Source organism: Rhodnius prolixus, unplaced genomic scaffold (assembly GCF_049639745.1).
Source record: "Rhodnius prolixus isolate KJV_2025 unplaced genomic scaffold, Rpr scaffold_9, whole genome shotgun sequence".
Lineage (NCBI taxonomy): Eukaryota > Metazoa > Arthropoda > Insecta > Hemiptera > Reduviidae > Rhodnius > Rhodnius prolixus.
The window spans coordinates 26,951,403-27,944,413 of record NW_027411604.1 but is presented as its reverse complement, the minus strand read 5'-3'; the positions used below and the strand labels follow the sequence as shown (position 1 = coordinate 27,944,413).

At 33.4% G+C, this 993,011-nt stretch overlaps 16 protein-coding genes and 7 long non-coding RNA genes across 68 annotated transcripts; 12 read left to right on the top strand and 11 right to left on the bottom strand.

The window, feature by feature from the left end:
• The first annotated feature begins 37,063 nt into the window (after positions 1-37,063).
• On the top strand, positions 37,064-41,121 carry LOC141453982 (IQ motif and ubiquitin-like domain-containing protein). Its single transcript, XM_074127700.1, has 2 exons — positions 37,064-38,317; positions 38,543-41,121. Exons 1-2 carry the CDS (start codon positions 37,596-37,598, stop codon positions 39,732-39,734), a joined length of 1,914 nt encoding a protein of 637 aa, XP_073983801.1. The 5' UTR covers positions 37,064-37,595; the 3' UTR covers positions 39,735-41,121.
• Positions 41,122-43,298: 2,177 nt separating this feature from the next.
• Positions 43,299-49,911, bottom strand: LOC141453984 (myotubularin-related protein 9). Its single transcript, XM_074127703.1, has 11 exons — positions 49,765-49,911; positions 49,524-49,686; positions 48,683-48,831; positions 48,067-48,192; positions 47,815-47,964; positions 47,619-47,730; positions 46,255-46,376; positions 46,035-46,141; positions 45,004-45,233; positions 44,621-44,790; positions 43,299-43,776 (listed from the first exon to the last, which is right to left on the bottom strand). Exons 1-11 carry the CDS (start codon positions 49,909-49,911, stop codon positions 43,528-43,530), a joined length of 1,725 nt encoding a protein of 574 aa, XP_073983804.1. The 3' UTR covers positions 43,299-43,527.
• A 178-nt stretch (positions 49,912-50,089) lies between these two features.
• Positions 50,090-57,738, top strand: LOC141453990 (uncharacterized). 4 transcript variants are annotated; one of them, XR_012458357.1, is made up of 9 exons: positions 50,090-50,220; positions 50,315-50,737; positions 50,827-52,793; positions 52,869-52,920; positions 53,218-53,313; positions 56,005-56,203; positions 56,401-56,488; positions 56,790-56,940; positions 57,547-57,738. It is a non-coding gene; the product is annotated as an uncharacterized lncRNA (long non-coding RNA). The 4 variants fall into 4 exon arrangements; XR_012458354.1 differs by having other exon boundaries at positions 56,790-57,738; XR_012458356.1 differs by having other exon boundaries at positions 53,192-53,313; positions 56,790-57,738.
• Positions 57,739-58,246: 508 nt separating this feature from the next.
• LOC141453978 (uncharacterized) lies at positions 58,247-85,947 on the top strand. 4 transcript variants are annotated; one of them, XM_074127667.1, is made up of 20 exons: positions 58,247-58,405; positions 59,870-59,977; positions 62,795-63,017; positions 63,777-63,964; positions 65,140-65,209; positions 65,761-65,941; positions 66,044-66,180; positions 66,469-66,584; positions 68,203-68,299; positions 69,307-69,426; positions 69,546-69,581; positions 71,236-72,456; positions 73,763-74,072; positions 74,150-74,199; positions 75,071-75,233; positions 83,147-83,337; positions 84,186-84,323; positions 84,546-84,686; positions 84,896-85,027; positions 85,106-85,947. In XM_074127667.1, the coding sequence occupies exons 3-20, from the start codon at positions 62,808-62,810 to the stop codon at positions 85,730-85,732; spliced, it is 4,128 nt and encodes a 1,375-aa protein (XP_073983768.1). In that variant the 5' UTR covers positions 58,247-58,405; positions 59,870-59,977; positions 62,795-62,807; the 3' UTR covers positions 85,733-85,947. The 4 variants fall into 4 exon arrangements, with proteins under 4 accessions (XP_073983768.1, XP_073983770.1, XP_073983769.1 ...); XM_074127668.1 differs by lacking the exon at positions 58,247-58,405 and adding an exon at positions 58,903-59,017; XM_074127669.1 differs by lacking the exon at positions 59,870-59,977 and having other exon boundaries at positions 58,258-58,405.
• A 3,003-nt stretch (positions 85,948-88,950) lies between these two features.
• On the bottom strand, positions 88,951-109,316 carry Ythdf (YTH domain-containing family protein). Of its 2 annotated transcripts, XM_074127701.1 has the most exons (9): positions 109,145-109,316; positions 109,018-109,042; positions 108,559-108,629; positions 104,394-104,565; positions 103,306-103,473; positions 102,990-103,184; positions 101,889-102,253; positions 99,897-100,568; positions 88,951-98,060 (listed from the first exon to the last, which is right to left on the bottom strand). In XM_074127701.1, the coding sequence occupies exons 1-9, from the start codon at positions 109,166-109,168 to the stop codon at positions 98,001-98,003; spliced, it is 1,752 nt and encodes a 583-aa protein (XP_073983802.1). In that variant the 5' UTR covers positions 109,169-109,316; the 3' UTR covers positions 88,951-98,000. The 2 variants fall into 2 exon arrangements, with proteins under 2 accessions (XP_073983802.1, XP_073983803.1); XM_074127702.1 differs by lacking the exon at positions 108,559-108,629 and having other exon boundaries at positions 109,018-109,265.
• Positions 109,317-109,410: 94 nt separating this feature from the next.
• Positions 109,411-112,620, top strand: RpL30 (ribosomal protein L30). Its single transcript, XM_074127715.1, has 5 exons — positions 109,411-109,552; positions 110,572-110,671; positions 110,758-110,819; positions 111,295-111,440; positions 112,381-112,620. Exons 3-5 carry the CDS (start codon positions 110,799-110,801, stop codon positions 112,559-112,561), a joined length of 348 nt encoding a protein of 115 aa, XP_073983816.1. The 5' UTR covers positions 109,411-109,552; positions 110,572-110,671; positions 110,758-110,798; the 3' UTR covers positions 112,562-112,620.
• An 847-nt stretch (positions 112,621-113,467) lies between these two features.
• LOC141453987 (uncharacterized) lies at positions 113,468-133,073 on the top strand. Of its 4 annotated transcripts, XR_012458353.1 has the most exons (8): positions 113,469-113,703; positions 114,007-114,041; positions 115,253-115,381; positions 116,236-116,380; positions 116,956-117,069; positions 131,828-131,972; positions 132,472-132,580; positions 132,708-133,073. XR_012458353.1 is itself a non-coding variant. In XM_074127708.1 (7 exons), the coding sequence occupies exons 2-7, from the start codon at positions 114,015-114,017 to the stop codon at positions 132,790-132,792; spliced, it is 645 nt and encodes a 214-aa protein (XP_073983809.1). In that variant the 5' UTR covers positions 113,469-113,703; positions 114,007-114,014; the 3' UTR covers positions 132,793-133,073. The 4 variants fall into 4 exon arrangements, 3 of the variants coding, with proteins under 3 accessions (XP_073983810.1, XP_073983809.1, XP_073983811.1); XM_074127708.1 differs by lacking the exon at positions 132,472-132,580; XM_074127710.1 differs by lacking the exon at positions 132,708-133,073 and having other exon boundaries at positions 132,472-132,582.
• Positions 133,074-138,224: 5,151 nt separating this feature from the next.
• pum (pumilio) lies at positions 138,225-823,359 on the bottom strand. 23 transcript variants are annotated; one of them, XM_074127673.1, is made up of 21 exons: positions 823,035-823,359; positions 818,624-818,746; positions 816,675-816,791; positions 814,653-814,730; positions 678,929-679,043; positions 656,075-656,262; positions 655,069-655,205; positions 652,377-652,641; positions 160,280-160,490; positions 157,277-157,416; positions 155,202-155,246; positions 153,285-153,417; positions 152,071-152,208; positions 151,652-151,744; positions 149,492-149,608; positions 146,959-147,557; positions 145,341-145,583; positions 145,085-145,247; positions 144,821-144,989; positions 142,981-143,276; positions 138,225-142,253 (listed from the first exon to the last, which is right to left on the bottom strand). In XM_074127673.1, exons 2-20 carry the CDS (start codon positions 818,732-818,734, stop codon positions 143,030-143,032), a joined length of 3,309 nt encoding a protein of 1,102 aa, XP_073983774.1. In that variant the 5' UTR covers positions 818,735-818,746; positions 823,035-823,359; the 3' UTR covers positions 138,225-142,253; positions 142,981-143,029. The 23 variants fall into 23 exon arrangements, with proteins under 23 accessions (XP_073983774.1, XP_073983773.1, XP_073983777.1 ...); XM_074127672.1 differs by having other exon boundaries at positions 138,225-143,276; XM_074127676.1 differs by having other exon boundaries at positions 138,225-143,276; positions 145,356-145,583.
• On the top strand, positions 152,138-153,406 carry LOC141453996 (uncharacterized). The gene is made up of 4 exons (XR_012458363.1): positions 152,138-152,341; positions 152,879-153,020; positions 153,101-153,181; positions 153,271-153,406. It is a non-coding gene; the product is annotated as an uncharacterized lncRNA (long non-coding RNA).
• A 2,059-nt stretch (positions 823,360-825,418) lies between the features above and the next one.
• LOC141453993 (uncharacterized) lies at positions 825,419-828,761 on the top strand. The gene is made up of 3 exons (XR_012458361.1): positions 825,419-825,624; positions 827,778-828,013; positions 828,135-828,761. It is a non-coding gene; the product is annotated as an uncharacterized lncRNA (long non-coding RNA).
• A 742-nt stretch (positions 828,762-829,503) lies between these two features.
• On the bottom strand, positions 829,504-863,990 carry LOC141453985 (transcription factor E2F6-like). Of its 4 annotated transcripts, none has more exons than XM_074127705.1 (11): positions 863,839-863,990; positions 863,431-863,596; positions 852,032-852,116; positions 851,819-851,949; positions 849,981-850,086; positions 847,729-847,942; positions 847,537-847,634; positions 845,688-845,845; positions 844,692-844,850; positions 843,382-843,499; positions 829,504-836,048 (listed from the first exon to the last, which is right to left on the bottom strand). In XM_074127705.1, the coding sequence occupies exons 3-11, from the start codon at positions 852,114-852,116 to the stop codon at positions 835,918-835,920; spliced, it is 1,200 nt and encodes a 399-aa protein (XP_073983806.1). In that variant the 5' UTR covers positions 863,431-863,596; positions 863,839-863,990; the 3' UTR covers positions 829,504-835,917. The 4 variants fall into 4 exon arrangements, with proteins under 4 accessions (XP_073983806.1, XP_073983807.1, XP_073983808.1 ...); XM_074127706.1 differs by lacking the exon at positions 863,839-863,990 and adding an exon at positions 863,736-863,804; XM_074127707.1 differs by lacking the exon at positions 863,431-863,596 and having other exon boundaries at positions 863,839-863,984.
• Positions 863,991-864,018: 28 nt separating this feature from the next.
• Positions 864,019-868,878, top strand: LOC141453995 (uncharacterized). Its single transcript, XR_012458362.1, has 3 exons — positions 864,019-864,351; positions 866,464-866,578; positions 867,598-868,878. It is a non-coding gene; the product is annotated as an uncharacterized lncRNA (long non-coding RNA).
• LOC141453992 (uncharacterized) lies at positions 866,627-868,424 on the bottom strand. Its single transcript, XR_012458360.1, has 2 exons — positions 868,284-868,424; positions 866,627-866,816 (listed from the first exon to the last, which is right to left on the bottom strand). It is a non-coding gene; the product is annotated as an uncharacterized lncRNA (long non-coding RNA).
• A 2,179-nt stretch (positions 868,879-871,057) lies between the features above and the next one.
• Positions 871,058-873,214, bottom strand: LOC141453988 (uncharacterized). Of its 3 annotated transcripts, none has more exons than XM_074127713.1 (2): positions 873,188-873,214; positions 871,058-871,498 (listed from the first exon to the last, which is right to left on the bottom strand). In XM_074127713.1, exons 1-2 carry the CDS (start codon positions 873,203-873,205, stop codon positions 871,106-871,108), a joined length of 411 nt encoding a protein of 136 aa, XP_073983814.1. In that variant the 5' UTR covers positions 873,206-873,214; the 3' UTR covers positions 871,058-871,105. The 3 variants fall into 3 exon arrangements, with proteins under 3 accessions (XP_073983814.1, XP_073983815.1, XP_073983812.1); XM_074127714.1 differs by having other exon boundaries at positions 873,053-873,190; XM_074127711.1 differs by lacking the exon at positions 873,188-873,214 and adding an exon at positions 872,672-872,812.
• Positions 871,454-889,209, top strand: LOC141453991 (uncharacterized). Of its 2 annotated transcripts, XR_012458358.1 has the most exons (8): positions 871,454-871,515; positions 871,648-871,739; positions 873,643-873,762; positions 877,820-877,906; positions 879,198-880,918; positions 883,109-883,536; positions 884,202-884,309; positions 888,453-889,209. It is a non-coding gene; the product is annotated as an uncharacterized lncRNA (long non-coding RNA). The 2 variants fall into 2 exon arrangements; XR_012458359.1 differs by lacking the exons at positions 883,109-883,536; positions 884,202-884,309; positions 888,453-889,209 and adding an exon at positions 882,602-882,799.
• LOC141453981 (coiled-coil domain-containing protein 39-like) lies at positions 875,126-891,109 on the bottom strand. The gene is made up of 19 exons (XM_074127696.1): positions 890,872-891,109; positions 890,259-890,378; positions 888,129-888,275; positions 887,814-887,972; positions 887,587-887,715; positions 885,416-885,508; positions 883,590-883,781; positions 883,027-883,117; positions 882,324-882,448; positions 881,511-881,726; positions 880,496-880,663; positions 880,120-880,374; positions 879,860-879,999; positions 879,702-879,777; positions 878,383-878,542; positions 878,020-878,126; positions 877,294-877,497; positions 876,328-876,506; positions 875,126-875,359 (listed from the first exon to the last, which is right to left on the bottom strand). The coding sequence occupies exons 1-19, from the start codon at positions 890,968-890,970 to the stop codon at positions 875,230-875,232; spliced, it is 2,790 nt and encodes a 929-aa protein (XP_073983797.1). The 5' UTR covers positions 890,971-891,109; the 3' UTR covers positions 875,126-875,229.
• A 10,211-nt stretch (positions 891,110-901,320) lies between these two features.
• On the bottom strand, positions 901,321-905,898 carry LOC141454699 (uncharacterized). Its single transcript, XR_012458904.1, has 2 exons — positions 905,527-905,898; positions 901,321-901,391 (listed from the first exon to the last, which is right to left on the bottom strand). It is a non-coding gene; the product is annotated as an uncharacterized lncRNA (long non-coding RNA).
• Positions 905,899-914,712: 8,814 nt separating this feature from the next.
• ttk (zinc finger and BTB domain-containing protein ttk) lies at positions 914,713-946,835 on the top strand. 6 transcript variants are annotated; one of them, XM_074129467.1, is made up of 6 exons: positions 914,713-914,853; positions 915,941-916,162; positions 920,614-921,076; positions 921,388-921,657; positions 922,526-922,585; positions 942,678-946,835. In XM_074129467.1, the coding sequence occupies exons 2-6, from the start codon at positions 915,992-915,994 to the stop codon at positions 943,409-943,411; spliced, it is 1,698 nt and encodes a 565-aa protein (XP_073985568.1). In that variant the 5' UTR covers positions 914,713-914,853; positions 915,941-915,991; the 3' UTR covers positions 943,412-946,835. The 6 variants fall into 6 exon arrangements, with proteins under 6 accessions (XP_073985568.1, XP_073985572.1, XP_073985570.1 ...); XM_074129471.1 differs by lacking the exon at positions 942,678-946,835 and adding an exon at positions 933,610-941,800; XM_074129469.1 differs by lacking the exon at positions 942,678-946,835 and adding an exon at positions 928,107-930,502.
• Positions 946,836-948,005: 1,170 nt separating this feature from the next.
• On the top strand, positions 948,006-960,771 carry WDR79 (Telomerase Cajal body protein 1 homolog). Its single transcript, XM_074129473.1, has 8 exons — positions 948,006-951,138; positions 952,832-953,041; positions 956,643-956,729; positions 957,546-957,682; positions 957,805-957,897; positions 958,020-958,259; positions 959,413-959,527; positions 960,506-960,771. The coding sequence occupies exons 1-8, from the start codon at positions 950,666-950,668 to the stop codon at positions 960,678-960,680; spliced, it is 1,530 nt and encodes a 509-aa protein (XP_073985574.1). The 5' UTR covers positions 948,006-950,665; the 3' UTR covers positions 960,681-960,771.
• A 541-nt stretch (positions 960,772-961,312) lies between these two features.
• Hacd1 (3-hydroxyacyl-CoA dehydratase 1) lies at positions 961,313-973,759 on the bottom strand. 3 transcript variants are annotated; one of them, XM_074129478.1, is made up of 6 exons: positions 973,703-973,759; positions 973,316-973,567; positions 963,334-963,451; positions 962,884-963,113; positions 962,615-962,793; positions 961,313-961,691 (listed from the first exon to the last, which is right to left on the bottom strand). In XM_074129478.1, exons 2-6 carry the CDS (start codon positions 973,327-973,329, stop codon positions 961,603-961,605), a joined length of 630 nt encoding a protein of 209 aa, XP_073985579.1. In that variant the 5' UTR covers positions 973,330-973,567; positions 973,703-973,759; the 3' UTR covers positions 961,313-961,602. The 3 variants fall into 3 exon arrangements, with proteins under 3 accessions (XP_073985579.1, XP_073985578.1, XP_073985577.1); XM_074129477.1 differs by having other exon boundaries at positions 973,636-973,756; XM_074129476.1 differs by lacking the exons at positions 973,316-973,567; positions 973,703-973,759 and adding an exon at positions 963,547-963,689.
• On the bottom strand, positions 963,565-973,309 carry LOC141454812 (uncharacterized). The gene is made up of 2 exons (XM_074129441.1): positions 966,352-973,309; positions 963,565-965,036 (listed from the first exon to the last, which is right to left on the bottom strand). Exons 1-2 carry the CDS (start codon positions 972,053-972,055, stop codon positions 965,032-965,034), a joined length of 5,709 nt encoding a protein of 1,902 aa, XP_073985542.1. The 5' UTR covers positions 972,056-973,309; the 3' UTR covers positions 963,565-965,031.
• A 1,135-nt stretch (positions 973,760-974,894) lies between the features above and the next one.
• On the bottom strand, positions 974,895-977,107 carry LOC141454818 (uncharacterized). Its single transcript, XM_074129479.1, has 2 exons — positions 976,928-977,107; positions 974,895-975,707 (listed from the first exon to the last, which is right to left on the bottom strand). Exon 2 carries the CDS (start codon positions 975,600-975,602, stop codon positions 975,051-975,053), a length of 552 nt encoding a protein of 183 aa, XP_073985580.1. The 5' UTR covers positions 975,603-975,707; positions 976,928-977,107; the 3' UTR covers positions 974,895-975,050.
• Positions 977,108-977,373: 266 nt separating this feature from the next.
• Positions 977,374-979,912, top strand: LOC141454816 (uncharacterized). Its single transcript, XM_074129475.1, has 2 exons — positions 977,374-977,594; positions 978,472-979,912. Exon 2 carries the CDS (start codon positions 978,497-978,499, stop codon positions 979,874-979,876), a length of 1,380 nt encoding a protein of 459 aa, XP_073985576.1. The 5' UTR covers positions 977,374-977,594; positions 978,472-978,496; the 3' UTR covers positions 979,877-979,912.
• Positions 979,913-993,011: the final 13,099 nt, after the last annotated feature.

Here is a 993,011-nt window from a genome sequence, read left to right as displayed (position 1 = left end):
TCTAATAATAGTTATTTGCCAATTTCAGCTAATTTAATTGAACTGTGTGACTTGGTCTAATTGATGCGTTCACTTGTAAATAATTGTTGAAAATAAACTTTCATGTTTCTGGAGGACAATTTAAAAGAATTAATCAATTAAATAATCTTAATATGCGCAAGGGTGAATTTAAACAAGAATATGTTCCATGTTGTGGGAAATTTAAATTGATATTGGCGTTACAATGCGATTGTTTATGTCGCTAATCGATGTTGCGAGGCCAATCATGGCTAATAGCCCACCCCACAATAGAACTAGAATGTGGAATCTGGCTTAACCGAAATTGGGCGTCTTATCCCACTCTTAAACACGAGATATCCCTTGTTTTAATCAATAAATCTCGAAATTGAATATACCGCTAAATAACAACAATAAGAAATAATATTGTTTAGTATGTTAATCTCAAATGTGTTCACACATTATCTTGTCTGAAAATTTTTCTCTGTCAATGGCCTTGTGACATTGACCTTATTTGTTTTTGTTTTTTTTTTCTAAACTTTCTGTATAATATTGTGTCAACATTTACAAAAAAAAAACAAAATTACCTGTTTAGAAGTTACGAGATCTTTTGTTTGTTTTCGTGGAACAAACAATTTCTTTTCTTATTCTCAAACTAATGCATATTTAAACTTATTTATACTAAATATTGGGTTGTAACATATAGTTCTTTTTTATTAACTCAGAAACCAAGCATTTTGACTGAAACATTTTATTTTATTTCTTTTTTTGTACTCTCTTTTGCTTTACTGCAGATGTATTTTGGATGGGGTTCGCCAGTAAATACAATACAACAGCATTGTCAGAACAATGCTCGATTCTGTCAACTATCAATGAATGTTGCTGTGTCAACACTCACAAATTATAGGCGTCTGAAAATGTGTATGTTTGAAACAGTGCGCGTGTTTTAATCGCATAGAGTTTACCTAAGTGTACAATAAACCTATGCAGTTGCTGACATCAACTACCTCTGCTGGGTAATATGTTTGGATATTAGGCTGGGATACCCACCACAGCTCGATAATATCCATAAATGTAAAGCAAAAGATGTCCGGACACTTTTAGCCCCTAAACATTTCATCTGATGAATGTTTTCTGGTGGACTGTTGTGGTTTTCCTTCAACAAGATCTTTGAAATGGTCTATTGCATTATTTTGTGATGTAAACCAATTCTTTTACACTGAAATAGTCTGAAATATTTTGGATTTCCAAGTTTTTTTTTTGTTTGTTTTTTTAAATACTGCTTCTCGAGTTACTGCTATTTGTTTTTAGTTCAAGTTACTCCTAAGTAATACGATATTATCTGTATAAATTTCCGTAATTGAATTACAACGGAAATACACGTTTTAAGATGGTTTTTATGTATTTACATAGATAAAGCATACATAATGAAGTAAATATTTAAACGCTGGATCAAGGACGAAAAATTGTAAGAATTTCTTTTTGAAAAATCATTAGTTGCGCAAGATTTTTAATATTTTATTTTTTGTTATACTTTAAATGGTGATATAATTTAGTAACAGTGCAACATAATCATTTAATATGTTACAACCCAATGTTTTAATTAATTCAAATTTTAATCTGTAAGGCGTCATTTTAGAATCTAAGCGTGTGTTTTGTTTCAGTTAAATTAGAAAGGTTTTCAAATAAACAATTATATTTCTATTCAGAAATTTTATATAAACAATGTTAGCTTTAAAAATAATTATTGTGTTTTTTTTTTTAAATTTAATAACTAATTTTCTGTACCCTATCTTTGTTTTGTATAATTTTATAAGGTAAGATTTGATTAGTTGTATAATGGCTCGTCTAATCATCCATAGAATTTACAAAGGTGCACAAGTATCATTATTGCAAGTTTTCAAATTTAGTTGATTATGAAAATTATTTCAGTACATTACTAATGTATTTCTTGAATAATAATCAGAGCTTTATTATCTTATAAACTCGAGATTTTTTCTTTCTTGAACTGCTCCAAGAAACTATTATCTTATTGTGAGATTTTTCATTTCGAATGTTCTATACAGTCAACTCTAAGCAAAATTGATAGATGTTTGTGATGTTTGGAATTAAAACTAGCTGATTAATAGTAACAACACTAATATTGAAGAATATGTTATTTGTTGATTAGAATTACTGCAATTGGATGACTAATAATATCGTCCAATATATATTTATAAATATAACTTCAATGATTTCGCTTCGTTGACTAATTGTTTTACTTATCTCCGTACCAATTACTTATATGTTTTGCTTTTTGTTCTTTTAAGTTTAGATTTGAGAGAAGTGAGTATATTCCCAAAAATTAAATATAATTGCTTAAATGTTGAAACATTTAAAATTCTTATTCTTATAATAATCGTGTTTAGGTTTTTCCCATGTACATGAGTGGAGTGTACAATGTAACTTTTTAAAAATAAATTTTGTTTATAAATGTTATTTTGTAATAATAGTTTAATTATTAAGAATTTTCATGTAAAATTTTAGGAAATAGAATGAACACTACTTATTTTTTAGAAATTAAACGTCACACTTGGGTTTACGAATGTATTTTGCTTAATATGTAGGTGTTTTAATAATTTTGTTTTATCTACTGACTTAGTTGATTTTATTTACCATTCGGTCATTACCAATTGTGTGATTAAACTGATTTAGATCTTTCGTAGTTTTTGTAAACATTCTCAAATCTAACATGTTTTAGGTAATAAGTACGAACTCACTAATAAATACATTCATATTTATAATCCATTTCTAAAAAATAATCGTGAATAGCTTTATATTTAAATTTTAACCGATACTCATAGCAAAATACTTACTAAAATATTATTAAAACTGCAAGAACACTTGAAAAAACTTAGAGAAAAACTTTAAATTACTAACTGATTAGTACTCGTAAGTCGAATTTTACAAATTTTCATCGTAAATATGAGGCCCTTCGAGTTCAAAAAAAGAAACGTTTTTTAAGCCTTACACGAACCTAGTAAATGTGATGAGAATATTTCAGTAACGAGCAGTGGCTGATAGCTCTAATTTGGCCCTATTTTCACTTGCATAACTAAGATTTTAATTTATATGTGTCAACTGGGAAGTGTCATTTTACAGACCCGATATTTCATGTGTGAATTCCTCGAAACTTTTTCGGATGATATAGCTTAGTGTCCAGAATTTTGATCCAAGCGTAGAACCGAATATTTAACATAATTTTATATTTACGGGGTCTTTTTTTTTAAAAAAAAAAATTATCTAATATACCCTCAAAAATTATTAGGAAGAACTAGAGCAGGTAGATAAATACGATTAAGTATTCCATCTGTCTCAAAAAAGATCTCTGGTTAGCGAGAAAAAAAAGGAGTAAAAACTGCGAAAAAAGTGCATTAATGCAAGAAAATGAAAATTAAGCATTAGTTTCATAGACACTTTCATATAAAAAGCATTGCCACGAAAGACTGTCTAAGGCGAAGTCCGGTCTAAATTCTGTATGGGGTCTCTTCATGAATAATAACAAAATTCCGTTTTCCTCTAAAATGAAAATCTTTTATTCCGTATCCAGATCCATTATTTGTTATGGTGCTCAAATCTGGGGACACAAACAATTTGAAGAATTAAACAGATTTCTGTGTTTTTTTATGAAAAAATTGCTTCACCTGCCTTCTTACACACCAGCTTATTTAATTTATTTAGAGTCACACTTAACTTCTCCTTTTGTATATACACTTCAGCGCCACTTAAATTACGTACTCAAAACTATTAATTATCCCGAATTTAGGTATCCGAAATTAGTCACTTTAGAAATCATGAAATGCAATAGTCTCTGGTTTAAAGAATTAAATAGTTTAGCTTCAGATTATGAATTGGAAATAAAATTTAATTTAAATAACGTAGATTTATGGTTGTCTAATTTAAAAAATATTCAGTCTCGCTTTAATTATTATTTCCGTCAGAATTGTATATCTAAAGCCCTAAATTCTTTATCAGGCAGAATTTACAAAGAATTGAACTTAGATGTTCAATATATGAATGATGAGCTACCAATAAGTTACATCAGTTGGATAACCAAGTCCAGAGGAGAGTTATTATATTTGAATTGCAGTGTACTTAGAGAGCCGTCAAGGCATTTATGTTCCCTGTGTAATATGTCTCATTTAGAGAACGTATACCATTTTATCGCTTAATGTCCTTGTTTGAAGGAATTCAGAGTGATACATTTTAATAAGACCACTCTCTCTTTGGAGGAGTTAGTACAATATCTGAATGGGTACAGGGGATGGTTACCTCTCATCAATTATTGCAAGGATGCGTGGAAATATAGGTATTGCCTCATTTCTAAATTCAATTACTGATATTTTATTTTTTTCTTCTGATTTTGATTTGGGCCTGGTATATTACTTAATTTATGATAAAGTGCTGTATATACATATATAATTTAATTTATTTTATTATTATTATTTTTTCTTCATTTCAATTATTTTTTATTTATTTATTTTTTCTTATGAACATATATATTAAATACTTATTACATTTTTTACTTCACATTTATATTTTATTTGTAATTTTTTGAGTGCTTTTTAGTTTGTTTTTCTCACCAGGATGTGTAATTTTGATTTATTTATTTTCCACACAACTCCGCTGGCGGTCAGTGACCAAGCAAACGTCTTTGTTAATATATTTGTTTGTGTACATATGTTTCCAAATTTGTTATTAATAAAGATATTATCTATCTATCTATTGAGAAAGCGCAACAATAATTTAGCTGTGCTGTAAATATTGTATTTAAAGACTTGTCAAAAGAGAGACTTAATTTAAACAGCTGAACATGTGTGACAAAATGTAAACAACTTTTTATTTGTTAAGGGTGTCTTAATCTTTATACATGTTAGTGCGAGACAAAATGGTACCTTACCTTGCAGAATTAGCATTGACACTGAAGTCATCATAACACGAACATTATTTATGAGGCAAGAAGGTTGCACGATATCGTTGGCATAAATCGGTGCTGTAAGAGTAAACATGAGACAATAAATAAGGTGTGTATAATGCAGACCATGTTTCAGTGATTAAATGCCATACTTATTCTTGGCTAGAGTTCGAGCCAAACACTTAGTTCAAGAAACAAATAAAAAAAATCCCTCAATATTGAAAAGCAGATAACCCCAATGATTGTTTAAATTGCATTATTAAATTTAAGGTAAATGTAAACATAAGTATCCAAACAGTAACATGATGCAGCCAAGATGAATTTCAAATATTGATTGTGTTCAACACAGTCTCACATTGCTAAACAGTACACTCACATATAATAAAATTTATTAAAGATAAAAATTGGCCATATTAGGTAATTTACAGCATTCATGTAAACAACTTATAGCTTATTATGACTAATAAACATGTAATTTGTTAGGATATTGCGAATGAATGGAATAAATATTAGTAAATTAAAAAGAGAGAAAATGTAGTTGGGATTTTTTTTATGAAGTTAAGATAATAATAATTTTTGTAACAATCCTCAAAATTATTGATTAATGTAAAACTATAATATTAGATTTATGTATCTCTTGTTAAAACATTTTAGTAATATTTAAACATTCAGTACCGGTAATAAATAAACTCTAGTTATTTATGCTATAATCATTATGTAAAATGCCCACGCAGTAAAAGTTGGAGCTTGGCTTCCTATTCTCAGTATTTTGTCTGCCACATTAACATTATGGTACTCTCTTGCCATAATTTTATATAATCACTGTATTACCCAATCACGAAACATCTTATTAATAGTTTAGTTTTACTTATTTTCCACCTTACTCAGCTGGCCCTTTTGTTTGACAGAAAGTTTACGATCATCAGATTGTCGAAATTTAGTTATTACCGGAAAGTATATGAATCTTATCTTCTGAATTAGGAAGAAAACAGTACCTAGGAAGGACTCAATCGAGTTTCCGTAATGGTGGTGCTCAGTGTCCGGTATTAGCTTCTATTCTTCGATCGAAAGTTTTCTCCACTGAATCATTTTTGTTCAAAAATAACTCCAATGATCTTAAAAAGGAAGTACTAGAACGGTCTTATGAAAAATGTTTTACTTGTTGTGTACTGGCCCTTTCTTAAAGGTGCTCTTTTGGATTGGAGAGGTAAATACTTAATATACGAGGTCTGTAAATTAAGTAATGAGACTGATTTTTTTTAAAAAAAATTTATTCAAAAAGAATTACAATTCTATATTGTTACCTTCAAAATAACTTCCTTCTGAAGCCACACAGCGCTGGAGACGTTTCTTCCACTCCTCATTAGCAGTGCTCGAACTCCTATACTGGAATAGCCTTCAGCTGGTCGGTTACAGCCGTTTGAATGTTTTCGACTGTCCCAAAATAAGTTCCCTTGAGGTGATTTTTCAACTTCGGGTAGAGAAAAAAGTCACAAGGGCTCAAGTCAGGCGAATAAGGAGGCTGAGGAGCCACAGGAATGTTTTGATTGGCCAAAAACTCGTTTATTGAAATTGCTGTGTGACAAGGAGCATTATCGTGATGCAACACCCACTTGTTCTTCATGTTTGGTCTCACACGAATTGACCCTTTTTCGAAGTTTTTTTCAAGAACCTCTCGATAAAAGTGTTGATTAACCGTTTGACCTTGAGGTAGAAACTCTTTGTGGACGATTCCGTTGATATCGAAAAAACAAATCCGCATGCATTTGATCTTCGACTTCGCCATCCTTGCAATTTCAATAAACCAGAGTTTTTGGCCAATCAAAACATTCCTGTGGCTCCTCAGCCTCCTTATTCGCCTGAATTGAGTCCTTGTGACTTTTTTCTCTTCCCGAAGTTAAAAATTCACCTCAAGGGAACTCATTTTGGGACAGTCGAAAACATTCAAACGGCTGTAACCGACCAGCTGAAGGCTATTCCAGTATCGGAGTTCGAGCACTGCTACGAGGAGTGAAAGAAACGTCTCCAGCGCTGTGTGGCTTCAGAAGGAAGTTATTTTGAAGGTGACAATATAGAATAATAATTCTTTTTGAATAAAAAAATTTAAAAAAATCAGTCTCATTACTTAATTTACAGACCTCGTATATTATAAGTAGAGAAATAATTTTCTAAAAATAAATCCAAATCATTCTCACATTTTTCTTTGTCAACAAACAACTAGCAACGTAAGTTTGCTTTATTTAAACTAACGAGACCACAGATACCGGACACACTTCAATTTTTGCCCACGAACCCTCCCAAGACTTCTAAATCGTCACTGGCCTCATAGCCATCAGCATGTTGAAAGGCTGTCCAAAGAGGCTACCGTTAACGAAATATAGCCAAGGTAATGTGCGATGTATCTAAGCAAACGCACATACTAAATGTGCATTACACCTTTTTTTTTACTTATTGTCCCAAAGCTGTACAGTTTTAAAATTCTTAAATTAAAATAAAAAAACTCATAGATACGTATGATTTAGTCATTAACATCCTTTTAGAATGCTTTTTTGGTAATTATGTGTATATTTTGTAAAGTTGTTTAAGAATTTGTGTATGGTATAAATTTAGATTGCTTTTAAATGGTATTTTTTGATATTGTTTGTGATAAACTTGCTCTTTAGCAGATTTTAGTTACGTGAAAAATAACTCGTTTGCCCCACAACCATTTTTCGGATTTTTTCGATCCAATATGTACGTATATTTATGATTAAAAGTTGTAAAAATTGTATACGAAATCAGGCTTCTTCCAGCAATAGTTTTTAGCGATTTTTATTTATCTATTTAGTAAAAAGAATTTAAAAAAAAAAAATTGTAGATCGTTTTTAAAAGGCAATAAGGTCATCTACTTCACTAGCCATTCTCTGCTTGAAATAATCACTCTTTCCCCTGACGGAAGTTTGCCAGGAGTTCACCCGGAAGTAGTATCCGGCCATACAGTATCTCTGGGAAATCAAGCAGCTCTATTTTCCCTCTCTCTTTTCCCCACTATTTTTAATACCAATTAAGGTTCACTGTAAAAATGCTAGTTTATTTTTTATTTTTTAAAGAGGCACGTGTCTTAAGAATATTTTCACAAAAATACTGAACGTAGATAGGACCTTGATTTGTGGTAATCTGCTTCACATATAATGGATTACTGTGTGAAGTTATTTCGTGGCCTCCAACCATACACATTATTTTGTTTTCTTCCTTCTCTAAAATTATATTCGGTTATTACGATAAAAAAAGCTATAGTTGCTAAATCATATGTTAAATTACTATGACTGTCCTTCCGGAGATTTAATTGTCCCTTTGAAGAGTTTAAATCTCAAGAGAACTCTAAATTCAACTAAGAAAATTCAAAAAACTTAAATATTATAATTTCTTCATCCATATTCCTCTAAAAACTACTACATTTCCAGTTCAATCAACTTTGATCCATATTTAAAGTAGTCTTTTCTTTTTTTAAAAAAATAAATTGGTAGAAATGCAAGAAAACTTTGTTAATGTCCTATCAAACTTCTATTAAAAAAATATATCACCAATTTTTGCTTTAATTTTCATTTAATTAAGCGAAGAATCAATAAATCGAGGTCGCGGTGTCGTTCTGCCAATATTTAGTTTTTTGATTCATTTAAGGAGCATCAAAATATGAGGTCCATTGGATACCAAGAGATTTTTTTTAGAATTCTTTTGTTGCAGAAACCACTGAGGTCATTGAGCTGTAAGATGTTCTTAGAAAGAGAAAAAATCTAAGGACCCGAAAGCTATTATTTCTAAAGGGTACAATTTTTGTATTCAGTTATAAACCCATAATCACGGTCATAAAAGTAATTCACTAATCCAAGGAGAACAATTTTTTTCTTTTTTTCCATCTTAGACTTTAAAACTAAATTCAAGCAAAATTATTATTAATTTTAGTATAATAGCAAGGAAACAACGATGCACTTGATTTGAACAATTATTGATGGATGAACTTTATTCTGGTAAGATAAAGAGCATCAAGGTACGACAAGTACTCTTCACTTAGCCATACTTCTTATGCTGCATCATCTCGTACGAGATTTGGGCAGGTGACAGAGTCAAACAACTAGCCTTCGGGGTCTTAGTTTGTGAACGTTCAGGAATCGATAGCTCGAAAAAAAAAACATAATGTAAACTGAAGTACTATGGACAAAAACTACATTTGCGATCCTTATAACCATGATATGTAGACATATTTTGGTAATTTTACTGTTGGTAAGTAATTTAAAACAAGAAAACTAACTTTCTTACACTCTCTTTCTAAGAAACGAGAAATTATAATTGTGTTAAAGTTTCTTTATTTTCTTTCTTCGATGGATGCAAAAAATGAGACTAAGAATACGAAAACTCATGAAAGGCTAATCCAAAGAATTTTCATTTCATCAGAATCTAGTTTCAGTTTTCATAAAGTTACAATATCCTATAATATAAAAAGTTTGTTAAAAGATTGGAAATTAGGTAGATAATTGTTTACAGAAATGTATTAACCAAAATTATAAATTTTTATCAATACAAATAGCTAGGCAACAGATAATATCCGATTGCCGAATCTATGTGAAAGAAAGAATATGCAAAAAAGATCATGACCGCGGTAAATGTCAAAAAACTTTAAAGATAAAGTCATTGAATTGATGATCCAATGTGAAGGACACAATATACAAAATAAATTACAAGTAAAACATTGAATTTGAATTAATTAGTAATTAAATTCCTTAATTAACAATTATTGATTGTTTTAAGTTCTCTAAATCATAGCTATACAATTTTTCTCCTCTTAAAACCACTTAGCAAAAAAAAAAAAAAAATGTTTTTTTAATTATCATTCATTGTCAAATCAGATTCATTTACCAAGAAGAATCTCTGAACCATAATTCTCACAAAATAGCACAAATTCCTATAAAATAAACAAATTCTTTCTTGACGATCACGTTACATAAAAAGAACAGTTTCTGGATCCTGTCCTCACAGTTGGAAGTTCAAGCCGGGAAACGAACATCGTTTTAAGTAACCATATAATACTGTTTAATTCCACATCTTCCTTTTTGTTAGAATTATTTACACCAGTAAAACAGATTCGAGTTCTATAGATTAAACAAATTCTACTTACTCTTAGCTAAATATAATTTTGTTTTTAAATTCGCTATAGCTGTTTTCAATTATGCGAATTGTTTTTCAACATTTGTCCAATTTTAATAAGAAGACTTAAGTAAACAAGTCATCCGGCTCAAATATATTCTGAACCAATACATTTTCCAATTGGAAGTTAAGAAGTCCAGAAAAAAAAAAAACTTTGTCTCACTTCAAACGTAAAGTTTATTTTTTGCTAATCAAAACAGTTCAGAAGATTAAATGTCAGTAGAGGGATCAGATAAGATTTGTGAGTTTCTAGGAAATATTAACCAGACATCGACGTTTCAACCATAACAGAATGGACATGGTAATTGTACAGTTCTTTACAGTTGACTACCTTAGCTTTGAAGCCAATGCCAGCAAATAAAGAAATATTAAACCAAATAGTTTCATTATCAACAGAAGCGTAACATTGCTGGTTCATAGCGCAGAGGGGCAAGGACAAAATTACATAAAACATAGGCGCGTGTTTAATGGAAACAGATATAGTTGATTTCATGCCATGTTAGCAAAATAAAGTAATACTTCTAATAGAGCAAATATGTTGAATAAATTCTGTTAAATTTTAATATTTTGATCAATAATTTATTTATTATTAGTGATTTGATCCGTTCTAGCATTGGCTTTACTTCAGACCAGTTTCCTTGTTTTTCATCCATCTTTACAAGTTGGTCCTTCAGGTACTTGAATAAGATTATTTTTTGTAATCCATTTACGAAGTTTTTGTCAAACTAAGAAGTATATCACTCGTAATGACCCATTCAAGAGAGAGATTATTGGAAACTTCCAAAAATTTATTAAAATTTACAAGTTTTCCGAAAATATGCTATCAAAAATTAAGTGTAATGAAGACTATATAGAGAATTTAAGAGTTTCCAGCTTCAAGATGAGATTATTTGGCTTAATCTCCTAAATTTTCAAAAAAAAAAAATGAATCCATCGTATTGTCTGCTTTCTAAACCTAATTCTCTAATCTAAAAATTGGACTGAGTTTAACACTATATTAGATTTCTTGGGAGTTAGCCACTCAGCCAATGTCCAGTACGGCTCAGGGGATCTTTCTAGTTCAGGGGTGCATTCTAGATCAAGCAATCCTCCTAGTCCTGTCTTAATTAAACTTAAAAAGTTTGGAGAGGGACTGATTGGCAAAGTTTGAAGTTTTCTTCTGCAAAAAAAATCGGAACACACAGCCATTCCGCCCTTTACTTTAACTGAATAGACGTACTTTTAACCTAAGAGAACCGTTTCTTCTACTTTCTGACAAACCTTCTACTGCTAACCGTTGTGAAGCCCATGCCTGGACGGGTCTAATTTACACACAATTCAGACCATTCACTTAGGTAGGGAACCACACTGTTTATACGGCCAAATGGAATCTTGTGGTTTACCTAAAGCTCTTGAAAAATTTAATACTTCGGCAGAGTGCTTGCATTTTTACTTCTCATTAATATTTCTATCTTTTTCAAGCATTTAACTAGAAGAACTGAAGCTTTAGTTAACTGCTCAAATGTTGCCTCTACTTTTTGGACTTAACCTTTTCGTTATATTTAAAGTAGCTATAAAATATATATTTATCTGAGCATGGAAAGTGATAAATTTTGGAGTAATTTAAAAAACTTAGTTCGGTACTCATCACGCAAAATTTGTGTATCTTTTGCCATTTAACCAACTCTTATACTTAGCTTTTTGGACTTTTTTTTTCGTTAAGGAGATATTTATAAATAATATTTTTTAAATAATTTCATTAATATTCTTTAATATTATATATTAATTTAATCAATGTTATAAATTAATATTTTGTAATGATCTAAAATAAATTCTAATTAAACTTATGGAAATAAAGTTTTTATACAAATTCCTGAACTAGTTAATCAACGACTATTTATTTTGTTTCCCACTGTCTAATTAATATGAGTGTACACAATCAATAATACTAAATAAATTGGTCTGTTACTGATCTATTAATAACATTATTTAATGCAGGCGGAAAAATTTCTTAGTAATTCGCATTGTTGTTACTAAGGGATATAAATTTTAGGGTTAGTTGAGGACTGGGAATAATTTGTTAGAAAGCAGTTTTTAGGAGAGGAAAAACAGGTGTAGAATGGAATCATGGAATCAATTGATTGGAATAAGTTTGGTCTATCAATACGATTATGTATTTTAATTAGTTGAATAGGAAGATAAGATCTGCTTCTACAAGGAAGAGTACCCAAATTTAGAAAATTTAAATCAATCATCAAGACACAATTTATCTATCCCTTCATTTTGGCAATCCACTCTATGTAATCTACATCGACATTATAATAAAGTTCAAAATAGAGAAGCGATCTATCAGGGTGTGAACGACGTTGTGTAAATAATGTCTTAAGTGGTACTAATTTTGTTTCATTAGCTGCCCACTTACAGGCAGAATTCTAAAAACCACTTTTCCATGTACTCTAGAATACTCAAAATTAAATGAACTACCTAGCCTCGTTCTCGTTCTTTTTTTTTGCCAGGGCAATAAACCAATTGATGGGTTAATAAAATAGCAATTGTAGTTGGTAACTAAGTATAAAATCTGTATTTCAAGGGTCAACATTTCAGGGAGTTTGTACAAACTGTCTAGTACAAACTATACATCTTTGGCAAATGATTACGTCAACAATGAATTGTTTTGTTTTGCCTAGGCAGATGCATCTGGCTAGACGAATAGATTTATGATATATTTGTCTGCCATAAACGTCACTTAACTAGTCGAGCAGTATCTTAGTAGTTAGAAGAATAACAGTTTCTTCGAGGTTACATGTGATAAACCGCTTTTAATACATGGAGTTCAATGGTCAGATTTATTTTTTTAAGATAATAATTATAATTATTTATAGGTATGTAATTATTTCATCCAGAGTTATTTAATTACTTGCTTTTATGCCTGAAGCAAAAAAAAAAAATTACATAGTATTTACTTCATTTAACAGTAACAATTATGGAAATAATAACTTCTTATCTGGATATGTTATGAATTTTTCTTTCCAGTCTTATCTAGGCTCTGTAAATGTAAAAACTATAGTTAAATTATAGTAATTTGTGTGACTAATGCGGAAAATATTTTTAAGTGATATGCATTTATATTTGTAAATGTAGCTTCAAAGTGCTTCGACTAAAGTGACATTTGTTGTTTGACAAATGCAACCAATTAGAAATTGAGACCCACAAATATTAGTTTACATCCAACTATAAATGGTTTATGTGAAAAAATAAATAAATAAATAAAATTACAATTTATTCTAAATGCTGGACTCTATTATAATACTCATTTTGTGCTAGAACAGTAAAAATAAATAAATAAAAAAAACCTCTGAGGATTACCCTTTAATTTTAAGATTATTAATTGCTTAATTAAACATTTTTATAGAAGTGGAACAATAAATTAAAAGAATTATTTTTAAAATCTGATCAATGAAAGAATGAAAATTAATTCTGAAGATGTAGTTAATCATATTCTTTTACACTTTTTAAGGGCAGATACTTCTTGCAGTGTTACTGAAGTTGGCCACTAGTCTGTGTGCGCGTTGAAGCTGTTTTCCCAAAATGAATTGTACAAAAAAGCTGTCTGAATTTTTTCTTTTTTCTTCAACAGTTTCATTTTTTACTTAGGTATTTTTATTGTTACTGTTATTATTAATGTTTTTGGTATCCTGAGACCCCTTCAAAATGCGCACAATTCAATGTAGATATACAAATCAACCATCTGCAAGAGATATGGTTTTTTTTTTTTTGCGAAAGTTTTACGGCTGACATTGTAGATGTTGCTTATTTTTTGTGAAATTGATGCTGGAATACCCGCATATTGTTGTTGATATTCCTGAATAAGAGGCTGGTTCCATCTACTGCTAAGAGGAGTTTATTTTCTTTACTGTAGTACTAAAAGAATATTATGTGTTCCTATCAGACTCCTAATTGAAGAAATAACTGTTTTGGTTGCTCAAAAAGAGAAAGAAGGTTTGTATGCATGACAATTGATCACAGAATACACAAAAACAAAAATGAATGAAGCTTTAATTTTATTGCATTTTTTAAACTGTCTTAAAATATATTCTTATTTCCGAAAGAAATTATAAATAAAATATATATCTCTTAGTTTAGTGTAGAATTAAGAAGGAACAATTCAAGCACCATGCTCGTTAAAATTTCATAAAAACTATTTTACAATTTTATTGCATTTGATTTTTATCTTTTAAATAGAGATCACAATGTAATCTAGAATGTTTTACCATTAAGTACAGCTAATAATTTTAAAACAAATTCAGGGATCAGTGGAATCTCCCAGTATACCAGTAGCGCTAAATTACAGGTTTTCATATGTAATAACAGGTATTCATTCAAACAATTATTCCCACAGATAATTATTATTCTTTCCAGTTAGAAAATTATGGGAACGAGGAAAAACTTTTTCTACGTAAAATTTCATACCGACTCTTATTGACTCATATAACTGAATCATTTTCAAGATAATCAGTCAAATAAGCGCGTGCAAAAGTGCATTGTACACTTTGAAGAAGATTTCCACGTTGATTCTCTCTAATATGAATTAATTATTATCTCTTGATATAATCCACGGTCAGCTATAGAATGTTTTGATTAATGGATAAGCATTAACATAGATCAGTGGTTCTTAACCTTTTAATAGACGCGGAATACAATTATATGTATATATTTTTCTCGCGGAACACTAACATTAAATAATTTGAAATTCGGTATTTAGCAAGAACTTAAAATTAAATTCAAATTAAAAAAAAAAAGTGGGAGTTATAGAACGGCCATAATTTTACTGAATTTCATGACCCAAAAAATTTTCAACCCTTTATATCTTCTACATTTATAGATCTGTGCACAAAATAACTATAGTTTATGATTGAGAAAAACAAAGTGTATAAGAGAACAAAATTCCATACCAATACGTGGTTCGCAGTGGGAGATATAGAACGGCCATAATTTTACAGAATTTCATGACCCAAAACATTTTCCACCCTTTATATCTTCTACATTTATAGATCTGTGCACAAAATAACTATAGTTTATAATTGAGAAAAACAAAGTGTATAAGAGAACAAAATTCCATACTAATACGTGGTTCACAGTGGGAGTTACAGAACGGCCATAATTTTACAGAATTTCATGACCCAAAAAATTTTCAACCCTTTATATCTTCTACATTTATAGATCTGTGCACAAAATAACTATAGTTTATAATTGAGAAAAACAAAGTGTATAAGAGAACAAAATTCCATACTAATACGTGGTTCACAGTGGGAGATATAGAACGGCCATAATTTTACAGAATTTCATGACCCAAAAAATTTTCAACCCTTTATATCTTCTACATTTATAGATCTGTGCACAAAATAACTATAGTTTATAATTGAAAAAAACAAAGTGTATAAGAGAACAAAATTCCATACTAAAACGTGGTACACAGGGGAGATATAGAACGGCCATAATTTTACAGAATTTCATGACCCAAAAAATGTTCAACCCTTTATATCTTCTACATTTATAGATCTGTGCACAAAATAACTATAGTTTATAATTGAGAAAAACAAAGTGTATAAGAGAACAAAATTCCATACTAATACGTGGTTCACAGTGGGAGATATAGAACGGCCATAATTTTTTACAGAATTTCATGACCCAAAAAATTTTCAACCCTTTATATCTTCTACATTTATAGATCTGTGCACAAAATAACTATAGTTTATAATTGAGAAAAACAAAGTGTATAAGAGAAAAAAATTCCATACTAATACGTGGTTCACAGTGGAAGTTATAGAACTGCTATAATTTTACAGAATTTCATGACCCAAAAAATTTTCAACCCTTTATATCTTCTACATTTATAGATCTGTGCAATAAATAACTATAGTTTATAATTGAGAAAAACAAAGTGTATAAGAGAACAAAATTCCATACTAATACGTGGTTCAAAGTAGGGGATATAGAAAGGCTATAATTTTTCAGAATTTCATGACCCAAAAAATTTTCAACCCATTATATCTTCTACCTTTTTAGATCTGTGCACAAAATAACTATAGTTTATAATTGAGAAAAACAAAGTGTATAAGAGAACAAAATTCCATACTAATACGTGGTTCACAGTGGGAGATATAGAACGGCCATAATTTTACAGAATTTCATGACCCAAAAAATTTTCAACCCTTTATATCTTCTACATTTATAGATCTGTGCACAAAATAAATATAGTTCATAATTGAGAAAAACAAAGTGTATAAGAGAACAAAATTCCATACTAATACGTGGTACACAGTGGGAGATATAGAACGGCCATAATTTTACAGAATTTCATGACCCAAAAAATGTTCAACCCTTTATATCTTCTACATTTATAGATCTGTGCACAAAATAACTATAGTTTATAATTGAGAAAAACAAAGTGTATAAGAGAACAAAATTCCATACTAATACGTAGTTCGCAGTGGGAGATATAGAACGGCCATTATTTTACAGAATTTCATGACCCAAAAAAGTTTCAACCCTTTATATCTTCTACATTTATAGATCTGTGCACAAAATAACTATAGTTTATAATTGAGAAAAACAAAGTGTATAAGAGAACAAAATTTCATACTAATACGTGGTTCACAGTGGGAGTTATAGGACGGCCATAATTTTTACAGAATTTCATGACCCAAAAAATTTTCAACCCTTTATATCTTCTACGTTTTTAGATCTGTGCACAAAATAAATATAGTTCATAATTGAGAAAAACAAAGTGTATAAGAGTACAAAATTCCATACTAATACGTGGTTCACAGTGGGAGTTATAGAACGGCCATAATTTTTCAGAATTTCATGACCCAAAAAATTTTTAACCCTTTATATCTTCTACATTTATAGATCTGTGCACAAAATAACTATAGTTTATAATTGAAAAAAACAAAGTGTATAAGAGAACAAAATTCCATACTAATACGTGGTTCACAGTGGGAGATATAGAACGGCCATAATTTTACAGAATTTCATGACCCAAAAAATTTTCAACCCTTTATATCTTCTACCTTTTTAGATCTGTGCACAAAATAACTATAGTTTATAATTGAGAAAAACAAAGTGTATAAGAGAACAAAATTCCATACTAATACGTGGTTCACAGTGGGAGATATAGAGCGGCCATAATTTTACAGAATTTCATGACCCAAAAAATTTTCAACCCTTTATATCTTCTACATTTATAGATCTGTGCACAAAATAACTATAGTTTATAATTGAGAAAAACAAAGTGTATAAGAGAACAAAATTCCATACTAATACGTGGTTCACAGTGGGAGATATAGAACGGCCATAATTTTACAGAATTTCATGACCCAAAAAATTTTCAACCCTTTATATCTTCTACATTTATAGATCTGTGCACAAAATAAATATAGTTCATAATTGAGAAAAACAAAGTGTATAAGAGAACAAAATTCCATACTAATACGTGGTACACAGTGGGAGATATAGAACGGCCATAATTTTACAGAATTTCATGACCCAAAAAATTTTCAACCCTTTATATCTTCTACATTTATAGATCTGTGCACAAAATAACTATAGTTTATAATTGAGAAAAACAAAGTGTATAAGAGAACAAAATTCCATACTAATACGTGGTTTACAGTGGGAGTTATAGAACTGCTATAATTTTACAGAATTTCATGACACAAAAAATTTTCAACCCTTTATATCTTCTACATTTATAGATCTGTGCAATAAATAACTATAGTTTATAATTGAGAAAAACAAAGTGTATAAGAGAACAGAATTCCATACTAATACGTGGTTCACAGTGGGAGTTATAGAACGGCCATAATTTTACAGAATTTCATGACCCAAAAAATATTCAACCCTTTATATCTTCTACATTTATAGATCTGTGCACAAAATAACTATAGTTTATCATGGAGAAAAACAAAGTGTATAAGAGAACAAAATTCCATACTTATACGTGGTTCACAGTGGGAGTTATAGGACGGCCATAATTTTTACAGAATTTCATGACCCAAAAAATTTTCATCTCTTTATATCTTCTACGTTTTTAGATCTGTGCACAAAATAAATATAGTTCATAATTGAGAAAAACAAAGTGTATAAGAGTACAAAATTCCATACTAATACGTGGTTCACAGTGGGAGATATAGAACGGCCATAATTTTACAGAATTTCATGACCCAAAAAATTTTCAACCCTTTATATCTTCTACCTTTTTAGATCTGTGCACAAAATAACTATAGTTTATAATTGAGAAAAACAAAGTGTATAAGAGAACAAAATTCCATACTAATACGTGGTTCACAGTGGGAGATATAGAGCGGCCATAATTTTACAGAATTTCATGACCCAAAAAATTTTCAACCCTTTATATCTTCTACATTTATAGATCTGTGCACAAAATAACTATAGTTTATAATTGAGAAAAACAAAGTGTATAAGAGAACAAAATTCTATACTAATACGTGGTTCACAGTGGGAGTTATAGAACGGCCATAATTTTTACAGAATTTCATGACCCAAAAAATTTTCTACCTTTTATATCTTCTACGTTTTTAGATCGGTGCACAAAATAAATATAGTTCATAATTGAGAAAAACAAAGTGTATAAGAGAACAAAATTCCATACTAATACGTGGTTCACAGTGGGAGTTATAGATCGGCCATAATTTTTCAGAATTTCATGACCCAAAAAATTTTTAACCCTTTATATCTTTTACATTTATAGATCTGTGCACAAAATAACTATAGTTTATAATTGGAAAAAACAAAGTGTATAAGAGAACAAAATTCCATACTAATACGTGGTTCACAGTGGGAGATATAGAACGGCCATTATTTTACAGAATTTCATGACCCAAAAAATTTTCAACCCTTTATATCTTCTACATTTATAGATCTGTGCACAAAATAACTATAATTTTTAATTGAGAAAAACAAAGTGTATAAGAGAACAAAATTCCATACTAATACGTGGTTCACCGTGGGAGTTATAGAACGGCCATAATTTTACAGAATTTCATGACCCAAAAAATATTCAACCCTTTATATCTTCTACATTTATAGATCTGTGCACAAAATAACTATAGTTTATCATGGAGAAAAACAAAGTGTATAAGAAAACAAAATTCCATACTAATACGTGGTTCACAGTGGGAGTTATAGAACGGCCATAATTTTACAGAATTTCATGACCCAAAAAATTTTCAACCCTTTATATCTTCTACATTTATAGATCTGTGCACAAAATAACTATAGTTTATAATTGAGAAAAACAAAGTGTATAAGAGAACAAAATTCCATACTAATACGTGGTTCACAGTGGGAGATATAGGACGGCCATAATTTTACAGAATTTCATGACCCAAAAAATTTTCAACCCTTTATATCTTCTACATTTATAGATCTGTGCACAAAATAACTATAATTTTTAATTGAGAAAAACAAAGTGTATAAGAGAACAAAATTCCATACTAATACGTGGTTCACCGTGGGAGTTATAGAACGGCCATAATTTTACAGAATTTCATGACCCAAAAAATATTCAACCCTTTATATCTTCTACATTTATAGATCTGTGCACAAAATAACTATAGTTTATCATGGAGAAAAACAAAGTGTATAAGAAAACAAAATTCCATACTAATACGTGGTTCACAGTGGGAGTTATAGAACGGCCATAATTTTACAGAATTTCATGACCCAAAAAATTTTCAACCCTTTATATCTTCTACATTTATAGATCTGTGCACAAAATAACTATAGTTTATAATTGAGAAAAACAAAGTGTATAAGAGAACAAAATTCCATACTAATACGTGGTTCACAGTGGGAGATATAGGACGGCCATAATTTTACAGAATTTCATGACCCAAAAAATTTTCAACCCTTTATAGCTTCTACATTTATAGATCTGTGCACAAAATAACTATAGTTTATAATTGAGAAAAACAAAGTGTATAAGAGATCAAAATTCCATACTAATACGTGGTTCACAGTGGGAGATATAGAACGGCCATAATTTTACAGAATTTCATGACCCAAAAAATTTTCAACCCTTTATATCTTCTACCTTTTTAGATCTGTGCACAAAATAACTATAGTTTATAATTGAGAAAAACAAAGTGTATAAGAGAACAAAATTCCATACTAATACGTTGTTCACAGTGGGAGTTATAGATCGGCCATAATTTTTCAGAATTTCATGACCCAAAAAATTTTTAACCCTTTATATCTTTTACATTTATAGATCTGTGCACAAAATAACTATAGTTTATAATTGAAAAAAACAAAGTGTATAAGAGAACAAAATTCCATACTAATACGTGGTTCACAGTGGGAGATATAGGACGGCCATAATTTTACAGAATTTCATGACCCAAAAAATTTTCAACCCTTTATAGCTTCTACATTTATAGATCTGTGCACGAAATAACTATAGTTTATAATTGAGAAAAACAAAGTGTATAAGAGATCAAAATTCCATACTAATACGTGGTTCACAGTGGGAGATATAGAACGGCCATAATTTTACAGAATTTCATGACCCAAAAAATTTTCAACCCTTTATATCTTCTACCTTTTTAGATCTGTGCACAAAATAACTATAGTTTATAATTGAGAAAAACAAAGTGTATAAGAGAACAAAATTCCATACTAATACGTGGTTCACAGTGGGAGATATAGAACGGCCATAATTTTACAGAATTTCATGACCCAAAAAATTTTCAACCCTTTATATCTTCTACATTTATAGATCTGTGCACAAAATAACTATAGTTTATAATTGAGAAAAACAAAGTGTATAAGAGAACAAAATTCCATTCTAATACGTGGTTCACAGTGGGAGTTATAGAACGGCCATAATTTTTACAGAATTTCATGACCCAAAAAATTTTCAACCCTTTATATCTTCTACGTTTTTAGATCTGTGCACAAAATAAATATAGTTCATAATTGAGAAAAACAAAGTGTATAAGAGAACAAAATTCCATACTAATACGTGGTTCACAGTGGGAGTTATAGAACGGCCATAATTTTTACAGAATTTCATGACCCAAAAAATTTTCTACCTTTTATATCTTCTACGTTTTTAGATCGGTGCACAAAATAAATATAGTTCATAATTGAGAAAAACAAAGTGTATAAGAGAACAAAATTCCATACTAATACGTGGTTCACAGTGGGAGTTATAGATCGGCCATAATTTTTCAGAATTTCATGACCCAAAAAATTTTTAACCCTTTATATCTTTTACATTTATAGATCTGTGCACAAAATAACTATAGTTTATAATTGGAAAAAACAAAGTGTATAAGAGAACAAAATTCCATACTAATACGTGGTTCACAGTGGGAGATATAGAACGGCCATTATTTTACAGAATTTCATGACCCAAAAAATTTTCAACCCTTTATATCTTCTACATTTATAGATCTGTGCACAAAATAACTATAATTTTTAATTGAGAAAAACAAAGTGTATAAGAGAACAAAATTCCATACTAATACGTGGTTCACCGTGGGAGTTATAGAACGGCCATAATTTTACAGAATTTCATGACCCAAAAAATATTCAACCCTTTATATCTTCTACATTTATAGATCTGTGCACAAAATAACTATAGTTTATCATGGAGAAAAACAAAGTGTATAAGAAAACAAAATTCCATACTAATACGTGGTTCACAGTGGGAGTTATAGAACGGCCATAATTTTACAGAATTTCATGACCCAAAAAATTTTCAACCCTTTATATCTTCTACATTTATAGATCTGTGCACAAAATAACTATAGTTTATAATTGAGAAAAACAAAGTGTATAAGAGAACAAAATTCCATTCTAATACGTGGTTCACAGTGGGAGTTATAGAACGGCCATAATTTTTACAGAATTTCATGACCCAAAAAATTTTCAACCCTTTATATCTTCTACGTTTTTAGATCTGTGCACAAAATAAATATAGTTCATAATTGAGAAAAACAAAGTGTATAAGAGAACAAAATTCCATACTAATACGTTGTTCACAGTGGGAGTTATAGATCGGCCATAATTTTTCAGAATTTCATGACCCAAAAAATTTTTAACCCTTTATATCTTTTACATTTATAGATCTGTGCACAAAATAACTATAGTTTATAATTGAAAAAAACAAAGTGTATAAGAGAACAAAATTTCATACTAATACGTGGTTCACAGTGGGAGATATAGGACGGCCATAATTTTACAGAATTTCATGACCCAAAAAATTTTCAACCCTTTATAGCTTCTACATTTATAGATCTGTGCACGAAATAACTATAGTTTATAATTGAGAAAAACAAAGTGTATAAGAGATCAAAATTCCATACTAATACGTGGTTCACAGTGGGAGATATAGAACGGCCATAATTTTACAGAATTTCATGACCCAAAAAATTTTCAACCCTTTATATCTTCTACCTTTTTAGATCTGTGCACAAAATAACTATAGTTTATAATTGAGAAAAACAAAGTGTATAAGAGAACAAAATTCCATACTAATACGTGGTTCACAGTGGGAGATATAGAACGGCCATAATTTTACAGAATTTCATGACCCAAAAAATTTTCAACCCTTTATATCTTCTACATTTATAGATCTGTGCACAAAATAACTATAGTTTATAATTGAGAAAAACAAAGTGTATAAGAGAACAAAATTCCATTCTAATACGTGGTTCACAGTGGGAGTTATAGAACGGCCATAATTTTTACAGAATTTCATGACCCAAAAAATTTTCAACCCTTTATATCTTCTACGTTTTTAGATCTGTGCACAAAATAAATATAGTTCATAATTGAGAAAAACAAAGTGTATAAGAGAACAAAATTCCATACTAATACGTGGTTCACAGTGGGAGTTATAGATCGGCCATAATTTTTCAGAATTTCATGACCCAAAAAATTTTTAACCCTTTATATCTTTTACATTTATAGATCTGTGCACAAAATAACTATAGTTTATAATTGAATAAAACAAAGTGTATAAGAGAACAAAATTCCATACTAATACGTGGTTCACAGTTGGAGTTATAGAACGGCCATAATTTTTCAGAATTTCATGACCCAAAAAATTTTCAACCCTTTATATCTTCTACGTTTTTAGATCTGTGCACAAAATAACTATAGTTTATAATTGAAAAAAACAAAGTGTATAAGAGAACAAAATTCCATACTAATACGTGGTTCACCGTGGGAGATATAGAACGGCCATAATTTTTCAGAATTTCATGACCCAAAAAATTTTTAACCCTTTATATCTTTTACATTTATAGATCTGTGCACAAAATAACTATAGTTTATAATTGGAAAAAACAAAGTGTATAAGAGAACAAAATTCCATACTAATACGTGGTTCACAGTGGGAGATATAGAACGGCCATTATTTTACAGAATTTCATGACCCAAAAAATTTTCAACCCTTTATATCTTCTACATTTATAGATCTGTGCACAAAATAACTATAATTTTTAATTGAGAAAAACAAAGTGTATAAGAGAACAAAATTCCATACTAATACGTGGTTCACCGTGGGAGTTATAGAACGGCCATAATTTTACAGAATTTCATGACCCAAAAAATATTCAACCCTTTATATCTTCTACATTTATAGATCTGTGCACAAAATAACTATAGTTTATCATGGAGAAAAACAAAGTGTATAAGAAAACAAAATTCCATACTAATACGTGGTTCACAGTGGGAGTTATAGAACGGCCATAATTTTACAGAATTTCATGACCCAAAAAATTTTCAACCCTTTATATCTTCTACATTTATAGATCTGTGCACAAAATAACTATAGTTTATAATTGAGAAAAACAAAGTGTATAAGAGAACAAAATTCCATTCTAATACGTGGTTCACAGTGGGAGTTATAGAACGGCCATAATTTTTACAGAATTTCATGACCCAAAAAATTTTCAACCCTTTATATCTTCTACGTTTTTAGATCTGTGCACAAAATAAATATAGTTCATAATTGAGAAAAACAAAGTGTATAAGAGAACAAAATTCCATACTAATACGTTGTTCACAGTGGGAGTTATAGATCGGCCATAATTTTTCAGAATTTCATGACCCAAAAAATTTTTAACCCTTTATATCTTTTACATTTATAGATCTGTGCACAAAATAACTATAGTTTATAATTGAAAAAAACAAAGTGTATAAGAGAACAAAATTTCATACTAATACGTGGTTCACAGTGGGAGATATAGGACGGCCATAATTTTACAGAATTTCATGACCCAAAAAATTTTCAACCCTTTATAGCTTCTACATTTATAGATCTGTGCACGAAATAACTATAGTTTATAATTGAGAAAAACAAAGTGTATAAGAGATCAAAATTCCATACTAATACGTGGTTCACAGTGGGAGATATAGAACGGCCATAATTTTACAGAATTTCATGACCCAAAAAATTTTCAACCCTTTATATCTTCTACCTTTTTAGATCTGTGCACAAAATAACTATAGTTTATAATTGAGAAAAACAAAGTGTATAAGAGAACAAAATTCCATACTAATACGTGGTTCACAGTGGGAGATATAGAACGGCCATAATTTTACAGAATTTCATGACCCAAAAAATTTTCAACCCTTTATATCTTCTACATTTATAGATCTGTGCACAAAATAACTATAGTTTATAATTGAGAAAAACAAAGTGTATAAGAGAACAAAATTCCATTCTAATACGTGGTTCACAGTGGGAGTTATAGAACGGCCATAATTTTTACAGAATTTCATGACCCAAAAAATTTTCAACCCTTTATATCTTCTACGTTTTTAGATCTGTGCACAAAATAAATATAGTTCATAATTGAGAAAAACAAAGTGTATAAGAGAACAAAATTCCATACTAATACGTGGTTCACAGTGGGAGTTATAGATCGGCCATAATTTTTCAGAATTTCATGACCCAAAAAATTTTTAACCCTTTATATCTTTTACATTTATAGATCTGTGCACAAAATAACTATAGTTTATAATTGAATAAAACAAAGTGTATAAGAGAACAAAATTCCATACTAATACGTGGTTCACAGTTGGAGTTATAGAACGGCCATAATTTTTCAGAATTTCATGACCCAAAAAATTTTCAACCCTTTATATCTTCTACGTTTTTAGATCTGTGCACAAAATAACTATAGTTTATAATTGAAAAAAACAAAGTGTATAAGAGAACAAAATTCCATACTAATACGTGGTTCACCGTGGGAGATATAGAACGGCCATTATTTGGTTTTCGTATCTTTCCTAAGTTTCTAAATTTCAATACATTTAAAATTGAAATTTCGCGGAACACTTGGACCATATTCGCGGAACACCGGTTAAGAACCACTGACATAGATTCTAACTTAATCCAATGGCAATCTACTTGGAATCTTCTATTTCGACAACTAGCTGCCAGATAATCCTAGTGATCCTGTTACAAAATTTGTTGCTATATTTTGTTTTTATAGTCTTAGAGAACTTATAGCAATGCACTTCTTCACTCTGTAACCACTGAAAAGCAGACGGTTTAAACAGTAAAATCAAATTTTCGAGTTTTACCAAAAACTTCAGCATTCCCAGAATAGTCTACTTTAGTTGAAAACAGAACTTATGACTAATATAAATTTGTGCCGTAAGTTATCCGGTGTATGTACCAACTGACCTTTTCTCTTAACTACTAACCGGAAACAAGGCGTTGGCACTTCAGATTCTTATAAACTCCAAAGAGGTAACAAAAATATAACTAATTCCATAGCACTTTCCTTGTTTTCAGAATCTAACTATTGATTGACATGTATTAAAGTGATTGGCCACATGAATTCTTGGCAATATCTCTGATTATTATTGAAATAAAGGTTTCAGCTACTTTCTGTAATTAAAAATACCAATCATTGTCTTCGGTATTCTTTCTTAGTCAAGTCAAATTAGGTAAAAAAAGGGGGCAAATCTCGGAATGGAAGATAAATAGCTATGTATAAACTTGTCTAAAACTTTGTTTTGGCATTTTATAAGTTGGCTAAAATCCCATAGAATCTAGTACCGTCTCCAGAAAGCAGTGGTCAAAGGTCACAAAAATCGTTTCTTTGTAAATATCTTGTTTCCTTTGCTTTAAATGACATTTAAAATTATTACAAAAATTGTAGAGCATAAGATTCTCTACAAATTTGCAAGTTTTCATACAATCAACCGTACTTGAGATAGAGCGCGAAGAGAAGGAAACGCTTTGCTGAATGTACGAATATAGTACATAAATCGCTACAACCAAAACTAACCGACCTAATGTGTATAATATACGCTTGGCATTGAAGTACAATGTTAGAAACAGAAATTGTGGAAATTCCGGCAAAACTAATGAAGATTTTGTATATTTACATATTTTCTGAACTATTGGATTCTAAACTAGACTGTGTATACATTGTTTATTGACGTAGTAGTTCCTGTTTCTAACATTGTTATTTCAAATTCAATTCAATTCATTATAGATTAAATTCTAATTTGACTGGAGCATCTTGAGTCTGCAAGAAATTTTAATTTGATGAAGCCCCATAGATATCGCTCCTCGGATTTTCTTTTCTACTTCTGGTTGTTGAACTTCTTTTTTTTTACCATTAATAAATAAAGCTGACCGCTAATAACATCAAATTATTTACAAAGAAAAGGTGTGGCTAATTAGTTTTCAATTTCTGACCTTCAAAAACAATATGGCAGGTAAATAATAGAATTTAAATATTCTAAGAAATTGTTTATGATGTTGTACAATAAAAAAGGAACTGCTAATTTCAGTATTGTAAACTAATTAAAGATTCTGGGTTTATATTAGGAAGTTATTTTTAATAACAAGGCTATTTCTTTGCATAAGTTAGTTTAGTTTAAGATTTGCAGTCAATCAGTAGTTCTTTGAATTAAATGATCAGGACTGCAAGGTTTCCTGATGAAAGAATTGCTCCTCTAAGTTGTTTAATTGATGGTACAACGTCTTAAGTGGCATCCATTTTATATTCCAAACGTACTAAAGGATAAAAGGGAAAAATTTGCCTACAATTCATCTTCCCCAATGATTTCTGATTCAACAGTAGAGGACATAGGGATTTATTTGTACACATATCATGATTTTGGTTACAGTTATTGAACAAACCTGAATGCATACTCAACAAATTAACACCTCTTTACATTGTTTCATCTCACTTCAGTACCACTATAGAAGGTACATTTTCGTGCCGTAATATTTTGCAATTATATAAAGTCAGCAACAAGTGGAAAGCCATACTCTTAATTGATCTAAAGCAAAACTTTTCCTTTTTGTTTCGGACGCCTTCAGTTGCTTATTTTTGACCTGTTCGGCGATTGTAATGTATGTGGCGCGATAGATCAAATTTATTGGAAGTGGTAAATCTTGCTGAATGGTGAGTGTAGCCAACATATCTGAACCGAGTCAAGTTGCAGAGACTATGAACTCTCCATAGTTGTTCTATGATACTTCCAGTTTTTCAAGCTGATGTTGGCCTATAGATACCAAGCGACCATCTTACATTATCCTACAGAATAGTACTTCCTTTATGCACGGACCACAGAAGCCTCTGCGCAGCAAGACTGACATTGACTTTGAAGAGTCACATTATGGGAAAAAATAATTACGAAAATTACAGTTAAAGAATAATAAAGATAGAAGAGTAAAATCGTTGGTTCGCTAAGTAGTTTAGGCCAGTGTTAACTTCTTAAAGATGCGGCCTCTAACTCTTCTTAAGACATTATTCTGGACTGGAGCAAGTCTACTCTTAATTTGCAGGTGTTGAATAATATATCAAATGCGTCTGCGAACTAGATATTTGCAGTTGGAATATTTAGTTTTATTCATATCCAGGAGAAACCTTAAAACGGATATATGGTTTGTATAAATTATCAAGAGTAAAATAGAAAAGAAAATAATTTATAATCCACTACCTCATTGACCAATCATGAAATTTTAAAGCTAATTTAAACTCATGAAAATTAATATAATAATAAATGAAAAAAATCTTTTCTTTCAAATTCAAGTTTAGAAACTTCTTTTATAACGCCAATATTTCTTAGTAGCTATAAAATATTAGTTCTTACAAAGTGGCCGAACTATTCCATTACAATGATCTACTGGGGAAATAAAGTGAGTCATTAACTCAACTTCCTAAGGTCACATTCTTAGTTACGTCACTAGAAACTTAGTCACAAGAACATTATGTTGCGGTTTTCTACAATACACCATAAATGGCTTCCAAATGATTTTATGAGTTATTTTATTTTGGTAGGTTTGTTTAAAAAGTTTATTATCTCTTATGGGTTTAGAAGAAATAGCGCTAAACTGATGAATGTAGTGGAAGGTAGGTTAATTGTCTTCAACTAAAAGACATTATGGCTCGATTATCTATTTTTACCTTTTAAATTTTACCAATAACTAATTTTTTCTTTTATAGTTTCATAAATGTTCCTCCTTGCACTTATCTTGTAGCTTCATAAAGGGTTAACTAGACAACAAGCTCTCCTCGAAAAAATATAAAAGAATAAATGTTTTCTTAATAATATGCTGTAAAAAATAAAAATGTAACAACACAGACTATGTACGTTACCCAGAAAATTCCAGCTCTAATAAGAATTAAGACAAGATTAAATGGCTCATTTGTGTATAAATATGAATATTACCTGTTGTCTGTTAAAACATTATTGGTTATTTTATTATTATTTATGATTATTTTAAACATAATACTTTTATCCAAAAATTGGACGTAAGTTTAGATTAGATTTCATGGAAGTTGACTAGCTAGCTATTCACCGTGATACCATAATTTATAGTTGCGTCCTGAAGATAGAGAATCTCTCCAGGTCCTGTCTGTTTGATTAGAAGTTACAGTTTAGAGAGGGACTCCAGAGTATAACTTGAAGGAATGAATGTTTATTACTTACTTGGGCCTTCACATTATGAGAAAATACTCAATACGTATAGGGCCATTTCTTCTTCTTTCTACAAAACCTTTTTGGTGAGAGGTCCATGCGATGCGTTAATTTTTCTCAATCTGTTGGAGGCTTCCCCTTCATGAGGTTCAACAATCGCTCCTGGCATTAATAATTTCGCGAGTGTCTAACAATGAATTTTTCGCCTTTAGCCTGAATTTTTTATTTGCCAATTTTTCATTTTGAACTTTCTTATTTTTTCATTTTAATCTAAAGAGGGAATTAATTTCTTTCATTTCGCCTTTACTTCTAGAATTGTTTTTAGCCTTTACTAACTTCAGTCAAACCTTACTAATTCAACAGCAACGATAAGTCTTTGTTAAGTAAAATTTGATTTAATAATATTAAAAACATACTTTTTTTTGGTAGAACGCATTTTTGATATCAGAGAAAAAGACGGTAAAAAGTAAACTTCTTTTAGATAGAAATTAATGAAAACAATAAGAATGACTCTATTTAATTGAGTGATTTGATCTAATTGTGACGCAATCTATTAAATACGATTATCTTCAATGGAGCAACTGTCTTTTTACCATTGTAAATGGCCACTGTTTGCAAATTTGTTTAATGTTCAAACTGGTCACAAATGTTTTTAACTATTAATTCATTTTCCTTATTCAATATGACAGTCCATGAGAATTAATTGAAGAAATCAACACAGTTTTAAGTTTACATATCAATTTAAAATTTCGTCGATGGTGAGTGTCGGTCAAAATTCACCAACCGAAACTACAAAATTATTGAATTGTTTTCACTGTTCGTTTTTTTGTTTTCATAAAAAAAAAAAGTAGTTTAACTGCATTACTTCCTTTGAAATAGTAAAGAAAGTGAATAACATACGCAGAAAGGAATTACAACCTCATACTCGAAGATACCTGGAGAGTGCTGCTGTTGGAAGTACAAATTACATTTAGTTTTTTTCATTCTTTCACCCCACCAACAATCATTGGACTCAACAATCTCTCAGACTATCTTTGTCTGATGGTCTAGTATGTAATTTGAAAGAAATGAGATGCGGTAGAGAAACATTATTAAAGTCTCTACATCAGAAGATTCCCAGTTGGATTGTTGTCTTGATGCCGCAGTACTAAGAAACAAAACAAAAAAAAAATGATACAAAATGACTGTTGGGTTTTTTAAACTACAATTTATGTGCTTTCCGGCATTACTTCATTTATAAGTGATATCACTTGATGAATGTTTCAAAATTTACAAACTTTGAATTGAAAAAAACTAATTTCTCTTTACAAAAATTTAGTGCTTTACCTAAAAGCTGAAAATTTTAAATATAATTTAAATTAAGCAAACAAACTGCTAACTTACTCAAGTATTTCTATATTTTAATACCATTGTGTTATAAGGGTTTTCAATTTTCTCTTGTTACTGATGCAATATTTTGAATCCGAACTAATTTAGCATATTTTAATAAAATTTCAACAAAAAGTAAAGTAAACTTCTCAACCGCACTTCTCAAATACTCTTCAAACTGGCAATTGATTGTACTTACCTTTAATATTTTATAGATTCGCTAAATAAAATTGTTCTTATAGAAGATACATTAATTAACTCCCACAGAACACCTACAAAATGATTTTACAAGAAACTTTTATGATGAAAACAGTACATGAATAAAATTTAGACTTTTTTTAGGATGTTTATAATGACGTTAGTAACTAAAATAGAAGTTGTATTATCTGTATTTTTGCAACTAAAAAGTTGATAAATAACAGTGAAACTTCTTCTAAAGAAACTGAACAGTATTTCTGGACTAATTATCCCAATATTTACCAAAATAGAAAGATTACCATGAAATATTCTTCAATAATTTGTTGTTTTTTTTTCTGTAAACAAGTTCAATTAACAATAATATTTTTAAACGTGTCTTATAATTTTTAAGGGGAGTGTGTAAATAATTTTTAAACATTCTGATTATTTTTGCAGTCTAAGATACAGAAGGAGTCAACCAACTCTGAAGCAGGTAGAAATTATTTAGGATGGGAAGGGCAGTAAATTCTAGCCCTCCTTTCAGACGACTGTTTGGTTTTACTACCTGGAACCTTCTCTACACAATGCTACAATTCAGGACAGCTTTTTCTTTTCTTTTTTTTCTACACATTAACGTTCCAGATTTTTAGATTCACAATAGCAACCACCCCTAATTTTGGAAAGTTCCTAGATCAATAACGGTTCCAGTACAAAAGATTTATTAAAAGCATTAACACTCTTAAACTTGTTCGCTGAAACATAAAAATTTTGTGCACCCTCTTCTTATAGTTTACTGTAAAATGTTAAATTAACACCAGATATAATTAGATTAACCTTGCACCAGAGGAATTTTGCCAGTTCAATTATTTTTATTTTAGCTACCAAAGTATTCGCGATGATTTCTATGATTGCTTACTAACCTTAAGGAAAAATTAAAAGATCTTTTCATTATATAATATGAGGCAATATTAACATTAAAACAATTTGAATAGAAGAATGTCTTGGTTCACAGCAAACTTTTTTTGATGGTATACTTTTCTCTGAACAGTGTGACAGGAAAGTTTCAAGATCAAGGGATTTAAGAACATTATCTACGGCTGTAAATATACATAATAATAATATAATTTATTTAATTAGATACTCTTTAACCGTCTTCTTAGTTTCATACAAATAGTTTAGACACAATGCCCTTTGACTTCCAGCTACGTCACAGCTTATCAATTAATTTTAATCGTCTATGAAATTATTATTTCTTAGTTTTATTTATTTATTTTTTCACGACTATTTGTTCCTTTTGCATTAGTAATTGTGCTGCATATGCTAGGTGTACTTAATTAATGCTACAATCAGCACTTTTCCAATTAAGTGCAAATAGTCTGTCAAACAAAAAGTTACCCATTTTTTTTTTAAATCATTTATTGCTTTTTCAATAAAAATAATGATGACAACTTTTACCAAACAATAGCACTGTTAATTAATTAATTTAGCTTTACTTTCTTTGACTAAAAAAAACAGCAAGCAGTGTGAATTAATCAAATATTTCTTTTGTCAGTTTAAAGATTGGGCTAATTATGCTACCAAAAACACTTTTTATATCATTTTCGGCCACGCCAGTCAAGTAAACTTTAATTGTTGTGATAAATAGTGTAAGAAGTGTTATCAAAAACAAATTGCAATGCAACAGAAATGCTTTCTGAAAAGTATATTACAAAATTCTTTATTTTAAGTTTGGAAGCAGATTTGGTAATAAGAAATGCATATTATTGAAGGAAGACGGTTTCGCAAAGGTATTTTTCCAATTCATCATAGAAAAATAATAATAATAAAAGAAAAGCTCACTGTCATACTTAAATTTGATTTATTCTGTAATCCTTTTTTACAAAACAAGATGAAGATCTAAGTACTAAGACAATTTTTAAATGTGATAGTCAAACGTTATGATTTAAATTCTCAACGTACATCTTTTTTTTTAAATTTATTTTTGAATTATTCATATGTACTATTAAGAGGAAAGCTGGTTTTGTCGATAGAATAAATAATGTAAATATACATTACTCTGGAACAAAACAACGGTTTTTCTGGCTTTATTATTCTTTGACAGAATTCCGAACTTCTAAAAGATTTGTTACCAATTAAAACTTGCAAGCTATTAAACGAGTGTCAATGGTGTAATTTACACTTACGCCATTATTAAAATATTAAATGATCTTTTTTTTAATGATGTGTATCACTTAATTACTCTAAATAAACTCTATAAATAAAAATCTCCCTTACAAGTTTCCTTGCGTAAATTATGTTCGATGTAGAATTTTCTTTGTTGTTCAGAGTCTGATTCAGTATCTAAATCTTTGCGAATCCGAAAATAATTAGTATTTCATAAACAAATGTACAGATTTTTCCCTAATAGTGAAAACTTTTAAATTTTAAGTAATCGCTATTTTAAATGAAAAGTTCGATTATTTTGTAAATGCTATGAGTTCTATGCAGCATACTAATTTAATTACATTAAACAAGTTATAAAAATGTATTAAGTTACTTCTAAGCTTAGTCAGTTATTTGTTGCAGCTGATAAGACGTGCACCCATAAATTGTGACTCACTAAAAGAATCAACACTTGTTTAAGTGTCCGTATTGTTAATTATTTAAGTGAAATAGTAATTCAAATCGTAATTACATTATTTATTTTTTTGTTTGTCTGCGCTGAAATTACGCCTAAATTATCAATTATAAAAAACCATTATATCACATTGATGTCAGGCTAGATATTTAAATAACATATTCAAATGACTCCCATAACTGTAAAGTATAAAAATAATCTTTTTTTGTGACAAATAGATTCATTCGAGAGAGAAAAGAAATTATTGCCGATTTCAGTCTCCTGAATTTGCCAAACTTTCGGTCTAGGAACATAATTCTTACAGAAAGTTAGCTTTTGTTGTGAATTCAGAGAAGCGGGTTGCCCTTTCCTTCGGATTGCTCCCAAGTCAATGATCCTGAGAATAAGTTATTGATACCTTTCTAAGCATCCATAAAATATGAAATGTAAAAGGAAATCGTTAGGAGTTATTTATTTTTTTAAAAAAATCGCATCAGAACGTAGTCCTTTTGATTGAATGCATTCTGCTGTAATCCATGATTTCAAATTATAAACTTTTTTGACTCTTTCTTCCTCAGAATGAACTAAAATTAGTTTTCCTTGAAAAATTTATTTAAAGACAAGTTGCAGTTCTATGACGATTTTTCGTTTCTCCTATTTTTCAGAAAATATAAAAAAGAGTGGAAAATCCACTCAGTAAATTAGGGCTTCCAGTTGAAGAATTTTGACTGCCACGTTTCTGATGGCTCGCTTGGTGAAATCAAAATTTAACGTTTCAGTTTCCTGCAGTATTTCGTTTTTGTATCACAAGCACACACCGTCAGCTCGATTCAATCTTAACCAAACGTTTTCACACACTAGGAACCTTTAAAAGGAAATATTTCAAGGCCAAATTCGAAATCAAAATAATTTTCTTACCTAATAAGAAAAAGTACCTAATAAACTATGAAGATAAATTTATAGAAATACTAGCTATAATTTAAAATACTGTCCTGGTCTCATTTTTTGCTGAGTTCAGCACGGGTAAACAAAGTAATAACAATAATTAGGTTCCTTTTATATAAAACACATTTTATAAAAGAAAGATTTTCAATTCTCTACCAATGAGTAACAGTTGTACATAAAGAATGACATAATCAATTTATTAAAAAAAAAAAACTTTCCTAGAAAGGCCATTGTTTTCGCTTATTGCCTTTCGACTATGGAAACAGTGGCAAGACCAGTTCTAAGAAGTTGGCCGGCCATTCAATGTGAGATCATTCTTTAATAAAACGAATTATCAGGGTTTATATGTTGAATATAAAAAGAATTCTAAACAAAAAAAACTATTATTTTAAAGTGAATTTAATTATTTTGTATAAACATCAGTGTTTGGACGGAAGCTCAAATAGCATATTCTCTTGGTACACCTTTATGCGCATTAAACTGAAGCAACTAAAGGTCAGCAACTGCTTTAGTCAGCAAACTAACGGTACAAAGTATGTTAGTTTCTTAATGTTAGTACTTTATTTACATATTATTACCATTGAAAATAGTTTTTCTTATGTTTAGTTGCAAATTTAAAAAGAAAACAGTGGATTTTAGTTGCTATTCGTTATATTCTCTTTTTCGAATGGGGGACAAATTTTTGATAAAGATTTTCCATCGAAAGGACAGTTTTTTTGTTTCTTGAAATACCAAAAAGTGTTTTTTATATGTTAGAAAATGTTTAGAAGTATGTGAACACTAGCACGACAACGAAAAATCGCTTAAACCTGAATACATTTCGGTTGCTTAGCCACTTCGGGGCCTGATAGTAACTTAGCGATTAAAACCGTTTAAACGAAAGTTTTACTACACCAATTTTTATTTTATTTATTTATTTATAGAGATTCTCTGGGAATCTGTTCCTCCGCCTTTTATGCTATGTAGAGATTTCATATTGATAGATTTATAATTTCTGTTTTCTAAATTCATTTCCTCTAATGAGGATAGCTGTCTAAATATTTTACTTAAATTTCTATTACTTCATTTTATATTTTCCTAATATATATTTCTTCATTTTCACAAGCGATCAAGTATTCTTTGTAAATATGTAGATATATAACGTCCCAAATCAAATTTGAAAAATTATATACAAGTTGCAAGGTAAAAGCATTGCTGAAGTCAATAGAATAATGATTCAGCTAATTTTGAATACTTTTATTTATACCTTGTATTAGTAAATTCATTGAATCACGGCTAATTTTATAATGAAAATATAGTCAATAATTTTTTAAATTATTTTTGCTGACGTACATAAATGTTGTTCTTTTATTATTTAATTTTACTTTCATATTCATAAAAAGTTCTTTTTATAATCAGGCATAGAAATCTAAATATCAAAACAGATTAATAATAATAAAAAAATAGTGTATGAGTTGATAAATTTCATCACAATATTCTTTAAGTAACTGCCTTTTCATTAATCAAAATCCGTTTTCGGACATTTCTCAATCTATACAATGATTTAAACAGAATCCAAGCACACTTACTTAAGCACTTGAGAAGCTGGGTTTTTAGATTTTCTTCAACCAATAGCATCTTAAGCTCATTGTTCAGAATCCTAGAATGGACAATGTTATCTGTAAAGAGAGAACACTGCTCGGACACCAGCAGTGCTCTGAGAAAGGTTCTGAGCGCCAGTGACCTCAAATGTTTACATGTCTTAAATTAAAAATGAAATATATTCAGAAAGATAGAAAATTTAATTTTTTTTTTGTTAAGATTACATCTGGTAGCAGAACATTTAACCACGGTCATATACATTCCTACAAATTAAGGAGAAAAATCTTAAAAATACATAATGTTTGCTCTAAAAAAAACAGTTAAAACAACTAAATCTCATGAAAAACTATAAGAAAAATATAAAAAGTTTAAAATTAAATAAAAATAACATTAATACAAATACTTCAGTACTTAAATACAATTAATAACCACGATAGTTATACTTAGAAATTATTTAATATTAGATGAGGACATTATTGAAAACTTAGCAGAAAATGTATAATTTATAGAAAATTATGTTAATTTACAACTCTAATATTGTTATACTAATACATATTCAGGAATTAATCACTAAAATATATATTGTACTGAAAAATTATATATATATTTACGTTCTTGGTTCTACTTTTAAATAAAGAGACATAATTTCTTAAAAAATAGTTAGTGAAACTAATAATTCAAAAATTTTTATGGTATAGAATTAATATCATTAATAATAATAATCTTTATTATTTAATAATAACCAATATCTTTATTATAACTTTAAATATATTATCAAGGTTCACATAATCAGAATTGTTTTACTGATATTATATTTTTCTTAAATTTTATGAGAGCCTGAAAACGATATTCATCATAAAAGTTATCTAACACAAATAATAACAGAGTGCAGTACTGGCATTATGTATTAGAAAGGTGTGTAACCATACCATTCCGTGGTGAGAAAGGTTCGCCGATGAAGGCCACTGACCTGGAGGTCTCCCTTTCTTCTTCTATACCATCTCACTTCATGCTCTTACTGCCTTCTTACATCACCTACCTCCAACTTAACTTCTAACAAAACCTTAATCTTTTATAAATCCATTAGAGAATAATTTTTTAAAATTATATAATTCAATGACGTGCATTGGGAAACTTATATTTATGAATAAATAAAATTTTATAATGTAACGTCCTATAATAAAAACCAAGTTCTTCTGATAATAACTAAAGTAAAACTGACAAAAATGGTACAAAAAGTAATCGTTAGAAAGCAATGTAGGTATGCAAAGCTTAATGAGTTTTACAGAGGCCTTTTTCCAGAAAATTTTAACAAATTGGAAAAAGAATGATTAAATTTCATTTCCTAAAAACGGATTTTTCTCAATAACTTATCATTTTTATGCTAACCCAAGCTTAGCTTTAACACACACACTTAAATTCATTTCATCTTCTTTACTTGTAAACATTGTACTGTAATAAAACTCCTACACAAAAAAATAAAATTCATTTTTCTTAAAAATATTTAAGTGGTAAGTGGTTGCGATAGACTGAAATGACACTTTAAATGGAATATCTCCACATCTCCTTTTTTGCCAATTGTAATAATTGAAGAAAGAGATAGAACTGTTATGTTAAAACTTAATTTCCAACATTGGTACGATCACATACTTCCTCTGTTGGACGTTCAAGTTAGTCAAATAAAAAAAGATTACTTGTTCAAGGACATCTACATGAAATGGTTGCTATACGACGCAATAAACAAGACTTCAGTGATGGAAACGTAAGGTAGCTTAGATAAATGTGTTTGATTAGTTTTTCAGTCTTATTTCATGTAATTTAGGAACAATGGAAAGATTATGTGAACAAGGAAAAGTGAATTCTTCAGTGAAAGTGAAAGGCGAGGGTATATTTAATTGTAGTAATGTAAAAAGTGATGTAATGATTCACAAAAATCAGGTAAACAATAAGCCAAATGAATCTTTAGACATCAAGAATAATGTTAAAGATAAAGAAATGTTTTTGGAAAGCACAACTGAAACAGGTGAAACAACTGAAAAAGACAAAGAAAGGAATAAAAGCAACACTACAAAGACTGATGAATCAAAGTTACTGTGTAAAATGGCATTGGATATAAATGAGAGATATTTTCAAAATTCTGTGCAAAGGACAATTTGTGTACTTGACAAAGAAGAAAAAAAGAAAGAAATAACAATAGTGACAATAAATTTAGGCTGGAAGAAGCAATGGTATGGTGGTTTTAGAAATGTTAATACTAAGAAAATTTATTGGAACGCTTATACGCAAACTGTAATTAGTGGAAGAGGAAAAATAATTTGTTGGCCAGTACAAGAAAAACTAACAGTATCCAGAAATACACAAACACATTTAGACAGCATTACGAGAGGTGTGACTACTCCTCACGTGAAGGAAACACAAACTCCGCTGAAATTTGAAGAACCTTTTGATAGTATTATAATTCCTTTTAAATATATTCCAAAAGAAGAAATTGAAAGAAAGAGGAATAGAGTAAAAAATGCTATATTAGTTATACAAAAATGGGTGAAAAGGTATTTATTTATAATCCTTTCTTAATTGGGTATTTAACTAGAACCTATTCTTTGACATTGTTGATTAAAAAAATAAGTAGTTTTTAGAAATATCTCTCCCCAACACTCTTCCTTTTTTTAATTGTGTCTAAGTTTGTGTATCTATAGTACAAACACTCCTACTTGTCTGTGCATGAAACTAAATACTACATAATCAAAATATATATATTTATTTATTTATTTTAGGTATTTAGCAATTAAAGAATTTCGTCGCCAGAAAGCCATAGAAGAAAAAATGAAAGAAATTAATGACAGGAGAGCAAAGGAAAAAGAAAAAACTGTGACATTGCCAGAAAAGTTTGAATTATCTACAGCATTAAGCAATAAAGCTCAGTTGTACAGTCTAGAAAAAGAAGTTACCAAATGGAAGGAGAAGGAACTGGAAAGAATCTTGCTCACTAAATCTGGACCCGCAAAATATGCAGCACTCTACGAACTGTTAGATAAAGAAATCAAATATTTATATCAATACGAAGCAGTACGTATAAAATTGAAAGAAGAAAAGAATTTATGCAGGAAAGAACAATTTTTTCAATTAATTGGCTCAAGCACTAGCAGGAAGGCAAAAGATCTGAAAGATTTATACGAACTGTACATAAATACAACTAACTTCGATGAAAGATACAAATCTATAAATACAGTTCTTGAAAAAATTGATGAACATTACATTGATTATGAATGGGCGTTCGATTTAAAAGAATTACTTTCAAGGGAAATGGCTATGATGAATGCAGGATATAAAAATCTAAAGAATTTACAAATACGAATCGAATCATTGCTTTTTGATCTTGTCTCATGTCCAGAATTCAATCCTTTAGCAGATAAATATATTAAAACTATACAACCATTTCGTAAAAAGAAAGAACGTTTAAGTAGAAAACCTATTTTGCCAGCACCACATGAAATACAAGCAACAGAGGATTTAACACAAGCGTCTTCTTGGTTAGAAAATATTGGTAAAATTAATATAAATCTAACATCGTACTCTGTCATTCTTAAAGAACTAAGAACTAGAGAAAAAGAGTTGACAACCAACAGTTGGGCTTGTTGGAAAATAAATACAGTTGATATTTATTATCTAGTGAACATCATTTGGAATGGAAGATCTATGATCAGTGAAATTACGGATATTGATAAATTACGTATTGTAAGATGGAATAATTCTGAGGAATGGTCACCATGGAATTGTATACTTTTAACAGAAGAAGAAGCCGTTTTACAAACAGAATGTGCAGATGTTAATAATATTTATGATGAAACATTTATAAAAAGAGTTAATATTAAACATTTACTTGCTAAGATGAGATATAGTAAATTATATAAATTATATGCAGAAACTGGTGCAGAAGAAAATATTATGTTCTATGAGAAAACATAATTAATCTCCCTGCATTGAGCTTCAGTCCAAAACAAAATATCTTATAAAGAAACTAAATTTAATTTAAATTAGTCAGTTTCAAAAAATAAAATACATTTAATTTACTTTGTTATGTGGGTAGAATTTCAATAGTTTCTTTTGGCGTTCCGGCCTTATCCATGTCTTCAACATGTTCAAAATTCGCTATTGCTTCCTGTTTCTCCAAGAAAATTTGTATTTATTAATATTTCTATTTATTTCTTTTTATCTCTTTATAATATTTACTGGAAAAATTAAGTTAGAAACATATTCAGGAAAAGAAAATACTCGATTATTAACATCGTTTTTCCGAATTTCCATCCTAAAAATATGTAAACTATTTAATTTAAAAATGTAGTCAACTTTGTTATACTATAATAAAAGTATTCATTCAGGAATACTGAATAATTCCTGAATGAATACTCAAAATCTATAAAATCTTCGGAAAAATAGATTTTTTTTATGTGATGAAGATTTAATTGTAGGGAAGTTATCAAAAGTGAATGAATTTTGTAAATTTCGTTACTTGCATTCCAAAAATCTGAATTTTGATTGGCGAAAGGGGGTATGTTGACATATCGGAATAATGATGGTTGTATTAGAAGATTAGTCTCAATTTAAGGAACGGTACAAATTTACAATTTGAAAATGATTAATGACTTTAATAATATTATATTAAAGTCTACAAAAAAAATCTATTAAACATTTGTCATAAGTATTGTATATTATTATTATTGTGATGAGTTTTAAATAGGGATTAAATTATCCATTTGATTTAAATTATGATAAAAGTTTCTAACTAAACTGTATAATAGATCACAGATCAGCATACCAAAAGTTTGAATTTATTTCAAAACTGGTTTTCGACATGTTTTGCGTGCTAAACTCTGAGCCCTTAAGCCATTTTTCAAGGATTTTGAACGTATTAGCAACTATGTTACTTTAGAGAGAGTGTGAGTACATTTAAAAATCCCAATAATGATTTTATTTTTACATATAAGAAAGTTTAAAAAGTGATGAACTGTAGTGTTAGAAGATATTGCTTTACGAAGAGACAGTACAATGTAAAATTTCGAGAACTTTTAATAATAGTTTTAATGACTTGTCTCTTCCAAGCAGAGATGATTGAATAAAAAAAATAACTAGACAAATTAATGTTAGACTAACTTGCCATTTAATTTATTTAAATGATCAAAGAGAATAAAATCTTCTCTCGAGTTTTTTTATATTTTTTAATTTTTTTTAAATTCAATTATTTAAATTGTAACAAACTATCACTTTCATCCTCAAGATATAATTTAGCAAAATTGTGTTATTTTTATAAATAAACTTTGTAAATTTGTTTATGATAATCAACATATAATACTTATTTTGGTTTTATTATTGAAACCCTTTAGATGTACGCTTAATACCACTGATTACTTAACGAACCTGTATTCTGATTTCCAGCTATGTTTTTCGTTAAATAAAGCGCTAAATTTGCACAAAAAAAAATCAGAATGTTCTTCAGAGCTATTTAAATCATAACTGGCAGACGATCTTAAACTTTATTTTAAATGAATTTCGCTAGAGAACATATTCATTTTTTATTCTACATTATTATATTTCCTGAAAAGTGGTTTATTGATTCAACCCTTATCTCTACAAATTACGGAAGGGTGTAAAAGTTCCTTTTGATAGAGCTGACTAATCACCATTTAGCTGTGAAATGCGGGTCTCACGTGACCCCCATCATAATCTATTCCCTATAGGCTCCATTTGTCTCTAAGTGAATGCAGCCCACATCTCTTTCCTTCATCTTTTTATTGCAGGGGCGCCTCTTACAACTATATACATATATATATTTCATGCGCAACTTATAAAATTAATTGTACAGCAAACAAGAACAGCGCTTTAAACGTGTGTCCACCATACTTGTCAATTGATTTTTATCTTTCGTAATGTTTGCAAGCAGTTTTCAATGAATGAATTAATGAAGAGATTTTCTGTTCTCATTCAAAGTGGTGGCCTTTTTGTTTTCAACAACGCTAGTACACTGACCGACCTTTCAGTTTATTTAATACGAACAAAAAATCTAGATATTTTTATAAGCACAAGTATTCATTAATTTCTCTTAAATTGTCAGATATATTTTACTTTGATGGCAGAAGATCAATGATTATTACCTCTAAATGAATTAAATTATTTCGGAACCTCTGAAACAAATTTACATTATTTTCATGTAATTCTTCGAGATGCATCACTCTTAATAATGAATTAAGATATGTATTAGTCAATATTCAATTACTTTTAGCTAAAATACATTAAATATGTTAAGATATTAGCTAATTTGTTGTTGCTCTTTAATAAAAATCCATCAGCAACAATATAATATTGTAATAACAACTTACAGCTTCGACAGATAAAACCATTAACAAAAATTAGTACATCTTTCTGATAATTTCAGACACGTCAAATCCTTTGCTTCTTTTGCATGAAAATGTATGCAAATCATTTCAATTCTAACTAAGGCACTAGCGTCATCAATAGAGTTATTTTGTATTGTGATTTTATGTGACTAAATTGTTTCATAATTAAACTTTTTTTTTTTGGTGTTAGGTAATTAAATAGAAATATGGCTTGGCCCGGTTTCATGCTATAAAACATGCGTGCATTTATATTTATATATTTTTTTTATATTAGTAACACTAACCATAAACTTCATACAGGCTAATTTGTAAAACCACTTTTTCTCCTCATTCAGAGGACCTCCGAACGCGTCTTACGGGAGAAAAAAGAAAAACTGCAAAAAAAAGAAATGATTGCAGATTTCGAGGATAGGAGGAAATTACAAATAAAATTAAATTATAAAAAGAAAATTTTATCTCATACAAAATGAACATTCCTACCCAAAGAATATCGCTCTTATTATTTATTTAATAATTTATTTACATAATATTGCAAACATTTGCAATTATTTTATTAAAAACAAGACAATTTAAATAATACCAACTGAATGAATGAAATTTATAGATTTTAATTCAAAAATCCGTGAAGGGCGTTACTATTAATTGCTGAGATAATGTATATTTAGAAGCGACCCTACAGTTGAAAAGTATAATGGTGGGCTTAGGAAGTGGTCAAACCGCTACAACTTTTTCTCCAACGAAACCTGAGTTGCCCCTACCATTTTTAGTTCAGCCAACTAATTTTATTTTAACTATATGATATGCTCAAATATTGTATCTTGTTTCAGAAAAATAACTAGCAAATTTACTACACGGAATTTATGACGTTTAATAGGAAGAGCTATTTATTTATCTTACTGTATTCTATTCTTGCTTCAACGTTCCGGTTTTTTTTTTTTGTTTTTTTTAAAGAAATACTTGTTCCAATCTTCTCAGAGTTTTGAACAAAGCTCGCGTGATATACTTACTCGTTTCACTTTCTCTTTGTTTCATGGTGCCATATTTTTTTCGTCAACAAATTATCTAGTTACTTTCTTCTCCATTGCTGGTAGTAATTGCAATGCCAACTTCCAAGGGATTTTTAGGGAAAAGAAAAAAAGTTAAAAAATAAACATTTAATACAAACTAAACTAATAATATATAATATAAATTTTATTTTTATACAAAACTATAATTTAAAGATATACATAGCTTATTACACAGTTGCAATAAATAAACGCGAACACAAAAAAACAAATAAACTTAATATCTTACAAGAGTTCTTAACCAGTAAGCGTTTATATTTATTTTCATATTTCATAAAATATGAAGGCCCGATAAAATATTTATTATTCTTTGGCTGCAGATGAACAACTATATGAATGCGATATTGATAGGTTGGTATGCATATCTTTATCCAAATTTTCTAATTGAGTTATTTCTAATTCTTTTTCTAATTCAAGTAATCGCCTCCTTAAACGACCAGCAAAAAGTCTTAACTCTTTTTCTCTTTCCTTTAAAGTTGTTACAGCCTTCCATCTTTCTTGTTCAGGTTTCTGATTAATTACCCACCTCAAGTATACATTAGACCATAGATTCTGTAAACAAAGTTTTTAACAAAAAATTAACAGTCATTTTATGAAGTTAAATAAGAAGTCAGGTGAGAACAATCATAAACTTTCAAACTACCATTTACTTTAAACTTATATTATTACAATTATTACAAACTCCAATTGTATAGTTAGTAAGTAGTACTATGAAGTGACACCCTAAAGGCTTCCTAGAACTTTCTAAAAAGAATTTTTCTAGAAAGATTTTGCTAGGTGGTATTTAGAAAAATGTCCACTTTAGAAAGAGCTTCTAACCTTAAAATCCCTCGAAAAACCCCTCGAGTCAATTTCCCTCGAATCAACGAAAAAATGTTATCAATAGATACTGGAGGTTTATTGGGACAAAAATAATTACTAAAAGAAACAAAAACAAATTTTTGCGTAATAAAACGAAACTTAAATTAAATTGATCATTGAAATGGACCATTTTTGAGCTTCCAGTGATTGTGTGTGAGAGTTTTTCTCTCTTCTCTTCAGTATTTCTCACCCACACTGAATACACAAAACGTTCATATTAAGGGGAAATGAGCCAAAATTTCATCCAAAATTTGTCAGGATTATAATACTCTTTCTTGCGATTTAAGAAAAAAAAAGTGAAAGAAAGCTATTGAATTTTGGATGAATTTTGGTGTCTTATGCTTCTTGCAGAAAGAAAATTTAAAAAAACGAAGGCAAATAGTAAAGACATAAAAATATAAGCCTACAAAATGTAACCAGCTAAAGAAAGAACTTGCGGAGTGATAAATTGGCTACAAGTTTCAATTCAAGTAATTAAATAACCACTTATACCATTATGTGAAAACATGTAAATGCATTAAATATTAAGACTTACAAAGCTCATAGGCGCAACAGAGGGCCATATCACAGAGTTATTAGGCTCATAAAGAGGGTTAAGTATCGTATGAAGGACCTCAGGTTGGTTGACATAAGACCATAAACTAGTTGTTCGCTTTGTTAATGAAAGCTTAGCTCTTTCCATTTCATTATTCCCAAGGAATGTCCCTAAAACAAAAATTATCTTTAATTAATACAAATGCTGCAAAATTGAGGAGGAAAAATACACATAATTTTGCGTAACCATTCCAAAATTGTACAAGAAATGTAAATGCTAAATTACCAAGTTCCATAACTTTCTCAAACATTCTTTTTAATAAAAAAAATCTTATACAAAGAAAAAAAATAAATGATTAAAAATTAAATAACTTTAATTCTTACCAAATTGTGAAGAGTAAGAATGTTCAAATAACCAAATTAAAAATGTAATAGAAAATTCAAAGCTGCAAGGAAACTGAGAGTGTATCTGATAAATACAATCCAAAAACATGAGGAATACAGGTGCTTCAGATTTTGTTCTCGATGAAGGTGATGAATAACAGGAATGTGCATGCCTTTTTGAAAATGGATAACCACCTTGAATCCACTCTCTTTCTATTAATGCTTCAAATCTATTTAAGGAACAAAATCTGCATTACTATTTTAAAAAAGTAAACAAAACTGAATTTACTGACTTGTATTATGTATTTATATTTTTAAATTGTACAGTAGATCAAATCACATATCTCAAATTTAAAAAAATGGTGTGAAAAATCGCAGGACTTTCACTTAGTGTGAGTCTCGGTAAGTTTTCTTTAAACTATGAATGATTACTAAATATTATTGGCTTAGTTAGTTAGTTTAAAAATAAATTTTCATAAAAAGGATTACAAACTAAAGTGATAGATCTTCTACCTAAATGAACGTAGAGCCTTGAAGGATGATCGTTCAATAGATTCCCACTTTATGGTGAAAACTCTGATTGATACGAACATAAATATGTAATTCGCACCAATATAATCTAGATGGAATGCCAAACAATTCTATGAAATGGGACTTTAGATTAGAAGTGTAACCTCATTCATACCAGGAAATGCCCTAAAACATTTTTTAGACTTAATTCCTGTCGATGCTGTTCCAAAATGTTTAGTTGTTTTTATAACTTTCTTTATTGAAAAATAACTTGTAATAAAAAATATGCTTAAGTTAGCCGTTTTCATGATTTTGTGTAACTGCATTTTGCATAAAATAAACCATTTGTAAATCCTCATCACTTGCAAGGTGAAACTTTTCAATAAAATATTCTGAAAACGATTCAAAATATCTCAAGAAAAAATCCATTTCAAACATTTGTGAACTTGAAAGACTTAAGAATAAGAAACTAACCTCAAAAAGTTGTATTATTAAATTAGTAAAAAGTAAATAATACCTACCCTCTAACTGTTCGACAATCAGGATTAAGAATTACTTGAGTTAAAGAAGTTACAAGTAGTGTAAAATCTGTACCCTCAGCACCATGTACCAATACTGAAGCTCCTTCCTGCACAAAATAAAATGAACACTTACTCAATAGTAATACCTTTTATTTTTATTTCTCTCATTATAAAATTCCCTCACTGTTTATGATATATTGGGTTGTTTTTTAAAACTTACCTGATCCAAAAATTGGGCTACTAAACAGGCACTGTTCAATGAATCCTTCAAATGTGTCATCCAGTTACTGGAATCTAATTTTGATATCCATTTTTCACTAGACAATGTGACATCATTACATGCTGCAAATTAGAACAAAAATAAGTAATACCAATATTTCAAGCGGGAATAATAATCAAACTAACTACCAAATTAGGTGTCACAGATTGTTATTAAGTATGTGCATTAAAACTGGTACTAATATTTTTCTAACAAATATAAATTATATAATTCAAATAAATTCCCGTTCCGAATGAGATTTACTAGTCTACAAGTCCTGGCCAAATCACTTCATCATGCCTTCGTTGATTTTGTTGTCCAAAGTGATGACGCTTGGCGTATTGCCAGCCTCTAGCAGATCAAGAGTTACTGAGGCTCCTAGAAAGGGACAAATCTAAAGGCAGCACCTACTTTTATTTGAATCTAGTACCACAGCAATGCAGCCCCCTAAACCTCTGTGCTAATCTCAACCCCGAACAAGTCAATAAAGTAAAATTATTTCTTCAGATTATCCTTTCAATGTCGACCTTAGAAAAAAATTAAGGCTACACCTTACAATTTCTTACACAACTTTAAAAAAGTTATTTCCTAGAACATATTCATTTAAACTTTCCTATCTTCTTTATGACACAATTAATATAGTAAATCAGCCGTTCTCGTGAGATCCTCTTTTAAAAACAACAGAAATAAGATATAATTATTAATGCTTCTCTATATTAATTTAGCTTAACCATTTTAAATTACCCTTAAAATTAACTTGATGTAATATAAGTATTTGTTTTTTGTTTTTTTTGTGATATTGTTCGAAAATTCCTCGATTTTCTCTAAATTTTGTAAATAGATCAAAAGCTGTTATGCCAAATTTTTCATGGGTCTGAGAATTAGTGAGTTCGAGAATTGACAACCAGATTTTAACTAATTCAATAGTCTATATTAATAAAGAATGGATTGTAGAGTATTGTTCATCGCTTTTGGCGACTGATTCAATTGTCCAGAAGGAAGAAAGAATATTGCCAAATTCAGCCATTTTTTTAATGTAAAAAATGTCCCACGGCCTCGAATATGTACTACTTTCTAGGTTGAAAGCTTAGCAAAAAATAAAAAAAATAGGACTCAAATTGGTAATATTCTATCTTCCTTTTGGGAATGGATTTGTAAAATTACAACGTAAAGTTTGCCCGACACCTCTCCTTCGAAAAATGTGTCAGCATTCGCTCCCTATGAAGATAGAAACTTCAGTTTTTTCCCCTAAAATATCGGTTCATGGCGCAAACAGTTAATAAGTTTTAAAAAGATTAATATTTAGTATTTCATCACTAAAATACCTTCCATCAGTTTAGAAAGTGAATCTAATAAATTTTGCTGCTTATCAAAACTGCAATGAATACGTTTCCATTGGGGATAATGCATTTCAAGTTCAAATCCACCACCTCGTGCCTAGATCAATAACAAAAAAAAAAAGGCTTCAAATTCCACATTTCTATCCAAATAATTTTAATTTATAAAAAAAAATATAGCTACCTTTGCAGCTAGAGCTAATTGTTGTGTTCTTGTATCTAAAATGTAACCACGTTTTCCAGATGTTATAACACTGTTTATAAGTTTTTCATCTTCTCTTGATCGACGATTATTAGGACCGATAAGTGGTTGGCTACTCCGCATTAAAGCTGCCTGAAATTTTTTTTATTTTTATTTTGTACTGAAAATTTTTGTAGTTTGTACGAAAATTAAAAATAGATATTTGTATTTTTTAACAAAAGTAGCATTACTTACACCACTTTCGTGTCTGTAGCTAAGTACTGGAAATCTTCCACCTTCTCTAAAACGAGAAGCTATCAACAGCGCATCATCATCTATACCTTTAGGCACTACAACAACTCGTGGATACGATGGGCAAACCTATAGACAAACATTGGCTGCAGATGAAGTTGATTTTGTTTTCCAAAATAAACCTAACACAGATCCAATTAATGTAGGAACAAAAAATTGTAAAGTCACAATCAATGAACACTATCGTAGACCGAAAATAAGAAAAAAATAGATGTAAAGATTTTATTTGAATCAGATCCAATGACCTACATTGAAAAATACCTTTATACTAGTTCAAAAAGAAAGTAGAGATTGTCTTAGTTTTTGGAGGTCTTCTATGAATCGTCGAGCGTTTTTGACGATTAGTTTCAACGTTGGAGGCTTAAAACTTTTTAAATTATTAAATAGATTTATAAAATAATAAAATTTTAAAACTCTCTGTTCTGGAGAGGAAAATAAAATTAAAAAGTCCCCTTTTTAAATCATTTAAAAGATACATGCTATTTTTTTGGTTTCTTCAAAATAACTAATTATAAGAACTTTTAAATAATACTCGGTATGTTAACTATTAATCTTTTACCGAATAACCAGAGTTAATGTGCGAAATTCTCCATTCATCTCTATGTAATAATTTTGTAAATTCTGTTTCAGGTCGAAATGCTGTCCATCCATCTTCGATTATTTTATACATGGGCCGATAAAAAAAAGGATATTTTAATCTCAGATCATCTGCAATAAACAGGCAATTAATCAAATTAGATACCTTCCACCTCAAGAAAAAAATTCTAAATTTTATCAAACAAAAAAGAAAAAACCTATAAACGGAAAAAGACCTAATTATAAAATGTATTAGAAATATTTTCCAATAATTTTATTTGTTTTTAACACTTACCTCTTAAGCAAACAGATCAACATTAAATTGACAAGTTCGGAAATAATTGCCAGAACTGCAACAATTAACAGTCCTATCATTACTGTGTCAGATTTTTGTCTTTTCCACGTAAACAAAATTAATGAGTTCTTGCAATCAAATTCAATTTTAAGGCGAAGTTCAGAGCTCCAGGCATCCTTGTAGAAATTTAACAACACACTCGCGATACAACTCAGAGATAGCCGATCCATGCAGAAACTTCTTGGTTACTGGCTATCAAAGGCAAAGATTTGCTCACTATCACGTATCCTTCTCAAAACGTTTTGTATATTTTTCTAACGAAACATTCGTGAAGTCATACTAGTATAAAAACTCCAAAACTTGAAAAGTTCTTATTTGTTATTCTGGCTGTACATTTAACAATGACTGCGTTAAGACACCATTTGGGTTCCCAATATACTCTTAATTAGGTTACGTATCAAATGGTGAGAAATATTTGGTGCACAATTTACAATAAAAAACGCTAATACTAATCATTCTAAATACGTACCTAAAGAAGTTAATCGTTCCAACGAGAGTGCTACATTGTGAAAATCATTTGTCTTTATTTGTAGTTGAATAATACGGAAATCTTTACATTTTAAGAGTATGCTTCCGCCAGGTCCATTTGTAGAAGCTTTCTTTTCAATTAAGTCAACATTATCGTGAAGTAGCTAAAAAGTAAAAGTTATATAAATTTGGCTACCAAGAATACTGTGTGAATTCAAATTAGCTCAGTTTACTAAACGTACCCATAGCTCCCCCTCATTGTCACTCCTTGTTGATAATATTATGTGATGACCAGTAATACATAATGTTCCTTCAACTGGTTCCTTTAACGGCGATTTCAGAACTACCCCATCCAATTTTGGTGTTAAAATAAGTTCGGCAAATTCCATTTCAGAATCATCTTTCCTGCACGTCAGAAACTAATTTTGTGGTACATATTAAGTAATAACCGCTAATTAACAACATAAATCCTCTACTGACTAGCATTTTACAATATAATGCACGTTGAAGATAAATTCAAATATAAAGTAGCATCATAATTTAGTTGGTCATTTTTTCACAATGAAGCTAATTCCAAACAAAGCCTTTCGGGGAACTTTCAAAAAACAACTATAACCAGTAAGTTAAATAAACTTCACCAAACCTTCTTCCCCAACACATCACTTACACATCATCTGCCAGCTGATTTAGAAAAGGAGGTTAGAACTGGTCAATCGATTATAATCAATTCTGCATTTATTATATGTAAACTAAAAATCTTCTGGTTATCTTAAATATTCCGTATGTTTACAGAAATTCATCTGCAATAATTATTGGAACATTTGTTCTTCACAGAATTTCTACTATGAGGGCTTCAACCTATTTATAAGTCTACTAAATTCTCTCTTAAACAAGAATGGAGTTCTACCCATTAGTCGAGGTCGACATGATCTCTGGTATGAATATGCCAGATGGCTTGCTGGCTTAGAGCAAGCGAATTTCACCTCTTTCTGAAGCAGTCTGCACAGCGGTTAAATTCAAAGCAACAAGAAAAGAGGCTTGTTATAATGACTCCTCAAAGTTCCTCTGCTTTTAACAACGCCCAGGGTTTCTCATTATCGTTTGCGAATGTCTTTTTTCATCTCCAACTTCGAAGGGCCTGATATCGCACACTAGCAATTCGCATCTTCTTATAGATTCCTGTAAGAAACAAAATTTCGTAGGATATTTAGAGATGTATGTATAATTTATATGTATCATATATACTTCTATAATTTAAGTATAAGAAAAATGATTTCTTATTCTTTCTGTTTAATTCATTATAGATTCCTGAAAGATTCTGGGTTTTATGCAGACTGAACCCCTTGATAGTCACCAATTTGCATTAGAACACAATAAAGAGGTGTTTTCTAATCCTGCGGGCCCTATAAGAAAGCATAAGGCCTAGTATTGGACAAGAGCTGGGACCAGAGACCAGACAACATTAGGGTACTCCTAGACAAAAATATATTTACAGCAGTCGCAAGTGAGATGAAGTTGGATAATACGTACGGGGTCTCAAAAGCTGCAAGGCCTCAGGCAAACGGGGATTCACTCTTTGAACTCGCCACTTGTCGAGCGCATATATCCACGCCAAACAACCTTTAAACATCGAACATAAATTAGGTTGCAAACATTTCAGATTATAGATTATCTGCTATAATAATATTAATACCGATTAATCTCCGTTACCTTTGTGAAATAGTACTGAAGTCACGGACATAAATGGAGAATTCGAGTAGAGGATTGTTATATCCCGCAAAAAATAATGCCTACAGATTCCATTTTATAATTGTATTTTATTTAAGCTTGTTTTATTTTGTAATGAAATGTCCCTGCAATTTTTTTAACTTTGTATGACTAACACAATGCAGTGATTCATCCAGCAAAATTGTTTCAAATATAAATAAATATTGTTATAAATTAAAAGCAATTTTGATAAGTCCAATCTAAAATGCCTCTGATAATGATTAGAAAATAAATGTATAATATACCCGGAAATCTTTGATGCACATAAATCACTAAATCAATAAATAATGCTATAAAAACTAATCGTTTCATAATTATACCAAATTAGTTATCAAACTTTAGATAAATCTTACACCGACCTTGCCTTGAATCATTCCTTTTGTAAATTTTGCAGTAACATAAAGTGTATTTCCTGACTTTCCGTTATTAACAAAAAAAAATTGTTTAAACTGCTCGTGGAGATTTTCTGTACAATCAAGCAAACATTCCATATTTATGTCACAATTTTTAGTGTTTAGGAAACTGAAAAGCAGTTAGTTACCCTGTATTTCATCAAGGAAACAATTTTACCTTCTCAGTTTTATAACTTTTATTCCAAAATTGTTTAAAACTCATTCGACACTTTTTCAATTTATCAATCAAATAAAAAATATAGTCAAATCACCAGTATCTTCTACAAAATAAGGATAAGTTCGCCACTATATAAGGTGTTAGTGAGATGAAGAGGATGAAGAGAGTGAGACTTTGCAAACCATCTCTTTTCGGCTACATTTTACATTTTAAACGAATGTTTCGCTTTATGCTTTTATTGAAATTTTCAAGAGAAAATCTAGTTTAAAATTACTGACATTTCATTTTCTTCCTTTTTTTTTTTTTTAGAAATATTCTTTTTGATTTGTTTAGTAAGGTTCTCCAACAATTTTATAGATCCATTTGTATATGATATATGTAGCTGCACATCATAAAAATTAAAAGGTTCATGACAAGTGAATGAACATATAAATGGGAGAACTTCAATCATTGGAGAACCTCAGAAATTTTCACCACTTTTTTAATTTAATGTTAAGATTGTTGTATTATCAAAATCTATGATTTTGTTTTACTGAAAGTCCCATGCCAAAGTATACTAAAATTTTCAAATATAGTTGTGCTGGTTCCAAAAAGCCGTAGAATCATTTGTAAAGAATTTGCAAGTTTTAATTAAACATTTACTTTACTAAGAATCTAGTTTTTGACTGTATCAAGTACATATCTAAATGTGGTTAAATTCTTTCAAAAGTTTAAGCAATATGCACCTGAATTTTCGTTTAATAACTGTATTTAACTGTATGATATTAAATTCAATGTTTCATTAAGTTATCCATTCTGCACCTTTTTAAAAATTCAATTTTGTTTAATTCCATATAGATTCATGAAAACTCTGCTTGTAATTGGTGAATTGCTGTTGGGACATCTCCCACTTAAACTTTGGGTTAGTGCCTAGTGTACCCCCACCATTATCAAGGTAGGTTTCAAAGCTGTTAAAATAACCATTTATAAAATGCTGAGTGATATTTTTTGTTTTATTCTTTTAAATTAGCGAAAGGCATCACTTGTACCATTGGAGAAAGAGCTCCTTAACCTCAGAAATGGTAAGTTAAACCTATATTATTATATTGCCACATTTGGACTTAAGACTTAATGCTTAGAAGATGGTTTTTATTTATTTCTTTAATTCCAACAGTAGATACAAGTGAGTTTAATATTTGAGCTCTTCTCTAGTATTTCTATAATAATACTTCCATAACCTAGACTGAAAGGTATTCAGCTTCTACATTAAGTACACACTATTTAAGATAATCTTACTATCTTTTATTGCCAAAATACATTTTGCAATTAAAAAGAGGGTCCTAACGATTGTAGGTTTTTTGTTTTATTCTTTATGCAAGGTTGGGCTTCAAAACTCAAGGACATACATACCTTAGATTTGGAGTGGACGTGGGTCACACAAGCAAATATGTAGGAGTTTGACTCGCCTTCTTTTGGTAAGTATTGCACCATGGTAACTTAATTTATAATATTTACTTCTAATGGTTGTATGTGAAAATAAATACAGAAAAAAGCTTTTAATTTTTAAGGCGTGAAATTGCGCATTTTATTATACCTTTTTTTTAGAACTTTGTATATTCCTTCACTAATTACATAAGCATTACAGCATATTTTTGATCAGTTTTCAGAAGATGAGAATGTGAAAAATGTTAAGGTGTCATTTTTTTGGATACTAACCTCTCAAAATATAAATGGCCTTAATTGATAAGAAAATTATTATAAGTGTAATCAAATCATCGTTTGAGATTATTCTTGTTTAAGAAAATAAAAATTATTACTTCATATAATGAATGTGCATAAAATTACAACTTTTCTGAATTTTAATATTAAAATTTATCTCTAATTTTTTTCCTATTATAATTTTCTGTCACTGTTTGTTAAATTACTATATGGAAATGTCTACAAAAAGTACAATCTTAAGTTTCGGAAGTTACTTTATTTTATTTTATATTAACAATATAATAATAAATATATTAGGCTCTTTAGAACGCTGACTGCGCAATGTTCAATGATAGTGTTTGTAACGAGAGTCCAACAGTAAACTAAAAGGCTCTGGGGGTCTGTGATCTAAGATATTGACCCGCTTGCTGACTTACTAATAAGGGGAGAAGTTATCCACCAGTAATGTTTGGCACTAGATACTCTCTTCATCGGGGAGAAAAAATTGCTACGGCACTGGTACCTTGGAGGCTGACCTGAATGTTATGATATGATATTTGATTTACAAGAGAAAGTGCTAAAGCTTCTGCACTTCTACAGGGTCTTCTTTACCCGACAGTACTCCTTACAGACATAGTTCAGAATATAAAGGCTGCTAAACAAATTGTGTAATAGCGTTAGCAGGTGTATACGATCTTATCTGAAAAATAACCTATTCATATCAATTAAAACATCCTAATTGAACTAACAGAATCCTAAGCAAAACCTATCTTAACAGATTAATCCTACTGTAATGAATTGAAGTAAGAATGTTAGTTTTAATGATAGTTTGTATAACAGATTCGAGCATTCTGACTTATAAACAGCATCTCTATGTCTGATTTTGCTCGGATTGAAAACACAAAATGAGCATTAAAAATGGTGCGGGGAACTTTATACTGAAGAGGTTAAAATCATTGAGGATAAGATCGTTTTTCTGCTTTCCATATTTCATTTCTGTACTATAAGTTTTAGTGTTGAGGTATATATCAGTCGTTTGAAATTCAAGTGAGAGGTGATCTTTGGTCGAGGTTTTTTCTGAGGTGGTCGATAGCGCCTCAGTTCCTTTGAAGTTAGGTGTAGGGGTTGCATTCATTTTTTTGTCTATGCAGTCCAAGATGGTTGACGACATTAGTAGAAAAAGTATCTTCGATTGGATACTTATGCAGCTTGTGGCTCGCAAGCCAGGTTAGCCTGGAGGTTATCAACTGTTCTCTGTATCATCTGAGAAGGCACCTTTGAAGGCACAGTACATGCTGCACAAGCTGCGTATAGTGCATTATCTGATAAATTAAGGAATAAGTTTGATCCTTTAAATGAAAGAAATTGATCACTTGAATATGTGACAGGAGGTTTCCAATTTTTTTGGTAATTAAACGCAACTCTCCCAAAATTACCAAAAAAATTATTAAACCTTTTTTTTAACAGATGTAAAAATATTTTTTATCCATTTTGTGTATGCTTGAGAACATCTAAAGCTCTTAACATTTGATTTTTCTTAGAAAATCACTCAGAAAACTACTTATTTACCGATATTAGGAAAAATACTAGCTTTACTACCTTGCCGATATTTTTAGAAGAAAGGGGATAAAAAAAATACATAAAAATGACCTATCGCGTGCTCTACTTTCTCTTTGATAACAAGTAAAAAAACGGAAATATCATTAATAAATATCAGATTTTGAAATGGCCTAGCACCTTTAATTTTAAAGATATCGAATTGCGGTTTCCGGTTTACTCTTTAAAACTGTATATGAAAATGGGGGTCTACAGCGAACCCTTATTTTCGGACGCGCATGCGGACAGGAATCTAAAATCAAGTTAAATATTCTGAAACTAGAGGTGACTGGCTACTAATTTTTCCTCTACCATTTTTTGCTCAGATGAACCGTTTAAGCATGAAATGCATTTGAGCCGTCTTAAAATGAACACCCCTGTATATATACAGCCAAAAATGTTTAGCTAGTTGCTTGGGCACTTATGAGTGTATTAATGATTTTGAAATTTTGACTAAAAAAAGTTCTCTCAGTCATTTTGATTGATGTTGGTTTGCAGAATTATCTTTAAATGTTTATCTTCAATGTTTATTTTAAGTTATCCCTCTTTAAGTTAGTGAAAAGAAACTTGTGTCGAAGTGAGAGCCGAGAGCTGAATTCTGTGCAGAGATTCGTGAACAACTAATTGTCCAGTGTCGTGTTGTAAATAGAGATATATTACTAGGGGTGGGGGTGGGGGTCTAGATACGCAATTCCGTTAGTTCTGCAACTGTATTCAATAAGTTTGCTAACTTTACTTGAATTTTGGAACTTTCAGTTTGTGTATATAAGAAAAATTATCTAGTACTGGCATTTTAAGACGGTTTCAATTTTTATTTATTTATTTTTTCGTTTGCCCTAATATAAAACTAAAACTAATAATCTTTTTTAAAGTTTCAGAGTACTGTTGTTGCGATTTGGAGAAAATGTTTCTTGAAAATAATCTAAATTGGAAATAGTGACAAGGTACCTTCGCAAAGCCTGAAGCATTTCTATAGAATAATCCGAAATGCCTCTATTTTCCTCATTCGATTAAATTACACTTTTCGCTTAAATCTGCAAAGTGCTACAATTAATAACGAGTTAGCATCTGGTAAGGTTCAGTTTTTCTAATTTTTGTAGTTAAAAAATTTGAATTTTTTAATTAGAAAGTAATTTATAAAATAATTTAATAGTTCATAACTTATCATATATATATCATATCATATATATGTATTATTGTTTAAAAAAAATAGTTTGTAACCTGTAGAATTAGATTTCTATTTGATTACCTATATACCTCGTTTTCAGGGAATGTAAGAAAATTCTAGAGGAGGGTTTATGACAAAACCTTTAATTAACCTTAAACATATCCAGTACATAATACGAGAGTCATTTTGTAAGTAAGAGGTCCATGAACAGTAAATTAACATCTGTATAAGAACTAAGATTCTTCTAAAAATTCTTACTAACTTAAATTAACATCGATGGAAATGCTTCAAAATCCTTTTTGCAGAATTAGTTTAGAGTAATCTGAAGTTTAATCTAGAATTCTTTAGCATTCTGATCTAAAATTCAATACATACAATATTATTTGAACGATCATGGTACAACAAAAAATACAATTTTCTGTAATTTTTATTTATATGATTTTATAAAGATTTAGCGGAGCTTCTGAAATAATGACTTCTTTATTTTAGCTAAAAATTGTTGACTAACCATGCAGGATATAAAACCTATTGAGTATATTTCACATCAAGGAAGAAGAAAGAACTTCTCGATAGAAATGTCGGATAATCCTTATGAGGAGCAGTTGGAATGCTCATTACGGCAACATTGCAAAATGAAAAGGTTGATTTATAAATCAAGACATTAACTAAAAAGTAATAAAGTAAAATACTTCCTATTCTTTCAGGCGGGGTTTACACCCAGTTAATAAATTAGGTGTTATGGAGGGAGGCGTCTAGCAAACATCCTTTGTTATACATTTTTCACGTACACTATTTAATTAAATCAAAGGGCTAGACCGATAATCTTACCTCTAAACACTCGGTTTTCGTGGCACCTGAACATTAAATATAAAATGTATGCAAATATTAATGCGACGGAAAAATTAAACATTGATGAAACCTCAACATCCGCATGAAAGAGGGACTTAGCAACCATGCAAGAAATAAGAATTAAGTACTAGTATTTTAGATTGCTGATTTATAACGTATCAAGCTTTCTTGCTGTCATAGTATTCGAGGGTAAGCTAATTTGGATAAAAGGGTAGCTTAAAAAAACGCTTTCATTGTTAGTTGTTTTTTACGAGAGAAAACATATGAACGGTGTATGTATCACCAATGATTTCCAGTCTATAAGCTTCAAATACTTAATTTCTTGCCTCCTCGATTTTTAGATTATTTCAGTAGGGGTTAATTGTGAAAGTCAAAATTGGTTTTATCATAATTTTAGATAAGCAATGGTCTAAAGTATACAGCTGTATCCTAAAGGCGCAAATAATTGTTTTTGGAACATAGAAGAATCTATCTGAATATTGGCGAATTTTAATCATAAATAATTCGTGGGTTTTAGTTATCCTGAATGAGATTTTTATGTACCTGATGTAGTTTGTAAGAAAGAAAATAAATGTAAATGACTTATTTATTAGTTGTGTTTTATTCTTAAAATATATTACACTTGTACATATCCTCACTCTATTTTTTTTGTTATGTTTTTCTAGAGAATACTTTTGAATCTATTCTTCGTAATCAGTTTTTTCATTTTTATGTTAACCAGTTAACTGGTTTTATCAATTGAAATAAAATGTATCAAGAAATTAAATTGCAATGAAAGATGTCAAAAATTATAGTATAAACATATTGAGGCCATTTGTTCAATTGTTTATGTAGCTATATGATATTCTTTAGGGCTCTTTATGGATCAAAAGAAGATAATTTGGTAAGATTTTTATCCAAAAATGTTTGAAAATTTGATCATTTCATTTTTTTTTATATCTTTCTGAGCAAGGAACGTTAAATGTTTTAAAAGAGTAAAATTTGTAAGATTCGCATTAAGAAAATGGCGAGATTTTTTATTTTTATTAGTATTGCTTATTTAGTACCATTGCTTATTTAGTATCAGAGAAAACAGGATGTACTATGTACCTATGGTGTATTTAAGCCAGAGTATATGCTCACTCAACAGCTGTAGAGGTTAGGTAATGTTTTAGACAGAGGTCAACTGGAGCGTCACAGTCACTTGCAGACTAAGGCTGAGAGAACATGGTTATGTTGTGAGTTAAAAAGTAATTTTTTTCATCTGCAGTTTTTAGGTAAGTTGGTTTTACTATTGATTACAATTTTATAATTTATCAAAAAATTGGGAAATTAATACAATTGCTGTCCTTGTATGAACAAAATTATTACTGCTGGAAGTGGCAGAAGTAGAATCGGTAAGTAGAGAAAATGCAAAAACTTTCCTATCTGCCAGCCCTATCTAATGACCAGTTCAACTTTGGGAGGCATAAGATGCAATTGGAACTATTTTTCTTCCATTGTATTTCTGTAGTAAGATGCAAAGCAATATTGATAGAAAAGTTTCAGGTGAGATGTAATATCCAGTTTATGGAAGCACCAACTAGTATGCTAGTTAGAATAGCTTCTAAGTCCTCTGCTTAATCGAAGATACGTTGGATATTATAAGACCAAAATGTGTACAGTTCTTCATTGCATTGTAACGTACAGAGAGAGTTGTAGGCAAGGAGTGAAATGTTGCTTCAATTTCTGGTTGATATAAGCTTGTATTGATTCACTGATATACTACTAATTAGTACATTGTACAATGGCCGCATTGTCTTTTTTTGTATAAACAAATATCCATGTGGCAGTGTCCTGGTTCATTAGTAGTCAGGAGCCTAGACGTCCCAGATGAGTTATTTTTTCTGGTAATTTTGTTTTTAATCATTCATTTTATTAATGCTAAATAGATAATTAACCTGCATCAGACAATTTCTTGCCAAGATAACACTTGTTGAAGGTGATACTACTCAAATCTGTTAGAGTGTCCTCAGCCTTGTTTATTTACTGTAATTTAAACTGGAACATTTCAGATATTGTTTACAGTTTAAAATTTATTTATTAAAAAAATCTGCCCGATTTGAATAGTGAAAGCCTTCAAGCATTAATTATTGGACTAATAAAACTGATGTTATAGGTTATGTTGTAATGTCATTATGAGGAAATTTCATTTAAGTACTTCTTTAGGTAGTCAGATCTTTTAAATGAAGAGTTGGAAAATATGTATTATAATTTGAGACAGTTCTAATTGTGCTCGTTCATGACAGATTTCTTCAACATTTTTGATGTCTGCAATATGTTCTTATTTTATAGGAAGTAACGATTGTGCAGTAAAAAAATAATCTTAATTGAGAAAAATCTCAATTATTAGGGGTTGTGGTACTTAACTAAGATAGGTTTCCTCAACATTCTCAGGGAAACCATCTGTCCATAAATCTGATTTCTGTAGATTGTTATTGGGCTTTAGAAGTGGATCATGCTTTGTATTAAAGATTTTCATCATACTCTCTGAAGATATAGTAGTTCTACTTTTGCAGTTTTAGTGTTTTACTTTTTATAGTCATTCATTGGAATTATTGTCTAATATAGCTTTTAAGATTATAAGTTTTTGCCTAATTATAAGTTGCCTAACAACGTATAACCAAATTTGTAAAAAGTATTAATATAAAAGCAATTTTCAATATTTACTAACGTATAAGAAAAATTGGTCATTCTTTCAGGCCACATCTGAATTGCTATATCAAAGGATAGTTGAAGAGGAAGGCTTTTTATTTTTATTACTTTTATGACTCTTGGTTGTCTGAGAAACCTCTTGTTTACAGGAATAGGTAATATCTTCCTTTATGTAGTTTTAAATAGCAGTAAGTTGTGGAAATTATCTTTCAATTAAACTTATATTATGGTCGTTAGGATACGCCTTGGTAACAGCACAGAATTTTTTTTGTATCCATAAGTTGGTATGTATAATTAATTTCAATCCAACGTATGAACTTATTTCAGGTGTTTTATTTATTTATTTTTTCGTGAACTACTATTTTCAATTCAGCTGAGGTTACGTTTTTATTCATATGTACCATTATATACAGTATAAGAGTATATTATATTCATATCATATACTCTTAAGTTGTTTTATTTTGGTATCTCCTCAGATTATTATCTTTATAAGGAAAACTAATGGAATGGCTTATGTTGGCGTAACACGCTACGTACAAGCGTAGCCCGCATCCTTCGTGTGGCGCTAAGATTAAAGCGAATTTCTTGTGTCAAACTTGCGAGATTTCGGCTTTGTGATGTTTATTACATATTTTATTTTGAAGTTATAATGTACCATGGCTTACATTTAAATACTCGGCTGCATTTTCTTGTAGTATAGTTGGATCGGCCCGGTAGGACAATATAATGATTTTATCCACCATTTCTCTTATTTCTGACTAGTTTGATACTTTTAGCCATCACCTGAAGTTGATTAATCAGAACTTGTACAAAATTTGGCTTCCACTTATAATGTTTATAATTGACCACGGGTGGGGCAGGTTCTAGTCATAGTCTTGGCGCATAGTCAGGTCAAGTTAAACGCGACTAGGCGTTGCTCCTAGTCTCAATGTCTTAGACGCGACTCTGGCTGGTTACGAAAATATGATACTAGCGCAGTCTAGTTTGGTTTTAACTTAAACTTTGCCATTTTCCTTTAAGCCTTGCAGTTGTTCACGAATTATTTGTGCTAGAAGTGGTTTTGTTATTGGGTAATTAAAAGCAGAATTTTCGTAAATAAAATCTTTTTGTTCTACTACAGTATATTAATATGTAAGATTAAAGTAATAAGTTTATGAGACATATTTTTCACTGTCATTGCTATTCAATTTTAAGAAGTTAAGCTGAGGCATTTTAAGGTTACAAAAGAATTGACTCCCACTACAAGAACAAGGCAGGCGTTAAATAATTTGTTTTGTGGACTACCAATTAGATACAATAGAATTAAAAAAGTTTATTACATATTCGTTAACATTAATTCCAGGTGAACATATGTGAAAAGTTAGTGGTGAATATGTCAGTGGCCAAGTTTTGGGTTAATTTAAGTACTACATGTTTAGTTGAATAGTTACAATTAATTCCCTTGTTAATAAGTTTGTTAAAAGAGTCTTACATTTTGTTGACAGTTAACACACAAGCAATGAAAAATGCCATTGATAAAATTTATTTGAATTTGAGAAATTTTTGAGAGATAATTTATTTCAACTCACAAGTGTTGAAATGACAATTTAAAGAGAAGGAGGGTTTATTCCTGTTGCTTTTCAATTTAACCTTGTAAAAATAGTTTTTGGGTCTATTGTTATTATTATTTTTAAATATTATTTAGACTTACTTTCCTATTTGCTTCTTTTCTTTTTTTTTGGCTACTGGCAAACTTTCCAATAGTTTTGATCAATTGTTTATTTTCCCCTCCTTTAACATGCGTTGTTGAGTAAAGAATTGTATATCCTTTTGAGATTTTTTTGTTGCGATTGAAATGGTGATAGCAAATATTTGGGTTTATTGAACTCAAAAAAGATTTTGGGTAAACTCTGGCTTAATTAACTCTTAAAAATTAGAACCATATTGAAGCACACATATTCCTAGTTGCACATTGAAAACACCACAACAGATCTTTTGGGTGAAATTAGTTTTAATTTGTAGTTTTTAACCACTGCCTTTAAAATCTATATCTACTGAACGTAATAAAGATTATATGGGTCAAGAATTCTCTCTGACACACAAGTAGTTTCAGTCACCTTCAAAATCGCATAATCATAAAGCTAGCAAGATATTGACAAAGAAGAAAGCGCCCAAATATACCCCATATTAAATGCAAATTTGTAATTCGCACTAATTGGGAAACTGCACTTCAACAGCAAAGTGAAACTACCTTTAAGGAGGGCTTTTCGACTAGCTACACTAGCTGTTTTTTTAAATTCTTGCATTAATTACAATCCAAGGTTCACCATCTTAGCGGTCCACTTGTTCACTTCTCTTGTCGCTCAGATCATATGGCTTCTCACTTGGGATTTGGAGGAATAGTTCATTATTTCTGAACTTCTAAGTAATATTTATAATCCTGATGAAGAGTAGAAGAGTAATTACATTTTTACTCACATCTCTACAGGTATTTCAGCAAACCAAATCCAATCTTCAGTGACAAAAAAATATCATTAATATTTCTGGCCAGCTTAACTAATGTTTTAATGGATGATCTATGATTTACCATACATTTCACAGCTGACCACACTTTTTAAACTCACTCACTCTTTGTTAACTGCAGAAAGTGATGATTCATCTGCTCTAATTTTAGTAGTGTATATCAGAAAACTCATTTATTGTTTGTTAGTAAGGGAGAGCTCTAAAGAACTAGGTTTATAATCTTGAATTAACGGCGTTGATTGGCTAGAGTTAACTTGTACCTTCTCTAAATCCAAGTAGTTGCAAATAAATCTTCATATGCAGAAATCGTACGAGGTTGCGATTCCAGTTGTTTGTGGAGACCTATAATAAATAAGGTCATCAACATTTTTCATGTATTCTTCTCCTAGGTACTCTTGAATCTAGTTTAAAAACTCAATATAACCTATTCAAATTCAAGAATATTATTTCAAAAAGAAAACTTTTTCTAGGTTTATTTAAAAAATGGCATCGCTGCGAAAAACTAGGAATTCGCTTAGCAGAAGTTACTTCAATCAGTCGTTATTAAACGACAATACGGATAAGGATTTGAAAAATAATGAGTCGGATATTTTACCAGTTTTAAGTGATTTAAATGAAGAGAATAGAAATAATTCATCATGCACACTGTCAGAAGATGAAGCTTCGCCAAAGAAAAAGAGGAAAGTATATGAGGTAAATATTGTTATATTGAATTGTTAAGGAGTTATGAGGTAATTTCTTGTAAAAAATGAGGAAATTTAAAAATAAGTAGAGAAATAGTGAATGGGTTGATGGTTTCTCTTTTTTACTTACTTTTATTATCTTAAGGATTAATTTTCATTGAAATTTGAGCCTCCAAAAATATTATTTATTAATTATTTGTTACAAATAATTTCGAGATGTGCCACAAGAGATTATGGTACAGGCTTTATTTTGAGTATTTGTTAGCAGAAGGCAAGAGAGAATCTTACCTTCACCATTGTTGCTTTAGGTCGATAGGTTGCTTTCGATCCTTAAATAAACAAGACCTTAAGTAGTTATAGATCTCTATAAAATCATATCTCAGGATTGATTATGTACCCGAACCTCGTTTCATAAGAATGAGTAAAGTTTAAATGGTTAATAGATACTAATTTAGTTCCGTGAAAGTTTTCTGTAGAATTAAATTATTATTGTATGCACGCTAAATGTTTTTACTACCTATTCCATTGCGTCTATTCAAATAATCCCATAGGGTAGTTTCTTCGTCAGAAGTTCGGCGAGTGATGGATCGAATACAATTAGATAAATTGATAATGAATTTCAAAATTGTTTACAGCAGCTAATGAAAACTTAAACTTTACAAATATTGTATTTATGGTGGAGGAATGAATTTGTAAATGTAAATGAAGTAATTTACAAGTGGAGAAATTAAGACTTTTTCGTCCTGTAATTAAATAATTTACTTTACAGCCACCAAAAATCGTTGACAATACTGATGTGTTTTGTTGGCGTTGTCACAAACCAGGATGTTGTTTAAAGTGTTCCTCTTGTCCGAGGGCATTTCATCTTAGGTGTGCACAACTAGAACAAATGCCTACAGGTTTCTGGCCGTGTATTGAATGTGACAGTATGCAAAGAGCTGAATCAGTCACTACTAGGTAATTTATTCATGTTATATTTTAATTTTACCTAAAGTACATGATAATATTAAAACCATAACAGAAAGTTTGTTCCATCAAGCAATTCGTGATCAATTGCCAGTTGGTTTGTAATAATTTAGTCTGTATTAGTTTGAACTTGATTTGAATTTTGGTTTAATGTAACTCTTTTATTGCTTCGCGCATGCCTGAAAAATTAAAATAAATTAAAATTTTTTGATACCTTCCTAAAGAAGGCAAACGGAACAGCCTACTGTGCACGTTCCTCACTGTGAGTGTGATACATTCTCCAACTAATGCTCTGATAAATCACAAATTAGTTAAAAGTTTGTTTGGTTTTTGCTGGAATATTTTGCGAAAAATTGTAACTCTGTTTCAATACCAAATGCTCAAGGGAACTGAACTAGTCTTGTAGAAATTAAACAGGTGTTTGGATGTGATTACCTTTCATTTTACCGAAACATGTTAAAGTGTGAATAATACTGTAACCTCTTTTAAAATATTGGCTTCCGGCATTAATTAAATAATTTTTTTCAATTAGAGTGTTATTTTTTAATTGAAATTTAGGAATATTTAGTATAATTTCTAAAATTACCACGAAACCACTAAACCTATTGAGATGGAAGTGAATTTAATATAACTGAGTCCAAGGACTCAAGAGTAGCCGTTATATAGTCGGCTTACAATTAAGTGTGCAGAAAATAGCAATGGTTTCTTCATTCATCTCAAAATCTACCATGTTCCAATACCTCAGGGTTTTGTTCTTTTCGTTTGAACTCCATGTGCTGTTATTTCTGCTTCTTTTTAGGTTCGGTACTTTTTATGATTTAATTTAAAGCGCGCCAACATCTGAGGTTATTGGCGCCCGGAGCTTTTTCCAATGTGTTCCGGACTGTGTTCTCTCCTTACAGACTAACACTGTCCATCATCGGTCAGTGAGCTGTAAGAAGCTCCTAGAAAGAAAAAATCTTAAGGGTCAGCAACTGGATTTGAACCCCGGGTCCTCCGCGTGAGAATCCAATGCGCTAACCGCATAGCTAATCCCTTCTCTAGAGAAGCTAACTAAAACTTTTTCATAAACTCATACATGAGCTGATCTTTAATTTTTAATCATAACGTACTTTACAACGTATTTTGTAAGAGGCAGACATAATATTTTATGTTTTTGTGTTTAGTGGATTGACCGTGACCGTACTTGCAGAACTTCTTTTATATGCTTTAGATAGAATGAAGAACTATCCCGGGGTAAGTAAATATTAATCACTTGGAATTCTGTTAAATAAATTTCTCTTAAAATATTTTTCCTAGATCCTTAGAGTAATAAATTCTTATGATTTATAAGAAAAAATTAAGTGTTTTTAAGGACACTTAATTTGAATTAAAATGAATTTTACTAATTAAAATAATTAAACATTCAAAAAGTATAGGTTAAAACCATTATTTAACCGACGAGGTAGCATATCACCTATTCTGTGTCTTAATCTTTCCTATCTTCTCTGTCGTAATCGATTCTCAGTATTTGAAGTTATTCGTTGCTTCGAAACAATATTCTCCAACCAAAAGACTGCTTCCTTAGTCGTAACTAATCAATTTAATTATCTTCGTAATTACTTGTAACCAGCATCTGGCAGCTTCCCGCTCGTAACTCTGCAGAAACTTTTAAAGCAGATGCTACACATGGCAAGACGGATGGGTGCTGGAATTTTTTTTAGAGACATTGTTGATATTTTCATTTTAGATACAGAAGTTTAGAAAAAAAAGTATTTGCATTTTTCGTTTCCATTTTAATATTTCAGAGCGAAGAATTTTGTTCCCCAGTCGATACAAAAATTTATGAAAATTACAAAGATTATATAGTAAAACCAATGGATCTTTCACAGTTAGAAATTAACATAAAAAATCAGCAATATGGTTCAACAGAAGCCTTTGTATCAGATGCAAAGTGGATGGTCCATAATAGCTACATTTATAACTCAGGTAAAAAATGAGATTTAATTTTTTGAAATTGTTATATAAATAAAAATGCAATATATATTTAATAGTCGCCCCCCAATTTTTTTTTTTTTTTTTTTTTTGTAGCGCAATCTTCCATAACAATAATGGCTAGAGGTATCATCAAAATCGCAAAACAAGAATGCGAGGAGATTGAAAATTGTCATTTTTGTTACAAACACGCGCACACTCTTCCTGCTGATAAATGGTTCCTTGAACCTTGTGTGAGTCATTTTTTTAATTATTTTTAGTCAAATTAATAATTTCTTTTTCGATTGGCTTATTCTCAAATAATTCGAAACTGCTATTGATGCTAGAGGAGTTTCAAATGATGTTGTTCTAATAATAATTATTTTGTGATTGCCTTCAACTTAGAGGCAGGGAGTGTTGTTGAAAGATACAAGAGTTTAAATTTAGAAAGATATTTGCATTAATTCTGCCTATTAACTGTTATTTAGAAAGTTAAACATTCAGTTTCATAAGCAAGATTCAAGTTGTAAATATTTTTGTAGGAAAAGCCTCATTTATTAATTTGGGCAAGGTTAAGAGGATTTCCTTATTGGCCAGCCAAAGTAATGAGGGTTACAGGGCAAGGTATTGACGTCAGATTTTTTGGAGATCATAATAGGTAAGCTTTTAGCTTTTATTAGTCGTAAAATAAATTAATTGCCACTTTTTTGTTAATCTCAAAAACGACAACACTTAGAAATGTTTAATTTGTTTAAAATACATGGAAACAACAGTTATCTTCTTCATTTACTAACTATTGCTGTAAAACATTTTATTTTAAATTTAAACATATTTAGTTAGTGTCACCTTCAATATACACCCCTCCCCTATCCATACAACGCTCCTTGCGAATTTACCATTGTTTGTAACAGTGCTGGAAGTCTTTTTCTGTGAGCTCCTGTATGACGTGTGCCGCTTTTTCTTTCACAGCTTCAAAGGACTGAAATCGTGTTTCTTTTAATGCAGATTTGAGTTTAGGGAACAGACAAAATTCATATGGGGTCAGGTCACGCGAATAAGGCGGATGGCCTAAAAATGGGATTTGTACTTGGCTAGAAACACAGTGTGAGCCGGCGCGTTGTCTTGATGGAGAACCCATGACTTGTTCTTTCACAAATCGGGCCGTTTTTCCATACTCTTTCACGAAGTTAAACGAGCACCTCACGGTAGTAATGTTGATAAATTATATTCGATATTTTCATCCGTTTTGGACGTGGAAGGGCAATCCCGGACGGTCATCATCTCCGACGTCTTCTCGGCCATCTTGGAAACGCTTGAACCACTCAAAAACTCGCGCACGTGATTAACTATCATCGCCATAAACTTCTTTTAATAAAAGATAAGTTTCAGTAGCGGTTTTACCAAGTATCATGTGAAATTTCACGACAATTCATTGTTCTACTACATGTGTAGTATCATGTTTTCGGCAAAACGAAACGTAACACCTCTTACACAAACGACGGTTCCGGTCAAACAGATTTCTCTACAAGCACGTGAGACGCTGCAATCGAAAGAGTAGGCTTTACGCTGCACATCTGTCGGTCATTAAGATTTGGCGCATGCATAGTTCTGTAGCAGCATCAGTCTCGTTATTTAATAGCCATAATTCAATTTAGGTTTATTTGATGGTTAAAGTTAAATTATAATCTTTAAGGAGAAATCCAATCAGTAATTGTTGCAACATTCTAATTCCCTTTTAATCAGTTTTTAACTTGAATTTTTTTTAAAGAGTCTTTATCGTACCGAAGACGAATTCACTTATACTTTATTCTGCAAGTTCTTCAGATCTTTCCATATTTAGTAGATTTAAGGTTCTGAAAAATATGTGATAATTTATGTAAAGCCAAAAGTTCGGATTTTTAAATATTCGGACTAGAATACATATGATATACAACACAAGGATTGGATCATAAATGTTTGCTGGTGGGTTCATAAACTCTATGCACGCCCCCAATTTATGTAGTATTAGATTTTCCGAAAGAAATAATCGGGAAGTGAACCCTTAAGGTAGTTGAAAGCCCGGACACTCGCAAAGATGTCATCGTATACTGAGGAAGTAGCTGCATCATTTCTCTCTCCCTAGCTTTACCGTTGAAAGATCAGCGGAACTATTTTCCTAAATTTTCATGAAAGTCTTAGCTTCATACTTAATGCAACCAAAAATAGTACTTTTTTAAATTTCAATTTTTTGTAATTATCTTTTTTCAATATTTTCATTTTACTGGTATAATTTTTAGGTCGATTATTTCGCCAGCTACATGTTACCTTTATTGCAAAAAGATGCCGTCTCGCGCCGGGGACGTTAAAAGCCCCAATTTGGAGCTTGCTTTAGAGGTAAGTGGCTTAAATTGTGTATAGCATAGCACAACGAACGATGTGCTTGAATAATATTTAAATAAAATAATTTTAGAACTTATGTGTAGCAAGCTTTTTTCGTAATTAAGCTCAAGTTAAACAACAGCTTTGTTATTTAGATAAGGGTCAGCGCGACTACTCTTATCTCTCACAACACAGATCTCTTCCTTTTTGCCGTTCATATAAAAACAATGGGGACCTGAAAGAACAAATATCGGATGTAAAAATTTTCGCCAATCAATTCGGATAAAATTAATCTGTGGTACTTCGAAATTCCAGGGTGAAAACGTATAAAGTTCAACTCTGTAGGTAGACAAATGCCCAATCGAAAGACGTAATTGACTTGACATTAGATTTAGAGAATCAGATTTTGAGGAATGTAGGCTACTACCACATTTAGCATATGGTTTCTCTAGTTGGCTTAAAAACCAACGTTTTTGCTCATGGATGCGATAATATGTACATAAAAATGTGATTAAATATGTTTCCTTTTATGTGTATAACTTTATGAATAGTTAAAAAAGGAATCATTTGAGTTTCATGCCTAATTTTCTTCTCAAGAGGCAGTCAAACCAAACACTTTAATAGAATTCACAAAATTAAAATTATTTTGAAATTTAAATTTAAGCGGTTATGTTATGACAATTTAAATTATGATTTAGTTTGAATTTGATTCCGTTGTACAAATTAGATCGATTCTAATCGATTCTTTTTTTTGAGGGGGGATGCGTCAACCGTTACGTCCATTAAACATCTCGTAATAAGTTATTGCTAGTACTTAAGTGAGGATAGATGAATGAGTAAATCGAGAAGTTGATCTAGAGAAGTGTAAACTCTCGATTTCACTTGATACCTTTAGATATTGGCACTTGCATTGAAATAGAATCAGTTAAAATAAATATGTGGAAAAAGTGGATTGAATCCGTGCACTGTATGATATTGTAAGTCTATAACTTTTAAAAGGCTTGATTCTCAATATTTTGCAGGAAATTGGAACCCATATTATGAAGTTGGAATCAAAATTTAAATGTTTTGTGTATGCAGATTTTCGAACTCCATTTAATCCAAGTCTAATAGAACATTATGTAGCAAAGATGCTTCCTAAGGTATTCACCTTAATCTAATAGAAATATTAAATAATAATTTAAAATTAAGTAACTAATCGTAAGTAAATTGTCATTTAAGAAAAATTGGATAATAATTTAAGATATGTTTTTATTTTCAGTGTGACGTTGAACGAATAACTACAGATGTAATAGAAGTAAGTAGTTGTGTGTAAATAAAATCAAATAAAATTTTAGAGCATTTTTATTTCATGTGTTTTGATTGTGTGATTAATATTTTTAATGATTCGCCTGTAATTATTGCATTTTAATAAAAAATCTTTGTACTTGAAGCAAAAATTAATTTTTATTGTTTTCGAAATACGTTTAGAATTAGTTTCACTAGATTAACAGGAAGATTTCTTTACTTAGTTTATATTAGTTATAAAAACTTAATTTTCTTTTTACTTATAGTTTTTAAGCAGTATTTCGTAGTAATTCTTCAACATATCAATTTGAATTTTGTATGTAATATTAAATTATAATGCAGTTAGGGAAGGAATTAGATGTGTCAAGTGCATTACACTTCCGGTTTCGAGCCCATCTGCATGCCAGTAGATTTTTTCTTCTTAGTAAAAGAAACTCTTTAAAGTTTCTCTTAGAAAATCTTAGAAATCTCTTAAAGCTCACATCCCGATGATAAGCCATGTCTGTAACGAGAAATCATTGTCCGAAGACCGGGCACCTAAGGTGTTAGATGTCGACGCGCCTGAATTTAAAGAAAAACATAAACAGGTAATTGTGATTTACCTAATGTCCAATTTTAAAATAATTTTATTTTAAGAAGTGGAGAAGTATTTTAAATGTGGTAAAATCTGAAGTGCTGGATAATTTTATCTGTCATTGCACGCATTTATTTGTATTCCTGACCTAAGAATGTTGGAAATGTTCATCAAATTGGTAAAATTGTGATGATAAATAAATCCTCCAAAGATAGGATCATGGAGCTTTCTTCATTAAGCGCTTAGTTTATTTTCACATGTTTGGGATAAATCCTAGAGAATCATTTTAATTAAAAACCCAGTAATATTCTTAACAAAATTCTTTGATTGTCCAAAATTAATTTTAATGGGATTTGTATAGTCTAGGGTAGCTGTGGTGCGAAATTTCTGTAGTCCGATTTCATTTCTCACTCCGATTTTCCTATTTTTTAGTAGTTTCCCAATATTTTGAAGTTAGTTGCATATTGTGTGCTTTATGTACCATAGGTTTCTACTTGGTTTCCTCCTCTTGAATATGCCCTTCATTCTTGTTTTGAATTCCAAGGAACATGGTTAACTAAATAGAAAATAAATTCCTATTGAACGTAGTTCCATGAAAAGCCAAATTCCTTATTAAACGAAAATTGATGGATAAATATTCGAAACTAGTTAGAAAGAAGAACTAATAAATGTTAGAAGCAATTGACAAATAATAATAATGATAATAATAATTTCGCAAAGCTTTGCCTGACATTTCTGCCTCTCCCATGCATCGTCGAAGGTGTAGTACGACATGTGATATTGTTTAAAGTCCATAACAGGGGGGAAAAAAATTATAAAATGAAGCAGAATAACAAACTATGTATGACTTCTTGACAGAATTATTTGGAAAATATCAAATATTGATTTAGTGTCAGGAATTCTGCAGAACACTAGACGTCCATCTTGGCCGAAATTGTTTCTCATTATTTCAAAGCTCTCTGTTTATTATTCATCGCTTTATTATTTAAACTTCATAATCCCTGTTGAATACGAGAACAATCTTAAATAGTTACTTACCATGATTTGATTCTTAAATTTATTAAATTTTGTGACTTTTTTATTGTTTCAGGACAATGTTGATAAGAAGAATATCCAAAAATCAAAAGACATAAAACGCCCCATTAAACCACAAATATTAAAAACTGTTAATGTTTTAGGAAAAAAAGAAGTTTTAGAAGATAAAATTAATTGTTCACCAGATGTTGGGCGGATATTAATACCAGATTCTAAAGAAGAAAATAAATCATCGAAGTTTGCAAAAAATGAGTTTATATCTAAAGAATGTATTTATATTGCAAAAAAAAGAATGAAAGAAGAAATATTGTTAGCGAGATTAGAGCAAATGAAGTCTGAATTAAAAGCCAATAAAAATGAAGATAATCCTAAAAAAAATATAACTGAAGATTTTAAAGAAGATAAAAAATGTATTGATGAGTTTTTAAAGCTTAGGACACAAAAAATTGAACGTGAAGAAGTGAGTAAATTTAAAAAAATTAACAGAGCTGTAAAAGTTATAAAATCAAACGATTTCAATTATAAAAATTCCAAAAAAAGAATTATATCCAAAAAAAATCCCAGCGTATTTCAAAATATAAATCCGCGAATTAGTAAATTATTGTTAAAGAAAAATATAAACAAAATTAAACCAAGGTCCTCAATAAACGAGGAAAAGTATAAGACTACTAAGAAGCCATCAGACATGAAGAATGATAAGCAAAAAAATAACATTAAAGTATCTCAGGAAACAATTGCAAATACACTTATTTTGAAAAATTGTTCTTTAAACTGCCGAACACTTTTAAATAATGAATTTAACGAAACCCTTCATGAGAATAATATGGACATTGATTATAATAAGAATGTTTACAATAAATTTCCTAAATTTATTGAAAACTTTAACGAAAATCCAATTAAATTACCAAAAAAAGTAGATAATTTAGAGAATATTAAAACTAGAATAAATGTTAACAAGTTAACGGATTTAAGGTTGGCTTCAGTTCTAGGTGGAAGAAAATATATCAATTCTTTTGTATTAGTCAAAAAACTATCTGATAGTGATTATAACAAATATTCTAAGTCATTACCTAATTATGTTGAAAACAATCGCTGCATTATAGTAGATAAAAGCATTAAAGATCGCTACAGTGATAATAGCGAAGATGAAGACATTGAAGTAGATGGAAGGTCATATAACAATCTAACTACTGAAGAAATTTATAGCATTATAGGTGAAAATTATATTCTAAAAGAGGAAGAAGAATCTAGCCCGATGAAACATCTAATTCATCTCGTAAGTTTGGTTACATTACTTGGTATATGTTGCTTATTTGCGAGTTATTTTTATTAAACCTTATTGATAAAAGAGATTTACCATATTCAGTGGACTGGAATATTTGCAAATACTCCCATTTATTGTAGAACGGTAAAAGATTATCCAAATGCCATAGAAGCTGTATTTTTTTAAAAATTATTTTGGTATCAATGCTGAGAGGCCGTTGGAAATGAAGTTTTAATTTCAAAGGTTATTTTGGGAGAACTACTTCAAAACCAAATTAGTAAACCGAAAAAAAACCATTGTGACATAAAGATCTGAATAAAGTTTTGTGTTAACCTGTCGTAATATAAATGTTTTTAGCTCATTCACTTGTATTGAAATAGGACAAGCATTCGGCACCGACATCCATAGCAGAAAGTGATAGTTCTCTTTAGGTACAATCGTTTCCTGGTGGATATCCTAGCAGAATACTAACTCCTCAATGCTTGATACTTTCCAGAGGGAATCGTGTGTATATTTAGTAGCATGAGCGTCCTGTTTTTTTATCAGATTCTAATAGTCCTCTCTCAATTATTTGTATGTGCACTATAGTAGTATTACTAGAATTGGTTTCACTGAATTTTTGCTTTAAAGCCATTCTGTGGTACTTTTACATCTTACCTCCGAGATTTGATTCTGCATTAAGAAGCTTTGCAACCAGAACTTTGTAAATGGTGTTCAATCATTCTAGCATAAATAAATCATTAGATAAAAACAGCATTTTTATTATCAAATGAAGTGTTAAACTATTGTTTATTAACCCTCTTTTTTCTAGAAGTGCTAATAAAACTTTTTATCTAAAAATGATTCACTAAAGACCTGTAAGAGTAATCAAGTAATTGAATTGATAGGGTGATAGCTATTTTGTAAGACGCAGGTATCGGAATTATTTATAATTTTATTGTCTTAGATTATATCTTTCTAAGAGCTTCCAGCTCACTGTACTGTGGAGGCCAGCAATTTACTAAGGTTTCGGACCCTTTGACCTTATTGTTACCGTAGTGAACCTTTTCGTATGCTTCTTATATTTATATTGTAAAATATTTGTACACTATTAGTTTTGGTAGTGTGTAAAATTTAGTTTTTTTTATTTATGTTCGGGATTATAGGTAACTCTGCTCGTTTTTTGTTCATATGTTCAAAAAATGACCTCAACATTCATTATAAAAATCTGTTTAAGGCAGATTGTGCAAATTTTTTGTTTGGCGCATCGACAATGTCAATGGGCATCAACGCCAGATTATTATTTATACTAACTACGTTTTATTTAACAATTGTGCAGACAAATGAGCAGGACTGTGACAACAATTTAAGCGAACAACTGAAATCAACTGATATAATAAATGCAAAAGAGTCACTGATTTTGGAATCTTTAACTCCAACTGGAGAATCCTCTACACTTAGAATTCCAAAAATTGATTCAAATGTTGAATTCAATACACTTGGTGAAACTAATTCAGTTTCTGCATCTGACATCGGTGGAACACAAATCTATAGTCATCTTGAGAATGAAACGGATGTTGCAAATTCAGTGAAAATGACAAGTGTTGATGTATCTTTGAATACTATAATGGGAAAATCTCAATCGGCAGGTTAGGAATTAATGATTTGAAATCATTTTAAACAAGAAGCTAACGTTTTTTTTTATTCAATTATAATTTTTTTTTAGTTCTACGGAAGAAGAACAAACTTTTTAGGAAGCTAACTACACATTACAGAGTAAGTATTTTAATTTAAAATTGAATTGGTGGTGGTGGTGATTTGTAGTTAAATGCACTTTATTACCTTTCCTTTTGGTAAACGCACAACTTTATATTGGGTTGTTAATATACTTTTTCTCTTATTTTTCCTGTTTTTTAATCATCCATCAATTTTAAAATAATTTCTAGTTTTCCAAGGATCAAAGAAATTTTTGCACTTTGTCTTCACATCACTTTTTGACACGCGCGTTATCATTAGTAAATTAGACTTGGAGCAATTCCTAGCCCACTTTTCACCATCCATAATCACCTCTTTTTGGATAAAAGGGGTATCTTCTTCAAGAAGTTCTTTCTTTAACTGCAGCTTAACTTTGATTTGTTAATCAATCAGATTTCTGATACATAAAGTTTAAAAGTAGAAAGTAATAAAAGTAGATTTGCATTTTCATTTAGCTAATTCTACTTAAAAGGTTTGGAGATCTTGAACGTTAAGATTTCATCAATTCTTTGAGCTTGCCATCTGCCTTCTTAAATGTGATTTCTTCCGGAATGAACATAATTTTGAATTTCCTCGTACATCCTTTAGACAGCTGCTGGTGCTTGTTTCAGTCTTAGCACAGCACGTTTCTAGATTTTTTTCTGACTGACGTTCACTTGTAATTTTTGAGTTGAGAAATTTTTAAAATTAAGCTAAACACTAACAAGATTATGTGAGGATCTCAAACTGAAGTTTAGGTTTCTACTTCAGAAGCGTTTCTTAATTTAATTAAATTAAATTCAGCAAGTATTGAAAAAAAGGAAATTTTAATTGATTGGTTTCAAAATACGAATGCATTTCATAATTCTGACTCTTATTTAAATATATACACACATAAATATATTTTTTTTAGGACGAAGAAACCTCTAGAATTAGGAAAGAAGTCATAAAACTTGTTGATCATAACATTGGTAATGTGAGGGATATTAATACTCTTCAACACTTCGCTACAGGACTCACAAATTACCTAAATAAATCAATGCGAGATGTCCAAGAAGCTAATGATCTTCTAACAGGTAAACAAGAAACTTATATTTACTTTCTTTATCCTTACGTATGGTCATCAATAATCCACTCAGCATACACCATTTTTGTAGATGAATTTTGATGGCATGCTTGAAATTTGGGTCATAAAACCGTGCATACACGCTCCGTAGCTTGTTTATATCCGATTTTTTTCATTACTTTGGTAATTAATTAATGCAAGTTTTGGTAATTTACTTAATACAAGTATAACATTTTTCTTACTTCCACACTTATCTTAAAATGTTATGGGTTATGACATAAACTCAAAAATATGGTTTCCGACTTTGCTAGACTAATTCAATGTTAAAACATTCATAAGCTTATTTTTCTTCATTGTAAACTTTTATCATTTAAAAAAAAACTATCGTAACTGTTTTACTAGTTGCTATGTAACTTTTTTTATCACTGGCATTTACAATACAACATAAATTTTTTAAAGCGACCGCACTTATCAGGGTGGTCAACTTTGGGGAACAAAATACCGATCAAATTGAAACTGCCCCTAATAATAAGGTATTTACAACATGAAACAAGAAAAAACTAATTGCCCACAAAATTCTATAAATTAAAGTAACAAAATGCATCAACCTTTTGTTGTTTATCTAATTAGTGCCTTTATTTAATAGACTTTAATTTATTAAATTTAATCATTCACATTTTCCCTGTAATCTTTTAAATTATTTTCTGTACATTCTAGAAACGATATTTAAGTGTGAACTCCGTGATCCCTTTATTTAATTTAACTACATATTTCAAATAAATGTTTTGATTATAAAAATTGCTTTTTGACTGTTTGGTAGACCAGCCTGTTCTTCGTGTAATCCTTTATCTACAATTTTTTTTTTTTTTTAGATTTCTTTACACCAATCCAACTTTATTCGTAAAAAAGCTTTTACTTAACTTTTCCAAAGATCGATTGCTCTGTCTTAGCATTATTAGATGAATATCATAACTGTTTAATGAATTCCCGCCCCCATCTCTAACCGTTTTAATCTCCAATTTTCTTTGGAAACTTGTCTCCTTCGCCGGGATCACTCTCATTTTTATGGTTCCACTCGGATCCCAAAAATAAGATTCAGAAAACTTTTGAATACTTTTTTTTATGAATATATTGGTTTCGTGACCGTAAATTGTTAAACTTAGGATGGATGATTTGCGAGGAATCGGTCAAATAAAAACAACTTGTCTCTTTTTTACCTTTTCGACAAATATATTGTCCTCTTCAGGGCGTGCTATGCGGATTGGTTGAGTTACAGAAACAGTTACAGAGCCACGCCCTGAAGAGGACAATATATTTGTCGAAACGTTGGCAAAGAGATTAGTTGTTTTTATTTGACCGATTCCTCGCAAATCATACATCCTAAGTTTAACTTTTTTTTATGTTAATTAAAATAATCTTAAGTTTAAAGAAAGTAATAAATCTTGAGGAAAAAAAGAAATCGGTAACTTCGACTTCATATTTTCTTTTGAAAATTTTCATTAGGTTCAGAATTTTCCATAACGTAAAGAATCGATTCTTACATTATTAAAAGAACCTTCTAAAGAATAATTTACTGCGAATTTATTTCAAATAAAAGTGAGAGACGTTACCTCTACTCAGATCTTGCTATCTTGCATTTTGTATGGGTGACACTGAATGCTGGTCTTCAATCCAATCACTCTGACTTTTCTGAACTTTCAAGACAAGTAGTAATAATTCTCCACTTCTTCTAATTTAGTGTAGAAACAAGGATTTTTATGAGTCCCTTAAAAATAACTAAATAGAATAGGATGGGTGCAATATCTTTATCGTAATCCGATGATTTCTAAAAAATATATTTATTGCTAAAATAAATATTAGAAAATTTGTCTTATTACAGTGAATATTTGAAATCACTTTTTATTTTAATATTTTTTTACTCCTTGTATTGTGTTAACTGATTTGGCCCCTTTTATTTTTATTATAATTTATTTTTTTTTTTATTTGCATGATTGGGAATCGGTTTTATTAAGAAATCTTTAGTTTTATTTATTGCTTCTTTGAATGTTTTAATATTTCCAAGCTGTTTTTGTTTGTTAGGAAAAAGTGCTTCTAAGGGGCAGTATTGTAGGAGATGTGGGATTAGGCTTTCTTTTAGGTTTGAAGTGCAATGTTCGTACTCAATATGTATTTAATACCAATAGGTATTTGAATACCTATAATATTGATATTTAATTAAAATGCTAAAGTAGAAGCAAAATCGGTTAATCCTTTTGTCGTAACAATTATAAAATTTTAAAATTCTCTAAAATTTTATGGTGAAAATGATGGTAAGTGCCACATTTACTGGTTTGCATTGTAAATCCTTTTTTTAAAAAAATAAAAAAATGGAACAAAACACATACACACACACAAAAGCATAAACACTTTTTTGCTGTTCAAATTGATTTTACTTAGAATTTAAGACTGTTTTTGTTTTTTCAAAACTTTGCATTTGTAAACAAAAAAAACCAATTGTGGTTTGATATTAATGGCACCTTTTCGCGAATGTTGATGTAAAAAAATAATTTTTTCTTTTCGTTTTCTTTAAAAAATATATTTATTATTTCATTTGAATGAACAAAAAAAAACGTAAATACTTGATCACATTCTTAATCATAAATTACTAGATATTTGAATAATACATATTTGAATATCTAGTTAATGTACTCTTAGAATGGGCATAAGAAAGAATTGATAGAAATTAGCATGCCAATCTCAGTATTTATAAATCGCTCCAAAAATTGAAAATAATAGATTTGTGTGAAAATTTGTAATGTTGGGAACATTATTGTTCCTCAATAGATCCAAATTCAATTTTGAGATTTTAACTTCGCTCGCTTTTTTGTACCTCCATCTTTAATGAAGTATGTTTTACAAATCTAAAAAGAGTTACCAAGATTTAACATTTCATAGCGTGCTTGTTCTGGTATATTTTGACCGATTTCCATCCATCATGGTATTCCCTCCGTGCTTTCTAAGTGTTAATCCAAATTTATTGCATAAAACTGATAATCTGGCATTTGTTTGTGGATGAAAATCCAGAATATGTATGCGATGATAGATAAAATCTTTGAAATTTACCTGCACAGCTAATCCATTACATAATCAACTAAAAAGAATTGTGAGAAAGTAACCACAAAGTATACATATATTATGATCAAAAGGAATATAATATATATGTAAATATATACATATAATTTAAACCTTATTTTTGTAGGTTTATGTCAGTTATGCAACAAAGCTTAAAATTTGTTACTACTAAATAGAATATTGTCTCCTCCACATAATTCGGAACTGAGGTGTGCTTCCAACAATAATAATTTGATGAAGTTTTGCTTTGAATGAGGAATTATTAAATTAGAAACAGTTTATAAATCGAATTTATTGCATCAAGGTAGTCTGAAAGATATACGTATACAGTATATACAGACTTAGATACTTTTTTTCTTTTACATTAAAAAAATATCAGTATCTTTTTTAGAACAGTTTTCATGCACTGACTGACGAGGAACAATTAAGTCTGAAATGTCTATCCCTCTATAAAGGAAATTTATTATTGGAATTTCCGAAGAGCTAAATTTCATTTTATCACTAGCTAAGATTGACGTTTTATTGTTATTTTCTTATCCTTTTTTAATTTGGTAACATTTATGGAAGGTTTTATTTTCTCGTACCGTTCTGCTAATATTGCATTGTGTCTTCCCAATTGTGTTGTTTTTAAGACTTTTAGTAATTTCTTTTAGAGAAGGGTTACTTAGAAGTATATTTTAAAAGCATGACTTCGTAATGTATGTTATTAATCCATAATATTTTTATAATTTTTGGTTGCGTTCTTTTTCTTTCATACATTACAAAATGACTTATTCAAAACTTTTATTTTATCTTAATTCTTTAACCCCGAATTCTCATTTTATTTATTTATTTATTTTTACATGCATGATAAACTTAAATGTATAAATTGTTCTAGTTTATGTAGAACATAATAACTTATTTCATTTATTTTATGGGATTCTGAAAAGATTCTAAACGTTTAATATTTCTATACTAGTTACCATTATTTATGGTAACTAGTATAGAACATAACTCGGCTATGTTAAGAATAAATTAAATAAAAACTATCGTGTCGGGTACCCATTGATCTTTTAATAAAGTATCCGGTTTACAGCATTTTTCGTTTTTGAGTTAAGACCCCCCCACAGAGACCAGTTTAAAACAAATATTTTATCGGATTCAAGTTATTTAAAATTCCGTTGCAAACTCGTTTTATGAAAGTAAGTATTGCGTCTAAAATAAAAGAATATTGTAGTAGTAAGAAAAACCAAAAAATTGGTGAGCAATTAATTGTTTACCTTCAGTATATACTTGACTTCCTGGAACGGACTGAACTCAGTAAGAATTAGTAATAAGTCTAATAATAATTTCTTTTAATGCAATACATTTGCCTGGCGAAAATTATTGAAATTTTTTAACATTCATTTGGATACGCTAAATGCATGTTTTAAAGTGTTCATTAATCTGAAGAAAAGTTGAAAGAAAAGCCTTAAGTTCTCAGCATGGTGTGTTTTAGTTTTCGCCAATATCATTTAAAGCCATGGCTGTAAGAATTTGATAGATTTTAATTTTAATTTATCAATTATAACCTTAACTATAGGCGATTTTATTATGAAGATTAGATTTTTGCGTTAGTTTGTTTACAATTTATAGATTAATCCATAAATTACGGGACTTGTTGCGATTAACACATTATGGTATTTGATTATAAATATACCTCATTTAGGAGAGGAATGGCCTGTGAAGGACATATCATTATTTTGATTAAAGATACTCTGTTTTTCGCTACAGATGCGACTTTACAATGTCTCCTTTGATCGGATATGCTTTGTAAATATCATGATTATGCGCTATAATCAGCTCAATATCCCGCAAAACGTTTTACCGCCTTCTTTCTGAGTGTCACCCAATTGTTTTGTTTGCAGATAGGAGATGTCTGGTGTGAGTGAGTGTATGTGAGGTGTATGGTTGTGGGTTCGTTAAACAAGTAGAATTTGAGTTCAACTATGAATATTATGTAAAATGTTCTCTGAAGTTTCCTGAAGAAGCGTCTAGTCCACTACCCCCTATGGGGTTTGCCATCATAAAACAGTCCTTTGGTCCACAATAATAATAATCATAAAACCACATATTTTCACTTCATAATAAATAATTATTTTTAGAAAATAATTAAAGAAAAATTCTTTGATCAAATATTTGATACTATGATCCTGGTATACCAACGGTTTTACATTATTTTTAAAATAGAGCTACCAAAGATTAATATCGATTAACCAACCACAATTACATCCTTAAAGCCATCTAAGAGTAATTTTTTCTTGCAAATGAAAATTATGATCATTGACTATAAATTGACAAACTTAAATATTAGTAATGTAATCTTTTAAATCTGATTAATGTTGTGATCAAGCATTTATATTAATTTACAATTAGATTAACATTATAGTGCTTAATTATTTACCTCTTCCAAACTATAATAATTAACTTTGTTGCAGCAAGCAAAAATGAAAATTGATGGCTAGAAGAAAATTTTACTAAATTTAATTTTTAATATTTAAAGATATTATTTTTTTTTGTTGCTTTATTGAAAGAATAATTTTGTTTCTTTATTTAAATGAGATAAGTTTCATTCCATTTTTTTCAATTATTTGAATTTAAAATATTTAATGACTTAATTTTGCTTTTTTAAAAAAAGTTAATACAATAAATTGACTTAAATTTATAAAAATTAATGAGAAGAAATCCCTTTAAAAGTTTTATGAATATAATTCATATTATTTCTTCAAAATAGTAGAGTAAATCCATAAAGCAAGAGCGAATATAAAAATACTTAATGTTTTTGGCTCCTAGAGTAATTCTTTTTTTGCAGCGCTCTACTAAAATTATTATGTTGATTATTAAGTTATGTAGCAGTATAATAGCTTTTACATAAAAGAAGAGTTTGGAGTAATCTCCTATTCTGATCGAGAAAGAATTTAACAGGTATTTTGATTTTAAAATTAATTTACCTTTTAGAATTTATAAAATTATTTCCTTAGGTTCATGGAATATTGTAAAGAAAATTTTTAATTAATATTAATACCTCCCGATTCCAAATATTTTTAATTTTCGAAAAAAACATACTATACGGGACTACGGAATTCTTCCAACATAAATGATTTACTTAGGTATCAGTTCATAATGTCACATTTAATGTCATCAATATTATAATATTATTACTATATATTGTACGTCTATCTAATTTACTAGTTGATCTGCCTAGAGTCTAGAACATTAAGTCCTATTTCATTACATAATGTTATTTTTCAATAATAATTCTTAAAATTTGCTCTAGTGGGAGGACTAATATCTCAAAATACGCTGAAGAGCCTAATGTCCCGCTTTCTTCTCAGAATGTCTAGGCGTTTAAACAAAAATTTCCACATAAGGATTGTTAGAGCATGGACTAACTTTTGAAGTTCAACCCAATTTAAAAGATTATTCACGCGGCAACTGTGAAGTGAAAAGTAGTATTTTTTGCAAAAATGTCCTCTTTTTTTTTTATACGCCCCTCGAAATTTGTATTTTGACCATGTGGATACTTAAGTTAATCAATACTCTCAAATCAAAATTTGAGGGTATTTTCTAATTTATCTTAGCCGAAGACTGTCACTCTTTGGTCTTTGTCGAGATAAAATTGTTGATGAAATTAATAAATATCGTCACTCTCCATGATCTTACATACTGGAAATTTATTAATTCTTAATAATCAAAACGAATTTTGATATCCATTAGGACTTCGGTTGCCTATAGGTAAATAAATCACTACTAAATGAGATGAATTTTTCTTTTATTATATCTTATTAATTAATACCACTATGTAACTACATAGTACATTTTTTTTTCTTTTTTTTTTATAGTTTTTATGAGTGAACTTATCGTGAATTAGTGATTAAGAATACCTTGTCATATGATTTAGGTGTGATTGAGTGTGTGTCTGTATACTTAGTGTGTTTGAGTTCCAAACTTCACAAAGATGTTGGTTATCAGGTCTAATACTTATAAATATAATGTAAGATTTATAATCTAGAATTTATAAAATTTAATTTGCAATAAGCATTTTCGTACATGAAACGTATTTTTTTAAAAAAACATTTATAATTAAAAGAAAGATAAAACTCCCTTTATATATATTATATAAACAAAATACATTATAATGAAAAGAAGCAAAGTAATATACTAAATGTAAATTTAAAATTATTACCGATTTTATTGGCATAGTTTGGAAGCAATTTCTATGACAGTTATAAGTGTTAGCTGTCGTCGGTTTGTTTTATCTCGATTTTTAGTGGTGTTGTCCAGCCTTTTTATAGTTCGTTAGTTCTCTAGAAATCTGAGGTTGTACTGTTCATAATATGTTTTAACGTGGGTACATCCAAGCTTTCTATTGCCTTGTTTAATACGTATGAACGACGGTGTTTTTTTCATAGTGATATTTTATTTTGGAAAACTTGTAGTTTATTTATTGCAATCTTATTGGCCTCCATCTGTGTGCTAATAAATTACAAAATATGCACGATTTACAATACTTTCTTCTATAAGGGATAAACTAAGTAAAATGCTGAAAAAAATTCCTCCAGTAAGTGATCGTTCTATTCATATTATGTATGTATAAATCTATTTGCGCCACTGGTAACAACTTTTATGGAGTATTAGGTTTGTAATTTCTGCATTTTTGACCTTATAATGCTTATAAAAAGTTTGCGGTACCTGATTTGATTGAAGTAATTTTATTGCATAAAATATATTCTCTGCATTCATCCACAAAAAGTATTGGTTACTTACAACAGATGTCGAATTTCTTTATTCTAGGAATCGGTTTGAAAAGTGCGTTTTATCGTAAAAAGAAGAAAGAAAAGATTGAAAAACGGTTAAAAGAATACGAATCAAAATCTGAAGATTTACTGAGTGAATTAAAGAAGAAACACTGGTGTAAATTTTGTATGAAAGAAGCTAAATTCCATTGCTGCTGGAATGTATCATATTGCAGTTATAAGTGCCAAGTGAGTAAATTTTTGTATTTTCTTTTTTATTCGAACAGAATGAGAGAAACATTTTGTTTTTGAAGGGTTATACTTACGTAAATTTATTCAGTTCATAGTACTATCTAGACACAGTTTGACAAGCCCTTCATAGTTTGAGCCACCATGAAGGGTATTTATAATTTACCTTTACTCAGAAACTGACTATTACAATATTACTTCTCTTTCTCCAGTTAGGGGAAATATTGGAGTCATTAAACCTGAACACACGTCAGAATCAGAGATCAATAAAGGATCAGAGATCCCTATTATTTGGAGATGTCTTGTGAAACTATAATGCCCAGCAAAGAATCTTAAAATATAACCATGAAATACTCAACCATCTCTTTAATTATTGAAGCAGCATTATGTTTAGTCGGTGTAGACTCAACGAGCAATTTCCAATGAATTATTAATTTAAGAAATTTGAGATCGCAATATTAGCTCGAAATGCTAGGAAGTTTAAATTAGTGTTTGACAATACCGGACCCGGTAATTGTAGCTTCAGACCTTAATAAACTTACTGGCACACCATCTACTTCCATGATAACCCTAAGATTTCTCAGAGTGAACTAATATGTCCCTTTAATAAAATGTTCATGCTACGAATGGTGATTTAAAAAAAAGGTATAGTAATCGGCGGGGCTTAACGTCCAATTACCTAATTACCTATTAATTAGGTATCTTGGTCGGGGGCGGAAGCTCATACTTCGCTACTAAATTATATATAAGTTAAATTTTAAGCTAAATTAAATATAACAAATAAAAAGTATGTAACTATGTTAATAAACCTTCCAGTCTTTCATTAAATTCTATTGTTTTCAATTTAGGCAGAACATTGGTTTGAACATTATAAGAAATGTGGCCAGATTAATAAAACGAAGGGTGCGGATATTATAATTAGTAACAGTGGGGAAAAATGTAAACTTCCCAAGATAAGTACTACTGATAAACATAAGCACGTTAAGGTAAGTAACCTTACAAATTTATATTATTGATAAAATTAATACCTTTTTTTAAAAGTATTTGAATCAGTTTAGGCAATGCACGACAATTTTGTTTTCTAGATTATTTAAATGTTAGTGTCTATAAGCAAAAAATCAATTATTCTACTTTGCATAACTATTCAATTATATTCTGTATAACTTTAAAACCATTCATAAAAATAATTATTATTTTTTTGTTCTCAGGATCTCACTGTTTTACCAGACTTGCCTTTACAAAAATTGACGCAGGATGTTCTTGGTATGCAAAGCAATAGTTTGAATAAAGTAGATAGTCTAACTACTGTTCATGATGTTGGTGAAAATTCTGTTGGCCAGAATAAGATTGTAAGTAATAATAATAAAGAGGTTATCTGTAAAATAAATCGGCTATTCAAATTTAAAAGTATTTTCTTATTGAACAAAATTCAAATTGAGTACTGAATTGTGGAATACTCTTGAACTGTGCACTCGAGCTGTACTCTTGCCTATATATATTTTGAATTAAGATTATAGTTTTTATTTATTCATACATTTTGACCATTTGATTTGTGTAGGAATCACATTCCGATGATCCTGGAGTACAAGAAAATTTGCAGAAAGCGCTCTTATTAAATGAAAATATTAAAATATCGGAAAAATGTGACATTCCTCTTCTAATATTACCAGTTACCCCCATTTCACCTATGGTTAGTATTTTTTTTTTATCCTATGCTACTCAAATTTGACTGTAAGTCAGCTATTAATAACATATTATTCATTTTTAGGTAATGCAATTAGAAAATATAAACATCCCTGATTCCAACTTGAATTCGAGTAATAAAGGTGTTACTAATGTTGAGAAATCAACCATCAACGGAAACATGGAAATAGTAGGCCCAAGTCCTGAAGAAGAACCTAGTGTCAAAGATAATGCAGCTCCTTTATTGACAAAAACTATAGGAAATAACTCATCTGATAAAATTAATAGCACACAAAAAGTACAAGTAGACTCAGATTTATTTCAGCGTATATGTAGTGATAATGAGGACAAGAATTTAAAACTTAAAAAGAAAACTAGACTGAAATCAGACAGAAAAAAAATGTCACTTGAGTTTCCAGAATCTGATAAAATTCAAAATAATGATTTAAATTTAAATGACAAAAAAATATTATTGAGTGATAGTTGTAATAACCTTTACAACCTATGTAGTAAGCAAGTTTTAAATCAGTCAAATAGTAAAAACAATATTTTTGAAAACATTTCTCCAAATGTTACGATTGTACATAAAAATAAGTTTAAATCGATAAAAATTAACAGCTTAACATCTCGTCCTCGTAAGGTCTTAAAAAACAATTTTAAACGCTCAAAAATGTTAGTTTTGATAAATGAAAAATCTGATAGTTCCAGATAGTACTTGGCTTGAATAAAATTGGATTGACAATTTAATAAGCAATAAAATTTATGCCATTCTTTTTACTGGAGCGAGTTGTTACTCCCATAGTTAATACTTATTTGTATAAATTCTATTTTTGTGATATTTAAACAAAAACTAATGAAAACTGTGCTGTGATTTTTGACTATTAAGAATTAATCTCAAATAAATTATTTCCTTTCCTTTAATTTAAACATTTGTCTCTTGTACTGGCAGAATCATGTGTATTTAAGTGGTAAAATTAATAATCTGGCCATTCTTTAGCGGCCAGAGGACTTGAAGTAATGATAGTTGGTTGGCCGTTCTTATAACAGAGAACGGGCGAACCCATGTCAATGTTGTCGCATATCGGTGATTAAATTTTCTTCAAATTTATAAAAATATTAGCAGTTTGGAGGATAATGGATTTTGTTATTTGTATTCGATTATTAAGAGAAATTTTAAAATACCTAATTAGAGCACATAATTCTTAAGAGTAAGATTTCAACATTAAAAGATGGCGCTAAGACCTTAGATGTTGATTTGATGCGCCGGGGGAAAAAAAATTAAGTGACCTTGCGTACTTTATATACTTTGGAATCATGAGGAGCTGATTGCAATTGGCAGTGCTTTTTGGTAATAACACTTGCTCTTGCTTTCTATAGAGGTTTGCACAGTTGGAAGGCCCAGCTTTGATGGTTGAAGAAATGAAATTGATTTTGACTGTATCGGTCACAAATATAAAATTTGTTAATTTGTAAGTTTATTTGAGCATAGGATTGCCATCTTTATCCGATTAGAGCAGAATGTTCGTTATGGAAAGGAGACGTAGATGCTCGGTACTTTGAAACTGACAACGGTAAGTTATACTTCTACGGAGTCATAGTCTTCTGAGGTAATAGCCACAGAAGTTCTTTGAACAATCTCTCTCAAACATATTTCTCGCAGGTAGCAAGTGTAGTGCCAGACGGAAACTTAATGCAGTCGAAATCTCTGATTAACCAAACTGCTTTCAACATACTTCCGTGTAATTATTCTAATTGTAGCCTTTATACGCCCAACAAACAACTTCATTAGTGCTCGTTGAATGCGATTTATAGTATTTCAGTAACACCTTAGCTGATAGACTACTCAAAATAAAATTTAGTTCACATTTTTCCCATCACTTTGACTACCAGGTTATTTAAATGGCAAGGAAGAAGAAAATCCTTTGAACTTGTAATACCCACTTGCTGAAGTACATAATCATATAATTTCAGTGCTGCAATTATACACGCGCCAATTTTAATTGAAACGTTACCAGCAGTGGGTAATAAGTCTTAAGAGAAATCAGTTTTATATCAGAAATAGTAAAATGTTGAAGTGATCACTTTACGTTATCTCTTTTCTCAGCTGCTTCCTGCTCCAACTCTTGTGTCATTTCTTCCCGTCTATGTCTAGAACGACTAAATCGCTTGGATACAATATTAAATTCAGTCAGGACTTATTTATTTAGGCAGATCATGGCTCCCAAATGATCACAGCATGACCAACAGCCCAACGCATTCAGGCAAAACTGTAGAAGCAAAAAAGAAGCTAATTATTGGCATGTCTTTTTTCTTCTAATTTTGGACTCGTATATTGTAAAAAAAGTAAAGTAATAGCCTATTTTTTCAGGCAGGCTTTACGTCCTAATTACTACTACCTAATTAGGTGTCGTGAACGGAGGCGACTAGCAAACGTACTTTACTGTAAATTTCTTTTATTAACCATTAAATTAAATCCAAAACCTAAGACCGGGAATCGAACCCAGTACCACAATACATATTAGTTTTTCAGGTTTCGCCTATAACCGCTCGGCTACCGTGTCGCCTTAGGGTACGTTCTCAACGGAGCTGTGAGCATAGATGATAGGAGTGATGCATCAGCGCGTGAAGAAAAACAACACATTCGAATGTGAGCGTGCAAAACGAAGCTGCGACTAGTGACTCATACGCGCTGGTATAAACGAGCATAGATGATAGAATTAAATATTTCATTTTTCTGCTAGCTGAACTCCAGTAGCTTCAAAATGGACGTAGAAAAATTAATTAGTGCTGTCTTTACTTATTATTTTTTATTATTTACTTCTAAACAATATTTTGTTTTTTAAATCGTGCTTACATTTATTTTTATGGGTATTTATTTGTTTTTTCTAAATAAAACCATTACTTACCTAAGAGTAATCACTAGTTTTTCTTCTATGGTTATAGGATTTCCATGACAATTTTTCCGTTTTCTTAATTTTGACCTTATTTTTTCTAAAATATAGTCGAATGTGGGTGGACCCATCCTCACAAAAAAAAAAAAGATCCGGAGTTCCTTATATAAATGGTCACCCAAAGTACTTCGTTTTTTATTTATGGGATGTACATGATATTTTCTAAAAACAGAAAAACTCTTCTTCACTACTCGATATGTTGCATGTATCACAGCTCCGTTGACCCACTAATCAGCGATTATATTTCACTCTATCAGTTATCATCTCTGCTATCATCTATACTCACAGTTCCGTTGTGAACGTACCCTTAGACTTGTACATTGCGCATATTTTTCCAAAACTTAGGGAAGCCAACTCATATGGACATTTCATGTTTCAGATTTCGGAGCCGTATGTAAGGTCAATCTAATTCCAAGACTATTTTTTATATATTTCGTTGCTCTAAAAAGGTCACGGCTTTGGAGATGCTCCCGCAGGAAGAAACACAATGCTTTACAAACTCTTCTTGTTCAATCTTGAGTTGTGTAAATAATTCAATTTACCCTTAGCAGACATTTTATCTTTTATCAGAACGTCAAACTGACTCTCTTTCCAATTCTGTTTCTTTATATTTTCTCACTTCTTATAGATCTTCCATTGTCAGAAGATGACTAAGGTTCCTAAACATTTTCAACCTTGCACTTAAGTTAAAGTTCAAAGAAAATAGTAGGTGCCATCTTCAAAAAAAATCTCAGAAGACTGAAGAATTCAGTTGGCAAATTCCGAACGACGACAAAAACCTGAAAAAAAAAACAGGATAATACAAACTCGATTGACTTCCAGCATTGTAGCTGGAACTATGAGCACATTCAATTATTGGAGGGAGTAATTTACAAATCGGAAAGGAACTAATTAATAAGGTATTGAGCAACAGTGATGTTGTAGGATAATAGGTATTCTTTTTTTCGCAGAAAATTAAATACCACATAATGCTAATAGATTTAGTTTTTATGAGTATAAGAATTAAATTTTTATTTTATAATTAATTCTGGTCGACTAAATCCAACAATGACACTGCTTCTGTAAAATTTCAAGAACAATTAAATGAAAACATCTCGTACTTTAAGAAATTTGTCAAATTGGATATTGCCATAAAAGGTTTTAGGTCAATTTTTTTTCGTTTTTTTTTTTCTTCTTTAAACTATTAAAGAGACTATCGTTAGTTTTAATTACTGCACAAAAATTACCAATTCACAGTCATACTACGCACACAAAAACTTTTTCTTTTTTTTTAAGATAAAAATGAAACTGAACGTGTACAATTATTTTTTTTGTTTTTCGTGTAACATAATGGACCACAACATAAGAAAAATTATACATAAAGTAACAATACAAATAACAACTTGTAACAAAACATGTTTGAGAAATTATTGAAATATACGGTTTTTTTTAAAGATGAGATTAGAGGCAAATATAATAAAATTTACATTATTTTTTTGTTTTTATTAGAACCAACACAGTAATTTTTATAACTATTAATCAGACAAATTATTATTTTTTATTTAATCACTTTAAAAGAAAAAATTAGGTGAAATGGTTCCCAGATTTTTTTTGTTTTTAATCATTATAATACAAGGCACTCATAACACAAAATTTTGAAATCTAAAAGAAAAAATTCTGGTAACGGACTGCAAGATTGGGAACACAATGATACAAATGTCTTTAATATCTGTTAAAATGCTTAAATCAAACCACTTACATGGTTTGAAAATAAAAATAAAAAAATTTACTGCTTTTCAACAATTATTGCTACATAATGAATTTGCCGTGGTTGCTGATTTCTTTACATTAATTTTGAAAAGTTCGAAAGCACGTTTATTTGGCTTTTATCAAATGACCGAAGTAGTCTGCACAAAAATAAACATAGTTTACGATTAATTTTTTAAAAAAAGAACGATTTTAAATCAACATTATTGTTTTTAAATACATCTTCAATTAAGAGCAAACGAAAATACGGATTAGTTGCACGTAGCCGCTTTGCTTTGTTACTGCTTTATCTAGTTTCCGATTTTCTTTCCGTAATTAAAATGCTAAGTTCTCTCTTACACCGATAAGTAACACAGAGACAAACCAAAAGTAAAGCAAGAACAAAATGATTTTATTTCGATGACATTCGCTATAATTTATCAGTATAAATAAATACTACTTATGCTTAGAGACCAAAGTACTCGTATGATACATAACCGAACTAATTCTTTCCTTTTTTTAACCAAATGTATAATGAACAATAGTTTTACGGCAAAAATTCATTGATGTTCTTTTTTCAATGTCACATGATTCTTTACCTTCAACAATTACTTTATTGAAAATTATCTATCTGAGTATTGCACCACTTACAGAGCCTCGTTCTCTCAATTAATGAACTCATAAAGGAGTGGTAAAAGCCCAGAAAATGTTCGAAAAAAAGGTTCTTTTTCTTCTCTTCACAGGGCTTAAGAGTGGACTTGTAAGCTGTAACGTTAGTTGTACAGTCTCAAACTTTTTATAGCCACTATCCACACCAGCCTTTTAAAATGGGAATGCTGTAGAAGTCCGCTGGTTTTAGCGAAAATGCACAAATCGTATCGGTTGTAACGATAAAAGTGAGAACATATAAAGAGACAGCATTGGAAAGAAAGTCAATTTGACGTTCTTAAAAGATAAAAAAGTCTACTTAGGGTAATTTAATTATTTATCTATCTTCTTGACTTGTGCCCGAAATAGAGATTTCAAGATTCTTAGATGCCTATGTATAAAAAAAAAAAAAAAACTTCAAAGGAACTAAAACGCCTGACTATATGACTTTAAAAAAGAAAATGGTTTACAAAACCAACCAACAGACGAGTGAAATATCGAATCAATTTTAGGTGTATCTATTTCCGTTTAGATCTTAAAAAAAGAAAAAAAAGACTTGAAAAATTTGGAAAACTCTCAGTGTAGTGTTGGCAACATTTTTTCTGTAAAGGATGCAATACGTAGATTTACAAGAGGTTAACCCACGTTATAGGATGCAGAATAGAGTAACATAGTCAACCAAGCTGCAACACAATATCTTCAAAACAAAACAAAATTATCCCGACGATCACTAACCGATTGTTTAAAAGTAAAAAATGACGACCATTCATAGCTAAGTGAAATTACAAATTAAGACACTTATAGAAGATAAATAACTAAATATTGTCTTTTTAGAGCAACGAAATTTATAAAATTTAGAATTAGGACTAATTAAACTTGACCTCACATACAGCTTCGAAATCTGGAACATGACAAGTTCAAATCTGTTGGCTTCACTGTGTTTTAGATAAAAAAGGTGCAGAATCTTCGGCGCAATAGGCGAGTACTACATTTGAAGAAAAAGGACTAATACAATATTTAGCTTCTTCAACAGTTTTGCCACAATGCGTTCGACTAGCCATTGTTGTGAAATTTGGGAGCCATGATCTGCCTAAATAAATAAGTCCTGACTGAATTTAAATTTTTAACCAAGCGATTTAGTCGTTCCAGTCTTAGGTGGGAAGAAATGATGTTATTGATGCAGGTGTGTTTGAAGAGGAAGCAGCTTTGAATAGAGATGATCATCGAGTACACCGAGACACAAGTTTTTTTTACCTCACTTAACAACATCAAAGAATAACTCTGAAGCCAGCTTTGGAACTCTCTGACAATATGACAGAAATTAAGAAATGATGTCGATCAATGTTACAAAAGTTTCAGGAGATATTTTAGCAGCATAATTCCAACAGAAATTAAAGGTACTTGTATCATTAAGTCCCAGAGTTGAATATGTTTTTTTTTTCATCTAAAACTTACAAAGAAATTACATGACATAACTGATGGATCAAATTAACAATCAATTTTAAATTCAATTATTTTTATATCTACTTTAAAAGCATTGAGGAAAAAAAATGTCGCTACCAATTGCGCTTCTTTTTAAAATAACTAACACTGTTTTTCTGTCGAATATACACACATGGGCCTTTTTCGCTCCATCAGGAGATGTTTTTGTTTAATTATTGTAACAAAATAAAGCTGTATTGTTTCTTTCTTTTTTTTATTTAAAATTAATTTTAACAAAAATATTTTATTATTATTATTTGAGTCCCCAATCCACTAAATTATTTTAATATTTTACCAGTCCATCTTTTTTTTTAATTGTTTTAAAAAAATACAGAAAAAAACTTGAAGAAATTTGGCCAGTCTTGGATAAAAACTTTTTCCACTATTCAGCACAAACTTTTTTTTAAAAAATTCACAAAAGAAGTCCACTTTTTAACACTCTAAAATGTTTTTAATTTTTTTATTTACGTTTTTAATTACAATTTTATATTTTAACTTTTTTAAGTGTCTCCTGATAAACCATCAAAAAATTCACTAACAATCTTCACAGGTTCACAGTTTTTTGTTTTGTTTTTTTAACTCTTGGAATGAATTTACTTTTTTGACATAAAACTGGAAAACGAAAAAATTACTGTCCCACACCAAAACTCAAATGTTCATTTTTTTAAATCTATCAATTAACCAAAAACTGCACTGATTTTTTAGTTCATTTTTTTCTACAATAATTATTGCTGAAAAGAAAAAATATACAGTTTTTAAGATTAGGTAAACCTAATAATTGTTGGCTACAATATCCCAATATGAAACAAAATAAAATTCGAGATTATGCAGAAAAAATGAAAAATAATAATTACAACATGTGGCTTAAAAGAAAATTAATTAATTCTCCTCTCTCAACAATTATTAAAGAAAAATAATAATAATAGAACAATTTAAAAAAAACACTGCTCCAAAAATTTTAAATTTATATGTGAATTCTTATGTTACGGTAAAATTTCTAACCTAATACTTTTTTTTTTGCTCAATTTGTTTATATATTGGAATTGTTCATCTACGTAAATATATTATGTTACAGATAATTTTTGTTAATACTTTAAAAATCTGTGACCAGACTGGCGATAAATGTTGCGTTCAGTGGTAGAATGTTGCAGAATCACATTTCTTGTAAGGAAATCAGCGCGAATGAGCCCAAAGAAATCAGCTAATATCAAGAGCTGACCTCTTGTTCTTTTTGACCATTCAGTGAAGTAAAGGAAAAATAAATAATCATCTTATCAGTTAAGAGATTTCTTTTAATAACTACTACCATTTAATTCTAACACAAAATTCGATGCGGCTACTTTTATATAAATCTTAACACTGAATTTGTAGACTGTTTCATTTGAAACTTGGTCAAATTAACAAAACATTCATTTTTTTCTTATTTTATGGTGAGTAAGAAAATATTTTTCTGTAAGTTCTGTTTTTTTTTAACCTAGTTATAAAGTGTCTAGTCAATTCCAAAACTCGTTAATGAGAGATTCTTATATAGCTAAACACATCATTTAATGGAACACTTTTACTAGTTGCATGGAAAGTAAAAGATATATTTTGGAATAAAAATTAATTCAAAATAATAACCTTAAAAAACACAAACAATCCTTACTATAAAAAAAAATATGATAATAATTAAAACAAGGAATGTTTCTGGGACTAGCTAAAGAAATGCTTATATTTTCAATCGGGAATACCTCGCCCTATGGATAAGGATTTCTGACAAAGACGGGAGGCAAATAGCAAACTGCTGATATACTGTAAATATAAAAAACATTAGTCCCAATCTAATCAATATCTTTCTAACATTGAAACGCCATATTATAAGTTTACTAATAACTTTCGAAGACTTTAACTAAAGGTTAAATTAAAAAACAATGGAAACATTAATGGTATAGATTACCTTTTTGTCGAACCGAATGAACTGAAGCGCTAGGACAAAAGACTACTGGTTTTAGCAAATCATTTATCGCTTTGTCTTGGTCTGACAAAAAATAATGAATGTTATTAAATGAAAACATTTTTTTTTAAGTACAAATTAAAACCACACTTCTCTCAGTTTTTTGTTGCTATTCCACAATCAAAATTTTGATTTATCTCGTTCGGCTTCATTATTTACTTGATTGTTTCTAGATTATTTTTCGTTATTAAGAAATGTAATTTTTTACTTTTTATCCAGCACATAATTATTTGTTCAACTGCAAAGGTCTCTCATTTTTAAAAAACTCAACTAAAAATTGGTTATTTCATGGGCTTCTTCCAAGGAATTAATCCATAAAAAAAGATCACTAGGAAGAAATTAACAACTTATAAGTTATATTAGGAGTAAAAAGTTTTTTTTAAATAAGGCTTAAGAGGCCACTTCATGTTAAACAACCAATAATTGCATAACATAAAATAACTAAAAAATATTTAGTTTCCTAATAACAAATCATGTAGATTTTCGAATCTATATGTATATGTCAGTTGTAAGGCAATCGAGATAAATCGAAACATCGGTGAGGAATAGTAACAAAAAACTGAGACCAGCATAGTGTGGTTTTAATAAATCCTTTCAAAAAATCAAAATAAAACTGGTCTAACAAAAGACGAAATTTTAAGTGAATAATGAAACAACTTGAAGGCCTTTATTCTTAATCTGAATTAAGTTAATTGCAATCTGGGATGAAAAATGTATCCAATTTTTTTTTTTTATACATCCAATAAATGGTTTTTTATAATCAAATAGAGCAAAATTGTGAATACCACTGCAAAAAATTATTTTAAACATTGATAAGATAATTTAAGAAAACAGCAACATTTTTAAGTTATTGATATCTTGTATTGAATGTTTTGTGCGATTTCTTACCCAATTTTTGTTTTAAGAAAGCGTTTGTAATTAATATAATCAAGTATTTAAACGTTGTAAATACATCAACTTTCCATGGAATTGCAAAAAGCATTGAAATGTTGAAGCAATCCATTTAATGAGCCAATCGCCAAATTGATGTTTATTTAATTATTTTCCTAAAAACTGATTAACAAATCAATAAGAAAAAGCAAAATATTTAACTGACCTTTCACAAATAATTAATAAAAAAAATCTATCAAAAATTCTAAACTCATATGGTTTCTTTTACCAGCAAGAACCGAGAAAATGGATTATATTTGGGCTAAAAAAAGTTCGGCTAATGGGATTCATTTCAAAATCCTTTCTTATCTAAATTTTGTTTCAGATGTGGTAGTTCACGATTATGGTTTTTCACATACAAAAATTAATAATTTAAAAATGTCGCTGAAACAATTTACATATTGTGTTCAGATGTTTATACTCTTTCAATATTAATCTGTACGAATAAAAAGCCTTATTCTGTAGCAGATTTGAGTTAATTGTTTTTAACTCAGTAATAATGTTTTTTAAATGGACACAATACATACATATTTTTTTTATTCAACTTTTATTAAAAGCGCGAAATTGTTTCATTGAAATAAAATGTATATATGCAGAAAGGGCAAAAATATCAAGTAGGCAACACTAACTGTTCCCAAATAATTTCAAGCATTAAACATTGCGTTTTACAATTATTATGTTTTAATTTTCCTCTAAGGTGGGTTATCTTATTATCTACTTATAACAATTTAAATTTTATATATTTTTTTTTTATTATTTTATTTTACTTATAAGAAGCAGTTTCCTTTATTGTTATTTTTCATTTTTTTGTATGGTTTGATGAAATAACCTGAAAAATATCACAATATCTGGTAGTAGAATAATAATGCAAGATAATTAGTTGTAAGGTGACAAAAATAATGTGATAGTAAATCTCATTAGCAACAAATAAGTCACACTGATCTACGCGCTAAGACTTAGTTATTAAAAATCTCTTCCACAAATATCACTTGATCTAAATTGTCCAATCTTCAATCTTCCAAAGTAATTACAGTTTCGTTATTACACAGATTGGAAAAGTAAGCAACAATTTTTATCCTTCCTTTCAGATAATTACAATTCACACATATCCTTGAATTCTTTCAAGTTAGTAAATGAAGGGCTATTGTGTAGCTGGATTCTCGAAGAAAACGCATTAGTGCTTTCAAGTTCTACCCAGAAGGCCTTCTAGCCTAATAAAACTGGCAGGACTGAAAGTGTGGTGCTCTAAACTGGCTAACTATTGGATACCATAATGGATAGGGGCGCGGTGGTGTAGCTTCAAGCTTGTGAAATTTTTTTCACTCTTCACTAACAAAATCAAATTTATTCCAATCATGTAGCTCTTTGAAATTCACAAAATTCCTGATTAAAAGTGCCAATTGTAGCTGAAATATATGACATCAAGTTTTAGAAACACATCCTCTGGCCATTGCCGAACATCTTTTTCCTTACAATTCAAGGCTAGATAAATTAAAAACCAGATTAGTTATGGGCCATTTTATAAATTTTAAAGCTTCTAAAAATATCAATGATTTTAACTATTATAGCTTGCTTTTTCTAAAACATACTGACCAGTTTCCAATTTACATTCATTAACAAATTGTCTTTAAAAAGTGTGCATCTTTTACTCTGGCTATCCAAGATACCCACGCAGACCAAATGATGTAAAATAGAATGAGAGATGTAAAGTGGGTTTTCCCTTTATTTAAAGGCTGTTTCCTGCCATAATTGAGAGGAAAAAATTTAATTAAATTTAACAGCATTACAAGAAAATTGGAAGTATGATTAGTTTTGCAAAACCAATTAATATCGGCGGCTAAATACAAAAAATTACACTATCACTGTTGAAATTTGTAATATTCTTCACTCAATGAACTCTAAAATGAACCTTACTGTATGAATCTCTGAAGATAGATGAAATTAGACCAAGACGGTAAGAAATAAGATAATAATGAAGCTGAAACGTATAAAATCCCCAATATTGTGTTTTCAGGTAATTCTTTTATTTTATGGATTTTAAATTTATATTTATTAAATGACAAATTCATTTTAAAATGACCGGAATGTTATCTAATATATTTTAGCAATTTTATCTAAGTTTTAAAATTTATTTTATTACAAACGCCAACTGATTTTAAACTGACAACATGCCCAAATCCTCAGATATTAGTAAATTTATTTAACTAATTACTAGAATAAAGTAAGTTTATTCTACGAAATTTAAGTGTAATAATGTTCACATTATTTAAATGTTCAGAGAGAAAAAACTTTTACATATGAACTTTAAAAGAATGTATTCTAAAAAAGATGCAAATGTCAAAGCGGTAAGTGAGATTTATTTAGTTGCAAATGAAGAAGCCTATCAGCCATTAGTCACAATATCTACCAAAAAATTCTCTTCTAAAACAGAGAAAAAAACCCTTTGTTTGATTTCTTTTGCACGCTTAAATAATGAAATAATAGTAATTATAGCAATTATAATAAACCCTCAAAATCCAAAATAAACTTTCTTTTTTTTAATAATGAATGAATAGTTGATTAAAAATAAAACTAAGTAAAAATGTATTTACCGTCTAAGGGCTGAGTATAATATAAATATAATATATTAAATATATTTAGGTATAAATTTTTATATTTCTTTAAAAGAAGCAAAAAAAGTGATAACTATAAAATGAAATGGTGACAATACTAATTACTGTATTAAAATAAAAATATTCTGAAAAATTCTACTACCTATGTTAATAATCAAACATCAATGAAGTAATAAACCAAATTAAACTAATTGGATACAGAAATACAGTTGGCAGGAGATTAGATATTAAATATATTTTTTTTTACTTAATTATGCTTTACCAAACTAATAATATTTAAAGATATTTATTATTATTTATTTCTTTATTATTAAACTAACCACTGGACTATTATAATATTTAAAAATGTCAACATTTTACAATTTATTACCAAAAAAATAAAAAATAAATAAATTTATCACCAAAAAAAAAAGATATTAATTAAAATTAGTCAAAAAAGTATTTTTGTTACCACTAAAGAAGAGTGCAATTTTTTCTTTTTATTATTATTTTTTTTTGTAATAAACCAATACTGCATTTCTGTTGTAAGCAGAGTTATTTTTGCAGAGTTTGATAACAGGTTCACTGCTCTATTTTTGTTCTTTTTTTTTATTATTTAATTAGAACATCCAATTTTTCCCCTATTTTCCTTTTCATTCACTAGTTTTTAATTACTCTACCGCCTCGCCCTCCTCTTCCGCTACGCCCTCCATCATGTTCCTAAACAAAATAAAACAAACAAAAATTTAATGAAATAAATTGGACTTATGTTTTTAGAAAGTACTTTAAACAAAAACTATCAATGTTTACAGGAAGAATACTATCACAATAAACAAGGCAAGACCTCAGCCTCAACAAATCTGAATTTTTTCCAGGTCAAGAGAACAGGAAGAGTAATATTTTCTCGCAGATTTTTTGTAGATTGCCAAAGGCTACCTGGGACTGTAACTGCCCTGAAGGAAGGGTGATTCAAATTGAAGAGGAGGTAACTTTGATGGTTAGACCAGTGAAAAGGCTTTAAAAGATTGTTTATGAAACGCCTTATAAGGGATTAATTAATTAATCCTTGCCAAGAGGCCAAAAGATTAGGAAAGTAAAAGACTTAGAACAAAACGAATTATATAAAAATAGTTCATATGTAAACAAAAGAATAAATGTAGGAGCATGGCGATGGTAAGGTTCTCTACAACATTTTGGGACACCCAATAAAGATTCACACAATATGTAACAGAGTTGAGCAAGGGAGTTTTATATTGGGAACAATTCCGTTATATATCCTTAGATATTATATAACTACACTCGCAAATAATTCCTAAGGATTGAAGCCTGCCATCTGAATCCGAACTAATGTCTCTCGCTTTCGTTCAGGCCATAAAGAACAGAGATGTTTGTCTATTAACAGAAGCTGATTAATCAGTTTATTGTAAAACATTTAACTTCAAATATGTTTTATTCTCATACTACTCTTCAGACTCTGAAAAAAAAGTCTGAAACCGATTAAGGATGGAAAAAGCATACGTTCTACGACGTATTTTTATACATAGTGATAATATCCACTACTGCGGTTTTAACCACATTTGCAACAAAAATTATAACTTCAGTTTCAAGAAAAAATACTTGCTATACAGGGTGTCCAGAGTTACATGCTCCACCCACTTTTTTTTTAACGGCGCGAAATTTCGAAAAAATAAAAATCACGTATTTAATCATTTTTAGTCTAGTTTATTTTCAGTGATTGACCCATTTTTTTAAACCCTTGTATCTCGAGATACAGCAACCAACTTTTGTTTTTCAAATGGAACGTTATATTTTTTGTTGCATATTTTTGTAGTATTTGAGCTCCTAAAAAAAAAACAAAAAAAAATTTTTTGAAATCGATTAGGTTTTTCAAAAGTTATGGTAATTTAAAATATCAAAAATAAATTTCAGTTTATTGTCAAAATTACGTTATTTTTTTTAAAGAATCTGTTAAAACTGGGCACAATTAACGGATAGGCAAGCTAAAACTCTGGACTCCCACGCTTTGCTTGTAGCGGCACTTATGTGGCGAAGTCAAGATTTAGGCAGGCTAGAGTTATTCGACGTTTCAAGCCATCGACTGAAGCCATGGGATTAAGGTTACTGTACACTTAATTTTTTAGATATCCCCACAAAAAATAGTCCATTCGGGTCAAGTCCAGAGATCTAGGTGGTCATTGGATGGGACAATGAGTTCCTAAGCACTTTTTGAAAAACCTAACCGATTTCAAAAAAAAATTTTTTGTTTTTTTTTAGGAGCTCAAATACTATAAAAATATGCCAAAAAAAATATAACGTTCCATTTGAAAAAACAAAGTTGGATGCTGTATCTCGAGATACGGGGGTTTAAAAAAATGGGTCTATCACTGAAAATAAACTAGACTAAAAATGATTAAATACGTGTTTTTTATTTTTTCGAAATTTCCCACCGTTTAAATAAAAAGAGCATATAACTCTGGTCACCCTGTATATGCTTCTATGGAAGCCAGAGAATTAAAGAACAAAATAAATGTTTTTGTAAATTACAAAATTGCTCACCTTATGATGTGGAATTGGATGTGAAGACTCTAAGACAGTAGCTTCTTTCTTTGAGTCTTCTTCTTCTTGTCTCCTTTCATAATGTACAAAGTCATCAAAAATTGATGTATTGTGTTTGTAAGAATGCATTACCCGTAACACTTGTTTTCCTTTTTCAAACGGCACTTCCTGTGTATCGCGCGAATTTGTCACAGGTTTATTTTCATTGTTTTCTAAACGTATATGTCTCAACTGTACATTAGGCACATCTTTCACATAAATCCATCTAACTCGAAACTGTCCCTTCCACTTATCTTGCGACCATACCGAACTCGATGCATTATAGTCCACTGCAGATGCCATACGCGCCATACCACAAAAGTGGCCAGAACCGTTCACAGAAAAAAATAAATAAACTACACCGTTTGGTTTTGATTCACGCTCGCGAAATGCTTGGTCCAACCTTTTATTACCATGCTCTGTCGAACACCAGATTTCATATTTTATAGAACGATGTATATCATCTTCGGAATAGGATTTAATGACAAAAAACCGCGCTCCTTTTGCTGATATGTCAAAATCGACTGGATTGTAGTTGTTTTTAATCCTAAGTTCATCTAACACAGGATGCGAAGGTATGGATGACGGAGGCGCCTGCATAATTTGCTGAGGTGGAGGCATCTGGGCAATAGGCTGAAATAATTTAAATTTAATAATAAAGAATTTTTAAACTAACTTGACAATATAGAATCATTTTATAAGTAATGCCTTTATCTGAGAGTTGATAAAAAATATAAAAAATTACTAAATTATTTGAATCATCATTAGGTAATTTTTCTATTGCTAATGTTTAGTCTAAATTTAAATTTCCTAAGTCATTTAATGTAATTTCAGGTGAATGAACTAGAAAATTCTTAAACAGAATTCGTTCGAGTGCACAAGTAAATCTAAAAGCTGATCATCATGATAAATCTTTTACCATGCTTAAACTTCTGTACAATAAACTGAACATTTATTTATGCCAAAATTAATCTAAATACGAAAATATGTTTCCTCATCAAGTTTGACTGAGAAAAATCATTAATCAATTACGTTACAACAACAATAATAATAATAAAAATAATACTACACTAAACATCTTGCGTTAAATGATTCTTATATATAAAAGTGAAGAAATTCATTTTATTTTATTTTTTCAGGCGGGCTTTACGACCAATTACCGAATTAAACTGCACATTGATGGTGACAAATTAAGTTAAACCAGATAAAAATTGCATAATTTTTTTAATCAGATGATGAAAATCTTGAACATTTTTATCTGAACTGATTTCATCTTTACGAAATAAGTGGTTGTATACATTCTTGTAAATTATCATTTAAATGTTTTGTCTTCTTATTTTACAATTGTAATTAAAGGTTCATTTAGTTTATTTTAACAGAGTAAGTTGTATTCATAGTTATGATTTTGGGGAATATCGAGGTGCGGTCATAAATAAAAACAAATTTTTGTTGCTTTATACCAACGTTTCGGTAATTTTACTACCTTCTTCAGGGTATTGTAAAAAAGTTTGTGTAGTTTAATGTTGAGCTACATCATCATAACTGCTGACAGTGGCTCACAGATTACGTTGCTAAGGTCTTATAACATAAAAACAAGAACAACGGAAACAAAAAATTAATTTATGGGGCTTTACAATCTGAAGCTGTTGGCGCGAAGAGCCTTCTCAGCGCGATTCCAACCTCCGAACAGAGTTCTTCTGTTTCATCGTTGGAGTAAGTACTGTTTGACGCTCTAGGGATTTTAATTATTAATGCTTCTTACTATTTTTACTTACTATAGTTACTTCATTTTCTTTCTTAACAAATGTTGTTGTAACACTGGGGGCTGTTGTTGCATTAACGGAAATACAACTTTCAAAAGTCAGCATTACTTTTGGAGAACCTCTAAATAAGGAGATAAGAGTATATCAATTGATAAACAATTACCCAAATGATTTATTATTAGGTAATTACCTGGGGTGGTGGAAGAGGCTGTGGAGGTGGAACGATGGGCACGGGATGTCTATGAGTGGGCGGTGGAGGAAGGTATTGCTGCACTGGTGGAACTGGTGCTGGCGCTCTCACGGGTCCACCCCAGCCTGGCCTGATTGAAGGCGGCGGAGGAACTGCCGTCACTCCGGTGGCCGCGACGGCCGCCATACCTACCGGAGTGGCTCCAGCCATATTTCCACCGCCTCCTCCTCCGCCACCGACTCCTAAGCCAGGGTTGGTGTTGCCTCCACCTTTAACACCTCCCATAGAGCTGCTCCCGTTTTTTCCTTCCCATGTACCTATGTCCATGTTGTGCTTACCAGGTACCATTGGTGGGGGCGGCATTCCTGTACATAAAAAGATACAATTTTTTGGGAATTCTCTTAAAGAAAACTCGCAAACCATTCTTTGCGACATTGCTTTGCTTTAAATATATGTTTGGGAATATCTTATAAAATCTGCAATAGGGTTAATATATGACACTTGCATTCTTCTTATGAGTTTGTCGTTGACTGTAATAAACCGATTTTTTTAAAAAATTAAACGGTTTAAAATGAGAAGTTGGTTTTCCAAACTAATTTAAAGGCGTTAATATGTTTTCTTTACATTTTTGTTTTTTGTATTGATTTAAAACAAATTACTTTAAGAGAAATAATTTACTTTTTTCATTGTTATGGTCAAAAATATAAAATATGCATCTAAAACTACATAAATGTGTAAAACTTAAATTATAAAATGTATCTAATTTGCTTACAGACCACAACTGTCAGAAAAATTCCCACCTACTGCTGCATTCCTTACTTTGTGGGATCCATAAAGCATGTGCAAATTGAATTCAACTTTAACTGTAAGGGTTGAGTGAAGCCGCTGAAATGTTGGCGTGAAAGATGAAAGCTAAGAACTCTACGTGATGAAAGGCACGAAGAAAGGGTATATAGATAGCACTGAATAAATTCACACCAATCATTGATTGGTTTTTCATTTTCAATGTGCAAGTAAAATTTAGAAAATATAAGAATGAAATAAAATAAGCACCTAGCTGAATGAAATAAAATGAATGTAAAAATCAGTAACGTTAATTACCTGGGCCCTTCTTCTTGATTCCTCCAGATCCAATTTGCGGTTGAGGTTTAGCTGGTTGACTTGCTATTGTTGCCCATGTCATTTTCTTAGGTTGACTACCAGTGGACATATCTTTAACTTCTTTAGTTTCAGCTTTTGGATCCGCAAGTCCAAGACCTTGCATACCATGTTCTATACTTTTCAAAGATTCTCCACCTTTAATCAATTAAAAAGAATAAAATCCGCTATGATCATACCAAATTACGATTTATTAAAAAAGATTGATGGCCAACAATTTACAAAAATGAGTAACTAAACAGCAAAACTTTTAGCTTACCAGGGTACATGGGGTCACCTTGACGATAGTATTCATCATAGTGGGGTTTTCTTGACATAGCGGCAGAACTTCCCCAAGTTGAATAATCTCCATTGCCGTGAAAGTAGTTGAACCCTGTGGCAGGTGCGGCTGCCTGGCCAAATGCACCTCCAAACATTCCATCCATACCTGTGCAAATATTTAAGTCTTCACAAAAGATAGAAACAAATCTACAGTGTTTACCTTAAACTTTTTCCCACTCTGCACTAACTAATTTACTTAATTCAAGTTGGTTCACTAAGAAATTTTCAGCCTTAACTAATTTCTATAAATCTTTTTGTCGTTGTTTCCCTGAATTATAATTAACAAGTATCCCATTCATCATGTTTATTCAATTACCGTATAAAGCTCTTCTCAAAGTTAAGATTGCTAAGTTAATAAAAAAAATCACGTTAAAAATATATTCCGAAAAATGTGAAAATTGAAAGGCAGTCCTTTAAAACATACTTTCGATCAACCCTTTGGAAATGCAATTGTAACAGAACTACTTTTTCGAGTTTTATTTCTAGTTTCAAAAACAATCGCCTAGGATTTCATTTGAACTCGGAAATAATTTTTTGTTAGATCTATCTACCATTTTGGTTTGTAACTTTATCTAATGATATAAAGTTTGGTTCTAAAGGACATCATGCTACCTACAACAGTATTGCTCTACTATTAGAATGAACCCGTACAGTAAATAAGTCAACGATCTTAGAAAGAAAAAGTTGGGTAGTACAACAAGCCGGATTAAAGCAGTAAAAATCTTCAAGAACTCAAAAATGTGTCCACGAAGAAAAAAGTACATACCAGTGATAAATAACTGGGTTCTTTTCCTATTTTATTATGAAGAATCTAATAGGTTAGAATAACTGTAAAAGAACTAGACGTGTTCTTTATATGTAAGCATATTCTTACATTAAAACTTACTTTAATTGTATTAAATCACACTTTTAAACGAGATAAAAGAAGAAAAATTAAAAAAATATATACCAAACCAAATAAAATAATATACTTAGTATAATCTGTTTGTTTAATAATCACAATTATAAAAAATAATAAAAACAAACCATAGGAATCATGACTGATTTGACCTCCATATCCGCCTAAGAAAGTCATTGGATCACTATTTGACCAAGTGCCATCTCCCACGCCGAAAGCCTGATAAGGAAAAGATGTTCCATAGTAGTTTGGCATGTACGGATCGGATGCCATTGTTGTAGAAATTGGTGCTGTATAATTCTAAATAAGAATAGAAAAAAAAAGTAATTAATAGGAACAAATATTTTTAATAAGAGAAACAAAACAAATTAATAAGTTCATAAAAATAGTTATAACTAGCTGCTGTCATAAATTTTTATTTCCTACAAACTCTAACAGCTCACTGAATGGTGGGGGGCCAGATTGTCTATAACGAGAGAACACTGCCAGGAAGTGCACTGAAAAATGCCTAATGACTCAGAAGTTTATGCGCCTAATATTATTTTTTTTAAAGTAAAATAAGACAACAATTTGTATAAGAAATTACTTTTATTCAAATGCACACTGTATAAATGCAAATTTCATACTCTTGTTATATTTTAATCGCTGAGCGAAAATTAAAAATTGACATTTACTTTTTTCTTTGAACTTTAGTTGCTTCAAATATTTATCTTTCGTCAGGCGCCACGGTAGCCGAGCGGTTAAGAGGCGAGACCTGCAAAGCTAATATGCATTGTGGTACTGGGTTCGATTCCCGGTCTTGGCCTTGGATTTTATTTAATGGTTAAATGAGAAATAGTAACAATAAGAAATAGTACGTTTGCTATTCGCCTCCGTCCACGACACCTAGTAAATGGTAGTTGGACGTTAAGCCCCGCCTGAAAAAATAGGCGATTACTTTACTTTTTTTTTATTTATCTTTCGAAAAATTCTAGAGTAATTCATCATTCAGATCATGTGTTTAGAAAGAAAAGGTGCTAAGTGAGACTAACCAACTCGTCGAAAGAATTATTTCTGGGTTTGTTTTTCTACTATTTGCAAAAATAAGGCTTATGATTCTACAAGCTTTTTTTTAAATAGGAAAATTGGGTTTTGAAATCTATCTAATTTTATTTCATTTCACTTTGCCGTTACATGACCAACCTAATCACTCACACATGTTAAAAGAAACCTTAAATCTAAACTTCTGCCCTCACTAAATAACATAATCTAAATATTTTTTATTAAAATGCTGGACTAATGCTTACTGTACTGTCCATAAGCAACTTTTCTGTTCTGAAAATCTTCAGAAAGCAGGTATTATCAATTTTTATACATCAAGTGGGCTAAACTATGTATTTTTTTTTAATATTGATAGCAGAGTAAAGATATTTTCGCACTAAATTTATTTATTTTCGCTTCTACTTTATTATTCTATTAGAAGCAAACCTTTGAATTTCATAACGGCACGATATTCCAGTTTTAAAACGTTTACTTTAAGAAAAAAAGCGTTTTTACTTACAAAAAGCGTTATTCAGAAAACTGTCCGTCAAATCAAATAGATGAATTTAGGTTTTATTACACTTTCGGGTACCAATATTATAAAAACAAATTTTCATTGAAAGCAACGAAATCACACACGGCCCTAAATTTTTTTTTTTTTATCTTTCCCTAAAATGAAAAAACCAAAATTCTAAGAGGGGTGACAAATCAATTGATAGGACCAGAGAATTTTCTTAATTTTTCTCCTCCATACATGTACGATTTGTATGATTGAACCTGCGATTTTCCTCATTTTTAAATTAAAACTATTAGACTACCCGGCTGTTGCGGTCGACAAATTGTATGTAACTAGGAGCTTCCCACAAAGACAGAGGTAGAAAAAAGAAAGAATAGGGACAGCATGTTATTTGGCAGCAGAACTGTTATTTCTTTTATTAAACAAAGGCTTTCTTTCAAAACAGGGTAGAGATTTCCATGGTCGTTTTTAACCGTTTCGGCCCAGATTAACTTATTATTCCTGAGGGTCCTGGACTCTTACAAGCGCGCATAGAAAAAAGGGCTGTAAAATAAGCTCTCTTCGATGAATTGAAGTCAAAAGTAGAAGGGTCACATAAGAAACGGTCTAGACTCGATATCAACACAGCACAGTTTTTGTAATAGAACTAATTTTTAGATGGTTCGGCCACCTAATGTAAATGGAAAGCACTCATCACGCAAAAAGAAGCTCAGGAGGAGGAAGAAAACCTCGAAGAAGGCCTAAAGATAATTTGGGAGGAAGGACTTATGGAGAAATTGAACGGAGAAAGAGGAGAGAGCTGATTCAGTACAAGAATAATTGGCTCTTTTGAGAGTGATTCAACTGTTCGGGCGCTACAACAAGATTCAACAAGGATAAGAAGTAGCTAACATTTTAAAGACTACCATTTTTTGTAGGAAACTTAATTCATACAAAATAAATTTAATTTAAGAGAGGATAATACGTCAAGAGCACCAATACTTTTATTAATGAGATACAATGATTCTCATCTAGAACCAAATAATCACATCAATAAAAATTGGTATGATAGATTGCAATACTTTTTTTCATTTAGCATTCTTGATAACAAAAAATTTGAATCAATGAAAAAGAAAAAAATAATAATGAATCTCTGAATGCTCTGTCTGATGGAGAAGTGGTAGGAAGAAATTAGTTGTTTTTTTTTCAAAAAATCAAGCTGAAGTTAAGGATAAACCAAGGTTCTGCTGATTCTAAAATAAGAGAGTTAGTAGGATTGTAATAGCCTTCCCCAAAAGTGAAGTGAAGCTCTTCAGACTGTATGGACGTTCCGGTCCAGAAATCTAGGAAAAGAGAGATTAGAAGGAGAAGAATGAGTAGGAAGATTTGGCTAACTCAACTTTTCTGAGGTACCTGACAATGCAATTTTGTGACAGGAAAATAAAAATTTGAGAATGTAGGTGTAAAAGAAGCTATGGAGATTGCATTTAGACTTAAATGTGAGTAGAGGGAATCAGTAATGGAAATATAGTCTCTTCAAGTGTATGGCAATTAATGTTTTGGTAACAATGCTGAATGTCTGAGTGGCCAATAGTTCGCACAAAATAGGAAGATGGTTAGTCTAAATATCACAACTGTGATTAGGAAGATGGGGAAACAACGTATTACTACTTGCAATAACAAAATGAGTTACTGCTTATAGCAATGTATTACAACAGAGGTCTTAGTTTCATCAACATTAGTTAACTATAGTCTGGAGAAATTGGAGCTCGGTGATATCTGATGAAGCTATAAACTGTAGGACAGGCTGCTTCAGGTGGTCTTAGATGGCTGTGGGGGACAAAAGAGCTACATTGGATTCAGAGCCTTTCAGCACCCTTAATTAGTAATAAAAATGAATAAAATATAAAGTGAATTAAAATGTTTGCCCTAGAAAAATATTGGGTCTTCTCAAAATGTAATAAACGCTACATGAATAATAATAATGATACGTATGTATACCTATGTCAAAATTGATTTTAAATTAAAATTTAACAGCAAATTAGAATTTACAGACTAAATTCATGTAATAAAAGATAAATAAATAACCCGGGCCAGGTTGCAGTCTGTAAAAAAATAGAAGTGAGGTCACGACTACCATTTAAATACTGTTAGTTATTATTAAACAGCTGTTTAACATCAGTATCATGAAAAAACGAGCCAATTTGCATATGATTTTTGTAAATAAACTACAATTCATGCGCTTAATAGAAAGCTTGTCAGTACAGTTTTTTCTTATTCCCTTGGTTAATATAATGAAGAACTACTTTTTTTTTAGTCAACAAAAATAACCTAACATTAGCATTCTCTTCGAAGAATAATTTCACTTACGAAACTGCCCGTTATTAGAATCTTATAATATTAAAACATAAAAATGCTTTAACAATTCACTAAATTGAGAATAAAAGGAGAGATAGGGGGGAAAAAATAAGTGAGCATTTTTGGGATTATGTAGTAAGAAAAGAATCCTAACTGAAGAACTTTAAACCAGTACGAGTAGTTTTCGAAGACGAAAAATTACTAATCTTAAAATAAAAAACATGTCTTCAACAATATCAAAAACATATAAGAAAAAAAAGTCTACAAGAAATTTGACAGAAAAGCAAGTATGACACAATTAAATGCTTCTCTTTATTTAATCCGATTAAGATTCAAATAAACTGTTCAAAAAATAGATAAAGAAATAAAATTTCTATCAGGAATGCTAAATGCTTTAAGATAACTGGAAGGTAATTCACCTGGTGTTGCTGAGCCCTCCATGTATCGAAATCTTCATGTTCACTGACGTGTTCTTTCGGCCCATTCACAACTAACAGAAGGAAGTTTATTACTACAAAAATTAAGGCTTTCCATAAATATTTTTATAAAAGGGACAGATAGAAAAAGATAAAGATTTATATTGGAAAACGAAAGCACCACAAACCAACCCTATAACAGTTAATGGCTGTCAAAACGCAAAAATCTTGACATAACATAATCGTAATGTATTCAAGTCTAAAACATAAATAAAAACATCAATCATATGATTCAGTTCAACCTAGTTATACCCAAATTATATACAAACGTCTTACGATTAAGCAAAACCTATTGTATGAAATGAAAAAGGGAAATATATGGAAGAGATAAGTGACCAAATGTACAATTCAACAGAACATAATGAACTTCATTAAAATGGAATCATAATGAAAACATCTTACCTTGGTTCCCTTGACCTTTCATCCGCTGAATATTGGTGTGATAGTTCATGAAAAAATTAGAAATATAACTTTAACATCTTAAATAATTGCTAATGAAAAGTTACTGCGCCTTGCTAAAGAGCACTACCTGGTCTGTTACGCCTGCTGACATTACCTATTACGAACACCAATTTATGAAACTGGATCAGTCCACTTATTTGAAATACACTAATATCGAATAACACTTATTATTCTACACTTTACAAAAATAAAGCCACCGGCTATAAAATAAGTCCTTAAAAAAAAAAAAAAAAAAAAAAAAACAATTCCCTACTCTAGCAATATGGCGAATATCTTAAGTTTTGTAAATACGCAAGCGCAGGGAACGTCACTTTCCAAAGTTAACCTAGTGAGCAGCTGATGGTACATAACATAGTAATATACAAATTTTTCCTAAACTTAACTGTATGGAATATATTTAGATATTTTTTTGTTAGTGGTGATATTTTATTTGAGTACTTATTTTTGGGAAAAGGGTCGTCTAAGTGTACTTGCTGTAAGTACCTTAATTGATGTGCGATGTTTTGAACGATTTTTTATTTTTGCAGTCCTATTTATGTGATATGTTGGTTTTGTTCAATAAAAATTGACTAGTTTTCTGCTGTTTTTCTTCAGAATTTGAAGTATTTAGAAATAAACCGCGACGCCGGCTGAGAATTTTATTTCCCTGCTCTCACTTTATGATGGTATTTATTTTTGTTGAAATCCTATCAAATTTTCCAATTACGTTTTCATAAATAATACATGTTGTGAGCTCTCCTCAACAGGAAAAACATGTGTCCGTGCGTTCATGGAATATCCCAAAAACAAAAAGTCAGAGACAACTCAATTCTGTATTGGTTCTTTTGCTGCCTTGGTATCAAACAGTAGTTCGTTATTCCTGAAGCAATTTTTTAGTTTTTCGTCGACATTCTCAAAAATTGCTGCAACGATTTCCTTTAAACTTTACCCATCTAAATGCCTAACATTTTTATTTGAAAACTACAACTTCCAATGTCCTTCTGAATTGTTATTTTAGAAAGATACATTTTTGATGCTGAAAGAAAAAGTAATGTTAAAGCATTTCCTAGATATTTGAGGAAAACCATTTAACTCTCGATCGGTTCCCGAAGTAATTACATATTCTCATGGTTTCATTTATTTATTAATAACATTTATTGTAACAACTTTCTGCAAAAAGTTATTTTATTGAGATTTGGAAGCGATCGTTAAGTTCTTAATAGTTCTTAAGAAGTGTGGATGTGATTCTGTCTCTATTTCATCCGAAAAGTTTTAATACATATATACATACATATGTATTTATTTAATTGTTACTTGCTTATAATACAATTGTAGCAAGAGGTTGACCCGAGAATTTGTACCAAAAGAAATGTACATATGAATGTATATTAATATCTGAAATATATTTATTACACCTTATGAATTTAAAAAAAATATATGTTTAAAGTATTTTCAATAAGAATGAAAAATAATTTTTAAATTGTCAAGGAATAACTTGTTATTTTTAATTTTAAGGGACTTTTTTAATTTATCCATTGGCTATTCTGGTTGCATATGGCGACTTTTCTTTACTAGTGTACTTGTACAGCCATTTGTACGTGTGGCGTGACATAATGTGAGTAAAGAGCATATAATGTGCATGTATAAATATGTTTTTGCATTATTAATTTTAAAGATTTAACATTAACGGTTAATTTTTAGTTTTAGGTACTCGGTGTGATTAAGAAAAAAAAGAAAAGAAAATGGTAGCACAAAAGAAACAGGTAAGCCTACAGACCACGTGTTATAATACTGCTAACTATAAAAACATCTTATTTTTCTGTGATTCATTACCAATTAATCAAAAATCAATTTAAAGCTACATATATCACTTTTGTTGAAAATTATTTAGTTTCTTTTAAACATTCGAAAGACTGAACTTTTGAAATTTATTCATACTTACGTATAGGTACAATTTTATTTTTTCTTTCAAAAAATTTTTTTTTACCTACTATGGGACATGGGGTGAAATAAAAGGTTAAATTATTTTTTGGTTTGGAGTAATACCGAAAAGGAAAATCACATGAATTTGCGTGAATGATGATACTGGCAGTTGATAGGAAGTGCCGACTGATACCTAATGATTATTACAACTCGCTGATTTGCAAATTCATGTTATATTTATTTTATTCAGCTTTAAAATATGCAGAGCGTAAGTTTAGACAAATTTATTATTGTAATATTATTTGTGTGTTGCAGAAAAAAGCTTTAGAAAGCATAAACTCACGTTTAGCCCTCGTAATGAAGTCAGGAAAGTATGTATTAGGGTTTAAGCAGACACTTAAAACTTTGAGGCAAGGAAAGGCAAGGCTAATCATCATTGCTAAGAATACTCCATCATTGAGGTGAGGCTGAGATATAAGAATCCTTAAGATTCTTATTGAGTAGTCTCAAATATTTTGTTTTATTATGATCATAACGCACTGATCTGTTTCATTAACCTCAGATCCGTGAGTATCTTTATATATTCATATATAAAGTAGTTTTATGTCTTCCACTGCAAGTGATGTACGCATATATCTCGTCCACTTAGTGTTCGCGTATTTAGTAATAAATAAGTATGCTTGATCGATGTTTGTGGCATTATTACTTTTTGCTAGTCTTTTTAACAGCAGAAATGAAGTGAAAATTTTTCTCGTGCGTCCTATCTCCATTAATTTTCAAAGCTAATATTTTCTCTTTTGATTTAATAAGTTATACAGAATGTCTTAAATAGTTTGGTCCTTTCTAAATATCGACGAAGTAACCTTCGTCAAACCTATTAGTCATTTAAGGGAAACACTATTAAATGTTACATAACTTTTCTGCTTGGAATACTTCACAGTTTCAAAGTTTAGGGGTATATATTATATATCTCGTAATGACTGGGGAATTTGGGCATTGACATTTTTTGATTGAAATAATTTTAACTTTCAATTTTTAAGTAATTGAAGGACATTATGAAGAAAATTGGTTAAATTATTATTTTGAGCCGAACTAAGATGCGCGTGTAAATTGAGTTTGGCCCTGCAGAGTTAAACTGTTGATTACTTGGTTAACAAAGGTGCCAATTGTTAAGCAGCTCCATGAAACGAAATTTTTGACATCTATTTGTCCAGCTCAACAAAAAAAAATAAAATGTGCGTACATCATAAGCAGTACTTATACCAATGATGAAACCGATAATTTGATAGGAAAGGCCGGCTGATTGTAGTGATTATAAAGCTAATCTGAAACTATTATAAGTGCTTTAAAATATTAAAAGTACATATACTCTGAGTGTTATTGAATACATTTTTATTTTAGGAGGTCGGAGATAGAGTACTACGCGATGTTAGCTAAAACTGGAGTCCATCATTATTCTGGTAATAACACTGAATTGGGCACAGCCTGTGGAAAATATTTCAGGGTATGCACACTGTCCATTACTGATCCGGGTGACTCCGATATTATCAGATCTATTCCATCGGAAGGAGGACAGCAATAATTTTTTTTTTTTACTGTGAAGACATATTGTTTTTATAATAAATAAATAAATAAAAAAGAGTTATGTTTTCTATCCGTTTCTCTGCAACAACCCAATTAGTCAAGTCAAATTTACATGAATTTTTTGCTCCCAAAAAACTGACATTTCCTTGCATTGACATTACAGTCTTAAATATCGATTTGATTGACTGGAGGAATGGATCTCAATGAGGTAATGTTCAGGGCATGAAATTTTAAGTCCAAAGGTGAGAGGCATTTTAAGACCTCTCATGCGTACAACGGTATTCGTGATCAAAATAGACTGCTGCCTAGCATATATTTTCTAGTGAAGTAATTCAAGTTTGATAAAGCTGAGACAATTTGCATAATATTGACTGATGTACACAAATAAGATTTAATGGAAGTCAACTAAGAATGTTGCAAGATCTTGAACCTCGGATCCATTATTTGTTCATTTTTACTTAAAATGAAGCAAGGTTAAGAAATTTTATCAAAAAACTTAGATTCACATTGGGGTAATAAATTTTAATGCTTAGTGATATTTCAATATCAGCATACTTTGAGATGTTTTTTTGCTAAAAATGCTTTCATCTACTTTAAATAAACGCGGTTAATACGGCATGGGAATCGGACCAAGTTGAATGAAACTTAGATCTCAGACCCCATTTATTCATGCTTGTTCCATTATCTATTAAATATTAAATTAAAATCAAATGACCTGTGGAATGCAAATTAGCCATCCAGTAAGCGATTTGTGAAAAACTTTTTTGTCTCTCTTGCAACATACGGTGAATTGCGTTTTAATTATACAGTTTTCTTTTTAAGAGACAATATTTAAGAACCAAATATTTAGAAATCAAAACTAAGATAAAAATGTTTGAGTTTAAATTTTACGCTTTATATAAACTTCCTATATGTAAGGCAGTGCTGTGATTACGTTTTGACTCGCAAGGAATAGATTTGGCGGACTTTTTAGTAGTTTTATTGTTAGTTGAAAGCTTAGTTAAAGTAGATATCACCATCCAGTGTATATTTAATCTGATTAATCAACGCTGATAATGGATGATACTGCAAAATCTGTAAGGAATTCAGTAGAAGGTATTCTATGATGAACAAAAAATCAACCGTACATTTCACATTCAGGTAATAATAACAAATGTTAATACTTAGTGATATTTCAAAATAGCATGATCGCGTAGATGTCCCAAATGATAGCATAATTTGTATACTGGGTTGCCAGATTGAAATGCTAACTAAGTACTAAGTAGGTAAGGTGCGGACCGCAAATATAAGATGTATTGTGTTCTGAGTTCGATTCCCTGTCTTAACCTTGAATTTTATTTATTGTTAGTGTGAGAATATGATTGCATATCAGTGAATTGTAAAGACATTATTTGACTACTTTACTAAAATTGATCGGATTTTTTAAAAATTTGATTGTTTCAGTCTTCGTTATGTCCAGACCTTCAAACAAGGAAAAGGTATGTACGATTGTTACCTTACTGTTCACCAATTATTCACAGTTATATTTAATGAACTTGCCTAGTTTACTACTCGAAAGCTAACTTAATGGCACTAGCTTTCCATTATAATTTTACATTTTTAGTTGTGACTAAAAATACTAGAGGTAAGCCTAGCGACTTCCTAAACTAATTTTTTTTTTTCTTAAATTAATAAAAGCAAGTTTTTATTCTTTCCGCTTGTTGAACTTGTACTGTGTCTGACATCTGCGTGTTATTGTGGGATGAACAAAAAATAATGAATCCTTAATGTGGTTTTAATACTTTCGGACGTTTTGGCAAATTTTAAAAAAATTTAAAACATAATCGATTTCTATTAGAAATCTAGAATTTAAAACTTTACACCAAAAAACATTTTTGGGAAAACAATTTGCATACGTACCTAAAAACGTTTTTACTAGAAAAATTATTCAAATCAAAGTTATTGATTTGCATGTAAGACGTATCAATACAAAATTTAAAAAATGTTGGCATTTTATTTAAAATCTTAGAAATAATTAAAAAATTTATTTAGTAAAGAGGTGTTTCCGTTGTTCATTTTTTTTTTTTTTTTTTTTGAAACTCAGACTTTAAGCCACACATTTTAACCCTCTTTATAATGCATGCGGTGCAGGAACCTAATGATACTTTATAGAGAATATCTACCCTTCTCTACTGGTAGTTTTTTGATAGAATTTTCCCGGAGATTAGTTTCAGCTAAAGTTTGCACACCACCATGCAATGTCGGGATTCATTTCTGATAAATTGATAAATGAGTGAAAAAAAATCAATATAAAACTGATACTTTAAGAAAAAGGATCTTCAATCAAGTTAAGTTAAGATCCAGCCCAAATATAAAGTTTCTGTTTTTTTGTGCACAAAGATAATTTTCTAAAAAAAAAAAAAACACTTTTTTACCTTAGGGTATCTTGAGATAATCTTTCCGCGAAACTTAATTTCGGATATTTGGCAAGATCATAAAACTTTTTTTAACTAATAAGAGAAGGTAAAAAAAGGTATTTATTTTATTTAAAATTATATCAACTTTCAAATTTGTATTCTAAAGCCTCTCCTAGGCTATTCCTTGTCCAACATAAGAGGTCTATTCTAACATACTCTGTTATTTTTATCATTCTTTTTTTCCTGAAGCTGTTATTATAAATTATGAAAATAAATCTGTTGATTATTTTTAGGCTGCAAAAGCAGAAGCAGCTATGGCAATAGAAGATCAAGTCCTAAAAGCTGAAAATGAATTGTACCTACTTTGTTTGAAAGAACATCATTTTAATGAAGATAAATACAAAGAAATACAAGAATTAAATGTATGTATTACTGATTAATCCACTTGCCACTTCCACTTATTTACAAATTCTTATTGGAAAAGTTACTTCTAACTTGGTATGTTTAATAAATTATTTAGTTTTCAGGGAAAGGACAGTCACTTCCCCTCAGCTTTTAGTTTCTCTAAGGGCAACTTAAAGCTAAAAATAACGCTTGCTCCTCTACCTTCTCACAATTAATTTGGAGCCGATAGTTGATTGGCTTCAGCACACTCTATCTCCTAATCTCACTTTTTTTTTCTTCTTTTTTTTGGCATCTATAATACTACGCTAAGAAGCCAGTGGATTTGGCTTGACAGTCTCTCTCTGCTCACAGCTCATCTCTTCCCTCAATGTAGCCTTCAATCATTTTATATTTTAAAGAGAAGCTGCCCCAAAACTCTATAACAATTAAAGTTTTTGGAAAATCCTTTTAATAAAAAATATTAGTATATTTATAAATAAGTTTGTACAAGTTTAAACATGTACACTAAGTTTGAAAACAATTTAGAAACGGTCTCGAGAAAATTACTCGAGATTTTTTATTTTAATTTGATTTAATTTTCTCACCTTGGAAATTCAAAATGTAGGAAAGTTTCACTAACAAATAATTGATCATTTTCTTTTTCATGAATACTAGTAGGAAAATAGTTATACACTATCTTTGAAAAGAATGGTCAAATAAATTAAATTAGTTGGGTTTGGTCTAAATTTCTGCAAAAAGTAGCGAACCATTACTGTAGTCGTTCAATAACAGTCGTCTGATAAAAATAACCGCATACAATATGGATTAATACTCCTTTTACAAATAATATGTATTATTAAAAAGAAAAAAAATAATAATAAAAATTGCTCAGATAAGAATAAAGAAAGAACGACTAGAAGTGGATGAAAAGAAGAGACTAATGCAGGAGCAAATTAAAAAAATTAAAGCAATTCAGTTAGTAAAGGAACGATATGAAAGTGCAACCAAAGCTGCTAAGAAACTGGAAAATTTACCATGTGAGTAAGACCATGTCTCAAGTTTTCAATTTCTTTTATGATAAATCTTTAAAAGATATGAAAGAGAAAAATAAAATTATAGTTGTACGATAAATATTATTAATTAATTCTACCGCAAAGAATCAAATTAACAATTAAGAATCTCCTTAAGTGTAGATCAATAACATTTATTTGAAAAATTTGAATAAGAGCACTCAGTGAGAAAGGGGTGGTTAGTTTTCCCTCTTACGTGCCATTATTGTTCATTGTACTGACTTATCATCTGTATGTTAATGTTAAGTTGGAGATTGGATTCCAAAATTTGACAAAAATCAGCTGATGAGATTTATTAGTGGAAGTGCCACTTTATCGAAAGAATTTTCATTAATTTCTTTGAAATCGGGACAGTTACGTACGAAAGTTTGTTCAAAATAGAAAAGTAATGCCTCCTATACTATTTGTTATAATTGGACTACTACCATCAAAACGGCACGTATAGTAAGCCTAAAAAAAGCGGACGTATGGTGTTTTGAGTAAGATTTAAGTTGTTCAAATTTATAATCCTGTTTAAGATTATTATTAATTTTATGTTGAAGGTGAAATAAAACCAGAATTTCTAAACAAAATAAAACCTGTTGCGAATGATATTTCACAAAGAATGAGCTCACTTGAATTAAGGAATTTTGCTCCTATTACCAAAGCTGAAGAAGGTAAGCCATAGAAACCTACATACGATAATTTTTTCCCCCTCACTCTTTTTTAGTTCAATAGTTTATTGTAACTTCAGATTTATTCACTTAAATATAGGCAGTCCAATATTAATCTCCTTAACAAAAACTTACAGTTTTAAAAGTTAAGTATAAGGGTTGATTAAACGCCAAACGGTACACAAATCAGCGAGTACCAAACATTTCATTAATACTACTAGTATCATATTTTTTAGAATGTATTAGATGTCACAGACCCTTCTGCTGGCCATATTCATGCATAAAATAATAATTCAGTAATGAGTTGCACCCATTTAATTTAGATTGTAATAGCAGATATTAAACTAGTCATGCACAGGTTTAAACAAAAAAAAAATAATAATAATTTAATAAAAAATATAGTTGTTTTGACGTTGAAAATTAAAAATGCATATACCAACGTACATACCGATTTTATTTTGTTTTTGATATCTGCTTTAAGTGGAAATTAAGCACAGCAGAAAGAAGTAAACATTGGTAGGTTTAAGTTCATTGTTCAATTAATCTGATTGGTACTTTACCTAGTAGTTAATATAATATGTAATTAATAATTAACCTAGTTTGTCAATATTAAATGTTAATGTAGTTTTCTTCAATTACATTGTTAATCTAGGCGTACTCCCCACAATGTTATTCAGGGTGATCAATTTAAAGCGCACCAATCGCTAATAACGTTTTAGGATAGCAGAATTTCGAAAAAACCACGAAGTAAACTATATGTTTGTTTTTTTTGGTCTAGTTTTCTAATTTTCCTCTCCCGATGCTGTATCTTCATTTTTCACGGAGTTACGGCCAAAAACCTAATTGGGGTTTCATAAGGACCATTGGTATTGACAATGATTATGAAAACTACATAAAACACAGTGAAAAATGACGTTGACCTCGTTTCGATATCCCTAATATTAGTCAAGATATTTAAGATCAAAGTTACAATTTTATATATTCGTGAACGGTTTTCGATATTAATTTTCCACCAGAAATACACGTTTTGGGAGATCCTCTGACTGCAAAAAATGTTATTTGTGACGCAAAGAACAAAAGTAATAATAATTCAAGATTTTAAAACATGTAGTGTAATGTAATAGTTGTGGGTGAATTAAGATAAATTGGTTTTATCATCAAATAAAAGCAATCATCACATCATTTTAATGCACCCAGTATGCAAGATTTCTTGAACTATGATTACGGTAAGAAGACCATATACAGGTAAAATATAATCAAAATCTATCGAGTAGTTTACGAGATATTTGAAGTTAAAGTTTTCACTGTTTCAAACTGAACCAAAATTTACCTCTTAATATCTCGTTTTCTGCTCGATAGAATTTTACTAAATTTTATACAATTATATACTAAAGTTGTCTTCATATAGAGGCAAAATATAATCAAAATCTATCGAGTAGTTTACGAGATATTTGAAGTTAAAGTTTTTACTGTTTCAAACTGAACCAAACTTTAACTCTAAATATCTCGTTTTCTGCTCCATAGATTTTTAATAAATTTTATACAATTATAGACAATAGTTGCCTTCATATACGGGTAAAATATAGTCAAAATCTATCGAGTAGTTTACGAGATATTTGAAGGTAAAATTTTCACTCTGTAAAACGAAAGCAAAGTTTACCTCTTACTATCTCGTTTCCTACTCGATAGATTTTTACTAAATTTTACACAATTCTAGACAATAGTTGCCTCCATATACAGGTAAAATATAATCAAAATCTAACGAGTAGTATACGAGATATTTGAAGTTAAAGTTTTCACTGTTTCAAACTGAACCAAACTTTAACTTTAAGTATCTCGTATTCTGCTCGATAGATTTTTACTAAATTTTATACAATTATATACTAAAGTTGTCATCATATAGAGGTAAAATATAATCAAAATCTATCGAGTAGTTTACGAGATATTTGAAGTTAAAGTTTTTACTGTTTCAAACTGAACCAAACTTTAACTCTAAATATCTCGTTTTCTGCTCCATAGATTTTTAATAAATTTTATACAATTATAGACAATAGTTGCCTTCATATACAGGTAAAATATAGTCAAAATCTATCGAGTAGTTTACGAGATATTTGAAGGTAAAATTTTCACTCTGTAAAACGAAAGCAAAGTTTACCTCTTACTATCTCGTTTCCTACTCGATAGATTTTTACTAAATTTTACACAATTCTAGACAATAGATGCCTCCATATACAGGTAAAATATAATCAAAATCTAACGAGTAGTATACGAGATATTTGAAGTTAAAGTTTTCACTGTTTCAAACTGAACCAAACTTTAACTCTAAGTATCTCGTATTCTGCTCGATAGATTTTTACTAAATTTTATACAATTATATACTAAAGTTGTCTTCATATAGAGGTAAAATATAATCAAAATCTATCGAGTAGTTTACGAGATATTTGAAGTTAAAGTTTTTACTGTTTCAAACTGAACCAAACTTTAACTCTAAATATCTCGCTTTCTACTTGATAGATTTTTTATAAATTTTATACAATTATAGACAATAGTTGCCTCCATATACAGGTAAAATATAGTCAAAATCTATCGAGTAGTTTACGAGAAATTTGAAGGTAAAATTTTCACTCTGTAAAACGAAAGCAAAGTTTAACTCTTACTATCTCGTTTCCTACTCGATAGATTTTTACTGAATTTTATACAATTCTAGACAATAGTTGGCTCCATATACAGGTAAAATATAATCAAAATCTATCGAGTAGTTTACGAGATATTTGAAGATAAAGTTTTCACTGTTTCAAACTGAACCAAACTTTAACTCTAAATATCTCGTTTTCTGCTCGATAGATTTTTACTAAATTTTACACAATTCTAGACAATAGATGCCTCCATATACAGGTAAAATATAATCAAAATCTAACGAGTAGTATACGAGATATTTGAAGTTAAAGTTTTCACTGTTTCAAACTGAACCAAACTTTAACTCTAAGTATCTCGTATTCTGCTCGATAGATTTTTACTAAATTTTATACAATTATATACTAAAGTTGTCTTCATATAGAGGTAAAATATAATCAAAATCTATCGAGTAGTTTACGAGATATTTGAAGTTAAAGTTTTTACTGTTTCAAACTGAACCAAACTTTAACTCTAAATATCTCGCTTTCTGCTTGATAGATTTTTTATAAATTTTATACAATTATAGATAATAGTTGCCTCCATATACAGGTAAAATATAGTCAAAATCTATCGAGTAGTTTACGAGAAATTTGAAGGTAAAATTTTCACTCTGTAAAACGAAAGCAAAGTTTAACTCTTACTATCTCGTTTCCTACTCGATAGATTTTTACTGAATTTTATACAATTCTAGACAATAGTTGGCTCCATATACAGGTAAAATATAATCAAAATCTATCGAGTAGTTTACGAGATATTTGAAGATAAAATTTTCACTGTTTCAAACTGAACCAAACTTTAACTCTAAATATCTCGTTTTCTGCTCGATAGATTTTTACTAAATTTTACACAATTATAGACAATAGTTGTCTCCATACACAGGTAAAATATAATCAAAATCTATGGAGTAGTTTACGAGATATTTGAAGTTAAAGTTTTCAGTGTTTCAAACTGAACAAACATTTAACTCTAAATATCTCGTTTTCTGCTTGATAGATTTTTACTAAATTTTACACAATTATAGACAATAGTTGTCTCCATACACAGGTAAAATATAGTCAAAATCTATCAAGTAGTTTACGAGATATTTGAAGGTAAAATTTTCACTCTGTAAAACGAAAGCAAAGTTTACCTCTTACTATCTCGTTTCCTACTCGATAGATTTTTACTAAATTTTACACAATTCTAGACAATAGTTGCCTCCATATACAGGTAAAATATAATCAAAATCTAACGAGTAGTATACGAGATATTTGAAGTTAAAGTTTTCACTGTTTCAAACTGAACCAAACTTTAACTCTAAGTATCTCGTATTCTGCTCGATAGATTTTTACTAAATTTTATACAATTATATACTAAAGTTGTCTTCATATAGAGGTAAAATATAATCAAAATCTATCGAGTAGTTTACGAGATATTTGAAGTTAAAGTTTTTACTGTTTCAAACTGAACCAAACTTTAACTCTAAATATCTCGTTTTCTGCTCCATAGATTTTTAATAAATTTTATACAATTATAGACAATAGTTGCCTTCATATACAGGTAAAATATAGTCAAAATCTATCGAGTAGTTTACGAGATATTTGAAGGTAAAATTTTCACTCTGTAAAACGAAAGCAAAGTTTACCTCTTACTATCTCGTTTCCTACTCGATAGATTTTTACTAAATTTTACACAATTCTAGACAATAGATGCCTCCATATACAGGTAAAATATAATCAAAATCTAACGAGTAGTATACGAGATATTTGAAGTTAAAGTTTTCACTGTTTCAAACTGAACCAAACTTTAACTCAAAGTATCTCGTATTCTGCTCGATAGATTTTTACTAAATTTTATACAATTATATACTAAAGTTGTCTTCATATAGAGGTAAAATATAATCAAAATCTATCGAGTAGTTTACGAGATATTTGAAGTTAAAGTTTTTACTGTTTCAAACTGAACCAAACTTTAACTCTAAATATCTCGCTTTCTGCTTGATAGATTTTTAATAAATTTTATACAATTATAGACAATAGTTGCCTCCATATACAGGTAAAATATAGTCAAAATCTATCGAGTAGTTTACGAGAAATTTGAAGGTAAAATTTTCACTCTGTAAAACGAAAGCAAAGTTTACCTCTTACTATCTCGTTTCCTACTCGATAGATTTTTACTAAATTTTACACAATTCTAGACAATAGATGCCTCCATATACAGGTAAAATATAATCAAAATCTAACGAGTAGTATACGAGATATTTGAAGTTAAAGTTTTCACTGTTTCAAACTGAACCAAACTTTAACTCAAAGTATCTCGTATTCTGCTCGATAGATTTTTACTAAATTTTATACAATTATATACTAAAGTTGTCTTCATATAGAGGTAAAATATAATCAAAATCTATCGAGTAGTTTACGAGATATTTGAAGTTAAAGTTTTTACTGTTTCAAACTGAACCAAACTTTAACTCTAAATATCTCGCTTTCTGCTTGATAGATTTTTAATAAATTTTATACAATTATAGACAATAGTTGCCTCCATATACAGGTAAAATATAGTCAAAATCTATCGAGTAGTTTACGAGAAATTTGAAGGTAAAATTTTCACTCTGTAAAACGAAAGCAAAGTTTAACTCTTACTATCTCGTTTCCTACTCGATAGATTTTTACTGAATTTTATACAATTCTAGACAATAGTTGGCTCCATATACAGGTAAAATATAATCAAAATCTAACGAGTAGTATACGAGATATTTGAAGTTAAAGTTTTCACTGTTTCAAACTGAACCAAACTTTAACTCTAAGTATCTCGTATTCTGCTCGATAGATTTTTACTAAATTTTATACAATTATATACTAAAGTTGTCTTCATATAGAGGTAAAATATAATCAAAATCTATCGAGTAGTTTACGAGATATTTGAAGTTAAAGTTTTTACTGTTTCAAACTGAACCAAACTTTAACTCTAAATATCTCGCTTTCTGCTTGATAGATTTTTTATAAATTTTATACAATTATAGACAATAGTTGCCTCCATATACAGGTAAAATATAGTCAAAATCTATCAAGTAGTTTACGAGAAATTTGAAGGTAAAATTTTCACTCTGTAAAACGAAAGCAAAGTTTAACTCTTACTATCTCGTTTCCTACTCGATAGATTTTTACTGAATTTTATACAATTCTAGACAATAGTTGGCTCCATATACAGGTAAAATATAATCAAAATCTATCGAGTAGTTTACGAGATATTTGAAGATAAAGTTTTCACTGTTTCAAACTGAACCAAACTTTAACTCTAAATATCTCGTTTTCTGCTCGATAGATTTTTACTAAATTTTACACAATTATAGACAATAGTTGTCTCCATACACAGGTAAAATATAATCAAAATCTATGGAGTAGTTTACGAGATATTTGAAGTTAAAGTTTTCAGTGTTTCAAACTGAACAAACATTTAACTCTAAATATCTCGTTTTCTGCTTGATAGATTTTTACTAAATTTTACACAATTATAGACAATAGTTGTCTCCATACACAGGTAAAATATAGTCAAAATCTATCAAGTAGTTTACGAGATATTTGAAGGTAAAATTTTCACTCTGTAAAACGAAAGCAAAGTTTACCTCTTACTATCTCGTTTCCTACTCGATAGATTTTTACTAAATTTTACACAATTCTAGACAATAGTTGCCTCCATATACAGGTAAAATATAATCAAAATCTAACGAGTAGTATACGAGATATTTGAAGTTAAAGTTTTCACTGTTTCAAACTGAACCAAACTTTGACTCTAAGTATCTCGTATTCTGCTCGATAGATTTTTACTAAATTTTATACAATTATATACTAAAGTTGTCTTCTTATAGAGGTAAAATATAATCAAAATCTATCGAGTAGTTTACGAGATATTTGAAGTTAAAGTTTTTACTGTTTCAAACTGAACCAAACTTTAACTCTAAATATCTCGTTTTCTGCTCCATAGATTTTTAATAAATTTTATACAATTATAGACAATAGTTGCCTTCATATACAGGTAAAATATAGTCAAAATCTATCGAGTAGTTTATGAGATATTTGAAGGTAAAATTTTCACTCTGTAAAACGAAAGCAAAGTTTACCTCTTACTATCTCGTTTCCTACTCGATAGATTTTTACTAAATTTTACACAATTCTAGACAATAGATGCCTCCATATACAGGTAAAATATAATCAAAATCTAACGAGTAGTATACGAGATATTTGAAGTTAAAGTTTTCACTGTTTCAAACTGAACCAAACTTTAACTCAAAGTATCTCGTATTCTGCTCGATAGATTTTTACTAAATTTTATACAATTATATACTAAAGTTGTCTTCATATAGAGGTAAAATATAATCAAAATCTATCGAGTAGTTTACGAGATATTTGAAGTTAAAGTTTTTACTGTTTCAAACTGAACCAAACTTTAACTCTAAATATCTCGCTTTCTGCTTGATAGATTTTTAATAAATTTTATACAATTATAGACAATAGTTGCCTCCATATACAGGTAAAATATAGTCAAAATCTATCGAGTAGTTTACGAGAAATTTGAAGGTAAAATTTTCACTCTGTAAAACGAAAGCAAAGTTTAACTCTTACTATCTCGTTTCCTACTCGATAGATTTTTACTGAATTTTATACAATTCTAGACAATAGTTGGCTCCATATACAGGTAAAATATAATCAAAATCTATCGAGTAGTTTACGAGATATTTGAAGATAAAGTTTTCACTGTTTCAAACTGAACCAAACTTTAACTCTAAATATCTCGTTTTCTGCTCGATAGATTTTTACTAAATTTTACACAATTATAGACAATAGTTGTCTCCATACACAGGTAAAATATAATCAAAATCTATGGAGTAGTTTACGAGATATTTGAAATTAAAGTTTTCAGTGTTTCAAACTGAACAAACATTTAACTCTAAATATCTCGTTTTCTGCTTGATAGATTTTTACTAAATTTTACACAATTATAGACAATAGTTGTCTCCATACACAGGTAAAATATAGTCAAAATCTATCAAGTAGTTTACGAGATATTTGAAGGTAAAATTTTCACTCTGTAAAACGAAAGCAAAGTTTACCTCTTACTATCTCGTTTCCTACTCGATAGATTTTTACTAAATTTTACACAATTCTAGACAATAGTTGCCTCCATATACAGGTAAAATATAATCAAAATCTAACGAGTAGTATACGAGATATTTGAAGTTAAAGTTTTCACTGTTTCAAACTGAACCAAACTTTAACTCTAAGTATCTCGTTTTCTGCTCAATAGATTTTTACTAAATTTTACACAATTATAGACAATAGTTGTCTCCATATACAGGTAAAATATAAACAAAATCTATCGAGCAGTTTACGAGATATTTGAAGTTAAAGTTTTCAGTGTTTCAAACTGAACCAAACTTTAACTCTAAATATCTCGTTTTCTGGTCGATAGATTTTTACTAAATTTTACACAATTATAGACAATAGTTGTCTCCATACACAGGTAAAATATAATCAAAATCTATGGAGTAGTTTACGAGATATTTGAAGTTAAAGTATTCAGTGTTTCAAACTGAACAAACATTTAACTCTAAATATCTCGTTTTCTGCTTGATAGATTTTTACTAAATTTTACACAATTATAGACAATAGTTGTCTCCATACACAGGTAAAAAATAATCAAAATCTATGGAGTAGTTTACGAGATATTTAAAGTTAAAGTTTTCACTGTTTCAAACTGAACCAAACTTTAACTCCAAATATCTCGTTTTCTGCTCGATAGATTTTTACTAAATTTTACAAAATTATAGACAATAGTTGTCTCCATATACAGCTAAAATATAATCAAAATCTATCGAGTAGTTTACGAGATATTTGAAGTTAAATTTTCACTGTTTCAAACTGAACCAAACTTTAACTCTTAATATCTCGTTTTCTGCTCGATAGATTTTTACTAAATTTTACACAATTATAGACAATAGTTGTCTCCATGCACAGGTAAAATATAAACAAAATCTATCGAGTAGTTTACGAGATATTTGAAGTTAAAGTTTTCAGTGTTTCAAACTGAACCAAACTTTAACTCTAAATATCTCGTTTTCTGGTCGATAGATTTTTACTAAATTTTACACAATTATAGACAATAGTTGTCTCCATACACAGGTAAAATATAATCAAAATCTATGGAGTAGTTTACGAGATATTTGAAGTTAAAGTTTTCAGTGTTTCAAACTGAACAAACATTTAACTCTAAATATCTCGTTTTCTGCTTGATAGATTTTTACTAAATTTTACACAATTATAGACAATAGTTGTCTCCATACACAGGTAAAAAATAATCAAAATCTATGGAGTAGTTTACGAGATATTTAAAGTTAAAGTTTTCACTGTTTCAAACTGAACCAAACTTTAACTCTAAATATCTCGTTTTCTGCTCGATAGATTTTTACTAAATTTTACAAAATTATAGACAATAGTTGTCTCCATATACAGCTAAAATATAATCAAAATCTATCGAGTAGTTTACGAGATATTTGAAGTTAAATTTTCACTGTTTCAAACTGAACCAAACTTTAACTCTTAATATCTCGTTTTCTGCTCGATAGATTTTTACTAAATTTTACACAATTATAGACAATAGTTGTCTCCATACACAGGTAAAATATAAATAAAATCTATCGAGTAGTTTACGAGATATTTGAAGATAAAGTTTTCACTGTTTCAAACTGAACCAAACTTTAATTTTAATATCTGGTTTCCTACTCGATAGATTTTTACTAAATTTTACACAATTATAGACAATAGTTGTCTCCATATACAGGTAAAATATAATCAAAATCTATCGAGTAGTTTACGAGATATTTGAAGTTAGTTTTCACTGTTTCAAACTGAACCAAAATTTAGCTCTTAATATCTCGTATTCTGCTCGATAGATTTTTACTAAATTTTATACAATTATATACTAAAGTTGTCATCATATAGAGGTAAAATATAATCAAAATCTATCGACTAGTTTACGAGATATTTGAAGTTAAAGTTTTTACTGTTTCAAACTGAACCAAACTTTAACTCTAAATATCTCGTTTTCTGCTCCATAGATTTTTAATAAATTTTATACAATTATAGACAATAGTTGCCTTCATATACAGGTAAAATATAGTCAAAATCTATCGAGTAGTTTACGAGATATTTGAAGGTAAAATTTTCACTCTGTAAAACGAAAGCAAAGTTTACCTCTTACTATCTCGTTTCCTACTCGATAGATTTTTACTAAATTTTACACAATTCTAGACAATAGATGCCTCCATATACAGGTAAAATATAATCAAAATCTAACGAGTAGTATACGAGATATTTGAAGTTAAAGTTTTCACTGTTTCAAACTGAACCAAACTTTAACTCTAAGTATCTCGTATTCTGCTCGATAGATTTTTACTAAATTTTATACAATTATATACTAAAGTTGTCTTCATATAGAGGTAAAATATAATCAAAATCTATCGAGTAGTTTACGAGATATTTGAAGTTAAAGTTTTTACTGTTTCAAACTGAACCAAACTTTAACTCTAAATATCTCGCTTTCTGCTTGATAGATTTTTTATAAATTTTATACAATTATAGACAATAGTTGCCTCCATATACAGGTAAAATATAGTCAAAATCTATCGAGTAGTTTACGAGAAATTTGAAGGTAAAATTTTCACTCTGTAAAACGAAAGCAAAGTTTAACTCTTACTATCTCGTTTCCTACTCGATAGATTTTTACTGAATTTTATACAATTCTAGACAATAGTTGGCTCCATATACAGGTAAAATATAATCAAAATCTATCGAGTAGTTTACGAGATATTTGAAGATAAAGTTTTCACTGTTTCAAACTGAACCAAACTTTAACTCTAAATATCTCGTTTTCTGCTCGATAGATTTTTACTAAATTTTACACAATTATAGACAATAGTTGTCTCCATACACAGGTAAAATATAATCAAAATCTATGGAGTAGTTTACGAGATATTTGAAGTTAAAGTTTTCAGTGTTTCAAACTGAACAAACATTTAACTCTAAATATCTCGTTTTCTGCTTGATAGATTTTTACTAAATTTTACACAATTATAGACAATAGTTGTCTCCATACACAGGTAAAATATAGTCAAAATCTATCAAGTAGTTTACGAGATATTTGAAGGTAAAATTTTCACTCTGTAAAACGAAAGCAAAGTTTACCTCTTACTATCTCGTTTCCTACTCGATAGATTTTTACTAAATTTTACACAATTCTAGACAATAGTTGCCTCCATATACAGGTAAAATATAATCAAAATCTAACGAGTAGTATACGAGATATTTGAAGTTAAAGTTTTCACTGTTTCAAACTGAACCAAACTTTAACTCTAAGTATCTCGTATTCTGCTCGATAGATTTTTACTAAATTTTATACAATTATATACTAAAGTTGTCTTCATATAGAGGTAAAATATAATCAAAATCTATCGAGTAGTTTACGAGATATTTGAAGTTAAAGTTTTTACTGTTTCAAACTGAACCAAACTTTAACTCTAAATATCTCGTTTTCTGCTCCATAGATTTTTAATAAATTTTATACAATTATAGACAATAGTTGCCTTCATATACAGGTAAAATATCGTCGCCTAAGAAGTGATACCTTGTAACTACAAAATATCAACTTTACAGGAGAAGGAAAAAAACAGGATATAAAATTCATTTTAAGGCATACAGTAATTCTTCTTTCAATATTAACTATTAGTGTGACTGTCGTCTTGAAAGTGCATGATTGAAAACAAATTTTTTTTCAACATTTATTTCTTTTTTCAACATTTATATATAAAAATGTAATTTTCGTTGAAATTTTAGTTACGAGGTATCACTTCTTATGCGACGATATAGTCAAAATCTATCGAGTAGTTTACGAGATATTTGAAGGTAAAATTTTCACTCTGTAAAACGAAAGCAAAGTTTACCTCTTACTATCTCGTTTCCTACTCGATAGATTTTTACTAAATTTTACACAATTCTAGACAATAGATGCCTCCATATACAGGTAAAATATAATCAAAATCTAACGAGTAGTATACGAGATATTTGAAGTTAAAGTTTTCACTGTTTCAAACTGAACCAAACTTTAACTCAAAGTATCTCGTATTCTGCTCGATAGATTTTTACTAAATTTTATACAATTATATACTAAAGTTGTCTTCATATAGAGGTAAAATATAATCAAAATCTATCGAGTAGTTTACGAGATATTTGAAGTTAAAGTTTTTACTGTTTCAAACTGAACCAAACTTTAACTCTAAATATCTCGCTTTCTGCTTGATAGATTTTTAATAAATTTTATACAATTATAGACAATAGTTGCCTCCATATACAGGTAAAATATAGTCAAAATCTATCGAGTAGTTTACGAGAAATTTGAAGGTAAAATTTTCACTCTGTAAAACGAAAGCAAAGTTTAACTCTTACTATCTCGTTTCCTACTCGATAGATTTTTACTGAATTTTATACAATTCTAGACAATAGTTGGCTCCATATACAGGTAAAATATAATCAAAATCTATCGAGTAGTTTACGAGATATTTGAAGATAAAGTTTTCACTGTTTCAAACTGAACCAAACTTTAACTCTAAATATCTCGTTTTCTGCTCGATAGATTTTTACTAAATTTTACACAATTATAGACAATAGTTGTCTCCATACACAGGTAAAATATAATCAAAATCTATGGAGTAGTTTACGAGATATTTGAAGTTAAAGTTTTCAGTGTTTCAAACTGAACAAACATTTAACTCTAAATATCTCGTTTTCTGCTTGATAGATTTTTACTGAATTTTATACAATTCTAGACAATAGTTGGCTCCATATACAGGTAAAATATAATCAAAATCTATCGAGTAGTTTACGAGATATTTGAAGATAAAGTTTTCACTGTTTCAAACTGAACCAAACTTTAACTCTAAATATCTCGTTTTCTGCTCAATAGATTTTTACTAAATTTTACACAATTATAGACAATAGTTGTCTCCATATACAGGTAAAATATAATCAAAATCTATGGAGTAGTTTACGAGATATTTGAAGTTAAAGTATTCAGTGTTTCAAACTGAACAAACATTTAACTCTAAATATCTCGTTTTCTGCTTGATAGATTTTTACTAAATTTTACACAATTATAGACAATAGTTGTCTCCATACACAGGTAAAAAATAATCAAAATCTATGGAGTAGTTTACGAGATATTTAAAGTTAAAGTTTTCACTGTTTCAAACTGAACCAAACTTTAACTCCAAATATCTCGTTTTCTGCTCGATAGATTTTTACTAAATTTTACACAATTATAGACAATAGTTGTCTCCATATACAGCTAAAATATAATCAAAATCTATCGAGTAGTTTACGAGATATTTGAAGTTAAATTTTCACTGTTTCAAACTGAACCAAACTTTAACTCTTAATATCTCGTTTTCTGCTCGATAGATTTTTACTAAATTTTACACAATTATAGACAATAGTTGTCTCCATACACAGGTAAAATATAAACAAAATCTATCGAGTAGTTTACGAGATATTTGAAGTTAAAGTTTTCAGTGTTTCAAACTGAACCAAACTTTAACTCTAAATATCTCGTTTTCTGGTCGATAGATTTTTACTAAATTTTACACAATTATAGACAATAGTTGTCTCCATACACAGGTAAAATATAATCAAAATCTATGGAGTAGTTTACGAGATATTTGAAGTTAAAGTTTTCAGTGTTTCAAACTGAACAAACATTTAACTCTAAATATCTCGTTTTCTGCTTGATAGATTTTTACTAAATTTTACACAATTATAGACAATAGTTGTCTCCATACACAGGTAAAAAATAATCAAAATCTATGGAGTAGTTTACGAGATATTTAAAGTTAAAGTTTTCACTGTTTCAAACTGAACCAAACTTTAACTCTAAATATCTCGTTTTCTGCTCGATAGATTTTTACTAAATTTTACAAAATTATAGACAATAGTTGTCTCCATATACAGCTAAAATATAATCAAAATCTATCGAGTAGTTTACGAGATATTTGAAGTTAAATTTTCACTGTTTCAAACTGAACCAAACTTTAACTCTTAATATCTCGTTTTCTGCTCGATAGATTTTTACTAAATTTTACACAATTATAGACAATAGTTGTCTCCATACACAGGTAAAATATAAATAAAATCTATCGAGTAGTTTACGAGATATTTGAAGATAAAGTTTTCACTGTTTCAAACTGAACCAAACTTTAATTTTAATATCTCGTTTCCTACTCGATAGATTTTTACTAAATTTTACACAATTATAGACAATAGTTGTCTCCATATACAGGTAAAATATAATCAAAATCTATCGAGTAGTTTACGAGATATTTGAAGTTAGTTTTCACTGTTTCAAACTGAACCAAAATTTAGCTCTTAATATCTCGTTTTCTGCTCGATAGATTTTTACTAAATTTTATACAATTATATACTAAAGTTGTCTTCATATACAGGTAAAATATAATCAAAATCTATCGAGTAGTTTACGAGATGTTTGAAGTTAATGTTTTCACTTTGTAAAAGGAAAGCAAACTTTAATTCCAAATATCCCCTTTTGTAAGCGTAAGGACTAAGCATTGTAGAAATATTAGTAATAATTTTTGTGTGGGCCTTACTAGCTTGTGGCAAACTCCTCACAAATAGAATGCAAATCTACATAATATTCCGACTCGAATGACACCTCATTGATGAAAATTAGTTCGCCCGTTTTGGCGCTACGTTGTTTACTAAAAAGGTAACAAGAAGAAGATTTTTTGAAGAAGCCGTTTATGATCATTTTCGGCAACTTTTTTCTCGAAACCTATTAGATCTGGGTTGTTGCAAAAAAAAAAAAAGTTACAGTCATAAAGGAGGATTTTCCCTATATTTTAAAGTAAATTTGGGAATTTTATCTTTTATAGAAAAAGAGAAAAAAATTGTCATAGTTGAGCGTCTTTTTCGTGCATTTTTTGCCGATCAACCCTTATGCAACTGTCCTACCGGACAATTAATTAATATTCTTTAATTATTTGCAGATGAAATTGTAAACGATTTTAAAGATATGTCAGATATTATGTTGAAAGTGGAAGAAAATATAAAAGCAGTCAACGTGGATAAAACATCTTGCCAGTTATCAAATCTTGAAAAAAAATTAAACAATATAAAAAATATCACTGGGATGTAAGTATTTATGTTTATTAAATTTTTTAATAATAAAGTGCAGACTTTATTAGTTCACTCTTAACTGAAAACATTTGTTCAAATCCGGTTCGTACACATTCTCCGGCTCTTCCAGTTCGTTTTAAAGTGTTCACCAACAAAAACGAAGCTCCAAAATAATATTAGAATTATATCTGACTTACATATATCCATTGAGTTTGTATTCACTGCCCCTTTTAAGTCATACGAAATACAGGCAAACACTGATGGTGAATCTGAGAGATCGATTTCTTAGGACTATCATCAATCAACATAGTTTTTGTCAGTTTATCTATATTTTACATTTCATTATCTCCTTCTCTATCGACTTAATGTCTAACTTCTCCTCATAAAGGTGCTGACTTGATTTCTTTTCTGGATTAACATTACCTCCCTTACACACTGGACATAAACACGTTAGATGACCTGTTTTCTGATCATTCTGAGAGACAGATACACTGACCGTCCACATGCATTGCAGGAAATGAGAGAACGAAGTTCAACAATCTAAGAAAGACTCGCTGACTCCTGTTTCTAAACCATTTTCTCACGCTCAGGACTTCTTCATTACACCTTTATTTTGGCAGAAAGTTGGTTTTCAATTTTTATTTTATTTAGATACAAATTAAAATCAAATTTCCTCATTAAGTATAACATAGTGTACTTGTATCTGAAATATTTATTTGAAGTATTTTATCTGAAGTTACTTATTTCCAGGTCTCATGAAAAAGAAGTGAAAGTAAATGATCTTATGCTAATGTACATGTCATTGAAGTTAGGGGAACGGTCAGAAATGAATTAGAACTTATTTTATATCATTTATAACATATATGTAATTTTTTTTTATACGTCTTATTATTTTATAGTGTTTTTTCATACTTAATTTCAGAATGCTCATGTATTATGTTCACACAATGTACGTATATTTAGTTGAATTAATTTGTAATTCTAAATCGCAGTATTGATATTTTTTTGTAAATTACTTTATTCCCACTGCTGTTATATGGGAGGCTTTAGTTTGATGTTTCAAAGAGGCCTTTAAAAATTCTTTTGAAATTAATAAAATCGTTTATTATCTGAAAACTCGTATATTTATTACACCTATAATTTAATCGATGTTTTTCATGTTGGTTTCTGATAGAATTGTGCCTGTTTTATTTCTTGTGAAAGGCATCACAATCCAATTTTGAAAAAAATCTAATACTGAGAGAATTGCAATTTCAGGCTTGTAACTTGATAGACCAGTTTAATATTAAACATGAGTATCAAAAAGTGACAAGTGATTGATTAAAAATGTTGAGTTTAGTATGTCTGTTCACTCCAAATGTAGAGAACAACGGTGGAGTCTTATAGCAGGAAATCAAAACATTTATTCGCTTTTGGTAGATTTCAAAACCTTCTCCTCATAGAAGTGAGAGAAATAAAAATGCTACCCACAGATCGAATGCACAAGAGAGCAATGTACATTTTTACCAAGAAGTATACGGGACAACTTACAGAATTCCATCTTACCAGGAGTAATTCAGATATTTTAACTGAAGGAAAGATTGAACAATAAAAAAAAAAATTAAATTAATACAAGGAAATTTCATCTATATTTTAAATACCTCAAAATATTTTCACAATGAAAATTGTTACATTTTGTACAACCATATACAATTTGTAATTATATATTTATTTTATAGCTGGCAGAGCATTATTTTTTGTTTAAATTATTTATTTAAAAACTACTGCACAAAATTTTACAATATTTTCTGGTTAAACTATTTATAATTTAATTAAATTCCATTTCTAAATTCTAAAAATACAGTTATTAGTAAATATATTTATATATTTATAATCAATCAGTTATGAGATTACCATTCAAATATAAATTGGTGTATCTTAAATGAAATAATAAAAATTGAAAAATTAACAGTCATTGTTTTAAATTTTTCCTTCTAAATCACATCATAATCTAGACCTACTTTTATTCATGGAGGAGGTAATATTTTCTAACTCAAAAATTAACAGAAAATATAAATTACAAAAATCAATGATATAGAGTGTTTGCCGAAAATAAAATTCTAGGCTCGTTACTTGTAAATTTTCAAAAATGTTGCCAAATTTGCACTTTTAAAAATAAATAAAGTAAAAAAGTTCCTAAGATACACCCTTAAAATAACTGCTAAGCTGATATAACGTGTCCATTAAGCTAAATTAAAAAATAGGAAATGAAAAAAGTACTTCCTAAAAATATTGAATAAAAAGGAGTCTAAAAACTAATGTATTGAAGTAAAGAAATAAAATTGAATGAAAAGGAAAGACAAAAACAAAAATATACTCGGTAATACAAAAATGAAAAATGTTAACAAAGGTTTGTGCCAAATATAAAAGTACATTTTCATAGCAAAGAATGGATGAAATAGAAGCAAATTCAAATCCAGGCCACAGATACCTTGTGCAGAAATGAGTAAAAGGGATTCCTAAGAAATGTCCAATGGTCCAGAGGGAGGATTGGTCCAGAAACGCTGAAGAAAATAGTTGAACCATTTGGTAGTTTTTCTATTCTTCACAAAAACAAAAAGTCCTCCAAGGAAAGAATAAGTTTAACTGACTAGAATAGCCTTTGTCTTTATGGCTGATGTAAAATAGTCCAGGAAACTTGCGACAATATAAATTACTTTATCAATGTCTAACTTTAGAACACATTTTTAATTGCAGACATTGTTTGCTCTAAAGTAAGGAGGTTATTTTCGCAATTTTCATTAACTAAATGTTTAGTTTTTACACAATGAATGAAAACTTCACTAACTGTTGGTCACTATCAGCTTGAAGCAGCAAGTACTGCATTTGAACAAAATAACAGCTCTTTTTGTTTTTATGAGCTTTTTGAGAAATACTATGTCAGCAATTCTTAAACTATTGCGAAACAAAAGCTAATTTTTGTTTTATTTCAGTGAATCAGGCCTGGTTTTCATAAGAAGTGTTAAAAACCAGTTTCATAAGAATGTTAACTGGTGTGGCATCTGATTTTAGATAATTGTGACTGTTGTGATAACTGTCATCGTATAAAATACTCAGTTTTGGGAACTATGGAATTATTTTGTCACGAACAGACTGTATGATCAATTGTTAAACCTATTTTCGTTTAAAGCATTAGAGTAGGAGTACTTGAAATCTCGTATTCTGCATGTAAATTTAAAATTATTCTTTCTGAAGCCATCAGTCTTCTTGCACCTTCTTTTTACGGTAATAAATGATGTTACCTAGAGTCAAATGATTTCAAGAATTTGTTCACGAAATTACGACTAGTAAATAGAAATGTGAAAGTAAAAAGTGTCCATAATAATCTAGATCGATAAGAAGCCGAGTTGAATCAGGATGATCAGTGTAGTGTGGAGCAGGTCTCGAGCTTAAAAAATCTCAGAACTCGGATTTAGTGGGGATGACTTTTTAGACGTAGAAATGTTAAGCGAACAAACATAACAACGCACTTACTCTCGTCACTCTCGTAGAGAAGTTTCCAACGCTGAATGATAGTATAAAAAAATACAAAGGTTTATGTTATAAAGTCGATTTTGCCCGCACTTAAAAATATGAAGCCGCACGTACCTTCACATATAGGAAAAACATATCCCAGATCCTAGAAAAGTGGAGGTAAAATTGGATCCTACAGATTTGGGAATGTCATCAGCAAGAGCCAAATCATTACGTTAAACCATCACAAAAGAGGCAGAAGAGCGATAAAATCCAGAAAAAAAGAAACAGAGGTTTGATTAGAAAGGACGAAGACGGCGGACGGCTACTACAGAAAATATTTTGGACAACTGAAGGACTTCTTTGCAAGACAAAGAAGTTTAGCAGAAGCTGTACCACCTAGGCGGTAGAAACTTACAAGTAAAGTAGCAGAACTAAGGCAAATTAATTTAAATGTACTCAGGGCCAATTTCATCTTGGTCAATTGCTAAGGTAAGATGTTATACTGTGGCCCAGGTCAAAGTCTAACGGCTAAACCAGTTAATTCTAAAGTACCTAAAGAAAAAAAAATCTACATATTTACTTTTAAAAAGAAATTGTTCAATTCATCTTGCCTATTTAAAAAAATACTAAGCCATTAATAAAAACAAAACTGAAATTATTTCTCTTATAAGTTAATAAGGTACCTAAAATGAAAATTTAAATGTCATTACCCCAAAATTGAAGTACAAGCTTTCCTTCTTTAAATTATAGAAATGAAAGAACCGCCATCACTGCACAAATTTATACTTACAATTATATGTATATATACTCATATTCATATATATAAATGTATCTGATACAGTTAATTTTTATCAATATAATACATCTAATTATATTTATTATTTATACACATTGAACTTTTTTCTGTTGAAAATTGTATATTTTAAAAAATATTAAAAAACGGAAAAAAAGGGAAAATAAAATATATTTTATTAAACTGAAGGGAGGAGTTCAATAAAACTTAAACTATGGAAAGGGGGGAGTTATTTCCAAAAAAGGCACGTACAAAGAACTACTTTACAATTTTTACATAAGCACTAACACATTCTACATACAGTTATATTAGTTAATAAACATAATAACGCGGAAAAAAGAAAATCAAATTCAAAATTAAACAAACTAGAAATTGTTTTTTTTTATTTCATTATGTTTGTGTGAATATAGAGCTATAAAATTTTGTGTTTGAAAACATGTCTCCAGTAAAAATCAGATAATTGGGTAAATAATTATTTTCATTGTAAGACTGAACTAATTAGAGAGCAACTATATCCCAGAACCCTTTTATTTCACTTCTTAATTTTCATTTATTTCGTTTCAAAAAGAAAGAAGAAACTTGTTTTTACGATGTTGCCAAAAAGGCAATAAAATATAAAATTTATTAATATTCTTCAAAGATTATCTTAAAATGTTTTTTATTTACTTTTTTAATAATTTACAATGAAACGGCTATTAGTTATATCTTTCCCACAATTATATTAAAATTAAAAACCGAGTGCCTTTAAATTTGTTAATAATTTTATACCAACAATAATGTGCAATTGTTCTAAAAAATTATGTATTAATGTTCTTTTATTTTTTAATTTTCTTTTTTTCTTTACATTTACTATATATAATCAACATTATATAATAAGATGTACACATTTATTACAAAAAATAAACATAATTAAGTAGTTTTCAAAAGCTATATAATTTGCAAACAGTTTTACGTTTACTTTTTTAAAATTAAAAACCCTCTTGTAATTTACAAGAAAACTAGGAATCATAAATAAATTGTAGTAGAGAATATATGTATACATATATATTCTTTTATATATATATATAAAATATATATATAAAAACATTACAGGGTTAAGAGGGCTCTCTTCAGTCTTTTGTAACAAAACAAAACAAAAATTATTATAAAAATTAAAAAAATGTGAAAATAAATCTGTTAAGTAAGAGTTATCATTTTCTTGTACACGTATAAATATATCAATCAAAATAGCAATTTTACAAAATATTTAATTACATGATCTATTTATTACATTTTTATATTCTAACCATTATTTTCAAATATTGTTTAAAAACATTAAACAAATATAGTGTGCAAATATTTAACCGAAACTACAATATCTGCACAACAAAATATGTATTTTGAAGCAATAAAGTTTCCTTTTATTTCTCTCATTATGTATATCTTTCTATTTATGATTAGAATACACCATCTGGATTATAGTTGATTTTTTTCCTTATATTGTATTTAATTTTGTTAAAATAAAAGTAAATTTAAAATCCACACATGACTGCCATACCTATTTAACTGCTTAGTGGATTCAATTTTGTGTTTTTTTTTTGTTCAAAAGTGTAATTATTGTTTTAAACATCTCGGGAATTATCAGAAACTTTAGAAGTGCATATAAAACTATTAGAATATTAAAGGACTAATCTCCGCAAATGTATGGGAAATCTGAAATAGAAGATTACTAACCAGCAGGCTGGTCCCAAATAGTATTCAACTTTTAAAATTTGTTGCAATTATTATTTAGATAATGAATCAACTTTCATCACTGGAAATCAATACCTTCAAAAAAATATTTTTGTAACCTGTTTTATGAAAACAACGACATTCCAATATGTTTTTTTATCAAGCAGCTAATTGGCGCAGAATTTACATTATCTTGGAATTGAATTACACACCTTGACGACTTCAAAATAAAATGTAATTTTGTTTTGCTTTAACTTAAATCTTCTTGCCCAAAAATAAAACGTTACATTTAAACTTTTGAAGGCTGCAACATTAAATATAACTGATTTAATAAATTTTGGCGTATCTTGTTCGGGGAAAGTACTAAACAAACACTAAAGTCTGGCTGTTTTAATCACTTTCCCAACTTGATGTATTTTTTAACAAAATAAGGAAATAGTACGTTAGTTAAGGCTAATTCTAATCTAGTAATTAAATGGCATGGCAGTCAACCCGTTAAAAATTATAACGCAAACGGTGTCATTTTTTTATTTCTCTAGCCAAAAAAATGTGTAAGTGAAACATAATTTGACGAAAAAAAAATAACTGTAGTGCTCTGAATTTTTATTTAATCCGTATATATATATATTTACTTTTCTTAATCTACCTAACCAACCAGACAGCACACTAAAATCTTCCATTTGGATTTGTTTTAAATATAAACCTATATAAAGAATTATTATTTTTATTTATTTTCTTGTTATCGATACACTGTACAATAAACTTGAGGTTTCTTTTTACTTTTTTTTTTTTTACTAAAAAATGAAAAAAACATTCAGGCAATTATTAACAATATGGGTACAAAGGTCTTTTTTCATTTTTAAAAACTTTTATAATACATTTTTTCCTTTGCCAAGGCAATTTTTAAAAACTTAAATATATTTATATATATTTTGTATATATAATATTTCCATTATTTATATTTATAAAAAAAGTATGTAAAAATCCATTTACAAATATTTACAGTTATATAAACAATTGTACAGTCTTGGATCATTTTTTTCAATTTTTTTTTTTAATACTTTATCATTTAAACAGATATACATGGTTTTTTTCTTCTTTAATTAGTAAGCTCGGTCATTATTCGTGAACTACAAAAATATAATAATTATAATTTTCCATTGTTTTTTTTTTGCTAATTACACAATGGGAGCGTTCTATGTGCTGTCAAGATTGGTCTGGGTAGTATTTTTGCTTGTATTCCCAATACATATATATATATATATATTTTCTTTGCTTTAAAATATGTTTTATATATATTTTCTCCAATTGTATTTGAGTGTTGAATGTATGAGATCATCAAAGCTGTATTCTAAAAACTTGTTTCAAAATTAAACGAACAAAAAAATAATAATAGATAATTAATTTTAATAAATTATTATTATTATTTTTCAGGAAAACTGAGTTTACTGTATCATCCTTTTTTTTTCTTTTTTGGACTTTCACTAAAACACATACAGAATATTTTCAGAAAATTCTTACAAAGCCTTTACGAGACAAAAATTTGTTATAACTAATTATGTAGGAATTGATCAGTAAGATTGAAAGCAAAGGGATTTTGAAAAGTATTCTTGCATTTCTTAAGTGGCCACGAGATGCACATTTCAGTTGATCACGAATTCTATAATTTATAAACCTGATTAGCACATTATAAGGTATTAATACGTCAAGCATTTTGTAAGGAATTGTAGTGTGCATCTGTCTGACATATCATTATATGAATTAAAATAGATACTCTCAGACACATGCCTTTGCAATGCATTGTAGGCCAGCAAATCTTGCTTCATGCTAGGCGCCTTGATTTACAAGAAACCTATCTGAAATACAGCAATAATAGTTTTTCACTTCATTGAATTTTAGTAATGGGGCAAGGAGAAGGCTAAATCCTGCAGAATATTTTAACTATCCTAGACTAGCGAAAGCTGCCTGGCTGAGTTAGGTAAAACGAAGTATCCTATTGGATTAAGGATGAAGCAAATATATTCTCCTCTTCCCCCTCTCAAAAAAAAAATTATTTATTTTGACTTCAATATTATGCAAAAAGTGGATAAACGACAGTTTTCTATTTTTACATGGAAGCTTGCCAACTTCATTTACAGCTCTTTAAAATCACGCCTTTTTATTTTGAATACTAGACGATATTCAGAAAGACTTTTGGTGAATATCCAGGCTGTCTCAGATTTGTTGAAGCTAGACAACGTTTAGCTACTACCCCATTCAATGACATGACATGTCTAATTATTGAAAAAGTGTTCTGAAAAAATTCAAGTCACAAATCTTAAGGTTAATTTTTCCTCATATTTTTAAAAATAATCTTTTATGTTTTTTTTTCGTAAGATAATCGTCGGTACACACAATATTTTTATTTTTATAGTTTTTGTAAAACGGAAATATTTAAAAAATATATATACATATCGCACTGAAATAAAATGGATAAACTTTAAACCATAGTGAAGATATTTTTACGATTAAATACATGATGTAGTTTTCTTTAATAATTATATATTTATAAAGAATTTACTAGACTAAATGTTTAATTTTTCGCTTTTAAAGAATTTTTATTTCCATTTTTCTAAAACATCTAAATACAGTCATTTTTATTTTTAAAATTTCCAGAATATTTGTTACAAATAAAAAATGACAGTATTTTATTATATATTTTTTGCATTTAGGATACAAAAAACTATCAATATATTAAAAGTTTTAATAGTTCTTTTTTCAATGAACCGCTAATTAAAAAAAAAAAACTTTAATTGTTGATAAAATAAAACGCGTAATTGTTTTTACAAAAAAGATGAAATTTTGAACAGAATCTTGAATGATAGTATTACTAAAGTAATTCAACATTTATATATATATTTTGTTTTCTTTAATCGTTAAATTAAAATAAAAGTATTATTAAAGATGATAAAGCACTTTCTAAGTATCGTAAATGGGCGGTGTTTTATTATTTTTTATTATTGTTGTTTACTTTATACTATTTTTTTGAAATGTGTGATACGTTTTACACTAGAATTTTGAGCAATGCGTCTCATGTGCTGAAAGCATTATATTTTTTCTCTTTCTTTTTATTTAACTATTTACAAATTTCTAAAGGTGTAGATCTTTTATTTACTTTTCATTCCCAAATATATATTTATATTAAATACAATAAGAATTTGAAATATATTTTCCAATAAAAAGTTACTATTGTAAAGTAGGTAAGTAGTAGCTAGACAGTTTTATCATAGATTTGGTCCAAATATAAATGATTTGAAATTAAATATCCGAACAAGGAGTCACTTTAAAGCTTTTAAAAAGAATTTTAAAAAAATTAGAATAAAAACCAAGACAGAAATTGAAATGAAGGGTTAAAAACTGTTGACCCATGAACGTTTTGCCTACGAGACTGTAGGAGAGATACATTTAAAAATACAACAATCCCTAATAAAAATTAAAAGATATTCGGATATATTTACTGGTTTCTTTTTAAAAATTATTTTTAGTATCTTTTTATTTTAAATTGTGATTAAATATCTATAAATTATGTTTGTGTAATCATACATTTATATATTATATATAATACTTTTAAGTTGAAATGGATATTCTCAGTATTATTATTATTATCATATTACTATTATAATAATCTAATAATATTATTGAATATGTATATGGAATTACGCTTTTTTAAATTTGACCAATGATTTGAAATGACGTAACATGCACTTTTATGTATATATATATATTTTTTTTTTATGAGCAAGTTATTTTATGTTCTGTTCGCAAATAATCATTTTGATATTTATTAAATTAATGAATTGATGCCGCAAGATTTCGGAAGTTCCAGAGATTAAGGTTTCTTTCATTTTGTCTTATATAAACCATATATATTAATAACTGAAATAATGACAAAATTATTTAACTTTATAGAGATATTATATATGATTAGAAATACTGTGTAAACTGAATTTTTTTAGCTGAAAGGAGTGTTACACCTAAGAGTTCACTATTTCTAAGGCTTTGTGGTTTATCACATGTAATGAAAACAAATTTATAGAAAAATTATTAAAAAATGAATTTTAAAGTTTATTTAATGTATTTTTTTTATTTGCAAAATGTTAAATCGCGTCTATACATATATATTAATTGGAAACGTTCTTTTGGGATGTATTTACAACTAAGCATTCTTTTTTATTTTTTAGATTATTTTTAAGAAAATATTCTTGATAAATCTCTTACAAACAGGAGGATCGTTTTCTCTCAATCAATCTGTCATTTTTCTAAATTACAAAAAAGAGATAAAAATTGTGTTACTCTTTTTTTCTTTTAAACATTTTTTTTTTTTTATTTCCTTTATACATTTAAAAATTAAGTTTGGTCCAATTATACATAAAAATTATAACACCATATATATTACAACCCCAAAAAAATATCGTTATTAAACTGTACAATGTATTTCTTTTTGTATATAAATTGCTACAGCAATAATAATTACAAATGAAAAAGAAAAAAAAAATTATATATTGGGAGGAGAAAAGGGGGGCATGTACCTATCTCAAAATATTTATATATGTATACATCAATACATATATATGTAAGTTCATATATATGACAATCAGTTATAATTTTTAAGTGTTATTATATACAATGAAACAATTTCGTTTTAATGTAAACAAAAAGGAAACAAAATTCATGCCATGAAATAAGAATCATATCTAAATTCAATCAATTTTCTTTTCACTCTTATACTAGTAAACAAAATTTCCATTGGATAAAAAATATGTGTGTATATATATATATCAAATATTATATATATATACGGACATATATAAAAATATATATATGTATATAATCAATTAGGTTTTTCTATTATAGTTTGAAAAACCTTATGAAATACGATAGACAATATTTATAAGTAATTATAGATTGCTGAAGTAGAAGAAAAAAAAAAAAAAATAAGAAAAAATAATTATGAAAAAAAGAAAAAAAATTAATTATAAGATGTACATGTGTATGTTATCCATTCATCATCTCTCACGTTATAATGATCATCCTCTTAGAGTACTCCATTAGTTGGTGGCCCAATTGGTCCTAAATCTGATACAACAACATTGTTGGCCGACTTCATGAAAAATTTCTCTAATTTTGCTATAATATGCTTGCCATATGTATATTTTCTTAGAGAAGCAAAATGTGGTCTTATCTTGTGCATTAATACTTTACGCTGTGAAGCTTCGCATACGTCTAACATTTTTTGGACAACATAGTTAGCATATTGATCCTTCATCATCACATGTAAAGCACTGTAAACAAAAAATAAAAAAAGATAAAATTAATTTTTTTCTTATAATATAACCTAACTTAGGGAAGGGATTTTTTGCTGCAAATATCCTTTGCTTAAACAGTGGTACCTCGGTTCTCGACCACAATTCGTTCTGGAAGTGCGGTCGAAAACCAATTTGGTCCAGAAACGAAACAATTTATCCCATAAGAAATAATGTAAACTATGTAGTTTATTTCATTTCTAAGCCCCAGAAATATGCCATTTTACTGGCCTATTTTTTATATTTTATGTAAAAACATGTATCTAAACAAGAAATAAGATCTAAAAGTGTAGAAATATAAAAACAACTCGGCTCATCTCAGGTGTTCGAGTTCCAAATGTTTTGTTCGAAGGACAATATTTTCTAGAATTTCTTGGTCGAATACTGATTGTTCGAAAGTCAAGTCGTTCGAAAACCGACGTACCACTGTATTTGTTTTTCATGAATACTTACAAGGCTAGACCCGTTGACTGCTAAAATTTCTTTCTGTGTTCAGAAAGTTTTCAAAAATCATCTACTTCAGGCAAAAAAAAAAAAAACATAGCCTTGATGGTAACAAAATCTTTAATTTTATTTTGATAGTTTAAAGAGGGGAATTACGATAGCTTAGACCTGTCTGAAAAATCTGCGCAATATGTTCACGCACTTGTGGAGGGATAATGAAAATTTTAGAATAATTGAGAGAAACTAGAATAATTGCAAGAAAGAAAATGAACCATTTTTGAAGGATTGTGCTGGACAAACTTGAAAACTGACCGGAAACCTGGATGATTTGAAAGATACAATATCTCAGGACATGGATGTAGTAGATGTATAAATATAGAAGGTAAAAGTAAAGAGATGCCTATTTTTCAGGCAGGCTTTGCGTCCAACTACCAATTAGATAGACGGAGGTGATTAGCAAACTTATTTTACTATAAAGTTCTCATATTTTAACCATTAAATAAAATCCAAATTCTAGGACCCGGGATTCGAACCCACTAAGTAGCAATACAGATTACAGTGGAGTCTCGGTTATCTGTCACCCTTTTATCCGTCTATTCCAATTAACCGTCACTGTCCTCATTTTTTCCTTTGTCTTATAGGTACATACTCGTGTCCATCATTCGACACTTTGTTGGTTTTTTTTCCTAAAAAGATCAACCACAAACAAAACCGCCCACAAAACCGATTAGATGTCGCAGACATTGTATTCATTAATTCTAATACACAATAGAATGAATTGAATAATGAAAGATAGCTGACCTTTAAGGCTTAAGCGTATAAACGTATAAAATGTGTATACCAGTTAATACAAAGTTTTATACACGTTAAACAAAAGAATCAGGAAATTTTCCTGTTTTTTTCCATTATCCGTCTATTCGACTATCCGTCACGTGTCCGGTCCTGGTCATGACGGATAACCGAGACTCCACTGTACTTTGCGGGTCTCGCTTCTAACCGCTCGGCTACCGTGGCACATTAAAACTAAATATACTAGAAAGTTTTAATGTGAATTCTTGAAGAAGTAAATATTAACTTACTTGTCATTAAATCCACAAACTTCCTCAATGAGCACAGCTCTTTCAGCTCGAGTGGCATGAGTAACACATTTCTCAACGACGTTTGAAGCAAATTTATGCTGTGATAGAGCCAACACTTTACCACGCACAGCTCCTATTAATATGGCTTTGTCTTCCGCTTTTCCGTGTTCTATAAATAAATATATAACAAAAAATTGAAGTATATTTAATGTGTGGAAGTTAAAACTGAATTTTTATTGGGAAAATTCAAAGGTATTAAATTACCCAAAACATGCTGGATAACATAATTGCCATATTGATCTTGAATCAGTTGGTCGGTATGTTGATGTAATTCTTCCAAAATAGGAGCAGTTTGTTCCTGTGTACAATGTTCCAGGATACGCTGGATAACGCGACAACCATAAGGATGCGTTGATAGAGTGAATACCTAAATTTAAAAACAACAAAAAAAATTGCAATAATTTTCCTTTAATAATTATAAATTGTGATTGGCTGCAACTGCAATGGTAAAAAAACTCACGGTACTTGAACCAACCTGTCCTTGAAATGCGTTTATGATGAATTGTAATGCATGTGGATCAACACATTCAATACATTTTTGTACCACATGATTGCCATTTTGATCTTTGACACATTTTAATACATGTCCATCCAGTTCGCGTACTATCTCCACTTGCTGTTCACCAGAGATAGATTCCAATGCTTTCTGTATCACTCTGCATCCGTACATTTGCAAAGCTAACGGTAGTACATGGCCGCGAACCTGTAAAAGTAATTAATTAAATAAAACGAATGTAATATTCAATTTGTTATACGGCAAATTACAAGTAACCTTCATTAGAAACATATGATACAAACATAACAAATTAGGTGAGCTATCACAAGAATTTAGATAGACCGAAATCATATTTAAACCTATTTAAGCATGGAGTTACAAACACTTGCCAGGGATGAAATAGTTCCACAAGTGTGGAAAGTAGTACTTTTCCTCACACAAGGCAGGGTTGGCACGCACGAGCGAAGCGAGGCGAGTGCAAGTGCAAATTGCCGAGTATGAGGAAAATACTTTACACTCGAGTAAAATATTATATTTTTTCTGCAACCATTAGGGTTATTAACTTAAAAAAAACTAAACAGGAATCACTAGAATCCATTTTAAATTTCTATAAGGTAACACTATAACCTTTTTAACTGTTATAATTAAAAATATCTAATTATTTATTAAAGTATTATTTTTATTTCTATATTCCTTTCAATTTTTATTTTATTTTTTAATATTCGTTTTTTAATTATTTAGTTACGTTAAATAAGCTTATTAAAGTTTTACAGAAAATATTTAATAACAAAACTTCTTATATCAAGGAAGCACAATAAAGTTTTTTCACTCACTTGTGAGGAAAGTGACACTAATGGGAATTTTTCCCCACTAGTGAGAGAAGTTGGGCATTACACAGCTGATTTTAATTGAGTAATGAGAACATTTCTACATGGTTGCAGAAAAAAGCTATTTACTCGTACAATCAAGAAGGTATATTAAAACTGTCCGGTAAGACAGTTGTACAGGGGTTGATTGTCAAAAACTGCGTAACGTTGAAAAACACCTAACTTTGATTCAAAATATAGGGCAAATCCTCCATTAAAACTGTATTTTTTTTTTTTTTTTTTGCTATAACACAGATCTAATAGATTTCGAGAAAAAAGTTGCCGAAAATGGGCTAAAACGGTATTTTCAAAAATTGTTCTTGTTGTTACCGTTTTTGGAAACAACGTGGTTTCAAAGCTATTTTCATGAATGAGGTGCCATTTGATTCGAAATTTAGTGTAGATGTACCCTGTTAGGGGTCTCGACGCTACACATCGAATGGAAGAGGAGTTACTCAGTTCTAATTGATACCCCTTCTCGAAAGCGTTTTAAGCTATTACTTGCTTTTATCATTCCAAGAGAAGTGCAGAGTACCAGAAGAAGTTCTAGTATAGAGGGAAGAGTTCTAGCAGAAAGATAAGAAGTGGAAATATCCTAACGTCCTGTAGTAATATTTCAAGGTAAGCCGCCATTTCAGCAACTCCATAAAAATAATCAATTATATTTCGCTTATCAACTTACAAAATAAAATATAAAAAATTAAAATTGATCATACCTTTTGAGCCAGTGTACTCTTCTGATCTGGTGTGCCGAACTCAAAGAATTTTTGTATAACGTAATTTCCAAATACATCTGTCATGAGATTATAAGCGGCAGAAAGTATTTCAGTAAATACCAGCTGTTTCTCTGTAACTGTCGCTCTTTCTAATTTCTGTTGAATAAATCTTGAACCATGTTGATCTTGAGAGAATTCAACTATATGATTGGATAAATCTCTTAATTGTAGCGTTGGATAACGATTATTTCGAAAATCCTCTAATAAACGTGAACGTCCAGTTGGTTTAGTGTCAAGCGGTGAAGTGGCTAAAGTACGACTTACGCCTAATTTAGCAAACAATGAAGTAGCAGCCCCACCGCTACCAGTTCCTGCGCCACTTCCAAATACTCCGCCACCAGACTGTGGTCCACCTGTTGATGGTACCGCACCGCTGCCACCGCTTCGGAATTTAGCTTCAGCGCCCGGTGCGGCTGATAGTAATGATCTTCCGCCGGTCAGGCCGCCCAATTGAAGTCCACCACCAGTTGAACCTAGAGGAGGAGGTGTTACAGAACCTGAAGGCAAACCAAGTGGGCTAGCGGAGGCTGTGACAGTACCTAGACAAAAATATAGCAAAAAAAGAAGTTAAGTATCATTCTTTACTTGAAAAACAATAATCATCTAACATATAGAATTAAGAAGACCAATTAATATCTGAAGATAAGACTTTTTATGCTGTATATTAGAGTTACAATCAATTCCTACGTTCAATTAAAAAAAAAAACTGTGGCTGTGTCATGGACACGGCCGTGTGTTGTACGTGAATACGTTTACGTAACGGGTTATATTTTTTAGATAAAATATTTTTATTTATGTATTTAGGATGAAATCAAGGAAACAAATCGAAGATCGAACACAATCTATGCCTATACAGTCCGTTGTCGATGTAGAAGCGATTTCATCATCCACCTGCATAATTTCAACCGCCACAGCTGCAGATGTACTGACACCGTCGTTGATCCGCTCGGCCGCATTCATTCTTTTACGTCCCCGGGACACAGCTTGAATCGGTCATATGGTGTTTTATTATTACCATTCGATTGTTCTTGAGAAGCCCTTTCCAACCGTATATGATCTCTATATTTGGTTTTGGCTTTTCGACGCGTATATGCCGAAATTATATATTTTTGATAATATTTTTTTATTCTAACACCTTATTTACTGTCACTATTTTACACTAATGTTTTGAATACAATCGATAGATTGTGACGACAGCGGACAATTAAAACTTAAAGGAACATCATAGCTTCTCCGAGTCAAAAGTTATACTAATTGCAAATCTCGATACGCAGCAAAATGATCTCAAAATGGCGACGCTTCCCTCTTCACCGCGCGCGATGCGTCACAGTCCTCCCTTAACATAATGAATTCTTTGATCCTTTAGCTATCCAGCGGTCTAATTTAATTTTGGATGTAGACGATAGTTTGGAAACTGAACAGGATCTCACACTAGGAAATCCAAAATTAAAAGCATTTCACCAAAACCCACCTCTCACAAATGTATAATGCAAAAAATTATTAAGAAGTTAACAAAAACATGAAACTTATATTGAATATTTACAATTCTTTAACAAAGAAAAATAAAACTAAACCAAATAAATGAAGATCCAACAAAGAGTAAACTAAATTTTAACTAATAATAACAGGGAAGGGATTAGCTATGAGGTTAGCATACTGGACTCCCACGCGGAGGTCCCGGGTTCGAATCCAGCTGCTGACCCTTAGATTTTCTCTTCCTAGGAGCTTCTTACAGCTCACTGTGCGGTGATGGACAGTGTTGTCTGTAACGAGAGAACACTGTCCGGAGGCCGGCAGTGCACTGGAAAAAGCTCCGGGCGCCAATAACCTGAGATGTTGACGCGCCTTAAATAAATAAATAAATAAATAAAAAATAATAATAACAAAGGCAGGCCTTGAGAAATGGATATAAATGCAGAAACCAAACGTCAACACCGAATAACTTGATTTGCTAACAACAACAGAACTAACACTAAATAATGCCATGTAAATTTGTACTTCTATTTATAAAATACAAATATAAAAATATTATTTATTTAATAAGAAAAGGTTAAAAAGCCACTGGATTATAAAATAATATTAATTTGTATAAATAAATATTATTTTTTATAGTGGCCTCTTATTTAGCACCAAAAAAAAGATGGTATTATTTTCAAATAGCTCGCTAATTTACAGGTTAGTGTGTCGAGAACAAAGTGTTGCCAATGGAAATCTTTATAAAAGCTAGTCTGCTTTTATAGGGAATAGTCGTAAATGAAGAAGTAAAGAATACTATAAAATGTGAAACTATAAAAGAATCAAAATCTTCAATTTTTAAGAACACTGTATTTAATCAGTTTAGAATTATTATTATTACTTATTTATTTTTTGAATCACTGGTTCACCAATTTTAAAGGTAACCACAGCCAATTCCATTACACTTCAGCAGATTACTTTTATAATATAATTTTGTTTCAAAAAATTAATTCTATACCTAGAGTACCGTAGCTCTGCGGCCATTTTCGTCCATATTCAAGCGATGGTGAATAGGCTGAAGTATTCCTGTCAAATGAATCTCTTCTACCAGTGCTTCCAGTTCCTAAGCCCAATCCTGTTCAGATAAAAAAGAAAAAGTGTGAAATAAAATAGGAATTTAAAAATAAAAATATATAGATAATTGGACCAACACCTGATCAAATTGTTTGCAACGTGCGTCTGAAATGACAATTATTGTATGTGATACAATATACATGTAATTCCTACCGAACAGTTTTAATATGTATAATTTTATTATAGATATAAATGATAATTTTTTTTTTCATTAAAGACTGACGAGTGATTAGTTTTGATATAGCTTTGCTTGCTTTTAAAATTCTTACTTCTTTTACTCTACTACAAGGAAGGTAATGTGATGCTACAACTTTTCCATTTTGAGTTTTCAAGGGATATTTCAATTTTGAGATACCAAAAAGTGGTTTTCACGAATTGATTAATAAAAGTGGGTGTACTTTTTTTTAATTTGTACCCACCTTAAAGGAAAAACGAAACATCGTTAAAAGTAGTAATTTGATATGACGTTCAGGTACTAACCAGAGGTAACAACAATTAGGTTTTGGTCAAAATTGGTTAGCCGGAAAAATAAATCGTTTTTATTTATTTTTTTTCTCAAAATGTTTTTGAGGAAACTGCTTCCAAGATTCACTATAAATCTGTACTGATGAGGGTATTGTAACTTTTAGTAAGAGCGTGTGGATTACACTTACCTTTAATGTGCCAATAAACCCTGTTGCTTAATCAGTTTAATAACCACAATAAGAATCAAAAGTGGAATATAAAACAATTTTTATTTATAAACTGACCAAAACTCAAGATTCCTCAAAAATAATATCTTTTATAAGAACTGCTATTATCTTATTATTTTGAACTTAGGAAGGAAGATTTGCGAGGAATCGGTCAAATAAAACAACTCGTCTCTTTGCCAACGTTTCGACAAATATATTGTCCTCTTCAGGGCATGGCTATGCGGGTTGGTTGAGTTACAAGAAACTAAGAGCCCCTTATTATTACAATATATTCTTACATGAATATACAAGAACTCAAGAAACTATACGGAGAACCCGACATAGTTTCTTGGTATCAAAAAAGGCAGGCTGAGGTGGGCTCGGCCATGTTGAACGGATACCCCATCACCGAGTTCCTAAAAAAGTACTATATGGACACCCGGGAGACGTAGAGATCTCCCAGGATAAGACGGTTAGATGACGTAGAAAGAGATCTGCGAAAGGTGGGTTTTTAGAAGATGGCGCCTGAAAGCCGAGGATAGGGAAGTGTGGCACTCTCTCTTTGAATGAGGTCCAGGTCCTACTATAGGACTGCAGCACCATGGGAAGAAGACAGAAACAAACTGACGGGAGAAATTAATGATATTTTTCATCTTTTCTTGTTATCCCATTAATTCAATTCTATGGCCTTGGCTGGAATTCGAATTCCAGTACTATAACACGGTTTACTATCCTTCGGCTCTTACCTAAAGCTATAAAGATCTGACATTAATCGGTAAGCTTGTTATAGAATGAAGCATACACAATTAGAGTTTGGTGTTCTAAAGGAATCCATTTTTTTATTCTGAATGTTCTTTCGAAATCCAAACCAACTTCAAACTGATTTATGATTGATCAGATCAGTCAGGGAAGTAATAACTATGTACGTGCAATGAAAGCCGCTTAATTTGCATGCTGCAAGCAAATTTTAATAAATTTGTAATAATTTTTCAGTACTGCAAATGCTTACTAAATAAAGAAAATGCAATTGGCAATGAAAACAATTTGCCAGATGAAACAGTCCTTAGTTAAATGTCTTTGAATATAATAGGTTTATGGTTGGACTGTATGGTTGGATGATGTAATGAATTCTTTTACAACATGATCACCTATTCAAGAACTTAAAGTTGCACTTTCCTTGTTTGCACTTTGTTATTTGAAGGCTTAAATAATAATAATAAAAAAAGAAGATCTATTTTCTTCTAACTAATAACTCGTCAATTAATAAATAAATAACAAAATCTAAATAGATAGCATTTTAAAACTTTACATTTAATAATTAAAAGATTTTGTTTAAAGAGTTAGCATATAAAATAAAAGTTGGAAAAAGCTACCTGCACCAAGAGAGGAGGAGAGACTGGAGGTTAGTGAAGCCAGATTGTTTGTGTAGGCTCCAGTGCCACTGGCAGCAGACTGGGGCGGTACACCTATACAATATCGCACTCCATTCACACTACATTTCTTGTTATTACACCAAAAATATTATTATATACAATAAAAAAAAAAATTAGTATTTAATTACAAATTATCAATAGAAATATTTACACCAAATAAAAAAATTAATGTATATATAAAGGAAAACTATAACCAGAATGTACATGCTTGTTTCAATTGTTATTGCCGATAATTAATGTATTAATAATTTAGTTATTTATAAAAACCAATTTCAAGAGAATATACAAGTTAGTTTAATAGTAGTTTTCACTTATTTTTTTGTGGGGGGGATATGATCGAGTTTTTAGATGGGAAGTACCTGATATAGCAGTACCATTGGCAGTGGGCGTGCTGTAGAGAGAGGCCGGTTGGTTACTGCTGTATATAGAGGAAGGAGGTGTTGTTATCTGTTGGGTTTGGTTGCCTAGCAATCTCATGCTGTTGCCTGCTACACCAGCTAAAACATAACCCAACCTAGTACTAGTACATCTCAAGGTCACTCATCATCTGTTGCTTTTATTTTACTTAAATTTCTTTTATTTATTTTGATAGGAGAACATAATGTTATCTACATAAATATTATTTACAAGGTAATTTTTAGTATATACACTTATTTTATTGTATTAATTATAATTACATTAATAACAAAAAGAAAAAAATATTTCCACCAAAGTTAATTTGTCTTTATCTAACTTTTCATTTAGCAAATTTGATGTTCGTAGTAAATAAACTCTGTGAAAAAGTTATTAGTAGAAAGGAATCAACAAATTTTCTTTTGCTTTTTGCTTTAAAATTTAATCCTGTCTCTTTTCCAAAAATAATCTAATGTTGGCCAAAACTGATAAAAAGAACTATAAAGTAGATGTTACGATGAAGGCTTAACGGTATAATAGAAGATTGATGATTTTAAATTTAAGTCGTACGCCTTAAAATGTTACCACCATCTTTAATTCACCAAATTTCTGTGTAAATGCTCAAATGGATTATGGGTAGTAATATGGCTGGTGGCAACCATTTCCACGGCCTGTTTGATATTGAAAAGTGGGACGAGTTTTTCATAACGTAGTATTTATGTGTAGTTTATTATTATTATTATTAAATTTTAATCAGTATTATTTTGACTATAGAGTTGGAACGAATTTTGATTTGGTTAAAGTTTTCTCATTTCTACAATTGAATGGGCCCAGAAAACTTTACTAGTAACTTACTCTCTTGACAGCTCGGCAGTATACATAATTTTGAAATGCTAATTCTCTGGATGACTGAACAGTAAGATGAGTAAGATTTTACTTAAATTCTTTTTTAATCTCAACTCTTATTAATCCTTTCTTATGATCTTTTTTTCACAGGATTTATCCCACAACTGAATTATTATCTCATATACACATTAATAATATTAATAGCGGAAAATATACAGCTTAAAAAAAAAGGTAGATATTGTGCCAGAAAGTTAATACTTGTATCAAGAAAATGAAAAATCGAACATTTTTTGTTTATTTTTTTTTTTTTAAACAAATAGTGGGCAAATCTTACCAGGATTTGGATTGACAAGTACTGGCGCGGGTGATACTAGTCTAACTGGAGTTCCACTCCCAATACCACGCATAACTAAGGAACCATTTTGATCATAATATGCAGGAATCACTTGATACTGGCTAGCCTGCACCTAGGCACAACAAAATAACACAGTAAAGTAATTGTTATATTAAAATACAAGTTATAGAAACATCGAAAAATCTTAATTAAAAATTAGAAAAAAGTATTTACAAGATTTTTTTTTTTATAATTAAAGGAAAATAGATTTTTTTTAAAAAATAGACATGCCAAAAGGAAGGCAACAAGGTTTTTTGCTTCTTTTTTGATCGCCCCCCCCCAAATAAAATCAATAAAATCATCAATCATTAATTATTTTAAAAGTATTTTATTCATGGGGAATATTAAAAAAAAAATTCATGATTTTATAAAAACAATAAAAAATAAGTTTTATTTCATATCACTTAAAAACTTTTATATGGGACACTGAATGCAATGGCATTTTATAATGTGAGTTTACCAATTAATGCTGAATAATAAAACAAAATTTAAGAAGCTCTGTTCACATGGGTTACTGTGTTTCAAGCTTATTTAATGAAAACACCTAAAAACAGAAAATGGAAGCATGCTAATTTTTGTAAAATTAAAAAAACAAAAAAAACTTCTAAATAAATAAATGTAATATCTAATTATTAACTATTGGGGTACAGATGTACAGCACAGTCATCAGGGCAAAAGGTGGAAGAAATGGTAAAAATTCCATTAACATTTATATAAATGGGTTATTCCAAGTAAATATTAGTGAATAAATCTTTCATTTTTCTCGTATAGTTAGAGCAGGAGAGCTAAGTAAACAGATGCTGGCACCGCAGGAAAACAAACACTGTAGTGCAAGGCAGTTTGGTAAATAAAAACTTTGAAGCTAATAAGGCTACTGCCACATAGATTTAATGACGGATATGTACGATCTAAACCTAAAAGAGCTACAAAATATATATATAAAAAAATAAAAATGTGCATGCAAAGTGTTTGAAGTATATTTATGCGGACAATATAGAGTTAATGAATCGTTTCTAAATGAGTTCTAAAATAAAATATATATATATTTTTTTTAATCATTTGTTTTTGTTTGTCTGTAAATCATTAAAGAATTTATAAAGAAACTGTAAAAATAAAGCAAAAACTGATGTGAAAAATCCTAGATAATTTTTGGCCAAAAAAAAGAAGTCTTAAATTACAAATAAGAATGATTCCATTCGATAAACAATTAATTTCATTAAAACTAATTAAACATAAACCGAAAAAAAAATAATGTAGAAAAATGTTAAAAACGATCAATTTATAATTATAGTAAAGCGCTTTAAAATAAATAAACAAATAAATAAGATGGGATCAGAAATGAAGAACCAATGAAATTAGTGAATTTTAAATAGTTGTGCAAACTTCAAACTACCGAATAACAACACCAGAATGTGCTATTGTGTTAAAAGTATTGGGAGACATCAATGCAAACTGTTCATATCGTTAGGGCTGGGATGCCGAGAACCCTGTAGAAGTGATTAACCATTAACCACCAATGGGTTAATCATTCCATAATTGGGCAATTTTCAATTAATTTCTTTAAACATAAAAATTAAATTAATAAAAAAAAAATTATTATTTGGGAATAAAAAAAAGTGTATAAGTTCCCATGAATGTTTTTTAACACCTAAATTACGAATATTAAAGTATGACAAAAAAAAAAAAAAAAAATAAGAATTATATTTTAAAATTGGAGCAAAAAAGCTTGTCTGTTGTAGAAATGAACTATGAAAGTTTACAATTTGACATTTAAAGCTAAGGGTAAAATAGTGTTACTTTTAATTTACAACACTATCCTTTTGACATAGATCAAAATGAGAAATTCATCAATTCTACCTTAGCCTGTAAGTCACTTTCAGTAGTCCTTTTCTCCCAGTTTACCTGAAACGGGTTTTGCCTTTAAATCATCTACCATTATTTAATAGTTTCTTTGTTTTGAATTTGTTTTTTCAGTTAAAATATTTACAGTTTTCTCTAAAAGTTGTATAGCACATATAAATTTATATTTCTTGTATTATTATTACTATAATTAATAAATACAAAGTAAAGGTAAAACAATGCCTATTTTTCGGGCAGGCTTTATGGACGGAGGCGATTAGCAAACACACTTTACCATAAAATTCTCATATTAAATATTAAAATAAAAGCCAAGGCCTAGAGACCAGGAATCAAATCCCAGTACCACACAATAACATATTAGTTTTGCAGGTCTCGCCTCTAACCGCTCGGCTACCGTGGCGCTTCAAGCTGATAAATAATGAACTAACTTTAGTCACAAACCAAAATGGCATACTAATCTTAGAGAAAACTTTCATTATTATGGTTATTATTACTATTATTATTATTTTTTAACAAAAAGAGAAATTATCAAACTTTAACTGTATAATTTTTTTTAAAAAAAGAATCATTCTGTGCAACTATAAGCAAGAAATTGATTATAGTTATACGAAATGTTTGTATTATTCAATCCTTGATAGTAGGATTGTGCCGAAATATTAGAATTTTAAATGATACAAGTGTTTTTATTAGGGAACTCATTAAAATTTAATATTTTTTTCCAGTTTCTCTAATTTAGTAGAGATCCATATATTAGCGAGCTTTTAAGAAAAAAGTTTTTCATCTAATTCGTATTGAAAACTGGTCAGGAATTTTTTTTTTGTTTTTAAATGGAGGCAGTTTGTAATTTTGTAAACACAAAACTTTTCCATTTAACATTTAATTCCTACCTCTTTTACAGAAGTAACCGATTGTAACCTATTTGAGGTTGGAATTTACAATAAAAAATGAATAATCCGTGTAATGATATAGTGAAAATGATTGGACATGATTACTTCGATTGATAGATATACACTCAAGGGAAAAAAAAAATTTAATACAGTGCACCCTTTATCGCGGGGGATCCGCCATACAGTCTCCGAAATAAAAAATAGAAAAAGATCCGATTGTTAATAAAGGCTAAAGAAACGGATTATTTTTATAACATTATTTGCACTATATAACATCAAGAAAAGGTTTAATAAATTTTGTCAAGGACGTTTCAATAACACTTCGCGTCAACAAATTTAATTATGCCTAAATTTTAGATTATTTCTAAACAGTAACTTCAATTATTTCTGGTACTTATAACCTAGCAATTTCATGGTTGAATTACAACTTTAAATACCACCAATATTTTGTTAAGTCTTAAAGCAAATGATATTCAGTTTACACCAAAATTTATTGATTTTATTTTTGTTTTTGCTTTGAACCTGAATGAAACTATAATTATACGACTAATCACAAATCATGTTTGGACGAACTAACTAATGCCTCTTTTCACTTAGCAAGATACATTCATACAAAAAAACAAAAAGAAAAAACAAAAAAAGTTGAATGTAAACTATAAATTTCAACAAGTTAGAATTTAACCAAAGATTTTAATTAAAATTAGGTTATAAAGGTGTAAATTAATCTCTTCTTACTTTGCTATCTGCTCTAACTATATTTTAGGTCAGGGATTTGACTTTTCTTTTTTTAGTAGATGAAAAACTCAAACGCACAGGTGTTTGCCCAACATACTTCTTTATGATGAAGTGAACCCATTTCGACCAATCAATCAAGTAAGTTTTCTTTGTGCAGATGAAATTTGAAACAGCAACATTATTTCGAACACTCAATCCTAATATCAAGAATTGTAATTTTTTTGGTTTATCAATTAAATCAATTTTTTTGGTTTAGTGCTGAGAAACTTTTTTCTTTTCTTTTAATGACTGATCCCCTTAAATCAATAATCAACTTTTAAAATATTTTGCTATAATGTTCAAAGTAATAAGCTTTAATGATAGAAGCATTATTATTGATATTTTCCAATTAATTATTATTTATATAGATTAAAATAAAAGTTGACGCTCTTGTCTAGACGTTTGTCATACTTGGGTAAGATTGTTGGCAGTATCTGTGGCCGATGATGGTGTTAGTGGCCTTCTTTGCTGGGTAGTTGCGCCTTGCTGAATGATATTGGCTGGATATACACCCCATGGTACGCCGTAATATTGTGGTACCACTGTAGGTCCTGTAAAATATTAAATTAATTTTATTTTAATAATACAAAGAAATGATTTCAATGTATAACCTTGTAATAACCTTTTAATTATAACTTTATAATTTTGTGTGTACAGATTTTTAAAGGGAGGTTATTTTTTGGTTACAAGGATTCCTAAATTTATACCAACTGAAGATTACACATTTTTTTATTTAAGTTTACTTTTAACTTTCCTGCCATAAATGACCTTGTACTATAAATAATACTAATTTATACAACAAATTATCCAACGGTTACGGTTAAACGTTTTTCTCTTCTTCAGTTTTTAACCAAAATCACACAGTCAACAATCTAGCACGATGGAAGTGGCGAACCTAAAGCGATGGTAAGACTAAAACTCCGCATGTTTGTTTGTGAGTGTATACCATTAGAGCTGTCCTACGTTATCAGGGCCTGAATCTGTGGATCCAGTTCGCTGAGCATCCGGCTTGCAACACACTTATTGCTTGGTACTAGGATGGTGGAATACTGCCTGAGGCAAACAGTAAGAAGTAGCACTGCACTGTAAGTATACTTTGTGTTGGTAGCAGTGGAAGAAATCTTCTTTTTAGTACCAGGGGAGCTTGCTTCTTAGATCAATCTCTCCAAAATTATGATCAGCTGTTTACAAATATCTAACTTTAATTGCAAATAAGTCTTAGCTTGTTTAAAAGTTTAGTTACAGAAACCATTCATCAATTTTTATGCAATTAATTTATGATAAAAGTTTTGATTATTTTAATTTTTCTCTTAACTTAATTGCATCAGTTTTCTGCAAGTAAAGATTCTAAAAAGTATTCAGCTGGCACCTTTTAGGTATAAATTCACGCAAAAGGAAGATTATTCGATTCGGTTTAACCTCGATAATAGCTATATCCTGTGAGCACTGAACCAATCAAAGCACTGAATTCCTGCACTGAATTGAATCAAAACACTGTACTGCTGAGTTATTTTGGCAATACTTCACTAACTCAATGAACTTTCAGGCGGAGGCAAGGGCTGGCGCGTACAGACTAGCGGGAAATGGACAATGGAGGCGCATTAGCTCCTCTATTGGACTTATGAATATCACAGGCAAGGTCATAGACATGGTTGGGGTCAGCGTCTGTCCTAGATACAGTTTCGTGACTCCGTTTCAGGTGATCCTCAGATCGAGGACTGAATGGAGGGTATACTGGACAGAACAGTGCCAGAAGGGAGCCATGTGGTTTACGGATGGCTCCAAGATGACCTGCGGGACCGGAGCTGGAGTGTATGGGGCTAAACCTAAGGTACTCATGCCACCGTCTTTCAGGCCGAGGTCTTTGCCAATAAAACTTGCGCAGGGGAAAATCTGCGAATGAATCTTAGAAATAGGGAGATTTGCATTATTTTCGGACAGTCAAGCGGCACTGAAGGCCATCTCTTCCTTCAGAACTCCCTCTTCCCTGGTCTGGGAATGTAAAAAGGCCCTACATCAGCTGGCTCAGCACAATGAGTGCCGGGCCATGTGGGGATTAAGGGGAATGAAGTAGCTGATCAGTTGGCCTAGAACCAGTCCTGGGGGTACAGTTCGTGAGGCTCTCAGTGATTGGATCTGGAGAGAACATGAAAAGTACTGGGTAATGCTTCCTGGGGTCAAACACAGTAAGAGGGTTATGCCCTTGTTGTGCGAACAAAGAACCAAAGTGAACTCTAGGTTTGGGCAGAAATCAGATCACTCTGATTACAGGCCTACTCACAGGGCACGGAAGGTTCAGAAAGCACCTGCACAAGGTAGGGCTTATTAGCTCGGAACTGTTGTGCAGATTGTGGTCAGGAAGAGGAAGAAACGGCCTCTCACCGGTTATTCGATTGCGTTGCAGCAATCGAGCGGCTGCGCTACCGATATTTTTGGTACCTTCAGACTATAGGAGATTATAGCGCAGAAGGAACTGGTAGGGAAAGCTCTCAAGCTTCTTAGAAGGGGAGGTTTCACCTACTAGACTTAAGGGAAGGCACAATAAGCCTCTTGGTGGCTGTCGTGGGGCATGGGTCCCGTCCCGCCGTTTAAAATCTAACTCAATGTACTGGGGCACGGATAGCACAGTTACAAGTGGCCAGGATACGTTGATAAGGAAAAGCAAGAGATTGTCAATGCTTGACGAGAAGAAAACTCTTTTCATAGGGGCTTCTTGCAGGATTTATTTGGGGGGAGAATGGAAGGAAACTGACAGAATACACATCCTTAACTGGCTGCAATGCTTTAGACAAGAGAAAAGTAGCAAGATGTTATCCTGGAACCATCAGAGAACTGTAGAATCAGGGGGAGTACTGTGGAACACAAGTAAAGGAGACAGAATAATGTATAAATACCTAGTGTTTATTGTGTTCCAGAAATTTTGCTGACAGAAAAACAAATTACATGAAATGTCTTGAGATATACTCGTATGTATACGTACAAAAAGTGTTGTGGCACTTCAATTTTTGAATACATCAAAAAAGTAAAGGTAAAAAGAGCAGACATAATATCTGAGGTTCAAGACTGTCTAGACATGTTGATAAAGGATAAGCGTCTCTAAAGCAGGAAAAAAAGGAGCTATGTTTCCTTGTTAGAAGGAGTTTTACTAAAGAAGGACATGTCTTCTAAAACATTAAAATGATGGAGGTGATCAGTAGAAGAGTTACGAATGATTGATGGTATGATGATTTCAAACGATCCTTCTAAAACTTCATGGTAGAAGCCTTAAGCTTAGCCTTAATGCAAATCCAACACTATGGATGGTTAAAATTACAAGATGATAAGATACCTTGATGTAAAATATACTATAAGAAAGTAGAGAAGATAAGTGGCTGCTAAATGGGGGAGCCAATTTGGCAGAATAAGGTGAATTACCAGCTATGACGTAAGGCTCCTGGGGGTTGATGATGTAGGGTGGTCCGTGCGGTGGAAATGTGGCGGCCGCAGGAGCGGCAAGGCCGGCGGCTAGCTGTTGCTGTTGCGTAGCTGCCAGGTACTGCTGTTGTTGGACTAGTTGAAGCTGTTGGGCCGCAGCGGCCGCAGCTGCCGCACCGCCCGCACTCTGCTGTTGTCCACGGAACAACTGCTGCAATCATATCAAAATATACCAAGTTAGACATGTTTTATTTAATTAATTACAAAGAATTCATAAATAATTAAAAGTTTTTCCATCAGTTTTTCTTTTTTCCCCATCCTCACACACAAAAGTTGAAAATTATTTTCATAATATTGGTGAATAAATTTCTCCGGCAGTAGGAAAAACTTCATTGTTATAACAATAACAAAAAAGTTTTGCTTTCGTTGATGAATGGAAAGCAGTAAGCTTTACATAGATGACAGCAACTTCCCGACTGTGTAATATCAAGTTGATCTTTTGAGGCAGAATAATAATTATAAATACAATGGGACTCCGGACAACTTGGAATTTTGTTTGTAAAGTAATACAGAAGGCACTGGAAACTACTCTGAGTTCTTTTTTTTAAAAAAATAATGAATCTTCTCTACTCGAACATCCTTTCCTCTTGTAACTTAAGACCGGACATAGACTAGCGTATAAAATGTGGCTGAAACTAGTAATAATTTCTTTTCCCTTTGGCTGAATAAATCAGCCACCAAAAAACCAACACTTTCCCAATGGTGGCACAAATTATTTTATTTAATTTTTCGATAAATTATATTCGTTTATTATCTTTGTGGTTTTTGTGATTCCAGAAATTTACACATTGATTCTATCCTTTCAGCAAAAGGTGGAAATTTGTAAAGAATAAAGGCCTTGGACACACAGAAAGCGGTCGCAGCGGTCTGCGATATGGGGACGTCACACAGGACGCGATATCGGTTTTTGAGCGGTCCACTAGTTTGGTTGCTTCCTTCTTGAGAATTAGTAGTGCGTTTTCTTGTTCTTGGTTTTAATTTTTATATATTGGAGTATGAGCTCGGACGAAGAGCAACAAACTCCTTCTGCTATTTAGCTTTGGCAAAGCAAAAAGTAGAAAAGACGAAGTTGGATGCATGAAATCAATAAGAAGAGAGAACAATTAGGTGAATACCACCGCCTTAGGGTACGTTCACAACGGAGCTGTGAGCATAGATGATAGCGGAGATGATAGCAGTGATGCATCAGCGCTTATAGAATAACCTAGTACATTCTTATGTGAGCGTGCACAACGAAGCTTCGACTAGTGACTCATACTCGCTGCTATAAACGAGCATAGATGATAGAATTGAATTTTTCATTTTTCTGCTAGCTGAACTCCAGTATCGGAGCTTCAAAATGGACGTCGAAAAATTATTTAGTGCTGTCTTTACTCATTATTTTTGGTTATTATTTTATTATTTACTTTTAAACAATATTTTGTTTTTTAAATCGTGCTTACATTTATTTTTATGTGTATTTATTTGTTTTTCCTCAATATAACCTTACCTCAGAGTTAACACTAGTTTTTCTTCTATAGTTATAGGATTTCCATGACAATTTTTCCTACGTTTTCTTAATTTTGACCTTATTTTTTCTAAAATTTAGTCAAATGTGGTTGGACCCATCCTCACATATTCAAAAAAACGATCCGGATAATTTCTAAGTTCCTTATATAAATAGTGAAATTCGCCCAAAGTACTTCGTTTTTTTACAATATTTATGGTATGTACATGATATTTTCTACATCTTTTTTTTTTTTAAATATACCATTTGGTTGCTGGTGAACATAAAAACTCTTCTTCACTACTCGGACATGTTGCATGTATCACAGCTCCGTTGTGCACACTAATCAGCGATTATATTTTACTCTATCAGTTATCATCTCTGCTATCATCTATACTCACAGCTCCGTTGTAAACGTACCCTTAAGTATCGAACTGGAGTCACATGAAGATAGGTTCTTCTAGTACAGGGGTCGGTAACCCGCGGCTCGCGAGCCGCATGCGGCTCTTTTATCCAAATTTTGTGGCTCTTCAGCCTATGCAAAATAAATTGTTTATTTCAATTTTATTGAAAGATATGAAAATTTTATTAATTACAGTAAAGATATTATTTCAAAAAGAATTTTAAATGAGATGTTTGAAATTGAATAGAATTATATTAAAATACAGTACGTAATTATAAAAGACTGCCGCCATTTTCATTCAAACACAGGTTTGGTTATTATTTATTTGTTTATTTACTTTACAATATGTGAAAATAAATGTATAAAACATTTAAATGTTATTGAATATCATAAAATAATAATTTATGAATACAAATGATCTACAGATTGCTTTACACTATCATCCTTGCGGCTCTTGGTATTATTTAAGAAGAAATGGCTCTCTACTTAAAATAGGTTGCCGACTCCTGTTCTAGTATTTTCGTATGTCGCGAGTATGAAATTAAAAATGAGTAATAAAGTTGCTTAACATTGGAATCTTTATTTGGTACTTGCTAGGTGGCAAGGCGGTCACATTGAAATCTGTTATTTTGTACTCTACCAGATCGCTTATCGTCTCGACAAAGACTAGCCCGCTTTCTGTTTGTCGGAGATGATGCAACATCGTGTAATACCGCCTGACCGCCTCGGTCAGAGATCGTTACTCGCCGCGACAGACCGCTTTCTGTGTGCCCAAGGCCTTAAGGTTGATGAGGAAAAGATTATCAACTAGTTTGTATTCATATTTTATTATAAATATGTATTCATATTTGGGGCATTAATTTTAAAAGTCATTGCCTTAATATATAGTTAAATCACTAAAATCAGGGAAGTATTTATGTATGAAAATGTAGTTAAATATATTATTAATTACTAGCCGTTCACACGTTGCTGAATTTGAACAGAAAGGCAGTTTTGATACCTCAAACATAATGTATTAATGACCAAATGTATACAATACATCGAAATGAAAATTAACAATAAAATTACCCCTACTTCAGAGTACAGTAGTGTCCTTGCAAAGGTATCATTTCTACATAATGTGAAAAATTCAGTTAATGTTGTTGGCGGTGGTGACATTGCTCTTGCACGTACATTTTCTGATGTAAAATACACACGCTGTCCATTTTCAAGATGTACTGCAAAATGAACAACCGTTGGATATCGCTCATGAATGGAAAATGATATACAGGTAATACGCCATACAGCCTCATTGCTACTTATGAAGCGTCCCAGTTGATATTGGATGACTTCATCGTTAGATGCAGTTGTATTTTCCTCTCCAAACACTGCCATATCGCTTCCTTTGTTCACATATTTGCAAATATATTTTATAGCTTTCACTGAATTGCAGTACCCAACATTTATGTGTGCGTTATACGTTTTTAGTAGTAATGGAGAATATGGTACTACCCAACGATTATCAACGTCAATAGTATTGTTGAGTTCTTTTAGTTTAATGGGTTTTCCACCATCTTCGGTATAATTTATTCTCGAATTAATAATTGCAAAAAACTGTTTTTCATTGTTTTCATGGTTACACTTTTAACAAATATTACTAATTAAATGTTATTTTGATATTTTTGGGATATTTGTTCGGGTGCACCTAGAACCCCAACTCTGATTTAAAAAAAAATTTGCAAAAACCTTCCCGGGGATATACCTAATAATTTCCCAAATTTTCACGGCGATTGGATGTATGGTTTTTGAATCTATCGAGTACAAACAAACAGACACACATTCATTTTTATATATATAGATTATGTTTTTTTTGCTACATGAATATCAGACTAGATTGACTACTGTATTTACAATTTTATTAACAAATAAAGATGGCGATAAATTTTGTTATAAAATGCTAGAACTGTGAGGCACTGTCCACAATATCTCACCACTTGGTTAATAAAATCTAATGCTCAAGGCAGTCTTGGCAATATACGCTATATTTTTCTCTGAACTATAATGGTTGAAAGAAAAAAAAAAAGGTTATAATGTATAAAATCATGGTGCTACATGTCACAGCAGAGTTTTGATCAAAGTGTGAATAATTAACACACTAGTTAGATTGGTCAATAATTTAATGTGATTAGGGAATACACGGAGAGAACACTAATTCAAAGTGACGGAAGACAAGGGACCACTAACCGACACTTACACCCTGGTGGTATGTAGGCTAACTACCCTAACGCTGTTCTCTAGTATAAATAACTTCCAACCGTAATCAACCATACTGCATTTAATAAAATGCTTTTCAGCCTATACAATTTACTAGGTAACAAATTATACATAATTTAATTTTCATAACAAATAAAATGTCATCCTTTTAACATGACAATATCAATTTCCACAATTCTGAACAATATATAATAAATTTTTTATTTGAATTCTTGTCAAATATCACTTTTAAGTAAAAATACGATATCATGATGTATAGTATATAAATGACAAAAGAAATTATCGTACATCCTGATCTTGCACAAAGTCTAGGCAACATCAAGTTCAGGCATTTTAAGAGCCTAGGGAAAGAATTCAATATTATGTTTGAAAAGAACAAATAAATGGACGGCATTTTAACCGTGCAGTTGTAGACATTTGGAAAAAATTGTCTTTTTGAAGTTTTTGTTTTATCAAAAGTTACTTGTTTTTAATGCGACTTTACAATTGGTTTTTAATTTTCAAAATATTTAAACTGACTTCTTTGCAGAGCCAAAATTTAAATTATTTGTTCAAGTATTGGTTCCACAGAACTGAAACAATAGGTTTTTAGAGAAAATTTGCTCATTTCTTTGCCATACAATTCTAAAAGAATTACTTGACTCTTGTGGAACACTATCCGATTGCACAAGGTATTAGTAGTTATGATATCGGTAGCATGCAAGATTGTGTAAACTGACAATGCCTTCTACAGTCAAGAAAATTCTGTTTAAATCATCATAATGTGTCCAAAATACATTATGTATAACGTAACAGTATTTTATGTAATACGCCACTTTATTGACTGAATTCATTACACTGTTCTTTAAAACATAGTTGATTTTGCTGGGAATCTGAAATGTTGGTAATTTAGATGGTGTTGATTGCAGAATACATGCTGAATAGTCGCGTAATTTATTTTACAGGTCTAAACAGCTGCCCTGGACCTTCCGGATACTGCTTATCTATATTGTCATACTTTAAAAGTTAATAAAGATATTTATATTTATAAAAAAATCACGTATTTTTTTGGCCAGACTTGGACTAGGTGTTTAAGCTAATTTCATTTATGCTGAATTTTAAAGAATTTAACAAGTCAAAAGTGGGTTTTTTAGCAATGCCTTCTATAGAAAGAAATATCACACATGAAAGATGAACGGATATTCCTCTATAACAGTGGTTCTTGCCAACCATTTTAAGACCAGGGACAATTTTAATATTTTTGTTGTTAGCAGGGTGGCCACAAGGTTCAATATCACAATAAACTACTTTTAGATTTTCAAAATAAACTTCAATTAACATTGTGATTATGTTTTCAGTTAGGGGCCGTACTTAAATTACGTAACGCAATTTAAAGAGCTTTTTAATCCCTCCCCCCCCCCGATGTAACAGATCGTAACAAAATGTCAACCTCCCCTCCCCCCCTAGCCAAATGTACGTAATTTTTTGTTATGGAATATCGTCATTGCATAGTATTTAATTAAAATCAAACATATATTTTTTATTTATTACTTATTTAATTACATTATCACTTAGTATGAAGGTTGGCTATAGTAGAATTTGGCGCGAAAAATATCGTTAGTATTTTTCCATTAATGACCAAAAAATTATAGATTCAATTGGAAAAATTACGTACAAGCATTAAAAAAACCCCTCCCCCGAACCATAACGAATGGTAACAATCGAGCCTTACCCCCCTCCCCCCTTGCGTTCGTTACGTAATTTAAGTACGGCCCCTTATATTAATGTGCTTTTTGAGCTTGAATTTTCTTAACAAGAGATTGGTAATCCTGGAATTGATGAGATTACTCAAAGTGACAAGCACATCATCATTTGCGTTTTAGTCGACTCCTGGACTTGTTTTTAGGTGCTCTACGCTCGCTCGACGTCCCACTCACCGCGCCGTCGCCGCCATGTCAAATAAATATATTATTATTTTAAAAATGTTAAGTGTTTCGCGTACCATATTTCAGTTCTTGCGGACCACAGGTTGGGAAACACTGCTCTATAAGAATGGTTGCAATTGAAAGAGTAAGATTGATATTTTTTTTTTTTAAACTCTATTTTAGAGATCTAGCAGCGAAAAAACGTAATTCTGTATTCATAGTTGCAACACCCATATTATTCTTTTTGGGCCTCCACCAGCAGAAGAGAGAACCAATCAAAACTCGCAGTTTAGCGCACGCAATCCTATGTAAAATCTTCATCCAACATTTTAGATACTTATAAAAAACAATTTCGTTTTTCGTAACGAAAACTTTTTATCAATATTTTTTTTGTAAGAAGTGGCTAACTACGATGAAAAGGATGTTATAGGAAAAAGGTTGAGTCATTGTTACACTATCACACAGCTCGTCCAAAAATCTTTAAAAAAAGACCTCTATAAATAAAAATAAAAAACTTATGTACTTTAATACCATCGGCTCAAAAACTTTGGTGAAAGGAGATTATTAAAACTTTAAGCGGTTTTGGCTTAGAAGTTAATAACCAAAACTTACTAAACTAAATCTTCGAAGTTTTGCAACTGGTTCAACTGCTTCCATTATGGTGGATTGGATAGAAGCAAGAGTTCCATCTTTTTCTTACAATTATTTTTGAGCTACTTTAGTTTCAATTTAAGTTTTTTTCGCAATAAATAAATAATTGTTTAAAAAAATCATCCAGGAGAAGCTTGGTTAGAGATAAAAGGGGGGTTTTTCCCCCCCAAATGTGCAAAAAAAAGGGGAAAAGAAAAATGTTCGTGGAAAGCCTCAGTGGTGTGTGAGAATTGGCAGCAAGCCGCAAAGTTAGTAATATTTTTCAACTTTCCATAGACAACGGCCAATTCTTTTTTTTAAAAAAAAGTAATTGAGTAATATCTTTCGCTAGATTTATTTTCCCAAATACAACTTTGCATAAAGTCTAGGTATCTTGGACGTGGATCTTTTTTCTCTTGATTTTACTCGTTGCGAGATTTTGTTTTCGCATATATATTTTACTTTCTGGGAACACAAAAATTTAGTGATTTTCACGCATGTTTGCGCATATTATACTTTTTGTGCATTTTTCACGGAAACGATAGCTATGATTTTCTACAAAAAAAGTTAGTATAGTGATCATAAACAAGTAAATCTACAACTTTTAAACATTTTTCCCAGAAAATTTTGATTCAAAGTTAGGACCGGTAAAAAAAATAGCATTTTTTGGTTATCTACGATCGTATTCATTGTTACACTGTTAAGAAGATAATATTCAAAAGATAAAATAATATACAACAGATAATATATAAATAATTTAAGGTAAACAAATACACACATAGAGGTACAAAGAACGGTGCACCATTTTCATGGTGAGTTTAGTCAATTGTAAACAATGTGTTTATTCTTATTATTAAATGATTGGTTCATTTTTACTTTGTTTACACACAAAGAACATATTACTAGAATGTTTATTAATTGAAATAAGTTAATTTATAGAACGGTGCACCATTTTCATGGTGAGTTTAGTCAATTGTAAACAATGTGTTTATTCTTATTATTAAATGATTGGTTCATTTTTACTTTGTTTACACACAAAGAACATATTACTAGAATGTTTAATTGAAATAAATTAATTTATTTCAATGCAATATAATTTTTAACTAATTATTTAACAATTTCTATCAAATATCCTAGTATATCATGACTGTGAGCCACTCGTATATTCATATGGCATTAATCCAGATTTATAACTTTTAATTTAAATCATTTTCCAGGAAAGTGCAGTTTTAGAGAGCAGCACTCGGTGAGAGGGAGATAGCCTTCCCTGTAAGGTTACATTTCAGTCTAATGTATTATGTAGGTAAGAATTAAAAAATGGTGACTGAGAAATGTTCAGAGTTTAAAAGGAAATTTGAGTCTGAGAAGTTCACTACAGACTTATTAAAATTTTATTTAGAGAGTTAAGTATGCAAGTAAGAAGCTTATTGCACTGTTCGGCTCACCAACTGAACTTTATTAGTTGTAATCTGCAACAGGAAGCCGACAAGTTCAAGGTTTTGTTTACCTTTTCTTACTATTAATAAGAGCATGTATTGATTGCGGCCCTGATCGATTGGCTGAAAATTAAACGTAGTGAAAGATGTATTGTATTAGAGAATAGTCAAGAACACTGAATTAGCAGCCATGCGCAAATTAACTTAGAAAATGGTGGATCTATGACAGAACATGAGAAATTTGATTTGACTCGTTTTTCGATTAATTAACCAATATTAAACAATTCTATGCGATAGTCTTACATTCAAAGTATAAATCGCAATGTATGCAAATTATTTATTTTTGGTGTTTTTGAAATTAAACAATTTTATTGCATAATTCGATAATTCATGAAATACCTATAAGGGAAAAATAAGTAAGAAAAATTCTAGTTGTATTTTTCATATAAATAATTAACGATAAAGAATTGACTAATTACAGTGGCTTATTGTAAGTGTGAAATGAAGGCGGTCTTGGTCGACCAATGGCAAGCCAGGAATATTGGTCGGCCATATCATCTTCAGATAGGCCACGCCCTAAACCAATAAGAACTTACACCTAACTAGTAACATTCGTTTGTCACACAGAATCTACTCTTTTACTTAATGTTAAAAATAAGATCTTATCTAAATTTTTGAAATATTTTTAGAAAACTTATCTACTGTTGTAGTACGCTTGTTTTTATATCTCTGATCAGTTTCGAATTTTGATTCATCACTTGCTGACTCTTAGTAATTGAGCGAAAAATTTGTGGAAGTCTAATTTATTACACCAAACTGAATAATTAAGTAAATGTACCAAGATATAAATAGAAATTAGTATATAGAAATGAAATTTTTGCGGCATACATAAAATTTTTTAAAATGTTGGTCACACAACGAAAAAAATAAAAAAGGAAAAAATAACTAGAAGGCCGCAAATATATGTTTGTACATCAGTATAAGCTAGCAGATGCTAGCAAGCGTAAACCCTCTTTATACTTCGCCGCAATGCGGCGGCCAAAAAAAGTATAGTTGGCATTATCTACATTCAGGACCGAATTAAAGAAGCCCTCTTTTGTAATATTTCTTTGTAAAAGAAATGCACGAAAAATGTGCAAACGAATTCACACTTTCTTTGAAAAACTGTATTATTATCAGCCACATAACTTGCAACGATTTATTTAGATTGATTTAAGTGCCCTACCAAAAAAAATTAATAAACGTCCCTAAGTTCATGTTACTATATCCTAAAATATACTAACATAATTAAATTATTTGCCAAAAAATTTGTAAACGAATTTCAATGTCGCAGGTTAATTCGTAGAAGAAAATACCGATAAAGATCTGAGAACTGCTATTATACTATTTCGTTATGTACACACTGAACGCTACGTGTATCATGTTGTTTTTTTACTTTTGTTTGTTTAAAGTTTAGTATAGAAGGATCACGCAATCTTCTACCTACAAGAAAGCTGCTATTTATTTCAGAAAAAATTATCTACCACCTTATCTTTATTGTGGTAGGTTAAAAAAAGGAAGTATTTATTGAAATTTTGTAAAACAAAAATAACAAGCCGATGGTTAATACCCAAAACATGGCGTATCATGGTTGTTCATCTTTTGGAAATATTTTTTTGAAGTTTAAAAGCAAAGAATCTCTTGGGCAACGACTGTAATTTTGTCTGATTTGTTGAATTGCCAAACCTGCAGGGAAATGTGCTAAATAGGAAGGTTAGAACTCAGTTCCATCAACGTATGAGGTGAGGTTATAACTCGTCGTAACTGGTGTCCCTTGTTGCAACAGTTCTCTTCTTCTGTTTACATTCAATTGTGGTGGGAATCAATTTATCTTAAATATGAGGTCTATTTTTTGTTTTAAAGCCATAAGCACCTTTTTTTTTTTGTTCAAAATGTATTTTCTAACGAGCTGAGAGGATTGGCCACGCGATTTAAACAGATCCCACTTCAGTCTGGATTTAACCCAGTAGTAGACCCCACTTCTATTCAGGCATAACAATTCGATTGATGAATCGATTATCGAGTGAAGATTCAAGAAGCGTTTAGTTAGTTAGATATGGTGCTTGTGATGAACTGATCGACTATTTTCTATTCCAAAGTAGGGCAAATGATAGTTGACACACCCATTTTTTACCTTGAAACAGGATCCTTAAGTATCGATTAGGTTAAATAAATGTAGTTGAACATGTAATTGTATTGTTGAAATTAACGTTCAGCAGAATCTTCTTGAAAATTTCACTAATTTCCCCCCAAGTAGCTTTGGCTTTAAAAAAATAAAAACGTACCGCTCCACTCAAATTCCACTAACATATTTTCTCAGGGCACTGTCAGTTTAAAGCTGTTCTCGCATATAACAAGGAAAAATCGATTTCCAAAAGAAAGTTGTCTATTCGATATCGACACCACCAGTGCTAAGTTAGTTCCTTCCTTTTCCTTTAATACCTTCTTCTAGATCTGAATTTTTGAAAACTATTCAATTTTCTGCGCTTCTAAAGAAAACTTATAACTAATTAGTGAAGACTGTTTTAATTGAGTAATGAAGTTATGTTAAGTTAGAAGATGTCTTCAACGTACGCTTTGTGTAACTTGTTCTAATACTGAGCTGAACCAATTATTTAATAAGAACAGATGATAGAAAGGACCTCGTAGAAATAAAATAGATTTACTATTAAAACTTTAAATGAACTAGCATTAAAACTAAACTATAAAAATAACGAGTAATCTATAACTAGGGAAATGAACTAATAGTGGTGAGAGGGCAGATTTGAACAGAATTTACATTTTCTGTTGCAGAGTGCACAGAATCGTATTATTGAACCTTTTTATTTTGCTTTCTACAACTTTCAAGTCTTCGTAACAGATCTATATCAATAAACAGCTGGTACTTTACATACATATCTATATTTTTTTAATTTTAAAATGTTGGGTCAAATGTTAATATCTGCCCCACTGGTTGGGGTAGTTTTGAACACAATATAAAATAGAAAGAAATGATATTACTTTACTCTGAATCTATCTTCTATCAGTTATTTCTCTCACTACTACATTACTTTCTCTTTTAAACCACTGAAATCCAGTTCAAAAATCAAGAATGACTCAGTTCGGGATGTTGTACCCGAAGTGGTGAGGGTTTAGGAAGTATGAACAAAATATTCGGTTTGTTGCGCTTCTTTAATGTAGCTTCGGACCACTTTCCCCTTCTCTGCGATTAAACAAAAAAAAAGTCACAAACTTGCAGGTCGGTAGGGCGGCACATTTTAACTGGTGATGTTGAAATGTGGTGCCCCTCTCCTTCCTTAAAAGAAAATATAATATCCAATACTTTTTGCAAGCAAATAGACTTTTTGTAAATACTAGATTTGAAAAAACGAATTCCAAATGTTAATATGGACTAACAATACTTACACCTTGTCCACTACAATCTTGACAATATATTTCTAAAGCTGCAACAAAAATTGTACTTCCATCTTACAAAATATAACATTCCTCAATTCTGGACTTTACCAAACTATGAAAACGAAGGGAAACACTATCAATTATACAACAGGTCTACCACAAAATATAGAGAAAATTACCAATCATAAATGTTTTAAATATTTGGAGAGAAATTAAAACTGTTCAAAGGTGCCTCCTATTCAAATGTGCCCCAATAAAATAAATATAAAAATAATAAGTGACTAAACAGTGGACTAAATAAGAACGACATTGAAACTAGGAATGCTGTGCTAGGCTGAATGTACTTGAACAGAGACAATCAACCCGGTCATCTGTGGGCGATTCAAGATTTCATAGTGGGCGCGATAGAGGTTTTGTTCGATTTCGACAGTGATGGACATAAAAACAAAAAAATCTGTAACTAAATACAAAAAACACCAATTGCCAGCGTTACATCCAAATATGTGGAAAATTACATTCAATTTCACGTTAAGATTTTGTAATAAAACATTTTGTGAATGTTTTGCAGGGATAGACTAAGACTGAAACAAATAAGATTCGAAAGAAATAAATAAAAGTGACGCCAAAGTTTGTTTAAAGTTCTTGACAGAAAGGCGTGCGATTTAAAAATCAAATTGTCTGTCGGTACGTGCATCTGCTGCCAAAATTATAGAATTAAATATTACACGATATTCATTGTATGCTCAATGAACGGTACCACGTTATTTCATTTCACGCGAGGAATATTTTTATTTTCTACTTACGAATTCAATTCACACAACCTAATGAATGGAGATATCTCTTAACTACAGATTGCTGATATCTTTTAAGGAAGTAACGGGTTCATTGCCTATTCTGATATTAGAAAAATGGATTAAAAAATACAAAAAGAAGAAAGAAAAGTAATCCATTAAATATAAGCTGTTACCGTGGCTACTTCATCCAATAAACATTGACTGGGCTCTACAATATTGTTTTATTAATGTAAATATTCTACTAAATGATTAAAATTCTCTTTGCAGGATAATTTATATCCATTAGTAGACATTACATTCATAAATTAGTTGGAGTATATACCGTTTATCAAATTCCATGTAATCGAGTTATTAGAGGGAACATGTACCCATCAATTAGATTAGGCAAGTCAATTTGGACCTGGCAACAGGTTTATAGGGAAATGGGATTGATAGAGCGAACAAAATTGAGTTTAATCTAAAGTGGATTTACAAAGAGGCAAAAATTTTCTGACTGACAGCTAATCAAGGACGAAGTTTCAAACTAATTACATTCAACTTCTTTAACTTGGATCGAGCATTAGAGTAAAAAGAATTTGGTATTAACCCATTTCTGGTTATTCCATTCAGTTATCGTTTCATTTGGATTGCTGAAGAGAGGATCTATTTCAGAATTTTGTACTCTATTATGGTAAAAACTGTTCATATTTCAATTTAATCAGGATTATATTGGCATCGAAGTATGGGGATCGACTAAGCGTTCCAACTCACTACGCCTCCAGGCATTACAGTCAAAAATACTTCGAAAACTACTTAACTCTCCGTTCTATGTATCTAACCTCACCATCCATAATGACCTCAAAATCCCTTTCATTACAGGTTCTTGCTAACAAATTTCATTCCTCTCTACAGCAGCTCATCCTAACACTCTCATAGAACACCTATCTTCCTCCACATTACCAGGTAATCCTCTAAGGAGATTGAAGAGAAGATGGCTTCGTGATCTACTCTTATCGTGGAGAGCAAAGCATGTTACTGGAGTGACACCACTGGGTGCCTTCTCCAATCATGATTTTCTTCTATTTCTTTTTTCTTTTACCATATTTGCTTGTTGCAGCAATCGTTCCAATAAATTCCAATAAAAGATTTAAAAAAAAAAAGAAATCAGGATTAATTAATTTTAAGATGATGGATTACTGGATGGATTACTAAATGGATCTATTTGTCTAGGTACGGACAATCCTATGTCTTCCCTTCTACTCGTATTCTACAATAACCTAAGGATTTTTGTAAAATTGTATTGATTTATATATAAGCCTTACTTCAAAATTCTTACCAATTTTGAATTACATTCGAGAATGTTAACAGTTTACGCTCTCAGAGCTCTCAAATTTTCTCCAAAATTATAGAAAAACTGAAATTTTTCAACCATTTTATTTGACAAAAAAACCTTTGAACTTTCACAGCAGTTTTTAACGAATCTTTTATATTGTTAAATATCTATTTTCTTATTATTGTTCGACAAAAATAAGGTTTTATTTGTATAATATAATGTTTAATTGATATAACAGAATTATTATAAAGATACAAATAATTTAAAGAATTGAAATAACATTTATCTACAAACTAAGTATAGTTACAATAATTTATAAGAAGTAAAAGCAAAAAGCTGAAATTTAGTCATTAGATAATACTTTAATTTATTTAATGGCATTAAATTGTTTTCGCTTCTGTATCATTCTGTCACAGAATGTAAACATGATTGACACAATAATAAACAAAACGTTTAATTTAAAACCATTTTAAAAATGAATAACCCTAATTTGTTTACATTAAATCAAAATATAATTTCTAATTTTGATTATTTAATTTTCCTAGTAATACCGGATGTAAACAAAGCTAGCCAGGTGAAAGTTTGTATTGTTTGCTCTAGTCTGAGCATTGTGCGTAAGTACTTAGTTATGCAAAACATTGTGGCAATTCCATATGCCACTTTACTTTTAATATGTCATTTTATTGTATAATAAAATTGATATGTGACATGTAAGAATAAAAATTATGTTGTTATAAGTTTTTATACTTTCCCTTACTTAGAATAATGTTACGATCATGTCCAATTTTTGCATTGCGTGTTTTCAACCAAAATATCCGTTTTGAAGCAACTCGGAAGAAAATGATATGCATTTAACCATGTAGATTTTTTGATGAAGGCAAAACAAATATTGTAATCCTTTCGTGGATGCGTAATTTAAGATGGAAGTTTCTAAATGGATTGTTTTCTGGTTGTCAATGTTTTGATGGTATTATGGATCAGCATTAGGGTTTGCCGGGTTCTAAAAACCTGTTTTAAATGTATATATTACATAACGGTTATACATTAATTTGCTAAAAAGATTAAAATTTAAGCAAAATTACTGGTAAGGACTAAATAGTAAATCTATTGACGTTCTTCGCCTTTTGAAGTCATATTTTATTGAGCAGAATAACAAATAATTTACATATTAAATAGTTGAATGTTAAACATTTTTTGACTTCTGCAATTTTTAAGAGTATTTTAATAATTTTATGCATGTATATATAATGCACTTTATCTGTTCTTTTTTAAAATTTTGAATTATAATAAACAACAAAATTTAAATTTCTATTTCAAGTTGTACGAGGGTCGTTTGAAAAGTCCGTGCAAAGTCAGAGAGATAGCACCACTGGCGCGTATCGAGGTTGTTTAGTTAGTAGCATCTCTTGGAAGAACACACACCAAGTTTCAGCCAGATCGGTCTATTTCTCTGTGTTTGGCATTCGTTTGAATAGAGGAAGTCCGAGTGATTTTCAAAAAATGGACGAAAAAGAATATGAATTCTTAAGTTTAATAATTTAAGAATAATTTCAAGTATTATGAAAGGCAAAACGCCTCAGGAGACTACAGAGAAGCTTGATAAACATTATGGTGACTCTGCACCTTCGATTAGAACAGTTTATAAGTGGTTTCAAAATTTTCGGAGTGGCCATATGGGCACAAGTGACGCTGAACGTTCTGGACGCCCTATTGAGGTTACTACTCCAGAAATCATTGATAAAATCCATGATATGGTGATGGATGACAGAAGAGTGAAGGTGCGTGAGATTGCTAGTGCTGTGGGCATCTCGAATGAACGGGTACATAATATTTTGCATCAACATTTGGACATGACAAAGCTATCCGCAAGATGGGTGCCGCGATTGCTCACGCTTGACCAAAAACGAAATCGTGTAAGGACGGTTTGCAGCTGTTCCAGAAGAATCCGCAGGACTTTAAGCGTCGTTTCGTCATTGTGGATGAAACATGGATACATCACTACACTCCTGAGACCAAAGAACAATCTAAACAATGGGTTACCAAGGGGGAATCTGCGCCAAAAAAGGCGAAGACCGTTCCTTCGGCCGGAAAGATTATGGCGACTGTCTTTTGGGATTCGCAAGGAATAATCCTCATCGACTATCTGGAAAAGGGTAAAACTATTACAGGTGCATATTATTCATCGTTATTGGACCATTTGAAAACCGAGCTGCAAGAAAAACGCCCACGATTGGCCCACAAAAAAGTCCTTTTCCATCATGACAACGCACCAGCTCACTCCTCAGCAGTTGTGGTCGCAAAATTAATGGAAATAGGGTTCCAACTCGTTTCACATCCCCCCTATTCTCCAGACTTGGCTCCCTCGGACTACTATTTGTTCCCCAATATGAAGAAATGGCTGGCGGGAAAAAGATTTTATTCAAACGAGGAGGTGATTGCAGAAACGAATGGCTATTTTTCAGACTTGGACAAATCCTATTATTCGGAAGGGATCAACAAACTAGAGCAGCGTTGGACGAAGTGTATAAGCCTAAATGGAGACTATGTTGAAAAATAAAAAAGGTTTACCCCAAAAAATTAAGTAGTTTTTATTTTTGCACGGACTTTTCAAACGACCCTCGTATTTCTTGGTTTTTATACGAAACAACTTGAAACCGTTTTTCTAAAAAAAAATCGGTTTTTGCACAAACCCTAATCAGCATGTGGTCGATAAGTTTTGGGAATACCTAAGCAGAATGTCATTTAAGAAGGAAGACTCTTATACTATCTTCTTATCTTGATCAGTTTCTGAAGAAGGACAGCAGAGGGTGTCCGATACGACACAAAATTTAAGAAAATCAATTCTTTCTTGGGGCCCCAGCCAAATATTACAGGTTTGTATTGTGAAAAATGGCCAAACAAACCAATTTATTTATCAATTTAGAAAACTCGTTATAACTTTTCTCGTGAGATTAATTATCTATTAAATTTCACACAGGTATGAAATGTGATTCTCGATTCCCCTGAAGCAAAAAAACAAACAATTTCTCATTAAATTAGCAGAATTGAAACCCTCATTTCTCCTTCTAGGATTTCTTTTCTTTCGAGGTCAACTGAGAACTGACACGAAGCAAAGATCAGGTAAAAGTAGAAGCAAAGAAAGCTTTTAAGATGCAACAGAACTAAATGATTTCACTTCAATCCAACCCTCTCCATAATGCGGCTCCATCTAAATCAGGGCAGTACGCCATTAAAAGATTTCTTTATGCACATGCAGTTTTTTTTTTTGTTTTGATTTTGCTTCAGAAATAGCTTCTCTAAGATGGATGAGTTGCACTTAAATCAGAGTGCACTTTTTGTATTCGTTGTTCACTATCGATTCTGATTTTAATAAGAAACTTTTGCATATTCGATTTTTACTTCTTCTCTGATGGATTTATTTATTTTATATCTTTATATTTTTTATTAGCCAGAGGAATACAAAAAAGATCTGGTCACTTTTATCAAAATTCTCTCCTTAAAGTATAATTTGAAAGTCAAACAAAAAAATCGCAAAACAGAAATTCTGGAAAATTATACATAGTTCAAACTTAACATTTATTTAATTTGGGTTGCCAAAAAAAATAATTGAAATAAGATTTTGGAGGACAAAATCCGATAAACAAAAACACTTATTACAACTTGAGTATTGATCGTACATTGAGTTGAGATTAGTAAGGTACAGCTAATGTCCTAGGCCAGGGGTCGGCAACCTATTCTAAGTAGAGAGCCATTTTCTCCTTAAATAATTTTAATAAATCTTACCAAGAGCCGCAAGGATGATGGTGTAAAAAACTCTGCAGATCATTTGTATTCACAAATTATTATTTTATGATATTTAATAACATTTAAATGTTTTATATATTTATTTTCACATATTACTAAGTAAATAAACAAATAAATAATAAGTAAACCAGTATTTGAATGAAAATGGCGGCAGTCTTAATAATTACGTCCTTTGTTTTAATATAATTCTATTCACTTTCACACCAATCACAGTTAAAATTCTTTTTGGAAAAATATCTTAACTTTAATAAAAGAAATTCTCATTTTATCCAATAAAATTAAAATATATAATTTATTTTGGACGGGCTGAAGAGCCACACAATTTGGATAAAAGAGCCGCATGCGGCTCGCGAGCCGTGGGTTGCCGACCCCTGTCCTAGGCTCATCTATAAACTTTCAACTTCAAATATCACGAATAATTGACCGACTATTTGATAAGACCATGTCTAGTTTATAAGAGGAAAGTACAATTTATTAATTAATAATTTTGTAATTATTTAGAAAGACCAAATGGTTGGTGTTAGTTGGGTCTAAAACAGATTGTTGTTTTTGCGGTTTTCTAGCCTAGCGATAGGCGATATCGATAAAGTTTTTGTTTACATTATTACTACCTCAGCAAGAAAATATTCAACTTATTCATTTCTTTTTTTAAAAAAGTTATCTTTTACTTTATTTGTTTAATGAAAAAAGATAACTTATCAATAACAAAGGAAACCTAACCTTATCATTCACTAAGGATGAGTTATTTCCCGTTATTTATGATGAGATGTTTCCGTTTGTTTGTATTTTGTTTTTTAACACATTCACACTCAACTCTTAACTCATATATTTTTTTTGTTCATTGCTAAAAATAGAACTTTTCTTTGAAGAAAGATTTACAAGAAAATAAAAACCAAATTAGCAGATACTTAAAGAAAAGATAAAAGGGAAAAGTATTTTCATATTCCGTTTTGATTATTTCTTTAGAAAGTAATGTCTTTACCTTTGAAAGCGACACAAAAGAAGATGAGTTCAATGTGTAAAGCAATCTGACTTGTCTTGGTTAGACGAACGAGAGAGAGCACAGAATCACTTCTCATCGGACTTGGCAGACTGCCAAAATTAAAAAGAATTCTTTCCACCTGACTGTACACAAATTTATTTAAACAACCTTCTCTCTTTTTTACGTGAATAAGCGCATTAAGTATAATTTTATGAGCATTAACATTGCAAATTCTATTTATATAAAATTAGGGTGACTCAAACAAAAATGTCTACTCACTTTAACAGCTGATAGCTCTATTGTTGTTTTTTTTGTGGTTTTCAAGTTAAACTCGTTAGAATTAATCATGGAGGTTAGAATAAACGTTGAACTCAGTCATTCTAAATTGCTACAAAAAAGTGTGAAAATACAGTTAAACTATAACAGACATTTAAGTAGAGAATTTTAAAGGGAGCTAACACCGCGATTTGCCAACACTTGTATTAGGGTACGTTTACAACGGAGCTGTGAGTATAGATGATAGCAGAGATGATAACTGATAGAGTAAAATATAATCGCTGATTAGTGTGCACAACAGAGCTGTGATACATGCAACATGTCCGAGAAGTGAAGAAGAGTTTTTATGTTCAGCAGCAACGAAATGGTATATTTTAAAGAAAAAAACGCTGTAGAAAATATCATGTACATCCCATAAATAAAAAACGAAGTACTTTGGGCGAATTTCACTATTTATATAAGGAACTTAGAAATTATCCGGATCATTTTTTTTTGAATATGTGAGGATGGGCCCACCCACATTCGACTATATTTTAGAAAAAATAAGGTCAAAATTAAGAAAACTTTGGAAAAATTGTCATGGAAATCCTATAACCATAGAAGAAAAACTAGTGATTACTCTTAGGTAAGTAATGATTTTATTGAAAAAAAAACCAAATAAATACACATGAAAATAAATGTAAGCACGATTTAAAAAACAAAATATTGTTTAAAAGTAAATAATAAAATAATAACCAAAAATAATGAGTAAAGACAGCACTAAATAATTTTTCGACGTCCATTTTGAAGCTCCGATACTGGAGTTAGCAGAAAAATGAAAAATTCAATTCTATCATCTATGCTCGTTTATAGCAGCGCGTATGAGACACTAGTCGAAGCTTCGTTGTGCACGCTCACATAAGAATGTACTAGGTTATTCTATAAGCGCTGATGCATTACTGCTATCATCGACGCTATCATCTATGCTCACAGCTCCATTGTGAACGTACCCTTAGAGATAAGTTCGAATGAACAGTTCTGAACGTCTACGAAGGGTGTTCAAGCCGGGCAAAAATGAAGAAAGAATACCGAAAACTGAGTCTTTATGTTCCATTACACAAAAAAAAAGAGGTTCAAAGCCTCTACTAGGGACTTTGATAACCCTCATATCACGGGTTGATCTTCCAAGTTTTGCCAGTGGTTACAGTGAGACTTATCATCATCAACAGAATTATTTTGACTAATATTTTTTTTTTCTTTTTTCTTTGATGCAAACAGTGACAGTTAAAATTTTTTTTGTACTAGACCTTTACACCACATCTAGTCTTTTTTGGTTTTTACAAGGACATTTAAAAGACTAGCTTCAACGCTACAAAAACCTGCAACAGTCTCAATGAACTTAAAGGGGGCAGCCATTGTGTACAAATATTGATCGAAATGATTCGCATTTGCAACGCGATGTCAGCAGTGCCTGCACTAGAATGAAATTCAGTTTAAATACAGGCGTTTACAATAAGCAAAAATGTCTATAGATTCTATTACATTTTGACAATAAAATCTACTTTACGAGTATAATACAATGACTTCATAAATTATTTAAATTAAATGTATATTGTTTTTGGATTAAGTATATACTTAATTACTTAAACGAATGTTATTCTTTATATTCAATTTATTAAGTTACACAAGCACTAGATGCACTATAAGTAACAATGACAATAACTGGCACCACTACAAACTCACTAATTGAGGGGTGAAGTTACCGCAGTGATAACACTCCCTAAGTCGTCTCTAGGATTAGCTACTCTCCTCAGAAGAGAGAAAATCGCGAGGCCACTGGCTGATTTTAATCGTCCAGGAGGATGATCTGGAAGGTGATGAGATGATAAATGGCGGACCAGAGGATTGTAGATTGAGAGTGCAAGTTCTGATTAAAACTTTTATAGCGAGTTCGAGGCAACCTGACCTATAAACGGAATTTCCAGGTCTGTGTGGATGGTTAGATTTGAAACGTAAAATGGAGCCGTTAACGATGGTGCGGAGAATTTTTAGACTGAAGAGATTGAATTCTGTGAAGATTGGAGCGTTTCGTTGAACCCCCACAGTTCAATACCAGTACGTCCAGGTGGGTTTTAGTATAGAATTGTAAATCAGTCGTTTGTTATTAAATGAAAGTTTTGAACGTTGGTCTAGTAGTCTTTTAAGTAGTCGATAACGCCTGTTAACTTCAGTTCGTTTAATTCTAAAACTAAATTTCACAATTTTTTGTTATTTTAATACCTCTTAAAGAAGAGACTTTCACTAAATAAGTTCGCACGATATCCGCCAGGTGGTAAGGAGTTCATTATAACTGCTCTGATTCCCAAAAATAATAATTTAAGACTAGATTCATTCGACATTTATTTGAACGTTTTTTGAAACTGAACGGTATTGAAACTGCCATGATATTACGGTTTTACATCGAATCTTTTATTCTTTCTTCTGTGAAAAAGGATCAAAATTAGTATTAAATCCTTCTTCTAATGTAAATGTCATTGCTCCAATTTTGAAATTCAATTTCTTTCGAAATAAATGTTTAAGACTGGAGCTGGCAATTACTCAATGTGTCCTTAAAACTTCCTTTGTCATAAAAATAGAATTATAACAGCAGCCTCTTAAATAATGGCAGCTCAAAAGAACCGGAATTAAATGAAGAAGTAATGATTAACAGGAACCATTTTGTTTAAAACGCTATTAAAAAGATGAGGAAATAGCGATAAAATGTTAAAAAAGTGGGTGGATGGTTTGGCATTTATGATGATGTCAGGTGTATTCTATAAAAGGTCAACACGGGGAAGGCTGAATAGAGCAAACATTGCCTGTCTCTAGGTGTTATATGTAGGGCTGATAACAATGGATTACGGCAGTCAAAGAGACCTTTTCTTTCATTAGCTAGCCAAACAGTTTAATAACGAAGCAGATCAACTATCAAACAGCGTACCACCACCACTGCAGTCTATTGTACTTAGATACTTTAATATCACTCATGAAGACAATGGAGTCCATGGTTTTTTCAATTAATAACAGATTTATAATGTCAGGTAGAGTGATGATATCATCCTGTTATTGCATTCTCACAATGATAAAGAGAAAGTGGTGAGAAAGTGAAGGAGAGGGGGGAAAGCATGAGAGAAATAAGTATCGACTACGCTGTTTACAAAAAAGATAACGAAGGACAAGAAAATTTTCTAAAAATGCCGTTTTTGGCCATTTTCAGCAACTTTTTTCTCAAAATCTATTAGATCTGGGTTGTTGCAAAAAAATTACAGTTATAAAGGAGGATTTGCCGTATATTATAAAGAAAATTTGGGAATTTTATCTTTAATAGAAAAAGAGAAAAAAATTGTTAAAGTTGGGTGTTCTTATAACGCTTTTTCGTGCACTTTTTTAACCATCAACCCATATACAACTCTGTCCTATCAGACAGTATTATTAATTTGCATATTCGATCACTTATGTTACCAACTTTGATGATTGAACTTCAAGATTTCACGTCAACATTCCAGATATTTCTATATTTACACCACTAAGTTTTCAGCTTATAATGCATTTTCAAAATTTCGCAGTTAATTTTCATTGTTATGAAGTTGTAGCAATCTTGGTTCATGAACTTCCTTCATCAACATTTTCTTCTTTTGTTTTATTGAATGTCGGTAACGATGTCTGTTCTGTACTAGATCCAAAATAGTTCTATGGAGCCCTAACTAGTGCGGCCATTCAGCCTGTAGCTCCATCACGTGGTCAAACTAGTCACCTATGTTCTCTAGAAATGTTCTAGGGAGAACGGCTGATATTCAGCGGGGATTTGGATATGCTAATAATCCTTTCCTTACCCATTCCCTTGCAGGATTTCTAGTGGTAACTCCTTCAAATTAGAAAAACCGCAATAATGATGGCATATGGTATATTAATTACTCTTCAATAACCAGAAATTACCTGGTCCACCGAGGTAGCCACCTGCAAGAACGGCGTATCTCCAAATAGAGATTCTCAACTTCCCTGTATCTTATACAACAATTCAACACCTAAAATCCCAGTAGAAGATAACATACTTTACAACACGATAACCGAGCAGTTACAGAGCGAGGCCCACAAAGCCAAAGACTGTATTGTGGTACTGGGTTAGAGTTTTGGTCAACGCCTGGGATTTGAATAAATGTTTCGAGTTTGAAAAGTGAAATAATACCACAGTAAGTTTGTAAGTCGCCTCAGTATCTCGGTTCGCAACACCTAATTAGGGTAGATGGATGAGAAAGCACGCCTAAACAAAAAATAGGCATTACGTTACCTTTTTTTTTTTATTGTTCTTTAAAAGGAATGAAAGGCATGCCTAATTCTTCTTTCACCATATTTTGGCCATGAAATTTTGCTGTTTATTTCAAATTACTTCCAAACAATAGCGGACCCACTTTCATAAAGAAATGGAAGACCAGTTGTAGAACTCGTAAGATTATAATGTGCGGAGCCGGTCTATCAGTTTGAACAAAACAAGAGGGTACCAATCTGTTGTTAATTCTAAGGCCCAAAAACCAAAATATTGCCAATTTCTCTTCGTGCCGAACTAAAGAGAAAAGTTATCCTTCTCTTACAACGCTACAATAGTCCAAATTTCAAGTTATTTGTTTTAATAACTCTAATAATGATTATTAAAAAAAGAAAATAATCCCTCTATAAAGGGGTTCAGCATAAGACTACGGTAACTCGGGAGGCGATTCTGGGCATCATTTGCAACAAAAAATTCCATATAAACTATGGCTCGATTCAGCTCCATTTTGTAGATATTTTTAATTTTATGTTTTTTCAAGGTACTACTACTTTTTAGCAAAAAGTTGTCTATATTTCTCAAACTATTAAAGCTACAGCTATTTTAATAAGCTCATTAGAAAGAAGGTTAAATTTCCTTTTAAATAAAATAATTTGTATTCCAAAATAATAATATTAATAAAAACAAATACAACATATTCTAGTTGTTTTCCTGATAGGGTGTTCCGAACGCCTATTAAATTACACGTTAGCAAAAAATCGTACTGGATTTGATGATTCTGATCAGTTATATTCTTATGGTAGGTGAATTCCTTTCATAATGCTGACGCTGTTTTGAGGCCTACTTTTTTGCAATTAATCACAGATTTCTGCATCAATTTTTAACATAACGCCAATTATTGTATACAGTTCGAAAGGTGATCGTATGTAGATGTTTTTCCTGAATAGTGCACGGTTTTTTCAAATAAAATGTTTTTGAGAAAAATGAAGTCAAAGTTTTTGGAAAAAATTAGAAGCTTGCTATTTCTTATGTTTGGGCCACAAAGTAAAATACTTAATATTATTATTTTGGAATACAAATTAGCATATTTAAAAGGAAATTTAACCTTCTTTCTAATGAGCTTATTAAAATAGCTGTAGCTTTAATAGTTTGAGAAATATAGACAACTTTTTGCTAAAAAGTAGTAATACCTTGAAAAAACAAAATTAAAAATATCTACAAAATGGAGCTGAATCGAGCCATAGTTTATATGGAATTTTTTGTTGCAAATGATGCCCAGAATCGCCTCCCGAAGTTACCGTAGTCTTATGCTGAACATCCTGTATAGAAGGATTTTCACTTAAACATCACGAACCATAAAAAAAGAACGAGTTAAATTAATTGCTTTAGTGGTTGAAATTTGGTAGAAAGAGATAAAGCATCAAATTAGACTGCGTTCAACACAATTCAAGAGACAAATTCAAAGTAATTATCTGCTGATCAGATAAGACCAGCATGGTCTACAATTGGCAGATAACTGGGCCCTGGAAAGGTAGTTCTAGCAAGTCCCATCTTACCTTTTCATAGAATTGCAAACAAATCTCTTGCATTTTAAGTAAATTTGCATAGTAAGGCTTTTTATTTTCTGTATCTTAAAACGTTTATCAAATGTATTGTTCTCTACTGTAAACGCGAGAAGCGCTGTTTTTAATTAATATGAAAATATAAGACAAACAATGCTAATTGTTGCGGGTCTTTTTATTTTCCCTTTAGTGTTTCTTACATTTTGCTTTTTTAAAATATTTTTTATCACTCCATTCTTTACGCCATTTCTAACATTTATTTGCATCAGACAACATTCATGAAAAGCTAAGTTACTGCATTGCGCTGGATGAAGTGCCAGTATTTCAGTTACAAATAAAATAAATGATAAGCGCAAGGGTTAACAGGATATGAAAGAAGCACCACTGCGAATAAGGTCCAAATTTGCAACTTCCTGGAGGGTTAAGTGGTGGATAGCAATAGAAAAGTTAAACGAAAGAACCGTACAAGCCAGGAACACAGTATGAAGAGTTCTTACATACGCACAACTATCTGTTGACAATAAAAAGCAAGACTTTTCTACAGTTTAGCCGACTACCTTAAAGCCTCGAAAGTCATCGATAGACACCATTGAGGAGATAAATGCTTGCGACAAACCAAAACAGTCAAGGTGATAAGAGAAATGGCTTTTATGTGAAAGAATTGTAAGAAGTTGAAAGCACTTTTTAAAAAGTTGGGCTATCCAGCTGGCAGCGAGTGAAATAAAGTAAATCACATCTTTTTCAGGCTGTGCTTAACGTCTAAACTGACAGATTAGTGTCCTTGAACTTGGAGCGTTTGAAAGTAAATACTTCGCTGACAATATTTTTTTCGAAAAAATAACTATACGCGAGATTGGGTGTTGCGAGAACTTAGAGATCTCCCATTTACAAATTTCTGCAACATCCACCTCTGCAGCAAATGGAAGGAAGAATAAGAAATGAACAAACACGAGGCTTAATGGAGGCCAACAACTTAACCAAAGATGAAAAATAATATCAAAAAAGGAAGGGAAGGAATTTAGCTCAGTGGTTAGCGTATTGAATTTTCTTTGCGGAGATCCCAGGTTCGAATCCAGCGGCTGGCCATTAAATTTTTCTGTTCCTAGAAGCTTCTTACTGCTTACTGTCCGTGATGGGCAGTGCATTTGGTGTTAATTTGATCTTAGATGTTGACGCGCCTTAAATGAAAAATAAAACTACAATAAATGTTACTCAATAATGTACAAACCTCTTTGTATAGACCACGGTCTTAAGCAAAATAAGTAAAATAAAAGTTATTTGATACGAATAAAATCAAGATTACAATTGAATTATTTGAAGTATTTCAAATTGCCCTGGCATACTCGATGAAGTTAAGTTGTTTTTGTTTAATTCAAACAAAAAAATTATCTGACGTAGTTAATGGAGAAGACTTATTCAAATACGCAAGAATTGGTGTATATTTTTTTTTTTTTTTAATGATTTAAGGCGCGTCAACATTTAAGGTTATTGGCGCCCGGAGCTTTTTTTCAGTGCACTGCCGGCCTCCGGACAGTGTTCTCTCGTTACAGACAACACTGTCCATCACCGGACGGTGAGCTGTAAGAAGCTCCTAGGAAGAGAAAATCTAAGGGTCAGCAGCTGGATTCGAACCCGGGAGTCCAGTATGCTAACCTCATAGCTAATCCCTTCCCTATATATATTTCTAGAGAACAGCTTTTACTTATTAGGGTACATTTTTGTGGTTTCAACAAGTTAATGTTGCAATTGCGGGGGGTGATTGACAGAAATAAAATGTTTAAAAATAAGGCAGTGTTAAGGAAAGATAGTCAGATAGAGTATACTACGTAGTTACCTTTATCCGTTCTAATAATGATTTACTTTCTTTGATTCTAAAGTCTAGAGCAGAGGTTCCCAAAGTGGTCCCTACGGGACCCCCAGGGGTCCCCGGTATCATTCAGGGGGTCAGTGGAAAATTAAAATTGATTTGGGGGTCCCTGAACAACATCAGGGGGTCCGCGCAAGGTTCAATATAAAATAATAAAACTGTGATCCATTTTTGTTATTATGGAAATTATAAACTAACAAGGTGACCAATTAAATTTAATCAAAACTAAAAGCGTTATATCTGCGTTTGTTGCAAAACTTTTTCTGTAAATACAAAACTTGGGAAGAGGAGAATGTTCACAGTTTCCAAATCTTTCAAAATTGCAAAATAGAGATGAAGATTTGCTTGCTCACTGTCAACAGTTTCTTCATGCAGACCTGAACCAAAGATTACTCGTGGGGATTTGCGGTAGCTACTCACAAAAATTGAGCCGGATATAAATACACTCATAACATCTCATCACGTTCATCCAAATTATTAATTTTTTTAATTTTATTTTAAACAAAAGTTATAATTTCAATAAATACTTCTTCAACAAAATGTTTTTTTAAATTTGTAATTTTTATACTATGCATTTATGTACCTTTTTCACTTGGGGGTCCATGGGCAAGTTTTGACTATAAAAAGGGGTCCATGGGTCAAAAAAGTTTGGGAACCACAGGTCTAGAGTCTCTATCATCTACAGAGAACCATTCGTACAGATAAGGACTTGCAGTTACCCAAGCTTCTGTCTCAAAATATACATTGCATGCAGGTACTGGGTTTATTATACTTGTGAACATTATCAATGCAAAAACAAAGTTGACTAATTTATGATAATATTGAAGGAAAAGAATGAATTGATATTATTCTGCAATAAAATGGTATTCGCGTCTTAAATTGAACAGTTCTAGTTCTTTAAATAATATTAGAATTGCAAAAAATATCTAATGCGATGCAGCATCAGTAACCCTGAAAAACAGATCTAAAATTTTTCTAGGATCATAAATTGAAATATTGCAACAAACTTATTTAAAAAAAAAATCTATAATAAAAATACCTACAGTAATATTAGTTATTTTCCAAACTTACGGCAATAAAGTTAACTGGAGAACTTACTTCTTTAAAGGAAAATGTTCGTGCTTAGAAGTGATAAAAGTATTAGAAATGAGAGCCCCAATGGTACAGAAAATAAAGTACAAAAATTAAAAGAAATGGAAGAGAAAAATATAGAATATAAGCATATAAAAAGTGAACTTAAACGCTTCTGTGACCTTCATTACTGACTTTTATTTCACTGACCCCGATCTTAACGTTTAAATGAACAGTTTATTCTTTGCAAATTTACTCTTCAGGAGCAAAATTTTAACCAAGAATCTACATTCTTACAACTTATAGATATTCAAACCTGTCTGGAACATATCGAACTGAACCTTCCAAACCAATATCTACAGAATTCAAGTCAATCTGAAGCAAAAACTTTAGTTTTCTAAAACTATCTTCCACCAAAGTTAAGGGCCAAGGTTCCACGGTTTCCAGATTCCTCTAAAGCAGGAGGGTCGCCAAATTTTTGTGATCATGGACCAACTATATAATTTTTCGAAATCTCCATCGACCCCCCCATAAATGTAATTTTCAGTTAATTAAAAATAAAACTATCTATTAGTTACTGTGTTTGTACGTTTATTCTATTATTTTAAATATTTATTACGATAAAGTAAATTCGCGGATATTCGCGGGAGTACACTATGATAATAAAAGGATTCCAATAGGTATCCAACCCAATATCCTTTGTAAATGCCGTCAAATGGACTAATAAAAAAGTAAAATAGATCTTATTACAACTTTGCCTAAAGTATGTTGTTAAATGATATCGCCGAGGACTTTGACATAAGCCGCCTTCGCCGCGATCGGTGTTTTTGAGAATGTAAACGCACAGAATGAAAGCAACCTTATTACTCGATGAATAAAGTATATTTTTAAATGTTGCTGTTCCGTTCTATAGTAAAAGCCGCTTTGCGTGCTGTATTGTTTCGTCTTTCACATTCGTTACAAAAATTGTGATCGAGTAACACGTCTCTACCGCTATTTTCCTAATTTAATAATGTTAACTAAAAAAAATGAGAAACGAGTTTCGACACGAAAAAAATCTGTGATACCGCTTAAAGTGAAAATAGAAATGCTTGATGGCTTACGCCTTGGAGAGTCATTTGCATCCATATCACGCTCATTCAATGTCAACGAATCAACTGTACGATCGATTAAAAAAATCCGAAGATAAAATAAGATCGTCTGTAGCTTCAACTTCACTCTCAGCGAAAATTGTTCGTGATCCAGCAATAGAAAAACTGGAGTGGCGTTGTCATTATGGATCGAAGACCGCAACCAAAAAAGGGTGCCCCTGAGTGGTCCAATGGTCCGGGAGAAGGCAAAGTATCTTTACGCTCATTTAAAGAACCTGTTGGTAGTTGTAGTGGCAAGTTCAAACTTTGACTGCAAACAAAAGCTTTTAAAAACTGCCAAGCAAGAGAAAATTACAAAATTCTTCAAACCATTGCCTAAGCCTTAAGATAATTAATCAAAATGTTCAAAAACTTCAATTAAATTGATTTTTTTATATATTTGTTTTTTTTATTTTGTCAGCTAGGAACGTATCCCCCTATAATCCCATATAAATTACCATTCCGTATTCACGGTTTCTGTATTCACGGCATATTTATGGAACATATACCCCGCGAATAAAGAGCTTTTACTGTAACTACAGAATTGCTTCTTAATTAATGAGATGGGTGTGACTGGTTTTTCTTTGCAAGGTTCGCTATATTGGGTTCGAAATTGTTTTACCTTCGACCCGCTGGCTCAGATCGACCCCTACTTTTGTTAAACTGACCCTTGGGGGGTCTATATAGACCACTTTGGCGACCTCTGCTCTAAAATCTAAGACCTTCAAGTTACCAACGCTACAAGCAAGTACTGTTTACTTCTGGAATGTTTGTAAGTTCTCTCCTGAACAGCCAACTAAGTGCGTTCACATTCATTTTACAATAAATTTTTAATTTATTTCCAATATATATATATATATATATACAGAATATATATATAGAATGTATATATATATACATTCTCCATTACTAAGATGAAGGAATAACGGGATGCTAGCAGCTGTAAGATTCGTTTTAAACAGCTCAATTACTTAATGTACAGAACATTTACCAAAGTAGTATGGCAACATTCTTCAGATAAATAGCCATTTTAAATAAAGGTTTTAATATTTATTCAAATATTGTAAAATTTAATTAAAATCTTGCTTCACAGTTCTATAACGTTTATTTAATTTTGTCTAATATTAAAAGTGATACTGTTATAGAATAATTTGTAATTAAAACTTGCTTCATTAGAATTCATCTTATTATAAATGAACGGCTTCTGGCAAAATGTTTCCAACTTCCGTCCAACTTAATTACATTTCTAAATTACGAAGATTAATTGGGAAAAGTACAGTATACATGATGGACTTGGGCTAGTGAATGGTAACAAAAGCTAAAATCAAAAACTTTATGCTGCATAAATGATCGGTTTGGTTGCAAAGATTTGTGCATTTTTTACTTCATTTACCTACACACATGTAAAAACCACATGAAATAGGAAATGCATCTAATTCGCTGAATATATTCTATTTTCATTCATAATAATAACGATTTCCCAGGGAATCTAAAGAATATATCTTGGATTAGAGAGACAAAAAACAAAATGGACGCTGACCGTTCATAAAAACTGATTAATGATTAACATCATTACCTCCCCTATTTAATCGATCACTTCTCAACCAAATCTTTCCTTGACTTTATGATCATACGAGATGTGGCTGTTAAATAACGAGAATCATGCTGTAAAACATTTTACTTTAAATTTATACATATTTAGTTATTATCACCTTCAATATACACCCCTCCCCTATCCCTACAACGCTCCATGCGAATTTACCATTGTTCGCAAACAGTGCTGGAAGTCTTTTTCTGTCAGCTCCTGCATGACGCGTGCCGCTTTTTCTTTCACAGCTTCAACGAACTGAAATCGTTTTCCTTTTAATGCCGATTTGACTTTGGGGAACAGATATAAAAGTCACATGGGGGCCAGGTCAGGCGAATAAGGCGGATGGCCTAAAACTGGGATGTTGTACTTCGCTAGAAAAGTCATGGGAGGAGAACCCATGACTGGTTCTTCCGCAAATTGGGTCGTTTTTTCCTTACTCTTTCACGAAGTTGAGCAAGCACCTCACGGTAGTAATGTTGATTAATTATAATCGATATTTTCATCCGTTTTGGACGTGGAAGGGCGACCCGGGTGGTCATCCTCTCCGACGTCTTCTCGGCCATCTTGGAAACGCTTGAACCGCTCAAAAACTCGCGCACGTGATTAACATTCATCAACATAAACTTCTTTTAATAAAAGATAAGTTTCAGTAGCGGTTTTACCAAGAATCATGTGAAATTTCACGACAATTCGTTGCTCTACTACATGTGTAGTATCATGTATTCAGCAAAACGAAACTAACACCTCTTACACAAACGACGGTTCCGGTCAGACAGATTTCTCTACAAACACGTGAGACGCTGCAATCGAAAGAGAAGGCTTTACGCTGCACAGCTGTCGGTCGTTAAGATTTGGCGCATGCATAATTCTTCTGTAGGAGCATCAGTCTCGTTATTTAATAGCCACACCTTGTAGATGTGCAAAAATAATTAGGCTTTATTGATAATGGGGTTAACACATGTCTATTATAACGATCAATGATTTTTGCTGAGCGTTTTTAGTTAATTTACCATTCTGAATACATAAAGCAAACTTGTTTTTACATATTTTTAGGTTACCTTTGGTTTTTACTTTGTTTTCAGTTGAGAGAGTTTGAAAGTTAGGAAAACAAAACAGAACCCTTCTTTTAAGGGCACACCTCTTTCTACTTTTTATTTGTCAAAATATTGTAAAGGGTGACAAAAAAGGGTAACAGTATTAGAACTTTATAAATGTCATCACCTGCGTGCTTTCTTTATGGTAGCTTCGACCTTTATCTAATTTAAATGTCTATCGTAAACAACAAAAGGGCTTCAACAACCGCGCCAGAAAGGGGAAAATGCTTTTCCTTTTTGGCCTCTACTCCATTTTCCCTTGGCACTCTCAGTTCGTTTCAATGAAAATTAATTCTTCTTGTATTTTCCCACTTAGCGGTTTTTACAAATTTCTGATAGTCCAACGCGATATGCTAATATTTAGGTACATTAATAATTATTCTTATGTATTTTTTGCATTTTTCGCAACTGTTTATTTAATATTGATTAAATTGCTGTATGTCATATAAGAAGAACCGATCAATTTCAAGAATTTGACAAGATCGTCATTATAATTCCTTTTAATGGCAGAAAGCGGCTATCTAAGAAAGGCCACTCTTTTGCACACAAATCAACCAAGAAAGGCCGGCCGTGACGAGCCCATGGAAGTGTCGGGACAGATGAATTCCTTTTCTAGATCGCTCCTCAAGATTCAATCATAGTTCTAGTTGCAAATATCCGTCTCACGAAACTCTAATTCTATTCCCGGTATTCACTAATTCAAGTAGTTCGCTTTTTTTTTTAGCTACTTTAAACATTTCAACAGCCTTACGAATTGTGACTAGACAAACATAGATTACGATATTGAATGAAATAATCACAAAATTTTAAATTCCACCAATACGATGTTTGTACCCAAAACTATATCTTTCTTCTTCTTAAATGGCGCTACAACTCATGAAGAGTCTTGGCCTCCTCAAGACGTGCCCGCCAGGCGTCTCTGCCCTGCGCAGCCGCCCTCCAGTTACGGAATCCAAGCAATGCCAAAGCATCTCTTGCCACACAGTCCTGCCATTGCGTTCTTGGACTGCCCACCCTCCTCCTGAGACCTTATTCGCTGCCATCCATAATTTTGTTTTGGTATTTCTTCATCCCCCATCCATGCCACGTGCCCCACCCATCGCAGTCTTCCGAGTTTTACAATTTTGGCGATATCCGGTTCCTTGAACAAAGCATATACTTTACGGTTTTTCCTGATTCTCCAACTCTGTCCATCATGTACAGGGTCATAAATTCTACGGAGAACTTTCCGCTCGAATACCGCCAAAGACCGCTCATCTACTTTTGACATGGTCCATGCTTCGGAGCCGTATATAAGCACTGGCTGGATCAACGTCTTGTACATTTGAATTTTCGTGCTGCGCGAGATAAGCTTGCTTTATATGTAGGCCAAAATAGCACCTATTTGCGGCCATAATTCTTCTTTTAATTTCCAGGCTCTCTTGATAGTAGCCAAACTCGTTAACCCTCTCGAATTAATAGTGCGCAATCGTCAGCTGCTGTTCCTGGATGGTAGAGCTATATCCCGTACTCATACATTTTGTAAACTTTGTCTTTAATTACCATCATTTTTTCCTAATTGCGATAATTTACTTTTTCAGGTTTATGTAAATCAACTGTTAAGTTAGTTTCTACTTTTTCTGGGTATTGGTAGTCTTTTCAAATGCAGTTTTAAGGTTCAGCACAGAAAGCAAGGGGATACTGTATCAGTAAACTGGCCCCAGCAATCTTTACTTCCGGTCCAAGCAATGGTTAACTGATTTCGATAGTTAATGAGCCCGTTGTAAACGATTTTTTTTTGTCTTAAGTCCTTAATTTTCCTTTATCTTCTATTTCTCCTCCACGCGCATCGACAGGTTGGTCATTTAGCGTCGTCTCGTCAGGTTGGAAGCACCTCCTCCTTCCTCGCTACATCCTAGGAGATAGTAAGAAGTCGAGGGATACTGGAGCATACCTTCTCTATTCAATCCTTTGACCATCGACTCCAGTCGACGACGGAGGGAAGAGAGTTGCTGACATGTTGGCATCATCCTTTCTTGTATGCTTTGGATGGACTACATCAATGAAGGGCTAATCGCTCGAAATAAACAAATAACCCGTACACCTAATCTTTTTTCCCCGATTATTGTAAGCATTATTAATTTGTCTAGGAGGTGCCCTAACCTACCCTTCCCATTGCGCAGGCGTCCCAAAAAAACACGTGAAATGGTAATGCAGTAAAATAATATATACTTTATCTAAATTTAAGAGCAATATTAATCAAGTGAGTTGTTAAAATGTTATCGTAGAATTAAAAATAAATGTTTTTTTATTTTAAATTTGTTTAATAAATTTAGAAAAACAGCAACACGGAGCAAGAGGTAGTGACGCCCACATTATTTTAAAATTAAAATTAAATTAAGAAAAAAAAAATTACAAAAAATCTAAATCACTTGATTACAAATGACTTAAAATTATTCAAACCGCACATTAAATAAGGTACGTTCTATTTTAAATTGCTAAAATTATAACTAAAATATTTCAATCCAAAAATAAAAATGTAGAAAAAAAAATATATATAGTAAAAGATATAGATATAGAGCAGAAGATTAAAGGAAAAACTGAAGGTGATGCAACTAATTAATAAGACAGGAAAGAGGTCTATACTGGTGCAGGAAATCAAGAGATACTGCGGCAGCTGGCCAAGTCTGGGCCGTCAAACGGACCAAATTAAAATCCACTTAGACCAAATAATAATGAATTAATCACTATTCCTAGATTATCTGGATTTGTTTTTTGGAAATTATAATGATTGCCGAAATGCAACTAAAATAAGACTTCCATATTGCAATGACAATGTGTACACAGTTTTTCTCTTAATAAATAGGTAGATATTGTTAAATCAAAATATTGAAAACGGGAGAAGGTATTTATGGCACCACGACTACAGAAATCGTTTTGCTGTCAAGTTTAAAAATAATAACAATTTTAAAGGGAAGGGATTAGCTATGAGGTTAGCATACTGGACTCCCACGCGGAGGTCCCGGGTTCGAATCCAGCAGCTGACCCTTAGATTTTCTCTTCCTAGGAGCTTCTTACAGCTCACTGTCCGGTGATGGACAGTGTTGTCTGTAACAAGAGAACACTGTCCGGAGGACGGCAGTGCACTGGAAAAAGCTCCGGGCGCTAATGACCTCAGCTGTTGATGCGCAAAAAAAAAATATAACAATTTTAAAATAAGCCCCGTAAAAGTAAACCCAGATAAATAAGCACGCTGTTCTATGCATTTCATTTATGCTGGAACTGTTTCTCTGAAATAGGCTTAATGTTATAACTTTATTAATTAACATACAGAATTATAGAGATCTAAAAAAAAAAAAACGATAATCAGGCGTAGAAAGATTTATTAATTACATCCAAATCTATGCCAAGTGGATATTATAAATTATACAAAATTTAGTGAATGCGATTTGAATTGAAAATAAAAGTGAGCCGACCCCCAACTAAAGCTGACATAATTTAAAGGATTAAATTCTAACTAAGTACAACCAAATCAAAGTATTGATTGTCCAAACTTTGCCAATTAAAATATTACAGAATTTAATGAGAATTATTCCAAGAATTAAACTTGGAAATTTATGTATAATTTTTGCAATTTAATTACTACAAAAATATATTATGTATAATAAAGTTTGTGATTAAATTTAATACAAACATTAACTGTTGTATTTTTTTTTTTTGTTTTAATGTTGCGTCAGCCTCTTTGTTTATCAGAATTAACAAACAATTTTGGAACATTTTTAGCTGCTTGAGGTAAAATTTTTGTTTTTGTAGGAAGAATGTTCTAGAAATGTTTTTACAGAGAGTAGTTTCGGATGAAAATTCAATTTTGAAAATGAATTACACCGACGAAATGAAACAGTTTTATGTTGGATTAAAGCACCAGCTGAAGAGTAAATAAGAGAGTTATCAATTCAGAGATAAATTGATTTGTCTAAAAGCTGTCTTCTTTTTATAATATTGTATAATTGCGAACATTCTAAGAAGAAATACGCTTATCAAAATAAAATGTTTCGATATTAAAATTATTTAATATAAAAGATGCGGTAATTATAAAGAAGAATTCCTAAATAATAATAATAAACGCATAAATAACAGAAATTGGAAGAAATAAATCTGTTAAGATGGCGCCTAGTGATGATGTACGTAATCATATTCAGGCAATAAATCATGTTGCACAATGTACTGTCAGTATTCAATATTACTACGCTGCAATAGCTACTACTAGCTCTGAATGGAATACACCACCACCCAGTGGTATCTTCAATTTTGGTGGTTAATAATATTTCATTTTGCAATAAAATTTCTAGAAAAAAAACCTGTTATTTTGAATAAAAGAATATTGGTAGCAGCCTGAAGTCCAGCAATCTGATGAGGGGCCTTCTTCCACAGGAGGAGGAGACTTAATTTAAATTGAGGCGTTTATTGGGTTCAAAATTCAGACCTTAAAATTGGAGAAAATTGTTCGGTAATCATTCGTAAGAAAGTAAGTAGTCTCTTTAAAACTAACGTAAATTAACAATTGTCCCATCCAATTATACTCTACTTAGAGCAAACAATAAATGTTGTTAATAAATAAATGGAAGACAAAATAAATTAATGTTATTAAATATTAAATCAAAACTTTCTTCAATTTAAAATTTCTTAGATTTTTGTTTTTAAATTAATTAAGAACGCGTGTACACCATAAATAATAATAGTACATTAAACGTCAGTAATAAAACCTTAGAATGAAGGTTACACGAACTGCACAATTTGAAAGTAATAAGAGACTTTTAATAAAATCTAATCTAATTATTAATTGCCCATTATTCCCAGTAACGAAACTAAATCAAAATATCTTTTCACACTCGATTTACGTATCATTAGAGTAAAGTATAATAAAAGATAATAAATTAATTTTTATCGCTTTAGTTAAATAAACCATCAAGTTTTAGAAGAAGGTGATAAGAAAACTTTACTTTCTTATGTGTTAAAAAGAATAACCAGGAAATTGAAGCGCTGTTTAGCAAATGGCAAGACATTGAAGTGCGTGTGAAGGTATTGTGGCGTGCAATTGGCTAGTTTTGAGCGGGAATTATTATTTAATTTATTCTATTTTCTGATTGGACCACTCTTCTGTAATGCGTATTCGCCCCAGAGTTTGGCTTTCTTTTCTTTTATTTCTTTCTAATCTCGGGTCTTATTTTTATTTATTTAACAGCCAGCTTCTCAATGAGCCAGTTGAGCTCTAAAACCTATTCACGTTCTTAATAAGTTTGTGAATGTACCATTTTCAGATATTACTGTTGTCATCATCGTAGCTTTTGATCGCCCAACACGCCTGAAACTTCATTACGTCTCTCTCGTAAACGGAATTATGCAATGTTTCCTTGCTGTTAACAACTTCAAATTTACCTAAAAAGGTTTTGTACGAATAAAATCTTAATTTACACCAGTACGGTCTGCAATTCAAGGAAGTTGTTTTGCCTCATTGCGGATATCCCGGATCGCAAACTGTGCTAAGCAAACGTACTATACAGGAACTTGCCGGCTTCCCTGGCAGTTTACCAAGTTAGTTGAAAGGTTTGAAACATTATTCTGTATATTATATATTATATTATCAGTTCAAACCATTAATATCTGTTATTGTATTCCTAAGAATAAATATTATATATTGCTCCAACTGGACTATATTTCCAGCTCGATAGAATCTCTCCAGTTTCAAACAGAATATCTAGTCAACAATGGTTATAGCAGTATCGTAGCTGTAATTCTCCCACAACATAAACTTAACTTATGCACTGATTGTGGCCCCGATTACGCGCAACAAAAGCTGTGGCCATAACCTGCAGTTACCCAGTTTAAACCTTCAATGTAATTTTCTAAATAATTCATTATAATAGATCATAGTTACTACATTATTATTCCGTCAGTGAATAGAGAACTTTCAAAAGACGCCTACGAAGAGAGAAACTAAGAAATCGAACCCAGGATCTCTTGAGTGGAAATCCACTACGTTTCTCTTCCATCAAATACAATATTAAGCGCACAGAACAAAACGTACGTCCTTTAAGACAAAAATGAAATTACCAAATAAATTCTTAAAAAGTTCAAGGCGTGTCACACTATAGTAACAGAAATGAATTAGTTCCGATAGATAATAGAGGCGTGGTCTATTCTTTACGTTTCACGTTTACTTTAAAAAAACTAAAATAAAGAATTATATTTTGTAAGTATAAACAAAAATGCTGTAAGTTATTACGTTTACGTCTAAATAATAGATTAAAAATGGTTAGCAGTCGCATTAATATCCTCTAAAATAAATCTTTAAAACTCTCGTAAACTAATCTAAAAATTATTAAATTTTGTTGCAAGTAGAACATCAAAATACATACAAATTTATATTTTACCTTCTCAGAGCTCTTCAAACGCACATCAACCACTTACAGGACTTAACATTACGTTACGAAGTCAAAATATGCAGTACATACTCTTACACCAAAAATCCTACCTCCCATCTTCATCAACCAAACTCTTATACCAACTGTGGACAAAGTACGCTACCTTGGACTGTACCTAGAAGCAGGCGGTTGACATGGAATCCCCATACTGGACTGAAAAGACAAGAAACTAACAAACGCTACAAAACTTCTCGCCAGACTACTTGACAAATTGGTCAAGTATGGGGATCGACTAAACGATCCAACTCTCTACACCTCCGGACATTACAATCAAGAATACTTCGAAAACTACTTATCGCTCCATTCTATATTTCTAACCTCACCAACCATAATGACCTCAAAATCCCTTTCGTTAAAGATCTTGGTAAAACTCGTTTCTTATAATTTCATTCCTCTGAAGCAGCTCATCCTAACCCTCTAATAGAACACCTATCTTCCTCCACATTACCAGGTAATCCTGAAAGAAGATGGCCCCGCGATCATCATAAGAACACGTTAATGGAGTGACATCATTGGGTGCCTTCTCCAATACGTATTCATGATAATTTTATCTTATATCGCATTAGTTTGTTGCAACTGTTGTTGCAGTTGTGAATTTCAATTAAAAAATACAAACCTCAGAGAAAGTAGGTAATTAATTCAGAGACGTGCACTGAAATTGGACTCCAGTTGCACATATAATACAACACTGTCACTATTTCCTGGCACCTACAGGATGAAGGTGCTAACTAACTAGAAAGCATTAATTTATAACTAACATACGGTTTCATAAAATATGCGTCTAATTTAGTTATAATTAAATGAATAAATTACTATTATAAGCTGCTCGTCTAAGGTTTACTACATACTACTTCAAGTTCAGGTGGCTATTCGGTTGATGGTAAGCCTCTAGGGTCTAGGCGACATCAAAATGTGGGGAACCCACGTTTGAGCTGGTCATCAGTTAGCCAGTGTAGCTTTGAAAGATGAAAAAACGGCCTTACTAGTCTGATAGGTTATCTATTTTCTGTTAATGTACAGGAAGGTTTCAAGAAAGAAAGGTTCAGCTCTCAGTGCCTGTTTTTACCCATAAGTGCCAAAAATATCTGGAAGTCTAATCAAACAGCCAGAACTGGGAGACGTGCTGCAGCAAATCTTTCTTATTATTGGAAAACTTTCGCCATATTTTTTACAGGGGGGCCAACCTCTAAATCTTCCCTAGACACGCCACTATAACACATAATCTAAAAAGGATCTCCCAAAGACAAATATAAAACTGGATTTAGCGAGATGGAAAATGTAATAAAACTGCTAGAAATCCTATTTAATGTAAATGCTATTCTAGAAAACAGATTTACATTTTTGTTTCAGTAACGATATGTAAATAATCTTTAATATTAATGTAAAGAGGAGACACACTTTAATGGTCTTTACTTTTTAATATTTGACTTTGTATTATTTTATCTCTTATTTCGAGAAAATATTTTTTAATAAATTATTTAATACTTATTTTTTTGTATAATTATTACTGTAATGATTTTCTTTTGGTGCGTCAACAACTGAGGTCATAATAATTTCTATTCTCTTTTAAATGAATTAATAAGTAACCAACAAAATGATTAATTCAACATGTCTGCCTTTTATCAGCTGATATTTCCAAGAGCTTGTCCTAGAAACGTTTTTGCTTGCGACACCCAGTAATTGAATCGCATTTGAACCCTTCTTATTCCAGAGTTAAATTATTATTATTACTATTATTATTTTTTTTAATTTATTTGCTATTCACAATCTACAAAGAATAGAATTCGTAATAAGTGAATACGATAAAGGAAGTCTTCCTGACTGGATCAACATGAGGAGAGAAGCTGCCCACCGGCAACACTCTCGCTGGAGTTTCTTACTTTACTGGAGATTGTCACGAGGCCAACAGCGTTTCAATCGTCGTGGAGGACGATCTGGAATCGTTGTGGAGGCGAGATTTAGAACAAGAGGATTGGTACAGAATGGAAGAGAGTCAAAGAATTTTCTATACTTAGATTTAGATTCGTCAGTTATATATGAGATTTTGAGATCGTTATGGAGAGTAGAGTTAGACACATAAAATGGAGAATTTGTAATCTGTCGGAGAATTTTTGATTGGAAGGACTGTATTCTTTGAGAATTGGAATGTTTGGTTGAACCCCACAGCTCAAGTCCGTAAGTCCAGATCGGTTTAAGTACACTGTTGTATATTAGTCGTTTATGTTCCAGTGGTAGTTTGGATTGTCTGCCAATTAGTCGTAACAGTAATTTGTTTCGTCGGTTGAGTTCTAGTCTTTTCAGTTTAGTGTGCGGATTCCACGTTAGTCTTTTGTCGATGTACATCCCAAGGTAGCGAACTAAATTAGCAGAAGGAAGAGGAATTGAGTTAAAATTTAAAGTGGGACAAGAATTACGACGCAGAGTAAAAGTTATCTGTTCGCACTTTTGAGTATTGAATTTGACTCTCCACTTTTTCTAGTTTGTTCTAGTTTGTTTAGATGATATTGTACATGAGAGGAGGCTGTAGTGGCGTCTGAGTAGTTGAATTCTAATTTTAATAAACACGGCGAATTCTTTTATGCCCTATTTATTTTTACTTCCTGCAACAGGGGAAAACTTCATAGTAGTCTGGTTGCAAATTTTCGCAGGTGCAACTTTCAAGTGTTAAGACGTTGATTTGATAGCGGCCGAGGAAAAGCTAGTCAAAAAAAAAATCATCTTTTCTTTTCTAAAATAGAATGAAAATCGAAAGAACTCAAAAGAGGTGCCCATATTTTTTCTACTTAAATATTCGCATGCATTTTAAGTTTTATTTTTTTTTACCTAAAAACTTACGGTTTTGTTTTTTATCTGCATCTTTTAAGCTTCATCCGGTCCAAAGTAACTTCCTTTCTTAACTCTCCTACCCAACTGTTCATGCATTTATTTTTGAAAAATCATGCAGGGACCAAAAAACTTCATGAATCAATACATAATGGCTTCCGTGTTCGTCTGGTAAATATTTATCAAAATAGTAGAAATATTTACAGTATTTTTTTCCCCTTTTAAATTAATTAGAAATCAAATACCTATTGTAATATTACCAGCGAAGTTGGACTTTGCAACTCTGCGGGTATCCCAGCCTTAACAAGATTAACACCCAATGACGACAACCCGAACTCTCGTCAACACAGTACATATAGTATTCACCACAAACCTTGGGTTTAGCGAACTCAAAGACAAAGTTTTGCTTATTATCACTTACAAGTTCATAGTCAAACAACAACTTCAAAAGATTCTGTACATTCTGTGTACAGACTTTGAAACCTGAAAGGAGCCACAATAGATTTTATAGAGACCTAGGTGCCTAGTCAAGTTTTGGCTGTTATATTAAAGGGGGTACTACTTTTTAAAAAAAATATTTTTTGGAACGATTAAGTTCAAAAATTAAAGAATATTGCTAACTTAATGGTCACCGCTTGGCCACCGCCACTTTAGTCTGCGATGTGGATTTCAAGGAAGTGTTTCGTATACATGTTGTGGATCAGAGGGTTGTAATAACTGTGTAGATTTGAGTGGAGTTTTGTGTAACGAGATTGGGCTATTTTAGAGACGACAGGAATATTTAGATCAGAGTGTATTGTATGATTGGAGACGTAGAAGGGAGCGTTAACTATTGTTCTCAGGAATTTAGACTGCAAGGTTTGAAGTCGATTAAAGTTCGATTTTTTGGCACTTCCGTAGAATTGCATTCCATACGTCCATATGGGGGGCAAGTAAGGCTATTTATAGTTTTCTTTTTGTTCGTTAGGGTCAGTTTTGGATGTTTACAGAAGTCTTTTTAAAATTTTTGAACCTCAGATTGAGGTCAATTCGTTTGAGTCTCGTGTGAGGGTTCCAAGTTAGTCGTTTGTCAAGATGCAGTCCGAGATATCGTACTTGGTTAGTAATTGGTGCAGAAGTATTGTAGAAGGAGAGAGGAAGGAGAGCTAACTTATTTAAGATATTATTACTAGATTCATCTTTAATTTAGGGCACTTTAACATCTTGAGTTCTCATTGGCTTTCAGAGTTTTTTCCAATGCATCGCCGCCAAACGGACAGTTGCTATCAACTGGTCCCATCACCGGTCAGTGAGCTGTAAGAAGCTCCTAGAAAGAGAAAATCTAAGGGCCATCAGCTGGATTCGAACCAGAGATCTCCCTCCATTTAAGTTTATCATTAGAAAGATGCAAGTTCAGAGGTCGCTACAGCTACAAAATATTTAATCGCCCAGGATGTAACCTTATTAATTCACCTCTCTCTTCAATCTATAATAGTAAAGTAATTGCCTATTTTTTCAGGAGGACTTTACGTCCGACTACCAATTAGATGAAAAAAAACTTTACAAAATTCCAAGTTTCGATCCAGTGACCTTTTATTCCAAAAGACGGTCGCTCTATCCACTACACCATCACTGCTAGTTCAATCTATAATACTACAACAACTGGATAAATGTAACCCCTTCTGTTTAAAGAGATCATTGCATTCAAGTATATCTCCTGTTAAGCCTTCTTTGAAAATAATTTCAACGCTAGATAAAACAAGTAAACCGCGTATTTTATGAAATTTACCGTTCATTGTTTTTTGTTCGTTAACTTCTACCACAGTTCACGTACAAAAAACTACGCAGGAATTCTCGGAGTAATCTACCATCTATAGCCAAATATCTTGCACTCAGTTCACGGGAAACCTTTTTAGAATGGGATTCTGTAAAAGTTTCAGTAAAAGCTTCACAATTCACGTAAAAAAAATGTCTGCATGAAATTCTGTGAAGCATGACATATTCATCGCTTGACTTATTTTTTCATCTTTATTATGCAGTTACTTTCGATTTTAAATTGCATAAAAAACGAATGAATTCTATTCTGTGAAATTTAGAGTTTTTTTGCTCCGTCACTTGGATCTTGCAAATACCATTTGTTGCAAATTATATATTTCCTATCAGAATTTGATCTGAAAATAAAGATTTTTCCAAATCAAAATTGAATAATTAGCGCTATAAACATTTATAAACTTGTAAAAGCAAAAACTTGGATAATCTCATTAATTCGCCGAAGAGGATTTTTTCTTTTTAAATTTAGATGCTGACGCAGGCAATTTGAAGATCAAAGATGAGAGTATATAAAGCAGCAAAAGATTGAAAATGAAGCAATTACTTAAAGCTTCCACTAGAGAGAAAGATACTTTTTTTTAAAACGTTCAATATTTTTATAATAAAACCTTGGAAGCGTTTGCTTGTAGCCATTGATCGCTACATTTTGAGATGAAATATCACGGAACCTCTAAGAAGCTACAGCCGAATAAAACCAGTAATAAGATCAGATTTATCTTTTATCGCTATTTCTAACTTTTAACTCATGGTGTACTTATTTTAATAACTTTAAGTAATTAAATATTGAGAAGTGTTTTCTTAATACTTTTTTTTGGTAACCTTTCTGAAATCATAGTTGACTTCATACAGACCTTCACTGCTCAAAACTATTTTCTTAGTTACAGGCACGCATTCTGAATTTTCCCAACATGCTGAATTCTACCTTATTCTAATGGAATGTTTACTAGATGGAGCCAATCGCTCCTCAAGATTTACCTAACGTAAAATATTTTTCCAAGGAATTACGAGTATTTTTAATTTAAAAACGATCTTCACCCGGAAAGGGCTTCATTGCAGGGTTCGAGCTCAAGTCTTACAATACTCTAGAAAAGTGATTCTCTAACATTTTTTTTTTGTCGCGGCACACTTTTAACAATTTCAAAATTTGACGGTACACTACCAATAAGATAAGTTTAAAAGTATTTTACTTATCCACAATACACTGTGTAAAATAGTTCATGTTTATTTTAAATATAAAATAAAATAATATTGTACTAGAAAGAACAACAGTATATGTTTATTAAGGGATTAATTACAAGTTAATAATAAAATTGCTTTTAATGAGAAATTTGAGCTTGATGTTTTTCAATAATTGCAGTTTATATTTGGTCGTATAAATGATAATGCTACTCTCATATCGTCTTCTACATTTATTATATAATTTTTATTGTATGCATTTCTAAAATTTGGCGGCACACTTCAAAACTTGCCGCGACACGCAAAAGTGCCGCGGTACAGTGGTTGAGAATCACTGCTCTAGAACCCTAATTTCTGGAAGTCCAGTACTATCAATTAGGTAATGAATCCTTTCCAAATCATTATATTTCTACCGCAACGATGCGAGATGTGGCTATTAAATAGCGAGACTATTGCTATAAAACATTATTTTATTTTAAATTTAAACATATTTAGTTATCACCTTCAATCTACACCCCTCCCCTAACCCTACAACGCTCCATGCGGATTTACCATTGTTCGAAACAGTGCTGGAAGTCTTTCTCTGTGAGCTCCTGCATGACGCGTGCCGTTTTTTTCTGAAATCGTGTCCTTTTTAATGCAGATTTGACTTTGGGGAAAAGATAAAAGTCACATGGGGCCAGGGTCAGGCGAATAAGGCGGATGGCCTAAAACTGGGATGTTGTACTTGGCGCGTTATCTTGATGGAGAACCCATGAATTGTTCTTCCACAAATCGGGTCGTTTCTTCCTTACTCTTTCACGGAGTTAAGCAAGCAACTACACGGTAGTAATGTTGATTAATTATAATCGATATTTTCATCCGTTTTGGACGTGGAAGGGCGACCCGGGTGGTCATCCTCTCCGACGTCTTCTCGGCCAACTTGGAAACGCTTGAACCGCTCAAAAACTCGCGCACGTGATTCAACATTCATCGCTATAAACTTCATTTAATAAAAGATAAGTTTCAGTAGCTGTTTTACCAAGTTTCATGTAAAATTTCACGACAATTCGTTGCTCTACTACATCATGTAGTATCATGTTTTCGGCAAAACGAAACCAACACCTCTTACACAAACGACAGTTCCGGTAAGACAGATTCCTCTACAAACACGTGAGACCGCTGCAATCGAAAGAGAAGGCTTTACGCTGCACAGCTGTCGGTCGTTAAGATTTGGCGCATGCATAGTTCTTCTGTAGCAGCATCAGTCTCGTTATTTAATAGCCACACCTCGTAGATCTATTAGAACGACGCCTATCTTTATAAAAAGAAGAGATCATTACAAGAAATTGAAAGTCACCGTACTTAATTCAGAACAAAATTTAAGCAATTTGGTATTGTTTCTATTTCGCTCAATGTTAAGGTTCTTTCAAAATCATTACACCTTAATTGGTGTACCATTTTTGCTACAGAATAACAGGAAAAGTTGTTTAAAAATACTCATTCCTTAGTTTAACTGGTTAATACCTACAAAATCAGCACACAATAATTGGTATTATAACAAACGGAAGTAACTCTGCAAATTATTCCTTTATTTGCATACAGTCCGCGGTATAAAAAATAATTTAAACCTCCTCACAATACCTCTTCTTTGACTAGATTTTTAACTGAACACATCAAATTCTTTTGAAGTAAAAGACCTTGCGAGTTCAACAAGCACCTTTATTAAACAACAATCAAAATAGAGAGTGAACCAACCTGGCAAAACATTCAATTACGTAAGAATAAAAATATTTACTTTACCTAACCATAAGGTACGTGGTAACCTAGATCTTTCATTAACATAAAGTTAATTAACTATGCGCATGGTAATGTAGATTATTGTTGTTGTGTAGGGGGAACGCAGATCGTTATTATATTCACCGCATACTGGTCCAGCAGCATCTGCCATTCTGGACCATTGCATTGCAATAATCCGTTCAAGGGGAATGGACATTTTGTTAACCACGAAATAGCCGAACATTAACACATTTTCAGTTTTCTAGACAAGTGTTTTTTTTGGAACCCTGGTACTGCATTTTTAGAATAATTAAAACTGTTTCTACCTGCTTGGGGATTATTATCCTATTTAAAATACTGTAATGTAACCTACCTATAATGGCTATTACCATTAATGTCTGCTCAGTTACAAGGCCAAATGAAAACAAGCTGATAAATTCTAGTGTAACTATAAAACCAAGTGTACAAATTAAATAAATATACCGAACAATAAGTAAAATATACTTTGAATAATGTATTTATTTAAGGGTTCAAATTGAAGAGTTACATTTAGGCAGTATGTGTATATACAATGTGTGGCGCGAGAGTAAAAATCGATTTGTCGATATATCTAGTTGCGAAGTAACTTTTGTTTGTTGAAGTAATAATGGCCACGTAAAGCTAACATGGATATTTATTTTTCATTTATAAAATATTCACATAGTAAACTTACAAATGCTTTCAAAAGTAACGATTACGGTCAAACAATCTTTCTCTTTTTAACGTATTAAATGTAGATATACTTTTTTAATAATAACTTTTTTTCATAATTCTCTTAACGAGAAATCACAAGAGAATGTGTAATATTTAGTTATGAAATATAATTAAAATCCTGGGTATAATGAATGTTAGGGATTCTAAGATATGACTTTATGAAAAGCTTTCAAAACCGATTAATCTGGAGAAAAAAGTGTTTGTTCTATCTGTCAATTTGTTTCGAAACCTTATGCACCTTATACAAACTTTATGTGCAATCGTCGAGCTAAGTGAAGTATGTTAAGGCTCCTAGGAAGAGAAAATCTAAGAGTCGGCCGTTGGATTCCGAACCCAGGATGTCAGCGTGGAAGTCCATAGCACTTAACCACAGTGCTAATTGCCTTCCCCAACTTATTATCCATTTAAAATATTAGCGAAGTTAATTAATTTTATTTCGAATTGTGACAATTTGAGCATTTATAAATTTTTAAATTATTCCTTGTACATAACATATGTAGATGGTACAGCCATGCTAGCTTCAAGTACACATCCTTCATCAGCTTCATACATGTTACAGACACACTTACATAAAATAGAATACTGGGCCAAGAAGTGGCGGATTAAAATGAACCCACAGAAATGCCAGCCATGCCACGTTTACTCTCCGGCGGGGCTCCTGTCCACCTGTCCTCTTCAACAGCAATCCTCTTCCTTGTACAGATCTGGTGCGCTACCATGGGCTCTACATAGACAAACGACTCACGTGGAACCCACACACTAGGCTTAAAAGACAAGCAATGACAAAACGAGCGAAACTGCTTTACAGACTACTTGGACGACGCTCCAAATTACCCATAGAACTCAAACGCTTAATATACAGCACTATCCTCAAACCTATGTGGACTTACGGACTAGAACTGTGTGGTTCAGTCAAACCAACAAACATACGGACAGTACAGGACATTTCAATCAAAACTCCTCCGATAGATAGGTGACGCTCCTTTCTACGGTGACTAACCTCACTCTTCACACCGACTTCAACATTCCCTTCATACACCAACACGCCAAGACCAAATACTAAAAAGTTCTATGCAGCTCTCTCGACTAGCTCTAATCCTCTTGTTATGTCTCTCGCCTCCACTGACATTCCGAACAATCCTCTTCGCCGACTGAATCGCCAATGGCCCCCGAGACTTCCTCGCAGTCTGAAGACCTAAACGTCATCATTCTCCTATAGAGAGTGCTACCGCTGGGTAGTTTCTCTCCTCCTGCTCTTCTCCCGCACCAGTTCATCATACTCATCATATTTACTGATTGTATGTATACAGATTGTAAATTACTAAATTTAAAACAAAAAAATGATTCCTTATTTTATTTATATTTTCTATTTTAGCCACTCTTTAATTTTTAAAATTAACATCTAAATTTAATGAAAGTGAAGCGGCTAACTATTAACTATGATAATGTCGTACAAGCAACTAAATTTAGCTAAACAAGAGATAACTTTTAGGTTAGACATTAAAATAACCACAACTTGGAGGGCTAAACCCACACTGGTACAAGTTTTTAACAGCCCTATAATTTTAATGAGCTATTTATGTTAAAAGGGTTATTTCCTGCCTAGAGAGAGATAGAATGAGAGGAGAGGTGGGTTACTAAAATCCCATCATAAATTTCACGATATTTAACATAAATTTATGTTATTTAACATAAATTAAATAACGTATAATTACTGTAATAAATGACAATTAAATGAAAATTAATGGCCTAATAGTTTTTTCTAAGATATTCATGTTTCAGGTAAATTATTCAAGAAAAATTATTTCAAAAACCAAAACTAGTAAAAACACTAACACGACTTTTTCAAACTTTGAAAGATTTTAATTCACAAAAATCTTATTTTTACCAACAGGGTGTTCATTTTAAGACGGCTCAAATGTATTTCATGCTTAAACGGTTGATCTGAGCAAAAAATGGTAGAGGAAAAATTTGTTGCCCGTCACCTCTAGTTTCAGAATATGTGACTTGATTTTAGACTCTTGATCGCATACACGGCCGACGCGCGTCCAAAAGTAAGGGTTCGTTTCCTAAGATATAGAGTGCAGTTGATAACCTCCTGGCTAACCTGGCTTGCGAACCTCTTTTTAAGGCACAGTACATGCTGCACAAGCTGCGAAAGTGCATTATTTGATAAATTTAAGGAATAAGTTTGATCCTTTACAAGAAAGATATTGATCACTTAAATATGTGGCAGGAGGTTTCCAATTTTTTTTGGTAATTAAACGCAACTCTCCCAAAATTACCAAATAATTATTAAACCTTCTTGTTTGTAACAGATGTAAAATTATTTTTTAGCCATTTTTTGCATGCTTGAGAACATCTAAAGCTCTTAACAATTGATTTTTTCTTAGAAAATCACTCGGAAAACTACTTATTTCCCGATATTAAGAAAAATACTAGCTTTACTGCCTTGGCAATATATTCAGTAGAAAGGGGATGAAAAAATACATAAAAAATGACCTATCGCGTGCTCTTCTTTCTCTTTGATAACAAGTTAAAAAATTGAAATATAATTAATAAATACTAGATTTTGAAATGGCCTAGCACCTTTAATTTTGAAGATATCGAATTGAGGTTTCCGGTTTCTTTCATAACCTTTTATACTCTTTAAAACTAATGGGGATCAACTGCGAACCCTCACTTTTGGACGCGCGCCTGCCGCGTATGCGATCAAGAATCTAAAATCAAGTCACATATTCTGAAACTAGAGGTGACGGGCTACAAATTTTTCCTCTACCATTTTTTTTGCTCAGATCAACCGTTTAAGCATGAAATACATTTGAGCCGTCTTAAAATGAACACCCTGTAGATTTACTAAAAAGTATATTACACTAAAAATTTAATGTTAACAGGGAAATCATCTCACCGAAAACTATAATAAAACTAATTTATCTGGAAATATGATTTAAAGTACAACTTATAAGCCTGGGTAATGAGTAATAATGACTATAATCAATTAAGTCAAGAGGAACTTCAAAAGCTTCTGTCACTTACGGCAATTGCTGCTCTAATTGCAATGCAAATGCAGTACCTACCTAACAGAAACTTAGTAGATGAAAGATAAATTCTCTAAATCTAACTAATTGATCTACGTACTCTCCATCTGGTGATGGATGCAAGTCCAAAACGAATAAATCTTTTAAAGTAAAATTAAAACAAAAAAATCAGCGATACAAAATTGGCTTTCCAGGTCTTACGCGAATTACTTTACCTCCATTGAATGATTTACTGACAAAATATTAGTTCAACAATTAAATCCAACTTACCTGAATTAATCTTATATAAAGTGATTAAGTTAACTTCAACCAAGTTCATGAAGACTTACCTGCAACAGAGATCAAAAAAATGTTGAGTTAAAATTTAATAAAAGTAAAAAGTAAACTATTTTTATTATTAATAATATTACCTATTCGGCAATTATTTATAGATTCGATTTATGGTAACAGTTTAAGAGTTCAAATAAATGAAAGAGCTTTTTAACAGATGGACTCTTTTATATATATATATAAAACTTTAAAAATTACTGCTAGATAGAAGTTAATAGAACTGCTGTAGAGCTAAAACAGAATTTGTTGTTCTATAGTTGTATGAAAGAAGCTGGTATCAATTATATAAACTAGATATAACACTGCGAATCTAACAACCGTAATTAAAAATTGATCCAATTTGGATTTTAGTACAGTACTAATTAAAACTTTATCGAACGAATCTCAAGTTTAATAAAAGTGCAGATAAATGTTACGTCCAAAACAAAGGAAATGTGTTACAGAGACTAATTACTAAATATACATTTATATCTTCTCACAGAAGATCTCAAACGCTGTATTCCTGACGGCAAATAAATGTTGCCCAAACACTCGCACTTACAACAGTAAGTAGAACAACTGCAATAACAGGCTCGTGAATAACACAGAAGTAATAAACAAGTCTTAAGTTATATATAGAGAGAAAAGGCAAACTGTACTGCAAAGCATTTACTACCTAAATTTTACATCAATCCCAGTGGAAATCTAGAAACTAAGAAGATGATACCTACATTTTCTAAATTATTTAAAGCAAACAGACTGTATACAGACAAATATCTTTTGCCTGATTACAGTTTTACTATAGAATAGAAGTTTTAATATTTATGTAATTAGAAAAGGTGTAATTTGCTCTAGATTTATGTTAGTTTCTACTTCTTTTTTTTAAATTACTGCATTTTAAGGTATTTGATACAATAACAATGTAAAATGTAAGAATTTAATTCGAGCGAAATGAAATTTTAGTGAGCGGGAACGAATAAGATGATGCATTGTGATGTGATGATTCAATAAATACAGAAGTGAAGTTAAATAAGCACTTAATAAATGTATATATACTAGACTGAATAAGGGTACGTTTACAACGGAGCTGTGAGTATAGATGATAGCAGAGATGATAACTGATAGAGTAATATATAATCGCTTATTAGTGTGCACAACAGAGCTGTGATACATGCAACATGCCCGAGAAGTGAAGAAGAGTTTTTATGTTCAGCAGCAACAAAAAGGTATATTTTAAAGAAAAAACGCTTTAGAAAATATCATGTACATCCCATAAATAAAAAACGAAGTACTTTGGGCGAATTTCACTATTTATATAAGGAACTTAGAAATTATCCGGATCGTTTTTTTTTAATATGTGAGGATGGGTCCACCCACATTCAACTATATTTTAGAAAAAATAAGGTCAAAATTAAGAAAACTTTGGAAAAATTGTCATGGAAATCCTATAACCATAGAAGAAAAACTAGTGATAACTCTGAGGTAAGGTTATATTAAGGAAAAACAAATAAATACACATACAAATAAATGTAAGCACGATTTAAAAAACAAAATATTGTTTAAAAGTAAATAATAAAATAATAACCAAAAATAATGAGTAAAGAGACAGCACTAAATAATTTTTCGACGTCCATTTTGAAGCTCCGATACTGGAGTTCAGCTAGCAGAAAAATGAAAAATTCAATTCTATCATCTATGCTCGTTTATAGCAGCGAGTATGAGTCACTAGTCGAAGCTTCGTTGTGCACGCTCACATAAGAATGTACTAGGTTATTCTATAAGCGCTGATGCATCACTGCTATCATCTCCGCTATCATCTATGCTCACAGCTCCGTTGTGAACGTACTCTAAGGCTCCACAGTAGCCGAGCGGTTAGAGGCGAGACCTGTAAAGCTAAGATGTACTGTTGGTTAGTAGGTTCGATTCCCGGTCTTAGGCCTTGGATTTTATTTAATGTTTAATATGAGAACGGACATAAAGCCCGCCTGAAAAAAATAGGCATTACGTTACTTTACTAGACTCGACTATATTCTTGTATATTACGTAATTAAGGACCAATCATTGATGTAAGATGATTTATACGGATGGGTTACCCTGAACTGAAGACGTGGAAGGCGATATTTTCTTTGAATATAAACATAGAATAGCCTTCTTCTAATTGTCTATGAGGAGCATTTTCCTGCAAAGTACCGCGTCTAATGCTTTAGTTCTGAAAATCTCGGTTTTAATATCCAATTCTAAAGTTCCAGGTGATGATATCCAGGAACATTGCAAGTTCCTAAGACTTGATGTACGGATACAAACACCAATTTATACATTGTCAAAGTCAGAGAAGAACCAGTTTAGCCTACTTCTACTTAGAGATTTAACTATCTTTGTTCTGAGTTCTGAGATCGTCCGCAAAACCATTCTTCCACTTTGATTACATTTTCTCTTCCACACTGAGAAGACAACATCGATGAAGCTATTAAAAAGAAAAAGTGAGACCCAACAATCTTTTTGTTTGATTCCTTTAATCCTCGTGTTCTTAAACAAATCGAACCGAATATACGCTTTACACATAGTTCATATCAATGAGAATAGGCCTTCTGGAGGTCTAAGAACGCCAAGTAAACTTCGAGGTCACCTTTTTCTCTCCAGCAACAGGGTGGCGTAGAAAATATGGTCTACACAGAAACTAACCAACTAGAAAGTCAGCCTGTGTCTCTATTTAAGTTTAAAAAAAAAAATCTGTATGCATAAATTTAAAACTGTTCCCATATTTTTTAATTTAAAAGATAAAAATAAAATTCTTTACTCTGAAATTGTCAGCAAATGTAGTCCTGCATAGATGTTAATAAATATTTAGTTTTCGTAGCAAAAAAAAAAAAAATTCTAGCACTTATCCAGGTACCCAGGTATCCAGGAACCCATAAAACGCACATCGGTTTATGGTACCACTAAATTTCCTTCTAGAAAGAACTTTTGCAAAACTAGAGCAAAAGGTGAAATGTTATTTATTTTTTTATAACCTCTATCTAGATGTTTCTTTCGATCACGTAACGAGACCCATTTCTTGATTAGTATCAAGTTTAAAGAGGTTTATCTTTTTTGTAAAAAAAAATAACAATATTTTGTGACAATTTTATTTTTCACAGTGATTTAGGTAGCTGTGGAAGTTTAGTTACGTAATTAAGGGTAACTTGTTTGACTATGGGGAGAGACCAAGTGGAGGGGGAGCCTGCAGCCTTTTCTCAAACGGGACAATATTTCAGAAATATCTCATGTTTTCAGAAATAAAATGTGGTAATTTGCTATTAATAAAACAATTGGGCTAATCAGGATTTAATAAGGATTCCAAATTTGGATGAAATATTGTAAATTTAGAAATTTAATAACTGGATCGAAGGAAAATGGATAAAGGTTGTTTTCAAATTAGATTTTCAATTTAATAATAATTCCTGATGAACTTACTGCACCAAAAGTTTTTTAAAAAGAATTAATGCGGTTCGAATAGAACCGCATTTATTATAACATCATTTCTAAGATCACCCTCCAACAAAGTGAAAAACCGCTAAAACAAAAGAACTAAAACAACAACTAGTTAAAACTCCTAACAACCAAAGGAGAAAATAACACAGCAAAAACCACAAGAAAGAATGTCCACCAAATGTTGTTTTATAAAACACAAGCTTTTGTGTAAAAAAAAAAATAAAAACTTTTAAATTCATTTGTAAAAGTTTAGTTACACTTTTAGTTTTTTGAAAAGTTATAAAAACAAAACAAAATACCAGAAACTAAAGTTATATGCCCCAATGAACGTTTTGTTCAACAACCACAGAAGTTGTGGTTATATCCGCAGTGTTGGGTAATATCATTGGTTTTTGTTCATCGTAGGTCGCATGTGTTTGCATTGTATCCCTGACTGGTTTCGGTCTTTAAATAATAAATAATAAATAATGAATAATAAATAATAAATAATTAAAATAAAATACAATAAAAATAAAATGTATGAATAATATTAGCATGTTGCGTGTTCTTAATTGTTAATAAATTTTTTTTTTTAAGGTTTAAGGTTTATTTACGCATTATTATAAAGTGATTTAGAATTACATATTCATAAATAGATTTATTCAATAATAATTATTATCAAATACCAAAGAAAGAAAGTATCATGTAAATGTTTTTCGCTTAAATTCGCGTGTATCACGTAAAAATATTACAAAAAAATGAAAGGGCTACAACAGACAAAATGGGAGCTATCCCCCAAAAATAGTGAATGAGATTTTACTCATAGTTACCAATCAGTTATAATGCATATTTCACCTCAAATCAAAGGCGTATTAAGCTTGTAAACAAATTTGAAGTTTAATTTAGGTCATTTTGAGGTTATACTCAAAGAAATGGATCTAAAGTAGTCTACAGAGAAAAGAATGCTATCTTGATTAGTATCAAGTAAAAGAGTTTAAACTAGTGGTTTATCTTTGTAAAAAAATAACAATTTTTGTGACAATTTTATTTTCACAGTGATTGAGGTAGCTGTGGAAGTTTAGTTACGTAATTAATCTTAGTCACACGAAGGCAAAAGATGTTAACTGGAACTCCTATTTAAAAAAAAAACAATTTCTGAAGTGAGCTTCAAGAGGGGAACATATAATACGGAGGTGTGGCTATTAAATAACGGGACTGATGCTGCTACAGAAGAATTATGCATGCGCCAAATCCTAACGACCGACAGCTGTGCAGCGTAAAGCCTTCTCTTTCGATTGCAGCGGTCTCATGTGTTTGTAGAGAAATCTGTCTGACTGGAACCGTCGTTTGTGTAAGAGGTGTTAGTTTCGTTTTGCCGAATACATGATACTCACAACATGTAATTGAGCAACGAATTGTCGTGAAATTTCATAAGAAACTTGGTGGAACCGCTACTGAAAATTATCTTTTATTAAAAGAAGATTATGGCGATGAATGTTAATCACGTGCGCGAGTTATTGAGAGGTTTAAGCGTTTCCAAGATGGCCGAGAAGACGTCGGAGATGATGACCGCTCGGGTCGCCCTTCCACGTCCAAAACTGGTGAAAATATCGATTATAATTTATCAACATTACTACCGCGAGGTGCTTGCTCAACACCGTGAAAGAGTAAGGAAAAAAAATGACCCGATTTGTGGAAGAACAAGTCACGGGGTTCTCCATCAAGACAACGCGCCGGGCTCACACTGCATTGTCTGTCAAGACGACGTTTCTAGCCAAGTACAATATCCCAGTTTTAGGCCATCCGCCTTATTCGCCTGACCTGGCCCCATGTGACTTTTATCTGTTCCCCAAAGTTTAAATCTGCATTAAAAGGAACACGATTTCAGTCCGTTTAAGCTGTGAAAGAAAAAGCGGCACGCGTCATGCAGGAGCTTCCAGAAAAGACTTCCAGCACTGTTTCGAACAATGGTAAATTCGCATGGAGCGTTGTAGGGATAAAGGAGGGGTGTATATTGAAGGTGATAATAACTAAATATGTATAAATTTAAAATAAAATGTTTTACAGCAATAGTCTCGTTATTTAATAGCCACACCTCGTATATATTGAAATATATATCGACTAAAAATTCAATCAGAAATATTGTGACAGAAAAGTATTTGACAACATTATGGAAATATTGTGAGTGAAAGATAAAATAAGAAGTTGGTCCTATTTAGTGATGCTGCTATCTGCTAGTATCCCTAGGATGGAACCAGTATCCTTCTATCTCGTTGGCCTTTGCTTCTTTATCTAGACTGACACTAACGACTTTACCCATTACCGCTCAAACCATCATCCTGCTAACTGTAATAGTAACACCTCTTAACCACTCTCCAACACAACTCTGCTAAACTAAACTAACTGCTTGCTTACTCTGGAAATAATTTTCAACTTCAACTACCTCAACAATTTACCAACTCTAATCCAAACTACCAAAACACTTCTCCATCATCATCCAACTACTAGATCAACGGACCAATTACATCTCCATTGTTTTTTGTTTTTTTAATGGACGAATGGAGAAAGTGGGTGAGGAGGCCTATATCTCTCCCCTTTTTGGGTGTAAATTCATAAATTAACTTCAATCAAACTTCAAGAACTTAGCAACAAGATCACACTTTAATGATGTCACAAAGCCTGAAGATGCGACATATCTCTCGGCAACGACGTGAGAATTCATTTCGTAACGTTCAAAAACGTTGAAAATTTACCAGATTTGGCTATTGGACTAGGCTAAAAGTGTAGAAAAATGACAGCGTAATATTTGTAAATAGAGCGATAACAGCCTTCAAGATAGCAGCAGCAAAATATAGGCTGTAGTTTGCGAGATCTATTGACTTTCGTAAAAACTGAGCGTTTTAGAAGGTTTGGTAAAAGTTATTATCCGATAACTCGTTGTGAACTTCATTTTTCAGAAAAAAATAAATGCGTTGAAGTTATGAGAACTGACTTATTGTGATTAATGCTATATTTGTATATTACAGAATAATATACTACAAATATTGAATGAAAACATAATCGAACAATTATTAAGGAAACCATTCCGGAAGTACATATTACAGATAGACCACCCTCACTTTTTAAAGAAAGATCAATAAATAATGGCAAATTTGCAAAGAGCATAAGGATAACGGAGAAGAAAAAGTACCAAAAAAACTAATCCAGATTTGTTCCAAGATTAGGATTTTCAAATTTCAAAAAAGAACTCGGATTTGATTAAAAAAGAGTCAATGCCTGCACAATTAAATGCAACTAATGATTGATATATACCAAAAGTCCCATTACCCCCCCCCCCCCCCACCTAACTGTGTGCTAAATGATGTTTTGTGATTCAGCTGATATTGGGTCTGACGAATCAAATTATATCCTTGAGGAACGAATCATCATGAGTAACCAGGGCTCATGAACGATCTCACACTGGGAAAACATTGAAAGAGATCCAAAATGATTTTAACGTTAGATTTATTAGGGCTGCACCACCGAAACCAACAATTCTACGTTGGGAGAAGAAGCTATTTGAAAAACTGATTTCATTAAGGACAGACCGCGTTCTGGAAGACCATTAACAAGAGCAGACACGTGTGCGGAAGTTGCAGTATCAGTGCAATGTTCGCCGAAAAAGCGGTTTATACCGCAATTGGAATGTTTGGGGCTTCGTGAGCGAATCTGGTTTCAATAAAATGGGGCGCCAGCTCATTGTACCTAAACGAAGTGTTCAGAGAAAGATGGATAGGAAGAGGATCGCCAGCTCTGAAATGGCTACCACGAAGTCCTGATCTGACATACCGTGATAACGCATTACGGAGATTCAACAAACAAAAAGTCGCCCAGAATCGTTATCAGACAACTGAAGACCTCAAAGACGCTGTTCGGAATGCATTTGCTTCCATCACTCCAGCAATGCTGCGGTGCATTTCACATCGCTCCTGGGAGGCGAATAATAATATTGGGCCATGAAAATGCCTGGAGTAAATGAAAGATAGTTACTTGCAATTTGTTTATGCTACTTAAAAGCTTCTCTCAACAAATACATGCTGTTAAAAGAACACTTTAAAAAAGTGTAGAAAAGCTAAAATTTCTGAGAGTAATCTCTTATAGAATATGATTTCATGTTTTAGGTCAAAATTCAGAATGAACTGCTGCGTATTCAGCACAATTTAGCGAAAGAAACCAAGATAGGTAAAAATAAATACAGTGCTAAATATTGATAATGTGATTGGGCCATCAATGATGAATATCATTCGATTTTTCTTCCATCGTAGCAGGCATATGCTATTTCTGATCGATTTCAGACTTTCGTCTAACATTTGTTGGTTGATTTATCAATATGGCGTAGAGAATTTGATTACAAATACACTGTAGTTACTGTACATGACAGAAACATTGTTGAAGTCAAATTCTTTTCATCATCAAACTGACGAATCAACTTCTGATGACGGAAAAAAATCCGAAAACAATCAAAAATAGAAAAATATATACACAATCGATGTGGAAGGGAATTGTAGATTGTAGATTGTAGATTGTAACAATATTATTTAAGTTTCTTTTTTTCTTTTCTAGAACAAATCTAAATAATAATTAATTTTGTTAATAATAACAACATCTAATTAATTTGAAGATTAATTATTAGTCTCATTAGCATTACATTGCAGCGCGCACATTGCAATTGACCCGATAATACCAATGACATAACCAGAGTAAATGCAGTTGGTTGCATTTAGGGCGTCTCTCTAGAGCTGCATTGATACCATTAAAATACTGAATAATGTATCAGTTTTGCCACTACTAAAAGGTTAGTTAATTTATCAAACTGAATCCTGCACAATGAGTTTAGTTACAGTTTGTAATCCTAAAATTAAGTTTTAATCCTTATCTTCAACCTCAACAAAAACAATATTATTTTATATTTTATTTTTTTGGTAAAAAGCAAGTTCAGTTAAGAAAGATCGATATTTTGTGTAAGTGTTCTAGAAGGAAAACTTTTTAAAATTGCAAGACCAATAATGATTAGATTGTGGTCATTTGAGCCAGAATTAATTCATGGACATGTCTATCTTTGAATCAATATGTTACAGTCTAATGAATTTATTCAAAGGAGGTTGTACAAGTGAGTAGATCAATACACAGATATGAATTTGAATTTAACTGGGCCAGTATCGAATGCTTAAAATGGATTATGAATAAATTTCGTTAAAAATATACGAGGGGCACTATTTATATTTTGAGCCTAATAATAAAAAAAACAGTAATTTGTCATTGAAAATGGACCTTATTGTTTTTCAAAATATTCTCCTTTATGATCTATACACTTCTGCATGCGTTCGAACCACTTGTCAAAGCATTTTTTCATTCCGCTTGAGACACCTCCAGAACATGGTTTTTGAATGCATCAACGGCTTCTTCTGCCGACGAAAATCGTTGTCCACGTAATTTATTCTTGACGTTCGGAAACAAAAAGAAGTCATTTGGTGCCAAATCAGGGCTGTACGGCGGATGACCCATTAATTCGATTTTTTGAGTGCTCAAATAGTCGGTTGTTGGACGAGATATGTGACAGCTGGCATTGTCTTGATGAAGAATGATCCGACGGCGCTTGTTTGTTTTCCTTATTTCATCGAAGACTTCCGGCAAACAAATGGTTGTGTGCCATTCAGAATTGACCGTTCTACGTTTCTCTAAAGGCACTGTTGCCACATGACCAGTTTTTCAGAAAAAACAGGCGACCATTTGTTTCGAAGTGCTTCGAGCGCGAACAACTTTTGTTGGATTTGGTTCATCTTGAAACACCCATGATTCGTCACCTGTTACAATCTTATACACGTCTTTAGAAGCACCGCCATTGTATTTCTTAAGCATTTGTTTGCACCAATCGATACGAGCACCTTTTTGAGATTTTGTCAGATTATGTGGGATCCAACGAGAACAAATCTTTTTCACGGCTAAATGATCATGCAATATTTTATAAATGCTGGTGGAACTAATGCCTAAGGTTGCCTCAATCTTACAGTATGTCACATGACGATCTTGCATTATTAGTTTTTGCACAGCATCAATGTTTTCTGATACAACAACTAATTTTGGACGACCATCACGACTTTCGTCGGTGAAAGAACGACGACCACTATTGAATTCGTTATACCAGCGTTTCACAGTGGCAAAGGATGGGGCTTTATCGCCAAAAGTGGAAGTAAGTTGATCGATGCACTCCTATCTTGATAATCCACGTCGAAAGTCGTAATAAATCATTGCAAGAAAATTTTCACGAGTTAATTCTATTTTTTCACAATTTTCAAGTGACTGTAAACAAATCGCGCTCAAATAACAAAACGTTCTGAAGAAGGTTATGGTCAAAAATGTCAAACTTTCAAGTGGGAACGTCAGATAGCACCTGACAACACTCAATGTTGCCAAGGCTCAAAATATAAAATAGTGCTTTATGTATTGCCTAATCTTTTTTGAAGAATTCATCACTTCATAAATAAAAATAAACATCAGCCTTTTAATGAAATCTCTTAATTATTAAAAATACAGAAATTCTTTTAATTCAGTAATCAAGTAGATAGTTTTAACTGAAATTTCCAAAATCACAATCTATATACACAGTCTTGGGAGCAGTGAGCGAAATTAAACAATTCATGTTCCATGAGGAGATAGCTTTAAATTCAACACGTCTTAAGAAAATGATTAGCAAAGTTTAAATTAGCAACTTGCGTCCCTGTGGGCCAAGTTTCAATATGCTAATCAAGGAAATTTGGTGTGACATCCCGTTATAAACTACGTCAAGGCTTGATTACTTTAAATTTTAATTGTTTTTAGTTTTAAAACTAAATTATTTATTAAAGCTTCATTCAACTAAAACTAGCATTAATTCGGAATTAATACGTACGCGCATTGGAAGGCTGTTTATGGGTTATTTTCATTTCATATACAAACTGTAAATCTTAAGAGAAAAGAGTAATATTTGAAATGAGCATGAGGCGTAAGCGGAGTCTATGATAAGAACAATGTAAAGTACTTAAATATTTAAAAGGCCAGCCTAGGACGGAAGAAAAAAATAGTTAATAGTCGTCAAGATGGAGTCAGTGCTAGAGACTGGATGAAGGGAATGAATTCAAAGATCAACAACAAAGTTTGCTAGAAGACAGACAAGGAGTTACAAAGAAGTAATAAGTGAACAAAAGAAGCAGTCTGGCCGCGCGCATCTCGAAGTAGCTTCGAAGCTACTTTCTAGGGATGACTTTAATATAACAAACTCCTTGTTTCTTTGGTTGTATACATCTAAAGTATTTTCAATTTAGTACGGCCAATCTTTCTATATTGGCTTATTCAAATTAGTCCGTATACTTGGGAGTTTAAAAACGAAAAAAAAACAGGAGATAGGGAAAGTTTTACATAGTTCGTTTGGTTACTGGGGAAACATCAGCCTTGTAGGTGAATAATTTTCTTCTATTGCGTTGAATCTTTTGTAAGACATCCAACTTTTAAGCTTGGGTTAAATGGCAGACAGATTACAGTTATGGTAATAAAAGGAGATTCTATAAAACTATGGCAGATCAGTTACCTAGACAACCATGGTTTAAGGGAACTGTCACTGATAAATGGGTTGTTACGATAATAAACAGGCTGAGAGCGAATCACGCGGTGTGCGGATCTTATCTTCACAGGATCAACAAAAAATTCTCTCCTCTTTGCGTAGATTGCAATGAGGAGGAAGATTTCAAACATATAATAATGATATGTCCACGTTATGTAGTAGAAAGGAAACGAATGTTTGACGACTTATATAGGTATTTAGATGCACCATTTCGCTACGAAGACATAATATTCTCCACCAACATCTATGTGCTTAAATCTATTAGCAGAGCTAGCAATGAAATATGAATATATTTAAAGGTTACAGCCGATTAGAATGAATGGAAGAAAATGATTAGAGAAGGATTACGTGATTTTAATTTCGGTTAAGCTATAAGGATGGCAGGAATATAGAGTACTGATCCATCCATTAGTTGTAAGGTTTATGTAAATAGTTGTATATAGTAGAGGGATGAATGTGTGATGCGAATGTATTTATAAGTAAGAATGGAGAGAAGCGATATTCTAGTGATAAGCACCTAGACAATGCTAGCTGTATGGCGGAAGCCAATGCCTATAAAAAGGCAAAAAAAAAAAGCTTGAATTTTTCATATTTAATTACTAGATTTCCGTATTATGGAGTGGCAATATTCTAAATAAAAAAGAAATAATCCTAGAAACCGGACAAGTCCATGGAGTTACAGTCTAAATGTAGGTACATTTTGTTTAGACTGGAATATCCTCAGGGTCTTCCCTAAAGAAATGGGTCCCAAGATCCTTGAAAAAGAATTGGCCTAGTCCACTTCTCCCAAAGGTGAAGAGAATATGAGGAATTAGTACAAATATTTACTTCAATAAAAATATTTACAAAAACTTAATAAATGAAGTACTAATGTAGAAAACATTGTAACCTTCATAACAGTGGTAATTAGAAAGGTTAAGATGAGCAGGATAAGAATATAGGGAAAAAGGAAGGAAAAATCTGCAGCTAGTGTAGAGAGTTAGAGAAGGATCTGTTTTAGTCTTCTGTGTCTGTAGGGAGTAGAAGGATCTGTAGGAGGTTATGTCACGGCAGAGTGGATTAGGGTGACAGTCTAGAATGGCAAAAAGAGTTTCAGCAGACGATTTTGGATACAGGAGTGTACCAGGGATAACAGATGCAGTCTCGAGGAGTGAGTCAATTCTAGTGCGTCGTGGTGAATCAGTCAAAGGTGCAGATATTACTGCGCAACATTGCAGTAATTATTACCTAATTATTTTTCGCATCCCTCTTCCACAAAGTACGAAGATTAAAAAAAACTAGAAGCTCAAAGTGATTTGCAGATAAAACAAAAATTAAGACAATTCCATCTCTTTACAGAAAAGAAGCCCCAGAGAGTTCAATATAAAGTGCAAATTCACAAAATACATCAACCATGCCTTGTAAACACACCATAGTGTAAGGGGAGGTTCACAATAATGTGATATAATGCAAGCAATGTAATTTACAGATGCATTAATCTGTAATCTAGATTGTGTTACCCTCCACTAATGTAAGCGATAATACAATACTAATGATAATTTGGTTGGTTCTGCAATATCGAATTCCATAACATACAGAAGATCAAATTACTGAACTGTTGTGAGTTTTCTAGATAATTTTGCTACGCAAGTATGCAAATTGATTTTATCACAATTCAATAGTTATTCTGGTTATCAATTATTACTTAAAATGAACTTAACTCAAATAAAATTTAATTAAAAGTAGAAATAACCGTCAAAACTTCTTTACAAATCTTACTTAAAACAATGGCGATTAGAGATTCCTTCTTGCATGCTGGTTCTTCATTGCACGCACGATTGCACAACTTCTAATTAAATACAATTTGTAAACTTTCATTACAATATTCTAAAAACTGAATATAACAACAAAGTATCTGGTTCTGCAGGATACTTATTTCTTTTTGGTCCTTAAGCTACCTGTTACCAATTCCCCTGGTGCAGTTTGTGCACTGCAATGCAACGCTTAGGACTGATCATTTGATTTCGCGTAAAACAAAAGGATTGAAATGAAATTTGCTTGGGTAGGTTACTGTTTTAGAACTTTATCCCAGATAATAAGGATGATAATTTCATTTTTTTGAAATGTAATTTAGATAATTTATAACCTTGATTAAATATTTGATTAAAATAGGACTTAGGCTTCGATTGGGCACAAGTGTGAGTCAAAAATAATATTTGTACAGAGTTTCGTTTGACTTTAAAAGTCAATAAAGACATTGAAGTCATATATTTATTGACTAAGCTTGAACTGAGAATCAAATTAGGTAGTTAATTATATTTATGCAGGATTTTAACGAATTCCATGTCGAATGAAATGCTTTCTATTGAAAGAGATCTCATCGTTGAAAAAGAAAGACGAATATATTTTCTCTTTAAATAATAAGGAGGATGCGTAAATGAGTCTCGAAGCTTCGCCATAATATTGCCTCAAATTGTAGAAGATAAATTCTGTATTATGGGCTGAAATTACCAAATTTGAAGGCACCAGCCACAGATTGGATCACTCGACAATCATTCACTAAATAAATAATTAAAGGGGTTTTAAAATGTAAAATAAATAAATAAAAATAGCTACTTAAATTAACAAACGTGAGTCCAGCTAAGTGTTACTGTATCTATTTTCAGTTACCGGACTGTTGTACTGAAGCGTTGATTGCAAGAAACTGTTGAAAGATGTTTAAGACATAACAGTCATCAATTGCTCACGATGTAATTGCACGTTTTACTCACTGAAGGAGAAATAAATAACGGTTAAGAGCGGTTCGCTATATACAGTTAGACGAAGGTGATCATGACACTCTACAGTCTGGAACTCTAGTAAGAGATGATGGGTTCGTGTACGCATGTCCATTTCAGGTTGTTTTATTAAGAATGTTCGCTTAAAACAATTCCTTCTGGATTAATTGATTAAAAGTTACTGAATAAGGTTCTTTAAATGATTCAGAAAGGCTATTTGGATTACGGCCACATTTTACACGAAATTGTGGATTATCTATCAAAATCGAACTTGGTTGGTCCAGGTTGTTCAAAACTACTGTAGAACTACTGGTGGCTATCAGGTCATTAGTTTTTCTCCCTAATACTGAAAGAAACCTCTAGAGAATAAGCCTCTAATAATTATGATCTGCGCATCTAAACATTCAGGCCATTACAAAATGTCAAGGCCAGCGAATATAGACGGCAACAACTTTGATTTGTTCGTAGCGGTTTCTATATCCGATAGTTTATCAATTTTGCTAATCAATTGTACCTCCGATATTTTCTCACGATGCTTGAGCCTCCATTCAGGAAACAAGTAACCGAAGGGCCTTTGAAGGCGATTTTTTCCGAAAGATTTACACAAACGTGACGGAAATTGCCGTTATCTAGCAATAGAAACGTTTAACTTATCAAACAATTTGACTTTACTGAAACAATTATGTTTACATCTCATGGTTTGAGAAAGTGAATTAATTGCAATGTACCAAATTAAAAAATAGATTTTTTACGGTACATTTTATAAAAAAGGGCTTGTACAAAAAGAACTCTACGTCTCTCAGTGTTCAGCGTGAACGTTTCAATGTAAACAGATTTTCTCAAAAACAGAAACAAAAACGCAGATAACTCTTAACTTCAGACTAGATTTGGATTATGCCATGGAATATTAATGATAATATAACTTAACTGAATGGATTTAACACTTTGTTTTTGGTGTTTTCCCAGAAAGTGGCTTCTGCAATTGTAATCACTTTTTTTTATTAAATAAGGGTTTCTTTTCAAACTCACATCAACCTCTTACAGGATTGGCTTATAAATGGCGAATCAAAATTAACATTACGAAATCAAAATATATAGTATTTACTCTTAGACCGAAAATTCTATCTATCTTCATCAACCAAACTCCTGTACCAACTGTGGACAAAGTACGCTACCTTAGACTGTACCTAGAAGCAAGCGGTTGACATGGAATCCCCCAGACTAGACAGAAAAGGCAAGAAACTAACCAACGCTACAAAACTTCTCGCCAGACTACTTGGCAAACGATCTAAACTCAACCTACATAACAAAAAAACTCTTATATCTACTGTTACTGCGACCTATGAGGTCATACGGCATCGAAGTATGGGGATTGAATAAGCGTTCCAACTCACTACGCCTCCAGACATTACAGTCAAAAATACTTCGAAAACTTCTTAACGCTCTGTTCTATGTATCTAACCTCACTATCCATAATGATCTCAATATCCCTTTCATTACAGATCTTGCTAAAACTCGTTTTCTCAAATTTCATTCCTCTCTACAGCAGCTCATCCTAACCCTCTCATAGAACACCTATCTTCCTCCACATTACCAGGTGATCCTCCAAGGAGATTGAAGAGAAGATGGCCTCGTGATCTACTCTCCTCATAAGAGCAGTATAGCGCATCTATTCACATTAATGGGAGTGTCGCCACTGGGTGCCTTCTCCTATTTTCATTCACAACATTGTTATATTTTATCACATTTGCTTGTTGCAACAATCGTTGCAGTTGCAAATTTCAATAAAAGATTAAATAATAAATAAATAAGGGTTTAATGAGGAAATATTTGGTAGAATTCAGAATTTATGAAAGCGAGATAGAAATCAAAAGTTACCGTCTTTAAAAAATTAAAATTTCATTTGTGAGTACAGCCTAATTAGGATCAACAATACTAACGAGATTCAAGATAATTTCTTGTAAATTGTGCTGTAATTTTTGCTTTGTAGAGACGCCGGCTACTGAACCTTAATTACTTCCTCTACTTTACTAAGAAAGCAAGGCAATGCTGTCTCTTAAAAGGCTAGAAATAGGCTTGCAAAAAAGGCAATCTCCCCTTCTAAACTAATTAAAAACAATTTTTCATTAAGCTTTAAAACTGCTGCTTAGTGGTACAATTTAAAAGTGCGAAATATATATTGAAAAATGACTTGTAATCAAAGCCTTTTCAGCCTCAAACTTAAAACATTTTAGGCTTCCCAGAGTACATCATCAGTTTGATAAGTTTAAGGTGAACGTATGGCTGTCTATCAGTTCTAGTTTTTACCCAAGTTGGACAAATTTTAGAACCACGAGTTACCAAAATAACCTTTTAGGTTTGTAATAATATCGTACTTATATTTTTAACTAGTCTGTTCCCTGACCACCTCATGATCCATTTATTTCCTACTTAATCCAGACTTTTAAATCCCAAAACCCATCCCCTATATCCTACAAATTTCTCCATTTTAAATATACTGTTTATTCCTGCGTACTCGCTGTCATCCTTCTAACCTATCTACAGGACAGACTACAGCCTATAGAAAACTCTTCCTTATCCTTGCTACTACACTTTGAAACTTTTACCTGTTTACAATCCCCTAACTCACATCATTTTTTTAAAAACTCCTCTCTATTATCAACCTCTTCTAACTGCAGCTTCCATTATTCCAGCATCATACTGCATTTTCTTTAAAATCACATCATATTACTTTGATTAATTAACGAAGAGTATATGTTACGGCAATTTACCTTTATATAATTTTTTTTAGTTGAAATAACTTTTTATTTATTCATTTTTATGGACTAAATTAGGGTATTTCTCTTTTTTAACTTGTTTTTTAATAACAAGGGATCTGCGACCCAGAATAAAGTTATATTTTCATGTCAGACAAGAGACGTGCAGTATCGGATATAATTAGTTAAAAGTATGAACTAAGATTAATTTTTTATATTGGATGCCTCAATGCAAGAACACCTTTAGGATATGAGACTGACTTATTGACTGAAGAATGATACAGCTTCCCTAGTCTGATGATGAGGGTACAGGGAAACCAGCAACGTAGTTTCTTACTTAAATCAAGACTGAAACTGAAAATTAATTTCTTAAAACCTATAATGGAGTTAGTTGTAAATAACTATATCATACATATTTGAAGAATGAAGCCGTAAACACTTTAATAAGCACGGTTACTACAAGAACAAACAAAATTCGAGGACAGAGCACAGTTCTTAGTTTTGTAGCCAACTGATAGAAAACCAAACTTGACCGTAAACGCAATATAAATCACATTACAAGAAATAAAATGCGACTAGAGAAACACTAAATAATTTTCGCTATAAATTTCATGTTCTATAGCTGTTTGGTTGGTACTTCTTCACTAAACGGGAATCCTCTTTAACCTAAATCAAATCAAAATGGCCCCCTACTACAGCCGCGTCAGCCATACGAGCAGACTGAATATTACATTTTATAGAAGAGTCTAACCTACTTTAACCAAAACTTCTACCAGTTCCGCTCATATCAAAAGATGTGAAATGAGAAATAATATGGCGAATGTTATTTCTAAATAACACAACAATCTAAACAAATCAAGTAGGGTACTACAAGGTTATTTAAAAAAAATTGCAAATTCCATTAGTATGAAATTATATTCAAATAAATGTGGTAATGTATGATGAAATGAATAACAGCAATGAAAGGAGATTCTGTAGCAGATAAAATTAACAATACTCCATATTTAGACCATAATATGAATTCAAAGCTCTACACATGAGAATGTTTTAAACACACAATAGATGTAATTGTAATGTCTTTTTGTATTAGATTAATTTATAATATATTAGTAATTAATAATGTAACTGTACAAGAAAAAATAGTTGTTTTTACTTTTGCTTAATCCAGACAGTAAGAGAAGATTGCAATTCTGCAAATTTATCGATTTATAGCATTTATTATCGATTTTGAAATCCAAAGAATTACAGAGGTTTCTTCAAAATGGTAGACCAATTTTACAAAATAATGTGAACAGCATAATTTAAAAATGGAAAATCGAAGACAAACCCCTAGGACTGATAAAGGTGCCTCTTTATTCTTAAAAATTTTGAGTTCTTATCGATTTTATTCTTATCTTTTCCACATAACAGCTTTTTGGAAGATTTTATTTCGTAAACTGTGGTAAAATAAGTCATGCGAGCGATTTACAACAGGTATTTATTTACTATTTTTTCAAATTAAAACTCTAAAAACTATGTGTGCGCTTATGTAAAGCAAAATAGGTCATTCTTAAGTTTACAATGTGTTGTTTTAATTAATGTTGCGTAAGATTAAAAAGTATAAGATTTAATATTGCTAAAACATTAACTACAGAAAGTATGAAAAAACAGCATGTCGTCTTTAAAAAATGCAAGGCAACATTAAACTCGACGAATTGAAGGAATAAAGAAAATTTCATTCAAATATTTAAGGAAAATAATTGACAAGTTATTAAAAGTTAAATTTTAATAATATTATGTTAGTAATCAATATTAATATGTAAGAATATTCTGAGCCGGAAGGAAACCCTAGTTAAGTCGGGTCGTGAGAAGATCCGCATTGTATATAGCCTGTCACCAACAAGAAGAGAAGATGGCAGTGTTGGAAGTTAGGATTAGTAGAGGTTAGAAACAAGAAATGACATAAGACAGTTTCAACGCAAGCCCAGAGGACGAATATTAGACGTTGGACAGATTTCAACACAAATATTGCATGACTAACTTACCAAGGGGAATCCTAAAGACTAACAAAACAACCTTTAGGGATTACATTGTTGAAATGTATATATAATACACTTGGGTAGCAAAAACCATGTATACAGAAGAGGCCCTTTCTAGGAAAATGATCGTGTAATGTAATATTCAAAATGGTCCAGAATGATCTAGTATAAAAGAAGAAAAAAGCAAATTGTAAGAGAATCTGATATTAGGTTGAGGTTTTTTGAAATGCTAGCCTTAATTACGTAATAATGCATTATTATTATTTTTGTAAAGTGCAGTTCTTTGCCAGGTGTTATCCTATTTCATTAATTATCGAGACGGATATCGTTAACAACTAGAAGATAAAAGAGGAATTCAGTTTTATTAAAAACTGTTTAGGCTGTCCATTTTCCGATTCACCACAAAATTACAATTAAAAAAATCCATTGAAGTAATGTGGTGCCTCCTGTTTTAAAAATTGCTTCAAAATTAAGAATTTTACCCACAAATCTTTTTTTTTAATCATTTATTTAGTTACAATCAACGCATTTTGCGTTATAAGCAACAAGGGTGACAATAAGCAACATATCACACATATCAGAGTAGAGAAGTTACCCAGCGGTAACACTCCAATAACATTCTACATTCTACTAACACTCTTCATCAGAGAGGAGATGGCGAGGCCACTGTCTTTTAAGACGTCTAGAAGTGTTGTCTGGAAATGTTCTGGAAGATAGATATTGTACCAGTGGATTGTGATGTGTTTGAATGTTAAGATGGAATTTTCTGTATCGTGTTTTCAGCAACTTGTGTTGCACGAAAGGAATGTTCAAATCTGTGTGAATGGTTTAATTGGTGACGTAGAAAGGAGCGTTTACTATAGAGCGAAGAATTTTAGATTGCAAGGACCTGGATCCTTTGCAGATTTGAGCGTTTAGTTGAACCCCACAGTTCGATGCCAAAAGCCCAGACTGGGTTTAATAAGTCTTTTGTTGTCCAGAGTGAGTTTTGATCTGTTGTCGAGTAGTCTTTTCAGTTGTCGGAAGAGTCTGTTGAGTTCTGTTCTCCTTAAGTCGAGTATGAGGGTTCCATGTAAGTCTTCCGTCAAGATAAAGCCCAATGTAGCGGACTACTGGTTGACTACTGGTAAAGGAATAAGAATGTAAAAGATAGGAGGAAGAGTGATGCGTCGAAGAGTGAAGGTAATATTTTGAGATTTAGTTTCGTTCAGTTTGATAGCCCCATTTTTTGAACCAATTTTCTAAGGAGGTGAGGTGAGACTGAAGGTTTCTATGAGCTATTATTGGATCTTTGTTAGTAGATAAGATGGCAGTATCGTCAGCATAGGTGAGAAGGGTAGTTTGAGGATGAGTAGGTATGTCTGAGGAGTAGATTGTTTACAGAATGGGGCCTAGTATGCTGCCTTGCGGAACTCCACCGTCAGCATGGCTGAATGGAGAAAGAATACCTTCACTCTAAAATGCCTGTCAGTCAAGTATGATTTCAAAATGAGGAAATAGGTGGCTGGAAGAATGGATACCCACAAACGTAAGAATAGGATCTTATATATTTGTCCTGGAATGGTACTTTCAGATTGGAAGCCCGCATGTACCCTAAGATGTACCCTTAATCAAGGATGTCCTAGAAAAAAAGTTACGAATAAAAAGTTTGTAGAGTTACATGTGTCTAGAGAACACGGGGCCAACTATACTTCCCTGGTTTCTGGGGGTTTTTCACTTTTTTATAACAGGAACTGGAGGTTCTCTCAAAAATGATCAAATTTCAAGTGAAAAGTTTCGATTTAAAATTGAAAGAGTATAAATAATGAGCTCAGAAAAAGAATTCTATTCAAGATAATTCAAAGTAGAAATGGTAGCGGCTAAAAATTGTTCACAGTTAAAGGTCAAATTATGTAACTTACGATACATTTAGGATTAAAAAACACTCAATAAATACTTTAGAACATTCCGAGAATATTAAAGTGGGATAAAAAAGTAGTGTTCTGGGATTCGTATCAAATATAAGGATATATTTATGGGGAGAAGTTCAATAAACATACTTGAGGTAAACGGCGGTCGTATTCCCAAATGGGGAGATACCCCGTGCATTAAACGCAACAGGGATAAATAAACATTTCAAAAATACAAATAAAAAAAAACAAACCCTAATCCCGTTAGATTAAAACAGTTATAAAAATTGTGCAACGATAAATTATAGCGAAGTTTCAGGATTCAACAAAAACTTCATTAGCAATGTAATAAATAGATATAAAATAAATTATTATTCTCGAAGTATACATCAAAACCACAATGTAATAATAAATATAGAAGCAATATTCAACGTTGTAACGTTTTGTAATACGCAAAAAATAGGAAAACTACTATACAGAAATCTACGAGGTGTGTTCAAAAAGTAACGGGAATTTTTGTCTGATTGTAAAATTTTTTTTTTATTATGTTGGTACACATGCCCCCCCTGAAGTACGATAAAATTTTCAGTAATATTCATTGTTTACTTCTTAAGTGGCAGCCGTTAAGGTTAGACGTGTTTTTCGAGCTTGGCGATTTTTGTTTGTTAAAAAAATGGATCAAAGAATTTGTATTAAATTTTGCGTAAAAAATGAAATAAAGTGTGTGAAATGTTAATAAAGGCATATGGTGAGTCTGCTATGAGTAAAACAAGGATTTACGAGTGGTATAAGCGTTTCCAAGATGGCCGCGAAAACGTTGAAGATGACGAACGACCTGGACGTCCAAGCACATCAACAACCGATGAAAACGTGAAAAAAGTGAAAGAAATGGTTATGAACGATCGCCGAATCACAATCAGAGAAGTCGCTGATGATGTTGCCATATCAATTGGCTCATGCCATGAAATTTTTTCGGATGTTTTGGGTATGAAACGTGTGGCAGCAAAATTTGTTCCAAAATTGTTGAATTTCTAACAAAAACAGCGGAGAATGGAAGTTGCTCAAGAGTCACTCAATGAAGTCGACAACGATGCGGATCTACTGAAACGTGTTATAACAGATGACGAAACATGGGTTTACGGATATGATGTCGAAACTAAGGCTCAATCGTCCCAGTGGAGGCATTCTGGATCGCCAAGACCGAAAAAGGCTCGACAAGTGCGGTCGAATGTGAAGGTTATGCTCACTGTGTTCTTCGATTTTAATGGCATAGTGCATCATGAATTCTTGCCACAAGGTCAAACAATCAATAAGGAGTACTACCTACAAGTTCAACGCCGTTTGCGTGAAGCAATCCGAAAAAAAACGCCCGGATTTGTGGCAAAACAATTCATGGATTTTGCACCACGATAATGCACCTGCTCACACTTCATTGCTTGTTCGTGAATTTTTGGCCAAAAACAAAACTTTAACGATGCCCCAGCCTCCATATTCGCCAGACATGGCTCCATGTGACTTTTTTCTATTTCCAAACATAAAGAGAACATTAAAAGGCCGTCGTTTTACAAGCATAGATGACATTAAAAGCGAATCGCTGAAAGAGCTGAAAGCTATCACAAAGATCGAGTTTCAGAAGTGTTTCGAGGATTGGAAAAAGCGCTGGCACAAGTGTATTGTATGCGAAGGGGACTACTTTGAAGGCGACAATATTAATGTAGATGAATAAATAAATATTTTTTTCAAAAAACGAAAATTCCCGTTACTTTTTGAACACACCTCGTATAACTTGATTGAGAACAGTTTTTTTTAACATTAATGTACAAAGCTGCGCCGGAAACAAAAGGAAATACATAACTCACCAACGAGGATAAAGGAAAATGACAGAAACCGTCATTTTAAACTTTTCACGAGTAAATAATAATAATAATAATAATATAGGGAAGGGATTAGCTGTGAGGTTAGCATACTGGACTCCCACGCGGAGGTCCCGGGTTCGAATCCAGCAGCTGACCCTTAGATTTTCTCTTCCTAGGAGCTTCTTGCAGCTCACTGTCCGGTGATGGACAGTGTTGTCTGTAACGAGAGAACACTGTCCGGAGGCCGGCAGTGCACTGGAAAAAGCTCCGGGCGCTAATAACCTCAGCTGTTGATGCGCCAAAAAAAAAAAAAAAAAAAATAATAATAAAACAGCTCTGCAAAAGAGCAGAGAACTCTCTTAAAGAGTATTTCCAACAACAAGAAGTCCCCCTCTTTGCGAAGATATAAGGCTCTAGATAAAGGCTACACAGCCTTGAATTTGCGTGAGCCAGGAAGGGATATGAAGAATGAATGGGGCCAAAAGCAGCTACATGGCAGGTATTACGCCCTTCTTCCTGCAGATGGAACTGATAGCTTATTAGCCTCGTGCCAATGGCCACCTATTCCCTGAGACGGAAGGGTTCGTAATGGCGATGCAGGACCAGGTGATAGCTACGAAGGCGTAACGAAGATAGGTTCTAGGGGAAAATCTAGTGCACGATAAATGCAGAATGTGCAACTCCACTTCGGAACATAATTTCAGGATGTTCAGTACTTGCGCCGAAGGAGTACCTTTTCAGGCACAATAATGTGGCTAAAATTATCCATAAAGCACTTTGCTCAAAGTTTGGGCTGCTGAAGACAGAAGTACCATATTATAAATATAACCCACCGACGCTGCTGCAGAATGCGCACACAAAAGTATATTGGGACACTCAGATAGTAACGGATAGGAGTGTTGCTAACAACAAACCGGACATACTAGTTATGGATAGGAAGGGTGGAGTGGCACATATCGTCAATATCGCCATACCCAATGATGATAACATGCAGAAAAGCAGGGGCGAAAAGATCCGGAAGTACCAGGACCTTAGTTTCCAACTAAGAGAAATGTACAACCTGGACAAAACGAATGATTGCGCCTATAATACTTTCCACGAGTGGCCTCGTGCCCAGAACAACGGTGACTGCTGTCAATGAGTTGGGCCTATCCACTGATCTGGTTGTAGAGGCGCAGAAAGCAGTCCTCCTAGATACGGTCCGTATCGTCCTAAAGTTCCTGAGTGCTGCCCATAAAGCAGATCAATACAGCCAATCGCCGCGTGCAGCCCGCTATTATTTGGATCTAGTATTTAACTCCGAGAGATAGATAGTAATTTAGATAAGGGGTTGTGGCAAAGTCCACCCCCCTGAGTGATTTCCCTAATAAGGAGTCAGAAATAATAATAATATAATATATTTATTGCATGTAAAGTTACAAGACCCTTTATCAAGGCGTTTTCGTTTGAAAATACGAGTATTTCAATTATCCGAAATAGTTGTAAATTAAATATCAACTTTAGGAGAAAAGAAATAAACAGAAATACCATTAAACAATTATAAAAATCCAAAAATAAAGTGCCAAACTACTGAGATACCAAATCTAGGAATAAAATGAAATAAACTTATAAATATAACTGAAATATGGACTTTAGAAATGTAAAATAACTGATTAAATATTAATGGCTAAGAGTGCTGTATTACAAATCATATTCAGCACATTTATATATTAAATAACAGACCACCAATTTGGTTTCAGGTGTCATCATAGCACTATTCAACAATGCCACCGGGTTGTTGATGTTATTGCTTCAGCACTGGAGAGAAAACAGTATTGCTCAGGGGCATTCTTAGACGTAAGCCAGGCTTTCGACCGTGTTTGGCATCCTGGATTACTGTTCAAACTAAAAAAGCATCTTCCCTCAACATACTACCTCATTTTGCGCTCCTATCTTTCAGATAGGTACTTTCAAATTAGTACTGGCTCAGCAATCTCTTCTTTCTCCACAGTGAGGGCGGGGGTGCCGCAGGGGAGTATAATTGGTTCTCTACACAGTATACACATCAGACATACCTGTACAACCCTCTACACTATTCTGTACATATGCAGACGACACAGCCATACTAGCCACAAGTACACATCCTACATCAGCTTCATACAAATTACAGACACACTTACATAAAATAGAGTCCTGGGCCAAGAAGTGGCGGATTAAAATGAACTCTCAGAAATGCCAGCACGCCACGTTTACTCTCCGGCGGGGCTCCTGTCCACCTGTCCTCTTCAACAGCAATCCTCTTCCTTATACAGATCTGGTGTGCTACCTTGAGCTCTACATGGACAAGAGACTCACGTGGAACCCACACACTAGACTTAAAAGACAAGCAATGACAAAACGTGCGAAACTACTTTACAGACTTCTTGGACGACGCTCCAAATTACCTATTGAACTCAAACGATTAATATACAGTACTATCCTCAAACCAATGTGGACTTACGGACTAGAGCTGTGGGGATCAGCCAAACCTACAAACATACGGACTGTACAGACATTTCAATCAAAACTACTTCGACAGATAGCTGACGCTTCTTTCTACGTAACTAACCTCACTCTACACAACGACCTCAACATCCCTTTCGTACACCAATTAGCCAAGACTAAATATCAAAAATTCCACACTACTCTCTCGACTAGCTCCAATCCTCTAGTACAGTCTCTCGCCTCCTCTGACATTCCTGACAATACTCCTCGCCGACTGAATCGCCAGTGGCCCCGCGACTTCCTCGCAGTCTGAAGGCCTAAAATTAATATCCTGTAGAAAGTGCTGCCGCTGGGCAGTTTCTTTCCTCCTGCCTTTCACGCCTCTATACTTCTATCTCCCTATTTACTTATTGTATAGTGTATTATACAGATTGTAAATAACAAAATAAATTCAAAAAAATATATATTAAATAAAGTTAAAAATACTCTATTCAGTAATAATATAAGCTATTCTTTAATAATGAATGAACGCAACTTAAAAGCTCTGTATAATAAATACAGAACATTAAATTTCATCAAATTATAGTAAGAAGTTCAGCAAGACCACAATTGGGTACCATCTGTATATTTTACACGAGTAAAGAAGTGATTATATAACTTATACATAATTTTTTTTTTTAAAAAAAAATTCATTTTCCTTACAACTATGTAATGCTTTATGATATTTCTTTATAATTTCTGTTTTTGTTTTTTATTTTAAGGAAGTAGAAGAAAAATGTTAATCGTTGGGAAAATACCATGAGAGAATCTCAGGAGTTAATTTTTATTTCACTCTACAGGAGTTCAACGTCCATAATTCTATTGTCTTATTGTGTGACATAAAATTACTATAATCTTGGCAAATAACTTCCATGTACAGCCATAAAAAAGAATAAAAAATAATAAAGTTATGCCAAAATAGAATATTCCAGCTAGGACATCTGGACAAGAAATTAAAAATGAATGAAAACAGTTTAGGTAATTACACCATTAAAGTGAAGATTTTATTGCTTAAGTAAATGGGGGGGAAAAGTAATAAAATTAGGAAAATTATCTCAAGGAAGAAGTAACCAGGTTTTTACTTTTTTATTTCTCAAAAAATAGTATTTTTATCGTGCATTTCGCTGGACATGTCTCCGCGGCTTTGAGATCTCCTGAATACGAAAAAAGTTTGTATTTTTCCTCCCCAAAATTGGGCTGAATGCGCGCCCAAAAAAATCACAGAGGGTACTAAATTGAATTTGGCTTAGTTGCCCCAACACAGGACGTGATTCGAAAATTATGTAGAGCTATAATTTTTATCTGAAACATTTTTTTTTTTTTTTTTCAGAAAAAAATGTGCTATTACTGTTTTTTGTACTGATTTACCATATGTATGATATTAATAAGAATCAAATATGGGACTGGTTGTGGCACCGATATAACGGTGGGTTCCTATAAATTCGAGAGGGTTAACCACTTAAAATGTTATAAATGTAGAGGGTTAACTACTGAGGGTACCTCAGATCCGTTGGTTACCCAAGGGAATGAAATATCAGCAGAGGTTCAAAGTAGAACAATAAGCGCGAATCGATGCTACTTTGGGATTCGCCAAGCAGATGAAAAGCAAGCTGATATCTAGGGAAACTAAAATCATCCTCTACAAGACACTAATTCGCCCAGTTATAACTTATGGTTCGGAAACGTGGTCCTTTTTATAAAACAGATGGAAAAGCTCTCCTGATTTTTGAGAGAAAGATTTTAATATGAATATTTGGACCAATTAAGGATGGCCTGACTTGGCGAAAGTGCACTAACACGGAAATCTACTCTCTGTACAAAGAACCGGACATCAGTAAAGTGATAAAGAGGATAGGCAGACTAAGATGGGCGCGAGATATGTGGCTAGAATGTGTGATGATGACGTGCCGAAGAGGCTTATGCAAATGGTACTACACGGCCGGTAGGAAGAGAGGCAGGCCAAAGTTACGTTGTTGGCTGGACGGAGTGAAGAAGGATGCCCTGGCGTTGCTGGAAAGTGGCTGCCCCAAAATAGGAAAAACTGGCGAAAGCATTTGACGGAGGCCAAGGTTCGCTGGACGGACTGTCGCGCCAAATAAGAAGAAGAAGAAATATGGGTCTGGATTTCCCAAACTTGATGGAAATCGATTGACTTTACAGAACAGAATGATCCGTAATGTAACATTTTCTCGCAAACGGTTCCTACGATTCTATTTAATCTTTATGCAGAAGCCAGAAATGAGCAGATTACTTTTTAAATGATCTAGAATTAAATTTGACTCAAATAATCGAAGTTTGATGGTATTTTTGTGAGCTAGTACCTTCGGAAGACTAGTAAGAAAGAGTTATGCCGGTCTTCGTGTCAGATTGTATCCCTTCTCTTGCAGTGATACCCTACAACCAAGTAGAACTTAGGGATTTTGATATTGGAACCCACACGATCCCATAACTTTCGATCCTTTGCCTATCAATTGTTACATACACTACCCCGATCTTTACGTAGATACTCAGCCGTACATAAGGCAGTCTAAACTGACAAAATTTCTTTAGAACCCATCAAAAATGAATTCTAGTAAAACGAAAAACGGTTGGCATCCATGAATTTAGAAGAAAAATTGACTTCAGTCAAATAGTTATTCCCTAACAACTGGTTTCTGTCCAATATCCTTTGTTGAAGGATCACACATGTAATTTCAGCACAAGTTCAGCAAGATTTTCACGTCTGAAGTTACTACTTTTCACAAATTGATTACTCAGATGACATTCGTCTCGCTAAAAACGAATTAATTCCGTCCAAAAACAGTCCAGGCCAACGGTTGTCAGAACAATGTTCTATACTGTGTAGCTTGTAAACTACAGAAGAGTATAACCAGTAAAAGTGGTTTGAGACTATTCAACAACTTCCTTCAACTTCAAACAACACAGCCTCATTAATCTTGGTCAGAACATGAAAACAACTTCAAAATTAATGAAAATACGTTTCACACTTCGCTCAATGTTTACAACAAACTTGATAAATTTATCTTTTCTTTTTTGAAATAAGTGAGATAATGGACGTCAAAACAAATTTTTTGAAAAAAATAATATTATATACTTCTCACTTTCATCCTGAATAAGTCTTCTTGTTTCAGAGTTTTGAATTAGATGTTTAAATTATTTTTTATCAACTAATAAAATGTGGAGTTTCATTAATTTTATTTCAAGGCCTTGAGGTAAAGGACCTAGGCCACAGTTGGTCTCTTAATCTACCCGCTGCAAAACCCAATTGGTTAATTACCCAGTATCTTTTTAAATCCATCAGAGTTTATGAAGCCGTACTTCGGAACCATTCTAAAGATATCTATATCTATAGAAACTATATTAGTTCCTCAATCACGGATCAAATATGGTATTTCAGGGTAAAAATACAAGTTCAATTAGTCTAAAGAAATACTAGATATACCTAATGATGAAGGACAAACAAATTCTATTCACCTCAGGAAACAGTGGAGGAACTTAAAAATGGAATAGAAAATCACTAAGTGCTTTAGATCCTTTCTTGGTGCCTAAATATTACCGGAACATTTTATATTAAGAAAGGAAGAAGATTGATAAATCTTTGATGGATATTGATATCCTGCAGATGACAGCCACCCTTTGTCGCATGATAATGTTGGAACAGCGATAACCGTGTAGTAGGATGCGCTTCTTTTCTATTCGAGGATAATCTCAAAGGGGATAATTTTAAAGTGATTTCCCAAAGTTGGCAACTTTTAGAAAGCAAGGTTTTCTTTTCAAAATTGAAGGCAATCAAAATTACTTTAGAGCACTGTCCAGTAGCGTAACTTGGTTACTCTATCTTGGGTAGCTAGTTGCCAGGATAACAATTTAATGTATGTATTACTGTAAATTTAACCTACACAAAACTCGCTTCGAAAACTGGACTTATCTAAAAATCATGGCTATAAAATGGAGCTACAATCAGTTGAGAGGCGCCTCATAGTGGAGGAACTTCCAATTAAATTTTAATTTAGCGGATAAGTCTGAACTAAGTTTTCAATTTCCTAAAATAAGGTACTTGGGAAAATATTTTAGGAAATGAATTTCAGGAGTCAATTTCCCAAGAAGCATCCTTAGAAGGAGATTATGAGTCGATCTATTAGAGAGTGAAGAAATATGGAATTAAAGTACTTGATAATTTTTCATTTTTAATTAGACTCAATCTCTGCCATTACACAAATAGTGCAAAAAAATCAATGAGTACTAATTTGCATTTTTTCAATGAATATAATTATTTAATTTGATTCCTAACGCGCAGCAAATAAGACAACGACACGCTCGCCGGGAATAGACGCAAGAATTTTATGCCTAGTAAGAAGATAACAGAGAATTTAATTTTAACTGTTTCAGTTCAACATGACAGTATTATTGCGCTCCTCGTCAAACCTCGAAAACACCAGGAGTAGCCGAAATGTACCTTTGGACGTTCAAGCAGTTAAATCACATCACAGTGGAGAACTGCGCAAACTCAGGAGGCTGAGAAAAGCAACAGACTTGTTCATTAGTACAGAACTTACTTTAAAATGATTTGTTTAATAAATTATTTGTATGCTGATATGTAGTTAAATTTAAATGAACGCTTTAATGCTAGTAGAAAGTATTACTCAAATTTTAATTATGGAATCGCTTGATGTTAAAATTAAATTGAATTCCAGATTACACTGAGCATGGTAATCAATAACTAAACAATCAGAAATCCAAACAACTTTTAATTAATAAAATCCATTTTATGGCAAAGTTTTGTTTTTAAATATTAATGAAACCTCTCTAAATTCTTGCAAATTTGGTAAATCAAAATGCACATAATTTGCGGGGGAAAAAGAAGTTCAAATTTTAAATTTTAGAAACAAAATATTGAGTAAATTATTCTAGAATGTAACGTGACGTCAGAACGTTGAGCCAATCAAAATGTACAAACGATTTTTAAATTCTGGGCACCTTGAAAAAACATGGAACTTCTTCGATCTTAGGAGCAGAAAAATTCACTTTACCCACTATTTGTAAATCATTTTTTTAATTCGCTCATTAAAAAAGTTCATTCACAAAGTCAATCGCCAATCAAAATTTGAACCGTTTCAATGATTTCAACCAATTAGAAGCGTACAACAGCATAATAAATGCAACACCACACAGTATGCACTAATAAAAGCTAGCTCAGAATTTTGCAATAATCAGCTACCGCAGTATAATAGACTGTATAATACTACCACATCAGCTTTAATTTAATTATTATTGAACACCTAATTGCAAATACTTTAATTAATCAAAAAATAAAATTGCATAAAATTAGGCATTTCCTGTCAAAAATTTACCAATTTGTGATTGGAGTGTTCGAGAAATTATCCAAGTAAATACCATTCGTGTAATAAATATTACTCGGTAATTTTAGCTACAAGGACAGCCTTGTTTCCATTTCAGAAATCCAATTGATCAGAAAACTGATCAACAATCGTCAATTTCAAGTTTACTTTGTACAATATTCTCATACTCCTAAAAACAAAGGAGCTGCATACTCTGGAAAAAGAGAGTCTGCTCATGGACAAATAAAAAGTTAAAAAAAGATAAATGAAATGAATAATGTATAGAAGAAGTTGCTCCTGAGATATCTGTGAGCAATTCTGCACTGAGATACAAATGTGATGTCTATTTCCTCATCAATTCTAATGTAACAACGACAAGTCGCACAGGTGGCGCCACTATTTTAAATATATTGAAGAGAGATACGCCATCTCTCTTCATAATTTATCAGAAAAAAAAAAAATTTGCGAAGTTACTACAATCATTGTAACTCTATGTTTGCAATAATAATAATAAGAATAGATCAACGAACGTTGCGGTTATAGTATGGCTGTTAAGGTTATAGTAACATAAATTCTCCGCCCCCTTTCAAAATTAATTTCTGTCATTGAATCTCTCCTCAAAATAATGGGGCTCCCAAAAATGAAGGCTTTCTCTGTGCAAACGATAAAGTCTACCTACTAAAAGAATGGTTCTAAATCATATAATCTTTTAAAAATAGCTTTTATTCAACTGCAGGAGAGTAGATTGTCCACAGATGTCACAGTATTTTATCCTAAACAATTTACTCGTTCAGCAGATATCTCAAGGGTTTATTATTGTTAAAAATGGCCGTTTTCAAAGAGAAAACTCGGTTTAGGGCAGATTACTGCTGTTCTCTCCCCTAAAATATAAATTGATTGACCTTAAATAATTTATAGTAGTAATAAAATGATCTTATGAGGAATAAACATTTAAAGGACATTTGTAAAGAATGGCAACCCTTCACTAACTCTTTCAAGCGAACTAACCACAGAGTTTTAACACAGCGGTTACAAATTTGTTAAGAACCAAGAAACAATTTTATTTATCTTATCATACAAATGTTTTAAAGGGAGGGGTGTTGGTCTAGTGGTCAAGATAGTGGCTTTGTGAGTAGGAGTTCCCTGGATCGAATCCCACGTATGACTACTTTTTATTTGTTAGAAGAAATTAGATTATATAGTAAAGGCTGAGCTTCCGTCCCCGCCCACAACACCTAAATGGTAGTTGGAAGTTAAGGCCCGCCTGAAAAAATAGGCGATTACTTTACTGTGAGTTGTATAAAACTTTAGGCTACATTCCTTAGCTTGAAAAGCTGACGATTCTTTCTCTACATAAAGATGTTTAAATTTCCCTTCTTTTTAAATTCTCGAACTATTTTACTAGAGTGAAGCGGGCTAGTATTACGGTGATGTATCGGCGCTTTAGAGAAGAACAATCTTTAATTTATTGCTTCAATTTGGTACGTATAACATCAAGTGGTTATATTTCTTCATAATCCTTTATCCAATATAATAAAACCAACATCCATATATTCTCCCTTTATAAAAAAGGATCATAAGAACCGATTGAAGGAGCTGGATGCAGCAATCACTGAACATTTTTTGCAGCAAAAGGATTCCCATATCCTTCATAATTTTCAGTGTATCCTGTAGAAGGCCATTACAGATATTAGAGCTAAATCCCATAGTAAAATCTTTAATAGATAAAGCCAGCACCTGGATATTCGCTGCGGTATACAGAAAAGTTGCAGATTACTGGGTTTATATGAAGAATTTGAAGCTGCAGCGAAGAGGTCAAAGGCCTAAAGAATAAGGAGAGAAAAATCATCGATGTTTCTTGTCCAGTTTGCACTTTTAAAATTCAAATGCAATCTGTCATTTCTCTGCACCCTTAGCTATCGTTCACTGAGATGGGAAAATGATCTTTTAAGGGTTCTGTGGCGCTTAACTGCGGCCTTTTTATGAACTTTTGACTCTAGATAAATTAATAATTCGTTTTAATCGAAACTTAAGGCCATAACTTCCAATTTCTGTCAGATCTGAATTCTATTAGTCAGCTTAAAATTAATATTTGGTTTCGTGAAAATAAGTCCCTGTTCTGCATAACTTAAATTTTACCAGCGTTGTCAGTATTGCTAATAATGCCATAAACTTCGTGTTTTTGAAAATTAATTTTGACCAAAGTTTATTCAAATTATAATTCCTTAATGACAATACTGAAAAAATAATCACTAGTTATTAAGATGAATTTCTGCCTTCTAAATAGAGACCTAATTTGAAAGTGAAAACGTGTAAGTGAAATAACTTACCAGGTAGTACGAAAAAGGTTTTAATAAATAAGAACTACTGGAATTTACCAACATTCTGAGTGAACAAAGTGGAAAATGTCAGAACAATAGAAGCGGCACCGAAATGTAAAACATGGTGATGGAGAAGAGGCTGGAAACTGACAGAACCTGTCATCAAGTACCCCTTTTGTCAGATGACGTCCCCAAAACTAAACCTAGAACTGGCCACGTTCAACATTTACATATTCTATCTCCTAGTTGTCTAGAATCTACAAATAACCCTCTTGGTAGTAGCCTAAAATCTATCTAAAAGGAATAATGACTTAGCCAATTATCCTTTAGATAATTCTACAAGGCTTCTTGTTTGAAACAGATGTATATGTTTATATACCGATATACTAGTACAAATCTATAATTCTTTTGCACTTTCTCTAGGTAAGGGAAGTGATGTGATCCTTTCAAATTGTCGACATTCAATCGTAAGTACCTGTTTTGTAGTGATCTGAGTCATAAAAAAAGAATTAAAAAATTTAAGTCCATTATAAAGTATCTTAAAAAACGAAAAATCGTAGAATAATGAAACTTTAGGTATCGATTTGGCTCCACCAAGGAATTCTACAGTAAATTAGCGATCAGAATCGATCACTTCAATCGAATCAATGTTTCACTTAAATTTGAAAGAAATTTCAAGAAAAATTCGATTTAGGTCACTTCTAGGAAATGGAAATCGGGTAGATATATCTTAACAGTATAACATACGTTATTTGACATAATTTTCCGCAATTCGAATTTTTAAAAAGGGTCATAGAATTCGAGCATCTGGAATGAGAAAGTCATATTAGGTACTAAAGTCTGACAATGAATCAAACAAAGAGAAATACCTGTTCAAATATCATTTTCTCTTAATTACTTCTACTCAGGATAATATTAAAGTAAATTGTGTCAACTGCAGTAATTTTCTGTTTAGGACAAGTACCCGCATTTATCAGAAAACAAGACCCTCAGCTGTGACTATGATTAAATATAGAACCAAGTTATTATACTTTTCTCAGCAAAAAAATGAAATAAACAACTGAAAACTGAACAGTTATAATAACTTCCTGCTGATAAGTATTAATTACCACTATAAAACAATAAAAATAAGGAAAGCCCCACTAAAAATCTAAAGATATTTCTTAAAACTGGCATGAAATGTGACAGACTATGCTGTGTACTTTACAAATCAAAAGCTTAAAAGACAAATCAGTTTCAATTTCAAACAACTACTTAAAAAAACGCGGAATAAAATATTAAATGTGATATACGAGGTATGTTCAAAAAATAAGGTGAATTTTCAAATTTCGCGGGCTACGTACATTCGAATTTCGATTGTCTTTTTTTTTTATGTTGGTACACTTGTCTCGAACATATTTTCAAAGTTGTAGCTATATAGCATGTTTAGTTTGTATGTTAGAGGCATAAATAAGACAAGTGTTTTGCGAGTTCGGCGATTTTCTTCTGTCGAAAAAAATGGATCAACGAATTTGAATCAAATTTTGTGTAAAAAATGGAATTAAGTGCTCAAAAACACTTGAAATGTTGAGAGTGGCGTACGGTGAGAGTACTCTGTGTCAAAAAAATGTTTACAAGTGGTACAAGCTTTTCACAGAAGGTCGAGAAGATGTGAATGACGACGCTCGCCCTGGACGCCCCAGCACATCAACAACCGATGAAAATGTTGAGAAGAATCGTCGAATCACAATTAGAGAAGTTGCTGAGGTTGTCGGCATATCGGTTGGCACATGTCCTGCAATTTTTTTCGGAAATTTTGGGCATGAAGCGTGTAGTAGCGAAGTTCGTTCCAAAATTGCTGAATTTTGATCAAAAAAACCGTCGCATGAGCATCGCTCAGGAATTGTTGAATGACATTATCATGTCTCAGTCACCGTATTCACCAGATTTGGCGCCCTGCGACTTTTTCCTGTTCCCATGATTGAAGAGACCCATGAAAGGACGGAGATTTGCGACGATTGAGGAGATAAAAACCGAATCGCTGAGAGAGCTCAAGGACATACCAAAAAGTGCATATCAGAACTGTTCCGAGGATTGGAAAAAACGCTGGCACTTATGTATTATATCTGAGGGGGACTACTTTGAAGGAGACAAAATAAAAATCGATGAATAAATAAATATTTTTTAAGAAAAATGAAAATTCACCTTATTTTTTGAACACACCTCGTATATCAACGGAAAAAGTAAATTATCTAAATTGAACTTGAGTTGAAAAATTATCGAAAATAATAATCAATGAAAACATTAAAAACAAAAAAAAAAATGAAACTTACCAAAAATAATTAAACTAGGAGATGTACCAATACCATATTTTCTACCAAAATTTGTCAGACTCACCTGTAACAATAAAAGCGAACAAAGGTTTATTAGAAATGAATAATTATTATATAATATATTATTTAAAAATTATTATTCCATAATTTCAAAAAATAATTAACATCGATAACCAAGCAAGCCGTTTTTCCCACATTTTGATATACTTTGTTAAAAAAAAAAAAAAAAAAAAAAAAATACAGTTATAACCGAGGTTATTTGATAATTTTATCTTTTACAGAAAAAGAGAAAAAAATTGTCAAATTTGGGTGTTTTTCAACGTTACGCTTTTTCGTCCAATTTTTGACGATCAACCCTCATACAACTGTACAGGTTTCAATAAAATTAGTTTTAATTAAGCTAATAGAGGCACCACGGTAGCCGAGCGGTTAAAGGCGACGAGACCTGTAAAGCTAATATGCATTGTGGTACTGGGTTCGATTCCCGGTCTTTAGGCCTTGGATTTTATTTAATGGTTAATAAAGAGAAATTTGCAGTAAAGTATGTCTGTCTACGACACCTAATTGGTATTTGGACTTTAAGCCCCGCCTGAAAAAATAGGTGATTACTTTACTTTACTTTAATTAAGCTAATAGAGGCTGTTTAAATATAAATAATAAAATAATTTTTGTTTTACCTATTTCAATTTGGACTCTAATAAGTTTATTTCTTCAAGCGGGTTTCTTTTTTAATGAATAGTCAAGAGTTTATTTGCAAATAGAATTAAGTTTCCAGCAATTAAACCTCCTTTGACTATAAAGCAAAAGCAAAAATACTCTAAAAAAGTTTTTGAACCATCATATTTCTTAAAAGAAAAAACAAAAACGTTATTTGGTAAAATAACGCTGTTAAATATTAACTTACAACTTTACTTCCCAAAATGGGCGTAATTTTATTATTTTTTTAAAAAAGTAAAAACTTTCAAGACTTCCGTAAGGATTTAAAAAAAAAAAGAAGACTTTTTACATCACAAAAAGAACTAACTGTCCAAATTTTCGTGCACCTTGCTTCACCAGTTTTTGACGTGGAATGTCTTTTACATAATATAAGCGTATAAAACAAATGTCAGGACTAGTCCGGATACGCTCAGTGGAGCAGATACGTGTATATTTCATAAAATAAAAGAAATACCATCATTCGGCACAGAGATTTCTCTCTCTAAACAATGAGAAGTACAAATATGGAAACAAGATAGGCGCTGGCAGTTTTACTTAAGACGATTACGTTAAAGTTATTATCTGGAAAGAAATAAAGAGACCAACAAATAACAAACCTGGTTGGTTAGAATAAGTTACCACAAAGACAAACTTCAGAATAGGAAGTTATAAACAATAAATAGTCTTAAAAAAATATATATATATATATAACCAATTTAAAAAGTTAATGCGAAAAGTAAAGGAATAAGCGCGTAAATAGGGTTGGAAATAACAAACAGAAAACAGAAAGGCATTTTGCTCGCACAAGTTCGACTTAGAAGGTAATACAATCTCCTTAGGGAGTACTTTGGCCTCCAGTAAAAGCATTTAACCATCCCGTCTGTGGGACCATCCATACTCTTCTTTGTATACTCCTTCTTTGTCGCCATCCAAATAGTTCTTTCTTCTAATAATGGTAATTCTCCAAAGTACAATATCTCTTATTATGTGTGTACCTATGTCAGGAAGAATAGAAGAATAATCTAAAGTTATCACTCCTTTATCTATGTCGCATTCAATACAGTAAAATAAATAGAAATATATACATTTCTTACATTACTTTACTCTGGAGAGAGTATTAGGAATAAATTTATTGATACAGTTTCTGAGGACGTCCTAAATAAATATGGCGCCCTCTTGACGTTAAAACTTCTAGAACGGTAAATAATAATTAATAATTTATTAATTAATGTAAATGAACAATCGATGACATGTAACTATAATTGGGAACCCTATTTGAGTTCAAATAATTGAGTTGAAAGTTGGGTTTGATGTTGCTCCATAAAAAATTGTAATACCTATATTTTTTTTCTAGATTAATGGTTTATTTTTTTCGAGGAATCAAATAAAAAGGTAACCTGACAATTAAAAAAATTAATAAAATATAAAATTGGATACACAGTTTTAATGACTTTAATAAACCTGTTGTACTAAAGCAGCGTTTCCCAACCTGTGGTATGCGAGTTGCTAGTTATTGGTACGCGAAAAATAATCAATAATGGCGGACATAAAAAAATTAAATCCTAAAAATAACATAGATACGTTTTTCCTATAATTCATAAAAATTATTTTAATTAATAATATTATACAGTAAAGTTGTTAAGACGTACAGTAAAATAAGGTTAGTCTGTCTCAAGATATACGACAAAATTTAATAGCACATTTATCAAGGATTAAAATTGTCTTTCATGGAGTATTTTCCCAAACTCAAAAACACAAATGATAATTGGATTCCCAAACCCCTTCTGTAAAGAAAATTTAGGAAAAGCTACATCATTATCAATAAAAGATAAAGACAATTTAATAGAGTTATCATGTGACAGAACTTAAATGATAACTATGTAAAAATATGCTTAAAGAGACATTGTAATGAGTAAGCTCTATCCAGGCAACATTAAATGTAATTTAAAAAACGTTTTAAAACTAAGATCTTACACTTTACAAAGTTTATAAAGTGAACATGAACTTGAACTGCTTTGTAACAGATACATTGTATCTCTATACAAATAAAGATAATGATAATAAAATAACACACTCGGAATAACAAATTTCACGAAATACAATCATTTTTACGAAGTGGTACAATTTAGCATGATGTACTACCCAAGTGGTACGCGAGCCCAAAAAGGTTGGGATACGCTGATTGGCTACTTTTTCAGGAGGGCTTTACGTCTAACAACCAAATTAGGTGTCGTGGACGAAGACGACTAGCAATCACACTTGAATTCTCAAGTTGATAATTAAATAAAATCCAAGGCTGAGACCGAGAATCGAACCCAGTACTAACCACAACACTGAACTAAAATCATTATTTATGCAGGCATGAATAAGTTGTACACCCTTTTCAATCTACTTAATAGGGTATACTGGTGATGATCACAAACGTTTAGAGTATTCAAAGGACAGGACTACCTAAGGAAATGTGCTGGTGACAACACAGAGAAGGATCAGAGGGAGCGTGCAGTAAGAGGGTTAGAATTAAGGCCGTGCGTCCATCCTCTCGCCTCTGTAAAGGTATCCTTAAAAGTGGATAATGATGCCCACGCTATCCTTATTGTCTATTTTAGCGAAGATTTGAGTCTTTAACCTCCTCCAATTAGCCTTGAAAATTGAAGGAATCTAGCCGACATGAAGTACAATTTGTAATGGACTAGACTATTTTCTGAACAATAACAAAATTTTCTTAATTCTCAAGAAGTACTCCACAAAGCTGAGGGGAATGTGTCCCCCAAAATCTGCCTCTCTGAGAGAGAAAGAAAAACAACACCTTTTAACGCCTTTGTGGAAGATTAGTTCGCTCTATGCGAACTTCTAGGGGTATGACAAGCAAAAATCTTCAACATTAGGCCATAAAACTTAATTATCTTGAACATTTTCAGATTTTGGAACCCACAAAAAATTGACCACTAACTATTCTCTCTAATGAACAATGATAGAAGTTGAAACTGACCACAGTGGAGCTCCACCTAAATTCTAGTCTGTACGTGAACGCTAAAGAACTACAAAACAAAGGACAGTTAGCCTCGTTATTTCTAGAATTTGTTGTAAAATACACGCTATAGATGTGATTTGTTATGAAAATACAATTGGGTAAATAGTGGAAATGTAACTTTTTTTTAATGGCAAGCCAGATTATTTTTCGAAAATGTGTATACGATAGTTGGAAGTGATGCCAAAACTACATGGAGAAACAATCTATAGTATGGTAGTTTGGTAAAGTGGATAGAGAGGAACAAAATATAAATTAGCCGAACGATGTAGCACTCTCAGAACCAAGAAGAAGAAGGCCGTTTGCCAACTGTCTGCCAGTGGCCGCCTCCTGCCCGTCGCACTAGCCACCACAGATAACTAACCAATTATCTTACTTTGGGGGAGGTCCGCAACAAGCCTCTGCAACTTCTCCCACAAACTATACCACCACCACACTGCTTGTCCTGGACAAACTGGCCAGATATAACCCATTGCTAGCCGCCCCCGCGGGGCTTACCTACATTCACCTTGTTATAAAGGGACTATTGCATCCTACTCCTGTTGTAGAAGACCACTCTCTGCGGAAGACATATCTTGTTACTTTAACTCTGTGAGAAAAATCTTCCGCTGTTCTAACCGTATAAAAGTCAAACTAAAAGACAAGAAATCCTTCTAAACTAATAAAAGATTTATCACAATTTAATGCTAAGTATTAACAAGGATTTTTTTAAGATCCTTCCCTCTACTAAAAGTAAATCCATAATCCTTTACTTTGACGCTAAACCTTAAAATTAATTACGACAAATTCTCTTAACAATATATTAGTGCCATTTTACGGAAGGTAATACTACTCTTAACAGAACTAATTCCTGGATTAGAGAAGAATGTTCATTAATAAAATATTTAAGAAGGAAAATGTCCTTATTAAAGGTCTAAAAACATCACTTCCTCTGCTTTTATTTAAATTATTAAAAAATTCCTTAAAGAAAAAAATCTCGTTTTCTAATTGTGAAAGACCCAAAATATCGCGAAAAGAAAATTACCAGAAAACTTGAATAAGCTAAGGACTCGGAAGCACTGAGATTATGGGTATGTTGCGGCCTGTTGGTGCAATGGAGAGGAATATCTTAAAGAGATGATTATATTTTCGGATAGGCAGGCTGAGCTGAAGGGTTCGTTCAAGTGGTATTGGGGATCCTAATTAGAGGGAGCATTAGGCAGGAGAAGACTCAATTACTTTGCACAGAGGAGCAATGTAAAAATTCTTCTGACTACCTACAGGTGCCGAACTAGAAGATAATGAGAAATTAGATGTATTTAGCTTTGAGTGGAGGATCATTGACACAGTACTGTGTTTGCCCCTGAACTAGAGGTCCGCTCTCAGGCAATAAATTCCATGACCGTGAGATTAAGAGATTGGAGGATCAAGAGGTTTCCAGGCATCACGCATGGATACTTTACAGGTTAAAACGGGTTTTGGCAGGGAGAAGTAAAGTTCCAAGTGTCATTAAACAGGATGCTTCTTCTTCCCATGGTGCTACAGTCCTATAGTAAGGACCTGAACCAAGAGAGAGTGCCACTCTTCCCTGCCTTCGGCTTTCATACGTCATCTTCTGACACCTACCTTTCGCAGATCTCTTTATGCGTCATCCAACCATCTTATTCTGGGACGACATCTACGTCTAGTGCCCACCGGGTGTCCATATTAAACTTTTCTCGGAACTCAATGATGGGATATCCGTTCAACATGGCGCCGAGCCACCTCAGCTTGTCTTTTTTGATACAAGAAACTAGTATGTCGGGTTCTCCGTATAGTTTCTTGAGTTCTTCGTTCTTTCTGAGCCTCCATTCACCGTCAATGAACACTGGGCCGTTGATTATTCGCAACACTTTTCGCTCTCATATCCTAAGCATATTCTCACATTCTTGTGTGATTTGCCCAAGTCTCGCTACCGTAGATCACTACCGGCTTAATTATTACTAACCAGGATGCTACCGAACTACTAGATGATAATGTCTTGAGCACACCTAGTAGCCCCACTCATTTTCTGAAAGGATTCTGAGTCTTGGAGTGCAAAAAATGATGAAGCTGTTACGGTAACTATGTTTAGGGTAGGATGTTCGGGAGAGGAATACAAAAGAAGGATAGACAAAGGACACTTAGTGCTGGGGAAAAATTCTTGCGTTGGAAAGTTACTCCTGCGGGAGATGCTTTAAGCAGTTCGAAGGAGATTATCGATATTCTATTTAGATACCAACATGTTAGCGTATTCATTTAAAATGCAAGTTCCTTTATACTTGTAGAATTAGCACAAACACAATACTTTCTTTGACTGCAGCAAGAAAATTTAACACTTCAAAAACTAAATTTTGTTTAAGTAAGTATTTTATGCTAACCTACAAACAGATATGTTATTACTAAATTATACATAAAAATAAACTTCAGACTATATATAAATTAGCCGTGTAATTTAATTTTCATTTAAGCTAAGCCATTTTGAAAAGTATGCTGACTCAGAAAGTATGTCGACCTTTCATGCAGGTAGTATACATATGTATGACAAGGAGCATTGCACTTTATTTAGGGCATTCAATCATTGTAAGCAAATTAAGAAAAGTAATTGTATAGAAATAAAACTGCTAGAAAGTGGTTTAACTGTGGGAAATTAGCTTTAACCAATTACAAATTATTGGTACGACAAATTAACTATTATTATTATTAATTCTTACTGCTGTAAGAAATATCACGAATTAAGGAAACCATTTGTCAAATGTTCGAAATAAATTTCTAATTTCCATCACAAAATACACGTTTTGAGAAGTTTTAATACGAAAATTTTCAATGTCCATCTGTATTCTTGACAAATATTGACGGTTCTATTTAACACATTCCTTAAGTAGGGGTGAGGGGGCACATTTGAACAGAATTTACACTTTCTGTTGCAGAGTGCACAGAATCGTATTATTGAACCTTTTATCTTGTTTTCTACAACTTTCAAGTCTTCTTAACAGATCTATATCAATAAACAGTTGGTACTTTACGTACATATCTATATTTTTTTAATTTAAAAATGTTGGGTAAAATGTTAATATCTGCCCCACTGGTGGGGGTAGCTTTGAACACAATATAAAATAGAAAGAAATGATATTACTTTACTCTGAATCTACCTTCTATCAATTATTTCTCTCACTACTACATTACTTTCTCTTTTAAACCACTGAAATCTAGTTCAAAAATCAAGAATGACTCAGTTCCGGGATGTTGTACCCGAAGTGGTGATGGGTTTAGGAAGTTTGAACAAAATATTCGGTTTGTTGCGCTTCTTAATGTAGGTTCGGACCACTTTCCCCTTCTCTGCGAATACACAAAAAAAAGTCACAAACTTGCAGGTCGGTAGGGCACATTTTAACTGGTGATGTAGAAATGTGGTACCCTTCTCCTTCCATAAAAGAAAATATAATATCCAACAGTTTTTGCCAGCAAATGACTTTTAATGAATGCTAGATTTAAAAATAAGAATTCCAAATGTTAATATGGACTAACAATACTTACACCTGGTCCACTACGAGGGTCGTTTGAAAAGTCCGTGCAAAAATAAAAACTACTTAATTTTTTGGGGTAAACCTTTTTTATTTTTCAACATAGTCTCCTTTTAGGCTTATACACTTCGTCCAACGCTGCTCTAGTTTGTTGATCCCTTCCGAATAATAGGATTTGTCCAAGTCTGAAAAATAGCCATTCGTTTCTGCAATCACCTCCTCGTTTGAATAAAATCTTTTTCTCGCCAGCCATTTCTTCATATTGGGGAACAAATAGTAGTCCGAGGGAGCCAAGTCTGGAGAATTGGGGGGATGTGAAACGAGTTGGAACCCTATTTCCATTAATTTTGCGACCACAACTGCTGAGGTGTGAGCTGGTGCGTTGTCGTGATGGAAAAGGACTTTTTTGTGGGCCAATCGTGGGCGTTTTTCTTGCAGCTCGGTTTTCAAACGGTCCAATAACCATGAATAATATGCACCTGTAATAGTTTTACCCTTTTCCAGATAGTCGATCAGGATTATTCCTTGCGAATCCCAAAAGACAGTCGCCATAATCTTTCCGGCCGAAGGAACGGTCTTCGCCTTTTTTGGCGCAGATTCCCCCTTGGTAACCCATTGTTTAGATTGTTCTTTGGTCTCAGGAGTGTAGTGATGTATCCATGTTTCATCCACAGTGACGAAACGACGCTTAAAGTCCTGCGGATTCTTCTGGAACAGCTGCAAACCGTCCTTGCAACACTTCACACAATTTCGTTTTTGGTCAAGCGTGAGCAATCGCTGCACCCATCTTGCGGATAGCTTTGTCATGTCCAAATGTTGATGCAAAATATTATGTACCCGTTCATTCGAGATGCCCACAGCACTAGCAATCTCACACACCTTCACTCTTCTGTCATCCATCACCATATCATGGATTTTATCAATGATTTCTGGAGTAGTAACCTCAACAGGGCGCCCAGAACGTTCAGCGTCACTTGAGCCCATATGGCCACTCCGAAAATTTTGAAACCACTTATAAACTGTTCTAATCGAAGGTGCAGAGTCACCATAATGTTTATCAAGCTTCTCTTTAGTCTCCTGAGGCGTTTTGCCTTTCATAAAGTAGTGTTTAATCAACACACGAAATTCTTTTTCGTCCATTTTTTGAAAATCACTCGACTTCCTCGATTCAAACGAATGCCAAACACAAAGAAATAGACCGATCTGGCTGAAACTTGGTGTGTGTTCTTCCAAGAGATGCTACTAACTAAACATAACCTCGATACGCGCCAGTAGTGCTATCTCTCGGACTTTGCACGGACTTTTCAAACGACCCTCGTATAATCTTCACAATACACTTCCAAAGCTGTAACAAAAATTTTACTTCCACCTCACAAAATATAACATTCCTTAATTCTGGACTTTACAAAACAATGAAAACGAAGGGAAACTCTTTCAACTATACAACAGGTCTACCACAACATATGAAGAAAATTGCAAGTCATAAATGTTTTAAATATTTGGCGAGAAATTAAAACTGTTCAAAGGTGCCCCCTCTCCCTTACATTGTAGAAGAAATCTGGACACAAAAAGAAGATGTAATTCTGAGCTTCACACGAAAAATGGCAGTATTGAGGTCACTGATATTTTTAATTTAGTTCTTCAATTTTTGTACCGTTAATAAACAGTAATTTGCAGTTTTAAAAGCCAGATGAATTACAAATTATAAATTTTTTAAGACCCGCTATTCTCTGTTCTAGAGAATAATTTATTATTGGCTAACAAAAAATATGAATCCATCAATAATTCCAAACATTCCTGTTGGCAATAATTAATAAAATTATAAAAGCGTGAAAAACCACTCCGACAGAAATATAAATAAAATGTTTGTAAAATAATAATTAAATAACACTGTGATGTGGTAGGGATATTGTATTCCATGATAAATAGGACATGAGGCTCGGCATGCCATTGCGTTACAATTAATTTACCGTAATGCGTTTATCTAAGCAATTAGGTGGGGATACACTCAGCTTTGTATGTCTTTCTCACTAACACCAGACACAGCGCTTTAGTATCAAGTAGTTCAATTAATTATAAAACTGTTTTATTATTTATTTTAGCTTTAATTATATTAAATAAATACAATTTCTATCCAGCCTTAGAATACTTAAGCTTTTGTTCATTAATAATGAACTATATTTGATTTCAACTTTACTTAATTTTGTAAATTTTCCCTGTTCTAAGTTTTAAGTTTAAGTTCTAATTAAAGTAAGTTTAAAGTTTTGTAACAATGTTTGACTTCAAATTTCCTTTTACAAGAACTTTTTTCTTTACTTTACGTACATTATTAATTTCGTTATGTTCTTACGAGATTATTTTTAAGAAATTTTTTTCAATTTATACTCTATCGTGAAGATTAATCGGTGTTCTAAAAGCAACGTTCCGAAAAAATTTTACAACTCGAAGGCTTACCACAAAAGTTTTTTGCATTTTCTAACATACGAGGTGTGGCTATTAAATAACGAGACTATTACTGTAAAACATGTTATTTTAAATTTATACATATTTAGTTATTATCACCTTCAATATACACCCCACCCCTATCCCTACAACGCTCCATGCGAATTTACCATTGTTCGAAACAGTGCTGGAAATCTTTCTCTGTGAGCTCCTGCATGACGCGTGCCGCTTTTTCTTTCACAGCTTCAACGGACTGAAATTGTGTTCCTTTTAATGCAGATTTGACTTTGGGGAACAGACAAAAGGTACATGGGGCCAGGACAGGCGAATAAGGCGGATGGCCTAAAACTGGGATGTTGTACTTTTGGTTAGAAACGTCTTGACAGACAATGCAGTGTGAGACGGCGCTGGTTGTCTTGATGGAGAACCCCCGTGACTTGTTCTTCCACAAATCGGGTCGTTTTTTTTCCTTACTCTTTCACGGAGTTGAGCAAGCACCTAACGGTAGTAATGTTGATTAATTTTAATAAAAGATAAGTTTCAGTAGGGGTTTTACCAAGTATCATGTGAAATTTCACGACAATTCGTTGCTCTACTACACGTTTAGTATCATGTTTTCGGCAAAACGAAACAAACACCTCTTACATAAACGACGGTTCCGGTCAGACAGATTTTTCTACAAAAGCACGTGAGACACTGCAATCGGAAAGAGAAGGCTTTACGCTGTACAGCTGTCGGTCGTTAAGATTTGGCACATGCATAGTTCTTCTGTAGCAGCATCAGTCTCGTTATTTGCCAGCCAGCCACACCTCGTATATGGACGCTCAAAATTATTGTATTTTTTTGTTTTCTACTGGCTTTGTGCAGCGAAACTATCTACAGTTTATTTATTCTCTTTGTAAAGAGATTTTGCTGGCACTATGAACCAAAATAGATCTTTTGAGCTTAACACTCAAGAAATCGCTCATCCTAGTATCATTCCCCAGGTGAGGAAACCATACAATCGAATTCTCTGGGGGAAATTTTAGCGAAAAGCTAAAGGAAGTTAGCAGCCTGGGACTACCAATCGCTTGCTAACAAATCTTTTCCTTGTCTTCCACGATAACCTGTGGGGGAATGAAACCTTCCTTAAATTAAAAGAAACTGGATGTATTACAAATTCACATCTGGTTTCCTCTTCCAAGGAAGCTCCAAAAATCGTAGAGTGCCGGCTATTGGGACGGGATTACCCTCACCCCAGTATTACCAGAAGGGTTTATCTTATATCCAACAACGGAGTCAGCTTAAAAAGAAACAAGGAATGATCATCGTCATGCTAGGCCGATGTTGGCTATCTCAAAACCGCCTAATGTTAGCAGATGCTATGTCATAGTCACTGATGAGGACACAAATCCATGTGCTTGACATTTGGCCAAGAGAGATGTCCGAGATTTCAAAGATCCAGCCAATCCAACAAACCATAGCCTTTTACAACAATTAAACTTACATTTATTCCTTACATGGGCTTCTAGAGAAGGAATCGTGGATTATGGATAACACGCCTAGAATGGTACGCCCATCTAATGACTATAGACGGAGATCGCTGGCCAAAAAAGAGTTTAATAACTACTTTCCAAAAACACGGAAGTAAAAAAAAATGAGGCAGGCCTAGAAAATTATGGATAGCGGGTGTAGGAGTAAAGCATGGATGTTTTTGAGGACTCGGAGAAGATTGGCAGGACTGGTTAGACCGGAAATTATGGTTTTGGGCAACTAACAACCCCAAATAATCATTTAAAAACATTTTTTTTAGTTGTATTCCGTAATTAAAATTAATAAAGTAAGTATTTTAAATTAGGAAAAACGTTTTCTATTAACCTGTTCCATGGTTAAACAATGTTTTTGTCGCTTTTCTCTGCCTGCCACTGTCATGGTAGATGTCAAACTACTTAACTCTACTTCGGTAGCCCCACTCTAATAATAAAACGTAAATCATCAACTAAAAATCTTTCTCAAATAGAATACGCTTTCAAATATCTTCAATGTAAGAGAAACCTGAAGAAAAACTTAATATCGTTTTTCTATTATCAATTAATTTCCTTCAGCGAGTATAACTCTTAATAGGTAATCTCCCTACCTTTTAAGGCCAGAGAGCAAAACTCTGGAAAAGTATTAAACTCTGCTATTAAAGTTCCTTCTTAAGACTGTTTTTAATGTCAGAAACGGAAGGAAATTCGCTGACTCTGAGAATTACGTTTTTAACTTTACTGGGCATTTAATCTGGAAATAGTTTTGATTAGTTCAGTTCACTTTAATAAGTTTTCTGCTATTTCACTCGTAATTCTTAACCAATATAAGAATTAATAGCTAATTTTTTTTTATTTTCGTAGTAAGAGGCGACATTGTAATCGTGTAGATACATCTTTTTTGAGTTTGCACCAAAAATATTCGTTTAAAAAGTTCCATGTGTCAGAAAAATAGTTTTTACATCGTAAAAGGTTCAAATATCATATATCTAGCCACAATAATGTTTAGGTCAAGCAGAAGTATCCCTTTACTTGGTGTACTAATTATAAGTATGTAGATCAACAAGAAGAATGTGAATATACGAGGTGTGGGTACCAAATAACAAGACTGATGCTGCTACAGAAGAACTATAGAAATCCTAACGACCGACAGCTGTGTAGCGTAAAGCCTTCTCTTTCGATTGCAGCGCCTCACGTGTTTGAAGAGAAATCTGTCTGACCGGAACCGTCGTTCGTGTAAGAGGTGTTAGTTTCGTTTTGCCGAAAACCTGATACTATTGTAGGGGTAGTGAACCCCCCACAACTCATCCACCCTAGCGTAGGGGTAGTGAAACCCCACCACTCATCCACTCTAGCCAGAGGGAGAGGTTCAGCCCCCTTGGCACACAGAGAAGGGAGGCTCGACGAAGGTATATAAGAAGAAGAGGAAAGTCAAAGAGGAATAATAAACTAGAGATTCAACTGGGATTCAATTCAGTGATAGATCATATTGATATTGCGTTACATATTCAGTTCGAAGGTTCTGCTCAAAGTCTTACACTTCAGTTGTACACATCGTTTAGCCACGTCAGTCAGTCTGTTCGGTTCTTGTGTAAAGTATACAGTCCTTGGCAGTCAGTCACATACAAATATAATATCTTATACCGATACTAAAAGTGTTATTTATCAAGCAACATCAACAACCTACAACTCCCTCAACAACCATTACACTATAAACATGTAGTAGAGCAACGAATTGTCGTGAAATTTCACATCAAAAGTTGATAAAACCGCTACTGAAACTTATCTTTTATTAAAAGAAGTTTATGGTGATGAATGTTAATTACGTGCGCGAGTTTTTGAGTGGTTCAAGCGTTTCCCAAGATGGCCGAGAAGACGTCGCCCTTCCACGTCCAATACTGATGAAAATATCAATTATAATTAATCAACATTACTACCTTGAGGAGCTTGCTCAACTCCGTGAAAGAGTAAGGAAAAAAACGACCCGATTTGTGGAAGAACAAGTCACGGGGTTCTCCATCAAGACAACGGCGCCGGCTCACACTGCATTATCTGTCAAGACATTTCTCGCCAAGTACTTTCATCCCACAGTTTTAGGCCATCCGCCTTATACGCCTGACCTGGCCCCATGTGACTTTTATCTGTTCCCTAAAGTCAAATCTGCATTAAAAGGAACACGATTTCAGTCCGTTGAAGCTGTGAAAGAAAGAGGGCACGCTCATGCAGGAGCTCAGAGAAAAAGACTTCCAGCACTGTTTCGAACAATGGTAAATTCCCAAGGAGCGCTGTAGGGATAGGAGAGGGGTGTATATTGAAGGTGATAATAACTAAATATGTATAAATTTAGAATAAAATGTTTTACAGCAATAGTCTCGTTATTTAATAGGCCACACCTTGTGTATTTTATATATATTATTTTAATGGCAAAAAATTAAAATATCTACTCAGCAAAGAAACCCTTCTAATTGACTGATTTTTTTTTCAAATTTAGAATTTTACTGACATAATAAACTTCAGGAAGTAATATGCGGTTTTCAGTTGAACTGCAACAGTCGGATGCAGTTTTTTATTCGAATATTGTCCTCTTATATCTCTGTTATAAATGCAGTTATCAAGCTGGAATGGTGCGCCATTGTAGAGATAAACGAGTACTACAACAGTCCGTATTTCCGCAGAGATTACACTTATAGGACAGAAGATATAGCCATTTGAAATTTGAAGGAAATGAAAAACTCCAAAACGTATATCTTCTCGGAAAATGCTGTTAGAAAGTTGGAATCTAGCACAATTTTATAAGTAAACGAGTACTATACATAATTGTATATATTTTCGTGGAGATTACACCAATAATAAGTTTGTAGAATTAGAATGAATTTTGCGTGCCACAAAAATTATTGTAGGCGGACCACATGCGGGACGCGGGTTGGCCCCCACCTCTGATCTAAACTAATCTAAACCTATGTTTTGAAAAATATTCATCTAAATATATCTAACTTAACACGATAGAAGTTTGGGGATTACTTTTAACCAGTTGGATTTTTAAATACTGTTGACTGGTTGAGAACGCGACTTACAACGTGGCCACGTTTATGCCAGTGGAAGGTTGGTTACATTTATAATCCCCACGCCTAAATTATAGCTAGTAGACCAATTATTCAGCCAATGTAAGCTGTGAAGTAATTTCTAAATCAAAACACATTGCATAATAGTTAACATGTAATTATTTTTTAGAAAAATTCTAAAATCCAATTTTTGTTAAGCAGGAATATAGAATTGAACTTCCTCTTTAATTTCTCACAGTTCTACGGTCTTTAAATAAACCAAACCTGTATTATCAGGTGCGCGTAGTAGTTTTAATAAAATTTCTAAAATAAATATGCCACCAACGCTGAGAGAGCCAAAATTTACATTTCATTAATTTAACTAAATTATAACATTTAAGAGATATAGATTACTTCCTGAATGAATACATTTCACCGCATTAGATCTTCTAGTAGGGCAGACACCAGCCACGGCGACACATTGCTTTGGTATATTAAACACTTTGAGCTGAATATTATTTCTGTTGACTGTATCACAATGCAGTGTAAAACTCTTTTATTTCCACTAAGTGGGTGCAGTTGAATCAAATACAGCTAAGATAAATCAGCACGTAAAGGCTTTGCTGGTGGTATGAAAATAATGGAAGACAATTTTTTACTTTCGGTTATTTCACGTCTTTAATTATGGATTCACATTACTTTCCTTGGAATATGAATTAAAGTAGCACCCCTACAATGTTCTTGTGGTTGGATGAACTGTACGGTAGAGTAAACATTTCAGCCCACTTGGTGTATACGATTAGTTCACGCTTCTATATCAGTGAAACCCGTCTTTAATTCGTCTAATGATGCTGCTAACTATCTGTAGCTTAGGCTGATGGTTATGTCTTAAAAGAAGGAGTGTAAAAACAGCGTTAAGTTTAAAGGGTCATGGTATTGAAATGTGAATAGGTCATTGGATTGGAATGAAAAACGGACCTCACCTAATTAGTCCATGTTCTTCTCAACTCAAATTGATTCTTAATAAAAATGAAGTTAGTATTGCTTGCAGATAAAAAGATGCTTGTACAGCGTGTAGTTTATAGAGAAATGTATCAAAACCATGCTGTGGTCTAGTTATTGAAGTTACGAGGGTGAATCAAATATAAACGAGACTTTTTTTTTCTGTAATTTATTTTTATTTTAAACGCAAAAAAGAATATAGTTTATTTTTCTACATAATCTCCTGATTTGGAAACACATTTTTCCCAGCGGATAGGCAGCTTTCCAATTCCTTCCTCGTAGAAAGATGCAGGTCGTGTTTGCAGCCAATTGCGCACGTAGGCTTCAACCTCAGCATCACTATCGAATCTTTGGCCTCCCAAAGCTTCCTTGAGAGGGCCAAACACATGAAAGTCACAGGGTGACAGGTCAGGACTGTAAGGAGGGTGTTCCAATGTTTCCCACCCCAGTTGCTCCAATTTTTCCCTAGTCAAGGCTGCTGTATGGGGGCGAGCATTGTCATGGAGAAGAACCACTTGCCTGATCGATAGGTCTCGTCTTTTGCGGCGATATGCAAGTCGGACCTCACTCAAAATATCGCAGTAGTAGGTCGCATTAATTGTCCTGTGCTCGTGCAAAAAATAGAAGTGCAGCAATCCACGCTGGTCAAAAAAAATGGTAGCCAAAACCTTGCCAGCCGACAAACGTGACTTGGCTTTCACCGGTCCAGGTTCTCCTTGTTTTCTCCACTCCATACTCGCTTGTTTAGATTCTGGGGTGTAGTGGTGCACCTATGTTTCATCACAGGTGATAATGTGAGTGAGAAATTGGTCTCCTTGTTTCTGGAATCGTGCAAGAAGACGCCCACACACCTGAAGACGTTGCAATTTCTGGTCAGCTGTGAGAAGGCGAGGAACCCACCTGGCGCACACCTTACGGTACCCTAGTTCCTCTGTGACTATGGAGTAAGTGCTTCCATAACTTATCCCGACCTCACTTGCAATTTCAGAAGTGGTACGACGTCTGTCATCTTCAATAAGCCGTCGAACACTGCTGATGTTGTTCGCTGTAATGCTGGTGCGAGGTCTGCGGTCATGGCTCTCATTTTCAACACGATCACGACCCTCCACGAACTGTTTATGCCATGCAAACACTCTGGCTCGTGACAGTGTCTCTTCCCCGAACTGGGCAGTCAATCTCCTCAAGATTTCGGCCGGTTTTACGCCTTCTGCGGCGAGAAACTTGATTATAACACGTTGCGCAATTGACGAAGGTACCTCTTGCTCCGACATCGTTACGGTGGACACTGAGAGGGTCGAGGAGGCGAGCCCACGTGCTTCCCCCACTCCTGACAAACCTACCCAATAACAAACAAAGCGGGAACGTTCTCCCTATACTATTGTGCCTGAAGGGCGAGAAGTCTCGTTTATATTTGATTCACCCTCGTATGTCTATTCTAGTTTTACAGCTGTCGATTGTTGATTCAGCATTTGTTCAATTATTCGTTCTGTAATCGATATGTAGTATGTGATTTTCTGATGTTTAAAACAAAATTATGGTAAATATTATAATCAATCTTTTAGTACCCAGGCATTTGGCCTTCCTTCGACTTATCGTATTTTAATTAAGCTGTTCACACACCAAATATCTCTTTTACAAAAAAAGAACAATTTCTAAAAATCCAAATTCTTCTGATTCAGGAAGTCTCGTGAGATGTATTTCTCATTTAACATTGCGTTTAAATTAATAAATAATTATAATAGAGGTAATAAAAAGTAACTGCCTAAAACTGCAGTTGATTATGTTGGGTTACAGTTTGTAATTCTTATTATTTGACTTATAGCTGTTCAGAAACAATTTGGAGAATTTAAAGTATAAATTTTGAATTAATTTAAGACGCTATTGTCAACTTAAAATACTCTTAAACGACACATTCAAATTGTCTCTTGATAACAACGGACTATTTGTAAATACATCTCAGCGGCGTATGGAGTAGAGCTGTGGGGTTCAACTAAACGCAACAATCTCCAAAGGATTCAATCTCTTCAATCTAAAATACATCTAACTATTGTACACGCTCCAATTTTCAACGTCTCTAACTGATCTTTACATTCCTTTTATTCGCCCAAGTCGCCAACACACAACACTGGATAGTTCACGTCAACCTGCAATCACAGTGAATCCTCTAGCACAAAACCTTGTTCTCCTACAACTCTCCCTGATAACCCAACAAGATGTATTAGAACGCAGTGGTCCTCAGTGAAGAGAGTGACTAATGGTCTAATGCAGGGGTCTCCAAATTTTTTACACAGGGGGCCAGCCAGTTAACTGTCCCTCAGATCGTTGGAGGGCCGGACTATAAAACAAACTATTTTAAAGTAAAAAAAAAACTGGAACAAATAGAATATTTCAAATAAAGAACAAGTAAATTTAAATCAACAAACTGCCCAGTATTTCTGTGGGAATTATGGATCTGCTTTTGGCTAATGAGATGGTCAATGTCCGGTTTAGTTAAAGTGCTTTGCCTTTCTTCCTACTTCTGGCTCTTATTTTACACTGTTTTCGGAGCCGTGACGCGTCCGTCCCGCGTCATCGGAAGTAGTACTGTACATGAGCGAGGCAACGCTTTGCGGCACCGTCTCTCACTGACCACCAATGAAAGAGATGCCCCTTCCGGCAATAGGGCGGGGGCCGGATAAATGTTCTCAGGGGGCCGGATGTGTCCCGCGGGCCGTTTTTTGGGGACCCCTAGACTAATGTTTTTGGGCAACTTCTCCAATAGTTCACTTCTACTGTACACTATTAGCATTGTTACTTATAGCGCCATCGCTCTGATTGTAGCACAAATAAACTAGAAAAAAACAAAATTATTTATTCTCTCATTAATTCTACTAAATTATCTCTTTCTTTACACACACTGCAAAACTTCAGCATACAAATTCTGCGCATAAATACTGATCGATAGATAAGAGATGTATGTAATATTACAACATATGATCTCGACGCAGTGCTCTAACCATTGATATTCCTTTTATGTAAATTATTCTAACTCCTCCTTCTCCTCCTCCACTTCCTAGCAGTAAAGTTTTTAGTCAAACTCACGCCCCCAAATTCACATTAAAAAGAGAGGAAAATGGGAGGGGGAGATTAAATTTATTTTAGAGTAAATAAGAACGTGTAATTACTTTTAGCAATTTTAACATGGCAGCGTACAGACAAAATGTTACGATATCTGTGTGTGTTTTAATCATAATAGAAAACATCAGGGAATGAACTAAATCTCTCATAACTAATTCTCCAAGTTCTAACTCATAAAGTTCCAAAACAATTCTGAATATTTGAGTTGTAATTAGTATTATTACTTCAGAAGGAATCTACAACCCGCCCACTATCTTTCAGGAGTTCCTGTAAATAGAATTTTTGGGAAAAGAGAAATGTTTTAAGTAAATGTTTTGGGCATCTTTTGTGAGAAAAATCTATTCAGTTGGTCGTCACTTGTGGTCAGTCGATTATCTTTGAATTTGGAAATCTACAATCACATTTTATTCCAATTAACATTACATAGATTCCAAAGCAGAATATTAAACAGTTTAGGAAAGAAATCCAAACAATCTTCCCCTTTAAGAAGTGCAATTAATCGAATTTGTCCGGGGAAAAATGTATCTTATAAAAGTTATATGCAACTAGTGCATTAAGTTATTAATAAAACCGTAGAAGACGTTTTTGAGCAAAAAAACAAACCAACCAACAAACAGACCACTAAATGGGTACTTCCGGGTAACCCAATTTTACCAAAACCTTTACTCTGTGGGCAAGTAAATAAAACGACTTTCAAATTTCTGTGATTTTTCTTTTTTCTTTGGGTAATGGTGGCTACTAAATCGTACGAGTATGTGAAAACTACGAGGTGTGGCTATAAAATAACGAGACTGCTACAGAAGAACTATGCATGGGCCAAATCTTAACGACCAACAGCTGTGCAGTGTAAAGCCTTCTCTTTCGATTGCAGCGTCTCACGTGTTTGTAGAGAAATCTGTCTGACCGGAACAGTCGTTTGTGTAACAAGTGTTAGTTTCGTTTTGCCGAAAACAACGAATTGTCGTGAAATTTCACATCAAAAGTTGATAAAACCGCTACTGAAACTTAACTTTTATTAAACGAAGTTTATGGCGATGAATGTTTATCACGTGCGCAAGTTTTTGAGTGGTTCAAGCGTTTCCGAGAAGATGTCGGAGGTGATGACCGCCCAGGTCGCCCTTCCACGTCCAGAACGGATGAAAATATCAATTATAATTAATCAACATTACTACCGTGAGATGCTTGCTCAACTCGGTGAAAGAGTAAGGAAAAAACGACCCAATTTGTAAGAAGAACAAGTCACGGGGTTCCCCATCAAGACAACGCGCCGGCCCACACTGCATTGTCTTTCAAGAAGACGTTTCTAGCCAAGTACAACATCCCAGTTTTAGGCCATCCACCTTATTCGCCTGACCTAGCTCCATGTGACTTTTATCTGTTCCCCAAAGTCAAATCTGCATTAAATGGAACATGATTTCAGTATGTTGAAGCTGTGAAAGAAAAAGCGGCACACGTCATGCGGGAGCTCACAGAAAAAGACTTCTAGCACTGTTTCGAACAACGGTAAATTCGCATGGAGCGTTGTAGGTGATAATAACTAAATGTGTATAAATTTAAAATAAAATGTTTTATAGCAATAGTCTCGTTATTTAATAGCCACACCTCGTATTGTAAAAATCGATAATCTTTACGATTATTACACCTCCTCTTACTAAAAACCAAAAAAAGGAACCAAAGCAATATGACGAAAATTTACCGGATATATATAGTTTTTGATTACACAAACAAATTATATTTATATAAATTCAAAAAATATAAAATAGATTTGAACTAGTTGGCATGCATCCAAACGGTATTTCGTTATTTTTTTGAAGTATTAGAAGAGCAAGAAATTGTCTCCGTCCAACACCTTTATTGATTACAAAAATAAAATTATGTGTATAAACACAAATGTGTCTAGGGGTAAAGTGTATTTATTTTTAACAAACCTTTATTGTTAAATTCCTGAAATGTTTTTTATTTTTATTTTTTTTGGTAAAGGAATGCTGGGTTTATATTTAAAATCTTCTTTATTAGTTTTACCAAAATAACTAGCCAGCTCTTTTACGTTACGTTAAGAATAATAATGAAAATAGGTGGTTATACTAGGGTCGTTTGAAAAGTCCGTGCAAAGTCAGAGAGATAGCACTACTGGCGCGTATCGAGGTTATGTTTAGTTAGTAGCATCTCTTGGAAGAACACACACCAAGTTTCAGCCAGATTGGTCTATTTCTTTGTGTTTGGCATTCGTTTGAATCGAGGAAGTCGAGAGATTTTCAAAAAATGGACGAAAAAGAATTTCGTGTGTTGATTAAACACTACTTTATGAAAGGCAAAACGCCTCAGGAGACTAAAGAGAAGCTTGATAAACATTATGGTGACTCTGCACCTTCGATTAGAACAGTTTATAAGTGGTTTCAAAATTTTCGGAGTGGCCATATGGGCACAAGTGACGCTGAACGTTCTGGACGCCCTGTTGAGGTTACTACTCCAGAAATCATTGATAAAATCCATGATATGGTGATGGATGACAGAAGAGTGAAGGTGCGTGAGATTGCTAGTGCTGTGGGCATCTCGAATGAACGGGTACATAATATTTTGCATCAACATTTGGACATGACAAAGCTATCCGCAAGATGGGTGCCGCGATTGCTCACGCTTGACCAAAAATGAAATCGTGTGAAGTGTTGCAAGGACGGTTTGCAGCTGTTCCAGAAGAATCCGCAGGACTTTAAGCGTCGTTTCGTCACTGTGGATGAAACATGGATACATAACTACACTCCTGAGACCAAAGAACAATCTAAACAATGGGTTACCAAGGGGGAATCTGCGCCAAAAAAGGCGAAGACCGTTCCTTCGGCCGGAAAGATTATGGCGACTGTCTTTTGGGATTCGCAAGGAATAATCCTCATCGACTATCTGGAAAAGGGTTAAACTATTACAGGTGCATATTATTCATCGTTATTGGACCGTTTGAAAACCGAGCTGCAAGAAAAACGCCCACGATTGGCCCACAAAAAAGTCCTTTTCCATTACGACAACGCACCAGCTCACACCTCAGCAGTTGTGGTCGCAAAATTAATGGAAATAGGGTTCCAACTCGTTTCACATCCCCCTATTCTCCAGACTTGGCTCCCTCAGACTACTATTTGTTCCCCAATATGAAGAAATGGCTGGCGGGAAAAAGATTTTATTCAAACGAGGAGGTGATTGCAGAAACGAATGCTATTTTTCAGACTTGGATAAATCCTATTATTCGGAAGGGATCAACAAACTAGAGCAGCGTTGGACGAAGTGTATAAGCCTAAAAGGAGACTATGTTGAAAAATAAAAAAGGTTTACCCCAAAAAATTAAGTAGTTTTTATTTTTGCACGGACTTTTCAAACGACCCTCGTACTTATCTGAAATATGTTTCAAAGAATTAAGTTTATTTTTAAAAATAAATCTTTAATAATATAATTTTGTTACACTAAAAGTTGAGTTTCGAAACCCTTGTAAAACATAAGAAATTCTCGTAATTCCGATTGACAGATAACTGAGCAAAACTTAATTTTGGGAGCGACAAAAGTAATCTAAACGGAGTTACTTAATGTTTTTGATTTCCTCAAGTTCTTTTTTTAGATTCTGTTCCATCATTTCCGAACAGCTGGATGAGAAAAAATAATAGTTTTGTGCGTTAAATACAGTTGGTGGGATAGGTGTATGATGTAAGAAGACAGGTGGTGGAGTTTGACGTTTGAGTGTGAAGACTATGTATTTAGACTTAGTTGGGTTAATTTTTATACGCCAGTTTTCTAACCAAGGTTCTATTGAGTGAAGGTGAGACTGTAGAGAGCGTACTGCGAGGATAGGGTCAGAGTGTGTGGACAAGAGACTTACCTGGAACCCCCATACGAGACTTAAACGTACCAAACTAAACAAACGATACAAACTTCTAGCCAGACTACACGACAAACGCTCAAAACTCTCACTGCAGAACAAACGACGACTCTATACAGCTCTTCTCACACCAATATAGGACTTAAGGACTCGAACTTTACGGAACAGCTAAAAAATCAAACATCAATAGACTGCAAACACTCCAATCTAAAATTCTCCGCCACATAGTAGACGCTCCATTCTATGTTAGTAACCACACAATCCATACAGATCTCCAAATTCCACTCATCTCTGAACTTGCCAAAATCCGTTATAAAAATTTTCATCAAAATCTCTCATTTCATCCCAACCCTTTAGCTGCAAACCTGTCTACAACTACAGCTATCCTCCAATCCTCGAAGACGGCTGAGGCGACGTTGGCCCCGTGACCAACTGGGTGACTAATGGCGGCCATCACTGGATGGCCGTCATTCACGGTTGACACGTTAATTGTTTATACATTTATCGCATTTACCTATTGCACCCTGTGGGTACAGGTGTAAATTACATTAAAAGGATAAATAAAAAAAAAAAATACAGTTACCAATCATGGTGGTTACAATAGTTAATGGCGAGAGACCCGCAAAGCTAAGATCTATTGCGGTACTAGGGTATATTCTCTAATTTTTCATTTTCGAGTCACACACTTTAAAGGGGTTTTAAATTAGATATTTCTGATAAAAATGTAAAATCAAAATTCTGCAAGAGTACAATACTATATCTTATTAAAACAATAGAAATTAATAAAAATTAAATTGTAACCAGAGACAAGAATAACTGAAACAAATAATGTAATGAACAAATAATCAAAAAAGAAAACAACCCGATCTGAGGAAGTTCCAGTTAAAAATAGAATGGTCCACACAGTAATCTGTTGATCTAATTAGAAGAGATCAGTGGTTGAGTTTGTATAAACAGTTGTAACTAACAGTTCTGAGTTAATCCCTATGGGATTATATAGAAGACTTCAGTGACCCAATTTCATAATCTAAAGCAGAAATATTATACATTAAGATGGCTCCTATTTTAATCTTAATATTCCTGTTTCTAAAGAGCATTTATTATATTGTCTTACTTCGTTGTTTTTTGTTTCGTTATTACTCCCAAAAACAAAAGAATTTTAGAGATTTAATTCCACCTCAGTTGCTTTTAATATTAAAAGATTAATATTAAATAATAAATCGCGTATTACTCGAGCAGCCGTTTACTGCAGTGAGTTCAAATCAGATCTAAAGTACGCTCACAATGCCAATCTTGATGAGTAAATTAGGCACACAAAAAATTTGATGTTGTCATGAAACCCAGCCATATTTACGTAATCCAAATATTAATACGTAATTAGTGAATAAAACTTAAAAGCAACTCATCTCCTTTGCTTCAAAAAGGTATGTAAATTGCTCCCATCTACTTTAACCAAAAGCTCATCCTGTGTGCGGAGAATTTACTATTTACTATCAAGATTATTTAGATGAAGAATGTTTTGTAAACTAATTATATTTCACAATTATCTCTTAAAAAATTATAATTAAAAGAAAATATTTCTACTTACATAAACAGATTGCAATTAAATATTGCCAACCACCACTCACCTGGGACAGAAAAATAATACACATAATTAGAAAAAGTTGAAATGTAACTTACACAACAAAAAGAAACTGAAAAAGATGTAAGGAATGAGATTGGTAACCTTGTAATATTTAAAATGTTTGCTACATCAAGTATTTTATTCTAAAATTCAAACACTGGCCGAAATGTTCTTGTTCCATAATGTACGAGGGTCGTTTGAAAAGTCCGTGCAAAGTCAGAGAGATAGCACCACTGGCGCGTATCGAGGTTATGTTTAGTTAGTAGCATCTCTTGGAAGAACATACACCACGTTTCAGCCAGATCGGTCTATTTCTTTGTGTTTGGCATTCGTTTGAATCGAGGAAGTCGAGTGATTTTCAAAAAATGGACGAAAAAGAATTTCGTGTGTTGATTAAACACTACTTTATGAAAGGCAAAACGCCTCAGGAGACTAAAGAGAAGCTTGATAAACATTATGGTGACTCTGCACCTTCGATTAGAACAGTTTATAAGTGGTTTCAAAATTTTCGGAGTGGCCATATGGGCACAAGTGACGCTGAACGTTCTGGACGCCCTGTTGAGGTTACTACTCCAGAAATCATTGATAAAATCCATGATATGGTGATGGATGACAGAAGAGTGAAGGTGCGTGAGATTGCTAGTGCTGTGGGCATCTCGAATGAACGGGTACATAATATTTTGCATCAACATTTGGACATGACAAAGCTATCCGCAAGATGGGTGCCGCGATTGCTCACGCTTGACCAAAAACGAAATCGTGTGAAGTGTTGCAAGGACGGTTTGCAGCTGTTCCAGAAGAATCCGCAGGACTTTAAGCGCCGTTTCGTCACTGTGGATGAAACATGGATACATCACTACACTCCTGAGACCAAAGAACAATCTAAACAATGGGTTACCAAGGGGGAATCTGCGCCAAAAAAAAGGCGAAGACCGTTCCTTCGGCCGGAAAGATTATGGCGACTGTCTTTTGGGATTCGCAAGGAATAATCCTCATCGACTATCTGGAAAAGGGTAAAACTATTACAGGTGCATATTATTCATCGTTATTGGACCGTTTGAAAACCGAGCTGCAAGAAAAACGCCCACGATTGGCCCACAAAAAAGTCCTTTTCCATCACGACAACGCACCAGCTCACACCTCAGCAGTTGTGGTCGCAAAATTAATGGAAATAGGGTTCCAACTCGTTTCACATCCCCCCATTTCTCCAGACTGGGCTCCCTTGGACTACTATTTGTTCCCCAATATGAAGAAATGGCTGGCGGGAAAAAGATTTTATTCAAACGAGGAGGTGATTGCAGAAACGAATGGCTATTTTTCAGACTTGGACAAATCCTATTATTCGGAAGGGATCAACAAACTAGAGCAGCGTTGGACGAAGTGTATAAGCCTAAAAGGAGACTATGTTGAAAAATAAAAAAGGTTTACCCCAAAAAATTAAGTAGTTTTTATTTTTGCACGGACTTTTCAAACGACCCTCGTACTGTAAGATTCGGCATCACTGATGCATTAATTAATCAACAGCCAGCCAGATTTAATTTCCAAGATCTATCTAATAAATTACAAGATTCTTAATACTTCGAATATAGAGCTGGACGGGGTAAACTTATGCAAATTATTTTGAGTAGCAATAAATAAATAAGTAGTAGCAAAGTAAGATTTATAAAAGAGAATAATAATTTTTAAAAAATGATAAGGGGCAAAAAATATGGGAATGTTCCGTGAGAAGCGTGCAAAGTAATAGAGAAATTTAATGCACGGCCGCCATCTTTCCTTTCTAGTGGAAAGAGAGTTTTCTAATTGAATTAAAATTAGAGCAGACTGGAGATGGAGAAGGAAAAAAACCTAAAAACATAAATAAATCAGTATAAAGGAGGTTGTAAGGGCTAATTAAAAGATTAAATACAAAGCGGCACTACAGAGAGGGCAGCGAAGGGAGGAGCTCCTTTAAATTAATATTCACAACAAAAAAGTCACAGCCTCCATAATAATAATAATAACAACGCAGCCGACATGATTAAATACTCTCTCTTAGTAAATAATTATTATGAATGAATTATAAAAACTAGAATAAAATAATAACACAATTTTATTTTGTGAATGTTCAGACACTATTTATCCAAACTTGTTAACTCATCAAATACAGGGTGGGGCCAAAGGTATGAACCGGTTTCAAAGGGATGTAAACACTAAAACGATTCAACTTACAGAAATTATGTTTATATTGTTTAATTCAGTACAGAATCTAGTTTTTTACATTAAGTTTGAAAGATGATATCACGTAGGTGGCGGCCGTCAGCCGCGATGCACTCTTGAAGGCGAATTCTGAAGTTTTCAACCGCTCTTCTGCACATTTCGATGGGTATTGCCCTAACTTCCTCTCTGATTCTGTCCTTAAGTTCTTCCTGGGTATGTGGACGATGTTTACAAACTTTTTCCTTTATGTACCCCCAAAGAAGAAAAAAAAAATCACAAATGCTCAAATCTGGTAAGCGCGCAGGCCACTCCACGTCACTTCTCAAAAAGACGAGGCGCTGGGGGAACATTTGCCTCAATCTCGCCATTGAAATCCTAGCAGTGTGGGATGTAGCCCCGTCCTGTTGGAACCAGATGTCTTTCAGATTAGTTGTTTAATTCTTCCAGCTCAGGTTAAAAAAAAAATCTCTTCCAACATTGTCACATAGCGCTCAGCGGTGACAGTGACGGTTCGCCTATTATCCTCGAAAAAGTAAGAACCAATAATCTCAAATTGGGATACGAGGGGGTACCCAAAAAAAACCGGAATTATTTTTTAAAAGCTATTTATTTACAAATTTTTTACAGAACAACCTTATCCTCTTCAAAATACTCTCCATTACAACTAATACATTTGTCCCACCGGTGCTTCCACTGTTCGAAACATTTTTTGTAGTCATCTTTAGAAATGGCTGACAGCTCCTTCTTCGTTTTTTTCTTGACCTCTTCAATGTTGTCAAATCGGTGACCTTTCATGCCCTTTTTCATGCGTGGAAATAAGAAAAAGTCGCACGGAGCCAAGTCAGGCGAGTAAGGTGCGTGGGGCAGCGGAACCATGCCATTTTTAGCCAAAAACTGTGTAACAGAGATGGCTGTGTGTGCAGGTGCATTGTCGTGGTGGAAGAACCAGTCTCCTGTTTGCCACAAATCGGGTCTTTTTTGGCGAACACTATTGCGCAATCTTTTCAAAACTTCCAAATACAAGGTTTGATTGACGGTCTGACCTGGGGGGACAAACTCTGAATGGACTACGCCTTTGGCATCAAAAAAGCAAATCAGCATTGTTTTGATGTTTGACTTGACTTGACGACATTGATGAACGAGGTTTGTCATCAATCGACATGTCGCCATTTTTAAACCGAGTAAACCACTCGTATACTTGAGTTTTTCCCATAGCGTCATCTTTGTAAGCTGTTTTCAACATTAAAACACTTTCAGCAGCATTTTTGCCGAGTAGAAAACAAAATTTCAGAGCTGCACGTTGTTCACTTAAACTTGCCATCATAAAAAACGAAAAAAGAACAAAACAGCGCTGGTAAAAACAATCACTGCAGATGAACAGAACAAGCCAGGCAGACAACACAGGCAGGACTGAACTGGCAAGGAATTGCGCCATACACGTCTAGCGGCAGAAATGCGTACTACATAAGCTCCATGCGCGGCAACGCAATTCCGGTTATTTTTGGGTACCCCCTACCCCCTCGTACTGCACACCATACAGAATCAGAGAGGAAGTTAGGGCAATACCCATCGAAATGTGCAGAAGAGCGGTTGAAAACTTCAGAATTCGCCTTCAAGAGTGCATCGCGGCTGACGGCCGCCACCTACGTGATATCATCTTTCAAACTTAATGTAAAAAACTAGATTCTGTACTGAATTAAACAATATAAACATAATTTCTGTAAGTTGAATTGTTTTTGTTTTACATCCCTTTAAAACCTGTTCATACCTTTGGCCCCAACCTGTATTTGGTTAGTCTCTTAATATTACAGATAGGAGCCTTCCGACTGTCAGCGAAATATAAGTTATTTAATTCGATTTCTCGGTCGATCCTCTGTTACGCTTGCCAAATTTGGGGGTACCAAAGGTATGAGATTGTTGAAAGAGTGCTGAGGTTTTTTATAAAAAAATTGTTTCGTTTGCCGAGTTCTACCCCTAATTATATGGTGTATCTGGAAACTTCTGTTGAATTAATTTTAGTTTTTACGTTGAGGCTTCATTTCAAATATGTCTTGAAATCCCTGCAGCTTCCAGATAACCGCCTGCCTAAAGTTTCTGCCTTGGAAGTAATTAGGCATAATTCTTCCTGGTTTGCCCACTGGAATGTACTCTGTAGTAAATATGATTGCTCATTTAATTTTAGCAATAGTAACATGGCTGATTGGAAGCTCTTTTTCTCCACGTTACTTTCAGCTATCGCATCCCGCTCCCGGGAGGAGGCCGTAGTGTCGGCCCAAGCTTCAGACCGCTTTTTACTGTACAAGGTTCTTAGTCATAGCTCCCCTACGATGGACATATTAGTTGAAAAAGTTCCGAAGGTTACCCTCTACGAACTGCGTTGGTTTCTTAAGTTAAGGTGTGAGTTGTTGTGGTTAAATTATACCCCTTGGCTAGAGCGTCCTATAGTGATGTGTTCATTATGTAATTCTCGTGCCAGGGAAGATGTTTTTCATTTTGTCGCCGAGTGCACCATACTAGTCGAGCTCAGACTGCTTTACATGGGTTGCCGGTCCCTAACCAGACCGCAACTTATAACAATTCTGAATGGCACCACTATTCAGCCGATTGTTCAGTTTGCCCGCCACGCCTGGGCTTACAGATATCAATTAGTGCAGGCCTTTAATTTCTAAGCCCTAAAACAACTTGTTTTCTTCAATGTTAGCTTTATTTATAAAAAATAAAAATAAAAGGAAAAAAAAATTGTTTTATCTGTTTATTGTGTTCATTATTATTTAATTTTAAATTGTATTCTTTACTTTTTTATCTGTATTTCATTATTTTCTATATGTTAAGCATTTTCTGTCTAAAGTTTTTTCCATTTTCACGTTTAGTTGCATTTTTAGTTGTAATAAGTGTGTTCTTTTTTGATATCTTTTTTATTTTATGTTTGAGGCAAATTTTTTATTTTTTATTTCTTTTTTCCTTTATCTTCCTTTTTCTTTCAGTTTTACTTTTTATTTCTTTTCTTAATTTTCAGTTTGAATAACTCTGAAGATCAAATCTGGTAAGACTCAATCGATTCTTTCTTTTAGGATTCTTAAAGACTGTTGATTTTACTTAAATGAACCTTCCATTTCACTCTTGTAAACTGCCTTAACGAGCATTGCAATTATGCAATAAGCGGCGTACCAAGTTAACAAGTCAATGGTTAGAACCTTTTGCGAATAAAACGCCAGAAAACTGAACAATCGATTGAATACTCAAGTGTATACTAGATTAAGGTGGCACCGATTTGGAAAGTCAAGTTTGGATTTCCCGTAATTTTGCCATTTTTTTTTGAAAAGTCAAAACTTCTTACAATGTAAAACAAAAACTTAGGAAAAAGAAATTTAAAAGGAACAAAAAACTATTGTTACCAATTTTAGTCACAATTTTTGTTATAGGCCAAGCTTTCTGCCTAGGGACTAGGTCTCATCTTCAACGGTGTTAATGCTATTGACAATTACAATATTTTTTACATTTTTAACATTAAAGGTTAGTGTGTCTTTTGTCCCGACTGATCAGACACTGGCTAAGATTATGACTGAAATAGGCAATAATTTTGTTTTCCTTCTAGAACAATGATTCAATCACCAAAAAACTATGAACAATATTCTTCAAGAAATGTTTTTCATTAGACTTGTTTTATTATTAAAACGCCCATCCACGCGTTTATTTCTATAGAGATTCCTTTTCAGTAAACTGCAACAAACGCTGTGAAGTAAATGAACACGGATCTCCGAGAACAGTTGGGACAACTTCTGTTGCTTCTTAAAGAGCAGTTCTCTTGAGTGCAGTTCTTTTCTCAGAAGAAATCGCACAATATGAAGACTGCAAATGTAAAAAAATTCCTAAATAAATGCATTTATCGGGGACAACAGGGAAACTAATTCAATTACTTGTATAAAAGTAAAGTAATCGCCTATTTTTTCAGGGCGGGGCTTAACGTCCAACTACCAATTAGGTGACAGTGGACGGAGGCGACTAGCAAACATACTTTACTGTAAACTTCTTTTATTAACCATTAAATAAAAAATCCAAGACATAAGACCGGGGAATCGAACCCAGTACCACAATACATATTAGCTTCGCAGGTCTCGCCTCTAACCGCTCGGCTACCGTGGCGCCTTAATTACTTGTACATTCAAAGTAATTGTAGAGAAAATAAACATCTAGTGAAACTTCGTAAAACGCCAAAATGAACCATAAATTGAATTTTCCTTTTGTAGAATAAAATAAAAATTGATAAAAATAAAAGTTTTTATTGACACTAGAAAGCAGAGAATATATAAAAGAAAAATGGACGCTTAATTTGGTTTGCACTTTGAATGAAGTAAATCAAGCTTTCACACTTCGTAACTACTGAATAGACCAATCTCTTCAATCAATCAAGCAATCAATAAAAATAAAAAAAAAATCCCGAGAAAGCCAAAAAGGAAGTATTAGTTTCTTGCCAATCAAGCAGGAAATATTATGAAGATAGATTCATTTTTTATAATAAGCAAACAGCCATGACAGAAAGTATATATATATCGACAATAAAATCGATTATCCCCAAGATTTATTTCATGATTATAGCAGGACATCCATCATTTTCATGAATATATGGTATATATATATATATATTATTTTTTTTGAGATATCCGTTCTGATCCCAAAATAAACTAAATGAGGCATAAGAAAATCGATTACCATATATCTACCAATTTAAATATTGCAAAATATATAATATATCATTTATTTAATAAAATAACTATAACAAAAATTTTTGAATCTATAGGTCTGTGTGATTTTACTATTTTAAAGGCTAGCCTAGGTATGGGTATGAAGGTGTTTTTATAAATAGACAGGAATTGTGATCATAGGCCAATATCAATAGCTGATACATAAATAAGAAACCAATTTTTAGATCTAGAAGGCTTATTTGGCTTGATTTAAATTTAGATAACCTTTTTAAATAAAATTGAAAAATTATATTTGAACTTATTGTTTTTTTTGTCATAAAGTTGCAACAGTTAAAAAACTGTTAAAAATATGTAAACATTTCTGGTGAAACTCAATCATACCGGAAATTGGTCACGACCGTAGTTCCACCTCTTCCCCCCCCCACAGTAAGGCGGAAGTAAAAATGAGTAATAATTACGGTAACAATTTTTTCTAACTAGAACGTTTTAATGAGGTATCCTCATTGTAAAACTGTAAAACTACGATATTAGTTAGACCTTAGGGAAATAAAACTAACTAACTCACTCTCTAAACGATTTTTTATCAAATAACCTAGAAAGAAAAAACAGGTCTAAAACGTAATATAGTTTAGGCATTCCTCTCCTATAACAGCTACAATATACAGGAGATAAGATAGAGCGCAAATATTTTTCAACAGAGAAAGTTCTCCTTTCTTATCAATACATGCAGGAGATAATTCAGCCAGAGTCTCGAGTTTCTTTTTCTTTTTTTTTCCGATAACACAAAAAAAATATTCTAGGGAAAACGTGTTACCTCCTGGGAAAGAGCTTTTCAATACAAGAAGCTAGGCTACGATGTTCTATCTTCAAGATAGCAGCTGGTTTTTTTTTTTTTACTGTACACGAGATATTGTAAAGAAGTGGAAGAAATATTCTTGTGTATGCTACTGTATATTCCAAAGATGTTTTTGTAAGTTGACACATTAATGGCATAGCATTAATAAACTTTTAAGAGTTTCAAAGGAAATAAACTTGAATGAAGCCCTGAGAGAGAGGGGAGAGTAAAGAAAGGAGGGTCCCAAGAGTATGAGGGACAACGAAAAGGCTGAAGAATTGGTACGGGAAGGGTTCCAGCAAACTCCTTTGCGTCGCGCACAAAGAAAGGAGGGTCCAAGAGTATGAGGGACAACGAAAAGGCTGAAGAATTGGTCCGGGAAAGGTTCCAGCAAACTCTTTTGCGTCACGCAGAATAGGGAATAATCAATCATTCTTTTAAGGATCTTGGTCCGCAGGTAATTTTGGAAACCTGGTAAAGAAGTAGTTCCTTCAAAAGCAATCGTTCAAATTGCTGAACGGACGTTGCAGGCACAGGAATACCTGGCGATCTTCTTTTTGTCCACTACTCCAAGTACTTTGACATTGCCAGCGGGTAGTTAGGAACATGTCTTTTCACAATGGGCGTTTTTGCTAAACGGAGGCAGCCTCTCAGACCTGCTTTGGGCTTGTGCGCTCATGCGTTCTCAGACATCGGTTAGCGCTGGCTAGCCGTAGAAGTTACCAATATATCCCTGACGGTAGTGCGCTTACTGTGATTCTAAAAGAGTTGTAATGCTTTTTAAAAGTACAACAAAATTTTATGAGCACCGTAAAAGAGAATCATAATTGTCACAAACGTCGAGAAGTGGTAATAAATTATGATTGTTTTAAAAAAATAATGTGGATAATTTTTAAAAACGATGACAGAATCAAGTGTACAGGAGAGTGTTGAGAGAAATTTAAGGATGTGCACACATATCAAGAAGGATGACATGTTCAGGAAGGAACCCTCTACTTCCTCTGAAGACAAGTATCAACTACTGCAATGTTATCGCCCTCAGAGCTGGACAAAATGAAATTTTTATTTAAAGAAATACACAATTATTCCAAAAAAGTTGTCTTTTAGCCTTTCTATCAATACCAAAATCTCTCACACAGAGATACAAACAGAGAAGAGAAAACAAAGAACCTTTTTCTCAAAGATTTGTCCTCAAAATGGCGTAGTGTAGTAAAAAACACAATTCTACAATATTAGACACAATCGCAATAGATTCTCTTAACCACACAGTAGAAAGAATGTAAAAAACTAAACTTAATACAACATCAAACAAATATTTGACTCTTCTAGGTTTAAAACAAAAAAATGTATAAATCTGTATGTCAAGTGCAGGTTATGTCTGTTGATCTATTCCCAGATATTAAAAGAGGTCTTTGACTCGTTAGATTAGTATAATAACTCGGCTTCCATGTGCGGCCATTTATTGGATGGTCTGGAGTTGTCAGCTCCTAATATCAAGACTAATTGGATAGAAGAGCATTCTAGCGGTGGTAAGGTACATTTCTTTTTTTTCATCTTTCCCTAAGTGTTCCACCCACAGTTTTAATAAATGGGTTCTTTATTCGATTTGTTTCGTTTGATCGGTCAGAGTTTTTAATTAATATACGAGGGGGTACCCAAAAATAACCGGAATTGCGTTGCCGCGCATGGAGCTTATGTAGTACGCATTTCTGCCGCTAGACGTGTACAGCGCAATTCCTTGCCAGTTCAGTCCTGCCTGTGTTGTCTGCCTGGCTTGTTCTGTTCATCTGCAGTGATTGTTTTTACCAGCGCTGTTTTGTTCTTTTTTCGTTTTTTATGATGGCAAGTTTAAGTGAACAACGTGCAGCTCTGAAATTTTGTTTTCTACTCGGCAAAAATGCTGCTGAAAGTGTTTTAATGTTGAAAACAGCTTACAAAGATGACGCTATGGGAAAAACTCAAGTATACGAGTGGTTTACTCGGTTTAAAAATGTCGTCAAGTCAAGTCAAACATCAAAACAATGCTGATTTGCTTGTTTGATGCCAAAGGCGTAGTCCATTCAGAGTTTGTCCCCCCAGGTCAGACCGTCAATCAAACCTTGTATTTGGAAGTTTTGAAAAGATTGCGCAATAGTGTTCGCCAAAAAAGACCCGATTTGTGGCAAACAGGAGACTGGTTCTTCCACCACGACAATGCACCTGCACACACAGCCATCTCTGTTACACAGTTTTTGGCTAAAAATGGCATGGTTCCGCTGCCCCACGCACCTTACTCGCCTGACCTGGCTCCGTGCGACTTTTTCTTATTTCCACGCATGAAAAAGGGCATGAAAGGTCACCGATTTGACAACATTGAAGAGGTCAAGAAAAAAACGAAGAAGGAGCTGTCAGCCATTTCTAAAGATGACTACAAAAAATGTTTCGAACAGTGGAAGCACCGGTGGGACAAATGTATTAGTTGTAATGGAGAGTATTTTGAAGGGGATAAGGTTGTTCTGTAAAAAATTTGTAAATAAATAGCTTTTAAAAAATAATTCCGGTTTTTTTTGGGTACCCCCTCGTAATATTATGGGGAGACGATCAACCCTATTTAAATTTGATATCTAATAATGCAATAATGTATCTAAAAATTTAATTTTTATGGAGATTGTTTCTCAAAATACAAACAGATTTACCATATTAGCGAATCTTGACTAAACTAAGACTAATTCCTTAGTAACATTTATGGAATATCGAGTATAAAGTTACAGGAATTGTTCTGATTCACCTGCAGCAAAACGCGGATGAGTTCATCTAACATCTCGACTAGCCGCTATTGGCGAAGAAGCTTCACTCTAAGAGTTAGTGCCAAACATGAGCTGTCAAAAGAAAGATTTTCAGCGAAATGGCATTAGAACTTAAGTAAACTTTAGCCGGGTGGACAAAATAAAGGAGCAGAATCTTGAAACCTTTCAGCTTACCAAGTTTACTTCGAGTTTATCAACAAAAGTATTGGCAACTCTTCATCATTTCTATCATACTTCAGACTATTAATCTTAGATCTTTTCTAAATCTCAGAAAACTCTGCTTCACCACCCATAAAAATATTAAGTGCATTCCCTTGCATATTTATTATTCAGAAAGTTTTAGAACATTTACCATATTCCTACCACTAATCCAACAGTACTTCACCATCTCAACTTTGCAATGCTGACTAAAAATTACATAAAATAGAAAAGCCGTTTCCGCTCAATAATACGAGATAAAAGCTTATTTTTAGAAAAGTTACAAAATCTAAACTAGAAAAGCGAATAGCCTTACAGGCTATTTACAATAGATCAAGAAGACATAATGGCATTTTTAAATGCAACATGATTTGATATCTAGTCGTTTCCCAGCTTTAAACGCAGCAGCATTAGCTTCGTATTGTGATACATTCCGTGATTATAAGTTATTAATTATTTAAATGAGTAATTAAAAGTATCTGAGAAACTTAAAGTCAAACTTTATAATTAAAACATTTTAATGAATACAATAGATTTGCAGATTTTTTACTGTTCATAAATATTTAACTACTTGTAATTTTATTACAATTCTAATTTAAGTTTGACTCTTGTATTTTTATGGATCTTGATTGTATTATTCATTTATCCGAGAAAACTAAACAAGACGAAGACTCCTATTAAAAAAAAAAAAAAGATCAGCTAACAGGCTACCCCGCTCAAAGAGATAATATCATAAAACACCTTACGTATAGTTTTTTTAAACAGTACCAAACATTTCGCAAATTTTAGCAAAAGTTTTTCGCCAAATTTCAACTAATGATAAATAATTTTTGTAATTTTTAACATACGAGGGTCGTTTGAAAAGTCCGTGCAAAGTCAGAGAGATAGCACCACTGGCGCGTATCGAGGTTATGTTTAGTTAGTAGCATCTCTTGGAAGAACACACACCAAGTCTCAGCCAGATCGGTCTATTTCTTTGTGTTTGGCATTCGTTTGAATCGAGGAAGTCGAGTGATTTTCAAAAAATGGACGAAAAAGAATTTCGTGTGTTGATTAAACACTACTTTATGAAAGGCAAAACGCCTGAGGAAACTAAAGAGAAGCTTGATAAACATTATGGTGCCTCTGCACCTTCGATTAGAACAGTTTATAAGTGGTTTCAAAATTTTCGGAGTGGCCATATGGACACAAGTGACGCTGAACGTTCTGGACGCCCTGTTGAGGTTACTACTCCAGAAATCATTGATAAAATCCATGATATGGTTATGGATGGCAGAAGAGTGAAGGTGCGTGAGATTGCTAGTGCTGTGGGCATCTCGAATGAACTGGTACATATTTTGCATCAACATTTGGACGTGACAAGGCTATCCGCAAGATGGGTGCCGCGATTGCTCACGCTTGACCAAAAACGAAATCGTGTGAAGTGTTGCAAGGACGGTTTGCAGCTGTTCCAGAAAAATCCGCAGGACTTTAAGCGTCGTTTCGTCACTGTGGATGAAACATGGATACATCACTACACTCCTGAGACCAAAGAACAATCTAAACAATGGGTTACCAAGGAGGAATCTGCGCCAAAAAAGGCGAAGACCGTTTCTTCGGCCGGAAAGATTATGGCGATTGTCTTTTGGGATTCGCAAGGAATAATCCTCATCGACTATCTGGAAATGGGTAAAACTATTACAGGTGCATATTATTCATCGTTATTGGACCGTTTGAAAACCGAGCTACAAGAAAAACGCCCACGATTGGCCCACAAAAAAGTCCTTTTCCATCACGACAACGCACCAGCTCACACCTCAGCAGTTGTGGTCGCAAAATTAATGGAAATAGGGTTCCAACTCGTTTCACATCCCCTCTATTCTCCAGACTTGGCTCCCTCGGACTACTATTTGTTCCCCAATATGAAGAAATGGCTGGCGGGAAAAAGATTTTATTCAAACGAGGAAGTGATTGCAGAAACGAATGGCTATTTTTCAGACTTGGACAAATCCTATTATTCGGAAGGGATCAACAAACTAGAGCAGCGTTGGACGAAGTGTATAAGCCTAAAAGGAGACTATGTTGAAAAATAAAAAAGGTTTACCCCAAAAAATTAAGTAGTTTTTATTTTTGCACGGACTTTTCAAACGACCCTCGTAAATTCAGTTTTGAAAGTTCCTAGTTCCAAATTTGCTTATTTGAATCTAGTGTAAAAAGTAATAATGATTCATTGAATTGTCAATATCGCAATGATTGTTGAAAGAGAGATAGATAAATGAAGTAACGAGATTAATGCCTGAACTATATTCTATTTTATAGCCTATTATAAGGAAATTGAACCAGCGAACCAACATATACAGAAGTAGGATAAACTTGGAAGGCAAAAAAAAAAAAAAAAAAGTAAGAAGAGTTTTAGGTTCCAAGTAAAAATATAAAAGGTCCTTTTAAAGGAACAGGAATCAATGAATCTTTCCAGGCGAATAAAAAAAAGAGTTTTCTCTATTGGATTCCAATCACGTCGAGAATTTACCCATCTATTCACACAAAAACTAGGCCAGTTCTGAGCTTAAACATAACCTTAACTAAAAGATTAATCCATTCAGTCCAATTTTTTTTGTAAAATACGATCACAGAACAGCTGTTAAAATTGAAAGAGGACCAGATGTATTTTTAAAATTACGAACAAAAAAACCTGCTTTAAACACATACCAATTTACTAATATCACAAGTTTGTAATTTCTTTAAATATGAACTAAAAAAATGACAGTAATGTTTTAAGTGATAATTAGGGTTAGCATATTGCTGATATTACTGCTCTTTCACAACTCCATTAACTGACAAAAACTGTAAACTACATTGATGTACCTAATAAACGTTTTGACCAAATGAAAAAGGCAAATTTGACGATGCTCTAGATCAGCTGTGCACAACCTATGGCCGTTCCGCTCTGTTTCCCTGGCCCGATATTATCAAAGCTAAGAGTAAATCGGATTTCTATCAAGTGATACCCTAAAAAAACTGATTTCATCGAGTGAAATAAAAACTACTGCCCATGACTTGTAGCAAAAGTAAAAATGTTGAAGTAATTTTACAGAACTGTAACTCACAAAAAAAAGAAACTAACAAATAAGTTACGTTATAATGTTTACAAAGAAACTGTTGTACAAAAGTAGCGTGTAAATGACGTAGTAAATAAATACAAAGATTGAGGCCAAACTAACGGAATGCTGTTAGTTAAAAGGAGATGTGATCGGCTAACGGGACCTCGAGAACACGTCTCCTCTGCATAAGCACGGTACAGTTTTTCCTAAAAGCAACAGTCTCTAGAAAAGGTAGATGACCCTTTACTCTGCCTTACATCTCTAAACAGGCGTGAGGTTATAAGTTTTTTTTTTTGGAGGATTTCACGAGAGTCTGTGACATACAATGGGAAGATTTAATGAAAAGAGAGATAATGTTCACTCATTAGTGGACGTTGAAGCAACTCAATGAATTTTCTTAGCTGAAATAAAAGTTTACCAGCATAAATCGGACCACAGAGCCTGAAATACATCGTTTCCCACAAAAAAGACGTAGTAAACATTTTAAGTGTAGCTGTAAAGTAATGACGGGCTATGAAATAAACCTTTAGTGAACATTTTAAGGTAAAAGAATCAATTAAGAATTGCATATGCAAGAAAGGAACAAAATCTTCTAAGAATAGAAATGGATTTCTTGAAAAGATCAGGTAGAGAATCAAGATTGCAAATGGTAAAACAAGGATGTGATAAGGCAAACAATGGTGCTCTAATGTAAAACAATGGAGTGCAAAAAAAAGTAAGTGTTCCTAATGATTGGAAAGAAAAGACTGTCTAGATTGGGAACACATCAAAAGAGGATCGGGCGGACTCAACAAGAGATTAGCATCAGACTGGCGTTGGTAGTAGGAGAATCAGGAAGAAAATACAGAGAGGTCATAGGCTAGTTTAGGGGAGAGATTAGAAAACCGAGGTAGTCTGAAGGATGAAGAAAAAACAAGTCAATGAATTGTTGAAAAATACTTGAGGAATCTTTTTCTATGACGAAAACTCTCTGCAATGAAGAAAACCTTAATCTTCAATGAAGTTACGAGTATCTACATCAAGTTTTCTCTTTTTATAACTGATATAAGTCGTCTAAGTCGTATTGGTGCCTAAATCGTACCTCAACGATTTCAAAAGTATTTCCCGTCGTACAAATGGTAACAGTTATACTCGTATGTATGTAGTTATACCGCTAGGTTGTACTCATGCTCGTAGGTAGTGACATCTGCGTTTCAATGAATGAAAACTGTTTTTGGTAAACAAATTCATTTGTAGCCATCTGGTGTTTGGAAGCTCCTAAAGCAAGAAAACACTAGTTAAATACATTTTGCTTTTTTAGTACAAGTTATATATCTATTAGTGATCTGTTTGTCTCTTGTAGTTTTGTGAAAGATTTTCTCAAAAACAGTTTTTGGGCTTGATTAACTGATTTACCACCGATACAACTTAAGACCCGGCCGCAAGAAGAATCACTCAAGTTATTTTAACGAAGCCTCATCAATTTGGTAAGAACAAATCCTGCCGAAACAATGAAAACAAAGCACGGTTTCGGAGTTATTGGGGTAAAGCATAACCAAAATCTGTTGGTACGGATATCGGCCATAAAAGGCTTCAAAAATCTACAGGATTGTGGTCATGTAATAGACATGCCTTTCGGGATGAAGACTTCTCTGCTTCAATGATAAATAATGAGGACTTATTGACCAAATACCAACTCCAGAAAAGTGAATTGGAACTGAAGAACCTGCAAGTCCGTCAGCTCCGACCCACTTCCGTCGACTCTAGGACAACACCTACACAATTCGTGGACAAATACAGGAAACTGAAACACTTGCTGTAGATATTACTGTCTCAGATTTAGTCTCCAACTTATCGCGTTGGACTTCGAGAAATTTGAATTTGCTGGCTCCAGTTTCGGGTCCAAATAGATTTATTTGAAAATAAACTATATATTTATTTAATTTTAGCTCGAGGTACGACTTAAGGTACTGGTTTCTTTAGTCGTACCGATTTCAATTTTTATTTTATTTTAGGATTATAGCGCAGATTATTTAATTTTGTTGTGCTATAAATAGAAGCAGGGTTTACTCAGGTTTCCAATGATATCCAAAAGTATGTATTTACTAGTACGAGTATATTCTCTGAGCAACCTTATCCTGCATGTTTCCTTCCAAAATATGAAAATCCAGAATTACTTTTAAGATATTGTTTCCCTTTTGTCATCTGCGAGAATAACTTCTTTTTTGGAACACAAGCCCTTTGATTTTATTAGAACAAATTTTTCATTGACATTTCCCCCCAAATACTCTTTCTTGATCCACATCTTGTAGAATTTTCTTGATAAAAGCTACTCATCTTTCTTTTATTTTTTTGTCTTCCCCCAAACCCTACTTAGATAGAAAGGTTGTATTCGCTTTTATATTTTCCTTTTCTTAGCGAGCTTTGAAGATCAGATTTAGGAGTCACATAGGCACTGTTATTGATCTCAAGTATCAGCTTATCAAAACAACATGTACTCTGTTCCTTAAAACTTTTAACACATATTCCTCCTTAAGTTTAAATTTAAGCTTATTGCATTTTTATGTAGAATAAGGTTTTGTTAAAAATCTAAAAGGTTTGTGAAAGAGAACAGTTTAGGGGAAAAACTAATTTTTTATTATAAAAATTTCATGTTCATTATTTAGTATTGATCAACATAAAGGTCAATCTCTACTTTAACGAGAACTGTTAAATTGCAAAAAAAACCTGACCCAAAAAGGTATTCCGGAAATACTTCCTTATCCATATAAAACCTTACCCAGAGCTCCTCCTCACCTCTCCTTCATCAACTTGGCTGTTATTTTCAGAGATAAAAAAAAAAAAAATGGTGGAAAAGGAGTAAAGAACATAATTATCGCGGGAAGTGTAACGACGTTACAACGTTAAGCTTTCACCAGGCTAATAAATCATTGAGAAGTATCGCCACTAATGCAATAAATAATGTGCAGATCCAAACGCACGGCTTTTACTTACTGCACTTTATCTAATTATTATTACATTAAGGATGCAATTAACGAGAAATCGGTCCAGATTAAAATGCTACTCCGTCTCTTTTGCCAACGTTTCGGCAAATTGATTGCCTTCTTCAGGGACTGAATATTGAACCACAGTCCTACAAATACAATATATTAATACATCTTATAAAAACTACAAGAAATGAATGCAGGTTGATTGAGTTACAGAAAAAAAGCCAAAAATGGAGTTCAGATACAAATATATACAAAAATAACAGGACTTGTATGGGGAATTTCGGTAATGAATACAAAGTAAGGTTATTAATATGTTGTATTTTTAGTTCTGTGGTTCAATTCCCTAAATTGTTGTATTTGTAATATCCAGGCCCTGAAGAAGGCAATAAAGTTGCCGAAATGTTGGCAAAAAGACGGAGTTGTTTTTGTTTTTTTGTTCTGGGCCGATTCCACTCCAGATTAGATTATCGGGGTGGGACCTAAGACCTACGGCATCGCAGCCAATGTGCCCTTTGGATCTAGTAGATGCAACCTTCCCTACTAAAGAGGTGGAAGACTTTCCCTACTAGTTCTTTTTGCGGTACTATCTCTTTTGGTTTGATGGTGCAACCACTCGAGAACAGCCAGTGAGAGGCCGTTTCCTCCTCATCCTAACACAATCTGCACAATGGTTCCAAGCTAATAAGCCCTCACCTTGTCACTGATGACTATGCCCTATGTGTACTGTGTAAATGTATTTGTGGTGTAACAGTATATGTTGCTCATGTTCATGTTGTTAGACTGGGATAACCTCAGGGACACCAAGTACCCAGAAGAATCTACTTCCCCCTACGGAGGATTCCTCGCTAAATTGAATCCTTAATATAAATATTTTACGGGCACTAAAAGCTAATAAAAATTCCAATTTTTATTATCTTGCTCCCAAAATATTGTGAGAATTGTGAATATAAAAAAAATAATGATTAAATTGCAAATTATAATTCAATTTGAGAAATAGTAGGTACTTCTTAGATTGGCATGTCGCACAATTCTCATAATTTCATCACCAATCTAAGAGAAAAGCAGTTCTTTCGACGGTAAGTTTAGAGAAATCACTGCACCATACATTCCTGAATAGTAAGAGAATTAGTTTGATTAAGTCTCGTAAAAAAGTGTTAATTCATTCTTAAAATTACTGTTGGTTTGATTACAGTGTTTTGCGTAAGTTGAGTTCCGTTTTGTTGAATCTGTAAAGAGTGAATGCGTTCTTAGTTATCTGTCTTTTCCCTTCTCCTGCGCTCAGGCCAATATACTAATCACAGTCTGGGCAAACTAATTTGGGAAATAATTGCGTTTTTTTTGTAAAAAAAAAAGTTTTATTTCGGATATGCCAGTATTTTTGTTGGTCCTAAGCGCGTTTTTTGAGGCCTAGCTTCTTGGGAAGGTTACATTTTGTATGTCTTGTTTGCGATGTATTTGAGCGGGGAATATGTTGGATGGGTTATTGTTTTGGTCTTGGTTTGTACTTAGTAAATTGATTAACAATGTTGGCAGTGTAACCGTTAATTATAACCATTGTACAATTGGGTATTGAGTTCTCGCTTACAGTGGATCGTTGAAAGAGGTATGGTTATCCAATTTGTTTGTCAGGTATCTAGTTAGGATCAATGGACTTGGGTTCACTGTATATTCCAACCTAACCACATATTCAAACACCCTTAATATCACCGCTAATCAAGAAAACCCCTCGAATACTGTTGCATAGTTTGACACACCTCTGCATCCGTAAATGGAAAAGGAAATTGGTTACTAAAAAAGAGGATGTAGCGAGTACAACAGACCGATTACTGCCATCCAGTATTCACTTCATTCATTGGTTTTCTAAGTTTATTTTTATTTAAAAAATAGCAAATTTTCCATTATAAGTTGCACAATTGCAATTTAAAGTAATCTTGCAATTTGAATAAATGAAATTACTGTAATAAAGTGGCAATAATCTTGGTAATGTTAATTGAAGTAGGCTATTAAGAAGTTACAATACCTATTTTCACCTCCTCCTAAACTGCAGTTTTGCATTAATAGTGTGCATTTCCACAAATATTACTTAGCTAGGAGAAGCTTAGAGCGTTCCACTTTCAAAAGCACAATTAAGCATCTCAAATAAGATTATTATAAGAAATATGTGATTAATATGAAAACAAATTTGAATGAAAACTAACTATTAATTAATATAGACAATTTTTTGAATTAGAATCTAAAATCTTAGCGAATTACAAGAATTGCTTCTTTTTTTTTTCTTTTTTTTGGCAAAGAGTAGGATGTCAAAATTTTGGGAAGATTAAAGAACATAATAAAGGACTGTTCGGGAGGCCAGGAGCCAAAAAGAGGCTAAAGTAAATAAAGTTGGAGATTCTTTGAGGTACTAATTCGAAAATTTTACGTATCAATTTCCAGCCATGTTTTCGAGAAATTTTGTTCGCACACCAACCCAGAGCTTTTTCAAAAAAAAAAAAAAAAACATTTACTGAGTCTTAGGGAACCTCAATTGGAAAACAAAAATTTGATCCTGTTTCAAGTGTAGTAACAGAAATTAATTCTAATTTCATTTTAATGAATATTTAATGAAATTATTGCCATTACAGTAGAGCTACTCGTAATTAAAAAATAATTCCACAGCAAGGCATCTAAAAATTAAATATTTAATTAATGCCCGTTATAAACCTTTAATTTACATTCTCTGGTTACAATTTGTTTTATAACAAAACAGCGGTAACACGAATCCCTTTTTATTTGGTAATAATTACAAATAGATTCTTCAGTTTATTAAAAAAAAAAGTTTGTTCATATTTCTGTTAATAGTTAGTAACCTGAGAAATTCACTCTCAACAAAAATAAGATGCAGTTGATCAGAGTGCAATGACACTAGCAGTACTGCGTCATGCTCATCTAAGCATAACTTTTCTTTTAATTTTTCACACAGGAGCTAAATATTGTTCTAAAAGTTTCAATTATATCTTCACGATATATTACTATAACTGCACTTTCTCATTTTTGTTCTAAATATATTTATAACGTGAAGCAGAGCAATTTTGTGATTGCGGGTAAAACTTTGTGACAATACCTATGGCCGTACACGGCTTGTCTATTGAATGTTGCGGGCATTTTTATGATCTTTTTGAGAGAAAAAGTTCTCCGGGATGATCCTGCTACAGCTGGCATTGCTAACATATATTGCAAAGAGCATCAGTTTCAGCAATTTCGTGTTTTTTTTTGTGCTGAAAGTTTGTTCTGGTGACGAAGAAACTTTTAGAGCTGCGTACTGAAGCGAAGTTGTTTTGAATGTACCCAATATTTCATCACGATGATGATGTAGAAAATATTAATTTATATAATTTTTCTTTTTAGGAAAAAACTTAGAAGATCAAACATAGGTACATGCTACATTATGACATACAAGTACGGAGATCAAACATAGGTACATGCTACATTATGACATACAAGTACGGAGATCAAACATAGGTACATGCTACATTATGACATACAAGTACGGAGATCAAACATAGGTACATGCTACATTATGACATACAAGTACGGAGATCAAACATAGGTACATGCTACATTATGACATACAAGTACGGAGATCAAACATAGGTACATGCTACATTATGACATACAAGTACGGAGATCAAACATAGGTACATGCTACATTATGACATACAAGTACGGAGATCAAACATAGGTACATGCTACATTATGACATACAAGTACGGAGATCAAACATAGGTACATGCTACATTATGACATACAAGTACGGAGATCAAACATAGGTACATGCTACATTATGACATACAAGTACGGAGATCAAACATAGGTACATGCTACATTATGACATACAAGTACGGAGATCAAACATAGGTACATGCTACATTATGACATACAAGTACGGCGCTGTTATGTTAAGTTGAGCCTGGACGTTTCAAGCCATTTTTTATCACATTACTCTTTATATTTGTATTAAAAAATGTATTTTTGTTACATAAAAGACACAGGAAATGTAAGAAGAAGAACTCTGAAGGAAGCACTAAATGAAATAAAATCAAAGAAATTATAATTATGGCAAATGAGTTGTTGAATAACAGGGGGCTTATTTTGTTTAAAATCATTGCCAATGATTAAAAATGCATCAAAGAAGGATGTTTTTCAACATCATCGTTTGGCCACACCCCTACCACAGCAACCCCATTTGTTACAGCCATTAGATGGTGCATTTTCTTCGACCCCTGAAGAGATACTGGTTAGCAATTTGGCCTTTTCAAGTTACAACAGTTTATGTAGCAGCATAATTGTTAAATGTTAGTGTCTTAAGTCTGATAAGTTTGATGTAGGTGCGTAAAACTTGGGTAATTTTGGTCATCTGAATCCTAAATTGCTTCTGGCCCTTAAAGAAAGTGTTGCGCTTTAGAACCCTATCTAGAGGAGCCAAATTGCATGCTTTTAAGACGATTTTCAGACCTATTGTGATGTATATGGAGCAAAACGTGAGCTCTAACTAAGAACTCTTTCTTAATGTCTGGGAGAGAAAAAGTTTAAGAAGAATATATGGGAGAGAAAGAGGATAAGGACCAACAGGGAAGTAACGAGATCTTTATGCTGATCCAGGACCTAGTTGGCCTGGCCAAACAAGGAAGAATTAGATGGTTAGGTCACTTGGAACGAATGGAGGAGGAAAAAATAGCCAAAAAAACTCTTTCCTGGCCATCCAGGAGGGGCTAGGAGGAGAGGGAAGCCTCCAGGTGAGATGGCTGGACTGGAGCACGATTTGAGAGCGGCCCAAGTGAGGGATGAATGGCACAGCATTATGGAAGCGGCCAAGGTCCTTCATGGACTGTAGTGCCAAGCAAGAAGCAAGAAGAATCCTAAAGTAGGTACTTAAAGAGACACAGCTTGGAATAATGGTTTACACAGAGGGTCGCCACAAATGTATCATCCTACATATAAGTACAAATTTTTGAAATATAATTTGTTAAATTCGTGTATCATTGAGTAATTTGGAAATTTATGAGTGAATTTATCAAAGCTTTTAACAAAAATTTAGTTAAATTTCTATTTGAAGCCATTAAACTTTAAGAAGAGAAATAGTAAAACGAGACACTAATTTGCCCTAATTTCAAAATAATGTGTTTTTGATCATTTTTAAAATTACTGCAACCTGTTTTTTACCTTGTATGCAAAATATATGATCACACAATATTTACAGGTTTCCAATTAAAATGAAATATTATTATAGTTTTTCAATTTTATTTTATTATTTTCCCCACGGTCGACTCTAATAAGTTTCTTGGCTTACAAATAGTCTGTGACAGTATTTGCGGACGTTAAGTGCTGTTAGATTTAGTTTTTAAGAGAGAAGTTATTTCTTTTAAAAAAATTGTTGCTAAGAAACAATAACTTTTTGGAATTTAGGATTATTTTTGTGTAGTTTTGTTTTTTAAATTGAGTTTTTAAACCGAATGACGCAAAAAAAAAGAAATAAAAAAACGCCAAATGTTTCTGGTTTAATTGACATTGTTGGACCCGTCAATCAGCTTTTTAAACAAAATTAGCCAATCGGATAATCAATCCACTTTAGAGAATCTATTTTTATTTTTTTTTGTAAATATTTTTTTCTAAGATTATATTTAGACTTTGTACGCTCATTGTTCTCACATCTGGATTTATAATATTTCTGCAGATGAGGTATACGAGGGTCGTTTGAAAAGTCCGTGCAAAGTCAGAGAGATAGCACCACTGGCGCGTATCGAGGTTATGTTTAGTTAGTAGCATCTGTTGGAAGAACACACACCAAGTTTCAGCCAGATCGGTCTATTTCTTTGTGTTTGGCATTCGTTTGAATCGAGGAAGTCGAGTGATTTTCAAAAAATGGACGAAAAAGAATTTCGTGTGTTGATTAAACACTACTTTATGAAAGGCAAAACGCCTGAGGAGACTAAAGAGAAGCTTGATAAACATTATGGTGACTCTGCACCTTCAATTAGAACAGTTTATAAGTGGTCGTGTGAAGTGTTGCAAGGATGGTTTGCAGCTGTTCCAGAAGAATCCGCAGGACTTTAAGCGTCGTTTCGTCACTGTGGATGAAACATGGATACATCACTACACTCCTGAGACCAATGAACAATCTAAACAATGGGTTACCAAGGGGGAATCTGCGCCAAAAAAGGCGAAGACCGTTCCTTCGGCCGGAAAGATTATGGCGACTGTCTTTTGGGATTCGCAAGGAATAATCTTCATCGACTATCTGGAAAAGGGTAAAACTATTACAGGTGCTAATTATTCATCGTTATTGGACCGTTTGAAAACCGAGCTGCAAGAAAAACGCCCACGATTGGCCCACAAAAAAGTCCTTTTCCATCACGACAACGCACCAGCTCACACCTCAGCAGTTGTGGTCGCAAAATTAATGGAAATAGGGTTCCAACTCGTTTCACATCCCCCCTATTCTCCAGACTTGGCTCCCTCGGACTACTATTTGCTCCCCAATATGAGAAATGGCTGGCGGGAAAAAGATTTTATTCAAAGGAGGAGGTGATTGCAGAAACGAATGGCTATTTTTCAGACTTGGACAAATCCTATTATTCGGAAGGGATCAACAAACTAGAGCAGCGTTGGACGAAGTGTATAAGCCTAAAAGGAGACTATGTTGAAAAATAAAAAAGGTTTACCCCCAAAAATTAAGTAGTTTTTATTTTTGCACGGACTTTTCAAACGACCCTCGTAGTATTAAGGAGGCCTAGATCTGTGCTCCGTTAAAAAGAAAATAAAATATTTGAGCATAAATTTCAAATTTAAAGAAAAATCAACACGAAAAACACTTATATTGGATAAAACTCGATCATCAAAAGTACCTCAGCAAAATAGGAGAAGACTAGAACATTGTGATGTTAACAGAAGAATATAATCTAGAAATAAATCCTTATATTACAATAAATAAGAACCTAATTTCAGGTTTGTATATGGTAAAGTTATTTTCAAGATTTTTTCAACTAAAAGAATTTGAAAACGCATAGGAATTTTTCATTTAAAACTTTTCTCATTGCTTGGCATCAGAATCTCGCCAGTTCCTCGTCACGTATAAATAACCTCTATACGACATTCAATGCAGATTAACAAAAGGAATTTTAATCAAAAACTTTTACTACCCTAAGTGTATATTCTATTTTTAAATAATAATAAATAAGAAATACATTTCTTGTGTGTAATAACAGTACGATGGTCGTTTGAAAAGTCTGTGCAAAAATAAAAACTACTTAATTTTTTGGGGTAAACCTTTTTTATTTTTCAACATAGTCTCCTTTTAGGCTTATACACTTCGTCCAACGCTGCTCTAGTTTGTTGATCCCTTCCGAATAATAGGATTTGTCCAAGTCTGAAAAATAGCCATTCGTTTCTGCAATCACCTCCTCGTTTGAATAAAATCTTTTTCCCGCCAGCCATTTCTTCATATTGGGGAACAAATAGTAGTCCGAGGGAACCAAGTCTGGAGAATAGGGGGGATGTGAAACGAGTTGGAACCCTATTTCCATTAATTTTGCGACCACAACTGCTGAGGTGTGAGCTGGTGCTTTGTCGTGATGGAAAAGGACTTTTTTGTGGGCCAATCGTGGGCGTTTTTCTTGCAGCTCGGTTTTCAAACGGTCCAATAACCATGAATAATATGCACCTGTAATAGTTTTACCCTTTTCCAGATAGTCGATGAGGATTATTCCTTGTGAATCCCAAAAGACAATCGCCATAATCTTTCCGGCCGAAGGAACGGTCTTCGCCTTTTTTGGCGCAGATTCCCCCTTGGTAACCCATTGTTTAGATTGTTCTTTGGTCTCAGGAGTGTAGTGATGTATCCATGTTTCATCCACAGTGACGAAACGACGCTTAAAGTCCTGCGGATTCTTCTGGAACAGCTGCAAACCGTCCTTGCAACACTTCACACGATTTCGTTTTTGGTCAAGCGTGAGCAATCGCGGCACCCATCTTGCGGATAGCTTTGTCATGTCCAAATGTTGATGCAAAATATTATGTACCCGTTCATTCGAGATGCCCACAGCACTAGCAATCTCACGCACCTTCACTCTTCTGCCATCCATCACCATATCATGGATTTTATCAATGATTTCTGGAGTAGTAACCTCAACAGGGCGTCCAGAACGTTCAGCGTCACTTGTGCCCATATGGCCACTCCGAAAATTTTGAAACCACTTATAAACTGTTCTAATCGAAGGTGCAGAGTCACCATAATGTTTATCAAGCTTCTCTTTAGTCTCCTGAGGCGTTGTGCCTTTCATAAAGTAGTGTTTAATCAACACACGAAATTCTTTTTCGTCCATTTTTTGAAAATCACTCGACTTCCTCGATTCAAACGAATGCCAAACACAAAGAAATAGACCGATCTGGCTGAAACTTGGTATGTGTTCTTCCAAGAGATGCTACTAACTAAACATAACCTCGATACGCGCCAGTAGTGCTATCTCTCTGACTTTGCACGGACTTTTCAAACGACCCTCGTATAGTAATTACAGTAAGTAATTACAGAATATATACTGTATTATCTTTAGGAGCTGAATGCAATACTTGCTGACGTAGGCAAATCTTCACAAATACCGATTTTAATTAAGAAAAATTACAATCTACAATGTTTTAATCAATAAATGAGTCCCAATTATATAAGCTCGTAACATAATAATGGTTTTATTTTTCTTGATTTGATTCCAAGGCTGAATTGATTCTATTTTAATTGACTGCCGATTAACCAAATTCTCTACTGATATTCTAACAAAACGGAAGGTAATTGATTATTTATTGATAAAAAGAAATTTCAATAATATTTTTTGCCAATTTAAATTTATGCGAACTGGTGACCATGTGTTAATTATAATGGGGATATTGCACAATTATTTGTGTTTATTTCAATTTTTATGCGTTTCAACATGCGAGGAGGTCATTGGCTCTTCGAGTTCGAGCCGGGACGAGAGCATTGTTGTCTCATTGAAAAGAGAACATCTAAACTGGAACACAGCTGGATCTATGGGCTTTCCTGTGTTCGTCTAAAACTAATCCATCCTGGAATGTTTAGCGCGTCTGGATTTCCTTGATGGAATCCTGAGTTCTGCCCTTAGATTAGTTAGGCTTAACATAAATTCAAAGTTTAGTCAATTATGAGAGTTTTTATTTTAGGCTCACTTTTCCTAAGGCCGTGGAGAAAACAGGTCTCTTAACTACGTTACAGGTTTGAAAAGTTTACTTTTTTACGCCATGAACTTATCTTCCGAACGCCATATTCGGAATTAGATTACTATGAAATTTAGAGTAATTAATTATATATCCCAAAAATCTATTTAGTTCAATTCCTCATATTTATTTTTGTAGAATAAACAAAAACAGCAAAGTTAAAGGAACCCTTTAAGAGTATGTAAATTAACTAAAAATTTACTCGTGTTGCAAATTTCAACAATCTTAAAAATGAAGAATCACTTTTTGCACAAGTCTCGCAAATAAAAGTAAAAGTAAAGTAAAGTAATCGCCTATTTTTTCAGGTGGGGTTTAACGTCGCAACTACTAATTAGCTGTCGTGGACGGAGGCGACTAGCAAACATACTTTACTGTAAATTTCTTTTTATTAACCATTAAATAAAATCCAAGGCCTAAAGACCGGGAATCGAACCCAGTATCACAATACATATTAGCTTCGCTGTACTCGCCTCTAACCGCTCGGCTACCGTGGCGCCCATTTCGCAAATAACTATAGCTTCTTTTATTGTTAATAAGTTAAAATAAATAAATAAGAAATAGAATAATAATAAGTTTGCTTCTGAATTTCATAAACTTTGGCATTTTCGATGAAGTATTGCTCTAGCTAGGCTCTTACAAAAAAACTATAAAGATAATATTTGGGTTTAAACTGGGAGAACCATCGAAGCACACAAAGCATTGTAATACACAAAAATGTTTCAAACTCATCTTCTTATGCTTAAAATCTTAACCAAAGAGAACAATTAAAACTCTCCAAAGAGATTAATACAAAGAAGATTCTGCAATTAACTAACAATTTAAACAACTTCCAACTTCAATATGTTTAAAAAAAAAGGGAAACTGTTTGAATGTAAAGTATCTCTTTTAAAATAGTTGCCCAAAAGTTTTAGCGAGAAAACTCTCGATTGGATAAACTTTGAATTGTTTTATGTGTAAGTGATTTAGAAACACAATACTTTACAACAACACAAAGTGCAATATAAGATTGTCAGTGGAATGTGTAGGATAGGTATATACACTGCACAGATAGAATGGTATGAGGTTATAACAAATGAGGATAACCTAACTAAAATCAGGTTTAGGAAGAAGCGGGAGCTTTACTACCTGAAAGTATAGTACAAGGTCGTAGGGCTTGCATTGATTTATTAACCTAATTTTACTGGAAGTTGAAAGGGTATAGTATATAAGGGCAGGTAGGTTATACAACATATAGGTTGGCAAACTCCATGCTGTCAGTTTGGGAAGAGACAAATTGTGTGTGACAGGTATTGATTTCAATGTAAAGGGCAATGAGGAGAGGTTGGTAGCTAACAAAGGTGGGTAAGCTTATGTACATTGAAGGGGGTAAAGTAAACATGGTTTAACAGACAGCTGAAGGCCGACGAAGAAGCATAATCAAAAGCAGCGGTCTCTCGATAGTTATTAGGGTATATGTAAAGCTGTAAAAGCTAACAGTCCTGTGTTTAAAAGGAGTCGGTAGTGGTCGAAGGCTTTCCTCCATACAAGAAACCACGGATATTGGCAGCGAAATGGATAAGCACACAAAGATGTGCCTCAACCGGAACAGGTTTCCTGCCACAAAGGCGCGACCACACCCATGGCGTGCTTCCGTCTATTACTTAGCGCCAGATACTCCACTTCCTCCGTAGGATATACTTCCTCTTCATTTATCTAACCACCCACCTTTTTATTGATATTGCTACTTCTTTTGTACGCCATAAGCTTTTACCATATCGCCAACACTATCTAAAAAGTTCGTTCACACGGCAAGGCTCCATCCTCCTTAAAAACTGAATCACTACCTCTACTCACGACATGTTCATTTCTCTTAGTATAAGAACCATGTCTCCTCTATCTCCTCCCCCTAAACCTTCTCTCTGCCCTAAAAACACAAACCACTCTATCACATTAACTAATTAGACATTTTTAATAAAGCAAGAAGCCTCCATTAGCTAGCTGGGCAGAGCCCAACTATAGTCATGCAATTAGTATAATAGCAACCTAATATTTGTAAAACACAAAAACTTTAACCTTGTAACGCCATAATGGATTGGACTCTAGTCCATTAAACTGCTACGGAAAAATTACCAAAAAAAAAAAATAAAAACAATATTTATCTTCATTCCCATTGGCTAGAAGGGTCATCATTTAACGCCAAAGCAATTCAATCATTTATGTTTACTAATAAATCATTACTTCTTTGGGCTTGATAAGGGAAAATCACTGATGTTTTCTCCGTCAGCATTTCATCTGATACTGATTTTTATTCGACATCTAGTTGTCCTTAATTGACAAGTGTTGGCAAGCCTGAGCCATTAGCGACTAGTTTTTAAACGTTCCAAATATACGAATACTTTTCCTCAGACAGTGTAACAAATCTACAAGATATACTGAAATAATTTTCAACTTTACTTTACTCTACATCCTGAGAATGATATTGTAATCGTGCTAAATTTTGCATTCTCTCATTTTAGAAGGGAAGAAAGAATATGCCAATTTCAGTTATGAAGTTTTTTTTATATTATGCCGAGCTTTCGACCTAGGGACTAGGTCATCTTTAGGGCTTATTGATGATTATAATGTTTTATAGGACAGAAGATACACCAACTTTAGAAAAATGATGTAAAAAAATATCAACAGCTGTGGCATGCTTTAGATTATTGACGGGACATGATTACCTTCAGAAGCATCTCCACCGAATTGGCATTAAGGACAGTAGTATCTGTGTGCTTTGTGGAGGAGATGTTATGAACGGTCCGCACCTGCTAGCATGCTCTCAACTGCAGGATGTCCGGGACAATATGCCCACGGACCCACACAAAAAAAATAATATTTTATATTGGGCTGCCAGACGTCGCTTGGCCGAAGTAGCCATTGACCGTGAAGGCATGGGTTAAAAAAAAAAAAACTTCTAGAAGTGGATGTTTAGAACAGGGGTCCCCAAACTTTTTACACAGGAGGCCAGTTCACTGTCCCTTAGACCTTTAGAGGGCCAAACTATAAAACAAACTATTATAAAGTGAAAAAAAAAAAAAAAAAAAAACGGGAACAGATAGAATATTTCAAATAAAGAACAAGTAAATTTAAATCAACAAACCGCCCAGTATTTCTGTGGGAATTATGGATCTGCTTTTGGCTAATGAGATGGTCAATGTCCGGTTTAGTTATAGTGCTTTGCCTTTCTTCCTACTTCTGCTGTTATTTTACACTGTTTTCGGAGCCGTGACGCGTCCGTCCCGCGTCATCTGAAGTAGTACTGTACATGAGCGACGCAGCGCTTTGCGGCACCGCCACATGTGAGTGCTCCTCTCACTGACCACTAATGAAAGAGATGCCCCTTCCGGAAGTGCGGTGGGAGCCGGATAAATGCCCTCAGGGGGCCGCATGTGGCCCGCAGGCCGTAGTTTGGGGACCCCTGGTTTAGACAGTCAGCTGATGTTGATTTCTAGTTGACACACTGTATGTACGATATTTTTTAAAGTTAAAATAAAATATGTATACAGGATAGAACTAGATATATTTTTTAAGGGCGTTCAAGGAGATAGGTTAACTACAATAAAAGCAAAGTAATTAGTTTGGATGCGTTGAAAAAGTGAGTCTATTTTTGGGTCACACTGATAAGAGGAGAATGAATATAAATATAGTTGTAGATAGGTCTCTAGAGGCGCATGCGTATCATAACTGTTCTCCAACTTCTCTCTCATTATGCACATTTTACATCGTTAATAATATTTCCCATCGTCCAACAGTCTTTCACATCGCCATGAAAAGAACTCGCTTTTTTTAACACATTTCTTGCGGTGAGTTGGTATTCTATGAATGTAAAGCCACTTGAAACAGACTAGAGAAGCTGCGATCTACTTGGCAGCTTTATTTTACTTTTCTACCTTCGTAACCTTCCTTTTTTTTTAAACTTTTAATCGTGAAGAAGGAGAAAAACATTGACAAAAGATTTACGTAAAACTAGAAAAGTATTCTGGAGAATTTGATCTTGATATATATGAATATAGAATGTAATATTTAGAACACAACGAGAAATTTTTACCTAAATTTGTTGCGTGTTATTGCTGAATATAAGAGCAACCCTTCAATCAGACCTCAAAAAAAAGAAAAAAAACTAATAATGGCGGTTCAGAATCAAGCATGACGTCACGGCATTAGCCAATGCCATTGTAAAATCAATTTTTATTATAGTATACAACATTTTACGGACAAAACTGTAAGTTCTTACAAGATCTTCAAGAAAAGAGAAAGTTGTCAAGGGAGCCATTGATTAGAATAAAATTCAGAAAAAAAAGATATTTTTTTTAAAGCTTAAATTTTAGACCCCAGTGTGGGTTATATGGTGATGACTAGGGAACGGATTCGTACGTATTTACATATTTTTTTCTAGGCAATTTACAGACGTTTTTCAACTAGAAGTATTCATACTGACACTCTTTAAGCCGTTTGAGTCTACTTTTATTTCACATATTTCCACATATTTGGATGTTATCGCATATTTATACATATTTGATTAAAATAAATAAATATTTCTACATATTTAATCAAAATATGTACATATTTTTTCATATTTTTCATTTTGGGCATATTTTCATAATTGGGAGGTGGTTGACAGGAACTGTGAACCACAGACTGTAGGGCTGAGAATCACAGTGGGCAATGGTTATTGTAATTTACACAGAATGCTGCTAAACAGTGACGGGCACTTGTTAGTTCTTTGAAGTTGTCTGACGTTGTCTGCTCTTTCAGCTCGTTCGTTGAAGTGTCCAATTCATTTCGTTCGGTCACTTAGTGTATTCTTTTTTGGGTGAAATACCACGAACATCGGCCTCAAACAAACAACTGGTTGCTAAATATCTTCGCAAGTTTCCAGCAGAACTTTTTCCTGGGAGTAAGGGAGATCTGATCAGATCAAAACTGGTAGAAGTACTGAGCAAGAACAAAGATTTCTGATATTATCAGTGGAACAGAAGTCACCTCAGAACATCGTGTACCCTTTACAACCAACGAGATAACTTCTTTCAGCAAGGCACCTATAACATCTGTAGATGTTGAACGATCTTTTAGTCGTTACAAGTCCATCTTACGCCCAGATCGTCGTCACTTTACGTTCCAACATTTGAAATTTCATGTGGTTGCAAACAATTTCGAAGAGAGAAGTTTTCAAAATTGAAAATTTAACACATCTTTTTATAAATAGTAAAAATGTTCTTTGTTGTATAAATCATTATAACTTGTAAAAACAAATTATTTTGTTCCTAATAAATTATTATAAATTGTAAAAATGTTCTTTTCTTGCATAAATAATTATAACTTGCCCCCCCCCCCAAAAATTCCATTTTCATAAAAAAAAATGTCCATTTTACTTAAATATTCCAGAAAATATTTTAAGAAAATCACATATTTTCCACATAATTGACGAAAATAAATGCATATTTTAATTAAATATTTGGCATTTTTAAATACATAAAAATCCGTTCCTTAGTGATGACTATAACGTCATTAGGTTTTAGAGTTGTTTTATTTTACAGGCCCAAAAGATAGAAAACCAAAATCTGGGTTCAAATCCTCCACACACAAATTCCTCTGACTGGAAGTCTCTACAGGACAGAGTGGTGAATATAACGAGAGAACAGTGTTCTAAGTGTACTAAGAGAAAGAATTTTGACGAGCCTTAAATTAGGCAAAAAAAAAAAAAAATATTCATTACAAAATTGCGTTCCTTTAATCTATTTTTTATTCTGGTAATTTATACTTTTAATTCGTATTTTAAAAGCTGGAAGCAAAATTGAATTACAGTTTTTTATGGCGCGGTCACAATTCCATTTCTATGTACGTATAATTAATGTACCACCCTCAACAGAATACACTTTCATTAGCGAATATGGCGGACATAATATCATGGGCTCCATAATTTTAATAACTTTAATTTCATTAAACTAATTGGAATTAAAATATAATGTCAGTTTTTTCCCTCGTTATTTAGCACAGTATGGGGGTACACTTTTTATTCAAATGAATTAATTGAACCCTTCTAGAATAATGTATGTTAGGAGAAATGAAGGTAAATTAATTTATATTGTTTGCCCAGCTCCACTAAGTAGCAGCTATCATGGCCGGAGGCGGATAGCTAACATCATTTACTAAAGATTTGTTTTTGTTATCATTAGGAGAATACCCGACTTTAAACCATCACATGCTAGCTATTCGGTATGCAGAACATATTTCCAAAATAAAGCAATTAATCTGAACTGCAGTAAAGTAAAAATGGTCATAAGCTTTCTTTGCACCAAGAGCTTTTTAAGCATCACTATCCCCGATCGTGAAAAATTTTTCCGTAACGTCAGAACCCTGCCCGGAAGCCGGTAGTGCAATGAAAAAGCACTTTTATCTACGCACAAAGATATACGAGGTGTGGCTATTAAATAACGAGACTGATGCTGCTACAGAAGAACTATGCATGCGCCAAATCCTAACGACCGACAGCTGTGCAGCGTAAAGCCTTCTCTTTCGATTGCAGCGGTCTCATGTGTTTGTAGAGAAATCTGTCTGACCGGAAACGTCGTTTGTGTAAGAGGTGTTAGTTTTGTTTTGCCGAAAACATGATACCACAAACATGTAGTAGAGCAACGAATTGTCGTGAAATTTCACATCAAAACTTGATAAAACCGCTACCGAAACTTATCTTTTATTAAAAGAAGTTTATGGCCATGAATATTAATCACGTGCGCGAGTTTTTGAGTGGTTCAAGCGTTTCCAAATTGGCCGAGAAGACGTCGGAGATGATGAACCCCTGGGTCGCCCTTCCACGTCTAAAACGGGTGAAAATATCGATTATAATTAATCAACATTACTACCGTGAGGTGCTTGCTCAACTCCGTGAAAGAGTAAGGCAAAAAAACGCCCCTATTTGTGGAAGAACAAGTCACGAGGTTCTCCATCAAGACAACGCGCCAGGTCTCACTGTCAAGACGTTTCTAGCCAAGTACATCCCAGTTTTAGGCCATCCGCCTTATTCGCCTGACCTGGCCCCATGTGACTTTTATCTGTTCCCCAAAGTTTAAATCTGCCTTAAAAGGAACACTATTTCAGTCCGTTAATGCACGCGTCATGCAGGAGCTTATAGAAAAAGACTTCTAGCACGGTTTCGAACAATGGTAAATTCGCATGGAGCGTTGTAGGGATAGGGGAGGGGTGTATATTGAAGGTGATAATAACTAAATATGTATAAATTTAAAATAAAATGTTTTATAGCAAATAGTCTCGTTATTTAATAGCCACACCTCGTACTGGACCCTTTTTAAATACACACTGGGATTAATTACTTTTATTTCACTACTTTTTTTACTAATATGTTTTACGATTCAATACCATTTTGAGAATAACACCTCCCTCACTCAAGTCACCAAGTGTAGTGCAAAACGGAAACGGAAGTGAAGTCGAAATTCTCTTCACCACACTTCCTTCATCAGTTTGAATATTTCCTCTCACTACGTAAGCAAAGAGGATAATTTCAAATGTTCATCTAAAATATCCCGTCTGCGATATATATATATATTTTTTTTAAATAAAAATAATGTGTCTGAAAATATTTAAGTAAAATTGTTATTTGAATCATTTCTGTCGAGCAATGATCAGTTTTTAAATCAAGATATTGTTAATTAATGACAATTAAATATGTTTTCAATATTTGTAGTTTGAAGATATATTTTAGAATCTCTAGAATAGAAGTAAGAGATGTAAATATTCAAGTATAACAAGCAAAAAAATATTTTAAAAAATATAGAACAATATGGGTGAAGATGAGTGTGATGTATTAATTAGAATTAGAATATACATATAAAAAAAATGAGAGTTAACAAAACAACAAGCAACGCCTCTCTTGCAACAACAATACAAGTGAAAGGAGTACACAACACCCAACAATAATAACAACCATTATACACAAAGGTGTTACAAAGTTTGTTAAAACAAAGAGAAAACACAAGGGCGGCCGGCATAGAGGTAAACCAAAACTGCTACACTGTAGAGAAGATATGACTTCGAGAACAATGGAGACCGGCCCCCGGGTTTGACGAGGGTGTCAACTACCCGGGCCCACAACTGCCTCAACCAGTCTCGGCTTCACTGGAAAACAACCCTCTCTCTGTCCTAACTGCATAATTAAAAATAATATTATACTACGTGCATAATGGAAACTTTATTATTCAAAACTTCTCTTTATAATTTACTATTACTAATTAATTTTAAACAGAAAATTAATTATGAAATGAGTGAATCTTTTTTTGTAAAGAAGCTGGAAACCCACTGAAAGGGTGGTATAATGTATTATCCCCTAAATAAATTTTTAAAAAACAGTAATAAATGTTAAATTAAAATAAAGAATGTAAAAAATAAACAATAAGTAAAGTAACGCCCATTTTTACAGGCGGGCTTTACGTCCAACTACCAAGTTATGTGTCGTGAACGGAGGCGATTAGCAAACATACTTTAATGTAATGTTCTCATATTAAACATTAAATAAAATCCAATAAAATCGCAGGGGGAATCGAACCCACTAAATCAGCATTTCCCAACCATTTTTGGCACGCGTACCACTTGGTAGTACATCATGCTGAATTGTACCACTTCGTAAAAATGATTGTATCTTTATTTGTATAGAGATACAGTGTATCTGTCACAAAGGAGTTCATGTTCACTTTATAAACTTTGTAAAGAGTAAGATCTTAGTTTTAAAACTTTTTTTAAATAATTAAAAATTGCGTACATATTTTTCTCTTCAAGATTATTAAGTAATTTACAAAGTTCTTTTTTAGGATTATTATATTTGTGCCCAAATCTTCTAAATTAATTTCTTTTAAGCATTCAACTACCTGCAAGTACCAATTAAATTTAATGTTGCTTGGATAGAGCTTACACATTACAATCAGTCTCTTTAAACAGATATTTACATAGTTATCGTTTAAGTTCTGTCACATGATAATTCTATTAAATTTTCTTTATCTTTTATTGATAATGATGTAGCTTTTCCTAAATTTTCTTTATAGAAGGGGTTTGAAATCCAATTATCTTTTGTGTTTCGGGTTTTTGCAAATACTCCATGAAAGACAATTTTAATCCTGTTAAATGTGCTACTATATTTTCTTGTATATCTTGAGACAGACTAACCTTATTACTGTACATATTAACAACTTTACTGTATAATATTATTAAAGTAATTTTTATGTATTATAGGAGAAAAAAAAGTTTTAATGATTTAATTTTTGTATGTCCGCCATTATTGATTATTTTTCTTATACCACCAACCAGCAACTCGTGTACCACAGGATGGGAAACGCTGCACTAAACCAACAATACATCTTAGCATTGTGGGTCTAGCCGCTCGGCTGCCGTAGCGCATTAAAATACAAACAATGCAGTTATAGCCGATAGTACTTTACTGAAAAGTCACCGAACTCCAGCCACCTCAGTCATTGACGCTGTCGCGCCTTAACCGAAAACACCAACAACCCCACTTCGTTTGAAATTTTTTTCTATCAATACTTCATTAATCTTGCTTCAATAATCATAAATTAATATTTAAGTTTACAAAACTAAGTTTGTAACTACTAACTAAGTACTTAGAACATTAATAATAAATAATTATTTGTAAAAAATTCAATGCAAACTTTTTTTAAAAAATATTAATTTGTTTCTTAATTTTTAGACAGCTGTAGAATAATTTAATGTAAAACTCTACATTTAATAACCCAACCTACCTAAACATTCTTAGGTAGGTAACAATGCCTTCTAAATTATGAGTTCGCTCACTAACAAATAACACAGTTAAAGAGGGAACAGTTTTCAAGTACATTTGGCAAAACTATATTACAATTCATTGAGAATCTTCCTTTTCCGAAAGGTTCGCGACGGAAGTAAAAGCGGTAACGCTAATAGTAGGCTAATAGGCTACATTTCGTCAGTTAGCTTCGGCTTACAAACTCGTTTTAAGTGGAAGTAGAGAGTTTGTTCTTCAGGTTGCAACGTCGAATAGAAGGGCTTTTTCTCCTTACCTAAATCCCTAAGTTTAAACTGAGAACTAACTATTCCCTTAATAAAGGGCGTCTAAATTATGAAGAAAATCCCTTAACTACAGTTCAATTGTAATTAAAGTCCTGTGAGAATTAAATATCGGATTTTTTTTTAATCCAATTAAAAACTTTCTTTTATAAAATATCTTTATTTTTTGTTAAACTTTGATTTGATTGGAGGGATTGAAAATTAAGGTTTGAACTGGATGAGAAAGTTTTAATTTCATTGAGAAAAAGTTTATAGTTTGGTTTTTATAGTGCAATAGTGAGATAAGTTTGGGTTCATAAAAAAGAGAAATAGAAAATTCATTTTCCTGAAAAACTCTTAAAATTATGAGCCTTCCATATTCATTGTTCGCGATCTGTAATGGTGAACCATTTTTCTCTACCCTCAGGGTGTGACAGTAGACTGGGAACTTCAAGAACTATTATGGAGCCAGAAGAGCATCGCCTCCAGTTCTAGATATCAGAGAAATCACAGGATCTGAGGGGGGTGCCTAAAGAGTTTAGTTATAACCTCCCTTCCAGGACCAGCTAACTTCCCAGATGTCTAAATCTTCCTTGGATATTGGCAATTCTTTTTGTGTGCCACCACTTTCCAGATCCAACTTCTTCAGGCGCTCCTCCTCTAAGTGTCCTATGAGGAAACTCATGAAAGACTGGCTCTGTAGAACTTTCTTTTCTTCTATCTTCAACTCCTTCCTGGAGAAAAAGGTTAAAAAGCTTATCCTGCAGAAAGGTTTAGAGGCCCCAGAAATAAGTGGTTTTGGTCCTCTCAGGAAGTCGGCCTGATCTCATTCTCCTGTTAGCCTACAAGCCCAGTAACTAACTAATCTTTGCCCAAGTCAGTGAATGTTCTAAGGCACACGTAAGGTGCGTGAGATTGCTAGTGCTGTGGGCATCTTGAATGAACGGGTACATAATATTATGCATCAACATTTGGACATGACAAAGCTATCCGCAAGATGGGTGCCGCGATTGCTCACGCTTGACCAAAAACGAAATCGTGTGAAGTGTTGCAAGGACGGTTTGCAGCTGTTCCTGAAGAATCCTCAGGACTTTAAGCGTTGTTTCGTCACTGTGGATGAAACATGGATACATCACTACACTCGTGAGACCAAAGAACAATCTAAACAATGGGTTACCAAGGGGGAATCTGCGCCAAAAAAGGCGAAGACCGTTCCTTCGGCCGGAAAGATTATGGCGACTGTCTTTTGAGATTCGCAAGGAATAATCCTCATCGACTATCTGGAAAAGGGTAAAACTGTTACAGGTGCATATTATTCATCGTTATTGGACCGTTTGAAAGTGTATAAGCCTAAAAGGAGATTATGTTGAAAAATAAAAAAGGTTTACCCCAAAAAATTAAGTAGTTTTTATTTTTGCACGGACTTTTCAAACGATCCTCGTATCTTGAGGCAGACTAACCTTATTACTGTACATATTAACAACTTTACTGTATAATATTATTAATTAAAATAATATTTATGTACTAGGAGAAAAAACGTTTCTATGATTTTTTCATGCTTTAATTTTTTTATGTCCGCTATTATTGATTATTTTTCGCGTACCACCAACCAGCAACTCGCAGTGGTTCAGAAACGCTGCTCTAAGGCAATGAATGTTCTAAGGCACACCTACATCATTCTGGAGCTGAATTTCTTCATTTCTGAACACAGAAGTTCAACACATTTATGGTTATCCTGATTATATCAAAGAAAATAACAATTTCCTGACAAAGTTCCGGTCGACATATTAAACAGAACGCATCTTTCTATTACGCGAATTTCCGCTCAGAAGTTGCTAGCAAATTAATGGCAAGAAGTTTGAAATTATTAAAACAGTAAAATTGTAAAAAAAACAACACTTATCTCACTAAAATTGTTTTTTATTCTCAAGAGATTATTTTGTGAAAAACTAAACTTTTATTGGTTGGTAGAGGATGCCATTCAATTTACCAATAATAAGCCGTGACTCATGACTAGAATGGTTGTTCCCCGGAGATGGCCATTTTTTTTGTATACTTGTATTGTTCAATTTACTAAAACAAGTCGTGGGATTTACCTCTCTTCAGCGAACTACAATATGTACTCAAAGGTAGGTTCACCCTCGAAAGGTTATTTTACTAGTTTGAAGTTATTTTATCCAATAGCAGATTCTTTTTTTTTGTTTATTCTAACATATTCTATTAAAAATTCTATTTATTGTACTGTATTTCCATTTTAAATTGACTTTTTTTAAAAACTGTAGCGTGAACATTCACACGATTAACATCCAAGTTACAAAACACAATTCTTTCAACTAATATTAGAATACGAGGGGCACTACTTATATTTTGAGCCTTGGCAACACTGAGTGTTGTCAGGTGCTATCTGATGTTTCCACTTGAAAGTTTGACATTTTTGACCATAACCTTCTTCAGAACGTTTTGTTATTTGAGCGCGATTTTTGTGTTGTTTACAGTCACTTGAAAATTGTGTCTCGGCGAAAAAATGGAATTAACTCGTGAAAATTTTTCGTGCAATGATTTATTCGACGTGGATTATCAAGACAGGAGTGCATCGATCAACTTACTTCCACTTTTGGCGATAAAACCCCATCCTTTGCCACTGTGAAACGCTGATATAACGAATTCCAATCGTGGTCGTCGTTCGCTCACCGACGAAAGTCGCCCAAAATCAGTTGTTGTGTCAGAAAACATTGATGCTGTGCAAAAACTAATAATGCAGGATCGTTATGTGACATACTGTGAGATTGAGGCAACCTTAGGCATTAGTTCCACCAGCATATGATGATCATTTAGCCGTGAAAAAGGTTTGTTCTCGTTGGATCCCATATAGTCTGACAAAATCTCAAAAAGATGCTCGTGTCGATTGGTGCAAACAAATGCTTAAGAAATACAATGGCGGTGCTTCAAAAGACGTGTATAAGATTGTAACAGGTGACGAATCATGGATATACGCGTATGAGCCGGAAACTAAACAGCAGTCGACTGTATGGGTGTTTCAAGAGGAACCAAATCCAACAAAAGTTGTTCGCGCTCGAAGCACTTCGAAACAAATGGTCGCCTGTTTTTTAGGAAAAACTGGTCATGTGGCAACAGTGCCTTTAGAGGAACGTAGAACAATCAATTCTGAATGGTACACAACCATTTGTTTGCCGGAAGTCTTCGATGAAATAAGGAAAACAAACAAGCGCCGTCGGATCATTCTTCATCAAGATAATGCCAGCTGTCACACATCTCGTCTAACAACCGACTATTTGAGCACTCAAAAAATCTAATTAATGGGTCATCCGCCGTACAGTCCTGATTTGGCACCAAATGACTTCTTTTTGTTTCCGAACGTCAAGAATAAATTACGTGGACAACGATTTTCGTCGGCAGAAGAAGCCGTTGATGCATTCAAAAACCATGTTCTGGAGGTGTCTCAAGCGGAATGGAAAAAATGCTTTGACAAGTGGTTCGAACGCATGCAGAAGTGTATAGATCATAAAGGAGAATATTTTGAAAAACAATAAAGTCATTTTCAATGACAAATTACTGTTTTTTATTATTAGGCTCAAAATATATATCTAATAAGTGAAAGTAAATAGATAAATATTACAAAATTTAAAGATAAATAATATTTATAAACATTTAGATTACATCACGTAGTATTGGCCTTACGATGGATGGGAAGTTTAATTTCCTGAAATGAAAACAATTTCATATTTTATAATAACCTCCTTCGGGCTGTTATAAAGTCCTCCCCTCCCTCACATCCAAGAAATGTAAGATACATTATCAAGAAAGCATCAGATTAAATTTCTCTCTAGGCTATACGTCTAAATATGATGCTGGTAAAAGACATTGTTCAAGCAATCCTCGACATTCTGTCTACGTATAACTAGCAACCTTTTGTCTCCTATTGGCTCTCATTCTAGTGACTTTATTAATTCAAAACAAAAAAAGGGAATTCTTACACAAAGATTCAAATTCTTTTCGTAATTACCACAAACGACGAACTTTAATCTAATAGCGAATTTTGCTAACATTCAGCGAGCTAATTCCCTTACCTTCTTCATAACAGTTCGCTTTAATAAATAACCTTTACATGAATTACGCTTACGCTAAATAAATTACATTCATTTGCAAAAATTTATTCAATAGATTTTTCCAGTTAATGCTAATAATCACCATTTTCATATTATAATAAGAACCCCTACCTAAATTCTTTTGTTCATCAATCACTGCCGACATTTGATTTGGTTGCCTGCCACAAATACTTAAAACGCGACTATGACGAAACAAAGAAAAACCTAAACTTTAATTAATTACATTTTAATTAAAATATTTTTAATTAATGTGAAAATATGGAAAAGTTGTTAGCTTTGGACTTAGTTGGAAAAAAGCAATATTGATTTCAAGCTAAATAATTTTTGAAAGTGAAACATAATTCTAATTAAGATGGTTGAGGAAGCGGGAAGGATTAATAAGGGAAAAATACAGGATGGGTAAGGAGTGATGAAAAGCTGATGTAAACAAAAAAATAAAAGAAATCTGACGTAAAAAAAAAGGATACAAATGGCGGAGCTCCTGCACGAACGGCTCCTTTAATAAATCCTGCCGATTTTATTTTTATTTTTTTTAAAGTATAAATGATGTCTAATAAATTATTCTTTCAAAGTGATTACTGGGATTAGCAAGACAATTTATAATTGTCAATTTGTAACACCACTACTTGCAGAAAAGTCTGTTCTTGGATCTTTGGAAAAAGAACAATTGATTTTATCACTTAGTGATTAGTTTGGAAACAAGAGGACGTCGTCACTTGAGTTCCACTTTGAAGACAAGAACCGTACCGCAGAGGGTAGTAAGGCCTAATTACAAGGCCTCCTTCGTCCTAGGCATCCTTTACAATGAATTGTACGCAATAGACCTTTTAGACAACAAAGAAAAAATAGACTTGTGAAAAGTTAGGTTATGTTTCCCAAGGAGGCTAAGGTGAAGAAGGTTATTAATTAGTTTTGGGTAGGTAATTGTAAGGGATCGAAGTTGAGTTATCAATGTTTTAGTTAGGGTAACATATGTTTTAATAGCAGATTGTATTATAATTATTGTTGATAGTAATTGCAATAAAAGTTGTTTCCTATAATAAGAAAGTATTCATTGACATGGCGCAGTCGGAAGATGGCATATTACATCTACAATTACCGACGGGTTTCAATTGGGAAGGAAATGTTACTGATAAGTGGAAAATTTTTAAACAACAATTTCAGATCTATGTCACTGCCAGTGGCATTTCATCAAGTAAGAATTCGGGTAAGCGTTTGTGTGCTTTATTATTACACGCCTTAGGACCAGAAAGTTTGCCAGTCTACAATTCATTTAAATTTCAAAAAAAAGAAGTTGATAATTTTGAGAGCTTAATAGAAAAATTTGATCAATACTTCTTGCCGAAAAAAAATGTTGTTTTCGAACAACACATGTTCTTTACTCGTAATCAGAGTGCGGAGGAAAATATAGAAAAATATGTGGCAGAATTGAGGAATTTGGCCCAATCCTGCGAATTTGGACAAATGGAAGACATGCTCATCAGAGGACGGGTAATTTGTGGGTTAAAAGATGATAAATTAAGAGAAAAACTTTTGAAGGAAGGCGATATTACTTTACAGAGAGTGATAGACATTTGCAAATTACATGAGAATACAGTTGTTCAGATGAAAAATTTCGAAAATTTAGCATGTGTGGATGCTTTAAAAAATTATAATAAGAAAAATAGTTTCATTGCCAGAAAAGAAAAAACTACTAGTAACTGTAGATATTGTGGTCTAACTCATTTGGCGAATAAGTGTCCAGCATTTGGCAAGTCCTGTAATCTGTGTAATAGAATGAACCATTTTGCGAGGTGTTGTGAGTCAGAAGGAAAAGCCATAAAAGAACTTAAAGAAAGGAACAAAAATGAAACTGAACGTCTGTGGCTGGAGGCCATTACGATTGAGGGGATTAATATGGTGGAATGGAAAGTTCCATTTGAGGTTCAACCAAATGTGTTCATCAATTTTAAGATAGACACAGGAGCTCAGGTTAATGTATTACCTAAACATATTTATGAGAAAATTCCAAACAAGGGAGTTCTGTATAAGACGGAAGCTAAGTTAACCACTTACAATGATGAGGAATTAGATGTGCTAGGGAAATGTTACTTACAGCTCAAGACGAAAAATAATTTTGTAGCTAACGAAGAGTTTTATGTCGTCCAAACAAGAAATAACAATAGTTCACCAATTATAGGATTGAAAACTTCCGAAAAATTAAATCTTATAGATCGTCGCATAAGCGCAATTAGACAGGATAATTGCACACAGATTGTAAATAGATATAAAAGAGTATTCGAAGGTATTGGTTGCATGTCAGAGGTATTTGACATAAAGTTAAAAGAGGATTATAATCCTGTAGTTCATACTGCGCGCAAGATACCATTTGCCCTCATAGATAAATTAGAGGAAGAGTTAGGCAGATTAGAACAGCTGGAGATAATTGAGAAAGTGGACAGACCCACTGAATGGGTAAATCCTGTGGTAATAGTAAAGAAACCTAATGGCAATGTGAGATTATGCATGGATCCACAGAATTTAAATAAATATATTGAAAGGGAGTACATTGATCTGCCAACGGAAGAAGAGATTTTGAGCAGACTAGCGGGTGCAAATATTTTCAGCACTCTGGATGCTTCACAAGGATTTTATCAAGTAAAACTAAGCGAACGAAGTTCAGAATTATGCACATTTGCTACGCCAAATGGAAGATATAAATTCAAGCGATTACCATTCGGCATTTCCTGTGCACCGGAAGTTTTCCACAAAAGATTTAAGAATATTTTTCGAGGAATTGAAGGGATAATAACATATATTGATGACTTGTTAATTTATGCCAAATCGGCAAAGGAGCATGATGAAATTCTGATGAGTGTGTTGCAAAGAGCACAAGACGCTAACATAAAATTTAATATAGAAAAATGTTGTTTCGCAAAGAACATGGTAAAATTTTTGGGTCACATCATAACGGCTAAGGGAGTACAACCGGATGCAGATAAAATTGCAGCGATCATACAAATAGAGACACCCAACAACAAGAAAGAGTTGCAAAGAATACTGGGAATGGTGACTTACGTTGGAAAATTCTTGCCAAATGTTGCAAAGGTGACGGCACCATTACGGGAACTACTAAAAAATGATGTTGCGTGGCAGTGGGGTTCGGATCAAGAGAAGGCCCTGAATGAGATAAAAAACATGTTGACCAGTCAGCCAGTCCTGCAGTATTACCATAGGAAAAAACCTTGTAGACTAACAGTTGATGCTTCCAGAGATACAGTCGCTGCGGTGCTGTTACAAGACAATTTGCCCGTTATATACGCCTCCAAATCAATGACGGAAACGCAACAAAATTATGCCCAGATAGAGAAAGAGATGCTTGCCATCGTCTTTGCCTGCCACAGATTTCACCAATACATATACGGAAAATCAGAAGTAGTGGTTGAAACAGACCACAAACCTCTAGAAACAATCTTTAGGAAACCATTGATAAAGTGCCCGTTGAGATTGCAAAGGATGAGAATAGCCTTACAGCAGTATGATATACAAGTGATATATACACCAGGAAGAGACCTACTACTAGCAGATGCCTTGAGTAGAACGAGAGCGAAAGAAGACAACGTCTTTGATAAATGGATAGAGAACAGTTTGGTGGCTCAGGTGAATCTAATTAATAACTTCATACCAATATCAGACAAAAGGTGGCACCAAATAAGAGAGGAGACAAGCAAAGATCCATGTTTGAGGGAATTAAAAAGGCTCATAGGAAACTGGCCAGAAGAAAAAACGGAGCTCAATGATAAAATGCAGCCATACTGGGATCTAAAAGAGGACATAACAGAAGTAAATGGAATTTTGCTAAAAAATAATAAGATCATAATTCCTGAAAGCCTCAAGAAGGATACGTTACAAAAAATACATTACAGCCATTTGGGAATAGAAAAATGTAAATACAGGGCACGAGAGTGTGTGTTTTGGTTGCACATAAATAATGATATTGAAAATTTCGTACGGCAATGTACAGTCTGCATGAAGTACCAAAAGGCACATATTAGAGAACCGTTACAAAGTCTGGAGATACCTCAGGGACCATGGGAGCTTATTGGTGTGGATTTATTTGCGTTCAACGAAAAATCATATTTATTAATAGTGGATTACTTTTCAAAATTCGTGGAAGTAAGCGTATTGAATTCATTAAGCAGTCAAGGAGTAATCAACTTATTGAAAACTGTGTTTGCACGTTTCGGTATCCCAAAAATTGTAAGGTCAGATGGTGGAAAACAATTTGATTCAAGAGAATTTGGAAGATTTGCAGAGGAATGGAGCTTTGAACACCGATGCTCTAGCCCGACCAATGCTCAGTCAAACGGAATGGTAGAAAGGCACATTCAAACAATAAAGAAAATGATGAAGAAGGCGAGCGAAGACAAAAAAGAGATGGAACTATGTCTATTAGAATATAGAAACACACCAATTAGTGAGGAATTACCGTCACCGGCAGAGATACTATTTGGACGTAAAGTTAGGGGGCTTTTGCCCTACAATCCTATACATAGGAACTTTGAAGGAATCAGAGAAGCTCTTAAGAAGAGGCATGAGATGCAGAAGGTTTACTATAACAGAGGGAAGAAGGAGTTACCAATGTTACAGGAGGGTGAAGAGGTGATGGTACAGAGGGAAGGAAGATGGGAGCCAGGCAAAGTAAAAGGAAGCCATGGTGATAGGAAGAAATCTTACGATGTAAAGATGAATAAGGGAGGAGAACTATGGCGGAATAGACGATTCATAAGAAAGGTTAAAAGGCCAGAAAAATATAAAGACTACGATTGTTCTTAACTTTAAAGTAGCGAATTAAAAGAGGGAGATGTAAGGGATCGAAGTTGAGTTATCAATGTTTTAGTTAGGGTAACATATGTTTTAATAGCAGATTGTATTATAATTATTGTTGATAGTAATTGCAATAAAAGTTGTTTCCTATAATAAGAAAGTATTCATTGACAGTAATTAATAAAGTTTTTAAGTTCATAGTTAAGGAGTTATTTAGGCCTAAATCGCTTCAGTTAATATAGCACTTGCGGAAACCGGAAGCGATTACGTATATAAGAATACCATGTTTTAAGCATTCACAGCAAATTTCTTATTTTATTAAAGAAAATAATAATATTTTTTTTGCGTTTATTTTTGCTACAATCAGCGCGTTGGCGCTATAAGTAACAGTGATAACAGAGTAACAAATGATAAGGTAACGAGTGGAGAAGTTACCCAGTAGTAACACTCCCAAATATTAGATGGTTAGTTACTCTCTTCACTTGAGAGGAGATCACGAGGCCACTGTCTTTTAAGACGTGTCTTGTCAGGTTATCAGGAAGAGTTCTAGAAAAAAGATTTTGTGCTAGAGGATTTATATGAGATTGCAGGCTGAAGTGGAGTTTTCTGTATCTTGTTTTCAGCGACTTGTGCGACAAAAGGAATGTTAAGGTCACAGTGTGTATAGCCCCAGGTTGGGAGACATAAAATGGAGCGTTTACAATAGTTCAAAGTATTTTAGATTGTAGCGATTGAATCCTATTTGGAGATTGGAGCGTTTGGTTGAACCCCACACAGCTCTATTCCATACGCCCAGATGGGTTTCAAAATAGAAGTATAAATCGGTCTAGAGTTTTGATCTGTCGTCTAAGAGTCTTTTAAGTAGTCGATAGCGTCTGTTTAGTTCTGTTCTTTTAAGTCTAGTGTGGGGGTTCCAAGAAAGTATTCGGTCTAAATAAAGTCTAAGGTAGCGGGCAACATTCACTACTGGTAGAGGTGTTAGGTTATAGAAGACTGGAGAAAGAGTAATGCGACAAAGAGTTAAGGTGATGTTTTGAGACTTAGTTTCATTAAGCTTAATAATAGCAAATTTCTTGAACCATTGCTCTAATGAGGAGAGATGTGACAGCAGATTTCTGTGTGCTAGGACAGGATCATGATTAGTGGACAGTAAGGCGGTGCCATCTGTGCATATGAGAAGTGTGGTGTTAGGATCTGTTGGTATGTCGGAACTGTAAATGGAGAAGAGAATAGGACCCAGAATGCTGCCCTGTGGTACTCCAGCGTCGATATGTTTAAGTGGTGAGAAGGAAGATCCTATTTGCACTCGGAAGTATCTGTCGGACAAGTAAGATTTTACAATTAAATAAGACGTGGCAGGTAAAATGTTTTTAAGCTTCCACAAGTGGCCAGTGTATCACACTCTATCGAAGGACTGCTGTACATCAAGGAAAGCCCCCGAACAACATTCCTTCTTTTCAAGAGACGATGCAATTATGTCCACTACTCGATGACATAAATAATAATTTAAATTAAGGTAACAGAATAAAATATTTCATTGCTGAAAAGTAAATCGGGCTGATTTACAGATATGTTTGTTTTAAGTAAATGGACAAGCAATTTTTTACATCTAATAATATTAAAATATTATTGAATACGGCTATTATTATTGGGTATTAATGTTTTTACCTCAATTTCTAAAAAACTTCCTTTTTTTGGGCACAGGGGCCCCCCAAAAAATGGGCACTTCCTGTGAAAGAAAACTGATATAGAAAATTTGATTTAATGGCAATTTTCTCGTAAACAAAAAAGAAAAAGAAACGAGCTCAGAGACTATGCAGCTAGTATCTTTTAGAACAGGAAAAATCTTCTCACATTTGCACTAATTACTGTAGTTAATTAACTGAAATGCAGTTAAAAAGATAAGGCTAGAAATTTAGTAGAAGTAAACGTAAGCCATCATTAGTTACAATTTGACAGAACTGTAAAAAGGCAAGTTACTACTGGAAGAATTAAGATGATTGCAAGACTCTTGAGGAACTGAACTAATGGGAAATAAACGAGCAACCATTACTCAAATAAAGCACAACTAACTCACATAAAACTCATGTATCTGTAGTAAACTCTTAAATTATTAAAACAAATAGCATAAAAGGTGAATATAAACGATTCGTTTTTTAATAATATATCGATTCTTAACTTAAAAGGGCGCTTTGGAAGTGGCCTGAGAATTCCTCCAGTTATTTATTCAATTAGGTTGAATTATTGATTAGTTCTGGGACGGCTCTAAAGCCGAGAGAGAGGGTTCGTCTCCTACTTGGCTTCGAACCAAATATTTGCTCGCTAGCCCCCTTGTCGACAGGCGGTCTTTCTCAATTAATTTGTCATTAAAATGTCACTGCATTATACAATACACTATCGTGTTAACTTATGAAGACAACTTTTTCAGCGATCGCTAAAAGATGGACCCATTATACATACTAGATAAAGAAGGTTAATTTTTTAATTACTAGTGAATTGAAAGGATCAAAAAATTATAATTCCTTTCAAGATTAAAGTATTTATTCGAATACTTCTAGTTGCAGTCGAGAGCTTTCTAATAATAAAAATAAAAATTTAAGTTTATCAACTTCTTTTTTGGTCTTAGATTGTGATTCTAAAAGTTAGAGAAGTTACAGGTAAATCTCAGATTAGGCACCTGAATTCGAACTCAGAATTTCAGCTTATCTTGTATTAAAGGAAAAAACGTTTACCAGATTCAAAGGAAAGACATTCGTGTTGAACATTAAGAATAAATATTTTTTAAATAAATTTTAGATGTTCCAAATAAATTTTTTCGCTATCTAAAATTTTAAAGTTAAGTTAAAATAAAAAGAAGTTTAACCTAAAAAAAGTTTTTGAATAATAAATGGTAACTCCAAATTTTTGCCACTGATTGAAAATAATGATGACCTTTTTTTACAAATCACTGTTCTGTGCATTACTGCTAAGTCTGCTTAATCTTATTAGATCCAAGATTTACATCTAAAATCCATCAATCATGTTGATGGGAAACGACAAGCTTAGGTCGGCAGGAAATGGATTGATTGATGAGTGGTTTTTTTTTCGATTACATTACTTCCTTATTTGCCCAATATATATAGTAGTAAAAGATAGTAAAAAAATGGAAACAAGTTGCTATAATTCACCAAATTATCTTATTGTAAAAAAAATAGATTGGAAAAAGAACAATGAGCTGTAAATTTTACTTATCTAAAAGATAGCATTTCCAAGCAAGAAGTTCCAAATCTACGTTCAAAAAAAGTAGAAAAAAATGTATACTTAACATTTCGAAATACGATTGAAACATTGTTGTTAGTGGACAAAGAAATATGAATGTCCCAGACTATAAAAGATACTAATTAATATAAGTACTTATAATTCAATCAAGCCATGATTTGCTGCCCAACGATTGCTTCTCTCTCATAAAATTATGGAAGGTCAAGGAAGGCAGATAAAAGAAAATAATAATAATAATAATAATAGTAATATTAATAATGATGATGATGATGATAATAATAATAATTAAGGATTCAAATTGGCGAGGAATCGGTCCAAATAAAAAGAACAGCTCGTCTTTTTGCATAGCCACGCCCTGAAGAAGGCAATATATTTGTAGAAACGTTGGCTAAAGGACGAGTTGTTTTTATTTGGACCGATTCCTCGCCAATTTGAATCCTTAATTGAATATTTTACTTTCACTAAACCAATATGTAATAATAATTTTTTTTTTTTGGACACCAGGTGGGCCAGTCCTGGTGATGTGGGACTCACACCCACTAAAAAACCTCCCCGTCTCCTAGCTAAACCTTCCACGGGACCGTTTACCACATTACTTCGTGGAAGGCCTTCGCTATTCGCCATTTCGGGCTTCCGCATCTTTAGGCCACATCTACTCTCTCTCCCTCTCAAGTGGCACGGGACACTTGCTGGTGAGGGGTGTGTACTCTCCACGAACTTCTTCTTCCTCAGGACGTCCTCAACAAACACAGCCACTGCTGCCCATCCTCTCTCCTTCGCGGAGCATTCTTTGAGTGACGTCCTCCGGGCTAAAGTCGCCTATTGCATCGGCCGCTCTTCTTCTTTCCACGCCCCACCGACTGCAGGCAAAAAAGACATGGTAGGCATCTTCCTCCACACATTCCTCGCAGTGGGTACATTGAGGTGGTCTTCTGCTTTTCCGATCCTATGGAGGTACTTTCGGAAGTACCCATGCCCCGTCAGGAACTGGGTGAGGTAATAGTTTACCTCCCCATGTTGCCTCTCGACCCACGGTTTGATATTTCGGATCAGTCTCGCTGTCCAGCGTCCCCGCTCATCCGCATCCCAGCGCTCCTGCCAAGCATCCATCGTCCGGGCACGTTCCTCGCGCCTTTTTCTGGCCTTTGGCAATACCTCCGCTTTCCGTAGATAAAGGCGCCTACGCTCGACTGCCAGTAAGTCGATTGAATAATATTAATAATAATAATAATAATATTAATAATAATAATAAAGGGAAGGGATTAACTATGAGGTTAACATACTGGACTCCCACGCGGAGATCCTGGGTTCGAATCCAGCTGCTGACCCTTAGATTTTCTCTTCCTAGGAGCTTCTTACAGCTCACTGTCCGGTGAAGGACGAGCACTGAAAGAAGCTCCGGGCGCCAATAACCTTAGATGTTGACGCACCTTAAATCATTAAAATAAAATAAATAAATAATAATAATAATAATAATAATAATAGTAATAATAATAATAATAATAATAGGAGGGAAGGGATTAGCTATGAGGTTAGCATACTGGACTCCCACGCGGAGATCCTGGGTTCGAATCCAGCAGCTGACCCATAGATTTTCTCTTCCTAGGAGCTTCTTACAGCTCACTGTCCGGTGAAGGACGAGCACTGAAAGAAGCTCCGGGCGCCAATAACCTTAGATGTTGACGCACCTTAAATCATTAAAATAAAATAAATAAATAATAATAATAATAATAATAATAATAATAGTAATAATAGGGAAGGGATTAGCTATGAGGTTAGCATACTGGACTCCCACGCGGAGGTCCCGGGTTCGAATCCAGCAGCTGACCCTTAGATTTTCTCTTCCTAGGAGCTTCTTACAGCTCACTGTCCGGTGATGGACAGTGTTGTCTGTAACGAGAGAACACTGTCCGGAGGCCGGCAGTGCACTGGAAAAAGCTCCGGGCGCTAATGACCTCAGCTGTTGATGCGCCAAAAAAAAAAAAAAAAAAAAAAAAAAAAAAAAATAGTAATAATAATAATAATAATAGGAGGGAAGGGATTAGCTATGAGGTTAGCATACTGGACTCCCACGCGGAGGTCCTGGGTTCGAATCCAGCAGCTGACCCATAGATTTTCTCTTCCTAGGAGCTTCTTACAGCTCACTGTCCGGTGAAGGACGAGCACTGAAAGAAGCTCCGGGCGCCAATAACCTTAGATGTTGACGCACCTTAAATCATTAAAATAAAATAAATAAATAATAATAATAATAATAATAATAGTAATAATAATAATAGGAGGGAAGGGATTAGCTAGGAGGTTAGCATACTGGACTCCCACGCGGAGGTCCCGGGTTCGAATCCAGCTGCTGACCCTTAGATTTTCTCTTCCTAGGAGCTTCTTACAGCTCACTGTCCAGTGAAGGACGAGCACTGAAAGAAGCTCCGGGCGCCAATAACCTTAGATGTTGACGCACCTTAAATCATTAAAATAAAATAAATAAAAAATAATAATAATAATAATAATAATAATAATCCAGCAGCTGACCCTTAGATTTTCTCTTCCTAGGAGCTTCTTACAGCTCACTGTCCGGTGATGGTCAGTGTTGTCTGTAACGAGAGCACACTGTCCGGAGGCCGGCAGTGCACTGGAAAAAGCTCCGGGCGCTAATGACCTCAGCTGTTGATGCGCAAAAAAAAAAAAAAAAAAAAAAAAAAAAAAAAAAAAAAAAAAAAAAATAATAATAATGTCATAAGGCCCACGAACTTTTAACGTTTCATAGATTTCCATTGTTTACCATTTACTGGATGAAATAAAATGGGAAAAAAACATGAATGATGCCCTAGGATTTCCTGGAAAGCTTTGGCAATCCTCCAGCAGCAAACTGAGGAACTTCACGATGTACTGTAGTCGTATTTTAGTTTTTCTTAAATAATAGTATTTATGCTTCAAAGTATCAGTGTCAAAATTGATACAAAATGTCTCAAAATAGGCCCAAATTTCCCAATTAAATTGCAGTTTATCAGTTTAAAGTTTTTTTTCAGTAAAAATACTATGGTCGACTGGAAAAATTTAGTAAAATGAAAACTGAGTGAAAATACTTTGGGGAAAAATCGTGTGTCAGCAGCGCCTCTGCCACACTAATTTTAATTCAATAATACTAGTGTGACGCAGTATTTTAAAATTCCATTACATGGCTATTGTTTAACAGAGGAGGTTAAAAGAAAAAAGAAAATCCTGATTGCATTTCCATCCAAATGGAATACCTTGACTATGGGCAGAGGGAAAGCACTGAAAAGCCACGCTGAACGCTTTTCCATCAGTTTTTGTTAGAAGGACAATAAGCTAGACGTTTTCATGCGGCGCTAAAAACAAAAATACAATAGAATGAAGTGAAATCCCAGCAGTAGTTTCAAATCAGATTCAAATCCACCAGAAAAATACTCTAAACGAACGAACTTATTTAATGAATTTAGTATTTATTCATTTTAGAAATTTATTTTTCAAATGAATTAAATATAAATAATAACCATTTTCTTAGAAACAAAAATCGTTTTAACGCCGTTTTCGCGCAAATGTGGAGGTAGGCCGACGTTTCGGTTGATCCATGATTTTAGGACCCTTTGAGAATAGTAAGAGAAGATTGTCTGAGTGTGCAAACCAATTGGTCTGCCAAGATTGGATCCACATCATGTGAATATACGAGGTGTGGCTATTAAATAACGAGACTATTGCTATAAAACATTTTATGCTAAATTTAAACATATTTAGTTATTATCACCTTCAATATACACCCCTCCCCTATCCCTACAACGCTCCATGCGAATTTACCATCGTTCGAAACAGTGCTGGAAGTCTTTTACTGTGAGCTCCAGCATGACGCGTGCTTCAACGGACTGAAATCGTGTTCTTTTTAATGCAGATTTGTCTTTGGGGAACAGATAAAAGTCACATGGGGCCAGGTCAGGCGAACAAGGCGGATGGCCTAAAACTGGGATGTTGTACTTGGCTAGAAAATGCAGTGTGAGCTGGCAGTTTTTTCCTTACTGTTTCACGGAGTTGAGCAAGTACCTCACGGTAGTAATGTTGATTAATTATAATCGATATTTTCATCCGTTTTTTTACGTGGAAGGGCAACCCGGGCGGTCATCATCTCCGACGTCTTCTCGGCCATCTTGGAAACGCTTGAATCACTCAAAAACTCGCGAACGTGATTAATATTCATCGCCATAAACTTCTTTTAATAAAAGATAAGTTTCAGTAGCGGTTTTACCCAGTTTCTGGTGAAATTTCACAACAATTCGTTGCTCTACTACATGTGTAGTATCATGTTTTCGGCAAAACGAAACTAACACCTCTTACACAAACGACGATTCCGGTCAGACAGATTTCTCTACAAGCACGTGAGACGCTGCAATCGAAAGAGAAGGCTTTACGCTGCACAGCTATCGGTCGTTAAGATTTGTCGTATACATAGTTCTTCTGTAGCAGCCTCAGTCTCGTTATTTAATAGCCACACCTCGTAAAAGTGAGTATAATAGTAGAAATTCTAAGTTCTCTCAAGTTTATCGCTCACAAATGTTCCTCTATTAATCTAAAAGTTTTAAGTTTTATAATGAAGTCAACATTGTACTCTAGTATAATAACGGAGACTTCCCAGTTTGTTGGTAAAACAGCCTCAACTATATATTTCAAGCTAATCTGTACTAGAGAGAAAGGAGATACTTTGTAAGTGATTCTGTCACTAACAATCTAGTGAAACTGAACAACTAACTGTAATATTACCATGTAAATAATTAAAACATTTCCTTAGCACTCACGAAGGGGGTTCTATCAGGTTTAGTTTACTTGATCAGTCTTGTTTAAAATTTACTGTAGCCATTCTTTTAAATTATTAAAATTAATTAAACGCTAGAAAATGCCCACTTACAGCACGCATACAAATATCGCGTTTAAAATTTAGATTATCGCGCTACATTGTACACAAAGCTAATTAGGACAACTCAACTTTTTACATGAAAATAGGATTTTAATTAACATTTTTTAATAAAAACTAAAAAAAAAAGCTTAATTTAACCTACATTTACTGTTAAATGAATTCATAATTACAATTCGAACAATTCTGTTAATTAAAACTGCCCCGGTAGGACAATTGTATAAGGGTTGATCGTCAAAAACTGCACGAAAAAGTGTAACGTTGAAAAACACCCAACTTTGACAATTTTTTTCTCTTTTTCTATAAAAGATAAAATTCTCAAATTTTCTTTAAAATATAGGACAAATCTTTTTGTTTACAAGATTAATTTTTTTACAACTACGTAGATAAAACAGATTTTTTCGAGAAACAGTTGCCAAAAATGAGCAAAAACGGCGTTTTTAGAAAATGTTCTTGTTCTTCTTGTGGTTCTTCTTCTTCTTGTTACTAATGACTATCTTTGCTGGATGTTTGCTGTTCATATTTTGATCTCGATAAATGTTGCACATGTTTACATGCCTCGGATATTCTCTGAAAAATTCTTTATTCTAAAATAACCCAATAATTTTTTGGAATAAAATTTGTACAAGGAATAACATAAAAGTAGTCGCCATTAAAGACCATTTTTTAAACCGTTGTTACTTCCTTTTACAGGAATCATTTTTTTTTAGCCACTTCCGCTTGTTCCGTGATTATTTTATCCACCATTTTTGGATCAACGGATTAGATTAGATTAGATTCTAATAGGGCGACCCTTAAGGCCTACGCCTCTGCGCGACCCCTTTGGATCTATTGTGGGTCCCCCCTACTGTAGAACTCGCCCACCAGACCCATCCTTTTGATCAGTCTCTTAATGCTGGAGAACGACTCTTGGGTAAAGCTTACAGGCCTTGGTTTTTCCTCCCCGAGAAGTAACATCCTTAGCCCAGACAAGCCCCTCACATTGACAAAACACTTGTGCAGTGCCGTTTCCTCCTCTTCCTGACAGAACCTATAAAGGCTATCATCATCTGCCAGGTCCATGCGATGCACGCGTGTTTTCTGTGCCTGCAGTGGCCCAGTTAATAGGCCTACAATTATCCTTATAGCCACACGGCTTTGACGGATTAATTCTACAGTCAGCCTAGGCGAATAGCCCTCTAATGAACTCCTTAGCCTGTCTCTGCCCAGTGGTGGCAAGCCATAGTTTAATGGCCGCAGTCTTAAGACACTTGGAGACCCCATGGATCAACGGATATCGCCCAGTTATTTATTTTCTTTCGACTGGTTCTTATTTTGTAAACTTTTTTTTGGTTTTATTTCTTCTTAACATATTCTTTCGATGCCGAAAGTGGCACTGGCCACCTACTAGCGATTGTTCGGAAGATAGAAGATAGGTAAAAAATAAATTAAATTTCCCAGAGGCACCTATCAATCGAATTACTTTCTATCCCTGCATTTGCGAAGCTAAATAAATAACTAAAATTTATCTCAAATTAAAAAACAAAAAACTAGATCAAATACTTTGAAATTTCCCGCAGTGATGAATCCACACTTAAAAAATTCTTTGGCACATTTCTATCGCTTTATTATTTCCGTTCACATGGTATTTTCTTTTTATCTTCCGTTCCACAAAACCTCAGCGCGGTTATATAACTCCGTTAATTCTCTATCTATTTCCTGTCTCTCTCTTTCTCTCTTCCAGTTTGCGGACAGCCTGTCAGAACAGTCCTTTGCTCATCCATCCTTGAAACATGCCTGAAGAACCTTCTCTTCTAATGGTTCTCTGCAGTAATCTCTGGAGCGTATCTTCCCTATTTCCACTAAATTTTTTTTTATTTATTTCCATTCATGTCTCTCGTATTCTCTGCTTGCTTGATCTTATCCTATTCCACTCTAAATATTGTGAATATGTTTTTCTTTCATTAGTAATGTATGTTTTTAGATTATTTATATCTAAATATTATCGTGTCTTTAAAAATTTCGTAGCACTGTTTTTCCAAAATTTTTAAACTTTTGAAATAGTAAGATTTAAAATAGTGTATAATAATAATGGTAACGAAAATTATTTGAGAGAAACTTACGAGAATTTTTAGAAATTTTGAAAAACTCTATTTGGAAATAACATTTCCCATCAATTTTACTTCCTTTATATATTATCCTGAATTCTGTAAAAACTCACTTTTCTTTTACCAACTAACGTAATCATATGTAACGGAAAAAATACGCAATAATATAGCAAGAAAATCATGATACGCTTTTTAAAGGAAGAATTTTCTCATTTGGAATATAAAGTAATTTTTAAAAAATGTTTTCAGTTTAAAGAAACAAGAGTAATGTTTTAGTTGCTTCAGGCGAGCTTAAAGTTCCACAACTAACCAACCAGGTCAATGGCCTAAGCAACAGCGAACTCACTTGTGTTTAAATACCAACTCAAGACCAATAAAAAAACTCACCAACATTCCTATGTTAAATAAATCTAAAACAATCATGAGCGCGATAAACACGATGCGCTACAAGTTAATTTAAAGTATCGGTGGAAGAGTAGAATAAGATGAGCTGGGTCATATTAATAAGGATACAGGACACTGCTATCTTAAAGAAGATCAAAGAAACTGGTGGATACCCTTCGTATTTACAAAGATCTCAAGCAGTACGTAATTCGCTTAGTAGTGAAGATGAGCAAAAGACTGGGGAAACCTACAGCCATTTAGTATAGTTAGCACTTACAGTACTTAATTCAAGAAGATATGACAATTAGAAATGCAGAAAAATTGTTGATAAAAGCAAAGTTTTCTTAACTCGAAAAATACAAAAAAAAAATAAAAAATTGGTCAGGCATAAAAGCCTAAAAAGAAATTATGGCCACTGGCTGAACAATTAGGCTAAACAATTTCATTGATTGGTGGGTATCACGTAGAAAAAGGTCAAATAGATTGAGAAATGGGTTGCAGACGAGCTTTTGGGCTAACAATTATTCAAACACCAACAATGTTTGCCAAATATCTTATTTAACTAGTAATCAAATTCAAAATATTGGATCAAGTTGAGTAGATTTGAGATGGGCTGGCCATGTTGTAGCGAGAATGGATGCTAACGAAATTCCCTTCTTCTTAATAACTTCTACACGAGACAGCAGACAGGAAATGAAGAATTGGAAGGCCTAGGTTATGATGGCAGTACAGTTATGGTGGCTGAAGATGTTAAGAGCATCCTTCGAGTTCGTAACTGGATGGCAGTTGCAAGACCCACATCACTGGGTTGTAGCGCCATGAAAGAAGAAGTAGAATCAATTCTAAACAATTCCTTGTGTTGACTTTGAACAGGCCTGTACAGCGCATAATATAGACGGGATGCAGTTTTCTTTACTAATACGTAATAATGAAGCACTCGACTTGAATGAATTATAATATAAACGCTGTCTCACTCAGTTATCTAAGAACAAATATCGAATTTTCATTATAACTGTTTATATATTACACTGAAGGTCACGTCTATATGCAATTCAGAATACTTGTCCTCGAGCAATGCATTTACGTGATATCCCAATATTGGGTACCGTGACAGGAGAGGGACGTTCAAACACGTAGATATTAATTTAGATATAAGGTAATAAACACAACAATTAATATTTTTAAGAAAAACAGTTAAAGCTTCATAAATAAATTTAAATAATCCATAAATTTGAATAGAAATTTAAAACACTAAAAAGTTTATTAGCGCAGCAATGTATGGCTTTCAAACTACTCGTATATTAATAGTTTCAACTAGAATTCAGCTTTTTAGTACTTTATTAGCATGAATGAAAGAGTATTTTTTTTATTAAAAGCAAACCATTGAGTGAAAAATAAAACCCAAACTTGTTTTTAAATCCCCACTCTAATTTGTACTAATTACATAAGAAAACAAAAATTACAAGTGTAATTGTGTTCTAGGAACGACTTTTTTAATATAAGAGCAGTATAATACGAACATTACGTGTTGTTGAAACGACGATATAGTGGTGTCCTTGTACAAGGACACACCTGTAAGAAGTTTGCTCCATTTGTGGCAATAATATGCTAATAATAATATTAGCAAGTCAGGAGAATTCATTTTATTTATAGAATATCCTTCGAAACTCATATTAAATTAGTTATTTATTAGACAAGTGATTGAAAACATGCTTTCAACAGTTGTATGTGTAGGGGTAGTGAACCCCCCACAACTCATCCACTCTAGCGTAGGGGTAGTGAAACCCCACCACTCATCCACTCTAGCCAGAGGGAGAGGTTCAGCCCCCTGGGCACACAGAGAAGGGAGGCTCGACGAAGATATATAAGAACAAGAGGAAATTCAAAGAGGAGATTCAACTGGGATTCAATTCAGTGATAGATCATATTGATATTGCGTTACATATTCAGTTCGAAGTTTCTGCTCAAAGTCTTAGACTTCAGTTGTACACATCGTTTAGCCACGTCAGTCAGTCTGTTCGGTTCTTGTGTAAAGTATACAGTCCTTGGCAGTCAGTCACATATAAATATAATATCTTATACCGATACTAAAAGTGTTATTTATCAATCAACATCTACAACCAACAACTCTCTCCTCAACCATTACATATGATAAGCATTACGTGGGTGAATCAAATATGAACCGGAATTTTGTTTTAGAACATTTATTAGTGTAGTAAATAAAATTTTGAATAGACCTTATTTTTCTATATAATCTCCTCTTTTATTTACACATTTTCCCACCAAATCGGACGTTTTTTAATTCTGTCATCAAAGAATGAATCTGGTGGTGTCAGTAGCCAATTGCGCAAGAACGTTTCTACACCATCGTCGTCGTTAAAGTGATGACCTCATCACAGGTGACATTGTGCCTCAAGAAAGCTCTCTGTTCGATATCGTGTCAAAGGTCTTTCAGAGTCGGCAAGATGGTTGTTTGCTTTCTGTTCTTCGTCAAGAGGCACCTTGCCGACACTTTTTGGTAACCCAAATCATCGGAAATTATTGATTGATTAGGTACTCCCACACGATATTCCGACATGTACAGCAATTTCCCATAATTGTAAGGCCGGCGGTCCTCTTTCAATCATCTCACGGATCGCAAGGTCTCGTGCTTTTCCGAGGTTGACGTGCATATGTGTCATTTTGCACAGACTCTCGGCCAATCGGAAAATTTTTTGTGCAGTCGTAGGCTTGGGTCCTTGAAAACGTGTTTTCAGCAAACTGTGTAGTTAGTCGACGCAAAATTTCGGCAGGTTTTACGCCCTCCTGGGACAAAAATTTAATAATAATGCGTTGCTCAATAGCCATGTGTTCCTCTTATTCAGACATGGAGCTACTAACAGCCAAACTGCTCTGGCGAGCTGGACCGAGTTACTCACCTCCACTTTACAACCCCACTCAACATATATTATGACGCAACATATATTAAATCACACTACCTTTACCCTCGAATCATATATGTTAAACTATCACTCCAGCAGATAATGGTGCGATACTCGGACAAACTTTTTCTTTTGGTTAATCGTCTTTTAAAGAAATGAAGTATCTATCAATCTTAACTATCGAAAATAGCGAAATTTCTCTAAACCAAATTGATAAATCAATCCCTGGTGATGGATGAAAATCCAAAATCTGTCTCAAAAACATGCACTGCGAGCAGTGAACTTCCGTAGATGAATTCTGAACAATATCGAAGAATCGTGCAGTCGTTCAAAAATTTTTACTTCTTTAAATGTTATTACTTTTGAATTATTCTTATTGATTTGATTGATGCTGATTTGTATGATTGTTGTGAAGTTAAATGGTTATATTATTATATGTCACGAATGAACATTTGCATCTATTTGTATAAGGAATAAATAAGTAACTAATATATAACTTCCGATCGCCTTGAATATTAATCAAGTCAAATGCAAAAGAAGGTCTATCACGTTTTGTACAGATAGAATAAAGAAATTTTTAACTTAGCGAAGTAGAAAAAAAATATACCATTATTAGTGTCAGCCAGTGCGTTGTGTAAATGATCACATATACACAACCAGTCTGCAGGAATGAATCATATTATCGCAGAGATTGGTAGAAATTATTGCCATTTTTAAAGAGAAGGGGGTCTGCATTAATTTTTTGTGGGTATGAGGTCATTGTGGTATAAAAGAAAATGAAATTGTTGATAAACTTGCAAAGGAAGCCACCAATAGTGGGGGAAATGGCTAATTATAAATTACCACACACCGATATCAAGTGTACAATTGCAAAAGCAGCACTACATAAAATGGCAGACAGATTACAGAAATGGTAATAAAGGGATATTCTATAAAACTATGGCAGATCAGTTACATAGACAACCATGGTTTATAAGGGAACTGTCACTAATAAATGGGTTGTTACGACAATAAGCAGGCTAAGAACGAACCACGCAGTGTGCGGATCGTATCTACACAGGATCAACACAAGGTCCTCTCCTCTTCGCGTAGATTGCAATGAGGAGGAGAATTTCTAACATATAATAATGATATGTCCACGTTATGTGGTAGAAAGGAAACGAATGTTTGACGACATATACAGGTATTTAGATGCACCATTTCGCTACGAAGATATAATATTCTCCACCAATATCTATGTGCTTAAATCTATAGCAGAGCCAGCAATGAAATATAAATGTATTTAGAAGTTATAGCCGATTAGAATGAATGGAAGAAAATGATTAGAGAAGGATTACGGTGATTTTAATTTCTGTTAAGCTATAAGGATGGCAGGAATACAGAGTACTGATCCATCCATTAGTTGTAAGTTTGTTCGTAAATAGTTGTATATAGTAGAGGGATGAATATGTGAAGCGAATGTATTTATAAGTAAGAATGGAGAGTGAGTGATATTCTAGTGATAAGCACCTAGACGATGCTGGCTGTATGGCGAAAACCAATGCCCAAAAAAAGCAAAAAAAAAAACTTAGCGAAGTTTTATGTGTTGAAAGAAGAGCCTTTTTTTATTTAATTAAATAAGTTTGCATATTTTTAGAAATATTTAATGATATTGTAACTTCAGAGAAGTAAGTCTCTTAAGAGCCCAACTGAATCATTTTTTTCTTTTTAAATACTGAATAATTTGTAACCCTTTCTTTCTAATTCCATTTATATATTGAGTTTCACTAACAACTTTAAGCTACAAAGAGTAAACTAAAAATTTTAAAGGGCTTTGCCAAATTTGCTAGAGTGGTAGTCAAACAACATCTTTACTCCAAACTGATGAATCAACAAAAAATAAACACGTTCTAAGACAGAACAAAAGAATCTACTCTAAACTATCCAACACTCTCGGCCTAATCAAAATTGTTAACCTTAAATTACAGAATTGTTGGGTAACGTGAGTAGAAATGTTCGTAGGTGAAATTTTCGATTAAATAGCTAAGCCAAATGGTGTAACTTTAATTTTGGCATTCTTTTTCTGCGCCAACAGATAATGTTTAGTACAAAAAACCCAAATAGGTTACTATAAATATATTTTTATTTTTTAAAAATCTACTCAATATTTGACCAGGATAAAGAAGTGCGTAATATTTGATACTTGACCAGGATAAAGAAGTGCGTTATCAAGGTACACGATAAAAACTGTTAACACCTCCAATTTCAGTCCAATCTAAGCTGGCAAACGCCATTACACAACCAATTAGAACTTTTTAATATTTCACCCCTCTTAAACACGTAGCTACATAAAGCCCTGATACAGAATACATAAAAATGCAATTTTTTTTAGCAGATTATTTATCTTTATTCCAAAAGTATTTCTCTCTCTCAGCCATTGCAACACATAATGGGTTCCATTTTATATGACCAAATAAATTTCAATTAAACCAAGTATGTTATAGTGAACTAAGAGAATCTAATTAAACAGCGAACAAAAGGCGAGCATATTTATGTAATACAAAGAAACAATCCAACATCATACGATGACGTAAAAACAATGACGCACAAAATAGTTGACTGTTTCTGATTAGAATTCATAATTTCACAATTATATTCAGCTAAATAATGGTTATGAGTAGGGAACGGATTCGTATGTATTTACATATTTTTTTCTAGGCAATTTACAGACGTTTTTCAACTAGAAGTATTCATACTGACACTTTTTAAGCCGTTTGAGTCTACTTTTATTTCACATATTTCCACATATTTGGATGTTATCGCATATTTATACATATTTGATTAAAATAAATAAATATTTCTACATATTTAATCAAAATATGTACATATTTTTCATTTTGGGCATATTTTCATAATTGGGAGGTGGTTGACAGGAACTGTTAGTTCTTTGAAGTTGTCTGTTCTTTCAACTCGTTCGTTGAAGTGTCCAATTCATTTCGTTCGGTCACTTAGTGTATTCTTTTTTGGGTGAAATGCCACGAACATCGGCCTCAAACAAACAACTGGTTGCTAAATATCTTCGCGAGTTTCCAGCAGAACTTTTTCGAAGTGATGGAGACATTTTGTACTGCACAGCTTGTGACAAGCGCGTTTCTTGCTCTCAACGTTCCCAAGTCACCCAACATATTGCCACCGGATCGCACATAGAGAATAAAAACAGAAAGAAAGAGAGGACGTCCTATCAAGCCTTCCTTACATCTCCATCATCAAGTAAGTCTACTCTGAGTACAGATCTGTGTCGGGCTTTGGCTTGAGCAGATATCCCTTTCCACAAACTTAAAAATCCTCATTTCAAAGGATTCTTAGAGACCTATATTGGGAAAAAAATGCCTGACGAGAGCACTCTGCGGAAAAACTACCTGGAAGATATCTATAAAGATACGCTAACCAAAATTCGAGAAACCACTGACGTTGAGGGCAGGTATATTGCCAATGCAGTTATTGGAAAACTTGACAGTGATGCTGATGTGGATTCAAAGCCATTCCTTTTGAACTGTGAGGTTCTCGAAAAATGCAATCATTCCACCATTTCACGAGTCTTCGATGCCTTAATGCATATCCTATGGCCCAGTGGAGTTTTGAACGAAAAAGTTCTTTTGTTTCTCTCTGATGCTGCTCCCAACATGGTCAAGGCTGGGCAATCTATTCAGGTATTTTATCCTAAGATAATTCATGTGACGTGTATTGCTCATGCCTTGCATAGAGTAGCAGAAACTGTCCGATCTTTGTTCAGTGACGTAGATTCCTTAATCTCCTCGGTTAAAAAAGTGTTCTTAAAAGTACCAAGTCGCATTAAAATGCTAAAAGATCTCTATCCAGACTTGTGCCTTCCACCAGAACCAATATTGACAAGATGGGGTACTTGGCTGGAAGCAGCTCAGTATTACTATGAAAACTACAATAAAATCAAGAATGTCCTTTCACATCTCGAAGACGAAGCAGTAGCGATAAATACAGCCAAGTCTTTATTCGAGAAACCTAATTTAAGGAACGACCTTGCATTCATTTCTGACAATTGCGTATTTCTTGCACAAGCCATTACCCAACTTGAGTCCCAAAATGTTCGACTGACAGAAAACGTGTCCAACGTTAAAATAGTCATCGAAAAGGTGGAAGGAATACCTGGGAGTAAGGGAGATCTGATCAGATCAAAACTGGTAGAAGTACTGAGCAAGAACAAAGGGTGGGAGACCATCTGCCAGATTTCTGATATTATCAGTGGAACAGAAGTCACCTCAGAACATCGTGTACCCTTTACAACCAACGAGATAACTTCTTTCAGCAAGGCACCTATAACATCTGTAGATGTTGAACGATCTTTTAGTCGTTACAAGTCCATCTTACGCCCAGATCGTCGTCACTTTACGTTCCAACATTTGAAATGTGGTTGCAAACAATTTCGAAGAGTGAAGTTTTCAAAATTGAAAATTTAACACATCTTTTTATAAATAGTAAAAATGTTCTTTGTTGTATAAATCATTATAACTTGTAAAAACAAATTATTTTGTTCCTAATAAATTATTATAAATTGTAAAAATGTTCTTTTCTTGTATAAATAATTGAAACTTGCCCCCCCCAAAAAAAATTCCATTTTCATAAAAAAAAAGTCCATTTTACTTAAATATTCCAGAAAATATTTTAAGAAAATCACATATTTTCCACATAATTGACGAAAATAAATGCACATTTTAATTAAATATTTGGCATTTTTAAATACATAAAAATCCGTTCCTTGGTTATAAAGATGCATATTGTTGGTAAGTAACTTTCAGCCATTTTCTATCTTAAAATCTTTCAAGTAATTAATAAATAAATTTTGAAAATCACATTTACTACAATTAATTCTATCCAAATGTTTTTATAATCAATAGAAGTCTGTTGTCATGACATTAATTGTTAATTTTAAAGTTACGAAATTGATTTGGCCATACTTTTTATGATATTGTCAAGAAAAATTTCAAAAAAGTAAACAATTTACTAAAAACGAACGTTGTGACAATAATAATAAATATTGTGTGTCATTTTTCTATTAATTATAAGATAGTATAAAATTTACTTTGTTACATCATTGATTTAAACAAAAAATTTTACTGTGTGTGGGCCTAATTTTATTGCGAAATGCCCATTTTTTTTTTTTTTTTTTAAATACGTTTTTAAACTGAAAATGGGGGCTAAGTAACCAATAATTATAAATAATTACTGTCTTACCTAAAATTTACAATCACAAAAAAAGATGTCACTTTCGAAATGTTTTATAATATCTCAACCTTGCAAATCAGCCGTTCGATACAATCATTTCGAAGTCGAAAAACTGATTAATCAATAACGTAAAAGAAAAATTATGGAAATTTTCTCCAATATTTAAGAATGCGCAGTAAAAACTTTAACTGAAAATAATTAAATAAATAATGAAGTACTTACATCAGATACTTAGTTTAACAAAATGAAAGGGCACTCACCTGTAACAGAAAAAACAATCAAGTTAGACATCAGCTGTAATGAATCTTAATAATAGTTGAACGAAATTTGGTTAGGTCTATTTACTTAGGCTACTAAATAAATGCAAATAATATTATTGAGGAAACTTCAAAATTTATTGGTCAATTTTAAAATGAGACAAATTAACTATATTATTCAAAATTGTGTGCATGACTATAAAGTAGTAACAAGTCCCTTGATTTAGAGAAGGAGGAATGAAGAATTATCCTGCCTAATAAGGAATCGGTTGGCCTCAGTAACCTGAAGACTAATCTAGAAGTTTTTCTGTTAAAAAATAGTAGAAAGCAAAAATTCGAAAAGATGAAAGGAAAGCAAAAATTTGGATTCACTTAATCATAAGAAAAAAATATATGCGATTCTTTACTTAAAGGTCGAATTTGCAGGCTTTAAGGGCTCAAAAAAAAAAGAAAGATTTTTCAATAAAAAAAAGGTTTAGGTCTTGGAGATTTGGTTAATGATTTCTAATCCTTAAAAATACTCCTTCAAATATGAATGAAGAATGGTTTTAGTAAAAATAAAAGGAATCGCAAATGTGCAACTTTCAGGATTTAGCACATTTACACTTTTTATTAAAGTATAAACGCCTTTGTGGATCAGCGAGGCAACAAAACATTAAGCTGTACCCATCACTAAGCATATTTCTTTCAATAAGCATTAGCTAGGACTTATTCTGTAGACTCTATAGTAAGTTACAAAAATGTCACTCACAAAGATTTGATAACTAACAAAAATCAAAATAAATCAAAAGTGATGTTTGATCTTTGTGTGCTTACAAGCTTTGTAAGTACACTAAAAGAAGCGCTTGGAAGCAGTATTTACTATATAATTTTAGTAATTAATTATTCAGTACTTTCAGCGCCTTTAGCCTTTTTTAATAGTTTGCTGAATTCGGTTGAATTCATTTAAGAACTTGCAAAGACAGTTTATAACATGCATAAAAAACGTCTCTTAAATACACTGGAGCATCAGAGAAGTACCATTTCTACTATTCTGCACCAACGAAGAAGTTAATGCCACTGAATTATGCGCAGACCCTACGAAAAACCCGAAGAAAATACCGAACAGTAAAAGAACTATCACGGTGATCTTGGTTTCGGATACAGTTTCAGGGTTTTCATTTTGTTTTTCCTAGGAGTTTGCTTCCACATCTAATTTAATGAGAGAACTCTGTCCAAAAAGCGGCAGTGCAAAAAAAAAGCTTCTACTAATAAAGATTCTCTTTATCATAATAATTCCTTCGAATTTAAACTAAACTCTATACTAAGACCACACACTATTCTGGATAAAAAACATTTTAAAAAAAACCTACATTCGCATGATACACATTGAAAGATGCCAAACATGTGTGGATAAAAAACGAGCCATAGGGATGCTGGTCTTGAAACGTCAACTTACAGAGATAAGCTCAAATATGAAGAATTAAAAATTGAGTCTAAATAAGACATCAGAGCTCTAAACACGTCAAAAAAAAAAAAAATTAATTAATTAAAAAACGAAGCACAAAGAATAAATAATGTATTACGGTTTTGTTCAGAAGTACTGCTCTGGTTGAGGCGATTACCTTGGAAGGGAAGAAGAAGAAGAAGAAGAAGGGCTGCTAGTAAAATGGTAACTACAGCATGCCTGACTGGAATAGCACTTTAGACATCAAAGGTTTAAATGTCCCACCTTGAGAATGTCTCAGTACAATGTGGAGCATTTGCCTGTGACAATGTGATTAAGGGCTAGTCGATCCCCTTTTGCAAGCTAACTGTGTTTCTAGGGCAAAGTGATCGGGCATGTATACTTTATGGCAATCTATGTGACGCGGCTGTAAGGGAACTGCTGGATATCACGACGAATGGCGAACAACCCAGCAACATACAATACCTTTTCAAACAATCCAAAGTATTTTCGATATCCAATTTTAATTGGATTTTTATGAGTTATTAATGCAAAGGTTTGGCAGGATACCTAAAAATATTTTTTCTTTCTCAAAGAAATTTCAATGATTTGACGATTCAAAGAACACGCTCCGCTTCTTCAAGAACTAAGGATTTATTGGAATGTAGCACAAAAAATGTAGTTACAGTGGTACCTCGGTTCTCGACCACAATTCGTTCCGGAAGTGCGGTCGAGAACCGAAACAATTTATCTCATAAGAAATACTGTAAACTATGTAGTTTATTTCGTTTCTAAGCCCCAGAAATATTAGGCCGTTTTACTGGCCTAATTTTTATATTTTATGTACAAACATGTATCTATACAAGAAATAAGATCTAAAAGTGTAGAAATATAAAAACAACTCGGCTCATCTCGGGTGTTCGAGTTCCAAATGTTTTGTTCGAAGGACAATATTTTCTCGAATTTCTTGGTCGAATACTGATTTGTTCGAAAGTCAAGTCGTTCGAAAACCGACGTACCACTGTATTTCTTTAATTAATTATTAAATAAAATAATGATCAAGATTGCTTTACTATTCACGCTTATTTTCTTTATTTATAATAATTACTACTTCCATTTTGTGTAATTTTTGTCGTCTGCAGCATTGTCCGGAAGCTAATACACTGTAAAAAAAGGGTCCGGGCGCTAATGACCTTAGATGTTAAGGCGCCTTAAATGGGAAAATAATGTACAGATAATGGTATAGAATACTACAGAGAGAAAAGATCTTTTATGTTTTGTTTTTAAAATTTTTAGATTCTCATCAATAGTAACTGCGAATATCCAATTTCTCTTTAAGAGGAAGCTTTAGGCCCTCAAAAACCTTGACAAGTTGTCATGAACGGAAGTGGTTATGCCAATATATACAATCCTTCAAATTTCACATCATTTTAGATAAAAATCCAAGGCCAAGAGACTGGGATTCAAAACCATACTCCTTGTACTGCGGATCTAGCTGCCAACAGCTGTGGTGCCTAAATATTAAAATAGTAAAAATAACACCCAAATGATTTACAAAAATAAAGAAAATATAAACAGCCTAAATAGGTAGTCTTAAGTTTATGCCGTTTCTATATAACTTGAAGGAAATCTAAACTGCAAGTGATATGTCCAGTACTATTCGTCAATAGAGGAAATATTTCTGGACTATTGTTCAAATTATCATTTGAATACATGATGGCCGGGTAGATGGGAATATCATCAAAAATGGAAATGAGAAACATGGATTGCGCTGGCTGCAGTATTGGGCGGAGAACATTGGCAAAATTATTCCATTCCAGCGGACAGATCCATTGCAAACACCATACCGTCATCAGCTGGATTCAAAACAAACATTAAATTATAGATCTATATGTCGAAATGAAAATGGATTAGTCATAATACTTTCAATGCAATTAAAATTTCTCAATTCTGCAATTGCATATGTAGTATGCCAAACTGTGGCAGCAACCGATATGACATATACTGTTTCCTTAGATGATCGGCCAAAGAAGATTCGACAGAATAAATGAGAACAAAGGAAATCTAACCAAAAAGTGAAGGTGCCACTCCATCTATCTCTCTGGAAGCTTTTTCACATCTTTCTATAGTTTCAAGAGATCTGCGTCTCTGGTCTAATGCAGGCTAAAAAAAGAAACATCGTGTCGAATAGATCAGCGTTATGATCAGCTGTAATCTTCCAGTAGAACAATGTTAGGCCTAACGTTTATTACCAAGAACAAAGAGAAGATTTGGTGCAACGATCCTGATGTGATAGTGGATCACTAGTTCACAGCTTAAGACCATTCCTTCAGGAGGTCTTGGAAAACTTATCGATCTACTGCTTTGGAGATGTTAAGACAGGATATAACTTGAGCTAAAGTTACTGAACTGCAAGCGACACTTCTAATATCTAGTTTGGGTAATGAATGAATAGTTCATCGAGCTGCTTAGTCATAATTAAGTTGCTTTCACAATCCTCCAGTTGTTCTATTTTGCTTGTAGACTTTCCTTTAGGTTGTGAAAATTCCTTATTAAAATGGGGCTGAACACTTTCCTTTTTGTAACCACTAGTAAGATAAAGTGTTGCCAAATCATGCCCAATTTTCATTTTTTTTTTTTTTTTTAATGTTTTATTGCAATTTACCACTGCAACAGTTGTTGCAACAAGCAAATATGGTAAAAGAAAAAATAAAAGAAAATCATGAGTTGAGAAGGCACCCAGCTTTGCTATACAGCTCTCACGATAATAGTAGATCACGAGACCATCTTCTCTTCAATCTCCTTAGAGGATTACCTGGTAATGTGGAGGAAGATAGGTGTTCTATGAGAGGGTTAGGATGAGCTGCTGTAGAGGAATGAAATGTCTGAAGGCGTAGTGAGTTGCAACGCTTAGACGATCCCCCATACTTCGATGCCGTACAACCAAATAGGTCGCAGTAACAGCAGATATAAGAGTCTTTTGTTATGTAGGTTAAGTTTCGAACGTTTGCCAAGTAGTCTGGCGAGAAGTTTGTAGCGTTGGTTAGTTTCTTGTCTTTTCAGTCTAGTATGGGGATTCCATGTCAACCGTTGGTCTAGGTGTAGTCCAAGGTAGCTTACTTTGTCCACAGTTGGTGAAGGAGTTTGGTTCAAGATAATGGGAGGTAGGATTTTTCGTCTTAGAGTAAATACTATATATTTTGATTTCGTAACGTTAGTTTTGATTCTCCATTTGAAAAGCCAGTCCTGTAAGTGGATGATGTGTGTTTGTAGAGCTCATGTAGCGATAAGAGGATCGGAACGAGGAGATAAGATTGCAGTATTGTCAGCAAAGGTGGAAAGGATGGTATCTGGATGTTGAGGTTGTCTGCTGTATATAAGGAGTAAAGAAGAGGACCTAGGACACTGCCCTGAGGAACACCAGCTCTGGCTAGATGGATATCAGAGTCTGCTGCTCCACAGTTGACTCTGAAATATCGATCTTTTAGGTAAGATTTGAGGATGAGGTAGTAAGTATGAGGAAGAATCTCCTTCAGCTTAAACAGTAGTCCTTCGTGCCACACCCTGTCGAACGCCTGAGCGACGTCAAGGAAAAACACTCTGGCAATACTGCTTTCGCTCGAGGGAGGTAGCGATAGTGTCTACAACGCGATGCACTTGTTCAATTTCAAAACTGAGAAAAAAAATTGAAAGATGTTAAAAAACTGATTTCATATCTATTCTCCGGAAATAGATTTAATAATTTTGTCACTTGGACGTATTCATTAAATAACCTCGAATTTTTTTAAATTTGTAGCTACAACAAAACACGCTTGACACGAGTATTATTTCCCGTTGCATAGAACTTCTTACTAAGGATACCAATCTCATATGTACCACACACCTACACAAAGCTGAAGATTTACATATCTGCTGTTGAAACAAGACGAGACTTAAACATAAATAATTCAACGACTTAGTTGAATATGAAAGCCGGAACATTCACAATTCCTCAATATACTCATCTCCATTGATGTGCCCTCCAAGTAAGTTCTCGCTTGAATTGAATACTGGGGACTCTAAACAGTCGTACCAACATATACTACACCTCTTCAACGTGTTTATTACAAGCACTATTCAGTTATATAAAGAAGTGTGTGACTAGGAGAATAAAATGTAGAGATAATATTTGCGAAGAATATTAAATTATTTTAACAGAATTTTAGTTTAGTCAATCTACTCATTCACAACATAATCTTTTTTTTTTTTTTTAGATTCACTCAATAGAACCTTGGTTAGAAAACTGGTGAATAAAAATTGACCCAACTAAGTCTAAATACCTTCACACTCAAACGACAAACTCCACCACCTGTCTTTTTACATCATACACCTATCCCACCAGCCGACCATGTGCGGTACCTTGGAATGTACCTAGACAAGAGACTTACCTGGAACCCCCATACGAGACTTAAACGTACCGAACTAAACAAACGATACAAACTTCTAGCCAGACTACTCGCCAACGCTTAAAACTCTCACTACAGAACAAACGACGACTCTATACAGCTCTTCTCACACCAATATGGACTTACGGACTTGAGTTTTACGGAACAGCTAAAAAATCCAAGATCAATAGACTGCAAACACTCCAATCCAAAATACTCCGCCGCATAGTAGACGCTCCATTCTAAGTTAGCAACCACACAATACATACAGATCTCCAAATTCCACTCATCTCCGAACTTGCCAAAATCCGATATAAAAATTTTCATCAAAAACTCTCAGTTCATCCCAACCCTTTAGCTGCAAACTTGTCTTCAACTACGCTACCCTCCAATCCTCGAAGACGGCTGAGGCGCCATTGGTCCCGTGACCAACTGGGTGACTAATGGCGGCCAACACTGGATGACCGTCATTCACGTCTGCATTTACCTATTGTACCCTGTAGGTACAGGTGTAAATTACATTAAAAGGATAAATAAAAAAAAGAGAAGATTTTGACGAATGAAAGACTGAATTTCAGTGATAATGTTAGAACCATTCGATTTAAAAAATCACTCAGTTGTCCGATTTTTTCAAATTTTGAATTCTTACATTAACCATTAAACAAAACAGCTTTCAAATCAGATGCCTTTGAATACAATCTCCATTAACTTAGAAATGTGGACCACCTAAAGTATTCTAGAATAAGGGCATCATGTGAATTAAATTCCAATAATATTCGAATAACTCTATTATAAGATGTTAGCTGGGTTTATACTGTTCTATTCGTGTACTGCCAATGTTGTTTATCTGTGTCTAGTATTTGGTTTTACTAAAGGTAGAACCCAGGAAGCATAATGAATCCTCTTTTGAGTTGTATATGATCAAAACCACAAGGAACTTGGGCGTTGCTATATACAGAAACGGAGGAAGCGAAGTGGCTTAAACTGAGTGAAATGCTCTCGATGAAGCCCTTCTACTTGAGACACACAGCCTTCTACATCTCTAAATCTGGATCTATATTAATGGCAACGACCCCACCTTCCGCCTACTCTTAACTCTACCAGGAACAAAATGCCTTTGCTATATCCATCTTCTCCTGTTCGTAAAGCTTACTGTAACCTCTTTATCTCTCTCTCCCACCACTGCACTACAGGATGAGTTTTTGTACCTTAATTTAACGTTAAATTCTTCTAACATTGATCATCAATATCTTTCTTCACCATCACTCATTACTTCATAAATCTATCGGATTTAGTTATTTTATAGAACTAAGTCTAATACATCATGTCACCTTTTTTTACTTTTATTTGGTGCCATTATGTTTTTTCAGTTCTTTCTACCAAATGCTGTAGCAATTCTTAGATGGGCTTAGATTCCACAGGGAATCGAGATAGACATCACGTTAAAAATGGCTGATATAGTATCAAAAAATAGTAAAACGCGGAATGCATATAACCTCGCTGTAACCTACCCATCACAGCTACCTTTTCCTCCTCTACAAGTCATACCCAGAATGGACTCGCCTAGATTACTCATAATCGATACATAGAAACTGTATTACTTAATATTGACTTTCTTTTAAACTGCAACTTTGCAATAAAAAGTGTATTGAGATAATAGAATGCAGAACTATTAAGGACTGACCTGACTCCACTTCTGTGAAATTTCGTGCACCCATTAAATGTCATCACATTGAATTAAAATTTACTTGTAATTTTTCCTACTTAGATGAAAAAAATAAATAATCATTTTTACGAAGAAAAAATATTAAAAGACAACTTAGAAGGCTATTGGAATAGCTAAAAAGCATGAGTCCTACTTTAGCTTTGTTCCATTTCCGTATCGAATGATCCGCAATCGATAGTTTTGAATCGATCTTAATATACAGGTATTTATTCTTACTGAACTAGCACAAGCTATTCTTTGTCCAAAATCCATTTTTCTAACTTCGCTGGCTATATAGAGTAAAGAAAAACAGTATAATATATGAACGTCATCGCCTGCACAACTAGGTGACATAGACTAATGCTCTTCCCACAAATAATCAGACCAGTGAACAGCCATTACTCAAGAAAAACATGAAAGGAACACCATAATAATAATAGAAAGCACCTTTTCCCAATAAACTTTCTGTAGAAAAAGAAGTGCAATGTACTAATTTCAAAGAAAAATTAATTAAACTGCAAACAAAGCTAATGATAGAATGCAATTTATTGTGTGTATGAAAGATAAAAAGTATCTGAATGGCGGGAATTATGGGTACAATATGTGTCAGACAAAATATTTGCACCGCGAATATATCGACAACAAGCGGTATATATCATCCATTTATATTTTTAGACAAAGTCGTGGCATATTTCAGGGGATAATAATGTAGACGACGGCAGTGAAGGAGAGGAGATTTCAGACATTCTAAGGATACATCAATCAAAAACTCCCTAACTGGGGCTTAGTGAACGAAAAATGGGTGACTAGCGAAGTAGGGGGATAAGGAAACAAAAAAAAAGCAAACGAGGTTTTTGCATACATGTTTTAGTCTACAATATAATAGAAGGTTTTTTCTTTTAGTTTTTCTTTATATATATATTTTTGGGAAGGGAGGTGCACAGAGAGGGAAGTAGATCTTTGGACAGGAAAAGCTACTTTAATAACTGGTAACTTTATCGATTTCCCACAACTCAGCCAGAGAGCTGGAAAACTATATAATACGTGTCCAACAACTTTCTAACAAATTGCCAAATACTAACTATACGGATCACTTTCTCTGAACTTTTGTAAAGGAGGATGCCATGTTTTCTTTTATCAACCTCCTCTTCTTTGTTACAAATTGCTCTTATGATCTATATTGTCAATGAAGACAGTTATTGTGTCAATTATTTGATGTATGCACGAACATACGTCCTCACGAACTCCATTCTTGGAAATCCCACAAGAAGACTGGAGACGCCATTGGCCAAGAGTAAATAAAGTTTCGACTGATTGAATAAAAGTGACCAATAATGCTTGTAAATCTGTAAAATATCGCTCACTTTTCACGTACAGTTGAAACTCGAAGCGCTATTATTTCTACTAAATAAATTAATGCCAAGTTTTTCAGGCGAGCTTTACCAATTATGTAGGCGATTAACCAACATACTTTACTACAAAGTTCTCATATTATTATTATTATTATTTTGTTTTATCTTTTATTGGAATTTACCACAGCAACGGTTGTTGCAACAAGCAAATGTGGTACCTGATGAAAAAATACGTGAAAATCACGAGTGGAGAAGGCACCCAGTGGTGTCACTCCAGTAACGTGCTTTGCTATACTGCTCTCACGATAAGAGTAGATCACGAGAGACCATCTTCTCTTCAAGCTCCTTAGAGGAGTACCTGGTAATGTGGAAGATGATAGGTTTTCGATTAGAGGGTTAGGATGAGCTGCTGTAGAGGAATGAAATTTGAGAAAACGAGTGTTAGCAAGATCTGTAATGAAAGGGATTTTTGAGGTCATTTTGAATGGTGAGGTTAGAAATGTAGAACGGAGCGTTAAGAAGTTTTTTTGACTGTAATGTCTGGAGGCGTAGTGAGTTGGAACGCTTAGTCCATCCCCATACTTCGATGCCGTATGACCAAATAGGTCGCAGTAACAGCAGTTATAAGAGTCTTTTGTTATGTAGGTTAAGTTTCGAACGTTTGTCAAGTAGTCATATTAAACATTAAATAAAATCCAAGACCTAGACCGGGGAAATCAAACCTACTAAACTAACAGTACAGTATTCGGCTACCGTGGCGCTATTATTCTGCTAATTACTCTCATCTTCATCTCATTCACCATCTATCGCCTCCATACTTCTCATTCCTCACTATAGGTTCCAATCTTTTGCTCTATCAATCGTATTTATGATTCAAAATGGCCGAAAAATAGATATTTTGAGTTTTAAAATATCTGTTTGGAAAGCAAAGGATCTATCGCAAAAGAAGCTTTAAAAATACTAAAGGTAATATAAAGTAAATGCCTATTTTTTTCAGGCGGGCTTTACCTCCAGCAAATACCCAATTAGGTGTCGTGAACGGAGGCGATTTGCAAATATACTTTACTGTAAAGTTCTAATATTAACCATTAAATAAAATCCAAGGCCTTTACCGGGAATAGAACCCACTAAACCAACAATACATCTTAGCTTCGCGGGTCTAGCCTATAACCGCTCGACTATCGTGGACGGATTTCTGGACATGAAAGAATCTCGGCCAATAAGAAGGAGGAGAAACTAAGTTTGGTTCAACCCCCAACGTTCATTGGCCCATCTTGAGACCAATTTTAGGAATATCCAAATTAAGTAATGGCATGTAGATAGAATGAATTAGGCCGTTCACTAACACCATTAAACGACCATTTTTTTTTTTTATTGGTATTAATGAATAAATAATTTATTTCAGAAGCCATTTTGATTAACTCCAATGCTCCAATGTGATTCGTTGCAATAATTCAACTCAAATACAGTAGCAGCCAATAAATGATAATGGTAAATTTGTTTTAATTTATACTATAAACAGAATTATAAAAAAACAATGTGCATTATTTCACCTCATTTCTCCATTTTTTAAAATTTTTTTATGGAGTTAATCGAATTGTGCAGTGAACGGCTCAATTGACAATGGAGTCAGCTTTTGAATTGGGCTCAATCTAAGTGGCTGTAGTCAAACCATAGGTGGTTTTTTAATAAAGTTGATTAATTTGAGCAGAATTGATTTTAGGAATATGGTGGTTTTTGATAACACCATAGTTGCGGCGCAGTGTCCAGCCATGGTGAAATAGGAAGGTAAAAGAATCAAGAAACCCTATACTCACCAAGATGGAGGTCTTCTTTACGAGAGAATTGGACAGAGACAAATTCAGGGATTTGTCCCTGTTTTGGTTTAGAAAAACTGCTATTCGGACCTCCAGGTTTTCACCTTCTAACAAATTATTGATTTTCTCGCGCTGAAAAACAAACATGCAACCTAATGGCCTTAGAAAATAATTATTTCAAGTGTATTGGGAGAAAATGTTGGAAGTTCCACTTATTTCCAAATAAACTCACGGCTAATATCTCCACATCTGCAACATACCACAATTCAACTTCAACTTCTTGGATTGAAAGAAAGCATCTAACTCACAAATTACCGTACACCTAAAAAAACTCAAGCACAACTTATTCCATGTTACTCGCGATCCTTACATTAGAATCAACAACATTATCCAAGAAAATGAAGCTAGAAAATATCGATAAATATTATATTGAGTGAAGGACACATAAATATATTCTTATTATACATACTGTTGCTTAAATATGCACGTATAAAGGGATAAAGGGATTTCTTCTAAGAAGACACGTACAACTATAAAGGATATGATCTATAAATGTTTTATATAAAGGAGGGTTTGCCCTATAATTTAAAGAAAATTTGGGAATTTTATCTTTTATAGAAAAAGAGAAAAAAATTGTCAAAGTTGGGTGTTTTTCAACGTTACGCTTTTTCGGGCAGTTTTTGATGATCAACCCTTATACAACTGTCCTACCGGACAGTTTTAATTAGGGAATAAATAATGATAAATTGTTTTGTTTTAGAAAGATAGTTAACCTTAACCGCAGTCATTTATCTTTTAAAGATGCTTTTTAGTATATTTAATATTATTAAATCAGTTTTGAAATTCTGCTCTTTTCCCCATGCATTTTTTTTGCATGTAGCACTACTTGTTTGATCCTACAAAACTTTTGCAGGCTTGTAAATTTTCTAGTAGACGATTACTAAATCGAGTAACATAATCATCTAAAAGTATTCTGCTCCTACCTTTACTGTCACTCATAAGATGATGCGGTAGTGTCAATATCATCAACATGAGTCTATATCATCCGTTCATCTTCTTTTTCTAACATTTTAGATAGTACGAAAATTGTATTATAGTTTAAGTTACCTACATTAAATATTATTTACAGCCTACTTAGGGTTATTTATTTTAAATCTTTCATTAAAGCATAATAGTAACTCTTAATAGTTTACGAGGTCTGTAAATTAAAGTAATGAGACTGATTTTTTTAAATTTCTTTATTCAAAGAGAATTACAATTCTATATTGTCACCTTCAAAATAACTTCCTTCTGAAGCCACACAGTGCTGGAGACGTTTCGAGCAGTGCTCAAACTCCGATACTGGAATTAGCCTTCAGCTGGTCGGTTTGAATGTTTTCGACTGTCCCAAAATGAGTTCCCTTGAGATGATTTTTCAACTTCGGGAAAAGAAAAAAGTCACAAGGACTTAAGTCAGGCGAATAAGGAGGCTGAGGAGGAATGTTTTTACTGGCCAAAAACTCTGGTTTATTGAAATTGCTGTGTGCCAAGGAGCATTATCGTGATGCAAACACCCACTTGTTCTTGATGTTTGGTCTCACACGAATTGACCCTTTTTCGATCCACGGAATCGTCCACAAAGAGTTTCTATCTCAAGAGCAAACGCGTCAATCAACACTTTTACCTCGAAAAAGGGTCATTCGCTGTAACCGACCAGCTGAAGGCTATTCCAGTATCGGAGTTCGAGCACTGCTATGAGGAATGGAAGAAACGTCTCCAGCGCTGTGTGGCTTCAGAAGGAAGTTATTTTGAAGGTGACAATATAGAATTTGTAACTCTTTTTTAACAAAAAAATTTTAAAAATCAGTCTCATTACTTAATTTACAGACCTCGTATATACGATAAATTAATTGTGTTCCTTTTACAACCGCTTTGCCATGTTTGTTAGTGACTACTTCACTAAAAGACTGTAAAGTAATGGTCGGAAAAATTGTGAATTAGTACTTACTGAAATAAAACAAAAGCAATCTTTGCTGTAATTACTGAATCGCTAACAGCAGAACGTTATTTTGTAATATTGAAGATCTAATATTGATTTCTCTTTAATGAATAGTTTCCTTATTTATATTCTCATAGTTTATTGAAGAAAACGAAATCATTAACAGGCACTACTTGAGAGGACTTGATCAATTTCATTTATTGAAGAGGTGGACATAATAATTGAATTGAAGTGAACAAATATACCAATCTAACTTGGGGCTGGGCTTTCTATAGCAGCAAACAATTCAGAGCGGAATATTTTAATTAAGGATTTTTTTTTAAAATGTATTTTTAGTTTCTTACTTCTAGAGTAAAAGTATGGCAAATCAAAAACTGATGGTCTTAAAATGTCATTTGAACACTAAGCAATATCTCAACAAAATAAGCGGCTAGAATTACAAATTTATTTGTTTAAAAAGGAGAAGGATTCAAAATAAATAATTAGTAATTACAATTCAATGAACCTAGTAAAAAACATTGTTCTTAAGAAAGAACAAAAATAAAATGAAATGTCCTTTTTTTTCAACTAATAATTGAAGGATAAAAGTAACGGTTTATTCGACTATATTTAGCCAATAACATTCTTGGACAGCTATTCCTCTAGGATGGAAGGATTTCCTAATTTTGTCTAGTCGGAGAGCATATAAGACGGAGTTACTGCCTCAAATATGATACTAATATCAAGATATTGGAAACATACATAATAAAAAAATAGCACACAAAATATTATGACACAATGTTAAATATTTACAAGCCAATGAAGATGGTAAAGTGGAGGAACAAGGGTGACGATATGCAATGGTGGAAGGCATCTGTAATCATGAATACACTTACTATGCACTACTACAGCACATTCCAAAATGCATTTACACACACCCCATTCGAATAATAATAACATTAGCATATACAGAATTTTATGGCAAAATTTACGGACAGAGCGGTTATATCTGAGCGAACTCAGAAAACTGATAAAAAAATTCTCTCATATCACGGGTACGCCCTAAAACTTTTACTTTTATATTTTGCAAATGATTAGGTTTGGATCATTTCGTGAATTGCCTTGCTATATCCCTATCTCTCTACTAGGCTATAACTATTTGTCCATATCGTGTTAGGATTTAAATAGGCTTATCTAATCTGAACGCGTTACATAGCTATCTCCTTCAAAATTAATGTACGAATAGCGATAGCATAGTTTGTTTTTTTTTTATTGCATTAATATATTTTCATTCCGTTGCAATAGGGTTGGCACTATATTTCTTTTTATGTATTCAATTATTTAATAATTAACAATCTGTATATAAATAATTGCAATAAATAAATACGAGCGAAGATGTAGATGGAGCGTGAAGAGCAGAAGGAGAGGAACTACCCAGTGGTAACACTTTCTACAGGAAAATGATGGTCTTCAGACCTGAAGGAAGTTGCAGGTCCACTGGTGGATTGTCAGGAATAATAGTCAGTACGAATAGGATGTTGAGGTTGTTATAAGCCACGTAGTTATTTACAATAAAAGTGCGGTAGCACTCTCTATAGGATAATTAAGTCCATGATGATGGACTTCAGACTGCAAGAAAGTCGCCGGGCTATTGACGATTCAGTCGCCGAGGAGTATTGTTAAGAGATGTCAGAGGAGGCGAGGGACTGTACGAGAGGATTAGTGCAAGTAGAGAGAGCAGTATGGTACTTTAAATATTTCGTCTTGGCAAATTGTTTGTACGAATTGGATGTTGAGGTCGTTGTGAAGAGTGAGGTTAGTCACCGTTGAAAGGAGCGTCAACAATCTGTCGGAGAAGTTTTGATTGAAATGTCTGTACAGTCAGTATGTTTGTAGGTTTGGCTGAACCCCAGACAGCTCTAGTCCGTAAGTCCACATAGAAGAGGATAGTGTATATATTCATCGTTTCGAATTCTTCAGGCAATTTTGGAAGCATTGTTTAGTCTGTAAAGAGGTTTCACACATGTTGTCATTGCTTGTCTTTTAAGCCTTTGTGTACGGCAAGTCCCAATTGTTGTCTGTGAAGAGTCCAGGATAGTACACCATATCTGTGCAAGGAACAAGATTTTGTTGTTGAAGAAAACATGAGGATAAGTGGTAAGTGTCCTCGATACAAGCCCAGGCTCCTATCCTTTAATCAAGCTACCAAAGGATGACTGCCTGACGTTGGAAAGCGTAGTAAGCAACGAGGGAACCTTGTCCAGAAATCCGGCAGAACACTGATAAGGAGCTCCGATGCCATTGATCTCATGCTGATATTTCTTAATAAGTAATAAAAAAGAACTTTGGTGCTAAAATCTAATTTCTCATCCTGAAACTATTCATAAAAGAACTAACTAGTAGTGTTGAATCAGCGAAAACGCTGTTTACATAACAGCGATCCTAATCAGAACAGATCCTGAGAGATGATAATATTATAACAGTCAGTACAATACTTCTAGAATATGATTCAATTTTTCAATTAAATCCACAGCAGTTTCGCCAAGTATTGAAAGATATTACTTATTGACTTCCACCCAATTCTATTCACTATTTTTATTAATTTTGTTTTCTTAAAAAAAGAGGCCAAATTGGCGTTAATAAAAACAAAAAAATAGAAAGATATGTAAATTTAAACCTAGATAGAAACAAGATCCAGAAAAAGATCTTCCCAGAATATGATCTCCAGAATGTGTATAAAAGAAATGAATATAAGTTCCTAAAAAACACAAGAAGATAGAGAAGAGTGTCAGTTTTTGCTCAGCCTCCAACTCCACGAGAATATTAGCTTTTATTCATGACGACTGTTTTGCAGCATCCCATTATTACCAGAGGGGAAAAAAACAAGACCGACAACTAGTATCTATCACAAACAGTGGAGACGTGGAGTGCTGTTTCTATTTCCAACGAATTCCACATTATTGCATTTCTACCCATTACAATAAAGGCGAGCCAAGAGTTACTGTCATAAAAGGAAGAAAAAAAGACTTAAGTATATTAGAACAACCATATTTTCAGTATTGCTTTAATTTTCTAGCAGTGGAAATCAAATTTTGGGCAATTTGAAGAAATATTAACTAAAATTTTTGTAACTTAATCATCAATGTTAATTGGGTTCCTCTAAAATTTTCACTAAAAGTTTGTATGTCCTAAAGTAGGCTATTTATTCACCCCTTTTATTAACTCTGGTCATCCGCCCATGCTCTCAGGAGAAATCCCTGGGGATTGGAGAGCCGGAAAGGGTAACCTCTCCTGAGCACCACTTCCTCATGTCTCCAAAGAATACCTTAACAAACCATTATTACGAGGTAATTCATTAAATACTTAAAATAATAAATAATAAAAAAAAAGTTATATTATTCATGCAGTGAGGCGCCACGATAGCCGAGTGGGTTAAGAGGCGAGACCTGCAAAGCTAATATGCTTTGTGGTACTGGGTTCGATTCCCGGTCTTGGCATTGGATTTTATTTAATAGTTAAATGAGAAATAGTAAAGTGTGTTTGCTAGTCGCCTCCGTCCACGACACCTAGTACGAAGGGGTACCCAAAAAAAACCGGAATTATTTTTTAAAAGCTATTTATTTACAAATTTTTTACAGAACAACCTTATCCCCTTCAAAATACTCTCAATTACAACTAATACATTTGTCCCACCGGTGCTTCCACTGTTCGAAACATTTTTTGTAGTCATCTTTAGAAATGGCTGACAGCTCCTTCTTCGTTTTTTTCTTGACCTCTTCAATGTTGTCAAATCGGTGACCTTTCATGCCCTTTTTCATGCGTGGAAATAAGAAAAAGTCGCACGGAGCCAGGTCAGGCGAGTAAGGTGCGTGGGGCAGCGGAACCATGCCATTTTTAGCCAAAAACTGTGTAACAGAGATGGCTGTGTGTGCAGGTGCATTGTCGTGGTGGAAGAACCAGTCTCCTGTTTGCCACAAATCGGGTCTTTTTTGGCGAACACTATTGCGCAATCTTTTCAAAACTTCCAAATACAAGGTTTGATTGACGGTCTGACCTGGGGGGGACAAACTCTGAATGGACTATGCCTTTGGCATCAGAAAAGCAAATCAGCATTGTTTTGATGTTTGACTTGACTTGACGACATTTTTTTGGTCGGGGTGAAGATGACGTCTTCCATTGGCTCGACTGTTGCTTTGTTTCTGGGTCATAACCATAGCACCATGACTCATCACCAGTAATGACCTTTGACAGAAAGTCTGGATCAGTTTCAAGCTGATGTTTCAAAGCACGACATGTTTCAACTCAATGTTCTTTTTGATTGTCAGTCAGAACTCGAGGAACAAACTTGGCAGCAACCCTTTTCATCCCCAAATCTTCCGTTAAAATTCGCTGAACCGAGCTCCAAGATAACCCACTACTCTCTGACAGTTGATCAATTGTCTGTCGACGGTCTGTGAACACCAGCTCTCGAATTTTTTCAACATTTTCGTCGATTCGGGCAGTTGATGGACGTCCAGAACGAGGTTTGTCATCAATCGACATGTCGCCATTTTTAAACCGAGTAAACCACTCGTATACTTGAGTTTTTCCCATAGCGTCATCTTTGTAAGCTGTTTTCAACATTAAAACACTTTCAGCAGCATTTTTGCCGAGTAGAAAACAAAATTTCAGAGCTGCACGTTGTTCACTTAAACTTGCCATCATAAAAAACGAAAAAAGAACAAAACAGCGCTGGTAAAAACAATCACTGCAGATGAACAGAACAAGCCAGGCAGACAACACAGGCAGGACTGAACTGGCAAGGAATTGCGCTATACACGTTTAGCGGCAGAAATGCATACTACATAAGCTCCATGCGCGGCAACGCAATTCCGGTTATTTTTGGGTACCCCCTCGTAAATGGTAGTTGGACGTTAAGCCCCGCCTAAAAAAATAGGCGATTACTTTACTTTATACCTGTAATGGTAACTCACAGAATAGGTGCAATTCAAAGAAATATTCTCTATATAATTTTGAATTCACCAGATTTTATCTTGTAACTGAGTTAGGATCCTTTGTTCAATTTTTTTTTTCTGTATTTTAAACATGTAAAAGTGCCATCAGAGGGTGCTGACGATAACTCTACACAATCTGAATGTTAGGTTATAGTCTGGGAAGGTTTAGCGTCACTTTAGAGTGTTTACGATACATAGAGTGTTTTCATAGTGTTCAACGACGGTGACTTTATAAACTAGTAATTTAATTATTCTTTATAGGTATTTTATTGTTTTAATTATTTATGTAATACATAATGTTTTGTATTAATTTATTTATAAAGTTATATTCTTTACAGAATAATAAAATCTGTTTCAAAAAACCGTCTTACAAACATAATCGTCCCCTTTAAATAAATTAGAAAGTTTTTTCAGCAGCTAAATAATTACAAATTTAGAATAATAGCGAAAAAGAGATATTTCTGTCGTTATAATAATACTTACAATGATTATTAGATTAAAAAAAAAAAAATAGCTTATAGATACGTAGACATAGGTAGACCAATCTCCAACAGATTTTTGAACTAAAAACTATTTAAAGATCCATTTCATAGTAAAAAATAAAAAACAACAAAAATCAATGAGAAATGTGAAAATAAGTCTACGTATTACAAATTTAAAGGGAATAAGTTGTCTAAATTCAAAAAGACTATGTCATTTCAGATATAATATTAAAAGTAGTAATTTATAGCCAACTAAAAAAAGGGAACACAAATTTAATAGTAATTTTTAATTTAATAGCTTTAATTAATTTGTCAAGAACAGTGCCAAGACAAGAAAAACAACACTGAGGCCGGTATGGTTGTAAAGAAGACATCACTGAAAGTCTGAAATAAATAAGCGAATTACAAAAGAAACTTTGACTAATTCTTCTCCTTTGTTTTATACAAAAAGTAAAAAGCTCGCCCTGTTTTTTATTATCGCCCAGGATTCAATTAACTAGTAATTTAAAGCCAAGCTTTCTTTTATTTATAACGTTCTAATTAAAACTAGAAACTGAAGTCTGGCGGACGGCCTTTTAAACAAAACAAAACAATAAGTGGCCCAAAAATTTTGTAAGGATACATAAAAAGAAACGTATTAAGTTAGCCTAATTTAATTAAAATAGTAAATTGGGATTTATTTCAATGAGACACTTGTAAGAGACAAAATAGACTTCACAAAATGGCGTAGGTTAAATTGAAGCGAAAGTTGGGTTCACTAAATTTGGAACAGAACTTTCGGCTTTCATTTATTTGGAATACAAATTATCACTTTAGGTAAAATAAATAAGAATTATTATTATTATTTTTTAAATGATTTAAGGCACGTCAACATCTTAGGTTATTGGCGCCCGGAGCTTTTTTCAGTGCACTGCCGGCCTCCGGACAGTGTTCTCTCGTTACAGACAACACTGTCCATCACCGGACAGTGAGCTGTAAGAAGTTCCTAGGAAGAGAAAATCTTCTAGGAAGGGTCAGCAGCTGGATTCGAACCCGGGACCTCCGCGTGGGAGTCCAGTATGCTAACCTCATAGCTATTCCGTTCCCTATTATACTATTATTATTACTATTGTTATTATTATTACTAATATTATTATTATTATTATTTCTTGTAACTAGTAACAACACAACTATTCTCGTGAGGTACTGGAGCCATTAACTCCTGGGCAAGGCTGAGCAAGTCTATAACGAGATATTTCACAAACTTTTCTAAAAAGATGTTCAAAGCCTGATATTGCCACGCCCAAATTCACAATGACATTCTTTCATAAAAAATGAGGTTTGAGGTTCAAAACCACCGGAAAAATTATCCTCGCTATTTTCAAATAAAATAAGTAACTTGAAATTTAAAATTTGTACGTAAATGGGGAGGAAAAAATTAATAAATTTGCATTTTCTGTTGATCGTTTTACTTCAAATATGTAATTCTGCTTACATATATAATTCTTATTCGAGGTACAGGTAAAGTAAACACGTACACTATACTTAAATAACACTTTAATGAAAGACAAATAATGTCCATCTTTTCCTTCAAACTCTCTTAAGAAGGTTTTGTTCAAGTGAAAATGTTCAAAAATAAAAGATATACGAGTAGTTGCAGAGGCATGAAATGAGCGTCCACAAATTTTAAGGACCAATCATCGGCATAAATCAACAAAGTCAACAAAATTTTCAAAATTCTTTCAGTTGTTGAGTACCAATGAAATGCAGACGACATAAGGTGACTTTTTAACCAATGACTTTTACTCCCTGACTTGGCTTTCCCATTGGTCCTCAAATAAACTGTGGTTAAAACCCAATGAAGAAGGAAGTAAACAAAAAACCAACTGGAATAAAAAACTAGACCCGTTTCCAAGATTAGAAACCTTTTAAAAACAATTTTCTAATAACAAACTGCTCACGAAGGGCGCAATGAGCTTAAAAAACAGGAAAAGATAGTTAAAAAAAAACCAAACTAAAAGCAATTTTTTATACACACTGAAATAGCAAAGACTTTTTTGGGGGAATTATTTTTTTTACTGAAATCTAAAGTTAGTGTAGAATGTCAAATAAAAGGAATGCTAAAGGTCTTTTATCAAAAAAGGTTTCTTGTTGAAATTGGAATTCATGCCACAAAGAAAACAAAACAGATATAACGTGTAGTCTTTAATTAGTCCTAAAATTAAGTCTGAAATTACTTTGTGACTTTACTTTTAAATACAGAGAGAGAAATAAAAGAAAATCCCAGTTGACATAGTTGACATTTTTGTGTAAGTAAAAAACAAATATAAGTAACTTACAAATCTGTAAAAGATTATTAAAATGATTGCATTTTTTTAAAAAAATATTTGTAATGTAGTAACTTATAATTCCCATACTGTAATTTATAATGAAAATGCAAAAAACGTGAAGAGAAATAGGGTAATATTTTGTTTTAAAGGAAGAAATAAATAATTGGGAATATTTGGAATAAGAGAATATAAAAAATACTCGCCAACAAAATCATAAGTGATTATTTGGTAATCAAGATCAATCTGTTTCTGGTCAGTTTCTGTAACTCAACCAACCCGCATAGCCACGCCCTGAAGAGGACAATATATTTGTCGAAACGTTGGCAAAAAGACGAGTTTGTTTTTTATTTGACCGATTCCTCGCAAATCTTCCATCTTAAGTTTAACAATTTGCGGTCACGAAAACTATATATTATAATAATAACTTTGATTTTAGAGAATTTCATGTGAGACACAATGGTGGTATCAATTCGAAGTTTTTAAAGATTTTAGAAAAACCATTTAGGTTCCTATGGTATTTTGTGCCCTCTGTTACACGACTGCACTTTAAAATAACCTATTCGTACTCAAGAGATCGTAGAACTCAGAACTATCTTCGGCGAAATCTTAAAATAGAAAAATTTGGCTACTTTGTAATACTTTCTCAAAATCTGAAATCAGCAAAAAAGAAAAAGCTGTAAAATAAATGATCTAATTAAAAATTAATTAACAATAAAATCAAAAGCAAAGATAACACATATTCACAGTTTAAACGATAGACAGCGTAATGTGTCAGCTAGTTTGCCCCGCTGGGATTTAGCGTTTAATAAATAAAAACGCTAACTCTGATGCCTAGGGGAGAATGAATTTAAAACTAGTCAAGTGAATACTGAAATTTACAACAATCTATAAAACTAGTTGGTGAAATATTAATTCCTGTTGGAACTTTTATACGGAATGAATAAAACAAACAAAAAGCGTTGAAACGCTGGCCGTTCACCAACTAATTCAATAAAACTTTTGTTCTTTAAATATTAAATCGAGGAGAGAGTTTTGAAGATAAATTTTAAGGAATTTATTTTAAAGATAACAGAAAATTGTATTTATAAAAAAAACTCTAAAAGGAAATAGCAAAGCCTAGTTTGGAATAAATGGTAATAATATTGTAAGTTGTATTCCATGTTATAATCAAACATACTTCAAAGAGAACATACGAGTATATGTTATGTTTCTAAGTTAGCAATGAAATTCTTTTTTTACTTTTGACCATGCCATCATCTTTGCCTCAAATAAGGAATAATCATCGTAACTTATAAGGACAAATTGATCGCTACAAGGCTGCCCTAGATCGTGTAAAGGAGTATGAAGAACTGAGTTATTGTATCTAATCAAGGTAACACTTCCAATCAAAGATGCATCAGGAACTCTGAACGATGTTCTAAAGAAAAAATAATAAGTTGAACACCAAAATACGAGGTGTGGCTATTAAATAACGAGACTATGGCTGTAAAACATTTTATTTTAAATTTATACATATTTAGTTAGTGTCACCTTCAATATACACCCCTCCCCTATCCCTACAACGCTCCATGCGAATTTACCATTGTTCGCAAACAGTGCTGGAAGTCTTTTTCTGTGAGCTCCTGCATGACGCGTGCCGCTTTTTCTTTCACAGCTTCAACGGACTGAAATCGTGTTCCTTGTAATGCAGATTTGACTTTAGGGAACAGATAAAAGTCACATGGGGGCCAGGTCAGGCGAATAAGGCGGTTGGCCTAAAACTGGGATGTTGTACTTGGCTTAGAAACGTATTGACAGACACAATGCAGTGTGAGCCGGCGCGTTGTCTTGATGGAGAACCCATGACTTGTTCTTCCACAAATCTGGTCGTTTTTTCCTTACTCTTTCACGGAGTTGAGCAAGCACCTCACGGTGGCATGTTGATTAATTATAATCGATATTTTCACCCGTTTTAGACGTAGAAGGGCGACCCAGGGGTTCATCATCTCCGAAGTCTTCTCCGCCATCTTGGAAACGCTTGAACCACTCAAAAAACTTGCGCACGTGATTAACATTCATCGCCATTAATTTCTTTTAATAAAAGATAAGTTTCAGTAGCGGTTTTACCCAGTTTCATGTGAAATTTCACTACAATTCGTTGCTCTACTCCATGTTTAGTTTCATGTTTTCGGCAAAACGAAACTAACACCAAATTACACAAACGACGGTTCCGGTCAGACAGATTTCTCTACAAGCTCGTGAGACGCTGCTGTTCGCAAGAGAAGGCTTTACGCTGCACAGCTGTCGGTCGTTATTTGGCGCATGCATAGTTCTTCTGTAGCAGCATCAGCCTCGTTATTTAATAGCCACATCTCGTATATACGCATTAATTTTCAGGATTCTATTAATCGATCAAAAACTGACTTAAAATTCAAAACAAATAAAATAACCTTCGATGTAGTATATTAGAAACAAAATTACAGCAATTTCACCTTCCAAAAACTTGTTCGAAAACTAATCTCGGGTTCACTAAATGAAAAAAAAAGTTATTGCCAAAGACACCAAACAAAGGGACAAAATATTGGAAATATAGTTTGGCAGTGGAGGACTACAGACACAGGAGAGATGAACAAAGATGGCTTCATCTAATCTACTTGCACATGTGTGGGCCCATATCCTAATATTGGAAGAAGCTAACCTTTCTAAAACGGCAAGGAAACCCTATGCTGATCAAAAATACAAGGAGAAAGAAAGTTTACTTCGATCTGTAAAAAGAACCCAAATGAGGTAACTCCTTTAGGTAAAATATTACACCCCCAAAAACAGTGTAAATTAATTGTGATTTTTTGTAAATTTAAGTTACTTCTTTTTATTTAGTAAATAAATATTTAAGTAAAAAATAAAATTTGAAATTTTTAACTTGCTGATGCTTTAAAATAGACAATTTGAAGGAATATACGAGGGTCGTTTGAAAAGTCCGTGCAAAGTCAGAGAGGTAGCACCACTGGCGCGTATCGAGGTTATGTTTAGTTAGTAGCATCTCTTGGAAGAACACACACCAAGTTTCAGCCAGATCGGTCTATTTCTTTGTGTTTGGCATTCGTTTGAATCGAGGAAGTCGAGTGATTTTCAAAAAATGGACGAAAAAGAATTTCGTGTGTTGATTAAACACTACTTTATGAAAGGCAAAACGCCTCAGGAGACTAAAGAGAAGCTTGATAAACATTATGGTGACTCTGCACCTTCGATTAGAACAGTTTATAAGTGGTTTCAAAATTTTCGGAGTGGCCATATAATAATATTCCTAAAGAAGAACTTTGTAAATTAATTAATAATTTTGAAGAGAAAAATATGTACTCAATTTTTAATTATTAACTAAAATCTTACACTTTACAAAGTTTATAAAGTGAACAGGAACTTGAACTCCTTTGTAACAGATACATTGTATCTCTATACAAATAAAGATGATAATAATAATAAAATAACACATATCACGAAATACAATCATTTTGACGAAGTGATACAATTTAGCATGATGTACTACCAAGGTGGTACACGAGCCAAAAAAAAGGTTGGGAAACGCTGCTCTAAAATATAAACGCCTATTCGCTCAGCTGTGATTAAACGGCAAAAAATTTACTACAGACAATGTAAGTTTTAAAAAATTAGTGGTGAAAATGTTTGTAAGCTGTGCAACAAAGAGGAGGAAGATAGCACTATATTTTCAGAGGCAAGAAGGGCACTTTTATAGGGAAGCCCCTTTGATGATGGCCAGCTTGGAGAGAGTCGTTACGAATCAGAACAAAGAAAACCTTTTTCTGTTGTACAAAATACATTTTTCCTTAAAATTAAGAGAATTTCCATTATTTTCTTTTTCTGAACATTATATTTTTTAGCAGTATTTTTTTTTTTTTCAGTAGTGTATTCATTATTAGTAGTTGTGTGTTTTTGTTATTAAAAATATAATTTTAAAAAAATATGGTTATTTTAAGATGTAGGGTGAAGGGACCAGTAATTGACTGGGCACCAGTAATTGACATACCAGAAATAAACTGGTATTATAAGGGATATGAGCCGTTTTTAGTGGTGATTCTTTCAATTTCGTTATTGAGAAGCCTTTGGGCAGCAGTTCCAGAAAAATATTAATTATTAGAAGGTTCCTTGGTATCAGTGGAAGGTTATTTGTGTTAAAAGTTCAAAATCAAGGAAAAAACAAGCCGTTGCTAAGGAGGATTGATAAGAAAATAATTTTTCTTTTTTCTTATTTTTCGTTTATTTGTTCATGTATTCGTGTGGTTTTCAATGTTCTGTTATAATTAGTATTACTTGTAGATTTCATTTATGTAGTTTTTTTTTAATTATAAGAAGCATTGAGGATTAAAATGGGGCTGTCAATCACTGGTCCTTGAAACGGCAATTTGCCCAGTAATTAACATGTATGTCAATTACTAGTCCTATAGCTTTTTTGTTTGAGACCAGTGATTGACTTCCTGGGAAAATGATAAGATAGGTTGATAAATTTTATTATATTTAAAAATTCAATACATTGTAAAATAAAATCATTGATAAAAATCGGCAACATAAAATAAATAGTAAGACTTCCAACAAAATATGTTTAAATTAATGAATTAGCAAATGTACGCCTTATTTCAAGAGGGCAAGCAGAATGATTATTCAACAAAGAACAACAATGTATGAACAACAAACTGGAATAATCGTGATCGCCGAACAGCTTCCGAGGCCTACGTGATTGATAAAAACGACGCCCACTTAAGGGAGTTGGAAAATCTCTCATTCTCCCTCAGTTTTGGGTCCTAGCCACATGACAAAGAAGAAAGCGAGGAAATGGCTGAACCGTAGAATTCCATCAAATAAAACGGCCTGGGGAAAAATGAAGCCCCCTCAAGAGAAGTACTAGGTGCGAAATCAAACATACGTGGAGAGTTGGTGACTTTGTGATGTTACACATTAATAACATAAAAAAGATTTTAAGGTCTATTGTATTTACCAATTGACAGACATGTTGACCGAAGACGAATATATAGCATCCCATAGGCTAAATAGGCTAAACTGTATTTAAAAAAAATGAAATCGGTATGAAAATCATTTTTAATTCCCGAAGACGTGAAGGTTGGATCGCCCTGTACTACTTTATGGGGAACGTTACCAATTTAATAAAACCGTTGATGTGTGAGGTTTTCAAATGGCTTGTAATTTCAAGTGGCTAATTATCAATTACATAAGATATATTATGATGTTCATTTCCTATGGATTCCGAAAGAATATTTTGTTTTTTCATTCATTTTTTCTTTTATGGTGTGCCTATTTTAATAACACATATTTTTGTCAATTGGTTACCTAGTTATGTGAATATCAGTGGTTTATTTGTAGGTATGTGTATATTAATACCTAGACTTTCCAAGTTAAAGAGTCAATAACAGATATATATTTTTTAATCTAGTTTTTTTTTCATTGACGTTTCATTTATTTATTACTGTTATAAGTGCGAATGCTTACAACCTGTTGCGGGACGCGATGAACGTGCACACAATGTATATATACATGTGCCCAAGAGGTAACACAGTAATAATAAACAATAAAATACTGAATAGATGCAGAAAGTAAGAATGAATTACATTCAGATAGTTTGGTTTCGAAGCAAATGACACTGGCAGCACAGATTGTGGAAAATATTAGCGAAGCGCTCCAAAAGAAGGGAAGCGTAGGAGAAATTTGGTTCACAAGAAAGCACCAACAACTCGAACCCAAAGACGCGTAGATGCCATCGGTAGCAGCGTTATAGGCGGAATGAATGAAACAAGGACGTGACCACATAGTCTAATCGGAAGTAGAGAGGGTAGTTTGGTAAAGTGAGAACAAAAAAGTTCCCAAAAAAAGGTTTAAGTAACAAAATATTTAGCGGAAACTTGAAAGGATAAGAGAGCGGAAGAGTTGAGAGAAAGAGATAAAAGCGAGCCGACAAACATTGTGTGCGATCTAACAAGCATGTTAGCTAATATCTCCTTGGTACTATTGAAAGTAAGGGCTGTTCTTCAAATTACCTGTCTTGGTTTGGATTTAACTGTCCGGTAGGACAGTTGTGTAAGGGTTGATCGTCAAAAACTGCATAAAAAAGGGCAAAGTTGAAAAAATATTAGATTATTTAGGTTTGCCTATTTAAAAACTGATTGTAATTAATTATGAATAAGACTAATTTTTGTTATAAATCCAATTGAAAAAAGTGATTTGGGTGATTTAAGTGATTTATTTAGATTTAAAAGTGATTTTGAATGCATACCTTATGTCGTTTCATGAATATATTTGTATGTCAATTACTGGTCCCACTCCATGTCAAACACTGGTTCCACCGAAAATTCGGTATGTCAATTACTGGGTCATTGACATACTTCCAAAAAAAATCATTTTTGGTTGACATAAAGATCGAATTTACTGCTTTTAAAATATTAATAAAATAAAATACATCCTACTGGAGCGGTACAATTTTACAACCTACACCTGGAGCCAAAATAACGGAAGTTATTCTATCTTAAACTCGAATTTTTTCTTAAGCAGTCAATTACTGGTCCCTTCACCCTATTATTATTTTTCTTGTTTTTATATTAAGCATTTTATTTCTTAAAGAAAGATTTTCGGTTATTGTCTATATTTTTAAGTTAAAAATGTTATTTTATTTTATGTTATACTTGTAAGAAAATTTTCGAGTTCAATAAGAAAAACTGTAACAATATATTAATTTTAAGATAAATAAAACAACCAGTAGAGCAATAAGGAAAATTACACGAGAGAGAATAATGCAAATTCCTGGTTTCCATTCACCTCTCTGGGAAACAGTTGGTCTAGGAATGCAGATGCGCTCTATCTATTCACATTTATTACCATAATAAATCAATGGTAATAATTTAAACACATTCAAAAGCTCTGTAATAATAATATATCTAATGGCTGAAATATAAATTTTAGTTGTACTACCTTGCTATAACAAGAATTACTATTATTTATCTTAAAAATGGAGAAAAAAAAGTCACTCAAAAAAGCTCAAATTTATTAATCTATTTAGAAAACAAGAACACATGTTCCTTAATAAAGAATCATTAGAAGCGCAAGATCCTTCAACAAGTCTCTAAACTGGATTCTAAATAGAGTTATTCAGAGTTTTGGGCAAGTATCTCTAAACAGAGAAGGATAAAATAGCCTTAGGATCAAAATTAAGAGCACGCAAGTGAATCTATGGTTATCATCAGTTATGTCGCAATTTGCGGACGTAAATTATGTAAACCACTAAAATTTTTGTGATTTTAAAATACGATAATAATTGTACCCCTGTTTCTGCTAAAAATATTTTTTAAAAAAATTACTACTCACAACAACATTTTAATATCTTACAAGAAGTTTTCGCACCAAAACTCCCCCCCCCCCCAAGTGGGTTATTGGTTTTGCTACATATAGTAGTGGGGCGATTGTGGTTGGAACACAAAATGTGTTACCACACAAATGGCAGAGGGATTGTAAGATGGTCAACAGACACGACCACGAGGAACTGGTATGGTCAATATTAAGGGTGGTATATCTATTAATCATTTTGGCGACATCTGGTTGGTAACAAGTTGCTTCAATTGTAAACGTGGAAATTTTAGACGAAAGTGATATTATATTTTCAAGTGAATATATATTTTTTTCTTCAATTTTCCTTAAAAGAAATGTAACTCGTTTAGTTGTGTTCAAGGAAAATATGGTTTTATGTAATTTAAAGACTTTTTTTTTAGTTTCCTTTCCAAATAATTAATTTTTATTGTATGTTTTGGTAACTAGATAAATAATAATAGGAAAGAAAGACGTAAAAACTATATTTTCGAATTTGAAATCGGCTCCTACCATTTCATTAGTACTTAATATACAGTGATTACAAACACATAATTTTAGAACTTCTACTTAAAACATGTATTGCGGGAAATTCTATTAAAAGTGTTTCTAGAAGACAAAATATTCCACTATAAAATACACTTTTTTGAGAGAGATGATCCTATTGTGAAATTGGTGTTGGGGGGGGGGGAATTCCCGAAGCGGAAATACCTCTTCATTTACACGGTAGTTTCCTGTCTCGAAAATGGCTCCTGGGGCTATTTCGGTTGGTTTCTCAGTAAAGTTACATTTCAATTTAATGTACGTTTTTACAAATTATACTGTTAGTGAGTCATTAATATGAGTCAAATATTCCGAGTTCGAAGAATATTAAACCAGTTAAAAGATTCGAGAATATTGTTACGAGAGAGTCGCCATGTTGAGTCACCACACCAGATATTGTTATATCAACGAAGAACAAGGAGATAATCTCGCCAAAAGGAGTAAAGTGCTACTTGGGCTCGAACAGCTAGCCCGTGACACAGTGTGATGTTAAAACGGAGAAAGAAAAGGAACGACAGTTTGGCACAGTTAACTCCCAATGGCGCCAACAGGAGGAGGAGGAGGAAGAAGAAGAAGAAGAAGAAGAAGAAGAAAAAGACCCTCTCTGAGAGGGAAAAGACATACGCTGTGATTGCTCTACTTATTGGCAATGGCTACCTCCTTAAATGAGAGAATTGTGTTAAAGACATGAGGTCAGTCGGTGGGTAGCCCAAGATATACGTTAACGATCGCACAACTCTTAAAGAGTTCACACAAAATGGCCAACAGTACAATTTGTTCTAAATAATTATTTGCTAGCAGAATCAAAAACCATTTTAATCTTCTTCTTGTCTCAATACAAAATGTATGTTTGCTGTACTCGGGCGCCCAGAACATCTCTAAAATAAAGTTTTCTCAAGAATTTAAAAATAAATTTTTGGCTGTCAAATTATTTATAACACAAACCGAGTAAATCGTAATTATATTTTAAAATAATCAAAATGAAAACAAAAAATTGCTGACACCAAAATTTCGTCAAAATTCAAATTGTAAAACATATTTTATTATTGTTAACATCAGTTATATTTTATAAAACTGCACATAATGCAGAGATAATCAAAATGCACAAAAATAAAAATTGCTACAAAAATTATTCAAATATAAGTTATTGATGTACTGTTATATCCAATTTAAAAAAATAGCTTCTTTTTTTTAAATCTTTTATTGTAATTTACCACCGCAACGGTTGTTGCAACAAGCAAATATGGTAAAAAGAAGATATAGAAGAAAATCATGAGTGGAGAAGGCACGTAGTGGTGCCACTTCAGTAACGTGCTCTTGCTATTCTGCTCTCACGATAAGAGAAGATCACGAGGCCATCCTCTCTTCAATCTCCTTAGAGGATTACCTGGTAATGTGGAGGAAGATAGGTGTTCTATGAGAGGTTTAGGATGAGCTGCTGTAGAGGAATGAAATCTGAGAAAACGAGTGTTAGCAAGAACCTGTAATGAAAGAGATTTTCAGGTCATTATGGATGGTGAGGTTAGACACATAGAACGGAGCGTTAAGAAGTTTTCGAAGTATGTTTGACTGTAATGTCTGGAGGTGTAGATAGTTGGAACGCTTGGTCGATCCCCATACTTCGATGCTAAAAGTGCTAAAAGCATTTTGTTTTTTTTGAAAAATTATCAGAAAAGTGAAAACACTCACAATTTGAACTACTCACTCAGCGCCCCTATATAATGTCAAATTTGGGTGTTTTTCAACTTCACGCTTTTTCGTGCAGTTTTTGACGATCAACCCTACCGGACAATTTTAATACATGAGAATAAAACTGTACTTTATTCTGAAATGGTACTTAAAAGGAAACTTCCACCTCTCAGAACTCTTCTTAATCGAATACTCCAAGAATGGGTGCTATTTGTTACACAAAAAGGCATTACGATAGCCGCGAGAGGTTATAGGCAAACGCCCTAAATACTGAGATGTATTGTTGGTTTAGTGGGTTCCATTCCCGGTCTAGCTTTTGGATTTTATTTAATTTTTTATATGAGAAATTTGCACATATCTTTGCTATTCGTCTCCGTCCACGACACCTAATTTTGTAGCTGAACGTAGTAACAAGCCCATCTACAAAAATAAGCATTACTTTACTTTAAAAAATGCTTAAATTTAAGTTGGATTCGAAACAATAAATTTCAAATAAACTATTAGGATTGAAAGACATATTGAACCAGTAATTAGTTTATTTTGGCAATGCTCCTCCAAAGATTGGCACCAAGCCACTTAAATATGGCAAAGAAATTGCGATAGGTAATATGGCAAAGAATTTTGTTAAATATAACTAGGACTAATATTAGTCCAATACACAATATCACGTTGTTACGAAAGCCAGGTAAAAATGTGGCCAATAATCCTGCCCCGAAGTTACATACATAGAACATAGAAACCCTGTATAGGGTTGATAGAACCTAATAATAAAAAAGGAACCTTTATATAAAGAAACCCTATACGTGACCACCTACAATTCCAGCCCTATAAATAATTTATATATATTTCGCACTAAAAGTCAACTTTACTAACATGGAGGCCAGGCCCCGTCCGTCCATATATACTCCATATTTTTATCCTTTTACAAGATGTAAGCTACAGGAGTTCACTTGCCCGGTTTGAGAACCAGGAGACTAGATCTATAGGGACTCTCCCCAACCACTAACTGCAAACCAATAACTCTCTATAGTTCTCCAAGGGATTTGGACATCCTATCTTCTGTTCTCATGACTGTATCTCAAATATGGAACAACATTCGGTATGTAAATAAGCAAAACAAATATATTATAGAACAAACAAACGCGCGCATGTATTACTAAAAATAAAAAACAATAAATGTAATTTAAACAATAAATGTAATTTAAACAATAAATGTAATTTAAACAATAAATGTAATTTAAACAATAAATGTAATTTGAAAAATAAATGTAATTTAAACAATAAATGTAATTTAAACAATAAATGTAATTTGAAAAATAAATGTAATTTAAACAATAAATGTAATTTGAAAAGTAAATGTAATTTAAACAAATGTAATTTAAACAATAAATGTAATTTAAACAATAAATGTAATTTAAACAATAAATGTAATTTAAACAATAAATGTAATTTAAACAATAAATGTAATTTAAACAATAAATGTAATTTAAACAATAAATGTAATTTAAACAATAAATGTAATTTAAACAATAAATGTAATTTGAAAAATAAATGTAATTTGAAAAATAAATGTAATTTGAAAAGTAAATGTAATTTAAACAAATGTAATTTAAACAATAAATGTAATTTAAACAATAAATGTAATTTAAATAATAAATGTAATTTAAATAATAAATGTAATTTAAATAATAAATGTAATTTAAATAATAAATGTATGTTATCCGTCCTTTAGATATGGAACCCGAAGCATCCGGGTTAAACATAAATTTGACTTTTCTGACAGACGAGAAAACACCACCAGAAAATTCTGAAAAATATGTGCGCTACTTACAACTTTAAATCTTTATTTAGATTTAGGGATTTACTAATCCCTGCGAAGATATTTTATTTATTTATTTTTTATTTAAGGCGCATCAACATCTGAGGTTATTGGCGCCCAGAGCATTTTTTATCAGTGCACTGTCGGCCTTCTAAGAATGTTCTCTCGTTACAGAAAACCATCATCCACTGGGCCAGTAAGAAGCTCTTAGACAGAGCAACTAGCAGCTGGATTGGAACCCGGGTTCTCCGCAGATACTAAACCACTTCCCTTATTTAATTAATTAATTTGTTTAGTTTTTTTTAAAGTTTTTGGGCTATTTCTGTCATGACCCAAGCAGCTATCTTAAAGCTGGTAGATTGAAGCATTCAAGGATAGGTGTATCATGAACGTATTTAAGGTTAGTCGAAGTGGAAGCCACAAGAACATCTAGGTCGCACTAGGTAAGATTTCTGGCCTACCTGTAGAACCTAATCTTAATCTAAGGCCAATCTATTGAAATCAATTCTAGAAGCTAGTGGTTTTCTTGAAGACAGTTCCAGCTTCAACTATTATCCCGTAAAATTTCGATTAAACACTTTTCGTCAGTGAAAATGCTGGAGGATTTTTTGGAGTAGGGAAGAGGGGGCCACCTTTGAACAGTTTTAATTTCTCGCCAAATATTTAAAACATTTATGATTGGTAATTTTCTCCAAATGTTGTGGTAGACCTGTTGGTATAATTGACAGAGTTTCTCTTCGTTTTCATTGTTCGGTAAAGTCAGAATTGAGGAATGTTATATTTTGTAAGGTGCAGCTTTGGAAGTGTATAGTGAAGATTGTAGTGGACAAGGTGTAAGTATTGTTAGTCCATATTAACATTTGGAATTCGTATTTTTAAATCTAGTATTTACAAAAGTCTATTTGCTTGCAAAAAGTATTGGATATTATATTTTCTTTTATGGAAGGAGAGGGGGCACATTTCAACATCACCAGTTAAAATGTGTCGCCCTACCGACCTGCAAGTTTGTGACTTTTTTTTTGTTTAATCGCAGAGAAGGGGAAAGTGGTCCGAACCTACATTAAGAAGCGCAACAAACCGAATATTTTGTTCAAACTTCCTAAACCCATCACACTTCGGGTACAACATCCCAAACTGAGTCATTCTTGATTTTTGAACTAGATTTCGGTGGTTTAAAAGAGAAAGTAATGTAGTAGTGAGAGAAATAACTGATAGAAGGTAGATTCAGAGTAAAGTAATATCATTTCTTTCTATTTTATATTGTGTTCAAAGCTACCCCACCAGTGGGGGCAGATATTAACATTGGACACAACATTTTTAAATTAAAAAAATATAGACATGTATGTAAAGTACCAGCTGTTTATTGATATAGATCTGTTAAGAAGACTTGAAAGTTGTAGAAAACAAAATAAAAAGGTTCAATAATACAGATTCTGTGCACTCTGTAACAGAAAATGTAAATTCTGTTCAAATGTGCCCCCCTCACCCCTGAACGATGACGAAATGCTAGTTTTTATTATTGTACAAATTTCCTATTATAAGTTCACTGTTAATTAATTAAAAGTCATAAATTAAGGGTTTACAAAAAATGGACCATTTTGCCCTAGACACATTGCAATGATATTGTCGAGTGAGTATTTTAAGTCTGATAATGAAGCAAATTTTAGGATCAAAGAATTCGGAAATATTTAAATAAACTACAGTTACATCATCTGCATAAACGTAAGAGCTTTAGAGGTTCATGAAAGGTCCGCGCTTAAAAGATGAAGAAATATAAGCTGCTACCGAACAAGTAGGCCACACCACTGCTAGAATGATCTCAAATATAATTATTTAATATCCGGTTTTAATACATAATTCAATAACAATTTGCATGTATGCATATCATAATAAAAAAAAAAAAATATGCATAAATGAACGTTAACTTAATGCAGCGTGATTAAATGAAGTATACTAATCACGCAAGAGAGATATAATGCATGTGTCCTTTATAGTTGAGTTTAATGCAACCAACAAATGACCTTCACAAAACGATGTTGCTAGTTCATGTTATTGTAGCACTATCATTCTAGTTTTTTTTCACGAAGCTGTAATCTTATTTAGAAGCACGACACGCTCCGCTGGTTTCGGAGATCTCATTTTCAAAAAAAAAGACTCCGAGAGAATCCGAGAATTCTTCAGTATGCATTCTCTGGGACAAAGATAGAGAGACGATAGTAATTTCATACCAAGTCCTTACATTAAACGCAAGAATATTGCCTTGTAAAACTAATATTATTATCTCTAGCAGGCTTTACGTCCAATAAATCGATCAGTTGTACTGGGCGGAAGTGGATATGCTAACACACTCTACTAAAAAAAACTTATATTAACCCAGTAAATAGATAAAACTAAGGCCTAAGGGACTGGGAATCGAACAAATTACCACAAATAAATCCTAGTTTTTTGCAAAGGGTACGGCGCCTTTAACCGCTCGGCTACAGTGGGTAAAACGACTTTCATTCTCCACGTTAAATATACATATTTATTCTTAATTTGGAAGATTTCGACTGAAACCAGAGTATCTGAAGCGAAAAATGATATCAAAACGGATTAGAGCAATGCTTCTGATATATCATTTATTCACATTGTTCTGTGGGTTGACCTTTGGAGAAAACATAGTTTTGATTTTAATTTTGGCAAAAGGGAGTTTTTTTTGCTGTTTTGACGATAACCAGCTTAACTAGAAAAGTTAACGAGGAATTCCTTAACAATATTTGATATTTCATTCTGATGTTCGCGAAGGACGGCCACAGAAAGAGAGAATCGAATTCATACTTTATTCTCAATAAAATGCCCCAAGTTTTGCGAGAGATATTAAGGCACAGGGGAAAGTGGAATCACAAATAAGTCAATAAACAGCTCAAAATTTTCAAAATCCTACTTGTTTATGTTTCGTCGTCCTTCAGAACATTTTTTTCTTAATTTTCCATTGAAAAAAAGTCAACTTTAATAAATCTGATCGGATTCAAAAGGCAAAACAGAAAACTTTTCACTTCTAATAGATGATAAAATTTATAAAAGGTAGTAAATATATTACACCTGGTGGACTAAGTTTGCATCGATTAGACTTTGTAAAGTTCTCTAGAGTACGGCTATTGTAATATTCACGCCAAGAACAGAAGCTAAAAAAGTTCAGCATTTTGGTTTAACATATAAATTCTCAAATACGAAAATTATCTTTCAGATTGCAATTTTCATGAAGTTTATTTATTAAAATTATTTAATTTCGTTTTGTTTTTCACAAAATGAAAATTTTATTTTACTACTTTTCAGAATAAATATTTGCAAACCTGACAATTTTGAATTTAAATCCACAGAAAAATAACTGCTTAAAAGTTCTGTTTATAAAAATTTCTAAAAGCAGTGTTGTAAACGTACAGATTTTCGATTTCGTCAAATTTGTCGGCATAACTCAAAAATAAGGGAGGAATCGCCAAAACTTCATGTTTGATAATAATTTTAGGTTTATTTCAATTATCGAACCCGACAATAAGCTCTCGAACGAATAAAGCTTAATGGAAATACAACTATATCGATTTATTTAGTTTTAATATTTTTTCGAATGGGGTTTCCTACAATTTTTGTATAAGCTTAGTAAACCTACTTCTATTTAAAAAATTTACTGATGGGATTTCGATTCACTTTGACAGGGTTGGGCTTCTTTATACGGAGGTACCAATTTCAGTGTAATGTTCAGATTTATCATCGATTATATGAGCCATTCACTGCGCAAATCGATTAACTCCACTTTTTGAAATATCTTTAATTTAAATGTACAAAGCTCCTTGGTTCCGTCATAGCTTTTTATATTTATAATTAATTTTCCAAATTATAAAAGATTATCACCATTAAACGACCAAAATTACTAAATGTAGTAAGGTTTTTTTAAATGTATTTTGCCTTAGTATAAAGTTTGACAGATTTACCAATGTAAATATTAAAGTTATGGAGAGTATATAGGCACTGCAGCCTGAAACCTCCTTTTGTATATATATTTTAAATTTTAAATAAACTTTTTCAAATTTAAATTAAAAAAAAAGATTAAAAGACAAAAGGCTATTGAAGAATAATTTATTTCAGAAGCCATTTTGATAAACTCCGTGCTCTAATGTTAGAGCATCGTAGCAATAATTCAACTCAGATTCAGTGGCAGGCGCTGAACGATAACGGTAAATTAATTTGAATTTATATTATTTCTAAACAGAAATTTTAACAATGTGCATTATCTCATCGCGTTTTTGTTTTATGGAGTTAATCGAGCTGTACTGTGAACGACTCGAGTTTTTATCGAAAATGGTTCGTGGGATATTCTTTAAAGTTGGTATAGTAAAGATATATTATACGTAGATCAGTAAGAAAAAGCCTCTCTAAAATTCTAGCAATTGTACGTATGTAATTTCTAAACTCTAACAATCTATAAAATATTACGAATTAAATATGTAAGTGAAATTCCAAATTTTTAGAAAATGGACCGACTGAAAGTGGCCTATAACTAATATAAAGTGGTTTAAGTTTTTAACTATTAATATATAGGTTTCGTGACCGTAAATTCTTCAATTAAGGAATCAAAATTGGCGAGGAATCGGTCAAATAAAAACAACTCTTCTTTTTGCCAACGTTTCGACAAATAATAAGAAGAAGACAATATATTTGTTGAAATGTTGGCAAAAAGACGAGTCGTTGTTTTTATTTGAATCCTTAATAGTTTTTAACTAATTTAATTTTTTGTAAGAACAAAATTATCCCAAAAGTTAGTGAAAGACAAGTGTATGTTCCCTCTAGATTCTTTTTAAAGTTACTGATAAAGTTGGTTAGATAAAAACTAGTCGCGTCTCTAGGTCGAAAGGTAGGTAAAAAAAAATAGATACAAAAATTGGCAATAGTCTTTCTTTCTTTTAGATTAATGGAAACCCAATCACCCAAAAACTATGAGCAATATTCTACAATTGTTAATTAAAACTTGTGGATCTTTATAAATTTCGATGAAACTGTTTTTATATAAAAAGTTAGATGAACGTTGCAGACTTACTACTGGAAAAACAACAGATTCGACTAGAGAATTTACTACTGCAGTAACAATGGGATATTTGCCAACAAACAATAGTATAGCAGCGATTTTTCTTGAAAGAGATTTCCCTAGACTGAAACAAGAAAAACCTGGAGACTAAAAAAATCAAAACAAATACACAAACAACTAAGCAAAAGAAGTAATTAGTATAACAACACAAATATGTTAATATTTTGAACACTATTAAATACCAAAGTGTATTTATAGTGTTCCGGAAGAACTGAAGTTAAAAGAAAAATAAATATGAATATAAATAAATAAAAGAAACGAACTTAGCATAATAATAAGTTCATGGTTATTCATCATAGATTTGAAAAAAAAAAAAGTTGCCTAATTTGCAATTTAAAGTACCTTGTGCAGTGCATACGAGCAGCAGTAATTTATTACCTCCCGGTGAAGCAGCGTATCCCAGTTGAGGGGAAAAAAGGTATCACAAATAGAAACGAAAAACTATATTTTTCTTTGTTATCACAGCAATGGGTAAATTTTTTTTTTAAAAGAAAATAAATAAATCGAATGTCTGAGAGCACTTATGAAAAAGATTCGTAAAATATTGAAGGAAAAATAGTGCCCAAATTTCGTCCCCCCTTAAGTATATTGAATTTTATAGTAAAATAAAAACTAATAATAACTTCGACAAAATTTCAGTTGTTACCTTGGAGATTCAGTTATTGATTTTTGCAATAATATTGTTTAAAGGAATTCACACAAGAAACGCAAAAAATATAATTAAAATAAAAGTACACTTTTAGTTGTTTAAAAAAAGTGATCTTAATTTCGTCCTCTCGGCCACAAGTAAGAAAAACAAAATATTGGGTAATAAAGAATATTGTGTTTTTTGAATAATACTATATATTGATACACAAATCTCAAATAAGATGAAAAGTCAAAACTCTGAACAAATTTTGTTTGTCTGTGAAAAAACTGGAATGTCTTTTGTTTGAGAAATAGCCGAACTCATTTTCAACCCGCTTTTTGATTTGTTGCAGTAAAAATGTGAGGCAAGTTGTTCTTCTTAGCTAACTGAAACGCCATACGAGTCAAGGCTCAAGACAGTTAACCCGTAGAAGGTTTTTTTCTGTTGTCAGGCAGTATTCTGCAAGCCTAATAAATTTTATTTATTTATTTATTTTTGTAACAGAATTCTCTCAAAAACTCAATTTGATAATGCATTTATCGGATTATTGTTTGCATGTGGTGCATATGAGGCGAAAAATGTACGATATTGCCCTTTTCACTGGAACAAAAATAGGGACGAGCATTCTTCTCAAACACTGTGAGCAGAAATGTATGGACGGAAATTTTCGAGGTTTACGAGTATTCGAGTGGATCAAAGAAATAATCGTTTACAAACCGATAAATTTGCTTTGATTTCTAAATTTTGGAACAAATTCGTTGAGAACAGTCTAAACTATTCTAGCCAAGAGCATATATCTCTTCCAAGGACATTTGTTCCCAACAAAGTCAAGATGCAGATTTACTCGGTACATGCCAAATAAACCGGACAAATTTGGTATCAAATCTTGGCTAGCGTTCGATGCGATAAAAGGGTTTCCATTTTTGGAAAAACGTGAAAGCAGAGAAACCTTCAGTTCCGCTTGGGGAGTTGGTCGCTCTGAAATTAGCAGAAATGTATACAGCTCGTGGAAGAAATATAACCGTAGAAAATTTCGGAGATGTTCTCAACAAATAGTTTTCAATATCCTAGACTTAGCCCCGGGATAAATGCATGGATTTTGTATCAAAAACTACCGGAAGTGAAATTTCAAGGAAAAATTTGTGTTACCATTGCAAAAGCATGACAAATACTAGTACAAGCACAAATGGTCGGAAAATAGCCAAATAAGATACTGCAAAGGCAATAAGACTAAAAAATGCTGTCTAAAATGTAAAAAGTAAGTATGCGGGAAATTTGAAATTGAGAAGCCTATAATTATAAAAAATGATGCATAAAAGAGTAAAATCTACGAGATTTATTTTTAAACAAAAGAAACTAAGCTTTTTCATTGTTAAATAATTATTATCTTCATTCTAAAATAAGAAATTCAAGTGATTTTAAAGTGCGGTCATTTGACCGGTCATGGTAGGAATAGTTATGCGTAAATGTCGGTAGGTTTAGTGTTAAGAAATCGATTATTTGTTGAAAGCTACTTACTACACACGGTTTTCTAAGCTGGGGGAAACGATCTGCTGCGCTTTTTTTTAAGGCAATTACTTCAACAATGTGGACTTCCTTTCAAACTGCTTTAAAGGTAGCCCATTATTATTTTTTTGCTCCAGGAATTTATATTAATAAAAATATTTCTTTCATTACCAATTAAACCCAGAAGTTATTAAATTTGTATTTTCTTATTTTCACTTAAAAATAAATTAAATAAATTAAATAAAATTAAAAATCTGAATGTTCCATTTTTGTTTTATCTTTGTAGAAATTTCGCTATAGATACTTAGTGAGCGAAATCTATCAACCAGAAGTAAGCTTCTTTTATGAAGCGACTTTCTAACGATTTAAAATATCGATTCAACATGGCTCCAACGGTATTATTAATACCCTTTAATGCCCTTTCAGAATAATACAACTATTTTACCCTATACAAACAATGAAGATTAAAGAAATTACTAAAAGTCTCGTGTTTACGAAAAATCGATTAACCAAAACAAACATAGTATATCGAAAATTCTTTAAACTAGAATGATGTTAAGTTGAAATTTCATTCACTCACTGAACTGCCAATCAAATTGTACTATATTTCAATGTCTTTAACCAATCAGGTGCGTATTATAGCTATAATTTCAATCAAAGCCAATCAATTTTCACCATTTCAATGATTTCAACCAATTAGGTATCAAGAGCATAATGCAACACAGTACAGCCGTATTTCCATCAATCAGCTGGCACTGTTTAGTTACAATACTACTAAATTAGCTGTAATTTTGTAATAACTAAATATTATTTTTATAATAAAGAAAATACGTACATATATGAAAATTGTTGAAATAATTTCAATTCTGAAAAGTATCGATTTCTAAATTATTAATTTAATGAAGTAAGTATCTTAATTTGTTTAAACTGATTAGCACATGAATTATTACCGTTTATTAAAAAATCGGGTTATTCATTTGAAATCCTTTTGCAGATAAAATGATTTGAAATGGGGTTCTGGTTTCTGGAAAATCTATATTTACTTTGATTTCTAGTGAGGTTTTGTTTGCTTAGTTGACCCAGTGGAGATACCAAGTGAACAGCTAAAAAGAGTAGCGTGCTAGATTCATGAAAATCAAAGCTAAGTTGAGACTGGTTTTATAAAAAACACAAAACTTTGTTCCTAAATTTTATATTAATATTAAAATACTTTTTCAAAACTTAATAATACCAACTACAAAGACAAAACCACGGGGGGGTGTTTGCCAGTGCAGAGGCTACGTTAAATGAAATTAACGGTGCCACGACATGAATTCATAACTATGTCGCAAATTGTAAGCCACAACAAGTGGGCGTGAGCTTCGCCCGGGTCACTTCACTTTGGTGGAAGTTGCATGAATTATAATACTCGGTAGATTCTGGCATCTTTCTCTAGAGCACTTTTTCTTTTTCTATTTTTTTGGTCGCCTTCCTATGTTCAAGTATGACTTGAATTTTAGAAAATGGAGGCCGGGAGTAAGTGTATGAAATATTTCTACTCCATTGCCCTATTTTATTATATCTTCCTTTATTTTTATAATCTTATTTATTTATTTGCTTAAAAATATACATTTATATACAGATACAGCATAAAGTTTATATTTTTTTAGGTTATAACGTTCTGCAACCTTCAAAATCTATTGTGCTCCCATTACTAAGAAACCCAACACTTCCTTTTAAACCAAAATAGCTAACAAATCTGTGAGAGTCCTAAGGTGGGTATATATCTAAATCTTTTTTGGATTATAGCATCGTAGACAATCAGGAGACTAAAATGGAGGAGCCTCCATTGCTCACCCCTTAAAACAAAGTGTACAGGTGCCATCGCGTTCTAGAATCAAGTCTCTACCGATTGCTGATATTAAGTCGACACTCCAGGGAATCTAATCTCCAGTGCTTAGCTCTGAAGATCCCCTCCAGGCTATTCCTATTCCTATAAAAATGATTAAGACCAGTTTGCCTATCATCAGGGCGTCGGCCATCTCCAATCCTTACCATGCCAAAACTTGCCCTCAAACAATGTTTATCTTAAAAAGCAACTCATTCGGAAATGAGTTTATGAAAAGATATTGAAAAAATGTTTACGTTGTATTAAAGAAGTTGCACAATAATCTATTTCTACTTACAGAAAGATGGACTAGCAATATCTGGTACTCACCTGAAACGAAAAACATGATTGGTTAGTTTCAAATATTAAAGTATATTTAAATAAATATATTTTTCTTTATAAATTTTTAATTTTAATAAAATACATCTCTAAATATGTACAGAATTATTTAAGCAACAACTTAAAACTATGTACAACATGTTTTACTGAAGAACAAATAGCTGAAAAGAAGTGAAATGTAAAACCGTGGTTCTATTTACACATATTTTCAAAAAACCGAACTACGAACTAACCAAACGACGACTTTTGAAGACTAAAAACTAAAAAATGGACCGAAAGAACCCACATTCACGAATTAAAGATACCATATAATCAGCTGATTACATACCTATTTATTGGAACCCGTCAAAAAAGAAATGTACCATTTTTTTAGATTTTACGTTTTAAGAACACAGACAAACTTGCTTAGTTTGATATTAAGTAATTAATAATGATGTAAAAGTCTCGCACAAAACACGAAATTGGCCAATTCTCAAGGCAATCATTGATGACTTCTACTGATTTTTAGAAAAACATCGCTTAAAATTTCTGACACATTATTCAAGGCATTCAATTAGATTAGACTAGGGCGGCCTCAAGGCCTACGCCACTGCGACCCCTTTAGATCTATTGTGGCTCCCCTCACTCTAAAGTTCACCCTCCAAACCTGTCCTTTTAAACAGACTCTTGATGCTGGAGAGCGGCTCTTGGGTAAAGCTCATAGGCCTTCGTTTTTCCTCCTCGAGAAGTAACATCTTTAGCCCAGACAAGCCCAAATACAAAATATAAGATTAGATGAAGAAACTATCATGGGATTGACAAATTGGCATAGATAAAGATTGGTTAACAGTTAAATTTAAACTGTTTAAGCTTTATGGTCTTTAAATTTATAACCTTTTTTTTTTGTGATTAACCTCCTAGAATTTTGATTACGTAAATCTCTCTTATTATGATCTCAATGCCAACTGTATTAAAACTCTTCTTAACTCAAGTGGTTAGAATGTTTCTTAATTATTTCCACTTTCTGGGTTCCTATTCTAAATTCTATTTACCACCATTAAACAAGCAATTAATTAAATGACAAAAACTTCGTGAACTTGATAAGAACTCGAATCAAAATAGACAAGTCTTGATGAACTAGATATGGAGGATGTAATATCCGTTAACTATTATTAAGGGACAATGTAGCTTGTTGCTATGATGGACACACTACCTCAAGTGGGCGACTGCAAAGATCCTACTCTCTCTTCTCTGATATATTGCTCAGACCCGACAGATCGTTAATAACAGGTAGGAATTTCACAAATTAATTATATCTTAAATCACTTTACTGGAATTTAGATTTAATAACCGTCAAAATTATACCCTAATTTTGTACAACAGTAAAAGGAGGTTATATTTAATCGATCAGAGCAACTGTCTCTATGAAGGGATAATTAAAATGATTAAATTAATATGTAGTCTATATTATTGCTGTTCTCTGTGACAGAGCTCTAATTTTGTCTTACTATATTCAAATAGTGTCACCTTTGAAGTAAGTTCATAGCCCAAGATACTGGTAGATATCCAGTTCGTACCCAACTTAGTACGGAACTTGAGAACAACCTCTATCTAGTTATGTTTAAAAAAAAAAAACTGATGGAGAAAGCAAATTCAATCTCTAACGGATGCTGTACTCCCATGTTTTCAAGCTCTAATTAATGAAAGGGATTTCTGAAATGTGGAAATTCAATTAGTTGTTTCTCACAATGAAGTTGCAGGCAAACTCCATTACTGCAAAGTGCGTCTAATTGGACAATTTTCTTTTTTCAATTTCTCATCAATTTTAAAGTACTCTTTATTAATTTTATAATAATAATAATAATAATAAGTGATTAAAAACACTAAGAAGCATTAATTTTGTTAAATTTTAAGTTGGACAAAAAGTTAGGAATTGTTTAGCTGATCGAATCCTAGCAAACTATAATAAATTATTATAATTTTTCCTCCCCTTTATTAGTACATTTACAACTGCAACAAATGTTGCATCAAGTAAATTTGATGAAACTGGTTAAGTTCTCATGAATGTCATGTAAGAGCAATCACCCATTGATGGAACTCTTTTTCGGTGGATATTACACTCACATCAGTAGGTCCCTAGGCCAATTCCGCTTCAAGCGACGAGGAGGATTGCCTGGAAGGTGTGGAGAAGAGAGCTAGTTGTACAAGAGGATTAGGATGGAGAGAGCTAGGAGGCTGTGAAAGTTGCGGTAGCGAGACTTTATTAGATCGATGACAAAAGGGATGTGAAGGTCAGTGTGAATGGTAAGGTTAGAAATGTAGTATGGAGCATTAAGGACTTTTCCGTAAGATTTTAAGACTGTAGTGTCTGCAGGCGTTTGGAGTTACGAGGGTTTGGTTGAGCCCCCACACTTCTGCCCCGTATGTCCATTAACAGTGTCTTGTAAATTGTCAGTTTGTGATTCAAGTCGAGTTTGGATTTGCGGTCAAGTAGTCTTGGAGCGTCTGTTCACGTCTTGTCGTTTCAGTAGAGTATGTGGGTTCCAGGTGAGTCTCTTGTCTCATGTACAGTCCTAAGTATCGTACTACGTCAGCTGGAGGAATCGTTACATCGTTCAGTTGAACTGGTGGACTCGCAGATTTTCGTAAAGTAAAAGTAATGTGCACTGATTTTTCGCTCATTAATTTTTATTTTTCATTTTTGGAACCAGGTTTCGAGAAGCTTTAAGTGGAGTTTGAGTGTTCCGACTGGCTTGGACCGGATCGGAGTGGGATGAAAGTATGGCAGTATCGTCGGCGAATGCTGGAACTATTGTATTTTGAGATAGAGGTAGAGGAGCAGTGTATACTAGAAAAAGGAAAGGGCCTAGAATACTTCCTTGAGGGACTCCAGCTTTTATGGGTATAAAGGACGAGAGGGCCTGCCCTTGACGAACGAAAAATAAAAATAATAATAAGTGATTAAAAACACTAAAAAGCATTAATTTTGTTAAATTTTAAGTTGGACAAAAAGTTAGGAATTGTTTCGCTGATCGAATCCTAAGCAAACATAAATTAATTAAAACTTTTTTTCTGAGACGAAAACAACGAATAAAAAAGTTGAATGGCAATGTACAAAAAAATAAATAAATAAAGATGCATAATGCAGTAGTATATTTATTTAGGTAAAGAGGAATGCGGATGTTTAGAAAGAAAAAAGGTGACCTAACAAAATTGAGGTTAGGGTTAAGTGCAGAAGAGAAGGGCGACTCCTCCGGTGAGGAGAGAGAGAGAGACAAAACCGGTCTTCATGTGTCATAAGACTTGCAGCAGCTGACGACCTGAATGGCCTCCGGTCTGACGGCTCTCGCTACAGTATCTCAATGCAGGTCAAATACTACGTGAGCTTATTTTCCAGTTTGTTCTTTTTGTTTTGCATTTCTATGCAAGTTATCCCACGTATGGCTTGTGTCAGCTATCGTGGTACGGAGTCTTGAGTTCGCTGTACATAAGGCGGACAAAGAGGAAAGCGAATAACTGGACAATCAATTTTCTGTCAAAAGAAAAGTGTAGTTATATATATAACAAGCATTTCCTTATCTAGAAAGATTATTTTGTAGTTAAAAGCGTTTTAATTTAGATGCTTTGTTTTTTAAAAAATTAATCAAGAATAATGACTGAATATAAAGTAACAATAAACAAGCTATAGAGTAAAAGCTCTTGGTTCTTTTTACAAAGCTGAGCTTGCACGCCATTGTGGAGGAACCGGTGTTTATTGCCCGGTTGTTCCTCCTTCTGAGTAAAGGCGAGCAGATTTTTAGGAATAGAACCCGTAAAGTTAGCCAAAAATTTTGTGTAAATTGTGAACTTAAAATTAAAAAAAAAAAAAAATTGTTTTAAAAACAAGCAGTACGAGATGTGGCTATTAAATAACGAGACTGATGCTGCTACAGAAGAACTATGCATGCGCCAAATCCTAACGACCGCGACAGCTGTGCAGCGTAAAGCCTTCACTTTTGATTGCAGCGTCTCACGTGTTTGTAGAGAAATCTGTCTGTCCGGAACCGTAGTTTGTGTAATTTGGTGTTAGTTTCGTTTTACCGAAAATATGATACTATACATGTAGTAGCAAGATGGCTGAGAAGACTTAGGAGATGATGACCGCGTTCGCGTCACCCTTCCACATCCAAAACGGATGAAAGAATCGATTATAATTATTCCACATTACTACCGTGAGGTGCTTGCTCAACACCGTGAAAGAGTGACCCGATTTATGGAAGAACAAGTCATGGGTTCTCCATCAAAACTAAGAGCCAGAACTGTAACTCAACCAACCCGCATAGCCACGCAAGTTTCAATAATTATAAAGAATTTATTGTATTTTACTGTTTATTTTTGTATTACTGATTTTTACTGTTTTTTCTATGTTACTGACTCTGTAAATTGTTTTGTATTTGTAATACCCAGGCTCTGAAGAGGACAATATATTTGTCCAAACGTTGGCAAAAAGACGAGTTGTTTTATTTGACCGATTCCTCGCCAATCTCGAATCCTAAGTTTACGGTCACGAAACCTATACATTCACTAAGATTACGTAGAGTGCCAGTGAAGGAAACAATTTAAAGCGCTACAAAAACTTGAATACTAAAACTAATAATTTGTAAAACATCAGATTTAAGTATACCTTAGAATTTTTTTTTCCGCTAACTTTTCAGTTTTCTAAATTATTGCTGAGAAAAAATTTAATATTCCCCACTTTGTATGGGTATTTTCACATTCTTGTCCAATTGCCCAATCGCTAACCATTAGTGGGCTAAACATGGACTCAGTAACGGGAAATTCAACTCTTCACACACATGGAATAAGTGACTATTTTTTAATATTTAAAAAAAAATTAAAGACAAAAATTCAATTAGTAGTAAAAATTAAATTAAAAAAAAAAGTCTTTCTTTTACTTTAATTAAAAAGCTTTTTACAATTAGTGCCAACGACGAGAAGGAAAAGAAGGCCAACGACGATCTGATGACGTAGAAAAAGTCATTGACCTTGACAATCCACTAGAGGTCACCACAGAGCATGTTTGAACTTAGTTTTACTATTTAAATTTATTGCATAAAATAGTAAAAAGTAAAGTAAAAAAGCTACAAAAATTAGCTGGTTGTTAGTTGAATAGCTCTTAAAATTAAAATAAATAACAGGTAAATAATATAATGGGTGTGGCAGGTATATAAATTGGGGTGTGGCTCCCTTGAAGGTCTACCATGTGGGATCTTCATGCGATGCCCACACTGTGTGTGGATAGAAAATTACATTTATCTTATTCGTGTTGAAAGTATATCTTAACAGAGTAGTGGCGCTCTGAATTCTAATGGGGTGCGATGTTTTAAAAGGAATTGTAAGATTGTCTCCTAAGTTTCATAAAGTGGATCAGAGACAAAGGTGATCCTATCTCTCTTATGCATCCAAATTCTTCCCCCCCAGAATCCCAACATTGAATTTGCAATCTCTGGAAGGAAAAGTCAAGAATAAATAAGATTTCTCTCTGGTCAAGAAATTCTCATAAGCTCGCGAATTTGTGACCATCCTCTCTCTTTGTACAATGATCCAGAGAACAAAACTGGTAACCATCACTAACACGACTTAAACTTATTTCAAAATGTCAAAAACCATTTCCAAAAAGTTTTGGGAGACTTTGGTACTTTCTGTTTTGGAATTTGAGCCAGTCCCAAGTAACTTTCATAACCTCCTTTCTTTATAAAACCCAGTAGAAATGGTTTTCACTGAAATAATACGTACTTCAGGGGAGAAGAACACTTAATAAGTTTCCCATGAGCCTCTTAATCGAACTGTCTTGGAAATGTTGCTCCCATAAATGTTGTATACTAACAATAAGGCAATAAGAAATCGTTGGTGAATTAAAAAAAAATAATTGAAAACAGTAAATTTTCCTAATTTCAATTAAATAAATAATGTCCCATACCTAAAAGAGTCGGAAAAGCAAAATTTTTGTTTTAAAGCCATCTTCACGTTCAACAGCGAATCTGAAATCTTTCTAGATTAATTAGCAGATCTTTCAGGAATGAATCAGATTTTTATGAAATACTGAAAAACCATCAAGTAAATATGATAGGAGTCCCGGCTGTAATAATGAAGTTATTTGCGACATTATGGATCTTAACAGAGAAATGCCAAGCCGAGCTTGCCAAGTTGGTGACGTTAAAGGAGAGATAGAAGGCTCTGGCCATTTTCAAAGTCGTTAGAATCTGGTGACAATCATAGCAGGGAAATGTACAAACTATACTAAAAGTTATACTCTACGACGAACGCACCCCAGTTAAGAAGTCTTCTGTCTCTATTGTAGGTTATATTTTACGCGCAAGTTTAATGTAAAGTACTGGAACTATCTTAAGAATAAAACGAAGCCACACGCCTTGGGCGATTCGAATACAGGGCCGTTTTTCTTTTCAAAGAAAGAAGATGAAGTCTTCAATTAAACTAAGCAACGCTGAAACGCAACACAATTAAACGATGTAGAAGAGAATAAGAATTACTATTTTCTTTAAGTCGACGATAGTAATTACAGCTAGACTATTTGTAACATTCTGTTAGATCATTTAAATGAATCACGACCAAGTGGAGTTGATTAAGTAAAAGACAAGCTTGCACCAGACGGAAATACAGGATTGTTTAATTGAAGACACTTGTTGGTAGCATCTATTTTCCTTCTAAATATATATTCAACGTTTCCCCTTAATAAATTGAAGAATAAATACATTTTGCTCTAAATTAAACAAAAATACAAAAAATCAAGTTTCAAAATAACAAACGAAAACCGTCATTTAGAAAAAAAGACTACTTACAAAATAATTTTAGGCAGCAAGTAATGCTAGAAATTCTCCCTTAATTTGTCGCAAATATGGTGGTATCACGAGGAGTTAGTAGGGATTGTTATTTGGAGCCAAAGAGCTCTAATCTAGGATGCAAGACAAGATTTCTAAGCGGAACTATTGCGAAATACCAAATTTTCAGTAATGAGTTCAGGTTGTACGAGATCTGTAAATTAAGTAATGAGACTGATTTTTTTAAATTTTTTTATTCAAAAAGAATTACAATTCTATATTGTCACCTTCAAAATAACTTCCTACTGAAGCCACACAGCGCTGGAGACGTTTCTTCCACTCCGAATCCAAACTCCGATACTGGAATAGCCTTCAGCTGGTCGGTTGCAGCCGTTTGAATGTTTTCAACTGTCCCAAAATGAGTTCCCTAGAGGAGATTTTTCAACTTCTGGAAGAGTCACAAGGACTCAAGTCAGGCGAATAAGGAGGCTGAGGAGCCACAGGAATGTTTATTACTGGCCAAAAACTCGTTTATTGAAATTGCTGTGGGACAAGGAGCATTATCGTGATGCAACACCCACTTGTTCTTGATGTTTGGTCCCACACGAATGACCCTTTTTCGAAGTTTTTCAAGAACCTCTCGGTAAAAGTGTTGATTGAACGTTTGACCTTGAGGTAGAAACTCTTTGTGGACGATTCCGTGGATATTGAAAAATCAAATCAGCATGCATTTGATGTTTGACTTCGCCATCCTTGCAATTTCAATAAACGAGTTTTTGGCCAGTAAAAACATTCCTGTGGCTCCTTAGCCTTCTTATTCGCCTGACTTGAGTCCTTGTGACTCTTCCCGAAGTTGAAAAATCTCCTCTAGGGAACTCATTTTGGGACAGTGGAAAACATTCAAACGGCTGTAACCAACCAGCTGAAGGCTATTCCAGTATCGGAGTTCGAGCTCTGCTATGAGGAGTGGAAGAAACCTCTCCAGCGCTGTGTAGCTTCAGAAGGAAGTTATTTTGAAGGTGACAATATAGAATTGTAATTCTTTTTGAATAAAAAAATTTAAAAAAAATCAGACATAATTTTTAACTGCAATGGAACAAAATGCAGATAAAACTAAAATAATACAAAGCCAAAAATCTTGTTATTTTACTGCCCCTTACAGATGGGAGAGAACAATAATATTGCACTAGCAGAACATAAATTATATACGAAGAGAGAATTGGTTACCCTAAGTAAAAATAAAGTGTAAAGGAGTATAGTCGTTCTACCCACAAATACTCCTCGAGTTAAAGTTCACGCCCATATAGTGAACTGAGCGCTTTCGAGTTATAGACAGACAAAGAGAACAAAGAGAAGAGGAGTTGGTGTGTGGAACGGGTGGAGGGGAGAGAACAGATCGAATAAAATGCGGAGAGAATTTCTCATCAAATATTGTAAACGTGAGCGGAATTCTGGGCCGAGCAACGGAGCGAAGAAGCTTGCACTCTCTTAGTAATTCTGGTAGTTCATGGCCTGGAGTATGTCGCTAAAACTCTTCCTCTTACTTCTTTGGTAGTACCAAACACACGGCAGGCTGTGCAAAGCTATACCAAAGGACATTACAGTACGGAGGATCTCTAAAACCTAGGAACATCGTATCCTACATTACAAATTTACTAAGCTTATAGACAAGAAATGGTGGAGACATAAAACACTACGTGATAAAATTAAGTAGGACAATTCCATATTTTTCTTATTTATGTACTACTGAGAAGAAATTTTTTTCATTCAATTCGTGAACAAAGCCAGGGATAGAGTAAAAGTCCTATTAAATTTCAATTCTAGATCCAAGTCAAACTTGTACAATACTCTACTGACGCTCTCTTGGATTAGCTACGTCCATACAGGCGAACGATCTCATCTCTTAAAGCCAAGAATCCTCTAGGAGGCAAATGAAAATCAAAATAAGACATAAAACAGCGCACAACATGGCAGATTGCCATTTGGAGGTGTCTTCCGTTGCAGCATAGAAAAAGAGCGCTGACGACAATTTAAATTCTCACGAAAACTTATACAGATTATGCAATTTGTAAGGAAAACTTCTTTAGCTGCACTACTCTTTATATATTTGAAAAAACAAAGTTGGATGCTGTATCTCGAGATACAGGAGTTTAAAAAAATGGGTCAATCGCTGAAAATAAACTAGACTAAAAATGATTAAATACGTGTTTTTTATTTTTTTGAAATTTCCCGCCGTTTAAAAAAAAAAGTGGGTGGAGCATATAACTCTGGTCACCCTGTAGATGGATGCAACAACTTGCAACGTTATGCACTTGGCCATATCGACCGATATCGTCGTCACTTGGTATCATCTATTTGTGTAGCACGCAATGCAGTAATGAAAGAGCAAATTTCAATAAATCAAGGCAAAGCCGTTGTACCATATTAATAACCTATATGAAATGACCCACCCATTAACAAGGACCTAAATTGCATTTGGGGTTGAAATGATGCTTCAGGAACTTTAATACAGACCTTGAAATGTTGAACCAACACAAACCTATCGATCTAGGTAGTCTGTAACTAGTTTATACTAAAACAACTAATTATAACATTTACTATACTAGGAATATATATTTAGAATGCTCAAATTATACTGAGTCATATTTTTATAAATGAATAAGGATGATATTATATTTAGAGTCATTGTCGTCAAATGCTAAAAATGGCCGTGTATAATATATTAATACATATGTATTATAAATGATTTATAACAGTTCAGAGATTTAAGGGTATAACTTTTCAAAAAAACTCGTTACTATTCTGAAAAATAGACACAATGTATTACTTGGAGGGGATAATTCTGATGAACAATTAGACAAAAATTCCCTAATGATTATTAGCTGCTTAAATTTAGTTGCAATATCTGCGTTCATTTATAAATTATAATTTTTTTATTTTGTTTTCTAGTTCACCAATTTTTTCTCTTTTAGTTTGACTGCCTGAAAATTAGGCCGTTTTAAATATTGGGCCAAAATTCTATCCGCAATGAGCAATTACTGACTTTTTCTCCCTATTATATTTTACAATTTACTAAACTAACTGCTTCTCTGATTTGTTTAATAGTTATTCGATTTTAGTACAAAACAATGTACAAAAGGACGATCGATCTTAATGCGTTGATATATAAAAAAACATTTCATGAAAAAATTGGGAGTATAAAAGAGTTCAGAGTAATCTGGGAATACTGGATAGAAAACCTAAAACAACTGACGCGCCTAAATGAAAACAAAAATTACGAAAACTCATGGGTTTCCATAGGGGACGTGGTAGACTAAAGAGGGTATCTCAAGAAGCTAGTAACGCGGTTGGCACACCTGCAGATTCAGTGAGTACAGAAAATCCAAAAACACGTGTCAGTGATTTCCATTATTCCAAGGAAGGAATCAGACATCTGGGATACAGGAGAATATACGTGCTGCTTTGGAACCCTCTCACATCCGGGGATTCTGTGGATATCTTGGACTGGACCAGGCCCAGATTTACAGTAAAAATAAAATGGGAAATAAGAGTTTGCAATAAAAAATATTTTGAACTATAAAAAATAAAGTAATGCCTATTCCATCAGGCCGGATTTTTGTTTAACAACTTTATTTCTTTTAAAATATTTACAAAAATCTACGGACTGAGTTGTTGCAACTGAATTACGAGGGTTGTTTGAAAAGTCCGAGCAAAGTCAGAGAGATAGCACCACTGGCGCGTATCGAGGTTATGTTTAGTTAGTAGCATCTCTTGGAAGAACACACACCAAGTTTCAGCCAGATCGGTCTATTTCTTTGTGATTGGCATTCGTTTGAATCGAGGAAGTCGAGTGATTTTCAAAAAATGGACGAAAAAGAATTTCGTGTGTTGATTAAACACTACTTTATGAAAGGCAAAACGCCTCAGGAGACTAAAGAGAAGCTTGAAAAACATTATGGTGACTCTGCACCTTCGATTAGAACAGTTTATAAGTGGTTTCAAAATTTTCGGAGTGGCCATATGGGCACAAGTGACGCTGAACGTTCTGGACGCCCTGTTGAGGTTACTACTCCAGAAATCATTGATAAAATCCATGACATGGTGATGGATGACAGAAGAGTGAAGGTGCGTGAGATTGCTAGTGCTGTGGGCATCTCGAATGAACGGGTACATAATATTTTGCATCAACATTTGGACATGACAAAGCTATCCGCAAGATGGGTGCCGCGATTGCCCACGCTTGACCAAAAACGAAATCGTGTGAAGTGTTGCAAGGACGGTTTGCAGCTGTTCCAGAAAAATCCGCAGGACTTTAAGCGTCGTTTCGTCACTGTGGATGAAACATGGATACATCACTACACTCCTGAGACCAAAGAACAATCTAAACAATGGGTTACTAAGGGGGAATCTGCGCCAAAAAAGGCGAAGACCGTTCCTTCGGCCGGGAAGATTATGGCGACTGTCTTTTGGGATTCGCAAGGAATAATCCTCATCGACTATCTGGAAAAGGGTAAAACTATTACAGGTGCATATTATTCATCGTTATTGGACCGTTTGAAAACCGAGCTGCAAGAAAAACGCCCACGATTGGCCCACAAAAAAGTCCTTTTCCATCACGACAACGCACCAGCTCACACCTCAGCAGTTGTGGTCGCAAAATTAATGGAAATAGGGTTCCAACTCGTTTCACATCCCCCCTATTCTCCAGACTTGGCTCCCTCGGACTACTATTTGTTCCCCAATATGAAGAAATGGCTGGCGGGAAAAAGATTTTATTCAAACGAGGAGACGATTGCAGAAACGAATGGCTATTTTTCAGACTTGGACAAATCCTATTATTCGGAAGGGATCAACAAACTAGAGCAGCGTTGGACGAAGTGTGTAAGCCTAAAAGGAGACTATGTTGAAAAATAAAAAAGGTTTACCCCAAAAAATTAAGTAGTTTTTATTTTTGCACGGACTTTTCAAACGACCCTCGTAATAAAAAAAAAAAAGGCGATACTCTAGAAAGCGTGGATTTAGAAATGAAATATTTCATTTTCCTGTGAAACTCTATTAGAATATTAAAACATAATGAAAATTAAAAATTGAGGTTGACATGATATCAAGAAAGCACAATATGCTCTCAGAAAATTGTTATTCTAAAGGCGCTGACATTTGGAAATAAAAAAAAAAAATACTAAAGAGATGAAGAAAAGCAGGCAAGAAAAGTGAGACAATGAAATTCTGAGGATATTGAATTTAAATTAAGAGTCTGAAAGGAAGATGGAATTGGAGAAAAAAGAAGGATGCCAGTGCCAAGCTAATACTATACCTTTGTACTTTACTTCCTTTCAATGCCATTTTAATTTGAATCGTTAACTTTATTCAAGCATGCCACCAGCCAGCCTTTTGTAATAAAAACCCGTTCCTATTTTACATGTTTATTAAAATTCTATAAGGTTACTGTTTTTATGGTTAGTTACATACATTTCGTGAAAATTGTTATGCGCAGTAAAGGAATTATTATAAGAAAAAAGGTTGCTACCAATAATTGATACTATCAATATTGGGATATTGTTAAAGATTGGGTGAATGTTAAGGACTTGCTCAAATTACTCTTGGTAACGCCCAGCGCAAAGTGAACTCACCAGTATTCGATCTAATTTGAAATTCAGTGCTAAGTACTTGGTATTTACATCAGCAAAAAGCTTTATTCTGACAATTTACTGCAAACTGCTCTTAGGACACAGTTATTACGAATTTGGATTTAGATCGAATCGATACAATGGTATGTATAGAGGGGCGTATGGTTTTTAAATTCTTAAACTAGCAGAACCTGTTCGATTAGAAACGTCTTGAAAATGAAAATACTAAGCAAACGTAAATGCGGGATCACTGTTTCGGATACTCTGTACGAGAGAATTAGAGCAAGTAGAGAGAGCAGTATGGAACTTATGATATTTAGTCTTGGTGTGTTGGTTTCTCAAAATTCAAGTTATGGAATTGTATTAGTAAATTGGAAAGTGGGTTAACTGTTAATTTCGGTATTGTTGCCAAAATAACTTTGAGGTTGACTCGTTAACCTCAAATCTCATATAATTATTAAATATACGCAGCGGGTAGAATTCGACATCGTTACAATCCGGCCGCTCTACACTCCTTACTTAAGGCTCAATTCATCACTTGCCTCTATATTACCCTCTTTTAAAGAAAGCTAGAGATTCTGGATACTGTGAACTCCCCTCGTAAATCCTGCACGCTACCCCAGACTACGATATATCAAACACGAGTCACGCCGTAAATTAAATGAAAATAAAAAAAAATTATTACAAACTTTACGAATATATCTAAAGAGTTGTTTAAAACAATTGTAAAAGCATGGAAAGTTTAACAGTGTTTTATAATAACAATGGAAGATTTTGCTGAAATTAATACAGAAGATTTGGAGAGTTTACAATAGGACGTCTAATCTTACAACAGATTTTAACGCAGCTTTTGCCTTTTCTTATTAAAAGCTTGGTTATTATAGTTCCTCAGCTTTTCTTAACTAAAGTAAAAGGAAAACTTATTTTATTAAGTGTTTATCCTTTTCAAACATATCCTTTAAATTGTTCCCTTTACGGTAAAATAATTACAACAAATATGGTTTTTAAGTAACAACGTATTCTACGTGTATGCTGTGACGATTAGATGAAAGAAGTTACTGGGGTAAAACTTGAAGTTGTTATTAAAATAAAATTGGGATAGGATTTTCTGTTTTCAGAAATTATTCTTATTCGTGATGATATACTTGCTGGCAAGCTTGTATCAATCAAGTAGTAGAATGGTAGGTAGCGCTACTATCTTATGGTCTACCTAAACAGTTAGTTGGATAGGTACTCCAGAATACGAATGTTGAAATAGATTAGAAGGAACTTCTTTGTAGTACAACAAAAAAGTCAGCTGTTGATAGACGAATGTAAGACGAGTTCTGGGGCGTAATCAACCACATCCATATGGATGAGCTCAGAGGGACCGGCGACAGTATAAAAAATTGATTAGAGGCTCGTCTAGGATTGTCAGTGAGAGGCTGTGGGTCTTTTTTCTAATGGACCACTCTCTTTCCTAAACACCTGATTGGTTCCCTCGCTGGACATTGTGGTTTAAGAAGACAAGCTCTACAAAAATGGGGTTCTATACTCGTATTATCTTTTTCACGGAAAAAGAAATACGCATCTATCTTAAGATGGATGGTTTAGGGTGTGAGATTAGATTAAGGGTAAAGAGATAAGTTGAAGGTGGAAAAGGACAAGACAGTTGTTTGATTTGTTCGGATAGGATTCGAAACTGATGCTGGATTTTTCTTCCAGGTTGTTTCAATGCTTCTAGGCAGCTATAAGGACTCAGACAGGCTTTAGATCCGTTTTAGAGGGGTTCCTATAAATTATTTTTAAAAAAATTTCTAATTTATTTATTTACAACCTGTAAAGTGGTCTTTACAAAGTGCAAAGTGGTATGTAAAGTGGTCTATCTCGAGTCATCACAAATTGTTTCCTGAATCCAGATGGATCCAGCGCCACAATTGAGGAGGACATGTTGAGAGGGGCCAGCTAATGCTCAAACTCTCTTCAGGAAGTTCAGGAAACTGATAAAAGGTCACGGGGCCAACGTCTTGGAGAACTGTCGAGATGAGTTATTATAGATAAGGCTTGTGCTACGGGATTAGGATGTATGGTTAGACTATTATGGAAATTAAGGAAGCCGAGAATGTATTAGGTCATTGGCAAAAGGGATATTTAGGTCTTGTACGGAGGGTTAAATTGGATACATAATAAGGAGCGATGACGATATGCCGAAGGGACTTTAGATTGAAATGATTGGATTCTTTGGATGGTTTCGCAGAGCCCACAGCTCCGTAGATCCAGATGGGTCTTAGTAGTGTCTTGTAAAGAGTTAACTTATTCCGTACATTCAGTCTTTGTCATTGTCCGTATCATATAGATAGTTTTAATTAATAAGAATAAAGCCAAAATCAAATTGAAAACCATTTATCTATAATTTTTTACTTTAGTGGCAAAAAAAAAATTGCCTTATATTCATCACTAAGATGTTAGAACGAACTTACTCCATCATTATTGCTGGCGCATCTTCAGAAGAAAAGCCGATTTGTGCGGAAAAGTAATATCAAGGTCTCAGAGATATTTCATATACGTAGTACATTCCCCCAACTGTTTTTTTTTATAGGAGCCGGATAGAGTAACCCGGTCGTCAACCCCTCTGCAAATAAGTTCTCCTCAAGTTGCAGCTAATCGTCTCCAGTGTTACCACCTTTATTATTTCAGAAGTTTCCTCTTTTATTAGAAGTTTCAGGCGATAAATGGCCGAAAAAAGTTTACTAAAATGCGTTATATAATTTCTAACTCTTGAAATAAATTTTTAAAAAAAGCAATCCAAATTCAAAAAAGGAAATACATTATATTAAAACTGTTTTTTCCCCTAAAAGAACTGGATCTTGAGTAAACAGTATTTAATAATGATGTAGAACTGCCCGAGAAAGACTCTATCCTAAGCAAACATAGCAGGTAATTGGAATGAGAAATCCTATTGCTGTAAAATAAATTAAGCAAAAAATACATAAAAGTGGTGGTCCATTCACCATTTCCGGATGGTTAAAATAAATCACGAGAATACGTTCGAAAATAATAATAAAAAATTGCACGTTTAGCTTATATAGGCCTTTATAAATACGCGGTATTTACACACATTGCTCTCGAACGTTACTACTAGCACATAATGGTGATGAATTTACGTCGATATTTGGATGGATCCACGGATCTAGAAGTAAGACTTCTTTTAATAAGACTCAGTATAACTCAAAAATCTGTCCAAGTAGTTCTCATCTCGAATCCTGGTTACACTAAACGCCAAAGAAGGATGGGGACATGCTATTCCTAAGTTACCCTCTGAAAAAACCTTTTCATCTAATCTGACAGAATATTTCTATGCTCCTGGAGTAAACATATCTTCAGAAAATAAACAATGTATAATTTAAGATGAGGACGAATAATCAGGTAATAAAATAAATTTAAAAAATACTAATAACTAAGGGGCAATTATACGAGGGTCGTTTGAAAAGTCCGTGCAAAGTCAGAGAGATAGCACTACTGGCGCGTATCGAGGTTATGTTTAGTTAGTAGCATCTCTTGGAAGAACACACACCAAGTTTCAGCCAGATCGGTCTATTTCTTTGTGTTTGGCATTCGTTTGAATCGAGGAAGTCGAGTGATTTTCAAAAAATGGACGAAAAAGAATTTCGTGTGTTGATTAAACACTACTTTATGAAAGGCAAAACGCCTCAGGAGACTAAAGAGAAGCTTGATAAACATTATGGTGACTCTGCACCTTCGATTAGAACAGTTTATAAGTGGTTTCAAAATTTTCGGAGTGGCCATATGGGCACAAGTGACGCTGAACGTTCTGGACGCCCTGTTGAGGTTACTACTCCAGAAATCATTGATAAAATCCATGATATGGTGATGGATGACAGAAGAGTGAAGGTGCGTGAGATTGCTAGTACTGTGGGCATCTCGAATGAACGGGTACATAATATTTTGCATCAACATTTGGACATGACAAAGCTATCCGCAAGATGGGTGCCGCGATTGCTCACGCTTGACCAAAAACGAAATCGTGCGAAATGTTGCAAGGACGGTTTGCAGCTGTTCCAGAAGAATCCGCAGGACTTTAAGCGTCGTTTCGTCACTGTGGATGAAACATGGATACATCACTACACTCCTGAGACCAAAGAACAATCTAAACAATGGGTTACCAAGGGGGAATCTGCGCCAAAAAAGGCGAAGACCGTTCCTTCGCCCGGAAAGATTATGGCGACTGTCTTTTGGGATTCGCAAGGAATAATCCTCATCGACTATCTGGAAAAGGGTAAAACTATTACAAGTGCATATTATTCATCGTTATTGGACCGTTTGAAAACCGAGCTGCAAGAAAAACGCCCACGATTGGCCCACAAAAAAGTCCTTTTCCATCACGACAACGCACCAGCTCACGCCTCAGCAGTTGTGGTCGCAAAATTAATGGAAATAGGGTTCCAACTCGTTTCACATCCCCCCTATTCTCCAGACTTGGCTCCCTCGGACTACTATTTGTTCCCCAATATGAAGAAATGGCTGGCGGCAAAAAGATTTTATTCAAACTAGGAGGTGATTGCAGAAACGAATGGCTATTTTTCAGACTTGGACAAATCCTATTATTCGGAAGGGATCAACAAACTAGAGCAGCGTTGGACGAAGTGTATAAGCCTAAAAGAAGACTATGTTGAAAAATAAAAAAGGTTTACCCCAAAAAATTAAGTAGTTTTTATTTTTGCACGGACTTTTCAAACGACCCTCGTACAAAGAATAACAGTGCGAAATGTAAAAATGAAAAATTTAAAAGTATTTGTATACATAATTTAATTACCATTAATAAAATTAATAGCAAAAAATATCCAATACTATTGGAATAAACGTAAAAAAACGGAATTAAGAAACTGACAAATCAGCAAGAAATGTATTTTATTAAACGATCATTTCCTGTTTAAAACAAAAATCTCAAAAATTTACACGATAAATAATTCTGAATAGGTTAAAACCTTTGATTCAGACACAAAGGGATTTTTTTTTTTTCAGTCAATATTGAATCTATTGGTAGCACTGACAATATAATAGGAAGTTCCCATAAAATTAAAACCCAAAACATGGTAAACTTTAATTAAAATTGTAAAAGCTTTGATTACTTTGCGAACTACCCAGTTTGTATCGGACTTGTTTTATTTTGTTTTTTTTTAATCAAACCAAATAAGTTGAGTTCTACAGTTTTTTGTTTTATACTCGTATTTTTTGAGAAATTTCCATTTTAAATATTTCATTTTTTCCCCAAAATAAGCTGCACTTTAGGAAACTGAAAATGGAAAATCTGACCCAACATTGCTTGTTAATCTCAAAATAAAAACGTGTAAAATTCACGATATAATCTATGTCTGAAAGTGGCATTATGACGTAATAAAACATTAATTTCCCACTGTGTGAATGACCCAGTTCTAGCTCTTGATTAATTATGGAATAGTAAGGAAAGAAAAACAATACAAGCTACATAATTATATAATTTGATGTGATAAATAGAATATGACTCTTATCTACTAGAAGTTTAGGCGCTCATTATGGACTGTAATTTTGTAATATATTAAAAAATAATTTGAAAAAAAATGCCCAAAAATTGGGTATTTTAGGGTCTTTTAAATTCTACCAAGAGAACGACCCTAAACCTTCGGCTTGGGTGATACGCCAGTGACTGTTATATAATTGCCCAAAAGTATTCCAAACCTCTCCGCAGTCTCCAGGCCTTAATCCCATTGAAGATTTATGGCAATATTTAGCTAGTGCTTTAAGTAAACGAGTAATATCTAACAAAAATGAATTAAAACGATGTTTCCTGGAAGAATGGGAAAAAAACACCACCTGAATTAACTAAAAAACTTGTTTCATCCATGCCTGATCGTTTGAGGGCTATTGTAAGTCAAAAAGCAATTATTAAATTATTACCAACCAAATATTAAATAGTAGGAGATTTTAAATATTGAACATTTAAACTCTAGCACTTCTGGTGTCCCAATATTTTTGAGAGCCTTATTTCACACTTTTTCAAAAAGTACTACCTAACAGTTTGGAATTTCATCGATTTATACTTATATATAATTTCCACAGATGTTGCTAATGTTACTTAAAAAAAAAAAAATTCCAAACTTTTGTATGTTGTTTTCATTTTCCTTTTAAATATTTAATTGTAATAGGTGTCCCAATATTAATGGGAGTCACTGTATATCGTCGTTGTCAAACCAATATCTGCTATATGCAAAAAGTATAACTATGAGATATTGAATAAAAACGTTCTCCTGTAAACTTTTATACGAGGCAGATTTTCGAAAACTAATTTAAATTAAAGTTATACATGTTATACGTTATTTTATTTGATATTTAGTTATTCAAATATAATAATTTATTTATTATTACCAAATTAGAGTAATTTGTGCTCATAGCAGATTATAAATGGCCAATTATTGGCACATAACAGGTATTAGTAAAGAAACATGTCTAATTTACATTAGTATTTTATTATTGTTGAATAATATTCAGGCTGATGCTCAGAGCATATTTTTGTTTAGCGACCACAGTTCACTGTATAATGCTTAGAGTCACAGCAGTCTTTTTATACGAAAATTTGCCTTGGTAAACTAATCTTAATAGTCAAAATGTCGAAATCTCCAAATATTGATTTGACAACGACGATATTACAAAAAATAGCAAGGTTAATTTTGGATTTATGGTTAATAATCACCTCGCACAATCTCTCTAAAAAATCTATTTAGAAAACGACAGCTTGACGACACCAGTTCTTTGATCAATCCCTAAAAACTCGAAGTTAATTGGATTGTTTGATCTGATTAAAACTGTCCGGTAGGACAGTTGTATAAGGGTTGATCATCAAAAACTGCACGAAAAAGCGTTAGGTTTAAAAACACCCAACTTTGACAATTTTTTTCTCTTTTTCTATAAAAGATAAAATTCCCAAATTTTCTTTAAAATATAGGGCAAATCCTCCTTTATAATTGTAATTTTTTTGCAACAAGCTAGATTTGATAGATATTGAGAAAAAAGATGCTCAAAATGAGCTAAAACGGCATTTTCAAAAAATGTTCTTGTTCTTGTTCTTCTTGTTCTTCTTGTTGTTGTTACCTTTTTTGTAAACAACGTAGCGCCTAAACGCGTGAACCGATTTTCATGAATGAGATGTCATTCGATTCGGAATTTTATGTAGATGTGCCTTTTGGGGGTCGCGACGCTGTACATGGAATGGGAGAGGAGTTAGCCCCTTTTATGTAAGGCCCCCTCCAAAATTATTATCATTAATTACTCTGTAAATCTTAGCCCGATTTTGATAAAATTTGGTAGGATGACAGGGTTTGGGCTCCCCTACCTAACATTAAAGCGACGATCTGCTCTTACACTTGTTAAGGGGAAGTATAGCAATCGTTTCAAATTATCGAAACGTAAACCGATTTTCATGAATAAAGTGTCATTCGAATCGAAATTTTGTACAGATTTGCACTTTAAAAGTCTCGACGCTGTGCCTCATAAGGAGGGGAGTTTGCCCCACCCAAGTAAGGCCCTTTCTAAAACTATTATTACCAATATTTCTATAACGGTTAGTCCGATTTTGATAAAATTTAGTAAGAAGAAGTGGTTAAAGCTCCTCTACGTGGCTGTGAAGTGCCATCATGCTCTTACACCTACTAAGAGGAAGTATTGCAATCGTTAAAATTTTCAATGAGTGAACCGATTTTCATCAATGAATTGTAGTTCGATTCAAAATCTTTGCCTCTTTGCCTTTTAGGGAGAAGTACTGTAATCGCAGTTTATTTTTCTTACTCCTCTTAAAGGGAAGTACTGAAATCGCAGTTTAATTTTGCTATTTACGTACAAATTACCTTCCTATTTTATTCAAAACGCTTTCTCAAAAAAATTGTTATTGAGGATGGTTTGGGGACCGCAAATATAATCATTCTTTAAAAAGATCTGTCCAGTGGTAGTAACTCCGACTTAACACCTTTTCAGGTTATAATGATAAAATTAAATTTATTATTCCCAATTTTAATAAAATCTGAAAAGCAGATATGTAACTTTGCAAAACATACAAAAAAGAAAATCTATCCAAAAGGTACAAAAATCTCTTTAACAAAAACTTACAGTTTAAAATGTTAAGTATAAGGGTTGATTAAACGCCAAAAGGTACACAAATCAGCTAGTACCCAACATTTCATTGATATTATTTTAAGTAATTTTACTACATTAATTTTCATTAATATTTTTTTGAATTTATTAGATGTTTCACAGACCCTTATGCTGGCCAGTTCATTCATTTTCTTTTTCTTTTCTTTTATGATTTAAGTCGCGTCAACATCAAGGTTATTGGCGCCCGGAGCTTTTTTCAGTGCACTGCCGGCCTCCGGACAGTGTTCTCTCGTTACAGACAACTCTGTCCATCACCCGGACAGTGAGCTGTAAGAAGCTCTTAGAAAGAGAAAATCTAAGGGTCAGCAGCTGGATTCGAACCCGGAACCTCCACGTGGGAATCCAATATGCTAACCGCATAGCTAATCCCTTCCCTTTGTTCATTCATAATATTTTATTTTTTTGTTATAATTATGATAAAATGTATATTATATTTTCGTAATTAAATAGGTACTTTATTTTAGCTTTATTCCAAATTATTCTTCTGATTTATCTTTATTATGCTCTTTATTCTGAATAGTCACATATATCGTATGTATGTACATGCACGTTAAAGTAAAAAAAGACAAAGGCAGAGTCGGCTACTATTTAAATTTGAATCACGGATTTAAAACAATATTTCAGTCTAGAATTCGTCTTTCCGAAGTATTTGTGAGCACAAATAACGCGTAGGTAATATCAAGTAAATTATTCAACAATAATTATTCATTTCTCAATTGTAATTTAATGTAGTCCCTCTAATTTTACTTATAGTAAAATACTGGAATAATTATGTTAGCTGTCATAAAAATATGCATATCTTATTTATCTTATTACAGTCATTCTAAGTTAAATGGTGTTCTACTTGAACAAATATTTTGTAGATTAAAATGGCCAGCATAAGGGTCTGTGAAACATCTAATAAATTCAAAAAAATATTAATGAAAATTAATGTAGTAAAATTACTTAAAATAATATCAATGAAATGTTGGGTACTAGCTGATTTGTGTACCTTTTGGCGTTTAATCAACCCTTATACTTAACATTTTAAACTGTAAGTTTTTGTTAAAGAGTTTTTATATACAGTTTCATTTAATTCAAGTCCTTATCAATTAGGAATTCTTTAATCTGAAATGATAATATTATATCGCCATGACCGTCCACGACATCTAATTGGTAGTTGGACGTTAAGCCCCGCCTGAAAAAATAGGCGATTACTTTACTTTATATCGCCATGGAATAATAAATAATAACATTTTAATAGAGTAAAAAGCTATACTAACGTCGTTTGTTTATCCAAGTATCTCGACCGTAAAGTTTACAAATGAAATGCCCAACTTGTTAGCGGTTTTAGTAAACAGTTTGTAGATTTAAAAAGAGTGTTTTTTCCAGGTAAATAGAAAATAAAATTGGACATTTCTTAATCAATCAACACGAGATTTGTATAAAACAAGAGACGATAAGCAATTCTATTTTTACGAAATTAGTAACGATCTCCTAATAAATGATTTGGTTAAAAAAAAGCAATCAAAGTGTTATTTAAACGGCTACAAAATGATGATTACTTCCACAAAATTCTCGCCAAAACCACTTCCATTAATGTCCAACAATCATCTCCAAAAACCATAAAGAAGAAACATTAAATTAAAGACCAAAGTAAAACTACCAGGGCGTTTGTAAATAATTTCAAATTATTTACAAGCCAGTTGAGAATTGTGAAAGAGCGGTTTCTAAAATCGAGCTTAAAAAACAAACTTTCATTTAATTAAATTTTAATTAGGTACCTGTTAAAATGAAGGTAGAATTACGTTGATAAAAAAAGAAGAAAGGAAATCGATGATTTCAAGAGTCGACAGTTCTTTTTTTAATTTAATTAGTAAAACATCGATATATTTTAATTTACTAAGAATGCTTTTTCTCGAAATGCTTTCAATGTTTTATCAATCGATTATTACCAAGGCCGTCATTGTTTCAAAAGTCTATATGAATTAGAATCATTGCTCTTTTCAAGTACGAGGGTCGTTTGAAAACTCCGTGCAAAAATAAAAACTACTTAATTTTTTGGGGTAAACCTTTTTTATTTTTCAACATAGTCTCCTTTTAGGCTTATACACTTCGTCCAACGCTGCTCTAGTTTGTTGATCCCTTCCGAATAATAGGATTTGTCCAAGTCTGAAAAATAGCCATTCGTTTCTGCAATCACCTCCTCGTTTGAATAAAATCTTTTTCCCGCCAGCCATTTCTTCATATTGGGGAACAAATAGTAGTCCGAGGGAGCCAAGTCTGGAGAATAGGGGGGATGTGAAACGAGTTGGAACCCTATTTCCATTAATTTTGCGACCACAACTGCTGAGGTGTGAGTTGGTGCGTTGTCGTGATGGAAAAGGACTTTTTTGTGGGCCAATCGTGGGCGTGGGCGTTTTTCTTGCAACTCGGTTTTCAAACGGTCCAATAACGATGAATAATATGCACCTGTAATAGTTTTACCCTTTTCCAGATAGTCGATGAGGATTATTCCTTGCGAATCCCAAAAGACAGTCGCCATAATCTTCCCGGCCGAAGGAACGGTCTTCGCCTTTTTTGGCGCAGATTCCCCCTTGGTAACCCATTGTTTAGATTGTTCTTTGGTCTCAGGAGTGTAGTGATGTATCCATGTTTCATCCACAGTGACGAAACGACGCTTAAAGTCCTGCGGATTCTGCTGGAACAGCTGCAAACCGTCCTTGCAACACTTCACACGATTTCGTTTTTGGTCAAGCGTGAGCAATCGCGGCACCCATCTTGCGGATAGTTTTGTCATGTCCAAATGTTGATGCAAAATATTATGTACCCGTTCATTCGAGATGCCCACAGCACTAGCAATCTCACGCACCTTCACTCTTCTGTCATCCATCACCATATCATGGATTTTATCAATGATTTCTGGAGTAGTAACCTCAACAGGGCGTCCAGAACGTTCAGCGTCACTTGTGCCCAAATGGCCACTCCGAAAATTTTAAAACCACTTATAAACTGTTCTAATCGAAGGTGCAGAGTCACCATAATGTTTATCAAGATTCTCTTTAGTCTCCTGAGGCGTTTTGCCTTTCATAAAGTAGTGTTTAATCAACACACGAAATTCTTTTTCGTCCATTTTATTGAAAATCACTCGACTTCCTCGATTCAAACGAATGCCAAACACAAAGAAATAGACCGATCTGGCTGAAACTTGGTGTGTGTTCTTCCAAGAGATGCTACTAACTAAACATAACCTCGATACGCGCCAGTAGTGCTATCTCTCTGACTTTGCACGGACTTTTCAAACGACCCTCGTACTTAAACAAGATCGATATTAAATAAATGAACAACTTGGATATCGATTGTCTAGGTCTATGAAAAGGGCTCTTTCTAGAGTAAGCACTGAATTAATGGAACACGGTAACTGATCTAACAGTCAGTCCCAAGAGTCTGTGAAGAGTCTACTCTTCAACAGAAAATAATTACTGATTACGGAATTGAATACTTCAGTCTATTGAAGGATATACATCAGCATAATTACATCGTCGACACTTTATTATCAACTCTTTTGTTTCCTTGTTCTCACGAAGAACAGGAAGACTAGATGTGATTTAATTTCACAATGAAAATCAACCATATTATCGCCAAAATCAACCATGTTTAAAAGGACTGACCCAATTATAGTATTATGTCACCCCCAAAACACCTTCGTAACACTTTAAAATCATCTGTTCTAACTCATTCATCACATATCTTTTTTCATCACAAAACAATACCATATTTACAATCATTTTCTGACATTGCGAATGCCGTAATGTTAAAACATTTGTGAGTAAAAAAGTAATAGAAATGAAGAAAAACCAACTGAAGACAGATAACTAAATGAAACACACTGAAGCTTATACCACTAATTAATCTGGAAAAAACAAATTTGCCAGTATAAATTAATTTTATGCAGTTCTGAAAGAGAAATATTATAAAAAGACTAACATTAAATTACACATAACAACTATAAAAATAAAGAACAGGTTGTTATTTCTGGTCTGCAAAATGTAACCATAATTTATGTAAACAAAAAATTTTTTTGGTACTACGAGGGTCGTTTGAAAAGTCCGTGCAAAGTCAGAGAGATAGCACTACTGGCGCGTATCGAGGTTATGTTTAGTTAGTAGCATCTCTTGGAAGAACACACTCCAAGTTTCAGCCAGATCGGTCTATTTCTTTGTGTTTGGCATTCGTTTGAATCGAGGAAGTCGAGTGATTTTCAAAAAATGGACGAAAAAGAATTTCGTGTGTTGATTAAACACTACTTTATGAAAGGCAAAACGCCTCAGGAGACTAAAGAGAAGCTTGATAAACATTATGGTGACTCTGCACCTTCGATTAGAACAGTTTATAAGTGGTTTCAAAATTTTCGAAGTGGCCATATGGGCACAAGTCCGTTCCAACTCGTTTCACATCCCCCCCTATTCTCCAGACTTGGCTCCCTCGGACTACTATTTGTTCCCCAATATGAAGAAAAATCATAATTTCCCTTCATTAAAATCATAATTAAAAAAATTAATAGTAATGCAAGAGTGAAAAACGAAGTAACGAAGCACTCAGAATAAATTATGAAATTAAATTGCTACACAAATTGAAGTATGGAGGTAGATTCGCTTACATTTATGTATGCCTCACCACTTACCGGACTTCTATACACACTACGACCGATCACTATTGTGCTTTAATTCAGAAAAGCTAGACTACGTTGCTTACGCATTGCTCACTAGTTCCACCTAGCGTGCAATTATACAATTATAAAAATTGAGCAAAAGAGTAAATTGCAGTAATTGCTTAGAATTTTGCTCAGAGGAAATTAGTTGATTAAAACAAGACGATTGATATTTCTTATTTCAAAATAACGTCGTTGTCAAACCAATATCTGCTATGTGCAAAAAAAAGTATAACTATGAGATATTGAATAAAAACGTTCTCCTGTAAAATTTCTGTACGAAGCAGAGTTTTGAAAAATAATTTAAATTAAAGTTATATGTGTTAAACGTTATTTTATTTGATATTTAGTTATTCAAATATAATAATTTATTTATTATTACCAAATTAGAGTAATTTGTGCACATAGAAGATTATATATGGCCAATTATTGGCACATAGCAGGTATCAGTGAAAAAACATGTCCAGTTTACATTAGTATTTTATTATTGTTGAATGAAAAAAACTAGCATTAATCAGACTTATACTTTAAATAATCATAAAATGGATGGTAGTACCGGTCAATAAACGGTTTAAGTTCCTGTAACTGAACTTAGATCGAGTTATTTCTAATGGGCCTTCATACAATGTTGAAGGTTCAGGATACTCGAGGAAGACACCTTCGTTGAGGAAGTATTATATAATCATGTGGGCAGGCGAAATTTGAAGCACATTTCCACTATTAGATCTGTATAAAAATCCTCTGATATCATTAACAGTGGGGTCATCAGGTCTGATAAGACTAAAAATTGGTGGTTAGATGCTCGTAATCCTATTTGATTACTTTAGTTTTCTTAGTTTTTATTTGACAATATTCTGACTGATGCACAGAGCATATTTAGCGACCACAGTTCACTGTATAATGCTTAGAGTCCACATAGCAGTCTTTTTAAACGAAAATTTTGCTTGGTAAAATAGTCATAATAATTCAAAATGTCGAAATCTCCAAAAAAACTGCATATAGCAGATATTGTTTTAACAACGACATGAAAAATTTGGTGCTTTACCGTACATTTAGGGGGATTCAAATTGACTTTAATGGCACGTGATGATATCATCTATTTGAGTGCTTGCCAACTATGTCTGAATGGCTATATTTAAGTTGGTATTTAAAGAGACAAATTTTCATATAAGCACTAAAATATTGCAAATCATTTGATCAACCAAAAAAAAAAGCCTCCCCAGAATTTGAGCTAACCATTGATTCTTGATTTCTACCGCCATCTAACTAAGAAAGCATATCTTGAAGAGTTAATTTCTAATCTATGTTTACAATGTGATCCTTCGAACTACACCAAATTACTGTCCAAATGAAAATTCTTCTTTTCCTAGTTGTCTTGCAACTAGAGGATTTCCTTGTTTCACTTTCCAAAGTTTGGCTTCCAGGATCTCAATCCAGGATACACTGTATCTGCTCTTCAGCAGAACCAGTATCCTTCCAACGATTTACTATCTGACCGCTTCTTCAGGACCCTCTCTGGCTCCTTAAACATCCTCTATCTCTCCAATATCCCTAGGGGTAGTGTCCTAGCTCCTCTCTTGTACACTGGAGATATTCCTACACATTCATTTCTTCTTTCTTTCGCTGAAGACATAAGGATTATTGCCCTAAACATTGAACCTTTACTCGCGACCTACAAGATCCATATTAACATTCTGCAAGACTGGGGATAATCCAGGGGAGGAAAATAAATGTCAACCCCCACTAAAACCTAAAATATCACCTTCATTCTTCTGACTCACCACTTCTCTTTCCAATCATCCTCCATCGGATTATCAAATCGACAAAGTAGGATATTTGGTTGTACATTTATAGCATTTATTTGAAATATCTTTTTATTTTTGGGTGCGATACATTTTAAGACCAAGTTTTCTTCCAAAAGGATCTTAACCTTAAAGGATGTGTACTGCTCACGAAGACATGCTACTTTCGCAATCTAACAAAGAGTTAGGCAAAATCCGCTGCCGTTTACGCTGTCGTATGGCTACTCTTACTGCGATCTATCTGGTCAAACGCCCCAAAAGGCGCGCTTCTAGTCGAATTACGTTCATAAAATATACTCACTATAAATTCTTGATGCTCCGTTCTAAAGTATCTAGCCTCACAAAGTCATAATGATCTCAAAATCCCTTTAGTTAAAGCTCTTACGAAAACTAGTTTACACTCAAATTTCATTCCTCTGCAGCAGCTCATCCTAACCCTCTCGTAGAACGCCTACATTCTTCCACTTTACCAGGTGATCCTAGCAAGAAGATTAAAGAGAAGATAGTCTCGCGATCTACTCTAATCTTAAGATTAGTATAGTATAATATTCACGATAATGGAGTGACATCACTGGGTGCCTTCTCTAGTCTAATATTCCTGATATTTTCTCACCATGTACCACTTTTACTTGTTGCAGTTGTGATCCTCAATGGCTACGAAAGTGGAAATAATGATAATACCAGAGATAGAGAGTTACAACTGTCCATATTACAGAAATTTGTTAGTTTTGTCGCCCCAAAATTATTATCTGTTTCACCTGGACTATTCTTTAAATAAACATTATTAGTACAATGGTTGAATGAAATTCTATATATTTGCCCTTAAAGCAACCCTCCTATCTTCCAGCCCTTTGGTACTAATGAAGCATTTTCCGGGACTAGCCATACTAGTTTTAACCATCCATTAGTGGTAAGTTTAACGTGTATCAAGTCACAGCTAGCTTACAATGTCTCCTGTTGTCAGTAGAACCCACTAAAAGTTACATATTGAATTACTTTCAGGGCTAGAAATACTTCCGGTGTGTTCGTTGTTTTTCTTTGTTACCCTCAATAAATCAAGTTACATTTGTTTTTTTTTGTTTTTTTCTTACAACAAATTGATTCTCAACTGAGAGGGAATAGAAAATCAAATAAACGTAAAAGAAAAGTCATGAAAAACTCCAGGAAACTTCCATCATTTTTTTATCAGAATAATATTTTTAATAAGAAAGGTTTTTTTTTCAAAATTTCTTTTATAAAAATAAAATATTTTATCGAGTTAATAAATAATTTGTTCAACTAAATTTTGAATTACGTAAATATATTTCAGAAAATTAAAACTTGCAATTAGCTTACTTAATAGGTTGAAAATACTATTACTGACCCTTATAACTTCCCAGCGGTAACACTCCAATAACAGTCTAAATTCTACTGACTCTCTTCATCAGAGAGGAGATCGCGAGGCCACACTGTCTTTTAAGACGTCTAGAAGTGTTTGACTGGAAATGTTCTGGAAGATAGATGTTGTACAAGTGGACTGTGATTGAATTGTTAAGATGGAATTTTCTGTATCGTGTTTTCAGCCACTTGTGTGACGAAAGGAATGTTCAAAGTCTGTGTGAATGGTTTGATTGGTGACGTAGAAAGGAGCGTTTACTATAGAGCGAAGAATTTTAAGACTGCAAGGACTGGGATCCTTTGCAGATTTGAACGTTTGGTTGAACCCCAAAGTTCGATGCCATAAGCCCAGACTGGCTTTACTTAAGTCCAGAGTGAGTTTTGATCTGTTGTCGAGTAGTCTTTTCAGTTGTCGGAAGCGTCTGTTGAGTTCTGTTCTTCTTAAGTCTGAGTATGAGCGTTCCATGTAAGTCTTCTGTCAAAGTAAAGCCCAAGGTAGCGGACTACGTTGATTGCTGGTAAAGGAATTAGATTGTAAAAGACAGGAGGAGGAAGAGTGATGCGTCGAAGAGTGAAGGTAATATTTTGAGATTTAGTTTCGTTCAGTTTGATAGCCCCATTTTTTGAACCAATTTCCTAAGGAGGTGAGGTGAGGTGAGGTTTCTATGAGCTTATTATTGGGTCTTTGTCAGTAGATAAGATGGCAGTATCGTCAGCATAGGTGAGAAGAGTAGTTTGAGGATGAGTAGGTATGTCTGAGGAGTAGATAGTGTACAGAATGGGGCCTAGTATGCTGCCTTGCGGAACTCCAGCGTCAGCATGGCTGAATGGAGAAAGAATAGTACCTACCATTTAAAAAATAAAATAAAAAATGTACGAATACCCTATAGGACCTTCGCTAACTACTATTCCCGAGTCGCTAATTTATAAATTATAATTTATTCCTAAAAATGTCCCAAGTCGATGCTCCCCGAAATATTATTCAGAAAGAAAAAAAGGCATTTTCGAGAAACCAAAAATTGTGAAACACTGATATTTCTGCTTTTGGCTTTCTTTTTTTACCAAACTCGCAATTTTAAGGTAAAAATTCAATTTAATCTCTAAAATATCATAAAATTCTAATCAGAAACGTACATTACGCAGAAATATTACTTTAGAGGCGAAAAAATATACCTACTTATATAAAATTTAGATGGAAACTCAACCTCCTCTGGCAGAAAGTGCCCCTTAATCCCATTTTTTCGAAAAACAGAAAAGAAAAGAAGTTGTTTCAATATAGTATTGCTTAGTTTTTGAAGGATTTGAAGCTAAGTATCAGCCTCAAATACGAGGGTCATTTGAAAAGTCCGTGCAAAGTCAGAGAGATAGCACCACTGGCGCGTATCGAGGTTATGTTTAGTTAGTAGCATCTCTTGGAAGAACACACGCCAAGTTTCAGCCAGATCGGTCTATTTCTTTATGTTTGGCATTCGTTTGAATCGAGGAAGTCGAGTGATTTTCAAAAAATGGACGAAAAAGAATCTCGTGTGTTGATTAAACACTACTTTATGAAAGGCAAAACGCCTCAGGAGACTAAAGAGAAGCTTGATAAACATTATGGTGACTCTGCACCTTCGATTAGAACAGTTTATAAGTGGTTTCAAAATTTTCGAAGAGGCCATATGGGCACAAGTGACGCTGAACGTTCTGGACGCCCTGTTGAGGTTACTACTCCAGAAATCATTGATAAAATCCATGATATGGTGATGGATGACAGAAGAGTGAAGGTGCGTGAGATTGCTAGTGCTGTGGGCATCTCGAATGAACGGGTACATAATATTTTGCATCAACATTTGGACATGACAAAGCTATCCGCAAGATGGGTGCCGCGATTGCTCACGCTTGACCAAAAACGAAATCGTGTGAAGTGTTGCAAAAGGACGGTTAGCAGCTGTTCCAGAAGAATCCGCAGGACTTTAAGCGTCGTTTCGTCACTGTGGATGAAACATGGATACATCACTACACTCCTGAGACCAAAGAACAATCTAAACAATGGGTTACCAAGGGGGAATCTGCGCCAAAAAAGGCGAAGACCGTTCCTTCGGCCGGAAAGATTGTGGCGACTGTCTTTTGGGATTCGCAAGGAATAATCCTCATCGACTATCTGGAAAAGGGTAAAACTATTACAGGTGCATATTATTCATCGTTATTGGACCGTTTGAAAACCGAGTTGCAAGAAAAACGCCCACGCCCACGATTGGCCCACAAAAAAGTCCTTTTCCATCACGACAACGCACCAGCTCACACCTCAGCAGTTGTGGTCGCAAAATTAATGGAAATAGGGTTCCAACTCGTTTCATATCCCTCCTATTCTCCAGACTTGGCTCCCTCGGACTACTATTTGTTCCCCAATATGAAGAAATGGCTGGCGGGAAAAAGATTTTATTCAAACGAGGAGATGACTGCAGAAACGAATGGCTATTTTTCAGACTTGGACAAATCCTATTATTCGGAAGGGATCAACAAACTAGAGCAGCGTTGGACGAAGTGTATAAGCCTAAAAGGAGACTATGTTGAAAAACAAAAAAGGTTTACCCCAAAAAATTATGTAGTTTTTATTTTTGCACGGACTTTTCAAACGACCCTCGTACTCTAGTGGAATTAGATCGAAATATTAAATTTTATCTTCCAAATTATAAGATCTTTGAGCAATTTCGCAAACACATTAAGACCTTTTCCCGGCGTAAATTCTATTTTGAAATTTTTGTATAATCACAATACTTTTCTTATCTATATTAATAAGAGAAAATATAAGAAAAAAATATATTTTACAATAAATAATAACTCTTCCAAATGTTGATGTCATAATAAGCAATTGGGTTAGTAATAATTATCAAATCAAGTTTATAAAAGGTACTGTAATTTACTTGTTTAAATAGATGACAGCTGTCTTCTCTTTCTGTCTTGAGGAACCAAAAATATAATTTTAGCCAGTGATTACCGAGACAAACGGTTGACATGGAAACCCTATACTAGACTGTACAAAATGCGCTACAAAACTTCTCGCTAGACTACTTGGCCAACGATCGAAACTCAACCTAATTAACAAAAGACTCCTTTTATGGCTACCTCTTACTGCGATCTATTTGGTGAAACGTTGCAGAAGGCGCGCTTCTAGTCAAATTACGGTCATAAAATACTCTGGTAAATTCTTAATGCTCTGTTCTAAAGTATCTAACCTCACAAAGCCATAATGATCTCAAAATCCCTTTCGTCGAAGATCTTACGAAAACTCGTTTACACTCAAATTTCATTCTTCTGCAGCAGCTCATCCTAACCCCCTCTAATCGAACACCTATCTTCTTTCGCAATACCAGGTAATCCTCCAAGAAGATTGAAGTGGAGATGGCACCGCGATCTACTCTAATCATAAGAGCAGTCTAGTATAATATTCACGATAATGGAGTGACACCACTCCAGTCCAGTATGCCTGATATTGTCTCATCATGTACCACTTTTACTTATAGCAAGCAATTGCTGCACTTGTTCAAAAGATTCAAAAAACAATAATAATTATTTATGCACAATGTATATTTTTGTTGATTTTTTTTTTTTTTTTTTTTTTTTTTTTTAATTTATTTAGCCATTTACAATCTGTATAATACACTATACAATAAGTAAATAAGGAGATAGAAGTATAGAGGCGTGAAAGGCAGGAGGAAAGAAACTGCCCAGCGGCAGCACTTTCTACAGGATATTTATTTTAGGCCTTCAGACTGCGATTCAGTCGGCGAGGAGGATTGTCAGGGATATCAGAGGAGGCGAGAGACTGTACTAGAGAATTGGGGCAAGTGGAGAGAGCACTATGGAATTTTTGATATTTAGTCTTGGGTAACTGGTGTACGAAGGGGATGTTAAGGTCGTTGTGTAGAGTGAGGTTAGTCACGTAGGAAGGAGCGTCAGCTATCTGTCGGAGGAGTTTTGACTGAAATGTTTAAACAGTCCGTACGTTTGTAGGTTTGGCTGAACCCCACAGCTCTAGTCCGTAAGTCCACATTGGTTTGAGGATAGTACTGTATATTAATCGTTTGAGTTCAATAGGTAATTTGGAGCGTCGTCCAAGAAGTCTGTAAAGTAGTTTCGCACGTTTTGTCATAGCTTGTCTTTTAAGTCTAGTGTGTGGGTTCCACGTGAGTCGCTTGTCTATGTAGAGCCCAAGGTAGCGCACCAGATCTGTATGAGGAAGAGGATTGCTGTTGAAGAGGATTTTTTTTTTTTGTTGATATAGTTTTTAAATTTTAAATATATAGATTAAATATATATGATATATAGGTATTTAAATATCATAGATCTACCGTATTCCTCATCATATGTGCCAGGTCTCTAGTCAAAGTCAGGCTTACATTGTCTTAAGTCTATTATCTCTTCACCTGATGATGGCACCGCTGACATAATCGCTAAACAGCTTTGTTATCATTCGCTACCTCCACATTAATGTTTGCGACATATATTCTCACTCTTCATTAAACGCGATTATAGTTGAATGTAATTTGCTGCCCCTTGGAGAGGAAAATAACTCCTCTATGATATCCGGGTGAATTATTGAGTCTCCTGATCATATCGAAAGTTACTTTAATATTTAAAAAACTTAACGTAAAAATATTACTCAATCCAGATAGAAAGGTGACGATTTAAATTAGCTAGGATGTTTTTAAATATTAATCTATCCGCAATTACGATATCATTTTGCCGAGTGTTAAAGTCATTTATGGCTCTTTGAACACCTTTCTTGAACCTTGTACAGACAATAAAGATAGCAAGATATAAAGGTAGCAAGTACAACACTCCCTACAAGCCCAAGGTCATTTTTGCACCTTTATCCTTAAGCCAAAGACCAATTTTATTTCCTAATCTTCAATAAATTTGGCCTCAACATGATCCTCAAATTCTTGACGCACTTTTTCCTAAATTCTCCTTCTTTCACAGACTCTTCATCAATTTCCTCCTTTACCAATTCTTAAATTTCAGTATCTTTGTTTTGCATCATTAGTACCGTCTTTATCTTCTACTTTTTGCAGTCTTTTTCAAAATATTTGAACTACAAGAAACCAGATGACTTATGGCTTAAATAAAAATGATGAATTGAGAATGGGGGAACCTTCTACGATAATATGGATGTTTGCAAATGGATCATTTTACCCAATGTAAAGTCAAGTGATCCCATTACTTGTTTAATATGGAACCTAACCCTTTTTTTATAGAAGGTTATAAAAACAACATTATTAGCCTCACATTAAAAGAACCTTAGTTTTATTTTTAGACGTAAATTATTTTTTAATATTTTTTTAAGAGAACATTACCAAGACATTCTTCAAAGTAACTTAAGCTAACTGTTAACTAATTTATAATTACAGAACATTAATAAATTTTCTTTTAGAATTTGATTTAAATATTGAATTTCAATTATTATTATTGTAAGTTTCGTGAGGCGAATTTCGAATTCTTCTCAGCAATCGCTTGAGATTAGAATCCGTAGCTTATCCTTAACACTTGTATAAGAATAATTACTTTGCTAATAATCAAATAATTTATTGCCCTCAAAACCCCAACATAACCTCTCTCTCTCTCTACATTTGATCTCACATCTTATTAACCTAGAATATCACCTCTTCGTGGTTTCGCAACGACCTCTAGGGCAAAAGATAAAACCCTTTTCACAATTCTACAAGAATGTACATCATCATTATCATCATCACAAAAAAGACCAACAACAAAATAAAAAGAAGGATGTAAAATTCAATTTTCTAACGACTTTTGTTTTAATATAACAAAGTTATGTGTTAAGATGCCCCCTAGCGAGTTGTTCTGTAACTTTTGACGGCATTGTTGGGCGATTAACCTTTTACGTTATTTTAGTAAAAATTTCTTTTGAATTAAAATATGCTGAGGAAAAAAATACAAGTTACCTGTTATTAAATGAATAGCATAGTTTTGTACATTTCTACAACTTTAAGATTAAGTTAAAGTTCTGTGTTTTAATTGATTATTTTTTTGAGAAACAATTTTTTCATTTCTTTTCCGGTGGCCATTACATGAAAAAGCAGTTGCCTTTCTTAGCCCAGTGGAATGAAGTATCAAGAAGGCACAGAATCAAAAGCATTTATATCAAAAAAAGTAAATGTACAGTGATAAGGAAAGATCAACGCAAACTTCTACAACTTCTTTGGTCGGTTTTTTCTTAGTGTAAAACGGAAAATGATTTTCATTTTCCAAGAATGCAAAGAAAATTCCATATTTCGGCTTCCACTTCCGTTTATTTTTCCGAGCGAGTGAGCTTAACTTATTACCAGCAAATAAATATGGCTGCTACCGCTAAACAGCTAAAATGCCCTCCACGACTCCCCAAAACTTATTACGAGCAAATAAACGGACACGAAATATTTGTTCTTTCACCCCATAATTTGTATTAATGAATTATGTATTATGAAAACATAATTTTAATTAAGTTAACATACTTCCATATTTACATATTAACTTTACATAATTAATGTTCGTGATTTCCGCTGTAGGGTACACTTTCTCTTCATATTTTAAACACGCCCTCGTAGATTTAATCAAAATTATTTTGCTTCGCAAACATTAAACTTCTTCTTTTTTTTTAAATATAAAACTCTTTAATTAGTTAAAATTAGATCAACGTTAAAAAAAAAAAAAAAATTACAGCGTCTTTCATTGCAAAATGTAGTAATTATAATTTCGAAAATAAGACAACGCTAAGCGTATCGATAAAAACATTAAGGAGGGAAAAGAAATGATAAAATTTAGATCGAAACCAGGATTTTAAAAAATTATTTCCAAAATACCCACTCGCTTAATGCTTGTAGCAGATTTTGAAACTAGCAAAAAGTTTTAAGAAGAGATTTAACGAGACTTAGCTAAGCCCAAGCGTGATGATATTATTAGCTGAATGTTTTCCTTATTCGATATTTTGGATTTGATGCAATCGATACATAATAAGCTAAATACATTATAGTCGAAAGTTCTTGTAATGCCTATTTTGTCGGGCGGGCTTTACGTCCAACTTCCAATTAGGTTGTCGTGGACGGAGTCGACTAGCAAACATACAATATGTTGAAAAAATAATTGCTATTTCTGACGTGATACATTTATTCTGCCGAGCTTTCGATCTAGGGACTAGGTCATCTTCAGGGCTGTAGAACATATTTTACAGATTATTAACAATGATTCTATTAAAATGAATATGTATAATATAACGAAATTTACAAAAATTATTTGGCTAGTTTACAAAGTAATATTTTTACAGTACAGGGTTGGTGTGTCTTCTGTCTTGTCTGTTCATGGACTGAGTGTGATCGGTCTGTATGTGACATGTGTTAGGTTGTGTGGAAGTCAGTGCTGCCAATTGTCAAGTATTTTGTAGTAAGTTTGCGTATATGTCTTTTATATTGTTCGTGTCTGTTTTGAAATTTAAACTGTTTTCTGTCTTAGATATGTATTATACTACATTCAGTCCATGAACAGACAAGACAGAAGACACACCAAACCTGTAATGTAAAAATATTACTTTGTAAACTAAGTAATTTTTGTAAATTTCGTTATATTATACATATTCATTTCAATAGAATGATGGTTAACAATCTGTAAATCTGTTCCACAGCCCTGAAGATGACCTAGTCCCTAGGTCGAAAGCTCGGCATAATAAATGTATCACTTCTGAAATGGCAATTATTTTTTCATACTATTGAAACTATGAATCAGTCACCAAAAACAATGAACAACAAGAGCAAACATACTTTACTGTAAATTTCTTTAATTAACCATTAAATAAAATCCAAGGCCTAGAGACCGGGAATCGAACCCAGTACAACGGATACATATTAGCTTTACTGGTCTCGCCTCTAACCCCACTCGGCAACCGTGGCGCCTAAAAGTTCTTGTATAAATAGCGTTTTACACAATTACCAATCACGATAAATACGAAAATGGGACAAAATAGGAAAATTAAATTGCTGCTACAACTGAGAAAAACCAAATTCAACCAATTTTATCCATATATTGCAACGAATTGCTCAGTTATTTGTTTAAAGATTATTAGATGAGAAAGAAGAATAGATATTAATCAATAAATAGACAAACAATTGGGTTTTATCAAAAGATTCCCATACTGATGACAATGTCACAGCGCAGCTCCAAACAAAAGTTTCGAAGAAGAAGAGGAAGAAGCAGAATAAAAAAAGGATTGGCAACGTGATGTCCTTATAATGGTTCCAGCGCACATTACCATTAAAAGGCCTTGAATAAAGTATGACTAGTGCCAAAGAACTAAAAGGGAGGAGTGAAGCTTCAGGGGTAAAAACTGAAGAATAGGGATGATCTCCAAGACAATGGTGTCGCACAAAGACAAAATAAAAGGAGAAAATTGAGAGGTGGAAATGAATGGATACGAGAAATTGGACAAAAGAAAAGTAGATTGGAGTAACCGAGAGAGAGAGAGGATGATAAGATTTATTACAGCGCTGGACGATTACCTGAGTAGATTCCATTATCATCTTGGAAGGGTGAACTGTAATTAGGCCAATCCAACTTAAAGACCCCGTTGGACTTCATCTCACAATGACACCCGGACATGCAAAGGGATTATCGATGGACTAAGTCCATCTTGGAAAAGAGTGTCTCTTTCACACAAATCGATCACCGTAATCTCAGAGTCAAAAGATGTTTGGTCAACAATCAATTCTCTTAGATTCACTAAGAATTGGTGCAAATATTTTTAATGATTTAAGTCTATATCTTTGAACAAATTTATAATCTGAAAAAAGCACATACAATTTATCTAGCCAAGTGAATTATCAAGATGTCACTTGTTCGTTAACGAAGTTATTTGAAAAAAAAGTTCCACTACACCAATTGAAGAGCTTGGTGCAAAAAGGAGTTATCTACATTTTTTTCAGAAAATGTGTTTAGTGGCGCCCCCTATTGTACGAGTTCAATTCTACATCTTTTGGTGCATAAACGAGTCTTTATGCGGACTCGTTTATTATTACTTATTCTCTAACCTAGGCTAGATTTGGAGCAAAAACAGAGTCTTCTACTGCAGATAACTTTCTTTTGCTCCAAAAACAGAAAAGATGACGCAATCAATCAAACAAAAATTTTTATATTAGGTTTATTTAACGTTTATATCTCTTTAACAAAAACTTACAGTTTAAAAAGTTAAGTATAAGGATTGATTAAACGCCAAAAGGTACACAAAGCACATTTTCAGCATCTTTTTTCTCAAAATCTATCAAATCTAGGTTGTTGCAAAAAAATAACGGTTATAAAGGAGGATTTGCCCTATATTATAAAGAAAATTTAGGAATTTTATCTTTTATAGAAAAAGAGAAAAAAATTGTCAAAGTTGGGTGTTTTTCAACGTTACGCTTTTTCGTGCATTTTTTGATGATCAACCCTTATACAACTGTCCTACTGGACAGTTTTAATTAGGTAGATATTATTATTTTTCTTTTTGACAGGCATAATAATATATCTAACATTCGCTTCGACAAGACACAAAATGCCACTTAAAAGCTCAAAAACAAGAAATCTGTTGACTAAAGTACTTAATATGTACTCAAGTTTTACTGAAAATTTGTGATTTTGGTGCAAAAAAGAGTTAACTGCAAAATAACTTTTGCTTATAGCAAGCTTAAAAAATGCGCTAGAAAGTTCAAATTGAGAGCCCCAAATGACCCCATCACAATATATTAACTAATCCTTACAGCGGACACAACATAAGGAATACATCTTAAAGCATATTTAGTTTTTTGGCCCTACTAAAAATTTTAAAAAACAGTAGATAACTCCTTTTTGCAACAAGCTCTTCAATTACTTGACTAACGGGGATATGAGACGAGTAGAACTTTCAGCTTAGAAGTCTACTAACAGCAAGCTGTAATTCGATTAAGAATGATTATTGGGTCCCAACTTTACTCTGTCTTAACTGAATATTACCAGCCTATAAACAATATTTAAAATACAAGTACGACAAAGAACTGCAGAAAGGTCGAATATATCGATTTTTCCCTTTCAAGTAAATTTGGCAAAGAGATGTAAGAGGGGGTTACAGCTAATTTTGTATTGCATCTCAAAATGTGTTAAAAGCCAGTGGGCAAGACAATCGATCAAAGCCGAGACAAGGAGGTGGATTTAACCAGGCAAACGTAACTCATTGGGTGAATCAGTAGAATGAAACGATCATTGTTGTTACTATAGTAATCATAGTTGATAATTAATTTTAGCGATCTACGACCAACCGAAAGAACAAAATGAAAGAGCTGTTGTCCATTGGTGATCTACTCCCTGAACAACGTCGAATATTTTGCGCGTTTCTTTCTTGGAGCACCTTTTTTTCAAATTTTTTAGCATTTTGGTAAGACTTTCCAAGCGATTACATAAATTTTATTAATAAAAAATATTCTTTTTCTGCAACCATGTAGGAATGTTCTCATTACTCAATTAAAATCAGCTGTGTAATGCCCAACTTTACCTCACTAGTGGGGAAAATTCCCATTAGTGTCACTTTCCTCACTTGTGAGAGGAAAAACTTTATTGTGCTTCCTTGATATAAGAAGTTTTGTTATTAACATAAATATTTTCTGTAAAACTTTAATAAGCTTATTTAACGTAACTAAATAATTAAAAAACGAATATTAAAAAAATGAAATAAAAGTTGAAAGGAATATAGAAATAAAAATAATACTTTAATAAATAATTAGATATTTTTAATTATAACAGTTAAAAAGGTTATAGTGTTACCTTATAGAAATTTAAAATGGATTCTAGTGATTCCTGTTTAGAAAACACTCCTCCATCAATAAAAGAAACAGCAGAAAATGTAATAAGTAATGTAAATACGTAAGTAATGTAAATAATTGTAATATAACAATAAATGTTTATAATAAATAAATTACTTTTTGTAGACTGTAAAAATGAAATTTTTAATTTTTTTAGTTAATAAATCTAATGGTTGCAGAAAAAATATAATATTTAACTCGAGTGTAAAGTATTTTCCTCACACTCGGCAATTTGCACTTTCGCTCGCTAGTGCTTGCAAACCCTGCCTCGCGTGAGGAAAAGTACTACTTTCCACACTTGTTAAATAAATAACTATTACCTATATTATCATCTATTTGTTCACAAGAACTTAATATGTACATGTAGAATGTCCAGATTTTAGTAGACAGACTGCGACATATTTTAAGTAAAGAAAAAGACAATAAATTGTAAATAGAAGTTGGCCATGAATGTAATAAAATCTTCAGATGGGGTTGGCTCAGCAAATATGAAAGGTGCTTCGTTGCTTCACACCCCCAAAAAAATTTCTTCGATTCAGAAAGTTGTCAAAAAAGGTTTAACTTTTTTGTAGTCACCAAAAAAAATTTACAAATAAAAGAAAATTTAAAACCACAAAATATATACATATATGTATAGTTGTGGTATAGTTTTTTAGCCAATTTCTCTGCTGTCTGTGTACAGATGAAGGAAGATGAACGGATGTTGGTAATACTGACACAAAACGTTTGGGAGGAAGTGAAAGTGATGTCACGCATCAAAGCCAATATTACTTCACTTTCCAATGGGTTTTACAAGCATGGAAAGCATTGCGTAGATTCCAACCCAAAGGGAAAACTGTCAGTAGTAAAACGAATGGAACAAATAAAACAGAAGAAAATATTTTTTTCATTGCAGAACGCATATTTGTACATCAAAGTTAAAAAAAAATTGGGTGAATTTGAAAGAAAACTAGGTTATATTGGTCTAGTTCTACTTTTTATTTTTTATCTCCAGCAGAGTTTTATCATTCATCTATTTTATTTTGTGAATAATTACGAACGGATTATCGAGCTAATTTGCATTCAAATTCTGCAGAACAAATTATTATTTGCTTCCAAAAAAGGTAACGGCGTAAAAAAAAAAACAAAATCTGGAATAAACACCCATTTAAAAACAAAAACAAAAAACTAATATTAATCAATCAATTACTAACATAATAAGGTCATTACGCCGAAAAAACCCTAAAAAAGTACCTATCAGATTCGTCCTAAGAATGCACTAAAAAAGAATTTGGCTAGACCAAAATATTCAAATATAAATTCTGGATCTACAAGAAGATGAAAACAAAATTTTGAAAAATTTCTGAAAAGGGGCAAATCCACTTTATAAAGTAATATTTATCGGGATGTGAAGTTTTCTTTATAGCTCTCTGTTATAAGGGCAGAACCCTACAGTATATTGAAATGGTGCGGATCGTATCTTCACAGGATCAACACAAGGTCCTCTCCTCTTTGCGTAGATTGCAAAGAGGTGGAGGATTTCAAACATATAATAATGATATGTCCACGTTATGTAGTAGAAAGGAAACGAATGTTTGACGACATATACAGGTACTTAGATGCACCATTTCGCTACGAAGACATAATATTCTACACCAATATCTATGTGCTTAAATCTGTAGCAGTGCTAGCAAAGAAATATGAATGTATTTAAAAGTTATAGCCGATTAGAATGAATGGAAGAAAATGATTAGAGAAGGATAACGGTGATTTTAATTTCGGTTAAGCTATAAGGATGACAGGAATATAGAGTACTGATCCATCCATTAGTTGTAAGGTTTATGTAAATAGTTGTATATAGTAGAGGGATGAATGTGTGAAGCGAATGTATTTATAAGTAAGAATGGAGAGTGATATTCTAGTGATAAGCACTAGACGATGCTGGCTGTATGGCGAAAGCCAATGCCAAAAAAGCCAAAAAAATCAAAATTATGTCTGAAATTGGCAATCATCTTAATGGATAATACATTTTAAAAAAATAAACAATTATCATGTTTTGCAAAGCCACGGTCCGACTCATGGAATCAATAAACCATTAAGAGAGCAAATCCAAAGAAATCTGGATCAGGCTGGGGGACTTCCCATATCTTCAACTGGGTTAAATGGATATTTGGGCAACATAGGAAACGTGGATAGATCGTTTAGCTAAATAGAGAATCTCTGGTCATGCTTAGTGAAGGAATTAACTAATCTCTACAACGCCACATGGATCCAAGAATCTGTAGCAATGGTTAAAGATTTCATTTGAGAAAGCAGATTAATAGTATAATTGCTGAGCGATCAAGAACGGGATGAAGGCGTATCTCCATCGTTTCAACATCAACAACAACCAAGCAGGTTACTGTGTAGCAGGAAACAGACCATAGAGCTTAAGGAAATTTGAGAGTAACCGATTAAAATGGTAAAGTAAAGAAATGCATATTTTCTAAGGCAAGCTTTACATCGAACCAACAAATTATGTGGGCATAGATGGAGGCGGATAGCAAACATTATTTTACAACAAAAATTCTCATAATAAACACTAAATAAAATCCAAGGCCTAGATCGGGAATCGAACCCGCTAACCAACAATTCATATTTAGCTTAACAGGTTCTCGCCTCTAACTGCACGGCTACCTGGCCGCCTAAGAGCAATCGATTACGAGTGATCCGTAAATTAGTAGAGAGAGCAGAGAGAATTGGCCAATACCATTGTATAAACGTATTTATAAATTTGCTGATCAGAAACTGAATCTCGCTCACTAAAAAGAAAAAAACGCTGTTCATTGGGTAAAACAATAACAGAATATAATAAACAAAGAAATATAATACGACTGTTGTTTACAAGTCAGTAGGTTATTAAACTAAGGTAGCAATGAATTACCTCCCTCTTACAAAAGAATGAAGGTTGGTTGGCATGACTACTATAAATTAATACGTTCAACTTGCGATCATGAAAAAAATATATCTAAAAATATCAACAATAAATATAATCCCAGCGATTATATTTATATCACAGAGTTATAAAAAAAATTGTAATGACCAATTTGATTTAAGTTGGTATATGTGTCCTTATTTTTTAACGTATTTAATAATGTTTCATTAAAAACATAGTGCATTAGTGGTTTGATAATTACGTTTAATAATCAAGCTAAGAAATGAAATACTTATCAGAACCAAAGTTCCTTTAAAATACCAGCAAAAAGATCTGTGAAAATTAAAAAAAATCTAAAAAATTTAAATGCAATGTTATGCACTTAAATGTTGTGTCCACTTAAAAGTTAAAATATATTTTATTCTTCTTTTAAATTATATTGGTGCTTATATTTGGTTAGTTAATAAGCATTAATCACGAATTTGTATTATTAAAAAATGAATAGCATTAGCAATGCTAGTAAAGTGCTTTGTATACTTTGAATAGTAACGTATTTTACGACTATGAGTAGGTACTTATGTTTCTTTGAATAGAAGTAGAAAAGCAATTATTGCCAGTGAAAACTAGATAGTTTATACAGATTCTAATCCAACAAAATAACCACCTGCCTATATATGCCTCATTTGAAAAAAGGCACAAAACTCACCAAGATTTAAAAGCACCTATATTACAAAGTTGCATTATAAAGTACCAGACCGAAGTATAAGCCGCCATTTACAAAGATGTGTACAAAGTCCCTCAGAGAATTCATTACATTATTCATTTTTTCATCAATCCGGAACCCCATATGGATTACTTGAATTCTGTTTAGAATAAAGATTTCTGAATCACGAAATTATTATAAAAGTAAGCAGACAAATACAAGATAGGTCTTGGTAACTTAAAAAAAAAAGTGATATTTAAGTAAGTTAAGATTTTAGTAATTAAGGTACAACCTGCTGAGAACTTTCTAAATTGTTCTACAATTTTAATGAACTTACTTAACAATGGAGGATAGATGTGTAGAAGAAATGGGACTATTTACCGAATGAAATCGTAGGTAAAATGTACTAAGAGAGTTTGTGTACGGGTGAATTAGGGATTGCTTGTGGTAACGCCAGCTTCCAAACTAGTAATTGCACCATCAACTATCCCCGCCCAGAGTTGCCAGAGACTAAATGTTGTTAGAAACCAGGATATCTTGGGTACAGCTATGGCAGGGTTAAACTAGGCCACTTTACAATGTTCTCAGTTTTTTAACTACTACGAAATCGTATCGTTTGTTTGGGTGTGCTCAACGAAGTATTTTAGAGTATCAAAGATTACATCCGTGACGAAAAGAATGAAGTGCATCTTTTTTTACCATATGTGCAACCCAGTAACAAACACAAATTAAAAAACATTAGGTACTTCAAAACTAAACAAAAATACCACAATCGCCACAAAATAACTTTTTCTCCAAAATGGACGATATTGAAACAGAATTAAAAACAGAACTCTATAGTACTTCCCTTTACGTAGCAAAAAGAAAACCATAGAAATTTCGATTTCCCAAAAAACAAAAATACCAAAAAAAATCAATGATTTAGACGGCAGCCAAGACAGAAATCACTTTCAATTTCAGAAAACCGATAACTAAACAATCCACTTAAGGCATACTTATTACAAAATACTAAAAAAAATACCTTGAAAACGCTCAAATAACTCAAAAAAGCATGATTTAACAAGATTTACCCCAATAGCGTAGTGTAAATTTAAGATTTTGGCAGAGTGAAGGCGAAGTGGTTCTCCAAATTTCTACAAAAGGATATCGTCAATAGCGGATCTATTTAAACTTATTCATAATTTCATTCAGATATCCAAGGGAATTAGAATAATATTTAGGTAATATTACTAATTGAAATTAAGGCGCCACAGTATGCCCAACGGTTATAGGCTAGACTCGCAATGCTAAGTTGTTATTGTTGGTTTAGTGGGTTCGATTTCCCCGGCCTAGGACTTGGTTACTGTAAGAAATTAATAAAAGTTTGTTTGCTAGTCGCCTCGGAAGAAAGATTTAAAAAAACTAATAATTTAAATAACAATAATTCAAAAAATAATTAGTACATTTAATATAAAATATAAAATAATAGAGGAATAGGAACTCAAATTTCTCTGTAATGGACAATGTAAACCTAAAATCTATCAGAACAGGCAGATTCAAAAATCTGTAACATATCCGTTTTCTATAGTCCATAATCTTCTGAACACCGACTCGATCTAATGAGTATACTCGTAATTGAAACATTAAAGAAAATGCTTTACTTTATAATAGCCTTTTTCGAGGGGGAAAAAAATCTCCCAAAATGAAAAACAGATACACTAGAGGGGGGGTAGATCAGTGGTTGGCCGACTTTGACCATAACCACATTGTAGCATCCTCTGGTGAGTAACAAGCGAACTTTTAAATTTCAAACAATCAAACAAATCTACAAATTCTTCGGATATCAACCTCCAATTTTCAAGAACTTCTGTAAAAAAAGTAGCACCCTGTTCCAAAAAGAGGACACAGTGATGAGGTGTTCCACATCACTTGGAGAAAGATTTGGTCAGCGCCATTTCCGCTCTTCCTCTTCTTTCTAATTTTCCTCTATTCGTTGTTGAATTGAGTCTGAATTGAGTACAAATCTGGTAGGACTTCAAGCCGCGAGATGAGGTGCTCTAATTCCTCTTTCGTACACTGCCGGATCGAAATTGATGCAGGTGGTGTCATTTTTGTTTGAATAATTTCAAATTGCTCTAGGAAAAAGTTTCACCTGTGAAACTAGGAGACACTAATGTCAGACACTTACTGGTCACTGTCTACTCGCGTGTACTCTAAAGAAAAGCCGACACTGGTGTTGGGGATGCAACTCGGTCTAGGAGAGTGCTCTAGGAACCGTCCACATTGCGACACCTGCTCTAGCTAGACGCTCTAGCTGCTCTAAGTGTTACCTTAAGAAAAAACCAAATGAGGAGAGAACTATTTGTAAAAACTATTTTCTCGAAATCAGAGAAACATATAACTGATATTTATGGTGAAATCTCAGAATCGAAAATCTGTACAAATCTGCAATAACTTTTCTTACAATTAGAATAAGAAATGAAAAAAATGAACTGGAATTGGCATCAATTTTTCTTCTACTTCAAACAATGTAAGTTACCTATTCGCTGAAGGCCAATTTTATTTCTCATAGACCCACTATGATATGGAAATGCTGATAAAAATTTCAGCGAGTTGAAAAAGCTTCTTAAGTTCAACTTAGGATTCATTTATCATCTGTTTTTATTTTTTGTTTTTTTAAAATAAATAAATAATTTCTCAAACCCAGATAGTAAGATGGAAAATGCAATCGATATTTCTAATTAGTTGGCAGTAATTTGGATGCCTTTTTCATTACCCTTATATATATAAAAGGAGTGAGGATGATTTGTCACGTGACTCAGTGTAGAATCTTGAAAACAGCACGCGATCAAAGTTTAACCATACCATATTCTCGTGGTGTTCTATTCGAGGTAGAAGAAAAATAAACTTTACTTTGTTATAATTAATGTTCTCTCTTGACACGTTCAATTTTAGAATGGAAAAATATGGTTTCTATTTTTCATATCTTCAGGCTTCCAAAAAATGCATTATAGTAATAGTAATGCGCCTATTTTATCAGGCAGGATTTATACCTTCAATTAGGTGTTGTAGACGGAGGCGATTAGCAAAACATACTTTACTGTAAACTTCTTTTATTAACCATTAAATAAAATCCAAGGCCAAGACCGGGAATCGAACCCAGTAACAAAATACAGCTTAGCTTTTGCGGGCATCACATTCAAAAATTAATTATTTTCATGAACAAAAAATCACATTTTAAAAAACCCCCCCACAGTGTGCGGAATTAAAATCCAGACAATGAAGTGGTGTACACGTCGTACGCAGGGCAAAACAACTAAAAGTTTACAACGTCACGTAATAGTCACTGCAAGCGACTTTTTCTGCAATCTCTAGAGGCTTGAGATTACAGAGCATTCTGTGCTCTTTCAAAAATCTTGGATCGCTTCACGTTATGCATTGCTCTAGAGCTTTGAATTCTGTGCAAAATGAAATCATACTCATACTGAGGTCTGAACCTCTATCTAAAAGGTAAAAACGGCATTGCACAAAGGTTGAGAGCTTCTATTTGTGTGCGTAATTCCCCAATCTCTAATGCGGAGACCAAACATGTACCAACCACTTATCATTTGGCTGACTCCCACCGCAGTTCTATTGGTAAGATAAAGGGAAACATCCCACCAAATAATATTCTTATTGTATTTTATTAAAATTTCGAGTTTTTATAGTTAATGGCAATTTTATATTTTTTTACAACGAGTATACACGTCAAACACGCTTAACTGGTTAATTCCTCAAAAAAAACTTACTTATTACCTATATTATTAACAAATTAAGATCTAATAACAAACTAAACTCGTTGCTTAATTATGGATAATTATCTCTACGTAAATGTTTACACAATTTTATAACTGTTTTGAGAATGGGTTAATTTTTTATATATATTTTTCTTTTATTGACGTTCTTAAAAGAAACAAAAAATTTAAACTGGCTGATAAAAAAAAGGCACGTAATCATAAAGAACAGCCATAACATGTGGGTATCTCTCTTATCAAAACATAGTGGAAGGCAAATATTGCTACATGGTTATATGAGCGGCTTTAAAACAACCACAAATTGTTGCAATAAAATTATTATTTCTTAATTACGTCGCAAAAAAAAATGTGTTAAAAAGTCTAAGAAACAGAGAGAAAGAAGTAGCAACAATTACAAAAGATTATCTCTTCAAAATTGGTAATATCACACAATTTCTATCAAATTATAGTCAGTTATTATAATACCTTTATTTTTCCATTTTCAGTAAAGAATAAAGGGGATATTTAAGAGGATTCCAGTAGAATAAAGAGGACATTATATCTGAGAATAATTCCAATGAAATAAAAGGCTAATATCGATTGCGAAGAAGAATATTAAATAATTGAGTCTACAAAACCAAGAATATTAGGTAGATGCCTCATTAGGCCGCCGCAAAATAAGCAAGAAGGTTGAAAGATAATCCATTTAGCACTGACTAGTGATATAGGCGATTCACAGACTGAAGTTGGGCAGCTCCTAACAGCTGAAACTATTTCGTAAGAACTCCAGGTTTTTTTTATCAGAACGTCTAAAAACTAAAATTTAATACTATAATTGCGGTATTTAGACTATAATTTTCAACAGATGGCACAAATGGATAAAAGAAAAATGGAAAAAATTTAAAATGGAGGTGTACATAAATTAGTAATGCCATTAAGAAAAGCGTGCAAACCGGTTCTATATCAAGAGGAAAGGGGAGTAACACCCTCAAACTGGGGCATTTAGAAAAACAATAATTACTAATTTTCTTATTTCTTTACTTTAAAAAAAATATAAAACAATCGGACTGCAAGTTCCAAGCTTTTAGTAAAAAGTAAAGTAATGCCTATTTTTTCAGTCGGGCTTAACGTCCAACTACCAATTAGGTGTCGTGGACGAAGGCGACTAGCAAACATACTTTACTGTAAATTTCTTTTATTAACCATTAAATAAAATCTAGGGCCTTGACAGGGGGAATCGAATCCACTAAACCAACAATACATCTTAGCTTCGCAGGTCTCGCCTCTAACCATTCCCAAATGGGTACCGTGGCGCCTACAATTTCCAAGCATAAATATCTCTTTAAGAAAACTTCCAATACTTTTGCGAGACCACTGCAAGCATCAAAGTGCAATTATCTTGGTAGCATCGATTAATGTTTTAAGACAGTGGACTTACTTCATCAGGCTACGCAACATACTCGCTCTTATCTGGCTAGTTTTGCTTCGAAATCAATGTTAATTTCCCTAGTGACTAACAAGAGAGTTTGCCAACGTTATAAGACTATAGAAACAAAATCAAATAAAATTTCTGGTTAATGATTTGCACAGATAACTGTTAGAATACTAGCTATTAAATAACGAGACTGATGCTGCTACAGAAGAACTATGCATGCGCCAAATCCTAACGACCGACAGCTGGGCAGCGTAAAGCTTTCCTTCTCTTTCGATTGCAGCGTCTCACCTGTTTTTGTAAAGAAATCTGTCTGACCGGAACCGTCGTTTGTGTAAGAGGTGTTAGTTTCGTTTTGCCGAAAACATGGTATTACACATGTAGTAGAGCAACGAATTGTCGTGAAATTTCACATGTTACTGGGTAAAACCGCTACTGAAACTTATCTTTTATTAAAAGAAGTTTATGGCAATGAATGTTAATCACGTGCGCGAGTTTTTGAGTGGTTCAAGCGTTTCCAAGATGGCCGAGAAGACGTCGGAGAAGATGATGACCGCCCGGGTCGCCCTTCCACTTCCAAAACGGATGAAAATATGGATTATAATTAATCAACATTACTACCGTGAGGTGCTTGCTCAACTCCGTGAAAGAGTAAGTAAAAAAACGACCCGATTTGTGGAAGAACAAGTCACGGGGTTCTCCATCAAGACAACGCGCCGGCTCACACTGTATTGTCTGTCAAGACGTTTCTCTAGCCAAGTACAACATCCCAGTTTTAGGCCAACCGCCTTATTCGCCTGACCTGGCCCCATGTGACATTTATCTGTTCCCCAAAGTCAAATCTGCATTAAAAGGAACACGATTTTTCAGTCCGTTGAAGCTGTGAAAGAAAAAGCGGCACGCGTCATGCAGGAGCTCACAGAAAAAGACTTCCAGCACTGTTTCGAACAATGGTAAATTCGCATGGAGCGTTGTAGGGATAGGGGAGGGGTGTATATTGAAGGCGATAATAACTAAATATGTATAAATTTAAAATAAAATGTTTTACAGCAATAGTCTCGTTATTTAATAGCCACACCTCGTACTGTTAGAAAGTGCACATGAACTTATTACCAGCGTACTTTACTAGGCGAATGGTTTCTTTATTTTATTTAAGTCCTAAATGAGAACACGTAAATAATGTGTAACAATAAGTTTTACTCTATAAAACCAAACACAATGAGAAAAGTTTTATCAAAACGATAATTAAAATATATTCATTAAAAAACAAAAAAGGGCGGTAACCATTGTGTCTAACAATGATAAAATACCTTTGACTTGGATAATAATCATTAATCAAGATGTCACCGTTATCTCGGGTAATTTGGATCACTTTGAATTAAAAACAGTTAAATAAACATTGGGCAAAATAAAACATTCTTAGCCTTAAAAGTTTTTCTTTTCTGCCTAAATGTTATTTAAATTATATTTTACTATAATAGCTTGCCAAAATGGTGAGCGAAATTCCTGCCAATGTTTTTTATTTGTGTCCAGAATATATACGAGGGTCGTTTGAAAAGTCCGTGCAAAAATAAAAACTACTTAATTTTTCGGGGTAAACCTTTTTTATTTTTCAACATAGTCTCCTTTTAGGCTTATACACTTCGTCCAACGCTGCTCTAGTTTGTTGATCCCTTCCGAATAATAGGATTTGTCCAAGTCTGAAAAATAGCCATTCGTTTCTGCAATCACCTCCTCGTTTGAATAAAATCTTTTTCCCGCCAGCCATTTCTTCATATTGGGGAACAAATAGTAGTCCGAGGGAGCCAAGTCTGGAGAATAGGGGGGATGTGAAACGAGTTGGAACCCTATTTCCATTAATTTTGCGACCACAACTGCTGAGGCGTGAGCTGGTGCGTTGTCGTGATGGAAAAGGACTTTTTTGTGGGCCAATCGTGAGCGTTTTTCTTGCAGCTCAGTTTTCAAACGGTCCAATAACGATGAATAATATGCACCTGTAATAGTTTTACCCTTTTCCAGATTATTCCTTGCGAATCCCAAAAGACAGTCGCCATAATCTTTCCGGCCGAAGGAACGGTCTTCGCCATTTTTGGCGCAGAGATTCCCCCTTGGTAACCCATTGTTTAGATTGTTCTTTGGTCTCAGGAGTGTAGTGATGTATCCATGTTTCATCCACAGTGACGAAACGACGCTTAAAGTCCTGCGGATTCTTCTGGAACAGCTGCAAACCGTCCTTGCAACACTTCACACGATTTCGTTTTTGGTCAAGCGTGGGCAATCGCGGCACCCATCTTGCGGATAGCTTTGTCATGTCCAAATGTTGATGCAAAATATTATGTACCCGTTCATTCGAGATGCCCACAGCACTAGCAATCTCACGCACCTTCACTCTTCTGTCATCCATCGCCATATCATGGATTTTATCAATGATTTCTGGAGTAGTAACCTCAACAGGACGTCCAGAACGTTCAGCGTCACTTGTGCCCATATAGCCACTCCGAAAATTTTGAAACCACTTATAAACTGTTCTAATCGAAGGTGCAGAGTCACCATAATGTTTATCAAGCTTCTCTTTAGTCTCCTCAGGCGTTTTGCCTTTCATAAAGTAGTGTTTAATCAACACACGAAATTCTTTTTCGTCCATTTTTTGAAAATCACTCGACTTCCTCGATTCAAACGAATGCCAAACACAAAGAAATAGACCGATCTGGCTGAAACTTGGTGTGTGTTCTTCCAAGAGATGCTACTAACTAAACATAACCTCGATACGCGCCAGTGGTGCTATCTCTCTGACTTTGCACGGACTTTTCAAACGACCCTCGTACACATTAGAAACAAAATAACAAAAAGAAAAGTAAAGATATTTCGTTAACCAAATAAATTTAAAGTAGCAAAATAACAATAAGTTTGTTTTAAAGAAATCAAATAATAATCATGATCTAACGTTTCATGTAAATTTAACCTTAATCGAAATCAAATAATATAAGTATGAAGGTACCCAAATTATTTATTTAAATAATTATAAGTTAAATAGATTTCAACGAAGTAATAATATAGTACTCTTAATAACAATCATAGAGAAATGCTATAGCCCAAACTTACAATATCCTTTTCTAACAACTCCAGCCTAACTAACGATCTTTGAGACGGTAACACATTTACCAACATGGCTAATATGAAGAGGACAAGCTCGATTTCAGAATTCCTAGAGCAGAGTTCAGAGTTAAACCTAAAATGTCGTAATTCCTCATATAACCCCCATAAAAACAGTTTTTAAAGAACCAAAACAACTCAAAATGTCACACTTTCAAGAGCCCTGGATACGACTGTTAACAATAAATCTGATATCTGAAAGAGTTAAACGATTACAAATGTGATTCGATACTGGTTATGAGTCAGAATATGAATCATATGCACTCGGTGTATACAATAGGGGACAGATACCTATTCAAACATATCCTATAATATGATGATGGTTTCAGACGAAACCCATTATCGTACATTCACAGTAATGATTCTAAACTTAGACGTGAGTAACACTTTGATAAACTGAATTGGTGTTACTAATAATACAATTTTGAACACGACAGTAGTAGACGATCTGTTCTTTTCAATGAGCAAAGGTAATGCCTGTGTCATTTTGGAACTGAAACATTTTTTTTCAAAACCTATTGCTAACAATAATAGCAGAGCTACTTCTTCATTGGTTCCTTCCAGGTTCCATCTTAAAGTATGCTAACACTAGCCACTAAGACAAGAACAGAGATCGTACTCTAAGCAGAGAAGAGGTTTCTGTTTTTCTGTCTTACATATTCTTCAGCCCGATTCACAATTCATCACTGCTCTGAGTGGATATTATCAACCTTACCAAAATCGCTTCTTCAACTAAATATTTATTGAATAATAAGCGTGAACCAGTCTGCATTCAATGGCAATTCGCCATATTAACATAGCAACACTCCTAGCCTCGTATTCTCCATTATACTATTTGAAAGATGCGAGCTATATAGTTTAAAAACCCATTTATAGCTTTATATATATATGTATTTTTTTTTAATTTCACCAATGATTTTCTTGAGATATTGAGTACCAACTAATAACATCGAGAGGAATTATGCTCAAAACACCCCAAAAAATGAGTTGAAAAACATGTTTAAGGACAAAAACTACTTGCCTTGCTCAGAAGAATAATTACAACTGTACTAATTAGCTTGGATACGTCAGTGGTTGAAGGCAATGAGATTGGCTAAGATGGGATCAATTACATCTAATCTGTTGTCCCAAATCAATGACAGCCCCTCAGTGACAAACAGTTTTTGACAAAATAATGATGAAGTAAGAGAAAAAAAAAAATCAATAATTTGGAGCACTGAAAAAGCGACACGAATTTATGAACTAAATATATCATAATTATGGCCAATAGTACATAAATGGCCCAATACATCTGACCTTTCTCAAGTCATATACAATTTCCTCCTTATTCGATGGTCGTCTCCCGTGTAGTGTAATCTATGTTCGATCACACACTACTCGACCAAGACACCTGAAGATGGAAACCTGATGTCAGGAAACGGACAAAAAAGAAAACCGCCATTCAAATTTAATAACAAACCACAGTATCACAGCAAAATAAACAGGATTTTTTTGTTTTATCACTGGATAGAATATTAATCGCGACACACTAAACTTTACTAAACAGAAATATTGATAAAAATTATAACTTAGTAAACAAAAAACTTATAAGTTTAGTAAATAAAAACTAATTATAAATAGTTTACTTCCAACTGAATAAAAATTGGGCAAGAGCTAAAGAACAAGCGATAACATTAACTTTCACCCAATGAAGTCAGATAGCTTTAACTAAACAATGATATTGTTATTTTATTACCCAAAAACAATAGACTATATAAATACTTCAAATACTTTTTTTCAAAGTAAACAAGAATAATTGATAGTCTAGACAATTTTAATTCATATAAATACAACCACCCTAATTGTTCATTTTTTTCAAAATAAAAGAAACTTGTTACACAAAGGAGTAGTTTTTATGGAGTTTACTATAATCTTGAAATGTGATATAACGTCACTTCGATTAGGTCATGGGTAATAAGAAAATGCCTCATTGTTTCAAGGCTTGAATTTTAATTTAAGATTTTAAGTAGATTTTCGATGAAGATTTTATTAAAAATCTATTCAGCTTAATCAAAATTTAGCGGCGATTATTATGTAGGCACTGCATTTCATTTTTTTTTTTTGTTTTTTCATACAAAATATGGCGGAGACAACCTAAATCAATATAAAATATTTCTACTTACAAAAAAGTTGAGTATAACTGTATTGGCACTCACCTGTAACAGAAAACAATGTTCAAGTAAGAAAAATTTGTTAGAGAAATTGATGATTTACTTACAATTATTTACGTAAGTGATATTTAAGATTAAGAAATACAAAATAAATGTTCAAGTATGAGAATCAAATTCAAATTATCTTCAGCCCGATTGATTGCAAGATAGAAAAACAAAATCACCCACCCCTGTTCTAGAGGCCCTCTCAACCACACTTCAAACCAAACAGGAAATGGGACAAGTTGAGTGAAAGTAAAAATGGCTCTCACAGGTTGAGACAGGTTGTCCAACCAAGTCTTTATAACTTGCCAAGTCTAGGTACCAATCACGAGACAGACTGTAATATGTACTAATTGGTTAGACTAACATTACACATTGCAATGCAAAAAAAGAAGTAGTATTTATTTATGCTAGCTATCAAAATGTTAACTATCTTTTTTTTCCCTTTATATTTACTATATTCAATTTCTGCCAAAATTTTATCATTATCGGGCTAAGATTTACAGAGTTATTAGCAATAATAATTTTGGAGGGGGCCTTACATATATATGTGGCTAACTCCTCTCCCATTCGATGTACAGCGTCGAGACCCCCAAAAGGCACATCTACATAAAATTTCGAATCGAATGACACCTCATTCATGAACGCGTTTAGGTGCTACGTTGTTTTTTTAAAAAAAAGGTAACAACAAGAACAAGACCAATTTTTTGAAAATGCCGTATTTTCCCCCATTTTCAGCAACTTTTTTCTGGAAATCTATTACATCTGCGTTGATGCAAAAATTCTACAATTATAAAGGAGGATTTGCCCTACATTATAAGGAAAATTTGGGAATTTTATCTTTTATAAAAAGAAAAAAATTGTCAAAGTTGGGTGTTTTTCAACGTTACGCTTTTTCGTGCAGTTTTTGACGATCAACCCTTATACAACTGTCCTATTGAACAGATTTAATTATGTAAGGATTAACACAAGAAATAATTGTTCATACTGAGTTCCACAGCTGAGAGAACAGAAAATACGTACATGAAGAACAAATTTGGAACTAGCCAGGACAAATTTACCACATACATTTTTAGATGAAACTGAAAATAACTCAAGAGAGGGGGAATTAGATCAGTGGTAAGAGAATACCGGAAGTGAGGATTTTGGGTTCAAAACCAGCTGCTGGTGCTTCAGATTTTCCGTTACCTAGAAAACTCTTTGTTCGTTCGTCATAACTATAAAACCAAAAAAACTGGAGAATATTCGAACATGAAAGGCAATCAGATATGAAACAAAGAGTTGTACGTTGACGATGTTGTCTAGCCCGAACTGAAAGAACGAAAAGCTGCAATAGCTGGAGGAGGATTGAGTTTCAATGTCGTAAGAAAGTCCATCGAAAAAGGTTAGCCTAATCCATGAATAAGAGGAAGATAAAAGATACTGATCAATACCAGACAATCAGAGAGATTAATTACAAGAAGTGGTGACCATTTTGGCCAAGGAAGAACTACATATAGAGACTCATCTAGACTGAGCAAAATCAATGTAATGTAATCATGAGCAAAATAATGGCAGCCAAAAGGTTGTTTTTTAGATTCAACAGATTGTTTAAAGATTCTGAGCGCTAGCCAGTCAAGCAAGATGGTGGTAATACGCAAGAATATAAGGGAAAATGGAGAATTGAGACTGCTAGAACGGGGAGGTAGGACCTGATAGGGATGGACTCAATGAAGGAATGCAGAATTCCCGAGAGGATTTTAAATGGTCATCCAGGAGCAGTTCGGAGAAGAGATACTGAAACTCAGTAAGCAGGATGAGGTTGAGACAGATCTGAGAAACTTCCTAATAAGAAGGAGGAAAAGACTTGAATGGTTGATAGAGTCATTACCAAAGGGGCCCCAATGCAGAGAGAACGGAAATGGTTCAAGTCAATGGGGTTCTACGGTAAGAACCACTTATCCAGTCTTGCTCCCTTATTTGAGGCTCCAAAGAAGGTTTCTTTTTTAAACTTTGTTAATTAGAAAACCACTTATCAGTAGCAATAATAATCTCCAATATAAGTACCAACAACAGAATAACTAAGTCAAAAGCAAATAAGCTAAATATCCTCTTTATAATGATTCAGAATTGCTCCCTCAACTTAACTCTCTATTCGCGCAAAATGAAAAAAAGGGCGGGACAAAAAAAAAAGCAACAAATCCAATGAGAACGCAATTTTGATTTATTAAAAAAGTTTGCAGTATAAATTGCAAGTTATGGCCGGAATAAGATTAAAGAATGATTTAGTAAATACCGAACTAATGAATGTAAAAGAAAAGACGGATATCTAGCCTGGCAAAGCGCAGGGAAGGCTTCCGCAGCTTAGAAACTTTTCTTGCTTAAAAACAACCCGAGTTGTGGATTATGCATGCTTCTGCAACCAGTACTTGGTTTAATGCTTCTATTCTATAATGAAACTGAAAAGTAATATTTAAGACAAACTTAACTATAATTTAACTTAAAACTTCTTGCTTACTTTAATATTTATCTTTGTGATTAATAATATTTAAACTGTTAAATAAAACGTTTGAGTTTTAATCCATCATGATATTTAATTTTGAGGGATTTAACTAAAAAATACCGCGATGAGAGCCTATAACAGTCAAACTCTACAAAATAAGCCACAAAAAGCGTTTTAACAGTAACAGAATCAGTGCACATTACGTTTGCTTTACGAAAATCTGCGAGTCCACCAGTTCAACTGAACGGTGTAACGATTCCTCCAGCTGACGACGTACGATACTTAGGACTGTACATTGACAAGAGACTCACGGGAACCCACATACTCGACTGAAACGACAAGACGTGAACAGACGCTACAAGCTACTTACTAGACTACTTGACCGCACATCTAAACTCGACTTGAATCACAAACTGACAATTTACAAGACTCTGTTAAGACCCATGATGTGGACATACGGAGCAGAAGTGTGGGGCTCAACCAAATCCTCTAACTCCAAACGCCTGCAGACACTACAGTCTAAAATCCTACGGAAAATCCTGAATGCTCCTTACTACATTTCTAACCTTACCATCCTACACTGACCTTCACATCCCTTTCGTCACTGACCTAATAAAGTCTCGCTACCGTAAATTTCACAGCCTCCTAGCTCTCTCCATCCTAATCCTCTTGTCCAACAACTCTCCTCTCCTCACCTTCCAGACAATCCTCCTCGTCGACTGAAGCGGAAGTGGCCTAGAGATTTGTTGTGATTAAATCATTGTGAAAGAGTTTCACCAGTGGGTGATTGCTCTAACCATGACTTTACAAGTGAACTGACCCAATAAGATCAAATTTACTTGATGCAACAATTGTTGCAGTTGTAAATGTACAAAGAAAGCCACAAAAAGCGTTTCAACAGTAACAGAATCCTAAATTTCCTTTCTGGGACAGACACAATAAACATTTTATCCATGAAAATCGATTCACGCGTTTAAGGCGCAAAGTTGTTTAGAACAAGGTGTAACAAAAATTTTTTTTTTTGAAAATGCTGTTCTTTCTAATTTTCGGCAACCTTTTTCTCGAAATCTATTAAATCTGGATTGCTGCAAAAAATTACAGATATAAAGGAAGATTTTACCCTATATTTTACAGAAAATTTGGGAATATTATCTTTTATAGAAAAAGAGAAAAAAAAATTTGTCAAAGTTGGGTGTTTACGTTACTCTTTTTTGTGCAGTTTTGGACGATCAACCCTTTATGCCAACTGCCCCTACCGGATAGTTTTAATAACTTAATGACTTAAGCTTCCAGAACTGGACCAAGTTTTTGCATTTCCTGAACTACCCGACAGGTTCTTTTTTCAGTAGCCTTTTTTTGGAGATTCTTTCCTATACTTTTTCTAATACCTAATCTTTACATGTTGCCTGTATCTATCCGACTATCTGTGAGAACTTGAACTCCTTAAACTACTTGTAATTTTGATTTACTTATCCCCTTTCTCGAATAGGACTTTTACTGTGAAAAATTATTTTTCCCCAATCTTTCCAAATAAATGTAAGTTAAATTAAATAATCCACCCTGCCACATCGTTGAATTAAATTTTGCTGAAATAAAATGTTTGAATAAATATTGTAGATTACAATATTTTGTTGTAATCGCTATAAAATGTTCAACTTAAATCGCATGAGTTGTTTTCGAGGAACAAAATAAAAGCCCACTAAAAAAAGTTTTATGATCATCCTAAATCCATTAATCATAAGCTCTTCATCTTTTACACACCCTAACAATCCTAATCGACGTTTTTAAAACGACGCTCGAGGTCGATGGGAGGTCAGGACATCTAAACAAAAATTAGAATTGAAAAATCTGTTTGAATTTAATGCTTTCCTAAGCGGTAGTCTTATCAGAAAACTGACAGTATGATTTAGAGAAAAATTGGCACAAAAATATATATATATATATGAGAAACATCAAATAACAATTTCGCGATCATAATGCCACTGTAATTGTATATATGTAGAAATAAATGGGTTTCTGAACGGAACATTCCACCAAAAATGGATGAATGTTTAGATAAAAACGTCATCACGAGTGATATAGGAGTATTTCCTTTTCCGTTCTGAGTACTCTCAGCCCACTGCTCTGATATTTCCATTTTTATTTTTTTTTAAATTCTTAATATTTTTTTATATTATCATTCTTTTCGATGTTATGGGCCTAGCAGATTTTTGTTATATATGTAATATTTAGTTAGCAACTTTTTTTTGTACTTTAGGAATGTTAGAATTCAGCTTTTACATACCGTGTGTTCGAACCAATCGTTTCGATCAACATCAGCCTCTTTTCTTCTGATTATTCGTTACTCGAGTAATAACGTATCATCTCTTTCCCTGTTAGACCTGGATTACTTCTTCCCTGCGTCCAACTGAGGGATACCATGACACTTATCGTACTTCACATAAGGACGGCCACTGTATTTTACTCAACTAAATCAGATCGTAATCGTGTAAATTTCCGATTTTTTACAGGAAATGTTTGTTTAAAAGCTCTGCGAGTTTCCGGAAATGGATTTCATTTAAGGGTCATTGCAAGAAATTACTAGCAAAGTACTCGTTTGCTAGTCTCCTCAGTCCAGACCCCCTAATTTGGTAGCTGGGCATAAAAAACTCTCCCTTCAAAAATAGGCTATGACTTTATTTTTTAACTTTACCTAAAAAAAATAATAAATAAGCAAAAATAAAACTCAAAAAATAAATCATATAACCTCTACACCGATGTCACAAAAAAGAAAGAAAGTATTTTCTCGAAAAATATATTGAATACATGCTCTCAGAAGACACTACAAATAAATTACAATTTAAAGCTGATATATTTATGTATCCTATGTAAAGCTAGCTTTCAGATTTTTTGAGATATATTTCTGAATAAAACAAAAAATAAAAAGCCAGTGACATCATAGCCTACTCTCTAGCCCGCCTGTAAATTTAGCTACATCACTTACTGGATTCGCGCGTTCTTCTTTCTGCCATTTAAGCTTCTATCTGAATAGCAGAAGCTATTCATTGCTTCTAGAGCCAGTCTTTAAACCAAAAATCTTTTAGAGACAGTTTGTTGCTCGATAAATAACGTTTTCTACTAATACGAGGTGTGGCTATTAATTAAATAACGAGACTATTGCTGTAAAACATTTTATTTTAAATTTATACATATTTAGTTATTATCACCTTCAATATACACCCCTCCCCTATCCCTACAACGCTCCATGCGAATTTACCATTGTTCGAAACAGTGCTGGAAGTCTTCTGCATGACGCGTGCCGCTTTTTCTTTCACAGCTTCAATGGATTGAAATCGTGTTGCTTTTAATGCAGATTTGACTTTTAGGGAACAGATAAAAGTCATATGGGGCCAGGTCAGGCGAATAAGGCGAATGTTCTAAAAAACTGGGATGTTTTACTTGGTTAGAGAAACGTCTTGACAGACAATGCAGTGTGAGCCGGCGCCGGTTGTCTTGATGGAGAACCCCGTGACTTGTTCTTCCACAAATCGGATCGTTTTTTCCTTACTCTTTAACGGAGTTGAGCAAGCATTTCACGGTAGTACTGTTGATTAATTATAATAGATATTTTCATCCGTTTTGGACGTGGAAGGGCGACCAGGGCGGTCATCATCTCCTACGTCTTCTCGGCCATCTTGGAAACGCTTGAACCACTCAAAAACTCGCGTACGTGATAAACATTCATCGCCATAAACTTCTTTTAATAAAAGATAAGTTTCAGTAGCGGTTTTGCTAAATTTCATGTGAAATTTCACGACAATTCGTTGCTCTGCTACATGTGCAGTAACATGTTTTCGGCAAAACGAAACTAACACCTCTTACACAAACGACGGTGCCGGTCAGACGCTGCAATCGAAAAAGAAGGCTTTACGTTGCACAGCTGTCGGTCGTTAAGATTTGGCGCATGCATAGTTCTTCTGTAGCAGCATCAGTCTCGTTATTTAATAGCCACACCTCGTACTTCATAATAATGATACCATATAAGGGAGTGTATAAGATAGAAGGATAATGTATTTAATATTAAATGGGATAAATAGTTTTGTATTATCATTTAGTGGCGATAAGAAATGATATCAATTACAATTCGTTAGACTCACGGTTGTTATGCGAGTTAGTTGTGAGTTACAGTTAAAAAAACTATGAACCGTAGATTCAATAGTCTGAGCGTTATGTATTAGTAATATCCAGGCCCTGAAGATGGCAATAAATCTGTCGTAACGTTGGCGTAAAGACTGAGTTGCTGTTTTATTTTAGTATATTTTGACTGAATCCTCCGCTAGTTTAATCCTGATTGTAAATGGTTTTTAGTGAAAATAAGAAAGAAAATGAAAAGTACAAATCAGTTGGTTATATGTTGAGCAAAGATCTCAGCATTTCCTGCCTCTGCTTTTGTCCAAGTTCCGGACAATAACCGTCTAAGAGGAGAGAAAATGCGTTGGTAGGCCCAATAAATTGTGATGGTTTGCTTTGTCCAAAGAGGTTTGCAATTAGTAAGTAATATTTGTGATATAGTCATCATAATTTTGTGCTTACTGCCCTAATAATTTGTATAAAATAACTTAATTACTGAATAACCCCAAAAAACTCTTGCATTTTAAAGAGAATTAGCAGAATGGAATCCACAAACTCTGTTTACTGTTCACCTGGATTAGAGTGAATATAGGGTGGTAAAAGGGTTCATTCCTATAAAAGCACCATTTCAGGAAATGAAAAAGGGATAGAAAACTCAATTTTTGTTCCGCTGGGTTTCCGGCAGGTTAACTCAAACGAACTATTCAATCCATTCCCACATCCTACAGTGCTAACTCTGTTAAATTTCCCTTGTTTTATCTTGTTTTTTCTCCGATTTTTTTTTTGTTAAAAGTTTTCACAATAACTTTTCTTTGAAATAATTTTAAAAACTACTCATCATAATATTATCCAAAGATACAAAATGACATCAGTAATATTTCTGGTGAATTACAAATTACTGTTCTAACTAAATAAAGTGATATGAATAATATTTATCATACGAGATAATGGCAAAAAGATGTACGACGAAATTCCCACACCCTCTCTGGTTAGTGACCATATTTTCATTTTCACCTGTTCGGCAAGACGCCAAATTGTTTTATTTTGTTTTTATTTTATCTTCACACTTCTAATGAAATGTCGCAAATTGATCTTATCTTAATCTCCTGTTTCTGTTTATACTATTGGCTATATTTGAGCATAAAGATGGTAGTATAGTATGTGTTTATTGCGTTATCATGAAACTGATTTTGTATACTTTAATGTTATTAATGAGTGATATTAATAAAAAGCAATTGATTTAAAAGGAAGTTGGTTATTAAATCATTTAATGCAATCAAGCCACTTCATTATTACTCTTATTTTTAATGTTCAAGTATTTGTTTTCTTGCCCTCATGTTTTACAATTATTTAGATAATTATTTGGATTATTTTCATCTATAACTTCTTTCAAATGCCATCGACTAAATCCCGGTAAAATATTACAAGCAGAACTGTATTCTAGCTACTATTCAGGAACTTATACTTAATACGAAGGAAAAGTAAAGAACCCAAACTTTATCACCTTATATCGCCTTCAAAAATACAGCTAGAAAGCGGAGATTCTGCACAATTAAAGAGGTAGATGACTGCTATAATTGTCTATATTTTCGCAGCGATAACACCAATAGGACAAGAGATACAGCCATTACAAATTAGATTATTATTTTACGCGGACGCCGCTGTGGCCCGCTTGCCGCGGGTTGGCCACCTTTGCTTTAAATAAATAAATATGTTATTGGAGAGAAGTGTATTCGTAGTAAATAATCAGTCCCAGTGACACGTACACTCTTTACGAACCGAAAGAATATTTTAAAAATAACAGAAATCTAAAAAATTGAGATAAAACTAAAGAGACGTTAGTTTTTTATTAATAAGGATACCCTGATAAAATGATATTAATTTTAACAAAACCCTAATTATAATAAATCAGCTAAATTAAGAAACCCATAATTAGAACACAAAAAAAACTGTGAACTACACTGCTCTATTTAAAAAATAATTCAATAGGCGCATAAATTATAACAAAGAGAAGGTAGTAATCAAGATATAAAAATAATATGCAGAGAAAGAAAAAGGTTTAAAATTAGGGAAATGGGCTAAAAGAAAATTGCTAACCCTAACAAGTGCACGCGAACATATTTTAAATAATAAAAGTTAGCACATAATTTCCCAAAGGATTGTGAAAGTTTCTCCATATAGAGATTGTTTGCTAATTTAACGATACAATAATAAAAAAACATACTAATAAAAATAGAAAGAAATGGCTGCTGCTCTGATTAAATAGTGTGCTAAGTAATTTTTAAATATGTTTTCTATGTTCAATGCACTGTTATTTAGTTCGGATATAGATCATGAAACTTTTTATACTTTTCAGTGGGCTGTTATTTAGTTTGGATATAGATCATGAAACTTTTTATACTTTTCAGTGGGCTGTTATTTAGTTTGGATATAGATCATGAAACTTTTTATACTTTTCAGTGGGCAGTTATTTAGTTTGGATATAGATCATGAAACTTTTTATACTTTTCAGTGGGCAGTTATTTAGTTTGGATATAGATCATGAAACTTTTTATACTTTTCAGTGGGCAGTTATTTAGTTTGGATATAGATCATGAAACTTTTTATACTTTTCAGTGGGCAGTTATATAGTTTGGATATAGATCATGAAACTTTTTATACTTTTCAGTGGGCTGTTATTTAGTTTGGATATAGATCATGAAACTTTTTATACTTTTCAGTGGGCAGTTATTTAGTTTGGATATAGATCATGAAACTTTTTATACTTTTCAGTGGGCTGTTATTTAGTTTGGATATAGATCATGAAACTTTTTATACTTTTCAGTGGGCTGTTATTTAGTTTGGATATAGATCATGAAACTTTTTATACTTTTCAGTGGGCAGTTATTTAGTTTGGATATAGATCATGAAACTTTTTATACTTTTCAGTGGGCAGTTATTTAGTTTGGATATAGATCATGAAACTTTTTATACTTTTCAGTGGGCAGTTATTTAGTTTGGATATAGATCATGAAACTTTTTATACTTTTCAGTGGGCTGTTATTTAGTTTGGATATAGATCATGAAACTTTTTATACTTTTCAGTGGGCTGTTATTTAGTTTGGATATAGATCATGAAACTTTTTATACTTTTCAGTGGGCAGTTATTTAGTTTGGATATAGATCATGAAACTTTTTATACTTTTCAGTGGGCTGTTATTTAGTTTGGATATAGATCATGAAACTTTTTATACTTTTCAGTGGGCTGTTATTTAGTTTGGATATAGATCATGAAACTTTTTATACTTTTCAGTGGGCTGTTATTTAGTTTGGATATAGATCATGAAACTTTTTATACTTTTCAGTGGGCAGTTATTTAGTTTGGATATAGATCATGAAACTTTTTATACTTTTCAGTGGGCTGTTATTTAGTTTGGATATAGATCATGAAACTTTTTATACTTTTCAGTGGGCAGTTATTTAGTTTGGATATAGATCATGAAACTTTTTATACTTTTCAGTGGGCTGTTATTTAGTTTGGATATAGATCATGAAACTTTTTATACTTTTCAGTGGGCTGTTATTTAGTTTGGATATAGATCATGAAACTTTTTATACTTTTCAGTGGGCAGTTATTTAGTTTGGATATAGATCATGAAACTTTTTATACTTTTCAGTGGGCAGTTATTTAGTTTGGATATAGATCATGAAACTTTTTATACTTTTCAGTGGGCAGTTATTTAGTTTGGATATAGATCATGAAACTTTTTATACTTTTCAGTGGGCTGTTATTTAGTTTGGATATAGATCATGAAACTTTTTATACTTTTCAGTGGGCTGTTATTTAGTTTGGATATAGATCATGAAACTTTTTATACTTTTCAGTGGGCAGTTATTTAGTTTGGATATAGATCATGAAACTTTTTATACTTTTCAGTGGGCTGTTATTTAGTTTGGATATAGATCATGAAACTTTTTATACTTTTCAGTGGGCTGTTATTTAGTTTGGATATAGATCATGAAACTTTTTATACTTTTCAGTGGGCTGTTATTTAGTTTGGATATAGATCATGAAACTTTTTATACTTTTCAGTGGGCAGTTATTTAGTTTGGATATAGATCATGAAACTTTTTATACTTTTCAGTGGGCTGTTATTTAGTTTGGATATAGATCATGAAACTTTTTATACTTTTCAGTGGGCAGTTATTTAGTTTGGATATAGATCATGAAACTTTTTATACTTTTCAGTGGGCTGTTATTTAGTTTGGATATAGATCATGAAACTTTTTATACTTTTCAGTGGGCTGTTATTTAGTTTGGATATAGATCATGAAACTTTTTATACTTTTCAGTGGGCAGTTATTTAGTTTGGATATAGATCATGAAACTTTTTATACTTTTCAGTGGGCTGTTATTTAGTTTGGATATAGATCATGAAACTTTTTATACTTTTCAGTGGGCAGTTATTTAGTTTGGATATAGATCATGAAACTTTTTATACTTTTCAGTGGGCTGTTATTTAGTTTGGATATAGATCATGAAACTTTTTATACTTTTCAGTGGGCAGTTATTTAGTTTGGATATAGATCATGAAACTTTTTATACTTTTCAGTGGGCAGTTATTTAGTTTGGATATAGATCATGAAACTTTTTATACTTTTCAGTGGGCAGTTATTTAGTTTGGATATAGATCATGAAACTTTTTATACTTTTCAGTGGGCAGTTATTTAGTTTGGATATAGATCATGAAACTTTTTATACTTTTCAGTGGGCTGTTATTTGTTAGTTCGGATATAGATCATGAAACTTTTTATACTTTTCAGTGGTCTGTTATTTAGTTTGAATATAGATCATGGAACGTTTTATACTTTTCATTCAGTGTGCTGTTATTTAGTTCGGATATACGACTTTTTATACTTTTCAGTGGGCTGTTATTTAGTTCGGATATAGATAATGAAATTTTATAAACTTTTTAGCGGATTATTTAGACCTTAAACTTTGTAAACTTTTCAGTAGCCAATAATTTAATTCGGAAATAGCTCGTGAAACTTGTATCTTGATTTTTTTTTTAACCCAGAAATGGATCTAATAATTCGCTAAGCTGGAAAAATATGAAAGTTAAAAGGACTGTTTCTTCTAAAAGTATAGTTCTTTATAATGTTATGGACTCTACAAACTAAAGATTGTTGAACATACCAACTTTGAAATAATGTGTATGATACAACCATTGGGAATCAAAATAAAAAATAGTGCGTGGGTGTTCTCTGCAGGTTTTGTTAGTTACATACAGTGTTACTAACACACAGTAAAAACAAACATCGTCTAACATAAATTTTGCCACCAAGACACGGCTGTCATCACAAAGTGCGTTTAGAAAATAAAACAGCATCACACCCTTTGAACATCTCAAACAATAAAAGAGACAAAAGAGATAAAAATAAATAAATAAATTGAAAATAAAGAATAAAGAAAAACAATGAGAAAAAGAGAAACTTGTTTAAAGAAGAAGAAGAATACTTTTGTCTTCAGCTAGTTCCTCCAGTAGAACTTTGGAGAATTAGTTTTGGAAACAATGAGAGAAGCAAGAGCTATTTACGCTTTCCCTTTTTTTGAAAGTTGAAACAGCTCGGCTGTTTTAAAGGAGAACGCTACAAAGCACCGAGAGCAGAATGTAAAAAAAACAAAACTGAAACTGAATAAAATGGAAAGAGAGGGAAATCAAAATATTATTCGCACCAGCTGTGTAGTAACTCCTACAAAATTACTAATACAAAATAAACGGGAATATAGATTACTGTCTTAATATAGCAGGATACTCTCCTCAGGATATTATTGCAAATTGGGAATTTAACCCTAGTTCATTTCTCTAAGCACTTCCATTCTTAATATGGAATATTTAATAGCGCATGTATATGTGCAGTGGTGCTTCTTTCTTTATTAATAAAATACTTTAATTAAGAGTTAATATAATATTATTTAAAAATAGTAGTTATCTTCACTAAGGCCCCGAAATTTCTGAGTTAAAACTAGTTTTGACCGAATAAAAAAAGAAAAACTGAAACAGTGCTAGAAGTCTTTTTCTCTGAGCTCGCGCACGACGCGTGCAGCTTTTTCTTTCACAGCTTTAACGGACTGAAATCGTGTTCCTTTTAATGCAGATTTGACTTTGGGGGAACAGATAAATGTCACATGGGGCCAGGGTCAGGCGAATAAGGCGGATGGCCGAAAACTGGAATATTGTACTTGGCTAGAAACGTCTTGACAGACAATGCAATGAAGAACCCATGACTTGTTCTTCCACAAATCGGGTCGTTTTTTTCCTTATTCTTTCACGGAGTTGAGCACCTCACGGTAGTAATGTTAATCCGTTTTGGACGTGGAAGGGCGACCCGAGCGGTCATCATCTCCGACGTCTTCTCGGCCATCTTGGAAACGCTTGAACCACTCAAAAACTCGCGCACGTAATAAACATTCATCACCATAAACTTCTTTTAATAAAAGATAAATTTCAGTAACGGTTTTACCAAGTTTCTTGTAAAATTTCACGAAAATTCGTTGCTCTAGTGTAGTATCATGTTTTCGGCAAAACGAAACTAACACCTCTTACCCAAACGACAGTTCCGGTTAGACAGATTTCTCTACAAACACGTGAGACCGCTGCAATCGAAAGAGAAGGTTTTACGCTGCACAGCTGTCGGTCGTTAGGATTTGGCGCATGCATAGTTCTTCTGTAGCAGCATCAGTCTCGTTATTTAATAGCCACACCTCGTACATGGCTGGTTTCTTCAATTAAGAACTATGATAATCTTTGGTGAATCAAAAAAGAATGTAGCAAATAAACTGATGATGAAGATAAAAGACCATCCTCATTTGGATAAAAAAAATGGCACGATGCTAAAGATAATGATTAAGCAAAATGAAACTATTAATCCAAAACTTTAGCTGGACAGTGGAGGGTCTAATTAGAGATATAAAACGCATTGCTAGTCGTCTCCTCGTACACGAGGCTCCTAATTTGGTAGTTTTGACTATTAAGCCTGTTTGAAACAACTCAAGGCCTACTTACCCCCCACCCCCCTCCCAACACACAGAGAAATATCCCTACTACCAAACCATATATTGAGCATTTGCCAAAGCAGATAACTTAAAAAACATGCCATTACAAAATGGGCATATCTTCCTAGTTATTAGCTTTTATGTAATAAATTCTAAATAAATAAATATAATGACAATCTTCAAAAAAATTATTTTATAACAATATATCTACTATATAATATTGTGCGAATTGAGTTTGTAGCATAAAATTAATTCAAAAAGCATGCGTACTATACCCAAAAAATACAGAAACCCAAAATTATTCATAAAAACAGCCGAACTATAATTAAAAGCTCACGAAAAATGGGATTTAATTAAGTAATTTCAACAATAGTATCCCATTTATAATAAATTTTAAATAATAAATAAAATACTCAAAAACAGATATATAAAATAATAATAATAATAATACCTAGAAAACAAGTAACTAATAGGTAAGCTCATCGTTTATCAGTAATACCTAATTTAAAGAAAAATTGGAAAATTAGATAAAAAATGTAAGTCCATTTTCTCGGTTTAAAAATTTTGATTGAAACCTTCGGGACTGGTACGAATCAAACACGTCATACGTAGAACTCGTAACTTTTTTTCGAATCCAGTTACTCTGCAGGCACTTTATTTAAAATTGTTATTATTTGAAAGATGCCAACACTACTAATGTTCAACAGAAAGTTGACCAAAATTTATATTTTTTTTTTAAAAAAAAAACCCTAACTAGACAACTCTGCGAAATAATTAAATGCATATACTATATTAAAAGTACTTCTATAAATTACTAGAACACCTAACGGTTACACCATTGGCGGCTATCTTTAAAACCAGAAAGCATGTGGTATGTAAACACCAATTTGGAATAGGTCCAAGTTGAAAAATAAAATAAATCCTAACTTATATTGCTTATTATGTAAACTCAAATTGTTTATATAAAAGAAAAAGAAGTATTCTAAGTGATAAAACAAAAAAAGCTACTAAGTTCTAAATTTGGGGAATCTTAATTATGTTTATGTGCCAATTAACATAATGGAACTGTTTCATTTTATTAGTACAGTCAGAACAAAAAGTATTGGGACACAGCTCAAAAATGTTGAAATTACGTTATATTTACCTGTGAATTAAAATTTCACTGTTAAAACTACATACATACTATTATTTGACATCTAATAATTACTATTATCATCGAAAATTGTTTGATTCTAATTTTAGGTAAAGGTTTCCTTAGAAAAGATAAATAATCAGAGAACAAAAAGTATTGGGACACTGAGAAACCTTTGGCCATTTCATCTTAATCACTGTTTATCCTTATCAGAGTCTAACTTTTAATCCCTTTTCTCTATTCCTTGGTCTATGCCCTTCAGTACTTATTTGATTTTTCTGCTGTTCAGTCGTGTAAAACTTTTTAAAATGGGTAGGAAAAATCGAGAGACTACCGAAGCAGAAAGGAATTATTAGGCTCCAAAATCAGTGCAAGTCCATTCGGAATATTAGTCAAATAGTAGGAATTCCAAGAATGACTGTTTGGAACGTCATTGAAAGATTTGGAGCGCTGAAAACTGTTAAAAACCGGCCCAGGAGTGGACGTCCATCTCTCATAACAGACAGAGTCAAGAGGAAAATAACTAAAAAGGTTGCTGAAAATCCTCGAATTAGTGCTTCACAAATAGTGAGTGAATTAGAACAGTTCAGTGGAATAAGTGTGTCAGTGAGTACAACTCGAAATGTGCTTCATAAGAGTGGGTATAATGGTCGGGTTCCAAGGAAGAAATTCTGGGTAAGTGAAAAAAATAAAAAAATAAGGCTAGAATTTGCCGTAGACAACCAAAATAAGGGGGAGGAGTTCTGGAATAGGGTCCTGTTTACTGATGAAAGCAAATTCAATATTTTTGGATCGGATGGCAAAGGAAAAGTTTGGAGAAAAAAGTATCAGGAGCTTTTACCAAAGAATTTAGTTCCCACTGTTAAGCATGGAGGAGGCTCTATACTTGTTTGGAGGTGTATGAGCTCAGCTGGGGTTGGAAAATTGGTCATTATTAATGGTATTATGGACAGTAGAGTGTATATAAATATCTTAAAAGAAAATTTAGGCCCATCAGTAGAGAAATTGGGGATTAAAGACTATTTTTTATTTTGGCAAGATAACGACCCTAAACATAAAGCATTAAATTCAAGACTGTGGCTGCTTTACAACACCCCAAAATGCCTCGAAACTCCTCCCCAATCTCCTGACTTGAACCCAATAGAACATTTATGGGATCATATCGAGAGACAAATACGGAAGCGACAAATACATAATAAAAATGATTTAAAAAATGCCTTGCTGGAAGAATGGGACAGAATTGACAGCTCAATCACAAAAAAATTAGTCGATTCAATGCCAAGACGACTTAGCAGTGTTATTCAATCAAAAGGATACCCGACTAAGTATTGATCTCTAAAGGACATATTGAAAATTAGGGTGTCCCAAGACTTTTTGTTACCACTTGTTTCTGTTTATATATATATTTATTAATATAAAAAAATTATATGCGTTTTCTTATTCATAATCTACTTTAAAACTAATTTATAAACATATATTTATTTGTTATAATAACATTAATAATAAAAAAAAGGTTATACGGTTCTTTTTATAACATTTATTCCACTGTCCCAATACTTTTTGTTCTGACTGTACATATTTTAAAGAGAAACATCGAACTGCTTAACAAAAGCTTACAGTTTAAAAAGTACAAAGGTAGATTAAACGATCAAAGATCACAAATCAGCTAGTACCCAACATTTCATTCAGTCATTTAGAAAAGTTCGAAGAATATGTTTTTATACAAATTTGATAACAATAAATAGGGTCAACACCTTTCACAAATACCCAAAAAGGCACATCAAATTTCCGAGACAAATGATACCAAATACATGAAAATCGGTTCAAGCCTTTAGGCGCTACGTTGTTCACCAATAACAAGAAGAACAATTTTTGAAAATACCGAGTATGATCATTTAAGGCAACTTTTTTTCTTTTTTTCTCGAAATCTATTAAATCTACGTTGTTGCCAACAAAGTACTCTTGTAAGAACAATGTTTTTCTCTAATATTTTAAAGAAAATTTAGTCGATTAAAGAGAAAAGATTAAAAATACATTAAAATTTTAGAAAATAACTTGGAGAAACAATGAATGCTATTATTGGAACTTATGGTCGATTAAAAAGAAACGATAATTGAATACTTTAATAAGGGTTTAGATATCGATTCCATTAATGATAATTTAGAACTAGGTATACGATAGTTGATTAAAAAGAGAAGATCAACAAAATCATTAAAAAAGGTACAGAAATCCATTCCAAAATACTATTTAGAAGAACAAAACACTAATTTAGAACAAATGGTCGAGAAAAAGAGGATTAAAAATCAATTAAAACACTTTTTGTAATATTCAAAATTTAAGAATTAACACTACTCTGAGAACGTAGTCAAAACTTAGCGTTAATATCTATTTGTAAGTAATTATATAATCAATAACCTGCTATTTTCATGCAAAAATAATAGAAATTTAAAATTAAATAATTGATAATAAAGTCTTACCTTGTTTAAAGAATATCCATCAGCATCTCAGTAGATCACCACTCCAATAGCACTTGACACTTGACACAATTTATAATAATTCACAACACAATTCGCACTAAAACTGTATATCACGCACTAAAAATAACTTACAACACAATTTCACTTTAACACACACTAATATTCACTTTAAAAAATCACGTTAACAAAGAAGATACCACGAACGAGTTAAAGATGGCCGCCGTTAACTGACCAGACTGATCAGCTGGTAAAGGAAGGTTACCTACAGGTTACCAACTTTTTTTTTTTTTTTTATTATGAATGAAATAAAATCCCCTAATTCGCTAATTACAAATTCACTAATTATATTTTATTTTTGTAAATAATGAATGAAACTAAAAATAAACAAAAGTTGGTTACACTGCTTAGATAACCTTCACTCACCAGCTGATCTGCCTGGCCAGTAACTGGCGGTCTTTTTAAACTATTTTTTAAGATGACTTTTAAAGTGAACATTAGTGATCGTTAGAGTGAAGTTCTATTACATAAATTGTGTTTAAACAATACTTAGTGCGTGATATTGAGTTTTAGGGTAAACAGTGTTGTGAATTAGTGAAACAAGTTCAGTGCTATTGGGCTGGTGATCTACTGATGTGCTGATGGCCTTTTATATTCTTTAAATTATTTAATTTAAATTTCAATTGTATTTTTATAGTATTGCTTGAAAATAGCATGTTCTCATTTATATTATTACTTACAAATTGATATTAATACTTAAGTATTGACTACGTTCAGTGTTATTTAATTCTTTCATTTTGAATAGTTCAAAAAGTATTTAAATCTATTTTCGAACCTTTTTGATGTATTTTCTCCTATATTATTTTTCCTCTTTAATGCAACAGAATATAATTTTCAAATTAGCATTCTTTGTTCCCCAAATTACGATCACAATACTTTTCTTAGTTGGAAAAAGTAAAAAAAAAATATGAATTTTACAATTTTTTATAATTTTAAAAATTTCGAGAGAATTTCAAATATTCTTTTTAAATTTATTACGTGGCGAAAATTGAAATATCAGACTGGCCCGAGCATAATAATGGAAGAGCCAACAAAGAACTTTGTGACCAAATATAAACAATCACCTAACCATAGCTGAAAACACAATGGCTGTGTAATTAATCTGATCTGAATAAACAAAGCAGTTTGGTTTGTATACATTGTGAAAGGGGATTTTGCTGATTCAAACTATCTGCCCTCCAATGGATCAGCTCATACAATTTCAATTCTATTTAATATTAAAAACCAATATACTGTTTCTGACCAGTGATGACCGTTAGTTAAGCATTTTTTCATTTTTTGTCCCATAATTCCCATATATGATTTTTTAGTGTAATTCACGTTTATTTCTTATTTTTGTTCAATTTTCATGGTTATTAATTAAGGTTTTGACTTTAAATGCTTTTATACATTCAAATTTTCAATCCATGTACACAAAAATGAAATAAGTTGCAATTGCAAAAAGTATGAACAACAAGAAAAATTGAGGAACAGCTGGTACGTATATGCAAAATCCTTCTTCCTTCATCTAGGTCAGTGCTCCATTTTTGGACCTGGCCTACTTTATAGACAATCACCTTTCCAAAATGTTGACATAGATAACTTTATCTAAAAATAGGCTAGAATCCTTAATACTAGATAAAAATGGTAGTTTTATCCTTAATATTGATAATATCGTTAATTCAGGCGCATTCTCGTATTAATAACTCAATTTTACGATTCAAAAACATACAATTACCATGCAAATATACCACCCGTTACTCGACAGTACAGTGTATTACAGACATACATAGTGAAAGACAAAATCTCTGAACCGATAAGTTCAAATCAAAGTTTTGTACTTTCACTAATGTGAGAAATGGTAACTGGACAATATGTCCGTAAATAAATATATCGCATCCTAATCAATATACAAGTACAGAGTATTTTCGCTTGTAATTAATGTCAACCCTACTTTCAAAGTGAAAGCTGCAGATCGGCTAATACTATTCTTTGAATTACCAAAAAAAGACAACTAGAACTGAAAAATAAAATTACGCCGCCATCTTGGTGAACCATTTCTGTTAGATTTCCCTAGTTTTCCCCAATAGGACAACCGTAACAATTGTATTTTCTAGCGAAAAGCAACAGAAAATGTAGGACGGCCATAGCAGATGTCATTATAAAAGTAAAACCAAACTTTCTATTTAACTTTTGAGATCTTTGATCATCTGGAAAATCCGAGAGAAAGTTTAATAAAATACTCGGAAATCATCTCTCTAGATAAATCAATACTTTACAGCAGTGTTCCGTTAAGATTTCTGTTCCGCATTAATTTATAGATGAGATTCATTCTAATTCTAGCATAGATGTTGATGACTGAAAAACTTTCCCTTACCGCAGCGAAGGAAATTCAAGATTTTCTTTGAACTTTCCTAAGTTTTCTTATCAACTAACTTTCAATTTTTGTTTTACGTGAAAATCTTTTAAGAGAATTTTATGCAAATTGTACCAAACACGTTTCCTTTAACCTCTTGCACTATTTTGGCGTACAATGTACGTCTCTTGATAATTTTCTCCTATACTGAAAATAACGTGCATCGCACGTCTACTAAATTTTCTGAGATACTGTACTACTTGCTACATTTTATTATTTTTTCGTGTTGGTAATACTCAATAAACATCGTTATTCAAATGTGAAATTAGTGCAATTACACAGAACTGCCTTTTTTATTTAGTCGAACATATTAGATTTATAACGGTATATTAAATTAAAACCTGGTCAGTATAAACTATAGTTTCATTGTTATTTTTAGTAAGTATTATCCTTATTCAGATACCTAAAATGGATAATGATAGTGAAGGTAGTGGATATTATTCGACCACTCTCAAAAAGAAAGCGAGGATGGAGGAGATTAGTAGTGGATCTAGCGATATTGTTTGTTCATTTCGGGAAAAATCAAACGAAGACGATGGAACTGTTGGGGTGTGGAAAAATGAACCAAATAATAATAAAGTATGGCATTTCTGGAGAATTTACCGGTATAGAGAAATCAACTCTTGAAGTTCCATAACTTAATATATAATAATGATATGTCCACGTTATATAGTAGAAAGGAAACGAATGTTTGACGACTTAGGGTACAGGTATTTAGATGCACCATTTCGCTACGAAGGCATAATATTCTCCACCAATATCTATGTGCTTAAATCTTTATCAGAGCTAGCAAAGAAATATGAATGTAATTAAAAGTTATAGCCGATCAGAATGAATGCAAGAAAATGATTAGAGAAGGAATATGAATGTGTGAAGCGAATGTATTTATAAGTAAGAATGGAGAGTGAGTGATATTCTAGTGATAAGCACCTAGACGATGCTGGCTGTGTGGCGGAAGCCAAGGCCAAAAAAAAGTTATGGGACAAAATGTTACACAGTTACAACTAGTCAATGCTATATTGAAAGCATATTTTGCTTCTTTTTTTCCCAGTGGGATGGGCACACATTTTTGTTGATTAATTAATAGCGCAATTGGTTAAAGAGTACCTAAGCACGAAACCCAACTGCCTTGGAGCATCTACCCATCTTGTATAAGCTTGGGTTAACGATATTTTGGTTGTAACTTCTTAAATCTTAATCAAAACTGCGCTAGTTTCGACCAATTCCTTTCCAACAGATAGAAAAATAAATTATTTTGAATATTACTTTCGTATTTCACTTTTAAAAAAAACATAATTTACTTGAAAGATATTACTACTCCACAAAACTAAAAAAAAACTCTATGTGCGCAGTAAAAGTAAGAAAATTAATGGGGTTTGATAAAAACGTCGAAGCGTAAGGTTTTAATGTGATGTAGACTAGGGTAATGAAAAAACAACTAATTATGAAAAGATTCTAATTACTTTAGAGAATAATAAAAGCGAGGAATAAAGGATTGGAAACCGGGATGGATCACACCCAACAATCCCAGAGAAGTAGACTATAGATTTCACTAAAAGAGAGATGGCCCTAGGGAACTGGGTAGAGCACTAGAATAAATTGACTATAAGTTATCAACGTCATCCTTTACATCTTTGTTACTGGAAAGAATAGAGAGAAATCGTTCGGGTGCTAACGAGTTTAAGCAAAATTCATGAGGCAGTGGAAACAAGACCGGTCAATACAAGGAAATTGGGGATTTGTACTCGTTTTTTTTTATAGAGTGAGTCTACACAGAAAAAAAACGCTTTAATCTGATTTTGAAAAGAACAGTACCATTGTCAGAAATGATGCCAAAGTTATTGGTCGAAAAAAGCAAAGTCAGTAATTAAAATAAAATAGAAAAAAAAAACTGTAACAGTGCATTTTTCCGTAATTAGTACGTAGCAACACGCAACCCAGCTGAAGATGGGCTGGTCAGAGTTTTGTACCAAGTCCCAAAGTTCCATTAAGTTAAGTAATCGAACTCACCAGTATTTTTTTTTATTAAGAGCAATTTTCTTGCAGAGAATAACTAATAAAAAAAGACAATCTTAAATAACCTCTAGAACAATAAAATAATGTTTGTCTATAAACAAGAGCCGAGTATCTAATCTAACATTGAGGTCATACTAAACTAAACATTGTCACAGTTTACCTCTTCATTTTCTCTGTTATCACATAAAAGACCAAACCTACATTAGTTAAATGGAAGGAAACCGCCGGCCCCATAGTTGGATGCACCGTGCAAACAGGGAATATGGCCAGAGTATTGATTATGATGTCAAACTATAATACAAAAGTGTGTAATTTACAAGAAAAATGTCGCGTATTATTTTCTACTAATAGCTAATCTTTTATTAGACTTAAGTACAGTACAACCTAGATTAACCGGGCTGACCTCCGGCTATACCCAACCCGGAAGACTGAAATCCCGGTTAAACCGAATTTACGTTTTAGCACCAGTTTTCTTAAAGGATTCCATTGCGTATGTGAAATAAAAATTCGACCGAAAGGGCAAACGAAAGATGTTTTCTGTAGGACGAACTGATTAACACTGAAGACTAGCTTGAGATTAGGCTGCTCTCTGGGAAGATTAAAATAATGCCGGTAATTATCCATAAAACTATTACATATAACAGTGAAGTTGAAAATCAACCATTTACGGACACGTAAATCCCATGGTCTTTTGTAAGAAATTCAGTACTAATTGCACCATATTTTGGGTTTTTACATACAATACATAATGACCCTTCAAGAAAATCAGGTAAAAAAGAGTTGCTGCCACGCCTACAATTATGTTACATCGGAAGACAAAAACATTTTCCTGTCGCCACCGAAAATTAACTTTTGTTTCGGCGCCGATCCAGATGTTCTTATGATGTCTCCAACATGGTCCCGGTTAATCCGAATCCCGATTAATCGAGATTGCACTGTAATTCTTTTCTTAAGATCGGGCGAAAAGTCAAGGGACTTTACGTGTTGGACAAGTTTGGACACGCAATTTTTGTAAGAACTTCAATTTTGGTCCACCAATTGATATCGCAAATGTAAACGTACACGCTTGCGCAATACAATCATGAATCATTTTATGAAAATCATTTTTTCAACAGTTCTCAAAAACGCGTATTCTGTTACAAGACTCTAAATCGTAAATCTGTACGATTACAGCGCACCTACTTAGCAGAATTTGGGAAAAAGAAAAGGAAATAAACTTGAATTTATAAAAGTTTCTAAGCATTTTTGTGCTTGAAAAATCAAAAAAATTAAAATAATGACAGCCAAGCCCCCCTCTCCTCCAAAAAAAAAAAAATGGTTGCTAGCTTTTCAATTTGTGGGATGCCACTTCATGTCACAACTGATTGTAATCTAGTTTATGGTGACATTGTGTATTCCAAGCACAACTTGTCTCTTAATTCTTCTAGATTCAACATTGATGGGACTGGAATTTTGGCACCCGTTATACATAAAACATAACTAACTCCATTTTTTAATGGTTAGATACTGAAAGAGGAGTGTATTAAAGAGAACGAGAAGGGGTACTGGGGCCCTTTAAGAAGGAATATCCTACTGGGGAAGTTATTAGAGTCTGCCCTGATAAGGAGGTGCATTCCATAGATAAAATACACTGCTGGGACTTAGAAGGCTTTACCTTTTTTAGAAGAGCACTTTAAAATAGATAATTCCAGCAGTATGCTAGCAAAGAGTATCAATAACAATTTGGGTAACCTCCCACAATTGAGATAGAATTACCAATACCCTAAAATGTCTGATGAACAAGATTCTATTTAAACAAAATAACTGCTCATAAAGTAGAATATACATTGTTTATTTGGATCAAAACACTAGAATTTAAATATCAAATTTCTTTTCATCAAACCATCTGTAAAGGTGACCGTATTTAAAGGATTCCGAACGGTTTTTGTGATTTCATTGTTTAGGCAACACGTAATCCACTGAAATCACCAAAGTTACACTAGTAACTGAAGAGATATTAATCTGCAGATCTTAGAATTTAATTTCACTGGCCAATATCACAGAAAATCATCTCATTACGTATAAATCAGCAAAAAAAATATTTATTTCTTTTAATTTTACTTGTAAGTGGCAAAAATTTAAGGATGGTAAGTATAATAAATTAAAAATATTATTTTAAAAAATCATTAAAATGTAGACAATGTGAACTTTTTCAAAATCTTTATTATACGTTGAAACCCATTTTAAAAATAACATGTACGTTATTTAAAAAAGCAATATTCCTTTTTTACCAAACGAGGACACTAATGTTTATAACCGTATTAGAATTAAAGCCCCGTTATCACCTCATCTCCTCAATGGTGATATATTTTTTTATAAATGGTTATAAAAAAAGAAGGTTCTTTAATACATGTTTTATTATATAGCCCACGTTAACGTTTACATAAAAGTAGATAAGAATTATATGTTTATGTTTTGTAGATAACAGAGTTTATGCAGGCGTGAATTTTGTAAATACAGGTGCTGATAATGTGAAAAAAAAAAAAAAATTATAACATGGGTCTTTAATAAATGTCAAATGAAAAAAGTGTTTAATTAATGTGAGCTAGGGCAAAAAAAAAAGTTTCTAAAATTGTCTGAAATATGTCGCAATTAATTTAAAAAAGAAGAAGGTGACATATTATGGCAATTTTATTATTAAATCTAACGTGGGGTGAGTGTTGGTCTAGTGGTCAAGAGAGTTGCTTTGTGATTGGGAGATCACCAGTTCGAATCCAGCGCATGGCTACTTTTTATTTGTTAGAAAAAAAATTGTTTATAGTAAAGTATGAGCTTCCAGGCACCCGTCTGCGACACCTAATTGGTAGTTGGGTGTTAAGCACCGCCTGAAAAAAAATAGGCGACTTGATCTATGCGGTTAGCGAATTGGATTCCCACGCGGAGATCCCCGGATTCAAATCCAGCTGCTGGCTCTTAGATTTCTCTCTTCCGTGGAGCTTCTTACAGCTTACTGTTTGGTGATATGGACAGTGTTGTCTGTAACGAGAGAACTCTGACCAGAGGCCAGCACTGAAAACAGCTCAGGGCTTCTGATGTTATCTGAAAATACCTAAGATGTTGACGCGCCTTAAATAATTATGAAAAATAAATAAATAGAAGTTTTTGATCTTTGGAGGGAGGCCTTTAAAACGGATCTTTTTTTAGGTGGAATCTGGATATAAAATAGTTGACTTCATCACATTATTTTCTCTCGAGATTATTTCCTGAGATAGGCGGAACTTTTACCAAAGATCTTTACGGCAACATGTAAATAACGAATAAAAATTAGTGAGCAATGCAAAGATAATGAAAAATTATGTAATCCAGTTTTTCTAGTGCATCAGTTTTGTGCAGTGAATTAAAAAAATATTTAAAATAATATTACAATTTCTGATGCAAAACCAAATTATTTCGGACAATGGAAAGATGTCATTTTACATATAGAATGGACATCTAGGATGTGTCCAATGGGAAAAACATGGTACTATAGGAGCAAGGGCCCACCCACATATATGAGACCAGGAAAACCAATTTCATAATCCTGGGGCTTTACATATACGGGATGAGAGGGGGGCACAGCATTACAGCAGAGGGGAGCCGGAGACGCCAACGGCTTGAACGTATGATGTTTACATTGTACTGTAATGCAGAGATTTACATGGTCATACATAATTTATAATACTCTTTATAATAATATTATAATGCTTCTCCCAAAAATATGAACATATTCATGTTAAAACTTGCATGAAAATTATTATTACATTCAGTATAAATTTTTACTAAAGAGAGAAAGGTTTTGGCCAGTAATGGGGAGCGGGGTCAGAAGCAAGATTTTTCTAGCTTGGGGAGAAGCCTGCGGTCATCTTGCGTGGTCATTTATCACCAGATTCAAACGTTCTCCTTCCATCGTAAGGATGTCTCCTTAAATGGCGCACAGGAAAATGATATAAATTTGCTCCATTTTTTTTTTGTCCTTTTTTGCACACTCATTTTTGAGCACACAGTTTCTATTTTTAGGAACGTCCATGCCAAGTGGTTTTTAACCCTTATTGGGAAGTTCACTATGACGATAAAATCAAAAATAAATAAAAATTGGTACTTAGAACGTTAAACCATGATTGCGGCCGACCTACAATTGCCAGGAACATTCTAGTCAGCTATTAACTCAATAGGATAAAAAATTAATGCCAGTTTCAGTCATTATAAACTTTATTATGCCGAGCTTTCGACCTACGGACTAGGTCATCTTCAGAGCTGTGGAACATATTTACAGTGTGTTAACAATTAAAAGTAAAGTAAGGTAATCGCCTATTTTTTCAGGCTGGGCTTAACGTCCAACTACCATTTATTAGGTGTCGTTGGACGGAGGCGACTAGCAAACGAACTTTACTATTTCTCATTTAACCATTAAATAAAATCCAAGGCCTAGACCGAGGGAATCGAACCCAGTATCACAATACATATAAGCTTTGCAGGTCTCGCCTCTTAACCCGCTCGGCTACCGTGGCGCCTGTGTTAACAATTATATTACCAATGAATTATATTACAATGAATATGTAATGTATAATTTAACGAAAATTTACAAAAATATTTACCTAATTTACAATATACTGTTTTACATCATTAGATAGTTGGTGTGTCTTCAGTCTGTCTATTCATGGACTGAATATGATCCGGTCTGTCTGTGATTGTGTTTGGTTATAAGGAAGTCAGTGCTGCCAATTGTCAAGTATTTTTGCAGTAAGTTGGCCGTATATGTTGTTTAAATTGTTGGTGTCAGTTTTGGAAATTTAGACTGTTTTCTATCTTTGATATGTATATATTCTAGCACTTTCCCTTTTTTTTTTTTGGATGTGTTGGTTTCTGATTTAAGTATCTTTGTGTTTGGGGAAATCTAAAGTGTGATGATTTTCCTGTGCTATGTAAGGAAAGTGCTGTGGTGTTCTTTTTTTTTTAGTTTTGTGTCGTGTTGGTACAGTCTTTTTTTAAAAAAATACTGTGATGTTTCCCCTAACACACTGTTTCCACAGCCCTGAAGATGACCTAGTCCCCAGGGTCGAAAGCTCGGCATAATTAAGTTTATAATTGACTGAAACTGGCATTAATTTTTTTCATCCTATTGAAACTATGATTCAGTCACCAAAAATAATGAACAGCAATATTAATTCAATGTTTGTTTTTTTTTCAAAATTGCAAAAATTATTTGCTTTAAACGTATGCCTCTTTTTTGTTTAAAGTTTAGAGAAAGAAAAATGAACAAAGAGAATTAGTCCAATTAAAATTATTAAGTACATCCAGACAGGAAATATGATTCAAAGAAGAATTAACCTAAGTAATAGTAAAAATCGGATTAAGTTTTTCCAACTTTAGAAATCTGAACTAGAAATTTATCAGTTCTTTTTTTAACCCCTTTAATACTAAAATAAGATTACCCAGAGTACTTTGCAAGAAGTGTCCTCTCGCGGGTAAGATATATATATATATATATAAGGACGGTAAACCTTGGGTACATGCCATTTCTAAAACATGTAGGTATCACCCAGGGGAACCATACTGAGGCTCTACTTAGGGGGCTTACTCGCTATTCCCATGGTACTGCAAACACATATTACCCAGCAGCATACAACAACCACTCCAGAACTAATCCCAAGGGAAAACCCCTACTTCATATAATATAACCTACCCAAGTTCATATATCATATAAAAAGTAAAATAGTTTTAACAAATTAAAAAACCTTACAATCTTATAAAGATTTAGTTGGGTAAAGTTATGCTACTTTTCAAGATAAATAGTAAATTAAGGTACAAAAATAAATACGAAAGATTGATAAAATTAATCTTTAAACAACCACTATTAAAACGTTCAAGTAAAATTGCTAGAGCAGTTAAGAATGAAATTAAATTTATCAAAATCATTTTCAATAATGAAAATCTGCAAGGTAGCTTATACCCCCTTCTCCTTCTCGGTTTAAGGGAAAACCCAAAAAAGGTTGTACATGTTTCAACATGATTATAACGATAATCGTTAAGATGCAAATTAATATTAGCCTAACAGTATGGTAAACTGTGTTAACGATAATGACATGGGGTTAACTATATACTTTGTGGGACTAGATAAAAAAAAAAAAGGATAAAGGAAGATCGTTTTAGATTTTATTATTGGTGAGGATAAGGATCACGCTAAGGAAATCAGGAAAATTCTATCCTCAATAAAGATTTTCCGCTCAATACTGTATTCCTTCTTAACATCATGGCTGTAAGCTTTTACCGCGCAATCATTGTGCCTATATAAAAAGTAATTGCTATAAAACCTAATGAAGAAAATCACTTTTCTCTTTAAATATATTATATATTCTAAAGAAATTTGGGCGCATGTTGGATGGGTAGTCCGGTATAATTAACAGTAATAGCACTTTAGAGGAGCACCTAACCACTCTACTCTCGCTTAGATATTAAAGGAAAATTGAAGTGATTTGGAAAAAATTCTTAAAAAAGTTAAAAACATTTATTTGTGGTATTCATAATTTGACCACAACTTAATGTAGCGCAGAAGTTAAATATTGAATTTGGAATTTTTGCATTTTTTTTTTTTTAATTTCAATGGGTATTCTCACGAGAATAATTTGTAAAAATCAATTTTTTCGGATTCTGGGACTTTAAAAGCGGATATTTAAGGTTGAAAAATGCAATGTCGAAAATCTGAACGAATTCAAAACCTTTTTTTAACATCAGAGGTCACCAAAATGGGTCTATATAGACTTCCAAGGGTCTATTTAACAAAAGTAGGGGGGTCGATCTTGAGCCTTGGGGGTCGAAGGAAAAAACCATTTCGAACCCAATATAACAAACCTTGCAAAGAATCACCAGGCACACACACACACCCATCTCATTAATATAAGAAGCAATACTGTAGTTACTTTACTTATTATACCAGTCGAACCTCTCAATAATGGACACTGGCGGGGGAAAGCAAAGTGGCCGCTGTTTGGAGGTGGCCGTTAGAAGGAGGTAGGCAAGTTTCATAATGAAAAAATATGCGTTTTTTCCAAACATCTATTTAAAAGTTGTTTATTATTAATAGATTTAAAAACTGCATAATTGCATAATTATTTAGCTATATGATATGCATCAAATTTTTCTTAATTATCCAAACAATTTATCAAAAAACTACATATTATTGACTTAATTAATAATTTTTATAATAATCATCACATTTGTTCATGACAATAATAATTTATGGTAAAATTATCAACATACTATCACCTATTATTAGAAAAATAGAACAAACCTTTTGGTTTTTGCAAAATCTTCCAACACATTTATTTTCTCTTCTAGAGTTAACCACTTTCGTTTGGGAGACATATCGGAAAAAATAATATTGCACGTCCAAAGTTATATTGAAAAATGATTAAAATGGTACAAGATGTATGGAGCTTATATAGGAAACTTTAGGAAAAACCAGAAAAAAAGAAAAACTCGAGAGAGGGATAATTATTTAGATCACCGCGTCAAACGAACTTTTAAGAATAAGGTGGTCGTTGGTGGGAGGTGAAACATATAATCCGTTCCCCAAAATCAATGCCCGTCGCCGCTATGTAGAGTGGCCGTTAGACGGAGGTTCTTTTATATAGAAAGTGTATAGGGAGTAAAACAAGGGGCAATCCAAAAACTGTCCTTAAATGGAGGTGTGGCCGCTAGTGAGAGTGTCCTTTATGGGAGGCTCGACTGTAATTACTTATTATTTAATAAATATTAAGGTATTTAAATTTCAACATTAAGATATTTTCCTTAAAACTATTGTTACACAATGTAAAATACTTTAATAAATGTTTAAAAATCATAAAATAAATGTACAAAAATAGTGCTTAATAGATAGTTACCTTTTAATTAACTGAAAATTACTTTTATAAGGGGTCGATGGAGATTTCGAAAAATTATATAGAGGTCCATGATCAAAAACGTTTGGCGACCCCTGCTCTACATGGTAGTGAGGAGATAATAAAAGTTATTTTATTCATTTTATTGCGAGTATTTAAAGAAATTTTTACAAGAGAAGTTAGAAATAGAGCTAAGATTAATAATAAATTAAAGGCAGTCGGCCAAACTGAATGCAAATCAAATCTTTTCTCCTTCTAGAGGGAGACAGCAGGAACTTGATCACAATAAACAGAAATAAAGAAGTAGAAAATAGCAAAATAAGTAAATAAATAAATAAATATGTAAACAAAAATCTCCTTGAAAAGTTCAGAGCCAAGGATACTTTTTCCATTTTATTTTTACTGGCTCACTGTGTCTGTCTCTCCTCTAGCCTTAACTTCGCAAGAATGAAGTTAAAGTACCCACCTTGCACAATACAGCATAAGGTCATTCCACTGTGGCGGCCATTTTTGTTCGCATTTCTCTACTGTAATTATTTATTTAACCGAATTATTTAAATTCCAGTAGCTCACTTTTTTATTTCTTATTTTATTTTATTTTTTTAAATTATCATTGCTTCAGTCGAATTCAGAATGAACATATATGTATGTATGTATGCGTGTTTTAAACTAAAACTAGAGTTCTTTAGAGCAAGATATTTCGCAAATTTAAAGTAGAACAGAACAAAGTCACAATAAATCAACCAGAATATGATTACATTATTTTTTTGTAAATAAAAAATTCCACCTCGCGTGAATTATGTCTTTAAGGGGTTATAGGCAGTCAGAAATTTGAAAAAATCGATTTTTTTTTATATTAAAGTATCTCAGGAATGTTGTCCTAAAATTTCTAGTCGATCCGAGCAAAATTGTAAGAGTGAAAGTGTTTACAAGCCCCGACCGTTCGAATTACCATCGCTGAGCACAGAGCGCAACTTGCAACGCGGTAGGCAAGAATCCTACGCAGACAGCAGAAATCGGAAAACTTGCGACATTTTGGAAGACATGGAGGACTTATTTTATGGGCCTGGAATCGATGACACTGTGTAAGTTGGAAAAAAAAAAATTATCCAGGTTTTATTCGCAAACCTTTAACCGCTGAAAACTTTAAACGCGTTTTTCTCCAAAACTACGTTTTCAAAGTCCGGTGGACACGATATCTCAAAATCTACTGCACCGATTTTTTTGAAATTTTACGTATTTCTTTTACACATATTAAAATCGTACTTGGACGAAGGATTTTTTTTTTTTTCAATGAATAGAACTTGTTTTACAAACATAAAATGGTCAATTTTTTTAGTGAAAATCGTGAATCAAACTTTAAAGTTGTCCCAAAAATTAAGAATTCAATTTTTTTCTAAATCCTTCGGTCAAGTACGAGATTAAGTCATACGAGATTAAGTCTACTAACGAAATCTTTTCGAAATTTTGATTTCAGATGATCCAGTCTCAAGATATCATGATATCATGTCCACGAGAGGGTTGCATTTTTTTGACGTGTTGCATTAAAATATTCGCCATTAGTACAATTATTATAAATTTGTAACGAAAAAATTACAATAAGTTCTTTAAACATAGACTGATATGACGCAAAAGTTCCCGAATAAAAAAGTAAACACGTTTTTCCCCCAAAAAAAATTTGAAAAAATGACTTTTTTTGGCGCCTCTGACTGCCTATAACCCCTTAAGAGATTATCCCTTAGATCTGATTGGAGAATTATTAGACTTTAAATGGTACTTATAGTTTGTCTTTGAAGGAAATCTTTAAAAAAAATGTATTTTTTTTTTTTGGCGCATCAACAGCTGAGGTCATTAGCGCCCGGAGCTTTTTCCAGTGCACTGCCGGCCTCCGGACAGTGTTCTCTCGTTACAGACAACACTGCCCATCACCGGACAGTGAGCTGTAAGAAGCTCCTAGGAAGAGAAAATCTAAGGGTCAGCTGCTGGATTCGAACCCGGGACCTCCGCGTGGGAGTCCAGTATGCTAACCTCATAGCTAATCCCTTCCCTAAAAAAAATGTACAATTTACAACCATGAATTCAACCAAACTCCAAAGAATAACAGAAAGTATTTATGTAAGTGAAAGGACAAACAAACAGATCATACTTTTATCTGGTAAATAATTTTACATCTTTAATTTTAAATAATCACGGAAAACTACGATAACAGGAGAACCGCTATTTAAGGAAAAAAAGCTGCAAAATATAACTTCATGTTGTTTTATAAAACAAAAGTTATTAAACCCAAAGCTAACTAGAGAATCTAATTAATATGTAGATTTTGTTAGCGAACCATAACTAAAATAGAGAGTACGTTCTACAGTCAGCGACAAACCCTGTACGTGGAGAGGATTTGGAAATTGCGGAATGAAAGCATAAGGACACGGAGATGTTTAATTTATTTAAAGAGAAAAGACAAAAAGTCACAAACTTTAATAAAAATTAATATTTTTTTTAATAGTTTGTGGTATTTTTAACTGCCTCCATTATTGTGATTATCGCGAAAAAATCCACAAATTTTCAGCATGATTTTTTTTATAAAACGCTCAAAAGAAAGAGTTCTCGTTTTTTAAGGTTTACTGATTAGGTGAAAACAAAATTTCGACTTTCTATTCGGGTAACAAGATTATTTGATTTAGTTTCAAAATAATTATTCCATAAGTAAACATATTTTTTCATTCAGTTGTAACTCCTATAATGTTTTGTGTGGAAAGCGGAAAACTAGAATATCTATTTAATGCACCAATTTAATTTTCAACTAAACTAACCGCAAAATATGAATTTTACCTTTGCTTTTAATATTACGTAGATTAATTAAAATGTTATTTTGTGTAAGCAGGGAATTCCATTAAAATAAAATTACAGGCATCAGACGGGGGCTATTTCCTTAACACTACTCTAATAAATAGTTAATAATAAAAGGATAATAACATTCTTTGCCTAGTTTAAAGAATTTATTAAATAACATTTGGAGGGGGGGGGGGGATCGCAATCAAGAAAACACTAATTATTCAAGGACTCATTTCCATAGAACGGATATTGAAAGATTATTTTCAAGTTAATTCCGAAAAGTTAAACTCAAAAGTTTAGGGCTTGTGGTGACTAAATATGAAACAAGTTTTTCGCTTTTAATGTCCTAGACAAAGGGAAGAATAAATAACGATCGTGTCTAGGAACTTATTTTTAAATTCAGAAAATATTTGGTTATTCTGATTAAATTCTAAAAAGGAAAACCTGTCAATAACCTTTTGAACAAAATGAGCCAATCGAATTGCGTCCTTTTACTAAAAAGATTTTTCAATTTTCAATAAATTTGGGACACTTGTTGCGCTTAAATAGTTCTACAGCTTTTACTTTGTAATGTAACATTTGCTCGGGAATACTCGATCAAGGACGCTTCTGGGCAAAAAGGGATGTTTAAGGTGCCCCATTAAGATCATTTTAATTTAACAACCTATTTAATATTAGTGAATTTTAAATTGCAAATAAGGAGAAAAATGATTCACAGGTAGGGCACTTCACTAAATAGATTTAGTAATATTCATTTGATTTTTATAGAAAATTGCCCCATTAAAATTACCATATGAACGTAAATTAACTAAAATATTTTTCAATTAAAAATATTAAGATTCAAGAAAATATAATTTCCATAAACTGAGGTTAGATAAGGTCATGAGAGGGGTTCACACCAGATTCTGTATTGTACAGAGAGAGAATATGAACGTTCGTAATATTTTTTTTTATTTTCATTTTTGGGGCTAATGTAATAGTGTGGGTAAATTACTAACAACTGTTAAACTAGTATTGTTTTGATTAGTAATAATAATATTAATTGCAAATAGACAGCTTCAAGAATAAAAAATTATAACTCAGAAATTGCTAACAACTGTTAACCTATGTAGTATTGCTTTGATTAGTAATAATAAAAGTTGCAACAAGACAGCTTCAAGAATAAATAATAACTTTTATAACTCAGAAATTACTAACAACTGTTAAACTAGTGTTTTTATTCGTATTATAATACGAATAATTATGATAAAAGTAGCTATAAAAGAAGTGTTAGAATAAATGATTATAATACAGAAATTACAGTTAAGTTACGTGTTATTATTTGTTTTTATTTGTATTATTATAAAAGTAGCTACAAAAGAAGTGCAAGAATAAATGATTATAACTCAGAAATTAATAACAACTGTTAAGTTAGTGTTATTATTAGTTTTTATTCGAATTATTATGAAAGATGCGACCAGATTAGTTTAAGAATAAACGTTTATAATGAAGAAATTACTAAGTTGAGAAAGAGTAACATCTGATTATAAACAGAAATATGGGCGGTACCCAATTTAACCAATAACTGACAAAGTTAAGTAAATATTTGAATCTGATTATTAGAGGGAATCCACAAATTAAAGAAAAACCACAAATTAAAGAAAAACACACACAAAAAAAAAATACCATTGCTTCCTTTAGCTGTTTCGGACATATTGGACTCAGCCATGAATGTAGATTGATGAATCGTTTTGGTAGTAACTTCATAGTAGTCCTGGTATGTGTAAATATTGGTATTGCACTTGGTGAATTTTCATCTGGTGTATTAGGAGGCTCTAAGAGACCAACAGCTGTGGACACCACTGGCTGTGGGCTCTCCAAAACGACCATAGTCGTTCGTCACACCCAAATAATATATTAATCAAAACACTAAGATACTAGAGGTCACACTTTAATTGAAAAACCAAAATAAATAAAGAAAAAACTAAAAATTAAATTTAAAAAATCACGTTTCCTTAAGGGCACATCATATCTTCTTACACCTTGCTTTCCTTTTCTTTATAATAAATTAAAATCACTAATAATTATTTTTTTACTCCAAAGGAACACTTGATAGTACACTTATCACAAATTCCAAAAAATGGGGTCGATCGCGTAATAATTTTTTTTTTTTTTAAACAAAAATAAATAAATATAATAACGCCTATAAATCTTACATTGTTTATAAGAATAAATATAATTTCTTTATTAATAGAAATACTTTTTATAAAAATAACATCGCATATATTTGATCGTGCACAATATAAAGTCGGACGGCGACTAACCACTCTGCCGGCTATACGCCAACGAGAGAGGGGGTAAAAACTCCCTCCTATAAAGCCCCCACCATTGCAACACTCCGCTATAACTTCACGTCTATTAAAGCGTTTCTTCTTTGCCACTCCAGCCCTTCCTCTTCACCCCCACAGAACTTCCAACTTTTACAACAAAATTTTTTATCGTATAATAAATTTATTCATTAAACCTATATAAAGAGATAGTATGCAATGTTATTTTTGTTCAACACTCTCTCTTTAATTTATTTACAAACAGGAAGTGCGTTGTGATCGTTTATTATCAAGTTTTCATTGGGAATAAATTATAAAATCAAGTTTTCATTGGGAATAAATTATGAAATCAAATTTTCATTGATAATAAATTATGAAATCAAGTTTTTATTGGGAATAAATTGTGAAATCAAATTTTCATTGATAATAAATTATGAAATCAAGTTTTTATTGGGAATAAATTGTGAAATCAAGTTTTCATTGGGAATAACTTGTGAAATCAAGTTTTCATTGATAATAAATTGTGAAATCAAGTTTTTATTGGGAATAAATTGTGAAATCAAGTTTTCATTGGGAATAAATTGTGAAATCAAGTTTTCATTGCGAATAAATTGCAACTTTTTTTTTTTTACTTTCTTTTTAATATGATTTTACCATTTACGATAATTCCTAATAAATATGAAATTTAAAGCCGGACACAAAAAGTTGCACCTTGCTTTCCTTTTCTTTATAATAAATTAAAATCACTAATAATTAGTGTTCACTCCACTTGAAAAAATAAAGATTATAAAAGCAGTTTTCCCTTTATTTCGCGAAAAGAATAAATTATTTAATTTATTTAATTTCTTGTTTAGAGGTAAAGTAAATAAATACAATAAATTCAACTGATATTTAGTTTTTAAACCACTTTTAGAACTATTTTCTATTTTTCTTTTATTATTATTACATACATCGTATCTTATCTCACCATCATCAGTTTTTAAAAAATGTTTTGTTAGCCCTTAATTATAGATCATCAACAAAGTGGGAATCATTAAATTGAAAAGAAGGAAAGCACCAATAAATTCTCTTCTAAATTTGACCCTCCTTAAACACGTGAAATGATTAAATCCAACTGGACCACCCATTTTCGAGGAATAAATAAAATACTATTCCAGTTGAGAGAGTTCGAATAAAAAAAAAGAATCACCTTTGATCAATTTACCAATGCATTAAAAAATGGGCATAACCTTTGAATAGAAGGGGCACCCTCCGAATGTTGAAATAAACCTCTTTAATTCCAAAATTCATCTCCTTAAATTAGGTTTAAAATCAGTTTATCAAATTCCAAATTCCTGTTTATGTTATTTAATAAAATATAAACAATATTAATTTATTTACACCTAAAGGTATTTTATTAAATATAACCCACCACCTTAATAATAAAACAGTATGTTGAAATTTTGTTCTAAATTAAATGGATTTAATATTTATGAGAAACTAGTTAACAGGTGAAATACTGTAATAAGGTAGAATACATTGTTGCGATTATGCTAATAATATATTATAGAAGGAAGGGTTAATTAATATAGAAGGCAGGTGGTTAGATTATATAAATTAATCCCCATTTAATTAACTTTCTTTTAGTCTTATATATTTTTTTTATTTCCATTTAGAGCAGGGGGGCAGTTAGCCTAAATTGGCCCAAAGGGACCATTTCAAGGGAGAGGCTGTAGTAGATTGTCTGGACTATAAAATGATTTTCTGAGAGAGAAAGAGATGTTATGGATGAGAATATGAAATAGTATCTGTGCAAAGATGGTGTAGTTAGAGTTACGAGTAGACGGCCACAAAATTATAGATATTAAGTAAATACCACTCAATTATTATACTAAAATAATTAAGGACTATTTTGTTTAATTTCTCTTATTAGATTATTGTCTTATTTTGGAATATGGCAAATTTAAGAAATTCAAGTTTTCAATATCAATTTTGTGTTGTTCATTTGAGTTCGAAAATGTTTTTTTTAAAAAAGTTCTAAGTAAAAGTAATTGCCTATTTCTTCAGGCGGAGCTTAACGTATAACTACTAAATTAGGTGTCGTGAACGGAGGCGGAAGCACATACTTTACTATAAACAATTTTTTCTAACAAATAAAAAGTAGCTACTGGCGGGATTCGAACCCGGGATCTCTCACTAACAAAGCGACACTTATTATAACAACCACTATACCAATCCAACCCCGTAAATGTACTGTGTGTAGTAAAGTAAAGTAATCGCCTATTTTTCCAGGCGGGGCTTAACGTGCAACTACCATTTACTAGGTGTCGTGGACGGAGGCGAATAGCAAACGTACTTTACTATTTCTCATTTAACCATTAAATAAAATCCAAGGCCAAGACTGGGAATCGAACCCAGTACCACAATGCATATTAGCTTTGCAGGTCTCGCCTCTTAACCAGCTCGGCTACCGTGGCGCCTTACTGTGTGTATATTTCACGTTTGATTCCGTAAGACTGTAAATTAGCGGCTGAAATCCTTCAACGCTGAAAGACAATTTCCTTTTAATTAATATCCTGATAATTTGTGCAGGCAAGCCCAAAAATGCTATTAGATGAACAGATTAATCTTTGACAGTCTGGCCATTGAGAATTCAACTAAGTTAACAACTAAATTTGACCAAATTCAAAAACAACAACAAAGTAAAAAGAACTAAAACCTGAAATTCGTTACAAAATGGCGGAATAATTGAGACTCCTGCGACTTTTGCTGATATCCGAAGGGCTAATTGACGAACTCTTAAGAAGCTTTTATGAGAACAAGGTAAATCTTGACAGTTTAATTAGTCAATTCTGCGGGAATTTTGAGATTTAGGCATTTCTCATAGCACCAAGGATATTTTGCCCTATTCATGAAACTATTTTAAGCCACTGAACACACCAAGAAAAGATACGATTCAATTCAATATTTTGGCAAAAAGTTGCCTCATTTTTAGCTGTGAAGTAATCATCACCTTGTAACACATCATCCCTTAGAGGAATGTAGCCCAATAAAATTAATCTCAGACATCAAATATATTAAAAGGAATACACCGACATATTTATAAATTTCAATTTTAAGAAGTCTTTTACGTAAAAATAGAAAAGATAATCAAATATATTCATTTTAAAAAAAAGATCAAAAGTATTTTTAACGAACAATTAAATGGTGTAATTTGTTTGGACCTGACAGAAATAAAAAAATTGGCAAATGAAAAAAGAAAGAGAAAGAGAAAATAAAAATTAAAATGAAATCAATTTAAGAGAAATTGGGCGGACCACCCAGGTGGCTCGCATCCAATTATAACGAATTAAAATTTTATATTTCGCTTAGGTGTACCCCTTAGATTTTGTGTCAAAATCGACCTAAACACTCAGATTCATTCAGCAAGTGTAGGGCGTGTCAGAAACAAAAATTGAAGTCGAAATCTCTTCAACCGGATTAATATATCTCTGGATAATGGATGAAGAAAGTACGAAACCGATTCAGGGGTTACGATGACGCATAAAATGGAAGATTAATTTTTTTAAAAATCTTTTATTGAAATTTGCAACTGCAACGGTTGCTGCAACAAGCAAATGTGATATAATATAGTGTCTTGGCAGTGGCGACACTCCATTAACATGAATAGATGCACTACACTGTTATGAGGAGAGTAGGTCGCGGGGCCATCTTCTCTTCAATCTCCTTGGAGGATTACCTGGTATTGTGGAAGAAGATAAGCGTTCAATTAAAGGATTAGGATGAGCTGCTGTAAAGGAATGAAATTTTAAGAAACGAGTTTTAGTAAGGTCGTTAATAAAAGGGATTTTTGAGGTCATTATGAATGGTGAATGGAGCGTTAAGTAGTTTTCGTAGTATTTTTGACTGTAAAGTCTGGAGGCGTAGTGAGTTGGAACGCTTAGTCGATCCCCATTCTTCAATGCCGTATGATCAAATAGGTCGCAGTAACAACAGGTAAAAGAGTCTTTTGTTATGTAGGTTGAGTTTCGAACGTTTGTCAAGTAGTCTGGCGAGAAGTTTGCAGCGTTGGTTAGTTTCTTGTCTTTTCTGTCTAGTATGGGGGATTCCATGTTAACCGTTTGTCCTAGGTACTGTCCAAGGTAGCATACTTTGTCCACAGTTGGTACAGGAGTTTGGTTCAAGATCTAATTTGAAAACTTATTCAAATTTAAGTTAAAACTCATCATACACTAAAACAAAATGAACGCAAAAAAAAAGTCACTTTTTTCGACTAAAAGTTCAGGCATTTTCTGTAAAATCACGAAATAAGAATTTCACGGAAATGGCAATAATTTCTCTTACTGGTATGAAAAAGTAATCAAAATTTTAGATAAAACAATCTCTTCATTGGGATAAATGAAATGTTTAAATATATTCTGTTAGTTAAGCTGCCAATTTAAATTTAAATTGCCTTTTTTTTTTATCACTGTGTACTGATCCTTTATTTAAAATCCTGAAATATGTAAAAAGACGCTATATTATTTGAAAAAATAATGCTTTTTTCAAAACAATTTTAATTTATCTCCTAAAAGTTTAATTTGGAAAAATGGTTGTAATCATGGAATTTTGAAGCTTCTTTGACTTTTCCGATTAAATAGAGATTCATGAAGTTTCAGCTATAGCGAATTTCGCCTTCAATTAATTACCCAATACTCAATGAAAGAAGGCGCCACTTTAGCCGAACGGTTAAGAGGCGAGATCTGTAAAGCTAATATGTATTTGTTGTGGTACTGGGTTCGATTCTTTCGGTTTTTATTTAATGGTTAATAAAAGAAATTTACAGTAAAGTATGTTTGCTAGTCGCCTCCGTCCACGTCACTTAAGTTGGTAGTTGGACGTAAAGCTTGCCTGAAAAAATAGGCAATTACTTTACTCAATGAAAAATTGTTGCAGCTATTAATTGATTAAGAGAAAACAATAAAATAAAATAGATGCGTTATAATTTCACTTATTATGAGGGAATGCATAGCCCTACAAATCAGATCTCAAGTCAAACGTTTTCTATTTCATCACGACTTTACTTTTCTCTTGTACTCAACATTGACATGTTTTGTATGTCTTTCTTAGTCCTCTAGCTCTTCAGAATAGTAAAGTCGACTTACTTCTTCTCCCTGGACGGCATATCAAATATAAATAGAGAAGGATTCGCTCCTTCAGGTCTAGATTCCTCAATGGCTAGACAAATCCTCTTGCAGGACAGAATTAGAGAATGTGCCAGAAAGGACGAATTATTAGCCCTCCTCCCAACTTGTGTGGTGCTTTTTCAAGAAAGAAGGCAATCAGAACCATTTTAACTACGAGGAACTTGTAGAAAGATGTACGATATACCTACGAGGGTCGTTTGAAAAGTCCGTGCAAAAATAAAAACTACTTAATTTTTTGGGGTAAACCTTTTTTATTTTTCAACATAGTCTCCTTTTAGGCTTATACACTTCGTCCAACGCTGCTCTAGTTTGTTGATCCCTTCCGAATAATAGGATTTGTCCAAGTCTCAAAAATAGCCATTCGTTTCTGCAATCACCTCCTCGTTTGAATAAAATCTTTTTCCCGCCAGCCATTTCTTCATATTGGGGAACAAATAGTAGTCCGAAGGTGATCCACAGTGACGAAACGACGCTTAAAGTCCTGCGGATTCTTCTGGAACAGCTGCAAACCGTCCTTGCAACACTTCACACGATTTCGTTTTTGGTCAAGCGTGAGCAATCGCGGCACCCATCTTGCGGATAGCTTTGTCATGTCCAAATGTTGATGCAAAATATTATGTACCCGTTCATTCGAGATGCCCACAGCACTAGCAATCTCACGCACCTTCACTCTTCTGTCATCCATCACCATATATATCATGGATTTTATCAATGATTTCTGGAGTAGTAACCTCAACAGGGCGTCCAGAACACGTTCAGCGTCACTTGTGCCCATATGGCCACTCCGAAAATTTTGAAACCACTTATAAACTGTTCTAATCGAAGGTGCAGAGTCACCATTATGTTTATCAACCTTCTCTTTAGTCTCCTCAGGCGTTTTGCCTTTCATAAAGTAGTGTTTAATCAACACACGAAATTCTTTTTCGTCCATTTTTTGAAAATCACTCGACTTCCTCGATTCAAACGAATGCCAAACACAAAGAAATGGACCGATCTGGCTGAAACTTGGTGTGTGTTCTTCCAACAGATGCTACTAACTAAACATAACCTCGATACGCGCCAGTAGTGCTATCTCTCTGACTTTTGCACGGACTTTTCAAACGACCCTCGTATGTCCAACCGTTAAACACGCTGTAAATCTATGCCAGTTTGTCTAGTCACATTTGTAATTGTTCATTTAGTTCTAAATCTTGTATGGGATAAATAGCACAATTATTCTAGGATATTCAATTTGTTATTTCAAAATTTTTTGAACTTAAATTTCCAAAAATCCATTTCTAATATTTAAGAAGCACCTATTTTTACAGGCCATCTTTACGTCCAACTATCAAACTAAGTGTCGTAGGCGATTTTTAATAATTATATTCCTTTAAATAAATTTATCAGATCAAGCCTACTATAACAAGGCTGCTCGTAAGATAAAAAACCCTATTGCACTTCACTTTAGCTGCCAAATATTCGGTTCTCTCTACTACTAAATGTTGGACAAAACAAGATTTAATAATAAAAAGGTATTTTTTTGTGGGAAATAATGAATTATCAGAAATTAGTTCAACATTAATTTGCTTCCGAAAGCGTCTCGAACAAAACTTTATAAGAGAACTGATGGGAACACAAAGTTGGTAAAATAATATTCTAGGATGTTATAGAATAAAAATAAATAGAACAGTTCAGATTAATAAAAATATTGACCTTCAGCATAGAGCTCAACTAAGCAATCCACAACACCTGTCAACCTCTGATTCCACGCAGTCAGCGTAAAATGAAAAAAATAAAAATATAATTCAATATGTCTGACCACAATTATTGAATTGAATCCATTTTATATACCGCTCATTCAATCATATGAATTCTTTAAATAGCAACTGAATTGGATTCTAAATTTAGCTCACAATATTTAATTTAAATAAACCGCAGAACATGAGAAATATGAAAAAATTATACATTTTTTGAACCAGTTTTTTCTTTTAACTCACTAAATTATTAGCCAATTTAAATACAAAAGCGAAAATCCCAAACTACGAAAAAGAATCGAGAATATATAACAAAATATTGGCAGCAATTATGTCATTAATGACAAGAGATGTAATTAGAGCTACCTTCCCCATCTATAGCTAAAGAAAAAGTCCTCAAAACGAAACATAAAAATTATCTTTAAATGTATAACTTATAAGATGATGCTGAAACAAACTATCTGACGGGATAATTACTGAAATCTAAGTAAATTTGTAGCAAAATTCCAAGTTATTTTGTTTAAATAAATATTTTCCTAAGATCGTGCTGAAAATCTGTTCTTACCACGGTCACGGATTCCAAAAATTATTTCTTTGCGCCATGAACTTACTTTTCGCACGCACATTGGATATTAAGACAGCAATCTATTCTTCAGTTCAGCTTATTTATTTCATGTAGATATACAAACAAAAATAAGAAATCTGTAGATTAATTTCATTTAACAAAATTTGAGCAATTTTGCTGAATTACGAGGGTCGTTTGAAAAGTCCGTGCAAAAATAAAAACTACTTAATTTTTTGGGGTAAACCTTTTTTATTTTTCAACATAGTCTCCTTTTAGGCTTTTACACTTCGTCCAACGCTGCTCTAGTTTGTTGATCCCTTCCGAATAATAGGATTTGTCCAAGTCTGAAAAATAGCCATTCGTTTCTGCAATCACCTCCTCGTTTGAATAAAATCTTTTTCCCGCCAGCCATTTCTTCATATTGGGGAACAAATAGTAGTCCGAGGGAGCCAAGTCTGGAGAATAGGGGGGATGTGAAACGAGTTGGAACCCTATTTCTATTAATTTTGCGACCACAACTGCTGAGGTGTGAGCTGGTGCGTTGTCGTGATGGAAAAGGACTTTTTTGTGGGCCAATCGTGGGCGTTTTTCTTGCAGCTCGGTTTTCAAACGGTCCAATAACGATGAATAATATGCACCTGTAATAGTTTTACCCTTTTCCAGATAGTCGATTAGGATTATTCCTTGCGAATCCCAAAAGACAGTCGCCATAATCTTTCCGGCCGAAGGAACGGTCTTCGCCTTTTTTTTGGCGCAGATTCCCCCTTGGTAACCCATTGTTTAGTTTGTTCTTTGGTCTCAGGAGTGTAGTGATGTATCCATGTTTCATCCTCAGTGACGAAACGACGCTTAAAGTCCTGCGGATTCTTCTGGAACAGCTGCAAACCGTCCTTGCAACACTTCATACGATTTCGTTTTTGGTCAAGCGTGAGCAATCGCGGCACCCATCTTGCGGATAGCTTTGTCATGTTCAAATGTTGATGCAAAATATTATGTACCCGTTCATTCGAGATGCCCACAGCACTAGCAATCTCACGCACCTTCACTCTTCTGTCATCCATCACCATATCATGGATTTTATCAATGATTTCTGGAGTAGTAACCTCAACAGGGCGTCCAGAACGTTCAGCGTCACTTGTGCCCATATGGCCACTCCGAAAATTTTGAAACCACTTATAAACTGTTCTAATCGAAGGTGCAGAGTCACCATAATGTTTATCAAGCTTCTCTTTAGTCTCCTCAGGCGTTTTGCCTTTCATAAAGTAGTGTTTAATCAACACACGAAATTCTTTTTCGTCCATTTTTTGAAAATCACTCGACTTCCTCGATTCAAACGAATGCCAAACACAAAGAAATAGACCGATCTGGCTGAAACTTGGTGTGTGTTCTTCCAAGAGATGCTACTAACTAAACATAACCTCGATACGCGCCAGTAGTGCTATCTCTCTGACTTTGCACGGACTTTTCAAACGACCCTCTATTTAGCAAAAATTGTGACTTTTCTTTTTTTTTTTATTTCAAGGTAAGATATTTCTATTTGAAAGTGTCTGTTTGTTGCGAAATTGGTTTACCGATATTATCGTGGTAACCGTTGTTTATTTTCATTAAATGGAACATGAAGAGCATGGAGAAGAGAATCTGCCCAGTGGTAGCACTCTCTACAGGAAACCGCTGGTGGCGATTGTCTTCAAGAATACTAGTAAGTCTCAGGGCCCTCTCTGGCGATTCAGTCGACGATGAGGATTGTTAAGAATAACAGTAGTGGCAATACGAGAAGTTTAGAGCAAGCAGAGCAGTATGGAACTTTTGGTATTTCGTTTTGGCGAGTTGGTGTACGAATTGGATGTTGAGGTCGTTGTGAAGAGTGAGGAAGAAGCGTCAACTATTTGTCTGAGGAGTTTTGACTGCAATGTTCGTAAAGTCCGTATGGTTTTGTAGGTTTGGCTGAACCCCACAGCTCTAGTCCGTAAGTTCACGCAGGTTTGGGGATTGTATTGTATGAGCCACTCACTATACAAATCGATTAACTCCAGTTTTTGATGTATCTTGAAGTGACGAAGCACTTGGTTCAGTCATAGCTTTTTATATTTATAATAAATTTCCCAAATAATAAAAAATTTACACCATTAAACGACACAAAATGTTTTGGCTATTGAATAATGATTAATTTATTTCAGAAGCCATTTTGATTAACTCCAATGCTTTAATCTAAATCTTTGCAATAATTCAACTCAAATTCTGTTTCAGACGCTAAATGATAACGGTTTATTTATTTTATAAATTTATATTATAAATAGGAATTATTTTTAAAAAATGTACATAATTTCACCGCATTTCTCCTAACTTTTGGTTTTATAGAATTAATTGAGTTGTGTGGTGAACGGCTCATAATATCAATCGTTTCGAGTTTTAACCATTTCCGGACCGGATTATTATACAGAAAAAATACAGACAAAAATGTAAAAATCACGACTTGTGCTGCCTCAAGAGACATGAAAGAAAACTAAAATGATGCCAATTGTATCATTTGGCCAAAATTAAGCATGAAATGTCGCTGATTGCCTGAGTGTCACTGGTGCCATGAGGACTTCCCCTACTGCGGCCTTAGAGGTTTTATTAAATTTACCCCCATTGCACATATATATTCAAGGCGTTGTAAGGGCCGTTGTCACTAGGCTCATGAAAGGACAAGCTCCTATTACCGTTAGGCACGGAGGAGCGTATCAAGAGTTATACGAGGAGCTGGAGGCGGACCCTATTTTGGGCCTGCCTTCAGATTTTATGACTCCCAAATATAACTTCGACAAGCCTTTCAAAGTCTGTATTGGAGACCGGGAGGCTTGGAGACGTGGACCCCCAGTTATGGGAGACTCGATGTGGTACACGGATGGCTCCAAGATGGGAGAGGGTGTAGGAGCAGGAGGGTACGGGGTGAAGCCGAAATGTAGCTTTTCGGTCAGCCTAGGAAAGCTAGCTACAGTTTTTCAAGCTGAGCTAGCTGCAATTAGGTTCTGCACTACCGAGATTAAAGGGCGAGGAATTATTAATTCCAAGGTCGTAATTTTCTCGGATAGTCAGGCTGCTCTACGGGCAATTAGTTCCTACCAGGTCAACTCAAGGCTGGTTTGGGACTGTCTGGGTGCCCTGAAAGAAATTAGTGACCAAAATAAGGTCTTTCTGGTTTGGGTACCTGGATATAAAGGAAACGAAGTGGCAGATTTATTGGCCCGGGAAGGCTCTGCGGGACACTTCGTTGGCCCGGAGCCCTGTTTTGGGGTTTCGAAGTGTGTCAAGACTGCGGCCATTAATTTGTGGGTGCAGAGTAGGTCTCAGGAGTGGTGGCTCGCCACCACTGGACAGAGACAGGCGAAGGAGTTCATCAGAGGCTATTCGCCGAGGCTGACTGCAGAAGTAATCCGTCAAGGCCGGGGGGCTATAAGGATAATTGTAGGCTTATTAACTGGCCACTGCAGACTCAGGAAACACATGCATCGCATGGGCCTGGCAGATGATAGCCTTTGTAGGTTCTGCCAGGAAGAAGAGGAAACTGCACTGCACGTGTTGTGTCAGTGTGAGGGGCTTGTATGGCTAAGGATGTTACTTCTCGGGGAGGAAAAACCAAGGCCTGAGAGCTTTACCCAGGAGTCACTCTCCAGAATTAAGAGTCTAAGTAAACGGACGGGTCTGGAGGGTGAGCTCTAAAGTCGGGGAGCCACAATAGATCCAAAGGGGTCGCAGTGGCGTAGGCCTTGAGGCCGCCCTAATTTAATCTTATCTTATCTTAAGCATGAAATAATACATTTTAAACTAGTGATGCCATAAGGCATCATCGAGCTGGTAAGGGTTAAAGGTAATATGAAGGAGTCGTCGCAGATTAGCCTCCATAAAGAAGGTACGCACGTTTTGCAATGGCTTGTCTTCTAAGTCTAGAGTTTAGCTACCAATTGAGTCTATGAAAAACCCAAGGTAGCCGCATCAGACCTGTTGAAGCAGGAATACGATTGTTGTTGTACCAATACTTTGAAGCTTTTGCGGTTACAAAAACTCGCCTTAGGATTCGTGTCGCAATATTCCGCAATCTTGTTGATTGTCCCTTCATTTTCCCCAGCTAGGTACGCAAATAAAAATACATTTACTGCAGTCAAAAGAACAGTTAAATTCATTTATCTTGTTAAATAATAATAGATCATTTAAATCTGTCAGGAGATTTGCATTCAAAAATAATTTAAATATAAATACAGCTTAAGGTAGAAATGAGAGTGACAATATTAACTTTTCTCGAAAACCAACGTATTTATTATTAGTCGGCTGCATTCTGTAAACAGTGCTGCCAAAATAAACAGTTCAAAGCTGTCAAAATGCTTGGAATTTCACTTTTAAATAGATATTATGGGCAAAAATACATGCGGTTTCACGTTTGAGCGAAATAGGAGAACAAAATAAAGACAAAAAAAAAATTTTGGATGAAGTTAGCAAACGAAAGAATCTTTTAAGAATATTAACCCCACTCTTTACAAAAATGAACATAGCTTGCTAGATGGTTGTAGCAATAAATAGACTAACCAACTAATTTTGTGATTATAGTTACGAGGAGTGGTGTGTTAGCGGTAGGATCGTTAGCATTGCGTGTCAGTAGTTTAAGATCTTGCCTTGTTCGAAGGTCGTTGAAAGTTGTGGGTCCGTTCTTCAGCCCATCGCCTGTTTTATTAATTGTAATACATGACAAAGGAGGGACTCCTTTGTTCCTGCTTAAAGACACTTCTCTTATTCTATCATAAAAGGAAGAATAAAAAATAAGTAATTTACAAATTTTCAATTCTGAGGTTTCACCAGAAATATTTTCTTGACCAGCAATTGGTAATACTGTGATTTTGGTTGTAAGATAGAAACAGGAAAAAACATGTTTAAAGTTCCACAACAGCAGACTCTGATATCCATCTAGCCCGAAGCTGTGATCCTCAGTGCAGTGTCCTAGGTCCTCTTCTTTACTCCTCATACTCGTATACAGCAGACATACTTCAAATTCTTATCTCCTCATTACGATCCACTTAATGCTAAACGAACTCTTCAAACGCACATCAACATCTTACAGGACTGGCTTATCAAATGGCAAATCAAAACTAAAGTTAAGAAATCAAAATTTATAGTAGGGTGAAGGGACCAGTAATTGACTGGGCACCAGTAATTGACATACCAGATATAAACTGGTATTATAAGGGATATGAGCCGTTTTTAGTGGTGATTCTTTCAATTTCGTTATTGAGAAGCCTTTGGGCAGGAGTTCCAGAAAAATATTAATTATTGGAAGGTTCCTTGGTATCAGTGGAAGGTTATTTGTGTTAAAAGTTCAAAATCAAGGGAAAAACAAGCCGTTGCTAAGGAGGATTGATAAGAAAATAATTTTTCTTTTTTCTTATTTTTCGTTTATTTGTTCATATATTCGTGTGGTTATCAATGTTCTGTTATAATTAGTATTACTTGTAGATTTCATTTATGTAGTTTTTTTTTTTAATTATAAGAAGCATTGAGGATTAAAATGGGGCTGTCAATCACTGGTCCTTGAAACGGCAATTTGCCCAGTAATTGACATGTATGTCAATCACTGGTCCTACAGCTTTTTTGTTTGAGACCAGTGATTGATTTCCTGGGAAAATGATAAGATAGGTTGATAAATTTTATTATAATTAAAAATTCAATACATTGTAAAATAAAATCATTGATAAAAATCGGCAACATAAAATATGTTTAAATTAATGAATTAGCAAATGTACGCCTTATTTCAAGAGGGCATGCAGAATGATTATTCTGTAGAGAACAACAATGTATGAACAACAAACTGGAATAATCGTGATCGCCGAACAGCTTCCGAGGCCTACGTGATTGATAAAAACGACGCCCACTTATCGGAGTTTGAAAATCTCTCATTCTCCCTCAGTTTTGGGTCCTTGCCACATGCCAAAGAAGAAAGGGAGGAAATGGCTGAACCATAGAATTCCATCAAACAAAACGGCCAGGGGAAAAATGAAGCTCCCTCAAGAGAAGTACCAGGTGCGAAATTAAACATAAGTGGAGAAGTTGGTGACTTAGTGATGTTACACATTACTTACTTTTTAATCTAGTTTTTTTTCATTGATGTTTCATTTATTTATTACTGTTGTAAGTGCGAATGCTTACAACCTGAGGCGGGACGCGATTAACGTGCACACAGTGTATATATAAATTAGCCCAAGAGGTAACTCAGTAATAATAAACAATCAAATACTGTTTAGATGCAGAAAATAAGAATGAATTACATTCAGATAGTTTGGTTTCGAAGCAAATGATACTGGCAGCACAGATTGTGGAAAATATTAGCGAAGCGCTCCAAAAGAAGGGAAGCGTAGGAGAAATTTTGTTCACTAGAAAGCACCAACAACTCGAACCCAAAGACGCGTAGATGCCATCAGTAGCAACGTTATAGGCGGAATGGATAAAACAAGGATGTGACCACATAGTCTAATCGGAAGTAGAGAGTTTGGTAAAGTGAGAACCAAAAAAAAATTCCCAAAAAAAGGTTTAAGTAACAAAATATTTAGCGGAAACTTGGAAGGATAAGAGAGCGGAAGAGTTGAGAGAAAGAGATAAAAGCGAGCCGACAGACATTCTGTACGATCTAACAAGTATGTTAGCTAATATCTCCCTGGTACTATTGAAAGTAAGGGCTGTTATTCAAATTACCTGTCTTGGCTTGGGGACTTAATTAAAACTGTCCAGTAGGAGAGTTGTGTTAGGGTTGATCGTCAAAAACTGCATAAAAAAGCGTAATGTTGAAAAATATTAGATTATTTAGGTTTGCCTATTTAAAAACTGATTGTAATTAATTATGAATAAGACCGATTTTTGTTATAAATCCAATTGAAAAAGTGATTTAGGTGATTTATTTAGATTTAAAAGTGATTTTGAATGCATACCTTATGTCGTTTCATGAATATATTTGTATGTCAATTACTGGTCCCACCCCATGTCAAACACTGATACCACCGAAAATTCGGTATGTCAATTACTGGGTCATTGACATACTTACAAAAAAAATCATTTTTGGTTGACATAAAGATCGAATTTACTGCTTTTAAAATATTAATAAAATAAAGTACATCCTACTGGAGCGGTACAATTTTACAACCTACACCTGGAGCCAAAATAACGGAAGTTATTCTACCTTAAACTCGAATTTTTTCTTAAGCAGTCAATTACTGGTCCCTTCACCCTATTTACTCTCAGACGGAAAATCCTACCTCCCATCTTCATGAACCAAATTCCTATACCAACTGTGGACAAAGTACGCTATCTATGGAATCCCCCATACTAGACTGAAAAGACAAGAAACTAACCAACGCTACAAACTTCTCGCCAGACTACTTGACAAACGTTTGAAACTTAACCTACATAACAAAAGACTTTTATACCTGCTGTTACTGCGACCTATTTGGTCATACAGCATCCAAGTATGGGGATCGTCTAAACGTTCCAATTTTTTACGTATTCAGACTTTACAATCAAAAATACTACGAAAACTACTTAACGCTCCGTTCTACATTTCTAACCTCACCATTCATAATGACCTCAAAAATGAACTGTAAGAAGCTCCTAGGAGGAGGAAATCTAAGGGCCATAAGCTGGATTCGAACCCAGGAGAGTCCAATACACTAACCGCATAGCTAATCCGTTCCCTTTCATTGAAATTGTTCTACTTTTCTTAAAAAAAAAAAAACAATTAAATGGTTTCCTGTATAAGGAGTTAATTTCTTTGTTCAACGCTTCCCAAAGCAAATGGTTGCTGCTATTTTTGTTCTATTTTAAATCAAAAATTAAAAACATAAATGTTAACAAACGTGATTTCCACTTTTCACTTTTCACTTCAAAAACCCCTTTTTTCTTAATTTGACGGATCCCCCTCACAATTTGCGAGAAAATGGCATCACCTACGTATATTTTGATATTTAAGTTGCGACACATACAATAGAATTTATTGTGGCTAAGGGAAAATACGATTCGATAGATAGAGCGATGAAAGGTTGCAAACTTACTAAACTAGTAAAACATTTAAAGGGCGCCCGTTAATGTCACGCCCTATGTAGGGCCTTTGCAGCAAAGCCCTGTTCTTCTGTAGGTACTAAAACCGTAGTAATTTAGCCTGTCTGTGCTAATAAAAGTCACTATATTCTAGGAATGATAATAATGGCCATTTCCCTATTGTACTTTTTATGTTACATTTATTCCTTTTATTATTGTTTCAATGAACATTCTAGAATGCGTTAAGAGTATATTAAAATTACAATGATTACAAGTACAATAAAGGTTTCATGATGCAGAAATAATTTTTAAGAGGAAAATGTTTCTAAACCAGCTATCTGCAAAAGAAAACAGAAAAAAGTAGATTCCTTCACTTGTGCAAGATAAAAGACGACGTCCAAATAATTGTAAAATATCCAAGAACAAAAAAGTTCACCATCAGGAGAATTAGAAAAGCGAAGTTGTCCTTTAACCTGTTAAATGTGATTGACGTGTATACACTTCAAACCAAATCTCTTTTACGGGTGCGTTCGACGTGGTATACTCGTTGTGAAAAATATAAAATTGCCCTTAACTAAAAAAAATTCGAAATTTTAATAAAATAGAATAAGAATATTATTTGGTGGGATGTTTCCCTTTATCTTACTAATAGAACCGCGGTGGGAGCCAGCCAAATGATAAGTGGTTAGTACATGTTTGGTCTCCGTATTAGAGATTGGGGAATTACGCACACAAATAGAAGCTCTCAACCCTTGTGGCAATGCCCTTTTTTGCCTTAGATAGAGGTTCAGACTCTCAGTACGAGCATGATTTCAATTTTGCACAGAATTCAAAGCTATTTTCTTCCTTGTAAAAGCTCAAGGCGTCCCTAGTTAACTAGAGCAATGCATACGTGAAGCGGTGCAAGATTTTTGAATGAGCACAGAATGCTCTGTCTGTAATCTCAAGCCCCTAGAGATTGCTGAAAATAGTCGCTTGCAGTGACTATAATGACGTTGTAAACTTTTCGTTGTTTTTGCCCTGCGTTCGCCATGTGTATACGTCATTGTCTGGATTTTAATTCCGCACACTGTGGGTTTTTTTTTTTTTTTTTTTAAACTAAATTCCACGCTTAACTGGTTAAATTTTCTGGCCTAGTTTTCTTTCTAATCAGACTAACCGAGATTCTAGCCGAAACTAGAGTAACAAAGACGAACTGTGTAGTTCGCTCCCAGATATAAAACATCCCCTGTGAACCTTTAATTTTAATATTCAAATCAGTGACCTACGAAGCAAGGGAAATGAGGTAAAAGCTTGCATTTTTCACCCTAAGCGCATTGTTATTCCTAGTATAATTAAAAAAACGAAGAAAATGCGAGAAACGACAATATTTGTAAATTTGTGAAATGGAACACAGTAAGCTTGACAAAAATCCTGGATCACTTTTTTCCTTTTAAGGATAAATTTTTAGTGAAAGGAAAATTGCATGTCGGATAGTCCATCCCCTAAGGAATTCAAGATCCATTAGAATGAAGACGTTAGACTAGTAACTTTAGGCATCTTGACGTCACTACAACCAACATCGACAAGAACAAGAACTCACACAATGACACTCCTTAGACATTCAACAATACACCCAAGTAGTAGTTGGGGGTTTAACGTACCCAAGGACAAATGCTAGTTCAATATCACGTACAATCACTCTTAACTTAGATTTACACTTTGCAGTCCCCGTAAATTCTGTGTACAAACTTTGATTTAGCAAAAATAACATCTCTAAATGTTTAGCCTTTTCAAGAATTTAATCAGGCCCCGAAGTAAGAACAAATTGCAGCCACGATTCATCGATTCAATTTCTTTCGATATTACTGACTGTGGAAGATGAATTAATGAACTGTGTGGACATGTTTACTGAATCCTTAACAGGCTTCGAACTTCTATTCATCATCAGAGAGAAGTAGATTAAACAGTTTGGTGCAGAAAGTTCAACTACAACGTTATTTTCAATACTTTAATGGTCCCGTCTCACATTCAATATATTTGAAGTAGAATTCTCTGTACACCGAACTGTAACTATCACTCTCTGATATGATGATTGAATGGCTAAAAATTGGTCCAGTGAAACTGGCTGCGAACCTAACCACATTTTGAAATAGTTATCTTATTACTGGCTTGCCTTAATCTTCAGATTTCTTAAGAAATATTTTTACCTGGAATTTGTGGATTGCAAGGGAAGTGTCTATTAAAAAGTGAATTTCAGTTAATTTGTGTAGAGAAGATGATAATAATAATATTATTATATAGGGTAGGGATTAGCTATGCGGTTAGCGTATTCAATTCCAACGCGGAGGTCCCGGGTTCGAATCCAGCTGTTGACCCTTAGATTTTTCTCTTCCTAAGAGCTTCGAACCGCTGATAGACAGTGTTGTCTGTAAAGAGAGAACACTGTCCGGAGGCCAGCAGTGCATTGAAAAAAACTCCGGGCGCCAATAACCTCAGATGTTGACGCGCCTTAAATCATTAAAAATAAAATAAAATATAATAATAATAATAAAAGTAAGGCGAGAACAATGACAAAAAGTCCGTGTTCAGCTAAATAATAGTTCCCACTGGTTTAGCTGAATGGGCTGAATTAACATTAAATATCCAATAACTATGTTTCCTTAAGTTGGCATTCTTTATAAAAAAATAGAAGAAAATAATCTAACCTAATCAAGATAATGACTACATAAATAAGAAGTATTTGTCTTGGATTAAGAGAAATTAAGGAAATCTTTAATCATAAAATGGAGATATTGAATTTTCTAAAATCTAATTAAATAAAGAATTTAAATCAAATTGTTTGGGAAGTTACAGAAGAGTTTGAAGCAATAAGTTGCAATGTCCTTGAACTTTAATTCCGTTAATACTATAAAGAAACATTTAAATAAAGGTTATTATCTCAAAAAGATGTTGGTGGGAAGCAGAACGGTGGGAAATGTAATCATCTAATTATAAAACTAATCTTTAAAAATTATTATTTATTCTCAGTTAGAGGGAAAAAGGCAATGGAAATGAGTTTCTGAAAGAGAGCAACTGCCAACAAAAATAAGTGCCTAAAGAAGAGAAGTGGAAATATCGGAAAGATATGGCGGATCTACGGTACAAAAAGAAGATGAAGTACAATGTCAGCTTTAGGGACAGAGCAAAAGCCTTATTCGAATCATGTTCGGAGAATGTAAGAGCCATGCACAAAATTCTAGCTAAGTAAATTAAAGTTATGCTTATATTATCAGGCGAGATTTATATTTAATTACTAAATTAGGTGTCGTCGAGCAAACTAGCAAAAATACTTGATTATAATTTTTTTTTTATATTAACTATTAAACAAAATTCAAGGTTTAGACCGGGAATCGAACCCACAACCAGAATACATACACTATTTTAGTGGGTTACGCCTTTAACCGCTCGGCTATCATTACTCAGTTTAGTATGAGGAATTAAAAAGTGTTTTATTTATTATTTTTGTAAAGCTCGTACACATGCAGAATAATATTTTTTTTTTAAACCAGGTTAAATTTAAATATAGCCACTAAATTTTTATATATTTCAAGATTTTTTGTAATATTCACGAGTTATGAAGGAGACTATGAACATCACTGCCAGATTCTTTGGCACCAACTTTGATATTTCTCGGTTATTATCTTAACGGTGTAAATATGAGCTTTATAATGTGGGCATAAATATCGTTTATCTAGCTGATACATATTTTTATAAATAAGTTATTTATAAAAAAGAAAAAATATTTTAACTTTCTAGGAGCTTCTTACATCTTACTGCCCTGGTGATGGACAGTGTTGGTGACGAGAGAACACGGTCCAGAGGGCCGGCAGTTCACTGGAAAAAGCTCCGAGTGCCAATAATTTCAGATGTTGATGCGTCTTAAATAAATTTTTATTTTGTTTATTTATTTTGCAACTGCAGTGAATACAATAAGCACAAGAGATGAAAAGGACGGCGCAAATGCACATGCACGCATATATACTCGTATGCACTTACATTCAAGCATGTAAGCCAAGAGGCGTCAGTGGAGTGAACGACGACCATCCAATGATGGAAGCCGTTAGTTCGCCAGATTGGCCAGCTTACACAGCAACCATCCTAGGAGATTAGCGTTATGTGTTGAGATGATCGCGTGGCTACTGCCGCTTTAGTCTGCGCTGTGTGGATTTGATAGAAGTGTTACAGTAGACATGTTGTGGATAAGAGGGTTGTAATGACTTTGTAGATTTGAGTGGAGTTTTGTGTATCGAGATTGGGCTATTTCAGAGACGTGAGGAATACGAGGGTCGTTTGAAAAGTCCGTGCAAAAATAAAAACTACTTAATTTTTGGGGGTAAACCTTTTTTATTATTCAACATAGTCTCCTTTTAGGCTTATACACTTCGTCCAACGCTGCTCTAGTTTGTTGATCCCTTCCGAATAATAGGATTTGTCCAAGTCTGAAAAATAGCCATTCGTTTCTGCAATCACCTCCTCGTTTGAATAAAATCTTTTTCCCGCCAGCCATTTCTTCATATTGGGGAACAAATAGTAGTCCGAGGGAGCCAAGTCTGGAGAATAGGGGGGATGTGAAACGAGTTGGAACCCTATTTCCATTAATTTTGCAACCACAACTGCTGAGGTGTGAGCTGGTGCGTTGTCGTGTTGGAAAAGGACTTTTTTGTGGGCCAATCGTGGGCGTTTTTCTTGCTCGGTTTTCAAACGGTCCAATAACGATGAATAATATGCACCTGTAATAGTTTTACCCTTTTCCAGATAGTCGATGAGGATTATTCCTTGCGAATCCCAAAAGACAGTCGCCATAATCTTTCCGGCCGAAGGAACGGTCTTCGCCTTTTTTGGCGCAGATTCCCCCTTGGTTGTTTAGATTGTTCTTTGGTCTCAGGAGTGTAGTGATGTATCCATGTTTCATCCACAGTGACGAAACGACGCTTAAAGTCATGCGGATTCTTCTGGAACAGCTGCAAACCGTCCTTGCAACACTTCACACGATTTCGTTTTTGGTCAAGCGTGAGAAAATCACTCGACTTCCTCGATTCAAACGAATGCCAAACACAAAGAAATAGACCGATCTGGTTGAAACTTGGTGTGTGTTCTTCCAAGAGATGCTACTAACTAAACATAACCTCGATACGCGCCAGTAGTGCTATCTCTCTGACTTTGCACGGACTTTTCAAACGACCCTCGTATTTAGATCAGACTGTATAGTTTGATTGGAGACGTAGAAGGGAGCGTTAACTACTGTTCTTACAATTTTAGACTGTAAGGTTTGAAGTCGGTTGATGTTCGATTTTTGGCACTTCCGTAGAGCTGTATTCCGTACTGGGGCAACTATGGCAGTACATAGTTTTCTTTTGTTCGACAGGGACAGATTAGAACGTTTGTAGAGTAGTATTTCCAACATTTTATACCTCAGATTGAGGTCAGTTCGTTTAAAATCTATGGGCCAGGAAGCTGGATTTGAACCCGTGTTCTTCGTGTTGGAAACCAGAATACGCTAACCACTGAGCCAGTCCGTTTTCTAAATTAAATTTAAAAAAAATAAAACAAAAAATAATGCAGAAATTTAATCTTACAAAGCTAAAAATAAGAAATACGCCATAGTTGCTTATCGCTTGAGATATACTATACGGCAAGATATACATGTATTGGAAGTTTGGCTCCTCCTTTGCCCCCGTTTACTGATGATGCTAAGGGGCAAAAATGCGACACGCAGAGATATGTCATGTTGTTATGATGACAGTCTGCAGATGACGCGTCAACTTTTTTACCTCACTATATCTTTTTTTTTTTTTTTTTTTTTTTTTTTGGTAACTATATTGATGGGAATCTAAACATCTCTACTAGGAAATTGTGTAATTTTATGGATGCATTTTAATAACAAAAAATAAAAATCTATCTTACTCAATAAGTTGGTTAATACAAGAACAGTGGAGAAATTAAATAGTTTTCTTAATAATTTGTCCTAAGGCATAGCCACAACACCAATAACTACTCAAAATAGTAGTGGAGTAAGTTTAACCATTGCACCTGATCAAATACCTATGCCTACAGATTCTCCAATTGGTGGAACGGAAGAGCCATAGAACTCTAGGTAGGCCTCCTGCAACGCGGTAGATACGTTTCTTGAAAATGCTTAAAATGGTTCTGGGTTATCGCATTGTAGGAGACACCCACCTTAATACAAAAACTGGGATTCGGTTCTAAAAAGAGAAAAATTGCTCTTTTTATGGTTTAACAGTTTCATCAATTATTTTTCAATTTATGTACATAAAAAACGTTTTTCTTTTAATTTATTTATTTTGTAACTTACAATCTGTATACATGTACGATATACAATCAGTAAATATGGAGTGATATGAAATGGTGCGGGAGGAGAGCAGGAGGAGAGAAACTACCCAGCGGTAGCACTCTCTATAGGAGAAGGATGGCGTTTAGGTCTTCAAACTACAAGGAAGTCGCGAGGCCACTGGCGATTCAGTCGGAGAGGAGTATTAGGGATGTCAGAGGAGGCGAGAGACAGTACAAGAGGATTGGAGCTAGTCGAGAGAGTAGTATGGAATTTTTGGTATTTAGTCTTGGCGAGTTGGTCTATGAAGGGAATGTTGAGGTCGGTGTGAAGAGTGAGGTTAGTCACCGTAGAAAGGAGCGTCACCTATCTATCGGAGGAGTTTTGATTGAAATGTCCTGTACTGTCCGTATGTTTGTTGGTTTGACTGAACCACACAGTTCTAGTCCGTAAGTCCACATAGGTTTGAGGATAGTACTGTATATTTAGCGTTTCAAGTTCAATGGGTAATTTGGAGCGTCGTCCAAGTAGTCTGTAAAGCAGTTTCGCACATTTTGTCATTGATTGTCTTTTAAGTCTAGTGTTGTGGGTTCCACGTGAGTCACGTACAAAACTTAAATAAAATTCAACTCATATAAAAACTAAAAATATGATGATTTCAAGTCAAAAAAGAAACATAATGATATGCTCTCAAATTTATTCCTCATCGTCGCTTATTTTAGTTATTCGAGAACGTTTGACAGGCCTTATTTCAAGATTTGAGCTTGTTTCATAGACAATTGCCACTGCACTTCCAGTAGCTTTAGGTTTTAAAAAGATCTGTCATTAGAGATTGTTTGCTCTTGCTTTGCAGATAAACATCTTGACAGGCAACTGAACAATCTTGAAGATTTCTTTTAAATATTCCCTCTCTCCGCGGATAAATATTACCGAAAGGTGATATTCTTTCTGGTTCGCCATGACCAAACATTTTTTCTGTACTTTTCAGAGTGAAGTTTCTGGTTTCTTCATTGAAAAGATCTTCGGAATTATCTTTAATCGGTAATGTTTCGGACATAACAGTCACCAAATCTGCTTCGTTTATTTTATATTCTGTAACTAATTCTAGAATATCAGCAACAGTTATTTCAGTGAATCCACCGCCTTCTACTGCGTGTCCAAGACTTACTATGTTATTATATTCACGCTGAATTGGCTCAAAAACATTTTCCTGTCTGACCACTTCCGGTAATAAAGCTTCACATTTTCTAAATAGCGTTGTAAAAGTACCGCGTTGGAGCGAAATCGCGTTGTAGGAGACCTATCTGTATTTATTTAGTTTTTTCTTTTGCTGATATTGACTTTTGCCTCACAGCCTTTTATATCCAATAACAAAAACCTTTGACTTCAAATAACCTCATATTTTACCTTAAATATAACTACAGATTAAATAAAGTAAAATGTTGACCGACTATCTACATCTCAAGAAGGGAGTATTGGTTGCAAAATGTTAAATAATTCCAATTTGTACTGTTCACAGTTACAGTCAACTTATTTAAATTTTAAATCAAGGTTGATTGAATATTTAAACAGCGAATGAAGGCGTTGTTGTTGTTGTTAAGAAGGATTAGCGGACCAACTAATCCGAAAGCTATTTTACACATCGGCCATGCACTAAAACAAATAAACGTAAGCCGTTCCATTTTGAACACAATTCGCTTAATAAATACATATATATAACCAGAAATTTGGGACATAGTTTACCAGATAATTTGTAATTGATCGAACGTTAATGACCAAACTAAGTACTCAATCAATCAATCAATCAATCAATCATCGTAATTGGAGAACAACTTAGAAACTCCAATGTCACTTGTACTACCAACAAGTCCCCCAAACATGAGGGTACAATCTCAAAACGTAGGTCAAGTAGAGAAACTTAATTGTTTCAACCAACTTAAATACTTCGTTTTAGCGAACTTTTAAACCAATTTCTGGGTTCTCCCCACATGATTCACTTTCTAAAGGTTCCCCTAAATTAATACTGACCCTAAGAGAGTCACAATATACTTATGTAATTTTTGTTCCTAAAAATTTTTACACTCTAAAAGAGCTAGATTTTTGTCAGTATATAAAAATGGTAACTGATAAATAATATTCAACATTTAATTCTACACGTTTAGGCTTCTAGTCTGTTTTATAGGCAATGGAGAAGCTTCTTTTTAGGCTCGAAGGGTGAGCCTATCAAATACACTTTTTTTTTTTTGAAAAATGAAAAAACTGTGTTTTTTTAAAGCCTTTTAAAACTACCCAAATTTTAATGAACAATTTACTTTAAATTGTGGTATACGAATAAAATTGTAAATTCACCCCTACTGCTGGGCTTTACTTAGCCCGAAGTCTTTCTTGGAACCCCCACACTAGACTTAAAAGAACAGAACTATACAGACGCTATCGACTACTTAAAAGACTCTTAGACGACAGATCAAAACTCTCTCTGGACAACAAAAGACTGATTTATACTTCTATTTTAATCCCCATTTGGGCGTACGGAATAGAGCTGTGGGGATCAACCAAACGCTCCAATCTCCAAAGGATTCAATCTCTACAATCTAAAATACTTCGAACTATCGTAAACGCTCCATTTTATGTCTCCAACCTGGTCTATACACACTGACCTTAACATTCCTTTTGTCACCCAAGTTGCTAAAACAAGATACAGAAAACTCCACTTCAGCCTGCAATCTCATATAAATCCTCTAGCTAAAAATCTTTCTTCTAGAACTCTTCCTGATAACCCGGACAAGACGTCTTAAAAGACAATGGGCCTCATGATCTCTTCTCCAGTGAAGAGAGTGACTAACCATTTAATATTTACCACTGGGTAACTTTTCCACTCGTTATCTTATCGTTTATTACTCTATTATCACTGTTACTTATAGCGCTAACGCGCTGATTGTAGCATAAATAAACGCAAAAAAACCCTACTACAGTCTATCCAAATTAATCACGCTACATTGCTGACTGTAGGGTTAGGTCTAACAGTGTGTGAGTAATATCAAGTAGCCCTCTACAAGTAATTATGTGCTGCTACGATATATTTGTTTAGAATGTATTTCTGAAGCAAGTATTCATTAGGATGACAGTATATATTAAGATGAATCTGAGTTGTTGTAATATTTTATGAATGGGTGATTACTTTACCAAAATGAAGGTAACTATAGTTTTGTAGGAAATACGAGTATAGTTAAGTTTAAATTCAGAGGATCAGAGGAGGGAAGAGTCTAAGTGGAGACGGGCTTCAACCGCTGGTGCCTAAATAATTTGTTGTTTAGATATGCTTAAAGTTTTGGTCGGAAGTAAGATTATATTTACTGGTTATTGTTGGAATGACTACAAATTTAATATTGAAATAATACTATCAATATGTTCAAAAAGAAGCTAGTGCCCAATAAATACATGGAAAAAACTATATTCTAAACACAGCTACAAATAGCTATTAATAAAGTATTGTTTTTAATACAATGAAGCTAAAAACCAGAAAAATTGATTTTAAAAAATAAAAAAAGATATTTGATAAATCTTCAGATAGGACACTCCGAAGAATTAGTCGTTAATATGAAGTTTTCTTTACGATAATATAAGCTAAAGAGGGGTTGTTGAACTGTACACCAAACAACGGAAACATAGGTATCTGAAAATCGTGCTGGTTACCTACCGGCTGGTGAAATTACGCTGGTAGGAGTAGAGAGGGCCAGAAGAAGTTATTGACCTTGCGCAGACAAAATTTGGTTATGAAGTATACGTAGTACATACTTAGCTATACGAGGGTCGTTTGAAAAGTCCGTGCAAAAATAAAAACTACTTAATTTTTGAGGGTAAACCTTTTTTATTTTTCAACATAGTCTCCTTTTAGGCTTATACACTTCGTCCAACGCTGCTCTAGTTTGTTGATCCCTTCCGAATAATAGGATTTGTCCAAGTCTGAAAAATAGCCATTCGTTTCTGCAATCACCTCCTCGTTTGAATAAAATCTTTTTCCCGCCAGCCATTTCTTCATATTGGGGAACAAATAGTAGTCCGAGGGAGCCAAGTCTGGAGAATAGGGGGGATGTGAAACGAGTTGGAACACTATTTCCATTAATTTTGCGACCACAACTGCTGAGGTGTGAGCTGGTGCATTGTCGTGATGGAAAAGGACTTTTTTGTGGGCCAATCGTGGGCGTGGCGTTTTTCTTGCAGCTCGGTTTTCAAACGGTCCAATAACGATGAATAATATGCACCTGTAATAGTTTTACCCTTTTCCAGATAGTCGATGAGGATTATTCCTTGCGAATCCCAAAAGACAGTCGCCATAATCTTTCCGGCCGAAGGAACGGTCTTCGCCTTTTTTGGCGCAGATTCCCCCTTGGTAACCCATTGTTTAGATTGTTCTTTGGTCTCAGGAGTGTAGTGATGTATCCATGTTTCATCCACAGTGACAAAACGACGCTTAAAGTCCTGCGGATTCTTCTGGAACAGCTGCAAACCGTCCTTGCAACACTTCACACGATTTCGGTTTTGGTCAAGCGTGAGCAATCGCGGCACCCATCTTACGGATAGCTTTGTCATGTCCAAATGTTGATGCAAAATATTATGTACCCGTTCATTCGAGATGCCCACAGCACTAGCAATCTCACGCACCTTCACTCTTCTGTCATCCATCACCATATCATGGATTTTATCAATGATTTCTGGAGTAGTAACCTCAACAGGGCGTCCAGAACGTTCAGCGTCACTTGTGCCCATATGGCCACTCCGAAAATTTTGAAACCACTTATAAACTGTTCTAATCGAAGGTGCAGAGTCACCATAATGTTTATCAAGCTTCTCTTTAGTCTCCTGAGGCGTTTTGCCTTTCATAAAGTAGTGTTTAATCAACACACGAAATTCTTTTTCGTCCATTTTTTGAAAATCACTCGACTTCCTCGATTCAAACGAATGCCAAACACAAAGAAATAGACCGATCTAGCTGAAACTTGGAGTGTGTTCTTCCAAGAGATGCCACTAACTAAACATAACCTCGATACGCGCCAGTAGTGCTATCTCTCTGACTTTGCACGGACTTTTCAAACGACCCTCGTAGTAGACATTTGTTTTTTACTATTTCAGCGGGATTTTTTTATTTTTTATTTTTTTTCTTTTTCTATTATAGTTACGAAAAGATATTGTAATCGTAAAAGATATTAAGTGTAAGTGGGTATCTCTTATAGTTCCCAAAATGGCCTTTTCGGTTCGCAAATTTTGCCCCAAAATTTATTGTAACATTATAGCAGACACCAAAACCACCTGTAAAACTAATATATTTCCATAGAAAACTTTAAATAGAAAATCCGCACGGCATGACTGCGGTTTCTTTATAAATTGTTTCGAGCTATGTTCACGAAAAAACTGAAGGAAATTAAAAAATAATAAAAATCTATTGAGATACACTCAAAAGACTACAAAAAATTGTGCTTGAGAAATTTATTTTGAATCATAAAATTATTTAACTTAAAACAGAAAATGCATTTAACTTCCGCTCTTACATAAAATAAGGTTGCAGTTTTTAGAGCTCTTATAAAATTTATAGTACCGCGTGCGATATGAGAGAAGAGCTATTAAAATTAACTGTTTCAAACAAAACAAAAAGTGAGACGAAAAGAAATGCTTTTTACACAGCAATAAATTCAAATTATGCGAATGTAATGAATTAATAATGGGTGTGAATAATGTGCTGTAAAATGTTACGATATAAAATACAAGTAAAGTAGGAACACTTGGCTTAAAAAAAAATAAATAAAAATAAGTTTTGGATTTAGGCACCAAACTAAGCTTACATTCATTTCAGGCTTACCTCTCGGCTTAATCCTAAGGTCGTGACATGATTTATAATGTTAGCCTTACCTGTAACAAGAATAACAAAACAAAATTACTTCAATTATCTAGATAAAAGATAAATAAATATAAATATCAAATAGTAATGTGAAGGAGTTTATTAAATAATTTTTTTTTACGTTTATTTATGCTACAATCAGCGCGTTAGCGCTATAAGTAACAGTGATAATAGAGTAATAAATGATAAGTAACGAGTGGAGAAGTTACCCAGTGGTAACACTCCTAAATATTAGATGGTTAGTCACTTTCTTCACTTGGGAGGAGATCTCACGAGGCCAATATCTTTTAAGACGTCTTGTCCGGGTTGTCAGGAAGAGTTCTAGAAGAAAGATTTTGAGCTAGAGGATTTATATGAGATTGCAGGCTGAAGTGGAGTTTTCTGTATCGTTTTTTAGCAACTTGGGTGATAAAAGGAATGTTAATGTCAGAGAGTATAGTCCAGGTTGGAGCGTGTACAATAGTTCAAAGTATTTTAGATTGAAGGGACTGACCTTTGGAGATTGGAGCGTTTGGTTGAACCCCATAGCTCTATTCCATACGCTTAGATGGGTTTCAAAATAGAAGTATAAATCAGTGTTTTGTTGTCCATAGAGATAGTTTTGATCTATCGTCTAAGAGTCTTTTAAGTAGTCGATAGCGTCTGTTCAGTTCTGTTCTTTTTAGTCTAGTGTGGGGGTTCCAAGAAAGTCTTCGGTCTAAGTAAAGCCCAAGGTAGCGGGCAACGCTCACTACTGGTAGAGGTGTTAGGTTATAGAAGACTGGAGGAAGAGTAATGCGACAAAGAGTGAAGGTGATGTTTTGAGACTTAGTTTCATTAACCTTTAAAGCTCATTTCTTGAACCATTGCTCTAACGAGGAGAGATGTGATTATTGAATAATAATTTTAAAACAGCTTAAGAAGTCAGCCAAATAGCTGTAGCTTAAGTTTCCTGGTGACTATAGTATCAAAGAATGATATTCAGGAAGTTACAATGGAAAACCATAACAATTAGGAAAAACAATAGCGTTAAATAATTGTTATTAAAATAAAACATTAATTAAAATATGGAAGCATGCCTTAGAATGGACAAAATATTCTAAAGTAACGGTATAAATCGTAAATACAATGAGCTTTCTTAGTCTTTGAAAAAACAGACCAAATAGTTGATTATGTTTTTCAAATTTAGGTAGGAATTGGTGCAAAGAAGCAGGAACCAAATCACAGTAGGAGCACAATGAACTGAATCGGAGCCGAATAGCAAGAGCTTAAAAATATATCATATACACTTAACTCTAACTCCAAAATTTCTCGTCAAACTTTAAAAGTTTAATCATATTTTAATTATTTTCCCTAGAGAAGAAATTGTATCTTACCAAAATCTCTCCTAAAATTATTTACTATTAATTGAATTTCCATAAATAAAAATTTTTTTGAAAAGTTTAAACACAAATTAAATCCTCCTTTAAAATAAGACGGAATATCGTATATCATATTGAATAGAGAAGCCGCGATAACCCCAGCCTAGATCACGGAAGTCGCTTTAATCAAGATTTCCTTGAAAATATTCCAAGAAAAAAAAATGTAAAAAATTGTTAGGACGATTTTCCTAAACAATTTGAAATTTATGTACCTGAAGGAACCAAAGGAATAAATGAAGGATCTGAAGGAATCAAATATTAATTTTCTATTTATTGGGAAAAAAACCATTATGATCGAAATTCTACTTTCTTTACAAAGTTGTCAGTAAAAGTAAGTCTATGTTTTTTAAACTAAACCAACTAAACTTGAAAAACAAGCGCAAATGTTGACCTAATGTTCTAGATATGTAAATCCGCAAAGAAGTGACCCCCATTCTGGCCATTAAAAATTTAAAAAAAAGTATGCCAAATATTAAAGAAAGGTTTTAGAGAAATAGATGTCCGAATATTTAAAAAAAAAACTGGTTCTTAGCAGAGTCATCATACAGTGGAGAAATATAACGAGATTCTGTGTATTCAAATAAGATTAGTGACCCAAAACACAGTTTTCTAAAGTAGTAATTTAACTGGGATGCATTATTTAATCCCAACGAGCTGCTATGCATTTATTTACTCGCTAATTTTGTGAATTACATTTATCGCTCAATTTCGCTTTAATAACGGAGGATTTCAGTGAAATAAGAATAATCTATCACTATGAATACTGTTTATAAAATTATATATTATTCATGTGAATAATTACATTATGATTTGTAAGCTTGCAAAAACCTACCGCAAAAACGAGTTTAATTCTTTTTTTTTTTGTGTGTGTGTAATCATGTTCTTGGCTTTTTGAAGGATTAATACTCGTAGCGCAACAAATTTTAAGGGCAACAATATTGCAATGAATTTGGTCAGTTAATATCGTAGACAATATGGCTGGACGGTAATGTTTGGACAACTGTTTTGTTACCAATTTCCGACTGATTTTTGCTTAATAATGTATAACAAATAAATAATTTGTGGCTGATTATATTTACTACTAAGTGAAATCTCAAAATCAAAAATTGGGACTATCAAAATACCTTCTCTCATTAACAGAGGTAGAAAAAAGTACTTGAATAAACAATTTTTAAGAAATTAAATAGAGTAAAAAAGAAAAATTAATAATTATAGTAAGAGAAAAGGAGGTGGTCGTCCAAATTGAGAGTGTGCTTGGAACTGAAAGATCACCGGCCCACTAGGTAATCATGAAGGGAATAAAAGAGCAGGTTAGTTTGCCAATGCAGAAGAGGTCAGGTAATTAAATGCATAGATGGTGGCTATAAGCCAACTTACCACACCTACACTTCACAAATTGAGTGTGAAGGGCACCGGTACCACTTACCGTTCCAACTCAAAATACAAAACTCTACTTAGAGCGTTAATATTACCCATAAACATTCTGACAATGGGCACTCAAACTGATGGAAATGATAAAAAGAAACTCTCTAAGCAAGTAGATGTGCGAGGATCTAAAAGAAAACAGGTCTCTAGCAGCCATTAATCTGTGATTAGTAAGCCAACGTACTGTTATAGGCAGTAATTTAATTGTAGGTATTACTTAATTTAATCTGGCAACACTAATCACCAGGACGGCCATGTTTTGATTTCTAACACAACACAGACTCAAAAGAATCTGATCCCTTCCTTCGAAACAAGTGACCTCTCTTTCTGAACTATTGCAACAAGATGGACAGAAAGGTAAATATATAAAGATCTTACCGCCGTTAGGACGTCTAACTACTGGGTTATCAAGCAAAATCATGGCAATCATAAAGTGATTGCTCTCTGAGCTGTAATTAAGAGAACAAAACTGGTTTGTGAAGTAAGGAATTTTTCACAGGATAGTCAAGGACAGCTTTGGAAACTCTCTTTGGAAAAACTAGAGTGTTGAACAAAGCTGATAAAAAGGATGTGGAAGAAGACTTAATAAAATCAGGATAGTAGAGAACAGTAAACCTTTTATGGGGTGCCTGGGCATCAAGGGATCCCATCAAGAGATCATTAGAAATTAGTTTAACCTTTTATGGGGTGCCCGGGCATCAAGGGATCCCATCAAGCGATCATTACAAATTAGTTTTCTAATATAATGTAGCATATTGATTCACAACATAAATTTAACTTCCTTTTTTAAAAAAAATTACGGGTGCATAATATTTTTTATATGAATATAATTTTGTTTAATATTTCTTCGTTATTCTATATCTAATCAGAAAATATTCGTTTCGTAAGGAAAGAAATAATGCATTAATGGGTCAAGAGTTGCAATTACAGTAAACAGAAAATTGGTAAAAGAAGATTCAATTTGGAACTTTCTAGTGTTGCAGTACATTTTTATTTATAATAAATACACAGTTCTACTGAACGGTGTAACGATTCCTCCAGCTAACGTAGTACGATACTTAGGACTGTACATTGACAAGAGACTCACCTGGAACCCACATACTCGACTGAAACGACAAGACGTGAACAGACGCTACAAGCTACTTACTAGACTACTTGACCGCAGATCCAAACTTGACTTGAACCACAAACTGACAATTTACAAAACACTGTTAAGACCCATATGGACATACGGAGCAGAAGTGTGGGGCTCAACCAAACCCTCTAACTCCAAACGCCTGCAGACACTACAGTCTAAAATCCTACGGAAAATCCTGAATGCTCCTTACTACATTTCTAACCTTACCATTCACACCGACCTTCACATCCTTTTCGTGACTGACCTAATAAAGTCTCGCTACCGTAAATTTCACAGCCTCCTAGCTCTCCATCCTAATCCTCTTGTCCAACAACTCGCCTCTCTAAACCTTCCAGACAATCCTCCTCGTCGACTGAAGCGAAAATGGCCTAGAGATCTGTTGTGATTAAATCATTGTGAAGGAGTTTCGCCAGTGGGTGATTGCTCCAACCATGACTTTTCAAGAGAACTGAACCAATAAGATCAGATTTACTTGGTGCAACAATTGTTGCAGTTGTAAATATAAAAATAAAGTGGGGAAAAAAAATATTAATAATGAAGAAGGTAAAATATATTAAATGAATATAGAAGGAAGAAGCAAGAATCTAGTCGGCAGTGGCGGGCTCACAGATGGTTGCCCTGAAACACCATATAAAGTCGCCTACACGAATATCTCTCTCCCAAGTAGGCACTGCATCTGACCTAGAACTAGTGGCCCTGTTCAAACAACACAAGTTCAATTTTATAAAAAACAAAAGCCTTCTCAATAGCCCTGCAACAAAGAAGAATTAGTTGCAGCTCCTAAAAATAAAACAAATGTAGGCTAGTGAGCTGAGTAAATCTCATTAATTCCTTAATTAATTTTAATCGCCAGGAAAAAATAAAAAGGTAACCCAAGAATGTGTTTCTGTTTGGCTGGCAAAACGGTTCATTTAAGATATGCATTCAAAAGTTCTATTTGCGTTCAAATATTTATTTATTTTCTATTTTAAATTTTTTATCTGGCAACTGTGTATAAACGTTATTCGAAGGTGACGTAATTTTGTTGTCTTATCCCACGAATGCAATTTAATTTAATTTTAAGTTTGCATCACGAACTGTTCAGGCATTGCACACCGAACAAGAATTTAACCAATTTAGACAATCTAGTTTGTAAATAATATTGCAACTAAACTCGGTAACTGAAACAAATCTTCAACAATTCTAGTAACCTATTGTAATTGTTCACTTTTTTACAAGCTGTAATTATTAATTTATTTAAAATATATATTTCGCTTTATACGAGGGTCGTTTGAAAAGTCCGTGCAAAGTCAGAGAGATAGCACCACTGGCGCGTATCGAGGTTATGTTTAGTTAGTAGCATCTCTTGGAAGAACACACACCAAGTTTCAGCCAGATCGGTCTATTTCTTTGTGTTTGGCATTCGTTTGAATCGAGGAAGTCGAGTGATTTTCAAAAAATGGACGAAAAAGAATTTCGTGTGTTGATTAAACACTACTTTATGAAAGGCAAAACGCCTCAGGAGACTAAAGAGAAGGTTGATAAACATTATGGTGACTCTGCACCTTCGATTAGAACAGTTTATAAGTGGTTTCAAAATTTTCGGAGTGGCCATATGGGCACAAGTGACGCTGAACGTTCTGGACGCCCTGTTGAGGTTACTACTCCAGAAATCATTGATAAAATCCATGATATGGTGATGGATGACAGAAGAGTGAAGGTGCGTGAGATTGCTAGTGCTGTGGGCATCTCGAATGAACGGGTACATAATATTTTGCATCAACATTTGGACATGACAAAGCTATCCGCAAGATGGGTGCCGCGATTGCTCACGCTTGGCCAAAAACGAAATCGTGTGAAGTGTTGCAAGGACGGTTTGCAGCTGTTCCAGAAGAATCCGCAGGACTTTAAGCGTCGTTTCGTCACTGTGGATGAAACATGGATACATCACTAAACTCCTGAGACCAAAGAACCATCTAAACAATGGGTTACCAAGGGGGAATCTGCGCCAAAAAAGGCGAAGACCGTTCCTTCGGCCGGAAAGATTATGGCGACTGTCTTTTGGGATTCGCAAGGAATAATCCTCATCGACTATCTGGAAAAGGGTAAAACTATTACAGGTGCATATTATTCATCGTTATTGGACGGACCGTTTGAAAACCGAGCTGCAAGAAAAACGCCCACGATTGGCCCACAAAAAAGTCCTTTTCCATCACGACAACGCACCAGCTCACACCTCAGCAGTTGTGGTCGCAAAATTAATGGAAATAGGGTTCCAACTCGTTTCACATCCCCCCTATTCTCCAGACTTGGCTCCCTCGGACTACTATTTCTTCCCCAATATGAAGAAATGGCTGGCGGGAAAAAGATTTTATTCGAACGAGGTGATTGCAGAAACGAATGGCTATTTTTCAGACTTGGACAAATCCTATTATTCGGAAGGGATCAACAAACTAGAGCAGCGTTGGACGAAGTGTATAAGCCTAAAAGGAGACTATGTTGAAAAATAAAAAAGGTTTACCCCAAAAAATTAAGTAGTTTTTATTTTTGCACGGACTTTTCAAACGACCCTCGTAATTATTAAAAAAAAAATTATATATTTTAAACGTTGATTTAAATTAGTATTTGTGAGGGTAGAACAGAATAATGGAACCGTTAATAACTGGCTAAATTCTCTTAGACTCAAGTTTAGGAGAAACCATAGTTTCCATTGTTCCTTAGGGCTAAGGTTTCCAAACTAAGAGAGAGAAAGTCAAAAGTTTAAATGTTTTAGAGTTTGCTGCTTGAAGATAGTCAAGTTAGCGCTAACTTGGAAGCTATGCCGCCTGAAATGAGATCAAATATATATTATACATAAAATTATATAGAAACCCTTTCTTTTTTTCTATTATGCATGAGGCAATGTTTTTTTTAAATATGCACCGTTTTGAAATTTGGCCGTTGCAGTGTTGCGGCCGGTATTTGGTGCATGCGCTGTGTACTTCTGTCAGGCAGAAAGAAGACGCTATATTATGGGAAACATTCAACCGATTTACGATAGTTAGTGAGCATTAAAAATGCCTCTGCCGTTTGTGAATCCCGCTGATTGTAAAATCCCGCACTGTTATTTGTTTTCGTGCTGAAAAAAAAGGTTCTGAAAGCGGCTGAAATTCATCTGTGTGCTCAGTGAAGTATATTATAAGCAATGCAAATTGTACGGAAATGGGTCAGAGCTTTTTAAAGATGGCCGCACGAATGTTCATGATGATGTGAAACGAGAATTGGGCTACCTTTCTGTCATTACTGAAGATTTGGTGCATTTTAGGACCTGTTTCTGCAATTGAAAATATATCTGGGTAGTCAGCGGCTACGAAGAAGTCGATGTGGTCAAAAATTTACTTGGGACCTCAAGTTACTTTATTTTATTTGATTAAGAAAAGTATACTTGTTTCTCTTTTATTTCAAAACGATACTTACTTAAAAAAAAAACACGCCTCTTAATTTGGATTAGATCAATTTTCAAAAAGGCAAATGGAGAAAATCAACATTATAAAAACCAAATTTCAATTGTTTGACAGCTTCCCTAGTTTTTAGATTGGTTTTCTTAAATTTTGCGCTTAAGATAAACCAAACTAAAAATCCAAAGTTTTCACCAGAGCAATGGACAATGAACGAAGCGGCGAAATTCAATATGGCGCACTATCAAACAAGAATTACAACTGCAAAAAGATTTACTACCACCAAATGGGAACATTCTAATGACTTTATTCAATTATCAGGGATCACTTCTATCTACATTAGGATTTACAAGGGATTTACACCCTTGAATAATTAATACGTCCTATAAAGGGCTGTAAAGCACTAACCGTGGATACAGCTGCTCCAGCAAATTCACTTTAAATAAAATAAAATAAATAACCTTCAAGCGATCTAATAAGTTATTTAGATTAAATTAGTTTTCTTGCAGGTTCAATGTCAAAAACAGTATACTCGTACATATACATTTTTTTAAGCGCTGTTTTTGTTACTATAAGAGCATTTGCGGCATCTTAAGGGTCCACTTTCAGTCACATTAAATTACGATTACAGAATTATAATAAATACTTTTTTCCTGAAATACTGCACAAATAGAAAATCAAAATAAACCACGAAAAGATAACGTCATAGCCTTTACGCTTCCTTAACCAGTTATGCGCGTTCGACGGTGTATACTCGTTGTGAAATAATATAAAATTGCCATTAACTATAAAAACTCGAAATTTCAATAAAATACAATAAGAATATTATTTGGTGGGATGTTTCCTTTATCTTACCAATAGAACTGCGGTGGGAGCCAGCCAAATGATAAGTGGTTGGTCCATGTTTGGTCTCCGCATTAGAGATTGGGGAATTACGCACACAAATAGAAGCTCTCAAACCTTTGTGCAATGCCGTTTTTACCTCCTTAGATAGATGTTCAGACCTCAGTACGAGCATGATTTCAATTTTGCACAGAATTCAAAGCTCTTGCGTCCCTAGTTAACTACAGCAATGCATACGTGAAGCGGTGCAAGATTTTTGAAAGAGCACAGCATGCTCTGTAATATCAAGACCCCAAAAATGGCAGAAAAAGTGCTTGCAGTGACTATTATGACGTTGTAACTCGTCATTGTCTGATTTTAATTTCGCACACTATGGCGGGGTTTCTAAAATTAAATTCCACGCTTAACTGGTTAATAGACAAATTAGGATAAAACAATATACTGGTATCGTGGTCTAATCAAGTTAAGAAACCTCCGGCTTAACTTTGGGCAACAAACTGACCTTCTCTACTCCCGCTCAGGACAAAAATGAACTCCGGTAAGTTGACTAAAAGACTACTTTTTCTGTTTTTTACTCTCAGGAGACTCGAAGATGATGGTATATACAACAAACTCCTCATATTTCGTGAAGTAAAAAGAAAGTATAGTAGAAGTACAACCCGCCTTGAAATAATAAACTTTTAGCGTAATAATAAAACATTAAACTAACAAACTACAATGAGAAATATAGTTCAGTCACTACAATAAAAAGTGTAATAAACAAAAAATTGTCACGCACAAAAAAAGTGCTGACCTAATCCGTAACCAGTCCAGTAAAGGCGGAGAGAATCTGGTGTCCGTTATGTGAACTCCTACAGTAAATGCTACCAACTGAAACTAATACTGAAAAAAACAACCTCAAATAAATTATTCAGTATTCAGATGAAATGAATTTATGATTCTTAACAGTATTTATATTTTATTTTAGGTGCGTGAGATTGCTAGTGCTGTGGGCATCTCGAATGAACGGGTACATAATATTTTGCATCAACATTTGGACATGACAAAGCTATCCGCAAGATGGGTGCCGCGATTGCCCACGCTTGGCCAAAAACGAAATCGTGTGAAGTGTTGCAAGGACGGTTTGCAGCTGTTCCAGAAGAATCCGCAGGACTTTAAGCGTCGTTTCGTCACTGTGGATGAAACATGGATACATCACTACACTCCTGAGACCAAAGAACAATCTAATCAATGGGTTACCAAGGGGGAAACTGCGCCAAAAAAGGCGAAGACCGTTCCTTCGGCCGGAAAGACTCTGGCGACTGTCTTTTGGGATTCGCAAGGAATAATCCTCATCGACTATCTGGAAAAGTGTAAAACTATTACAGGTGCATATTATTCATCGTTATTGGACCGTTTGAAAACCGAGCTGCAAGAAAAACGCCCACGATTGGCCCACAAAAAAAGTCCTTTTCCATCACGACAACGCACCAGCTCACACCTCAGCAGTTGTGGTCGCAAAATTAATGGAAATAGGGTTCCAACTCGTTTCACATCCCCCCTATTCTCCAGACTTGGCTCCCTCGGACTACTATTTCTTCCCCAATATGAAGAAATGGCTGGCGGGAAAAAGATTTTATTCAAACTAGGAGGTGATTGCAGAAACGAATGGCTATTTTTCAGACTTGGACAAATCCTATTATTCGGAAGGGATCAACAAACTAGAGCAGCGTTGGACGAAGTGTATAAGCCTAAAAGGAGACTATGTTGAAAAATAAAAAAGGTTTACCCCAAAAAATTAAGTAGTTTTTATTTTTGCACGGACTTTTCAAACGACCCTCGTAAAGATCTCCCTAAAATGATGGCTTGTTTACTAACGATGTTCTACAATATTTACTGTTGTTTAAATTAATTTACACTAAGAACGTTTCAATTTATGGTGAAGGTAATTATTAGAAAATTACAACAAGTAAAAGATAGAACCTCATTGAGTTAGTGGACAGGATCGATTCAAAAAGTCAGGTTAAAGGTATTACAGCTTTCATAAAATGGGCTAAAGATAATGAGGACGTAAAAACCTAATGACGTCGTAAAAATGTCTTTAACCTACCTTTAAAAGCTAAATAAACATGAACTTGTGTGTATTATACGTATGTGACTTGTTTTCATTTCTTAAAAGTATTTACAAAAATAAAAGAAAAATTACATTATAAATATATATGTTCACGGAAAATCAATTTACGAATTGATCAATCAACGAATTTATATTCAACAAGAGAAATTGATTGAGGCTTTTGAAAGGTGCTTTTATGTAACCATGGGCGACGCCTGGTGGGACAACAGCCGACCCTTACCCCCAACTAGAGCTATAAACACATTGATCGTGAAAAAAATAAATAAACAAATAAGAGAAATTATTTTTAGAATTAGGTAAGCACAGTTAGTTCTTAAGTGCGGCTAAGGACGATCGGTTAAGAAACCCAAAACATCTTCAAAGAAACAAAAAAAAAAATCATGTTTTGACAAAACAATACTCTGTTCTTTTGAGATTAGCGCTGGAAAGGAATGTGATTTAATATAAAATAATTTACTAAGGTCACTAGATATTATTCAGTCTGTCTCTTAACCAGTTAAGCGTGGAATTTAGTATTAGAAACTCCCCCACAGGGTGTGGAATTAAAATCAGACAATGACGTGTATACACGTCGAACGCAGGGTAAAAACAACCAAAAGTTTACAACGTCGTAATAGTCACTGCAAGCGACTTTTTCCGCAATTTCTGGGGATTACAGATTACAGAGCATTCTGTTCTCATTCAAAAATCTTGCACCGCTTCACGTATGCATTGTTCTAGTTAACTAGAGACGCCTTGAGCTTTTACAAGGAAGAAATGAGCTTTGAATTCTGTGCAAAATGAAATCGTGCTCGTACTGAGGTCTGAACCTCTATCTAAGGAAACAACGGCATTGCACAAAGGTTTGAGAGCTTCTATTTGTGTGCGTTATTTCCCAATCTCTAATGCGGAGACCAAGCAAGTACCAACCACTTATCATTTGGCTGGCTCCCACCGCAGTTCTATTGGTAAGATAAAGGGAAACATCCCACCAAATAATATTCTTATTGTATTTTATTGAAATTTCGGGTTTTTATAGTTAATGGCAATTTTATAAATTTCACGAGTATACACGTCGAACGCACCGTAATAGAGAGTTGGTTTGACGTGTAACTGTTTAAAAGAGAACTAACTCGGAAGTAATACGAAGTATGATCAAAAATTACGCGGAACTGATCTTCAGGAAACCCCCTCCAAAGTAGACCCAGTTGTGCCAACCCCCATTTTTTACCCCAGTCTTCGATGGAACGTTTCCTTTTCTTCTTCTTCTTCTTCTTCTTCTTCTTCTTCTTCTTCAGAACAGCGTTTAGCTCCTTCTCTATGTACCTGTTTTTTAGCTCTTCAATATTGGCAGAACGTTACCCCATCGTATGACTACTGAATTCATAGTGTACTATATAAAAACTATTTTAACCATTCCACACACGTGCATAAATAAATAGAGGCATGTTTCAAATATTCTGGGGAACAAATATTTTTGGTTGACAAGTATACCAACATAAAATAATTCGATATTCACCTCTTCGTCCAAAGAAGATAATTTTAATAATGAAAGCATCGGCTAAAAACTAATTAATTATCTCTAATGGATTCCCAATTATCAGGAATTAAACCAGGAAAGTATAAATTATCAGAGCAAACATTCTGATGAGAGACTTCCTTGTTACGGCCCAACAAATTCATTAGATTATTATTCCAAAAAATACACTTCTCGTTTCCTCTGTTATTTTAAAAAATGAAATATATTAAGAGAACTGTAGAATCTGAATGGTCGAGAATGTTGTCCAAGTAAGATTCGAGAAAAAAAGCATTCTTGTTCGTTAACTTTGTAGTGTACCAAGTTGTGATAAACTAAATTATAATTAAATAAAATAATGATATAAAGTTAAAATAACCTCTAAAATGAATTAATAAAGAATAAAACTTGAAGCTAATTCGGTTTTATGGGTCATTTAAGAACAAAAGGCCCTTTTCCTATAAGGGTAGTAAGTTTCATTACGATAATTTCCTTTGTCATTAATTGCAATGAATTTAGGACCGACCCATTAGGGTGAAATGGGGAAGGCGTAGTTAAAATTTTGTGTAACTGTAGTTTTCAGTATAATTTCTGCCCTTTAAGGGCTATATACAAAGTACATGGAGAAGGAAATGGAATGGCACTTAACTGTGAGAGGGACTTCACGACCACAATCGGACGGCCACTGCCTCCTATATTACATTTTTAAAATAACCACTTCCTGTTTTAAATAGATATACTTATCTTTTGCGAAAACAGATAGCCTGGACCCATTTCTTGTTTCGGTTAACACATTTTTAGACAATAATCTATCTTACTCGTATTTTGGGTCCATCTGTCGAGGACAGTTCGGTAAGAATACAAGAAACCGTTAAACAATACGATTCTTGTGTCTAATTGTGGACAAAGACTAAACCTCAAAACATGATAGAATTTGCACATCTGCAAAGAAAGTGAGCCTAAAAGCGAGAGAATATTGCCAGGATGCTGTTAGTACAATAATAAAAATAGGGTCTTGGGCGCCAATGACTTCAAATCTGCGAGCGCCTTAAATCACAAATAATAATAACTCAAATGCTACACAAGTTCTTTGACGTCGACAAAATCTATTATTAAAATGTTACTATGTCTTAAGATAATAGCGAAAAATAAAATAAAAAGCTAGAACAGTAAAATTCTTTTCTTTGATTTTAGTTTAACTGTATCCAATCTCCCAAGTTGGTTGGAAGATGTCTAGACAATCCCCAGAGATATTCAAGGTAATCGAGTAAAGTGGTAAGGGATTCTTCTCTCTTGGGGCTAGCCCATTTCTTTATTTAAACTAAGACCATCTCTAGGACACAGTATGACAGAAAACAAATGGACTTCTCTAACTTTCGGATACAAATATAATTCTGATTAGTTCAAGGTCTTAAAAATCAGTAAATTCAAATTTTCATTTGACTCAACATCAGACCCGACAAAAAAACAAAGGAATAACAAGCAAAGAAGCAGTTATACGCATATCCAAACTGGGCAAACAAATTCTCTGACAAAGGACATAGATCAGTAATTAAAGCAATTTTTTTTTTTTTTTTTTTAAATTTATTAGTTAAGTTACACCAGCGCTAGATGCACTATTAGTAACAATGACAATAACTGACACCACTACAAACTCCACTAATTGAGGGGAGAAGTTACCGCAGTGATAACACTCCCTAAGCCGTCTCCAGGATTAGCTACTCTCTTCAGAAGAGAGAAAATCGCGAGACCACTGGCGTTTTAGTCGTCTGGGAGTATGATCTGGATGGTGATGAGGTGATAAATGGCGGACGAGAGGATTGGAATGAGTTCTTATGAAAACTTTTACGAAGCAAACTGACCTACAAACGGAATTTCCAGGTCTGTGTGGATGGTTAGATTTGAGACGTAAAATGGAGCCGTTAACGATAGTGCGGAGAATTTTAGACTGAAGAGATTGAATTCTGTGAAGATTGGTGCGTTTCGTTGAACCCCACAGTTCAATACCAGTACTTACGAGGGTCGTTTGAAAAGTCCGTGCAAAGTCAGAGAGATAGCACCACTGGCGCGTATCGAGGTTATGTTTAGTTGGTAGCATCTCTTGGAAGAACACACACCTTCGATTAGAACAGTTTATAAGTGGTTTCAAAATTTTCGGAGTGGCCATATGGGCACAAGTGACGCTGAACGTTCTGGACGCCCTGTTGAGGTTACTACTCCAGAAATCATTGATAAAATCCATGATATGGTGATGGATGACAGAAGAGTGAAGGTGCGTGAGATTGCTAGTGCTGTGGGCATCTTGAATGAACGGGTACATAATATTTTCCATCAACATTTGGACATGACAAAGCTATCCGCAAGATGGGTGCCGCGATTGCTCACCTTTGACCAAAAACGAAATCGTGTGAAGTGTTGCAAGGACGGTTTGCAGCTGTTCCAGAAGAATCCGCAGGACTTTAAGCGTCGTTTCGTCATTGTGGATGAAACATGGATACATCACTACACTCCTGAGACCAAAGAACAATCTAAACAATGGGTTACCAAGGGGGAATCTGCGCCAAAAAAGGCGAAGACCGTTCCTTCGGCCGGGAAGATTATGGCGACTGTCTTTTGGGATTCGCAAGGAATAATCCTCATCGACTATCTGGAAAAGGGTAAAACTATTACAGGTGCATATTATTCATCGTTATTGGACCGTTTAAAAACCGAGCTGCAAGAAAAACGCCCACGATTGGCCCACAAAAAAGTCCTTTTCCATCACGACAATGCACCAGCTCACACCTCAGCAGTTGTGGTCGCAAAATTAATAATGGAAATAGGGTTCCAACTCGTTTCACATCCCCCCTATTCTCCAGACTTGGCTCCCTCGGACTACTATTTGTTCCCCAATATGAAGAAATGGCTGGCGGGAAAAAGATTTTATTCAAACGAGGAGGTGATTGCAGAAACGAATGGCTATTTTTCAGACTTGGACAAATCCTATTATTCGGAAGGGATCAACAAACTAGAGCAGCGTTGGACGAAGTGTATAAGCCTAAAAGGAAACTATGTTGAAAAATAAAAAAGGTTTACCCCAAAAAATTAAGTAGATTTTATTTTTGCACGGACTTTTCAAACGACCCTCGTACAGGCGGGTTTTAGTATAGAATTGTAAATCAAGTCTTGTTATTAAGTGAAAGATTTGAACGTTGATCTAGTAGTCTTTTAAGTAGTCGATATCGCCAGTTAACTTCAGTTCGTTTAAAGCGTGTGTGAGGGTTCCAAATCAGTCTTTTGTCTAAATACAGCCCAAGATAACGGACAACATTGGCAGGAGGAACAGGAATTGAATCATAGTAGATCTGAAGAAGAGAGATGCGGCGGAGATCGAAAGTGATGTTTTGGAGATTTGGTTTCATTTAACTTGATTTTCCATTTTTTTAATCCATTCCTTAAGAGAAAAGAGATGAGTTTGAAGGTTTCTGTGTGAAGTTACCGGATCAATGTGAGGAGAAAGTATAGCTGTATCATCTGCATAAGTTAGGAGGACAGTTTCAGGATGGATTGGTATGTCTGCTGAGTATATCGTATAACATATAGGATAGGTCCTAAGATGCTTCAATACGATGTTTAGCTGAATACGATGTACCGATTTGAATTTGAAAATGACGATCAGACATATAGGACTTCAAGATGAGGAAGTGAGTGCACGGAAGAATGCCCTTGAGTTTTCAGAGCAAGCCCCGGGTGCCACACCCGTTTGAAGAATAAATTTAAATTTAATTAAGTTTTACACTTCAAAAATACTTTAAAAGCGTAACTCATCAGTAGGACCTATTCTCGAAGGTACCCCGAAATGCTAGCCACCAGAGTCTTTCAAATATTATCAAGAAGTAATGCACAACTAGAAGTAGTCAATAGCGCAAGCGCAGAAGGCTTGTGATAAAAGCGCCAGCTTTGGGTATGAATGTTCAGGATTCGTTTAATCGTAGAGTGCTTAATTCAAAATGATATTATTTTTAACATCAATGCTGCATTTGTAAGGCTGAAATCTAGGTACAGTCGACTCTCGATAATTCGAATTTTTCGATAATTCGAACTCTACAGCTGCTAACTTTGGTAAATCGAAAAAATGCAGTGTATTTAGATACGCTCGATAACTCGAAATCCTTTTCTTAACAACAGGGGGTGAGAACGCTCTATCTATAATTCGAAGGAGGCCGCTTCCCCTCTTTATAATTCGAATTTTCCCTAGTAATGTTTACTTCTCATTTTCCGCTTATTGTTCATTTTCTGCGTAATGTTTCCTTCGTTTCAGCCCAGTTAAACTTTCCGATTCTCTTTCTTAGTTTGTCACGATGGGAAGTACGTCTCCCTTACTGAAAAGTGTTCGAAAAGAAAAAGATATCGCCAGAACTTTCAATATTCCACCATCAACGCTTTCTACAATTCTAAGTCACTTGACTAAGTCAAGCCACATTGTAACAAAAAACTGTTCTTCATTTTTTTAATTAGGTACATATGTATATTATTATTTATTGAAATGTTAATACATATGTAATTTTTTTGTTCCTTTTTGTCGTTTTCATTATTTTTACTTTTTTACTTGAGGCTATATATGTCTAAAACTTAGGTAAGCTCACAAGTATTTTCAATATACGTACGTGCATACATATACGAGGGGGTAACCAAAAATAACCGGAATTGCGTTGCCGCGCATGGAGCTTATGTAGTATGCATTTCTGCCGCTAGACGTGTATAGCGCAATTCCTTGCCAGTTCAGTCCTGCCTGTGTTGTCTGCCTGGCTTGTTCTGTTCATCTGCAGTGATCGTTTTTACCAGCGCTGTTTTGTTCTTTTTCGTTTTTTATGATGGCAAGTTTAAGTGAACAACGTGCAGCTCTGAAATTTTGTTTTCTACTCGGCAAAAATGCTGCTGAAAGTGTTTTAATGTTGAAAACAGCTTACAAAGATGACGCTATGGGAAAAACTCAAGTATACGAGTGGCTTACTCGGTTTAAAAATGTCGTCAAGTCAAGTCAAACATCAAAACAATGCTGATTTGCTTTTTTGATGCCAAAGGCGTAGTCCATTCAGAGTTTGTCCCCCCAGGTCAGACCGCCAATCAAACCTTGTATTTGGAAGTTTTGAAAAGATTGCGCAATAGTGTTCGCCAAAAAAGACCCGATTTGTGGCAAACAGGAGACTGGTTCTTCCACCACGACAATGCACCTGCACACACAGCCATCTCTGTTACACAGTTTTTGGCTAAAAATGGCATGGTTCCGCTGCCCCACGCACCTTACTCGCCTGACCTGGCTCCGTGCGACTTTTTCTTATTTCCACGCATGAAAAAGGGCATGAAAGGTCACCGATTTGACAACATTGAAGAGGTCAAGAAAAAAACGAAGAAGGAGCTGTCAGCCATTTCTAAAGATGACTACAAAAAATGTTTCGAACAGTGGAAGCACCGGTGGGACAAATGTATTAGTTGTAATGGAGAGTATTTTGAAGGGGATAAGGTTGTTCTGTAAAAAATTTGTAAATAAATAGCTTTTAAAAAATAATTTCGTACATAATAAAAACTCTTAATAATTCGACTTTTTTTTCCCCCTTCTTGATAATTCGAAGTCTCGATAATTCGAATTTTTCTTGTAGTCCCTTGGATTTCGATTTATCGAGAGTCGACTGTAGTTATAAAGGGATAAGATAAGCATTGTTGGAGCCTAGAGCGAAGCTACGTATGTTACTACTGAAATCATTACTAGCAAAGTAACCAGCTTCAGCTGATTTATACAAATAATGGATATTGCATTCTAGTACAGAACTCTGCAAGTGCAAGCAACACAAAACAAAAGCCGAATGGATAACAACAATTACATAAATAAATGCTTTACACTTTATAAAAAGAGATTTTCAAAGACTTTCTAAAGACAATCTTGACGATTAAGGTAGAACAAGAAGAATCAGCTACCGTGAAGTGGTTGGTTACCTCCTCCTCGGTTAAAGATGGAACGTAGTACTTTCACCTTAACACCGATTACTGCGGATATAAAGGTATTTAATCATCATAGTTTTGCTCCACTTTCTTTTTGTAAATAATTCCATTTTAACTGCGAGTGTAATTGTCTACGGTGAACTCAACAAGAATCGCCACTCTGGAACCATTTTGTAAATAAAAAATCGCTCTTTCCTTTATGCACTAAATAATCGCTAGCTAATATAATCTAAAAGTTTATTTCTAGAATAATAGCCATCTTAAAAAAAAAAAGCTATCATGGAATTAACAAAGAGCAAATACCATCACTAACAGCTCTTTAAAAACCACAACACTTAGAAATATCCAGAGTTAATGTTGGTCGACAATTCCGCAATATTACCTTTTTTAAAGCAAATTACCGCGCGCACTAATGATCATTTTTCCTACCTCAATACAGCCGTGAAGTATTACAACTAATTTGGCGGTAAATTAATTAAAAGGATAACTTAAAGGATATGGCCGTTAAAACAAAACAAAAAACAAGGAGAGAGTACAATTTGTGATAATTTCAAAAGAATTTTGAAAAACTATCGCCATACCATTTTGGGAGGAAATAATAACAAGTCATTAGTAAGATTATGGGATAGTACTCGTAAAAGCAAGATTTCATTGATGGTCACATACCGGTTTTAGGTCACCTACCTCTGTTCCTCAAGAGGATCACACCTAGTAAAATACGAAGTTTTATGGGTAAACAATAAAAATTATAGATCCATATTTTCGAAACACTTTTATAATGTTTACTTTTAACGGCTAGCCATGAATTATTGAGTGAGCCTGCAGTCTCGAGAAAAATTAAGGATAATTATAAGAGATGTTTGAGGTTATTAATTTATAGGCACGAGCTGATAATTAGGTTTGAAGGGCTAAATAGAATAAAAGGTAACATTACTGACTAAAAGTTAATTGGATAACATTAACATTGACTAAGAATGGACATCAATTACTATACCTAACTAGGGTAACCTAAAATTACTAAAGGCAAGGATTACTAAATGCCTTGGCTAAACTGAATGACGAGTAGAGTAACGTCATAAATACTGCGAGATGTGTGAATGCAAACCAAAACAGTGGTTTTTGCGTCCTTATATCCTCTGATACTTGGACTGCTCTTAGCCTACCTGGCTATAATCCTTTAAATCCTTCACAGTCATTTTTTCCAAATTTTGATTTACCAAATTCTGAAGCACTCAACTACTACTTATACGAGGTTTTACAAGGATTCGATCAGGGTTTTATAATCTGCATTGTATTCAATTAACACAATTAAATATTACTAAAAATATTGTTAACGCTATTATCCCACAAAGATCTCTGAAAGACATCATTAAAGAACGCTACAGGAAATTCCATATAACCTTTATCGTTCTCACCGCAATCTTCATGTTCGTTGACTCTCACTTTGCAAACATCCTGTCCTAACGACATCTTTGACGGATGTGGTGGCCTCGCCATATTAAAGTATCACAATTGGGTGGTCGCTTTGTTTTTGTTTCTGTATTTTTTAGTACTGTATTTAGTTTTTTACTTATACCTAACCTAGGGTAGCCTAAAATATGCTAGGATTATTAAATGAATGGGCTAAAATTAATGACGTCATAAATACTGCGAGAAGCTTCAATGGAACATCAAACACAATCAAAACATAAAACGCGTCACATTGGGTAATCTGATTAAGACGAAAACCTGATGAAAACAAAATTAAATTTCTTTTTTACCTAAAACACACGTTAGAGAGAGACCCACACAAATGAGAAGTGAAGGTCTCTCTCACTGAATGTAGAATACCCCTTTTCGAAAGTATGGTGTGAACTGAAAACGCTGAGATCTACCGCCAGTAGCAACAAGGTAAAGTCTACCTTTCAATACAATAAATTCAGTGAAAGAAATTGCGGAAATTAACGCTGTCAAACGTTTTACAGCCGCCATCTTGTCGCTTCTTACTAAAAAAAAATTGGAATTGGGGAAAAAGAAAAATTCCAATTGATGAAAAGACTGCGTCATAAATCAGCAAGAAAATAAAATACTAATAAAGCAAAAGAGCTTCCAAAAATGGTAAAAGATTCATCTTTAAAAGAAGCAATGTGAGGTGTTTTTTAAAACTTCATTTCTTTATAAAAATGATTCAGTTTATTAATTAAAACTTTCACCCTAACTGATTCGAATTAATTACAAAAAAAAAAAGTAATACCTAAATACTTGAAAACTAAATTTTAGAAAAATAAATAACTATTAGAGAAATATAATCATTTAACGAGAGAGGCTCAAAATAAACTGGGATGTAACTACTCGAACGACTCTCTCTTCTCGAGGTTCTAACCCATTAATTCTCATCACTTAATAGTGGGGAATCTATCTCCACCTCATCTCCACAGAATACCTGTTATTGAATTCCAGGGGTAAACTGTTTTCAGTAAAACAATTCTATTCAGGTAAAATTACAAGTCTAGGAAGAAGAAGGTTAGGTCAAAATTAACCAGAGGGAGTTTGGCATTGTCGAGGGCTGGATTTAACATGGTAATAGAGTTGCTATATCGAAATACTAATGTCAGGCGCCACAGTAAGTAGCCGAGAGTTATAGGCTAGACCCGCAAAGCTAAGATGTATTCAATAGGATGAAAAAATACTGCCAGTTTCAGTCATGATTCAGGGTTGACAATGTAATATTTTATATCATTAAAGGGTTGGTGTGTCTTCTGTCTTGTCTGTTCATGGACTCACAACACAGAAGACATACTAACCCGTAAATGATATAAAATATTACTTTGTAAATTAGCCCTGAAGATGACCTAGTCCCTAGGTCGAAAGCTCGGCATAATAAATGACTGAAATTGGCAATTATTTTTGCAACCTATTGAAACTATGAATCAGTCACCAAAAATAATGAACAGTAATAACCATGATGTATTGTAGTACTGGGTTCGATTCCCCTGGTCTAGGCCTAGGATTTTATTTAATGGTTAATAAAAAAAATTTACAGTAAAGTATGGTTTGCTAGACGCCTCCGTCCATGATACCTAATTTGGTAGTTGGACGTAAAGCCTGCCTGAAAAATAAATAGGCATTACTATACTTTTTTTTTACTTATTTCGAAAAATGGGTTGAATTTTAAAAAAACGAAAAAATCTCGCAAGTCTAAACGGCAGGAATAGAGCTAACACTACGGAGCCACTCTCAAAGATTGGATCTGGAGGGAGCACGAGAACTGGATGATGTGTCCTGGGGTGAAAAACAGTCTTGGCTGCATAAACAAAGAGCCGAAGAGACTCTGTGCTTGGGCAGATATCACATTACTCTGATCACAGGCCTATTCACAGGGGCATGGTAGGTTGAGGAAGCATCCTGTAAAAGGTGGGGGGGGGGGCTTATTAGCTCGGAACCGTTGTGTCAGGAAGAGGAGGAAACAGCCTCTCACCTGTTGTTCGATTGCGCTATGAAACCTTTTAGAACCTTAAGACCAAAGGAGATGGTAGCGCAAAAAGAACTAGTAGAGAAAGAAATTAGTAGGGGACAGTTCTTATACTAGATCTCAGAAAGGGGCTGGCACAATAAATAAGCCTCTTTTGGCTGTGGTGCCGTGGGGCGTAGGTCCCGTCCCGTTTCTAAATCTAAATCTGAATCTCTAAACGCAAGCTCTAGGTCAACAGAAACAATAACATTTGGGAAGCAGACAATATGCAACCATTATGATGAATTTTAATAATTCTACCTGAGATGGTACCACTCTCAATACCATCGATGAGAGATAAATTTTATAACTACCCTACATTAAATTGAAATGGCAAAGCAATAAATACTGAAAACTGTAACAACACTGCTACATTGTTGAATACTAAAATTATTTAATGTAGCAATGTTACCACAATGCAAGAAATTAAAAAAAAAATAATAAAACAAATCATATTATGAAATATTATTGTAAAACTTGGCCAAATACTTGTCAACAATAGCATAATTAATAATATTCAACAATTCAACATGCAATATGGCGTATGCCAGAGCTGCGGATGGAAATAAATAATCCATTAAATTGTCTGGTAACCAATCATTTTTTAGCAATAAATAAAACCTTCTTTAAATATTTTGAATTCACGCAATTACGAGAATTTAAGATTGTAAATCTATTGAGCAATGTAATAATTGCTGTTTCCTGTTACTAAACAAGGCTAGAGAAAAATTCAATTTTGATCATGCCCAATTTTCAATAACAAAGTTTTTTTCTGAAAGTCCCTTGAGTCCAAAACAAAAAAGTGATAAAAACTGCCCCGGTAGGACAGTTGTATAAGGGTTGATCGCCGAAAACTGCACGAAAAAGCGTAACGTTGAAAAACACCCAACTTTGACAATTTTTTTTTCTCTTTTTCTATAAAAGATAAAATTCCCAAATTTTCTTTAAAATATAGGGCGAATCCTCCTTTATAACTGTAATTTTTTGCTTCAACATAGATTATATAGATTTTTACAAATAGATCTGATTGATTCAATGTGTCGGTGAAGAGTATGAATCAGCATAAATTCAAAAAACTGGAAATAGTAAAATTCAAATTTTCTATCTACTTTAAGGTGCCACCACCATTGGACAAAAGAGCAATTTAACTGAATTAATGATTCATTTAACAGTTTGGTACGATAGATCAGCGTTTCCCAATCTGTGGTACGCGAAAAATAAACAATAATGGCGGACATAAAAAAAAAATTGTAAATCATAAAAATATCATAGATACGTTTTTTTTGGAAGTCTATGCAAGTTTTAGAATCCCACTCCACATAAACAAATATAATAATCCTAAAGAAGGACTTTGTAAATTAATTAATAATCTTGAAGAGAAAAATATGTACGCAATTTTGCATTATTTAAAAAAACGTTTTAAAACTAAGATCTTACAATTTACAGTTTATAAAGTGAACATGAACTTGAACTCCTTTGCAACAGATAACCTGTATCTCTATACAAGTAAAGATAATAAAATAACGCACTCGGAATAACAAATTTCACGAAATACAATCATTTTAGCATGCTGTACTACCAAGTGGTACGCGAGCCAAAAAAAGGTTGGGAAACGCTGCGCTAGATGAAGGATGAAGAAAGCAAAAAACCTCTACCATCAATTTTATTCATCCAAAATACTAGGAACGAATATCTCGACCATTTCGACAGTTAAATGATGAATTTGTAATTCATTGTATTTATTTTTAGAGTTCTTGTAAACAATCACACTAAACACACAATAGTGTTGGGGAAGTTTTAGCAGCAACCTGTGGCAAGGCCAAAGGCGTAGCCTCCTTAGATCAGTTTGGTAATAATACAAAATCACCTGTGGTGATTATAAAGCTTGACACACAGGTAATTGTAATAGTGCTAGTTGTGAAATCAAGGTCGTGCTAACAGTAAACAAGTGGCACAACCTCAAAATGAAAACAACACTTGGTGAAACTTCCAATATTTATCTCTCTCTGCTCCTTAATGGAATCGGTCTTCATATATGTACCTAATTACTGGCGTTAAGATTTACTTTTAACACAATATTATGTTATTTTTCTTACTTAATGAAGATATTTCACCAGAAACTCCGTCTTGATATTGCTTTCAAAGAGAGAAGGAAGTCTATAGCTTCCAGGCAATTCTAATTTATTTCTTAGCATCACTTAATCTCGCTGTATGTACAGGTTTCTATTTAATATCATTCCTACATTGCACCACATGCAAACAAATGAGGTCACCTCTCCACACGTCTGCCATTTGGGTTTGGCGTCATTTCTAATTTATTAAACATCGAGTATCTTAATTAAACCCTTCTTTCTAAATGAAAATGCATAATTTTAACTTCTTCTTACCCAAAAGATTGGCTATAGTAACACGTGAATTAAAATATCTGGGGTAGCCACGCCCAACAACTTCAAACTTAGAATTTCATTGGCTCGCAAGCCAGGTTAGCCAAGGAGGTTATCAACTGCTCTCTGTATCTGAGGAGGCATCTTTGAAGGCACAAGCTGCATAAAGTGCATTATTAGATAAATTAAGGGATAAGTTTGATCCTTTAAATGAAAGATATTGATCACTTAAATATGTGGCAGGAGGTTTCCAATTTTATTTGGTAATTAAACGCAACTCTCCCAAAATTACCAAATAATTAATAAACCTTCTTGTTTGTAACAGATGTAAAATTAATTTTTAGCCATTTTGTGTATGCTTGAGAACATCTAAAGCTCTTAACATTTGATTATTGCTTAGAAAAAACTACTTATTTCCCGATATTAAGAAAAATTCTAGCTTTACTGCCTTGGCAATATTTTCAGAAGGAAGGGGATGAAAAAATACATGAAAATGACCTATCGCGTGCTATTCTTTCTCTTTGATAACAAGTTAAAAAATTGAAATATGATTAATAAATACCAGATTTTGAAATGGCTTAGTACCTTTAATTTTGAAGATATCGAATTGCGGTTTCCGGTATCTTTCATAACTTTATATACTCTTTAAAACTGTATATATGAAAATGGGGGTCAACTGCGAACCCTCACTTTTGGTCGCGCGTCTGCCGCGTATGTGATCAGGAATCTAAAATCAAGTCACATATTCTGAAACTAGAGGTGATGGGCAACAAATTTTTCCTCTACCATTTTTCGCTCAGATCAATCGTTTAAGCATGAAATGCATATGAGCCGTCTTAAAATGAACACCCTGTATAATTTTTTAATAATATTAAAAAAAAGTGATGTCGCCTCGTAATATTTAAATGACCCTTAAAAAAAAAAGCATAACCCATCTCTATCTGAAAAGAAATTATCTTAAAAGAAGCTTTTACCCGAGACAATGTTTCAAATCAAAGTTATGAAGTCTGCAAGTGTACGAAATGCATTTCTGTTACGTATTTAAACAGTATTTATTTTTAATAGATGCAAAGGAAGAAGGATTAGCTCATCGGTTAACGTATACTGGATTCCAACGCATAGATCATGGGTTCGAATCCAGCTGCTGGCCCTTAGATTTTTCTCTTTCTCGTAAGCTACTTATAGTTCACTGTCCGGTGATGTTTTGTAGCGTTGCCAATAACAAGAGAACATTGTTCAAAAGGCTGACAGTGGCGCTGAAAAATAGCTACGTGCGCTGATGACCCTTAGATGATGATTGGTAAACCCAAAAGTGATATCGAATCCCGGAAAAATATTTAAAATGTTGCAGCCTGGGGCACTTCAAAAAACTAAAATATATATAAATTTAATTGCAGATGGTAAACGACGGATCATTTCGCATCCATACACAACATCTACTTCACCCATAATGGGATCTTAAATGACGTAATCAGGAACTAGGCTGAAATGCCGAACTGTAACCTACTTAGCCTCAAACTCAATATATTTAGCAAAACATTAACTCTCAAAATTGATGTAATTCAGAATATGGAAGAAATTACCCAATTCTAAACAAAAAGCATCAAAATCTCATTAAATAAAAAGAAGGTCCTTTAGGGAATGGTTCTAGGGCAAATAAAGGTTGGAGGAACACTTGAACACAATGGTTACCGCTGAACATTGGTTTCCAATATCACTTTGTGAATAGAGCGAGAACTGTTTAAGACACGTTAAGGACCTCTGAGCAAGTGTACTTAGCAATGGAGAGCTCCATACAAAGCAATGTACGTTATCACTTGTTGCCAGGTTCAGCAGCCGTTGGCAATATCTGGTAAAGTAAGAAGAGAAACTCCAAAAAGCGTGTAAAAGAAGTTTTCTCCTCTAGTTGACACCAACACAAAAACGTGTGGAATCGTTCCTGATCATACTGGAAAATCCACTAGCAATTAGCAGCTCAATAGAATTGTTACCGAGTGGATCTTTACTGGCGTTAATCCAGATTATAGTGGACTGTGATAAGTAGTGGCCATCAGAGCAGACAGTTAGAAAACTTACTTTGATGAAGAAGTAGGGGAAAGATTATCTTTGTTACGAGAGAATTATTCGCATGAATATATGACTTTAAATATACAGGGTGATCCATTTAAAACGCACCAATCGCTAATAACTTTTTAGGAAAGCGGAATTTCGAAAAAACCCACAAAGTAAACTATATGTTTTTTTGGTCTAGTTTTCAAATTTTTCAACCCCAATCTTTATTTTTGGCGGAGTTATGGCCAAAAACCTGATTGGGGTTCCATAAGGACCACTACTTTACTAGCAAGACATTCTTACCCTAATCATACGTCAAGAAGTCTTGCATACGGGGTACATGCAAAATGATGTGATGATTGCTTTTATTTGATGATAAAACAAATTTATCCTGATTCACCCACAACCATTACATTACTCTACATTCTGTAAAATCTTCAATTATTATTATTTTTGTTCTTTGCGTCACCAATGAGAGTTTTTGCAGTCAGAGAACCTCCCAAAACGTGTATTTCTGGTGGAAAATTAATATCGAAAACCGTTCTCGAATAGATAAAATGGTAACTTTGATCTCCAAATATCTCGATAAATATTAGGGATGTAGTTTTCATAATCATTGTAAAAAACCAGTGGTCCTTATGGAACCCCACCCCAATCAGGTTTTTGGCCATAACTCCGCCAAAAATGAAGCTACAGCATCGGGGGTGGACAATTTGAAAACTAGACCAAAAGAAACATACTCGTATAGTTTATTTAATGGTTTTTTTCGGGGTTCCGCTTTTCTATAAAGTTATTAGCAATTGGTGCGTATTAAATGGATCACCCTGTATATACAAAAAATTTTTTTAAAAAAAATCTATTATAGTCATTAAAATATTTAGTATTTCCGTTCGAGCATATCGGCATTAATGATGTTCGTTTTATAGAAACACAATTATTATTTTTTTTACACTCAGGCAGCATTTAATTGTGATGATTGTGCAAAAAAGTCACAACAAATAATATGCAAGTATTATTCGAACGAATTTAAACAGGAATATGAATGATATGCGAGCAAAAAGATGAGATGAGATGATGAAATATGGGAGATTATTAACCCACCCTTCAACACACCGGCATTTTTAGAGGTAATCGCCAAAAAAAAAAAGGCAACCTCTTTAATCAAAGTCACAATGCAAACATCTGTCCAATTTATCATGTACCACCACCCTGATTTCAAATAGGTACTTTTAAAATAGCTATGGATAAAGTGAATCAATTTTTCACATTTACCTGTATTTGACGATTTGGGTATTATTTCACCATTCATACACTTTTTAATTTCCCCTAATCACTATTTCAGTCATTTAAAAATAAAATTCACGAATCAAAAACCATTTTTTGTTCTGTTCTTATCCTTTAATTGAAATTTACACCTGTACCTACAGGGCACAATAAGTAAATGAGATAAATGTATGATGGCCGCCATTAGTCACCCAGTTGGTCACGGGGCCAACGGCGCCTCAGCCGTCTTCGAGGATTGGAGGGTAGTGTAGATGAAGACAAGTTTGCAGCTAAAGGGTTGGGATGAAATGAATGCGAGTTTTTGATAAAACATTTTATATCGGGTTTTGGCAAGTTCGGAGATGAGTGGAATTTGGAGATCTGTATGTATTGTGTGGTTGCTAACATAGAATTGGAGCGTCTACAATGCGGCGGAGTATTTTGGATTGGAGTGTTTACAGTCTATTGATGTTTGAATTTTTAACTGTTCCGTAAAGTTCCAGTCCGTAAGTCCATATTGGTGTGAGAAGAGCTGTATAGAGTTGTCGTTTGTTCTTTGTAGTGAGAGTTTTGAGCGTTTGTCGAGTAGCCTGGCTAGAAGTTTGTATCGTTTGTTTAGTTCGGTACGTTTAAGTCTCGTATGGGGGTTCCAGGTAAGTCTCTTGCCTAGGTACATTCCAAGGTACCGCACATGGTCGGCTGGTGGGATAGGTGTGTGACGTAAGAAGACAGTTGGTGGAGTTCGACGTTTGAGTGTGAAGACTATGTATTTAGACTTAGTTGGGTTAATTTTTGTACGCCAGTTTTCTAGCCAAGGTTCTATTGAGTGAAGGTGGGACTGTAGTGAACGTACTGCGAGGACAGGGTCAGAGTGTGTGGAGAGAATGGCAGTCTCGTCAGCGAAGGTGTAAATAGAGGTATTAAGGTAAGAAGGTAAGTCGGCAGTGTGGATTGTGTAAAGAAGAGAAGCTGACACTTCCCTGTGGCACACCAGCAAGGACAGGATAGATGGAAGAGTGAGCCTTGAAGAACTTGAAAGAATCAGTCAGAGAGAATACTCCTTTTGGTTAAGAATAGTGTATTTATAAAATTAAACTATTAAACAGATGCTGGAGAGAAGCGACGGTACAAAAAAATTTGGAAACCACCGCTACAATTTAACAGTAATTTTCAATAAATAAAAAAAAAAACAACCTTTTCTTTCATAAAATATTAACCTCAGTAATTAAGGATATTCCTCAGGAGGTAGTTGATAGCCTAGCTACAACATCCCGTCATCTAGTTCTCATTAAATTCTCTGTTTAGCCTCAAAGTTGCTGGTGGGGAAGAGGATTTCAGAGGCTTACCTTTTGTGTTGAGAGGGGATCTAATGAGAACTCCCTTTATTAATGGCACGATGTGGAAGAGTTACACCATTTCCCAGAAGAGTTGGTCATTTCTCATGAACTATATTATCTCCCTAAGGTCATTTCTCACCACTAGCAGATCTACTAAATTTTCTTGTTTCTCCACTCATCATCCATTTTAGTCGCATTTTAGAGTTATTGTTGTAAAATGAAATCTGAATTAATTTTTTTTTTTCTTTTTTTTTTCAGGATCTTAAATATTCTTGTCTTGAATTATAATGTTTTTCCGCTTTCACTAGAAGTTAATTTTTAAAAAGTTGGTAAAACTGCGTTACAGAGAGTTAAATAATGCACATGGAGGCGACTAACAAACATACTTTACTGTTAATTTCTCCTATTACCATTAAATAAAATCTAAGAACAAGACCGGGGGAATCGAACCCACTAACCAGCAACACATCTTAGCTTTACGGGTCTTGCCTATATAACCGCTCGGCTACGGTGGCTGCCTTCTAAATCGTCTGTTGGATAATAAAAGTTCTTCCATTTGTATGAAAGTCTCATCACATTATTCAGTGAACGAAAATTAGGGTGATCTTGCAGTTACGACTAAGCGGGACTGAGAGAATACATTTTTATATAAATGGTCATTCTTACTTCATCGATGCCACATTATTGTGCACTGTCTGCAACCTACATGAGCTGGAGACGTTAGAACACATCCTCTTGAAATGCCCTATTTATGCACCTGTCAGGAGCCATTACCTATCCAAATACATCCAAGGCGAAGTTGATTGTAATACACTAATTGATGTTTTGCAGGTGGACAGTCTTCGGAAGTTGAATGACATCTTCTGTTGCATTGCGAGCGTCATGAGGCTGAGGTCCTTCGCGCTCGACGAATGAAGTTATTTTTATGTTCTATATTTTTTTAATTTTTGGTTATTCGTTGGGTGCGAACGATCTTGCTTTCTTGGCGCCGCTGTTGTGGAGTGTCTTTTGACTTTGGCAGCTGCCCTCTGGCTAGATTTTCTGTTTGGGGGTTGACTGAGGCAGACTATTTTTCACTGTACCTCTTAATTGACTACAGGTTATTTTGGGTTTATTGAATTGCTACTAAATTTAAAGCATTGAAATATTTGATTTAAATATTATTTAATTAAAGTATTTGTATTGTTATTTAAAATATTAAAATTATGTTCAATCTAGTTTCGTCTGGTGATATTTAATTGGCTTTGTATAACTAATTTTGAGTTCAATTAATTTTGTATTTTGTTTTAAACAAATTATGTTATATGTTATTTGAAATTGTACCCTACTCCTTGCTACAAGGAATTCCCTTATAAGCAATAAAGTTCATTATTATCATATTATTATTATTATTATTATTATTATATATTATTATTCAGTGAACGAAAAAGTGCATTAAACTGTCCGTAAAATGCATCAAGTTCAAGCAACATCTTTTTTGTAAAGGCAGAAAAATAAATTGAATTGAATTTAAAAAATTATTTCATTTTTTAAAGTGAACTTATATAGAACAAGTTCACTGTTCTTTGTTTTCTCTGTGAATTTACCAAAGTTAATATGCCTAAAAATAGTAATAAAGCTCCATAATAATGGCTGAATCAAATTACATCTTGGGGAAAGGCATTAAATACATTAAGAGTGATTGTGATGACTTGATCTCAACGCGCCTAGGAATTCTAATGATTCTCCCTTATTTGTAAAGTCTTTTACATTCTTATTCTACCATAAATTTCCTAAATGGAGTAGATTAAGAAACACTAAGAAGTTCCGAAATAAAATTGGTTGATTTAAGCATAAATGGTCGAAAAAATGGAACAATTAATTTCCACAATAATTATTGTGGAATCAGTTAATCAAGTTCTGTCATTATTAAATGGTAGAAGAGCATCAGATTTAAAAGACCTACAAGACTCTCATAACGAGTATCGATAAATGCAGTTACCATGTGAATCGATTTTTCAACTTCAAAACACACAAGGAAAAGAGTGATTTCTTCATCGCAAAGTACTGACAATCGCACATCCGGGGCAAAAAAAAAAAGTTCTTGCAAAAAAATAAAAGAATAGAGATATAAATATTAGTCATAAATGAAGGTGAGGCTAAAATTATTTCCGGTTAGCTTATTACAAGTGAAGTAAAATTATTTTTTTATAATATCGTATAATATATGCAATTTACAAATCATTATATCATAACAAATGTTCTCTGCAAACATTAGATGAAAAATAATAATCAAAAAAATTGTTACAAGGACGATCTAGTTTTTCTTAGATTAGTCCTTTCCAGCCTAGATATGTATTATTATTATTATTATTTTTTTTTTTTTTGTAATCTAACAGAATAATTGCTCAGTTTATAGTAACAAAAGTTTGCATAGATTCTCTTTCTCATACGAGGTGTGTTCAAAAAGTAACGGGAATTTTTAAATTTCGCGGGTTTGGAGAGTCTGATTGTAAAATTTTTTTTTTATTATGTTGGTACACATGCCCCTGAAGTACGATAAAATTTTCAGTAATATTCATTGTTTACTTCTTAAGTGGCAGCCGTTAAGGTTAGACGTGTTTTTCGAGCTTGGCGATTTTTGTTTGTTAAAAAAAAATGGATCAAAGAATTTGTATTAAATTTTGCGTAAAAAATGAAATAAAGTGTGTGAAATGTTAATAAAGGCATATGGTGGAGTCTGCTATGAGTAAAACAAGGATTTACGAGTGGTATAAGCGTTTCCAAGATGACCGCGAAAACGTTGAAGATGACGAACGACCTGGACGTCCAAGCACATCAACAACCGATGAAAACGTGAAAAAAGTGAAAGAAATGGTTATGAACGATCGCCGAATCACAATCAGAGAAGTCGCTGATGATGTTGCCATATCAATTGGCTCATGCCATGAAATTTTTTCGGATGTTTTGGGTATGAAACGTGTGGCAGCAAAATTTGTTCCAAAATTGTTGAATTTCGAACAAAAACAGCGGAGAATGGAAGTTGCTCAAGAGTCACTCAATGAAGTCGACAACGATGCGGATCTACTGAAACGTGTTATAACAGGTGACGAAACATGGGTTTACGGATATGATGTCGAAAATAAGGCTCAATCGTCCCAGTGGAGGCATTCTGGATCGCCAAGACCGAAAAAGGCTCGACAAGTGCGGTCGAATGTGAAGGTTATGCTCACTGTGTTCTTCGATTTTAATGGCATAGTGCATCATGAATTCTTGCCACAAGGTCAAACAATCAATAAGGAGTACTACCTACAAGTTCAACGCCGTTTGCGTGAAGCAATCCGAAAAAAACGCCCGGATTTGTGGCAAAACAATTCATGGATTTTGCACCACGATAATGCACCTGCTCACACTTCATTGCTTGTTCGTGAATTTTTGGCCAAAAACAAAACTTTAACGATGCCCCAGCCTCCATATTCGCCAGACATGGCTCCATGTGACTTTTTTCTATTTCCAAACATAAAGAGAACATTAAAAGGCCGTCGTTTTACAAGCATAGATGACATTAAAAGCGAATCGCTGAAAGAGCTGAAAGCTATCACAAAGATCGAGTTTCAGAAGTGTTTCGAGGATTGGAAAAAGCGCTGGCACAAGTGTATTGTATGCGAAGGGGACTACTTTGAAGGCGACAATATTAATGTAGATGAATAAATAAATATTTTTTTCAAAAAACGAAAATTCCCGTTACTTTTTGAACACACCTCGTATTTTTACTAAATCGTAAATCTCACGTTTATCTTAATGTCCCGCCCAGCGTAGATTCCCTCTGAGATTTGGGGAAGAGAAAAGCTTGAAATAGAAATGGTAGGCACAGGAAATAAACTGCTGAAGAAGCGGAAGTAATACACAACTTGGGTGGAAGTATAGTTCTCTTTCTCCATTTCTGAGACAGTGGTATTTTGTTAAAGAGGTAGAATAGAATATTCTTTACATTTAGGTACAACAAAAAGTAAAAGCGGATGGAAAACGGTGGCAAGTATTGGTTGAACCAGGTGGACGAGTTCCACCTAATCTGACAAGAAGGGACGGCGTGGCCTGCTTCAGACTGCTCACGGGTCATGATTATTTGCAGGCCTACCTAAATCGCATTGGGTTGGCGGTGGACCCGACCTGCATGTCCTCCGAACACCTTGACGTGTGTCCTTCTATCGAGGATATAAGAAGTCTTATCTTATCGGACGATATCTACAGGAAAAAAACATTAGTGTACTGGGAACTCCGACGTCGGATGGTAGAACTGCCGTGACTTACGGGTGGCGTAGACAAAAAAAAAAAAATTTAGGTACATATGTTATGTAGTTTGGGAAGCCTACTTTTCCTATTTGGACGGTCTCTTGGGCGGTCGTTGGAAATCCTCCAACCACATGCAGCCCACGAAGCGTTTTGACTGGAGTAGTACAGCGAGAAACAAGTGTTTTCACTAGCCTCCTGTTGGCCTAAAAAAAACGCCTCCTTTAAAAGGTCCGCCTTTTCAATTCTTCCTATTCGACGTAGTTAGGCACACTTTGAGCGCTCATTATTTCTGAAAAGAGGTCGCCACTTTGGCAACTTGTTGGTCATTCAGATTGTACTCCAGAAGTTTTGATGTCTAGCCAATGGTGTTTCATAATCGGAATAGGTTTAAATTCTTTGATATAGTAGTCTCAAGATATGTATTTAAATAGTGTATCAGAAAGTTTAACGCCACAAACTAGACTTCTATCACAGAAATGATCCGGAAATCAATAAAGAGTGAAGAAATTTCAAGAACTCCTCATTCGAAAGACCTGCTACTCCAATGACAACTTACCTTACAGAAGATTTCCTACCAAGACATTTTTTTTAAAAGGCACTGACTAGAAAGCGATCAACGTAGTGGACAGGAGATAAAGATATCCTTAGAAAGTCCAATATTTCTTTCAGGATGCGGTTAGACAAGTTATTCTTTATATAAGATAAGAACACATACTATTCCTCACAATTACCATTAAAATATAATAGTTTACGAATTATTTTAGAAAAAAATAAATAAAACAGGAAAAATAACATCCATAGATAAACATAAGATCTTGACAACTGAAAATGTAACACTACAGCAACACGATCTCCTGGTGAATGTGGCCAAAGAACAGCTATAATACCACAATACACAATATAAAAAAAAAGAAAGAGAAGAGTTTAACAACCTCTTTCTTCTACAATTGAGAAAATTCTCTCTTCTAAAAGTGTTATTATAGAGCTAACTGAAGAGAGTGGAAGAACGTGTTGTTGTTGGAAGATGCAACAATAGTGAATACAACAACATCAAGGAATTTGTCATGCTTCGCTTTCTGATTTCTTTGTCAGTTGTGCGAGACGGAGATGTAAAGATTGAAGGAACCGCAATTCTTAAAACTGTCTGTAAAAGAAAACCACTATACCGTACTTTGCAAAAACTTTATTTTTTAACTAATCACTGTGGTCTAAGACAACGGAGAAACAACTCGTTTAAGATTGTAAAGAACAAATGCGGTAATGTTGCCAATGAGCACAATTGTTGGTCTACCTATAAATGTGTATCGTTAAAAAAAGGAAAACAAAAAATAACTATTTAAAATAAATAATATAGAATTTGTATTAATTTGAAAGCAAAGCGCTTTATATAAAAGAATAATGCTCTCTAGATTTGAATATTTTAATTAAGGAATCTTAATTTACTCTCTAATTCACGGAAGGATGCCAATTCTGATTCCGAAAATGCGCTTAAATCCGAGAGCTGTAAAATATCCTTTAATTTATCCCTCGTTTTGAATTTAATATTGATTTTATTATGACAAAATCTTTACACTAAACTGATTTAACCTAACACTAATAAACAGCTGACTTCGAACCCGAGGTCTCTGCGCTGGAAAATCCAGTATAACGCTAACTACCCCCTCAGCTACATTCATTCTCTGGAATGCTGAAATAGATTTAAAAATTACGGCAAAGTCAGACTGTGACATCAACGTTGATTTTATTGTTTTATTTTGCTATTTTTCAGATGGATTGCAAGAGGACCCAATTTCACTTAACCAGCAGAGAATTCTATTAACCCGTCTCCCAAAATGGTTGTTTAGAGATAATATAGATTAGATTAGATTTAGAAAACGGGACGGGCCCTACGCCCCACGGCACCGCAGCCACAAAAGGCTTATAGTGTCTTCCCCTTTTGGATCTTAATAGACGAAACCTACCCGTACTAAAGAGGTTGAGGACTTTCCCTACTAGTTCCTTTTTGCGCTGCCATCTCCTTTGGTCTCAAAGATCCAAAGTGCAACCGCTCGATTACAACACAATCGAACAACAGGTGAGAGGCCGTCTCCTCCTCTTCCTGACACTAACTGCACACAACGGTTCCGAGCTAATAAGCCCCCCCACCTTGTACAGGATGCTTCCTGAAACTGCCGTTCCATAGACACAGAGTCTCTTTAGCTCTTTGATTACACAGCTAAGGCATCATACTCTTGCTGCGTCCCAGGACACATCAACCAGTTCTTCTTGTACTCCCTCCAGATCTTAATATAATTAGGTAATCATGTAAGAAGATAGTATACATCAGTTTCTCGGAAAATATATTAATGTATTTGAATATAGGTAGAGTAGTCGAAGAAAGCAGTATAAAAATTCCAATTTTATAATTACTTACTTCCGGATCTTTCAGAAATATCCTACAGCTGAATAAATGTTCGGTTAGTAAACCCAAAATTACTGAAAAAATCAATTCTTAATATAATAATTCCGAAATAGAAAAACTTCTCAAATTAGATGGATTAACCGGAAAAGAAGAAGAGGAAATAAACGGATTCAGACAAAAAAAAAACTGAAGGTAGCGAACGGAAGTCCAAAAGTTAAACTTTAATTTAAAAGAAATGAAAGTTAAAAGTTCAAGAAAGAAAAAATGTAGGAAAAGCAAGTGAAACAAACTGACAAGAAAGATCCAGAGGAATGAAGTCCGTAGAAATGTGTACGTCAGAGTTTAGGAAGACGGAAGATGATTGAAGGCTATTGACCAGTAATTTGCAAGAGGAAGCTTAAAAGTGGGGGAGATAAAAAAAAAAAAATTAAGTTGGCAATAGAATTCCAATGCCTTCTCAATCGTGGCAAGTTCTATTCACCCCAAATTTAATTAAATCTAGGTGCAGATTCTCGATTTTGAGTGTTTTTGTTTCCGGTTTTTGAGGCCTCTTGTTTCAGAAAAAAGTAGTTTTTACACACGAGTAAAGAGAAAATACCTAAATTTTCTTGTAAAGTAAAAGGAATATTTTAATTTTCTGCAACAACGGATTGCGAGAAATACAAGGCCAAAAATGGGCTAAAACGCCTCTTTTCAGTTAAATTATTTTTCTTCTTGTTGTTACCTTTTCCTTACAACAATGTAGCGCCAAAAAGCGGGTACCGATTTTCATGAATGAAGTGACATTCGATTCAAAATTTAGTTTAGTTACCAACCAATCAAAACTGGTCAACCGTAAGTAATTCTTTACTGAATTAATTTTCAAGTTAATAACTTTTTTCTACAACGATTTCCCTTGAAGATGATGTTCTAATGGTGTATGTGTACATTTATCCAAGAAAATTCAATTGAAGGCACTTTTGGGGAGAGATTTTTCCTCTAAAAGCCATTTCTGTTCCAAGTTTTGTTAAAGAGAAACCAAAGTCTACTCAATTTTCAACCAAGAAATAAAAAACTGTTTTCCCGTTACAGTAATCTCAAGTAGAAGAATTTTCCACTAGCATCTCTATATCGCATTAGATTCTAATCACTATTCTGCTGCAATATGGCTGGTAGAATATCAGCAAGCAATTTTTAGAATAAATAGCTAAAAGCTACCGAGAGAACATCATCCATTAAGTAGATTACAACATGTTTGTTTGCATTTAATAAATATGTAAAGCCTCTTGAAATGCTAAAAGCAATTGCAAATTCTTGTAAGGCGATGTCTATTATTCACTAGAATAGGAAACACACTTGTCCAGGTAAAACTTACATGAAGGCCTCTCCTCCCACCTCGCCAAGAACAAGAGAGCCAGCTAGACACCAATTCTAGCAACCTTTATAAGGGATGCTGTAGCTACACTGAGGATATCTCAAAAAGGATAAGTTTAGGATTCTCTTGTAAACTTATGAACATTACTTATTACTGTCAAGCGCATGGCAAAGATTTATAATGAAAACGAATTCTAAGTTAAGGATGTCTGGAGAAAACACCAATTACTCAAATCTTAACTAATTTAATTAGGTAATTAAATACTGCACCGTTCCCAAACTTGACAGAAAGTTCTCTGAGATCTCAAAATTAATGAAAAGAACGTTTTTAGGCTTCGTGGAAACCATGATCTGTGAACAACCAGATCACAATGGCGTAAATTACCAACCATTTTGGCATTAATGCATACTAAAATTATATTTTAATTTTCCCCTCTAAGTATCCGTTTTAAAAAACCGAATATTTTGTTCAAACTTCCTAAACCCATCACACTTCGGGTACAACATCCCGGAACCGAGTCATTCTTGATTTTTGAACTAGATTTCAGTGGTTTAAAAGAGAAAGTAATGTAGTAGTGAGAGAAATAACTGATAGAAGGTAGATTCAGAGTAAAGTAATATCATTTCTTTCTATTTTATATTGTGTTCAAAGCTACCCCACCAGTGGGGCAGATATTAACATTTGACAGAACATTTTTAAATTAAAAAAATATAGATATGTATGTAAAGTACCAACTGTTTATTGATATAGATCTGTTAAGAAGACTTGAAAGTTTGAAGAAAACAAAATAAAAAGGTTCAATAATACGATTCTGTGCACTCTGTAACAGAAAAAGCTCTAAAATATATCGTGAAACCCCCTTGAGTTTAAAAGCAGGCCAAAGTTCTAAAATACTAAGGCCTGATTTTACAAAAAGAGAGAAAAAGAATTACTTTCCTCTAAAGGCAGGTTTAAGAAAGTGAAATTACAGCGGAAGTTAGAAAACAAAACAAAATACTGCAACTAAAAGCAGTTAATTGTAATTCAATGTACATCCAGCCATAATTAAAACTTTCTTTATTTGTCACCATATTCGGTAATATTGTAAAACAAGGAGAATCAACCCTTAAAAGGGGAAACATGGTGAAATATTAGTTGAAAGAAATAATAATTATAAAAAAAAACGTTAACATAAAATAGATAACTCTTTATAGAAGTGAACATAACATAGTCGCAGCATTAAACTCCAACTGTGATTTATCGTCACTCAATGTAACAAGCATTGATTCATCATGATTAAAAAAAATAAACTTACTTTCAAAATGACAGAGCGACCGAAAATACGAAGCGTCACTTTGTTAGTCTAGAGAGAGGATATCATTAAATCGATATCTGAACATTTACTGATAACCACACATAATGATGTATGACTCATCGAAGTTTATAATAAATCGATTGTAAGCATTAAAAGGTTCTTTGCTTTTTTCCCTCCATCTCTCTTACCTCAATGTCTCACATCATGTTAACAGAAGTAATCATTGTAAAAAAGAATTTCTTGATTCTATAAATTGTTATAACAGAAAGCAATAACTATTTGCTGTTATCTTTATTGCAAGATAATTTAAAAAAGATAAGCTTATAAGTGAAAAGCAAGTGAAACTGATAAATTTAAAAAAGAATGGAACATTTTAAAAATAAAATATATATTTTCCGAGGAAAATTTGCTACTGAAGTGTTTGCACTCACACGATTTCTAATTATTTAGTTTACGTAATTAAATTTTATTAAACACCATAAAATTTGGAACTAAAAATTGGGATAAATTGTGGTAATTGGAGAAAATCTATTCAGTAATATTGAGAAATTTCCGTAACAAAACATTTAATCCCTGTTAAAATTTAGTAGGCCTTAAGCCTATACAATTACACTGAAATGGAAACTTTTCCGAGGGAATATTTCAAATAAAAATTGTAGAACTACTAATAAGCATTAAGGATACCCAAGGTTAAGGAAAATCTATGGAACCATTTTCGTGGAAATTCCCCAAAAATGGGGGGAGGGACCCATTATTGGTTCACATGCAGCTTAGCGGAACTTTATAATACAGAAAGAACTATTCAAAGTGCTGTGAGCATAATTTTAAAGACGAAGTTTTGATGACAAAACGTGTCGAAACTTTTTTACCATTAATTTGGACAGAGATCTAAACAACTGACGGAGCTAAAAAAAGACTGATATACAATTCAGCAAAAGAACTTATGTGGACCTACAGAGTTGAATAGAATAGAAAAGAAATTTATTATTCTGGGACAATTGTCCCCTAAGAATAAATACAGGTACAATTAGAGGCTTTAACAGTTTGGCCTGTGATTAAACAGAAAATATACGCAAGTATTTACAAAAAAAGTGAAAATAATAATAACAATAGAAATTCAGGAAATAAATTTAAAGCAATTAAAATTATGGAGGAAGCTGGATAGAAAGGAGATAATGGAATAGACGGGATTTAAAGGTAGAAAGGGTAGGAGCATGGCGGACAGATGATGGCAAGGAGTTCCAGAGAGAGGTAGCATGTATAAGGAAGGATTTGTCAAAGGATGAGGTTCGGTGAGAGGGAATATAAAGATCAGATGAGCGAGATTTAAACTTGAAGAGTTGATAAATATAGGATGGCCTTTGAGACTGGATGACTTGAAAAAGGAAAGAAGTCAAAAAATACTGGCGGCGATAGACAGGAAAAAGCCACTTCAACTCATCGTAGCAGTGCAAAATGCGAGAGTCTCTGGGAAATGCTGAGAATAAATCTTATAAAGCAGTTCATGAGGCGCTTGAGCTTAGCTTCAATACCACCAGAAAGACCGCGCCATACACTAAGCAACCTTAGTCGAAATGGGGGGAATATAAGAGTGGAAACTAGGAGTTGCCGGGTCCTTAATTGGAAAAAGGTGATGGGAACTATTAAAAACTGCTTCAGGATATGGATGGAACGACGAGAGATTTGGGAAACATGGTTTTTCCAGGATAGGTTTTGATCGAAAGTGATACCAAGGTTTTTCACAGAGGAACAATATTTTATTGGGATATTATAGAGGAAAAGATTAGGAAGAGGAGCCAATGATTTAAGGAGAGAGTTGGGTGCCAATAACAATAGCTTTGGTCTTTTAGGAGTAGAAGAGTAGGGCTTCGCCAAACTGACATTTCAGATATTTTAATCATAAAATACTACAACAAAAAGTTGGTGCTCTGTTCAATAAAACTGATACTACACAGCGATCTCGACAAGCCTTCTGTAAAGCAAGGAAAAATAATCAGAAATACCATACTACGTTTTCTGGATTGCCCAAAACCTTACCCGCCTATCCTACCAACCCTGACAGTCCTACACGCCGACTAAAACACCAGTGGCTATGAGAACTCCTTCGGGACTGACCAGCAAAATGGGTATCACGTCGAGAGTGCTACCAATGGGACTCATTTCTCTCCTTCTCCTACTCGCGTATTCACTTATTTGCATATTGTGCATGAATCACAAAGATTTTAAGTTTCTAAACCAATTTAGAAACATATTAAACTGGAAAGTTGGAGACCAAAAAACTGTTTGTTTTCTGATGTAAAAAAATTAGCTAGTTTAATTTAAGAAGTATTGTTTGCGTAAGAATTTTCTTAAAATAAAATCACTAGTGTAAGCAATGGAAATTAATAATTTATGTAAATTACAAAAGGTAATCATTAGAGCAGTAAGTATTGTTCAGAAAAGCATGGCTACCGGCAGGAAGAAGGTTTAATTTAACAAAGGAATTTCCCTAGCCAACATTGTTAGGGCCAGCCACTGAACTGTTTATTCCACTCCAATGAACACACACATCTTGGAAACACTAACCAGCTGAATAGTTTCGAAACTATAATAATAAACCATATACCCAGCCTTGTATCGTGTTTATAGATTCATTATTTCTATTGTACTTGTAAAGAAATTGCACATGTAGGTACTACAAAGAAAATTGGTAAATCTAAAAAAATGTTCGCTAAAATTTTATTATTGATTGAATAGAAAGCGATCGACCAATAACAACAAATTGGAGATCAGCTGGGAGGTTAAGGAACTAAACATTTACAAGAGGATACTGTCCGGAAGCCGGCAGTGCGCTGAAAAAAAAAGCACCGGGCGCCAATGATCTCAGATCTTGACGCGCCTAAAACTGAAAATAAAACTACGAATATAAAGAGCTTTAATTACATGAAGTGCGGTATACAATCCCTGCACTTTATACTCTGGGGAGGAACTCGAAACATGTGTAGTGGAAGAGATATAATTATGTTGTCCTCAGTAGAAGAACGAAAGCTGATATTTCTGTTGCGTTTCTAAAAATCGTGGAAGCATTGAAAAAGTTAGGCTTTGCCCTAGATGTGAAAAAAAAAGAAAAGGTAAGTAGGTCATGCACTGTAACACCCAAGAATTGAAGACCCCATTCGTGCATCTCAAAAATTTTGTAAATGTAAAGGCTTCAGATATTTGTGAACCATTTTGGATAAGAAAAATTTGTATAGACCGGAAATCTGGAGTTATAAAAACGGTAGTTATAGCTTCTGAACGCTTGCCACAGATAAGAAGATGGTGATACGAGTATACAAGATGAATAATGTTGTACGCCGGTATGACCTGGTTGATCACAAAGAAGGATGGAAAGTTACTAAATGCTAGGGAGAGAAAACGCATAAAGAAGTTCCATAAGGGATGCAACAAGAGTTTAAGAATAGGGGAAAACAGAGAATTGAAAGAGCTACACCAGAATCAGGACTATGATTGGAGAATATTGAAAGAATGTAGGAGGAGTCCAGGAGAAAGTAACTTCGTCCTGGAGAGTCTAGAAGAATAAGAACCAAGGAGTTTAGATGGCCAGGATAAAGTGAGGTCAAATTTCAGAATTCTGGGAATGAGCACTAAGATGTTTTTAAGGTGCCCACGTTGACCTTATCCAGGGGTTGATGATGCGTTGACCTTACCCAAAATGTTGATGATGTTCATTGCTCTTTATACCATTACTTATTTATTCTAAATTACTGCTCGCAAATGATAACGATTTCACAATGCTCGGACATTTATATGGAACCAAGTCCACCCTCCAACACCCCAGTTTTCTAGATCGATAGGAATTCTCTTGTCTCCCTCCCTCTACTATTAGAAATTGCACAGCAAAAAAACTCTTAGACTGGCAATCGTTCTCATTAGACTATGATTCAAAGTTCGTTCATTAGTCTTTCTTTATCCTCATTCAACGCTATCCTCATTAAACCCAAAACCCCATGAGACCACGTCTAGAATCTACAATTTCGCAGCCCAACTTCTCTTATCGCTCATTATTTTTCTCTGTAAATAACTATCTTAGATGATTTCAATATAATTCAAATTATTAATCTAATTAAGTCGGAAAGAATATTCATGAAATATAGTCAAAAGTGTAGCATTTAATGGTTTTACGCCAGCACTATAATTCTATCTTAGTGCTTTCTGTCTCACGCATGAACACAAATATATCGAATTTTAGTCGCATAATTACCGCTAATTTGCACAGGCATCGTTAAACCTTACAATTCGGTGAAATCCCTTAAGTAAAAAAAAAAAAGTAAAGTTATTGCCTATTTTTTCAGGCGGGCTTTACGTTCAGCTAACAATTAGGTGTCGAGGACGGAGGCGACTAGCAAACAACTGTAAATTTCTTTTATTAACCATTAAATAAAATCCAAGGCCCTAAGACTGGGAATCGAACCCAGTACCACAATGCATATTAGCTTTACAGGTCTCGCCTCATAACCGCTCGGCTACCGTGGCGCTTGAAATCCGGTAAGTGAATCTCAACCCTTCCACAGATCTGTTCCTTAAATGAATATTTTTTTTGGGAGAGGTAAAACATTTGTTTTGGGGTTAAATACTAAACTGAGTAGTTCTGCAGGCTCAGGAAGCACATGCATCGCGCATGGGCTTGGCAGATGATAGCCATTTGTAGGGTATGTCAGGAAGAGGAGGAAACGGCCCTGCACTGTGTTGTGACAGTGCGAGGGGCTGGTCTGGGCTAAGGATGTTACTTCTCGGGGAGGAAAAACTCCTTGTTACTTCTCAAGGCCTTTGAGAAGTCGCTCTCCAGAATTAAGAGTCTGATTAAACGGGCGGGTTTGGAGAGTGAGCTCTAGAGTGGTGGAAGCCACAATAGATCCAAAGGGGTCGCAGTGGCTTAGGCCTTCGGCCGCTCCATTAGAATCTTATCTTAACTGAGCAGTTTTTTTCTTCTTTATGGAATTCTAAAGTTGGACTTCCGGTGCTTTAGAGCGAAAATACTTTCTGATTCTGGAGATCCCGAAATTTGTATTTCTAAATAAGAAAACGCAATTTTAAAAACTTGGAAGTAATCGCAATTGTTTCTTTACTTTAGTAGTAAAGAACGTCATTTGTTCACATTCTTTCGATTCTCAAATCTCAACATCCGTTGATATTCGGTCATATCAAATTACGGGGAAATGTTATTTTACAAAGCAATTTCCAATATAAAGAGAAAGATAAATTTTTAAATAAAATCTGCTAAAGACAATTTTATTACAACGGTGACAGAAGACAATTTCAGTTGATGTAAATAAAATTGAAAGCGTTTAGAGTAGAAGCTAGACACTATCTGTAAGCTGTATACACAGAGGCATTCAAGGTGGGATAGAGTGTAGTAGAGAAATGGTCATATCGTGGTGACGCCACTGTCTAGAATGGCGGAGTATGGATGTTTTCCATTTCCAACGGTTCTAGATAAAATCTCATGTTTATGTAAAAGATGATATTGTCCCACATTTTGTATTATATAACAACCCACACAATATGATGGCATGATTACAACATAGATTCTAACCCACACTTGATTCCATATTTGGGGTGCATATTATTGTAATCCATATAAAACACCCATAAGCCATATTATCCATATAAAGCACCATATTCTGGTGTTTTATAACCATTGAAAAGACTATATTTAGTAGAGAATAAACACAAAATTTCACCGTCATTGGATTCCACTTTGTTGTACATTCATTGACCGGCTCTCTGACAACCTAGAATAATTTGACACTTGAAAATCTTTAAAGTGAAGTCTAACTTAAGATTTTTCAGGAGTAATATTATTTTTGTTTCTAAATTGGGAACTAGCAATAGATTTAATATTCCTAAGATGAACATTGCGTTGATAGAATCTTGAATTGCTCGAACCAGTGGAATTACTACGCAAAAATTAGCGAAAATGGTGCCTAAGCAGATGAAACACACAGCTCATCCTCTCTCAGCAACACGATCAGGTCCTTAGCACTTGTAAACCTACAATCCCTCAGATGGTTTCGAAGGAAGAAAATGGTGGTTAACTTCCACAAAAGCATTCACAAGGAATTGTGGCATCTGTACTCCAGTTCTTGTGATTATAGGCTCTACATAGGCAAACGCTTGTCCACTTCACAAGACTGAGAAAGGAACAAGGTCTACCTAGTGGAGAAGCGTTCGAAACTAACATTAACCACAAAGTTCTACTTTACAATCCACTCCTGAAACCAATTTGGACTTGCAACGCAAATCCAAGCGTTCCAATATCTACCGCCTTTAAAAATTCAATTAAAAATTACTCCGTTATGTAACTACCCTCGTAAATTGTCAATTTCATAGTCCGAATCCCATAAAGATATAAAAAGGTATGAAGAGGTATAAACTAATTATGAAGGTAGTACTATTATTTTAAATACTCTCAATATTCAACACTTGAAATCATAATAAATCTGCAACTGCATGAATAATTTTAATGTTGCAACTTGAATATGTCATAATATCGATAACCTGCTAATAGAATGGCTGTCCTGAATTTACAAATATCGCAACATTAAAAAAATATATATAAATCGAAATGACCCTTACAATGGATGATATCCACCAAATTTTGACGCAAACTGATTGTACTTTCAATGAGCCAATAGAAAACAACAATTTCTTAAAAATATAAAAAATATTAACTAGCAAATACTTTACAGTTAGGTGTCACGATAGCCGAGCGGTTATCAGCAATGTAAACATGAATAGGTTTAATAGGTTCGATTCCCGGTCTAGCCATTGATTTTTATTTAATGTATTTAATATGAGAATTTTATAATAGTAAGGTACGAGGGTCGTTTGAAAAGTCCGTGCAAAGTCAGAGAGATAGCACTACTGGCGCGTATCGAGGTTATGTTTAGTTAGTAGCATCTCTTGGAAGAACACTCACCAAGTTTCAGCCAGATCGGTCTATTTCTTTGTGTTTGGCATTCGTTTGAATCGAGGAAGTAGAGTGATTTTCAAAAAATGGACGAAAAAGAATTTCGTGTGTTGATTAAACACTACTTTATGAAAGGCAAAACGCCTCAGGAGACTAAAGAGAAGCTTGATAAACATTATGGTGACTCTGCACCTTCGATTAGAACAGTTTATAAGTGGTTTCAAAATTTTCGGAGTGGCCATATGGGCACAAGTGTCGCTGAACGTTCTGGACGCCCTGTTGAGGTTAGTACTCCAGAAATCATTGATAAAATCCATGATATAGTGATGGATGACAGAAGAGTGAAGGTGCGTGAGATTGCTAGTGCTGTGGGCATCTCGAATGAACGGGTACATAATATTTTGCATCAACATTTGGACATGACAAAGCTATCCGCAAGATGGGTGCCGCGATTGCTCACGCTTGACCAAAAACGAAATCGTGTGAAGTGTTGCAAGGACGGTTTGCAGCTGTTCCAGAAGAATCCGCAGGACTTTAAGCGTCGTTTCGTCACTGTGAATGAAACATGGATACCTCACTACACTCCTGAGACCAAAGAACAATCTAAACAATGGGTTACCAAGGGGGAATCTGCGCCAAAAAAGGCGAAGACCGTTCCTTCGGCCGGAAAGATTATGGCGACTGTCTTTTGGGATTCGCAAGGAATAATCCTCATCGACTATCTGGAAAAGGGTAAAACTATTACAAGTGCATATTATTCATCGTTATTGGACCGTTTGAAAACCGAGCTGCAAGAAAAACGCCCACGATTGGCCCACAAAAAGTCCTTTTCCATCACGACAACGCACTAGCTCACACCTCAGCAGTTGTGGTCGCAAAATTAATGGAAATAGGGTTCCAACTCGTTTCACATCCCCCCTATTCTCCAGACTTGGCTCCCTCGGACTACTATTTGTTCCCCAATATGAAGAAATAGCTGGCGGGAAAAAGATTTTATTCAAACGAGAAGGTGATTGCAGAAACGAATGGCTATTTTTCAGACTTGGACAAATCCTAATATTCGGAAGGGATCAACAAACTAGAGCAGCGTTGGACGAAGTGTATAAGCCTAAAAGGAGACTATGTTGAAAAATAAAAAAGGTTTACCCCAAAAAATTAAGTAGTTTTTATTTTTGCACGGACTTTTCAAACGACCCTCGTATATTTGCTATCCGCCTCCGTCTACGACACCTAATTACGAGAGAAAAAACGCCGGATTAAAATAGACGTTACTTTAGTTTTCTTGAAGTTATAATTAAGAAAAGAAATGCGGAAAAATAGCTTTATCAAGAGAAAGGTGCGCCACGATCGGAGAAAGACTATGTCAAGACTATGTAATTATAGATATAATAATTAATAATTAACTTTCAGTACGCAGTAGAAGCAAATTAATGAAACATCTGCATTGCATCTACTTTCATTTACTTATTAGCTTTATGCAATTATTTTCTTTTAAAAAATTACTTTTTCTGCACTACTTGTCACCCAATAACACTTAAGTTGAAGCTATATATTTTGTAAAGAATTATGTAATTACTATATATTAGCTATAATAAATTTAGTTTCTGTTGTAAACAAAATTAATGAAGTGCAAAAATACCAAGTGAAAGTTGACAAAATTAAATTAGCGTAACATCTAATAACAAATCGTAGCGATTAAAGAAAAGATTTCTCAGCAAGTAGATTGTGGTTAGTTTGGTGGAACGATAAATGGCTTTAGTAAAGAAAGTTCCGTTTGGAAGACTAAACAAACGGTTCCAAAGAATTACTCTGGTGATTTGACCTGTTTACAGGACATGGAGAAGGTTCAGGAAGTATCTACTATTAAAGGAACCTTTGTAAACGGTTTCCGCCAGCAAGAGAAGGAGAAAACCGCTTCCCCGTAGCCTGTTTGATTGTGTTGCTATCGCAAAAAGGGTTGCGCGGATATGAGATAAATTTAGCTCTCTGCGGCCATAGATCATATTATAAGAATGGTGGAGTAAGATGTCTTATAGGTGAGAGATACCGAGGTTTTATCAACTAAACCTTTCAAAAGAAGTCACTGTGGCTTAGGGTACAAGACCTCAACTCCTTGACCCAATAATAAATGGAACTGAAGTCTCCACTTTGGTTTTAACCTCCTTAACATTAACTACAATTTAATCTTCTTTCAAAAACGTTTTCGACAAAGTTAGTTGTATCACTTTTAAACTATAATTTGTAAAAGTCACAACATCTAATTGAAGATGAACTTAGAGATACTTAACTGAGTAACTATAAATGAACATAATAATATAGTTATTATAAAACAAAAAATGTTAAACTGATATTTGACTCAATCATTTCACCCATTCCTTTTTCTGATTTACAGTAGAACCTAAAAAGCACATTCTTTGAAATAGGAAATGGGACACATTACCCATATATTTTTCAGCGATCGAATTAACCAGTTAAGCGTGGAATTTAGTTTTTTTAAAAAAACCCTACAGTGTGCGGAATTAAAGTCAGAAAATAACGTGTCAGGCGCAACGGTAGCCGAGCGGGTTAAGAGGCGAGACCTGCAAAGCTAATATGCAATGTGGTACTGGGTTCGATTCCCGGTCTTGGCCTTGGATTTTATTTAATGGTTAAATGTGAAATAGTAAAGTACGTTTGCTAGTCGCCTCCGTCCACGACACCTAGTTGGTAGTTGGACGTTAAGCCCCGCCTGAAAAAATAGGCAATTACTTTACTTTACACGTCGAATGCAGGACAAAAACAACCAAAAGTTTACAACGTCGTAATAGTCACTGCAAGCGACTTTTTCTGCAATCTCTCTGGGGCTTGAGATTCTGTGCTCACTCAAAATCTTGCACCGCTTCAGGTATGCATTGCTCCCAGTTAACTAGGGACGCAAGATCCTTTACAAGGAAGAAAAGAGCTTTGAATTCTGTGCAAAATGAAATCATTTATACTCGTACTGTGGTCTGGAACCTCTATCTAAGGTAAAAACGGATTGCACAAGGGTTGAGAGCTTCTACTTGTGTGCGTAATTTCCAATCTCTAATGCGGAGACCAAACATGTACCAACCACTTATCATTTGGCTGACTCCTACCTCAGTTCTATTGGTAAGATAAAGGGAAACATCCCACCAAATAATATTCTTATTGTATTTTATTAAAATTTCGAGTTTTTATAGTTAATGGCAATTTTATATTTTTTACAACGAGCATACACGTCAAACACGCTTAACTGATTAAAGAAAATCTACACGAATAACTGTTATAAAAATAAGAACGTATTGCTTAATGTTTTTAAAACGTATAATTATTTATATTAGTCAAATATTTGCATTAATTTGCAAGAGAAAGTTTAATCAGTATGTAATTTTTGTAAAAAATTAAATTAAAGGCGACATTAAAAAATCTTTAAATCATTTTGAATATAGAGCACGATCAAGAAGATGAATTTCAAAAAAATAAAATAAATTCTCGTCACCGACAAAGTTTGCCAATAAAAGGAATACCTCTCTGAAAAAAGAGCAAAGATAAATTTACGTATATCTAAGAAGGACCCGTTATATTTTGCAATAAAAAGAGAAAAAAAATAACTTTAGACGATGAGGATGAATAAATATTAAAATAAAAACAAGGAAACCAAACCGCTGTAATAGTATTAACGGATATACACCATTACATGCACAGATGATACAATGTACGAGTATGATGAAGAATGTGGCAATGTTAAGGTCGAAAGGTCGTAATTGCAGAGAACTTAGCATCACTAGCCGAAAGAGGGGCGGAGGTTTTTGGAGAAGTGGGGGGCGAGGTAAAAAACAGGAAGTGGAGAAGGTTACGCTTCTCTAACAGAGCGTGATTTTGTACAAGGGGCAATGTACCCTTGCGCCAACTAAACAACTCCCACATGTATATTTTGGGACTAGTTTTTCCAGCGTATGACATATTTTACTTTTGTTTATTTAATTTCATTTTTTTGTAATTTAAGCACAAGGAGCTTTTCTCCGTGCATTGACGGGTCACTGGACAGAATTCTCTCCGAAACCCACAAAGCAGTGTTCCAATCAATGAACAGTTAGCTGAATGAAGCTCCTAGAAAGAGAAAAATCTAAGAGCCAGAAGCTGGATTCGAACTCCAAAAATTTGAAGTGATATTTTATTCTCAAAATTCAAAACTTAAAATCTGCCCGATTACTATATCCACCTCTTACGAGAGTAAGAGAACACAAATTTAAAAAAAAGTAAAAAATAAGTGAAGTAATCGCCTATTTTTTCAGGCGGGGCTAAACGTCCAACTACCATTATAGGTGTCGTGGACGGAGGCGACTAGCAAACATACTTTACTATAAATTTTTTTTTTTTAACCATCAAATAAAATCCAAGGCCTAAGACCGGGGAATCGAACCCAGTACCACAAAACATGTTAGCATTGCAGGTCTCGCCTCTAACCGCTCGGCTACCGTGGCGCCTAAGAGAACCCAAATTATAATTTTATTGTTCCACAATGAAATGAGAACAGTTTCGTATTTCTAGTTCCAAACTAGACACACCTAGGTGACCACACTGGTAAAACTAACCTTGCTATTGAACTGGATAATGTAGCATTATAGAGTACGTGCTTAATATAGAATAGTTTTCTGCGTAACTAGTGCGGAAAGTACGTAATTATTTTCTTTTGAGTGGGAAAAATTGCCCTCGCTTTTCACCAAAATTTAATACATTTATTAAATAATCAAAATTGAAGACGGCTCAAATGCATTTCATGCTTAAACGGTTGGTCTGATCAAAAAATGGTAGTGGGAAAATTTGTTGCCTGTCAGATCTGGTTTCAGAATATGTGACTTGATTTTAGATTCCTGCCCGCATACGCGGCAGACGAGCGTCCAAAATTGAGTGTTCGCAGTTGACCCTAATTTTCATATATACAGTCTTAAAGAGAATAAAAAGTTACGAAAGTAACCGGAAACCGCAATTCGATATCTTTAAAATTAAAGGAGCTAGACCATTTCAAAAATCTGATATTTTTATTAATCATATTTCAATTTTTTAACTTGTTATCAAAGTGAAAAAAGAGCACGCGATAGGTTATTTTTATGCAGTTTTTCATCACCTTTCTACTGAAACTATTGTCATGGCAGTAAAGCTAGTATTTTCCTTAATATCGGGAAATAAGTAGTTTTCCGAGTGATTTTTCTAAGCAATAATCAAATGTTAAAGAGCTTTAGATGTTCCACAAGCATAGACAAAAGGGCTAAAAAATGTGCATTATTTTAGCAGCAGTAGGGTTTAATTTGTGGAAGGCCGCTTTACAGACAAATTTACTTCTAAGGCATCATCAAAAGACTAACATCTATCTGGAAAGAAAAATCACCAACTTTGCTGAAACTAACTTAAATGTTAGAGAAGAACGTACTTATTGCGTTTAAATCCCATTTTGAAAACAAAGTAAACATTTAAAAAAATTGCATAATTGTATATAATTAAAAAATGCCGTAGAAGAACAGACTCTCCCCTCTATTTGACAGCACCTAATGGAAGGCAAAATATTCTCTATTATCTACCATATTTTTTAATTTAAACTTAATTTCCAGCCCAAAAATGGTCGATATATATATCACTGTTAGGGTAGAGGAGGAGCTCTGTTTTGCATAACCACAATCACCTTGTCAATTAACTTATAATCACCGTTCTTAATGGAGTTTTTTTTACAAAGATGGTAGTTTATGTCCTACAGAAACATATATTTACCACAATTTACACCCAAAAAATGCCAATATTATAGTGCTATTTAAATTGGACTGTTATAAACCCCAAAATATTTAAAATAAGAATTTTATTTCGTTTTTACTCTACCCGATGGAGTAAACGACATTTCGCAATTGTATAAATTACGAGAGATATTTTGAGCGTGAGCAGTATCTGATGATCTGTTTGGGCTTCTACTATTTTGGCGGCTTTAAGCGACCGCATTTTTAACTTTGCTGCGATAATGAACCGCCAAAAACATGGATCTGGCATATAATCGCGCCCTTAGAACTTCAACTTGAACCTTCCGGATGTTCAATTTAGTTTTCTGCAAGCAAAGAGACCTAGGTGAACTCTTGGGTCCTCAAGTTTCGTTTTTCGCTATTTTTGAAAGTATACAAATTTAAACTCTGACAACATAACAATGCAAGCCGAAAATAGATGTATGTTACCCTGCGAAACACTCACTTTAAACATCATAATTTTAATCATTTCCCAAGCACCCATTGTTCTTCATCTCTTCGACAAGACGAAACCCAATCCAACCAATTAATACTCAGTCCAGGATACATACCAGCGTTTGCTGAATACACCAAGAATAGAGAACTTCCACAAAATGGGATAACCTCAAATTAATGTTTTAAAACTGGCCTAAATATGGAAATTTGATTCAGCAGGAGGGACACAAAGGACAAGGGAATAAACATTCTGATGAAGAGATTAGTACAGTATATAAATCTCTAAAATAATTAATTTACCTTAATCTTCGTTTATATGGACTGGACATAACAGTAAGCTTACCTGGAACAAAAGAAACAAACAAAAAATTGTATAATGCATTGTATAAACAAAAAACACTTCTATAAAAAGGTAAAGTACGCTGAAATACTGTAATACATTACGAAATATTCAAATTTGAAGAAATTTGAAAAGGACAGACAATAGATACGTCTTTTATCGGTGCACTTAGGTGCACAATCTCTAGCCATAGGAGATTGCAGATTGGTCTAGAGTAAAGCATCAGGAGCTTAAGAACTTTCACTAAAAGTGATTATCTAAGTTTTGGATTTTCTTTTTCTCAATTTGGTTTTAAAAAAAATAATTAAATGTGACTCTTTCGAGTTACTTTGGATGTTCTACCGAATTCCTACCAATTATTTTATATGTCACGAAAGAAGTGACGGTAGAACATCTATCTCTACAAATAGAAGTACCTTCAATGGCGTACGGGAATAATAATTAATTTACAGCATCATAAAATAAAATATGTACAGAAGAATATAGTCTATATTTAGTATAGTGTTAGAGTTGAACGTCAACATACAAATTTGGTGCCCAAAAACAGAAAACTTCTGATCAAAGCTTGCGCCTCCCAGTTTTGGAAAACATTGACGTTTCTATTGTTATAGGCATGCGTTAACAATTTAAAATTTCCAAATTTCCTAAGCCACAATTTTGATGTTATATTGAATCAAGGTTCATCAGATTGGTTTTCAGCAAGTTCTCAAGACAGTGGGTGGAACGGCAGGGCATCATTTTCAAGGAATGAACAAATTTGTAACAGTTTTCATTTTTAAAAGAGTTGTTTAGGATTGCTTATGGCAGTTGCTGTGCTTGTTGGAATCGTAAACATTTAAAATTAATTTAACTAATTTCTCAAAATATTTCGAAACTAAAAACAATAATGAAAGAGATTAAGTAAAAAATTAATAAATTCAAGTATTTACAATAAAAAAAAACAATGTAAATAAAAGAATACTAAAACAAAGGAGTTAGTAAACAGAGAAGTAAACAAAAATACGAACTGCCAAGGTCTACAAACAAGAACTATACTACAAGAGAGTAATTACAATAAAGATCTATGGAGGCAAGTGGAGCTGTGGAAATGAATTGGTGAAGAAATAAATAAATAGATCTAAGGCCAATGTGTAGGCTGGATCTGTAGGAGTAGAAACGTTTAAAATACTCGTATGTTCAGGATCATATGAACTTGGGAAGAATCTACCATTTATAGTGGCTGGGTAATTTTTAGGTGAATTTCTATGATATTAAGCAATCATTGACGCTCTTTTTAGTTGATGGCATGAGATAGATGCAACAGAAAGAGCCTGCTACGTAATCCTCTGTAGAGACCACTAAGCTACCAAAGTGTGTAATGAAACTACAATGATTTTATAAAGAATCCATTCTGAATAATGATTAGACTTCAAAACAACTTTAAACATCAGCTGACAAGATCTTTTAAGGCAGGGACCTCTCAGCAATTAAACAGAATTTTATCACGTACAATTATAAAAAGCATTTAGAGACGCTTAAATTTTTAATGGATCACCAAGTCGTCAAAAAAAAAACGGAAAGAGAAAAAGCTTTTTCTATTTTCATTTTATTTTAGTACATCTTGGGCCATAAGAAATGAACCTCGGGGGCCGTCAGTTTGATATCCCCTGCTTTAGTTGATATAGAGTCCCTTTTTAGATCTGTGAGACCAATATAATAATCACTGTGTTACAAGAGGAAATGATTCCCGCGGAGATGCCGGCTAAGCATCCAACAACTTGGCCCTTAGATCTCAGTGAGCTTTCATACAGCTGAGAGTCTCTTGATGGGACCATGTGCTCATAACTAGAGAACATTGCACGGAGGCCGGCAGGGCCCTGAAAAAAGCACCTCAAGAATGTTAACGAGCTTTAAATTAAAAATTAAAAAAAAAAACACGCTCTAATTCAACTTTACCTTTTTTAGAGGAAAAATGAAATGAAAAAATTTACAAAAATGAATTGTGTGCTTGAGTAGCTTCGTTTTTTTCACAATTGAAAATAGAAATCTAAACGTACAATTAATATCATGTTGAGAGCTTGATAAATGGTCTTTCCCAATTATATTACAAGCGAACCAAAAAATATTCTTTTTTTAATACCTTGCCATCATCGTTAATTTTAATATTTTCACATTAAACGGACACTCGATTTTTTTTTTTTAGTCAAACTGCCCAACAATACTGCAGATCGTAATAAATAAATTGGCCGAAACAGAATACAGTTTTATAAATTTGTTTACTTATTAACTTTTATAAAAGTGCTAAATAATTTATAGTCTTGAAATTACAAAAAAATAGAAACCGGAAGTCTACAAGATTGAAAAGTACTTTAATCTTAGAAAGAGCTCCCATCCCACTTAGCTTTTATTGGTAGCAAAACTATAGGAGTCTAGTAAACTGACAGACAGAGCCCGCCTTAGGAGATGGGCAAACATTGGAGATTAAATCGAAAGCATTTCATAATAGCGTCGGCGATGGGTTGATTGATTATATAGGAGGTAAGGGTGTGGAACTTACCGAGGGTTGGAGGAGATGTTTTATAGGATGCACAGGACAGTACGGTGCCACACAAGCCGACAAAGTTTATTAGCGGAGTAATTTCCTGAGAAAATGGTTTGAGTGGAGAACCCCCATGGATGATGATGGCTGAAGAGGGGAGGTAGGAGAAGAGAAGGATGACAGGGTATTTAGGGGCCTGTAATCATCGCATAGTCCAACCTAACTCACCATCATATCCTGGATGCCCACCACTCCACAACTCAGAGCCACTTCGGTATCTCTAGACCACTTTGCCAAACCGCTTCTAATGAAGACGGGTCAATATGTACATTCATTCTCTCATGGACTTAGTTTTCATTTAAAAAAAGAAAGATTAAAAATGTTGTTTAATCCCCATTAAGTCATCATGGATTATTTTCGTAAAATGTTTTGTGATGAAATGCTCTCGTAAATTTAGCGTAAATAATTAAAATGCTCGCTCAAAGCTTGGCATAGAAATATCAAGCCCAAAGAAGACACAAAATAGTGATCAATACCTATACAAACACGCGCATGATTTGTATATGATATGTACTATAAAATTGCGGGTTTTTTATAGATTGAATTCCCACGCGAGAATCAGGAAGGAGAAAAAAGCAATACGACTATTGAGCCCGGTGTTATGGAGCGGAAATTTGTTACCCAGAACCAAGAGGCTGATCTTTTCATCGATTCTCCAAAGTATCCTGATGTGTGGTGCAGTAGACAGTGCGAGGGACTCCCGGATTTTTGGAGGAGATCTGCAGGATGTTCGATCAGGGAGTGGAGAGGAATGTCTTGGAAGTTAGACGAGACTAAGGTACTCACGTGGTATGGACATGTAAGGAGGATGGTTATGGACAGCGAGGTGAATGGCCGAAGGAGGAGAGGAAGACCTAGAAGTAGGTGTAGGGAGAAGATGGCAGGATATGGTCTGACGGAGTAACAGGCAGAGGAGGATCGTGTTGCTTGGAAAAAAGCATTGAAGGGAACCGCGAGTGGTGGAAAACCCTTAATAAAAATTTTAAAAAAATCCCAAACGGAGGTCTCGAGTTCAAATCCAGCAGCTAGCCCTTAGATATTCTCCTAACAAGGAGCTTCTTACAGCACACTGGCCGATATTGGAATATAAAGAGAGAACATTGTCCGGAGGCCAGAGCATTACGCTGTAACAAAATCCCGGTCGCTTAATGAAACTCAAGATTTTGTTGCGCCTTAAATAAATAAACGTAATAAAAGCAACAATTAAGTATCATTGATGGAATTTCCGACATCGATCAACAACTGGGCACTATAGATCTTAAAACATCCCAAAGCCCTATGCCACGGTAGCCGAGCGGAAGAGGCGAGACCTGCGAAACTAATATGTATTGTGGTACTGGGTTCGATTCCTGGTCTTAGAGGCCTTAGATTTTATTTAATGGTTAATAAAAGAAATTTACAGTAAAGAATGTTTGCTAGTCGCCTCCGTCCACGACACCTAATTGGTAGTTGGACGTAAAGCCCCGCCTGAAAAAATAGGCGATTACTACATCCCAAAGCATCACAATGGCGGTAAGCTGTAGGCGCTTCCGGCTGAGAAAAGTTACACCACACTACCAACTGAGCTAAATATCCTCTCTCTAAAAATCATTGCTATTTCCTCAACCACGAATTAAGCCACTAAAATGTTTTTTAGATTATATTTGTAGAAAAAGTTTAAGATATAAAAGCAAAAAAAAATCTAAAATGGGTTCTCTTCAATGTTTGCACTTTACGACTCCATTATGGTTCTATTTATACAATGAAAATTCGATCACTTTTATTACAACAGCTTATAAAATAAACTACACTATCATTTACATAAATTTGTTTGTAAACCTGTGTTAGGAAAAAAAAGCAAAGTGTATGCCAATGATTGAGCTTAGCAAACAACCCAGAAAATGGATCCTGAACCTTAAAAGAGAGAAAAAAAGGAGTTAGATATACTTCTCAAGGGAGGGGTTTGACGTAAAGGGCAATTCTATCAACCTTGACACAGTTTCCCAAACCCGAGGAAACCGTTTTTCCTATTTAGAAGGGAATTTTTCTTCATTGGGGAAAAAAAAGTAAATACCGATTGCAATATCAATAATAAATTTCAATTTATTCACGTTGTACGTAATATGTTTTACTTTTCGAATAGATTTATAAGGAAAAACTGTAACTTTTCCAATTTACTTATCTTTCCTTTTAAACACGATGGAAAATTACACTAAATTCATTTAGAACATTGATTTTTCTTGGGAAATATGATGAAATATCTGACAAGTTTTCGTTTTACAGACGGGAACAATTGAAAAAAGAATCTTTTAAACATAAAACGTAGAACCCAAGATTGGGGCACACATCTTGAGGTAAGCCCGGAACTCTTAGCTGATTTGAGGGCAACAAAATACGCTTAGAATTTTTTTTTCTGTATGTACAGCAAATTTACGAGGGTTGGCTGAAAAAGTAATGCACACATGCTTATCGAACGCGAACGAAGAGCTTCAAAAAGCGCGCGTGGTGGCATTTGGAAGACACATTTCCCCTTATTACGTATGCGCAGTTTGAACTCGCTGCGTTCAGCCAGTGTATTTTTCAGACGCCGAAGTATGGACACGTGTACTGGTGTTATGTCACTGCGAGATAAACAGCGTGCTATTATCGGACTTTCTTTTGAATATTGTGACAGGGGACGAATCATGCGTCCAACATTACGACACCCAGAAGAGGAAAGGCAAAGCACTGAATATCGATATGCGTTTTCTCCTCGGCCGAAAAAGTTCAACACACAACTGTCCGCAAAAAAAATTCTTCTGACTGTGTTCTGGGATGCTCACCAAGTTTATGTGACCGATTTTCCTGGATTCAGGGGCAACGGTAAATTCTTCTCGGTACCTACAGACTCTAAGAAATCTCCGACGTTGAGATTGTCGTGTTAGAGACAGCTTGCCACCAATAATCTTGCAACACGACAACGCTCGTCCTCACACTTCGCGCAGCGAAACTGCAGAGACTCTGGAAAAACTGAAGTTTGAACCAATTCCACACCCTCCTTATTCCCCGTATCTTGCCCCCAGCGATTTTCATTTGTTTCCTCTACTCAAGAGAGACCTCAAGGGTAATTAGTACTCCTCAGACGATCAGGTGAAGGCAGCTACAAAGTCCTGGATTCAAGAAAAGTCAAAAGAATTCTTCAGTGACGGAATGAAAAAACTTGTTTTACGTTGGGAGAAATGTACTAGCGTTAATGGTGACTACATTGAAAAGTAATACATAATTGTGAAGCTTAAGAATTGCACTTTAATATACTTTCTGTACGAACTTGATGACTCTTTTCTTTCCCCCTCTCCTAGCGTGTGTGCATTACTTTTCAGCCAACCCTCGTATTTTGGGCTGCCAGATCCAGAAAAAAGAAATGGATGATTTGTATCTGAATAAATAAATCGATAGAGATGAGGAATTTAATAATGCAAGTTAGAAGAGTAGGGGGCCACGAATTTTGCAACCACCATTTTTTGGTGTATAATTGTTGGGTCTTACTGAATTACTGAATAAAAGATAAATTGCCATATATATAAGAAAATTGCTTTTAAAAGCGATTATTACATTTGGTGCAGGTAATAAAGAGTAGTTGCGTGAATCCACGAAGTAACCTCTACATTTATATGGAAAAAATGTCTTTGGAGCAGGCAAATAAGGCGAGTAAAGGAAGTATTATGAACGGGAGTTGGCTGGCTGGAAAGCAGAGAGTTATACAGTCTTCCTTGTCCAAGAAGATGATGATGGTGATGACGGTGGTGGTGGTAACTGCGCGAAGGGCTGTTAGGCGAATGGTTATGTGGAATCTTTATGAGCTGGAGGAACCCGGGGTAAGAGACTTGTAAAAGACTTGGAAGCTGTCGGTGATAAATGGTCAGAGTGGTAAGAATACAAATGAGTTTGGTGGTAACCGCTAGGGCCGGCGCGTAACTCCCTTTTCTTCTAAAACAGGAACCTGCATAGTCTTATAATAAAAGAGTACCCACCCTTGCCGCAGGATACCCGCGCCATCCCAGGATGGCGACATCGTCACTTCACTTCTACTTTGTTCTGACACGTTCTAGTTTTTTTGAAACGAGCATGTTTCTAAACTTCCTCACCGTCCATCAGCTCTATCTCAAACCAGTTAACTCTTCATACCGCATGACTGAAAGATTATGAATGTACTGTTAAGTCAGAGCTTGTTTCTATATTTTTTTTTTGCTTGGAAGGTAATTTAGAATTCCGTACTAGACATCCAAGTTGCTGTTCAGCACTTGGACAGAACAATTACTACATAACTGCCAACATAATCTGTCACAGTTACCTCCATTATTCTTACTTAGGTGCGAAGTAAATGTTGTTTTTGTTTGCAGGCACTGTTCGAGAGAAAGAATACTCTTGGGGTGGTATTCTCAGCCAGTTACTCTCACAGAATACTGAAGTGATCCAGGCATTTAGGAACACATAGGTGCACCCAAATATCCGAACACGGTTGACGTTAGCGAAAACGATTTCGGATTTAGAGTTACGACTAGATTTCTTTTAAAGTGAAAAGAGTGAAATATAATTTAAACGCTCTGTGTTTTGAAGAAATATTGTGGGTTAGAACTCACAATATTTTTATGGCCCCGTTCTCTACACAGTATCCACACCAGACATACCTGTACAACCCTCTACACTACTCTGTACATATGCAGACGTCACAGCCATATTAGCCCCTCAAGTACACATCCTTCATCAGCTTCATACAAGTTACAGACACACCTACATAAAATAGAATACTGGGCAAAGAAGTGGCGGATTAAAATGAACCCACAGAAATGCCAGCATGCCACGTTTACTCTCCGGCGGGGCTCCTGTCCACCTGTGCCCTCTTCAACAGCAATCCTCTTCCTTGTACAGTCTTGATGCGCTACCTTGGGCTCTACATAGACAAACGACTCACTTGTAACTTAAGAGACCAGCAATGACAAAACGTTGGAAACTTTGTTACGGAGACTACTAGGACGCTCCAAATTGCCTATAGAACTCAAATGCTTAATGTACATACGATAATACTATCCTCTAACCTAAGTGGTCTTACGAATTAGAGCTGTGAGGGGGTTCAGTCAAACCTATAAACATACAGACTGTACAGACATTCCAATCTAAACTACTCCGACAGATAACTGACACGCCTTCTTTCTATACGCCTAAACCTTAGTCTTTACAACGACCTCAACATCCCATTCGTACAAAATATCGCAAGTTCCACACTTTTCTCTCTAATTGCTCTAGTTCCATTTGTACTTTCTCTTGCCTGCGTCATTCCTGGCCATCCTTCTCCTCGTGACTTCCTTGCAGTCTGAAGACCATAATCATCATTGTCGTTCATAACCTGTAGAAGTTGTAAGAGTAACAGCAAAAACAAGACATGGGGGGGTTCAAGGCAGATTTCTCACAAACATGAAGCCTCATGATTTTACACCTAAGGGTACTAGTTTCAAGATCTCGAACCAACTAATTATAAACAATTTAAGGGAACTCAAAACAGATACTTCTCTAAAAAAAAATTACGTCACTTTTTTGGGAGCAACATGAGAAAAATTATAACTAACTGATCTCCGAAACATCCAAAAGAAACAAAAAAAGGACAAAGTCTAAACCAGATTAATCTAATTTATGATAACTTTTTCCTTCTATAACACCCTTTCTAGTAAACAAGTAAAAAATAAAGGGTGAAACTAATTTAAAACCAAGGACCAAGGAGAATACAGATCCTTGCAGGTGTTTTTTTTTTTTTAAAAATTAGACCTGTAGCCTTCAATAAAACATCAAAAAGAAGAGCAATTTGACTTATTCGTATGTAGTAAAACATTATTTCAATTAAAACCAAAATTGGAACTTGTTTCGCAACCATTTGGATGGTTTTTTTAAAATAAAAATTGACTGGCAAATTTTGGATAAATCAAATTTTATTATTATTATTATTGCAATTATGCCAAATTTTTGAATGAGACTTTTACACCGAAAATATAAATATTAATGTCCCCTGAGTTCAAATAATTGGTTTTAGGTACATGCTGGCCAATTTTTCGTTCTAGTGGGATCTCGAGACTCGATATTTCTGGTTTAAAAACTATAAATAAAAAATTTGTACGATTACAATACTTTCCCTTTCTAATAGAGTAAGAAAAAATAGAACGAGAAAAAGAAATGAAATACAAAAAAATTGAATCTGTAAGTTGCAGGCTTAATAATAGCAATATTGGGCCAGTAGGTAGGAAAGAGAAGGATTGCACCTGTACGATGGTCTGGTTACAAAACAAGAAGGTTATTTTGGTGAAGTTAGCAGTTGGAAGGAAGTACCTGGAGGTAGAGATTGTGAGAGAGCCGTTGTGTCAACAACAAACATGTTATTTTTAGTTTTAGATCGCGTGCATACGGACATTGTGTACTTCTTCTTTTTCTATTTCGTTAAAAAATACACCCTCAAAAAAAACCATCCATAATTCTCTATTCTCTTACGGTTATAGCCCTGTCACATGCACCAAGCACTTGATAATTATTTAGCCTTATATACTCACTGTAGAAGATAATTTAATATGCAACAAAAAGAAGATCATTTGATAACATTAATTATAGCATTGCACAAGACCAGGCTAAACAGCTGAGCTCTGCACACAATAAGCATAGAATTACTAGTACAGGAAACTATGTCAGCAATTAGTACTGTTCAGGAGATTCCATAACTTAGTACAAGAAATTGGATGAACAGCCACGAGGAAAACGAAAAATGCAAAGGAGCTGAATGGCTATAGTCCTACTTTCCAAGAAAGCTAGTGGAATAGATAGAGTAAACATATCAATTTTAGAATGAACCAATTTCAGCACAAATCATGTCCTGCAATTAAAGTAGCACAACAAAAAAACAATGCAATTTTAGGGCAAAAATCTCTAAAACAAGTTGAACTGGTGAAAATTCAACAGGCATGAGACTGATGCTGCTACAGAAAAATTATGCATGCGCCAAATCTTAACGAACGACAACTGTGCAGCGTAAAGCCTTCTCTTTCCATTGCAGCGTCTCACGTGTTTGTAGAGAAAATCTGTCTGACCGGAACCGTCGTCTGTGTAAGAGGTGTTAGTTTCGTTTTGCCGAAAACATGATACTACATGATGTAGTAGAGCAACGAATTGTTGTGAAATTTCACATGAAACTGGGTAAAACCGCTCCTGAAACTTATCTTTTATTAAAAGAAGTTTATGGTGATGAATGTTAATTACGTGCGCGAGTTTTTTGAGTGGTTCAAGCGTTTCCCAAGATGGCCTGGCCGAGAAGACGTCGCAGATGATGACCGCTCGGGTCGCCCTTCCACATCCAAAACGGATGAAAATATCGATTATAATTAATCAACATTACTACCGTGAGATGCTTGCTCAACTCCGTGAAAGAGTAAGGAAAAAACGACCCGATTTGTGGAAGGACAAGTCATGGGTTCTCCATCAAAACAACGCGCCGGCTCACACTGCATTGTCTGTCAAGACGTTTCTAGCCAACATTCCGGTTTTAGGCCATCCGCCTTATTCGCCTAACCTGGCCCCCATGTGACTTTTATCTGTTCCCTAAAGTTTAAATCTGCATTAAAAGGAACACGATTTCAGTCCGTTGAAGCTGTGAAAGAAAAAGCGGCACGCGTCATGCAGGAGCTCACAGAAAAAGACTTCCAGCACTGTTTCGAACAATGGTAAATTCGCATGGAGCGTTGTAGGGATAGGGGAGGGGTGTATATTGAAGGTGTTCATAACTAAATTTGTATAAATTTAAAATGAAATGTTTTACAGCAATAGTCTGGTTATTTAATAGCCACACCTCGTATGTCGCATACATGACCGGTTCTATGTTCCCATCTAAACCAGTAGAGGTTTTTAAACTTATTTCGTCTGCTGGCCCCCCTTTGAGAATTAATTATTTTCTGAAATTTTTAACTTTACCACATTTTAAAAATCATAATCGCAATCATTGCTTTAATTTAATTATAGCTTGCCATATGAGTCTTAACCTGTTTCTGAGTTGGAACTTACATTTTAAATGAGACTGTTCTAGTGAGAGCAATAAAATGCAACTTTATGAATGGTACCTTCACGAGTGGTACCTCGGTTTTAGAACGATTTGACTTTCGAACAAATCGGTATTCGACCAAGAAATTCGAGAAAATATTGTCCTGAAATGCGAACAAACATTTGGAACTCGAACACCCGAGATGAGCCGAATTGTTTTTATATTTACACTTTCAGATCTTATTTAGATTCATGTTTTAAATAAAATATAAAAATTAGGCCAGTAAAATGGCATATTTCTGGGGCTTAGAAACGAAATAAACTACATAGTTTACATTATTTCTTATGGGATAAATTGTTTCGGTTCTCGACCAAATTGGTCGTTCCGGAAGTGCGGTCGAGAACCGAGGTACCACTGTATTTAGAAAAACTTTTATTCAAATTAAAACAACCCAATCAATTTAAATTTTAAAACTAATCTAAGCATGTGAAGCATGAGTGATTGAGTGAAGCATGAATCTGATGATTTTTAACAAATTTGGTTAATATCAGGCTCGAATTGAATCAAAAAACAAGTCGTAAGTCACCGCGTTCGGTAACATGTAAACGATTTCTTGTTTCTAGTTAGCACCGTTGTCACAGCACTAAATCCACGTTCATAGAGATACGACGATGGGAAGAATGCTATCAAAAAAATTGTTGACCACAATCCGAGGGTACAATTGCGGGATTGGCTTTTGTAACCAAAATTATAGAAAAAACTAAATAATCGATGAAGTGAAGAGTAGGCAGGTTTTGATTTTAGATTTAAAATATTTAAAAAAAACACCAATCAGCCCCCTCTAAACCGCTTCAATAACCCCCCGATTTTCTCTGGGCCCTTTACCGCCCCACTATAGGTCACCAGAGCCTAAAAAGGGGTGTTATCGCCCATTTTGAGCAATACTGATCTACACATTACAATTGGATTTCTAAGTCTCTACAAAAAAAAAGATTAATTTACCTACGGCGATGAGTGAAACTCCAAATATTCCTTAAAATCTCTGATCTTATTTCACTATTTATGTACGAGGTGTGTTCAAAAAGTAACGGGAATTTTCGTTTTTTGAAAAAAATATTTATTTATTCATCTACATTAATATTGTCGCCTTCAAAGTAGTCCCCTTCGCATACAATACACTTGTGCCAGCGCTTTTTCCAATCCTCGAAACACTTCTGAAACTCGATCTTTGTGATAGCTTTCAGCTCTTTCAGCGATTCGCTTTTAATGTCATCTATGCTTGTAAAACGACGGCCTTTTAATGTTCTCTTTATGTTTGGAAATAGAAAAAAGTCACATGGAGCCATGTCTGGCGAATATGGAGGCTGGAGCATCGTTAAAGTTTTGTTTTTGGCCAAAAATTCACGAACAAGCAATGAAGTGTGAGCAGGTGCATTATCGTGGTGCAAAATCCATGAATTGTTTTGCCACAAATCCGGGCGTTTTTTTCGGATTGCTTCACGCAAACGGCGTTGAACTTGTAGGTAGTACTCCTTATTGATTGTTTGACCTTGTGGCAAGAATTCATGATGCACTATGCCATTAGAATCGAAGAACACAGTGAGCATAACCTTCACATTCGACCGCACTTGTCGAGCCTTTTTCGGTCTTGGCGATCCAGAATGCCTCCACTGGGACGATTGAGCCTTAGTTTCGACATCATATCCGTAAACCCATGTTTCGTCACCTGTTATAACACGTTTCAGTAGATCCGCATCGTTGTCGACTTCATTGAGTGACTCTTGAGCAACTTCCATTCTCCGCTGTTTTTGTTCGAAATTCAACAATTTTGGAACAAATTTTGCTGCCACACGTTTCATACCCAAAACATCCGAAAAAATTTCATGGCATGAGCCAATTGATATGGCAACATCATCAGCGACTTCTCTGATTGTGATTCGGCGATTGTTCATAACCATTTCTTTCACTTTTTTCACGTTTTCATCGGTTGTTGATGTGCTTGGACGTCCAGGTCGTTCGTCATCTTCAACGTTTTCGCGGCCATCTTGGAAACGCTTATACCACTCGTAAATCCTTGTTTTACTCATAGCAGACTCACCATATGCCTTTATTAACATTTCACACACTTTATTTCATTTTTTACGCAAAATTTAATACAAATTCTTTGATCCATTTTTTTTAACAAACAAAAATCGCCAAGCTCGAAAAACACGTCTAACCTTAACGGCTGCCACTTAAGAAGTAAACAATGAATATTACTGAAAATTTTATCGTACTTCAGGGGCATGAGTACCAACATAATAAAAAAAAAAAAATTACAATCAGACTCTCCAAACCCGCGAAATTTAAAAATTCCCGTTACTTTTTGAACACACCTCGTATTTGAATCAAGAAAATACTATAAGACAGTGAGTAAAGAATGTGTTCTTTTAAAAGGATATATTTTAGGATAAGAGACTTCACAATTTTTAGTAAAAAAGAAGATCAAACGTTTAAAAGAGACTATGGCCAAGATTAAAAGGAAAAATACATACATATAAAATTTGTAAAATTAAGGAACGAGAAAGATGCTCGGAGTAGAAAATTATACAGAACAAAATCTGTATTATTTTTAGCTAAACAATACTTGCTAGCTGTCTTGTCTAACAGCAAGTCTTTTTTTAATCAAAATATCTTCCAAGTTCCTCTCTAGCGACTTAGATACAAACAAAAACTAGAATGAAACTTGTATTCAAAGTAAAAGTAGAAAGATGGGTTGATGAAAAAAAGAACTATTTCAAATAAAAATAAGACCCTGAATGTTTCTGTTTTTCCTCTATAAATGCCATGAATATGAATGGATAACAGGGCAGTGCTCTCTCTTTGGGAACAGCTTGACTATCTACAATAGAACGGTAGTTTATAACTAAAATTCAAAATAAATTTTAATGGAGAATAAATAAAAGGTGAAAAGCTAGTTAACGGATTAGCTCATTGGTTAGAGTATTGGATTTCCACCGAGGAGATCCTGGGTTCGAATCCGTCTGCAGGCCCTTACGATTTTTTCTCTTCTTACAGCTAACTGTAGGCACTAATGATCTCAGATGTTGCCTCAAATATAAATAAGAAAATTTAAGATCCTTTTCTATGTCTAGGTAGAGCTCACTTGGAATACTTTGCCAACGTAATGGCAGCTTACTAGTTTTAAGCATTCAAACAAAGACCAACCACCTAAACCAGTTAAGCGTGGAATTCAGTTTTTAAAATCAGACAATGACGTGTATACACGTCGAAAGCAGGGCAAAACAACCAAAAGTTTACATCGTCGTAATAGTCACTGCAAGCGACTTTTTCTGCAATCTCTAGGGGCTTCAGATTACAGAGCATTAAAAAATCTTGCACCGCTCCACGAATGCATTGCACATAGTTAACTAGGGACGCAAGGAAGAAAAGAGCTTTGAATTCTGTGCAAAATGAAATCATGCTCGTACTGAGGTCTGAATCTCTATCTAAAAGGTAAAAACGGCATTGCACAAAGGTTGAGAGCTTCTATTTGTGCGAGTAATTCCCCAATCTCTAATGCTGAGACCAAACATGTACCAACCACTTATCATTTGCCTGACTCTCACCGCAGTTCTATTGGTAAGATAAAGGGAAACATCCCACCAAATAATATTCTTATTGTATTTTATTAAAATTTCGAGTTTTTATAGTTAATGGCAATTTTATTTTTTTCACGAGTATACCCGTCGAGCGCACCGTAATAGAGATTTGGTTTGACGCTCAACTGGTTAAAATATAAATGGGATATTAAAACGTTTGCAAGATAGATCCATCTCTATAAAACACATTCGCCGGCCAGTACTTCTGGCTTTCAAAATTACAAATACATTTTTATTTGTTAATATAGTCTATCCTGAAGCAGTTTCTGCTTTTTGGTAGTCGACAAACAGAATTCTGTCCAAATAGGTAGTAGCCTCCAGCTTCTGTAGTTCGAGTGATTTACAAGAACTACATTTGCCGTCTCGATTAGGTTATATTTTGGGTGCGAGCGCTTCCACAAGAGCAAAGTTAACAGATCAAACAAAAACAAAATACAGAAGGATTTACCCAACAACCTTAGGGTTTATTTTTTCCAAGGGAACTCATAGTAAAAAAACAATGCAAGCAGCTTCTATAAAAATAAAAGATGTCCATCCAGTTCTACAGAGGCATTCAGACCTTTACAAGAAGTACAACACACCGTTACTCTGTTCTAGACAGTATTACTGAGCCGTTATTCTGCCCTATTTCTTGAAACAGAATACATTTATATTATTTATCTTTGTAAGTTATTTATACTTTTGTCTTTAAATTAGTTATTTCCAAGTGGGCGTAAAATTCTGAAATTATAATTTCAAAGATTAAAACATTCTTCAAATAACTTAATCTCTCATGGGTATTTTCTAAAATATAATGAACATCCATAAATCCACAGTACATAATTGCCATTTTATTGAAGCACACTTCAATTAAGCCACTTTTTTGGGGCTGTTCAAAACCGGCAGATTGGCTAAAAAAGAGGCTGCTACGATGGTTCTCAGGACAGCAAAAAAAAATAATAATAAAAATTATAAAGGAAGAAATAGGAAGAGGCAACATTAGAAAAAGTCCTACCGGTAGCAACTGTCAAAATACCTCACTGATTCCGTAGCTATCTTAAGAATGGCTATCGGAAACGACTTCCTCCAAAAAAAACTTCATAAAATAGGAGTCGAACGTTCTATCAGGATGTACACTGAATTAGAAATGTTACACAACAATAAATGTTCATCTTTGCAAACTGATATAATGAAACTTAACTTAGATGAACCCATGCTAATCAAACTATTCTAGCAGCAATGATTTCTATAACTGCAGAAGGAGCAGGATGCAAGCAGGATGTAATATTGTTGTAAGCGAAATCTGCATACAGAATTTTCAATGTTAGAAACGGATTAACACCAATACCAAATATTCTCTCAGTAGACGCACAGAACCCAAGCTAGTCTCAATGCGTAGTTAAAAAATACTTCATAATCACCAGAACAATATGGGAATCCAGATAATCAACTGCAAATGGGGCCAACAATACTTATCTCATCAATCGATAACTGTACCATTAAATTGATTTCCTCTCTCTCGCTTAGTTCCATTCGTTCTGTCTATCTATAGACAGAAGAAAACTTTAAAGGAAAGGCCAATTTCCAACAGACACGCCAAAAACAGAAATACCACCAGATTTAGTTTACAGCTGTGTAAATAGCACAGCGTGAAGTAGACATCATCAGCTGTTATTGTCAGATGCACAAGCGAGACTAGTTTTTACCAGTAATTACATAGTTTTGTTATCGTAAATAAAGTGGAACATAAATATTCACAACTATTTTTAGAAATAGTCTCCGCAGGGGAGCCGTTTTAATAAAATGCTCCTTGATTACAATTGTTAGCAAATTAAAATGTAGATTTACATTTTAATTAAAAGTGCTAAATTGTCACTAGATTAATACAACCTTGCCCCTTAGTTTTTGGTTCGTGCTTACTACTAGTGGCGTATTTTTTGAATGGTTCCTCGAATCTATTTGAAGTATACACCTTTAATTAAGATCTATCTGTAATTGAAGAAACCCTAAACAGAACTCTTTACGAGGGTCGTTTGAAAAGTCCGTGCAAAGTCAGAGAGATAGCACCACTGGCGCGTACCGAGGTTTTGTTTAGTTAGTAGCATCTCTTGGAAGAACACACACCAAGTTTCAGCCAGATCGGTCTATTTCTTTGTGTTTGGCATTCGTTTGAATCGAGGAAGTCCGAGTGATTTGCAGCTGTTCCAGAAGAATCCGCAGGACTTTAAGCGTCGTTTCGTCACTGTGGATGAAACATGGATACATCACTACACTCCTGAGACCAAAGAACAATCTAAACAATGGGTTACCAAGGGGGAGAATCTGCGCCAAAAAAAGGCGAAGACCGTTCCTTCGGCCGGAAAGATTTTGGCGACTGTCTTTTGGGATTCGCAAGGAATAATCCTCATCGACTATCTGGAAAAGGGTAAAACTATTACAGGTGCATATTATTCATCGTTGTTGGACCGTTTGAAAACCGAGCTGCAAGAAAAACGCACACGATTGGCCCACAAAAAAAGTCCTTTTCCATCACGACAACGCACCAGCTCACGCCTCAGCAGTTGTGGTCGCAAAATTAATGGAAATAGGGTTCCAACTCGTTTCACATCCCCCCTATTCTCCAGACTTGGCTCCCTCGGACTACTATTTGTTCCCCAATATGAAGAAATGGCTGGCGGGAAAAAGATTTTATTCAAACGAGGAGGTGATTGCAGAAACGAATGGCTATTTTTCAGACTTGGACAAATCCTATTATTCGGAAGGGATCAACAAACTAGAGCAGCGTTGGACGAAGTGTATAAGCCTAAAAGGAGACTATGTTGAAAAATAAAAAAGGTTTACCCCAAAAAATTAAGTAGTTTTTATTTTTGCACGACCCTCAAACGACCCTCGTACTTCCCACAGAACTGAAGTATAAATTTCCCGAATGTAAGTAGTTTTTATTTTACAATTGTTTAATTACGTTCAAATCCTAAAGACTTGGATGAATTTAAACTTAATGATTTGAGACAACTGCTGGAAGGTTTCCTTCTCGACGTCCTGCATCCCTTTGTAACCCAAAACCCAAAAGTTAACGGAGAAAAAAAAAAAAAGAGTCCAAAAATTAAATTCACTAAAATAAGATCCCTGTAGTTGGCCTTCCTACACTAACAATAATTCTATCCTAAATATAGATGAAATAGTAAAGGTACTTTATATGGCTCTAGGACCAGGGCCTCCTAGATTTGTAAAATTTGTAACCTTTTTTCCTGGATAATGCTATTAAAAGTACTTGAAAAAAGAAAACATTTTCAATTTTTACAATTTAAATAGCTGAAAATATAATTAGAAATTAATTGGAATAAACATTTAGGAATATGGTTAGGTTATGTAAGGAGTTTGTTTTGCTTTACTTCCGAACAAGTTGGTTAAACTTAAAATAGATTGTGGTGGCAAGATTGTGTAAGTTTGAATTATACAACCACTTTCCTAAAATAGTACTATTGTAATGGAAATTCAATAGAATTGGATCTGTAGTTGTGATCTAATTAATGTTACCGAATGAAAACATATAACGACGGTACAAATTTAAAATTATTGCTTTTTATGAGAAATTTAATTTAACTCCAAATGGTTTGCAAGTAAAAATATTTGAAAGATTTATTTTTTAAAAATCTTTTATTGAAATTTGCGACTGCAACGGTTGCTGCAACAAGCAAATGTGATATAATGTCATGGCAGTGGCGACACTCCATTAACGTGAATAGATGCACTATACTGTTATGAGGAGAGTAGGTCGCGGGGCCACCTTCTCTTCAATCTCCTTGGAGGATTACCTGGTAGAAGAAGATAAGTGTTCAATTAAAGGATTAGGATGAGCTGTTGAAAAAGGAATGAAATTTTTGACTGTAAAGTCTGGATGCATAGAGAGTTGGAATGCTTAGTCCGAGTCCCATACTTCGATGCCGTATGACCAAATTAGGTCGCAGTAACAACAGGTATACAGAGTCTTTTGTTTTTTGTAGGTTGAGTTTAGATCGTTTGTCAAGTAGTCTGGCGAGAAGTTTTGTAGCGTTAGTTAGTTTCTTGTCTTTTCAGTCTAGAATGGGGATTCCATGACAACCATTTATCTAGGTATACTACAAGGTAGCGTACTTAGTCCTTGTCTACAGTAGGTATAGGAATTTGGTTCAAGAAGATGGGAGGTAAGATTTTTCATCTTAGAGTAAATACTACATATTTTGATTTCGTAACGTTAGTTATATTATTGTTTGTCGCATCACAGTCATTATTATTATGAGCGGGTGCTGGTGTAGTAGTCAAGAGCGTGGCTTTGTAAATGAGAGATCCCCATATCAAATCCCTCGTATGACTACTTTTAATTTGTTACACAAAATGTTAATAATAAAGTATGAGCTTCCGCTCCCGTCCACGACCCCTAATTGGACAGTAAGCCCCACCTTAAAAAAAAAAAAAAAAGGCGATTACTTTACAATATTATCAAACAAGCAATGTATTAAGTGCCTTTTTGAACAGGCAAAAATAACATCTATCCCTTTTAGTACAGGGAAAAATGGTAATATAATAAAAACTAGTAAGTAGTCGTTAAAGTATCGTATTTTGTGGAATCACAATCAAGAAAATGGATTTTACATTCCTTCAAGGGCAATAATGGACTAATATTTATCAGTACAAGCCATTATTATACCAAATCCACCGAGTATCCAGACTATATTAACATCTTTTCTCTGTCAAATCCTTGTACATACATTTCTTTGATTTTTGTTTAAAATAATGTTAAATGCACGCTACACAAAACATTAAATTTTTTGAAATACAAACACGAGTTTAGTGTACACCAAATTTTTTAAGCGGACCCTTGAATATTCATTTTACTGGAATCCAACAGCTTTGTTAGGGATAGAGAAAAGGCCAAGTTTTTTTAATAAATACATCCCTGGTCTCACAAAGCGAGGGTTGGCTCTCATATAAGGTTTAGGTAAAGATGTAAGCAACCCGTTCTTTTGCGCTTCTCAAATTGCGATAGCTCAGTTGGTTCATCAAAAATTTAAAATAGTGCATAAAATTAGAAAATCTCTTTTTATCCCTATACACTAGAAGTGTGAACATTAATTTGAAGAATGTTTGTTTAACAAAGACGGAGAAAGGTATGCTTAATTTAAATTTACATTTTAATTAAATCTTTAAAAATCAACACTTTAATGAGCAAATGAAATCTCTCGCCAATGCAAACAAGACTTAAGTTTGAGTCAATTCCGCTCAAAAGTCCTGACTACTTTTTTAAAAAATCTACAAGATTTAATTCGATTGGTTGCGAAAAGTAATTCTAAAATGCGTTTTAGAAAGATCATTAACTAGCCAGAGCTAGAATCGAACATGTTCAAACAGTTATTTAATAAACTGTGTGCCGTAAGTGACCGCGTTCGGCAACGTGCAAACGATTTCTTTAGCTATAACAGGGGGAATGCTATTAAAGAAAAATAAAACCGTTGGACAATCGAACACAATCCAAGGATTGCAGGCAAATCGTAGCCAAAATTAACAAAATAGAAATCCAAGAAATAATCGATGGACTCTTTACCGCCTCCTATCCGGCCACCAGCGCCCACAAGGGGACTTTACCGCCCACTTTGAGAAAGATTGTGTTAAATGGATTTTGTCCTAAATTTTACTGTGGCTTCCCAAGCAAAATATCGATTATCAGCTTTCAACAATTTTGAGTTAAAGTGGATACAATTACTTGCACTTTTTTCCTGTAATTTTGTTTCCATCCGATCTGATATCGAACTACAGCGAAGGGCAAACTACCAGCACTAAAATAACCTCCTACATACGAACCCGCAGAACGCTGGAGGCAGATAAAAGAAAAAGAAAAAACCTCTACAAAAACAAGAAAAAGGTTCTCTAAAGTACTACTTTGTTTCTAGGATATGCAACAATTTCTACACAGTGCTGCCAACAGCCTTGCAGAAACTAAAAAAAAAAATAATCTACATCTTTTCCTGAAATAAGATAAAAACTATTCTAAACTTTCTTTAATCTGGGTCATCTCTAATAAAAAAATATTGAACTATTATTATATTACTTGTGGTATAATTTATTATACCTTTCACCCAATTACATGCCTCGTTCTCAGGTATATTTCATCTACAATTCTTTTTGTAAGAGCTTCTGTGGTTTCCATTTGTGGGGAACCTGAGCTATAAGTATTAGAAATAATTATAAAATGGATAATTATCCATTCCGAAGCTGAGTTAGTTATTACTTTTTTTTTAACTTTACTATCTCAAGTAAATCAGACGTAAGTATATAATATAATGCACCAAAATAAAAAACTAAATACAGAAACAAAAACAAAGCGAGGTAACTACCAAATTGTGATACTTTAATATGGTGAGGCCACATCCGTCAAAGATGACGTTAGGACAAGAAGTCTGCAAAGTGAGAGTCAACGAACATGAAGATTGCGGTGAGACGATAAAGATGCATATGGAATTTTCTGTAGCGTTCTTTAATGATTTCATTCAGAGATCTTTGTGGAATAATAGCGTTAATAATATTTTTAGTAATATTTAACTGTGTTAATTGAATACAATGCATATTATAAAACCCTGATCGAATCCTTGTAAGACCTCGTATAAGTAGTAGTTGAGTGCTTCAGAATTCGGTAAATCAAAATTTGGAAAAAAGTGACTGTTAAGGATTTAAAGGATTATATCCAGGTAGGATCAGAGCAATAGAAGCTGTCCGAGAATCAGAGTATATAAGGACACCAAATCACTGTTCTGTCTTACATTCACACATCTCGCAGTATTTATGACGTTACTCTACTCGTCTAGGCATTTAGTAATCCTAGCGTATTTTAGGTTACCCTAGTTAGGAATAGTGATTGATGCCCGTTCTTAGTCAGTGTTAATGTCAGACAAATAACTCTTAGTCAGTAATGTTGCCTTTTATTCTATGTAGCCCTTCAGCCTTGCAAAGTCAAATCTAATTATCCGCTGGTGCCTATAAATTAATAGCCTGTAACATCTTCTTTTAGGCTGTACTACAGCTAAGAACGCCTAGTCTTTTAACAAGTCAATACGTATGTTTATCTTTTGGCTTCGGATCAATCTTGGAAAATAAACTGCAGATAAAGGAGACGAATTTCTGAAGCTCAGTTAATTGAAAAGAAGAAAAGTAGTTTTTATAACACTCAACGGAGTTAGCGTGTTGCTTTAGACGCTGGACAGCTCTATAAATCTTTTGAGCTCTTGCTCAGATATAAGGTTTATTTATGGGCGAAAGAAAAAATATGGACCCTTCTGTCCATGTGTGTCCAGTCGCTCATGCTGACTCTGACCACCATCCGCCTTCAATTCTGTGCAGATGCTCCAGTAAGTAGCAATCATGACCAGTGATTAACCGGATGCCAGGTGATTGCTTCTGATGTGAGTTTGGTTTACAGCGGAGGGAGGCAGTAGTACAATGAGCCCTCTTCAACTAGTAATTTTGCTAATTTAATATTTCATACCGGAAGTCCCGGTTCAAAATTAAATTTGGTGATTGCCTAGCTCCGAGGCAAATTATTTGTCCGCTGATAACTACTCGGATATTGGGCTATTACTTTTTTGTTCGTTTCTGTCAGAAGGAGAGACCCGACTAGCCCAAATAATAATTATGTTGCAACTATCTCCAGATAATGGATAGACAAAATATAAATTTCAGAAAAATTAAAAATTGAAATTAAAGAAACCAAATAAATGGGGTAGCGTACCATTTTGATGGGTCCTAACCAAACAGATCACGAATATATAGTTATTTAGCAAGCAGAAAACTGTCTTTGTAGGGACAAACGGATTAAACAGGATAATGGATCAGTTGAAGTTCGGGAAATTATTCTTTTAGAAGAAGATCATCAGTTCAAAGTTGCAATTAAGAATCATTTCATGATCATTGATGATTTTACTGTGCATTGATCTATGGTCAAAGGTGACGATAATGCTGCTTTGAGGGAACCAAGGATTGTGGAGTTTAAATCTTCCACTTCACAGTCCAGTTATCTGGATTCAAACACGGCAAAAAGAAGTTAGGTAGCAAAGATCTGTTAAAGATGAATAAAGACTGTTATTATTATTACTACATAGACCCTGTGCTTGGGTAGAAATCAGATTATTCTGATTACAGGCCTATTCACGGGGCACGGAAGGTTCAGGAAGCATCTGCGCAAGGTGGGGGCTTATTAGCTCGGAACCGTTGTGTGCAGATTATGTTAGGAAGAGGAGGAGGAAACGGCCTCTCACCTGTTGTTCTATTGCGAGTTGCAATCGAGTGTTTGCACTATGAAACCTTTGGAACGCTGAGACCTAAGGAGATAGTAGCGCAAAAAGAACTAGTAGGGAAAGTCCTCAACCTCTTTAGGAGGGAAGGGTTCGCTTATTAGAAATAAGAAGGGGCTGGCACAATAAGTCTCTAGTGGCTGCGGTGCCGTGGGGCGTAGGTCCCGTCCCAACTAATAATCTAATTTTAATTATTACTACATTGTAAAGTAGTGAGTTGTTTTTACAGTCAGGTAGATAACTGACTGATCGTCCCATGTAAATAGGAAGAATGAGAGTCCTGCCGCAAGTATTATTTACAGTAAATACTCCAATACCAACATTCCGGTGACCTCTATTCCGTCCTACTCGAGCATCCGGAAGTGATGAAAGATAAAAACAATAGCAGACTGCTAGATGGCAGACATTCAATCAAATAAACCAAAAACCCGATTATCTAATGTCAACCATCAACCACTACAACGTATCATTCTACTAGCACTTAACCAAATATAGTATTTAATCACAATATATGAGAGTATAGTACAACAAAGTTTGTCTGATATCCACACCAACAAGTCTCTTATCTAGGTTGCAGGCGAGTTGGTAGAAAGTGGAAGAGGAGGTTGTTATATAGCTTACCCTACCATACTCTTGGTTATTGATGGCCGCCCGGGCCTGCATGTAATCCCGGACGTTAATAGATCATAGCAGATATCTGCCCATCCATTGGCCCTGGATATCTGGCACCACCATGTCCGCTACCTTTTGCGGAAGATAGCTGGGTGCAACTACCCAACAGCGGGGTTTGTTGAATGATAGACTTGTTTTAATCACATGATAAATCGTAATTCTACATCTTTAAACAATATTTTTAAAAACTATCTGTAGAATTACTATGTTTTTAGTAAAACCTATTAAGTTTCAAGAGAATTTAAATTTAATTAAGTAATCTCTAATAAGTTTTTTAAAAATTAAAATTTATTATTTTAGAATTTATCGTTGAAACAATTTATTTCTAAATTTCTGTAGTCCCATAAACTGAAATAGCTACTACGCAGAGTCCAATGAACAAGAAAATGAGACCAATTTGCAAAAAAGCCTTTTTTGAGCAAGGGTATTTCCGATAATATATATGAGAATCGTTTGAAAAGTCCGTGCAAAAATAAAAACTACTTAATTTTTTGGGGTAAACCTTTTTTATTTTTCAACATAGTCTCCTTTTAGGCTTATACACTTCGTCCAACGCTGCTCTAGTTTGTTGATCCCTTCCGAATAATAGGATTTGTCCAAGTCTGAAAAATAGCCCTTCGTTTCTGCAATCACCTCCTCGTTTGAATAAAATCTTTTTCCCGCCAGCCATTTATTCATATTGGGGAACAAATAGTAGTCCGAGGGAGCCAAGTCTGGAGAATAGGGGGGATGTGAAACGAGTTGGAACCCTATTTCCATTAATTTTGCCACCACAACTGCTGAGGTGTGAGCTGGTGCGTTGTCGTGATGGAAAAGGACTTTTTTTGTGGGCCAATCGTGGGCGTTTTTCTTGCAACTCGGTTTTCAAACGGTCCAATAACGATAAATAATATGCACCTGTAATAGTTTTACCCTTTTCCAGATAGTCGATGAGGATTATTCCTTGCGAATCCCAAAAGACCGTCGCCATAATCTTTCCGGCTGAAGGAACGGTCTTCGCCTTTTTTGGCGCAGATTCCCCCATGGTAACCCATTGTTTAGATTGTTCTTTGGTCTCAGGAGTGTAGTGATGTATCCATGTTTCATTCACAGTGACGAAACGACGCTTAAAGTCCTGCGGATTCTTCTGGAACAGCTGCAAACCGTCCTTGCAACACTTCACACGATTTCGTTTTTTGGTCAAGCGTGAGCAATCGCGGTACCCATCTTGCTGATAGCTTTGTCATGTCCAAATGTTGATGCAAAATATTATGTACCCGTTCATTCGAGATGCCCACAGCACTAGCAATCTCACGCACCTTCACTCTTCTGTCATCCATCACCATATCATGGATTTTATCAATGATTTCTGGAGTAGTAACCTCAACAGGGCGTCCAGAACGTTCAGCGTCACTTGTGCCCATATGGCCACTCCGAAAATTTTGAAACCACTTATAAACTGTTCTAATCGAAGGTGCAGAGTCACCATAATGTTTATCAAGCTTCTCTTTAGTCTCCTGAGGCGTTTTGCCTTTCATAAAGTAGTGTTTAATCAACACACGAAATTCTTTTTCGTCCATTTTTTGAAAATCACTCGACTTCCTTGATTCAAACGAATGCCAAACACAAAGAAATAGACCGATCTGGCTGAAACTTGGTGTGTGTTCTTCCAAAGAGATGCTACTAACTAAACATAACCTCGATACGCGCCAGTGGTGCTATCTCTCTGACTTTGCACGGACTTTTCAAACGACCCTCGAATTTTTTTTTTATTTAGTAATATGAGAGATGAAAATATAAATGGTACGCGAAGAGAAACTACCAAGCGGGTAACATTCCCTACAGGATATCGGACGATCATCAAGTCCTCAAGGAAGTTCTGGGGGCCTCAGTTGACGTAGTGACAATGACAATGGAGGCGTGAGATTTAAACGAAAGGATTAGAGCAATGTGGAACTTGTGATACAAGTATGTTTTGTCTTGGGCAAATTGTTTGTACGAATGGGGGGGGGGATGTTGGAGGTCGCTGTGAAGAGGTAAGGTTAGTCACGTAGAAAGGAGCGCCAACTATCTGTCGGCAGTAGTTTTGTCTGGAATGTCTTTACTGTCCCCGTATGTTTGTGGGTATGGTTGAAATCTACAGTTTTAGTCCGTACCTAGATCCTCATAGGTTCAAGTTTATCTATTCGTTTGGGCTTTTCTGCAGCCACTTTGAAGAATCGTTTGCGTTCAATGAAAACACTGCTCTTACTTACGGCAGGGGTTTTCAATCTTTTAAACTTTTAGGAACTCTTGAAGCTCATGGTCTTTCTTGAATAATTCATTTTTAAATTTTATAATAATTAATGCGTCTTGATTGGTGTATTTGAAGCACGAGACTTTTACCGAGTTTCAAGATTTTATTTCATCCACAAAATATTTATTTATATTATTTTTTTAACAATCAACTGCCTTTTTTATATTCAATTTATATTAATGTATTGTAGTTTTTTACTTAAATATTATAATAATCTAATATTTAAATAAGACAGTCCTCTACCCCAGTTCCTACTTGAAAAATTCCTTGTATAGATGATATCCATTTCACTGAGGAAATAGTGATCACTTGCGGAACCCCTTCCTATGTTCCAGGGAACCCTAGGGTTCCTTGTAAGAAAATGAGGAAGTGAAATTAAATAAATTGAAATATTGAATGAACAATAAATGAATAAACGTTAAATAAACAAGAAGTGTTGAATGTTTTCATTGCTATTTTTTTTTAAAAAATTCTCATTTTCCAGAAGCATTTTATATTTTCACAAAAAAACCTAATATCAAAAACTTAAAATAATCGCAGAACTAGCGCCTTACCAGAGGATAACTGGGAGTAAAATATAGCTCTACTGACAGTGCCAGTGCCACCATGTTCTTAAGCAGAAAGAAGACAAAGGATAATAAGGGAAAAGTGCGAATAGTACAAACGGAAGTACATAACAACATAAAGGCAACGAGAAATCCAGTTTTCTAGGACTGCCAAGTACGTAGTAGAAGTTCCAATTTAGCCAACACCCTGGTCTACTACTTACATACGGACATCGGCCTCTGCTTAGAACGAAGACAACGACCACCAACAACACACACCAATCCCTTTCCCAAATATACCTCTTCAAATAAATCATAAATGGATTAAGGGCGGCGGGCAGGCAGACCAACCCCCAAGCATGCTCTACCCACTTACACCCGGTGTAGACAGATAGACCGCCAACTACATGAAGACAAAGTGAGAGAAGAAGGTATCTCTTCTCTTCTTGCTCGAGGATCGATACTCACCTGAGAGACTACCTCGTCTCAAGCTACACCTCTCTCTAGCCGTGTTACTCCATTTCCACTCGTATTTCTAGAAACAACACGCAACCTAACAAACAACAAGAGACCCCTCTTCAACACTCATATTTGAATTTATTTTCTTTTCAGAAAAAACGTGTCAACATGTGTAATTTTCTTACTAAAGTACACTCATTGTTCAAACAGTATATCTTAGTATACAGAAAACTAAGAAAAAATAGTTTTAATGAACTATTTTAAGTAAAATTTACTTAAGAATGCTTAGACCAAAGTCAAATTGGGGTATGATGCAATAAGGTAAGAAAAAAAATGAAAAATTTGGAGGAAAAATGAGAAAGTTTAAAAAAATATATATATATTTTGGAAAACTACTAAGAACATTTCAGAAAAGTCTAATTTAAAGGATTTCCGCCAAAATTTCCGAATGTGGAAATAGGTTGGAAACAAAATTTTGTTATCTCTCCAGCATTTTTCCTTTTTAAGATGAGTGACCTCAAAAACAGAGGCACCAAAAAAATGAATTTCCAAGGAAATACTATAAGAAAATACCCTCTAAAAGCCCCTCCTAATGATGGGGTAAGAAAAACTATAAGAAAATCTTTATAAATTTAGTTGGATCCAAAGTTTAGTAAAGCTATGTTGGTTTTATAATTAACTTGAGAAGCAGCATCTAGCAGACAAAAAGCTGTTCTCTTAAGGTAAAAACTTGTGCTTATTTTGGTTGTGTGGCTTTCTTGCAGAAGTGGGTGTGGGCTAGAAAAGGTTTAAAGCCACCTGAAAACCATTTCTTCCCGGTCTGCCAAGTACCTGCCACAACTTCTTGCCTGGCATTGATCTTAAGAGGGATGTCTAATGACGTTCTTAGTTGGCTAGAGAGAGGATTTTCTAAGTACCCAAACTCTTCTTCACCAAGGTTTTGCTTAATAAGTTTTGAAGGTATTCAACGGGTAGTACCCCGCGACTTCCATCTTACAACTCTCTATTCAGTAATATTATCTAAATATTTGTCATCCATCTTATCAGTGAGGTTTCATTAGGTTAGCTGCATAGTCTAGACCAGGGAACCCCAAACTTTTTACACAGAGGGCCAGTTCACTGTCCCTCAGACCGTTGGAGGGCCAGAATATATATTTAAAAAAAACACAAAACGGGAACAAATAAAATATTTCAAATAAAGAACAAGTTAATTTAAATCAACAAACTGCCCAGTATTTCTGTGGGAACTATGGACCTGCTTTTGGCTAATGAGATGGTCCAATGTCCGGTTTAGTTATAGTGCTTTGCCTTTCTTCCTACTTCTGGCTGTTATTTTTCGAACCCGCGACGTGTACGTCCCGCGTCATCGGAAGTAGTACTGTACAAGAGCGACGCAGCGCTTAGCGGCACCGCCACATAACAGTGCTCCTCTCACTGACCACCAATGAAAGAGATGCCCTTTCCGGAAGTGCAGCGAGGGCCGGATAAATGTCCTCAGGGGGCCGCAAGTGGCCCGCGGGCCGTAGTTTGGGGACGGACCCCTGGTCTAGACTTTGTAATTGTCATTTTTTTTTTTTTTTATTTAAGTTCTACGAAATCATGGATTCAATTAAATCGAAAGACTTATATTTCCACTGACCCAAAATCGATAATTCAATTACAAGTATTGTATAGAATAAATTACTTTTCAAATATAAATCTATCCTTATCGATTTGTTGTTCTAAGGTATTTTTATTTCGCAGATTGGTTAACATTTTATTCTTGGTAGCAATGTTGGAATTCTGATCTTGACAGGCTGTTTTAAAAGCTACGCCCATTGTAACCAAACTTTTAACTAAAAGTGAAGTGTATATTATTCAATTCAACAATCTGATATGAACATTGGTTAGAACTGTGGTTGCAATGGTTTTTACCAAACTCTGGTTATTGTCACTCCCCTCACTTCTTTCTTATAATAATTTTTTGCGCCGTTCTACATTTTGTGTACCGTTCTACAATAAATACTATTATAATCTCAATAAATTCCTTAAAAAGGTAAAATTCTTCAAAAAGGTTTTTGTTTGATTCGGACAAGCAAAATTTTGTGATTAGTTGCCAATTGATTTCTGTTTATTTAGCGTTTTGCGCGACCCCCTACAATGGTTTGTGTATTTGCTTATATTCCATTGGAACGCTTCAATTACTTGGCGCATGCACGGTAATTTACTTGCAGTAGGTAAAAAGAAAGAAAAAAAAATACAGTTATGTGCAAGGACTGTTTGCAGGATTGATTCTCTAATGGCTGTGAGAGATTCGTTCATAAATCAGTTTGGATTTTTATTTAGTACAGCCAATTAAAAATTTCAAAATCCATTGTACGCACCGTCACGAGGTTCTAATGGAACAAACCTAACAGATGGCTTACAAAACTCTGGATTAATTAAAAGTTTTATTTAGTACAGCCAATTAAAAATTTCAAAATCCATTGTACGCACCGTCACGAGGTTCTAATGGAACAAACCTAACAGATGGCTTACAAAACTCTGGATTAATTAAAAGTTTTATTTAGTACAGCCAATTAAAAATTTCAAAATCCATTGTACGCACCGTCACGAGGTTCTAATGGAACAAACCTAACAGATGGCTTACAAAACTCTGGATTAATTAAAAGTTTTATTTAGTACAGCCAATTAAAAATTTCAAAATCCATTGTACGCACCGTCACGAGGTTCTAATGGAACAAACCTAACAGATGGCTTACAAAACTCTGGATTAATTAAAAGTTTTATTTAGTACAGCCAATTAAAAATTTCAAAATCCATTGTACGCACCGTCACGAGGTTCTAATGGAACAAACCTAACAGATGGCTTACAAAACTCTGGATTAATTAAAAGTTTTATTTAGTACAGCCAATTAAAAATTTCAAAATCCATTGTACGCACCGTCACGAGGTTCTAATGGAACAAACCTAACAGATGGCTTACAAAACTCTGGATTAATTAAAAGTTTTATTTAGTACAGCCAATTAAAAATTTCAAAATCCATTGTACGCACCGTCACGAGGTTCTAATGGAACAAACCTAACAGATAGCTTACAAAACTCTGGATTAATTAAAAGTTTTATTTAGTACAGCCAATTAAAAATTTCAAAATCCATTGTACGCACCGTCACGAGGTTCTAATGGAACAAACCTAACAGATAGCTTACAAAACTCTGGATTAATTAAAAGTTTTATTTAGTACAGCCAATTAAAAATTTCAAAATCCATTGTACGCACCGTCACGAGGTTCTAATGGAACAAACCTAACAGATAGCTTACAAAACTCTGGATTAATTAAAAGTTTTATTTAGTACAGCCAATTAAAAATTTCAAAATCCATTGTACGCACCGTCACGAGGTTCTAATGGAACAAACCTAACAGATGGCTTACAAAACTCTGGATTAATTAAAATTTTTATTTAGTACAGCCAATTAAAAATTTCAAAATCCATTGTACGCACCGTCACGAGGTTCTAATGGAACAAACCTAACAGATGGCTTACAAAACTCTGGATTAATTAAAAGTTTTATTTAGTACAGCCAATTAAAAATTTCAAAATCCATTGTACGCACCGTCACGAGGTTCTAATGGAACAAACCTAACAGATGGCTTACAAAACTCTGGATTAATTAAAAGTTTTATTTAGTACAGCCAATTAAAAATTTCAAAATCCATTGTACGCACCGTCACGAGGTTCTAATGGAACAAACCTAACAGATGGCTTACAAAACTCTGGATTAATTAAAAGTTTTATTTAGTACAGCCAATTAAAAATTTCAAAATCCATTGTACGCACCGTCACGAGGTTCTAATGGAACAAACCTAACAGATGGCTTACAAAACTCTGGATTAATTAAAAGTTTTATTTAGTACAGCCAATTAAAAATTTCAAAATCCATTGTACGCACCGTCACGAGGTTCTAATGGAACAAACCTAACAGATGGCTTACAAAACTCTGGATTAATTAAAAGTTTTATTTAGTACAGCCAATTAAAAATTTCAAAATCCATTGTACGCACCGTCACGAGGTTCTAATGGAACAAACCTAACAGATAGCTTACAAAACTCTGGATTAATTAAAAGTTTTATTTAGTACAGCCAATTAAAAATTTCAAAATCCATTGTACGCACCGTCACGAGGTTCTAATGGAACAAACCTAACAGATAGCTTACAAAACTCTGGATTAATTAAAAGTTTTATTTAGTACAGCCAATTAAAAATTTCAAAATCCATTGTACGCACCGTCACGAGGTTCTAATGGAACAAACCTAACAGATAGCTTACAAAACTCTGGATTAATTAAAAGTTTTATTTAGTACAGCCAATTAAAAATTTCAAAATCCATTGTACGCACCGTCACGAGGTTCTAATGGAACAAACCTAACAGATAGCTTACAAAACTCTGGATTAATTAAAAGTTTTATTTAGTACAGCCAATTAAAAATTTCAAAATCCATTGTACGCACCGTCACGAGGTTCTAATGGAACAAACCTAACAGATGGCTTACAAAACTCTGGATTAATTAAAAGTTTTATTTAGTACAGCCAATTAAAAATTTCAAAATCCATTGTACGCACCGTCACGAGGTTCTAATGGAACAAACCTAACAGATAGCTTACAAAACTCTGGATTAATTAAAATTTTTATTTAGTACAGCCAATTAAAAATTTCAAAATCCATTGTACGCACCGTCACGAGGTTCTAATGGAACAAACCTAACAGATGGCTTACAAAACTCTGGATTAATTAAAAGTTTTATTTAGTACAGCCAATTAAAAATTTCAAAATCCATTGTACGCACCGTCACGAGGTTCTAATGGAACAAACCTAACAGATGGCTTACAAAACTCTGGATTAATTAAAAGTTTTATTTAGTACAGCCAATTAAAAATTTCAAAATCCATTGTACGCACCGTCACGAGGTTCTAATGGAACAAACCTAACAGATAGCTTACAAAACTCTGGATTAATTAAAAGTTTTATTTAGTACAGCCAATTAAAAATTTCAAAATCCATTGTACGCACCGTCACGAGGTTCTAATGGAACAAACCTAACAGATAGCTTACAAAACTCTGGATTAATTAAAAGTTTTATTTAGTACAGCCAATTAAAAATTTCAAAATCCATTGTACGCACCGTCACGAGGTTCTAATGGAACAAACCTAACAGATAGCTTACAAAACTCTGGATTAATTAAAATAAAACAAAAATCGTTTGAATTATTTTTAAATAAAAAAACGATCAGTTTGCGGCCAAATCTAAAACTTCACAATTAAAAATTTAATTTTGATTAAATAAAATACGCGCATTCATAAGTAAAACACTATTGATATTCATAGCAGCAAGACTGAAGGCCATATTTATTTTTAACCTTGAAAGTTCGCCTAACATATTACCTCTTTATTACGACAGTAAGTTGATATATGTTGAATTAAGAACAAGAACATTCCTCCTTATCATGAAGAACTACTTAAAGAGGACTTGAAAAGCATACTTTATATGAGAGGCAAACATATTTCATGTATGATACATTACTTCGTCTAATACAAGAAAAAAAATAATACATTAAACTTATCTACTTGATCTTACATGTCAGCTTATTTCAAAATTTATTAAATTTACCCTCTCTAATTTGTATAATTTATTTATATTTTCTTTCATTTACCATTTTTTAAAACCACAGAAATGTTTAAAAATACGAGTATATAAGAATAAAAAATAAGACCCTAAATACGTCTAAATTATTTTGCCGAATAATTAATAAGAAGTAAAGTAATTGAAGATGTAGTTTACTGCTGGGGAAAATACAATTAGCCCTATTAAATTCAAACCAGCACCCAAGCCGGGCCTGGGCTAGCTGGCCCCAAATACTACTAAAAGCAGTACCTGTTGCCTGCATAAAACAATATCCATCCTCCCTTTAGAATAATTTACAATTCATTAAAGTTATTGTCGGGAATTTAGTTTTAAAGCAAGAAGAGTTAATATTCTTTTTAGAAAGCTCTCTTTTTTTAACTTAAAGAGTGATTATAATTAAAGAGCCTGAAGTATTGGATGTGACGTACATATCGTGAAATGGGTTCCTTTTCATAACTAAATAAAGAAATTTTATCACCAAAATATTGTACGTAGATTAATAACTATCTATCCGCGCAGCTGCGAACAGAGATTATTTTTTTAAGTTCCTCAGCCTCTATGGAGACTTCCGACAGAAACAGAGGAAACCCTTAACAGATTTCTTTGCAATCGCTAGTACGTCATAAAGGATCTCTGGCATTTGGAAACCAAAAAAGGAAAAAAGGTAAGAAACCAAGTGAGCAGTGTTTTCCAGCCAAAAACTGTATACGGAAGAGGAATCAGATATCTGACAGTGATCAAGAAGAGATAGAAATGGCCTCTCTGATGGTAAGCAAATGCAATCATTAGACTAATGGTATGTTGAGAACCAGAAGAGATTAGAGTCGCAAAACGAATAGTGGAGAAAACCATTGACCTTCCTCTACTTTAAAGAAGAGGCTTTTTATCAACCAGACCTTTCAAGTTGATGGTACAATAATCCATAATGGCCACAGTACCTCAAGGTATTGGGGACCCGCCCTGAGTTCTAATAATACAAAAAAAAAAAAGATTGCATATGACGGAAAAAACGTTCCTCCTAGGAAATGTGATTTTTAAAAATATCTGGTATAGACGCTAACCAAAAATCTCTTACTGCAATTCGAGAAATTCTAACTAATTTTCTTCGAAAAGAGAATGTTTACTAAATCATTCAATAAAATGCATTTTCTCTTCATAAAAACTGCACTAATAAGAAAAGCATTTTTTCCTGACTAAACGAAAATAAATTTCGCATAGATCAATGGGTAATTTGTTCGATTAAGCAGTTAACGAGATACTACACCGCTCGACTGTTTTGTGACTATAATTTGGAATTTCGAATCATAAATTTGTTTAAGGTAGTACCGCCGTTCGAGAACACGGACTCAGCATTTTTTTTAAAGGAGAGGCTAAATATAAGAAAGCCATGCAGACTAAGTAAAGTAAAGTAAGTAATCGCCTATTTTTTCAGGCGGGGCTAAACGTCCAACTACCAATTAGGTGTCGTGGACAGAGGCGACTAGCAAATATACTTTACTATAAATTTCTTTTAATAACTATTAAATAAAATCTAAGGCCTAAGACCGGGGATCGAACCCAGTACCACAATGCATATTAACTTTGCAGGTCTCGCCTCTAACCGCTCGGCTACCGTGGCGCCTAACATGTAGACTACTTAGTACAGAGGTTCCCAACCTGGGGTGCGAGACGATGTTCCAGGGGATGCAAGAAAATTCTAGGTATTATTCAATATTATTATTATTATTATTAAAATATTTTTCATACTTTTCTAATGATTAAGATATTCAATGAGCTTGTCAGAAAACAACTCATTTTTCGTTTTATGAATATATTTCACATCTTGGGCTGTTATTATACTTGTTTTGTTGTGAGCAGATCACATACTACGTGTTATGAAGAATAACCTGTGATGTAGGTTACCTCTCTGTTCACTTTTACAATCAAATGTCTTTGGTTCGTTATCTGTAATCACATTTTTGACTAGAATGTTTTTCTTGAGTAGGTTAATTTTAATATAATATAAATTTCAGGGGGTGTGGGTGGTTCATGTGTAATTTCTTTAGAGGTATGGAGCGAAAAAAATGTTGAGAACCACTGACTCAATGTATCAACTTATTAAGAAAAATTGATGGGGTTATTCTCCGAGGAAAACGCCAAAATTAAGATATCTATTCATTGAAGAAACTCAGTTCAGGTATGCTGATTTTGTCCTAAAGTTAACTGTCATAATTCAATGGTAGCACTTTAATCAAATCTAAAATTTGAACTTTCTTCGATCTTTTTGGAGTTAAGACTGGTTTCAAGACGAGTTCGGAGAGATCCCTATCAGTAAAACCCAATATTTTCTAGCCTAAGGAACATCAATACCGGGTTTATCGTAGTAAAATGAGTAAAAGAATGTGGAATAACAACACGCAGTCAGAATTCTCGATTAGCTTAAATCGCTAAATTAATTAAAAAAAAAAAAAAAGTTTTCTTCATATTTGCAGCAAAAATGTCAGCTGCACTAACAAAATATCTTGACACTGAACACGCCCATATTCTATGTTTTCCTCACTTCCGGAAGTATAAAGAGAAATGCTTCCAGGCTATAACTCTAGAGAGAATATTAAATCGAGATATTAATAACTAATATACCATTCAGAGAACATAAATTGCCTGCTGAATAGTTCTGACACTTTTTTTATTTTACCAATATCAATGTTAGTGCGCATGTGCGAGAAAATAATATGGTAACAACAAAATTGCTTTCAGTTTCTTAAGAAAAAAGAAAAAAAGAGAAACACGTTTAAATGAAAGCCAGAGAGGAAGTGGCTGGCTGTAAGACCAGCTCTGGCAGTCCTACACGTAGTACTAGAGCGTAGGCGGTGGTAGACTAGTTTCTTATGTATGGATCTCAGGTCATAAAATATGGAGGACTAGCAAAGCGAGAGGAACCAGCCAGAGTGGCGGGATACTCTCATTTCCACCATCCTAGTAACTTCAACAGATAAGAAATTCTAGGGCTCTTCGTCTTTCTCTTTACAACTATATACCCCAAACTTCTCTAACTCATTAATATACTTCAAACACGGTATATTTGAGACTCCCTCCATATTAATTCACACCAACGAGTATAGTTTGTAAAACCTTTACCATTGTATACTCTGAAATGTAAGCTAAACAGAGAAGCCCTCAACTCCAATCAATAAAAAACCCCTAGGAGGAGCTAATTTCAAAGAAAGGGAACTAACTATCCATTGAATTAAAATGGGGTACTTCCGGAACCATGTTAGTTGCTATGCTTCTGGTAGACCGTAAAAGACAAGGATGCTAAAGGCTTTAAATACCACTAATTCTCCAGTAATTAGAAAGATATTAGCTAGAAGGAGGTAGATGGCCAACTGAACACAGTACCCTTATTAAGCAGAGACTGTTGTGACGGTTTTAAAAAATTTCATTCATAGTATTTCATTGCAAAATTATTAACCATTAATACTAGAAAATTTTGCTTTTGTATGTATAGTTATGTAAACTATTAGGGGGGAAAAATAACTAAAAAAAATAATTGAACTGTCTTTAAGAAATATGTAAGTAATGTATATTTTATTGCATATTTAGTGTACAGTCGAATCTCTCAATAACGGACACTGGCGGGGGAAAGCAAAGTGGCCGCTGTTTGGAGGTGGCCGTTAGAAGGAGGTAGACAAGTTTCATAATGAAAAAATATGGGGTTTTTTCCAAACATCTATTTAAAAACTGTTTATTATTAATAGATTTAAAAACGAGCATAATTGCATAATTATTTAGCTAAATGATATGCATCAATTTTTTCTTAATTATCCAAAAAATTTATCAAAAAACTACATATTATTGACTTATTTAATAATTTTTATAATAATCATCACATTTATTCGTAACGATAATAATTTATGGTAAAATTATCAACATACCATCATCTATTATTAGAAAAATAGAACAAACCTTTCGGCAAGTTGACGATGGCTCGATTTGGTTTTTGCATAATCTTCCAACACATTTATTTTCTCTTCTAAGGTTAACCACTTTCGTTTGGGAGACATCGGAAAAAATAATATTGTTCGTCCAAAGTAATATTAAAAAATGATTAAAACGGTACAAAATGTATGAGCGTATTTAGGAAACTTTAGGAAAAACCAGAAAACAAAAACTTGAGAAGGGATAATTATTTTGATCACCGAACTTTTAATAATAAGGTGGTCGTTGGTGGGAGGTGAAACACATAACCCGTTCCCCAAAATCAATGCCAGCGGTCGCTATGTAGAGTGACGGAGGTTCTTTCATATAAAAAGTGTATAGGGGTAAAACGGGGAAATCCAAAAACTGTCCGTAAATGGAGGTGGTCGCTAGTGAGAGTGTCCTTTATGGGAGGCTCGACTGTGTATTATTTTACTGCTCCTTATTTTTGGAGACAGATTCATTGTTTCAATAGGATGAAAAAATAACTCCCAATTTCAGTCATATTTTGTATTTTTCTTATTATGCTGAGCTTTCGACCTAGGGAATAGGTCATCTTCAGGGCTAATTTACAATGTAATATTTTACATCATTAAAGGGTAGGTGTGTCTTCTGTCTTGTCTGTTCACGTACTGAAAATGACAGTCCCTAGGTCGAAAGCTCGGCATAATAAAGAAATAGAAAATATCGACTGAAATTGGCAGTTATTTTTTCATCCTCTACGAGGGTCGTTTGAAAAGTCCGTGCAAAGTCCGAGAGATAGCACCACTGGCGCGTATCGAGGTTATGTTTAGTTAGTAGCATCTCTTGGAAGAACACACACCAAGTTTCAGCCAGATCGGTCTATTTCTTTGTGTTTGGCTATCGTTTGAATCGAGGAAGTCGAGTGATTTTCAAAAATGGACGAAAAAGAATTTCGTGTGTTGATTAAACACTACTTTATGAAAGGCAAAACGCCTCAGGAGACTAAAGAGAAGCTTGATAAACATTATGGTGACTCTGCACCTTCGATTAGAACAGTTTATAAGTGGTTTCAAAATTTTCGGAGTGGCCATATGGGCACAAGTGACGCTGAACGTTCTGGACGCCCTGTTGAGGTTACTACTCCAGAAATCATTGATAAAATCCATGATGTGGTGATGGATGACAGAAGAGTGAAGGTGCGTGAGATTGCTAGTGCTGTGGGCATCTCGAATGAACGGGTACATAATATTTTGCATCAACATTTGGACATGACAAAGCTATCCGCAAGATGGGTGCCGCGATTGCTCACGCTTGACCAAAAACGAAATCGTGTGAAGTGTTGCAAGGACGGTTTGCAGCTGTTCCAGAAGAATCCGCAGGACTTTAAGCGTCGTTTCGTCACTGTGGATGAAACATGGATACATCACTACACTCCTGAGACCAAAGAACAATCTAAACAATAGGTTACCAAGGGGGAATCTCTGCGCCAAAAAAGGCGAAGACCGTTCCTTCGGCCGGAAAGATTATGGCGACTGTCTTTTGGGATTCGCAAGGAATAATCCTCATCGACTATCTGGAAAAGGGTAAAACTATTACAGGTGCATATTATTCATCGTTATTGGACGGACCGTTTGAAAACCGAGCTGCAAGAAAAACGCCACGCCCACGATTGGCCCACAAAAAAGTCCTTTTCCATCACGACAACGCACCAGCTCACACCTCAGCAGTTGTGGTCGCAAAATTAATGGAAATAGGGTTCCAACTCGTTTCACATCCCCCCCTATTCTCCAGACTTGGCTCCCTCGGACTACTATTTCTTCCCCAATATGAAGAAATGGCTGGCGGGAAAAAGATTTTATTCAAACGAGGAGGTGATTGCAGAAACGAATGGCTATTTTTCAGACTTGGACAAATCCTATTATTCGGAAGGGATCAACAAACTAGAGCAGCGTTGGACGAAGTGTATAAGCCTAAAAGGAGACTATGTTGAAAAATAAAAAAGGTTTACCCCAAAAAATTAAGTAGTTTTTATTTTTGCACGGACTTTTCAAACGACCCTCGTATATTGATTATAATGTATATTTTATTTTTTATTTCTTTTGTACTTTGTACATTTTATGTAATTCTGTGGACATACAGAATAAACGGTTCTCAACTAGGGTTACTAGAAGGGGAGGAAGACTTTAAGGTACCTAAAACTTAGGATAGGTGAGATGAAAACGTGATATACCTAATTATTTGTGAAACTCAATTGAGATCAACTTCATTGAGATAAAGATTTCAATGTAAGATAAAGATAACTACTGCTAATCAGTTGAGAATATTAAGTAAGTTATTTCGAAAATTAGAAATAAACAATTTCACTCGAACCGGAACACTACCTTTAACCCAATACAGGTAGTAGAAGAACGTCAAAAATCAGCAGTTTCTAACTACAAAAATATCGCTGAACTTAAAACATCAGAATGTCTTGGTTATCTTTACTTAAAAAAAAAACAAAAAAAAAAAAAAAAAAAACATTCTTAGATGTGTTTCGCATTAAATATACATTTTTAAAGCCAGCCGGTTACAAAGTCTTTGATTATAGTGATGACGACATACGACGAGGCAGATTATCAAGATTCAGTGTATGAAGGATGTTATTAAGGAAGAAATTGGTAATTTAATTTCTTAAAAATGGGCTCTCTGTTAGTTAGTATCTAGCAATTTTTTCATCTATTAATTTAAATGTTTCCGCTTTTGTATATTCATCAAGCTAGATATCTTTGAATAACTAATTTGCAATTTTTTTTTTAAATATTTTATTTTGTCCGACTAAGACGGTAGTATCGTGAAAAAAAAATAAAATCAAAAAGCTAGAGATATAATTGCTTATTCTATTATTTTTAGCGAGCTTTCGGCCTAAGGACTAGGCCATCTTCGAGGCTGTGAGACGTACACTAGACGTCAGAATTTATTAAATTCCTGTAAAGAATAATTTAAAATGAAAAATAAAAAAACCTATATCTGTGAAACAGATATAAGACTTACGATATAATGAGGACAAGAAATAATTTCTTTTTAATGAACAAATATTCATCGTTTGCGCTATACAGTTCATCATTTAAAGGAGCTCAGCTTTAAAATGGGAAAGTAGCAAAAACTCTGTCCTAAGATTCAACAATAGTTTGGTAGGAGCAAACAATGCCACACCTAAGTAGTAAAGGGAAACCAAATAACAAAGAGCACCTAACCAGAAAATACCAGTTAAACTTTGAAAATCCCCACAAAAAGCACTTGAACATATTACATTTAAAGGGAAGAGAAATTGTCATCTGGTTTTGCACAACTGTTCCTGCGGGAACAAAGCTAAACCTCAAACAGATCTGGTTCCATCTATAGTTGCTGCACTAACTTCAGCCAGAGGTTATCTCTCTTTCTTTTTTTTTTGTATTTAATTATTTCTCTGAAACTTTATTGAGCCCTGATTTAGAAAGTATAAGTTTAACAGAATATTTCCTCGGCCATTTTGAAAGTATTTTAAGGAAAACTAAAATTTAGATGTGATTTTTTTTAAAAATATGGTGAAATTTTACATGATGTACCACGTAATAATGCAATTTACCAATAAAAGCAACAATTTAATAAATAAATTCTTAACGATGTCAAAAGATAGCGAAACTTAATTTAATGGAGAAGGGGATAAACGCACTGCATTCAAGAACATGGCTCACAACAACTAACATTGCAGCAGAATGTCAGCCAATAATTATTATATTATCTTTAATGCAAAGAACAGATAAAATTATACGAAGTAAGACACAGAGAGTCAATTATTTAATGCATTCTTCAGTCGCATTCAAATCTATGGGTAATTTATTGTTTCTTTCGAGTTAATACTGTTTTTAAACCAAGTACCGCAAAAACGGAAACAATCGTTGAAAGTTCAAAAATTTCGATATAAAAACTTCGATTAGGCGCTAAAAGAAGGGCGCACAATTAGGTTTTAGTCCTAATAGAACCAACAGGAAGTACGAATTTTTATTGTATCGATTGTCAAGTGTTCCAGAAATTTTTCAAAAAATAAAAAAGGCTGCAATGATTATTTTGAAAACCCTTTTCCTATAAAACTTCGATAAAGGGCATTTTTGGGGAAGTGGGAAGCTTTTAGGGATTTTCTTTTAAGTTGTACTATCTTTCCATCTTTACAGTAATCAACTAATTGTGGAACTTTCAATTTCAAAAAAAAAAATCGGCAGATCCCAGAAGTGCGCTACTCAATGTTAAACAATAGAATTTTCATTATTTTGAAATTTTCTTAAAAAAATAGAAAATGACTCCCGAAATTTTTCCATAAACTTGGGAAAACTAATTGTATAGATGAAGATCTATAACCTTTGAATGAAAAATCATTTTCCCGTTGATTTAAACTTGATCTTGGAAAGGGGATCAGTATTAGGTGCCATTTTGTTGTTTTTTTTTTTCTAATTTAAGGTCCTAACTGTTCAGTACAGTCAAAAGATTTGAATGAATTACTAAAATGGAGTTGGAAAAACATTTTACGATTGGAAATACATTTTTGCGGTTTATTTTTTTAAATATAAGGCGGGCGCATCATCATCTGAAGATAATGGAGCATGCAGCTTTTCTTTCAGTGCACTGCCGGCCTCCGGACAGTGTTCTCTCGTTACAGATAACATTGTCTACCACCGATCGGTGAGCTTTAAGAAGCTCCTAGAAACAGAATATCTAAGGGCCAGCAGCTGGATTCGAACCCAAGAACTCTGCGTAGGAATTCAGTCCCTATCCTATTAAGTTTTATTATTAGTAATTTCCCGGTTTTCTTCTTCTTGACGATTTGTAACAAATTAATTTTTCTGGGACAGGGAGACGTTAGCCCTGCTAACCCTACTTTTAAATATCTAGGGTCTACAAGTGTAGAATAGCAGCAGGAAACAGATGGCCTGTTCGCTGTTCAAAAAGGTTTTGCGGTTTAAGGATTTGTCTCACAAGGCCTATAATAGCCAATATTGACTCACTCCACGAAACTACGTCCATTACTCCCGTACACTCCTTTATCCAAAATCGTCTGCTCAAACTCCTTTCCATCCTAGACTGCCATCCCAATCCACTCTGTCGCGACATAGCCTCCTACGATCCTTCTACAACATACAGACACAGAAGACTAAAACATATCCTACTCTAACTTTCTACACTAGCTGCAGGTTTTTCCTCCTTTTTCTCTGCATTCCAATCCTCCTCATCTAACTTTTCTCTTATTTACTTAGCTAAGAAGGTTGAAATGTTTTTTTTTATATACATTTATACTTCTTTATTTATTTTATGTATTGTATATATTTTTTATAATAAATATTTATTCTTCTATTCTATTCTAATAGCCTATAATCAGACCCATCGTCACATACGCCACTGAAACCTGGATGAAAGCGAAAAGACACTCGGGATTAGGGAAACTGCTGACCGCAGAATTAATCCGTCAAGGCCGTGGGGCTATAAGGATAATTGTAGGCCTATTAACGGGCCACTGCAGGCTCAGAAAGCACATGCATCGCATGGGCCTGGCAGACGATAGCCTTTGTAGGTTCTGTCAGGAAGAGGAAGAAACGGCACTACACGTGTTGTGTCAGTGTGAGGGGCTCGTATGGCTAAGGATGTTACTTCTCGGGGAGGAAAAACCAAGGCCTGAGAGCTTTACCCAGGAGCCACTCTCCAGAATTAAGAGTCTGATTAAACGGACGGGTCTGGAGGGTGAGCTCTAAAGTCGGGGAGCCACAATAGATCCATAGGGGTCGCGGTGGCGCAGGCCTTGAGGCCACCCAAATTTAATCTAATCTAATCTAGGGAAAGAAAAATATTCAGAAAGATATTTGGCCCGAAGTGCGAGGAGAATGGCGAGACTGGAAAATAAGAAAGAGCCTCGAACTGATATGGAATTGTTTGGAGAACCAGAAATTGTCGCCCAAATAAAGAAGGGGTGATTAGAGATGGTTGGGACACATGGGAAGGGTGTCTCGAAAAATGTTAAAAGAAAACCGAGGAGGCAGAAGAATTCGAGGGTGCCCTCGACTTAGATGGCTGCATCATGTGGAGGAAGACCTTCGTCTTCGAGAGTGAGAAGTTGGCACCTTAAGGTCGCAGACCGCGATGAATGGGGAAAACTTGTTGAGAAGGTCCAGGTCCTACTTTAAGGACTGTTGCCCCAAGTAGTAAGTAAGTAATTTCTTGGTATTTTACAGAAATACTAAAAAAAAAAAATATTCAACTTATACATATCTCGATAAATGTTCGCATACTTCCGTATTACATTTTTATATAGAACCAGAAGTAGAGATAAAGACCCAAGTTTGTAAGGCTATCTATCTAGGAGAGCATTAAATGGGAGGTAGCTGGAATATAAGGAGAAGGCACGTTATTCGAGGAAGAAAAACTGCAATAGCGGCCAAGATAGCATGGCCTCGGAGCTGTTAACACTTTGGCCCTCTAATCCTTACCGCACAGCCTGCGGCCGCCAAACTGCTACATATCCGGCGGATACATGCAAGGTAAAGTTAGCAACACTATCTCTCTTCCACTAGCCCCCAAGTCACCAACCAGGAGCGTGTGCCCGTGTGCGCGCGTACAGAATATGGCCATAACATTGTACGCTTATAACCCCCGCACTTGACATTCACCTAAACACTCCTACCAACACGATCTCAGCAAACTTTACTAATATTTACTACAATATAATGTCATACCGCAACTTCTCTCTACCGAGATTTATAGAATTCCCTTAGTAACATAACTCAACTCATCATACATGCTTGAACATACTCGTACATAACAAAACATATGAAAATACACGTTCTATACGTCAACAATATTTAAACCAAGCAACAATCGTTATTGTTCATTTAGATTCAAAATGGAAGTTACGATCTGTCAGTTTAAACTCCACCAGCTGAACTGTATTTATCGCCATCTCTTCTATTTGCACCAACGTTTCGTTATTATAACGTCTCAATTTATTAAAATAATTTGTATTTTCTCTTACTTCCGTTAAGAGGTTGAACCGCAATCGGGCAGGTATCCTATTTGATGTTTTCTCCGAAAATTAATTCAATAGGATGAATAAATAACTGCCAATTTCAGTCATATTTTGTTGTTCTTTTTCCATCACCATCACCTCGAGAAAGCTTCAATGTGGCTATTTTAAGAAATGGTCAGGTCTTGTGCGCTCTACCCCTTCATTTGCTATTAGGCTTGGAACGGGTACGTTCCCTATGGCAAGAGACGTATTAAAGGCAGTGTTGGGATGGCTTAAGCGAATTGGAGAAATGGATGACTCAAGATTACCCAAAATATGCTTCAAAAGGTTATTAGAAATCCATGAACGGGACAAAAAAAGTCTAGCCAGGTATAATTGGGTTACCCAAGTTGAGCAACTTTTTGGGAATTGTGGCATAATTAATATAGATTTCCGATGCCCGGAGAGTTTTACACGCGGGGCGATTGCGTCATCTGTAAAGATGGCTGAATCCTATCTGAGAACAAGGGATCTTATCTTGAATCTCTTGCCAATTCTAAATTCAGCAAGTTTTATAATCTCTCAATGGTGATGGACGCCGGCCCACAGAGATATTTTCTCAGTGGAGTGTACTTTAAAGTATCTCGATAAAATAATCGAGACTAAAACATATCCTACTCTAACTTTCTACACTAGTTGCAGGTTTTTCCTCCTTTTTCTCTGCATTCCAATCCTCCTCATCTAACTTTTCTCTTATTTACTTAGCTAAGAAGGTTGAAATGTTTTTTTTTATATACATTTATACTTCTTTATTTATTTTATGTATTGTATATATTTTTTATAATAAATATTTATTCTTCTATTCTATTCTAATAGCCTATAATCAGACCCATCGTCACATACGCCACTGAAACCTGGATGAAAGCGAAAAGACACTCGGGATTAGGGAAAGAAAAATATTCATATTAGATTAATAAATATTCAGATTAGATTAGCTGGGGTACATATAATGAGGCTATCGGCAGGGGGGAAACATCATAATATTTTGACCGACCGCGAGTGTTCCTTCTGCAGCCTGGGTGCGACGGAGGATCTGGGGCATCTGTTATTTAGTTGCCCATGGTATGCTGCCGTTAGGGAGGAGTTTTAGATCCCTGCGGGTGCTGAGCGAGAATGAGGCCATTAGAGAATTTGTTAATATACGTGTTGATACAGATATGTACAGAGTTTTCAATTTTATAGGTAAACTACTATGTTTGAGAGAAAAGTCTATTCATGTGAAGTATATTCCAGTGTAATATTATGTAAATTCTCTTTAATTTTTGTATTTTCTTTATAATTTGTATTACTACTCTTGTAACCAGCATGGCTGTATTACAATAAACAAATAATAATAATAATAATATTATGCCGAGCTCTCGACCTAGGGACTAGGGCAGGGGTCGGCAACCTATTTCAAGTAGAGAGCCATTTCTCCTTAAATAATTTTAGTAAATCTTACCAAAAGCCGCAAGGATGATAGTGTAAACAACTCTGTAGATCATTTGTATTCAAAAATTATAATTTGATATATTCAATTATTTGATGATATTCAATAACATTTAAATGTTTTATGTATTTATTTTCACATATTACAAAGTAAATAAACAAATAAATAATAACTAAACCTGTATTTGAATGAAAATGGCGGCAGTCCTATATATTACGTACTGTATTTTAATATAATTCTATTCAATTTCAAACCTATCACATTTAAAATTCTTTTTGAAAAAATATCTTTACTTTAATAAATGAAATTTGCATTTTTTTCAATAAAATTGAAATATACAATTTATTTTGGACAGGCAGAAGAGCCACAAAATTTGGATGAAAGAGCCGCATGCGGCTCGCGAGCCGCGGGTTGCCGACCCCTGGACTAGGGTCATCTTCAGGGCTAATTTACAATTTACTATTTTGCATCATTAAAGGATGAGTCCATGAGCCTACACAAACAGAAGACTCACCAACCCTTTAATGATGTAAAATATTACATTGTCAATTAGTCCTGAAGATGACCTAGTCCAGTTATGGCGAACCTTTTGAGCTCGGTGTGCCAAAATTTTGAAAAAACGAAACATAATTTTCGTGGCGTGTCCCACATCAGAAATATTTATAATTATTTTAAGTTAATTATTTGTTTAATGTCAATTAAAATACAAAAAACCAAAATCCGAAGTACATGTTTCCAGAATTTGGTATTTTTATATTAATATCAAATATTGAAACAAAGTATTTAAATGTTTTTAATATGTATATTTGTTACGCAATATTATTATACTTGTACATGGACGTCTCGTTTCAGAATTAAATTATTAATTATTATTAACTTATGTAATAATATTATTATTAATAACCAACTCTGGCCGTTATGAGAGACAAATATTTGAATTATGAAATTTTTCATCTTTGAAGATGCGTGTCAGCACAGACACGCGTGTCATAGGTTCGCCATCACTGACCTAGTCCCTACGTCAAAAGCTCGACATAATAAAAATATGACCGAAATTGGCATCTATTTTTCACTATATTGTAACAATGAATCAAGTCACTTTATAGTTCCGCCAATAGAAACAAAGCTGATTATTTTATTTTAAAGAAAATTAAAGAGAAAACCGAATATAATTGAATCTTGGAAGTTTAAGTTTAATTGCAGTAATTGCAACATAATTTACCTTCCTAGTTAACAACCATCAGCTTTAAAAACAAAATTTTCAAGAAATAAAGACAACTTTTAGAAAAAAAACTAAATTTGTTTAATAATTTTGTCTTTATAATCCAAAAAAACCAAACGAGTTATTAAAAATATAGGGCACAGTTAGTTGTTAAAATTACAGCTAACCTTATAACTAAAACGCTTGCAAAGTGAACTTCCAACAGAACAGCCAGTTCTGTTATTTGTACCGTTCTAAACTAACGGTAACCAACCGAATATCTTCTTGTTCACAAGCAGTGTATAAAAGCCTAGCACCTTTTTTGGTATGGCCAACGTAATCTTTATACATCTTTTATTCTAACTATTTGTAATCCCCAAGCGTATACAAATATGTACGCAACAATTTATAAATATTTAAATTATTATAACATCAGAGCTACCTTCCGTCCATAGAGAGATAGAGATAGAATCAAATTTAAATGCACAAAGATTGCTGCTATTATAAGAACCATCTTGGTCTATACTAATTAAATTCTGTTGTGAGTTGTTCCTTGAATAAATATTACAGAGACGGCCGATTGGGTTTAGGCAAAGGAATACCTAATAATATCTGTGGTATAATTGCGATATTGGTAAAAGAAAGTTCAGGATAGTGGCACCAAATCAGACTTGGAGCAACGTGTTAAGATTTTCTAACGTGTTTTTATGTTCTATCTGGTGGGAATTCTGCTATAATTGCAAACTAAATAAGAAGGGTCAAAGCCAGCACTTTCTTTGGAAATGTTCTGCCTTATTTCATTGAATTGGACTGAATTTTCAAGCGATTTTGTCATTAAAGTTTATTCTCTCTCGACATGTTTTTTGTCCTTTAAGTGCTTCAATATTATAAACAAATTTCCTATTTAAATTTTTGTGTGCAGATCCAAACTCGACTTGAGCCACAAACTGACAATTTACAAAACACTGTTAAGACCCATATGGACATACGGAGCTGAAGTGTGGGGCTCAACCAAACCTTCTAACTCCAAACGCCTGCAGACACTACAGTCAAAAATCCTACGGAAAATCCTGAATGCTCCTTACTACATTTCTAACCTTACAATACACACCGACCTTCACATCCCTTTCGTCACTGACCTAATAAAGTCTCGCTACCGTAAATTTCACAGCCTCCTAGCTCTCCATCCTAATCCTCTTGTCCAACAACTCTCCTCTCTAAACCTTCCAGACAATCCTCCTCGTCGACTGAAGCGAAAATGGCCTAGAGATCTGTTATGATTAAATCATTGTGAAGGAGTTTCGCCAGTGGGTGATTGCTCCAACCATGACTTTTCAAGAGAACTGAACCAATAAGATCAGATTTACTTGGTGCAACAATTGTTGCAGTTGTAAATATAAAAATAAAGTGAAAAAAAAAAAAAAATTTTGTGTCTACAACACTTTAAACTAGAAAATAATTTTACTAATTACAATTCAACGATCTGTAAATCTATTGGAGCCAGTATACATTTCTTATTTAAATATTTATTGCTATACTTTTTATAAGTTTATAGTAAAGTAAAGTAATTGCCTATTTTTTCAGGCGGGGCTTTACGTCCAACTACCAATTAGGTGTCGTGGACGGAGGCGACTAGCAAGCATACTTTACTGTAAATTTCTTTTATTAACAATTAAATAAAATCCATGGCCTAAGACCGGGAATCGAACCTGCTAACCAACAATACATACTAGCTTTGCAGTTCTCGCCTCTTAACCCCTCGGCTATCGTGGCGCCTTTATATGATCATAGTTTGAGGTAGTCAAAGTTTGCTTTTGGTATTTAGTGACTTTACTTCCGTTATTTACAAGTAATTTATGCTACACTTTTACGAAGGAATTGAAATATTCTAGAGAATATGAACAAATTATCAAATGTTAGCTGCAATAAATAATTTTAATCATATCCTTGTTTTAAGGAGGGGGCACATGGCTACATTGGACCCACTACGCTACCCACGGCAGCCGAGCGGTTAAAAGCGTGACCTGTAAAGCTAATATGTATTGTGGTATTGGGTTCGATTCCCGGTCTGGAGGCCTTGGATTTTATTTAATGGTTAAAAAAGAAATTTACAGTAAAGTAAGTTTGCTAGTTGAAAAAATTGGCAATTACTTTACAAATTATCAAATGTATATAATGCAATAATTAATTGCTACAGTTATTTATGCACTTGTTTGCATATGAAATATGTTTATATTGGAATTAACATAGATTTTACTCATGAATTATTATTTTTTTATTAGCTTTTAAGAGAGATGCAACTCAGTAAACTTGTGCAACAGATTTAGAGGTAAATCTTTGGGAGCAATTTTTTAGAAAATCAATGGAAAACAGTTACAATTAAAAAAGAAAACTTTTCTAAATAGGAAATCATCTTTCTAAACCAGACTCCGGGAAACATGAAGAAAATCCTTAAAAAATTATCTGAATTTTTAGGGAAGGAGAGCCATTTTAAACTACAGTATTTTGGGATCCCAGATTCTTCCTCATGAATCAATAAAAACAAAATGAAGGACTTGACAATGGAAGATAATTTCCAGAAATGCCGTGGTCTCTAACCAACAATTTCCAGAAATGCCGTGGTCTCTAACCAACAATTTCCAGAAATGCCGTGGTATCTAACCAACTATTTCCAGAAATGCCGTGGTCTTTAACCAACAATTTCCAGAAATGCCTTGGTCTCTAACCAACAATTTCCAGAAATGCCGTGGTCTCTAACCAACAATTTCCAGAAATGCCGTTGTCTCTAACCAACAATTTCCAGAAATGCCTTGGTCTCTAACCAACAATTTCCAGAAATGCCGTGGTCTCTAACCAACAGTTTCCAGAAATGCCGTGGTCTCTAACCAACAATTTCCAGAAATGCCGTGGCCTCTAACCAACAATTTCCAGAAATGCCGTGGTCTCTAACCAACAATTTCCAGAAATGCCGTGGTCTTTAACCAACAATTTCCAGAAATGCCGTGGTCTCTAACCAACAATTTCCAGAAATGCTGTGGTCTCTAACCAACAATTTCCAGAAATGCCGTGGTCTCTAACCAACAATTTCCAGGAAAAGAGATTTTGTAAAATCTTGTCTTAAATAAGCCGGCCAGCAAAAAGAAAAGTAATTTAAAATAGATAGAAAAAGACATCTGAACGAAGCTACTGCCGCCGTGTTAAGGACAAAAAAAGGGTGTTTTAAAATAAATTACTTTACAAACTTCATACGGTTACCTCTTGCATTGAATTCAATGCCACTAAAAAACAATTGACAAATTCTCTATACACGTAGGACGTTGGATTCGACGTTTTAGACGCACCTGAATAATGTGAATTGTTATAGCAGTCCAGCGAATAGCGAGACAGTATTATTAATTGTTGTCTACGCCTCGATCTATCATTTGATAAAAAAACTTTTGACATTTCAATCAACAGCGTTGCCAGAAAATTCAAATAATTTGTAAACGTTTCCCTTAAAATTATATTATTTATTTATTTCATTAGGGAAGCAGGAAATGGATTAGCTCAGAGTTTAGGGTATTTGATTTCCCACGCAAAGATCCTGGGTACTGGAATGTAGTTGCTGGCTTTTAGATTAGTCTCTTCCTGGGAGCTATCGGATGATTTAAAGTATTATCTGCGACCGAGAGAATGCTGTTAGGAGGCCGAACGGTGCACAGAAAAAAAAAGCTCCGGGCGCTAATGGATCACAGATGTTGACGCGCCTTATACGAAAACAAAACAAAACCAAAAAAAAGTGCAACTCAAATAACAACACATTAGTTCAACTTAATCGAAATAAGTACCATTAGAATCATTTCTTAGGCCAAGCAAGAAGCAAGTTGATTTAGCCGCTCAATATGAAAATTGGATTCGATGAATACCATTTTAAGCCTAGTTCTCAAATAACAATGCACGAATTGTGTTAGCGTGAAGAGGCTAAGTTTGGCTTAGGGCTCGGTTCTTCAGGGACGGTATAATCTATGCTTTCGTAACTACACGAAAAAGCCCATTCAGTAAGAAATTTAGTCATTTAGTAGACATTTTGAAGCGAAATATAAATGAATATACGAGGTCTGTAAATTAAGTAATAAGACTGATTTTTTTTAATTTTTTTTATTCAAAAAGAATTACAATTCTATATTGTCACCTTCAAAATAACTACCTTCTGAAGCCACACAGCGCTGGAGACGTTTCTTCCACTCCTCATAGCAGTGCTCAAACTCCGATACTGGAATAGCCTTCAACTGGTCGGTTACAGCCGTTTGAATGTTTTCGACTGTCCTAAAATGAGGTGATTTTTTCAACTTCGGGAAGAGAAAAAAGTCACAAGGACTCAAGTCAGGCGAATAGGAAGGCTGAGGAAACAGTCGAAAACATTCAAACGGCTGTAACCGACCAGCTGAAGGCTATTCCAGTATCGGAGTTCGAGTACTGCTATGAGGAGTGGAAGAAACGTCTCCAGCGCTGTGTGACTTGAATCGTCAACAGAGAAGTTACAAGTGGGAGACTTATATTCTTTTTTAAAGGTCAACGATTTGAATCTTCTATACAGGAAATAAAGGTCAACCGGACAGTTAGGAGATGAATGTAAGGACATTAAATGGTTGCTTTAATAATAATAAGACAGTACGTATAACATTTAGATGTTATAGTAACCAGGACACATTTACACGCACAGACGAACGTGTAGAAAACACGTTCCATTTTTTTTTTTTTTTTACTTCTTCAACTCTACTGAGTATCTCCCGTTATACGACCGTCCTAACTTGAAGCATACACAGAAATACACCTCATCAAAAAACACTAGGACAGACTGAGGAGGGTCAAAATGGTCAAAAGTAAAAAAAAAGGCTAAATAAAAAAAGTAAAAGAAGTTATATACTGGCTAGTGACACTAAGTACACTGGCCTTGGAAGGTTTAGGCCAGTCAAGTATAACATGGTACGCTCTGTAGTACGAGGAGGTCTCCGACCTAGGAGCAACGCCCTCGGACGACCCCGCAACATTCACTTCACGGCAACATTACAGAGGCCAGCGGCGACGACGCTATCTCTATAAGAACCTAGAGAATACTAGTAAGAAGAGATGGTATTGGCCCATCTTTTCCACCATTTCCATAACTATACTTTAGACTAAAAAAACCCAAAAAAATCCATTAAAATTTTGACCCAGAAGAGATTTTTTAAAAAAAGCAAAAAAAAAGAAAACATCAAGGTTCATTAAAATTCAATGAGAATTACCATCTACTTAACACCCATCGCATTAATGGTTACACGCTGCGAAGTTTATAAAAAAAACAGCTGCTCCAACAAAATTTGAACCTCTTTTTTGGTCAACACTAACCAACACACTAAAATGTAAACTTACTTAGTCAACACTTTTAAGGATGATTTAATACAAAATTAAGCAAATTCCACTTACAATAATTTAACCATTCGAAATTTGATGTCTCTAAACAAAATTTCAACATAAAATATCTTTAATTTGATGTCTTAGAGTCTTAGAGTAAATACTATATATTCTAACTCCCATCATCTTGAACCAAATTCCTATACCAACTGTGGACAAAGTACGCTACCTTGGACTGTACCTAGACACAAACGGTTGACATGGAATGCCCCATACTAGACTGAAAAGACAAGAAACTAACCAAAGCTACAAAACTTCTCGCCTTGACAAACGATCTGAACTCAACCAACATAACTAAAGACTCTTATTCCTTCTGCTACTGCGACCTATTTGGTCATACGGCAACGAAGTATGGGGATTGACTAAACGTTCCAAGACTCTACGAACCCCAGACTTTACAGTCAAAAATACTACGAAAACTACTTAACGCTCCATTTCTACATTTCTAACCTCACCAACCATAATGATCTCAAAATCCTTTTCATTAACAACTCCTTTCTTAAAATTTCATTCCTTTACAGCCGCTCATCCTAATCCTTTAATTGAACACCTATCTTCTTCCACATTACCAGGCAATCCTCCAAGGAGATTGAAGAGAAGATGGCCCCCCGCGACCTACTCTCCTCATAACAGTATAGTGTGATCTGATCACGTTAATGGAATGTCGCCTTCTGGGTGCCTTCTCCAATCTTCAATCAAGATACTATATTACGTACATAGCATTTGCTTGTTGCAACAACCGTTGCAGTCGCAAATTTCAATAAAAGATTTTTTTAAAAAGATAATAATAATAATTTGATGTACTATAAAAAAAAAAAAAATATGAGATAAATAGGGAAGGGATATGGTTAGAGTACTGGATTTCCACGTCCAAGATTCCGGGTTCCAATCCAGCTCCTGGCCCTACGATTTTTTCATTTTCTAGGCAGTTTCTTACAGTTCACTGTCCGGTGATGGACAGTGTTGTCCTTTTAACAAGAGACTCTGGGCGCCAATAACCTCAGATGTTGACGCGCCTTAAATAATTTTTTTAAAAAAAGAAGACATATATCGTACAGTACGTGATATTCCAGATTTCGCATACAGAATTCAGTTTTAGTTGCCGAACACGTAGACAAGTAGAATTAGTTTTGTAACTCTATCTGATCAAAAAAAAAAAAAACTACATTACAGTCTTGCCAACAGTTTAACAGAGTTTGCAGGAAAGTTGTTGCACGTGCTACTACATTTTTTTATTTTTTTCAAAAAAGAGCTGCAATAGAAATTGTTGCAAACTATAATCCTGATGCTTACCAATATGCAATTTACCCAAAAAAGACAATACGTAAACCTTGTTATTGCTTTGTAAGAAAGATAACATTCTACGTCGATCTAAAGCCTACAAGAAGTAACACTTGTAATTTTTCAGTTTTTAGAGAACATAGTCTGGTAAAGTCAAAAATTAAGTTTTAGAAGCAATTTTAAAAGTTTTAAAATTAAAATGAATCCGACGTGACTACAAACAAGACTTCCTCTTACAAATTATTCTCAAAATTCTAACTCACAAATTTTGTTCAAATTCTGAACGTTAGTCTCAAAATTTAATTCATCATCAATTTAAGGAAATATTCTACCCCCTCCTCAAGGAATTAACCAAAATTCCCAGCAAAAACGTTTCCAATAAACAGTTGGTAGATTTATGAGTTCACCTCCAGTTTAGTGATGTTGCAGCTGCTGTTCACGCGTATATTCGAAATCTAATGAAACTATCACTAAAATTGGGTGAAAAATAAATAAATATATCTTTAAATTCGCTTACCTTAACTGATAAAATGTACGAATTAAAAAGCTTACCTGTAACAAAAAAAAAAAAAAAATTAAATAAATAATAAAAATAATAATTATTGTTCTTTATTTTTGGTGACTGAATCATAGTTTCAACAGGATGAAAAAAATAACTGCCAATTTCAGTCATTATAAACTTTATTATACCGAGCTTTCGACCTAGGGACTACGTCATCTTCAGGGCTAATTGACAATGTAATATATTTTACATAATTAAAGGGTTGGTGTGTCTTCTGCCTTGTCTGCTCATAGACTTGAGTGTGATAAGTGTTTGGTTGTGAGGAAGTCACTGTAAATATGTTCCACAGCCCTGAAGATGACCATCCAGGCACATCTTAATATCCTCGAACCCTGGTTCCGCAAATGGAGAATAAAGGTAAACGGAAATAAATCCCGCTGCACATATCCTTCACTCTCAACAGAAAAATACTCCCTCCAGTATACCTGAATCAAATTCCGATTCCTGTAGCGGATAGCGTTCGTTATCTCGGAATATACCTTGGACAAGCTACTCCACATGGAATCCACATACTAGACTCAAACGACTTGAACTAAACTAGAGATATCGGAATGCTCAAGTGACTACTTTGCAAACGGTCTAAACTGACTCTGACAAACAAGAAACGACTGTACTCAGCCCTATTCGCTCCTATCTGGACTTGCGAACTTGAACGGTACGGAACAGCTAAGCGTTCAAAGAATCAAAACCCTCCAGTCCAAAAATCCTTCGAACTATCACTGACGCACCCTTCTACGTGAGCAACCATACCATCCACACCGACCTGCTAATCCCATCTTGTTTCTGACCTTGTCCAGTCCCCGCTACATCAAATTCCAATCCAAACTTTAACCTGTCCTGCACTAACCTCCCGTCAAATCCTCCTCGCAGACTGAAGCGCCGGTGGCCTCGAGATCACCTGGACGAAAGATAGACAAAGCCATCCTTCGTATCCCATTCATTCGGTATTTACATTAATCGACTTATGATGGCCATCGTTGGATGGCCTTCATTCATGCCATTCTAGTGATTTTATTTTATTTACTTATTTATTATTTTACTTTATGTATTATTTTATTTTATTTTTCTATATCACATTTATGTACTATACGATATCATACTCGTATTTGCTTGTTGCGTTTTGTATTTCGCAGTTGCGAATTTAAGAATAAAGGAAAAAAAAAGATGACCTAGTCCCTAGGCCGAAAGCACGATATAAAAAAAACGTACCAAACATGACTGTAATTGGCAGTTATTTTTCATCCTATTGAATAATAATAATAATAATAATTAAGGAACGGATTTTTATGTATTTAAAAATGCCAAATATTAATTAAAATATGCATTTATTTTCGTCAATTATGTGGAAAATATGTGATTTTCTTAAAATATTTTCTGGAATATTTAAGTAAAATGGACATTCCTTCCACCTTTTCGATGACTTTTTTAACGTTGGACACGTTTTCTGTCAGTCGAACATTTTGGGACTCAAGTTGGGTAATGGCTTGTGCAAGAAATACGCAATTGTCAGAAATGAATGGAAGGTCGTTCCTTAAATTAGGTTTCTCGAATAAAGACTTGACTGTATTTATCGCTACTGCTTCGTCTTCGAGATGTGAAAGGACATTCTTGATTTTATTGTAGTTTTCATAGTAATACTGAGCTGTTTACTGTTAATACTGTAATGCTGAGCAACCAGTTGTTTGTTTGAGGCCGATGTTCGTGGCATTTCACCCAAAAAAGAATACACTAAGTGACCGAACGAAATGAATTGGACCACTTCAATGAACGAGCTGAAAGAGCAGACAACGTCAGACAACTTCAAAGAACTAACAAGTGCCCGTCACTGTTTAGCAGCATTCTGTGTAAATTACAATAACCATTGTACCCACTGTGATTCACAGCCCTACAGTCTGTGGTTCACAGTTCCTGTTAACCACCTCCCAATTATGAAAATATGCCCAAAATGAAAAATATGAAAAAATATGTACATATTTTGATTAAATATGTAGAAATATTTATTTATTTTAATCAAATATGTATAAATATGCGATAACATCCAAATATGTGGAAATATGTGAAATAAAAGTAGACTCAAACGGCTTAAAAAGTGTCAGTATGAATTCTTCTAGTTGAAAAACGTCTGTAAATTGCCTAGAAAAAAATATGTAAATACATACGAATCCGTTCCCTAATAATAATAATGAATCAAATAAGATTTATAAGAAACTATGATGTAACAAAAAGTGATGCGAAAACAAACATTTAATTGATACGTTAGGCCCCTGAAAAGATGTACAATCAACTAAATTTTTACTTTAATTATAAAAACATCGCTATCCACGTCATAGAAGACTCCCTTCCTGTTCAACTTTACAGAGACAATAACCGCGACAGACTCAAAACAAGAGGTGCCACTCAAATAAATTGTGTACGAAATGATTTAAGATTTATGGAAAAATATATATTTGAAAGTATATAAAAGTCAATAAATAACAAAAGCACATAATGACGCATACAATAGAATGTGAAGTGCTTCAACCATAGCGCAGGGTAGTTGTTGAATATAAAACATTCTGTTGGAATTCAAATTCAATAAAGCAAAAAAGTATGGGGGAACCCAGTATTAAATTTGCCTCATTTGTTATATGTATGTTGCGAGATGTGTAGGAAATTGTCTCTAGCATGTGTCCTCTATTTATAATGAACATATTTCAAGAGAGCATTCTACAATATAAAAAACAATAAGGCTGGAAACATAGTGGAGCGGCGGGCAAAGCGGCGATGATAGCGAAGAGCAAAGCGGCAAAAACAAAAACTAGAAATAGATAGAGTTGCTCTATCTTCGCTTTGCTCGCCACTATGCGCGGTCCCATATGTTAACTTGTGTTTGATTTCGCCGCTTCGCTCTTCGCTATCAGCGCCGCTTTGCTCGCCGCTCCACTATGTTTCCAGCGTAAGTTAGGTGAAGCGAACAAGTTTTTTTTTAACTTCTTCCACGTTTTTAAATTTAATCAGAAATAAGAGAAAAAGCGCACTGTCAAGAAGTGAACGTACTGAACACAAGTTGGTTTAGAACCTTCGCAAACTGGAAGTGAAAGAAAATCTTTCTCTTAATTTCCTGTTTCTCTAAATCACTGACGTTTAACTTCCGGCTGCCTTAGGCTGTTAATTGAATTGCTCATTTTGTAAATTCTTCGTATTTCTCAAAATTGTTAATAAACCAAAAAAAATTCTATTAAGTTAGAAAGAAAGTTGTTCCGCATTCAAAGAATATACTGACAATTATTTTTGTTTTTTTTAAATAAGCAACTAAATGTAATCAAAATAAGCTACCTTATAGCCTAAGTACATCTTCGTTAACAAGAAACAAATCTATTTATTCTATCACCGTATAAAAAAATGAGTCGTCAGAATTCATGGTATTCGACAAAGGTCAACTTCTTTTTTACCTGGTCCTAAGTGGTAAACGCCACAGTCTTCCAGGCCGAGGTTTTTGCTATTAAAATACGTGCTGAGGAAAACCTGCGGATGAAACCTAGAAATAGGGAGATTCGTATCTTTAAGGACAGCCAGGTTGCACTGACAGGCTCTTGTATCCTTCAGAATGACCTCTTCCCTGGTCTGGGGAATGCAGGAAGGCCCTAGAACTACTGGCGCGGTTCAACAAAGTTCTGCTGGAATGGGTGCTAGGGGTCAGGTCATTGAAGGGAATCAAAAAGCTGATCATCTGGCCAGGAATGGAGCTAACACTTCTTTTAAACGGTCCGGAGCCTGTCCTGGGGATCACCAGGGGTTCGGTTCGTGCGGCTCTCAGAGATTGGATCTGGAGAGAGCAAGAAAAGAACTGGGTGATGTGTACCTGGGGTTAAACACAGCAAGACCATGATGCCTTGGGCTTTGTAAGCAAAGAACCAAAGAGACTCGTGTGTTTGGGCAGAAATCAGATTACTTTGATCGCAGGCCTATTCACTGGGCACGGTAGGTACAGGAAGCATCTGCGCAAGGTGGGGCTTATTAGCTTGGAACCATTGTGCAGATTATGTTAGGAAGAGGAGGAAACGGCCTCTCACCTGTTGTTCTATTGCGAGTTGCAATCGAGTGTTTGCGCTATGAAACCTTTGGAACGCTGAGGCCGAAGGAGATAGTAGCGCAAAAAGAACCAGTAGGGAATGTCCTCAACCTCTTTAGGAGGGAAGGGTTCGCTAGAACTAAGAAGGCACTTCTGTGGCTGCGGTGCCGTGGGGCGTAGGTCCCGTCCCATCAACTATCCTAATCTAAGTGGTAAGGTACTACACAGTGATTCTAAATTAAAATTTGTTAGCAGGAAGTCTGGGTAGTATGATCTAGTGAGACAGAAGATTTTAGATAAGAAATGATCATTGTCGCGAGCAAGATTTCAGGAGAACTTCTGTTATCTTCAGAGTAATATTCAATATATTCTGCTGATTTCTTGACTGTACCATTCTACGATGGAATATTCACCAATTTTTCAAAAATTAATAAATGGATGACACATAACATGAAAAATGGTTTCGGTTTATGAGGTTTTTGGTTTTTGGAAAATTTACAGGAGATTCATTCTTGCACTGTCCAAAATGTTTCCTATTGTTGTAAAGAATCTTTTTATTCGCCCCAAATTAGGATACAACCTGAAAATTGATCGTTTTTGTGACGTAATGAAGAAAAACCCAATTTCACCGATCGTTCAAGAATAATTAGGCACCCAAATTTCAATTTTTATTTATTTTTTTTATTTTTTTTTCACATCAGCAGTCCAGCTGCTACACGATTCACCAACAGTTTAAGATGGGTACATTAAAATGATGAGATGATTGCTTTTATTTGATGATAAAACAAATTTATCCTGATTCACCCACGTTACACTACATTTTTTATAACCTTAGATATTTTTTTTTTTTTTTTTTTTTTTTTGTGATTTAAGGCGCGTCAACATCTAAGGTTATTGGCGCCCGGAGCTTTTTTCAGTGCACTGCCGGCCTCCGGTCAGTGTTCTCTCGTTACAAACAACACTGCCCATCACCGGACAGTGAGCTGTAAGAAGCTCCTAGGAAGAAAAAATCTAAGGGGTCAGCAGCTGGATTCGAACCCGGGACCTCCGCGTGGGAGTCCAGTATGCTAACCTCATAGCTAATCCCTTCCCTTAACCTCCCAAAACGTGTATTTCTGGAGGGGAAAAAATTTATTAATATTGAAAACCGATCACGTATAAGATAAAATTGTAACTTTGATCTTTAATATCTCGACATATATTAGGGATATCGAAACAGGGTTAACGTCATTTTTCACAATTTTTTATGTAGTTTTCATAAACATTGTCAAAAACCAGTGGGTCCTTATAAAACCTCTATCAGTTTTTTGGCCGTCACTCCGCCAAAAATTGATGATACAACATCGGGGTGGAAAATTTGAAAAATAGACCCCCCCAAAAAAAACTTGTAGTTTATTTAGTGGGTTTTTCCGGATTTCCGCTTTCCTAAAATTGGTGCGTTTTTAATGGATCACCCTGTATAATGAAAGGCAACAAAAAAAGTAAAAATTAGCGCCTGCGTAGTACTGTAAAGGATGCTACTATCTGTGATTATAGTTCTACACCCAAAACTTTTGGCCCTGCTCAAACTTTTAATTAATGGTAATACTAGCATCAAAGTGACTGCTAGTTGATAACAACGTGTACAACACTATAGAGGAGAGATATGAGGCCACGGTAGAAGTCTACTGTTGCTAAAACATGTATTTACTTGAGAATTATGGATTGTTGCTATTAATTTTGTTGTTAAGAGCAGGGCGATGGGATGATGCCTTGTTTTCCTTCCACCATTACATTCTCCGCCGTCCCACAGGAACCCCTTCATTAAGGTGTTATCATAAATGTAATGTAAATTTTACACTTTTGTTCTCATCGCTTCCTGTATGCCTTTACATGACGCTTTAACCAGTTTAATATTTGTTCTTAAATTTTAATTTATGTTATTCAGTGTTGTTTTCCGACACCATTATAAATAACATCATTTAGAAGCGGTACATTCGTTCAGTATATCTCTTTAGAGATGTTATTTCGCTCTGATTGAAGGCAGTCTGCTTCGGACATTAGAAAGCAACAAATGAATGAGTTAATATGTTTTTATTGTCAAGTAAAGTTCCAAATTATTCTACTTCGAGACTTATTTTTTTGTAATGATTTTAGGCGCGTTAAGATCTGAGGTTATTGGTGCCCGGAGCTTTTTTAAGTGCAATGCCGTTACAGACAACACTGTCCATCGCCGGACGATGTAAGAAGCTCCTAGGAAGAGAAAAATCTAAGGACCAGCAGCTGAATTCGAACCAGGGATCTCCGCGACAGAATCCAATACTCTAACCGCATCCTTTCCATTAATTAGCGAATCATTAAAACTAAAAGCTAACACAGATTACCCGAAAATAATAGCCGACAAATGTACCAAATATTAATTACAAATATTATTCCATTTACCAATTAATACTATCTACTTCAATCTAATAATCTTTTCTAACTCAAATCTAAATTGTCTTTATAATAGGTGAAGTTCAAATTGAAAACAATTTAAACTGAAAACTAGGTTAACTGTATGAAAACGATAACAGTTAATACAAGTTAAATCTAGCGCGTTGAAACTGATCTTCTAAATATGTTTAATACAAGATTTCAAACTATACTGGAGTTAAAAACTTTACAACTACTTTTAGCAAACAAATATTCAAAGTTAGGGTAGTTTTGCAAATAATTTTCTACTACAAATTGTAGGATAATTACAAATTGTAATCGTTCAGAGTACTGTTCATCGTTTTTGGAGACTGATTCATTTATCCAAATGGAAGGAAAGTATATTGTTAATTTTAGTCATTATTTTCATTATTATTGTATAATAATGGACATAAATTGGCAATATTCATTCTTCCTTAATAATCGTTCAGATTATCTAATTTATTTAAGTTTACAGAATATTTTCACGTTTATATTCGAAATTTACTGAAAAAAGGTTTTACGATTTTCTCTAACTTCTTATGCATATTGCACCTTTGCAGATCTATTTCAATCATTTAAAACGTTTCCTATTTCCCTGTAGAATCATTTAAGAAAGTTGCGATTAGAGTATATCTTACCAGACATCTAATTACGTTCTCTAATAATTAAATTGCAGTGCACCATAAGGAGGGTTAATGCTGCAGCAGATTTCATTATTTTTAGGGGTCACTGAGAACGTATACATTAGTGTATGTATGTGTGCACGGTCTTTCATTATTTAGTCACGATATAGGCGCCAAAATAGCCGGGCGGTTGGTTAGAGGCAAGTTCCGCAAAGCTAAATATGAATTGTGATTCTGGGTTCAATTCCCGGTCTGGGTGTTGGATTTTTTTTTTTTTTTTTTAATGGTTAATAATACTTTTGCAACTGCATACAATGGTATTGTACAATACAACAAAAGTGATAAAGAAGATATACACATATAGACGCATTAGCGAGGTAACGTGAAGGGCAACAAACCAATGCTGGAAGCCATTAGTCAGCCAGCTGTTACTGCAGCATGTCGGCTAACCTAGGACATTATGTACTTAAAATGGTCAAACAAGAGGGCCATCAGCGTCTGAGTCTGCGAAGGAGGAGGGTTACGGATGTAAGAGAACGGAGAAGGTTAAACTTTAAACCTTCAAAAAAAACAACTTACAATTCAAAATTTATGTGTCGGTCACATAATATGAAAGATCTAGAAACGATACAATAATATGAAAGATCTAGAAACGATACAATAATATGAAAGATCTAGAAACGATACAATAATATGAAAGATCTAGAAACGATACAATAATATGAAAGATCTAGAAACGATACAATAATATGAAAGAAGTCAGAAATCGTTGGTGGCTCTGTAATGAATCAATTTTATTGACCTTCATCGCCGATTAAATCACGAGGTTAGCTCAGACGACGATTGGGATACTCAGGAATTATTAAAAGATGAAAGCTGGTCAGTGAATGGGTGTAAAAGCGAGAGAAAACTTCTTGCATCGGGTCGGAGATTAGGTCTTGAACAAAATCGAACTTTTAGATCAGAGAGAACGGTTCTATTATAGAAGAGGCATAGAGCATTGGTTATACGAGGGTCGTTTGAAAAGTCAGAGAGATAGCACCACTGGCGCGTCGTATCGAGGTTATGCTAGTTAGTAGCATCTCTTGGAAGAACACACACCAAGTTTCAGCCAGATCGGCCTATTTCTTTGTGTTTGGCATTTGTTTGAATCGAGGAAGTCGAGTGATTTTCAAAAAATGGAGGAAAAAGAATTTCGTATGTTGATTAAACACTACTTTATGAAAGGCAAAACGCCTCAGGAGACTAAAGAGAAGATTGATAAACATTATGGTGACTCTGCACCTTCGATTAGAACAGTTTATAAGTGGTTTAAAAATTTTCGGAGTGGCCATATGGGCAGAAGTGACGCTGAACGTTTTGGACGCCCTGTTGAGGTTACTACTCCAGAAATCATTGATAAAATCCATGATATGGTGATGGATGAGAGAAGAGTGAAGGTGCGTGAGATTGCTAGTGCAATGCTGTGGGCATCTCGAATGAACGGGTACATAATATTTTGCATCAACGTTTGGACATGACAAAGCTATCCGCAAGATGGGTGCCGCGATTGCTCACGCTTGACCAAAAACGAAATCGTGTGAAGTGTTGCAAGGACGGTTTGCAGCTGTTCCAGAAGAATCCGCAGGACTTTAAGCGTCGTTTCGTCACTGTGGATGAAACATGGATAAATCACTACACTCCTGAGACCAAAGAACAATATAAACAATGGGTTACCAAGGGGGAATCTGCGCCAAAAAAGGCGAAGACCGTTCATTCGGCCGGAAAGATTATGGCGACTGTCTTTTGGGATTCGCAAGGAATAATCCTCATCGACTATCTGGAAAAGGGTAAAACTATTACAGGTGCATATTATTCATCGTTATTGGACCGTTTGAAAACCGAGCTGCAAGAAAAACTCCCACGATTGGCCCACAAAAAAGTCCTTTTCCATCACGACAACGCACCAGCTCACACCTCAGCAGTTGTGGTCGCAAAATTAATGGAAATAGGGTTCCAACTCGTTTCACATCCCCCCCTATTCTCCAGACTTGGCTCCCTCGGACTATTATTTGTTCCCCAATATGAAGAAATGGCTGGCGGGAAAAAGATTTTATTCAAACGAGGAGGTGATTGCAGAAACGAATGGCTATTTTTCAGACTTGGACAAATCCTATTATTCGGAAGGGATCAACAAACTAGAGCAGCGTTGGACGAAGTGTATAAGCCTAAAAGGAGACTATGATGAAAAATAAAAAAGGTTTACCCCAAAAAATTAAGTAGTTTTTATTTTTGCACGGACTTTTCAAACGACCCTCGTATAGCTATAGAATTTGGGGCTATAGTACAATATTTAAGATCAGTATAGGTTTCAATGCTTTGTCTGAACCCCACCGTTTGTGTTCGCAAACTCTAAAACGGTTTCATCGGCGAGATATTTTAGTCCATTAACGTTCGACGTCAATTTTCATTATGAAAAGCACCTATAAATGCTAAAACTCTGATCAGTTGTAGCTCTATAATTGATTTTTTTTTTTTTTTACAAGGAATTCTCCCAAAAAAAGTTTTTTACATTTATTACAGATCACCCCAGTACCCATACATAAAACATATTTTTTTAATAAAAAAAAAAAGAAGTGTAATAGGCGGGAAAAGTGGCGCGGTTAACATAGAAGATATTGAGAAACGGATATAGGTGCCCGCCAGAGAAATTCATATATATTTGGCAGACATGTATGGATGAGACGAGGTTTCCGTCTAACAATAGTATTCATGTATGCACACCTGTTGACGCCATAAACACACTTCATCCAAAAAAAACAACGCCAATATTACATATACATATATTGTACATGTTAGATGTTTTAATTAAACCAATATATATATATGTATTAAATATTTCCCTTTTTCTCTGGTTATAACCAGTCAGAATGGTGGAGGTTTTTCCATCAATTTTAACATGGAACAATACAGGTACGAAAGACGAAAAGCTAGTAATTAAAAAACAAAAATTTAACAATATGTAAGAAGGCTGGTATTGTAGTATCTTGTAAAGAATACACCGAACAGTGTTGTGCCCTGGCAAAGTGCACGACCTAAATACTCGTACACAATGTAGGTACCACCACTGTTCAGTGTGCTACCAACATCTCTTTACTATTATTAAAATACCACCGAGATGGATAATAAGAGGGAATGTTTTCATTTGGAAAGCTGTATACGGGTCATTCCATGTCAAATCAACACAAAAAAAGACCATTTTTGATCTCACCATCTCGGATTTTCTTGAAATTTGGCACATGTGTACTATTGGTATAGACTTGGAAAAATATGAAATTTTACTGTGATATGTCAACTGGTTTATGAGTTACAGGGATGTAAAGTTGCCAAAAATGGGCTGAAAAACAGGGAACCCCGTGTTTTTGAATTACTGTAGAAGCTTTCCTAATTGAGCTACAGACTTGGGATTGGTGTCATTTTATAGCATATATGATGCCCTTTCCTGTGATATGCGACACCATATGGGTTAGGATAAATAAAGTTTGTTAAATTTAAATTTAAAATTTAAATTTTAAATATTTTAAAAAGTACATATTTTAAAATTTTGAAATTAATTCTATGAATAGCTAATAGTGTTATGAATCACTGGCCAAAATATTAATTTGGGACGACAATGGCTTCATTGTTAAAAAAATTTAAGACTAAAGCTCCTTTTCATGGAAAATATATTTTAATAAAATTAAAGTGATAAATAAATTGAAAACAGTAATAATGAATCAATGAATCATAATTAATAATTATTAAGATTTAAAATATTAATTTTGAAATCATTTTTAGAATTAATAATTATGATTACAGTAATTATTCGTATTAATTATAATATATTATTTTAATGAAATTATGCAGTTAATCAAATTATACAAAAATAATTCAATTCAATATCTTTGTTCAAGAACAGTCTTCTTTGGCTGAGATATCAGCCTCTTTAAGATGGTTTAAGTCGGCAAAGGGCCTTGTGATTGCGTAGGGGGTTCGGTAAAGAGTCTGGCAGCTCGTGCCAGTTTGCAACGACCCTATGAAAATCAAATTCAAACTTCACTACAACTTTTTGAGTGGGCAGTAGAAAACATCACCAACATAGACTTTGCATATTCAACTCAGGAAGACTATGTTGAACCTGAGTGGTTTTTAAAAAATCGGTTTGCTCAAGCATTGGCTATTAAAGGAACACAGCAATATCATGCTTTCATTCCCAGAAGTAAATCCAAAATATTGGTTAAAAACTTTTCTATGAACTCAGAAGCTTGCGAAATGGAAGTTTCAAAATTCCCTGATAAACTAAAATTAGCCGACTTTTCAGGTTATATCACTGTAGTCTATAAAGAAACTGGTGGCTTGGATATTTTTTAGAGAAAAATGAAGAACTTGATGAAGTAAAAGTAACTTTTCTTCATCCAGCAGGACCCTCTAAATCATCTCGCATCCAAGAAATGCCGATATTCTTAGGGTCTCAGTAGTGGATGTTTTGATAAAAATTGATCCTGTGACTCTGAACTTACATATGTCCTACTAGAAAGTGACGCATGTCAAACAAATGAAGCGTTTTCATGCTTAAAATAATAAAGAGATCCTATTACTTGACAGTATGTTTTACTTTGGACTTATTAGTGGAATTATTATTAGCATTATTGTATTAACATGAATTCAGAGTTGAATTAATCGGATTGGAGCTTTAGTCTTAATTTTTTTTAACAATGAAGCCATTGTCGTCCCAAATTAATATTTTGGCCAGTGATTCATAACACTACTAGCTATTCATAGAATTAATTTTAAAATTTTAAAATATGTACTTTTTAAAATATTTAAAATTTAAATTTAACAAACTTTATTTATCCTAACCCATATGGTGTCGCATATCACAGGAAAGGGCATCATATATGCTATAAAATGACACCAATCCCAAGTCTGTAGCTCAATTAGGAAAGCTTCTACAGTAATTCAAAAACACGGGGTTCCCTGTTTTTCAGCCCATTTTTGGCAACTTTACATCCCTGTAACTCATAAACCAGTTGACATATCACAGTAAAATTTCATATTTTTCCAAGTCTAGTCCAATAGTACACATGTGCCAAATTTCAAGAAAATCCGAGATGGTGAGGTTCAGACCCCGTGTTGATTTGACATGGAATGACCCATACATTAAAATACTTAGAAGCTAGGGGGAAAACTTAGGGCTACTTTAAACTAGCCACCCTCTCTAGCACAAATATTCTAATTAGAAATAATGAGCTATGATTAATTACAAAACATTATTTATCCTACAAAGTGATAAAAAAAACAAAACAAATAAGGCCGTTATTAAATAATAATAACCTGGCATGACTACTCACATGACTTTCTCTTACTATATCTCTCACAGTTGTAACTTACTAATTTTCTCCAAATTCCGAACGTTTCGAATCATATTATTAATACTTGAGAAGGAATCCGCTACAAATCACTTTGTACAAAGTTTAAATTATACAAAAAGCCTTTTTCGATAAAAATACTTTTTAAAAAAAACCACTGATTTATCAAAATAATTACATCCGGTAGACCGATTCTGACTAAAACTTTATTGAGGCATCCACTGATGGTACCCCAAGCGAAATATCAAAATACAACATTCTATGATTTTTCAGTTTCTAGTTACGAGACCGCATAAACTAACAAACAATGGCAGAGGAATTCGTAAAAAAAAAAATACACTTTTTCAGGGACTACAAAATAGAAAATATGGACGATTACAATAACTTCCCTTGGGTAGTGGAGTTAGGGATGGTAAAAAAATTAGTGAATAAACTTATACAGGTAGTCCTCGGGTTACGACGTTTCGTGGTTACAACTCTCATTTACAGTACAATACTGTACAGTACTTACTGTGAAAAGCCCGCGAACTACTGTACGTGTTTTGGTGTGCAGTATGTACTGTCCAGTAGTATGAAAAGCCCGCGAACTACGAGTACTGTATGTGATTTGGTGTGCAGCGGCCACGGGACCGAGGAAGACGGCGTCACCAGCATCCCAGTACTCCATTAACATCGTTGTCAAGATCACTTTTTGCCCTTCATTATGGCTCCCAAAAGCGTAAGGCAGACTCTTCTGATGGAAGTGCATCGAAGAAAAGGAAGGCCATCACCATGGAAGTGAAATTAAATATCGTAAAGTACACTACTGTTTTTTAATTACTGTTTCATTTCATTAATAAACGTACTGTACAGTATTTTATGTGTGTTTTTTGATAATTATGTAGGGTACTGTGTTAGGATAGGTGTTAGGATAGGCTAAGTGCTAAGCGTAATACAGTACTGAACAGTACAGTTTACGTATGTTCCGACTTATGTCGAAAAAACGGTTTACGACGCCGCAAAGGAGTGGATCAACGTCGAAAGTTGAGGACTACCTATATCTTCAATTCAATCACATAAAAGTAAAGATACAACAATTTAAAGTTAAATTAGCAATATGTATTATTTAGTTTAATTCAACGAATTGTCATTGTAACACATGGTCAAACTAGGGTCCATTTTATGGCTTAGACCCAGCTGTAGAATAAATAAATCTCTGTATTTTTCTCCTTGTAGTTTATTAGACAATCGTGCACTTCGCGCAATTACCACGTAAATATCAGTACGTGGCATTTATTACAGTTATTTACTTAAAGGGGTCAATTTAGGGGAAGGTTTCATAACTTGGGGAGGGGGAATGCTGCAGGTCTAAACCTGCACTATGGGGGAAGCAAAATATATCTAATGAAGGTTGCAATGCAGAATATTTCGCTAATAATAAAAATTAATAAATTTTAAGCTTGATCGACATAAAATTAATACAAATATTATTGTAGGAGAGATTTCATTAAATAGATGCAAGAGACATGTTCTTGACTGTGGTGACTTGATTACAAAACCGGAAATAAAACTGGAAGGAAGCTGAACTGAGTAAATAAAAAATAGAGAAAGAAGGAGTTGGCAGAATACGCCTTAGTGAAGACTACGTGTAACAAAATGGTGTCAGACTCTAACTTCCTTAATACAAGCACATACTGTATTACAACAACTACCACACCAGCGTCCAGATAATTCCACATTCCAGAAGTGTCTAACATCCTTACAGCAAAGCCAATCTTAAGGAACTTGCCACCTTAGATAGACTCTATACATAAAAACAACTGCCTTACATGTGCGCATGGCCTTTTTTACTTTTTTAAAGCTGAGCACACTTCCACGTTCCAGTTACATTTTAAATCGATCGTTATGCGAAACAAGAATGCCTTTAAGATGTGAACTCCGATTAAAAAGTCTTTCTTCAGTTTTGTATGTTTTTCCCCCCCTGGGGCAATTGAAATGCCTAGCTTTTCATCAGCAAAATCAAAAAACTTGGGCGATGAAAATCCTCCAAACGGAAGCTACCTTATGGCTCCCCCCAGGTACGTCCAGATCCATAAATTTTACATGAAATGAAACATTTGTCCAAGAAAATTTAATAAGGTTCCCTTTAGCAAGGAAGATTAACTGAGCTACTGAAATGCAAAGTTCGAAAAAAGATATCGTTTAACCGATAAATACTTTTGGGTACCAAAAACTGGCGTATCGACTATTGAGGTCGATAGCGCCCCGAAAATAATTCTTTACTATTTTTTAAAAAATTTGTCTAGGGGCGACCATACAAAAAAATTTAGAAACCACAAAATTTACAGTGTTATCCGATAAAGGTTATAATAGCAATAATTCGAGTGTGACTATTAAATAACGAGACTGATGCTGTTACAGAAGAAATATGCATGCGTCAAATCTAAACGACCGACAGCTGTGCAGCGTAAAGCCTTCTCCTTTCGATTGCAGCGTCTCACGTGTTTGTAGAGAAATCTGTCTGGCTGGAACCGTCGTTTGTGTAAGAGGTGTTAGTTTCGTTTTGCCGAAAATATGATACTACATAATGTAGTAGAGCAACGAATTGTCGTGAAATTTCACATGAAACTTTGTGAAACCGCTACTGAAACTTATCTTTTATTCAAAGAAGTTTATGGCGATGAATATTTATCACGTACGCAAGTTTTTGAGTGGTTCAAGCGTTTTTAAGTTGGCCGAGAAGACCATCGGAGATGATGACCTCCCAGGTCGCCCTTCTACTTCCAAAACGATTGAAAATATCGATTATAATTAATCAAAATTACTACCGTGATGTGTTTTCTCAACTCCGTGAAAGGAGTAACGACCCGATTTGTAAGAAGAACTAGCCATCAAGACAACTAGCGCCGGCTCACAATGCATTATCTGTCAAGACGTTTCTAGCCAGTTTTAGGCCATCCGCCTTATTCGCCTGACCTGGCCCCATGTGACTTTTATCTGTTCCCTAAAAGTCAAATCTGCATTAAAAAGGGACACGATTTCGGTCCGTTGAAGCTGTGAAAAAAAAGCGGCACGCGTCATGCAGGAGCTCACAGAAAAAGACTTCCAGCACTGTTTCGAACAATGGTAAATTCGCATGGAGCGTTGTAGGGATAGGGGAGTGGTGTATATTGAAGGTGATAATAACGAAATATGTATAAATTTAAACAAAATGTTGTACAGCAATAGTCTCGTTATTTAATAGCCACACCTCGTAGAGCTAATCAGGGAACATAGTTCGCAATTTAGCCGCAGCACGAGCGTCCATATGGTTTCATTAAATTATTTCATAAATGAATGGCAAATTTTATTGAAGCGAGGTAGTTTTTACAACTAATAACCCAACCTGATGAAATAAACCAAAAAAAAGTGAAAATGAAGTTTTATATCCTGACTTTTTTTTACTAAGGCCAAAATTTAAGCCAAGTCCAAACATCACTGCGTAACAACGTCATAATATTCTTTAAATAAGAGTTTTGTTTTATTAAATATAAAGCTGTCCTAACAGAAACTCGGACGTAAACTTTATAATAAATTATTACATATTTATTTATTCTTATTTATTCATAGGATTATATATTCATGTCTTCTTTTTTTCAAGTTCTTTATAAAACCAAGAAAATATTCTCTTTTAATATAATTTTTTAATCAAAGGTTTTATCATTTTTTCTTTTCTCATAATAATGGGAAAAAGGAGCGAATTTTCAGCTAGACAAGTTTAGGGTTTACCCCTTTTGTTAGGCAACACACTGAAAGTACATTTCATGACTGCAGCAGACAAAAGAGGTCACCTCTGTCTGTTTATTACGATTATGCAGATCATACTTTTTTCCAAATTTTTGACTGTATTAGATAATAATAAAAGGATAACAGCTCAACATTCAATTGTTTAGAAAACTAAGTAACTCTAAATCTCCATTCTGCAAAGACGAAATGCACACGAAGTAAAAACAAAATCTCAAGAGTGATCACAATCGATGACTAAATAATGAAAAGCAAGCCTAAAGGAAAGATTCTCCGACGTTTTTTGGTGATGCTGATTAGTAAGCCTCAATTTATAGTTAAAACTTTTTAAGGCAAGAATAAATAAATTTAGGAAATTATTCCAGAAAACAATGAAAGAAAAATGCGTTTCATTGATGCAATTTTTATTATTTCAATAAACACCAGACACTCATCTAACATAAGATCTTAGATGAACAATGTCGTAAAGTTAGTCCTTTAATATATATCGATTGCCAGGGGATGATTGGACTCTATCGACCTCCATCGACCCTCCATCCAGTTTAGCAAAACACAAGCTACACAAACAGTCCTCCAAATGTGCACAAACATATTGCAGTTGCAATAAACTTATGTTCAACGATGTCGAGTTTTTTTATGCAACATGGTAAGACAACAATTATTTATAAACAATACTTTGGCAACGTTTTGGCAAATGCTAAGTATTCGAAAAATATCTATTTCATGTGGGAGAACAGCAAAGGAAAAAAAAATGGAGGAGATTAGTTAAGTGGTTAGCATACTGGGTTCCAAAGCGAAGATTTCAGGTTCGAATTCAGCTGTTGGAATCTTATATTTTCTCTTCCTAGGAGCTTCTTACAAAAACAACATTGTCTGGTGATGTTTGTAACGAGAGATCACACCCCGTTACACTGTAAGGGGCACCAACGGCAGCCTTGAATTAAACCAAAAAAAAAAATGTTACGAAAGAGGAATGCCACGGAAGTTGAGCGATTTGAAGAGCGATCCAGCACAGCTAGGATGCATATTATGAAACAAGTTCGATTCCGGATCTTGGGCTTGGATAATATGGAATGTGATACCTCCGTCCAAATGCAAGTGATGATGAATTGCAACGTTAAATTTAAAAGTTTATAAATGAAAGTAGAAAAATTAGAAAGGTAGAGGGAACATTTAGAAATTTCCGCTGGTGAAGGCAACCAACTGTACTTTCTTTTCAATTAAAGTTATATTCATTAATTGATAAAATAAAAACGATAAATATCAATAAGGTGTAGTTGCAGTACTATCAATAATTATAGTTCTTCTGTCCATATTCCACACCCCACTTGATGCACAATGAATACTATAATTCCAATATTTCAGTAATTTCACTAAAAACATGTCGCTACAAAAAATCTCGATTCCAAAAACGAGCCAATTAAAGCAGCTTAATGTAATTTAAACATTAAAACCAAATTATTAATTGAGAGATTATCTAAACAATTTAGAAATGAAGTAGTTTTATTTCATTACAAATTAATTTAAAAACTAAGGGCCACGTGAGAGAAGAGTATGAATAAAGAACAGAAGTTAGTCAATCAAGGGCTAACAATCTTAATTCAATGAAACAATCTTTGCAGACTAATTCAAAGTTAAGTTTGTCTTAATTAGCAAAATATTAATTGCATTAACACTGCATTTGATGTTAATCTACGTCAAAAAGTTCTAACTGGCACAACTTTCAAGTAAAGTTTACAAAGTTAGTTTTTTATGAATTAAAAGTTTTAATGTAATTACAATATTTAAAGAAAATTGAACAAAAGGTTAGTTAATAGGAAACAGAGCAAATTCTACTCGGAATGGGGCTAAGAATTAGCTCAATACACTGAACATAGTTGCCAGGCAAATTTTTACGACATTGACTGTGTAGATGGTTGGGTTTTTATCCGGTTACCATGTTAAGTACCTAGGCGCCTGGATAATCAGCAAGTGGTACTTCAAATTTGGGTTATCAAAAGAAAATTATAAGAAGAAAACAGGAAACTGGATATAGAGTAAAACTCTTACAGGAAATCATAAAAACGTCACTTCCTAAGCGGCAAAAACAATGGAGCCTAAAAAAGTGAAAAAACCAGAATGACGTCCTTAGAAATGGACCTCAGGTAAAGAATCTGTAGCTATGTACTTAATTCGGAAATGTTAGTAAAAAAAAAAAAAAATGGAAATCGATCTTCAGAAGCTCAAAATGGCACGAAGAGTAGAAAGAGATAAATGATTTTAAGATGATTAATTTCAACTCTTGGGAAATAAAAGAAGATGAAGGAGGCCTAGGAAAACTTTGAAAGGTATCAAGGAAGAAAGGAAGCTAGTGAATTACGATCTAGGAAATGGGGGACACAGAGAAGTTTTAGTTGTTAGGCAACGGGTTACGATTATTTAAAAACCAACTGAAAAGTGTAAAATAAAAATTTGTTAGCTAATAATAATAACTAATAATTAGTAAGAATAATAATAATACGGGACGGAATTAGCTATGCGGTTAGCGTACTCGACTCCCACGCGGAGATCACAGGTTCGAATCCAGCTGCTGACCCTTAGATTTTCTCTTCCTAGGAGCTTCTTACAGCTCACTGTCCGGTGATGGACAGTGTTGTCTGTAACAAGAGAACACTGTCCGGAGGCTGGCAGTTCCCTGAAAAAAAGCACCAGGCGCCAATAACCTAAGATGTTGACGCGCCTTAAATCATTTAAATAAAAATAATAATAATAATAATAATTCCAATTAGATGACATTGTGGCGTTAGACACAGAAAACATGAAATCAGCATACAATTGCCTTCAGCAGCAAGAAGATTTTTACGCTAAACTATGAAATATACAACCTTATCTTAGGCTAAAAAGTAAACTATGACCAAATTCTAAAGACTAGATGATATTATCTAAGAAAATAAAAAAAAGAACGATATGATGAGGTCACAGCGATCTCATTCATAGAGCGGCAAGAGGGTCTACACAGATTGTGTGGTGGCTAAGTGAGATGCGTTAAGACCCCCTTAAACACGTTTATAAACCATCTAAAAAGGCACACTTTCTAAACCAGATATTCACTTAAGTATTGCAAGTTTGCCTATACATAAACGGCCATATAACTTTTTATCAGCTACACCTCTTTTAGACTTTTTACCCATCATTTATTTAAATTATTTACATCAATTTTTTTTATCCTACGCCTTCACGGTCAATGGCTACTTCGGCCATGCGACGTCTGGCAGCCCAATATAAAATATTATTTTTTTTGTGTGGTTCCGTGGGCATATTGTCCCGGACATCCTGCAGTTGAGAGCATGCTAGCAGGTGCGGACCGTTCATAACATCTCCTCCACAAAGCACACATATACTGCCAATTCGGTGGAGATGCTTCTGAAGGTAATCATGCCCCGTCAATAATTTATTTACATCAATCATTTACTTTTATCAAAAAATTAAATTGGGGCAAAAATAGTTAATGTGAAAATGTGAATACTGTTTCGGTTGCTTGGTCCCCAGGTAATTCCGGGATTCCAGGTAATGAACTTGCAGATGAAACTGCCAAGGAAGGAGCTGCGTTGATAACAATGATTCCTCAGCCCATTAACCCTGTATCCTATCGACGTTGTAGAACAGAGTAGTGGAGCAGTGGATTTTGAAGGAACATCGGAAACGGTGGAGATTCCGAGCTGAATGCAAGGGTCAGGCTAAGGAAATTCTTGGCCTGTCAAAGACGGCTATGGTTGGTTTTTAGCAGGTCCCAGATCCGCCAATTGGTTCAGGTGTTGAGTGGACATGCGAATTTAGCGTCTCTTCAAATGCGGCCTCACCCAGTCACCGGTAAGTCCGATGAGACTGTGCGGCACTTTGTGCAGGTGTGTCCCGTTTATTCTAAAACTAGATTTCTCGTCTTCGGGAGGTTAGATGTCTCCCTACCGGAGAATGTGGCATCTGGTAATCTTATCGAACTTTCTAGTTTTATTCAGTGTACTGGGCGATTGAGTCGCCATGATCCCTAGTATCCTGTTGCTACTTTACTAGTTTATTGCATTGGCATCTGGCAACCTTTAGCCGATTTGTTGTTTTAAAGCTCCGGTATCTCTCAAGAGATGAGGTGGACGGAGAACAATGGGCATTTTGGATTGCCTGCGTTTCTTCCCTTTTTTGGTGGAACCGCCCTTCTAATACAATCTATAATCTGTAGGTCATCTTCTGGGCTTATTTTATTTTATTGTAAGGTAGTTCTGTCTTCTACCCAGCCTGCTTATGAACTCTTACAGATCTCCCTCAAACAACCTTTCAAACAACTCCTGATACCATCCGATTCAAGATTTATAAAATGTAGCAAAGATTTTTTCTAATTCTTAAATTAATACGAGTATCGCCCATTTAAAAAACAAAAATAGCCATTGCATATTTAGGTTATGGTGAAATCTGACGGCCAATTCTATTAAGTACGCGGAAGACATAACAAATCAATTATGACGACAATTGTAAATAAAAAACTTACAAACAAAAGTAATAGGAAAAAATTAATCTAAGAAGACAGCCCATAAATAATACAATATATTGGTGGAGAGTTGAACTATTTTAATAAGACAGTTTGCGTATTTGCTAAAGACCTTGGTAATGGTAACGCTCCAGTGGAGCGGTCAACAAACTCGAGAAACTACATTGTAAACAACATTATTAAAGGATCTTGAACGAAGGAAACAACACAGACCTACAAGAAATGCTACTGTTCCAATTTAAAAACCCAGCTTAATTTTTATTGAACTCATTGTAAGTAGAGCCAGCCTCTTACCTTTAACCATTAACTCTCCTCTGTCTTACCGAGGCAAGATCTCCAATTTTCGATTTGGAGATTTCCGTCGGGAAAGAAGTTGTTTTTTTTTAAAAAAGAAAATGGGCAGATTGTGTGAATGTAAGAGATTTGTAAATGTGGCATGCGTAAACAAAATATCTCAAAAATAAAAATAATAAAGCACACAGGAAGCTAACATTTTAGAATGTACCCAACCAGCGGAAGGATCTGACCGCAACTTTACTGACCGCAATCCAAATCCTATATCTGGAATCCGGAAGTACCTCCTAATTTTTCACTTGTTTCAAGATTTCCTCTAGTTTTCCAACAACTTTTCTTCAAACAAAATGAACATATTTGTACTCGAGGAGATCTACAACTTTTTCTATTTAAAATATTTCAATTAGGGGCATTTCCTGCTGAGAGTGTGTAGGCTAACCCTAAAGAATTTTTGGGGCAAAATATATATATTTAATGTTTTGTGTCCCACATATTATAAAGCAAATTTTTTTGTTAAAATTCCAAGTCTGATGAGAACACAACTGGAATTACTACTTATTTAACTGGATTTCTCACTTCTTTCAAATTATTTTAAATATTTATTTAAATTTTCTATTCTCGTTGTACTAGAGTTCGTTAACAACTTTAAAAAAAAGAAATTATATAAATTCGGCCAGGGCATATATCGATTAAAAGAATTCCTGTAGAAGGGAGAGACTATTCATCACTCTAAAGTGCTATTTTAGTACGAAACAGCTTCTTTTTTTTTTACTATAAGAGGCAGTTAAATGTCTTAATTAAAACTCAAAAATCGTAGAAAAATTCCAAAAACTAATTAAAGTACGGCACAATTGATTTTTCACCTCCAACTGCCCAAAAACTATCTTCAAAATTTCCTTCGTACTTCCCGATTTATATCAAAAACAAATTTTCATTTGACTACATTTTTTTTTAATGGAAATGTTAAAATAATCCAGAATGCGCCAGAGAATTGTGTAGTCACAAAAAAAATATCGTATGTGTTCCAGATTTTTTTTTTTAAATTGGTTTCCAAACGGTGTAAACTCGATTACACTGTTTAAACTAATAGAAAGTTAAAAATTACAGTTTGGTTTTACCATAAATAGTTAGTTAGTTTTGAAGCTAATAAATAATAACTTTCATTTGGTGTAAAAGCTAGCTTTGCTTTTACTTCCACATTAGTTATTACTTACGTTTTCAAAGATTTAGAAATGTAAGCACTTTTTGTAAGAATACTTTGTACTTACGTATTTAGAAACTATATTAAGTTTCCAGCCTCAGCAATATTAATATATATATATACATTTATATTTAGACTTTTTTTAATAGCATTATTTACAACCGACTCTCTGGATTAAAATTGAATAATTTTGAAAATTACTCAGCATTTTTTTGGGAGGAAACAAAACTTTAAAAACCTCATATTTTTGATGCTGCTGACAAAGTATCGTGACCAGTGGCTCTGTCCGCATTGTATGGGTGCTCTTTTTTGGTTTTTTGTTCTGTAAACGCATCATTTCTTTACTTTTCTATTGCATTCTTTTATTTAGGAATCTATCATTTTTCTTAATAAGCGATTGTCTCTAACGATAAAATTTGAAAAAAAAAAAAAACATAATTTTGATGAGGACAAATTTGTACAAAAAGTTGATCGTCTGCAACAATGTGGCCAAAACAAATTGTGCAATTATTAGCGAGAACTAGGTACACTGTGCTGGATAAATTCTTTGATTTTGTCTGTCATAGCAGGAAAAGTTTGCTGTATTTCTGACCAGTTTTGAACTAGATTTACCCTAGATAAACTTTGTAAAGTTATTAACTGTCAAAATAGACTGCGGTTCAAAAAAATAAAATAAAATATATCCACAGTAATTGAAGTATTCTTCCATTAAAAGTAAACCATTAATCTAAAAACGACTTTTTAAATTACTAACCTCTTTGAATCGATAATGAACTGTTAAAGCCGACACACAAATCGAATGACGAAGCAAGAAATCGTGTGATTATAAATTATTATAATTACACAATCCTAACTTTTTTTCATTGATAAATGACACTATCGTTACTCGTAAAACTATATTTAAATTCATCTTTTATAACGAAACAGTAATAAATAAATAAAATAAAAATTAACACGAGTAACGAGAAGGAAACGATGCTGAGTATATAAAATAACATAAAAGGCAGATGTCGTAAGACACTAGGGGAATATAAAGCTGGGCTCTATCGCACGATAAATCGTGCCCTTTAAACAAATATTACCTCTTATACTTCAAGAAATAGGGCAAAACAATAAGTAAGTACGAGGAGGGTGATGAGCATTTGTAAAATTAAAAAGAATAAACTAGGGTTAAGCCACGATTAGGATGGATTATTACGACTTTACTTTGGAAAAAAACCCTCCTTAATGAGGAAAGTGAACTGACTGAGTACTTCAGGATTTCTGGACAAGATGCTAAACCTTCGAACAGTACACATTGGACGGAGATACTTGTTGGTTTCGCTTATCACTAGAAAAACTACCAATAACGCTATCTGCATCTAGAAATACCAGGTATTTTGAGGAAAATGTACAGAAGTCTGAGAAAAATCAATAAGTTCTTTTTTGGTAGGAATGTTCTTAGGGATAGACTGAGAACAGTGAAGTCCATGTCCAGTATTATAGCATAAGATCACAATAAATATTTTATTATGGGTAACAACTGTTAGCAGTTACGTTAAATGCGAAAGGATTTAACTGCAGGCTACTTAATTTAACCTTAATTAATGTTGGATTATATTCTAAGCAAAAGCGACCCAAGGGGGTTTAGAAAACCTCTTCCACTAATTGAGCCCCTACCACTCCTCCAAAAAGACCTACTACAGGCTCCTAGAAGGAGTTGGAGAGAGAGGGTGGTCTTCTGGGCCAGCATGAAAGCATCAAGATATTATCTTTTCAACACATTGCCGACCACTCGGGAAAATCTCCCCGTTTTGTAAAACGGTCAGTGCACGACCAATCGGAGAAATCTCCCCCATTTGACAATGCAATGCAATGGAGTACTGAATACATGGTTTTAAGTATATGCAGGCCAATGATATATACCGGCATTTATTCAAACTAATGAGAAAATATAGTTCCAACTGTCACGATTAAGTTGTATGAACATGAATAACCAATTCATGACGATTTGTGGTAAGAAATGTAGTTAGAGTTGCAGCACAAATGTTCTGCCTATAACAGTGGATATATTTTTTATTTTCTTATTCTTTGTCATTTTAGGTCTTCGCAAGATACTGCAAATGTAAATGTACAAATGATCTACCTAATTATTTGAATAGTACATTCCGTTCAAATATCTGTACAAATATACATTTTTTTCGTCTGGAGTAACTGTTTACACCTTTTGCTCTTAACTATTTACAATTATAAAAGGATCAAAATCGGAGCATTAAATCCAGGGAATACCCTAAGCATTGTAAGCTCATTTTGCAAGAGGGAGTTTCTCGCACTTCGATGACTAGAGCATTAAATCCAGGGAATACCCTAAGCATTGTAAGCTCACTTTGCAAGAGAGAGTTTCTCGCACTTCGATGACTATAATCAACTCCAATATTATGGTTCCCTTCAGTTACAATACATTCAGTTGCAACTCGTGCGGTCGACAATGTGTTAACAGCCAAACTGATCACGCCATTCGCTGTTCAGGCCCAAAGAAGCCATCCGCTTTCCCTTATGCTGGTCTTTTAATGCACCTCTCATTCTTTAAAGGCTACATTAAAAGAAGCATATTGCAATGCAACAAAAGAGTTCAAAAATCTGCAGAAACTTCGCCGGAACCAAGATAACAATTCAAAATTTTCTCGATTACAAAGCAGCTATGTTAAAACGAACAAATTATTTTATTATATAATTATTTTTTTAATCAAGGCACCCATTCAAAATAGAAAATCCTTAGAAATGGAAGCATTTACAAAATAAAAAGAAAACCTAAAAAAGAACTTGAAGTCACGTTTTAAGTCTGTATTATTTGTTTATGAATATTATTTAATAAAGTTCTAGTTATTTTTAGATCTGTCAGCCGAACATTTTCTTATTTTTTATTTTTATAAAGAGAGGCCATGAGAAAAGTGAACCAAACTTAGTAGCCAGTCACGTGTCCTTGAGAGCGAAATAGCCCCCCTAGTCTCCAGCATCCCCCGAACAAAACATGCATCATATTGTAGAGAATGTGCGTTACAAATTGATTTCACGTCATACCCAATATATAATGCACACCTCCCTCACGATAGATATCACACCAGAAGATTGCTTAAGAACCGTGGGAGGAGCTGACGTAGTAGAAAGAGCATCATTCAAGAAGAAAAATTGTTTAAAAGACATATTTATCTCGTTACAATTTTTTTTTTAAATAGCCTAAACAATGGCAATCACCTAGAGCTAACATTTACGTCAAAAGGAATTAGAGCTAAAACAAGAACGACGCATGGAGTGTATTTATTTTGTTCGTTCAGTGTAAACGGTATTTCTTTAATACCATAGAAAGTTCTGGACTGCGTAGGCTCAACACGCCGCTTTGTTGAACATTTGTTCAGCCCTGAACCACTCCTCCTTCAATATAACCTTCACAAAATAATGTTAAAAGAACATTATATTTAAGGATAAACGCTATGTATAATTAACATGCTCATAAATGAAGAAAAAGTAAGTAATTTAAAATAAAAAAGAGTATTCTTAGACACCCTCCAACAATTTCAAAAAACAAAACTAGATACCCATTATGGAGTGTCCCAGAAAAGACGTTTCATATAGAGCAACTTTTTTCTCGAAATTTATCTGATCTGTGTTATAGCAAAAAAAATTACAATTATAAAGGAGGATTTTCCCTACATTTTAAAGAAAATTTGAGAATTTTATCTTTAATAGAAAAAGAGAAAAAAATTGTCAAAGTTGGGTGTTTTTCAACGTTACGCTTTTTCGTGCAGTTTTTGACGATTAACCCTTTAGTTTTATTTATAGATCATGTGTGCCAGAAGAAAATGTACTCATGAGGAACCAGATGATGTTTCCTTTACCGTAATTTACGTAAGAATTTTTTTTTTTTTTTGCGACTACCTTAATGCAAAAAAATTAACGTGTGGCTGTGTCATGGACACGGCCGTGTGTTGTACGTGAATACGTTTACGTAACGGGTTTTTTGATATAAAATATTTTTATTTATTTATTTAGGATGAAATCAAGGAAACAAATCGACGATCGAACACAATCTATGCCTATACAGTCCGTTGTCGATGTAGAAGCGATTTCATTATCCACTTGCATAATTTCAACCACCCCAGTTGCAGATGTACTGACACCGTCGTTGATCCGCTCGGCCGCATTCATTCTTTTGCGTTCCCGGCACAGCTTGACTCGGTCATATGGTGTTTTATTATTACCATTCGATTGTTCTTGAGAAGCCCTTTCCAACCGTATACGACCTCTGTATTTCGTTTTGGCTTTTCGACGCGTATAGGGCGACATTATATATTTTTGATAATATTTTTTTATTCTAACACCTTATTATATTTACTGTCACTATTTTACACTAATGTTTTATATACAATCGATAGATTGTGACGACAGCTGACGATTAAAACTTAAACGAACATTGTAGCTTCTCCGAGTCAAAAGTTATACTCATTGCAAGGTCGATACGCAGCAAAATGATCTCAAAATGGCGGCGCTTCCCCCTCCACCGAGCGCGATGCGTCAAAGTCCTCGCCTATCGTAATGAATTCTTTGATCCTTTAGCTATCCAGTGGTCTAATTTAATTTTGGATGTACACGACAGATTCGAAACTATAATGCCAAACTGTATCCCTCGATTTTGTTATCATTAGGTTTTTTGGATTGCCTCCATATGAGAGCAAATTTAAAGACGTATTCACGTCAAAACCAAAAATTTTATTCAGTAAAATGCAAAAGTTCGCTCAACTAATTTTCCTTTGAAACGAACACTTCTACTTAGTTACAGATATTTATTTCGCATAAAATAATCCAACACAGATAATGAGGCCAATGAATTCATTTTAAAAGCACTTTAGAAGAAGGTAACTTGATCCACCAGCTAATACTTACTTTAAAAGTAATTTTCAATAAGATCAGGTTACAGAAAAATAAAAAGTTGAAGCTGTTGGAATTTCAAAACATGTAGAATTTTTTTAAAAAAACTGGTGAAAGCTCCGGTTTCCTATAATTTGACATGATCGCGAAATATTTCTTGATAAAAGTAAAAATGAAAAGAAGTTTCTAGAAAGTATTGTAGAATTTCAAACTACAAAGAAATTACACGAAAAGGAACTAAATTCCGACGGCCTTACAACTGCAGTAACCGGATGTCGGCAAAAAACTCTGGGCGCCAATTACCTCAGAAGTTGAGGCGCCTTAAATAAATAAAAGAATGGCTAAAAAGACAAAACCCTTTACTAAATTACAAACAAACAACGGAAATAACTTCAAAAAATTAATCAAGACGGAGATAATAAGTAATGCTAAAGAGTTTTGGCACGAGCTTCTTATTGCAAAAAAGTCACATATTTAGAACTTACGACATACGGTTATGTCATACACTTAGTGAGTTGTGACTTATTTTAATGTCTAAATTCTTTAATATTTGTTTTACTTAGAATCATTTACAGCAATACTTAAAAAAAAGAAACCTTTCTCATCAACGAAAACTTACGAGTGAAAAATGATAACGTTATTCGCACAATAGCTACAAATAACAGTAATACTGTCAAATATTATTAATAAATTAAAGTAAACACCAACTTTGCCCAAAACAATAGCCCACCTAACAACATATTAGCCACTTTTACTAACATCGGAAACGATACATACGAGGGTCGTTTGAAAAGTCCGTGCAAAAATAAAAACTACTTAATTTTTTGGGGTAAACCTTTTTTACTCGTATTTTTGAACATAGTCTCCTTTTAGGCTTATACACTTCGTCCAACGCTGCTCTAGTTTGTTGATCCCTTCCGAATAATAGGATTTGTCCAAGTCTGAAAAATAGCCATTCGTTTCTGCAATCACCTCCTCGTTTGAATAAAATCTTTTTCCCGCCAGCCATTTCTTCATATTGGGGAACAAATAGTAGTCCGAGTGAGCCAAGTCTGGAGAATAGGGGGGATGTGAAACGAGTTGGAACCCTATTTCCATTAATTTTGCGCCCACAACTGCTGAGTTTTACCCTTTTCCAGATAGTCGATGAGGATTATTCCTTGCGAATCCCAAAAGACAGTCGCCATAATCTTTCCGGCCGAAGGAACGGTCTTCGCCTTTTATGGCGTAGATTCCCCCTTGGTAACTCGTTGTTTAGATTGTTCTTTGGTCTCAGGAGTGTAGTGATGTATCCATGTTTCATCCACAGTGACGAAACGACGCTTAAAGTCCTGCGGATTCTTCTGGAACAGCTGCAAACCGTCCTTGCAACACTTCACACGATTTCATTTTTGGTCAAGCGTGAGCAATCGCGGCACCCATCTTGCGGATAGCTTTGTCATGTCCAAATGTTGATGCAAAATATTATGTACCCGTTCATTCGAGATGCCCACAGCACTAGCAATCTCACGTACCTTTACTCTTCTGTCATCCATCACCACATCATGGATTTTATCAATGATTTCTGGAGTAGTAACCTCAACAGGGCGTCCAGAACGTTCAGCGTCACTTGTGCCCATATGGCCACTCCGAAAATTTTTAAACCACTTATAAACTGTTCTAATCGAAGGTGCAGAGTCACCATAATGTTTATCAAGCTTGTCTTTAGTCTCCTGAGGCGTTTTGCCTTTCATAAAGTAGTGTTTAATCAACACACGAAATTCTTTTTCGTCCATTTTTTGAAAATCACTCGACTTCCTCGATTCAAACGAATGCCAAACACAAAGAAATAGACCGATCTGGCTGAAACTTGGTGTGTGTTCTTCCAAGAGATGCTACTAACTAAACATAACCTTGATACGCGCCAGTGGTGCTATCTCTCTGACTTTGCACGGACTTTTCAAACGACCCTCGTACAAACTACGAGGGACATTCAATAAGGGGCCGTACTTAAATTACGTAACGCAATTTAAAGAGCTTTTTAATCCCTCCCCCCCCCCGATGTAACAGATCGTAACAAAATGTCAACCTCCCCTCCCCCCCTAGCCAAATGTACGTAATTTTTTGTTATGGAATATCGTCATTGCATAGTATTTAATTAAAATCAAACATATATTTTTTATTTATTACTTATTTAATTACATTATCACTTAGTATGAAGGTTGGCTATAGTAGAATTTGGCGCGAAAAATATCGTTAGTATTTTTCCATTAATGACCAAAAAATTATAGATTCAATTGGAAAAATTACGTACAAGCATTAAAAAACCCCCTCCCCCGAACCATAACGAATGGTAACAATCGAGCCTTACCCCCCTCCCCCCTTGCGTTCGTTACGTAATTTAAGTACGGCCCCTAAGTAACGAGACAAATTATTATTGCTCAAAAACGGTTTATTGAATCAGTACAAAACTTTGGTTACTTTTCAACATAGTCCCCAGCAACACTTATACACTTGTCCCAACTTTCTGCTAATTTGTAAATGCCCTTGGCATAAAATTCTTTGGGTTGATCTCGAAGCCACTTTTGCACCTGATTTTTTACCTCTTCATTGGATCGAAAATGTATCCCTCGTAGACCATCTTTAAGGGGTCCAAACAGATGGAAGTCTGATGGGGCGAGGGCGGGGCTGTAGGGGGATGTGGAAGGATCTCCCATCCCAGTTTCTGAAGTTTTTCTTTCGTCAGCTGTGCCGTATGTGGACGGGCGTTGTCATGAAGCAAAATCCAAGCAATACAGCATGTCACTGTAGTACTACTGGCTGTTGATTGTTCTTTGACCTTCAAGAAAATCACAATAAATTGGCCCCTGAAAATCCCAGAATACTGTAAGCATGACTTTACCGGCAGATGGCTGGGTCCTGAATTTTTTCCGAATGGGAGAAGTCGTATGCTTCCACTCAAGGCTCTGTCGTTTTGACTCTGGCTCATAGTGGTGGATCCATGTTTCATCATACGTTACAATTCTTTTGAAAAAACCTTCTCCTTCAGTCGAATATCGATTTTTCAACTGTTGACTGATTTGAAGCCGGGTTTCTTTGTGAGCGTCCGTGAGTTGTCTGGGCACCCATCTCGCACAGGTTTTCTTGTACTGCAGCTTGTTGTGAATAATGTTATGGACAGTTCTAACACTCGCGTTTACTTTTTCACTTATCAGTTCAACGGTGATACGCCTATTGTCCCGAATTAACGCGTCAATCCGAGATTCGAGAGAGGAAGTCCCAACTTCGATCGGTCGTCCACTGCGTTGCTCGTCAGAAACTTTTGTACGGCCACTTTGAAACTGTTCTACCCATTTGTAAATGTTCGACCGATTCAAACAATTGTCTCCGTACCCTTTTAACATTCTTTTGTGGATTTTACTACCTTTCTCACCTTCCGCGACTAAAAATCTGATCATGGCACGTTGTTCTTCCACGGTGCAATTCTCGAGCGGACTCGCCATCGTTAACTGAGTAAATTTGAGGTTATGTTTACAAAAATATAATTGAACAGCTGATCAGATGTCATCGCAAGGTTGCCAATTTTATGTCCTGAAAGTTTCATACGGATCAATTTAGCTGTTTTTGAGCAGTAGTAATTTGTCTCGTTACTTATTGAATGACCCTCGTATGTAACCTTTCCAAGGAATTAGGCCTCAAAACCTTGCTTAAGACTAACGACAAAATGGGGAAAAAGTGCCTAAATCGAAACTAACAACCCTTATGACAAATATTTCTCACACTGTACCACCAGAAAAGATAAAATTTTTGTTATTTCTTGATAAATATAAAATCAAAATCCAGATATAGAAATTAGAAAGTGCTGTAAACTATTTTTTGAAATGTCGTATCAGATAAGGACGATATAAAGAAATCGCCAACTTTGTAATATGCTGATTAGAAAAATGCAAACCCGTGTTTGCAAAATAAGCAAAAACTTCTCTACTTTTTTTCTTAACAGTAACTCTAAACCGGAAACTAGGTTGCTAAAACATTTTAATAAAATGAGAGAAAACTATTTTAAAAGAAAAATGGCACCGCAATTTAGTAAACCTTAAAATGATGGCATATTGCATTGTTTTCTATTTAATTTAAAAGACTATGGTTTTAGAAAAGTTTTAATTATGTTTTAATAAAAATAATAAAGTGAAAAAAAATAATAAAGTTAATTGCTTTATTATAAAAATTTTCCAATTAATTGTTTATTACTGTTTAATAATATGTTATCTTAATAGAAATTTCAATTATATTAGGGGCTATTATAGTTACAATTATCGACCTTTTTAATTACAGCAATTTTATTGGTCTTCTTTAATTGCTTGTGTAAATTAGAAAATACTGCGATTGTGATAAAAGGGTATAATTTATCTAGTAGACCTGGATTATCGATTACACTGCACAAATCGATTAACTTCATTTTTTTGAAATATCTTACAATTTGAATGTACCAAAGCACTTGGGTTCAACCATAGTTTTTTATATTTATAATAGATTTTCCATTATATTTAATATTAACACCATTAAACGACCAAAATTTGTTTGGTTATTGAATAATAAAATAATTTATTTATAACTCCGTGCTCAAATGTAAAATCGTTGCAATAATTCAGCTTCAAATTCTGTAGCAGCCGCTAAATGATAACGGTAAGTTAATTTGAATTTATATTATAAACAGGAATTTTAAAATAAACAATACAGTCAGGGACAAAATGATAGACACACCTCCAAAAGCATCTTTTATATTTTCCTGAATTTTTCTTTTTAAATTTAATGATTATTTTCTTAATTTATTGTCGTTTGGTATCACACTTTTATTGGCATATTGCGGATAGGTGAAAGTTTACTTTTATATTCTCAAATATTTGTAAAAAATGAATATTTACGTGGGACAAAAAGATAGACACATTTGTGTTTTTGTTGACTTAAAGCTTCAGTTAAAGTTTTATTCGCTTTCTAATCTAGTGCACAGTCTTTCAATTTTTATACCACATTTTATTATTTCATTTTTGTTAAAAAAAATAATTTTTTTTTTAAATGGGAAGAAGGAAGTGTTTTAGCGACGAAGAGAGGAGGTTAATCGAATCTCTTTCGGAATCGGGTATGTCTGCCAGAGAAATTGGAAGCCAAATAAAGAGGAGTTTCTCGTCAGTGTGTAAATTTTTGAAATTCAGGGAACAATATGGCGCTGGGAGGTCAAAAGGCACGCCTTCGGCCTTTCGAAGCATGAAAAAAGGGTCATTTTAAGAGCTGCCTCAAACTCTACGCTCTCAGCTCGGGCAATTGCTGCAAATGTTGCTGTCCACACTAATGTGAAAAATGTAAGGAGGTTTTTAAGGAAGCAAGATACGTTGGTCAGAAAAAAATTAAGGACGAAACCAGTCTTAACACAAAGGCACAAATTCGGCCGACTAGATTTTGCACGAGAACACATGTCGTGGGTCGGAGAATGGAATAAAGTGATTTTTTCGGATGAAAAAAAAGTTAATTTAGATGGCCCTGATGGATTTCGATATTATTTCTATGATTTAAGGAAAGAAGAGAAATTTTTGTCTAAACGGAAAATGGGTGGTGGATCCATAATGGTGTGGGCGCCCATAGGCTTCCTAAATAAGGGCGAAATAACTTTTCTTCCTCGCAGAGTTAACGCCGAAGCATACAAGAACATATTGGAAGAAGCAAAAATTGAGTTTCTCGGGATGGCTGGTGAAAATTGTATTTTTCAGCAAGACAACGCTCTTATTCATAATGCTCGGACAATAAAAAGTTGGTTCCAAGATCATAACATTGAAACTGTTTCTTGGCCAGCTCTTTCTCCAGACCTCAATATAATTGAAAAATCTATGGGGAATCCTATCCAGGAAGGTTTACGACGACAATGGTCGCCAGTCCGCAATGTTGAAGAATTGAAAATCGCTATTTTGTCATCTTGGGAAGATACCGGGCAAGAAGAAGTTCAAAATTTGTACAGAAGTCTTCCAAATAGAATGTTCGAAGTGATACACAACTGAGGAGGCTCAACAAAATATTAAGCGACAGCTGAAATCCCAAAACTGAAGGTGTGTCTATCTTTTTGTCCCACATCAAAGTGATTATTTTAAGTTTATGCTTTATACAAATTGACACATTCATAAATTAATCTGATTTTACTGTTTATTCCTTATTTTAATGTCTGATGCAATATTTTCAAAAGTCAGAAATAAATTAAAATTGCAAATAAACATTTTCTAAAAGAAATTGTGTGTCTATCATTTTGTCCCTGACTGTATATATTTTTTCATCAAATTTTTCAACTTTTTTTGGTTTATGGAGTTAATCGAGTTGTGCAGTAAACTGCTCAAGTGGTTAACCAGAATCGTGACTTTCGCGTTTGTTTTTTTTTTGGTCAAAAATGAAACATTTAGTGAGAAGTTAACTTATTATTAAAAGTTGTAAGTTTTAATTAATTTTAATTACGTAAACAAAAAAATAAAACAAAAAATAAAGAATAAGATTGTTAAAGCATATAAAAACTCCAAGCTTAAAACTTTTTTATTCATAATAAAGTTCAAGAAACTTTTGTTTAAATACAAAATGACTTGCAGAAAATAAGTTACTGTACCATAGAGAGAAGCACGTGTACCAATCTTGTGAAAGAAGGATTGCGTAAGGAACATCCTCAGCTGTAAGCAACAATAAATACTACCCAGTATCCGGTTACATCGCAAGGCGATTCCCCTAGTTAGATACATCTGGATTTAGATCTGTTTCAGATTATGGTAAATGGATTTTTTATTCAACGAAATAATCAATTTTCTAAATAAAGATGATAAATATTTGATATGGCATATCAAATCAAAAGTCCATTAGTTAATTATGGGGAAACTGTTGTTTCTTAATTTTAATTCTATTTGTTAATCTTACGTAATCCAGATTAATTTCTCGTCAAGATACATCCTGTGTTACATACTGTAATTGTTGAAGTTACAGTTTTTAGGAGAAAATATTTGAGACTGAGATTTCTGTACTTTAACATCCTCAGTCGTAAAGCTAGGCTATAATCTGGCTAATGATGTATTATATACGTACAACAACAGAAACTTTATGGCTAGAAGAAAAGATGATCGATGACTTCATGCTTAGAAGAAGCTAAAGCTAATTCTAAACTAGAAAATTAATTAATATTCTCTCATTAATTCTGATTCATATACTTCGAAAATATTAAGCGAGCAAAATAAACTTCCGATGAACTTAAAAATTTGTCCAAATTTGACAGCTCGAATTATTCCCTCTTAAAGAAATGAAGAAAAAGTATGGACGATTGATATGGACCAAATTATTGAAATAAGAAGTCTGTAAAAACTTAATAGAAGTCAAGAAATAGGATTTTGTAACATAAGTGTAATGGCGCTTACCTTAATCCAAAGGTAAAATCCGTTAATCTACAGTAAAAAAAAAAATTGTTGGTAGTAAATAGCTTACCTGAAACAAAAGAAACAAAGAAACTATTATTAAGAATAATTCATGCATAAATATTATAAATTTTGTATTCATATTAAAGATGGTTTCAAGAAAATATTGGGGCACTTGGTGGTGTAGTGGTAAGAAGCTTGGATTTCTATGTGAAAGATTACCAGATCGAATCCTGCGTATAGCTACTTTTTATTTGTTAGGAAAATAGGTTAATATGCTATTACTTTACTTTACTACCAAAAAAATATGCTTGAAAATGATTCGCCTATACTTCGCCTTTGGAAATACGCTTCTATTCTCTTGTATTCTTGTTGAAGAATTGTATAACATTACTCAGCATTCTCCCCAAGACCAATAACTATAACTTGTATAGCAATTAAATCTGAGACTAACTAAGAAATTCTTGTACAAGATTAAAACGAATCTCCTACGCTTCTTACGTTCAAATGCAAATTCTCTAAAGCCCAATTTGAAACCAATATATCCACTTCTAGCTTCTGTTTGGCATTATGTTTCCATAAATGCACGGAAATGCGTACTATGGTTTGTACCACTTTCTCAGTTTTTTTTTTGCTTCGAAAATTTTCTGCATTTAACGTTTCCCCTAACATTTTTTTTTGAGATTCTGAGACTAGCGCTACTTCTAGCTTGGACATAGTCACTCAGAAGTCTTTCTTATTTATTACTTTATCTTCTTGATCGTATCAATTTATCCAAATTAGATTTCACCACAATTACACCCTTCTTAAACTTGCTGACACCAAAAAGAGATTTCTACAAAGTGGTCTACATGGATCAGTCAATGGAGTGTTTACTCAATATAACCTAAAAAGAGAAAAGCAACAGCATTTCAAATTGGATGTTTGCTTTAGTAACAAGTAACAGACTTTACCAAAAACAAGCCTTCGGCCTTTAGGCAATATCACCGAACCGTAAGAGCCACTTTGCTATAAAAAAATTTGAAGTACACTAATTGCTTATATAAACAGATTTAATTGGACAAGTTCCCTGGAAAAATACATGTAAGAGCCATTTTGAGAGAAAAGTGAGGAGGAGAGGCTTGCCTCTAATGTGCCATTCCAAAGCAATGAATGGAACTTACCACTTTTTCCAGGCGGACTTTTATGTTCCAATTACCATTTGAAAGATCGTGGATTTAGGGGCGGTTAGCTAGATCATATTAAATAAAATCCAACACAACCAGAAACCCGTAACACCAAAAATACATCTCAGTTTTGTAGGCCTCGTTTTTTTTAACAGCTCCGTGATTCCTTAATAAGAATTAAATATGGAAAAGGAATCCTAACTTTAAGGAAACCTTTTCTGCCATTTTCACCGAGTTTTTTTGTTTCTCCAATTTCCACTAAAACCTTCGTATTTTCTCATTCCTCCCTCATAGATTTGTAATTTTTATTGGTTCAATTACTCCACAGGATGGGTGGGATTCGTTTTAGGCCAAATCCTGGACGAGGGATGGTGAGCGTTTGAAAAGCAACACTCCATGGACTTTGTAAGCCTGAATTGAAGCTTTTGAATTCATAATAGTTTTTACAATTTTTAACATCTCTAGAGAACAATGAACATGCTAGTAGATTGTTGTGCTTTGTGTTTCCTCTTCTGAAACTACAAAAAATCAGCTTTTGTGCTATTTTTTTATTTATACAGCTTTAGCGGGAGGGTATTTCCCGCCACTTTTACCCCAGCCGCCCGTTTGATCTCAGTTTGGCGGTATACTACCCTTATACATATTTCATAAAGACGAAAAATATATTGTCCAGAGTATAGACAGTTTTAATTTTTTTTTGTTTTAAATCAGTAAAAAAATATTTTTTGCATAATTTACTAATATCCTTTTTTTACTAAATATTTATTTTGAAAATAAAATATAAATAATTTTTAATAATAATACTAAATTATATAATACAAATAAAACAAAACATACAGGAGAGAATTAGCTTTAATAAAGGAATTTTAAAATGAAATTGCAATGAAAGGGATGACAGTAATATGCCGTTATGATGGCGAAGGAGGTACATATCACGAAATGACATTAAATCATTAGACCATTACTCCAAATTGGAGCAGATAACATGTTGAATTGATTCTCGAAAATTATGACGTCTAAAATTAATTTTTAATTGAGAAACAGAGAGAGGAGAAAAAGGATAAAATTTATGAAAAAATAAACCCAAAATACAGTCTAAATTTCTCCTAACCTAGGAAGTCTATTTAAAGGACAACCAGGGCGTAGGTTTCTTTTTTTTTCGATACAGATTCTCAAATAAATCTTAAAAATTGGCGCCTCCTCCACAACTAACCAATCCTCTTGTTACAGATACGTGGGAACCAAATTTCCTCTCAATAATCCGATATTGCTCAAGTTATTTGCTAACACAGCAAAGTTATTTTCTGCCTCAACCCTAAATATATTTTGTTTTACGTTAAAAAAAACAAACTATTTTACGAAGTCTTGCAATTAGTAAAAAATAAAAATGCAAGTTACTTTATAAAAATAAAATAAACTAAGAGACCTGCGTTAATTCATGTGAATTTCATTTTATGCAAGTTACATAATTACGATTTTTTTTTTGTGCACTTGCAATTTGCACTAAGAGGAGAGTTGAATGCAATACGAGGGTCGTTTGAAAAGTCCGTGCAAAGTCAGAGAGATAGCACTACTGGCGCGTATCGAGGTTATGTTTAGTTAGTAGCATCTCTTGGAAGAACACACACCAAGTTTCAGCCAGATCGGTCTATTTCCTTGTGTTTGGCATTCGTTTGAATCGAGGAAGTCGAGTGATTTTCAAAAAATGGACGAAAAAGAATTTCGTGTGTTGATTAAACACTACTTTATGAAAGGCAAAACGCCTCAGGAGACTAAAGAGAAGCTTGATAAACATTATGGTGACTCTGCACCTTCGATTAGAACAGTTTATAAGTGGTTTCAAAATTATCGGAGTGGCCATATGGGCACAAGTGACGCTGAACGTTCTGGACGCCCTGTTGAGGTTACTACTACTCCAGAAATCATTGATAAAATCCATGATGTGGTGATGGATGACAGAAGAGTGAAGGTGCGTGAGATTGCTAGTGCTGTGGGCATCTCGAATGAACGGGTACATAATATTTTGCATCAACATTTGGACATGATAAAGCTATCCGCAAGATGGGTGCCGCGATTGCTCACGCTTGACCAAAAACGAAATCGTGTGAAGTGTTGCAAGGACGGTTTGCAGCTGTTCCAGAAGAATCCGCAGGACTTTAAGCGTCGTTTCGTCACTGTGGATGAAACATGGATACATCACTACACTCCTGAGACCAATCTAAACAATGTGTTACCAAGGGGGAATCTGCGCCAAAAAAGGCGAAGACCGTTCATTCGGCCGGAAAGATTATGGCGACTGTCTTTTGGGATTCGCAAGGAATAATCCTCATCGACTATCTGGAAAAGGGTAAAACTATTACAGGTGCATATTATTCATCGTTATTGGACCGTTTGAAAACCGAGCTGCAAGAAAAACGCCCACGATTGGCCCACAAAAAAAGTCCTTTTCCATCACGACAACGCACCAGCTCACACCTCAGCAGTTGTGGTCGCAAAATTAATGGAAATAGGGTTCCAACTCGTTTCACATCCCCCCTATTCTCCAGACTTGGCTCCCTCGGACTACTATTTGTTCCCCAATATGAAGAAATGGCTGGCGGGAAAAAGATTTTATTCAAACGAGGAGGTGATTTATTCGGAAGGGATCAACAAACTAGAGCAGCGTTGGACGAAGTGTATAAGCCTAAAAGGAGACTATGTTGAAAAATAAAAAAGGTTTACCCCAAAAAATTAAGTAGTTTTTATTTTTGCACGGACTTTTCAAACGACCCTCGTACTTAACATTTTCTTATTTTGAAAGAACCATCTCCAAATAAAGCAAAACATAACAAAATGCCAAAAATTGCAAGATTTATTCAGTAAAGTAGCAATTTCAGGTTAGCCGACTTTTTTTATAATTTGGAATTTAGGTTACACACTTAATTCTTATTAATATTTAATAGATGGTAAGTCCATACCATGCACTAAAATGGAACATTAGAGGGAAGTGTCCATCCTTAATTAAATTATCTTAGAAAAATATTTTGTATAAAAGTTACAGAAGTTCTTATGCACAAATTGACGATCAAATGGAATAAAAATAAATAAATAAGATGTAAGAAAATACTAAAAAACTGATTGGGTAAGAAGGTATTTGAATAACCAGTTAAGCGCGGAATTTAATTTTTTTTTTAAAAAACCCACAGTGTGCGGAATTAAAATCACAACAATGACGTGTATACACGTCGAACGCAGGGTAAAACAACCAAAAGTTTACAGCGTCACGTAATAGTCACTGCAAGCGACTTTTTCTGCAATCTCTCTGGGTCTTGAGATTTACCAGAACATTCTGGTGCTCATTCAAAAATCTTGCACCGCTTCACCGTATGCATTGCACTTACGAGGGTCGTTTGAAAAGTCCGTGCAAAAATAAAAACTACTTAATTTTTGGGGTAAACCTTTTTATATTTTTCAACATAGTCTCCTTTTAGGCTTATACACTTCGTCCAACGCTGCTCTAGTATGTTGATCCCTTCCGAATAATAGGATTTGTCCAAGTCTGAAAAATAGCCATTCGTTTCTGCAATCACCTCCTCGTTTGAATAAAATCTTTTTCCCGCCAGCCATTTCTTCATATTGGGCAACAAATAGTAGTCCGAGGGAGCGAAGTCTGGAGAATAGGGGGGATGTGAAACGAGTTGGAATCCTATTTCCATTAATTTTGCGACCACAACTGCTGAGGTGTGAGCTGGTGCGTTGTCGTGATGGAAAAGGACTTTTTTTGCGGGCCAATCGTGGGCGTTTTTCTTGCAGCTCGGTTTTCAAAGGGTCCAATAACGATGAATAATATGCACCTGTAATAGTTTTACCCTTTTCCAGATAGTCGATGAGGATTATTCCTTGCGAATCCCAAAAGACAGTCGCCATAATCTTTCCGGCCGAAGGGACGGTCTTCGCCTTTTTTGGCGCAGATTCCCCCTTGGTAACCCATTGTTTAGATTGTTCTTTGGTCTCAGGAGTGTAGTGATGTATCCATGTTTCATCCACAGTGACGAAACGACGCTTAAAGTCCTGCGGATTCTTCTGGAACAGCTGCAAACCGTCCTTGCAACACTTCACACGATTTCGTTTTTGGTCAAGCATGAGCAATCGCGGCACCCATGTTGCGGATAGCTTTGTCAAGTCTAAATGTTGATGCAAAATATTATGTACCCGTTCATTCGAGATGCCCACAGCACTAGCAATCTCACGCACCTTCACTCTTCTGTCATCCATCACCATATCATGGATTTTATCAATGATTTCTGGAGTAGTAACCTCAACAGGGCGTTCAGAACGTTCAGCGTCACTTGTGCCCATATGGCTACTCCGAAAATTTTGAAACCACTTATAAACTGTTCTAATCGAAGGTGCAGAGTCACCATAATGTTTATCAAGCTTCTCTTTAGTCTCCTGAGGCGTTTTGCCTTTCATAAAGTAGTGTTTAATCAACACACGAAATTCTTTTTCGTCCATTTTTTGAAAATCACTAGACTTCCTCGATTCAAACGAATGCCAAACACAAAGAAATAGACCGATCTGGCTGAAACTTGGTGTGTGTTCTTCCTAGAGATGCTACTAACTAAACATAACCTCGATACGCGCCAGTGGTGCTATCTCTCTGACTTTGCACGGACTTTTCAAACTAGAGCCATGTTAACTAGAGACGCCTTGAGCTTTTTACAAGGAAGAAAAGAGCTTTGAATTCTGTGCAAAATGAAATCATGCTCGTAATGAGGTCTGAACCTCTATCTAAGGTAAAAAAAAGGGCATTGCACAAGGGTTGAGAGCTTCTATTTGTATGCGTTATTCCCCAATCTCTAATACGGAGACCAAACATGGACCAACCACTTATCATTTGGCTGACTCCCACCGCAGTTCTATTGGTAAGATAAAGGAAACATCCCACCAAATAATATTCTTATTGTATTTTATTAAAATTTCGAGTTTTTATAGTTAATGGGCAATTTTATATTTTTCACAACGAGTACGAGTATACACGTCGAACGCACCGTAATAGAGATAGAGCGTCAAACGCGCTTAACAGGTTAAAAAGCACATGGTCGAATGGAAATCAGTTAAAATTTGAAATTTTATCGATTTTTCATTTTGAGTTATACGGTACAAGACTTTTGAGATAACCAATTAAAATTAATAAAAAATTGGGAACTCAGAACGAAATATTTCTTGAACATATTAGTTTAATTATCTGAATTAATATTAAATATAACCTATAAGGCGAAATTTACAAGTCAATAGGATGAGCTATTTAATTATTTAAAGAACTACAGATAGATGGAATTAATTAAAGAGAAAGGAATATAAAAAAAAAAACAAGTCATAGTTAATCATGTTGGCAGTGTAAAAGTGGAGCAGGGTGGGGTGAGGACCAAAAGAATGGACTTCCAACTGCAGCAGCACAGGAAAGATTACATTAGCTTTATTATATGTTGCTAAAAATAAAGGTTAGTATAACCTGGCCAGCAGCAATTAGGGATATGTCTATCAGCAAGAATCATTACTCACTTCTTGTGAAGCGGCGCGCGTGATTCTAACTCATTCATCAAAACTTATTCACCCCCAAACACTATTCATTTCCTAACAAATTCATTTCTAAATCATCAACATCCTATCTACATCATACTAACCTACTATTACCATTCTTTAGATTAATCGATATTAACGATCGATTATTTATAATACTTTTTACACAAAACATTTTTAAATAAATTATTGCAAAAAAAAAAAAAGAATAAATAAAGTAGATAACAATTATTTTTTTTTTTTATTAAAGGAGGTTAAATATAAAATAAATGTGGTGTGAAATACGAGATGTAGAAGGCATAGGTTATGGCGTCTCACAAGATTAATTTAAGATAAGCCAGTACATTAACTCTTAGCAGCCAGTGTACCTCTAACCTCTATAAAGGAAACAGATTGTCCAATTAAGCAGAACAAAATAGGATTAAAAACTAGACCTTCCTGTATTTATTTATAACTTTGGTTTAAGAAAGAAATTGTTTCTCGCTGATTTTTGTTGTTTTGAAATCATTATAGTTCTCTTTGTCAGTAATGAAACAGATTTAAAATCAATATGTAAAGATGGCAAACTAATATTCAAAATTTTGGTCTTATTAGTAATTACGGAAAAGAATTTCATGAAAAGCAATAGAAATGCAAAGTTCGATAAAATGTACGAGGTGTGTTCAAAAAGTAACGGGAATTTTCGTTTTTTGAAAAAAATATTTATTTATTCATCTACATTAATATTGTCGCCTTCAAAGTAGTCCCCTTCGCATACAATACACTTGTGCCAGCGCTTTTTCCAATCCTCGAAACACTTCTGAAACTCCATCTTTGTGATAGCTTTCAGCTCTTTCAGCGATTCGCTTTTAATGTCATCTATGCTTGTAAAACGACGGCCTTTTAATGTTCTCTTTATGTTTGGAAATAGAAAAAAGTCACTTGGAGCCATGTCTGGCGAATATGGAGGCTGGGGCATCGTTAAAGTTTTGTTTTTGGCCAAAAATTCACGAACAAGCAATGAAGTGTGAGCAGGTGCATTATCGTGGTGCAAAATCCATGAATTGTTTTGCCACAAATCCGGGCGTTTTTTTCGGATTGCTTCACGCAAACGGCGTTGAACTTGTAGGTAGTACTCCTTATTGATTGTTTGACCTTGTGGCAAGAATTCATGATGCACTATGCCATTAAAATCGAAGAACACAGTGAGCATAACCTTCACATTCGACCGCACTTGTCGAGCCTTTTTCGGTCTTGGCGATCCAGAATGCCTCCACTGGGACGATTGAGCCTTAGTTTCGACATCATATCCGTAAACCCATGTTTCGTCACCTGTTATAACACGTTTCAGTAGATCCGCATCGTTGTCGACTTCATTGAGTGACTCTTGAGCAACTTCCATTCTCCGCTGTTTTTGTTCGAAATTCAACAATTTTGGAACAAATTTTGCTGCCACACGTTTCATACCCAAAACATCCGAAAAAATTTCATGGCATGAGCCAATTGATATGGCAACATCATCAGCGACTTCTCTGATTGTGATTCGGCGATCGTTCATAACCATTTCTTTCACTTTTTTCACGTTTTCATCGGTTGTTGATGTGCTTGGACGTCCAGGTCGTTCGTCATCTTCAACGTTTTCGCGGCCATCTTGGAAACGCTTATACCACTCGTAAATCCTTGTTTTACTCATAGCAGACTCACCATATGCCTTTATTAACATTTCACACACTTTATTTCATTTTTTACGCAAAATTTAATACAAATTCTTTGATCCATTTTTTTTAACAAACAAAAATCGCCAAGCTCGAAAAACACGTCTAACCTTAACGGCTGCCACTTAAGAAGTAAACAATGAATATTACTGAAAATTTTATCGTACTTCAGGGGCATGTGTACCAACATAATAAAAAAAAAAATTTTACAATCAGACTCTCCAAACCCGCGAAATTTAAAAATTCCCGTTACTTTTTGAACACACCTCGTAACCCACTTATCAAAACCCTGTATAGTTCCAAGCAGTCATTAGGTACTCGCTACTTGGTAGATTAACTTGATGAAATATGATAAAAACAATTAAACGACTGTGTTTAAATGCCAATAATAATTATAATAATAAATATCACGCACTATTTAGAATAATTACAAAAACTATTTCCATGATAGGCGCCGAAGGATCCTAGTATATGTAAGGCTGAAGTTAAGTATTCAATGGATTCGACCCAGAAGACATGGAGACACCTGAGAATTCCTGAGTCCATTACCTGGACGTCAGATGCTTGGTCAGGAATAGATATTTACTTGCAGAGACATGACACCAACGAATTACGAGTGGTAAATATAAATTTAAAGGTAGCTGGGGAATGCAGGATGATAATTTGTAGGTTGTGCCATCAAAAGCCAGAAACTATATAGGAAATAATATAGCTTGCGCTGTTAACCTTCGGACTACAACATTTTGACCCGCGCGCGCCTAAAACGCGCGTACGTCAGTTGGCAGTGGCGGGAGAGGGTAAGGACTTTGAGTAGCTTCCTTTTCAGTTTTCCTGCAGATGTTAACGCGGCAATAGCCAACACAAAAAGGTACGTGACTTTGTAAAATTCTAAGTACATTAAGACTGGGTCAATATGACCCCACGTTGTGTAACATGTTCTGGTTTTTTCAATAATTTGTTTTTATAAATTATTCATTTTATTGTTTTTATTAACCCTCTTAAATTGTTTCTGGTGTCATCGATGCACGTTACTGGAACTGTGAACCAAAACACGCAAAAACCTGACATTATTGACTTCTACAACTTGACGAAAGGTGGAGTCGATGTTTTTGACAAGTTATGCCACAGCTATTCAGCCAAAAGAGCTTCCAGAAGATGGCCAATGCGCTATTTTTTTGGTGTACTAGATGCTGCTGGAATAAACACCTTCGTACTTCATCGGCTCAATAACAACTCAAGGAATCGAACCATCCGATCCGACTTTTTGAAATCATTAGCGTTCTCATTGGAGGAGCCTTTCATGAAGCTTAGAATGAACAACACAAAGCTACCCAATAACTGTACGAACCGAAATAAGAACAGTTCTGGGGCTTCCAGAATCTTTGGAAGCTGCATCTACCCCTCCTTGCCGAGGCCGATCAGCGACAAGAACGAGATGCCACCTGTGCAAGAACGACAGGAAAACATACAATTCCTGCGATATCTGTGCCTTACCAATTGGTAGACACGAAAAAATTAAACGTTTGTGCGTTCGACATGGACTGGAAGGAACTATTGAAGATGGACGAGAATTAGTTACCTAGTCCCTTGGGGCAGAATGATATAAAATGTTAGGTACCTCATTATTTTATTTTTTCGTATCTGTTTTTCATTTTTTTATTTCTTGGTAAATTTTAGTACCTATTTTTTAAAATTAACTATTTAAGTACTTTTTTTGATACTCAGCTAATAAATTAGAATTCATTGTTTCCACTACCACGTTAATAAAAGTCTGATTTTTGAAAATATTGATTTTATTATTTCCTTAAATGTCAAACAGGTCTTATTGCAAATAAAAAATGAATTGGGTCAAAAAGCCCAACGTTGTAATGCATGTCTCGGCAATTCACGCTGTTGTCCGAAGGTTAAGAGTCGAGGATTACCTTCATCGGCACAAACAAGTGGCCAGAATTATTATCAATCAGAGGTTTAGCAAACGGTAATTGGGGGTAATTAATGTAAATAAAGACTTGCTGCCAATATGAGCTGAGCTTTAATCTGTACTTGCAAGGTGAAAGATACACAGCAGAAAGATACTAATTTTTACAGAACACAATTGGACCTGACGTTCAGCTGATAAGGACAGGAAAGCGGTAATGATGGTGGAAATTTGCTGTCCCCAGTAGTAACTATCTCCTTTTCAGATTCAAAACAGAAAAGGAAAACGAAGTATGCAGACCTAGGGTATAACGATATAAAGAGGTTGTGGGAGGTAAGAGTCTGTCTGGTACTGCCTGCATGGATTTAAGATGAAGATTAATATGGATCCATTTGAACTATATGCCAGAATAGCAGCTCATAAGAGAATCATTATCAAGCTTTTGGGTTGGTTGACTTTCCAGATTTCTTGGACAACCAAAATGGCGTATTACATTTTTTTAAACTTAAGTCCATGCAGTAATACATGTTCTAACGAAGTACTTGAGAAAACTTTAAAAAAAATAAATAATCTGATGAATACTATAATTAAAAACATGATGCAATGTCCAATTAGATTTGTTACGTTAGTGAAAGAAGACAAAAATTAGCTTTTAGAAAATTTCAAGGCAACAAGGTAATAAAGAACGTTCCGTTTTGGTTTCTAATCTCTTAAATTAAATTTTCCACAAAAAATCAATGTTTTGGTAACCTCAAAATATGTGTAAGTTGCTCTAAAAAAATGGAAAAACATCAACAATGATTCACTAAAATAATTTGGTAATTATTAGAGGATCAGTTAAACTGATGTCTTTAAATTAGGAGAAACCTAACTTTAATGCTTATGACTATATCTCCTTAACAAAAACTTACAGTTTAAAAAGTTAAGTATAAGGGTTGATTAAACGCCAAAAGGTTCACAAATCAGCAAGTACCCAACATTTCATTCAAGCTTAGTTGATATAATTTAAGTAATTTTGCTGCATTAACTTTTCCTTCACATTTTTTAGAATTTATTAGATGTCACAGACCCTTATGCTGGCCTGTTCGTTCATAATATTATTTGGTTATAATTATGATAAAATGTATATTATATCTTCGTTTTTAAATAGGTACTTTATTTTAACTCTATTCCAAATTATTCTTCTGATTTATCTTTAATATGCCCTTTATTCTGAAGTTGTCACATCTTATACATGCATGTTAAAGTAGAAAAAGACAAAGTTAGAGTCGGCTACTGTTTAAATTTGAATCACGGAGGATTTAAAACAATATTTCAGACTTGAATTCGTCTAACCGAAATATTCTTGAGCACAAATAACACACAGTTAATAACAAGTAGATTATTCAACAATTATTCATTTCTCAATTGTAATTTAATTTTACTTACAGTAAAATACTGGAATAATTAGCTGTCCTAAAAGTATGCAATACTTATTTATTTTATATTACATAACATATATATAACATTGTGAGAAGAACAGCTACATTGAGAGTGTGATTGAAGATAACTATATTATTTTCTATAAAGCCAGGTAATTATTACCTATTATTATAAACGTTTGACTACTACATAAAGTAACAATTACTTTAATCGAAGAATGAACTTAAACAGACGATTTTTATTAAAAATAAAATAATCGAAATCATTGATGTATGTTGGTGTAAGCATTTTTTTAAAAAAGTTTTTAAATTTTGTAGCCTCGTAATTTTTTTTATTTTTTATAACGTTTTCTTTTTAACCTGTAATTAATAGTTTGATTATTATAGATTAATAGATATTACAGTCAATCTACAGTGCTACTTGAACAAATTTTTTGTAGATGAAAATGGCCAGCATAAGGTTCTGTGACATCTAATAAATTCTAAAAAATGTGAAAGAAAAGTTAATGCAGCAAAATTACTTAAATTATATCAACTAAGCTTGAATGAAATGTTGGGTACTTGCTGATTTGTGAACCTTTTGGCGTTTAATCAACCCTTATACTTAACTTTTTAAACTGTAAGTTTTTGTTAAGGAGATTTTTGTACCTTTTGGATAGATTTTCATTTTTGTCTATTTTGCTAAGTTACATATCTGCTTTACTGCTTTTTTTAAATTAGGAATAAGCAATTCTATCATTATAACCTGATAAGGTGTTAAGTAGGAACCGTAACTACCACTGGAGAGATCTTTTTAAAGAATGATTATAGTTGCGGTCCCCAAACCATCCTCAATAACAATTTTTTTGAGAAAGCCTTTTTATATAAAATAGGAAGGTATTTGTACGTAAAAAGCAAATTTAAACTGCGATTTCAGACCTTCCTTTTAAGAGGAGTAAGAAAAATAAACGGGCGATTACAGTACTTCTCCCTAAAAGGCAAAGAGGCAAAGATTTTGAATCGAACGACAATTCATTAATGTAAATAGGTTCACCCATTGATAATTTTAACGATTTCAGTACTTCCTCTTAGTAGGTGTAAGAGCATGATGGCACTTCACAGCCATGTAGAGGAGCTTTAATCACTTCTTCGTGCTAAATTTTATCAAAATCGGACAAAGCGTTATAGAAATATTGGTAATAATAGTTTTAGAAACGGCCTTACTTGGGTGGGGCAAACTCCCCTCCATATGAGGCGTAGCGACGAGACTTTTAAAGTGCAAATCTGAACAAAATTTCGATTTGAATGACACTTCATTCATGAAAATCAGTTAACTTGTCGATAATTTGAAACGATTGCTATACTTCCCCTTAACTAGTGTAAGAGCAGATCGCCGCTTTAATGTTACGTAGGGGAGCCCTAACTCTATCATCCTACCAAATTTTATCAAAATCGGGCTAAGATTTACAGAGTAATTAGTAATAATAATTTTGAAGGGGGCCTTACATAAAGGGGGCTAACTCCTCTCTAATTCGGTGTACAGCGTCGAGACCCCCAAAAGGCACATCTACATAAAATTCCGAATCGAATGTCACCTCATTCATGAAAATCGGTTCTCGCGTTTAGGCGCTACGTAGTTTACAAAAAAGGTAACAACAACAAGAAGAAGAAGAAGAAGAAGAAGAAGAACAACAACAACAACAACAATTTCTGAAAATGCCGTTTTTGCTCATTTTCGGCAACTTTTTTCTCGAAATCTATTAGGTCTGGGGGGTTGCAAAAAAATTTCAGTTATAAAGGAGGGTTTGCCCTATATTTTAAAGAAAATTTGGGAATTTTATCTTTTATAGAAAAAGAGAAAAAAATTGTCAAAGTTGGGTGTTTTTTAACGTTACGCTTTTTCGTGCACTTTTTGACGATCAATCCTTATACAACTGTCCTACCGGACAGTTTTAATAAAATAAAATCGATTTCACAAAGAGAATGTCTAATTCGATTTCCTGCAAGTTAAAGTTGATGAAGGTAGTATCCAAGGATAATTATATAAAACAGAAAGTAATGTTTAAGAAAATGTGACCCACATTTTTATGACTACAGCAACTGATAATTTTAAAATAACTTTATATTCAAATAACTGCTAGAAGGAACTCTAAGTTCAGGTTGTAGTAAATATGTTGTTGGGTAGTGATAAGTGGTAAGAGCTATGGTTAGAAAAAATTTAAAGAATTACTTTTCTGTAAAAAAAAAATTAAAATAAATAAAAAATAAGGAAGGTATGATTAGGTTGCAGATATTTCGTTCAGTTTGTAATTTAATTTTAAATTATTCTAGATTATCTCTAAACTAAATTTACTAACTTTCTAAAGATTTTAAGTAATTAAGTTTTGTTAGTTATGTAGGTAATTATGAGGAATAATGCAGAACAAAATAATGTCATGCAATTGACCCAATAGAATTGATTGTTGGTTAAGAACTCTGGAAACAGAACTAATCAGAATGTCTATAAAAAAAAAAGCAAATTTAACTTTATGACCGCAATATTTCTTTCTAATCAAACTGGTTTTTATGGCCCACTAGCACCGAACACAACAGAATTAAATAAAGTAGGCTATTTAATATTTAAAGTAGCTCACTTTGATAAAAGTAATGATATTGGAGATGCCAGCGCATTCCAGCGGTCACTCTAAGAACTTCTGCCTACATTTTCTTAAGAATTAACTTTCAATATAATACATCTACTTTGCATTTAACATAACACCGCTATTTATAGAATTATTGTATGAATTTCTCAATGTATTAATTACATTAAACTCAAATCAAGCTACAGTTTACTAAAAAGACAAGTGAAAGTTAAGAACGATACTTGACATCTCTTATGTCAAGTAAGCCTAACATTGACTAAATAAAGTTTATCACCAAAGTGAATCCTTTTATTAAATGGGATTCATAAAACTACAATAATAATTAATGAAAACAAAATAAATAAATACAAATTCATTGGCTCACCTTAATTTGTTAGAATAGATTTATATCATTACTCCCCAGATAACACCATGAAATGTAACCACTAAAACACCTTACACTAACATTATAAACAAACAAAACCATTCTAGCTAACAAACTACACAGAAAACATGTTGTATTGTATTGAAAATATTTCTAAAACACTCCATATTCCAAATTAATATAATCCAAAATAATTAAAAACTAACAATAATCAAACTCACTAAATCCAACATGGCCGCACTAACTGAAAGTAAAGGGTCATTTTGGAATAATAACAATGCTGCCAAACTGCTGCAACTGTATCATCACAGTGGATGAAATGATTAGGTATTATTATTATTATTGACTAATTAGATAGAGATTAAAAAAATTTCTTATTGCAATTACTGTCTTTTTTCAACATGTAATAAATAAAAATAAAAATATGTTTTAATAAATAAACAAATGCCTTTTTAAACTAACTGGAGAATCAGCTCAACCTACGTCTATTATTAATAAACAATAATTCAAAATGGCCTGAGGTTATATTTAATAATTTTAAAAATACAGACATAAAAAGCTATTAAAGAAGTAGTTATTAGTAAATGTATTTTGTAGACTATAAAAATAATGATATACTTTAATTGCACTGCAAATGCTTTTGGTCTTTCCATAACTATATTTAATGTGTGCTGAATGTAGAAAACTGAATCAAATAATTCCACATATTGTGAAAAATAAATGCTGTAAAATAGCCTAAATATTGCATATTATCTAGAGATAGAACTCCCAAACGAATATATGGTAAAGCTGATGAAACAGAAACAACATCAGGGTGAATCAGAGCGATTTGTACAACATGAGCCAAATATGAATCATGGTGCTAAATTAGTATCAACATTCTACTTGGGTGCAACAAAATGAAATATTATTTTTATCTACATACATCTTTTTTAAAACTAAATACTTTGTTTTCTGAAGGCTACATATACATTTAGTCTTCTTACTACACTACATGAAATGGTGCCGTCATTTCTTTCTACAAATGGATTTTCGTATTTAAAAAATACATGTAGTATCGGCATTATTATGAAACCGATTTTAATTTATACAACTGCACATTTTTTTTTTTTTTAATTACATCCAGTGTTTTTGATGTCAAATCGAGAAGCAAAAATTAGAAAAAAAAACTAATTTAAAGCAAACAATTTACGAATAAGTTTTTCTAATAACTTCTCCTTCTGCAATTGGCAGTTCAGAGGGTAACCAAAGATTTCAGTGCTTACTGAAGACAGTTAAATCGGCCATCAGTATGAAATTATTAGAAATGTGGCAAACAAAGCTAACTGACTAGATCCATTGTTTAGATTGTTCTTTGGCCTCAGGAGTGTAGTGATGTATCCATGTTTCATCCACAGTGACGAAACGACGCTTAAAGTCCTGCGGATTCTTCTGGAACAGCTGCAAACCGTCCTTGCAACACTTCACACGATTTCGTTTTTGGTCAAGCGTGAGCAATCGCGGCACCCATCTTGCGGATAGCTTTGTCATGTCCAAATGTTGATGCAAAATATTATGTAGCCGTTCATTCGAGATGCCCACAACACTAGCAATCTCACGCACCTTCACTCTTCTGTCATCCATCACCATATCATGGATTTTATCAATGATTTCTGGAGTAGTAACCTCAACAGGGCGTTCAGAACGTTCAGCGTCACTTGTGCCCATATGGCTACTCCGAAAATTTTGAAACCACTTATAAACTGTTCTAATCGAAGGTGCAGAGTCACCATAATGTTTATCAAGCTTCTCTTTAGTCTCCTGAGGCGTTTTGCCTTTCATAAAGTAGTGTTTAATCAACACACGAAATTCTTTTTCGTCCATTTTTTGAAAATCACTCGACTTCCTCGATTCAAACGAATGCCAAACACAAAGAAATAGACCGATTTGGCTGAAACTTGGTGTGTGTTCTTCCAAGAGATGCTACTAACTAAACATAACCTCGATACGCGCCAGTAGTGCTATCTCTCTGACTTTGCACGGACTTTTCAAATAACCCTCGTACATATCTGTTTTTTAAACCACGTTTTCATAACGCTTTTGACACCAATCGGGAAATTTTTGTATCTTCACGAATAAAATGTAAAGGTATTGTCTAGAGATCTAGTTTTTGCATTACCTTTGGTGATTTCTTGTCAGATTCAGATGAGAAATTTTAATTTATTATGCCTAGAAATGATCTAGGCAGAGACCAAATTTTTACATCGACCAAGGGCCGGATTTTCCTACAGGCTAACTAGGCTTCAGCCTAGGGCCTCAAGATCAAGAGGGGCCTACATTCAAATTGTTAGCTAAATTAGAATTTAACTATTCTAAAACCAGTTCCAATAACACTCATGTTTCATTTAACATATTGATATATATCACAGTGGTGATGTATTTTATTATCTCTCATGTAATTTACAAACTTAAAAATGGGAGATGAAAGACCCTCATAAGTGGAATAGCCTAGGGCCTTTTTTCATCTAAGTCCGGCTCTGATCGGCGCAGAGATCACCGTTAAAAGAGGCTTCAAAAAAAAGCCTCTAGTTGGAATGAAACTAGGTAGTTTACAAACTTAATTTTTAAAAAACACTTTTTAAGAAGGGTTCTTGTCTTTTTCACACAAAAGAAAGAAGTATATTTTTTAATTTATCTTCAAAAATAATGCTTCAGAGCAAAATTATGTAATTATTACACTTTTCATACTCACCCCAAAAAGTATAGTTTTAGAAAAATAAAATTAAAAGATATCAAAAAAAAAAAAAATTGTAAGACAATGTTTGGCTCAAGATGGGCTAAGGTGGTGTAGGCGTACAGAAAAAGGAGGCAAGGCCATGTGCCCCACGTTAACTAGCCTATTTTCAAGTGACTGCTCATAACAATACTATATTTAATTTTAAATTATTTTTAAAATAGATTTAGTGTAATGTTCACTTAACTCAGTGAGTGAGGGGTATTGTGTGATTTACTAAATAAAGTAAATGATAACAGTCTATTCAGTGAAGGTTATGTAGCTTTCACAGCTGTATTTACTATACAATATTTTGGAAAAAATCTAAGATTTCTCTCGCATTCCATTTTCTTCAGTAGTTTCCAACCAGATGCAGGTAGATCATCTTAACTAATTTCTCCTGTCTATTTATTACTTTCCACGATACTGGAGCCAAAAGCAGAGACATTTCACTTTTCTTTTTCTTCCACTAAATGTGTGTAGAAGATACGTAACTTGTCATTTTTATTTATACTCTAACAATATCCTGCCATCAGTTCTACCAACCACTGCTACTGGAAATCCCGTTCAGTATGTTTCACTTGAACAACTTCACAACATTGGTTATGGTTGGGAAAATGAAAGGTAAATGCTAGCAAAAAAAAGAGGCGATACAAATTGTTACACAATAACTTCTTGCGAGTCCTTAAAATGCAGAAAAACATTTTTCCTGTGAAATTCTTTTCCCTTCCCTTTTCCTTAAAATGTTAAGACCTAAAAGAAAAGATTAGGGGTCATTACCCATTTATGTCTAGGTAAAACCTATGGGGTTATAATTAATTCTATTCATATGAGAAGCGCTGAAGTGATCGCAAACGTTCTATTTACGCAAAAAAGAATATTTGTAAAATTATTGCAAGAAAAATATTACTAAAATTTAAACAGTAATATTAACAACAAGAAATGAAAAGGGTACTTACAACTTTCATTTCAAAAAATTAAATAAAAGAACTCTTAAAACAGTGAACCAATCATCTAAATAAAGACTGTATCAAAGACAAACTACATAACCTAGCTCCAACTTTACATTAGGCAATGATGAAACCTTAGAATTACTAAATTATGTAACTGAAAAATTATTTGGCCAACAAATTCCTTTAAATAGACTTTTCAATAAATGATATGTATAATACATTACTGTATTAAAAAATGGCTTTTAGTAGCAACAGATTAAATCCTCAATAAAAGCTAAAATAATAATAAATAGAATATTTGCAGCAATTGTTCCTTTGAATATTTATTTGGGATTAAATCAGAGGTTCTCAAACTTATTTCCTCTGCTGGCCCCACTTTGAGAAACAATAATTTTCTAGCGCCCCCAAAAATTTTTAATTTTACCACATTTTAAAAATCACAATCGCAATCATTGCTTAAATTTAAGTGATAGCGTGCAATATGAGTCTTATCCTGTTTCTGAGTTCAAATTTACATTTTAAATGAGACTGTTCTAATTACAGCAATAAAATGCAACTTTATAAATTCAAATTCAACTTTTATTCAAATTAAAACAAACATTTCAATTTAAATTTTAAAACTAATCTAATGCGAAGGATGAATCAGATGATTTTTATCGTTTGTTAATATCAGGCCCGAATTTACTCAAAAAACAGCCGTAATTCTCCACATTCGGTAACATGTAAACGATTTCTCTTTCTAGTTAGCAGCATTATCACAGCAGGGTCATTCCATATCAAATCAACACAAAAAAAGACCATTTTTGACCTCACCATCTCGGATTTTCTTGAAATTTGGCACATGTGTACTATTGGTATAGACTTGGAAAAATATGAAATTTTACTGTGATATGTCAACTGGTTTATGAGTTACAGGGCTGTAAAGTTGCCAAAAATGGGCCGAAAAACAGGGAACCCCGTGTTTTTGAATTACTGTAGAAGCTTTCCTAAGTGAGCTACAGACTTGGGATTGGTGTCATTTTATAGCGTATATAATGCCCTTTCCTGTGATATGCGACACCATATGGGTTAGGATTAATAAAGTTTGTTAAATTTAAATTTAAAATTTAAATTTTAAATTTTTTAAAAAGTACATATTTTAAAATTTTAAAATTAATTCTATGAATAGCTAATAGTGTTATGAATCACTGGGCAAAATATTAATTTGGGACGACAATGGCTTCATTGTTAAAAAAATTTAAGACTAAAGCTCCATTTCATGGAAAATATATTTTAATAAAATTAAAGTAATAAATAAATTGAAAATAGTAATAATGAATCAATGAATCATAATTAATAATTATTAAGATTTAAAATATTGATTTTGAAATCATTTTTAGAATTAATAATTATGATTACAGTAATTATTCATATTAATTATAATATATTATTTTAATGAAATTATGCAGTTAATCAAATTATACAAAAATAATTCAATTCAATATCTTTGTTTAAGAACAGTCTTCTTTGGCTGAGATAACAGCCTCTTTAAGTTGGTTTAAGTCGGCAAAGGGCCTTGTGATGGCGTAGGGGGTTCGGTAAAGAGACTGGCAGCTCGTGCCAGTTTGCAACGACCCTATGGAAATCAAATCCAAACTTCACTACAACTTTTTGAGTGGGCAGTAGAAAACATCACCAACATAGACTTTGCATATTCAACCCAGGAAGACTATGTTGAATCTGAGTGTTTTTTAAAAAATCGGTTTGCTCAAGCATTGGCTATTAAAGGAACACAGCAATACCATGCTTTCATTCCCAGAAGTCAATCCAAAATATTGGTTAAAAACGTTTCTATGAAATCAGAAGCTTGCGAAGTTTCAAAATTCCCTGATAAACTAAAATTAGCCGACATATCAGGTTATATCAGTGTAGTCTATAAAGAAACTGGTGGCTTGGATATGTTTTAGAGAAAAATGAAGAACTTGATGAAGTAAAAGTAACTTTTCTTCATCCAGCTGGACCCTCTAAATTATCTCGTATCCAAGAAATGCTGATATTCTTTGGGTCTCAGTAGTGGATGTTTTGATAAAAATTGATCCTGTGACTCTGACAGGAAGAACTTACATATGTCCTTCTAGAAAGTGATGCATATCAAACAAATGAAGCCTTTTCAAGCTTAAAATAATAAAGAGATCCTATTACTTAACAGTATGTTTTACTTTGGACTTATTAGTGGAATTATTATTAGCATTATTATATTAACATGAATTCAGAGTTGAATTAATCGGATTGGAGCTTTAGACTTAATTTTTTTTAACAATGAAGCCATTGTCGTCCCAAATTAATATTTTGCCCAGTGATTCATAACACTATTAGCTATTCATAGAATTAATTTTAAAATTTTAAAATATGTACTTTTTAAAAAATTTAAAATTTAAATTTTAAATTTAAATTTAACAAACTTTATTAATCCTAACCCATATGGTGTCGCATATCACAGGAAAGGGCATTATATATGCTATAAAATGACACCAATCCCAAGTCTGTAGCTCACTTAGGAAAGCTTCTACAGTAATTCAAAAACACGGGGTTCCCTGTTTTTCGGCCTATTTTTGGCAACTTTACAGCCCTGTAACTCATAAACCAGTTGACATATCACAGTAAAATTTCATATTTTTCCAAGTCTATACCAATAATACACATGTGCCAAATTTCAAGAAAATCCGAGATGGTGAGGTTCAGACCCCGTGTTGATTTGACATGGAATGACCCAGCACTAAACCCACGTTCAACACAAACATGTCAATGGGAAGGCTATCAAAAAAATTGTTGACCACAATCCCAGGGTACAATTGTGGGATTGGCTTTTGTAGCCAAAATTAACGAAACCACTAAATAATCGATGTAGTGCTGAGTAGGCAGGTTTTGATTTTAGTTTTAAAATATTAGAAAATCAGAAATCAGCCCTCTCTAAACCGCCTCAATATCCCCCAATTTTCTATGGACCCTTTACCACCATCTGTGGGGCTTTACCAGTACTAGCAAGGGAGTATTATCGCCCACTTTGCGAAAGACTGTACTAAAGTCAATAGAGCTGGCTGCCAAATAACACCAATATGGTTTGGCAACTCATTTTACTGACTTCTTACGTAATTAGACATACTTTACTGATGTTATGCCAAATTAATACCAAATACAAAACTTTAAACTTGTTGAAATTGCCAAAAATTTGGCATTAAACCTCCACAATGCTAAATTCTAATGTTAACGTCCATTTTTTTTTTGTTCTCGTCTTGGCAATTTTTGAGTCTCATCTTTGAGTTGGACCCCTTGCCTTGCAGCGTTTGTGGAAGTAAATAAATAGCTCTCTTACTAAACTGAGTTCGAAGGATTAGATAATAAAGTAAGGGTGATCAGAAATATGATTGGTGCGAGAGGTTTTGGAAATCTGTGGCTCTATCTAGTAACCACTTTATTAATGAACAAACCACCAACTCTTTTGGTCACAATTTGTTCCTTTATTTTTCTCTCTTTATTTAAGAATTTTACAACTGTACAGTAAGTACAACAAGTAAAAAGGACGGATGTACAACAAGTATGGACGTTGACTTAGCGTCTTTTTCTTGGAAGGCGGCCATCCAGTGAGGAAAGCGGTAATAAGCCCTTAAGGCGTCATGGAGCACCGACTTTCTCTGGATAGCCAACGTCAGGCATACAGGAGGCTAGCGAGGCCACAAACGTCTAGGAGGGTTTGTGGGGAAGATTTGTGGGTTGAGAGAGCTTGGACGAGTGGTTTTGAAATTAGGGGATAGTTTGGTGTGAAATTTTAGGTAACGGAGTTTGGCTTTTGCGGAAACGAAAGGAATTTTCAAGTCGGTATGGATGGTGAGATTGTAAAAGGGAGCATTGACTATGATATGTAGGATTTTGGATTGTTAGGATTGAATGCGATTAAGGTTTGTGCGTTTGGCAGTCCTGTATAGTCCATACTGGAGCTAGCAGAGTGTTCTATAGTACGTACTTTGTTTTGTAAAGTGAGTTTTGGAGCGATTGTCTAATAGTTTCTTTAGCATTCTGTACCTGTGGTTCAATTCAGTTCGTTTTTGTCTAGAAAGAGGGTTCCATGACAAGGGTTTGTCCAGGTGGAGTCTCAGGACTTCAGAAACTGCTGGGTGGAAAATTTGATTGGGATATATGACGGAAAGGTTTTTAAGGTTTAAGGTGAAGACAATATGCTGAGGATTCCTGATGATTTACCTTTATTCTCCACTTCCGAAGCCATGGTTGCAGGATGTCAAGATGGGTTTGGAGAGGGATAGATGAAAAAAGGAATTGTTTGTAACTATGTAGGACTGGGAATTCTATTCATCCCAACTCAACTCTATATCACTCTCCATTCTATAACCAAAGCAACCTTCCCTGCTTGACGACAGACACTATGTCTTCCCCGTACAACTCTTTTCTCTCCGCCTTTATTTCGGCACCTCCAGACTCCATCTTGGCACATTGGTCCATTGACCACCCTCAATACCTTTCTTACCCAGAAAGGTAATTCTAAAGAGAAAGGAAAGCCTACAGAATCTAAAAATAAAAAGGCAGGACTAAAAAAAAAGAAAATATCTAAAGATCTTGAGACCATCAATCAGTAGAGGAGATTACGCGTAGCTGGCTCATAATATTCCAGGGCATTCACATGGATTGCAAATGATAGATGCACTAACCCTTGGATACGGAGAAATTCAGAAATGATGGAGCTGTTTGGATTTTTGAGTAAATAATACACGTTTTGGTAATTTATGCAATGATTGGTATAAATACACCAATACTACGCGTCTCTTACAATTTCTTATCTAAATTAGCAAATTTACTGCAATTTATTGAACACATTTTGCTCAATGCAGCTGAAATTTCCTGGATCTGGTTCGGCGCAAGGGAAAATTCAAGCAAAAATTTCTAATCGCTTTATTTAAATGCTTTTCTTCCAATTATCAGAGCTGGAACAGTAATGCTCCAGAAGGAAGCTAGCCTTAATCTCATCTCATTGCTACGTTTTCTAAATGCCTATCACTTTGCGCATTCTTTATTGATCGTGATCATCTTCCACTTTTATTACTGTTTCGAAACTTGCCCATATTAGAGTTGCAGTTTATTCTTCAGCTCTTGTTATTCATGATCTTTGCTTATAAGCCTACCCCAGCTTGGGTAACTCACCGCTAATTTCAACATTCAAGTGATGAAAATATTATGGACAAAACATACTTTAGGATATAACGTCTTTAAGTGAAAAAGTTGTGTTTAACAATTTAAAAGTCATTGCAGGTATCCTCGAAACCATCTTTAATTATTTCACTTATTTTAAAAGGTAAAAATGCTAATAATCAAATAATTTTTACCTGTACATCGAAGGATGGCAACACCGTGGGCGATTCCATCGGCTGCTGTTGCTGTTGATGGTACTGTTGTCCTTGTTCAAATACTCCTCCACCGCCACCATCCAACATAACCTGCGGCTCAAAATGGGATTCTAATAATGGGTGCCCTTGGCCGGGGAAATGGCCCATCAAGTGTCCACCCTCCAGTACAACTACTGGATTGTTCTTATTCAAGTCTTCATCAGATGGAGAAGGCTGTCGGCTGCCGGGTGTTCGACTGTACCCACAATAATAGAAATTAACCCATTAACGTAAAATTCACATGCTACATTTTCGTTTAAATAAAATTAATAATAATAAATAATTACTTGAATATGAAATTCATTTTTATACTTTTTTTTACATAGGAACTATCGTAATTGTTAACAGATTTTAGTTCACAGAAATATTTTTGGATATTCACTGAGTTCACGAGAAAAAGTTATAGAAAGTATTCCAAAAATAAAAGACAGCAGAAAGCTCAGAAAGGATTTGGGAAGGTCCTTGCTTTGGATTAAAAAAAAAAAAAATCCACTTGGATTAAGTTTTATTTCTCAGAAGTGATTGGGATAAACCTTTCAAAATTTTACACAAATAAGATCCTATAAATCAGGAAATGAAAGAATCAATGCTTTATATAAATTTTTTTTTGGGGGGGGGATTCTCAAACTTCAAAACATATATTCTTTCGAAAATCGTGCACCCACTTCTGTGAATGCTTTCAAAGCGTAGTCCATCTCTTGTTTGGAAACATTACTTACTCATTCCCATTATGATTAAGTCAATATTCTCATTAACATTTACAAGACTGAAAAGGGAAGGAAACCCCAAAACGTGGATGAAACAAAAAGATATATCTTGGAAATGTTGTAAATAAATAATGATGTAACTTTTTTGATTATAACCTCACCCAAGAGGTAATGGAAATTCCAAATAGAATATCAAGTCAAACTCATGATGGGTTTTCTGCTTTTAATGATTTCCTTGATGTTCTAGTAAAAGATTCAAATTCTATTCAAATGAATTTAAAACATCAAGTACCAACTAGAATAAAAAAAAACAACTAATCGAACCAAAATTCAGAGTCAGAATGTCGTGAGTGACTCCACTATGGACGGATCTTAACATATATTTTAGTCAAGTTTTCTTAGGCTCCCAAAATAGCCGAGGGGGTAAACGCAAACGTTACGATATAACGTACGATGGTACTGGGTTCGATTCTCGGTCTCTAAGCTTTGGATTTTATTTAATGGTTAATAAAAGAATTTAAGGTTAAATAAGGTAAGGTTATGTTTGCTAGTCCAGTCTGTCCGCGACACCTAATTTGATGGTTGCACGTCTGAAATTTTTTTGGAATTTTACTTTAATTTTTTCTCTTTTGCCATGTTCTCTCATAATACCAAATACTTCACTTATCTGTTTTTCTTACCACAAAATAAAATACGCAATGTAAACATTTCTACTTTTACCGCAGAAGGTGCAGTCATTAATTAAAGAGAGCAGCTATCTCTTTGTATTGAGAATGACAAAATTATATTCTTTGGTTCTGCATTATCACATTCCTTGATGGTTCTGCATTATTAATTGCACATATTGGAATCATTCTTTTAAATTTTAAAAAGGTAAAGGGCCCGCCAACTGCAAGCAGGAATGCAATCAACACATACTACTGACAAAATTTGGTGATAAACTCGTATATTTGTAAACCAGAATGGTAATAGTCAGTTTGGAATTCTAATTAAATGAATAATGCCTGGTTACCGTGGACATTAACAGCTCTCTGCCTGGTTACCGTGGTAACATCCTCTGCAGTCAAGTCAGTCTGACTTAACTGTCCATATAATGTGAGGTCTTTGGCTAACACAAATCTACCTTTTCAATGTTTTCTATCTCGTGTATGATTCTTATTCAAATGAAAACCGAAATGTTCCCTTTAGACACTGAAAATGTTCATTAAAAGAGTTTCTAACTTCGAACTAAGAGAGGATTGACCCTAGAAACTAGTTCAGAAAAGTGCAGCTTAAATAGTAGACCAATGAATTGGACACTTCTACATTAATGTAGGATTACTTCGAAATTCCAACTAAAGAACTACGTGTGTATGAACTCTTCGGGTTTCGATTAAAGAAATGTAGCTATTGGTTTAGCAGTAGAGCCATTCACTAACTAGAAAACCAATCAGCAGCACTATTTGATTGATACATTAGCAGGTAATTCGTTAAATAGTTTTTTCTAAGTGAATAAGACAAGTCAATAACTATTCAGCAAAATAATTGTACTCATTTTAACGTGTAACATTTCCAAGAGAACCCAGTTTGAATCCAGTTGGTTTCTTTAAATGGATTACATCTTCAAACCCAACACTTAACGGAGAACCAAGCTAATATTGTTCTTATCTAAACTTATTTGCCAGAGATTGTGAAAAACTATATCAGATGAGATCTACAAAAAGATGAATTCAGTAAGTTAATAACCTCAAAATCCAAAGTCCAAACTTATACTAATTTTGAATTATTAATATGAAGATTCCAAAATCAGGAGACTCTCACACATAAAGGTGATCATTTATTATAAAGTACTAAATATTTTTTCGTCTACTAATCGCTTTAAAATAATTCCACTGCATCCTACTATCTTAAAAACAATAAAGTGATAACAAATATTAACTACTAACTTAAATCCTTTATCATCATCCAAGCCATTCTGTACCCCATTCTGTGTAACACCATTTTCCATTTCTTTCTTATTAGCTGCATCATATGGCGATGAAGGTGCCTTATCTTTATCTTTCTTTTCACCACCATCGTTTGACTGAAACAGTTAATTATTATCGTTATTAAACTTTATAATTAAAAATCAATTAAATATTATAAAGATATAATATTAATATTCTATAAACAATCTCACAACAACAAACAAAACAAAATTATGAACTACCTTTCTGTAAAAACAAAAGTATATTTAATTGAAATGAAATGCCTAAAATAAATTAAAAAATCTAAGATATTATTTTAAGAAATAGCTGTTGGAGAAAAATAAACCTGAACAATCAATCCTTTAACTAATAAACTTAATGCTTTCTGGTGTTTGGACGCTGTAGCACTCTTGCGGACATTATTGGAACTAACGTTGCAGTATACATCACAAGAGTATACATATTTTCAATACAATTACTTTATTTTTATACATCATTTATCAACATTTGATGTACAAAAATTTAACAAAAACTAAGATAAATATTTTTTTTGCTTTTTGCGGTCCTAAAGTGCAAACAAATTCAAGGATTTTAAATATAAAAGTTGCAAATATAATACTTTTAGAAAATTATCATTTAAGAGTTTTCTCTAGGCACAGTTTTCAAAAAACGCTTACAAATTTTCCTAAAATGAATTTTTTCTAATTCCTTCACAATAATTCTGTTAACAAATAGTGCTTTGGAGTAAAATATATCTTTTCAACTAACCTTATAACTAACTCTAGCATTTAAAAACTTCTATTCATTAGTTCGAATGAATGCATTTCTATGCAAAAAAATAAAATATTGCATTCCTCAAAACTTTTTAAGGGCTCATAGTGTTATTGAAAATACTAGGATAAATGTTAGTTAACACAACTGTAAGAGCCTGGCTCCGTCTAAGGAACATGGAGATTAGTTTAGAATTATAAATATAAATACTCACCATAACCAAAGCCCTCATTCTAGGTTCCAGTTCCTTGCTAGTTGGCGATGTTCCTAATACATATTCAACCATTTTAACACCAAGTCCGCTAGTCTCTGATGAACGAGGTGACAATATATTGCCTTCACTGCCTGGAAAGCTACCTGATCTTCTTGTAACCATGGTTATTGGCTGTGAAACGGCGTGATCTGTAACATTTATTGATGATTACATTAGTGGAATGTACATAATGGAAGATTTGTATAAACATTTTCAAAAATTAAATGAAACCAAAACAAAGTATCACTCTTTACACTGTAAAGACGTTCATTCATAAAAGGCAAGTCAAAGAAAGAAAGAAAACAATATTAAAACCTAACTAACAGTGAATTGCAATTATTATTATTATTATTATGGTTTTAACCAAATGCAGCCAAAAACTTCGCTGGGGCGTACATAATTTCAATAATTATATTACGTACAAATTTAATCCAATATTTTAATAATATTAGGCAATTTCTAATAAAAATAAATTAAATACAACACTATTCAACTGATCATGAAAGGAGATACTAACACAACACATCTCTCTCTAGATAAGTAAAATCATTTTGTACCTATACTTTGCATTTAATCTTGACAAATAAAATCCATTACTAGTAGACATTTTTTTTAAAAATTATTTTAATTAGATTTAAACTAAAAATGGACTTTTGCAACTTCATTACCAACACTAAACATTATAATGTAATGAATGACCTAACCTTGCATCTCAATAAACATCTACAACCATGGAATCAGTGCAATAAACAAAAGTTACGTTTCTTAGGATATTAATCTTTAATGTATTACTTGATTAAAACATTTACATAATTCGTTTCAAATCAAATAAATAAAAAGAATAATATTAACAGAAATATATTTTAAAATATTTCACATTCAATGGAATGAAATAATAGTAACCTTTTCCTCCATTAGATGGCAGGTAAATCTCTTCACTTACACTAAAACTTGTAAATCTAGCCGCTAGATGGCAATGTTATGCAAAAAATACAAACTTAGTAAACGTGGTGATTTACCAAGTGAGTCACAACATTGAACGCTGAGGAAATTACTCAATGAAATCATGCATGCTATGTATGACAAAGCTATACTTCACTCTTCCTGAAGTAGTTTCACGATAGTAGAGTTAATTATGAATGCTTCCGTTAATGCGTAAGTGATAACTATTAGTAAGAATTACTTGTAAATAGCACACAGTTTCATCAATGGAGTAGAACGAATTTATTAGAAAATCTCTTTATTCTCTTGATCTCTTTATTAGAAAATAAATTGTAAAGATTTCTATTATTAACATTTATTAGACAAAATCTAATAAGAGTAGGCTTATAGCAAATAGAAATGAAAATAAGTGCCCAAAACTCCATACACTTTCGAAACAGAGAGGAATAAAACCACCAGTGGAAGGGTATTGTTACGTATAAAGGGTTATTTTTTTATTCCTTTTTGTTCTTGAATGATCCAAAGGGAGAAGAAATTATCTAAGGCCAGCCCGGCGCCAAGGTAAACGTTCGCCGGCTGCTATGGCAACAACCAATTGGGGTAGGGCGCATCAACTATCCTAAAGAAGGCATGCCAAAGCTTTACCAAAACCCTCAGCAGTTTATGGTCCTACAAAATAGAGATGTAAAAGCATTGGACTGTGGCCAATATTATACTACATAAAGTAAGATTAGTATAGGAAACTATTTGTGAATGCTTGTTCTCTTTCGTAGGTTTTTATCAGAGGTTTTCAAACTGCAAATAAAATACTGATTGTTGAGTCACAAAATCATTTAAGTATAACCTTGAAAGATAACATCATTATCAAAGAGATTATTGATTGCCTCTTTATTGCCTTATACATTTATTATTTATTGATCGATCAACTAATTAAAACTTTATAGTTATTTACGTGTAAATAGATTCTATACTATATCTGTTGTGTACATAATTTTTATAAATTAAAGACAACAATATTTTTGGACAAAAGCGTACCACAACTGCTTTTGATATCCAAAATAGATTTAATTTTTTAAATAAGAATGTTACAATTATTTTCAAATTAGGGGAACAGTTCCCTTTATGGACATTTTGGCTCAATAAGGCCATGGATCTGCTTTTATTTTACGTGAAACATCCCTAAGTGATGATTATGTGGAAACTTTCATTAAAGAACAACTAAAAAGTCAATAGGAATTTCTTAATCTATTATAGGAATTAAATTAGTGCTATTTACTAAGAAAAATGAAAGGCACCCTGGGAACACCGGTGACGTAGCATGTCCATTTATAGAAAATTCGCCATTAATGCAATAAAAAACTAGGTGTAAAACATAGTCGCAATGTTTTCGTACAGAAATGACTACATTACTTACTAAATATGAGTACATGACTTACGATAATCTACTGAAAAACCAATCTTTTAAACTCTAGCAACAAAGAAAGAAAACAGACTAATGTCACTATCAGAGAACATCAGCTATTTCTAACTATTGTGAGAGAAATTTACTCCCAAATACGAGGTCAATTCAAAAAGTATCACGAATTTTGAATTTCCGCGGGTTACGTATATTCCATTTACGATTTTTGTGTGACGTTATCTTGGTACTCATGTCTCTGACTTATGCCGACAAGTTCGGCCAATTTGAATGATCAGTTAATTTTTGACAGCTGCTTTGCTTGCACGTTTTTTGGCTCGTCTTTGATTTTTGCCTATTCCAAAAAATGGATCAATGAATCTGTATCAAATTTTGTGTGAAAAACAAAAATTAAGTGCGCGGACGCATTCCGAATGTTGACTGTGGCATATGGTGAAGCTACCTTGGACCGAAGCAACGTTTATCGGTGGTTCTCAGAGGGCCGAGAAGATGTGTGAACGACGAAGAGCGTGCCGGTCGCTCGAGCACGTCAACAACAGACGAAAACATTGAAGAAGTGATGAAAATAGTATTGGCCAATACTCGAATCACCGTTAGAGAAGTTGCTGAGAACTTAAACATATCGATTGGCTCGTGCCATTCAATTTTTACCAATGATTTGGGCATGAGACGGGGCGCCGTGAAATTCGTACCAAAATTGCTCAATTTCGACGCGAATTTTCGGGCCAAAAGCAACACACTAATGATGCAGCAGCCGCCGTATTCTCCAGATCCAGGCCCCCTGTGACTTTTTCTTGTACCAGAAACTGAAGAGGCCCCATGAAAGGACGACGCTACGCTACGATTGAGGAGATAAAGACGGCCTCGAAGGAGGTGCTAAACAAGATCACAAATAATGATTTTTTGAAGTGCTTCGAGGATTGGAAAAAACGTTGGCACAAGTGTATATAATATCTGATGGGGATTACTTTGAAGGTGACAAAATAGATATTCATGAATAAATAAATAATTTTTGAAAAAACACAAAATTCGCGATACTTTTTGAACAGACCTCGTATATCGCCAAACACCCACTATTTCAATGCGAATAAAACTATATACTCTCCATCACAAAGTACTTGCATAGAAGAAATAATAAGGCCAGTTTTACCCATAATTCATGCTAATTTCTCTTTTCCATTCCAATAAAGTCATTATCAAGTCACCTTTTTTACGCTCAAATCAATTTCACTTGCCAGTCTCCATTACTCATCATTCCAAAATCACAGCCACGATTCCGAACTTGTTCAAATGCATATCATCGTTATTATTTTTCTAATTCTAGCTCAGTGTAGGCAATTATTGAAAATATAATTGACGTTAGTTAATAATCAATCGGTGTTTATCAACATTAATTACACATTTAATTACTCATTCTCTGGCATTATTATCATCATCTTCAAAGTTACAGTAAGATAAAGTTTGCTTCTGCCGGAAAAATGACTTTTTTAATGAATACAAATGAAAAGTGTAATAATTAAATGAAAAAAGGATCAGCTACCGGCCGAACGAGAATAAGAGAGTTATCCTTGAATTAGGTCGAGCACTCTGGTTATTTCATTTTAATAAAAAAGATGGAATATTTCCCCACAAGATTCTTTTATAGATATAAAAATATAAACGCCCAGATTTCGCTTGTAAGTTCTTTCATTAAAACTGTCCAGTAGGACAGTTGTATAAATAAGGGTTGATCGTCAAAAAGTGGACGAAAAAGCGTAACGTTGAAAAACACCCAACTTTGACAATTTTTTTCTCTTTTTCTATAAAAGATAAAATTCCCAAATATTCTTTATAATATAGGGCAAATCCTCCTTTATAATTGTAATTTTCTCCCAACAACTCAGATCTGACAGATTTTGAGAAAAAAAGTTGCTGAAAATGAGCAAAAACGGCATTTTTATTCAAAAATTGGTCTTGTTCTTGTTCTTCTTGTTATTATTACCTTTTTTTGTAAACAAAGTAGCGCCTGAACGCGCGAACCGATTTTCATGAATGAGGTATCGTTCGATTCGGAATTTTATGTAGATGTGCCTTTGGGGGGGGGGGGGTCTCGATGCTATACATCGAATAGGAGAGGAGTTAGCCCCATTTATTGTAAGGCCCTCTCCAAAAATTATTATTACTAATAACTCTCTAAAAATCTTGGCCCGATTTTGAACAAAATTTGGCAGGATGAAAGGGGTTAGAGCTCCCCTACGTAACATTAAAGCGACATTCTGCTCTTACATCTGATAAGGGGAAGTATGGCAATCGTTTCAAATTATAGACGCGTGAACCGATTTTCATGAACGATGATGTGTCATTCGAATCGAAATTTGGTATTTAATCATTTATTTAGTTACAATCAACGCATTTTGCGTTATGAGCAACAATGATAACAATAAATAACATACACATATCAAAGTGGAGAAGTTACCCAGCGGTAACACTCTAAAAACATTCTAAATTCTACTGACTCTCTTCATCAGAGAGGAGATCGCGAGGCCACACTGTCTTTTAAGACGTCTAGAAGTGTTTGACTGGAAATGTTCTTGAAGATAGATGTTGTACAAGTGGATTGTGATGTGATTGAATGTTAAGATGGAATTTTCTGTATCGTGTTTTCAGCCACTTGTGTTGCACGAAAGGAATGTTCAAGTCTGTGTGAATGGTTTGATTGGCGACGTACAAAGGAGCGTTTACTACAGAGCGAAGAATTTTAGACTGCAAGAACTGGATCCCCTTGTAGATTTGAACGTTTGGTTGAACCCCACAGTTCGAGAAATTTGGTATAAATTTACATTTTAGAAATTTCAAAGCTGTGCCTCTTATGGGGGGGGGGGGAGTTTGCCCCACGCAAGTAAGGCCCTTTCTAAAAATATTATTACCAATATTTCTATAACGCTTAGTCTGATTTTGATGAAATTTAGCACGAAGAAATGGTTAATGCTCCTCTACATGACTATAAAGTGCCATCATGCTCTTAGATCTACTAAGAGGAAGTATTACAATCGTTGAAATTATCAACGAGTGAACCGATTTACTTCAATGAATTGTCATTCGATTCAAAATCTTTGCCTCTGCCTTTTTGCGGAGAAGTACTTATATTTGCGCTTTATTCTTAACTAAATATTTAAAATTTAAGGAAACCCTATTGAGTGTTAAACTTTTGGAATCCTTAAAACTATGAAAAGTTTAGCTGCAATTATCTCCTAAACTATTTCATCCGTAGAGTTTACGTATATTTTACTCGCTAATATGGAATGATAGTGTCTATAATAGATCAAAATTTCATTATGATCCGATGAATGTAGTGCGAGATATTGAGAGCTAAATTTAACTAACAAGTATTTTATTTACTATTGAAATTCAATACTGAGAGAAAAAAAATTATTTTAAATTTTGCACAAATCCTGAACCTACAAAAAAAAAAAAAGTTACAAATTACAGATACAAAAACTAGTTTTAGATCAATATAAAATATAAATTATAACGTTAAAATACGTTTTGTAGACTGTGGTATAAAGTCAAAACGGAGAATTTAGCCCAAGGTCTGCAGAAAATAGTGTCACTTGGTCATTTAGTAGCAAATTGGTTATTTAAACTATCAACGAGGACATTCATCTCTTCGGCTAGAATTTCGTTGCTATGTTTTTTACTTGGCAGATAAAGGTGTCTTCATTTTATTTAAATTATCCTGCATTATGAATTTAAGTAAATATGCGTACACTTCGTGTATTTTTTTAACAGTGAAAATGGTGGATGAAATACAAGAAATTGTTGGTTGGATCTTACATCTTTTTTTCAGAGAAATATCTGGAGTATCCTGTAGAATGGCTAACTTTCCTGTATCATTGAACATTACTGAACGTTCAGTGGTCTATTGGTGAAGTGACCGTTAAACTACCTACTGAAATCAGCGCCGCATTAATTTTTTTTAATTAAAAAGTGAAATCTACAGTGGTAAAATAAAAAGTTGTAATCTTTGCATAAAGATTGCGTGGCTATCAATTTTAAAATTTTTGTTATCTTGGTACCATAATGAACGACGTCAATGTATAAAACTTTATTTGTCGAATTTTTTCTTTAAATAGTATTTATTTTAAAATGTGAATAAGGTTGAATATTATGAAATTACAAAATTCGTAGGCCTTGGACACACAGAAAGCGGTCTGTCGTGGCGTCTGCGATATGGGGACGTCACACAGGAGACGATTCTTTAGTCAGAGCGGTCCAGTTTGGTAGCTTTCTTCTTGAGAAGTAGTAGTAGAGCTCGGACGAAGAACAACTCTTTCTGCTATTAGCTTTGCAAAGCAAAAAGAAGTCAAGACGAAGTTGGGTGCATGAAATCAATAAGAAGAGAGAACAATTAGGGGAATACCAGCGCTTATGTATCGAACTGGAGTCACATGAAGATAGGATCTAGTATTTTCGTATGCCGCGAGAATGAAATGAAAAATGAGTAATAAAGTTTCTTAACATTGGAATCTTTATTTGGTACTTACTAGGTGGCAAGGCGATCACGTTGAAATCAGTAATGTTGTAGTACTACCAGATCGCTTGCCGTCGCGACAAAGACTAGCCCGCGGCGGTAGATAGCGTTCTGTTTGACAGAGATGATGCAACATTGTGTAATACAACTAGACCGCCTCGGTCGGAGATTGCAGACCGCCGCGACAGACCGCTTTCTGTGTGCCCAAAGCCTAAGTTTTAAACGGTTTATTAGCTAACCAGAGAATTCCTCTAAGTTGATGAAGTTTTACAAAATAAGTCTCTGACTTTATTTTCAACAGTGGAGTTACAGGCGGTATAATTATAGATGCTTTTTTTTTTATCGCTACATGAAGGACGGAGCCAAAACTTGTAATCTCACGATAAAAACTATGGAGGGTGCCCGAGTGTTTGGAATTTATCAGTGGTGTATTGAGTTAGCCTATGCACCGTAAGTACGAGGGTCGTTTGAAAAGTCCGTGCAAAAATAAAAACTACTTAATTTTTTGGGGTAAACCTTTTTTTATTTTTCAACATAGTCTCCTTTTAGGCTTATACACTTCGACCAACGCTGCTCTAGTTTGTTGATCCCTTCCGAATAATAGGATTTGTCCAAGTCTGAAAAATAGCCATTCTTTTCTGCAATCACCTCCTCGTTTGAATAAAATCTTTTTCCCGCCAGCCATTTCTTCATATTGGGGAACAAATAGTAGTCCGAGGGAGCCAAGTCTGGAGAAGAGGGGGTATGTGAAACGAGTTGGAACCCTATTTCCATTAATTTTGCGACCACAACTGCTGAGGTGTGAGCTGATACGTTGTCGTGATGGAAAAGGACTTTTTTGCGGGCCAATCGTGGGCGTTTTTCTTGCAGCTCGGTTTTCAAACGGTCCAATAACGATGAATAATATGCACCTGTAATAGTTTTACCCTTTTCCAGACAGTCGATGAGGATTATTCCTTGCGAATCCCAAAAGAGAGTCGCCATAATCTTTCCGGCCGAAGGAACGGTCTTCGCCTTTTTTGGCGCAGATTCCCCCTTGGTAACCCATTGTTTAGATTGTTCTTTGGTCTCAGGAGTGTAGTGATGTATCCATGTTTCATCCACAGTGACGAAACGACGCTTAAAGTCCTGCGGATTCTTCTGGAACAGCTGCAAACCGTCCTTGCAACACTTCACACGATTTCGTTTTTGGTCAAGCGTGAGCAATCGTGGCACCCATCTTGCGGATAGCTTTGTCATGTCCAAATGTTGATGCAAAATATTATGTACCCGTTCATTCGAGATGCCCACAGCACTAGCAATCTCACGCACCTTCACTCTTCTGTCATCCATCACCATATCATGGATTTTATCAATGATTTCTGGAGTAGTAACCTCAACAGGGCGTCCAGAACGTTCAGCGTCACTTGTGCCCATATGGCCACTCCGAAAATTTTGAAACCACTTATAAACTGTTCTAATCGAAGGTGCAGAGTCACCATAATGTTTATCAAGCTTCTCTTTAGTCTCCTCAGGCGTTTTGCCTTTCATAAAGTAGTGTTTAATGAACACACGAAATTCTTTTTCGTCCATTTTTGAAAATCACTCGACTTTCTCGATTCAAACGAATGCCAAACACAAAGAAATAGACCGATCTGGCTGAATCTTGGTGTGTGTTCTTCCAAGAAATGCTACTAACTAAACATAACCTCGATACGCGCCACTGGTGCTATCTCTCTGACTTTGCACGGACTTTTCCAACGACCCTCGTATATCAATCAGAAGACAGAGTACCATACACTTTATTTACAATAATTTGTATACGAAAAAGGTTTTCTTCAGTTTAGTGCCGGGGTTTTTTAAATGCTGACTAAAAAAGGAAAAAGAAAAGTCGTTACCTTCTCACAAAATTTCCGACAATTTTCAAAAGAATGTTACCATGGAATTGCCTAATGTTGATTACCACATTTCAGAAACAAAAGAACGATAACAAGCACAGGTAAAAGCCAATGAATGACTCATCACCAAAAAAATGGAGAAGTCTAATGTCATCTGCCATTAAAGGTGTTTGCTGGGAAGCAAGCAGAAGATAAAAGATATTCTGAATATCTTGTAAAGAGTAAAAATAATTGCTGGCGTATATTTCGCAAGTCTTCCGGGTCATCTAGGTTAAAAAGAATCGTAAGAAGTAGCGTGGAATAAGACCAAAAAATGAAATAATAACAATCAGCCAATGGCCAGAAAGGTGTTCTGGGAAAAGAGAGAAAGAGGTATTCGAAGTACAAATTGCGGAAATTGCCCCTCCATTTCCCCAAAATTGGCATTCACTGACTCCATGTATAATCCTTAAAATATAAGAATTAGCTGAAAAATTTAAAAATGAATAAAATAGAAAATAAAATGAAGAGTAGCAGCATTCACCCCATTCAATATGAATTGCACTTAGGCATGGTTAGGCTTACCATAATTACGAAGAGCCAAACCGGGACACAGAGGAGGAAGAGGCTCATTTTCGTTTTGCTTTTCGCTTAATTTGTGTTTTTCATATTTGAAATGAAATCAAAATTATTAAGAACTGAAAACATATTAATAAATAGCCGCGGGGGAACGATCGGCCGGGGTGTTGGTGTTGTTCAAGTTTGACCGGGACGCCGGGACAGGGATCTCAAACCGGGACGTATGGTGAGCCTAGACATGGTAAACTCATTGAGAGATTTCTTGGGAGATACGCCATAGTCTTCCAGGCCGAGGTTTTTGCTATTAAAATATGTGCTGAAGAAAACCTGCGGATGGAACCTAGAAATAGGGGGATTCGTATCTTTTTGGACAGCCAGGCTGCACTCTTCAGAATGACCTCTTCCCTGGTTTGGCAATGTAGAAAGGCCCTGGAACTACTGGCGCGGCACAACAAAGTTCGGCTAGAATGGGTGCCGGGTCCATGTGGAGATTGAAGGGAATGAGAAAGCTGATCATCTGGCCAGGAATGGATCTAACATTCCTTTCATCGGAGCCTGTCCTGGGAATCATCAGGGGGTTCGGTTCGTGCGGCTCTCAGAGATTAGATCTGGAGGGAGCACGAAAAGAACTGGGTGATGTGTCGTGGGGGTTAAACACAGCAATGACTATGATGCCTAGGCTGTATAAGCAAAGAGCCAAAGAGTTTGGGTAGAAATCAGATTACTCTGATTACAGGCCTATTCACGGGACACGGAAGGTTCAGGAAGCATCTGCGCTAAGTGGGGTTTATCAGCTCGGAGCCGTTGTGCAGATTATGTCAGGAAGAGGAGGAAACGGCCTCTCACCTGTGGTTCGATTGCGCTATGAAATCTTTGGAACGTTGAGACTAAAGGAGTACAGAAAGTACTAGTAGGGAAAGTCCTCAACCTCTTTAGTAGGGGAGGTTTCGGCTATTAAGATCCAAAGGGGAAGGCACTATAAGCCTTTTGTGGCTGCGGTGCCATGGGGGTCCCGTCTCATCTAATATTCTATTCTATTCCAGGCATGGTATCTATTTACTAGAAAAACTGAGCAACCAAATGCATGGAGCTAAAAAGCGACTGCATAGAAAAATAACTGCACTTAATGGAACTTGCTGGAGCCGATTTCAAAGAAATTTTAAATGAAAACTTGCACAAAATAATTTCACAATGTTTCCGCATCCAACTGTGGTACATTATCATCAGATTTCTGAGGATTCGTATAAATTTTATAAAGAAAAACCCACACAATAAATAATACTTAAAAAAAAAAAAAAAAAACTCGATGCAGCTTACTATAATGCAGCTTAAAAGATGAGGAACCTCGCCCAGTCCGGGATATTATAAAACCACGTCTCCGAGAATTACGGTACCTTATTCCAATAAAAACCAACCTAGTTACAATCTTGGAGAAGGGTACAGCCAAATCGGATTAAATCTTAATATTGAACAAATTTAGTACTGTTTTTTACAATTTCCCTCTATATTAAAAGGATATATATAAAATTTATTAGTAGAACCGCACATAGATGATACAGTAAATTCCTAAATGCAGACTTCTACATTCTCTATCTAGTCAATATTGTCTTCCATCTTTGGTGCGGCCATTACTCTCTGATAAGTCATAACCTTTTCGGATTACTTCCTTTTCTAGCTTATTAAAGTTTTATTTAAGGAACAATAATTAAGCTGTCTAAGCGTGTAGGTTAGACATTAAACTATAAACCACTGACAATGCCAAGCATTTATTGTTTTCCCAATTTTAGCACCAATGCTCTAAAATTTTCACGACTATTTGGACAATACTAAGGCATTACTATTTTCTGTATTAGGGTAAAGTGCCCAAATTTCGTCGCCCCCTTAAGTATATTAAATTTTATTGTAAAATAAAAAATAATAACTTCGACAAAGGGATTAGCTATGAGGTTAGCATACTGGACTCCCACGCGGAGGTCCCGGGTTCGAATCCAGCAGCTGACCCTTAGATTTTCTCTTCCTAGGAGCTTCTTACAGCTCACTGTCCGGTGATGGACAGTGTTGTCTGTAACGAGAGAACACTGTCCGGAGGCCGGCAGTGCACTGGAAAAAGCTCCGTGCGCTAATAACCTCAGATGTTGATGCGCCAAAAAAAAAATAAAATAAAATAAAAACTAATAACTTCGACAAAATTTCTGTTGTTACCTTGGAGATTCAGTTATTGATTTTTGCAATAATATTGTTAAAAAAATTCATACAAGAAACGCAAAAAATATAATTTAAAAAAAGTACACTTTTAGTTGTTTAAAAAAAGTGATCTTGATTTCGTCCCCTCGGCCACAAGTAAGAAAAACAAAATATTGGGTAATAAAGAATATTGTGTTTTTTATAATACTATATATTGATACACAAATCTCAAATAAGATGAAAAGTCAAAACTCTGAACAAATTTTGTTTGTTCGTGAAAAAAACTGGCCTGTCTTTTGTTTGAGAAATAGCCGAACTCATTTTCAACCCGCTTTTTGATTTGTTGCAGAAAAAAGGTGAGGCAAATTGTTCTTCTTAGCTAACTGAAACGCCATACGAGGCAAGTCTCAAGACAGTTAACCCGTAGAAGTTACTAATCTCAGGCAATATTCTGCAAGCATTTGCTCGATGACTTTGGGCAGAACTGACCGTTTCGTTGAAGAATTTCAAAATAAAGACAGTATGTGACATGCCCTAAGCAACATCAATATTTTATCGAACCTTTAAAAGACTGGAATACGTTTTGAAACACTACCAAATATAACAACTTATTATGACTAAAAATATAACCCTTCAAAACTCGGCTGGACATGAACCCGTACCCCGAGTTGACGTTTCCAAACGATTACTGCTGCCTCAATCTAGCTTTCTTAAAATTGCCATTAGTGTGCAATACTTGGCGATTGTTTTAAATAGGGGAACGAAATTAGGCGCAGGGACGAAATTTGGGCACCCTACTAATCGCTAATACACGATAACTACAGTTCCTCAAATAAGAAATAAGAAATAAATTATACATTAACAATAAGAGTAAAATACTTGGAAATAAATAATCCAGAAATACGTTATTTAATACTTACTGTTTAACCAAGTAAAGACCACATTATAGCAGGTTTAAAGGTTATTCTAAGAAAAGCTCTGACGTTTATCTTGACTTTCCGCCATAACTAGAGGTCAAATGTGTACACGTACCTTACCTCATAAATGTGTTTATATCCATTACGAGGGTCGTTTGAAAAGTCCGTGCAAAAATAAAAACTACTTAATTTTTTCGGGTAAACCTTTTTTATTTTTCAACATAGTCTCCTTTTAGGCTTATACACTTCGTCCAACGCTGCTCTAGTTTGTTGATCCCTTCCGAATAATAGGATTTGTCCAAGTCTGTAAAATAGTCATTCGTTTCTGCAATCACCTCCTCAATTGAATAAAATCTTTTTCCCGCCAGCCATTTCTTCATATTGGGGAACAAATAATAGTCCGAGGAAGCCAAGTCTGGAGAATAGGGGGGGATGTGAAACGAGTTGGAACCCTATTTCCATTAATTTTGCGACCACAACTGCTGAGGTGTGAGCTGTTGCGTTGTCGTGATGGAAAAGGACTTTTTTGTGGGCCAATCGTGGGCGTTTTTCTTGCAGCTCGGTTTTCAAACGGTCCAATAACGATGAATAATATGCACCTGTAATAGTTTTACCCTTTTCCAGATTATTCCTTGCGAATCCCAAAAGACAGTCGCCATAATCTTTCCGGCCGAAGGAACGGTCTTCGCCTTTTTTGGCGCAGATTCCCCCTTCGTAACCCATTGTTTAGATTGTTCTTTGGTCTCAGGAGTGTAGTGATGTATCCATGTTTCGTCCACAGTGACGAAACGACGCTTAAAGTTCTGCGGATTCTTCTGGAACAGCTGCTAACCGTCCTTGCAACACTTCACACGATTTCGTTTTTGGTCAAGCGTGAGCAATCGCGGCACCCATCTTGCGGATAGCTTCGTCATGTCCAAATGTTGATGCAAAATATTATGTACCCGTTCATTCGAGATGCCCACAGCACTAGCAATCTCACGCACCTTCACTCTTCTGTCATCCATCACCATATCATGGATTTTATCAATGATTTCTGGAGTAGTAACCTCAACAGGGCGTCCAGAACGTTCAGCGTCACTTGAGCCACTCCGAAAATTTTGAAACCACTTATAAACTGTTCTAATCGAAGGTGCAGAGTCACCATAATGTTTATCAAGTTTCTCTTTAGTCTCCTGAGGCGTTTTGCCTTTCATAAAGTAGTGTTTAATCAACACACGAAATTCTTTTTCGTCCATTTTTTGAAAATCACTTGACTTCCTCGATTCAAACGAATGCCAAACACAAAGAAATAGACCGATCTGGCTGAAACTTGGTGTGTGTTCTTCCAAGAGATGCTACTAACTAAACATAACCTCGATACGCGCCAGTAGTGCTATCTCTCTGACTTTGCACGGACTTTTCAAACGACCCTCGTATTATTTATTTAATCTGAATAAAGTTAACTTTAATCAATTTTTTATCAACTATAGCAATAAGTATGATTTAATTTTGCTGTAAATTAGTAGTAAGAGGCTGTGATTCTTACTGCACTTTTCTTCTAATTGCACTTTAAAACACAAGCCACCAACCGGACAGTATCAACGACGCAATGACGCTGTTACAAACAGGAAGGAAGGTAACCATATAGAAGGTAATTTCTGCACACAAATATTTACATTCAGATATCTCATAACAAAAATAAATAAACTTTTTTTTTTACTTCATTAAACGAATTACAAAGAAAGATTAAACATTACTAAGCACCCTAATTTGATTTAACAATTAACCATTAAATTGTTAACGATGAGAACTTATTCAATTTCACCACTTAGTCAAAAAGCATTAATAAAAACAAAAGCGGAAGATTTACCCACATAAACATCCTGTCGACAACGATATAAAAACTAAATAAAAGAAGTTAATAATAATAACAATAATAAGGCGAAGAGTTATTGTTGCCAGTAAATGGGCTATGAAATCGGGAGAGATTATTTTATAAAGCGATGGTTTTATTTCTCTAGCACAAACAATAAGAAAACCTTGAAAGGTTAGTTCACAGAACTCTTCTTAGAACACTAAGGGGTTGTACTAAACCATGGTTTTAAGTGCTAAAAGTAAATCTAAGAAAACATGAAACCTACATTTTGTACACACTTACACTGGACAATAACATAATAGTGGGTAACAGTTTCATAACCTTACTAAAAGAATTCTCTCATTCGCTAAAGGGCCTTAATTGTAACTTATTGCTTAAACATTTAATTTTCAATTATCGATAGAAAAAGATGTAATCGAATTTTATTGAAATTAATTTTCAATCGACGCTTACAAAGTTTATAAAGTGAACATGAACTTGAACTCCTTTGTAACAGATACATTGTATCTCTATACAAATAAGGATGATAAGAATAATAAAATAACACATATCACGAAATACAATCATTTTTACGAAGTGGTACAATTCAGCATGATGTACTTCCAAGTGGTACGCGAGCCAAAAAAAGGTTGGGAAACGCTGGTATAGATAGATGCAGTCCTTAGTACTATTATTTACAACATTTTTCTAGCGATATTTTTTTAGATTACTTACTTCTGAAAATAGAGAGATTCTCTTAGGGCATGCCTCTAAGGTAATATTACTATTTACTGTACTATCTTACCACTAGCATAACGTTATTAAAGATCAAATGTGGGGGTGGAATAACGGCTGACCGGAAAGGCTACACTAGAACAGGTTTTTCCCCCCCACATTTGAGATTTCCTTGCATTTTAAGGCCTTGGGCACACAGAAAGCGGTCTGTTGCGGCGGTCTGCGATCTCCGACCTAGGCGGTTTAGTTGTATTACACAATGTTGCACCTACTCTGTCAAACAGAACGCGGGCTAGTCTTTGTCGTGACGACAAGCGATCTGTTATTATAAAATTATAGATTTTAACGTGACATCCTTGTCACCTAGTAAAGATTCCAATGTTAAGAAACTTTATTACTCATCTTTTAATCCATTCTCGCGACATACGAAAATACTAGAAGATCCTATCTTCATGTGACTCCAGTTCGATACATAAGCGCTGGTATTCCCCTAATTGTTCTCTCTTCTTATTGATTTCATGCACCCAACTTCGTCTTGACTTCTTTTTGCTTTGCTAAAGCTAATAGCAGAAGGAGGCTGCTCTTCGTCCGAGCTCACACTCAATATACAGGGGTGATCCATTTAAAACGCACCAATCGCTAATAACTTTTTAGGAAAGCTGAATTTCGAAAAAAACTCTCGAGATAAACTATATGTTTTTTTAGGGTCTAGTTTTAAAATTTTCCAACCCCGATGCTGTATCTTTATTTTTGGCGGAGTTACGGCCAAAAACCTGATTGGGGTTTCATAAAGACTACTGGTTATGTTTTAAAATCTTCAATTATTATTATTTTTTTACTTTGCGTCACCAATAAAATTTTTTGCAGTCAGAGGACCTCCCAAAACGTGTATTTCTGGTGGGAAATTAATATTGAAAACCGTTCACGAATAGATAAAATTGTAACTTTGATCTTAAATATCTCAACAAATATTAGGGATATCAAAATAGAATTAACGTAATTTTTAACAGTTTTTTATGTAGTTTTCATAATCATTGTAAAAACCAGTGGTCTTTATGAAACCTCAATCAGGATTTTAGCCGTAACTCCGCCAAAATTAAAGATACAGCAACGGGGGGTGGAAAATTTTAAAACTAGACCCAAAAAAAGATATAGTTTACTTCGTGGGTTTTTTCGAAATTCCGCTTTCCTAGAAAGTTATTAGCGATTGGTGCGTTTTAAATGGATCACCCTGTATAAAAATTAGAACAAAGAACAAGAAAACGCACTACTACTTCTCAAGAAGAAAGCTACCAAACTGAACCGCTCTAATAAAGATATCGCGTCCTGTGTGTCGTCCCCATATCGCAGACCGCTTTCTGTGTGCCCAAGCCTTTACTTCCAAACATTTCTCCTGGATAATTCGATCAAAAGGGGTGATAATTCTATATTAGTTGATAGTTCTGTGAAAAGGCTTGGTTAGAGTCCTTGTTAAGTGATTAGAATTAAATATGATTCAAATTGAACCAAGAATTATGCCAATTTCAGTCATAAATTTTAAATTTTTGCCAAGCTTTCGGTCCTAAGGACTAAATCAAATTCACGACTGAAGGAAGAGAGGAAGATATACTCATATATACTAACCGGAAACAGCTGTTAATAAACTTAAAAGGTGGAAAAGGTATTTAAAGAAAAATATCTCCGGTTGAGCTTGTGACGGAACGGAAGTAGAATTGCAAAACAGGACGTACTATATTGCCCCTCCCTGCAGTCACAATACCTGAGCGAGAAATATTCTTTTATCATGATCAAGAAGACTTAAATCAACAGCTTTGCAGACATCGAGCTAATAATAGTCAAGTAAATAGTACATATTAATAGCGGACATTACCTGAGTTATCTAATAAATATGAGCCTCGCCTAGCAAATTACGCCACCAAACATTGTATATATGGTTTGCCAATAACGTTCACTTATGGTCAACTAACCTAGTTCTAAATTTACTAGAAGTACATAGATTTTATGCAATTTATAATACTCTAGCAACTTATTATTATCTATGATTGACCTAATTAACAACAAATTTTTTGTTTCTTTCAAAAAATATGTGTGTTTAAGATCACAGATCTGGGGGGGTGCGAACTAATACTTTTAAGATTATACTTTCAAACATTAAAATGGCTGAATGCCAATGACATGGCAGAAAACTTTGTAGCGGAAATCAACAGTTTAATCGACTAATATTCTGGGTAATTTAAATGTTTTGGGCTTCTGGCTTTGAGATTTCCGGTCTTAGATTAGATTTATTTAGAGTGGAGTGTAGCTGATTTGGTTAGGGATACATTGTATTGCTTGGCTGATCAATAATACGAGGGGCACTATTTATATTTTGAGCCTAATAAAAAAAAAACAGTAATTTGTCATTGAAAATGACTTTATTGTTTTTCAAAATATTCTCCTTTATGATCTGTACACTTCTGCATGCGTTCGAACCACTTGTCAAAGCATTTTTTCCATTCCGCTTGAGACACCTCCAAAACATGGTTTTTGAATGCATCAACGGCTTCTTCTGCCGACGAATATCGTTGTCTACGTAATTTATTCTTGACGTTCGGAAACAAAAAGAAGTCATTTGGTGCCAAATCAGGACTGTACGGCGGATGACCCATTAATTAGATTTTTTTTGAGTGTTCAAATAGTCGGTTGTTAGACGAGATGTGTGACAGCTGGCATTGTCTTGATGAAGAACGATCCGACGGCGCTAGTTTCTTTTCCTTATTTCATCGAAGACTTTCGGCAAACAAATGGTTGTGTACCATTCAGAATTGACCGATCTACGTTCCTCTAAAGGCACTGTTGCCACATGACTAGTTTTTCCGAAAAATCAGGCGACCATTTGGTGGAACTAATGCCTAAGGTTGCCTCAATCTCACAGTACGAGGGTCGTTTGAAAAGTCCGTGCAAAAATAAAAACTACTTAATTTTTTGGGGTAAACCTTTTTTATTTTTCAACATAGTCTCCTTTTAGGCTTATACACTTCGTCCAACGCTGCTCTAGTTTGTTGATCCCTTCCGAATAATAGGATTTGTCCAAGTCTGTAAAATAGCCATTCGTTTCTGCAATCACCTCCTCGTTTGAATAAAATCTTCTTCCCGCCAGCCATTTCTTCATATTGGGGAACAAATAGTAGTCCGACGGAGCCAAGTCTGGAGAATAGGGGGGATGTGAAACGAGTTGGAACTTTATTTCCATTAATTTTGCGACCACAACTGCTGAGGTGTGAGTTGGTGCGTTGTCGTGATGGAAAAGGACTTTTTTGTGGGCCAATCGTGAGCGTTTTTCTTGCAGCTCGGTTTTCAAACGGTCCAATAACGATGAATAATATGCACCTGTAATAGTTTTACCCTTTTCCAGATTATTCCTTGCGAATCCCAAAAGACAGTCGCCATAATCTTTCCGGCCGAAGGAACGGTCTTCGCCTTTTTTGACTCTGATTCCGCCTTGGTAACCCATTGTTTAGATTGTTCTTTGGTCTCAGGAGTGTAGTGATGTATCCATGTTTCACCTACAGTGACGAAACGACGCTTAAAGTCCTGCGGATTCTTCTGGAACAGCTGCTAACCGTCCTTGCAACACTTCACACGATTTCGTTTTTGGTCAAGCATGAGCAATCGCGGCACCCATCTTGCGGATAGCTTTGTCATGTTCAAATGTTGATGCAAAATATTATGTACCCGTTCATTCGAGATGCCCACAGCACTAGCAATCTCACGCACCTTCACTCTTCTGTCATCCATCACCATATCATGGATTTTATCAATGATTTCTGGAGTAGTAACCTCAACAGGGCGTCCAGAACGTTCAGCGTCACTTGAGCCACTCCGAAAATTTTGAAACCACTTATAAACTGTTCTAATCGAAGGTGCAGATTCACCATAATGTTTATCAAGCTTCTCTTTAGTCTCCTGAGGCGTTTTGCCTTTCATAAAGTAGTGTTTAATCAACACACGAAATTCTTTTTCGTCCATTTTTTGAAAATCACTCGACTTCCTCGATTCAAACGAATGCCAAACACAAAGAAATAGACCGATCTGGCTGAAACTTGGTGTGTGTTCTTCCAAGAGATGCTACCAACTAAACATAACCTCGATACGCGCCAGTGGTGCTATCTCTCTGACTTTGCACGGACTTTTCAAACGACCCTCGTATGTCACATGACGATCTTGCATGATTAGTTTTTGCACAGCATCAATGTTTTCTGACACAACAACTGATTTTGGACGACCTTCATGACTTTCGTCGGTGAGCGAACGACGACCACGATTGAATTCGTTATACCAGCGTTTCACAGTGGCAAAGGATGGGGCTTTATCGCCAAAAGTGGAAGTAAATTGATCTATGCACTCCTGTCTTGATAATCCACGTCGAAAGTCGTAATAAATCATTGCACGAAGATTTTCACGAGTTAATTCCATTTTTTCGCTGAGACACAATTTTCAAGTGACTGTAAACAACACAAATCGCGCTCAAATAACAAAACGTTCTGAAGAAGGTTATGGTCAAAAATGTCAAACTTTCAAGTGGAAACGTCAGATAGCACCTGACAACACTCAGTGTTGCCAAGGCTCAAAATATATAAGTAGTGCCCCTCGTACACTAAGTTCTTGTATATAAAATTACAGAGGAATCACTTAACAACTGACAGCAACTCTAAAAGCTCTAACTTAGGAAACTCAAAATAGAAAGACTGTACAATTTGAATATCTTCTCTTATAGTTGAGTAAAACAAAAATACAAACAAATTAATAAAGAATAGATAAGATAAAAAGAAATCCCAAGAAACGAGTTCACAAAACGTAGGCGAGATTATTCAAGCTGGTCTCAGAGATGTGGCAATCCTAAACTATTATGACCTTCACTACAATTCACTGACTCCTATATAATAATATATCCAAAATGGCTAACTTTACTAAATTATTGGTCACGAAGAAATCACAGTAATTCCTTTGATAAAAACTATTATTATTTTTTCTCCCATTCATTAGATTTTTCCCCAAATTTGCCGTTGACATTCTACTTTGCATAATATTTTAATTTATTAAAATAAAATTTTGTAAAAAAAATAATGTTCTTTTAGTCAGCTGTTACTCTGTTCAAATGAATATCTTTTAATTTGGGATAAATATGGGAGCGTAAATCACCTCTACCCCAGGTACTGACTACTTAAGTAGCATTCTCTGTGAATAATGCTCCAAAATTCGAGTTACAACATTTCTATAATTAAGCAATTAGTATACGAAGTTTAATGCATATTGTGAAGACGTTTTTCAAGTAAATACCAAAAAATAATGAAATACCAATATCCAGTAAATGAAACTTTCTTCTTAATTAGTATTGTCTGTAACGAGAGAAAACAATCTCAGGCGGCCGGCAGCGCACTGAACAAAGATCTAGGGATCTAATGAGTTCAAATGGTTGACTCGCCTTCAATTTAAAAACGTAATAATAATAATAGTAATTAAAATAATAAAGGGAAGGAATTAGCTATGCGGTTAGCGTATTGGATTCCCAAGCGCAGGTCCCGGGTTCGAATCCAGCTCCTGACCCTTAGATTTTCTCTGCCTAGGGGCTTCTTACAGCTCACTGTCTGGTGATGGACAGTGTTGTCTGTAACGAGAGAACACTGTCCGGAGGCCGGCAGTGCACTGGAAAAAGCTGCGGGCGCCAAAAACCTTAGATGTTGACGCGCCTTAAATCATTAAAATAATAATAATAGTAATAATAATACTCTACATCAGGGAAGGGATTAGCTATGCAGTTAGCATACTGGACTCCCACGCGGAGGTCCCGGGTTCGAATCCAGCTGCTGACCCTTAGATTTTCTCTTCCTAGGAGCTTCTTACAGCTCACTGTCCGGTGATGGACAGTGTTGTCTGTAACGAGAGAACACTGTCCGGAGGCCGGCAGTGCACTGGAAAAAGCTCCGGGCGCTAATAACCTCAGCTGTTGATGCGCAAAAAAAAAAAAAAAAAAAAAAAAAAAAAAAAAAAAAAAAAAAAATACTCTACATCCCAGATCAGTCTACAGCTCAGAAAACATATTTATATAGAGATTTGGAACATTTCCTAAAAGGGTAAAATGTCAACAACCTCTGTAGAAATGAAAAATTCAATTCTAACTTTCAAGAATAGAAATTTTTGCAATTATTTTTCAGAGGTAATTTTGAGATTTTTAATTAATCTGAACTTATTTCAATCGGGCAATCGTATATAATAATAAAATTTGCGGTTATTGAGCTCTCTTAATTGCTAAACATATATTTTGCATCAACATTTGGACATGACGAAGCTATCCGCAAGATGGGTGCCGCGTTTGCTCACGCTTGGCCAAAAACGAAATCGTGTGAAGTGTTGCAAGGACGGTTTGCAGCTGTTCCAGAAGAATCCGCAGGACTTTAAGCGTCGTTTCGTCACTGTGGATGAAACATGGATACATCACTACACTCCTGAGACCAAAGAACCATCTAAACAATGGGTTACCAAGGGGGAATCTGCGCCAAAAAAGGCGAAAAAGGCGAATCCTTCGGCCGGAAAGATTATGGCGACTGTCTTTTGGGATTCGCAAGGAATAATCCTCATCGACTATCTGGAAAAGGGTAAAACTATTACAGGTGCATATTATTCATGGTTATTGGACCGTTTGAAAACTGAGCCGCAAGAAAAACGCCCACGATTGGCCCACAAAAAAGTCCTTTTCCATCACGACAACGCACCAGCTCACACCTCAGCAGTTGTGGTCGCAAAATTAATGGAAATAGGGTTCCAACTCGTTTCACATCCCCCCTATTCTCCAGACTTGGCTCCCTCGGACTACTATTTGTTCCCCAATATGAAGAAATGGCTGGCGGGAAAAAGATTTTATTCAAACGAGGTGGTGATTTGCAGAAACGAATGGCTATTTTTCAGACTTGGACAAATCCTATTATTCAGAAGGGATCAACAAACTAGAGCAGCGTTGGTCGAAGTGTATAAGCCTAAAAGGAGACTATGTTGAAAAATAAAAAAGGTTTACCCCAAAAAATTAAGTAGTTTTTATTTTTGCACGGACTTTTCAAACGACCCTCGTATATACAAGAACATAGTTTACCTTTTTCAAATTTTGTCGTACTTGGTTACTTTCTTTAAGAATAGACTCACCCCGGTCTAAGCTGTTAAGAGGGTAATTTTTAATGGCTTCAACCAAAATAACTTAGAAATCATCTAAAGATATGAAAAGAAATCAATAAGAATGCATTGCACCGATAATGGGAAAGATGTATGCCGCATTTGGTGCACCAAACATGATGTGGTAACCATATGGTAGCCCTAGTTTGGCCGATTCTACCCCCAACCATCTGCTCTTACTGCTGAAGGAGGCTTTCCTTGCAATTTGCAATCACACATCGCTAAAGATACCTACCAGCTTTGGTAGATAATAAAAGTAGATATTACGTTTTTGATTAACAAAAATGGGAACATTTCCGTACGTGATTTTCAATAAAATGGACAAAAATGGAGGTGTTTTATTTTATTCAAATTATTGCACTGAACGCTCCCCAAGGTTCACTAGGAATATACACAGAGAACTCGACATTCAAGATGGCCAAACTAACAGACAAACTTCTTCATACACTGCCATCCACATCTCATTACCACCTTGACCGGGCCTACACCTTCAAGAAGACCAACATTGTATCAAAATCTTAGAACAATTGAACTCCACTTGGAATTTGTATCAATATGAATAAAGCTATTAGTGAGCTGGCCGAGATTTAATTTGTATAGAATAAAAGACAAAATTATTCTAATATTCTACTTACCAGATGTACTCCACGTTGAATCGCGCCACATTTGATGTTCGTTTAAATTCAAGATGCCTTTTGGCTCGTCTTTTGGCTCCTCAACCCCCCAAAGCTTTTTGGCGGACGGTGCAATCTGTAAATAAATAACCAAATTATTTATTAAAATTCAAAATTTTATTTTATAGATAATATTTAGGCTAATTTTGGTGGATATTAAACAGAATTACATTCAGGAGAAAAAAAAAAAAAAACAGTACGGTTTGGAGAATCAATGAATCACTACAGAAAGGCTCATAATGAGAACTGAAAATAAATATAAATACTTTAAATATAAATATGAATTTCAGTTGGCAAAATTTCAAATACATTCTACACTATAGCGATCAGTTATCTTCGTACATTTACACCTATAGAGACGATACTGTTCTCTCACTGCAGTTACTGTTCAAGTTTTAATTCTCAATTTTTATTAAAGTAAAGAGGTAACAAAATTATTCAAAATTAATTAAATTAATGACATCACCAACATGACGCCACAAAATCTGGAGTTATATTTACAACGTTTCATTTCGTTGTGACGTTTTAAAATAAAGATATTGTATGAAATGATTTTAAGTTCATGAAGTGTAAACGTAATCAAATCAGCAAACTAAAAAATGTCTCTCAAAAATAAGAAATTAAAACAAAAACAAAAAAATCTGGAATTAAAAATAGTTAATGCAAAATAAATACCGAGTTAGTTGAGTTTTAGCGTATAACCGGGTAATTAAAAAAGGATAACCTAAAAATGAAGTCAGGGTGATGCCAACACAGGAATAGCTTAAGTTTTTGTTAAATAAACAAAAAGGCAGTGGATTTGTGAGTGGTAAATAACCTTCTACACTGTTACTTATTTATTAATCAGCTGGTTTGCTTACTTCTTTTTTTGCTTTGTTTTATTTTTTGTAATTCATTACTTTAAATTAATATTTTAAAAAAAGTTTACTAACTTCAAATTCTAAATTTATAACTGAAAGAGAATTCGTATTTTTACAGAAAATTGTTTTTATTCTCGCAAGTAAAAAGTAACTTATGAATAGGTAAGCAACATTTTTAAAAAATTCTCACTATATTTGCTAACAATGAGAAAGAATAATAAAGGAAAAGATTCCCAATTATGCGGTCTATAAAATTGTCAAAGATGGTTATTTTTCAAAAATTACGCGTTTTCGTGCAGTTTTTGGTCAATCGACTACCGACTAGTTCAGTTTTGAGCGAACTATGTCCCAGTGAAAGGTTCCATCTGGCCCGTCACATATTTTATAAAAATAATTTTTATAAAATAACAATTACACTTCATTTATTTGTGAGCAGCAGCTTTTTCCAACAATGAAACTTAGAATAAAGCTGTGCTAGAAATAGATTCGACGAGTGAACAACCTCAGTTCACTCTTAAGAATAACTACGTCCCCAATTTGGACCAAATTATGGCGGAACTATTATCAAAACATTCACAGCTTTATAGATCGCACTAATTTAATTTTGATATTATAAAAATATCTTACTCACTTACTGCCATTTTTTTAAATAAAAATTATTATTTTAGCCCACCCATCAAAATTGTTCCTTTTAGTTTTTGGCCCGCTGCTAAAAACGTTTACCCATCGCTGGCTAGCTGATCCTACCAGATAGTTTTATTAAAAAAAAGTCCATTAGAAGTATAAGAACTCCATGAACAGGGAGCGATAATGAAACACGTTATTTAATGGAGAACATGGAGGCCGTAGAACGAAATGAGGCGGGATTGTTTCACAAGAATGTGATAAATGAGCCCAAATAATTCCCAATAGCCTCTTTCTATGTTAGGGCCACGTGGACAATGTGAAGGCTTTATATGGAATGTGTATTTCCATCTTCACAAAATACCCAAAAGAAGCGAACACACAACCAGCCGCGTGGCAAAGTTAATCCTAGGGTGGAGCCAGTAATACTAATCTGCGTAGAAAGAAATTTTTGTTAAATATTCCACGTTATATAACCAAATCAAATTTTGTTTCCTCATTTTAATGCGTAAAGTTAAAAAAAAAATGACAAAACCAGTTCTAGGCCAGATTCATTTAATTTTTTTTCTAATATTCAGGCTGATAGGAGTAATTTTTAAGCGTTTTAGGTGTTTGATTAAGAGCCGTTATTAACAAACTCTTGTTACAAAATAATGACGTAAAGTTGTTATTTCATCTTGGTAGCCTGTAGCCGAGATGAATCTTTCAATATTATATCAATAAATTTTCTCATAAACAAATGGTGACTGAAGACACAATTTTGGGGAGGGTGAATTTTTGGCAAACAGAAGTAAGATGTCAACAAAACTATCTCGATCTACAGGGAAAATACATTTAAAGTACTTGGGAACCAAAATATAAAAAGAAAAGTTAAGATCCTCTATTCTAATCGATAATTTCAATACAAAATACTTGTTTTATTGCACAAGTATGGGAAGCCAAGTTTTCACTCACTGGACTAAGGTTTTGTCCCAGAGGAGTGGGACAACTGGACCCCCCCCCCCCCCCAGCAATGAGGAAGAAACTAATCTCAAGTATGAAATATTAAATTTATCCTGCAAAAACTTTGCAAATAATTCAGAAGATATAAAAAAACTCAAAACTTGCGACGAAAAGGCTACCTTCCGCTCTGAAGGTTAGGTTAGGTTGCTGAATTTTGAATAATGGATTAACTTGAACTTCACAAGTTTAAAAAATTAAGGAACAAATTAAAAATTGCTAAGTTATGTATATATATTCACTTTATTTGCCATATTAACAACTAAAACAAATGTTGCACCAAGTTAAATTTGATGATACTGGTTAAATTCACATGAAAGTCGTGATAGAGCAACCACCCATTGGTGGAACTCTTTCTAAGTGGATTGCACTCATATCACTACGTCCCTAGGCCACTTCTGTTTTAATCGACGTGGGGGATTGTCTGGAAGGGGAATTATTGAACAAGAGGATTAGGATGAAGAGAGTTAGGAGGCTGTGAAAGTTGCGGTAGCGAGACTTTATTAGATGGGTGTTCAAAAGGGATGTGAAGGTCAGTGTGTATGGTAAGGTTAGAAATGTAGTATTGGAGCATTCAGGATTTTCCGTAGGATTTTAGACTGTAGTGTCTGCAGGCGTTTGGAGGGTTTAGTTGAGCCCCACACTTCTGCTCCGTATGTCCATATCGGTCTTAACAGTGTCTTGTAAATTGTCCCGTTTGTGATTCAAGTCGAGTTTGGATTTGCGGTGAAGTAGTCTTGTCGTTTCAGTCGAGTATATGGGGTTCCAGGTGAGTCTCTTGTCTCATGTACAGTCCTAAGTATCGTACTACGTCAGCTGGAGGAATCGTTACACCGTTCAGTTGAACTGGTGGACTCGCAGATTTTCGTAATATGAAAGTAATGTTCACTGATTTTTGTTCATTAATTTTTATTTTCCATTTTCGGAACCAGGTTTCGAGAAGCTTTAAGTGAGTTTGAATATTCTGACTGGCTTGCACCGGATCGGAGTGGGATGAAAGTATAGCAGTATCGTCGGCGAATGTTGAAACTATTGTATTTTGGGATAGAGGTAAATGAGCTGGAGTCCCTCAAGGAAGCGTTCTAGTTATATTATAAATCTTAATTCGAGGTGCCCGCACCTATTTTTCCAGGGCATCCGGACAGTGTTATCTCCGCGTTGGCAGCCTGCATTCGCTACCCACTCACCTAAATCCCTTACCTCAGGTTGATAAGTTGCTACTATTTTTTTTTTTGTCTTTGAGAAATTTTAAATAAATTTATTATCCTCTAGTTTACTGAAATATTTTCAAAAAATATTCGTAGTATCCCATGATATTTTGCAATATTTTCGTGATATTAAACAATCAAAGAAAGGTTACAGGACGAAAAATAATTTATTAAATTTATAATATCAAGTTATTTCGTTTTGCTAAAATGGCAGCTTCATAAATTAGGGCCAATTGCAGGAAACAGTGAATCAATCACTAGTAAACTATACTAATAATGGGGCCCAGTTATTTAGCGATTGCAACAAAATGGGATTTACAGAAACGTTCCACAAACTTTACAGCTGTGAAAATGTTACCCAGAATGCTTCAGTTAAAAATAAAAAATAAGAACGATAAAGCATTAACCTTCTAATATTTATATAAAAATAGCTGCAGTCTACGCATGCGTATAGCTTGTGCACTATAATTTGTTTTCAAAAAATAACTTTTCTATATTAAAAATAAAAATAATAATAATAATAATAATAAAGATGATGGTATAATAAAATAAGTGAGGTGTATGTAATAGATGCTGGTACATAGATTATGTATAGATGATAAGATGGGCGATGAGCACATAGACTGAAATCTAGAAAAAGTTAGGTAAAGGTTAAAATGATCTAAAAGTAGGAGAGTGTGACCTTGGCCTGAGGACAACGGCCGGGCAAACCAATGTGGCGGCTGGGCACCCGGCTACAGTGGGGTTCAATCACAGGCTGCTGCTGGCTGGCGCGCTCTCCTCTACGATTTGGCCATTCCTGGCACTTTGCATGCTCCTCCGAAGGCAATAATTTTCAAAATATGCATTTATTTCGATTCCTTAAATTTTTGCTAAACGTAAATTATATCGCTGATTATTTATGGACTGATTGGTAACCAAAGAGAGCGATGGTACAAGCAAGAAGGTTCACATTCAGTTTCCGGTAGGTCAGTTGTATAAGGGTTGATCGTCTAAAACTGCACGAAAAAGCGTAACGTTGAAAAACACCAAACTTTGACAATTTTTTTACTCTTATTCTATAAAAGATAAAATTCCCAAATTTTCTTTCAGCAGCTACTTGGTAAGTGATAAGCGAATTAATAAACAGCTCTTCGTTCAGCGTAAACCAACAAGAAAAAATTAAAAGTAAACAAATGTTGCTATTACGAGGTGTGGCTATTAAATAACGAAACTGATGGCTGCTACAGAAGAACTATGCATGCGCCAAATCCTAACGACCGACAGCTTTGCAGCGTAAAGCCTTCTCTTTTGATTGCAGCGTCTCACGTGCTTGTAGAGAAATCTATCTGACCGGAACCGTCGTTTGTGTAAGAGGTGTTAGTTTCGTTTTGCCCAAAACATGATACTACACATGTAGTAGAGCAATGAATTGTCGTGAAATTTCACATGAAATTTGGTGAAACCGCAACTAAAACTTATCTTTTATTAAAAGAAGTTTATGGCGATGAATATTAATCACGTGCACAAATTTCTGAGTGGTTCAAGCGTTTCCAAAATGGCCGAGAAAACTTCGGAGATGATGACCGCCCGGGTCGCCCTTCCACGTCCAAAACGGATGAAAATATCGATTATACTTAATCAACATTACTAACGTGAGGTGCTTGCTCAACTCCGTTAAAGAGTAAGGAAAAAAACTACCCGATTTGTGGAAGAACAAGTTATGGTTTCTCCATCAAGACAACGCGCTGGGCTCACACTGCATTGTCTGTCAAGGCGACGTTTCTAGCCAAGTACAACATCCCAGTTTTAGGCCATCCACCTTATTCGCCTGACCTGGCCCCATGTGACTTTTATCTCCCAAAGTTTAAATCTGCATTAAAAGGAACACGATTTCAGACCGTTGAAGCTGTGAAAGAAAAAGCGGCACTCGTCATGCAGGAGCTCACAGAGAAAGACTTTCAGCACTGTTTCGAACAATGGTAAATTCGCATGGAGCGTTGTAGGGATAGGGGAGGGGTGTATATTGAAGGTGATAATAACTAAATATGTGTAAATATAAAATGAAATGTTTTACAGCAATAATCTCGTTATTTGATAGTATGTTTGTTTACGCTGTACGTAAGTATAGATGTTCATATAAATTCGAATCGATTCAGACAAATTTTGGCAACGAATAGATCAATTTGAAGCAACTATTTAATTCTACCATCTAACGGAAATGTTTTTTTTTGTTGATTGCAATTTACTTTGTCGATATGTGATACTGCCATACTGTTCAGGCTTCACTGAATTTGTTAACCCAAATTTTTCTGGTTCAATATTTATCAGGCCTTAAATTACTAGAAGGAAAGGAAGTCCGGCCAGAGTAAGTTTTCGTACAGCTAATGGCGCATAGACAACTTGGCCTTTAACGCCATCTTGCCATCTAAAACCTCTATCGTTGATATTCTTCGATTTAAAGTTTGAAATCTTAGAATAGAAAACAAATAAAATACTTCGCATTGTAAACATAGATTGCTAGTATGGAGTCGAGAGGTATTGGAGTGAATCGCCTCTGTACAGTAAGGTGTTATTTCTATTTTTATGAAGAATTGCAAGCTGTATTGTGCAATGCGAGACGAAAACATAAATAAACTCGAAATTTCTGTTTGCCAAGTATAAAATAAATCATAATTGTAACTTAATAGAAAATTTGAAAAAATTGTGAAATCGATTTTGAGAAGTGGTATTTCCGGTAGACTGATTTTTTTGAAATACAGAATTTTCGTTACAACTCTAATTCTAATTAGTGTATAATATGCGGTAAGTCCATATATTACAGCGAAATGGCATTCTTCCGGACTGACCCACCAACCTCCTCACCCAAAAGTGCCCTTAATCGAAGCAATCCAGAAAAATGTTTCCTATAAAAGTTGTAGAGCTATTTGTGAGCTATAATTATACCAAGTTTCAAGGAAATCCAAGCAGCGGTTTTTGAGAAAAAGTTGAAAAAGTGAAAAATCTATTCAGTAAAGTGGTACTTCCGGTGGAGCTATTTTGACCAAAAAATAACTGTCGCTTCCTGTGATGTCACTTGAACTAAATATCAAATTTGAACTCTGAGCGATCATCCGTTCCCGAGATATAGTCGATAAACTAACTGTAGAACAGTAAATTCAGTCTAAACCTATGCCATCAAGGCACGTTGGGTTAGAGAACCTCAAATTAGCTGGAAAAAGTAGAGAATTCTAGGAATTACTGGATCTGTAATCCAACCAGCCTTAGCCGTGACTTTTTATTATAATTTCTCTCATTTCTCTTTAACAAGCCGAATGCAATCGGTATTTGTCGGCTATTTTCGGCTCAACTGACCAAGAATATTATTTAATTTTATTTCCCATCAGCTGTGATGTGTGTGCTTGTAATCATTTCCAAAAATTTTGCTCGTAGATATTTATTAAAAAATTAGTTTTTATCGTCTTAGTGCGGTCTTAAAGTGAACTAGTTTTTCTTTGTAGTGTTTTTCCTACATGGAATTCAAACTAAAGAGCATGTGAGACTCTCATTTAAATTTAAATTTTTCTAGAAAACTATTATTATAAACATAACCTTAACTTGACTCTTTGTTTAAAACTTTTTATAATTACTTGTGTATATAATCTTAGTTATTTCTATTATTGTATTTGTAAAAACAAAAAGAAACATTTGATTAATATTATTATTTCTTATTATTAAACTTCTTTCTTTACTTTATTCCTTAATCAAAACCTAAACCATATCCTTTGTGTTTTCTTATAAAGAAGTAAAGCAAATCTTTAATTCATTAAATTAAAGATGAGCCTAAGTGATCTAGATCAAGACGGTCACTCTCACATGAGTGATGACGCCTCTTCAATTGCATCCTCCCAGGTCACTCATAAAAGGACAGCTCTCAATGCCAGCTCTCCAAATAAAAAGAAGAAGAGCCGCAAAGTTAAATCAACAAAAATACACGAACCATCCAATAAACCAACTTTGCCTTCATCAGTTGATGCTGCTTCAGCGCCAGTACATGATCATCCTGTCTCAACAAGCAATGGTGTACAACAGTCACCCTGCTTCATTACTGCAAACCCGTTTGCACCATTAGCTATCAATATCGACGAAGAAAATAATATCATTGAACAGGAAAAAGAGAAAACATCAAAACCGCCTCCAATATTTATTAAAAATATAACCAACTACGTGGGAATGTGTAGAGTACTCACCAGCTTAGTCGGAGATAATAACTTCTCTTGTAAAGCACGAGCTAGCGACACCATGGTAACCGCCTGCACTGTTGAAGGGTACCGAACAATCGTTAAATACCTAATGACACAAAAAGCAGACTACCATACGTACCAATTAAAAGAGGACAAGCCTTTCAGAGTGGTTCTCCGCCATCTCCACCATACCACACCCGTCACTATTATTAAGGAGGAACTGGAGAAATTAGGTTTCTCAGTCAAAAATGTAACAAATGTCATAAGTACTACTACCAAGATTCCTCTACCTTTGTTCTTTGTGGACTTACATCAAGGTCCCAATAATGAAGAGATCTTCTCACTTCACAGTCTCCTTTACACCAGAATCAAGGTGGAAGAACCATTTAAAAAACGACTAATCCCTCAATGCAAGAGATGCCAAGAATTTGGACATACCAAATCCTATTGCAACCACTTCCCAAGGTGTGTGAAGTGTGCAGGACCACATTGGTCCACTGAATGTGTTAAACCCCGAGAGGAACCAGCAAAGTGCGCCAACTGCCAAGCAAATCATCCTGCAAGCTACCTCGGATGCAACACCCACAAGGAACTGCAACGACTCAGAAGAGGATCGCCTGTCACAAACAGAAGAAATCAGCCATCACCAACATCCAGGCCAAGCGATTTTCCTCCAATTACTGAGCCTCCTTCTCAACAAATTTCAACTCCTTCCCCATTAGCTCACTCGTCCAAAACCTACGCTCAAGCCACAGCAGAAAGCCATAAACCTTCGACTTCTCACTTTGTACCTCCTCCACCAGCAGCGACTGACATCACCTCACTTCTAACCACTTTCCTCAGTGACTTTAAAACAATGATCAGCCCACTGATAACTCTCCTTACTACAGTAGTCACCCAAATTCTGCCCAAGATGTCATGAACACTCCATCAAAACAACAGTCTCTCCTCTTTCTTCTCTGGAATGCCAATGGTTTGAGCGCCCACAAAGACGAACTGGACCTTTTACTGCACAATAAACGAATAGACATAGCACTCATTACAGAAACACACTTTACGAGTACGACTTACTTTTACATTAAGGACTACATAATCTACCGAACAGACCATCCTGCAGACCGACCTCAAGGTGGAACAGCGATTCTCATTCGTCGATCTCTATCACATTACGTGAATCCTAGCTCTCCCACTGACTCTTTGATGTCTACCTCCATTTCTTTAAATATCTTACCTCTCCAAATCACAATAGCAGCAGTATACTGTCCTCCCAACAAAACCATTTCTCAAAATGACTTCCTTTCCTTTTTCCAATCTCTTGGTTCTCACTTTCTAGCGGGCGGGGACTACAATGCAAAACATCAGCAGTGGGGATGTCGTGTCACAAACCCACGTGGACGGACTCTTCTAAACTCACTATCAACCTCTTCCTATTCCGTAATTTCACCTTCTAATTCCACGTATTGGCCTACATCTCCACGGAAATCACCAGACATTTTAGACATTTTCATTTCATCTAGAGTACTTTCTTCCTCTTGTGACATTTCTACTACATTTGACCTATCCTCTGACCACTCTCCCGTTTTACTGGCTTTAAATTCTCAACCCACCTTCAATTCTAGTTTTCCTTCACTTATCACTGGACCAACAAACTGGGACCTCTTCAGGAATATCGTTGACAAGAAAATAGATTTACTCACGGCCTTAAAAACTGCAGAAGACATAGACGTAGCAGTCGACCAACTTACTAAAACTATTCAACAAGCAGCCTGGACAGCTACCTCTCCTCCAAAACCAAGAAAAGCCCCCCAGAACATATTACTGCCTCTAAACTTAAGGACTTTACTGACAGAGAAAAGGAAAGCTAGAGCAAGATGGCAACGGACCCGATATCCATCCGAACATAGACGACTAAATCAACTAACGAGACTTCTCAAACGGGAACTGTACAAACTAAAGTCAGACATTTACAGTCAATACACATCATCCTTAACAACATCAGACAAATCTCTTTGGTTCTGTACTCGCAAAATTCTGGCATACAAAGACTGTTCTCCTCCTCTACAGCATGACAACTCCACCTGGGCGAAAACAGACCAAGACAAAGCTAATCTCTTTGCCACTCACCTATCTAATGTATTTATTCCACATCCAGACATGAACGATCAGCTGCACGAACTCAACATTGAAGAGGACTTAGACTCACCCCTACAACTCACCTTACCTCCTAAAGCCTTTAATCCCTCAGACGTAAAGTACATTATTAAGCAACTACCGACTAAAAAATCTCCTGGCTATGATCTCATAACTAGTAACATTTTACGCAACTTACCAAAAAGTGGTATTCTCTTTCTAACTTACATCTACAACGCAGTTTTACGAACGACTTACTTTCCAATGCTCTGGAAATACTCCATAATGAAAATGATACTGAAACTCAATAAACCTTCACAGCAACCTAGCTCCTATCGTCCAATAAGCCTTTTACCTGTTTTAGGGAAAATACTGGAGAAGCTTCTGCTAAGGCGTCTAATCCCTATAATAGAGGAATTGCTGCCTGAACATCAATTTGGTTTCCGCGCATTTCATTCAACAACTCAACAGCTGCACCGTGTGGTAGATACCATATCCTCTTCCTTGGAGCGTAAACAGTACTGTTCGGGTGTCTTTCTCGATGTGGCTCAGGCCTTTGATCGAGTCTGGCACTCGGGCTTACTGCACAAACTTAAAAATCATCTTCCTTTCACCTACTACTTGATCTTAAAATCTTATTTAACCGATCGCTACTGCCGCGTTCGTCAAGGGCAGGCCCTCTCATCCTTTATACCCATAAAAGCTGGAGTCCCTCAAGGAAGCGTTCTAGGCCCTTTTCTTTTTCTAATATACACTGCTGACTTACCTCTATCTCAAAATACAATAGTTTCAACATTCGCTGACGATACTGCCATACTTTCTTCCCACTCCGATCCGATACAAGCCAGTCAGAACAGTCAAATCCATTTAAATCTTCTTGAAACCTGGTTCCGAAAATGGAAAATAAAAATTAATGAACAAAAATCAGTGCACATTACTTTTACATTACGAAAATCTGCAAGTCCACCAGTTCTACTGAACGGTGTAACGATTCCTCCAGCTGACGTAGTACGATACTTAGGACTGTACATTGACAAGAGACTCACCTGGAACCCACATACTCGACTGAAACGACAAGACGTGAACAGACGCTACAAGCTACTTACTAGACTACTTGACCGCAGATCCAAACTCGATTTGAACCACAAACTGACAATTTACAAAACACTGTTAAGACCCATATGGACATACGGAGCTGAAGTGTGGGGCTCAACCAAACCTTCTAACTCCAAACGCCTGCAGACACTACAGTCAAAAATCCTACGGAAAATCCTGAATGCTCCTTACTACATTTCTAACCTTACAATACACACCGACCTTCACATCCCTTTCGTCACTGACCTAATAAAGTCTCGCTACCGTAAATTTCACAGCCTCCTAGCTCTCCATCCTAATCCTCTTGTCCAACAACTCTCCTCTCTAAACCTTCCAGACAATCCTCCTCGTCGACTGAAGCGAAAATGGCCTAGAGATCTGTTGTGATTAAATCATTGTGAAGGAGTTTCGCCAGTGGGTGATTGCTCCAACCATGACTTTTCAAGAGAACTGAACCAATAAGATCAGATTTACTTGGTGCAACAATTGTTGCAGTTGTAAATATAAAAATAAAGTGGAAAAATTTTATTTCCATTTCAATTTTTAAGATTTAATATGCACACTCACACGACTTTTTTTAAAATTAATATGTACACGACTTCCTCTACTTCTCTCTAACTATTTAGCAGAGATGGGCATTGACTAAATATACAATTTAATCATAAATTTAATTAATTTTTTTTTTTTGTAATTTTAATCAGAATTTTATCGTCGAAATTAATCGTTTAATATGACAATAGGTGAAGTAAATTTCCAATTTAATCATTAATCAAACTACAAAATTATGATTAAATAAAAGAATTTAATTGAACTTTAATTTTAAACGTTGAATTAATTTAATTTCAATCGTTAATTTTTTTTTTTTTTTTTTTTTTTTTTTTGAGCAATGAACCTTTCGGTTATTATGCTCTCTATCCCACTTCTCTCCTCATCCCTTCACGGACCACTCAAGATGTAGATCTACCTTCCAAGCTATATTTCATCAAACAGCCTGATTTGCTTCAAAAACCCGATCACCCTGTTTATCTGAGCTGGATCATTCCCAAGGGTCTCCGCAATGTCTTTTGGAATATTATTACTCCGTCGAGCCTGTTCATAGGACGGACACTCAGCAATGACATGCTGCACGGACAGACAGCTGTTACAAGCGTTGCACAACGGGGTAGGCTCGCCACACATCAGGTAACCATGCGTTAGCCTGGTATGACCAATTCGCAGCCGAGCCACTACTACCTCCTCTCTTCTAATTGACCTGTAAGCGGAGTCCCAGGCGTGCACAGGTTCCTTAATTACTCTTAATTTGTTTTCGGTTACTGACGTCCACTCGCGCTGCCAGCTACGCTTTACATACTCTTTTGCCACACGACTTATGTCAACTGGCATGCTCCTTTCTATATTTGCTGTCATGCTAGCGGCCTCTTTTGCAGCTAAATCCGCGTGGATATTGCCTTGTATCCCTGAATGGCCAGGAATCCATATAAAGCACACATTAATCTCTTCCACTCTCAAGTTAAAAAGCAATGCGTGTATATCTTGGATTATAGGGTGTTTGCAATAAATATGTTGCAACTATAGTAAAGAGCTTATAGAATCGGAGCAAACTGCAACATTACCCCGGATTCCCCCTATGATACTTAGTGCCATGTAAATAGCGTAAAGTTCTGCAACATATATGCTGCTTCTCGACGGTAACCCAAACTTATATCTTCTATTTTGAACAACGACTGCAGCCCCACAGCCTGTTTCATTTTTAGATCCGTCAGTGTACAAAACCTGGACAAATTGCCCTCTACTTAATATTTCTTGAAAGTATTGCTTATATTCTAGTTCGGAGGTCGTGCTTCTTGGATATCTCAAGAGTGATTGGTTAACGAATATTGGTGGAGTTAACCAGGGTGCAGTAGCTTGTGGCTGGTGTCTAAACAAGGGAGGGATATCGAATGAATACTCATTTAGTAGGATTTTCATTCGTATACCAAAAGGTTTGGTTGTTGTTGCTGCCCTTTCATACTTCCGTTCTAGAGGTAAATGATTTACAATTCTATGACATGGGTTGAGGGGTTTGCTGTGCAATTTTACCAGATACCCTAAAGCTAGCTGGCTGCGTCTGTAAGACAGCGGGAATTCACCAGCTTCAACATATAAGCTTAATACAGGGCTACTTTTAAAGGCGCCTAAGGATATCCTAATTCCTTGATTATGTACGGTATCGAGCTGTCTCAAGGTAGATTTCCTCGCGGAGGAATATATAAAACTACAATAATCAATCTTTGATCGGGCAATAGATCGATACACTTTTAGCAGCATTTCCCTATCGGCTCCCCATTTGATTCCTGCTATAACTCTCATCAAATTAATGCCTTTCTGGCTGCGTTCTCGGATATCTCTTATATGTGAGACCCATGTAAGCTTACTATCAATCATAAGCCCAAGATAACGAGTTTTGTGGACTACTTTAATTGGGGTGCCAGCAAGATATAAGGAGGGCATTAATTGTGCACGTCTTCGACGAGAGAAAACCATGCATCTGGTTTTTTCCAATGAAAATTTTAATCCATTTTGTGTGGACCACTCCGTAAGATTCTCTATGGTACGTTGGAGTATGTGTTGTCCTTGGAGGACCTTGTCCACTGTGATAAAGACGGTAAAGTCGTCTGCAAATAGGATTGATTTAACCGGGGTGGGAATGAAGGTGGTGATACTATCAATGGCTACTTTGAATAGTAACACACTAAGGACCTGGACCTGACAATATTCCTTACCTTTTCAATCGTTAATTAAATTGATTTAATCACTAATGGTTCAGACCACGTTTTGGCGAGGCCACCTTTCCTCAGTATCTCTAAACAAAAACTTTTCGATTAATTTTTTTTCAAACTTCGAATATACAAATATACGATTCACTAAATTAAGATAGGTCCACACCCTAACGCTCACATTTAACCGGTGTTGGTGACTCACTAGATCTCTACGTAGGACCGTCTTACACAAAAAGGTCATCATTTTAGGAGAGGTTAAATAAGGTTTTCTAAACTTCCGTTTTTGGATATTTTGAGGTTTTATTACCTTTAAGTATTTGATTATTAAATTTCTAAACAAACTTCCAGGAAGTAAGATAATCAAAACACCGGAAGTGCAATTTTAAAGAAAGTTTTTTTCAGTAATTTGCTGTGAATTTGCCAAACTGATTCTTTTGATCCGATCTAATTGCGTACTTAAGCTTAAATGTCAGTTTGGCTTGTAATTTTTCTTAATTAATAGTTTGGTTCAGAGGGAATGTGTCGCATTCTATCGACATTATTATTAATTTGATCTCTTTTACCTTTTTATTATGCAATTCTAATAGGATGAAAATATTAACGCCAGTTTCAGTCATGAATAGTCATGAACATGAATATGTATAATGTAACGAAAATTTACAAAAATATTTACCTAATTTACAATATACTGTTTTACGTCATTAGAGGAGGATTGGTGTGTCTTCTGTCGTGTCTGTTCATGGACTGAGTGTGATCGGTCTGTGTGTAGTTGTAAGGAAGTCAGTGTTGCTAATTGTCAAGTATTTTGCAGTAAATTGACGTATATGTTGTTTAAATTGTTGGTGTCAGTTTTGAAATTTAGACTGTTTTCTATCTTAGATATGTGTATTACACAGCACACAGAAAATCATCACACTTTTGATTTCCCAAACACAAAGATACTTAAATCAGAAACCAACACACAAAAAAGGAAAGTGCTAGAAATGATGTACGAGGTGTGTTCAAAAAGTAACGGGAATTTTTAAATTTCGCGGGTTTGGAGAGTCTGATTGTAAATTTTTTTTTTTATTATGTTGGTACACATGCCCCTGAAGTACGATAAAATTTTCAGTAATATTCATTGTTTACTTCTTAAGTGGCAGCCGTTAAGGTTAGACGTGTTTTTCGAGCTTGGCGATTTTTGTTTGTTAAAAAAAATGGATCAAAGAATTTGTATTAAATTTTGCGTAAAAAATGAAATAAAGTGTGTGAAATGTTAATAAAGGCATATGGTGAGTCTGCTATGAGTAAAACAAGGATTTACGAGTGGTATAAGCGTTTCTAAGATGGCCGCGAAAACGTTGAAGATGACGAACGACCTGGACGTCCAAGCACATCAACAACCGATGAAAACGTGAAAAAAGTGAAAGAAATGGTTATGAACGATCGCCGAATCACAATCAGAGAAGTCGCTGATGATGTTGCCATATCAATTGGCTCATGCCATGAAATTTTTTCGGATGTTTTGGGTATGAAACGTGTGGCAGCAAAATTTGTTCCAAAATTGTTGAATTTCGAACAAAAACAGCGGAGAATGGAAGTTGCTCAAGAGTCACTCAATGAAGTCGACAACGATGCGGATCTACTGAAACGTGTTATAACAGGTGACGAAACATGGGTTTACGGATATGATGTCGAAACTAAGGCTCAATCGTCCCAGTGGAGGCATTCTGGATCGCCAAGACCGAAAAAGGCTCGACAAGTGCGGTCGAATGTGAAGGTTATGCTCACTGTGTTCTTCGATTTTAATGGCATAGTGCATCATGAATTCTTGCCACAAGGTCAAACAATCAATAAGGAGTACTACCTACAAGTTCAACGCCGTTTGCGTGAAGCAATCCGAAAAAAACGCCCGGATTTGTGGCAAAACAATTCATGGATTTTGCACCACGATAATGCACCTGCTCACACTTCATTGCTTGTTCGTGAATTTTTGGCCAAAAACAAAACTTTAACGATGCCCCAGCCTCCATATTCGCCAGACATGGCTCCATGTGACTTTTTTCTATTTCCAAACATAAAGAGAACATTAAAAGGCCGTCGTTTTACAAGCATAGATGACATTAAAAGCGAATCGCTGAAAGAGCTGAAAGCTATCAAAAAGATCGAGTTTCAAAAGTGTTTCGAGGATTGGAAAAAGCGCTGGCACAAGTGTATTGTATGCGAAGGGGACTACTTTGAAGGCGACAATATTAATGTAGATGAATAAATAAATATTTTTTTCAAAAAACGAAAATTCCCGTTACTTTTTGAACACACCTCGTACATATCTAAGACAGAAAACAGTCTAAATTTCGAAAACTGACACCAACAATTTAAACAACATATACGTCAATTTACTGCAAAATACTTGACAATTAGCAACACTGACTTCCTTACAACCACACACAGACCGATCACACTCAGTCCATGAACAGACACGACAGAAGACACACCAATCCTCTAATGATGTAAAACAGTATATTGTAAATTAGGTAAATATTTTTGTAAATTTCGTTACATTATACATATTCATTGTAATATAATTAATTGGTAATATAATTACTGTTAACACACTGTAAATATGCACCACAGCCCCGAAGATGACCTAGTCCCTAGGTCGAAAGCTCGCGGCATAATAAAGTTTATAATGACTGAAACTGGCAGTTATTTTTTTCATAAAATTCAATCATATTCGCAAATTATGGAACTATTTTTTTAAAAAAAAACTCTACCTCCCATTTCTGAAATAAGTTCTAAACGGCATAGATACTTAGGAAGTTTAAACTGCGTAAACTTCTTTTTTCAATGGAATAATCACTTAAATAAAAGCGAAATCAAAAATTTGAGGCGTCCTCAAGACTGTTCTTAGTTTAGTAAAGAAAAACTAAACGTTTTTACCAATTTCAAGATCATGTGAAATACAAACAAACCCATCAATAATTTTAATTTACCAAAATTACTTCTACACTTCTAATAAGATATGTACACAGACTGAGTACGTTGTGGTTAAAATATATAATTGATCATAAGAACAGAGAACAGTAGAAATAAAAAAAACGAAAAATACTGACTAATACAGGAAATTTAAGCAGCAATTGTGTTTTTTTTAGCCAGTTAACGTGGCATTTCATGACAACAAAGTGCGCACATAACGCTGTACGAGAAATGTGGGAGGGAAAAAAAATATGTATGTAATCGACCTTATCAAGGTCATTCGGTATGATAATGGCTGTCTAGATTATTGAGGCTCTACTCACGACCATCTCGCTCTTCAGTCCTCAGTTAATATACTTAAAACTAACGGCAGATAGGTGGAGGCGGCGGGTATCCTCTATTTACTTATCACAAATCTCGTTAACTTTGAATGTAGATTTTATATGCTAACGCCCTAGGTTGTAAGGTAGGTTTCCACACACTAGGTTACTTTCTCAAGTGATCGCCTTAATGATATTTATATTCGGATTCCCTGGTTAACTATTAACTTAGATCGATCTGAGAGGGTAGAAGTGGTTGAAGTGAATTTACACAATAAAAGGTAATCTGGTCAGAGGTTTGGCTGTTACTTTTCAAAAACCGCGCAATCACCTTCCATACTAAGATTTTAGCGGGGAAATCCGTCAACAAGGAGTATGTCTTCGCTGTATTAACTCTTTTAATCACTTCTTTGCAACTATTATTAACGTAGGCTGTGCGATATTAAAGATTTTTTAAAAAAAACTAAGTGGTATAGTCCCCAACGTATCAGTTTTAAATTTAGTAATATATTTTTAAGAAATTCCACATCTATTATTTTAAATCAGAATATTTGAAATTGAAAAGAAACTAAGGAAACCACACGCTGACGATGGAATAGACGTCATTGCAAGGCATTTTAGACGGTGCACTGCCATCTGTCAAGGTTACAATGAGTTAGCCCAATGTTTTCAGGACGATGTTAATCGGAATTTCCTCTTTGTAACGGTCAACCTCTGACTTTGTTGCCCGCTTTTTTACGCTGAATTACTTTTATTACAATTATTTTGTAGTAATATAAGGCTGTTTGTTACTAAGGAACTTTATCTTCTACAAATAGTAAACTGTGTATGTTTGTTGGACTTTTGACTTTTATAAATGTAAACACTTATTAATCCTCTTTCAAACAAAAATGTTCGTTTATCTCTGTAACATTTTGCTATTTGGAAATAATAATTCAGTCTTTAATAAAATGTCAAAGCGCGATTTCCGCATAATTTTTGTTTTACGAGTTCAAACTCGGCCGGAACGGAGCCTCAAACGGCCAGAAATATCAACGACGTCTGGGGCGAAGGCAGTATAAGTGAGAGTGCACTGTTCAACGGTGGCTCCAGAGATTTCTAGAGGGAGACTAGAGCCTTGAAGACAAAGAAGGCCTTGGATGACCTTGATGACGATGTTCTCCAAGCTTTGGTGGAAGAAAATCCCAGAACAAACTGTTTCGAGAACTGGCAGAGAAACTCGAAGTCAGCAAATCAACCGTCCGATGATCATCTCAAGGCGATTGATTGGGAAGGTGAAAAGCTTGAAAAGTTGGGTTCCTCCACACATTAAACGACCGCCAAAAAAAAAGATCAGCGGTATGAAATTTGTGCTGCACTTCTTCGCCCAAAACAACAGCGATCCTTTTCTGTCTCTAGAATTGTGACTTGCGATGAAAAGTGGATCCTCTACGACAACAGCAGATGCTCTGGACAGTGGTTTGACAAAGGAGAAGTAGCAAGACATTTTTTATCAATAAAAGGTGATGGTTACTGTATGGAGGGCTTCATTTTGTCTAATTCATTACAGCTTCTTGAATCCTGGCGAAACCATCAATGCCGAATCATATTGTAACCAAATTGACGTAATGCATCCAGAAATTGGCAATAATGAAGCCATCTTTAGTCAATCGAAAGGGGGGCCCCCATTCTGTTGCAAGACAACGCTCGGCCACATATCTCACTTTTGACTTCCCGAAAATTGTTGGAGCTTGGCTATGAGACTCTGCCACACCTCTCGCCTACTGATTACCATCTTTTTTGTATACCTGGACCGCTATATACAAAATAAAAAATTTATTGACCAAAGAATATAAGAAAATGCGTTTTCTGAATTTATAAATTCTAAAGGATTCCAAATTCTATACAGAGGATATGGAAAAGTTACCCACACATTGGCAGAAATGTATAGAAAGTAATGGACACTATTTTGATTAATAAAAACAGTTATAAATCATTCATTTTTATATTTTTCTTTTCAAACCTTAATACTGCATTATTTTCCGGACATCTCGTAATACATAATTTGATATAAAATACACAGTTAAAAAAAATTATTTATCTTATGCTTATTAACAATTATATTTTTTACATTTTTAACATTGATTAGAGTGTCTTCTAACCTGACTGTTAATAAAAAAAAAGGTAAAGTAATCGCCTATTTTTTCAGGCGGGGCTTAACGTACAACTACCAGTTAGGTGTCGTGGACGGAGGCGACTAGCAAACATAATTTACTGTAAATTTCTTTTATTAACCATTAAATAAAATCCAAGGCTTCTAAGACCGGGAATCGAACCCAGTACCACAATACATATTAGCGTCGCAGGTCTCGCCTCTAACCGCTCGGCTATCGTGGCGCCTACCTGACTGTTAATATCCCATGAATGTTTACTAATGCCGAAAACCAAATATCTGTACTTATGGTTACCAAAAACTGTTTGATACTTTACTGGCGGAAGTGGCGATTGAATTCCACGGAAATGACGAGTAAAGTCCCTGTCTGCGTCGGTTTTTAAGTTATATCAACTCCGGCGCCATCTCAGTCTTTCCAAAACCGGGACAAAAATTGAGAATGTAGCGAGTTAATCATTATTTAACACAAGATGCCACTTAGGACAAGATCTTTAACCATAATAGAAGCTGGGCCCATCTTTTAAACTCAATAAAACTAACTGCTTAAATTACAAGTGTACACACTTTCCGTCTGGCTTAAGAAAATAAAAGAGAGGCTACTCGTTAAAGCAAAATAAAGTGGAGGTGACAGTGAGTGCTTGCCCAACTTCTTCAGGGATCTTGGGGGGTAAGTCCATAGCAAAGCAAAGCAAAGCACAATACAGGATTTTGGTCGGTAAATGATCATCAATCACTTGGATTCAGCTTATCCTCCATCTATTCTTATCCAAGAACACACCCGGCGGCTCACTCTTCTGCACAAATACTGGCTCCTCTCAGCTTTCACATTGCTATGGATACAGCTTCAAAGGCCCAACTTAACAATCTGGTGAAAATTGTAAGTAATCCAATCAACGCCGAAGTCTCAATTCACCTCAAAATCAACTAAAATATTTTCTTTTGCAATCGTTAAATTCTGAGCCTATTAAAAGTAGAGTAAACGCCCCTATCTTTTCTAAGGCGGGGCTTAACGTCCAACAACCAATTAGGTATCGTGGGCGGGGAACGAAGCTCGTACTTTACTAGTAAACAATTTTTTTTTTTAACAAATAAAAAGTAGCCATATGCGGGATTCGAACTGGAGATCTTTCACTCATAAAGCCACTCTCCTGACAACTAGACCAACATCCACCCCCTATTATTATTACTATTTTCGTAATTAGCTTATTTTTGAACATTTTTTTGGTCTAAAAACAAAAAAAAAAAAACCTAGATTTTTTAGATAAATGTTCCAGAACAAGAACAACTATTTTTTTGAACACGATTGAAAAATCATTTTCAACGTTCTTGTCATTTAATTTAATCTAGGGCACGGACATTTAATACACCATTTTCAATGAAGTAGGAATATTGCCTGTTGACAAGATTTACTGTTTCTAATAAAACCATGTTTTAAAAAATATATTTACAGACTTACGGAGTATCTCGAAACCAATATTTACCGTCAATTCTCCATTTCAGGAATTTGGTGTGAACGTAATACTTACCTAGAGTATAAACACATCGATTAAGCGGTAAATTTACAGTTTTACAGCCCTCAATCTTCATACACAAAAAATCTATATATCCTTATCAAAGAAAACCTGAATTCAGTTTCAGTAAGATGAAAACAATGTTTGCACGATAGCAAATAATATAAAAGAAATTATCCATCAAAAATTATTAAGCCAAGATCTGTCGCAATATGTCCCTAACCTTGAGCAAGAGAACTGAAATACTAGCACTATGGCGCCTATTTACAATCACGTGTTTCCTTCAATTTTAGAGGCACGTAAATAAATTAGCAACTAATTTTAGTTACTTTTCCTTTTATCAATGAAACGAAATATTAAAATACGAGAGCATTACTGCAACTAAATTTGCATTATTTTAAATGCTAAATATTGAATTACAAATAGACATCTTTATTGCAACTAAAAATTTGAGCTATTTACTTCAATATTTTTGCAATGCTAATGCACAAATTCTATTCAAACCGAAAGCGGTATTGCTGAAGATTCAATTGCCTTTAATTTGTTAAGTGTTTTGACGTCAAACCAAATCTCTATTACGGTACGTTCGACGTGTATACTCGTTGAGAAAAATATAAAATTGCCATTAACTATAAAAACTCGAAATTTTAATAAAATACAATAAGAATATTATTTCGTGGGATGTTTCCTTTATCTTACCAATAGAACTGCGGTTGGAGACAGTCAGTGATTGGTACATGTTTGGTCTCCGCATTAGAGATTGGGGAATTACGCCCACAAATAGAAGCTCTCAACCCTTGTGCAATGCCCGTTTTTACCTTAGATAGAGATTCAGACCTCAGTACGAGCAAAGATTTCATTTTGCACAGTATTCAAAGCGCTTTTCTTCCTTGTAAAAGCTCTTGCGTCTCTCTAGTTAACCATATGTGCAAAGCATACGGTGAAGCGGTGCAAGATTTTTGAATGAGCACAGAATGCTCTGTAATCTGTAAGCCCCTAGAGATTGCAGTAAAAGTCGCTTGCAGTAACTATTACGACTATTGTAAACTTTAGGGTTGTTTTGCCCTGCGTTCGACCTGTATACACGTCATTGTCGTGATTTTAATTCCGCACACTGTGGGTTTTTTTTAAAAAAACTAAATTCCACGCTTAACTGGTTAATTTTTTTAATGATTTAAGGCGAGTTAACATCTGTGGTTATAGGCGCCTGTAGCTTTTTTTTAGAGCACTGTCGGGCTCAGGATAGTGTTCTCTCTAGGAAGAGGAAATCTATGGGCCAGCAGCTGGATTCGAACCCGAGAACTCCGCATGGGACTTTAATATTATTATTTTTTTCCATAATTATTGCTTTATTATTACTTTTAAAAGATATAACCTTATGAGTTGCAAATTGTATACTCGTTCACTATACAGGGTGTATACGGAGAAGGAGTGGTCGAAACTTCGGGAGGTGATTCAGCAGCCTTGATTCATTAATCATTGAAAAAAATGCAGTTGAAAAATTTAACAAAAATCATCGAGAACGAATTTTTTAGACATTATTGTAAAAATTTCATTGTTATAAGAAACGTTTTGAGGCTCTGTATTGAGCAAATTTATAGGAAATTTAATGCTCTTTCGTTTGGAATAAGCAGATTTGTGGTAGGATAAAGGATAGAAAAGTTACGGCCGTTTTTATGACGAAAAACGCGAATATCGACGGAAAAGTTAAAAATGCAAATATCTTGGACATTATTGAGAATCGTGCTAAAGTGAATAGAATATTTTTTGTTGCATTTGAGCTGTAGAATCACCTCCCGAAGATTCGACCACTCCTCCGTATATACTCTGTATTCCCAGTTATGAATTAATTCAAAAAATGAAAAAGAAGATAAAACCGCAAATAACACAGTACTGTAAATACATAGGAATGTAAATAATTAATTCTACGGTAAATAAATAACTTTTCTGGCAAAATTCCGTTTGGGACATTTTGAGTTGTTTGTTGCTACTCGAGAGTCGCGAGAGTCCGATTTTTTTAAAATTTTTATGTTTAGAATTACTGTGAATCCAAATAATTTAAGGATTTTAGAAATCAAAACTCCGAATAAAATAAACTAAGTGTTGTGTTTGTTAGTTGTAAAAATAAATATACGCTATAAATCTATTTTCAACTATACACGTCCCCCTCTCATAGTTAAATTTGCAACTCACTACTCAGCCAAAGTATGTATTAAAAATCATTATAATTAAACGTAGGGAATAAATATTTTATACGCTGCATCTATAAATGGGACTCCAGCTAACATAAACACAAATTATAATGTAATCATTTTGTGGGTTTGTGGGTAAAATAGTCTATATAAATAATGCAAATCAGGAAATCTCAGTGACTACAGAATACTGACAAAAATTAGAAATTTAGTGTATGTATACAGCTTCCAATAAGGTACTAATAAAAAATCTAGATATGTACTTTCAATGAGTCTAAGAAGTTTCAATCAAAATGATCAGGGAAGGTTTCTCGAGAAAATTCCAAAAATATCGATTCTGTAAACTGAAACTTTCGATTAATTGATTTTGTTCAATAGCTTATTATTAGCATGATAGAATCGATTCGAAATATCAATTTTAAATAGATTGCAATGCACTGACACCAGTTTGTAAAAACTATTTTTTTTTTGCTATTCAGAAATTCTTTTTGTAAAAAAATTTTTATTTTAAAGGAAAACTTAAAAGCAGTACGTAAAACCAGTTAATAGTTATTTATTTAACAAGTGTGGACAGTAGTACTTTTCCTCACACGAGGCAGGGTTTGCATGCACTAGCGAGCGAAGCAAGGCGAGTGCTAGTGCAAATTGCCGAGTGTGAGGAAAATACTTTACACTCGAGTTAAATATTTTTTCTGCAATTAGGGTTATTAACTATAAAAAAAAAACTAAACAGGCATCACTAGAATCCATTTTAAATTTCTATAAGGTAACACTATAACCTTTTTAACTGTTATAATTAAACATATCTAATTATTTATTAAAGTATTATTTTTATTTCTATATTCCTTTCAATTTTTATTTTATTTTTAATATTCGTTTTTTAATTATTTACCTAGTTACGTTAAATAAGCTTATTAAAGTTTTACAGAAAATATTTAATAACAAAACTTCTTATATCAAGGAAGCACAATAAAGTTTTTCCACTCACTAGTGAGGAAAAATGGATCTCTTAAATGAGAAGTTGAAGCAAATTAAGCCACAAGTGCTTAATCAAATAGTAGAGAATTTCCCGCGTAGAGAGTCGGTAGTGCTCACCAGACTCAGAATTGGGCATACAAGAGTCACCCACGGATACCTGCTAGTGAACGGAAGAAAGCCGAAATGCCCACTATGTAGAGAGAGTCTGACCGTGATCCACATGTTAGAAGAGTGTCAGGCCCTTAAAGGAAAGAGACAAAGAACAGGGCTACCATGTAACTTGCGGGCAATTTTAAAAGAGGGTTCCCCTTATATAGGAAAACTGTTTGACTTTTTGAAGAGTAGTAACTTGTATAGTAAAATTTAGATCAGTTAGGTTAGGCTAGGTTAGGATATCTTAAGCGAGGAGTGGAATATCGAGTACACTCCTCCAGAGTGAATGTAGAAAGCGTGTATGTAATTAGTAAGAATGTATTTATTGGTATGAATGTACTTGCTGGTATAAATGTATTTATTAGTAAAATGTATTTATTAGTAAAATGTATTTATTGGTATGAATGTAACTACTTGCTGGAATAAATGTTTTTATTAGTAAGAATGTATTTATTGGTATGAATGTACTTGCTGGTATAAATGTATTTATTAGTAAGAATGTATTTATTGGTATGAATGTATTTTCTAGTATGAATGTATCTTGTGGTATGAATGTATTTATTTAGTTAGTGCTTAGGTAGTGATTTCGTTAGCAATCCCCTGATACTAGTTAGAGAATGGCGCGAAATGTTGGGCTGACTTCTCCCCGTCGTCGGATGCGATGGTAAAGAGAGTAAGTCAAGACCATAATACCATACTTCCTTAGCTCCCTCCGCCTTTGACCATTCAAAGGCGTTGTTTCGGATGCTGGGTATTTTGGGCAAGCGCCATTCTAGCTCGAGTGGAAAATGAAAGAGTGTGAGGCGCTAATAACCTCGCAGTTGATGCGCCGGACAAAAAAAAAAAAAAAAAAAAAAAAAAAAAAAAAAAAAAAAAAAAAAAAACGTGAGGAAAGTGACACTAATGGGAATTTTTCCCCACTAGTGAGGTAAAGTTGGGCATTACACAGCTGATTTTAATTGCGTAATGAGAACATTCTTACATGGTTGCAGTTAAAAATCAATAACTAAATCCGTACTTTTTTTGGACCGGTTATAGTAGGTAACACGTCACACGTTGTCTACCAATTCACAGACATTACCAACAAAAAAAATTTACTTCTATTTAAGAAAAGGGTAACCTTAAACCACTTTTTAAAAGACCTGCCAATATATAAAAATTGAGTTCAGTCACTTAATAGTATTTAATAAAAATAATTATTTGGGGAAAAAAGGAACAGTTAACTCATAAAGGTTAAAAACTTGTAATCTCCTTAATTTTCAAAATAAAATACGTGGTAAAAGCAACAAGGAGTAATAATCACCTTCTAATTCAAAACCAAACACAATGCCTGCAATATTAAAGCAAACAATACGCTGGCAGATGTGTAACAGGACTCAGTAAATCGAATCGTTTAATTAAAAACAAATAAACTAGCGAAATGGCAATAAAGTAGATAATCTGAAATTATTAGCGTTTAATGTGGAATCAGACGTTGCATGACGTTTTGCAAAAATTGAAAATGTCGTTGGAACGCTCTTTAAACAGAATGTGCGATAGAAAACTATGCATTAATAGAACAAGAACATTTAAAGTTGTGAAAGATCTGGGTTATAAAACGCTGCAATTCTCGAGAGTTCTGATTTGATTACATCAAATTTGTTTACTAAATAATAGTCCGATCTCTGTACTTTGTAACAGTACTTCTGTCACCTTAACTTCCTAGATTAAGCTCAAATCAATTTGACACAAGAGAAGAACATATATTAAAAGGAAAATGCCTCGACCATAAAATTTTAAAAGTCTATATGCTGAAAGAGTTTACTGTTACTTTTGCAGGCAAACCTGGCCAACCAAGAGGGCCAATTATTCACCTCTCTCCCATCCCCAACCAGCAAGTCCTTACAAGCCCTTTCGCCCTAAACTAGACACGATAATACCAGCTCTAAGGGAGTGGCCATGAGAAGAATCGAATCTCTACCCAGACAATGGCCAGCTGGATAGAGTACCAACCCTTCATGTCACTTTGACCATCAATCGACACAAAAAGAAATCTTGGCGACTCACAATCACCTATGATGGCATTTCTCTTATTTTTGAGAGCGCCCCCAAACAGACCGGAAATGCTACTTCTCTCAATAGATTTTTTTGAAATCTTTGCGATTTTTCGAATATACAGTGTCTTTAAATTAAGTAATGAGACTGATTTTTTATTCAAAAAGAATTACAATTCTATATTTGTCACTTTCAAAATAACTTCCTTCTGAAGCTACACAGCGCTGGAGACGTTCTTCCACTCCTCATAGCAGTGCTCGAACTCCGATACTGGAATAGCCTTCAGCTGCTCGGTTACAGCCGTTTGAATATTTTCGACTGTCCCAAAATGATTTCCCTCGAAAAAATAACCCCCATTTTCTGGAACATGTCATTACTGGTGACGAGTCTTGGGTGTTTGAGTACGACCCAGAAACCAAGCGCCAGAGCATGGAGTGGCACACTTCAACCTCTCCAAGGCCAAAAAAAGCAAGGATGGCAAAGTCGAAGATCAAATGCATCCTGATTTGTTTTTTCGACACCCACGGAATCGTCCACGAAGAGTTTATACCTCAAGGTCATACGGTCAATCAACACTTTTACCGAGAGGTTCTTGAAAAAAAACTTCGAAAAAGGGTCAATTCGTGTGAGACCAAACATCAAGAACAAGTGGGTGTTGCATCACGATAATGCTCTTTGTCACACAGCAATTTCAATAAACGAATGTTTGGCCAGTAAAAACATTCCTGTGGCTCCTCAGCCTCTTTATTCGCCGCCTGACTTTAGTCCTTGTGACTTTTTTCTCTTCCCGAAGTTGAAAAATCACCTCAAGGGAACTCATTTTGGGACTGTCGGAAAACATTCAAACGGCTGTAACCGACCAGCTGAAGGCTATTCCAGTATAGGAGTTCGAGCACTGCTATGAGGAGTGGAAGAAACGTCTCCAGCGCTGTGTGGCTTCAGAAGTAAGTTATTTTGAAGGTAACAATATAGAATTGTAATTCTTTTTGAATAAAAAATTTTTTAAAAAAATCAGTCTCATTACTTAATTAATCTCATCAGACCTCGTAGTACCATCCTAGTGAAAGAACACGGGTAATATTGAAGTAAACTTCTTGTTTTCGCTCAAATTTTAAATTTCAAAGAATATTTAAATACGTAAATTTAGGATAAAAGATGTATTTGTGAGTTTTCTCAGCATATCTTGAAAGCAAAAGCTACAAAACTGTTCATTAACCTTAAAGCTTAACAGTTGATATTTCTTTGCCTCTATAACTGAATTTTGAGTAAATTATTTTGATGTATTAATTAAAGATTACTTAAGAATTTCAAAAAAGGTAACCTGGGTCATTAACACCATAGTAATTACACTCGCCATTAAAAAATGTGCGATTTTTAATTAATCAGGACAATGCCCAGAAGATTGGCCTCTACGAAGAACAATTAGAACTGAAATTGGCAACAATTTTTCTTTCGGTTTACTACATTCTGTGTAAAATTCCTTATAATTGTTTTAACATAATATTCAAAACAAATAACAGACCAAGATTCGTAAATATTCTTAAAATTTGGCTGCATAATACGACTGGAATGTGTAATTTGATTAAATGCAGTATCCCACTTAAACTATTAAACAATTTAGGGCATAGAAAATTTTTAATTAGACACGACCTTAAACCGATCTATTAAAGCTATTTTATAGTTATTTAAAGAATTATCAATATTACCTACCAAGTTACTCATTATCCATAAAAATTAGTACACAAAAGCTTATTCACAAACACTGGGAGATATTAACAATGAAATTAACTTTTAAATTGGTAAATAACTTGCATAATATTTACACCAAAATATATGAATACAACTTCTATATACACGCAAATGTACAAGATATACAAGAAGACTGACGAGGTAAAACTGTTAGAAAAATTCCCCAAGCAGCAGTTGGATTGTAGAAGGTTAGGGAAGCAGTTCATCCCCACTCCTTTTAGCAGGCCAGAAGCGTCATTCTATTGTGCAAAAAGGAGCATCTACAAAAAGGGAGAACCCTACCAAAACAACAACTGCCACCATTTGGAGGGGAATTGGTTCCCCTCTCATTGGGAGAGTTTGCACCCTCATACAACAGCAAACTAGCGTCTACCGTCTGTTTTAAAATACCTTCCTCCTTTTTCAATTTAAACTACATAACCTTTACCAAGTTTACATCTCTCTGCCACAATAATCGTGGTACATTATTTTGTTAAAATTAACTCATTTCTGCATTTACATGGGATATTAATAAAAAATGTCAACATCATACTCCAGCGTGGAGAAGTTAACTAACAACATTTCACTATGTATGGACTCTCAGTCGTCAGAGAGGATATCTCGAGGACCCTACGTTTTAAGACGTCTAGGAGTGTTCTGGAAAAAAGATAAGTGAATCAGTGATGATGAGGTTGTAAGATAGAATTTCCTGTAACAGGTTTTAGCAACTTGTATGACGAAATAAATGTTTAAAGTCTGTATGAATGGTTTGACTAGTGACGTAGAAAAGGAGCATTTACTATAAAGTGAAGAATTTTAGAACTGCGTGGACAAGATATTTTGGAGATTTTGAGCGTTTGGTTGAACCCCCACAAACCAGTAGAGGTGTCCTATCTGGTACAAAGATGGCTCCAGTACAGAGGAGTTAGCCTAGGAAAACCTAGATACAGTTTTTCAGGCTGAGCTAGCTGCAATTAGGTTCTGTGCTGTCGAGATGGTTGGGCGAGGAATTATTAATTCTTAAGTCGTACCAGGTTAATTCAAGGCTGGTTTTGGGACTGTCTGGGTGCCCTGAAGGAAATTAGTGACCAAAATAAGGTATTTCTGGTGTGGGTTCCTGATCATTTAGGATATAAGGGAAAGAAGTGGCAGATTTGCTGGCCAGGGAAGGCTCTGCGGCTCACTTCGTTGGCCCAGAGCCCTATTTTGGGGTCTCCAAGTGTCTTAGAGCTGCGGCTATTAAGCTATAGGTACAGAGTAGGTCTCAAGAGTGGTAGCTGGCCACCAACTGAGCAGAGACAGGCGAAGAAGTTCATTTTAGGCTATTCACCAAGGCTGACTGCAGAATTAATCCGTCAAGGCCGTGTGGTTATCAGGATTATTGTAGGCCTTTTAACCGGCCACTGCAGGGTCAGAAAACACATGCATCGCATGGGCCTGGCAGATGATAGCCTCTTTAGGTTCTGTCAGAAAGAGGAGGAAACGGCACTGCACTTGTTGTGTCAGTGTGAGGGGCTTGCCTGGGCTAAGGATGTTACTTCTCGGGGAGGAAAAAACCAAGGCCTTGTGAGCTTTACCCAAGAGTCGCTCTCCAGAATTAAGAGTCTGGGTAAACGGACGGATCTGGAGGGCGAGCTCTAGGATTAGTAGGGAGCCACAATATATCCAAAGAGGTCGCAGTGGCGTACAGCCAATTTAATACGTCATTTGATAAATAAGTCTTTAGTTGTATGAGAGTGAGTATTTGATCTCTTTAAGTCGTGTACGAGGATTCCAAGTATAATTCTGCCAAGATACAGTCCATGGTAGCGCACTACTGATAAAGGAATTAGATTGTAAAAGACTGTAAGAAGAGTGATTCGTTGAATACTGATGATAATGTCTTGATTAAAAGATTAACACAGTGGATAGCAGCTGGATTACCACGCAAGATTCTGGGATCGAATCCAGCTGCCAGGTCCTTAGATTCTCTTTTACTAGGAGCTTCTAACAGCTCACAGCTCCGGTTGATGGACCGTCTACAAAGAAAGATCACACTGTACAGAGGCTAGCAGTGCAGTGAACAAAAGCTCCAATCGCCAATGGCCTCAGATGTTGGCGCACCCCCAGGGTGTGGCTAGGCAATGGTCTGTATCCATTGAAATGAGACGGTCTGTCAGAAGGGGGTGTTTGTATAAATTAGAGGGGGAGATTCAGAGTAAAGGGAAGTTACCTTTTTTTTTATTTTAATGTTATTTAATGGAAATTATATCGTTCAAAGAGCATGGTAGCTTGATTGGCCGACCGACCACATGTCACGATTCCAATAATAATAAATCATTATAGAGTTTTTAGATCAAAATAATTCCTATCTGACAACAAACAAAGGTTTAGCAATAATATTTCATTTATAGAACAAAAATTTGATGTAAACATTCTATCTCACAAAACAATTCTATAAACTCCGGAACGGAGTGAGTTATATTTAACTCTAACCAATATTAAAACAGTTTGTAACCTACAGTGAAACCTTACAAGCAAGTCTACCAACCCATCTCTTCCACGAAAACTGCACTAAAATTAATTTTGTATTTATTTATTTTTTTTATGATTTAAAGAACATCAACATCTGAAGTTATTGTCGTCCGGAGCTTTTTTTCAGAGCACTGCCTGCCTCCGGTCAGTGTTCTCTCGTTGCAGAGAACACTGTCCATCACCTAACTGTAAGAAGCTCTCCTAGAAAAAGAAAATCTAAGAAGGGTAGCAGCTGGAATCGAACCCGGGACCTCTGCATGTGAATCCAATACGCTAAAACCCATAACTAATCCCTTTCCCTACTAAAATTAATATTTCTTGAAATTATTTTGGATTTAATGTAAATGCCAAGTTTGTAGAAAAGGCAAGGAACCATTATTGTTTACTGCTGTAGTGATAATTATAGAATTCACTATAACATAGTATAGATAAATACGCGATAGAAACGGACAAAACAAAATGGAGTTACTAAGTTTTAATAAAAAAGTTTATAAACTAATGTCCGACATAGAATTAGGGGAAACAAAGAAGAATGCAAAAGCCACCTTAATCCACAGACTGATGAGTCTGTGACTAACTACAAAGTCCTATTAAAAGATAAGAAAAGTGCTGCCAACCACATTTAACTTTCTACAGGACTCTCATCATTGAACTATAAATTTTAGATACTCCAGTAGCATATATCATGCTGAAATTTTAATTAACCCAAGAAATGGTACACACAGAATCGATTTAGCCTATAATCGATTTTTTCCCTGGAATAACGATTTTGTTACTTCTGTTAGGGGGGATCCCAATCGATAGGTTTCATTCGCATCCCCGGAAGGGACCAAATATGAATGATAATGTTGCAGTTTCCTACGATATTTTGTTCATACACATAACCCCATAAAAAATACAAAACACTTTTTTTTCGAACTTCCGGAACTTCAAAAAAAAAAAAAAAAATTCTTGGTGAAAACTTAAAACAGAAAATTTGAGATGATCGCAAGTCTTCCCTTTTCTAGAGTAGGAACACATAGACATGAGAGTGTTCATACCAAATTAAAAACAGCACATAGATTTCTTTAATGGTATCATGGAGGATGAATTGCAGGTAGACTAAACATTCAAGGTCACACAATCAGTTTTGATTCGTTAAATAAAAGCCATATGCAAATAAAAATAAAGACATTTTTCAAAATTATTTCCATTAATGTGCATTGCATAATATAAATCTCTTTAACAAAAACTTACAGTTTAAAAAGTTAAGTATAATGGTTGATTAAACGCCAAAAGGTACACAAATCAGCAAGTACCCAACATTTCATTAATACTTCATTGATATTATTTAAGTAATTTTACTGCATTAATTTTCATTAATATTTTTTAGAATTTATTAGATGTCACAGACCCTTATGCTGGCCATTTTCATCTACAAAATATATGTTCAAGTAGCACTGTAGATTGATTGTAGTATCTATTTATCTATAATAATCAAACTATTAATTGCAGGTTAAAAAGAAAACGTTATAAAAAATAAAAAAATATGAGGCTAAAAATTCAAAAACTGTTTTTAAAAAATGCTTACACCAACATACATCAATGATTTTATTTATTTATTTTTATTTTTAAACAAAAATCGACGGTTTAAGTTCATTCTTCGATTAATGTAATTGTTACTTTATGTAGTAGTCAAACGTTTATAATAATAGGTAATAATTAATCTGGCTTTATCCGCAAATAATATAGTTTTCTTCAATTACATTCTCAATCTAGGTATTCTTCTAGGTATATATGTAATATAAAATAAATAAAATATGCATAAATAAAATTAGGGGGACTAAATTAAATTACAATTGAGAAATGAATAATTATTGTTGCACAATCTACTTGTTATTAACTGTGTGTTATTTGTGCTCACGAATATTTCGGTAAGACGAATTCAATACTAAAATATTGTTTTAAATCCTCCGAGATTCAAATTTAAACAGTAGCCGACTCTAACATTGTCTTTTTCTACTTTAACATGCATGTACATATATGTGACAACTTCAGAATAAAGCATATTAAAGATAAATCAGAAGAATAATTTGGAATAGAGTTAAAATAAAGTACCTATTTAATAACGAAGTTATAATATACATTTTATCATAATTATAACAAAAAATATTATGAATGAACTGGCCAGCATAAGGGTCTGTGACATCTAATAAATTCTAAAAAATATTAATGAAAATTAATGCGGTAAAATTACTTAAATAATATCAATGAAGTATTAATGAAATGTTGGGTACTTGCTGATTTGTGTACCTTTTGGCGTTTAATCAACCATTATACTTAACTTTTTAAACTGTAAGTTTTTGTTAAAGAGATTTTTGTACCTTTTGGATAGATTTTCCTTTTTGTCTATATTGCAAAGTTACATATCTGTTTTACAGATTTTTTTAAAATTTAGAATAAGCAATTCTATCATTATAACCTGATAAGGTGTTAAGTTACTACCGTAACTACCACTGGAGAGATCTTTTTAAAGAATGATTATAGTTGCGGCCCACAAACCATCCTCAATAACAATTTTTTTGAGAAAGCGTTTTGAATAAAATAGGAAGGTATTTGTACGTAAATAGCAAAATTAAATTGCGATTTAAGTACTTCCTTTTAAGAGGAGTAAGAAAAATAAACTGCGATTACAGTACTTCTCCCTAAAAGGCTGAGAAGCAAAGATTTTGAATCGAACGACAATTCATTGATGTAAATCGGTTCACTCAGTGATAATTTTATCGATTGCAATACTTCCTCTTAGTAGGTGTAAGAGCATGATGGCACTTCACAGCCAAGTAGAGGAGCTTTAACCACTTCTTCGTGCTAAATTTTATCAAAATCGGACTAAGCGATATAGAAATATTGGTAATAATAGTTTTAGAATGGGCCTTATTTGGGTGGGGTGAACTCCCCTCCTTATGAGGCACGGCGTCGAGACTTTTAAAGTTCAAATCTGTACAAAATTTCGATTCGATTGACACTTCATTCATGAAAATCGGTTCACTTGTCGATAATTTGAAACGATTGCTATACTTCCCCTTAACAAGTGTAAGAGCAGATCGTCGCTTTAATGTGACGTAGGGGAGCCCTAACCCTGTCATCCTACCAAATTTTATCAAAATCGGGCTAAGATTTACAGAGTAATTAGTAATAATAATTTTGGAGGGGCATTACATAAAGGGGGCTAACTCCTCTCCCATTCAATGTACAGCATCGAGACCCCCAAAAGGCACATCTACATAAAATTCCGAATCGAATGACACCTCATTCATGAAAATCGGTTCGCGCGTTTAGGCGCTACGCAGTTTACAAAAAAGGTAACAACAACAAGAACAAGAACAAGAACAAGAACAAGAACAACAACATTTTTTGAAAAAGCCGTTTTTGCTCATTTTCGGCAACTTTTTTCTCGAAACCAATTAGATTTGGGTTGTTGCAAAAAAATTACAGTTATAAAGGAGGGTTTGCCCTATATTTTAAAGAAAATTTGGGAATTTTATCTTTTATAGAAAAAGAGAAAAAAATTGTCAAAGTTGGGTGTTTTTCAACGTTACGCTTTTTCGTGCAGTTTTTGACGATCAACCCTTATACAACTGTCCTACCGGACAGTTTTAATCAACAATTTACTAAAAATACCTGTTTCCAAGAAAATCTAAAAACGTACGTAATACTTAAAAAAAAGTCGTATGAATGTGCATATTAAATGTTAAATATTAAATTGAAAATAAAATTAAATATTCCAGGTCAGTTGGGCCGAAAGTAGCCGACAGTAACCGATCGCATTCGGCTAGTTAGAGAGAAGAGAAGTGATGTTAAAAAGTCGCGGCTAAGGCTGGTTGGGTTACAGATCCAGTAATTCCTAGAATTCTCTACTTTTTCCAGCTAATTTGAGGTTCTCTAACCCAACGTGCCTTGATGGCATAGGTTTGGACTGAATTTACTGCTCTGCACTTAGTTTATCGACTATATCTCGGGAACGGATGATCGCACAGAGTTCAAATTTGATATTTTGTTCAGGTGACATCACAGGAAGCGACAGTTAATTTTTGGTCAAAATAGCTCCACCGGAAGTACCACTTTACTGAATAGATTTTTCACTTTTTTAACTTTTCCTCAAAAACCGCTGCTTGGATTTTCTCCAAACTTGGTATAATTATAGCTCACAAATAGTTCTACAACTTTTGTAGGAAACATTTTTCTGGTTTACTTCGATTAAGGGCACTTTTGGGGGAGAGGGTGGGTGGGTCAGTCCGGTAGAATGCCATTTCGCTGTAATATATGGACTTACCTCATATTATACATTAATTAGAATTAGATTTGAAACAAAAATTCTTTATTTCAAAAGATTGGTAAGCCAGAAATACTATTTTACAAGTTCCCTTATAAGATACTACTATTTAGTCAAAACTTGGTACAGTTATGGCGCGCAAACTGTTCCATATAAACCACTTTTTTTTAAAAAAAAAACCAAAACCCTTCGAGAAGGGCACTTTTTGGAGCTTTTATGGGTAGAAATTCTACTAAATTTCCATTTGATGTAAAGTACGGAGTTGTTTCCGCTCGTTAAATATTAATTATAATTAAATTGTTAACAAACATTCCTTAGTTGAACAATGCCGTCTACCTGAAGATCTTATTTATTTAGTGCGAGACCATATCGTGGACCATGAATACCCCCAAAGTTAACCCTAATATAAATTTCATTGCCGCGATAGGGGTACTGTGAGATAAAGACAAGCAAAATTTAAATAATGTAACTTTAACACTAAACCTACCACGACCGGTCAGGTCAATTGACTGTTTTTTAAATTTGATTTAAATTTTCTAATTACAGCGTCATCATACCGCCATTAAACTTCACGACTTTTCCTAAAATATGTATACAATTGTTTTTTTAATATTCACTTCTTTTCCTAATATTTGATTTTTGAGAAAAATTTGTAGTCCCTCGTAACTACCGCGACCGGTCATTTGACCAGCTGAATATTTTCATTTTATGTGCTTATGATTTAATATTTTATTTTATTTATTTATTTATTTTTGTAAAAGAATTCTCTCAAAAACTCAATTTGATAATGCATTTATCGGATTATTGTTTGCATGTGGTGCATATGAGGCGAAAAATGTACGATATTGCCCTTTTCACTGGAACAAAAATAGGGACGAGCATTCTTCTCAAACACTGTGAGCAGAAATGTATAGACGGAAATTTTCGAGGTTTACGAGTATTCGAGTGGATCAAAGAAATAATCGTTTACAAACCGATAAATTGGCTTCGATTTCTGAATTTTGGAACAAATTCGTTGAGAACAGTCAAAACTGTTCTAACCAAGAGCATATATCTCTTCCAAGGACGTTTGTTCCCAACAAAAGTCAAGATGCAGATTTACTCAGTACATGCCAAATAAACCGGATAAATTTGGTATCAAATCTTGGCTAGCGTTCGATGCAATAAAAGGCTTTCCATTTTTGGAAAAACGTGAAAGCAGAGAAACCTTCAGTTCCGCTTGGGGAGTTGGACGCTCTGAAATTAGCCAGAAATGTATACAGCTCGTGGAAGAAATATAACCGTAGAAAATCTCGGAGATGGTCTCAACTAATAGTTTTCAATATCCTAGACTTAGCCCCGGGATAAATGCATGGATTTTGTATCAAAAACTACCGGAAGTGAAATTTCAAGGCAAAATTTGTGTTACCATTGCAAAAGCATGACAAATACTAGTACAAGAACAAATGGTCGGAAAATAGCCAAATAAGATACTGCAAAGGCAATAAGACTAAAAAATGCTGTCTAAAATGTAAAAAGTAAGTATGCGGGAAATTTGCCATTGAGAAGCCTGTAATTATAAAAAATGATGCAAAAAAGTGTAAAATCTACCAGATTTATTTTTAAACAAAAGAAACTAAGCTTTTTCATTGTTAAATAATTATTATCTTCATTCTAAAATAAGAAATTCAAGTGATTTTAAAGTGCGGTCATTTGACCGGTCACGGTAGGAATAGTTATGCATAAATGGCGGTAGGTTTAGTGTTAAAAACTATTTTAAAAGACATAGGTAATAAATAGAGTGCATAAGTTCATTGGAATCTAGAGGCCAAGAATATATTATCAATAATTAAAGAGTTTTTTAAAGAAAACAACTTTATTTCTTCGTTAGTGAAGAACTTCCATTAAATTTGGTTAAATTAAATTGAGAAGTAAAACCTTATTGAGAGCTAGGCTGTCAAAGGAAGCCCATTAAACTGATCCCTCAGCCCTGCTAGTACTTTATCGACCGCCCTTCAAACATCTCCAATAAACCCTTTACTTTAATTACATATTCCAAGGCCAGACGTTTGAAACTTCTCTGAATAATGGAGGCAAGCAATCTAAAGCGCGCTCGCTATACATCTGAGTCTTCCAATATTAAAGTCTTAACTGAAATCTCTTGGTAACTTGCTTTATTTTCAAAAAAATTCATAATTTTTCCTTTCTCTTACTATTATAGTATTGATACTACTAGTACGGGATAGTATTACATCAGAGGGCGAGTATATTTCAACAAAGGAGTCACAGAGTATAGTGTCTGCATTATATAAACAGTACCTTAGCGTGGTTTCTTTATCAAGGTAAGCTGCAGCTGTGGTAACCCTTCAATGTGAAGTTTCCTAAGCCATATCCTCTGATTATCGAACTTAACGAGAGTATGGTATTGAGACTCCACCATCTATTCATTGATTTTAGGGCAGCATGATAAAGAGATAAGAAGACCACAATTCTATCTTGCTATAAAGGAAATGATAGTTCCTGATAAACTCATCCGATTGGTGCGAATGATACTAGGATTCATTCAGAGATAAGTGACTCATTAAAAGAAATCCATAAATGGGACCAAATATAGGCACAATAATGTCAATTATTCAACATCGCCTTGGGGAGAATGTGATAAGAGACTCTAGCAAAGAAAGAAATAAAACATATTATATTTAATAAATGTGTGCAATATATTGGTATACGCTGATGGACTTTGACTTCATCATCAGTAGGTCGGAGAAATGGTCTTTAAGAAGCATATCAGGGCTGTTGAACAGAAAGAGCAGCAAGTTGTATGGGGGGGGGGTTGACGGTGAACTCGCGAGAAAACGAAATACATAACAACTAGTACTCGTAGAAATGGAACGCCCCACGAGGTAATGGAAAATATCTCTTCGTCGTTAACTGTGGCTCCTATATAAATTCTTTCAACTACAAAGCCCAGGAAAATAATCAAGAGAATATAATCGGCAAACTAGGCGCCACGATAGCCAAGCGGTTAAAGGCGAGAACTGTAAAGGTAATATGTATTGTAGTACTGGGTTCGATTCCCGGTCTAGGGCTTGGATTTTATTTAATGTTTAATATGAGAACTTATGTAGTAAAATATGTTTGCTAACAGCCTCCGTCCACCGACACCTAATTGGTAATACTAATTACTAGTCTGCAAGCAGAGGTAATTATGGACTGCAAAGGCTTATCGAACAGTCGTATAATCGATTAAAGAACAAAGATACAGCAGTACAAAACGCTGGTTAAACCCAATTATAACATACATATGCAAATGCTGCTGGGTGAAAAGTAAGAAATATGAAAAGAAATTAAGAATATTTGAAAGGAAGAGGAGGATTTTCGGGCCGATCAAGGTGGAAGACCACTTCGAGAATTCGACAAAGTAGGGAACTCTATTTGTAGAGTGTTATTTAATAAAAGAAGTACCAGTAGAAGAAGAGATCAAAACAAATAGATTAAGACTGGTTGGCCAATTAATTAGGTAGCAGGTCCACTGCTACCGCTAAGAAGGTCATGGCAGTATAAGCCTGTTGGAACCCATCGTCAAGGAAGGCCGAGAAATAAGTGGACAGTAATGCCTGGAGGAGCAGGAATATCTGATTGGAGAATGAAGTCACAGAACAGAGAACAGGGTGGAAGTGCTCAGTGGATTTCAGGGCACAGTTCGAGATACAGAGCAAGTATCGAACTCATCTGTGGCATGGATATCAAATAAGGATCACTAGAACGTGTAGAGAGATGCCTCAACTTAAACTAGGTACCCCTTGTACAATTTGAATTTAGCAGAAACCAAAAACATATAAAAAAAGATACTCAAATCACTAAATTCTGGTGCAATTAAATATTGCAGTGGAGATTTCAACCATCAAATTTAGCTTTAGATATAAAACCTCACAATGGTGACGCGCACAGGAAGGAAACGTTTAAAAAACAATGACGTAATAGTTTCAATATTTTGAAGAAAGAGGACTGTACTTATTCCAAAACATTAATTCAAATTATAACCAATTTAGACTCATTAGTTAAACTAACCATAGCTGTTGCGAGATATCTTTACATCAGATATTTCCTGTTTTAAAAAACCGTTTTGACAAGATGGCAATAGTTCCGCTTACAGCCAGCAGTATAGTAGAAATCTATATCTTAAAAAAGCCTTTAATGGAAACGCTCATAAAACGTGCAAAGATAGCTAGAAGTTTATCTTTTCTGTTGAGGTAATGCCAAAAAGAGAAATGCAGTTCCTTATTTTGATTCCTTCCAAATAGTTCACGCAAATAAGCAAACTGTAATTAGCTGACGATGAACTGTAGAGTGCTAAGATAAGGTGAAAATGATGATGTTTTATTCAAGGTGGGCGTAAAAAGTTGAACTACCTAATTAGGAGACGTGGATAGAGGTGACTAGTATCTACAAATTCCTTGTATTAATTAAATAAAATCAAGCCTAGACTGGGATTCGAACCCAGTACCAACCACCATACATCTTATCTTTACGAAACTTGTCTCTTAATCACTCGGCTATCGTGGGGCCTTACTTCGCCTGAAGATAAAAGAGGGGTTTTAGTATAAGGTTATTTCAACTAGAGGCTTCGCTAAAAATATGGTTTTAGAATCCACATTATTCGATAAATAACTAATAATTGATAATCGATTTTATTCGATAAGGCACTCGTGTTTGTTTTTTATTTTTTTTGTTTACACTTATTTTATAATAAAGCATTTTTTCAAACATATAATAATAATATGTCCACGTTATGGGGTAGAAAGGGGAAACGAATGTTTGACGACATATACAGGTATTTAGATGCACCATTTCGCTACGAAGACAAAATATTCTCCACCAATATCTATGTGCTTAAATCTATAGCAGAGCTAGCAAAGAAATATGAATATATTTAAAAGTTATAGCCGATTAGAATGAATGCAAGAAAATGATTAGAGAAGGATTACGTGATTTTAATTTCGGTTAAACTGTAAGGATGGCAGGAATATAGAGTACTGATCCATCCATTAGTTGTAGTTTATGTAAATAGTTGTACATAGTAGAGGGATGAATGTGCGAAGCGAATGTATTTATAAGTAAGAATGGAGAGTGAGTGATATTCTAGTGATAAGCACCTAGACGATGCTGGCTGTATGGCGAAAGCCAATGCCAAATAAAAAAAAAAAATTTCAGATTTTTATCCACCATCAGAGGTTTGGTTTTCTAGCTTAACCCTTTAACTGGTATCCTCAAAATCTCAACTTCAACGGTATCGTCGGGTCAGCTTTAACCCCTAAACTTTAAATGCACATTACTTTTAAAAGGTCATTGATATAATTAAAGTCGATTTAGTTTTTCTTATAAAAATTTATTTAGCAAACAAAAATGATGAATATTTTGTTAAATTTGTTTCATAAAATTAAGAAAAACAAAACAAAAAAGTTAAAAATTACAAAAGTTGCATTTTTTAAAAAAATTATTTATAAGTTACAAAAAAAAAGAAGAACAAAAAATAATATTTAATGAAAAACGTTATTTTCTTAAAGTTAGATGTTTATTCCAAGAAAAGTCCTAAAGAAAATCCATAATTCTGCAAGTACTGAATTATCATGATGCGAGTATAACCTACTTGTTTTGTTTTGGTACAAAAAACCATCGTTTTGTTGCCAATAAAGACAAACAATGAAGTTCCGACGGTAGTTTTTCTTTATTTGGAATTATATAAGAGGGGTTTTCTTTTTTATCTTTTTCCGTAATGTCCCCGAGTAAGACAAATTTAGCTTTCCTAGTTTATGGACATCCGTCAAGGCCGTGGGGCTATAAGGATAATTGTAGGCCTATTAACTGGCCCCATGCAGGCTCAGAAAACACATGCATCGCATGGATCTGGCAGATGATAGCCTTTGTAGGTTCTGTCAGGAAGAAGAGGAAACGGCACTGCACGTGTTGCTTGTATGGCTAAGGATGTTACTTCTCGGGGAGGAAAAACCAAGGCCTGAGAGCTTTACCCAGGAGTCGCTCTCCAGCATCAAGAGTCTGATCAAGGGTCTGGAGGGTGAGCTCTAAAGTCGGGGAGCCACAATAGATCCATAGGGGTCGCGGTGGCGTAGGCCTTGAGGCCGCCCTAATCTAATCTATTCTACTTCATGGACCAGCTTAACTGAAGAGAACCAGCTATCAGCAATAATATTAAATATTATGTAATGTTTACTATATAACCTTAACAAAAACTTACAGTTTAAAATGTTAAGTATAAGGGTTGATTAAACGCCAAAAGGTACACAAATCAGCAAGTACCCAACATTTCATTAATACTTCATTAATATTTAAGTAATTTTACTGCATTAAATTTCATTAATATTTTTTTGAATTTATTAGAGGTCACAGACCCTTATGCTGGCCATTTTCGTCTACAAAATATTTGTTCAAATAGAACACTATTTCTTAGATTGACTGTAATATCTAATCAACAAACTATTAATCACAGGTTAAAAAAAAAAACTTTATAAAAAAAATATGAGGTTAAAAAATTCAAAAACTTTTTTCAAAAATGCTTGCACCAACATTCATCAATGATTTTGTTTATTTTATTTATTTATTTTTATTTTTAAATAAAAATCTTCGGTTTAAGTTCGTAATTCGATTAAAGCAATTGTTACTTTATTTAGTCAAGCGTTTTTAATAATAGGTAATAATTAATCTGGCTTTATCGCAAATAATATAGTTTTCTTCAATTCTCAATCTAGGTATTCTTACCGCAGTGTTATATATTTGGAATATAAGATATGCATATTTTTATGACAGCTAATTATACCAGTATTTTACCTACTATAAGTAAAATTAGAGGGACTACATTAAATTACAATTGAGAAATGAATAATTATTGTTGAATAATTTACTGGATATTACCTATGCGTTATTTGTACTCACAAATACTTCGGTAAGAAGAATTCTAGACTGAAATATTGTTTTAAATCCGTGATTCAAATTTAAACAGTAGCCGACTCTAACTTTGTCTTTTTCTATTTTAACATGCATGTATATGTGACTACTCAGAATAAAGGGCCTAATAAAGATAAATCAGAAGAATAATTTGGAATAAAGCTATAATAAAGTACCTATTTAATTACGAAGACATAATATACATTTTATCATAATTATAACAAAAAATAAAATATTATGAATGAACTAAGGGAAGGGATTAGCTATGCGGTTAGCGTATTGGATTCCCACGTGGAGGTTCCGGGTTCGAATCCAGCTGCTGTCCCTTAGATTTTCTCTTCCTAAGAGCTTCTTACAGCTCACTGGCCGGTGATGGACAGTGTTGTCTGTAACGAGAGAACACTGTCTGGAGGCCGGCAGTGCACTGAAAAAAACTCCGGGCGCCAATAACCTCAGATGTTGACGCGATTTAAATCAATAAAAAAAAAAATTATGAATGAACTGGCCAGCATAAGGGTCTGTGACCTCTAATAAATTCAAAAAAATATTAATGAAATTTAATGCAGTAAAATTACTTAAATATTAATGAAGTATTAATGAAATGTTGGGTACTTGCTGATTTGTGTACCTTTTGGCGTTTAATCAACCCTTATACTTAACATTTTAAACTGTAAGTTTTTGTTAAGGAGATTTTTGGACTTTTTGGATAGATTTTCCTTTTTGTCTGTTTTGCAAAGTTACATATCTGCTTTACAGATTTTATTAAAATTTGGAATAATAAATTCTACCATTATAACCTAAAAAGGTGTTAAGTCCGAACCGTAACTACCACTGGAGCGATCTTTTTAAAGAATGATTATAGTTGCGGTCCCCCAAACCATCCTCAATAACAATTTTTTAGAGAAAGCGTTTTGAATAAAATAGGAAGGTATTTGTACGTAAATAGCAAAATTAAAAAGCGATTTCAGTACTTCCTTTTAAGAGGAGTAAGAAAAATAAACTGCGATTACAGTACTTCTCCCTTAAAGGCAAATATTTTGAATCGAATTCATTGATGTAAATAGGTTCACTCATTGATAATTTTAACGATTGCAGTACTTCCTCTTAGTAGGTGTAAGAGCATGGTGGCACTTCACAGCCACGTAGAGGAGCTTTAACCACTTCTTCGTGGTAAATTTTATCCAAATCGAACTAAGCGTAATAGAAATATTGGTAATAATAGTATTAGAAAAGGCCTTACTTGGGTGGGGCAAACTCCCCTCCTTATGAGTCATAGCGACGAGACTTTTAAAGTGCAAATCTGTACAAAATTTCGATTCGAATGACACTTTATTCATGAAAATCGGTTCACGTTTCGATAATTTGAAACGATTACCATACTTCCCCCTAATAAGGGTAAGAGCAGAACGTCGTTTAAATGTTACGTAGGAGTGCCCTAAACCTTTCATCCTGCCAAATTTTATTAAAATCGGGTTAACATTTTCAGAGTTATTAGTAATAATAATTTTGAGAAGGGGCCTCACATATATGGGGCTAACTCCTCCCCCATTTGATGTACAGCGTCGAGACCCCCAAAAGGCACATCTACATAAAATTCCGAAACGAATGACACCTTATTCATGAAAATCGGTTCACGCGTTTAGGCGCTACGTTGTTTACAAAAAAGGTAACAACAAGAAGAACAACAACAAGAACAAGACCAATTTTTGAAAATGCCGTTTTTGCTCATTTTCAGTAACTTTTTTCTCTTAATATATTAAATCTGGGTCTTGACAAAAAAATTACAGTTATAAAGGAGGACTTGCCCTATAATTTAAAGAAAATTTGGGAATTTTATCTTTTATAGAAAAAGAGAAAAAAATTGTCAAAGTTGGGTGCTTTTCAACGTTACACTTTTTCGTGCAGTTTTTGATGATCAACCCTTATACAACTGTCCTACCGGACAGTTTTAATATTTAATATTATAGAATAATATTAAAAAATATAACAGAAAAGAAACTCCAAAACATAAAAATAAAAAATATTAAGAAAAAAAGTTATAACGTAAATGGTATTGTCGGGTCAAATTTGACCCAAAACCTATATTTTATTTACTTGCACTGCTCAAGAACGACAGATTTGTCTGGTCGATTGTTGGCGAGGATAAAAGAGGAGAGTTCAGAGAAGGGGAGATGTCTATAGTTAATTCCCTACAAAATGCCACACGAAAGAAAAACGCGCGGGTCCCGATTTGACCCGACAATACCAGTTGAGGGTTAAAATTTATATAAACGTACATACAAGACACTGGCTAAAATTGTTACACTAAGCAAAAATTATCCTAAATAAATCTTTAAAAAATGGAAAGTGACATTCAGTCAAAGACAGAGAGGACACCTCGACACAAAAGTCTCGCCTGGGCTATTTACTGGAGACCGCATAAGGCTAAGACTGACAAACAGCTTTGAAACCACAATGAAGTAGTTGCAGGTGTTTCAACACTAAATACTCGCCTAGGGAGCAAAGTGGTTCGTGGGATGAATAAAGCCACAAGAAACTGGAAGTGACCATTCTCCAAGGTCTTTATATCCTAGAGGACCTTATCTACTTCAGAAGGTGGGCAACACCACCGACTTGGACCAGAAAACATGAAGTTTAATGAAGCTTAAGCGTCAGTCAATTATCACTATAACTGTACAATTTATATTAATTTTGTTTTATTCTATTTTTCGTAAGACAGGACTTTCGAGAAATCCTGAATTATCAAAAAAGAAAAAAGGAAAAACAGAAAGAAAGCAGCGATAACCATTGTTTAGTGCTGGTTACTGTGGATAATGTCCGGCCGACAAGAGAGAGAGGCCAGAATAGCTAGCATGACATCCAATCTGAAACGGATCTACTACAAAAGACCTGTGAGGGTAGCAGGACAAAACGTCCAATACGGACGAGTGACCGAGTAGCCTTGACGGTCAAAGTCCTTGAAAAGAACAACCTGACGCGAGGAAATGCATGCTTATAACACCAACATCCTACCTTAATATCAGCTAAGCAATTACTATTAAAACCAGCAACATACCTGAAACAAAAGAAAGGGATTACTTTTAATTAAATATAACAAAATGTAAATTACTGTATTCTAATTTAAATTAAGATAAAAAAAAAAAGCTGCATTAAGTTGATTCATCATTGTTGCTATAGCAACAATAACAACAAAAGAACAAGGGAAGGTTAAGGTGAAAAAGAGACCCCGCCCATGTTTAGGAATGATCTAAAATTCCACAGCTGTCAAAATACCTAAAAAACACCAGACTGTACAACTGTAACTAATAAATGACTCACTTCTGCCAACTGAATTGTTTTTTTAGTTTCTGACAGGAGAATAATTTGTAAAATATGAGACTAAATCTCTGTACAATATTATTACACAAACTTTTGACTAATACGATCTTGATATTGGAACTAGAGTTATACCAATACATGTGTGTGATACATTCTTGAATTATTACTCAAGTGATAGTAAATTATTGAAAATGTGGTTAGGTCCGCCGGGCTGGATAATATTGCTGATTTTTATCCGACGTTTTAACGGAGGCGCCACAGTAGCCGAGCGGTTAAAGACTAGACCCCGCAATGCTTAAGATGTATTGTTGGTTTAGTGGGTTCGATTCCCGATGTCTAGGCCTTAAATTTTATTTAATATTTAATATTAGAACTTTATAGTAAAGTATGTTTGCTAGTCACCTCCATCCGCGTCTCTTAATTCGGTAGTTACGACATAAAAAGCCTGCCTGTAAAAAATAGGCAATATTTCATCATCACCATCTTCTTATCTTTCGTAGTGGGTATGGTTTTTGTATCCCAGACTCGCTTCGGATTTTCACCCGATTAATAGAATAGATTCTTTTTGTTAGCATTAAAGGCTTACGCCACCACGACCCAATGGATCTATTGTGGCTCCCACCACTCCTAGAGCTCACCCTCTAGACCCGTCCGTTTAATCAGACTCTTAATTCTGGAGAGCCGCTCCTGAGTAAAATTCCTCGAGAAGTAACATCCTTAGCCAGACAAGCCCCTCACACTGACACAACACGTGCAGTGCCGTTTCCTCCTCCACTTCCTGACAGAACCTACAAAGGCTATCATCCGCCAGGCCCATGCGATACATGTGTTTGGTGAGCCTTGCAAATGGCTGGGTAATAGGCCTAAGCGAACAGTCCGTGATTAAATCCTTCGCCTATCTCTGCCCTATCCCTATAGCAGCCAACCACCACTCTTGAGACCTACTCTGCATCCATAGGTTTGATGGCCGCACTCTTAAGGCACTTAGAGACCCCAAAATAGGGCTCCGGGCCAACGAAGTGTCGCGGCAGCGTCTTCACGGGCCAACAGAGCTGTCGCTTCATTTCCCCTTATAACCTGAATGACCAGGTACTCACACAAGAAAAAACCTAGGTTTGGTCACTCATTTCTGTCAGGGCACCCAGACAGTCCCATACCAGTCTTGAGTTAACCTAGTAAAAATCAAGAGCATCCTGGCTGTCCGAGAAGATTTTGCATTCAATTATAATTCCATTTCACACTGCACTTGTTGACTTAAGATACGTTTTATTTGTGAGCTTATACATCCTTGCAAGTATGGTGTGTGACGGAAACTTATTCTCTACACCAAAGTGAAGAATAAGCCTCTGATAATGGATAAAAATTCGAAACAGGTCAGAAACAAAACAAAATTTGTGCTATTATGGATAAAATTAGCGATGGTTATTTATTGCCAGTTTTTAACTAGTTTATACAGAGATTTTGGTTTGTGCTAAAATTTATGCTTCGTAATTTACAAATTTGTCTTCCCTGTGGGTATCTCTTCGTTCTCTAAACTCCTTAAAATATTCAAGAAATGAAGAACAACCAATACAGCATAATTTAAAGGTACGAGTAATTAGCTATTATGTTTTAATTAATAACCAATTGAAAGTAAAGTCCAGAACTACGTAATCAACACAGAGGTCGAAGCGGAAAGCAAACCAAGTACGTGCATTATCAACATATTTAAAATTGCGGTGCAGTATTGATTTTATAGCAGACATGGTTGAACACAATAGTCTGGCAGTGTTGAATGTAGGGCAGATGTAATATGAGGGCTCTTTCGGTTAAAGAAGAGGTCAACTACCGCCAGCCGTTAAAAGATATCCACCGTCGATATCATAGTCGTCACGAATTCCACCTAATGGATTCCATTTTGAAAACACCTTTCAAAGACTTCACTTATTCATCATTTAGCACAACGAATCACTTAAAATTTTGCTATTATTATCTCTTACTGGGTACATTAAATAACTTGATGGTCTGAATATTAATATACTTTTCATCAATAACTTTATATTTGGACGATCTCTAGTTACGATTCCCAAGGAATTGACTTATAACTACTTAAATTTAAGATTATACGTCAAAATTGGTAAAAGTTTTCAACTAGCAATAATCGCACCTCAGGAGGTCGATATTGCAACTGCGCAAGACATCTACTATTTCACTGCTGAATGCCCTCTATTCTGCGAGGATTTCAACGGATAGCTTTTAATGCGGAGAGGTAGATTTTAATTGGTTTTTGCCATATTTAAATGGCCGAAATTGGCAGAATCTGTTTATTTTTACTGTAAATGTCTTAAATTATAGGAAAACGTTAATTGAGGAATTTAATTTTTAGTCAATTATAGATTAGGTTTAGTGTTTATGTTCCCCGTAGGTACTTGGCGTCTCTGCGGGTATCCCAGTCTAACAACATGAACATGAGCAACATATACTGTTACACCCCAATACATTTACGAGGTGTGGCTATTAAATGGCGAGACTATTGCTGTAAAACATTTTATTTTAAATTTATACATATTTAGTTATTATCACCTTCAATATACACCACTCCACTATCCCTACAACGCTCCGTGCGAATTTACCATTGTTCGAAACAGTGCTGGAAGTCTTTTTCTCTTAGCTCCTGCATGACGCTTGCCGCTTTTTCTTTCACAGCTTCAACGGACTGAAATCGTGTTCCTTTTAATGCAGATTTAAACTTTAGAGAACAGATAAAAGTCACATGGGGGTCAGGTCAGGCAAATAAGGCGGATGGCCTAAAACTGGGATGTTGTACTTGGCTAGAAACGTCTTGACAGACAATGCAGTGTGAGTAGGCGCGTTGTCTTGATGGAGAACCCGTGACTTGTTCTTCCAAAAATCGGGCCGTTTTTTCCTTACTCTTTCACGGAGTTATGCAAGTACATCACGGTAGTAAGGTTAATTATAATCGATATTTTCATCCGTTTTGGATGTGGAAGGGCGGCCCGGGCGGTCATCATCTCCGACGTCTTCTCAGCCATCTTGGAAACGCTTGAACCACTCAAAAACTTGCGCACGTGATAAACATTCATCGCCATAAACTTCTTTTAATAAAAGATAAGTTTCAGTAGCGATTTTACTAAGTTTCATGTGAAATTTCACGACAATTCGTTGCTCTACTACATGTGTAGTATCATGTTTTCGGCAAAACGATACTAACACCTCTTACACAAACGGCGGTTTCGGTCAGATAGATTTCTCTACAAACACATGAAACCGCTGCAATCGAAAGAGAAGGCTTTACGCTGCACAGCTGTCGGTCGTTAGGATTTGGCGTATGCATAGTTCTTCTTAGCAGCATCAGTCTCGTTATTTAATAGCCACACCTCGTACATAGTATACGTAGGGCATAGCCATCTGTGACAAGGTGGGGCTTATTAGCTCGGAAATGTTGTACCAGATTGTGTCAGGATGAGGAGCAAACGGCCTCTCACCAGTGGTTCGATTGCGCTATGAAACCTTTGGATCTTTGAGACCAAAGGAGAAACTAGTAGCGCAAAAAGAACTAGTATGGAAAGTCCTCAACCTCTTTAGTAAAGGAAGGCTTCGTCTACTAGAACCAAAGAGGGAAGGCACAATAAGCCTCTTTTGGCTGTGATGCCGTGGGGCTTAGGTCCCACTACTATAATCTAATCTAAATCTAATCTAGTGTTTATGTTTAATAAATAGAAGGTATGTTATTATTTTATAATGAGGGTTATGTTTTGTTCAAAGCCTATCTGTTCGTCTTTAATGTTATACTCTATTGTGTATATGTAGGCTATACATTATTTTCTTCCATTAATTTCTTCTAAAATATGTTAAGGGGTGAATAGTTTGTATTTAAGTTTCATTAGAGTATTCTAAAAAGTAAAAAGAACTCTACAGACGGACACAGTCCATGTAGATGTGTGTTTGTAATATCAGATGAATTTGTAAACATTTATTGGTTACTACTTAAATAAACGCAATTATTATTATTATTATTATTATTATTATTATTATTATTATTATTATTATAAGCCCAAATTTCAAAAGCCTATACCAGTCAGTTTTAAATTTAGTAGATACTAGTTACAGAAACTTAAGAAACGTAGATAATGGCCCACGAGGAAAAAATGCAGCAAGTCGAGGAAAGAGTTTTTGGGTATCCAAGCAACGGTTAAGAAGTGGCCAGTAACAATTAGAAAATAGTAAAAGAGGTGAATGGTCATCAACATTAATAGAAACACGAAGGTAAAACATCTAATTCAGGCTTCTGAGCACGCTAATCGACCATTTGGAGCCCAGTGAGGTCAGAACTTTGGAGGGTGCCATGACAACGTTCTAGTTTTTTTTTCAACCAACAAAAATTTGTGGTTATGTTTGGTGCGGAGAGAGATGGAAAGAATGAAATTTGGAGTGGAACCCTGAACTTCCTTAACCAGTTAATCGTTTTTGACGTGTATACACGTCAAACCAAATCTCTACGACTCGTTGTGAAAAATATAAAATTGCCATTAACTATAAAAACTCGAAATTTTAATAAAATACAATAAGAATATTATTTGGCGGGATGTTTCCCTTTATCTTACCAATAGAACTGCGGTGGGAGCCAGCCAAATGGTAAGTGGTTGGGTACATGTTTGGTCTCCTTATTAGAGATTGGGGAATTACGCACACAAATAGAAGCTCTCAAACCCTTGTGCAATTCCGTTTTTACCTTAGATAGAGGTTCAGTCCTCAGTACGAGCATGATTTCATTTTGCACAGAATTCAAAGCTCTTTTCTATTCCTTGTAAAAGCTCTTGCGGCCCTAGTTAACTAGAGCAATGCATACGTGAAGCGGTGCAAGATTTTTGAATGAGCACAGAGAATGCTCTGTAATCTCAAGCCCCAGAGAGATTGCAGAAAAAGTCGCTTGCAGTGACTATTACGTGAGTTGTAAACTTTTGGTTGTTTTGCCCTGCGTTCGACGTGTATACACGTCATTGTCTGGATTTTAATTCCGCACACTGTGGGGGTTTTTAAACTAAATTCCGCGCTTAACTGGTTAAAATCGAAAAAGTTAAAAAACTGGGTAAGTCTACTCTAGAAAACCATTTTTTAGCGGATTTTATCCAAATATTTATTGTTGGGCAGTGGCGGAACCAGGAACTAGATACCAAATTTGATGCTGCCAGGCGTTTTCGTTCGTGAGTTATGATGAAACTCACTCTACAGATGAACTCGCACAGACAGGCAAATTAACATAAACTGTCTGTTGCTGTAAAACAGACAGTTGGCTGTTAGGAGCTCCTATGAAGAGAAAAATCTAAGGAGTAGGTCTGCTGGATTCGAACCCGTGATCTTCACGTTGGAATCAAGTATTCGCTAATCACTCGGCTAATCCATTGCCACATACTTTTCTCTTATCTAGTGTAGTCAAAGTAAATATAGCTAGTCCTAGATTCAAACCCAGCATCTATTCGTACCATTTCTTGTAAGCAGCAAGCTGGTCCCAGTTTCAGCTATCCTTTTAACATGTTCTTTAAGAGTGAATAATTATATACACACACAGTGCCGTACCACGGTAAAGATGACCGCTTTTGTATTGATGATAAGATGTGCGCCATATGTAAGTGGGGTCAAAACTGTAACTGCAGGTCATTACTTGGGGGGTTTGCACCGTTTATGGGCCAGGATTCGGGGGTGAATTCGTCCCCAAAATATCGGGAACAAGAGTAATGGACGCTACTGCATGACCGGCTCACAAGAGTAAGATTGTTACGTGATTTCCTAGCCGAAAACAAAAGGATCTAGGTGCTCCATCACTCCCTATATTCGCCTGATTTAGCACCAAGTGATTTCTGATTTATTTACAAAGTTGAAACTGGCGATGAAAGAAAGAAGTTTTGATGCAATTTTAGATATCCAGACGGCTTCGACGACCATTTCGAGACAGCATACCAAGAAATGATTATACAGAGAGCTTTAAAAAACCAAACGTTGCAGCGATGTATTGTTTCAGAAGGAGTAAGTAAAGTAATTGCCTATTTTTTCAGGAGGGCTTTACGTCCAACTTACCAATTGGGTGTCGCGGACGGAGGCGACTAGCAAACATACTTTACTGTAAATTTCTTTTATTAACCTTTAAATAAAATCCAAGGCCTAAAACCCGGGAATCGAACCCAGTATCACAATACATATTAGCTTCGCAGGTCACGCCTCTAACCGCTCGGCTACCGTGGCGCCCCAGAAAAGGAGTATATTTTGTATAAAAATGATTATAAAATAAAAATAAGTATAATACAGTTTTTTAACAATCAGTCATTTTAACTAAGGGATACAATGTGTATAACTAACCGCTAAAATAGAAAAAAATCATAATTTAAGATATAATGGTAAACCTAACATGTTCCAAGACATTTAGTATTTAAAGCTTTAAAGTATAAGATAAATAAAAGAATTATTTTGATAAATAAGCGAAGAGAGCGAGGAGATTAGTGATAGAAGACTAGCGTGCGATGATGCATGTAGGTGAAAGGTACGCGTAGTGGAGCGTGCAGAGGCGCGCGGCGAGTAGTGACTCTGCACGCTGTAGGCGGATCGTCAGGGTGGGGCAAAGAACTCTCTCTACAGGTCAGCTCACCCCCACCACCGCTCTAGGTCTTCCTGTTGTTCTTCTGTCCTTACATCTGTCTGTCCTATAGAGCGCATTGTCTCCGCTAACTACATAAGTCGCTTATAAACTTTGGGCGAACAAAGCTCATCGCATTATATGTAATGTTTAAAATAGTCCAAATTTAATAACTGATAAAGAAGTTATTTATGTGGTCGGTTTGTGTACAGGTCAGTGATGCCAATTATCCAAAAAAAAATATTTTTTTTTTTTGTAAGTTGGCATATATGTTAGACCAACACAGCACTTTCCTTACACAGCACAGAAAATCATAACATTATCGATTACCCAAATTCAATGATACTACAATCAGAGTCAAACACAAAAGTAAGAAAATTACTAGAAATGATTTATACACACCGAAGACGGAAATATACATATAAATGAATGGAATTAAAACTATTCAATAGTAATGAATCATTCCTACAATTATGAATAATAATAATAATCGCACAGTTTTAATTCATAATCAAATAATTGAATGAACTGAATGAACTAAAAATATTTTAAAACAGTTTTATTTTTATTTGACAGCATTTCAGTTTTGATGTTTGACACCTGATAATACTTAGCGGCATTGACGTCATAAACTGCTAAGGTTCCTTATCCTTCTACATGACTGCATCATTATTATATAGCAAGATAGAGGTATAGCTGTAAGGTGGGAGCAAGTAGACAAGCCAACGTTTTCAGATTACGTAGTATACACAATCTCTAACAGTTTAAGCCACTTTATAACATTATAAGTTTTTTTTTATTTATTTATTCTTTATATAAATTGATTATGGGTTCTTCAAATTGCTAATCAAATATATTATCAATAACCTGATAAAAATTTTCTTGCAATCACAAAATTATGCACTACCATTTCCGCTTAATTAGAACACTAAATTCAATTTTAGGAAACAATGTATCTAGGTAAAATTTGTAATTTTATGTATACCTTACCATTGTTTACAAAATATAAATAAAATCATACGAGAGAAATTTTAAGATACGGAACATTATTTTTCGGTAAAGTGGTACTTCCGGTACAGTAGATTTACATCAAACTTGTGAATTCAGTCTAAAACCTTCTGATTAATAATTACACTGGTGGTAAAGCCAGTTCAATAAACCGAACTGGTGTTCTACACCCACCCCCTGCCCCAAAAGTGCCCTTATTCGATTGAATCCAGAAAAATGTTTCCTATAAAAGTTGTAGAACTATTTGTGAGCTATAATTATACCAAGTTTGGAGCAAATCCAAGCAGCGGTTTTTGAGAAAAAGTTAAAAAAGTGAAAAATCTATTCAGTAAAGTGGTACTTCCGGTGTACCTATTTTCACCAAAAATTAACTGTCGCTTCCGGTGACGTCACTTGAAGGAAATATCAAATTTGAACTCTGTGCGATCATCCGTTCCCGAGATATAGTCGATAAACTAAGTGCAGAGCAGTAAATTCAGTCCAAACCTATGCTATCAAGGCACGTTGGGTTAGAGAACCTCAAATTAGCTGGAAAAAGTAGAGAATTCTAGGAATTACTGGATCTGTAACCCAACCAGCCTTAGCCGTGACTTTTTAACATCACTTCTCTTCTCTTTTCTCTAACTAGCCGAATGCGATCGGTTTTTATCGGTTATTTTCGGCTCAACTGACCATAAATTTTAACTTTATTCCAATTTTAATATTTTAACATCTAATGTACACACTCACACGACTTTCTTTTACTTTTATTTCTAACAAGCCGAATGCTATCGGTTTTCTTCGGCTATTTTCGGCTCAATTCACCTTGATTATTAACTTAATTTCCAATTTAATTCTTAGCATCTAATATGCACACTCACACGACTTTCTTTTTCTTTAATTTCTAAAAAGCCGAATGCGATCGGTTTTTGACGGCTATTTTCGGCTACATTGACCATAATTTTATTTCCAGTTTAATATTTAACATATAATATGCATACTCATACGACTTTTTTTTACTAATATGAACATATTTAGGTTTTCTTGTAAAGTAGAATCTTTACCAAATGACAGTTGATTTTTATTACTCAATGCACTAATTAAATGGAACTAATTGCGAACATGGGCATACTCTCACGACTTCTTTCTCTAACAAGCCGAAGGCGATCGGTTTTTGTCGGCTATTTTCGGGTCTATTCACCAGGATTATTAACTTAATTTCCAATTTAATTCTTAACATCTAATATGCAAACTCACACGACGTGTTTTTCACTAACACGTACATAGGTGGGAGGTTTCTTGTGAACTAGAATTTTTACCTAATAGTTGTTGGGTTAAATTTCACGAAACATTCTAATGGAACTATTATAGAACTATTATTAATAATTAATAAAAAGACGTAAGGATGGACACCGTCAATTATCAGAAAGACTGAACAGACTTTGCATTTCTAAATTAATTGTAACAACTTACAGAAAGAAAAATATTCCAAAAATTTGTAATAGAGAAGCAATAAAATTCCAAATATTGTCTTTAAAAGAAAATGAATTCAACCAGCTTACTAAGTAAGAATCAATTTTAAAAATATGGCGAATATCAGAGTTACTTTATCTTGGGTGGGGTAATCGACTGAGATATGACGAAGGCCATCAAGGTGGATTATACACTATCTATATTAGTAATTAGACAGTTTGATAATAACAGGCATGGTGGGGAATGCAATATAAACATTTTAGGCAAGATGTTCTACAAGAGGCTTAATGAAGCATTTGCATGGAAATAACCAAATGATACACTTGGAACAACGACAAAACGTATTATCTACATAATTCCAAGAGGGGAATGAACAAACCAATAAAACGTAGCAACTGTTTTCTTATAACCATTCTTTAAAATCTATTCCATAATTTTGTCGAACAAAGGCAGTTGCACAGAGAAGAAAATAAATTTCACTTTAATCTACAAATTGTTGCGTTCGTTGTATTTGGACTTTTTTACTGAACATTTGTTTTTTTTTTTTTTTTATCTTATTAAAAAAAATTGTTTCTGGTAGGAACATCAGAAAAAGTAGCAGTCAAAATATTGTATAGACGTCTTTTTAGATAATAAATACAATAAACAATGACAAGAACAATCACTTTAATAATTTACCAACTACAATTATCTAGATTCTAATTACGAATTTTATGGTGACCCAATTAATAACTGCAGTCTCTCAAATTCAAATTATTTATTGGCTTCAAAAATTACAATTATTATTTTATAGCAAGTGTTCAGCTTTTTCACAGATTGATTAGTGACGCTTGTGAAAATATATAACAAAATAAAGTAAGGCAGAATTGTAGAGAAGGTTACAGACTATTTATTTAGATGTAAATATATGTGTTTACAAAGTACTTTTATCATAACAAACAGACAAATAACAGCAATTCTATGAACTTACGTGTTCACTTTTATTTATTAATTATTATTATTAATATCTGTGAGACAAACTTATTGTTCATTGAGACAATCACGGCTCAATTTTAAAGTTATACATATTTTCAAATAAATATAAATAGGCTAAATTTTATCTAAACTGGTACAATTTAGTAGAATGTCTAATTTGACTAAGTCTGTATGATTCCTTGTAAAATTAAACTGATGTAAATATTTCAATCTTTAAATAGTAAAAAATTCAAATCCAACAAAAAATGTACTCGTACAATGGAATCCCTCGCATTACCCAAGCCACATAGTGTACAATTATTTTCCGTTTTAAATTCATATTTTAACTGCAGTTTCTATAATTATCTCTTAGGAAATTCAACAAGGTCCTAGAATGAAGCGCTGAGATTAGTTACATAACCAGACTATTGCTGTAAAACATTTTATTTTAAATTTATACATATTTAGTTATTATCACCTTCAATATACACCCCTCCCCTATCACTACAACGCTCCACGCGAATTTACCATTGTTCGCAACAGTGCTGGAAGTCTTTTTCTGTGAGCTCCTGCATGACGCGTACCGCTTTTTCATTTCACAGCTTCAACGGACTGAAATCGTGTTCCTTTTAATGCAGATTTGACTTTGGGGAACAGATCAAAAAGTCACATGAGGCCAGGTCAGGCGGATGACCTAAAACTGGGATGTTGTACTAGGCTAGAAACGTCGTCTTGACAGACAATGCAGTGTGAGCCCAGCGCGTTGTCTTGATGGAGAACCCCGTGACTTGTTCTTCCACAAATCGGGTCGTTTTTTCCTTACTCTTTCACGGAGTTGAGCAAACACCTCACGGTTGTAATGTTGATTCAATTATAATCGATATGTTCATCCATTTCGGACGTGGAAGGGCGACCTGGGCGGTCATCATCTCCGACGTCTTCTCGGCCATCTTGGAACCACTTAAACTCGCGCACATTATTAACATTCATCACCATAAACTTCTTTTAATAAAAGATAAGTTTCAGTAGCGGTTTTACCAAGTTTCATGTGAAATTTCACAATTCGTTGCTCTACTACATGTGTAGTATCATGTTTTCGGCAAAACGAAACTAACACCTCTTACACAAACGACGGTTCCGGTCAAACAGATTTCTCTACAATACAAACACGTGGGACGCTGCAATCGAAAGAGAAGGCTTTACGCTGCACAGCTGTCTGTCGTTAGGATTTGGCGCATGCATAGTTCTTCTGTAGCAGCATCAGTCTCGTTATTTAATAGCCACACCTCGTACAATACTGAATAGTATTTCCAAATTGTGAAAAGTGGAATTCGGTTGAATTTAACATCAATTTATTTGCAGATGATGGTGGCGCTCTAGAATGGGTTCAAAGGGTCGTTTCTTCCGCGCCAAGTCTCACTGCAAAGAAAAAAACCACCTTCTCACCCATCCTTAGCGATAACCGCCGACTATACTGGCAGCCACTAAACAGTTCTGCGATTATCTTAGACTAAAGAAATTTCCTACTAATCAGAAATAACGCCTCCATTTTGGTCTAACAATACTACCTTCTTTGTTTAAATAATGTAATTGATCTTCTAATAGTATTAATAAAATGAAAATGATAACCAATACAGAGAAAGAAGTAGCATCAATTTATTGCGTACTAGAAGGCGCAGAAAGTTTGTAAACCAACAGTATAGGTTATAAAGTAAAATAGGTTTGTTTACAAATGATTATGTGAAGTTATGCAGATAAGAACAATAGTATAAAGGAACAGATTATCATTAATTGTACGCTATTACAACGATGGTAATATTTATTATTGATTGTGCTTCTAAAACAATTATTACCAAATACACTTAATTAAAGAGAGCAAGTAGTTATGGAGAAGGGGTTAAGACTTAATCTAAAATTACATTACAAACACCTCCCATACCAAAATGAAATTTCAAGGTCAAAAACAATTTCATAACATTATCTCTTTTTGGTGTAATTAGTAGTAAACAATGAATTACAAAAACAAAACTCGTATATCTGTTTTTTTTGTACTAGTACTGTAATTAGGCACGTTAATTTCACTCAAATTGTCATTTCGAAATATTTACGTGGCCATTAGGCCTTTCCAGCGTTACAATTTAATCACATACGTGATAGAAAACAAAACTTTACTATCAATTAGATAAATATTCGTTTTTTAAAGTAGTTATGGAGAAGGGGTTAAGTAGGTTTCCCTGGCAGGTTACATTTCCGTGTAAAGGAAGGTTACAAACATTATACTGTTGGTAAGAATGAAATGTTACAAGACAATATTTTTGAGAAGAAAATTTTTTGTAGTTACAATCTTGTGAACAGTAGTTTTATATACATTAATGCATTACAATACTTTTTTAAATAAAATGTAGGCATTCGCAGAATTCGAACTAGGGATCTTCCACTTACAAAACCATGCTCATGATCACAAGACCAACACCAGCCCCTCCCTGGTAAGATATTCTTACCACAATCATTGGTCAAGAAGTCTTGCATACAGGGCACATTAAAATGAGGTGTTGGTTGCTTTTATTTGATGATAAAACAAATTTATTCTGACTCACTCACAACCATTACATTGCACTACATTTTTAAAATCTTTAATTATTATTATTTTTGTTCTTTGCGTCACAAATAACATTTTTGCAGTCAGAGGACCTCCCAAAACGTGTATTTCTGGTGGAAAATTAATATTGAAAACCGTTCACGAATAGATAAAATTGTAACTTTGATCTTAAATATCTCAACTAATATTAGGGATATCGAAACGGGGTTAACGTCATTTTTCACAATTTTTTATGTAGTTTTCATAATTATTGTCAAAACCAGTGGTCCTTATGAAACCCCAAACGGGTTTTTGGCCGTAACTCCGCCAAAAATGAAGCTACAGTATCGGAGGTGGAAAATTTGAAAACTAGACCAAAAAAAACATATAGTTTACTTCGTGAGTTTTTTAGAAATTTCGCTTTCCTAAAAAGTTATTTGCGATTGGTGCGTTTTAAATGGATCACCCTGTATAGTTTTTACCAGATATATCCTAGTTGACGTTTTAAACTAAACACTCAAAGATAAACCCACTGCCTGCTTAATATGTTTGCATAATGAAACGTGGCAAATTCTGTGAAAACCACAATTGATCTTCTCTAAAACTTGAATGGTTCTAATGGTTTGGTGACCTTTATTGTTAACTACAGAGGACATTTAAGAGGTTAAACACCGCTAGTGTTCTGGAACAACGTTAAGATAATTAGATCAATATTCTCCAGCATCTTCCAGTGGACCGCCTCGCTAACCCTTCTTAACGTTCTACACACTAGACATATTTTACCGAACAGTTGGTTTTGAACAAGAATTATACCATTTTCTTATTTTTTATAACGTCATTAATTAAAATAGGGATAACTTTTACTAACAAAGAATAATATACAAAGTAATGCTACTTCTAAATGTTAATCGATTTAAGAGGCCAGTTTCCAACGTTTGTGAATCCTTCTACACTATACTTCGACACTAGACAATACCAAGTGATGTGATGATATAGATTTTTCATTTTTTTTGCCATTTTTTTTTTAAACTAGTGCAACAAGCAAAAATGCTGAATAAGTGAGAAAATACATTCACATACATACATTATATAGGGGAAGTCGCCTAAGTCGTATCGGTGCTTAAGTCGTACCTCAAGGATTTCAAAAGTACTTTTCCCGTCGTGCAAATGGTAACAGTATACAGGGTGAACCAGTAAGTATTGTCAATAGGCCTACTGTGTGTAGTACATCTAAAGTGGAGTTCAATGACGTATTGGCCAACTTCATATTTTCCTCTGTTCTTGAGTGACGTCACTTTAAAGTTTTTTTCTAAAATCATTACTTTTTTCCAATAAAAATGTTATTACTCAGAAAGTTTTAGTCCGAATTCGATTCTGATGACATGGTTAGAAAGACAGATAAATTTCCTAAAAATTGACACCATTTTGAAGCATAAATTATTCTCCAAACTGCCTTAATCTTCCACCGGAACCTAGGAAAATAAAAGTAATCGAAATTTTTAAGAAAACTCACAATACAATATCACTGCTGTATGCTCGTGAACACGTTTTCTTGCAAAACAAACGTAATTTCTCATACGAAGATAAAAGGAATCCTGGAAAATGATATACCGTTTGAAAGCCCATCAGACAAGGAAACTTTTGTAAAAAGTACCAGCACCAAGGTCTGAAAATGATCACATAAGAGCCTAATGAGTTTTCTTAAAAATTTCAATTACTTTTATTTTCCTAGGTTTCGGTGGAAGATTGAGGATGTTTGGAGAATAATTTATGCTTCAAAATGGTGTCAATTTTTAGAAAATTTATCTGTCTTTCTAACCGTGTCATCAGAATCGAATTCGGACTAAAACTTTCTGAGCAATAACATTTTTATTGCAAAAAAGTAATGATTTTAGAAAGTGACGGTCACTAAAGAACAGAGGAAAATATGAAGTTGGCCAGTACGTCATTGAACTCCACTTTAGTTGTACTACACACAGTAGGCCTATGGACAATACTTACTGGTTCACCCTGTATATCTATTAGTGATCTGTTTGCCTCTTGCAGTTTTGTTACAAGATTTATTTCAAAATAGTTTTGGGGTTTTATTAATGGACATGTACGCTGTGTCTCATCTCGTACCCATTTACGCTTCCTAAATCGTACCACCGGTATTTGTATTTGTTGAAATACATTTTCAATAACTATGGGGCTAGGTAGATGAGCACACCGTCTTCAACCATTGGACCGTTCTTCTTTTTAAATCAATTAAGAGTTATGATAACGAAGCCCCATCAATTTGGTAAGAACAAAACCTGTGGCGAAACATAGTACTGTTTCGGAGTTATTGGGGTAAAGCATAACCAAAATCTGTTCGATATCACCATAAACGGCTTCAAAATCTACAGGATTGTGGTCATATAATAGAAATATCTTTCGTCGGGATGAAGACTTCTTTGGTTCAATAATGAGTACTCATTGTCCAAACCAACTCTGGAAGAGAATATTGAAATTGAAGAAACTGTAAGTCCGTCAGCCCTGACCCACTTCCGTCGACTCTAGGACAACACTTACACCAGTCGAGGACAAATACAGGAAATTGAAACACTCGCTGTCGATATTATCACTTATCATGTCAGACTTCAAGAGAAATAAAAACAAATTTGAATATGCTGGCTCCAGTTCCACGACCAAATATATTTATTTGAAAATAAACCATATATTTATTTAATTTTAGCTCGAGGTACGACTTAAGCAGTAGGTGTTACCGACTTAAGGTACTGGTTTCCTTAGTCGTACTGATTTCAATTTTTTTAATTTTAGGATTTTAAGGGAAAAAGTGCGCAGACTATTTACTTTTAGTTTGCAATAAAATAGAAGCAGAGTTTACTAAGGTACCCTAATGATACCCATAAGTGTGTATTTTCAAATATATTCTCTGATTTCTGAGAACGCTTTTTTAAAGGAGTACGACTTGAAGTAACCCTTACTCTACATACATAAGCCATTATTGATTATTTTTCGTGTTCCACCAACCAGCAACTCACGTACCACAGGTTGGGAAACAAACGCTGCATTAATCTAATAGTATGAACAAAAATAATGCCTATTTCAGTCTTGAAGGTTTTTATTATTGAACCGAGCTTTACTACCTAAGAACCTAAGACCAGAGGTTCATAGGCAGAGAAGACAGAAGATACACCAACTTAACAATAAACACGTAAAAATATTATATAGACAATAAGGCCTGAAGTCCCAAGGCCAAAGACCCTAGTCCCCAGGTCGAAAGCTCGGCACAATAATAAATTATTCTTTTTCTCATCCAATATGAATTAAGTTTATAAGAATTAAGGAGAATAAGCTGTTAGAAGCTCCTACGAAGAGAAAAACTATGTGTAGGGAGCTGGATTCGAACCCGTAATCTCCGCGCAGTAATCTATTGCCACTAACCACTGATCTAAATTCCTCGCCAACTACTTTATCTATCCTCTTCTTTAAACTTATTCTATCTCTCTCATTTTCGATTATTTTCGTCTAAATCACGATGTTTTTAAATTAGAAAACAAAAATATTTAATAATTATTCGAGAATTACACGAAGAGAAAGTGGTATTTTATATCACCTTTTTGAATAAAAATAATAACAAAGATCGTTGATAACAGACAGACAAACGTAACAATAAAAATGTCACTCAATACAAACCGTGAAGATTCTTTGTTAGTGAAATAATGGCTGCCAAGGTTAGCTCACCTTGAAGAAGCTACTGTAGTACATACCGAATGGTTGGCATGATTATTCTATTTTATTTAATTATTTGTTGGTCTGTACAATACTGTTCTAGCTGGTTTAATGCTGAATCGAACAGATAGAATCGATGTTTTCATTGGTGAGGAATATTTTGGCCAATTATTGGGTTGGTAAATACCACTTAAAGTAGACATGGAACCACTTTTTTTGGCTTTTAAAAACACCACCTAACTGGAAACCATCACCCGACTCCTATGTTATAATAAAATCGATACAATTTTTAGTCAAAAGTGAAATTCAATAACTAAGAATCATTTTCTATAAATGGGTTGTTCAAAATATTGGAACTTTATCAATTACCTTTAAGTCTTGTTATAATAATATACAAGACCCAGAACTTGTACAAAAGATGGAAAATGGTAATTTAAAGAAAAACACCTATACTCCCTCTCAAAAAATGATATTCGAATTTTCCTAGCTCGTTTATACTTTCATCCATCTATAGGAGTAGATTAACCAATTTGGTGCAGAGATTTCGACGGTTACGCGATACACTTACAGACTAGGTGAGGAGGAAGGTTACAGTTGTGAATGTGGTGGTATTCAAAATGTTAATATATAGTAAAACAGCCTTGACTGTGTAAACCATGAGCCGAAGAGACTCTGTGCTTGGGTAGAAATCAGATTACTCTGATCACAGGCCTATTCACAGGGGCATGGTAGGTGGGGCTTATTAGCTTTCGGAACCGTTGTGCAGATTGTGGTGAGGAAGAGGAGGTAACGGCCTCTCACTGGCTGTTCGATTGCGATAGAGCGGTAGGAAACCTTAAGAACTCTTCGAGTCCAAAGGAGATAGCAGCGCAAAAAGAACTAGTAGGGAAAGTCCTTAACCTCTTTAGTAAGGGAGATTTAGTCTACTACAGCGTTTCCCAACCTGGTACACGAAAAATAATCAATAATGGCGGACATAAAAATAAATAAATCATAAAAATATAAAATATAAAAAATTATTTCCTTCTAGAATTAGAATTGCCCATTAGAATGCTTATATCATAAATCTAATATTTCTATAATAAAACAGGGAACATTTCTACTGATTTAAATAAAGTAAATAACATTACGTTTAATATATTTTGGAATTCTCAAAATGTTGGTCAACAATATTTAGATAAATTCATTTTCTTTTCAAGTTGTAAGAATTCTTTCTGAAATAAGTTCGGGAGGCCCTTATATTATTAAATTTAAAATCAATAATGTAATTTATACAATCAAACTCCAAAGATCATTGTTTAATGTTCAATAAGAACGAGCCGGAAACATTAATTGTTCATCAGCTGTCCAGTCTGTAAAAGTTTTATAATTCCACTCCATATAAACAAATATAATAATCCTAAAGGAGAACTTTGTAAATTAATTAATAATTTTGAAGAGAAAAATATGTACGCAATTTTTAATTGATTAAAAAAAGTTTTAAAACTAAGATTTTACACTTAACAAAGTTTATAAAGTGAACGTGAACTTGAACTCCTTCGTATCAGATACATTGTATCTCTACACAAATAAAGATAATAATAATAAAATAACACACTCTGAATAACAAAGTTCACGAAAGGCAATCATTTATACGAAGTGCTACAATTTAGCATGATATACGCGAGCCAAAAAAAGGCTGGAAAACGCTGGTCTACAAGATCCAAAAAGGAGAAGGTAAAATAAGCCTCTTTTGGCTGTGGGGCCGTGGGTTCCGTCCCGCTATTGTAATGTTAAACTTAATCTTAAAACATTTTGTAAAGATGATGAAATAAGAATTAATGAAACCCTACTGTATGTGAAGTGGAAATCTCGTAGTCTCATCTGATAATGGACGAAACTCGGAAACAGGTCAAGTTTTTATAATAAACATGCGTGCTACGACGCACTAGAAGACTTAAAACATGATTTAAAAAACTCATTCAATTCTCTCTAATATCTTGCAATCCTTACATTAAATTAAAATTGTAATTTAGCGGTATTAGTGGCCTTAATTAAAGCCTTAATAGTATTTCCCGGAAAAAACGTTTCAAATAGAAGTTTGCGGGGTATAAGCGTAAAGGTTTTAGGAAAACTATAAGCGCAATTTTCCGAAAGTAAAGCAGTAATTTCCTGATTGTAAGAAGAAGTAAAAAATGAATAACACAACGAAAAAATATAATATGAATAATGTTATTTATATTTCTAATGATTACAATATAAACAAAACACAAATATTAAATAAAATAAAAGAAAAAAAAAAGTTAACCATGAAAGATAGTGAAAACAGAGATATTAAAAATAGTTTGTAACATGACCTTGATTTTGTAAAGACAGTAGTTTTGTAGAAAGAGAGAGAGGTGAGAGAGGTGGAGGGGATAATAAAATATGGTGGTGGGGATGCCAATTGAACACGCCTCCTAAATATCGCAGACAGACAACTGGACCATCACCTGAATTTTTAACTGCCACCATAATCAAAACTATTACAATATAGACAGCTGACATAATATTGTCACCAACACAGAAAACTGTACTAATTATCTGATATTATAATATACATTACGAATACTTGGCATTTTATTATTTGTTTTGCTTCCGGTTATAATATTGGATGATATTATTATTTATTATTAATATTAATTAGATTTTTTTGGAAAACAAAGACATAAATTTTATTATCTTTTATATTTTCGCATATAAATGCAATCTTAATAATTATATTTTTTTAAAAAAACGAATTCATTAGATCGAAGAATAAACGAAACCTGAACGCTGAACAGGCAATTGCACAGATTATTCACAAATTTAAATCTACCCAAATTTTTCTTCGAATTCCGAAAGTTGGTATCACACTGAATTCTAAACAATTTAGCAGTAATTAATCTACCCAAGCTCCTCTGACTCGAGAAACATCCGTTATCACAATTCCGGGCAAAAATTAGTCCAATAAAAACTGTTTGATTCATGTGATTGTTAATACCATACCAAAGTTAAAAATCAAAATACTGGGAGTCGTTTGCGAAACAATTTTACAATATGGGAAATTCTATACGATACAGTTGTAGTAATTCTGGTCAGGTTAAGTGCCAGTGAAGGTAATCGGAAAAATTTAATAAAGCAAAATGAGATAATAAAAATATTATTAAAAACCCAATATATTACTCAAATAAAACTGGCAAACTGGAATTATACCGGAAAGACCATCCACCCCCCTCCCCCAAAAGTGCCCTTAATCGGAGTAATCCAGAAAAATGTTTCAGATAAAAGTTGTAGAACTATTTGTGAGCTATAATTATACCAAGTTTGGAGAAAATCTAACAAGTGGTTTTTGAGAAAAAGTTAAAAAAGTGAAAAATCTATTCAGTAAAGTGGTACTTCCGGTGGACCTATTTTCACCAAAAATTAACTGTCGCTTCCTGTGATGTCACTTGAACCAAATATCAAATTTGAACTCTGTGCGATCATCCGTTCCTGAGATATAGTCGATAAACTAAGTGCAGAGCAGTAAATTCAGTCCAAATCTATGCCATCAAGGCAGGTTGGGTTAGAGAACCTCAAATTAGCTGGAAAAAGTAGAGAATTCTAGGAATTACTGGATCTGTAACCCAACCAGCCTTAGCCGCGACTTTTTAACATCACTTCTCTTCTCTTTTCTCTAACTAGCCGAATGCGATCGGTTACTGTCGGCTATTTTCGGCTCTAGTGACTAAGAATATTGTTTAATTTTATTTCTAAATTAATTTTTAACATTTAATATGCACACTCACACGACTTTTAAGTATTACGTATGTGGTTAGATTTTCTTGTTATCTAGAATTGAAACTAAAGTTGGTACTTGTTGATTTGTGTATCTTTTGTCTTTTAAACAGTAAGTTTTTGTTACAGGAGATAATCATAGATATCTCAGCTTATAGTTTAAACTTACTGCTTATTACAGAATAACAAACTTTAAAAGATTTGGATGAAGGCAAATGTAGGGATTATTATCTATAATGTAAGCAAAGTTGGAAAACTTTGCCAACTACTTAATCAAAAACTCTTACCTATTTACTAACTAAAACAAACTTTAGACTTTAGTTCCTTTTCACTAGAAATATTTTTGAGTTGCAAAAAGAAAAAGTATAATGAGTTAAAAGAAAGTTTCAAGATTAATTTTGACCAAATACTTATAAATCGTGTACCTTGCAAAATATATTTGGCAAAACTTAAAATATCAATTTCTGGCAAAAATCATTTGTGGACAATGGCAGTACAGTCTCCTAACAGAATAAAAGAAATTAAATCGGTAGAAATACTTTTTAAGAGAATGGGATAAAGAGGTCACACTGAAACGTCTACAGGTCTAATCGATAAATCGACCTAGTTAAATATAGAAACAAAATGTATAGTACTAGATAATTTTATATTTTTCTCTCCGTCCTTATAAAGAACTAACAGTCTTAAGCTATTTACACTCACTCTTGGCAATGATCACCTTCATCTTCAGGGAGAGGAACGAATGTAAATTACTAAAGTAATCCTACCTTAAAATGGCGATTAAAACCTAATTATTCAATCAATTCATCTAACTTACCTGCAACAAATAAAAAATATATAAATAAAAGTCTGCGATTAAACCTTAATCTTTTTAGTTTTTGGACCAGTCTATGTTACTTGACTATATTCCTCCCCAACCGCTTAAAAATTATTAAAAAAAATAAAGTAATACTTTACTGTAAATTACTTTTATTAAACCAATAAGAAAATCTAAAACCTAGACCGGGAATCCATTTTATTGGATACTGCGAAAGAGGGAGTGGTGTGACACCTTAGTGTAGGCGTGGTTTAATTAACTGTTCCCGCTTCTGATTGGCTCTTAAAGCAACCTACTTTTAACACTTCCCCATTCTTCGCAGTGATTGGCCAATTCTTTATTGTTAATTATTTCTATGAAAAATAAAAGTTTAATTTATTTTACTAATTTTTCCTCCGTAGGTATTTAATGAAGAATCAAAAAATGCAATAAAAAATGTCTTCAATAATAACTCAAAAAATAAAAGATTTTTTCTTGTTTAATGTCTTGTTTTCTACATTATTAATGCTAGAGTAAACAGCAAATTGGGAATAATGTTTATTTTCTTGTGACGTAGGTACAATAAAATTGAGGGTCACTTTTCGTGTTCATCTATTGTTCTCTGCAATTTCGTCTGTTTATTTGCATTGGATTGTTATTTAACGATTTTTTTAAACATTTAATGATTAATAATTTGATACCTACAATTACAGACACTGTAAATTGCTAAGTTAGTGGCTAATGAGTTATTGTAAGTGTGCTACTCTTTGCTGAACAAATATCTTGAAAAATGTCAGTACATATAATGGTTTGTAACTTCTAATAAACTCTGAACAATATTAATGAAAATTTAATGCAGTAGAATTACTCAAATGATATCAATGAAGTATTAATGAAATGTTGGGTACTCGCTGATTTGTGTACCTTTTAGAGTTGAATCAACCCTTATACTTAACATTTGAAACTTTAAGTTTTGTTATGGAGATTTTATTTTAGTGCTGCACGAGAAACGAGACAAATCTCGGTCTCGGTCTCGGTACCGAGACCGAGACGAGACTTGAGCAACCGAGACCGAGACCGAGATTTGTCTCGTTTCTCGTGCAGCACTATACATATTAGCTTCGCAGGTCTCGCCTCTAACCGATCTTCTATTGGTCATTATCAACGCAGCTTGCGAAAATAATCTTTAAGATGGCACTGAAGTTGCCATTCTAGACAAATTTTTGAAGGAATTCTCAAGTGTTTTCCACCATTCTAAAATCTCAACGTCTACTGGTGCTTGGTCTAATTTGGTAAAATTAATTATTTCTGTCTTCCATGCTTCGGTGATATTTGCTGATTTTTGAGCAAATGGTGCAAAAATATTGATGCAGTCGTCGTCGTCGTCAAAAGGTGAATCATCAGATTCTTTATCTTCACCAACAGCTATAACTAATAGAGCGGGAAGTTTGTTGGGAGGTGTATTTTTTATTTCACGAATCAACTTGTATAGGAGGCAGATATGTTATTTGGGTCATTCATTTGGCGCGTTTTTAACATCTTTTTGAAATTATATAAAGATATAATATAACAGTAATAGTAATATATGATGCATTGAAGTGTAAGTAGTTGTCTTCTTTTACACACATTTTCATTACCAATATATAAATTAAAATAATTATTAGAAAATTATAACATTTTTTTGAAAAGATTATTAATAGCAAACCACTTTTAATACTTAAACAAAAATTCAAAAAAACTGAGACCGAGACCGAGATATCTCGACGAGACCGAGACCGAGATTTGAGCGACCGAGACCGAGACCGAGATCGAGACTGCATAAAGTCTCGCCTCGTCTCGGTCTCGTGCAGCACTATTTTATTTATTTGTTGATTCCATCCTCCATAGTTTTACTATCTTTTATCACTTCAACTATCACTTTATCACGCACTAAACTCGAAGTAAAGGAAATAACAAGATTCTCCGAAAATTACGTATTAACAAACGCACAAATCACGCTAAAAAACATTAAAATATTTTTAAAAAAACCTTTACTCTACCAAGAAATAGTTTCGAGCTAGCCAACAACTTACATACATCCATTATTATTTCTAATATCAGACTCGAAGAAAAATGTAATATCTATAAAATAAATGAATTTTAAAAGCAGTTTTTAAGGTATTTTGTAAGAGCCATCTCTAATTTATAAATAAAAAATGATAATATCGATTACTTTAAAAGTTCAAAAATAACAGAAAAAAAAAGAACTTACTTCTTTATTGTCATGGTAACCAATGCGTAAGTAAGGGTCTTAGGGTTCACATTATTGATTAAATTTTAAATAAATACAAAACTAACAGTTAAGGTAAGAAAACAAAATATTTAAATTTAACACTAATTTGGCACGTTCCCAATACTTTCCTTACTTACTACAGTAAGATGAAGTAAAAATCGATCACAATATTAATTTAGTTTATTAATTGAAAGATAATTGGTTTGTCGCGATAGCGTAATTAATTAGTAATTATAAAAAAAAATAAAAAAAATTGATAAAAACTGGTAAAGCGGAAGGAAACTCTCGCCTGCAATAAAATAACCAGATTAGGATCTAAAATCGGATTTCTTCGGTAATTCTCGGGTCCCTTGAAGAAAGTGATATATATAATTCTTTTATGTGTATGTTAGGTTTAACCTTCATGGCTCAACGAACCATCATACCATGACAAGCCATTCTAGATATAGTCATATTTTCTCTAGTTCTTGGTCTGTGTGTATGTATGTCTATAAAAAAATACGGTTGCTTCAAAAGAGATGTTTTTATCAACGAATAGAAGAGTTAGTTTAAAACCAGGAGTATGAAAAACTTCTTTTTCCTTAATCAACATTTTCGAAAACTCATTATTTATTTTTAGTAATTTAATGATGTGTAATAAACTGAAGAGAAATATTGGTGTGAACACTCATAGGCCTTAAAAACTTGTAATTTTACATAATTACCACCCACTCATGTTTGAATTGAAAACAAGTAATTAACCAGGAAGAGATTTAGCTCAGAAGTTAGACTAAACTGAATTCCAACAAGAAGATCCCAAGTCTGAAAGCAGCTATTTTTGGCCGTAGATTTTTCACTTCTTAGGAGCTACTTACAACTCACTGTAACGAGAGAACATTGTCTAATGGCTGGCAGTGCACTGAACAAAAAAGATCTCCGGGCGCCAATAACCATAGATGTAGACGCGTCTTAAATTTAAAAAATAATAAACCACAAACGTCATAAGTTAAGAGCAAGTTTGAGCAAAATTATATTTTTAATTATTATTTATAATTTTATTTTATTTATTTTTAATCTTCTACAAGACCCTCTTTCAGAGAGAACCGATATCCACCATTTTGTCAGGGGCACTATCTTAAACAAAACATGCGAGCAGAAATAGTTATAGAAATATTTATAATATACAGCGGTGATCCATTTAAAACGCACCAATCGCTAATAACTTTAGCGACTGGTGCGTTTCGAAAGTGGAATTTCGAAAAAAACCCACGAAGTAAACTATATGTTTTTTTCGGTCGTTTTCAAATTTTTTTACGCCCAATGCTGTATCTTCATTTTTGGCGGAGTTACGGCCAAAAAACCTGTTTGAGGTTTCATAAGGACCACTGGTCTTGACAATGATTATGAAAACTACATGCAAGAGAGTGGTTTTGTAAGTGGAAGACCCCCAGTTCGAATCCCGCGTATGCAGTCATTCTTATTACTTAAATAATCATAATACTTTTTTTAATAAAGTCTATTCCATACGCAGGATTAGAACTGGGGATCTCCCACGTACAAAGCCACGCTCTTGACCATTAGACCAACACCCGCCCATCACTGGCAAGATATTCTTACCGTAATCATAGGTCAAGAAGTCTTGCATACTGGGTGCATTAAAATGATGTGATGGTTGCTCTTATTTGACGATAAAACAAATTTATCCTGATTCACCCACAACCATTACATTACACTGCATGTTTTAAAATCTTCAATTATTATTATTTTATTACTTTGCGTCACCAATAACATTTTTTTGCAGTCAGAGGACCTCCCAAAACGTGTATTTCTGGTGGAAAATTAATACTAAAAACCGTTCACGAATAGATAAAATTGTAACTTTGATCTTAAATATCTCAACAAATATTAGGCATATCAAAATAGAATTAACGTAATTTTTAACAGGTTTTTATGTAGTTTTCATAATCATTGTCAAAACCAGTGGTCCTTATGAAACCCCAAACAGGTTTTTGCCCGTAACTCCGCCAAAAATGAAGATACAGCATCGGGAGTAAAAAATTTAAAAACTAGACCAAAAAAAACGTATAGTTTACTTCGTGGGTTTTTTCGAAATTCTGCTTTCCTAAAAAGTTATTAGCGATTGGTGCGTTTTAAATGGATCACCCAGTATATTTTAGATTCAGCATTCAAATTAGCAAAGGTATGCTTTGAACTTGAAACTAACTACCTGTTCAACCAAACTTCCGTTATCTTTTATTGTGAAATTCGTTAGGGCCTCATTGTCTAATTTACAAAAAAGCGAAGACCTTTGTACACGGACATAAATATACATTGAATTTAAAGAAACTCTGATAATGGATATCTAAAGGGAAGGGATTAACTTCCTGAATTCCAACGCGGAGAAATATCTGAATATCGAAGCAATGAACTTAAAAAAAAGTCCCATTTTGGATGGAGGTGGATAGCACATTTGCTGAAAATTTTTCATATTAACCATTAAATAAAATACAAGGCATAGAGACCGGAATCGAACCCAGTACCAACAATACCTCTTAGCTTTGCGGGTCTAGCCTATAACCGCTCAGCTAACGTGACGCCTAGAACAGGAGAGAATGATTGCATTTTAAACATAATTTTAAATGCAATTTCCCTATCATTACAATAAAGAAATACCCAAGATACGCGATTAGATTGTTGGTCCTGTTCTTTCATATTCTGCGACTCCGCCAAGCACCAATTACCTCGGCTTGGCCACGCATATTAAATTAAAAAATTAAAAGTATCAAAACGGATCAGCTCATTTTTTTCAATGATTCTGTTTCAGTTGTATTATACGCGGAGGTTATAAAATGAGCTGAAAACGTATAACAATTACATAAGAACTTTTTTAAAAAAAATTAACATTCACTTGAGTCTAAAATAATTTTTCTGTAATTCTAGTGATTTAATTATTAAAGTCCTTTAGCTTTCTCAGAGAAAGAAGAATAACAGGTCAGAGGTAAAACAAAAAAATAATATTCATTTAATGAAACAGGAATAATAACGCCGGTAGTGAAGTACGGTAGCAAGACCTGGGCAGTGACACAAGAATGTGAGAATATGCTTAGGTTATGGGAGCGAAAAGTGTTGCGGAAGATCTACACGGCCCAGTGTCCATTGACGGTGAATGGAGGCTCCGATAGAACGAAGAACTCAAAGAGAGACTATACGGAGAACCCGGACATAGTTTCTTGCATCGAAAAAGGCAGGGTGAGGTGGTTCGGCCATGTTGAACGGATGCTCCATCACCGAGTTCCGAGAAAAATATTATATGGACACCCGGGGGCCGTTAGACGTAGAGGTCGTCCCAGGATAAGATGGTTGAATGACGCTGAAAGAGATTTGCGAAAGGTGGGTGTTAGAAGATGGTGCCTAAAAGCCGAAGGCAGGGAAGAGTGGCACTCTCTCTTGAATGTGGTCCAGGTACTGCTATAGGACTGTAGCACTATATGAAGAAGAAGAATGAGACAAAGAATGGGAGAATTAGAACTAAGAACTCCTGCAGGGATTAGAGTTAAATTAGACTCCGAGATTCGAGTTCTACAGGCTGCCGTTGGGTATTTACTCCCAGGAATTCACATCTATCAGACAATTAATAGAGTTATATGAAACGAGAGAACATTATACAACCACCAGCCCCTGAGAAGGCTTGGATATTGATGAGCCTCAAACAAAATAAATAAATAAAATGATAAGCCACTGCTCTCAAAATTCAAAATAATCAACAGTGACTCCAAAAATTGATTCAAGCTACAGGTTTTGGATCCACATTATCGATACAATTTTACTTCCACACTACAGAAAATTAATGTACCGATCCATTTACAATTGTAAAATATGTTCCAGTTACATATAAAGTAATAGAAACTCCTAACATATACGTAATCGTACTGATCAGTATACTGATCTTTTATTTATTATTTAGCATTGTTTGTAAAGCTATCTTACTGGACTGTTCACCTGACTGACGGTTCAATTGATAAGGATATTTCACTGCATCTTTTACCGTATTCAATAAATCAATCGATTGTTGACCTCGTTATATAATGTTTCCTTCAAATTGTTACCAGGAGCAGATAAGTATAAAAAAATTTGTGGCGAACACACATATAAACTCTTTTGTTACTCGGTTTTGCTGTATAAAAGGTAAACACAAAGAAATTAGTGTTGTTCAGTTGAGATCCGAGCTGAAGGCTCAATCGAGTCAAGCTTCAGAGCACGAGCCTTATAGCCCTTGAAGCTCGAACCGTCAAGCTCAAGTTGGAGGCTCACAAACCTGGAGTTGAAGGCTCACAAAAGTGCAAGCCTTTTTAAATTCTTAATGAAGACGAATTATCAATGAGCAACGAACATTTTAAAAAATATTGTATTCATTTATACAAAACTATATTGAAAAATTCATTAACTGCTATAACTTGATTTTATTTTAAGAAATGAATTTAGTAATAGTACAAATAAAATGCTTCATGTAAAAAACAAAAAAAAAAAAAGCTCGAGCCTTTTGAGCCGAGCCTTAGAGGCTCACCGAGCTCTCTGTGAGGCTTCAGCTCGAGCTCTGACTCGAGCGCTCAAGGCTCGAACCTTATAGCCTTATAGTCTCTTGAACAACAATAAAAGAAATAGTGGAAGAAAAGGACACGATTTGTTGTCATTCAGAGCACTTCCCCTATCCACCAACAAAATTTGGGGTGCAAAAGTAATTTTACGAAAATTTCGAGACAACTGAGATCCTTCCTTTTACTACAGGAAAAAAGGAAGTAATAATGGCTAGAAATCAATCAGGATTACTAAAAGAAAGATGAAATTATATTCATAGAACTTATCTTTTCTGAGGGGTTAAAACTTTGTAAGTAGGAGAAACATATTTAAAGAAATGAAATAAAAAAATATTAAGCCTAAAAAAGGGAACTAAGATATTTCGAAAGGGAATGAGAGAGATAAGATCTTTAAAAAAGACACATTAGGGCGACTAAACAGCCAACTGACGCAAATAAGGGCTCACTGCATGGGGAATGAACTTAAGAGAGGCCCTTTAACAAGGAACCATTCATTTAATGAAGTCGCTGGAGTAGCCCTCATTATAAAGATCCTTTCAATAGTATTAACAGCCTAAAAATAATAATACTTCAAAGGAACTACGAGGGTCGTTTGAAAAGTCCGTGCAAAGTCAGAGAGATAGCACTACTGGCGCGTATCGAGGTTATGTTTAGTTAGTAGCATCTCTTGGAAGAACACACACCAAGTTTCAGCCAGATCGGTCTATTTCTTTGTGTTTCGCATTCGTTTGAATCGAGGAAGTCGAGTGATTTTCAAAAAATGGACGAAAAAGAATTTCGTGTGTTGATTAAACACTACTTTAGGAAAGGCAAAACGCCTCAGGAGACTAAAGTTTAGCTTGATAAACATTATGGTGACTCTGCACCTTCGATTAGAACAGTTTATAAGTGGTTTCAAAATTTTCGGAGTGGCCATATGGGCACAAGTGACGCTGAACGTGTTCTGGACGCCCTGTTGAGGTTACTACTCCAGAAATCATTGATAAAATCCATGATATGGTGATGGATGACAGAAGAGTGAAGGTGCGTGAGATTGCTAGTGCTGTGGGCATCTCGAATGAACGGGTACATAATATTTTGCATCAACATTTGGACATGACAAAGCTATCCGCAAGATGGGTGCCGCGATTGCTCACGCTTGACCAAAAACGAAATCGTGTGAGTGTTGCAAGGACGGTTTGCAGCTGTTCCAGAAGAATCCGCAGGACTTTAAGCGTCGTTTCGTCACTGTGGATGAAACATGGATACATCACTACACTCCTGAGACCAAAGAACAATCTAAACAATGGGTTACCAAGGGGGAATCTGCTCCAAAAAAGGCGACGACCGTTCCTTCGGCCGGAAAGATTATGGCGACTGTCTTTTGGGATTCGCAAGGAATAATCCTCATCGACTATCTGGAAAAGGGTAAAACTATTACAGGTGCATATTATTCATCGTTATTGGACCGTTTGAAAACCGAGCTGCAAGAAAAACGCCCACGATTGGCCCACAAAAAAAGTCCTTTTTCCATCACGACAACGCACCAGCTCACACCTCAGCAGTTGTGGTCGCAAAATTAATGGAAATAGGGTTCCAACTCGTTTCACATCCCCCCTATTCTCCAGACTTGGCTCCCTCGGACTACTATTTGTTCCCCAATATGAAGAAATGGCTGGCGGGAAAAAGATTTTATTCAAACGAGGAGGTGATTGCAGAAACGAATGGCTATTTTTCAGACTTGGACAAATCCTATTATTCGGAAGGGATCAACAAACTAGAGCAGCGTTGGACGAAGAGTATAAGCCTAAAAGGAGACTATGTTGAAAAATAAAAAAAGGTTTACCCCAAAAAATTAAGTAGTTTTTATTTTTGCACGGACTTTTCAAACGACCCTCGTATATAAAAATCAAATATAAGTGATTAGGCTACGTGCGGAGGTCCCGGGTTCAAATCCAGCAGCTATCCCCTTAGATTTTCTCTTCCTAAGAGCTTCTTACAGCTCACTGTCCGCTGATAGGAGTAGTATTGCCTGTAACGAGAGTACACTGTCCGGAGGCCGACAGTGCACTTTATCATTTGTAAATGGAAGTATTGAGATCGTGCAGAGCTAGTTTTTTTTTTGAAATTTTCACAGAAAAGGCACATTTTGAGGTTTTCCGAATTGAACACTTGCATTCTCTTACAACTATTCTCAACAAAAAAAAAAGCTCCGGGCGCCAATAACCTCAGATGTTGACGCGCCTTAAAATCATTAAAAAATTAAAAAAAAAAAAATGTGGCTGTGTCATGGACCACGGTCGAGTGTTGTACGTGAATACGTTTACGTAACGGGTTATATTTTTTATATAAAATATTTTTATTTATGTATTTAGGATGAAATCAAGGAAACAAATCGACGATCGAACACAATCTATGCCTATACAGTCCGTTGTCGATGTAGAAGCGATTTCATCATCCACCTGCATAATTTCAACCGCCACAGCTGCAGATGTACTGACACTGTCGTTGATTCGCTCGGCCGCATTCATTCTTTTACGTCCCCAGGGCACAGCTTGACTCGGTCATAGTGTTTTATTATTACCATTCGATTGTTCTTGAGAAGCCCTTTCCAACCGTATACGATCTCTGTATTTGGTTTTGGCTTTTCGACGCGTATAGGCCGACATTATATATTTTTGATAATATTTTTTTATTCCAACACCTTATTATATTCACTGTCACTATTTTACACTAATATTTTATACACAATCGATAGATTGTGACGACAGCTGACGATTAAAACTTAAACGTACATCGTAGCTTTTCCGAGTCAAAAGTTATACTAATTGCAAATCTCGATACTCAGCAAAATGATCTCAAAATGGCGGCGCTTCCCCCTCCACCGCGCGCGATGCGTCACAGTCCTCGCTTATCGTAATGAATTCTTTGATCCTTTAGCTATCCAGTGGTCTAATTTAATTTTGAATGTAGACGATAGATTCGAAACTAAAATGCCAAACTGTATCCCCCGATTTTGTTATCATTAGGTTTTTTGGATTGCCTCCATATGATAGCAAATTTAAAGACGTATTCACGTCAAAAAATAAAGTTTTAAATTGCGTTAGATTCATTTTAAGATCAAAATTTGACAATGGAATAACAAGATAATTTAAAGTTTAACGCCATTTTTGAATATTAATATTTAATCGAAAAATACTAACTAAAAATTCTACTGAAAAATATTTCAGAAAAAAACTAAAATCTGACCAGCAAAGACTTCAGGATCTTTATTAAATATAATTTTAACGATTCAAAGTGACAAATAAAAAGAATTGAAAATATGATTAAATCCAAATTGCTGGACAAATATAGTTAATTTAAATCCATAATTTTATTACGTAGATCTGGCCATTTTTAGCCATAGATTCATCAGTTTGATGTAGAATTTGATTTGCATGTGTTCTGACATAGAAAGTGCAATATTTTGGACAGAAACAAAGTTGGTATTGTCTAATTTTATGTATGCAAAAAATTGTCACAGGATTTTTAATGGGGAAACCAAAATTATATTTCTCTCTTTCCAAAATCCACCATCCTCATATAATGAAGTGCCTTACAATGGATATTTATTGCTAAAATAGAGAATATATAAAAACCGGAAATACTTTATTACACAAAAATGGTTCGTGTCTTTTTTTTTCTAAACTTTGTCAGCACATTTGAAACGCATAAGTTAGTGAGTTGGAATTTTGAGAGTAGTTGAAAGTGTTAAATTCGGAAAACCTCAAAATGTGCCTTTTCTGTGAAAATTTCAAAAAAAAAAACTAAAGTGCGTTCCATGACTATAGAACCAAAATAAAAATAAAAAAATTCATCATCAAAAAACTACTGGTTGTAACATCTGTACATTTTTAATAGTCAGTGGTTCCTCCCCTCTTCTCAGCAACCTGGAAAAGCCTTCTTCCCATACTTGAAATTAAATTTTTTCTGACTTGGTCGGATATTTCGTTCCATGATTTGATTATGGCATTTTTTAAATCTTCCACATTCCCGTATTGGTGGTTTTCGGCGTAAACCTTTCTTACAATGATACCCCATACATTAAAACTGTCCGGTAGGACAGTTGTATAAGGGTTGATTTTCAATGGGATTAAGATCAGGAGAACAAGCAGGCCATTGAAGGAGAGGGATGTTATGAGATGTGAGCCATGTTTTGGTTGCTCGGCTAGTGTGAATAGCAGCGTTGTCTTGCTGGAATGTCCATTGCACGTGATTATTTTGGTGAAAGAAAGGCCAACAAGTGGTTTTCAAGAACAGTGGTGTATTCTGCACTGTTCATTTTGGTGGAGGGAAATGCTAACTTTAGCATTTTCGTTGAACAAAAAGCTCCCCACACCATTACACTCGCTCCGCCAAAATTTCGCTTAGAAAATTTAACAGGGTTTTTTTCTAAGATCTCTCCAATAATGCCTGTTGCCATCTGGACCATCTAAATTAAATTTTTTTTCATCTGAAAAAATCACGGAATGCCAATCAGTGGAAATGTTGTGTCGCCCGAATTCCAATCTTGCTGCAATATGGCGAGGTTGAAGTTTTGGCGCTTTTCGCATTTTTTGACATTTAATAAATTTACTTCGTTTAAGAACACGGTACACGGTAGAGCGCGAAACGTTCAGATTAAGGTCAGAAATCATTTTGCTAATGCTTTTGACTGAATTGCTTGAATAATTAATAATTCGTCGTTCACAACGAAGTGAAAGTTTTTTTTTGGGCCCACCTTTTTTATTTTTTCCATAATTCTGTTGGTTTGCCAAAAAGTTTCGCACCACATTATGGGACCTTTGCAGTCTCCTGGCGATTTCCCGAAGACATAATTTTTCTTCGGCAAAAGCCAAAATTTTACCTTTTTCTTCGTCTGTGAAAGTAGTTTACCTCGCGGCATCTTGCATGGAAAACAAAGAGACTAATGTTCAATGTCTTAATGTTCAATATCATTGCATGGAAAACAAAAAGAGACTAAAGTTCAATGTCTTAATGTTCAATATCATTGCATGGAAAACAAAAAGAGACTAAAGTTCAATGTCTTAATGTTCAATATCATTGCATGGAAAACAGAAAGAGACTAAAGTTCAGTGTCTTAATGTTCAATATCATTGCATGGAAAACAAAAAGAGACTAAAGTTCAATGTCTTAATGTTCAATATCATTGCATGGAAAACAAAAAGAGACTAAAGTTCAATGTCTTAATGTTCAATATCATTGCATGGAAAACAAAAAGAGACTAAAGTTCAGTGTCTTAATGTTCAATATCATTGCATGGAAAACAAAAAGAGACTAAAGTTCAATGTCTTAATGTTCAATATCATTGCATGGAAAACAAAAAGAGACTAAAGTTCAGTGTCTATTTATCGCAATAAGAGGATTAGAGTTTGTTTTTAAATGACAAGATTCCAAGCAGATATTGTTTAATCAATTGGTTTTATAGTTATGACACACTCACAAAATCAAGTTTATTAATGAAAAACATTTTAAAAAGCAAAAGTTCAATTAGAATGGATATTTTTTCTTTATTTTACCTTTTTTTTTAAATTGCTTTGCGTGCAATTAATTCTACAATTCAAGGAACTCTTTTAAATTAAAAATTTCGAGTGGTTTTATAGTTATGAAACGCACCTTAGCTCTGCACGATCTCAATACTTCCATTTACAAATGATAAGAGGAAGTAAAAAAAAAATTAACTCTATATTTATGGTAACTCATTTGAGCAGTAGAATAAAACTAAATGAGATTAAGGTTGGTGACAGGTCAGTGATGTGTGACTAGAGGAACAGTTGAAGGAGACAAGCAAGGCTGGTAAAGAGGAGAGAGGTTGGCCACACTATAAGAAAGATAAGAGAGAGTAACGAACGAACTCTCTTGTGAGTTGCCATGGCGACCGGGTGCGCCGAGGACAACAACCCCGTTGAATACCCTGGGACAAGCCAATGGGCACACACAGAAGAGAACCGAGCGGTGATTAAAGTGTGTACCACACTACGACGAGCCACATAGCTCGCGACCTGTTTTCCTAGCCACCACAGAGAGTAACTACTTGGTCAGCGTGTGTACGACGTCTGGTTGTAGTAGATCTGGTATGAGTTGAGTTTCACGGAAATGAAACCACATACTCTTCCAATATTTATTGGAGTGAAAAACTAGCCGTGCGTTTTTATGTACTTCTCAACACTCAATTTATATAAAAGTTGCCCATTTCAAATTCGATCACCAATTTTATTGCCCCCATTAAAATGGTCTTTTATTGGGGTTAATTGCGCCAAATAATTATTCTTCATGTGGTAGGTACAGAAAACTAAAAGTCGAGGATTCACTAAGCAGAGATTTTTAAGATGTGAATTAGAAGAGGTCGAAATAATCTAATTATATGATCGAAATGAGAGATCCGCTTCCAACTTGTTGAGTGAGTAAATGAATAAGAATTTGCAAGCCTAGATAAATATCTACTTGGAAACGCCATTTCCACCTAAGTGCTAGTTTGTACCAACTGTCAAACCATTCTCTTCCAATTTCTGGTTCTAGCAGTTAAAAATTTACTCTTAAAACGACAGCAAACGATCTGGATATGATTCTCAAGCCAACAGCGTCCAAAAAAGGGGGAATATAAAGTCAAAATTCGAGTCAATCACACGGTTGCTTGTGCAAATGTTGCTTAATTTTTGGCCGCCTAGCTGCGTTTAAAAAAAATCCATGGCACACACCGGAAACGAATCATTAGATCTTAGAGGGGTTTGCCTCTAAACTGTTCGGCTACCGGTAATGCCTTCGAATTGATTTTAATGAAAATACTCTTTTTAATAACCAAAACTGAATTTCACTAATCATCCCCAGTTTTTTCGTAACCAGGTAAGCGTGTTCAACGTGTATTACTCGTTGTGAAAAATATAAAATTGCCATTAACTATAAAAACTCGAAATTTTAATAAAATAGAATAAGAATATTATTTGGTGGGATGTTTCCCTTTATCTTACCAATAGAACTGCGGTGGGAGTCAGCCAAATGATAAGTGGTTGGTACATGTTTGGTCTCCGAATTAGAGATTGGGGAATTACGCACACAAATAGAAGCTCTCAACCCTTGTGCAATGCCCGTTTTTACCTTTTAGATAGAGATTCAAACCTCACAGTATGAGCATGATCTCAATTTTGCTCAGAATTCAAAGCTCTTTTCTACCTTGTAAAAGCTCAAGGCGTCTCTAGTTAACTAGAGCAATGCATAACGTGAAGCGGTGCAAGATTTTTGAATGATCTGTAGTCTCAAAAATTTAGAAATTGCAGAAAAAGTCGTTTGCAGTGACTATTATGACGTTTTAACATACAACTTTTGGTTGTTTTGCCCTGCAAGCGACGTCACGTCGCTTACACGTCATTGTCGTGATTTTAATTCCGCACACTGTGGGTTTTTTTTAAAAAACTAAATTCCACTCTTAACTGGTTAAAGTAACTTCTTTATCATTTATCATTACAAAAAAGGCTTTCCGCTAGTCTTTAAGGCCCGTTAATTGTCCATAAAAATATAACGTGTGGCTTGGTTCTAACATAAAACTTAGGTTCGTACCTATTATTAATTTTGAAAGGTTAAAATTCTAATTAAAAATCAGAACCACTGCTGCTAATTTGCTTACTTATTGTAGAGTAAAAATAAGTAGTAAAGTAATTGCCTACTTTTTCAGGCAAGCTTTACGTCCAACTACCAATTAGGTGGTCTTGGACGGAGGCGACTAGCAATCATACTTTACTATACATTTCTTTTATTAACCATTAAATAAAATCCAAGGCCTAAGATCGGGAATCAAACCCAGTACCACCACAATACATATCATCATCTTTAAAGGTCTCGCCTCTAACCGCTCGGCTACCGTGGCGCCTACTTATCGTAGAGTATGAGATAGTAAAAATGGAAAACCTATACTAACTATTAGAAGTTCCACCAAATCTGGTTAGAAAAGAATTTATCGTGCAGCTTTTATAGTACAAAGAAGTCATGGATTTTATTGTCTTGATATTGCGGATAAAGAGATATTTAAAAAAAAACTGGTAGAGGTGAACGAACACACTATAGAGGACTTCTGCAACACTATAGTGTTATCAGCATACTCAAAATTTAATTTAAGGGTCAATAAAATAATTAAATAAGTCAATAAATTGGGCGAGAACTGAATATTTAACAGAAACAGGACGACTTGTAGGAGGTTAGGTTGCGGATCTTGCTATGGGTTCAAGAGTCACTACCTGGCAGAGAATAACTCCAGTTTCCGAAACTAACACCTGTCCTACCAGCATTCTACACGCAACAAACTACCTGCATATGTTCCTCTTGTAAACTGTTTTTTTAAAATAACATTTACAGTTCAACCATCGCATCAAGAACAACATGGCATAACCCTAAATCCTTGATTGGCGCAAATAATGGGGGTATTTATTGAATGAAGAAAATGTTCCATTCTATCCTATCGTAACAGGCATGTTAACTGTACTGTTACAGAGAGATAGATTACGACAGTTTGGTGTAGAGCAATGGGTACTTCAACTTGGGTTCCGCGGAACCCTAGGGTTCACTGGAACAGGAGGAGTTCCCGCAAGTGATCACTGTTTGCTCAGCCAAAACGTACGTAAAATGGAAATCATCTAGACAAGGAATTTTTCATGTAGGAACAGGGTAGTGGATTGTCTTATTAAAATATTAGATTATTATATTTAAGTAAACAATTACAATAATAATATTAATTGAATAAAAAAAAAGACAGTTGTCTGTAAATTAATATAAATAAATATTTTACGAATTAAATAAAATGTGGAAATTCGGTAAAAGTCTCGTGCTTCAAATACACCAATCAAGACGCATTAATTATTATTATATTAATTTAAAAGTTTATTATTCATAAAATGTATTCTAGAAAATAAATAAAATAAAACCTTAAGATACAAGAATAATTTGCAAATTTGAATCGAAAAAATCTTTTTGATAAACTATTTTATCTGCTACCTAAACATGAGGTTCCTTCAAGAAAGACCATGAGTTCGAAAGGCAACAGATTTCTGCATCAATTTTCAAAATAACCCCAATTATTGTATACCGTTCGAAAGGTGATCGTATGTACGAGGGTCGTTTGAAAAGTCCGTGCAAAGTCAGAGAGATAGTACTACTGGCGCGTATCGAGGTTATGTTTAGTTAGTAGCATCTCTTGGAAGAACACACACCAAGTTTCAGCCAGATCGGTCTATTTCTTTGTGTTTGGCATTCGTTTGAATCGAGGAAGTCGAGTGATTTTCAAAAAATGGACGAAAAAGACTTTGTGTTGATTAAACACTACTTTATGAAAGGCAAAACGCCTCAGGAGACTAAAGAGAAGCTTGATAAACATTATGGTGACTCTACACCTTCGATTAGAACAGTTTATAAGTAGTTTCAAAATTTTCGGAGTGGCCATATGGGCACAAGTGACGCTGAACGTTCTGGACGCCCTGTTGAGGTTACTACTCCAGAAATCATTGATAAAATCCATGATATGGTGATGGATGACAGAAGAGTGAAGGTGCGTGAGATTGCTAGTGCTGTGGGCATCTCCAATGAACGGGTACATAATATTTTGCATCAACATTTGGACATGACAAAGCTATCCGCAAGATGGGTGCCGCGATTACTCACGCTTGACCAAAAACGAAATCGTGTGAAGTGTTGCAAGGACGGTTTGCAGCTGTTCCAGAAGAATCCGCATGACTTTAAGCGTCGTTTCGTCACTGTGAATGAAACATGGATACATCACTACACTCCTGAGACCAAAGAACAATCTAAACAATGGGTTACCAAGGGGGAATCTGCGCCAAAAAAGGCGAAGACCGTTCCTTCGGCCGGAAAGATTATGGCGACTGTCTTTTGGGATTCGCAAGGAATAATCCTCATCGACTATCTGGAAAAGGGTAAAACTATTACAGGTGCATATTATTCATCATTATTGGACCGTTTGAAAAACCGAGCTGCAAGAAAATCGCCCACGACTGGCCCACAAAAAAAGACCCTCGTAGATGTTTTTCCTGAATAGTGCACGGTTTTTTCATATGAAATGTTTTTGAGAAAAATGAAGTCAAAGTTTTTGGAAAAAATTAGAAACTTGCTATTTCTTATGTTTGGGCCACAATTTGAAATACTTAATATTATTATTTTGGAATACAAATTAGCTTATTTAAAAGGAAATTTAACCTTCTTTCTAATGAGCTAATTGAAATTGCTGCAGCTATAATAGTTTGAGAAATATAGACAATTGTTTGCTAAAAAGTAGTAACACCTTGAAAAAACATAAAATTAAAAATATCTACAAAACGGAGCCGAATCGAACCATAGTTAATATGGAATTTTTTGTTGCAAATGATGCCCAGAATCGCCTCCCGAAGTTACTTAAGGGGGGACGAGATTTGGGCACTTTGCCCTTAATTATTCACAATAAAAGTCAAGAAATTTAAAAAGTTAACCAAACATTTAATGTTTGAGTAAATTAATATCATAACAATTTAAATGATTCGTTCTGTGACTTAATAATAATAAATCTAATTAAATTTGTAAAAGAAGATGAGATATTTTGACCTGAAAGTATCGCATTGTTTATTCTTTATTTCAATAAATTATTGGCCAGTGTCAATATAGCAATAACTGTTTACTTTAAATATAAACACTGTTTTTGTTTACTTTAAAGTAATGCAAAAGATTTTGTATTTTGTTTTTGTCTTTTATTTATTTATTTATTTTTATTTTTTGAACGTAGAAAAAAAAAGAATTGTGTTTATTGCGGAACTGGGTTCTTAGGACTGCGGTCGCATATTCTACATTCATAAGAAAATAATCCATCAATTTATGATTTAAATAATAAATATTATTGAATGAAACAAGTTTATTGTTAATTAAAAATTCACGATAAAACCTTTTATTTTTAGTGAATTTTAATTAATTCAATTTATTTGTATATGAACCCCTACCAAGCACTTACTTCAGGACCGAATCAATTTTCAATTTTATGATTTAACTTTATGATTTAAATAATAAATATTATTGAATGAAACAAGTTTATTGTTAATTAAAAATTCACGATAAAACCTTTTATTTTTAGTGAATTTTAATTAATTCAATTTATTTGTATATGAACCCCTACCAAGCACTTACTTCAGGACCGAATCAATTTTCAATTTTATGATTTAAATAATAAATATTATTGAATGAAACAAGTTTATTGTTAATTAAAAATTCACGATAAAACCTTTTATTTTTAGTGAATTTTAATTAATTCAATTTATTTGTATATGAACCCCTACCAAGCACTTACTTCAGGACCGAATCAATTTTCAATTTTATGATTTAAATAATAAATATTATTGAATGAAACAAGTTTATTGTTAATTAAAAATTCACGATAAAACCTTTTATTTTTAGTGAATTTTAATTAATTCAATTTATTTGTATATGAACCCCTACCAAGCACTTACTTCAGGACCGAATCAATTTTCAATTTTATGATTTAAATAATAAATATTATTGAATGAAACAAGTTTATTGTTAATTAAAAATTCACGATAAAACCTTTTATTTTTAGTGAATTTTAATTAATTCAATTTATTTGTATATGAACCCCTACCAAGCACTTACTTCAGGACCGAATCAATTTTCAATTTTATGATTTAAATAATAAATATTATTGAATGAAACAAGTTTATTGTTAATTAAAAATTCACGATAAAACCTTTTATTTTTAGTGAATTTTAATTAATTCAATTTATTTGTATATGAACCCCTACCAAGCACTTACTTCAGGACCGAATCAATTTTCAATTTTATGATTTAAATAATAAATATTATTGAATGAAACAAGTTTATTGTTAATTAAAAATTCACGATAAAACCTTTTATTTTTAGTGAATTTTAATTAATTCAATTTATTTGTATATGAACCCCTACCAAGCACTTACTTCAGGACCGAATCAATTTTCAATTTTATGATTTAAATAATAAATATTATTGAATGAAACAAGTTTATTGTTAATTAAAAATTCACGATAAAACCTTTTATTTTTAGTGAATTTTAATTAATTCAATTTATTTGTATATGAACCCCTACCAAGCACTTACTTCAGGACCGAATCAATTTTCAATTTTATGATTTAACTTTATGATTTAAATAATAAATATTATTGAATGAAACAAGTTTATTGTTTATTAAAAGTTCACGATAAAACCTTTTTTTTTTAATGAATTTTAATTAATTCAATTTATTTATATTATGAACCCTAACACTTAATTCAGGACAGAATCAATTTTCAATCTATTCAACACGTTTTGTTCTCCGCTCTTACTAACACATAGCCACAAGAGAAAGTTTTGACGTTCTCACCAGGAATTCTATTGTAATACAAGAATTAACAACAAACTTCTTCGATCACCTCTCTCTCACACACAGTCATAATCTTAAAAAGAAAGCAATTAAATGAGCAGTCAGTTTCACATAATATTCATCTGTAATTTTTAGAATTTTTCTTTTCTTTTACGTGCGTTTAAAAAAAGGGAAAATTACATAAATGTTACAATTACAGCAAACAGCTGTGAAATACATTTTTTATTACAAATGCGTTCATTAAAATTTGTAGCTGGACGAAGAGGGGCGGGTGGGGCGGGAGATTTGTGTGTTGCCACGCGTGTGAGGGGAGGAGATGTGGTTGCTGTTACCATGGTAGCACATAACTGGTTTTGCACTAAAACAGGTTACTTTGTGGCGACACGGTGGTGGTTAGTAGGAGAAGGGAGAGGCGTGCACAAACTTGGGAGACACAATCTAGCCTGCTAGCACTACTGGAGTGTAGGACGGACATCTTGTTGCAGTCAAACCAGAATGTTCCCGCTAATATTGTAGCCAATAATTTGTAATTGAAAACAATTAAGAGGCCCCTAGAAGATAATTTACAATTAAAAAGGTTTTTCCCTGCAGATCCTATAGATGCAAAGGGAAAAAGATATACGAGTATTATAGGTGAGTGCAATATACAGTTGGCATTACAACAATGCAGCCAGGTCATGAAATAAATTCCCTTTCTGGCCATCGGGGACAACGTACCAACCGACTCAATGAACTTACTTCTAGGAAAATCGCTTAAATGTTTTACTTTATTGTGTCTTATTTCTTAAATGTCGTTCACATCGGAAGTAAATATAAAAAATTAATATTACGTGGGACTCTCAGTCACATTTCCGTTTAGAATAATAACTAAAGGGAACTTATATTCCCTTTTTCTCGCTGTTTTTATTTTATTATTTTTTTATTGTGTAAATTACTGCTTTATTTTTAACATTTGTAAAAAACATTTTATTGAAAATATTGTCCATCGCTAGCCACTACTTCATCTTTCTGGCAGCATTTGAGCTCCACGTCGGGAGATTGACACCCCTTTTGTGGAAATCCAAGAGTCGCCCCCTTTTTTTTTTAGCATCTTCAGGAGAATGCAAGCCGCTACTCATCCAGGCGACGTGCCATCGAGTGGAACCAATAAGAAAGGGCAATGTCAGGAAGAATAAGGCGAGTTGCACCGGATATGCAACATGTGGCCAAGCGTTTTCATGCAGCAAAATCACTTTGTCGTGGCCTTTGCTCGTATAGCGGGGCCGCTTCACTTTTAATGCTCGGTTCAAACGTATCAACTGTAGGCAATAGTGATCTCCGGTGATAGGTTTCCTACGGTTTTTTTGCAGTTCGTAATAAATTACGGGCAGCTAATCTCACAAAATGCAGAGCAGAATCTTCGAACCTTGGATATTCGGCTTTGCCGACCATGTTTTTGATGCATAGCCAGGCTTACCCCACGATCTTCTAAACTTAGAGCTATCGTATTGTATCCACTTCTCCCATTGTAGCAGCTGGTCACACGTGATGACATCTTCAAAGGTTTCAACTCATATGGTAACAAATGTCCTTGGCTTTTGAATCATTCCTAAAACTTTCAATAGTTTCGAAACTATTGTCTGATCAACTTCTAATGAATCTGCTTAGTTCAACTAGCTTTTGTCATGAGTCTTCATGAAGTAATGCCTCCAGTTCTTCATTATCAAACTTTTTCGGTACGCCACAGCGTCATCAAGATCAAAAAAGTCATTATTTTTTGAAACGCGCCTAGAGCATAAGCCGCCATTAGTCTCAACTAGAATACGACGATGCGTTTCAGCTGCACATTTTTTTCTGAATAAAATGGTGCAATAAAATATCGCCCTCAAATATTCGTTCTTTTTTGTTTTTTTTTGGAGCGAAATTCGTTATGTTCAATGGAATATTTAAATTCAGTTTTTTACGCTAAGGCCCAATAACAAACACTAAAATTCAAGTTTGGTTATAGAACCTCCTAAGGCTGGAAACATAGTGGAGCGGCGAGCAAAGCGGCGATGATAGCGAAGAGCAAAGCGGCGAAAACAAACACAAGTAAACATATGGGACCGCGCATAGTGGCGAGCAAAGCGAAGATAGAGCAACGCTATCTATAGAGAGTGGAGCAAAGCGTTATGACATGTTTGATTTCTTCGCTCTCATCGCGCTCAATTTGTGAAGGTTATTTTTCAAAGGTTATGGATATTGATACATTTATTGGTTTAGTTTGTTTAAAGAAACCTCTGTGGGACCATAATATTTGCGAAGCTACAACAGTTTTTAACAATTAATAATTAATCGTTAAAATTAATTAACGATTAGTAGTTAATGGAGAATTCAGGTAATTTTTGCTACATTTAATTTGGTTCTCAATCCCTTAATGCTAATTTTCATCTAAGTACTAGGCAAAATTAAATTAAATTTTCACGTCCTACTACTTCTGATCAGAACGAATTCTCCAATCCTTCTTCTGTAGCAACGTCGTACTACTCCAGTTTTTCAGATGAACAACATTAATTTACGACAAATCATGGAGTAGTGATTTAATAAAATTGTTTTTTTTTTAATTGACTAATTTCTTTTTATCTGCATATATTTCTATTTTGTTTTTATTTATTCTTTTCTAACCTTAAAGTAACTGCTAGGATTAATGGGGTTACACAGATTTGTATTTAGTTAATTTTTCCATATTGTGCCTAGCTTTTGTTGTGAGTTGTATTATTCAAAAACAATAAAATTTGATTTTGATTAATGGGGTTACACTGGGCTAGTATGTAATCAAATGTTGATACAGACATTCGAAAATACGCATGAAACTTGCCAGGATGCTCCCGAAGTTGTTGGTACAAGTGATGAAATTCACCAAGTTCATTTCTAGACTTATTTATGTCATGTACACTGCATTTCCTACTACTAAGCTGCTGCAAATACCAAAGTTTCAACGAGGAATTTTCATATAAAAATAGTTCCTCCATCTTATTTTGTCAAAAGGAGAACGCGACTAAACTAGTCACTATGTGCATGCGACTCTTTGCTCGCTGCTAGTTGCTCTCTTTGATTTGAAGCAGCTATCATCGCCGCTTTGCTCGCCGCTCCACTATGTTTCCAGCCAAATAGATCTCACTCTCGCAGTACAGTGGTGCCAACTTTTCGCAAAAAAATATCGATAAATTATTCAACGTCCTATAGAAATATCAGATTTTAGAAAATATGGGTGAATAAAATGTCTTTAAAACTAAAACATCACCGGCAACTGAAAATTTATAATTAGATTTAGTGATTTTTAAAAGACCTAACAGCTTACAAGGATCCATTGAAGATGTAAAAACCCGAAAATTGATGTTATTTCTGGTTATGCTGAATCAATTTATAAAAATATATAAAGGAAAACAAAAACATCATTTCCCGTTGAATTTCATAGAAATTGATTGCAATACATAGAATTTCACGTTACTGCAATTGCTATACATTGATAACGATGACTAATTGACATAAAAGTAATTAATTTCATAAGAAATATTTATTTGAAGTGTTTAAGATTATTCAAAAAAATATTAAGTGGCGAATAAATTCGAGAGAATAGATGGTAAGTAGTTCATTGTGAATCCGCAATCCGCAATCTCAAACCGGATTTAAACCAATGCTGATCATGGTTAAGCAAACTAGTAATATTTCATTAATCCGCACAATTTTTTTTAAAAAATAGAGTAAACATTTTATTTTTCTACATAAAAATGGATTATGACGTCATATCAGAAGGATTTTTTATCTCAAACAGCCAGATAACAGTAGATAGGCTACACAAAAATATTTTATCTTTTTTATTAAAATACAATATTAATTATATCGTAAAACTAGGTTAATGAAAATTATTTTATGAAATATCTCAAAAAAATGGCAAAAATTAAATTTTTGTAAAACTCAAAAAATGGAATGTAAAAGTTTGGTGTTGAAAATTTACACAACTTATTGTTGTACCAAATTATTGTTTTCAAATTTGGTAATATTTCTTTTTCCATGTGGCAATAACTGGCAGGAAAGAACTTCTAAAATAGTGCTATATCTTACGTCTCAAAAAACAGATCTGTCACGAAATCGGTTGTTTAATAGCCGTGAGGACGCCTGACGAGTCGTTCGAAGACTTGCTATCCTAGGCAAAGCTCTACGAGACTGGGAAGGTATGTTGGCTGGACTTTTACTCCAGCATGGTAGATGGTAGTCATTGTAGGTATTCTTCGACTAAGGTAGAGACAATCCGCTCTATCACCACTGTAAGGACCGAGACTCCTTATTCCTCCTGTGGAGGAATCTTCATATTCCAATCCACATACTATAAAAACAGCAAAAAGTTCCCAAAACTGACCAAAACTTCGCAAGTGTTGACCCAAAAGATATCCACCGCTTACCGCTTCCCCAAGCAGACGACTTCGTTTTTCAACTTTTAACTCCCTCTAAGGAGTATAAGGAGTCTCGGTCCTTGCAATGGAGATGGAGCGGGTTGTCTCTCCTATAGTCAAGGAATACCTACGTATAATGGACTACCATCTACCATGCTGGAGCTAAACTCCAGTCAACATACCTTCCTACTCCCTTAGAGCTTTGCGAACGGCTTTCTTCACCTTTCTATGGCTAATGGAGTACTACCAGGTGTCCTCACGGCTATAAAACAACCGATTTCGTGGCTTAAGGGAACTGTCACTAATAAATGAGTTGTTACGACAATAAGCAGGCTGAGAGCGAACCACGTGGTGTGTGGATCGTATCTACACAGGATTAACAAAAGGTCCTCTCCTCTTTGCGTAGATTGCAATGAGGAGGAGGATTTCAAACATATAATAATGACATGTCCACGTTATGCAGTACAAAAGGAAACGAATGTTTGACGACATATACAGGTACTTAGATGCACCATTTCGCTACGAAGACATAATATTCTCCACCAACATTTATGTGCTTAAGTCTATAGCAGAGCTAGCAAAGAAATATGAATGTATTTAAAAGTTATAGCCGATTAGAATGAATGCAAGAAAATGATTAGAGAAGGATTACGTGATTTTAATTTAGGTTAAGCTATAAGGATGGCAGGAATATAGAGTACTGATCCATCCATTAGCTGTAGTTTATGTAAATAGTTGTATATAGTAGAGGGATGAATGTGTGAAGCGAATGTATTTATAAGTAAGAATGGAGAGTGATATTCTAGTGATAAGCACCTATTATTTATCTATCTACTCCCATTATTCACTCAATCAACAACTATAATTTTAATTTGGACATAAGCATTCATAACATAAGCTGCCTCCGTAGTTTCATTCAATATTGTACGTTCACAGCAAAACTAAATTAACATTTTTATGTCCTAACAGAGAATAATTATTAATAAAATAATGTTCTACACAATATCCAGCGTATTAATATTAAATTAATAATTTAAATAGCCAATTTACTTAAAATTAAAAAACACCAACCTACAAATAACAAAAACATTCCTAAATGAATCTAAACCAATCCGTAAAAAATAGATAAAAATGACTAATATAAATGGCAAACTGTAATAATTATATAAATAGGGAGATTGGCCGTTAAAAGCAACAGTATTGATCTAAAGCTGCTGCGAGCTGAGGCAACCATGGCGAACTTACATAACTCGGACATAAAAGAGAAAGAAGATGGTTACTGTGTGGGTATGAATCATTTCGCTAAATAATCTGCTAAAATGTTAACAGATTTTTACTTAATATAGCCTTACGAGTATTTTTTTTTTTCTTATATAACCACTAACTCATCATTAATATTGTTGGTTGTATTGATTGGTAGAAGGTTTATGTAAGAGCTGAATCTGATATAGTTATATCTAATTCTAAAACTTAGATTTGTCTAGATCTAGATGCACTACCGCCCCACCAATCACAACGATTCCTGTAAATATTCTATTTAAGAACGAGTTATGACCCAACAAAATTTCAACTCTCAATATCTTCTCCACTTATCGATCTGTTCAAAGAAAAACTATAGCTTATAACTGAGAAAAGTATAGTGTATAAGAGGACAAACTAGCGTACTAATACTACAGTTGTATACAAAGGGAGATACAGGGCCCAAAATTCAGACTAAATCCTGACCAATAATCCTACCTTATATTTTTAAAATAATCCTACCTTATCATTAAAGAACGTATACTGATGCTTCGAAATTATCTCACTTACCTGTAACAGAATAAACGAAAAAGTATATTAAAAACCTGAAAAAACATTAGTAACTGTGATAGTAGAAAAACGGTGTGTCACCAGAGATATTTATAATATAAAAATAATAATTAGGTGATCTAATTTTATACATGATATTATTTAGTGTACTAGGAATACTTCTAATTCTAGTGTGGTGGAGTGGTATAAAGAACAATATTATAAAACTTTTGTAAAACCTGTGGAAAATTTATAAGTAAACAGAAACCACTTCTAATTAATGGAAAGGAAATGCGAGTGTTATTCAATGCACCATTAGAGGGGACTACGTAAGCAATAATTCTCCAATAATGTTGGTAACATTGGTGAAAGCCGAGGTAATGAAAATTAATTGAAACGATAAAGTTCCAGGGACACTTTTAAACGCCACAATATTAAATTCTTATTTTTCTATATTATATTAGTACGTTACAATGTGACAATTTCATTTTTTTAAGTAAATTAGCAAACCATTTGCTCACTAGTTACTACAAAAAAAAATTATGCAGTTCTCACTCTACTTATTAAATAAATGTATAATAACACCCTCAGAAACATTTAATTTAACATAAGTAATATAAATTTTGTGCCTGATTCATTGATCTAAAAGGAAGAAAGAAAATTGCTAATTTTATTATTAATAATAATAGTAATAGAGGGAAGAGATTAGGATAGCTATGCGGATAGCATATTGGATTCCCACGCGGAAGTCCAGGGTTCGAATCCAGCAGCTGACCCCTTAGATTTTCTCTTTCTAGGAGCTTCTTACAGCTCATTGTCCGGTGATGGACAGTGTTGTCTGTAACGAGATAACAATGTTTGGAGGCCGGCAGTGCACTGAAAAAAAAGCTTCGGGCGCCAATAACCTTAGATTTTGACGCGCCTTAAATCAGAAAAAAAAAATAATAATATAGGGAAGGGATTAGCTATGTGGTTAGTGTACTGGACTCCCACGCGGAGGTCCCGGGTTCGAATCCAGCTGCTGTCCCCTTAGATTTTCTCTTCCTAGGAGCTTCTTACAGCTCATTGTCCGGTGATGGACAGTGTTGTCTGTAAGGAGAGAGCACTGTCCGGAGGCCGGCAGTGCACTGAAAAAAAAGCTTCGGGCGCCAATAACCTTAGATTTTGACGCGCCTTAAATCAGAAAAAAAAATAATAATATAGGGAAGGGATTAGCTATGCGGATAGCATATTGGATTCCCACGCGGAAGTCCAGGGTTCGAATCCAGCTGCTGACCCCTTAGATTTTCTCTTTCTAGGAGCTTCTTACAGCTCATTGTCCGGTGATGGACAGTGTTGTCTGTAACGAGATAACAATGTTTGGAGGCCGGCAGTGCACTGAAAAAAAAGCTTCGGGCGCCAATAACCTTAGATTTTGACGCGCCTTAAATCAGAAAAAAAAATAATAATATAGGGAAGGGATTAGCTATGTGGTTAGTGTACTGGACTCCCACGCGGAGGTCCCGGGTTCGAATCCAGCTGCTGTCCCCTTAGATTTTCTCTTCCTAGGAGCTTCTTACAGCTCATTGTCCGGTGATGGACAGTGTTGTCTGTAAGGAGAGAGCACTGTCCGGAGGCCGGCAGTGCACTGAAAAAAGCTCCGGACGTTAATTACCTCAGATGTTGACGCGCCATGAATCATTAAAAACAAAATAAATAAATAAAAAAAAATAATAATAATATAGGGAAGGGATTAGCTATGAGGTTAGCATACTGGACTCCCACGCGGAGGTCCCGGGTTCGAATCCAGCTGCTGACCCTTAGATTTTCTCTTTCTAGGAGCTTCTTACAGCTCACTGTCCGGTGATGGACAGTGTTGTCTGTAACGAGATAACAATGTCCGGAGTCCGGCAGTGCACTGAAAAAAAAAGCTTCGGGCGCCAATAACCTTAGATTTTGACGCGCCTTAAATCAGAAAAAAAAAATAATAATAATATAGGGAAGGGATTAGCTATGAGGTTAGCATACTGGACTCCCACGCGGAGGTCCCGGGTTCGAATCCAGCAGCTGACCCTTAGATTTTCTCTTCCTAGGAGCTTCTTACAGCTCACTGTCCGGTGATGGACAGTGTTGTCTGTAACGAGAGAACAATGTCTGGAAGCCGGCAGTGCACCGAAACAAGCTTCGGGCGCCAATAACCTTAGATGTTGATGAGCAAAAATAAATAATAAATAAATAAATAATAATAATAATTGAAGGCTAAAATTGGTTAAAGACTTTTTTAGCAGCATTCCTTAGTTTATGTTAAAAACAAAATTTTGTATTTAACTTTTATAAATCTCCATGAAGGTATATTGGAGTTATTTTCAGAAATATTAGAAAATCAAAATTATTAATAAAATTATCTTACGTTAGAAACAGAAATTAAATCGTTTATTTTATTTGTTTTTGTAATAAATAAGTATCTCCGGAGAAAGAAAATATAATAATGGTCGAATGTAAAGGTCAACCAGAGATGAAAGTGGTGGTGATATAGCTAGTGAAATCGACCAACAATCCGCCAGCCCACGCTGCTCTGGTCCCTAGTTCAACTTGAAAATATTATTGCGTTCACTAAGTTTATGCACCCCGCTCACCGAGTTTTTTTGTTTAATAAGTCCTCACTTAGTCAGTAATTAACAATCATAATTATTCTCTCAATTAATTCTTAGCTCTTTTAACTTTAAGTCTTTTTTTTTCTCTCTCTAGACAAGGAAGTGAAATATACCGATAAATGTCGGGGGCTAACTGAAGCTGTTATTTCACCAAAACAAATCTGGTATTAACCATTCGTCACAAAGATTTTCTTCTTTCTACATTTCTTAGAAGCCCCTAGAAGTTTGCTGCTGAAACTGAGATTTATGAATGGATCTAACCGTCATCTAATTCTGTTAATTAAAACTGTCCAGGTAAGACAGTTGTATAAGGGTTGATCGCCAAAAACTGCACGAAAAAGCGTAACGTTGAAAAACACCCAACTTTGACAATTTTTTTCTCCTCTGATATGCATATTTTATACGTTTATACGCTTACGCCTTAAAGGTCAGGTATCTTTCATTATTCAATTCATTCTATTGCGTATTAAAATTAATGAATACAATGTCTGCGACATCTAATCGGTTTTGTTTGTGGGCGGTTTTGTTTGTGGTTGATCTTTTAAAGGAAAAAAACCCACAAACTGTCGAATGATGGACACGAGTATGTACCTAAAAGACAAAGGTTAATTGGAATAGATGAATAAAAGGGTGACGGATAACCGAGACTCCACTGTATAAGGCAAATCCTCCTTTATAACTGTTCGCGAATTCAGTTAAATAGAAACGTTCGAGAAAGGTATGTGTTTAATTGAAATTTTGTTACAATTGATATCATTTAAGTAATTTTACTGCGTTCAATTGATATTCTTTAGAATTTATTAGATCTCACAGACCCTAATGCTGGCCATTTACATCTACAAAATATTTGTTCAGTAAAGGGTAGCCTAGCATAAAGAGTAAGTCCATATATTACAGCAAACTGACGTACTACCGGACTGACCCACCCACCCCTCCCACAAAAGTGCCCTTAATCGAAGTAAATCCAGAAAAATGTTTCTTACAAAAGTTTTTTTTTTTTTCCACTTTATTTTTATATTTACAACTGCAACAATTGTTGCACCAAGTAAATCTGATCTTATTGGTTCAGTTCTCTTGAAAAGTCATGGTTGGAGCAATCACCCACTGGCGAAACTCCTTCACAATGATTTAATCACAACAGATCTCTAGGCCATTTTCGCTTCAGTCGACGAGGAGGATTGTCTGGAAGGTTTAGAGAGGAGAGTTGTTGGACAAGAGGATTAGGATGGAGAGCTAGGAGGCTGTGAAATTTACGGTAGCGAGACTTTATTAGGTCAGTGACGAAAGGGATGTGAAGGTCGGTGTGTATTGTAAGGTTAGAAATGTAGTAAGGAGCATTCAGGATTTTCCGTAGGATTTTTGACTGTAGTGTCTGCAGGCGTTTGGAGTTAGAAGGTTTGGTTGAGCCCCACACTTCAGCTCCGTATGTCCATATGGGTCTTAACAGTGTTTTGTAAATTGTCAGTTTGTGGTTCAAATCGAGTTTGGATCTGCGGTCAAGTAGTCTAGTAAGTAGCTTGTAGCGTCTGTTCACGTCTTGTCGTTTCAGTCGAGTATGTGGGTTCCAGGTGAGTCTCTTGTCAATGTACAGTCCTAAGTATCGTACTACGTCAGCTGGAGGAATCGTTACACCGTTCAGTAGAACTGGTGGACTTGCAGATTTTCGTAATGTAAAAGTAATGTGCACTGATTTTTGTTCATTAATTTTTATTTTCCATTTTCGGAACCAGGTTTCAAGAAGATTTAAATGGATTTGACTGTTCTGACTGGCTTGTATCGGATCGGAGTGGGAAGAAAGTATGGCAGTATCGTCAGCGAATGTTGAAACTATTGTATTTTGAGATAGAGGTAAGTCAGCAGTGTATATTAGAAAAAGAAAAGGGCCTAGAACGCTTCCTTGAGGGACTCCAGCTTTTATGGGTATAAAGGATGAGAGGGCCTGCCCTTGACGAACGCGGCAGTAGCGATCGGTTAAATAAGATTTTAAGATCAAGTAGTAGTTGAAAGGAAGATGATTTTTAAGTTTGTGCAGTAAGCCCGAGTGCCAGACTCGATCAAAAGTTAAAGAACTATTTGTGAGCTATAATTATACCAAGTTTGAAAAAAAATCCAAGCAGCGGTTTTTGAGAAAACCTTAAAAAAGTGAAAAATCTATTCAGTAAAGTGGTACTTCCGGTGTACCTATTTTGACCAAAAATTAACTGCCGCTTCCGGTGACCTCACTTAATGGAAATATCAAATTTGAACTATGTGCGATCATGCGTTCCTGAGATATAGTCGATAAACTCACTACAGTGAAGTAAATTCAGTCCAAACCTATGCCATCAAGGCAGGTTGGGTTAGAGAACCTCAAATTAGCTGGAAAAAGTAGAGAATTCTAGGAATTACTGGATCTGTAACCCAACCTGCCTTAGCCGCGACTTTTTAACATCACTTCTCTTCTCTTTTCTCTAACAAGCCGAATGCGATCGGTTATTGTCGGCTATTTTCGGCTCAACTAACGAAATATTTATTTTTATTCCCATTTTCATTTTTAACATCTAATATGCACACTCACACGACTTTTTTAAATTTTCTTGTAAACTGGTAAATTCCAATCTCAATATTAAAATTTCCAAAGAAAATATAATTTAAAAAATTTACGACAATTACAATAATTCTCTTCATTATTAGATAAATTTTGCATAATTCTCACTATTGAAAAATGAAATGAAAGAGATAAAAGATTAAATCATCCATTTAAGACGCAATTCTATAACAGATAAAAAAATAATGATAAAAAATGAAATAAAAAATCTGTTATCTCAGGTACAGAGATAACAAATATTTATATCAGTGAATAACTTTTAATCGCTTAGACCAACGACGGTAAATATCAAAGATCATAGATTCCATAGATTGTCCATATTACCAAAAACAAACCAATTGTAATTTACTAATCTATAGTAAAACTACTAACTAAATACACACTCAACTAAACTGTCAACTACGAACTAAACACACTCAAGAAAAATGACCACAACTTTATCTATTTATGTGTTTGCCCTTCTGTCACACTGTTTTTCTAGTATCTATGGCGAACAGACCGACATCTGGCAAGCTAAATGAGCCATCCGATTGTGGATGGGAATAGAGGGGCTTTAAGATATGGGTGTTCAAGAAGCGCAAGTATAAAAAGAGGCCAGATGTTTCTAAGTTCAATGAAATGTACCGCTAGACATAAAGGGTTGAATATTTTTTGGGTCATGAAATTCTGTAAAATTATGGCCGTTCTATATCTCCCACTGTGAACCACGTATTCGTATGGAATTTTGTTCTCTTGTACACTTTGTTTTTCTCAATTATAGGCTATAGTTATTTTGTGCACAGATCTGTAAATGTAGAAGATATAAAGGGTTGAATATTTTTTGGGTCATGAAATTCTGTAAAATTATGGCCGTTCTATATCTCCCACTGTGAACCACGTATTCGTATGAAATTTTGTTCTCTTGTACACTTTGTTTTTCTCAATTATAAGCTATAGTTATTTTGTGCACAGATCTGTAAATGTAGAAGATATAAAGGGTTGAATATTTTTTGGGTCATGAAATTCTGTAAAATTATGGCCGTTCTATATCACCCACTGTGAACCACGTATTCGTATGAAATTTTGTTCTCTTGTACACTTTGTTTTTCTCAATTATAAGCTACAGTTATTTTGTGCACAGATCTATAAATGTAGAAGATATAAAGGGTTGAAAATTTTTTGGGTCATGAAATTCTGTAAAATTATGGCCGTTCTATATCTCCCACTGTGAACCACGTATTCGTATGGAATTTTGTTCTCTTGTACACTTTGTTTTTCTCAATAATAAGCTATAGTTATTTTGTGCACAGATCTATAAATGTAGAAGATATAAAGGGTTGAATATTTTTTGGGTCATGAAATTCTGTAAAATTATGGCCGCTCTATATCTCCCACTGTGAACCACGTATTCGTATGAAATTTTGTTCTCTTGTACACTTTGTTTTTCTCAATTATAAGCTATAGTTATTTTGTGCACAGATCTATAAATGTAGAAGATATAAAGGGTTGAAAATTTTTTGGGTCATGAAATTCTGTAAAATTATGGCCGTTCTATATCTCCCACTGTGAACCACGTATTCGTATGAAATTTTGTTCTCTTGTACACTTTGTTTTTCTCAATTATAAGCTACAGTTATTTTGTGCACAGATCTATAAATGTAGAAGATATAAAGGGTTGAATATTTTTTGGGTCATGAAATTCTGTAAAATTATGGCCGTTCTATATCTCCCACTGTGAACCACGTATTCGTATGAAATTTTGTGCTCTTGTACACTTTGTTTTTCTCAATTCTAAGCTATAGTTATTTTGTGCACAGATCTGTAAATGTAGAAGATAAAAAGGGTTGAATATTTTTTGGGTCATGAAATTCTGTAAAATTATGGCCGTTCTATATCTCCCACTGTGAACCACGTATTCGTATGAAATTTTGTTCTCTTGTACACTTTGTTTTTCTCAATTATAAGCTACAGTTATTTTGTGCACAGATCTATAAATGTAGAAGATATAAAGGGTTGAAAATTTTTTGGGTCATGAAATTCTGTAAAATTATGGCCGTTCTATATCTCCCACTGTGAACCACGTATTCGTATGGAATTTTGTTCTCTTGTACACTTTGTTTTTCTCAATAATAAGCTATAGTTATTTTGTGCACAGATCTATAAATGTAGAAGATATAAAGGGTTGAATATTTTTTGGGTCATGAAATCCTGTAAAATTATGGCCGTTCTATATCTCCCACTGTGAACCACGTATTCGTATGGAATTTTGTTCTCTTGTACACTTTGTTTTTCTCAATAATAAGCTGTAGTTATTTTGTGCACAGATCTATAAATTTAGAAGATATAAAGGGTTGAATATTTTTTGGGTCATGAAATTCTGTAAAATTATGGCCGTTCTATATCTCCCACTGTGAACCACGTATTCGTATGAAATTTTGTTCTCTTGTACACTTTGTTTTTCTCAATTATAAGCTACAGTTATTTTGTGCACAGATCTATAAATGTAGAAGATATAAAGGGTTGAATATTTTTTGGGTCATGAAATTCTGTAAAATTATGGCCGTTCTATATCTCTCACTGTGAACCACGTATTCGTATGAAATTTTGTTCTCTTGTACACTTTGTTTTTCTCAATTCTAAGCTATAGTTATTTTGTGCACAGATCTGTAAATGTAGAAGATATAAAGGGTTGAATATTTTTTGGGTCATGAAATTCTGTAAAATTATGGCCGTTCTATATCTCCCACTGTGAACCACGTATTCGTATGAAATTTTGTTCTCTTGTACACTTTGTTTTTCTCAATTATAAGCTACAGTTATTTTGTGCACAGATCTACAAATGTAGAAGATATAAAGGGTTGAAAATTTTTTGGGTCATGAAATTCTGTAAAATTATGGCCGTTCTATATCTCCCACTGTGAACCACGTATTCGTATGGAATTTTGTTCTCTTGTACACTTTGTTTTTCTCAATAATAAGCTATAGTTATTTTGTGCACAGATCTATAAATGTAGAAGATATAAAGGGTTGAATATTTTTTGGGTCATGAAATCCTGTAAAATTATGGCCGTTCTATATCTCCCACTGTGAACCACGTATTCGTATGGAATTTTGTTCTCTTGTACACTTTGTTTTTCTCAATAATAAGCTGTAGTTATTTTGTGCACAGATCTATAAATTTAGAAGATATAAAGGGTTGAATATTTTTTGGGTCATGAAATTCTGTAAAATTATGGCCGTTCTATATCTCTCACTGTGAACCACGTATTCGTATGAAATTTTGTTCTCTTGTACACTTTGTTTTTCTCAATTCTAAGCTATAGTTATTTTGTGCACAGATCTGTAAATGTAGAAGATATAAAGGGTTGAATATTTTTTGGGTCATGAAATTCTGTAAAATTATGGCCGTTCTATATCTCCCACTGTGAACCACGTATTCGTATGAAATTTTGTTCTCTTGTACACTTTGTTTTTCTCAATTATAAGCTACAGTTATTTTGTGCACAGATCTACAAATGTAGAAGATATAAAGGGTTGAAAATTTTTTGGGTCATGAAATTCTGTAAAATTATGGCCGTTCTATATCTCCCACTGTGAACCACGTATTCGTATGGAATTTTGTTCTCTTGTACACTTTGTTTTTCTCAATAATAAGCTATAGTTATTTTGTGCACAGATCTATAAATGTAGAAGATATAAAGGGTTGAATATTTTTTGGGTCATGAAATCCTGTAAAATTATGGCCGTTCTATATCTCCCACTGTGAACCACGTATTCGTATGGAATTTTGTTCTCTTGTACACTTTGTTTTTCTCAATAATAAGCTGTAGTTATTTTGTGCACAGATCTATAAATTTAGAAGATATAAAGGGTTGAATATTTTTTGGGTCATGAAATTCTGTAAAATTATGGCCGTTCTATATCTCCCACTGTGAACCACGTATTCGTATGAAATTTTGTTCTCTTGTACACTTTGTTTTTCTCAATTATAAGCTACAGTTATTTTGTGCACAGATCTATAAATGTAGAAGATATAAAGGGTTGAAAATTTTTTGGGTCATGAAATTCTGTAAAATTATGGCCGTTCTATATCTTCCACTGTGAACCACGTATTCGTATGGAATTTTGTTCTCTTGTACACTTTGTTTTTCTCAATAATAAGCTAAAGTTATTTGTACACAGATCTATAAATGTAGAAGATATAAAGGGTTGAATATTTTTTGGGTCATGCAATTCTGTAAAATTATGGCCGTTCTATATCTCCCACTGTGAACCACGTATTCGTATGAAATTTTGTTCTCTTGTACACTTTGTTTTTCTCAATTATAAGCTACAGTTATTTTGTGCACAGATCTATAAATGTAGAAGATATAAAGGGTTGAATATTTTTTGGGTCATGAAATTCTGTAAAATTATGCCCGTTCTATATCTCCCACTGTGAACCACGTATTCGTATGGAATTTTGTTCTCTTGTACACTTTGTTTTTCTCAATAATAAGCTAAAGTTATTTGTACACAGATCTATAAATGTAGAAGATATAAAGGGTTGAATATTTTTTGGGTCATGAAATTCTGTAAAATTATGGCCGTTCTATATCTCCCACTGTGAACCACGTATTCGTATGAAATTTTGTTCTCTTGTACACTTTGTTTTTCTCAATTATAAGCTACAGTTATTTTGTGCACAGATCTATAAATGTAGAAGATATAAAGGGTTGAATATTTTTTGGGTCATGAAATTCTGTAAAATTATGGCCGTTCTATATCTCCCACTGTGAACCACGTATTCGTATGAAATTTTGTTCTCTTGTACACTTTGTTTTTCTCAATTATAAGCTACAGTTATTTTGTGCACAGATCTATAAATGTAGAAGATATAAAGGGTTGAAAATTTTTTGGGTCATGAAATTCTGTAAAATTATGGCCGTTCTATATCTCTCACTGTGAACCACGTATTCCTATGGAATTTTGTTCTCTTGTACACTTTGTTTTTCTCAATAATAAGCTAAAGTTATTTGTACACAGATCTATAAATGTAGAAGATATAAAGGGTTGAAAATTTTTTGGGTCATGAAATTCTGTAAAATTATGGCAGTTCTATATCTCCCTCTGTGAACCACTTATTCGTATGGAATTTTGTTCTCTTGTACACTTTGTTTTTCTCAATAATAAGCTGTAGTTATTTTGTACACAGATCTATAAATGTAGAAGATATAAAGGGTTGAAAATTTTTTGGGTCATGAAATTCTGTAAAATTATGGCAGTTCTATATCTCCCTCTGTGAACCACGTATTCGTATGGAATTTTGTTCTCTTGTACACTTTGTTTTTCTCAATAATAAGCTATAGTTATTTTGTGCACAGATCTATAAATGTAGAAGATATAAAGGGTTGAATATTTTTTGGGTCATGAAATTCTGTAAAATTATGGCCGTTCTATATCTCCCACTGTGAACCACGTATTCGTATGAAATTTTGTTCTCTTGTACACTTTGTTTTTCTCAATTATTATAAGCTACAGTTATTTTGTGCACAGATCTATAAATGTAGAAGATATAAAGGGTTGAAAATTTTTTGGGTCATGAAATTCTGTAAAATTATGGCCGTTCTATATCTCCCACTGTGAACCACGTATTCGTATGGAATTTTGTTCTCTAGTACACTTTGTTTTTCTCAATAATAAGCTAAAGTTATTTGTACACAGATCTATAAATGTAGAAGATATAAAGGGTTGAAAATTTTTTGGGTCATGAAATTCTGTAAAATTATGGCAGTTCTATATCTCTCTCTGTGAACCACGTATTCGTATGGAATTTTGTTCTCTTGTACACTTTGTTTTTCTCAATAATAAGCTGTAGTTATTTTGTACACAGATCTATAAATGTAGAAGATATAAAGGGTAGAAAATTTTTTGGGTCATGAAATTCTGTAAAATTATGGCCGTTCTGTATCTCCCACTGTGAACCACGTATTCGTATGAACTATTGTTCTCTTGTACACTTTGTTTTTCTCATTTATAACCTACAGTTATTTTGTGCACAGATCTATAAATGTAGAAGATATAAAAAGTTGAAAATTTTTTGGGTCATGAAATTCTGTAAAATTATGGCCGTTCTGTATCTCCCACTGTGAACCACGTATTCGTATGGAATTTTGTTCTCTTGTACACTTTGTTTTTCTCAATTATAAGCTATAGTTATTTTGTGCACAGATCTATAAATGTAGATGATATAAGGGGTTGAATATTTTTTGGGTCATGAAATTCTGTAAAATTATGGCCGTTCTATATCTCCCACTGTGAACCCCGTATTCGTATGGAATTTTGTTCTCTTGTACACTTTGTTTTTCTCAATTATAAGCTATAGTTATTTTGTGCACCGATCTATAAATGTAGAAGATATAAAGGGTTGAAAATTTTTTGGGTCATGAAATTCTGTAAAATTATGGCCGTTCTATAACTCCCACTGTGAACCACGTATTGGTATGGAATTTTGTTCTCTTGTACACTTTGTTTTTCTCAATTATAACCTACAGTTATTTTGTGCACAGATCTATAAATGTAGAAGATATAAAGAGTTGAAAATTTTTTGGGTCATGAAATTCTGTAAAATTATGGCCGTTCTATATCTCCCACTGTGAACCCCGTATTCGTATGGAATTTTGTTCTCTTGTACACTTTGTTTTTCTCAATTATAAGCTATAGTTATTTTGTGCACAGATCTATAAACGTAGAAGATATAAAGGGTTGAAAATTTCTTGGGTCATGAAATTCTGTAAAATTATGGCCGTTCTATAACTCCCACTGTGAACCACGTATTGGTATGGAATTTTGTTCTCTTGTACACTTTGTTATTCTTAATTGTAAGCTACAGTTATTTTGTGCACAGATCTATAAATGTAGAAGATATAAAGGGTTGAAAATTTTTTGGGTCATGAAATTCTGTAAAATTATGGCCGTTCTATATCTCCCACTGTGAACCACGTATTCGTATGAACTTTTGTTCTCTTGTACACTTTGTTTTTCTCAATTATAACCTACAGTTATTTTGTGCACAGATCTATAAATGTAGAAGATATAAACGGTTGAAAATTTTTTGGGTCATGAAATTCTGTAAAATTATGGCCGTTCTATATCTCCCACTGTGAACCACGTATTCGTATGAACTTTTGTTCTCTTGTACACTTTGTTTTTCTCAATTATAACCTACAGTTATTTTGTGCACAGATCTATAAATGTAGAAGATATAAAGAGTTGAAAATTTTTTGGGTCATGAAATTCTGTAAAATTATGGCCGTTCTATATCTCCCACTGAGAACCGCGTATTCGCATGGAATTTTGTTCTCTTGTACACTTTGTTTTTTCAATAATAAGCTGTAGTTATTTTGTGCACAGATCTATAAATGTAGATGATATAAGGGGTTGAATATTTTTTGGGTCATGAAATTCTGTAAAATTATGGCCGTTCTATATCTCCCACTGTGAACCCCGTATTCGTATGGAATTTTGTTCTCTTGTACACTTTGTTTTTCTCAATTATAAGCTATAGTTATTTTGTGCACAGATCTATAAATGTAGAAGATATAAAGAATTGAAAATTTTTTGGGTCATGAAATTCTGTAAAATTATGGCCGTTCTATAACTCCCACTGTGAACCACGTATTGGTATGGAATTTTGTTCTCTTGTACACTTTGTTTTTCTCAATTGTAAGCTACAGTTATTTTGTGCACAGATCTATAAATGTAGAAGATATAAAGGGTTGAAAATTTTTTGGGTCATGAAATTCTGTAAAATTATGGCCGTTCTATATCTCCCACTGTGAACCACGTATTCGTATGAACTTTTGTTCTCTTGTACACTTTGTTTTTCTCAATTATAACCTACAGTTATTTTGTGCACAGATCTATAAATGTAGAAGATATAAAAAGTTGAAAATTTTTTGGGTCATGAAATTCTGTAAAATTATGGCCGTTCTGTATCTCCCACTGTGAACCACGTATTCGTATGGAATTTTGTTCTCTTGTACACTTTGTTTTTCTCAATTATAAGCTATAGTTATTTTGTGCACAGATCTGTAAATGTAGTAGATATATAGGGTTGAAAATTTTTTGGGTCATGAAATTCTGTAAAATTATGGCCGTTCTATATTTCCCACTGTAAACCGCGTATTCGTATGGAATTTTGTTCTCTTGTACACTTTGTTTTTCTCAATAATAAGCTGTAGTTATTTTGTGCACAGATCTATAAATGTAGATGATATAAGGGGTTGAATATTTTTTGGGTCATGAAATTCTGTAAAATTATGGCCGTTCTACATCTCCCACTGTGAACCCCGTATTCGTATGGAATTTTGTTCTCTTGTACACTTTGTTTTTCTCAATTATAAGCTATAGTTATTTTGTGCACCGATCTATAAATGTAGAAGATATAAAGGGTTGAAAATTTTTTGGGTCATGAAATTCTGTAAAATTATGGCCGTTCTATAACTCCCACTGTGAACCACGTATTGGTATGGAATTTTGTTCTCTTGTACACTTTGTTTTTCTCAATTATAACCTACAGTTATTTTGTGCACAGATCTATAAATGTAGAAGATATAAAGAGTTGAAAATTTTTTGGGTCATGAAATTCTGTAAAATTATGGCCGTTCTATATCTCCCACTGTGAACCCCGTATTCGTATGGAATTTTGTTCTCTTGTACACTTTGTTTTTCTCAATTATAAGCTATAGTTATTTTGTGCACAGATCTATAAATGTAGAAGATATAAAGGGTTGAAAATTTTTTGGGTCATGAAATTCTGTAAAATTATGGCCGTTTTATAACTCCCACTGTGAACCACGTATTGGTATGGAATTTTGTTCTCTTGTACACTTTGTTTTTCTTAATTGTAAGCTACAGTTATTTTGTGCACAGATCTATAAATGTAGAAGATATAAAGGGTTGAAAATTTTTTGGGTCATGAAATTCTGTAAAATTATGGCCGTTCTATATCTCCCACTGTGAACCACGTATTCGTATGAACTTTTGTTCTCTTGTACACTTTGTTTTTCTCAATTATAACCTACAGTTATTTTGTGCACAGATCTATAAATGTAGAAGATATAAAGGGTTGAAAATTTTTTGGGTCATGAAATTCTGTAAAATTATGGCCGTTCTATATCTCCCACTGTGAACCACGTATTCGTATGAACTTTTGTTCTCTTGTACACTTTGTTTTTCTCAATTATAACCTACAGTTATTTTGTGCACAGATCTATAAATGTAGAAGATATAAAGAGTTGAAAATTTTTTGGGTCATGAAATTCTGTAAAATTATGGCCGTTCTATATCTCCCACTGTGAACCACGTATTCGTATGGAATGTTGTTCTCTTGTCCACTTTGTTTTTCTCTATTATAAGCTACAGTTATATTGTGCACAGATCTATAAATGTAGAAGATATAAAGGGTTGAAAATTTTTTGGGTCATGAAATTCTGTAAAAATATGGTCGTTCTATATCTCCCACTGTGAACCACGTATTCGTATGGAATTTTTTTCTCTTGTACACTTTGTTTTTCACAATTATAAGCTATAGTTATTTTGTGCACAGATCTATAAATGTAGAAGATATAAAGGGTTGAAAATTTTTTGGGTCATGAAATTCTGTAAAATTATGGCCGTTCTATAACTCCCACTGTGAACCACGTATTTGTATGGAATTTTGTTCTCTTGTACACTTTGTTTTTCTCAATTATAACCTACAGTTATTTTGTGCACAGATCTATAAATGTAGAAGATATAAAGAGTTGAAAATTTTTTGGGTCATGAAATTCTGTAAAATTATGGCCGTTCTATATCTCCCACTGTGAACCCCGTATTCGTATGGAATTTTGTTCTCTTGTACACTTTGTTTTTCTCAATTATAAGCTATAGTTATTTTGTGCACAGATCTATAAATGTAGAAGATATAAAGGGTTGAATATTTTTTGGGTCATGAAATTCTGTAAAATTATGGCCGTTTTATAACTCCCACTGTGAACCACGTATTGGTATGGAATTTTGTTCTCTTGTACACTTTGTTTTTCTTAATTGTAAGCTACAGTTATTTTGTGCACAGATCTATAAATGTAGAAGATATAAAGAGTTGAAAATTTTTTGGGTCATGAAATTCTGTAAAATTATGGCCGTTCTATATCTCCCACTGTGAACCCCGTATTCGTATGGAATTTTGTTCTCTTGTACACTTTGTTTTTCTCAATTATAAGCTATAGTTATTTTGTGCACAGATCTATAAATGTAGAAGATATAAAGGGTTGAAAATTTTTTGGGTCATGAAATTCTGTAAAATTATGGCCGTTTTATAACTCCCACTGTGAACCACGTATTGGTATGGAATTTTGTTCTCTTGTACACTTTGTTTTTCTTAATTGTAAGCTACAGTTATTTTGTGCACAGATCTATAAATGTAGAAGATATAAAGGGTTGAAAATTTTTTGGGTCATGAAATTCTGTATAATTATGGCCGTTCTGTATCTCCCATTGTGAACCCCGTATTCGTATGGAATTTTGTTCTCTTGTTCACTTTGTTTTTGATAATTATAAGCTATATTTATTTTGTGCACTGATCTATAATTTTAGAAGATATAAAGCAGTGGTTCTCAACTGGTGTAGCATTTAGAAAAGTCTATTTGCTTGCAATAAGTGTTGGATATTATATTTTCTTTTATGGCTGGAGAGGGCGCACACTTCAACACCACAGTTAAAATGTGCCCTACCGACCTGCAAGTTTGTGGCTTTTTTTTTTGTTTAATCGCTGAGAAGGGGAAAGTGGTCCGAAGCTACATTAAGCAGCGCAACACACAGAATATTTCGTTCAAACTTCCTAAACCCATCATCACTTCGGGTACAACATCCCGAACTGAGTCATTCTTTATTTTCGAACTAGATTTCAGTGGTTTAAAAGAGAAAGTAATGTTGTAGTGAGAGAAATAACTGATAGAAGGTAGATTCAGAGTAAAGTAATATCATTTCTTTCTATTTTTTATTGTGTTCAAAGCTACACCGCCAGTGGGGCAGTTATTAACATTTGACATAAAAATTTTAAATTAAAAAGTATAGATATGTATGTAAAATACCAACTGTATATTGATATAGATCTGTTAAGAAGACTTGAAAGCTGTAGAAAACAAAATAAATAGGTACAATAATACGATTCTGAAAACTCTGTAACAGAAAATGTAAATTATGTTCAAATCTGCCCCCTCACCACTACTGACAATTTTGGAATTTTTTACAATTATATTTTAGCCACAAATTTACCACCATTCTTAATAATATGTAAGAATAACAACAAAGAACCGCAATTTACAAAGATATGGAACTTAAGGGGCAAGAATAACAGCCGCCGTTTGTAGAGGTTCCCTTAATTGAATTATCCGATGAAGGAAATTTGATCAATAACTTACAATCCGGGTAGGATCTAATCCAAATACAAGAATTGTACTAACCAAAAAAATGGCACCTAGAAAAGATAAAAACGTCCGCCAAAATAAAGCCACAATAAAATGTAGCCTAAGTTTACAGTTACCAGTAAACAACTCAATACGATATTTTTTCACGTAGGTTACATACATTCTAGGCTTCCAATGTCGCAGCAGAAGAATTATAAATCTGCTGCAGTAAAAATCCCTGCACGAAGTATTTCAGCAGTATGGCAATCAGCTCACGTAGTTCACAGTATCAGCTCCTATACAGTGAAAATAAACCTACAGTAAAACAACCAAAGGGCGCTGTTATAATATAACCAACTGGTATGGCAGGCTTATTTGTGTAAACTGAAAGGGAGTAAAAGACATAATTTCTTTACGTAAAAGTAAAATAGTATAGAAAATGCCTAATTTTTCAGGCGAGCTTTACGTCCAGCAACTACCCAATTAGGCGTCGTGAACGGAAGCGATTTGCAAACATACTTTACTGTGAAGTTCTTATATTAAATATTAAATAAAATCGAAGGCCTAGACCGGGGGAATCGAACCCACTAAATCACCAATGCATCTTAGTATTGCGGGTCTTGCCTATAACCGCTCGGCTACCATGGTGCCTTAATTTCTTTATGTAAAGAGTACTATACGAGATGTGGCTATTAAATAACGAGACTGATGCTGCTACAGAAGAACTATGCATGCGCCAAATCCTAACGACCGACTGCTGTGCAGCGTCAAACCTTCTCTTTCGATTGCAGCGACTCACATGTTAGTAGAGAAATATGTCTAACCGAAACCGTCGTTTGGGTAAGAGGTGTTAGTTTCGTTTTGCCGAAAACATGATACTACAGATGTAGTAGAACAACGAATTGTCGTGAAATTTCACATCAAAACTTGTTAAAACAGCTACTGAAACTTATCTTTTATTAAAAGAAGTTTATGGCGATGAATGTTAATCACGTGCGCAAGTTTTTGAGTGGTTCAAGCGTTTTCAAAATGGCCGAGAAGACGTCGGAGATGATGACCGCCCGGGTCGCCCTTCTACGTCCAAAACGGATGAAAATATCGATTATAATTAATCAACAGTACTACCTTGAGGAGCTTGCTTATGGGTTCTCCATCAAGACAACGCGCCGGCTCACACTACATTGTCTGGCAAGACGTTTCTAGCCAAGTACAACATCCCAGTTTTAGGCCATCAGCCTTATTCGCCTGACCTGGGCCCCATGTCACTTTTATCTGTTCCCCAAAGTCAAATCAGCATTAAAAGGAAAACGATTTCAGTCCGTTGAAGCTGTGAATGAAGAAGCGTCACGTGTCATGCAGGAGCTCACAGAAAAAGACTTCCAGCATTGTTTCGAATAATTGTAAATTCACATGGAGCGTTGTAGGGATAGGGGAGTGGTTGAAGGTGATGGTAACTACATAGGTATAAATTTAAAATAAAGTGTTTTATAGCAACAGTCTCGTTATTGAATACCACACCTCACAGATGCCTCCAATTGTAGAATTTTTTGTTTTAATTATTGTTTATTACGATACAATCACGCATTTTATTGCGTTATAAGCAACAAGGGTAACAATAAACAACATGTAACTCTTAGAGTGGAGAAGTTACCCAGCGGTAAGATTTTACTTTCTATTGACTCTCATCAACAGAGAGGAGATCGCGAGACCACCACTGTCTTTTAAGACGTCTAGAAGTGTTGTCTGGAAATGTTCTGGAAGATAGATGTTGTACAAGTGGGATTGTGATGAGATTGAATGTTAAGATGGAATTTACTGTATCGTGTTTTCAGCAACTTGTGTGACGAAAGGAATGTTTTAAGTCAGAAATTAATTAAATACGCAAAATTTGTTAAGCTCTTCCTTAATGATCGCCATATATAATATTCCATTACTTCTGTATTGGTTAAGATTACCAAAACAATCTGTCTTCATATTCACCTATCGTTAAATGATTTTTAAAAGACGGTCACTGAGAGAGTTTTAAAAATAGAGACCAAGAAAAAAATGTAACAAAATTAAATCGGCGCGACACAGTAGTCTAGAAATATTTTAGCAATGAGCATTTCAAGGCAAAGGAAAGCTGAACTCTTTCCTTGGTAATTCCCTTCACTTTTATAGAGGAAAAATAATACACAAAAAAAATATATTAAATACACGGTCAACACTCGCACTGGGTTACTTTCTCTAATAAACTGTACTATTTCCTCCAACTAACTGGATTGGCACATTAACTTAATCGATATAATACAAAGATATAGGTTAGTTAAGACTTACAACGTTATTCCTCTTTAAAGGTTATTAATTTATCTTTAATTTATAATAAAAGTATAGATTTTTCTAAGGAATGACAACCATTATTGGCCTAAAGAAGAGTAGCCAAACGAATTGGCAAGTCAAGGTCAATTCACTACCCCCCTCACAGCTAGCTCATTCTTTACCACCAATTTTTATGGCTTCATTCACTGAAGATAAAGTCAGAAAAGGTATTTTCATGGTTACGAGGTGTGGCTACTAAATAACGAGACTATTGCTGTAAAACACTTTATTTTAAATTTATACCTATGTAGTTACCATCACCTTCAACCACTCCCCTATCCCTACAACGCTCCATGTGAATTTACAATTATTCGAAACAATGCTGGAAGTCTTTTTCTGTGAGCTCCTGCATGACGCGGGCCGCTTTTTCTTTCGCAGCTTCAACGGACTGCTGAAATCGTGTTCCTTTTAATGCAAATTTGACTTTGGGGAACAGATAAAAGTTACATGGGGCCCAGGTCAGACGAATAAGGCGGATGGCCTAAAACTGGGATGTTGTACTTGGCTAGTAACGTCTTGACAGATAATGCAGTGTGGAGAACCCATGACTTGTTCTTCCACAAATCGGGTCGTTTTTTTCTTTACTCTTTCACGGAGTTGAGCAAGCACCTCACGGTAGTACTGTTGATTAATTATAATCGATAGTTTCATCCGTTTTGGACCCGGGCGGTCATCATCTCCGACGTCTTCTCAGCCATCTTGGAAACGCTTGAACCACTCAAAAACTTGCGCCATAAACATTCATCGCCATAAACTTCTTTTAATAAAAGATAAGTTTCAGTAGCTGTTTTAACAAGTTTCATGTGAAATTTCACGACAATTCCTTGGTCTACTACATGTGTAGTATCATGTTTTCGGCAAAACGAAACTAACACCTCTTACACAAACGACGGTTCCGGTCAGACAGATTTCTCTACAAACACGTGAGACGCTGCAATGGAAAGAGAAGGCTTTACGCTGCACAGCTGTCTGTCGTTAGGATTTGGCGCAAGCATAGTTCTTCTGTAGCAGCATCAGTCTCGTTATTTAATAGTCACACCTCGTACAATACTGAATAGTATTTCTTACATTAATTTATTCAATATTAAATTCGGGAATTCTTAATGTTCAAAGCTGTCTAAGGAACAGAAGAAAACTATATACCGGTCCTTCTTGTTCCAATATGGACGAATGCACCTCATCGCCTCAAGCCCTAACGAAGTACAATAGCAACCGTCTTCAAAACCTTAAAGTTCATAAAATTCTATGTTCAATAGTTAACGTTCCCTCCTACGTCTAAAATCCATACATACTCGTTTCAGAACTAGCCCAATCTGGATACATAAAAATCTCCATTCTAAGACGAATCATTCACAACTCTCTGGATTCACAACATGCTAACTAAATTTCTACAAATCCATATCGTGGACTAAAAACGGCGGTAGCCATGAAATCATATCAATAGATAATACCATTTCTTCTTGGATGGTTACTGTGTAAGCTTGCCGATGATAATGGCATTAGATACTGAGAATACAGTTTTTCGTTTTGTTTTATTCTTCTTCTTGAAGAACTGATTCTGCTTAAGTTTTTTTTTAATTATGAAGCGTGTCAACATCTCAGAGGTCATTGGAAGCCTCAGCTTTTTTTATTTTGGGTACAGCCGGAGAGTGTTCTCTCGTTACCAACAACTCTATCCACCACCGGACAGTAATAAGATTTTAGGATAACCTAAGAAAAACTAAGGGCCAATAGCAACTCGCAATCTCCGCACATGTTACAATTGTACAGGGTGGGGCAAAAGGTATGAACCGGTATTAAAGGGATGTAAAACAAAAACAATTCAACTTACAGAAATTATGTTTATATTGTTTAATTCAGTACAGAATCTAGTTTTTTACATTAAGTTTGAAAGATGATATCAAGTAGGTGGCGGCCGTCAGCCGCGATGCACTCTTGAAGGAGAATTCTGAAGTTTTCAACCGCTCTTCTGCACATTTCGATGGGTATTGCCGTAACTTCCTCTCTGATTCTGTCCTTAACTTCTTCCTGGGTATGTAGACGATGTTTAAAAACCTTTTCCTTTATGCACCCCCATAAAGGACAGAATCAGAGAGGAAGTTACGGCAATACCCATCGAAATATGCAGAAGAGCGGTTGAAAACTTCAGAATTCGCCTTCAAGAGTGCATCGCGGCTGATGGCCACCACCTACGTGATATCATCTTTCAAACTTAATGTAAAAAACTAGTTTCTGTACTGAATTAAACAATATAAACATAATTTCTGTAAGCTGAATTGTATTTGTTTTACATCCCTTTAAAACTGGTTCATACCTTTTGCCCCACCCTGTAGTATCTTTCTACTAACTAAATAATCTAATGCACCACACTTGATGCACAATTAATGCACTTACAGAGTGAACTATAATAATTCAACCAATAGTATTCCTAAAAAAGTACATTTACAGTTTCTAGACCAAATTACGTCCCGTTTGTTTAACTTCTTTCACACTTCTACAAACAGAAATGTTACTTTTAACAGATATAACCAGAAATTCAACAGGAAATTGCCTTTTAATTGTTCCACATTCTAATGGAAACAACTGCCGGAAGTACAAAGATTAAAATAATGTGAATAACCAGAGATAATAATTACGACAGAATTACCAGCGTGTTTGCCGCAGTATACATTTTAAGAGTTAAAACATACGAGTTCAACTTATTTTTTTATACGATGATGTAGCCCGATAAGGGACGTTCAAATATAATGGGGCTCTTTACCCACTGTTATTATGAGAGGACCACTTTATACATAAAAAGATTAGAAGTTCAATATATTCTAAATACATTACTATGCCTAAAAGATAAATGTTTTGTTTATTTATGTAAAATAAGGTTACTGACACCAACTAGTTCGTTCACTGTCACCAAACTATCAAATACGTAATAACGCAGCTGCTAATCACTTACAGGTGTTAATAGGTTCCTAGACTGTTTTATTCTAATTACTCTATAAAAACTAATATTGTGCGATCTTATTAAATTTTTGTAGAATTAAGTTTTAAAATTGCAATCAAATAATAATAAGCGTTACAAGTGACTATGAGAGAAATTTTAGCTTTCGAAAACCTCATTACCAAAAAAAATATTGAAAAAGTACAGAATTTAGTCAATTTACACCCTCTGCCTTCATAAGCAGCACTTTATGGTCAAGGTTGAGATCAAGAAGGCACTGGCTACTAATTGGCATGCATGAGATGTTAATGTACAAATTATTCCGAATATAATTGTTTTGAATGTGTCAAGGTAAGAATTACCCCAGTCGTCATATCAGTTATCTTTTTTTCTTTTTTTTTTAAGAGAACTTAATTTACTGTTATTATTGACTCAATTTAGTCACTATTTGTAATGGCGAAAATATGGCGGATGCAAAAAAAAAAAGAACCTGAAAATGTATTATACGAGGGTCATTCAATAAGTAACGAGACAAATTACTACTGCTCAAAAACAGCTAAATTGATCCGTATGAAACTTTCAGGACATAAAGTTGGCAACCTTGCGATGACATCTGATCAGCTGTTCAATTATATTTTGTAAACATAACCTGAAATTTACTCAGTTAACGATGGCGAGTCCGCTCGAGAATTGCACCGTGGAAGAACAACGTGCCGTGATCAGATTTTTAGTCGCGGAAGGTGAGAAAGGTAGTAAAATCTACAAAAGAATGTTAAAAGTGTACAGAGACAATTGTTTGAATCGTTCGAACGTTTACAAATGGGTAGAACAGTTTCAAAGTGGCCGTACAAAAGTTTCTGACGAGCAACGCAGTGGACGACCGATCGAAGTTGGAACTTCCTCTCTCGAATCTCGGATTGACGCGTTAATTCGGGACAATAGGCGTATCACCGTTAAACTGCTAAGTGAAAAAGTAAACGCGAGTGTTGGAACTGTCCATAACATTATTCACAACAAGCTGCAGTACAAGAAAACCTGTGCGAGATGGGTGCCCAGACAATTCACGGAAGCTCACAAAGAAACCCGGCTTCAAATCAGTCAACAGTTGAAAAATCGATATTCGACTGAAGGAGAAGGTTTTTTCAAAAGAATTGTAACATGTGATGAAACATGGATCCACCACTATGAGCCAGAGTCAAAACGATAGAGCCTTGAGTGGAAGCATACGACTTCTCCCATTCGGAAAAAATTCAGGACCCAGCCATCTGCCGGTAAAGTCATGCTTACAGTATTCTCTGGGATTTTCAGGGGCCAATTTATTGTGATTTTCTTGAAGGCCAAAGAACAATCAACAGCCAGTACTACAGTGACATGCTGGAAAACAAGATAAGACCTGCAATTCGAACGAAACGCCGTGGGCTCTTGACTGAAGGCGTGATTTTGCTTCATGACAACGCCCGTCCACATACGGCACAGCTGACGAAAGAAAAACTTCAGAAACTGGGATGGGAGATCCTTCCACATCCCCCCTACAGCCCCGACCTCGCCCCATCAGACTTCCATCTGTTTGGACCCGTTAAATATAGTCTACGAGGGATACATTTTCGATCCAATGAAGAGGTAAAAAATCAGGTGTAAAAGTGGCTTCGAGATCAACCCAAAGAATTTTATGCCAAGGGCATTTACAAATTAGCAGAAAGATGGGACAAGTGTAAAGTGTTGCTGGGGACTATGTTGAAAAGTAACCAAAGTTTTGTACTGATTCAATAAACCGTTTTTGGGCAATAATAATTTGTCTCGTTACTTATTGAATGACCCTCGTATAGGTGAAAAGGAAAATATTTGATAGCCTCTGTTTCGTAGCTCATTAGAAACTGTTTCAGGATTTTGTTTAATGATAAGGGTAATAGATCAACAACAAACAATCCAAACTAGGGTTGTAGATTAGTTTAGGATATATCTCGAGTAGTATGATTTCAGAGATGGTAATTTGTAATTTCTCTTCCACACATGTGACAAATCTTCCCCCCCCCAAAATTTTTGGAAATTATAAAAATTTTATCAATCACTTTTCTCACTAAAAAGAGGACCAAAAAATTATTAATTTGTATAAAATCGTAATGAAATAGGACACTATCAAAACAATAATGTCCGCAGTAACAATAAGTATAAGTGTGAATTATTACAATTAAACACAAATAATTTGTTCAAAGAATTTTTTTTAATAATAGTCATTGGCGCCCGGAACATTTTTTTAGCGCATTTCCGGGACTCCGGACGTATCGTAAGACCAGTTTATTATAAGAGGACTAAGGGAACCCTTTCCATAATAATAATAATAGGGAGGGAAGGGATTAGCTATGAGGTTAGCATACTGGACTCCCACGCGGAGGTCCCGGGTTCGAATCCAGCTGCTGACCCCTTAGATTTTCTCTTTCTTATAGCTCACAGTCACAGGTGGTGGACAGTGTTATCTGTAACAAGAGTACACTGTCCGGAGGCCGGCAGTGCACTGAAAAAAGCTCTGGGCGCCAATAACCTCAGTTGTTGACGCGCCTTAAATCATTTAAAATAATAATAATAATAAAAATCAGACCAACCATCAATAATAGCCTTGAAAAAGTTCTCTATTCCCTTACAACAATCTTACAAAGCAAAATTTGCATATCTGTTTATATTATACTTTATAAAGAATAAATTAACATTAATTATATAGAATAATAGGTAAAAATCACTTGTTTACTGCAAATTTGACGAATGGCGGTGTTTACAAAGAATAGACTATTCGTAATCATAAAGCGTAACTGTTTTTTTTATTAAATTTTTTTCAGCAATTGTGATGAGCACCTCCTTCTATAATTTGCAATACTAATTAAATAATTATTTCTCGATTTTTTTGTATTTATTTATAAACAAATTAGGCGAAAATGTTACGAGAAAATTGGGCCGCAAATTTAGCTAGACATTATTGCAATTAAATAAAATCAAAATATTAACTTAGAAGGTATAGAGAAAGAAGTAAAGCTAATAGATGTGCAAAGTAGGTCGATAAAGAACCCAAAAGCGTATTGATCGCTGAGGAACTGGCTGTGAAGGGCTCTCTGCTGATTCACCAGTCCTGCTGTCTCCGGTACTTCCCCTACAACAAAACTATTGAAGGCTGTGGCCCTTTTTTTTAAAACTTATAATTCATGTATAAAAATGTATTTAATTAGGTCATAATTACTCAAGAATGGGAATCGAAAAAACCAAGGCAATTTTTTAATTGCATCTAACTCTTTAAATAAAAGACAATAATAGAGATCTAGTCAAAAACACTAAACTAGTAAGAACATCCAAAAAACTGAGTAGAAAAATCTATAAATTAAAATTCCTGAAGCCAGTATTTAGAGAGTTCAAACTCACCACGATCTAAAATGGAAGTTTTAACGAGGAATAAGAAAAACAAAAAATTATGTTACTACAGATCTTCAAGTATAGTTTAAACATCTCCACTTTGAGATGATAAAATTGTGTTAAAGCAAGCCAAGATATTTACTAAAAGTAAAGAGGCAGATGGCATGAACAAGAACAGGTGTCCTGAAGCGGAAAGGTGGATAGCAGATGTTAGTAGACAGGAGTCTCAAAGAAACGTTCTATATAAATGGGCATCATTTATTTGTGCTGAGGAAGTGCATAGATACAGAATAATCTAAAATTATGTCCTGTCTGTACAGAATGTCTGTAAGGTGTAGAAAATTTAAAGATGTTTGATTGAATGGGCTGTGGGAGAGCATTTCCGAGAGGGCGATCAATGGAATACCGTATTCATTATGTGTTAGTTATTAAAACTGTCCGGTAAGACAGTTGTATAAGGGTTGATTGTCAAAAAGTGCACGAAAAAGCGTAACGTTGAAAAACACCCAACTTTGTCAATTTGTTTCTCTTTTTCTATAAAAGATAAAATTCCCAAACTTACTATATAATATAGGTCAAATCCTCCTTTATGACTGTATTTTTTCTTTTTTTTCAACAACCCAGATCGAGAAAAAAGTTGCTGAAAATGAGCAAAAATAACATTTTCAAAAATTGTTGTAATGTTTCCTTTTTTGTAAACAACGTAGCGCCTAAACGCGCGAACCGATTTTCATGAATGAGATGCCAATCGATTCGGAATTTCATGTAGATGTACCATTTGGTGGTCTCGACGCTGTACATCAAATGGGAGAGGAGCCCCATTACTCGCTAATTGAATACTACAAGGTGTGGCTATTAAATAACGAGACTGATGCTGCTAATAGAAGAACTATGCATGCGCCAAATCTTAACGACCGACAGCTGTGCAGCGTAAAGCCTTCTCTTTCCATTGCAGCCTCTCACGTGTTTGTAGAGAAATCTGTCTGACCGGAACCGTCGTTTGTGTAAGAGGTGTTAGTTTCGTTTTGCCGAAAACATGATACTACACATTTAGTAGAGCAACGAATTGTCGTGAAATTTCACATGAAACTTAGTAAAATCTCTACTGAAACTTATCTTTTATTAAAAGAAGTCTATGGCGATGAATATTAATCTGAGTGGTTCAAGCGTTTCCAAGATGGCCGAGAAGACGTCGGAGATGATGACCGCCCGGGTCCAAAACGGATGAAACTATCGATTATAATTAATCAACATTACTACCGTGAGGTGCTTGCTCAACTCCGTGAAAGAGTAAGGAAAAAAACGACCCGATTTGTGGAAGAACAAGTCATGGGTTCACCACACTGCATTATCTGTCAAGACGTTTCTAGCCAAGTACAACATCCCAGTTTTAGGCTAACCGCCTTATTCGCCTGACCTGGCCCCCTTGTGACTTTTGTCTGTTCCCCAAAGTCAAATCTGCATTAAAAGGAACACGATTTCAGTCCGTTGATGGCTGTGAAAGAAAAAGCGGCACGCGTCATGCAGGAGCTCACAGAAAAAGACTTCCAGCACTGTTTTGAACAATGGTATATTTGTATATACCATTGTAGAGCGTTGTAGTGATAGGGGAGGGGTGTATATTGAAGGTGATAATAACTAAATATGTATAAATTTAAAATAAAAATGTTTTATGGCAATAGTCTCGTTATTTAATAGCCACACCTCGTAAATACAAGATTTTACAAACATATTTGTATAATTCATTTTGAAAGTAACACCAGCGTTAGATGTACTAATAGTAACAATGACGGTAACTGATATAACTATGCACTCACTAATTGAGGGGAGAAACTACCCAGAGATAACACTCCCTAAGTCGTCTCTAGGATTAGCTACTCTTTTCAGAAGAGTGGGAATCACAAGGCAGGCCACTAGCGTTTTAATCACTCAGGAGGATGATCTGGAAGGTGATGAGATGTTACAATGGCAGACAAGAGGAATTGGAATGAGACTGTAAGTTCGAATGATAGTTTTTATAATGAGTTGGAGCACAATTTGATTTACTAACAGAATTTCCAAGTCTGTGGATAGTTAGATTTGAAACATAAAATGGAGCGTTACCGATAGTGCGGAGAATTTTCGACTGAATTTCTGGTACTACTACTCTAATATTCTATTCTGGGAACAGCAATTCCCTCACCAGATCTTCATTTAACGTCTATGACTCCACTGCATACAATATTATACACTCAATAATTGAAAGGTCTCAATCATGAAGCTGCTAAACAGGTCTGAATTGAATAGCAGTATATTACGAAGATATGGCTGAAAAGATTGAATTCTCTGAAGATCTGAGCGTTTCGTTGAACCCCACAGTTCAATACCAGTATGTCCAGACGGGTTTTAGCATAGAAGTGCATACCAGTCGTTGGTTATTAAATGAAAGATTAGATCGATGGCCTAATGAAATAATATTTTTAAATTTCAAAAACAAAAACCTAGAGGAAGGAAGACGATACAGCAGAAAAGCGCAGCAGAAGAGTGGACGATAAGACAGTTGGCAGTCTAATGCCGGGAACTAACACGTTATTTTTGCTTGATCCCCACTCTGGTCCGCGCATAACTGGGAGTACGTCGACATCCTGCGGCCACATGTCCTACCGACTTGCTTTTCTCCTTCATACACCCATCACCAGTACGATCGACCGTACATTTTTTAAATTTTATTTAGCGCAAAATTCATGAAATTCTCCCACTAAAGTATTCTCAAATTATATCAGTTATAAAAAAAATGTACTTGAAATATTCAATGGCTATGGAGTAGGGGTAATGCCAGTCTATTTAATTTAAATTCTGAAATTGGGTAAATGCCAGTTTAATAAAGACTCTACAGTATTATTACGTACAATTTTTTTGCTCACTAGTCTAGTGTAGCTGATCTCAACCAAAAAAACATTTTGTTGGATTTTTGCAAGTATACCACATCTACATTTAGAGCATTCTTCTAATGCAATCCATTTCTACACATGCCTTCCATGGATTATGGATTGCCACTAAATCCTAGGCCGCTCAGTACAAAAACTGCCGATACATGATTGCCAACAGAAATCTTACTCATTACTTCATTTTTCGAATCTCCCCGGTCTTTACTGCATTTTGAAGAGCACTGAATTTATTCTCTCATTTCCTGTTTAGTTTGCCTTTTAAATCTGCAACTCTCTGGTACCATTACTCCAATATTCTATTCTTCTATGAACAGCAATTTCTTCTCTACATCTTCATTTAACGTCTACGACTCCACAACATACAACATTAAGCTTTCAATAATTGACGTGTCTTATCACATAGCTGCTCAACAGGTCTGTACAGGAATACGAGGTGTGGCTATTAAATAACGAGACTGTTGCTGCTAATAGAAGAACTATGCATGCACCAAATCTTAACGACCGACAGCTGTGCAGCATAAAGCCTTCTCTTTCGATTGCAGCCTCTCACGTGTTTGTAGAGAAATCTGTCTGACCGGAACCGTCGTTTGTGTAAGAGGTGTTAGTTTCGTTTTGCCGAAAACATGATACTACACATGTAGTAGAGCAACGAATTGTAGTGAAATTTCCACGTCCAAAACGGATGAAAATATCGATTATAATTGAATCAACATTACTACCATGAGGTGCTTACTCAACTCCGTGAAAGAGTAAGAAAAAAACGACCCGATTTGTGGAAGAACAAGTCACGGGTTCTCCATCAAGACAACGCGCCAGCTCACACTGCATTGTCTGTCAAGAGGTTTCTAGCCAAGTACAACATCCAAGTTTTCGGCCATCCGCCTTATTCGCCTGACCTGGCCCCCATGTGACTTTCATCTGTTCCCTAAAGTCAAATCTGCATTAAAAGGAACACGATTTCAGTCCTTTGAAGCTGTGAAAGAAAAAGCGGCACGCGTCATGCAGGAGCTCAACAGAAAAAGACTTCCAGCACTGTTTCGAACAATGGTAAATTCGCATGGAGCGTTGTAGGGATAGGGGAAGGGTGTATATTGACCAATATGAACATTTAATTTACCAAAAAAAGTGACACATCCGGTAAACTGTCATTGTTCAAAAGTTAATTAATCTTCACGTGACTGATTCGAAATTAGGAATTTTGAGGGGACCTCTAAAAAAAGTATCATTTCCGGTAACTACAAGAACTGCTGTGTTTGTTTCTTAGTGTGAGTTTTTGTTTTTCTTCTTTTTAAAATCATTTTCACATTTATAAAACAGCCAACATACCCCCTCCACACAACAACAGCAACCAGTCTCTTCCATTGTTTGATAAAACTTTGCAAATATTAATCAAATTTCCATTTAAGAAAATTAATTTGCTATTAATGAACCTTTAAAAACATAAAAAGTTTCAATATTTCATTCAAATAACGAATTGCGATAAATTAATTAATTAAATCCTTTATTTTTCTAGTAAAATAATAATATTAAATGAATTAAAATAAAAAATACAAATAAAAAGAGCATGAGACAGAAAAAGATGAGGGTTGAAGCTTTTTTAAAAGAATAAAATAAATCAAACTTCTTGAAAATAAAATAATAATAATAATAATAAATAAAAGATAGGGAAGGGATTAGCTATGCGGTTAGCGTACTGGACTCCCACGCGGAGGTCCCGGGTTCGAATCCAGCTGCTGACCCTTAGATTTTCTCTTCCTAGGAGCTTCTTACAGCTCACTGTCCGGTGATGGACAGTGTTGTCTGTAACGAGAGACCACTGTCCGGAGGCCGGCAGTGCACTGGAAAAAGCTCCGGGCGCTAATAACCTTAGAAGTTGACGCGCCTTAAATAATAAACAAAAATAAATAAAAGATATTCAAAATGTCGGTTCTTCATTTATAATTTTATATCTTAGAACCCCGGGCTCTTTTGACAAAAGTAATCCGTGGAAGATAATCCGAGATGGACAGAATTGCGATAAATTATATTTATTCTAGGAAAAGGAGAATTTTCTATTGTGTCTTGGATAAAGAATTTAACTTAAATTGGAAACGAAACATTTAAAGGATACGCCAATAGAATCTTTTCCAATATCTAGAAAATCATTTCCAAAAATCAAATCCATAAAGTATTTCCGGTACTTCTTCAAGGAATTGGAAAGATATTTAGATTTTTTTTTAGTTTTCCTTAATTTAAAATACACCCTGACTTCAACGTACCCAGATAAAAAAACCACGCTAAGCTATTTGCTTTAATGGTACTTATCTTAATGGCTTTTAAGCAACAACACTTATTCGCTGACCGCAGAATTAATCCGTCAAGGCCGTGGGGCTGTAAGGATATTGTAGGCTTATTAACTGGGCCACTGCAGGCTCAGAAAATACATCGCATCGCATGGGCCTGGCCGATGGCTAGCCTTTGTAGGTTCTGTCAGGAAGAAGATGAAACGGTACTGCACGTGTTCTGTCAGTGTGAGGGGTTTGTATGGCTAAGGATGTTACTTCTCGGGGAGGAAAAAACCAAGGCCTGAGGAGCTTTATCTAGGAGCCACTCTCCAGAATTAAGTCTGATTGAGCTCTAAAGTCGGAGAGCCACAATACGAGGGTCGTTTGAAAAGTCCGTGCAAAGTCAGAGAGATAGCACCACTGGCGCTTATCGAGGTTATGTTTAGTTAGTAGCATCTCTTCACGCCAAGTTTCAGCCAGATCGGTCTATTTCTTTGTGTTTGGCATTCGTTTGAATCGAGGAAGTCGAGTGATTTTCAAAAAATGGACGAAAAAGAATTTCGAGTGTTGATTAAACACTACTTTATGAAAGGCAAAACGCCTCAGGAGACTAAAGAGAAGCTTGATAAACATTATGGTGACTCTTCGATTAGAACAGTTTATAAGTGGTTTCAAAATTTTCGGAGTGGCACAAGTGACGCTGAACGTTCTGGACGCCCTGTTGAGGTTACTACTCCAGAAATCATTGATAAAATCCATGATATGGTGATGGATGACAGAAGAGTGAAGGTGCGTGAGATTGCTAGTGCTGTGGGCATCTCGAATGAACGGTTACATAATATTTTGCATCAACATTTGGACATGACAATACTATCCGCAAGATGAGTGCCGCGATTGCTCACGCTTGACCAAAAACGAAATCGTGTAAAGTGTTGCAAGGACGGTTTGCAGCTGTTCCAGAAGAATCCGCAGGACTTTAAGCGTCGTTTCGTCACTGTGGATGAAACATGGACACATCACTACACTCCTGAGACCAAAGAACAATCTAAACAATGGGTTACCAAGAGGGAATCTGCGCCAAAAAAGGCGAAGACCGTTCCTTCGGCCGGAAAGATTATGGCGACTGTCTTTTGGGATTCGCAAGGAATAATCCTCATCGACTATCTGGAAAAGGGTAAAACTATTAAAGGTGCATATTATTCATCATTATTGGACCGTTTGAAAACCGAGCTGCAAGAAAAACGCATACGATTGGCCCACAAAAAAAGTCCTTTTCCATTACGACAACGCACCAGCTCACACCTCAGCAGTTGTGGTCGCAAAATTAATGGAAATAGGGTTCCAACTCGTTTCACATCCCCCCTATTCTCCAGACTTGGCTCCCTCGGACTACTATTTGTTCCCTAATATGAAGAAATGGCTGGCGGGAAAAAGATTTTATTCAAACGAGGAGGTGATTGCAGAAACGAATGGCTATTTTTCTGACTTGGACAAATCCTATTATTCGGAAGGGATCAACAAACTAGAGCAGCGTTGGACGAAGTGTATAAGCCTAAAAGGAGACTATGTTGAAAAATAAAAAAGGTTTACCCCAAAAAATTAAGTAGTTTTTATTTTTGCACGGACTTTTCAAACGACCCTCCCGAGAAATTAACCGGGACCTCCGCGTGGGAGACCAGTATGCTAACCTCATAGCTAATCCCTTCCCTAATATGTAATTAATATAAAAATAGTTATAAAATTGAATTGTTATAAAAAACAAAGTGGGAGGTGGTGACGATGTAAAAAAAGAAAAGAAAAAAGAAGTTTGGTAACTAATGAATTACGTAAATAATATAATGTATTTAAGTCACATAAATAAATGTGACACATTATGTGTATTGTTTTGCATTTTTTATTTTCTATAATGTGTTTAAATATATTTTCCTTAATTTTTTAAAGTTTAGTGCCCAAAGTCAACTCAAGGGGCGCTCCTTTAAAGGCATTAATAATAATAAAAAATTATTTAATACCCGCATTGAAAATCTAATACGTCATTATATAATATAAAAAAACAAAATTGAGAATTAGAGGGTTATTATAAAATGGCATTGCCAATAAATCTTTTGGTCAAAACCTTCGAGAATGGCCCCCCACCCTGAAGCCTAGAAAATTAAAAAAAAAAACTTCAAATTCTAAAGCTAAAAAGATAGAATTGAAGTGACAAAAACCCCATTTCCGGCGAACAAAAGTTGATTTTGATGACCCACGCTAAAAACAAAAATAAGAACAATCCCAACAGTGTTTGTTGACAGGGGGATTAAAAAAAAAAAAAAAAAAAAAGATTTCCAAATTAATCAAATATTAAAATTTGACTGGTATTTAACTGTTTAGATATATAACAGGCGTAACAAAGAAAACAATAACAATAGATACTATAAAGATATTTTAAGGTGATGGTAACTTTGACAATAAATTAATTGGTAAGCTAGGTAGGTAGTAAAACAAGAACAATTTTTTTTTTTTTTACGTAGAAGACACGACAACACTCTAGAAGAAGATAGAACAGAATGATGCTTGTACGTAGTTAAACAAAAGAAAGGCGTACAAGATACAAAGTAAGGGGTAAAATGAAGCAACGTTGCCACATCGTACACAATACGCACACACTGAAAAAATACATAGAATATTATACCGGCATATGGCAACACGGCATAAGCCCATCGTCGGCCTACAGCTGTATCATGTGTATGTACTTCTTTGTTTCATACGTAAAGATGAAAAAACTATAACTTTCAATTAGTGATTATTGAAAAAAATCTAGGTAAGAAATTTAAGTTCTTAATTTTCAAAAAACAAAGATAAACTTACCATATCCGGTCCAATATCTTTCATTGCCCGGTAAGATCTAGTAAGAAGCATACAAAGCTGCTGTAGTAACTCTCCTTATTTGTTTCTAATTATTATCCCAATGAATCCGATAAAAATCTTGAAATGTAATACTAAAGATGTCGATGAATAATATTAAAAATATCTTGCAAGCTTACAAACACTATGTACACCAAAAAAAAACAAAAAAACACTGACCACTTGGAAACAAAACAGAAAAAAATACAAATGAAAAACTGCACTTTTCTTGTAGGACTTCCTTACAACCGGTGATGAAAGAAAACTATTTACAAGTAAATATTTTGTAAATAAATTTTAATCACATTTCTTATCACTTTTTTTTTTTTTAATAAAAAACAGAAAGAAAAATCAAAAACAACTTCAATGTTAACCCGGAAAAAAGATTCAATTTTTTGGTATAAAAATAAAATCCAGGTTTTAATTACAACTTCTTAAGAAAATATTAACAAACGAGTTAATTTTAAAAAAAAGAATTTTTTTTTTTTTAAATTAAAAAAAAATAAACTTAAAAACTCGGAACTTGGACAAATCTAGAAGACAGCTCTATTGCACGCCGACAAGGCAGAGAAGTGGCTAGCCAATGGCGGGAGGAGTCTAAAAACATACCTTGATAGTGGGGGGAACTATATTCATTTCTGCCAACCTAACAAACACAATAATCCCTACAACACTCGTTATTGATTTTACCTTTCCACTGTTAAAAGTTTCTTTGGTTACGTATATACAATGTACATATATATGAGAAAAAATTTTCTATTAAGCCTATTTTCATTGTCAAGATCAAATAAATTTTATTTTTAGTTGAAAAAACATTGTTACTTCGAGGATAGTTATGAAGACAGATCTAAAATATGCTAAGCTTATGCCAAGAGAAATTTATCTTAAATGTTTCTTACAACTACGTAAGGTTTCTAAGAAGGTAAGGTATTTAAACAGATAAACACGTATTTATCACCATCTTACAGTAAAGTAAATTTTAAACCATAATTTGTAGAGTTTAATTCTAACTTATGTGCTTAAATTTGTGTCAATAAAATTCTTCATATTATGTTTCGTCACAGTTTACCCCATAATTACCATATAAAGTACTTTAATTGAAATTAGATTAAAGATAATCAGTGTAGTTTTATTTTATTTATTTTTTAATTTTTGTCTAATTTAAACTGAGCGACGGTATTTATTTGTTATTTTTCTGCAAAATATGTGAATAAAGGATTTTTTTTTTTTTTTAGCGCATCAACTAATTTAGCACTCGGGGCTTTTTTCAGTGCACTGCCGGCCTCCGGACAGTGTTCTCTCGTTACAGAAAACACTGTCCATCACCGGACAGTGAGCTGTTAGAAGCTCCTAGGAAGAGAAAATCTAAGGGTCAGCTGCTGGATTCGAAACTCGGGACCACCGCGTGGGAGTCCGGTATGCTAACCTCATAGCTAATCCCTTCCCTTATTATTACTCCTTAACAAAAACTTACAGTTTAAAATGTTAAGTATAAGGGTTGATTAAACGCCAAAATGCACACAAATCAGCAGGTAACCAACATTTCATTCATACTTCATTGATATTATTTAAGTAATTTTACTGCATTAACTTTTTATTAAATTTTTTATAATTTATTAGATGTCACAGACTCTTATGCTGGCCAGTTCATTCATTATAAGTTTTTTGATATAATAATAAAAGGTGAGTAACATCAACATAATTAGTTATAAAAATTTAAGTAATTTTACTGCATTAACGTTTCCTTCACATTTTTAGAATTTATTAGATGTCACAGATTATGAATGAACTGGCCAGCATAAGGGTCTGTGACATCTAATAAATTCTAAAAAATTTAATAAAAAGTTAATGCAGTAAAATTACTTAAATAATATCAATGAAGTATGAATGAAATGTTGGTTACCTGCTGATTTGTGTGCATTTTGGCGTTTAATCAACCCTTATACTTAACATTTTAAACTGTAAGTTTTTGTTAAGGAGATTTTTGTACCTTTTGGATAGATTTTTCTTTTTGTCTATTATTTGGGTGGGGCAAACTCCCCTCCTTATGAGGCATGGCGTCGAGACTTTTAAAGTACAAGTCTGAACAAAATTTCGATTCGAATGACACTTCATTCATGAAAATCGGTTCACGTCTCGATAATTTGAAACGATTGCTATACTTCCTCTTAACAAGTGTAAGAGCAGAATGTCGTTTTAATGTTACGTAGAGGAGCCCTAACCCTATCATCCTACCAAATTTTATCAAAATCGGGCCAAGATTTACAGAGAAATTAGTAATAATAATTTTGGAGGGGGCCTTACATAAAGGGGGCTAACTCCTCTCCCATTCGATGTACAGCGTTGAGACCCCCAAAAGGCACATCTACATAAAATTCCGAATCGAATGACACCTCATTCATGAAAATCGGTTCACGCGTTTAGGCGCTACGCAGTTTACAAAAAAGGTAACAACAACAACAACAACCATTTTTGAAAATGCCGTTTTTGCTCATTTTCAGCAACTTTTTTCTCGAAATCTATTATATCTATGTTGTTGCAAAAAAATTACAGTTGTAAAGGAGGATTTGCCCTACATTTTAAAGAAAATTTGGGAATTTTATCTTTTATAGAAAAAGAGAAAAAAATTGTCAAAATTGGGAGTTTTTCAACGTTACGCTTTTTCGTGCAGTTTTTGACGATCAACCCTCATACAACTGTCCTACCGGACAGTTTTAATTATTATTAGATTAAAGATAAATAATAGAGGTGATTTAAACAACAGTTAAGAGCTTTATTTCTTTCTTTGCAATATATTCAGCACAAAATATTCGAATTTAAACTCCCAACGAAAAATTAGAAGCCCCGGAAGCTATGGGCAACAGATGATGGAGCACACCTAATAATAATAAATTGATGTTTTTTTTTTGCTCCTCGTAAGAAGAATTTTAATCAGTACAGTTTTTCGAATTAGGGTTTCGAAAACCTAAGTTTTGAAGTGGGTAAAATGTATTTTTGAAAAGATGCAACCAGAAGTCTGGTAAACATTAGAAAAGTGTTGATTTCCGGTTGATCGATTTGCCCACAATTCCAGGAATTTGAAACGGAAGTATAAATTATCTGCTTTTGGTTTTCCTTTAAGATTTTGTTTTGTATATAATAAATATTTCAATAACTATTATTTGTAATATTTATTCTAGAAAAAATTATTATAAAACTCACATAGTAATGGTTGTCTTATATAATCAAGAAATTGTGGTTACCTTAATCCCGAGTTTGAAAGAGGCGGAACACACGAATTTTTTTGAACGAGAAAGTTGTTTGCTATTTTTCTTTCCGAAAACCACATCGAAGCATTTTTTTTTTTGGAAACTCAAAAAGGGACAATATTCCCGCACAGGGGATTTAGATTAGCAATTTCTAATGACGGCAACTCTGCTGATATCCTAACATGACCAAAACAGCACCTTAGAACTAATTCACTCACAAAGAGAGTGCATAATTTTTTTGGAATTATTTGAGAGATTCATTATGCCTACAGCGAATTTTAAATTCCTATCACATTATACTCTATCACATTCCCTCGCAAGAATACACTAAATAAATAGGTTGAGATGTCAATAATGGGTTAGAGCCATGAAGGTTTGTGCTAATAACTGGGGGGGCCATCCAAGGGGTTCTAAAAAACCAGAGCGCTCTTTGAAGTGGCTTCAATGAAATGGCTAGTTTACTGTTTCAACAATCGAATAACAAATTTTACCGCTTGAAATGGTAGAATATTGTTGCAGATTGCGAATTAACGAGGTTTTTTCAACAGAGGTAAATGTTTTCGGAATCATGAACACAAAAAGTGAGTGCGAACATTAAAATAAAAAAAAAAATAAAAAATTGAAAAAATCGTAGTAAGTTCAAATGTCTGGGAGCCAATTACGACAAACTAGTAAGCGGAAGACGAATCAATACCTCATTTTCCGGATCATAGTCTACAAATTAACAATTAGAATAATGACCATCGAAGGATTTCTGCCGAAAAATAAATATTCTTGCAATAAAAGGGAACCTTTACAACCTTTACCTTTTTTGAAGGTCTTTGCGAGAAGGAGTGCATGATACACTGCATCAAGATTATACCCGACATAATTGCTACCCCTTCTCTCTTCGAAGAACTTTCCTAGAGGGAGGATTTTCCCATTTAATATGGGGTAGCCATGTTTAAAACTTCTAGGAAGCTTTGGAGGCGTGGCGTAAGTGGAGAGCAAAATTGAAATATTATTTCAGTAAAGACGACTTCCGGCCAATAAGTCTTAATAACGGAAGCGACAATTGTATCTAAACGGAAAACTAAGTTTTATATTAAACAGAGTTTCGAGACTTTTCTATTTACACACACAAAACGAACACATCTTTTGAACTCAATTAATAAACAAAAGAAAATAAAAACTATTACAATACTTCTCTTACCAAGAGTAAGAGAACATTTAATCAAGAAATATTTACAATTTAATTATTTTTCCTGGAACGATAAATAGGCGAGGAAATATTTATAAAAGGTTAGAAAAGTCAGTGGGCGGTGCTAAAGGCGATCCGCCCACTTGTAACAAATTTTTGTTATGTTTACATAAATTCCACATTAACATCAAAGTACTTATTTTATATTAAGAAATATTAACCCTTCGTTAACTCAAAACCATAAAATGCACTAGTTTTAAGAAAAGGTAAAAATTTTGGGTTAATACACTCATGGCTTTCAACTAAAAAGCTCAAGGTTCTCATCCAAACTCCAAAAATTTGAATCATATTTAATTCTTACCAATATTAAACAATAAAACAAATAATTACAGTGTAATGTAACCTCACACGAAGCCTACCCAATTCCTGTGAACTAACCTAAAACAATTTTTTAAAGAAAAACATACGAGGGTCGTTTGAAAAGTCCGTGCAAAAATAAAAACTACTTAATTTTTTGGGGTAAACCTTTTTTATTTTTCAACATAGTCTCCTTTTAGGCTTATACACTTCGTCCAACGCTGCTCTAGTTTGTTGATCCCTTCCGAATAATAGGATTTGTCCAAGTCTGAAAAATAGCCATTCGTTTCTGCAATCACCTCCTCGTTTGAATAAAATCTTTTTCCCGCCAGCCATTTCTTCATATTGGGGAACAAATAGTAGTCCGAGGGAGCCAAGTCTGGAGAATAGGGGGGGATGTGAAACGAGTTGGAACCCTATTTCCATTAATTTTGCGACCACAACTGCTGAGGTGTGAGCTGGTGCGTTGTCGTGATGGAAAAGGACATTTTAGTGGGCCAATCGTGGGCGTTTTTCTTGCAGCTCGGTTTTCAAATAGTCCAATAACGATGAATAATATGCACCTGTAATAGTTTTACCCTTTTCCAGATAGTCGATGAGGATTATTCCTTGCGAATCCCAAAAGACAGTCGCCATAATCTTTCCAGCCGAAGGAACGGTCTTCGCCTTTTTTGGCGCAGATTCCCCCTTGGTAACCCACTGTTTAGATTGTTCTTTGGTCTCAGGAGTGTAGTGATGTATCCATGTTTCATCCACAGTGACGAAACGACGCTTAAAGTCCGGCGGATTCGTCTGGAACAGCTGCAAACCGTCCTTGCAACACTTCACACGATTTCGTTTTTGGTCAAGCGTGAGCAATCGCGGCACCCATCTTGCGGATAGCTTTGTCATGTCCAAATGTTGATGCAAAATATTATGTACCCGTTCATTCGAGATGCCCATCGATTTTTTTGAAAAACACTCGACTTCCTCAATTCAAACGAATGCCAAACACAAAGAAATAGACCGATCTGGCTGAAACTTGGTGTGTGTTCTTCCAAGAGATGCTACTAACTAAACATAACCTCGATACGCGCCAGTGGTGCTATCTCTCTGACTTTGCACGGACTTTTCAAACGACCCTCGTATGTATGGAATTTTAAAGAAAAGTCTTGCAATCATTTTCGAAATAAAATGTACTAAACTATGGAGTAATGAGATTGTTCCCAACAAAATTTAATCCTCCTTACACAAGATCGTAAATTACAGAAAAATGTAAACTTTAGAAGGAATCATGCGGCCCAGTTTTCAGATGATGCTCTTAATCGAGTCTTCTGGGAAGGTGTGGGAGTTGGAGTAGTAGCATTAAGGTGGAATATTCGATTTCCCGATTTTATTTGAGGTTTATTGGAGAGGAGCCTGATTGGTAACCGATGTTGGGATAGGCCACAGAAAAAAATCATTATTTTAAAATATTACAACATTTAAGACGTAACAAGTCAAAGAATGCGACGGACCGACCCTTTAGTGAGTTGATAAGACAATAAGGAAAGAATAATTTTGTAATTAGAGCAAATCCCCTACATATCATCAAAACAGTGAGTGATGATAGACAGAAAGAGGTGTGAAATCAAGTGATGCTGCATCTAGTATTCTAGCTAAAAACTTGAAATCATTCAAAGATGTTATATACTCATCTTCACTGTATAGGGAGAGCCCAGTATGTATGCTCAATAGAACTAAAAGTCTAACTGGTGCTCATCTTGAAAGATGTAATGTACTTAGCCACATTAAAAGAACTGCCACAAGGATATTTTTTAAAAAATCCTACGCATTATTCGCATTGCCACTTTATGAAGACATAGTGGCTTCAAAGATTGTCAGAAATGAATCTTCTACATAAGAATGCCACGAAAATCGTAACGTTTTTAGGCTATTTCAGGGGATGAAACAATTGAAAAAAGCGATTTCATCAAACTGATGAAACATATGGAAGCTATTTAGAAAAAAATTATTAAAATTAAAAAAAAAAACTTTTTGTACCATTATTAGTGAGATTTTATGTGTGCATCACCTTACTAACATAATATACTTAATAATTATTACGAATTATTAAATATAAATGTAAAACAAAGATGCTGCAACCCTCATAAATTTTTTAAAAGATAATTGCCTTTCAAATTTTAATAAATATAACCCAATTTAAAATGAGTAATCAAAGATGGTCATCACTTGTAATGTTTTCTTAGAATAATCGTTTCATTAATAATAATATTTTGTACTAATTTCTTCTTAGTGTGATCAAATCCTATAATTTACTTTCAAACAATTGCTAATTTTATATTTAAAAATGATTCCAAAGAAAGTGGAAGAAACAACATATTTTACCATTGCAATTATTGAAAACAGTTTATATAGAAATAATAATTAGAAATCTTTTAATAATATTAATTAATATTAATAAAGTCAAAGATTTTTCAAATTTAATATCGTATAATTAAACTTACAACTTCAAAGAATATTCTGCTCTATTTTCAACAAAGAAATCAGCAAAAACTGAACATTAACGGTGGAAGACATTTTTCTACAAGTAGTGCTATCATGTGGCCAAATGAATAACTACTAAGCAAACACAATAAATATTGCCTTGTTTATTTTTATTAATAATAAAGCAAAGAAATAAAATCATCTTGCTATAAAAAATATTTATTGAAACGAATTAAGTGAATCTATTTTTTCTTAAGATGAAACTATTAAATCAAACTAATAAATTCTGTTAATAGTAAAGTTTTAATTTAAATTATTTTTACCAATGATTGATAAAGACAAATCAACAATCAAGGCTTTAATTTACAATTTTGATTTTTCTTTAAAAAAAAACATTGAATTTATGCACGAAAGAATTATTTTAATAGGAACTGCATCTGCTTTAACTGAAGACAGTTGCTGCCAACCGAGCAAAAGATAAGTAATGCTGACAAATCAGTAATACGAATCTCAAAGTGAACAATCTGCGAACTAGTAACACTGTTTTACTATCTAGTGATTCTTTAAGCATTAATTATTTTTTGAAATTAAGCAACAAGAGGAAATTAAAAATTAAATAGTGATCAGCTAAAAATGAAGAGAATTACATTACCAACAACACAATTCCTACAATATTTTAAATTTTTACATCACTTATTAATGAAATTTCCTTATTCCTTACAACAATTCTGGAATTTGTTTACGAAGTTAAAGGAAACTGGAATACCTAACTTGTCTTAAATTGCTGCCAAAATGTTACATTTTTTTTAATTTATTTATTTTTTTTAACAGAACCACTGAATATATAAAAGGCAGAGTCTAGAGTACAACTGAACCTATCAAGCCCCCTCTAAAATTGGGCATATCTTTTCATAAAGTATCTTGATTTCCTAGGTGTACCCTTAGCCATCGGCATCATCAGCAATGGTTGTCCTACCAATTTCCTAACACTCATAAAAAAGAGACTTCAAAGCAAATTGATGATGCCTAACACTATGTTTAGGCATCCACATACCCACTGTACCTTCATACTAAACCATTTAAAATATGCATCATGAAGTGCAAGTCACAACTAATTACGAGGGTCGTTTGAAAAGTCCGTGCAAAGTCAGAGAGATAGCACTACTGGCGCGTATCGAGCTTATGTTTAGTTAGTAGCATCTCTTGGAAGAACACACACCAAGTTTCAGCCAGATCGGTCTATTTCTTTGTGTTTGGCATTCGTATGAATCGAGGAAGTCGAGTGATTTTCAAAAAATGGACGAAAAAGAATTTCGTGTGTTGATTAAACACTACTTTATGAAAGGCAAAACGCCTCAGGAGACTAAAGAGAAGCTTGATAAACATTATGGTGACTCTGCACCTTCGATTAGAACAAGTTTATAAGTGGTTTCAAAATTTTCGGAGTGGCCATATGGGCTCAAGTAACGCTGAACGTTCTGGACGCCCCTGTTGAGGTTACTACTCCAGAAATCATTGATAAAATCCATGATATGGTGATGGATGACAGAAGAGTGAAGGTGCGTGAGATTGCTAGTGCTGTGGGCATCTCGAATGAACGGGTACATAATATTTTGCATCAACATTTGGACATGACAAAGCTATCCGCAAGATGGGTGCCGCGATTGCTCACACTTTGACCAAAAACGAAATCGTGTGAAGTGTTGCAAGGACGGTTTGCAGCTGTTCCAGAAGAATCCGCAGGAGTTTAAGCGTCGTTTCGTCACTGTGGATGAAACATGGATACATCACTACACTCCTGAGACCAAAGAACAATCTAAACAATGGGTTACCAAGGGGGAATCTGCGCCAAAAAAGGCGAAGACCGTTCCTTCGGCTGGAAAGATTATGGCGACTGTCTTTTGGGATTCGCAAGGAATAATCCTCATCGACTATCTGGAAAAGGGTAAAACTATTACAGGTGCATATTATTCATCGTTATTGGGCCGTTTGAAAACCGAGCTGCAAGAAAAACGCCCACGATTGGCCCACAAAAAAGTCCTTTTCCATCACGACAACGCACCAGCTCACACCTCAGCAGTTGTGGTCGCAAAATTAATGGAAATAGGGTTCCAACTCGTTTCACATCCCCCCTATTCTCCAGACTTGGCTCCCTCGGACTACTATTTGTTCCCCAATATGAAGAAATGGCTGGCGGGAAAAAGATTTTATTCAAACGAGGAGGTGATTGCAGAAACGAATGGCTATTTTTCAGACTTGGACAAATCCTATTATTCGGAAGGGATCAACAAACTAGAGCATCGTTGGACGAAGTGTATAAGCCTAAAAGGAGACTATGTTGAAAAATAAAAAAGGTTTACCCCAAAAAATTAAGTAGTTTTTATTTTTGCACGGACTTTTCAAACGACCCTCGTAGTCCATACCCACTGTACCCCCAATGTGAGAAAACGCACAGCAAGATCATTACTTTTTTTTAAATCAGAAAGGATTAAACTTGTAAAAATAAATCTTATATAATCGCTAAAGAAATAATATAATACTGTTAAGGAAGATGGATCACAACTCCGGTAATCTACGACCATAAGAAAAACTATTAGATGTTCTCGGTTACAATGAAAGTAAGATACATGATACATATTACTTTCACTAAAAATATTATATCTTAAGATGTAGTAATGTATAATAAAACACAATTACTAGTATAAGTAATCTCTTAAATGATTTCAAATAATTGTTTCATTGAAAATAATTTATGTTAATTAAAACCAAACCTAAATTTACTTTATTTCTAGATAGATAAACAAGTTTTTTTTTAAAAGTGTAATTTAACTTAGAACTTCTGTAAAATTACACAATAAGAAAATTCTTGGATTTATTTTACAGAGCTAACAATGACTCGAACCTCAAATAGTCTGTGCTCTCTTCTTCATGGGCAATTCACTGAAGATTTATTTTCGAAACGAGGAAATACACTTATAATGCATCTTTCTTGCTAAACATTAAATGAATACAAAATAACTGGCTATTAAGGGAAGGGATTTAGCTATACGGTTAGCGCACTGGACCTCCCACGCGGAGGTCCTGGGTTCGAATCTAGCTGCTGACCTCTTAGATTTTCTCTTCCTAGGAGCTTCTTACGGCTCACTGCTCGGTGATGGACAGTGTTGTCTGTAACGAGAGAACACTGTCCGGAGGCCGGCAGTGCACTGAAAAAAAAAAAACTCCGGGCGCCAATAACCTTAGAAGTTGACGCGCCTTAAATCATAAACAAAACAAAAAAAAAATACTGACTATTTATTGGAGAGTAAAATTCGAGTTATTTAAATTATAAGAATTACTACCAACTTTAAACTGTCAAAAATGCTAACATTCACAACTGCTGAGTAACAAAACAAATTAAAACCGTATTGACTTTGTTATTTACTGTAACCCCTTTATACCATAAGCTGGATGCATTCTGTCTGACATTTCAAAAAGATGTCTTTTCCAAAAATTACTTGTTACTAAGTTTTTGCTTAGAAAAAATCAAATTAAAGCAACTGTAATGTAACATTCACGATTTTTAGAAAAATAAAACCAACATAAAACCTTTCAAATTTGTTTTTAACGCCATTTAAAAAATAAATAAAAATATTTCGACATTTTTATAAAGTAAATATAAACTTTCATCAATTATACTAAAACTAATACTGATATTTAACACATACCTGGCCATTTCTTGGTTGCATTTCTGCCAACTGTGAAGTACTTCTTAAATCTTGATACATGACTGCGTCACCTGCTCCCTAAAGAAAAGAAAAACATAGATGTGTATTTTAAAGCACTAACAATGCCAAAATATTATGTAAGCAAATAGTATATACCACGACTCTATAAGCAAAATAGCTCTAACATAGCCCCTCCCAAAATGGTGTCAACAATCAAATAAATTATTTTTGTTATATTTTGTCTTCATTTATTTATAAAAATGCTAAGCAATAAATTTTTACTAAAATTTACTGAAAAGATACTTAATTGTAACCATAATTTTAAATAAATGAGGTAATCTCAAAAGGTATTTATAGGATTTTATAACAGTGTCACATTTATTGTATTGGAGAATTAGACAAATATCACTGATCAAAGTTAAAAACGAGGCGATTAAAACATTGTAAATAAAATGCAAAAATTGATCAAACATTTTATTGAAATTTTAGACTAATTTATTTGTGTATCTGATGCGGAAAGTGATTCTTTTTTTTTATTTACGAGTATAGAACGTGTTAATTAAATGAAATATTTCAATTAAAAAGTATCGATTTATTAAATTTGTTACCATGGAAACAGTTGTTTAATTTAATTTAGGTAATGTTTTAATTTCAATTATTTTATTTGAAAATAAGAACAATTTTGATGTACCCAGTGTTGAAATGTTTTTCTTACGTTTTGTGTATTATAAGACATGAATGAGCATTTACATTCTTTCCCCTAAGAATTCCAATTCCCACCAAGGATATCTTGCAATGACGTTTGAACTTCCCCAGCATGTATAGTGCGAGAAGGATTTAAGATACAGGTCGTAAGCAGTAATGTATAGTAATCCCTATTTTTTTAGGTGGAGCCTTACGTCCAACTACCAAAATTTTTGTTCCAATTGTTTTAAAATTTGAGTCCTATTTACGAATCTGATTTTTTTTAAATTTATTTTGTAATTTACAATCTGTATAAATATATACAATAAGTGAATAGGAGGTGAATGAGATGAATTGGTGCGGGAAGAGCAGGAGGAGAGAAGCTACCCAGCACACTCTATATGAGATAGAGGAATGTGAAGAGGAGAATATGAGTGGGAGAGAGTAGAGATTTAGTTCTTCAGACCTCAAGGAAGTCGCGGGGCCACTGGTGATTCAGTCGTTGAGGAGTATTGTTAGGGATGTCAGAGGAGGCGAGAGATAGTACAAGAGGATTTGAGCAAGTAGAGAGAGCAGTATGGAATTTTTGATACTTAGTCTTGGCGAGTTGGTCTATGAAGGGAATGTTGAGGTCGGTGTGAAGGGTGAGGTTAGTCACCGTAGAAAGGAGCGTCAACTATCTGTCGGCAGGAGTTTAGACTGAAATGTCTCTGTACAGTCCGTATGTTTGTAGGTTTGGCTGAATCCCACAGCTCTAGTCCTGTATGTCCACATAGGTTTGAGGATAGTATTGTATAGTAATCGTTTGAGTTCAATAGGTAATTTGGAGCGTCGTCCAAGTAGTCTGTAGAGCAGTTTCGCACGTTTTGTCATTGCTTGTCTTTAAAGTCTAGTGTGTGGGTTCCACGTGAGTCTTTTGTCTATGTAGAGCCCAAGGTAGCGCACCAGATATGTGCAAGGAAGAGGATTGCTGTTGAAAAGGATCAGGTGGACAAGAGCCCCGCCGGAGAGTAAACGTGGCATGCTGGCATTTCTGTGGGTTCATTTTAATTCACCACTTCTTTGCCCAGGAACGAATCTGAATAATACGAGTATCTTTTTCCCATCAGTTTAGACCGAGACCTCTAATCCTTTGACACAAAAATACGCAACATGCTCTTAAATGAGCCTCCCTCAAAATGCATCGCGTAACATCCTGTCTTAATTAATATTCAATGTGCATATTTACTACAGGTTAATCCAACAAATCTATTCACAAAGATTCTGGACTATGTATTTACTGCATTCGGAAAAAGAAAAAAAGCCGATTCTCAAATTAGTCAGCATTAGATAAGATACCTGGGATAAATTATGATGTGACCACTGTTGATCTTGAGGTCTCTGATATATGTAGCCAACCATGGCATCATCTTGTGCTCTGGTACGTCCAATGTCCACACCAGCACTTCCAACAATCTGCAATCAAGTAAATGCATTAAAAAAAAATTGATTGTGTTCAAATTAACCGTTATAAAAAGTTTTCAACATAAACCACAAAGAATCTAACCCATCCCTTTAATTGAAAATTTAAAAAATGAAGCCCATATGGGAAATAGTCAACAATGGTGTTCCATATTTTTTTACGAGTCAGCTTAATGAGTGTAATAAAAAATATAGCATATTACTAGGGGAGAATTAGTTCAGAGGTTAGTACTCCAACGGGGAGAGATCCCAGATTCGAATTTAGCAGCCTCTCCTCTGATTTTACTCTTCTCCGGTGATTGACAGGGTTGTCTTTAACGAAGAACCCAGTTTTGAGGGTGGCAGAGCATTGACAAAAAATAGCTCCGAGCGCCAATGACCTCGGGGGGAAAACAATTCTCGTTTTTGAATAAAAATATTTGTCTTGGACAACCATTATTTGGAGAGAACATGAAAAGAACTGGGTGATGCTTCCTGGGGTCAAATACAGCAAGAGTGTCATGCCCTTGCTGTGTAAACAAAGAACCAAAGAGACTCTGGGTTTGGGCAGAAATCAGATTACTCTGATCACATGCCAATTCACAGGGCACGGCAGGTTCAGAAAGCACCTGCACAAGATAGGGCTTTTTAGCTCGGAACCGATGTGCAGATTGTGGTCAGGAAGAGGAAGAAACGGCCTCTCACCCGTTATTCGATTGTGTTGCAATCAAGAGAATGCGCTACGACATCGTTGGTACCTTGAGACCAAAAGAGATTGTAGCGCAGAAGGAACTAGTAGGGAAAGCCTTCAACCTTCTTAGAAGGGGAGCTTTTCATCTACTAGACTTAGAGGGGAAGGCACAATAAGCCTCTTGGTGGCTGCGGTGCCATGGGGTATAGGTCCCGTCCCGCCCTTTAACATCTAATCTAATCTAGACAACCATTGAATAGGCATCAGGCACCGGCAACAGATGATGAATCCCTGTCTGAAGGACTGGACTTTGGCAAAATTAATGTTTTTGGTGAAAATGATTAGTACCGGGCGGAAAATGAGGAGAGCGATATGGTAGCCAGGATGAATGCAGTATCAATCTCATTTTGCGACAACGGATCTGTTACTCCGAGCAATTAATGTTTAAATTAAAATAATGAAGAGAAAGGATGATCCATTAAGTTTGGTTACGTTACAGAGAGCATGTAAGTAAGGGGTGTGACTGTGAAGCTGAAGTTCGCCTTTGGATTTGCAAAACCCATCTACCACACTGCAGGCTCTACATGTAATAAGTTTATAAGTGCAACTATTTTTAGACTAGGATAATCGCAGAGACACAAAGAACTCAAAATACGTGGCCAGTACCACTTCCCCAACAGGGCACTCCAAGTAATGGAGTTGGAAGTCCACCGTTCTAGAAGATTCTCCCAGGAATAAATAGGCTAAAATTTATCTAAGCAGTCTCAAGTTCCCAAGTCAGTTAGCAATCATTATCCAAGGATATTCCTTACGGAGCATGGAGCACACTCACGGTAAACTTAATTGAGGGTATTTCCACTTTTTAGACATGGTGAACACTGCAATATGCCAATTGAAGTGGTTCAAAAATCCTTGAAGGTCTATCCAGAAGTTGTAGAAGAAAATATCTTGCTAAGAAGCTTTTCATTCGACTTCTTAGGATGTAATACTTGGAAACGTCTCCAAGTATCAGACTATATACTTGGACAAGCACTGTGAGGGCAATATAATCCCTCCGGATCGCAATTTACCAAAAACCTTTTTTTTCACTTTTCTTCTAAAAAATAATAAGAATCTAAAGAATCTACTATTCCTCAACTATGTAAATGCGACTTACCTGAGCCTGGTTGGTCTGTTGTTGCCTTGCAGCATTCACTTGTTGATTGGGCACCATTCCGTTACTCTCCCCTAGCATTTCCCTAGAATCTCCCCCGGCAAGCCACTTCATTTGTTGTTACTGCTGTAACAACAAATAAAAAAAAAATTACAAATACTTTATTGTTGATGTTACAATAAATTCAATAGCCTTCAAAGAAGTCTTTAAGAATGACGTAGATTTTCTTTTTTGACAGCTTAAAGCAGCGTTTATTTTAGTTCTAAAATAATATTGTCAAAGCTTTTCATTTTTTTTAGTCATTGTTTTAGCACAGATTCGAGATAAAAGTTGTCTACATTGAAGAGGTGTCAGAAGGTACATTTAGAATATAAAATAAACTGTTTAAAGAAAGAAAAAAATTTATAATTATTGTATATTTAAGGTGGGCTGCTAGAGGGATTTCCGACAGATATGTAACCTAGTATGTAATGTCATTCTTTCTTTACACATTCCTATGTTAATTTAAAACCTAGTTAAGGTTCATTACTAGAGCTTCGAGACTCGCAATTATTCGCACCATTTACCTGGCAGTGCGCTTAGTCCTAATACCAAAATATTTGCCTGTTCAAGTGGGTTAATACAATGTTTTGATGATACCTTTGATTATATTTTATCCCCTAAAACATTATTGTTAATAAAAACTAAATTCAGTGCAATTTGGCCCTCCTAATCACTCAAGACATGCCACATCAAGGTGTTTGCTGACTAATGGAATTGCCATAGCAACAGTATCTATCAAACGTAAAACGAAATATGAGTCTTATTGCTCCGGTATCAACCTGAGAACAAACTAACATCTGTCATTAGATTAGAACCATAACAACATAATTATTATCCTTGTCTGGGACGATGTACAGACTATCAAGGGAGGCATGAAAGTGGCTGGGTGACGTCCCTTTTCGTAGGGATTCATACTTCCGACAATGAGGGCTCAGTTAGTGAGGGGCCAATGCTGGGAATATTCAAATTTCATCCACCACAGGGACTAAGGTGTTAGAATAGACCCAACATTTGTCCTGTATGTTGTAAAAAAAGATACTAGAAGAGGCTCCAAAGACTAAGAAGGAAATCCAGACAGAAAATCTTTACCCTCCAGGAAATAAGGTGGTTTAGCGTAGGCTAAACTAGGTGCTTCTTACAGTTCACTGTCCGGTGAATGGACAGTGTTGTCTGTAACGAGAGAAGACTTTCCGGAGGCCGGCAGTGCACTGAAAAAAGCTCCGGGCGCCAATAACCTTAGATGTTGACGCGCCTTAAATCATAAAAAAAAAAAAAACAGTGTCTCATTTCCCTGATTCGTTTAGAATTCTCAAGAACTACTTACAATTGGTCCATGACCAAAAGGAATGAATCTAAACATTGATGAAAGAAATCTATCACAAAAAAAACAATATTATTAGTCTGTAAAACTATAACCAGGATCTATGGTCAGCCCGAAATGCAGACCAAGAATAATGAAAAGATACTATGAATTTAAGAAAGGAAATTGCTAAGGAAGATATATGGCCCTTAATGTTTGAAAGGAAAGTGGCTAATCCGAAAGAATGAAGAACTTTATGGAGAGGCTACCTCCAATTAGCCTTCACAAAGAAAAGAAAGTCAAATTGGCTTGTGCATGTCCAACGGTAGTCACAAGAGAGTTTGATGGTCAGAAGGTGCTAGAAAACGAGCCAATTATTATTTGTGCAAAAATCAGCAGAATGCAGCATTAAATTCCTACACCTACAGAACAATGAATGTAAAGAGCACCTAAATATTGAATAAGTTTAAACTTTTAAGAAATATTTGAAATTTAATGTGCAGTTGAGTCCCAAGCCTGCATTATAACCCATTTATTTTGCTTATCTCTTGAAGGCATTCATTCATTCATTCCTTCAATACCGCAACCATCTACCCACATAATAATTGTCTACGTTCAAAGTTCCCTGCAAGACCGTTCTGCTCACTAATTAAACTTGTGAACAAAATTTAAAATAAAAATCCTAAAAAACCTCAACATTTTGTAATCATCTTAAACAAAAATGTCTTTCAACCTCATTGATTTATTCCAAAGGTAGGAAGGCAAGCCACCAATTTACCAAAAAAATTATCTGAACCTACAGTAAATGCAGCAAGGCAACTAGGAGGATCTAACTAGGTTATGTTTGAGTAAAATGGACAGCTGCCTTTACTGATATTTTTCAGGTTTGGATCTTTCTCTATGGGTCCAAAAAAAAATAATGTCTCAAATGATGGAAGTCCATACCAGGGTATCAGGATACAGGGATACCAGTAGGGGCTCCAGTAAAAGTGGCTAATCTCTTCCCACTTCTAGATCAATAACGATTAATTCTTAACTACAAATTAAAATAATCAATTATGATCAAAATTCAATCAATCTTCGGCAGAAAGGAAACCCAAGTTATCTTTTTAAAAAAATGTAAGCGTTCAGATTTTAAAAAAATTCACTTTCTTCAAATGCACATTAAATGTAAATAAAACCAACATTTAATCATAACCTGCAAGTTTCATTGGGAAGTTGATTACTACCTAAATTTTATTGTTTTATTAGGATATAAATAAAATTATTTACTATTCCGATAAAAAGAAAATTTGTTGTCACTTTATAACTTTATAATCTTATCTGACTGCAAGTAGATAATTACGTGCATGTAACACAACTTATTCCTTCAATTATAATTACAAAACCTGTGGTTTGCAATTACTAACATTTTAAAAAAAGATTAAAAAAAAAACTAATCTAATTTGCGCACATTTAGTTCAGAATTAAATATTCATCTTGTTTAGACTTTTTTTTACTGCAGAAGTTGAATAATTTTGAAGGAATTGTCAAATTTAAACTATTGATAGAATGTAAAAAAACATTAACAATGCCAAAACTTCTATAAGTTCTTCTGTAATAGTTAAAAGCTGTAAAAGTGAAAATGCTTCTCTAAATAAAACATTTTCATTTTATGATGCATCTTTTTTTTAAATATAAATAAACAAGTTAAGAATCTGTACCAGTAAAACTTTATAGTTTTCTTATGAACAAATAAATGCTTAACGAAATTTCTTCCATCGTTTTTAAGCAACATTAGTAGTTTTTAAGGACATTAGTACAAAAATAGTAAAACTAATGGATTCATAAAGAAATAATACAAAAAACATCATAGAATTTCTACAGAGAACTAAAATAATTGTATTAACCAGAATTTACCAAAAGTTACAAGTTACAATAATTAAAATCATGATGACTGGTATTAACAATATTACTTAGCACAAACCAAATGAAAAACAAAACATTGTAAACAAGTTGCATCAGTTATGGAATACTCAAAAAGAAAAAAAAAAGCATTTGATAATAAGCAGAATCTAAAAATTCCTTTTTTCCCTTATAAAATTTTATTCGTAGGAGCACATAAAAACACTGCAATTATAAAATCTTTCTTTTTTAAACGATCTCTGAAACTATTACAATTATAAACACAATAATTTCTTATACTTTAAACAATAATTTATTTATAAAACCTAGTTTTGAAGCATACACTTATATGGAAAGTTGTTTCTAAATTTAACTAAATTATAAATCTGTAGCCTAACCAATAAACCGCAATGCGAGCACTTCAAACCATTGAACACATTTAAAACATTTACAAATCTATTAATTAAGTAAATTATAAACTTAGAATATGCATAAAAAAGAAAGAAAAGAAGCAATGAAAGCACGAGAATGCTTGTATTATTTCCCTGGAAATCCTAACATTTACTGACATTATTTATAGGTCCTCACGATGTGGTTCTACTTATACGTACTCTATCAGGAAACAGAAAATAGTTTTTTCATAGACACCATATTTAATTAATAAGTTTTTAATAAATAATCTGTACTGCACTTATTTTATTGATATTTCTGTAAAAATAAAAACTAGCCAAGGTTGTATGAAGTGATAGTGAGAAATAATTCGATATTAAATTAATGACTTAAAAGAATTTTTAAATCAAATGTGGAGAATTTATATATGAAAATTTAAAAGGAAATAAAATTAACTTGAACAACAAAAAGCATTAAATGAAATCGGACTTATATGTGTAATGGTTAACCTTTAGTGACAATGGGTAGCTTTTGTTTAATTTAATCAAAAAAAGAATGATCGGTCTCACAGCAAGTTTTTAGCAAAAGTATTGTGAATCTTTTTAAAAAATAAAAATAAAAAGAGAAAAAGGAAGAATATGCCTCATTCGTACAGAGTGTTATTAGGACCAATGATAAAATATGTGGAGTGTCTAAAGTAGACAATTCGATAAGGAAATGGTGGAACAACTATTGAGCTTACTACCTAATAAATCATCATCGTAATGAATTTCTTTATTATTAGAATTTAATACTTACATTCGTGAAAATATAATCCAAGTTTCACAGTCCAACAAATCTAGTTATTTAAACAAACACTATTCCGTGTGGCACAAAGTTAACAGAAATCAATGCCTAAACCGAATACGCGAAACTATCAATATTTTTGAAACGTATATACTTTAGATTGAACTCAAAATGCTAGAATATAATGTACAACTCTTGCTCACTATATAATACAATTTATAATGTCACAACTATTTACAAATACATGCCCCCAAAGTAGGAGGGTGAACACGGATAAATTACATGAATGAAATCTGACTATACATGCGACATCTTGGTTTTGTATTTTAAGCAATGCATTATGGGTAAACTAACCAACGTGAACGATATTAAGTTTTTTTTAACATATTATAATTTAATTTAATTTCCTTTAAATTAAATTATAAAATATAATTTATTACATATCAATCATATAATTACAATTATATTTTAATTCATAGGTTTTTTAGAATTCCTTTGAAATTAAACCCAATATCACGGTTATAACCTCATAGCGCATCCACCAAAAGATTTCTACGTAGCTACCTATTCGAAAATATAAATCAATTGAATTCAGCATAAGACTAAAGCTAACTTACTCTTGTAAACCTACACTGGGCCAAAAAAGTCTGTGAACACTAACCTAAATTTTATTACTTTTATTATTATCTTATTAGAAACTTCTTTTATTTTCAAATGAAATATACTATTCGATAGAGAGAAACCAGAGTTTTTCATTTTATATTCAATCTTTTATTTTTGTTCAGCAGGAATATCACAATTAAATGTTTAACAAAACAACACCCCAAACGAATGCAAAAAAAGTCTGTGAACAGCTGTATAAATATGTAAAAACATTAAGATAACAAACAGAAAAACGATTGAATAAAGTTTCAAAGTTCTCTATTGTATTGTAGAAACCACTACAGTCAGTTTTGTGAATAAATAATCTAATTAGTACATATTTAACCACTAATATGGAAGTTCCCAGACCAATTCGAGAACTTATTGTGACGTTGCGAAATGAAAGAAAAAGTATTCGAGAAATAGGGAAGATAGTTCAAAAAAACCCTTCAACGGTGCATAATATAATTAAAAAGTACGGAAATGTGATTAGTAGGCCACGCAGTGGACGGCCACCAAAACTTAATTCCTTTCATAAACGGCAAATTCTGAATCTGTTCGAGAAGAACCCAGGACAAGCGCTCAAAAAATCAGTCAAGAATTATCAAGTGGTTATGTGTAAGCGTAACACCACATACAATTAGAAATAAATTACATGAATACGATTATTGCGGTCGAGTCCCGAGGAAAAAACCTTTAATCAATAAAATAAATAGTAACCGCCGATTGGATTTCGCGAAAGAATATGTTTCTAAGCCTTCTAGTTTCTGGGAAACCGTAATCTTTTCAGATGAGTCGAAATTCAATGTATGTGGGTCTGATTGACGACAAAAAGTGTGGCGAAAAAGAAATGAAGCTATGAAAATGAAAAATATGAAGCCTACTTTTAAGCATGGGGGAGGCAACATTCTGGTGTGGGGTGCATGAGTGCTAAAGGAGTGGGCAAGTTAGATCTAATTAATGGTATGATGGACCAATATGTGTATGTGGATATATTAAGACGCAATTTAAAAGAAAATTCAAAAAAATTAGGGTTGGAGGGAACGTTTGTCTTCCAACAAGACAATGACCCGAAACATACCGCACTAAAAACTCGGGAATGGCTTTTAAATAATACACTCTGGCGCCTAAACACCCCTCCACAATTGCCAGACCTTAACCCAATAGAACATTTGTGGGATGAAATCAGCCGCGAAATAAATAAACGAGGAATAAGAAACCGTGAACAACTAAAAAACGCTATTTTAGAAGAGTGGGATAAAATTCCAACATTGACGACCACAAAATTATTAGGATCGATGAAAGCTCGCTTGTTGGAAGTGATTAGGAACATAGGAGGTCCTACAAGTTTTTAAAATTTATAATTCACGTACAATGTGTAAGAATGATTTATTTCTGCAAAGTGTTCACAGACTTTTTTTGCATTCGTTTGGGGTGTTGTTTTGTTAAACATTTAATTGTGATATTCCTGTTGAACAAAAATAAAAGATTGAATATAAAATGAAAAATTCTGGTTTCTCTCTATCGAATAGTATATTTCATTTGAAAATAAAAGAAGTTTCTAATAAGATAATAATAAAAGTAATAAAATTTAGGTTAGTGTTCACAGACTTTTTTGGCCCAGTGTATGTATATTGAACTAATTTTTGTTTATTCCATTCCTATTATTATACTGAGCTATCGCTTTATTGCATTGGTAAAACAATATTTACTTATACAAGAAGCAAAATGCAATGTTACAATCACATGTATGTATTACACCTTTTACTAAATAATAATCATTGTTCTGCTGAAAAGAAGTTATTTTTAATTTCAAAAAACTTTCCTTGAAAATAAAAATTATTTGAACGTTTTACAGCGCATATCAGTAAATTGGCATTTAACAACCCATTTCATACATTTTTAAAATTTTTTCGTTGTTTGTAAGGTAATTTGCAGTAAGGTCAAATTACGTTCTAAGGTAAGTTCTACTTTCTTACTTGACTTTTTTAAGTAAAGAGTCAATCAGTACTAACATTCTAATAAGCCTTGGAATTGAGAAGACCAAAAAGGCAAAAATAATTAAAAAGTTAAATGTGATTTTTTTTTTTCTTTTCGATTGGCCAAATCTTGGAATCCAAGAATAAAGTTTTTTTTACCGGAACAAACGGTTTTTAAAATTATTTATTTTTTTAGTTTCGGTATTTTCATAAAAAAGTGTCATTTAAACTTTATATACTCAAACAAAAGTGAACGTAATCAGTGAGAAACATTTTTCCTCTAAAATAGTTTTAAGTTTTCAGTTAAGAAACATATATATATATGTAATGGGAATTTGAGTAGAATAACCTTTTTTTTTGTGAAAATAAGATATTAGTACAGTTATATTAGTTTTATAAATATTTGTAAAACTTTGGTGCATGGTAATTGAATTGTTAGGAGAAATAAGTATTGTTATAATCTCCAAACTCCTACATGGAAGTGGCTTTCAAATCTAGTCTCTTTGATTAAATGTAAGAATGTAGATAGGAACCACAGAGTAAAGCTTGAAGGTGTTTTTTTTAACTTCAGTCTAAAATTCTAATCTACTTGCAGGACTTCAACCATTCAATCCGACTTCTTCCCAACGCACATTCAATTTCTTTCAAATAATATTTCTTCCCTCGATTGTTCAGGTGACAATTCAAAATTTTGTGCAGCTAGATTACTGCACATAGATTGCATGTAATGAATAAGTGTCAAAAACAGAAACATCTTTTTTTTATAGGATGAACATAAAAAATAAACTCACATTTGTTCTTAGAAATTTGAAGAAAGCTTTCAAAAACAAGAATCTGATCAGAGTTTTGTCTCCTTGTAAAATAAAAATCAATCCTCTCTTCTACTGAGTTTCATAAACCAAGGATTTTTTTTTTTAAATTAACCGATTGGAAACATAAAACATTCTGTTTGTCAACTTTTGACGCTAACTTTTATACGAAATGAAAAAAGAATTTTAGTGCCAACCACCCATTTCCTCAATTCTTATTTTACATCTAAATGTTTTTTGATTGTGTAGTGTGTAACCAGATGTCTCTACCTACCAAAATTCAAGATTGTCATTAATTTCCTCTTAATTATTTTACAAAACAGTCATAGTAAATACACTAAAGGAAAAGTTAACTGTATTAAATTACCTGCCGTTTAAAGCTTCTAATTTGTGCCACCAGATGCCAACACTTACTAAGTGTAGAAAAACGGCCAGAAGAAACTTATTTTTTAATGTTTACAGTAAGTGCCACCAGATGCCACTACTATCCAGAGCACAAATATATTTTTTGAACAGATTTTTTGAATTACAGAGAACTTTAGAAATCGTTTCATTCTTTGGATTTTTCTCCAATTTAAGAATTTTTCAGAGGTTTAGAAGGCCAGAGAAGCCTGTTCGTCTGTTTTTAGAGAAATTAACACCATGTACGGAGATTATGCAGTATCAAAAGAAATAGAGAAGAAAAAGAAGTGTACCAAAATAACTAGAATGACCAACTAATTAGGATTTAAAAGATTGCAGAAACCTAAATTTGCTGTAGGATTTTAATAAGTGTTCAAAATTGAAAGAAATGAGAGTAATTACTACGGAGATAAATGTTTGTAAATATTAAAACATTTGGTACAAATATTTTGATGAGTTACTAAATGAAGATACTCGTATATCACAGTTACACACCTAAGAGGAAATAAATTTGATTTTACTAAAATTTGTTTAATTAAGATGCTTTAAGTACATTCTTAATTTTGCAGCTAGTTTTTTCTTTTTTCTTTCCCTAAAATTAGCATCATTTGTATGAACAATATAAAAAAAATGGCCAATTTCCGGAAGTAAGAATCAAAAGCATCAAAGAAAAAACATATTGAAGGAGTATGTGGAAATTAAAAAAAAAAAGAAATAATTAAGAGCCTTAAAATATGAAAAGTGCCTGCAAAAGTGCATTCGCATACAAAAGTATGTAGTACACTATAAACGGCACCTAAGTGTATGATTCCGAATCAAATTCTGAATTTGAAGAATATTGGTTCACCAGAAATGTGACTGTTTTAAGTTTTCTTAGAGTCTCACAAAAACGACTCCAAAGAGTTTTTTGTTTATTTATTCAGATGGGGAGGATGGTTTCACAAAGAGGTAGCGGCGATAAGTATATGTATCTGATAGATGTTTAAAGCTACCTACCTTTGGACCGATGTAGGTGACCTGCTGTGCGCGAAGATATGTACTCTGCCTGTTGACGAGGATTTGGCGGCATTTCCAAGGGACGGATCCTCTTTTGCGTGCGGTTATTGGAGCCTGGGTGCCAGCATAGGTCGAACTATTTCATTTTACAGGGCTTCTGCTGGTAAGTGCATTTTCAGAGCATGACAAAACATTTGTAATAAAAATATCTGTTCTGACAATGTCAATTTGTTGTTTAAAAAATTAATTTGTTTTGTGTAAATGTTTTAAAATTGATGTACTAGTAAAATCTACTTGTCTTCAAGTCAATTAAGAACCAGAAATTTTAAGAATTGAATGCTCAATCCCTTCAATGCTCTAAGGATACTTTGACAGAAGGAGTGGAAAAACCCTAGTTTGCGGAAAGAAGCTTCTAACTTTTGCAGACCACTGGATATATTTTGCAAAAACGTCTGGTACGAAACTTCAGACTTTGTGATTTTACAAATAATTTCAGCAATTTTTGTTTTAATAAATGCAAAAAAAAAAAAAAAACAGTATATGCGTAACTCAGTTGGGAATGCAATAAAAGGATGTGTTTGACAACAATTAACTGTTTAATGTGATGTACAATATATTAATTTAATTATATTACATTTTGGTTTATTTTATTTTTATGTTCAATATATATTTTATACATAAAGTTCATGTACACGCATAGTGTTGTTAATTTGTTTTGCATTGAAGGCATTCATATTATAAAAATGTCTTAAATGAAAATAATATTTCGAGAAATGATTAAAAATTAATTTTTAATTCTTGTTTAATATGTTAACTAATTTAAAACAAAATTTTTTTTATAAGACTACAAAAATTGCACAACTTCGTAAAAATATACTAAAATGTTATGCAAATAATTCTATACTTTTTAAGAAAAAAAAAACACAAAAAAAATGCAAAAAACCTACTAAACTTTAAATATAACTACAACACAAAAATAAAATAATAATTATGGCTTAATTAGTAAAATTGACAAAAATTTACAACAAATTTAACATAATTTATGAACAATTAATGAATAGAGTGTAAATAGTAAAAGAATCTTTTCACAAATATTTGTGTAATGGTGTTTAAAAATGCAGGTGTAGGGTTTGGTTTAAATACTCAAACTTTATTGCAACCGCAAAGCGTTCTCCAATGAACAGTAAGAATAAAATGCTTGCAGGAGATAAGCCTTCATACTTAAACTTGCTTCAACGATAACGAAACATCCTAGACTTTATCGAAGTTCTAAGATATTTATTTTTTCAATTTTCTTGAGGGAGAAGATAGAAATAGATGACACCAAAGACTCTGTGGATACTTACTGCACCACTATAAGTACGAGTAAACCTGAATGTTAATTAGAATTTGTCACAGAGTCTTCAGCAAGCGTGGAAGATGAAGAATTAAAATATATTGTGAACTTCAGATAGTTATAAATACCATCTTAAGAAAACGCATTCATTAAATAACCTACATATTGGAACATCTGGTAAAAAAAAACTATCATATATCCGAAACAGAGGTACGATATATTGGGTCAATTTCAGCAATCATTGATTCCTTTAGAATCGTGTTCAGAGAGAAGGCACAAATTGACAGATCTGGGATGGTTGCAACTTAAAATTTCACTTGATCAGCACAGAAATAGTGAACAGCCTTTCTTCTACAATGTATTCATTATGTGACGAACTGGTAATACTGGATGTATCTAGAAGAATACAAATATCAAATTCTTAAATTTGTTATATTTATTCAATTCCAATTCTTTTTCATGAAAAAACTTAATTTACATACCATTAATGACATATGAAGACCTGAGACCGCAATTGGGTAGTCGAAAAGCGTGGACGAACAAGTTGTAATATTGGGTGAAAGTCTGGGCCAGTGACAGGAGAATAAGATCATAACTGGTGACTGTAACAGTCATTTGGACGTTCGCAGTCAACTTAAAGGGCCTCTACAGATGGATGTTTCACATTGGCCAATCAATGGTTAGGTTTGGCAGGAAGAAGGAACTGTTCTTTTTATATTGAAAGTTTCCTGTAGGAATGACTGTGAGTTCAGCAAAGAGATGAAAAACAAATAGGATTCCTACAAGCATTATTCAGGAATTCCTCCTTTAAGTTTAATCAAATAGACAAGATAGTAGAGGTTCTCCAACTTCAGAGTGATAAAATAGTTCTGCTGGGTTCTATGCGATGGCTTAGGCTGACTGGTGAACTGCCTAATGTCCAATTTTTAGATTAGAAAATTGTGTTAAAGGCAGAAGGATTCATGTTCTTTCTAAACATATTTTGGAGAGTAACAGAATTTAATTTTTTATTTCGGGGAGAATTCATCCATTAAAATCTCCCTTACTTGCACTAATGTTAGGTTTGTTTTTGTTTTGACTTACCTACCTTTCATAAGTAAACTAAGTATAATTTAAATTTAATAAAATTTGAAATAATCAACTTTTCCAAAATAAAATTTTTCACAAAGGATTTTTACCCAAAATATTACGATGGTTCCCAAACCACACTATTTTGATGGGATTTTTTCATAAATGAAAAACCTCTTATAAATGAAAAAGTCACAAAATAACCTTTTTATTTGGTTTCCTTACAAAAATATGGAAATTTTTTATCGAGTGCCGATGATGATTAATTTACATTAAAATCCTATTTATTGGTGTTACTCTAATTATATTTAGCTTTTTGGATTAAAGAGGTAGGGATTAGTTTACTGAGAGTACAGCTTTAGAATAATAAGAAATCTCCGCAACTGCTAATGGGCAAAGAACCCACTCATAGGATCGTGTGAAATGAAACACAAATAATATTCAACTCCGAAGCTGCAGAATTTCGGCATAATGTGCTTATCGCTTTACAGTAAACTTCGTAACGGACAAAATTCATTCAGAGAAAGATGTTCACTTCTACTATATGGTCCACACATTTAATGAGGGAGAAAAATTATAAGCAAACCCGAAATGCCATCAAAAAGGCCTCCAAAGTTGGAAAACTATGAATAGAAGCATTGAATCACTTTAAGCAAACGCTTAAAGTTTTTCTATGGTTTTTCTTTAAGAGGACATACTTTTTGAAAAATAAACCGAACTATTGGAAAAACAATAATACACAAACCAGATATCTTTATGACTAATGAGCTTAACAAAAAGAATTTGGCATCTATATTAACTACCTTCTCCCCCACGGATTCAATCAAATATAGTTTTTGTGGTTCATTTTAAGGAAAAAAAAACAAACTAAACCATTACAACTAAAATTAATCTAGAGTAGTCTATAGAATGTTCAAAAAATGTGTATGAATATTTAAAAAGGTTTTAATTTTTTTAAAAATAAATTATAGAAGCGATACTAAAAATTACATGACAGTCGAAGCATTTAATTTATTAAATAACACTACAAACGCGAAAATGGCAGCAAGTTTTAAATTTTAAATAAACTTGGTAAGTAATAATTACATTCTTATTTTGTACATAAATCAGGTAATTCGATTATCGGTCAATAATTTCCAATTTACTCACCTGTGAAACCTTACTTTTTGTAGAATAGAAATGATATAACCAGATATAAAAAAAATACTTACTGATTTTTAGGAGGAGGGATTATGATCAAAAGAAAATTCTATAAGAAAACATCTCAGTATAGAAATAAAACTGAATAAGTACTAAGACACAATTTCTGAACATCCTAATTATTATTATCTGATTCGCAAAACAAGAATATTGGTGAATTCTTAAATTTGAATTTACAATGTCAGCAAATGAAACTTAGCTAATCATTTATAGAAAATTCAAGAATTCTTCTTTGATGAGGGAACAGAAGAAAATGATTTTTAATAAAATTTCTGTTTAGTATTAAATTAAAAAGCTTTAAAGACACAAATATATGCTTATGTAATAGTAATTCCTAAAACAAACCCGTTTTCAAAATCTAAAAAACAAAATCATCACAGTTTTTTATCGGCCATTTTTTTTTAAGAGAAACAATAGAAATCCACTAATTTCTTAAACACAGTTATTGAAAGTGGACTATAATAACATTATGAAATGTTTCTTCAGATGAAATGAATAGCCTGCAAGAAATGATGAAAAAAAATCAAACAAACTCTAGGTTCTATAAAGTAAATGAAAAATTTGAGTTTGAAAACTTAAATTTTTGTTCTTTAATGTATTAGCAAATTTTTTTTTAGATGTACACAAATTAATTCAAAATTAGCTTGTTTAAAATGGGTAATTATTGGTTTAGCTTTAAAATTTCTGATCATAAAATAAACATAAATTAATTGATAAAAGTAAAATTTAGAAACTATAATTTGCTTTGTGCACTATTCTAATCGGATAACTTTGAAAACTTTGCCTTTCAAAAAGTATTTGCACAAGATGAATGAATTGCATTTGAAATTAATTAGTACAAAATATTAAACAAAAGTCTCTAAATACTAAAATTACATATTGCTTTTTATACTGTCACTCTAGACAGGCATTACACAAATAATTTCTTATTAATTTACGCCTTATTGGTAAAAGTTATCGTAACTATGGCAGGAAAAATGAAGCATGGCTACTAATTGAATTACTTTGCTAACTCAGCAATTTTACTGTTTCTAATCGTTTGGGTAACAAAATTTCTGCAGAAAATGAACCACAAAGAGAATAATAAAATTAAATACCTTTGGAAGTGTGGACAAAGATGGAAATAAAATGACTATTTTTGACGCTTTTGATTGAATACTACCAAAGGACGGAATTTATATTTTCTTTTAAAGGGAACAGTTAGCTTAGATTTGATCCCAGGAAAAACTGTTTTTTGGGGGGTTTGGTTTTATCCGAGAAAAAAAGTAAATATTTAAACTAAATGCACAGTATTTACCAACAAAAGTAACTCTATCCTGTTTCCATTTAAATAAAATGAATTCGCAGAAAGCAAAAACAAACAAACAAACGGAATTTCGGAAAAGACGCCGACACTAAGCATGAATAAAAATGACATTAGCTAACTTTATTTAATGAAAAGAAATTTCTCTTGAACTGATTTTCAAAAGAACTTTCAAGATTTTCAATTCTTAGCTCAGCAAATCAGTTTTTAAAAAGGTTTTGGATGGAGATCTACATATCTTGACTTTTAGCCTAATAATTGCGAAAGAATACTTTTACACAAGAGATATGGCACAAGATTAATGACAAATGTATTTGAAGAAACATGAAGAATTGCAACGGCTCTTCAGAACAAGAAATCATTACTATTGTAATCTTTGATGAATGCTTACGAAGGTTAAATATACTATAAGAGATGACTAACAAAAGTTCATTATGGAACACATGGCTGACCGAATTACTGTTTTCAAATGAGGATTAGATCCGAAAAGTAGTTCAAATAATTTCACACGCTCTTTACATAATTATCTATCGGTATTTTAAATTATATTTGTATAATTTTTTTGTTTAGGGACCACAATTTATTCTACAAAATTCCAGTTATATGGGAAAATTTAGCTTGTGCAAATATTTTTGATTACCAAATAAATTGCGGTGTACATCTGAAATTCTATGTAAAAGAAGTCAAGTCTCAAAAATTTATTTGGCCGAAAAAAAAATGTTATTAAATCATTCAGTTTTACACATATGTTTGGTTTACCACGCATTATTATTTTATTGAAAAAGACTGTAAACTACTTAATAAAATTGTTTTCGTGTTTGAATTTTGAATTGATTCATCCTTTAATTCAAACTTAAAATAACCCTTTCGGTTTGCACGATCATAAATCATAATCTCAGAATACAAAATTGTTTAATTTATACACTTCATTCTGCCCAACGACAATTCAGCAACATATCCGCTATTATTATAAAATATACTTAAAATTCTACTACAATGAATTTATTTTTCTTTAATTTATCAGAAATAAAACACTATTTACAAAACGTCTTTTTTTCTTTGCTTTCCATTTATAATAATTATAAGTTTTATTTTTATTGGTATTTTATTCACGTAGGAAAAAGAGGCACTGGTGGTATCTTTTAATCGTGATGATTTTTATATCAATAATTTCAATTTTTTTTTTGTTAATTAGCAAATAATTGCTTTTTTTTATAACAAAATTTTGTAATAATCTTGAGTGAAAAAATACTCATGGACATTAATTTTTGGTCGTTAGAAATCTTATAAGCTTTAAGCTTAATATGTATTTACGATTTTTCTTATTCATTTTCATCTAAGTAGGCCTCACTGAACTTTCATACCTAAGGCAAAAGGATGATTTACGACTTTTGGGCACCACATTTTTTATATATATATACAATAAATCAAAAATTTACATAAAAAGTAATTTTTTTTCTGAGATATAAGTTAAAATACAAGTTTCTTTAATGGTATTTCTTTTTAAAGCATTAAAAGTAGTACATATTTAAACTATTTACATATTTTTTCATTCCATTAAATCAGCAAACTTTCTTTATTCAGCCTGATTTATCAGGAAAGTTAGAAGTGTGGCCTGCTTTCATGAAAAGTGCACTAATGGTCAAAATTATCACAACTCTTTTATTTCAAAAATAGAACTGTAATTTTCAGTAACAAATAAATTTATCATTTATTATTATGAAAAGAGGAATCTTTATCTAGAGATGGAAGAATAACAATGATGCCCAGAAAAAGAAGATCTTTTAAAGCTTGAGCCAGTTAATTTTATTGGCAAAATTTTTAAACGCCAGCCAAAATAATTATACATCAACACTATATTTAGTTGATGTAAAGTGAAGAATCAATAATTAGAAGAACGCTACTGTAAGCGATCTAAAGAAAAAAGAGCTTGCTAGAAGAGAAGACTAGAAGGTCTTTTCAGATCTTCTGTACCCACAGTGAAAATAGGCATCAGCGTAAAATAATATAATGAAAGAGACAGCTTTGACCTGCAGCTTCCAAGTTCAGTTTACACCGAATTTATCACAGGAAAAAAGAATCTATTATAACTAATCAAAAAAAAAGCAAAAAACAAAAAAAAAAAATTCTTTAAAATGCAATATTGGTTTTCATAATTAAAATAAGATTCTTTTCTGTTAATAAAATTTAATTGCTTTCTTTTAGAATTTATTTTTTAATTTAAAGTGGAGTGATAATTTTGTCCATCAGTTCTGATTAAAATTATGTTCCAGGGCTAGAAGTATTTCGCAATTTTTAAAAGTTAAAATACTAAGAAAGAACTCGTTACTCAAAATAATTCCTATCACAGGTTTTAATTTGTACAAAGTAACTTTTTTCTTTTTTTAAAGAAATCTTTTTTATCTTCAAATCAAAAAATTTCCTAATTATTAGCAAGCAGAAGAATTAAAGGCAGTTAATGACCCAATCTCACGAAGCTTCTAGGTTACGAATATTATTTAAACAGGGAAAAACAGGTAATTTGTTTACTGTTGGAAATCGACAAAAAAGCAATGCCTAAATAGTTCTGATTAAAAAAAACAGGTAGCTTCATATCTTTAAAAAAAAAGTTAAACTAAATTCTTACTCTAACTGATTTACTATTGTAATTTATTTTCACTTATTAACATTCCTTTCTTAAACTTAAGATTAAGAAGATGTAATTATTAGAAATTGTATTGATTAAACTTCTAACCCTGGAATGTTCTGTACAAATAATTATTAACGCACCTGCACACATTTATTCAAAACACTCAAAACATTCATTCACACTAATTAACTTATTAATGAAGATAAATATAATGGTAGAATACAAGCGCATTAAAAAATAATAATTAAAAAAATAATAAGGTGACAAAAATATATTAATAATTTGTTTTTAAATTATTAATCAAGCGTTTGGTGTAATTTTTTTTTTTTTTTTAAGAACAAAAAAATCCAGTTTTAAAAATAACAACGTGTAAAACAAAACAAAAAAAACATTTTTTTTTTATCTTTATACGTATTAGGGACTTTTGGGGGAATTGGGGGACAGGGAAAAGGGTAATAATTTGTACTTTGCACGATATTTATTTTAGGAGAAGGACGAGGATAAAGAAAGATATTGTATTTTTTAATTGTCTTAAAAATTGAAATCAAATAGATCCATTAGTCCTTCATCTTGGTCAAGACTATATAGATAGTCTGAAGCTGATATTGGTGGTTCGAGCGTTAAAAATGGTTCTTCACAAAATGAACTGTCTGGATCTGCTTCTGTAAAAATAAAAAAGAATCCTATAAATATAGAATGAAATTCGAATAAGTAATAAATTAGGACGTCTTCTCTTGCAGCAACTGCAACTGACTGCGAACTGTACGTTACAAATTTTTATTTAACAATTGGTTAATTTACAGCATTCTGCAAAAAAGAAAACTTTAAATACTACTCTATAATCTAACAATGATTCTTTGAAAAAATTCTTTAAAGGAAGAGATAGAAATTATAATTAGAACACTTACGTTAAAAAACTAAAAAACACTACTTGCATTTCTGACCAAGACTTTTAATTCATAGCCAGAAATTAAACAACATAAATCAACTACCTCATAATAAAACTGCACTCCTCAAAAAAAAAAAAAAAAAATAGAAAACCTTTTAAATTTACTTTACTTTATCCTAAATAAGTAATAGTTTCATCAGAGAATAAACCAAAAAATTAAAATTAATGCAGGAATTTAACAATGTCTTAAAATGTTTTGAGAACTCTTCCCACAATTCTTGTGCGGCGTTGCAACTCTTATTCCTCAAACAGTATTACTTGCATCATTATCTACCTAGATATCGACCATCTTAATTACAAATTAGTGTCAACCATGGTTATGTAACAAAGTTCAGGATTCATGAAAAAGAAAAAATCCATTTCAGTTCAATAAAAAACGGTCTAGCGTTGCTAAAATAATAATAATAATAAAAATAAATTCAAATGTAATACAAAAAAAAAAATCAGAACTTTGGTCAAAGAAAAACTTATATTACATTTTTCTTTTCAATTCTTTCAAAAATCAACACAGAACTTGTTCTCAATAAGTCTTCAGATTTTACACAGTGATGTTTTCATGTTTAATGCATTAGTATTGTTTTTGTTATTAGTTATTCAATATCAGAGAAAAAATAACAATTAACCACATATTTTGGGTTAATAAATTAGACCTGACGTATAGAACAAGTTGAAAATAATGGGGATAAGTGTGCAATTTAATTGTGGTTAAGTAAAATTAAATAAAATGATTTTGTAATGAAACCAAGAAGGCCTATTTTTCAACTAATTAACAATCTACAATCATGGGATGAACACAGATTTATAATCATATTTTACAATATAATCACTACAAACATACATAATGAAAATTCTAAAATGTTCATAAAGCACAATTACTAGTCCCCAAACTCTTTAAATAGTTCTAACAAGTGCTGACTTCTATCTTATTTGGCCAATTCTTCCCCTTTTTTTGTTATAGTGTGCAACTTTTAGTCTTAATAAGCTTTTTTTTTAATACTCATTTATTTTGGTAACATGGGATAATATTTCCACAAGCTTTTATTTTAGTTACCCCATATGGCCTTAAAGATGGAAGTTCTTCTACAGGAACCGCCTTTCACAATGCGAATAAACAAAATCGAGTTCAGAGAAATATGGCGCTACTACTCAAAATCTGAGTCTAGGGCCTCCCACAACTGGAAAGCTATTTATTGGCTATTTGCCTTCCAAATGCGTCGTTAGTAAAGCAATTCTAAATATTTGATCAATCAGGATCGTTGTAGGTAGTTCTTCATCCTTAATACACCAAAGTAATCTGGGAAGCCTGAAGACAAGAATGGTTATATCTTTAGATGTACACAGAGCTTTAATTCTGCCCTTAGCCTTCCATACTCCTGACGTTTTATTTACACATTCTATCGAAGATACTGCGCAGCACCTTCCGTTTGTGCGAAATCAGAATTCGCTATCTTGGTTGACCCTGTTATAACAGCGTTTTGAGAAAATCCTGATTTTTTGTTCGCCTTAAAGCAGCGGTAGTCAATTTTTTTTTTTTTAACACTACCGCGCAATTAGTGCAAATGCGAAGCACTCATAATTTTTAATTAGAACGTTCTTGAAAATATGTAGTTAAATTCACTCACATTAACCATGGTAGTTTAAAATCCTGATACATTATTTGAGTGGTTTTAAAAGCATTAAAATTATTCGTACAATTAAATAGAACAGCTTAAGTTTGAGACTCTTACTAAAGAGGCTGTTACAATAGAATTAGGTTATGTTCTTGCAATTATGAACTTAGCCGTTAAAGTGCCAATAAAAGAAAAAAGTAGTTTATATTTACAGCAGTTAAAATATTAGTATTTGCTTTTGCTTTATGTTAAAGAAAAATTAAGAAAAAAAAGTATATACATACCGTGGATGTATTTCTAAAATATTTGTAAATTGCATGCAGTGAGAGAGGCAGTATTGGCAAGCTGAATGCTATGGTGCTACAGTAAGCGAAAGTAAATCTGCACCGCCACAACATTCAGTCTGCCAATTAATGCATAATCAAAGCAAAAAGAAGCTTCCCATCTGCTTAGCCAAGCTTCAAAAAGCTTTATTGATAAGGTCAGATATTCTTCATAGAATGAAGTATTAATTTTCCGAATTGATTGAAGTCATCTTCGCTTAATTTAAAAAAAAGAGACAAGTTTTTTTTTCGATACAACTTAATATTGAATAAATACTAAGGGAATAATATTAGGGTGTAACTTTGGTCTTAAATTATTCTCTCACCTGTTTAGCTTACATCTCGAAATACAGTCTTCTTAATCACAGCTCAAGCAAACAATTCGCTGCCCTACCACCATTGCTGTTTAATTTGTGAATTATTTACCTCCAGGCTATTGAATCGTCAAGATTGGTTATAAGAAGGTTCCAGTCCTAGACTATAAACTCGTTTCTTCAGAGAAGTTCAAATCTTCCTTTACTGATAAATGTTCGACGAAACAAGTGCGCGGATTTACAATCCCTTGTTAATGGAGCATACTTTATCAATTTACCAAAGAGAAGAGTGCACGCGTTCCAGCAAAGAGGAAATTATGGCAGTCCTGTCGGGAACCAGCAACAATGTTGCTGTGAAATGTTCCGGGGTAACAAGCAAGCTGCCCTTGGATAGCAGCTTATGGTTTATCAGGACTAAATTAATTCACAAGGAAGTTCTTTGATGCTCGATTAATGGACCCGCTTCTACAGCTGCCAAAAAGAAGTGCTGCATTTTAAGGATACAGAACATCTTTTATGAAAGAAACTTCATACGCTTAAAAACATTCCCTCTAAAACTTTTTAGTTTACATTTGTGGCATTTCAGCTTTTTAAAAATTAGAGGTTACATTATCAATGGTTGATTTAGGCGTTAACTGAATGTAAACTCAATTGCTAATACAAAAAACTTGCGCTGAACAAGGAATATGTTGAAAATTCAAATGACTCCAGTTACACCCTAAAATGTAATTTACATTATTTGAATACGTTTTAACTTTGATTATAATATCAATCTGTAATAAGAACTATTCATTAAACTATAAACATTCAATCATAATTCGCCAACATTTTGAACAAGAGCCCTTAAACATAACATGCACTACGTACATTTTGAATAAATAGGGTTTAATTATTTATTTTACAAAATTGTGTTAACATATCCTTTTTTTTTAAGAGAATGTGTTAATTAAGCGATATGCGTTAATACATAAGCACCATTGCGCTACATTTTTCTTTAAGCATCTATTAATCATACTTAGAAAGATAATGTAACCTATGCTAAATCATAAATCTAGAAGTATCTTTTAATAATTGGCCAAAAATAATAATTAAAATATAAATACTAAAACAGTTAATTAAACCAAAATAAAAACATAGTTAATAGTCATTTTCTTTTCTAAGAATTGCGTTAATGTAAATTTGACATTTCCTTAGTTCGAAAATATAATTCAACTTTCAAAATTGTTCTTATTTTTTTAAGAATGCAAGATTAATTAGTGCCATTTTTACTTTCTCTTAATCCTCATAAAAAAAAAATTATTGTGTTGCGGCTTGTCGAAATTGACGATTCACTGAAAATTATTTTGAGATCTATTTTTAGGGTGTGATCCGTACAAACGTGTAGTAACATTCATCTGTTGTGTAGGTCGTAACAATTAAATATAATAATTTAAAAATGGATTGATGGCCTTACTACCAATATAAGCATCAACCTGTGCTCAAGTGTGACAGTGTGACAGATACAGATTGTACTTCGGACGATACTCACTCATAGAACAATCGACCTTGACGTTCTGCTGCATGTAAAAGACCGTGGAACTTCAATAATAACGGTAATGGAAATTGCTCTAACAATCTCCTTCAAGTTTCGGAAGAGAAAAAACAAAAGTATGCCGCACTAAGGCGTGAAAATAAAAGAGGCTGTGGGCAGTAGAGACTGTCCGGATAGAGCTTGTAATACTGTAACAGGCATAGTTCCATTGGTTCACCTGTTTAGCAGCCCTGAAATTGGACTGAATATTACACATCAAACTGCAAAAAGTGGAGATAGATGGGACAGTATTGTCCGCCGATTTTTAAGTGACCAATAATGATGCGATAGGCAGGAAAACCGTACACTGCGTTTACATGTCAGGATATTTAAGAATAGAAAAAAATTAATATTAATAAAAAAGTTCCAATATTATGAATACTGATTAAATGGAGTGTGACAGATACAGATTGTACTATGCCCGGACGAAATTTTTTTTAAATCAACTACAATTAACGGGTAGCAGAATTTTAATCATAACGGTAATAGAACACAAGAAAGCTCATATGAAATTTGCAATAACTGGCGAATTGCAAGAGAGTACTGAAAAATTCACTAAGAATTAATATGATTTTCAGTATATAAGTTTTTGAAAAATTAACCTATGTTTTAAAGATATGAAAGTCGTTTCACAATTATGTTGCGGCAACAATAAATTTTAATTCACTTTTTGGATAGACTTTCTTTTGCGAATTAATTACAAATACTAAGAATTCGCAAAAATTTTTATTTTTCCCAAATCAGATTAAGTCTTTCAGTATACCAGTGCACACATAGTTTCTTGAAATTCCCTAGACCTTTGAGAGCTAACTACTTAATGAGAGTGTATGGAACAATAAAACGGCTCTTTTTTTTAAGCAGACTTATTACGCTGCAATTAAGAGGAACGTCTTATAAATGCAAGATGAGGGAGCTAATGTGAACATAATACTACAAGCTTATCCCTTCGTTGTGAATTTCATCACAAACCCAACTCAGAGTATTCAGGAGTCCTTAATCACAAAATGCAAATAACTGTTAATTGCGACAAGTTGTCCGAGCGATTCTACGTAGAATTTCTAATTATATAAAAAAAATTAATAGCTGAATAATTAATTTTTTTTTATTAAAATACAAGTAGAAAAGTCTATATTTCGATAAAATAAGCAATACTTACCAACTTATGGCTATTAATTAAAAAAAAAAAAAGAAAAAACAAAAATATATCTGTACCTCGGAGAGAAAAGGCACCATGTCCATTTTTTTCGATTTTCAGATTTTGGCATCATTTTACAAATTTTTTGTTGCTCTTTCTACAGGTGTAAAGCACTATGTCCTATGTTTACTATTAAGCGATTTATGTATATTTAAAAAGCGCTATGATACTTCATTGCTTAAGGGTAAAAGGCACTACATGGGCATAAATTTTTTCACAATGGAGATGAAAGTAAAATATTTTTAAAATATGGGAGATAAAGTGGCCGTACCTAATGTAATAATTACGGTGAGAAGTACAGGAAAGAGTATAACCGGAAAAGTGGAACAAAAAATGAATTTGGAAAAATATCTTTATTTGGCTCCCCTGTAAAATTTACTTTTTGTGACAAGGTGCCTTTTCCCTCCGAGGTACAGATATATATTGAAATCTCCTAGTTGACGGCTGTTGGCATGGCCTTAGCATTGTTTTAGTAAATAAAGGTAATTACATTAAAGGATCCAAGGTCAAACCGCGAAACTTGTGGAAACAACTGAGTCAAAAAACAGAAAAGTCTTAGGGAATATGTACGGAAATGCTGTGTGAATAATCTTCGAATTGTATCCAATAGAAATATGACAGCAAGTCATTATAATTTCTTATAGTGTTTGTTTGTTTTCAATTCATAATAAAAATGCACGTCTTATTCAGTGGTATAAGTTAGTGGATGTAATTAGTACAAAACTTTCATTGCAAGGTCTCAAATTATTTTTTAAAAAATTCTTCGAATAGGTTTGACCGATGTTTTGGTCTCGACGCCATTGTTCCAAGGACCATCAATCAATAGCAAACGTTTAATAAGTATTTTAAAAAATGAACTATATATTAAATAAACAATTTTATACATTTAACTAATTTCCAGTAACTACATCTAAACTTGAAACTCATTATTTTGTGTCTATTGATGTTTTACAAAAGCTTTACCTGATGATAGTTTAAAAAACTGTTACCAGTTGTAATAAACAAGTTTTACATTACTATTGCCAATGAAGATGAACCAATCATTAAATGGTTCCATTCAAATCAGTGAAAATCTCATTTTTAGTTCTAAAACCATTTCAAAAACTCAATAAAGTTACGAATAAAACATAAAATGTAACATAAAACTTCAAAATTTCGCCACAAGCTAAAGAGAATGCTCGAACTGAAACACGATTAACCGAGAGAATTTTAATACTGCTTTTAAAAACTACTTCCAACAGGTGAAAAGAACTTATAATAAAGCGCTTTAAACTTGAGTCATTTTCATAAAATGGGATTACACATTTTTGTTTAAAAAAATTATTGAAATTTGTCAGTTAAACCAAATTGCCCGGATTTTTTAAAAAGGCTAAAAACTAATTATTAAAAATTGAAAAGATTAAAATATCAGGAAGTTGATTAAAGATGAATTAGGGAATTACAAAAAATCAACCGATGTGATAACTAACTAGATAACTGAATAGAGGACAAAATGACTATACAAGAAATGTTTACCAAAGAAGAAATTTTTTAATTTTAAACAAATATACAGCTTATATGTGCAAAATATATCAAACATTACAAAACAAAAGTGCCGTAGTAAAACTAAGATTACTGATTAATTTCAATAGAGCTACCATCAGAAAATAATTTTACTATTAAAAAAAAACGACAGTAAGGCGGCATAATCATTGAAATTTAATTTAAATGAACTAAAGAAAACAAAAAAAAACGGAGAAACACATTAACTAAAAACAAAAAATAGTCTCGAAAAGTTCGTACTATTAAAAAAAGAAAATATCATTACAACTTAAAAAAATCAATTAAAACTAAAAAGCAAATATACGCATCACATGCAAAAAAAAAAGTTAATATTTGTATGTAAAAAAATATTATATAATAAGCAGTGAAACAAAGCAAGCAGCGTTGAAAAATATTAATTAAAGCAGATTAAAGCAAAAATGAACCAAAACTTCTTTAATTTTTTTTTTTAAATTTTATTAACTAAAAAACTGAATTCCCAATTATTATTACCGGAACTATGCTGATCTTCAGTTTGTAACTGGTAGGTAGAAAAATCATCCGCTGATGTAATCAGGGCGTTTTCAAGATTATCCTTCTCCATTTTTGGTTGTTTTTTCCTCCATTCGTCCTGGTAAATTATTTAATGATTTAGTAATATGAAAATTAGCTTTAATAAGGAGTAATTTCTTAACATTATTCACTAACTAAGTGATATTTTTTGTTAGAAAAGTTGTCAATAAATATTCTGTTTTTAAAGATAAAAGTATTTCTTCTTAAGTAACGAAAACTTGATGTTTAAAGTTCAAATGCAAACTATGTATATGTTTGTTTAATAAACTTGAAAAATACTAAATGTAAGTATATTGTTTTGACAACTAAATAAGTTGCCTGGCTTTAAAAAAAAACCTCCAATACATGCCAGACGTTCACAATGTTATATAAATTGATTCGAGTCTGTTGAGTGTACATCTTAAGTAGTATTCCTCCTGTAAACGCCTTTAGAATTTCATTTAATACCTTATCTTGACGATGTATCACTTATTTTTTGCAGTGGCTGGGGTAACCAGGCTTCTTTTGAAGCTATGCAAGCTCTGTGAGTAACCAAAGGATAGGATTTCTTTGCTCAACCCTTTGTTTGGTTGTAATAAACAAATTTAATTGGTGCTGGGTCCTTAGAAAGAGATGCAGATTCAGTGATTATTAAGTAATTACGAAAAAAGATTTCAATCAGGAGTACTTATTGCAAGAACTGGCAGTGTCTAAAAACACTGTTAACAGCTATCTGCATATTATGGGAAAGGCAAAAAAATCTACGCAGTATATTCTCGCCGCATGCACTTCAACTACAGGAGGTCGTCAAAATTCATATTTGTTAACTGAATTCTATCAGAAATGCAATTCTATAAAAGCTATGATGAGAAGAACAGTTCCTTCGCTGCAAAACAAGAAAGACAATAACCTCTCGTTACAGATATGTCCATTACGAATAGAGAAAACTGTAAGAGGTACCTAAGAAAAGAAAATCAGAGCAGCATATTGACATGAATTCTTAAGAAGTTGACCTATTACTTCAAATGGGTTTCTCTTACGTCCAACTACAATCAGATATCGTGGACAGAGGCAGATACCTCAACACACACGAAAATCCTTTAATTACTAATTTCTTTTCATTAATTTTTTCATAAACAAATTAGATAAAAACTAAAGGCAAGACCCGGAGATCGAACTCATTACTAAAATCCATCTTAACTTTGCGAAATGCGCCTTCGTTGCATCTAATTCGAAAACTTTTAATTTTATCTTAATTTATTAATACTTACCGATTGAGGATTCGGATTTGGAATGGAAAGTGTAGGATTTAATTCCCTGGACGTCGATGGTTCAGAATTTTCTCCAGATTTCTCTTCTTTGCTAGATTTGATTTCTGGGCAGAGAAATACATCGATTTCTCCATTTTCTGACTTTAACCACATTTCAACCTAACAAAATAAAATTAAAATTGCATTAATTATATGTTGCATTCTTTTATTCACTTTAAACATTACTACATTAGCCATGTTAAGAATAATCTGATATGAACACTCAGATGACTTTTACTAATTCTTAACTATTACAATTCTATTTGTACGTTCAAATCCAACAATTTTACAAAATAGGGCCTGCAGAGGTAATGATGCAAGCCTTACGCCCATTAAAATTTAGAGGGCAGTTTAATTCATAAAAATATTACCCTTAAAAAGCATTTTACTGAGAAAATATTTCAAATAAACGTCATTGATCTATATGCGTGCAATGGACATAGGAATTTTTAAGAGAATCGCTACAAAAACCAAAAAAATAAATACGGTTGGCTAATTTTCATAAAAGTTAACCAAACATATCCAGTCCCATAGTGGCACCAATTCGTAATACCACTTTTGAAGTTTCTGCTAGCTTCTATTGCCACATATAGACCACCAAGTGGTTTGTGAAGACCATTTTTTTTTTTTTTTTTTTTTATTAATAAGACTTCAAAACGGAGACTCAAATGAAAACTCATAATCGAAAATCTTCTCAATCACATTTCTCATACTAGTCGAGTAAGAGAAAGTAAACAGTTGATACAAAATCGAAAATAAAAGAAAAATCAGAAAACCAAAAAATATAAAGTCGTTCTTAGGATGGTAGATTATATTTCGAGTCTAAATAATTAACTATTAAGAGATTCCTGAACAGAAGGAAAATTTAAGTTTTATTGATATTTTTTCAGACAAATTGTAAGATATTATATAAATTTTAAATTATAAATTAAATTAAGATAACAATGTATAACTTACTCGAGACCTATTAGTGGGTTGTGGCACTTCAAGTTGGGCATGTGGTGGTGCTTTTATTACAATAACGGTCTGAGTCGCATAACTCTTTATACTCCTCAGATCCTGGTAGCTGACATACGCATACCTGGTATCTTTCAGTAAAGTAGTTACATCGTTCTCTACAATAAATTAATATTAAATATTTAAAGAAATAAAACAATCCAGTTGTACATGATTTTCGGGAATCTAAAGCAATTGTAATTAGTTAGTAATAAAAAAGATGCACTGAGATTATCTTTTTTGTAATATATGTATATATATATTTTTTTAAATAGATTTTGCAACTCCGATGACGGAATTACCTCCCACTTCAGAGTTCACTTCCTAGCTAAAAGTTTATATCAGTAGTAATCAATTTTGCGCATGTATGGCGGTGTACCATTCTGCATGAGAAACCTGGATGAGTAGTTTTATCACCTAAAGGTTCTGTGAGATCTCATGAGTGTAGGGCACAGTAGATCTAATTTGGCCATAGTAAAGTTACACCTCGAAGAAAAAAAAAGTTAATGGAGAGGATTCTGAAGTACTAACTGGTACAACACTCTGCTTCAGTTAAAATGAATAGAAATCCATGAAAACCGAAAAAAAAACAACTATATTAGCGAGTAAAAATATTTTTCAAACCTTTTTAGCGAGCCAGACGGCATGAAATATAGAATTGAATGCACCGCGAGTAGAGAAAGGTTGCGGATTACTGCTGTAATTGACAAAGAAGACAAAAGAGGGTAATCCATGAGAATGACCTAGTTCTTAGGTCGAAAGCTAGGCAAAAAATTAATAAAACATTATGACTGAACTTGACAATATTTCTACCATTTAGATAATTGAATCAGTCACTGAAAAAGATAAGCAATATTCTAAAAGTTCAGATATAAAACCTTAATTATAAGGTGTTAAATCTGTACTTGTACGAGTATTGTTTATCTTTTTTGGTGAATAATTAGTATTAATATAGTAAGCCCTATCTAGCTTTGTTTGCCGCGCGTAATCTAAATTCAAGTAAATAATCCTATCAACTACCGTCTACCAAAAAAATGTTTTGTTGGTATTGATAGTATTCTTAATAATGTGCCCAGAGAGACAGAATGCTGGAACTAAAAAGTGGCTAGTACCATAATCAATCTGATCCCTCTTAAATTTACTGTCTGGCACTCTTAAGACATCATACTATTCAAAAGAAAACCCTGAACATTCTTTCCTCACAAAACATAAAATAAAAATAAAAATTAAATGTTGGTTGATTGTCCCTTGTTAGTTTGGGTCAACAGAGATTTACTATGATTATTCTACATCTTTTGATTACTACGATCGCTCATCTTCATCGTATCTTGAATAAATGGTTGCCAATACTGAGTAAAAAATGGCTTCCCCACGCAAGATCTCGGGATCAAATCCAGCTGCTGAGATTTTCACTTCCTTACAGATTACTTGTTAAGTGATGGAAGTGTTGTTTATAAAGCAAAAATAATGTCCGGAGGTCGGCATTGTAATGAAAAAAGTTCAGTTCGCCAATAACCTCTGATGTAAATGGGGACTTAAGTTAAAAATTAAATAAATGAATAAAATAAAATTAAATAAATAAATAACCTGACTTGTTTACTGCGCAGTCAGATTGTACAATAAACTAAAAATAAGTTTTATCAACCGAAAGATCTCACACACATTAGTAATATCTCTGTTTCCCTACCACTGATAATGATTGTAAACAAATCTAATATATCGAAACATTAGTATAATATTTACCTAAATATATAATGATGTAATACAAATCTATTTCTAAAACTAGATTGCAATTTCCATGTTCACTCACCTGCCCTTTTAATTAGTTCATCCAGTTCTTTCTCTTGTTTTTCTAGATTTTCTATTTCATTTTGTACATCACTTTGTGTTTCAGTAAAACTACCTCCACTGAAAAATTTATAAATAACTTTATTAATACCAAATCAAAATTTAGTTTTTATAATAATTCATAAAACTACAAAATAAAAAATAAAAAACTTACCTCCATTGGATATTATTTTTTGAACGTTTTTCTAGTATGCCAACACCTTCTAACACATTTGTGATGTCATAAATTCTCCTTTTTTGGACTTCAAGAGAATGAGAAGCATAATTTAAATCCACAATACCTCTTGGGGATCTTTGTAATAAATTAACAAATTTTTTCGTTAATAAACCGAGTGATGTATCGTATCTAGTAGGTGTCTTGACTTGACCTAAAGTTATAAATAAATGAATAATAATAATAATAATGTAAGAAACAGAATAGAAAACTTTAAAACAAAAAGTATGCATAATTTTTTTAATTTCGAGCGAATAAATAATATTTGAATTTGAAATATTATTCAAAGATCTATTTCTCCTGTTCTGAACTTTCAAATAAATAATTACTGATTTTAATTAAATTAAAAATTGAATGGGCAGGATTTGCTTCCAGCTAAATAGGTTTTTCATTTTTTTTTCTTCTTCTAATTTGGCGATCGGAAATTTGATGTAAGGTAGAGAAGTCACACATAAATCCTGAATAGATTTCCAGGGGTCCATCACTTCACAATAAATCACAAGCACCACCCACTACAATTTAATGAATAATTTCTTAAAGACTTAAGAGTACATCTTATAACTTACAGAATACGTTAAATGTGGTACAGAATTTAACGATAAAATTTAAAACGAGTAAGTCAAAACAGAAAAGAACATTTTTTTGTTGGTTTACGGTTAATAAGACTCCAGATAAAAAAGAGTATCAGTGCTTTCGTTGTGGACTCAAGACACTACATTCAGATACATAATAGTCCGTGGAACTTGAGCGGTTTCTTGAGTTATCAAGATTAAAGAATGCCCAGCATCAAATGTAAATTTAATTTCCCTCAAATTCAACTACAAATTTAACTAATAGTGAATAAAGAGAGAGATAATTTTTTTTTACCTTATACGGTAGTGAAGAGCAAATAAACTATTACACCATATTTAGCCTCTCCTACGATGTAAATACAGATTGTGAAAAAAGAAAAACTTTATTATTGGAGATTAGAGGCGCAATCTTGGAGCTTAAGTTTTAATTTGGATGAAAATAAATATGAAAGAACGAGAAAACCTGCTAAGCTTTTTTTTTTTTTAGTTTAGCCTAGAACAAACTAAACTACGCTTGCCACACTGGGCAGAGACTGGCGAAGGAGTTCATTAAAGGCTATTCGCTGAGGCTGACTGCAGAATTAATCCGTCAAGGCCATGGGGCTATAAGGATGATTGTAGGCCTATTAACTGGCCACTGCAGGCTCAGAAAACACATGCATCGTATGGGCCTGGCAGATGATAGCCTTTACAGGTTCTGTCAGGAAGAGGAGGAAACGGCAGTGCACGTGTTGTGTCAGTGCGAGGGGCTTGTATGGCTAAGGATGTTACTTCTCGGGGAAGAAAAACCAAGGCCTGTGAGCTTTCCCAAGAGCCGCTCTCCAGTATCAAGAGTCTGATTAAAAGGACAGGTCTGGAGGGTGAGCTTTAGAGTGAGGGGAGCCGAAATAGATCCAAAGGGGTCGCAGTGGCGTAGGCCTTGAGGCCGCCCTAACCTAATCTAAACTACGCAAAGCTTGTTGCTTTCTTGAACTAAAAATAATGAGTTGAGTCCTGTCTAAGCACCCAGAAACGGAAACAAAATCTTTTATTCTATATTAAGGCAGCAAAATGGAGAAATGCTTTTATCAGTGGGCACATCTAAGTCAAGGACATGCTCGCCTTATGTGACGTATTAAATCTAAAGATGTCTCCAGCCAAACTGATCTATCTACTGTTGATGGATGTAAGTTCGAATCTGATGAGAGTATTAAACATGCTTGCTTGCTTTGATGAATAAAATCAAAGGTAGTACTATCCAGCAATGCGGATCTTACCACAATTTCAATGCTTTACCAATGTATCCATCCTTACCCTGAGTATACATTTCTTCAAGTTAATGTACTTATTTCTACTTTTTGTTTAAACAGTAAGTCAATTTGCTTGCAATAAATCAAAATGAGTAAAAAAAAGAGATTAAATTTACTTTTCACTTTATTAAATAACTAATTGAATTAAAGCACTCACTCATCTACTTAATTATGAGTATTTATCTCTATTTTCTAAATCTATTACTAAAATAAAAATACGCTTGTTTCTCACTTTTTAAATTAGTTTATTAAGTAAAGTAAATTTAAGAAAAATATGAGGTACTTTTTTTCCCCAATTTTTCTGACTTTAATACAAGAAGGGGTTTATCACCTTTATTCATACGGGAATCATAGTTGTTTTTTTTTCTTGATTTTGGAGTTTTAAATCCTACATCTTCGTCACCTGAAGATTCTAAATTTAATCTTCTTTTTACGGCCTAAAAAAAAAAGTTGATAAATGATTAAAACATGAAAAACTTCATATTCAAAGATAATTTTACTATTAGAAAGTATAGACATTAACACAAACAATAACGCTTATCATACAAAATTTAAGAGACCTAGATTGCAAACAATCCTTAGATTTTCTCTTTTCCTAATATTGGAAAAATCAGCAGCAGTCCTAATAAATGATAGCTTCCATTTGAAAAAGAAACTTTAAACTGCTTAAAGATTAACCAAATGGGACTTTTAATATAGAGTGTCCAGTAGGGTAGGCCGGATTAAAGTTTAAAATGAAACACAGTAAATTATTAATCAACTAGGTAATTTTTATTGATTTAAAAAGTAGATATGTTGTGATCAGGGCCGGATTTAGGTGAAAAGAGGCCCTAGGCTATTCCACTTATCCAGGCCCTTTCACCTCCCATTTTTAAGTTTGCATATTACATGAGAGATAATAAAATACATCACTACTGCGATATATATCAATATGTTAAATGAAACATGTTCTTATTGGTACTAACCTTTATAAAAAAATGTGGCATGGATAATAAATAGTCTAATTTTAATTTTCCTAACAATTTGAATGTAGGCCTCCTCTTGATCGTGAGGCCCTAGGCTGAAGCCTAGTCAGCCTATAGGAAAATCCGGCCCTGGTTGTGATGATTAATTTGGAATATGATGTGGGCTTAATGGCTGTGCTTGCAAAACCTGATCCATTTGATTAAATTTTCCAAGACTTGAATCAAATCAGTGGCTTATTTCAGTAATAATGCTTTGAATTTCTAGTATTTTTAAAAAAATTAACATCAGCACTTCTGTATAATAAAATGGTAATTTCCATTAATTTTATGTGAACGTATATGTACAACAGATGAATATTATAAAGGCCCTCTCTTTCAAAATTACCAAACCGAATTCCAGCGAAAACTAAAAATTAAAAATCTGCACTACCCCAATACTTCCTTGAACTAGGTGTAAGTCCCAAGAAACCCTACTTAAGATTTTGAACAATTAAATGTTCAATCGAATTCTACTGAAACAGTTCTACTAAATGACCCAAAATTTTCAAGGGTTTTCCAAAATGTACAAACTTCAATACGACGTTTTAGTGCCTTCTATTTCACAGTAACTGTATTCAGAATGAAATAAAAATATTTGCGATGTATATAGGATGCGTGCTGGTTAACTGAAGGCTTTATGGTAAGTTTGTTTTCCTTATTAACCCATGCCAACCAATTGAAAAGCTCGAAATTTCAATAGGATGAGGGCCAAGCTTTCGACCTTGGGACTAGGTCATCTTCAGGGCTAATTGGCAATGTAATATTTTACATAATTAAAGTCTTACCATAATTGGTGTGTCTTCTGTCTTGTCTGCTCTTGGACTCATCCTTTAATGATGTAAAATATTACATTGGCAATTAGCCCTGAAGAAGACCTAGTCCCGAGGTCGAAAGCTCGGCATAATAAAAATATACAAAATATGACTGAAATTGGTAATTATTTTTTTCATCCTATTGAAACAATGAATCACCAAAAATAATGAACAGTAATTTCAGCTTATATTCTTCTATTTATTGTTTGATTACCGACTTTAATGAGATGGTAGAATTTAGGAAGGAAACTAAAGGCAGCTATAGAGAGATATCATCTTGATCCTGACAATTTAACTTTCCCTTCTTAATACAAATAAAAGATAAATCATTACACAAATTTATAAACATTTACTTGAGTCCTCGCATGATTCACTGATGTTCTCTGCGAATGACTTTGAGGCGTTCTTCCATAGCCATGATCGATTAAATGAAATGGAGAAGAACCGGTTGTATTGTTTACAGCTTCTCGGAATGACGGTGAAGCTGGATTAGAAAGAAATATTTAGTTTATTATTTCAAATATAATTAAGATTGAAAAATTGAAAAATAAATTTTTAAGACTCACAAAATTTAATGCTGTGCATATCAGGTGTTGAATGGAAAACAATTTCCTCATCTTCAAGCTTGATTGCACGTTGTATTTTGGACATCTGCAATTAAAAGAAAAGAGATCAATGAATTCAATGGGTATCAATCAGTTTAATCCCACCAGCCTATCTTAAATTACAGCTGAAGCAAACAGAACTAATAAACATTATTTAGTTTTCTCCACAAATGATCTGCTATTACTACCCTAATCAATTTTCATTGGTTCTTGTTTCTCGTTCTATTTACATCAGAGACGGATGCAAATATTGGAGCTGAAATCTATGAAAATAGGAAATTCGGATAATGAACATCAATTCAAGTCAAATCATTTAGATACAATGATACTCTACTATTAAGGACCCAACAAGCCATGGTTTTTAGAAGTACTGGAGGGAGAAAGGCAATTTTACACAACAATAATGCGACTGAGGTTCAACCATAATCTCACAAATCCGCATCTGCATAAAGTTAAGTTATTAGATAGTCCTAAATGTGATTGCAATAGCGGGGAGGATGGGGACATCGATCACCTCCTCTTTAGATGCAGCAGATATAATAGAAATAGAGACAAGTTCCTACAGGAATTGGCAACACATGTACGATTTCCCTGTAGCGCTAAAAGTATTTTAGCTATAATGAATCCTGATGCGCTACGAATTATTTACAAATTCATTAGAGGGAATAAAATAAAAATATAGGATGCAGCGAGACTCCATAGTTTCGATTTTAGTTTTTAATTACTCACACAAATACTATCATAACTACACTACTAATTACACCACTCTAAGCTCACATCAAATAACGAAGTCACATTCAAAGACCATTGTGTTGTTCTAGGAAGGAATGTCGGTACTCAGCGCTCAAGATATCCTTATCTCATGGAAGCCACGAAGCAGAATGTAGTAGAAGAGTGGCAGTCATGATGAAGAAAGAAGGGAAAGAGGCTGTGCTATTCCTCAAATTGTATATTGGGAAAAGATAGGGCTGTTTTATTTCCATCAATATATTGGTAAATTGAGGCATTCGAAGCCTGCTTAAATTCGTATGAAATGGATAAAATCATATTATACATTATAATTTAAAAATATAATAACAATTTGAAACATTATAGAACTCTTAAGTAAAGTAAAGTAATCGCCTATTTTTTCAGGCGGGGCTTAACGTCCAACTACCAATTAGGTGTCGTGGACGGAGGCGACTAGCAAACATACTTTACTGTAAATTTCTTTTATTAACCATTAAATAAAATCCAAGGCCTAAAGACCGGGAATCGAACCCAGTACCACAATACATATTAGCTTCGCAGGTCTCGCCTCTAACCGCTCGGCTACCGTGGCGCCTTATAGAACTCTTAATACACAATCAAGTGAATGCAAGGTCTAATTAACCCAGTAATCTGCTAGCAGTTGATCTTGTTGAGACCAACCAATAAAAATATGTTGTAATAATAATATTTCTTAGTGAAATGATCCAATTTGAATTGAAATCTTTTTTGGTTTACTTTGTTACACGACATTGTGGTTTTTTTTATATGCTATAGCTAATTGCATGTAATATTTGTTTCAGAATAGTTATAACATTCGTGTAATGCTTCACTCTGGTGACCCCAAAGTGATACGTAACTTAAATAACAGGGGATAACCACAACTGTTTCTATCCAGTACCACGAACAGCATTATCGCAGGAAGTATGCAGAGCCCCCAATGGATAGCGTCAGCACAGCTCCGAGGACACGGATAGCATAGCAGCGAGGATGGTGCAGTCATGACGACCCACACACTCAACCCGAGCCCGGCCGACCCCATAGCTACGCTTCAATACTTCCCCCGCCCACTCAGAGCCATCTGGACCCCTGCAGCGTTGGAACGTCAAGTTGGTGTCCTCACTAAGTGTGGAAATGTAGAGGCCTTGTGGGCCTAGCACCAAGTAAACATACAAATGTTTAAGCTGTAACAACAGTTCACAGATACGGGTACCGGGTCCTTTTCTATGCTATGAAAATTGGGAAGTTTTTTTTTTAAGACTACTTCCTTGAAGAATTTGAGCTAACTCATCCAAGAAATTAGAAAGTACAGTGCAACTTCGATTAACCGGCCCTCGGTTAACCGGGATTCGGATTAACCGGGATCATGTTGAGTCATCATAAGATCGGCGCCAAAACAAAAGTTAATTTTCGGTGGCGACAGGAAAATTTTTTGTCTTCCGATGTAACATAATTGTAGGCGTGGCAGCAACACTTTTATACCTGATTTTCTTGAAGGGTCATTATGTATGTATGTAAAAACCCAAAATATGGTGCAATTAGTACTGAATTTCTTGGGATTTACCACGGTTTTACAAAAGACCAAGGGAATTACGTTGATTTTCAACTTCACGGTTATATGTAATATTTCTATAGATAATTACCGGCATTATTTTAATCTTACCAGAGAGCAGCCTAATCTCAAGCTAGTCTTCAGCAGTAATGTATTACTATGTATTAGGTTTAACCGGGATTTCAATTTTCCGGGGTGGGTATAGCCGGAGGTCAGCCCGGTTAATCGAGGTTGTACTGTATCTAGGCAAAAACTGAAAGGTAGTAACCGAAGAGCTGTTTTGTAGGGAGGTGCGGGCGCGTTGATAAGAAGAGCGGTTGTGATCCTGCCAAAACGTTTTATAACCTGATCACAACTTCAAGGTCAACCATCCCTTAGCCTATCCTCACTACATTCTACATAGTTTTGTGATATCTTTTACATTCAATGTTTGTTGTTAAAACATATCAATTACATTTAATTGTTTAGAGACTATACATATTTTATTTATATAATGGGAAGATGCAATTGTTGTCAATTCTATCCACATCTTTTTTTTTTTTTTTTATAACATAAAACGTTTTATTTTTCGATCTAGAGACGAAGGCATCTTCTGGGCTTTTACTACTTAACGATTGAACATTTTTTAGATGCACCAAGTATAAAACTGTGATTTAAACATTAGGTTTGCAGTTTTTTTTTGGCTGGTGACTGGGTAATGAATGTTTTAAAAATCTTGGATAATCAGTAAGCCTTGAAGATAAGCGAGTCTCTAGGTTGAACGTATGGTAAAAATAAATTTAAAAAATATGATTGAGATTGGTAATAATTTCTCTTCCCTTTTTGGAGGGGTAAATCACTTCCCCAAAAGAGATTAATCGTACTCAACTAAAGAGTGCTATCTAATCTAGTATTGGGTATTTTTAAATATAGAAAAACTATTGTTAGCTAACTTCTTTCACCCTGGATTATAACTTAAGAGAATTACATAGAAAGCCCTGTTAAATCATGTCTTTAAAGATATTTTTGTACACGAATATTAGTAAGTAAAGACAGCGAGGGTCGGCCCTACGCGTTGTTGTATTTAGCTTCCAGACAGGTTCATTAAAAGGGCTTAAAAAAAAAGGTGATGTGAAGGCCTGGTGTAAAAAAATAAATACACTCTTAGTAATACAATTCTTGTTTTAAATAAAGTGAAAATTTATTAAGATATCTACAAATGCACAAATATCTAGTAAATGTGATTCTTGATCTAGTACAAGAATGAAGTAACTGTCCACTGACAATCTTCCGAGATGTTTACCAATACTTAGAAAATGAGAGGTTTCCAGGCGACAGGTTGTAGCTGAGATAAAGCAATACAGGTATTTAAAAGGTAAGGTTGAGAGATATGATAGTAATGAAAGTAGAAACAATATGGCTGAGAGTTTAACAGTATACGCGAAGGGATATTCAGATATTTTGCATAATTAAACAAAAAATAATAGTTCACTTGTATTCCTTCAGCTGAACTCAAGGCCGCCGGCGACTTCTAGTCGGATTTCCAGGTGTTTAATAGGTGGATTAAGGGATTTAAGGCAGTGAGATAAGTTTTTTTTTTTTTTGTACAAGGATGAAAACTTATAATGAAGCGATAAACATTCTGCGAAAGATTATGGATTACGAGTATTTGTAGCCGGTGATATTTGGATTTCTTGGATCGCAGTCCTTGCTCTTCTATACGTAGCTCCACAAAAGATTAAATACAGTATTGTAGATAAGAACTTTGTAGTGTATGGGTGGTAAAACTGTCGAGTAATCGTGGAGAGCAGTTGGTAATGCTGTTTTTGTTCTTATCTCTTCGAGTTTAGAATGTAGATTTCAAGAGACTCTTTTGTCTAGATAGGGGTCATAAGTTGTGAACTTTATCAACAGAAAGGTGGAATCTACCATTTATAAGTGGCAGTCTTAATCTATATCTTCCAGAAACCGGAGCGTTTTTTTGATATAGTCGACGGGACGTTGTCTTTAATGGGAGGTAGTCGTGTTTTCTGATATTCAAATTTGTTGAATGTATAGCATAGTTAAATTGCTAGAGCAGTGATTTGTTATAAGATCTTGTAATGATTGGATTGGGCTACAAGATCTATGTGAAGACACCGGCTTGGTGCCTTGTATCTCTGAATGCTGTGATTTCTGAGGTTACACTACGAACGGAACAGTGAAAAGAAGACCATCGTTAAAAATCAATTTCTCCGTAAAAATGTTTAAAATAAAAATGGAAACATTTAAATACGGGTAGTTCTGTAGAGGTAATAGCCACTTCTTCACGGATTCTGCAGACAATGGGTTCCCCATTATAATAAGATGGTTTTAAAATGATAACTATAGTTATGTATTTTAATAAATAACTGGTTTAGATAAACTCCAAACGGGACTTGGAACTTTATTTTACAGTAGTCTGTAGCAAGACAGTGAGTGCTTCTCTGTTTGGAACGAGTCTGCCAACTTATTGATGACAACTTGTGACTTAGACTTAAACTGCTATGTTACATTATCTGGCTGAACATTAATACTGATGGAGGATCTCTCTAACTAGAAACTTGCGTAAACCTCTGCAACCATCTGGTCAAATCAGGGCAACTCCCAAACATAGTACATACTGTTGTATTCCATTCTAACTACATATCCAGTAGACGACGGACATCCCACTTTTAGCAGTTAGATTTTTAGACCGCAAAATCGGTTAACTGCCCACCAAGATCTTCCATTCAGCTAATTTGCCTCTGATCAGCTTTATCTAGCTTACTTATCCGCAAGTTGGAAGCTCTAACCACCAGCCGTTTTACAATTCGGCTAGCGCTTCTCTTAGCTGTTACTGTACTATATTTTAGGCAAACTAGCCACAGTCATTCACGCGGAGCTAGCTGCAATTAAGTTCTGTACTGCCGAGATTATTTATTAGACGAGGAATAAGTAAGTCTAGGATAGTGATTTTCTCGAACGGCCAGGCTGCTCTAAGAGGTATTGGTTCCTATCAGGTTAACCCAAGGCTGGTATGGGACTGTCTGATGGAAATCAGTGACCAAAATAAGGTTTTTCTGGTGAGGGTACCAGGATATTCAGGATATAAAGGAAGTGAAGTAGCAGATTCGCTGGCCCGGAGCCCTATTTTGGGGCCTTAAGAGTGCGGACATTAAATTATGGGTGCAGAGGAGGTCTCAGGAGTTATTGTCGGCCACCACTGGGTAGAGACAGGCGAAGGAGTTCATTAGGGGCTACTCGCCAAAGCTGACTGCAGAGTTAATCCGTTAAGGCTGTGTGGTTACTAGGATAATTGTAGGCCTATTAACCGGTCATTTGCAGGCTCACAAAACACATGTATCGCTTGGGCCTGGCGGATGATAGCCTTTGTAGGTTCTGTCAGGAGAAGAAGGAGGAGGAAACGGTACTGCACTTGTTGTGTCAGTGCGAAGGGCTTGTCTGGCTAAGAATGTTACTTCTCAGGAAGAAAAAACCAAGGTCTGAGAGTTTTACCCAATTAAGAGTCTGATTAAAAGGACGGGTCTGGAGGGCAAGCTCTAGAGTAGGGGAGCCACAATAGATCCAAAGGGGTCGCAGTGGCATAGGCCTTGGGCCGCCCCATTACAATCTTACTTAGGTTAGTATATATTAGATGATGAAAACAGCTCACGTCACCGCGATATTACGGGAGCTATAGTGAAATCAAAGTTTCAGCAATCTAAGGAAAGACTGAAGCAAACAAAGACAGAAGTCAAATTATCAAAGAATTAAGGGTGAAAATCCGGAACCGGTCAGAAACAGAAAAAAAAACCAACGGTTAAAAAAAATCAACCATAATATCCAGACCCAACCACGTTTTCAACCATTTTACACCCTAATAATAATAATACGTTACCACATTTGCCTAACCAAGTTTAGGGTAAGTTAGCTGAATTAATAACAATCAAATAGTGACTAATAATATAAATATTGATGACGTCACATTACTTATTATAAGTCATCAATTATTATTATTAGAAATTGAATGTCTATTTTTATAATTTCTCCCGTTACAATATTTTTTTATTATTTGTATAAACTTAAACTTAACAAAATATTGGAAGTGAACCCAAATAATGAAACTTTACCTCTTGCAGATTTCCTGTTTAACCGGTTTTATATGCTACTAGATCATTGTCACGAAAAAGAAACATATCCACAATGTTAACAAATTTCTATGACAATGGGCGAACGCTAAAAAACCAGTTTACCAGGAAAACAAACAACTTACAGGTTGAAGCGAACAAAGTCCTCATATGGTGCAGCATTGCGAAGCCTACGGCCTTTTTATTTTCTCTTACTTCTAACAGAAGGAAGTATGTAGATTAGGCAAAACATTTTCGAAATCAAATTTTTCTCTGGGAAAATATGTTTTCAATAATATGTGAGGGATGGTATTAGGTGATTGGTTAGCGAATACTGGATCACCTGGTGACTGTAAATCAAACCAAAACTTCAACCATTTGATTGAAAAAGTAATGGCCATTAATTAACAGAAACGCACCGCTCTAAACAACACGCCTTGCACTATACCACCCTACAAGAAGCTCCTTAGACCTCTTTTAACATTCAACCTGTCCACTCTGGAATGCAGCTACCAAAATACTGAAGAAAAGACTACAGACTTTTCAAAATAAAGTACTAAATAAAGGAACATACAAATACCGAAAGAACTCGACATTCAAGATGACCAAACTAACAGACAAACTTCTTCTTCCTCACCCTTTACACACGGCCATCCACATCTCATTACCACCTTGGTGAGCCTCAAGAAGACTGAAAACAAGACTGCATCAAGATCTAGAAAAAAAAAAAAAAGGTCTAGAAAGAACTGAACTCTATTTGGAGTGTGTAACACTCGTCAAAGCTTGGGACTCTTCATCGCGGGATAACCGCAGAGAAGAGGTAATAGTCACTCGCCTAAGGATCGGCCATACCCGGTTAACCCTCGGTTACCTGAAGTGTCAGGAGAGCTCTACCACAAGCAGTTCATGTAATGAACTTGACAGTACAACATGTACTTGTGGAGTGTTCAGAATATGAACAATATAGACTGTAACAGTATTCCGGATACCCTAGAAGAAGCCTTGGCAAATGATCCGAATAGGATAGATAATGTAATAAAGTTTTTAAAAGAAATTAAATTATTTAATAAAATATATAAGAAAAGAAATGAATATATACACGTAGAAATCATGTAAATAAAATTGTTTAAATGTATATAATTGTATATAGGTATGGATGTAATTTATAGAGTGAATGAATCTTAACTAGTTAAGTATATAGCTTTAAGAATGTGGTACCATACCGTAAGTGTGATTGTTTATATAAGGTTGTGTATGAAGTTGGCGTATGCACTGCCACAGAACAGCAAAGGGCAAAATAACCACTAGGTTCTTTAAAAAAAAAAAAAATCTAGAAAGAACTGAACTCTATTTGGAGTGTGTAACAATGTGTTCTAAAGCTCTTAGTGAACTGGCCCATAATTTTTATTTGTAAATAAATAATTGTTTTAGATGAGGAATGTAACAGAATGTAATAACGCGATAAGAATGCAAGAACTTTCTAACATTTCTTTAACATCTCCATCGTAAAAGGAATTAAAACAAAAGAAAATTAATGTAAAGCTTATTTTTTCAAGCGAAGCTATTCGTTCAACTAACCAATTAGGTCTTGTAGACAGAGGTGAATACCAAACATACTTTACTGCACAAATTTCTCAAATAAACCATTAAATAAAATCCAAAGCCTAGATCGAGAATTGAACCCAGTACCACAAATACTTCTAAGCTCTTGTAGGCCTCTCGTCATACCGCTCGGCTATCGTGGCGCCTAGAGGAAAGAATTATTTAGAAGTAATTAACAGTAAAAATTATTGATTCCCAAATTTGAATATGCGAAGCTACACCTTGAATATATTCTAAATTAAGAATTGTAACTCATCTACAGTTCAAAATAGATCGTCGAATAAATCATCTATATTGATCAGACTCGACAAAAAAAAAATAATCAAAGACATTAAGAATCACTGACAAAGAACAATGCAGATGATGTGCATTAAAGCAACTGGTTATTCCTTTTCCTTAAATCAAAAAAATGCTGAGTTCTTTTCTCATTTCCGACATTTCACATTACTCATCATTATTCTTCCTTTAATCCTGAGTGATGTGATAAGGATGCTGTGTCTATGATGTATCCTATTTCAAGATTCTTCTTAATGTGTATATGTAATTCGTACATAATATATTTTCATAAATCCTCTATGAAAAGAAAAAGAATCTGGGATGAAACTAAGCTGAGAGAAACGGAAGTTGAAAGGAACGGCCAGAAATAATGAGCATTTTGCTCAAACTTAGATCGGAAGTTTGACTAAAACAGGCGTTACTTCGCCAATGGAATGATCTGCCACAATTATTTACCTTACATAGAAAAAAAAGAAGTAGGTTGAAATAACAGAATTCCTGAGAGATTTCATTCCTAAACGTACATAAAATTGTGTTTGATTACAATAAATCAAAAGTTATTGGAAAGGTCAGAAGTCGTTAATGGTAGGGGGAGGGGTTCAAACTAAGACAGATCAAAAGTTAGGTTTGAACAAGAACGCTCGCCTTTGAACCACAATGTTATCACATTGGTGAACTACCTGTTGTCAGCTAAAACTCAACTTGTACCCTCACCTCTACAGAATTGGTGCCAAGGACAATCTTAAGTAACCTAGTAACTCATGTATGCACTTCTAGAAATCGAAGGCGTATTTTGAGAGGATATTTCCAACAATTTAGACTCAAAATTTCGAGTCTAGGATAACTGGTCACAATACAAAAACGATTCACCGTGAAAACTTCCATTATGTTTTGAACACTTCTAAAATAAGGCCACCACATTATATCATACATTTCTGTTTTAATTAACATAATTTCGGTGACATTTTCATACATATTCATAGTGATAATATAAAATTTCTCATCATAAAAATAAAAGGATTAAAAAATGAATTTATGTCATACGTCATTGTTTGTATCAAGTCAGTCAATAACCTTTCCTTACATGTAGGTACAAGATAACGCATGCGTTATATTTCATCTACTTCCTACAATCTACCGTTTCCTTTTTAATGTTTCCCACTAAAAATCGAAATTCATCTTTTGAAGTGATATTTAATAAATTGCTTTCGGGTTAAGGCTATGCTACAAGCAAATAGCTGAGAAGATTACAGGCTTACAGCTAGATGCCAAAATATTTTTGGAGGAAAATGCTTTCATTAAACTAAAATAAAAAAAGGTAATAAAAACTAATAGTTTTAGAAAATTATTTATTTCTTCATTTAAGTTATAAACGTTCATTTTTTGTTTTACCTTTTCACCTCTTCGTAATTTTATTTTACTTAATCCATTGTATGCGAGCATTCAACTTTGCAACAATCTACGACTGATTAGAAGTAAAACTGATAAAGCTGAAGGCAACTTTAGCATTTAACAGTTATTTTTATTATTTTATGATGATATATCGTATTACCACCATTTTCATAAGGGTAACTAACTTTCAAATGGATCAACCAAAAGAATACTAAATTTTCATTTAGAAATCAGCTAAATTCCGTCCACTTAATCATTAAAACGATTGTACCTTGCAAAATTATTTATCTACTAGAGATCTTTCATGCAAAAAATGCTAACGTGGCAAACTAATGGATTTCAATTTCGCAAATTAAGAAAATGTTCAATCATATTTTCAATTTATTGAAATTTAATTTTACCTTGTATAAAAAGAATAACAAATAAAAGTGATACAATTTTTCGAATTAAGTAAATAAAGCTTCATTTATAATCAGTTCCTGAAACTAAAATTTCGTTTATTATTTTTAGTTTTCTAAATTAAAGGTTCAACGGCCAAAATTATTTATGTTCATAATGAATTAATTGTAAATTCAACAAACGCCCTATGTTATTAAAAATATTTTTGCTTTGTTTTTAAAGGAGCAACAGACTTGCATTTCCTAAAAGAATGGGATAACTAATTACGTAATTGTAAAAATAGCAATATACAACTGTTTACAAACACGGGCGAAAAATAAAATTAGAGCTAGGAAGTGTTTTGTTTTTCATTGTTAGCAAGGGACGATTATTTCGTAAAGATATTAGTCGGTTTGAAACTTCATCACGTAATATTATATTTACTTACTTCCATGACTAAAAGGGGGAAATCTGTACAATACCAATATTTGCAAAAAATTAAAAACTTGAAACTATGAAACAAGAAGAATATGTAATGTTAGTTGTGTCAATAATTCCTAAAATTTGTCAAATCTTGTTAACAAACCATTTCAGGTTCGTAGTCTTTATCGAACGTTACTCGCTTAAAACTAATTTACCTTTGTAAGTTTCGGGATAGGTAATTGATAAATGATAAAACAATGCATTTAAGTATTAAAACAAGGTATCAATACTGTGAAGGATAACGGATCAAATATCACAAGTTTCATTTAGTAAAGAACAAAAATTTCTTAACCTAAATTTCTAACTTCACAGGCGTTCTAATGGCACTACTTTAGCATAAATGCAAGACATAATTAAACTAGATGAATATTCATTCAATTAAAAGAATGAAAAGTGGATCTGTATTACAAGAAACCCACAGTACAAGGAATGAATAGGCAGAAAATGTTTTCTGGGGAACCATGTGCTTCCATTTAAAAAAAAATCGCATTACAACTTTGTAGGAAAACAAATAGTTAACTCTATAATTTAAAATTCATTTAAACAAACTGTTAAAAATAAATCAACACGTAAATGACAAGATTATGAAAAGTAAAGGGGAGAAATATTGTGACAGATGCAGTTGTGATTTAACCCTCGCAATTTCTATTTTTCTGGAATTAATTGAAGAATGGTACACTGTATTTGCATTAAACTGTACCTAAGTTATATTATAAAACTAAAGTGTGAACAACTGTATAAATGTTTATCATAGTGACCAAATATGCCAAAAAATTAACACTTATTAATAGAAGCAGATGTTAAAAATTATAGGGCATACTTACCCTACAAATCTCCAAACTGATGTAGAAGTAAAGGGAATTTTACCAAAACTACATTATGAACCCTAAAGATGCCGACATTACGAAGGTAGGGTACTCCTTTTGTTATTAGAGATTGTTCAGAAAAGTTTGGGAATACGATAGGTCACCGCATAGTGTTATCTTTTTACTGTAAACGAATTTTATGAACTTAAAACAACTGGGCAACTCTAAAAATCTAACATTTCACAATTTATTTACCACTCAACACCTAAATTTAATGGAAAGTAGCAAAGAACGCTTATACCAGAATACAAGCTTTCAAATACCATTCATGACGGCCATCTACCCCGTCCAGTTATTAACCAGCAGCTGCTTCAAGAAATGGCGTCAAAAAACTAAACCGCTCAAGTTTAAATATGATTAACTTACAATTTTTAAGTGAACTAAACCAAACTTGATGTAGTTATAACAGATCTTGACTTAAAACATTTAAAAGTAATATCTAATTTATGTGGAAACGTTCATGTAACTTAGTCAAGGGTGTAATCTTCTAAAATTCTTATAATTCGAAATGTTATTTTTGAAAGCATTCAACACCAGTGCTACCTTGACATACATGTTAAATGTGTATATCCAACAGATGTCGCATTAATCGCTTTCATAAGCGCGCAGAATATATCAATCACATGTTAAGTAGGTTCTGTTTCTGTTATACAGGGTAACAGTTCGGTTAGGGATCGGCAGTGAAATCAGTGTGAGTCCATGTTGAACTAGTTCTGTGATAATGTAATAAATTCTGACTTGCATTAGCAACTCATTAGTTTAGTATATATTTACGTTTTTGGACCTGTTAAATTTAAGTATTCCATTTAAAACTATGTGCAATGCTATAATAAAATTAAAAAACTATTAAAAGGATACCTACTTTTTGTGGTTTAAATGGTAAGCTCTTAAAAATCGAACTTGCTTCGTATCTCAAATTTATTTCCTTTTTCTTTCTGGCATATTTTTGAAATTCATGTTTCTCATTACCACATGCCAGCTAATAAGCTTGAAAAGTTATTTGATAAGAAATCAACAGACGCAATCATGATATAGATATTATTATTATTATTATTAGTAGTAGTAGTAGTAGTAGTAGTAGTAGTAGGAGACCTAGAAATATCTATATAGTTGTTTATAGGTTCTATGATTTACAAATAGTTTGTGAAGACTGATTGTTTTAAATATTCTTTTTGTGTAAATCGCAAAATCAGTTAAAATTCCAGATGGTGCTATTATTAGTACTCACTTTTTAAATATCCCCAGTATTTGTTACTTTTTAATGTCTAACCGTTTACTCTACAGTTGACGCTATTTGATGACATTACTCCAATACTTAAATAACTTCTTTATTTAGAAAAGAAGTTGAGTGTCATAGAAATGCCAATAGATTTTAATGGAAATAAATTTTAAAAGCTGCTGTTTATCGTTATTTTCTAGTAGGAATAGTAATCATATGCGCCAGTTTAGAATACAAGAAGCTTGAAATTATACTGAAAATTCATCTTAAAACTTCAAGAAAAGTGAACTCTTACTTAATGTTCAAGAGTGATTTAAATGAAAAGAATCAAACTTCTTCACTATTCCTAATTTATCTGTGATAGATCCCTTTATCTGGACCTGTGTGATTCTTGAATGGTCTAAATAGAGGCTGAAGTGGCATCATCATTTTGAAGTTAATATCAAGTCTGTTACACCAGAGGTGGATTGTATTACACGAAAAGGACAGGGGAAACTTCTTCAATATATTTCTTGTAACCGAACTGTCTGTTTTGGGGGTTTTAGGGCTGCTTGTGAGTTTTTTTTGTTTTTTTTTTTACACTTGCTTGAGTTTCCTAGCTCACAACTAATTTGTAGAGCAACTAATTTAGTTGCAAAGATCATTGCTCCATGTTATAATTGATCTCAAAGTTCAAGGTTAATTGAAAACTTCATATTGAAACTCATTCGGCTTAAAATCCTCTTATGGGATTTGCGGACTATCGGTTCCTTAGACTGTCTAACTCTCTTTGAGACGAAGATGAAATTCCAAATTAGTTCTGTAAAATGTTTTCTAAGGCGCCTTTTTTATTTACTTTTTTGGTGACTTGACATCTTTCTCATTTCTTCCTTTCTTATCTACCTGCAGGTCTTTTCCAGCCAACTCCTCTTGGAACAATCGTCATACTGTATTCAAGGCCATTTCTTGTTTCAAACTCTTGGTAACGTATATACATTAGTTCAGGTAGCAGTTCTCCCATTTTTACCTTTAAAGATATCTTACTTGAACGTAAGTTTTAATTGCTTTGACCAAATCTTAGTAATTTTCATACCTCGAAAGCTACTAGAAAATATTTCTTAGCATTCGATATAGAAAAATGCTTGAGAATCTGACTTGAACAATCTTTTAAACATTTTTCTTTTACTCATGGTTCCTTTTTGATGGCTGGTGTTGACAGATGACTACTGCCTTGTTTTAAATGAAATCTTTTTTGTACAAGTTGAATGTTTGGTCATAAAATTGTTTTTAACCTTCCGAGATATCTCCATCATTACTCAGTATGCAATATGTAAATTACTTTTCTAATTGTTTTTAAATCAAATGTCTAACTAAAAAATACTGGCAAGGATTAATGTTTACTTGTTTTTATTTAGAATGATTACTTCTTTTTAAAAGATGATACGTTTAGAATTTTATATTGTTTGTTCGCCTATTTTATTTGTTTTTTTAAATAAGAAAAAGCATAGTTTAATTCCTATTTGCATATATATCATCCATTGAAATTTCATTTCTTTATCCTTGGACTTTGTGGGAACCCATAATTTTTTATTATTTGAGGAGATTATCACCACCAGTTCATCTAACAACTTTTCAATTTCCTATTGCATTATCCTTAAGTTAGCCAAAATTTGGTCTTCAGGACATTTTAAACTCCTTTATATTTCAAAAATAATATCTAACGTTTGGAAATGAAAATCTTTGTTTTGACATTCGCATCTTGCCTTGCACTAAATAATTTGTAAAAATTTCAGGCAGCTGCTTTTTTGTGTAGAAATGACTTATCAAGACTGGAAATTATGCTTTACTATCAACGTACCAGTCCAAGACTTCGCCCGCATCTTAAATTCTTTTTTGTTCGTTAAAGAGGTAGACTTACTAATAAAATAGACTTACAAATAAAATTATTAACATTACTTATAGACTCATAAAATCTTTATTTTACATGTCCAATTTAGCCCAAATCAGAAAAATTACCAAAAGGATTGAAAAACCAACATTTTGTTGTTTTACATATACAATATTAAGCTCCATACCATACGTAGATAAAAATATTAATTTTTCCAGATTATGATAATGTGCTCTAATCCGAAGGCTTTCTGAATTTCTATAAAGAAAAAAAAATTATCTGTTATAATAATTGTCATAAGTTTCGCTTTTAATGTATCTAAAAATAATTAATAGGTTTTCTTTGTGGTTTCAAAAATTATTGTGAATGTTCTGAACAATTACGATCTGTTTGGGTTCTTAATAAAATAGGCTAAATGTTATTAACCTATAGTAATAAATGTAAAATAATAATTTTTTATATATTTTTTTAAAATAATTTATTAAATTGCGGATTGTTAGAGAAAAAAATAATCAGAGATTGGTCCACATCAAACTGCTTCATTTTGTGGTCACTAGCCGGTTTCCGGAGTTGCCATTTCTCATGATGTTTTTATAAATGTTTGTGGGGATCGATAGCACATAATTGCTATCAAAATTGGGTCAGGCATGGTTGTTTCTATTTTTGCTATGCGATGATTTATTTTCGTTTATCAAAATATTCACCCGATAAGATTAATGAAAACAAATTTAAGCAACCTTTTTTAAGAATAATCTCTTAATCAAAAATTATTTCATTCTATTAAATACGATATAATCTGAATTGGTAAACCAAATATATTTATTTTTAAAAAATAATTAATGGCAGACAAAAAACTGTGTCCATAAATATTTATGCTTGCTTTTGCACTCGAAATAGATAATGAAAACTGGGTCACCAGTTCTGCAGGTTTCTAAAATCTATTCTGAAGTTTTGCCGAAATTATTATTAGTATTATTAAGTTTTCAGAATAGTGTCTTTTAAAGGCAACCGTTAATAAAAAGTAATTTTATCGTTTCAGAAACGTTTTTTTAATGGATTTTTTCATTAAAGTGACAAATATGGAAAACTAAACCTGCAATAGTATAATCAATGAGGACAAAATGATCTACCACCCTGTTTGTTGAAGAGATTGTGTGTACTGTTTGTTCCGAAATCATAATACTTTCAGAAGAGTAATTTTAGAACAATACTGTAAAGAAATTATATAAAATGCAAGCAAAAGGAGCTCTTAGTGCTAAAATATAGTATATCTTTTAAGGTCTGCGCGATGGTAATCAATTTCTTTCGGGTGTACACCTCTAGCGATTATGGCATCTGAAAATCAATTAAGATGCTAGTTGTTAGGTAAATGCCGGAAAAGTAATGTAAAATAAGTTGTAAAGGTTAAGGTGAAGAAGTTGTATTTCTCATTTTTTGAATATTTTTGGAATATTCAAATTTATTGGGTGCAAATATCAGTCGTACAATACTTGTGTATTTTCAGCTAGAAGTTAATTGCATATAATATGATTCCTGTAAAAGTATTTTTTAACAGACTTGATTATTTTTGTTGAGGTAAAATCGAATATGTTAACAATTTAAAGATCAAAGTAACATATACCTCAACATCAAGCGGATAGATATATTGATTTTTATTTTTCAATTATAATAGTTATTTTACGTTAGTTATTTGGATGGGAATGCATTAAATTTTCCGAGTCTCACCCGAATACTTAAGCTCTCTCTATGGCCATGTTTTTGTGTTGGCGTTCTGGAACAAGTTGCCAGGTCGCTTGTCATACGTTCATCCAATTAACGCATAGAATTTGTAGAACCATCTTTCACCCTGGTATGTTCTTAGTCTGTGCCGATCATGCGACGTTATTATCATAACGTTGGCGGTGAAAGAGTGCAATACGTTTTATTCCTCTCATGAACTTCTCTTTCGATTTCACCTATTTTTTCCTCTTCCACTGGCATTCTTTTAAATTTTAATCCTCTTTCATCCTCTGTTTTAAAACATACATATTTAGTAGATATACTAAAACTACATAAACCAAGTTTAATTTAGGGGAACTAATTTAAAAAGTATTTGATCTTTATTTAGTGCTGACCTGTGATCAACATTTTTTTAAATTGGTTTTTGTTTTTCTGTCGTAACAGTCTCTTGGTTTTTTACAGTAATGTACGACCGGCTTACAACAACCTGGCGGTGGTTTAAAACATTTGTTTATTTTAGCACATTTTGGCGGACAGAGAAGTTTTCTCACTATGTATGGAAGCGCCAATAATATTGGTATAGAGTACAGCGCGACTCTTTGCCATGGTGGACAGTTTGGACAATATTGTTGCCAGAGTGAAGTCTTTTGTTCATTTTTGCATTCTTCTTTTTTCTCGTCCTTTTTGGACATTATTTACCTAAAAGCGAAATTAAATATTGTTGCAGTGTTTAATCATTTTTTTGAACTTAATAAAAATAAGTTAATATCTTGTGATTTATACGAATTATTAAATAACGAGGTGTGACATGTTTGTTTCATCTCAATTAGGTCTGGAATTCTGGTTAGTGATTCAGTAAAAGGTTTTACAAGTTCAAAATGGCCTAACAGAAGACCTATTGACATTTAAAAAGTTGTGCCCTGACGTAATGGATCATTTAAATTACATCCTGTAATTTATGATATTTAAATTACGTCCGGACGTAATAGACCTACCTTAAAAATTCCATGAAATGATCAGATAGGTAGCTGCTTCAATTGAAGAAGAAGGCAGAAGTGGAGGACTAGACTGGAAAGGACATTCAGAAGCGATTAAAGATAAAAAGATAAAAGCTCTTAAAATAGTACTATTTCTAGTTCTAATTTAAGTAATGAGCAAGTTATATCTATACAGCAAAAACCATTATGACCAAGGTAGAATCAAAGAGGCGCAATAACTTTAGAGTACTTCATGGCCCCAGCTCATGAGTCATGATTAAAACTCATGTTTTATTCGCTTTTCTTTAAAGTGAATCCAATGTTTTCATTACCAGAAACTTTTGCTGGTAGTTTTCGAATGGTCGTTTGTCATCTATACTCTAAATTGACATTTAATGCCACATTATTATTGATAAAATAAAAACTATATTTACCTGTAAAATGTAGACTTCTTTGTGTGTGTATGTGTGTGTGTGTGTTTAATGAGTGTGTTTTCTGCTTCAATTATGAATTTTTTTATTATAATGTGGCATTGTGTTTTTCTCGTTTTTAACTTGCACTTGGTAGCTTTGTGTTGTGTTTGTGTAACTATAGTAACCAATTTTTAAAAATTATTCATATTTTAAGAAAAAAATAACTTATTTGGAACTGACTTAGAAGAAATTTCTGACAGCTTTTATTACGTTTTATTTGACTATTTGAGAGTAAAAAAATTATAGTAATTTTTATTGGGTAAAGCAAGTATTGCTATTAATGCCAAAATTTTCAAAATTGTGTTTTTTCCCGGAAATAGTTATCTGTCTTGAAAACACCTGAGTCTGGAACATTGATTTTTTGAAATTGGTCTGTGTGTGGATATTTATTTTTTTTTTTTTTTTTACAAAATGTCTGAAAGAGAAATATCAAGAAAATGAAACTTTGTATCAATTTAGTTAGTTCCATCAGGGGATTAAATTTATGAAACAATTGTGAAGTAAATCATTTTTTGAATTGTTTTCTTTAATTTTTTAAAAATATAATTTCTAGACTTTTTTTTTTTTTTTTGTTAGAACTGCTTCTTATTTTTGGATGGTTTTGCAGAGTTTCACTCCTTATTTTGTATGTTCTGGGATTGTAACTTTGACAGAAATAAATAAAGGGCTGGAATTCAATGTTTGGGTCAGGTTATTATGAAACCTTCATAATAACCCGTTGCATCAATGTTTTTGAAATAATACTTAAAACATTAAGTAATAAAGTTGAGCAAAAGAAAGTGGTGCTATAAAATTTAGTACTAAATTCTCTCATCAGATAAGTGGTAGCTCTCTAATCTGTGTTAATGGTGAGCCCAGTATGGTAATCTTTAGAATTTCGATTCTAGATACATAAATAGAGTCCGAAAGGGCAAAAATAATAAAAAAAGAATCAGTTTAAGCTGGAACGAACGGATTCAAGAGTATTTTCAGAAATCTCTCAATATTTTGTGAATGGTATCGTATTGCAGCGGGAATGAAGTAGAAGTAGCAGTGCATAGTGATGGCGAATAGACTATAATAAACATTTTCAGAAATTCTAAATTTCTGTAGTCATAAGTAAGTACCCGGAAATGAACCCGGGTATCGTAAGCTTAACTTTAAATATTGTTTATAGGGTAGACGTAAGACTTTTAATAAACATTTAGTATAGGGAAAATGAAAAGAAATTGTGGTTTTAACAATTTATTGTTAGTGTTTCTAGGTAGCATTTCGAATCTGATATGTTCTTCTTATAGGATTCTAGATTATAAAGGTATTATTGTTATAAAAGAAATTAATATAAACCATGTTAAAAAAAAGTCCAATTTATTAACGAATCTTTGTCGTTGGCTTTAGCTTATTTACATTCTTTTTCCTTATGCTCCTCAGATTTATGTTTCTTTTCTTTAGTATGGCATTTTTCAGCCTTTACTGGCTCTGGACAGCATGGTTCAGCCTTTGGTGGCTCTGGACAGCAGAATTTTGGTGGTGGTGGAGGAGGCGGTGGACAGCATGGCGGAGGTGGACAACATTTTGGCGGACATTTCATCTTGCTGACGGCCCAAGGTACGTACAATAGCAATGGTATTGCGTATATCAAATAACGTTGCCATGGGGCGCATTCGTCACATTCTTCTGCCTTTTTTTGAACTTGTTGATCGTCTTGCTTTTTAGAATCTTTTGGTTTAACTTTGCATCTTTTTTCAGGGTGCAACTGACATTGAGAATCATTTTTCTTGGACATTTTTTTCTGAAAAAAAAACTTAGGTGATTAATTGTTTAAATACTTCATTAAGATATCCGTTTACAAGTTACGAAATAATGTATGCAATTTGGAAATTAAAAATATGTACGTAAAATACAACATAAGAAACTTAGAAAATAACTGTTTTAAAGCAGTGATGTGAGAAGAATTCTTAGTAAAGAGTACTCACTAAAGTGATAAAAGCTGAAGTTAGTGAAAAACTCCTGTTATAATAACGGACGTGGAGGTACGTATAAGTAGAAATAATAAAAATAGCTAAATTTGAAAATTAGAACATGAAAGATATTATTTGGAATGTTGTAAGAAGGAACATTCATAATAGGCTTACTATTGGTCAGTATCTTTCTTAATCAAGTTGATTGATCCTCCTTCACAGCTGGAAGGAAGAAGACCCATGAAAAAGAGTAGACGTAAACCACCACTTGTAGAAGTATGTAAGCGAATGTTGAATTTAAAGGAGTCAAATGTTTGGGAATCGGACGATTCATGGATTGTATATTCGAATGTTGAATTGATCGTAAAATATTAAGAAATATTGCCGAATTCAGTCCCTTTTTTTTTTAATTTTTAGTCCCTAGGTCAAATGCTCCAAGTAAAAAAAAAAGCCCTCAAATTTGCCATAATTTCTCTTCCTTTCTGGATGAATAAATCAGTCATCAAAGAAGATGTATAGTACTCTAAAATCGCAAAATATTAACATGTGTATGCAGGGCCGGATTTAGATGAAAAGAGGCCCTAGGCTATTCCACTTATGAGGGCCCTTTAAGCTCCCACTTTTAAGTTTGTAAATTACATGAGAGATAGTAAAATACATCACTACTGTGATATATATCAATATGTTAGATGTTAAAGGGAAGAGATTAGCTATGCGGTTACTGGGGACTCCCACGCGGAGGTCCCGGGTTCGAATCCAGCTGCTGATCCTTAGATTTTCTCTTCCTAGGAGCTTTTTACAGCTCACTGTCCGGTGATGGACAGTATTGCCTGTAACGAGAGAACACTATCCGAAGGCCGGCAGTGCACTAAAAAAAGCTCCGGGCGCCAATAACCTAAGATGTTGACGCGCCTTAAATCATTAAAAAAGAAAAGAAAAAAAAGTTAAATGTTAATATATAGTAAGTTATGTTTTTAGAATAGTGTAATTTTAATTTTGCTAACAATTTGAATGCAGGCCCCTCTTGATCTTGAGGTCCTAGGCTGAAGCCCAGTTAGCATATAGGAAAATCCGGCCCTGTGCGTATGCAATCATATGAGCTCTTGGCTTCGTGAAGGCTGTGAGAGGCAGTTGTCTTTTTTAGGAATTTGGTGTACGTGAAAGCTACGACTTGGTTGTCGTGATATAGTTATTTAAGTCTGTAGAATGAGTTGTTGAAGATAACCAAAATGTCATATTCAGGAAACATTTTAAAAATAATTGCTATTGATTTGAATACTTCTTAATTTTAATTTAACGTTCGGTAAAGAAATTATAATTAAACTTATCTCCATATCTCTATTCATATTTTGCATTTCAAAAATTATATGCTTATAAAAACTTACTTTTTATTAAAATTTTTTACTTGCAATATTCTTGAAAATTGATTTATTTATAAAATTATCTGGTTCACATGTTTGTATTAATATAATCTGACACCATGTGTTTGATTTAATTATGCATTTTTTTATTTTACTTACCTGAGCAGTCATTGACATTCAATTAAAGTTGTAAGAATAATTTAAATAAGAAACAAAAATGGAAATAAATATTATTAGTTGAACTAGTTGAATTTGTTTGGATTCATATGATTATGATATTATTTATTATTATTGATAAATTAAATTATTATTTTTATGTTTTAAAGGTTCGGTTATATTTATAAACGCGGCTTTTATTTTACATAAATATTAGTTAATACTGGGACAATTGTGGATCAAGTAATGTTAGGCAGCAATGCTAATTTAAGAGCTAATCAAGTTAAATTAATAACAATTCATACTTAGAGATTTTTTTTTTAAATTGAAGTAATTACTTGGGCATTTAAATTTAATTACAATGAATCTGAGTGCATTTAAAAGTTTTAAGTATAGAACTAATTTCTTCATACCTCATTGTCAGAGGTTTTAACCGAAAATTATTCTTCTGTTTACAGAATTTAGTTATTGGAAAAGTTTTTTGAAAATTCCTTCGAAGGCTACCATCGTGGAGTTGTTGTTTCGTCTTAAAAGTGAGGCCGAAAATGAAACTTCAAGAGTTACTTTTAATGCTCAAGGTTTGTAAAAATAACTACAATATATAATTTTGCCACAGTGAAAACCCGACGCAAAATTTAAATAAATTAAATTAATCACACCTTTCACTCTTGAATATATTCTCCGGCAGTCTCCTATTATTTTGGTACAGACAAAAACGGATATTGCCACTAAATTGACACCATTGGAGGACTGACTGTTTCAATGGTAGCTTCATGACAGCTAGGCGTCGCATGTTCATATGGACGGACACCCTTTTTTTTAAATTCTTCAATCATTTTGTTCAAATAGTTCCCTTACAGTTATATGTTGCTAGTGACCATTCAGGTTAATTGCTTTCTAGGGATCCCCAAATACAAGCATAGTAGATTGATTTCGGTCCAAACGATGCCCAATTTTACGGAAGCTTTAAGAATACCGGCAGTTCTTTCCTTTTTTGAAGTTTTTTAACTGCTTGTAATACTGTTTTTTTACCACTTTCTCCTAAGTGCATTTTCAGAACTATGGAACTATAACCTTAGGAACCTTTAACTTTTTACTTTCTTTTCAGTCTTGAGTGAATAACTAATCAGATCCAATTAAGCTGCCAGACCCAATCAATTACTCTGCCCAGTCAGCGTAACTTACCAAAACATTTAATTGCATCCTACCCAAGAACTGAAGGAACTTGCATGTTTCTCGGCCTGATCGCCTTTAAGGAGAGAAGTTTTTAAAGACATTATTATTTATCCCATTTAATTATCTTGAATTTAGACATACACCAAGAACTGCACTGGTAGCTATTTTTGCTTTAGCAACAGCTAACTCTGCGGCTTTCAAGTTAGCTATATAATTCGAGTAACTCATCTAAATAGTATTAAGTACCAACCTGTTATACTTCTTTATAATTTTTTTTAACTATTGTCCAAAAAACATCTGTAATAAGTAAATTAATTGCCAGTGTGAGACTGTTGACATAAATGTCGTGAGTAGAGGAGCCACCTATTGATGACACTTCAGCGAGGAGATATTTCAGTTGCCATAATATCACTAGAACAATTCCTTTTCAGTCTTGCTATGTTTTGTTGTAGTTAGGGTATGCTTAGTAATGTTTTGCTAAGGTTTCGTGGAACTTTTTGTATTTTGATTCCTAATTCCCTGCACCATTGATGGATGACGATACCCTGATGTCTCTGTGTAAGTATCAATTCTCTGTAATGGGTTCAACTATTCAGTCTCAACAACGTGGTTACAGTTACTTGATAAGATGGCAGAATTGTTAGCAAATTTCATAGTGTATATGGTAAAAATGTGTGGTGTAATATATGAATTTAAAGGGAATAAAATGGGCCCAAAGACACTTTCTTGTAGAACGCCAGGTGAACAAAGAAAATTATTTTAGAAGTTCTTTATTGTAATTATTTTTATTTGTAAATACAAAAGTCAAAAGTAATTCTATTGTATATAAAAAAACACGCTCATTATTTCTAAATTTATTTTTAGTTTTCTTATTTTCTGCAAATAGGTCTCTGATATTTTGGTGGTAGTAGAACAGTTGGATCTAAGTGTACCACTGATGGTGTAAGACTGACATCACTCAAAACACTTAATCTTGAACCTCCTTCAGATGAACGAACTCTGCAATTTTTTTTTTTTTTTTCAATAATTTGTAATGTATTATTTAGGAGTTTTATTAAATAAGCTAAATGACATAGTAGCAGGTTATAGTAAAGTAATCGCCTATTTATTCAGGCGGGGCTTATTGTCCAACTGCCAATTAGATGTCGTGGACGGGGGCGGAAGCTCATACTTTACTGTAAACAACTTTTTCTAACAAATAAAAAGGGATTTGAACTGGGGATATCCCACTTACAAAGCCAAGCTCTTGACTACTAGATCAACACCCGCCCCTAGTCACAGCTTATATAAGCTGCCAAAGAATCAATTTAATTGCCGATTTTAAAATTCATAAAACACAATTTATTATTACATTAATGTTTATGAAATTATGAAATGATAAGGGAATAAATAACGTTTTGAAACCAGGCTGTATATTGACTCCATTTCTGTTGCAACATTTACGTGGAGAAAGCTTTGAAATAGAGGAAATGAAATGTAAATGAAGGGGAATGTAAAAGCATATTCTGTTCAGCCTACAGTAAGCTGATTACAAATTAGCCTGTAGAGTTGCTAATAACAAGAGATGATGCCTAGAAATTGGACTGCCTACGAAATTGTGTCTCGTTTACAATTTAGCAAAGAGTGAAAAGAAAGATTTGAGTTATTGTATAATATCCTTCACCAAATAGGAACTGTGTGGCCTAGGTAATTAGGTCACGTTAAAAGTGTGAACAATTCCCTCTAAACTATATGCCAAAAGGGAAATAAATCGACTTAAAAAGAAAATGGATGGAATAACATTCTAATAAATTGGATAATATTTGACTCTAGTTTCTAGAGCAATTGATTATCATAAAATAAAGATGATATGTTCTGATGTTTTTTGTTTTGCCACAGTCAACTACTGCGAATAAAGTCATGAGTTCGTTACAGAAAATAATTTTCCATCAGCTAGTTCATTTACAAGAGGAATCGTTATTACTTACTCTGGTGATAAAGTATTCAAAGAAAATGTAAACTCTTGACACTGTGGAAGCGTTAAACCTTTTTCATTTAAATATTTGTGAATAATTGGCGATGTTTGAATGTATGTGGAGGCCATCTCTGCCAACTGTTGTAAAACACATTTATTTCTATCTCCTTCAATTCTAACCTCGATGTCTCTCTTAAAAAAAAAAAGTATATCTTGTTTTAAATCAACAGAATTCTGATGATAATGACTTCTTGCTGCAAGTAATGCATTTAGTCGGAAATTAAAAATATAGTTTTATTTTATTTTATTCATTTAAAATGTGTTTTGAGTTACGATGAACAAGAATAAAAATTGACCTCCAAAGAGCTGTTAATTGCATTGCAAAAAATCGAGCAATTTTTTTTTTTAGACATCTTTTCTCATTATTTTGAGGATTTTGTTTGGTTTAAAAATATTCAAGCAGGTGACGGAGTATAATATTTTTAATTATTTCTTTAAAAATAATAAATATTCTACGATTCATATCATTTGAAATACAAAATTAAGTAAAACTTTCACAAGTAATGGAAAGTAATAATAAAAGCCTGAGATTTTTACCTAATTATTCAAAAATGTTTATTTATAGTTAAACCTAATATTAACCTCACTACTTGAAAAATGGGTCATCATTTTCCCCAACTTGGAACTCTGCAATTAGCCAAAAATTCCCTTTAAAGCAATCTTTAAAGGTGAAATTTCAGCAAACCTTTCGTTCCCCTGTTCCGAATTTGTAAATTTGCATTATGTAAAGTAGCCTATGGAACAGAAGAAGGTCTTTGCTGTAAACTGGGTAAAGAAGAAGCTCAAAAAGATGTTTTGTTAAAGGCTTACTCTTTTTCGTTAAATCAAGATTTTTTATATATTTTTTTTTAGACTTCAAATAAATCTATATGAAAATTTGAGTCTTATTAAAGTTTTCAATAAAAGCTTGAGTAAATACCAGTGCTAAAGCTCGTCCAATTGTTGGTGCTTTTAAATTTACTTCTCTAAATAATTTTTGTAAAATTTTTGTTGCTCTTTCCAATTTTATTTGTTTACCAGCTAGATCTTTTGTAAGAGTCATTACTTCTTTCTCTTTTATTTTCCATTCTTGCTGTGCTTCTTCTCCAAACTGTTTTAATTTTTTTATTTTTCTCTGTAATTCCTAAAAATAGAAGAAGTAATTTTTTAAATAATACATTTGTGCCCCCCCAAAAAGAGATGAAAATTTTGTTAATTTTTTATATTAAAGTAAATACTGAAGCTTCATCCAATCAAAATTTTGTGGACTAGCGTTCAGTTCAACTAAACATCAATATCACGGAACATGAAGATATCAGTAATCCTTTTTCAGACTGGTGGTCCAATTTAATTTTCTAATTTTATTATCAATAATGTTCTTGCATGATTGCTTATGTTATTGTACTTAAAATCCTATTATCAGACTTCTACGATTATCTAAATTTGTTAATCTTTCTATGTTTCAGGATAAGAAAGAAGCTTTTATATCCCAAGACTTCAGCGAACTTGTTTGGATAATTGCATTCCTCAAGACAATCAACTAAAGATATTTGGTAAGTTTTGTTTTTCACTTTTAGCAGTTTAAGCAATTGTTAATCATAAAAAATTGCCTAACGCCCATATTGCGTGACAACCTTTTTTTCTTGATCCTTTATGCTTAAATTACCTTTATTCTCGAATTAACTTCGTCTGATTCTTCTTTGAGTTGTTCGTTGTGTTTAATTGTTTTATAGTATTCATTTTCCAGTCGCTTAAACTCCTGGACTTCCTCACCTTAAACATAAATATGTTTGCTTTTAGTGTTTGGTTACCCTCCAGTTGGACCAGAGGTGGTCAGGTAGACAAAATTTGAAGTATTAAGTTTGTTAAATAGGAAATGAGGCAGATGTGGATAGAATCTTGTTAGAACATGCGGGTTAGGGCATTAAGGGATCTGTCCCAATAAATATTCAAGCATTAACAACATACCCTTCAAGTTTTCACTAACACCCAAAAATTATAACTAAGAGTAATAATTTAAATCGCTTACTGTCCATATCTAGAGCATCCAGGTTACTTTTAAAGTTTTCATTTGTGTTGGTAACAGCTCGTAGTGTATTTTCAAATGCTTCTATCTCTCTTTCTGTTTTATTTATTCTAGCTTCCAATTCATCTCCTAAATCTTGTAATGCAACTTTTTCTTGGGCCACCTAAATTTTAAATTGGTTTACAAGTTATACAACTAAAATTACTTATTAAATTATTTTCTTAAAAAAGTAAGTTTTAAAATTTACATGAACCAAATATATTAAAAGGAATAAGTCTGGGTTTCTGAAAAAAAACTAAAGAAAAATAGGAAGTAAAATATACTAAATCTGGATTTTTTCTAAGTATTACTAAAATATTTTTAATTTCCCCTTACAAGGCAAGGAAAGTATAGCAAAATAAAAAACTTATACAAGAAAAATTAATTCAATGCGAGGCATTCCTTATCTATTTTTTTAATTCGGCAGAATATTTAAAGGTCCTCTGTATGCTGTTAACTCTTTTTTTCCAACAATGTTCATTTGTAAAGGTTTTTGGAAGGTTACAAACTTGCTTTTTAAATTCTATAGTTCTGTCTACTCTGAAAGCTCTGCTTATATATATATATCGTTTACTGCAATATATATTATATTTAAATAATTGTACATATTAAACTTGGCATAAAGTTCTAAGTGAGAAATAGTGATTACTTCTTGTATTGTTAAGTTTATTTTGAGTGCATTTGTAATTTATAATAAGTCTAATAATAATAAACAGTGTAATTAAAAGTTTAGGTTTTTTAATGAACCCACTTATTTACAAGTTTCTGGTTAAATACAGTTATCACATTTTAGTCCTTAACTGAGTGAGAAACGAAAAATTCCAGTTCGTTCCTATATAAGTTTATCAATCGAGATTTAATCAGATTACATTTATGCGATGTATACTTGGATTTGCTCAGAAATAACCTAGTATGTGCATTACAATCTAAAGTCGATTGTGATCTCTGACAAAATTTAGTGGAACTTGAAGTTCTCAGTGTCTTCGGTTTTCCCTCAGTGCTACGGTATACCGTTTTGAGTTTTCAGCTGAATCGAACGTATGACTTCTGTACTAAACACTGATGGAATACTTGTGAGAAAGAAATAAGACCTAAAGGGTAAGTAACTACCTAAATATTTAATTATTATAATACAAAAAATAGAATGTAATTCTTAAAAAAATAATCAGACAAATGTTTGACAAGGATGCTTTTCTCTATTGACTTGCAAAATCTTAGAATAACAACACGATACAGAAATAATCTGAGGCGGTAAATAATACAAATTGGTTATATAACTGTACCTTTAATTTTAAATTAGTCAGTGACATACGTTCGCCATCTTCAGTTTTACCGAGCGTATCCAAAGTAACTTCATACCTAAAAGCAAAAATATTATAAACATAAAAATAAAAATATAATTTAACACATTTTTAACATAATAAAGTAAATAAAATATTACTTTTTTTCCAAGACCTTTATTTTAGTCACTAAATGGTCTATACTTCTTCTTAGAAACGATTTCTCTTCGTTAAGAGATTTCTTTTGAGCGATAATTACTTCTTTATAACCTTCAATTTCTGTTATACGTTCATGCATAGCCTGAAAATAAAAAAATTATACAAATAATACGTATTGGTTATTTTAATCAACTCTAATAGAAAAATATTTTGTCTAACCAGAGTTTCTAATAAGATTTTTAGAAAATTTTAATAAATTTACCGTATCTAAATATAATTTTTGCCTTTCTAATATTGATAACGATAATCCTTCTTTTTTCTTATTCTCTTCTGCAAAACTAATTTGCATTTTGAGTAGATTTAATTTAAGTGTACATTTATTATATTCTTCTTGCGCTTTCATGAATGCTCTTTTTCCTCCACTAATAACACATCTTGATTCCTCTATTTTAACTTTTAATTGGTTAGTTTCATTTTCAGCTCGATTTAAGTCTAATTGTATAAAAGTTAATTCTTTCTAAAAATAAAATAAATTATATTTCAATTTTTTTTTTTTTTAAAGCAAAGTTTGTGTAGCTTTTAAATTAATGGAGTTGATTGATAAAATAACATTAAATAATTAAACAAATGATACTTACAGTAAAAGTTCTTAATTCCGTTTTTACTTTGCTCAAGTCTTTATTTTTTTGGGAAATTTCTTCTTCATATTCGGCTATCAATATTTTCAACCTATTTTGTGCTTCAGTATCTACTGAGATCCCTTCTAGGATGTTTATTTTATGAGAACTGTCCACCAATTCCATCTCCTATTAAAGTTGAAAAAACATTTTTAATTTAATTAATTGTTCAAGATATCCTTTTAATGTAAGATTAAAAATTTAATGTTTTTCTTTGTTTCAGTAATTCTATGCTTTGAGTGTGGCACTACAATTATTATATTTTTTTATTCCATAAATTCTTCATTTCTTCTTTAGGTTTGAGTGCATTTGCTGACTATATTAGTAAAACTCGGTAGAATGTGAAGGTACCAGAAACTAATTCAAGTTGAGGATTATAAGAAAGTAAGAGATATGAATAATTGTTATTTTACCATTAAATTACTTGTAAATTAGTCACGAAAAATTTTTACTTTTTTTTTCTCTTCTACACAAAAACATTTCATTATAATTTTCCATAATCAGTTTAAAGTCAAAATTAAGCCAAAAATAACTTTACATTTTTTCTATAATTTTTCTAAATTAGTTCCAATAGAAATTTTACATGAAACTTCTAGTTTCAATTATTCAGGTAGAAGCACATACTCTGCTATTAATATTTTCTTAACAAATAAAAAAAATAGGTATACTTGTAATGGAACAGATCTTCCACCTACAAGTTTGCTCTGATAATCGCTCCGCCTAACTCTTTTATTTTAAGTAACTCCTCTATATCCCTCTGTGGAATAATGACTTCCCATCTAACAAGAAACGTTTCTAAAGCAATTTGATAACTGATTTTCATAGTAGAATATAATAAATAAGAATTATCAGTAATGGAAATAATAAATTCTACTATGTATATTATGTCCTTTTTAAAATCACAGATTATTGACTGTTTTGAAAGTAATTTTTTTTTTTTAAATTAAAAATTATTTGCTAATATTAATTTACTTACTAAATTGAATTCTGCATTTTGCAATTCTTGTAATTCAGCTTCGCTAGATTTGATTTGTTTGTTTAATTCTTTCAATCTAGAAATTAAATCATTTAACTTATTTTTTTCAACTTTATTCTTTTCTTTCAATTCTTCATGTTCAGTATTTAATTTCTGTATCATTGTTTCAATTCTAATTATTTCGTTGCTTTCTTCTTTTAACATTTTTTTACCCATCTAGTGGAAAAAATAAAGTAATAAATAATATATTAGTACAGTCACATCGAAAATTTTTTTAACCTAGACATTCAAGTGTGATTAAAATTCTTTTACAGAATATAGTTTCTAACTGAACTTGAAAACATTCATTATCTAGAGGGCTGTAAAGAGTACATCTATCTTAATGGCCTTTAGGTTGGGCAATTTCCAATTATTACTTGAATTAAACCACAAGTTTAGGATCTACATGGCATTTTATACTGTAATATGTAACATAGTTTGTTGTTTTAATTTCAAGGCTACCTTTTTTTGTTCTTTAGTGTTCTCAATTTTGAAATATTCCTTACTTTTGAGAGTAATCCTCTGATGTAAAGCTAATAAGTCTGCATGAGACTCAAACTTGTGGTTTATATATTTTTTGGTATTACTTTTTTTTTTTTTACAACAATTCTTACAAGTTCTCTGAAATTATCTGAATGAGGTCTAATAAAAGGTTGTGTAATTATTGGTCTTTGTCCCAAAGGCTATGTTCAGCTAACAATATCGCTTGGGTGTTGAATTTTAATATCCTTAATATCCCTGTTAGTATTAATAACAACACAAATTGTCTTTTACCTCATAAATTTCTTCAGCAGTTTTACATCTCTGTTCAGCTGTCATTTTTTCAATTTCAATGGTTCCTAATTTGGTAAGCAACTTCTCATTGCCATCAAATATGGGCTGAAATTTTGCAGTATTTGCTGAAAAAGGTTTAATTTAAATTAACAATATTTATGGTTGATTTAAGAAGTTATTTTTAGTATCAAAGACATACTTTAAGTATAAAGCTTGGAGCAATTTTTGATCATTTGTGTCCAACTGATGAGTTTATAGACATTGCTTAATTTTTTAAGATTAGGCAGGAGCAGAGACTAGGGGTGGACAGTAATTAGAGAGGAACTAAATTAAGAAATAAATTGATAATTTTATTTCTATTTTCTTGCATGATTAAATTAAGAATTTCTCTAGGTTTTCATCATTTGTTTCAAAAAGTTTTTCAAGAAAATCATTCTAATGATCCTGCGTTTAACTAATTTTTAAAGGTAATTAAATTCAACAGGATGCTTTCAATTAAGTAAATGCCTCATGAATATTACATAAACTGGCTTTCAAAGGATATTTTTGAAATCTCAGATGTGAGTCCGAATAAAAAGAGTTTTATAATTCATCATAAGTATTGTAATAAAACAGAAGCTGTAAATCCTTAACCATTTGTGGTCAATCGCATCTAACAGCGGCAAAATTAAAAACACAGAAATAAAGAACAAAATTTACCTACCTTCGATGTTTTGCTTTAATTCTTTATTTTTAAGTGTCTGTAAATTGAATTCATAGTCTAGTTGTTTTATTTTTTGTTTCAGTGTTTCAGTCTAAAAAAAACAAGAAAGAAGCAAAAAATTGATTAGTTCATATTTTAACACGTCCTATATATTTTGTAATGACAGATATTATAAATTATTTTGCTTTTAAACCAGAGTGATCACTCTGAAAATGTTGAAAGAAATCGATTAAAGATCTTTAATCGATATCTTTCAACATTTTCAGTAAAAACTTTTGTAATAAGATTTATCTGAAAAATGCTTTTTGAATAGCTAGCTGTGTGCTTATGATTCCCACTATGTACTTCTTGAAACTATCTGAGAACTATTTTCGTATATAATGAGTTTGTTAATTGCAATACAAAAATACAAGATTCCAATAGATTCAGGTTAATTTGTAACATTCAAAATAGCGACCCTCTACACATTGTACGTTTATATAAAATTTTGTACTTTTCAATAATTTTAAGGTAAGTTTACTTTTTTATTTCGAATACTATTTGATAATACCAAAAATACTCACCTCTTCCTCGAAGTTTTTTAGAACATTGCTAAGTGAATCCAATTGTTCCATAAGATGAGGTTGTCTATTTTCTAACAAAGTATACTGTTCCACATAATAATTGTTTTCATCTTTTATAGCATCAAATGATTTTTCTAAGGCAATGTATTTAACAAGGTTTTGTCTCATATCATCTTTGGTTGCATCAATTTTCTTTTTTTGAAAAAAGGAAGGCGTAAAACATTATTTGGATGTTTAAACAAAATAATAATAATAAAATATAATAAGTCCCATCCTTTTTCTTTTGCCCTCCTAAGACTCTGATATTATCTGATTCACATCAGACGTAACTTTTGATTTATTTATGGATAAGAATCGAAGTTTGCATACTGTTGGACGTTTGTCCACAAACATCTTTTATTCTTCCAAGGCTCAGAGAAACATAAATTGAAATTATTTTGGAATTATTATCTATTTTTAAAGAAGGAAGCTATTAAGCTATAATAAAAAACAACTTAAGTGTTAACAACTATAATTAGAAAGAAATAGTTCCCACCTAAGAAGATAAGGATGCCGAACTAGCGAGATTTATGAATTCAAACTCAAGTACATCTCGTGTATGAAATATTGCAGATTCACTGCAAAAGAAGGGAAGTTGGTGACATAGCGAGGAGAGCTGAGGGTGAAAGAAGCGGTGTTCGTCGAAGAGCCGTGGAGAACCCCTATATACAGGGTGAACCAGTAAGTATTGTCCATAGGCCTACTGTGTGTAGTACATCTAAAGTGGAGTTCAATGACGTATTGGCTAACTTCATATTTTCCACTGTTCTTGAGTGACGTCACTTTTAGTTTATTTTCTAAAATCATTACTTTTTTCCAATAAAAATGTTATTACTCAGAAAGTTTTAGTCCGAATTCGATTCTGACGACACGTTTAGAAAGACAGATAAATTTTTCTAAAAATTGATACCATTTCGAAGCATAAGTTATTCTCCAAACAGCCTCAATCTCCGTCCGAATGCTGGAAAAATAAAAGTACTTGAAATTTTTAAGAAAACTCATTAGGCTCTTATGTGATCATTATCAGACCTAGTTGCTGGCACTTTTTATAAAAGTTTCCTTGTTTAATGTGCTTTCAAATGGTATATATCATTTTCCAGGACTCCTTTTATCTTCGTATGAGAAATTACGTTTGTTTTGCAAGAAAACGTGTTCACGAGCACTCAACAGTGTTAGTTTATCAAGTTGTTTAATTCATTGAAAACTCTTTTAGATGGACCAGTAGTAAATTTTAAAGTAGGTTGTCTTAAAATAAGGAAGTCAAAGGTTACAAATTGCATTTAAAAAAAAAAAAAAATTCTAAACTCTGAAATATTTGGGAAAATGTATATTTACATATGTTCCCAGTCTTCCCCCATTCTTAGGTAGTTCAGAGAGTCTTAGTAGAAGTCTTTGTCAAAAGAAGGTAAGGGATACCAAAGTTATTCTAAAACTTCTTTATGTGACTTCTTGCTCTGAAAAACCGCATTTCTATGAGTGAAAATTTAGAATATTCTTCTTAAAATTGAATCTTAAAACCTAAAATTTTCCATTATTTTATTGTGGGATCAGGCTCTATGCACTTTTCATCTCAGTGTCCCTGACCGAAAGGTAATATGGTAATTTATTTAGAGGTTATATTTGAGAAGAGTAAGAGGTTGATTACCTAAGTTCACCATTAATTATTAATTCTCATTAGTAAGCAATAACAATCTCTGCAGTTTCTATAGACATTTTATTACCTATTCATGATTAAATAAGATCAAACTTCAGCTAAATAGAAAAAGAACAAACAAATTGCATTTTACCTCTTTTATTTTTTCAATCTTTTGTTCTCGATTTTTTATGCTAAAATTAACATTCTGCCACATTTGAAGTAGATAGGTTCTTTCAACTTCAACCTAAAAAGTAAAAAAAATCTTTAGTGAACACCCACACTAATTTCTTTTCTATTCTCAAGTGCTGCCTTACAGGAACATCCTCAATGTGTTCAAAACGAATTTGAAAAAATTATTCAATAAAAAAAAAAACTTTTGATCCAGATATAGAGTTTAGAGAAAATTTTTGAAGGCTCTTTTTAGAGGGGAAAAATAGATTTAGTTAATTGTGGTGATTGTCTAGTTTATTTATAAATATGTTAAATTTGTAATATTCAAGTTAGTATAATTTAATAAAGACTATTACTACTACTAATTGTATTCTATAAACTCGAAGACATCTAATCTTTGTGACATAAAACATTCAGCATTGTACATCTAATAATACAATCTAAACTAATACATTTACGTAAATGTAATGAAACAATTTACAATTACTTTAATTTTCTTCTTAAAAGAGTACTTTATTTTTTTTTAAAGTAGTGTTCGAAAGAATTGAAATATGTATTTCGCAATTCCAGAAAGATTGAGAACCTTTGCTGGGCTCTAAAGTAAATCTTCACAAAAATTTATCGCTTTACATTTTATTACAAGACGTTTGCTGAAGTATACAAAAATTTATACGAGGTGTGTTCAAAAAGTAACGGGAATTTTCGTTTTTTGAAAAAAATATTTATTTATTCATCTACATTAATATTGTCGCCTTCAAAGTAGTCCCCTTCGCATACAATACACTTGTGCCAGCGCTTTTTCCAATCCTCGAAACACTTCTGAAACTCGATCTTTGTGATAGCTTTCAGCTCTTTCAGCGATTCGCTTTTAATGTCATCTATGCTTGTAAAACGACGGCCTTTTAATGTTCTCTTTATGTTTGGAAATAGAAAAAAGTCACATGGAGCCATGTCTGGCGAATATGGAGGCTGGGGCATCGTTAAAGTTTTGTTTTTGGCCAAAAATTCACGAACAAGCAATGAAGTGTGAGCAGGTGCATTATCGTGGTGCAAAATCCATGAATTGTTTTGCCACAAATCCGGGCGTTTTTTTCGGATTGCTTCACGCAAACGGCGTTGAACTTGTAGGTAGTACTCCTTATTGATTGTTTGACCTTGTGGCAAGAATTCATGATGCACTATGCCATTAAAATCGAAGAACACAGTGAGCATAACCTTCACATTCGACCGCACTTGTCGAGCCTTTTTCGGTCTTGGCGATCCAGAATGCCTCCACTGGGACGATTGAGCCTTAGTTTCGACATCATATCCGTAAACCCATGTTTCGTCACCTGTTATAACACGTTTCAGTAGATCCGCATCGTTGTCGACTTCATTGAGTGACTCTTGAGCAACTTCCATTCTCCGCTGTTTTTGTTCGAAATTCAACAATTTTGGAACAAATTTTGCTGCCACACGTTTCATACCCAAAACATCCGAAAAAATTTCATGGCATGAACCAATTGATATGGCAACATCATCAGCGACTTCTCTGATTGTGATTCGGCGATCGTTCATAACCATTTCTTTCACTTTTTTCACGGTTTCATCGGTTGTTGATGTGCTTGGACGTCCAGGTCGTTCGTCATCTTCAACGTTTTCGCGGCCATCTTGGAAACGCTTATACCACTCGTAAATCCTTGTTTTACTCATAGCAGACTCACCATATGCCTTTATTAACATTTCACACACTTTATTACACTTTATTTCATTTTTTACGCAAAATTTAATACAAATTCTTTGATCCATTTTTTTTAACAAACAAAAATCGCCAAGCTCGAAAAACACGTCTAACCTTAACGGCTGCCACTTAAGAAGTAAACAATGAATATTACTGAAAATTTTATCGTACTTCAGGGGCATGTGTACCAACATAATAAAAAAAAAAATTTTACAATCAGACTCTCCAAACCCGCGAAATTTAAAAATTCCCGTTACTTTTTGAACACACCTCGTACATTTTCAAGGAAATTCATTTACAGATTTAATATGGTCTATGATAAGTAACAATTTAAGCAAATCTAAAGAAGATGAAGCCAAGGAGTAGTTTTTAAAAATGTACATATTTACCTACTCTTTATAAAAAAAAAGGTGTATTTAAACATAATTTACCTGTTTAAAATCTCTACATAAATGGTAAAAATGATTTTCCAAACATTCTAATTTATCAGCTTCTCTATTTTCAATTTCTATTAGTTGATTTAATTCAAGTTGTGCAAGTTGCCTTTTATGTTCAAGTTCCTGGAAATTTTACAATAAATGTAAGAAGGATTTTTGAATAAAAATTTTAATAAAGAGAGATGTAACTTTTTTTTTTTGTAAACTATCTTAAAAATTACATTATACTTATGTTGGTCAACATTTTTGTAATATTTAATGAAATCAAAATCTTTGTCTTCTCTAGCTAAATCTTCTTCCCAAGCAAATAAAGCGTCTTCTCCCCAATTCAAATGTTCTTTTAATTCAGTAATTTTTACTGTATGTACTTGAATTTGTTCCTAAAATTTATTTACGATATTTATTAAATAATAAAATATTAAGAAAATCTTGAGATATTATTATTAATATCATTATTATGAGAAAATATAAAGTTTTATATTACTTGTTCATCTATTGAAGAAATAGATTGACATGACATGAAACACTTCACTTACTCGTGCTGTAATGGATTTGGTGTCAGTTTGCGAAATCTCTTTTTTTAAATCTTTTATATCAAAATCATTTGCTTTGCGATCCGACTCAGATTTACTCATCATTGTCGTTTCTGTTTCAAGACTTTGCCTGAGTTTGTTTAGTAACAGCTGCAATATACAAGAAATTTATTAAAATAAAATACTGAAAATTTATATTCGTTAATTCAATAAAAATATTAAGTATTTTCTAAACAGATTTGAATTATGAAGATGCTTTAAAAACTCTTAAAAGGCTAAAGGTCAAGTCAACTTTACAAAATCTCTTTGTATTTTTTTTTGTTTAAGTGAGAATTGATGATTCTATTGAGGATCAGAAGGATTCGCTCTTTAGTCAGGCATCCTCATCAGGTTGCCTTTTACGCAAAGCTGAAGGCGAGGAGATTCTTAAATTAAAGTAAATAAATATAATACAAATTTACTTCTCCCAACAAACTTATCAAATGAAAACTGTCTTGAAAAGACGGTATTAAGTTTAAAAAATACTATTCATTAAACATGTTGTGAGGTGCCTCAGAAATTTAAATACAATGTTTAAGTGGACCATACATTTGTTGTAGTTTATTGATAAAACAATTGCTTTTTTGGAAATAATATATACCTGACCCACCATCAAGCATCATTTAAGTGAGATTTAGAAAAGATCTTTTAGTTCTAACTATTTGAGTGAGTAAAAAAATGCGAAGTTTCTATCAAAATATCTGTTCAATTTTCATTTTAAATTGAAGCCAAGATCCCTGCCGTACAAAATAGTATAATAATTCAGCAATATCAAACAATTTCCCAGACCATATCACACATTAAAAAAAGAAAAAGCTAATAATGGAAGAAATGGTACGCTTGTCCCCGGAATTGACGAACGAGCTGGTCCCTGGACAGCAAAAAATCATTTTAATTTAATAAACATTTTCAGATCAAAATGGCAATGTGTCATCTCTTTGACCACTGCCAGTGATGGCCGATAGGAAGGATATCTAGGACCCTCAATAATAATGGCAAACAATAAATCACAACTGATTATGATCAAATAAAGGAATAATTTCTTATATAATTAATAATAGAAATGAAAATTGATATTTAATTGCACATATACAGGGTGTATGCGGAGGAATGGTCGAAACTTCGGGAGGTGATTCAGCAGCTCAAATGGAACAAAAAATATTCTCTTCACTTTGGCCCGATATAAAGTAACCATTTTAGTTTTTAACAATCATTATTTAATAAAATGGAAGTAAAAAATAAAGTAGCAATAAAACGCAGTAGTTGACTACAATTATTGTTTGTGCAACTTATTTTAATGACATAATGGTGGTTTTTTGATCAAAGTTATTTAATAATCATTCAAAACTAAAATGGTTACTTTTCTTTTTGTTCCTTCTCCAAAAATTGACATTTGAGTAAATTAGTAGTGAAAAGTCGGTTACGCAAACATCCCAGTTTTCTGGCATTTACACCCCTCTGTTCGGGGTAGGGTTTTATTAAAAACCAAAAAAAAATCCATATGATCTTGAAGCTCAATAAATGGGCAACTTTTTCTGAAATTATGTGACTCCTTGATTCATTAATCATTAAAAAAAATGCAGATGAAAATTTTAACAAAAATCATCGAGAACGAACTTTTTAGACAGTAAAGTAAAAATTTCATTGTTGTGAGAAACGTTTTGAGGCTCGGTATTCAGCAAATTTCTAAGAAATTTAATGCTTTTTCGTTTGGAATAAGTAGATTTGTTGTAGGATAAAGGATAGAAAAGTTACGGCCATTTTTATGGTGAAAAACGCGAACATAGACGGAAAAGTTAAAAATGCAAATATCTTGGACACTATTGAGAATCGGGCCAAAGTGAAGAGGATATTTTTTGTTGCATTTGAGCTGCTAAATCACCTCCCTAAGTTTCGACCACTCCTCCGCATACACCCTGTATAATTTAAACATTTCCTAATGAAATGCACCATTGGTACCAGATCCATGGAGAAACAAAATGTTTTGTCTAAAGATCTTGCCAATTAAATGTTACCTTTATTAAAAGTTTTATTTAAAAATTTTAAAATTTATTTTATCCTCAATTCACGAACATGCCAATAAGAAACTTATACCTGATTATCTTCTTTTTCCTTAACAATTTTTTTAAGCGTGTTTTTCATATTAGTCAAGCGTTCTTGAGTATTTTCATACTGAATTATTATATCAGCTTTATTTAAAATTAATTTTTCAACCTGTAAATAGAAGTTTTATTCATCTGAATGTCATAAAATTGTACTTATCTAGAAAGTATGGGTCATGCATGAATAACAACCACTTATTGAGAATTAATAAATAGTTCTTCAGTATACAGATCAAGGATATTCTCTGCTAGAGCGGATGGGAAAATCCGTATTTTAGTTGGATGTGTACGATTAGCTTTTGGTCACCAAACCAAAAATTAATAAGTAGAATATAATTTCTTTAATTCCTTTGTCGGTGAACATAAGAACCTGTTATTTGCCAGTTTTCTTAACTTACATCATTAAAGGATATTTCACATGAACGTTCTAAACCAATCACTGCGATGGTAAAAGAAACTTTTGAAAAATATTTATCCCGTTTTTGTCGTTCTAGTTAGGAATAGCACAAAAACTTAGTTTTAGTTTCATGAAGGATATAACAAGAAAAAACACAATAAATGAATACAAATAAAATAAATTTTTGTAAACTAAGTAAATCACTTACCTCTGCTTCAAGTTTTTTATTTTCTTCATTGGCCACTGGAATATTAAACCCATCAGCCCAGCCTAGATCTTTCAGAAGCTGTTTTATGTTACGCACCATTTCTTTTTTTGTTATTAATATTCTAATTTCAGTGGGCGATTATAAACGTTATAAAGTACTTTAATTTCCTAGGTGAAATTACTGTTGCTATGGTAGCAATCACTTGTTTGAAGACATTCTATAACTTTTATATTGATTGTTCGGCTGTAGTAGTTATACATGAATAACATTAAAAAAAAAAATATTCTGAAGCGATACAATCAGATGAGTTTCTTTAGCAACTAATAAATATTGTATTAAATCTATTTTGTATCCATGCTAAGAAGAAACATTAAGTCAATTCTCTCCTAAAACTGCTTAGTTACTGCGAAAATGTTACAAATAGACTAAAATATATGTGATGAACATACCAAGTATAAAGAAACAGAAAGTAAGGAAATTGCAGTAAAACTAAGTAAGATTTTGTATTTTTCTTTCGTTTCTGAATCTCTACATCCAAAACAAACCACCCTAATGTGTATAATACACGCATGGCATAAAAATACAATGTTACAAACAGAAAGTAAGGAAATTGCAGTAAAACTAAGTAAGATTTTGTATTTTTCTTTCGTTTCTGAATCTCTACATCCAAAACAAACCACCCTAATGTGTATAATACACGCATGGCATAAAAATACAATGTTACAAATAGAAAGTAAGGAAATTGCAGTAAAACTAAGTAAGATTTTGTATTTTTCTTTCGTTTCTGAATTTCAACATCCAAAACAAAGCTGAACAAAGAAATTTTTACCTATTTTCTGAATTACTGGATTCAAAAATTGCTGAATTAATTTGTATAATTTACGCTTGACATAAAAGTATAATGTTAGAAACAGAAAATAAAGAAACTACAGAAGATTTTGTATTCTTTACTTTTTTGTGAATCTCTATATCAAAAACAAGCCGGGCTTACGGGCACAACGCACGCCACAGTAGCAACAAAAAATAAAGAAATTCCTCTGAAACTAATTCTTTTCGAAACCTCTAAATCCAAATCTCCATAACTTACTCAACGTACGTCGCTCGTACATTAAAGTAGAATTTAAAAATTTAACACTAAGTAATTAACTTGCAGTAAAACTAATGAAGTATTTCCAATTTTTTTTCCTTTCCAGGAATACTTCAAATCTAAAACTAGCCGGTCTACTGTGTTCAATTGAAGCACTTGGCTTTGAAGCACGATTTAACCTAAAGAAGAAAATGAATTTCAAATAAAACGATATTCCATTTTTTCTAAAACTACATACAGAACGTGCCGGCCTAATACGAGGCTTATATGCAATGTACACCATGCTTCCAATTACAATGCTAGAAACCAAAATAAAATAATTTCCTGTAAATCTAATAAGCTTATTCCAATTTACCTCTGACATTGAAATGCAATGTTTGAAACATAAAAGAAGTTAATTGCACTAACACTGTTAAACATTTTCTATTTTTCCTTTCATTCTGAATCCTACCCTAAAAATTCAAAACCACTTATATTTAACTTTCACACTTCGCATAAGTATACAATGTTAGAAACAGAAAACAAGGAAATCGCAGTAAACCAACGGAAGATCTTACCCTTTTATCTAAACCTCAACATCAAAAACTAGACTTCAATAATGTGTATATGTTACTACAGGATTAGCATAAAATTATAATTTTAGGACAGTAAATAAGCAAATTTCTCTAAAAACAAGTATGATTCTCCATTTTTTCGTCTATCCTGAACATCTACATTCAAAAATAGCTAACCAATCTACTATATTTCACCCTTGACGTAACAATACAATATAAGAATCAGAAAAGAAGGAAATTCCTGGAAAACGAAATATGATAAGGCATTTTTCCGCCTTTCTTGAACTTCTACATTCAAAACAAGCCAACCAATCTTCTATATTTCAAACTTAGCGTAATAATATAAACTTACGAACAGAAAATAATGAAATTCCTTTATATCAAAGAATAACTTTGCATTTACGTCTTTCCTAAAGTTCTAAATTTAAAACAAGCCAACCAATCTTCTATATTTCAAACTTAGCGTAATAATATAATCTTACGAACAGAAAATAATGAAATTCCTTTATATCAAAGAATAACTTTGCATTTACGTCTTTCCTAAAGTTCTAAATTTAAAACTAGCCAACCAATCTTCTATATTTCATTCTTCGCATAATAATACACTGTTAGAAACTGAAAAGATGAAAATTCCTGTAAAAAGAACAATGATTTCGGACTTTTCCGACTTTCCTGGACGTCAACATTTAAGACAATCCAACCCAGCTACTATATTTCACTCGTGGCATCATAATACACAGTTAGAAACTGAAAAGATCGAAATTCCTGTAAAACAATTACAATATGGCATTTTCCCGCCTTTTTTGAACCTCTACATTCAAAACTAGCCGACCCAATGTGTATGATCAAGCCCTGGCATGAGAATAGTGTTCTGGAAGAAGAACTAGAGGAATTTCTAGTAAAACTAGCGATTATTATACACTTTTCCCCTTTTTTCTGAAATTCTGCTTCCAAAACTAGCAGACCCAATGTGTATGATCAAGCCCTGGCAAGAGAATAGTGTTCTTGAAGTATAACAATTCAATTTCTAGTAAAACTAGCAATGATTAAAAACTTTTCCTTTGTTTCTGAACTTCTACTTCCAAAACTAGCCGACCCAATGTGTATGATCAAGCCCTGGCATGAGAATAGTGTTCTGGAAGTAGAAATAGAGGAATTTCTAGTAAAACTAACAATAATTATACACTTTTTCTCTTTCTTCTGAACTTCTACTTCCAAAACTAGCCGACCCAATGTGTATGATCAAGCCTTGGCATGAGAATAGCATTGCGGAAGTAGAAATGGAGGAATTTATACTAAAACTAGGGTTGATTATACACTTTTTCCCAATTTTCTGCACGTCTGCTTCTAAAACTAGCGGACCCAATGTGTATGATCAAGCCCTGGCATGAAAATAGTGTTCTGGAAGTAGAAATAGAGGAATTTATACTAAAACTAGGGTTGATTATACACTTTTTCCCAATTTTCTGCACGTCTGCTTCTAAAACTAGCGGACCCAATGTGTATGATCAAGCCCTGGCAAAAGAATAGTATTCTTGAAATAGAAAAATACAATTTCTAGTAAAACTAGCAATGATTAAACACTTTTCCTTTGTTTCTGAACTACTATTTCTAAAACTAGCCGACCCAATGTGTATAATCAAGCCCTGGCAAGAGAATAATGTTCTTGAAGTAGAAAAATACAATTTCTTGTAAAACAAGCAATGATTATACACTTTTTCTCTTTCTTCTGAACTTCTGCTTCCAAAACTAGCCGACCCAATGTGTATGATCAAGCCCTGGCAAGAGAATAGTGTTCTTGAAGTAGAAAAATACAATTTCTTGTAAAACTAGTAATGATATACACTTTTTCTCTTTCTTCTGAACTTCTGCTTTGAAAGTAAGCCGACCCAATAGGTATGATCAAGCCCTGGCATGAGAATAGTGTTCTGGCGGTAGAAATAGTGGAATTTCTAGTAAAAGTAGCCATGATTATACACTTTTTCTCTTTCTTCTGAACTTCTGCTTTGAAAGTAAGCCGACCCAATAGGTATGATCAAGCCCTGGCATGAGAATAGTGTTCTGGCGGTAGAAATAGTGGAATTTCTAGTAAAAGTAGCCATGATTATACACTTTTTCTCTTTCTTCTGAACTTCTGCTTTGAAAGTAAGCCGACCCAATAGGTATGATCAAGCCCTGGCATGAGAATAGTGTTCTGGCGGTAGAAATAGTGGAATTTCTAGTAAAAGTAGCGATGATTATACACTTTTTCTCTTTCTTCTGAACTTCTGCTTTGAAAGTAAGCCGACCCAATAGGTATGATCAAGCCCTTGCATGAGAATAGTGTTCTGGCGGTAGAAATAGTGGAATTTCTAGTAAAAGTAGAGATGATTATACACTTTTTTTCTTATTCTGCACGTCTGCTTTCAAAACTAGCCGACCCAATGTGTATGATCAAGCCTTGGCATGAGGATAGGTTTCTGGAAGGAGTAATAGAGGAAATTCTAGTCAAAGTAGCAATTATTTTGCAGTTTTTCTCTTTTTTCTGAGCTTCTACTTCCAAAACTAGCCTACCTAATCAAAAAATATGGATATTTACCTTTTTCCGGGCTTCTTCTTGCCGACGAGTTGTTTATAGGAATTCTCTTCTGGATTTCAATAACCGAATTTCATTAATACTAGCAAATTAGCAGAGCCCCTTTGAAATTTAAACTAAAAAAAAAGAAAAATGTACTTCTAGGAAACTAGCTGAGATTTTCCTGAACCTAAATTGTCATTCACAATAATTGTTGTAGAAAGAAGTAAGGAATTTGTAGTAACTCTAGCATGTATTTTCTAATTTTTCTCTTTTTTTCTTGTCTTTTAGATCGTCTGGAACATCTATGTTAAAAAACAAGCTAACTAATCTTCTATATTTAATTCTTGGCATAATGATACAACCTTAGAAGCAGAAAAGGTGGAAATTGCAGTAAAAAGAAGAATACTTTTGCTTTTTTCCGTCATTCCTGAACGTCAACATTTAAAACAATCCAACTCAGCTTCTATATTTCATTCTTGGCATAATGATATACTGTTTCAGAGTGAAAAGATGGAAATTTCTGTAAAAAGACGAATGCTTTTGCATTTTCCGTCATTCCTGAAAGTCAACAATTAAAACTAGTAACCCCATCTCCTATATTTCACCCTTGACGTAATAATGAAATGTTATGAACAGAAAAAAAAGGTAATTCCTGTCAATCGAAGAGTGATTTCGTATTTTTCTGTTTTTTCCGTACCTCTGCAACTAAAAGAATCCAATCTAATGTGCACAATATTCAATTGATATAATAGATAGAAATAGATAGAATAATAGATTGTAGAAATAGATAGATAATACATAGAATAATAGAAACAGAAAATAAGGAAATTCCAGCAAAACTAAGGACTATGTCGTATTTTTCCTTTTTCTTAAATTTTTATATCTTAAACTAGTCGACCTAATGTATATCTTCTGAACCTAGCATCAAAATTGCTTTATGGAAGCAGAAACTAGCAATGATTATATACTTTTTCTCTTTCTTCTGAACTTCTACTTCCAAAACTAGCCGAACCAATGTGTATGATCAAGCCCTGGCATGAGAATAGTGTTCTGGCGGTAGAAATAGTGGTATTTCTAGTAAAAGTAGCGATACTTATATACTTTTTCCCTTTTCTCTGCACGTCTGCTTCTAAAACTAGCCGACCCAATGTGTATGAACAAGCGCTGACAAGAGAATAGTGTTGCGGAAGTAGAAATAAAGGAATTTCTAGTAAAACTAGCAATGATTATACACTTTTCCCTTGTTTCAGAACTTCTGCTTTGAAAGTAAGCCGACCCAATAGGTATGATCAAGCCCTGGCATGAGAATAGTGTTCTGGCGGTAGAAATAGTGGAATTTCTAGTAAAAGTAGCCATGGTTATACACTTTTTCTCTTTCTTCTGAACTTCTGCTTTGAAAGTAAGCCGACCCAATAGGTATGATCAAGCTCTGGCATGAGAATAGTGTTCTGGCGGTAGAAATAGTGGAATTTCTAGTAAAAGTAGCGATGATTATACACTTTTTCTCTTTCTTCTGAACTTCTGCTTTGAAAGTAAGCCGACCCAATAGGTATGATCAAGCCCTGGCATGAGAATAGTTTTCTGGCGGTAGAAATAGTGGAATTTCTAGTAAAAGTAGCGATGATATACTTTTTCCCTTTCTGCTGAACCTCTTTCTACTGGCAAACTAGACAAACTTTTTTTCTGGTCTTTTAGGTCTAAATCTAGGATACACATTACGATACGATCAAGCCCTGCCAAAGAAATGGATTCCTGGTTAGAATTTATTGTTAAACTAGGAATGATTTTATGTTTAATAGTTTTATACAGGATGTTCAGCATAAGACTACCGTTACTTCGGGAGGAGATTCTGGGCATCATTGGTAACAAAAAATCCTAATAAACTATGGCACGATTCGGTTCCGTTTTATAGATATTTTTAATTTTATGTTTTATCAAGGTATTACTACTTTTTAGCAAACAGTTGTCTAATATCTCAAACTATTAAAGCTACAGCAATTTCAATAAGCTCATTAGAAAGAATTTTCGTTTAACGAGTTTAGATTTGCGTGTTATTCTTTAATTAATTAAAATAATATGCTAAATATGTGAATAAAACACAGATTTTCTTGAACTACAAAATAAACTTTTAAAATTAACAGATTGTGAAGATCTAATAAATAAGTTGAGAACTTACTTATCGCTCTAATCTCCAAGTTAATAACTGACATGTTTTATCCTAATACGGCTTATAAAAATTAATAAATACAACAAAAAGAAAAGATAGTTTAAAGTCTACATTTGCTTAGATATTTAGTAGTCGTTTTGCTATCATCATGCCAACGTATTCAAATACGGAATATCGCGATATGTTAACATATCTACGGTTTCGAAGATGGGAATAGTGGAGAATACTCCCGTCTAGATGATTTCCTGATAGGGTGTTCCGAACGCTAAGACGATCGTGGAGATGTACAGGCGGTCCGGTGAAGTATTCCATCCACCATTATTTAATTTGGGGATTAGAGTGATTAATAAGTTTTTGGCTTATTCATTAGCTCTTCGCAACCTCCTGTGCTCCGCTTATTATTAGCTCTTCATAATCTGTTAATTCTGTAGTTCATGAAAATCTGTGTTTTATTCACATATTAATCATATTTTTTTAATTAATTAAAGAATAACGCACAAATCTAAACTCGTTAAACGAAAATTCTTTCGAAATTGGTACCTAACCCCCCTCATTTTACATTATATATCATTTTCTTCTTTTTATTTTACTTTATTATTTATGATGTAAATTTTATATTTTTGAATATAGTTCTTAAATAAATTAATTATTAAATTACACGTTTGCATAAAAATGTTACTGGATTTGATGTTTCTGATCAATTATATTCTTATGGTAGGTGAATTCCTTTCATAATGCCGACGCTGTTTTGACGCCTATTTTCTGCAATTAATCAGAGATTTCTGCATCAATTTTTAAAATAATCACTATTCATGATATATCTTTCGAAAGGTGCTTGTATGTAGATGTTTTTCATGAGTAGTGCACGTTTTAAACTTATATAATATTTTTGAGAAAAATGAAGTCAAAGTTTTTGGAAAAAATTAGAAACTTGCTATTTCTTATGTTTGGGCCACAAAGTGAAATACTCGATATTATTATTTTAGAATATAAATTATCTAATTTAAAAGTAAATTTAACCTTCTTTCTAATGAGCTTATTGAAATTGCTGTAGCTCTAATAGTTTGAGAAATACGTATAGGCTACTGTTTGCTAAAAAGTAGTAAATACCTTGATAAAACATAAACTTAAAATTATCTACAAAACGGAGCCGAATCGAGCCATAGTTTATATGGACTTTTTTTTTTTTGCAAATGATGCCCAGAATCGCCTCCCGAAGTAACGGTAGTCTTTTGCTGAACACTCTGTATAAAACTGTTAAACATAAAATGTATTGTGTTCTATGCTACGTATCGGTTACTTGATCAAAAGATAGTTAACATACTAGATGATGTTAAAGCATTTTCATGTTTTTTCATGTATGCTGCGATACATATTTAATAATTTTACTTGGATAAATAATGATTTGTTGAAACTTTTAATCAAGAGAAAGAAGTACTATTTTTGTATCCATCTTTTCTCTGGTAAATCGTAAAGCTCTTATTTTTAAGCTTCATACCCTTATGAGTATGATTTTCTCCTTATGTGATTCCAACAATTGAATCATTGTTGACCGACAGAGTATGATCGGAGTAAAGAAGGAGAATGCAAGATTGACATTACCAATGAATATATTGGTTTCGCGACCGTAAATTGTTAAACTTAGGATGGATGATTTACGAGGAATCGGTCAAATAAAACAACTCGTCTCTTTGCCAACGTTTCGACAAATATATTGTCCTCTTCAGGGCGCATAGCCACGCCCTGTAGAGGGCAATATATTTGTCGAAACGTTGGCAAAGAGACGAGTTGTTTTATTTGACCGATTCCTCGCAAATCTTCCATCCTAATATTACCAATGAACTTAAGCAATGGTTGCCTACTCAACTCCCACCATTTTTAATTATTCATCAATGATATTAAAGACAATTAAAGAGGCGGAAGTGTGCTGATTAGATATGATAAGTATTAAAAATAAACGCTTACGCGGATAATTTGTGAAATGTTCGTCTGCTTTACCCTAACGCTGCAAAGAATTGGGTAATTGTTAAAATCAGCGTTTCTCATCCTTAATGGCCGCACAAGCTAACCCTATTTCTTTGAAGTTGTGTTTCATGGCAAATCTCCATTTTATTATTTATTATACAAAAGAATTAAGAAAAAAAAAAGATTTGTATCAGCAGAATACTGACTTTACTCGACCCAATAATACTTGTTTTGGATTATAATTTATTTGATAAGACAAACTGCACATTTTAGTTCTTTAAAAAAATATAATTTTAATTGCTAACTGTAGAAATGTGTTCTCTTTTCAGCTAAGACATTATTTCTGAACTACATTAAACCAAAAATTATAAAAATATTCACAATTTTATTTTAGGTACATACGAGGGTCGTTTGAAAAGTCCGTGCAAAAATAAAAACTACTTAATTTTTTGGGGTAAACCTTTTTTATTTTTCAACATAGTCTCCTTTTAGGCTTATTCACTTCGTCCAACGCTGCTCTAGTTTGTTGATCCCTTCCGAATAATAGGATTTGTCCAAGTCTGAAAAATAGTCATTCGTTTCTGCAATCACCTCCTCGTTTGAATAAAATCTTTTTCCCGCCAGCCATTTCTTCATATTGGGGAACAAATAGTAGTACGAGGGAGCCAAGTCTGGAGAATAGGGGGGGATGTGAAACGAGTTGGAACCCTATTTCCATTAATTTTGCGACCACAACTGCTGAGGTGTGAGCTGGTGCGTTGTCGTGATGCAAAAGGACTTTTTTGTGGGCCAATCGTGGGCGTTTTTCTTGCAGCTCGGTTTTCAAACGGTCCAATAACGATGAATAATATGCATCTGTAATAGTTTTACCCTTTTCCAGATAGTCGATGAGGATTATTCCTTGCGAATCCCAAAAGACAGTCGCCATAATCTTTCCGGCCGAAGGAACGGTCTTCGCCTTTTTTGGCGCAGATTCCTCCTTGGTAACCCATTGTTTAGATTGTTCTTTGGTCTCAGGAGTGTAGTGATGTATCCATGTTTCATCCACAGTGACGAAACGACGCTTAAAGTCCTGCGGATTCTTCTGGAACAGCTGCAAACCGTCCTTGCAACACTTCACACGATTTCGTTTTTGGTCAAGCGTAAGCAATCGCGGCACCCATCTTGCGGATAGCTTTGTCATGGTCCAAATGTTGATGCAAAATATTATGTACACGTTCATTCGAGATGCCCACAGCACCAGCAATCTCACGCACCTTCACTCTTCTGTCATCCATCACCATATCATGGATTTTATCAATGATTTCTGGAGTAGTAACCTCAACAGGGCGTCCAGAACGTTCAGCGTCACTTGTGCCCATATGGCCACTCCGAAAATTTTGAAACTACTTATAAACTGTTCTAATCGAAGGTGCAGAGTCACCATAATGTTTATCAAGCTTCTCTTTAGTCTCCTGAGGCGTTTTGCCTTTCATAAAGTAGTGTTTAATCAACACACGAAATTCTTTTTCGTCCATTTTTTGAAAATCACTCGACTTCCTCGATTCAAACGAATGCCAAACACAAAGAAATAGACCGATCTGGCTGAAACTTGGTGTGTGTTCTTCCAAGAGATGCTACTAACTAAACATAACCTCGATACGCGCCAGTGGTGCTATCTCTCTGACTTTGCACGGACTTTTCAAACGACCCTCGTATGTTGAAAATATAGCCATTTTTGGCATGCCAGTAATAGTTCACACAATTGAGCTAAAAAATAGAAATAAAAAACTGCAAGCAGTTGTTACGTAAAAATAATGGCCTGATAAAAAAAATTAAATGGTATTGAACATACAAAGTTACTTTTACTGGTATTTGAACAATAAACACCCTCTTTTTAAACAAAACAAAAAATATACGTAGCAAATAGTTTTGTTGTAAATACAGATTGACATTTTTACTAAGCGTAATCAAAAACAATAAAAAGAAAAGTTATATTTTTGTAGTTATATTATAAAAGGTAACATAAAACAGGATTTATTAAATTAATAAACAATAACAATAAATGTTTTGTATAATTAATACATAATAAGATTTCTGCCAATAGGATTTTCTTTTGGCATTCTTTGAAACCTTCGTGACGTAGTCTAAATTTATTTGGTCGCCATCGAAATGATGTGTTGTACTGATTAAAATTCTAACCTTTGGAATCTGAAATTTAACATGGAAGCATTAAAAGGTTATTTTATTTTATTTTTTTCTTTAAGAATAGTGGTAAATTAGGTGAAAATGAGAAAGATATTTTAGAGGGTTACATTTAAGTAGTGAAGTATACTTTGTTAGTGTAAGGTATGTAGGAGACGAGTGTATGTAGTATTTACTGCAGTTAGGAGTAAACCATGTTGATAACAGTAGTTCTCAAGGCCCCAACTCCCCACTATCTCAATACCATCCAAACTAACACCAGCACCAACATTCAGGCTGTGTATTTACGTGTTTATCTATGAGTTAGTGTATGTATGCCACTCCTTGCCTTCCTTCAATTATTCCACTGCCTACCTATGTAACTTCCTACGTATTGTTGGTTAACTTTTTCCCCTTCTTCCAAAAGAGATCCTTTTTTTTCACTTCTGCTTTAGGTTTTTGCTTTAATATTTTTAAAATATTAAAACTCCCACTATTTTACAGAAAAATTATAACAGAAAAGAGTATATATGTAGATATATATCAGCAGTGCGTGAAATATACTATCTCACACTTCCTGGGGTGGACTGGAGCATAACACTGCTTTGTATCGTGCGCGAACACGTCATTGCTCGACAACAAACCAGGACTCTAAATCCTCTAAATATGGTCTATTTTATTATAATTTTTCATCTTTTCTTTTCTTTTTAAAGCTGAGGAGTGATTAAGAAAATTTACTTTTAGGGGAATTGTATTATTATCAAGATCGGTGAAAGAAATTAATAATATTTTCACTTTTCCTGGATGTTTCACTACCATTCGAGGAGATAAGACTGAAATATAAATTATCGCAAGGACACCAGCATCGATTAAACCCGAATATGGTGGCCGTGAGGCGTTTTCGCGATTGGTAGCTACCACAGAAGAGAAAACGAGGGAAAACCCAAATGTCTTTTCTTTTATTTATTTATTTATTTTTAAGTAAAAGGAAGTAGCGGCCAGAGGTTTTTCACAAGAGGAACTGAATTAACTGTTATTGGTTAAATAAACTGACCGTTGCAACAACCCATTAGGGAGAACCAAACAAAAACAAATAAACTAACCTGGGATTTCCTGGTTGTAACCAAACTTTTATTTGAAACATTTTTAGGAGTAAATCGATTTTGAGTAATTCTAGGGAAACTACGGCATTAGTTATTCCCTGTAAACTTGTACGATCATGTTTTCCCCGGAGTTTTAATATCTGGAGCAATTAAGATTCATTTAAAACAAATCGCTCAGACATAAAACTGTTTAATTTTTTTTCGTTTCTTGGTAAGAGATTAAATAAACCTATTATAAAATTCGTTTTATGATATTATTGAATTTAGCTACAGAATTTACGTTATTAGCTTTTGAAAACTAAGTAAGGTTTTGCGGTTTCACAGAGTATTAATTTTAAATTGAATATCTCACTAATACTCTTACAATTTAATCAAAATAAGCACTTTCGCAGAAGCACAGTGTTTCTTACAAGGAAAATAAAAAAACATTTATCCCATTATTATAAAGATTGTGTACTTAAGGTTTCAGAAATTCGACGAACTTTACTTTTGCAACTTCATTCTAAGTTTTAGAAATTAAGGGAAGTTGCAGGATGTAAATTACGCGAACCCAATTGTTGATTCAATAATATTTTTAGCTTGCAAAATTAGAAATTTCCTTTTCTGGAAAATCAAGTATTTTCTTATGAAAATGCTGATACTAATAAGTATTAATATACCAGAGTAATCAGTATTTGGATACCTGAATTTAATATCTTAAAATAAAATGAAAATTTCTGAACAAATCTCCAGTTAAACACTAAGAAAAAATGGAAACCATTAAATTAGGCATCAAGTTCGATTTCTTGATTTCTTCTGGAGACTTAATAGCTTCATTGGATTTTAATAATCACCTTGGATGTTACACCTTAAATTAAAAACATTAATAAATTACTGAAAACAAAGACGAATTCCAAATTAATTTATAACCTTTGGAGAACGTTTTTCACTTTTCTTATTGACGTAATCTCTTTGGTGTTAAGGCTAGCTTTTAAACTGAATTTTTTTTACATTTGAACCGAAATATGTTAGTGTATAGTTGTGTAATGACAAAAATGACCGGATGTTTAACAGGATATTTTGTTCTTGACCAACCAGGAAAATCCTAGAGGAAGGTTTTTTAAAAAAATACCTTAAATGGAAATCCCACTGGAACCGGTGATTCGTTTATCGCAATTTTGAGGAATTCTCCTTTGTTTTTTCTTATTTAGAAGATTATTTCCGTAAATCATTATTTTTTATAAGTTTTGTTGGAAATAAAAGCAAAATACTTTAAAGCACTTCATTATCAAAAGTTCCAAAGGGTACTTTTAGGTATTCAACATTTAGAATAGGCTATTTCAAAGTGGGCAATAACGCCCCCCTTAAGGGTGCTGGAAACCTACAGAGGGGCGGTAAAGGGCATAAGAAAATTGGGGTGTTGAAGCCTACCTACTAAACTACATCGATTTTTTAGTTGTTTTTTATTTCATTTTTTCGTTAATTTTGGGCTACAAAAGCCAATCCCGCAATTGTATCCTGGGATTGTGGTCATCGATTTTTGATAGCATTCCTATAGTCATATTTGTGATGAACGTGGATTTAGTGTGGTAATGCTGCTAACTAGAAAGATAAATCGTTTGCATGTTACCGAACGTGGTGACTTACGACTGTTTTTCGAGTAAATTCGAGCCTGATATTAACCAAACTTTTTAAAATTCATCAGATTCATCCTTCACATTAGATTAGTTTTAAAATTTAAATAGAAATGTTTGTTTTAATTCGAAAAGTTTGTCTAAATATCATTTATAAAGTTGCCTTTTATTGCTCTCATTAGTACAGTCTCATTTAAAATGTAAGTTCGAACTCGGAAACAGAATAGGACTCATACGCTATAATTAAATTAAAGCAACGATTGCGATTGTGATTTTTAAATTGTGGTAAAGTTAAAAATTTTAGCGGGCGATAGAAACTAATTGATTCTCAAATTGGGGCGGCAGACGAAAAAGTTTGAGAGCTTCTGAAATATTTCACGTTAAGAATAATAAAATTAGATATCAAATGGCCAGAAGTACGAACTAAACTTTTGGGAAGTTATTTGATTTATTTTTTATTTTAATTATTTTTTTTATATTTACTCGTAAACGATTCTGGTAGTTTACTATTTATAAATTAATTAATAATTCGTGAGGTCCAAAAAGACCAAGAGGTGTGTCTTCAGTTAAAATATTAAATGATTGTAGTATATTTAGTTATTTTCTTTTGTAGGTGATTTTTATGAATATAAATGTAAATATAATTAATAAAGACAATTATTATTATTAATAATTCGTGAGCTCTATCTAATTAATAAGAAAACTTCCCTGAATTAAGTTAAACAACAATGTTTAATTTCTATGAGAATTTTGTAGTAAGAAAACTTATTAATTAAGTTAAAACCAATTTAATAGAATTATTTCTTCGGTTATTGTATCTATCAGAATGAAGCATTCATTAGAAATATACATACATATGTACATACGTATGAGTTTTGAATTTTTTTGAGGCTATAAGGCGATTTTTTTTACTTTAAGGTGTGTTTTACTCCAAATGTTTTATCAGTAATGTTGAGTTTTATGTTAACTTTATAAGTTAAGTTTCCATCTTTTATTATTTTGTCATTGCGAAATAGGTACATACTATACTCACTGGCAATGTTGAGGTTTCCTATTAGCGAGGTTAGCCTACCCCAAATGTTTTTAACAAAAGAAAATGTAACTTTTATTTGGTCTATTATATCAAAATTTCAGAGCTTTGTTTTGTTAATTTTGTACTTCTAGGTATAAGCCTGACATGTTCACAAACTACTCTAAAGATTTCCGCATCCTTCTAACATGAACTGTACATTCCTGGGGCGATCTCTAAATTAATGGAGGAAGCTACATTAGCCTCTTTTATTGAGCGTATACCCCAAAATCTCCTCTTGATTTAACTATTATTATCTAGGGAAGTTTTAAGAACTACTGATTTAGACATTTTATTAGCAAATTTCATTGACAAAGTAGTAAAATGGACAATCAAACTTTCCCTTGATTTACGAAGTTTAAACAAACATTACTTACCAGTTACTATAATTATGAAAAATACGATAAAAGATTGTCGCCTAAGCTTTTTTACATCCACTTTTTTTTTGTTTTTAATTAAGAATGAACTTTAAGGAAGTTAGGGGAACTAATGACTGCATTAAGAAGTGGGGAGAAATCGTCATGTGTCAGGAAATGACTATGTAATGTTTTAAATAAATCTCTGACTAGATATGTAATGGAATAAATAGAATTAATACTTTTGAGTTGACCATAACAAAGTAATGCCTTGTAATTATTATTCGCTCTGGGAATACTTCGTTGACGAGTAAAATTATCTTCATATCTTTTGTGACTTTTCTTAAAAAAGAGAAAGTATCGTTAACATGTAGATTTTTTATTTTTAGATTTCATCGGAAATTTGGGTCTTTCAAATACAAAAACAAAGTTTTTACAAATTGGTCTGTATGTATACAATGTAACTCAAAAAAAGAGAAATTTGCAGAAGTTGAAAATTGATTTATTTTATCGATATCGATGATATCGATGGTTAGCTACCATCACTGTAATGTAACGCTACAGTTTTGGTCAAAATCGGTAAAAAAATTTACTGAATTTGGTTTTTACTTTCTTAAAAAAACGGTCCCGGCGATTTTCTTAAAATTTGGGTGTCTTTTCACATTGATATATTAATTACATTTTGTATAATCATTTTTCTAGAAAAAAATAGTTTTTAAAGGGTAATTCTCAGGGTAGGATTGGTAAAAGGTTCCCAGCATAGTGAGATTTCAGTGTTTCAGTGGTATTGTTAGTAATATTTTATGTAATAAGAAGTTGACCCCCAGGATTCTGAGTTAATTTATGAGTTAGTACCTTAAGAATATTAATAGGAGAAAGTACTGCCCAAGATTTTGTTGTTGTTTATTTACCACTTACAATGTAATACAGTCATATAGACTTCCTGACAGTATCAACTGGAGGAGACTGTTTAGACAACTGCGCTCATCTTGCTTTAGTTTGGCATATCAAACTCATAGAGACTCCACGTTTGGCCAACAAGGCCGCAGTTGACAAAGAAGATTATCTAGAACCAAAATGATTGCTTGAATCAGAGATTTTGTGCAAAAAGTGAGAGAACAAAAAATTTTAAATAATTGGATACAGGTAATTCGGTTACCTATTTCAATTTATTTGTGGTGGATAAAATTAGAAAAGTAAAATGGTAATTTCTGTAATCAAAAGAAGAATTTTCGATATAAAAACCAGGTTTTCTTTAAATTTAAGTCCATTAGACCACATCATGGTGGCATTTTTTCGGTCTGTTAAGTTCAAGGCATTTCCTTCTATTTAGTATGTGGATTCCGAGCTGGAATATTGGTTCTATTTGTTGTGTCTACCTAGACCTTAAAGATATATTCTGTATTTCTAGTTTTTAAGGCGAGTGTTTACTACAATGGTATAGTATCACACGGTCTTGTATTCGCATTTTGAGGTTTCTATTTCAACTACTACCACTTCGTATTACTACCAATTTCATTCTTTCGTGGAAAGCTATAAAAAAATATGTTCATTGCATTTAATTGGCAGTTAAACATGCATGAAAAGAAATTGACGATTACTTATTCTTTTACTTTCTTTATTCGACAAATCAATGTTGCAGTAGCCTGCAGTAAGTCATTTGCACATCTAGCAAAAGAATTTTGAATGTAGAGTGATCGGTAGGGCAGCCATCAACTATCTCTGAGATAAACACGCCCAATTTTTATATAATTTTGTGCATTATTCCAAGTTTATATACAGGTTCTTTAGGGAATAATAATGAATGAATCTTAACGTTTTTCTCCATGATGAAAAAGGTACTTTTAAATGGGAAGCTGGACTTGAATCCAGGACTTTGCGTAGGAGTGCTGAGCACTAACCAACTTAGCCAACTCCTTACCTTGTCTACTTACTAAATCTTTGCTTGTCTTGATAACTATTCACCTTTTTCATTAACTTACGTGCCATCGAAGAATCTTAGAAAAAATTAATTATCACAAGAATAAAGGGGGGAAAAACAAACAAAAATTAAGGATGATTTGTTACTTTCTCTTACAAGGTTAGAAAATTATCACGATGATGTAAAATTTTCGAAGTTGAATTTCAAACTGGAAATGTCCGTTTTAAAATCCTCTGAGTTTGGAAAAAATGGAAGTTAGTATTTGAACAGAAAATCTCAAGAAATAAAAAATACAAGAAGCTAAAATTTTAGATCCTACTAACTTAACAATCGAAATTCCTTTACCAAAAAAAAATACATTATTAGATTTTCCCTTTTTTGGATTTAGTCGAAAACGGTTCCAATGATGTTTTTTTTTTTTTTTTTTTAATAAAAAACTATGCTGATTGTATTCATGATAATCTACAGGTTATGAGAATTTTTACTAGAATACTTTGTTTATAACCTTCCTCTAAAGTACAATTTGAATGTAATGTACCATACATTACATTAGTCCCATACATTGAAATATCCTGCTAAAATTCTAAAACCTGGTAGTGCTTAATGAAAGCCATTTTTTAGTTTTCAGAAACTTTGTCGCCTACTTTCCTGGACTCTGTATTTAGTTCAAAAGCTTTCATTTGGATAATTTTGTTTCAGAAAATAGGATTTGGGATATTTTGCAATTTAACTTAGTCTCTCAAAAATGTAGTAAAGGGAGTAATGTGTATTTACACCTGATTTTATTTAGAATATAGTTCTAGATTTTCAGATACAACCCTTTTTTTTTCTTATTTAATAATATAGGTAGGTTCACAGATAGTGAACATTTTGATTGTGTAATGATGGTACATAACCTTGTCCAAGTCGTTCCGGTGCTTATTACTGGACTGGTATCAGATGGACGATTATTGCCTGAGGTCTCTCTCTGTATGACAGCGACATGCTGGACTAACTGAGAAGTTATGATTGAATCATAGTCTAAATCATAGTTGTGAAAAAATTGTTTCTACCTTTCTTATCTTCGAAAATAAATGGTTTTCTTGAAACTGATGGCTGTATTGTTGCTTCGGATTTTCATTTAAAGTTTTTCCATTTCTCAACCTGTGAGTAAAGTTTTTTTTTTATGTCAAATGGCATTATAATTCCAACATTAGGCTTTGTTGGTTTATTATCTCCTTTACTTGTCTATCAGCATTGTCATTGCCAAAGGTAATATTCAAAATTTTCAACAACGATTACATAAATAATATGTTTTCAATATTATTAAAGGATTGTAATTTTGTATACTTGTATTTGAAATTTACACCTGTAGACCAGTATCAAATAAATAAGATAACTACAGAAGAAAGAGAAGAGACATCGCCTAGTAGTGAGTTTAAAAAATATAACTATTTACTGATTTTTTCATCGCCCAGGAAATCACGCGACCAAAAATCTGTCAAAGATGTCGTGTCAAAAAACAATCAATCAGAAAGAGTCAAATTTGAGAGCTGTCTTATTAATGCTTTAGGATAACCACATAGTTGAGAATGTACGTTTTTATAGCAAGGTGATATTAAATCCTTGATAAATGGAATGTTAAGGTCATTATGGATAGAGCAGTTGGGGCTGTAATATGCGGGGCGATAGATATTCGGAGAAGAATTTTGGATTTTAATGATTTGAGACGGTCAATATTGTGGAATGTTTGGTGGAACCCACAGTCCGAGACCATAAGCTCAATTAGGCTATGAGTAGAGGGCGTTAAATAGCCGTACTTTGTTGACCAGTTTAAGTTTTGAACGTCTGCCAGGTTGACGCACAGAAGCGTTTCTTTATTTCTTGTTGATTAAGACTAGTATTCGTATCGCATTTCAGTGAAGAATGGTAGGTGTTTGACAGTACGAGTAAAGGCAAGAAACACAAGTCTAAAAGTGAAACTTACTTATATTTCGACATTTTCGTAAATTAACTGTGATTTTCCATTTTCTGAACCAGTTCTAGGTAATTTAAGTGTTGCTGCAAGTTGTGATTGGATTGGGCTGGATCTGAATTGAGAGAAATAGCTACATCGTAACGCTAAGCGAAGGTTGATGTCTTAGGATGTGCTGGAAGATCTGAGGTGAAAAATAATGAAGAGAATAGGCCCAAAAATACTACCTCAAGAAACACCAACTTCCACAGGATAAATTTAATTAGTTGGAACATAGACCTTACTTTATCTAATACTTACCATATTATATTTCAATTGATTTTTGGTGCATTGGTAATTTTTTGTTTTATTCTACCAATGGATATCCTTCTTGTTGCCAGGATTTAGCGTTTTTTCAACAAAATCTTCTATTTTTAAGCATTTTTCCGTTTACATTAATTGTCATTAAATAACTTATTGTGTCCAGCAATATTCTATTTCTTTTTGCATTAAAAGGGTTCATTGTACCAAACCCACTTTTAGCTCAATATTTCTCAGTGTATTCTACGAAACATTGGTGTCCCGTAACGTTTATTATGTTCCCAGAAAAATTTTTTTGTAATAAAATTCAATAGTTCAAACGTAAAACAAAAATTACAGAGAGGTAGTGTAGAATCAGACTTCTTGCTTCTAATTAACGGTATATCATATGAACAAATATCGCTTACCAGCAACTGCACTTGTTTCACGTTGAATAAAAAGAATAAATCATTTTTCTAAACATTTCTGGACTTTGTACAAATATCTTAAAGTGCTGTTTGCCTACAAAATTGAAAGCAGAATTAGCACTTCATTCTACAGATTGTGGACAATTACTTATACGAAAAATAAACCGAAATGGATCTACCTGTATGTCAAAACAGAATATTCAGCGATTAAAACAAAATTTTAAGATTTATCTGGAATTGTTTTTTTTTACTTAAGTTTAAAATAATGAAACGCGAAAAACGCTAAACAATTTGAGCTGGAAATTAGTGTACATTACCGTTTGTTCGGCCAGAAATTTTTGTACAACATCAAGCACAAGTTTTATATTAAAATTATTACTTTGTTGGTCACAAGTATAAATTTGTTTTCAAACAACCTGTAAATATACAGTAATAAAAGAAAGTAATTATTTCTCGTAAATGTTATAATGCAAGCTGCAACTTGTTTTATTTATTTCTTCTAATTATTCATCAATATTGCAGTATATAATACTTCAAATTTTGTAAGTTGGTGTTCCCCAAGAAATAGCTCAAGATGTGTCCTGTCATTCTAAAAAAAGTTGAGAACCATCGTTCTAGCCTTAATGAAAAGTTGGTTAATAAAAGAAATGTTCTTAAACATAAACAAAATCATGTAATTTAACAGTTTCTAATTTTAGCTTAATACATCGTTATTTAATGTACAGAATTTTATGTATTATAAAACTATAATTAAGGTAATGTCCGAAATGTTCATTTGAGCCTAAGTCTAGTTTTATTTAAGTATATCTACATCTACATGTCCAAAAGCCCTGATTTCTGCTGTACAAGACACGTAATAAGTCGTCCTTTGTCATCTATGTCAACGTGGCCGTGGATACCTCAATTTCTTTTCACCCTAGGGAAACAATGTCCAATCCGCTCAAAACTTAAAAAGGAAAACTTCATGAACCACAATTTTATTTAATAAATAATCTGAGTAAGAGGTTTTAAAACTTATTTTAAATGTTTCATTTCACTTAAACGTTTTTCCTCTTTTTCAAGATCAATCAACATTTTCAAAATATTTTTTTCTCATGGAGGGCACTAGATGAAACTTAATATAATAATAAAGAAATATGAAAACAAAATTAGAAAGAAAGAATATAGATTATGAAATAATGATAACAATTAAGTGTTATCATCACGCGTCACCAGTAGACTGGTGCAAGGAGAGAACTCCTGCGAGTCGCATTACTTTTCCTTTTTTGTACATATAGATATATATATTTTTTTAAAGATAACAAATGGTACAAGGAAGTGAAGTGAAAGGGGTTGTCGGCCTCTAGGGGTTATTATCCCTTTGAAGGCCAACGACCTATCTACACAGCCTCCAAGGGATGTGTGTGGTAGGTACAGCGGCAGCTGCAGGTGTATTCCCTACAACTATAATCTATTATAAAAACTATCTTAAACTACTTCTTATTTTTGACAGTAATCAATGTACATGTTTCATTTTGAGAAATTATTACTATAAGTTTGTTACCTTCTCTTTTTTTTTAACTGTTTCTTACTTTATTTTTATTTCTTTTATTATTCATAAAAGATAGTAATGCATTATAATTTCCAAAATTATTGTTTTAACGGATGAACAATAAACAAATCTATACACTCTTTTTTTTCTACTACAATACTAAAGGTTCTAACCCACACATTTTTTCTTAATTCCAAACCTTTTTTTATCTAGTGAAATCATCAAAGAAGTTATCAAATCCACGTTATGAATTGTACAAACTAAGTTTAAGTATAAAAAAACCAAGGTACTTAACCATTTACGACAAAGTGAACTACCCATTGAATTAAGATCTGATTCTAGTAGAGAAATTTACTTCAATTTCAATTTTGGTGACACGCTTTTATTCTCACTTTAACAGTAAACAACACAAAGAACTTAACACACAAAAATGGAACCTTAGTGAGAATCAATACCAAAAAGTACCGTTAATTAAACTTTCTGAAAAAAAACTCTTAAATAAAAGGTTTGTTAGATCATTTTCGAAAAATATTTCAAAAAAGTAAAATATTTCTTGCCCTAAAGTGGGATTTCTAGTCGATGAATTTAACGACCACCAACTCCTTTTTGATAAATGAAATATATTATACTGACGCTCATATTATTTTAAGGAGAACTTTAATTCGGAGTGGAAAGAAAAATCAACCAAATGGAAACATTTTATAGAATGGATTTTCCTGAATATGGCACTTATGCTTTACTCATAACTTCTTACACTAAATACACATACTTTTACTTTACGAAAATTCAATATCGTGGTGGAGTTGTGGTAGGTTTTCCTGTAAGCTGACATTACAGCTTAACGAACGGCTTGGAAAATGTAAAATATTTGTAAGATTTAAATATTATTCAGTCGTTGAAATTGGGAAGAAAATTTAATAATTAGAATCTTGAAAATATAAGTGAGGGAAAATGCTGTGAGCGAACATGCCTGATTTTTATTTTATATAAAAAAAGGAGATTTGTTTAAAGTGCTTCAAATCTTGAAGTCAGTCCTATTTAGAGGATCCTCAACATTTAAATTGAAGGTACATATTTATAGAATATCAAATTTGAAGAAAATAGATAACCGGAAAAATACTTCCTTCCAGAGTAGCTGCCTTAGTGTTTTAATTTTCCCAAAAATGATTCTCCAACAGTTTTAATTTAATTGCTTTAATTAACTGCTTCTATTGTAAATAAAGAAAATATATTGTTTAAATTCTCAGGTAAGGGTATGCTTGAACAAGCAGGAAAATATTGAATTACATCCGACGGCAAAATCATGAAAGTGGCATTTATGATTATTTATTGCTTAATTCTTCGAAAGTTTGTTTTCATGTTTTGTACAATAAAAACTAAAAAGTTAGCGATTAATATCACTCAAATGGAGGTTGCACTTTTTCTTTAATAAAAACAATTTGTATACAAAAAGAGTTTTCCTGAAATTTTTCTTATAATTTTCTTTAAATGGAAACCGTCAATACACAGACTACTCGTATACAACTACTTGTATTTTTGAAACATAAGTCCAGAAGAAATCTAGTACAGGCATTTCTCTAATGTGAATCCCTCTAATGAGTCGTTTCAGTTGAAAGGATGGACCTACCACTTATGTACTAAATCAAGGAAGGTTCCATGTTATAGCTATAATTTTGAAGGATGTAATTCAACTTCATTGATTGGTCTTTTTATTTGAGGTTCATACGATTTTCTTTAAACTCTGTCTACTAATTGCAATTTTATTGGTAATATTTTGTCATCATTTTGTAGATTTTCTTCTATTTAATGAAATTCAAAGTTTGAAGAACTTTCCTCACTCGAAATCACCATCTTATTGACTGGCTATTTTCTTTTTCCACTGTTACATCTGATTTTATCCGTCAGAGTATGTTTTCATTGATTACTGATTGGTATTGTACTTTCAACCATTATCAAAGGCTGATATATCAGTAGTAGAGTGATTTTTGATTACAAAACCTCACGATACTCTGCACACTGAGTGTAGAGTGAGGTGAAGCTTTATAAGTAGAAGTCAAACAATACAGTTACTGATAAACCAACATCTGACAATGAATGAAAGTTAGAAATCTTTCAGAAAGAAGGTAAACATGCATTTTATGATTAATAAAATCCAAAATGTTATCCAGCTAAGTGGACACGACCTTACTCTCAACATATACTGCTTTTCACTGCACCATACTCAGCCTTAGTTTTCAAGAGCATATATCCAACTAAACCGAGACACACTCGCCTGGATTACAGGTAGAAATAATGAAAAATTTCTATTTGTTTCATAGTTTCTCTCACTTTGTACCTACGTGTACGAGGGGGCTAGTTCGAAGTAGATTCAATTGTGAAAATTTTTAGTTGGTCTCGGTGAAAATTCGTCAGGGTAACTTCTAGGTTAAGAGGATAAATAAAAGTAAAAAAAGAGTTAAATATGTGTTTTTGTTAGAGTGAATAGAGGCGCGAGGTGCAGGAGCGGCGGAAGGGTGAGAGGGTTGGGCCGCTCGGGGTCATGCACCCCTGCACGTGTGGACGCGCCCTAGCGCTATTGCAGCCAAGGACAAGCCGTTCTCAAACATGTACCCTTCCTTTCTTCCTTTATACATGTGATACTATATACCTACTTGTTGTGTGTTTAAATTCGCCCCACCCCACCATCCCTATACTAAATATTTCTAATTGAAAACAATGAAATAATTTTTGCGACTTTAGAACCTACTTTTTCCTCTCTTCCCTAAATTTTTAAATAAGTTTAACCTCCTATATTCGTCATATATATTTATGTTATCATTAATGCAGCTTGTGCACTTTCATTTTATGCACTTGTGTTTTTTAAACAGAATCCTAAAATAATTTCATGTTAACATCTACTCCTCTCCTCACCAAGAAAAAAAAAAAAATGAAGAAATGCAGCTTGGTCTTTGCAGGGTAAAACATTGAAGACGGAGGGAGTGAAGCACAAAAATACTACCACCCAAACACCTAATTAACAAGATAAAAACAAATAAAATAAGACAAGGTACAGTTTTAATTAAAAAAAAAAGTCTGCGGGTGGTTAGTTCAAAAAAGAGTTTCCAGTTTGCCCCGCTAGGGGTAGTAGTGTTCGTAGGGCAGTTCACTTGCTGACATGGCGTCTTCAATGTAGTGTTTTATTTCGATCCCGTTTGGGTGTTCATCCCTTCTACGAACTGACAGCAACAATGCCAAGGTAAGAAATAATTAGATGCTTCTTACTAACAGTAATATTGAAATTACAATATTTTTTCCTTTTTTCACTTGCTGTGTACAATAGTTAAAAAAACTAATTGAAGAAAACGCAATAGGGTCGTCGACATCGCCCCCTGATAGGATGAATATATTGCTTTAAAAAAAAATAGATTTGTAAAATGATTGATTTTTTTATTTAAAACAGGCTAATTTTCAACTTCGATTCTCAATTTTCTTCATCCTAAAAATTAAATAAATCAATAATCAATATTTTATTGTAATCAATTTTAGATAAAAAATCGATCGAATGGAAAAAAAGGGTTGAGTAAAAATGTAAATGGGGTGGGGGAAAATTGTGCAACATGGCGGAAGGGCTGGGCGTTTTATTAAGAATTGCTAATTCATAATTTTAATATTATTTTTTAAAAAAGGCAACAGTTTGTGATTTGTGATTGTAAACAAAAGGTTATGTTAATGAATATGAACGGATGACCTGCATTATGTTTACCCTCAGTAGTTGTTTAAAAAAAGTGTTAATTTCCTAAGTTTGCCTGTTATCACTGAAAACACCTGTATGATTCATCATTTTATTATTTTTCTTACCTGTGAAAGTGTTTAATAATTAATTTCTTATTACTTATGGAAAATTACGTACTTTTGGTAGCTTTGTTTACATTTTGTCCAATGTACGGAAGGTACGTAGTTAGTATCAGTAAGGTCTTTTTTATTTGTTTCTGATTTTTATGTTACTTTTCACGGAATACTTGAATTGTATTTTGTCCAGATTAATTCTTGCATGGTATTATGTTAAGGATTTAGCATTTTCTGATGTGTACTTACGTTAAACTCATTACTTGAGGTAACTTATCTATAGGACACCCTAACCTGGACTTAGTATCATTTATTTTTAAATAAATTAAAATTGTAGAAAAGTATTTGGAAATTCAAATTCAATTAATGTAGTTTGAATTAAGCGTTATGTTTGAAAGTATTTTGAACCATTTTGTCGCACTAACTTTATTCTGTGTAAGTATTAAAGAAAATTGAATTTTTATATTTGTTCATTTAATTTTTTGTTTTTGTTTTAGATATATTCCGTAATTTTAAGTGCTTCGAAAAAAATATATTCATACAATAAGATGGGATCTCAGAGATTTTGCCTAAGATGGAACAACCATCAAAGTAACTTACTTTCTGTATTTGATCAATTGTTACACGATGAAGCATTTGTTGATGTAACGTTAGCAGTGGAAGGTCAATTTTTGAGAGCTCATAAAATGGTATTATCAGCTTGTAGTCCTTACTTCCAAGTAAGTAAAATTATATTTGGTATACTTTAAATGGAAAACAGAAGTGTGACTTATAATTACTTTACGAATCATTGAGTGAATATCACATAAGTTGTAGCAGAAGCTTCTGTTTACCTGCCTCAGCCCTGGTACTAGGACCTTTAAAAAATCTTTTTAAATCACAATTAAATGTATTGTAGTGCCAATGTTTGATTCCCGTTCTTGACCTTGGATTTTATTTAAGTGTTGTATATGTAGATTAGTGAAGTATGTTTGCTTTCCACCCCATCTACAACTGTTCGCTAGTTGGGCGTAAAACCTGACAAATTAGATTTTACTTTATTTTTCAAATACAATCCTTTAATTTTTAACTCGAATCTTTGACCAATTGTTTGAAAGTACTAACTTTACTTACGAGACGAAAAATCCTAGGTAATAAATTGTCCATATCTGGTTAAAAAAACATGCCTTTAAAAAGTAAACTGGGACTAAAAGGTGAAAGGCGTGCGGTATATGCAAGATTAGGTAAAAGTAAAAAATCCAATTTCCTTATTATAGTGAATGTGTAATGGTCGTTCGTATAGTCCAAATTTTCCAGTTCCATTTCGTACACATAGAAGCTCTTTAATTTAAATAGAACTATTTAACAATACTCAAGTGGCATTCAAGAATATGTACTATTTAAAAGCAAACTCCTTACCCAGTGGTTAAGATCTCTTGGGAAAGTTCCATGTCTCGTAATACATATACAATCTTCTTGGCATTCCAGTCCTAACACAAAAAACAAAGACGATCAGAAGTTACAGTGTGTATTCACTTGTATATTCGCTTCCATTCCCAAGAAGTGCAAGAGTTCAGCATTGTAACTCCCCATTGCCCAACTAATGTTCTTACTTAGACTTAGTTATTTCTAAGTTAATTTAGAGGACATAAATTGTAAAGTTTGATTTTATTCAAGGTTTTAGAACCGCTTTTTGTGCTAAATATACTTTCACATCTACCTGTTTACTAGAGGTCCGGTCTTCAAGAAATCAAAAAGTGTTTTTGATTAAATTCTCATCTTTTTATCTTTATGGACTACAACATATTACTTTTATGTCTAACGAGCTTCATAAATCCTGCGGATATGTCCTTTATTTTGGAATCTTTGGTTTCAGTTTACTTTTTATGAGGAACGCTTGCTTTTGAAGTGTAATCAAAAACGTCTGAAAATCCATAAATTTAGTGCTATTGGAGAATTCAAACTTTATTTCTGTATACTTTTTGAAGCTGAAGAAATGAAAAAAAAAATCTTGTTAGCTTAACTTGATCTGTTATATATGTGAAATGTAGGTAGCAGACAGTTTAGTAAAGTATGGTGTATGGGTAGAATATAACATGAATAAAATATCGTGACTTTGAATCCAGTCGCTGAAGACAAATGATGCTTATTATTTCGATTGGGAAATTTTAAGGATCTGGGATGTCTTGGCTAAGGAAAACCAATTGGGATTCGTTCCCATATGAGCAGAGAGAGCGTGACTCTACTAATCCGCCAGAGTTTGAGCCTTATCGCTGAAATTAGAGTATACGTTGCCTTAATCTCGCGATGAGAATTTAAAGATAGTCTATTTGCCTGGTTTCTTTTTAAGAATTCCCATGATAGAGGGCAATAGGACTTGAAAACATATTGAATAAACTAACCTTATATTGAATAAAATTTATTTAATAACCTCCCCAAAGAGTATTTTTGCTGAATTTATGTTTTTATTTTTGTTAATTGTTTTTTAATTCTCGAAAATGGTTAATATGTTCTAAATAGATACATTTTTCTCAACTATTTATTAAGTTCCGCCTCAATATTTTGTATCCTGTAGTGGATTAGCCTTTCCCCCTGCAAGGAACGTTAAAGTTGACAAAATTAGGGAACTTTATTTTTTTTTTACTTAAAATTAATAGTTGTAAATATCTAGTTTTGTAAAGGCGTTATTTTAAAACTTTTTTCATTTACAGTAATTCATATATTTCTAATATTTGTTTATTTACATATAACCTTACTCTAGAATTGAGAAGGTTGAATTAAGTTCTCTATACTTCAGTATGATTTAATTGATACAGTAGGCATTTATTGATTACTGCAGTTAATCAATATAAATAACGGTTGTCATGTAAAAAAACATTTATCCACGTGTTTTTTCTGGTATCAGTAAAATATGTTAATAACGATTACTTTCGTTTTTTAGCCTTTTTTGGAAATTAGTTTCTATGTCGTATCTATAACCCTTTTCTTTTGAGCCCTCATAGTTTCTAGGCAGAAAAACACTTCCCAGTTGAATGAACTTCAAGTTCCTTAAAAATTTCCAGAACATCTATTGATTAAGAAAATGCGGGTGCATTCTTTTTATTATCAATATTTACGATTGAGAAATCTAAATTATTTCTTATATTTTAATAATAATTTATTAAGATACTGAAAATTAAAATTTTCAAAAATTTTTATCAGAAGACATTTGCTACTATTATTATTGTTATTATTATTATCATTATTATAATAATTATTATTATTTGCGTATATATATCTTTAATAAACTTAATATGAAGTTTACTTCTATTTCTACGCCCTCACCGAGATCCCACCCATTTAATACCGACCCCTCCCACTTAATTGGTGCTTATAAAGAATTATTTGTCCTATGTTTTATGGAATATTCTGTTCTTGTTTCAAGGTACAACGTACTTTCCAAGACCGCATATTACTCTCACGGTTTTTCTTGCTTGTTCTTCCCCGAATTACCAGTTTAGGATATGTAAATCTAACTAAAGCTCCCTCTTGCAGTCTCTTTCTTTAACGAATTATTAATCATGTCTGCCAGAGTATTAAGTAACCTCGTGCATCAACCCTTCAAGAACTCCCAAGGGATTTCTAGATGTTGCGTTCCTCGTTTCGGACTTTTTTCTTTTCATTTTCCTCTTCTTCTCGTAGAATTTACTTTCAATAGAGGTTTCTCCATTGAAGGCTTTGTACTGCATGTAATTAAACTTTTGGAGTCACAGTGGAGAAAGTACCATTATCAATTTTGGCGAGAATGAGATAAATCTCATATATCATCAAGAATATTTTAATATCTGCTCCATACTATTTTTATAGTTTAAAAATATCAGAAAGTTCACAGATTTTGTTCAGATTTAAGGTATTCTATATTTAACCCTGCTGAAGAGGTTCCATCCAAATACTTCCCCTACATCTACATCGCCAGTTCTGTCGTACACTCCGAGAGCTACGTGTGTTAGCATATAATATTTTCTATGTCTTAACCTGCTCTTGTAAGACTTGCTTATACTGATGCAACATCGTTAATTCTTACAAAGCCGTGTCCAGAACATCTATGGCAGATTCAGAAACCTCTATTTGACTGATCCAATTGATATCGTCTCAATGAAATCTTGAAATCTGGATTAACTTGCAATATAACGTATAATTTAAAAAAAAATAATAATGATAAGTTCTTTCCTCTGGGGTAATCCTGTGTGTGTGGCGTTCGTTTATGACGGTTGATGGACTAATATCAGTCGTTTATGAAACATGTTGTTTTGTGTGATGTTATACCAGAAGGAACATCATGTATTTTTTCATGACTTATGTGGTATGCATTTGAAAGATCAATATTAATACCATCTGTGAACTTATTGTCAGAATAACCAATTATATATGACTATTACAAAGCTGAAACGCATATCTTTCAGAATACAGTCTAAAGTTTGCTTACCACTCTTCGCCACTAAAGGCGTAATAAAACATTCGAAGATCTAGCAGACACCAGATTGTTATTTAGTTTCTTAGGATGTAAACTAAGCGGAGTCTTTGTTTGGTTTCAACATATTACATACGATTTATTTGCTCCAGACTTCATTTGAGATGTAGTTGGCCCATATTTCTTGTAAGAATTCGCAAGAATTTTGTTTTTCGACTCGGAAAGCATTGGGTTGTTATGTGTAATGGCCACTCCAGCGCGAGGTAGTGTCGTAGTTGAGATTATCTAAATTTTGGATCCATTGATCGCTGTTGAGGGAAGGTATGTAAAAACCGAAAATAAGCGCCAGCACTCTATTCATAATTTGTTTTATAGGCGACAGTGCATTAAACTTGACCCACTTCTCTTATTTTTTTAATTTTTATACTTTATTATATGATATATCGCTGTACATCCATCACTTCCTTCTGATAAAAGTTTGAGAGTTGGTTATCTTTAGAATAGATAGAATACTTCAATATTATAATCTCTAACCATGTTGCAACTCATCGTTTCTATCTTTTCGGAATTTTAGGGGCCTACGTCCGTTGTAAAGTTTTAATTAGGGTATCGCATTTTCAGCAATTTTGAAAATAGTACTAATAAAATTATTTTAGTTATTTAAGATAACAGAAATAAAATAAATCTTTATTAAGTATCCAGTAATTTCCTAAAATTAAAAAATACATTTTTAATTTTCAGGCACTCTTTGTCGGACATCCTGATAAGCATCCAATAGTCATTTTAAAAGATGTTCCATATTCGGATATGCGTTCGTTACTTGATTTCATGTACAGAGGAGAAGTCAGTGTTGATCAAGATAGATTGACAGCATTTTTAAAAGTGGCTGAATCGTTAAGGATAAAAGGTTTAACAGAAGTACATGAAGAACGTTGTGATTTACCAGAGATAGCTAATTCCTTGTTAAATCCTGCTCTTCCACCACCACCGCCACCAAATCTACATAGGTTAACACAAATACCACCTCAAGTAATTAAGAGGCATCATTTACCACCAACTCCAATGTTGAATTCCGCTTTGACGGGTCCGAAAAGAAAAAGAGGTAGGCCAAGAAAATTATCTGGAAGTAATCCAGGAACACCTAATCCACATATAAATGATGATCAAGATGACATCAGGACAAACAATATTGGTAATCATCTTGGTAAGTAAATTAACTGGATGTGAATTCACTGATTTCAAGATAACTTACTTAGTGTCCACCTCTCTCTATCTTGCGGTGAAGAGGTTGATTTTAAAAGTGCTTTTTAAAAACTAAGGAAGTAAATGGATTTGCTTCATTAAATAACATTTTAATGTCGAACGACACAACCTTCATTTTTAGTTTTAGAAGTTTTAATTTATCTTTGTTATAGTCCTCTCATTAATATTAGACGCTCCTCTTTAAAAAATATTAACAAATTATATACAATAGTTGCTAAAAAAAATTATGTTTTTTATTGATATTTTGTACAGACACAGAAGGTGGACAAACAGGTCAGTGTTCGCCAAATGCCCATTGCTCGCCAAGTCTAACGCCTGATCCAGCACATTGCGTGGATAATACCGGATCAAGTCATACATTGAATGAGTCAGATCGTAGTACCTCACAGAGTCCACTAGATACCAAAACAGAACCGAAAGATGAGTTAATGCACGATGAATCACATTTTGATGGTGAAAATGAGACTGATGAATATTCATTAAAAATAGAAGAGGAACCAAAACCAAGTACATCTGGTCAAGGTAATATTTCATTTTATTCAATTTAAAATCGATATAAATTATCTTTTGAGACTAATTTAAGTTCGTTATGTTAGTAGGTTGTATATTTATAAAATTTAAGTTAGTAATCTCCGTCCACGACTCTTAATTTGGTAGGGGGACGTAAAACCTCTCTGAAATTATTTTAAATGTCAGGTTATACACGGAGGAGAGGTTGAAACTTCGGGAGGTGATTCAGCAGCTCAAATGCAACAAAAAATATTTTATTCACTTTGGCCCGATTCTCAATAGTGTCGCAAGATATTTGCATTTTTAACTTTTCCGTCGTTATTCGTGTTTTTCGCCATAAAAACGGCCGTAACTTTTCTATTCTTTATCCTACAAACAAATCTGCTTATTCCAAACGAAAGAGCATTAAAATTCCTATAAATCTGCTTAACCCAGAGCCTCAAAACGTTTCTTAAAAACAATGAATTTTTTTTTTTTTGGCCTTTGTGTTCGTAGCAAAAACCTTTTACCTAAAAAAATTCGTTTTCGATAATTTTTGAATCGGGCCAGAGCGAATAGAATATTTTTTTGTTGCATTTGAGCTGCTGAATCACCTCCCGAAGTTTCGACCTCTCCTCCGTGTACACCCTGTACGTATGACCATCTTATGAAATGGTCGGTCAGAAATATTTGAAAAATCTCAGGAATTCTGCTATTGTTCTCACAAATGACTACCACAAATTGCAACAATGCGTTGCTTTATTTATTCTTGGCCTTATTTAGGTCTAAAATGAGTCAATAATATACTATTAAATAAAAACTATTAAAAAGCATATTTTATTTTGTATAATTCTTAAGTTTCGTTATCATATTTATATTTATATCTGTACTTTTATTCCAGATGTACTACCATCTTACCAGAGCGCGGTGCAAACGGACGGTGAAAGATATTCATCTTCTGGTAAGAATTTACAAAAAAAAAGTACCATGTTATCATTCATAGTACTGGTTAAAACAGAAACCAAGTTAATTAAAATTTCAGAAATATTTTATTTAAAAAAATAATAATCTATTGGAAAATAAAAAGAATAAAAAGAGTATTAATATTTTCTAATCATCATCATATTAAAATTGAGAAAAAAAGAATCCACTCTCTTTATTTTGCGTTGCCACACATGTGGTTATAAAATAACTAAAATTTTTTGAAGGCTTATTTCAGTTTGTCATTATTTTTAATTATTTACATCTTCAACGCATATATATATTATTTTAATTTTATTTTTTTCATATTTATTTATTGTTTAACTGGAAAGCAGTCAAGTCTGAATAAGCTGTGTTGCACTAATTTATTTTATCGGATGCGCTTTTTTTCATTATTATTTTGTTTATTCATTTTTAATTTGTATTTGTCTAAACGTATATTGTAACAAAATGTTACATAAATTTGTTATATCACATTCCTAAAAATATTAATTTTATTAATATAGAACTTGAAGTTCTCTTGATAGCAATCAATAAAACAAAATTTAACATATCCAAAACTTAAATGATGAGAGTTTCATTGAAGCTAAAACCTTAATGAAACTACAAAGTTTAAGAGAGAAAACATTTTTAGATTTTGATTATATCTTCTACTTTCTCTTTTTCATTTTTTCTTACACCTTGTAAGAAATAAAGTGTTGGAAATCGTGCAGATTTTTTAACGATAAATTTTCGTTTTTCTTTCAGTACGAAAAAAAGTTTTTACAAATTTGTCTCTACGTTAGTTTGTATGAATGAGTATACCATGCATCCACCGTTACCCAAAAGCCAAAAATTGTAGCTTTAATTTGATTTAGTTACCAATAAAGGAGCCCCAATAGGTTCTAGTCAAAATCTGTCCACCGTGGTACCACTAATCAAACAATTTTTTACTATTCACTCGAAAATGGCCGCATCTTTCTTTATTTTTTAGGCATTTATTGGGCTCAAGTTGTTCTACAACTTTTTTTTAAATATTTCCCTGGGACAATCCGATTACAGGCACTTCTTTGTGAAGGAGATGGTTGAGATTTCCTCTAATGTGCCATTATAGTAAAATGTATGGACTCACCACCTGTTAAATGCTTACATATATATTTTTTAATAACTCGGAAGACCGTGAAGATCTTTTGCTTGCTCGAAAATATCCCCTCCATTCCTCCTCCTTGTCTTGCGTCCAAGCTCGTTATTCCTTAACTCCCAACGCATCCTCATCAACCAACGTCCTCCTCATTCTCGGCCTGCTTCTTAATCTTCTACCACCCTAGTGACCATTCTCAGCTTTCTTCGGTATCTCGTCTTTATCCATTCTTTCAATGTGTTCTATTTCAGTCTACTCACTATCTTCATCACTCCCACGTAATCTGACTCCCATACAGCTCCGTCAACCGATGGATCTTATTTTCTAAACGTTACCACTTTATACAAATTCTTATATTTTTCTTAGCACCTTTCCTTTCTTGGAGTTCAACTTCTTTTCCTGCTCTCTCTTTAATACCCACGATCTACCGTCACAGAATCTGCTAGAACAGACCCGCTGTTCCTATAAAACTAGCAAACCTGTTCTCCCGGGATGTGGGTGATATTTCTCTTCTACCCGTCATACCTCAAGAGTTCTTTCCCTTTCCACTAGCTTGTCTTCTAGGGATATAGGCTCCTCGGAGACTATTAATTATGTATCCAAAGTTACTAACTAGAAAATCGATTAATCGGAATTATTACTGAACTAATTCGATTTTTTTTTTACTTGTACAACACTATTTACTGCCCTTCGTCGTAAAAAAGTTGTAGAAGGGTCACACCAGATTTCTTTAATTGATTCTATTTCTTTGAATATTTGTGATTATTATTTTGTAGCTAAAACTGCTGTTACATGTGGTATACAAAAAATATTTTCGTTTTTTCAAAAACAAAAATTAACTCTTATTTTACTCGATTACGTTGATGTCAACTAAAAATTAGAAATATAAATGTACATAGCTTTTACTACTACTTCTTCGAGCAAGTAGTTTTTCGACCAAGTTATTAAAAGTACTATGTTGAACAGCCGTCTTTTGCATTAAAACAACTTACGTATAATATTATTTTAATATAAATTTTAAAAGATGGTTAATCTTTTATCAGAATTAAGCTGTAATTATTCTTCATGGTCACGGAATGCAGGCTATTTAAGTAATCTCGTAAAATTGAAAAAATATCACTGCTTGCAATTGGGCGAAACGTTCCAATTTCCGTTCTCGGCCACAATTTTTTTTTCTGAGACATATTCCATGAACATTTTATAGCTTTACCGATTATTTTTAAAATTTATAAAGTATTTCATCATTCTCTTTATTATTTACATTTCCTGAGTTGAAAATAGGTTACTTAATTCTTTATTGTTTTTTATGTAAACTTGGAAAAACTAACGTTGGTGTAAAAATGGAATGAAATTTAATACAAAACCAATACCATTAATTTAATCGACAAAAGAATTGGGTAGCTATCGTATCGTTAAAAAAAGTGTGTCTTTTAGAAGTGGTTTAGTGCGGAAATAAATAAAAGTTAATTATAGAGAGAGAACTTCATTTACAAACAATATGATTGTGGTCAAGTGAGGCTGCTCAACTATTTTAAGTTGCTTGACTCACAGCGTAAATATCAGTCTAATGATATTGTGGTATAATTATATTACTAGAATGCCCAAAGGTCAACAAACAAATAAGTAATAAATAAAGAATTAACGTTGGAAAGATAACCGGAGTTTTGCACCCATAACCTCCTTTCTGTGAGCAGCCCCCGTAAACATATTCGCTGTGGCAATGCACCCAATGAGTCTATTCTCAGCTTGGGGGAGCCATATTACTCAGGATGGTGAGAAAATCAGAGATATTATAAAGCCCTTAGAGACAAACCATAGACCCAACACTTTTGAACCTCCTTTACCCCGAATCGCTCTTCAAATTTGGCTTTTTATAAAAGGAAATGCACTTGCGAGTATACTTTGTACATTTCCTTGTTTGTCCGTTTGGTTCATGTCGTTGCTTTCAAAATGGTTTGTTGGATTCAATAACTATGTCTTTATGCTATTTTTTTATAACAACAAATACTCACAAAACTTAGAACTATTTTTGTATATAGTGGAAGGCAAGCGTTGAATGGTCCTTCGAAACAGATTATGGTCAAATAACCTCTCCTCGGAGTGAAATAGTCACCTGTTTTCGGTTATCAATGGGCATGAATATTGTTTGACTCTCTGGACGGTGCCTCTCTGCTATGATATATAAATGTAAGGTCCTTGCCGAGTATTGTCTCTAGACACCCAGCTATATTGGGTATAAGTCGGTAATGGTGGAAAGCTATGTTAATCACAAATTTGAAGAAATCTATCAGTAGAGTGTTGAGTCTTGTTAGATTTAGACGCCAATTTTTACAAGGTTTCTCAATATACAAAAAACAAAAATTTAAATTTTCGGACATTTTCAAAATTGGAGTTTTATGAAAACATTTCTAGGCGTCGTCTAATGGGTTCCTTTCTCTTAAGAATCCATTCCTAAACTTGCTTCTGTGTTTGACACCTTGCAACATTACATCTGAATTCTATATTTGCGTTATTTCTTTGTTCATCGACAAAGTCTTTTGTCTAGATCGCCTTCGATGATATTCGGGCGTTCTTCTTGTTTTAAGTTCTCAATACGAATATGCTCTACATTATCTTACATTAAGATCATGTTTTAATCAGAATTGTTTCTCAAAACTTTGTAAATGGTTGTCATATTAACATTAAACTGATAAGCTGCCTATCTCTGCAGATGTATGAAAATCTGAAACTGGTTAAAAGTAAAGAAAAATAAACAAATAGGTATTATTCTATCTCTAATCTCAACATTTTTATTGTACTTTAAGTCACTTGTTGCAAGAAGGAGTATCAAATCGCCCTTTGATATACAGCAAGCGTTGCTGCGTTTCATATCGAACTGTAAAGCTAAAACAAGACTGATCGGCCATTTGACTGTTTTCCTCTAATATTAAAGAAATGCCTCGATATGCTTTGTGTTTGTTCTACAGAAAATAAATTCATTATACGATACTGTTCTCTTTAATTTCGATGTCCACTAACGAGGTAATTTTCTTATATTATTTGCTGCGATGGTTGGTGTTCAAATGAAAGTGAATTGATATCGGCCAAATCGTCCCGTATCATCTATTGTATCATTCAATGTAATAATAAAATCAATCAAATCCGGAAAATCAAGAAAAGCCGTTGCACAGTATCGTATCAGTGAATGATACGCAACGGGAATACAATACTATTTGATAATAATATTCTTAGTTCATGAATTTTGAGTGTGCTGTTAGATCTGATGTCCTAGAATCGATACAATTTTTCATTATAACGAAAGCGTATAATTAAAAATCCATTCAATTTAATTTAGCCTTAATTCAATGAATATGTACTAAATTATTAAATTGTTGCTATCGTAAATAAACAAAAATGTTGCTCTGTAAATCTTGCTATACTTCAAAGAGAGGGGGGAAGAAAAACACTGTGATTGTCTGTATGTGTATTACATTCACAATTAAAACAAAATGGAACGAAATATCACTTTTTTTCATGTTAATTTATTTTTATTTAATTTTATTATTATTTTTGTGTTTGTTAAGTGTTGACATTTTTGAATTAGTGTTGATTATATTTTTAAATATTTCAACAGATGGGGCACCTTCCTCTCACCTACATTTGTGTCCTAATCTGTTTCAATTCGCGAAAGTAAATAAAATTTGCCAAAATGAAAACAACAAAAGAAAAGCCGATTGCGTTACAAGAATGTTCAGTGAATTTTTTTTTAATTTTTTAAATACTTGCAAATGCTAAAGTGTGCTCTTTGGAAGATATTTTTGCTGAATTCAAGAAGTTTGGCCGACCCCCTGATTGAAGTGTGAATTTGGAGAAAATTAAAATATATAAAAAAAAATTATTAGTAATTTGATTATAAAAACAAAAGGTAAGTTTAGGTTCAAAATTTTTCTAATAAAATTTTAGAATATTGTTATCATTTCTATTGAGGAATGTGTCCCATCTATTGTTTGGTTCTTGGGTCTTGCTAATTTTTTTTTTATTTATTTATTTTTTTTTTATACTATAAAAAAGGCCGTTTTATTATTTCTCTACAATTTTCCCTACATGCATGTTTCAAAATTGACATTGTCTTGCATTCTTTGGTGTTCCTTTTCTTTTCTTTTTAAATTTCTTTATTCACATTTTTCCTCGTTTTTTATTTTGTTCAGCAAATTGTGCCCATTTTTTGCATGTTAAAGTTTCATTTGCTTCCCTATAACAGAAATATCTATTTACTTTACAACTAGTAATTTTAGAAAAAATTATTAAAATACTCAAGCATGTTTTACTTTATGATATTATTATTGTTTTAAAATTTTTAATAAGCAATTTTTTTCTCTTTTTTGTTTTAAATTATTTTCAGGTTCGAAGTGTACAAATGAACAACGTACTTGTGATACGGATGATGAATCGCAACAATCAGATTTAATCTATTATGAAGATATGATTGCCTGTTCGCCGGCCTCTTCAGATATTGAAGAAAATGACGGAAATCAACCATATACTTACAATCAATTTGTAAATAAAACAAATTTAACAGTTGAAACTGAGAATATGGATGAAGATATTAGCCAATATGAACAGGATTCATTTCAATCAATAATAAATCAACAACAAAAATCACAGCATCAGCCACAATCACAACAACAGGCAACATTTACATCTACAATAGCAATGCAAAGTGCATCATCAGCACCAATAGTTACAGCAAATCGTAATAGAATTGACAAAATGTCAATAAGAAAATATTGTACCAGGGAAGGTAACCATATGTATCGTTGTAATGTCTGTTCAAAAACTTATACACATATTAGTAACTTTTGTCGCCATTTTTTAGCAGCGCATTATGGTATAAAACAGGATATACATTGTCCAGTATGTTTAAAACCATTTACTAGGAAAGATAATATGATGACACATGCAAAACAAGTGCACGGCATGTCATTTTTAAAAGGTAACAATAACAATGAAACAACTTATGACGCAAACATCGATTATAGCTGAAGAAATATCTTTATTAGACAATTAATATTATTTGTGATATGGATTGCTTACGCATTTAAGAAATTGATTAAGCAATCAAGAGAGTTCAATTTTTTCCCCATAAATGTTACCAAAGCCTTTGGAAGTCACTTAATGTACTATTCTCCCTTTAGCACTATTTTGAATAAAAAGTGCCTTGTCACTGTTAATTATAAAATTAATTATGAAATAAATATAAATTAGAATTGTTTAATGAGTAGGTTAATTATTGACATGTTGAAAAAGTGACGTATTCTTAAATAGATTTTCAAGAAAAGAAATTACGTTTTCGTTTTAAAATATAACAATATTGAGAAATGTTCTTTATTAGTGCCTTGTATAAATTAGAAAATAGTGTGTAAATTGGCCTTAAAAAGTTCGGAAAAAATAATTTTTCTAATAAGAAATTAAAACATTTTACTATCGCATTATTCTAAAAGAAAACAAAAACTCAAATTTTGATATACTGCTTCAACTTCGGCTCTTTAGGGTAGTGTCCGTTGAAAAGTGTCAATATCTGACGACTTTTTATGCAACATTCACGTGACATTTTATCATGCGCTTCACTATCGAAATAGTTTTCTTTCCATAGTTGTCAAATATTCTAAAATTTTTAGCATTTTTGTTTTCAATTACTGTTTTAGAAGGTCTGGAATAGAATTTTCATATTTATGTTCTGCTTATTAAGTAAAGTAGTACAAATTTTGAAAGGCATAACTGATCTCTGTTCACTTTATTTTTTTTAACTTTTTTCGATTCAGATTACAATCGATATCGCGTTGTTGGCTTTGAAAGTAGTTAACTGTTTTTCAGCCGAATGAGTTTCATGTTATGAACCCATAATGGTTACTTAATTTCGAGAGCTAAAGTACCAAGGACTTGGAAACAAGGATTATAACTAAAGGTCTTTGTAAATTGTATGTCCTTAAAAAGTAAATTTCCATCATACAAACAATTTATTGGTGCTGTTAATTCTTATAGATTCACCGGGTCGTAGAAGCAACAACCTGAGTTGACCTTTTTTTAGAGCGTTAGACGCGAAAAAATAATCGTATGAATCGATTTTAATATAAAAGAAATTCTGTTTTTATAGCTTCGAACGTAAAATTGGAGACTTTTTTTGAATTAGTTTATTCACTACCTCTCATCGCTCAGAAAAAATGTAAACTTAAATGCCCGTACATTAGGTTAAAAAATATTTTGGTAAATATAAGTTTGAAGATAAACTGCGTGTTGTGATTGCTTATATGATAAATTGTCAAATGCTGAATTGTACGAACCGATACATGGTAAATTCATTCGGACAATAAATAAAATATATTATTTTCAGGTTACCAATGATAAAAAAAATTGCTATCATACGGTTGTTCACCCGCTGTCGCTTTACATTATATTCAAAACAGTTTTATGGTAAAAGTTGTATTTACTATGTCCAAAGAAAACGAAGGTAACTTTACAAATATAACCTTGGAACATTTTGTTGTGGATAATAAGATGGCGTATATTTTTAAAAATTCAATTCTTGAGAAGTATTGTGGCATTAAAATAAAGTACATAAGAAAAAGCCTGCTACACCTCTTAATCGTTTTTCTTCCTCGATTACAAGATTCCTCAGAGGTTTAAGGGTGAAAATTTTATTTTATTTATACAGCCTAGCCAAATCAATATGGAATTTAATTCTAGTCTAGATTTTGCAGCATTTTTTTTTCGGTTAGTCAAAAGAATTACTTTTTAGTTTTTCTACCAAAGAAATTCCGGATTGCTATTTTTCATTAAATTAATTTTTTGGTTTGTTAGAAAACTTAATTTCCTTTGTTAGATAGGTATTTAGTAAGTTAAAAGTTATTTTAAAAGATAAAAACAAACAAAAAATCATTAATTGTAATAAAAAGTAATAATTTGTAATTAAATTCTTTGCTAAAAAATTAAAACAATGAGTGATTTTTTTTTTAATTTAATATAATTTAAGAAGTTTACAGGGCAGATTTTTTGTTGTGTTGTGGATAAAGTATTTTTAACTTTTCTATCTTTATGATTTCTATGTAAAAAAGAAATATATAGTGTAAAATGTAAAGAAATAAATAAATAAGGATTATAAAAATCACCAAGAAAATGTGTGATATTTAAAAGTGCACTTTGTATTAATAATAAATTATATATTTTATTTATTTCAAAAAAAAAATTGATTAAAGGATAATATTTTTGTTATTTGTTGTAAAACACTTAATAAAATAATATTGTGGATAATTAAAATTAGTAATATTATTTTTTGTCAATTAAACCGCCTACTCTACTTCGTAATTTTCCCCAATAAAATTCGTATGAAACAAGCATAGGTCATTTTAATCTCTTTCAGTTAATCAGAAAAAGTTTTAAGGCCCTTTACACAATCATATGTAGCCATTATAATAACAAATATCATCTGTATCTTTTAAATCATTCTATATCACATAGAAGGAAGTGTTGTGATAAGTATTAATACTTTTTGATTGAATTTAACCTTTACTGTCTATCGTTCTCAAGCAGATTTTCTTTATTTATTATTTACACAATAAGTACACGTTTAGAAGGTTTAAAAAGATAGGTAAGTATGGCGAGTTGTGTTAATAAAAGCGTTTATTTGTGATTGCCGTGTTAGTGTCATGAAATGCGACTACAATAGCAATAAGTGGAAGTACTGCCATAAATTTTCAGATTTTAAAATTTTACTAGATATTCATGTTCTTGAAAACAGTGGTCTTTGCAAAAATGGTATGCGTGTGTATGTAAACATTAGCTTAAAAACCTTAGACGTCAAACTTTAAAATTTCATTTACACTTCTTTATGAAATTTGACAATAACGTGACTATAAAAAAAAATCTATTACCTAGAAGTACTATTTTTCGAAAACGATTTTTGAATTTTTTCGAGATTTGGTTCCAACCTTTCTTTTGCAACTTGTTGCTTACATAAAAAATATATAATTTTATTGAAACAATTTGCCAGGACAATTCGATTGCGTCATTTCTTGGAGTTGAAACGTGAAGCACTATTTCATCGTTAGTGCGATCATATCTCTTATATTCTATAGAGTAGAATCAAATAGAACATTTTTTTTTTAAAATATAAATTCTTCAGTTTATTGCACGAGAATACACGCGGAGGAATTTTTAGGGCTTGTCTCTAAAGTGCATTTTCTCTATACACGGTTTTGCTATCGTTGTTTTTTTTTATGAATGAATTGAAAGTTTTACGAAATTCGAGAAGTTGATAGACAAAAAAACCGAAGTTCTCACTTATGTGCAAAATACTTGTGTTTTAAACTATTCATTTGTTTCTTGAAAACAGCTAATTTAGTCTAAAGAAAACCAACTTTATGTCATGAATGTCTTATAATATGTGTTCTTGTATATAAGCGTTACGTTATTTATCATCCTCTTGCGCAGATTATTTATACAGTGACATGGAATAGTTTTTATTATGATTTTATGATAGAACTTGGTTATTGTGGACGTGAGACAAGCAAGTTTTAATCTCCCTTTCAATAATTAAATAATTTTCTTTTTACCTTGAACAATTTATCTTGTAATAAATAAACATTTTTGCTTCTGTTCTGTTTTCATAAGAACCTTTAAGCTCATGTGGTCAGGGCGTTTGTAAAATTATTAAAAATTAATAATATTAAATGTAATGCACAAACATTCTCAAAGAAACAACTTGTGCATTAAGGTAATTATTATTTTATAATTAGAATGAATTATAATAATAGATTGTTAACAAATACGTACACATTAAATTAATTATTATCGTTGTTTTCCAGTCAGCAATATTATGGAGTTATTTTCTGTAAGTGTAGTTTGCTTTAGGTTTGATTTCGTAAACAATCTGTTAGATGTCTAATTTTAGTAATATTCACTAGTTACATACATTTATGTTCTTATTTTTTTATTATTATTATTTTTTTTATCACAGTAGTATTTTATGACAGGATATATTAATGGAGGTACTGGGAATTGCAAAGATACTCTACTTACTGTTACTCTACTTTAAAAAACCATTAGCTTCAACTAACATTTTGTCAGCTGATAAGTTCATCACTTCTCCAATTTTGAATTTCTTCATCACAAAATATTGATTCTTTAAGGCGACTGTAGCTTGTAACCACGTCAAGATATAGATGATCCCACCTTTGCCAATTCACAGCCTATCGTTGATTCCTAGATTAGAAAAGCGTATAGTTTATCCTTTGAGTATAGCTTCAGAATTCAGTCTTTATCTTTCATCCAATAATTTGACTCAAACCCACTGCTGACCATTAAGAAATTATTCTCATTTTTCCATAGACTTCTTGCAACATATTCTCCAAAAAGCAGCAAACAAAACTAACTTTAAGCCATTAACGATAGCTTGTGTTAAATTCAAATAGCTGCTGTTATTTTCTGTCAACACCACATTCGACCCCCTCAACAAAAGATCATCTAGAAACCACCAATCACCAAATAACGTTATGATGATGTAGCTGAACAGGTAACAAATTTATAATACCCAAAAGAAGGCAATAAATTTGCCGAAACGTTGGTAATATAAAAAGAAATTTGTCTACACAAAATTTTTTTGCCAGCTCCTCTAAATTTCCAAGGATAATCTATTAACAACGATCGGAATCCAAACCATCATTATAAAAATATAAGTACTAATATCGCGTTTTTTTAGAAATATATCCTGTCAAAATTTTGAGAAAATTATTTTAAAAAGAGATATTTACACTTCTGTATTATATAATTATTATGCATGAAAATTAGTTAACAAATTAGTTAACAAATTTATATTACCCAAGTTTTAATTGCTTGTGCGATTGTTACAGGAGAAGGAAGATTGAGGCTTGTTGCAGCAGCAGCAGTTGCTAGAGCTAACGAACTCGCGATGGCAGGTATGCCGCACATGGGAGCTATAGGAGGCAATGGTGGACTAACAAGTGGAATTGTACATGATGGAGAAAGTGACAGTGACAGCCTAATTGTTGACTCCATGGGTGATGTAGAAAATAACAATGAATTAGCCGAAGAAGATGATAAAATGATGCCATCGGCATTATTACATGAATTTGTTGAACCTACACGTCCACCTCCGACGGCAGCCACAAAACGGAGAGTAAGACGGCGTACATCAAACAGTGATCCAGCTGAAGCGTTAACAGAAATGTCTGTTAGAGGTTTAAATTTATTCCGTTACGCTTCAATTTCCGAAGGTGTTTATAAATGTATGGAATGTGCTAAAGCGGATATATTGAAGACGTTTAAAAATAAATATAGCTTTCAACGGCATGCATTCTTATATCATGAAGGACATCAAAGGAAGGTATTCCCATGTCCTGTTTGTGCAAAAGAATTTTCAAGGCCTGATAAAATGAAAAATCATATGAAAATGGTACACGATTGTTTTCTGCCCAAAGAATGTATGTACCCACCTGTTGGATATTATATTCCACAATAATAATTAATAATGATAATAATAATTGTAACTAATTGAGCATTTAATTTATATTTTGTAAATCTATCACTTATTTTAAATTGTAACAAACTAAAACTCAAAGAAAAAAAAACAAAAAACAAGTAATTAGTATAGAAATAGAGTACAAAGTGATCTTAAGTGTTCTTTGTAGAAAGATCTAGAGACCCTGCTTGAACACTATTTTATTCAAAATAAAAAAGATCAAAAGACCAAGAGGAAGTATGTGCAGATAATTGAGAGGTGCTTTTTTAGAAAATAATGATAAGAATAATATACTGAATAAGATTATTATATTTTAGGATTTAATAATCATAAATATATATATAAAGGAAAAATGATTATAGAACATTTCAATAATAAATGATTCGAAGTGCTTTAAAACTAAGTGCAATTTAAAATACAAAATAATGTCTGTTTAAAAAAATATATATCGTTAAAATTACAAGACATTATTTGCTACTTTGAGCTTTAATATTAAATTTTCTTTACTTTTTATAATAATAATAATGTATGTATATATAATATTGCAAGTTCATCAGTTATATAAAATTGGTGTAACCAGTTTCTGCAATGAGAAAAGTAAGTCTAATTGATATTTTTCCGAAATTTAAAAAAAAAACCTTTTCTGGTAATGTCTGAAACTGCGGCCGCCAAAATCATTATTTTGTTATTAATGGAAGGTTCTAGCTGATTATTTATTTAGCCATGATAGTAGAAGGTTATGGTTTCGAAAGTTTCCTCCCCTATGGTTTTAGTGACTATGGTTTTTCAATTATTTATAAAAAATGCAGTAGAAATTTCAGACAATTTATTTTGTCATCTGCAAGGTCTGGGTTTCCTACCGGCACACTGGAGACAATACCAAAGAGTGGAATGATAAAACTTCAAATAGAAACATTTTAAGAGTAATTTCTAATTTAAATCAGAATTTTAATTTCATAATTTTCCCAGGTTATGGTAGGAAATATCTAAAGATTCGAGTAGGGTCTGTCATTCCTAGCACTTATTGTTGAGACAATCTATGCTGTGCAGTCTGTATAAACGATGTACTCCTTACTAATCCAGATCCTGAAGACAGATTTATTGTTAAAAGTTCTCAATGCATTTTTTTAAAATTTTTTTTTTCCTAAACTTTTTGAAAATTGTGGGCTACCTATCTGTTTTTGGGAAAAACAAGATCGAAAGCCAAGTATTTCCAAGAAGTTGACAAGAAATATGTGTACATTTTTTTAATGATTTTTGATTGAATATCCGTAGTAATCTTTTAATACAAAATAGTAAAACAGTTGCGAATCATAACATAGGTTCACCCCACTACAATTGCCGTTGTAATAAACGACGGAAATTTCATGCATCTGTCTAAGTAAAAACAGATAGACGGTTGATGAAGTTAGTTCCGAAGTTAGTCAGAATTAAGAAATAAAATCATTGTATTACTAAGGCTGCAGTCTCAGAAATTTACCTTAAATGGAAATAAGTAATTTGTGCAATATGGTCTGATGAGAAATTATGAAAGAAATAAGTTGAAACCGAAATATATTTTCAGATTTGTGCTTCCTAAATAGAAGATAATTTAGAATTTTTTTTTTTTGTAAAAATCCCAAAAAGCCTTCATTTTTGTTCCAGTTCAAAACTGACAATTTGTAAGTAATGTCCGGGAATAATTTAGTTTTTTTTTTTACTAGTGAATCACTATTGAAATAAAATTATAGACCAGGCATTGAGCCGAAACATTTTGTTTAGATCGAAGCTATGAGCTCACTTCTCTACTTTTGAGCACTTACTTGGTTGGATAAGTAATGCAAGAAAATATAAATTATTTCAGCTCTGACTCCAATTTCCAAGTCAGATAGTGTGCTTATAACTTAACAGAAACTTGATTAGTGGGAGTCAAATTTCCCTACTCAAATCTGTTGATTGAATTTCTGAAGGTGGATGATGAACAGTCATGCAGTGATGGAATAAGGTGTTGATGTTTGTATTTTTCGCAGCGATATACGTGGTTTACTATTACTTGATCGGTTTGTTTTATTGAGGTATAAGTCGGATAGTTTAAAAACTCATCAACCATTAAAAATTTCAAATTTACTAACCCTCAACTATTATTTTTCGAACCTATAGAAATTTCTATCAAACTAAATATTTGTTCTCTAAAGGTAAATCTGGATCATTTTATTTATCAAACATAAAAAAAGTAAAAGTCAAATATATATTATAAGGAGAAATATCATTTAATAAATTGCAATTTTCATTATTATTTTTTTTTGCTGCCCATAATCTTATGTTTATTATTATTACATTGTAAAAAATGGGACCCCTTTTTTTCTTAATGAATGACAATTTTTTTTTGAAATTTTTTTATTATAAATAGTGATACAGTTATTCATAGCTCGATATTTCTAAATTTTTGAGATTTCACTTTATCAATCTCATTGTTTCTTTCTTCATATGTAATTAAAAGTAGTGAATTTAGAAATTTCATTACCTTTTAAAGGTTTTCCAGAAAAATCAGGAAATATCAGCATGTTCTAAAGTAATCAAAGAATGTTTAAAAAAAAATACCTTTTTTTTTCATCGATTATTTTCACTTAATCGACCGTCATATTTGTTGAAATGTCTTTATTTAAATGTTTAAAAACTGATGATCTTTACTTTAGTGAACCAACAAGGTTATTATGTTTCTAAATAGGTACCAGGCTTTTTCGAACTTGGCAGGCAAGATAGCAGCTATTTTTACTAAAAAGGTTCACGATTTATTAATCAATTTATTTTTTTTTCTGATAATCAGGTTCCATTAAAACAAAAAATTTTCTCTAGCATTTCTTTATTATTATATTATTTTGAATTTAGGTTTTTTTTTAATGCATCGCTGGTCTCCGGATAGTGTTCTCTTGTTACAGATAACACTGCCCATCACTATTATTATTATTATTATTATTATTGCTTTAGCGTGCTAAGGAAACTGCAAGTGTTCAGCTTCTACCTCTCTCTTTCTCCCATTTTATGGTTATTCTACTTTCCGCATAGGAATTCCTCATGCTGGTTATAACCGTTTGCGTCTAGCTACTCTTGTGGTAATATCTGCTTCTCTGAGTTGATTGCTAGTATTTCAAGGCAGGATTTCCAAGACATATGACCTAGTCCACAAATGGGCCTCTGTGGGTTCAATGAGATTTCTCTGATTCCCCCCCCCCAAATTTGCATTAATAATCCCAGATAACTCTATCCTTGGCTAGTGATGAAAGAGATGTCAACCTCTTTTCATATGTGATTTATTGTCATCCAAGAAACATTATCCGTAACAACTTGTAAATGTTCGTTTATATTATTGCTTAGTATTTTCAGTTTTATTTTCAATACTTGTTTTTATGAAAGTCTCTCAAGATAGTGGTATCAGGCGAGAAGACTGGCCAGTTTTTATGTTAAGTGTTTCTCTACCACTTTAGCTCTCAGTCCATTGCTTAAATATAACTTTTCTGAATTGGCAATTGTGTACTGGTGGTCCCGTTTTAATTTATATAACTTAATTGAAGACTTTAGGATTTAAGAGCTTATACAAAATAACTTAATTACATTTGGAAAGTTAAAACAAACGTTCGATGATCAATATATTTTGGTTAAAATAAAAAAACGCATCAGTCATTTTTTATTTTTGTTTTATTTTGTTTACTGTTTGTTGGTATATTCTTTGTTTAAATTGCAAATTAAATTTGATAGACATATCACTATTTTTATTTAGTATTTCATTTTGTTTAATTTATTTATATTTTTAAAAAACTCATTGAATGCACAATAATATTATAATTTAGTTTTTATTTTTCTAAAAAAGTTATTGTGGGATTTCACACTCATATTATTTAAAAGCACAAAATATAACTTAAGTTTTTATTTATAACTTTTTTGTTGTTTAAAGAGATAGACTATATTTCTAGTTTTCACTTTCTTTATGATAGTGCAATTATTTAAAAAAAAAAAATTAATGAGATATTTATATATAATTAAAAATTTATAAATATATGCATATATATATATATACATTACACAAATTTGCGATTTTGTATAGATAATATTAAATATAGTTTCTTAATTTTTGTTTCTCCCTATTTTCAGTTAATGATTAAAAAAAAATCTTTCAAAAATGTTAATTAATTAATTCTTCTAATGGAGAGAAAAAAAAAAGCATTCGTCTACTTGCCCTTCTTAATGTTTGGTAGATTGTGGTGTAAATATATTTTATTTCTGTTAAGTTTTATATTCAGAGCAATATATAAATTTCTTTTGTCCCTTTGTTCTTTTAAGAAAAGAAAAATCTCACATAGAAGTGCCTTATAGAATTACTACTCTGTGATTTTTTTAAAAATATATATATATTATATATATAAAGTGCTTAATATTTTTTGAGAAAGTTATTTTTAAAAATATAAAATAAATTTTAACACATAATTATTGTTTTTGACATTTTTGTTTGAAAATTTGTAATTAAATAAGTACAATATTTATTTAAAACTGAGTAAAGTAATGCTTTTCTTACATGAAAGTTGGGTAGAAAAAATACTTCATTACGTTTTTTCTACAATGTATTAAATTGGAATTCAAGTTAGAAGAATATAATGAATACAAAGAGGAAGATTCATACCTTCCTATACTTTAAAAGTTGACTGGATAATTTTAAATTAAAAGGTCTAGAATTGGGAAATTCTTTATTATTTAATCAATAAATTTTACTTTCCTCTTAAAAAAATGTTTGCTCAACTATTATGTTTATTGCTCGATATTTAGCCCTTCTTTCTGTAACTATAACCAATTAGTGAGCCAAAATTCGAAGTCCCTTTAAAACTTTGGTAGCAAAAACTTACATCATATTTCCATCTTCTTCGTCTTTGTAATTTTTGTTTAATATAGGAACTCATTTTCGAGGTTACGTGAGCGATCTTTCGTTGTATTGCTCAAATGAGTACTCTCAAAAAGAAGGACATTTCTTAGCTATAGGTTATGTACACGTCTAGCTAAGTTTAGTAGAGATCGGATATAAATGGCAGAAACGTCGGTTTTTGATCGTACGGATTGTCAGAATACATTTTTTTTTCTATCAAAATAAGGATAATACAAATTATTTGGCTTTTAATTTGGGATTACCAGATACAAGTCGGCGAGCGGCTTTCAAGGGAGTTTAAATTGTTGTGGAATGTTTTTACGGCAACTTCTGGAATCCATGGCGACTGTTCGGGGAAAGGGCTTTAATTTTGCGTTAGTCACTCCTAATTAATAGAAAGTATTATAATGCTGGAGCAAGAATTTTCTTAAAAATCTTCCAGAAGTGCAAAATCTAAGACAAGAAGACCTACTAGACAAGGTATATTTTCCAGGTTCTCCCTCTCTAATTCATTCAGCAAGGATTTCTCATTAAAATAGGCAATTTTTACTTAAGCTGCTACCAGAAAATAAAATTTAAAGGAGAACTTAGTGAATTTTTTTTTTATCTCTTGTTACTGACTATACACAGCATGGTTGACGATTACGTGATATGATTGCTTAGAGTTTCGTTACATCCTGATGATTATCCAATTTCATACACTGGCAGAAAAAATATAATGTATTTCAAAAATTCAATTTCAATCTTGTGGGTTTTAAAAGTTTTAATTAATTTTTTCATTTAGTTACCTTAAATTAACTTCCAAAATTTTAATTTCTGTCACAGTTGATTTTTTTCCTTTGTTTTCCTTTTTAAGAACTCAATTTTATTTTTTCTTTCTTTTTCGTCTTCTACTTTATAAATTAACATAGTAGAAATTGTTCTTTTAAGTGTTTATATTTATTTCTTAAAAAGTAAATATTAATTTTTTTTTTTTTAAAAAAAAAAAGGTAAAATAAATTCTTAAATTAACATGATTTAGAATATTAATGTGTTATTTTATTTAATGTTTAACAATTTATTATAAAGATGGCGGAGATATATGAAATTTTTTTTAATGCTCTGTTTTTGTATATTCGCTTATTAAGAATAAAGTCAAATTGGTCATGTAGATAGAAATCCGTGAAAGTAGAATGCTCTTAAACAATTGAATTATTAAGTTAAAAATTTAAGGGCAGTCTGAATGTAAACAAGGATTAGTTTAAAAACGAGTTTATTTATAAAGTATTGGCGAAGTTATGTGTAGGTAACTTCTCTTCAATGTTTAAATTGTTGGGTATTTTAATGTTGTGTAATTGACTAGTTTTCGTCATTAAAATTTTGCCCTTCCTTCAGTCTTGTTTTTGGATTACCAGAGCTTAATCCAAAGAGTCTAGCATTCATTCCATCCACAGATTCTGCAAAATCGCTGCTTCTTTAACAGCAAATCTTTCCTAATTGCTCCCTACTGCAGAACCTTCCATAATTCTGAAGAATGTCCTGATATTCAAACCGGGCAGAAGGACTGAGGCTCATTTATACATTGCTTTTTTCGTTTTTATTCTTGCGATGCTTACAGTTTATTTTCTGTTGATTGTGGAATTAATAATATCGTTAAAATATCTATTAATGAATCATCTGTTTCAATAATCCCTTGGAGTAAAAGCGTGGATAATCCTTAAGATCCCAAAGTACGATGCACAAAAATATAATCAAATCCTTCTTCGGATTCGTTCTTCGTTCGGTTGTCTAGTTTAATAACCAATGAAGCCATTCATCGAAAAGGGAATGTTCTGATCACCAAGTTCCTATTCTGACTTTCTTCACAGCTAATATTTGTACTGAAGGTGGTTTGAACAATAATGAGTAGAAAAAGTTCAAAGTACGGAACTTATGATTTCACAGTTTTTTATTACATTTTTCCTCTAAAGCTACGATTTAAAGCTGAAATAATCTAAAGTTAGTAAAATGTGTGCGAACAGTACCAACTTGGCCAATGCTATTTATTTGTTCAACGTTTATAAACACAATCACTTGTATTTTTTAACTGTTCTTGAAAATGAAATGAAAAATTCTGCTTTTGCGTTAAGAGTACTAATTTATTAGACACGTAATTATCAGAATTAGTAACAGTATTCTGAATTTTATTTATGTCTCGTCATAAACAAAAAATATTATTTATAATATAAAGTAACAAAGTGCAATGAGTCATTCCCCTTAGATCTTATTTCTTAGTTTATGCACTTAGGTAATTATTATTAATATTTTGTTTTGAATTTCTGTTGCGCTCTTTATAGTTACAATAATTGTTTTGTACGCGTTTTATATGTGCACTTTTAGAATTTTCATACTGTTTCTACTTAAAAAATTGTACTAATTGTTTTTTTTCTGATGGGTAGTTAGTTGGACGTAAAGCCCGCCTGAAAAATAGGCATTACTTTACTTTTACTAATTCTATGTTCAAGAATTAATTGTTTTCCAATTAAAATTTTTTCCATTTATTGAATTAGCTTTTGCAACAAATTATTGTTCCAACATTATTTTCGATCTTTTTCCATGTACAATACTAAAAATTATAATTGTCCATATTAAAATGAAAAAAAAATAAAAAATGTAATTACTATAAAATAAAATATAGAATCTACCTCCATCATTTTTTTTCTTTTTTTTTTTTTTAAATACGAAGCGTATTAATGAAGTATGTTTTTTTCTTAAGTTTAGAAAGATTGGAGAACAATATAAGAAAATTTGAATTTGAAGAATATTTAATTTAGGAATTAGAAACGTTTTTTTCTTTCCTATGTAATGTTTAAATAATTGTTCAAAAACAGATTGTATATCAGTTCTATAAATAGTTGATATTTAATATATGAACTTACTCAATGAGGTCATTGAATGAGAGATTTCCTACCAGTCAGTTTCATTTCGGAAATAAATAACCAAATGAACTTGTATCAGTTTCATGTTAAAAGTATGTATATTACTTAAAAATTGGGTTTTCCGATCAAGTCAATCTGTACAAAGTACAATTACTTTTAATGCGAAATCATTTTACAATTCCTTGTGCCCCAAAAGGAAATTTTTCTGAACTTTATTCATAATTCCGGCAAAAGTGCTTTTTACACTAAAATTTAATCTTTTTCCTCGTCCTTCTTTCTTTTCTGAGGCAAGTTTTAGTTAAAGCCACCTGCCTTTTAATTTCACTATCAACAGCTCATTTTTGCTTAAATATTAAGCAATGTAGAATCTATCTGTCCAGAAATACATCCTCCATTTTGTCCTCGCCACCTGTCATGTTTGGCAGAATATTCATGACTATTCTGTTGCTTTACACGGCTCGCAAGATGTTGAAAGATACTTTTTTAATTTGGGATTCCCTCTGAGTTACAAAGGGATTAGTTATAATCAAAAGGAGGCGTAGGCTTAAAATTGTTTTAATAATTATTGATTTTGTATGTAAATTTATGTTCTTTATTGCTTTTGTAAATTTTATATACAGTTTGATTATATAATGTGTTATGCTTTTACAGATAGTTGTCTTCAAACGGTGAGTGTATCCATCTGCGAGGATGTATCAATTACTCCAACTGCTGGATTAGTTGCAGGACGTTTTCGTTTTGGCGCACACTTGTCACCAACAGCCAATGCCGAAGATGTTGTTATAACTCCAATTACAGGCGACGAAGATGTAAGTCTAGATCCAATACATTTCGCTCCGGGAGTACATTTTCTTAGCCACGAATCGTTATCAATTAAAGAAGAACCAACAGGTGGGGATGAAATTGAAGATGATACAGAAGGTGTGATTCCTGGTCGTAGAGATTTATTAGAATATTTAATTAATGAAGACGGCTCGGTTGTATGTAAATGGTGTGGAGAATTATTACCATCAAGGACACATTGGTACAGACATAAGTACAAATTTCACATATCCAATCCACCTGGTACATCTAGTCTGTTTAAGTGTTATAGGTGTAATGTGTTTTTTAAATCACGCAAAGGTTACCTTGGGCATGTAAGTACAAGGCATACTAGGTTAGAACAGAAATTTGTTATTGAAAGGGACGATAAACAGCCGTGTCGAAGGGGTAGAAGAACCAGCGAAGATTTTCAAGGGAATCCAGAGGAATATGAAAAACAAAGAGAAAAAGAAGAAAAACTTGTTGCTGATATTATTGACAGGGTTAAAAGAGAATGCGAAGCACAAGGTTCCACAGTTACGAGAAAAGGTTATTCCAGAAGATCAACTGTTATGAATACATGATTAGCTTTTAATTAGTAACTCCATCCAATAACGAACAAAAAATCCTACTAATCATTTTTTGTGCAATTTAAGTTAACTTTTTGTAAATTAGTTTCTATAAAAATTTAGAAAGTGAGGATATTTGAGAAATATCAATTTCAACTTGTTGTAACGATTTTGTTAGATTTTGTTTTTTAAATTAATAACACCTATACGACTGTTAAAACTGTGATTTTTTTGTAATGTGTATTATAATTGTAGATATTTCCTATTCAAACTTATTGTTAAGAAGTTCTTTTTAAGTAGTATGAGTTTAGCTGTTTACTGTTTCGTTTTATGACCAGCTTCAGACGTTGCCACTTTGTGCAATCCATAAATACAATAATTAGAACATGTTCAGTAATAGAGCCAAAGCGAGACGTAATTATTCATTGTAAATTTTAGCTTAACTCTTTAAGAACTACGTTATCTCGGATTTATGTTTATCTATTGCCTATTGCTATATCAATTTCACGATGGCCGCCCTGAACTGACTTTGATTTTGAAGTAGTAGCCACTTAACCTAGAATCCAGATAGTGTTTTACTGAACGGTTTGATTTCACAGTTTTCATATTTTTCACTTACTGTCCTCCTATTAGTTTGTTTTAGAGGAATCATTATAATTATCTACACTTTAACAGGCGTAGTTGTCCTGGAGCAACTGGTTTTTGTCTATGATTTTTTTTTCAGGCTTCTCTATTTCTAGCTTGCCCTTTTCATCTTCTATCGTCGTGTGCTGGCAGATTATACACCATTCTGAATCTTAGGCGTTCACTTGGTACTTTCCATTTCATTACGGTACTCTGGAGTTCTTTGACACATCATGGCATAACCCATTTCGTTCCCATGATTAATAATTTAATGACCAGTGAATTTTCTTTTGTTTTTTCTATTACTATTTACAACTATTCATTCTATTAAACGTATTGTATTATTTTTTTTTCTACTTTTAGTACTATTGTGAAACTATTTACTTTTCTGCTTCACTCAGCAGGAACACAAATCACGTGGCCACTTCTGAAGCCGACCTTTGTATGTATTGCAGATTCCTCTATTAATATAACCCTTGATAAATATCCTTCAATTTTAAATATATGCAACAAATTATAGCTTTTTTGGGGGGAGGGGTAATTTAAAGCTTTAAAAAATAAAGAGAATGAATAACAAATAGAAACACACAAATAATAAATCTTCAACAGACATAACAGAAGCATAATTAGTTCCTATTTAGAGGGTACAAATTAAACAAAATCATGTAATATTACTTTTTACTGTTTTTAATCTTCATTTTACATCATGTAAAAAAAAATCACATCATTACTTCCAATTATAATCCAGTATATTCTTTTTTTTCCACTATGTACTTCCATTATTTGTGCGTGGAGTGAATGAATTAACGCATCTTAGGTGTACAAAACTTCTTTTAATCCAATATTTATTAATATTATTGTTTCACAATATATTTTGAATTTAAATGTTTATAATTACCAAATGAATTTTTTTTCTGTGTATTTTCAATTCTTTTATTGTTTTTAACATTTTTTTTTTGTAAAGCTTGATAATAAGTGATAGTAATTAATGAGGTTATTTTATTTATTTGTTGATAGTCAAAAGAGCTTTTACTAAGAAATAAGAAAATAATCAGGAATAAAATTAGTAAAAAAACTAATGTAAACTTGAGTAGGGATATTATGAGATACTTTTTGAAGTATTTGTTTCTCTTTTATTCATCTTTTCTTTGATGTTAATAAATAGTCCTATAAAGCAATGGGATTGTAGTCATTTATCCACAATTTGTTAATTGGCAGTCGGGATTCCCGTATATCTAGTGAATATCACCTTAGGGGGAAGTGATGTATCACAAGCGATCGAGGTTCTAAGGAGCTAATTTACCATATAAGATTCAACTTGGTTAAGTAAGGGAGCACAGTTTTATTCCTTAATGTTGCAGGAATTCATATCATGTCGTCCTACACAAAAATTGCAATGTTTTAAAGATTAGTCGGGGCTCCATTGGTTTTCCTTTTATTTTAAAATATAGTGTTCTGTATGTGATGATTTAAAATTATTGTTGATTTCGTTTTTTCTTTACATTGCCAAGAACTACACTGTGTGGGATTGTTTTAGGACTTTATGGTCGTCTTTGAATCGAGCATAGAAGTTGTTTTAGAAATTCACCAGAATTTTGCGATCCTGTCATGTAATCCGACAGATTTTGAGATTACTATTTTATTATTTTTACCTTGTGGAAATCTCGGTTATTAATTTTGCGGTTAAGAGATTCATGAAAAGACTTTGAAGAATCTTGGCGACTAGATTTTCGTCACTCAGGGATACATATATGTACTTGAAGGGAGTAAGCAATCTTAATTTTTGGGTACTTTTCATGCAGTAGGTTTAGAAATAGATCAATACCTACTTTGCAGAAATAGAAACAGCTTCACAAGTGTCAGAAATATTAGCGGGACCAACCGGCTTCCTCTTTATCAATTAGTTAAACCTTCACCAGTCTAGTTGTCTTCAGATATTTTGTTGCCATGGTATCCTTGAAATTTAATAGTAATCTGATGGAGTTTTGATAAGGCAAAACACTTGAAAGATTTGATAAACTAGTATAGTCTATTCAAATTAGGAAAACAACTTTGGCAATCCTCCATATCATTGTTTTATGTGGGTTTGGTTTAGTAGTTACTAGTAAGGTCTTGCAAGTGGAATATCCCCAGATCAAGCCCCGCATGTAGCTACTTTTTTTTGTAATGTTAATAATATAGAATGTGCTTCCGCTCCCCGTCCACGGCACCTAATTTAGTAGTTGAATGTTAAGCTCCGCTTGAAGAAAAAAAAAAGATTTCTTTATTTTTGAGATGGTTTTAAACGTTTTTAATAATTATTAGATTTTTTCAGTGAATCAGTAAATAAAAATCTGGAGGAGTAGAAAATACGAAATAATTGATTATCCCTAGCCATTTTTGCAAGTTTGCAAGTGTTCTAAGACTATATTTTATTTGAGAAATAATAACAGGAAGAAAATAATTGAACTATGCTGCCTTTAATGTTGTAGGATAAACATGTAACTAAATTACTTTTATTTGTTTCCTTGTTATTTTTTTAGTAATATTATTTTGGTTAAAGGAATCGAAATTTTTCTTTAAGACAAAAAAATAACTTAGTTCATGCTTACTAATGTTAAAATTTATTTCTTGTTTAGTCTTCCTTTTGAGTTGTTATTGTTCTGCATAATTATTTATTTTTACGCCATAAAATGGATTATAGGTTAGGTTTTTCCTAAGCTCATGGAGTGAACAATGTGTACAGATAAATAATGTTATTTGTATAATTAATTACCTCATTATTTGTGAAATATGTACATTGTTTCAATAAACAAAAGTGCCAAATGTTATGACACATAGTAGTTTTAATAATTTACAATTGCAGAAACTCATTTAAAAATAAGATAACCAATCAAATTTTTGTTGTTGTTGTTAATTTACCATTTCATTTATTTGTGTACATATTTGATTATCACTAACGTAATTGTGGAAGAATGTGTTCAGACAATAATCGTGACTGAACTATTTTGAAAAATAAATTATAAATGGGCTCTTGGTAATAACATTTATTGCCATCAATACAATTTCTTTTTAGATCAGTATTAATATAGTTTGAATTTTAAATATGAACATAGATGAATCTTTACTATACATATAAGAAAGAACAGAAAGATGAAGAAATAAAATGTAATTTACAAAGTGCTTTACATTGCATTTAAATTTGAGACTGATTTATCTAAGTCCTTCGTTAAATATGGTTCTAAGGATTCAAGGAAGAGTAGATTAAATGAACATTGATGAATTATTGCTGGATAGAATGTTTATTAAAGTAGGGGTTTAGGCAGGGAGATTTTTGGGCTTCTTCACTCCCTAAGTGGATTTGGTGGGTGTGGGTGTACTGGAAGAACGATTAGCCTGATTGTAGAATTACAATAAAGAATCAATACCTTGGTCTAAGAGATTAATTAGCCAATAAAACTATAGGAAGCTAAAATTTTAAAAGAACGATTGTGAAATTTGGAGCTCTAAAGTGACATGCTTTAGCAGATAGAAAGACTTGTTCTAGAGAGGGAGGACAGTAGGTGTTTTGGGATGAAATTCCAATTTACCTTCTAACTACAGCAGCCCTTAACCAAGGAATATTCAGACAATTACCAAGTGCCTACCCCGTTAGAACTCTCTTAGATTCTGGAATTTATTCGTCATTTGGGACTGGGAGTGGGAGTGTGCTATAAGGATTCGTCTGGTAAAATGAAGCGGGGCACAATCGCACCAAAAAAAGTACCACTTTACTGAATAAATTTTTAAATTTGTTTACATTTTCTTGAAAAAGGCTCATACTATTTTATCTAAATCTTTCACATTCGTTACATAGACTTACATCTATAATTTTTTTATTTTTTATTTTTAATGTGTGATTTGAATTATAGTAACAGAGAGCGTGTGTTTACTTCTGATTTTTACAGATTATTCCACAACTATAACCATACAATAGTTTACAAATTCGAATACGAAGGTTATTATAGTTAGTGTTACCTTCTGTATCATTCTGTATACTAGCGGCTTAAGGCTAATTATCTCAGCGGCAGTATCTTTTCGTGAATTCGGAGTTCGTGCTCTACATATTCTTTTAAGCAATTTAAATTTGTTTCATCAATTAATTTCGAAGTGCACATAGAGGGTTTGAAGAAATTAGCTTGCATTTTCCCAAGCTAAATAGTGTCGAGCTTACTTACAGGTTCAATGGATTTAGTGAATTAAACGCTACTTAGTCTGTCATAATAAATCCATATTCAAGATCTATATAAGGTAAAAACTTGAGTTTAAGAAAAATACTTCAACAAAAAAACACTTACGGACCTACGAATCGTTTCCTTTAGTCATTTAATAGTTTATGTAATAAACCTTTCACATTTAAGTGAAGCATTCTTCGCTTACAAATTGATGTTTGTTCGAATTCTATCTTCTGAACTAATAGGTTACTAGCTTCAAGATGTTCCCCGAATTAATGGGGAAACATATTTTCACCACCCTGTCAAGTTATCAGCGCGAGAGGCAGCTGAGTGATGAATAAAATTGTGCGTGAACTAGAAGTGGAACAGGTTTTTTTATTTTATTGGCAGTACTTCATTTGTTTGTTCTGACCCTATGTACTACGAAAAATAGGTTTGATTTTATTGTTAGCAAGAACTGTAGTAAATGTTGCAAAGTAAGTGAAAATCATGTTGAAAATCTATAAAAATTGATTAGATTTGCATTTGAAGACGGATCTTCACATATTCCGCAGGTCCTACTGCGTGTTTACCTTTTCCTGGAATAGTTTTATACATAATTTTTAGCCTGGACTTTATTGAATACTGAGGATGTACTAAGTTTAGTTTTTTCTATACTGGTAAAAAGTATAGCTAGGTGGACTAATGAATTTGAAACGAACATTAATATTTCCATTCCTTATCTTCAAGAGCTTATATTTATTTTGAAATGGTTTCGTGGTGCATTTATAATTGGCCAAGTCCTGGGATGAACCACAACACATTCTTTTTTATTTATACATTTTGTTCTGTGTGGTAAAAATTGGAATAGTGAAATCCTCTGCGTTATATGGACTATCGTTTTTTAATCCTTCAGAACAGATTTTATATCAATACAACGTATTTGAGTTAGCGTTAAAAGATAAATCCTCCGTAATCTTTCAATTTGTAAAAATGGGCTTTATTTATATATAGCAGCTATTGAAGTGGGGCTCTGTCATGGGTGACAGTTTACATCCCCAGCTACTCGTGGGAATTCAGGCAGAAAAAATGAATTTAAATAACTTTAACTCATACTTTAATCAACAAAATATTTCAAGTATTGAACAAGAATTGATAAATAACACAAAGATGATGGCAGCTCTGCTTAAGCCTAACCAGCCAATATTTTCTAGTTCATTTTCTTGCTCCTCGGTGGACACTCCATCGGTGTATCAAACTCTGGGTGAAAAAAAAGGAGAACTTAATACCGGAATAACTTCCAATAAAAGGAAACAACCTGATTTCATTTCAGACAAGAGAAAAAATCGCCAAGAAAGAAAAAAGAGGTTGAAGAGAGAAAAGGAGAAACGACTTCATGCTGATCCTTCACTTATTGTGAACGTTGTAAACGGCCATCCTGTGAAACCAATAACTGAGGAGCAGAAAGATATTATTGTCGCGTATCTCACCAAGGAAATAAGTTTGATACAGTCGGGAACCGAGAGTCCACAATTTGAAGGCTATTACCTAGATTTGGGAGTGATGAAAGTTAAATGCTTAGACGTTCAGAGTAAGAATTGGTTGGAACAAAAAATTAAGAGCTGTAAACTGTGGAATAAAGCTGCTCTTCGTGTAATGGACTCGAAAAAATTAGGTAATCGCGTGAGGATTTCTATTTTAGTGCCTAGACCGATCGATGATCCTTTAAAAACCGTAAAACGTATAAAGTGGCAGAATACTGATGTAGACACTTCTGATTGGTGTTTACTAGAGCACCGATATGTAAGCGATGGTTGTTTACTTTTTATCATTATGAGTGAACGTTCGTGGAAACAAATTGCCAATCGGAAGAAATTATATGTTAATTTTACCCAAGTTGGTTTTTCGTTGCTGCAATGTAAAAACCCCACTCTCAAACAGCTAACATAGATTTACTATCAGTGGCTAACGACGAAAAAGCCAAGTCATCTTAAAGAAATGAACAACCTGTTCAGTGCTGAACCGATTTTCCACAATTCACAATCAGCGGACATTCTTGGCTTCAATTCAGACATGATTTTTTTCAAACAATTGCACCAGTTAATGTGGGGAGCACCCACAGCTTTACGTAGGGGTTCTACATGGTAGTCGGTAATTCAAATTAAGGTATACTACTTTAACTGTGATATAGCCGAAGTAGACCCCTATGTAATTTTAGATAATTTATAGCCTGTGTGTCATAGTAACGGTTTTAAATCGATTATCATGTTGGAAGAAGGTTACTATTTGTTTATAATCTTGTTTTAATATTCTAATTTTATGGTTGTTGTAAATAGAGTGCAGAGTAGTGCTAAGACTTGCCTATCTTAAACTTTTCAAGTTTTTTTAATGTTAATTTTTTACCAATGTAGAATTAAATAATGGTAGAATAAAATTTTAAGTGTTTAAGTTCATCTTTATATTTGGATTCGCTATGGAAAGTAAACAATTTGGCGAAAATTTATATGGAGAAAATTCTGTAAGAAATGAATGTGAGCCTAAAGATCATATTGAGGATGTTGCAAATAGATTTTGTAAATTAGTAGAAGTTAAATCTTGTGAAGATTCTGGAGCCGGTTCAGAGAATGTTGTGAATAGTAATATTTCGGAAAAGAATGATATTGACTCTTTTGTAGAAGTTAATCAGGTTTTTATTTGTAATAAAGAAGATAACAATCCTACCAGCAAGGATACGTTTAATGCTGCAGCAAATTACTCTGATAAGGGTAATAGTAGTGAAGTTGCAGCTAACGATGAAAATATTAATGGAGTTGATAAAATGGATTGTGAATCAGAAGTTAAGGGAATATTATTTCAATACCCAGAATACAATTTTAAGCAATTAATTGAGATTTGTAAATCATCTAAGCCATTTGGTCTTGATAAGTTTCTCGTCGGTTGTAAGTGGTAAGTTCTTAATATCTATATACAATAGGCAAAAAAAGTATTTGCACACCCTGTTATTTTAAGGTTTCATATAAAAAAAAATTCGCTTTTTTACCCAAATTACGTTTATTTAACTTCTAATATCAAACACTATAAGATGATAAATATAAATATGCAAAAGAGTCAAATAAATTAAGTATAAAGAACATAATGTTATTTTATACTGCAAAAAAAGTATTTGCACACCTAGTTAAACATTTCAAAAAATAATTTGGTTGACCCATAACCAATCATAACATTGTCCTTAATATTTAGTGTGCATCCCTTTAGCTTCAATTACGGCTTGTAACGCCTTGGCATTGATTCAACTAAATTTCTTGTCACCTCATCTGATAAATTGTTCCAGGAATTAACTGACACTTGTCTTAAGTGCTCCTTACTTGTAATAGAGGTCTGGCGGACTTTCCTGTCCAGAATATGCCACAGATTTTCAATTGGGTTCAGGTCTGGTGATTGAGGTGGGTTCAGTAATCTTCTTGGGGCATTATAAAGGAGCCATTCTTTTGTAATGTTGGCCGTATGTTCTGGATGGTTATCCTGCTGGAAATGAAAATCGTTCTCCAAACATAATTTTACAGCACTTGCCTTCAAGTTGCCTCGCAACACCTCCAAATAAGACCGAACTGTTATTATGCCCTCAATAACTTCTAAATTACCCACCCCAGAGTAAGCCATACAGCCCCAAACCAAGATATATCCTCCTCCATGCTTAACAGATTTTAATATATTTTTTGTATTCAAACCAGTTTTATTTCTTCTCCAGATTGTTATTACATTTTATGGTTTAAAAACCTCAATCTTGCTTCCATCAGAGAAAAATAATTTTTTCCCGAAATTCAACAGGTTTTTTAACAAATTCTTTGGCGAACTCAAGACGTTTTTTCCTATTAACCTCACTAATAAATGGCTTTTTTAAGGGTCGCCTGCCTCGTATGCCTTTATTGTGAAGGACGTTTCTTATTGTTTGAGGTGTAACCGTCTTTCCTGAACAAGACGCCAGGTCATGCGCAAGTTTTTGAGCGCTGTGAGTTGGTTTCCTCAGCGTGTCTTTGACGACCTTCCTCCTCTCCCGTTCATTTAAGGCTCTTGGTCGACCTGTTCGCTGTTTATTTTCTGTTGTTCCTCTTTTAATGATATACCTCACTGTTAAAAACGATAAATTTACTTTATTTCCGATTTCTCTATTACTGTTTCCAGCACGATGTAATATAAGCACTTCCTGTTTCACACTCACAGGAATTTTTCTAGATTTTGGAGCCATCTCAATGCACTAGTTGAAAACACAATTAAAACTAATGAATCTAATAAAGGGAGTATAGACAGCACCAAAGGTGACGTTAATCCTCTTTTGTTAGGGCATTTGTTTTATTTACATGTCAAGAGATCCCAAATTACAGCTGTGCAAATACTTTTTTTGCAGTATAAAATAACATTATGTTCTTTATACTTAATTTATTTGACTCATTTGCATATTTTTATTTATCATCTTATAGTGCTTGATTTAAGAAGTTAAATAAACGTAATTTGGGTAAAAAAGCGATTTTTTTTTTATATGAAACCTTGAAATAACAGGGTGTGCAAATACTTTTTTTGCCTATTGTATATTTTTATTGTTATTCAGAACTTGTATGTATACTTAATTTAAATATTACAGGTCCCCAGATGGAACCTGCTTATTGTCAAATTGTGCAGACTTCACTATAAGATTATTTGATTTACCTATGCAATTATATAATAAAAAAATTTGGAGTAGAAAAGAGGTTTTACCTGAATTATTACCTTCTTTGCAAGTGATAGAAGGTGGCCAAATCTATGACTACGAGTGGTACCCATTTATGTCTTCCACGTTACCCGATACATGTTGGTAATATTTAATACTTCTTTCCTTTACTTAATTTTATAAATATATCAGTTGAAACTTATCAGATTTGAAATATTTATCTCGGGAAAGTAATTTGCAGCATGATATTTTAAAATAATACATAAACCTAGGTTATTAAACTTTGTTTTTCATGTGTAATTTAAAAAAGTAGGCACATCTTGAAATTATTGTAAGAGGGAGAATAAAAAAGTACAAAACAAATATGAGAATTAAAACTGAAACTTACTCAACTCCACTTCAATATCGTATGCTTAATAATTATTCTTATTATAACACTTACATATTAAGTTATCTTTAAATAGTCAGTTGCACTAGTCAATTGCTGTATATGTACTCCGTAACTCAAAAACTCAAAGAAATTTGATATTTCAGTTTGGTTCAGAGTTTGGTATTTTATAAAAACTGTGCGGTAGGACAGTTGTATAAAGGTTTATCGTCAAAAAGTGCACAAAAAAGCGTAACGTTGAAAAAAAAACCAACTTTGACAATTTTTTTCTCTTTTTCTATAAAAGCTAAAATTCCCAAATTTTCTTTAAAATATAGGGCAAATCCTCCTTTATAACTGTAATTTTTTTTGCAAAAACCCAGATCTAATAGGTTTCGAGAAAAAAGTTGCCGAAAATGAGCAAAAACCGCTTTTTCAAAAATTGTTCTTGTTCATTTTCTTCTTCTTCTTGTTACCTTTTTTGTAAACTGCGTAGCGCCTAAACGCTTAAACCTATTTTCATGAATGAGGTGAATTTTATGTAGATATGCCTTTTGGGGGTCTCGACGCTGTACATCGAATGAGAGAGGAGTTAGCCCCCTTTATGTAAGGCCCCCTCCAAAATTATTATTACTAATTACTCTGCAAATCTTGGCCAGATTTTGATAAAATTTAGTAGGATGATAGGGTTAGGGATTTCCTACGAAACATTAAAGCGACGATCTGCTCTTACACTAGTTAAGGGGAAGTATAGCAATCGTTTCAAATTATCGACACGTGAACCGATTTTCATGAATGAAGTGCCATTCGAATCGAAATTTTGAACAGATTTGCCCTTCAAAAATCTCGACGCTATATAAGGAAGGAAGTTAGTCCCAGTCAAAAAAGGCCCTTTCTAAAACTATTATTACCAATATTTCTGAAACCCCAAGTCCGATTTTGATAAAATTTAGCACGAGGAAACGGTTAAAGCTCTTCTAGGTGGCTGTGATTTTAGTTTCGTTTGAAACAGTGAAATCTTTAACTTCAATTATCTCTTTATCTATTCGGTAGATTTTGTTTATATATTATCTGTATATGGAGACAACTATTGCCTCTAATGGTATGAAATCTCGTAAAAATCTGTCGAATAGGAAACGAGATATTTAGAGTTAAATTTTGGGTTCGTTTAAAACAGTGAAATCTTTAACTTCAATTATCTGGAAAACTACTCGATAGATTTTGTTTATATTTTACCTGTATATGGAGACAACTTTTGCCTATAATTGTATAAAAGTTCGTAAAAATCTATCGAGTAGGGAACGAGATATTTAGAGTTAAATTTTGGGTTCGTTTAAAACAGTGAAATCTTTAACTTCAATTATCTGGAAAACTACTGGATAGATTATGTTTATATTTTATCTATATGTGGAGACAACTTTTGCCTATAATTGTATAAAATTCCTTAAAAATCTGTCGAATAGGAAACGAGATATTTAGAGTTAAATTTAGGGTTCGTTTAAAAACAGTGAAATCTTAAACTCCAATTATCTGGAAAACTTCTCGATAGATTTTATTTATACTTTATCTGAATATGGCGACAACTTTTGTCTATAATTGTATAAAATTCCTTAAAAATCTGTCGAATAGGAAACGAGATATTTAGAGTTAAATTTTGGGTTCGTTTAAAAACAATGAAATCTTTAACTTCAATTATCTGCAAAACTACTCGATAGATTATGTTTATATTTTATCTATATGTGGACACAACGTTTGCCTATAATTTTATAAAATTCCTTAAAAATCTTTCTAATAGGAAACGAGATATTTAGAGTTAAATTTTGGGTTCGTTTGAAACAGTGAAATCTTTAATATAAAATATCTCTTAAACTACTCGATAGATTATGTTTATATTTTATCTATATGTGGACACAACTTTTCCCTATAATTGTGTAAAATTCCTTAAAAATCTGTCAAATAGGAAACGAGATATTTAGAGTTAAATTTTGGGTTCGTTTGAAACAGTGAAATCTTTAACTTCAATTATCTGGAAAACTACTCAGTAGATTTGGTTTATTTTTTATCTGTATAAAGAGACAACTTTTGTCTATATGTATATATAAAATAAAATTTTTAAAATGCATTTTATTGGGATTTTTAGAAAGTGGCTGGTAAGATTTTATTTAAATTTTGTGATTTAGTTTTTATTTGAAACATATTTCCCGTATAATTCGATTAAAAACATTTTGATTGTCGTGGTTGTGAGGTATCCTAAGGTGTCAGTACTGTTAATTTCATCATCTTGCTGGCTATGTAATATTTATCACCTTAATAAAACGTACAGTTTTAGAAGTTAAGTATAAGGGTTGATTATACGACAAAAAACATGCGAATCAGCCCTTAATTTTAGTCTTTTTTATATAATGCATTAAAGGTTTATTTAAATTTAATTCTATTTTTCCCAAATTGTTGTAAAGCAATTTTTGTTTCCACTAATTTGAGATTTTTTAAGTATTTTAAGTTTGGACAGTGTAATTACAAAATATATCCCCTCTACATAAGTGTAAAGTATAAATTCTAACGAAGGATTAGTATAGGAAATAATAGCAGCCAAACTTGTCATTGTTTAGAACACGCTCTAAATTTAATCCTTAAAATCTCCATCCACGTATATTGGATCATTATGAAAATTTAATTGTTTATAGAGTATATCAGTTCCTACATACGAGTAGATATGAACTTTAAAGATGATGTAGTTTTGGGAGGTAATTGCTGCTAAAATTTTCACAGTTAAAGACACGTTCTAAATGTTTTATGAAAATAGAAAATAATGGTCAATGATGATTGTTTTTCAACTTTACGCTTTTTCGTGCAGCTTTTAACGAATTTTAATAATACTATCTTTGCTAAAGAAAATGTAATAGATATTGAAACGATGGGTTTTTTAACTTTAACCAAAGCAATGATTTGATAATTTGCTGATGCAAGATATTCATAAGATGGGTATTAACAATCATCACTTTGGGTAATATTTCTATCTGGAAACAATGCTCTTTTTATTTCTACTTCGTTATTCTAAATATCGGTAGACATTTTATCCCATATGGAATGTTTATTTTTGTCATAATAGGATGTTCTAAAAGTTTTTTTTTTAACCGAACTTGTATTTCAAGGATTTTATTATCCTTGACGTCCCTGCCAATAATCGTTCATCTAGCTATTTACTCCAGTTTTGTAATATTTTTTTACGATTAAAATAGTTTTCTATGATTGATTGATCCAAAATTCCTTCTTAAAAAGTTAAGAAGGAAGACAGGTTTAAGATAGCATAAAAAGAAACTTTTTAAAAAGTACGTATTTGATAAGAATTACTATTATAATCAGTTATTTATTTTACAGTTTCCTCACTACGAGTAGTAGATCTCCTGTGCACTTATGGGATGCCTACACTGGTAAACTTCGTGCGACTTATCGTGGTTATAACAGGTATGTTAATGATTTCACATATTATTTCACATTTTGTTTTTTTTATATTGTTAAGCGTTTGATCTTTGATTTTATATTTCTATATTGCAAAAATTTTTGAGTACAAGGTACAACTTATAGTCTCGCTGAAACGTGAAATTAAAGTGCGCGTTCCAACATATTTCTATATTTATTTCTCACTATTAATATCAAACACAATTACTATCCTATCTGGGAAGAGAGTTTAGAATATTAACTGATGGGAAAAGGTTATTCGTTTTTTATTTTCAATCAGAAGAAATAATTAAACTTAGCAGTGTACCCCAATTATTGAAGTTCATCCTAAGTGTAATCGTTTATCAGTCTATCTCTTTTTCTTTCATAAAAATCCATACTTTTTTATTTTATTTTACTTAAATCATTTATTGAATTTACAACTGCAACAAGATTGTTGCAACAAGTAAATGTGGTACACGATTAAAAAAATAAAGATGAAAATATACGATTGAAGAAGGCACTCAGCAGTGTTGTCACTCCATTATCTTGGACATATGTATGCACTTATGACAATAGATCGCGAGACCATCTATCTCTTCAATCTTCTTGGAATCATTTCTATTTGCAATATTTTTCTGGAAGAATTTAAGGTGCTACATCACATTGTTTTTATTGACAATTACATTATTATTAACACATTTTTAAGGATATAGGTATATTTAACTAAGGTTTGTAAGTGAAGGAGTGGAAAAACCAAATAAATTTAATAATTACTTTTAGTTCACTTGAAACATTCCTAAGTTAAATTTGTTACTTTACACAAGTTTTGAATGTTTACAGAGTTGACGAGACTGATAACGCTATGTGTGTAAAATTTAGTTTGAATGGTGAAAAAATATATTGTGGTTATAAAAATGAAATAAAAATATTCGCTACACCAGTCCCTGGCAGAGATTGTATAAATATTGATACAAAACGTAAGTTATTATTGTATAGAATGAGACCTGGTTTTTGTAATTTGATAATTTGTGATCTTTAAACCATGTATCACATTAAACTGCTGTTATATATTTATTTAGTTATTTATTTATTTTTATAGATGTTGCAGGGCAAACTGGTTTAATATCATGTATTGCTGAAAATCCAGCAGTTCCTAACATGTTTGCTGCAGGATCATATAAACGTACTATTGGTAAACCTATTCTAATTTAATATATTATATTGACACATTTTTTTTGCATTAAAATTATTTAGTGTAAAAATTAGATGGTAAATAAAAAATTAGTTTATTAGTTTTTTATTTATTTATTTCAGGTTTATATCTAGAAAGCGGAGATAGCATATGTTTACTGAATGGCCAACGTTGTGGTGTTACACATTTACTATGGTCTCATGATGGAATTTGCCTTTTCTCTGGTGGTAGGAAAGATAATGAAATCATTTGCTGGGATGTGAGAAATCCTGGTGAAGTATTGTATACAATGGAACGACTTGTGGATACAAATCAAAGAATTTACTTTGATATAACACCTGATGGAAAATATCTGATATCTGGTAAGCCTCTTATTTTAAATATTTATCCACTGTCGGTATATCGTAAGTTTTATCTGTTTTATAGATTTTCAACTTCTTCTGCTGATTAAAGAGGTCAATTTTGCGATTGTACTTAATTTTCAAAGTGCTAAAGATTTTGTTTTATTTTTGATCACCTAGAATAATTTATCCCATATTTTACGTTCAGCATGTTGCATACAGTTGGGGATATTCCAAGTGTGTCAGCACCGTAGACTTTATGAGCTTTATGTAGACTCAATTGCAGGATTAAAATCTGTATTTGCGTTTTAGTTTAGAGGTCCAAATCATGTTACTGCTTTTAGTAGAGATTCGTACACAGCACCTAATTGAAAGTGAAGTGCTTTAAAAACAGGTTTTCATCTGTTTTTACCTAGTCAGCAGACTTTTATTACTATTTCTATTACATTATTTTACTCAATAGCACTAATAATAAAAACTCTTTAAGCTCTACGAAGTCACCTAAATAAAAAAAATCGCTTACATTGAATAGTTACTAATGTCACGGTCTTGAACTATTGCAAATTCATCGATTTCTTTTATTTTAAGTATTTATTAAGTATTCTATCTCCGTTATCCATTTTCCTTTAACTAACATTGCAGTTTTCCTATAATTTTCAGTGAGATATGTAAGATATCAGTTCCCAGTCCTCGATAAATGTGGCAGGGAAGTAGGTACTGATTTTAGCTTTTGAGTACGTGAATTTTAAATTAAATAATTCCTGTTATTTCCGCGAGCTCATTAAGTACCTTTTGAGTTTTCTAACTATGGTGTTGTGTTGACTATGATAAGTGAGATTTTTTTGTAATAATTTAGGTGTTTGGATGGGCTTTGCTTTAAATTGTTATTTCAATGTAATGTACGGGACTTATCACCTATTAAATATTACTAAGTATTTAATACGGAACAAAAATTCAGAAAATTGAGCGTAAGTGGTGCGGTTTACTGAATAGATTGTAGTTTTTACGAGATTTGTGTTTTCTAAAATGGTACATTTAAAGTTATCATGTATAAAATTGAAGTCTCTGCTTTTAATTTCAAATTGTATGTTTAATAAAATTAAGTACGTAATAAACCGAAGCAAGAGAAAGTATTTTAATAGTTAAAACCAGAATTTTTTGGTTTTCTTGGCAGGAAATACTAATGGAGAGGTTACTGGCTGGGATTTAAGTGAAACTACAGATATATCACCAAAACGTAAACAACATTTTAAATTTCAGTCTCATTTGGATTGTGTCAATGGAGTAAGGTAAACATTTTTTATAAATCTTTAGAAAATAACTCTAGCATGTTCGTGTTAGCTGCTATTGACTACCTTTAATGTAATTTTTACGATAAATGTATCCAAATTACTTTCCAGTTCTATTACAATCACAAGCGTCTTTTCCTAATCCTCTTGCATAACACATTCAAGGAACAGTAATCGCTCAATATTTAAATTTCCTTAGTTCCTCTAAACAGTGTTGCCCGCCAGCAGATTTCCTAACTTTTCTGGTAGTCGCCGTTTACTTGGTTTTGTTGGTACTGATCTGAAACCCGTAAGCAGCTGCCCCTCATTCCAAATTTGAAAATACGTTTTTTCACTGTAGCAGCGGCTTTTTCTATAAGTGCCACGTCATTCGCATAGGTTGAGTGCCTTTTGTGGGGGGTGAGAGGCGTCTTCTGGATTTATATTCAATTTCTGTTGGACTAAATTAAAAAATACCGGAGATAACTGATCACCCGCCTCATATACTCACGCTCAATTTCATGAGGTTTCTCCTTGTTCAGCCGTCTTAGCCAAAGAGTGCGCAAAAATTTACCTGTATCTACATTTTGGGATTGAGAAATTTATTACATTATACCTGCGGTAATATTCTATTGCCTTTAAATAAGAAGAAACTTTACTCCAAAGAGGTTCATTAGATAATTGATGAGATGTATGTGTGTACTGTATTGATGTATGTGTATGGATGTTACCCATAAAAAATAAAGATTATTTTTTATCTTTATTGTAGTTTTCCTGTCTTATTGTCATGAGTTTTCTTTTTTACGATGAAGTTATTTCCACTTATTTAGTTACTTAAAAGTGGTACAGTTAGGGTCCGTGTAAATATCTAGTATCTTGCTATATTATATAGTATGAAATATATTTTTTCATATTGTATTTTACTCCTCATGAGCGAGTGTCATATGCATATTATTAAGTATTAGATTCATTTTAATAATTCAGAATTATCTCAAATAGTGTTCACAGGCAAATTCCACTTCTTGCAACATCTTCAGGGCAGCATCATTTTCCAGATTTTACAAGTGATGATGAAGATAACGAGTTCTTCGACATGAAGAAAATGATCACGCGAATAGAGAATAATATTAAATTGTGGTGGATTGGACCATCAGAAGAATATCAAGAAACTTAAACATCTTATTTTATTTTTTTATTAACATTTTAGTGTTTAAAAATGTATATAATCTAGAAGTAAATAAGAGTGTTTCTTTTAAAATTATGAACATTTGAAATTTATTCAATTGTAGAATCCTAGAGACATAACATTTCAGTATAGTCTGTTGATATTTTCGGTTTAATATTCGCGCACTAATAAAAACTATAAAATGTCTAATTTGCTCGTTATAGAGTAAAACAAAAATATCTAACATTAAATTTGATTAAACATCTTTATCTCTTGCTTTCGATTATTGGGAAATATTCGTTTCATAGAAGGATCTCGCCAGTAGGTTTTCCTCCATAGTTTGCGCAACATTACAATTTTATACAAAAACATGTTATTGTTATTGAAGGCAGTTTACTACCTTTCCCTTCTGTAACGTTTCAGTAATTAACGATCAAGGTTTCTAGCAGCATTGGACCCATTAAAGTCTATATTTAGCAATCAGCTTTCCTTAGCTGTCACTCTTACACAACTATTTAAAAGAATCTTCGTTTAATTTGTGCCCCTCATTTCCCCGTAAAAGAACCTACATTGCACTCCCTGATTAATTATTGTCACGATTTTTTAAATACAAAGGAATTTATAAAGAAAACACACGATGATTTAACTTGATTTTTTTTTTTTATATAAAAAATAAAATATGTAAAAATTATACAAGTACAAAGTATCGAATATCCTTTCACCTATTCAAATATGATTAAGGTAACAATTGTCAAATTAAAAAAATAAATGTTTCTAAATTCCCATGAAATAATATCATAACTAAAATGGTTACATAAAATTATTTACATCAACATATTCTACTGTTATCCTAATGGCAAGATTAAGAACAAGTTTAAAGACAATTTTTTTTTTTCATGAATGAGCATTTGTTTTGTTTTTATTTTTGTACTTATTTTGTACAGGAATGTTTCTTATCTTTTGGATTTACAATAACTTTCTTCCTTTGGTCAATCATGTACAGGTACAATTGTGGAAATACTGTAAAATAGAAATATACCATATATTAATAACAAAACTTGTACTTTTATGGCAATTTTGTTTCAATCTGCAATTTAATTATATTGAGCAAATGAATGAATGATTCATATTTTCGGTAAGGGTTTTCGACGTCTTAAAATTCTATAGATAAAGAGCAAGCTGTACACAGAATTGCTGAAATATGATTACAAATTAGAAAAAGAGTATGTGCTTTTCGTAAAATCGCGCATGCGCTTGATTTTAATTTTCTAAAAATGTAAGGATATTTCTCATCAAGTTATTACTCTGCAGCCTCAAAACGAAGATTTCTAATTTACCCAAAATGAAACGGTGAAATAAATTCACTTCAGATCACAATACATCCTAGTAACAAAATAATCGAACGAAAAAAGCTTATCATTTCAAGCAGGGAATTATCCCAACATATTCTGTTGGGAACCACACACAGGAGGCATTCAGTATAGTATGAAATTGAGCCATCTGTGTAGCTCACTATGCTCTTTCAATACAGTACAGTTATTTTTGTCCCCACTTTTGTATTTAAGGCGCGTCAATATTTGAGGTTATTGGCGCCCGGAGTTTTTCTCAGTGCACTGCCGGTCTCCGGACATGTCCATCACCGAACAGTGAGCTTTAAGAAGCTCCTAGGAAAATCTAAACGCCAGCAGCTGGATTCAAACCGTGATCTCTGCTTTGGAATCCAGTATTCGCTATCCACTTACCTAATCGCCTCCAATAAGATTCAACAAAATATAACCAATGTTAAAATGAAGGTAAAGTTCTCTAAGAAAGGTACGTATATATTCCGCAAAATGAAACAGAAATCTCTATTACCCTGATTCTCAGGTCCTTCTAGGTGAGTGATCCATGAAAACAGAGGTAGGATGGACTTTTGTAAAAAGAATTTTGAATATTTTACTTACTGAATGGATATGTGCCCATAATTGCTAAAAGGAAGTAACAATAGCTGAACGTAAAATTGAGATAATTTGGTAGTTCAATAGTCCACTGTTTGGTCTGGCCGATAAAAGACTGAGCTGCAAATATACACAACAATTCACCAGTTACACCGATCGGATACAGTGCATAGAAAAATGTATACCTGAAATCATTGAAATGATTTTATTTTTTTTATGATTGCAATTACGATTTTCAGAAGAATAATTGAATTATAAAATAAAATAACTCATACCTGCACCAAATTAGCAAATAAGGGACAGCACCAATAATGTTTAAAGCATAGAAAGAGTATCTAATCACTTCAGTCACTGACCACGCTATCAGCAACATAGGTAAACCATAACTAAGGGGAGCTGTCGGGGTTGCCCACAACACGCCACACACCACAATCACCCGACTCATAACTTGAAGAAATGTAACCATTAGATTTGATCTAACATATCCAAGAGCAACATTCAAAACCTGAAATATTTCATTAAAATAAGTAAAATGAACAAAAGGAATGGTAATCCATATTTCAAAATTGACTTCACTCATTAACGTCAAGCACAAAAGTTTCTAAAACTTGCTACAAGAAGTAAAACTGCAATAAAAGTTTAATTTTCGTCGCTAAATAATGAATTGAAAGTCAACTTGTTATTCAACTAAACAATATAATTGAAGTAAAGAAATATACACTTACCTCCAGAAGTGCTGCATTCTGGAAGATGAGAAGTGTTGGCTTAACTACATCCCACAAAGTAGCTACATTTTTACCAGAAATAAAATGATTTACAGTTAAAAAAAGTACATAAGCCCATCTGGAACAAAATTAAGAAAATTGAGCCATTACACATTTATTTGTACACAATGTACAAAATTGACAACATGCCAAAACAATTAAAAATAATATTACCCAACCACTTGTACGCTATTATATAATAGTAAATATGCCTTAACAGCGGTGAAACTGTCTGAATTTTTACTGGATCCTAAAGCAGCATTCTTTCCAGCCATTATAACTGTTTGGAATATTTAGATGTGTCTAAAATGTATTACTAAGAAATTCGAGTTAATCAAACATTAACTTTGAAAGTTGTTTAAGAAAGTAGCACTTGATAAATATTACAGAGAAAAACTATGCAAACTTAATGAAATTCGATTTCTTCATTGAACTATAATAAAGGCCGTTGATACATATTCACCCATGAAAAGTCAAATGAAGCCAAAAACAGTGTTCGCACGACCTTAGGACTTGTAATTAGCTCTCTGCTGAATACATTAAGGTGAGCATAATGACGAGTTAATTTTATTTCGGAGAGGTTTTAATTTGTATTTTGTAATAATGATGGGCTATTAGAGCGGACTCGGTCCACTGCAATGAATCTGATGGTGGAACGAGTTGATTCAAATCCCTATTTTTAAAAAGTGATTCCGCCCCCCGCCCTAAAAAATTAAGAAAAATTAAAATGAAAATAATTAATACTGAAGTTACTTGGATTTTACACTGAAATACAATTTTCAACTGACTTGAGGCTATTATATAGGAGTTTACTGACGTATTCCAACTTGTAAGTAATGGCCTATTTTTTCAGGCAGGCTTTACGTCAAACTGCCAATCAGGTGTGTGGACGGAGACGACTAGACGTACTTTACTGTAAATTTTTCACTTAACCATTAAATAAAATCCAAAGGCCAAGACCAGGAATCGAACCAAGAACCACACTACATATTAGCTTTGCCGGTCTTATTTCAACTTGTAAAATCAATCAACACCAAAATACAAAACCTGGCAACTGGCAAGCCTCTAATACTGATGTTTGGAAGATAAAATAGATTCCAAATTTTTTTTAAAGACTGTCAATAATTCTTAAATAATAATATTACTATTCACTTCTTTTTTTTATGTAGTTTATTTCTTAACACAATGAGCAAAGCTTTACTTTAGGTTCTGTACTGTACGTTAGTAACATACTGTTTGCAATGTATGTTAATTTAAACATTAAAATCATCTTTAGAAAGCATTATAATGCTTTTTGAATTCAAATAGAGCGAATATTTTACTACAAAATCGACGAATGTTTGTGTAATAGGTAAAAGAGTGGGAGGGATACTGTAGTAAGTGAACCTGTTTGGTAATACTACATTTTGGCTCATTTTAACATTGACCGCCCAAAGGATATGTCACGTATGAACTTACTCCAGTGTCCAGCTCTTAAAGCTGAATTTATAGATTAAGTGTAGAGTTTTTTCTTTTTGTAACAAAATTAGATATTTTAAAGCTTGATAATTATCATTTTGTTTGAAGGGTTAGAATATTTTTATGGGAATAATTTCCTACCCATTTCCGTTTCTCTATCTTAAATCCTCTTGAAGCAAGTTAACTCCAGTCTTCCAGTGGTCAAACTAGTGACAAAAGTGCATTGCTTTAATTTTTATATTAGACTAGCCTATTTTTGTATTAATATTTGTGTTACGTTGTTAATTTTATATTTATCAGAGTAATTGGAAATTAGGATTAGTACTTTCTGTGTGTAAAAGAAATATAGTCTTGTTATTAACTGGGAAAGCTAACTATTAATGATATATTTTAATAAATTGCGTGATACGAGTATTTCTACTAATGCAAAGGGGTAGGACAGAAACTGGAATCAGTGATCGAGCTGTTGGAATCGATTCCAACCCTGGAACTGATTCAAATCTTACGATTCCAAATGGCGGGCTCATTCTGCCCATCACTAATAACATTATCTTAGATTATGTATAAATAATAATATTATTATTAAATTTAAGTGTTTTATTTTAAAAAATATTACAAATACATGAGAAAATACATAAATAACCGTTAGACATAGACTCAAGGTCCGACTGCCAAATTGTCTTTGCAGTAAACAAAAGAATTGTTCCCCAATATATACATGTACATACATAAAAATCAAAACCAACTACATTTTCTACACCATTGGTATTACATAATGAGCACATATGTTGACTCTCATCCGTACATACATGAAAATTAAGCTTTAATAACTGGCCTCTCAATTTCAAAATAGCGCTGATCAAACTGATAGAATTATTATCAGTGACATAATTGCATGGTCAAAAATCTAAATTCAATTCTTTATACAATTTTTGAAATTTGGAATTATTCATATAACTAATTAAGTTCTGTCTAAATTCTGACAGTATAGCACCCAGTAAATTATCTGTTGAACCCTCATAATTAGCTTCAATTATTAAATGGGAAGAACTATATTTATTATTCTTTAAACCAGAATAGTTTTCTTTTCATGATTTCATTGACCAAAATTCTGGGGAGACGGTGTTTAGGCATTGACAGCACTTTTTGTATATATTGTATTTATAATGCAAATTGAAAGTAAATAGAAACAATGGATTTGAACTCATTTCCACATATAACACATAATGAGAGGTATTCATGGGTAATCTAAACATTTTTGTTTAGGAAGAACGTATTATGTATAAATATTTCATACTATTATTCAAAGTTTCAAACTTTTAACTCCACTTTCTATATTAACATCTTGTAAATTTTGATCTGGCTATTTTAGCATTTCTAACAATTTACTCGCTACATTCTTATGTCTATTAGCTATAGCAACTTGCAATAATGTATTCCCTTGATTATTACGGGCGCTTGTTACAGCTAAAAATTCATCTTGCTTTACTACCCTTAACTTGTTTATAATTTCAACATTACCTTTTTTTGCATCTCCAAACAATTCTTCAACTAGTTCCAGTAAGTTATTAATATTTTTATTCTTAGAAAGATCAATAGGCATTTTACCTTCTTTGTTCTCGATATTATAAGTTGCACCATGTTTTAATAAAGATTTCACAACTTCCACGGAGCCAGCTTTAGCTGCAACATGAAGTGATGTAGTACCACTAGAAGTAGTTTTAGCATTAACAAAGTCATTTAATTTATCACGACTGATATGTTGCAACAGAACCTCAACAATTTCTTTGTAACATTTGGAAGTAGCAGAGTGTAATGGTGTATTGCCTTTATTAGTAACTTGGGTGACATCGGCTCCGTTTTGTAGTAAGATGTTCACAATATCCATCTGTCCATTGCTAACGGCATAATGTAATGGTGTTCTTCCATCAATATCTCCATCATTGGCATCAGCTCCGTTTTTTAAGAAACGCTGAACAGCTTGTATATCACCTTTACTAGCAGCAATGTTGATATCTGTCTGCAGATGCTGGAGAACCTCTGATGTTTCGCTACCCACAAGCTTAAATCTAAAATTAATCATCTCTATCTTATTTAAAATATCTAAAACAGTCGGATGTCTTGGTCCAAAAACATCTTTTCTTTGTTCCAAACTTTCTGTGTAGACTTTAAGTGCGCTGATCCATTTGCTTTGAGCAAAAAGTACATTTCCCATGTTGTATTGAGTATTCAAGGTTTCTGGGTGATTTTGTTGTAAAGCTTTTTTCTGGATATTTAAAACCTCTTGAAAAGCTTTCAAGGCTTCATGATATTTCTTTTGATGGAAGAGTACTTCAGCAATGTTATGTAACGTTCTCAAGGTCTCAACATGTTTAATACCTAAAATTATTTTCTTCTTTTCAAAAACCTCTTTATAGATTTTTAAGGACTCTTCGTATTTACCTTGCGAAGCTAGTACCATTGCTATATTATTTTTGGCCCTCACAGTGGCTGGATCATTTGTACCTAGTGTTTCTTTCCACTTTTCAAAAGTTGCCCTAAAGATATTTAACGCTTCTTCATATTTTCCCAGACTATTTAATACTAATGCCATGTTAAACTGAGTATCTAAGGTAACTGAATGATTTGATCCTAGTATCTCCTTCTGTTTCTGATAGACTTCTTGATAAATATTAAAAGCTTTTTCATCTTTCCCCAGTCTATGCAACACTAAAGCGATTATACTGCTTGTACTTAAAGTATCCTTATCATTTAAACCCAGAATTTCTTTCTGTTTCTGAAAAATCTCTTCAAGCATATTTAAAGCTTCTTGGTAAATTCCTTGATTACAAAGCAATTCGGCTATATGTGTCTGAATATCTAAAGTTCCAGGATTATCTGGTCCTAGTATTTCTTTTCTTCTTTCAAATGCGCTTCCCAAAATACTTATAGCTTTTTGGTAATTACCTTGATTCGCGAGCATTATAGCTGTATTAATCTGAGAAGATACGTCTCCTTGCAATATCTCCTTCAATTCCTCAACCTTTGAAAAGTTACTTTGTACTGCAACAACTACTAACGTTTTGTTCTCTCTATTACGAGCACTCATTACTGCTTTTACTGTATCAACATCTTTTATCTTATTTAGGTCATTAATAACTTGAGCATTACCTTCTTTAACTTTTTGAAAATATTCATTAATTAACTTAAAAAAACTAGTTATATCTCTATCTACACTGAAGTCTGATGGTGTTTTACCGCTGTCAGAAACAGCATTATATACTGCACCATGGGATAGTAAAGCTTTTACAATTTTTAAATGTGAGAACTTAGCAGCATAATGTATAGGAGTACATTTCTTGATACCAACCGCATTAGGATTGGCTTTATTCTGTAATAAAATGTTGACAACTTCGTCATAACCTTTCCATGCAGCATAATGTAATGACGTTCCACTATCAGCATTTTTTGCATTAACTAATGCTCCTGCTTTAATACAATTCTCAACCACTGAAGAGCTATTTCGTTTTACAGAATCAAATAATTTTTCAGTTGATGTTAATAAATTGATAACATCTTTGTTGTTAGTAATTTCTAAAGGTCTTCTATAAAGCTTGTCAACAGCATTATAAATTGCACCATTTTTTAATAATACTTCAATAACGTCTTTATAACCAAAGTTAGCAGCAATATGCACAGGACTTGAGCCATTAGCATCTTTGGCGTTGACGTCAACACCTTTCGCTATCAAATACTTTACAACTTCTAAATGACCTTTCATTGCAGCAAAGTGCAGTAATGTTTGATTAGCTGCGCCAGAGTCATTAATACTTAATCCCTTACTAAGGAAAAATTCTACAGTATCTTTATGTCCTTCTCTAGCTGCAATATGGATAGGCTTAGATCCATAGGCATTTTTAGCATTAATATTAGATCCTTCATCTACTAGACATTTTACCATTTCTAAGTTATTTTCCTGTGAAGCAATGTGCAGTAACGTCCAATCATCGTTGCCTTTAGCGTTCATATCTAATTTTTTATACTGCACTAACATTTTCACCACTTGCAAATGACCATGTGCAACTGCTAATTCTAAAGGTGTTCTGCTCTCATTGTCCTTAACACAAACTTTTGCTCCGTTCCTTAATAGGGCTTCAACAACATTAATATGGCCATGTCCTGCAGCTGTATGTAGTGGAGTACCTTCAACATTTACAACGTTAACGTTAGCCTTATTTGCTATCAAAACTTCAGCAACTTCTTCATGGCCTTCTTGTGCCGCTAGATATAATGGTGTTGTACTATTAATAGTCATAGCATTAACATTGGCTCCCCTTTCTATCAGAGCATTTACTATCTCCTTGTGGCCTCTTTTAGCAGCCAAATGTAATAGTGTAACATCTTCAGGAGCTTTTATATTAATATGGGCCTTGTTTTTTAGCAAAATCTCTACAATATCCCTATAGCCAGCGAGCACTGCTAATTCTAAAGGTGCACCACCTTCTGCATTAACACTAGCTCCATTTTCTACAAGAACTTCAACGATCTCCATATGATTATGCTTAATAGCAGAAAGCAATGGTGTTAGGTTATTACTCTTAACATTAACATTGGCTCTATTTGCTACCAAAATGCCAACGATTTCCTTAAGACCTCCTTCCACAGCTAAATGTAATGGTGTACTATCTGTAATACCTTCTGCATTAACTTCCGCCTTATTTTGTATTAAAAGATTCACTATATCTATGTGACCTCCCACAATAGCTGCATGTAAAGGTGTAGAACCATTATTAGCACTAGCATTGACTTCAGCTTTACTTTTGATTAGAAAAGCAATAGCGTCTTTATGTCCTCTTAGAGCAGCTACATGCAATGGTGTCACGCCATCATTAGTTCTTGCATCAACTTCAGCTTTATTTTTTATTAAAAGATCAATATTATCTTTGCTACCATTCATTGCAGCTGCATGTATTGGTGTTCTACCCTTAATGTCTTGAGCTCTAACTTCAGCTTTATTTCTTATGAGGAGTTCAATAATATCTTTGTGACCTTTCAGAGCAGCTACATGTAATGGTGTTAGATTATTATAGGCTTTATTATTGATTTCTACTCCATTTTTTATTAAAAGTTCAGCAACTGCCTTATGACCACTCTCTGCTGCATAGTGTAATGGCGTAGCATTATTTTTATCTTTAGCGCGAATGTTAACCCCATGCTCGAGAAGAGCAGCAACTATCTTCAAGTGGCCACTCTGCACTGCAAAATGTAGTGGGGTTATACCTTCCACAGTGGCAATACTAGCATTTGCCTTATTTGCCAGTAAAGTCTTAACAATTGTCTCATGTCCATCTTTTGCTGCGTAGTGCAAAGGTGTGTTATGATAGGTTTTGTCAACAACATTAACATTAGCTCCATGCTTCAATAAAATATTAGCTATCTTTTCATGGCCGTTATCTATTGCATAGTGTAATGGTGTACAACCATCTATAACTCTGGAGTTAACATCGGCTCCTTTGAGAATTAAAGCATTCACAACTTCTAGATGGCCATTTAGTGCTGCTGTATGTAATGGTATACCCTCCATATCATTTCTTGCATTAACATTTGCCCCATTTTTCAGTAAAAAATTAACTATCTCCAGATAACCACTTTCTGCAGCTAAATGTAGTGAAGTAAAGCCACCCATATTTTCGTTGATGTCAACATTCGCTTCTTTTTCCAGCATAATCTTAGCAACTTCAATATGATTGTTTCTTATTGCGTAGTGTAAAGGTGTAAAACCAATCATATCTTTAGCATTAGTATTAGCATTAATTTTTAGTAGAGTTTCAACAACATCTTTGTGACCATTTTTGGCTGAAATATGTAGTGATGTTTTGCCACTATTATCTTGTTCATCAACATATACACCTGTTTCTCTTATAATAAATTCCACAATATTTTTTCTTCCATGTGCAGCAGCAATATGAAGTGGACTTTGACCATTTACATCTTTAATATTGACCCCTAATTTTTGATCAATGATAAATTTTATAACCTCGAGACCAGGTCCATGAGCAGCAAAATGTAATGTGGTCGATGAGTTAATACTTCTAGCATTGATATCTGCTCCTTTTCTGAGATAAATCTTTAAATCTTCAAGATTTCCTTCTACCAACGCAGCAAACATTTTTTCCTGATTAATAATGGTGATAAGGTTTTGATCGTATTTATCTTTCAGTTTGGAAGGATCATCTCTTATCGACTTGCCAATTTTCTTCTTACTTGTTATTACATTTTCTGAAATAAGTTTCTCAGCGTTCAAGATAACTGCTATGGAGGGATCAGATAACAATACATCAACTAAGATATTATCGTGTGCTAAGTGATTACGCAAACATTTTCCACTTAATAAAGGAGTGTTTTCATCTAAAAAAAGTAGATTGTTTTCTAGATACTTATCTGATCTACCTAAGATTGACATTATATCCAGAATAAGCATTTCTACTACTGCAAGCAACTTTTTATTCCTCTTGTAGGAAGGGAGCTTTTCAATTAACTTGCCACTTAATGCGTTATTCCTCAAAATATTTTTCAGTTCTGATAACTTCAATTCAAGCTGGTCATTATATTTTTCTTCGGTTATATTATAAGTTTTCCTTTGTTTACGTATAGGAATAAACGAACCTTTCTCATTTAACTTGTATCTTAATTCCTCAATCCATTTAAGGTCACCTGTTCCAAATTCAGCAATGTAAAAAATCTCACAAGTTAATCTATTTATTTCATCAAGGTTGTCACCCTGTATTCTTGATGTAGCACTACGAGAAATTTTCATAGAGAGTTCGGCAATTTCTTTAAGATTGTGAGACTCTATTTGGGAAGGGATATTCTTTAGTGTTTTACTAGTAAAAAAATTTATTTCTCTAATAACATTTCGGTCAATCTTATTGTCGTTCAAAACATCAACTAAGCTCTTTAACGATCTAAGCGCCGTATCATAATCAGTTCTGATATTTTTTGATTTAGTTTTTGCAAAATTGATTATGTAATCAATTTTATTAAACAACTCATTTTCATAATTCGTCTTGTCAGTTATATTATTGCTTAATTCTTTAATGAGTTTTTCAAGCTTATCATGTTCCATCAATTTAAAATTCTCTGTAATCATTTCATCTAATTCAACGTTATTAAATATCCCTGCAATTTCTTTTATCTCGTCTAAGCTTTCAATACTGGTAATTTTCTTTAGCAATATTCTGATCATTTTAATCTTGTTGTTGTAAAGAATGCCTGTAATTACATTTTCGATTTTTTTAGTATCATTTTGAACACCAATAAAAAAGCTAACATCAGTATTTTCCTCAATCTCTGTTCTCTTAGAGAGCGAGTAAGCATGTGATAGTGAATTACGTAAATCTATAATCACTTTTCTTGTATTCCTTGGTAATGACAGTAGAAGAAGCTCGCTTGTATTGCTAGATAACTTAGGAGATTCTGGAGTGTTTTTTAAATATTCACCAATAACTTGTAAAACCCTTGTAATAATTAACTGTCCTTCCCTTTGTTTAGGATCAGCTGATGACGCTAACTTTATATAATCACTTATTTTCTCTAAAGAATGAATATCTCTAATTTGTTGATAATCGCTATACAACTCTCCAAATTGAGGATAATTGCTAACGATCTCTGCAACAACTCTCTCACGCTTCAACTTTGGGAGATCAGGAAATTTACCTATGTCCACACCTTCTATAGAGTCTTTTTCTTCATTCAGTTCCTTTGCAAAATTTTCTAAGTGGTTTAGTATTTTACTTTTATTCAATGTGGCATTATAGAACAGATTAATTTCCTGTCGTTTTATGTAAGAAGAAACAAAACTGATCAAACAAAATTCTATTTCTTCCCAAGGCAGTCTATTGTAGGTTGATTTCAACTGCCGCTTTAATATATGAATATTTTGAGCAATAAATTTTGCTATGAATAAAAACTTGGCATCTACTTTTTCTGTGTTTGAGTAGTCTGCCTTTAACGAGCTAATATTTTGAAGTACTAACTCAATCCGATCTCTTATGTTATTAAGATTACTCTTCACATTCTGATCTTGTCCAGAATCACTAGAGAAGAAACGGAGGTTTATTAACTTATTTTCAACAAAAATTTCTATCTCTTCTGACAATAGTACGTTCTTTAGTTTTAATTCCTCATAAGCTCTTGAAAGAATTTCATCTAATTCCCTGGAATGAACAGCAAAATAATTGCCTGGCCATCTGTTAATGAGTGTATCAAGAAGTTCAACACTGCCTGAACGTATAGCATAATAAAATGGATTATGGCATGTTTCATCCTCATCATCAGGTAATATTGCAGTTTCTCTGATGCGAACAGATAAATTACTGAGAATTTTACTATTACTGCCAAGTAGGTTCTCTAAAATCTTTACCTTATTATGTTTACAAGCTAAGATAACTAAGTTAGTACTCTTAACAGGGTTGTTACAATTAGCATAATAATCCCTCAAACTTACTTGATCTTCTGCATCGCTTATGTAGTCAATGAAATTGGTTAATTTTTTTAAGCTATCGACATTACCATCTGATATCGCCTCTTTGAGTTCAGATAAAACCAGGAGATAAAGTTCTTCAGCTTTTGCTTTTTGGCAATAGACCTTTTTATATTCTCTAATAAACTCTTCTTTGGATGTGTAAGAACGTGATAGGAACTGTTTATCTTCTTCATAAAAACTGGTTTCTTGTTTAGATACATGGATAAACCCTTTCTGGAACATATTTACACCATTATTAGAATAGCAAAGTTTACTTAATATGGCAAAAATTAAAGTAGCACCTTTTTTTAAAATATTTTCGAAAGAAATATATTCTAGTCATGCAACTACAGGACAAAAAGCACTCACTAACAACTATACTTAGATACAGTAACTGATTAAGGTATTACATTTAATGGCGGGCTATTTGAGTGGACTCGGTCCACTAGAACGAATCCGAAAGTGGAACGAGTTGATTCAGATCCCTATTTTAAAAAAAAGTGATTCCGCCCCGCCCCATGAGATTAAGGCAAATTACATTAGGACGCCTTTTGTCATTTTTTCAGATATTGTTCACACAAATCTAATTTATTTTATTGTATTTTTGATTTAAGTTCTGACTTTCGAGACTTCTTTATTTGGCGTGTTGTTTTTTTGTTCTAACTGAACTGAACAGGTCAACAGGTTATTGATGTAACGATGAACTTTTCACGAATAAGCATGTAAGATATAAATGTACCCAGGCCAGATTACAGACAGATGGAGAGGGGACTTTTGCCCGGGGCCCGGAGTTGGAGTCTGCATGTACACCTAAAAAAGAAGGAAAACGAATGATATATATTCCCGAAGCCAGTGAAGATAAGAGTGTCCAGCTCTTAAAGCTGAAGTTACAGATTAAGAATAGAACTTTTTCTTTTTGTAAAAAAATAAGATATTTTAAAAGCTTGATATTCAATTCATAGTAAATAAATATTTTGTTTCTTTATGAGTAAGAACTATTTTCTCTGAAGGGTTAAAATTTTTATTTTGGGAATAATGTCCTACCCATTTCCGTTTCTCTATCATGAATCCTCTTGAAGCAAGTTAACTCCAGTCTTCTAGTGGTCAAGCTAGATAATGACTAAACTGCATTGCTTTAATTTTTATATTTGACTAGCGTATTTTTGTATTAATATTTGTGTTACGTTGTTAATTTTATTTTTATCAGAGTAATTGGAAATTAGGGATAGTACTTTCTGTGTGTAAAAGAAATATAGTTTTGTTATTAACTGGGAAAGCTAACTATTAATGATATATTTTAATAAATTGCATGATACGAGTATTTCTACTAATGCATAGGGGTAGCACAGAAACTGAAATCAGTGATCGAGTTGTTGGAATCGATTCCAACCCTGGAACTGATTCAAATCTAACGATTCCAAAGGCGGGCTCATTCTGCCCATCACTAATTTGTAAACAGGGACTAATACAGAGGTAGCCATGAGGAGCGCTGTTTCTGGAATGTTTTCGCTCAATTAAGACTGGCTTCAGCACTTACCACTAGTGCGTTATTATTATTTTTTATTTTTTTTTGTTGTTGTGGCAAATGCCGACTGGCTCCGACACTGTTCGGTACGCACAAATAACTCTTAGGGCGCCTTTTCTGTGCGGCGTAATTATTTTCATTATTTCCGCTGGTATGCCATCTGGGCCTGGGGTTACTTATTCTTTATTTGCTTTACGGCAACCACCAGTTCTTCTTCCGTGAAAACGGTATTGGTACCGTAAGGGAGTCCCACTTCTTCTGCTTTCTTCTTGGGCACGCAGGAAATAATTTGGTAACTATGTCCTGCATAAGCGTAGCTTCTAATGCGAGCAGCGGTTTATACAAACCTACTTTTTGCATAACTACTTTATATCCCAATCTCCACGGGTCTGGATCCATGTCATGGCGCAGTTCTTCCCATTTACGCTGCTTGCTCTGTATGATCGCTACTTTCAGTGTTTTCCTAGCGTCTTTGAATTCTGCTAGAACCTCCTCCGTCCGAGGGCCCCTTCTTCTTCTCATTCTGGCACATCTTCGTCGGTGTTCATAAAACACTAATCTCATCCTTCCACCAATAGAAAGGAGTTCATTTCCTCGCATAACCGTATTCCATGGCATCGATGCCGGACATGCCTGCTGAACTACTTTCGTAGTCGCTTCCGGTCCTTTCAGTCCAATTAAATTCTTTTTGCCAAAATCTAGCATCAGTGAAAAGCGTCTTTGTTTAGTTTGTTCAAATTCCATTTCCACAGTTTTGAAGTTTTTTATGCTTTTAATGTTGGAATTGTCCAAAAATTCATATTTGAAGAACAACTCTTTTATAACCGCCCTACCGAACAGTTTTAATCCCTGCAATTTAAAATGTCTTTAATAGTATTTACTCTTTTTTTCTAGTGCAAAGTGTGTATTATTATTATATGCATAGCTTTAGCCATGACACAGTATACAATAAACAACTGAATCGAGTCAGTGAAGGGAACTGGATCAAACAAATTTAAGTATTACATGTAATAAAACCATCTTATACTTACTGATAAGTAAAGAAGTTTTTATTTTGGTATTGAAACCTTTTTCAATGCAATTTAGGCATTAAAATGTTACAATAAAGTTGAGACATACTTTTATTTTAATTTTAACCATGAAACGTAATAACTAATAAAATAAAACTGGTACAATAAAATTGTGAACAGAAGTTATTGATTTACGACAGGTTGAACTTGAAGATCTATAAAACTAAAGAAAGTGAAAAGGAAAAGTTGAATTTTCTTTACAGCAAAAGTGAATGCTTTGCCATCTAACGGCGCTTGCTAGAACTATAAAAGGATTATAGTTTCACAAACCGTCGCTAGATAGCTTAAAAATGTACTTTTGCACGTTTATTAGACAGTTTATCGCTCCCAATAATTTACATTTAATTAAAGAATATACAATTTTAATGAACTCCAATGCAAATTTTCAGCATTTAAAAATCAAAAAATTATTTGAAATTAACACTTTACCTTCAATATAATACATTTATAAGTCAATACATTAAGATAATAGCAAAGTATTGTAATTACATATTTATGATGGTATTCCTCTTAGCATTCTCTATGAAGTAGCCAAAGTATTGTATCTACTGACTCTTTTATGCAAAAAATTATCTATCCTGTTATGATAAAAATACTGTTTAGATGAAATTAATCATAACTATATTTTCCAATCATTAATTGATAAACTGTCTAATAAACGTGCAAAAGTACATTTTTAAGCTATCTAGCGACGGTTTGTGAAACTATAATCCTTTTATAGTTCTAGCAAGCGCCGTTAGATGGCAAAGAATATATACAATTTGCATTAGATCAGTTATTACTTAAGTTTAGTAAGAGTTGCACTTCACTTATACTTTCACTTTATTAGTAATGCCTATGAACTAAAACTGTTTTTTGTCCTAAATCTAATCCATCCCTTTGTCGGTCAAGTTCAATAAACTTTAGGTTAAAAAAGGACTACAAAAAATCTTTCACTTTCAAACTAGTTCTATACGTTTCGTTAAATAGTCAAAATATAGGTAAAAATTATATACATACATATGTTACAACAGCTCTTCAAATTTCTTAGTTACAAAATAATGATTACGGAAAGAGATACTAAAAACAAATAAAACACAGTTCACTGTTCCCTTTCCCTTTAAGTGTCAATAATGAATGAATAATGAAAGTAAATAATAAAATTAAAGCCTCTAATTATTTATTTATTTTTTAAACTGTTCTTACTAAGTAGAGTTTTAGCAATACTACTTTATTCCAGCTGCTTCAAGAATAAATTTCACGTCTCCTTTTCCCAAATCTTTCCACTGAAAAAGATTACCGAAATAAAAATTTTTAGTAAAAATATTAGTTTGGTAGGTACGCACATCAATAATTCTTTTTAGTTAAGCACTGAGAAACAGTAAAATTATTTTTGAAAGTATGTACTTAATCCAAACCTAAAATGAGATCAGGTGTTTATTCTATATTAAATTATTTATCATATGCTAATGGCGTTTGGTAACAGCATGTAAATGAAGCAAATAAAAACTGCAACATAGCGACCATTGAAGTATTATTATTTTTTTTTAGATAAAAAGGTTTCTTTAGATGTTGAATCATTTTCAAATATTTATGAACTTCATTAATAAAAGTAAAACATCCCAAAACCAAATTAATGTTAACTCAGTTGTGGAAGGCAACAAGAACGTACAAAAATAGTAAATTGGTAAGTCCTTTAGATGTCAACTTTCCATCTATTCTGTAAAAATTTAAAATAACGATTTCAGATATTGAGCTGATTAAATAAATTACTTTGAACCATTCTACCTCATTACTGTTTTCCTGGCGTTACATTCATTTCCGTAATGGTCTCCTCTAGATGTTGGTGGCTATAAGCTGCTTCAATTTTTGAATAATTGCAATACTCTTGGCCATATTGAACTACTATTTTCTGCCTTCGTAATCATTCATCTTAACTGTTTTTAAGAATTTTTTTTTTCCTCTCTTGAATTTCGTGCCGCCTGTTTAAATAATATTATGAGCTGTGACTACTTTTAATTTGTTGTACTCAATTTTTAAATACATTACATGTTAGTTATTAAATATTCTGGTTTTAATGAAAACCAGAAAATAAAGAAAATACAAACAGAAAATAAAATATTAAAGCAAAGAGCGCTCTAGATTCAGGGTCCTTGTGAATCTGTAAAAATTTTTAATATCAATTCTTAGCTTAAGAAATACATTTTCCAATGTATTTTTCATGGTTTCATCATTGCACTAATTCGCCTTTTCACCAATTAATAATAAGCGAACAAAGAATGCTCTGCTCAAACCCTTTCAGTTCTGTTTCCAAAAGAATCATATCTTCTTCTCTATATTTGGTTTAACGACGCTAACAACCATCGATACTTCCTTTGCACATTTCTTGAGCTTCTTTCTCTTCGGCTCTGTCATCAGGTGTTTCTAGAAGAAAGAAATTTCTATAGCCAAAATGGAGTACTTATTTTTTTAATGGAGTATTTTTTTTTTAATATAAACTTCCTTTGAGCAAACAAGATGGTGATGGTGGTTTCTTGTTTGGTAATGATTATTTCTTGTTTTAGGGTTGTCATCGCGATAATCTGTCAGATGTTTAGTACAATATACTGCTTGCCTCAGTTCAAACCAAATTTATACAACATCGCACCAAATGTATTCAACGTGGATAATGTACTTAGAAATAATAATTCCCTTCAGTATTATATTCCAAAAACCTTTAACATTAGTCAATATACCACACATTCACTTTTCGACGCCCTTATAGAAGAAGAGACGAATTACAATGAATTATACAGTCAGCTTCAAAGTTTAGAAAATAATGCAAATAAAATGGGAATGAAAAGGCTTTTAGTATTGAACGAAATAGCAAAATTACATGATATTGATAAAAAATATCAAGAAAGTTTAAAAACCAATTTACAATTATCAGATAAGAATAAAAAAGAAATTCTTAATATTAAAAACAAGTTAAGAAAATTAAGTGATCTTGAAAATATTCTTTTCGAAAAATTGTATTTAAAATATAAGGAAAAGAGAAATATTAAATTGGAAGGGACTGAGTATAGATTGGATTTTACACAGGCACCTTTGACTAATAATAATAAAACTGTTTCACAAGTTATTTACCCAAATATTAAAACCACTTTACATTTTCCAAGAAAACGTGATTTTATACAAAAATATGAAATAGATAAAAGATCTTCTGCAATAAGTGAAAGAAAAGATATTTTGAGCAGCAGAAAAAAGAAAGCTCAATTTAATAGAATTTTAGGCAGTTTTATAAGAAATGCTAAAAGATTTAGTGACAAAGCAAATATAAGAAAAGATAAACAAATCATTGGAAAAGTTGCGTTTCAATTAAACAGATTAGCTGGAAAAATAAAAGAAATTAATAGGAAAACGTTTAATAAAAGTGCAAAAATTTTAAAGATAAATGTTAAAGAAAATAAAAATATTACAGATCACACTGAAGTTTATTCAAATAATAAAACTCCATTGTTATCTAAACTGAATAAGTTCTCTTCTATTTTTAATAATTCTAAGTCCCTAAAAAATGTTTTTAAAAATACTGGTTATAGGGAACCTTCAAATGGAACAAATAAATTGAATTCCTTCAGTAACACACATGAAATATTACAAACCTTCTACAATAAAATCCCGTCAGTAATAAATGCTTTTAGAAAGCCGAAGAACATGAATGTAGAAAAGTTACTTCTGATGCCTTTATCAATCGGTATAATAAGCAAACCGGAAATAAAATCAACTCAGACGACTGATCCACAAGAAACGGCCACTGTGTCATTCTTTGCAGAATTAAAACCGCACGAGATGAATGAAACCGATGGACCGGTCAATATCACTGCTTTAGTCAACTACAATGGACGTGAGATGATTGTTGATGGAACGTTTTATTTGAGTCCATTAAATGACACAATACTTCATGAGAAAGAAAAAGAATCTTCTAATTAAAAGTGCATGAATATATGAGTTGTTCCATTTTAATAATGATTTTTTAATTATAATTAATTTGAAATTAGATTTAGAAAAAAAGAATTAGAGTTAGGAAAAATTCACACACTTAAGAAATATTCGCCGAAAGGTAGGAATAATTAATATTTTCTTTCATTCGCATTATTATATTATTCGCACAGCATAGCCTTTCATAGACTTTCGATTACAATTTTTAAAAAATACTTTATCTCTAATAAGCAATCAGTGCGGGCCGATTTTTCCTATCATATCATTTATTTGTACAAGAAAGTTACTTTATATTGTTCAAATGTAGAAAAAAAATGGAGATGTAGTTGTAAGTTTTAATTATGAATGCTTTATTCGGTGAAAAAATACCTGTTTAGTAAAGAGGCTAATCAGACAGGAAGATTGAGTGAATATCTAAGGTTTATTACATTTTCTATTTTAGGCACGAACGTAGAAAGTGTAATTTAGCTAACTTTCGTTCTTCGACAAAAAAAATTACCCCTTACGTTTGCTTAGGTAACCATTTCAATTTTAGTTTTAGAACAAACAATTGTTTGATACTTTGGTAAACTATTAGTGAGGGAGTAATGCTCCCCTAAATGACTAGAAATGTTTTCTAGTTTCTATTATCCTCAAGAGTAAATTCATTGCTTGAAAAATTGAAAGCCGACAATGGCGACGACTATATTTACAATAATTAAAATCTCCCACTTAGATATTAATATATACTGTATAAAATAATATAATTATATATATATGTATAATAATAAAATAATACAATATTAGAAACAGGCAATAGGTCAATGTATACAAAATAGGCTGACTAGCCTCGTAAATAGAGGTTAAGAAAAAAAGGAAAATACAAAAACAACATTAATTTTATTGGAATTTCCTCAATTTCAGTTTCTAAAATCGTATTTTTAAGCCAAGCGTAAACTATACACATTAGATCGGCTATTTTTGGAAGTAGAGATTCAGAAAAAAGGAAAAAATACAAAATCTTCATTAGTTTTGCTGGATTTCCATATTTTAAGTTTCTAAAATTGTACTTTTATGCCAAGCGTACATTATACTCATTAGGTTGCCTACTTTTGGATGTAAAAGTTCAGAAAAAAAAGGGAAAAATAAAAAAATCTTTAATATTTTAGCTTTAATTTACTTAACTTCGTTTTCGAACATTGTATTTTAATGCCAAGCGTACATTATACTAAATCCAACTTGTGCATTGTTTGCAATCATATTGACCACTTGCTCTTCTTCACCTCCAACAGAGTTATGTTATAGGACAAATAAAAATCGCACATGGCTGGAAGATATTTTCCGTCGAATACGCTAGGGAAAATTTGAATATGAGCATGGATTTCACAGCTGAAATCTACAATATGAAGCGTTGATAATGATTGAAAGTTTGTGCTTAGAAATCACGAACAAAGTCTTCTATTAATTGGAAATGCCATCGTCTAATCTATCTGCTGCTGCTTTGTACGATGAAGAATTGAGTCGCAAAATCAAATATTCCTAAGCTGACGTTTGAGCAAAAATGTATTTGCGATCAAACATTGCAAAATTTCAACAACGGGGTCGAAGAAATCTTCTTAGATGCGCCAGGAGAACTGGTAAAATGTTCCTAATTAGATTGATTCTGGTAGCGATACGATCCCAAAATGACATAGCCTTAGCTCTTGCGTCCTCCAGAATAGTTCCATTAAACCAGACTTAGCCACAACAAAGCATGGCCGGGCACAGCTAGTTTTTAACGTAATTTTACTAAATATTGTTAAACGGATATTTTATGTATGAATAATAACTATAAATATTACTAGTTATTAATTAATAAGGAAGGTTTCTTAATAGTTATATTTTTTTTAACTTTATAAAACGTAGGTTGTAGATTGTATTAAAAGGGCGGTTCCACCAAAAAGGAGAAGGAACGCAGGCAATCCAAAATATAAAACGTACTATACAGGGTGAACCAGTAAGTATTGTCAATAGGCCTACTGCGTGTAGTACATCTAACGTGGAGTTCAATGACGTATTGGCCAAGTTCATATTTTCCTCTGTTCTTGAGTGACGTCACTTTAAAGTTTTTTTCTAAAATCATTACTTTTTTCCAATAAAAATGTTATTACTCAGAAAGTTTTAGTCCGAATTCGATTCTGATGACACCATTAGAAAAACAGATAAATTTCCTAAAAATTGACACCATTTTGAAGCATAAATTATTCTCCAAACTGCCTTAATCTTACACCGGAACCTAGGAAAATAAAAGTAATCGAAATTTTTAAGAAAACTCATTAGGCTCTTATGTGATCATTTTCAGACCTAGGTGCTGGCACTTTTTACAAAAGTTTCCTTGTCTAATGGGCTTTCAAACGGTATATCATTTTCCAGGATTCCTTTTATCTTCGTATGAGAAATTGCGTTTGTTTTGCAAGAAAACGTGTTCACGAGCTTACAGCAGTGATATTGTATTGTGTTGTTTAATTCATTAAACTCTTGGGGATGGAGCTGTAGTCAATTTTTGAAGTAGATTGTCTTAAAATAAGGTAGCCTAAGGTTACTTATTGCACATAAAAAAAAAAAAAAAAAAACAAATCTAAACTGAAATATTTGACAAAATGTTAGATTTTGAAACTAAGCAAATTAGCCTTCGATTATAAAAATAGCACTTGTTTAAAATATTTTCTAACATTTTGTCAAATATTTCAGTTTAGATTTTTTTTTTTTTTATGTGCAATAAGTAACCTTAGACTACCTTTTTTTAAGACAATCTACTTCAAAAATTGACTACAGCTCCATCCACAAGAGTTTAATGAATTAAACAACACAATACAATATCACTGCTGTATGCTCGTGAACACGTTTTCTTGCAAAACAAACGTTAATGAGCCTAATGAGTTTTCTTAAAAATTTCGATTACTTTTATTTTCCTAGGTTCCGGTGTAAGATTAAGGCAGTTTGGAGAATAATTTATGCTTCAAAATGGTGTCAATTTTTAGGAAATTTATCTGTTTTTCTAATGGTGTCATCAGAATCGAATTCGGACTAAAACTTTCTGAGTAATAACATTTTTATTGGAAAAAAGTAACGATTTTAGAAAAAAACTTTAAAGTGACGTCACTCAAGAACAGAGGAAAATATGAACTTGGCCAATACGTCATTGAACTCCACTTTAGATGTACTACACGCAGTAGGCCTATTGACAATACTTACTGGTTCACCCTGTATACTGAATTACACAGTTGACCTAACGTTACTATATGTTACATTCAGCAAAGCGCCTCCCACTCTTCGCGCTCTGTCTCATGAACGGTTTGATTGTATGAAAAATTGCATAAAACCAAATTTGTAGAGAATTTTGTGCTCTACAACTTTTGTAATAACTTTAAATGTCATTTAGAGCATAGGAAACAAGATATTTTTTAAAAAAAGAAGAAGATTTTCGTGACCTTTGACCGCTTATTTCCTCTAACGCGTACACGATATTCTATGAGACTTTTGAGCCAACTAATAAAATGCCTAAAACAAAGATTTATACAAGTTTATAGCTTATTATCTTCCATTTCGAGGCTAAATCTTAATTTGAGTGGGCTATATCTCATTTAAACTGACTGAATGCAATAGAAAAACTGTCTCCTCTAACTTTCATTCTCATTTTGGAGACAATGTAGAAATTGTTACTTATAATAATAATAATTCATTTTTAAAGAAAGAATATTAGGAAAGTTGAAGCAATAGTGTTGAGAAAATTTATTTAAAGGCGTTTCAAATATTACATATGCAAATCTATTAATTACATGTACATTCAATTGTGTTATTACTCTACAACAATTTTTGTTTTTACTTTACAATGCACTTTTTTTCAATAATGTTAATTTTTTAATAAAATATACACACGTTTAAACTAATCAGTTAATACATTGTTTTATGTGTGTTGACACATGTATAATGAATACTGAGGATGATGGTTTGGAATTAAACATATTTTAAATTATGCATATATATATATATATGATGTATAGAACCTAACATTGTTTCCTTAAGTTTTATTCATTTTCTAAAAGTAAATATTTATCCCACTAAACAAAATTTAAGATGATAATAAGACAAATATTACCGAAGAAATTGTTACATTCAACAATTGTATGAAAACAATCTATTAACTGATCTTAATACAGTGTACATGTTATATAGATAATATGTAATTGTGATCAGATAATTTATCCGATTAGTTTACTGTTTACAAATAAGATTATGAAAACTCTGATATTTCATTTTTTTATTTACTAATGCAAACGTAAGTAAATATAGTACTTTCTTTTTAGTCTTAAAATGATAAATTTAGAATTTGAATTGTTTATTAAAAAGTAAATTTTTTCAGTAAAACTCCAGAAGAAATTCAGGAACTTCTGTTTTGCTTCAATCACGAAGCAAGTAGTAGCTTTTAGTTTGATTGAATTAATGCAGGATTTCTGAATGAAATCACTAGGAATGACTTTAAAAAGTCGAGTCAATGGTGCTAGGACAGCAAAATATCAACTTTTTTTCTCTAAACCCTTTAAATTCTCTAATTTCCTCCATCTAGACCATTACCTTATTACGCGTCTCAATTTAGGTTTGAGAATGCGAGAATCGAAAACATATGTTTGATCTACCTAAGCCACTTAACTAGGTACTTCAACGAATCAAGTTCAATGTGCGTCTAGACACCAGTCTTGTCCGGATCTAGTTCTTCTGTCGAAGTGCATTCAATTTATAAAATAAAACCATAAAAAGAAGGATTTAAATAATTTAGGTATTAGGAATAAGGAAATTTTTTAATGGGAAGATTTTTCTTTTCAAATTTTCCTTTAATTTTCAATTAAAATTACAAATAAGAAGTTATATTTATTATATTGTTCTCCCGAGGGTTCATTGTTTGGGACCATTAGCTTTTAACAAAACAGAAAAGGAAACTTGGGGATTTTTTCGTTCCTTCTATAGTAGAACCGTGGCAATAGATTTACGATTAGATTTATACGTGAAATGTGAAGAAGACCCAAAGGAAGCCGCCTCCTAAGTTAATGTTAATTTTTTGCTTAAGATTCCTTCGAACAAGAGAAGACACTGTCTATTTTAGCGTTGTAATAATGATATCGCACTGTAGAAGTACATGCCTGAAATAGGCCGAAATATGAAATGAGAAAGCCAAAAGTTTAAGTGAAAATTCGGAAAATATCTTTTTAACTTAACAAGATAAAGTGGCCAAAAGAGAAGATAGCAGAATAACAGGGCTACCAAATAAAGAAAATAATTATAGCGCAAGATAATTTGCAAGGGGTACGCCCAGGATACTTGGAGGAAAGAATCCTGTTTTAGAGCTAAGAGAAGACAATATTTCTACAAACTGGGCCCATATCATTAGCCTCGTCCTACCAATTACAAAGTTAATTTTGCTTCGTATTTATTAGAACAGGTTCCCTAACATGCACTTGAGAGTTTCACTTGTAAATTTGCTATTAGATTCTTAATAATTTCATCAAAAGCTTGTTGATTATATTTAAGTATAAGTATTTATTAATTTATTTTTTTTCACTAAATGGATTAGACATTTTGAATTATTAGACTTTCAATCTTTCTCAATTTTCCTGCTATAATTGAAGAAATTTGAAGCAACAGTCTCTGAACAGTATTTTTAACTTTATAATTTAAGTCAAAAATATTTATTTAATTTATGAAAAGATTTGAAGTACTCATTTTTAGAGTATTTTTCAATAAATTATAACAGAAAACATACCAACCTTAAATACAATAAGAATACATTTTTACTAAAAGGACTTTGCCTTTTTTATATTATTTTTTCATATAACCTAGTGAGCACATAGTTTACTACAAGACATCGAACGAAGATTTATTTCTTTTTTGATGTAGTAGGCTTGATTATTCATTAATAATTATATTGGATAATAATAATGTAATAACTACTGTTAACTCTTCTTTGTTAAAATATACATAACAAGACATTTAGCTACAAAAATAACAACACTTTGCTATACAATTATTACAGTTAGTAGACATTTACAAATGCAATTTAATCTTTATCTCCTTAACAAAAACTTACAGTTTTAAAAGTTAAGTATAAGGGTTGATTAAACGCCAAAAGGTACACAAATCAGCAGTTCCCAACATTTCATTAATACTTCATTGATATAATTTAAGTAATTTTACTGCATTAACTTTTCCTTCACATTTTTTAGAATTTATTAGATGTCACAGACCCTTATGCTGGCCATTTTCGTCTACAAAATATTTACTCAAGTAGCACACCATTTAACTTAGATTGACTGTAATATCTATTTATCTATAATAATCAAACTATTAATCACAGGTGAAAAAGAAAACGTTATAAAAAATATAAAAAAAATAAGAGGCTAAAAAATTCATAAACTTTTTTTACATCAATAATTTTATGCATTTATTTTTATTTTTAAATAAAAATCATTGGTTTAAGTTCATTCTTCGATTAAAGTAATTGTTATTTTATGTTGTAGTCAAACGTTTGTAATAATAAGTAATAAATAATCTGGCTTTATCGCAAATAATATAGTTTTCTTCAATTACATTCTCAATCTAGGTGTTCTTCCCACAATGTTATATATATGTAATATAAAATAAAGAAAATAAAGATATGCATATTTTTAGGACAGCTAATTATTCCAGTATTTTACCATAAGTAAAATTAGGGGGACTAAATTAAATTACAATTGAGAAATGAGTAAATATTGTTGAATAATCTACTTGTTATTAAATGTATGTTATTTGTGCTCACGAATATTTCGGTAAGACGAATTTAAGACTGAAATATTGTTTTGAATCCTCCGTGATTGAAATTTAAAAAGTGGCCGACTCTAACTTTGTTTTTTTCTACTTTAACATGCATGTATATGTGACTACTCAGAATAATTCATCACTCATTTTATCATAATTATAATAAAAAAATATTATGAATGAACTGGCCAGCATAAGGGTCTGTGACATCTAATAAATTCTAAAAAATGTGAAGGAAAAGTTAATGCAGTAAAATTACTTAAATTATATCAATGAAGTATTAATGAAATGTTGGGAACTGCTGATTTGTGTACCTTTTGGCGTTTAATCAACCCTTATACTTAACTTTTAAAACTGTAAGTTTTTGTTAAGGAGATTTTTGTACCTTTTGGATAGATTTTCCTTTTTGTCTATTTGCAAAGTTACGTCTGCTTTACAGATTTTTTAAAATTTGGAATAAGGTATTCTATCATTATAACCTGATAAGGTGTTAAATCGGAACCGTAACTACCACTGGAGAGATCTTTTTAAAGAATGATTATAGTTACGGTCCCCAAACCATCCTCAATAACCATTTTTTTGAGAAAGCGTTTTGAATAAAATAGGAAGGTATTTGTACGTAAATAGCAAAATTAAACTGCGATTTCAGTACTTCCTTTTAAGAGGAGCAAGAAAAATAAACTGCGATTACAGTACTTCTCCCTAAAAGGCAAAGATTTTGAATCGAACGACAATTCATTGATGTAAATCGGTTCACTCATTGATAATTTTAACGATTGCAGTACTTCCTCTTAGTAGGTGTAAGAGCATGATGGCACTTCACAGCCACATAGAGGAGCTTTAATCACTTCTTCGTGCTAAATTTTATCAAAATCGGACTAAGCTTTGTAGAAATATTGGTAATAATAGTTTCAGAAAGGGCCTTATTTGGGTGGGGCGAACTCCCCTCCTTATGAGGCATAGCGTCGAGACTTTTAAAGTACAAATCTGTACAAAATTTCGATTCGAATGACACTTCATTCATGAAAATCGGTTCACGTGTCGATAATTTGAAACGATTGCTATACTTCCCCTTAACAAGTGTAAGAGCAGATCGTCGCTTTATTGTTAGGTAGGGGAGCCCTAACCCTATCATCCTACCAAATTTTATCAAAATCGGGCCAAGATTTACAGAGTAATTAGTAATAATAATTTTGGAGGGGGCCTTACATAAAGGGGGCTAACTCCTCTCCCATTCAATGTACAGGGCCGAGACCCCCAAAAGGCACATCTACATAAAATTCCGAATCGAATGACACCTCATTCATGAAAATCGGTTCACGCGTTTAGGCGCTACGTTGTTTACAAAAAAGGTAACAACAACAAGAAGAAGAAGAAGAACAACAAGAACAAGAACAACAACAATTTTTGAAAAAGCCGTTTTTGCTCATTTTCAGCAACTTTTTTCTCAAAACCTATTAGATCTGGGTTGTTGCAAAAAATTACAGTCATAAAGGAGGATTTGCCCTTTATTTTAAAGAAAATTTGGGAATTTTATCTTTTATAGAAAAAGAGAAAAAAATTGTCAAAGTTGGGTGTTTTTCAACGTTACGCTTTTTCGTGCAGTTTTTGACCATCAACCCTTATACAACTGTCCTACCGGACAGTTTTAATGTATAGTATATTGGTACTGATACATTCACTATGTTTAAAAACATTTCTTTTGGTCCATAATAACGTTAAATTAATGTGAAATAAATCAAACCAGTTACAATTATTTTCTTTAAATTAATAAGAATGTTTTAGTAATACTTGCTAAAATGAAGATAAAAACCAATTAAATATAGATTATAACATTCCAGTCAATATTTTTCGGAAAAGTGAGATATAATATTTGATAAATTTACCACATCAATGAAACTAAGTCTTTAAATTTATAGGCAAATGAAGTCCCAAATTTCTTCCCTTAAAAATAAAATTTCAGAAACTTTTTCATTTCTGAACTTGTTGGTTGAAATTTATGATTTGTTCAACTTTTTCTAAATTAAATGTAAACACTTAAAAAAACAGAACACAATTGCTTCACTCCTGCGAATGTTAGCCTCACCAGGAATCTAGAAAATAGTTGCCTAGATTACCTATATCATTGAGCGTTTCTTTTTCAATATCTTCATTTCAATCATATTGTCTTGGGTCAGCGAATATCTGCTTAATTTTGAGACTAAATGATTGTTTTGCTGAACCAAAGCATAATGGAATTTTTTTGCTTTAGTGGTTGCATTCATTGCTAAAAATATTTGAAGTCAGAGAAACTCTTATCTTTGCATCATGCTTGTATAGAAACAAGGTTTTTATTAGAGAGATATTGAGTTTAAAGAAAGCTATTGGGCCTGCAGGCTGAATATTTCGAGGTAGCCAAAAACATTGGCTGGAAGTACCTGGAACTATCTTTTGCAGAGGTCACTCATCGAATAATTCACTGTTTATAATTTATTACTTTTCTTTTTGAGCAGGAAAGTAAATAAGATTTTATATTGTAATAATTAAAACCTTCATAGAGAAGGCGCAAAATTTGTGGTTTATTTTTTGATACATTTCAATTACATTATAGGCAACGAAAGAAAAATAGAAAAGAAAACGATCATGGCCTAGTTCATGTTCTCATTCTTATTTTAATAAAGAAAACAGAAATAATATTAGATATTGGAGAAATGAAGACAATAATGTTTTCAAGGTAAAGATATACGTCCCTAAACAATCAAAAGGCAACAAGGTTCTTACCAAAGTAAGGGTGAAGATAAAAAACAATGAAAGAAAACAGCTCAATCAGAAAATTTAAAAAATCTGAAATAAAAGGGCAATATTTTTCTTTTTTGCAAAGTGGATAAAAAAAAAATGGCTTAATTCCAACAAGGTGGTAAGTGATTAGAGCACAATATGAGATACGAAAACCAAAATACTTGAATATTACCATTTTAGTATAATTGATTTTTGCAGAGGATAAACAAAACTAAATTTGTATTTTGTGAATTACATTGCAACCATTAACAGCTTGGCAACTAAGAAAAGGGTCTCAGAAGGGTAAAACCTTCAAGGCGCCACTACGTCAGTTTCAATCTATGGAACTGAATCTTAATTATTTGACTACTGCCAAACTTTATATCTCACAAGCATGATTTCAGTTTCGTTTTAAAGATTATGACTGGACTATTAACATAATTCGAGAGATAATTAAATAACGTTAAGAATAAATGATTTTTACTTCCTCATTTTTTCCTATTTATTTATTTATTTTCTTTAAATTTTCAGTATAAAAGATTTATAAAAATGCGCGCATTTATACAAAGATTTATTAAAGAATCCCCCAATCCTCCAATCTGTTTTTATTATTTATATTATTTATGAAAGCTCATGATAAGTTATTGTTTCTAAAACGCTTTGTTAAGTTTTATGAAATATACTTTTGATTTGTGTTTCACATAATAAATATTTTTGTATAAGTGAATGCATCAAATGTACAATAGTAATGTCTAAGTAATATTTTTATGTAAGTGAATATAATTTTGCATTTCTTCTATTCTTTTTTTAATAATAATTAATTTATAAACAATTCATTTCCAAGTTAATTTCTGTACTACAAAAGATTACATTTTCATTGCAAAAATCTCAGTTAAAGGTGAAAGTCTACAATTTTTTTTTTTTTTTGAACAGTTAAAAATACACAGCCTTAATCATCAAAAATTATCCATCCTTTTGTTAATTACGGTATACCTTACACACGTAATGTTTCTATGATTGCCTTTCCTTTAGTTTACAATTTCATTTTGATTAACATTTATTTATTTTTTTACAAATGTAGAAAATGAATTGTTTGTTTTATAAGTTCTATATCACTTGAATTTTTATTTATTTGTACCTCAAAAAACTCTGCTTAGAAAATTACACCTGTATACTGTTCACTTTTTCATACAATTAACATTTTTAATGAGTTGCCCAGCAAAGTTTATTTCGATTAAATTTGATTGCCTACGAGTAGTATAAAATTGAATGTAAAGAGAAAAAGAGAGAAAGAGGAAGGCATAATAATGAGACTATTTTGTGAATGTGTAAACACTTTGTGACCACACTAATTGTTACAACCTTCCTGAAGAAGAAACGTAATCTAGGTCGTCATAAAATGAACCATACTTTGAATTTGGAAAATTTGTCGGTGAAATTATTGTAAAGAATGGGATTAATGAATCTTCTAGAACAATGTCGATTAGCTTGACTACTGTCTAACAATGCATTCTGAGCCATAATATTTAGAAATATTATTATTTATTTATTCCATTTGAGTTATGGAAAGAAGTTTCAACCTTTTTAATGAACTATTTTAGCATTCAATTAAATTATTTAATCGTATTATTTTGTATATAGAAGTTATTCTACTGTTTGCCACTCTATCCGCTTTGCCATTCCCCAGCACTTCATATACTTATCACTTACTTCGCACGCCTAGATCAAGTGACAAAAGATTCTTCCTGAAAACATCAAGTTTAAGCAATAAAAATAGTTTTCAGGAAGAGTAAGTGATACATTTAATCAAAAGCTTGAGGAGGAGAAGTGATGTTTAATGAACATTTTCAATGTTGTTTTCAAAATTTATCAGGTCTGAAAATTTGTGGGAATTTACAGCCTAACTTAGGCTGCTGCTGACTAGTTATGAAATTACCACATTGCTTTTTAATGAAACTGTTTTCAGAATTCTGCAATACGTCTAACAGATTAAAAAAAAAAAAATGTTGTGAGGGGTGCATAGAACTGTATGAAAATAACCCATGTGAATACCACTGGCTTTATTCCACTTTTATGTCGCAAAAACAGTTGGATAATTAGTTGAACTTAAGGAAAATAAAACGACTTAAGAGAAGAAAACAAGTCATCAACTCTGTCAGTTTTTAAATGCTGACAGTTTAAAATTCATTACTTTTATAAATTAATTCTGTGCGAAATAATAATGAAATGGCAAACCAAAAAGAATACACTGACAAGATTAAGAAGTCAAAACCATGCGGATGATTTGCTAATGATTTGAATGCTAAATGTGTGTTGGCAATTCAAGGTCATAAAATAAGATTTAAATTCCTGAACGTTTAGTTCAACCTTTATATGGACGAAACTGTTTACATTAACATGCAAGAAAGGTGCATAAGCTGTGGAATTGTTGAAAGAAGGAGGAGCTACTACTTTCTAACACATGGTGAGTTAGCCAGGTTACGCTAACACAAAGAAATCTAAAGGGCAGAAAGAGAAGTTCAAAAATCGTTTCGTAGTGCTGGGAGATGGCTTTTAAACTGCTGTTAAGATCATTCCAACGATTCATTTCGCGAGAATCATGGACTGTAGGAGAGACCTTCCAAAGAGGTTGAAATAGAAGATGGTATCAACTCTTATCACTTGCGTTTTTGCACATTAAACTTAAATAACTTTTATTGGTAAGTCACGATCGTGTCTTCAGATAAGGTTTCAGAAGTCTCAAAAGGTTAGGTAAAAGTCATGAAAGGAATTTATTTACTCCCTGTCTTTTTCCAAAAATTCCCTTGCAGAAGTGACAATCTTTGAACTAAAAAGGTTATTCCTTTTTTTTTTTGCTACAATTTTTCTATGTTTTGTTAAATAAACTAGATAATTCTCATTGTAACTAACAGTAAAAGATAGTGTAATAAATTTTAATATTTGTTTACAATATGATGACTTTTATTCTCATTGTTTTGTGGCTACATATTTTGTATAGTTTTTCACAAAAAAATTACTAAACAAACTAGTGCTTGAGTAAAATTACTCTTAAGTTCAGTTATTGTGGAAAAATTAGAATGATTACTGCATTGCTAACATTCATGACCTTTTGTAACCAAGGGAACTGAGTTCTGGCATAAAATGTAGACCATTAAAGAAAAACAAAACAAATGTTTAGCATATAATGCAAAATATTTGGTGAAGAATTTAGTGCTCTGTAAGGACGATTTCCAAGAAGTTTGGCCATTCAAATATTTTGGAAGATACTCTCTCATTAGGTATAAACCGTATAATTATAGCGGGAAGCAAATTTTCGGGTTTTGAGACATGGAGGCAGAAGACGATCAAAATTGGGTAATTTCTGGTTCAGTAAAGACAGCACCTACCTACCGTACCAAGAATACGCTAAATTATAGAAATTCTTAATGGAAGGCCTTGTAGTATCTTTAAATAAAAAAACATGGGCTGGTTGGGTTCTCAGGCACAGAGACGGAGATTAGAAGTAAGGTGGCTGCAGATAATGGAAGCAGAGCTGTTGAAAGTAGGTATCAGGTAGTGAAGA

Bases quoted from the DNA above. Each gene is read 5' to 3' on its own strand.
- LOC141453982 (XM_074127700.1), top strand. From the start codon at position 37,596: ATGGAAAGATTATGTGAACAAGGAAAAGTGAATTCTTCAGTGAAAGTG. The intron at 38,318-38,542 runs GTATTTATTTAT...TATTTATTTTAG, and splicing joins ATACAAAAATGGGTGAAAAG to GTATTTAGCAATTAAAGAAT.
- LOC141453984 (XM_074127703.1), bottom strand. From the start codon at position 49,911: ATGGAATTTGCCGAACTTATTTTAACACCAAAATTGGATGGGGTAGTT. The intron at 48,193-48,682 runs GTAAAAGATTAA...GTTTGTCTATAG, and splicing joins ACATTAACTCTGGTTATTCG to GTTTGCCCATCGTATCCACG. The intron at 46,377-47,618 runs GTATTTTAGTGA...TCTAATTTGCAG, and splicing joins ACTTTCTAAACTGATGGAAG to CATGTAATGATGTCACATTG.
- LOC141453978 (XM_074127667.1), top strand. From the start codon at position 62,808: ATGGCATCGCTGCGAAAAACTAGGAATTCGCTTAGCAGAAGTTACTTC. The intron at 63,965-65,139 runs GTAATTTATTCA...TTTTGTGTTTAG, and splicing joins GCTGAATCAGTCACTACTAG to TGGATTGACCGTGACCGTAC. The intron at 69,582-71,235 runs GTAAGTAGTTGT...TTATTGTTTCAG, and splicing joins TAACTACAGATGTAATAGAA to GACAATGTTGATAAGAAGAA.
- Ythdf (XM_074127701.1), bottom strand. From the start codon at position 109,168: ATGTCAGCAGGCGTAACAGACCAG. The intron at 109,043-109,144 runs GTAGTGCTCTTT...ACCAATATTCAG, and splicing joins CAGCAGGCGTAACAGACCAG to CGGATGAAAGGTCAAGGGAA. The intron at 108,630-109,017 runs GTAAGATGTTTT...TCCTTCTGTTAG, and splicing joins GAAAGGTCAAGGGAACCAAG to TTGTGAATGGGCCGAAAGAA.
- RpL30 (XM_074127715.1), top strand. From the start codon at position 110,799: ATGGTAGCACAAAAGAAACAG. The intron at 110,820-111,294 runs GTAAGCCTACAG...TGTGTGTTGCAG, and splicing joins TGGTAGCACAAAAGAAACAG to AAAAAAGCTTTAGAAAGCAT. The intron at 111,441-112,380 runs GTGAGGCTGAGA...TTTTTATTTTAG, and splicing joins AAGAATACTCCATCATTGAG to GAGGTCGGAGATAGAGTACT.
- LOC141453987 (XM_074127708.1), top strand. From the start codon at position 114,015: ATGTCCAGACCTTCAAACAAGGAAAAG. The intron at 115,382-116,235 runs GTATGTATTACT...AAAATTGCTCAG, and splicing joins AAGAAATACAAGAATTAAAT to ATAAGAATAAAGAAAGAACG. The intron at 116,381-116,955 runs GTGAGTAAGACC...TTTATGTTGAAG, and splicing joins GAAACTGGAAAATTTACCAT to GTGAAATAAAACCAGAATTT.
- pum (XM_074127672.1), bottom strand. From the start codon at position 818,734: ATGAAGTGGCTTGCCGGGGGAGATTCTAGGGAAATGCTAGGGGAGAGT. The intron at 153,418-155,201 runs GTAGAATTGATG...TGTTGTGCCTAG, and splicing joins AAAGTGACTTACAGGCTAAG to GTGCAGGCTAGCCAGTATCA. The intron at 151,745-152,070 runs GTACTTCCCATC...GATATTGTATAG, and splicing joins CAATGGTACTGCTATATCAG to GTGTACCGCCCCAGTCTGCT.
- LOC141453985 (XM_074127705.1), bottom strand. From the start codon at position 852,116: ATGTCCAAAATACAACGTGCAATCAAGCTTGAAGATGAGGAAATTGTT. The intron at 851,950-852,031 runs GTGAGTCTTAAA...TTTCTAATCCAG, and splicing joins TATGCACAGCATTAAATTTT to CTTCACCGTCATTCCGAGAA. The intron at 850,087-851,818 runs GTAAATGTTTAT...TTTTTTTTTTAG, and splicing joins TGAATCATGCGAGGACTCAA to GCCGTAAAAAGAAGATTAAA.
- LOC141453988 (XM_074127711.1), bottom strand. From the start codon at position 872,728: ATGCTAACTGGGCTTCAGCCTAGGACCTCAAGATCAAGAGGGGCCTGC. The intron at 871,499-872,671 runs GTTAGCAAAATT...TTTTTTTTTCAG, and splicing joins GAGGGGCCTGCATTCAAATT to AAAAAAATGTCCAAGAAAAA.
- LOC141453981 (XM_074127696.1), bottom strand. From the start codon at position 890,970: ATGGTGCGTAACATAAAACAGCTTCTGAAAGATCTAGGCTGGGCTGAT. The intron at 882,449-883,026 runs GTAGGTAAATTT...AACCTTTTTCAG, and splicing joins ATTAAAGCAAAACATCGAAG to CAAATACTGCAAAATTTCAG. The intron at 880,375-880,495 runs GTAAGTATCATT...TTTTATTTTTAG, and splicing joins CGGAATTAAGAACTTTTACT to AAAGAATTAACTTTTATACA.
- ttk (XM_074129467.1), top strand. From the start codon at position 915,992: ATGGGATCTCAGAGATTTTGCCTAAGATGGAACAACCATCAAAGTAAC. The intron at 921,658-922,525 runs GTAATATTTCAT...CTTTTATTCCAG, and splicing joins ACCAAGTACATCTGGTCAAG to ATGTACTACCATCTTACCAG. The intron at 922,586-942,677 runs GTAAGAATTTAC...ATGCTTTTACAG, and splicing joins TGAAAGATATTCATCTTCTG to ATAGTTGTCTTCAAACGGTG.
- WDR79 (XM_074129473.1), top strand. From the start codon at position 950,666: ATGGAAAGTAAACAATTTGGCGAAAATTTATATGGAGAAAATTCTGTA. The intron at 951,139-952,831 runs GTAAGTTCTTAA...TAAATATTACAG, and splicing joins TTTCTCGTCGGTTGTAAGTG to GTCCCCAGATGGAACCTGCT. The intron at 957,683-957,804 runs GTAAGTTATTAT...TTATTTTTATAG, and splicing joins TATAAATATTGATACAAAAC to ATGTTGCAGGGCAAACTGGT.
- Hacd1 (XM_074129476.1), bottom strand. From the start codon at position 963,647: ATGGCTGGAAAGAATGCTGCTTTAGGATCCAGTAAAAATTCAGACAGT. The intron at 963,114-963,333 runs GTAAGTGTATAT...GAAATATTTCAG, and splicing joins AGAATGCAGCACTTCTGGAG to GTTTTGAATGTTGCTCTTGG. The intron at 962,794-962,883 runs GTATGAGTTATT...CAATGATTTCAG, and splicing joins TATTTGCTAATTTGGTGCAG to GTATACATTTTTCTATGCAC.
- LOC141454812 (XM_074129441.1), bottom strand. From the start codon at position 972,055: ATGATCAGAATATTGCTAAAGAAAATTACCAGTATTGAAAGCTTAGAC.
- LOC141454818 (XM_074129479.1), bottom strand. From the start codon at position 975,602: ATGGAATTTGAACAAACTAAACAAAGACGCTTTTCACTGATGCTAGAT.
- LOC141454816 (XM_074129475.1), top strand. From the start codon at position 978,497: ATGTTTAGTACAATATACTGCTTGCCTCAGTTCAAACCAAATTTATAC.